The sequence below is a fragment of the Penicillium coprophilum genome (assembly GCF_028826855.1).
Source record: "Penicillium coprophilum strain IBT 35676 chromosome Unknown utg000007l_segment0_segment0, whole genome shotgun sequence".
NCBI classification, from domain to species: Eukaryota; Fungi; Ascomycota; class Eurotiomycetes; order Eurotiales; family Aspergillaceae; genus Penicillium; species Penicillium coprophilum.
In genome coordinates this window covers 1-1,004,573 of record NW_026622726.1, presented here as the reverse complement: position 1 = coordinate 1,004,573, position 1,004,573 = coordinate 1, and the positions used below count along the sequence as shown (strand labels likewise).

The 1,004,573-nt window shown below is 48.6% G+C and overlaps 410 protein-coding genes across 410 annotated transcripts, besides 2 other annotated features; 202 read left to right on the top strand and 208 right to left on the bottom strand.

Annotated features, from left to right (window-relative positions):
- Positions 1-31: 31 nt before the first annotated feature.
- N7500_010988 (uncharacterized protein) lies at positions 32-247 on the top strand (the record flags this gene model as incomplete). The annotated part of the gene is made up of 1 exon (XM_056682126.1): positions 32-247. A coding segment is annotated over one exon (216 nt), but the record flags the coding sequence as incomplete, so codon positions are not given.
- Positions 248-321: 74 nt separating this feature from the next.
- Positions 322-1,033, top strand: N7500_010987 (uncharacterized protein; the record flags this gene model as incomplete). The annotated part of the gene is made up of 2 exons (XM_056682125.1): positions 322-828; positions 872-1,033. The coding sequence occupies 2 exons, from the start codon at positions 322-324 to the stop codon at positions 1,031-1,033; spliced, it is 669 nt and encodes a 222-aa protein (XP_056527534.1).
- Positions 1,034-1,353: 320 nt separating this feature from the next.
- N7500_010986 (uncharacterized protein) lies at positions 1,354-2,641 on the bottom strand (the record flags this gene model as incomplete). The annotated part of the gene is given in 7 exon segments (XM_056682124.1): positions 1,354-1,415; positions 1,448-1,649; positions 1,669-2,127; positions 2,154-2,219; positions 2,331-2,378; positions 2,390-2,567; positions 2,580-2,641. The coding sequence occupies 7 exon segments, from the start codon at positions 2,639-2,641 to the stop codon at positions 1,354-1,356; spliced, it is 1,077 nt and encodes a 358-aa protein (XP_056527533.1).
- A 42-nt stretch (positions 2,642-2,683) lies between these two features.
- Positions 2,684-3,615, bottom strand: N7500_010985 (uncharacterized protein; the record flags this gene model as incomplete). The annotated part of the gene is given in 2 exon segments (XM_056682123.1): positions 2,684-3,130; positions 3,145-3,615. The coding sequence occupies 2 exon segments, from the start codon at positions 3,613-3,615 to the stop codon at positions 2,684-2,686; spliced, it is 918 nt and encodes a 305-aa protein (XP_056527532.1).
- Positions 3,616-5,868: 2,253 nt separating this feature from the next.
- N7500_010984 (Aldolase-type TIM barrel) lies at positions 5,869-7,244 on the bottom strand (the record flags this gene model as incomplete). Its single annotated transcript, XM_056682122.1, has 8 exons — positions 5,869-5,961; positions 6,045-6,105; positions 6,179-6,385; positions 6,436-6,598; positions 6,728-6,836; positions 6,889-7,017; positions 7,072-7,115; positions 7,169-7,244. 8 exons carry the CDS (start codon positions 7,242-7,244, stop codon positions 5,869-5,871), a joined length of 882 nt encoding a protein of 293 aa, XP_056527531.1.
- Positions 7,245-8,775: 1,531 nt separating this feature from the next.
- Positions 8,776-9,279, bottom strand: N7500_010983 (uncharacterized protein; the record flags this gene model as incomplete). The annotated part of the gene is made up of 1 exon (XM_056682121.1): positions 8,776-9,279. One exon carries the CDS (start codon positions 9,277-9,279, stop codon positions 8,776-8,778), a length of 504 nt encoding a protein of 167 aa, XP_056527530.1.
- A 987-nt stretch (positions 9,280-10,266) lies between these two features.
- On the top strand, positions 10,267-11,645 carry N7500_010982 (uncharacterized protein; the record flags this gene model as incomplete). The annotated part of the gene is made up of 2 exons (XM_056682120.1): positions 10,267-10,279; positions 10,660-11,645. 2 exons carry the CDS (start codon positions 10,267-10,269, stop codon positions 11,643-11,645), a joined length of 999 nt encoding a protein of 332 aa, XP_056527529.1.
- Positions 11,646-13,279: 1,634 nt separating this feature from the next.
- N7500_010981 (glycoside hydrolase family 72 protein) lies at positions 13,280-14,856 on the top strand (the record flags this gene model as incomplete). The annotated part of the gene is made up of 2 exons (XM_056682119.1): positions 13,280-13,334; positions 13,391-14,856. 2 exons carry the CDS (start codon positions 13,280-13,282, stop codon positions 14,854-14,856), a joined length of 1,521 nt encoding a protein of 506 aa, XP_056527528.1.
- A 714-nt stretch (positions 14,857-15,570) lies between these two features.
- Positions 15,571-16,027, top strand: N7500_010980 (uncharacterized protein; the record flags this gene model as incomplete). Its single annotated transcript, XM_056682118.1, has 4 exons — positions 15,571-15,579; positions 15,669-15,740; positions 15,807-15,877; positions 15,958-16,027. The coding sequence occupies 4 exons, from the start codon at positions 15,571-15,573 to the stop codon at positions 16,025-16,027; spliced, it is 222 nt and encodes a 73-aa protein (XP_056527527.1).
- A 939-nt stretch (positions 16,028-16,966) lies between these two features.
- On the top strand, positions 16,967-18,686 carry N7500_010979 (FAD-binding oxidoreductase; the record flags this gene model as incomplete). Its single annotated transcript, XM_056682117.1, has 4 exons — positions 16,967-17,293; positions 17,371-18,065; positions 18,135-18,343; positions 18,415-18,686. The coding sequence occupies 4 exons, from the start codon at positions 16,967-16,969 to the stop codon at positions 18,684-18,686; spliced, it is 1,503 nt and encodes a 500-aa protein (XP_056527526.1).
- A 235-nt stretch (positions 18,687-18,921) lies between these two features.
- Positions 18,922-19,891, bottom strand: N7500_010978 (uncharacterized protein; the record flags this gene model as incomplete). The annotated part of the gene is made up of 3 exons (XM_056682116.1): positions 18,922-18,984; positions 19,035-19,762; positions 19,813-19,891. Coding segments are annotated over 3 exons (870 nt in total), but the record flags the coding sequence as incomplete, so codon positions are not given.
- A 482-nt stretch (positions 19,892-20,373) lies between these two features.
- Positions 20,374-20,546: a sequence feature (Protein overlapping with rRNA (N7500_010977, KAJ5150788.1) was converted to a misc_feature.).
- Positions 20,547-20,637: 91 nt separating this feature from the next.
- Positions 20,638-20,665: a sequence feature (Protein overlapping with rRNA (N7500_010977, KAJ5150788.1) was converted to a misc_feature.).
- A 129-nt stretch (positions 20,666-20,794) lies between these two features.
- On the bottom strand, positions 20,795-21,935 carry N7500_010976 (uncharacterized protein; the record flags this gene model as incomplete). Its single annotated transcript, XM_056682114.1, has 5 exons — positions 20,795-20,872; positions 21,040-21,186; positions 21,293-21,353; positions 21,542-21,675; positions 21,735-21,935. The coding sequence occupies 5 exons, from the start codon at positions 21,933-21,935 to the stop codon at positions 20,795-20,797; spliced, it is 621 nt and encodes a 206-aa protein (XP_056527523.1).
- Positions 21,936-23,111: 1,176 nt separating this feature from the next.
- On the top strand, positions 23,112-23,384 carry N7500_010975 (uncharacterized protein; the record flags this gene model as incomplete). Its single annotated transcript, XM_056682113.1, has 2 exons — positions 23,112-23,182; positions 23,240-23,384. The coding sequence occupies 2 exons, from the start codon at positions 23,112-23,114 to the stop codon at positions 23,382-23,384; spliced, it is 216 nt and encodes a 71-aa protein (XP_056527522.1).
- A 50-nt stretch (positions 23,385-23,434) lies between these two features.
- On the bottom strand, positions 23,435-24,910 carry N7500_010974 (uncharacterized protein; the record flags this gene model as incomplete). Its single annotated transcript, XM_056682112.1, has 1 exon — positions 23,435-24,910. One exon carries the CDS (start codon positions 24,908-24,910, stop codon positions 23,435-23,437), a length of 1,476 nt encoding a protein of 491 aa, XP_056527521.1.
- Positions 24,911-26,009: 1,099 nt separating this feature from the next.
- N7500_010973 (Glucose/ribitol dehydrogenase) lies at positions 26,010-27,967 on the bottom strand (the record flags this gene model as incomplete). The annotated part of the gene is made up of 7 exons (XM_056682111.1): positions 26,010-26,346; positions 26,409-26,633; positions 26,686-27,030; positions 27,084-27,346; positions 27,396-27,476; positions 27,528-27,629; positions 27,683-27,967. The coding sequence occupies 7 exons, from the start codon at positions 27,965-27,967 to the stop codon at positions 26,010-26,012; spliced, it is 1,638 nt and encodes a 545-aa protein (XP_056527520.1).
- Positions 27,968-28,760: 793 nt separating this feature from the next.
- Positions 28,761-30,062, top strand: N7500_010972 (M20 family metallopeptidase; the record flags this gene model as incomplete). The annotated part of the gene is made up of 1 exon (XM_056682110.1): positions 28,761-30,062. The coding sequence occupies one exon, from the start codon at positions 28,761-28,763 to the stop codon at positions 30,060-30,062; it is 1,302 nt and encodes a 433-aa protein (XP_056527519.1).
- Positions 30,063-30,769: 707 nt separating this feature from the next.
- On the bottom strand, positions 30,770-32,520 carry N7500_010971 (uncharacterized protein; the record flags this gene model as incomplete). The annotated part of the gene is made up of 3 exons (XM_056682109.1): positions 30,770-31,454; positions 31,555-32,187; positions 32,258-32,520. 3 exons carry the CDS (start codon positions 32,518-32,520, stop codon positions 30,770-30,772), a joined length of 1,581 nt encoding a protein of 526 aa, XP_056527518.1.
- A 929-nt stretch (positions 32,521-33,449) lies between these two features.
- Positions 33,450-35,994, top strand: N7500_010970 (5-methyltetrahydropteroyltriglutamate--homocysteine S-methyltransferase; the record flags this gene model as incomplete). The annotated part of the gene is made up of 5 exons (XM_056682108.1): positions 33,450-33,460; positions 33,516-33,837; positions 33,897-35,776; positions 35,843-35,891; positions 35,950-35,994. 5 exons carry the CDS (start codon positions 33,450-33,452, stop codon positions 35,992-35,994), a joined length of 2,307 nt encoding a protein of 768 aa, XP_056527517.1.
- An 808-nt stretch (positions 35,995-36,802) lies between these two features.
- Positions 36,803-37,542, top strand: N7500_010969 (uncharacterized protein; the record flags this gene model as incomplete). Its single annotated transcript, XM_056682107.1, has 2 exons — positions 36,803-36,838; positions 37,249-37,542. 2 exons carry the CDS (start codon positions 36,803-36,805, stop codon positions 37,540-37,542), a joined length of 330 nt encoding a protein of 109 aa, XP_056527516.1.
- A 1,321-nt stretch (positions 37,543-38,863) lies between these two features.
- Positions 38,864-39,749, top strand: N7500_010968 (uncharacterized protein; the record flags this gene model as incomplete). The annotated part of the gene is made up of 3 exons (XM_056682106.1): positions 38,864-39,180; positions 39,284-39,482; positions 39,576-39,749. The coding sequence occupies 3 exons, from the start codon at positions 38,864-38,866 to the stop codon at positions 39,747-39,749; spliced, it is 690 nt and encodes a 229-aa protein (XP_056527515.1).
- A 519-nt stretch (positions 39,750-40,268) lies between these two features.
- Positions 40,269-41,660, top strand: N7500_010967 (metallophosphoesterase family protein; the record flags this gene model as incomplete). Its single annotated transcript, XM_056682105.1, has 4 exons — positions 40,269-40,398; positions 40,448-40,834; positions 41,013-41,253; positions 41,315-41,660. The coding sequence occupies 4 exons, from the start codon at positions 40,269-40,271 to the stop codon at positions 41,658-41,660; spliced, it is 1,104 nt and encodes a 367-aa protein (XP_056527514.1).
- A 297-nt stretch (positions 41,661-41,957) lies between these two features.
- On the bottom strand, positions 41,958-43,248 carry N7500_010966 (tyrosinase family protein; the record flags this gene model as incomplete). The annotated part of the gene is made up of 2 exons (XM_056682104.1): positions 41,958-42,687; positions 42,746-43,248. The coding sequence occupies 2 exons, from the start codon at positions 43,246-43,248 to the stop codon at positions 41,958-41,960; spliced, it is 1,233 nt and encodes a 410-aa protein (XP_056527513.1).
- Positions 43,249-44,345: 1,097 nt separating this feature from the next.
- N7500_010965 (uncharacterized protein) lies at positions 44,346-45,937 on the top strand (the record flags this gene model as incomplete). The annotated part of the gene is made up of 7 exons (XM_056682103.1): positions 44,346-44,754; positions 44,819-44,853; positions 44,915-45,020; positions 45,071-45,125; positions 45,181-45,243; positions 45,302-45,400; positions 45,469-45,937. 7 exons carry the CDS (start codon positions 44,346-44,348, stop codon positions 45,935-45,937), a joined length of 1,236 nt encoding a protein of 411 aa, XP_056527512.1.
- Positions 45,938-46,346: 409 nt separating this feature from the next.
- N7500_010964 (uncharacterized protein) lies at positions 46,347-47,420 on the bottom strand (the record flags this gene model as incomplete). Its single annotated transcript, XM_056682102.1, has 1 exon — positions 46,347-47,420. The coding sequence occupies one exon, from the start codon at positions 47,418-47,420 to the stop codon at positions 46,347-46,349; it is 1,074 nt and encodes a 357-aa protein (XP_056527511.1).
- A 643-nt stretch (positions 47,421-48,063) lies between these two features.
- N7500_010963 (ubiquitin conjugation factor E4) lies at positions 48,064-51,532 on the bottom strand (the record flags this gene model as incomplete). Its single annotated transcript, XM_056682101.1, has 6 exons — positions 48,064-48,167; positions 48,220-48,369; positions 48,420-50,463; positions 50,515-50,725; positions 50,784-51,418; positions 51,503-51,532. 6 exons carry the CDS (start codon positions 51,530-51,532, stop codon positions 48,064-48,066), a joined length of 3,174 nt encoding a protein of 1,057 aa, XP_056527510.1.
- An 835-nt stretch (positions 51,533-52,367) lies between these two features.
- N7500_010962 (J domain-containing protein) lies at positions 52,368-53,544 on the bottom strand (the record flags this gene model as incomplete). Its single annotated transcript, XM_056682100.1, has 3 exons — positions 52,368-52,906; positions 52,965-53,213; positions 53,274-53,544. 3 exons carry the CDS (start codon positions 53,542-53,544, stop codon positions 52,368-52,370), a joined length of 1,059 nt encoding a protein of 352 aa, XP_056527509.1.
- A 533-nt stretch (positions 53,545-54,077) lies between these two features.
- Positions 54,078-54,570, top strand: N7500_010961 (uncharacterized protein; the record flags this gene model as incomplete). Its single annotated transcript, XM_056682099.1, has 2 exons — positions 54,078-54,147; positions 54,239-54,570. The coding sequence occupies 2 exons, from the start codon at positions 54,078-54,080 to the stop codon at positions 54,568-54,570; spliced, it is 402 nt and encodes a 133-aa protein (XP_056527508.1).
- A 230-nt stretch (positions 54,571-54,800) lies between these two features.
- On the bottom strand, positions 54,801-55,673 carry N7500_010960 (Cytidylyltransferase; the record flags this gene model as incomplete). The annotated part of the gene is made up of 1 exon (XM_056682098.1): positions 54,801-55,673. One exon carries the CDS (start codon positions 55,671-55,673, stop codon positions 54,801-54,803), a length of 873 nt encoding a protein of 290 aa, XP_056527507.1.
- Positions 55,674-57,381: 1,708 nt separating this feature from the next.
- On the top strand, positions 57,382-58,585 carry N7500_010959 (uncharacterized protein; the record flags this gene model as incomplete). The annotated part of the gene is made up of 3 exons (XM_056682097.1): positions 57,382-57,963; positions 58,021-58,224; positions 58,280-58,585. 3 exons carry the CDS (start codon positions 57,382-57,384, stop codon positions 58,583-58,585), a joined length of 1,092 nt encoding a protein of 363 aa, XP_056527506.1.
- A 1,728-nt stretch (positions 58,586-60,313) lies between these two features.
- N7500_010958 (fungal specific transcription factor domain-containing protein) lies at positions 60,314-62,132 on the top strand (the record flags this gene model as incomplete). The annotated part of the gene is made up of 3 exons (XM_056682096.1): positions 60,314-60,826; positions 60,873-61,304; positions 61,368-62,132. 3 exons carry the CDS (start codon positions 60,314-60,316, stop codon positions 62,130-62,132), a joined length of 1,710 nt encoding a protein of 569 aa, XP_056527505.1.
- An 860-nt stretch (positions 62,133-62,992) lies between these two features.
- N7500_010957 (MFS transporter) lies at positions 62,993-64,570 on the top strand (the record flags this gene model as incomplete). The annotated part of the gene is made up of 2 exons (XM_056682095.1): positions 62,993-63,540; positions 63,598-64,570. 2 exons carry the CDS (start codon positions 62,993-62,995, stop codon positions 64,568-64,570), a joined length of 1,521 nt encoding a protein of 506 aa, XP_056527504.1.
- An 811-nt stretch (positions 64,571-65,381) lies between these two features.
- On the bottom strand, positions 65,382-66,509 carry nscC (FAD-dependent monooxygenase nscC; the record flags this gene model as incomplete). The annotated part of the gene is made up of 2 exons (XM_056682094.1): positions 65,382-65,914; positions 65,993-66,509. The coding sequence occupies 2 exons, from the start codon at positions 66,507-66,509 to the stop codon at positions 65,382-65,384; spliced, it is 1,050 nt and encodes a 349-aa protein (XP_056527503.1).
- A 213-nt stretch (positions 66,510-66,722) lies between these two features.
- On the bottom strand, positions 66,723-68,852 carry N7500_010955 (putative C6 transcription factor; the record flags this gene model as incomplete). The annotated part of the gene is made up of 1 exon (XM_056682093.1): positions 66,723-68,852. One exon carries the CDS (start codon positions 68,850-68,852, stop codon positions 66,723-66,725), a length of 2,130 nt encoding a protein of 709 aa, XP_056527502.1.
- Positions 68,853-70,383: 1,531 nt separating this feature from the next.
- N7500_010954 (uncharacterized protein) lies at positions 70,384-70,854 on the top strand (the record flags this gene model as incomplete). Its single annotated transcript, XM_056682092.1, has 1 exon — positions 70,384-70,854. The coding sequence occupies one exon, from the start codon at positions 70,384-70,386 to the stop codon at positions 70,852-70,854; it is 471 nt and encodes a 156-aa protein (XP_056527501.1).
- Positions 70,855-71,426: 572 nt separating this feature from the next.
- Positions 71,427-71,888, top strand: N7500_010953 (uncharacterized protein; the record flags this gene model as incomplete). The annotated part of the gene is made up of 2 exons (XM_056682091.1): positions 71,427-71,771; positions 71,844-71,888. The coding sequence occupies 2 exons, from the start codon at positions 71,427-71,429 to the stop codon at positions 71,886-71,888; spliced, it is 390 nt and encodes a 129-aa protein (XP_056527500.1).
- A 140-nt stretch (positions 71,889-72,028) lies between these two features.
- N7500_010952 (uncharacterized protein) lies at positions 72,029-73,528 on the bottom strand (the record flags this gene model as incomplete). The annotated part of the gene is made up of 1 exon (XM_056682090.1): positions 72,029-73,528. One exon carries the CDS (start codon positions 73,526-73,528, stop codon positions 72,029-72,031), a length of 1,500 nt encoding a protein of 499 aa, XP_056527499.1.
- A 10-nt stretch (positions 73,529-73,538) lies between these two features.
- N7500_010951 (uncharacterized protein) lies at positions 73,539-73,907 on the bottom strand (the record flags this gene model as incomplete). Its single annotated transcript, XM_056682089.1, has 2 exons — positions 73,539-73,722; positions 73,831-73,907. 2 exons carry the CDS (start codon positions 73,905-73,907, stop codon positions 73,539-73,541), a joined length of 261 nt encoding a protein of 86 aa, XP_056527498.1.
- Positions 73,908-73,977: 70 nt separating this feature from the next.
- Positions 73,978-75,988, bottom strand: N7500_010950 (TCP11 family protein; the record flags this gene model as incomplete). The annotated part of the gene is made up of 2 exons (XM_056682088.1): positions 73,978-75,012; positions 75,074-75,988. 2 exons carry the CDS (start codon positions 75,986-75,988, stop codon positions 73,978-73,980), a joined length of 1,950 nt encoding a protein of 649 aa, XP_056527497.1.
- A 1,420-nt stretch (positions 75,989-77,408) lies between these two features.
- On the top strand, positions 77,409-79,087 carry cp9 (putative serine carboxypeptidase; the record flags this gene model as incomplete). The annotated part of the gene is made up of 2 exons (XM_056682087.1): positions 77,409-77,676; positions 77,733-79,087. The coding sequence occupies 2 exons, from the start codon at positions 77,409-77,411 to the stop codon at positions 79,085-79,087; spliced, it is 1,623 nt and encodes a 540-aa protein (XP_056527496.1).
- Positions 79,088-80,162: 1,075 nt separating this feature from the next.
- N7500_010948 (ankyrin repeat domain-containing protein) lies at positions 80,163-86,125 on the bottom strand (the record flags this gene model as incomplete). The annotated part of the gene is made up of 7 exons (XM_056682086.1): positions 80,163-83,328; positions 83,484-84,170; positions 84,225-84,584; positions 84,659-85,203; positions 85,353-85,377; positions 85,451-85,844; positions 85,894-86,125. The coding sequence occupies 7 exons, from the start codon at positions 86,123-86,125 to the stop codon at positions 80,163-80,165; spliced, it is 5,409 nt and encodes a 1,802-aa protein (XP_056527495.1).
- Positions 86,126-86,186: 61 nt separating this feature from the next.
- On the bottom strand, positions 86,187-86,612 carry N7500_010947 (uncharacterized protein; the record flags this gene model as incomplete). The annotated part of the gene is made up of 1 exon (XM_056682085.1): positions 86,187-86,612. The coding sequence occupies one exon, from the start codon at positions 86,610-86,612 to the stop codon at positions 86,187-86,189; it is 426 nt and encodes a 141-aa protein (XP_056527494.1).
- Positions 86,613-87,138: 526 nt separating this feature from the next.
- On the top strand, positions 87,139-87,733 carry N7500_010946 (actin-binding ADF family protein; the record flags this gene model as incomplete). Its single annotated transcript, XM_056682084.1, has 3 exons — positions 87,139-87,395; positions 87,496-87,626; positions 87,708-87,733. The coding sequence occupies 3 exons, from the start codon at positions 87,139-87,141 to the stop codon at positions 87,731-87,733; spliced, it is 414 nt and encodes a 137-aa protein (XP_056527493.1).
- Positions 87,734-88,363: 630 nt separating this feature from the next.
- Positions 88,364-91,556, bottom strand: N7500_010945 (uncharacterized protein; the record flags this gene model as incomplete). The annotated part of the gene is made up of 4 exons (XM_056682083.1): positions 88,364-90,461; positions 90,518-90,873; positions 90,930-91,041; positions 91,141-91,556. The coding sequence occupies 4 exons, from the start codon at positions 91,554-91,556 to the stop codon at positions 88,364-88,366; spliced, it is 2,982 nt and encodes a 993-aa protein (XP_056527492.1).
- An 852-nt stretch (positions 91,557-92,408) lies between these two features.
- rsm25 (mitochondrial 37S ribosomal protein mS23) lies at positions 92,409-93,276 on the bottom strand (the record flags this gene model as incomplete). Its single annotated transcript, XM_056682082.1, has 2 exons — positions 92,409-92,757; positions 92,846-93,276. 2 exons carry the CDS (start codon positions 93,274-93,276, stop codon positions 92,409-92,411), a joined length of 780 nt encoding a protein of 259 aa, XP_056527491.1.
- Positions 93,277-93,633: 357 nt separating this feature from the next.
- On the top strand, positions 93,634-96,111 carry N7500_010943 (pentatricopeptide repeat protein; the record flags this gene model as incomplete). The annotated part of the gene is made up of 1 exon (XM_056682081.1): positions 93,634-96,111. The coding sequence occupies one exon, from the start codon at positions 93,634-93,636 to the stop codon at positions 96,109-96,111; it is 2,478 nt and encodes an 825-aa protein (XP_056527490.1).
- Positions 96,112-96,451: 340 nt separating this feature from the next.
- N7500_010942 (putative RecQ family helicase RecQ) lies at positions 96,452-98,143 on the top strand (the record flags this gene model as incomplete). The annotated part of the gene is made up of 4 exons (XM_056682080.1): positions 96,452-96,534; positions 96,586-96,707; positions 96,767-96,801; positions 96,851-98,143. The coding sequence occupies 4 exons, from the start codon at positions 96,452-96,454 to the stop codon at positions 98,141-98,143; spliced, it is 1,533 nt and encodes a 510-aa protein (XP_056527489.1).
- Positions 98,144-98,650: 507 nt separating this feature from the next.
- Positions 98,651-100,756, bottom strand: N7500_010941 (KH domain-containing protein; the record flags this gene model as incomplete). Its single annotated transcript, XM_056682079.1, has 9 exons — positions 98,651-98,674; positions 98,728-99,256; positions 99,357-99,565; positions 99,624-99,791; positions 99,847-99,899; positions 99,968-99,989; positions 100,178-100,336; positions 100,392-100,471; positions 100,543-100,756. 9 exons carry the CDS (start codon positions 100,754-100,756, stop codon positions 98,651-98,653), a joined length of 1,458 nt encoding a protein of 485 aa, XP_056527488.1.
- A 437-nt stretch (positions 100,757-101,193) lies between these two features.
- Positions 101,194-102,221, top strand: N7500_010940 (acetolactate synthase regulatory subunit; the record flags this gene model as incomplete). The annotated part of the gene is made up of 2 exons (XM_056682078.1): positions 101,194-101,984; positions 102,044-102,221. 2 exons carry the CDS (start codon positions 101,194-101,196, stop codon positions 102,219-102,221), a joined length of 969 nt encoding a protein of 322 aa, XP_056527487.1.
- A 1,215-nt stretch (positions 102,222-103,436) lies between these two features.
- Positions 103,437-106,485, bottom strand: N7500_010939 (uncharacterized protein; the record flags this gene model as incomplete). Its single annotated transcript, XM_056682077.1, has 5 exons — positions 103,437-103,778; positions 103,854-104,029; positions 104,072-104,407; positions 104,476-105,420; positions 105,477-106,485. The coding sequence occupies 5 exons, from the start codon at positions 106,483-106,485 to the stop codon at positions 103,437-103,439; spliced, it is 2,808 nt and encodes a 935-aa protein (XP_056527486.1).
- Positions 106,486-106,840: 355 nt separating this feature from the next.
- On the top strand, positions 106,841-107,983 carry argB (ornithine carbamoyltransferase; the record flags this gene model as incomplete). The annotated part of the gene is made up of 1 exon (XM_056682076.1): positions 106,841-107,983. The coding sequence occupies one exon, from the start codon at positions 106,841-106,843 to the stop codon at positions 107,981-107,983; it is 1,143 nt and encodes a 380-aa protein (XP_056527485.1).
- A 720-nt stretch (positions 107,984-108,703) lies between these two features.
- On the top strand, positions 108,704-110,049 carry N7500_010937 (uncharacterized protein; the record flags this gene model as incomplete). The annotated part of the gene is made up of 2 exons (XM_056682075.1): positions 108,704-109,676; positions 109,739-110,049. 2 exons carry the CDS (start codon positions 108,704-108,706, stop codon positions 110,047-110,049), a joined length of 1,284 nt encoding a protein of 427 aa, XP_056527484.1.
- A 419-nt stretch (positions 110,050-110,468) lies between these two features.
- On the top strand, positions 110,469-111,888 carry N7500_010936 (DUF3984 domain-containing protein; the record flags this gene model as incomplete). The annotated part of the gene is made up of 2 exons (XM_056682074.1): positions 110,469-110,474; positions 110,539-111,888. The coding sequence occupies 2 exons, from the start codon at positions 110,469-110,471 to the stop codon at positions 111,886-111,888; spliced, it is 1,356 nt and encodes a 451-aa protein (XP_056527483.1).
- A 1,079-nt stretch (positions 111,889-112,967) lies between these two features.
- On the bottom strand, positions 112,968-113,995 carry N7500_010935 (cut8/STS1 family protein; the record flags this gene model as incomplete). The annotated part of the gene is made up of 2 exons (XM_056682073.1): positions 112,968-113,827; positions 113,920-113,995. The coding sequence occupies 2 exons, from the start codon at positions 113,993-113,995 to the stop codon at positions 112,968-112,970; spliced, it is 936 nt and encodes a 311-aa protein (XP_056527482.1).
- A 476-nt stretch (positions 113,996-114,471) lies between these two features.
- Positions 114,472-117,818, bottom strand: N7500_010934 (ATP-dependent RNA helicase MTR4; the record flags this gene model as incomplete). Its single annotated transcript, XM_056682072.1, has 4 exons — positions 114,472-114,652; positions 114,702-115,267; positions 115,321-116,661; positions 116,697-117,818. 4 exons carry the CDS (start codon positions 117,816-117,818, stop codon positions 114,472-114,474), a joined length of 3,210 nt encoding a protein of 1,069 aa, XP_056527481.1.
- A 40-nt stretch (positions 117,819-117,858) lies between these two features.
- N7500_010933 (cytochrome c oxidase VIIc family protein) lies at positions 117,859-118,489 on the top strand (the record flags this gene model as incomplete). Its single annotated transcript, XM_056682071.1, has 5 exons — positions 117,859-117,867; positions 117,977-118,081; positions 118,138-118,312; positions 118,370-118,402; positions 118,464-118,489. 5 exons carry the CDS (start codon positions 117,859-117,861, stop codon positions 118,487-118,489), a joined length of 348 nt encoding a protein of 115 aa, XP_056527480.1.
- Positions 118,490-118,934: 445 nt separating this feature from the next.
- Positions 118,935-123,386, top strand: N7500_010932 (Elongator subunit IKI3; the record flags this gene model as incomplete). Its single annotated transcript, XM_056682070.1, has 9 exons — positions 118,935-120,072; positions 120,126-120,218; positions 120,270-120,829; positions 120,879-121,032; positions 121,088-121,430; positions 121,482-121,750; positions 121,815-121,948; positions 122,008-122,287; positions 122,350-123,386. The coding sequence occupies 9 exons, from the start codon at positions 118,935-118,937 to the stop codon at positions 123,384-123,386; spliced, it is 4,008 nt and encodes a 1,335-aa protein (XP_056527479.1).
- A 1,574-nt stretch (positions 123,387-124,960) lies between these two features.
- mvd1 (diphosphomevalonate decarboxylase MVD1) lies at positions 124,961-126,239 on the bottom strand (the record flags this gene model as incomplete). The annotated part of the gene is made up of 2 exons (XM_056682069.1): positions 124,961-126,104; positions 126,169-126,239. The coding sequence occupies 2 exons, from the start codon at positions 126,237-126,239 to the stop codon at positions 124,961-124,963; spliced, it is 1,215 nt and encodes a 404-aa protein (XP_056527478.1).
- Positions 126,240-126,441: 202 nt separating this feature from the next.
- On the top strand, positions 126,442-127,308 carry N7500_010930 (cytochrome c1 heme lyase CYT2; the record flags this gene model as incomplete). Its single annotated transcript, XM_056682068.1, has 1 exon — positions 126,442-127,308. The coding sequence occupies one exon, from the start codon at positions 126,442-126,444 to the stop codon at positions 127,306-127,308; it is 867 nt and encodes a 288-aa protein (XP_056527477.1).
- A 366-nt stretch (positions 127,309-127,674) lies between these two features.
- N7500_010929 (SNAP receptor PEP12) lies at positions 127,675-128,502 on the bottom strand (the record flags this gene model as incomplete). Its single annotated transcript, XM_056682067.1, has 2 exons — positions 127,675-128,190; positions 128,251-128,502. The coding sequence occupies 2 exons, from the start codon at positions 128,500-128,502 to the stop codon at positions 127,675-127,677; spliced, it is 768 nt and encodes a 255-aa protein (XP_056527476.1).
- A 510-nt stretch (positions 128,503-129,012) lies between these two features.
- On the top strand, positions 129,013-131,117 carry N7500_010928 (nucleoporin NDC1; the record flags this gene model as incomplete). Its single annotated transcript, XM_056682066.1, is given in 5 exon segments — positions 129,013-129,145; positions 129,222-129,489; positions 129,547-130,521; positions 130,590-130,799; positions 130,811-131,117. The coding sequence occupies 5 exon segments, from the start codon at positions 129,013-129,015 to the stop codon at positions 131,115-131,117; spliced, it is 1,893 nt and encodes a 630-aa protein (XP_056527475.1).
- Positions 131,118-131,539: 422 nt separating this feature from the next.
- On the top strand, positions 131,540-132,348 carry N7500_010927 (AAA-ATPase Vps4-associated 1 family protein; the record flags this gene model as incomplete). Its single annotated transcript, XM_056682065.1, has 4 exons — positions 131,540-131,650; positions 131,749-132,033; positions 132,109-132,182; positions 132,234-132,348. 4 exons carry the CDS (start codon positions 131,540-131,542, stop codon positions 132,346-132,348), a joined length of 585 nt encoding a protein of 194 aa, XP_056527474.1.
- A 3,418-nt stretch (positions 132,349-135,766) lies between these two features.
- On the bottom strand, positions 135,767-137,270 carry dspC (dual specificity phosphatase YVH1; the record flags this gene model as incomplete). Its single annotated transcript, XM_056682064.1, has 4 exons — positions 135,767-136,205; positions 136,281-136,631; positions 136,873-137,100; positions 137,227-137,270. 4 exons carry the CDS (start codon positions 137,268-137,270, stop codon positions 135,767-135,769), a joined length of 1,062 nt encoding a protein of 353 aa, XP_056527473.1.
- Positions 137,271-141,317: 4,047 nt separating this feature from the next.
- znfA (putative C2H2 finger domain protein) lies at positions 141,318-143,579 on the top strand (the record flags this gene model as incomplete). Its single annotated transcript, XM_056682063.1, has 3 exons — positions 141,318-141,781; positions 141,876-142,997; positions 143,051-143,579. 3 exons carry the CDS (start codon positions 141,318-141,320, stop codon positions 143,577-143,579), a joined length of 2,115 nt encoding a protein of 704 aa, XP_056527472.1.
- Positions 143,580-144,624: 1,045 nt separating this feature from the next.
- N7500_010924 (putative acyl-CoA thioester hydrolase) lies at positions 144,625-146,249 on the bottom strand (the record flags this gene model as incomplete). Its single annotated transcript, XM_056682062.1, has 5 exons — positions 144,625-145,175; positions 145,240-145,421; positions 145,473-145,769; positions 145,825-145,889; positions 145,956-146,249. 5 exons carry the CDS (start codon positions 146,247-146,249, stop codon positions 144,625-144,627), a joined length of 1,389 nt encoding a protein of 462 aa, XP_056527471.1.
- A 977-nt stretch (positions 146,250-147,226) lies between these two features.
- N7500_010923 (uncharacterized protein) lies at positions 147,227-148,670 on the top strand (the record flags this gene model as incomplete). The annotated part of the gene is made up of 4 exons (XM_056682061.1): positions 147,227-147,341; positions 147,394-147,445; positions 147,522-148,573; positions 148,624-148,670. The coding sequence occupies 4 exons, from the start codon at positions 147,227-147,229 to the stop codon at positions 148,668-148,670; spliced, it is 1,266 nt and encodes a 421-aa protein (XP_056527470.1).
- Positions 148,671-149,544: 874 nt separating this feature from the next.
- Positions 149,545-151,015, bottom strand: N7500_010922 (uncharacterized protein; the record flags this gene model as incomplete). Its single annotated transcript, XM_056682060.1, has 2 exons — positions 149,545-150,059; positions 150,130-151,015. 2 exons carry the CDS (start codon positions 151,013-151,015, stop codon positions 149,545-149,547), a joined length of 1,401 nt encoding a protein of 466 aa, XP_056527469.1.
- A 2,818-nt stretch (positions 151,016-153,833) lies between these two features.
- N7500_010921 (uncharacterized protein) lies at positions 153,834-154,576 on the bottom strand (the record flags this gene model as incomplete). The annotated part of the gene is made up of 2 exons (XM_056682059.1): positions 153,834-154,275; positions 154,365-154,576. The coding sequence occupies 2 exons, from the start codon at positions 154,574-154,576 to the stop codon at positions 153,834-153,836; spliced, it is 654 nt and encodes a 217-aa protein (XP_056527468.1).
- Positions 154,577-156,032: 1,456 nt separating this feature from the next.
- Positions 156,033-157,686, bottom strand: N7500_010920 (FMN-dependent alpha-hydroxy acid dehydrogenase; the record flags this gene model as incomplete). Its single annotated transcript, XM_056682058.1, has 4 exons — positions 156,033-156,208; positions 156,265-156,934; positions 156,990-157,495; positions 157,554-157,686. The coding sequence occupies 4 exons, from the start codon at positions 157,684-157,686 to the stop codon at positions 156,033-156,035; spliced, it is 1,485 nt and encodes a 494-aa protein (XP_056527467.1).
- Positions 157,687-158,687: 1,001 nt separating this feature from the next.
- Positions 158,688-159,866, top strand: N7500_010919 (3'-5'-exodeoxyribonuclease; the record flags this gene model as incomplete). The annotated part of the gene is made up of 5 exons (XM_056682057.1): positions 158,688-158,720; positions 158,791-158,968; positions 159,026-159,516; positions 159,570-159,760; positions 159,815-159,866. 5 exons carry the CDS (start codon positions 158,688-158,690, stop codon positions 159,864-159,866), a joined length of 945 nt encoding a protein of 314 aa, XP_056527466.1.
- A 521-nt stretch (positions 159,867-160,387) lies between these two features.
- On the bottom strand, positions 160,388-162,020 carry N7500_010918 (uncharacterized protein; the record flags this gene model as incomplete). Its single annotated transcript, XM_056682056.1, has 3 exons — positions 160,388-161,062; positions 161,110-161,694; positions 161,748-162,020. 3 exons carry the CDS (start codon positions 162,018-162,020, stop codon positions 160,388-160,390), a joined length of 1,533 nt encoding a protein of 510 aa, XP_056527465.1.
- Positions 162,021-163,943: 1,923 nt separating this feature from the next.
- On the top strand, positions 163,944-165,936 carry N7500_010917 (putative amino acid transporter; the record flags this gene model as incomplete). The annotated part of the gene is made up of 6 exons (XM_056682055.1): positions 163,944-164,876; positions 164,926-165,085; positions 165,139-165,150; positions 165,202-165,406; positions 165,460-165,818; positions 165,902-165,936. 6 exons carry the CDS (start codon positions 163,944-163,946, stop codon positions 165,934-165,936), a joined length of 1,704 nt encoding a protein of 567 aa, XP_056527464.1.
- A 1,088-nt stretch (positions 165,937-167,024) lies between these two features.
- Positions 167,025-169,971, top strand: N7500_010916 (uncharacterized protein; the record flags this gene model as incomplete). Its single annotated transcript, XM_056682054.1, is given in 6 exon segments — positions 167,025-167,072; positions 167,125-167,260; positions 167,322-167,571; positions 167,632-167,919; positions 167,969-168,043; positions 168,063-169,971. The coding sequence occupies 6 exon segments, from the start codon at positions 167,025-167,027 to the stop codon at positions 169,969-169,971; spliced, it is 2,706 nt and encodes a 901-aa protein (XP_056527463.1).
- Positions 169,972-171,422: 1,451 nt separating this feature from the next.
- Positions 171,423-172,488, top strand: N7500_010915 (ankyrin repeat domain-containing protein; the record flags this gene model as incomplete). Its single annotated transcript, XM_056682053.1, has 2 exons — positions 171,423-171,498; positions 171,548-172,488. The coding sequence occupies 2 exons, from the start codon at positions 171,423-171,425 to the stop codon at positions 172,486-172,488; spliced, it is 1,017 nt and encodes a 338-aa protein (XP_056527462.1).
- Positions 172,489-172,689: 201 nt separating this feature from the next.
- On the bottom strand, positions 172,690-173,544 carry N7500_010914 (Short-chain dehydrogenase/reductase SDR; the record flags this gene model as incomplete). The annotated part of the gene is made up of 1 exon (XM_056682052.1): positions 172,690-173,544. One exon carries the CDS (start codon positions 173,542-173,544, stop codon positions 172,690-172,692), a length of 855 nt encoding a protein of 284 aa, XP_056527461.1.
- A 715-nt stretch (positions 173,545-174,259) lies between these two features.
- Positions 174,260-174,974, top strand: N7500_010913 (FAD-binding domain-containing protein; the record flags this gene model as incomplete). Its single annotated transcript, XM_056682051.1, has 2 exons — positions 174,260-174,295; positions 174,522-174,974. 2 exons carry the CDS (start codon positions 174,260-174,262, stop codon positions 174,972-174,974), a joined length of 489 nt encoding a protein of 162 aa, XP_056527460.1.
- A 320-nt stretch (positions 174,975-175,294) lies between these two features.
- N7500_010912 (alpha/beta hydrolase) lies at positions 175,295-176,278 on the bottom strand (the record flags this gene model as incomplete). Its single annotated transcript, XM_056682050.1, has 2 exons — positions 175,295-176,095; positions 176,156-176,278. The coding sequence occupies 2 exons, from the start codon at positions 176,276-176,278 to the stop codon at positions 175,295-175,297; spliced, it is 924 nt and encodes a 307-aa protein (XP_056527459.1).
- A 953-nt stretch (positions 176,279-177,231) lies between these two features.
- On the bottom strand, positions 177,232-177,507 carry N7500_010911 (uncharacterized protein; the record flags this gene model as incomplete). The annotated part of the gene is made up of 1 exon (XM_056682049.1): positions 177,232-177,507. One exon carries the CDS (start codon positions 177,505-177,507, stop codon positions 177,232-177,234), a length of 276 nt encoding a protein of 91 aa, XP_056527458.1.
- Positions 177,497-177,901, top strand: N7500_010910 (polyketide synthase 2; the record flags this gene model as incomplete). Its single annotated transcript, XM_056682048.1, has 2 exons — positions 177,497-177,529; positions 177,584-177,901. The coding sequence occupies 2 exons, from the start codon at positions 177,497-177,499 to the stop codon at positions 177,899-177,901; spliced, it is 351 nt and encodes a 116-aa protein (XP_056527457.1).
- A 600-nt stretch (positions 177,902-178,501) lies between these two features.
- Positions 178,502-179,847, top strand: N7500_010909 (beta-ketoacyl reductase; the record flags this gene model as incomplete). Its single annotated transcript, XM_056682047.1, has 4 exons — positions 178,502-178,550; positions 178,617-178,844; positions 178,913-179,166; positions 179,308-179,847. The coding sequence occupies 4 exons, from the start codon at positions 178,502-178,504 to the stop codon at positions 179,845-179,847; spliced, it is 1,071 nt and encodes a 356-aa protein (XP_056527456.1).
- Positions 179,848-182,624: 2,777 nt separating this feature from the next.
- N7500_010908 (RAD52 DNA repair protein RADC) lies at positions 182,625-184,660 on the bottom strand (the record flags this gene model as incomplete). Its single annotated transcript, XM_056682046.1, has 5 exons — positions 182,625-183,667; positions 183,717-183,897; positions 183,952-184,131; positions 184,188-184,274; positions 184,328-184,660. The coding sequence occupies 5 exons, from the start codon at positions 184,658-184,660 to the stop codon at positions 182,625-182,627; spliced, it is 1,824 nt and encodes a 607-aa protein (XP_056527455.1).
- Positions 184,661-185,009: 349 nt separating this feature from the next.
- On the bottom strand, positions 185,010-186,065 carry N7500_010907 (UBA and UBX domain-containing protein; the record flags this gene model as incomplete). The annotated part of the gene is made up of 3 exons (XM_056682045.1): positions 185,010-185,516; positions 185,584-185,927; positions 185,984-186,065. The coding sequence occupies 3 exons, from the start codon at positions 186,063-186,065 to the stop codon at positions 185,010-185,012; spliced, it is 933 nt and encodes a 310-aa protein (XP_056527454.1).
- A 1,054-nt stretch (positions 186,066-187,119) lies between these two features.
- Positions 187,120-188,316, top strand: N7500_010906 (uncharacterized protein; the record flags this gene model as incomplete). Its single annotated transcript, XM_056682044.1, has 7 exons — positions 187,120-187,159; positions 187,226-187,296; positions 187,373-187,395; positions 187,460-187,518; positions 187,573-187,688; positions 187,747-187,833; positions 187,885-188,316. 7 exons carry the CDS (start codon positions 187,120-187,122, stop codon positions 188,314-188,316), a joined length of 828 nt encoding a protein of 275 aa, XP_056527453.1.
- Positions 188,317-188,989: 673 nt separating this feature from the next.
- N7500_010905 (sphingolipid delta(4)-desaturase family protein) lies at positions 188,990-190,488 on the bottom strand (the record flags this gene model as incomplete). The annotated part of the gene is made up of 3 exons (XM_056682043.1): positions 188,990-189,778; positions 189,856-190,134; positions 190,303-190,488. The coding sequence occupies 3 exons, from the start codon at positions 190,486-190,488 to the stop codon at positions 188,990-188,992; spliced, it is 1,254 nt and encodes a 417-aa protein (XP_056527452.1).
- A 228-nt stretch (positions 190,489-190,716) lies between these two features.
- On the bottom strand, positions 190,717-192,405 carry N7500_010904 (methionine aminopeptidase 2; the record flags this gene model as incomplete). The annotated part of the gene is made up of 7 exons (XM_056682042.1): positions 190,717-190,773; positions 190,829-190,915; positions 190,967-191,128; positions 191,181-191,444; positions 191,495-192,093; positions 192,208-192,288; positions 192,366-192,405. The coding sequence occupies 7 exons, from the start codon at positions 192,403-192,405 to the stop codon at positions 190,717-190,719; spliced, it is 1,290 nt and encodes a 429-aa protein (XP_056527451.1).
- A 1,430-nt stretch (positions 192,406-193,835) lies between these two features.
- On the top strand, positions 193,836-195,004 carry N7500_010903 (uncharacterized protein; the record flags this gene model as incomplete). The annotated part of the gene is made up of 2 exons (XM_056682041.1): positions 193,836-194,200; positions 194,299-195,004. Coding segments are annotated over 2 exons (1,071 nt in total), but the record flags the coding sequence as incomplete, so codon positions are not given.
- Positions 195,005-195,383: 379 nt separating this feature from the next.
- Positions 195,384-196,655, bottom strand: N7500_010902 (porin; the record flags this gene model as incomplete). Its single annotated transcript, XM_056682040.1, has 6 exons — positions 195,384-195,533; positions 195,610-196,112; positions 196,278-196,308; positions 196,366-196,454; positions 196,518-196,551; positions 196,608-196,655. The coding sequence occupies 6 exons, from the start codon at positions 196,653-196,655 to the stop codon at positions 195,384-195,386; spliced, it is 855 nt and encodes a 284-aa protein (XP_056527449.1).
- Positions 196,656-196,989: 334 nt separating this feature from the next.
- Positions 196,990-199,289, bottom strand: N7500_010901 (asparagine synthetase B). The gene is made up of 10 exons (XM_056682039.1): positions 199,218-199,289; positions 199,097-199,147; positions 198,978-199,003; positions 198,881-198,907; positions 198,788-198,823; positions 198,577-198,725; positions 198,329-198,517; positions 197,260-198,278; positions 197,100-197,204; positions 196,990-197,036 (listed from the first exon to the last, which is right to left on the bottom strand). The coding sequence occupies exons 1-10, from the start codon at positions 199,241-199,243 to the stop codon at positions 196,994-196,996; spliced, it is 1,671 nt and encodes a 556-aa protein (XP_056527448.1). The 5' UTR covers positions 199,244-199,289; the 3' UTR covers positions 196,990-196,993.
- Positions 199,290-201,053: 1,764 nt separating this feature from the next.
- N7500_010900 (E2 SUMO-conjugating protein UBC9) lies at positions 201,054-201,800 on the bottom strand (the record flags this gene model as incomplete). Its single annotated transcript, XM_056682038.1, has 4 exons — positions 201,054-201,307; positions 201,420-201,461; positions 201,514-201,674; positions 201,766-201,800. 4 exons carry the CDS (start codon positions 201,798-201,800, stop codon positions 201,054-201,056), a joined length of 492 nt encoding a protein of 163 aa, XP_056527447.1.
- Positions 201,801-203,649: 1,849 nt separating this feature from the next.
- Positions 203,650-204,369, top strand: N7500_010899 (uncharacterized protein; the record flags this gene model as incomplete). Its single annotated transcript, XM_056682037.1, has 1 exon — positions 203,650-204,369. One exon carries the CDS (start codon positions 203,650-203,652, stop codon positions 204,367-204,369), a length of 720 nt encoding a protein of 239 aa, XP_056527446.1.
- A 406-nt stretch (positions 204,370-204,775) lies between these two features.
- On the bottom strand, positions 204,776-206,585 carry N7500_010898 (uncharacterized protein; the record flags this gene model as incomplete). Its single annotated transcript, XM_056682036.1, has 4 exons — positions 204,776-204,874; positions 204,946-205,038; positions 205,096-206,348; positions 206,414-206,585. 4 exons carry the CDS (start codon positions 206,583-206,585, stop codon positions 204,776-204,778), a joined length of 1,617 nt encoding a protein of 538 aa, XP_056527445.1.
- Positions 206,586-206,932: 347 nt separating this feature from the next.
- Positions 206,933-207,298, top strand: N7500_010897 (uncharacterized protein; the record flags this gene model as incomplete). The annotated part of the gene is made up of 2 exons (XM_056682035.1): positions 206,933-206,980; positions 207,083-207,298. 2 exons carry the CDS (start codon positions 206,933-206,935, stop codon positions 207,296-207,298), a joined length of 264 nt encoding a protein of 87 aa, XP_056527444.1.
- A 2,743-nt stretch (positions 207,299-210,041) lies between these two features.
- On the bottom strand, positions 210,042-211,309 carry N7500_010896 (uncharacterized protein; the record flags this gene model as incomplete). Its single annotated transcript, XM_056682034.1, has 2 exons — positions 210,042-210,808; positions 210,865-211,309. The coding sequence occupies 2 exons, from the start codon at positions 211,307-211,309 to the stop codon at positions 210,042-210,044; spliced, it is 1,212 nt and encodes a 403-aa protein (XP_056527443.1).
- A 525-nt stretch (positions 211,310-211,834) lies between these two features.
- Positions 211,835-212,729, top strand: N7500_010895 (ubiquinol--cytochrome-c reductase subunit 7; the record flags this gene model as incomplete). Its single annotated transcript, XM_056682033.1, has 4 exons — positions 211,835-212,059; positions 212,264-212,372; positions 212,437-212,490; positions 212,640-212,729. Exons 1-4 carry the CDS (start codon positions 211,944-211,946, stop codon positions 212,727-212,729), a joined length of 369 nt encoding a protein of 122 aa, XP_056527442.1. The 5' UTR covers positions 211,835-211,943.
- A 16-nt stretch (positions 212,730-212,745) lies between these two features.
- alkA (DNA-3-methyladenine glycosylase II) lies at positions 212,746-214,454 on the bottom strand (the record flags this gene model as incomplete). The annotated part of the gene is made up of 4 exons (XM_056682032.1): positions 212,746-212,949; positions 213,182-213,224; positions 213,278-213,400; positions 213,508-214,454. 4 exons carry the CDS (start codon positions 214,452-214,454, stop codon positions 212,746-212,748), a joined length of 1,317 nt encoding a protein of 438 aa, XP_056527441.1.
- A 4,118-nt stretch (positions 214,455-218,572) lies between these two features.
- ecm33 (GPI-anchored protein Ecm33) lies at positions 218,573-219,867 on the top strand (the record flags this gene model as incomplete). Its single annotated transcript, XM_056682031.1, has 3 exons — positions 218,573-218,630; positions 218,681-219,515; positions 219,573-219,867. The coding sequence occupies 3 exons, from the start codon at positions 218,573-218,575 to the stop codon at positions 219,865-219,867; spliced, it is 1,188 nt and encodes a 395-aa protein (XP_056527440.1).
- A 7,326-nt stretch (positions 219,868-227,193) lies between these two features.
- N7500_010892 (putative HLH DNA binding domain protein) lies at positions 227,194-228,438 on the top strand (the record flags this gene model as incomplete). Its single annotated transcript, XM_056682030.1, has 2 exons — positions 227,194-227,249; positions 227,304-228,438. The coding sequence occupies 2 exons, from the start codon at positions 227,194-227,196 to the stop codon at positions 228,436-228,438; spliced, it is 1,191 nt and encodes a 396-aa protein (XP_056527439.1).
- A 1,994-nt stretch (positions 228,439-230,432) lies between these two features.
- N7500_010891 (ANP1/MMN9/VAN1 family protein) lies at positions 230,433-231,849 on the top strand (the record flags this gene model as incomplete). The annotated part of the gene is made up of 4 exons (XM_056682029.1): positions 230,433-230,605; positions 230,659-231,290; positions 231,358-231,408; positions 231,467-231,849. The coding sequence occupies 4 exons, from the start codon at positions 230,433-230,435 to the stop codon at positions 231,847-231,849; spliced, it is 1,239 nt and encodes a 412-aa protein (XP_056527438.1).
- Positions 231,850-233,544: 1,695 nt separating this feature from the next.
- Positions 233,545-235,588, top strand: N7500_010890 (uncharacterized protein; the record flags this gene model as incomplete). The annotated part of the gene is made up of 4 exons (XM_056682028.1): positions 233,545-233,630; positions 233,823-234,245; positions 234,591-234,868; positions 234,939-235,588. The coding sequence occupies 4 exons, from the start codon at positions 233,545-233,547 to the stop codon at positions 235,586-235,588; spliced, it is 1,437 nt and encodes a 478-aa protein (XP_056527437.1).
- A 349-nt stretch (positions 235,589-235,937) lies between these two features.
- On the top strand, positions 235,938-237,845 carry N7500_010889 (serine hydrolase domain-containing protein; the record flags this gene model as incomplete). Its single annotated transcript, XM_056682027.1, has 4 exons — positions 235,938-236,493; positions 236,550-236,660; positions 236,713-236,977; positions 237,038-237,845. The coding sequence occupies 4 exons, from the start codon at positions 235,938-235,940 to the stop codon at positions 237,843-237,845; spliced, it is 1,740 nt and encodes a 579-aa protein (XP_056527436.1).
- A 345-nt stretch (positions 237,846-238,190) lies between these two features.
- Positions 238,191-238,748, top strand: N7500_010888 (uncharacterized protein; the record flags this gene model as incomplete). Its single annotated transcript, XM_056682026.1, has 4 exons — positions 238,191-238,273; positions 238,330-238,385; positions 238,486-238,649; positions 238,719-238,748. The coding sequence occupies 4 exons, from the start codon at positions 238,191-238,193 to the stop codon at positions 238,746-238,748; spliced, it is 333 nt and encodes a 110-aa protein (XP_056527435.1).
- An 869-nt stretch (positions 238,749-239,617) lies between these two features.
- Positions 239,618-240,266, top strand: N7500_010887 (iron-sulfur cluster assembly scaffold protein; the record flags this gene model as incomplete). Its single annotated transcript, XM_056682025.1, has 2 exons — positions 239,618-240,065; positions 240,121-240,266. 2 exons carry the CDS (start codon positions 239,618-239,620, stop codon positions 240,264-240,266), a joined length of 594 nt encoding a protein of 197 aa, XP_056527434.1.
- Positions 240,267-241,018: 752 nt separating this feature from the next.
- N7500_010886 (ABC1 kinase family protein) lies at positions 241,019-243,083 on the bottom strand (the record flags this gene model as incomplete). Its single annotated transcript, XM_056682024.1, has 4 exons — positions 241,019-241,266; positions 241,327-241,899; positions 241,959-242,563; positions 242,641-243,083. The coding sequence occupies 4 exons, from the start codon at positions 243,081-243,083 to the stop codon at positions 241,019-241,021; spliced, it is 1,869 nt and encodes a 622-aa protein (XP_056527433.1).
- Positions 243,084-243,754: 671 nt separating this feature from the next.
- N7500_010885 (serine/threonine-protein kinase) lies at positions 243,755-248,296 on the bottom strand (the record flags this gene model as incomplete). Its single annotated transcript, XM_056682023.1, has 10 exons — positions 243,755-244,592; positions 244,649-245,099; positions 245,155-245,359; positions 245,419-246,294; positions 246,347-247,153; positions 247,207-247,639; positions 247,691-247,755; positions 247,812-247,841; positions 247,898-248,032; positions 248,105-248,296. The coding sequence occupies 10 exons, from the start codon at positions 248,294-248,296 to the stop codon at positions 243,755-243,757; spliced, it is 4,032 nt and encodes a 1,343-aa protein (XP_056527432.1).
- Positions 248,297-248,982: 686 nt separating this feature from the next.
- On the bottom strand, positions 248,983-250,221 carry N7500_010884 (dihydrofolate synthase; the record flags this gene model as incomplete). Its single annotated transcript, XM_056682022.1, has 1 exon — positions 248,983-250,221. The coding sequence occupies one exon, from the start codon at positions 250,219-250,221 to the stop codon at positions 248,983-248,985; it is 1,239 nt and encodes a 412-aa protein (XP_056527431.1).
- A 583-nt stretch (positions 250,222-250,804) lies between these two features.
- Positions 250,805-252,126, top strand: N7500_010883 (uncharacterized protein; the record flags this gene model as incomplete). Its single annotated transcript, XM_056682021.1, has 3 exons — positions 250,805-250,815; positions 250,906-251,326; positions 251,380-252,126. 3 exons carry the CDS (start codon positions 250,805-250,807, stop codon positions 252,124-252,126), a joined length of 1,179 nt encoding a protein of 392 aa, XP_056527430.1.
- A 475-nt stretch (positions 252,127-252,601) lies between these two features.
- N7500_010882 (kinase-related protein) lies at positions 252,602-253,418 on the top strand (the record flags this gene model as incomplete). Its single annotated transcript, XM_056682020.1, has 2 exons — positions 252,602-252,641; positions 252,742-253,418. 2 exons carry the CDS (start codon positions 252,602-252,604, stop codon positions 253,416-253,418), a joined length of 717 nt encoding a protein of 238 aa, XP_056527429.1.
- A 340-nt stretch (positions 253,419-253,758) lies between these two features.
- N7500_010881 (Short-chain dehydrogenase/reductase SDR) lies at positions 253,759-254,796 on the bottom strand (the record flags this gene model as incomplete). Its single annotated transcript, XM_056682019.1, has 1 exon — positions 253,759-254,796. The coding sequence occupies one exon, from the start codon at positions 254,794-254,796 to the stop codon at positions 253,759-253,761; it is 1,038 nt and encodes a 345-aa protein (XP_056527428.1).
- Positions 254,797-255,367: 571 nt separating this feature from the next.
- N7500_010880 (uncharacterized protein) lies at positions 255,368-256,913 on the top strand (the record flags this gene model as incomplete). The annotated part of the gene is made up of 2 exons (XM_056682018.1): positions 255,368-255,782; positions 255,832-256,913. The coding sequence occupies 2 exons, from the start codon at positions 255,368-255,370 to the stop codon at positions 256,911-256,913; spliced, it is 1,497 nt and encodes a 498-aa protein (XP_056527427.1).
- A 1,471-nt stretch (positions 256,914-258,384) lies between these two features.
- Positions 258,385-259,059, top strand: N7500_010879 (putative GPI anchored cell wall protein; the record flags this gene model as incomplete). The annotated part of the gene is made up of 3 exons (XM_056682017.1): positions 258,385-258,488; positions 258,541-258,686; positions 258,755-259,059. 3 exons carry the CDS (start codon positions 258,385-258,387, stop codon positions 259,057-259,059), a joined length of 555 nt encoding a protein of 184 aa, XP_056527426.1.
- A 1,072-nt stretch (positions 259,060-260,131) lies between these two features.
- On the top strand, positions 260,132-262,912 carry N7500_010878 (ribonucleotide-diphosphate reductase subunit RNR1; the record flags this gene model as incomplete). The annotated part of the gene is made up of 4 exons (XM_056682016.1): positions 260,132-260,150; positions 260,286-260,443; positions 260,500-260,937; positions 260,966-262,912. 4 exons carry the CDS (start codon positions 260,132-260,134, stop codon positions 262,910-262,912), a joined length of 2,562 nt encoding a protein of 853 aa, XP_056527425.1.
- Positions 262,913-263,576: 664 nt separating this feature from the next.
- N7500_010877 (glycosyltransferase family 25 protein) lies at positions 263,577-264,872 on the bottom strand (the record flags this gene model as incomplete). The annotated part of the gene is made up of 4 exons (XM_056682015.1): positions 263,577-264,330; positions 264,384-264,451; positions 264,497-264,640; positions 264,696-264,872. 4 exons carry the CDS (start codon positions 264,870-264,872, stop codon positions 263,577-263,579), a joined length of 1,143 nt encoding a protein of 380 aa, XP_056527424.1.
- Positions 264,873-267,684: 2,812 nt separating this feature from the next.
- On the top strand, positions 267,685-268,545 carry N7500_010876 (RlpA-like double-psi beta-barrel domain-containing protein; the record flags this gene model as incomplete). The annotated part of the gene is made up of 1 exon (XM_056682014.1): positions 267,685-268,545. The coding sequence occupies one exon, from the start codon at positions 267,685-267,687 to the stop codon at positions 268,543-268,545; it is 861 nt and encodes a 286-aa protein (XP_056527423.1).
- A 981-nt stretch (positions 268,546-269,526) lies between these two features.
- Positions 269,527-270,635, bottom strand: N7500_010875 (fumarylacetoacetate hydrolase family protein; the record flags this gene model as incomplete). Its single annotated transcript, XM_056682013.1, has 4 exons — positions 269,527-269,633; positions 269,704-270,073; positions 270,147-270,283; positions 270,359-270,635. The coding sequence occupies 4 exons, from the start codon at positions 270,633-270,635 to the stop codon at positions 269,527-269,529; spliced, it is 891 nt and encodes a 296-aa protein (XP_056527422.1).
- A 480-nt stretch (positions 270,636-271,115) lies between these two features.
- On the bottom strand, positions 271,116-272,809 carry N7500_010874 (uncharacterized protein; the record flags this gene model as incomplete). Its single annotated transcript, XM_056682012.1, has 7 exons — positions 271,116-271,450; positions 271,499-271,638; positions 271,694-271,849; positions 271,901-272,057; positions 272,111-272,465; positions 272,518-272,709; positions 272,759-272,809. The coding sequence occupies 7 exons, from the start codon at positions 272,807-272,809 to the stop codon at positions 271,116-271,118; spliced, it is 1,386 nt and encodes a 461-aa protein (XP_056527421.1).
- A 250-nt stretch (positions 272,810-273,059) lies between these two features.
- On the top strand, positions 273,060-274,200 carry N7500_010873 (cupin domain-containing protein; the record flags this gene model as incomplete). Its single annotated transcript, XM_056682011.1, has 3 exons — positions 273,060-273,306; positions 273,398-273,832; positions 273,896-274,200. 3 exons carry the CDS (start codon positions 273,060-273,062, stop codon positions 274,198-274,200), a joined length of 987 nt encoding a protein of 328 aa, XP_056527420.1.
- A 285-nt stretch (positions 274,201-274,485) lies between these two features.
- Positions 274,486-276,772, bottom strand: N7500_010872 (putative arsenite efflux transporter ArsB-like; the record flags this gene model as incomplete). Its single annotated transcript, XM_056682010.1, has 3 exons — positions 274,486-274,833; positions 274,902-276,637; positions 276,697-276,772. The coding sequence occupies 3 exons, from the start codon at positions 276,770-276,772 to the stop codon at positions 274,486-274,488; spliced, it is 2,160 nt and encodes a 719-aa protein (XP_056527419.1).
- A 1,908-nt stretch (positions 276,773-278,680) lies between these two features.
- Positions 278,681-281,202, top strand: N7500_010871 (putative C6 transcription factor; the record flags this gene model as incomplete). Its single annotated transcript, XM_056682009.1, has 7 exons — positions 278,681-279,146; positions 279,200-279,673; positions 279,750-279,942; positions 279,989-280,138; positions 280,194-280,684; positions 280,739-280,948; positions 281,009-281,202. 7 exons carry the CDS (start codon positions 278,681-278,683, stop codon positions 281,200-281,202), a joined length of 2,178 nt encoding a protein of 725 aa, XP_056527418.1.
- A 302-nt stretch (positions 281,203-281,504) lies between these two features.
- On the bottom strand, positions 281,505-283,472 carry N7500_010870 (sphingomyelin phosphodiesterase; the record flags this gene model as incomplete). Its single annotated transcript, XM_056682008.1, has 3 exons — positions 281,505-283,130; positions 283,183-283,269; positions 283,335-283,472. 3 exons carry the CDS (start codon positions 283,470-283,472, stop codon positions 281,505-281,507), a joined length of 1,851 nt encoding a protein of 616 aa, XP_056527417.1.
- A 1,725-nt stretch (positions 283,473-285,197) lies between these two features.
- N7500_010869 (putative MFS monosaccharide transporter) lies at positions 285,198-288,218 on the top strand (the record flags this gene model as incomplete). The annotated part of the gene is made up of 4 exons (XM_056682007.1): positions 285,198-285,341; positions 285,467-285,598; positions 285,671-286,139; positions 286,213-288,218. The coding sequence occupies 4 exons, from the start codon at positions 285,198-285,200 to the stop codon at positions 288,216-288,218; spliced, it is 2,751 nt and encodes a 916-aa protein (XP_056527416.1).
- A 670-nt stretch (positions 288,219-288,888) lies between these two features.
- N7500_010868 (uncharacterized protein) lies at positions 288,889-290,319 on the top strand (the record flags this gene model as incomplete). The annotated part of the gene is made up of 3 exons (XM_056682006.1): positions 288,889-289,143; positions 289,193-289,407; positions 289,455-290,319. The coding sequence occupies 3 exons, from the start codon at positions 288,889-288,891 to the stop codon at positions 290,317-290,319; spliced, it is 1,335 nt and encodes a 444-aa protein (XP_056527415.1).
- Positions 290,320-291,989: 1,670 nt separating this feature from the next.
- N7500_010867 (uncharacterized protein) lies at positions 291,990-292,664 on the bottom strand (the record flags this gene model as incomplete). The annotated part of the gene is made up of 1 exon (XM_056682005.1): positions 291,990-292,664. One exon carries the CDS (start codon positions 292,662-292,664, stop codon positions 291,990-291,992), a length of 675 nt encoding a protein of 224 aa, XP_056527414.1.
- Positions 292,665-300,647: 7,983 nt separating this feature from the next.
- Positions 300,648-302,245, top strand: N7500_010866 (glutamate dehydrogenase; the record flags this gene model as incomplete). The annotated part of the gene is made up of 3 exons (XM_056682004.1): positions 300,648-300,705; positions 300,856-300,986; positions 301,040-302,245. Exons 1-3 carry the CDS (start codon positions 300,657-300,659, stop codon positions 302,243-302,245), a joined length of 1,386 nt encoding a protein of 461 aa, XP_056527413.1. The 5' UTR covers positions 300,648-300,656.
- An 806-nt stretch (positions 302,246-303,051) lies between these two features.
- Positions 303,052-306,397, top strand: nut1 (putative RNA polymerase II mediator complex subunit Nut1; the record flags this gene model as incomplete). Its single annotated transcript, XM_056682003.1, has 6 exons — positions 303,052-303,592; positions 303,668-303,918; positions 303,970-304,032; positions 304,142-304,648; positions 304,710-305,241; positions 305,295-306,397. The coding sequence occupies 6 exons, from the start codon at positions 303,052-303,054 to the stop codon at positions 306,395-306,397; spliced, it is 2,997 nt and encodes a 998-aa protein (XP_056527412.1).
- Positions 306,398-309,102: 2,705 nt separating this feature from the next.
- Positions 309,103-313,656, top strand: N7500_010864 (ABC transporter; the record flags this gene model as incomplete). The annotated part of the gene is made up of 4 exons (XM_056682002.1): positions 309,103-310,252; positions 310,311-310,993; positions 311,062-312,276; positions 312,340-313,656. 4 exons carry the CDS (start codon positions 309,103-309,105, stop codon positions 313,654-313,656), a joined length of 4,365 nt encoding a protein of 1,454 aa, XP_056527411.1.
- A 9,053-nt stretch (positions 313,657-322,709) lies between these two features.
- Positions 322,710-326,099, top strand: N7500_010863 (guanine nucleotide exchange factor; the record flags this gene model as incomplete). The annotated part of the gene is made up of 2 exons (XM_056682001.1): positions 322,710-323,072; positions 323,127-326,099. 2 exons carry the CDS (start codon positions 322,710-322,712, stop codon positions 326,097-326,099), a joined length of 3,336 nt encoding a protein of 1,111 aa, XP_056527410.1.
- Positions 326,100-327,879: 1,780 nt separating this feature from the next.
- On the bottom strand, positions 327,880-330,849 carry N7500_010862 (putative DNA mismatch repair protein (Mlh3); the record flags this gene model as incomplete). Its single annotated transcript, XM_056682000.1, has 2 exons — positions 327,880-330,542; positions 330,603-330,849. 2 exons carry the CDS (start codon positions 330,847-330,849, stop codon positions 327,880-327,882), a joined length of 2,910 nt encoding a protein of 969 aa, XP_056527409.1.
- Positions 330,850-331,037: 188 nt separating this feature from the next.
- N7500_010861 (uncharacterized protein) lies at positions 331,038-332,574 on the top strand (the record flags this gene model as incomplete). The annotated part of the gene is made up of 2 exons (XM_056681999.1): positions 331,038-331,254; positions 331,313-332,574. 2 exons carry the CDS (start codon positions 331,038-331,040, stop codon positions 332,572-332,574), a joined length of 1,479 nt encoding a protein of 492 aa, XP_056527408.1.
- A 396-nt stretch (positions 332,575-332,970) lies between these two features.
- Positions 332,971-334,771, bottom strand: N7500_010860 (cytochrome P450; the record flags this gene model as incomplete). The annotated part of the gene is made up of 5 exons (XM_056681998.1): positions 332,971-333,063; positions 333,116-333,886; positions 333,949-334,067; positions 334,129-334,381; positions 334,526-334,771. The coding sequence occupies 5 exons, from the start codon at positions 334,769-334,771 to the stop codon at positions 332,971-332,973; spliced, it is 1,482 nt and encodes a 493-aa protein (XP_056527407.1).
- A 957-nt stretch (positions 334,772-335,728) lies between these two features.
- On the top strand, positions 335,729-337,061 carry N7500_010859 (uncharacterized protein; the record flags this gene model as incomplete). Its single annotated transcript, XM_056681997.1, has 5 exons — positions 335,729-335,902; positions 335,967-336,342; positions 336,415-336,532; positions 336,609-336,676; positions 336,739-337,061. 5 exons carry the CDS (start codon positions 335,729-335,731, stop codon positions 337,059-337,061), a joined length of 1,059 nt encoding a protein of 352 aa, XP_056527406.1.
- Positions 337,062-338,603: 1,542 nt separating this feature from the next.
- Positions 338,604-338,866, bottom strand: N7500_010858 (uncharacterized protein; the record flags this gene model as incomplete). Its single annotated transcript, XM_056681996.1, is given in 2 exon segments — positions 338,604-338,667; positions 338,679-338,866. The coding sequence occupies 2 exon segments, from the start codon at positions 338,864-338,866 to the stop codon at positions 338,604-338,606; spliced, it is 252 nt and encodes an 83-aa protein (XP_056527405.1).
- A 343-nt stretch (positions 338,867-339,209) lies between these two features.
- On the bottom strand, positions 339,210-340,911 carry N7500_010857 (uncharacterized protein; the record flags this gene model as incomplete). The annotated part of the gene is made up of 3 exons (XM_056681995.1): positions 339,210-340,333; positions 340,409-340,717; positions 340,767-340,911. The coding sequence occupies 3 exons, from the start codon at positions 340,909-340,911 to the stop codon at positions 339,210-339,212; spliced, it is 1,578 nt and encodes a 525-aa protein (XP_056527404.1).
- A 430-nt stretch (positions 340,912-341,341) lies between these two features.
- N7500_010856 (uncharacterized protein) lies at positions 341,342-341,584 on the top strand (the record flags this gene model as incomplete). The annotated part of the gene is made up of 1 exon (XM_056681994.1): positions 341,342-341,584. One exon carries the CDS (start codon positions 341,342-341,344, stop codon positions 341,582-341,584), a length of 243 nt encoding a protein of 80 aa, XP_056527403.1.
- A 1,372-nt stretch (positions 341,585-342,956) lies between these two features.
- N7500_010855 (ABC transporter ATP-binding protein) lies at positions 342,957-345,422 on the bottom strand (the record flags this gene model as incomplete). Its single annotated transcript, XM_056681993.1, has 1 exon — positions 342,957-345,422. The coding sequence occupies one exon, from the start codon at positions 345,420-345,422 to the stop codon at positions 342,957-342,959; it is 2,466 nt and encodes an 821-aa protein (XP_056527402.1).
- A 3,529-nt stretch (positions 345,423-348,951) lies between these two features.
- Positions 348,952-350,321, top strand: N7500_010854 (putative bZIP transcription factor (MetR); the record flags this gene model as incomplete). Its single annotated transcript, XM_056681992.1, has 2 exons — positions 348,952-349,237; positions 349,729-350,321. The coding sequence occupies 2 exons, from the start codon at positions 348,952-348,954 to the stop codon at positions 350,319-350,321; spliced, it is 879 nt and encodes a 292-aa protein (XP_056527401.1).
- Positions 350,322-350,907: 586 nt separating this feature from the next.
- Positions 350,908-352,077, top strand: N7500_010853 (uncharacterized protein; the record flags this gene model as incomplete). The annotated part of the gene is made up of 2 exons (XM_056681991.1): positions 350,908-351,030; positions 351,115-352,077. 2 exons carry the CDS (start codon positions 350,908-350,910, stop codon positions 352,075-352,077), a joined length of 1,086 nt encoding a protein of 361 aa, XP_056527400.1.
- Positions 352,078-354,287: 2,210 nt separating this feature from the next.
- Positions 354,288-356,251, top strand: N7500_010852 (MFS transporter; the record flags this gene model as incomplete). The annotated part of the gene is made up of 3 exons (XM_056681990.1): positions 354,288-354,703; positions 354,790-355,908; positions 355,969-356,251. 3 exons carry the CDS (start codon positions 354,288-354,290, stop codon positions 356,249-356,251), a joined length of 1,818 nt encoding a protein of 605 aa, XP_056527399.1.
- A 1,552-nt stretch (positions 356,252-357,803) lies between these two features.
- Positions 357,804-359,131, top strand: N7500_010851 (uncharacterized protein; the record flags this gene model as incomplete). The annotated part of the gene is made up of 4 exons (XM_056681989.1): positions 357,804-357,838; positions 357,905-357,991; positions 358,072-358,248; positions 358,822-359,131. 4 exons carry the CDS (start codon positions 357,804-357,806, stop codon positions 359,129-359,131), a joined length of 609 nt encoding a protein of 202 aa, XP_056527398.1.
- A 911-nt stretch (positions 359,132-360,042) lies between these two features.
- Positions 360,043-361,492, bottom strand: N7500_010850 (uncharacterized protein; the record flags this gene model as incomplete). The annotated part of the gene is made up of 2 exons (XM_056681988.1): positions 360,043-361,308; positions 361,373-361,492. The coding sequence occupies 2 exons, from the start codon at positions 361,490-361,492 to the stop codon at positions 360,043-360,045; spliced, it is 1,386 nt and encodes a 461-aa protein (XP_056527397.1).
- Positions 361,493-362,527: 1,035 nt separating this feature from the next.
- On the top strand, positions 362,528-363,982 carry N7500_010849 (CENP-N/CHL4 family protein; the record flags this gene model as incomplete). Its single annotated transcript, XM_056681987.1, has 1 exon — positions 362,528-363,982. One exon carries the CDS (start codon positions 362,528-362,530, stop codon positions 363,980-363,982), a length of 1,455 nt encoding a protein of 484 aa, XP_056527396.1.
- A 724-nt stretch (positions 363,983-364,706) lies between these two features.
- Positions 364,707-365,684, bottom strand: N7500_010848 (uncharacterized protein; the record flags this gene model as incomplete). Its single annotated transcript, XM_056681986.1, has 5 exons — positions 364,707-364,767; positions 364,834-365,072; positions 365,148-365,206; positions 365,290-365,422; positions 365,514-365,684. The coding sequence occupies 5 exons, from the start codon at positions 365,682-365,684 to the stop codon at positions 364,707-364,709; spliced, it is 663 nt and encodes a 220-aa protein (XP_056527395.1).
- A 687-nt stretch (positions 365,685-366,371) lies between these two features.
- On the top strand, positions 366,372-367,662 carry N7500_010847 (trafficking protein particle complex subunit 13; the record flags this gene model as incomplete). The annotated part of the gene is made up of 5 exons (XM_056681985.1): positions 366,372-366,438; positions 366,491-366,497; positions 366,556-366,679; positions 366,729-367,247; positions 367,369-367,662. 5 exons carry the CDS (start codon positions 366,372-366,374, stop codon positions 367,660-367,662), a joined length of 1,011 nt encoding a protein of 336 aa, XP_056527394.1.
- A 2,203-nt stretch (positions 367,663-369,865) lies between these two features.
- N7500_010846 (dDENN domain protein) lies at positions 369,866-373,545 on the top strand (the record flags this gene model as incomplete). The annotated part of the gene is made up of 5 exons (XM_056681984.1): positions 369,866-370,502; positions 370,607-371,520; positions 371,581-371,640; positions 371,694-373,032; positions 373,091-373,545. 5 exons carry the CDS (start codon positions 369,866-369,868, stop codon positions 373,543-373,545), a joined length of 3,405 nt encoding a protein of 1,134 aa, XP_056527393.1.
- A 1,343-nt stretch (positions 373,546-374,888) lies between these two features.
- N7500_010845 (uncharacterized protein) lies at positions 374,889-375,107 on the bottom strand (the record flags this gene model as incomplete). Its single annotated transcript, XM_056681983.1, has 1 exon — positions 374,889-375,107. The coding sequence occupies one exon, from the start codon at positions 375,105-375,107 to the stop codon at positions 374,889-374,891; it is 219 nt and encodes a 72-aa protein (XP_056527392.1).
- Positions 375,108-375,426: 319 nt separating this feature from the next.
- N7500_010844 (type I 3-dehydroquinate dehydratase) lies at positions 375,427-377,574 on the top strand (the record flags this gene model as incomplete). Its single annotated transcript, XM_056681982.1, has 1 exon — positions 375,427-377,574. One exon carries the CDS (start codon positions 375,427-375,429, stop codon positions 377,572-377,574), a length of 2,148 nt encoding a protein of 715 aa, XP_056527391.1.
- A 740-nt stretch (positions 377,575-378,314) lies between these two features.
- Positions 378,315-378,929, top strand: N7500_010843 (FMN-binding split barrel-related protein; the record flags this gene model as incomplete). Its single annotated transcript, XM_056681981.1, is given in 2 exon segments — positions 378,315-378,535; positions 378,548-378,929. The coding sequence occupies 2 exon segments, from the start codon at positions 378,315-378,317 to the stop codon at positions 378,927-378,929; spliced, it is 603 nt and encodes a 200-aa protein (XP_056527390.1).
- A 1,007-nt stretch (positions 378,930-379,936) lies between these two features.
- Positions 379,937-382,780, top strand: N7500_010842 (transcription factor domain-containing protein; the record flags this gene model as incomplete). The annotated part of the gene is made up of 6 exons (XM_056681980.1): positions 379,937-380,035; positions 380,090-380,156; positions 380,215-380,665; positions 380,728-380,906; positions 380,961-382,008; positions 382,075-382,780. The coding sequence occupies 6 exons, from the start codon at positions 379,937-379,939 to the stop codon at positions 382,778-382,780; spliced, it is 2,550 nt and encodes an 849-aa protein (XP_056527389.1).
- An 818-nt stretch (positions 382,781-383,598) lies between these two features.
- N7500_010841 (phosphoglycerate dehydrogenase) lies at positions 383,599-384,549 on the top strand (the record flags this gene model as incomplete). Its single annotated transcript, XM_056681979.1, has 1 exon — positions 383,599-384,549. One exon carries the CDS (start codon positions 383,599-383,601, stop codon positions 384,547-384,549), a length of 951 nt encoding a protein of 316 aa, XP_056527388.1.
- Positions 384,550-385,243: 694 nt separating this feature from the next.
- On the bottom strand, positions 385,244-387,471 carry N7500_010840 (peroxisomal copper amine oxidase; the record flags this gene model as incomplete). Its single annotated transcript, XM_056681978.1, has 2 exons — positions 385,244-387,225; positions 387,279-387,471. Coding segments are annotated over 2 exons (2,175 nt in total), but the record flags the coding sequence as incomplete, so codon positions are not given.
- Positions 387,472-388,440: 969 nt separating this feature from the next.
- Positions 388,441-390,075, top strand: N7500_010839 (Aldehyde dehydrogenase N-terminal; the record flags this gene model as incomplete). Its single annotated transcript, XM_056681977.1, has 3 exons — positions 388,441-388,568; positions 388,634-389,002; positions 389,064-390,075. 3 exons carry the CDS (start codon positions 388,441-388,443, stop codon positions 390,073-390,075), a joined length of 1,509 nt encoding a protein of 502 aa, XP_056527386.1.
- Positions 390,076-391,056: 981 nt separating this feature from the next.
- N7500_010838 (uncharacterized protein) lies at positions 391,057-392,661 on the bottom strand (the record flags this gene model as incomplete). Its single annotated transcript, XM_056681976.1, has 1 exon — positions 391,057-392,661. The coding sequence occupies one exon, from the start codon at positions 392,659-392,661 to the stop codon at positions 391,057-391,059; it is 1,605 nt and encodes a 534-aa protein (XP_056527385.1).
- A 912-nt stretch (positions 392,662-393,573) lies between these two features.
- N7500_010837 (Zn(II)2Cys6 transcription factor domain-containing protein) lies at positions 393,574-394,182 on the top strand (the record flags this gene model as incomplete). Its single annotated transcript, XM_056681975.1, has 1 exon — positions 393,574-394,182. The coding sequence occupies one exon, from the start codon at positions 393,574-393,576 to the stop codon at positions 394,180-394,182; it is 609 nt and encodes a 202-aa protein (XP_056527384.1).
- A 133-nt stretch (positions 394,183-394,315) lies between these two features.
- Positions 394,316-396,927, bottom strand: N7500_010836 (uncharacterized protein; the record flags this gene model as incomplete). The annotated part of the gene is made up of 7 exons (XM_056681974.1): positions 394,316-394,686; positions 394,761-395,320; positions 395,377-396,330; positions 396,369-396,561; positions 396,614-396,654; positions 396,702-396,756; positions 396,810-396,927. The coding sequence occupies 7 exons, from the start codon at positions 396,925-396,927 to the stop codon at positions 394,316-394,318; spliced, it is 2,292 nt and encodes a 763-aa protein (XP_056527383.1).
- Positions 396,928-397,348: 421 nt separating this feature from the next.
- Positions 397,349-400,012, top strand: N7500_010835 (uncharacterized protein; the record flags this gene model as incomplete). Its single annotated transcript, XM_056681973.1, has 4 exons — positions 397,349-397,431; positions 397,982-398,216; positions 398,277-398,355; positions 398,454-400,012. 4 exons carry the CDS (start codon positions 397,349-397,351, stop codon positions 400,010-400,012), a joined length of 1,956 nt encoding a protein of 651 aa, XP_056527382.1.
- Positions 400,013-401,013: 1,001 nt separating this feature from the next.
- On the top strand, positions 401,014-402,276 carry N7500_010834 (M20 family metallopeptidase; the record flags this gene model as incomplete). Its single annotated transcript, XM_056681972.1, has 1 exon — positions 401,014-402,276. One exon carries the CDS (start codon positions 401,014-401,016, stop codon positions 402,274-402,276), a length of 1,263 nt encoding a protein of 420 aa, XP_056527381.1.
- A 220-nt stretch (positions 402,277-402,496) lies between these two features.
- On the bottom strand, positions 402,497-403,426 carry N7500_010833 (type 1 glutamine amidotransferase; the record flags this gene model as incomplete). The annotated part of the gene is made up of 1 exon (XM_056681971.1): positions 402,497-403,426. One exon carries the CDS (start codon positions 403,424-403,426, stop codon positions 402,497-402,499), a length of 930 nt encoding a protein of 309 aa, XP_056527380.1.
- Positions 403,427-404,071: 645 nt separating this feature from the next.
- Positions 404,072-404,895, bottom strand: N7500_010832 (putative 2-haloalkanoic acid dehalogenase; the record flags this gene model as incomplete). Its single annotated transcript, XM_056681970.1, has 2 exons — positions 404,072-404,198; positions 404,264-404,895. The coding sequence occupies 2 exons, from the start codon at positions 404,893-404,895 to the stop codon at positions 404,072-404,074; spliced, it is 759 nt and encodes a 252-aa protein (XP_056527379.1).
- A 728-nt stretch (positions 404,896-405,623) lies between these two features.
- Positions 405,624-407,454, bottom strand: N7500_010831 (uncharacterized protein; the record flags this gene model as incomplete). Its single annotated transcript, XM_056681969.1, has 3 exons — positions 405,624-406,456; positions 406,520-406,784; positions 406,837-407,454. 3 exons carry the CDS (start codon positions 407,452-407,454, stop codon positions 405,624-405,626), a joined length of 1,716 nt encoding a protein of 571 aa, XP_056527378.1.
- Positions 407,455-409,560: 2,106 nt separating this feature from the next.
- On the bottom strand, positions 409,561-413,645 carry N7500_010830 (FAD dependent oxidoreductase superfamily; the record flags this gene model as incomplete). Its single annotated transcript, XM_056681968.1, has 5 exons — positions 409,561-410,996; positions 411,364-411,820; positions 411,888-412,200; positions 412,255-412,669; positions 412,730-413,645. 5 exons carry the CDS (start codon positions 413,643-413,645, stop codon positions 409,561-409,563), a joined length of 3,537 nt encoding a protein of 1,178 aa, XP_056527377.1.
- A 1,881-nt stretch (positions 413,646-415,526) lies between these two features.
- On the top strand, positions 415,527-416,855 carry N7500_010829 (TRAM1-like protein; the record flags this gene model as incomplete). The annotated part of the gene is made up of 2 exons (XM_056681967.1): positions 415,527-416,375; positions 416,463-416,855. 2 exons carry the CDS (start codon positions 415,527-415,529, stop codon positions 416,853-416,855), a joined length of 1,242 nt encoding a protein of 413 aa, XP_056527376.1.
- Positions 416,856-417,418: 563 nt separating this feature from the next.
- Positions 417,419-420,409, bottom strand: N7500_010828 (putative pH signal transduction protein PalA; the record flags this gene model as incomplete). The annotated part of the gene is made up of 7 exons (XM_056681966.1): positions 417,419-417,830; positions 417,902-418,304; positions 418,356-418,930; positions 418,992-419,886; positions 419,959-420,013; positions 420,084-420,321; positions 420,402-420,409. The coding sequence occupies 7 exons, from the start codon at positions 420,407-420,409 to the stop codon at positions 417,419-417,421; spliced, it is 2,586 nt and encodes an 861-aa protein (XP_056527375.1).
- Positions 420,410-421,351: 942 nt separating this feature from the next.
- N7500_010827 (uncharacterized protein) lies at positions 421,352-421,810 on the bottom strand (the record flags this gene model as incomplete). Its single annotated transcript, XM_056681965.1, has 2 exons — positions 421,352-421,714; positions 421,742-421,810. 2 exons carry the CDS (start codon positions 421,808-421,810, stop codon positions 421,352-421,354), a joined length of 432 nt encoding a protein of 143 aa, XP_056527374.1.
- Positions 421,811-422,869: 1,059 nt separating this feature from the next.
- Positions 422,870-423,733, top strand: N7500_010826 (SET domain-containing protein; the record flags this gene model as incomplete). Its single annotated transcript, XM_056681964.1, has 1 exon — positions 422,870-423,733. One exon carries the CDS (start codon positions 422,870-422,872, stop codon positions 423,731-423,733), a length of 864 nt encoding a protein of 287 aa, XP_056527373.1.
- Positions 423,734-423,940: 207 nt separating this feature from the next.
- On the bottom strand, positions 423,941-425,331 carry N7500_010825 (putative mitochondrial carrier protein; the record flags this gene model as incomplete). The annotated part of the gene is made up of 6 exons (XM_056681963.1): positions 423,941-424,147; positions 424,208-424,545; positions 424,603-424,821; positions 424,875-424,948; positions 425,010-425,044; positions 425,149-425,331. 6 exons carry the CDS (start codon positions 425,329-425,331, stop codon positions 423,941-423,943), a joined length of 1,056 nt encoding a protein of 351 aa, XP_056527372.1.
- A 1,891-nt stretch (positions 425,332-427,222) lies between these two features.
- N7500_010824 (putative sterol carrier protein) lies at positions 427,223-428,668 on the top strand (the record flags this gene model as incomplete). The annotated part of the gene is made up of 2 exons (XM_056681962.1): positions 427,223-427,716; positions 427,786-428,668. 2 exons carry the CDS (start codon positions 427,223-427,225, stop codon positions 428,666-428,668), a joined length of 1,377 nt encoding a protein of 458 aa, XP_056527371.1.
- Positions 428,669-428,871: 203 nt separating this feature from the next.
- Positions 428,872-430,017, bottom strand: N7500_010823 (DUF3431 domain-containing protein; the record flags this gene model as incomplete). The annotated part of the gene is made up of 1 exon (XM_056681961.1): positions 428,872-430,017. One exon carries the CDS (start codon positions 430,015-430,017, stop codon positions 428,872-428,874), a length of 1,146 nt encoding a protein of 381 aa, XP_056527370.1.
- An 809-nt stretch (positions 430,018-430,826) lies between these two features.
- Positions 430,827-432,727, bottom strand: N7500_010822 (major facilitator superfamily domain-containing protein; the record flags this gene model as incomplete). Its single annotated transcript, XM_056681960.1, has 5 exons — positions 430,827-431,057; positions 431,127-432,315; positions 432,395-432,465; positions 432,526-432,614; positions 432,664-432,727. The coding sequence occupies 5 exons, from the start codon at positions 432,725-432,727 to the stop codon at positions 430,827-430,829; spliced, it is 1,644 nt and encodes a 547-aa protein (XP_056527369.1).
- Positions 432,728-433,738: 1,011 nt separating this feature from the next.
- Positions 433,739-435,361, top strand: N7500_010821 (amidohydrolase; the record flags this gene model as incomplete). The annotated part of the gene is made up of 1 exon (XM_056681959.1): positions 433,739-435,361. One exon carries the CDS (start codon positions 433,739-433,741, stop codon positions 435,359-435,361), a length of 1,623 nt encoding a protein of 540 aa, XP_056527368.1.
- Positions 435,362-436,118: 757 nt separating this feature from the next.
- On the bottom strand, positions 436,119-438,269 carry N7500_010820 (fungal specific transcription factor domain-containing protein; the record flags this gene model as incomplete). Its single annotated transcript, XM_056681958.1, has 5 exons — positions 436,119-436,832; positions 436,903-436,973; positions 437,208-437,268; positions 437,325-438,220; positions 438,254-438,269. The coding sequence occupies 5 exons, from the start codon at positions 438,267-438,269 to the stop codon at positions 436,119-436,121; spliced, it is 1,758 nt and encodes a 585-aa protein (XP_056527367.1).
- Positions 438,270-441,302: 3,033 nt separating this feature from the next.
- N7500_010819 (SDR family NAD(P)-dependent oxidoreductase) lies at positions 441,303-442,249 on the bottom strand (the record flags this gene model as incomplete). Its single annotated transcript, XM_056681957.1, has 4 exons — positions 441,303-441,389; positions 441,449-441,529; positions 441,585-441,692; positions 441,779-442,249. The coding sequence occupies 4 exons, from the start codon at positions 442,247-442,249 to the stop codon at positions 441,303-441,305; spliced, it is 747 nt and encodes a 248-aa protein (XP_056527366.1).
- Positions 442,250-443,821: 1,572 nt separating this feature from the next.
- On the bottom strand, positions 443,822-444,277 carry N7500_010818 (RidA family protein; the record flags this gene model as incomplete). Its single annotated transcript, XM_056681956.1, has 1 exon — positions 443,822-444,277. The coding sequence occupies one exon, from the start codon at positions 444,275-444,277 to the stop codon at positions 443,822-443,824; it is 456 nt and encodes a 151-aa protein (XP_056527365.1).
- Positions 444,278-444,910: 633 nt separating this feature from the next.
- Positions 444,911-446,205, top strand: N7500_010817 (uncharacterized protein; the record flags this gene model as incomplete). Its single annotated transcript, XM_056681955.1, has 2 exons — positions 444,911-446,026; positions 446,158-446,205. 2 exons carry the CDS (start codon positions 444,911-444,913, stop codon positions 446,203-446,205), a joined length of 1,164 nt encoding a protein of 387 aa, XP_056527364.1.
- A 783-nt stretch (positions 446,206-446,988) lies between these two features.
- On the top strand, positions 446,989-447,978 carry N7500_010816 (uncharacterized protein; the record flags this gene model as incomplete). The annotated part of the gene is made up of 1 exon (XM_056681954.1): positions 446,989-447,978. One exon carries the CDS (start codon positions 446,989-446,991, stop codon positions 447,976-447,978), a length of 990 nt encoding a protein of 329 aa, XP_056527363.1.
- A 168-nt stretch (positions 447,979-448,146) lies between these two features.
- Positions 448,147-449,933, bottom strand: N7500_010815 (Amidase; the record flags this gene model as incomplete). Its single annotated transcript, XM_056681953.1, has 2 exons — positions 448,147-449,845; positions 449,902-449,933. 2 exons carry the CDS (start codon positions 449,931-449,933, stop codon positions 448,147-448,149), a joined length of 1,731 nt encoding a protein of 576 aa, XP_056527362.1.
- Positions 449,934-450,421: 488 nt separating this feature from the next.
- On the bottom strand, positions 450,422-451,601 carry N7500_010814 (SDR family NAD(P)-dependent oxidoreductase; the record flags this gene model as incomplete). The annotated part of the gene is made up of 5 exons (XM_056681952.1): positions 450,422-450,487; positions 450,560-450,696; positions 450,757-451,235; positions 451,302-451,417; positions 451,506-451,601. 5 exons carry the CDS (start codon positions 451,599-451,601, stop codon positions 450,422-450,424), a joined length of 894 nt encoding a protein of 297 aa, XP_056527361.1.
- Positions 451,602-452,488: 887 nt separating this feature from the next.
- Positions 452,489-454,271, bottom strand: N7500_010813 (uncharacterized protein; the record flags this gene model as incomplete). Its single annotated transcript, XM_056681951.1, has 4 exons — positions 452,489-452,865; positions 452,928-452,940; positions 452,997-454,079; positions 454,143-454,271. 4 exons carry the CDS (start codon positions 454,269-454,271, stop codon positions 452,489-452,491), a joined length of 1,602 nt encoding a protein of 533 aa, XP_056527360.1.
- Positions 454,272-455,142: 871 nt separating this feature from the next.
- Positions 455,143-456,720, top strand: N7500_010812 (proline permease PrnB; the record flags this gene model as incomplete). The annotated part of the gene is made up of 1 exon (XM_056681950.1): positions 455,143-456,720. The coding sequence occupies one exon, from the start codon at positions 455,143-455,145 to the stop codon at positions 456,718-456,720; it is 1,578 nt and encodes a 525-aa protein (XP_056527359.1).
- A 2,430-nt stretch (positions 456,721-459,150) lies between these two features.
- On the top strand, positions 459,151-459,553 carry N7500_010811 (uncharacterized protein; the record flags this gene model as incomplete). The annotated part of the gene is made up of 2 exons (XM_056681949.1): positions 459,151-459,285; positions 459,344-459,553. 2 exons carry the CDS (start codon positions 459,151-459,153, stop codon positions 459,551-459,553), a joined length of 345 nt encoding a protein of 114 aa, XP_056527358.1.
- Positions 459,554-459,813: 260 nt separating this feature from the next.
- Positions 459,814-460,503, bottom strand: N7500_010810 (uncharacterized protein; the record flags this gene model as incomplete). Its single annotated transcript, XM_056681948.1, has 4 exons — positions 459,814-459,920; positions 459,974-460,049; positions 460,111-460,305; positions 460,357-460,503. 4 exons carry the CDS (start codon positions 460,501-460,503, stop codon positions 459,814-459,816), a joined length of 525 nt encoding a protein of 174 aa, XP_056527357.1.
- A 132-nt stretch (positions 460,504-460,635) lies between these two features.
- On the top strand, positions 460,636-462,132 carry N7500_010809 (RNA-binding protein; the record flags this gene model as incomplete). Its single annotated transcript, XM_056681947.1, has 3 exons — positions 460,636-460,669; positions 460,728-461,370; positions 461,427-462,132. 3 exons carry the CDS (start codon positions 460,636-460,638, stop codon positions 462,130-462,132), a joined length of 1,383 nt encoding a protein of 460 aa, XP_056527356.1.
- Positions 462,133-462,724: 592 nt separating this feature from the next.
- On the bottom strand, positions 462,725-463,092 carry N7500_010808 (uncharacterized protein; the record flags this gene model as incomplete). The annotated part of the gene is given in 2 exon segments (XM_056681946.1): positions 462,725-462,897; positions 462,912-463,092. The coding sequence occupies 2 exon segments, from the start codon at positions 463,090-463,092 to the stop codon at positions 462,725-462,727; spliced, it is 354 nt and encodes a 117-aa protein (XP_056527355.1).
- Positions 463,093-463,462: 370 nt separating this feature from the next.
- N7500_010807 (guided entry of tail-anchored proteins factor 1) lies at positions 463,463-464,260 on the bottom strand (the record flags this gene model as incomplete). The annotated part of the gene is made up of 3 exons (XM_056681945.1): positions 463,463-463,800; positions 463,881-464,067; positions 464,174-464,260. The coding sequence occupies 3 exons, from the start codon at positions 464,258-464,260 to the stop codon at positions 463,463-463,465; spliced, it is 612 nt and encodes a 203-aa protein (XP_056527354.1).
- A 386-nt stretch (positions 464,261-464,646) lies between these two features.
- N7500_010806 (uncharacterized protein) lies at positions 464,647-465,717 on the top strand (the record flags this gene model as incomplete). The annotated part of the gene is made up of 1 exon (XM_056681944.1): positions 464,647-465,717. One exon carries the CDS (start codon positions 464,647-464,649, stop codon positions 465,715-465,717), a length of 1,071 nt encoding a protein of 356 aa, XP_056527353.1.
- Positions 465,718-466,079: 362 nt separating this feature from the next.
- Positions 466,080-466,393, bottom strand: N7500_010805 (4F5 domain protein; the record flags this gene model as incomplete). The annotated part of the gene is made up of 3 exons (XM_056681943.1): positions 466,080-466,129; positions 466,197-466,281; positions 466,331-466,393. The coding sequence occupies 3 exons, from the start codon at positions 466,391-466,393 to the stop codon at positions 466,080-466,082; spliced, it is 198 nt and encodes a 65-aa protein (XP_056527352.1).
- Positions 466,394-467,509: 1,116 nt separating this feature from the next.
- N7500_010804 (uncharacterized protein) lies at positions 467,510-468,414 on the top strand (the record flags this gene model as incomplete). The annotated part of the gene is made up of 3 exons (XM_056681942.1): positions 467,510-467,699; positions 467,751-467,992; positions 468,073-468,414. The coding sequence occupies 3 exons, from the start codon at positions 467,510-467,512 to the stop codon at positions 468,412-468,414; spliced, it is 774 nt and encodes a 257-aa protein (XP_056527351.1).
- Positions 468,415-468,826: 412 nt separating this feature from the next.
- On the top strand, positions 468,827-470,011 carry N7500_010803 (uncharacterized protein; the record flags this gene model as incomplete). The annotated part of the gene is made up of 2 exons (XM_056681941.1): positions 468,827-468,855; positions 468,907-470,011. 2 exons carry the CDS (start codon positions 468,827-468,829, stop codon positions 470,009-470,011), a joined length of 1,134 nt encoding a protein of 377 aa, XP_056527350.1.
- Positions 470,012-470,573: 562 nt separating this feature from the next.
- On the top strand, positions 470,574-472,185 carry N7500_010802 (uncharacterized protein; the record flags this gene model as incomplete). The annotated part of the gene is made up of 4 exons (XM_056681940.1): positions 470,574-470,703; positions 470,845-471,155; positions 471,219-471,506; positions 471,562-472,185. The coding sequence occupies 4 exons, from the start codon at positions 470,574-470,576 to the stop codon at positions 472,183-472,185; spliced, it is 1,353 nt and encodes a 450-aa protein (XP_056527349.1).
- Positions 472,186-472,758: 573 nt separating this feature from the next.
- N7500_010801 (putative lipase) lies at positions 472,759-474,126 on the bottom strand (the record flags this gene model as incomplete). Its single annotated transcript, XM_056681939.1, has 1 exon — positions 472,759-474,126. One exon carries the CDS (start codon positions 474,124-474,126, stop codon positions 472,759-472,761), a length of 1,368 nt encoding a protein of 455 aa, XP_056527348.1.
- Positions 474,127-475,262: 1,136 nt separating this feature from the next.
- Positions 475,263-475,999, bottom strand: N7500_010800 (ankyrin repeat domain-containing protein; the record flags this gene model as incomplete). The annotated part of the gene is made up of 2 exons (XM_056681938.1): positions 475,263-475,851; positions 475,908-475,999. 2 exons carry the CDS (start codon positions 475,997-475,999, stop codon positions 475,263-475,265), a joined length of 681 nt encoding a protein of 226 aa, XP_056527347.1.
- Positions 476,000-476,755: 756 nt separating this feature from the next.
- N7500_010799 (uncharacterized protein) lies at positions 476,756-477,073 on the bottom strand (the record flags this gene model as incomplete). Its single annotated transcript, XM_056681937.1, has 1 exon — positions 476,756-477,073. The coding sequence occupies one exon, from the start codon at positions 477,071-477,073 to the stop codon at positions 476,756-476,758; it is 318 nt and encodes a 105-aa protein (XP_056527346.1).
- A 2,762-nt stretch (positions 477,074-479,835) lies between these two features.
- N7500_010798 (uncharacterized protein) lies at positions 479,836-481,607 on the bottom strand (the record flags this gene model as incomplete). The annotated part of the gene is made up of 2 exons (XM_056681936.1): positions 479,836-481,480; positions 481,552-481,607. 2 exons carry the CDS (start codon positions 481,605-481,607, stop codon positions 479,836-479,838), a joined length of 1,701 nt encoding a protein of 566 aa, XP_056527345.1.
- A 1,011-nt stretch (positions 481,608-482,618) lies between these two features.
- N7500_010797 (DNA repair protein RAD10) lies at positions 482,619-483,596 on the bottom strand (the record flags this gene model as incomplete). Its single annotated transcript, XM_056681935.1, has 1 exon — positions 482,619-483,596. One exon carries the CDS (start codon positions 483,594-483,596, stop codon positions 482,619-482,621), a length of 978 nt encoding a protein of 325 aa, XP_056527344.1.
- Positions 483,597-483,783: 187 nt separating this feature from the next.
- On the top strand, positions 483,784-485,999 carry N7500_010796 (mRNA-binding ribosome biosynthesis protein NOP4; the record flags this gene model as incomplete). The annotated part of the gene is made up of 3 exons (XM_056681934.1): positions 483,784-484,259; positions 484,300-484,831; positions 484,878-485,999. The coding sequence occupies 3 exons, from the start codon at positions 483,784-483,786 to the stop codon at positions 485,997-485,999; spliced, it is 2,130 nt and encodes a 709-aa protein (XP_056527343.1).
- A 205-nt stretch (positions 486,000-486,204) lies between these two features.
- On the bottom strand, positions 486,205-486,741 carry N7500_010795 (putative progesterone binding protein; the record flags this gene model as incomplete). The annotated part of the gene is made up of 3 exons (XM_056681933.1): positions 486,205-486,383; positions 486,451-486,546; positions 486,636-486,741. 3 exons carry the CDS (start codon positions 486,739-486,741, stop codon positions 486,205-486,207), a joined length of 381 nt encoding a protein of 126 aa, XP_056527342.1.
- Positions 486,742-487,280: 539 nt separating this feature from the next.
- On the top strand, positions 487,281-487,523 carry N7500_010794 (uncharacterized protein; the record flags this gene model as incomplete). Its single annotated transcript, XM_056681932.1, has 1 exon — positions 487,281-487,523. One exon carries the CDS (start codon positions 487,281-487,283, stop codon positions 487,521-487,523), a length of 243 nt encoding a protein of 80 aa, XP_056527341.1.
- A 639-nt stretch (positions 487,524-488,162) lies between these two features.
- N7500_010793 (putative general amino acid permease (Agp2)) lies at positions 488,163-490,640 on the top strand (the record flags this gene model as incomplete). The annotated part of the gene is made up of 5 exons (XM_056681931.1): positions 488,163-488,503; positions 488,584-488,597; positions 489,187-489,409; positions 489,465-490,200; positions 490,260-490,640. The coding sequence occupies 5 exons, from the start codon at positions 488,163-488,165 to the stop codon at positions 490,638-490,640; spliced, it is 1,695 nt and encodes a 564-aa protein (XP_056527340.1).
- Positions 490,641-491,104: 464 nt separating this feature from the next.
- On the bottom strand, positions 491,105-491,704 carry N7500_010792 (uncharacterized protein; the record flags this gene model as incomplete). Its single annotated transcript, XM_056681930.1, has 1 exon — positions 491,105-491,704. One exon carries the CDS (start codon positions 491,702-491,704, stop codon positions 491,105-491,107), a length of 600 nt encoding a protein of 199 aa, XP_056527339.1.
- Positions 491,705-492,212: 508 nt separating this feature from the next.
- N7500_010791 (putative JmjC domain protein) lies at positions 492,213-493,248 on the bottom strand (the record flags this gene model as incomplete). The annotated part of the gene is made up of 2 exons (XM_056681929.1): positions 492,213-492,233; positions 492,286-493,248. The coding sequence occupies 2 exons, from the start codon at positions 493,246-493,248 to the stop codon at positions 492,213-492,215; spliced, it is 984 nt and encodes a 327-aa protein (XP_056527338.1).
- A 417-nt stretch (positions 493,249-493,665) lies between these two features.
- On the top strand, positions 493,666-494,551 carry N7500_010790 (flavin-containing monooxygenase; the record flags this gene model as incomplete). Its single annotated transcript, XM_056681928.1, has 2 exons — positions 493,666-493,886; positions 493,942-494,551. 2 exons carry the CDS (start codon positions 493,666-493,668, stop codon positions 494,549-494,551), a joined length of 831 nt encoding a protein of 276 aa, XP_056527337.1.
- A 140-nt stretch (positions 494,552-494,691) lies between these two features.
- On the top strand, positions 494,692-495,633 carry N7500_010789 (uncharacterized protein; the record flags this gene model as incomplete). The annotated part of the gene is made up of 1 exon (XM_056681927.1): positions 494,692-495,633. One exon carries the CDS (start codon positions 494,692-494,694, stop codon positions 495,631-495,633), a length of 942 nt encoding a protein of 313 aa, XP_056527336.1.
- A 169-nt stretch (positions 495,634-495,802) lies between these two features.
- N7500_010788 (transcription factor domain-containing protein) lies at positions 495,803-498,581 on the top strand (the record flags this gene model as incomplete). Its single annotated transcript, XM_056681926.1, has 4 exons — positions 495,803-496,074; positions 496,492-497,242; positions 497,303-497,554; positions 497,616-498,581. 4 exons carry the CDS (start codon positions 495,803-495,805, stop codon positions 498,579-498,581), a joined length of 2,241 nt encoding a protein of 746 aa, XP_056527335.1.
- Positions 498,582-498,765: 184 nt separating this feature from the next.
- Positions 498,766-499,332, top strand: N7500_010787 (uncharacterized protein; the record flags this gene model as incomplete). Its single annotated transcript, XM_056681925.1, has 2 exons — positions 498,766-498,942; positions 499,183-499,332. The coding sequence occupies 2 exons, from the start codon at positions 498,766-498,768 to the stop codon at positions 499,330-499,332; spliced, it is 327 nt and encodes a 108-aa protein (XP_056527334.1).
- Positions 499,333-499,372: 40 nt separating this feature from the next.
- N7500_010786 (casein kinase II subunit beta) lies at positions 499,373-500,485 on the top strand (the record flags this gene model as incomplete). Its single annotated transcript, XM_056681924.1, has 1 exon — positions 499,373-500,485. The coding sequence occupies one exon, from the start codon at positions 499,373-499,375 to the stop codon at positions 500,483-500,485; it is 1,113 nt and encodes a 370-aa protein (XP_056527333.1).
- Positions 500,486-505,654: 5,169 nt separating this feature from the next.
- N7500_010785 (bZIP transcription factor) lies at positions 505,655-506,649 on the bottom strand (the record flags this gene model as incomplete). Its single annotated transcript, XM_056681923.1, has 3 exons — positions 505,655-505,801; positions 505,871-506,430; positions 506,487-506,649. The coding sequence occupies 3 exons, from the start codon at positions 506,647-506,649 to the stop codon at positions 505,655-505,657; spliced, it is 870 nt and encodes a 289-aa protein (XP_056527332.1).
- Positions 506,650-508,602: 1,953 nt separating this feature from the next.
- On the bottom strand, positions 508,603-508,841 carry N7500_010784 (uncharacterized protein; the record flags this gene model as incomplete). The annotated part of the gene is made up of 2 exons (XM_056681922.1): positions 508,603-508,678; positions 508,723-508,841. 2 exons carry the CDS (start codon positions 508,839-508,841, stop codon positions 508,603-508,605), a joined length of 195 nt encoding a protein of 64 aa, XP_056527331.1.
- A 2,286-nt stretch (positions 508,842-511,127) lies between these two features.
- N7500_010783 (branched-chain amino acid aminotransferase, cytosolic) lies at positions 511,128-512,538 on the bottom strand (the record flags this gene model as incomplete). The annotated part of the gene is made up of 4 exons (XM_056681921.1): positions 511,128-511,140; positions 511,198-511,896; positions 511,947-512,244; positions 512,301-512,538. The coding sequence occupies 4 exons, from the start codon at positions 512,536-512,538 to the stop codon at positions 511,128-511,130; spliced, it is 1,248 nt and encodes a 415-aa protein (XP_056527330.1).
- Positions 512,539-514,506: 1,968 nt separating this feature from the next.
- N7500_010782 (putative protein kinase Scy1) lies at positions 514,507-517,163 on the top strand (the record flags this gene model as incomplete). The annotated part of the gene is made up of 2 exons (XM_056681920.1): positions 514,507-515,944; positions 515,998-517,163. 2 exons carry the CDS (start codon positions 514,507-514,509, stop codon positions 517,161-517,163), a joined length of 2,604 nt encoding a protein of 867 aa, XP_056527329.1.
- Positions 517,164-517,625: 462 nt separating this feature from the next.
- Positions 517,626-522,365, top strand: N7500_010781 (dipeptidyl peptidase 3; the record flags this gene model as incomplete). Its single annotated transcript, XM_056681919.1, has 10 exons — positions 517,626-517,753; positions 517,826-518,705; positions 518,755-519,864; positions 520,776-521,280; positions 521,336-521,372; positions 521,427-521,565; positions 521,623-521,871; positions 521,919-521,971; positions 522,025-522,289; positions 522,345-522,365. 10 exons carry the CDS (start codon positions 517,626-517,628, stop codon positions 522,363-522,365), a joined length of 3,387 nt encoding a protein of 1,128 aa, XP_056527328.1.
- Positions 522,366-523,371: 1,006 nt separating this feature from the next.
- N7500_010780 (putative RSC complex subunit Sfh1) lies at positions 523,372-525,303 on the top strand (the record flags this gene model as incomplete). The annotated part of the gene is made up of 4 exons (XM_056681918.1): positions 523,372-523,718; positions 523,822-525,009; positions 525,060-525,144; positions 525,199-525,303. 4 exons carry the CDS (start codon positions 523,372-523,374, stop codon positions 525,301-525,303), a joined length of 1,725 nt encoding a protein of 574 aa, XP_056527327.1.
- Positions 525,304-526,272: 969 nt separating this feature from the next.
- On the bottom strand, positions 526,273-527,097 carry N7500_010779 (alpha/beta hydrolase; the record flags this gene model as incomplete). The annotated part of the gene is made up of 1 exon (XM_056681917.1): positions 526,273-527,097. The coding sequence occupies one exon, from the start codon at positions 527,095-527,097 to the stop codon at positions 526,273-526,275; it is 825 nt and encodes a 274-aa protein (XP_056527326.1).
- A 613-nt stretch (positions 527,098-527,710) lies between these two features.
- On the bottom strand, positions 527,711-528,391 carry N7500_010778 (class I SAM-dependent methyltransferase; the record flags this gene model as incomplete). Its single annotated transcript, XM_056681916.1, has 1 exon — positions 527,711-528,391. The coding sequence occupies one exon, from the start codon at positions 528,389-528,391 to the stop codon at positions 527,711-527,713; it is 681 nt and encodes a 226-aa protein (XP_056527325.1).
- Positions 528,392-528,779: 388 nt separating this feature from the next.
- Positions 528,780-531,212, bottom strand: N7500_010777 (phosphoketolase family protein; the record flags this gene model as incomplete). The annotated part of the gene is made up of 1 exon (XM_056681915.1): positions 528,780-531,212. The coding sequence occupies one exon, from the start codon at positions 531,210-531,212 to the stop codon at positions 528,780-528,782; it is 2,433 nt and encodes an 810-aa protein (XP_056527324.1).
- Positions 531,213-532,282: 1,070 nt separating this feature from the next.
- On the bottom strand, positions 532,283-533,280 carry N7500_010776 (uncharacterized protein; the record flags this gene model as incomplete). The annotated part of the gene is made up of 3 exons (XM_056681914.1): positions 532,283-532,683; positions 532,747-533,004; positions 533,067-533,280. 3 exons carry the CDS (start codon positions 533,278-533,280, stop codon positions 532,283-532,285), a joined length of 873 nt encoding a protein of 290 aa, XP_056527323.1.
- A 523-nt stretch (positions 533,281-533,803) lies between these two features.
- On the bottom strand, positions 533,804-535,467 carry N7500_010775 (uncharacterized protein; the record flags this gene model as incomplete). The annotated part of the gene is made up of 5 exons (XM_056681913.1): positions 533,804-534,397; positions 534,468-534,542; positions 534,601-534,889; positions 534,951-535,061; positions 535,142-535,467. The coding sequence occupies 5 exons, from the start codon at positions 535,465-535,467 to the stop codon at positions 533,804-533,806; spliced, it is 1,395 nt and encodes a 464-aa protein (XP_056527322.1).
- A 3,621-nt stretch (positions 535,468-539,088) lies between these two features.
- On the top strand, positions 539,089-539,265 carry N7500_010774 (Major facilitator superfamily domain general substrate transporter; the record flags this gene model as incomplete). Its single annotated transcript, XM_056681912.1, has 1 exon — positions 539,089-539,265. The coding sequence occupies one exon, from the start codon at positions 539,089-539,091 to the stop codon at positions 539,263-539,265; it is 177 nt and encodes a 58-aa protein (XP_056527321.1).
- A 57-nt stretch (positions 539,266-539,322) lies between these two features.
- Positions 539,323-541,085, top strand: N7500_010773 (Major facilitator superfamily domain general substrate transporter; the record flags this gene model as incomplete). Its single annotated transcript, XM_056681911.1, has 4 exons — positions 539,323-539,336; positions 539,409-539,679; positions 539,743-540,088; positions 540,154-541,085. 4 exons carry the CDS (start codon positions 539,323-539,325, stop codon positions 541,083-541,085), a joined length of 1,563 nt encoding a protein of 520 aa, XP_056527320.1.
- Positions 541,086-541,518: 433 nt separating this feature from the next.
- N7500_010772 (ferric reductase family protein) lies at positions 541,519-544,511 on the bottom strand (the record flags this gene model as incomplete). Its single annotated transcript, XM_056681910.1, has 7 exons — positions 541,519-542,554; positions 542,614-542,735; positions 542,789-542,841; positions 542,898-543,130; positions 543,196-543,407; positions 543,449-543,574; positions 543,639-544,511. The coding sequence occupies 7 exons, from the start codon at positions 544,509-544,511 to the stop codon at positions 541,519-541,521; spliced, it is 2,655 nt and encodes an 884-aa protein (XP_056527319.1).
- Positions 544,512-546,588: 2,077 nt separating this feature from the next.
- On the bottom strand, positions 546,589-547,774 carry N7500_010771 (FTR1 family protein; the record flags this gene model as incomplete). The annotated part of the gene is made up of 2 exons (XM_056681909.1): positions 546,589-547,422; positions 547,481-547,774. The coding sequence occupies 2 exons, from the start codon at positions 547,772-547,774 to the stop codon at positions 546,589-546,591; spliced, it is 1,128 nt and encodes a 375-aa protein (XP_056527318.1).
- A 1,061-nt stretch (positions 547,775-548,835) lies between these two features.
- On the top strand, positions 548,836-550,698 carry N7500_010770 (multicopper oxidase; the record flags this gene model as incomplete). Its single annotated transcript, XM_056681908.1, has 1 exon — positions 548,836-550,698. The coding sequence occupies one exon, from the start codon at positions 548,836-548,838 to the stop codon at positions 550,696-550,698; it is 1,863 nt and encodes a 620-aa protein (XP_056527317.1).
- Positions 550,699-551,300: 602 nt separating this feature from the next.
- On the bottom strand, positions 551,301-552,206 carry N7500_010769 (uncharacterized protein; the record flags this gene model as incomplete). The annotated part of the gene is made up of 1 exon (XM_056681907.1): positions 551,301-552,206. The coding sequence occupies one exon, from the start codon at positions 552,204-552,206 to the stop codon at positions 551,301-551,303; it is 906 nt and encodes a 301-aa protein (XP_056527316.1).
- Positions 552,207-552,554: 348 nt separating this feature from the next.
- Positions 552,555-552,754, bottom strand: N7500_010768 (uncharacterized protein; the record flags this gene model as incomplete). Its single annotated transcript, XM_056681906.1, has 2 exons — positions 552,555-552,593; positions 552,614-552,754. The coding sequence occupies 2 exons, from the start codon at positions 552,752-552,754 to the stop codon at positions 552,555-552,557; spliced, it is 180 nt and encodes a 59-aa protein (XP_056527315.1).
- Positions 552,755-553,823: 1,069 nt separating this feature from the next.
- Positions 553,824-554,441, bottom strand: N7500_010767 (uncharacterized protein; the record flags this gene model as incomplete). The annotated part of the gene is made up of 1 exon (XM_056681905.1): positions 553,824-554,441. One exon carries the CDS (start codon positions 554,439-554,441, stop codon positions 553,824-553,826), a length of 618 nt encoding a protein of 205 aa, XP_056527314.1.
- Positions 554,442-555,248: 807 nt separating this feature from the next.
- pex20 lies at positions 555,249-556,245 on the bottom strand (the record flags this gene model as incomplete). The annotated part of the gene is made up of 2 exons (XM_056681904.1): positions 555,249-556,079; positions 556,132-556,245. 2 exons carry the CDS (start codon positions 556,243-556,245, stop codon positions 555,249-555,251), a joined length of 945 nt encoding a protein of 314 aa, XP_056527313.1.
- Positions 556,246-556,577: 332 nt separating this feature from the next.
- On the top strand, positions 556,578-557,857 carry sec13 (GTPase-activating protein SEC13; the record flags this gene model as incomplete). The annotated part of the gene is made up of 6 exons (XM_056681903.1): positions 556,578-556,580; positions 556,652-556,696; positions 556,779-556,894; positions 556,956-556,986; positions 557,058-557,467; positions 557,533-557,857. 6 exons carry the CDS (start codon positions 556,578-556,580, stop codon positions 557,855-557,857), a joined length of 930 nt encoding a protein of 309 aa, XP_056527312.1.
- A 274-nt stretch (positions 557,858-558,131) lies between these two features.
- Positions 558,132-559,671, bottom strand: N7500_010764 (uncharacterized protein; the record flags this gene model as incomplete). Its single annotated transcript, XM_056681902.1, is given in 6 exon segments — positions 558,132-558,430; positions 558,441-558,543; positions 558,601-558,692; positions 558,755-559,055; positions 559,111-559,530; positions 559,591-559,671. 6 exon segments carry the CDS (start codon positions 559,669-559,671, stop codon positions 558,132-558,134), a joined length of 1,296 nt encoding a protein of 431 aa, XP_056527311.1.
- Positions 559,672-560,045: 374 nt separating this feature from the next.
- On the bottom strand, positions 560,046-561,913 carry N7500_010763 (putative MFS myo-inositol transporter; the record flags this gene model as incomplete). The annotated part of the gene is made up of 3 exons (XM_056681901.1): positions 560,046-561,240; positions 561,290-561,586; positions 561,663-561,913. 3 exons carry the CDS (start codon positions 561,911-561,913, stop codon positions 560,046-560,048), a joined length of 1,743 nt encoding a protein of 580 aa, XP_056527310.1.
- Positions 561,914-562,257: 344 nt separating this feature from the next.
- Positions 562,258-564,975, bottom strand: N7500_010762 (putative AAA family ATPase GCN20; the record flags this gene model as incomplete). The annotated part of the gene is made up of 8 exons (XM_056681900.1): positions 562,258-562,609; positions 562,662-563,130; positions 563,184-563,270; positions 563,320-563,493; positions 563,548-563,851; positions 563,902-563,982; positions 564,037-564,759; positions 564,823-564,975. 8 exons carry the CDS (start codon positions 564,973-564,975, stop codon positions 562,258-562,260), a joined length of 2,343 nt encoding a protein of 780 aa, XP_056527309.1.
- A 3,315-nt stretch (positions 564,976-568,290) lies between these two features.
- Positions 568,291-571,470, top strand: N7500_010761 (uncharacterized protein; the record flags this gene model as incomplete). Its single annotated transcript, XM_056681899.1, has 2 exons — positions 568,291-568,308; positions 568,414-571,470. 2 exons carry the CDS (start codon positions 568,291-568,293, stop codon positions 571,468-571,470), a joined length of 3,075 nt encoding a protein of 1,024 aa, XP_056527308.1.
- A 2,561-nt stretch (positions 571,471-574,031) lies between these two features.
- Positions 574,032-576,080, top strand: N7500_010760 (uncharacterized protein; the record flags this gene model as incomplete). Its single annotated transcript, XM_056681898.1, has 1 exon — positions 574,032-576,080. One exon carries the CDS (start codon positions 574,032-574,034, stop codon positions 576,078-576,080), a length of 2,049 nt encoding a protein of 682 aa, XP_056527307.1.
- Positions 576,081-577,463: 1,383 nt separating this feature from the next.
- Positions 577,464-578,726, top strand: N7500_010759 (uncharacterized protein; the record flags this gene model as incomplete). The annotated part of the gene is made up of 1 exon (XM_056681897.1): positions 577,464-578,726. One exon carries the CDS (start codon positions 577,464-577,466, stop codon positions 578,724-578,726), a length of 1,263 nt encoding a protein of 420 aa, XP_056527306.1.
- A 1,258-nt stretch (positions 578,727-579,984) lies between these two features.
- On the top strand, positions 579,985-583,494 carry phoC (uncharacterized protein; the record flags this gene model as incomplete). The annotated part of the gene is made up of 7 exons (XM_056681896.1): positions 579,985-579,990; positions 580,060-580,140; positions 580,199-580,324; positions 580,386-580,436; positions 580,499-582,986; positions 583,042-583,211; positions 583,279-583,494. The coding sequence occupies 7 exons, from the start codon at positions 579,985-579,987 to the stop codon at positions 583,492-583,494; spliced, it is 3,138 nt and encodes a 1,045-aa protein (XP_056527305.1).
- A 427-nt stretch (positions 583,495-583,921) lies between these two features.
- On the bottom strand, positions 583,922-584,701 carry N7500_010757 (FAM210 family protein; the record flags this gene model as incomplete). Its single annotated transcript, XM_056681895.1, has 2 exons — positions 583,922-584,073; positions 584,146-584,701. 2 exons carry the CDS (start codon positions 584,699-584,701, stop codon positions 583,922-583,924), a joined length of 708 nt encoding a protein of 235 aa, XP_056527304.1.
- A 422-nt stretch (positions 584,702-585,123) lies between these two features.
- N7500_010756 (mitochondrial 54S ribosomal protein uL3m) lies at positions 585,124-586,081 on the top strand (the record flags this gene model as incomplete). Its single annotated transcript, XM_056681894.1, has 2 exons — positions 585,124-585,907; positions 585,975-586,081. The coding sequence occupies 2 exons, from the start codon at positions 585,124-585,126 to the stop codon at positions 586,079-586,081; spliced, it is 891 nt and encodes a 296-aa protein (XP_056527303.1).
- Positions 586,082-586,328: 247 nt separating this feature from the next.
- N7500_010755 (cytochrome c oxidase assembly factor 1 family protein) lies at positions 586,329-586,951 on the bottom strand (the record flags this gene model as incomplete). The annotated part of the gene is made up of 2 exons (XM_056681893.1): positions 586,329-586,418; positions 586,490-586,951. The coding sequence occupies 2 exons, from the start codon at positions 586,949-586,951 to the stop codon at positions 586,329-586,331; spliced, it is 552 nt and encodes a 183-aa protein (XP_056527302.1).
- Positions 586,952-587,124: 173 nt separating this feature from the next.
- N7500_010754 (uncharacterized protein) lies at positions 587,125-587,784 on the top strand (the record flags this gene model as incomplete). Its single annotated transcript, XM_056681892.1, has 3 exons — positions 587,125-587,265; positions 587,321-587,639; positions 587,690-587,784. 3 exons carry the CDS (start codon positions 587,125-587,127, stop codon positions 587,782-587,784), a joined length of 555 nt encoding a protein of 184 aa, XP_056527301.1.
- Positions 587,785-588,108: 324 nt separating this feature from the next.
- On the bottom strand, positions 588,109-590,453 carry N7500_010753 (putative JmjC domain protein; the record flags this gene model as incomplete). Its single annotated transcript, XM_056681891.1, has 3 exons — positions 588,109-588,555; positions 588,630-590,122; positions 590,186-590,453. 3 exons carry the CDS (start codon positions 590,451-590,453, stop codon positions 588,109-588,111), a joined length of 2,208 nt encoding a protein of 735 aa, XP_056527300.1.
- Positions 590,454-591,229: 776 nt separating this feature from the next.
- Positions 591,230-592,483, top strand: N7500_010752 (putative para-hydroxybenzoate-polyprenyltransferase Coq2; the record flags this gene model as incomplete). Its single annotated transcript, XM_056681890.1, has 1 exon — positions 591,230-592,483. One exon carries the CDS (start codon positions 591,230-591,232, stop codon positions 592,481-592,483), a length of 1,254 nt encoding a protein of 417 aa, XP_056527299.1.
- A 52-nt stretch (positions 592,484-592,535) lies between these two features.
- On the bottom strand, positions 592,536-593,249 carry N7500_010751 (putative flavoprotein; the record flags this gene model as incomplete). Its single annotated transcript, XM_056681889.1, has 2 exons — positions 592,536-592,927; positions 592,985-593,249. 2 exons carry the CDS (start codon positions 593,247-593,249, stop codon positions 592,536-592,538), a joined length of 657 nt encoding a protein of 218 aa, XP_056527298.1.
- Positions 593,250-593,486: 237 nt separating this feature from the next.
- Positions 593,487-594,077, top strand: N7500_010750 (monothiol glutaredoxin GRX5; the record flags this gene model as incomplete). The annotated part of the gene is made up of 3 exons (XM_056681888.1): positions 593,487-593,510; positions 593,564-593,858; positions 593,923-594,077. 3 exons carry the CDS (start codon positions 593,487-593,489, stop codon positions 594,075-594,077), a joined length of 474 nt encoding a protein of 157 aa, XP_056527297.1.
- Positions 594,078-594,403: 326 nt separating this feature from the next.
- N7500_010749 (ethanolamine-phosphate cytidylyltransferase) lies at positions 594,404-595,923 on the bottom strand (the record flags this gene model as incomplete). The annotated part of the gene is made up of 4 exons (XM_056681887.1): positions 594,404-594,727; positions 594,783-595,557; positions 595,620-595,737; positions 595,794-595,923. The coding sequence occupies 4 exons, from the start codon at positions 595,921-595,923 to the stop codon at positions 594,404-594,406; spliced, it is 1,347 nt and encodes a 448-aa protein (XP_056527296.1).
- Positions 595,924-596,255: 332 nt separating this feature from the next.
- Positions 596,256-597,279, top strand: N7500_010748 (uncharacterized protein; the record flags this gene model as incomplete). The annotated part of the gene is made up of 2 exons (XM_056681886.1): positions 596,256-596,458; positions 596,520-597,279. 2 exons carry the CDS (start codon positions 596,256-596,258, stop codon positions 597,277-597,279), a joined length of 963 nt encoding a protein of 320 aa, XP_056527295.1.
- Positions 597,280-597,758: 479 nt separating this feature from the next.
- On the bottom strand, positions 597,759-598,401 carry N7500_010747 (putative mitochondrial protein sorting (Msf1); the record flags this gene model as incomplete). The annotated part of the gene is made up of 2 exons (XM_056681885.1): positions 597,759-598,178; positions 598,249-598,401. The coding sequence occupies 2 exons, from the start codon at positions 598,399-598,401 to the stop codon at positions 597,759-597,761; spliced, it is 573 nt and encodes a 190-aa protein (XP_056527294.1).
- A 401-nt stretch (positions 598,402-598,802) lies between these two features.
- On the top strand, positions 598,803-599,631 carry N7500_010746 (thioredoxin peroxidase DOT5; the record flags this gene model as incomplete). The annotated part of the gene is made up of 2 exons (XM_056681884.1): positions 598,803-599,172; positions 599,282-599,631. Coding segments are annotated over 2 exons (720 nt in total), but the record flags the coding sequence as incomplete, so codon positions are not given.
- A 229-nt stretch (positions 599,632-599,860) lies between these two features.
- N7500_010745 (oxidoreductase, short-chain dehydrogenase/reductase family) lies at positions 599,861-600,957 on the bottom strand (the record flags this gene model as incomplete). The annotated part of the gene is made up of 4 exons (XM_056681883.1): positions 599,861-600,048; positions 600,096-600,340; positions 600,400-600,838; positions 600,897-600,957. 4 exons carry the CDS (start codon positions 600,955-600,957, stop codon positions 599,861-599,863), a joined length of 933 nt encoding a protein of 310 aa, XP_056527292.1.
- A 971-nt stretch (positions 600,958-601,928) lies between these two features.
- Positions 601,929-604,067, top strand: N7500_010744 (rRNA-processing protein MPP10; the record flags this gene model as incomplete). The annotated part of the gene is made up of 1 exon (XM_056681882.1): positions 601,929-604,067. The coding sequence occupies one exon, from the start codon at positions 601,929-601,931 to the stop codon at positions 604,065-604,067; it is 2,139 nt and encodes a 712-aa protein (XP_056527291.1).
- A 97-nt stretch (positions 604,068-604,164) lies between these two features.
- Positions 604,165-604,965, bottom strand: N7500_010743 (uncharacterized protein; the record flags this gene model as incomplete). Its single annotated transcript, XM_056681881.1, has 2 exons — positions 604,165-604,633; positions 604,694-604,965. 2 exons carry the CDS (start codon positions 604,963-604,965, stop codon positions 604,165-604,167), a joined length of 741 nt encoding a protein of 246 aa, XP_056527290.1.
- Positions 604,966-605,707: 742 nt separating this feature from the next.
- N7500_010742 (DUF1761 domain-containing protein) lies at positions 605,708-606,268 on the bottom strand (the record flags this gene model as incomplete). Its single annotated transcript, XM_056681880.1, has 3 exons — positions 605,708-605,842; positions 605,902-606,205; positions 606,249-606,268. The coding sequence occupies 3 exons, from the start codon at positions 606,266-606,268 to the stop codon at positions 605,708-605,710; spliced, it is 459 nt and encodes a 152-aa protein (XP_056527289.1).
- A 926-nt stretch (positions 606,269-607,194) lies between these two features.
- On the bottom strand, positions 607,195-607,880 carry N7500_010741 (uncharacterized protein; the record flags this gene model as incomplete). Its single annotated transcript, XM_056681879.1, has 2 exons — positions 607,195-607,743; positions 607,821-607,880. The coding sequence occupies 2 exons, from the start codon at positions 607,878-607,880 to the stop codon at positions 607,195-607,197; spliced, it is 609 nt and encodes a 202-aa protein (XP_056527288.1).
- Positions 607,881-608,865: 985 nt separating this feature from the next.
- On the bottom strand, positions 608,866-610,844 carry N7500_010740 (Amino acid/polyamine transporter I; the record flags this gene model as incomplete). The annotated part of the gene is made up of 6 exons (XM_056681878.1): positions 608,866-609,305; positions 609,376-609,864; positions 609,931-610,319; positions 610,375-610,535; positions 610,592-610,598; positions 610,651-610,844. 6 exons carry the CDS (start codon positions 610,842-610,844, stop codon positions 608,866-608,868), a joined length of 1,680 nt encoding a protein of 559 aa, XP_056527287.1.
- Positions 610,845-614,219: 3,375 nt separating this feature from the next.
- On the top strand, positions 614,220-615,936 carry N7500_010739 (putative flavin-containing amine oxidasedehydrogenase; the record flags this gene model as incomplete). The annotated part of the gene is given in 5 exon segments (XM_056681877.1): positions 614,220-614,405; positions 614,423-615,436; positions 615,494-615,552; positions 615,611-615,728; positions 615,778-615,936. 5 exon segments carry the CDS (start codon positions 614,220-614,222, stop codon positions 615,934-615,936), a joined length of 1,536 nt encoding a protein of 511 aa, XP_056527286.1.
- Positions 615,937-616,501: 565 nt separating this feature from the next.
- N7500_010738 (NuoB/complex I 20 kDa subunit family protein) lies at positions 616,502-617,372 on the bottom strand (the record flags this gene model as incomplete). Its single annotated transcript, XM_056681876.1, has 4 exons — positions 616,502-616,596; positions 616,655-617,010; positions 617,079-617,277; positions 617,330-617,372. 4 exons carry the CDS (start codon positions 617,370-617,372, stop codon positions 616,502-616,504), a joined length of 693 nt encoding a protein of 230 aa, XP_056527285.1.
- Positions 617,373-618,009: 637 nt separating this feature from the next.
- N7500_010737 (uncharacterized protein) lies at positions 618,010-618,666 on the top strand (the record flags this gene model as incomplete). Its single annotated transcript, XM_056681875.1, has 3 exons — positions 618,010-618,054; positions 618,113-618,406; positions 618,478-618,666. 3 exons carry the CDS (start codon positions 618,010-618,012, stop codon positions 618,664-618,666), a joined length of 528 nt encoding a protein of 175 aa, XP_056527284.1.
- A 225-nt stretch (positions 618,667-618,891) lies between these two features.
- N7500_010736 (ACP S-malonyltransferase) lies at positions 618,892-619,926 on the bottom strand (the record flags this gene model as incomplete). The annotated part of the gene is made up of 1 exon (XM_056681874.1): positions 618,892-619,926. One exon carries the CDS (start codon positions 619,924-619,926, stop codon positions 618,892-618,894), a length of 1,035 nt encoding a protein of 344 aa, XP_056527283.1.
- Positions 619,927-621,068: 1,142 nt separating this feature from the next.
- Positions 621,069-625,174, top strand: N7500_010735 (putative nuclear pore complex subunit Nup133; the record flags this gene model as incomplete). Its single annotated transcript, XM_056681873.1, has 3 exons — positions 621,069-621,359; positions 621,431-624,875; positions 624,933-625,174. 3 exons carry the CDS (start codon positions 621,069-621,071, stop codon positions 625,172-625,174), a joined length of 3,978 nt encoding a protein of 1,325 aa, XP_056527282.1.
- Positions 625,175-625,583: 409 nt separating this feature from the next.
- Positions 625,584-625,993, bottom strand: N7500_010734 (uncharacterized protein; the record flags this gene model as incomplete). Its single annotated transcript, XM_056681872.1, has 2 exons — positions 625,584-625,830; positions 625,890-625,993. 2 exons carry the CDS (start codon positions 625,991-625,993, stop codon positions 625,584-625,586), a joined length of 351 nt encoding a protein of 116 aa, XP_056527281.1.
- A 1,949-nt stretch (positions 625,994-627,942) lies between these two features.
- Positions 627,943-629,011, bottom strand: rps1 (40S ribosomal protein eS1; the record flags this gene model as incomplete). Its single annotated transcript, XM_056681871.1, has 5 exons — positions 627,943-628,086; positions 628,153-628,654; positions 628,723-628,748; positions 628,805-628,889; positions 628,998-629,011. The coding sequence occupies 5 exons, from the start codon at positions 629,009-629,011 to the stop codon at positions 627,943-627,945; spliced, it is 771 nt and encodes a 256-aa protein (XP_056527280.1).
- A 691-nt stretch (positions 629,012-629,702) lies between these two features.
- Positions 629,703-630,263, top strand: N7500_010732 (transcription elongation factor 1 family protein; the record flags this gene model as incomplete). Its single annotated transcript, XM_056681870.1, has 4 exons — positions 629,703-629,705; positions 629,779-629,823; positions 629,880-630,018; positions 630,085-630,263. 4 exons carry the CDS (start codon positions 629,703-629,705, stop codon positions 630,261-630,263), a joined length of 366 nt encoding a protein of 121 aa, XP_056527279.1.
- A 352-nt stretch (positions 630,264-630,615) lies between these two features.
- On the bottom strand, positions 630,616-631,526 carry N7500_010731 (uracil phosphoribosyltransferase; the record flags this gene model as incomplete). Its single annotated transcript, XM_056681869.1, has 4 exons — positions 630,616-630,667; positions 630,724-630,895; positions 630,953-631,311; positions 631,372-631,526. 4 exons carry the CDS (start codon positions 631,524-631,526, stop codon positions 630,616-630,618), a joined length of 738 nt encoding a protein of 245 aa, XP_056527278.1.
- Positions 631,527-632,026: 500 nt separating this feature from the next.
- Positions 632,027-634,446, top strand: N7500_010730 (WAPL family protein; the record flags this gene model as incomplete). Its single annotated transcript, XM_056681868.1, has 2 exons — positions 632,027-634,204; positions 634,267-634,446. 2 exons carry the CDS (start codon positions 632,027-632,029, stop codon positions 634,444-634,446), a joined length of 2,358 nt encoding a protein of 785 aa, XP_056527277.1.
- Positions 634,447-635,128: 682 nt separating this feature from the next.
- rhbA (Rheb family small GTPase rhbA) lies at positions 635,129-635,875 on the top strand (the record flags this gene model as incomplete). Its single annotated transcript, XM_056681867.1, has 4 exons — positions 635,129-635,193; positions 635,261-635,400; positions 635,452-635,580; positions 635,636-635,875. Exons 1-4 carry the CDS (start codon positions 635,139-635,141, stop codon positions 635,873-635,875), a joined length of 564 nt encoding a protein of 187 aa, XP_056527276.1. The 5' UTR covers positions 635,129-635,138.
- A 645-nt stretch (positions 635,876-636,520) lies between these two features.
- Positions 636,521-638,259, top strand: N7500_010728 (serine--tRNA ligase SES1; the record flags this gene model as incomplete). Its single annotated transcript, XM_056681866.1, has 7 exons — positions 636,521-636,653; positions 636,704-636,774; positions 636,828-636,989; positions 637,057-637,478; positions 637,533-637,623; positions 637,674-638,042; positions 638,095-638,259. The coding sequence occupies 7 exons, from the start codon at positions 636,521-636,523 to the stop codon at positions 638,257-638,259; spliced, it is 1,413 nt and encodes a 470-aa protein (XP_056527275.1).
- A 602-nt stretch (positions 638,260-638,861) lies between these two features.
- Positions 638,862-640,598, top strand: N7500_010727 (D-3-phosphoglycerate dehydrogenase; the record flags this gene model as incomplete). Its single annotated transcript, XM_056681865.1, has 7 exons — positions 638,862-639,142; positions 639,207-639,514; positions 639,573-640,162; positions 640,216-640,258; positions 640,311-640,369; positions 640,434-640,515; positions 640,570-640,598. 7 exons carry the CDS (start codon positions 638,862-638,864, stop codon positions 640,596-640,598), a joined length of 1,392 nt encoding a protein of 463 aa, XP_056527274.1.
- A 323-nt stretch (positions 640,599-640,921) lies between these two features.
- N7500_010726 (CDC2/CDK family serine/threonine-protein kinase) lies at positions 640,922-642,888 on the bottom strand (the record flags this gene model as incomplete). Its single annotated transcript, XM_056681864.1, has 8 exons — positions 640,922-641,412; positions 641,459-641,691; positions 641,745-641,939; positions 641,992-642,205; positions 642,257-642,284; positions 642,339-642,590; positions 642,646-642,727; positions 642,779-642,888. The coding sequence occupies 8 exons, from the start codon at positions 642,886-642,888 to the stop codon at positions 640,922-640,924; spliced, it is 1,605 nt and encodes a 534-aa protein (XP_056527273.1).
- Positions 642,889-643,294: 406 nt separating this feature from the next.
- N7500_010725 (uncharacterized protein) lies at positions 643,295-643,770 on the top strand (the record flags this gene model as incomplete). The annotated part of the gene is made up of 4 exons (XM_056681863.1): positions 643,295-643,367; positions 643,424-643,477; positions 643,548-643,645; positions 643,705-643,770. 4 exons carry the CDS (start codon positions 643,295-643,297, stop codon positions 643,768-643,770), a joined length of 291 nt encoding a protein of 96 aa, XP_056527272.1.
- A 357-nt stretch (positions 643,771-644,127) lies between these two features.
- Positions 644,128-649,165, bottom strand: N7500_010724 (uncharacterized protein; the record flags this gene model as incomplete). The annotated part of the gene is made up of 20 exons (XM_056681862.1): positions 644,128-644,414; positions 644,478-644,626; positions 644,679-644,829; positions 644,882-644,927; positions 644,979-645,335; positions 645,402-645,533; positions 645,585-645,667; positions 645,720-646,052; positions 646,107-646,260; positions 646,309-646,615; positions 646,670-646,777; positions 646,833-646,978; positions 647,030-647,379; positions 647,426-647,557; positions 647,620-647,686; positions 647,747-647,881; positions 647,930-648,271; positions 648,322-648,858; positions 648,920-648,959; positions 649,020-649,165. 20 exons carry the CDS (start codon positions 649,163-649,165, stop codon positions 644,128-644,130), a joined length of 4,002 nt encoding a protein of 1,333 aa, XP_056527271.1.
- A 1,113-nt stretch (positions 649,166-650,278) lies between these two features.
- On the top strand, positions 650,279-651,741 carry nap1 (histone chaperone NAP1; the record flags this gene model as incomplete). Its single annotated transcript, XM_056681861.1, has 5 exons — positions 650,279-650,325; positions 650,402-650,481; positions 650,538-651,242; positions 651,301-651,638; positions 651,691-651,741. 5 exons carry the CDS (start codon positions 650,279-650,281, stop codon positions 651,739-651,741), a joined length of 1,221 nt encoding a protein of 406 aa, XP_056527270.1.
- A 741-nt stretch (positions 651,742-652,482) lies between these two features.
- On the top strand, positions 652,483-655,983 carry N7500_010722 (Dilute; the record flags this gene model as incomplete). Its single annotated transcript, XM_056681860.1, has 4 exons — positions 652,483-652,617; positions 652,709-652,841; positions 652,895-653,084; positions 653,142-655,983. 4 exons carry the CDS (start codon positions 652,483-652,485, stop codon positions 655,981-655,983), a joined length of 3,300 nt encoding a protein of 1,099 aa, XP_056527269.1.
- A 107-nt stretch (positions 655,984-656,090) lies between these two features.
- Positions 656,091-657,500, top strand: N7500_010721 (Dilute; the record flags this gene model as incomplete). The annotated part of the gene is made up of 3 exons (XM_056681859.1): positions 656,091-656,993; positions 657,046-657,119; positions 657,182-657,500. 3 exons carry the CDS (start codon positions 656,091-656,093, stop codon positions 657,498-657,500), a joined length of 1,296 nt encoding a protein of 431 aa, XP_056527268.1.
- Positions 657,501-657,721: 221 nt separating this feature from the next.
- On the bottom strand, positions 657,722-658,036 carry N7500_010720 (Aminoglycoside phosphotransferase; the record flags this gene model as incomplete). The annotated part of the gene is made up of 1 exon (XM_056681858.1): positions 657,722-658,036. One exon carries the CDS (start codon positions 658,034-658,036, stop codon positions 657,722-657,724), a length of 315 nt encoding a protein of 104 aa, XP_056527267.1.
- A 159-nt stretch (positions 658,037-658,195) lies between these two features.
- Positions 658,196-658,390, bottom strand: N7500_010719 (uncharacterized protein; the record flags this gene model as incomplete). Its single annotated transcript, XM_056681857.1, has 1 exon — positions 658,196-658,390. The coding sequence occupies one exon, from the start codon at positions 658,388-658,390 to the stop codon at positions 658,196-658,198; it is 195 nt and encodes a 64-aa protein (XP_056527266.1).
- A 364-nt stretch (positions 658,391-658,754) lies between these two features.
- Positions 658,755-659,685, top strand: N7500_010718 (non-canonical purine NTP pyrophosphatase; the record flags this gene model as incomplete). The annotated part of the gene is made up of 6 exons (XM_056681856.1): positions 658,755-659,003; positions 659,056-659,129; positions 659,185-659,329; positions 659,392-659,428; positions 659,483-659,544; positions 659,617-659,685. Coding segments are annotated over 6 exons (636 nt in total), but the record flags the coding sequence as incomplete, so codon positions are not given.
- Positions 659,686-659,774: 89 nt separating this feature from the next.
- N7500_010717 (nucleoside triphosphates FAP7) lies at positions 659,775-662,360 on the bottom strand (the record flags this gene model as incomplete). The annotated part of the gene is made up of 9 exons (XM_056681855.1): positions 659,775-659,976; positions 660,037-660,185; positions 660,286-660,473; positions 660,742-660,752; positions 660,801-661,005; positions 661,059-661,213; positions 661,265-661,296; positions 661,348-661,815; positions 661,866-662,360. 9 exons carry the CDS (start codon positions 662,358-662,360, stop codon positions 659,775-659,777), a joined length of 1,905 nt encoding a protein of 634 aa, XP_056527264.1.
- A 744-nt stretch (positions 662,361-663,104) lies between these two features.
- N7500_010716 (Zn(II)2Cys6 transcription factor domain-containing protein) lies at positions 663,105-664,912 on the top strand (the record flags this gene model as incomplete). Its single annotated transcript, XM_056681854.1, has 6 exons — positions 663,105-663,190; positions 663,240-663,393; positions 663,444-663,905; positions 663,960-664,115; positions 664,166-664,571; positions 664,695-664,912. The coding sequence occupies 6 exons, from the start codon at positions 663,105-663,107 to the stop codon at positions 664,910-664,912; spliced, it is 1,482 nt and encodes a 493-aa protein (XP_056527263.1).
- A 226-nt stretch (positions 664,913-665,138) lies between these two features.
- Positions 665,139-667,829, bottom strand: N7500_010715 (uncharacterized protein; the record flags this gene model as incomplete). The annotated part of the gene is made up of 3 exons (XM_056681853.1): positions 665,139-666,042; positions 666,106-667,197; positions 667,258-667,829. The coding sequence occupies 3 exons, from the start codon at positions 667,827-667,829 to the stop codon at positions 665,139-665,141; spliced, it is 2,568 nt and encodes an 855-aa protein (XP_056527262.1).
- A 1,557-nt stretch (positions 667,830-669,386) lies between these two features.
- N7500_010714 (uncharacterized protein) lies at positions 669,387-669,794 on the top strand (the record flags this gene model as incomplete). The annotated part of the gene is made up of 1 exon (XM_056681852.1): positions 669,387-669,794. One exon carries the CDS (start codon positions 669,387-669,389, stop codon positions 669,792-669,794), a length of 408 nt encoding a protein of 135 aa, XP_056527261.1.
- Positions 669,795-671,105: 1,311 nt separating this feature from the next.
- Positions 671,106-672,884, top strand: N7500_010713 (aspartate kinase; the record flags this gene model as incomplete). Its single annotated transcript, XM_056681851.1, has 4 exons — positions 671,106-671,233; positions 671,292-671,372; positions 671,440-672,689; positions 672,787-672,884. 4 exons carry the CDS (start codon positions 671,106-671,108, stop codon positions 672,882-672,884), a joined length of 1,557 nt encoding a protein of 518 aa, XP_056527260.1.
- Positions 672,885-675,320: 2,436 nt separating this feature from the next.
- On the top strand, positions 675,321-677,426 carry N7500_010712 (forkhead box transcription factor; the record flags this gene model as incomplete). The annotated part of the gene is made up of 1 exon (XM_056681850.1): positions 675,321-677,426. One exon carries the CDS (start codon positions 675,321-675,323, stop codon positions 677,424-677,426), a length of 2,106 nt encoding a protein of 701 aa, XP_056527259.1.
- Positions 677,427-678,108: 682 nt separating this feature from the next.
- Positions 678,109-678,680, bottom strand: N7500_010711 (BUD31 family protein; the record flags this gene model as incomplete). The annotated part of the gene is made up of 3 exons (XM_056681849.1): positions 678,109-678,252; positions 678,311-678,441; positions 678,509-678,680. The coding sequence occupies 3 exons, from the start codon at positions 678,678-678,680 to the stop codon at positions 678,109-678,111; spliced, it is 447 nt and encodes a 148-aa protein (XP_056527258.1).
- Positions 678,681-678,972: 292 nt separating this feature from the next.
- On the top strand, positions 678,973-679,377 carry N7500_010710 (Tim10/DDP family zinc finger protein; the record flags this gene model as incomplete). The annotated part of the gene is made up of 2 exons (XM_056681848.1): positions 678,973-679,072; positions 679,202-679,377. 2 exons carry the CDS (start codon positions 678,973-678,975, stop codon positions 679,375-679,377), a joined length of 276 nt encoding a protein of 91 aa, XP_056527257.1.
- Positions 679,378-679,948: 571 nt separating this feature from the next.
- On the bottom strand, positions 679,949-681,085 carry N7500_010709 (60S ribosomal protein uL23). The gene is made up of 4 exons (XM_056681847.1): positions 681,010-681,085; positions 680,640-680,689; positions 680,281-680,567; positions 679,949-680,225 (listed from the first exon to the last, which is right to left on the bottom strand). Exons 1-4 carry the CDS (start codon positions 681,032-681,034, stop codon positions 680,138-680,140), a joined length of 450 nt encoding a protein of 149 aa, XP_056527256.1. The 5' UTR covers positions 681,035-681,085; the 3' UTR covers positions 679,949-680,137.
- A 313-nt stretch (positions 681,086-681,398) lies between these two features.
- Positions 681,399-682,247, top strand: N7500_010708 (25S rRNA (adenine2142-N1)-methyltransferase; the record flags this gene model as incomplete). The annotated part of the gene is made up of 1 exon (XM_056681846.1): positions 681,399-682,247. The coding sequence occupies one exon, from the start codon at positions 681,399-681,401 to the stop codon at positions 682,245-682,247; it is 849 nt and encodes a 282-aa protein (XP_056527255.1).
- Positions 682,248-682,305: 58 nt separating this feature from the next.
- N7500_010707 (putative transporter) lies at positions 682,306-684,444 on the bottom strand (the record flags this gene model as incomplete). Its single annotated transcript, XM_056681845.1, has 6 exons — positions 682,306-682,675; positions 682,726-682,892; positions 682,944-683,041; positions 683,094-683,222; positions 683,272-684,242; positions 684,296-684,444. 6 exons carry the CDS (start codon positions 684,442-684,444, stop codon positions 682,306-682,308), a joined length of 1,884 nt encoding a protein of 627 aa, XP_056527254.1.
- A 938-nt stretch (positions 684,445-685,382) lies between these two features.
- N7500_010706 (translation termination factor eRF1) lies at positions 685,383-687,306 on the top strand (the record flags this gene model as incomplete). The annotated part of the gene is made up of 6 exons (XM_056681844.1): positions 685,383-685,536; positions 685,591-685,640; positions 685,700-686,071; positions 686,123-686,879; positions 686,956-687,105; positions 687,161-687,306. The coding sequence occupies exons 1-6, from the start codon at positions 685,416-685,418 to the stop codon at positions 687,304-687,306; spliced, it is 1,596 nt and encodes a 531-aa protein (XP_056527253.1). The 5' UTR covers positions 685,383-685,415.
- Positions 687,307-687,660: 354 nt separating this feature from the next.
- Positions 687,661-688,672, bottom strand: N7500_010705 (prephenate dehydratase PHA2; the record flags this gene model as incomplete). Its single annotated transcript, XM_056681843.1, has 2 exons — positions 687,661-688,560; positions 688,619-688,672. The coding sequence occupies 2 exons, from the start codon at positions 688,670-688,672 to the stop codon at positions 687,661-687,663; spliced, it is 954 nt and encodes a 317-aa protein (XP_056527252.1).
- A 246-nt stretch (positions 688,673-688,918) lies between these two features.
- N7500_010704 (uncharacterized protein) lies at positions 688,919-690,038 on the top strand (the record flags this gene model as incomplete). The annotated part of the gene is made up of 2 exons (XM_056681842.1): positions 688,919-689,603; positions 689,662-690,038. The coding sequence occupies 2 exons, from the start codon at positions 688,919-688,921 to the stop codon at positions 690,036-690,038; spliced, it is 1,062 nt and encodes a 353-aa protein (XP_056527251.1).
- A 1,352-nt stretch (positions 690,039-691,390) lies between these two features.
- N7500_010703 (uncharacterized protein) lies at positions 691,391-691,702 on the top strand (the record flags this gene model as incomplete). The annotated part of the gene is made up of 1 exon (XM_056681841.1): positions 691,391-691,702. One exon carries the CDS (start codon positions 691,391-691,393, stop codon positions 691,700-691,702), a length of 312 nt encoding a protein of 103 aa, XP_056527250.1.
- A 416-nt stretch (positions 691,703-692,118) lies between these two features.
- Positions 692,119-693,776, top strand: cbf5 (pseudouridine synthase CBF5; the record flags this gene model as incomplete). The annotated part of the gene is made up of 7 exons (XM_056681840.1): positions 692,119-692,227; positions 692,284-692,440; positions 692,508-692,614; positions 692,716-693,138; positions 693,199-693,425; positions 693,481-693,567; positions 693,627-693,776. 7 exons carry the CDS (start codon positions 692,119-692,121, stop codon positions 693,774-693,776), a joined length of 1,260 nt encoding a protein of 419 aa, XP_056527249.1.
- Positions 693,777-694,571: 795 nt separating this feature from the next.
- Positions 694,572-696,120, top strand: N7500_010701 (UbiD family decarboxylase; the record flags this gene model as incomplete). Its single annotated transcript, XM_056681839.1, is given in 3 exon segments — positions 694,572-694,928; positions 694,940-695,536; positions 695,584-696,120. 3 exon segments carry the CDS (start codon positions 694,572-694,574, stop codon positions 696,118-696,120), a joined length of 1,491 nt encoding a protein of 496 aa, XP_056527248.1.
- Positions 696,121-697,129: 1,009 nt separating this feature from the next.
- On the top strand, positions 697,130-699,271 carry N7500_010700 (fungal specific transcription factor domain-containing protein; the record flags this gene model as incomplete). The annotated part of the gene is made up of 7 exons (XM_056681838.1): positions 697,130-697,192; positions 697,247-697,641; positions 697,861-697,943; positions 697,993-698,194; positions 698,274-699,053; positions 699,100-699,176; positions 699,231-699,271. 7 exons carry the CDS (start codon positions 697,130-697,132, stop codon positions 699,269-699,271), a joined length of 1,641 nt encoding a protein of 546 aa, XP_056527247.1.
- A 680-nt stretch (positions 699,272-699,951) lies between these two features.
- N7500_010699 (UbiX family flavin prenyltransferase) lies at positions 699,952-700,644 on the top strand (the record flags this gene model as incomplete). The annotated part of the gene is made up of 1 exon (XM_056681837.1): positions 699,952-700,644. One exon carries the CDS (start codon positions 699,952-699,954, stop codon positions 700,642-700,644), a length of 693 nt encoding a protein of 230 aa, XP_056527246.1.
- Positions 700,645-701,166: 522 nt separating this feature from the next.
- N7500_010698 (DUF4470 domain-containing protein) lies at positions 701,167-702,977 on the bottom strand (the record flags this gene model as incomplete). The annotated part of the gene is made up of 5 exons (XM_056681836.1): positions 701,167-701,368; positions 701,441-701,739; positions 701,792-702,050; positions 702,097-702,703; positions 702,755-702,977. 5 exons carry the CDS (start codon positions 702,975-702,977, stop codon positions 701,167-701,169), a joined length of 1,590 nt encoding a protein of 529 aa, XP_056527245.1.
- Positions 702,978-704,277: 1,300 nt separating this feature from the next.
- On the top strand, positions 704,278-705,818 carry N7500_010697 (FYV10 family protein; the record flags this gene model as incomplete). Its single annotated transcript, XM_056681835.1, has 4 exons — positions 704,278-704,487; positions 704,543-705,082; positions 705,139-705,333; positions 705,387-705,818. Coding segments are annotated over 4 exons (1,377 nt in total), but the record flags the coding sequence as incomplete, so codon positions are not given.
- An 85-nt stretch (positions 705,819-705,903) lies between these two features.
- On the bottom strand, positions 705,904-707,413 carry N7500_010696 (25S rRNA (uracil2634-N3)-methyltransferase; the record flags this gene model as incomplete). Its single annotated transcript, XM_056681834.1, has 2 exons — positions 705,904-706,955; positions 707,188-707,413. 2 exons carry the CDS (start codon positions 707,411-707,413, stop codon positions 705,904-705,906), a joined length of 1,278 nt encoding a protein of 425 aa, XP_056527243.1.
- A 1,542-nt stretch (positions 707,414-708,955) lies between these two features.
- gmtA (GDP-mannose transporter) lies at positions 708,956-710,257 on the bottom strand (the record flags this gene model as incomplete). Its single annotated transcript, XM_056681833.1, has 4 exons — positions 708,956-709,389; positions 709,443-709,814; positions 709,874-709,961; positions 710,015-710,257. The coding sequence occupies 4 exons, from the start codon at positions 710,255-710,257 to the stop codon at positions 708,956-708,958; spliced, it is 1,137 nt and encodes a 378-aa protein (XP_056527242.1).
- Positions 710,258-711,030: 773 nt separating this feature from the next.
- N7500_010694 (uncharacterized protein) lies at positions 711,031-711,726 on the top strand (the record flags this gene model as incomplete). The annotated part of the gene is made up of 1 exon (XM_056681832.1): positions 711,031-711,726. One exon carries the CDS (start codon positions 711,031-711,033, stop codon positions 711,724-711,726), a length of 696 nt encoding a protein of 231 aa, XP_056527241.1.
- A 589-nt stretch (positions 711,727-712,315) lies between these two features.
- On the bottom strand, positions 712,316-713,977 carry N7500_010693 (SMI1/KNR4 family protein; the record flags this gene model as incomplete). The annotated part of the gene is made up of 2 exons (XM_056681831.1): positions 712,316-713,912; positions 713,967-713,977. 2 exons carry the CDS (start codon positions 713,975-713,977, stop codon positions 712,316-712,318), a joined length of 1,608 nt encoding a protein of 535 aa, XP_056527240.1.
- Positions 713,978-715,420: 1,443 nt separating this feature from the next.
- Positions 715,421-719,578, bottom strand: N7500_010692 (putative esterase; the record flags this gene model as incomplete). The annotated part of the gene is made up of 3 exons (XM_056681830.1): positions 715,421-718,266; positions 718,344-719,205; positions 719,273-719,578. 3 exons carry the CDS (start codon positions 719,576-719,578, stop codon positions 715,421-715,423), a joined length of 4,014 nt encoding a protein of 1,337 aa, XP_056527239.1.
- A 538-nt stretch (positions 719,579-720,116) lies between these two features.
- N7500_010691 (uncharacterized protein) lies at positions 720,117-720,917 on the top strand (the record flags this gene model as incomplete). Its single annotated transcript, XM_056681829.1, has 1 exon — positions 720,117-720,917. One exon carries the CDS (start codon positions 720,117-720,119, stop codon positions 720,915-720,917), a length of 801 nt encoding a protein of 266 aa, XP_056527238.1.
- A 202-nt stretch (positions 720,918-721,119) lies between these two features.
- Positions 721,120-722,778, bottom strand: N7500_010690 (uncharacterized protein; the record flags this gene model as incomplete). Its single annotated transcript, XM_056681828.1, has 1 exon — positions 721,120-722,778. The coding sequence occupies one exon, from the start codon at positions 722,776-722,778 to the stop codon at positions 721,120-721,122; it is 1,659 nt and encodes a 552-aa protein (XP_056527237.1).
- Positions 722,779-725,130: 2,352 nt separating this feature from the next.
- N7500_010689 (uncharacterized protein) lies at positions 725,131-726,523 on the bottom strand (the record flags this gene model as incomplete). Its single annotated transcript, XM_056681827.1, has 2 exons — positions 725,131-725,505; positions 725,543-726,523. 2 exons carry the CDS (start codon positions 726,521-726,523, stop codon positions 725,131-725,133), a joined length of 1,356 nt encoding a protein of 451 aa, XP_056527236.1.
- Positions 726,524-727,285: 762 nt separating this feature from the next.
- N7500_010688 (SCF ubiquitin ligase complex subunit HRT1) lies at positions 727,286-727,826 on the top strand (the record flags this gene model as incomplete). Its single annotated transcript, XM_056681826.1, has 4 exons — positions 727,286-727,390; positions 727,447-727,525; positions 727,592-727,662; positions 727,728-727,826. 4 exons carry the CDS (start codon positions 727,286-727,288, stop codon positions 727,824-727,826), a joined length of 354 nt encoding a protein of 117 aa, XP_056527235.1.
- Positions 727,827-728,093: 267 nt separating this feature from the next.
- Positions 728,094-728,543, bottom strand: N7500_010687 (signal peptidase complex subunit 1; the record flags this gene model as incomplete). The annotated part of the gene is made up of 3 exons (XM_056681825.1): positions 728,094-728,291; positions 728,354-728,413; positions 728,496-728,543. 3 exons carry the CDS (start codon positions 728,541-728,543, stop codon positions 728,094-728,096), a joined length of 306 nt encoding a protein of 101 aa, XP_056527234.1.
- A 667-nt stretch (positions 728,544-729,210) lies between these two features.
- N7500_010686 (homoserine kinase) lies at positions 729,211-730,425 on the bottom strand (the record flags this gene model as incomplete). The annotated part of the gene is made up of 4 exons (XM_056681824.1): positions 729,211-729,555; positions 729,613-729,759; positions 729,801-729,910; positions 730,059-730,425. 4 exons carry the CDS (start codon positions 730,423-730,425, stop codon positions 729,211-729,213), a joined length of 969 nt encoding a protein of 322 aa, XP_056527233.1.
- A 1,363-nt stretch (positions 730,426-731,788) lies between these two features.
- Positions 731,789-736,308, top strand: N7500_010685 (magnesium transporter CorA family protein; the record flags this gene model as incomplete). The annotated part of the gene is made up of 3 exons (XM_056681823.1): positions 731,789-733,723; positions 734,340-735,582; positions 735,644-736,308. The coding sequence occupies 3 exons, from the start codon at positions 731,789-731,791 to the stop codon at positions 736,306-736,308; spliced, it is 3,843 nt and encodes a 1,280-aa protein (XP_056527232.1).
- A 1,205-nt stretch (positions 736,309-737,513) lies between these two features.
- N7500_010684 (splicing factor ESS-2 family protein) lies at positions 737,514-738,998 on the bottom strand (the record flags this gene model as incomplete). Its single annotated transcript, XM_056681822.1, has 1 exon — positions 737,514-738,998. The coding sequence occupies one exon, from the start codon at positions 738,996-738,998 to the stop codon at positions 737,514-737,516; it is 1,485 nt and encodes a 494-aa protein (XP_056527231.1).
- A 987-nt stretch (positions 738,999-739,985) lies between these two features.
- On the top strand, positions 739,986-740,820 carry N7500_010683 (uncharacterized protein; the record flags this gene model as incomplete). The annotated part of the gene is made up of 2 exons (XM_056681821.1): positions 739,986-740,030; positions 740,095-740,820. The coding sequence occupies 2 exons, from the start codon at positions 739,986-739,988 to the stop codon at positions 740,818-740,820; spliced, it is 771 nt and encodes a 256-aa protein (XP_056527230.1).
- Positions 740,821-741,510: 690 nt separating this feature from the next.
- N7500_010682 (uncharacterized protein) lies at positions 741,511-743,801 on the bottom strand (the record flags this gene model as incomplete). The annotated part of the gene is made up of 2 exons (XM_056681820.1): positions 741,511-743,279; positions 743,351-743,801. 2 exons carry the CDS (start codon positions 743,799-743,801, stop codon positions 741,511-741,513), a joined length of 2,220 nt encoding a protein of 739 aa, XP_056527229.1.
- Positions 743,802-747,018: 3,217 nt separating this feature from the next.
- On the top strand, positions 747,019-747,425 carry N7500_010681 (uncharacterized protein; the record flags this gene model as incomplete). Its single annotated transcript, XM_056681819.1, has 2 exons — positions 747,019-747,315; positions 747,396-747,425. 2 exons carry the CDS (start codon positions 747,019-747,021, stop codon positions 747,423-747,425), a joined length of 327 nt encoding a protein of 108 aa, XP_056527228.1.
- Positions 747,426-748,867: 1,442 nt separating this feature from the next.
- N7500_010680 (putative RNA polymerase II transcription elongation factor (Ctr9)) lies at positions 748,868-752,535 on the bottom strand (the record flags this gene model as incomplete). Its single annotated transcript, XM_056681818.1, has 2 exons — positions 748,868-751,609; positions 751,681-752,535. The coding sequence occupies 2 exons, from the start codon at positions 752,533-752,535 to the stop codon at positions 748,868-748,870; spliced, it is 3,597 nt and encodes a 1,198-aa protein (XP_056527227.1).
- Positions 752,536-752,927: 392 nt separating this feature from the next.
- On the bottom strand, positions 752,928-754,244 carry N7500_010679 (lysophospholipid acyltransferase family protein; the record flags this gene model as incomplete). Its single annotated transcript, XM_056681817.1, has 1 exon — positions 752,928-754,244. The coding sequence occupies one exon, from the start codon at positions 754,242-754,244 to the stop codon at positions 752,928-752,930; it is 1,317 nt and encodes a 438-aa protein (XP_056527226.1).
- A 602-nt stretch (positions 754,245-754,846) lies between these two features.
- Positions 754,847-759,492, top strand: N7500_010678 (Protein kinase; the record flags this gene model as incomplete). The annotated part of the gene is given in 7 exon segments (XM_056681816.1): positions 754,847-754,973; positions 755,042-755,156; positions 755,213-756,257; positions 756,758-756,814; positions 756,850-756,915; positions 756,932-758,923; positions 758,983-759,492. The coding sequence occupies 7 exon segments, from the start codon at positions 754,847-754,849 to the stop codon at positions 759,490-759,492; spliced, it is 3,912 nt and encodes a 1,303-aa protein (XP_056527225.1).
- An 838-nt stretch (positions 759,493-760,330) lies between these two features.
- N7500_010677 (uncharacterized protein) lies at positions 760,331-762,464 on the bottom strand (the record flags this gene model as incomplete). The annotated part of the gene is made up of 3 exons (XM_056681815.1): positions 760,331-760,905; positions 760,955-762,257; positions 762,342-762,464. The coding sequence occupies 3 exons, from the start codon at positions 762,462-762,464 to the stop codon at positions 760,331-760,333; spliced, it is 2,001 nt and encodes a 666-aa protein (XP_056527224.1).
- A 205-nt stretch (positions 762,465-762,669) lies between these two features.
- Positions 762,670-764,697, bottom strand: N7500_010676 (glycine--tRNA ligase; the record flags this gene model as incomplete). Its single annotated transcript, XM_056681814.1, has 2 exons — positions 762,670-763,055; positions 763,107-764,697. The coding sequence occupies 2 exons, from the start codon at positions 764,695-764,697 to the stop codon at positions 762,670-762,672; spliced, it is 1,977 nt and encodes a 658-aa protein (XP_056527223.1).
- Positions 764,698-765,079: 382 nt separating this feature from the next.
- On the top strand, positions 765,080-766,366 carry N7500_010675 (rRNA-binding ribosome biosynthesis protein RPF1; the record flags this gene model as incomplete). The annotated part of the gene is made up of 1 exon (XM_056681813.1): positions 765,080-766,366. One exon carries the CDS (start codon positions 765,080-765,082, stop codon positions 766,364-766,366), a length of 1,287 nt encoding a protein of 428 aa, XP_056527222.1.
- A 770-nt stretch (positions 766,367-767,136) lies between these two features.
- N7500_010674 (Peptidyl-tRNA hydrolase) lies at positions 767,137-767,817 on the top strand (the record flags this gene model as incomplete). Its single annotated transcript, XM_056681812.1, has 1 exon — positions 767,137-767,817. The coding sequence occupies one exon, from the start codon at positions 767,137-767,139 to the stop codon at positions 767,815-767,817; it is 681 nt and encodes a 226-aa protein (XP_056527221.1).
- A 314-nt stretch (positions 767,818-768,131) lies between these two features.
- Positions 768,132-769,328, bottom strand: N7500_010673 (amphiphysin-like protein RVS161; the record flags this gene model as incomplete). The annotated part of the gene is made up of 6 exons (XM_056681811.1): positions 768,132-768,585; positions 768,644-768,791; positions 768,854-768,927; positions 769,002-769,047; positions 769,190-769,240; positions 769,316-769,328. The coding sequence occupies 6 exons, from the start codon at positions 769,326-769,328 to the stop codon at positions 768,132-768,134; spliced, it is 786 nt and encodes a 261-aa protein (XP_056527220.1).
- A 2,004-nt stretch (positions 769,329-771,332) lies between these two features.
- Positions 771,333-772,979, bottom strand: N7500_010672 (serine/threonine protein kinase SAT4; the record flags this gene model as incomplete). The annotated part of the gene is made up of 1 exon (XM_056681810.1): positions 771,333-772,979. One exon carries the CDS (start codon positions 772,977-772,979, stop codon positions 771,333-771,335), a length of 1,647 nt encoding a protein of 548 aa, XP_056527219.1.
- A 4,651-nt stretch (positions 772,980-777,630) lies between these two features.
- Positions 777,631-778,311, bottom strand: N7500_010671 (TRAPP subunit BET5; the record flags this gene model as incomplete). The annotated part of the gene is made up of 4 exons (XM_056681809.1): positions 777,631-777,734; positions 777,801-777,946; positions 778,023-778,221; positions 778,275-778,311. 4 exons carry the CDS (start codon positions 778,309-778,311, stop codon positions 777,631-777,633), a joined length of 486 nt encoding a protein of 161 aa, XP_056527218.1.
- A 319-nt stretch (positions 778,312-778,630) lies between these two features.
- Positions 778,631-781,433, top strand: N7500_010670 (serine/threonine-protein kinase; the record flags this gene model as incomplete). Its single annotated transcript, XM_056681808.1, has 6 exons — positions 778,631-778,734; positions 778,811-778,880; positions 778,936-779,085; positions 779,173-779,967; positions 780,018-780,155; positions 780,207-781,433. The coding sequence occupies 6 exons, from the start codon at positions 778,631-778,633 to the stop codon at positions 781,431-781,433; spliced, it is 2,484 nt and encodes an 827-aa protein (XP_056527217.1).
- Positions 781,434-782,909: 1,476 nt separating this feature from the next.
- N7500_010669 (putative AT DNA binding protein) lies at positions 782,910-784,073 on the bottom strand (the record flags this gene model as incomplete). The annotated part of the gene is made up of 3 exons (XM_056681807.1): positions 782,910-783,763; positions 783,867-783,981; positions 784,032-784,073. The coding sequence occupies 3 exons, from the start codon at positions 784,071-784,073 to the stop codon at positions 782,910-782,912; spliced, it is 1,011 nt and encodes a 336-aa protein (XP_056527216.1).
- A 1,997-nt stretch (positions 784,074-786,070) lies between these two features.
- set2 (SET and WW domain protein) lies at positions 786,071-788,940 on the top strand (the record flags this gene model as incomplete). Its single annotated transcript, XM_056681806.1, has 5 exons — positions 786,071-786,461; positions 786,568-788,180; positions 788,230-788,310; positions 788,384-788,615; positions 788,642-788,940. The coding sequence occupies 5 exons, from the start codon at positions 786,071-786,073 to the stop codon at positions 788,938-788,940; spliced, it is 2,616 nt and encodes an 871-aa protein (XP_056527215.1).
- Positions 788,941-789,571: 631 nt separating this feature from the next.
- Positions 789,572-790,725, bottom strand: N7500_010667 (translation initiation factor 6; the record flags this gene model as incomplete). Its single annotated transcript, XM_056681805.1, has 5 exons — positions 789,572-789,929; positions 790,035-790,223; positions 790,313-790,399; positions 790,559-790,630; positions 790,691-790,725. The coding sequence occupies 5 exons, from the start codon at positions 790,723-790,725 to the stop codon at positions 789,572-789,574; spliced, it is 741 nt and encodes a 246-aa protein (XP_056527214.1).
- Positions 790,726-793,367: 2,642 nt separating this feature from the next.
- N7500_010666 (uncharacterized protein) lies at positions 793,368-795,922 on the bottom strand (the record flags this gene model as incomplete). The annotated part of the gene is made up of 4 exons (XM_056681804.1): positions 793,368-794,144; positions 794,196-794,300; positions 794,356-795,782; positions 795,835-795,922. The coding sequence occupies 4 exons, from the start codon at positions 795,920-795,922 to the stop codon at positions 793,368-793,370; spliced, it is 2,397 nt and encodes a 798-aa protein (XP_056527213.1).
- A 1,900-nt stretch (positions 795,923-797,822) lies between these two features.
- Positions 797,823-798,962, bottom strand: N7500_010665 (uncharacterized protein; the record flags this gene model as incomplete). Its single annotated transcript, XM_056681803.1, has 1 exon — positions 797,823-798,962. The coding sequence occupies one exon, from the start codon at positions 798,960-798,962 to the stop codon at positions 797,823-797,825; it is 1,140 nt and encodes a 379-aa protein (XP_056527212.1).
- A 1,602-nt stretch (positions 798,963-800,564) lies between these two features.
- N7500_010664 (putative UV excision repair protein (RadW)) lies at positions 800,565-802,088 on the top strand (the record flags this gene model as incomplete). The annotated part of the gene is made up of 7 exons (XM_056681802.1): positions 800,565-800,582; positions 800,644-800,691; positions 800,754-800,829; positions 800,909-800,988; positions 801,053-801,382; positions 801,438-801,917; positions 801,972-802,088. 7 exons carry the CDS (start codon positions 800,565-800,567, stop codon positions 802,086-802,088), a joined length of 1,149 nt encoding a protein of 382 aa, XP_056527211.1.
- A 1,028-nt stretch (positions 802,089-803,116) lies between these two features.
- On the bottom strand, positions 803,117-804,990 carry smp3 (glycosylphosphatidylinositol-alpha 1,2 mannosyltransferase smp3; the record flags this gene model as incomplete). Its single annotated transcript, XM_056681801.1, has 4 exons — positions 803,117-804,065; positions 804,140-804,267; positions 804,321-804,703; positions 804,882-804,990. 4 exons carry the CDS (start codon positions 804,988-804,990, stop codon positions 803,117-803,119), a joined length of 1,569 nt encoding a protein of 522 aa, XP_056527210.1.
- Positions 804,991-805,975: 985 nt separating this feature from the next.
- Positions 805,976-806,684, top strand: skpA (SCF ubiquitin ligase subunit skpA; the record flags this gene model as incomplete). Its single annotated transcript, XM_056681800.1, has 5 exons — positions 805,976-806,024; positions 806,084-806,169; positions 806,236-806,403; positions 806,455-806,624; positions 806,678-806,684. The coding sequence occupies 5 exons, from the start codon at positions 805,976-805,978 to the stop codon at positions 806,682-806,684; spliced, it is 480 nt and encodes a 159-aa protein (XP_056527209.1).
- Positions 806,685-807,376: 692 nt separating this feature from the next.
- Positions 807,377-809,625, bottom strand: N7500_010661 (60S ribosomal eL39 domain-containing protein; the record flags this gene model as incomplete). Its single annotated transcript, XM_056681799.1, has 5 exons — positions 807,377-807,706; positions 807,906-808,006; positions 808,134-808,263; positions 808,729-809,555; positions 809,596-809,625. The coding sequence occupies 5 exons, from the start codon at positions 809,623-809,625 to the stop codon at positions 807,658-807,660; spliced, it is 1,137 nt and encodes a 378-aa protein (XP_056527208.1). The 3' UTR covers positions 807,377-807,657.
- Positions 809,626-811,840: 2,215 nt separating this feature from the next.
- Positions 811,841-815,842, top strand: mdr1 (ABC multidrug transporter Mdr1; the record flags this gene model as incomplete). Its single annotated transcript, XM_056681798.1, has 1 exon — positions 811,841-815,842. The coding sequence occupies one exon, from the start codon at positions 811,841-811,843 to the stop codon at positions 815,840-815,842; it is 4,002 nt and encodes a 1,333-aa protein (XP_056527207.1).
- A 396-nt stretch (positions 815,843-816,238) lies between these two features.
- N7500_010659 (SWI5/SAE3 family protein) lies at positions 816,239-816,697 on the bottom strand (the record flags this gene model as incomplete). Its single annotated transcript, XM_056681797.1, has 2 exons — positions 816,239-816,454; positions 816,650-816,697. The coding sequence occupies 2 exons, from the start codon at positions 816,695-816,697 to the stop codon at positions 816,239-816,241; spliced, it is 264 nt and encodes an 87-aa protein (XP_056527206.1).
- Positions 816,698-817,156: 459 nt separating this feature from the next.
- Positions 817,157-818,779, top strand: N7500_010658 (Ytp1 family protein; the record flags this gene model as incomplete). Its single annotated transcript, XM_056681796.1, has 5 exons — positions 817,157-817,270; positions 817,317-817,394; positions 817,449-818,279; positions 818,336-818,465; positions 818,529-818,779. The coding sequence occupies 5 exons, from the start codon at positions 817,157-817,159 to the stop codon at positions 818,777-818,779; spliced, it is 1,404 nt and encodes a 467-aa protein (XP_056527205.1).
- Positions 818,780-819,126: 347 nt separating this feature from the next.
- On the bottom strand, positions 819,127-820,462 carry N7500_010657 (E1 ubiquitin-activating protein AOS1; the record flags this gene model as incomplete). Its single annotated transcript, XM_056681795.1, is given in 5 exon segments — positions 819,127-819,731; positions 819,742-820,027; positions 820,083-820,269; positions 820,317-820,374; positions 820,423-820,462. 5 exon segments carry the CDS (start codon positions 820,460-820,462, stop codon positions 819,127-819,129), a joined length of 1,176 nt encoding a protein of 391 aa, XP_056527204.1.
- A 1,097-nt stretch (positions 820,463-821,559) lies between these two features.
- Positions 821,560-823,261, top strand: N7500_010656 (uncharacterized protein; the record flags this gene model as incomplete). The annotated part of the gene is made up of 3 exons (XM_056681794.1): positions 821,560-821,565; positions 821,620-822,407; positions 822,469-823,261. 3 exons carry the CDS (start codon positions 821,560-821,562, stop codon positions 823,259-823,261), a joined length of 1,587 nt encoding a protein of 528 aa, XP_056527203.1.
- A 2,090-nt stretch (positions 823,262-825,351) lies between these two features.
- ddiA (putative DNA damage-inducible v-SNARE binding protein Ddi1) lies at positions 825,352-826,764 on the top strand (the record flags this gene model as incomplete). Its single annotated transcript, XM_056681793.1, has 2 exons — positions 825,352-825,961; positions 826,046-826,764. The coding sequence occupies 2 exons, from the start codon at positions 825,352-825,354 to the stop codon at positions 826,762-826,764; spliced, it is 1,329 nt and encodes a 442-aa protein (XP_056527202.1).
- A 179-nt stretch (positions 826,765-826,943) lies between these two features.
- On the bottom strand, positions 826,944-827,701 carry N7500_010654 (EXPERA domain-containing protein; the record flags this gene model as incomplete). Its single annotated transcript, XM_056681792.1, has 4 exons — positions 826,944-827,014; positions 827,093-827,245; positions 827,398-827,589; positions 827,638-827,701. The coding sequence occupies 4 exons, from the start codon at positions 827,699-827,701 to the stop codon at positions 826,944-826,946; spliced, it is 480 nt and encodes a 159-aa protein (XP_056527201.1).
- A 1,016-nt stretch (positions 827,702-828,717) lies between these two features.
- Positions 828,718-836,218, bottom strand: N7500_010653 (type I polyketide synthase; the record flags this gene model as incomplete). Its single annotated transcript, XM_056681791.1, has 6 exons — positions 828,718-830,445; positions 830,501-832,892; positions 832,925-835,132; positions 835,193-835,501; positions 835,556-835,650; positions 835,733-836,218. The coding sequence occupies 6 exons, from the start codon at positions 836,216-836,218 to the stop codon at positions 828,718-828,720; spliced, it is 7,218 nt and encodes a 2,405-aa protein (XP_056527200.1).
- An 800-nt stretch (positions 836,219-837,018) lies between these two features.
- N7500_010652 (cupin domain-containing protein) lies at positions 837,019-837,705 on the bottom strand (the record flags this gene model as incomplete). Its single annotated transcript, XM_056681790.1, has 3 exons — positions 837,019-837,185; positions 837,235-837,406; positions 837,463-837,705. 3 exons carry the CDS (start codon positions 837,703-837,705, stop codon positions 837,019-837,021), a joined length of 582 nt encoding a protein of 193 aa, XP_056527199.1.
- Positions 837,706-838,007: 302 nt separating this feature from the next.
- On the top strand, positions 838,008-839,780 carry N7500_010651 (cytochrome P450; the record flags this gene model as incomplete). Its single annotated transcript, XM_056681789.1, has 4 exons — positions 838,008-838,101; positions 838,159-838,222; positions 838,301-838,680; positions 838,732-839,780. The coding sequence occupies 4 exons, from the start codon at positions 838,008-838,010 to the stop codon at positions 839,778-839,780; spliced, it is 1,587 nt and encodes a 528-aa protein (XP_056527198.1).
- Positions 839,781-840,616: 836 nt separating this feature from the next.
- Positions 840,617-841,594, top strand: N7500_010650 (uncharacterized protein; the record flags this gene model as incomplete). Its single annotated transcript, XM_056681788.1, has 1 exon — positions 840,617-841,594. The coding sequence occupies one exon, from the start codon at positions 840,617-840,619 to the stop codon at positions 841,592-841,594; it is 978 nt and encodes a 325-aa protein (XP_056527197.1).
- Positions 841,595-842,407: 813 nt separating this feature from the next.
- On the bottom strand, positions 842,408-843,332 carry N7500_010649 (SDR family NAD(P)-dependent oxidoreductase; the record flags this gene model as incomplete). The annotated part of the gene is made up of 4 exons (XM_056681787.1): positions 842,408-842,442; positions 842,528-842,653; positions 842,712-843,235; positions 843,286-843,332. 4 exons carry the CDS (start codon positions 843,330-843,332, stop codon positions 842,408-842,410), a joined length of 732 nt encoding a protein of 243 aa, XP_056527196.1.
- A 556-nt stretch (positions 843,333-843,888) lies between these two features.
- On the top strand, positions 843,889-845,286 carry N7500_010648 (uncharacterized protein; the record flags this gene model as incomplete). Its single annotated transcript, XM_056681786.1, has 3 exons — positions 843,889-844,047; positions 844,101-844,642; positions 844,707-845,286. 3 exons carry the CDS (start codon positions 843,889-843,891, stop codon positions 845,284-845,286), a joined length of 1,281 nt encoding a protein of 426 aa, XP_056527195.1.
- Positions 845,287-846,647: 1,361 nt separating this feature from the next.
- Positions 846,648-848,223, top strand: N7500_010647 (Zn(II)2Cys6 transcription factor domain-containing protein; the record flags this gene model as incomplete). The annotated part of the gene is made up of 2 exons (XM_056681785.1): positions 846,648-847,575; positions 847,736-848,223. The coding sequence occupies 2 exons, from the start codon at positions 846,648-846,650 to the stop codon at positions 848,221-848,223; spliced, it is 1,416 nt and encodes a 471-aa protein (XP_056527194.1).
- Positions 848,224-848,285: 62 nt separating this feature from the next.
- N7500_010646 (flavin-containing monooxygenase) lies at positions 848,286-850,568 on the bottom strand (the record flags this gene model as incomplete). Its single annotated transcript, XM_056681784.1, has 10 exons — positions 848,286-848,678; positions 848,757-848,907; positions 848,983-849,112; positions 849,168-849,204; positions 849,259-849,623; positions 849,673-849,819; positions 849,869-849,961; positions 850,014-850,216; positions 850,301-850,336; positions 850,405-850,568. 10 exons carry the CDS (start codon positions 850,566-850,568, stop codon positions 848,286-848,288), a joined length of 1,719 nt encoding a protein of 572 aa, XP_056527193.1.
- Positions 850,569-850,910: 342 nt separating this feature from the next.
- On the top strand, positions 850,911-851,720 carry N7500_010645 (DUF3237 domain-containing protein; the record flags this gene model as incomplete). The annotated part of the gene is made up of 5 exons (XM_056681783.1): positions 850,911-850,961; positions 851,019-851,046; positions 851,106-851,331; positions 851,380-851,492; positions 851,569-851,720. The coding sequence occupies 5 exons, from the start codon at positions 850,911-850,913 to the stop codon at positions 851,718-851,720; spliced, it is 570 nt and encodes a 189-aa protein (XP_056527192.1).
- A 154-nt stretch (positions 851,721-851,874) lies between these two features.
- Positions 851,875-853,596, bottom strand: N7500_010644 (FAD-binding oxidoreductase; the record flags this gene model as incomplete). Its single annotated transcript, XM_056681782.1, has 5 exons — positions 851,875-852,127; positions 852,207-852,583; positions 852,641-853,029; positions 853,091-853,307; positions 853,357-853,596. 5 exons carry the CDS (start codon positions 853,594-853,596, stop codon positions 851,875-851,877), a joined length of 1,476 nt encoding a protein of 491 aa, XP_056527191.1.
- A 1,412-nt stretch (positions 853,597-855,008) lies between these two features.
- On the top strand, positions 855,009-856,384 carry N7500_010643 (SDR family oxidoreductase; the record flags this gene model as incomplete). The annotated part of the gene is made up of 8 exons (XM_056681781.1): positions 855,009-855,043; positions 855,106-855,158; positions 855,215-855,383; positions 855,520-855,701; positions 855,765-855,837; positions 855,914-856,034; positions 856,100-856,240; positions 856,358-856,384. 8 exons carry the CDS (start codon positions 855,009-855,011, stop codon positions 856,382-856,384), a joined length of 801 nt encoding a protein of 266 aa, XP_056527190.1.
- Positions 856,385-856,701: 317 nt separating this feature from the next.
- Positions 856,702-857,832, bottom strand: N7500_010642 (short-chain dehydrogenase/reductase; the record flags this gene model as incomplete). Its single annotated transcript, XM_056681780.1, has 2 exons — positions 856,702-856,852; positions 856,907-857,832. 2 exons carry the CDS (start codon positions 857,830-857,832, stop codon positions 856,702-856,704), a joined length of 1,077 nt encoding a protein of 358 aa, XP_056527189.1.
- Positions 857,833-858,485: 653 nt separating this feature from the next.
- Positions 858,486-859,971, top strand: N7500_010641 (aromatic prenyltransferase; the record flags this gene model as incomplete). Its single annotated transcript, XM_056681779.1, has 3 exons — positions 858,486-858,710; positions 858,759-859,309; positions 859,371-859,971. Coding segments are annotated over 3 exons (1,377 nt in total), but the record flags the coding sequence as incomplete, so codon positions are not given.
- Positions 859,972-861,880: 1,909 nt separating this feature from the next.
- Positions 861,881-863,047, top strand: N7500_010640 (TauD/TfdA dioxygenase family protein; the record flags this gene model as incomplete). Its single annotated transcript, XM_056681778.1, has 2 exons — positions 861,881-862,874; positions 862,926-863,047. The coding sequence occupies 2 exons, from the start codon at positions 861,881-861,883 to the stop codon at positions 863,045-863,047; spliced, it is 1,116 nt and encodes a 371-aa protein (XP_056527187.1).
- Positions 863,048-863,248: 201 nt separating this feature from the next.
- Positions 863,249-867,584, bottom strand: N7500_010639 (putative non-repetitive nucleoporin; the record flags this gene model as incomplete). The annotated part of the gene is made up of 4 exons (XM_056681777.1): positions 863,249-863,860; positions 863,950-864,728; positions 864,800-867,259; positions 867,308-867,584. 4 exons carry the CDS (start codon positions 867,582-867,584, stop codon positions 863,249-863,251), a joined length of 4,128 nt encoding a protein of 1,375 aa, XP_056527186.1.
- Positions 867,585-867,873: 289 nt separating this feature from the next.
- On the top strand, positions 867,874-868,464 carry N7500_010638 (uncharacterized protein; the record flags this gene model as incomplete). Its single annotated transcript, XM_056681776.1, has 2 exons — positions 867,874-868,013; positions 868,065-868,464. The coding sequence occupies 2 exons, from the start codon at positions 867,874-867,876 to the stop codon at positions 868,462-868,464; spliced, it is 540 nt and encodes a 179-aa protein (XP_056527185.1).
- Positions 868,465-868,594: 130 nt separating this feature from the next.
- N7500_010637 (Chaperone endoplasmic reticulum protein-folding) lies at positions 868,595-869,434 on the bottom strand (the record flags this gene model as incomplete). The annotated part of the gene is made up of 3 exons (XM_056681775.1): positions 868,595-869,109; positions 869,159-869,273; positions 869,336-869,434. 3 exons carry the CDS (start codon positions 869,432-869,434, stop codon positions 868,595-868,597), a joined length of 729 nt encoding a protein of 242 aa, XP_056527184.1.
- A 576-nt stretch (positions 869,435-870,010) lies between these two features.
- N7500_010636 (5-formyltetrahydrofolate cyclo-ligase) lies at positions 870,011-870,748 on the top strand (the record flags this gene model as incomplete). Its single annotated transcript, XM_056681774.1, has 3 exons — positions 870,011-870,068; positions 870,152-870,577; positions 870,633-870,748. The coding sequence occupies 3 exons, from the start codon at positions 870,011-870,013 to the stop codon at positions 870,746-870,748; spliced, it is 600 nt and encodes a 199-aa protein (XP_056527183.1).
- Positions 870,749-870,782: 34 nt separating this feature from the next.
- N7500_010635 (small nuclear ribonucleoprotein E) lies at positions 870,783-871,166 on the bottom strand (the record flags this gene model as incomplete). Its single annotated transcript, XM_056681773.1, has 3 exons — positions 870,783-870,832; positions 870,886-870,976; positions 871,044-871,166. The coding sequence occupies 3 exons, from the start codon at positions 871,164-871,166 to the stop codon at positions 870,783-870,785; spliced, it is 264 nt and encodes an 87-aa protein (XP_056527182.1).
- A 165-nt stretch (positions 871,167-871,331) lies between these two features.
- On the top strand, positions 871,332-874,579 carry N7500_010634 (mRNA transport regulator MTR10; the record flags this gene model as incomplete). The annotated part of the gene is made up of 6 exons (XM_056681772.1): positions 871,332-871,517; positions 871,574-871,666; positions 871,689-871,985; positions 872,037-872,127; positions 872,201-874,441; positions 874,491-874,579. The coding sequence occupies exons 1-6, from the start codon at positions 871,392-871,394 to the stop codon at positions 874,577-874,579; spliced, it is 2,937 nt and encodes a 978-aa protein (XP_056527181.1). The 5' UTR covers positions 871,332-871,391.
- A 621-nt stretch (positions 874,580-875,200) lies between these two features.
- Positions 875,201-877,528, top strand: N7500_010633 (putative C2H2 finger domain protein; the record flags this gene model as incomplete). The annotated part of the gene is made up of 1 exon (XM_056681771.1): positions 875,201-877,528. One exon carries the CDS (start codon positions 875,201-875,203, stop codon positions 877,526-877,528), a length of 2,328 nt encoding a protein of 775 aa, XP_056527180.1.
- Positions 877,529-877,738: 210 nt separating this feature from the next.
- N7500_010632 (uncharacterized protein) lies at positions 877,739-878,557 on the top strand (the record flags this gene model as incomplete). Its single annotated transcript, XM_056681770.1, has 5 exons — positions 877,739-877,741; positions 877,909-878,062; positions 878,156-878,296; positions 878,361-878,453; positions 878,529-878,557. The coding sequence occupies 5 exons, from the start codon at positions 877,739-877,741 to the stop codon at positions 878,555-878,557; spliced, it is 420 nt and encodes a 139-aa protein (XP_056527179.1).
- Positions 878,558-878,746: 189 nt separating this feature from the next.
- Positions 878,747-879,271, bottom strand: N7500_010631 (uncharacterized protein; the record flags this gene model as incomplete). The annotated part of the gene is made up of 1 exon (XM_056681769.1): positions 878,747-879,271. The coding sequence occupies one exon, from the start codon at positions 879,269-879,271 to the stop codon at positions 878,747-878,749; it is 525 nt and encodes a 174-aa protein (XP_056527178.1).
- A 548-nt stretch (positions 879,272-879,819) lies between these two features.
- On the bottom strand, positions 879,820-882,252 carry N7500_010630 (M3 family metallopeptidase; the record flags this gene model as incomplete). The annotated part of the gene is made up of 2 exons (XM_056681768.1): positions 879,820-880,012; positions 880,079-882,252. 2 exons carry the CDS (start codon positions 882,250-882,252, stop codon positions 879,820-879,822), a joined length of 2,367 nt encoding a protein of 788 aa, XP_056527177.1.
- Positions 882,253-882,860: 608 nt separating this feature from the next.
- On the bottom strand, positions 882,861-884,286 carry N7500_010629 (stearoyl-CoA 9-desaturase sdeA; the record flags this gene model as incomplete). Its single annotated transcript, XM_056681767.1, has 2 exons — positions 882,861-883,990; positions 884,049-884,286. The coding sequence occupies 2 exons, from the start codon at positions 884,284-884,286 to the stop codon at positions 882,861-882,863; spliced, it is 1,368 nt and encodes a 455-aa protein (XP_056527176.1).
- A 1,835-nt stretch (positions 884,287-886,121) lies between these two features.
- On the top strand, positions 886,122-888,008 carry N7500_010628 (nucleobase:cation symporter-2 family protein; the record flags this gene model as incomplete). The annotated part of the gene is made up of 4 exons (XM_056681766.1): positions 886,122-886,213; positions 886,264-886,430; positions 886,480-886,659; positions 886,717-888,008. 4 exons carry the CDS (start codon positions 886,122-886,124, stop codon positions 888,006-888,008), a joined length of 1,731 nt encoding a protein of 576 aa, XP_056527175.1.
- A 254-nt stretch (positions 888,009-888,262) lies between these two features.
- Positions 888,263-888,817, bottom strand: N7500_010627 (uncharacterized protein; the record flags this gene model as incomplete). The annotated part of the gene is made up of 1 exon (XM_056681765.1): positions 888,263-888,817. One exon carries the CDS (start codon positions 888,815-888,817, stop codon positions 888,263-888,265), a length of 555 nt encoding a protein of 184 aa, XP_056527174.1.
- Positions 888,818-889,175: 358 nt separating this feature from the next.
- N7500_010626 (MOSC domain protein) lies at positions 889,176-890,453 on the bottom strand (the record flags this gene model as incomplete). The annotated part of the gene is made up of 1 exon (XM_056681764.1): positions 889,176-890,453. One exon carries the CDS (start codon positions 890,451-890,453, stop codon positions 889,176-889,178), a length of 1,278 nt encoding a protein of 425 aa, XP_056527173.1.
- A 208-nt stretch (positions 890,454-890,661) lies between these two features.
- Positions 890,662-892,059, top strand: N7500_010625 (uncharacterized protein; the record flags this gene model as incomplete). Its single annotated transcript, XM_056681763.1, has 5 exons — positions 890,662-890,722; positions 890,781-890,973; positions 891,030-891,079; positions 891,134-891,687; positions 891,742-892,059. 5 exons carry the CDS (start codon positions 890,662-890,664, stop codon positions 892,057-892,059), a joined length of 1,176 nt encoding a protein of 391 aa, XP_056527172.1.
- A 663-nt stretch (positions 892,060-892,722) lies between these two features.
- Positions 892,723-893,715, top strand: N7500_010624 (uncharacterized protein; the record flags this gene model as incomplete). The annotated part of the gene is made up of 1 exon (XM_056681762.1): positions 892,723-893,715. The coding sequence occupies one exon, from the start codon at positions 892,723-892,725 to the stop codon at positions 893,713-893,715; it is 993 nt and encodes a 330-aa protein (XP_056527171.1).
- A 297-nt stretch (positions 893,716-894,012) lies between these two features.
- Positions 894,013-895,095, bottom strand: pre8 (proteasome core particle subunit alpha 2; the record flags this gene model as incomplete). Its single annotated transcript, XM_056681761.1, has 5 exons — positions 894,013-894,131; positions 894,221-894,817; positions 894,876-894,926; positions 894,976-894,995; positions 895,052-895,095. The coding sequence occupies 5 exons, from the start codon at positions 895,093-895,095 to the stop codon at positions 894,013-894,015; spliced, it is 831 nt and encodes a 276-aa protein (XP_056527170.1).
- Positions 895,096-895,368: 273 nt separating this feature from the next.
- N7500_010622 (E3 ubiquitin-protein ligase MARCH) lies at positions 895,369-896,181 on the top strand (the record flags this gene model as incomplete). The annotated part of the gene is made up of 2 exons (XM_056681760.1): positions 895,369-895,998; positions 896,050-896,181. 2 exons carry the CDS (start codon positions 895,369-895,371, stop codon positions 896,179-896,181), a joined length of 762 nt encoding a protein of 253 aa, XP_056527169.1.
- Positions 896,182-896,671: 490 nt separating this feature from the next.
- On the top strand, positions 896,672-897,743 carry N7500_010621 (uncharacterized protein; the record flags this gene model as incomplete). The annotated part of the gene is made up of 3 exons (XM_056681759.1): positions 896,672-897,303; positions 897,367-897,523; positions 897,564-897,743. The coding sequence occupies 3 exons, from the start codon at positions 896,672-896,674 to the stop codon at positions 897,741-897,743; spliced, it is 969 nt and encodes a 322-aa protein (XP_056527168.1).
- Positions 897,744-897,920: 177 nt separating this feature from the next.
- Positions 897,921-898,998, bottom strand: N7500_010620 (amidohydrolase family protein; the record flags this gene model as incomplete). The annotated part of the gene is made up of 2 exons (XM_056681758.1): positions 897,921-898,635; positions 898,697-898,998. The coding sequence occupies 2 exons, from the start codon at positions 898,996-898,998 to the stop codon at positions 897,921-897,923; spliced, it is 1,017 nt and encodes a 338-aa protein (XP_056527167.1).
- Positions 898,999-899,469: 471 nt separating this feature from the next.
- Positions 899,470-899,817, bottom strand: N7500_010619 (uncharacterized protein; the record flags this gene model as incomplete). Its single annotated transcript, XM_056681757.1, has 1 exon — positions 899,470-899,817. One exon carries the CDS (start codon positions 899,815-899,817, stop codon positions 899,470-899,472), a length of 348 nt encoding a protein of 115 aa, XP_056527166.1.
- Positions 899,818-900,118: 301 nt separating this feature from the next.
- Positions 900,119-901,912, bottom strand: N7500_010618 (cytochrome P450; the record flags this gene model as incomplete). Its single annotated transcript, XM_056681756.1, has 6 exons — positions 900,119-900,720; positions 900,781-900,829; positions 900,895-901,185; positions 901,249-901,337; positions 901,389-901,473; positions 901,526-901,912. 6 exons carry the CDS (start codon positions 901,910-901,912, stop codon positions 900,119-900,121), a joined length of 1,503 nt encoding a protein of 500 aa, XP_056527165.1.
- A 1,650-nt stretch (positions 901,913-903,562) lies between these two features.
- Positions 903,563-905,591, bottom strand: N7500_010617 (uncharacterized protein; the record flags this gene model as incomplete). The annotated part of the gene is made up of 4 exons (XM_056681755.1): positions 903,563-904,225; positions 904,279-904,329; positions 904,391-905,145; positions 905,210-905,591. 4 exons carry the CDS (start codon positions 905,589-905,591, stop codon positions 903,563-903,565), a joined length of 1,851 nt encoding a protein of 616 aa, XP_056527164.1.
- Positions 905,592-906,923: 1,332 nt separating this feature from the next.
- N7500_010616 (Nucleotide-binding alpha-beta plait) lies at positions 906,924-907,979 on the top strand (the record flags this gene model as incomplete). Its single annotated transcript, XM_056681754.1, has 4 exons — positions 906,924-906,963; positions 907,026-907,308; positions 907,374-907,721; positions 907,790-907,979. The coding sequence occupies 4 exons, from the start codon at positions 906,924-906,926 to the stop codon at positions 907,977-907,979; spliced, it is 861 nt and encodes a 286-aa protein (XP_056527163.1).
- Positions 907,980-909,047: 1,068 nt separating this feature from the next.
- N7500_010615 (bifunctional nucleoside/nucleotide kinase/histidine phosphatase family protein) lies at positions 909,048-910,879 on the top strand (the record flags this gene model as incomplete). The annotated part of the gene is made up of 4 exons (XM_056681753.1): positions 909,048-909,095; positions 909,443-909,515; positions 909,565-910,151; positions 910,208-910,879. 4 exons carry the CDS (start codon positions 909,048-909,050, stop codon positions 910,877-910,879), a joined length of 1,380 nt encoding a protein of 459 aa, XP_056527162.1.
- Positions 910,880-911,328: 449 nt separating this feature from the next.
- N7500_010614 (putative vacuolar morphogenesis protein AvaB) lies at positions 911,329-914,457 on the top strand (the record flags this gene model as incomplete). Its single annotated transcript, XM_056681752.1, has 5 exons — positions 911,329-912,826; positions 912,874-913,692; positions 913,741-913,849; positions 913,900-914,334; positions 914,391-914,457. 5 exons carry the CDS (start codon positions 911,329-911,331, stop codon positions 914,455-914,457), a joined length of 2,928 nt encoding a protein of 975 aa, XP_056527161.1.
- A 196-nt stretch (positions 914,458-914,653) lies between these two features.
- On the bottom strand, positions 914,654-914,926 carry N7500_010613 (uncharacterized protein; the record flags this gene model as incomplete). The annotated part of the gene is made up of 1 exon (XM_056681751.1): positions 914,654-914,926. The coding sequence occupies one exon, from the start codon at positions 914,924-914,926 to the stop codon at positions 914,654-914,656; it is 273 nt and encodes a 90-aa protein (XP_056527160.1).
- A 582-nt stretch (positions 914,927-915,508) lies between these two features.
- Positions 915,509-918,019, top strand: N7500_010612 (uncharacterized protein; the record flags this gene model as incomplete). Its single annotated transcript, XM_056681750.1, has 1 exon — positions 915,509-918,019. The coding sequence occupies one exon, from the start codon at positions 915,509-915,511 to the stop codon at positions 918,017-918,019; it is 2,511 nt and encodes an 836-aa protein (XP_056527159.1).
- A 466-nt stretch (positions 918,020-918,485) lies between these two features.
- Positions 918,486-921,132, bottom strand: N7500_010611 (uncharacterized protein; the record flags this gene model as incomplete). The annotated part of the gene is made up of 4 exons (XM_056681749.1): positions 918,486-918,647; positions 918,784-920,140; positions 920,196-920,914; positions 920,983-921,132. The coding sequence occupies 4 exons, from the start codon at positions 921,130-921,132 to the stop codon at positions 918,486-918,488; spliced, it is 2,388 nt and encodes a 795-aa protein (XP_056527158.1).
- A 1,120-nt stretch (positions 921,133-922,252) lies between these two features.
- Positions 922,253-925,100, top strand: N7500_010610 (ATP-binding protein; the record flags this gene model as incomplete). The annotated part of the gene is made up of 3 exons (XM_056681748.1): positions 922,253-922,895; positions 922,961-924,882; positions 924,942-925,100. 3 exons carry the CDS (start codon positions 922,253-922,255, stop codon positions 925,098-925,100), a joined length of 2,724 nt encoding a protein of 907 aa, XP_056527157.1.
- Positions 925,101-925,492: 392 nt separating this feature from the next.
- Positions 925,493-926,678, bottom strand: N7500_010609 (malate dehydrogenase; the record flags this gene model as incomplete). The annotated part of the gene is made up of 4 exons (XM_056681747.1): positions 925,493-926,086; positions 926,149-926,393; positions 926,444-926,561; positions 926,613-926,678. The coding sequence occupies 4 exons, from the start codon at positions 926,676-926,678 to the stop codon at positions 925,493-925,495; spliced, it is 1,023 nt and encodes a 340-aa protein (XP_056527156.1).
- A 1,015-nt stretch (positions 926,679-927,693) lies between these two features.
- Positions 927,694-928,575, bottom strand: N7500_010608 (golgi SNAP receptor complex member 2 family protein; the record flags this gene model as incomplete). The annotated part of the gene is made up of 4 exons (XM_056681746.1): positions 927,694-928,137; positions 928,192-928,373; positions 928,426-928,525; positions 928,573-928,575. The coding sequence occupies 4 exons, from the start codon at positions 928,573-928,575 to the stop codon at positions 927,694-927,696; spliced, it is 729 nt and encodes a 242-aa protein (XP_056527155.1).
- A 547-nt stretch (positions 928,576-929,122) lies between these two features.
- On the bottom strand, positions 929,123-929,792 carry N7500_010607 (uncharacterized protein; the record flags this gene model as incomplete). Its single annotated transcript, XM_056681745.1, has 3 exons — positions 929,123-929,156; positions 929,216-929,626; positions 929,728-929,792. 3 exons carry the CDS (start codon positions 929,790-929,792, stop codon positions 929,123-929,125), a joined length of 510 nt encoding a protein of 169 aa, XP_056527154.1.
- A 543-nt stretch (positions 929,793-930,335) lies between these two features.
- N7500_010606 (putative pyruvate dehydrogenase complex, dihydrolipoamide acetyltransferase component) lies at positions 930,336-931,966 on the bottom strand (the record flags this gene model as incomplete). Its single annotated transcript, XM_056681744.1, has 4 exons — positions 930,336-931,406; positions 931,466-931,689; positions 931,749-931,798; positions 931,857-931,966. 4 exons carry the CDS (start codon positions 931,964-931,966, stop codon positions 930,336-930,338), a joined length of 1,455 nt encoding a protein of 484 aa, XP_056527153.1.
- Positions 931,967-932,682: 716 nt separating this feature from the next.
- On the top strand, positions 932,683-938,600 carry N7500_010605 (Arf family guanine nucleotide exchange factor SEC7; the record flags this gene model as incomplete). Its single annotated transcript, XM_056681743.1, has 4 exons — positions 932,683-934,445; positions 934,497-936,772; positions 936,824-938,210; positions 938,264-938,600. The coding sequence occupies 4 exons, from the start codon at positions 932,683-932,685 to the stop codon at positions 938,598-938,600; spliced, it is 5,763 nt and encodes a 1,920-aa protein (XP_056527152.1).
- Positions 938,601-938,762: 162 nt separating this feature from the next.
- Positions 938,763-939,628, bottom strand: N7500_010604 (bifunctional precorrin-2 dehydrogenase/sirohydrochlorin ferrochelatase MET8; the record flags this gene model as incomplete). Its single annotated transcript, XM_056681742.1, has 3 exons — positions 938,763-938,892; positions 938,950-939,431; positions 939,497-939,628. Coding segments are annotated over 3 exons (744 nt in total), but the record flags the coding sequence as incomplete, so codon positions are not given.
- Positions 939,629-939,763: 135 nt separating this feature from the next.
- On the top strand, positions 939,764-941,461 carry N7500_010603 (ribose phosphate diphosphokinase subunit PRS1; the record flags this gene model as incomplete). Its single annotated transcript, XM_056681741.1, has 5 exons — positions 939,764-940,022; positions 940,082-940,091; positions 940,149-940,269; positions 940,324-941,378; positions 941,431-941,461. 5 exons carry the CDS (start codon positions 939,764-939,766, stop codon positions 941,459-941,461), a joined length of 1,476 nt encoding a protein of 491 aa, XP_056527150.1.
- Positions 941,462-945,228: 3,767 nt separating this feature from the next.
- pldA (uncharacterized protein) lies at positions 945,229-948,139 on the bottom strand (the record flags this gene model as incomplete). The annotated part of the gene is made up of 8 exons (XM_056681740.1): positions 945,229-945,243; positions 945,293-945,841; positions 945,923-946,383; positions 946,445-946,705; positions 946,752-947,376; positions 947,426-947,578; positions 947,632-948,032; positions 948,079-948,139. 8 exons carry the CDS (start codon positions 948,137-948,139, stop codon positions 945,229-945,231), a joined length of 2,526 nt encoding a protein of 841 aa, XP_056527149.1.
- Positions 948,140-949,194: 1,055 nt separating this feature from the next.
- N7500_010601 (RFX family transcription factor) lies at positions 949,195-952,230 on the top strand (the record flags this gene model as incomplete). Its single annotated transcript, XM_056681739.1, has 4 exons — positions 949,195-949,468; positions 949,541-950,246; positions 950,303-950,620; positions 950,679-952,230. Coding segments are annotated over 4 exons (2,850 nt in total), but the record flags the coding sequence as incomplete, so codon positions are not given.
- Positions 952,231-954,513: 2,283 nt separating this feature from the next.
- Positions 954,514-957,271, bottom strand: N7500_010600 (sulfatase domain protein; the record flags this gene model as incomplete). Its single annotated transcript, XM_056681738.1, has 2 exons — positions 954,514-956,842; positions 956,952-957,271. 2 exons carry the CDS (start codon positions 957,269-957,271, stop codon positions 954,514-954,516), a joined length of 2,649 nt encoding a protein of 882 aa, XP_056527147.1.
- A 589-nt stretch (positions 957,272-957,860) lies between these two features.
- Positions 957,861-959,058, top strand: N7500_010599 (uncharacterized protein; the record flags this gene model as incomplete). Its single annotated transcript, XM_056681737.1, has 2 exons — positions 957,861-958,082; positions 958,126-959,058. 2 exons carry the CDS (start codon positions 957,861-957,863, stop codon positions 959,056-959,058), a joined length of 1,155 nt encoding a protein of 384 aa, XP_056527146.1.
- A 1,476-nt stretch (positions 959,059-960,534) lies between these two features.
- Positions 960,535-961,122, bottom strand: N7500_010598 (uncharacterized protein; the record flags this gene model as incomplete). The annotated part of the gene is made up of 1 exon (XM_056681736.1): positions 960,535-961,122. The coding sequence occupies one exon, from the start codon at positions 961,120-961,122 to the stop codon at positions 960,535-960,537; it is 588 nt and encodes a 195-aa protein (XP_056527145.1).
- Positions 961,123-961,767: 645 nt separating this feature from the next.
- N7500_010597 (uncharacterized protein) lies at positions 961,768-963,270 on the top strand (the record flags this gene model as incomplete). The annotated part of the gene is made up of 3 exons (XM_056681735.1): positions 961,768-962,235; positions 962,309-962,443; positions 962,512-963,270. The coding sequence occupies 3 exons, from the start codon at positions 961,768-961,770 to the stop codon at positions 963,268-963,270; spliced, it is 1,362 nt and encodes a 453-aa protein (XP_056527144.1).
- A 367-nt stretch (positions 963,271-963,637) lies between these two features.
- Positions 963,638-965,715, bottom strand: N7500_010596 (uncharacterized protein; the record flags this gene model as incomplete). The annotated part of the gene is made up of 3 exons (XM_056681734.1): positions 963,638-964,867; positions 964,924-965,432; positions 965,499-965,715. 3 exons carry the CDS (start codon positions 965,713-965,715, stop codon positions 963,638-963,640), a joined length of 1,956 nt encoding a protein of 651 aa, XP_056527143.1.
- Positions 965,716-966,381: 666 nt separating this feature from the next.
- N7500_010595 (uncharacterized protein) lies at positions 966,382-966,867 on the bottom strand (the record flags this gene model as incomplete). The annotated part of the gene is made up of 1 exon (XM_056681733.1): positions 966,382-966,867. One exon carries the CDS (start codon positions 966,865-966,867, stop codon positions 966,382-966,384), a length of 486 nt encoding a protein of 161 aa, XP_056527142.1.
- A 234-nt stretch (positions 966,868-967,101) lies between these two features.
- Positions 967,102-967,440, bottom strand: N7500_010594 (helix-turn-helix domain-containing protein; the record flags this gene model as incomplete). The annotated part of the gene is made up of 2 exons (XM_056681732.1): positions 967,102-967,376; positions 967,407-967,440. 2 exons carry the CDS (start codon positions 967,438-967,440, stop codon positions 967,102-967,104), a joined length of 309 nt encoding a protein of 102 aa, XP_056527141.1.
- A 1,066-nt stretch (positions 967,441-968,506) lies between these two features.
- N7500_010593 (Drug/metabolite transporter) lies at positions 968,507-969,748 on the bottom strand (the record flags this gene model as incomplete). The annotated part of the gene is made up of 4 exons (XM_056681731.1): positions 968,507-968,956; positions 969,016-969,238; positions 969,292-969,467; positions 969,521-969,748. The coding sequence occupies 4 exons, from the start codon at positions 969,746-969,748 to the stop codon at positions 968,507-968,509; spliced, it is 1,077 nt and encodes a 358-aa protein (XP_056527140.1).
- A 1,081-nt stretch (positions 969,749-970,829) lies between these two features.
- N7500_010592 (glycosyltransferase domain-containing protein) lies at positions 970,830-972,047 on the top strand (the record flags this gene model as incomplete). The annotated part of the gene is made up of 1 exon (XM_056681730.1): positions 970,830-972,047. The coding sequence occupies one exon, from the start codon at positions 970,830-970,832 to the stop codon at positions 972,045-972,047; it is 1,218 nt and encodes a 405-aa protein (XP_056527139.1).
- A 290-nt stretch (positions 972,048-972,337) lies between these two features.
- On the bottom strand, positions 972,338-974,106 carry N7500_010591 (MDR family MFS transporter; the record flags this gene model as incomplete). The annotated part of the gene is made up of 4 exons (XM_056681729.1): positions 972,338-972,985; positions 973,036-973,462; positions 973,513-973,892; positions 973,942-974,106. The coding sequence occupies 4 exons, from the start codon at positions 974,104-974,106 to the stop codon at positions 972,338-972,340; spliced, it is 1,620 nt and encodes a 539-aa protein (XP_056527138.1).
- A 1,827-nt stretch (positions 974,107-975,933) lies between these two features.
- Positions 975,934-977,689, bottom strand: N7500_010590 (putative MFS sugar transporter; the record flags this gene model as incomplete). The annotated part of the gene is made up of 2 exons (XM_056681728.1): positions 975,934-976,832; positions 976,891-977,689. The coding sequence occupies 2 exons, from the start codon at positions 977,687-977,689 to the stop codon at positions 975,934-975,936; spliced, it is 1,698 nt and encodes a 565-aa protein (XP_056527137.1).
- A 1,835-nt stretch (positions 977,690-979,524) lies between these two features.
- On the top strand, positions 979,525-980,328 carry N7500_010589 (uncharacterized protein; the record flags this gene model as incomplete). Its single annotated transcript, XM_056681727.1, has 5 exons — positions 979,525-979,721; positions 979,777-979,805; positions 979,866-979,992; positions 980,043-980,176; positions 980,228-980,328. 5 exons carry the CDS (start codon positions 979,525-979,527, stop codon positions 980,326-980,328), a joined length of 588 nt encoding a protein of 195 aa, XP_056527136.1.
- A 711-nt stretch (positions 980,329-981,039) lies between these two features.
- On the bottom strand, positions 981,040-982,854 carry N7500_010588 (sugar porter family MFS transporter; the record flags this gene model as incomplete). Its single annotated transcript, XM_056681726.1, has 6 exons — positions 981,040-981,417; positions 981,468-981,758; positions 981,821-982,534; positions 982,589-982,664; positions 982,726-982,777; positions 982,830-982,854. 6 exons carry the CDS (start codon positions 982,852-982,854, stop codon positions 981,040-981,042), a joined length of 1,536 nt encoding a protein of 511 aa, XP_056527135.1.
- Positions 982,855-984,258: 1,404 nt separating this feature from the next.
- Positions 984,259-986,509, bottom strand: N7500_010587 (uncharacterized protein; the record flags this gene model as incomplete). Its single annotated transcript, XM_056681725.1, has 4 exons — positions 984,259-984,939; positions 984,990-985,656; positions 985,707-986,080; positions 986,144-986,509. 4 exons carry the CDS (start codon positions 986,507-986,509, stop codon positions 984,259-984,261), a joined length of 2,088 nt encoding a protein of 695 aa, XP_056527134.1.
- Positions 986,510-987,188: 679 nt separating this feature from the next.
- On the bottom strand, positions 987,189-988,743 carry N7500_010586 (MFS transporter; the record flags this gene model as incomplete). The annotated part of the gene is made up of 5 exons (XM_056681724.1): positions 987,189-987,536; positions 987,593-987,952; positions 988,000-988,401; positions 988,455-988,469; positions 988,537-988,743. The coding sequence occupies 5 exons, from the start codon at positions 988,741-988,743 to the stop codon at positions 987,189-987,191; spliced, it is 1,332 nt and encodes a 443-aa protein (XP_056527133.1).
- Positions 988,744-989,350: 607 nt separating this feature from the next.
- Positions 989,351-991,086, top strand: N7500_010585 (glycoside hydrolase family 43 protein; the record flags this gene model as incomplete). Its single annotated transcript, XM_056681723.1, has 4 exons — positions 989,351-989,752; positions 989,813-990,269; positions 990,331-990,504; positions 990,635-991,086. The coding sequence occupies 4 exons, from the start codon at positions 989,351-989,353 to the stop codon at positions 991,084-991,086; spliced, it is 1,485 nt and encodes a 494-aa protein (XP_056527132.1).
- Positions 991,087-991,375: 289 nt separating this feature from the next.
- N7500_010584 (DUF3425 domain-containing protein) lies at positions 991,376-992,255 on the top strand (the record flags this gene model as incomplete). Its single annotated transcript, XM_056681722.1, has 2 exons — positions 991,376-991,514; positions 991,561-992,255. The coding sequence occupies 2 exons, from the start codon at positions 991,376-991,378 to the stop codon at positions 992,253-992,255; spliced, it is 834 nt and encodes a 277-aa protein (XP_056527131.1).
- Positions 992,256-993,375: 1,120 nt separating this feature from the next.
- N7500_010583 (uncharacterized protein) lies at positions 993,376-993,756 on the bottom strand (the record flags this gene model as incomplete). Its single annotated transcript, XM_056681721.1, has 1 exon — positions 993,376-993,756. The coding sequence occupies one exon, from the start codon at positions 993,754-993,756 to the stop codon at positions 993,376-993,378; it is 381 nt and encodes a 126-aa protein (XP_056527130.1).
- A 99-nt stretch (positions 993,757-993,855) lies between these two features.
- N7500_010582 (uncharacterized protein) lies at positions 993,856-994,188 on the top strand (the record flags this gene model as incomplete). Its single annotated transcript, XM_056681720.1, has 2 exons — positions 993,856-993,946; positions 993,968-994,188. 2 exons carry the CDS (start codon positions 993,856-993,858, stop codon positions 994,186-994,188), a joined length of 312 nt encoding a protein of 103 aa, XP_056527129.1.
- A 747-nt stretch (positions 994,189-994,935) lies between these two features.
- N7500_010581 (MFS transporter) lies at positions 994,936-996,654 on the bottom strand (the record flags this gene model as incomplete). The annotated part of the gene is made up of 3 exons (XM_056681719.1): positions 994,936-995,238; positions 995,307-996,256; positions 996,315-996,654. Coding segments are annotated over 3 exons (1,593 nt in total), but the record flags the coding sequence as incomplete, so codon positions are not given.
- Positions 996,655-997,208: 554 nt separating this feature from the next.
- Positions 997,209-998,813, bottom strand: hasH (cytochrome P450 monooxygenase hasH; the record flags this gene model as incomplete). The annotated part of the gene is made up of 4 exons (XM_056681718.1): positions 997,209-997,538; positions 997,610-997,674; positions 997,744-998,576; positions 998,641-998,813. The coding sequence occupies 4 exons, from the start codon at positions 998,811-998,813 to the stop codon at positions 997,209-997,211; spliced, it is 1,401 nt and encodes a 466-aa protein (XP_056527127.1).
- A 748-nt stretch (positions 998,814-999,561) lies between these two features.
- On the bottom strand, positions 999,562-1,001,903 carry hasF (Zn(II)2Cys6 domain-containing transcription factor hasF; the record flags this gene model as incomplete). Its single annotated transcript, XM_056681717.1, has 4 exons — positions 999,562-1,000,060; positions 1,000,146-1,000,798; positions 1,000,868-1,001,353; positions 1,001,418-1,001,903. The coding sequence occupies 4 exons, from the start codon at positions 1,001,901-1,001,903 to the stop codon at positions 999,562-999,564; spliced, it is 2,124 nt and encodes a 707-aa protein (XP_056527126.1).
- A 1,402-nt stretch (positions 1,001,904-1,003,305) lies between these two features.
- Positions 1,003,306-1,004,515, top strand: N7500_010578 (uncharacterized protein; the record flags this gene model as incomplete). Its single annotated transcript, XM_056681716.1, has 2 exons — positions 1,003,306-1,003,383; positions 1,003,481-1,004,515. The coding sequence occupies 2 exons, from the start codon at positions 1,003,306-1,003,308 to the stop codon at positions 1,004,513-1,004,515; spliced, it is 1,113 nt and encodes a 370-aa protein (XP_056527125.1).
- Between the last annotated feature and the right edge of the window lie 58 nt (positions 1,004,516-1,004,573).

Below are 1,004,573 nucleotides of genomic sequence, written 5' to 3'. Positions count from 1 at the left end.
CTGGTCGCGCGAGGAAGCGGACTAACTAGTGGACCTCGTCTCTAGATACGGCACGCCCTTGTTCCTCGTCGCAGAGCTCTACAACAACCCACCACAAGTGGACACACAGCCGGTTTCGAGTGCTTTTGTGCCCCCCCGCCCCCGACATACTTTTTTGGTGTTACCTCCCTTATTTTTTTCGCGTCCTCTGCCACTCCCACGCGAAAGCCCCACCCTGAGAGATGTCGAGGCCGAGTTCGAATTGTGAGAAGATGCACAAGTTTGACCCGGACCGAGAGCGTGATCGCAAAGAACTAGCCGCTCTCAGCAATCGCACAGCCGATGAGGTCCGCGAGGAGAGCAATGCTACTTGAAGAATTGAAACGCATCACAAGTAACGAGCAAAATTTCATCACCGAACGCCGAGAACTCTACTCTCGCCTCGAGGTTCCCATCAGCGTCGGCAACACCACGATGTATCAGTCCAGCGCGGGTCTTTCCGAGCTCCTGCAGATTTCTACCACAAGCCGACAAGAGCAAGAAACGCCGGTCCATCCTCGGCGACGGTGCCATCCCCAAGTCCTGCTGGTCAGACTCCAAAACTGCGGGTGGCCTAGGCCGAGCCGAGACCCCGTCACACAAGCCGGAAACAAGAAGGGATCTATCACATCGAAGGAAACAGGTCAGATGGTACGCACGCTCACCACGGCAGAGGGAAGCCAAAGTACGGTGTCCAGCACCACGAGGGTGTCTCAGCAGGTGTGCAGTTCCGCAGCGATCGTGCCCGTCGACTCAACAGGCCAAGTCCAACGGTGCAAACTTTCAAGCTGGCCAATGCTCTGGCTGAAGGTACGAGAGTTCCGTGCGCTTGTTCATGCCCACCGAACACCAGTGCAAGGATTTCGAGAAACTCATTCAGTCTGTCAACATGCTCCTCGATGCTCGCAAAGTGTCTGAGCAGGTTAGAGTAAAATCCGTGTACTCGAAGCCGCGAAGATGGAGCGTGAGCGCAAAATCGCGAGAAGCTGCTGGTATCTCGGGGCCAAATTGCTGACCCCGAACATCCCCCATGTGAAAAGGAAACTGAAGACGGTGACACCGGCCTTTTGGGCCATTCTACTGCCTCACACGGCAATGGTGCGCGCACCAGTCCCGTGCTCAAGAAGGGGATGGTAATCACAAGCGGTCTGCAAGTGTGCTCAGTGGCGCAAGCGACAAGAGTAACAAGCGGCAGAAGAGATAGATGATTTGCTCCTCTACTAGGGATAACACTACACCTTTATTGTGTGGATGTGAGAAGTGTAAGATGTATTGGGGCCTAATTACCCATATTTCTGTATGATTAATGACACCGATTGGGAAGCATACTCATAATCAGACCAACTCCAACCCATGAGTAACAATAAAGGGAAAATTGGCTCCAAAGTCCTCGATAACTGTATTTTTATGCGTGTCCAGTCAATTATACCCTCGTCACTCTTGCCTCCGCCTCCACCACCAGACTCGTTCGGCTCGCCCACCGGCTTCCATAAATCGCCACAGGCATTCCAATGCGCTCTGATACGCACTAGCAAGATCCTCTGCCATATCGCTTCTGGTAGAGTTTGCTCGTCCGAGGTCACTCGACGGACGCTCTTCGTACTGCTACTGGCGATTCCTGAGATGGTTCCCTTCGAGGGAGGTTCGAACGTCTCTTGCTTTCTCTGTTTCTGGAAAACCTAGTATCCAACGTCCACTGCGAGAGCGAGAAGGTTCTCCGTTCAATTTGTCCGCACTCTTGTTATGCGACGGATCGAAGTACACGGACGGCCGACTGTTAGTCTGATCCATCGAGAAGCGACGTTCGCCAAGCGGTGAGGCATCTGAAGTACTGGCATTGCGCCCATAGGTTGAATCGTGGTACTTGTCCGGCTGTGGTGGTTTTCGTGTGGACCGGCTGGCCTTCGCCCATCGACTTAAGAGCGTTTCGTCGACGTCTTCGATATAAAAGCTCTTTGCAGAACTAGGCGTTTTTGCAGAGATTGGCGACTCAATGTGTTGCGCGCGGTTCCGAGCTTTCACGGCAGGCTTCCCCTGCACCCATTCCTTCACCAGCCACATCCACTGCCAGCGGTGCGTGACTATTACCTCGAACTGAATGGCCTCGAACTGAATGGCTTTTCATTTGGGCCCACATCGTTGGGGTCAAAATGGGGTTTCCCTTGGTATTGGTAGGGCTTTTGCTCATAGGAGACCGTCGGCTGTCAGATATATTGGATTCATGGTCAGGTGTAGATGGCTGAGCTAATAATGCCAGCTTGGTCTGATGCTCGGTCGATGATTTCAGCCCTTGTCCATTAGCGCCTCCGGACCTGGGCTCCGAAGTGTCTCTTTGCCAATTCCCTTTCGAAAGTGGACTGCTGTTCCCTACGACTTTTGGTGAGTGTTCCTCGGCATTGTCCACCAAGTTATAACCATAGCCCATTCGCTGGCCCCCAGTCATCCAGGCGGGACTAACTCTGCGATGTGGACCGGCAACATGAGCGCCATTGGAAATCCCATGAAGCTGCGGCGATTCCCAGTTTGCCGCCTCAAGTTGCTCAATAAACCTGCTTTTTTACAACGTCGGCAGCTGGTTCCAGTTCATTTCGAATTGGGGCAGTGTCCGCAACCATTTGTGCATGGATATTGGGTAAGTTTTCTATTGCATTTGCAGCGTGGACTCTCAGCGATTGGACGGCAGATGCCCCTCGTGAAGGGTTACTGCTTTGGCGTGAGTAGAAGAGGACGCATCTCGTTGATGATGCATAGCTTGCTTCTGGGGCTCGGATCCCACAAGTGTCGATGTCCCAGATCCCTCATATGGATAAAAATTCTCTTGCGATGCCAATTGTGGCCCGTACCTGTTGGCACGTGGCAGTTCCAACATGGACGGATTAGTTGATGGTGCTCCGGACCCCATGCTTGTCCCTGCGAGTCTGTGCGAAAGATCTAGATCACCAAGATGCGGTACTCTGGTCTCAGGGTGTGTCTCCGGAGAGCTAGAAGTTGTTAGGTGTCGTGTTTTGGAAACCATGATTCCCGGATCTTTCCTGGCTAGCGACGCGGAAGGTGCCGCACGATAATCATTGGGATTTGATCCCATGTACTGAGCCCAGTGAGCCACAAGATTCTGGAGGTTCTCACCGCTGCTACTACCACCCACAAAGCCTTCTCTAGATTGTTGATGATCTTCATTTGCTGGAGCCAGCCCTTTTTGACTGGCATGAAGGTTTGGAAGAGATCTCGTGGACAAGTTTGGCTCGCCAGACTGCTCATTTCTGAATGAAGACATGGACTGGCTACCATGTGCCTTCGGCTGCAGAGGTAGGGTGAGCTGAGCGCCCCGTCATACTTCCTGGTGGCGTTGGTATATACTGCATCCCGAAGGGGAGTTCTCGGGGTACTGGATTGATCATGGATCTTAGCTCCCGCCCACATCTCCAAATCATTTCGCTCACGACTGCGCTCTATTAGGTCATGCAACCCTATCCTGCGCGATGCCGGGCTTCTGGGCAACGCTCTCATACGGCCCGCATGCTGAGGACTTCCAATGCACTGGGCATCACTGTCGTATCCTCGTGCGCTCATCAGACTGCTTCCCATATCCTCAACCATTGACAACCCTGTAGCTGGCTTCGATACATTTGGCTTTAGCCTGATAGAGAAAGGGAAGATGGGGCGGTGCTCGGCGGAATGTCTGGATTCTCTCGAGAATCGATGACGAAGCCGACGCGAAAGACTTGTAGATCTCCGTCTCGGATGTCGAACAGGAGCTACAATTGATCCCGGGGAAGGGTCTGCGATATTCCCAGTTAGCCGGGGTAAACCTTGAAATCGAGGATTTGGCTGAACCTTGCCTTGGCTTTGCTCCCTGGGACCATCCACATTCTCCCTTTGACCATTTTGATATGAGTATGCAAAGTTACTCGGGGAGTCAGCTCGATGCCCCCTTCGGAGACGAGGACATCTAAGGAAAACATTTGGATATGGGATGTTTACAAGATGAACATCTACATGTTCGTAAAGAACTTTTAAGGGCAATTTGGGGGAAGGCACCATCAGATGTTTTGCCTTCCATTTCCAGAACATCACGAGGTTCCATGGTTGCTCTTTCTGTTTATCGAGATACCTTGGATCCATGGATCAGTTTAACCTTAACATCTTGGCCCCGAGCTTAAATTTTCAATGGAGACAGAAGAGCAGTGGGATAATAATGAGAAACACGGGCATCCAGGTACTTGATTAGAACCATGCAAAGAAAAATACATATATACATATGGCCCTATATGCGTTACTCAATCACCCGCTCTTGGTAGCTGCGCTATGGTCCAAAAGGGTGAAAGTGGGCTTATACTTCCATATCCGGTATGTATACCATTATCTAGCGCTGATTGTCGCAAGCCCCGAAGCTTCTTACTCAATCTTCCGTGAGCTAGAGATAATAATCTTACTTCAACGGACACTGCACTTGGAAAGAAAATTCAATATGATCTCTTTCCTAGTGTCAAACTCCACACACCTGACGCAGATGGATGCAAGTAGCCCAAGATCCAATCACAATATTCTGTTATCTTCGATTCAATACAAGTAGCCAATATGAGTCCATCGAGGCGATATGACAGATAAGGCATCCCCATCAAATTGAAAGATCGGCCCCTGGTGTACGTGGATTTACAAAACATTGAGTTCTCATGATCTCATACGACATACATAGTGGATATCATTGCTCTGCTACATACTACTGTAGTGTCAGAAGTGGACCAGACACCGGTCATACCCATAAGCCCGATTTTATAGGCCAACGACAGGGCTGCAGTGAAAGCCTTGCGCTACAGGTAAGTTTCCGACATTCTCAAGATTTCCATTGTCACAGTAGGCTAAGCATTCAGCAACCCTGGCCAGGAAAGATAACAGCATAAACAATCAAACTCGGATGTAATGTTAGGGTATCTGTCTTTTCTTTTGCCATATTCGAATGAATCACAGTTGATATAGTATATCTGCTACATTTGAATCCTGAATAAACCGATCACGGCTTCAAAGAGTACAGATCGAAACAAGTTATTAGCCAAATGCTCCGAGGTTTCACAACGCAGTATATGCCGCAATGTGGCATTTTACTAAGGTTGGGACGAAATAACCAAACAAGTCATATTTGACAGACTAAATCTCTCGTCGAAATACTCTTGCTGTCCACAAATTGCTAGATCAACAGTCAATACTGTAGACGTTCTTGTCAAACCCCCCCCGGTGATGCTGCCTACCCTAGGGTCTAGTCCCTGCAGAGGTGGAGTCGCCTGAGTATATATTCGCGTATAGCAAGATAGAATTTGGCTGAGAAAACTTGCTTTTCATCGGTATACCTGCTATGCTAGAGCGGCTGAGAGAATTCCCTACTGCCATGTACATGCATGCACATGCATGCGCACCACTCCGCCTTTTCTTTTGGTAAAGCGGATACCAGTAATTAATTTTAGTTAACCAATAATGTCTAGCTCTCATCTTTATCTTGATCTCATTGACTGTAGCAATTGAAAGAATACTGTATTCTAGATCAGTGACGTGCATGCATGTGCATTGTATTAGTAGGCCTTCTTGGCCGCCCTGTCATAGCAGGGTCAAGGCTACAAATTCTAAACACCGCGTTAATGTAGATTTTACTAAGATGCCAGCTAGGTCACTAGGTAGAGATGAGTAATAGGTGATTCCTACAAGCTTCTTGACCCAATTGTCTTTCCTAATCTGTATCATAAATTATAGCGACCTATACAGAAGCTATTATTCGGAAATTCCCCATTCATGCGCATGCGCAATCAAAGCATTCACAAAACATCAATAAGAGTTGGCTCTCAAAGCCAGAATGGTACTTCATAGATTGATTGGGATGTAAGAAGATTCCTCCAATTGAGATTTGATGTACAACTCCACCGCGGTTTGAGCGTCACAAAACAGAGCAATTGCCTAGTGATCGGGATAAGTCAGGCTCAGTCTCGACTGCACAAAAACAAAAGAGGAAGAAAAAAAAGTCACGAATGCATCCTTACCTGTGCTGTCTTGAACTGCGCTTTTCCACCCTCACTCGCGGCAAAATGAATCCGGTATTGACTTTCGCAGTCAATGTACGAAGGATATGTGACGGGCTCTGTGGCCTTGGCGGGTTTCCCGAACAGGGACATACTCTCTACCTCCCTCTTGGGGTCTCTCTGTAGCTGCCAAGTCTTTCAGAACTTGTGGTGTTATTGTCAGTGCATCGATTCCGGCGAGCATTATGATCTCATCGAGGTTCAGTGTCACACAGGCTTTCACTCGGGTGGGCATGGAATTCTGGCGGTAGAACTGTTGGGCTTGCATGCATACCCCAAAAATGGGGTTGCTGTCTTTGTATCTGGAAAGGAATTAGCCGTACTCCCGTATTATGCCATCTGTCTCACTCACCCCTCGTAAGTTTCGGTTTTAAGCTCGTGCACAAATGGTGAAATCGATGTACAGCCGGCTTCGCCCGCAAGGATCGCCTGCTCCATCGAAAAGAGAGTCGTAGCCAAAGTCTTCACTCCGCTTCGCTTGAGCTGACGTGCAGCTTGCAGTCCCTCCCATGTTGCTGGCACCTTAGTAATTAGACGACTCGTGTCAAAACCAGGGTCAATTATTTGGCAGAGGAGATGGAATCCTAGAAAACTACAATTAACATTTCTCTTTTTTAAAGTTGGGCTGAGGGATGTCCAGTTACGCTGAGCATTTGCAACCATCGCTTCGGTGTTGTAGGAGTAGCTCGGATTGACCATAACATGGACATTTCCACGAACAGTTTGGATCATTTCGAGGGCGAATTCGATACCCTAGACCGGTCAACTTTAGGTATTCGCATCATTGAATCTTCTGAATACCTACCACTACTTCCACAGCAAGCTCCTCAAGGGTAATTGAGGCAAACTGTGGGTGGATCGTGGTCGCCAACGCTAGTGATTTCTTCACCAGTGCGCTTCTGTTGGGCTTGACAATCTCCGCTTGGATCTCAAACTATCCTTCTGTTTAACAAATGCTAGGACAGAGCATCGATATTCATTCTCATACCTGATTTCCTGTTGCATCTTGGAATGGTCCGATCTCTTTGGAAGCTGATGGGAGAAACGTCATTAGCCCTCTGTACAAAACAAGTCAAAAGATTCACAACCTTCAGCATTGTATGTGTCGATATCTAGCTGCGTCCTTGAGTGAAGGTATTCCAACAGATTTACAGTCGCCATGTCTGTTGTATTGAGCGGCGAGGAAGACAAACTTGTGTGTGGAATATTGTCACACCGTTGAGGTTTTCGTTGGTTTAGAAGAGGGGAGATAAAATGCTACTCTTATAGTTGAGTCAATCTGATATACAATTGAAATGGCGAAGCGACCCCGCAAGCAAATAGTTACGAATGATCAATTGATATCCACCAGGACTTTTGTTTCACCAGTGGCCGGGTTGAATTTGCCTTCTGACTGCAGCTAGTGGACTCAGCCACAGATGTGTCGCACATATAACGTCAGATTGATTGAAATTTGAACTATGAATATCGCAGATCAGGTTTATAGAACTCACACATAGTGTACGTAGGGTGTACCGCCTTCTAACATTACGTTATTATACGCTTTCCGCAGATGCATGGATTTTGTGACAGAAGGGCCTCGGAACTCTATGAACATATAGATATCTACCATAATACCAAGTGGCCTTGACCGGACAATTTTCTGCAAGAGAAAGCTAGTATATACTCAATGCAGCAGGCTTGCACCATCGCAATGGATAGCTGCATGAGGGGTGGAGTAGTCTGCTCCAAAATGAATGAGGTTGAAAATGAGGCTAGCAGACCAGTTCCGAAGCTCAAAACAAACATCTTCATAGCTTTTAGCTCTTTTGTTGAGATTTAAAGTCTCGAGGTTGGAATTCTCAAAATGCATCCGGCAGTGAGGGATGCATAAAAGTGACCAGAATACCTTTTAATGGCATTCAACAAGACGCAGTAAGATATTTGATACAAGAAACCAGGACTTGTAATTCCTACTGCTTGGTGTGGTATTAGCTTTGGAGATGCATACTTATACCTTCATAGTGGAACTTCATGTTCCCCTCTTTTAGTGCAACCTACAACTTTTCCCTAGCCCTCCATCATCCGGTGAACAAATTTAGGCAAGATTGCGATAGGAAGCAAACATTTTGGCATTTTCCCGGTGAGATATATGAGGCACATACAGCTATTGGTCTTATTCGGTCTGCAGTGCTCATTCTGGTACGCTGTGTGTTCGCTGCTTCGTCTCCGTTGCTTTCTGCGCGAGTATCTAAAACTGAATGAATCGGGGTGTTTTTTTGTCTGGCCCGAGCACTAAATGTTGTGTTCTGTCGTTTCTGAAGATATTTATCGAACGTGTAGGGAAGGCTAGCAAGTTTGCTTCATATGTGGATGTTGACACGGACAATGACAACAAGTGGATATGGTATGGTGGTACATCACGTAGTTTCTACTTCCATTTTCTATCAACAAGATATGACTGGCAGGCAGCACAGTAAATATGGAAGGAACGACTTAGTCAGGTATTATATTAAATTCAGCTTTCTCTCCATGCATAAATATATAGTCTCTTCTATTCTCCTATTAACATCCACTATACAAACGTCTTGGCACGTCATAAAGCTACATTCAAGTCATAAAAATAAAATTAAACTCCAAAACCATGCTCACCGTCATGGTGGAGCTTATACTCATCAAATAACCCGGCCAGTTCAAGCGCATCTCAATTCTCCTACCTGTTACCAGCCGAGCCTAGCTCATATAAACGAGGAGTCTGGGCAGTGCCCAGTTCGTGCATTTGCTTATAAGTTTCCATCGGATACCCATTCGAGTGGTGTGACGGGTATCCCGTGGGATATTGTGGCGGATATCCCGTGGACTGTAGTGACTGCGGATGACCGTGGCCCATAAACAGTTGCTCTTGGGATGACAAGGATTGCTTTCGCTTTTGGCGATAGATCCACCACAGTATAAGAGCCGCAATTAGTGCAATGCCTGCAATAGGACCAACGACAACACCCGCAATCCAAGCTTTGCTGGAACTTGTTGCAGCCGCAGCAGATGTTGGCGATTGACTGGCTGGCGAGTCTGCCGTGGATAGAGGCTTTGTTGGAGCTGGAGTGGTTGTAGGAGAGTGGTTGCTTCGTAAAGTCGTGGTGGATGGGGTTGGAGAGGAGGCTGTGATTGTGATCAGTCGGTGTGTACTATGATAGATCCTATTCCTTGAAAGGATCATGATGGGATGCAGTACTTGACTCGGTTGTGGTTGCTTGCAATTCGCGATATATCGTGTTTGCCTTCCAACGAAACCCACAAAAGATATTACTCGCCGTGTTGCGTAGGGGAATGTTTGGAAGATTGTCATAGTGACACATGTAGCGCTGCCACTATGGACGAGAACAGGATTTAAGTCAATTTTCGCATTCATGGATTGGAATATACTGATCTTGTTTCATGACTCACCAAGAGCCTATGAGGCCATCATCATATGTGATATTGTTATTGATACAATTCGTAGCAAATCTGCAGGAATTCCCCTTGCAACCAGCTGCGTAGTTCCCCGATGTAGTCCATGTTTGTGGATCTGTCAACGCCTCGGCTTCGAAAGAAGGGTCAGTAACGTGCATATTAGGGGTAAACTTGGATAGGGTGCTGCTATATAGGGTATTCTCACTGCTTGCAGGACCCAAATACCACCCCATAAACCCAGTCTCACTTTGCACCGACGTGTCAAACTCGGTAGTCTTGCCATAAACGCCATAGGACCGAAGGCATCCGCTTAGCAATATAAGCGCAAAGCATGACCAAAAACGCGACAAGAGAATGAGGATCATTGAATTTGCTCTCAAACTTGGTATTTATCAGCTCGAAAGAGACCGATCAGGATGGCTATACATCCAAGTGGTCGACGTATAATTCAAAGAAGGATTGACCAGGATCAAGGGTATGATCACCACACAAACAATATTTGGTTCAGACTTGATTGCTCTCCAGAGACAGTCTTGCCTATACCAAGGAAAGGAACGTGGGGAACTTGTAGATGAGAAAAAGGGGCAAGCAGGAATAATACGCATCATATATACCAGTTACGCTATATTTCCACTTAGTTGCCGCGAACGAGACTAGGTATATCATATTGTACAAAATTTTATGGTTATATCTTTTCAGGGTACCAATCAAGAGAGTTAAAACAATCTAAATTCGTGAACTGGGTCGTGGTCCAATGAATGCAGTCCGTTAGCCGACTTGATATTTTAGATCGCCTTGGCGATAGGCACACGAACCCGCATGCTAATAATATATGCGCATCCACTCAGATCATAGTGGGGCCTAATTACTTTGAAAATCCTGCCGCGTGCTAATGTAATACATCTATGTATTAGGTGAGTCGAGATTCTCCTTTCTTTTAAGTGCTTTCTTTGATCGGATCTCTTCTATATTCTTTTGCAACCCCCTCGTGTCACCTTCAAGGCTTCATTCAATGTCAACCAACTTAAAAAACTCGCGCTCTTTGCGCTTGACTGTGCCCTTATCATTCCATTTGCGCTATTTTGTTATCTTTACTCGTGGAAACAAATACCCACTGTCTCCAGTAGTACGATACCGTACTCTTCAGGGACGGCTACGACCACAGCGGCCTCAATTTCAACATCAGTGCCTCCAAAGGAACATCCTTCGCCTCCATCCATTTACACGCTTCCAGACAAGGTCTGGCATTCCGCCAAATTTGATAATTTATCAGAAAATCAGCGTGAATGGACCGGCAGCTGGACAAAGAAAAACCCCGCTCTCCGCTCTGAATTGTTGACCGATCGATCGGCCGAAGCATTTGTTCGCGCTCATTACTTCAAAACGCGGCCGGATATCGTCGAAGTCTATGAAGCCCTTCCAATCGCAATCCTACGTGCGGACCTTTTCCGTTACTTGGTTGTTCTCGCCGAAGGCGGTATCTGGGGAGATTTAGACACTTCATGCGAGAAAGAAGTTTCCGAGTGGGTACCCGTGGAATACCGAAATGAGAACATTGATATGATTGTCGGATTGGAGTTCGACTTTGAATGGCGAGGCCCAGGAACTGAAGTTGCTTCCCAGTTCTGCAACTGGATATTTGTCGCGCGGAAGTCCTCGCGTAATCTTCAAATCATTGTGGACACTGTTCTCAAAACCTTGAAAAATATTGCCCGAGATAATGCCGTAGGCATCGAAGGGATTACCCTAGAAATGCTTTCGGACGTCGTCAACGTGACGGGACCTAAGATCATGACGATCGCGATCATGGATAGTCTCGAACAATTGCTTGGCAGGCCCGTGGATGATCGCGATTATGCACTCACTAAACGGCCTAAGCTAGTCGGTGATGTTTTGATCATGCCTGGAGTCTCTTTTGCTGCTCTTCAAAACGGAAATCCGACGGATCAAGGTGATGCTCTTGTCACTCATCATTACGAGGGCTCGTGGAAGAAGGAAGATGCAGAGGCAAAGGAGCGGAAAAAGCTGAAACAAGAACAAGAACAGCAGCAACAGCAAGATGCATCGTCACCACCACCTCCCCCAGCATTAGCAACACCAGAAGCACCAGTACCATCTGCCGCTGCGACCTGAATAGAAGTACGATAATGAACGAAGAACAGCGAGCTACATTTCTTTTGTCGGAAACCCTTTTTTTGTCTTTTTTTTTTTGGAATATTGCTAGAATCTCGAAGACAGGATTGGAGATTCCAAGGAACATACTATGTAACCATCACAGGAGTTTTGTTTATTTCCGGGTCATGTCGTTGGCCATGTTGTTGTATATCAGTCAGGTTTCATAATTTTCTATCTATATCATTCTCAATTTTTTATCAACAGAAATTCAAAAATTCAAGTCTCTATCCCCTAAAGAGATTACAATGTGACTGGCGCCTGTATTTTATGTAATGGACATGTCATGTTCGAACAAGGCCGGCCACACCGCTGTAGGGATTAGTAGCCCTGTATTGTCAGACTTGGAGTTTTTAGCCGCCCAAAAAGTAGTGCCCATTGCCCAACTCTAAGCCTCATTTCGGACGCAAATAGGAATAGAAGCGCTGGTGGCGCTCAAACTAAGTACATGGTGAAATTGGGACATGGATCGCCCGGAAGACAACGGATGCTGACTAATTTGGAATCAAGGTTGCCCAGTAAAAAACAAACGGCAAGAGAAACAGGTACACTAATTGACTGTCAATGGTCGCGACACGAAACGACTTATGACTTGATCGCAGTAGTCTCACTCTAGTAGTAAGTAAAGATACTACATGAAGCAAGCTCGGGGGAGAGCGATCTGCCAAATCTTGTCGGAAGTAGGGAATCCACGTGACACCCTTCTACCCTACCAAAGTAGCATGTGGATCAGCTACCGGATCCTGCCGACTCGGCAGATCCCGAGGGTCCTTTTGATGGTGGAGCGATACTCCACTTGGCATTCCTTCCAAGGTTAATCTGATGGATTGGCTAAATGTATACATTGTCTTAAGCGATAAGCTTTTGCTCTCATCACATTTACAAATCTGGGCTCTCCCAAAAGAGGATATTGAGACAAACGCACATGTACAAACCCGACTTGGTTTGAAAGCTTCTGCACTGCGGGTACCCAAAGAAGATGTAGTCTGGGCGCTATGAGATACAGCGGCCTAATATAGGTAAGCTCTATTCTTCGGTTATCATCAAGGATCTTGAGAAAGTAGTATCTTACTAGTACTATTTATCCACACTAGATGACCTTTGGTTATATAGTCATACTGGCAGCTATCTACGTAGTCGATTTAGACAATCTTTCCAATATGTTAAAACATGCAGAATATGAGGCGGTCAGGTCCTAGTGGACCGCCTCGCTGCTTCCATTCTGGGTAGCTGGATGGCAAGTGGTACACCTGTTTCCCGTGCTTGGAATTTTCGTCTGGACTCTTGTTTCTCTCAACAACGCGTCGAGTTGCACAAAATCCCTCACATTTCGGATCACTACGTTAGTTATCACTCTCATCTCTATGGGTATCTATCAAGATAACTGACCTGCATGCAGCCAAGATGCGAATGAATCTTCTCTTAGCAGGGCTTTTCCTGCTGCTGGCTACTACCATAGCCAGTGTCCCCACAATCGAGATCAAAGCAAGTATTTCTACACTGCTAAACGAATGTAAGCTAACATGTCAATTTTCAGGGATCCAAGTTCTTCTACGCAAACAATGGATCACAATTGTGAGTTGAGAGACTAGTAAATGATTTCAACTGCTAATCCTGCGACCAGTTACATCCGTGGCGTTGCTTATCAGGGTATGCATCTCAGAGGGTATAGCTGTTTTCATGGTCCTATACTGACAACTTTCTAGAAGACTACAATGCTGGAGGAGCCGATGGTACTGGTCAGTCAAACGGTGTCCATTACACTGATCCTCTGGCGGATGGTTCGCACTGCGATCGCGACATCCCCTACCTCCAACAACTTCGGACCAATGTCATACGGACTTACGCTGTTGACCCGACTAAAGGCCACGATACTTGTATGAAGAAATTGGCCGATGCAGGAATTTATGTTATTGCCGATCTCTCGTCTCCTCGATTGTCGATTGTCTCCAACTCCCCATCTTGGACCGTTGAGCTGTACGATCGATACACTGCCGTGATTGATGCCTTCCACCAGTATGACAATGTCATTGGGTTCTTTGCCGGCAACGAGGTTGTGGACAAAGTAAATCAGACAATGGGCTCGGCATTTGTCAAAGCAGCGGTGCGCGACATGAAAGCTTATATCAAAGCGAAGGGATACAGGAAGTCATTGGGCTTTGGTTACGCAACTACCGATCAGCCAGATTTTCGTAATGCTCTGACCGACTACCTCAGCTGTGGAGACCAGTCTGCCTCGATTGACTTCTTCGGTTACAATATCTATGAGTGGTGTGGAGACAACACGTTCCAGGGCTCCGGTTACAAAAACCTCACCGAGCAGTACAAGGATTACCCACTCCCGGTATTCTTCTCTGAATATGGATGCAATACGATCAGACCTCGCAAGTTTGGTGACGTCTCTGCGATATTCGGACCAGACATGGAAAATGTTTGGAGCGGTGGCATTGTCTACATGTACTTTCAAACTGCCAACAACTATGGGCTCGTCTCTGTCGACGGTGACTCTGTCAGTACTCAGCAAGACTTCAACTATTATTCAAAGGCAATGGAAAGTGCCACTCCCAGCGGTGTCAACAGCGGCAGCTACACACCCACAAACTCCCCGTGGGCCTGTCCTACTGTTGATGAAAAGTGGTTGGCAAAGCCAAGTCCCCTACCACCTTCTCCGAACAAAGAATTGTGTTCCTGCATGGTGAGCAGTCTTTCGTGTGTAGCCAGTCAATCTCTGCATGCAGACCAATACGGTGATTTGTTTGGTACAGTCTGTGGAAGTGACAAGAGTGCCTGTGATGGAATTTCCCAGAACGCAACCGCAGGCCAGTATGGTGCTTACGGTATATGTGCCAACAAGGACAAACTTTCCTACGTCTTTGACCGCTACTACCAGGGGCAAAAGAAGGAACAGTCGGCCTGCGATTTCAAAGGGGCAGCGTCAATTCAGTCTGCCAGGGATCTATCTGGAAGCTGCAAGTCGCTTCTCAGCCAGGCTGGTGTATCTGGCACAGGGCATGTTCCGGCAGTCACAGCATCCCCATCCAAGGGAGAATGTGCATATCAGAAGAAACTATTGGGTGATCATCTCGAGATCCTCTTGCTTTGGTTTGTAGGTCCGTTCCTCATTCAAGGATTCCTTTGTCACTTCACCATATTGGGAAGGTACTTGAACTAGCAATGGAAAGTGGGGTTTCTATCGGAGGGATGTTCTGGTGATGAATTACCAGGTGGATTCCATTCTACTCAATATTCATTAGTCGCAAGAAGAATAGCTTACTGGATACCACAATGTCTGCAGCAATGGCTTTATCCATGAAAAACAATATTATCTTAGAAATAGGTCATCTGTAGTGCTCGATCTTAAGTAGTATCATATATTAGACCATCCTATGTATGTTCATGTTTGATTACTTACTTGGCAGACTGAGCAGATCGCTTGCTAGACACCAAGGTAGAACTATTGGATTGAGGATCATAAAGCTTCCTTATCACAATCTTTCTTTTTGACCACGACCTCATATATCTCTTGCAATTCAAAATCGTCTGTCGGGGAGTCTCGTTGCGGAGGCTGGTCGGACGGGTTTCTGATTGATATCGCGGGTGTCTCATTGACAGGGCTGTATATTGATAGCTAATAGTAACTAGAAAGTCTTTATTTTGAAAATATCTCGCCCTACACTCATTACCATACCTATCGGTCGAAACCCGGTAAACTGCCGAGATATAGATATGCTTAGTAATCGGTATTTCCCGCGCCCCACGTGGGGCCTGAGACCGGGGACAATTTTTTTACAAAAAAATTGCAGATCTCACCCACGCCCACATCCCATCGCATTCCCTTCTTTGAACACTTTCTCTCGTTTCAGGCATCAAGTCAAACACCGCAAAAATGGGCAACGTAAGAAGGAATCCCCCATCCAAATGACACTCCATTCTGATCTCTTTGTTTTGGCCCCTCACGCGCACTGAACTAACAATACTCGATAGGGAGCCAAGGCTAACATGAAGCGCGAGCGCAACGCGAAGGACACCAAGACCGCCAAGTCGCAGACCAAGAGTGTACGTCAACATCGTCTCCAAGGACCAGACTGTCTCTTCCAGTCGCTGACCCACATTCTTATCTAGAACGAGAAGGCCATGAACATCCAGTGCCAGGTCTGCAGACAGACTTTCCTCCAAACCACCAAGGCCCCTGCGTGCGTGATCCCACACTGCGATTTCTTCATCTTCGTTTCTATCGATCTATATGGGTTTCCTTGCTGACACGCGACTATAGCCTCCTCGAGCATGCCTCCAACAAGCATAACAAGGGTCTTGCTGACTGTTTCCCCGGTGTCAGCGCATGAACAACCACTTCGGCGGAACTGAAACTATTTTCTTTACGATATCACGGGTTAGCATGGCTTTAGGAGTTTTGAAAGCGAAAACATCTAGGAACTGGACTTGGAAGAGCGGACACTCTACGTAGCTACCTACGTAGGTATGGGGGAGGAGATCTTCATGGGGTGTACATGCACGCAGTGGTGGTGTGAACCCCATATGATTATAGATGCAGTCGACTATACATATGATCTTTCTCTCCCTCCATGCTCATGAATTTTTCCTGGAGTAGTAACGGAATGGAGAACCTTTCCCGATCAAGATCTACACTTGCGGGGTCTCCGCCTCAGAACCCTATTAGTATATGCCTAATATGAAACGTGGCGTCCGATATTTCTTCGGAGATGACAGGAGAACTACGTCTGATTGCTTTTGCATTGAATTGTCATAATCATTTGCACGAGTTTACCTCGCACACGAGCAGAAGCGAGAAACTTGATCCTAGTTGGATGAGGAATTGCGACCAATGTCGTACTGAACACAAAAAAGGCTATCATTTGTTGGAGGAAGGGATAAAAAAATTGAATTTCAATGCCAGTATGTGAACATGAATATGAAACTATAGAGAACCGACAGATAACTCTTTTGATCCGAGGTATAGAAGTAAAATCCATATGCACACCCATGTGGTCCTGCGCATAAACCAATCAACCAGTCAATATTGCTGTGTGATCTGCAGCGTAATTAATACTACGCTTGCCCAGACAGGGTGCCCGATAATTGGCCGAATCCAGGAAATTGAACACGTAGATCTTGTCCATCTACAGCATTTCAGTCAGAAGGATCTTTGGCATCTCGGGTTCGGTTTCGGGAGACCATGGCAGATTAATTAGGCCCTAAACACATATAAGAGGTGAGGGGACCGTCTGACTTCAAGACCCTCCAAGAACTACAACCTTATTAGAATGAGGTACTTTCCGCAACTTTTGGGGCTCGCCTCCGCTATTGGCGTTGGCAGTGCTTTGAATCCGGGTGTCTCGACAGGCACTTCCATCGCTACCTCGTTAGGGTCATATAATCTCACAGCTGGTGCTACTTGTGCTTGCAACAAGCTTTCTACGTTGTACCCAACGCAATACATTTCTCCCAGCTCACCAAACTACAACGAACAGGCAACAAACTACTGGGACGTCCGAGCCGACTTGAGCCCAGCTTGCATCTTTACGCCCAAGACTGCCGATCAAGTCGCTTCTGCCGTTGAGATTTTCGTTCAATGCGATTCCCAATTTGCTGTCCGTGGAGGTGGACATATGAATGCAAGCATCACCTTGTTGCGCTTAGACAAACGGATCTAATACGGAATATACAGGTTCCAGGTTCAAATAGCATTGACGGCGGTGTCCTTTTGGCGTTCGATGAAATGACCAGCTACAAAGTCAACAAGGAAACAATTGAGGTACAACCGGGAATGACCTGGTATGATGTGTACTCAGCGCTTGACCCGTACGGGCGGACGGCTATTGGTGGTCGTCTGAAAACTATCGGAGTACCAGGTCTCACTCTCATCGGCGGAGTATCTTATTATATCAACAAATACGGCTTTGCTATGGATAACGTCGCCAGTTACGATATAGTACTTGGAAATGGCACTCTGACAACTGCGAGCGCTATAACAAACCCGGACCTATTCTGGGCATTGAAGGGAGGTGCTAACAACTATGGAATTGTGACAAAATTTACTTTCAAGACATATTCTATGCCGCAGATCAGCACCACTATCCAAATTTTTAACGAGACCTCGACGCCTGCTTTCAGTCAGGCTATTTGCGACTGGGCAGTCGGTAATAGCGATAGCCCTGTCGCTGCTGGCTCCGTGATTACGATGACCTACAACACGACTACGAAACAGATGTCTTCCAGTCTCCTTGGTGTCCAAGCCGGGATCAGTAATCCGCCATCTGAGTTTAGGAACTTTACTGCTATTCCTGGAGTTTCTAAGACTCATAATATTACGACTGGGAAGCAATGGGCATCTAACCTGGACACTCCTAAACAGATGTTCCGGTGAGTTGTGTTGGATACCTGACAAAATTCACGTCCTTCATGTCTGATCATAGCTACATTCCTTGACAGAGTCATGTTTTCACACCATTCGATGACACCCAACGCTGATGTCTTTACAACCATGATCGAGACATGGAAAAATGCTGTTAAAGATATTGCCGACGTCAAAAGTCTCCGCCCTACGTTCGTGGCCAACATATCCCCAGCGAGCGCCGCGAGGGTTGCGAAGACCAATGGCATTGGCAATGTGTGGGGTCTTGAAGATGAAGCTTTGATATGTATGACACCCCCTACGCTTTTGTTCTTAAGACTATATCTTGAACAGATCATACTTACCATTGCCTGATAGGGTGGCAACTTAGCACTAGTTGGGAATTGCCTCAAGACGACCTCCGAGTGCAATCGTGGGCCCGTCGTTTGACCGAACACCTTCACGAATCGAACAAACAGAATGGCCTCGCCAGGGAATTTGTCTATATGGGCGACGCAGGCGAGTGGCAAGATCCCTTTGTCGGATTTGCGCCTGCCAATGTCCAGCGAATGAAAGACATCAGAGCAGCCTATGATCCCAACGGAACTTTTTCGAGGCTGAACTGGGGTGGGTTCAAGCTTGGCTACTGATGAGGCCTTGAGAATTGTTCCCTGCTAGTGGGCCTATTGTGAGCCATTGAGTTGAGCACACACACATGGGCATGAGATCAAGACTTTTACTTCCACCTAAAGAGATAATAATACAATTCACCCATGGAACAAGATGGATCTATCACCTGCATAAGCGGGACTTTGTTGTCGTAAAAACTTCAACGCAAATATATTCAGATGTTGACATGGAAGACATCTCCAGTCAGAGACAAATTTATCTGGCGGTAAAACCACCATCCACTCTAATATCCGCGCCATTGATCATGCCACTAGAATCCTATTGAAAAAAGTCAAATCAAGAGACATGTTTCGCCAAGCCGGGGAAACATACCTGACAAAGAAATAGCACAGAATCAGCAACTTCCTCCGGAAGCGCAAACTTGCCCGTCGGTATACTCGCCAAGAAAGCCTTCCGGACATTCTCCTCCCCCCCCAAGCCTTCCTTCCAAGCTCAGTCCAAGCCACTGTCGGGGACACAGTGTTAGCTGTGATACCCCGACCAGCCCACTCAGACGCCATACTGCGCGTCAAACCCAAAAGCCCAGCTTTCGAGGCACAGTATGCGCCATGTCGATGCAGCGCGGCATGTGCCGCCTGAGATGAAATGCTGACGATTCTTCCCGGTGGTGGAGGGCTCGGGGATGATTCGGCCGCCTCAGATGCGGCGAAATAGAGTCGAGCAAATGCTTGAGAGCAGAGCATCGGGCCATAGATATTAGTGGTGAGATGTTTCAGTGTTTCTTCGGGGGGTGTTATCTCCATATCGCTGAGAGATACATATCCGGCAGTGTTGATCAGGATACTGGGGAAGGCTTTTTGAGACGCAGAGGAGGCTGAGTCGATTAATTGTTTCTCTAGAGAGTCGAAGGCCGTCTGCACGGAGTCTGGTGAGGTGATGTCGCATTCATAGGTGTGGATGTCATCTAAATTACCGCTCGCGCCGTACCCAGATTCGAGAAGCTCATCGCGACGTGCAGCTTCGAATGGTGCGTACAGGATGGCAAGACGGGCACCCTGTTGTCTCAGCTTTTGGCCAATGCTTGATCCAAGGCCACCTGTGGAGATGTTAGCTTATGTCCTGGTAGTGTTTATTTCATGTTTGTACCAAGGCCGCCAGGCATGATGGCCAATCTACGTGCGAATGCCATTGTGTCCAGACTTTTTTGGAAGAAGTGACGGAATATCTACGAGGAAGCTGTTCAAAATGAAGCAAATGGTAAGAACTGCGAGCTGTCGGACATTCTCCGTTGAGGGGAAGCCGAACGCTTTGGGGAATGATCGTCCTCGTATCCCCCCCGCATATCAGATTGACAGTCACAGGGCTGAGGAAGCCCTAGAGGGTAGAGAATTGTATCAAAGGTTAAACATAGAAATTGTATCAAAGGTCAAACATAGAAAGGTTACTTGCGCAGAGTATACTTTTCCCGCCTTTTTCTGCATTCTACCCAAGAACATTGAAAAGGCTGGTTTGAAGATATTTGAGATGCTCGCTGAAAAGACCTGTAAAACATCACGAGGCCGCATAAACCTCCGCAAAGCCCATTGAGCATTCTACACATACGAAGACGTAAATCTACGTCCAAGTAAAGTAAATTCATATTGGGGTTGGAATATGTGCCTTCATTTTGCACGACCTGGGGTGATTTTCACCTTGGACGGACCCTATCTATACAACGATTCGCATTGTACTCATAATGTTTTCCCTCATGTAATCTAGCACATACGACCATAGGGTGTGGAAAACAGGGCTTCCCGTCCGCTCAGCCGTACTTAAGCCACACGCCGGTGAGTTAGTAGTTGGGTGGGTGACCACCAGCGAATCCTCACTGTTGTATGTTTCTTTTTTTATCTTTCCTCAAGTTCAAGGATTATTCGACCTCTGGGAACCCTAGCTTCCGGACAATGTTGAGCAAAACATATCATGGCGTACTAGTGGCAACCACGCAGTCTTTCAGCATTTTCAATAACTTTTGATTTATCAGTTCAAAAAGCTATCTCGAAATTTGAAGACTCGAGGAGTTCGGAGGTAATCATGGATAATAATATATAAGTAAAAGTAAGTGTGGTGCTAGAATCATATAATATAACTACCTACCACTCGTGTGTCCACGTATTATAGGGTCCCTAAACAGCGATAGTAGCTCGATATAAGGTACATATTCTAACTAGGGACATTCTATAGTAGTTCCGAAGTCTAATTGTCATGGATAAAGAATTCATGTAAATTATGGTTTGATATGTATATTGGTCATGGGCATATCAGAGCATGGGCTCTGATATAATGGTCTTTTGGCCGAGTGGGAGAATGTGCGTCCAGGCATATCCTTCACACTAATATAGTCACAGCTCTAGTCCCCCTTTGATATTCAACGTTGTGCTTTCTAGTATTGGGCATATAGATTAATAGAGACCGAAGAATGTGGATGACTTTCTTATATTCCTTATAGATGCAGGTTCGCTTGTGGTTACTAAGTTCGTCCTAAGTGAGGATCTATCTATCCTTATAGGGGAGGATAAGCGCCCTTCTATTAGGGAAAAAAACTTAAGTATATTGTATTCCTAGTAGGTATTATCTTCGCGAAGACATCGTAACCACTAGGTCGTGAGTCTAACAGACACTTATAGATAGTATATTCCGTATTCGACCTACATAAATATATATAGTGAGATAAGGACTAGGATATTAGCAATCGGAAAGGTACTTACGCCCGATCATATCTGGGACTCTAGCACTTCACGATATGCTATGTTCCTTGGTGTTTAACCTCAAAGAGAACCTTATCTGTTTGGCTAGGGGGCGAAATCCTCCGGGACACGTTTAAGATAGAAAGCACCCTTCCTGGTGGCTGAGAATGATTGTATTCGGGGTAACGTTCACGTTCAGCCCGGTCACTAGACTGCCCTTAGCCGCATGTTCTCTGAGCCCAGAAGGGCGGAGAGAAGCCTGTAGACCATCTTGACCTCGAAGCTGACATTCATGTTAGCGGAAATATGCCAGCACCCTAGAATATAACTTGCTAGCTCTACCCTGAAGCCTTCACCCTCGATGTAGTCATGGCCCTGTTCAGCAAGGATACAGAACCCCGTAAAACACTGCCGAAGAGACAAATTCGTATCCCGGTCTCGAATCGGTGGGGAGACACAGAAGGCGAAGTCATATGTCCGCTTGACGAATACTGTCCCCTGATATGTCGACAGAAAGCCGTAGCGCAGCGCGAATTTCCTCATCTGCGCGTAGTTCGGGCACGGACGCGGCTATTTCCGTCTGGGCGTTGCCCAGGTGGAGATCAGTGCTGAGACTAATCTCGTAATCGCCGGCAAGGCTTAAGGGTATGAACTAAGATGGCCAGAACGAAAGCTAGTTGTCTACTTGCTCCTGGGGTCGAGTGGACAAAGTGAAGCTTATTGAGGATTAAAAATATGAAACAGTCAGCCATCATGGGCCTCATATTCATTTCGCAAATTCATCTGATGTAAGAGCATTCTGTACTGCAAAATTCCTGCGTATCCAATATGATGCCTTGGCCGGAGTAAAGTATATTTTTTCTGAGAAGCTCCTCGAATCCCGAATCTGACCCATTTGAAGTAAAGTCCCCTACTCATACCTGTGTCTAAATTGTTATTGAAGTATAATTTTAGTGTGCGTGGTTTTCTTCCATTATGAGGGGATGGGAGTTAATGATAGGGCGGGAATTCGAGAATAGGTCCGGGCCCACCTACCGTTGTTCTTTCTATTCAGACTAGAATAGGACAAAATACAAAGCCTAGCCAGTGAGACTATACCGCCGCCAAGTCTGGTTGGGGAATCTGGGTTTTTAGCTAGTGATAGGCGCGTTGGGTACAGACAATGTAGATCAAAGCACATCGTTACTCCCACTGTTTATGCACGCGAGACTAAGGCTGAGTGTTGATCACCAGAGCCTGATAATCCCGCAATCCTCTTAGTGTTGACTCCGCTTTGAAATCGTAAATCAAACCCACCTGTGACCGAAGGTCAATAATATCCCGAATATGCCCATGATATCATAGCCATATTTGAGATTTGATTGACTGAAAATGATAGCGAATGTTGCCGTTTGATCACCCTATATATTTTTGTTCATTTCGAAGTATAAAGAATAGTTGCGTACCGCAGATTTGAAGTATTAATGAAAGCTGTTCACAATTGACAGTAATCCTACACGCACCAGGCAAAGGCCCATCTTTTTCTTTGCTGGCAGGTGGTTCGTCTAATGTGTAGAATGTTCCTGATTTAGGGTTTGTCTGTGTTTAGTCGGGTCAGCGTGCCCATTCGAATAGTTATTTATATTATCCACTGGCCCGTGATACTCAGCTTCCCATATTTAGCGAAAGTCTACTAATAATTACTTCTAAATCTTCTGTTTCTTTACTCCACTTATCATCATGGATTCTGTCAAGAAGAATATTTATAAGGTGAAGGGCAACGACAAAGATTGCGGAAGACAAAATGCATTGTGAGTGATTTCTAAAGGTATTGTACTGGGCCAAGGCTTTGAAACCAGGCGTTCTAGAATTCTGCCAATGAAAAAGAAACTGGCCAGCGAGTTCGTCCTCAAGGCACGGCCCTTTGTTTCAGAGCAGGTGATCAGTCTCACTCAGCGGCAATACTTGGAAGGAATGCGAAGCATTAGATACAAGATCATCCGCTCTAATTAGGTGTACATGAAAAACCAGTATATTTATTAAAAATCATCCAACAAGAGCGATCAAGCTACCATCCTGGCCATATATTCTAGGGTATACTCATCTGGGTCCCAACACAGGAGCCTTGTCTCATTCTCCTGGAGCTTCAAATCCACATATTTATCCATGATTTCCTTTTCTTCAGGTTCCAATAGATGAAGTCTTTTCTTCCATACATCGCATATATTGTCGTCAGATGTATCGGACCCGAAGAATCGCTGATCGATCTTGTTCCAATAGATGGCGTCGAAGGCAAAATTGTTCCTTGCAGCATACATAATCCAAAAGTCTCCGCTCTCCCAGCTATATCGCATCCGACTAGATAGTCGCTGACTTTCTTCGAGTCGTTCGTTCCGAGTCTGGTACACATCCTCTTCGCAATCCACCATTGCCTGAAGGAAGACCTCAAGCCGGTTCTTATACACTGCGCACCAGTCATCAAGACCTTTGGTCCAATATTCCGGCTTTTCGAGAAGAAGCCACCAGGGTGGAGCATGAGTAAACTCAACTGGGGCGGTATATGTGAACTCCCAATCCACCACCCCAACGACTTTTTCAGCTGTATCAACCATAACATTCTGTGGTCGAAAGTCGTCGCACCAAACTGGAAATGGGCCATGCTCATAAGACACCCATTTGTCCCTAAGCTCCGGATCTCGAACAAGTTTCCGAAATAAAAATCGAGCAACAAACTTACGCCGGCAGTCATCGGCCGAGTCTATAGCATCGTTCCTTTGGTGTTTTAGGTGTGAAATATGTAGCTCTGCTAGGGCTTCAAAGTACAAAGACGCTCTATCGTACACTGCGGTGGGGAGTTTCGATCGAGGTAGCGTCCCTAGACGCACAATTTCATTCATAGAAATGGACAATGGTCGATATGCCACCTCCCACGCTGATTTGCCGGTCTGTTTCAGAGACCCAATCCGGTTTGCAGAGAGTGTAGATAGAGAAAAGACAATATTGGCTAGTTCTCTATATAGAGCCTTTAGCTTTATTGTGCTGATATCCAAATTTAGTTCTGGACGCTGTTTTGGTAGGCGTCCTGGCGTTTCGAGAAGACTAGACATGCTTCTCTCGTGGTCAATATAGCCCATGATTATAAAGGGACCCAAATTTGAGGGGCTCTCATTTCTCTCTCCCCAGCGGGAGACTATAGGAACTGGAATCGGCATTGTTTGTGAAGTTCTTTCCGTGATGAAGCGCATGATAGAGGCCTCATTGCGAACTTTTTCCTCGGGAAACATATGAACGCCAAGTAGTGGCAGTCTTAAAAGAGCGCCGCTAGTATCGGTATCGGTGAATGTCATAAGGAAGCTAGCGTTGAAACCGCCAGATTTGAAAAACTTGAAATCAGCCCATTGGCGAGGGCTATGATATTCAGCGAGAAAAATTCCAATCTCATTGTAGATATCTTCATCGAAGAGAAGATCTAGCCAGGAGTCTTCAATCTGGTCGCTTTTTTCCCAGGCAGCATCATCGAAGGGCATGCGCGGTTTCATCTTACCAAAGCGACAAAACGAAATTTAAATGTCGAAGAAACATGCAGAGTTGTTGGGGTGAATGTCTCGATGAAGTAAGGAAGTTGACTAGGTACCAAGAGAATAGGGGGAACCAGCCGATTAGGTAGCAAAATATGCGATCGGAATAATGTAGACCCGAATGACTTCTTATATATACTCTAAATTATTTTTTTTAACTATGGTGAGAAAATCACTTCTAGGGGGGAGAGTATTTATTATAACTTATGACTGTGGTTAGAAAAGCTCTTCTAGGAGGGTGAATAAAACATTTTTAGGGATCTTCTAGGGGAGTGGGTTATAGTTAGAGCTTATATAGCTAATTATATAATATTACAGCTTATACCTTTTAATCTATCTACTTTACTATAGGACTAAGGTATTTACTATTTATATACCCTTCTCTTATAAGTATATACTCTCTCTATCTCTCCCCCTTACCTCTATAGTATTCCCCTTTTTAGTTACAATATCCTAAAGCTAGTATTCTAACTTTTTACTGTCATGGATAAAGCATTCATGTAATTATGGTTTGATATATATATTGATATATATCTGTGTTTTTTAGGAAAGCACATCCACTCTTTTATAAGCTTCTGTAAATTTAGAAATTTCTGAATCAACTGAATCAACGTGTTTCTTTGTATATTTCCACAGGATATAGAGAGAACCCTAGTTAGTGACTGATATTCAATTATTAAAATCAATAAAGTATTACCCTAGGGATTAGGGTGAGAAATGTACTTATAACAGAGGTAATGTAATTAACCTTAAAAGTGGGTTTCAACTTCTATGATTGCATTGTTTGGGGCCTATGGCCCATTGATAAGCCTGAGGACCGGGCCTAAAACTCAAACCATTTGCGGGTTGGGTAGGGCTGGGCTTTGGCCTTAATGGACCCTGTGGAGGTCTAAGGCCGCATAAGCGGCCGTTTACTCTGGTAAAAATTGCTTTGATGACTACTCAATAGGCAAGTCCTATTACAAGATTACTAGACTAATTCAATTGATCGGATCCTCCATATCAGAGATCAATTGCATCAACATCCCATTTTCCCGGCATCTATTCACTCAAGCCCCATTTACCTGTCCTTTTTCTCTCCTGCATGAATATCAACATCATCCAACACAGCCTGATTCTCCTTTGCTGCCGCAACCCGAATTCTCTTGAGCTTTCTTGTATCAACATCAACACGCCAAGTAAAAGCCCAAGTAATGAGGTTCATAATGATAGCCATACCAACAAATCCCATCGCAATTCCAAAGGAGGTTGTATATCTTGGGGCAAACCTAGAATTGAATAATTGAGATCCTACGGCCCCTCCAATCTGGCCGTAACTATTCGCAAATGCGATTGCAAAAGCAGATCCCGTTGCTCCCTCAGTGGTCTGGACTCGCCACGGCCACATCATTGTATACCTGGTTTGTCTTAGCATGATGTATTGAAGCAATATAGGATACCTTGGCAAGAGTGTACTCACCATGCAGTCGAGAAACCTCCTGCTACAATCGTCGCAGCGTATACACCACCGTTGTTTGGGAAGGCATACAGCACGCCATAGCACGCTAGAATAACAACCATGAATCCAAGTGGGATGGCCGGTTGGGGAATACGTCCGGTATCTGCGAAGATACCGAATGCCACAGTCAATATTACCGCAAAGACCGCAGACGGAATATTTAGTAGCTGGGCTTCACCCATAGATCTTTGAGACTTGTCAGCAACTGCACTCTACCCTTCAAGTGGGTGTCACTCACGTAAATCCAAGATTAGAAATGACAGTTGGTTGGTAGAACGAAAGTCCCGTCGTACCAATAGTAAAGAATGCCCAACAGAAGAGGAAAAGCCAGATTCGCTTGTTCTTCAATGTTGTGATAAGTTCGCGCAAATTGAAGTTAGCCTCCGCCGCTCGAGGCGAGTTACTAGGTAGGCGAGCTTGGGTGAAGGCTTTCTCCTTTTCAGATAACCAGGATGCAGTTGAAGGGACTGCGGAATAATCAGTTATGCCTGGCATTTGAAAGCAGGTTGACCTACAATCAGGTAAGAAGAAATATGTAAAGATTCCCAGTAAGACCGTGAAGATTCCTTCCGTCAAAATAAGCCTAAGAGGCAACATTAGCGTATGCTTCATTTTTTTGGGATCAAATCGAAATACCATTTCCATCCAGATAGACCACCAGCAATGACACCATTGAACGCAAATGCAAGGACACCACTGATCACAGTACTAAAGTTCCCTAGTATAGTCACAAGAACTATCCTTGGAGCAACTTCGTCTGGTCTATACCAATAGCATAGCTGTAAGAGCATTCCTGGCCACAGGCCGGCCTCAAATAGTCCGAGGAAGAATCGAACGACATATAGACCCTGTCTGTTTGTCACGGCTGCATGACAACAGAGAACAACACCCCAAGATACCTATCATTGTCAGTGCCAACGCAGTCAGAGGTAGAATAGCTTCATCTACCATAATCCGAGCTTGCCAAATTGAGGGTCGTACACCCTTCAACAAAAGGTTGGATGGGGCTTCTGCAATAATGTAAGGGACCTGCAGGGAATGAGTCAGTACAAGTAACCCTTTTGGCTCGACTCATCTCACATAATACATAGTCGTAACCAGATTATACTGGTCGGAAGTCATTTTCAATTCGGTCATGATGTTCTGGGGTGTGCCTTTGTCCATAATGCGGGCATAGGAGACCTAAAATATTGCGATCAGTAATCTTCCACCAGCACGCTCCAGGAGAATCTTACATTGCTGAAATCCACGCTTTTCAACATGTACATGACCGCCAATAGTGGAATTAGATGCCAATCAATGCGTCGCAAAAGCTTCTTTTCCTCTGCGCTACTGAGCGTCGCACGTGCTCGCATCAGGGTAGCATCATAACCGGGGATGAGATCTTCTTCAAAAGACTGCGGAGTATCGTCACCATTGCGGTTGACATAGTGTACAGTTTCTTTCGCCGGTATTGGTGTTCGGACGGGAGAGATATCAATAGTCCCAACTTGGCCCTTTTCTGCTATCTCCGAAGACATAGTGGTTACCGATCAGTGTCCTTTGTACCCGGCGCAGGCAAGAAAGGTACTTCTCTAACAATTGAGATGACCTAAAAGGGATAATCAGTCCATTATATGGACTTCCAACATTTCTTGCACCTCGCGTTCTCAAAAGCACCAGCAGTTATCTCCTGTATGAATCACGCAAGATGAGCAAGGAACACTTGCCATGGCGTGCCTGCAAGGGTTTACCTAGCGTATCATACTGAGTTGTTGGATGCATTTGCCAATCTGAATTGGGATGAAAGCCTCACCTGACGTGAGCTGAAGATACACCTCGATTTACAAAGGAGGATTTGGCCTGCAGTCCATCATATAATCCAAAAACTTGGGCAATCTGTGAACAATCTCCCATGAGGAAACGTCCAGATGAGTTCCCTAGCATCTGATAATAGACTATCAGCAATGGATAGTGACGTTTGTCATTTGACAATATCAATTACATCCGTCTGCTTCTACACAGCACACACTCAAATTCGGATAACGCTTCAAGGTCGACAGAGCACGCGATAATTACGCCATGCTCGGCAAATTCATGGCTGGGAAGCAAACTTTACAAAATGAATTTGCCGATCAAAGATGCTGCATCTTGCCAATTCATTAAACAAAGGTAGTTGAAAAGAATCGAGTGCCATATAGTCCAGAGAGCTACGAGTATACGCCATTGCGGGGAGATAATCCCTCATCGGCCCCCATTTCACTTCATCTCTTCCCAGGAGTCAACAAAATACCTCCCCAGTCCCCTTTGTCGCCCTTTGATAATCCAAGGAAGATGAGGGCAAATTACTTTTCCGCTGTCGCATTTCTGGCGAGAGTGACGCTGGCGTCAGAAAGCCAACAACTCCTAGGTGGAAAGGTGGTCCACGAGAACGTGAAATCCCCAAGCGAGGAATTGAGCAAGATTATCGATGAATCTCCTTTCTTGTCATTCCACAGAGATATCGTGCAAATTCCATCAATTAGTGAACATGAGCGAAGCGTGGGAAACTTTCTCTTGGACTTCATTCGTTCACATAACCTAACGGTCGAGAAACAAATAATCACCCCGGAGAGTGACACTGAACAAGAAAGATTCAACATCTATGCCTACACTGGGGAAAATAGATTTCCCTCGGTTCTTCTAACCAGTCACATCGATACTGTCCCGCCATTCATTCCTTACTCGCTTCATCCACCAGCCTTGAATAACACGGAGAATTGGACATTCAATCGGTCAGACCTCGTTATCGCTGGCCGCGGAACTGTGGATGCAAAAGCCAGTGTCGCAGCCATTCTATTTGCTGCACTGGAAACACTGGAAGGCAACCCTGACGCCTCGATCGGGCTGTTGTTTGATGTTGGCGAGGAGAAAAGTGGCGTTGGAATGAAACATTTCTCAAACTCCGATCTCAACCCAGTACCACCTACCTTCCACACAGTCATATTCGGGGAGCCAACAGAGCTTAAGCTTGTCGCCGGGCATAAAGGTACTCTTGGGTTCAAGATTGTCGCGAATGGAAAGCCCGCGCATTCGGGATACCCATGGCTCGGGAAAAGCGCGATCTCTTCGCTTCTTCCTGTTTTGTCCTACCTTGATTCCCTGCAAGACATCCCGCCAGAGAAAGGTGGACTTCTCCGTAGTGAGAAGTTTGGTCAATCGACTTTGAATATTGGGGTTGTGCGCGCTGGCTTAGCTGCCAATGTCATTCCTGCATATGCCGAGGCGACAGTTTCCGTTCGTCTGGCGGCTGGGAGTCCAGATGAAACGAGGGAAATTGTGAGGAAGGCGGTTGAAGAGGTGAAAGGTGGTGATGGAAGCGTCTATCTTGACTTCGGGAATACTGAGAACGGCGCTCCACCGCAACATCTTGATGTTGACGTCGACGGGTTTGACGTAACTACTGTCAACTACGGGACTGACATTCCTTCATTAAAGATCAATACTCAAGGAGGTCCAAAAGTGAAGCGGTATCTTTACGGCCCAGGGAGTATCCATGTGGCCCATGGCGATGACGAGGCGATCACCGTGGGAGAGCTTGAAGAGGCGGTGCGAGGATACAAAAGGCTGATCTCGGCCGCCCTGGATACCCACTAGACGTAGGCCTTCTTTTGGCTTGAGAATATACCAATGCTACATCAAAAATACGCTACGTTCCTGATCAATCTACTAGCCTACAAGCGGTTTGCTGACCAGGCCCACAAGACCCCAGACCACATCTGATCATCAATCGAGGAAGTCCTGGACACAGTAAGATGCCCATGAGCTGGACTCAAACACCCAGACCCCTTGCGACTGAGGCTTATGTGGTGAAGTTCAATCTCTGCTCGTGCTTCGGAGAGAGATATAAGTGAGCGATGAGATGAACGGTCCATCACAAACATCACTGCACGTATGCCTAGCGAGCCGCAGGACCTCAGCCCGGCTCAACATAGGAATGGTCTGGGAGCAAGCCTGTCAATAGCAAACCGCGGATCTATACCCCAGAGAGGCAGTTAGCAGCATCTGCCTTGAGATCAGATCTTCAAGGCACGACACCAAGCAGGGAGAGAAGAGGATGAAGCATGCATGTCCTTTCGCTGGTATTGTCCAGATCAAGTTCTAACGGTAATTTCTCAGAACAAGACTCGCGCTTTTGGAAGACCAAAAGCGCAAGACCTCGAACACCCGTCATGCGTGCTGCAGAAAACACACTTACCAAAACCATCCCTACATAGATCCGAGATTTCCGCCTTTACCGGTCCTCTTCTTGTAGTCCCAAGGACCCCCAAAAAGAGAGACGCGGCCGCATAATCTTCACTCTTTCAAAGAGTAGTCGTATCCACCGAAGCATTCTTTCTCTCCTCAGATCCAATAGAGTACTTTATCTCGGTCTCCGAGTCAACGATTTTAAGATGCCCAAACCAATCGCCATTGGACTTGCGCCACCACTCGACAATCGCGATGATAGTCACACCGCCCATGATCACAATCGCGTAGTTGAACAAAGTTGAATCCTCGTCAATTGCGCTGTCCGAGTAGGCCGGGGCGCACAGAACAGCAAAAGCAAACCCGTTCCACAAGAATGTAACAACGGCGGCGACTATGCCAAACCGGCCCAAATCCCAAAAGCCTGGACGGAACGACTTACGTGTAATGAACGAGCGGCCGATTCCAACCAATCCATATGCTGCGAGGGAACCTGCAGCCGAGGTAGAGATTAAGCTGGAGAAGGCCACTTGCGACGGGAGCTGAGTGCAGAGGAGAAGTGCAGCAATACCGGAGATGAGGATGACAGCGTTGTGGGGCTGCTTCGACTTCGACACACGCGACAGCACATCGCTGAACGGAAACACACCGTCGCGTGCCACGGCGAACACAAGTCGTGATACAGCAACCAATGAAATCGAAGTGTTGAGAATTGCTCCGACCATCGCGACAATGGTCATCACAACGTGCGCATGAGGACCGAGGGCCATCGCGTACATGTTGATGAACGGCTGGGGTACGCTAGTGTCGTAGAATGTCTCAATTGGAGGCATACAGAAAAGAAATAAGATGATGATCGGGAATCCACACAACGCAGACGCAACGGTTGCCCAGAATATACCCTTCGCGGCGGCCTTTTTTGGCCGAAACCGTCTCTTCGGCGACATGGCCCGAAGCATCCTGACCCACGAGACAACTACCGACCAGATACCAGGATAAAACCCAGTTCAGTCCGGGACTGGTGTCCCCACCATTGTATGTAGACGTAAACACATATTCGGCGGACTGAAAGCCGTACGTGTTAGACACGCCGATGGGCAGCCAGATGAAGTTGAGTAGCATATCGATGATGATGACTGTCACACCCGCTCTGAATACCCAGGAGTACATTCGCGGAGGTAGGAAATTAAGTGTGGTAGCAATGGCCAGGAAAAGAAGCGAGATGGCCCATGCCACGGCACGCGCTCGGACGTCAGCCGTTTCATATGGAAAGCTTGTCTTTGGGTCAAACACGACGATCTCCGAAATCAGGTAGTTGGCAACACCGAACGAATCACTCGCGAGGAAGGCGGTCCAGGCCACCAATGTCCATGCGGCAACTAGGAAGGAGATGAAGCGGCCCAGTTTACCACCGCCCCAAGATCGGAATGCCCAGTAGTAAATCGACCCCGCGGCGGGGTAGCTTGAACAAGCTTCAGCGAGACAGGCGGCTGTGATGACGGACAGTATGCTACCGGAGACCCAGGAGCTCCAGCTGAGGGAGTTATTAGTAAAGTGATCAATGCAAACATGTGGGAAGTGCAGGCGGGAAATGTAGAACATACATGGCAGCCGGTCCGCCTCCACTGAGGGCGATATAGAAAAGCACACGGATTCCCCCAACACAGTTCAAAGCTGAGAAAGAGCAGGCGAAATTGTCGAAGGAGCCCCAGCCTCTGGCCAGGATAGACCGGTAGCCAAGCTTTAAGAGGTCGCGATCATCTTCATTAGTCACAGAAATCTCGTCGGAGTTCTGATGATGTTGGCTGTTTCGGAAGTCTTCCGTGGAGTTCTCTATATCGAGGGCAATAGCGTCAGAGCAGGTCATGGCTGTTTTTTTTTCTACCTGAAAGACTTGCCACTTGACAACAATGGCTTTTTTTCTTTCTCGGAAATCAAAATATTCGATTAACTTTTCTTTTTTTCCCATCACGACATGATGTCACGTGGGGCGGTCAATTGCTTGAATGGATCCCGACACCGGGATTACTTGGGATCTTCTGAGTCATTCTTATTTTCAGTATTGAAAGAATCATGAAGAATTGAGCAGAAAATGGTGAAGCTATCGATTCTGTAAGTGGGGAATAGTTTGAGCTCTGAAGATGTACGGAGTACTTCATACTCCGTTTATAAATATGTATTAATATATGAGCTTTCGTTTTATGCGGGGGGAGTCAATTGCCAACGTGTCATAAAGCCATGCATTTTTTTTATACCTCTACTGTTAGCTGTAGGCTTGACCGCTCATCAAGTAATTTATATTTCCTCCGTACAGCATACATGACCCTTACTGAAAACCAAAAAAGAAGCCAATAGTCAACAATTTGACATTTACAGCGAGACCTTATCGGTGTCTCAATGGCGTGATCATCCACAGGACCGATCACGGAGATCATGGGATATTGGTATTGGATGAAACCTGACAGTAACAGTAAATGACACAAACTACCAAATCCGCCCGAAACACCTAGATCCTATGCATCCTATGCACACAGGGTTACGCAAAGGTCCCACAGCAGAGTAATATATCCTGTATCATACGGTAATACTACCCCTCCAACTTGCATGGAGATCTAATCCCCATTGGGACGAAATCCCCTTTCGGATTAGCGGATGTTTCCTCCCCCTCCTTATTTCTTTCAGCGTTTCCCGGACCTTTTCCCCTTCTCTTCTCTCACTTTCTCAAAGGCATCGGATTTGTGAAAATTCTATCCTTGAGACTTCTTCTTTCTTTTTCCCTTTTCACATACCGTCAGAATGGTTCAATCGTACGTGGGCTCGACTATCAATGATTACTGAACTAGTTGCTGATTATTTGGACAGATCTATTCTGGGTTTCCCCCGCATGGGAAGACTCCGTGACCTCAAGAAGGCCACCGAGGCTTACTGGGCTGACAAGATCTCCCGCGATGACCTTCTCGCTGAGGGCAAGCGTCTTCGTCTGGAGCACTGGAAGATCCAGAAGGATGCCGGTGTCGATGTCATTCCCAGCAACGACTTCGCCTTCTACGATCAGGTCCTCGATCACCACCAGCTCTTCGGAACCATCCCCGAGCGTTACTCTAAGTACAACCTCCACGCTCTCGATGAGTACTTCGCTATGGGCCGTGGTCTGCAGAAGGAGGGCATTGATGTCCCCAGTTTGGTATGTGCAGATCATTACAATCCACCTATCCCACTTCAGTATGCTGACTCGATCAACAGGAAATGGTCAAGTGGTTCGACTCTAACTACCACTACGTGAAGCCTACTCTCCAGGACAACCAGCAGTTCAAGCTCGCTGCTGAGCCCAAGCCCGTCGCCGAGTTCCTCGAGGCCAAGGCCGCTGGCATCATCACCCGCCCCGTCATTCTTGGCCCCGTCTCCTTCTTGACCCTCGCCAAGGCCGACCGTGACCAGACCGTGGATCCCATCACTTTGCTTGAGAAGCTCCTTCCTCTTTACGTTGAGCTTCTGTCCAAGCTCAAGGCCGCCGGTGCCGAGGACGTCCAGATTGACGAGCCCGTCCTTGTCTTCGATCTTGCCGAGAAGTCCAAGGCTGCCTTCAAGCCCGCTTACGAGAAGCTTGGTGCCCTTGGTGCCGAGGGTCCCCGCATCACTCTGGCCACCTACTTCGGTGACGTCGTCCACAACATCGGTGTCCTTGCCGACCTCCAGAACCTCCACTCCATTCACATCGACCTGGTCCGCAACCCAGAGCAGCTTGACACCGTCGTCGCTGCTCTTGGCCCCAAGCAGGTCCTCTCCGCCGGTGTTGTCGATGGCCGTAACATCTGGAAGACCAACTTCAAGGCCGCCATCGAGAAGGTCGAGAACGCCATCCAGAAGCTCGGCAAGGACCGTGTCATTGTTGCCACATCCAGCTCCCTCCTCCATGTTCCCCACACTCTCGCCAGCGAGAAGACCCTTGATCCTGAGGTTCAGGACTGGTTCTCCTTCGCTGTTGAGAAGGCCGCTGAGGTTGTCGTGATCGCCAAGGCTGTCACCGAGGGCCCCGCCGCTGTCCGTGAGCAGCTCGAGGCAAACGCCAAGTCTGTTCAGGCCCGTGCCTCCTCTGCCCGCACCAACGACCCCGCCGTCAAGGCCCGCCAGGCCGCTGTCACCCCTGAGATGCACAACCGCAAGTCTGCCTTCCCCGAGCGTTACGCCGAGCAGACCAAGACTCTCAAGCTCCCTCTCTTCCCCACCACCACCATTGGTTCCTTCCCCCAGACCAAGGAGATCCGCATCCAGCGTAACAAGTTCACCAAGGGCGAGATTACTCCTCAGGAGTACGAGAAGTTCATTGAGAAGGAGATCCAAGAGGTCGTCAAGATCCAGGAGGAGCTCGACCTCGATGTCTTCGTCCACGGTGAGCCCGAGCGTAACGACATGGTGCAGTACTTCGGTGAGCGCCTCACTGGTTACGTCTTCACCACCCACGCCTGGGTTCAGTCTTACGGCTCCCGCTGTGTGCGCCCTCCCATCATTGTCGGTGATATCTCTCGTCCCGCTCCCATGACCGTCAAGGAGTCCAAGTACGCTGCCTCCATCTCCCCCAAGCCCATGAAGGGCATGCTCACTGGTCCCATCACTTGTCTCCGGTGGTCTTTCCCCCGTGACGATGTTCACCAGTCCGTCCAGGCTCAGCAGCTTGCTCTTGCTCTCCGCGACGAAGTTGTTGATCTCGAGGCCGCTGGCATTGCCGTGATCCAGGTCGACGAGCCTGCTCTCCGTGAGGGTCTTCCCCTCCGCACTGGTGAGGCTCGTGATGCCTACCTCAAGTGGGCTGTTGACTCCTTCAAGCTGTCCACCGCTGGTGTCACCGATGGCACTCAAATCCACTCCCACTTCTGTTACTCTGAGTTCCAGGACTTCTTCCATGCCATCGCCGCTCTTGATGCCGATGTTCTGTCCATTGAGAACAGCAAGTCCGATGCTAAGCTCCTCAAGGTCTTCATCGACGAGGCTTACCCCCGCCACATTGGCCCCGGTGTTTACGACATCCACTCCCCTCGTGTCCCCACTGAGCAGGAGATCAAGGATCGCATCGAAGAGATGCTGGCATACCTGACTCCCGAACAGTTGTGGTGCAACCCCGATTGGTTTGTGCCCTGCCACGAAATCTATTATTCTTTTGCAATTGGTGCTAACATGCTTCTTTTTTACAGTGGACTCAAGACTCGTGGCTGGCCCGAGACCAAGGCTGCTCTGACTGCGGTAAGAAGTGGCAATTTCCTTGAAAATGACGTTCAAAATGCTGATGAAACACGAATAGATGGTCAACGCTGCCAAGTACTTCCGCCAGAAGTACACTAAGTAAATTATTTAATTTACCATTAATTTAATGAGGAGGTGGCAATCAACCTGTCACCTCGGGACTGGGGAGTTTTCTTTTCTGATGAGTTACGACGATGATACCAAAAGTTCAACATATGGGTTTCAACGGGTTTTCTAGAGGATACCAAAAGCGGGCCTGGAGTTTCAACATGACTGACGATTTTAAGCTGGTGCTGGCCGATATCATGACCTACTTTCGTTGTGATATCCGGTTGATGCTAGTTTTACCATTTCAACATTGTGTGGTTTTTTCCACATACAGCAAGCTCTACAACCTTGCTTGATCAGATTCGCATTGTCGAATTTGATCTACTGTTTCTATTATCATGTAGAATCAGTTGTCAATATTATAACTTAAAAAATAATCCTGCTTCTTGTAAAAGCTCATGAATTAGTACTTCCGTCAAATATAGTAAACAAGATAGTTCAAGGCGATGAACCTATCTATTACTGTATATTAGGGGAGGGAACCGCCTGGATGGTCTCTGCTATGTTATCGTAGCCTACAACATTCCTCGCACCTAGAGATAGGAAATAAGTTGTTGTATGGCGGACGGACTGCGGTAAAAAAGAGCTCAGCATACTCATCACTCATCACAGACCTCAAAACACTTTCTCCCGGGTTCCGGGTTCCTCGAAGCACATTAGTATGGCCATGTCTCTGGAACCAATTCGATCGACGGCAGCAGCGTACTTGCAAATGTGACCAGCATCATGAGTCCAGAACAATCGCGAATCTGGCAAGCCTTCTGCATATCCCGAGTTGTCTACGGTGCTCAGACAATGTCACAATGGCCTATCTCCTGAACCTCTTCATAGTCAATATAGTATGAAATACAAACGGTTCAATAATAATAGCAATGTTACCGGATATGTATCTTAGTAGTTAGACTGGAGTTACCTAGGTAAGTTAGTGAGATTACTAGAAGTGCGCAAGTTGCTGACGAGCGTAAGTATGTACGAGAGAGAAAAGGGGAAATGGTCAATGGTACAGTTTCGATAATTAAAAAACTGCATATCGTGAAGCCATCTAGACAGCTAAAAAACAAGTACCTTGAATGTCACAAAGATAGAGAAAGGTCTTTGAACCACTGGAGCAACCTCCGCTCAGTGGGAGAGTTGAGTTAACGTCTAGCTACAAAGATGTAGGCCAGGTACAAGTTTTCTCTTGCTCCGATGACAAGTAACTAACACATGATGGTCCAGGATAAAGACAAGCTGGACCTGTTGTCGTCAGAAACCTCCGCCTGGTTGGTATCAGCTTCTTCGGGGATGGTCTGAGATCTTTGGCATGGTTCTTCCCGCCCAGGGACCAGGGACATCCACCGTCGGTGTCTTCTGGCGCCCATTGGCGATCCAATCCGTAACAGTTTTTCTTCCTCATGATCCGGCATTGCTTAATCGATATTTGGTAGTCGAACCTGGCAATTTCTGTTTCCCAGAATATGAGGATCCGCATTTTGTTTTGCCTGTGGGATCTCGCCTGGTCGGCAAGGACCAGCTCGCTTGGTGGCCATGGTTGCCTGCGTAGTGTGCCATAGTCCGTCAGATGACCGCCGTCTTTACCCTATTTTGCAGTGTACTTACATTTGGCTCGCTCCTATGCAAATTCCAGGTTACTACTTGAATTACACAATCTACTTCTATGAACTAAACCTTAGCTTGTTTCTCTTCTGCTGGGATATTCTAGTAGAAACCCGGCTACATGGCAATGGTACTATGAATCCAAGGCAGTGACGCATCGCTAGGTAGACATGTATGCACAGATGCAAGCACAACATATCAGATGAATAGGGACAATACATTTAGTATAGATAGTCCCATCGATCTAGCTCTACTGCTTTGTTATCAGCATCAGCTTTTCAGCTGGTTGCCAAAAGAATCGACCCTAGCCCACGGACGTTTATAAGCCAGCTCTTGGTCCATCAATATTTGAAAAATGATACTCTTCTTGAAATCCTTCGGGATCAAGGAGCGAACTCGGACAAGCGTCCCTATAATAACCATATATATATAAACTCCCTCCGAGGAACCCTTCTTATATCCTTATATAGGGCTATACCACATAGTTATATAAGGATAAAAGCGCCCCCGCCATTTATACCCTATCAAAAAGGCCATAAGTAGAGATCATTCCTAGCCTAAGGATCACTTAAACAGTTAGATTACCACCGTAGGTGACCTACGCGTTAAGTGAACCACCTAACTTAGGTTTTATAGTATATATCTAGCTATAGAAACCAAAATGAAAGCCTTCTCCGTGTTCCGCGGAGTGGTTAAACGGTTAAGCTCCCTATTAGGCCTCAACGGGAAAGACCCTATTTATTCCGTATATAAAGAGTAACCTCCGTTAGGGGTTTATATTACACGACCTATATTTGATACTAGAAGCCCTTACTAGTGTAGTACCTAGGTGTTGGAGTCCAAAGGGCACTATACACTATTAGCGGTAGCGAGATGGATAACCAAAGTTAGTAGCTCTTAGGGTATATCAAAGTGAGGCTGTATCAAATCCCGAGGGAGTTGCAGCTGGTGTTTATGTTATATGTATAGTTCATCAAAAGCAACGCGAACAGGCCAACATTACAGAGAGGGATCTCCAGAATTAGGGCTTATTAGGGTTATTTAGATGCTTAGAATAATGATAGCCGCCACTGACGTTCTTGGCGTGTCGCCAGGCAACAGTTTCTTCCATATATATTAGGTTATATATGGTTACTTGGTGCGAACACCATTAGAGAAAATAGAAGACACTTACGGTACTCTACTTAAATATATCAACTCCTTCTAACTTCTTTCCATCCATACTATCCTTCGCCTTATCCAAGTGTCACAAACATCAAACACACAGCATGCCTACTGAATCAGCTAAACCATGCGAACATTACAAGGATCGCAAGTTCTTATTAGAGCTGGAGCTTGTTGTTGATGAGTCCGAAGAGCACAAGATACACGAATTTGACCTGGCTAAACTCAAGGGATTTGGTATTGATCACCAGCGCATGATCCTTAACAGAGAAGATTCAACCCAGCCTTCTTTCTTCGCGCCATATCCTAGCATTTTGGGACCCAGTGATAGCACTGTTGATGGTGTCGGCTTACTTTCAAAATTCGAGGACACCTGTTTTACAGACCCTGTCGATAGGGCACGTCAAGTTGCAGGTCCCTAGTCGTCCTATGTTCCCTACAGGATACATGCTCCATGGACCCCGAAAGAGTGAGAATCCCACTACCAGTCTCGGTAGACTTTGATGGCTAATATTGTGGGATAGCAATGACGATTACACTCCCAAAGATTTGTTTCAGGATGACGAGCCAGAATTTGGGCCTTTTGGAATGACGGATATTCGAGGAAAAGCTTTCCCGCGCACCAAGGCATTTATGTACAACAATCCAGATGCTACGGACGATACAACCCTTCGTGGGGAGCTCTTGACTATTCTCCGCCTGATGCTGGGTCAGTTGAGGAAGGTACGCTTCCTGAAGCATAGGAAAGCGCCGGTAATTCTCTCTTCGACAACATTTGTTCGTATTTCTCATAGTTGCTTACCAAGTACTCTGTAGGTCTTTCTGGTCTCATTTATGGGCAAGCGTGCCCGCGCTTTTGAGTCATATTTCAACGGCCGAGCCCTCGCCCTGCGTACTACTCAACTCTACAAATTTCCCGAGGAAACCTCTCTTGGGTTCAAGCATCTTGCAGAGTTGTATCTTAGCTCGCCGACCGGGGATACATTCTAGGTTGGGATTTAACTGTTTGTTTGTTGTTTTCGGTCAGCGAGGGCGTTGAATTGTTTGCAGGGGATACCATATTGAACTTCAGTCTTTTTTCCAGTCCTTTTTTCCATTCCTTTCATTCGCCTCGAACTGCGCTATCATTCCCCATGTACGGAGTACATACTCCGTACATTTTTAGTCCAAGCTTCCCTGTGGACCCTGTGCCGTGTTACGTAATCCTGGAAGAAATCGTAGTCAAGCTGACTCGTGCTGCATTGTGCATTGTCACATCGTGTATTGCTATAGAGTACGATTTGGAAGAGGGTATAATTGCAATACAATGAAACCAAAATTGAAACTGTCAAGTTGAGCAGATACGAGTTAGAAACGTGTGGAATCGAGCAAAATAGCCGATGTTATATAGAATGTCTTGGCAAAAGCTTCTGATGTGATAAGCTGTGAGACGAAGGATTTAGCACGTGAATCACAACATTACAAGGGTCTAGTCCGCCCCCCAAATCTTCACTTGTCAGTCATTCCAAAATGGCACCCCGACCAGAACTCAAAGCATTGGATCAAGATGTCCTCAAACCACCCAAGGATCGAACTCTGCGATTCCGAGAAGATGGAACATTTCACATTGAAGTCTTTGAGGACTTGCATTTCGCCGAAGGTATGCGTTGATAATCTCAAGGCAGGCGTTTGTACTAACCCCTGGATAGACGACGAAAAAGATGAGAAGTCCAAAAAAGTGATGTCGTATATTCTCTCAGAGGAGGACATTGACTTCGTAGTCATAAACGGCGACCTGGTATCCGGCGAAAGAACCCAAAAAGCCGACTCGAGCAAATACATCGATTCGGTCGTTTCCCCACTTGTCGATCAGGGCTACAGATGGGCATCGACCTACGGCAACCATGACAGCGCGATTAACCTTAATCCGAAAGATGACATGCTCAAGGCAGAGAATAAATACCCCAACAGCTTGACACAGAGTAGCATATCCGGCCACAAGGCTGGGATAACGAATTATTATCTGCCTGTCTTTTCACATGGACAAGCGAATACCAGCACACCCGCGCTACTACTGTGGTTCTTTGATTCGAAGGGTGGGCATTATTATAAAAAAGGAAGGGGAAGACGGGCCTCCTGTTAAGAGACCCAGTTGGATTGATGAATCGGTAGGAGGAATTTCTGGTCACACTACATTCTCACAGGGAAAATGACTGACTGACTGCATTCAAGGTCGTTGATTGGTTCAGTGAAACCAATCATAAACTGAAAAAGAAGTATGGGAAAGTCATCCCTTCGCTAGCATTCTACCACATACCGGCCCACGCAATGCTTGCATATCAACAAAAAAAGGCGTAAATCCACGTCTGACGCCCGGCGTGAATCGCGAGCGGGTTAATCCGCAAGGAACTGGCCAATGGAGCTATGATAACCAAGACGTCAAGTTTATGAACGCGCTCCTTCACACAGAGGGCTTAATCGCAGGATTTAGCGGCCATGACCACCAAAATGATTGGTATGCCCCTCTAGCAGATGAAATTCGGGACTTGAAAGGCTCAGCTAATCAAAAATCGCAGGTGTTTTAAATGGGACGGCTCTCTTGTGGACCACGATCTAACCGGTAATGGTATCAATATGTGCTATGGTCGGCATACAGGATATGGCGGCTACGGTAATCTGGTCCGCGGTGGACGGCAAATATTACTGCACGAGGGCAATCTGGCAAACAATACTGAGACGTGGATTAGATTGGAAGATGGGTCGGCTCAGGCTCATGTGACGCTGAACGCAACATTTGGCCAGGATACTTACCTTGCTGTTGCTAATGGTGTTGGGAAGCACAATACCTATGCGCAGGGCTCTTTGCTTCACATGACTTGGTTATGGGTCCCGATTATGATGCTCTGGCGCTGGAGGATGTAATGAATTCCAAGGATCTTTTGGCTATAGAACTTAGATTGCTATAGATTTGCTATATCGCTCTTACTGGGACGAAATACTGATCATACTGACATAATCTAGATGAGAGTACAGATGTAAGATTCGTGTCATCGTAGATCTTTTAGGCCACTTTTCAGGGTCTATATCATAGATTATATACGAGTTCATCCCCTATATACTGACATGACTCCTCCCACTCCCTTCATTTCTTCATCGTTGAAACTTCCAGTCCATGCTCAAGAGATCTGGCTATGTACATACAATAACAATCATCACCGTTTACAGGTAGATGTAGCAGAAAGGACCGGAAATGGTGCTCATGAGATCCCGCATAGCAACAGTCTCGCCGCCCGCATAACCGAGTTCAATGAGCGTGTCAAGAGTAGTGTTAGGTGAAGGAGGGCCGTTCAAGAATGTACCAGTGCCCGAAATAGCATTCAGACGCTTGTGTAGGTTCAGGTTCTGCCAGATCCACCAAGTGCGATCAATCATACCGTGGTGGAGCCAGAAAGCTGGGTCACCGGGGCTAACAAAGACATCGCGGGAAGGATCACCACCCATGGAGTAGTGACCACCACCGTGGACACCGATGTTGCCGCTGCCGGGAACACCCTGCATGTTCATCTGGAAGTCATAGATGTCGTCATGGCGCAGGATCAGGTCCACGATAGCGGTGAAGTTAGCGTAGTCCTTGACGATCTTGGTGCTCAGATCGCGCTTCAGGCAGCGGGGGTTGTATGCGAGCGGGTTGGCGGTGCTCCCGGTTTCTCCTCCGGGCAGCATCAGTGCGACCGGGCCCAGGTTGACAGAGTAATCCTTGAAGGGGCCGCTGGTGACGCAGCCGCCTCCGTTGCCGGTGGGGAGGTGAATGACAGGGTAGGTACCCAGGCTCAGCTGGATGTCGCCGACGGATTCGACGTGAGCACCATTGCCGGACATCGAGGTATCGCTGCCGTCGAAGACCTGGGATTTCTCCAGATCAGCGGCGTCGGCGCCCCAGTTCCAGTAGCTGTGATGGGGTTAGACGTTTGGTATTTTTTGGGAGATCGCAGGATCACTAGACTCACGGGTAATCGCCGGTGTAGCCACACTCATTGCGCATGGCTTCCTCGAAGTTCCAGATATAGTACCGGTGCCACGCCAGGAAGGTTCCAGTGTAGTGGATGGTGGTAGTCTGGTTGATGTGAGTAGCGACGAAGTCATCGTAACGGGACCGTGCACCAGGAGCCAGCTCGGAGGGAGTGAGCGAGGGCAACTTCTGCAGGCACAGGATGGAATTGATGTAGGAGGTCTTCTGGGTCTTAGAGAAAGTCCTCCAATCACGACGAACACGCAAGCTGCTCAACGAACAGCCGCCGCGCTTCTCAATATCGGCGTCACTCTTGACACTCTCGATACTGGCATCGTATGCCAACCCGGCCAAGTCGTCAAGCTGGGACTCAGCGACCGGCAGGGAGGTGGACGCAGCGGTGGGGGTCGTAGCGCTCACAGCGGCACTCTCCGTGGCAGCAGGCATAGCCAGCGCCTGTGCGAACAATGCTCCCAGAGTGAGAACAGAAATGGCAACCATGGTGGCGAGTTATATATTTGAACTTCTAGAAAACCAGGAAGTTCCACACCAAAAGTTTAGAAGTGTTGATCAGAAGAGAATCCGGGCATGATGGTTGATTTAAAGGCTGGGTGCATATGCCAACCATCCCTATCTCGGTTGGAGTCGAACTAATGCATAGTCTATGTTTTTTCTGCATGGATGTTCTGGGACCATCTAGGGCATCGGGCCATATTCCGCTTTTCCCCACCGCCGGGAGATGCCGGCAATTTACGAGACCACACAATGTCCATTTCCAAGGGTCTTCCCACTCGAATCGCTGGATCACTCACGGACCGACCCTTTGATACCCTGGAGATCATCCCAAAGTTACTCCGTACTCATTGACAGAAAAGAACCAGGACCAAATCATACATCTGAAGCCACGTTCCTACCATCGAGACAGCCACTTTGGGGTACCCTTGCTCCTTAGCGACTTGGCAACTTCATCTAAGCGACTGATCCAATCACATCTGCATAAATGGGCTTCGGTCAAAACCCAATCTCGGAATGACACCCCGGTGCCCTAACTATGCAAACTCAGATAGACTGCAATCCACCTTCGATGAGACCTTCCGTTATATCCGAGGTTCCATTTGCTCCAGGTGCTTTTCTTACCGATGGTGCCAAGCCTGCTCATTGGCCATGTTTCTAATGACCAACTGCTATCCTCGTTGTCGGGTCCGAGGCGTTTTCCGAAATATCTTTTAGTGGGATAAAGCACTTTGCTTACGCCGTTAGAGCTAGCTTGGATGCCAACAATGGCTTTGTGTTTTATTTTTATGCCTATTGTACTTTATGAACGGCCGAAAGGGGATTATTGACCCGAACATGAGAATGAAGACAAAATCAGGGAATTATTCTGTGGCGTTGAGTACAGCAGATTGAAAGCCCCATTCGAGACTCACGCCACTCGCATTCCTTGGCTTCGGAGAGCCACAACAGTATGGAGTAGAGCTGAATATAATGTTAAAATTATGTCTGCTAACTCTTTTAATGACCCTTGCAAATTTGCCCTGATATAATCCCTGTCCAATTCTTCCTTCCAATGCCTAGCCCTCCTTAACTCAACGACAGCCATGTCGGACAGTGCTGGTACCGAAGGTGCTAGCCTACAGGATGTTAATCAAGGGTCTAGGATTATCATAGCCACCGCTATCACTACTGCCGCCGCATTACTCACCGTTTTGGCTCGGTTCTACGTGCGCGTATTCCTGATTCGCAATGTCGGCTGGGATGATTATACTATGGCTCTGACGATGCTGCTGTCTGTCTGTGGATTTGCCATTATCGTCCCCGAAGTGAAGTATGGTGCAGGCAGACATATGGTTTTTGTCCAAGAAACGGCCGTCACGGCGATGCATTTGAATTATGCTACTCAGGGGATCTACATGTGGGCCATCGGCTTGGTCAAGATATCAATTGGGCTGTTTTTGCTTCGTTTCGCACCCCGCAGAGGGTACAGGATCTTTATCTGGGTTGTCTTGGGTGTGTAAAGGCTTTGATCTCTTCTTCTCTGTGACTCAGTATTGACAAACCTGACTCATTTTAGTTCTCATGACGCTCTACACTGCAATTTGTTTTTTGGTGCGCAACGTATCTCTCACATTCGATCGCGAACAGCAGTTAACAGCTTGGTTTATTGCAGACTCTTATTTTTGAATGTCAGGATATTCGAGCAAATTGGGATCCTACAGTCAAATCGAAGTGCTTTACTCCCAAACAACTTTTGACTCTGAGTTATACAAACACTGGTGAGATTAGCACTACATGGGTATAGCTAAACGACTTCTAACGTGGATAGCACTGAATATTCTGACCGATCTGATCTTCGCCGTTCTACCGGTCTTTATGCTACGGTATGTTTCATGGGCATCGCCTTTTCGAACGAAACGCTAATACAGTTATCAACAGTCATCTTCAAGTCAATCGCCGGGTGAAAGCCTCTCTGATCTGTATCCTGGGCCTGGGAATTTTGTGGGTCTCTTTCAATCCAATGCTATCAAAGCCATGCTAATTCTTCTACTTTCTTCAGTGCCTGTGCAGCCGCTTTCGTCAAGCTCTCTATCCTACCTAGCTACGGTCGAACTGGTGACTTCCTTTGGGACTATACAAACCTCACAATCTGGGTTGTGTAAGTTTTTTAATGGCTATCACAAGCATCGGAGATCATCCTTCAAACCCAGTACTAACCAATGGCAGCACGGAATGCAACACCGGTATCATGGCCGGCAGCCTCCCAACCCTCAAACCACTCTTCAAGAGAGTCCTCGGCACATACGGCTCGCATACGAAAACCACCCGCGAGTACTTCGGCAGCAAGAAATATAAAATGCAGTCAATGTCTCGATCACGAGGGCCGCCGCTGCAATCCCGAGCACACAAAAGTGGCAATCTCAGTATCATCGAGTTCGACGCGGACCCGAAGACGCAACACTCCCGGATTGGTTCTACAACAGGCTCGACGAAGTACTCTGGAAGTCAACGAAGCAATTCCAGCGAGGAGCGGATATTACCTGCCGAGGGTGATGCAATCGTTTGCACAACGGAAGTAATGGTTTCGCGTGAGCAGAATCCTCCTGAGATAACGCCCAGCCCTCCTTCTATACCCAAATTGGGCAGGATGGGATCGTTAAGTGGCTTGCGCGTCAATGCAGATGATCGGGTTTGACTTTGTATTAATTGGGAGTTATATCTGGGGGACGGGACTATATATATTAATATCCAAGGAGTCCGTGGGAAAATAATGTGTATCGCTGGCAAATTAAAGTGTCTGTTGCCTATTCACAAATCTTACACAAATCTTACTTCAAATAAAGATCCTAGTTGAACCCCTAATTGGGCTATAGTGGGGGTCTTATGGGCCACCAATGAGCTGTGGGTTAGATTGGGCTGGGCTTTGGGCCCGGGGCCGGGGCCCATTCATGGGCTCTGCGGATGTATAATAAAGCTCTACCCCAGGGCAGCGTAGCGTCCACTCCAAGAAAGGTAAGATCCTAAAGTTCAGTCACAGCTGGACTCGATTTGAAGTATGCCACCAATACACAGCAGTGTCTCAATTCCACAAAATCACAAATACATCAGCTCATGCTGATAATTAAATTTGATGAAGTTGGAAGCCAGTCATAAGAAAAGCTTGAAAGTAAAATAAGGAGGTCATCCGAAGCTCCCTCAATTTCACATCCACGTACACCCAGGGAGAACAGCCCCCTCCCTGCAACAGCCTTCTCACCGAACTTCTCAACATACCACTTTCGTCCCCAGCGCGCATGGGGCAGCATATTCGTAATCGCATTGGCAGCAAACACTACCGCAGGCAAAGGCAGTGGTATGGCAAGCTTTCCAGCCACCCACGCAGCAGGCACCAACCAAGGCGCAAGACGCAGCGGGGGAGTGATGGCCACGGAAGACGAGGAGGCAGAAGTAGGGAGGGCGGAGAATGGTGCGACCGCTGTACCAACGAGAGCAAAACCAATCCACTCAAGCCACTCGAATACGTAGTGCGGATACAAGATGTATCGGAAGACACCACTGGCAGGTGGGATGACGTAGACCTTGTGGAACTTGTTGCCGCCACCCTGTGCTTCATTTCCCACAGGAATTTCGTCGTCTGACTTTTTGACAGCCCGTTTTGCGGCTTCTTCACGCCTCAGTCGGAATAGTGTTGTCTCTGAGTAGATATTGCCGGCCATTCCGACGGCAAACAAGATCACGCCCACGGTGGGAAGGAGATCTACCACTGCAGAGCGGGGAGATGGACTTCCACTACTAGCTGTGTGGAAACTCGGGATGGTTGGCACGGTATATCCGCGCAACCAGCCGGCCAGACAGGCTGAGTTGAACCAATTGAAGAGCATGGCGAAGGACACGATGATGACGTGGATTGGCGACATGCTGGGGGCGGAAAAGAAAGGAGAGATGATGGCGCGGTTGAAATAGTGAATGCAGTACAGAGTGACAACGAGGATGTTGGATGTGGGGAGATCAGTGAATGAGGGTGCATATGGCGATGGGGTGACCATGCTATATATCAGGTTGATAGGACCGATAAGCTCCATGGCAGACCAGGCGATACGTCCTGGAATATTGAAGATGGACTCTGTGGAGGTTTTGCCCGCTGGATGCCAGGATAAAATCCATTGAGCTACCGTCATCTAAATGTGCCAAGTCAGTCTTGTCATATCCTCTAGGGCTTCAGGGTCCTGACCAGGGGGAAGTATTGGAAGCCGCATATAATAGATTTATAGGCAGCTGGGGTGGGAGGGAATAGCTCTGCAATGGGGGGGCATAGCTCCCCAACAGGTGGATATAGTCGCACCCATGATGAGAGTTGAAGAGAAGAAGATTGAAGATCGCGGAGGATAAACAAGAAGCTTAAAAGCTTGGGATGTGGAAGGCGGTGGGTCCCGGATAAGGAGCTTCACCTTCCCTGCTTCTTTCGCTTTTTGTGTCTGTCTCTCTGTACCTTAAAGCAAGCATTGTCATGCATAATAATCAAGTGGAAAGTGATGGTTAGATTGTATATGAATTGTCAAAATAACAGTGTATTGCTTCAAACATGGTGCAAACAGAACCCTTACAACTGCAACAGAGTGAAACAAGGGAAAGTTGCACAGATTAAGCAAGTTGGCGACAAGACTACATTCGTTTGATTCTCTACTCGACAAAATGTAACACATAAATCACCCAAGGCATAGTTCCACAGAAACGGAGTGTAGCATTTTGTTCTGTGAACGCTAATGGAAATGCCCCTAAACAGGCAAGCTTATGAATTTGATCATAGAAAGCCCCGATTCCTTAATTCGATGTGTCCATCTGATTCTGATTATGCACCATTTCTTTCCGTTTGCCAGCCAATTTCTCGGTCTTGAAAGCCTCGATCTTGGCCTTAAGATCGGTATCTAGAGGTGTTAGTTAATAGCGGAACAACACCTAGGAAATCAAATTGCTTACCAGGCAACACGTCTTCCATCTTCAATGGAACACGGTTGAATGGATCGTGGGGATCACTTAGGAGATGCGAGCGGATTGTAGCGCGGTCGATGGAGATCCGCGAGCCCGGAAGGATGACTGGGTCATCCATGAGCGAATACATGAGGGGATCTAAACAATTAGCAGATATCGAAAAGCTGTGTCAGACGACGGAAACATACCAAGGAACTCTTCAGGAATCTCGCCCATGTCCTCCTCGGCTTGATCATCGGCCTCCTTAGCAGCCTGGACCTTCTTCTGCAGTTGACTCCAGTAGCGAAGCTGCTCAGGCGATTTCAGGGACCATTTTCGGATGATGTCAGCCGCCTTCTCGAAATTGGCTGGCTTATAGGATCGGCCATCACGGGCAACAGCCAGGATGAAGTTTTCCTTGTTGATAAGGTTAAGGTAGACGTCGACAATTTCACTTAAAAGAGCGCGGGGGTTGAAGCCATATTCCTGTAGGTTGTCCACTCGAAGGTTGGAGCTCTTGGGTCCCACCATTGCATCCAGGTTGTAGTCCAGCATGTCCGCGAGTCGCTGCACAATTTCAGGCATTGTGAAGGAATCAGCGAGTGCCTCAGTGAATAGTTTGAGCATTGATACAGTTTGGTTGGTCAATTGCATGTAGCTTTTGGCGCTACGCTGTGCTGATGACAGATGCTCTTCCCGCTGCTGACGGGTTGCAGTATCCATTGAGTGGCCCTGTGTATTCAGCTCGGTCTGAGTGTTGTGGATAGTCTTGAAAGCGCCGAAAGATTCATCAAGTACGTAGGTCACATCATTCAGCAGTAGATTGACGAATCGGACGAAGAAGTCCAGGTTTTGGTTGGCTTGAAGGGACAACTTCTCCCGATACAAAGTGTTAGGCCAGATGCATTTAATGATCTCGAAGATCTCGTAACGGATGTTGAACTTGTCGTAGAATTGTGAATGTGTTCCCGTAAACTCGGCCTCAATGTAGAATTTCATGATCGCATGAAGGAGATACTCGTTGGCAAATGGCATTGAGTTGAGCAGATCAACCAAAACACCGCTGGCGCCACCAGGGCGTTTCCAGGTACCTCGGAACAGAATGGAAATCAGTCCAGCCTTGAGGTAGGGGTTCTTAATATAGGCTGAGCTCTCTAGGAATGTGATGCACAGCATTACCAACTCATCGCCCTGGGTGGCGGTAATGATCTGGGGCATGCACCACATGATAAACTTGAAGTTGCTCACAACGTCCTCCAAGAAATACTCTGGCAGACATTTGAAGACTTCAGGCTGCTCCTCTGGAAGAGGAAGGGCAACCTGTTCCTTAGGGAAATTCTTTCCCGAGACAAGTCTCAAAAGCCACACTGTGACATATCGCATGAATAGCATGGAACGAGCTTGCCATTGCTCGTCGAATAATACACCCTGGAGACTGTACTTGAGAGCAATACCCAAGTCGAGCTTGTCTTTGTACTTCTTCAGGGCTGTATCAAAGGTGCGCAATTGCACTGGATTGTTGAGCCATCGAACCCGCTCAAGTTCGAATTTAGTGATTGTACTCTCCATCTGTCGCACATCTTTCTCAAGTTGCTCCATCTTTGATGTCAATGATTCACTGCCGTAGTGGTGGGCGGCGACAGTCAGGAAAAAGATTTCAGTGATAAAGTTTGAAGTGCCTTCGACCTTCTTAGAATAGAAAGCATCGGAAGCGTGCTGATCGGCGTTGATCTTAGTCTCATCCCGCATGTCAACGCGTGAATTGCGATGGAGATAATCTGCATCAATTCTGTCGATTTTGGTGAATGCTGCATCCATAAACGGCTCACAAAGCTGGTCGAGGCACGTTGTGATATTAAACATGAAGCCGTCGGACGACACTTGTTCAGGGTCAACCTGCATCGCCCGTCGTTTGTGATTGATGTTCATAGCAGTAGCGAACCAATCCAAAACACGATCCCGAGCCTCCTTCGAGGCCCGGATCAAGTGGTTCACAACATCCAGGAGATCAGAGCTGAGCATCTGCTGTGTCATTCGAAGCGATCGCTGTGCATTGGAAATGTATGCCTGGTCCCGAGTCTTGGGGCTAGAGAAATAAGACAAGGTGACATTAGCTTGAAGGGGCGAGAGGCGAAACCATGGACCCAAAAGGGTGGCTTTTTCAAATTGAGCAGGGTCCCGTGAGTTATTGAAAATAGAAGATTCTGTGATTGCAGCCGCAATGGAACCATTGCGAACAAGATTTCGAAGAGCCTGAACAAACTGGTCAGACGTGGTCCAGGGGAATTGTGACGTTTGACTTACAATGGCGTAGGGCTTGTAGTCATCGTTAACATCCATGGAAGAAAGCTGCGCGCTCAACTGCTCGACAGCAGATATGAAGGCAGGCTTGACAGAGTCGTCTTCGTCGAATCTCCGGACAGCCTCGTTAATAAACTCGAAATCAATTCCTCTATCATCCTCGGGGTCAATGAGAAGGTACGAGGCTAACGATGATTGCGGGGACCATTCGCTCCTATATTCCAAGTTGTCAGTATACAGTACCAATGCAGTGACACTGCATCAAAACGCACCCAAACATTTCTGGCATTGTAATCGCAAAGATACAATAGCTCATGCACAGGCGGCGTGCCTCACACAGAACCTGATACTTCGGGTCATTATCTCCCGTCCGCCTCAACCCCTTGTACACCTTTGTGATGCGCTTCCAGCATGGCAGCAGATAATCAAGGGGACGCTGTCTCTCGGTGCTTGATGCAGCTTCTAGAAGGGCTTGGTCTAGAACTGCGACCTGGATGCGCAGCTCCTGGCGCTCATCCTGCAGTTCATTCCGAAGTCCGGGCAAGTATGTGCGCATGCCATGGCTATCACGCTGTCCTTCCTCCTTGAGAGTCACTCTGAACACAGCACTTAGTGTTCGGTCTTCGAAGGCCTCGATGCTTTCAACTTTCTGTGGTGGAGGGGTGCTCGGGGTTGAGGGAGCAGCGGATCGTGGTCGCTCTGGTGTGGCCGTAACTGGTGTGATCTTGATCCGCTTCCCTTCTGACTGCTGCGGGGTTGGTGGCGCATTGAACAGACGGCTCGGTGGCTGAGCAGACAGTGGTGAATGTGATGGAGATGTGTTGGCTGAGCTCTGCGCCGACTCCGAGTTGGCGTCCACTGGGGACTGAGCTGGGTTTGAGAGTTTTGCAAGTCGCTTGTTGCGAATCTTTTTTTTTTTCAAGGACAGATGTTAGACCTCGAATTACTACGGGGGAGGGATGGCTTCATAATTTGACACCAAGCAACTAACCTTGTCCGCGTCGGAAAGAGTGTCCGACATATTAGCTGAAAGTCAGACAATAAGCCGCTTTCAAAGGGTTGGCAGGACCGCTAATCTGGTGGATCGGGTCGGCAGAATCTCAATATTGTGACCGTGTGGGAATCATAAGGGAGCGTCAAAGCGGAATCACTTCAAATCCTCGATGTGGGGGCAACGGAGTCTAGAATCCGCGGAAGATGAACGTCGCAAGATGAACACTTGTTTCCGTGATGATCGCCGAGATTCGCTTTTGTTCTGATTCGAGATTCAGCGCCGTGATCAATTTTGACTAAGCAAATTTCGTCTTCCACGGTTACTGGTGAGATGTGGGGTACAACGAAGGTACTTCTGAGTTCGCGGGGACTTTCCGCTTAGAATTATGTACCTTTGAAGTCACTGTTTACAATGTGCTATTGCGAATAGAACATATGTTCATTACAAGGCCTGCTCTACGATAAAACCCTCCTACATATAGGGTTACTGGGCAATTTGACATCAACAAGCTGAACCCTCTTTGTGTACTTTAGAATTATGGCCACAACCTCAAAGAACAGTGGTGGTATCGAGTATATCCTGGGATACATATCTATTCCACACAGGAACATAATCGGAAATGAAATCCAACGATCGCAATGAATCCTCATGCTATTCAGGGAGACAAATCCAGCAAGATCTTAGATGCATTCAAAACTCTAGGAATAATAAAATGTACAGCCAATGAACTAAAACTCCCATTGACACCCACCTTGGTGGATGGGCTAATGATATTAGAGTAGGTCCTTCCGAAAAAAGAACCCGCAAAGGAACAAGATGCCATAAGAAGGTGCAGTGTAAGCCCCCAAAGTCCAGAGTGTATTTAAAATCTCTTCGTCTTCAGCTGGTCCAGACGCCGGCAGCTCGGCATCTCCATGGCGCGAGCCTTCTTCATCTTCTCAACATCAGGGAAGAGCCACCCCTGTGCGTCCTGCAGCCTCCGTTCCCGCTCATGGGCTTCGGCATCACATTCATTTCGCAGTGTCCTGACGTATTCAACCTCCACGCGCGAGTCTAGCTCCCGGAAATTTCGGGCACTGAAGTTATCCACGTCGAGGGGATTCACAAAGTAATTGAGGTTGAGCTTCGGGGTCGTGCGGCCTAGGGTATGCGGAGAGACAGGAGTATCAAATCGATAAGAGGGTCCGGATGGGGTCGAGGAACCAGAGAAGAGAGAGGAGAGGAGCGGCAGAATGAACAAAAGAATAAGCGGCAATAGCTGACGAAGGAAACTGCGGCCATCAATTTGAGCTTCCTGCTCAGTGGTTGTGGTGCGAGGCCGACGGCGGGGCGCCTGGCCTCCAAATTGATGCACTCGGAACCCTGGGCCACCTCCCATATTGAAGACGAATTGCGGACCGCCTATAATAGCAAAAATCAGTTTAGGTCAAACAAATATTGGAGGAACGCATAGTCGTACCGAATCCACCACCGCCCATTCCGCCAAATCCACCGTTGAAGAACCGGTTAAACATCTCCTCGGCTGAGACCTCCTCGTCGAATCTTTGACCTCCGCGGGGGAATCCACCACCACCGAAACCACCGAAGGGGGATGTGCCGCTTGAAGCGCTCGGTCCGGGCTGAGACCTGCTATCAGGATCGCCGCCAAACCTGTCGTACTTGGACTTCTTTTCCTCGTCGGAGAGGATCTGGAAAGCACGCGAGACCACTATCATTGCGTGTAAGAATCAACATGTCAAGAACAGTACCGGGTTTGATCATTGCTCACTCTTGAACGCCTCATCCGCGCCTTCGTACCCGTTCTTATCGGGATGCGTCAACAAACTCTGTTTCCGGTACGCTTTCTTGATTTCATTGTCCGTTGACGAGCGCTCGACCAGCAAAATCTCGTAAAATGCTGTAGGCTGACATTTTCGGATTCGGAGCACAGCGGCCTTCTGGTCATCGGTGTACTTGCGATCCTGGTTGCCCTGCTTATGGTCGCGCGACGTCGCTCCTCCGCGTTTGGCATCAGAGCCTGATGCCGATGCGGATGGCATACCGACCGTAGCTCACGGTAAAAATTGGATAGATTCTGGACGGCGCTTGCTTGCTGTGGGACGGAAGAGGGGGAATCAAGATAATCTGGAGGGCCAAGAGTGGCGTGTGAGAGCGGATAAAGGAGAACCAATCCCGCACAAGATATGGCCGGGCTGGCAGATTAATCAAACGTGTGATGGTATTTGCAAAGTAAGATATCGGCCTGATGAAGATGCAGCGAGATCAGAGCGACAGATGTGGCTGATTCGGCGGGCATAAATTGGGGAAAAAGCGTGGTGTTAGGTGTCTTTGCCAAGCACCGGAACGTCGATTACACTCCGGGCTGAACATTGCGATAACATCACTGCCGAACTGACAAACCTGCCAACATTGCCAAGTCTCTGATATTCAATTGTGAGTTGTGTTGAAGTTCACCATTTTCAATTAAAGCACGGCCTTATTGATATACCTGCAGCATAGGCAATCCTTGGCTGTCAAAGCTCCCCAATCTTCCGCTTTCATTAAGATTAGGTTCGAAGCTCAATAGCTCATCATGGCGGCCGACGATTCAGTGGTCGAAGAGACCAAGCAGACAGTAATCCAGCGTTTCCGGGCCTGGGGTGGTAAGTGGCTTCTGTACCTTGCTTCATCGGCCAGCCGTCGAGGCAAGCATTCCTCCAAGTAATCACTCACTAATGACGTTTCTCAACACAGAAAACTCATTTCCACCCACGCTGCTCGCCTCCCTGATCGCGGCCCAGCACATGCGCCCCTTTCAGTTCTTCCCGATGCTTTTCCCGCCTGTGCTGATCTTCTCCAGCTATGCCAACCTGCAGGGCTTCAAGACGGACACTGCCGGCATCAGCGCGGCCTTCTCGGGGCTGTACCTGCTTCTCGCAGCCCGCCGTCGACAGCCGATCATGAAGAAGCTGGGTGTTCGGGGCGTCGTGCGCGGTGCTACTATGGGTTTGGCTTTGGTCAACATGGTCGGTGGTGGGTTGGCGTACACTCTTGGTAAGAGGGAGGAGGAAGAGGATGCGTCATGATTGAAGTGAGAGCTTATAAGGATGCGAAAACCGCGGCACCGCATTGGTACCGCGCTCTGTGATGTACCATATGTGTATCAAAAGTGGTTTAGTTGTACGTTTGGAGGAGACTCAAGGCCTCCGGAGTCAGTCGGCAGGGATTTGTTTATGAAATTAATTATGCATTATCATTACACAGGCTGGAGAAAATCCGTAGGAGTATCCAGTGGCTACTCCGCTGATGCTCATATCTACACTTTAGAGTCTTCAGAATATGGGTGTTCGGACAACACAAACTGTCGCACCTGTTCGGGAACCAGCCAGTCTAGGTTCCGGGGAGCGGTTTTCGACGCCTCTCGGGCTCTAGTTGAACTCACAGCGCGCTCCGTAGGAGCACGGCCATCGACGAGCTGGATCCGTTCGGCCCATTCCCTACGCATGCCCTCGCCATCTCGGTCACCTCTAGCAATGGCCGCCACATATTCGAGCTGCTCCTCTCTCCCACCCCACTCATCGCTCGGCCGCATAGTCACACGCAGCCGGTGTTTTGACAAGAAAGGCTCTAATGGCTTCAAAGTATGCTCAGGTGGATAATACTTGGGATCCAAGATCCGGATCAGAGTATCGTATCCCGTAAGATGAACCTGCTCCAGTGCAACGGGATAAGAACCCGATGCTTCGATAGCAGCCGCCTTGTCGACGAAATAGGGCTTTTTCGTGACACCGATATCGATCAACGGGAGAGTTTCGATGCCGTGTGTGAAGCCCGAGCCGGCGAAGGCCGGTGATGATTCGAGGTGGGCACGGAGGTCCCGAGCGAACAGCTCCATCATCACAAGCCGATCCTCGAAGGAAGCTGGCTTGGATGGCTTGTCTGCATTCTGGGTGGCGAGAAGAAGGAGCAAGCGAGGGCGGGGCTTGGGATTTTCGAGAAGTGCCGTGCTGGCAATGCGGAGGTGGGCGCGGGTGGGGGGATTGAAGGACGAGTCTAAGACATAGAGGGTCTCTGATTCTGCGGAGTGGTCGGGTGGGATAGTTGTTAGGACCTCAAAGTCTTTGATCGAAGTGAGAAACCGCTTCAGCAATGAGGAATATTGAATCCGAAGAGCTTGAAATGAGGACATGTCAATTGCGTAAGTGCCATGCACATGCTCTACAAAGTTCTAACCTCTGGAAGGTTGCGATGCGGCCCGTTATCCGATAAGATACCATGTCGTCACCGCCTTCGATATAGCCCGAGGGGGATCGGCATTCCGAGATTGAATAATTCTAGACATTAACATTCACCAAGGTTCACAGAATTGAGATCTACCTGCGCAATTCCTAGCCATGCCTTACAATTCATATTCATCCAGGCGCTGAGGGGCGCCGACAGGGGCAGTGACAGGGCCAATCGAAATTTCAAGCGGGATGTTTCATCTTGAAAAGCTTCTCCGTGTCGAGGACTAGGGCCGAGATAGGTGATTTTTTTTTTTTTCAAAAAATGTCTCCTTTTCTACCAAATTTTCGTCCTAGTTATGAATTCAAGCCCTTGAGCACGAGAACGCTCTCGAATAGTGCAAATCTCGCTTCACTACCGGGAAATGAGACTATATTGTATGTAGTTAGGCAAACGATAGACCAAAAGTCCAAGGGCCGTGCTTGGCCTAGGCCTCCTTTATCAAATCACCCTAGACTCTGTGGTCCGTACTCCGTATGTTGTACACTTGACCAGATTTTATGTACTCCGTACCCCCACTCCGTATAGACGGCATCTAAAGTGAACCAGGTACATCTTCATTTTTGTATATATGGAATACGCAGATATAATGCCCTGTAGAGTCCAGAATGTCCTTCTCAAAACTAATTTATATCCCGAGAAGTGGGTGGAAGCGGAGACCTGGGACACGGGTGCCTGATTTATATGAAACCTTTCCGGTGTATCGTATGTCGTATTATTACAAGTCGGGGGGGCTTAACATCAAATTTTCCAAATCCTTCCCGAAAGCCCCGGGGATCTGGCCGTACCTTTCTCTTATATGATCGCCCAGATTTTCGGATTGTGTTTCCCTATTTGGCATCTAAGTACTCCGTATGGAGTACGGAGTACATTGGTACAAGTTATCATCTTAGAACCTGTAATGGATTTTCTCAACCATTTCTGTGTCCGAGTATTGTCCCACGTTCATGTCCGTGCCCTAAAAAGCCGTTTGGCGACACTACAAAGATAATCAGTTCGATGGTCTGATAGCCCCTATTAAGCCTAAAAGATAGGGGACATGTCAGTGACGCCACCGACGCCACATCACATTTAGAAAAAGAGGCTGATAGGCATCGCCAATATCAAATACAATTTGTGTTTTGTTTCGTGAGATTAAAGGTCACTGCCCACGCAGCCACGGGCTATGGCTAAATTCAATCCAATCAGATTCCTGTGCCTGAGACAGTGGATCTCGCATATTCCGTCGATCCACCAGTATTACATTTGATAGTTTGATTATACTCCGTACGGAGGTACTATGTAGAAAGATATCATATTAATTTAAAAAGGATAATTTAATTTAACGAAATTAAGGAAATTAAAGAAATGAGTTAATTATCTTGGCCTCCATCTTTTCTCTTTCTTCATTCCTTCTTCAAAGCTATCTTGACCTACTTCTTCTTCTTTTTTTCCTTCTCTGTGAGAAGCCATACGTTCCTTCCCTGCGAATTGATTTCGCACTTGCTCTGTCGCTCTTTCCAAACACGCTCACTTAAACACACTCGCTAACCCTTGGGCTTCTTACTCTTCTCCCTCTCATCCCATCCTCACTTTCTCTTCTTGATTACCACCGTCGTTCCAATAACTTCATCATGGTTGTCTTGAACAAGTTCTCCGCTGTCCTTGTGGCCGCTCTGGCTGCTGTGGGTCAGGCCAGTCACGAGGGTCTTCACGCTCGTCGTGTCCACGCTCGCTCTAGCCAGCCTGGTGTCGGGGCTTCCACCTCGACCGTCCTCGTTGTGCCCACTGCTCTCGAGCCAGCTCCTACGACTACTTCCTCTTCGTCTGTGCCTGCTACTAAGCAGACTACCACTGTGCAGTCTTCTTCTGCTCTTCCGGTGGCTTCCAGCTCCACTTCTTCCGTTGCTTCCTCTTCGGCCGTGTCTTTCACCACCGGTGCGAGCTCCTCCGTTCCTGTTGGTTCTTCAAGCAAGCCCGTCGCTTCTTCCAGCAAGCCTGTGGTGACCCGCACTCCCGTTAGCTCTCGCCCTACTGGCCGCCCCACCAAGTCTTCTTCCGGCGTTCTGTCCAGCTCTGTGTCTGCTCCCGCTGGAACTGAAGTCCCTACCACCAGCGCCGTGACTTTGACTTACACCGTCACCTCTGGAACTTCCACTAGCGTCATCACCACCACCATCTACAAGACCACTACTGACCAGCCCACCGCCACTGCCGTATGTGCTTTATCATTTATCCTATCTTTGGTGAATTGTAAACTAACTTTTATATAGACTCAGTCTAGTGCTGATGCCTCGGCTACCAAGCCCACTGAGGACACCACCAACACTCGCACCTCTACTATTCAGGCCACTAAGACTGAGACTGTCACTCTCATTGAGGTTCCGTCTCCTACCAGTGAGCCTGGCTCTGGCAATGAGTCTGGTGCTTGCAGCGCTGTTACTGTTACTGCTACCGTCACTGAGACTGTGACTGCTGTATGTCAATCTTATCTCCTAACTGCCATGTCAGAAACTAATGTTATCTCTGTAGGGCGCACCGAGCACCTCCGCTGAGACCACCTCCGCCGCGTCCACCTCTGCTCAGACCGGCGCTGAGACCACCACCGCGGTTTCCAACTCCGAGACTGCTACGACTTCTTCCACCCGCACTCCTGTCGGCTCCACTCGCATCCCCCTCACCCGCACTCCTTCTTCCAGCGGTTTCGCCACCCGCACTCCTTCCGCCAGCCCTAGTGCCAGCGTGACGCCTACCCCTTCCTCTAGCGGCCAGGCCTCGTCCACCGGCACCCCCACTGGCAAGGGCTTCCTGCCCAACTGGCGCCGCCGCTTCATCTAAACACACTGCTAATCTGGGGAGAGTCTCCACCTCCACATGGCAGTGAGTTGCGGGCCCGTCGATGATCTGAGAAAGTTCCGATTTCCTTCTACTCGCGCAGAGGCGTGCTGGTACTGTACCTATTTTTTTTTTTTGCCAAGTTTCGGTACAAACGGTTTCGATTTCACTTCTTATCTACGCTCCATTTTTTGCCATGTTTCTTCTTTTCGACTTCTATTCTTGCAATGGTCATCTCGTGCTAGATTGTTCCTTGGGCCCAAGCTTTCCTTGCCTGCTTGCTACGTTTCGCAGGCGAATCTCAATACTGGACCATGGCCCCCAATCTTAAGAACTTCTGGCGTGATATCCCCTTGCCTTACATTTTTACTCCCAATGTGAAATTGATCCATTCATACGACCGGTTTCCATTGGACTCGGAAAATTCTCTCACGTATCGTTTTGATGGGTGGTGACACATCAGCTTTGAGGACTGGATCTCGCCTATTGTCTATTGTGTTTTGAAGGGAAAAATTCATCTTCTTTAATCTTTACAGATCTTCATTTTGCGAATGATCTCATAGTTTGCGCTGTTTTTTGTCTTCGTGTTTTTCGTTCCGTGTGGAGGGCCGATGGTGGTGAGCAATATCGGTATCCTTAGGAATTGACCTGAATTGACCTGAGGCTTTTGCCTTCTTTTAACAAATAAGTTCGCTTGTTACAATGAGTGAAAAACATAGAAATAGAGTGCATAAGGCTCTCCACCTGGGAATCCTGAAGGAATAAGGTAAATGGTCTACGAGATATGAGATACCCTGCTAGCGAGTAAAATATGTACAGCCATGCTGGTGTGCAGAACAGTAAAGGCAGCAAAGAACAGCCCATGGCGCCTCCCGTAAGCACTACCGCAAAACCTGCTAGTCATACTTTAATGGATGTAGTAGGCTGTGGATCCAACCCGTCGGCAAGCTACATTCAATTCGATGAGAATTCGTCTAATTCATTGTTGCTTGGATATTCCTATTTGTGGCTTACAAGTGTCTTGTCTCCTATGATCAAGTCCAAATGGAATACGACATTGCAGCGGGCTGAAAGACGGCGGGATCCATGGCCATGCTATCTATATAGGACTGGGCCCCGGATGCGCTGTGTGCCCTGGCTTTTGCCCCTCCCCTTCTATTCATCGAAGCCTATTTTGTCATCGTCCAAGAAGATAGACTTTCCAAGACTAGACACAGAGAATGCCGCGTTTGCTGTCAAAGAAAAACACTGTGCAGCGCTCATGTCGCCAGGGGATGACCCCTTCTCCAAGCCAACAGCAGAAGAAATAGACCCGTCCCACAGCTTAGTTGTGCCTTGTGCCGAGATATCCGGATGCTTGAGAGCCTCTTGCAAGAGTCAAGGGCCGACAAAGCCAAGAACAATGAGACGAGCAGGAATGCAGACGCTCAAGGAAATCTGCAAACCGGAAACCCCGGTGGCGATACCATGGCAAAGTGCCCAAATGGCAGGGTTACAATAAGAAGAGAAAGGATTCTCGACTAACAGGACTGCGAGGTATTGCAGATAGTCCAACCGACTCTAGGCTTAGGGACGCAACCGCCTCCGGCCCTTCCAACCCCAAGTTCCGCTAGACGAAGCCCGGAGATATCTGGTAATGACATCTGGACTGAGCTTACGGGTCATGAGGTAAGGGCACCTAGTGCACGTCCTCAACATTGTGATTCAGAAGCATTATTCAACTCTCGCTAGATGCATGACCCGTGGAAAACAAATGGCTTGGAGCTGTGTTTCGGTCGGGTAAGCGAGGGAGGGTTAGAGATAAACTCATTGCGGCGCAAGGAGTCGGTAAGCAACGGGTTCAGCGCTCTCGGCCTTTTGGGCATTGATAATCCGTTGTCCCTCAGCTTCATGTCACTGCCTCGTGACAAGCTTGGAGCAAGCAATTTATGCCAGGTATACCTCCAAAACGTGGATCCAATAATCAAAATCCTACACCGGCCCAGCCTCAGCGAATGGATGCTGGACGGGGCATCAACATATCTGGGATCATCCGAGGATGACAGTTCGGTGAGAGCGCTGGCGTCTGCGGTTTGCTATGTTGCAGCCAACACCATGACAGAAGCACAGTGCCAGGCCACGTTTCAACAAAACAAGTCTAGCATCACGACCGTGCATCGCAAAATGTGCGAAAGCGCCTTTGAGAAGGCCGGCTTGCTGACGACGAGAGATATGACTGTCCTTCAAGCCTTCATTTTGTATCTTGTAAGGATTCACACTGCTGTTTCTGACTGCCACTAATCCACTGCAGATTGCTAGACGATCCGAAGACAAAGACACCGCTGTCTGGGCACTCGTTGCCCTAGCCGTTAGACTTGCGAGAGCCATGGGGCTGATTCAGGAGCCAAATGAACAAGCCAGCGGTCGGGAGTCTTTCTTTCAACAGCATATGCGACTGCGGTTGTGGCTCACGGTTTGCCTTGTCGACATTCAGGCATCGTTTGCGCAAGCATCCGAGCCACTTATCACCCACAGCGGCGCAGCATGTGCAATTTCAAACGTGGCACATATCAATGAATCCGATTTCGATATGAATACCGAGCACCCAGTCGCTTCGCAGGAGCAGCTCATGGACACGACGTTTGCTCTGGTGACATATCACGTACAAGTAGCCGGCCGGGTCCTCAACTTTGGCTCACCCGAGTGCAGCACTGCCGCAGAACGACATAGACTGGCTCAAGAAGTGTAGCCAAGCTCCGGACCGAAACCACACTACAACTTGTGGTGTTCTCCAATAGCCAAACAGCGTCAACAGCAAGTGTTCACCTTGCTGCACTACTGTGATCCCGAGTCCTCTCCCTATGCCTGGTTCACCTGGCATAGTACACAATCAATTGTATCGGCGATCCGTCTTTCAGAGTTGCTACCATCCCGATGTAACCGACCAGACAGCCGTGTCTCAGTGCCGGTACCGCGAGAAGAAGGCGAAACAATTCTGTTGCAATGGGCCCTGCGAAATCTAGAAAAGGCACTGCTGCTCTGCACCGATCCTCGTGGGAGCGGCTTTCGCTGGTACATCACCACCCCATGCCTCGCACTTTCCACGGCAATTGCAGAGTGTAATACCTGCAGTGACGTGGAAACTATGCGACGGGCGTGGCCAGTCATTGAACCTTCATATCGACAGCACGAAGAGTTTCTGATTTCGCATGATTGCCAATCAGCGCAAGGACACCTGGTGCAAATGATGAACGAGACTCGGGAGAGACTGTCCTTATTACTTCAGGAGAGTGGTATTGGATTCAGTGCAGGCCAGGCAGGCGAGATCCCTGCTACTGACACATTGTTACCCTTGGTTGCTGCGGGGAACAACCCAATTGATCCTCTATTAAGTAGCAGATTGCCAATCACTGAATCCGCTACACCTACGGCGTCTTTCAGCGTATCCCAGCCGCAATTCGGTCATCAGAGCTGGGACATGACGACGATGCCAATGGACGATGTACCTGCGCGAGACGGGATCCTGCTGACGACGGACGTATTTGATTCTCTGCAGTCGGATTATTTTTGAACCATCTTCCATGGCCAGCCAAAGCCTAGCGCCGGTGGAAGAAGAGTTTCTTGACTGAACGACTAGAACAGGACACTGGAATTCAGAGGTATTATGACTATGGGTTATCAAATGTAGTCGCTTACTACACTTCGTCGCAGGTAACAGCAAAGCACTGGATTGGCTGTAGCATTGTAGCCCAGCTACTTTGGGGCCACCTTTCGGGACCCCCCCAGATAGGCGTCAAAGAAAGGCTCTATCACGCGGTTCCTATGATAATTAACTCGAAAGATTTTCAGTATCTATACAGTCTCCACCTTCACGGTGTCTGATACTCTCGCTATGACAAAGTAGCTTTCAAATTGATCGACCTCTTTCAGTCGACGGTAGGATCCTTTTCCGAATATATAATTCATCACCCCAGAAGGGTAGGCTGTCGGATTCAACTTCGTCTTGGGCGGATAGTGATCTCTTGCCATCTCGGGTGCGACGGTTTTAAACGAAACCAGTCTAGGGCCGCTGGGGTTTTCTCGCGCGGAAATTGCAGGAACCGGAAAAAGAGCTATCCAATAATGGCCGATAAGTTGTATCTTCGGGCAACGGGTTTAATTTTGCTAGACGATGATGCAAAAACAAAAAAACACTGCAGCTGGACCTGCATCGGGCCCGATCCAGGGCTGTCTCCTATTGGAAAACGCATCGCTTGACGGGCAATCCGGGCCCGAAGCAAAATCCGGCTTCGCGATTGGCTGGTGTACATCACTCATTGGTCTGTTCAAGAGGTATATAACTAAAACAGGTTGCTCCAAAGGGTCAAGTCTTGCTTCTTCAAGCTCTCCCAGTCCATGATTTTCAACCCCAAGATCAGTGAGACGAGCAAAATGAGCGAAAAACATTCAACGGCATCCGAGCCGTCCATCACCGTTCCAGAGGACAAGAGTGACCTTGAAGCAGGCCCCAAAACGATCGTCACCCCCGAGCCTCTCATCGACGCCGAAGACGACAAAGATCCAAATCTCGTCACCTGGAACGGACCCGATGACCCAGAAAACCCCAAGAATTGGCCGACAGGACTGAAGTGGAAGAATACCTGGACGATTTCTCTTTTTGTCTTCATCTCGCCCGTATCGTCATCCATGATTGCTCCCGCGCTGGCTGATCTCGCCAAGTCGCTGGGGATGCACAAAGAAATTGAGACATACCTGTCATTGAGTATCTTCATTCTCGCCTACGCCATCGGCCCCATTTTCTTCGGTCCGGCGTCTGAGCTGTACGGTCGAGTACGTTTACTTCAGGTCAGCAACGTGTGGTATCTGGCCTGGAATCTGGGATGTGGTTTCGCGAAGACCAAAGCTCAGCTTTTTGCTTTTCGATTCCTTGCAGGCATTGGTGGTAGTGCGCCACTAGCTATTGGAGGAGGAGCTATCAGGTAAGAGAATGATAAGCCAGCATTTACACTCCCGCAGAAGCTGACCCTCACTGGCAGCGATATGTGGTCTGCAGAAGAACGTGGTAAAGCCATGGGTGTCTATACTCTTGGACCACTCATGGGACCCGTCATTGGACCCATTGCTGGCGGGTTTATTGCCGAGTATTCAACCTGGCGCTGGGTATTCTGGTCCACCTCCGCTGCGGCTGTCGCAGTGCAGATAGTTGGGTTCTTCTGGTTGAAAGAATGCCACCCGGGCACGCTTCTACGAAAGCGACGCGACGCCCTTGCCAAAGAAACAGGCAATGAGAACCTTCACACCGCGGAGAAAAATGAGACCCTGGCTTACAAGCTTCTTCATGCATTTGAGCGGCCGGTACGGATGTTCGCAACACAGCCTATTGTCTTCTGTATGGCTATCTATATGGCCTACCTCTTCGGCGTCACGTATCTCATGTTTGCGACCTTCCCAGCAATCTGGACCGTGGTCTACCACGAGAGCCCCGGAATTGGCGGTCTCAACTATCTCTCAATCGCGATTGGATCCTTTATCGGGCTCTTCTTTAATCTCAAGCTCGTGGACCGTATCTACAGAATTCTTAAAGCCCGGAACAATGATGTCGGCAAGCCCGAGTTCCGAATGCCGTCCTTGGTTGTGGGATCGGTGATCAGCACCATCGGGCTCTTCTGGTACGGCTGGAGCATTGGGAACACCCACTGGATCATGCCTAACATCGGTGCGCTGATCTACACCATGGGCACGATCTCCTGCCTGCAGGGCATGCAAACGTACATTGTCGACAGCTACCAAACCTACGCGGCCAGCGCCATGGCTGCCTGTGCTGTGCTTCGGAGTTTATGCGGCTTCGGATTCCCGCTCTTTGCCCCCTACATGTACAACACCCTGGGTTATGGGTGGGGCACCAGTGTGCTGGCCTTTCTGACCATGATTTTCGGATGGGGGTCGCCATTTATTTTCTGGCAATACGGTCCCCGGCTGCGTGCCATGTCTGCATATGCCTCTGGCTAATTAGGCAGGATTTGGCACGCGAGGGGGGCTGAGTGAGAGACCTCAGCGGTTGCGAGGTGGAACTGATTTCCGCCTGGATTGAGTTCGCCAGACGGAAGTTGTCAATGGGCGGAAGGAAGGACGAGCGGACGGATGGTACGGGGTATTTGTATTATTATCCAGCTGCCATAGAGAAATTGCCCCTATCGAATACGAGGTTGTCATGATTTAATTTGTTGATGACCCGTTCTATGAATTATTCGCTCTCATTCAGATAGGAACAGCCCATAGAACCGGACATTCGCAGAACTCCGGGTCCATGGGAGCCCGCATATGTATTTCTTGGAGCATACCTATCTATACCTCTGACCCTGACCCTGGCTACATTGGGCTTCTGCGCGGCAGGGCACCATAGATATTGCATAAGCGAGGAAGTCCCGAGTCCTAAGGGAGATGGAAGTTTGCTACAGTATCCAGATGGGATAAATGCTCTTTTTGGATTTATTTAACGCCCATCTAGCCCGAATATTTTCTCTGCGATTGCCCACCTAAATTATACTCAAGCTAGAGCGGGCCAGGATAGATGTGACAACGCATCCAACTATGGAGGGAATTGGGGTATCCACACGCCCCTACCTCAATTAACGTCGAAGTCAGAAATTACCTAAGGTCAATGATCAAGAGACTATTAGCAGGTCAGCACATATTAAAATTCTTCTGGAGCCGTGACTTTGAGACCCTCTAACACCCCTTGCCAGCTTCGCTATTACCACCATATCGCGCACAAGGAAAAATATATTCCAGTTGATGATATCTCGGGCAATAACACAATTCATCGGTATAGTCGATCCACCAGTGCATGGTTGCCGCCCTCGCCGCCGAAGATCGGCATCGCATGCCACGAGTCCCCGATGAACACCACGCCTGCCTGTGCAGCTTGCAATGCATCCGCCGTCGGCATGATCACGCATCGACTGATCCAGTGGAATACTGAGTGCTTTCGGATGGTCTCCGGGTTGATGTACCGTGCCCACGGCTCTGCGAGCTGCCGCGACGACAACTCGTCCAGGAGTGCCTGGGGTGGCTCTCGCGTCTCGTCTTCCGGTTTTTTGACATTGAACAATCGGTCATTTTCGCCGCACGCTGGTCGGAAATACGACCGGTCGAGGTGCACCCGCGTCTTCGTGATATTGCAGGCCGTAATCGGCGTATTGAACCCGTCGCCCACGCCAGCAAGAATATTAGCATTGCCGATGACAGGACGCATGTACCGGTCGTACTTGTCGCGCGACACCTCGAACTCGCCATGGTAGACCACCACAGGCACCACTTCCGGGACGATATGTGGCAGAACTTGCGAACGCACTGCGTTGGGCAGGTGGTCAGTTAATATGTGTCAGTCGAGTTACGACCGAACATGCAGATGGTTTCAGCCTTGCGTACCCGTTGAATGCACACCGTCAGCGGCAACGACCACCGAGCCGTCATATGCAGCTCCATTCTCGAAGACTGCCCGCACGTTGCCCATTGACCCCGAGATGCTCTTGAGCCGATGTCCGTAACGCACATCCAGCTGGTCGTCCCCGCAGTCGGCAATCCAGGCCCGCAATGAATTGCGATTCGCTCGCACGACCGTTGGCGGGGAATCTGCGTCCGGTTCGACGAGTACCTGTCCCGTCATGTTATCGCGCATTGCAAGGTCTACCCATCCAGTGCCGCCGATGAAGCGGTCCGGCCCAACAGCCTTGATCATACTTTGGGATAGCCCGCCGAGGGCCTCGAGCAACGGGTAATAGCCCCAGTCATGCATGGAAATGGCAAAACCCTGGCTGCGTTCCGGCGGAGAGGCTTCGAAGACGATGTTTGCAATATTATTATTTGTCAATAGTCGCCCAAGGGCAAGGCCCGACAGACCCGCACCGATGATGAGGACAGGGCGTGAATCGTCCATCTTGTGCATAGCGTCGGGCGGGGAAGGTAGCGGCACGGTGAGATGCTGAGTGATAACACAGCTCATAGATCATAATCTTTTTTTCCATTAGTTACAGACCCGTAATCTTAAAGTGTGCGCTCGCTGTTGTCGCGTGCTGCCTAAGTCCCGGCCGAACAGTCCAAACCCGCAAAATCCGAGGGCCACCCGCTGAGAACAAAGCCCGTGAAGGACTCCTTGCTCTTAGCCCAGACAGTTTCCTCTACACATTTGGTCCCAGAATAGCCAATCGGAAGACGAATCGAGATTGAAGGCGCTGTTTATATTCGGGTCGGTCCTGTTTATGTCGTCGAAAAGCTCGTTGAAAGAAAAAGCCCCATCCGCAGCTTGGTCGACCGAAAATACGCTGTCATCCCGCTTGTCGATACCTTTGGATTCGCGTTGAGCGCGCAGTGCGGTAATGAAAGCTGGCTCGGGAGATGAATTACGAGGCGAATTTACTAGCCAGGCCTTCAAAGTGACCTTAGCAATCGTAACGTACAGGGTTCTTCGGCCCTGGACCAGTGCTTCGTGATTCGCGTAGACCTCTGAAACCCTTTTCCAGGCATCATCGAGCTCTGATGGCGAGTAAAATCCAACCTTCGCGATGCTTCTCAGAATACAGAGGAGGGAATCCCACAAGAAAAACGCTTGCATCTGCCACCGAAACTTTTGCGTGGCGGGATTGCTAAAGATAGCACTGCTGGTGTCGAGTACCTTTTCGGCAAGGGTGCAGAGTTGTCTCCGCTGTGCGTCGGTGATGGTTTCTTGCATGAGCAGCGGCGTCCGCGCACGCAACCGGACGGCACAGATAGCCGATCGCATAACGCCGGTGGTCAGAAAGTGTAAGGGGTTCAAGATGTCACAGTACCGCAAAAACTTCGTCTCAATGATGTCTTCGACCTCGTCGATCAGCCGCTCAATATCCTCGGGATCCCGGAACTGGATTGTACCCCCTTTTTCCTTCAGCTTGACCCCTGTTCGAACGTAGAAATTTGACAGCTCCATCCGAGACAAGCAAAAGATCATCTCCGATGCGCCTCGTCGGTCATGAGGCGGCTCGGTCATGCCAGGGAAGATCTGGTCATCGTTAATGTTTAACGGTTGCTTAGTATCCCAGCTATCGGGTGAGAGGGATATACCCGTGCCAGATGTTTGACCCGCGTAGCCGTCCAGGGGTAGCAGTTGCCAAAAAAGCCGCCGGCGCATCTGGACCTCAAATGGGGGCAATCCGAGGCTTTCGCCGTTCCGGTGCAGTCCTATGCGTTGGGCTAGGCGAATTGCAATCCCAGTCAAAATCCAGAAGGTATGAGAATCGATCTGAGTGCGCAAAGCGATCAGAAAGAGTATGTAAGCCTGTAAAACCGGCATCGCGGTCGTCTTGAGCCAAGACACATTTACTAATGCCTGGGTGACTGCGGTCCGGTATTTAGATATCAAGTGGGTCCTCGAATTATCGAGTTCCCGTGAACACTCGTCGTCCGACATTGAGAATACGGCGAAATGATAGATGGCAAACAGCACGCATTCATCGTTCTTCGAGGCGGTCGCTGGGTGCTTAGAGACGGTGTCAACCATCTTGGCGACCGTCGGAACATGAAGAACCTTGCAAAGTGGCTCGACGTTCTCCACGTAGGTATGCCAGAGCTTGACCGCATGCTCATAGCTAGGGTGAAGGTCGGTGAGGCTTATCGTTCTTCTGAGAATTGCGTCCGAGATAGAATGCGCGGCAAGGGCACCGAGAAGACCGGTCGGAGTGGCTTTGTCGGATCCAGGCTCGTCTTCGTGATAGTTTTCTTGCTCGGACCCGGACAACTCACATAGGTCACCTTCCCCAGAGTCGAGGAACAGAACATTGTCAATGTAGCGAGAATTACCATTAATGGAAAGCAGTTTATTCGCCGTGGCGTCAACCTGCGAATTCGCTGGCCCTGGAGTCGGAGCCTGTATGCTGTTTGCTGAGGCCTCCAAGTCTCTACTGCTGGTGATCGAGGCAGCGGCGGTCGGAAGGAGGTTGTGGTCGTGCAAGATGCGCTCGTAACGTGCCAGCCGTTTATGTACGTCTTCCTCGTCCCGGCTACGTTTCCTCTTGCGCCGTGGCAGCCGTGGCTGATAGACACATTCGAGCTTGGTCTTGATGCAGCTGGCGCACTTAGGCACCGCGCGGTCGCACTTGATCTTCTTGCGCACACAGGCTTGGCAGTTGAAGCTGACTGGGGTCAACGGGTCGGCTTCGGAGGAGCCATTGTGCGCGTCAAGGGGGAGGGTCCTTGCGGGGGCGGAAGCAAGTGGGATAAGATGGGGGACAGCCTTGGTGTCCCTTGTATCCTCCATTTATGGGGAACCAATGTTTCCGCTCTCTCATGTGTTTATCAGTATCGTTTCCTTTCGTAGTCTGTGTTTGTGTCGCACTGACTTGGGGAGGCACTTCCCTGTCATTCCTTCGCATTAAATGATGTTCCGCCCACGAGACTACCCGGCGAGTCATTGAGAAAGAACCCTGGTCAGTTTCCGCCGAGACCTCATAACCCCATTACCCTTAAGCAATCGCGGTTTGACCTCGAGGGCGAAACGAAGTTTCTCTTCACCCATGTTATCCCCCACAACGACTATTACTCAGGTGCCTAAGCGTCCCATAAGGGAAGAGGATATTTCCAAAATATGCAGCCACCCCAGCCTCAAAAAAATCCCTCTCGAACACATTTGGCCGAAGATGGAAAGCGACCTCACCATATGTCCCAATAGCGAGAGTCCGGATATCTACATCAAGCGTCCTCGCCTCACTGGCTACAAGGATTCGGCATGTCTCAGTCTGTGGCTACTCTCATCTTGATAAGCATCAAGAACAATCTGAGGGCGTACCATCTTTAGTATGTAAACCAGAAATCAAGAATGGGGATAGAATGTGATATCGTGGGTTGACTATGCTGCAGCTGGAGGAATATGGACCAATAGAGCGACCCAGATGGCTACTTCCATACCCCAAAAGGTGAAGCATTTTAGTTTCAAGCCAAGTTTGAGACAAGCCACTTCTAAAATTGGGGTAGAGTGTTCCCAGCCTTCTTCCAACGATATCCTTCGTGCGGCGGGGGATTCTTGAGGGCCTACGGTTCTAGGTCTATGATATTCCGAATGGGCCAGAAAGATTATTATAGGACTTGACGTAGGTTGACCTTCGAAATTGTAAGAAGACTGTAGAATAAGTTACCAAGAGACTGTTTTTGACTTGTCCAGCCTCATACATGATGCGGCTTAAAAAATTACGACAATAAGGTAAGCGAGTCTCGAAGGCGCTGGCCTTGAGTGATGGGCCCGAAACCCGCTTCCTGTAAATTGCACCAAAGCCAATCGGAAAGGCAAGGTTCGCAATGCAGCCCATGATAAGATATGAGATATACAAAATTTACAAGACTCCTCGTGCCGGAAGATCCGCGATTACTATTGTTCCAGAATCATGATCTTGACCTACGAGGGTATGCGAACTTCCAAGTGGAGCTTCGCTCCTGGGTTCCGAACTATTCTAATGGGCTAAATCTCGCTCATGGAGACTTCGCAATCAAACTTGCAAATAATGCAGCAAAAGGGCTTCCCCTATCATCTATGGTTGTGCGACGACCCGATGGGCTCGTACTCAACGCACGGGAAGTTGATGTTATTGAAGACAGGGTTATTATCTACAATGGCATGTGCGAGGGCTCCTGGAGTGCTCGGACACTCCCGGATATACTCAGGTTTCTTTGCGCCTTTAGACCGGTGTACTTCGATGGTCAACCCCGAAGCCAGGCGTTATGGCTTACTCTCGCATCTGGCTTAATTAAGGCGGGCGGACTTGAGAACTACGGCTGCTCTGGAAATTTACCGCCCCATGTTTGGACTTTGGGTGGGCGAATGTCTTTCTACTTTGGCAGCAAATGACCTTGCCACATACTTCCGTATTCTGAAGGATCTTCGGGGGCCGATAGAAACATTAGCCCAAAGCAAGATGGATTTCTTTCCAGGCCTCTCTATGCTTGTGAACTTTCCCAAAGTGCGTACACCACAAAGGGATGTAACTCTTGCTCGTGAGAAACTCCGCAACATGATGAATGAACCGACAAATATCAGTCGTCCAGTACTCTTTCGAGCTCGGGAAGGTCTTCTAGGCAAAGGCACCAAGAATGTGCGAAAAGGCGATGAGGTGTGGCTCATCGCTGGAATGCCGACCCCAGTTGTGTTGCGAAAGACAGAGCGTGAGGATTGTTTCACGAGAACTGATATTGTCTATGTTCACGGGATCATGCACGGAGAATTTGTTGACCAGAAAGGATCGTATACAGAAGAGATTGAGCTCATCTAGATGTAAGATCGCGTAACTCTTTTGTCAGACTAGAACAGAAGGAGTAGCTAAACCGGCTCTCAGCCTAATCAACAGCATTGATATGGCTACTGTGAGTGACTAGCTGCGCGTTCATCATACTTGTACCTCAAACCAGGGTCTCAACTAAGAATGCGATAGGCCATTATACAATTATGAGGGACTTGTAGCCCCACGAATTATACCCGAGTAAGCGTCAAGGAAAGTTTTCTTCCAAAGTCACTGTACACTTACGCTACAGGACAAACATTCCGGGGTGGGAAATCACTCTAAACGTCACGAAGGTAAAAAGGGGCGAGTGATACAGATGTACCTTGCAAATTGGACCTCTCATATCCAACAGGACCACTAAGCATGTAGGGTACTGGCAAGGATTCGTTTCCTCTGCGACCGGGAGGGCAGGGACCCCTGCTGCGTACATTGCAAACAGATAAGGCGTCTGCGCCGAACGAAAGTGATGCCACCTGGTCCGCACATCCTAAAGTATATTAAGGTCTCATCGGTCCCAAGCGTGCGTTTCTTTCGGCCTCTCATAGCACTATGGGACTCGCACAATGAACTGTGAACCGCATGTTGCTGCATTGGTTTGTGCAGAGAACATTGCTCTCAATTACTTGCTGCATGAAGTTCCTGAGCCACCGCAACAAAAGCCCACCGAACGGGCTCGAGGCTCTGAAAAGGAGTACATACTTTCCTTCTCTAAAGAAAAGGAACTGGTGGAGGTCCTCTCCTTTCTTGCCAAGACTAAAGATGGGTCGGATTATATTCCTGCCATGTGTGTCGAGCAGGACCTCAATGGTGCAGCATTGAAGGCTCTGCTGGCGATAAATAAAAGATCATATACAGATGGAGATGGCTTACTTCAAAGTTTGAACACGGGCTTTGAGAACATTTTTCAAGTATTTCGAAGATCACTATGTGGTTCGTTTATCTCTGACATTGGATGTAGCTTCTGATTCGAGTTTAGCCAGAGCGAGGCAGCTCCACTGGGATCACGAAACAACTTCTCGAGATGATTGTGCAAATGTGCTCTTCTCGAATTGCTTCTAGATTGCGGCTCACTGGCAAAAAATGGGGAAATTCCAAGGCGTCCATCAAAGACATTCTGCATTACCTAGCCTGAGTTTGCTGCCAAGGTTAAAATGAATGATACCTACTATGGTATCGAATCCAACGCCTCAACCCCTTCCCTCGCGATCCGCTCCCGCATAATCTGCCATTCAACCCATGTCACACCTTGCAACAGGCAATCCGCCAGATCATCGAGTTTCCCTAGATCAACCGCAGCCACCTCGTCCATACCAGACTGAGCAGATAAGGGTGATGACGAGCGAGACCCCCTCCCTTTCCCCTTCGTCTGCGTCTGACCCTGCCATTTCCGCATATATGCACCCGCAACACCATGCAGAGCAGGAGACACAGATTTATCAGCCAGCACAATCTTATTGACGGCAGCAATACCTAGCTCTAGTTTCCGAAGACCGTCGTCCGTGTCTGGACAAGCATTGGTGTTCTGCATCGCAGCAGAAAGCCACCGTCCAACAATATCGATCTTAGCCTTCTTCACCTCGCGCGCATTGGGTTTCTTCTCCTTCTTTTCCTTAACATCTAATTTTTCGCACCCCTTCCCTTTCCCAGGAACCGACTCAGAGCCACCCTCAAGCCAATACCTGACTACCCGACTCGGCTCAATACCTCGAACAACCAAGTCGGCGACATTGCCGCCTCTCTCCTGCCGTAGCGTTTGGAGAACGGCATACAACATGCCCTCCATGATGCCAACGCGCAGTGTCCATTCAAGAACGGCACTCCCGCCGCCTGAACGGAAGCGCTGGCGCTCTATGAGCACGTGCGTGGGGCGGTAGGCAGCTATGAGTGATGTAATTAGGGTATACGCATTTGCGGCGTAGATGTCGGGGCTGTATAAATTTTCATCTTTTGTAGATTTGGCGATCTTGACAGTCATATCTTTTTCCGTTTCTTTTGGGAGTATAGCTTGCGATGATTCTGTGACGTCATCAGACCTTGATACTGATGCAGCGGGCTTGATTACACCGGTATTCTCTCCAGGCATTAGATTCAAGTTTGATATCTCAGAAACGGCGAGTCGATGCCAGGCTGTCAGTACGGGTGCTTGGGGGTGCGTTGCGTCAATCCCGACATCTGGGGAATCAGAGTGAGACACGAGCAAATGTGCGAATGCGAGGTTCTGAATCCCCATATCGATGCTGAGGATACTCCATGGTTGTCGTGTGGGGTTTGGTTTTGACGAATCTGTTGACTTGGTCTTTGTCTTGGTCTCGCTTGAGCAATTGTTTGCCGACACCTGTCGATCGACCTGTCGATTTTGGCTTATGGTGCTGGCACTCGCATTGGTACTGTGATTGGAAATACTAGTGACACCTTTTGCAACACAATCCGCGGCAGCCGACAATTGCAACTGCGACTGCGTCTGTGACTGTGGATGCAACGTCAACTCTGTTGCAATGCGCTCAATAAGAACACCCTTCGTACCGGACGATTGGACGCCCGTTGCGCGCGCGATGCGCTGCAATTGTGCTGATTTTAAGCATGCGAGCCAGGGGTGGGTTGGGGAGTACAGTGCTGCAGAGAGACGCATTGGGGGGGGTTTCTTTCTGCCTGCCAAGGATGACATTTGGGAGGGTCTAGGCTTTCCGGTACAGGCACAAGTAGGAGCACAACACGAAGTACGGAGTAAATCCCTCTGACTTGGGATGACCCGTTATGGTAATTTTAGGCTGGACATTTTTAGGGGCATTCTTCACGGTCGGCGCACGGACCCATTGGACCGTTTGCGTCGACCATGGCACTGGGTCGGATTGAGTTTGTCTTTGTTTCCAAGGGTCAGTGGAAGTTTGTAGAAAAGGTAAAGTAGGTCGATCTCATTTTTAGTCTACTCGACAAATAGGTATTATATGCGCCTTCTATTTCCCAGACACCGAGATCCCGGTCAAAACAACAGGAATAAAACTCCCCCCTCCAATAGGCAGCAAATGCAAGGCGCTGAAAAGCATGTCAAACACAAACACTCGAACAGCAGTAAACTCCAAAAATCCAAGCAAAAATAGATAGCAAATCAGCAAATTATATCAAGGTAACATGTTCAAGCTCCGCAATTGCGATCTCATCTCGGAGATACAACAATGGGGCCCAAACACGCCAGTGTAGAACACCCATATGAGCAAGACGCATCCCAATACGCTCGATATCCGACTGTTGCGGCGTCAAGGCCAACGAGGAAGGGTTCACAGATCCAGATGCACCCGCCGTTCCTGTCTGTGGGGTAGTAGGACCCATAGTAGCCGACAATGGAACCCTCTGCGACTCACAGATCGCCAATGGCGATAGCGGCAAGTATCTACGAGCCGCGGCTAGCGTGGTAGCAAGGATCTTGCTACGCATGCTGTTTTGGAAGAACACGAAAAGCTCGGATTCATTCGAGAGATGCCACTCGAGGGCTTCCTCGATGGGGGAAATGACCTCGTCTGCGACGACAGGGTCGAGCTGCAGCGCGGCACAGGCAAAGCGGCCAATCTCCAACGCAATGCAGCGCATATTTTGTGTCCAGCGCTTTCCGCCGCGGTGGTCGGGATCGTCGTCATTATTGTCTGGATTTCCCGCGACACGGTTCTCCAGGTCCATGCCGTCTTCCATTAGGGACCAGATTCGTGTTCGGAAGGTGGAATAGGTTTCTTCTGGGGTGGAGAGATACCGCTTGTGCTTGTTCACGTAGGACTCGAATATGTACCAGGCGATATCGAGATTGATTAGATTTTGGACGGTTGAGCGGAGTTGCCAGAGGCGCTCAGAGTCGAAGAGGAAGGTTTCGGGGAAGTCGGCGGGCGGGGCGAATTGGAGGAGTTGCGAGGCGATTCCACGGAACAGGGCTTCGAGGGGTTTCAAGGTGTCTTCTGTTTCTGGGGTTGAGGTTGCTTTTTGGGCTTCTGCGTTTGCATCATCTTGACGGGCTTGCTCGCGCACTGAGAGATACCAGTGGCGAGCGGGCTCGACATGGAAGCTGCCGCGGGTGATTTTGCCTTGGAAATATTCTTGGAGGAAGGGGACTGTATCTTCGATGAGCAGAACGCGGAATGCTCGAATCTGATGGTTGGCGACGTCCTATCAAGTCACGGATTAGTTCGGAAAGTTGTGGGGACAGAAGGGTACAAATTTGACATACCAACTTCATCGCCTCTAGAATAGAGAACAATGTTCGCAGACCGTTGACAATCTCGCGGGGATCCTGAGACTCTGACCCCTTTTGGATTTGATCGACCATAGAGTCTGCCCACTCGTCTCGCATCGGAGCACAATGCGTTTTCAGGAGCGTCGCCAACCATTTTGCCAACGTGAGCATGTCGAGAACGCCTTTGCGTATTTGCTGCATAAGCAATGGAACTTCCAGGTTCTGCATGATAGTTGGATGATCCCGTTCTGGAACAAGAGTCTTGATGACATCCTGCAATGTCTCGAACAGGGCGGGGAGACGGGGATCGAAGGTGCGTCGAGTACCATCACTCGACTCGACTTGCTCGGCGGTGGCATCAGCAGTCGCGGCATAGAAAGAGTAGATAGTAATCTCCACAGCCAGGGAGTCCCAATAATCCGCAGCTTCTTTCCGCTTGCGTTGGCCCTTTTCTCCATCTAGGTCGGGCTTGAAATGCAGGTCGCGATCGAAGTTAGCGTCCATGCGGAGGTTGATGTTGCTCATGATACAGGGCAGATCAAGCTCGCTGAGCGTTTTCTTAGTAACCGGTGGGGATCTTCGAGCCTTACGCAATAGGCGCTGATCGCGGGAATCCAACCCCAGATTATGGGGTATGCTGATAGCCTCCGGTGACGGGGAGGGCTCTCGAAGCCGAGAGACAACGGCTGGTAGCGGGGATGTAGTTTGTCGAGCTCCATGGGGATAGGCGAAGGGCGGTTGACGACGACGGAGAGGATTAATGGTAGTTCGGTCATCATGGTTGTGAGAATCTCGCCCCTCGTTCTTGTGATACTCTTGAGAACGACCACTTCCAGCACCATACGCCTCTAGAGGGCCCTCGGCACCCTCCTCCTGCGGCCGGGCTTCTTTTGTGCCTTGTAGATCCATCGCTCAGCACGATATATCTGAACCTCCCCCTACTCAGACAGTCAGATAAAAGGAAGATTTTGGGGGCGGCAATGGCGAGACCACGCCATGCACCTAGACACAGAACAAGGCGAAAACGCCCCCTATGCAACTCCCACTACTCACAAATTTAATAGCCCCTGTTTGCCTCAGGCAGGCAGCCAATCCGCAAGCACCCAAAAGTGATGCAAGTGAGCTGTCAATTCCTGTGGAGCCGAGGATTGCTTGGATCTGCGTCGATCGCCTCGTGGTCCCGACCAGGGGTCCAAGGATAGGGAGAGGATTAAAGGGGGGAATTAGATTATTTGAAACAAGACGAGTAAAAGAGTCCACATAAAAGAGGATATAATCTTTAAAACAAAGAGTTGTGTGATAAGGGGGGCGAGAGAGTATGAAAGGTCTCTCTAAGCATAACCCTGGGAACTGTAGTGTATACTCTCAGGGCAAACAAGTCCAAATGTCGAGAAGTGCAATGCAGGATAAACCGACAAATCGAAGAGCTAAAAAAAAGAAAAGAAAGAAAGGGAGTTGGCAAAGCGACCGGGATGAATATAGTGAGTGTATCCCAGATCTACACACCGGATTCGGGTGGACGCAACCAGACATTCCTATGCTGCTACCCGCGAGCAGGACTGCCCTCGACTTGGTATATCTCGACATTGTCACATCTTTCCATTTCCGATTTGAACTTGCATATCTGCATTGGATGTGCAAAAAAGGGGGGGTATTCGCCTCACTTTGAACCTTGAAACCAGCACTGGCCACGTGAGTGTGAGTCTCCTTTTCTCGGGGAACCACTGGATGCAGTCGACTTCGGCATTACCAGGTACATTAGTATGTACTCCGTGCTCAGTGCACTCTGGGACATTTAGCAAGTGTTCACAGAGTATCGAGGAGAGATGAAGCAGGGCCCCTCCCGTCGGGATCGGAATGTTTTCGGTTCAGCATGCCTTGGCGCCTGAATGCTGTAATGCCTGACAAACAAGGCATCATATCATCACGACAACCCTAAAGAAGTATGCTTCACCCACTTCGCCACCTAACTCCTACTAATTGATACTCGCGTACGGCTCAGATCTGAATAAAATCACTGTGATTCAGGAGGCATCAAGTACTCGGAGACGGAAATGAGCCCGGCTGAGCACCCAAATTCACTGGCCATGTCTTTGACGGCAATACCCCCGCGGGCCTTATTGACACCCAAATCTGGCTCAACAACCGCCCGTTCAATAGCCCAATAACCACCAGGATGTCTAGAAAGAAAGAGATAAAAAGGAAACATGATTTCCACGTGGACCCTTGTCTGCATGGGCTTCCAGAGTCTTTACTACGCAATACTACAGACGCAATTTCGAAAGTTATCATCTCGATCATTTTACCAGAAAGAAAAGAACTGTCATAGCTGTACAAAGCACGGCAAATGCCAATCATGAATCTTTCAGCTTTGTTTTACTTCCTTCATGTTCTATGGGCAGCCCCTCGGTTTGTCCTTTCGCGAGGAATTGGTTCATACAATACTTCACGCTTTGAGGTACATACCTTGCCGGGCGTTTCGGACCTGCCATCTAGCTGGGCTGGTCGCCTTCCAGTTCCGGGGACAGAACCTGGAAATGAGATATTCTTTTGGCTATTCCAGTCAGAGCAGCCGTTATACGATGATAATTTGATCAGTAAGTCTGATTGGGAGAAGAACATGCAAAGATTAGTTGCTAACAAGGTTGTATAGTCTGGTTCAATGGCGGCCCCGGCTGCTCATCCTTGATAGGGTTGACGACCGGTAATGGACCCATCTCATTCGATGGCAATTCAACTCAATTCATTCGCAATCCGCACTCGTGGACGAAGCTGGGCAATGTGCTGTATGTTGATCAGCCCGTCGGTACTGGCTTCTCTACGGCCAGCTTCCCTTACCCAGTTAATAACAATGGCCGGGTGACGACCGACTTTACACAGTGGCTGCGTAGCTTCTTTGAGTACTTCCCACATCTGCAATCAAAGCAGATTCATCTGATGGGGGAGTCATATGCAGGCATCTACATACCTTACTTTGCATCGGAGCTTCTCCAGGGCAACAATTTCCTTCCTCTCAATGTCCGCTCGATATCTCTTGGTGACGGGTCTTGGGGAAATGGAGCAGCCATGGCGACCGTTGGAATGGGTAAATATCTCAGGTCACAGCTGGACCTCCTTCAAATACCAGACAACATTCTATCTGTTTTCGACGAAGCAGACAAAACCTGCGGTTTCAACGACGTGCTAGCAAAATCCGACATCTATCCCCCTCAAGCTAAAATTCATATCCCCGGAAACCCAGAGTATTTCAACCTCCGACGTCGAGACCTGGCAAATGCCGCCAACGCTGCATGTGACATCTCACCCACAACCCCCGAACAAGTCCGCGCCTCAATATTCAATTCAACCTGCTACGGCCCTTGCGCCGCCTTCTCTACAGCAAGTGACTACCTAACAGCCGTCTCCGCCAACCGCACAACCCGCGGCTGCTTCGACATCTATGACATCTCCCATGACTGCAGCACTGTTTCAGAGCTCCCATTGATGGCAGAATACTTTAGCCGTGCGGACGTGCAGACCGCACTCCACGTAGAGAATAGCGGACTCTACAGTGCCTGTAACTCCACAATCTTGGGCACGCTACTTTCAGCGACCTCCCCCGTGCCACCGGAGTATTTCATCCTCCCATCTTTGATTACCAAGCACAACATCTCGCTCCATATCTATTCGGGAGAGTGGGATATGCTGATCAACCACTTTGGCGCGGAACTGTCGTTGCAGAATATGACGTGGCGCGGTGCGCAGGGCTTCGCGCAGAAGCCGAAGAAGCCGTTCTTCGCTGATAATGCTGCACCGTCAGCGACCAAGCAGCTCCTCCTCAAGCATACGCCAGTGGCCACTACGCTCTCAACCGCCACACCCACTGCTGGAGTTGCGGGGATATGGGCCATGGAACGTGGTGTTTCATATCATTTATTCCGCGGGGCAGGTCACAGTGTCTTTGTGAATAAGCCACGTGAGATGTTTTCCTTCGTGAGAGATGTGGTTGTTGCTGCGAGGGCTCACTGATTATGTGGACCTCGTGGGGTCGGTTTTTGGAGTTATCGGAAATATGTCATTTCTCTAGAGTTCTTTTCTATTTTCAAAATTGAGGGCCAAGTTAGTATGTGACTTTCAGACCATGCCAAGCTCGTAACAATAACAATTATGGAAGGCTTTCGGACGATGTCGACAAGATTGTTGCATCATGTATGGAGAATCACCAAAAGCAATGTGATCTCTGAGTTCAAATAGGTTTCTTTCTTCATTTGCCTTTTTTTTGTATAGAATCAAAATAAATCAACTCAATCGATTACTTACCTCAAATATCATGGTCTCCCATAGGTATATACACCTCCGTTTTGATTCATTGTAGAGACTTTCTTGAATGGATTATTCTGTCTTCATTTGACATACCAGCTATGAGGAATAGCTTAATCTCATTTATACTTAATTCAAAAAATTCACAGTACTATCATATGTAATATTTACATCGAGTTGCCCTTCTAGCATGCCGTATCCCGTCCACGCATACCCAACTGCTACGAGATCTCCGTCATGTTACAACAAGCAGATGAATAAGCATAATATGACAGAATTTGTATATTTGAAGAGTAGAAATTACTAGATGTTACTTGGGGGTTGGTCAATAGGTGTCGGTCGGGAGCCATCATGACCCAGCATGAGTCATGGTGTATCACGATGAGGTGAGTCCAAGGTTACCGTATATACATAGAAAAGTCTTCTGCGCACTTTATATTTTTTCTATCTTTCTTCTGTCTTCTAACTATAGGTTTAGAGCCGAGAAGAAGGAGTGAATATCAAAAAGGAATTTCATATCTCTGTTTTGTTACTCAATGCAACAACTGAATTGGGAAAGCATATAGATGATCTCTTGAGATTGACATGACCCTTCGAACGTTTGACAGCGTAGAGTTGCTGCCCAATGTGATATACCCTGAAATATAATTCTACTGGGGGAGGCTTCTCATGGCCACTTGCTTGAAAGGCCCAATCTATACCTTGATGGAACATCGTTTTTCTGTAGAATGAGTTTTTGTAACTATATGCGCGAGTGTTGACGTAGCATCGGATAATGAATACTTTAAGATGCGAATATATCAGTGTCATTGACACCGAGCTGCTCGTCTCGTAGGAGCATCTTTATGCCCAGTTTGTTTCCAACCTTCTGCGCAGCTTGTAGCGCCGTACCAAACTCTCCACATTTGGCATCGACATCCGCACCCCAATCTAGCAGCAGCCTTGCACAGCACTGATGGCAATTCAAATAGCACTTGAACCCATTCATTCTAGAGCAATCTTCCCACGTCTGCATCATCACTGCCACCAGTGGCGTACCAACACGCTCATTCTGTGCATTAACATCTGCACCAGACGAAAGGAGCAGCTCCACTGACTCCCACTTCCCAGAAACTGCTGCTCCGTGTAGTGCTGTCCCATACTCGCCTCCGTCGAGGTCGAGACTCGCCCCATGGGCCATAAAATTTCGAGCAACGCTGGAAGTATAAAACCTGGTAGCGGCGATATACAACATAGTTGCACCAGTTTGGGAATCCCTTGCGTTCGGGCATACTCCCTGATCAAAAAGATACGCAGATAGGTCCTCATCAATGCGAGTACCATATTTTAGAATAGCGCGTGAACAAAGCTCAAGGCGTTCAGCAGGTACCCAGCCCTGTGACTCAAGGATGAGGCGTGCGCAAGCGACACTACCACGCCGTATAGCCGCATAGAAAGCTTTTTCAACGACCGGTTTGCCGTGTCGAGCATGCTGGAGTAGGATGGCCACAATCTCGGGATACTTCTTCTCAGAAGCAATTACCAATGGCTCGAAACCTTGAACTTCATTGAGGAAAAGCGGTCTTTTGAGACTCAGGAGTGCCTTGATCACCAGTATTCGATCCGCTTGATCACTTTGACATTTTATTGCAGCCAGAATGGCAGCTTTGATATCCCCAGTTGAGGGAACAAGCTTGGTGCTCATGTAATTGATTTTTTCGATGTCGCCGTCGGCTGAAGCTTTGACCAAGGCCTCTGAATAGACTGTAGCGTCATAGAGTATATTGCATCCGCAGCGATCCAATGTTCTCAGTATATCAACTCTCCCGCGCTTTACAATAACCGGGAAGATCTCCCTAATCTTGCCAGAGAAGTCATTTGTTTTAGCCCCTGCACAAAGCAAGACCATGATGACTTCAGTCCAGCTTGGTGGGTTTGAGGGCCAGTAGTGGTATTTGTATTTCTTGATTCCTTTGATGGCGAGGTCTAATGCCAGATTCCCGTGCTCGTCGCGAATGTCAACGTCAGCTCCATTTTGCAGCAAGACTTCAACAACAGCGCCTCTACCTTCTTCTGCGGCCAGCAAGATAGCAGCGGGCCAATTTTCGAGAACAAAATGCTCCAAAATTTGCTTCAAAATCTCCGTGCACCCCTTTACACAGGCGTATCTGAAAGGGCCTTCGAAGTGCTCGACTTTGAATCCTGCCAGTATTGCTTCTTGAACCAGCATTGTTGCAATCTCCTTTTTACCGCGACTCAGACTTGTCTTCACGATAGACATATACACGTCATGAGATAAATAGCTCCATGGGTCCTCTTGAAATAGTCGTTTGGCAATTGATGCATGTCCCCAAAAACATGCCGCGAACATTGGTGTGCTTTTGAATTCGCTGAAATCACTTTCATCGGAGGTAAAACTGCTATTCAAACGGTATGTTCCTTCTAGATGGGCGTTTGCCCCGTTTTCGAGGAGTATGGAGACGGTAGCTTCGTGTCCACCAACGGCGGCAAGATGAAGAGGAACTGCCACAATACTTTGTTGTTCCCGGGGTTTTATGTGCTTGTTGAGAAAAGTGGAATAACCATCGACGTTGGCTCCTTGTTGCAGCAGAAAGATCACCGTCTTCTCGTGTCCGTTGCCTGCAGCAAGGCAGAGCGCTGTTTCAGTATCGCCGTCAGTCTCGTCCACCTCTATACCTTGGCGAAGAAGCAGTTTTACTATGTCGAGATGTCCCTTATAAGAGGCTGCCTGCAGTGCATTTCCTAGGTCCTTTCCAGATGCCCTCACATCCGCATGCCTGCCAAGCAAGAACCGAACAATGTCAATATGCCCTGCATCACAGGCAACCTGAAGTGCATTACCATTTTCACCACCTGAATCTTCGATGTTTGCTCCGTGATCCAACAGAAACTCAACGACCCTAAAGTTCCCTCGCTCCGAATGAACCTGGAGGCATGATCCAAACATTCCCCAATGCCTATCAATCTCTGCACCCCGGGACAGCAACACCTCTGCGACATCAAAATGGCCTCCCTCCAAAGCTGCCTGTAAGGGGGTTCCAAGGGTCTGTCGCTGAGCATCGAGGTCTGCTCCATGGTCTAAGAGAAGTTCCACCACTGGCAGATGTCCCCAGAAAGCTGCGATCTGCAAGGCAGTGTACGCACATCCCCAGTGGTACTCATTATCCTCAGAACTAGCATCCATGGCATCTATTCGAGCCCCCTTGGCTAGTAGCATCCTAACCAAAATAACATTGCCCTTTCGAGCAGCGACCTCAAGTGGCCCCAGCCAAGCTGGAATGTCCAGTCTGCCCGTACCCGTCCTTAACCCTGGTAGCGCAATCCTCTTAGACCTACAGGATAGGCTGCAAAACGGATTGTACTCATGGCGTTCCCGGTTAAGCTTCGCCCCAGCTGCGAAGAGTACGTTGACGATATTCTCATGGCCAGCATATACGGCCGCTTGCAGCGCATCACGATATCGGACCGGCATATAATTATGTTTGAAGTCTAATGCAGCACCCCGCTCAATCAAGAGTCGAACACACTGCTCATGTCCATTAAAAGAGGCAGCCTGTAGCGTGTTGCCAAAGTGGCCACCAAATCCATCTGCACGTGCTCCGTGATCCAGTAGCATCAACATCATATCGACATTTCCTAAGGAGGCAGCGGCTTGGAGCGGGTCACCGAGCTTTTTGTCTTCGGTGTTAGGGTTGGCTTTTTTCTTCAATAGGTATCTTGCAATCTCGAGATGACCAGATATAACAGCAGCCCGCAGGGGAGAGCCAAAACGTCCGCGAGCATCAATGTTGGCGCCGGCATCGATGACAAGCTGCACGAGACCAACTTTTCGGCTGGCAATGGCGGCGGCGAGGGCATTTCCGAAGTACCCGTTCTCTTCGTTTATGCGACCATTACCATATTCTTGTATTAATCGCCTTGCTTGCCGTGATTTCCCCCAGAGAGAGCAACTTGGAGCGGATCGGGCCTAACGTTTGGTGTGAATGTGCCAGCCTTGCCGCTCAAAAGCCACTCCACAATATCGACATTGCCTCTAAAACTTGCAGTATCTATGGCATCATCGAATTGCTTCTTGGTGGTCAATCTGCATCCACTATCAACGAACAATTGGGCGACCCCGTCATGCCCATTGGCTAGAGCAGCTTGGAGCGGACTTGAGTATTCCACTTTTTCGGCCTGGGAAGTTCCAGCTGGGGAGAAAGAAGCGCCTCTTTCAAGTAAAATCTTCACAATTTCTCCATGCCCAGCAAAGGATGCTGCCTGTAGTGCAGTTCCATGTTGAGAGCCCGGGGCATCCACAGCTGCCCCCAGATCTAGGAGTCTCTGGGTCATCGCGATGTGGCCCCAACGAGCGGACAGGTATAGTGCCGAAGTATTATGCTTATTCCTTTGATTTAAATCCATTGCCCGAGCAAGCTCAGAAGATTCAAGTACTTCTTCGAGGCCAAAGCAAGACATCATAAACAATGCTGATGGTGGCGAGGCGAATGATGCAGTGAGCTTTCTGTGAAGCGAGTTGCTCCAACTCGGATTATTCTCAATATTCAGTGTATCAAGATCATCCAGCCAATCTTCAAAGTGTTCTTCTTCCGTGGAAAACTCGAGAAGTGCTGGCTTGATCATTTCTCTTTGGGGTGATCCACTGAGCTGCTCCAAATGAGCCGGCCAATACCAAGTAGCGTAACTCAAAATATTGGACTCGCGTTCCTCCCGCAGGTATAGGCCTAAGCACCCGTCGACAATAGTTGCATTGGACTCGTCGATAGAGAACTCGGGTAAAGTTTCAAGGAATCTGCGCATCAAGGATCAGGTTTTTGTCTACTTCACGGCTTGTGGGAAAACATACTCTCGGACTGTCAAGTGAACTAGGCGGAACGTGTCTGCTTCGTTGTCTATCGTCACCAGGTTGCAGCAATAGTCGCGGATTGATCTTGCTGATACATGGGATGACTGGGTCGAGAACATGCTGATAGCAGCCACAAGTTCGGAGACTGAGAGCTTTCTTTTCGCGCACAAGAGCCATTGGAAGCTTGAGATTGCCACTCTTCTCGTGCTCTCGCTCATAGAGTTTATTCGTCTGTAGATGGCCTCATATGATTTGCTGAGGGTTGGAGGCAGCGAGGTCAAGGCCTGGCGAATACTGTCAATATCCTTGACATGGTCGGTATCGCTAATGCTTTCGAGCTGGAGAGTAACCCAGAGAAACCTAAAATCGTCAGCGTAAAGTCCATATGAATAAAAAACTCCATCTAAATCTTTAGCCTTGATCGCACAACTTACATTCCTTGTGCGCCTGTCATAAGTGCCTCCTTTATGTCCTCCCCAAGCTTATGCAGCGCCAGGTCCGACTCACCATGCATAGTAGACCATCTTTTCACGAATCTTTCGACCTCAATTTCGACAAATTGCTTCAGATCTTCGTGATTTGATTGAAAAGTCACCTCTAAGGTTTCGCCTTTCTTGAATGCCACTGCAATATCTTCTTCATACCGACTCGAAACAAAGATCTTGACAACATCTCGGCACCGTTGTCGAATCTCCTCAAGAGCCTCGAGGAGAATGCGTCGTTCTTGAGAGCTGCACTCGTCTAATGCATCAATAACAATTGTTAACGGAGTCGCTCGGCCGATTTCACATATGACTTCCACACAATCTTCTACCGTCAGCGGTGCCGGTCTTTCTCCGGTATGGCTCGCTTCTGCTTGTCTTGATTTATACACTTTCAATAGCGGACACCGAACACGACAATCATTTTCTTCCCTTGTGAGAGAGATCTGCTTTACCAATGATCGCATTATATCTTGGGGGGTCGGTTCGTTCGGGCTCTGCAAGGTTCCGAGAGCAAAAGAAATGCGCTATTGGTGCTGGCTGAGATGCACCACAGCTCTGTTGACGTAGGTGTTGAATCAAAATCGCACTAGAAAAGATCAATTCCCCCTTAGGTATGATACAGTTCTCGACGTTGGAAACTTACGCAAGTTTTGTCTTTCCGCACCCCGCTAAACATCCTATTAGCTCGGAAATTGTAACATCCATGCCCCATATACAGATTTTAAGTTTTTATATACTTACGCATGCCATATAGCCAAAATGTTTCCGAACTGCTCGAGTCTTTCCAGGTCATGAAGCATTGATCTTGAGAGAGCCACTCGCCTGACCCAGATATAACAGATGCCAATGCCTCCCTGTAGTGTTGTTGGGCGGCGACAGGGGAAATCCACGATAGAAGCTCGTTTCTCTTGCTTTCTGGTCATAATTAGCCTTGGTGTTCCATGTTTTTCCTGCATGAGAAGAGTACTTTTCAGAGCACCATAGAGGTCAGATACCTGATCTGTAATCCTAATCAGGGGTCGCTCAAGGCCTGCAAGAGTTGCCTCCAGTCTTTTTCGGATGTTTTCGACGTCTTCAGCGGTCGAGGTGGTCGTGAGGAGCATCGTCGATATGCCGTCGTGAATATCTTCCACCCCTAATACAATGTCAGAAAATTGGGTATTTATCCATATCCAACAACGGACTTTCACTATCAACGAGACTCTTCAAAGCTGAGACTTTCTGCTCTGCGGCCTCCATTTGCGTCACTGACTCTTGAATGGACAACTGAGACGTTAAGTTCAAGACACGCTCTAATTCTCGGTCAGCACACCCATAATCCTCAATCCATTGAATCAACTCACTCAAGCGCGAGGAATCACGGTGCCTCTTAGCTCTACAAATGAAGTCCAGGACAGTGGAATACAAGTTCACCATTTCCCGTTCCAAGCACAACCTTGCTTCAGTAGTTCCCTTACCACTGCGTATGAACAGAGCCTCAAGAATCCCACACCGCGATCAATCCTGTGGCCTTCTCCAATCCCTCAACAATAGCACCAAAAACTTCAAACCCAGAGAAGGTCAACTGCAGCAAGAAACGCACACCGGCCCACGGCAACGCCGCATGAACAGGGTCATACTGGACCGCGATATCAACAACCTGCATATATTTCTTGACACATGCAGCAATCTTAGCGCATAAATCACGAATGATGAGCTCCTTGCCCCCGATACCGATGGTGACCCATTTATCCCGCGTACAGCGGTCGCGCTGGATTTCGAGTGCCGAGAGTATATCATTCAGAGTCTGTTTGGCTTCTGGAGCTGAGGAGTTTGAGATTTTGAAGATACGTCGATCTTTTTCCGGGAGTGTTGATAGAGCAAGAGCCCATAGTGAGGAGTTTGCGGAGGTTTGCAACGTCATCACGAGTATCTGGTCTTTTGATCAACGTATAGAATGCGGATGTGTATTCAATGATCAAAAATGAAAATAAAACAAGAACCAGCACTTTATTTATTCGCGTCGAATGTGAAATGCCAGAATTAGGGCAGTGAGGCTGTGTAGCCCGTACATACGTACCTCGCAGCATCACGCTAATTCTATATATAAGTTGAGTTCCTGATGACATGAAATTCCCAAGTCCTCGAACTTTCTATCATTGTGTACAGAAAAAAACATGTTTCTTTCCCGAACCACCTTCTATTGTAGAAAATCAGGAAATATCCAGAAAATATCCAAGATCCTAAAGGAATAGAATGTGTACAGTCTAAGGTCATTTTATATGGAAATTCAAGCGCTAAATATAGGTATAAATAGGGTTACGTCATATTTCCCCGCATAATATGGGGTTCAACTGTCTCTATATCAGCCCATAGGTAAGGCCATAGAGTCACGTTATATAAGTCCCCTGATTTGTCTTTCTCATTTCCCCCTCTACACATCTCTCACAATGAAATTCGCAACCATCACCCCCGAATGTGAGGAAGTATTCGACGAGGTTAAAGGAACAGACAACCTCACCTACGTTCTTTATGCAGCTTCCGCACACGACAAGAAGATCACCGTTGCGGAGTCCGGCAAATACAAGGATTACGATGAGTTTCTCTCTCACTTCAAGCATGACACTCCCCGATACGCCGTCGTAGACTTCGCCTATGACTCTCCTGCTGGGGATGGCCAGAGAAGCAAGCTAGTCTTTATCACCTGGTATGTAACAACACGTATCGCATCACCTTTGATGTTTTGGGGAGGAAGAGTTGATCTCGTGATCGAGGGTACATGGTGCTGACTGTTGGGATTTTGGTAGGGTACCCGAGGCTGCCAGCATTCATGACAAATCTTATTACACATCAAACAAAGATCACCTCTTCTACGCCCTCCAGGATATCAGTCTTCATGTCCTGGCACATTCTCAGGCCGATTTGGCTCATGCTGCAGGTATGTACTTTGTCCCTGTGAACCATTGACTCCATGGCTAGTGTGGTGACGCATGGAACTGACATTTCTCGTTTTACTTAGTCCTGGGAAAATTCAAGGCTCTTTAAAGGAGCTTTTGATTTCAACCTTCTTTGTGAATCTGAAACCCGCTGGGTGATGGGCGACTCACAGATCATAGGTGATCTGGCTATGCTGTACTAGACACCATATTTCAAGTTATAACATCTCTTACGAATTTTCCATCGTTCACCTCCGCCGCGTACTACGTATTGAATAATTTCAAACATGTTGAAGGCTGGAGTGTGCATGTATGAAGCGGAAGTTCATAGATAAACATCATTTCATTTGAGACTTATTGTAACAAAGACCCAGTTATTCCATAGGATATTGACCCGCTAATGCACAGGAAAAGAGAAGCAAAAAGCGCACCAATGAAATGCATATGTGGTCGATGGTCAAAAAAGACTCAATGGCATGCACAATCGATTGCTCGTAGCTCAGTTCTTTCAAAAGAGATCAACCCGCTAAATCAGGGAAAAACAGAATACAAATCGAGAATGGGATTGCCAGGGCAGAGTTGGTATTACAAGAAACCAAAGTAATGTGGCTGGCATGCACGATAGATTGCTCATAGTCATCATCATAAGACGTAGACGAAAAAAGAGCCTGGGGGGTAATCATGACGCATTGAGAAAACGAGTTCTCTGACATAGAGCGTAAAGTTATTTCATAGTCGCTTAGCGACGGAAGAACGGGGCTTGATTTGACGAGAGAAGCGAGTCGGCACGCTGGAAGACATCGCCCTCGAAGAATTTATCACTGTATGCACTAGCCGGTGTCGAGGGGACAGTCGCCTGCGCAGCAGGGCCGAGCGCCGCACTCAGCGGAGTGGCAGGGATGGTAACTGATTGCGGGGGCATCATCATGTTGAGTTGGAAAGAAGGGTTGTTGGTGAGAGCGGATGTTGAGACGGATGTTTGATGGTGTTGTAGGTGTGAGGCCTGCAGCGGAGGGCCGTAGAAAGCAGTAGGTGCGGGATGGCGGTCAGGATCTGCAAGGTAGGCCCAAGGAGATACCTCGATCAAGCGGCCTGCTTCCCGGCTTGCTTTTTGGACTGGGCGTAGGAGAATGACAACATCAGCAGGTAGAAGTTGCATACTTTTCAATTCCCGCATCTCGTTGACTAGATCTACGAACGACTGCATGAATGATTTGCATAGCTGCCAGAACTCGCGTTGATTGCGGAGCCCACCGCCTGGTTCTTTGACCTTCATGGTCGAGAGACGTTGCCCCAGGGCATCCGAGACTTCCAGGCAGAATTGACATCGACGGATGAGGTTGTTCCAGAGGATTTGGATTCCATCCGAATCCCGGGATTGTTGAGCAGCTTCTGAGCACCTTATGAATTGCCGACGAGCCAGTGGAAGTGCTCCATATGCGGCATGATATGTAGCAGTCAGCTGATGGAAGATCTTTTCGAATATCTGCTCCTCTTCGTTTTCATCCAGTCCGGTCAATGTGTTGACACGGGGAGGAGCCGTGGGAATAGGCATAGGAGGGAAGCTTTCGCCTGAGCGAGGGGTTGCCAACGAGTGTGGTACAGATGTGTTGATCATGTTTGACCTGCTGCTCGAGCGACTGCGTGCATATGTGGACAACCCAGGAGAACTGATGCCAGTCTGATTGGAATTCATAGTCATAGGGTATTGAGGGTGTCGGATAGTGGTGTCGCTCCGCAATCGTCGTGTGGGTGGGGTGAGATCTCTTGTTGGAGTGGCCAGCGGCAGTTGAGATCGGTCTGGGACCGAGGGGAGTGGGTTGCTTGGGCCAATCAAGCGTTTTCCAGCAGAGCGACGATTGTTAATGGTCTGGAGCGGGACTTTGAGAATAACGCAAGCATTCCGTAGCTCCACCAGGCTGCCAAACATCGTCAGCATTAGCGATCGTACATAGCGCGGATCGCCGTTGGAAACGATCTTGGCGACATTGTTGCGTAGTTGCGTGCCGACGTGAATGTAGGCGGTGATACACGTCTCGCATTCACGCCTGACTGTTTCTGTGACTGATGTGATTGACTCGGGGTCATTGATCAAGGTATTTGATGCTTTTTCGAGGGCATCGTTGAGTTGATCAACGTGTGAGGAAGCATTGTAAAAGACAAGTTCGAGGCTGTGGCGCCTGGTGTCATCATGCTTGATCACGTTGATCAATGTATCGATATGGGAATGAACTTGAGCGAGGGCAAATAGAATACCTTTTGCGCTCTTAATTATCGGTTGGTCAGACCCACGCTCACCCTTGTGTTCAGGTAGACTGGACATCCGATTAACCCATCCATCTCGCGGACGTCGACGCTCTCTTGGGCTCGTAGGACTTGGAGGAGTACTGTCACTCGTGGCTATTGGCGCCACAGACTGACGCGGTCGAAGTACTGATCCATGGCTGAGACCCCGTAGATGGCTGTTCCGGTATGGGCGCGTTTCATCCAATGTACCCAGATCAGTATTCTTGCGAGTGATCAGTCCCATTCTTTTGCTACGCGCAACAGATGATCCTTGGATTATGCCCTCGCTATTGCTTCGGTTACGTTCGTTAACGGAATGAGGGGCCACGCCGGGTCTTTGGAGACCAGGCATGTGATAGGTAGCGCCTTGTTGTCCAGAAGCCATGCGATAGTGTGATTTTAATGGGATTGGCGGTGCTCGTGATATCGATGGAGACCGAGATGAGCTTGCTGAGCTATCACCAGTGCTGGGTATTACTGGAAATCGACCACTCAAATTCCGCTTTGAAGGTATTGGTGTTGGTACCGGCTTAGCCTCAAAAATACCATCACTGTGTTGACACCGACTGTTAGCCTACATCGAGCTCAACCCGTAAGATACACAAACCTTGCATCCGCGATGATTTCTGGCTCGGGTGTGCTCGTCTGCTGTCGCGTTTTATTGAGGAATCTCTTGAGTTTGGTCGTGGCTGCAACTTCTTTCTCGTTGTCGGTCATCACAGAAGGTGTCGTCTCGTTCTCGGTTTCCTCCAGAATGTCACGCAGTGGCTTCCGCAGAGGATTTCCGACACACTTGAAAATTTGAAGCTTATGCATCTCAGAGAGGCCAGCTGGGAGGTCAACAAGGCGATTTTGCATCATTGACAGAACTCGCAATGATTTCAGTTTACTGATCTCATTTGGTAATTCCTTGATCTTATTTCGGCTTAAATCAAGAATTTCGAGCAATGGTAGTTTGTAAACCTAGCAAGCGAAGTTAGCGCAATGCATACACAAAGCAGATTTGTTTTTGAACATACTCCTTTGGGGAATTCACGGAAGTTGTTCGCTCTTATGTTGAGATAGCGTAGATGCGAGCACTCTGCAAAGCGATATGGGATATGGAAGAGCTGGTTATTTGACAGAGACAGCCTTTATACTAGTCAGTATGGTTCAGACCAGTGATACCGTAGCCTAGGAACAGGCAACGCGAAACTTGATTATAAAGTACAAAGCAAGGCTCCGACGTACCGTTCGACTTCATCTTTAATCAAGTCAACGACTGGTTCAGGGATCCTCGCAATGTGTGAATGTCCAAGATCAATGGTCAACTTAGGCTTGACCACATCTGTGACGGCCTCGCTGCCTGCTAGGGAACGCTTAGTATCTTGAATCCCACTTTCCACGGCATGCCGTGCTAGTTCGATGGTTTCCTCGGGGCTCAGTGTTTTCGAGCCAGCCAGTTGCTTGCTAGTAGTCTCCGGGGTATCTCCTAAAGCAGTGCTTGGTCGACTTCCCCCGTCCGGGTATGGAGAGTCATCGCCTTGTGACGCCAGCAAGCCACCTGACTCTGGAGTTCCATCTTCCATGTCATCCTCGTCTATATCGCCGTGGTTCAAGCGCAGCCCACGTACCGCATCCTCGGAACGAGTCGTTGAGGATGTCATGGCTGATAAAGGCCCAGATGTTCTTGATCAGGCACACCCCAGGGCAGCACTTTCGTTGACGAATTGATATACTGCCGAAAACGAAAAGAATATCCAAGCGCTATTACCATTACCATATGAGCACACTTCGGGCACCTGCGCAAAGCATCATTGGTTGTGATTTGGCCGGAGGGGTGGGCTATCTTCAATTGAGATGGGGAATCGACGTCGAGGTGGCCGTTGGACAAAGTGGAGGAAGAAAGATCGGAATCTTAATCGCCAAATGATGAATCGGTCGGGTATTAAGTGGTCAAATTCGGAGCAGACTCAGTTGAGACCGGGGAAATGGTTCATTGAAGCTCTCACGGCGGATGACAATGGCGGGCGCGATAAAGAGATTGGCCACAAGAGAGATCTGATAGATCAGAGAATATTGTTCTCGAAGCAATATAGGTCTTCAGTGTAAGGCAGCCACAGATAATAAACACTGAATGGAGTCTTGGTCCTGGAATGAAGGGAATCGGGGACATTGAAGTTGGGCGAGGCTGGAAATCTTCTGATTGGGCAAAACACGCCCAAACACCGGACCTCCGCAACTCTGCGCCTCGACTCCGCCTGCGTCACTGTATCGCAAATATCAGGATTATGTTCGAAAAGATAGCTCAGTTACTAGAATGAGAGGTGAATGGACCAATAATGCATGTGCTATCGCGTGAATAGAGCTAGAGAAGTACAACATCCAGGTGAACAGATCAAATAATATACATAGACCATCAATGTGAAAGACTAGGGGAAAACTTCTGGGAAAGAAGTTGTACCATAATGGCGTTCGAGTCCACTCCAACATCTCAAACTCTCACTGAGTGACAGGTCTCACAGGGTGACCGCCTCTGTTTCCTCGGCCCCAATCTCACTTGATTCAGTAGTCTCTCCTAGATCTGGTGCACCGCTTAGAGCTGATTTCCGCTGATCCTGGACCAGAGATGTTTCCCGGGCCCAGGCAACCCATTTGTCGTACTGCTCGCTCTCCATCTTCATACCGATTTCCATGTATGATGGTCCAAACTCTGCGCCATATGCCGCGGCTTCTTCTGCAGCCACCCGACGTTGAATGTCCTCCTGCAACCGAAGTCGATAGAATTCTCGGCGAGCAGTATCATAGGCGGCACTCTTGGTCATATCCGGAACGTTATTCAAAAGCCACAATTGTCGCTGGACAACACTAGGACCGGAAAATAAACACATTAGCATCGGGGATTTTTCCATTGGGAAGGACAAAGAATCTCAAAGTGGAAACATTGGGAACACACCTTTCACCATCTAACCGCTTCCCTGGTTGCTGAATGCGGCTCCAGTCATAGTGTTCAAAGTCCTTGCCGGTGCTCTCAAGAAGCACACGAGGCCGGGCAAGTTCCCAGGGATGGTCGCGGAAGAATTGAGTTCGCAATTGATCTTCCTCATATTTGAGCTGGACGGGTTGGAAAAGTCGGCTGGGCTTCTTGGGCTTTCTGCGCTTCTCTTGCACTTGGAAGACAACCTGCGGCTTCGATGACCCAGGAACCGTCTTCATCCGCTGTTGAACAAGCTCATGCTGAGGAGGGCGGGTACGAATGAGGGTTTCAGCAGGAGGGATCTCGCCGACCACACCGACCCATTGGGGCAGTTTGCTGGTCTTTCCACTGGCGAATTGGTTGAGTGCTGTCTGTCGTACCCGAAGGGCTGTAAGGTTTATCTTCCCCATAACGGTCGGATACAGCCGGTAGCTGGAATAATTCAAAATAAAAAAAGAGTTGAGACGCGACTCAGGACCGCAAATCAAGAGACAAGATGTGCGCTACAGGGGACGAGGTGGTTGATGCGGCAGCAAAAAGATGGGATTGGCAAAGCGCGGCTCCGATTGGTCGAGAGGTGACTCCGCCAGACCAGAAAGTGCAGGCCGTTCATCTTCAGAAAAACACATTTACGTCTTCCAATCTTGAACCTATCCCCTTTTGTCTGCTTTTTGCGCCCAGAAAGTAGACTGCTCTCTCTCCTGTGCGAGTGGCAACGGGCTTTCTTTTGGATGCGGCCTACCTAATGCCACGATGTCTGTTATCTCATGCCTCATCCAAATAGGTCCCCCAGCTCGCCAAGCCTGCGAATTCACCCCAAGCAGGCCTTGGATGAGCTTCCTCTCTTTCAACAACCCTCAATGCCTCCCTCGAAGCCCCCTTCTCACAACTCCTCGGTCCGAAGGCTCTGTCCCCGTCGTCCTCGCCCTTCCGTCGCGTCAATAGCAGATATTTTTGTCGGCTCGCTGGTTCTGGCAAGCTTCTGCCACGAACACTCGCCGAGTCGTCGGGGGTTGTCGACAGTAGCTTGGGGTGCCTCGGATCATAATCTTCAAAAATTCCAGAGCAAAAGCGCCACTAGTCGCAGACCGCTACCACCCCGACGACAACCAGAGTATTCAAGCTCAAGGTTTGATCTGTCGCAACCCAAAAGATTGATCAGCAATGGATTGGCACGTACGGATGATGACAATACAGAGGAGTATAATGTGGAGACCGAGTCACGGGAGGAGAGGAAGACAGAAGACGATGACTATATACCATTGTGGCCGGCAAAGAATGCGGACGTGGAATCGCAAACCCGCTCCGAAAGATTTGATTTTACATATGATTTCGACCGCAGAATAGAGATATCAGAACACACCAAACCCGACAACGGCATCGGCATCGACCCCAAACTGCCAGACAAATTTCCCCGCCAATCCTTCCCGTCATGGCTGCATCCCGAGAAGGAGAGACGCCTCTCCACGTCAAAACTATACGAAAAGTCCTTGGCAGATTATGATTGGAAGAAAGCAGTGAAGGTTGTTGCACCCTATTCCCGTTACACAAAGACGCGGAAAGAGGAATCGCACGATCAAATGGAAATCCACTCGGTTGAGAAGCTGGTCAGAACATTGTGGGAAGAGCCAGATCCATCAACTCAATACCTGTTCCGATTATACAGAGATTTGCCTGCACCTGGAGTAGCTTTGCTTTCGAAACGCACTCGTGGTGCTCTTTTACGTCTGTTCGCGCATCCTCGAGATCGACGATGGGTAGATGCCCGTCGCTATTTGGCCTTAGTGGATGATATGCTAGCTGCTCGACTTCCTCTTTCCCGCTCACTCTGGTCTTCTGCGATACATCTTTCTGGCCGAGCCAACGGCAAAGTTTTGAAACGAGATCTGATCCGAGCCGTGGGTATGTGGCAGAAGATGGAACATATCGCCGGAGTGAAGGCTGACGAAGTGGTATTCAACATTTTGTTTGACATCGCAATCAAAGCCGGCGCGTTTAAAGTTGCTGATCGTCTGGAGGAGGAAATGACTGAGCGGGGCCTAAGTTTTTCACGGTGTGGAAAAACATCCAAAATCTATTATTTTGGGATGATACGGGACGTTGAAGGTATTCGAGAGACCTTTGACAACTTTGTGAAATCCGGGGAGATTGTCGACACAGTTGTCATGAACTGCCTCATTGCCTCTTTTCTTCGGGCAGGCGACCTCCAAACTGCGGAGCAGCTCTATGCACGCATGCTGGAGAAACAGTCAAGCAATAACAAACGCCTCGCGCGTTTGGACGATCGATCCAACCTGAACATTGGCGGGTCAAATCTGAGCTATGACATGCCCCAGTATCGGGAAAAAGCCCGAAAGTTAGGTCGCGTATTGAAGAAATCGGCGGCACTCAAGGAGAAGTTCCCGGAATACCACCGTGCTCTCCAGGATTCTCTTTCCATCGCACCTGACACGCGAACTTTTTATATCTTCCTGCGACACTACGCCTACAACACTGGCCAGCTCGATAGCTTCATGGCTGTCATGCGTGACATGGAGAAGACCTTCCTTGTCCCACCACGTGCTATAATCTATCTTTTCCTCTTTGAAGGGTTCGCTCTCCATGGTCGGAGGAAAAAGCAATGGAGTGCAGAAAACCTTCGGCTGACATGGCATGCATATATCCGGGCTCTTCGGGACTCGAATACAAGACTACGTGGATTCAATTTGAACAACCGAAAGATGACATGGGAGAACCCACTAGCTAAGAGCGTGGCAATCGATGTCGAGGAGCTACCAGTGACCGATTCTCCCAACGGGTTGTACATGGCTTTGCCAACGGTGCATACAGTTGAAAATCCACAGGGATCGGAGGAAGCTGCTGAGGGCTCTACCATGGGTGATTCTCGAGACAATGAACAAGCCGCAAAGTCTGAACTGGATGAAAATGAAGATGAAACCACAGAAATAGAGGAACTTGATGTAGATGAGGTCTTCAACCCTCGCTTGCAGTTCCCCGGCGAAGCAGAGCAAGAAGAATCCTGGGACCCCGAGCAGCGTCTTGAAAATGGTCTTTTTGTTGGACGTCGGATGATTACCGTTATCCTGCAGGCATTTGGAACATGCTGTGGCCCCAAAGAGGTTCTCGAGGTCTGGTTGCAACTCGAGCGGCTTTGGCATCCGCAGCAGCGCAAAGCGGTTGATGTCTTCGCCATCAAGGAAGAACTTGATAAACAGATGTCCAGGGATCCTCATCGGAACCGCTGAACAAGAAAGAGCAGCAGGCTGAAATTTGGATTCAGCACTTGTACATTATTTTCCATATAGATCTGCCATATACCGACTCTTTCCTAGCGTGTCTTTGGCGCAAATGTATTATTTCACATGAACATCAAGTCCACTCTTGTAGAACTTACGTATCTATTGAGGTACTTTTGCATTGTCATCACATCTTTGCGCAAAACTGAAATCAAATTGAATCAACCCCAAAGAGGAAGTAACAGGTCCCACGTGACACCGCGTTCTGGGACGCGTTTGAAGACTCAATCTTCTTCTACTGCATTTTCACCTACCACTCTCAACTTATCTATCTTTACTATGAAGCACAATGGACGATAATCCGGCGGTGACGCGTCAAATAGCCAATATGCGATGGGTTTTGAAACACACCTTCAAAAAGAATGATTTTCGGTGAGTTGACAAGCTAGAGAAGAAGGTCAATTTACTTACTCCACCACATAGTCCACTTCAACGGGAAGTGATTTCCTCCGTCATCCAAGGGCAGGATGTCTTCCTTCAAGCATGCACTTCGTTTGGAAAGAGCTTGTGCTATCAACTACCTGCAGTACTCAAGGATTGGGGGCGTGAGTGTTCAGTATCTCTTATTCTCAATGGCAGATCAGCCTGACAAGAATATCTCCAGTGACTGTCGTGGTTTGTCCACTTCTCTCACTGATGGTGAGTGTGTTCCTAGAATGTCTGCAATTATTTAGCTAATCCCGTGCAGACAGATCAAGTAAACACATTGAAAGCTCTTGGTGTATCAGTCGCCACGATTAATTCAAATACTACTCATGATGAGAGGCAGCGCGTTTTCGAGGACATGCTATGTGGCCACCCGAGCACACGTCTTCTTTATGTAACACCGGAGCTATGCCAGACGGACAACTTCCGCCGCCGCCTGCTCATAGTTCACAAGCAAGGTCAGCTTATACGCGTTGCCATTGATGAAGCGCATTGCATAAGTGAATGGGGTCATGACTTCCGGCCAGCTTATAAAGAGCTTGGCTGGTTCAGAAGGAATCTCGTCGATCCAACTGTCCCCATTACTGCTTTGACTGCGACTGCGACCCCCCGAGTTCGCTCAGACATGATCAACATCTTAGGGCTGGATCTTGAGAATCTCCGGCTGTTCAACACTCCGTCGGACCGACCAAATATTCACTACGAAGTTCGATACCTTGCAGATTTCGCCGGTGATAACAATAGCGCAGAAGAGAGCCAGCTGCAAAACCTACTGAGATGGCTCAGCGGCATCAAAACCCGACGAGAAGCCCGACTTGGCGGCGGAGTGGCACTACTCCCTCCAATGTCGGGAATCGTATATGTGGGGACTCGAGCTATGGCTGAGCATCTCGCCAGCCGGCTATCCCATTCCTCGGACGAGATGGTCACGGCGGTGGCATACCACGCCGGCGTGGAAGCCACCAAGCGCGCACACATTCAATCAACATGGAAGTCGTCTCGGCCATTCCAGCCAGCTGATGGGGGAAAGACACCCGTTTTCTCCATTATCGTGGCAACCAATGCCTTCGGGATGGGCATCGATAATCCAGATGTCCGCTTCGTTGTGCATTGGACGCCACCGCGAAGCTTCGAAAGTTTTGTCCAAGAGTCGGGTCGTGCAGGTCGAGACGGCCGCGCCGCTGCCTCACTTGTCTACTACGGAATTCAAGAGAGAAACTTCATAGAGACTATGATCCACCGCGATACTGAATCTCACCGTGCAAAGGGCCCCGAAAATCGAGAGGCTAAGCTTGAAAGCTTCGGCAAGGTAATTCGGTACTGTGAGAGTATTAGGAGGTGTAGACACGAACTGATCAAAGAGTTCTTTGGAGATTTCGAGCTGGAAGAAATGGGATCACAACTGCCGGCCAGAGAGGGTTTGTCGGTTACGAGCTCATCCCCTTGCGACTTCGCCTGCGATTTCTGCAAAGAGGGTCCTGCCGGGTTGACAAAGCGCCGGGAGAAAATGGCATCCGAGACTCAGATGGCTCTCCTATACGCAGATTTCGACTGAGCGACATCATTCTGTTTGATTATGCTGTACGATTTAGTGTTTTCTTTTGTCATCTTTTTACTTCTGTTAAGATTTCTGCTTGCATTTTTGAGGCGACAACAGCATGAATGGCGCAAGGGGGAGGGATTTTTTTTATACTTCACATATACCACCGGGACATAGATATGAAATCCAGCATCCGAACCGCTCAGCAATATGTGCTCGCTTCTAAATAGTTTAGCCACAGCAAGAAATCCACTGTCAATAAGCAAGCCTTTTATTATGAACACGATTATCAAGTTTACCAAGTATGGAGAAAATAGGCAAATGAAAAGGTTAGAACAAGGCAAACTGCTAGACTTTCTTTAGCAACGACAAAGAGATTAGAAAGAGATTGACGAAAAGAAATCGCTGTATACCCTCGTTTTTGCAAACGACCAGGACATGCTTTTGTTTGCCGTGAATATCAAATGGATTGCGACTGGACAGCGGAAGGCACAAGATTAACCCACCAAAACAGGTTTTAGCTTAAAGACCAGGGGGTGGAGGGACCTGTGATCATATCAGTAAACAGAGCTCGAATGAATGGCGCGCAGGCAACATACCGCACTGTAGCCACTGCCACCTGCACCAGGAGGCGGAGGTGGCGGGGAACCTGAGCCAGGGGGCGGAGGAGGGGCCTCGCTGGCCGGAGGAGGCGGAGCAGTTCCATCGGCCTGCTGCTGGGCGGCAGCCATTTGCTGATAGTACTGGTAGTATGCGACATAATTCTGGTATCCACCGTAGGCAGCATATGGGTCGGTAGTGCCGTAGTACTGGGCATACTGGGCACTGTAGTCGGCGGCGGTGGGTGTGGCAGCAGCACCTGGGGAAGCAACAGCAGCAGCCTGGCCTGCAGGACTAGCAGAGGAAGTATTATGCTGCTGGCGATTGTTGTAGCCACCGCCGTAGCCGCCACCACCTCCTCCTTGATAGCGATCACCTCGATCGCCACGATCACCGCCGCGGTTGCCGTATCCACCGTAGTTGTGTTGGGGTGGATTTTCCTTAAAACGCTGGTATTGTTCCTTGACATTGGTTAGAAGATCCTCGCACAGCTCCTTTGCTTGCTGGACATCGTTGGCGTCTGGACCACTTTAAAGAGTGTCAGTAAAAGCTCATCAGTGGGGTGGAAGTAAATCGGGCGAAATGCAAGTGGGAAACAAGGTCAGTAAGGATATTTATGATAACTCACGCCACATGGAGGAACATCGCTTCGTCACTTTCACGACCAGTGCTCGATTCGATGAATCCAGAGCCACGGCCCTTGATCTGAACACGGCAACGAGTCTGCTGTTGGATGTGCTTCACATAAGCACCACCCTGTCCGACAACCTGAGCGCGCAAGTTGAAACCAGGGATTGGCTCAAGATCGATGGGGATGCGCTCATCCGGCCATTTACGCTGTTTAGAGAATTAGCCAGACTTTTACATTAACAAAGGTAAAATCACAGTTCCATACACGGCCATACTCATCCCGCTCAACCTGCTGCTCGGGTTCCCGGCGGCGGAAGCGTCGCTCGTCAACCAGGTTCGGAAGTTCTTTTTGCATCAGATCATTAATCATAGCGACCGCTTTCTCCAGACCATCCTTGTTGGTGCTGGTCACATGTAGATAAAGGGGGGGGCTCTAAATCGGAATAATCAGCACTCGGTCTCGCCAATCTTTGGCAGGCATTCCTTACTGCAGCAGTAGCCATGTTCTTGTCGGGATAATAGTTGCCTCGGGTTGTCACATCTTGAGAGAAAAAAACAGTGAGTGAGACTTTCTTTGTCTAAAGTTGAATATATAAAAGGAAGTCGTACCGGCGCCGGTTTCATCTTGAATCTATAAGTCACGCAGCGGAGGTCAGCAGATGCAACAGAGGGTGAATTTGATGCTATGTTTTAGTGAAGGGTAAGCGTCATCCAGTCGGAAAGAAGAAAGCAGAACGACGAGGAAGAAGATTCAAGGTTTCCCAATCTTCGACGATGAACATGGCTGGAAAATCAGCAGGCGACAAAGGGGGTAATTACCATCTTCTGAGTAGAACCCTTCGTCAGGGTGTAGCGATTGCGGAGATCGTTGATCTCGATGTCCTTGATGTAGTCTCCATCTGCGACGTAGATTTCCGCATTCAACTTCGCTGCGCCCTCGGCGGAGGGCGATTGGGAATTCTCTGTCGCATTGTCGGCCTGTTCAACAAGGTTAGAAGTTGGGCAGGACGAATCGAAGTGACTGTATATTCACAGAGCGGATCGGAGGGACATCAACATGTTGAATGCCTTTTTTCGCCTGAAGTTGCGCATTGATCTTGGCTGCTGCTGCCGCTGTATCAAGACCACCATAATTAGCCACAAAATCCAATTTATGGCATTGTATGAGCCCAAGTGTAACAAACCTGCGGCGGCAGCTGGATCCACTGCAGATGACTTTGCTGGAGCATCTGCACCAGGGCTGCGACTCAACGGGCGACTCAGCGGACTGCGAGTGCGGGCCGACTCTGACTGGCGGTTGGACGGAGATCGAGAGCGTCGGTCAAATCGGGATCGACGGGGCTCAGGTTCAGTTTGGTCAAAGCGAGACCGCTTGACTCGGTGTTCGTCATCCGCCATGGTGAAAAGTGGGGTAGAGTGAGGAAGAAAAGGAAAGGTCGGGGAAAAGAAGCTCAAAAAGGTCCAGATCGATCGCGGGAAGGAGTTTTAGAGGCGGAAGGCCGAACAGCCAACAAACAAAGCCACCAGCGCCAAAACTGGGGAAATCTTTAGTAAATTGAAAAGCTCAAAGTCTTTAGAAGAGTCAGTTATATTATATATTTCTCATTTCCAAGAGCTGGTCCGGTTTTCTGGCAATCCTTTTGGCCGTGTTGAGGATTCAAGGTCACGTGGTATCATATCACGTGCCTTCGTCGCCGGCAGATGCACTACACCCTTTTGGATCTAGTTTACTATGAGTCAGCAGGCGGTCGCCGAGGTCGGCCTACCAAAAAGAATATCCCCGGGGCGAATCTGGTGAATCATCGCACAACCCATTCACATCACTTGAACTCCTCATGGCTTTCAGGCGCCCATTGACGCTGTCCCTGGGGTCAGCGTCGCAGCTGTCATCTGTGGCAGCTAGTGCCCGGTCCCGTGCTGCTACGCTTCCTCGATTCACCTCTATTCGTGCATCATCGAGCTCAACTTCAGCTCTTGCCTACAAGGCATTGCACCGTCGGTCTCCTCTGCCATTGCCGGTCTCCGATGCTTCCCCTCAATGGGATGCTCCGACCGCCGTCTCCTCCATTCTTTATGAGACTCCTGTGGCTCCCACCAACCCACCCAAGCGGCATGTCCTGAACTGCCTCGTGCAGAACGAGCCCGGTGTGCTGTCCCGTGTGTCTGGTATCCTGGCCGCTCGCGGCTTCAACATCGACAGTCTGGTGGTGTGCAACACCGAGGTCGAGGATCTCTCACGCATGACCATCGTTCTGCAGGGCCAGGACGGTGTCGTTGAGCAGGCTCGCCGCCAGCTAGACGACCTCGTCCCCGTCTGGGCTGTGCTGGACTACACCGACTCCGCTCTTGTGCAGCGTGAGCTTCTTCTGGCTAAGGTCTCTATCCTTGGCCCCGAGTTCTTCGAGGAGCTTCTCCAGCACCACCGCGAGATCACCACCTCGCCAGACTCCCTGGACCACAAGCACCACAGCCTTGACCACACGGCCCAGCAATACCACCCCCGTCACCTTCCCCAGAGTCAGGCTCTGCGTCACAAGCACGAGCACTTGGATGCCATTACCCGCCTGACTCACCAGTTCGGTGGTAAAATCCTGGATATCAGCACTAACAACTGCATTGTCGAGGTGTAAGTATTTTCTTGACTCATACATTTTGACCACAGTTGACTCATTCATTCTCCTACAGTTCTGCCAAGCCTTCCCGTATCGACTCTTTCCTCAAGCTGATCGGTCCCTTCGGTATTCTCGAGTCCACCCGGACTGGTCTGATGGCCCTTCCCCGCTCTCCTCTGAGTGAGCCCAACGAGGAAATTGAGAAGGATGCTGCCGACGTTGTCGATGCCAGCACACTCCCCCCTGGCTAAGCTTTATATCGAATTTCCAACTCAAAAAACTTATGTACCCGAACAGGATTAGTTCGGTCTCTTGGCTTTGTATATCTTCTAGCTTTTCCGTGGAGTTGATCTAATTTGGAAATAAATGGCTTAGCCATTGTATGTAAAATGAAAGCTCTTGTTTCCCTCGCATCTCCATGTAGTCCTTTTCCAAACACAAATGGCTGTATGATGAAATGATACTTCAAGTGGCGGTGTACGGTTACAATATGTTCCGCGTCTCCTTCGCGTTGGCTAGATCGGAGATCGTACATACTCCCCGGGTCTCCTAGTATTCCCAATAACGTTCCAGTCATTAATCAGGGAGACAATCACTCTTGAGGCATTTTTAGTATGGCATTAATGGTGTGGTATCGCTATTTCCATCTCTATATAGGTATCTGCTTGCAGTCGATAGCGTTACAGGGTGACAACCTGACTAGACAAAGTGAGAGAACAATGTAGACACTGCATGTATTCATCTGAAAGAAGTTTTAACTGCTCACGGCTAAGTTGGATTAATGATCGCCTGGAAACGCTTCAGCGTGCATATTTATACAGTATAGAGGGTCCATTGTACAATATATAGCCCGTTTTAACATCGCCTAAATGAGACTATAGAGAATCTCAAAAGTAAGCTCACATATAGGTACCTGTGGAATGTTACATGGTGAGAATTAGAAACATCAAAAAAAGAGAGAAAGGAGGGAGGACGGTCTCCTTCAGAAGACCCAGAGCAAGAGCCCCGGATGATTTTAATTTCGGCAAGAATGGACATGGCGGTGTTGGAACGCACGCACAAGCTCGGATAAATACATTTTGATCTTCAATCCGGCATCATTTGTCTTTTCTTTCTTTCCTGGTCCTGGTAGGCCATGACTGATCCCGCTCAGCCATTTCCTACCAGGACAGGAGTAAAAGCGTTCGTCTTTTATAGAACCGTGGGAGTCATTTTAGGTCTTTTGTATACTTCTAGCTTGAACTTCTGGCTTTACTCTGGCTCAGCTTAAAACTCAATTGGTTTTCATTGGATGTAAATTAGGAGCATATTGTACACACGCTCATAAGAATAGTCAGGGATTGACCCGAGCGAATTCTCCATCCAAAGATCATGGGAAACTGGGCATTCCTGATCCAGCAGCAATGAGCGCATCCCATTCCCAAGACCAAGACCTCCATCAGGTGTCATGGCAGCTCTCCGACCCTCTAGATTCTTACTTTAGCCGCAATACCCTTCCCATGGTAGAGAATGACATCCATATAGTTCCCTATCAACACTCCGACCTTAGCGGCAGCATCCATCTCCAACGACTGACCGAGTGCCTTCCGCAAGGCGTCGTACCCAACCCCGCCCATGTCCAGATCGACTGGCAGGCGTGGGCTCTTGGATACACCAGGCGGCACTTCAAAGGGTTTACGGTTATTGATTCGGCCAATTGGCTCATTTTTCTCATAGTAAGCCGTTGCGTCGATTGAGGTGATCAAAATACTGTTTTCGGTAAGGGGGGATGAGAGGGTGAATTCTGCTGTGGACGACCAAAGGTAGAACTAGAGTAAGTGTCAGTTAGAAGTTTTTCCCTCTCTTTTGAGTAGAGACATCGTATGACCAAAAGGGCCATGTACCGTTGCATCCTGTATAAAATGAGGCTTTTTGTCCTCATCATTGTTGTCTGGTGAGCCCGGAATTGATATGCGAGGGACAGGAACAGTGATGTTTAGAACTGATAATGCTTCGCCTAGGTGTGGTAGATATGGAATCGTGTTTCGGTGGCTTTTGATAGTGATTGTTGTATTGGATCCTTCGTTAAAGCATCAGCGTAGTCCACCACGTGTATGCATACCATCGAGGAGGAACTGACCTGATATATAGGATGAAAGCAACGCCCGTCCTGCCTCGACGCCATCTACTCCGTCTGCGTCCAACGGGCACCAAAAGAAGTCGATGGGCACGTAACTGTTGTTGCCGGGCCGAATAGAAATATTCTGAGCGGTGATGTGGGCCACAGAAGTGTCATTGTAGAGTATGAGAAGGTCAATCAAGGGGACTGTGGCCGAGTAATTCGTTGGATTGGTAAAGTTTGCTTGTGTAGACACTAACATCGAAGATTCAGTCGTGTTCTTAATCTGTAGTGAGACGACGCGTGGATTGATTTGGTCAAGTGAGTTGCCGAGAGAAGCTATGACATAGTCAATGGCCAAAATATTCTTCATTTGTACTAAGATCTTCTAAATCATGAAAACATACTCTTCACGGGTACCTTCCCTTCCGCAGGAATTCCTCGTACCGCGAAGCGGCCCAAACCAGTCGAGACCTTTGTGTCTACAGTGGCAGCAACCCGCAGTATGACTGTTTCGCTACCGAAAAGCATTGCTTGAATGACCTCTGCCAAAAGACCGTCATCTGTGACTTGCAATGGTGCGTCTTTTATGGCAAACTCAACAAGGAGTGCAGATGATCCATCTTCATCATCCACCATTGTGGAGTTGGCATCTTGCCAGTGGCTGATGTTCAACACACCAAACTTCTCTTCCTTGTAGTAGACATCTGCAAGGGCACGGACTTGCGGGACTTCTACTTGAAAATTCATCTCCTCTGGCAAAGCAATGAGGACCTTCACTAGAGCAGACACTGTGGGTTGTGATTCTGGAGAATCTGGCTCCGCGAAAGGGTTAGGAAGGGAAAAATGAGTATCGGACATTGTGAAGTTCTTCATGAGGTTGCCCAACGCATGTCCCGTGAATGGAAGAGGCACAGTCACGCTGCGCAACAAATCAACAATCCATGCCGGGGTATTGGGCGATGGTGCATCAGATCCACGAACAAAAATAGTCGTTTCAAGACCTTGCATGAAGCTCGAAACCAAAAGATCTAGAGGAGAGCCATCCTGTCCTGGGCAGGTAGAAGTCAATTCACCGGGTAGCTGTTGGATAAGACCATCAACACCGACTGCAGTTGCCTGGCCAGGGTGAACGTCCACTGCGCTTGTCTTTGCATCGGCCACCAGAATATAAGGATCTCCTGGCGAACAATTGGGCACCAGAATGTCAAATCCAAGGGCAGGAACTGTGAGAGCGAAGGGAGAATCAATCACAGACGAAAGTAAGACATCTACTGCCATGGCACCACTGTCTGCATCATGCACATTCAGCTTGAGGATATCAATTTTTGGCAGAGTAGGGAAGTCATGTTCTGCAAGGGGGTTAACTCAGATGTTCCAGTACCAAAAAAGGACAAATATACTTTACCTTCAATGATAATGTAATCCGTCAAAATCTGAGTTCCTAAAGTGATCAATCCTGACTTGAGATGCATCGTTGCCTTGCCCTTCACACTAAGGCGGCCTAGTCTTCCCTCGATCCAATCAATAGCTATCGCGTGGATTCCTCGAATGTCACCAGCCTCTAGATCAGTGAGGAAGTCGACATGGGTATGGTGACCGTTACGAATGTTCACTTTGATAGATGGCAATGATGCGATTCCGACAAGCACATTCCCATATTCTGGGAGATAAACTTCAACATTCGATGGCCCCGTCTCCACTTCCCTGGCAATCCATGTCGCCAACCGACCAATACCTCGAACGGATTTAGTCTTCACACGACCTGAATCCATCACGAAGTCGCCCTGAACCCGGGCTCGAACGCCCTCGGATGTCGTAGAATCAATCGATACTGCCGTCGGTTTAAAGATAGCAGCTTGTTGTGCATATTCTTTGACCGCCGCCGGAGCAGCAAAGGCGAGTACAAGTATCGTCAAAACACTGAGCGTTAAAAGAGCGAGAGAGATGACCGTCGGCCACGGTACGTGGCTCCGCCTCTTGATTGCAGCATCCTCGGGCGGGTTCTGTGATGCGAATGAAGAGGATCGCGACAATCCTTGTCGGGTCCCGTAGATCAGTTCATCTTCACGGCGGTGTAATAATGGTGTTGATTCCGATGACAATTCATATGATGGCCTAGGCTCGTCGAGAGATGTTCTCACGGTGGGCCATTCAGGGGGGCTAGACGGTCCATCCAGCAGAGGTCGGCTAGCGCCTTCAGAAGCTGCGACTTGGGATGTATTATTACCCTGAGCCCCGCCAGAAGAAGGTCGCGATAGTCTCTGCTCGCTGCTATACACCGTCATGTCATCTTCATCTTGTAAAATATTGGAGGAGTCTGTTGATAATTGATTTGACGGCCTGAGCTGGTCGTCGGAGGCTCTTTCGGAGCCAATCTGCGTGGCTAGCAGAGGCCGGTCTGCCTCGTCAGCCATCGTGGCCCTAAATGTACTGATAAATCAAAATGAGTTGTAACCAATGGGTCTAATAGCAGTCACATCAAAAGGATGAATCCAAATAATGTAACACAGAGAAAGAGAGAGAGGGAGAGAGGCAAGATGTAACCTTCCAAGGAAGAGGCGCTCCCTCGATGACGATAAGCCGATGATAACGGAGCCATGGAACTGTGGAGAGATCGACACCTTGACGCCTGGATTATTAGGCGCCAAGGCATCAATGTCCTCGCACATCCACCAGATTTATTGAGTCACTCTTCTTCATTTTTAGGGCCCCATTCTTTTTCCCTTTCCCCCAACACTCCAATTCCTCACCAATAAACCCCAGCTCATCATGGCTAGTGGTCTCACAGCTGCCGCACGTTACGGTGCCCAAAGTGTAAACCAATTGGCCGGCTCCACCTCATCTTTGCGTCGAACACTCCAGGCTAATGGAATCCGACGATTTGCCCACCAGACACCGACTTTACCTCCCACCTCCCCTTTCGCTCCTCGTCACCTTCTCTCCATTGCCGACTTGACCCCCACGGAATTCGCTACCCTGGTCCGCAATGCTGCGTCGCACAAGCGTGCCATCAAGTCCGGAGCCATTCCGGAACGCCTATTGGGATCCCTCTCCGGAAAGACCGTGGCCATGATGTTCAACAAGCGCAGTACTCGCACCCGCGTATCCACGGAAGCCGCCACCGTCCAAATGGGAGGCCACCCCATGTTCCTCGGAAAGGATGACATCCAGCTCGGTGTCAACGAGTCCCTCTACGATACCTCCGTCGTGATTTCGTCCATGGTTTCGTGCATCGTTGCGCGTGTCGCCAAGCATGAGGACGTCGCCGGTCTAGCACAGCACTCCACTGTGCCTGTGATCAATGCGCTGTGCGACTCCTTCCACCCGCTCCAGATCATCGCCGACTTCTTGACTATCTACGAGACTTTCCCGTCTCAGGCACACAAGCTCTCCAGCCTGGGTCTGGAGGGTCTTAAGATCGCTTGGGTTGGTGATGCGAACAACGTTCTGTTCGATCTGGCCATTGGCGCTACTAAGATGGGTGTTGATATGGCTGTTGCTACTCCCAAGGGCTACGAGATCCCTGCGGATATGATTGACATCATCAAGCGCGCTGGTGAGGGTGTCCCCAATGCTGGCAAGCTCACCCAGACCAACGTTCCCGAGGAAGCCGTCAAGGACGCCGACATCCTGGTTACGGATACCTGGGTCTCCATGGGCCAGGAGGAGGAGTCCAAGAAGCGCATGAAGGCCTTCGAAGGCTTCCAGATCACTGCTGATTTGGCCAAGCGTGGTGGCGCTAAGGAAGGCTGGAAGTTCATGCACTGCCTGCCCCGCCACCCGGAGGAAGTGGATGACGAGGTTTTCTACAGCCCGCGCTCTCTGGTCTTCCCGGAAGCCGAAAATCGTTTGTGGGCGGCTATTGCCGCATTGGAGGGCTTCGTTGTGAACAAGGGAAAAATTGTGGAGTAAAAAGCGGTTAATTACGGAGTCTATAGAACATATCCCGAAGTCCCAGTGTAATTTTCTTTTCTCGACTTTACCCAGCCAATGACCAGGATGATGATTTGATATAGTGGAGTCAGCCACAATTAGGGTTCTCAACTGCCGGTGAGCCAATCAAAGGATGATCCGACTGCCTTGGGGCTTTCGGATGTGGCTGCTCTAAAAATGGGGCCTTCCGACTCTATACCCAGACTTCATTCTGTTCTCATGCAGATATTCCATATTGTACAATATAACTAGTTGTGAACTATCTCGGATTTTCAGGGCTGCGTCAAACAAAATATATACATAGATACCATATCTATGTTTTATATTGAGAGTTACTCAGCGTGACTGAATCCGACATCACTGTAAGTGATATATAACAGAATATGCTCACTGTTACATGTCCCGCTTATTCGTTGAAATCTCAAGATTTGGAAAATATGGTATGTATACCACATCAATGTCTATTGAAATTCGGAAAATTCAAGGTAAAACGTCGGAATCATTGCTCACCCCACACTTCGCCCTCCGAAGGGCGTCTCAAAGATGGTTGATCGGGTAATCCATCAGAGGAGCCCTGAGGGGGAAGTCCGAGCAAATATATATAAAGCTTTCTTGAGAACCTCAAGTATCGACCATCACTCTCTTTTCAGGACTTCCAAGTTGCTCCGCATTTCATTATCAAAATACCCCACATTTACAATGGGCTTCGAAGACAAACGAGTCGCAATCATTGGTGGCGGCCTAGGAGGCATGTCCTTCCTCAACGCCGCACTGTATGTTGGCCTGAAGAACGTCCAACTATATGAACAAGCTGTGCAGTTTGGTGAAGTCGGTGCCGGCGTAAACATCACGTCGAACGCAAACCGAGTTCTAGATGCCTTCGGCCTGCAAGAGAGCATGATGCGCAAGTCCTCACGCAAGCTGCCCAGCTATATGGAATACCACAACTACAAAACCGGAGATGACATAGGTCACATTGGTGAATTCTCGCAGCCCCACGCGCGCCTGCTGCACCGCGCCCACCTACTGGACTCATTGAAGGAGCGTATTCCTGAGTCAAGCCTGAACTTGAGCAAGCACCTAGTGTCTGTCAACCGTAACGCTGCCCCCAATGCTGCACCTTACACCCTTCATTTTCAAGATGGCAGCACCGCCGAGGCAGATATTGTGATCGGCTGTGATGGTATCAAGTCTAATGTGCGCCGGGATATGGGGCTGGGAGATAGCCCCATCTACTCGGGTCAGGTAGTGTATCGTGGTTTCGTCGACTACAAGGACCTGCCCATTGAGACAGCGCAGCTTCTGCGCAAGACAGTTAACTTTCGTGGGCCCAAGCGACATGTCTTGATCTTGCCTATTGGTAATCAGGAGACGGAGACCGATCGTGCTGCTGTGATCGGTTTCATGTCTGAGCCGCTTGAGGCATGGGACTCTGAAAGCTGGATGTCCCGCTCAGATATCGATAGTCTGCATCAGCACGTCCATGACTGGTGCCCGGAGGTGCAACATATTATTGCCGGTTTGCGCAAGAGTTCAGAGGACGGCAAGATGCTCAAGCAGGCGCTATACGTGCGCAACCCAATCGATAAGTGGTATGAGATGAAGGATGACCAGAAGGATGCCGGTATCATTTTACTTGGGGACTCGGCGCATTCGACTCTTCCTCATCAAGGTACGTTGTATCCGATCTTCGTCTAGCCCTAATGCGAGACATATGTTAACAGCATGTTATAGGTCAAGGAACATGCATGGCAATTGAATCTGGCATCGCCCTTGCAACGGTCCTTAGACACTGGAAAATAGATGACTTAGAAGCTGCATTCAAGTTTTACCAGGACCTGCGCAAGCCGCGGACAGACCGGGTCACAATGACCAGCTACGAAGCCGGCAAGCTGGCTAGCTCAGACTCTCCCGACCAGATGTCCAACAACTTCAACCCGGATGCATTGAAGGAGCGCATGAAGTGGATTATGGAGTACAATGTTCTCGAAGACTTGAGGGCCAAGGGTCAGGGATATTTGGACTTTGGAGATTCGAACCTGTAAGCGATCATGATGTGTATTGATATATTCGTTCAGATAGTGAAATAGCTATGTTGTGCAAATAGATAACCCTTCAGTTTTCCATACATAAAAACTAACTGCACCAAACGAGCACTCATCATGCCACAATTGTATCGTCGTATGATTGGACTGTACCAGGCCTCCTCGCAATGTTGGATGATTTTTATAGATCCGTCATCCATAGGTCATTCCACCTCATTCTGCTCATTTATGTTCAACAAGATTCCAATCTATCTCCTATTCATCATTTATATATCTATCCTCGGGCACAAGAACTTCAACACAATTGCCGGGGCTCGGCCGCTTTCACATGCCAACCGCACGTGCAGCAACTCCGCATTTCTACCATCTCGATCTCTTCCTCTCTGATTCTGCTCGAGGATTCAGCTGGAAAACTCACGATGGAGGTAAATTACTCCCTGACCTTAAAAAAAAGACATAAATTGGAGATTTAACGTGGCATATATATAGTCCACCACCTCGGGAGGCTTCCGGTCCCGTCGCTCATACCCATCCCTTCACCATATCTCTCTAGCACCCTTAAACCCACAGTTTCCCATTGACGACGACACAGATCCAACCGACTACTTCAATCACCGTGACTATGATACTCCCGCTAGTGGTACCCGCACACCACCAGCATCATCCTATCTATCCAGCCTCTCAGTCCCAAGCACGCCACCGATCCTCTCCCACTCACGTAGCAACTCGCGAAGCCGCCACCACAAGCGCAGCAAGACCTCTACAGGGGCAGGCCCCTTTAGTGACATGAATCTGCATAAAAGGGAGCTAAGCCATGCCCTCCACCACATGCAAGACACACACAAGAAGCATCACAGCATCTCTCATTTGCAAGGACGACGCCCCCTGTCGGACAGCACGCCGAAATCCAAATCCGACACAGAATGGATGCTTCGTGCAGGCATCGCACTAGCATCCTCGACGCGCGAGGAAAAAGGCCAAAGCTGGCTCTCTAAGCGCGAGAGCTCAACAAGCCTCACACCCTTCGACGAAACACCCACCAACCGCCACCACCACCGCACCAAATCAGGCGCCTCGTGGCGCGTTTCTCGCTCCGGCGCCTCAACCCCAGGCGGGGCCGGCGCCCTCTCCCGTCGCGCCTCCCGCTCCCGCGCCGGCAGCAGACGCGGCAGTAGAGTCGAACTTACCATGACCTCCCTTCCAGCGGTATCATCTAGCTCAACGACAGCAGAAAAGGTATGTACCGGGTCGGGAACGAACACAGGTACCGCCACACGCACGGCAAGCCCCGAGGCGCGCGGCCGTAGTCCCCTTGTGCCGGACTTCGTGGACGCACATCTCCGCGCGGAGATGGCATCGCTACAGCACCGCGAGCGCGGGTTAGATGAAGACTCTGTGTATTGGGAGGGAGCGGGCTCGGGCGAAGAGGACTCTTCGTCTGAGTACTCGTGTAGCTCTGATGAGACTCCGGATGAGTTTGATGAGGCGGATTTGCAGCAGCTGACACGTGAGCGTGGGTTCGGGCTCGGCTCTTGGATTGATCGGTTGGTTGAGTGGACGCTTTTCGGGGTTGAGGAGTGGCCTACTGCTGTGCCTGCTGCGGCTGTTTCGCGTATTGGTACGGCGGATACTACTACTACTGTTACATTTGAGGAGCCTATTTTTGTTTCTAGGCGAGATGACGATGGGCTTTCGCTTGGCTCAGTTGGGGATGAGGACTTGTCTGATGATGCGGCGAGTTCTACCGGCGGTGCCGCTCCTATTGAGAAGCCTGGAACCCAGGGTGGGTGGGAAGATGCTGAGTGGTTGTTGCGTTTGATGAAACGGGTATTGGTATGAATTATGAAGTGTATTGAGTGATGCTCTTCATTGGGAGGGTTTTTGCAAAGCTTTGTTTCGATTGGTTGTTCGTAATTATTTATTAGGGGTTTTTTTTTTTTCAGAATAACTATGAAGCTGGCTATACATGGCCAAGCAAAAGTCCTCAGTGAATAGGGAAATAAATTGGAGTCTACGACTTTTTGTCTAAAAGATTTGAGAAAATTGATATGATTCCAATGAAACAAGCTAGTGTGCATGAAAGGGCCTCTCAACGGGCAACTTATCTAAAATATGTCGCGCGATATGACAGGACCAGAACGTATCTTGGAGACTGTGGATGGCAAGTGTTCTTCTTCTGATAGAACAGGTTAAAATCTTCGCCAACTTCTTCAAAGCTAAAAAGTGGAAGGGTTATATCTGAGAGCCCAAGACAGAAGTTATCACACTTGACACGAATCATTGGAAGATGCGAGGAATATAATGGCACCAGAGATTAGTACCGAGTCCCAAAAGAAACAGGCAAAGACAACCCATAACAGCAAAGGGGAAAAGACAATTTGAGGTGAAAGAGGACAATGCGACACCAGGGCGCCAGTAGAGATAGAAAGAGAGTATCAAAGTTGGAATGAAGTACACAGACGAAAGGATTTGACAGAAAGAAAATAGGAAAGGAAGGGCGATGCGTCGAAATGTGTGAATCGGAATACGATCAATGAGCAAAGCAAGTTTGGAAGATAACCCTTGGAAGGTACTGAGGTTGAGTTCATTGAAAGATTTGAGAACAAACAAGCTATAACAGCATTTATCTTCCAAACTTCCAGCCGAAAAAGAGGACAGAACAAAAAAAAAAAAAGGAAAAGCTGTTAGGTTATCCGCCTTGAGTATTGAGTACTATAACGCCATCTGACCATGTTCTAGGGTCATGCAGCAAGGTATCGTGATCGTGACATACGTCGAAAATTGTGCGGTCAAAGGGGTATGGACCGTCGGTCAAGCTCAAATGAGAGCTGGCATGGGTAGGGAGAAGGTGAGGGGCCGACACTCGAGCGGTGTAAATGTAGTGGTCTTTCGTAAGGAAATCGGAGTGGCGTAATCTATCACCAAGGTCCGACCTTGACTGGTGTTCCCAGCCCGTAGGTTCCGGCGAAGAGCTGATCTCGGATGGAGCCCATGTCGCTGTTGGCCCCGTGAGATGGTGTGTCGGGTCCGTTCATCCATCCCAAGCTGAAGCCGAGTTCGTTGACAGCTCCCTGTAGCTTTCCTCCAGACGTTTGGTTGTGCTTGGCCAGCTTCTGATCCCAACCTCCGTACTGCAACTGGATACCACCGCCTCTTTTTGCCGCTTCACGAATGACCAGAACCCATGCCTTGCACATCTCGTCATAAGCTGAATCTCGTTCGATGTTATTCTGTGGCGTGCTCCACCGAGGCAAGGCATGAATGATGTCGGTTGCCCCATCTAGGTAGCTCAAGGATGTGGAAGCTTGCGATTCGTTTGGAGGGAGAAAGTTGGGGGTAAAATCACTCAAGGCGTCAAGAAGGTTGCTGAGCGGCTGCCGGACTCGGTTATAGGCATAATCTGATTCGGTGTTGCCACCCAACGGGAATGACGACTGGAGAGTGGCCTGATAGTTCCGAAGGACTTGAAGCGTGGAGGAGACATTTGGACGTGGGGATGTATGCACAACCTCTTCGACGAGTTGAGGGTGACGTTCGCACATGGTCCGTACAACCGTCCGCAAGGCATCTGTGTCGAGGGTCTCTAGCAGACGGGGTAGAGGTAGAGGTCGACCCGAAACATTCGGTCGGGAACGTTTGATGTTGCGGTAATTGTGAGGAAGTTGTCTAGGAGTGAAGGCAGGAGAGTTTGTAGGCGAAGCAGACATGCGTCCATCATGATCGTTGTCTTCATCAGCTTTCCGTTTACGGCTGGCATACGACGATGTAGGTGTAGACACTGACCGATTTGTCAGTACATGAATGTATCAAAAAGCCGTCTTAACCAAAACAGAGACAAATTCTTTCAATGTCGGGAAAGGGATATCTTACTCATACGGGAGGGAGAGAATCGGGGGTTCTCGTAGAAGTGAGGCGGAACAGGAGGTGTAGCCACCAAGCTGTTCATGATGACAGCCGGATGGCGAAATAGAAATGTGATGGTCCAAAGGACTCGGATATCCAAAAGAGTGAAGAACAGCAATAAAGCGAAGCAGGTAAAAGGGTTTGAAGTGGGGAGAGAAGGGTAGAGAAAGGTAGCGGTGGAGAAAAAGTAGGCGTTGCAGGTGGCAACGCACTCCCTTTACGCAGCTTTGGGGGATCTGTGCCCTTAAAAGGGATTGGACATGGTTTAGAAATAAATTCTGATTTTTTATGAAAAAAGATCAGATGTCTTTCTTTTTGGTTTTATCCATGACATCTTAAAACAGTCAAATGTGTCAGACCAAGACTACACTGCTTTCGGGCAATACGAATACCCGCATCATCTACTCCGGGAATACTACATGTATTGTATTCTACATAGGGGGACAGAAAAAAAAAGAAAAAGAAATTGTGGGTAATCATATTCTTTGGACTCCAGCAATCATAAAATGGATATCGTATCTACAAGTACAGGGACTGGGCAGCAACTATATCGCGGCGGACCTTGCCTAGGGCCTCCTCGAACTTACTCTCCAGGTCTTCGCTGCCCATCACCTTGGCAGCTTGCGCCATCTGCCGCAAACACTCTTCCAACCGGCGGAAGACACGGATTAAGCTACCTTCATAGACATCGGTCATTTTGCTAGGATAGTTAGTAGACTGGTAGACGAATTGGGGGAGAAAATGCTTACCAGATATCTGCAAAAGACTTGCCCTGACTCCACTCATAGATCACCTCCATCAACTCCCAGTGGAAGCTCGTCACGTACTCCTCCTCATTCATAGCCATCTTAGACTCCTGCGACACCTTGGCAATGATGCGGGCCTGTGATTGGATCTCTTTCAGTGGCTTCGCCAACTCATCCTTGGTCAAAGCAGGGGCCTCCTTGACTTTTTCTTCAAACACGAAACAACTCATGACGGAAGCGATTTGCTCAGCAGTCAGGTTGTTGAAGAAACCATTGAATAGCAACTCACTCAGCATTAGCTCGTCACCCGTGCTAATCTCACAAGCAACACGAGCCTTCAGCTGCACGACTTCGGCTTCGTTGATAAATCCGAAACGACGGAGCACACGCTTGCGACACTTTAGCTCATCAAGCTGCAAGATCGACATGGCTTCTGTAATCTGCTTCTTTATCGCTTTGATCTTTGCAGTCAGGTCCACCTTCTCGGCATATTGCTCGTACAATTCAGTCAAACGGGGCGAATTGTGCAAAGGATTACTCAGGAGGCGAGACTCTAAAACCTCAATTTTCTTTGTGATGGTTAGTAGCGTGAATCATATTTGAGAGCAACGAAATCTCTTACCCGGAGTAGCTTCTTGAAACTGTCATCCTTGATCTGCATGTTCTCAATCGGATCAAGTAGCGGAATACCGTCTGGGAAGCGCCTCTTAACTTCATCAATAGACTTCATGACTTCATTCCGAGAGCTAGGCGACGTGATGTCCTTCGGAAGCATGATGCGAATATGAGAGATCTCTGTGATGCAGCTCAGCACAATGGGCACAACCTCACTGCGAGTCGGTTCCCCTTCCTTCGCGGGATGAACACCTGGCGGAAGATCTTGGAAAGATTTGGTGCCAATGGAAGACCCTTCTGAGATTCTCAGCAAGACGTCAACAATGTGAGATTGGTGAGGAGTGATTTTCTCGGTGTCGTTACTCGCTTGCTTGCGCTTCTTCTGGTTGATCACCACACCCCAACCGAAATCAGCATCTTTGTACTTGACGTGGATCAATCGTCCAGGATGAATGAAAGTCAAAGAGTAATTTGGGTGAGTAATAACATGTTGAACATCGTCGGCAAATGCATCCAGTTGCTTCCGTAGGTCGTAGTATTCGCGGATAGTCCCCTCATCTGAGATGATCATATTGGCGCGCTTCTCCTCGAGGCCCTCGAGCTCCTTCTCCAGGCCCGAAACGCTTCCAGTGTTCTGGAACTGCTTGAAGCATCGCTCGAGCATATATTCGGGCGAGATACCCTCCACACGCATCAGATTGAGGATCATGTTGTAGCCAAGATGGAATGCGGAATTGAGTCGGTCTTGTTCACCGCGCACGATCTCCTTTGCGACTGCCGGGTCCATCTCCTCTCCGACCATCATAATCACAATACCTCGGTCATCGAGACCTCGACGACCAGCACGGCCAGACATCTGGATGAATTCAGATGGAGTAACCCAGCGCTGGCTAGTTCCATCAAACTTGCGGACACTGGTGAAAACTACAGTCTTCGCAGGCATGTTGAGACCGATGGAGAAAGTCTCGGTTGCAAATAGGACTTTGATAAGACCCTCCTGGAACAGAATCTCAATGGTTTCTTTAAGAATTGGCAGCAATCCTGAGTGGTGAACACCGATACCTTGTTGCAAAAGCGGAAGGATGTTTTGGATCTGTGGCAATTGACGATCCTCGGGAGACAGCATTTCGATGGCGCTTTCGAAAACCTTCGACACCATATTTTTCTCGGAATCATCGTTGAAGGTCAATTTGCTCATCTGTAGAGCGCCTGCTTCACACTCTCGCTTGCTGAAACTGAAGACAATGACCGGGTTGTAGTTCTTGAGCATGATCATCCTAACAATCTTGAAGATATCCGATGGGCCCTTATTTCCACCCTTGTTGATTTGCTTATCCTTGCCCTTGCCCTTGCGTTTGGCTAAGGCGTCAGCCGGATCGTCACCTTTTTATCAGCGATTGCGCTCATTGCTTTCTGGAAATTCTCTTCGCGGAAAACTCCTTTTTCGTCCACCACGAGATGGATACCTTCTCCACCAGCGGGGAAGAAGTAATTCTGGAGTGGTGTCGGACGATAGTTGGTGTAGACAACGTGGCAAGGCTGGTTATGCATCTTCACGATCCATTCGGCGAATTGCATGGCGTTCGGGATAGTGGCGGACAGGAAAACGTAGCGGACCTTATCGGGCAACAGAATAATAGTCTCTTCCCAAACTACACCACGATTTATGTCTCGCATGTAGTGAATTTCATCAAAAACTACCCACTGAACTTCACGCATGATCTCCGAGCCACGGTACAACATGGAGCGAAGAATCTCTGTGGTCATCACAAGACATGTAGCAGTGGGATTGATGGTCACATCACCAGTCATCAGACCGACATCACCGAACTCAGCAGCGAATTCACGGTACTTCTGATTGCTCAGCGCCTTGATGGGACTGGTGTAGATCACTCGCTGGTTTTGTTTCAAACTTTGCGCAATCGCATATTCTGCAACTACGGTCTTTCCGGCACTGGTATGAGCTGACACCAGCACACTTTCCTCGCGCTGGATTGAAGACACTGCGACCTGCTGGAAAGGATCAAGTGTGAAGGGCCATGTCTTTGCTGGGTTCGCCGGGGGTTTATGCTGGGAGATAGGCACATAAGGGTAGTTAGGCGGGATTGCGACTTGATGGCGGACTTGATGAGACACAACAACAGCAGAAGTGTCCGTGGCACCTGAGAGTCCTCCGGAAGCTGCAATCTCACGCTCCTGCTCGGTTTCGAAAGAATCGGCGACGACTGGCTCGGGTTCCTGATCCAATCGAGGTCGCTTCGTCTCGGGTTGGTCTGGTTCGGACGAAGGTGTGGGGACTTCGGCATCTGCTGAGTCGGCCTCCACAACAGGCACATCGGCCATCGCAACATCCTCCTTCTGTTCAGTCTGGATATCTGCATTTTTCTTCACAGCTCCATTCACCTGTCGTTTTTTATTCTTATCCTTCTTCAAGCGCTTAGGGGCACCCTCTGACGGCTTCACCGCCTGAGGCTGATCCTCAAAGACGTCAAAGAGCTCATCCATCTCCAGCGGTTGGAATTGGTGAATCAACCACAGAAGAAGAATGAGCGGCGTGGGTAGCCGGTCTGGACTTTTCTTGGTTGAGAAATTTAAAAGTTCTATCCACATGGGGCAAGCGGTGGAGAGATCCCGGCCAAAATACGCTAAACCCGATCGAAAAGATATACCACGTGATTCATGATCATCCCATTCCGCACCTCGCGACGTTCACTTCGGCTTCGTCCGTCCGTTCCCGATCGTCCACTCTCTCCTCTTCGTTACTCAAGGTTAGTCCCACCCACTGGAGCTATAATCATTGCTCTCACTGACATCTTCATCTCAGATGTACTCCTCCGCTCTCCGGGCCAGAATGGCCACCTCCTTCGCTGCCCGTCGTGGCTTCTCCACCACTCGCACCCAGCTTGGCAGCCCCTACCACTACGCTGAGGGTCCTCGCACCAACATTCCCTTCAACCCTCTCACCAAGCACTTCTTCTGGCGCTACTGGGCTTTCATGAGTAGGTAATCCCATTGGACATGTGCGCAGCGCTTTGACTAACTCGGGTATCATCTAGTTACCGGTTTCGGTACTCCCTTCGCCATTGCTGGTGAGTTATACCCCCTCCCTCCGATTCTACGCCTTGAATATACTCTAACATCACCTCCTAGTCTGGCAAACCTACAAGACCAAATAAATTGTCCTCTACTGTATTTTTCTTGCGATAACAGTACGGGCGACTAAGTGGTCGAAAACTTGAATCGGGTTTGAAGCAGAGGCGGATAGCATGTACAAAGCTAGAGATTATTATCGAAAATTGGTTTCATTCTATCACCGACCCAATTGTAATTGTGTAGATGTTGAAATACGTAGCTTAAAAAGACGTTGAAATATGGATGAAGTCATTGGCTGAGCCGCGGTGGAAAACCGAAAAATCTCTGGGTCACCGCGATTCATATATCAGTCCTCACGAACACAACCACTCCCAAGCAACGGGACAGCTACTTTCAACAGGAAAGAAAGGCTGGCATCTGAAATTTCATTTTCCTGGCTATTGTTTGATTTCCATACATTTTACTCCCTTGATCGCTTCATGGCGGGGTAAAAAAAGAAGCATAAAAAAAGTTACCCGTTCCTGGAATATGCGCAATTTGAGAAACGTCCGTCTCGCTGAGACGCAAATTGAGAGCGACCTGCCTCTCACTGCTACGGCATGGGATATTGCTTCAGATTCGGTGGTGTGCACCTTTGGTCCGGCCGAGGACAATGCAATCATTGAGGTCAGACGGAAACGCCCTGAGATCACTTCAACGGATCCCCTGTCGCCTGAAGTATTCGAATGTATTGCTTCATGGGATGCTCCATGCCCTCTGCCAGACTTGACATGTGACCGTGTACTCTCCCTGCATTACTTTGCGGACAACCTGACAACTTGTCTGGTGCTAGAAGGAGGCGATATTATCGTTGTTCGTGAAGAACCCCTTCCTGGTGAAGACAAGATTGAAATAGTCGGTTCTGTTGATGTGGGAATCACAGCTGCAGCATGGTCACCAGATGAGGAAATGCTGGCTCTCACCACTAGAGCTCAGACGTTCTTGTATATGACCAGAGACTTTGAGAATGTGGCCGATATTACTTTCGCTCACAGTGATCTGAAATCATCACAACATGTGTCAGTCGGATGGGGTAAGAAAGAAACACAGTTTCAAGGAAAGAGAGCCAAGGCTCTTCGAGACCCCACTGTACCGGAAAAGATCGATCAAGGAATCTTGAGCAGCCACGATGATAGCAGTACTACAATCAGCTGGCGAGGAGATGGCGCATATATTGCCGTGAACAGCGTCGAAGCAGATGCTCGCCGTGTGATCAGGGTGTACTCGAGAGAGGGTACTTTGGACAGTGTGAGTGAACCAGTTGACGGTTTGGAAGGCGCTCTAAGCTGGCGGCCGTCTGGCAGCTTGATTGCTGGAATTCAGCGACTCGACAACCGGATTGATGTGGTGTTTTTTGAGAGGAACGGACTCCGTCACGGCGAGTTTTCTCTCCGCCTGTCGGAAGAAGAGATGAAATCATGGGCGTCCCGTATCCATCTTGCCTGGAACGTGGATTCCACTGTACTTGCTGTCAAGTTTCTGGACCGTGTACAGTTTTGGACAACGGGCAATTATCATTGGTACTTGAAGCAAGAAATTCCTATCACGGTCGATACGAATTCCTCGCTTCCATACTCCTTCGAATGGCATCAGGAGAAGCCATTGCGATTGGTTGCTGGCTCCTCAGGTACGATATCCTCACAGAAAGAGCAAATCAAGAACAAAAGCTGATCTAAACAGGTTCGATACTGGATGTGGATTATGTATTTGATATCAACCATGGCTCTACCTCTATTCCAGATGATGTTGGCGCTGTTGCAGTCATTGACGGGAGTAAGTATCCCAGTGAAGCCTGATTGCTCCCATTACTGATCCAACTGTTAGAAACTCTTAAATTGACTCCGTTGCGAATGGCTGGGGTACCCCCTCCCATGGCACATAATGAGCTGACTTTAGAGTCTAACGCCATTGATGTTGCATTCAGCAAATCCGGGGCCCGCATTGCTGTTCTCATGCGCAGCACGCTCTCCATTTACCTCTGGTCTCTGAAGAGCCGACCTGTTCCTGTCCCTATCCTCGAGTCGAGCTATCCGTTATCAGATGCCCCCGCCAGTCGGCCCCGGCAGATAGCATTCTTGAACGAGAATGAGGTATATGTACTCAAGGACAACGGACCAAACTCGAGCTGCATTGAGAGGACGATCCTGGACACTCGAACAACCGAATCTGTATATCAGGCTGCAGACTCAGAACAACTGGCATCGATCTTTGCCGGTATTGGACACCAAGCTCTGTGGTTCTCGCATTCCCGTCAATCGGCTCATCCCGTCAGCTACTCGAGCATTGAAGAGTCATCATCGGGAAATCTGGGTATTGCTCCATGGGCCGAAAGCCCCCAAGTTGACACCCACTGGGCTCGTGTTGTCTCGATCTCCGAGGATGAGGTAAGATTATGCTCCCTTTTTGTTTAGAGCTTCATGCTGACTGAAGTAGCGTATTTTGATTACATTGACGAGAACCGGCACCTTGTATGCCAACAAGCGAGTCCTTGCGAGGAACTGCACGTCTTTCCTCTTGACTCCATCTCATCTATTGTACACCACATCGGCGCATCTTTTGAAGTTTGTTCATCTGAACCTCCCAGATGGTAAGATTGATTTCTTGGGTGTTTGAGTCTTCACAGGCTAACATGAGGATTGCAGAAATGGAAGTCCCCGAGGATACACCAGAGACCGATGAACGGTGTAGAAGCATCGAACGTGGCTCTCGGTTGGTTTCCGTGATACCATCCATATTCGCGGTTGTGCTCCAAGCTCCCCGAGGGAACATCGAGACCATTTTCCCTCGCGCTCTAGTATTGGCTGGAATCCGTACCTTCATCGACCAGAAGAAATATCGGTCTGCATTCCTTGCATGTCGCAGTCAGATGGTGGATCTCAATATTCTCCATGATTATGCTCCTGAGCAATTCATGGAAAACATTGCCCTGTTCATTGATCAAGTCAAGAAGATTGATTACATTGATGATTTCCTATCGCGCCTGTCGTACGTCAATGTCCAGTATTCTACGAAACTATCTTGTTAACATTCACATAGGGAGGACGATGTATCACAGACACTGTATAAAGATACACTGAAAATATCCAAGAACGTCTCAGCAGCTGTCGCCCAGCTGGACGGCCCATCAGTTCCCTCGGTGCCTAAGACTGGCAAAAAGGAGAGCAAAATCAATAAGATCTGTGATGCCTTCCTAGCGGCTCTTCAAAACCGTGTCGATACCAATTTGCAGAATTTGATCACCGCGCATGTTTGCAAGTCACCGCCTGACATGGAGGCAGGTTTGGGACTTGCTGCAGGACTAAGAAGTAAGTACTCGGCTTTTTTGTCCTTTGCAATAATTAGGTGACAACTAACCATAATAATTCACAGCACAACATATCGAACAGGCTGAAGATGCTATTGCGCACATGTGTTTCTTGACTGATGCTCACCGGCTTTACTCTCACGCGTTGGGTGTATATGATCTTGAGCTAACATTGTTGGTTGCTCAACAAGCTCAAATGGTAAGACTATTGGATGGAGAATTTGGTTGTCTCATCACTTTCGACTAACGAATTCTCAGGATCCTCGCGAGTACCTACCATTCCTTCGTAAGCTACAACAGCTTCCAGAGACTCGGCGTCAGTTCGAGATCGACAATCACCTTTCTCGCTTTGAAAAGGCTCTGGGACATTTGTATGCGCTCAATGCCCATGACGAGATCAGCGCATATGTCGTCAAGCATATCTTGTATAAGGAAGCCCTTGAGCTCTACAAGTACCAAACGGAACAACAACGGGAAATCACCGAGCTCTATGCCGATTATCTACAGGATCAGTCAAAATACAAAGACGCAGCAATTGGTAAGTGATTTGATTGCAACACAGCAATGGCAAAGTAATAGCTCGCTGACTTTCAATCCCAGCGTACGAGTCTCTCGGGCTTTATGAGAGTGCTTACAAGTGCTTTAATCTGGCGCACAAATGGCGCGAGTCATTGTACTGTGCCATGATGGCATCTCTATCCGAGGAAGATTTGGCTGCTCACATCGACGGTCTGGTCACAACCCTTGTTGACGAAAAGAAAGACTACGTCTCGGCAGCAACAATCTACGCCGACCACTTGCATGATATCGTCACAGCCGCAAGACTTCTCTGCCGGGGATCGAAGTTCGCCGATGCAGCGCGTCTTCTTACACTCCACGGCAAACAGAACCAGGTTGCCGAGATTGTTGACTCTGGCCTCGCTGAAGCAATGGGCAACATGACGGACCTGCTTGCCGACTGCAAATCCCAGCTCAATGCCCAGGTCCCACGACTTAGCGAACTCCGTCAGCTTCGCGCTGCCGACCCGCTTGCATTCTACGGTGGTGATCCCACCGGGGGAGATACGGGCGTCGATATCCCAGATAACGTATCGCTGGCTCCGACAGATGCATCTACTCTTGCTGGTCGCTCCATGTTCACTCGTTACACAGGTAACACCGGGAAGACAGGCAAGACTGGAATGTCACGTCATACTTCGAAGACTCGCCGGCGCGAGGAACGCAAGCGTGCTCGTGGTAAGAAGGGCACTGTTTACGAAGAGGAATATCTCGTCAACAGTATCCGACGACTCATTGAACGAGTTAACTCGAGCGTGGTGGAAACCGAGACCCTTGTCGATGCTCTGCTGCGTCGCGGCATGCGCGAGCGGGCAGCTGCTGTCGAGAAGGCGTTGCAGGAAGTTTTGACTATGTGCGCAGATTGCCGGGACGAGGTATTCGAAGTTCCCGCACCCAATGCAAAGACCGAGGACCAGGAAGATGAAGAGAATGATGTCGAGCCTATCAATCCTCCTATTTACGGAGGCGGTGCCAACGTCTTGAGAGAAAGTATAGCCATTGTGGAAGGTGGCGGTGCCGCTCGCGTTAAGGAAATTCCCATTGTCAAGGAGATGAAGAAGTCTTCTTTGCTGGCTTGAAGCAGTAAATGGATATGCTGCGTGTGCTAATTAACATCCACATTATGAAATGGAAAAAGAAAAGTCGCTTTCAGTTCCAATATTTCAACGTACATGTTGCTTGAGAAGTGACCTAGAATCTGTAGTGCTCGTCTATGCGATGTCTCTTCACAGATGCGAACATCTGTTCAATGTTTTGTAAGAATATGTCTCGTTGGCATCTCTTAAACCTTCGTTCCAGGGATTATATGTCTTCAGATACACATAGGAAGTGAGAACGAAAGGGACGTTTGGCTTTTGACATAGAGAATCTTCCTGGGAAAGTTCCTATCTCGATAAGGGGTTTCTACTATGATCCATAGGTCACACTTGTATGACTTTTTGGCAGCATTTTTCAAGGTAATCGAAGGGCCTCCTTGCTATGTTCTGAGAGTCATACTTGGCCATCATAACAGGAATAGACTGCCATCGGCAGCAACCTATTCTCAACAGCCCCGGACATTGCCTTTGCACGGGAGAGATTGAGTTTCACCACTATGAAGATCCTTTCATGCCAAGTTGAGTGCGGTACACTTCTGTAGGTCAGGACAGATACTCAAAGGGTTGATTGTAGATCCATGTTGCACAGGTCAACATTTAACTAGTCAGAAGCCTAGGTGACTCCAGAATGGGGGACTATCCTGGATCATGCTATATGCTAAATCAAGACGAAGTAGTACAGTAGACACAGGTTTCTCACTGGATGACACATTAATAACACATACATGCTGTGCTTCTGAAACCGTTGTGTACAAAGTATCTTGAAAGGGGATATATATAAAAGGACCGAATCCCACGCCTGCAGACGCTGTAACCGGGAAAGGATAAAAAGTCCTAACCACGACTGCTTCTTTTTAAGAACCGTGAGTCAGTTCTCGCCTAGCATAGTGACCCTCTCTCAATGTCTTGATACAGACTATGCATCTTCCCATCTCAAGATATATCACTTTCCTTTTGGCATTGGGAATGCTTGCAACAGCCCAAGTGGCATCCAGGTCTATTAAATGCGCTTGCGACGGTATCGCCGAAAATTCTCAGTCTGCCTGTGTTCAGATTGGTGGAAGCTTTAATGAGACGGGTTGTGGATTTGCAGGTTGCTGTGTTTATGCCAACAACGAACAAACTAGGTTCATTGAGACTTGTAGGGCACTTGGATATGGTTTTAGGCGCTGCGATGATTGCCGATCTTGTTGAGACGACAGAGGTGCTCGCCTTGTGGAAAGTATAGTAAGGCAGACATTTCGACTTTTACAATTGGAAGCGAACATTCCATTGCTCTGCGTGTATCGTATCGTGTCGTGTCATGTTCAAGATATATTACCATGAGTGATGGAACCAGATATTTTGCTTTGGTGTAAAGTGTAAACCGAGATCCTGCTGCTGATGTATTATTATGTTCTAGATTAAGGATACGCGAAAGGAATATCTGCATCAAGCTTGCATGGCCAATTTGAACTGTCCACACAAAATCAGTGGGGTATCTTTCAGGCCGTTGGACCTTTCAAGGTTGGCCAAAATGGCTATACCGGTTGCCGGGTATATCTTATTCAAACTTTCTAAAGCGTGCTGAGGATCTCGCCAGTCTCGCTGACAAGGTGGTTGTCAACCTTGACGGGACCTTCTCCGACGCCAGTCAGGATGACACGGCTCACACCATCCTTCAGAACTTCGACAGCGCGAGAATCAACCTGATCCAAAGAAACACCGGCAGTGACACTGGCGATTCTCTCGTAGAATGCGCCATCCCATCCCTCCGTATTAGGGCCCAGAATAGCCTTGACAGTGCCAGCTACAAGCTCGGAGTCCTTATCTTCATAGTAGATGACAGCATTTGGGCCAGCATCGAAAGTGTAAGCACAAACTGTCCGGCCAACAGCACGGTTGATGTCATGCACAAGGCGGACGGCAGCACGAGAGACGTCGTTCATGTAGAAGATAGGAGGCCATGAGTCGAGGCAAGTGGCGTGGAAAGTGTTGGAGTCCCGCATGGTAATTTCCGCGAAGTCGTGGAAGTTGCGGTTCTGAATAGCGGTTTCAATGGCAGTCATACGCCCGGGAACGACGTTCTGGGCACGCTCTGCGAAAAGAGCAGATGTGGCCACAGTGGTTTGCATTCCCTGGGTGCTAGGCACATCCTTCTTCTCGGCACTGACAACAAGAACAAGAGCGCGCATCTCAGGCCAGTGCGATGCAGGGGCAACTTCTTCAGCCAGGCTGTCACTTCCATCAGCAAGCTCACCCGTGCGCCATGCGACATATCCGCCCATCAAGGAGCGGCAGGCAGATCCAGAGCCTTGGCGCGCAATGCGGCTCAGCTCCTTAGGGGACTGGGGTAGTTCATAAAGGTCAGCTACAGCGCGGACTAACGCTGCGAAGCCAGCGGCAGAGCTGGCAAGACCGGCGGCAGTAGGGAAGTTATTCTCAGAGACGATGCGGAGAGGATAGGCAGAGAGCGTGGGCAGTGAGGAATCGGCATCCTCAAGGGCCTTGCGAAGGGCACGGAGGCTGGAGATACAAGCCAGTGTCCGCTTGGAAGACTGGATATCCTGTGGACTGCCGTTCAGGTTCAGGGTGTCCGCAGCTGGGTATTCGGCAGAGCAGGAGGCCGTGGTCAAGGTACGGAGAGAGCGCTGGGAGAGTGTGACTGAGAGGGAGGAGTTTGTCGGGAGGTTAAGAGTAGTATCACGCTTGCCCCAGTATCTAGAGAGCTGTTAGAACCGAACTATTTGGTATAAAGGGGAGGGGTAATCAAAGAGCGGCATACTTGATGACAGCAATGTTCACCGGAGCAGTGGTAGTGGCCCGATAAACAGACTGGCTCGATGTAGACGGCATTTTGAATTCAGATGAACAGAAAGAAAGAACCTCAATAATTTTCTAAAGCACTATGAAAGACAGGGGAGATTTACTTAGGGGGATTGTTGATTTGTCGGGGCGGTGAGAGGGCAAAATAATTTCTACAGCGTAGTTCTAGTTCCGCGATCTATCGGTGCGCCGATCAACATCCTCCAGTCACTGACCTCGCACTTATTCAACAATGGGAGCTGCAGCAAGTACACCCTCTGCGCCCTCTGCGGAGCCACCTGCAGCAACTTGTCCTGTGGACCACAAAACCCGTGAGGTCTGGCTGCAACAAAATAAAAACTCACCTCACCCTACCTCCGATGTCTCTGCCGAACAGGGACAACCACGTGCCAAAGCACAACGACCCCTATCAACAGACCGCGAAGTGAGCAATATTCCTCGAGCTGGTGATTTCAGCTCAGCAAGTGTTTGCCCTGAGGCCAACAAAGCTTCTTCGTCCCCATACGCTGCGTCACATGGTAGCCCATCCAATGCCGAATCCGAGACTGGCCGCGATGAAGCCACCGGAAATTGGATCTATCCGTCGGAGAAGCAATTCTTCGAGGCCTTGATGCGCAAGGGTAATACCCCTGGATCTGCGGCCTCGGCCTCGGAGCTCGCGACTTCGGTGGCTTCCATCATTCCCATTCACAATGCCGTCAATGAACGCGCATGGGATCAGATCCTCGAATGGGAGAAAAACGGTCCCACGGCTGACCCCGGGAGTAAGAAATGCGGAGGACCAAAATTATATTCTTTCCGGGGACTTGGAGTCGATCCAAAGTACTTAAGTCCGCGTGCACGAATTAATGGATGGCTTGGCTACCAGCACCCATTTGATCGACATGACTGGATTGTTGAGCGTTGCGGTGGTGAAAAGATTGAATATGTTATCGATTTCTACCAGGGCAAGCCATCGGGAAGCAATGGAACCCCACCAGGCCTGGCTGCCAATGCTAATTCCAACCCAGGGAAGCTTAGTTTCTTCCTTGACGTTCGGCCCAAATTGAACACTTATGAAGGCTGGAGGCTGAGGTTCAACCGCTTCACGGGCCTATAAGGGCATCATTGACGATCGTCTTTTAGCGGAATATGCTTTCGCACTGCACATACAAAGGCGACAACGGAGCACGGGCAGGATTTGGTACCCAATTGGGTGTATTTTGCATGTATAACACATAATTCTGTATGATATCAGGCTACAGGATTAAGAGACAGCGATGAATTAATGTTCTCCATTCTATTCACACAGAATGTCGGCAAGGGAAGCGTAGAATAGAAGGATAATGAAACGAAGCAATAAGGTGAGGTGCTTGACTAACGAAAGCGCAATCATGCAAAAGGGATATCGTGCGCATACATGACAACATTACAGACGAACACCGCGACGGTAGCCAATAAACAAAAACGAGAAGAGGGAAAATATCTATCCAAGGACAATTGCGAGCACAATGATAGCAAGGATAACAGCAAGAATTACAAAGAGACAGCAAGCCCTGTTGCGAGCATTCTTCTGATATCTGCTGGCACTGCGTAACTCGACATTGGCGCCTCGTGTGTCCTGGGTGACATTTTGGACATTCTCGCTGATGATATCCAACTGCCCCCCTTGTTCCGTGACGATGTGCGCAACATCCCGGAAGAGCTCGTTCAGCTCTCCGACGCTTTGCTCAATGTTCCGGATCTCTGCCTCACGCTCGATGATCAGGGACTCTTGGAAGTCCACCTCGCCCTGATTGGCCATACGGTGTTGCTCCTCCAATATCTGCTCTTGTAGTTGGACATCATTTTCAGAGGAAGGTTCGCCTTCATCAAAAACTGTACGTGCAGCAACCGCAGAAGTGCGCTCTTTCTCAATTGCGCGACGCTGAATAGTTTGAAATTCATCCAAGGTGGCTTTGAATTCGGATGATAGTTTTTGCTGTGTCCATTTCTGGGAGGGCTGTGAGGGTGTTAATTAAAAAAAAACCCCCGCCAGTGAGTGGAATCAGATAGATCATACATTAACGTCCTCCCATGTCTGGACCTGCTTAATCCCTTCTCCTACTTCTCTGAACCCTGTACGGGTCTCTTCGAGCAAAGTATGAACTCGTTCGCGCACACGATCTGTGTCTCGTTTGCTGCCGAGAAGTCCAATTTGGCTGGATAGGCGAGAGATGTTTGATGTCAATGTGAATAACTGGTCTGAAAGCTGCTCGGCCAGATGGTCGAAGTCCGGATCGTCACGGTAATGCGGGTCTTCATCCCTACGCATGGTGGTAGGCTGAGCCTCCAACGAGTTTAACCTGTCAAAAGACATTCTATATGTAATCAAAAGGCAGAAAGGCAGTGAATCAGTGTAAAAATGAAGACAGAAGAAGACAGGATAATCAACGTGTAAGCTGCAGGTCCCTGCTGCCTTCGATAAGCCTCGTTGGTGTGCAGACCGCCCTCACATGACGTACATCTAAGCCACTAGGCTCGATATAGACTAGCCCTGTGGAATAATGCACCTTGAGCCATATGCATCACGTGACTATATGTGGCTAGTGTGTTTTGATGCCTCAAAATATTCCCAGGCGGACCTCGCCGTTAATTGATCCAATCCGACCAGCTCAACACAGCCAGTTGTCAGCCTGACCATTCGTCCACAACAAAAACCCTGGTCCGATAATCTTTTTCCACAGCTTCCGGAGCTCTGCCTACGACGATCATCCTGATCATGCTCTAATCTTCAACTATTTCATTCTTTCCACGAGCGCATTCTACTAAACAAGCTTACATCATGGCCGTAGTACAAACTCGGCCCTACAGGCGAATCCTGACTTCGGCCTTGCACCGAAGATTTGTTCATGCATCTGCACTTTCACTGCTGGTCTCTTATATCACCGCAATTGTGGTTGGAGAGAAATCGTCTTGTGAGTGAACCTTGTTGAATCGCGCCTCGAAGACTCTCTAGAAAGTACAAAGAACTGATAAAAGTATCCTAACCAGTCTTCTGGTTATGGTTTCCTTTGGGCAGTTGTGGTGTTCGAACCGCGCTCCTCTTCATCTCGTCGCTCACCATTTTTGTCCTTCGCGTCAGTCAAATGCACATTGGTTCGAGAACAGCTACTTCCTCGTTCGGCACTTTGAAATCCTTCACTTTATTACAAATCGCGCAAACATTTGGCTGGTACCTCTTCTCGGCATGGTGGTTCACTCAAGTCTACGTATGGTCGTCTTCGCTTGATTCTAACCTCGAGCTTGTGAAACGGGGCAGGTGCGTTAGGTATCCTCCAAATGACTTACTCCGATCCGGACTACTAATGAAATACAGGCCACACGAGCGACCGACCCTGAACGAAAGGCCCATTTACCTTAACTCCTTCCATGCGTTTCTAGCATGTGTGCAAGCAGTGTCCCACCTCTATTACGACTACGACCGCATTGCAGTGCCCATAGCGGAACGGAGATTGAAAACAAATGACGAGCGTACCCATCCTGTCCCGCCAACCTCCAAGTATCTACAGCGTGTTTTGCCGCAAGAACTGGGGGCCGGTGCTCTCAGAGGCCTGATTGTTGCTGCAGTCTCTCTCGTGATATACCCCATATTTTTCAGGCGCTTTGCGTGGAGCTGGTCTTTGTATGTTGCCAAGCTCTTTTGGAGCTTCCCGAGATCTGCAGCCGAACCTCAGAGCTTCGTTCCCTCAATTTTCCCTTATTTTTTCTTCAAAGCTTTGGTCCCTGGAGTCATGCTTGTTCTTACATGGCAAACCGCCAACCTCTTCTATTCTGTGTTCATCGGCAAGGAGCCTCTGAAGCGTGGCCAGCCACTCACGACAGAAGCCAAGGATCCCAATGGCAGTCTCCTAAGTGGTCTCAAGGCAAAGAAAGAAGTTGTGAGGACCTTCGCGCTCTGGGAACTTAGTCTCATCAGCCAGCGCATTCCCGACCGCCGGAAGGCAATTTTCAATGAAATTGATCGCGAGGGCGGTTCAGTTTGGTCCCAGGTCCTTGCTTGCACCACTGATGTAATCAAGGCCATCAACACTCGTATCGAGGAAAGCGAAAACCCCGCGCCTGTCACCAAGCCTTTACCGCAAGCCGAGAAATCTGAGCCTGTTCTTCAAAGTCTCCCACGACTATCAGAACCGATCAAAGATGACAACATCTTCACTTCTGCCCCGAAGCCTACTTCACGCCAGGACAAATTTGGTGATGCGTTCAGCTCAGCGGCTAAATCCATCGGTCAGTCAGAAGACTGGACTCCAGCTGCCCGAGCCCGGGTCCGAGATGTCTTCGACCGGGCATCGTCAGCAATGCTTAGCCCTGAGCAGAAACAGAAATATCTCAGTTCCCCCAGAAGTTCAAGTTACTTAGCGGCGGCCCCTCCACAACTCATAAACCTGAGGACATGAACCCAATTCTGGCGCAGATTCTTCGTTCGCCTATCGGCCAACCTTTCCGTCAAACATACGCTCAGCGCCTCTCATCTATTGTTCTTGGAACACCGGAATCCTCTCTCTCATTGATTGTGGATGCTGTGGAGTCGTTGACTCGACTCCTCATTGCCAGCTTGGCCGAAGATCCGTATGGCAAAGTTCACGCCGATGTGCCCTCAGCAGTGCGGCTTTTGACCCATACCACCCTGACCCTGGATGCATTTGCCCACCAGGGTGGTTTGGATGCCCATTGGACCGATATCAACTTCCCCCATCTAGCGATCCCCAGGCGCAAGCAGTTGCCCGCCTGGTCCCAGACGTTGAAGTCGTGCTTGCTACGCTCCGTGGTGGTCTCAAGGATCTATTGACGGCCTTCAAGCCTTACTTGCGGGATATCGGTATCGCAGGCAAGGATTTGAGGCTAGCAAAGGAGGCAGCTGGCATCGACGGAGAGGAGGTATTATGATCTACGATGATCGTTCTTTTTGCTGCGATTTTTTCTAATGCTCGCTATATTTCATGATTTCTCTTCACAAAACTTCATGTATTGTTATCTCTCGTCCTATTCTCTAGTCCCATTGGGATTGATATCAGTGGACAAATGCATGGTTAGGCGTTCTGTTAAGGTGGGTGTGGCTTTGGCTGGAATACATCAGTTCTTAAACTAAATCAACACCTTATTTCCGTCAATGTGAATATCTTGAATTTCAATCTTCTAATGATTTCGATAAACCCGTTTTGCTCTTAGGAGTATGGGTCACATGACAATACTCTCAGTCAACACCAACTTCACCAAGTACCTTTACATTTGTTCTTCACGAACTTCAAGTAGCAACATTTGATTGAAACACTCCTACCCGCTTAGAGCAACCACTTTGACTTGAAATCATGTCATTGACAAACGTCTATCATGTGCGCCGTGTTGCAGACAATTCTGCAAAAGCATGTTTGATTTGCTACAAACCGTCCACCAGCGTGATGATCACACCGGATAACAAGGTATGTGATATTGATATTCTGTCTGGCATATAGAAAACCAGAAAATTTCTTCGCTTCATGGCCCTATTTTTTACATATAAGGTGGCTCATTTACTCAGGACTTCTTCTATGTGTGCCCCGCACATTTACAAGACAAACATTTCTGCTCTCCAATCATCGATACAGAGGGCCAAGCAAAACGTCTTAAGGAAGAGCAAATGGCCAAGGAGATTGAAAAAGTGAAAAGAGAGTATGAAGAAAAACAACGACGGAAGAAAGAGCGCGAGAAGGCGTCTGGCAAGGATAATAAGGAGCAGAATGATAAGGGCAAAGATGAGCCTAAAGACAAAGACAACGATACATCTGAGTCAAACGCCAGCGATGAAAAAGATAGAGATGATAAGGTTCGTGCCTTTCCACAGCGAAGGAAGTCGAATACAATGGTTCATAGGAACGTGTTGACTGATTCTCGCTGCCAGATTGCTTCTATCCGGACAGGTTCTGGGACAGAGACAAAGTCAGATGATTCACCTCGAGTTTTCTCTTTACACAAGTATGTGATGAGTATCGCTTTTCATGACAATGACGCCTAACGGTAAGACAGGAATTTCTATCAGATGCGCATCGACCGGCTACGCAACATTGAAATGGCGAAACGCAACCAGGAACGATTAAGGCAACCTTCGCTGTTCCCCTCTGTGCCGTCAGGAAATCCTTAGTCTTTTCTTTACTCTTGTCTTTTGGGCGCCAGTCTAGTTTGAGACAACAACATATTGGTTCGCCTATCGTTCTCCGCTGATATGACAGGCACACTGAAGCGGTGAGAAGACGATGTAAAAAGCACGGGAATACCTTACAACTGATACCGAGCACTTCCCGCGGCATGTTGAATCGTCCCAGAAATCACTTCTTGTCATACAATCTTACCAACCGGGTTGCGGATTCAACGGACGCAACCACGAGGAAATATTGAGTCATACAAGTTTCATATCCAGACCTATCTGTGTTTTGCTCTTAGTGGACTTTCTGTCCAGTTATCAGCGAATCATACAATCCTCAACTGGCAAATAAAGGTTAAGCTGGTGTGACGTGGTATTGGCCCCAGCACGGGGCGCCCCTGACTCGGGCACAATCAGCCCTAGCACCCATGTGTACAACGAACTTCATTTATCTCTCAAACTCACGAATTTCCGATCCTGCAGGATGCCGACTGCAGTACGTAGTAGCAAAAAGCCCTTTGATCTTCATCCAACCCGCTTATGCTTAGTATACATTTTGATACGAGGCATCCAACAAGGCTCCGTCACAAACACTCAGCCACTCTCGCCCGGGCAACTACCAATTTCCCAGACCAGGAACGGTTAAATTTCTATTCTTTGTGGTCAATAACTTGCCTGGATGCTTCCCCCATATTGCATGACCTTTTAGGGTTCGTGCTCAGGTGGGGATATAATAAGCACTAGTTGCCTAGAGCGGTCCCTAAATAAGACTGAGGCCCCCCCCATAGACAACTACCTCGGCGCTAGTGGGCGGCTTACTCGGGTTTTCCTGCGCCCTTCGATGGAACCACTAGTCGTGTGTTTGGGGCCTAATAGACTTCGATGCATGTCAGGCTTGGACAAACTCTCCATGGTATATAGACTGCTTTGGTACATTTACCAATCTTTGTACTCTCCTTCCCGTGTCCGGGGCTTGCTCCGACTCACTCTTCGTGGTCTAAGGCTTGGCTGTGCAGCCACGACTATCCTTCCTAGCAGATACAAGATAGTTTTAACCACTGATCCTTCTAGGGTGTTATCTCCATGGTTCTCATATTTCCTGTCATAGCTACGGAGTAAATGTCATTGCGAGCTATTTATGTAGCTATTTCTATGGAATTGGGTACGCTGTAAGATGCTATTCCAACGTAGGTGTATGTATATATCGTGCAATTTGGACACATACATAGCCACTGCATCTCAATACTGAGAGAAATAAGTTTAGTTTAACCACGATTAACAATGCAGCTGTCTTAAAGTGACACGATCTAAAATTGCTGACGTCCATAGATGCCTGGAATTTTCATTGATTGAATGTTGCCTGGCGGGCCTAGATGATAGATAGTGCTTCACTAGAGCATGGGGCTACCTAAGCTGGTGCCGTAGATTTTGGATGCATACAGGAAGCCTATATATAGTGTCAAGCTAACATAATGCGTGTAGGCAGACATGTCTATGGCCTGTGTACTCTGTAATACTCCGTACTCGTGTGAGCATAGTACATGATATGCACGTGTTGTTCAAACTTCGAATGCAGTGTGACTCCCACCGTGTCATCTTTATTTAGGTCAATTTATTTCACAGCCCATATTTCGTAGCTTGCTAGTGTCAAATGTTGCTATGGAATATAGGCTTGTTCAACGCAAGATGTACAATAGATGAGCAGATATCATATGGAGAATGAAGTAAAATGCTATTTTTGAAAGGTCAAACCCCTAGAAAATAGGATTATAGGACTGTCTATAATATGTAAATGATTGTTTTCCAATATTTTCCTAATTACACTCACTCACAAGCTACTATAAAGAGACCAAGCGTAGTCCCAGACAGACCTGAAACAAAGTTAAATGCAAGCGATCGACACAAAGGCGATCACGACTGCTTCTATTGATAAACTATGTGCGGAGTAACAATGATGCGGAATATGGAAAGGATGTGGTACCTTTACATTTAATAAGTTCTCTCAAGTCAGACCAGATGTGAACTCCACTGGGAGCTCCCCCTGCAAGGCAATGTGCACTGCCCACCCCCACTAGGAAAGGGATAGTGCCAATCACGCAATATAGATTTGGCATGTATATCTCTAGGAAGCTTTTAGTCAATGTAGTAGAAGCAATGAGAGGTCTAATGAGATCTGGTAAGTCCACAATGTATCGAGATATGTATACTGTATATCTTGTCTCTTGAAAAATACAGTAAGGAACCAAAACCAAAACCATACCAGTAATACCAATACACAAGCACCCACCAATCGGGAAACCCTGGAAACAGACCCGCTTTGCACAGCCTCCTTCTGCTTCAAACCTTGGAAGTCGACAGAAGAAGGGGGAAATGAATTCGATTCCAGCGTCATTGGCGTTACGCTGATCCTTGAAGCTGACAGCGCTTCGAGTGGGGCTTAAGAAAACTGGAGAGAAGACAAGTGGATGCGTTTGTGTGTGGATCTACAGTATATTGTACTTTGGTGGGCTTGATGAGAAACATAGGGTGCCTTGGCGCGCGATTAACTACGGAGTACTGCGCAGCTGCATACTCCGTATGGCTGGGAATGCACCCGGGGGATAAAGGCAAGGCTCAGACCACGAGTCGACTTATGCATGTTGGTATGCGGTGCAGCCCTAGGGTAAGCCGGGCCCGAATTCAATTACTGTGGACAATTCGAAATGGGGCTTGAGCTCTGTCTCATATCGCCGACGCTGTATTACTCTTTCTCTATCTCTTGATTTTGTGCAAGATGCATGTATTGGTTTGTGGGACATGACACCTTCGTGTTGACCAACGGGGGCGTTGAAGACGAATCACAAGATAGATATCTAGGTAGCCTTCGGAAGACTGATGGCTTGTAGGTTTATGATGTATTGATATCACACTGGTTGTACGGATCAGCAGGGGCATGTTAGCCCGCGTGCTGCCTAATGGGCCTTGCTTTTGTAGACCATGGGCTAGAGCACGGAGGAATGTCCTGTCAGCTTGAGTGGTTTGTCTGGAAGATTGGGAGGCGGTGTTTTCGAGCCTCACTCTCTGGTCGACATTGTCGCTGCCTGTACAGAGTCCAATGAGATGAGACGCAAGGCAGTCAGGTTTTTTTATGGCGACGATTTTCAGTCTCCGCGTGAGGCACGTGCTTCTTCTCAAAAAGTGCCATAATGATGGTGACCTAGCTGTCCAAGAAGTGTGGATTTTTCAACTGGCTCTCAGGTCCGAGCTTAGATGTATCACCTGTCACTCACAAACCCGGTGAGCCTCTTTGATTGGGGCAAGATTACCTGGAACCAAAAAAAGTTGGAAGAATCAAACATGAACCATAAAATGTAAGTTGGAGCTTTAAGCTTTCATCACTCGTAAAACTATGTATGCATGGTGTTCATCACTCGTCATCTTAAAGATTGCCACGCCCAGAGTCGTTAGCTGCCGAGGCCCGCATCCCCGGAGGAAGACGAATGGCAGGGTTAGCTCTTGGCCCCTGAGCCATGTTGACTTGGGCGATATCGACGCGGGCTTTGGTGAGACCAATGGCAGGCACGACCCAACCACCACAGCTGCATCGAAGACCTTGCCATGCAAATTTGCCCACATTGGACCCGCAGATAGGATTGGGGCAAGTAAGGCGCCCAGAGAGAGGGGCATCGTCTGGGTGCGCGCCGTATGTAGTATCCGTGTTAGCCTCAGCTCCGTCCTCGGATGGGAAGAGACTTGGGCGCATCCAGGTCAGAGGGTGGAGGAACACATGGCCACAATCAGCGGTTGCTGAGGACTTGGCGGTATTTTTCTTTTCTTCTTCATGCGGGAGAATGAATAGGGTCGTTGCCAGTTTGGTTCTGTGATGGGTTTAGTAAATCTGACGGGGATCTTCTTCCAGAAGTACAGCCTGTAGCTTTGATTGTGGGACTAACCTGCATTTTCGGCACTTAATCTCGACCGTTCGACCGGTGGGGTCTTGGGACTGAATCGGCTGCTCATCCTCAAACCGCACCGACTTCAGCTCTGGGGCACGGCCACACGCCACACTTCCCTCAACATCACGGCGATAAAGCCAGCGCTTGTATGCTGGGTGGTCGGTGACATCATCTGGGCAGCCCATCTCATGATATAAATTCAGCTGCTCCATGAAGCCATCGTTTGGCTCACATAGGGGTCTGCTTTCGCGAACCAGCGCAAGGGCAGATTGCGGTGTGAGCGCCCCTGGCTGCCGGTGGAGTAGGTAGGCGATGCAAATGGCCGCGGAGCGGGACTTCCCCATCGCACTGAATCATCATATTAGCCACTGTACGTCTTCCCATGATGAGCGAGGCCAGGCACGGCTTGCAAATCTCAAGATGACGGGTCCAACGTGCATCACAGCGATTTGCAGAATCCTTTGGCCACGTGTAGATCGCACTTGGTGGACACGCAATGACGTAGGAGGCATGAAGCCACTCAAGATTACGCATCCGGAAAGAGGAAACTTTCGGCTGATAAGACTGAATAATTTGTATTTTGACTTACCAGTGCACGAGTACACCTCCACCACCGTTTAGCCCGGACTGAATAAACTTGATAGCAGCGGGAAAATGCTCCAATAAATTTTCATCATCGACATCATCAACTCCTATGGAAAGATGTTGATAAGAGGCAAAGTTCTCTTGTTCCTCAGCTGGGTTGAGACGCAGCACCGAGAGGACATGCGAGATATCTGCACGTGTCAATGCTGCTTTGTTTTTGACGCTTAATATGCTACAAATGGGGCGTTAGCAATGTTTGAGAACTGCCAAATCAGGAACTGGCAGTGCCAGCCTCCAGTATCAGCTCTAGTTTAGCAAAGTCCAGATAAGGACTGTCTGTTAGTGAAGTGAGACCAACCCTCCGACATAGATATTGTGGCCTTTTATTTGATTCATGGCCATTTTGTGATATGGTGGCTGCAACTTGGCAGCAGCAACGTTTCGTTGATGGCGACAGAGAAAATACAGAATTCAAAAGCCCGGTTCCAGTGTCAGTTTGATAACTTGACTCTTTTTTTTCTTAGATCGCATAGGCGGAGGTTGAGCCTCGGCGCTGCCAAACTCAAAAAGTCTGATAGGGTAAGGGTATGACAAAGCAGGTGACTTTGGTGCCTCAGGCAGAAGGTATACTTCAGGCCTAGGTTTCTTTGTTCAGGTTACCAAAGGAAATAAATAATTGTCAATTGATTTCAGCTCCATCTATGGGTCCTCTCATGTCCACAGCAATAAATTCAATACATAATTGTAGGAAAGTGTGGACTTTGTTCAACAATGCATGGCATTTTGGAGGTCACCCACTGTGTGAGGATCTCCCCACTCTGGGGTTGGTGCGTTCTACATGAGTACTCCATACGTATGCTAAAATTCCATATCGTATATTTCAGAGCCTTATTACAACTTGAACGCGCGGGATACGGAGGCCTAGAAAGTAATCTAGCAAGCCCCGTCCCAAGTGACGCGGCACTTTACGGATAAATATCTTGATGACCAGCCGCCCCATATGTTTTACATAATTATAGACATGATGCGCGGTTGCATGGATGGTATAGAAGTACGGAAGTGTCTATGTTGTAGTTCCATTACACACTCAGTATGGAATACGGAGTAGTCAGACTGAACTTCTAAATGAAGAGAAATCTATCCGTAAGTTTCCCACTATGTGAAGCATGATGTACATCTGACAGAGGTCAAACGGTTAACATCGTTGGTCGACGATCTGATTTGCTATGCGAACTGTAAGGGGGTGCTCACAGGGCAGCCAAGAAAGGGAAGCTAGATTTAGGCTTAGTTAGGCTTACCGCGGGGAACCTGGACCTGGGCTGATCAGGAATGGAGCAATCAACGGGGCGGGAGGTCTCATTACGGAGTGCTAGTGTAAACGAGGCTAATTCGTCTCGAATCACATTGAGAGGCGTAACACGCGCTTCTAGGCTGCAGCCCTCTAAGGCTTAAGGCTGGCTGCGCCTCAGGAGATATGCAGCAATGCACCTGGACTCTTTTAGGGCTTGGTTTGTGCTGACAACTGGGTTTGATCAGCCGAAGTCAGCCGAATTGATCCGTACAAAATCCGTAAACCCCTCTCTGCTGACGCCTCCGTTTGACCAAATGTCTTTGCTGCCTGTCGTTCTGGTAATCATTACCTGAAGCAAAATGTGGAAACACGTGTTTTTAATGGAGGTGTGTAGCTTACCTGGTCAGCTATTACCTGCAATATACTCCGTAATTATTTCCTAAATAAGTCAAGGGCGCCTCCTGGAACATCAAATGGCTTGACGGCGACGATCGATGAGAAATACATATGTTGTACTCCGTACACATACAAATGATCACGGGGGAAGGTTTACTGGGTTGGTCTCCGTATCCGCTACTCTGTACTCCGTTTACAGACAATCCATTATTATTTCGAATATGTATACCCCTCGCCAAGAGGGCACTGCCCCTCGGAAATTAGGATGCAATCCTGGTAGCTACCTAAGCAACCTCGACCTGTGAAATTAGAAGATCCTTGATTCCGTGTAAACTGGGATGCCCTGATCGGGAGATCTGATCATCATACTTCTGATAGGGCTCTAGGGCTCTAGGGCTTTACATACGGAGAGACTGCCTATCTTGGGATGAAACACCAGTATATTACAGACACATGTACGGAGTATATAGTATACCTGTTGTATCGAAGTAGATTAGGTAAAGCCTGGATTGTACAGTAACATTATAAGTCTAACGTGTTCACGCTAGCACCGGAACACCCAATTCAGAATTTAGTGATATTCCCTAAAGAAATTAAGAACAAAACATATCACAAAAACCGAGGATTTCGTTCTCGAAGCTGATGTGGAGCATTAGGCCGATTACTCAGCCTTGTCCCCTGCAGGGAGGGTTTGTTCCAACGTTCCCATTTCTCCTCTTCACACTCCTCTCCACAGACCAAGCCATTTAATACGGCTCTTTCGAAGGAAACCAGTTCAACATGCCTGTCCTTAGAAGATTTGATCATACCACAAGCATCAAGGTTCAACCCCTCTGTGCCCAGATGACAGGCGGACCGGCAGTGTGGCAGTGCATGCAATGCTAGGCACTAAGTGGAGCGCACTAGTAAATCAGTGGATCGATGTCCGACGACTCATTGTCCGCCTTTTTTTTTTCTGTGGAGGCAAAAGAATGTTCTCTCGTGAATGTAGGGCCCGAATCCTCCGAACAAGATCTTACCATCTACCGTATGTGTGTACACGTATCCAGCCCAGGATTCAACTCCATTCAAGTGTCGCGTGGAGATATTAAGCCTAAATGCCAAGAGTTCCAAGGTATATTATTGCAAGGCACCCCATTATGCCAATCTATACCTGATTCTCGGACTTGATAGGACTTTATCAAGTTCTGACCCTAAACTATAAACCATGGTTCGAGGGAACGTGCTTCCATTGAGATTTTTTCTTACCGAAAAAGGTATCGGGACCCTTTCACCTATAAATCCAGATGCATTCATGGTGAAGACAACTCAAAAGAAGCATGTGTTCGATAACACCATAATCTGGATCACATTCGCGCATTCAAATATACCGTAAGGTTGGCCGCTCGGCCAACCCAATGTAAAGACTATGGGGTCACATAGATCGGAAACCCTAGGACTGGAAATTCTGGGCCAGGCCATTCCTCATTTCCCGGTCCCAGATGTTGTGTGGGAGAAGCTATATAGGAAAATGACCGATTTTAAGGCCCTAATCATTCTATCCATGAAAATTCATTTAAATATTTCAGAGAATGTACTCTGAAACCATTAGATATACCATTAAATATATTGAATATGTACATTACCTAAATATATGTATTCTCTTTTTTTTTGTTTTTTTGTTTTTTGTTTTTTGTTTTTTTTTTTTGCAAAATCCCCTGTAACTGGTATGTAACGGACCTGACCCATATACGAACGATACATACATATACGCTTTTCCACGTCACCCAGAGCCTTTAAGAGACATCTTTCAAATTTCCCTTTTTTTTTGCCTCTTTGCCTCTGATTAGGCCTTTTCCCTTCATTTTTCCTTATGAGATCACCTTCTCTTTACCTGAATTGGATCCAATCGCTTGCACCGCCCGAATTCCTACCCGATACACCGATCTGGGCGCATTTCAATCTTTTCCTTTTTGATTGTATTTGATCAGCTCCCTTCAGCCTTCAGCCTTTCAACTTTTTTTTTTTTTTGCCTTGCACTATATTTTTTTTTTACAGGTTTCACGTGGGTTGCTCCCATTGCATAGAGAGCGTGTGTATTTCTTTATACTCAATACTCTGGCCATAATTGCATTCTAACATATCACTAGCTCTATCTTTTTTTCTATTTTTTTCCTCCATTTTTTTCCCTATATCTTTTTTTTCTATTAAGCATGTGTGCACCTTGAAGTTACAGTGTGGCCAAGTTCTATGGGACACAGAGCCGGTTCTCCGTGTGTCACTTACGGGAAAACGTTTCATCTTATATGAGGCGAATCGCCGAACCAGGGTCCCGAGGTAGGCCTTCAGCCCTATTCCCCCTACCCCCGGTCTTTTATTATGAGGTCAAGTCCACTTCCAAATGATCTGACTCTTAAAGTAGACTCACAAGACTTTACACCGAATGAAGTCGTTGACATTGTCCCCGACATTGTCCCCATATAACTATTTCCCCTTCAACTTTTGAAGCAGAAGCTGGACCTTCTGAGAAAATCTTTGGAGGGTGTGAGGTTGACGGCCCGCTTGACAATCGGAGCTGGTTTCACGACCGACGTTTGCACTCAACTGGATTGGGTCATTGCTGGGTTATTGAGATCTTGATTCGAACCTGCTTGTTCCGAGTTACATCAGGCTCGACCTTGTCTTCTGCTCTACTAAGTTTATTTCTGATCTCAGCTTCGGCTAATCTGGATGCGCACCAGCCCATCTTGATTTCAATTTCGGCTCTATGTTCCGCTTATAGAATGGACCTTCGATTTTCTCAGTCGCCGAGCTTCCATGATTTCAGAGACAAGCGTTCTTCCGAATCCCTGAGCGCTATGCCCGATCTGGCACTCTCATCTCACGGTCCACTGCCTATAGCTTCAAGGACTAGAACTTCTATGAACACCGCCCCTCCACCACTTCCACCGCCACCCAGAATCCCCGATTTAGAAATCGGTTATGACGCTGGCTGGGAACACGCCAATTCACAAACTCCGACTTCTCTTCCGCCTATCAACCCGAGCTCAAGTTTGTTTGGGGGCCATCGGCGGCCGGAAACTGCCTCACCAGGTGACCCAATGCAGATAGACGAGTTAGAGGGGAGGCAGGGCGGACCTCCCGTCTCGCGAAGCCCCGAAACTCAGATCCAGATCCAGCCACCTCTGCCAGTTACAGACGGATTTCCAAGCTCCATGTCGGTTATCCCGAATCCGGCGGGTCCAATGTAAGCCGACTTGATGCGCCAGGACTGCACAACTCTCGGTTTCGCAGTACCGCGCTTTTCCATACCAGGTTGATCATTGCTAATAAACTAATAGCTTGAGCGGTGAGCGCCAGTTCTCACTGCGGAGTGTCAAAGACTCGTCAAATGCCTACGATCAACACCTATTATCCAAAATTGGAAAACCCCAAATAGCAAAACCTCCGTCACCAGGGGGATCTATTAGCCTCGGAACCGACAACCGAAATGCGCTCCCTGCGCTTACCGTCCCTTCACGAAGCCCAAGCAATCTTCCATCACCTGGGCCTTCGGAAGGGTCAACACTGGACGTGAAATGGCACAACAGCCCTCAGTCCGGGGGTGTTTCTCCTAGGACCAAGGTCGGATGGAGAGAGTATATAGGCCGCAGCCCAAGCGTGGAGAGCAATGCACCATCATCAGCACTCGATTACGACCAAGGATCTTTGCGGGATGTGAGCCGACGCCGCTATCGTGGAACAACGCCACAGCGAGAAGATAGCATCAGTCTACCGAGTCGATCGAACCGTGGAAGCTACGACCAGGGCGTATTTTCAGATATCGAGGGAGAATTTTCGACTGACGAGCCGGTACCCCCGCGGCAATTCATACTTCGAGAGCCCACTCCGCCGTATCCGGATTCGAGACAGGGCATGAAACGACGGGCATCTTCACCTCCGCGTGAGCCGATAACCGACGATAGACATACATTGCACATCGCTACAAGTAACGGAGACTTGTCACAACGACGAATCAGTGGACATCCGTTTACTAACACACTCTCCGTCAACCCCAATTACGCCATAAGTCAACGAACCTTCTCAGCCGCCTCATCATTGAGCATCCGGACCTCGGGCTCGTATTCTTCTACGCTGTCTATTGGAGGTAGCAGTATGACCAGCCTTTCTCCGTATGACCGACCGTCCCCAGGTGGTTTTTCACCAAGCTCCGATCTCGATACCTTCCACGAAAAATCAATTCTCAACCCCAGCCCTACTGCGGCGCTATCTCAACCTACTCCTCCAAGGCTCCCAGGGCCTGCATCTTTAGAACCGCCTGCGACGGATGCCACTGGAAAAGTGTCTGTACCGACGACCATTATGAACGTGCCAAAGCCCGCTGCGCCAAAGATTGGTGGGCTTTTCATCTGCGATTGTTGTCCAAAGAAACCCAAGAAATTTGACAATCCAGATGGTTTACGGTAAGTTGATGCCGAAATCTCTTTGTGATATGAGTCATACTAATTCAGAACAGTGCACACGAGATGGAGAAACAGTACGCATGTGCCTACTGCAATCACCGCTTTAAGAACAAAAACGAAGCTGAGCGACACCAAAACTCTCTCCACCTACGACGCCATTCATGGTCATGCGCCGCGCTCGTGAGTTTCCAAGCAGCATTTCACGCCTCAGGCACACAGTCCTGCCAGACATCCACTGGACCTACCCATGACACGTGCGGCTACTGCGGGGAGGAATTCCCAAATCTCCCCCAGGCAGACTGGGATCGACGGTTCGAGCACTTGACCACCGTGCACAAGTTTGGCGAATGCAACAATGCCAAGAAGTTCTTCCGCGCAGACCATTTCCGACAGCATCTGAAGCATAGCCATGCTGGGACCAGTGGAAAGTGGACTAATATCTTGGAAAATGCTTGCATGAAAGAAGAGCAACCCCCGGAGCCGCGCGAGCCTAGGGGGCCTAGGGATAAGACTGCCTCTGGCTCCCATACCGGGGGTTCATTGACGTCCAACGCCATCTCGGAAGTTCTTAGCGAGCAATGACAATCAATAAGTCGTGTCTCTCTTGATCGGGAAGTTCCTTTGCCTTGTAGCATACGCCTACAACACGGTTCCCGGCAAGCGGCTCTGTATTGTTAATTGCATTCCTCGCCAGTTCATACTCGAGAGTTTGGATGATAGTTCCCATCCGTATGGCACCAATGGTCTTTTTCTTTTGGGCAATGGAGACTCTGGATTCATTCGTATCCATCAATGACTTTGAACTCACATCTCGAATCTTCACTACATAACTGCTATAAAAGACAGCATCACCTCAACATCACTCAACCACCCGGAGAACTTTTCTGACCTCTCAAACGAAAACATTAACAACAATCACAAAAAATCTCTCATATTCAAACTAGAAAAGGCGAAGTGAATCAAAAGTTCACAAAAAAGCCACCCAAGGCAAAAGAAAACTTGGAATCACGACCTGAAACGAACATTTTTGAAATTTCTCCTTTTCCACGGAAGGAAACGGGCGAAGGGAGTTAGTTATAGTCGGGATTGGGATTTTTTTTAGTTGGATCAACCTCTGTGCATACCACGGTTGCATTGCAATGGTCTGGGAGGATTATTTACATGGAGTCGGTTTCATGGTTGGTTCTTCAACTGGGTGGACTGGAATACTGGGATACTTGATGGATTCTTTGCGTTCGACTTGTGTCTATTCTCTTCTTCTATGCTCTTCTACATATTCCCCGCCCGTCTTATACATACTTTTGTTGGATGGAACTGATAGGCGAATGGAGGGCGTTGTATATAGATCCTTTTCTCTTTGCATGGTAGCCTTCACAAAAAAAAAAAGTGGCTTTTATGTCTCTTCTCTGGAAATTTTGATACCTTTCTAAGCTTTGCTGGTTAGCTTTCTTGGTATTGAAACGCGATTTTGATATACACAGACAGTTCAGCGAGGAAGCAATTTCCACTAAAGACAAAAGAAAGCACGAATATTCAAACAGACAAGACACTGAACCGATCTAAATCTAATGGGAAAATGCCTGACCCAACCCAGAAAGCAAAAGAAACCACCCAACTACTTTTTCGCCTACTCCGTCACACTATCCTTGATACTCCGCAGCGCACTCATCTTATGCGCTGGATCAATAGCAGCAGCATTCTGTGCCCTCCGACGGGCATCAACCCAAAGCATAAACTCACCGTATCCCTTAGGCATAACCTGCACATTCTTCTCAACGAGGAATGTATAGTTAAACATACCCGTGGACTTCTTCGTACCGTGTTCGACATCCCGCACCTTGGAGTCCACACGCACCTGTACCTTGGTGTACTTGGTACCATCACCCTCGCGCTCCTCGGGTTCCGTGTACGCAACCGTCGCGCGCAGGTACAGCACACTGCCTACGGGGACTGGGTTCTCGAATGTGCTGGGGTCGAGAGCGACGAAGTTTGGTCGAGCATGTGCAAAGGATGCGGCACAGCAGAAGGCGAGCTCGAAGGTCTGTTTTAGCAGGAAGCCACCGAAGATCATGAAGTTGTGTCGGTTGCGGTATTGCGGTTGCATGATCATGGCGGATTTGAGAACTGTGTCGCTCATGAAGACCTGGTTCGGGGGGCGCTTAGCTGCGCCTTGGGACTCTGTGGTTGGGTTAGAATTCTAGGATTTAGGCGATATGATGGGTCAAAGGCTTTTGGTACATACTCAGATAAGACATTTCCTTCGTCCACATCGAGTGAATCAGGTTGCTCTCTTCGGCATCTGGTGATTTCTCCAAGAGACTGCGTGTACGAAGAGCCTTTTTGCCCTGGTAATTCGCCTCGCCCTTTCGGAAGAGCCGCTTCTCCTCCTCGGTTTCAACGATGAGAGGAGCCACTGGGACAGGCCTAGGTTTGGGTGTTAGCTTTTTGTAGCACTCGATACAAAGAGGGACATACGTCTTGGTAACCGGGTCCAGTGAGACCATTGTGAAAGCACAAGTGATCAGAACATCTTCAGGCTTTGGCTCCTGTCCTTCCGGGCGGGCCTTCTTGACCTGGAGAGAAATTTCCATGCTTGATCGACCAGTCGCATAGGTACATTGGCCGCTGAGCTCAAGGTCGCAAATCTCCATCAGTGGGTTTTCAATGGTGATCCGGTCACACGCCGCAGTGACAGTGGATACACCGTCACCTGTGTGACGGTAGGCAACGATACCAGCAAGGGCATCGAGGTCCATCAGAAGGGAGCCCAGTCTTGTCGAAATGATCAGTCAAATGCCGGATTGATATGTATGCCATGAGAACGTACCTAATATGCCCGGAGGAGTTGAGATAAGAATCCAAAAGCCACTTGTCTTGGGCCAAAGGCAAAATCTACCGGTGAGTCAATATCAATATCTTGATTCGCACCCCACAAAATAAAATAAAAACTATACGTACAGCACTGTAATAGCTGTCCGACATCTTCTTTGGCGAGAGATCAGGCTTAACGCTCTGCCCGGCCTTTTCATCCAGTCCAGCCTTCTCAGCCTCGCGGATCTGTGTCAGTGCATCAATCCATGGCGTCTTGACACGCATGGGCATCCACGTCGCCCGGGATCCTGCCTGAGACGGCGTGGAGTGAAAGTCCTGGGTGTTGATCAAGGATGGCTGGGCTGCGACAGCAGCTCGCGCAGGTAGCGCAGCCAAAGATTTTGAGCGTGCAAGAGCTGATCTTCTACCGATGCCAAGCATTTTGATGTTCAAGAAAACTAAAAAGGAGACAGAAATGTAGATATCCCGGTAGATTGTACTCCGGACTCAAAATGACGATGCCCGAGGATCTGGTACATACAGAAGGCGGTAGTGACCAAGGGAGATTTAATTACTCGGTGGCTTGGCAGAATTTGACCGCCCTGTTCACTTGACTTTTGTCGCTGTTATTGGCGATTAGTTTCAATTACTGCTGTACTTGAATGGTAGCTGGTTCAAATATGAGTTTCCTGGACTTGGACACGGAGGACTCTAATCTACATCTTCTGCGGTAAAAGTGAGGATTAATACATGCTCTTGAGTTAAGCCCCTGATGGCCACTGGAGCTTCTCGTAACATTTTCTCGATCTGGTTAGCCCCCGGAGATTCTCGGCTCGGACACGAAAAGCAGTGTCATCGATCCCGACACGGAGTATGTATGTATTTACATTCTGGTGGAGCTCGAGGCCTCCAAAGAAAAGTGTAAGCGGACAAAAGCCGAGGAATCATGAAATCTGCCGACTTGACCCTGGTGTTGTATAAGCTGGGTCTACCCAACCCCGGTTCCCATATACATACATGTGTAAGAATATTACGGATTGTACCGCCGCTCTTAGCGGTCCTGCAATTTTAGACCTCGGGAGGTTGCTCTCTGACATATAGGATAGGGCCTTCCGAGATTCGAGGGTTGAAACCGCATACGCTCAACAGTGAGGAACTTCTTTTTCCACTTAGCCTACTTCAAGGTAAAATATGAAGGAAATATGATGGGGTTCAATTAAGCTTAGCCAAGCTCCGGACCGAAACCACACTACAACTTGTGGTGTTCTCCAATAGCCAAACAGCGTCAAGATGAAGTCATCGAAAGGATATTAATCTAAAAAACTCATTTCTAAGGAAACTTGCTCTTGATTATTGTACTATTCGGATGAATACATTGATTTGAAGAACTCCGAAACCAAAGTTTGTGAATCGGTAATATGAGTGACCCAACAAACCCACATATCAAAGAGCGCACTACGCCTCAATGGGGTCTGTATCAGCGAGAGAATTTCTGGAAACAGAATGAAGGAACGACCCCTTTGTTCAACACTGGCAAGTCTTTGCTATGACTCTTCCAGCCCCACAGCATCACTAACTTCTATAGATCCCCGGAAAATGGAAGAAAGAGCGAAAGAAAAGCTGAGTGAGGGCGGCTGGTACATACCATCTCCCCATAAGACAAGACCAGGAAACCCTGAAACTCATAAACTAACCAAAAAACCACCTAAACAGGTACTACGCCTCCTCAAACGCAGGCATGTCAAACACACACCTTGCAAACCGACAAGCCTTCTACCGACACCGAATAATCCCAAACCAACTCATCGACACAAACAACCGCTCAACAAGAACAACCATCTTCAACCATTCAGTATCTGCGCCAATCGGCTTCGCACCAATCGGAATAAACAAAATCTATCATCCGTCCGGCGAAGCCGCCGTCTCAAAAGTCGCCAGCGAGCTCAACTTACCCTATTGCCTTTCCACAGCGGGCAGCACGTCCATTGAAAAAGTGGCATCAGCAAATGGGCCAACAGGCACCCGCTTTTTCCAACTATATATGCCTCACGACGACGAGCTGACACTATCACTTCTAACGCGGGCATGGGAAAACGGCTTCGACGCGCTGATACTCACGACGGATACGTGGCAGCTCGGATGGCGACATGACGACGTTGCGTCATCGAATTATGCATTTTATCGTGGATTTGGAGCGGATATGGGACTTGAGGATCCCGTTTTTCGAAGGAGATGTGTAGCGGACGGGATAGATCCTGATGTTGATCTTGTTGCGGCGTCGACGAAGTGGATTGATTCTGTTTGGCATGGCTGGGCTTGGTCGTGGGAGAAGATTCCTTGGTTAATGGAGACTTGGAGGAAGATTAGCGGAGGACGGCCGTTTGTGATCAAGGGGATTCAGTCGGTTGGTGATGCGCGAAGATGTGTTGAGTTTGGGGTTGAGGGGATTGTTGTGAGTAATCATGCTGGAAGACAGGTTGATGGGGCTGTTGCTAGTCTTGATGCGCTGGAGAGGATTACCGAGGCAGTCGGAGAGAGTATTTATGTCATGTTTGATTCTGGGGTGAGGGGTGCTAGTGATGTTGTTAAGGCGTTGGCGCTGGGGGCGAGATTTGTATTTATCGGACGGCTGTGGATTTGGGGATTGAGTATTCAGGGCGAGGATGGAGTTAGGCATGTGATGAAGTCGTTGCTGGCGGATTTGGATATTTTGATGGGTGTTGCTGGGTTTAACGGAGTCGAGGAGTTCAAACGGGATATTCTTGGTTGGTCCTAATTCTGGTGGGATATGATGAATGCTAATGTTGAGTTACAGAGTCGGACCCGAAGAACTACGCACTCATACCGCAGAAAACTTTGTAAATGGATGCTGGATACTCCATACAGTGACACATGATACTGTATATATGGATGGAGTCATGACAGATAGCTCTTTCTGACGTGTCGTCGACATCAAATGTACACGACCTTCCTAGGCGACTAACGGTATGATATGCGAGAGGATGGTATCATTTGGGAAACATACCCCATAATTTCCACAAGACCCCTAAATGCTCAGTCCCGTAGACCTCTACAACTTGAAAAAGTCAGGCTGAGATGGTTCTGGAGTAGAGGTCAGACTGGGCCCTCCGCCGACGAGGGCCACGGCGAAATAGTGGGTCAGAGGTCGAAACGAGGAAGAAGAGAAGGGGGATTCCACGGACGAGGGGGGTTTATACCCCTCACGTACCTTCCTAAAGTAGGTACCTGCTTTGCACCTTCCTCCTTACTATCAATGTCACACGCCGGCTCGCTTCATAGAGGCAGGACGTGTATAAACGGTAAAAGGTGGATTGATTACACATGATTCATGATGACAACTGGGGACAGAATATATGAGATGTTGGCCTCTGGCCGATGAGATTGTAGACTTTTGTCTATGAAAGTGAAAATAAAGCAAGTCATGTCCAATCTAATTGAGGGACAGATATTGGGTGTGCCACACGAAGCGAGTGATATATGCAGCCGAAAACAAAAGCTGGATAGACAAAGTGCCACCAGCATGTGCCAGAATGAGTGGGTGCTCGTATGTGGACCCAGGTGTATTAACAGAAGTGAAACGATATGTGGAATAATTAACAGTATGCATGAAAAAGACATGGGGAATAAGTAGGTGTACAGTAATACAAGGAGCAGAAATATGATTGTCGCCAAATCAAAAGAAAGTCGAGAAAGGAAATATGGGCTAAAATGCAATTCAAATAACGAATGCGCCAAGCATTACCGTGAACATAGACCAGCTAATGCCGCGGACGAAGTGGGATGCGGAGCTGTCGGAGACTGTGGCCATTGTGGAGGTGGCTGACGATGTAGTGACTGGCGGTGGGGTAAATGTCCCATTGCCCGCGGATGGGGTTGAAGAGGTTGAGGTTGAGGTTGAGTTCGACTTTGAGGCTGAGGCTGAGGCTGAAGCAAGCGCGCCGAAACCGATTTTTCCATTGTCAAAGTCGAACACAGTGTAAACGTTTTTCAAAAAAACATCGCCGACTAGCCAGTTGGCACCGTTGGATGCATAGCCGACAATGGTCGAAATGCAGTAGTCCGAACCATCTGACTCGGGATTTCCGACATAATCCTTGGGAGAGACGTTATATTTGACACCGGAGAACTCGAACTCAATGGTAGCAGTCGAGTTACATGGGATCAAATAGTTGTTTTTGTTGGAAGGCTGTTGAGAGGCATCTGGGACGAGAGAAAACAGGATCTTGGCATCTGCGGGGGGGGATCAGGAGATATGTGGTTCCAGTGTCGATGGTAGCGGATTTGCCGGAAAAGTTGCAACTTTTTCCATTCACATAAGCATCATCCACGGGGATGCTCCAGATTTTGCCGTTGGTGGCAGTGTATTTAATGGTCCCATCAAATTTGGTTGTATCGACATTACCAAAGTTGATTTCACCATCCTTACCACCGTCTGCCGAGCGAGAGAGGCTGAATCCAACCAGGTTTGACTTGATGAGCTTTTTGTCAGCCACAAGATCCATGAAGGATGGCAAATTCCACCCTTCAGTATGCGACCGACCCAGGCCAAGGATGCCGTCGAATGGGTAACTTTGAAATGTTTCCGAGGCGTTGTTGGCTTGACCGAAAGTTTGCGAGACTTCAAGCCCTGCAATTGAGATGGTGTCTTTCCCCATCTTTCCGTCGACCCTGCCGCTCCCGTAAAAGAGGCTGAAAGTCGAACCGTCGGTAGTATAGCTGGTTGATTCTGACCGATCGAACTTGTGGTGACGTTCGCAGACAGGCTCAGTGCAATTCGAGTCAAAGACCCAGGTATTGGGTGCTCCAGTATCGATTGCCATCCACATTTCCTTCTTTTGAGAACCTACGTAGACGGGGGAGAAATATGAATAATCCGTTCCGTCCTGATTCAACGGTGCACTGTTTGATAACGACGGCTTGTGGGACTCGACAATTTTATAGCCATCGTCGCGGCGAACGGGTATTTTCTTCAGGTCAAGAGTCCAGGGTTTTGTGTCGGTTGTGCTGGATGTGTCGATGCTGTCGGTGCTATCGGTACTTTCGGATTTGGCTTCAATCAAGGTCCATGGAACAAAGCGACGTTCGACTGTTGTTTCCATGGACAGTTTCATCCGCAATTCCCATGGATAAAAGGCGTGCACGCCTGAGATGCCGGCAATGAAGACCAGACATGATGAGAGATGCATGATCCCGAGGGATTTTAAGTAGAAAATGTAGATAGCTGCATCTGAGGAAGCGAATGATTGAATTGTATGTCTACCCGATATAAAGACAGCGAAGGAATGAATAAGAAAGAGCAGGAAGTAGAAGAATTGAAATGAGTGGAAAAGAGGGGAGAGAAGTGGCGATATCCACCGTGAACCCCTGACCAGAAACAAGAACTCCCAGTGGGCGTTATACTGTGATGGGATTAGCTTCCACTGTCTCCCCCACTTCTCTAACGCTTCCAGTATGGATCTTCTCGTTAAATGGAGCTAGTGGAGCCTAAGCTCAAAGTCCTGGAATATCACTGCTGCAACGAGTATACTATGTTGTATACGGAGTACAGAGAAGACCTTGTTTTTTGGGGACTATTTTTATGTTGACTATGATTGGAAGGATAGGAGCGTATGGATTCGATACGATCCAGTTCAGTTTAACAGCTACCCAGCTCAATAGCTCAGGAGCTAGGCATTGAATTTTTCCCTGGCAACAAAAACGAAAACAAAATATACAGTATAGGAGAAACATTCGAAATTAGAAAACCTTCTCCGAGTTCACAGTGCGACCGTACAAATGCCATTGGGTGTACGAGTACAAACATACGGTCTAGACTTGATTTACGCCTCCACTCGGGTCGAGAACGTCTGACCCTGGCAGCCCCAACAGGGACCATTCTTATTTTGCAGTGAATGCTTGGGCCTCCTTACTCTACACAGTCGAGTGTTCATAAATTAAACCGATTGAGGCTTGAATGACTCGTATGTGAGATACATTTTATCCTAATTTGACTGAATGCAAAGTACTCTGTGTGATGGTGGCAAAACTTGTATTAGATCTATCACGTAGATCATGAGCCAATTGTGGGGACGCATTACATATGAGATCGAACATATCCAGGAGTTTCGCGAGCTGTGTCGCAAGATATGCGGATATCAAAAGATGGGCGAAGAGTGGCCCTGTCATGTCCAAACTGGATAGTCGCTACCCAGTGCGGAATACACATATCATGAGCCAGAACCCGGTATCTGGAAACGAGGACGCCGGATATTCCCTTAGCAAATAAGTTGAAATGCAGTTGTCTAAAGTCCTTTCAAGTCTAACAATGTCTCACTTGTGCCACAAGCCGTCGGTGGAAGCTTCCATGATGCAAACTAAAGTCTACTACGATGGTCACACACTATGCGATAAATATTATTCATCAAACATTGGACCCCTTGCTATTTTATTGCTGTTCATATGTTGGACCAAGTGCATATTTACGGTATGTGCTCCGTAGTATGGACCGACTTCTATTAATGGAGAGCCCTTTGTAGCCTGAATTACTTTAGCCTCAATTGATTGCTGAACTTGGCTAAAGGTCGGCTAAATGGGTCCACCGAGAAGGGGACTGCTCGCGACTCGCCGGTATAGGCCCAAAGAATCACAACGCCCGGTAGATGACAACCCATGGAAGCACAATGAATGCTCAGCGCTATCTCAGCGTATACCGATGCAGTCACAATTATGCCAACAGAGGCACAACACCAGTAAATCACGATGCAAAGCCACAAAACAATTTGCAACCTAGATAGACTAAAAGCACCAGCCACAAGAGAGATTTGGCCAACTCCAAAAGGTAAATGATACATAACAGTTGTTAAAAAGGAAAAAAAAAGAATTGGATGACGCACAGATCAAGACCCCCAAGATCCACGGAAGCAATTGATAAATCAATCAGATAATCGACCCCAGCTCTCCCCGAAATAGCCCGAGCGGAGACTCCGACCTCCCCCACGATTCCAGCGGCAACTAGAAATTAGAAGGGGGAAAATAGAACAAACCTCGGAACTGCAAAGGAATTACCCCGGCGTTAGAGAGAAAGTCAGAAGGAGAGTGGGCTGATTCAATTCTCGAGGTGCAGAATTTCGGCACGCTAGTGCCAATGTGCCGACGTCATTGTTCCCGAGCTGGACAGAGACAGCGCTGTCGGGATCGGAATATGTGTACGGAGTAGCGAATACCACTTGTAGGGTTAGCTGGATAGTTATCTCGGCATGGCACATGTGACGGAGCGTGGTGTAACCTGTGTGTAATCCCCAGCGATGAACTTAGGAAAGGACATGACCCACTCAACTGGAGCTGGCCTGGTGACCTCGGGTTGATGGAAATGCATTGCATTTTTGATTAACGGCGGAGAAATTCCCGGCAGCGTGGATCTGGTTTTGTCGTAGATCATGGTGGGTATCCGATCGAATGCCTCGGCACAACGAAAATGTGATTTTTCGGGGTTTGGCTCCATGAGTGAGAGCAGTGAGTCATCTGTGACAGTAGATTGGTGGTTAGTTTGGAGATTGGAAAGGTATGCATGGAAGTGTTCACTGCATTTGGAATTGTTCTCGCTTTGGATCTCCTCATTCATTGCATACCAATATGGTATTATACGCAGAGTTCAACCCGACAGAATGGTGTTCATTACAAAATAGTAGTAACAGAAGTCATGGCATTTTGTTGGAGATGGTAGAAGTAGTTAGGTAGTAATGTTCAATTGAATTGGAACAACTCGCCAGAGATGTAGTGAAATAAGATAGATAGAAAACAAAGCCCATGATCGGCTGGCCGACACCATGGAGGAATACGTCCACTCCATGGGAAAGATATTACATCAAAACGCTAGTATCTCAAACAATCCAACGACCCTAAAAAAAAGGGGACAAGACGAAAGCCTGAACAATGTATCAAGCAAGAAAAGAAATCAGTTCATCACAGGCCCGTCAACGGGGCTAAAAGCAACAAGAGTGGACCAAAGAGGCAGGAAGCAGAAGGCTACTTTCTCTGAGCACTCTCCTTGGGGCCCATAACATCATCAAGGAAGCCAGCCCATAGCTCACGTATGACACCAGGCTCGGAGGTACTGCTTGATCTGCGTTGAATTTCCTCGCCAACACGCGAGCGGCTGACGGCCTCGGTAAGCGAGAATGGGTCCAGATCGATGGCGTGATTATCGACGACCTCGCTCATGGCGCTGGCAGGGACGTCGGCACCGGTGCCAGACACGGTGTAGATCTGGGGCTTCATGGGTGGGGCGGTGGGTGTTTGACGCCATGGGATGGAGGGGAGCTCGGGAAGGACCGGGACTTGGATGCTGCGCTGCAGGGGAGCGGCATCGAGGTCTGCCATGCTGGGCATGTAGACAAAGTCGACGGTTGAGGTGTCGTTCAAGGCTTTTGTGGCGCGGGAAGTATTGAATTGACGGGAAGAAGATGAGCTGAGGTGTGTTAGAGTTGAGTTCGTCATTTTTGAAGGATTGAAATGCAGGCATTGGTAGATGCAAAGAATGGAACGGGTGGGACATACTCTGAGAATGCACTGCCGTTGATTCTGCGCATGGCGATGCTGAAGGCACGGGATTGGAGGACATCATGGTTGGAGAGAGCCTTCTCGCCGGTGTTGGCGGGTTGAGCAGACTGGACTCCAGTGATGTGGAGGCTGCGGCGAGAAGAGGGTGCCACAGGCTGTTGGGAGAGAGCTCTAAGAGCACGGACAGATGATGAACGGGGGGCAGCCATGATGAATTGTATAGAATTATAGCTTTGAGATAGAGCTATGTTGGAAGGCCAGGGGGAGGGTCTCCGAGTATAGTGGGGGAAAGCAAAAGGAAGGAGTAAAGAGGAGAGTAAGGAAGTAGGGTATGAGAAAATGAAAGCAGGAGAGTTTTATAGAGCTTAGAATGGTTGGGGAGAGCTATGAGGGCACTTCTTGGCGGTCTGGACCGTTATCGATAGTGTACCAAAAAAAAGTAGTGCACGTCAACACTAGAAGGAAGTGATTTGTTCGGTTTGAATTAAAAAGAGATTTTGAAAACGAGGTGGGAAGAGGGGGAAGCCAGGACTCCCTTTATATATATGGACCGATGACTGTTCAACAAATCTCTCAGCGATCTACGTAGTGCGTAAGTAGTAGATACTCAGTAATCGGGACTACAGCTACCCCGTACCCACCAGAACACGGAGTGACAAGATGTACCCGGTACATCACTTACCCCCCCTCGAAAATGATGTATTCTTTACTCTCCGTCTCTTTCCCTCTGAAACTGGTGATTACGTCTTCTACATCTTTTAAATCCAATGAAATAATCACCGGCATTAATCCTCGGCCCTTTATTGGATCTCCGCAGAATGGGGTAATCTACCTATACTCCCAACGTTCTGTACTGCTGAATTCTCCTAGGGGAAGTGGAAAACGGAGAGGACCTAGGTATCCATATTCAGAGATACCTACCTACCTACACAACGGTTCCATTATGCATATCTTCTAATCCTTTAATCCTGAGTGGCTACCACCTGAGTCTGTACCAAAAGTTGGAGACATATAAGCCACGAGAAAGAAAGAATAGAATTCCAATTTTGGTACCTGGTTAATCGCCGATCAACTGTTGAGGAATCCCATGACCAGAAACGGATTCTAATAATATGAGTCCGGAGTAATGTAGTCTAAATAAGTGGAGCGGTGAGACTCGGAGTTGGGTTCTCCCTTCCGAATGATCTACGCATTTTCGCTATTCTCCGTTCTACACGGTAAATGTTGTACATCATTCTATGATATCCTATGGTGCAACGTGTCCCTGGAATAATAGGCTTTTCTCCCTTATTTTCCCCGGAAGGTCCGGGTCGAATTCTGGGATCAGCAGACCTTATAGGTGGCTGATATTTTATGGCCAGGGGCTCGGGAGTATTCAATAGCTGTAAGGACCCGGGTGTCAATAGATCTTGGCAGGAATCCATCGGAGTCCCCCCTGTCTTTCCCCCTAGATCAGAGGATACGGAATTTAGGGGGTTGATTTTTTTTGGTTGGGGTAGATAAATGGGTACATTGATCCATGATTGCTAGTTTATCAGCGAGGCAACTGGTACGGAGTATATGTACGCACGCCCCCAAAAATAGATACCTCACCTCCCCGCGCTATTCGATTGGTCAACCGACATCGCAACCCCGGTGCAATATCTCATACCCAACTTTGTATGCTCAAAGCTTCGATAAACTCAGTCGTCGCCCTTTAGCTATGGCCTGAGCGTACGGGTGCGAGCGAGACGCCGGAACCAGATGGTCGACATCCCCAGTGTGCACGAGATCGGGGGACGCCTCCGCCAGAGATGTGATGCCAATGTTTCGCATAGATGTTTCCAGCTCATCTTGCATAACTGCGACAAATCGGCATCAGCAAACTATAAAAGCAGGATGTCAAGCTATCACTTACTGTCAATCAGGTGCTCTACTCCCTCCTGGCCGTAATTGGTAGCGAAGAGCATGCTCCGGCCCATACCCACAGCTGTTGCACCCAGACACACGGCCTTGAGGATGTCCGTTCCACGCCGAATACCACTGTCCACATATACCTCCATATGGTCAAAGACCTCCGGGCAACGCCTGTGGATCTCCAGGAGTGTGATGATTGACGGCGGGCTCGTATCCAGGTTGCGACCGCCGTGATTGCTGAGCAAGATACCATCAAGCCCTGCTTTCATGGCAAGCAGCGCATCATCCGCTGACATCACTCCTTTCAAACACACCGGCTTATGCGTGTGTTGTTTTACCCATTTCAAATCTTCCCATGTCAGCCCGGGGTCAATGAACCCAGACATGACACGGCCAAGTCCGCCGCCTTTCTTGTCGTTCTGCACCTTCGACGGTGCCATGGGCACTGATAAGTTCTCATCTGCCTTGACGCGCTCGTCGGCTTCGCGCTTACCAGGCCACGCGGCGTCCACGGTAACAAAAATGGCTTTGATGTTCGGGTTCGCTGAACACTGGCGCAGCAGGTCGGCGGACTTTCCTCGGTCTCTGTTGACGTACAACTGGAAGAAGAAGTCGGCTGAGGGTGCTGCCGTACGCAGCTCCTCCATCGTGTAGGATGAATTATTTGAAATCTACCCAGATCATAAGCATTGTGACTGACAGTGGCAACACGTCATATAAGCTCACTCCTTGCATAATTCCTTTGTTTTCACAGGCTCTGGCAATAGCGAGCTCCCCATCCGGGTGGATCAGCTTAGCCATTGCTGCCGGGCTCACGAATAGTGGGAGCTTGTAACTCCCTCCGAGAATGTTTGTTCGGGCATCTACCGAGCGGACATTTCTCAAGACCCGCGGCCGGAACCATATGCGGTCAAAGCATGATTTATTGGCATTCCGTGTGATTAGATCTGTAGCTGCACTGGAATAAAAGGCCCAGGTCTTCTTGTTGGCGGTCTTCGATGCCACGACTTCGAAGTCATGCGAGTTGATCAGGGTGTGCAACGGTGCTTTCTCATTTTCTAGAATCACCTTTGGACTTTCCTCTGGAGGTGGTTTGGCCCACTCCGCGTCAATTGTAGACTCATCAAGGACACCCTTATGCTTGCTCGGGTCGAGGTTGTTTTTCATTACGCTGGGTGCATGAACTTCGGAATAGGCTCTTGTTGCATCTCTACCTGCATGCTTCAGGATAACTGTTGGCGAGACGGATGAGACAGTGTCATGGGATGATGCATTTGTTGGTGTACATACTCGCAGATCCGCCAGGATGCTCTTCCAAAAAATCGGTCACATCCCACACCTGCTTGTCGACCACAACCCAGCAGTCTTCGGGCGTCTTGTGCTCTGAAATCTGCCGAGCAGACAGCAATTTCCGATCTGCCATTGCAGGCAAATTGTACAAGCACGCGAGGTCTTTGATTAAATGGGAAGAGATTGAGAGAATATGAAGAAGAATTGACGAAATGGAGCCTAAATAGAAGCAGCCACCCACAGCGAGCTAAATACTCAGCAAATGTTGGGGGCGGGGATGGTGCTCGGCAATGTCCCCGAACTTACCCCAGACTTTACGGGTCAAAGTTCCCCGAGCTTCATGCTTGGCCATCCAGCTTCCGTTATGAAGTACGAAGTACTGTATGTTATATTGACCCTTTATGTTTGGCTTTCTTGTGGTTGATGTCTTCAGGACCAAGGTGTTCTGGATTACCACTACAGTCGGTTGAGATGTAATCCTACACAATCAGCTCGGTACATGTTTATAGTACAAAGATGTCAAAAGACCAATGAGAATTCAAGGTAGCACAAGAAGTTGACTTTTCGTCTGAGCTCACACAACATGCTTTGTGTTTGAAGACATTTAAATTATGAAGTGGCCTAAATCGGCAAAGTACCGACTTGGCCCACGGATTTGTCCCCGAGCGGCCTAGGAATAGTCGCCTGTGAATTCAGGCATATGTTTAGCATCAGCCACAGTGAAAGCCTCAGCCCTAGTGTGGCTGAGCATCTTCCGACCGTGAGTGAACACACATCTGTGCTTGACAGACATTTCATCAACACAATAACGAGGATCTTTACTCTAGTCATCTGATGCAAATTAAGCCTGCTAGTGGCTGTGCTTTGAAAGTTTTCAGGCGCAATATCATCTCGACTGTGAGGTCGACAGGGATAGATAGACCTGTCTACTTAGGTTTGTTTCATGTCCAAAATACAAGCCTATCAACTAGTTCAGCCATGACCAGTCTAGGTGATCTTGGAAAAATCGATCTGACATATTTCGTAGGTCTTTTCACAAGTCACAGCTTGACGGGTGTGTCTTTCATAAATTTCAGATCTGCTGGAAATCTCAGGAGAATCTCCACAACAGGAAGACAGCAGACTTCATCGAATATGGCTGAATCTAGACCTCTCAGATATGTTGATGTACGTCGCATTTCCTCAAGAGCCTTGCCTTGAAGGATTATCCATCTCATAGCTAACTGCGAAATGATAGATTGGTATCAACTTGAGTGACCCCGTTTTCCGCGGTGAATATCACGGAAAGCAGGCTCATGAAGACGATCTGGATGACGTTATTCAGCGTGCTCGGGATGTAGGCTGCTCAAAATTCATGGTAACTGGCTCAGACCTTGTAGAATCGAAGCACGCTGTCCATATCGCGAGCAAATACCGTATGTTTCTACCTTTCCAGGACCTTCCCCCTCTGTATTGACAGACGAGTTTCGCAGCGGGCTTTTGTTACGCAACCGTTGGTGTGCATCCATGCCAAGCAAAGCTCTTCGACGAGCACCCAGGCGGTCCGTCGCAAATGTTGGAGGAGCTCCGCGCTCTAGCAATTGAATCAACCCAATCCGGCCACGCCGTCGCATTTGGTGAAATCGGCCTTGACTATGATCGACTATTCCTGAGCCCCAAGGAGCCACAGCTCAAGTATTTTGAGGCCCAACTAGACCTGGCTGTCGAGATTCAGCTCCCTTTGTTCCTCCACTCCAGGGCTGCAAGCGAAGACTTTGAGAGACTCCTTGCCCCCAGGCTTCCCAAGCTTCCCAAGCGGGGACTTGTGCACAGCTTCACAGGGACAATGGATGAAATGAACCGGATGATTGCGCTGGGTCTTGACGTCGGTGTCAACGGGTGCAGTATGAAGACCGAAGAGAATCTGGAAGTTGTCAAAGCCATCCCACTAGACCGGCTCCAAATCGAAACTGATGGACCATGGGTATGTACTGCCCTGACTTTTGGTCGGATATATCGTGATTAACCATCTCGTAGTGTGAAATCCGCCCCTCTCATGCATCTGCAAAGCACCTAAGCGGTGCACCGGATCTGCCGAAGGCTATGAAGAAGGAGAAATGGCAGAAGGGGTGTATGGTGAAGGGCCGGAATGAGCCTATCGCCATCGCTCGTGTTGCTCATGTCATTGCTAGCGTCAAGGGTATCACCGTGGAGGAAGTTTGTGCAGCGTAAGATGTTGATTTATCCCGATGCTCGGCTCCATACTGACTCATTCTTTCTAGTGCTTGGAACAACTCTATCAGAATGTTTGGATTGGGCGAGGTGTCACCTTGATATTCTACACCATCGCAGGTGTATCAAAGGAACAATGCATAGATGCTACATGACATGCGATCACAAGATAGCTATATCTCTTACAGTCGAATTGAAAGCCTCGCTTTCGCCAATCCCGTTGTCTGGGTTATGACTGTCTCTCAATACCAATCATTTTCATTTCTGTAAAGTGAAGGTACAAATGACGTGAATATAACTTCATGTCGTTTTGTTTAAGACATCATTGCTCACAAGAAGTGACAGCTCGCGGTCTCTCTCATCGACAATGTTTCTTCACAGCAACGGGAGCCTTGGACCGTCCGAATTACATAGAAAAGTAGCTCTTCGTTTCGGGATTGATGCACAGCTGCGAAGTTGTTTGTCTTGGTGTCTCGATTTCGAGGTTGCAGGTAGCCATATAAGCAGCCTCAGTTTCTCGGAAATTTTTAATATTTCTTCTCTCCTCCACGTTTGTAAAAAAGGAGCCGTAATCATTATTTAGGTCTTATTATATATCACAGGAAGTGTGTCATATGAAAGATCTAAAGGTCATGAGCCATTATGATATCCACATCGTATGCCTCCATACTTTCCAGAGGATCATGATCTATCATATGGTTTCCCAGATCATCTACCAATTCGTCATGATCCGAAAGAAGCATACTATCATGATCGTCATATGAAGTCTGTGAAGACCCAATTGTTGAGAATGATGTATGAATCGATGTTTGAGTTGATTCTCCGATGTCTGAGAAGCCTGTGTCGCTAAGATTGTCCAAAAGCTGCTCATCGGACTCGCTATTCAGTAGGCATACGTCACTTTCCTCGTTTTCGTCGCAAATCAATGTTTGAGTAGAACATAGAAGTCCCGATTTTCTGCTCTCACGCTGTAGTTGATCCTTAGAAATGTGACGCACGGCCTCGTCTGGCACAACCGGTCCCTTTGATAGACGCTCTGTGGAGACCATCGAAGCTCCCCTTTTGATTGGCTTTATCCTGGGCATGGTTGTCTGGGCGATACGCCAAAGTGATGAGAGTACCGCGGCTTTGCAACTTAGAGCTTCAGGTTGTATTATCGTGTCATCGATGTGGCGAGAGCGAGAGCGCTCTAACAAATGTGATAATTTAGCTTTGATGGATGGATCATTTTTCCCTGCCAGCATAGACGATATGGCTTTCGTAATGATTGGGATTGTCACTCCTCGCTGGTTCATCGCCTGACTGGAATTAGCACTTGATTTGCAAATTGAGACGGAAAACTCACATCCCGATATCTAGGATCGAACACTGCGGGAGAGAAATCTACGAGGCTTTTGATCATGATCTGTCGTGATGAGACACGAATTGTAGTATCTTTGACCAAGTTGGAAGTGACCAGATGTTCAATTCCCACGCCGAACAACCGGTGGAGCTCCTCGTGGGATGAATATGATCTATCTCCAAACATGCGATTTTGTGATCCTGGAGTTTCCGAAGGACACTCATGTTGTGGAATTGAGACACCTGGCATTGCCCCCAGAAGCCGGGGGGCCTGTGAAGCGGATGATTCTCGTCTAAGACAACCAATGTCCAATTTGGAGTATTCCCGGACTGACGATACAATCTTGGGTTGGAGAATATACTCCAGCCGAATGTGAATTGAAGCCAATGTTGCTATTGGTACACCAGTGGGAGGACACGCATCTGGGGGATTGGCCATCGAGCTGGGTAAAGTCCGACCCGTTGTGTGGTTCCGCATCTTACACTCTCTGCGCAGACCAAATTCGAGGCAGTGAAAGCCAGAAGGGTCGACGCAACATTCACGTGCACTCGTCTTCGGCTCAACTGAGAATCCCACGTCCGACCAGATCTGGAACAAGAGATAGTTAGTTTCCAATTCGGGAAATACTTTCTCGAACACACCTCCATGTCACAGAGGTTGCCTCTCAGTTTTGATACGAATGCTCCTGCTTCATTTCGATCCCAATCTCCTCCAATGGAGAAGCGCAACTCCAGCTCTGGTGCTTCCGTTATCCACACGCTGCGAATATTTGACAAGTGTAGAAGTTCAATCGGTATTTGGGGAGTTCTATGGCTTGGTGGTTGGCTGAAATGAGCCGATGCGGTCAAACGAAGCTGTAGCTTTGAATCTCTGATTTGTAGAGTGGATTCACCTAAGTTGAGCCTTTGTGCCATTGTGAAAATTGAAAATGACTTAGCACTAAGGCATTATGTATTACTTCTGAGTCCTGCGGTTGTAGTCTAAGCGAGAGAATCGGGGATGTGTGGTGTTGGAGCCGGAAAGGAGTGAACCGGGCGTCCACGAGTGGTTATGACCTTACAGTACATGGACAGTGCACATGACGTTCGAGTACCTTAACCTGAGAATATTTATACCCGAATTATCAAGATCGGTTCGACTGTACTGTCGATATATTTTTGGGCTTTATATTTGTGATATAGCTGAAGTGCAAAGGGTTGTGCTTTTGATCATCTTGATAAAAATGGCTATTGTTGCCGAGCTTTGATCGCGGCTTCAAAGTAACACATCTCATACTAGCATACGTGATCCATTGGCTTCCATCTTCCCTAAGACGCCGCCACAAGAGATTGGCAGATCTGCGCCATCGCACTGGTCTCGTTCTCGCTGTTAATGATATGTAGTACTTGAGAGCCGATCAGTGGCATGGATTCTTTTCATTTTTTCTCATAAGTGATCAGTTCCAGCGAGTGCTGGTCAGTTTAGATCATCTTAACATGCAACCCAACTCTCTCGAGGATCCTTTTCATATATATGTACCGGATGGATCGGATTACGGGCATATATTCAGACTCCCCTATCTCGACTGAGACTCAACAGTTGACAAGAAGGAACAAATATTGTGAGATTTTGTAGCGCAGTTTCAGGTCCTTACTTCTCAAAGCAGAGCGTGTCATTAGTTTCATTGGTTGAAAGATGTTCTCCGATATGAAGATCCAGGTATATGGGTCTTTCGAAGTCCAATCTCATGTGATATAAGAGAAATTAAGATTTTGTATTGGGAAGGTTCAACCAGGAGGCGGAAACATTAACACCTAACAATCATCTGAATCCATATTTATGATTTCTTTTATGTTGTTCAAGCTGTCGACAATCAAGATACCCAGACCAAAAGGGCCGCTATACCCGCTGGGATCTATCAGACGCTATTGCAGCTGGAGGTGTGTTGTGTACGGCCGATATCGAATTCTACCTGGCAATCTTAATCAAAGAGGTACAGCCCGCCAACCAATCGCTTACTCCTTTTTGATATTCTGCAGTACAAATACATGAAGTCATATTGCATAACTAGAAAGACACAGAGTACATAATGATTCTTCGAAATATGGGGTTAGGGTTACAATTCGAGGTTTTTCATTTGCGATAGCGTAATATCAGGTACCTGACCAGACATGCAAAGGGTTCTTTATGACATCAGCATGTTTTTCATCGCTGGCAAAGGCACAGCACAGTGTGAAAGAATGACAGGCTCTCAGATTGAAAGAACTATTAGGCTGGATTTCACTATTCATAGCATAATCGGGGCATGTTGGACGAGTAGGCTTTGCTAAACGAACGAGATGTTCCCTGACTTTTTTCTTCTATAAACCCGCTGGAAAGTTTCATCAATTGCGTTTGAAAATATATATACCGATGGTCCACTCTTGAATGCTTTGGTTTTGTGCCCCCCCCCTCTTCTGTCAAAACGTAAGGCATATACGATGCTGCAAGGTAATTTTACAGAGTTTGCTTAAAGTAATACCCGAAAAGGATATGCAATCAAGTGACACAACTTTAAGTCCGGAAAGTGGACTTGATCAACTCTGTGGGCTTGTACATACAGAAATAGTCAGCCGTCTCTTGTTGGCTGTCCTTTTCTTTTACTCTATTCCCTTTACTGTGTTGTGACTGTTCTATGTATAACTGGGATATGCAGTGGAGTGGGCACTCCAGTTACATGCACGTGGCAAACCGTTCCAATTTTGAATATTATCACTTATCGATATAAAGAAGCTCTTATCGATAAGCTATCACGTGTGGCTCCATCCAGGTGGCCTGAAAGTAACCGTTACACTTCTTCCAACTATCTACGGTCAGCGATGCCAGGGGATGAGCCGTCAGAGGATCACCTGTGTGCCCATAATGGCCAGGATGAACATGAAGCTCAAGCATTGTTGTCTGCCTCGAGTGAGGAACATGAACTAGCCTTCCACCCGGAACCTCTCCGATCGCCAATCCCCTCACGTAACGCGACAAATGGCAATCGCCACTCCTCAATCTCTCAGCCTGCGGCTGATGGACAGCGCCGCACACCCCGTACCATGAATCGAGTTCGATTTGACATAGAGGAAGAGTCCGAAGACTCCAATCGCATTTCGATTGAGCGTGCTCTCAGCCCAGACAACAGCCCAGACGACACACTATGGCTGGAGGATGAGGACTATGAACTTGGCAATGAGGGCCCAGGAGTGCACCGCAGTGGACAATCAATTCCCCTTCTCACAAATATTGAAGCACCTAGTGTGACACTTGCGACATCGGACGATTTCTTCCCCGAAGATCATCTCGAAAATGCACGGCCGCGGAGTGGGATGAAAATGGCGTTTATGAACATGGCCAATAGCATTATTGGGGCTGGAATTATTGGGCAACCTTATGCCCTTCGTCAGGCAGGCATGGCACTTGGGATTTTGCTGCTGACTGCTTTGACCATCACAGTAGATTGGACCATTCGATTGATTGTGATCAACTCCAAACTCAGTGGCGCGGACTCATTTCAGGCAACTATGCAGCATTGTTTCGGGAAAGGTGGTCTCATCGCGATCTCCATTGCGCAGTGGGCATTTGCATTCGGTGGGATGGTCGCATTCTGTATTATTGTTGGCGATACCATTCCCCATGTTCTAGGCGCTTTGTTTCCATCTCTCAGGGATATGTCCTTCCTATGGCTCCTCACAGATCGCCGGGCCGTTATTGTTATCTTTGTTTTAGCGGTTTCATATCCATTGTCTCTGTATAGAGACATTGCCAAGGTCAGATCTTTCTTTCCTTACCACTGGTCAGGAACTAACAGTCAGGTAGCTGGCGAAAGCATCCGCCTTGGCATTGGTCAGCATGATAGTCATTGTTGTCACAGTCATAACTCAGGGCTTCCGGGTCCCGCCTGAATCGCGGGGAGAGATCAAAAGTCACCTCATATTCAACACTGGCTTTATTCAGGCTGTCGGGGTTATCTCTTTTGGTAGGTTTTAGTCGGCCCTGTCAGCAATTGAAAGGTCTGCTAACAAGTTTCAGCTTTTGTTTGTCGTATGTTTCTTTGTACCTATTGGTATCAATCACAATTGCTAATCTCCACAGACCACAACAGCCTTCTGATCTACGGCTCATTAAAAAGGCCAACACTCGACCGTTTCACCCGAGTCACACATTATTCGACAGGAATTTCTCTGTTAATGTGCCTAGCAATGGGTATCGCAGGGTTTTTGTCCTTCGGGTCTAAAACCCAGGGAAACGTCCTGAACAACTTTCCATCTGACAATATCGTCGTCAACATCGCACGATTGTACAACCTTCCAATCAACCTTGATATGGAGTTTCTTGACTAACTTTGACTAGTTGTTTTGGCCTGAACATGTTGACCACACTACCACTGGAGGCGTTCGTCTGCCGTTCCGTTATGGTTACCTACTACTTCCCTGACGAACCACACAACCCCGTTCGGCACGTTATCTTCACAACAGCCCTGGTGGTGACTGCAATGGTGCTTTCCTTGATAACATGTGATCTGGGAAGTGTGTTTGAGCTTATTGGTGCGACCAGTGCTGCTGCTCTAGCCTACATATTTCCTCCACTCTGTTACATCAAGCTTAGCAGCGCTACACGGCGAGAGAAGATCCCGGCGTATGTATGCATCTGTTTTGGGATGGTTGTGATGGGTGTCAGTATAGTGCAGGCGGTTGTCAAAATCATTCGAAGTAAGTTTGAAATTGGACCGAATCGAATGGTCAATTGGTCGTACCCTCATCACATATACTAATATTGAACTTTGTGTTTGCAGATGATGGCGAGGCTCATAGTTGCAGTGCACCTTAGACGAAGTGTCCCAGGACTTTCCACAGATGGCGGCCATGCTTATGTCTACACTCAGTGTGCCCGAGGAGTTTCTTTGGGACCGTGTTTCTATGTACATTTGTAACCACTGTGAGCGAATAGTTCTTGTGTATCATATGCTACAATACTTCCATTCGATAATCGCCATGTGCCGTTCTTCCATGTAGGAGTGAATTGCGATGTCTCAGTATGGGTAGCAGGTACTTCGGTAACTACTATCTAGGTAGACAGTATATACATCACGAAGCACGTGTACACAATCCTCGTGCCAATGACTAGGCACGTGCGCCTTGCGATTGCGGCTTCGCAAGCCATTGGTCTTGATTATCATCCTTTACACCTCCGCTTCCTCTTTGCATCCTCAAACCAAACGGTGATTGGCAATGGCTCTATAATTATATCTATAGGGCTCCGCCATCACGTGGAAGTCTTCGCATGCCTTGCAACGGCTCTCACGTGGATATGTCAGTATGTACTAGGCCACAAATCCTTCATGTACGACTGAGAAGTCGAGACCCCCCAAAAGACCTCAGGACCTCTGTAAGGACATCTGAAGATACCCTAGCTGGTACCAGACTCAGCACTTCAATTGTTTGCGCATCCACAGACGCGTCGCGTCTTTGATCCCAACAGGCCCTGATATTTCCTTTAATTACCTTCTTCCCAAATTCTCTCTTTCTTCTACCACTCTTCATCTCTTTCCTTTCCTTTTTTTTTTCTCTCCGTTGGAACCGCTTGTTCTCACACTTTTGATTTGGGTGCTTCGCACAGCTCTGCTTGGTGTCTCATCCGCTTTGCAGAGTCCCACCTTCTCGGAGCATCCCTCAATTGTCGTCTAATCGTTGCGAACCTTTGGGGGTCTCAAGTCTTGTATCCCTTCTGTCATTTATTTGATGGGCAACTGAGGTCACTTCGACTTCCCAATAATATCTCTCTGCGATACACCATCTCCACGCCCCTTTCCCTCTCCCATTTATTATTCTCTCGCCGTTTGTGCAACTTTTTCTACACTCTACTGCTCATTCTACCATTATTGAAGCTTTACATGCCACGGGAAGTGCACCAGCAAGATGGCTGAATCTGCCGAGCAGCTGCGCAAAATGCGAATTCTTCAAATGGTGATATCTAGTCTCTCGCTTATTTGATGTTTCCAACTGATGGCATCGACAGGCGGACCTAGGAACCGCTCGGCGTGAAATGATTTCCACTGCAGATCTGAAGAAGGAGACTCGCACGCAAATTGTCAATATCGAATCCAAGCGATATCTCGATCAAAGAGATGAAGCTCAATTGAGCAAATGGGCAAGTAAGTGCTGTACGAGACACGCCTCTGGGCCTCTCTGACTTTTTGCTAATCTTTCACGCAGATCTGCATGCTGAGATTGGGGATACCAGCGGGATGGAGGAACTCGATGACATAGATTGTGGCCAGTCTCACCGAGCTAACTTGCATGCCACGTTGCATCCCAATGGAAGTCAGCCGCGCACTTATGCCAATCATCCCTATCCTCTTCCATCTGCAGGTCGTGGCGGTGGTGTCATGGGAAAGAGAGGACGAGGTGACTTTATTACCACTCCCCCCAATGGACCTGCTGCTCTTCCTCCTGTCCCTACGAGGTAAGAAGTCGATATAATCTGCTTTTCAATGAATTTTAACTAACAGAAGAGAAATCGCAGAAGCTCTATCCATACAACTGTCCGCCGTCCAGGACGCCCGGGACCGCGCGGTCGCTCAGCCACGATGTCGGCCAGCATTCATTTAGATCCTGCGTTGAACTGCAATAACGACGGCAGCGATGCTCGTGACCGAGGAAGGGGACGTGGACGAAGCAAAGGCAAGGGGAGGGGAAACGTCTCAGAGCAGGTTCACAGTATGGTTTTTGATGGCAGGTACAGAAAGAGAATGCAGCTGACCACTTTTTTAGTCGCTTCCGCCCCTATCAGAGTCCAGCGACCGGCTCCAGCGTAAGTGGTGAGACTTTATTTAATGTTTGTATGTTAACTCCCTGATTAGCGTCGACTTCGGTACTAGAATCTCTGAGCCTGGAGACTTCATGTCCTTGGTTCAGTCCCGCCGAGCAACCGAAATGTACAAAAACCCCCCTTAGTACAGATATCTCTGCACCAATGCAGACGACTACAACTGCGCAGGAACCAGTGTCGCCCAAAGAGCCAAAGGTCAAGCTGCCTCCAGGTGGTACACCGAAGAAAAGAGCGGCCACCGTTTCCCCACCTTTGAGCCCTGCACTCTCACGAGCAGCACCATCAAAGCCGCCATCTCATGTCGTTCCTATCAAGAAGGCCACGTCATTACGGCCCGCAAAACCCCAGGCCACTGTAACCGAGATTTCTAAGCCACATATTGGACCCTACCTAGTGGAAACACCTTCGCCATCACCTCGTGTTGTTCCTATTGACAAGACTGCGTCTTTCAAATCTAGAAAAACCCAGACTCATACATCCAAATCTTCCCAGTCACATCGGCAATCTCCTCTGGTTGTCGCAGTCGCTGCAGATGAGATTCGATGGAAGGTCTTGCCTGGCGAACAACCACGAAAGAAGGGCGTGGCTCCTTCAAGCAAGGAGATAGTCTCGTCTGAACGCCCCACTCCGCTCGCAGAGCTCACGAAGACACCGGCAGTGAAGGCAACTCAAACCAAAGACAGCAAACAGAATGTTGTTACTAATAGCCAGAGACTAAAAACGAAACAGAAAATTCAGTCCCAAGACCTCCTCGGCGATGATGACTACCCTATGGATGCAGCAACAAAAGCTCACCGTCCTTTGAAAACAGTTGCCATACAGAGCCCAGGTACTGCAGAACTGGCAGGCCTCCAGTTTGTGGCGAAAGCCGACGACTCAGTGCCAATCAAGAGCATTGATGAAGTCATTTCCCCCAAAACACCAAACAATGATGTCCCAGCAGTCCACTCTCGCCGCAATGATCAGAATCAAGACGACAGTTTTGTTGTCTCTAATCGGCAGATTATTGCAGAACTTCGCGACATGCGCGAATATATCCGTTCACCCCATGATTTGGCGACTACTCGGGATATCGAACGCATACTTGAAGCTAAATTGCTCGAGTTGATGCCTACCACATCTGCATCACCTGCAGCCCCAGACGTTGGCAGTCAGCTGGATAATCTGGTTGCACTTATAGAATCTCTTTCGGCCCTGCACCAGCGGACTAAGGCTGCTGAAGCTTCTTCAGCTGCCAGGCGCGACCTTACGCCCTTTGAGGGGCACCGATCGCCGCCTCCTCCTTCCTCCAGTTCGAGCTCACCTCCTTCTGCTAATAAACGCGCGCACAAGGTACGTGTGCCCGACCTCTCACCGACCAGAAGTGAAAATTCAGATATAATCTCCCAGTTCGAATCCCTCCAGGTTTCGGACAAACTGGTCGCGCCGCTTCAGCCCCAGCGTGCCAGCCCTAACCCAGCTATTCGTCCCCTGGAGCCTCCCAAGAGGGCCACAACATCCGAAGCGTCCGTTCAGCTCAATTCTGTTCTGGGGGCGCGCTCAAAGGAAACGGTAAAAAGGGCGATGACTCTTAGTGATTCTATCTTTGCAGGACCTGTTGGCCCTAACATCTTGACCTCAAAGGCTACGGAACCCAATGAGATGCGGTCTCAGATCATGACGCGGGCTTTGGATGTCAATCATCCGAACATTCCCAGCCAGCAGGGTGAGATAGTCCAACCAACCGTTCGCACGATTGGCCCTGCGCCATACAAACCCCGCGTGATTGGCCCTGCTCCCTCGGTGTATGAGCAAACAACGTTGCGTGACATGCCAGGGTCTCAGATTCGTACTGTCTCCGTACAGCAAGCAACCACGGATACTCTCACTGAGAACCGCTCGTCTGTGAATGTGGCAAGCCAAGCCCACTCCAGTGACCCAGCTTCCGAGCAAGCTGTCGGTCGACTGCTTTCGATGCCAAATCCTGTGACCATTCCGCAGCCCAAAGTGAAGACCGCTAATTCCATACCTGTCATGCATTCGCGCCGCCAGTAAACAGGATCTGATTTACAGAGTCTGAGTTTCAGTAAACAGATTCTTCTACTGAACTCAGCCAGCTCTTATTGTCCATGCTTTCAACATCGGTGTCCTTTTGATCCCATCTATGGCCCAGTTGAGCTTTGAGGTCGTTTGCTTTTTCTGGCTGAATTGTTCCCTGTTTTCAGTTGTCAAATCTTGAAGAGCAAATGGTCGATGATCGTTTAACAGGCTTTGTATGAGTAATGAAATAATCAACCTTCTATTAACTGATTGCCTTTTCATACTTCAATGTAGATGTAGGTGGTTTCGCCCATGGTACTGTCAATTCAGGGAAAAAGCTCTCGGATGCCTCACTTCACACCTAAGTGCCTATCAATTCAATATCAATGTCTCAGCGGGAGCATATGACAAGACCTATAAAACAATATAGTGCAGAGGGTTTCAAAGGTTTTCATCCACCTACATTATATACTTATCTTTGATAGCTTTTACCGCAATTCCACTAGATATTTCCCGATATTCGTATATCATTAAATAGGCTCCTGATTGTATAATTCACTCCTATTTCTACATAAATTTCCTTTGTTATTCCACGCCTAGCTATATAAGCAAGATCCGTTCTTTAACTTGCATTTTAACATACTGAGCTTTTGAAGAATACTATACGGTCGATTCTAAGACAGGAGTGGGTGTATTGGTAAGAAGGGCTTCCTAGCTTATTAAGGGGTTATGACCGTCGTGGATAATCATGTGCACTACTATACATATTGGTCTCCGGCAAATTAGAGCAACAGATCTGATAGAATGGTGGTTTGGCCCAGTGGAAGAACATGCGCCTATGCATATTCTTTCCTGGAATTCATAGGAATAAGTAGCTATCAAGTATTGAAAAAAAGGGTTAGAGGTGCTACGAACATCTTTCGCCACTCCTATCTAGGTTTGACCGGATTTGACGGCGTATGCGCGCGCACTTAGACAGTTCAGCCAACAGCCTACGACTTCCACTTATTTTTGAAGTAATGGGATCGATGGTGGTAGAATGAAGTAAAAGAATGGAAAGGTGTATGATTAGGGTGATTTCTTTTGATTATGTAGTATCACCCTAACACCATGAAATGAAGATATGGTGCGATTGGGGGATGGAAATGATATGTGTAGTTTAGATATAAGACAGCACTACCTCTGATTTAACCCAAATCTATTGAAACGCCAGGGTATACATTGCCCACATGACAATAGATAGTATGAAAAATATACCTTGATATGAATATAATTTATATTGGCCCCCACGGAACACATGATTATTTTGATCTCTGAACTGTCCGTAGATGATTCTTTATATGTAAGCACTAGGCCTGCAACATCTTGAAACGTACGGCCTTGGTTCCCTTCAAAAGACGCCTTGTACCCATTTCCGACCGAGCTTTTTTTTTTTAGAAAACCTATTGAATTCTAAAATCTAGACGATGGAGGTGCAAAAAAAGAAGAGTACTCTCGAGCATCGTCGTGCGCAGAATCGCTTGGCTCAACGCAGGTTCCGCCGTAGGTATTTAGTTCATCTCTAGCATGGGAAGTGGGCTGACTTCCCCAGAACGTCAAAGCCAGCAGAAGGCCAACGCAGATCGACCACCGCAGCAGACGCAAACCCTTGAGCCACCTTTATCGGCGACCAACGATCCATCTGATCTTTTCGATTTCTCGGGACCCAGGTCGACACACCAGAGCCCTGTCAAATCCCCTCCCGGCTTTGGCGTCAACTGCCTACAAGGCGGCGCCAATGGACTGATTGGTATCCAAAACTTTACAAATATGGACGACTTGATGGGCCCTACCCTGTCAAGTCTCCTTGCAGGCCCGTCACCGGGAATATCTAATACCGATCCCGCTGAGTATACCCTCTTTGGCAGCGATCGAGACTCCATTCCCAATCATCCAGGTTCCCTATCAACCACAGTCGGCAGCAGAAGCACTTACAAAACAACACCAGGCATCTTCAACACAAACTTCCTACCGAAACCGCTAACAAATCACTCAACACCTGCCAGTGCTAGGGGCGCCAGCGCACTCCCACATGGGACAGCAGAACCCCACAACGCAGACTCGGGCTGGCTATCTGCACTTCACATAGCCGCACAGAAGGGTCACTATCGGATCATGCGCATGCTGCTCGAGCAGGATATTGACTGCAATGAGATAGACGGCAATGGAATGACGCCCTTAATCCACGCGACGATCGGCGGCTACGAAGATGTCGTCACGTTGCTTCTCACGCATGGGGCACGCATAGACCAGGTTGACTGCCAGGATCGCTCGGCGCTGCATTTCGCAGTTAATCATCGCCGTGAGGCCATATTGAAGATTCTACTGGATCATTGCGTGGGCGACCGGGGGCTCATCGATGCTTATGATAGTGGCGGACGCACGCCGCTGCATATTGCGGTCGATACTGGGTTTGAGGCGGGCGTGCAGGCCCTCGTGCAGCGTGGGGCCAGTGTACGTTACAGGACTAGGAAGACGCTTCCAGTCCCATAGGGTGAGATATATACTTGGGTACAGGTTTGAGTCAGTGGCACCATGGCTTGGATGTCTCTTCTTTGTTAGAACTCATTGCTTACGGGTTCTGCGCTGAATTGAAGTGCATTATAGCATGGTTTGTATATGATATCTATAGTCAAGCCAGCTATCATCAACAAGCCCAGTTCAAAATGGACCAACAAATCCCTCTGTCAATCCTCATGCTCCGGCTCCAACCTTCATAATCTTCTCCACGACATCCAACCCTGTCAACTTCTTGAGCATCGAATCAAATGTTCCAAATGGCAGAACACCAATCAACCTTGCAACCCAAGCCTGCTCTCCCCTCCAGATTACTGGGGGTGGCTTCTTCTTCAACAAATCACCCACCACAGCCGTGGCCCACTGCAGAGTCGGCATCCCGCCCTCAGCAAAAGCATCCTGGCTCAACGCCTTCTCTACTACCTCGCGTGCCGGATAATAAATCGAGTTCTCCGGAAGTTTAGGCGGCTTTGCCTCCTTTTGATTCTTGATCAGATTGGAACGCACCACACCAGTCTTCAAGTCGACAACATCGATCCCCAAAACACTCAGCTCGAGTCGCAGAGTGTCAGACAACTTGGCAATAGCGGCCTTGGATGCCGTGTACACTCCCTGGAATGGCAGTACGGCAACAGAGCTCACAGATGAATGGTTGACGATCAACCCGCCATAGGGACTTTTCAACAGCAGAGGCAAGAACGCCTGCGTTACCTCGATGTAACTCCAGACGTTCAAATCGAATAAGCGTTTAGCGTCGGCGATGTCCACGTCAGTTACCGGCATCAGATACTCGGCGCCGGCATTGTTGACCAAAATGTCGAGATTGGGAAGCTTGGTCACGGCGTGCTTGATCGACTCACTAGATAGCACATCCAGCGTGAGAGTCTCGATGCCGGCGGATGCAACCTGGCCTAGCTTGGAGGGGTTGCGAGCCGTGGCGTAGACCTTTAGACCGGCTGCGTGGAAGGCGAGGGCGAGGGAGGCGCCGAGGCCGCCGTCAGAACAGCCCGTGATCAGGACAGTGCGGGCCATTTTAATTCTTGGGGTGCACCTCTATCACAAGAGTACGGTTTATATAGAAGGACTCGGACTGGAATCAGTGTATTTATATGTTCATCTTTCTTCAATCTCTAACGAATACACCTGGAAATTGGAATGATATCGTACTTCATTCTCCCGACTCCGATCGTGAAGTTGATCGACAGAGCCGTTGATTACCAGAGAGCTTGATTACCCGTGCCAAGGCCGATCAACCAGCTCAATCGGGAGTGTGGCGCGCCGCTGTATGTTGTACCTTTTCTATGGGTTCCACGGCAAAAAGGTACACAGTTTCAGCACTAACGCCTGATGTGGTTTAGACACGGACATTTTGATGACCCGTCGGAGCAATTAACATGACATTGTGCCAATAGCAGCTGTATCATTGTGATCGCGTAATAATCGTGTGAATAAGCACCTTTAATAATAAAGATACCATATATATAGTAGAATCAAGTCTGTTGGAATGATGCATTAGGTGTGTAGTACATGGATGTTGATAAGTATCTCATAATGTATGTTAAAAGACATGTTGAAGGTTGTTTCTGATTGGAAAAAAACATCGCAATGGAATCGTGATCATAATTTTTGTGACATCAACTGTAGACCAAGTTGATACAGATTATGCAAGTCCTATATCTACAAGTATAGAGGCTGTATAAGCGGCCCACTATTCTGCCTCGATATAACTCATTAGCACACTATAGATATGATCGCTCTTGCCAGATTTGCATACATTTCTTATGTATGTATCACTCCATAGGAGTAGGGAGATCCAAAAGTAGATCATGAAAGCCAACAGGACCCAAATCTCTAATGATTTCTATGCAATACAATACACCTGTAGAACGTTTGAATTCATATTCCAATGCATTCTGAAGTTTCTTTTTCTGCTATAACCAACCAGAGCATGCAGTCAGCCGAGATGGATAAGTACAGCACTTATCCAATCAGGCCCAAACACCATCCAGTATCTAACCCGAACCTCAGAAGACAAATACTCCGATCTATACTGGGCTTTGAGTGGTGGAGGGGGAGGAAATGATGCTCTAGACCCGTCGCTGACAATCAAAGCCCATGTCAGTGGCCCCGTTGCTGGCGCAGCCCTATCATTCGCCAACACCAACTCTGATTTGTACTGGGAAGTCATTGGAGCATTCCAGCGCCAGCTTCTCACATGGAACCAAATTTTCGGCCTCGCATCGTCTTTCGGGTTCGACAATTCTGCTTTTCGGCTCAATATGGCAGCCTTGCCTGGTGCCACCGAGGCAGAAATGGATGTGTTCCCTTTCCTCCAACGGCTTGATACGCTACACATAAATACCACGTATATTGCAGACGTGCAAGACACTTTCCATGGCCATTTCGAGAAATACGGATTTCCTGATAAAGTCTACCGAATTAACAGCAGATTAGGAGGATAGCTCAATTCGCCCTCAATGGTGCAGAAGAACCTGTCATATTTTCTCGACTCCGACAAAGCCATTGCCACAGACCCCAGTACCTCATCTTTTTTATAAGGCTAGTCGCCCGCAACCTCCGCCAATCGTATCCGTGCCTGTCACATGCGCACGTTAGAAATAATCCCGGCTCTAACGCCGTGCTGGTATGATTGTTTCGGTGCCAATTATGGCCGGGTACTTCAAATTTAATACAAGTACGATCTTGTAGATTGTCAACGGATTAGGGGTGGAAGCGAAGGGCCGAGTACATATGCCTTCGAACACATCGTCAAAGTATTCACCTACTCTATTCTCCCACTCAACGCATCATCAAAGAAATTCAACATCGCCTGCATTATTTCTCCCGATCCCTCGCCCGTTAGAATCGACATATGGCCGGCCCCTTTAGCCCAGTGCAATCTTTTCGGGGCCGGAATTCCCTTGAACGCCGCTTTTTGGTCTTCAGCTGAGCTGATATTATCCAATTCCGGAATCACCATCATGACCGGTACATCCTCCAGGGCCTCTAACAGCTCTTTTGGCCGAAACAGAGCCATCTTATGATAACTTTGCAAAGTGACTCTGTCGCGGAAATTTGGATGACCACGGTCCGCCGCGGCTTTCATCAGTCTGTATCCCTCCTTTCCACCGGGGCCACCACTGCCTGCGAATCCAATTGGGTTCTCGCCTTTGCTGTTGAATGGCTGGACGGTAAAGGGCTCATTACCGTGCAGCTGTGACTGGCGGTCTCTGATGAGCAGTGCAAAGGCGGCTTTGCGTCTGTCTGGTCGCACCATGCTAAAAATTGGGCAGACCATTAGGACGGCGACGGCGCGGCGGTCTATGCTGGCTGCAATACCGCTGACTGTGGCGCCAAAGGACATGCCCCAAAGCATGATGCGGCGGGAGTCAACACTGGGGAGACTGCCTACGTAGGTAATCACGTCAGATACGTCCTCGACCATCTGGTGTGGATTGATTTGATTTCTAGGTAAGCCACCGCTGCCTCCAACACTACGGGCATCGTAGATTAGGACATTGTAGCCCACAGACTGGAAGGTGCGTGCTGTGTCTTCAAGGCTCATTTCTTTGACACAATTGAACTAAAATGATGAGTTATATGTAAGTCATCGGGCACCGAGCAAACAGTATAGGAAGCTTACACCGTGGGACATAATGATAGCAGGTGCAGGGCCATTAACTTCAAAGAACCACCCTTCGAGGTTGATGCCATCGATTGTTTTGAATTGCACAACCTGTTGACGAGGGAGAGATATTGAACTCATATTGAGAATTTACTCGAGTAGTTGCAACAATTGAAGAAGCCAGCCCTGAGGACAGGTAGGCAGGATCAGCAAATATAGAGTCAAGGCAACACCAAATCCCTATCTCATCTCAAATTTCCTTTGTAGGAATAACAATATTGCGTGAAAAGGAAATATATATCGCAACAAGAGGCAATAAGCAATCATGTGAGAATGCAGGTAATCGTGCATGTATAAAGTGAGCACTAAATGCAGCAGTCTAAAAACGTTATAGATAAGCACGTTCGCCATGCCAATAGATGAAACAATGATGACCCGAGAGCGTAATCTGCTAGATGCCGGGTGGAGTTACTTATGTACATACCCAATAATAACTTCTCCGATGACTCGGGAAGGCTATTATGGAGGATTAGCATGCTGATGACTGAGTTGTCTCGTATACTGAAGTGCTGATCAATAAATGCTTTGGGGACCATACCTCTTTAAGGCGCTATATGCCATTATTGGATCATTGTAGAGAGATGGTCAAGATAAGCGTAAACTATGACCAGACAATGCAATGGTCCATGGATTCTTCCATGTTGCACGCCAAGAGGATGGCAGCGTTAACCTAACCACTTTGGATGTCGAGTCCAGTGTAGGCGACGCCATTAGCTGGGCCATCAACCAAGTCCTTGGCTTGACCAAGAGCAGTAAATGAACTGAGAAGGAATTCGCGGAGCGAAACGGTCTACTTTAAACTCAGCGCATCATGCCAGACGCTCCTCTTAATGACTTCAGACATGCCGAGGACGAGGGCATTGATCCCGTTGTCAAAAGCCTCTATGGCAATGAAGCATTGCCCCAACTGAGAGCCGAGCATCTCGGAACCTTACAAAGCCTGACATAGTCCAAAACCGAACTTCTCACCAACGATCCACCTGCACTCGAAGAGGGATATATTCAAGTTGGAGTAATGGCCGTGGGCGTCGATTTCAAAGACGTTGCCCTCCCAATGGAAATCGTCCCAGACAATGAATGAGTACATGGTAGGGCTCCAATGCGGCGGAGTTGTCAAGCAACTTGGGCTGGCAGCTGAAAAGTTCGGGGTTGATGGCCGTGTCTGCATGCTCAAGGGTGGAAGTCATCCGAATCGCGTTCGTACACATGTCGACCGTTGTTACATAATCCCAGACACCATCCATGGCCTTTGAAGAAGCGGCAACTCTGCCTTCGGTATATCTCTGCTCCCTTTGCTCAATGTACCACATGACAAATTTGAAAGAGGGCCAGGTAAGAAGAGCAGCCACGAGAGCTGAGATAAATTGTATGCTGACAGTGTACTAGTCTGTTCTCATCCACTCGGCAACTGGTTGGTGTTGGAACCCCCTGCATCCAGTTGGCTCAGTACAAAAGGCAGAGATAATCTTTCTCAAACTTTTCACCATGGGAATGAATGCCCTAACCCGCCTTTCGCAGATATATGTCACCGTTGTCACGGAAGAAAAGCGCCAGCTCCTCAAGAGCACCTACGGTACTCCCCGAAGCCAAATGTTTTTCTCTCGTAACCCCAAGTTTGAGCAAGGGATTTTGCGCGAGACGGGTGGCAGGGGCATCGATTGTATCGTCAATTTCTTAGTTGGAGAGCTCCTCGATGCGTCCTAGAGGATTGTCGCCGACGGCGGCACCATGATCGAGATTAATAAGAGGGACATCATCGACCGCAACACTTTGGCGATAGAGCCGTTTGATAAAAATGCTCTTTCCGAGCTGTGGGCTTGTCATTCGCCCGGGACATGACTGAGAAAGTTATCGCAAGGTTCGTCATTGCTCTATGCTTTATTACTGAATGGGTTTGAACTTTCTTCGCAGGCTACTTGACGAGCTCTTTGTCCTGATGAACGCACATTTTTGGAGCAAGTTTCAAACGAAATTGCATCGGGAAACCAGGTTATTGAGGAGATGACCAATCATATAGCTCACAAAAGACTAAAAGAAATGGCCAAAACTTTGCAACAGGCCTGTCCCGGTGAATAGGATCGTGGTAAGGAGGTGGGCTTCGGGGACACGCTCAGTGGATTCTATGAGCGTGATCGGTTTCAGGAAAAAGCGCCGATGTTTGAAGCGGCGATACGATTCAGATGGGAAGTAGCCCTGCTTATAGACTACATTTTCGAGTTCTTTGGCCTTTCTGCTCCTAGTCAGGAGACATGTATCATATAGTACCGGTTTCCATGGTTTGAACATCAACTGGAGACCATTCCGATGCCCGACTTGGAGGCACGTTGGAAGAAAATGTACAACTCCCTTTCTGGTCATTTCCGAATTCCTTGCTTAAGAGAGTAGGGCCCACCTTTCTACCGACTAGAACATCTAAAAGCCATTACTCCCATCACCACTTCCCCATTCGATAATGTCGTCGGGGCTCTATCACACATCCGAAGTGGCCAGCACATCGGCAAGATCGTCGTCTCTCTTGGTGACAATGACGATGTGCAAGTACCCATCCGGCCGGCAATTTGGTATTTGATTGTCGGGAGTCTGAAAGGCGCCTTTGGGATACTAGCCATTTATCTGGCACGGCATGAAGTAAAACATATCCGCGTCAGTAGCAGAAGTGGAATCAAGGACGAGGCCTCCGCTCTATCCGCCACTGCAACTTTCACGGCTGCGCAGTGATCGAGGCAAAGGGTGATGTAGCCGATTTTGAGGTTGTCAGCGAACTGTTCCGATTGGACAGTCCTCGAATTGTCGGCATTGTTCAAGGTGCCATGGTGCTTCGGGACAAGCCCTACGAGATTATGACCCTCGACGACTTATCACACGGCCGTCCGACCCAAGGTCCAGGGAACTTGAATTTGCACCGTGCCGCTGAGCTCCATAGCACCCCGTTGTCTTTCTTGACCCTGCTCTCCGGTACCTCGAGCATCGTCGGCAACAAAGGCCAAGCCAACTACCCAGCCGCGAACACCTTCCTAGATACCTTCTCCGCATACCGCCACGAGCTAGGACTCTCTTAAAACACCGTTGATCTCTGTCTGATCAAAGACGTAGGATATGCTGCTTAATAGGGCACGGAATCGAACGCACGACTCGACAAGCGCATCTGGACACTCATCAATGAAGGCACGCTGCGCAAGATCCTGACATATTCCATTTTGCAACAAGATCCTGTTGCCCCGCCGAGCACGTCCACTAGCATCGAGATAGTTACCGGTGCTGGTTTCCCGCTGCCTGTCAAAGGCACAGGTGCTGGGAGTGATCCGCGCCTCAGCTACATGTTCAACGGCAATGCGGATGCCACAGGAGTAGAGGCGAGCGACAGCAGTGACTCGGTTGACCAGGCAATTCTGGCATTCTGCTTGATGCATAACTCGGGCGCTGACATAGCTGCCCTCGGCAAGGTAGGCCTAGAGGTGATCTCGGGACAGTTCGTCAAGCCTCTGAGGCTGGAGACTGAGCCGGAGGCAGCACAGCCTTTGATTGAGTACGGATTGGACTTGCTGTCGGCTGTGGAGCTCCGGGATTGGATTAGGATAAAATTGGAGTCAGAGCTGACAATGCTGGATATTACAATTTACAAATGCCGGGTCTCCGATTGCCCTTGCTGATAAAGTGAATTCGAAGTTGCCGGTGCTTGAGAGCAAGTGATGGAAAGTTATCCCAAATAGCTTAGTGCACATTATATTTAGAGGAACATGATGGAAATTGTTCTCATCCACCAGAATACAAATCAATAGGGAAAAAAAAAAAGCCAATTTGTTTCAGCTTATGCATGTTCCTTGATCTTCGACGTAGCTTCGTAACAAAATCGAACAGATCGCATATCCAACCTGCATGGGTTATCGGGGCCCCCGTTCCGGACGCTCCTGGTACTTTTGGACTTGAATAGACCTGTCACAGTCCTTTTTTTTCCATTACTTTTTTTTCGTCTTTTTGTCCGGTCGATGATCCCCGCTGCGGCTACCTCGGGTACAATACGGAGTAGTCAGGAACTGTTTCAGCACGTTGAAGCCCGGCACTTCGATCGGGGAAGGCGAGCCGTCTTCCGGCGGGAAATACTATGCAGATGGGCAATGGTCTGGCCAAAGTACATAACGGTCTATATCAATATCGACATGTGCACTTGACAAGGTGTGTGGTGTGCACGGTGCTTACGGAGCTGGAAGATTTGCTGATTTTTGTTATTTGTGATATGTTGAACTTGTAGTACTTGACTTCGGGGTCCAATACGAGACATATCAAAATTTCATTGTTTACTTGTTTACTTGACCATTTTGGCTACTTTTACTAGATTACGGAACACTGTTGTCAATCATGAACCACAGGATACAGATGATCTCTTTCCAAGTTCTTATTCATGCCCTATCATCCTAATCAATCTCGTCTCACATGTCATAATGTCACTGCCACCGGACTAGGTCCGTGTATCTGGCACTGAATTCCCGGGTTTTCAAACATCTAAAACCAATTCAATACAATCAGATGCAGCTCTCGTGAGTTTCGAAGAAGCTTACTTACCTTCAAATCGGTACGACTCACGCCTATAGGGCTGCTGTAGGTCCAGGCCATAAGTTCTTTTCCAAGTAGGGATAATGGTCAATTTCTCCTGGAGAGGTTAGAAAATGCACACAAAGTATACTGTTTACTGCAGTCTCTCACTTGTGAGATCGGGACGTTGGTGGTATCCCCCCATCCTTGACGGACTTTCAAGTATAGCACTACCAAGGCCAGAGCGCAGACCAGAATAAAGGGAATGAGACCAATGAAAGGAGTCATATCCTCCGGAATAATGTCTAGGAGCTGTGTAATTTGACAAAGAAAAGCGAAATTGGATCTCGATAGACGGGGATATCAACTCTTCTTTAAATATGCCCACTCATACAGTGATTCGTGGCCACCACCTTCACACAACAAGCCCTAAAGACCCTTGTCTACTACCGATCTTGGACCAGCACACGCACAATATCTTTTAAGCTCCACGAAAGCAAGCCGGAGAATAAACGCCGATAAGTCAACTCGTGGCCTGTCGGCGCTTGACCATCTCCCTGGGGGTCCAGATCATCGGGTCTGTTCATGTAGCGAGATTGGCACATCCAAAAGGCATGCAGTAGCTTGGGCTTGGGGACCCGACCCAGAATCCCAGTCCCCTCTATGCGAAGATCGCAAATAAATTGATTCTTTTCTGGGTTTTTGTTTTTATTTTATTCCTATTTTAGTTTAATTTACCCAAGTTCATCAATCCAAGTCAGGGCACTCTCAAAACTTGGTACCAGTTCGAAATACCTTCAGGATCAGATCCCCAGTTCACCTTCTATTGGACCCTGGTATACGAGAGAAGGTTCGGTAGAGAATAATATCAGATGTAACTCATGATGACCACAAAGCTATCAACACAAGTGCACTCGTCTACCTTGGTAGAAATTAGGCACCCAAACACGTTCAACACCATGGGCCAGGGTTTCGGAACCTGGCTGCATAATGCAACTCACGTTGACGAAAAAAAAAAAAATTTTACCAGCGATTAAACCAAAAAGAAAGGAATAAAATCAAAAGACCAGATTGCGCTGCACGCTTAAGAGCTCCTTTCCCAATGGCCCCAGACACAAATCTAGGCATCAACCTGCCAACTTCGAGGGCGGTTCACTAGGACTTCGACTTTGCTTTTTTTGGAGGCTAATGCACCAATCCGCCAATCCCAATATACCGTCAACTCGGACGATGAAAATTGTTACCCGGTGTCTTGGGCTCGTCCTGCATAGGGGCACACCCGGGTGCTTTGTGGCGTTGGTAGCAGGGTTTAGATATTTGCTGTATTCCGCGATTGGCCCAGGTTTCACCCTCGGGGAGTGGCTTGAGAAGGACGTTCTGCTTGCTTTTATTATACCGGGATCTTGGCATCTAGCTTATGGCGTAGGCTTTCCAAATCTCTGTTCGTACTTTTGTATTGAACATGATGGCAACTCTTAGTGCCGGGAGCTAACTGGGGCTGATGATACGTTTCATTTTTAGTACTAGTGTAATTGATGCTCAAATTGGAATTCTGCGCAGATAAGCGCAGGGTCCTTGCTAGGCAATGCTTTTCCTAGGGCATGCTGGACTCCAGGTTTGTTTAGGACGAAAATAAAATATGCTAATCCGAAAGAATGTACCAAAATACAGTAAGCTCATGTTTCTCCCCGCCGGGGCCCTGTAGATCCATTTGCTTTGAGGACTCCGGAACGCCTGCCACACTTCCCTGCCGTACTTGTTCATAACATGACACGGCGGGCCATAGATGAAGATTGAAGAAAAAGTAGGAGATTTTGACGAAATAGGAACGCTTGCAGTTGGAAGTTTCGCGGTAATGTACCCTCGAGGGCGGAAAGGACAAAGAAGATGGTGTTCATTACTGCGTTGGTGGGCGAGGCCCAGAAGAAGGCCCAGAGTCAGCATCCGAGACTCGGGGCCGTTTTGGGTCAGTTGGACCGGGAGCCGGGACATGTGCGCCAGGTTTAGCATCAGCATTGGTGACGTCCACCAACGGAGGTCGTTTTCCGTTATGATTCTGCTGGGATGGCATGCTGCCTCGGTGAACCACCGCTGGGTTGGAAACGTTCCTTTGATCGATGTTGGGCCGGGTCAATGGTCGATATGATGAGACAGAGAGACCTCTATTGACCGGGCTGTTAACTCCACCGCTAGGAGCACCGACCCTGCGCTGCAGATCTGATGCAGGATTGACAAAATCGCGTGTGTTGTTGTTATTGTTGGATGGTGCTGGTGAGGGTGCTGGTGAGGGTGCTGGGGAGGCGCTCGACAGCATCGGCCTGGCAATTGGAATGCTTTTGGTATGATCTACACCAGCCGTCTTGCGGATGGAGGGGCTCTCTGCGTGTGGATCGAATGGAGGCGCTCCCGATGGGATGGAATTTGGGTTTTCGCGCAAAAGATCCACTGCTCTGGCGGAAAAGAAACCCGTTGACGGCGTGCCTTGCGGTGGGTTCATGTCCTGGTTCCCCGAGGATACCCCGGGGCCGGTGTCCCTTTTGACCGGAGGCTGGGGAATCTTGTTTTGTAGAGCATTCTGGCCAACTGATTGTTGTGGTGGAACGGATGATCTGGAGTTTGCAAGATTTTGACCATGACCTTGAGCAATCATTGGTCGACCTTGTAACGTGGCTGGAGACGGGATAGCCGATGGGTTCTGTCGCGCATTTAAGGGATCAGGTCGGCCCGCTTGGCCTGTGCCGTTCCATCGCTCTGGTTTTGATGGTGTTACGACAGCGGGATTAAAACCTGCTCGAACAGGCGGTCCTCTCTGAGCCGCTGGGCCGTTCATTGGCGCATGGCGCTGCTGTTCTCCGTGAGGTTCTGTGTATACTACAATCTCATCGGGGTTGCCTGTATCAGTCTCAGCTACCCCGAAATCGGCTTCGTCAAAGAGATCACCTAAAGATCATTAGTCAAGATGAAAATTGTACGTTCCTCTAACACATACTGCCAAACTCTCCATCCCCATCAAAAGATGCATTATTCCCGGGATTATTTCCTCTCGCTTGATGTATAGGACGAGGTAGTGGTAGATCATCTTCTTCCGGTACACGTTTAGGCAAAGACGCCTGTTTTTTAGGTGGCGCGAAGTCAGGGTGACGGTGAAGATCCTCCACGTCCCATCTTCCCTATTATAATAGTCAGTATGGCACATGGTAGTTGGAGGAATTCGGGGAGCATACAGGCGCTGCCTTGACTTTGGTCACCTTGGCCACATAATCCTTGTCATAGATACAGTTACCCAGCACGTTGCCAAAGTTTCTCAATGCACGTTTCAAAGCATCTGTTGTGCCTTCTTTCTTGGCCTTCTCGAACGCTGCGGCCTTGCCCTTGCAGTTCTCAATATGCCCGTAGCCAATATCCTAGAAAGGACGGGGGTTAATATGACAAGATCAATATGTTGAAGAGACTTCTTTACCTCATGAAATGTTCCATCCCTCAAGGTGACTCTTATAATGACTGAGAGCCCCAGGCTGATCTTGCCTGTGTTTTGATTCTCCTCGACCTGATAAGCGTTAGTCATCTCCCATGTAGCTGATAAACGTATTATCAACGCACAAAATCAATCTGAATCGTCTGAATTGAGCTGGACCAGCCATTAAATCCAAACACCTCATTTGCAAGGTTTATGCATTTATCCGCGGAGAGATAATGCACTTTCTGTCCCGCAGCACCAGGTCGCGCGGAGATGTATTCAGGGCCCAATTTTTTATCAAGACGGGCTTGTAGTGTTGCGATTTCTTGTGCGGTGTATTCATTAATACGTCGTTGGGGTTCCTCGAAGGGGTTTGCTGTAGCGGCTCCTGTAGCGTTCGGCATCATAATAGATCCCGCACCACCGCGATGTTGGTCGCCAACGCTGAAATTATCACTATCAGTCTTCGGTATCATGGAATACGAGGATACCTAGGTCCTAGGATTTGGGTCTCACGCTGGCATGTTCTGTTGTAAATGAGTCTCAAGTTCGATAACAGATGTAATGACGGTGTGTCGAACGCGTTGTCTTCAGTCACCAGACGCGGCTCATCGCGATCTCACATGATGATAACACGATAAGATAAGATCCAAGCTTCATGAAATTGGAAGTCGATACAACCTTGGAAGTAAACAAAACACATTATCTAGAGATAGCTAAAGATTGATAGAGATATAATTTACATTTAAAAGCTAAAGCTCCGAGTTTTATCTCATTTCTCATTCTTTGTCAAAGCTATCTATCATTTCGGAGGGTATGCATCAATCATTGGATAACAAGGCTGGCACTAGGCACAAGTCCTAGTTCCTTCAAGGTCTCTCCGAAGAACTCGTTATCAAACACCTTCTTGGGAAAATTCTGCACGAAGCTTTGGACCTCAATCCCATCCTGTTCCCTCAATGCGGCGGCAACCTCGAACAACGTGGTATCAACGGGCAGTGTCTTCATAATATTACCCTTAGATGACTGGAATCGCAACCGAGTTTCCGTATAGGCCGAGGCGGGTTTAGATGTAGCGGGACCGGAGGAAGTGGGTGCTGGGGCGGCAACCGGCTGGGCAGGAGGAGCCAAACCGGCACGCTCAGCTCGCTGCTTCTCTGCCTTCAGTCGACGCTCCTCCTTGTCGGCCTCAATCTTTGCCTTGATGCGCTTCTTGGCATCAATTTCATCCTGTTTCTCCTTCTTCTTCTTGGCTGCCTCCTTCAACTGTTGCTTCCGCTCGAGTTCCTCCTTGGCATCTTGGCTTTCCTTGGTGCTCTTTCTTCGGATTTCCTAATAACAAAAGTCAGCAAAATGCTCTCAGTAACTTATTTTCGGGACCAAGATCAGGGATGCACACCTCATTCTTCTTCTTGTCAATTTTGTCCTGTTCCGAGAGCACTGCGCGCTTCGCCGCAAGCTTCTCCCGCAGTTCCGTCAGTCTCTGCTTCTTCTGCTCCTCGGTCAACGGAGCAATCTCCTCCGTAGACTCAGCGAAATCAACATGTCCCGACTTTGACGCATGGAACTCGGCTTGTGACTGGCCTCTAAACTTCTTGCCACACTCGTTGCATACCAAGCTGCGTGGTTGTTCGCCTGGTTGAAGTGCAGGGCCCTCTTCGTCTTGTGCGTCTTGGGCTTGTGTCTGTATCTCGTCCAATGACTTGTCCTGATTGTCCTCGAGCCACTGCAAGGCACCTTGCACTATCCAGCCAGTCAGAGGATAGTTGTTGGTATCAGGGGAAAGGACAGAAACTTACAGCCTCCAGTCTTCGTCACTGCGAGTTGGGCGCGCTCTTTGTCGAAGCCCATTTCAATGAGTTGGTCCAGGTCCGATGCCATGACGACTGATGGAATGCCCGAAAAAAAAAGTAGAACGGTATGAGACGCTTAGAAAATAAAGACAATTTGTCAAGATTGAATCAGATAAGTTCAGAAGTGAGTGAGAACAGAGTGGGTGACGTATCAGAAAGGCGGCGAGCGATAAGGCCCACTTGCCTTCCCCAGGTTTCTATGGCATCAACTTCTCAATGGTGTGTTGAAGGGTTACTTCGAGATTTCTAAGCCCTTGAAAATTGAAAAATGTCAACTACACCTCTCTATTATTTGTGTGAGGTACCTACTCACGTGTCTCCCGCTTATATGTTTGAGTGGCTGTGAGGCTGTATGCCCAGGTCTGGGTCTTTGCGACGGATGTGAGTTCTACGAGGCACCTTTATTGTGAATGAATTACTACCCTTTAACATATAAAGGACACTGAAAATCTACTATTATATCATTGACAAGCTGGGATGACATCTATTTAATGCAATAAATATTAATATCGACATAAATTGATCCGGGGCGAGGGTCATCAATGTATGTCTTAAGGCCACAGCTCTTTGCATTTGAACTACGAAGATTGAGCGCACGCTGGCTTGCTCTAGCTAAGAAAATACCAGAATGCACTATATGAGCTATCAATAGGATATGGAATACATATATTGTATAAAATAAAGAGAAGTGGGAATTGACCCCACCGCAAGCATCATATGCAGGTAGAGGGAGATATTCCCCCAAGTATACAAGGATATAGCACGAAACTAGGGAAGATTAGTGAAGCATGAGAGATACAGTCTCATGGCTAAGATCCCAATTGAACACAGCAAATGAAAAAGGCAAATTCCACTCAAACGATGTATACATTGTCAATAGTGACATCACCTGACTGGTTGCTGACTCAGCTAATTTCCCCGAAAGTGCCCATGTGTAATCAAACTCCTGAGGCATCACATCGGCTTAGACCTGATAACCCTCCCACACCTTTGTTTCCCAATCGAAATCTAATCGCGTGCATTTCTCTGTGCTCTTGTCATCTTTGTTTCCTTTCCACTCTTTCACTCTGAGCACGCGCACCATGACTATCCAAATCGAGCCCTCCGAGTTAGGCTTCAAGCGTGAGTGCCGCATCCTCGAACCTATCTCAGACTTGTCTAGATCAACAGCTTATCTCTTGATAACAGGTCCCTTTAATCATGAAGTATGCCAGGTTCTCCGCTTGAGCAACCCGAATACGGAATCTATGGTTTTCAAGGTATGTTTGACGCCATCCCCCTCCGGCCTTGGTTGCGGCATACAAGCAGTACTAACGTATGTTCTCGGCGCACTAGGTCAAAACAACCGCTCCTAAGCAGTATGTCCCGACGATTCTTTGCGCAAAGTCTTTACTCGAGATTTCTTACCTAACCATACTCCAGTTACTGTGTGCGACCTAACTCAGGCCACATCGAGCCGGGCAAGACTGTCGAAGTTCAAGGTTAGTCGATACGCGAGTATACCTGAATTACTCCGGGCTCACATCTCTCGATAGTGTTGCTTCAGGCTATGAAGGAGGATCCTGCTGCGGATGCCAAATGCAAGGATAAGTTCTTGGTTCAGGCCGTCCCCGTCTCCCGTGGCTTGGAGGATGCTAGCGTTGGCCAAATTGTATGTCCAGAACTCGGGATCATGAACATCAAGATCAGTGACTGACATCGATATTTAGTTCGACCAAACTCCCAAGGCCGATGTGGTTGAGCGCAAGATCCGAGTTGTCTACCTAGCCACAGATGCCACTTCAGCCAATGATTCAGTATGCTCGCCAGCAATCATTTTTCTATGCACATAGTCTAACTTTTATCAGGTACATGGTGAGGAACCTCCGGCCTACACTTCTCCTGCTGGCGCAAACTTCCAGACTCCGGCCCCCAAGAAGATCGATTCCAATGAACCATCCCCAATCCCAGCTCCCGATTTCTCCGAGAAGACGTCTCAGTCTCCTCAGCGCGAGGCCCCAACTGTCATGTCAAACGCCAAATCCGCCGTCGTCAATGCTCTTCCCTCAAGCGACGAACTCAAATCCCAGCTGTCCGAAGCCAACGCGCAGATCCAGCGACTGAAGGAAAGACTCGCAGACCAAGGACTGCGGCAGCGGAAGACCGGCGGAGAGGCTACCGGCAAGGCTGTGCCTGCCAACATGCAGCAGTCACATGTGCCAACGGCCAGTGGAGTTTCGATCCAGAGTGTAGCATGTCTGTGTCTGCTCAGCTTCTTGATCGCGTACTTCTTCTTTTAATCTGGCCTTCCATTTGTCGCTTTCTCACGGTCTATCTGGCTTCATTGCGCCCACTCTCCGTGTGCTCAATGCTCCTGGTCTAACGTCGCTGACGCCTCTCCCAAATTCCCATCTACTTCTTGTCTCTTGAAGAGCATGCCGTTTTCTATCTGTTCTTGCATCAGCCTTTTTTTGCGTCTGCTTTGAGATTTTCCCCCCTAGTATCAATACTCCACTTTCATGTTCTCGCTCTGGACTTCCGAACTTCTCTTGAGGCTAAACATACGTCTATCTCATCCTCTTCTTTGTTGTGCTTTGCTTTGTTCTTCACCCTTCCTGTGTTGTCTAATATCATTCTATGATGAACGAACTCAGCTTCTCGATTCGTTTTCTTTTGTTTCATAAACCATTCTCGAGCTCGGGATAATTCATGTGATTGCTACTTGAGCTAATTCCACGTCGTAACTGGGGACTTCATCTCCATCGTTCGGTATGGCTGGTTGCAATTACTCGGTCCTGTCTTTGCACCTGAAACGATTTGATTGACACGGTCACTGGACATGATGACCATTTTTATTGTAAACAAATATATTTAACAAATACAAGTACCGAACTCCACCAATAATATATGTGATCGACCAGCTGGAGTTCAAAACCAAACGATATACTCCGTACTTTGAAGGTAGAGCAAGACCTAACATTGAATCTCGCTCTCCTTCCACCCATCGCCCTCTTCGCCCGCCGGACCCGCCGACGCAGCCGAGATGCCCTCACCACCACGTCCATTCCAGCGCTTCCCACCACCAACGATCTGTCCACCCTGTGCACGCTTCACGCGACACCACGGTCCAACATTCTTATCCAAGATGAAAGTCCAAATCACCCAAACCCAGCTTCGGTGGCAAGGCAGCGGCTCATAGAACTCGCTCGCAATTTCATGTAGCTTGTACAATTTGGTCCAGGGGATAGCCGGGAAATCATGGTGCTCGTTATGCAAGCCGACATTGTAAGTGAGGATATTGAGCGGGCCATAGTACGAGTATGTCTCTGGGGGAGGCAGGGAGTCCAGCGGGTGCGGGGCCTTGGACTTCTCGTTCTTCTTCAGTTCGGTCAAAGACTCTGTGCCGCCGCCCTTCACATTGGAGAAGAAGTAGTGCTCTGCGATAAAGTGACCCGCACAGGGGTGCAAGGAGCCGGCGAGGAATGAGCTCATTATGAAGTATAGCACTGGTTGGAGGCTGCCGCCGCATAGTTTGGTAAGGGCGTAGTCGAAGCTTACTTGGACGGCTATGTTCAGGAGGTGGATGTAGGTGAAGGGTGGGCTGTAGATGAACATTGGGCGCAGGGCATAGAAGAGGATTTGGAAGGTGCAGAAAAAGGTCTTGCCTAGGACGGAGTCTAGGAAGAAGGCCTCGACTGCTGTGGGGAGATCGGTGTCGAGACCTGTGACACCGAGGGATTTGTGGTGCGTCAAGTGGTAGGGCTGCTCGAGATATTTTGTCAGTCTATGGTTTCTCTTGTAGTTCGACTTATTCCTGGCATGTGAAACAGTATACGTACTCTGAAGGCTGCGCTGTACGGTACTCCGATAGGGAGGTTGGCGAAAATGGCGAGCAATCGGTTGGCGAAAGCGGACCGGAATGCTAGATTATGAGAGATCTCATGAATGGAGAGGAACAGGTTCTGGTTGCAAGTCGCGCCAATCACGTATGCCGTGGCCAGGAACCGCCAATCGAGTATTGAGGTGTTGCGGAGGAGATAGGCACAGGTGAGCTGTAGGGACACGACGCCGAGGACGACCCATTTGGTAAGAGGCTCAGGGCCACATAGTTTGGTAACCTATAGACACAAAATCCCATGAATTAGCATTGCAATTGGATTTGTTGAGGCTGTCCGTCGCCCAGGAAAGTGGCCAGGGTGTGTACAGGAACTCCGCAAAAGCTCCGCTTGAAGTCTTCGGCGAGCCACAATAACACCATGGGTCCCCTCAAAAGCAAGATCACATACCTCCGGATGGGCCTTGATGATTGCTTGCCGTCTTGAGCGATGCGGCTCTTCGGTATATGTCCAGAAAAAATGGTCCTCGACCAAAGCTTCCGGTGCCTGGATTCTAGCGGACTCTGGTTGTGTTTTGCTGGATGCCTTGGCTGCCGACACTCGGAGGTGCGGCGAAGTTGTTTCAACCGCAGACATAATGGAGATTGATGTGTGTCGAAGTTTGAGCCATGAGAGGTAGGAGCTCCGTTAAAAAGTCGGGAGCCGGTCGTTCCACGTGGGGCGACACGGCATACTTGATGGGTTGATGCTTGGCATCAGCATTGTGGTCTAAGGGTTTTGGTATATCTCCAATACGTTAAAAGGCATTACTAATTGAATACTCGAAAGACACTTTTAGTATTTACGTATGTCTATGAAATACAATCAGTAGTCGTCACCACGGCTAATAACCTCCTTCACATTCGGGCGCAACACAATCGTCTAAAAGAATGTCAGTAAACGGCTCAAGTGGAGAAATCCTAAAATAGAAACACACATGTTCATATTGGGCAGTGTATGAGCCCTTGATGTCGCAAAGAGGAGGGTAATCCTGAACAATTCCAGAAGAAACCAAGTTGTTCAACTATATTCGTCAGCTTCGGTGTTTTACATATGAACGTCATCGTTGACTTACGCCCAAAAGATACTTGTCCTGGCCCAGACGGTCAAGGTAACGGCGACAGAAAGGAAGGGTGCCAAAGTTCTTGTTGATCACATTCAACAGGTTCTTGGCAGAAGAAAGACGCAGAGGAACGTTAGGAGCGTCAGGGGCGAGAGCGTAGTGCGAGGTTTCCATCTGATGTCGTGTTAGCTTTGATTCTCCGCCCAATTCTCCCATATAAACTCACCTCCTCTCGCACGTAACCTTTACCGGTACTACCGAAAGTCTCGATGGCGAAAACTTCGCCCTCCTCCATCTTGGTCTGATCGGTGCTCTTGACGATAGGCACACTCTTGCCGCCGTGAATAACGTGCTGATCAATGTTGTGACCGTTCAAGTTGCGGATACACTTGACGGGGTGCATCGTGCCATTGAGCTCAACTTCGTAACTCTCCATAGCTTCTTGAATGGCAGCTCCGATATCACTCATCCGAACGTCAATTCCCGCTTCCTAGAAACTTGTCAGCCCTGCTGGAAACGAAGGAGAGTAGGGGCTCTTACCCGGATACCGGTGTTTGTGGCATCCTTGACAGCAGCGAGAAGAGGATCATACACTGGGTCAAAAGACATAGTGAAAGCACTGTCGACGATGCGGCCATTAAGCTGCGCACCGAAATCGACCTTCATCACGTCTCCCTGGTTCAGAACCATCTTGTTGCCCGCATTCGGGGTATAATGCGCAGCGCAGTGGTTGATGCTCAGACCGCAAGGGAAGCCCATGCCACCCTTAAGGTTATCACCCTCCTCCAGACCGGAGTGGCCAGTCAGAGCGCGCACTGAATCCTCAATTCCCTCTGCGATCTCAGTCAAAGTCTGACCGGGCTTGATGTTCTTCTGCGCATACTGGCGGACTTGACGGTGAACCTCGGCACCTTGGCGGTACTCCTCCAGGAAGTCATTGTTCATGCGATCGAGGTATCGTTTCTCTTCGTTGGTGGTACGGTAGGCATTGTCGTTTAGGTATTCGACGATCTCGCCCTCGGGATATTGGCCGTTGGGGAAGAGGCTGGACACGGGAACCCGCGGTGGCTCACTCTGGACCTTGGCGCCGCCCTTCTTCTTGCTCTTCTTCTTGGGCTTCTTCTTCTTTTTCTTTTTGTCTAGAGTTGACTCCTTTGTTAGCTCTTTTCGGTTTCTGTGGGGATTAGGTGGGGGTAAGGTGGGGTGGTGTCCTAAAGGCACAGTCACTGAAATAATGACAAAAAAAAACTTACCGGCAGCTCCAGTCTCTGCGGCAGTCTCGCCGTCTGGTGCGTCGTCCGAGTCCTCCTCCGCTTCAGCAGGAACCTGATCAGCTGTGGGTGCAGCTTGGACGTTCACTGGTATCTAATCAGTCCCACCACAAGTCAAACAGGAATTTTAGACATCTTACGGTCCAACTGATCCAACTTCTCTGTAGTCTGGGCTGCCATTTTGAACGTGGCAATTAACAAGTTGTATGTTCAAGGCAAAAAGAGGGGAATGTCGGATCTCGGGGAAAGAATTTTGCTGATAAGATAAGACATTTTTTTGGAGATTTCCGAGGTTTCTTTGGAAGGGTTCAGTGGCCAAACAATTGTCTACTTCAATGTAGATTTATCAGACGCTGTGTGGACGGGGACAGTGCAACCTCTCATCATGCTTGGTAGTCATAAGGCATATTACTATCATCAAATTTCTGCTTGCAGGCGGATATGATCCCAATATTATATGCTAGTCTGGGTCCTTTTGCTTTATGTTGCCTTAGCTCCTGCGATCCTACTACAAGTACAAGTATAACTCTGCAAATCGTCCGCCTTCTGATTAGATGCTGGGAGTTGACCTTATGATAGAAGAAGAACCCGTAGATTAGTGGCCTTGATGCAGTTTGGCAGTCTCATCACATATTCCTTTTCTGACGCCCGTCAGAAATGTGATATCGTTCCTATAACTCACTATACAACTTAGTTTCATCTAAATGTACCCAAATTTGTCCCACTCTATACCTTGATTTATCTACCGCCTACCTCGCCGGCTGCCAGAGGTTTCAAACAACCGCCTCACTCTGGGCCCGCCTCTCCAATACAAATACCACCACTAAGCGTATCAGCACCGACTATATTGCCAACCGCCCGCCTAGATTTAGTGTTTTATCTTCGGCTCAGTTTCCTCGGAAATTCCGGTCTATCAAAGCCAACACCATTAAAGAGGCTGTGGATCATTCCAGTCCTTATACCCAATTCTTCTTCATCAAGAGCCATCCACCCTGCTAGTCTCGGTTCCTCCTCTCTTTCTTTCTTCCCCTATGCTTAGAGTTCCTATTTCAATGCCCTCTTATCTGAAGAACTGGCTAATAACAATCACTAGGGTCGGCGCTAACCCTAGGGGGGATCTTCTAAGAAAAAATATTCTCTTAGTTATATCTATGAGAATATACAGGTAAATACCATACTGCTATATAGCTCGACCGCCCAAGTCGGACATATATATAGTTAGAAAGATAATCACCACTCTCTCTTGAACATTTTATCTATTGGATAATAGTGTCTTCCTATCGATAAATCCGATCAAATGGTGTCCTTCCATAGTCTAGTAGTCCAGTGTAATCTATAGGAGGATTCCTGCCCACGAGGGAGTGGACCAGATTCCGGTCCGACATGCCCATGTACCTATCTACCTAGGTAGGTAGGGCTTTGATCTCTTATCTAATCTGATCATCAGCTGGAGCTAATCGCGCTGCCCAGCTTAGGGTAAATGCCATTTAATTTGTTATTTCAAGAGATAAGAGAGGCTAGATAAAATGAAACTATGCTGCAGGATCTGCCCATAGCCAGTGATGAATACGTGATATACTTGTAGAGTCCCATCAACTTCGAACCGCAGTGACGCCACTCTGAACTTCACCCCCGATCTCCCTGCTCCCGCTTCTCCCTCCTTCACCTTACTCAGGTTTTTATTCTCCTATTCATGTCAATGCCGCATCCTCAAATATACCACAATGCCTTCTCCTCGAGTAACACTAGTCCTATTTCCGCGCGCGACCCTCTCTGCCTCTCTCTCAACCTACCGGAGCATTTCAACCCAACCTCTACGACCACAATTACACACACGCCAGCGACCACAACAATGCTCAAGGCCATCTATCTTCTTCTTCTCAACAAGCAACCCAGCTCATGCCCGGGCCCGTGAACTAAATTTTTACGAAATCCTCGACGTTCCCACTACCGCATCAGCAGCGGAGATTAAAAAGTACACCACCACCACACCCACGCCATAAACACCTTTACCCTTTTACCCTTCCTCTCTCTCTTATTCTACATGTACACTAATATTTATCCAACTTCTAGACAATTCTATGCCCTCTCAATGCGCCACCACCCAGACCGCAACCGTACAGATCCAGACGCAGGCCAACGCTTCGCCCGCATTTCCGCCGCCTATAACGTCCTCGGCAACGTCTCGAAACGCGCAACCTACGACCGTGACCACGGCTTCCACACCCCTCAACACACCTCCCCAGGCCAGACCCACAGCCACCAACACCCGATGGGCAGTCACAGCAGCTATGCCGGCTCGCGCCCCGCCAGCGGGCTGAGCAAGCGGCGAACTGCATTCCGCGGTGCGCCACCGAGTTTTTACGAACAGGGCGGATATGGCACTACGGGGAGGCAGGCACAGGGGTGGGCGGCTGGCGGTGGGAGTGGTGGTGCTGGGACGGGGTTCGGGACTGGCGGTGGTGCTGAGACGAAGCATGCTGATCCTGAGGATTGGGAGGGGTTTATTCGTCGGAATCCATTGAATCATTTTAACGCGCAGGGTCATTTCCGGACGCAGTCGGCGGAGGATAGAAGGAGGAGGGAAAGGAGGAAGGAGGCCAGGAGGATTGATGAGGATAGGGATACCCCTGATCCTAGGGTTGATCAGACGGTTTCAAGGTTCTTTCTTTGTTCCGGGTGTCTGATTGTTATGCTTGTTGTAGTGGACTTTTGGCGGTCGGTTCCTAAGGTTGTTGATGGGGACAGGAAGAAGCAAAGGGGAAGTTTGTCTTCTTGACGCAGCTGTTTCACTTCGTTATAATATAGATACTTGGATGAGTGTAGTTTCTTGTACATATATAGTTCCTTTACGTACATTACCAATGGACGTGCTTCTACCCTTGAACAGCTACAAGCACCTCGCGGAGCGTTAAATCGTATTAATCGATCACGTAGATCCACAAATGAAACAGTTGGATTTGATATACAAAAGGGCGATGGGGCAGAAAGATCTACGACAGCACACATAGTTATTATCTTGGAGGTAACCCCGCCACCATAATCATCGTTCCGGCAAATCAGCAAGACGAATGAACTAGTAACGGAAGTTGCAAAAATTTTCCCAAAAGATGGTAGGTCATCAGTCAGGTTCCTGGGGGAGCTGAAGGTCTAGACGCTTAAGCCTCGAAGGTGAAGCTGGCGCCGACCTTGTGGGCAGCCTGGTTCAGGTTCTGGGTATCGAAAGAGGCACCGAGGCCGAGGGTAACACCAGGGCGGAGCAGGACGTTGTAAGCCAAAGCGGCAATACCACGGTCGTTGATCTTAGCCTATATTGCGAGAAAATTGCGCGATTAGTCGTGATTCACAAAAGCTATATCAACCCTTTGAACCCGTAAAACGAACCTTAGCGAAGGAGGAGGGGTCCAGGCGGTACTTGCTGGCCACCTCGAGGCCGACAGCGTTGCCGGAGGTGGAGTCCCAAGAAGCCTTGGCACCGGCCTCGACCTGAGCGTTGACGCGGTGGTAGTAGCTGGCGGAGAAGAGGGACAGGTTGTTGCTGGCGGTGATGGCAGCGGAGTACTGGGCAACGCTGTAGCCAACGGCAGCGGAGTACTTGGTGATGGCGGCCTTGTTCACGTCGTAGCCACCCTCAGCACCGACGAGGAAGCCCTCGTGGCCGAGAACAGCGTCGAAGTTGGCGGTGGGGCCGTTCAGGAGATCGAAGAAGGCACGGGCGTTAAGGTTGGGCTGCTTGAAGTACAGGTTGAGCTTAGCACCCTTGGACTGCTTAGCGGGCTGGTACTGGGTCAGGATCTCAGCCTTGAGGCCCTTGGCGATGTTGTTGTCGAGCTCGAGCTTGGTGTCGAGAGCGTTGGCGGTGGTCCAAGCCTGGGTGAGGGTGAGGCCTGGTCGGAGTGAGCATATTAGCCTTATCCTGTGCACCATGGCATCCGAATAAATGAATAAGTTCACCCGGCGCGCTATTGGAATACCGCATCCGAACATCAATTGCACGAGACGGGTCTTGTGCGCGCCGGGATCTGGAGGTTTTTTGTGGAAGGGGCGTTTACCAGTAGGCGCATCAACGTATTTGGCCTCGAGCTGTAAGCACACCAATTAGCAATCCGTGAAATGACTTTGGAATGGTATCCAACGAACCTGGCCAGCAATGGGGCCCTCGTGAGCAGACTTTCCCTTGACGGTGAAGGTGACACCGTTGGGGGCCTTGGACTTGACCTCAAGGTTGGCTAAAAAGTTTTCATCAGCTATTGAAGCTTAGATAAGTGGCGCGATGCCATTGATATACAAACCAGCAGCGGAGTGGTAGAAATCCTTGTTAAGGAGCTATTTGGGATGTATTAGCCAAAGTTCTGAGTTTTGTTCCCAACAGTTGTGCGTACATCGTTGGTCGCCTTGGCGATATCGGAGAAAGCAGCGGGGGCAGACATATTGACTAGAGAGGTCTAATTAAAGATGGAGGAGAGAAGAGATTCTATGAAGAGATGAAGAAAGAGGAAAAGAAGAGTTGTGATGATGTTGGGGGAACCTAGGGGCTTAGCACGGGTTAGTGGGAGGTCGGTGATTGGCGGCTGTCCGGCTGCCGGGAAAGCCCGCCGGTAATGTTTGGACAAGGTCACGTGGAAATACAAGAAAAATAAATTGAGATCATAACATTATACCGACATATACCAAAAAGGGTATATACAATCTAATCCGGTGCTATATCCCCCAAAGAAAATGCTAAATCAGAAACTTTCAGATCCTTTTGTTTATCCTCTAGGGCTTTTTACTCCGACTCGTCATACTTCTGGTTGTGGATGGCGATGGCTCTGCAATTAATGTTAGAGACAATGAAAAGATAGGGAAGAAAAAAAGCAATGATGATAGCTTACCTTCCACTGGGGTCAGTCTGCTTCGACCAGGTAGGGGTCCAGCGCTCGACAGTGCCGGCGCAGTAGGGAGGGAAGTGCTCATCGAACATGGTACGGTACCAGTATCTATACTTTCAGTTAGTTTTCAACAGGATAAAGTGGAAAAAAGAGCAGAACATACGCCTCCTTGGTGTCGGGAACATCAGTACCCCATTCGGGCTTAGGGTTCTTCATCATCTCGTCAGTGACCTGGCGCTCAGCCTCATCCTTCAGGCCATCAATCCAGCTGTAGCCAACACCATCGCTGAACTGCTCCTTCTGGCGCCAAAGGATCTTGTCAGGCAAGTAGGCAGCGGTCTCGGGTTCGTCGCTGGTGTCGAAAGCCTTGCGCAGCATGTACTTCTCGATACGCTCCGGGGTGATCATCTTGTCTTTGGGGTCAACACCCATGCAAGTCTCAAGGAACTCCTTGTCGAGGAAAGGAACACGGGCCTCAAGACCCCATGCGGAGGTGGACTTGTTGGCACGCAGGCAATCAGCCAAGTGCAAGTTCTTGACACGACGGACGGTCTCCTTGTGGAGCTCCTCACGGTTGGGGGCAGCGTGGAAGTAGAGGTAACCACCGAAAATCTCGTCGGAACCCTCACCACTCAAAACCATCTTGACACCCATGGCCTTGATCTTACGGGAGAGCAGGTACATGGGAGTAGAGGCACGGATGGTGGTTACATCGTAGGTCTCGAGGTGGTAAATCACATCAGAGAGGGCATCGAGGCCGTCCTTAACAGTGAAGGTGAAGGGGTGGTGCTTGGTGCCGAGGAATCTGGCGACCTCAATGGCAGCCGCGGTGTCGGGGGCGCCGGGCAAACCGATGGAGAAGGAGTGCAACTGCTGGAAGGTGGTGACGGTCGACAACTCGTTGTCGTCATCAATGCCAACCAACTCGCCGTCCACAGCCTCGGTCTGAGGCGCGTTGCGAGAAGCTTCGGCCATGCGGAGGGTCTCACGCTGAGCAATAGACGCGACCAAGCTGGAGTCCAGACCACCAGACAGCAAAACACCGTAAGGCACCTCGGCCATCAGGCGTTTGCGGACAGCCTTCTCGAGGCTGTGGCGGATCACCTTGTAGTCGACCGGGGTCGAAGGGACGTTGGTGGGGTCCCACCACTTGGGCTCGAAGTAGCGGGTCAGGGTGTCGGTCTTAGAATCATAGACGTGGCCGGGGGGAAAGCAATGATGTTGTCGCAGACGGGGTGCAGGCACTTAAGCTCAGAGGCAAAGTAGACGGCGCCAGGAGTGGACGAGGACCGGCCAAGGTAGAAGCTGGTGACACCAATGGGATCACGGGCAGCAACAACCCGGTCCTGCTTCTTATCCCAAAGAACCCAAGAGAACATGCCATCAAGGTGCTTAGGGGCATCAAGGCCGTACTCCTCATACTAAGATATATCAGCGTTTCAATTCAAACCTCGGTTCCATTAAATTTGGCATAACGTACCAAGGGGATGATGACTTCGCAGTCAGAGTGCGTCTTGAAGTTGTACTTGTGGTGAAGGTTCTTGCGAATAAGGCGGTGGTTGTAAATTTCACCGTTGACGGCGAGGGCCAGGGTGCTATCCTCGTTGACGAGGGGCTGGGCACCGGAGTCTAAGGAGGCACGGTTAGCAAAGATAACTCCAAGTTATTGATCGATCCCAGGGGCTACGTACCAACACCGACGATGCTCAGACGCTCGTGCGCCAGGACTATGAATCACACGTTAGCATACCACACCAACACCAAGTTATTGCGTATGGACTCACTAGTGCTCTCGGCGCAGAAGTTTCCACCTGTTGAAGAAGTTTTGTTAACCCTATATTTCTCACATATACTGCGCAGAGTTGTAACTCTGTGACTCACTCCAATCGGGACCGCGATGGCGCACACTATGGTAGAGTATGAGTTAGCGAAAATTCTATAGATTGCAAATTGCGAACTGCTAATTGCAAAGTCACTGAAGAAGAAATGGAGATACTCACGCCTTGGCCATGCGCAAAGCCGTCGGCTTGAACTTTTGCACATCGGGGTGACTATACCCTGGTTAGTATTCCCCAAATTTGACATCCTAGACGCGGGTAGTTAGGGTAGGACATGACGCACTGGTGGCACGCGAAAATTCCACACATGATGGGCAATTGGGAACTGTGGGTAGAGATGAAGATCAATTAGGGAGGAGAGAGTCGGGAAGAAGGGTAGCAATTGACTAATCGTCCGGTTATATGGGGAACCTCAGAACGGCGATTTTTTTCAAATTTGCCCCGGTGCCTTCCCGGCGGGGCGAGGGGCGATGTCGGCAAGTCTTTGACTCACCGATAAGATAAGAGCCCTGAATTCTTGGTCCAGTCAGCTTCTACTTAAAAAGATTCTACGGTGAATATGCATATGTATATGTATGTACCTAGGTGGCCATTGAGCCCTTTTTTTTTTGTCGGATCATATTGTTATTGGTCTGTCTCAGCCTGAGGTCCTCAAAGAGTGTCTGAGTCACGTGACTACTGTACCCCCACCATGAACTATAGCCCTAACCAAGCCCCTCCAGGACCAAGTGTATACCGAGGGTTCATCCAACTATTCCTCCTCCTAATAGTACATGTCATTCTCATATTTGCTGGGAGCCAATACACATCCCTATCTCCTCATCGCTCACACAATGTGCATAGTTGTTCTAGCCTTGCTACCAATATCAACTCCAATAACACGTCATCCATCATGATCTCTGTTTATCTTTCCCTCTTCCTTCCAGTCTGTATGTGGAGATTGAAAGCATCACAAGTGCAATATCAATTGTCATATACGTCTTGTAATTGTGGATGATAAAAACAATAAGTCAACTTACCCACCGTGGTTTCAAGGTATCAATCCACCTGCAACGTACGACTTGTTCAGAGTTGCTACTAGTTCCAGGTCTGGTTATCCAAATATTCTTCTGGGCTGTCCCGTGAGCCCTCAAGAGGATTGTCACACTCTACTGCCCGAGAAAAAAATAAACCGATGTGAAGCTTCTTCCTCGTATTGTCGTCCGACCATCGGCATAAAGTCTTGGACATATCTCATTATAACTACAACTGCTGTGGTCTTTTTTGGGGAGGAAGTGTAGAGGATAGAGACGAGATCGTACCAGTCTCCATATTGAGAATATGGAGATCTATGCGAGATACACAGAGATTGTATAGGTATGATCTGTTTTTATTGTGCCAAATACCACTCTTGTGGTTTCTCGTTTTGGGCCTATGTGGTATTATATTTATACCTCAATACTAAACTGGCGGAAGTGCCCAACCAACAGCCCCGCCAAGTTGTTGCTTATTTGATTTTGCGTTATCCGAGGTCGTTAGAATTTGATCTACGTTGATGTATTGATCTAGCTCTAGTTGATTGCTACCTATTATGCAGCATTTAGTACATAATCCTACAACATTAGAGTTCAAGATGAGGAAAGGTTCGCCGATTTAAATTTGGTTCATCGACTATATACATTTCAGGATCGGTATCTTGTCAATTAAAAAGGCAGCTTGAATGCAGCTTCTCAAAAGACCCACCATGGGCACATTCAATCGCCGCAGCGTGGTATGGATGCTCTGCTGGTTGCCCGAGTGATTTGATATATGCACAAAAGCAGACAAGTACATTGGATTTCTTCTGTAGGAGTCATCCTGTACTCAATACATGGCAGGCCTCAGCATCCCGGGAGGGAGCATGTATGTTGTATTATTGTGTTTGAATGACCCTAAGTCCAGAAAACGCCATCCATTGGGATATGTAGCAACGCCATGCTCGCGATAGAAAAGCAAAAATTGCTTCCTTCATTACAATAAATGCATAATCATCCCACAATCTGCCCGGTACCCCCATGCTGAAAGAACAAAAAAGTAAATGACCCTTGCAGCGCCATCGCTGTTTACGCTTGGGTAATCAAAGCCTTGTTATGCTGGTGTCCTAATTGGGCTGGTTTTCCTTGACAGCGATGCGAACCTTACGCTCATAAGCAGGACGATCCTTCTTGAAGAGGTTGTAAGCATCAGCCTGAGCAGGTGACTCAGGGTTCGGGTCATCTAGGAGATCCTGGATGCCAAGCAAGAGCTGCTTAATAGTGATTGCAGGTCGCCAACCTTCCTCCTCATTCAAAATTGACAGGCAAACAGTTCCGGACGGATAGACATTGGGGTGGAACAGTGGCGGCGTGAATTTGCCTAGATAGTTAATGTGTTAGTGTGAGATTGTAACCAGGAATCATCGTGATAGCTCCGGGCAGACGCTCCAATTTAGCGGACTAGCACCAGAGTATATCGCAAAGGTACGTACATTTGGGGGGCTTGGTAGGATATTCTAGCATCGTGGAATAATCTAGATTAGCATAGGGATCTTCAGTATTCATGAATGTATGTGCGCCACTCACCATCGGGGAAAATTAAGTCGATTTTGAAAAGACCACCTTCCCATAGAGTGTTGGCCTTCCCTGGGATGGCGCATTCCCAATTCTTCAGGTCCAGGCCACCCTGCGGGGCACGTTTCGGCTTTGCGACAAAGCCAAATGGGTGGTCGCGACGCCATTGCTTTCTAGGGAATCCATGGAGATCAGCAAGAAGTTCGAGTGTAGCGCAAGCGATGCGCAAAAGCGCAAAAACACGAGACAATGGAATTTGCTTACCGCTCTTCTTGGAGACGGTTCTGGCACAACGACATCTCGGATAGTGTTCAGCGGGTCAGTAGCTGAGATAGGTTAACTCGCGGAGAGTGAAAGAAGATCAAGCAGCACAAAGAAGCAGATTCGTTGTAGGTAAGGTGGTAAGCAGGATGAGTGGTTGTGAATGAGTAATGAGAGAGGGAGAAAAAGGTGATGAGTGGGAGATTTTAAAGGTGGCAATCGTCAAAGCCGGGGAGGTGATAGCAATTGACCTCCCCACGCGAACAATGAGGTTGCTTATGTAATACGTACAGGGACCGCGGTCTTGCTCAGGAACCGTCCCAGGAGCCTCACTTCTATTGCTAGGCTTGAATAGCAATTACAACTGACTCTGCGGTCTTTCTTGCATCGTGGAGGTCGGTTGGAAGGGCTGATATAGTTGTTAAGTACCTGGAGAAACCGTGTTGCTGAAATAGTCGGTAGTCCGTAATCAGGGCCATCGAAATGTGGAAATCATCTACGAAGCAACGAGACAGAGATGTGACTTGTGGCAAATTTTCGATATAATGGATTTAGAAGTGTTGTTGGGATCTGTTAGGATCTGAGTTCGTGTCTTCGCTGTGGATTGATCTTTAGAGCTGATCTTTGAAGGATTCAAGTGCTACCATATTGTGGCGCTTCCTCAAGAGCTATCAAAGGGTTTGTTGTCGTACCAATTCCTATGAGTATACAAAGTCAGAATGGATGAGCAAGAGAAGCAATAGCCGGCAAGTTGACTGGCCAATATGATGTGAAGTGTGTATAAGCCTTCGCATCAACTGACTTTCTCTCGGCTTATCTCGATCAGTGTGATGCATAAGTATCATTAAAAGTACTTAGGATGTAGTGAACAACCGATGATCGACGGTATCTAGTATGTACTAACATAGGTCATGATCTACATCCCCGCCCTCTGACAGCTCTCAATTATAAGCATTCCTCACGATCCTGATGGTTTCCAATCAAAATCAGCCTTGGAGTGGGTCTATATACATCCATGCTTGTAACTCCTTTTTCCAGCTTGTATTTGCTAACATGCATGTCTCTTCAGTCATCCTTAGGATTGAGGCTACCCTAGCTATCGCTACACCTACAACGAACCTTCACTATATGTCCAACGAAGAGCAAGCGGAAATGGTAATTACTAGGCGTGGCACCGCCGCCTTTATGGCCAGCGCGAAGCCGACATCTAGAGGTGCGGTGAAACCACCTGATTTGAAGGGGGAAAATCAATCGTATTTCGTATCCTAGCAAAAGAAGAAAGAAATGCATAAGCGAGGAGTATCATTACTTCGGATAATGATCTTGTTATGACTCAACATGTCTATACATGTGCTCTATTCATCAAATTGAAAATACGATCAGTTAGACGTATTCTTGTGTAGAGAAATGGTTGACGATATCCAACTGTCAGAATATTTACATAAAGCAGCAAGCCTTAGATTGGAGGTGAGCTCTACCTAATATCTGATACAACCTTTGATATGAGACTGAATGAGTCACTAATCAAAAACTCTCCACTTCTGACAATCGTCTACACGGTTTTAAACAAAGGCGTGGATATATTTCCCAAGATAACAAAGAATCAGACACGATATATGCATAATGCCTTTGTCAGAAACAATTGGTACATATGTAGCTATGATAAAGATTGAGTGGATGAAAAAATGTTCCTTTCTTCGAACCTAAAGCCGGACGACCGCTGGATAATGCAGCTCTAGGCCATTTCAGAGAATATAAAAGGAAGCTCTACACGTTTGGGCATATTCTCTCTCATACCCATCCCATCTACACTCATCAGCCTCCATCCAAGCCCCTACCAGCAAGATTTACAAACGATACTTCCAAGCTACAGTATCATATATCGTCATGTGCCATTCAGTTACCTGGTACTTTGCCATATGCCAGCACCAAGACCCGGATGCAACATCCCTGATTGCGTGCCACGAAGCCTACAAAAAGGGTTACGAGTGTACCGAAGAGCACCAAGGCACAACCCCTCTCCCCCTTGAAGGGAGTTGTCTGCAATGCAGACTTGATCGGCTAATGCTACGTCGATCTACCTTCCGCGAATTGCGGAGACAGGGTCGTTGGTCTGCAATATGCGACGCGCTCCAATATAACGACGAAGACAATTGGAGCATAAGCGAGAGCGATGCTGAGGAACTTGAAATGGAAACGCGGAACTCTCAGTCTCCTAGTTTGACTCGTAGGGCTGAGAGCCAGGAGACTCGTGCTTCATTCCATATGGGTCCGTGCATACCGACCCTAATGCAATCATCCTCGCCTCACTTACCTCATGTACCTGTAGTTGAATATGCTGATGATTCTGCAGGTCATGAAGAGCAGTCTAGATTCGAGCCTTTGCAGGACGACCTCCAGCGCCAGACGAAGCGAAGCTGGCGGTCTCGAATTCCACTTCCTACTAGGCCGGTGCATAACCAGCAGAATCGTACATATCTGGCGTTTATCGCCGATGACAATATTTCAGTAATAGAGCCTCTGCTTCGAACTTCTAAAATGAAGAGAGATCATCGCACTTGGCGTTCTTGGATTCCCCTTCCTGTTAGGAAGTTGTCAGGGCCATAGATTGGTGGAATAGAGTAGTGGGATGGAACCCTGTGACTGAGATTCTTGAGATTTCGTAGGGGGTTGGATGATGTACTGTTGAGATGCTCCGCAATCTGCGTTTGGTGTTAGTACAAGGTATGGTCTCGGAGAACATTAAAATGCAATCAGAAATTACTAGAGCAACATCATGAAAATCGAACATTGTCGTTAACATATTTAAGTACACAAAAGGGCATGGAAACAAGCGATCGGCCATGTAAGCCCTGGTGAAAGAAAAGTCAAGAAGTCCTATGACTTTGTTGCCATCGAGTACGTGGCCTTCATGCAAATGCACGGCCTATCGTATGTGCAATAGTCGACAATGCATGAAGTAATAAACGGTTGAGGTATCGTAACATACATAAAATGGCACGAAGATGGGCCATTATTTCGTGTAAATGCCCTGGTCGAATTTTTCGGTGTCGAAAAATCGCGCGGTGATTATGTTTTGATTGAATGTACGGCCTTCAAGCGCGTTCACGGCCTATCGTTTTTGCAATGGTCAGCAATGCACAAACTCACATTTGAATCGAGATGTAGATCTCAGAAGCTTACCCGTAGGCCAGACAAGGAATCGCGGAATTTGACAAAGACCGGGACTGGGGTGCCGACGTTGCGAGCGATGAAGACTCGCACTACATCTCCATACTATGAGTCCCTCAAATCAGTGAAAGCCTCCAAACCCATTGACTAAAGGAAACGTACCTTCCTCTGACATTCATCTCCAATCTCTTGCATCAAGCCACCATCATTGCCACCCTCAATCTCGGCATCCAGATCCATTCCATCCAGCATGCCGTGTAGGATGACTACTTCGCTCATTGGGCCAAACTTGCTGGTTTCATATTCACCTTTCGTATTGTTTCCGATAATCTTACCACGCCCAGCAGGTGTTGTAAAGCCACCGCCCTCTGAATCCGGTCGCTTCTTGCGCTTCTCAACCTTGACCTGCAAAGGATTCACCATACCAGAGCCAGTAGCGCCGAGCCCAGATCCCTTGGTCCAACCATATTTGGAAAGCAGTCGTTCTGCGAAGCCTTTTTGCCCCGGACGAAGGGATCTTGGTGCAGACTCATCTGGTTCTTCCTCCTCTGTCGGCTGCTCTTGGGCCAATACAGCTGCAAGTTCAGCTTCAGAGGCTGGGATGTCTTCTGGGGGTGGTGGAAGGGTGTATCGAACTGGTGCACGGGAGATAGTTGCGGAGCCAGGCTGAAAGGCATCGAGCGGGCGTGTTTGAGAAGGATGTGGTATGACTTGTCCCGATGATGGGTTATCGGGGATTTGGGTGAGATTTTGGGCTCGGGGTGATGATGAGGTCGGCAGTTGTACCTGAAAAGCGACAGAATCATTGTCGAAGCGTTGCCCTAATGCAGCACGGCGGGCAAATGCATCCTCACCGGATGGGTCATTGGGGATCGAAGCTGGTGGTGGCGCATCATTGAGATTTGGGGGCGGCGCAAAGTTGCTTGGAGGCGCAAATTGTCCTAGTGATATGTTTTTAGTCTGCATGTCGTCGCCATTGGCAGAAGAAGCGTACATACGCTTTCTTGGCCGGTCATAATCCTCGCTATCTGAAAATCTGCTTGTTGAACGCTTTCTGCCACGCGCATATAAGCAATCCTCCCACTCGCGGACTTCATTGATCTTTTCTTCGTTATGGCGGTATTCTGTGTTATTGGTAGGTCGAGAAGAGTCGTAAATATCATCCCAGTTCTGAACAACATGTGCTTCAAAGTTCTTCTTGCGCTTCTTTCTTCCACCGCGTTGTCGCTTCTCGCGCGTGTATTCATAATCGTCATCTTCAATGGCAGTCCAATCAGCCAAAGTGCTCTTTGTCGGTCCCGAAGCTTGGTTAGCTAAGGGCTGTGTTTGTGGCGCCGCCTTGGGTAAAGTATGTTTCGGCTTGGGCTTCTGGGCTGAGAGCTGTGGTCTTTTGGGGGGTTGGAACCGAAGAGAAGCTATGGAGAAGAAGAGTATGTCAGCATGTGTCACTCATGTTATCCAACAAGCCAAGTATAAGTACCAGGATTCAGTTGTTGCTTCTTGGCGGCCGCATCGTCGGGTTGATGCTCGGTTTCCGACTGCTTAAAGACAACAGGGGCACGGGAGACGGTGCCAGGCGTATCAGTAGAGGGATCAAGTAGGTTGGCATACAGGGACATGCCCCCTCTTGATGGGGTGGCTTCAGAAGCCATAGGGTGCTATCGTCAGATGGGTGTGTCAACGGCCTGAGAACGTCGGCATCGACTGATTGAATGATGCAACTATTTAGCCTGTTTGCACTCTCCGCTCCGCTCTCCGCCTCCCTACCACTATTAGGTACCTTCATCTACTACATACCACCACCATTTCCCTGATCTATTTCTCATCAAGTTGATTTGGTTTCTTTTTTTTTTGCTCTTTGGATTCCGTCACTTTCGCTCAACATTGTCTTGTCTATCGCCAAGAAGCGACAACTCTCTCTAATAAATCCTGCTGGCAAAGGTGAGCCCCAGGATAGCTCAAGCCAAAGTCAAAATCGAACACATATACTCCTTACACGATGACCCAACAAGGGTCAAATCATAAAGCTTTAGGCAAGCCAAAAGGGGTATGTACAATGCGTTGCCAAGTCCAACATCTAAACACTATTATCCCACTTGCTTTCTTATCCACACTGTCCAATATTTACTTTATGCTGATGTTCATCTAGTCTCTCAATGCTCCTATTGCAGCTTTTACGATGGCTGTCCTGCTTTGTTCATACTGCATTAGTTCTATCCGTACTGCACGGCGAGATGCCCAGATCCAAGCACCGGGGCCCAGTTCTTATCGGCGAGCTACGCCATTCGAGAGAAAAGACGAGTCGTGGGTTCAACAAGCACTCGATGAGAGTCGAGCTCAGAATGGTGGGAATGGACGACCTTGAGGTATTCTTATGTCCAGAGATGCTTTCGTACATGTATGATATTGATTGAATTCACTACAATGGTGTTTGATACATTGTTGTGATACCAAGGAATGTATAAATTTTTTTTTCATTGAGCTCTTTGTAGCTACATAGGTGGAAAAAAGCAGAATCAACTCCAGGTAACATAATGGGTCTTCTTATTCAATCAGAATTTTCAGTGTATGAATGATCATGCCCCGGGAGTCCAAGTGTATTGACAGCCCAGTTCAATCTTGAAATTGTTCATCATGCGAATAGTGAAGAAGGAATGTGTGGTTTGGCCAAAGGAACTGCAGGGTGGATGAGAGTAAACAGACGACGAGACTATATAGATATATCTAACTACCTCTCAATGAATCAAATAACCACGATGAGAGGTTGCATTTGAAAGTGGTTAGTAAGTGAAGCCGATCAAAATCAACATCTAAAATTGATTTATGACCAGAGGATTGATCAAAGTGCCAGCATTAAACACATGGAAGACGAATACAGATTCATGGTGAGGAAGAAAAAAAAAAAAGGAGAAGTGAAGAGGGAAAAGGGAAGGCAAAAAATAATTGCGGCGACTTTTAATAGCCTATCACGTGATTGCCCCATATATTTACAAAGAACCACTCATCCACTTTCAACCTGTTATGCATTCTAGACAAGCTATATATATCCCTCTTTATATATAAGATCTCTGTACAATCGATACTTTTGTTTCGCTCAAGATAAGCTCAAAGTATCTACTATATACTTTTATCTCTATCTGTAGTCTCATTGCTAGTGGTACCTCTACGGCTCATTGTCAGACAAGAAACAGAACAGATAGAACACCCCTCTCACCCATAGGCAAAGACCATGGCTCTTGCATTGATCTAGTAAAATTGTGCTGTATCTTTCCTACATTAATTATTGATAGTCTGTATATGTACTTCCCTCGCCGCGAATAGAGACATCCAAAAATAACAACGGATTGTCACCATATATATAATGTCCTTTATATGGTCTTGAGCTAAAGAAGCCATACTATTCAAGATCTACATACGACGCTCAAAGCAGAGGTCACAGATGGGATCTACAGGCCTTTTTGGCACCTAATGGAAACCGCCAAAGGCTAACATTTGTGACTGTAGTATCGAAGTTGTATATTTCATTAAAGCTATCTCAGTAGATCTCGTTGTATATCTAGTTAGAATTAAAAATCATACGAAAATGGCATCAAACAGTCTCAAAGCAAGTTAGTTCAACTCAGGTTGACCTCAACATCAAGCTGAAGTCAACATGTCCCATTCTCTCAACCTCTGCTCAACTAACTATCTCCTTGAAATTTGTCCTTTCTCAGCTTCCTCTTCCTATTTTTTTTCCCAGCATAGCACCAGTCAAAAGCCCCCTCATTGGGTTGCTAGGTACTGGGAAGACTTCTTACAGAGAAACAGATATTATCATTATCTTCTATAATGAGACTTTCAAACTTCGCTATACCACCATCCACATTCAATCTGGCTTCTTTCATATTGGCCGTAGCCCTGGGTTTTGTGTGAATACTTAATCCTCAATCATTTCCGTTGCTTACTATTTCAAGGGTTCAATTACCGGGATTATCAATCTACCGGGGACGACTCGGAGACAGTCAAACAAGTCCTCTAGCAGTGAACTTACAGCGATCACAATCAAGATGTGGAGCTAAAGAGGACCATGCCAGTTCATTCTCCCACACGAAAAGTTCCAGACAAGTCTAAAGACAAAGCGAACGAGCTTAAACACAGCAGGACTGTTGCTTACAGCAATATCTCTTTTCAGCTTGTAGCAGATAAGTTCAGCATATTTTCTTTTAAGCAGCTTACTTCATGCAAGCTTCCTTTATGGTCCCAAGCTTACTGAATAATACCTTTATCCCCCGAACTGCTCACAATATCATTTCATCGATCTCCCTTCGGGTTCCAGTCTTCTCTATGGTCTCGTGGAAGGTGACGTCGATGACCTTGGCCTCAAGAAGGAAATCCTTCGGCTTCTCCGGGATTATGGTTAATTGAGGTCTCTCTCGTTATTGCAAAAATCGCAGGAAAAGGTCTAACTTCCACAGCTCTCATTCTGAATTATATCGCTAATGATATCATTTGAGATCAGTGATGAGCTGACAGCGAATCCTTTAATATGACCCAAAAGGATTTCTTTCCGCTGGAACAATTGTTAGACGCTGTTTGATACTAGAGGATTCGCAGAAGTGGAGACCAAAATTACCTATTCTTTCCTACTCGGTAGTCCTGACTGATTTATTCGAGTGTGTGTATTCACGAAATTGGGCAAGCATGTATAGTATGTGATGTATATACAGAATAAAAAAACATGCAGAAGCCAGGAAGATGTTAGACAAGTTTAGAAAGCAACAAGGGAAAGAAAAGTCATGCTTCAGGCCACAATAATCCTTCAGCTAAGATGCAGCGAGCATCTGACATGTGAAAGCTGTTTCACATGTCAGAACCTCGTAGCCTGGAGACATTGTCATATATGCCGAGATCCTCGTATGATTTCGGAATGCAGTAGCCAAAATTTACTCGCTAAAGATTGATTTTCAAATATCGAGGAACAAACCGCCTCGCCCATGTCTATACAGGTTGTGACAAAAGGAAAAAGGAGGAATTGGCGATCGAAAACGGTTGTTTGCGATGTTCAAGAAGCGGATGTCAAGAGAGGTGGGAGATGAGGAGTATTCTTCTGTATTGGTGGATCGTGGGTGTCAAATAGACTCCCGAGCTTGTTCTTCCATCTGGATTCTCAGCGCACCATCATGCTGCAAGGTATTCATCTGCTTCCGCAGGTATTCGTATGTGAGCATAGTGGTCATGGCAGCCGGAACGGCCCGGAACAGGTTGACGCCGATCCCGGAGTAAAACGCACGCCAGCCCTCCTCCTTGAGTATTGTCTGGAACGTGCGCACCATGCCACTATAGCGTGGGCGACTGGGCATTCCATCTGAGGAGGATATGCCACCCGACCGACCACGGTCATGTGGGTGTTTCAATCCGCCACGGAACGCAATCTCCTCGTGGGATTGTGCCGGAATAGTCCGTTGCTGTGTTTGGAGTCGGGTCCGCAACACCTCGTGCGGATATGTAATTGTGCTTGCGCAGACCTTGCTGAGGAAAGTAGCGAGGGATATTCCCATCCAGTGCGAGCTGCCAGTATCGGGGTGTTCACCAATACCATATCCTGTCAACGCCATTTTTAGATATTCGTAAAGGGGGAATTGAATAGCCACATGGGATAGTCCTAGCAGAGCTGGTGTGAGGCCGGAGTAGAAGGAGCGAATGCCCTCAATTTGATACATCTTGCGAGCAGCATCCCATGTGCCTGAGTATTGCCAAGGGGCTCGCACTCCTTCGCTGTTTTGTTTAAGGCTTTGTGACATGAGCCTGGTCTTGATGACCCAAATGGGGTTCGTCACAACCGTTGAGCATGCACCGGCTGTGATTGATGCATAGCCTCGGGATAACCACCAGCTTCCTATAACTTGGTCAGTACTGATGACTGATCCGATCCTCCATTTTGGTGGTAACTACCTGTCTGGTCATAGAAATATTCACGGGTCCGGTCATAGACTGCTAGATAGACAGCCCAGGTGGGAAGATATCCCAGCAACATTGGACCTAAACCCTGGTATAAACCGCCAATGCCATCTTCTCGCCAGATCTTTCTTCCACTTCCGAGCATGCCACGATACAGCATCCCCGAGCCAACTTCCTTTGCTCCTCGCCGAAACCCGCCCTGGGCTTGGAGCTTCGTCTTGATGACATCGAGAGGGCAGGTGACAATACCAGATGCCACGCCAGCGCTAGCTCCGCAGAAAGGTGCTATGTAACCGTTAGGTATCTTAGTGGAAAGGACCGCGAGGCGAGCTTTGAAATCGGAGCTCGGTGCGGCAGGCAAGTTGGGAGCATTGTCGACATGGATTGAATGAGTCTGGTTTTGGGAGCTTTCCGGAGCGCTTTGGCCGTTTGTAGGCATCTTGGTGGCCGGCGCTCACACAGCTTGTCGAACCGTATTGAATCAACGAGGGCCCCCGGACACGAGCATATCGGGTGCTCGATCCGGAACCCAAGAACCCTATTTCAAACTGAGCTAGGAAAGAAATCTAGATTTATCCGAGTATCCGATGTCCGTAAGTGGTGTAAAGAAAATGGTGTGAGAAATGACGGAGGGTTGAGAGGAAGTTTTCTGGGGCCGATGGTTACCGAACCCGGTGTGGTTGCTTTGAATGCGCAATGTTCTATTATCTGCAGCACGGACGTGGGCGGGGTTCTCAAAAAAATCAAGCTTCTCAGTGAAAGCAGGGATCAGTGATTGCTTTTGAGGCTTAACAAATCCAACCTCTCTTAAAGCAGGTGATAAGATCGAGAAGGGGATATGACATAGGTAACCCATCCTCTAGGTGGAGTGCGCCGATTGACATCCCAGTCGCTCCACCGCCTGAGGCATGAATATCACGTGCTGTGAGCCTCAGGCGCAATTGCCGTTTCAGGACTAGCCGCCCGAGCTCCGTTTTGCACAACCTCGTAACATCGGGTCATCTCGTGTTCCAGTCGGATAGCCTTTCAACCCTTCACCACACCCACGTCAATTGGGATACCTGGGATTCAAAATGTCTGCCCCTTCGCTCGCCAGTTACATCGTCAAGCGCCCATGGCTCAAGAGCTGGCTCACCCCTCTCTCCCACTGGTACACTGATGCCGCGGGTTACAGGAGACTCGGACTCAAGTAATTCTTGCCCTACCATATCGACAATCTCCCAACCACGAGCGATTGAAACAATGATTTGAATTGGCTGGTGGAACTCGTCGCGCACCGGTGGCATATCTTTTGAATGCGATCGCAGTTGTGTCGGATTTGCCCGGAGCCCCGGTCTTTCGGATATCGCTCGTGGCATGGTTGCACTGAAACACTTGCTGACTGCCTAATTAGGTTCGATGACCTGATCCCTGAGGAGAGCGAGAACGTTCAGAAGGCCATCAAGCGTCTGCCTGCCAAGGAGGCCTATGACCGTGTCTTCCGTATCCGCCGTGCTTTCCAGGTTCGACCGACCCCCTTCCTCCGTAGCCGACGGGCGCAAAATCTAATCAATGTGTCAATTGCAGTGCTCCATTTCCCACACTCTCCTTCCTGCTCACGAGCAGATCAAGCCCGAGGAGGTGAGTCCCCAACATCCAAATTTCGCCCTCCCCGCAGTGGTCTCCATATCGGCCAATCCTAGTGCACGGATTTGTCACATCCACCTCGACTCCATTTTGAGGCATCTACTCGTCACCACGAACACAAACTAACAATGCAAATCAAATAGGACGTCGAGTACCTCAGCCCCATCATCCGCGAGATTGAGAAGGAGGCTAAGGAGCGTGCTGAGCTTGACAACCTTGTTGTCCGCAAGTAAGCCGTTTCTGCCTTGTTCAATAGAATATGAATACAGAGGGTCCGGGGAAGCATTGTTGTTGACATGGAATAAACGCCTGGTGTGCTTTCTTCGTAATGGAATGGGCGGCCCATGGCTTAGTTACGCAGCCTGAGTGTACTGTACTGTACAAATCGATTTTCTTCGCGCGCTTATATATCTGGTCAATCTTGTAATTGACAAGCGGGTCTTGCACCTCTTGCTGTAATGATTAAGTCTGGTGATGACTGGGGTAATTCGTGATGCCTATGCATGGTGGGTGGTCAGTTTGGGCGTTTGCGCCCAACATTATCTGGCTGCACATCCCTGTATAACATATGCAATACACCCATTTGCTCATGGCCACGAACTTAGTAGGGCAACACTATATCACAGCCGCCCTGAATGCTCAATATGCAGTACTTCTACGTTCTTCAACCACCCAGAACAGCCACGTCAACGTCTTCAATGCGCCACATATACCACATAAAAAGACTCCTGTATCAACTCAGTAAGCACATTATCTACACCATAGATAGGGTCAGACATACCTATATGGTGCAAACTTGGCAGCAAGTTCCAGCATATCCTTTTCCGCCATATATTTAAATTTACCACCACCCTTGCTCTTCAATTTGCTCACATCGCGACCCACAAAGGCAGCGCAGCCTCGTCTACGTACGTGTTAGCAAGTGCTTCCCCTGAGCCACGACGCAGAGGATTTTTGGCCCTCAGGCCAAGAAGTTGCATAGAAGAAATGGACCGGAAGGAAGGTGCTTACTGTACTCCCAAATCCCCAGTAGAGAACACATCGATGCGCTTGAGCGCAAACATAGCAAACATCTCAACCGACCACTTCCCCAGTCCACGAACAGCAATAAGCTTCTCAAAAAGCTCCTCATCAGTAGCTCGTACTAGCATCCTTGCCCCAAGTTCTCCACTGGCAAACTTCTCTGCAAGACCCTGGATATACTCCGCTTTGCGCTGCGATAGCCCTGCGGTGCGCAGGGTAGGGATATCACACTTAGCGACCTGCTCGGGAGTCGGGAACTTTGCATGTTTATGCCCGTCAGGCGCAACATGATCGGGTAGATCAAACAGCGTGAGAAACTTATTCCTTATAGATTTTGCTGCCGCACCAGAGACTTGCTGGCCAATGATGCTGCTGGTCAGACTGTTGAAGGGGTCGATTTCCTCTGCCAAGCCAGTAGGCGAAAAGAGCGGACATGGGTATTGCTCTATCACTGTTGCAATGCGTGGGTCTGTCGCTATGAGGTGTGCAGTGGCTTTTTCAAGTAGTGTCCCTGTCGTGGCCGTTGGCCGTGGAAGGCCAGTCTTCGAAGGGGAGGCATCTTCAACGTGTGTTGGGTAGGCGTTTACTTTTGAGCCGTGAGGGGTGATGAGAGTTGCATTTGTTCGGTGCGGGTCAACGGGACGGTCAAGTGGAGGTGGTGTCTGAGGCCTGAATATCGTGGGATTAGTGGTTGAGGACTGGTTGCCTATTTCTTGATTCTCTGTCACGACTGGTTCAGGGGACCAGTAGGAGGCTTCTTTTGGTTTTGTCTTTGTGGTTTGTCTATTTGATCTGCTGGCCTTTGTGGGTGTCTTGCGAGGCTTTGTCACTGCACTGTGTTGGACTCTAGTTGCTTTGCTCGGACCTGCGTTTTGCAGTAGTGGTGTCTTGATGGTGGGGATGGAGCCCAGTCGGGCCGAGCGTCTGATTGACATTTTTCGACGATATATGAGATATCCTATTTTCAATCAATATGTACTGAAGCTGAGGAAGTTTAGGGAATGTTACCGGCGAAGTTGGGGTTTGGAGGTCCGGAGTTGGGGATTCGCCGGGTCACCTCAGTGCCAAGCACGATGACACGCTCTGGACAGACAGACAAGCTTCTATCATTGAGCGTTGATTCTCAATGTACTTCATAATAATTGTTTTGTTTTTCTTTGTGTATGCTTCTTTATAAACCACGTATCACATATGACATACAATTTATATTGAAATATATAATTCTATCTCTTTACCCCACGCAAAATCATCTGTAGATCATTTTCAGAAAGATACCATTGATACCCCATTTCTATACTCAATCTATACCAATCTATCGAAGATGAGATAATGGATAACGTGGCTATAGTGGATCATCCACAGTATACCTACGTCGCTTGCGCTTGCTGTGATAAGCGCTGGCTACTATGGCGGCCGTTGGATCCCTCATGCTGTCGACTACCTATTGCTAGCTATCAATGAGCAAAAAGTCTGTTTCAATATCCAAGTGAAGCTAGACTTGTGAGGGAAACTACTTGATTATCTTCCAATGTAGACTCACTCGTAATTTGAGCTCCATGAAAATCAGGATCCCGGCAACGAGCACGATATGACCATGATGACTTAGTCCGGCGTAGGAGGAGGGAGTTAATATTGTGGATGTTATGCCGCAAGTTGTGTGTGCACAGTTTTGTTAAGTAGGGCGTAATTTCGCCATATATTGTAAGCAGAGAGGAGTATGATTTGAAATGACGGAAAAAGCCATATGAATACATACAACATATATATACGTTGAATCCAAGGAATACCTATTTGATCCAGAAAGTGTCTGGTTTTTGGTCCAATAATACACTAGACATCTATTAATATCTCGAGCTCCTTCACTCCATGGTAACAACAACCCGACTGTGCCTTGGAGGATGCGCACAGAAAGGAAGAGGATTGTGCCCTGGAAAGGTTTGTGCTGAGAGGCCACGCGATTGGATGTGATATACTCCGCCGTTCGACAAATCCAAGGAACTATCCACAGCACCCGTGGACCAAGATCGAGGTCCACGGTAGCTTCGTAATACAATACAATCTGAACGTCAAATTTTCGAAAAATCAACCTTGAACAGATGCAGGCATACAACATAATTACGTCGTAATATATCGATGCAGTTTATATTAGAAGGCGACTTCAAATACGTAGATGTTGCCTAAAAGATTCAGGTGGTCGCCTTGGTGATCCACGATTATATTGACCCCGTTACCGACTAATTATATCCGGAGGCAAAGAAAAAAAAAACGCAAAGATAAATGAGTTAAGTGGAGATCAATCAACCGTTCATCCAAAATACGTGAAGAAATTGACCAGTAAAAAATGAAGCTTAGCATTTAGGCCGAAACGTTGGAGTGAAATACCCGAAAACGAATGTGAGTCAGTTCGAAACAAGAATGAATCCTTGTCTGTGGAATATAAGTCTCAGAAGTTAATAGACCACGAGAACCAGGGTACAAAGCTTCGCATTACATCCCTAGTCTGCATGAGCAAGATAACCCGGATTGGGATATCAACACATACCCCAGAGTGGTTGGGCGACTGAATATGCATGTTTACTTTGACATGATGTGTTCGGGAATGTGGCAATCCACGACCCCTAGACATAGATTGACACCTGATACTGTACGCCTCACGCATTCCAGTGGTCTCTCGGCCTTCAATGTACGATACAGATTGGATGGGAATGTGAATTGAATGCCAAGAGACAGAAATCAATATACACAGGTGTCTTTCGTACTGCCACTTGTAGAACCGCCAGCACAGAGTTGGGCTTAGCTTGACATATTTGTGGCGCAACGGGCACGGGTAAGTATCGAGGTCGTGTACGGAGTACCAAGGGGGTGGGGAGTAGTTAGTAAATGTTCAGGCCTGTATTTTTGCCACCAGTCAACATGGCCATTTTCCGTCCAAGAGGTAGGATACAAAGACCCAAGTCTTTTGTTATAGGGTTCCAAGCCATGGAGAGACACATAGCACTTAGTGGAGCGGTGCAAGAGTGGGGTGAGACGTATCGAGTGAAACCTTTGCCAACTTTCCATTGTAACATTAATGACTTTGTTGCATAAGGGGAACATTTGTGTATGTAATTGTTTACAAGTCAATACTGCCAATTCCATTGGGTCTTGAAGAACACGCGATGGAATATCAAAGATTGACCGGGCCGATGAAGCTCTAGACATCCATGGACGGCTTGATCGTCGCGTCTTAATTGAAGCTCCGTCCCCGAGGCCAGAGTCGAAGCCGGTGCATTGTTACCGAAAACGCACAAATGTTGAAAATTTCGTCCATCAATACGTTGCACACTGAAAATTTCCAAAGTCGCTGTGATCGTCTTGGAGCTGCATCAACGATTTGTGATTTCAAGCTGTACATAGTACACTATAGGCAAGGTAGATGCATGTAGGTATACCCGTATAGTGAAATACGGTTGGGTACGAACGGAAAGTGTGGCGAAGTTCCACAGAATCAGTTGCGATCGACTATCGATCTTCGGTAGTTAAGTTACCTGTTATCCTAACTGTTGAACGCATAGCGCATCAAATAGGGGGCTTGGTCGGTTCTCTCTGACACCATCTGCCACTTCCCAGGGGGCGATTGTTTCGCCTCACGGACGATGTGTATTTTTGGAGAACAGCGAGGACAGTACGGAGTGATTCAAGGCGAGTCATTCCAACGAGCCAATAAGAAGGCGCGCATACGGGGAATCGACGATAGCGGCAGGGGGCGGGTCCATAGAAGGCTTGGGTTCCCGCAAATTTAGATCGGCCACTATCAAAATAAGAAGCTTCGACAAATTTGAAGATTGCGTGTCTAGTGTTTCGGCTGGTTGTTGATATGTGCAGTGTCAAAGGGAGGTACGGAGTATATTGTATAATAATAGCTATAGGGGTGGGAGATTGTCTCATATATATGTAGGAATATCCAATCAGCAGCAAACTTACAGGATAAAACCCTTGAAGATCAACAGGGGAGTCTCAAGCTTGGTTGCATGGATGACGACAACAGGCGAGAGATAGGATGGATCCGTTGATGAATTGGCTAGCGACTTTCGGATTACCCCTCAAGTGCTGTAGGATTGGACGCTGGTCGCAGGCTAGTATTTATGCATTATCGTTAGATCCTTCTAGTATCGACCCTGTATCCTCTATATTTCGTAGATGAGCTAGCATAAATTTGCATGGGATCTTTGTAAGATACTAAAATATGACTACCCTGTACTCCGTGCTTTTGAACGGTCTAGGCGAAAGCTACTAGACAGCAAATAATTGGACAGTCGTACAGAATGTACTCTGTATGGCAAATTCACACCATGCCGAGGCCCCTCAAGTTATACAGAGTACCTTGCCGAGTGCATGGCCCATCCTAAAACTAGCGTAGACATCTTACCCCGTAAGTGAACATCTCTGAATTATATCATTCTCCTTGGAAACGTTCAATGAGATGTATGAAGAAACTGACCCAAAACCTATGGGCAAAATAGAGAAAAGGGGGCTAATTGGGAGGATCGAGGTGGTACGAGCTAGTGCTCAAAAGCAGGAAATGGTGTGGAAATTAATTGAGTTTTGGGTACTCTGTAATCTTCAATTGGTATTTTTAGTATGTGGTAATTTTGGTAAATGCAAATCAGGTTGAAACCAGCGGAAAAAAATACCTGGCACTGCCCTGGCACGGCCCTGACACGCCGAATGCGGTACTGTGTATGTTTTCCTTTCCCCCTTGGTATGGCATTTTTTTTAAAAAAAAAAGTGGCACCTGGTAAGATTAGACAAACAATCTCCACCTCCCCTTTCCTCGTCGGCTCCTTCTTCTTCTTCCTCTTCCAACCTTCGTCCATTCGTTCCTACCATTTGAGAGTTCCTGCCTTGTCCACTTGGCAGTATTTCCGCTTCCCTCTCGTTTGAAGCGCTTCTTCTCTAATCACTCATTGCGAATTTTCTCTGCTCTTGCATTCCAATATCTCTAATCGGTACATCTCCCCACACCCCTGATCCAAAATATCCTCAAAATTGGCTAACAAATTCAGAAACTATCATGTCTCTCAAGTACATCCTCCCCGTGCTGGCCGCCAGCCAGGCTGTTTTCGCTGCCTGTGAGTATCCGGCTCCCGTCATTCTCATACATCCCCTGACAGTGATACAGCCGACGACTGTGGCGATACCAAGATCAAGACCCAGAGCGATGCTGATGGCGTCAACACCTGCTCCACCATCAAGGGTGATGTCACTATTGACAAGTCTTACAGCGGCGACCTCCAGCTCAACGGCATCAAGAAGATCACCGGTGGTCTGATCTGTTCCGGTGGTCAGAACGTCAGCTCCATCTCCGCCAGCTCTCTCGCCTCGATCGGCAAGGCCTTCGACTTGGAGGGCCTCACCACTCTGACTCTGCTCGACTTCGCTGAGCTCGATTCCGTTGGTTCGATCAACTGGGAGGCTCTCCCCAAGCTCCAGTCGCTGTCTTTCGGTAAGGGTGTCACTCAGGCTGGCGATGTCAACATCGCCAACACTGGTCTGACCGATCTGAACGGTATCTCCCTTAAGACCGTCGGTACCTTCAGCATCCAGAACAACCGTGATCTGAAGACCATCAATATCAACAACCTTCAAAACGCCACCGACCTGATCAGCTTCTCGGGTAACTTCGACACTCTCGAGATCGAGCTCCCCAACCTGGGCACCGGTACCAACATGACCTTCCAGAACATCTCCTCGGTCTCCATGCCTTCCCTCGAGAAGCTTACTGGTCAGCTCGGCTTCTGGGGTACTAAGTTCGAGACCTTCTCCGCTCCCAACCTGACTCAGACTGGTGATTTGATCTTCAAGGACAACAGCAAGCTGTCCAACATCAGTATGCCCGTCCTGAAGACTGTTGCCGGTGGATTCACCATCGCCCGTGATGATAAGCTCTCCACCATCAGCCTCCCCATGCTGCAGCGTGTCAACGGTGCCATTGACTTCAGCGGTACCTTCAACAAGTAAGCGATCTTGCTCCTATGGCGTTGCCTACGCACATACTAACACAACCAAAATAGGCTTTCTCTCGGTGCTCTTAAGGATGTCGAGGGTAGCTTCAACATGCAGAGCACCCGCGGCAACTTCAGCTGCGACGATCTCCGCAAGCTCAAGAGCGACGATGTTATCAAGGGTCCCTTCAAGTGCGATGCCACCTCCAAGGACCCCACCACTTCCAACGGAAAGTCCGGCACCTCCAGCTCTACCTCTAGCGGCTCTTCCACCACTAGCTCCGGTGCTGCCTTCATGACCGGTGCTAACGTCCCTGTCGTCGGCCTCGCCGCCATCTTCGGTGCCCTTGCCCAGCTCCTGTAAAGGGTGGATTAATGGAGGATTCAAATGACCTTGGGGATTTGTATAAAAGTCTCTCAAGAAACGATCTCAATATTCGTCCCTCATTGCAGTTGTTACGATAATAATTCGGTCTTTCGTGGAGAAAATTCGCAATATGGATTCTGACCCCGGGAGATGCGTCCCGCCGTTCACCAGGAAGGAGTTTTTTCTTACCCTTTTGAGTTGATTGTCTTGTTCTGTTCCGTGGTTCGCTCATCGCGTCCTAATGCATTCGGTTGCACTCTGTAACCTGCCCATTCCCTGTTGATATATCGAGAGGGGAGGCTGCCTCAGGCCCGTGGGCTGGATATCGGTTCTCGTTGTACTTCTTGTGTAAACATTCCTTGAGCTTTTTGATACCGTAATTGCCCTCTTATTCTAGTTGCGTGCGAGCTAATGATTGTAATTGTATCTCTTTTTACCCCCGACGTCTGTTTCTAAATAAACGTAGTTACCTCCCACCATACCATGTCGTAGTAGTCTTCAGGAGCTAGCGATGTCCCTTTGATCCGTTGAACCTCGGGATACCCCTTGAGCCTCTCGTTTCGCCGCCGCTCGTCCATGTGTTGCAGGCACGTCTATGGCTATCTTGCCCAATGTCCTATAATCCGCCAGAGCGCCGGGCTTCAAGCCCTTCCCAATATAGGCTGTCCCCAGCAAAATATATATCCACTCATGACGAAGCCCATACCACAACCATGTTGAGTTCCTAGGTGTTACTTCTTATCGTGAACACTTGGACATACATCAACTCCCGACAAATTCCAAATGCCAAATCCCGGCAAAGACCCATTCATGAATCTAGCCTCTTCCGTATCCAAATCCCGCGCAAAAAAGTCGAACACCGCAAAAATCCACAAATACGACCCACACAGAATTAATTCCTGGGTAATCAAGCATGTACGATATATTGATTGCCTAGATCGTCCAGCTACATATCTACTAATAGGTACCCACTCAATCCGAGGTCATGTCTGATCAGCATCACAAGACGATACGATGGGTACAACCTAAGGGCTAGACGCTAATCACTGGGCATCGGTAGAACAGATCCATATGGATGGCGTGTGTCCGTGCTGTTTTTTGCCTTTCTTGGCCAGGCTAGTTATTGACTTCCTGAATTGTGGGATGGGCCATAGATCCGGGGGGGATCAACAGGGTAGAAGGTCTAGACAGGCGAGGGAACTAGGAAGTCGTCCCCGGAACTCTCTTTGCCCATGGATGGCTGTTGGGTTTACTCTTCATTGGGATTTGTGAGGTGGCAGCGCGTGAGGGGGTTGGTCCCCGACAGTGGGTTAGTTCGTGGGAGAATTACGGAGTAGAGAGGCTCAGTTACACCCGATAATGTAAAAATGAAAAAGTCTTCTACGTAGACCAAGTGCGAATCTACTCCTAGACAGGTAGGTCCATATGTTATTTGTAGTACGTGTCAATCTCTTGACATTGTATAAATTGTATGTACTTTGTGTGCATGCTAGGGATATGATGATAGTACAATATGGGGTCATCTACGTACGTCATACTAAGCCACCATGTGCGTATCAAGATCATCTTCTATCTCGCAATGAAGTTTCAGACAAGTGAAAAATGGAGCCGCCAACGCCAACTCAGCTCGTTCGGGAAAAGTCGATAAGTCAAAATCCACAGCCCCGGGTCGCATCCCTCAATCCGATTCGAAAATCCCTTCCGGAAGAGTGGGAAGCAAGATCAGGATCGCAGCTAGCTTGAAATGGATAACGAAATAAGGAAGTCAAAGTGTGATCGGTTGGGGTTTTCTCTCCGCAGAGGATATGGGTTTGAAGGAAGGCTGGGACGTTGAGGTTTTTGATAGACCGAATTGGCCAACCATGGTGGCTTTTGTAATTATGAATACTATTCACTCGGTCTTTATGTAGGTATTGAGGTATTACGAAGTATATATATAGGCATATTGCTTCATGGTATTCCGTAGTAGGCCACATAATTGTTCAATCAGTCAAGTGCAACTAAATACCGGAGCGGGATCCCGGTCGCTGGGAAGAGGGGAATGGGCGATCATTACGCTCTGAAGAACGATGTGCATTAGTTTATGGTCGCCAGAATCTTATCTTGAAAGACGAACTCTTCATCGTTGAAATTAGCGAACAGATAATTGTGTATCTTGTAGATTGGTGGATCGGATGACGACTGTGGAAAGGTGTTGGACATATGCTTGCATCTCAAAATTGCCGCATGTGTCGACATACATGGGCTACAGACCGTGCCTGCATGACTGAACTCCATCAGGCGCAATATGGAGCCACTGAGCCACTACGGAGCACTATGCCGTACTCCGTACATAGAAATATAGATGGCTGGGGGGATGGAAAATACCTTTAATGATCCGTCCATGGGGGCTTTTTTTTTTTCGAGAAACTATGATTCTGGTCCTTTTGTCCATCTGAGTTTCGGGTTCATCTGAAGCTTTGAGACGTAGCAGATATTCTGATAACTCGTCAAAATACTGGATCTACCAAGGCAAAATATACTTTGATAAGATCTGCCATGAACGCGAGGCGAACAGCACCGAACGTGACCCGATTGGCGGGAACTTTTGACGCCTGGAACCTTGTACTTTGTACGTTGTATCTTGTATATTGTACGTCGTACTTTGAGTGATGTTTTTAGTGCCTTTAGTGCCCTTGATCTGCCTCTGCATTGACCTTGACATGAACGGGGAACTGCCAAGATAAACTCTTTGTGGGGTTAGGCGGCGTTGATAGCGGACATTGACCCTCTTTTTATCCTTCAGAGAAAAGAGAGGAAACTGGATCAGGTTATAAAGAGACACCATGTAAGTAACATTGTCCTCTTGCCTTCGGGCTAGCCTAGACTCAGCACATAAGAAAAAAAAGTGGAGAGGAGTGCAAGACATAAGCTAGCAGTGGAAATTACGGAGTACTCCGTAGAGACCCTAACATGCAGCGTAATATCAAGGTGGCAAGGATTTATCCCACACGGAACTCCGTTGCTGCATCTTTGCCATTATATAGCCAAATCTTGCACGGAGATGATGCATGCCCGGCCGAAACTAGGAAAAACAAAACAAGGGTACCTGAAGAAAGATGTACATCTTCAGGCCTGGGCTACCAGAGTATACATCCGCCTTGCATTGGAGGCAACCAGCTATCCAGGTAGTGGGAAATGGTGGAGGTCCTAGGCGCACTGTATTGCCAATCGACGCCGCAATGTACCATGTAGGAACCAGATCTTGGCGATCCCTAGAACAAAAGCGAAAGGTACGTTGTTCAGCGCTCCACACAGTACACAGTACCTATGTTGCCTCTATTGCGAGCTCCACGGGGGAGCATATCTACACCTGCCGTATGTGTATGCATGCATGCACCATGCACCTCGGAGAAGTCCCTCGAGTGTGACCTCTCAGATGCGGCGAATTTGATTTCTAGGACTAGTCCCTTCAACATACATTCAAAGTATGTACTATGCACCGCGGGCGTCTGCTAGATCTGTGTATTAGGAAGCTGTCCTTGCAGGAGCCGGTGGCGACTACACCAGTCGGGGAATAGAGTCCAGCCAGAGAGTTGCTGCATGCTTGTTCCTGGAGTTGTGGGATCTGCGAACTTGGACTTTTGGACTTTGGACTTTTGGTTCTATTTTGGTATTTTTTGCCCCCCTCGAGTACTTTTGAACGATAAACGCTTGCTGCCTATTCGGGTGACCAGGAGTAAACCTTACACGCAAGATTATATTGTATTTCGGATAAGTGGACAGTGAGGCCTTGAGGTCCACTTGGCGTTGACTAACAATGATGATCGTCTACCCTTGCTGTTATACCGTCTTTTGACATAAGAGGATGTCATGGGAACAATTATTGTCTATTAATGCTCGTAAGCCGAAAGAGTGCTCTGTATAGTGCCAAGTAATTCCTGAAAATAGCCTTCCTCTACTCTGTATTGGATAGACCTCAGAGAACACAGCCCCTTCCGTCGTGGGATCAGTCTGACACGAGCCTGCAATTCTATGCTTGCCATTTAACTAGAACGAGCGGGAAATTCTAGGCGCTCCAGTGGAGTGAGAACACGCACAGTAGTGCACTTTATGTGAGGAATTTTAGAGCAATTTAAAGTGGACATAGAACACATCGCAATAATAATTGAAGATCTAAAAAAAAAACAGTATCCCCACAGAAGAGGAAAGAGGTCAATTTGCAGCTTGAGGGAACTGATCGAATCGCGCACGATGGGAAATATGCGCTATGGACTAGGGATCCATGGTATAGCAAGTCCCATGATCCTGGCCGCCATGCTACTTAGTAGGGAGACGGAAGAGAATCTTACATCGTGCATGAATGGGCGTTTTGAAGCGCTTGGCGAAGATTTGGTACTTCAGTTGATTTTGAACAATCTCAAATCAAATAGTCAAGTGATTCATATTTAGGTTGAGTACGGAGGACTCTATAGTGTTCGAATAAGATTTCTCTAATTATAATGTTCCCGATCTGTCCCTGACAGTTGTAACTTGACAGGTCAAGAGGCGGCACAGGAGAGGCGACTATTGGGCATGATTTGGTAGAAGGGCAAAGAAGAAGCTCATTGGTGCCGAGCGTACTGTAAGCTTTGCGACATCGTGGAGACCTGAAGGAATGGGTCAATTTGTGCGGAGTACTATACGGTGGCTTGTTTGTCACACATGAGCCGCATGAGATGGGGATCCCGTCCAAGCTTGGAGCGAATGCTGTGTAATATAAAAAGGACTTCTAAATTATGATCATCAGACTTGCATCTAAGAGCACGTACAGAGGGGATCCGTACTGACTTAGACTACAATGTACATCCATGATAACACGTACACCCCAAGTAGATAGGACATTGATACGCAATGATCCGAACGCTCATAACCCCAGGGATCGGGATCAGACTAATCTCTGATGTTTGAAACTCAAACACGTTCGGGTTTGCTGTTGAGAAGATCCGGAGAGGAGAACCTAGATGCATGTCACTTGAAATGGTAAACAGGGAGGCAACAAAAGGACAAGCGTGAAGATCTTTGAGGTCCAGATGGGTCGGGACTCTCGGAATAATAGTAGAGTTTGACCGAAGTCGAATGGTTCATGTGTGAGTTTGCCCCCTCGAGTTATTGTGCCGTCTGCAGATGGATCATAGGCGTGCGAAACTCAGAATGAGCCACCGATCGAGTGCATATGCTCTGAGGAACAATATGAGAAATGAATTCCGGATTTGAAGTCTGCAAAGCACGAAAGAAAGGGGGGGGATACAGGTGAGATTATCTTTTTCGGTGTGGAATTTGTGTGGAATGCGTAGAAAGTCCATAATTTATGGCGTTTTTTTTGTCATTGTTACTGCCCGAATGATAAATAATAGGATAATAGTAGGGATTGGGAACACGAACGGCCAGAACGTGGGGACTAGTGGCTCTTGATGGAGTCACCATGAGGCAAGCTGATTGACTGTTGGGTGAGACGGGAAAGTAGAATATGACAGCTCGATTCCCACAACCCACCATTCTTTCGACACGCGGGAAAGAGCTAGGGATGAATGCTAGATCATATATGGGGTACATTATTTGATATCTATTAAATTTAAAGGAAATTGGAATTAATATCCGTGAACATAGGGCTATCTCTTTCTTTCTCCACTAGGGGAACGTGTCCATCTTTAGGGGTTTTAGGGCTTTGACTATGGAGTAGAAATCAATAAAGTTAGCGCTATGGATTTTTTTATTTCATCTGACTTGTCGATTCTCTAACGTCTGTGTGTCAAAATATTCCAAATAATCTCCCATCTGGATGATTCGCTGCCTGACAGGAAACGTACCCTGGTCTTTGGGTCTGGCCCGTCCCAACTCGTTGGTTTCCTCGAGCGATCATCTTGGTTTCGCGTGATCTGCTCTGGTGATTCGCTTCCCTGACGACCATACATACCCCATTTTGGTGATACACCGTCAATCCTGACGCTGAGACCGTCAATGGCGCTTATAGCCTCCTGCTCGTAGATCAATTATTCCAGACTCGATTGTGTCGAACTATACTCCGTGTTATATGATCCTTATTCTTTAAGGCATACCTCCTCGCATGTATCACGATGACACTCCCGCAGTCCTTGCTTGATTCTACTTACCTTGGGGGCAGTTGATATTTACCAGAAGCGCCTCAAGGCGTTTTAGCTTGATTATGAGTAGCCCCTTGATACTGTCGCACGATACTAGAAGTTTCTCCTGATTATCTATGCAAGATTTCGAGGTGCATACGGGGTACGGAGATTGCGTTACAGCAATCGTTTCACCCTTCATCGAGATCTCAGCGGGATCTGATGATGAGTACGGACTTAGCCGCGGATGTACATAGATACTGAAGAATATGCAAGTGAATCTTAAATTACGTTTCAGCGTGTTTCTTTTTGTTTTCCTTTTTCGGCTTCATTCGGGCGAACGGTTCCCCTCCACATTCCGTATAAGTTATCCGGAGGTCTTTACAGAGAACCTCCAACGTCATTAATTGGGATAACTATCGATGCAAGGGCCACGATGCTCTAGAAAGTAAAATCTTTCCCGTGTCGATCGCGACACCCAGTGGCTCGGTGACAAATTAGGGGTCCTGGATCATCACGAACCTTCCGCTCGGGCTTGGTCGTATTCCTCTCATTCGTTGATCCTGCATATTGGTACATATGTGAGGTTCGGTCCGTGTAGGATGTGACAGATACAGCTGTGATACTGAATATAATTATTTTTATATGGTGCTTCTTTCCTGGCCCAAGCGGGCACTAGCAAGTGGTCCAGAGCACCCACCCGGGATGCCCGACTTGCTTCCCCGTCGTTATGAAGCTGTGGGGCAAAAACTGCACCCTCTGGCTGTATGACATCCGCTTTCCGCGCTTCATGTCTGTTGAAGATCGGCTTGGGTTGTGAATGGTTCCCCTCGCCTGGGTCCGGGAGGCCCTGAGATCTGGAAATGTGGAACAAAGTACGGAGCACTCTCTCCAATCTACATATAAACATGCACCCCAGCCCGTATCACAATCCCTTCCACGAACCATCTCACCTATTGAATACACTCGCCTCGTGTATATTTTTTTTGCTTCATATTCTCTGCTCTGTCTATAGCTCTGCCCCCTTTGCCTACTCCTACCGTGCATATACCATTGTGTTTCTCCCTGCACTATCCTCGCCATTCGATCTGCGACTCCTCAACCTGAATATACAGAAGACATCAATCAGCCGTGATACTTCAGTACATATCGTCTCGGCCTAGTCTCACTTCGACACACTCGCCACTGCACATATCCCGCATCTTATCAACGACCAGCTACGATGTACGAAGAAATCAGTTCCATGACTGACGATACTCCCCGCCGCTGCTCTCTGCCGTAAGTTATTTCACCATCCTGACATCAGCATACGTATTTTAATGTGTATTCAAGTTCTTTCAACTCGAGCACTGGTATGGCTACCTCTGATGTGGGCGAGGAGCGTCGACTGCCTCCGCTTCCTCAGATTTTGCCACTACCACCCCGCGGTCCATTCAGTCCATTCAACGTGAAGGATGCTCTCGTCCCTACCACCCCAGGGCCGCAGGAGACTTTCCAATTCAAATCGCCTTGGGCGGCTGCAGAGCACATCATCACGCCTCCCTCGCCGGCCAACTCTGCCGAAAGCTCCTGGCAAGAGAACTTTGCCATGCAAAAGTCCAATTCGGTCGAATGGCCCAATGATCTTTCGCAAAATGAGATTATGGCTTTGGTGGCCCCACAGAACCTCAATCGCAAGGCTCCTCTACAGCAGCTCTGTGGCCGTAAGCGCAAGGGCAGCGCCCAATCTATTGAAGATGACCAGCGTGAGAAGCACCGTATTGCCGAGGGCAACCGACGCAGCAATCTCAGCGAGCTGCACCGCCAGTTAGACAGCCGCATTCATGATTTCTTCCTCGAGCGCGCAGGCTGGAATCCTTCTAAGAGCCTTACTCAATCTAAGGAGCACATCGTGCAAGGAGCTATCTACCTGGTCGACTTCATGGTTGCCATTATCGTCCACCTTATCCGCCAGGAACAGGTCACACCGCAGCTCTCAGAGAAGCTGCAGCCCCAGGTCCGCTGCATGCAGCTGCAGCAGCTAGTCAGCTCCCTGCAGCAGCAGAATCAAACTGCCCAGCAACAGCTGAAAGCCACCAAGGCCGAGAACGAGATGCTCGCTGATCGTAACCGTGCCCTTGAGTTCCAGCTCAAGTCCTACGAGCAGATGTTCCGCTCCCCCAAGTCCGAGAGCACTAGCCCCGGACCCCTCCTCGAGTTCCCCGAACACAAACGCCAGAAGAAGAATGGCTTGCCTGGCATGCGGGTGCTCTGCGATGAGATCGCTGCAAGCATGCCCTCCGAGTCATCCTATGCTTCTTCCTTTCATGACTCTATGCCCAGCTCCACTTCGCAGTCCTTTGGCAGTTCCTATCTCACTGCCACTCCGCCTATGACGGGCCCTTCTTCTCCTGCTTTCCCTCCTCATTCTGCTTCTTTCTCATTCCCGGCGCCATCTCGCCGCCCCTCTCATATTGCGTCTCCATAAAGCCGCAGCGGAGATTGATGATGCACGCCCCAATATTGAACCCTGTTCCCTGATGATATAATGACTCCTTTTCCACCTTTCCGTCTGTGCTGCATCCTCTTCCCCACATGAATCCCTTGCAGTTAAGGTCGCTCTCCCTTACTCTCGGATCAGGTTGGTTTAATCCTTCTGCCGTCTTCCCGCCCCATGTGCATTTAGCGCCTGCATCGTGTAACAATATTCTCTTGATCTCGGGATAAACAAGAAACTCCCGATTTGATCGAAGATTTCCCTTTGTTGATTGATTTTCGTGCTTCGGGTGGTTTTTTTTTTTTCGTCTTCCCTTTTCTCGGATAAAATGTTGGCCTTTTTTTATTTTCTTGTCTCCTATTCTTCGGCGTTGTTTACACTATGGATATATGCGTTTAGGTGGGTATATTTTGGTTTTCTGTCTATTTCCTCTATTTCCTTTGTCACTTTCTTCTCCTTTTCTATGTTTATAGCTATGACTGAATGAATCATCTTCGAAAAATATCATCCTCTTCTGTAGATCACCATAGTCGAATGAGATTGTAACACGCGTTGAGTATTGTCGTATAAAACTATCAGATACGGAGTCATCTGGAGCACATTAACAATTTGAGTCTGTCCTGTCATTTCTACACGATCATTGAATGGCGATACGTATGTCGGCTTTATCTCCTATGCTGGCTATATCGTCATGCTTTCCTAGTTCAACACATCCCGATATGTTCATTCCATCATACTACGGCCATTTGGCAATTAATAGAATCCACATATTCTAATAATTAGATACTCTATAATTCTTCAACCCATGGGGACTGTGAGATACGATGTATCATCTTTGTTGACAAACTCTACCATCGCCTGAAGTGTGGAAACGCCAGATTCCCACTTGTATAGAGTTGTACACAGGATTTTACGTGTTTGGGTATTTCCCCCTTTTCGGATAGTTCAAACATACTTTCCTAAACATTCTTGGATACTGGGCCTACGACATAAGAATGCAAGCAACTGAGTGATATGGATTTTTTGGTCCGCGACGAATCAGCTGTCAAGGGCCGTCTCAAGTGTCAGCTGGTGGAGACCAGTTCAGATTTTGTGAAATGGACAAGTGTTCTCCCAAGTGATTTGGATGGTTGACTTTTTTTTTTTTTTTTTTTTCAAAAGAATAGTTCAAAATTATACTGGTTGTCGTTTCAAATCTAGAAATATAGAGGTGCATGTACTCCGAGCTCTGGATGATAAAATATGATTGGGTCCAGGCCGTGTCTCACTCGAACCTCGAGTTGGGGATTTCACGGTCGTTTTCCATGCCTTTCTCTTTCCAGTACTTTTCAATGAGACTGAAGTAAATTCTGGAAAAAAAAAAGGACAGAAAAGCAAAAAGGGGGTGATCACGAAGAATTACTCTGTACAACTTGGCAAATTAGAAAATAAAGGCTGAAATTTAAGACCAAATAGGGTCCAAGTATCCTGCGCTCCCTACAGGTACACGCAGCCTTAGCAAAGTACTCCGTACAGGGAAGTAGAAAAGAGTTAAAAGAGTAGGGAGAAGAATGGACAGCACATTGAATATTGGCGTGACGATAGTAATATATGTAGTGTCCAATCTCAATTTGCCCCTAAGTTCACACAAGGTTCTAGACGATCATGACTATAAATAAAAATAACAGTCTGGGCCACTTGGCCAGAAAGAAGGTCAAAGTGAACCTGATATTTTGTACAGAGCCGTCGATCTAATATAGCAAAATAAATAACAGAATAGACAGTATTGAATCACATAGGACTAAGATGACTGAAGAAATGTAGTTGTCTGGACTGATATTAGCCGTCCTTGGCAGGCAATCGCATTTCCCCCGTTCCCGATCCTATTTTCTCCCTATCAACCCTTAACTTCGACCTTCTCGATCCTTTTCTCGCCACATTCGTTCTGGGGGTTTACGAGTGTTTTCGAGACGGGAGTGCCCCTGAAATTCTACATATCTTTCATCATGTTGTTGCCAAAGGGTGGTGTCAATTGGAAATCGGCCAAGGCCAGATTGCCGCCATGGAGGGCAATCATCGTCTTATTAACACGGACTCGCTTCTTGGTGTCCATAGCCTTAACGGGCCTACTCATCCTCATGTGGCGTGGTGTAAGCAGGTCTGCATCAGAAATGCAAAGGTGAGCCCACGCAATCCTGCGGGAAATCATTCATACTGACTCGGCGCCAACAGCTTCTACTGCTATGGTTCTAGCAAGTCGCCCATGGAGATGTCCATCAATGAGATGGTCGAATGGAGTGCACACGCCCAGACCCCCGTTCTCTTCAACCGCCACGAACCTTACGAAGTCAACTCCACCTCCATCGTCGATTTCAACCTGAACCCGATCAAGTCTACCCCCAAGGCCGCTCTAAACCACGAACGCGTACTCATCCTGACCCCTCTTCGTGACGCTGCTCCTTACCTGGCCAAATACTTTGACCTCCTCTACAAACTGTCTTACCCGCACGATTTGATCGATCTGGCCTTCCTTGTCGGTGACTGCAAAGACGATACCCTCGCAAACCTCGCATCTGAACTCGATCGCATCCAGAATCATGCCGAGGAGAAAATCCGTTTCCGCAGTGCAACCGTTATTCAAAAGGACTTTGGTGCCGACGTTGAGATGAGTGTGGAGGAGCGACACTCGTTCGCCGCACAGGGTCCACGACGCAAGGCTATTGCCCGTGCCCGGAATTACCTTCTCTACTCGGCTCTGAAGGCCGATCACTCCTGGGTATACTGGCGGGACGTGGACATCACCGACTGCCCCGAGCGTATCCTGGAGGACTTTATGGCCCACGACAAGGACATTCTCGTGCCAAGTATGTGATTATGATTGGAACTTGTGTCGGAGGTCGAACAGCTGGCTGACATGTGATTTTTTTCTAGATATCTGGTTCCACCGTTACAACCAGGATGGCCACGATATCGAGGGTCGCTGTATGTATTTCCATGACATCCTGTGTGCTATGCAGATTGCTGACATCTTCATACCTAGTTGACTACAACTCATGGATCGAATCCGACAAGGGCCGCCGCCTGCGCGCATCTCTACCTACCGACACCGTTCTGGCCGAAGGCTACAAAGAGTACGACACTGGCCGCACTTACCTCGTCAGCATGGGCGACTGGCGAAACAACAAGGATGACGAGGTGGAGCTTGACGGAATTGGTGGTGTCAACATCCTCGTCAAGGCCGATGTGCACCGCTCTGGCATCAACTTCCCCGCATACGCATTCGAGAACCAAGCCGAGACCGAAGGTTTCGCCCGCATGGCCAAGCGAGCTGGTTATCAGGTGGTCGGATTGCCCAACTACGTGGTCTGGCATATCGATACCGACGAGAAGCCCGGCAATCTTGGAGACCGTAAAGCGTTCTAGTTTCCGCCTGCATTTCGTCCGCCCGAAATCTTGCCTGGGATCAAGTTGATCTTTGATCCCGCCCCGTCCTCAAATATCCATCATTCTCCATTGCCGCCTGTGTGTTGCCTTGCCGATCATCTCCATCGGGCGAAGCTTTCAACCACGGCGGGTTTCACTTCTCCCCCGGTCCATTTTCTTTTTCATTTTTTTCTGCTGGATGGATGTTTCGCGACGGAAAGCCTAATGACTTCCCTAATACAGTATCTTCGTGCCGCGTTTTAGGGAGTGTGTGTATTTGTTACCTTGGCGCTACGGGGGAAAATGTTGTTTGGCGGGTCGCAGGTCTATAGAGTTCGCTGGTTCTCCAGGCCTTGGTATAGCGAATTGGTGTCTGGGACACACATCCTGAGTTATGGGGATGTGTGCATATCCATGTGCACTCGAGTGATTCAATCTCGATCATCTGCTTTTGCGCAAACCTACATTAGGGACCGAGAACCGGACCGTCCACTGTCATGTGTTTTCTTGTTTCCAAATTTGATTCTGATTCTGCTCTGCAGGTCACTTCCGAATTGTCCTTTCATCTTTCATTTTCTTGATCTTGTCATATGCTGAGCTGGCGTCTTTGACTATTTTGGGGGGGATGAGAGGCAGGATATCAGACAAGCTGAGTTGAGATCCAGATGCTGTGTGATGAGTCTAGATGTCTTGCGGATGATGCACGACCGACACCCACGCTGCATTGGCCTATCTGCCGAGTTTGGGCATGTATGTATATATAACATAATCAATTGCACGATTCCATTTCCTGCAGATAGTACAAGCCATATGCTCTAAAAACGCTAGAATTAGTTCAGTTGCAGATCTCCTAGCACATATACGTGGCTTCTCAGGCCAGTTCAGGCTCACATTTCTTTCTCTGCCGAACCCAACCCATAGCCCTTCGGAAATTCAAATGCTCTCTCATCCAATCCAGGACACTTGCGCAATGCAAAGAAATCTACCGGTGGCTGATCTCAAATCCGTTTGATAAGGATAAAACATGTCCCATTGTCTTCCGGTCATTCCTGGACGGCTTGGGTTTTATATATCAACAAGGTTGATGCCAAAAACCTGATATTAGGGACCACCAAATTGGGTGGCTCGGTAGATTGTTCTTTCAGGATCAGGCTTGATCCTAAAGAACACACTTCACGACTGCTGTAAGGTTGATATGGTGGTGGCCAGCTACATGCTGAACAAACATTTTCAGCTGATGGGGATTTCAGGCTTTGGTGAAAGGAGCATTCAGATATATAAGCAAAGGGGTGGCACACTGTACATGAAGGGTCTACATCCTCCTTTTTTTTTTTAATGAAACCCTGTTGGCTTTGAATCCTCTAAACAGAATAATGTATATGTATAAGAGGTTTGAAGATTTTCAAGCCCAACACTAAATACGTTGCAATGAATAAATGGGGCCAAAACATCCCTAAAGGCAACGTAATCATCTCAATGCCGATGTTGCCGTTGCCTAACTCTAGCAACATTACGATCTGAACGAAATATCATCAAACCACTTGGATTGAAAGGCGCCTCCGATCCGCCTAAAATTTGATGTCCTTTCCTAAGTGGCACACCTTTAGGTCCAAGCTTTGTTACTCCAGCATGGGATCTGCAGGATCACCACTATAAACGGCCCCAGTTTCACTTAGATGAAAGCTATCAACCAAAATGCCTCCCGTATCTAAAACATGTCAGAGCTGCGCGGATTCCAAGGTGCGATGTGTCCGGGATACCGATATGGCCGCGTGTAACCGGTAGGATTCCGGATAGAACGAGTTCTCTGTGGAAGAAGACTGGAGCTTATTCAGACTATTCAGATGTTCCCGTTTGGGAAAAGACTGCCTATATCGCCAGACCGGTCGTCGGTTTAAAGGCTTCCAAAAGGACCGGTGAGCAGGCCCTTTGTGATGATCAAATTGTTTATTCACTTCTAACTCATAACTCAGTAAGATCGCGGCTCTCGAGTCAAAGATCAATGAACTCAAGGCCGGGCGTGCTGACCTAGAAGAAAATGGCTACAACACGAGCACGCGCAGCATATCAGTAACTGATGGCGATGCTGCGCCAGAAGACATCATCAGCCGAGACTTGCTTGACATCGAGACTGCCAAAAGGTACCTCAGCATGTTCAGGACCAAGCTTACCCCACACTTCCCCTTTGTGGTTGTGCCTTATGATGTATCTATCGAGCAGCTTCGCCTGGAGAAGCCATTTCTATGCTTAGCAATCCTTGCATCGGCTTCGTACGAGAACATGCCACTGCAACGGGCTCTGGGGGATGAAGTCAAGAAAGTCGTCGCTTCACGCATGGTCATCGGCGGGGAAATCTCTTTTGAGTTGCTGCAAGGATTGTTGGTGTTCCTCGCATGGTAAATACCGCCCTATCAATATCCTGATGTGGTGATCGCACCTCACAACATATGGCAGGTCACATTATCACTCACGCCCACACCGTTATACTCAATTCCTCCAATTGGCTATAAGCCTCATGATAGATCTGCGGTTGGACCGTCCGCCACAGACACAGACGTGGAAAACAGAATTGCGCTTTGGGCTTCAATATAACCTGCACAATCGGACGCTTAGTCGGCCTTCTTGGGGAAGCAATGAGCAGAGGGCTGTCCTAGGCTGTTACTATTTATCGTCATCGTGAGTTTCTGTGCGATCGACCTTTATCAGATTCTGGGGATTGACTAATGGTTATTCTGCTTCAGGATTGCGATCCTTGTGCAAAAGAAATCTACTGTGCTGCGTCTCCCGTACCAAGAAGAGTGTTGCAAGACTCTTCGCGAAGCCAACGAGTATCCTCACGACAAATACATCAGTTATGTGATACAGCTCCAATTTATTGCAGAGAAAGTCGACCAATTATCTGCAAGGCATGGAGTCGACTTGGAAAAGCCTGGATCGGGGTCTGAGCTCTATATTACCAACCTCAAGTCGGATCTGGCGGCATTCTACCGTCATCTACCCTTCGACATCAATGAAAACTGTAAGTCCCAACGGAAAACCAGGCGCACTTTAAAGGGAGACCCAAAACTAACTTTCCGCTGTAAATGAAGTTCTTCTTGCAATACAATACCACGCGACAGGGCTTTGCCTATACCAACTGGCTCTCAACATTACCAACCAAGAGCCTCAATTGCCCTTCGAATCTAGCTCCTGGAGGGAAGAAATGTCGTTCTCTGCACTCATATCAGCCAGCTCAATTCTCAATCTGTATATTCAACTTCCACCCAACGAGGAAGTCGGATTTAACAATACGCAATGGGTGCAGATAGCATTTGCTTTGCTAGTTGCCTATCGACATACCGTGGCAGCCTCCAAGTTAGACCAAACTGCTGCGCTCCTAGATACACTGTCAAAACTGAAAACGAGGGTTGGGGCGTTGTCTACTTCCGATGTGGATATGAACGGCGCCCGAGATGTTTTCTACAACTTTAGGAACCGTATAGTCCAAATTGAGAACTGGCTCGGGAGACATGGTAGACAGGGAGATAACGCTCACGGCGAGGTGAGCCTTGAAGACTTTCAACCCACAGCATACTTGGAGCCGACACACTTTGACGGGCTCATAGGGGCTGCTGAGGCTGCAGCGAACTTTGATATCCCTCATGGGACTTCATTTTCATCCTCTGCGGACGACTTGCAAATCCCACAAGACTTTCTCTCGACATGTTCGTTTGAGCAGATTATGCGTGACTGGGCATGACCATGGATACAAAACCTCATTTAATGGGGCAAGTTCCTCATAAATCTTCTCTCTTTGTATGATACCCTCCAGCTAGGAGGCAAAAACTTGCCAAAATTGCACATTTCAAAAAGATTCCGGAAAACGACCCGAGAACACCCCTGACGTGAGAAACAAAGATAGGCAGCAGTGCTTGGACTTTTCTATCTTTCAATTGCGATGATTCGATGCTTCCACAACATACTTATTGCCGAGCCGATCTATACAAACCATGAAGAGTTTCATTATCACCGGCCCGATGTTGGATATAAAAAAGCTGTGCAGGAAGCAAGAATCCAAATACCAGTCTAAATCAATTGTGATCCCCAAAATGGTCTCAATCCTTCACGCTTCGGTGGTCTCCTTACTCTTCTCTTCGGCTCTGTCTTTCACCCCATGTCCACTCCTCGGCCCTGCATTTCCTCCCTTCTCTCTCGATACAAATGATAAAACCATTGCGGGCACCCTGAAAAAGCTCACGCAGGAGTTTGACACCCTTGTCTCAACAAAAACGGGTGCTCATGGCGATATCTCCCCAAACACCACCTTTAGCATCGCCTTGTTCTCGTCCGACGCCGGGAATGCCGAAGACGAGCCCTTCTTCTGGCAATATCACCACACAGCCCCTACATTGAACCAGTCGGCCGTGGGATCTCACTCCGCGGACAAAGACAGCATTTATCGTATTGGTGGTCTCACTGAGGTTTTTACCGTGTGGAGCCTTCTTCTCACGGGAGACGGAGACCAGATATTTGATGATCCTGTTACCAAGTACTTCCATGAACTGGTTGATGATACTAGAGAGCAAGATACGATTGAACATGTGAGGTGGAACGATGTTACTGTTGGCCAACTTGCGAGCCATATGTCTGGAGTTGCAAGGGACTGTAAGTAACATGCTAAACAGGAATATGGCTGATGACCAAGACTGATTTATGAACAGATTGCTCGAAGGATGTGACTTTGCAAACAAGCTCTGCTGAGGCGGGACTACCTCCACGTCAAGCTAAACAACTGCCTTGCTGTGGTGATGGTTCCAAGTGTGATAGAAGTGGTATCAAATCCAACTCTGTGCCTTCTATTCATAATTACTAATATCTTCACAGACTTCATTCGACACCTCGCCAAAAAAGCTCGCGTGGCTCCAGCTGGGGGAACCCCCAGCTATTCCAACATGGCATTCCAGCTTCTAGGCTATTTAGTTGAAAAGCGCACAGGAAAACCATTCAGCAAAGTTCTTCAACACGACATCTTTGACGTTCTAGGCATGACTGAAACCTCAATCTTTGCGCCAGGAAAAGCCACCGCAGGAATTATCCCCGTGAGTCAAAAGGCCAGTGGTTGGTTAGCACGCCATGAAGGAGACAAAGCGTAAGTCCATCTCTGCTCCACACATACCAGTTCACCAACCTGACAGTGCATCCACCCCAGATCGAAATCTATTTTCTCCAGTATCAAAGATCTTGCAACAGCCGGCCAAGCAATCCTCAACTCAACCCTCCTCGACAAACCCCAAACACATCGCTGGTTCAAGCCAGTCTCCCACACCTCCAACCCGGCCAACTCCATCGGATCCCCATGGGTGATATATAGCGCCGGCTCATACCCCAACACATCCATGGTCGACATTTACACAGTTCTCAGCAACGAAGGCAATGACGAGAGCCTCTACAGCTCATACCTCGGCTTAGTTCCGGACTTCGGTGTCGGGTTTGCCATCCTCTCGGCCGACACCGAGGCCCCGGCAGACCTCAACGCGCACGCGGACATTATTGGTGATGTCGTTCTAGGAGCATTGATGAAAACAGCTATCAAACAGGCAGCCGAGAATTTTGGTGGCGCATACAAGGCATCCAAGATCAATTCGTCCATTACCGTTGAATATGACAGCTTGCCTGGTCTGTATATCGAGGAGTTTGTCAGTAACGGCACCGACTTTCGTGCAACACTGGCTACGATCATGGGTATCGCAAAACCGGCGGATCTGAGTATTCGATTGTACCCTACACAACTGGTTCAAGAATCTGGCTCTGGCTCTCAGCAGGCTTTTAGAGCGGTTTTTCAAGATATGACTGAGCTGGCGGATAATGGAACGCCGACTTGTGTGTCCTGGCTAGATCTTGATCGACTCCAATATGGAGGTCGTGGTTTGGACGAATTCATCTTCTCTCTGGATCAGAGTGGTCAGACTGTCAGTGTTGAGATTCCAGCTTTGTGGGTTTCGCTGGAAAAGAACTAACAGGGGAATGTTTGTATATTGTATAGCAAAAATTGGAAAATAGATACGCACGTGACCGATGGTATAGCTACACCTTGGGGGGTCTAAGCCCATAGAAGTTAGGAAATCCCTGGGAGAAAATCCGGTATAAACCGATTGTAGGTGCATGCCGTTGTATGAATCCCAAGTGGACAATCCAATACATTCCATTTGCCTTCGCCATGTCATTTCGTCTCTGCGTCCTACACAGCAAAGCCCCCCGCTTTCCACGCGTGGCCACCGCTCCGTGTTCGGCCCTTCTGCCCCTCGACTTCGACTCCAATCTCCCTTACTAGAAAATCCATCTTAACCTTCCAATCTCGCAATATGTCTTCCGCCACTAAGAAAGAGTTCCTCTGCATCCTGCCTGATAAGGCCGGCGCGCAGGCGAAGCGTCTTGAGGTTCGCCCGTGAGTTTCCTATCATCTGGACATGCCTTATGAATCATTCTTGCTAATATCTCCAGTAAACATCTCGAGGGTGTTAAGACGCACGTTGCGTCTGGTGCTTTTGTTGCCGGTGGTATGTGACTCACTTTGGTTTTTGTATTTCTGCTTTTGTCTAGATCGCGCCATGGAAGGGTCTCAAGCATACATGCTGACATGGTTTGTTTCTTGTCCAGGTGCAATGCTCAATGCCCACCCTGCCGATGGCGAGACCCCCTCCTTCAAGGGAAGCATGATGCTCGCTGTTGCGGAGAATGAAGCCGAGGTACTTGAGCTTCTTAACAAGGATATCTATGTCACTTCTGGTGTGTGGGATATGGAGAAGGCTCAGATTATCCCGGTATGTCACACAGGAAGAGAGGTGTCTGGTCTTTTTTTCTGATCATTGCTGACCTGTCTCCTGATTTAGTTCAAGTCTGCTGTTCGTCAGGCTTTGTAGGTTGCAAATCTAGCTATTATCATTGAATTGGGTCTGGGTCTGGGGCTTGAGGTTTGTCGATTGATGTATTGAATGAAAGCGACTGGTCAGTCAGGTCGCGTTGCATCGGGATACCTTTGAGTTTTGCCAAGTAGTTCTGTTCTACTTGTAGAATACCGTATTAGCTTGGTTGAGTATGAAGTACGGAGTAGCAATGCCGAAAATGATAGATACGGTTAGCCTGGTTCTTTTGTCATTTAATATTCGGGTATGGATATCTTAGAATATCAGGATACATAAGCCGTAGGAACTATACTCCGGCTTCGTCGCCGCTAACTCCGCGGGGATAAGGTGGTAGAATGTAGTACTCCGTAGAATACTGCGATATGTGTGATTAGTATTCGAATGGTCGAAACACATAACATAAAATTGATAATTGATCGCCATGGTTCCTCTCTCCACTATTTGATATCATTGCCGAACAATTGGTTCACGAAGAGGCGGAAAACAGGACAGTGAGCGGGCGAGTCCACCGCGGAGAACTTGAGTGGTACGCAAGGGTCGCCACCCCTGAGAACTGATATCACCAGCACGCACTCTCACTGGCACAGACATATAATACCCCAACTTTTCCCATTTGGCGCATCATTCAAAGCATCACAATCGAAGACAGAAGCGATAGAAAAGTGAACGTCATCTTTGTCATCTCCGACGACCGGCGGATCCGGCCAAAGATACTACTCCATTAGGACTAGCGTGCTTATATAAGGTCCGATCAGATTATTTATGAATTCATCACTTCCGCTCCCTATCAGATCCATCTTTTTTCGCCTCCAACACGTATCATCTGTGAAAACCAATACCCCATCAAATCTCTATAATAATTCACAATGTTCAAGCGCCTCGTCACCGTTGCTCCCCGCGTCGGGTCTGTCGCAACTCGCAGCGCCTTTTCTCCCCTCACCGGCCTGCAGTCCGCTCAACCCGCCATCCGCACTGCTGCTCCTGCCCCCGCTCAACAGCGCAGAGGATACCACGAGAAGGTCCTAGACCACTACAACAACCCCCGAAATGTCGGCTCCATGCAGAAGGGTGACCAGGATGTCGGCACTGGTCTCGTTGGTGCGCCCGCTTGTGGCGATGTCATGAAGTTGCAGATTCGCGTGAACAAGGATTCCGGCCGTATCGACGATGTCGTCTTCAAGACTTTCGGTTGTGGCAGTGCTATCGCTTCTTCCAGCTATCTTACCGAGCTCGTCCGCGGTATGACCCTCGATGAGGCTGGCAAGATCAAGAACACCGATGTGGCGAAGGAGTTGTGTCTGCCTCCTGTCAAGCGTATGTGTTCCTTCTGTGATTGACTTGGTCTGATCATATGCTAACGTACACTTAGTGCACTGCTCCATGCTTGCTGAGGATGCTATCAAGAGTGCTATTGCAAACTACTACACCAAGAACCCCAACACCCGTACTACCGATCTGTCCGGGACAGGCGGTGTCATTCCTGACGCTAAGACTGAGACTGCTGCTGCCGTTTAATTTATTCCTCTTTGCTTTGACTGTGTGAGCCTCTTGGATGGATTTTCCATTTGGACGATGCAACTCACTCGTTTCGTTCTGACGAAATTTGTTTCTCTATTACTTCCGAGGTTGTCTTAATACACAATCATTTGATCAAGGATACTTGTTCTTGTCGCAAAGCATCGACAAGAACGGGTGAATTCGAAATTCGTTACACTCGGTGCTGCTGAAAATGTGTACCGAGGGATTACGATGGATGAGATGAAAACGAACAAATTGCCTATTTGTTTGATGTACATATTCCCTTTTTCTTCTCACGTTCTGGTTCTTTTTTTTTTTTTTTTCTGCGACGGCGCCTCGGTATCTGGGATTCTTGATCGATACTCTCAACACCATTATCTGAAAAGCAGCGCCTGGATAGTTTTCAATGAAACAATGAAACTAAAGAAGTCATCCATATTCAAGTAGAAAAGTAATAACGGAACAGTCTATAATTTATCATGTATCCACAATCTATGTATCTGTACAGGGACAAACTGGATCTTTGAGAATGAAGCCCGGAAACGTAGAACGACCCATACTCTTACCAGTCCAGTCGAGATGAAGAGGCTGTATGTGAAAAGAAATATATAACGCCGTCGCTGATGCACAGATAGATCACTCAAGATAATCTGTGCTAATGAGCCAAGAAAAGAAAAAATAAGGGATATAATGGAAAAACAGACCAAGAGCACCAAGGGTAAGCCATCTGCAAAAGGGATACACACCGTCTAACCACTCCGGAGGCCGAAGCGAGTTTTCAAGGACAGCAAAGTTTCATAAACAGACAACTTGATCTCAACGCGAAGGTAGCTCGCGTAGACATACAAGAAACGGAAGAAGTTGCGGAAAACACCGCCAGACTCATTAATGAGCTCCAACTGCTCTTCGAAGACAGTACGCGTGGCATACCGCGCGAGAATAAGGAAAGAGCGCATTGGACCCTGGCGCGTGTGAAGGTTTTCGTCTAGGCTGCGAGCTGGAATGGAGTTAGTCGGTGATACCGAAAAGATTCGAGCATTAGAGGTGAGATACATACTGAGGTCATTGGTCTTCAAGATGAGAAGAATAATCCGCGGAACCTGGCCTAGCAAAACAACCAATTGTTGCAGCATGCCTTCACCCAACGCACTGGAGATCTCCTTTTTCTCTTCGGCCGTCCGCGAAGAAACGACGCTTTTCTTCGTGAGCACGCTGTAGTCCCTACCGGTAATGGCGCTGGCAAAGAGTGGGAACTGCTCATCCGTGACACCAGCGACCTTCTGCGCGAACTCACGCATGCGTGGCACGTCCGCGTCGATAACGGCTAGCCATAGCTTAGCGTAGTTGCGGCGTAGGTCGCGGTCGATGTTGCGGTAGAGCCCGTGGTCATAGAGGACGATGTCGAAGTTGGGGTGTGAGCGGGTGTGGTTCGGGCGGATGGCGATATTGCCGCCGTGAGGATCGCAGTGGAGTGGAGCGTTGTCGCCGAAGATCATTTCATTGAAGACGTGTGCGAGAGCGGCAGAGACTTCGTCCCGGTCGATGTTGTTGGCGTCCAGATATTCCAGGTCGTCGGGGCGGTGGCCTGCAATGTATTCCATGACGAGGATACGCTTTTGGGACCACATCACTAGAGTCTGGTCAGCTTCGAGTTGTACTTCTAAGGACCTGGTTGGGTGCATTGCGAACCTTTGGGAATGACCAGTGGGGCATCGGAGTGCTTTTTGAAGTACTCGCTGGCAGCAGTAGCATTCTGGGCTTCGATGCGGAAGTCCAGCTCTTGCGGCAACGAGAAATCCATTTCCTTGGACAACCATTCCAGGTCGTATTCAGGAAAGAAGCGTTTCAGCATGGAGAAGGTAAATCGAGTCAAAGCCAAATCTAACGGAACCCATTCGTCCAGCGCGGGATGCTGGACTTTAACAGCGACCAATTGTCCAGTTTCCTTCAACGTAGCGATGTGCACCTGTGCCAGCGATGCGGCACCGATGGGTGTGGGTTCAAAAGAGGCGAACAGCTGATTCATATCCTGGCCTGTGTCCTTGCGGAATAGCTCACCAATTGACTCAATTGACGAGACAGGGCATCTGTCCTGAAGCGGGATGAAGGTCGAGGTCCATTCGATGGGAAGCAGGTAGCCCATGCTGCTGAGATGCTGGCCCAGTTTGATGAAAACCGATCCATTCTTTTCTAGGACACGGAGTGTACGCTCAGCGCATCGCTTGTGGCATGCGCGAAGCAGTGCGTCGTGTTCTTCGGGGGAGGAAGCGCCTCGTTTCAGGGTAACGCGGTAGCTGCAAAGATTCGAGGTTGTGTCAGCAATTTTTTCAAGACACAATATAGAAAATATCCGTCACTACACATAACTTACTCGTTGATACAGACAGCCAATGTACCAACAACACGCCCACTGCGTTTTGCGGCCTGGAACACATGCTGCGCTTGATCGGAGAACGTCACTGCGCCCAAACCGAGGACACTTCCAATGAGAAACCATTTGATAGCACTCCTTTGTGATGTATTGGAATTGGACTTATTTTCAGACTGGTGCTGGCTCTTAGTCTCCGCATACAAGAGAGGCGAAGTCTTCACAGAAAAGGGACGGCGTGAAGCGGCGAGGGTCGAGCCCTTGGAAGATGCTGAACGACCCCATGATGAAGCCTTGATTCCACCGGAAGAGGGCGACTGTCGAAGCGGCGAGTGCGAGGGCAGAACAAACGAGGATCCAGATGTCGAGGGTTTGGATGTTTTCCCGATCACCGTAGCGGGATCAATCTTGAAAGCCCGCAATGGCACGCGAAGCGCTGCGCTCATCCCGAAGCGAAGGCCACCGGCCAGGAAAAAAGCAATGTAAATTAGGAAATGATTGAGAGGGCTAGGCGTTTCTGGGCTCAATTCATCGTATGATTATTCGTCGGCTCAAGGAGATTTTTCACGGTTCTCGCCGCCAATCGGCTTTGGGACACGTGATTCCAGGATATATAGATCCATAACAGACGTCATGGCTCATTTGGCGTTGAGTTGGATAATGGGATTGACTAGTAGCTCTGATAGTGAAGTAAAGCCATGATCGAAGCATACATTCATATAAGAACAGAAAGAAAAAGGGAGGAGGACTGTATACCAAGGGCTGGCCTTCTTCCGCCAACAAATACAGTGCCTTTGAGATGCCTAACATACCAAGTGTTGTACCCGTGGACCTTTGAAACGCTTACTTATGGGCTTACACTAAGGAAGATTATGCAAATTAGAGAAAATTATTGATTCGAACGAAAAGAAAACCATAGACTTTATGTAGCAACCAGTACCCACACAATGACCAAGGGGGTTTACAAGGGAGTAAAACCATGCACCATCACTCCAAAGACCATTTGGAGTTGACAACGCCATTTCCTGTATATGAAACAGGCTAGTATGAGCCAGAGAAATTGGAAAAGCATAAGCACAAACATGTAGCTTCGCAGTAGACCTTTTTGGACGACCCCTTAGGTCCACTCAGAGTCTGCCAGTGTTGGGCGGCGGCGACGAGGAATGATTGAAGGTCGGCGACTCAGAGAGCCTGGAGTGTTGCTGTCTTCCTCACGTAGCAGTTCAACATGAGACATTCTACTAGAGAGGGGTCGTGCAGACCTGGGCCTAGCAGCAGCTGCACTGCTTCCATTGGCGGCCGACCCAAGAGCCGGATTATTGCCATCTCGACTGCCAGGCCTCATAGCCAAAGAGGAAACACTGAGAGAGTTCCGCGGATGCCGGGGCGTTTCCCGACCTTCCAGGTATCCCCTTGACTGGCCGGTGCGGTTCGATGAGGGCGTGGATGGGGTAGAGGATGCCGAGAATAATATTGGAGGGGGAGTACATGTGCTCTGCCGTCGGGCTGTCGGTCTGCGTTTACTCACGCCATATGCCTCACTAGATCGAACAAGCTTGCCCGCCATATCTCTGACAAGGACTGCGGGGTCGTTCTCCATGTTTCGAATAGAGTCGAGCAGACCATATGTAGCGAGTAGCCCGCCTTGCTCTTCATTTGAATCGCAGATACTGGCTATTATGCGCAGAAGGTTGAGTCGGACGGCGGCTTTGGTGTGGTGTAGCTTCTGCCTCAGTCTCTGGAAGATATCAGGCCGTGCAAATGTGGATGCGACATGAGGACTGAGCCGAAGAAGCTTTTGCAGAGGTTCAAGAGTGTTTTCGAATGCGTTAGCCTTTGAAAGCTTCAGACATTCCGCAATGGCACCAGTAAATGTGATGGGGCCCTCAAAAGTATCACTCTCGAATATGCCATCCAAGAGATGCTCTTCAACCTTGGCGGTTTCTTCTTGAAGCCTAATTGTTCAATGTCAGCTTCGCGACCAGTTACGATTCTGCATCGGGACACAAACCATGTGAAAATAGCATCCAAGGCAGTGACTTGCCAATATGGATCCAAAAGCAAAGAGATGTAGAAGCCTAGACCCTTGTTGCGCCACAGCTCCCTGCGGCCAACCTTCCCAGATTGTGCCATGTCGCAGAGAATTGGCAGGGCAAACTCTTTCAACGGGCGCTCTGTGAGTACGATCTTTTGCAGAAGTGGCACGATGCCATTCAGTGCAGCGTCTTCTTGCCGAGACTTGTTCAGGCGGCACATATTGTAGATGGTGTTCAGGATCTGGTTCGAGAGCTCGCGGAAGTGCGCTTTTTTCAGGTTTGATCGAAGTAGATCGGTCAACACATCGATAGCGTTGGAATTCTGAAGTGAATCCAGAGTAGTGGATAGCATCGACAGGTTTTTGATGAATTTCAACATAGTAATTTGATGGACAGGGCTCATTCGCCTCAGTTCTTTCAAGACTCCTTGAATCAATTGTCAGCATAAAACGAAGCAAAAGTCGGAAGACATAAAGCTTACTGTGCAAGACTGTTCGTTCAGAAACCATCTCTTTGACATGATTCTCGGCCTGCGAGAATATGAAGAAGATGTTTGCAATACGACCCTCGATTACTTCCGTCAACTCCCCATCTTCATCGAGAGCACGACTTAAAACAAGAGACAAGGGATCAAGAACGGAGTTGCGGGATAAGATTCTACAGAAATCGTTCTTGGGAGTGGAGCCCTATAGAAAAATAGTTAGATCCGAGGACGTCCAAAGTGCAATGAAGTCGAGATACTTACTTGCAACTCAAAAACACTCCAGATTCCGTTCACGCCAATCAACACCAGTTCGCGTTCATCTTCATAATCGTCCTCTAGGAACTCGACCAGGACATTCAAACCTCCGGCACTGACAAACATCTGGAGAGTCAGGGTGGAAGTCTGGTACATCTGCTGCACGAAAGCCGCAGCCTCGAGTCGAATTTCGCGTGGGTACTTCTTGGATGCAAATTCGTTGATGATGGGGATTCCGCCGACGAAGCAGAGGTTTTCCTGGACCTCATAGTCATCATAGATGATTGCGTTGACAACCCTCAACAGGCAGAAGACAATATCACGCCGGCGAGTAGTATCCAGAATCTCGAGAATTGGCAGCATGCCGTGAGCACTGATAATGATGTTTTTAGTCTCTGGAAGGTCACAGAAAATTGTGAACAATTGTTCAGAAATCTCTGCAAGAACTTCCTCGTCCTGGGAAGTCTTGAGAGAGTCCACAAGACCCTCAACTTGGTTGCGAAGACGTGCGTATTTATCGCGCGCGATATTTTCTTCCAGATCCACTTCGTCAAAGCCTTCTTCCAGTTGGGCAAAGGGATCATCCTCGTCTTCTTGGTCTCCCAGCCATGAATTAGACAGCTTCGAGTTTAGCATCAATGTACTTTGATCTGAGCCATCGTCGCTCTCTGCCTGATCTAGGGCAGCTTGATCGGCCCCAAGAATATCAGAGAAGTCCTCGTCATTTTCATTCTCAGCAAACCTCTGGATCTCAATAGTGGAGCGGTCGCGTTTCACAGAAAGCTGTTTACGCAGCTGGGGGTGCGGATTACCAAAATTGGCATCTGACTGGTTGTATCCTATGTTTTCATGAATTGGTGATGATGGATCATCCTCAAAGTCCTGGAAGAGGTTAGAAGCATATAGGGGACTCAGAAGGCTTGCCGGACTGCACCTGGTAACCACCGAGCTTTCGATCCAATGAGTCCTCATTGGCCATGATAAGATCGGAATAATCATCGATAGAGTTCTCTTTGTAGAGATTGGTCGGACGAGGAGGCGGACGAGCTCGTCGTGGCACGGGATTTTGAGTGAGGATTGGGACATTTTGCAATGCAGAAACTGGGGTACTGGATCCAGGGTGGGAGAGTGCAGGGATTTGAGGTTTGGAAGGCTCTGCCACAGAAGGATTGACGGGATATGGTCGGATGGTCTGCAGAGTATCTTCGTCGGATATGCCTGAGCTATCCTCGAATGGATCGGAATTGTCATCCGATCTGAGTATAGTCCCATCGAGTGACGCAAAAGCTTTAAGTCTCTCAGAAGAGAGCATGCCTCCAAAGTTGTCATGTGGCCGTAGATGCGGCAACTTGAGTGCGCTAGGAGAGATTGCAGTAGCAAAGTCATCGTCCCAATTATCGTCCCCTGCTAATACAGGTGAGCGAAAGCGATCGGTGGGCTTGATAGCGGTTGGTGATGGCAAGGTATCGACCAATGGATTATTTCGGGTAGATGGCAGGCCTGAAGTACTAGAGTGGTCTGGCCTCTGCTTTTTCTTTGAAGTCCCCGTTTCGGGTGACCGCAAAGCCTCGTTCCATTCTTGGACACTCTTGACGGCTTCTTCGTATTCTGTTGACTTCTTGGGAATCACAGATTCGGTTCTCCGCGCATTAACAATCCACGGATGTTTGAGCAACTTTCTTGCCGAGACTCGAAGGTTGGGGTCTTTTTGGAAACATTGCATTAGGAAATCTTTCACAGCCTAGATAAAGTCAGTATTACATGCTCATGCATGAACAATCCATCAAGACATACCGGCGAGGCACCCTGCGAAAATGGAGGGTGATCATCGTTTACAATTCGAAAGAGTGCTGGCATGGGTTGCATATTATGATAAGGGGGTTTCCCCTCGAGTAGTTCAATGACAGTGCAGCCTAGACTCCAGATATCTGAAGCCGTTGTAGCCCCTGAAAGCTCAATTACTTCAGGGGCCATCCAGTATGGTGTACCAACCACGCTTGATTCACTCAAGCCTGTGGTTCGACTAGCAACACCGAAATCTGCAAGCTTGACGAGTCCTTCCTTGGTGGTCAAAATGTTTGCGCCCTTGATATCTCGGTGAATAACACCCTGTTCATGCAAGTAAAGCAAGCCATGAAGAACCTGGGACATATATAGTCCCACCAGATTCTCAGGAAAACGACCAAAGTTCTTGGCAATGGAATGCAACGAGCCATTTTCGCAATATCTATAAACCATCAATTTCATGCCTATTTGGCCCGAGTCAGGAGAGACATACTCGAGAATGATGTTCAAAGTTTCAACGGATTTCACAAATCCGTGGTATTTGACGATGTTGGGGTGCTGCGGGGATCAATATCAGTATAGGATTCGTTGATATATTTGGCGGGGTGTCTCACATCGAGATTCTTGAGAAGATCAATTTCAAGCTGTTGTGCCGCGTGTTAGCGTATCATCGAAGACCGAGAAAGTTTGTATCCCATACCATGATAACGCGCAATTCACTCTTGGGAAGATCCGTCAGCTTGATTTGCTTGACGGCGACAGTCTCCCCAGTATTCCAATTCAACGCGCGATACACGGAACCGAAAGCGCCTTTGCCTAGGCAGTCTCCCAATTGCTACCATCAACACCCAAGATCAGTATCTGTCCAGTTCATGTTTTGCGGGGCAACAGGGCACTGTATCCATACATAGTCCTTGAGTTCCGCAACATCCTTTGCTGATGACTTTAGAACTTTGTCTTCCTTCTGTTTCTCTTCTCGCTTCGTCGGACTTGTTCCAACCCGTGTCAATCGAGGCTTTATCGGGGTTCCGGGGGTTCTCGAGGAAGGAGTGAGAGGGCGAGGCTGCCCTTCGCTCCCTTCGCCGGACCGAGCCACCATAATGCTGCGGACTAGGATCGACTGTATCCTAGTAGGTGTTTGAGCTGGCTGTCGATTTCACGATGTGGTTCGAGGTAGAGGAGAGGTGGGGTGAAAGCCGAGGAAGGAGGCAACCTTGAAAGAGCTGATAGCAACGGTCTCAAAGGTCATATCCGCAGATTCTGGCGATCGAAATTTTCAATTAGTCCGAGTCTATCAAGGTAAAAACAAGCATCATGAGTGACAGCTCGCATGCGGACGTTGTGGGGAGGGTCTCACCAGGCGGACATTACAGCACTTCAGCTCTCACGCCCTAGAGAGCTGTTTCCACGACAAGTCGAGGCGCATGCGATATCTTCAGATTTATACAAGGAACATGGAGTATTCTGAGAAATTTCGTTATAACAAAGGCGACAATAGAGCGTGAAGGGGGTTGTTCGCAAATAAATCGTGGTTGTTTTGAACTTTCGTGCTCCACCCGCCGCATCATGCAGGCTGTGCTGGACAATCGCCGATCAGCCCTACGATACCCAGGTTGACTACCTTGTTTTCTATTTGACCAAAAAAGGATATGATGAAGTGATATTCGGCAGGATTTTACTTCAAGAAAGGAGGTATAGAAAAAGAAATGAAGGGTTTGTTGTTGTCCTAGGGTTCTATTATTTACCGATATAGATCGGCGAAATTCAATCGATCTATACTGGGTATCATTTTTGGGCACGGAGAAGGCGCAACACATCGGAAACAAGGTACAAGCTACCAGCAATGACAAGAGGACCATCCTGAGCCTCCTCACTAGCCCACCGAAGGGCAGTGAGTAAATCTTCAAAGCTCTGGACTTGTCCAATATTTTGGATAGCTTGAATGGAACAGGCGAGATCTTTGGCATTGGTTGGTTGGACCCAGGGCATTCCATCCACGGGTCCAAACTCCGCAGTGGCAACCCGGTCTCCGGGCCGGATGATCGAACCAAACACCGCAGCCAGATCCTTTCCACTTGACGCGGCAACAACCCAAGTCACTGGTTGGCCTTGAATACGCATTTTGCGATCAACATACTTTCCGAGAACTTCAGCAGATTGTGCGTTGTGAGCACCATCAAGCAGGATAGGTTTTGTGCGACCAATCAACGGTTGGAGGACAATGTTTTGTAAACGGCCCGGCCATCTTACATCGGCCAGATATGGAAGCAATGAGAATGCGTCCATGTCGGGCCGTAGTTGAGAAAGGGCAAGGCGAAGCGCAGACACTGCACAGCATATGTTTTCTTGTTGGTGGGGCTCTAGATCAAGGTCTTGAAAATAAGGTGCAAGAGCCGGGATTTGTTCAGAGACCGTTGCTGGAGAGACAAACAAGGAATCAATACCCAGCTCTTGGATATGAGCCCGCACAGTTTCAACCACTTCCTGACTGTTTGTATTGTCTACCACACAAGGGACTCCGGGCTTGAGGATGCCCGCTTTTTCACGAGCAATCTCCCCAATCGTTGATCCAAGGAAAGCCTGGTGGTCCATCCCTATCTTTGTAATGACCGAGACAAGAACGTTATTCAGGATATTTGTTGCATCTAGACGCCCACCCATGCCCACCTCGACCACACCAACTTCAACTCGTTCATGGTTGAATATCTCGAACGCCGTTGCGGTCAACAACTCGAATTCGGAGGCACCGATGCCTAGGGTTTGATCGCGTAGTTTGACTTGGTCTTCGATCTGTCGGAAAAGGGATTCTTGAACCACTTTCTCTCCAATTGTGATACAGTCCCACCGATCGACTAAATGCGGGGAAGTGAAGCGGCCGCAACGCACACCACCGGCGGACAGTAAATGGGAAAGGTAGGCACTGATAGATCCTTTGCCGTTGGTTCCAGCAATATGAATGGCCTTCCATGTGAGTGGAGTCTGCTGAAGCAGGCTCGCGACCCGAGTCAATCCTAATTCGATCATTCCTGTGATTGTGACGCGATGGTAATTTTTAGGTCAATTGTCATTATTGACCAAAAGATCAGATAGTAACAGGCAGCTTCGGGACTTCAGAGCTTCATTGTCAATAGAGAAGCAAAGCCCGAATCAGCGTGGGCTACGGTAGTGTAGTCAACCTTTAGGCTTGAGCTTACCGTGATCGGAGGAGCATACTCACGTGATCCATTGCATAATGATGCCTCAGGCATGGAGCTCTCAGTGGTTTACTACAATATACCAAGTAGAGGGGCTGATAAGAGTCATCGACCAAGGAATTGTACCTAAGAAGTTGTAGAAAGTGGCCCTCTATCAATATAAAAGAAGTTGCCTACAAAAGTATTGGAGAATGTTTGTACGTGGCACGTGACCCAGCCACTCTAGCCACTCTAGCCACTCCCAGCCTCAGGCATTACCGTCTCTAAAAACCCAATTTCCTTGTCTCCATCAACCATCTCCACCGTTATCGCAAGGCGCGTTTACTAGTTCCGTAATCGCTTTTTTGTCTTTATTTGTCCTTCTTTTCCAAGCACCTTGATCTTTCCCCCTTGTTTCCTTCAAAAAAAGCAAAATGGGTATCCCGTAAGTCATACCGTCTTTATGCTGGCGCGTGACGCTCTCGCATGCGCCACTGCTTCGCGACACAATGTTGACGCTGACTTCGATATGCAGCATGTGGCGCGAGCCTTCTAAGTCCGAAGCATCCAAGTCTGCTTTAGAGAAGGATGCATCTGCTTCTGCACGCTCATCAATTCGCCGGGGACCCTCGCGGCACAGTAGCTCCCGAGCCCGCCGTTCCGACATCTTGGCTTCGTTTCATTCACAGATCATTGATGAGCTCCGACGCGGCGCCGTGGAACCCAGACGCGTACCGCGCTTCTCTCTTATACCGCCAAACGGGCCCGTCGAGAGCACAGTCACACTGGAACAGGCCGAACGTGAGGCGCTCAACTGGGCCCAGTCGCGCGCCGCGAGTGCACCCCGACAGACCGACCAACCGACAGAGACAGCCAACCGACGATTCAGGAACTATCGGGATCAAGCCTTGGCCGACCTTCTCGGTCGCATGGATGCCCAGCCCAGAAACAGTCATGTCGGCCCTTCATTGACTGCCAACTTCGCACCCGCTCTCGCATATCATACCAGCACTATCTCAACCCCTTCCGACAGCGGCGTTCGTCTCCCCCTATGCGTGACAGATACAACAGCGACAATCTTTCCAACACACAACGCCGACCAACTCGAGACCCCGTTGTAGACGGGCTTGGGGATCGCCAGCGCAGTCCCAGCCCAGACGGCGAGCGAGAAACCGATGCGTGGGAGACTTTACTCTCAACTATTACACCCGATGCCACCCTTCCATCGACTGATACTTCTTTCACCTCAACTTCTGCCGCTGGCCCGGATATTTCACGAAATGGCCGTCCTCGGAGCTCTATCACCCTGACCCAGCCATTGTCAGTAGATGCTGCCCGTGCTCACTTTGGACTCGACCCATTTCCTGACCATCTCAACCCTTGCGACTTCTCTTCCTCTGATGATGAGGATCCTTCGAGTGAATCCACCGGGCAGGCCGGCATGACTCTTTCGTCGCGACGTCCTCCCGATCAGCGTTCCACCATGAGCAACCATCCTCCCGTCTCTATCCCTACAATCATTCCTGCAAGCGTTCTCGCTCTCTCTGACGGGCGTCAACAAAGTTTCTTCTCTGACCGTCACCAGAACGATGATCTCCACCACATGCAGGTCATCCTGGATCGACTTGCCCGCCGCGAGGATATTCCCGACGACTGGTGGGCCGCAGCTGGCCTTGCCCGCACTCTCGACCGTGGCCTTAATGCAAGTATGGAATCCACCGACACCGAGGGCGTTTCTCGAACAAACGATAATTGAATATGGCCCAGGTGGTTAATACTGAATGACATGAAATTTGGCGATATTGGCATTGGCGTTTTAACGGCGAATTCTTTTCACATGGGTTTTCTATTCAAAGTCTGCGATGGCGCCGACTGTATCTTCTCAGGCTTGTGGTATGACATTCATGTATACATATTTTGTCGAAGAAAGATAAAAACAAGCATTTTTCAACTTGTAGATCAATCTGTACCTGCCAAGTCCAGTGACGTATTGCTTCGGAGGACAGCAGTCCCCACTCGAAGAGAGCCCCGCCAATATGTGAAGGAAAAGTAAGCACTCGGGCATTAGGTAGTTTAACAAATAACATCAGGTTCTGTATCAAACATCCCCTACAGTCGACGTAGGTACAACATTCAACTCGTACCACGTCTCAATCTAAAGACACGCGCCAATTCAAACCCTTTTCGGATATTTCCATTTACACTTTTGATCCCGACTTCACTAGCCTCCCATGGATCACCAGATAGACCGACTGGTCAACAAGACCTGGTGTAAGTAAACCAAGAGCAAGCATAAGCACGAAACATGCCTTTTGTCACACCACATCACCAACGCTATCACTACGTCCAAGCCGCTAACAAAGCGCCCCAGCAAAATTCTGCTCAACGGCAGACGACGCGCGCCTAATGATCGCCATCAGCGGCATCCCAGGCTCCGGCAAAACAGGCCTAGCAAAGATGATGGCAGTGCGGATTAACAAAATCTACGCCTCAGAGAACCCAACAACGTCAACACCGATAGCTATCGCCCTCCCAATGGACGGGTATCATCTGACGCGTGCACAGCTGGCCGCTATGCCGGACCCCGATCATGCGGCAGCACGACGAGGCGCGGCATTTACTTTTGATGGTGAGAAGTTCCTCGAACTTGTGCGGGCTCTGCGGGAGCCGATTACGGTCCGCACGCGTTGTCTCTACGCACCGAGCTTTGATCATGCTATTAAGGATCCAGTTGATGAGGACATCCCGATCCCGCCGACTTGTCGGGTGCTGTTCTTTGAAGGGAATTATTTAAGCTTAGATCGGAAGCCGTGGAGCACAGCTGCTAAGTTGATGGACGAGCTTTGGTTTGTGGATGTCGATTTTGAGATTGCGAGGAAGAGGTTGGTGATTAGACATGTTAAAGCGGGGATTGCGAAGGATGAGGATGAGGCGGATAAGAGAGCTCGACAGAATGATTTGGTTAATGGGAGGGAGATTGTGGATCACAGGTTGCCGGTGCAGGAGATTGTTTCTAGTATCTTTGATCCTGTTTGGGAGAAGTCATGAGTGTTTGGGCAATATTTTCACTTTGACGAGTCCTGTAATGTACAAAGTTAATACTATGCTGATATGATTGTCATGATATTGCATCTTTTCGAATCCCCGTCTTTACTGGGAGAGGAAAGGCCTCTAGTCTCAATGTTGTAGGGAATTCTACTAATTGTAGGGAATTCTGCTGAATGAGAGATCTTTACGAAGAAAAGGTATGGGCGAATTGACTATTAAAGAGAGCGGACTGGGAGAGAGAGGAAGAGGAAGAAGGAAGAGAGGTATATCTGTCTGCAAGGCCCTAACTTCATGGGTAGTTATAAGCCGTCAAACACGTCTTTGAAGACGAGCAATCACATCAATGCGCAAAGCGCATTGAATCTATGATGCCCTGCGCGTTGGAAAATTCTAGTTCCTGCATTGTCTCTCCCCACAGTCTCTCTGTGACCTGCTTGCCGTTTGGCTCATACATCATAGGGTGAAACGGATGAATGTTCCAGTTCAGCACCAGGCCACCGTGGCTCTCTTGGCCCTTTACCGCGACTGCATCCACGTATGCCCAAGCGCCTTGCTCGGTTGATCGCGCTGCAATTGAGTGGACAAGACGGAAGATGGCCCGAAGATAAGCTGGAGCATGCTGCTGTAGGCCAGAGCCCCCGACTAGTCCCGGTTCTATAGCGTTGATGGTGACCTCACTAGAATCCACGTTCTCGCTGAGCTTCTGAACCAACATAAGCACGAGTGTCTTGGTCAGACCGTACCGCTCCAATGAGGCTGCAACTCCCCAGCCCGTTGGATTGTCAAACGATGGTATGAGAGGGATAGCGTTGCGGTTGGCGAATTGGGATTGGAGCGCCAACCCGGAGGCGACTATGGTGATTCTTCCCGGGGCACGAGCTTGTCGTTTTGACTTGAGAATGGGAAGAAGAAGAATGGCCAGGAGCGCGGTGGACAGGTAGTTGACCTGAAAGGTCGCTTCGTGGCCGGTAGTTTTGTTGATGACGAAATTGCCCATGGCCACGCCTGCGTTGAGGATAACCTTGTCGAGTCGAGCCAGATTGCTGCAGCTTTTAGCAAAGTCTTGGATAGACCCGTAAGAGAGCATATCGAGCTGCCATACTTCGATTTGAGCGTCGGGGTACTGCCTGCGGAGCGGAGCAGCGGCGGCTTCTCCCTTTTCTAAGGATCGCGACGCCATAATGATGTGGGAAGCGTGATATCTGAGAAGACTGCCAACCGCAGCAAGACCAATACCGGTGTTCGCTCCCGTGACAATGGCTGTCTGCCCGGCGAGACATGTTGACAGAGGTGGTGGAGCTGGCTTTGTGAGGAATTGAGCCCTAACAAAGGCCTGCAGCGGCGAGGCCGCGGAAGGTAGAAGGGCCATTGAAGCCATGGTGATGGACGGGTTCCTCTTTGGCTCTTTACTGTATTTAGGACGTAAATAGTAGGAAGGTCGGTGAGAACGGTTGGTGGGATGGCTCTTGATTAAAGACCTTTGGGCCGTCTTTATAGACATGCCTGCGAAAAGGCATCATGTCAATGTCGTCCGAATATTGTTAGCCTGGTACCGGGAGCATCGTATAAAACAGCATCTCGGAGGAACCAAAGACCGCAATCTTGATCATTCATCATCGATACGGCTTCATCTGACTAAACTCGGATTCGGGCCATTCCCAAAAGAGCAAACAATATGGACAGTGGCTCGTGCACCAGCTTACGCCTCTCTCACTAGCGCCAAGCTCCGCAAGTCCGCTTTTTCCGGGCCTTTCCCCAAGGGGAAAACAATATGGTCGCTTGTTAGACTCCTCAATCTAGGCTCCTACACAAGGACATGTTGGGTATATAGTCTGGTCCTGCATAGACGGGACAGCCCACAGCTATTCATCTCTCCCGAATTCTCTGAGACAAGAGTCCAAATGCGACAGCATAAGTCGCTATTGGCTGAAGCAAGGTGAACTTCGGCTATGGCAACGCAATTCGCTTTTATCACGTACGACGGGGAGGACAAGCAGACATCCACTGACAGATACCAGGTCCGCAGCCACTGCATGAAGGGCCGGAACAAGCGCGAGGGATCACGCCGCTCTAAACGGGAAGCTAGACAGGCGGCCAAGAAAGTTGTCAGAACGAATGTCGACATGAGCCCTGTCCCTATTCTGAAGGGTGGACTCAGTTCAGCATTAAATTCAGCTGCATCTCGAGCAGAAAATGCAGCCATTTCTACGAAAATCCCACAGCGGGTTAAGCAAAAGCTAGAGTCGCCACGCGAGAGCCCGTGGGCTCGTCTTCCCCAGGTACCTCAAGGCTTTCTCTTTGGAGCGGCCATGGATGAATTTGCGAATGCGGTCGGTCAAACTCCCGAATCGCTGACGCGACAGTGTAAGAGCTGCCTCTTCGATTGAATCACATCTTCGACTAATCTATCTAGTCATGACTTTCAACCGCATCACAGAAGCCTCTTACCCTCTCGTCGAGGTTGTGGTTGACTTTAACGACGTAGGCTTGGGCTCCATCTGGTCGTCTTTTGACAAGTCGTTCCTCCATACTATTCTCTTTGTCAACTCAGCCGTCAACGACTGGGCGCAAAATTTGCCGCTGGCCAAGTCGTCACAGTTTCACTTGGGGAAAACGCTGACGCTACTCAACAAAAAGCTGGCAACTGGGACCTCGCATCAAGATGACATGACAATCTACACCGTCATGCTTCTGGCAGTCGTCTCTAGCACCAGCGGTGACTACAACGCGAGTAATGCGCACATGGCGGGCCTGCAACGGCTTGTAGAGATGCGAAACAACCACGGGTACCTCTGGGTGAATCCCGTCACCCAGTTCAAGCTCGAGTGCCTGGATTTGATGTGGTGTCTCATAGCAGGAGGAGCACCGTTGTTTCTCAAGACGCCCGTGTCGTGGGACCCGGTCTTTACGCGCCCGTCGCCGTCTGTTGACGACGAGCTGTCTGTGGCTCTCTCTAAGGCGTCCATGGATCGCAGGCTCATCGTCGTCTTCCAAGAGTTGCAGCGGCTCACGGGATTGATCGAAATACACACGGACAGCAATATGCGACTGAATGCGAGTGAGTTCCAGCCTGTCCTCAGCTCAATTCAGACTCGCCTGCTTCATCTCAAGGACCTTCTGGTTGGCATGCCTGATGAATGGCTATGTCTGGGCATGCTGGCCTTTCTTGCGACGATGTTCCGGGCCCCAGGACGGCAAGTGGCTTACGAGCACTTGGCAGATCGCCTCCGACGCGCATGTAGCAGTCTTGTAGAGTCAACATCAATGTCGACAAGATCTGGCCTACGACCCATCTTGCGCTGGCTAGTAATTGTCTGTGGGGCGACCATCTTTGGCACTGGTGAGCGGTGGATTCGAGAGCTCTGGGACGGCATCACAGAGCCAAAGTGGTTATGGCCGGAAACGCGAACAGAGCTCAAGCGGGTGATGTGGATCGGGTGCATCCACAATCAGAAAGGGCAGCAAATCTTTGCTGCTTTGAACCTTCGAAGGTAAAGTACTGCACATTTCATTAACATCTTGTTTCGGTTCTCCAGTATGTGCTCATGAAAACTACAACAGCCGATCGCCTGAGACACAGGTGCTCCGGTAAACCAAACATATTGGATATCTCAAGGGAAAGAAGACACCAAAAAAGATAGCCACAGTGGGATTCGGCCTAAACTTAAAATACCACATAAAAGCCCACTGCCACTGCCAGTAAAGGCAATCAGGCCAATGAAGACTTTGTCCCATTATCCCGTTGTGTTGCCAGCCGATCCTAAATTGGCTATCAAATCTTATGACATAGAATTTGTTGAAACTTGAGGCAGTTGACAACCGAGACTTCATCAGATATATCTCAGGCTCAATTGAGAGAATCTTCCTTCTTTTAAATCTCAACGCCTTACGGCTCGTCGGGGCATCGTTTCTTCCTTGACAGTGTGATATGATTAGTACGCCAAGGTGCCATTTGGTTTCAGAACTAGTCCATTTCAATGTTGCAATTTCTCAGCTCATGGACAGGTGTAATTAACGAGGAGGGAATTAGTCACCGCTCATGACTAGCGAGGTAGAGCTGGAGATATATCGTTGCGCTATTTCCCCTGTCTTTTACAACTATGCTTTTCTGCGCTTTATCCTCATTTGGATATCCGCCGAACTCCAAGTATTAAGATGTGAGCCGCAACTTTGTCGCAGCTACGTACGGCGTTTTGATAAGACACGTTCGTTGTTGTGGTGCTGCAGCACAATACGGATAGATCTGGCTATGGATGCCCATAGTACTCATGACCTTTGGGTAAGGGTGATTAGTAGACACCAACACAATAAGATTGTTGTGCTGTATGCGTACATCTTATTGTTTTTTTACCTTTAATTTGCTGTTTATCTAGAAGTACGGAGTAACTGAAGCTATTAATAGAGGTCGAATCCTCTAATCCCTTTCTGGATTAGCCACTAAGACACCTAAAATTAATGGGGGAAAAAAGGAAAACTGTCTTACCTAGGATGTTACAGAATACCCCTAAGATGAATATTTTTCCAATATAACTCCAGTAACACAATGGTCATTTTATTCACTCTCATAAGAAACATACAATGTCTGGGGGATAGGTCCCTGGAGCTAATCCACTTTCGGAACCGATGTGCGAGCCATGGGGAATAAGATACCTGTACTAGGATAACATGTACTGTAAAGTATAGTCAATACTGCATACACACTAGTGGAGTACCTCTCTGTCAGGACCTTAATGTAATCTAACAGACCCTGACCCCCCGTTGTTTCCAGATTGGACGAAACTGCGGTTGCCCCGAGTTCTTTCCCCCGTTTCCGTTTCTTCTGGTCGAGACCTTATCATCCTTTCCAACTCCGTCACTCTTTGTCTTTCACCCTACGCTCTTTAGCCCACACACTCTTTTACTCTAGACTCGCTGTGCGATCTTGAATCCAATCCTTTATCCAATTTCTCAGTCAATCTTTTTCATCATGCTCTTCAACAAGTCCATCTTCGCCGTTGCCGTTGTGGCTCTGGCTAACGTCGTGACTGCCACTACCGTGCAGACCCCCGCCTGTGTTCTTAAGATTATCGGGTAGGTTTGAAGGAATGGAAAGAACGTGGAATCATGAGCTGATGACATCTAGCAACCAACCCAACCCGGCCGACTCGAAGACTATCTGCGGCTCGAATGCCAGCAAGATCCAGGCCGATATCTCCAAGAACTGTGCCGACAGCGAGGCCTCCCTGAAGTTCTTCACCAGCAACTGCGCCCAGCTCGGCCACAAAGTTGGTAAGGATTAACACATCCCCGAGAGCGCATTGCATGATTGACTCAGTTACTTATCATATCCTCTTTAGTGTCTGTTTCCACTACCTCTACTGGTACTTCTGAGAGCTCTACTGCCACTGGCTTCGTCACCGCTGCCTCCTCTGGCACTGCTGTTTCCGCCACCAAGACTGGTTCCTCCGCCGCCACTGGCACTGGCACTGGTTCCAGCTCTGCCGCTACCGGCACGGGAGCCAGTGCCAGTGCTGGTACTGGTACCGGCTCCGGTAGCGCCGCATCCCCTAGTTCGACCTTCAACGCTGCTTCGTCCGATCGTCAGTTCTCCGCGACCACCTTTGTTGCTGCCATCTTCCTCGGCGCGGCTGCTTTGCTGTAAGAACCTAGCATTACCTGCGAACACCCCCCAAAGCGAATATCGATGCAAAATGGATCACTAGCCTTGACTTTGCTGCCTTCGATCTGGATTGCATCATCAATGTTCAGGGATCTGGTTCGAATTCTTTAATATGTCGTTGCTCGTCTGATGCCAATATTTCAATCCCTTGAGCTTTTATCTTCTTATTTGCCAAAATCACATTGATTTCTATGCTCTTTATCTTCCCACAGTGTCTCTTGAAAACTTCTAGGCTTCCCTTAATTGTGAATCAGTCTGTCAATGTAGACAGATCCAAATGAACCCAATCAAGGATCCAAATTATGCTATTACGTCCCCCTTGTAAAAGAGAAAGAACAATCTACACAAGGTACTGCTAAGATCATCCTCTCTTGGCCCCGTGATCGAAAACAATGTACAGTAGATCCATCACATTGATGCGTAATGCAGTAAGGGCCCAGCATTGAGATCGAGCCTCGCGGTGTTGCATATGATATTGACTAAGAAATGGTGGGTGAACTTCAAGCTACTAAAAAGCACCTCAACCTAGCAATGACATTGGAAGATCTTCTGGGCCCGGAATGCTTCAGGCCACTCGGCGACAATGCTTCCGATAGCATGGCATCCATGCGCGACCTTTCGCGTGTTCACGTGACCATTTACAACCTGCAGTTTTGCTGCAAGGCCATTCTCACCGCCCATTGTGTATCCATACCGCCTTCTGTATTTCAACTAGTACACCCACGCTAACGTCAGTAGTATGAATACGCTAACTGCAAACGGTATAGAGTGGTGTTTTCTGCCCGGCAAGATGGTAGTTCAGAAAGGAAGGTGGAGCCTCCCTGTTGGTAAGCTGAAAAAACGCGGGCACGCGAGACAACGCGTCCACTCGGCAACCAAAGATTCCTCTGCCCCTCTGATCTCTTCTTCTTCTCACACCCCTCTACGGGCTTCATACATTCATCTTGTCCCCCTTTCTCTATACTCTAATATCTCAATTCTCCTGTGATCCTGATACCCCTGTTTACTTCTTTCTATCTTTTTCGAGCCCCTATCAAAACCATCACTATTCGAAATGTTCGTCTACAAGAGAGGTAAGTCCATTGCATGATCATCTGGTATACAAAGGTATCGGTGGCGAGATATAGCTTCTGCTCCTTTATCTTGCCACAGCCACCTGGGTTTGCCACAATTCTCGGATCGAGGGCTAATGTGAATCTCAACTGCAGATGGACGCAAGGAACGCGTGCAGTTCGACAAGATCACCGCACGTGTATCGAGGCTCTGTTATGGCCTCGACCCTGAGCACGTTGATGCCGCAGCCATCACTCAAAAGGTCATCTCTGGTGTCTACCAGGGTGTTGGTACCATTGAGCTAGATAACTTGGTATGTTCGCTTCTATACCCACGATTTGTGACATTGAGTTAACATTCCAATCTCAGGCTGCGGAGACAGCTGCATACATGACCGTCACACACCCCGACTATGCCATTCTGGCTGCACGCATCGCCGTTTCGAACCTCCACAAGCAAACCAAGAAACAATTCTCCATGGTCATCTCTGATCTCTACCACTATGTGAACCCCAAGAACAATAAGCCTGCTCCTATGATCTCACAGGAGCACTACGAGATTGTTATGAAGCATGCCGAGGAGCTCAACTCGGCCATTGTGTACGACCGTGACTTCAACTACAACTTCTTCGGATTCAAGACCCTCGAGCGTTCATACCTTCTTCGGATTAACGGTAATGTTGCTGAGCGTCCCCAGCACTTGCTGATGCGTGTTGCTGTCGGAATCCACGGTGAGGACATCGAAAAAGCCATTGAGACATACCATTTGATGTCCCAAAAGTTCTTCACTCATGCCTCCCCACACCCTGTTCAATGCCGCTACTCCCCAACCTCAGCTTGCATCTTGCTTCCTGGTTGACATGAGCGCGGACAGCATCGAAGGTATCTACGATACTCTCAAGACCTGTGCCATGATTTCCAAGACCGCTGGTGGTATCGGTCTTAACGTCCACCGCATTCGCGCTACTGGTTCTTACATCGGTGGAACTAACGGCTCCTCCAACGGTATTGTTCCTATGCTGCGTGTGTTTAATAACACCGCCCGCTATGTGGACCAGGGTGGTAATAAGCGTCCTGGTGCCTTTGCCATCTACCTGGAGCCGTGGCACGCTGATGTCTTCGAGTTCCTTGATTTGCGCAAGAACCATGGTAAGGAGGAGGTTCGCGCCCGTGACCTTTTCTACGCTTTGTGGACCCCCGATCTTTTCATGAAGCGCGTTGAGGCCAACGGTGACTGGACCCTCTTCTGCCCCAACGAGGCCCCTGGCCTGGCTGATGTCTACGGTGATGAGTTCGAGGCCCTCTACGCGAAGTACGAGCAGGAGGGCCGTGGCCGTAAGACTATCAAGGCCCAGAAGCTTTGGTACGCCATTCTTGAGGCCCAGACCGAGACTGGTAACCCGTTCATGCTCTACAAAGATGCTTGCAACAAGAAGAGCAACCAGAAGAACCTGGGTACTATTCGCAGCTCTAACCTGTGCACCGAGATTGTTGAATACAGTGCCCCTGATGAGGTGGCTGTCTGCAACCTGGCTTCCCTCGCACTTCCCACCTTTGTCGACTCTGCCCGAGGAGAGTTCGACTTTGGCAAGCTCCACGAGGTCGTGCAGGTTCTCGTTCACAACCTGAACAAGATCATTGACATCAACTACTACCCCGTTCCTGAGGCGAAGAAGAGCAACTTCCGTCACCGCCCCATCGCTCTCGGTGTCAACGGCCTAGCTGATGCTTTCCTGGCTCTGCGTCTGCCCTTCGATTCCCCCGAGGCTAGACAGCTCAACATCCAGATCTTCGAGACCATCTACCACGGTGCCTTGACTGCTTCCACCGAGATTGCCAAGAAGCTCGGTACCTATGAGACCTACCCTGGCTCTCCTATCTCGCAGGGCATCCTGCAGTACGACATGTGGGACCGCACCCCCACCGATCTCTGGGACTGGGCTCCCTTGAAGGCCAAGATTGCCGAGCATGGTGTCCGCAACAGTCTGTTGGTGGCTCCCATGCCTACTGCTAGTACCAGTCAAATCCTGGGTTTCAACGAGTGCTTCGAGCCCTACACCTCGAACATCTACTCCCGCCGTGTCCTGGCTGGAGAGTTCCAGGTCGTCAACCCTTGGCTCCTGAAGGATCTGGTCGACCTCGGCCTGTGGTCCGATAACATGAAGAACCGCATCATCGCTGAGGGTGGCTCCGTCCAGAACATCCCCAACATCCCCGCCGATATCAAGGCCCTGTACAAGACCGTCTGGGAAATCTCCCAGCGCAACATTCTGCAGATGGCCGCCGACCGCGGTGCCTTCATCGATCAGTCGCAATCCCTCAACATTCACTTGAAGGAGCCCACCATGGGCAAGCTCACCAGCATGCACTTCGCCGGCTGGAAGATGGGTCTGAAGACCGGCATGTACTACCTGCGTACCATGGCCGCCTCCGCCCCCATCCAGTTCACTGTCGATCAGGAGCAGCTCCTGGTTGAGGATACCAACATCGCTCGCTCCAAGAAGCGTACCGGTGCCACCGGTGCCTCCGCTTACTCGGCTATTCCTCGTACTCACAGCGCCGAGGCCGTTACCCCCAAGGTCATGGCCCCTGTTGAGGAGACACCGCGCTCCGTCGCCGCGCCTGTTGCTGCTCCTGCTGTCGAGCCCAAGGCCAATGACGTTGACGCTGACGCTGAGCCTCAAGATGCCGAGAGTAGGGCCGCGGAAGGCGACATCTTCTCTGATGCGGTCCTGCAGTGCAGCATCGAGAACAAGGATGCTTGCATCATGTGCCAGGGTTAAGCTTCTCTGTCTTCGATAATTTTTGGATGTTTTCCCTTTGAGTTTTGTGCATGGTCATGCCTTCTGTTGTGGCTTCTCACGTGTACCCATATTATGATTTTGATGGACCTTTTTTTTCCTTTGTGTTTCGGCGTGGGCTCATGATATTTCCTGGATTTTCTTATTATTACTTCAAATAACGTGTCATTAATTCCTCCCTTGTAGTGTTTATTAGGCCAAGTGCAGATACAGTTGCTGTACAGGACTAGACTCATCCTTGAATATTTCAAGCTGTATCATACACTTTGCCTTACGATACTCATCCCTAAACGTGCAACCCGCCTCTGGCACCAGCCAGGCCTTCAAAAGGGAAACACTAACGGCCATTTTTTTTTATCTACCGGGACAGTAAAACTGATCAATCAAAGATCAAACGGCTTTCAACGGCTTTCAACACCTCCGTCATTAGATACTTCTGCATTAGTTTAAGGGGGTCCTCGAGAAGCCGCGCTCCATAAATCTCTTCGTTCTTTTCTTCTTGCCACTCACAAACATAAATTACAGGAGAGATGCATGCGATGATGACACACAGTCGTTGACAGTACAATTTGCTGCCAAGGTGCTAGGTCAAATCCCCACCACGGCAGTGGTTGTATGATTTCTGTTGGAGCGGAGGTACTTACCTTTAATTACCGTAGAGAGCTCCCTGCTCCATTGTGATATCTCCAGGAATGACATCCAACACATCCACATCGTCCCACGTCGCATGAACAGTCCGTTCCCCCTTCAGGATACGGTTGATATTGAGCATTGTGCTATACATCACCCCCGAGCTGGAAAAACCTCCTTGCTCACCAGTCTCATCATTGATATCGGATGTTTTTGCCTTTGGTCCTGCCTGGCGGAAAGCGCCGGTGATTGATGGGAATGGCGCAAAGCACCGCAAATAACCTTTGCCGCACATTCGCCCCAGCGAGACGTCAAACTGGGCACCGATATCAATCTCCTCCGCCAGACCAGAAGGGTTGACCGATAGGGCTGCGAGAATTCGTTGCGCACCACGGTAGCTCACGGCATAGAACATTGAGCAGATTGCGTCACTTGCTGTACACACAAGTCGACTGTGATCGGGTCTCTCGTGTCCCTTGAATATCGGAGAATCACGCCACAGCGGGCGAAAGTGATGGGGCATTGGGATAGTCGGGTCGTTTGGGGTAAGGTAAAATGGCAAATCAGTTTTACATGACACGCCACAGTGGCCTATCCATAAAATGTCCCAGTCGTCGCCATATGGTGACTGGGTTGGGACTTTCTGGGTATCCTTAAGCTGGAGGGCTCGGACTGCGTGAGCGAAACTCTGAAGCTGGACTTTTATTGATACATCCCAGTCGGTGTCGTCTTCCATAATCATAGCGCTTGCTAGTCTCTCCTGGACAATTCTAGGAGATAATTAGTGTTCAAGGATCAAATATGGAAGTTTCAATCCACAAACCGCTGGAGTCCATTGACATGCGCCCGTCGGGCAGCGTACTCGGTTTGTTTACGGTCATGATTCCAGTTCTGGAAAGATCAGTCACTGTGGGTATGTAACGCCGGAAAACATACATATGGATAGGATTTACCGTTTATTTCATCCGGAGTCACACCGTCGATCCATTCGACGTGGAAATTACTGACTGATGATCCCAGAACGATATTGTCCCGCTTGTCAGGCCGGCTGACGAGGTTAATGGCGAATACTTTTTGAACCTAAATAGACATAAGCTAAAGTATCTCTAGGGGAAGCTCGAGCTAGAATCATTACCCCAAGGGTTTCGTTTCCGATGTCGTCGGAGGTATCCCAATCATGGTCGCTCCATACCTCCTGGGTGGGGGCGGTTGCCCTGTGAGTGCTTGGTCGTAGCTGGACGAGGATAAAGACAACCACGAACACGACCAGCAGGAATTGCACAAAGCGTAGCCGTGACGCAGAAAACGCCATCCTTTGTTGTCATCGGGATAGAGACAATAGAACACGTTGACCATCCTAGACGTGCAGGAGGTCACTTCGCATCTGACATAGGCATGGTTGGTCGATACATTTTAGGTCTCCACCGTGCACCCGAGTCGGCCTCGGTTCATGTAAGACGCTATGACTTGGGCAGCGTTAGCCGGGCCTCAGTCATTGTCGGCACGGCCGGAGGACACTGGATTTTTCTGATACATATGACACACACTAGCGTGAAATGATCCTTGAGGTGTTGTCCTCGCAGGAACGAAGTCCCTGTTGGTAGTCAAACGATTTTCCCTTTCAGGTGTTTGGGATTCGCAGTCTGGTCATGGTGGTCCCCGGTGGTCTGGTAGATCTCGCGATGTATGTGGGATGTATTTTTGCACGGATTTCCTCCTGGGTTAGCTTAATCTTCTAAAGTTTTCTTTGTATGACAGTCATTCTCGGAGAAGAATTTGTCACATCTGATGAAGGCTGCTGCTCTTGCTACTGATCTTTCCCATTGGTATTCGGAGCCTGTCTCTCTTCCTGCACGAGCACAGGTTGAATCACCCAGAGAGGATTAAACAGGAGCAGGCCTGCATTCGCAAGGCATGTTGGATTTTACAAGAGATTTGAAGACTTCTTGGCGAACTCAGGATTTGGAATGTTGCTTTTCATGGTATATCGCCATTTGGTGATGTACTCAAAAACGTTGACGACTTCGCCAGATCGGGGGCTGTGCTAAACGCCCAAAATAGGAAGTTGCAAGTCTAAGCTTCGTATCCTCGAGATGAAAACCTGTTTCATCCATATTATCGGTCGCGATATATTCAAGCTTCCCCTAGACAAGTCAACAACTACGTTTGATTCGATGGGATCCCGGGCAAGCTGCATGCTTCATAGTTCAGTCTTTTTTTTTCCCTCCCTGTTTTATTTTCGCCACCCACAAACAGCTATCTTCCGTTTGGTTTATTTTTTATTGTTAGGGCATTGATTGTGTTTGCCATTCACATAAGGAAAAATGTGATTTTAGGAACAAATAATCTCCTCTTTGTGCTTCCAAGAGTTTTCTTTGATCTCACATTCCGCAGATTGCATTCCTTCAGTCCGGGCCGGGATCTGGGATCTGGGATCTAGAATCTTCCATATTAAGATCCAACGAAGAATCCATAGATTGACATGCCATCTTTGCCTAGATCCAGGCCTTTCGTATTCTAAGACAATGGCAATAATCGCTCTACTTAGCAATGTCACATAATAGTTGATACTTGCATAATACTGCGTACAATTCGAAGTGCAACCCTAGTTCTAACCCCATCATTTTCTTCACTGCAATGTATATGTGTATGCCGTCGAATCATGGTCATCCAACCCTGTTCCGGGGAGATCTTCGGTCAAGTGGAGTAGATGGGAGTGGACGAAGAAAAATGCAGGAGTATGAGATGCCTGATTCCCGACTTTGTACCATGTAATTTGGTTTATTGGTGCCACAGGGTCTCCCTTCTCGGGAAGAAGACGGTTAGGTCTGAAATACACCGATACTGGTAGTCAGAGCTCTAGGTGTATTTTGATCGCTGGGAACGTAGTCAGCACCCTGATCGGGCTCCCGGTATCAGTTATGTAGGTCCTGTTAGAGATTTCAAGGATCCGGTGCGTGCCCTGTGCCCTGCATTTTGTATCTTGGGGCTTGGAAGAGGGGTTGCGACAGAGACAGATGAGACCAAGTGAAGAGTTTAGATTCTGAAACTGATCAATACACTCTATCTATACATATACAGGCCCTGATCTTGTATATGGTGTCTATGGTATAGTGACATAGAGATCTCAGAGATCGGCACTATCATCCCACTAAAAAAAAATCAAAACGGCTCGAAAACCTAGACCCAGTCCAGACCGCAGTGGAGAGGATTAAATTACCTGTATGGGGTACAATAAATACAAGTAAAACAACCCTACTCTGTAGAGGCCCCGATCCCAGCTGGATTGGCTTAAAGGTCGTCTTTGTCTTACTGTGGCATTGTCCAATGGCATGGACGCGTTACAATACGCACATGTCAGACTTTGCAAAGACAGTATTCTGACCAGTCCTTCCCTGGGGTGCATTGCGCACCAGAACGTCATTTGCAAGGCGACTAAAGAAAGATGCAAAGAGATCTTCATGCATTGAGACATGAAAAAAATCCACATACAAAGAGCGGATATGGTATCCCCCCAGGAAGAAAAGAAAATAGGAAATTAACGGGACTTTCGCTGATAGGTCGACTGGTCAGGTACCAGAGGCAAAACATGTGGGTCGTGTCCCCATAGGCTCCCGAGGTCGTTGGATCGGCTGAAGCCGGTCTATGCCCAGAGGAGATTAGGGCCAGGAGCAAAATGGTTTGTGGTGGCGCACAAACCCCTGGTCTTTTCCTGTTCCAATAAGGATCGACCGGGCTGTCCGGCTCAGGTACCAAGGTGTGATATTACCAACCGTCCTCTGTGCTCGAGGATAACATTCCAAAAGACTCCGTAAGATGACCCGTAAGATACCTAGATACGAAAATGAATGAGCTGTCCATGGTCCGGTACGGATCGTGGCTTCATTTGGACCATGGGTTTGGTAGGGGAGTGGGTACCTAACCTTGCAAAGTGGGCCATTTTTCCTTCTTTTGTGCCTATTGGTATTTTTATAAAGTCGAGACTTTCCCTTCTCTTTCATCTCCCTCCGTCCATTCCTTCCTTTTTGAACACTCACGTTCCTTTCGAGTGCCCATTCCTGCTGTGCAGTTGATCAATCCTTTAACCAACGTCACACACACCCTCTTTGAAATTTACACTCACAATGGCTCCTATCACCAAGACTCTCGCCCTTGTCGGCGCTTTCTTCGCCTTGACCGGCTACTCGGCTCCCGTCGCCAAACGCGCCGTCGTTTGGGAGACCGTCACCGATATCGTCTGGACTACTGTCGATGTCACCGTCACCGTCTACCCTCAGGCCACTCACACCGCTACTGTCGTCCCCGTCGTCGCTAACGCTGTCACTACCACTGCCGCTGCTGTCCAGCAGGAGAAGGCCGCACCCACTACCACTTCTTCTGCTACCACTTCTTCTACCACCACTTCTTCTACTACCACTTCTTCTACCACTACTTCTTCTACCACTACCACTGCTGCTGCTGCTCCTACTGCCGAGGCCGTTGTCAAGGAGCAGGAGAAGGTTGTGCCCACCACTACCTCCTCCACTGCCGCTCCCGCTCCCACCGTGGAAGCTTCTTCTGCTCCCGCTCCCGTCGTTGAGGCCGACTCTACTGCTCCTGCTACCAGCCGTACCACCAAAAAGGAAACCAACACCGAAACTACGGGAAGCAGTGGCCACACTGGCGCCTGCTCAGAGAGTTCCCCTTGCAGCGGTGAGATCACATTCTACGACACCGCCACTACCAGCACCAACCCCAGCTCCTGCGGCACTACCAACGATGGTACCGTTGAGAACGTTCTCGCGCTGCCCCACGGTATCATGACCGACAGTGATTGCGGCAAGACCGTCACCATTACATACAATGGCCAAACCGCTACCGGTATTGTGGTTGACAAGTGCATGGGCTGTGACAACGGCTCCGTCGATCTGTCCCGTCACCTCTTCGGCCAGCTCGCGTCCATGGACAAGGGCCGTGCTGATGGTGCCAAGTGGTATATCCACTAAGCGTTGCTCGACCGCATGTTGGTATTCATGGTCACGAGCATGAACATGAACAATGGACACATCTCTGGTAGATTGCATGGGCGGATATGGTCTTGACGACTCTTCCCTCTTTTTTTTTCCTTCTTCCATTCACTTTACAGTGGTCTTTTCCCCCCTTCTTTCCCCTCTCTTCGAAAACACAATCATTCATCATTCGGAGAGACCGGGCCCTTTTTCTTACATTTCGTCCACTCCTTTGACCCTGGATCTTTTTACCATTTCGCGTGTCCCTAGCGGACCGCATCCACATTTTACCCATTTTCTTCATGTTCATAGAATCTTCTTCTCTTCGGAGTCTTCTTGTGCAATACCACCCTATGATGGACCCATTTGGCCACAAGACATATGCTTATGATCCCTACGCGCATGCTGGCAAGTCATGAACGGTTTGACTCTCTTGATGAGATCTCGAACATGCAAATGCGACAGGGCAATTATGGTTACGATGATATGCTCGTCAAACGAAGAAAACCAAAAAAAGGGGTTGACATACTGCAGAAGACGAATCATTGAATGCACTTCGTTTCGTTTTGACACGTGTTTGTCTTTCTCCAACAGTTTCTCCAGTAATTGTCCTAGTACTCCGTACAATGTACGTAGTAGTATTGAGTAGTATTCAGTTACCACAACTATGTACAACATGCTCCGTAGTGTTGCCCCTTTCCGCTTTGAGACTCATCCACCCAGAAAGGGAAAGGAACTACAGCAACGCAAGGCTAGTGACTATATTGGTCCATGCTGAGACAGCTGCGCCTCACTTCTCACTTCGGTTGCTGAATAGCGGGCCTTCATCTCCAGCCAAATCAGGCTATGCAGCGAAGTTAATTTGTGTTGATGTCTTAAATTTGGATCGGCGGTGCTCTGGCGATCTCTATGTCTTGCCCGTCTATAGTCTAGCCCTGAACCCCATCCTATCATCAACAATTAGATACATAATCCTGCTCAATCGAACACCACACCATTCCTCAACGTTCCAATCCCATCAATAAAAACATCCATCTGTGTTCCAGGGACAAGGTACTTCGGGGGTGAAAGACCAGCGCCGACACCTAACAAGGAATCGAGTTAGCTCGACCAATTCTATCCCAAACAAACAAACTAAAAGGAAACAAAACTCACCACCTGGCGTTCCTGTCATGATAACACTGCCCTTCTGCAACGTCGTACCCTGCGAAAGGTACGACACCAGATATGCGCAATCAAACAAAAGATCTGCAATATACTCCTCTTGCCTAACCTCCCCATCAACAATCGTCTTCAACAGCAGCTTACTAGGATCAGCAATTTCGCTCGCAGCAACAAGACATGGTCCTAGCGGCGCAAACGTATCAAATCCCTTGGAGAATCCCCATTGCGGCACTCGTCCCGCAAGCTCCGGGTTACGCTGCAGCTTGCGCGCTGAGATGTCGTTCCCGACTGTGTAGGCGGCTACATACGAAAGCGCATTCTCCGGAGAGACGTTCTTCGCATCGCGCCCGATAATCATGCACTATTGGCATGTGTTAGCACACTGGATACCAGGGCAGACATTCATAGATCTTGGAATAGGGAGCTTGTCGTACCAGCTCGCCTTCGTAATCTGCCTGCGAGTCCTGGGCAATCTGCGGGATTGCTACTGGTGCGCCGTGGTCATGGACTGTGGTGTTTGGCTTGAAGAAGATGAATGGGAATGGGGGTGGGGTGCGGCCGGCTTCTTTGACTGTAAACACAATGGGTATTGTATTAGCCACTGCTCCTTGGGAGTGTTTTGTCTAGTGAAAATAGGAAAACATACTATGCTTCGCATAGTTCAGTCCAACACAGCGCAAAATAGGAACATCTGCCTGCGCCAACGGACCTAGCACGGTCTTCACGGAGACGGTCTCATCGGTGACGCGTGTTTTCCCCGTGGTGTCGTAGAGGTCGTCGCCGGAAATTACACGTGCTTGCAGCTTGTCTGACTCGGTTATAAAGCCCAGATCTGTTGTTGGCGTGGGAAGAATTGGCTCGCCGCGCAGGGTACGGCCGTCTGTGGCGATGAAGCGGATTAGGCGTTTCCACGGAAGAGACATGTTCTCGGATGTTTTATTGGTCTTGTTTGTTTAGTGAGATTTGGCTAATGGAAGGGCATTATTTCCAGGAGTTGAGGGGTTATATGGCTCTTTACTGTCGTTGTGCCGGGGATAGATCGGGTAGACCGGGGTTGTCGGGTGTAGTTCCGGGATGGGGTCATGGTTCAGGTCGAGGGGTGTGAGTGGCTAATCGAATGAGAAATGAGAGGATGTAGAGGAATTAGTATGTGACTAGTATGATCTGTCGGATTGGTGGATATACGAACTAGAATTTTCTTAAACTCGGGCGTCTTTGGTGCAGTCTTTAGTGACAAGACTGATATTGATAAAGAAAAGGAAAAGGAAAAGCATGACGGATCCAGCACTGCTTTACAGAGAGAGCGAAAAGAGCTTGGAAGATTAGAACACAGTATACATCAGAATTATCGTTGGTAGTCACCCAAAAGGAAAGTTGTATATTCTCTATGGAAACAGCATCTTCTACAATTCTGACTCCCAGGCTCGATCAATCTCTTGCTCGGCATCATATCCATAACACCACATCTGGGTGGCTGGATCACTCCACTGGTTAGGACTGTGACTGAAAGGCAACCCCAAAGTCTCGGGCTTCATAGCTCCATCACGAGCTTCCTGGAGTGGTCCATCGGCGAAATGCCATAGCTTTCCATTTAGCAGACTTGCCTCCTGCATCATTCCAGCTCGCTCAATGCGAACCTTTTCGAAAATATCCAGGGCTTTGGGGATGTCTGCGGGATTCTCGATTCTGGACAGAGAGCGTGCGAGTGCCGCGCCGTCTTCGACGGCCATTGCCGCGCCTGTGTGGTTTAAGTGACTGTTGATGTGAATTATGGGGTTTTACTTACCCTGTGACATATAAGGTAGCATTGCATGTGCTGCGTCTCCTAGGATCAACACCTTGCCATTAACCCAGCGAGGTAAAGGGACTCCACTGATCAGCGGCCATTTGATGGTTTTTTCGATGAGTCCGATAATCTTCTCAAGTCTGCAAATATCTTAATGAGGATACACAAAGTGCAAAATCTTCCTGGCGCTCATACCGGGTATCCCATCCTTGAAACTCGCGTCTCATGTCACTGAGAGTATTTACCTGATCCCAGGTTGAAGGATCACTGTCATCTGGATGAGAAAGAACCATGTTAAAGGACTTGCCGGCTCCGATTGTGTATGTCATTACGTGCCGCTGATCACCAATCCTAGCGCATTGGTCAGTTTAGTCGCAAAGATCTCACCATGCTCGTGCTAACCAAATATTGAGAGCTGGCTTTTCCAGAAGCCAAGCAAGATCCGGGTCTTCCTTGATGCGCTCCACGTCCACAGTAGCTCGGTAGGCTGCGAACCCGGTCTTCTCGAACGATGGCTTGCCACTCCCATCGAGTGTTCCACGAGCAATTGATTTGACCCCTACGAGACATCAGAGTCCGTAATGTGTATGTTCAGAACGTGGGGATATATACCGTCCGCAGCAACGACCAAATCAGCCGAGACAGTTTCACCGTTCCCAAGAACGATACTAGGTCCCTCGACATTATACTCAACAACCCGCGAAGCAACCTTGACCGTGACACCCAGATCTAAGGCGCGTTTATACAGTGCGGAATGGAAATTTGCGCGATGGATCACATAGTACGGTGCCCCGAATTCTTTTCGGAAGTTTGGGATCAGTTGAGTCAGTCCGATGACATCTCCTGATTGCCAGCGTCGGAAAGAAATGGACCCGGGCTCGGTCACATACTCTTTCAGGTATGGGTCCAGGCCGAGTCTGCTCAGGAGACGAGTTGAGTTGGATGGAATTTGGATCCCGGCACCAACCTGAGGTAGGTGATCAGCTTTGCTTCACATCAATGGAAGAGAGCTTTAGTACTTCTCCGAGTTTCTGCGCTTGCTCGTAGACGGTCACGGTGTGGCCCGAACTTGCAAGCGCGATGGCTGTTGCTAGTCCGCCGAGTCCGGCGCCTACGACAATGATGCTTAGATGGACCTGTGCAGGGATTGTCTTTTCAACTGCCAATGAATTATTCAAAAATTCAAGGCAGTTGCTAGGGTATGTTGGGGTCTATTGATCCATTAATGTTTGGATTTCGATTCCTGGATGAGGAACTCACCTTCAAGGACACCCGAGGGACATGGCCATTGGCTAGACCATTGGACACCATCTTGCTTACGGTCACTTGCTTTGTCTCACAGAGAAAGAGTTGGAACTCATCACCGCATATCGTCGGATCACCGCCTTTATGGCCCCTCAGCTTGGAACGCACCGGGGAAGACTATCCGATCTTGCCCCGGACCTTACCAAGAGCAGTCGATCCTACCAAAGTGTTCAAGATATATTTGAAGGATCATTTCTCCATAGATTCTAGACAATTAAATCCAAAGATCTTTCTGATTATCAAAACGATCCCGACAATGGCTTCAACTCAAGTGGAAAGTGTCGTTGACACAGAAGAGCAGCTTCTCGCAGACCTCGAGGCGAGCAAGACCCTCCCTCTGTGGAAGCAGATGGCCCGTCTGAACCCTCCAGCGCCAAACCCAACAACAGTCCCAAATGTCTGGAAGTACAGCGCCATCAGACCTAACTTGGAGCGTGCTGGAAAGCTCGTTCCAGCAGCCCAGGCTGAACGCCGGGTGCTGATGCTCACCAACCCAGCTCGGGGTATGTACAAAGCTATACTTCGAGTTTGCATTGATTATACCTTTTATGTACTATACACTGCGTGTTACTGTTTCTGACCTTTTTATCAAAGATGCCCCATTCACTACCGATACTCTCTACGCTGGTTTGCAGCTAGTGATGCCAAATGAGACCGCACGCGCTCATCGACACACAGCCTTTGCCATGCGCTTTATTATTGAAGGCCAGGGTGGGTTTACTGCTGTCCATGGCCGACGCATCACAATGCAGCGCGGAGATGTTATCCTCACCCCGACTTGGAACTACCATGACCACGGCAAAGATGGTTCTGGACCTATGGTGTGGTTGGATGGACTGGATTTGCCCAACTTCAGACACTTCCCTGTGCACTTTGTAGAGCACTTTGATAAGCCCCGTTATCCTGCAGAAGATGTTGACAGTACTACTTCGCCGTTGGTTTTCCCGTGGGTTACCATGAAGGCGCAGTTGGATGTGGTTGCTGGGGATTGGGCTACTAAGAGATACTTGAAGGAGGATGGACGTGAAGGTATGTAGTTCCGCTTTTATTGCTTGACTCCACAGGTGAAAAGATGCCTAATGGTTTTCATAGTGAGTCGTGTCCTTGGAGGATGTGCCGAGCGGATTTCGGCATCTAAGGCTTCGCCTTCCCGGCGAGAGACGACGTCCGCTGTCTATCATGTCATCACTGGCAAAGGACGCTCGATTATTGATGATAAGGAATATGCCTGGGAGCAGGGTGATACTTTCTGTGTTCCGGCGTGGCACAGATACCAGCACTTTGCAGATATTGAAGAACCGGTTTATCTATATCGGTTTGATGATAAGCCCATGATTGATGCATTGGGTTTCTATCGCTCGGAGGATATGGATGTTGAGTCACTTGTGGACGAGTGAAGTTTCAAATATGGCGTAATTTGATACTCGGGGTGAAAGTATCGTGGGACGGTCGATCATAGAATGTGACACAACTCCAACTGAAGGTGGAATTTGACAATGGAAACCACATTCGCTTGAGATGCTTCCCCATAGACAGGGTTCTGTAGAGGTCCAGGACGAGATTCATTGACTTCGTAAGATCGTCTGCCTACCCATGGAATGACAAAAACCCCCCCCCAAACAAACAGCAAGAGCATCACAATCCATAGAGCATTGAAACAACAGCCTCGCGTGATCCGAATTTCAAGCCGGGACGTACGGCTTATCACTTCTGACAATATATACTTCTCCAATAAGAACTGCACATCCAACCAGCATAGAGACAGCAATGATGGAAAAGTTCACCTGGGCAAATTCACGATTGCCGACATGGATATGCTTTTTAGCCAAGATATCCCGCCACAGCAGCCCAGCCAGTGAGCCACTGAACGCAGTGCTGAATGCACCATAATTGACTCCTAGAGCCATACTGTAGACAGTGGCCCACCATGTGCGATCGCTGATGGGAATTCCACTGACTTCATGGAGCTTTTGCCACGCTTGGATAACGCGCGAGAGGAGAATCGCGGTACCGATGTTTGTCCCGGCAAACTGAAAAGATGACGAGTTAGTGGGCTCGAAGTAAGGGGAAGGCGATCAGCCCATTATTAGATACTCACATTGCACAGAATCACAGATAAAAATCCCATTCCACCTATGCTGCCTACTGTCCCGGTCCTTTCTACCCACTGGTCCCACCCATGCGCGAAAACTGGCACCCAGCCCTTGGTCACAAGTGCCTGTACCAGGATAAACATCGCAAAAGCGAAGGGTACCAGAGCAAAGGGCATGTTCGATGCTATGACCGCCACAGTGGGAAATTTTTCCTGTAACCAGCGGGAGAGGTCAGCCAAGAGTGAAACCAACGTGCGTGGGCTCTTGTCCTGATGATATGCATATCTCCCCTTCTCCTCATTTGTCGTTATGCCGCTGATTTCTCTTGGCTTGGATGCTTCGCGGGAAGGTGTGTGAGTTTGTTGTGTGCTGTCCACCATCTCAATGCATGGTGGCCGTAGCTCCGCAAGACTCCCCTTGTCAGCGAGGACAGAGGTTGACAGAGAAGTATCATTTTCTGGACAAAGATCATTCAGCGCAATATCTTCAGTCCCGAGCGAGATATCGTCAGAAATGTGCTCACTGCGGCGGCGCAAGCCCGATGCACCACATTGCTCAGACTGGTCCAATCCCAGTGCCTCTCGATCTATTCTCTCTCGTAAGGTTTTATGTTCCTCCTGTTTGTAGATCCCTTGCTCAACCTGTGCCTTCCGGTCTGCTTGCCTACCCTTCGCGGCAGCCTCCTTGGTTTCGTTGCGATGGGGCCAACCATCACAGCAAAGCGTTAAGAAAGCAGCGGGCAACGTGACCCAAAAGACGGGGTGCTCTCCGCCTGTTTGAGCTGATGCATTGATTGCTAGGACGGTGATTAGCGTGGCGGCCATAATGAGAGCCCCCAAGAGAGCACCCCTTTTGTCCAAGAAAGGGTTCATGATCTCCTCTAACTCGAGTTGGTCTCCTTGGTCGCCGCCGGTTTTCTCCGCCTCTTCTGCAGTTCGTCTGGCATGAGGAATATTGGGGTTTACAGGTGGTTTGGCTTTGGCTTCCTCGGACAACTCGTGCATTGTTATGCAGCGAGGGACAAGGGATTCGTCGGCGAAAACGACATATAACAGGAACGGGAAAATGACGGCGGCTGTCACAACTACGGGAACGATCATATTGGCTGTGTAGACAATGAACTTGATCCTGAAGGCGCCAGCAAGGACCAAATTGGTCGGGTTGGATGAGACAAGTATCGCGGAGGCGATGTTGGCTATGGCAAACTGGCTGTGGATCCATGCTCTGGGGTGGATGATATTGCTTGAAACACGGATCATGTATGCAAGGAATGGTGTGCCCGACAGAATAATCGGGTCGTTTCCGACGAAGCTGCCTAACACAAAAAAGAAGGCGAACATGTAGAAAAATAGTCGATGGCCGGCCTTCCCTGCCTTTTGGAGAACTTTCAAAGCCAGGTATTTGATGAGGCCAGACACGTCAATCGAGATGGCGATGTAAGCGAGAGTGAGGAAGAAGACCATGATGTCAATGGGATTAATGTTGTCTGCCCCGACTATTCCATCATGTACCTCTTTTCGGCCAATGGCCAAGATAGCGAGAAGGAAAAGATCTGCGATTAAAGGTGCCGTGATCAAGTTCAATGGAAAGCGAAATTTCACGAAAGTGGGCTGGTTTTCATTGTATTGGGGGCGCGTCCGATGAGGAGTTATGCGCATGGCACTCAATAGGTCCCAACCCCCGTTTATAAGCCATTGGGGCAGGTATATAGGAATATGAAATGGGAAAAGGACAACAACATCTGCACCGCAAAAAGCAAAATAAGTCTCACTCGCGCATTGTAGGCCTGGCCACACTTACTAGTTGTAACAAAGGTGATTAGGGTGATTATTGATCGCCAACTTTTGATTTTCGATGTATCGAGCTCGTCATCCATTTTGAATACTTGTCTCTCTTGCTTTTGGACTGATTGAGGGCCGCTTGAGCTTGAGGTTCATTTCACAAATATGCACTAGATAGGAGCTGCGGTCATCATACGTCAAGTCAGCCTCTCTATCGTGCCTGGGCTGCAGTTCCGCATGGTGACTAAATACCGGAATACGGAACAAGAGAAACTTGGTTATCAAGACCCGACTGTTGCTTTTATTGCGAATGCATTTTTCTCTTGCCAAAAAAAAGAAAGAAAGAAAGAAAAACCAAAAGGCACGACAATATGACGGTCTTGAGTTGTTTCCTGTCAATCGAAAAGCCGGAGAATCTTTATCGGGTGACTCTTTTTCTCCTGTGCTCAAATGCTGGGGAAATCCACAAAATTTCAGGGATTTGGAGAATTTCAATGGGACAACTCTTGATCACGTCGACGAGTTCATTGGAATGATGGCGACTTAGGTCAGGAAGAGAGGTGGGAGCCCAGCTACTGATAAAGACCCAGATAAAGACCCAGTTGACCTCTGTCGATGGGATATCTCCGTTTCAGAAGTGGAATTGTGAATTGAGAATGGGATTTTTACAAAGTAGAGTCCCAAAGTAAAGCCCCCGATATAAACGTCACGATGCGTGGGATAGGACAAAGGCGAGGTCTGTTGCACGGGACACAGAGGACATTCTGATTGGCTGAGACTCAAGAAATGTCATGGCGAAAAACTTGGAGACGTCCGTGACGTGACAGGCGGTGAGGACATGGAAGCGCCAGAATGCTGTATGTGCCAGTAATTTAGGGTATTCGAATTACTATTTAAATTACTACTTAAGCCCCAAATCGTAGGTCCTATAACGATCTAGAGAAGGTAAACAGATGTTGATCCCTAGAGACCGCAGCAATGAGATCTTGGCAGGAATAGAGAGATATTAGGTGGCCAAGATCGCCAAGATCACGGTATATGCCAAGACCGTAGTGATACGTAACCATGGGCATTGATAGGGTTCTTCTGGCCATGGATGAGCTCTACGGAGTAGATTGGGTTGAGCCTTCAAAGGTTGGGCTTGGAGCCCACACTTGCGGATGTAGTCTCGGTCCCAGTCAAAATCCCGGATGGAAACACTTCCAATTGACAACACTGGCGAGGTTTTAATTTTGCTAGGCCGGCTCACGTTCCGATGCCCAGTTTGTCCGTAAGATAAAATCCGGCAAGTATTTCTTGGGCTACAATAGGTGGTGCGTTTACTTATGGCTCTGACTGTAGCATGACTTGTACCCCAGAAAATGGGCCAGTCTCACCGTTACGACGAGAGGCAGCTGAAAATATTTACGTGCTTCCGATACCCGACGAGTTATCTGTCAATGCTACTGCGCTGATTGCGGTTGAATGCTGTGTCCCTGCTATCTTATCGCTGGTATCTATGTTGTTCAAAATCTTGGATGACAACTGGAAGAAATCCTCTAACGGAAAACGAAGCCAGGAGTCAAACGAACTCATTGAGGCAACCAGTCAAGCTACCATAAAGCCCAGTACTCGAACTTACCAGAAGATAAGATACTGGGGATCTCTCATTGAGATACCGATATTTGCTGGTTTCCTGCTAGCAATCCTCATTAGGGGGGGATTAACTTCTGTAGTGCTCAAATGAAGTACCAAACAGAGCCTATGCAGAGCGTTGGTCAGTAAAGGATGTGTCTTATCTTGGATATCGCAAGCTATGATCAAAGAGAACAGATATTTCTCACCTTATTGACAAAGAACCCCATACAAGTTTAAGTAATGACTAGATCCACTGCGGATATTCTCTCGAACTGGAGGTTCAATCATACGCCGGCAGCACCGGAGATCTACCCGATCTACCCCCGCCCGACACAACCCCAGAAATAGTGACATCCCGGCAACCCCTGATCATATGATACTATCAAATGGCGTCAAATTTGCCGGGCAGTGAAACGCCTGACGGACGGCCCTCCAAACGGCGCCGTGTAGCCATCGCCTGTGATGCATGCCGAACCCGCAAATCCCGATGTGACGGCAAGCGGCCAAGCTGCTCGTTATGTCAGGATTTGGGGTTTGATTGTGTTTACACACCGCCACCAACGGCCGCTAATGTCATCGTGCAGAAGGACTATCTGCATGGACTTGAAGATAGGGTCAAAAGGCTTGAACAGTCGCTTGGGGCTGTTAGGGGTGATTTGGACGGGTTGGTGAAAAGAGTTGTTCATGGGCCCGAAAAGGACAGGGAGCCCGCTATTCCCGGTCAAAATACTGAGGAGAGTCGGGATGAGACGAGTTTTGCTGCACCGATGTCTGGTTTGATTGGGACGGAGGATTCAGTCGATGGTATGGGTGCGGTAATTTTCGCTGACGAGGAGGATTCTGGGTTCTTTGGTAAATGTATATATGCTTGATAAGGGAGCTCTAGATTGCTAATGACTTTACAGGCCCTTCTTCAAATATTGCATTTCTTCGACATTTGTCGAGCGCTATTGTCCAACCAGGCTATTTTCCGTCACCTGGCGCCGCTGAAGGTGGCTTCGTGAATGCATCGAGGCCATCATCGCCACTACGCCAGGCAGGTCAGGATCGGCGAATACAAGTCAATATTTTTGCTTTACCGCCACAGGCAGACGCTTTGGAGCTCATCGAACGATATTTCTCTAACACGGGCTTACTATTTCCTTACATATACCCACCCGTCTTCCTAGACACATATCACCAGATGGCAACGGAGAACTTCAGTCGGGTACGGAGAACTTGGCTTGGTTTGTTGAACATGGTGCTGGCTATGGCTACTATCACTGCGATCCCTGGAAGTGCAAGTGCAGATGCTCGGATCAAAGAATCCGACGTCTTTTATCAGCGTGGCCTTGGATTGTGCGGGAGTGAAATCTTGCGAGGGACAACCCTAGAAGTAGGTAAGTGACTCTCGACTCTCGACTCTTGGCTTTCTGTCTTTCTTTTTGAAATATTGTCCTGATCGTGTTCCCTTAGTACAATATCTGCTTCTGATGGGTCAATACCTACAAGGCACCCAAAAGTCAATACAAGCATGGACCGTCCATGGATTAGCCGTCAAGGCCGCTCTCCAGCTTGGATTACATTCGCGACATGCGTCTAAAGTATTTTCACCGATTGAGCAGGAAATGCGAAAGCGGACTTGGTTCGGTTGTGTGGTTTTAGACCGGTGAGTGGGTAAATCTCCACGCGCAGAACGTATGCTGACAATATAGAACCCTGAGCATGACGTTTGGTAGACCAGCAGCCATTCCAGATAGCTACGTCAAACTTGAGCTTCCCACGAAACGGAAACTTGAGAATTCACCAGGACTTGTTGATGACGAGACGGCGGCCTTGAGCGTTGCGTTTTTTAACTCGACAATGTAAGTCGTTGGGCTTGATAGACCCATGAAACTCTACTTTTCTGACATACATAAGTGGACTCTATAAGCAACTTTGGAACGTCCTAGAGCTTCTCTATGGCCAAAATATTGGCTGTGATGATCCATTGCCAGTGAGCGAAAATGTGGCCCATATCTTCAGCCTGGAACAGCATCTTTTCTCATGGGAACGGTCGCTTGCCCATCCGTTACGACTTGTATCGTCAGCTAGTATTGAAAATTTGCCCCGTGATCAAACGTCGTCCAACTCACAATATCTCTCGTTGAAGTTTCAAGTCATTCTGACCTTGAGATATCTCAATCTTCGAGTCCTGCTCCATCGCCCAATACTGGTCAAGTTCATCACCGCAAGTAGGTCCCCTGATCGCGATCCTCAAGATATGAGATTGCTGCAGCAGATCGGTATGAATAGCCTGCAGATATGCGCAGATTCTGCAATGGAGATCATTGATATTGTACATCGCGTGGTATCAGAACCTGGATGGAAGCGCAGCCTCTTAGGGGCCTGGTGGTTCTCATTGTACTACAGTATGCCCCCAGCTCCCCGCTCTGAAGTGGTACATGCTAAAAACAGTTTCTCAGCTTTTAATGCGGCACTGGTCCTCATCGGAGTGGGCTGGGTCTACCGCGATACCACCCTAACAAGTTCCACGATGACAAATCAAGCAAGCAAAGTCGGACAATATCCCGGCCGTGCAGTAGCAGCACTTTCGAGGCTCGACGACGGCAATCGACTGATCGACCGATGCCGGTATTACTTGGAACAACTCAGCAAGGTCTTGAACGATTCTGGTCGGTCTCCTTTGCCTATTCTTCGTGTTATTTAGATTATACTAACATGAGTTTGCTCAGAAACGAACCTAGATGCATCGACTACAGCCCTTCCTGCTCTTCATTGTACTCGAACAGGTCTCATAAGGGACGACTTCAGTCTCTCGCCCTTTGGTATGGAACTCGGCGAGTTCATGATGGATGGGGATCTTGTCACGATGATGGATCGTCAGGGACTTCTTCCTGTAGATCCTGATTCAGCCTTTACTACTTGATCTTTGATTGTGGCGGTTGTAATTGTACCAAAATTAGATACCATGGCAGCTAGTATGCGTTCTCCACACCGGGGGATGTTCAACTTCCATGTTGTAGGGATATATGTAGCAGCGAACCGAGCGTCTTCTATAAATGCCACTTTCCTTGCAAGCCGCCCACTAAGGCTTTCTTTAGGATAATACTGTGAGAAAAACAGAGATAGAAATTAAAAACGCTTGGATGGCAAAGATTATCGAAATTAGCTGTGGTACTGATTACTGCCCAGAATTGAATGTACCAATAGTCAACTATGACCAACTCTTCAACCATCAAGCTCCTTTCTTCGCTCAAGCTTAGCCTGATGAGCCATCCTTGCGAACAGTGTTGCCATTCCAGCATGGTCACAGTCAACATGAGGCTCCTTTTCCAGCAAGATATCACCCTCCTGTCCATCACGCTTAGAGAAGTCGAAGGCCTTCGGCTTGTCACAGTTATACTGTGCATTAGCGGCGCGAAGAAGGCATATCTCATTCTTCATGCACTCGTCATTGCAACTCTCGACTTCGAATCCACGAACACGTCTCGCCCAGTAATCTTGGAAAATGGTGGGATCGCGTTCCATGGCAACGGTGACGTTGTGCCAGAAAGCCGGACCAATCTCGGCCTTTGGATCGGTCAGAGGAGGTGAGATCTTGGATCCGTAGTCTGCTTTGGCGGAGTAATAGGGCACCCATTCTGGCTTTGTCTGGAAGGATGGGTTGCTAATGTTCGCAATGTACTGGGTGTAATCCAGGACGCCGAAGGTGACTGGATCAATCTCGTAGACGCGGAAAGAGGGTAAGCCTTCCGTTGGCGTCACGGCTGGAGCGACATAGCCCATTGCGGTGGCTGTCTTCCAGTCTCGGTTTTTATAGTCGGAGTAGGCGACTTGGAATCCATCCCTGTGCGTATGACCATAGAATAGACCTGCAATAGTGGCATCGTAGCGCTGCACAATCTGGTCGAAGTATTCTGAGTGGTCGCGGAAATGATCTGGCACACCCGATGGGATATGAGAGATCAGCCATGCGCGCTGGCCCGCGTCCTCGGCAGCCTGCAGTTCCTTGATGAGCCATTCAAATTGTCCACGTGGGTCCTTCTCCATTGGCTCCTGGTACATATAGAAGTTGTATATGTAGTAGAAGATGCTGTTGTAAGAAATAATGCGCAGGTTGCTATTTGGGTGGACGGCTGAGTACGAGGCAAATTGATCCGCAGATTTGACTGAATCAAGGCCCGTGAGCTCATACCAATCCTCTGCCAGGGCATCGTATGCCCATTGGGGATCAGCCTCGTGTGAAGCATCTGCAGGGAAGAGGTTGAGTGGCGCGGTATCATGATTCCCTATGGCAGCGTACACAGTGCCAATGTCTTTCTCCATTGCACTGTACGTGGCATTGAGGCCTTTCACAACTGCAGCCTCGTCGGCCAACCAGACATCGTGGGGCACGACGTCGCCGGTATAAATAGAGAACTTTGGCTTAATGTCCGCGATAGCAGCATGCAAGCTCTCCTGAAGTGTCTGTGGTGGGTCACACTTTGGGTTTCCAAATGGTCCACATGGGTGTTCTGTGTTCCCCGGTGCATATTCATCTGACCACGATCTGCAACAGATGGGCTTGGAGCACTCATAGCTAGATCCAGGCTCGTAGAGAAGGTCCACGTGTGTATCGCTGAAATGGACGACCTTGAGCGGGGTTTTTCCGCTGGGTGGTGGCCTCACAGTCTTTGGCTTGGATTTAGGGAACGTCAGACTGTAAGGATGAACCTCAGGGTATTTGCAGAGTCCGACTAAGCTAGCGCAGAGTGTCTTGGAGGCGTCGGAATTGAGATGCAAAGCTTTGAAAGCATCGTGCAGCGCAGGTCCTTCTTTGTCAATAATCCCGGTGCAGACATCTGGGTCCTCAACCTGTACTTATGGTTAATGAAACTGAGCCATTCAACGGGAATCGCAAACGTACCCCGCTGATCTTACACAATCCGGTGAATACATCGATCATGAACTTCTCACCAAGCCCTGCAGTGACTTTGATACTACCGAGGAGAACCTAAAGGATTGGATAGAGTGAGCCAAAGACCTCATAAGCAATGCAAGTGACGAGCATAATGATACCTGGCAAGTACCGCAGCTCACTGCATTCTTAAGATCTTCCCAAATAGTAGCGATGGACTTCTCAACTTGAGTCTCGGCTTGTACACCCCGGAGAGATGCCGAAAGCCCGCACGCCAGCAGCAAGGTGTTAAGTCTCATCTTGAGGGTTGACTAAACAAAACCTTCCCAGGGGTGATGTAAACTCATGGGCAGTCGACACCTTATATATCATGGGCCTGGGTCAGACCATTCCCGTACTTTGCCAAAATAAAAAGCTGATCCTACACCTCGCTTAGAGGAAGGAACTAAGAACCTGCAGCTTACCCACATAGCGACGATCTTTTTCAGTTCCGATATAACCTTGGGACAGCTTTTTACCATGTGATAAGTAGTAGAGTAGTATCCAAGATTCCCCTCGAGATCGCTCCATTGTAGTTGGTACCTTTTTGCATTATGCCCGAAGCATAGACGATGGGGAGAAAGCTACAATAAAATGCATAGCGGGGATTCAAAGCGGCCGGTCGTTCAAGAGGGGTTCTCGCAACTACATACTGAAAAAAGAAACGCAGCCAAGAAGCTAGCAGATAGTTCCTTGTAACGTTGCAAAGCCGCTGATCTCAGAGGGCTGATCACTTGGGATGTGCGCATATCCCCGGGAACTTGCGACCTTAAATATAGGAGTGTTCAGACGAGATAGTAGAATATACAAGGTGCAGCTCCCAAGATTGAGAAATCCAAGGCTTACTTATATGTATGTAAAACACCGTCAAACTTCTCCAGTGACAGTAAAGCTCATAATCGGATGTGTCGGGCCATCATCTTATCTTACTCATATACATGCCAAGCTTAGTGCCTGCAGGATTCGCGGTGGATAACTTATTCGTGCGAGCATAGGAGACCGATTGGTCATCGCGAACGGAGAATTGTAAGATGTTGATCTGGGGTAGAAGATCAATATCCATGCTCATGCTTGCTTAGATGGAGGGAGCTGCAGCTTTCGACCTGATGTATCACACTACAGATGATTGGCGAATAGATCACTGTCGATCGCAAATATCCCATCCCTGTCTCACACAATTTTCCTAAATCCCTCAAGCCCACATCGCTCAGGTAGACTCAATACTAGGACTGCTGTATTCCAATGCGTGGAGCTTCACTCCGTAGGACTCACGAGGATAGGAGGGCTCATGTGCACAGATTAAGATAAATTGCCTATATAGGCACGGAGCAGCACAACCCCTGGCAGATTTCGCACAAGTATACAAAGGAGTCACAATTATACGGAGCAATACGGAGTATATGTTGTTGAATTATCTGCGAGCTGTGGGCTTCTGTGCCAGAATGTTATTGGGTGAGCCATAAAAAGGGTGAAAAAGGGTGGAGATTTCCAGAGACAGATACCGGTTTTTTTATTTGTGTACGGAGTAGCTTCAACAAGAGCTGTTAATGTGTCCAAGGGTAGCTTTTAGAAGAGATGTATTTCGTATTTCGTACAATCATGTACATTGTACGGAAGGGTTGGTGAAAAACCCTGAACGGATTAAAACCGGGGTAAAACGGTTCTATTTTTCTCCCCACATTCCATTTGACATCCTATTTTTCTTCCCCCTTTTCTTCTCCCAACTATTCCACCCTTCTCTCCCAGTTGCGGATTCGGACTCCGTCGGGAATCGAGATGAAGCCTCCGCACACGCGCCATTACAGCCCGCCTACCGCGATTTTACACTAGAATCTGACCCCCAATCGTCTCCACTATCGTGCCCGACATCTGGGCTTGTTAGACCCGGACGAACCAGACGAACCGGACGAACTGGACTATCTGATCTAGCTGGGCTGCCGAACTGGACTGTCCTAGCGGACAGTCCGCCATCGGTCACATTTGTCATGAAGGATCGTCAACAACCTACGCTGGGTGTTTCGATCACCTTTTTCACCATCGCCACAATCTTTGTCGCCCTCCGCTTCATTTCCCGAATATTTGTGGTCAGGAAGATCGGGTTACACGACTGGTTAATGTTGGTCGCATGGGTAGGATCCCTCGCCTCAATCCCTGCATGTACCCGGGGAAGTAGCGAGAACGGACTCGATCTGTTCGCGAACCGGGCACATGATTGAGACCTCGTGTTCGACCTCGGAGACTAATCGGTTTACAGCTAATTGATTTTGGCTTTTCCTTCTCGTTATTCTTTGCTGTTCAGAAAGGTCTTGGTCTCCATGCGAGTGACATCAGACCCGAAGATGAGCTCGCCTTTAACAAGGCCAATTATGCGTTCACGGTCCTCTATGTCAGTAACAATGGCCCTTTGTTACTCCGCGGGTTAATAATAAAAACAAAGGCCATGCTGACAATCATTTAGAATCCGGCGTTAATGGCCGTCAAGACTTCGATCCTTGTCTTCTTCCTGACCTTGACACGCAATCAGAAGGTCTTCCGATTTGCAAACTATCTCACTCTTTTTGTAGTGAACGCAGCGGGCTTTGCGTTGACATTTGTCAATATTTTCCAATGTCGGCCTGTCAGCGCAGTATTCCTTTCCGACGTCCCGGCCGATGCGAATTGCACCGACATTGTCACCCTGTACCTCTCTTCGTCCCCGGTGAATATTATTACCGACATTGCCATCCTATTACTTCCGATGCCGCTTTTGACAAAAATGCGCCTACCTTACAAGCAAAAAATCATTTTGGTAATCACTTTCTCCTTTGGTTTCTTTGTGGCCGTGGTCGATGTGGTTCGAATTGCCTTTCTTCAACAGGCTGCTATCTCTCGTTCGCTGGAAGTCAAGTCAATTCATATTAAGAACATCGGAGGGGTGGACTTCAGTTGTACGACTCGCTCATCTCCCGTATTGAAAACTAACGTGTCAATTGAGCTAAGCTAACAGCCAGGGTTTCACAGGGTACGCGTCGCTATCTTTCATGTGGTCTGTTGTCGAAGTCAACCTATCGATCATTTGCGGTTGTGTTCCAAGTCTCAAACCTCTCGTCACTCGTCTTGTTCCGAAATTAATCAGAGACACAAATGATGATACATCGATTTCTTCGCCTCATGGACTCTCTGCAGGTGCAGCAGGGGAAAGTCAAGTTGCAGCTCCGCCTCCGGCTGCAGTCCCAGGCTTACCAGAATCTCCATCCCCGCTGCCATCTGGCAAGGAAGGAAATAAGGGTCTGCAGAACCAAGTCGGTAGTGTCTCTGGTGTTCGACCTAGCTCCCGGGACTCGGGGCCTATTGGTATATTGGATTTCCTGGGTCATCCAGAAACAGCGCCCCAGGATACAGAAGGGGGGACCCAAACCCATACTAGCGCATCTTATGCACCGGACATCACGTTCTTCGATTTTGTGAACATGAAGAATCCGGAAAGTATGCTAAAGCTAAACAACAGAGAGTCAATCGCGCCAATTGCATTAACCACACTACTTTTCTTCCTCTGGGGTTTTGCATACGGCTTGCTCGATATTTTGAATTCCCAATTCCAGACCATTGTCCATTTAGGTCCATGGCATTCCTTGGGTCTTCATGGCGCATACTTTGGCGGATACGTGATTGGCCCTCTGCTAATTGGCCAGCCCGTCTTGAAAATATGGGGCTTCAAGTCCACCTTCATAACTGGACTTTGCATATATGCCTGTGGAACCCTCATATTTTGGCCTTCGGCTGTCCTAACGTCAACGCCTGCGTTCATTTTGTCCAACTTCATTGTCGGTTTTGGCCTAGCAGTTCTGGAAACTGCAGCAAATCCATTTATTGCGCTATGTGGGCCGCTTGAAAATTCCGAAATCAGACTCAATATTTCGCAGGGTGTGCAAGCGGTTGGAAGCGTCGTATCGCCTCTCCTGGCGAAACGGGTTCTTTTCAAGGATGTTCAGGATGTCGCATCATTAGTTGACGTACAATGGGCATACCTTGGCATCGCTCTATTCGATGTGCTGTTGGCGATGGCGTTCTATTATCTACCAATCCCCGAAGCGTCAGATGAAGATCTGGAAGAACTAGCAAATCGTCGCCGAGAAGACAATATGACCAAAGTGATCGGGATACCAGTCGTTTGGCTAACTCTCGGCCTAGGAATCTGGTCTCAATTCTTCTATGTGGCTGGGCAGGAGGTCCTCGCGACAGCTCTCCAACGTTTCGTTGTTGCCGCTCGTCCAGATTCCTCACTCGGACCATTCGATGTCCTGACCATCGGACACAGCATTTTTGCCGTGGGTCGCTTTTTTGCCGCATTTGCACAGTGGTTCCTCAAACCGCGCTGGATTCTGATGGTCAGCTACATCGGCATGATCGTTTGCTCCATTCTTTGCATGAAAACAAGCGGCTCAGCGGCAATCGCCATGGCAATGTTGCTCTACCTATTCGAGAGCGGCGCATTCAGCATCATCTTTGCCATCTCCCTGCGCGGCACAGCCCAGCATACAAAAACCGCCGCTGTGCTCATGACGATGGCAATCGGCGGCGGCACCTTTTTCCCGTTTGCTGAATACGCGGCATACCTCGCACATGGCGAGTCATATTCTTTTTGCGTTATAATTGCGCTCTTCTGCGCCGGTGCCATCTTCCCTATCTACCTCAACCTTGTACCCGCCGTGAAAAAGCAAGTTGACCCTGTTCCGAATGAGTATCTCCGCCGACATCGCCGCCGAAGTCGGATCCCGGTTGACACCATGCATCGCGAAAAGGATAATCCTTCTATGGGTGGTGTGCTTTCACGTCCACGCAGTCTGGTCTCCAATCCTGACCACCTACCCGATCTTCTGCTTCCGGAGGAGATTCATCAAAACTCGCTAGCTCGTGATCTTTCGGGCGCTCAATCGATTTCCAGCTCTAGCTCGCGTGTTAAGCCGAGCTCTTCCCGCGATTCAGGCTCAAAGCAGAGGTTCTCCGCCAGAGTCAATGATGCCTGACCGTTGCTTAGCAGGTCTCATTACTGTCTTTGCCTCTTTCCTTTTGTCTCACGAGTCACACCTTACAACACCAATGGACCCCTTAGATACCCCTTCAATTTTTCTTTTTTGGGGATTTGTGACAAGATTTTGTCACGTATTCTCTCTGCATACTCTGGGTGGCAGTTCTTTTGTTTCATCTTTCATTTGCAGCATTTCAGCGATGGCGTTTAGACCAAAAGCTTTTCGGGATCTTTCTTGGCTTAATTTTTGATTTCACTACATAATAATATGCATCCAATCTCATCAATGCGGGCTTTGGCCAGAATCAAGCATTCTAGTATGTAGCTTGAGTTTGATTCTCCACGATGAAGCATGCATGTCCTATATGTGATCCTCGTCAATCACGTAGAACGGTGGCTGAGCAGAGGCTGAGCAGATCTCCGTCAGCCACCGTTCTCCGTGGCCTTGGCACCTGGGAAAAAGAATGATTTGATTCGACGTACGCATCTGGCCAATTATGTCTTGCAGCACGTAAGCGCGTGGCAGAAGTCTCCAAATACTATTTTGGGATCTTTAATTCCCAGTCTACCATTTACTGCCTCTCTTATCTTTCTTTCTTCTTTCTTTTTCTTAGTTGTAGGTCTCTTATAGCCCTACATCACCCACGGATCCTGGGTATATCTCAGACATGAACGATACCACCGCACAGGGCTGGATTGGCGAACCTGACGGTCGGGGAACGTGGAGTATCCTATCCACCTGTATCCTCACAATCGTTCTCTGTTGCTGGACATCCATGTCCCCAAATTTACCTGCCAAATCCGATGGCAAGTTCAAGATCTGGAGATATAAATTCGATCTTGCTTTTATGACGGTTCTCGGGTCTGAATTCGTATTGATGGTGGCTCTGGGTCAATGGTCATCCGCACGTTATTCACTTAAGGTAACAAGTTACTTCTAGGACGGTTTTGGTATTAAAGCTGATTGAACAGAAATTCCACAAGGCTGGATACGAGGACTGGACTATCCAGCATGCCTTCTTCGCCAATATGGGGGGATTTTTAGTCGAGCCCCCGGAAATAGACCTACCTTCGTTCCCATTGGATGCGGAGCAGCTCTATACCCTAGTAAGGGAGGGTTATGTCGACTATCCTATCTTACAGGAGGAGGAAATTGAAGATAAGAGCAAATCAGGTGGACTAGCTAGGTGCGTGCCACGATATCTGGTCCTATGTACTGTACTTACCTCGATAGATTGTTCACAGTAGCGCAAGCCCTCTGGTTCACGTTAAACTGTGTCACTCGATTTGCCCAGGGTATTTTTGTTACCACTCTTGAGCTCACCACTCTGTCCTTCGTTCTAGTCTTCATAATAACATCCTACTGCTGGTATCACAAACCTATGGATGTCAACCGACCAATCACTTTGAAGCTCAATACCTCTGTAGCTGCAATTCGGAGAAATCACCACCGAGGCCCCGAATCGAAGTGGTATGAGACACCATTTGAATATCTCTCACGGGATGAGTGGTTTCTTGCTCGATTTTGGAGATACTACATTCAGATCCTACACTACATGCATATACCGCTAGTAACTCAGCCCCAACGACGACCATATGATCGCATTCCAAGTCATTACTTGCTAAATGTTGACATAACGGCTGAGGTGATCGCTACCCCGACAATTGTTTTTTTCAGTGCTATGTTTCTTATTGCCTGGAATTCTCATTTCCCTACCGCGGCTGAGAAATTACTTTGGCGTATTGCTAGTGTGAATAGCATATCCTATGCGTTGATTGGAGGGCCTCTTTCGCTATATTTTCAGAAAACCCTGTTTGAAGCGAAGAAAAAAGAAGAAAGAGCACAAGCTAGGTTGAACCGGAAACGAGCAGCCAGGGGATGGATCGATCGTTTTACTACGAAGCTCAGAAATATTCATCCTGATCAGGATCCTGAGTTGGAGATTCCTCTTCGCGCGTTGATTCCAATTTCCTTGCTGTGTGCCTTATATTGCGTAGGTCGAGGGTTTATCTTGACGGAAGACTTGATTGGATTGAGGAGTTTGCCAAAGAGTGCTTTTCAGACGGTTACTTGGTCAAGATATGTACCTCACTGGTAGTTATATCTGGTGGATTATTTTGACTGATATAAACGAGGCCTTAGACGCAACTTCTATGTTCCATTATGATAGATGATGACAGAATCGACTGGTGGATGTACCAAAGGATTTACTCATTACTGGTTTCTCTTCCTTGTTCGTATTAGGGTTTTCTTCGTAGATAGATGCCTCATCACAACATCTGCAAATTAGGGTTTGGGAATACGGCGGAATTACAAGAATGTCCCAAATATCGGGGGGTTTTTTTCCTATATTTCCTAAACAATTTTTGTTTTTTCAAAGAAAATGAAATACGCGCGGCAATCCGATTCAAGACCCTTAACTATATATCTAAAACCAAAAGCAGAAGCAAAAGCCGAGCCCCCGATCGCAAGATCGAAAAAAGGGGGATCTCGGAGAATTTTCTTCTGATAGGCACCAGCCATGGGCTGTGAAGGACCAGGGGAATTCCACATGCAAGGCTAACGGAGAAAGCATCGACTAATAAACCAACTAGGAAGCCTATCAGAAGGCTAAAAACGCTAAAAACGCTAAGAAGGTGCGTGGAAGAACCAGCTAGGCTCCCCGGTCTCAGCTACGCCACGAGATTGCATAGAAGACCCATCTAATAGGCTAATATAGCGTACAATTTCCGATATACAAGACTTCTTTCAAGATCAACCCTGACCTTCCACTTAAGTAGCCGAATCGGTCTTGCCTAAGGCTTTCGGACATTTTGGAGTAGATCGGCGATCAGCTTTGAGCTTTCAAATTCTCCATACATCCATAAATACTATCTTACATACCGATCTCTTTATGGAACTAGCACGTCATTCAAATTAACCCAAAAGTCAATGCCCATCAATACATGTAAAATATAGTGGAGGCAGCATTCCCAATTCTTCCATGATATTCAGCAGTTTCACATAGTCCACCCTTCTATAAGACGAAAGAGGAAACTCCCATCACAGCCAAGGGACAGCCACCAGCGGTAACCGCTCGGATTGGATCTGAAGAGTCCACAGCGGACTCGCAAACCAGTGGGGTTGCCGAGTGGTTCATCGACTTTTTGGAAATTTGTCTATTTTGGTGGAATTGCCGATGAGGTTTTTTTTTCTTCCTCTCCACTGAACCAAGAGTAGGTGAATTGTAGATCGGAATGTGCAGTTTTCCTCCTACACATGAAATATACGGAGTGCCTATTTCAGACTGAAACGAACCATAGGGTCCATTTTGTTTTATTTTTGGCTTTTTTTTTTCTTTCAATATCGAAGACGCAATACTTGCCCCCGTTTTCTGCCTTACCTCCGAGGTCATCGCGTAACCTCGGGTGTTCCGTTTCATAGCAGCTGTTAGAGTGAATTGACTCGCGATTTCTATATGGATTGAAAGTGCATGTATCCATATATTCATCCAATCTAATGATACCCGGATACAAAGAATACCCCTCTGGTAAAACTCGTAGCACAACCCGTGACTCTCAATGTGGTGTTTTACGCAGAAGCCAGCACCCATATCCCAATGTACAGGATCCCCATATTAATGTTGGTGACCAAAAGAAAAAGTCGCTGGACAAAGAACCAAGGAAATAAACAAACAAGATCGCTAGATGTGAGAACCCAAAAACAATATGGCACTCAGATGGACGTCACGCCGCCGACCCGATATAGCTCCCGAAGTGCAAGATACTTTCAACCACGTGAGCTCCGCGGCCGTGAATTTTGCGAGGACGAGTCGTGCATGATATCTGGCGCCCGGGGACCAACCATCCAATCCTCCATAGCGAGCCATTCACTCCAGCTACGCTCAGCAGCCTCAATTTCGGAATCGAGGGGTCCCTGCAAAGGACGCAAGAACGGGATGGTTTCCAGTGGGGGGATGTCGTAGTCCTTTTTCACAGAGGCCCAGCCGCCGCTCTTTGCGGCGAAGAGGTAGTTGCGGCGTTCTTGCTCGTGCATGGGTCCCACACCGCTGCCCCAATCGTCTCCGAAGAAGCCGTGCAGCACACCTGGGAAGTCCATGCCTGTTGCAACCAGTCGGCGGATGTAGGGAATCAGTGATATAGAGGGTGGGCCTGGGGGTTGTGTGCCCGGTGGGGTGTCGCTGGAGGAAGACGAGGAAGATGTGGATGGCGAGGTTGAATCGAAGACTGGGTTCGGTTGGCGCTGGAAGGGGAGTTGGATGTTTAAGAATGTGGAGAGGGCCTGGACGGGAACGCTGTGTTGGGCATGATCTAGGAAGTAGCGCTGACAGCTTTGATAGTGCGGATACCATTCAAAGATATCGAAGTTTTCGTCTGGTCGTCCCGGTGAGGCGCTGGCTAGACCGATCATGATGGCCGGGTCAAATTGTGGATGGGAGTTCATGGATGGTTGTGAAGATGAAGGTGAATAGGATGTTGAAGTTGAGGTTGAGGCTTGTAGTCTTGGGGGATTTACTTGTCTATTTTCCCTCGTGCTTTTCTTAGTTCGTGTTCTCTCTCTCTTTGCTGGCTTGTTCAGGGCTGCGCTTCTTTTCCCGAGTTCTGGGAACACAGTGGGGTCGAATTGCGGCCCCAAATTAAGTGAACTGGAGGGGCAGTTGGAATGAAATGCAGAATGGGGAGGGATTTGTTACTTAGAAAAAATATCCCTACCTCGACGGACTAGGAGAGATACTCGGTGTCGTGAAGGGGAGGTCGGGGAAGATGTGGGTGCAGAGCGGAACAGATCCCTGATGGTTCCGAGTCCCCCGCGAGATTGCGGCTTATCGATGGACATTTGTTAGGGAACCATCTAGGAGATTCAGATGAGAGACTTGGGGGGAGGGGGGAGATATTCATGGAATACCCATGGATATCATGTATGAAGCAAAAGAACTGTAAACATACATGTGCGTTCTAATTCCTCGAAGAGATGGAGAAATAAAAAGGAAAGAGAAAAATCACCTGAATCCAAGAGAAAAAAAATATGTTCTGGAAGGTTCATAGAAGAGAAATGGGGTACTAATAAGAGACACAAGTTAACGTGTGTATACGGAGGATTTCTGAATCGGATCCATCGACGACGGGTCTATCCGGTCAGGCCAATCATTCTGAGATCTGTTTGACCACGGGTCGACTGTGGATATCGATCTAGGGCAAGTTGTGATTTTGAATTTTTTTTTTTTATACCATAATATATATATTAATACGTCTATATTACAATTTACATTCCGTACGGAGTACCTAGGACTTGACTATCGATAATGGCTCCTCACTTTATTATCATAGCAACCTGCTTCTAAATATTATTCGCCCAGATAAATATGACCTGCTAATAAGATCCTCCTTTTGGCAAAAGGCTGGTTCAGGACATGACTTCATCGAATAACTGGATCACTGGATCAGGAGAAAAAAAAGGGGGTCCCTCAAGACTGGGACCTCCTGGATTGTCTTCAACCAATCTAAGCCCGGGCCTACTCGCTGCAAGGTGCCTAGTCATGATTGGAATATTAGTCGAGAATGTCTGCCTATTCCATTGTCAGCATTGCCTATGGTGTTAGATATATTGAATCATGTGCCCTGCAGAGTACAGAGCATTCCGTGTCATAATCACTTTCATAATTGAGTCAAAAAGTAACCTGGGAGTGACGTTTTTATAGTGGGTTAACATATCTAAGTCAAACACAGTTAAGTCGATCTGTATACTCCCGAGCTCACCCCTACCTGCCAAGTTCCCACAAACCGGGTTCTTCAATATCGCGTGCAGCACATAAGACCCAGAACCCACTTCGGCTTTATCCCCATCATTCAGCATTCAGAGATTTCTTATTATTTTTTTCTTATCATACGCATTCCGAATCGAGTTCTTACATCAAACCTGGTTTTCCCTCAGGGGTCACAGACACAACCTCATGAAAGCAGCCCCAGCAGCCCCAAATGGCGTCACTAGAGCACACGAGCTAGGATCTACTAAACAAACAAGGGCCAGGGCAGGGGCCACTCGTCGAGCTGTGATAGTCAGAGCCCCCTTTAGCGGGGGTCAAGCTCTGACCATATCGCGCCCAGATAAGAAATGACAGGAGCTGATCTTAAGGGGGGACCATCTCTGTACTCCGTATGGGGTACTCTGCTTCATATTGAATACCAATTACGAATTCAATCTCGATGTGGTTTTTTCTTTGTCTCCTTTTCTGGAGTCCATATGGGTCCCTTTCCAGCTGCACAAAATACTGTGTGGCGCAGACCAAGGGAGGTAAATAAAGGGCGAAACTATGTGTGTCGCATCTCCTTGACACTTCTTGTTTTGAAGATTATAATATCGGAGATTTTAATTGGACCGAGTTTAATACATTCATCTCTGACCGATTCTAATATTTGAACGAATCCGAGCCATCCGATCCTTCTCTCTTCTCCGCTATCCCCGTGAAGTCGCCACCTGCGGAGCTCCCAGCCAGGTCCACGCATTTTTCCATTTGACAGATGGGATATCTATCTACTTATATGACCTGTGTCACGATGCAATTAGGAGTTGCAGTTCGAGTCAACCAGTCGGAATAACGAAGTGGCCAAGAAGGGTGTGATTCATGAACGCGGCTCGACATGCAACGATGCAACGATGCGATGGACTCTCTAGCAACCGCTACCATTCGAAAATCGATAGATCATGACTCCTTCGCATAGCTCTTGCTCAATTCGATAGCGCGCACGGTCTATGATATGCACTGGAGACCCCAAGGCTCTTAAACACGGAAAGCGCGGCAGACACGCTGGTCTGCCCCGGTAATGACAACCGTTGCTTTTCTTGCATCAGTATACAACCACGCTGAACAGTTATGATACATCCAATCCAGGCGCTGGAGAATGCAGTCTGTCTGAAACTGCCTGACCTCGATCCCAACAACCAATACGCATAATCCGTACTCAAGTCTTCGGATACCATACCCCTGGAAAGGTTGCGGAGCGGGTGAATAGATTAAGGGGAATTCAAGCTCTTCTCCAATGATCATACCCTTGGTCGTCGACACACAGCACTTGAAACAATACGGTCGCTATGGATTTGAGTCGCTCTAGCCATGGTTAAATGCTATACGGGGCACACTGCAGCTGGTGGGTATCCGGATAACGCTCGGCAACGAGTAGGCGACCGGGTTTCGGTTGCCAAGAGTGTACGAATACGACGTATACCGTTGTAACCTTGGTGCTGTTGATCGTCGCCGACAGTAGTAGCACTACTCCGTACCCAAGCTCGCAGAGCACAGACATGGGCTACCGCCGACAGCCATACTCAGAATCAGAAGCGTGGAATTTCGAATTCTTTCTGTGATCGGTAAGTCACAGGGTAGCGATGAGCAGCATTGTCGCCATCAGTGATTTCGTCGCAACTCGACATTTGCAATCATCACATCCTTCAGAAAACATACGTGTGTCGCGGCGGAGAGCATATGCACAGGTCACATCAATCTTCCGTCGAGGGGAAAACGGTGAACCCTAGGCATCCTTCACAACAAGGTCGCTAGCATTTATATAGCAGAGGGGTGTCAAACACGATCTATCAATTCACGCCCCAACAGCCGACACGTGTCACCACACAGCACTAACTTTGGAAGCCGATCAGCGTGATAGCCCCAACCCCAGCTGAAAGTACTCCGTACTCCGTGATGAAAAGAAAAACAATAGCAAACAGTGTGAATACTCTCGCATTGTTCACTGATATCTTTCATTTTCTTATTCACCCTTGTACATGATAATATATTGTACAATCTCGTATTCCCCAACCCCGCGAATAGCGCGACACTGGCGATCACTAGCTTACTCGGTAATAACGCCCTAGGCGACAATCTTGTGTAAACTAATCTTGTGTAAACTTGTGTGTCATGGGTGCATGGGGTCCTTGATAGTGGATACTAGACGAATGGGAAGTTTGCTAATGTCATTTTGCGGTGCTGGATCGGTTGTTGACCAGAACGCCGCTTTCCTGGTCGATTGTCTGGGGAAATGGACAGTTCTGCGTGCCCTACTTGGATACATCGATAAACACTTTAACAAAGCTATTTGTTTCCAAAGACTTAGTGTATCTCCTCAATAGTGCTAGAATATCTTTGTGATAGGTCAGAGAATTCCGTACTAATTGTGATAATAAATATGGGTTCTGATGGATGTTTGGATATCGGGAGTTGGTGGATAACCTAAGCTAGTGCTGAGGCAAGCGTGGAATCGAGGCTCATTGTCGTTTCCACGTGCCAGGGTTGAATGCTACAGAAGTCTCTTGCACAGTATATGTTTTTTTCGCCTTCTTCCGCTGTCTACCTACAAGACTGGGAAGGGGAACACATTATCTTGAAGATGTCTGAAATGACCGCTGAAAAGACATCATAAGGTCGCATAAGCGGCCGTCTACCCTTGTCTTTATATGAATCATTATCGAAGCTGATAGGTCGGTATTTGGTTGTAGGTTGACTGCCTTGGCAGATACTGTTATTTCCATAGCCTGTAGTCTGTTTGCTGATCTTATGGATACTTTTATCGGGATATATATTAGGGTAATAGTCTATATTTAAATGGCAAATAAATAGCTAGCTATATGTGCTTGATCTCCTCTGCTAAGTGAGGCTTTCCTTTCTGAGCTGCCACTATCTTCGTGAGAGCGCTCAGAGTCAGGCTCACTGAGTAGATTCAGGTCCGGTCTCAGACTCACTGATTACTCAGAGACCGCTCAGTCGAGAGTCATCTATTGAGCGCCCAGCCTACATTTCCTTAGCTCGAGTCATGTTGGAAATGTATTGTCATAATCATGGCATATGGGTGTTAGCATATGTCCGCTAACATAGATGTCATCAAGATGGTATACAGGCTTCTCTCCGCCCTTCTCGGCTCAGAGATCATGCCACTGGGGGCAGTCTAATGACCAAACTGAACGTGAACGTTAACCCGAATACAATCATTCTCAGCCAGGGGTGAGCGCTTTCTATCTTAAACGTGTTCTGGAGGATTTCACTAACTAGCCAGACAGCCAAAGCCCTCTTTGAGGTCGAACACTGAGGAGCATATCATATCGTGAAGTGATAGAGTCCAAAACACGATCGGGCATAAGGATCGGGTAAAAGTACATTTCCGATTGCTGTTATCCTGGCCCTTATCTTATTATATGTATTCGTCTAGGTCAAATGCGGAATGTGCTATCTATAAGTGTCTATCAGACTCCCGACCTAGGAGTTACCATATCTTCGCGAACGTGATACTTACTAGGAATATACTATACTCGAATTTATTCCTTTATAGAAGAGCACTTAGTCCTCTCCTATAAGGATAGATAGATCACCGCCTATGCCTAGGACGAACTTAGCAACCGCGAGCGTAACCACGCCTGTGAGGAATATAAGAGGGCCATCCGTATTCTTCGTTCTCTATGAATCTATATACCTAATACTGGAAAGCACAACGTTTTGTATCAAAGGGAGATAGGAAACGTGGCCATGTTGGACTTCGAAACTGCTATAGAATGTCCCTAGTCAGAAAATGTGCCTGATACCGAGCTGCTGTTGCTGTTTGGGGATTCTATCTTCCGTGGATACACGAGTGGTGGGTATTCATGCTATATCATTCTGGTACCACGCTTGCTTTTACTTGGGTATTATTACCCATTATCGCCTTCGAACTCCTCGAGTCTTTGTAGTTAGAGCTAGCTTCTTGACCTGATAAATTCAACATTCTTGGAAATGCGTCGAAACTACCTGATAGACACCATTAGTACCATGATATGTTGCTCAATTGTCCGGAAGTTAGGACTCCCAGAGGCCGAATCAGAAGTTATACATAAGAAAGTCCCTTGCACAGAGTATGTTTTTTCCGCCTTTTTCTACTGTCTACCTATACGACTGAAAAGAGGAGAAACCGTCTTAGAGAAATCTCAGAACGAATGGGAAACCCACCGAGAGCCCCATTAATTGAAAATGCCATTTCACAGCCCTGTACGAAAGATATCATAAGACCGCATAAGCGGCTGTCTACTCTTGCCATCTTTAGACTTGAGGCTGTGCAGTGTATGGGCACTCCTGGAAAGGCCAAGAAATGGCATAGGAAATCTGGTACGTAGGTGGTCCATGCCTGAGGAATGTGCATTGACTACATGAAACCCAACCTCAAAACATTATGTTCATAACGGAGAACACCATGCGGTATATAAATTTAGTACTACATCCGAATGAAGGGAGTCCCTTATATAAAGCAAGTATGGGGTAAAGGTAATGAATTGGTTATATTCAGCCTCTCATTCGTCAGGTGAGATGCAGGGAATCACTCAAATCCAGAGGCTATTGGCATGTGATTCAGGTAGCACGCCATAGCAAGGCTATGAGCAAAAGAACGTCCAATGTACTTATGTTAGTGCCCCACGTACTACCATGGAGACTCCGGACCACTTGTAAGCTAGATGTACCCGATCTACCCGGTACGAACCGGTCTCCACGTTTGCGATTCTCCAAGCACGTTATCTTCCCCAAGATCAAGGAACCTCCCGAGATAAGAATGCATATGTAGACCTCGGGAAGAGAGTCACGGGGTACCAGGAGTCAACCTAGTCCTGACCACAGTCATCCCTGGAGGCTAAAAAATAAGCTTCTGGATCTGCAGGGAAGTCCACTGGGTCCTGAGGGGCCTTTGTCCCACAAGTGTAAAGTGTCATGTGTACCGAGTACCGAGTAGGAAATCGGTTGTCTATGTTCTAGTCCACTCGATATAAACGTGAGCAAATTATTTATTATACATCATACCACCTAAGTGACCTCGGGAATGATAAAAAGGCGGAGGCTCGCCCGATAACTGATTCTACATCTGGGTTGTCGGTGAGAATCCCTGCAGCAACCCCAGGAACCCGAGCGAAGCGCAGCCTCCGCAAACCGCTGCAAGGAGTGGAGAGGTGCGTCCGGACTTTGGCATTATGCGGAGAGCTGCAGCGGGCAACCTCTAGATTGGCGGACGGTCGCATGATTTTGATCCCCCAAAATCCTAAACATCATGATATTTGCAATGATATACACCGTATGACCGTTATCTATGCAGGCAGCACTCCGTGGGAATATCCCTAGGTTGTAACATAAGATTAGGGATAAATTAAATGCCAGATATGTATGTTGTGTACTCCATACTCCATACTAAAGTTTATGTGTATCTAAGTAGAGTACTTGGCAGGGCCGACCATCGGATCCAGTGCAGCTGGTCTTGGCGCCACTCGGGATTGGTGCCTGACCCAAGGGGAAAACTTGGAAATCTGCACCGAGATGAGTATTAGGTGGCAATTGACTGGACGGGATCTTGAGTCTTGGGTCTTGGGTCTTGGAGTGGTATGGATACTTCTACAGCATACATCACGATGAACATTTGGATTTTGAAAATACCCCTCTGCCCCTCTGCCCCTCTACCCCTCTACCCCTCCATTGCATCTAGTGGGGTGACAGATTGCTTAATTTAATGAGAGTAAGCGAGTCAAGATAAAGGCAATGAGTAAAAAGTGTTTGAGAACAAAAAAAGACGATCAGATAAGCTCGGGCCAAATATGGAAAGCCCCATTTTTTCGATTGCCGTTTGCGGTATAGCTGGCACGTGACTGACCTGCAGCCGTGCTGAGTTGCCGAAACTGGTAGCTGGTGGCGGAGAACTCGAGCTTTTATTTGCCTTTTCTTTTTTTTTTTTTTTTTTTTTTTTTATTCCAACTTTATAGGATGCTACCTAGGTAGGTACTTGCCAATAGGTCATACTACTCATCGCATCATGCATTTTTAGTTACCAAGTCTTTCAGCCTCTGATAGAAATCAATTTATGTACGGAGTACGGAGTAAGAAATGAATAATTAATATCGGAGAGGACCGATCCGAACGAATTGAACACGGAAGAGAAATGTCAAGACAAGGAAGATTTAGGAAGTCAAAAGCCATTAACGAGTTATGATTGATGGGAAGTTAAACGTGTAGTGAGGTTTTTGGTTGAAGAGATAAGGGTCAATTCTTGTGACCTTAAACCATAAGATAACATGGAGCGGGCCCCGAACTTCGGACGTTCTTTCCACGGAAATCACTGGAAATCATTGGGTTTCATCTTTTCCTCGATTGGATCTTCCACTTCTCATTCGTGCAACCTGGTCTGCTTGGGTTCATTGTAGACTCTCTGGACATTTTCCAACTCCCGTTCCTTTTCCCTCCCATCACCCGGAATCTCTCGTCCGACTCCGGCTTCGAATCTCCACATCTCTATATATTTGTACACTCCTCCCCTTTCCATTCTCTCTCTTCATCTACTCTCTAAAATATCTTATACTGCTCGTGGGCACTCATATATTTAATTTATAAGATCATTGCTAAAGCATTGATCTACCTTCCTCAACGAGTAATCCAGCCCAGTCGAAATGATGCAGAACCTCCCCTTCGAGCCTGAGTTCGAGCAGGCCTACAAGGGTATGTCTCTTCCTTTCCCCCCCTCTCCCTTTCAACGTCAGATCACAATTTGTCCCGAATTGATCCGTCACCCATCGGCATCTTCTCGGCTTGGCTCCACCGCGGGCATAATTTCGGGGTGACTAAGCTAATCCCGAATCATTGGAACAGAGCTTGCCTCCACCCTCGAGAACTCCACTCTTTTCGAGAAGAAGCCCGAGTACCGCAAGGCCCTTCAGGTCGTCTCCGTCCCCGAGCGTGTCATCCAGTTCCGCGTGGTCTGGGAGGATGACAAAGGCCAGGTAAGAATTTTAGCTTCCGATTTCTTCCAATTGCCATTCTAATTGCCACCTAGGTCCAAATCAACCGTGGATACCGTGTCCAGTTCAACTCCGCTCTTGGCCCCTACAAGGGTGGCCTCCGGTTCCACCCTTCGGTGAACCTGTCCATCCTCAAGTTCCTCGGATTTGAGCAGATCTTCAAGAATGCCCTGACCGGCCTGAACATGGGTGGTGGTAAGGGTGGATCTGACTTCGATCCCAAGGGAAAGACCGATAACGAGATCCGCCGCTTCTGTGTCTCCTTCATGACCGAACTTTGCAAGCACATCGGTGCCGATACCGATGTTCCCGCCGGTGATATCGGTGTCACCGGCCGCGAGGTCGGCTTTATGTTCGGCCAGTACAAGAAGATCCGCAACCAGTGGGAGGGTGTTCTCACCGGCAAGGGCGGCAGCTGGGGCGGCTCCCTCATCCGCCCCGAGGCCACCGGCTACGGTGTTGTCTACTACGTCGACCACATGATCAAGTACGCCTCCGGCGGCAAGGACTCCTTCGCCGGCAAGCGCGTCGCCATCTCCGGTTCCGGAAACGTCGCCCAGTACGCCGCTCTCAAGGTCATCGAGCTCGGTGGCTCTGTCGTCTCCCTCTCCGACTCCCAGGGTGCTCTCGTCATCAAGGGCGAGGAGGGCTCCTTCACCGTCGAGGAGATCAACACCATTGCCGCGATCAAGGTCGAGCGCAAGCAGATCGCTGAGATCGCCTCCACCGAGGCCTTCAGCTCCAAGTTCAAGTACATCCCCGGTGCCCGCCCCTGGACCAACATCACCGGCCGCATCGACGTCGCTCTCCCCTCTGCCACCCAGAACGAGGTCTCCGGCGACGAGGCCAAGGCTCTCATTGCCGCTGGCTGCAAGTTCATCGCTGAGGGCTCCAACATGGGCTCCACCCAGGAGGCTATCGATGTCTTCGAGGCCCACCGTGTTGCCAACCCCGGTGCCGCTGCTATCTGGTACGCTCCCGGTAAGGCCGCCAACGCCGGTGGTGTCGCTGTCTCTGGTCTTGAGATGGCTCAGAACTCTGCTCGTGTCAACTGGACCCGTGAGGAGGTCGACTCCCGTCTTATGAAGATCATGGAGGACTGCTTCAACAACGGTCTTGCCACCGCTAAGGAGTACGTTACTCCTGATGAGGGTATCCTTCCTTCCCTTGTCTCTGGCTCCAACATTGCTGGCTTCACCAAGGTCGCCGAGGCCATGAAGGAGCACGGTGACTGGTGGTAGATCAGTCGCCCCCCTATATAATATGGGTGGTGTTCTGTGATGATTTCTGTCCTCTCTTGAGGAGAGGCAGCTTCGATGCATTTTCTTTTTAAAATAGCTTTTTACCCTTTTGTCAAGCGTGTTACGGATAGAGGCGCCGGTTTTCCAACTGTTGCATTTGATTGATATCCCCACTTGAGCACCGCTGTTTGTTTTGGTTCTGCACTTGGGATTGTCATGATGATAATGAAATTCAATGAATGATTAAAAAATATTTGTTTGGTCCTGTAAACTCTAGAGGTTTTTATCAGAGTAGCTGGTTTCTCGAGACTGCTCAGGTGGGCCTCGACGATTACCTGAAGTCTTTTAATTCTTTGACCCCATGAAAATTCATAGTCCTAAATTACATACGCAGGTCCTCTCGGGTGCTGTATCTGTTATGACTTTCGTGCTGTCGTAGAACATCCCGTCCACAGGTACATATTTTGACTTGCGGCTTGAGGCAGAAAAAAATATCCAAGTCACGTGCTAGAAAATGATGACCATCACGTGATGATTACATAACTGCTTTCACAAGCCCCGGGGCGCCAACCTAAGAAAGAGCTATCCTCACAGCCTCAAGGCCAGCGATCTATTCCTCTAATGAAAATGTTTAATGCAAGTCTGTAACTTGCAATCTCATTTTTAGATTTTTCAGGGTGCAGTGTTATGTTGGGAAGATGACAATGCTGCCGGACAGGGCAATCCCCGAACAATGGAGGACCTTCCTCCATCAATGTTTGGCCAATCGTATAGATATAGACGAGTTCACGGACTTGTCAGGGCTGATGTTCGCCCGCGCACCAGTTAAGGAGACTGAGCTCCTCGATCTGCTTCTTGAAGCTCGCGCTTCATCCAGTGTTACCTGGGACCCTCTTTTGCCGCTGTACGTCGATGGACTGTGCAAAGTTGGGAGGGTTAAGTCTTCTTCTGCGCTGGCGAGTCTATTAAAGCACTCTTCTGTTCTAGATGCGTCGGGGTCTGGTGAAGGCGATGGTGGAGCACCAGGCTCACTCTCCAAAGCCAAGAAGCAGAAACCATCCACTCTCATGACAGATATCAAAGTCATCCAGGATGTCATGGTCTTCATTTCGACTGGGTCAATCCCTGAGACTGTGGTTGAGGCTACAGATATCTACTCTACCACTGTAGACTGGATTATGGCTGTCGTGGCGTGGCACAACCACAGCCTGGACGTTTCGCAGCAAACGGGCGGCTTGATGGGGTCCCCTGACGCAGTGTCATTGTTCGAGTCGCTTGGGATTCTACTTGCAGCTTTGTCTGGGACCAATAAAGGACTAGAAGCTCTGTCTAGTGATTACAATCAAGGTAAATCTACATTGTCCCTGCGCTTGGTGATGATCTCACATATTCGTTGAACGTGTATTAACAGATTTTCGATAGCGTTGAAAACCAAATTGGGACAGGCTCTGTCAAGCTATTTACCTCTCTGTATCGATGTCTCTCTGCCACTTCGGCATCGCCTTGAAGAGTTACAGAAAGTATTCAATCTTTACCCCGGTCAATCTTCTAAGTCTCTGGATGGGCCTGCTATCGACAGCGTGAATGTCAATGCCCTTCAGTTTGAGTCTTCTGTCATGGATGGCCCAGTTGTGAACACTAGAGCTGGACTCTATGTTTATATCAATTCGATGGTAAGCTTCTCTCTACCTTGCGATTTTGGGTTCATGGCTGACGAACAACAGGTTGTGGGACGTCCTTTGGTTGATGATACCATTCTGATCAACTACCTCACCAATAGATACCAGGTGAGTCCAATTAACCCAATTCACTTCTTTCTCACTAGCGAAAGTGATTCAGTTCATTTCTTCCTCGCTTGTCAGTATAGCTGAGATCATTTGATTAACCCCTCACCAGGGCCACAATGACGTCCTCATTGAGGAAATCATTACAGCTGCCTTTGATGTTCTTTCCAACGGCGTATATCGCAATGAATCCAGCCGCACGATGCTTCTGTTCCGATCTTTCCTTGTTAACAAGCTTCCCGCCTTTTTCGCAGCCATCTCGGCGGCATCCATGGTGCCAATATCCATGGAGATGTGCATCAGTCACGCATTGAGCCGTTTGGACCCGAACGCATTCCCTTCCTTCTCTCAGATTTTCTCCATGCAAGGGAGCAGTGTTCTATCAGATGCTCGCCAGGAGTTCCTTTTTGCTTGTGCATCGCACAAGCTCATCCAAGAATCCAGCATTGAACAGCTTCTCGGGGAGAACCCTATGCAAACATTGCCTGGTGGTGGTCCTTATGTCAAGGACGATCTTGTTTCGCAAATCAATAACAACCACGAACGTGCTGAGCAACTAATTGGCGAGATCGAGTCGATGGAGGGTAATGCAGGCGCAATAGTTGGCGCTGTGGTCGATGTATGTTCTAGACTATCCGATATATGTTTTCCGGGAATACTTAAATGCTAACTTCGTCAAGGTCATGCATAATTTGTGTCATCAGAAGGAGACAATGACGCTCAAGAATATCTGCAACTCACTCTCACGTCGCCCACAAACCTTGGACGTCATGTTATTGTTTAGAACTACAAAGCAAGTGTTACAACCTCTTTGTGCTGTCCTTGATTCGTGGAAGTGGGACGAGGATCAGGGTGAAAACCAGCCTGTATATGATGAATTTGGCAGTATATTGTTGCTGGTTCTCGCGTTCAAATATCGCTATGACTTGAGTCCTTCTGATATGGGTATCTCGAGCAGCGATTCGTTCTTGTTGAAACTTTTGGACCGGGGCGCTTGCAGCCAGAAGCTGACCGACTTGAGCGAGAAGCAAAACAAAGATCTTAGCGCTTGGATAGGAGCTCTGTTCATTGCTGAGGGCATCAGTGAAGAGACCATGTCCTCTTGTAGCCCACACGAATTTTACATGCTCGTGACAACTCTATTTGATCAGAGTCTTGGTGCATGTGAGTCCGGAAAGCTTGATTTCGACACTTTGAAAGGAGGATTTGAATGTAAGAACATCGTGACGCGGTCGCTTCCCAATACTCAGCTAACCATAATACAGATCTGCTCGAGCCCTTTCTCCTCCCGTCCCTGGTTGTCGCATTGACATGGCTGGGCAACCACATCTGGGAATCAGAGAACGACCCTACAATCCCCATCAAAACGCTCCACTCCCTAGTCAAACCCAGCTCAATCTCCGGCGAGGCCCAAGCCATCCACCAAACAGTGCTAAACATAACCGGCTGCCCACTAGAAGAACAACTAAAGAATGTCCGAACGAGAAACCAGTCGCGGACAGATATCAAACCAATCCTTGACGCCCTGGAGCCATACGTCTCCTTCCGCCGCGTTGGCAGCTGCCACCGCTCCGAACTCGACACCTGGACCTCCCATACCGCAGGTGGGCTAATAGCCAGCATCCGCACAACCCTCCAAGCCCTTGTCCTCTGGAGCGCCAACGCAGGAATCAACATGGCCCCACACGCATACACGCACCGGCAATTACTAGCAGGGATCCGCATCCTGGGCGCAACACGCGTGCTAGGCGCGATTATCGACGAAGTCAAGCAGCAGACTGAAGCAGGCAGCGGACATATCGCACTGGACATTGCGACAACGATGGTGTGTGCTCCGATGAACGAGTCCTTCGCCGTCGATCAAAATAATTACCACCCAGTTGACCCGAGCAAGGAGGCTTTACCGCGGTGTACGATCTTGACGCTGCGCGATGCCTTGTCGCTCCAGCATGAGAACGTGCCTAAGATCTCCGAGAGTGATCCGCTGCGCGCGGAGGTTGTGGTGCGGCTTGCGCGTCGGGTCAATATGCTCATGGCCCCACCGTCGCAGGTCTCGAATATCGATGTCTCGAATATTATTCAAACTATGCATCTTGGCGTTGAGGGGCAGGAGGACCGGATAGACCTTGAACCTTCTGCTGCTGATGTTTCGCGTCATGAGGATGATTCGGATAATATCAATCAGATGCTTGATAAAGCGGCGGCGGATGCAGCGGTGGCTGGGATGGATGGCACTATTGATGTTGGTCAGGATATGGGCCTTGATTCTGGAGCCGGAATGGATGCTATTGATGATGTGCTCAATGCGGCGGATATGGCGGTTGGAAATCCCGAGTTCCTTGATTTGGATATGGAGGGTATGTTCTAGGTGATGTGATGACTTTGTTAAGTTTGCTTTGGAATCTTTGGAATCTTTGGCGCCTATGGACTCGCAGCCTAATCATTGCATGGCATTTTATTCGATTCGTTTCTGGGGAAGGATGATTTATTGAACGGCAATGAAATTTTGGATCCTTCTGCAAGAATATATCATGAATGACCCGTCATATAGAACTAGTGTAAAGGGCATCATTGCGGACTTGTGAATTCACGAGAAAATAAAATTAGAAAGTGTCACCCGCATACATATCCCTATAGCATGGTCGAATCGTGCATGCAAGAAAAGACATCATCATCTTGCGCTTCGGTACACCATAGAAACAAAGCATAACGTCTATTCTAGGAACGACCCGATATCCCATTAATCATCGCACCACGATGCAAAACCATGGTTTCGATTGTGTTCTCAAGTTTCCAGCTTGTAAACCCCCTGAGCCAGAGATCAGTTTCTCTACAGCTTTCAGGGCTGGGGTGCTTGATTGGGTGCTCATTGAGATTGGGGTTACTGCTATCATACCTGAGAAACAGGGGGTGGCAATGATTGTAGTGAGCTTGGTGTTGGGCTGTCTTGGGAATATTGGTATTGACCCACACGAGAAAATATATTTACAACATACGTGATGTGTAGTTTGCGTATCTTTATAGGTGAGTACTCAAGTTTACATTCTATTCATAATCTATATGCGTTCCGTAGAGGCCACTTACTACGCGTTATACTGGAATATATATATCGACTAGCGGGTTGCTTGATTTTCTTGGGCTAGAATACTGTTGGGCTAGAAGACGAAGTAGAAGAGAAGCGGAAGGACGCTCTATGTTAACTGTCAACGATGCGTGCCTGACAAGGCCTTCTTATCTATACCACAGGACCTTATGCTAAGGAAGCTTCACAAATTGAGTTACTTAGCCAATTCTAATGGCTTGAGGATGCTCGTGGGAATCTCTTGCTGCAGTGCGAGGAGTCCTAACTACGCAATACGTCTATACAGCATCTACAGCCTCTACTTAACATCTGCAAGTTGGGTCTTGAAGAATATACTATGATCATTGCCGGCAATTCTCGTACGAGAGACATTAGAACCGCGACCTAGAAGACAACCCTCTTATTTCTGCACATGTCAGACAAAATAGTGGGCCGCTTATGTGGCATGTGATGTCATTTTGGTGGTGATTTTGGTAGTCTTCTCGAAAATTCTTTTGAGATGTCTTTTGAGGTACATGTATGTTCTTTCATAGGTACAATATAGAGCGTAGGAAAGGCGAAAGAAAAGTACAAAATGTGCAGACGACCCTTCAATGCGTAAGTCGAGCTATACCTCTTTTTCAAGACTCAGTGGGGGGAGACTGCTCAATCAGAAGATTCAGTCCTTTGATAGAAGTCAATTTCATCTGAAACAACAGACTGAATAAACAGTTCGCGATTATTGGTTGCTAGTAAATGGAGAATCTTGTGAATATGTGTTCAAATCTATGCATAGCTGGCCCACATGTACATTGTTGCCCGAAGCACGGCTCCCGGCACAGAGTAAGGCTCGATAACTCCGCCTACCCCGCTGCTCATAAAAAAACCAGATCGTTCCGATGTACCCAAGGTGGCATGTGGTGCTCTCGAGAGTCAGGTCTAGACGTGGAGTTGGAAGCAGACCACGTAGATGAGGCTGGTTCTTGTAAAAATCTCAAAGAGCATCCGTGGGCATCTTTATACAACGATGGATCCGGGCAAGCAGCCGCAAACTTCCTAATTAGGAACGAGGCGCATATTTCCTCATTGGGAAGAGATAAGGCCGGGCTAGAATCGGGTAGAAACCTTGGAAGTCGGCTAGACACTCGGCAATGCGATTAGATAAGCCCGGGTAGATCGGGATCGTCAGGGAACCCGTGTTATCGGGATTATCAGCCCCTAGAATATTCATGGTTTCTGCGCCTCGGCATTGATGATTTCCGATCCATATAGGGCAAAGCTGTTGCGAGTTCAACTTTCAAAGGAACTTGGGTACTGAGAAGTGTCTTAATCTCCAACTTTAAATTTGATCAATACATAAACATCCGTTGATATGATTGTTTTGCCACCTATGACGAATATTGCGTTGAATTTTGTAGCCCCTCATGCTGATAGCAGGAGCGGAAATTTGCTGCTAATAGTAATCCGCCCTGGAATATGAAGTGGGAACGATTATTGATCATAATCTGTTATTAGTCCGAGGCAAAACATACTACCTTCTACAGTAAAGCCCTAAAAGCCTCATGTATCTAAACACAACAGAAGTCGGATGGATCGGACATCTCCCCGGCTTCCAATGATTACCTCTTTGGTAACCATTATCGGATAGCCTGCAAAGAGTTCATTTGACCCAAGATTTGCCAAAAAGTGGGTTCCAGTTCCACAATGGAAGTCGGCCTCTGTGCCGTGTTTTCCAGGTCCCGATGGATCTAATCATAGGAGTGAAACAATGCGTGTAGCCAGTGCATTAATAGCAATAATGAAAGACCCATGGTCTCTTCCAGCCAATGAGGGGCCAATAGCCATTGCCAGCTACATATTCTGCGGATATGGAGTCGGCACGCATAGTGACTCGCCCCTTTGCTGAATCTTTTAGGATAAATATGCTGGTCTCCCCAATTTTAATTGACTTGTTGTTCTAGAATAATTTTCTCATCCTCTGACCAATCTCCACTCTTTCAAAGTCTCCTATCATGGAGCAGCATCCCCGCCCCGATGATGCCTCGCTGCACAGCGAATACAACAATGAAGACGAAAATAATAATCAAAACCCGGGCAACTCAGCTATTCACAAGCTTAACACTCACGATTTCACTAGTGTGGAGACCCTGCATGTACCCCAAGCCAACATCCACGAGGCAAAGAGTACCGAGACTCTGAATGTCGACAATGATACTCCCCAGCAACCCAAGAAGACTGCGCAGTGGAGTATGACGCCGCAAGTAGTCCGGAATGCGGAACGTGACGAAGCAGCTGGATTCAAGAGGCGCGAGCTAGGTGTCACATGGCAGGGCCTGACTGTCGAAGTTCTTGCTGCCGAAGCCGCCGTCAACGAAAACATGATCTCGCAATTCAATGTTCCTCAATTGATCAAAGACTTCCGCCGAAAACCACCACTTAAATCGATCTTGTCAGACAGTCATGGATGCGTCAAGCCTGGAGAAATGCTGCTTGTGCTGGGACGCCCTGGTTCAGGATGTACCACGCTGCTCAATATGCTATCAAACCGTCGCGAAGGTTATCATACCGTGAACGGTGATGTGCGTTTTGGAAGCATGACCCACAAGGAAGCACAGAACTATCATGGCCAAATTGTGATGAACACAGAAGAGGAACTGTTTTACCCCCGCCTAACAGTGGGCCAGACCATGGACTTTGCGGCCAGACTTAAGGTTCCTTTCCATTTACCAGATGGATGCCAACATGCCGATGAACACACAGTTGAGACAAAACAGTTCCTTCTAGAGTCTATGGGAATTTCTCATACGGCTGATACCAAAGTTGGAAATGAGTTCGTCCGTGGTGTATCCGGTGGCGAGCGGAAGCGAGTCTCCATTATTGAGTGTCTCGCTACTAGGGGCTCTATTTACTCTTGGGATAACAGTACCCGTGGTTTGGATGCCAGTACCGCATTAGAGTGGGCAAAGGCCCTTCGTGCTATGACTGATGTTCTCGGCCTTTCCACTATCGTGACGTTATACCAGGCAGGAAACGGAATTTACAACCTCTTCGACAAGGTCCTTGTCCTTGACGAGGGAAAGCAGATCTACTATGGCCCTACAGCGGCAGCTAAACCTTTTATGGAAGATCTCGGCTTCGTCTATACTGACGGTGCAAACATTGGTAAGTCTTTCTTACATTTGACAAACAATCTTGATTATCAACTAACCTAAAACAATAGGCGACTTCCTCACTGGTTTGACAGTCCCAACAGAGCGCAAAATCAGACCCGGATATGAACACACATTCCCCAGAAATGCAGACGCCATTTTGGCTGAATACCAAAAGTCCAGTACTTACCAGCGTATGGTCTCATCATATGACTATCCTGACACCGAGGTCTGCCGCGAGCGCACAGATGCATTCAAGGAGTCTGTTGCGTGGGAAAAATCCAAACACCTGCCCAAGGGTAGTAGTCTGACCACCAGCTTTTGGGTCCAGCTCATCGCATGCACCAAGCGACAATATCAGATTCTGTGGGGTGAAAAGTCAACATTCATCATCAAACAGGTTCTCTCTTGCGCCATGGCATTGATTGCCGGTTCTTGCTTTTATGACTCGCCAGACACTTCTGCAGGTCTCTTCACCAAAGGTGGTGCTGTTTTCTTTTCGCTCCTATACAACTGCATCGTTGCCATGTCTGAGGTCACTGAATCTTTCAAAGGCCGTCCGGTTTTGATCAAACACAAGGGCTTTGCTATGTACCACCCGGCTGCGTTTTCCTTGGCTCAGATCATGGCGGATTTCCCGGTTCTATTGTTCCAGTGCACTATCTTCTCGGTCGTGATCTATTGGATGTCTGGTCTGAAACATACCGCGGCTGCTTTCTTCACCTTCTGGATTATTTTGTTCTCGACAACTCTTGTAAGTAGTCGGTTTTGGAATTCAAGGCCGTCAGTTTATCGACCATGGACTAACTCTCACATCTTCAGTGCATTACCGCTCTCTTTAGATTCATCGGATCCGCTTTCAGTACCTTCGAAGCCGCGTCGAAGATTTCAGGAACTGCAGTCAAAGGCATTGTCATGTATGCTGGTTATATGATTCCCAAGCCTCATATGAAGAACTGGTTCCTTGAGCTGTACTACACGAACCCCTTTGCTTATGCCTTCCAAGCTGCCTTGTCAAACGAGTTCCACGATCGCCATATCCCTTGTGTTGGTAACAACCTGATCCCAAGTGGTCCTGGCTACGAGGACGTCGGGGCGGAGAACCAAGCTTGCGCGGGTGTCGGCGGTGCTTTGCCAGGCGCAAATTACGTGACTGGCGATCAGTATCTTGGATCGCTCCACTACAAGCACTCTCAATTGTGGCGAAACTTCGGTGTTGTCTGGGCCTGGTGGGGGTTCTTCGCTGTCCTGACAATCATCTTCACATCCTACTGGAAATCAGGTGCTGGCTCCGGTGCTGCTCTTCTCATTCCCCGCGAGAAACTCAAGCAGCACCACGCCGCCATTGTGGACGAAGAAGCACAAAATAACGAAAAGACTGTTGCTCGTGAGACTGTCGACGAGCCCGTCCAGGCTCAAGATGATAATCTCTCCCGAAACACCTCAATCTTCACCTGGAGAAATCTCACGTACACTGTCCAAACCCCCACGGGCGAAAGAGTGCTACTGGATAACATCCACGGATGGGTCAAGCCAGGCATGCTGGGCGCCCTTATGGGATCTTCTGGCGCAGGAAAAACGACGCTACTCGATGTACTTGCTCAGCGAAAGACAGACGGTACCATCAAGGGTTCCATCATGGTTGATGGTCGTGAGCTCCCAGTGTCTTTCCAAAGAATGGCGGGATATTGTGAACAACTAGACGTGCACGAGCCATTTGCAACTGTGAGAGAAGCATTGGAATTTTCTGCTCTTCTTCGCCAGTCTCGCAACGTCCCTAAGGCAGAGAAGCTCAAGTATGTTGACACTATTATCGATCTTCTCGAGCTCCATGACCTGGCAGATACTCTCATCGGAAGTGTTGGAAATGGACTCAGCGTCGAGCAAAGAAAGCGTGTTACAATTGGTGTGGAACTGGTGTCTAAACCTAGTATTCTCATCTTCTTGGACGAGCCTACCTCGGGCTTGGATGGACAATCGGCCTATAACACCGTTCGTTTCCTTCGCAAATTGGCTGATGTCGGTCAAGCTGTTCTGGTGAGTCATCGATTTCTTCAATTCAACAACCCCAAGATCTATTGCTAACATGTCACGTTCTAGGTTACGATTCATCAGCCCTCGGCGCAGCTTTTCGCTCAATTCGACACTCTTCTTCTCCTTGCAAAGGGCGGAAAGACGGTATACTTTGGAGACATTGGCGATAACGCAGCCTGCGTTAAGCAATACTTCGGCCAATACGGGGCTCATTGCCCTACTGAGGCCAACGCAGCTGAGTTCATGATTGACGTTGTTACTGGCGGTATTGAGGCTGTTAAGGATAAGGACTGGCATCAGATCTGGCTCGACTCTCCTGAGCAAACCCGCATGATCACAGAACTGGATGGAATGATTGCGGATGCTGCTGCTAAGCCCCCTGGAACAGTCGATGATGGATTCGAATTCTCCATGCCTCTTTGGGAGCAGACCAAGATCGTCACTCAGCGGATGAATGTCGCGCTTTTCCGGAATACCAACTACGTCAACAACAAGTTCTCCCTCCACATCATCTCAGCCATGCTCAACGGTTTCTCCTTCTGGCGTCCTGGTCCCAGTGTGTCAGCTTTGAACCTGAAGATGTTCACGATCTTCAACTTCGTCTTCGTTGCTCCAGGTGTCATCAACCAGCTTCAACCCCTCTTCATCCAGCGTCGTGATATTTACGACACTCGTGAGAAGAAGTCGAAGATGTACTCCTGGGTTGCCTTCGTCACCGGATTGATTGTTTCCGAATTCCCATATCTTTGCATCTGTGCGGTCCTCTACTTTGCCTGCTGGTACTACCCTGTTTGGAGACTTCCTCATGACTCGAACCGGTCTGGTGCCACTTTCTTCATGATGCTGATCTACGAGCTCATTTACACTGGTATTGGTCAATTCATCGCCGCCTATTCGCCCAACCCGACCTTTGCTGCACTTGTGAATCCATTGATCATCAGTACTCTTGTCATCTTCTGTGGTGTCTTCGTTCCTTACACGCAGCTCAACGTGTTCTGGCGGTACTGGATGTACTACCTCAACCCCTTCAACTACGTCGTCTCTGGCATGTTGACCTTCGGCATCTGGGGTGCCAAGGTCACTTGTAATGATGATGAATTCGCTTTCTTCGAGCCGCTCAACGGCACCACCTGCATGGAATACCTGTCGGATTATATGTCCGGCGCTGGCCGCAGTATCAACCTGATCAACCCCGATGCTACCGAGGCCTGCAAGGTCTGTCAATACACCGACGGAAGCGATTTCCTGCAAACCCTCCACATCAAGAACTACACTACTGGATGGAGAGATATCGGTATCGCGGTCATCTTCGCCATTAGTGGATACGCTTTGGTTTTCGGACTCATGAAGCTGAGAACCAAGGCTTCGAAGAAGGCCGAGTAGGTTGATTATTTGTCCATCCTTTGCCTTGAAGCCCTTCATTTTGTTGTTGGAATCCTCATTGATTGAGCCTTTCCATTTTCACCATCTTCTCTTCATTTTCTTCCTTTCTTCTGTCCATACATTACTCCCTTCCCTTACAGAACCATTTCTTTACTCCTGTTATACACATTGGCTCCAGAGTCCCACACTGTGCATATCTTCATTTTCTCTCTTGTCATCGCGCTCATTTTCTACATACATGTCATTAGCTAGCATATAGATTATAGATTATAGATTATAGAATATAGATTGTACATTCTTCAACCTTTGAACATCGGAATCCTCATCAGATTAGGCCATTGTAACAGTGACGAACCTGTAAAATAATTTGAGCAATAATACTCAGTGTTGTATGCGGTGTCAGTCCTGGTAGTGTGAAGTCTTAGGTATTCTATTTAGATATCTTTCCTCTGATATGTTTCTAGCAGGCAAAAATTTGTAAACTGTACAAGCAACCTGGATTCTGATACAGATGTATTCCTTACGTGGTCGTATCGATGTATTTATGATATCAAACCATAGAGCAGGTACTTTGCTCCACAATGTGATGAAGTAGCATCAACACTCGGGCCCACGAGCTGGCGCGTGGATGTGAATGACTATGTATTATTCTACTAGAGAAATTCTCCGAGTGACCTAAGTTGCAGCACCTATCTCACCTTCCCGATTGGGTATTCGCAAAGTTCGATTGAAAGGGGAAGTGAATACCCCTAAGGTTGTCAAATAGCTGATCAATTCCCCACAGATGATAGAAACCAGATCGAGTGGAAATGACGACCCAGCGTCATGGGTTTTGGACGGGATCATTTACCTTTCTAGACTCTCACTCTCATGAACTAACTCCACCTGGAGTCTGTCGTATTTTGAAGTCGTTCTGTGAAGGGGTACCCCAATCTTCCCGCGGGGACCGTGAAATCGGGGCAGATCCACAGCGCAGATTGTCCGACGTGCGCGACGCAGTGGAAACTTGCCCTTTCCGCTAAGATTCACGATAGAATCGGATTAGGCACGGAGACCTTGAGATCTGCAGAAACTCGACAAGCACTTTTTTTCTTCCCCTCCTCCCCCTTTTTTTCTCCTTCGACGAAGATTTAGATGGCACAGGCTGGGAGTTTCTTCCAAAGTTGTCACATCTCAGGCACATGACCATGAGTATTGCTGCATTGCCTAAGGATCGCTGATCGCTCGGAAAATCTCCTTTTGCGGAAAGCTGGCTTTCGGAGTGGGGAGGAGGCATCAGAGGATGGGTTGCGGGTAAGATCCCAAGCTTGCTGAAGGAGATACGGAGTATGTTGTCATAAAAGTCTCCGGGAACTTAGAGTATGTACGGAGTACTTTGTCCCCGATTGCATAACAGAAATTGTCCTTTTTTCTCGCCTCTGTTCTGTTGCGTAAAACCGTCCAAAATCACCCGATATTGCAGCCAAGGAAAGATCGGCGGTGATGGTGGAGTGAAATAGGCATTTTTTTCGGTCATCGTAAGAACGAAAAGCCAAAGCTCCGCCCTTAAGCCCATATCATCGTGTAGATGTCGGGCTTTGAATTGGCCGCTTGATCGCCAATGTAGCGATCCACCGGAGCGGATTTTGACTTGAGACGCAATTCCTAATTCGGGTGAAACAGAGTTGTTGCTAGAATAACGTTAAGGCTCCTTGTACATTTGAGTTGGGAGAGACGCAAATGAGAAGGATTGCCGTTGAAACCAGGTGCATAACTCGGCTTAAGCCTCATTCCTTCATCCCCACAGAGTGACGCGGTAACGGGATCCATAACTGTTCATCAATTCCAGGTAAGCCGGGTACATAATATGAGAAAGTACTACTATGTATAGAGAGAAGACTATAATTCTGGCTATCGCGGAAAACAGTGGAGTTAATGCGATCCATCAAGGTGGAGGTCGTTTCATCTCGTGGAGCTTCGAAAATGAGATTCCCCATTTCAATATGCTTAATAGATTAACTGAAGACCAATAATTCAAGGAATAAAAGAAACATATTGGAATGGCCGTCAACAAGGAATGCTCTGCTCCACGTGACACCCCCTATTCCCACATGGTTTTTCTGTTGCCGAGGCACCTCTAGTCTCCTGCAATCTCAAAATAAGATCCAAAGCAAAATAATATGTTCTTGAGCCAGACTAGGAGTGTAATCAATGGTACAAAGTACTAGATAGTCCCTAACCGCCTCTATCACGTCGCGCAGACGCGAGGGTGATCCCCAATAACGTGCCGTCCCGCACTATGTTGTATATTGATTATACAGTCGAACACCTGTCATACACCCCTTTTATCCCGTCCCGAGAAAATTAGCGCAGGAATCCATCGTCAGCACTTTACATTATAACCAAATTATTGATCCCCAACGGCCGCACTCGGCGCTCAAAGTTTTAGTATCCCGTCCATGTTCCTATGAAGACTAGTAATCCACCCCTCGTGGGCAGCATATGGAGTACGGAGTACATATATGGAGTATGTTGTATGTGATACAAATTGCCTGGCGCGTTTTTCCAAGCAAAGAAAACAGCCTTCTTGTGGGCCACTGTGTTCTAGCCCAGTCACCTCGTGGATCGTTTTGCTATGGCTGTTTTTCCGATAGGCCCGGTCAGTTCTTTAGCCTCCCCACATACTCTCAAACCCCTGCTCACTGCGCAACGGCCAAATTCATTTCAGGGGTGTTGGCAGGGGTTTGCTCTTAGGCCCGCATTGCAATTCAAGCACGTGCAACGTCAAGCAAAGAAATCCAGCAGGGATGTGAACGATTCTTTGAGTTGCATTGCCCGAGAGCAGCACTGTCAAGCTAGCCTCCTGGGTTTAGACTCGAACTCGGTGGAAAAACTAGGACTTCGGCACACCCGCCCCTCTATTGGCATTTGAAGGCATATCGGACTATTGATTTCAAGGCAGAAGGAGAAACACGGCCGTACGGAGTACATATTTTACATATTTCTGTCTCAAAGTTTTCTCGTACTGATATAACATAGCCTAGGGGTTTCAATTAATTAATACCGTCAATGCCGTTTTACTTCATAAAGTGGATTTATGACCACATGGTGCATCAAGCTCCACGAAAAGACGCATTGTAAATCCCCATGCCAGCCCCTGACGGAACGAGCCTCCACTACGGCCACCCGAGTCTTTGTCCATGGAACCGGAAGTAGTTCCGCCGAACACTAAAGTTCTTTGGGTACGCCAAAATGCAAAGAGGGAGATGCTGTGGTCCAGTTTCGGGGTCAGGCTCCATCTGCTTGATCGAATCCCAGATTTCTGGACCCGAACATCACCCGTCCCAATCTAAAAGCTCAGATCCTGGACAAAGAGGTAACAAAGAAATCCATCGCGTATGGCGGCACAACCCCGGTCAGTTTCCATTCAGGACACGGCTTCCGTCCCCAAACACGGGATATAAAGCCGGTACGCTCACTGTGCCGCTGTCTCGACGCCCCGACAGCGTGACAGGTAACATAGGCTATCACGTACAGTCTGTTGGTGGCGTCGGGGATATGGAATAGGGCGGAGAGCGGCGCCAGACTAGCCCCCTCATAGTGAGAGAAAGTACGGGACACCGTCTCGACCGTTGCGCGTAAACGTGCCAGGCAATCTGCTAGTCGTACGCCTCCGGCATAACCTTCTGGTGGCTTTCTCTACATTTCGCGGTGTCTGTCCCGGGTAGCTTAGGGTTTAGAGGATTCGCGGAGCTATGATTTCGGCCCATGTGGATTCTCCAATCAGGCGAAATGAACTGTGGAGTATCATGAGTGGAGATGTGCGCCTAGTTCCTATCTTTCTTTGTTCATTGCTCCAATCTCGCCCCGTCGGCGAGCGTTCCTGGGCCGTTCTCTTTCACGCGCTAGGCTAAGTGGGCTTTCGTATTGAATCGGTGATTGAAAACTTACGCTGTATGTATCGTTGACCGTTACCATCTAGCAAATTACTATACAAGGGCCGGTATCCTGTACTCGTTCTCGGGTATTACTCCGCCGACTGGATCCTTGTAGCTGCTATCCTGGTCTATTGATTCTATGACTCTGGACCGCAATCTAGATGTGTAGGATTATGAATCTGTTTCTTCGACTGTTCATGGACATCTATACAATTGTATTTCGTAGTACTTGTTCTGTGGGCATTGAATGGACTATCCCTGTTCTTAGCGCACCGCCTTTGCACTGGTTCTATTGATGAACTTGCATTATACATATGCATAGGGTGCCTTGCATGTATTTTGCTTTGATTTTCATTTAGACTACTCCGTACTTGTCAATGAGCTCCACATACCTACGGAGTAGTTATAGTATGTATACATGGGTAGCCTATGTAGGTTCCGAGGTTCCGTCTTCCCGCTCGCATCCTATGAATGAGGCTTTGTTAGAGTTCCATGCCCATAATTCAGTGATCGATTTATTGACAGTCATAATACTATGTATCTAACATTTTAATTGATTAATGCCATCTTCAGCAATGCCTTCTCCCGATATATTGAGGAAGAGAGGTGCAGACTTGAGTTAGAAAGTGCATAACATACAATATGCGTTGAGAATACGATATAGGAATAGCTTTACTTACAAAAGTGAGCTGATATTTTAGTGAAGGGTACGTCTAATAGCTTAGATACCAGTGCAGTTACAGCGATCGCAATCGTGGTGTAAAAAGTCACAAAAGAACAGGCGCTCTCAGCCGTCACTAGAACCTTGGAAAACTCGGTGAAAAACTCAAGAACTTCAAAGAAAAAGGAAGAAGTCCTACCTGCATATCAAATCACACAAGACGCACCAGTCTGACTTTATTGAGATCATGACCGAAATTTCAAGATTTGGAGCGCGATCTTGCAGCTGGATGCAGGTATATGTCCTAACTATGCATAAGGCTGCGGTATTATTTCAGCCTCAGCCGCTCATTGCATCGCAATAATTATTTCCATGCAGTGACACAACATAGGCCTCAAGACTTGGCACAGTAGCAAAATCTTGGATTGTGTGAATATCCCCGTGCTGGTGGTGGGGGATCGTGGTACAGAGACTGAGTAGCTATTGCATATATATGTTTTTCAAGTGGCTAGGTAAAATGGCGTTGATAACCTTGAAGTCTCAACGATATTGTGGTCTGATACATAGTATTTCTATGGAGCCATTAATATAAATCTATAAACATATATTGATGAGACAGGAGATTATCCAGTAAGTTTTGCAACAGACTCTTTATACATGATGAATATATACTGGTTCTCCCCTATTACTATGACTGCGTAGCATAGATCTCGCTATTTGGCACGTTTGACCAACTCTCGGATACCAACGTCGATCTTCCAAGACATTTACTCAAATCTTCAGCACACTTCCCCTGTTTTACATCGGTAATTGCCCCCGAGGCTACGACATGGTACAACATGAGCAATCTAATTATCAGTGCATTGGTCATCTTCTCCAGGAATGAACCATTGACCCCGTGCACGTGAATACGACGAGACTATGTCGTAGATCGCGTCGACTATATCATGTCGCACGCAAAAAGATATCCTTGGTGGAAATATCACCCGAGAGGTAATCCTTCAGATCAACAAAAATAAACTGGACATAATCCAGAGACATACATGTGTCTATCACAGACACCATTGCTGATCCAAACTGTCCCCAAGGCTCGAACTAGCAGGGCTCCTACCTAAAATGGGTGCCTGATGCGTATCGGGATTCTCAACATCGGCGAACATATTAAACCGATCAGAACAGATGTGACGATACCTCAGTTCCCCGAGACGATCACTTGTCAACTAGACGGGTTCTGCAGCACAATGGCCATACTTGTTTCAAGCCCTTTGGGAGAACGAACGTGCATGCCCCACTACTTGGGCACGAGTCTGCCAGAACGTGATGTGCTTGTGTGCTCTGCAGATTGCTGACGAAAATATGAGAAGTCAAGTAGATCGTAAGCCGGTAAGTTACGCTTATGGACTACATACACATGTACGGAGAACTCCATAGGGGAATTTGATTTGTGCTGTACAACATATAATATCGATATGAGACAGCAAACAGGCTCTCTGAGACCGCGCGGGCTGGCCCGTGAATTATACCACCTCAATTTTATACTATGCATTATGCGACTGATTTCCTGCTGTATTTTTTAAATTGTGGGGGAGAGTACTTTGAAACATGACCATAGCCAAACCGGCTATAAGTCCCAGTAGTCTTCAGATCGACTCTACGCGATCTATACTCCGCACACTCCGTGCAAAACCGTAAAAAGCAGATTTCAAGAGACTAAGCACTCCTCTCTTATGGTTCAAATGTAACTCTAGCACGGAGATTTCACCCATTCAAGGTATGGCCCGCAGATCGTATTTTAGCGGTTGCCCTGATGTGATGATATCGAGAAGGCTTGCATTACCCTAATATTAGAGCTATCGATTGGACCCCACGAGGGCGAGGCGTCCGGACTTAATTTTTTTGATTGAGCTGTTGGCTCGCTTGGCTAGATAGCTTTGCTGACCTACATTAGTCACACATTAGTTATCAGGACTAGCAATTTTCTACTTTCCCAAGGGGCCAAATATTACAGAACATGTGACGGTCAACCAATGCATGCCTAGGATGAATAAGTATGCATTTTGCACATTTCAATGTTGAGTGGCAATTGCAGAAATCACCAAGTTCATGCAGCTCTGCAAAACTGTTGGTCGAGCTGCGGGAGGACGTGCGAGATGTGATGGGGAAAGGGAGAATGGCCTATGTCATTGTAGTGTATTACAAGTTCGATACTAAGCTCCAGTCACTAAATCTAGACCGTAGGATGGCGAAATCGCCTTATGTATATTATTCAAATTTGCGATTTTCGTTCAATGGTTGCCCCAGTTATTTTTGAAGATCAGATGTGCTCCCCGTGGTACTCCATACTACTCCGTACTATTTACAGAAAATGTTCCGAAGTCCATTTTGACTCGAGGGGATTTTGGATGTAGAATAGCGACAAAAGTACGTCGAAATTTTCATCTGGCAAGACATTCCCGTATCTCTCCTCGCATCTATTATTATTCTAGGTCTCAGACATGAGCGGGTCTGCGTCATGATTGTCCTTTTCCCTTGATTCTAGCTAGGAAGAAGTACGAAGTATGCTTACAAGGTATGCAAGTATCGGGTAGCTTTGCGACAGTGTTTGTTCGACTTTCCAGTTGCAGCGATCTTGTTTGCCAATGCGAACCTATTGCTTTGATCATTGCCCCACGCGGGAGGGAAAAAGAAAGCAGAGGATGGAGGGAAATCTGGGTACGAAGCACGCGTCAGCCTGGATTTCAATGTTGACCGGGGGAAGGACACGGAGGGCAGGGATTTGAGATTAGAGATTTTTATGTGAGGTACGGATTACCGAGGGGTACACGGAGTCATTGACCATGATAAACCACGGCCATCAATAAAAAAACGACTTTCGGCTGTCACTTTGGGGGCCGGTCGCTGCGATGTCGATCCCATCCCGGAGAGATATTATTGACAGGCGAACAAAAGGTACCTTTTCCCTCAGTTTTAATGATTGATCGAATCTTCCTGCAGGCTAGAGCACGCACGGTCAATGCATCAAGACACGGTCTGATTCAACCCCACAGGATTTATTTCAGTTGTGGCGATATGATTGGTCTCAGACAGGAGAGGTTTTCAAATTCTAACAAATTGAAGGAATCCATGGGGGGGAGGGAAGTGCATTCGGCAGATGCAAGGTGGATAATGTGTACTTGTGAGAGATGTACCTTATAGCGTCTTGATTAGTGTATAGGGTACTTTTCAACTTAGTACTAATGGCAGCAAGCATTTGTTATCGTACAATGTAAACAGGCCATATTTTCGGGGAAAGTAGGCCCTTTGCTTATTTTATTTTCTTTTGCCACTGATATTTGCTTATATTCCTTTTTTTGCATTGAAAACTTGATCTCTGCATTGCAAAAGATAGAAAAAGGACCATGAGGTTGTCCAATTGTAAGAAGTCCAATCGAAAAAGAAAAGTGAAAAAACCCCCCAAAACTTCAAAATTCAAGAATTGATAAATACGTTCTGTATGATACCTGTCACATTATATCAGAGAACATATGTACATTACATATACGGGTGCATTACCGGTGGAGCGTGGATCGTCCCGATCGAGTCCCAGAAGATTCAAAGGCCTTTCACCTCCAGCTATTATTATTCCACTTAATTCCCTCTTTCCCTTCTCCTTTTGCTCTCTTTTTTTCTACTTCGGACTTTGATTTGTATATTGCTGCCGGTGGCAATTGCGAGCTATACTTAGCATTCTTTCCCTTATATCCCTTTCGCCCTTGCGTTACTTTTGGGAAATCCCTCTTTCATTTCAATTGGTTTATCCTTGCTGCGATCCTTAGTGCTCTCCCCTTCATAGGCATTGCATTATTTATCATCCCTTGATATTGGGGTTTGACCTTGCGACTCGTCATCTCGGGACCTCGAATGTTCCGGACTCCTTGAAAGGAAGTCTGTTTGGATCTGTTTATAGTTTATGATTACTTGTTAATAGTGTTTTCTGTGTTTGTATGTCTCCAAAGCTCCTAAATCCCTCCCCTCTCCTGGCATTCCAAGCTTTCGATGATCTTGGACACATTCCAAACAATCAATTCCTATACAGAGTACTCGATACCATCATCGAGCGGCAATTGACCTAGACTGTACAGGATCAACCCCAGCCTCTGGCGATCTGATTCCTCCCCTCCATCCTTGACTATTCAGCGCCACTTGCTTTCGATACTTGTCTTCTTTTTGGATGTACTGAACGATGTCCATTGCACCTATCGAATAAACGCCCCTCTGGTCAGTGACCAAAACGGCTTGGAGAACAATTTAGTCACAGAACCGACGAGAGATGGAATCAATGAAGCCACACATCCCCCCATTAAAGATTTCGAAATCCAACTCGAATATATCCGAGTCAAAGAAAGACACTACATCTATACAGAGTCGATTCTATTCCGCCTGGGGCTCAGAGATGACCCCCCCCGTTAACACCACACGACGCCCAGGACACAAACATGGATGCATTTGAGGACCCAAGGCCGGTGTTCCACAACTACCTGCGCGCTTTTTACCCTTTTCATCCGGCCGGAAATGTCTCTCCCTCGACCGTCACACTCCCTCTGGACCAGGGAGACATTATTTTGGTACACTCCGTTCACACCAATGGCTGGGCCGATGGTACACTGTTAGATTCAGGAAATCGAGGCTGGTTACCCACGAATTACTGCGAAGCATACGACCAGTTGCCTATGCGTCCTTTGTTGAAGGCCCTGACCGACTTTTGGGATATCATTCGAGGAGGATGCGGATCATCGCTAAAAGATTTTGGGAATCAAGACTTGATGAGAGGCCCTATTGCTGGCGTGCGGTTCCTACTTGTAAGTATCAACTAGAACCAAAGAGCGAGAACCGCAGGGCTTATAATTTCACAGGAGAAATCAGAATGTCTCACTCGAGAATCTTCCTTGATAAGGAGGTTCGATGGGTTACGCAGAATTAGGAAAGCTTTGCTATCTGACTTGTCTTCGTTGGTGAAAACCGCGAAGAAATTCCAGGAAATTGCCAACGGGGTCCCGTCAGAAGACGAGGTTGAGGCAATTTTGGATGAGATGCTTCTCAAGGCTTTCAAGATTGTTACCCGAGGAGTTCGATTCCTCGACGTGTGGAATGAGGAGGTAGGCTTGGATAGGACTATTGCCGAGATGGATGGGCCCGGCGAGAGCCTGCCACAATACAACATGCCGCTGACTCCTGCCTCCGAGAGTTTCAGCCTCAGCGAGACCGACGGACCCGGTCGACCAGAGTCGCGGATGGTGGAATCTCGACTGGAGTCGCGGCGGATGAGCCATAGCCGCGGGAACATGAGTCGGTCATCGATGCGCACTGAGATGATTGATCACAGGCCGGCATCCGTTGCCACGAAACGGGTCTCTGTATCCCATCGCATGTCAGTCTCTGGTCCTTCCACTTCTATCAATGCCCAGAATTTGGCATCTGAGCGGCTTGGAACGACATATGATACGTTCCTCGGCGTGCTTGGGTCATTTATCGGGCTTCATATGCAGTCCCGCTCCTCCACGGAGTTGGTTGTCACCACCCACCAGGCTGTCCAGTCGTGCAGGCAATTGCTGAATGTTGTTGAGGTAGTGTGTGAGCATGGCACACACTGCAGCGTGTTTCTCGAACAGGCACGAGAGTCAATGTGTGAGAAGCTATCTGAGCTTGTTCACGCTGCACGCGACGTATTCCGCCCCGCACACTTACCAGACGATGATCTTGTGTTCATGCCAGACGAAGGAAAGCGGCTCGTGGAGGCTGCGACTGAATGTGTAAGAGCCGCCGGAAACTGTTTGGCGAAGGCTCGCCTGGTGCTTGAGCAGATCGGTGATCTTGAGCTTGACCCCGAACACTACGAAGAGAGAGGACAGGACATGTCTAGCATGGACTCTTCACAAGAGGACTCTGAGACTCCGGTAGAACAGGAACGACAGGAGCTGTCACTTCGCCTTCCCCCACCTCCTCTTCACATTCCTAGCACCACATATTCTCCCCCCACACCTGCTCTCACCGATGCTACAACGCCTTCATCCTCCCAGTCTCATATCACAAATTCGCCAGCCAACATTACTGCCCTTTCTTCCCTACCAAATTCTGCCATTCTCCCCACGCACCTGGAGAATATCTCTTCTTTTGACTCCGCCAGAACTAGCTATCGGGAAAGTCACCCCAAGTCTGACGTGAGCGAATCGTTTGGCCGTGGAATTACAAGCAACGGAAGCAGCTTCACATATAACAGCTACGCACGTGACTCCGAAATGAGTGGTCTCTCTCAAACCTCAACTCGGGCTACCTCGCCGGATATTGGGGGTAGCTTCCAGGGTAGCTTCAAGGTTCACTCACTGAAAGAAAGCCTAAGCTACTCGACCCTTGCCGAGGAGAATGAAGAAACCGAGGCCAACATCCTGGAAAGGACTTATGCACACGAACTTATCTACAAGGAAGGGTCCGTGATGGGCGGCAGTCTCCGCGCTCTTATTGAGAAGCTGACCGCTCACCAATCCACCCCTGATGTCATGTTTGTCTCAACCTTCTACCTCACCTTCCGTCTCTTCGCCACCCCTCTTGAGTTTGCCGAGGCTCTCGCTGAACGCTTCGAGTACATTGGAGACACACCACACGCTTCTGGACCTGTCCGTCTCCGTGTATACAATATCTTCAAGGGTTGGCTTGAGTCCCACTGGCGCCATGACCGTGACAACACAGCCCTTGACTTCATCATCAATTTCGCAAACACACGACTTGTTGTCGATCTCCCTACTGCTGGCAAGCGGTTGCTTGATTTAGCCGGAAAGGTGTCTGCAGCTGGTGGCCCTCTTGTGCCTCGTTTAGTTTCTTCCATTGGCAAGACCAATACCTCGATTGCTCAATACATTCACCCTGATACTCCCTTACCTCCTCCCATCCTTAGCAAGAAGGAGCACAACTTGCTCAAACAGTGGAAGAACGGTGAAGCCTCAATCACGATCCTTGACTTTGACCCACTTGAGCTCGCTCGTCAACTCACTATCAAGGAATCGCGAATTTTCTGCTCAATACTTCCCGAGGAACTCCTGGACACAGAATGGGGCAAACAAACCGCCTCGTTGGCTGTAAATGTTCGGGCCATGTCAACCCTGTCGACCGATCTTGCCCATCTCGTTGCTGACTCCATTCTGTACCTCGAGGAGCCCAAGAAGCGTGCTGCTACCATCAAGCATTGGGTCAAAATCGCGAACAAGTGTCTTGAATTGAACAACTACGATTCCCTCATGGCCATCATATGCTCATTGGACTTATCTGTGATCTCGCGACTCAAGAGGACTTGGGACATCGTATCTCAGAAGACCAAGACTGCTCTCGAACAGCTCCGCAGCATAGTGGATGTGTCTCGCAACTACGCAGTACTCCGTCAGCGTCTTCAGAACCATGTACCCCCTTGTCTCCCATTCGTGGGTACCTATCTGACCGACCTCACCTTTGTCGACCACGGCAACCAATCTCTCCGCACCCTTTCCACCAGTGACAGCGAAATGGATGTCATCAACTTTGACAAGCATATGAAGACAGCGCGCATTATCAGCGAGTTCCAACGGTTCCAGATCCCCTACCGTCTGACCGAAGTTCCGGAGCTACAGGCCTGGATACAGAATGAGTTCGTGCGCGTGCGCTCACACGGCGAAACGCCCACACAAACCTTTTACCGCCGCTCCCTGGTCCTTGAGCCCAGAGAAAGCTCACGCAGCGCAACCACTCTTCAGTCTCAGCCCGAGTCCAATCCCTCCATCCTCGACAATGCCAAGGACAAGTTCGACTTCCTCTCATGGACCAACCAGTCCAAGGTGAAGTCTGTCACGACACACGGATAGCTAAATTCCTTCCACCCACATTATCACATATTCCACCCTTCATCACTTCACGATTAATGATCTCTTCTCATTCCCAATTTACTGGTGTTCTAATCAACAACCTTACTCAATCTTCCTGCGATCTGTGAATATCCCATCATTCTTGTCTTCTTTACTTCTTTTTACTCTCGGGCGGTACTTTTCCGTTTTGTTATTTGCAGTTTCTCCTTCGAGAAAGGTGGCATACGAAAAGCGGCTATGGAACGGGGCCCAGGACTACCCAAATGGAGTTTACCAAGGGCCTTGATTTGTTCATGTGATTTGTTTAATTCTTGTCTATTTTGTTCTTTTTTCGGTTGGGATGGGGGAAAAGGAAAAGTGGACTAGAAAACGTACTGTTTTCTGTCAACTGGGCGTTTCCTACACCGGATACCCTTTAGACAATATTTTTTGCCTCGCGGCTTCTGTACAGGAGCAACTCTTACAAGCTGCCTGGAATGCAAAATACACTTTAATGTCAACCGTTTATCCACAATCGTGACTTTTCCCCTCGTATCATGGGAAAAAGGAGTGGACTTCCTCTGTACCCCTTGCCCTAGCCAATGCCAGTGCTGAATTGGGATCCATTTCTGCTTTCTCACTCAAACTAGTAGACTCTATGAATGAAGTACCCCTAGGTGATAGGATAGGGATCCCGGAATATCAAAATGATGAAATACTGTTGTTCCCTTACCCTGGATTCTGTCGGAATACCGATATCTGCATACCAAAACCAAACTAAAGCCTATTCCAACCAATGATTCCTAGATTAATGCTCGCAGACCAGCCCAGAAGCTAGCGCACTAGCGAGAGCCAACCATTAGCAGGCACCGACTAACTGGCAATCCAGCACGAAGCATCTGAAACTAGAAACACAAGAACAGGAACCAAGTCAATATCCACAACCCCAATCCTCTCCCCAAGACAAACTCAATTACTCAGAAAAGTATTGTGGCCTTCAACGCTCTCTACCCCAAGATTCTCACGATAGCCATCAATCATGGGCGTTCAAACAGCTGGGGGAACCGCATTGAAACAAATCTCTCACTTCTCCCAATCGCGTGCAACAACCCTGGTAAAACTCAGTAAAGCCCTTACGGCGGCCGGTAGAACCCCTCGAATCAATAGAAGTTAACAACAAAAACGGCATAGCTCACCTTAGCGACGTGCTTGTACATACTCTAGGTGGCCTAGACGGACAAATTCCTCAGAATCCAAGTCCAATTCAACGGTTTCGGTACACCGTTGAATTATATTCGGCATTGCACCAGTCCAGATCTGATTTCGATTTAGCAAAGAGAGCTTCTCAATGCATGCCTCAATGAATGAAGAGATAGACTATCAGGGCTCCGGGAGCACTGTGATCTGTTAGACATAGCCCTTCACCCCCAAGAACTTCACATGATAAAGGCCGTTGCTTTTGTCAACACTACGTGTACAAGCTAACTTGTCATGAGGGGATCCGTACACTTTGTTGGCTAGCAAATACACACTGCCCTACACACTGCGCTCGTACCTGGACAATCGTGGGGCCCGCTTCTTCTCCCTTGAACATGGGATTGCCCATTATGCAATTCTTTTGTACAACCCATAGAAATAAGTAGGCATATCATTGCATTGAAAGATTCGACCGGTTTCAGCACACATCTCAGAGGTCAGAATGGGCGAGATGGATCTGACGTCAATTTATTGAAGGGTCTGGACCTGTACAATCATATATTGTGAGCATGTGAGGTTAAAGCAAACCAATTATCTTCCTCAATTATGTTACATAACGTGTTCTGAACGCCTCCACAAAATCCAGATTCATGCCGTCGTTATCATAAGCGGATACTCCATTATCCAGGTCTAGCGGTAATGAAACAGCAGTGTCAGATAGGGATCGTAGGTCAAGTATAGGGATCATTGAAGGGCGGCCGTGGGCGCATTGAAAAGGAAAGACACAACGAGCCAACCTAGAGATCAAGGCCTGACAGTCTCCAAGGTCCAGCGGGTCATTGAACATGATAGCAGTGCGACAGGCACGAGAGTTAAGAAGATCCATGATGCCTTGAGGACATCCATTCATAAGCTGAACCCACGAGCGCGAGGCAGATGAGGCAGATGTTCCTTTGTGTACCACGTCATCGCTGTCTGATAGTTCGAGATCCTGGTCGGCATCTTCGTCTTCAAATGCTTTCTTCCACTGGAATGACTTCCTGCCATCTTCCTCACTTGACCAGATCTCACGTCTCATCAAGTCAATCAGCACACGAGGCTCGAGTCGACAGCGTTCAGCTATTAGAACAGGAAGAGTATGCACGGCGATCAAGACAGTGGAGTTGGTCTTGCGATGTGTCACATACTCAATACCCCAGACTGAGAAAAGACTCATATATTTTTGGAAAAGATCGCCTTCCGTCAATGAAATTTCGAATGCTAAAGAATCAACCTGGACAGTGCGCACTCGACTTCCCGACTCTAAATTGTCATCTTGCTCAGTAGAAACGAACATTTCCCCGAACAACAATTCAATTCGACACCGCTCATCGGCCGCGTGTTGATCTATTAAAAGCAGAACATCGTCTGAAGGCCCCTCCCAATTGAGATTGACAGGAGTGGTATGGGCCTTGGCCAATATGAACTTTTTGTCCACCTGGGCTATCACTTCGGCAGTCTTGAGCGCACGGCGATGAATTTTTCCTCGATATTTGGCAACCTGTGCTGTATCAAGCGATCCAATGCCCTTGAAGCAGTCGTGCGAAGAAGTAATTGCACTATGCTGATGGGCAGACTCTGTGCCCAAATTTGGTATTGGCATTTCTGTTCGGCTGAATGAAGGATTGTCCCATGTCTCCAGCAGGTTTTCAATCCAAGGGGTTTGCACTGGATGCTTGGAAAAGGTATCGATATGAGAGGTGGGAGAGCACTGGGTAGCTGATGACTTCCGAGAGTACATCGTTTGGCCCGTTCGAGGATTAATCATATAGGCCAGCTTGGTATGTGGATCGATCCAGGTGATCATCTTGTCTGACGTCGAGTCTCCAGGGACTTCCTTTTCTTTGTCTCTGCCTTCAACCATTTTATTAACGGGCATTAGAAGTATTGTGCCCTCCTGGCTATCGTATCGACGGCTTGGCCTATGCTTAGGGAGGGTAAACAAGGAACTCTCTCCCTGTACTACACCAGAAGCCGCATGAGAACGCTGAGGTGCTCGATGCATCGGAGAATGTCCTTTGAAGTCCTTGGCGGCTTTTACCCTGGACCAATTGGCGAAGCTTTGGCCAGAGTTCGGGGACTGGACTCTTGAGAATGATGGGATCTTCAGACGATCGCTGAATGCCTCTTCTGTGCCCGAAAGAGATTGGCCTTGTTGAAAGGGGCCACGAGAACTGCCAGCTGATTGGGATACTTTGGAACGGATACTCCGTTTTTTGATTGATGATATGATCTGCTGTTTGCTATTACGAGGACGGAGATTTTGTTGCTTCAAAAACTCATGGACCATGGCCCCAAGTATATCAACTATACGTTGAATCGATTTCGCCGATTCTGGAAGATGCTCGGATCCATCATCATCTAACTGAATAAAATCATTCGTGTCAATGCGGATGTAAAACATTGGCCACTTATTGGTGGAATTTGCCCAGCTTCGAGTACTTGCGTCACTTGGGACATCAAGCTGATCCACCGAAGACGCAGGATGTGGAACAGAGCTTCTGCTAGACATGAGTCCAACATTACTGAAATCTGACGAACCGAATAGCCGGTTCACTTCGTTATAAAGGACATTCGAGCTATTGCGCGAGAAAACCGGCTCCTTCCCAAAAGAGATGAATTGACACTTTCGAGTCGGACTGGGTTGGAGAGATATTGCTCCCCGAACCACAAGACCAGAAACAGACGCTGAAATTTCACGCCAAGCATCCAAACTTTGTGGTGTGATCATTCCAGATTGTGTGAGAATCAAGCCGATACGTTTGAGGTCAAACTCCATCTGAGGATGAACGATGCGTGTTTCGGCCATGGAGATAGTCGCAAGACGAACGGATATCCGTTTATTTCTTTCCGTATCGAGAAGGACTAGTTTTGAAAATCGAGGATTGGCCAAAAGGAGAGACACCAACGAGTTCCTAAGATGGTCCCACTCTCGTTCTAGCTCGTCCGGCCGCTGAAGAGTGAGGGCTCGACTCTTGACGCGGACTGGCATGTTACCAAAAAGATCATTGACAGTCACAGATGTGCCATGGCTCGCAGACCGAAGCACTTGATGTGGCGGCGCAGGGTTTAGCCGAGCCACGGGCGTCGAATGATGAAGAATGAGTGAGTTTGTGCATGGATGACGAATGTGACGAGAAGTCACAGTGAGCAAAGACAAGGAGGCCAAGGAAGCCAGGAATAAGCCCTGGTGGCCATACAAGCCACTCATTTTGAATTTAGATGTATCTATTGCATATGTTAGCCATCATATAGTACGGCGTACAACCTCAAGGGTGGGAGACATACGGTGAGGCTTGCCCAGCCCTCCTGTAACCTCGAACTCGCTTGGAGGAATTCCTTCGCCATCATCTTCAACTATACAGCCACCACGTTTAAAATCGACAGTGACGAATATAGTATTTGCATTAGCATCCAAAGAGTTCTTGACTAGCTCCAAAATGACACCAGTCAGATGCACGATCGCTGTAGATGATTTGATCTTTGCAATCACATCAGAAGGTAGCGCTCGTATGATTGATTGGGAAGGAGGCATTGACATAGTGGTTTGTTTGTTTGTATTCACGGGGACATGGCGCCACACGATGCGTGAAGAGAGACCCCAAAATTGATTTGGGAAACACAATAATGAATACGCGTTTCAATCATGGTAGTCTGTCATTGTCGCTACGAGCCCTCCAGATAGATATCAGCCAAAGATTCACAAAGAATCAAATATCCAGAATGTTGAAAATACGTCAACTAGAAGTCAAGATGCAAGGGCACATGACGTGTACGGATAAACAGTCTCCCCGCCCGCTCCATCTGTGTCGGCACGGCTCGTACCCCAGGGCCATAATCCCTTGCGTACCTATAACCTTTCGCAAGCCAGAGTTGGGAGTGAATAGTTTGCCTCTTGAAGCTAGAATGGCTACTGCTGATGGTCCAGCGAGGGTGCATGGTAAGTACAGATTGTGCCCGTTGGCCGTGAACCGCTGCTAAGGGATTCATACAAAAAGACCGGAATGCACGTCGCCGTCCATTCTCGAGCTGGGTGAAACGCCTGGCGAACCTAAAGAGCTCATCTGACTCTACGACAAATCGATGGACCAACAAGCGCTCCACGGGTAATAAGGGCAAGAAGAGCGATCAAGGAAACAACCCATATCCGCTTTCTGGGACCATCAACCGTGACACAGGGACTCCGACACCGACCGACTCATACACAGGCGATCACTATAGTGGAGAATCTCGCTCTAGGAGCGACCCATCTTTGTGCTCTGGCTATGAGAACCCGGCTCCCCTGACAAGCGCAAAATCCGCTGCGCCAACCATTTCAACCAACGGCGACGCGGCATTCTCCGAAGCAGCATATTCTAAAGCAGGCACATTAGCAACTGGCACTGAAGGCTTCAGCACCCGCGGAGGAGGAGAGGGTAGCACTTTCTCGTCACCTGCACCCTCAATTCGATCAATGACTACTACCCTCACCACTGTGCACTCCGCAGCACCCTCGACCCAATTGTACAACGCACAAAACAGCCACAATGGACACCATCATGGCAGCTCGACACAGAGCTCTTCGAACCAGCAGATTCAATTTTCCCACCAATTTCCTTCTACCTCACCCGCTACCGCAGTCCCCCCGCACCTGGTGCCCCCAAACCATACGATGACATACAGCGCTGCGACCGCAAACAATGCCTTGACCGATAACGCATCTCTTCTCACTTTGGCGAGCTCATCAAAGCGTCGTCGCCGCAATTCCCTGGATACAAATGCGTCTGTACGCGGATTGGCTCCGTCTTCTGTTTTTGGCGGTAGTCGGGAGAGCCTGCCGCTGAGTGTTCTGAGTGGACATACAACTGAAGCATCCAACACTTCTGTGTTCAATGCTCCGGGGGTACTGAGCCGACCAAGTATTGTTGGGCTAGCTAGTGCTGAACGCATCAGTGTCTACTCGGCCTCCGGGGCAATTCCGCTAGCTAGCACCGCTGCGGAGCGTGGCAGCTTCTATACCACCAAGCAAACTGTCAGCGGCGATACAGCCAGCATTCGCAGCGGTGCCCAATCACACAGTCGGAATGATAGTACTGCCGCTAGTATCGCCGGGGGTATCAGCAGTCCGTTGGCCATGGCTGGTCGCATGAGTCGAAGAAGCTCTGGCTGGGGCGAAATTACTGGAGAGGAAGGCAACGACGGAAAGCCAGTTGAGAAAAATGAAGATGAAACGGCGCCCAAGGAAGAAAATGGGGTTTCCGTTGAGCCACTCAAGACATAATTCCCTAATGCACGTACCCGCATGGCTCTTACCGGGAGCGATCGAACGGTGAGGTGTGCTGTGCTTGAATGAAGTTACGCATGGACGGTACGGAAGCTTGAGCAAAGTAACAGCGATCCTTTCTTACATAATGACTTGATGCATGGAAACCTTCCAAAGGCCTGGATATGTTTAATGGTTTGGCGGCGTTTTTTAGGCTGGGACTTTGATACCCTATGCGCTATGGACAAATTAGTTTCTACTCAATCCATATTGCCTGTAAGTTCAGATCTTTCGTGTATTCATTAGACCATCCCTATCACACTCCCAATGAGTAATTTTTACATGTACACACCATCCGTATTTGATACCTACCCACCTCTAGCTGCCAAGACCAATTGGCCTAGACACAACCTTTCATCGGCGCCGAATGATCATGGGCATATCGTACTGATACACGAACCAGGCGTTTTGGTAGTTCCACTCATGTTTGGGGTCAACCAGTTGAATCTATATCACGAGTTAGCGCCAAGAATCCAAGAAACGCTCATAAGCCACTCACATCGAATAAGCTGTACAGCGTCGCAATCAGCTTCTTGATCTCTAACATGGCGAGATACCGGCCCATGCAAACCCGGCCTCCGCCACCGAAAGATAAGTCGACAGTATCCTTCATCCGACGCAGGCGACCCTCAAAGTTCTCCGGGCTTTCATTCTTGCCCTGCAGCCAGCGGTCTGGATTGAAGTCGTCGGCATCCTCTCCGAACACTCCGAAATCACGGTTTGTGACGAAGGGGTTGATACCGACCTTGGTGCCTGCAGGGAGATATCGTCCATCGGGAAGCTTAAACCCACCCTCTGGGACGACGCGCTCGAAGATCATGGCAATACCGGGGTTGATCCGCAGAGCCTCACGAATGACGGCATCCAGGTATGGCAAGTCGCGAATCTCCTTCCAGGGAGCGGGGGTAGAGAGACCGGCGGATTTGAGTTCAGTGGCAAGCTTGGCTGTCGCAGCCGGTGACTTGGCGAGGTAGTAGAGGGTAGCACGCATGGTGGCGGAGCTCGTGTCGCCTCCAGCAAGAATGCTTAGCATTAGCCAGTTGACAATCTGGTTGTCGTCGACCATGTCGGGGTGCGTTTGTTTCAGCTGCACGTATTTGTCGAGCGTGTGGTCGACAGTACCCGTGGATATCTTTTTCTCGGCAAGCTCCGCCTGGTACTCGGCGACAACCTTGAAGGCGTAGAGAACACCTGTCAAAGTGGGTTTAGGCCCGATGCGCTTAATTGGGTTCTTGTCCAGGAGGTTGTCAATCCATGGAATTTGAGAGACCTAGTGTGACGTGTTAGCCATCTCCCCTGTCCCATCCGAGTCGTTGATGTCGGAGTATTTACTGGTGCGAAGTATTTCAATCCAGCAGTCGAGTCTGTGATTAAATTGTCGACATCCTTCTCCTGGTCAATGAATCCGTAGTGTCGGCCAAAGCTGTAGTTGGCAGTGACATCCCAGGCGACTATATGATGTGTTAGCTTCAGTCTACACGGGGCACCAAAGGTGCTTGAGAGTATACTCACAGAAACCAATCCATTCATCTGCCGGGCAAATCTTTCCTGCATTATCACCATCCACGAATCTCAGTGCGAGCTTGTCCACAAACTTGGTTAATGTTTCATCGATCAAGGGCTCGTATTCCAGAACTTTGGTCATGCTCCAAAGGCCACGAATAGGTCGGATGTTCTGGTTGTGCCAATCTTCATCCTGGGTATTGAAAAGATTCGACATTCGATGACCTTCAAGCAGTACATCATTGGGGCGGTACATATCACTCTTTACATGTTTACGAGATGTTAGCATGGCTTATTTCCACATCTGACAGCAAAGGATTGTCTAGGAGACGATGTATCCAACCTTTTTCCATGGACTGCGGGTGGAGTAAATCGTCCGAATTAGATTCGGGTCTGATATGCTCACGCAATTGGGCCCGACTTGTACAGCTGTGCCATATTTCCGGTGTAATTGGACATTCTTGAGATCAATACGTCCACCATATGCATGACATGCACGCCAAAAATCAGTGATCTTGGCTAACGCCGGGCCAGGGATGGCTCTCAAAGGCGAAAAGAAGACATTCACAATCAGCCTTGCGACAATAAGCAGACCCAGAGTGGCCAAGGCCTGGGCCCACAGGCTGGAAGGAAGAGAGATCATCTCCGGCATGGATAGGTGGAGATTCTGCGCTCGCACAAAGGTACGGGCAGTGCAGCAGGAGGTTTCCAGATCCAATGCACGCTCCCAATAGAACTTTGTGAGACGTGTAGCGCGGTTGACAGGTGCAGCTTTTCAAAGCCCTCGACCACCATATGCACTAGGGGCTAAGATAAGGGGGGGCACCCGATTTGACCAACATTTTTTCTTCGATTTTCAACACGAGGCGTGGGAGTGGGGACCATTGCGGAGAAAACAAGTATGAACGGCTTGAATGACCGGCTTTGTGCTCCGACATGTATACATATTGTACATAGCGTAGAACCGTTGACAATTTTCAATATGGAAACTATACCCAAGTGGAATTTTAGCGTTCATCTTCAGACGGGGGTGAGCGGATTGTGGAGTGGTTAGAGAGGATCAAGCATTATGACTGGCTCTAAGATGAAGCCAGTTTACTAATTCAGCCATAACAACCTTGGCTTTACAGCGGCGCCACCCTAGTGCCCGGAGGATTCCATGGTTTTGAGACATCGCGTTTAATTAGCCTATCTGGGAAAGATTGTGTGGCCTGCTCACTAATTTGGGCCTAGTAGATCCACTGTGTTAGGCGAGTGAATGCACATTGTCAACCTTGAAAACAGTTTTTCGTTAGATCAGGAAGCCTGTAAACCAATCAATTGGTTCTCTTTCTGGAGTGTCTCTGAGACCGCGGGATATGAGGTCCACCTGTGACAATTAGGTACATTGCTGTCTTGACTTTTTATCGGACTTCGCCCCTGTCAAATTTCACTTCGGGTTAGTCTAGTTTGGGATGATAGATATCCTCCAGGGTTGTTGATAATGCTTAACTCCCCTGGATCCCCACACCCTTGTAATCATTCATGGCGCATGTCTGGGGTTTTGTATCTTTGAACTCACGGGTATACCCCGGATTGTGATTCAGGTCAGCAGTGGCGAGCCCTCAGGATGTCGTCTAGCGGAGATGCGTCTCTTGCTCTAGGGAGCCAGGCTCCTACGGTAAAGGGTGTGATGTGGACGATGTCAATGATTTCGTTGGTTTTCGTTTTGATGCGCTTGTACGTGCGACTATATATGAGGAGAGTATTTGGCTGGGATGACGGCATTGCAATTGCGGCAATTGTGAGGAACTCATTTCTCTTCGTGACCGATTCGGATGATCTTGCTGACCTCGTTTCTATAACAGTGTTGTCTCGTTGCATACGCTGCTGTCAGTCATGTCGCTGCAAACCTGGGCTTAGGCCAACACCTTGAAATCGTTCAGAAAAATCCCGGCAACCTTATCCAGGTGGCACTCCTGTGCAACATTGGTGAATCTCTGGCGATCATGGCATGCACACTTGGAAAGACCTCCTTTGCTGTCACGTTGCTTCGAATCGTGGTCCACAGATGGATGGTGATCGTGCTATGGTTCGTGATAGTTACGATGAACATTGTCAATATTCTGGCCGCACTCTTCGTCTTTCTGCAGTGTAAAGATCCTCGGCATTTGTGGAATCCGATGATACCATCAGAATGTTGGCCATCGCATGTCTTTACCAATTTCTCTCTCTTTGTTGGAGGTAAGTCATCATGCATAAGTCTATTTCTTTTGGTTTGTTGTTCACGACTAACGCGCCAATTACCTCGCGCAGCCTATTCTGGAGCACAAGACTTTGTCTTAGCACTACTGCCGTGGACGATTGTCTGGAACTTACAAATGAGGAAGAAGGAAAAGCTTGGTGTCGCCATTGCTATGAGTCTTGGAATCTTGTAGGTCCTTGGGCAGAACCCCTTAACAGACAATTAATTGTCGATGCCACGTACTGACTGGCTTGTCTCTCCGCAGCGCGGGTGCCGCATCCATCGTCAAAACCATCCACCTCGTGGCTCTCTCGGCCAAAGCCGATTTCACATGTACGTCACTGACTACGTTTGTTATTTCTTTCTCGGAGACTGACTTTTTTCTCTCTATTTAGGGGAACTTGCTCCCTTATTAATCTGGGCGGCTGTGGAAGATGGACTTGCTATAACCGCTGCATCTATTCCCGCGCTTAAGCCTATTTTGACGAAGATCTTTCCCAGCACGAAATCGGACAATTATAACATGATTTCCTATCCACGCCTGCCGCCCAGTCACAAGGTATTCGACAACTCCCAGGGCGAAACGCATACGAACATCGGGCATACGACTGTTCACGATTTAGGAAGTCAAACGGCAATCCTAGAGCCCATGTCCCCAAAGGGAGAGAATATCAACATGACAACCGAGGTCTCGGTGACGTATAACCATAGCTTGTGAAGGACCTTTGTTGAAGCATACCAATCATACGAGAACCAGGTAGCGGTCAACTTCATCAAGAAGTATTAAAAGCAAATATAATCATTCTCTATAGACGGTTTGAGCCATACTTCATGGCCAGATGGCTCATTAGTTCTTATCAATGCCTTGGAACATGCTTGCATATCATTGCACAAATAAATGCCAGCTTAGGCTTAATTACTACCATGGCACTAGCCTACCAGGTCCTTCTCACCAGTCTACTCTTTGAATACTGAAACTACTTATATCCATGATCAAGGTCAACAGGCAAAAAGATAGGCGCATGACGTCCATACACAACCGGCGGAGGACATTCACTTGCCCTATACTTCTTTGTTGTCATTTTGCTTCACTGCGCTCAGCAAACTATACAATCGTATAGGGGATAAAAAAGCGACAGAAGATTATCGCCCGTAAGCGAATAACAGGACCAGCTAATCTTCCGGCCCGAAAGTTCATACGAAAAGCAAAGTTTTGGAGAAGACTGCGATTTGATTGGGTACAGAGTACAAAGATGCTCCTTGCACTGTATCGCAGATTATTTACGAGACATTTCCAAGATTGCTTAGGTGATCAATTGAGAATTTTGTGGTTTGCTTCCTAGGTTGCCAATTCCGTTGAAGGATCAAGAAACAAAACCTGTTTCAAAACTGTGCTTTCTACAGGCTGGCCTGCTAGGTTTTAGGTGGAGCCCTTTGATCTAGCTATAGGTCTAGGTCGTGCTAGGTAGCGTAATATGTACTAGATCTAGGGCCCTTAATTAGATCGCACGTGCGTATCGGCGATATGGCGGACCATCTTGTGGGGATCGACTTTAGCGGCCTTCAACCACAGTTCTACTACCTTGGACCCCATTCATATTCTTCCCCTTTCTTGCATGTTAATCCTAGCAATTGAAGCATTTCCATGAATACCTGAATACCCCCAGGCTCAGCCCACGGTTGGAAGCTTGATCCATCAACCTCGATGAAGGGCAGATTGCCTATCAGCAGACTTCGTCAGTGACACACAGCTGCTCGTGGACCTGCCTGGGCATGCATGCTCAAGTATCACATAAACCCATCGCATCGTCATTCCAACCAATCTTGGAAAGTTTATCTACCTGAAGCCTGCACGGCGGTCACGTTTCCAGCTCAAGAATAAGTCAGATATCATTCGTCTATGTGCAGAGCTCGGGCTTCAAACGTCGCAAGATAGCGGCGTTCGCGTACCCTGATATCCCAGCTAGGGACCAAGACATCCTTTCCGATGGTACCACAAATGAGCCATTCTCAATCTGTTCTGTACATGGTACGTATGTCGGCCCTTCTTTTGCGGGGATCGATTCTTTGCTTCTTGTATCAGCCTACTCATCTAGAGATAGCTCACCAGCGGACGCGTTTTGCGCGAAATCAGTAACTCATATCGACAAGTGAAATGAGCAGTCTGTCGCATACCACCATTTAAGTCTATCTTCACAGACCGGAGTCTATGTCGCGGAGTCCGTGTTCGGACAGTCTGTCTGGCCTACCGGGTCTCCCTTTACCGCATCCCAAAGTGTGTATTCTGGCGGCCAGTCAGTTTGCTACTTCCCCAGAAATCGTTTCTTAGACATACCTAAGAATGAGATCATCGCCCTCCAATTGCCCGACAACTATAATGGGCACCTTAATCCATATATCAGTCTGAGGCGATTGCTCACACCAGCTGATCTCGACAGCCTCCGAGAATTGTCTCCAGACACGGTCGGTGTCAACGTACTTATCACAAGCTTCCTGATTATTAAACACAAAGCGCACGTACATGATGCGTACAAGGAGAGTTGGCCTCTTGACCTTGCCGGTCTTCTTATCTTTTTCCATCTCACCCAATACAAGCTCACTACAGGACCTGTGGAGTCCGACAACGTCCTCAAAGAAACCTCGAAACAAAGAATCAATGACTCTGCCGCGTGCATTCATTCATAATATAGTGAATCCAATAGATAGTTCCAACACTATGACATAATGTGCGGGATATGTACATAATTCTATCAAAGTATGGTTTTATCAAAGACGGAAAGATTTCAAAGTCACTTAACTTTTAAATACCCGGAAGTGGAAGGAAATCCCAACAACTTGCGACAAAAGCAACGACCCCGCCCCACGTTCAAGAGTACAACTTCTTCTCATGGGTGTGCAAGCCATGGACATTACCCTCAGTCTGCGCGCTTGCGCTTCTCATTTCAAAACGAACTGTTCCATCGTTCACCCCATTGTGCAGGGCAACAAGGTCCTGCACGCCAATATCCTGGAGAGAATGCTGCACACCAGCAACAAGGTAGGGGACATACTGGGTGATAGAGCCACGATCAATGACGGAGCCCGCAACACCCTGCGCAACCTTGACCTTATCATTTTCAGAAAAGTACCGGGAAGCACCGGCGTTCTTACCAGCGCCAGTCTTGCTCTTGTCCTCCATAACCGCAATACTGCCCATGCCACGGAAAGCCTTGACCAACTGTCCTTCACTGCTCATAAAGTACTCGCCAGGAGACTCGGTGGTGCCAGCAAGCAGGCTTCCCATCATAACTGCTGAGGCACCCAGTGCAAGTCCCTTGACGATATGGCCTAGATTCTGGACACCACCATCGGCAATAGTGGGAACACCGAAGCGCGCGGCGAAGGCAGACACACTGCGCACGGCTGCAGCTTGAGGCCGCCCAGCGGCCATAACTTCCTGCGTGATGCACGCGGAGCCACTGCCCATACCGATACGCAGACCGTCTGCACCAGCAGCGATCAACGCCGCGGCTTGCTCGCGGGTAACAATGTTTCCGCCGATAACGTCAATATCGGGGAAGGTCTGCTTGATGTATTTGATCATAGCAATCTGGAAGATACTGTGGCCCTGGCTGCTATCCACGACGACAATATCCAGGCCGGCATCGACGAGCTTCTGAAGACGGACCTTATCTGCCTCGTGGGTGCTGATGGCCGCCGCGCAGAGCAGCTGCTTGGATGGAAGTTTTGATGCAAGAGGGTAATGAATGTTCTTCATCAAGTCACTCCGGGAGAGCAGGGAGATCAGGCATCCATCCTGATCCACAATTGGCAGCTTTCCCTTCTTCGATCTCCGGAGCACTTCGTTGGCTTCGGCGAGAGTTGTGCCTGCCGGTGCAGTGACGAGGTCTGTCACCATAACAGCCGTGACTGGGTCCTCGTGGTTCTTGTGGAACTGGATGTCTCGGCTGGTGACGATTCCGAGAAGCTTCGAGTGGAGGGTTCCTTTTTCTGTGAACGAAACCAGGTAAGGATCACCAAACGAAACATACAGAAAAAGAGACACCAAGGAGGAATCCAACTAACCAGTCACCGGGAATCCGCCGAATCCCCACTTAGTCTTCAGTTCCTTTGCCTCTCCGACTGTTGTCTCCGGAGACAGAACGATGGGATCCTGGATGAAGCCATTTTCATAGCGTTTCACCTTCCTCACCATCTCAGCCTGCTCGTCTGGCGGGCAGTTATTGTGGATAACACCCAGACCTCCCAGAAGAGCCATATGGATGGCCATGCTGTGTTCGGTCACAGTGTCCATGGGAGAGGACAGCAGAGGGGCCTTGATAGTAAACCGCCGGGTTACTTTGGTTTCCAACGAAACATCCGATGCCGGGAAGGCTGTTGGCACGATTAATGGGAGTCCATGAGATAATGCGCATTGTCTTACTGATAGAACCGGGCAAAATCAGGAAGTCATTGTATGTCAAGGCTCCATGACTATCTGAGTCGAGAAGAGTGTCGACGTGGAGGCCATCTCCAGGATACTCCTTGAGGACTTCCAAAGCCTTGGTATAATCCAGAACTTCGACCATAGTGCTGGATTCAAAAAAAAAATAAAAAGATAGGAAAAAATAAACTAATAGGTAATGGGGATGGGGGGGGATGATTCCCAAAGGAAGTCAGAGGGGCAAGGGGGGACTGGCCTTTTAACATGATTCTGGCAGGAGTAAGTTTAGCGTCAGGCCTTTTTCTTTTCATCTGCGCCCCACAATGGCCGATTTAATGGGTTCTACGTTTTTACAGAGTACGGACACCTCCGTAATGAACCCGTTCTAAGTTCAGCGTGTTTCGTAACAGTTTATGTACTTTTGTTACAGGCTCGAACTGAGGCATACCACCTGGGTAGAGGACTGACCAATCAATATGAAACCAAGGGTATTAATAGACTGTCGGTGTAGAGCTGCACGCGACTCCAAAGAAAGATGTCAAGACAAGCCTTGACGGTCTCAGCACTACTCCGTAATGGGTACGGACTTCTACCTGTACTTGACGATTTGCCCAACGCTAGAAGAACGCCGCATATTGACCTGGGCTGAGCTTCATCGCCAAAGGTCCATCGGTGTCTCCGGTCCAGGAATGACATGGAGAATCAAGACATTCCGAGACTTTGTGGTCCATGGGGGTCCGCACCTCTCGAGGGAGCGGCTGCCCGCGCACGGGCTGCCGCATGCCGGCCCCACAGAACCGAAAATTTCGATGCGCTAACCTCCCATGGGAGTCTAGATTTACCGCTTCGGGCTTCTTATGTCTTATATTATCTCCGTGGAGTCTGATTCTGATTTGCTTTGTATCTAACCTACACGGATTGGTGGAATTGATGACGTTTAGGCAAGCTCTGCTTCGATCAAACTCTCCGCCACGCCCGGATACGAAGATATGTTGGCCGACTTTAATCCTGCCAGGAGATATATCTTCATTTAACTTCTGCCCTTTCCCTCACTGCCAAGCGGGGCAACGTAATCATATCCATATTAGTTGCCGCTAGAATTGGCTTCTCCTCGCCGACGACAATCTCATTCAAAAGAGCTCAAGAGTATCTCTTCACTGAAGTGACGTAGGCACAAGGCTTGCTATAATCTTAACTGCATCTTCATCCCGAAGCCATAGGTAACAGAGTGCATGTAGTATGGCCGAGGGTATTTGACTGGCTGCGGCGTCCATATTTTATGAGCTGTGGCTTCGAATTGGCGGGATTTATCGGCCGGCTAGCAATGGGTTGCTCTCGATCTTGGAACACGAGTCTTCCTAGAAGAGGACTGAACTCAGAGGCAAATCTCTCGAGCTCGTGCTCTCTACCACCGCCCACATTAAGCAGCAGAACATCGACGACAGGGGCATCAGACCCGGAAAAAAGACGCTCTTCCTATCTTGGACGGGAATATGGTCCCTCGACGTACAGTTCACGCTAGTTAGAACCTGGGGGCTGTCCATGCATGTCTTGGGTCTACATCACTGCTTCTGCCATGATGTCTATCACTTTCCAAGTTTCTGCGTTTTTAACAGTACGACTGGGGTTGGAATTACCAGTGGTTTCGCAACATTGTACTCTGTCTTCTTTTAGCATGCGTGTATATACTTTCCACCAGAGTGGGTCAAGTGGGCCATATATGCTGGTGGACGGAGTACTCCGTCCATGTACGTAAGTCTTTATTGGGCCGGTGCCAGGCGGGTGACTGTGCTGGGTCGCCCGCCCCAATCCTGTTCCAGGAAAAGTCTATCGAATTTGGGTTGGAACTTGTAAAGTAACAATGCATCTCTTATATACGGAGTACAATTCAAAGATACCATAGTATTATTTTCATATTACATGCAGTAAGAAATGTTTTTTTTTACAAAGAAAACGTAGGAAAGTACGGAGTAGATCTTTGATATCTCAGCGTATGTCGGGTAACCTTCCCTGCTTTGGTACTACGGGTTACCACATCCTAATACAAACTCACCGCCAATAAAAGTATTCAACTAGACCCATTTCGTACAACTGAGAGAGCTCTTCAGAGTACAGGATCTTGAGTCGTAGACTACCAATGCATTGGCCCGGATGAGACCGAAATAACGGGTGATTTAGCTCTACTTTTATTTACACCTCTACCAATGGAGGTTCCCGTTCCTCTCCTAGGTCGAAACGCTGCTTCTGCCAGAGATTATAGTACCTCTCGCGTTTTTTCAATAACTCCTGATGGCCTCCCCTCTCCACAATAGCACCATCATGCATGACTAAGATCTGGTCCGCCAAAACAATGGTCGAGAGTCGGTGAGCGATAATGAAAGTGGTTCTCTTCCTACTCAGTCGCTTCAATGCGCCCTGAATCTCAGATTCAGTTTCCGTATCGACGGCACTTGTCGCCTCATCCAGGATGAGGATCGGCGGATCTTTCAAAAATACTCGTGCGATTGCTAGGCGCTGGACCTCCCCACCCGACAATTTAACACCTTGCTCGCCGACCTTGGTATGGTAGCCTCGGGGGAACGACAAAATCCTGTCGTGGATCGATGCGGCTCTGCATGCATCGTATATGTCTTCGTCTGAGGCAGAGAGCTTTGCGTATCGGAGATTCTCAATGACTGAGGCATTGAAGAGCAGAGGATCTTGTGGGACTACACCGAGAGCATCTCGCAGAGACCCTTGCGTTATATCGCGGATGTCGTGGCCGTCAACCTTGATGCTTCCTGTGCTAACATCATAATATCGGAGTAGCAGCTTCGTGATAGACGTCTTCCCTGCCCCAGTAGCGCCGACTAGGGCAATCGTCTCTCCTGGAGCAGCAGAGATGTTAATATCCTGGATGGTATTTTTTCTATCGTCGTACGAGAAACCGACGTGCTCAAATGTGACACGCCCTTCGACTAAGCCAAGATCTAGAGCGCCCTCATTATCAGTGACGGTAGGCTTTATCATGAACAGATCAAGAAGGCGCTCCGCATCGGTAAGCTCAGAGACGAGCCATCGGTAATCCTTCGATAGATACTTGATCGGCCAGATTAGATAGTCCCAATACTGCATGAGAAAGACAAAGTCTCCCGGAGTGGCACGTCCTTCGTGAACTTCACGGGCGACAAGGTATGCAAGCACAGCGAATGTACCAGGGAAGAATGCCTCAGTCAGCCCGGTCGTATACGTATCTTTTCGGGACCAATGCTTCTTTGCAAGCAGATGCTTGTCAACAGCCTGTCCGAAGCGAAACCGTTCATACGAGAACATGTTGAAGATAGACACCGTCTGCCACGCCTGAATGGCCTGGTGCATCACCCGTGCCTCTGCGCGTTCCGCCTTGGTTTGCCGACGGCGATTTTCCACGTTCCAGCTAGATGTTACAACTTCCAAAGCCGTGAATGTTAACGTGGCCACCAGCATACACAGCGCAGTCGATGAGTTGAACTTGTTGTACAGAAACAGAAATGCAACAAGCATATCTATAACGGCAGGGGCGATTTCTGAAATCGCGACCTCCAAGACATTGGTGAGCGATTCACCCTGCTCAACAGCCTTCATCACCTCGGCCGAGTCTCTGTCAGAATGAAAATCCATTGCCAGACTCATGACGTGGTTGAAGGCGGCATTCGTAAGCTGCCGGTACGAGAATTGCTCGATTGGGATTTTGGACAGGGATGTAATCATTTCTAGGCCCGATTGGCCGTGGAGAAGACTTAGGGCTAAGTAGATTCCCAGCTCTGAACCGGGCAACTCTCTTGCGAAGAGCTTGTCCGCAATAATGCCAAGCTGGCGAGGGACCAAAATGTTCAAAACACGATCGGCAATTAGGCACAGGATACAGGACAGGAGACAGGCTTGGACTTTGAAGTCCCTTCTTGGAATAAGGAACGGCAAAAAGACCTCGAAACTGTGGATGTAACTCATCCAACTGCCAGTCTTGCGAAGATGGCCGGTCTGAGAGTCGTCTGACTCATCACCGTCATCATCAGAATCTTCCGAATCCCGATCTTCTTGACTGGAGGATGATTCGAGGATGCTAGTGGATTGGCATGTCAGGGGTGCGGTGCCGTATGAATCCTGGTTGTGGTCAAGACAGGGGCTTGTCTCCCCCTCTTCCTCCGGCATGAGTTTCTTTCTGTATGAAATGGAGATGATCAGGCAGTATATCAGAGCCCCGCCAACAAGAAGTAATCGAATAGACTGTATGACAAGAAGCGATTTATGACGAGCGCTCGGTTCTGGATCAATTGCATCGAGAACCAATCCCGGGATGCCAAAGAGGAGCGAAATAGAGGAGAGACCAAAAAACTCTGGGACAAGAACATCCTTGCGAAGGCAGGTTGTAGCCCATGCCAAGGCGAACGTGGTAGCCGCGAATATTTGATCTGGAGTTTGATCAAGACTATAGCGCTGTCGAGAAAGGATGATCACTTCAGAGATATGGGATCCCGATATGCACAAAACTAATATAACTGGGAGAGCAGTCTTCCGTAGAGATGTAGTCTTGGAGGGCTTGTCGCGTGTTTTGCCATTGTAGTTGATGAGAAAAGATCCAAAGACAAATAGTAGGGTGACTGCTGTGGCCGCTGCATACAGCATTTGGGCGGTCATTGGGAGTGCTGTCGTCTTGAAATTGAGCACTGATCTGTCTCCTAGTACAGTCCAAGGAAGCCTTCAAATATGAAGAAAAAGAGTTGTGAGTCACATCAAACCCGTATAATGGAGGTCGCGAACGTCTCAGCATTGCTCATATCATCGAGTCCACTTGCTTCTCCTAGTCGGCTGAATATCACTTCTGCCTAGCCAAGCTAGTGTTCGTTCCTGATGAGAACCTTCGCGCGTGCTGTTGATCCCATTCTGAAATCGATCCTAGACCCGCTAATTTACCCTTCAGAAACTCACACTTTATTTCTCGCCCTGTACCCGACATAATCTGAGCCCCTTTCGGCAAAATGGTAAGACATTGTCCCCTCGAATATATATCAGTTTTATTCAGGAGATGGTTGGATCTGAGCGAGGGTTGTCTTGGGTGCGAGCGGATAAATAAAGTGTGAGTCATAATGAGCCATACCTACTGTACTTAGGTACCTAGGTAGGTGTGCCACTCATTCATAACTCTCTCATTGGATCATATTGCCAGGCAGTACAACATATTTTGGTCATCTCAAGGTCAAATTCCTGATTCCACAGGGTTGATGCCCAAATATACCTGCAATTTGCCTTATCATAGACTTAAATCAGAATACCTCTGGATTTCTGTTAAAAACAAAGGGGACCTTGTTGGTAATGGGGCCCTGCCTGAGAAAGGTTTTTTGGTTATAATGTCATATATAGGTAGAGTAGGTCCTTCTTTAGAATTTTTATCATGTCTCAGGGTCTTAACAGAAATTTCATTTATTGCGCACTATGCTGAAGGCTTGAATTTCCAAGGTACTTTACTTTAATAAGGTTTAAGGGCGATCTCGCGCCAACACATAAATCTCTTTTGGTTAATATTGCCAGGCAGTATCCAGATTCGCTCTCACTTTACAAGAGCTAATTATGTAGTTGCGTATCATATTGGAGCATGAATCGAATTCAAAATTCAAGTCCATCAAATTGGAGTATATAAAATTAAAGCCTAATACCCATAAATTCAAGTTCATAAAATTGAAGTGAGTCAAATTCTACAATAGCACCACTAAGCATCGATCTTAAATCTGATAAGGATAAGAATGGATCATCTTTTCCCAGCAGGTATATCTCTTAGTTATATATATTAATACAGTATATATCATATTTCAATTTATACTTCAATTTTGTACGCTATTTCTGCAGAAATGAAAGAGACTGGAATAAGTGTCCACGGGTAATCGTCTTTCCACCCTTTCAGGATGGGAAGACGATTAGAAGGCGGTAAGAAAATATGCAGTATCCAACGAGAGGGTTATGCATCGCTCCCAATAATCGACCGTGAGGGTCGCTGTTAGAGTAATTCGGGGATTGAAATTTCCTGCCAGTTTGATATCAGGCATCTTCAGAGATGTTTAGGTACTGACCCTGAAAAATGATGCATCTAGGCTTTGGCCCGCCATGCCCCTTCGCACTGTTGTTACTATTTCAAAGGAGTATTTTAGTGTTTCGACTTGATCCAATCTTGACCTCTGCGCGATCTCGAAGGCCTGATGATGCTCATTTATCGCCATTTTGGGTGCCAATGCGCGTTCCTAAACGAAGCAGTCTCTCGATTGTAACAGGCATTACTCGTCGTAGTTGCACCAGGTGAGCTGCCCTGTTGTGTGGTGACTGAACATGTCAAAGATCCACACGTAATGCTGTCTCGTGTTACTGTGATTGAAAAATTGTATCAGCCAAAGCACACTCTCTAGGAGTGTGTAGAAAGCCTCTTGCTGGGGGCGTAAATCTTTAGGAGAGAGCCTGCATTGCTCATCATATCATTTTTCAAAAACGGTCAGACATGGACCGGTGACACCTTTTCTGACATCGGTATCCCTGCAGCGAGGTTCTCGATAATCAATCATTGGCATGATCCTAATCTCAAGCTGTATTTGTTTCGAAAAAGTGAGCGAACGTTTCTTCCTCAGGAGGTTAGACTTAATGGGCTAGCAGGAACGCATCGGATATCCTCCTGCGATATCATCTACTATCAATATCAGCTGGAACAGGTAGCCTGTGTGCTGATCGGCTGAAATACTCTGAACTAATTTTCTCAAGATGGACATTGATATGGATGTGAAGGACATACAATGAGCACTGAAGTGCCTTGAAACGGGGGTGGAGCGGCTTGGCTACACTCGAAGAGTGAAGGATAGGATCATCCGAAGGCTAGCATTATATAGGGAAGAATATCATGACGTTGCGGGGACTATGACAGCATGAAGTTGTGGGATCCTCAATAATAATGGATACTATACAGTTTATGTATATTAATGTGGAGACAACAAGGAAATGATTCCACATGCCTGCCCATTGTATCCACCATTGAAATGAGGATGCTCGTGATTTCATAGCCATGGTGATTCCAAATTCAAGAGACCGATATGGTTCTATTCTTTGTAAAGCTAGTGGCCAGTGCACTGAAGTCAAGGCTAAACCACATTGAGTTTGAATTTTACCCTTGTAAAAGTCTGTGCTTGATCAAGAATCTTAGCGTATGGCTTACATCGTATGTTGAGATGAGATGAAACTAGTCAAGTCAAATGGGAATCGCCATGGAAGATAAGCTGTTAAAATGACCTATGCTGATGAATAATTCGGAGCCACTTCGGAAAAAGCTGGGAACCACTTCACCTGAACACGAAGGGCGTTCCTCCAGGGCTGGGTTCCATGCTGACAAAGCTGTCAAGGTCCGCCAATCAGCGCTTGCAGACCCCGATCTCGGTGCCCGCTTCGGTGTCTGTTTTGTGTGGAAGCCGCGTTTGTCGCTTTTATTGAAAGTACTACGCCGTACTGAGGGAAAAAATGAGGCATTGGAGGATTTGGATAGGATAATGCGTGACTCGTGCGGTATACATTCCCAATCCCAAGCATATGCAATAAAATATATTAGGAAAATATACAGAGGATCACCGTGGAGTTGCCTAATTCAAAAATGGAAACGTGGAACCGAGCATTTAAACTCGGTGGGCTCCGATTCTCGGCCTACGATCAATTTGATTTCCATGTTGTATAGATATTTCGAGATTGACATGGAGCTTGGGAAGGAACAAGTGAGTAGGGTAAATTGGAAGAGTAAATAGTATAGTACACCACGTTGTATATTATAGAATGGATTCAGAGACAGAACCAGTGTGTGACCGGATCGGGAGGCAAATGAAGGCAAATCGGGAGATTAATCATCACCCACCCCTCCGACCCCCCGGGCTTCCCCCCACTGAACGTTCAAAGAAAAAACCCACTTGTGGCCCCCCAACTTCTGTCTCCTTCTCTCCGGCTTCGATCGTACAACATCGCCAAATTCACGATTCAAACGAATCGAACTACTGTCACCTTGCAACAGGTGCTTCGCCATCCATCGCACTCGCGAAGAATTCGCACCGAGCCGCTTTCGGTATCTGAGTCACGTCTCTCCGGCTGCGCAACGCGCATTTCCACACAGTTCGGCATCGAGCGGCTTCTTTAAAACGGGAAAGATATCATCATGGCCAACTACAACGGGCGTCGCATGCCCAACTTCTCGCAATACCTCGATGACTTGAATGCAATTCCCTCGCCCTACGACCAGGCCCAGCAGCAGCAGCAGCAGCAGCAAACTACCTTCAACGATGAGGACCTAGCTCTATTCACCAATACAGAGTTCTTCGAGTTCGACAAGTTCACCGACTTCGGGGTTTTGCCTTCATTCCCCGAGGACAGCAAGACACACGAGGCCATCTCAGACCAATCTGTGCAAAATGACGATCTGAAGTTCTTGGATTTCCTGAATGGTAAGTCTGGCTGATTCCGATTTCTGTCTTTCGCATCGTTGGGTAGTCCCGACTCCTGAGCTGCATGAATTTCCTTTGATCACACCATATCCCGTGGACTTGTTCACAATCATGTCTTATGAGACCAATGCCTACATTTTACATGTTTCATTGGTTGCCTTGTGAATTCGTCATTCGTGTCTATTGCACGAGCCATGTCTTGGCTAGCAATTTTGGCGCTTCATGCGCTTCATACCCTGAATATCATCCCCTGTCCTTTCACAGCTATGACCTCCCTTGAAAAGTTTGATCCCTGCATGTCATCCTTCCCGTGGCCCTAGCAGGGTTTTTCCTACTCAAAATTGACTTTGGTCGTTGGCGTGAATCCTCTCCGCTATTACGCCATTTCACGTGATCAGCACCCCATCTTGGACTTGCGGACTCCCAACTACTGGATACAGAAACCCACGATGTGGATAATGTGTCGAAATTGAATGCTAATGGCTCTACAGCAGAGGGATTCAATAGCATACCCGATTACCAGCCTGACCTGACTGGCTCTGATGTCCAGGTGCCCATGCACACTGCCCACTTTGCGGCGGTTCCGTCCGTTCCTAATGGCCCTATGACTGCAAACCAGGCACTCATTCAACCCGCGCCAATCAACACCGCCCCGAAAGTTGCCCGGGCTCCATCTTCTGTTTCTATGTCGCCTTCTACTCCGGTCACCGGCACCAAGCGCAAAAGCTCGTCAAACTCAACCCAGGACAGCGCTGAGGAGGCTAGTCGTCAAATGGCCGAGGAAGACAAGCGCCGCCGTAACACCGCTGCCAGTGCCCGCTTCCGTGTGAAGAAGAAGCAGCGTGAGGCTGCCCTCGAGCAGACTGTCAAGGAGACCACCGACAAAAATGAGATTCTTGAGGCTCGCGTGTCTCAGCTCGAGCTGGAAAACCACTGGCTCCGTGGTCTCATCATGGAGAAGAACGGTGCCGATGAGCAGTCTGAACAAGACATCTCGGATATGTTCAAGAAGTTCTTGGCCTCACAGAAGCCTGACGGTTCAAGTATTTCCGACCTGAAGCACGGTGTGGGCACTACTGTGTAACGCATTGTCCTTTGCTAAAAGAAAAAGAAAAAAAAAACGGCAAAATTATCAAAAAAAGAAACCCCAGTCTTCTTTGATTGCCCTGCTACTCTACTCTGCTGCTTCAGGCGGTGACTGTCCTGGGCTTTTCCCTGTTAGTCCCATCACTACCTTTGATTTCTTGTTCATAGTGTTCATTTCCAGCGATGTTATTTTCTTTGTTTCTAGCAGCCAGAGCTACTGCAGATTTTATCTTCTGCAGGTCGAGGGGGTTGGTGGGTGGATGAGTGATGACCTCTTTCACGCAGTTTTAGGTATTTTAGAGTTATTCATACGTTTCAGCCCAGCTTTTATATCTGCCAAACTTGCGTAGACTATCAATCAGAACAAACGCCCAGAGAGCCCCCTTGCACCCGCATAATTTAGTGTACACGGGGTATACGTTCCACAGAGTAGGTACTCCGTAGACCGACCGAGCTTGGCATTAACAGCTGACTGATCCACCCAGGAAGCTCCCGAGGTCCCGAGGTCCACATCCTGAAGTTGCAGAATTTGACGAAAGAGGAAAGATTATATCTACACCTATCCCTCGCAAAACCATCAAGAAATGCTAGATTTTCTAAAACGCGCCTTGTGGAAACCACGCGCAAAGGTCTACGGTCTAGACCATGCCGTCCTCAACATCCAGCTCTCACAGCAGAGTATGTGGATGAATATGGGGTACTGGGAGGTAATTCCACCCAAACAAAGACCATCTAGACAATTGTCTTGCAAAATGAATTTGTCGAAGGATCCCACGTTGACCACCTCTTAGAACACAAATGACTTCCCAGAAGCCTGTCAAGCACTCCTAGATCAGGTTCTCACGGCTGCGCTATCAACAGAGAAGGCATCTGCTCTGAGAATCCTGGATGTCGGATGTGGGTGTGGTGATCAGTCATTGTATCTGACAAAGAATTTTCATGGCTCTTCTTATACATCCCGGTCCGGCCCTGAATCTAGGACTGAGACAAGTACGGCCATCCCTGGCTCTGTCTCTAGTACTCAATCAGATACCCAACCATCGGAGTTAGGCCTACGGTCTCGCCATAGTCAGGCCAAGCTACAATCCCCGTATTCGCTACCCCTAGACACCTATATTGGAATCACGCTGGAGCCAGCGCAGGCTGCGCTCGGCTCACGCCGCATTCAAGATATGCAGAGAGAGAGCGAGGACTGTATCAAGGCAGATATCTTCTGCGCAGACGCTGCGGTCCCGAGCTCTTGGTCCGGGAAGTTGAAGCAATCAATCACAACTCTTGCAGATGCGTCAACCAAACAAAATGAAAATGACCACACATCTACCTGGCTCCTGGCCTTGGACACAATGTATCATTTCCGCCCTTCACGCCTACCTCTCTTGGCCTATGCACACGATTCCCTCAATGCTTCGTTCATGGCCTTCGACTTAATACTATCTAATAGCGTAACATGGTACGAAAAGATCCTCCTGCGCCTCGTGTGCTGGGGGACTAACTCGCCGTTTGGGAACTTCGTTTCCGAGAAGGAATACGTGGAACTGCTTGTTGCAGCTGGGTACAATCCTGCGCTCATTGAGATCCGAGATGTCTCACAACACGTTTTTGGGGGCTTGGCGGGCTTCATTAAGCGCAGGGTTGAGGAGGCCAGGCCGTTTGGGATTAAAATGGGGAAGTATCGCGCAGCGAGGTTTGCTTTTCAGTGGTGGGCCAGGAGGGAGGTTGTTAGGGGAATTGTGGTGGTCGCGAGAAAGGAGTGAGGGTTTGGATGTCCCAGCAGTTCGTCTTGTGTGGTGTTAGTATGATCCTATCCTGCTAAATAGCTGAGAGTAAATCAGCTCTTCACTCATAAGGCGGGACTTTCAGCGAGCGAGACCCGATAGAGTGTCATTTCGTCGAACAGTAGTCCCACAGTCTGCTTTGAATCCTCTCATCCATACAACCTCACTTTGATTACATGTCGTTGAAGATCTCGGTAGATATAAGCCCGCAGGTTGGGTGCGAATGTCCAAATGATACGCCAATCTCCAAAGTAAACGACTTGGCAGCAGGGGCTTGGGGGACAAAACCAAACCGTCGCCAAAGTGGATCATTATTTAATTCAGTACAATTTGGCAGAAATGGGGCTACTGCTTGCGAGGATATGTATATACACATAGCTGTGTTGGACAGAAAAAAACGGAATAAACATCTTCTACGGAAAACCTCCTTGACAATATTGAAGCTCACTGGTTTCAATATCTTTAGACAACACAAATATAAAGTCCTCTTTTGAAGATGCCGACCCGAGTCTGGTCTCTGATTGTTCGCTCGGCGCTCTGGCACGCTCCACAGATTTCTTGCGCACGTCGAACAATTTTGTTGGCACCTCAACCGGCGCACGCCAGACCAGAGTCAAAAATGTTCATCAGCCACTGCCGGTCATCCGAAAGTATATCTATGTGACGCTTTTCAGGTGTGGTCTTTGTGTTTACATGGATGTAGACTAACTTGTTTCGCGATTGGACATGACGGACAATCAACTTTTTCATATTCCTCTGGGCGGTTCCAATACGATGAAGCAGCTCGTATTGGGGACCGAGTTATCGCCTTCGATATTGCAGCTATGAATGATGCGGTTACAGGCTATATTGACCATGGGGAGGTTACCGAACTTTCCAAGATGATCGGAGGCATTCAATCGTGTACTCACAGCTACCATGGAGGACGAACTCAAAGCCGTTGTCCAAATTCCATATAGGCGCATAGTGTCAAAGACATACACCACTGCTAATGAAGCCGCTGCTCTCACCTGTCTCCACTCAAAAGAAATCCCACGGCCAAAGGTTAACCTCTGCTGTTCAACGACGGACAATCCAGTCGGAATATATTGCCATGGAATGTGCATCAGGCACCCTAAGGCTTTTTGTAGCGCGCTGATGTATCGAAATGATAGCGGGTATGAAGTTCCTAGAAGAGATAAGTCCCCATAATCTCCTATGCGGTTCAACATATATATATATATATATATATAAAACGAAGGGTGGTGGGAAAGAGCGCGATTGCCAGTTTCTAATGTGATGAGCTCCAGACTTCACGTGGATCATGACTTGTACGACTGTGCTGTTGACAGAAATAGGTCTTTAGGTATGGACCTTATGGAAGGTTGTACAGAAGATGAGCTCAAAATTATGAGCTAGGAAGGATGGTCTTTCCAGAATAAGAAGGCTAAGAAATTTTCATTGCTCTATATTTTATATATGCGGAGTACGGAGTACTCCGTTGGGAGTATATAGTGGGCTTGTGTGTGGGCCATAGATGCCCAATCTCCACTCACCTGAAGGGTATATGGTGCGATGGACACCAAATGAATAAATTTTCTTGACTCCATACTCCCTACACTATACTGACTAAAAAATCTCTGCTCGATCAGCCGCCGAATTGTATATATTCCATATGTTGTATATTGTGCTTAATATAGCAGCACATGCAAGCCTCGTGGCGGCCTGGATTCATCATGACGTAACCAGGCGGTACCCCCGAGGTCTGCTACCAATAGCTTCATGAATTTTCGCCTGAGTTCCTGAGAAAAAAAGGAACGCTATGAAGCGACTTATCATTCATATAGCATCTTCAATACAAATCATAAGCTATTTCGATATATATCCTCGTTGTTAGCAACATTGAAGTTCTAAGGCTTCCGTTTTACCCGATAAGTTCGGCAGTTATACCAAGTTGAAGCCGCTAAATGGTGGGTCTAGACGATCATAGTTGCTTTCGGCGTTCCTTTTTTTTTAGGAAAAGTTTTAGTAAACAAATTGCCTGCGCTTAGATGGCAAAAAAAAAAAAGACTTTTCCCCTACATATTTAAGGCACCCTGTACCTTTCCGATCTCTTTGACAGTTCCAACGGGGAAAAAAAGAGACTGCAGCCAAGAGAGATCTGCGAGATCGGCTTATCATCCCCGAATAAAGCGGTCGCACTTGGCAATATGGCCGATCAACTGCCTGAGGCTGAAGGTTCGCATTTATCGAGCGAGAAGCCACGAGACTCGGCTGGCATAGAGAGACCTTTTACGCCAGACTCTTTCGGATCGTCGACTGGCTCGACCAGCTCCTTTGAATATGATCCGCAGATACATAGGCTACAATCGCGAAACACAGAGTTGGACCTGGAACGTCATCGGACTGGGGCATCGCGCGCATTGAGCAGAACCGAGACGCAACGTGCCCAGCATGCGCTCACTGTTGGTGAGAGTATTCGGTCACGACCGTCGCGGACTCCATTGCCAGCTTTTGGTGGGGGCAAGCCCTACCCTCCACTTCTCCCTGCACGGGAAGATTACGTTGTGGAGTTCGACGGGCCAGATGACCCGTTGTACCCGCTGAATTGGCCTGTGAAAAAGAAGTGAGTCGTAATACTATAAACCTCCATATCATACTGCTCATTTCATATATTGCTTCCATGCTCTAGTACTAACATCCCCAATCTAGAGTCTACATTAGTGTCATCCTGGCCTTCACCAGTATTTGCTCCACCTTTGATTCCGCCGTATTCAGTGCTTCATCTAGCAATGTGTCGAGTCATTTCAGCGTCGGGCTCGAAGTTGCCATCCTCTCCAGCTCTCTATACATCATCGGCTACGCCTCAGGTCCCTTGATATGGGCTCCCCTATCCGAACTCCAGGGCCGTCGTATTCCCATTATCATCGCCATGTTCGGATTTGGCGTCTTCAACATCGCAGTGGCAGTCGCAAAAGACTTACAAACACTCATGATTTCTCGATTCTTCTGTGGTATTTTCGGTAGTTGTCCATTGGCAGTCGTAGCTGCTGTTTTCTCTGATATCTGGGACAACCGCACCCGTGGTGTTGCTATTGCCATGTTCGCCTCGACCGTGTTCCTGGGCCCTCTCCTGGCGCCTTTCATCGGAGGCTTCATTAATATGTCCTATCTCGGCTGGCGCTGGACCGCGTATATCCCCGCATTTATGGGCTTCGCCGCTTTCCTTTTGAATCTTTTCTTCCTGAAGGAGTCATATCCACCTGTTGTCCTTGTATCCAAGGCCGCGGAGCTGCGTCGCCGGACTAAGAACTGGGGAATCCATGCGAAGCAAGAGGAAATCGAGGTTGATCTTCGAGAACTGATCATCAACAACTTCTCTCGCCCGCTTCGCCTACTGGTTAATGAGCCGTTGATCCTAGCTGTCACTATCTACTTAAGTTTCATCTATGGGTTGCTCTATTGCTTCTTGACCGCTTATACCCTGGTTTTTCAGGGTGTCTACGGTATGAATGCTGGTGTTGGAGGTCTTCCACTTTTCGGCATGGTGGTGGGTCTTTTCATCGCCACGTCCTACATTCTCATCTCTAGCAAGGCTTACAACAAGAAACTCGATATGAACGGTGGAGTCCCCATCCCCGAGTGGCGTCTCCCACCGGTGATGGTCGGCGGTGGTCTCTTCGCTGCTGGACTCTTCTGGTTTGGATGGACAGGCTTCAGTGGCACCGTCCACTGGATCGTGCCCACCTTGAGTGGCCTATTTACTGGGTTTGGCCTCCTGGTTATTTTCATCCAATTGTTCAATTATCTGATTGACACATATCTTATGTTGTATGTTGCCATCCCTATTCCTCAAACTTTTTAAAGGCTTCTCTAACGTACTTTCTACAGTGCTGCATCAGCCATCGCAGCAAACACATTCTGCCGCTCAATGGTAGCAGCCAGCTTCCCACTTTTCTCACGCCAAATGTTCAATGGCATGGGTATACAATGGGCCTCTACGCTTCTCGGATGCGTTGCAGCCATCCTTGTCCCGATTCCCATTGGATTCTACTTCTTCGGTAGAAAATTGAGGATGAAGAGCAAGTTCGCGCCATTCTATGAAGCTGTCCAGGAAGGACATGCAGCAGAGGATGCCGAAGTGCAGGCGGAGGAGACTGTGCACCAGCAGTGAACTAATAATGGCCTTAGTGCTTGTACATGATCATATTCCCGTTGGGAAAACGTAATTATAAAAAGTGTATATTTTAGCGGCTATATCTCTATATCTCTCAATGAAACAACTCTAATACGAATCTCTCCAATTATAAGCATAGTATAAGCTAGAAGAGGAAAGCTGCTCTGTACATGTCTTATTTCAATTTGTGTAGCATAAGTGACGAATACCATTTTTTGCATGAAGTCACGGATTTCTTCCTGCCAAACATACCATGGCTAATGCACCTCATCCCCCCTACTTTCTCCATTCCATGTCTGTCTGGTCCATTTTGACCGCAGGTCGTTACGCAGCATTCAAAATTCAGCTGGTATTCAAACGAAGTTAACATGACTTCAAATTGAAGGTCTCCCGTTCATTAGAGGCAGGTGCTCTTGATATTACAGATCAATGGCACTTCAAGGTTATACTTACGATAACCCACATTGGGTTTTGAGTGAACAATAAGCTCCAAGATTTTGATATCACTACTGGCTTCAAAGATAGTTCTTCATTCAGCGAGATTGACTCGGACTATCTAGTGGGTAGCAGGTAGCACGGAACTTTGAGCGAGAGGTTCGGTCTTCAACTCATGTTATACGACGCTATCCCCTGCAACCGTGATATGTGACGGGCATAAAGTTCTAATCTGATTCCAGAAGCATTTTGACCTAAACATATCCGTCGAGGACGCATGCAAAATATATATATATAAAACTATATATCGTCAACAATGAGATAATCCATTCAAACCAACACTGACCTATTTCCCCGAACCAATTATGTATACTATGATACTATGACAGCATGTATATTGAGGTTTGCGAGGCATAAAGATAGAGGACTCAAGTCATGACCGTGGTGCTGAACAGAGTAACACACGCAGCAAAAGACGCCCCGATTGTAGCGTTTAGTCCCTCACACACCACTTTAACCGGACCATGATGCATCATCGCTTTTAAGGTACACGATATAAAGCCTATTATTTTCGTATCCTCTGTCTCATCTATAAAGTCCTATCACTCGATGTCGCCCTCTATACAGATGCTTGTCTTTCTTCTTTGGGGTCAGTACTCTGCTTTCTGCGGGTGGCACATATACCGGGTTCTAAGATTAGACCAGCGGTTCTCAGCCCTCTCTATGATTGCGTCAAGGCCAATCCCGTGAACGCACCTAATGTCACCTCTCTTCATATACACAATCCACAGCAAAATGTTACCTATTGTGTCCCTTGGATTCCAAATGTGAGTTTGATGCATGAAGGTTAGCCATAGGTAAATACGAACAGCACTTGTTGATAAAATTTTTACCGAACATATATAGTGCGCACAGGGACTACAATGCTGTTTCTTCTTGTGTACAGACACATCATCGAACACGGGAAGCTGTGGAGCTTGTGGAGCCATAGTAAGTCCTGATTATATTACATTATCCTGCAGATAGAGCATTTCTCATACATCTTATGGACTATAGTGTGTCGTCGGGTCACCACCAGCCTGCTGCGATGGAGTGTGTACGGATTTAAGCTCAAATGTTGATACTTGTGGAGAGTGTGATGCACCACCAGTAAGTATAAAATCAAATTTTTAGCAGACCGGATCGTTAGTTTATGTACGCCTTATATTCAACTAGTGCACTGGAACCCAACCCGCCTGCTGTGCTGGTGTATGCAAAGATCTCAATAACAATCCCGGCAACTGTGGTGCATGTAATAGAACGGTGAGTCAAGTCTTGTTCTGACTGGAGCATATTGCTAGCACAACGTACGTCTATCTGCTGAGACGCGCATTACCCAATAGTGTACTGGCCAAACACCAGCCTGCTGCTCAGGCTCTTGTTCAGATCTCGCCATTGATCCCTGGCACTGTGGTTCCTGCAATGCGTTCCCCTGTCTTGGATTGCAGGCTGGCTGTTGTGCAGGCAAATGTACTGATTTTGCGACCTCGACTACTAATTGCGGCTCCTGTGGCAATACGGTAAGCCAAAGGCTTCTTTATTCGTTGCTCTACTCATTAACTCACCTAACAAACGCCCCTTTTAGTGTAGCGGAGCTATGCCAGCTTGCTGCTCTGGGACTTGTAGGGACCTGAGTATCGACCCTCTACACTGCGGCTCTTGCACCGCCCTCCCTTGTGGTGGCCTCAATGCTGCCTGTTGCTCAGGGAAGTGCACTGATGTTTTCTCAAATATCAATAGTTGTGGAGCTTGCAATCATACTGTGAGTTGACTATTGCCTTGTCTACATAGCATGGTATCGCACCCCGCACGATGGCAACTTTGCTGACATGATATCATTAAATAGTGCACTGGTGCAAGCCCTGCGTGCTGTGGTGGATCTTGCGCAGATCTAACTTCCGATCCAAATCACTGCGGATCCTGTTCAGCTTTACCATGCGTCGGACTCCGACCAGGCTGCTGTTCCGGCAAATGCACTGACTTAGCTACTAATCCACTTCACTGCGGCACATGTGATACAATAGTAGGACTTCCTTCTTCTCGTCTTAAGCTACCCAGGCAGCAATTAGATGACTATACTAACAATGCCAAAGTGCCCAGCAAACCAACCAACCTGCTGCTCCGGAACATGCACCAACCTCCTCACAGACCCCAACCATTGTGGCGGATGCTCGGTCCAATGCCCTGGCACCGCTCCAACCTGCTGTGACGGGGTATGTACAGATACTAGCACGGATCTCGCGCACTGTGGAGGTTGCACGGCGGCCCCTTGCGTGGGCCCCAAATCAGCGTGTTGCTCTGGTGTCTGTACAGATCTGGCGACCGATATTGACCACTGTGGATCTTGCTCGGCGAGTTCTTGTACTGGTGTTGACCCAGCTTGCTGCTCGGGGGCATGTGTAGATCTGAATTCTGATGCCAGGCACTGTAATTCTTGTTTGGCTTTGCCGTGTGGTGGGACACTGCCTGGCTGTTGCTTTGGGCAGTGTACAGACTTATCTACTAGTCTGCAGCAATGTGGATCTTGCACTGCTGCGCCGTGTACTGGCGCATTGCCAGCTTGCTGCGGTGGGACGTGTGTTGATCTGACGGCTGATGTCAACCATTGCGGATTGTGCACTACAGCTGTGCGTGGTTTTCCCCTGCGTATCGAATCCTTCCTATTCCAGGCATTAGGTGGACATACTGAATGATGTTTCTTTCACAGTGCGATTTTGGACCGGGAGGGGGAGGCTGCGTTGATGGTACTTGCATCAATTGCCCTACGAGCCAGCCTTTCTGTCGATCGTCGAAAACATGTGTAAGTTCCCAGCTGTGTCCTAGTAAAAAGATGATCTAATTTTAAGCACAAGTGTCCGGGCGGCTTCACTTGCATCGATAGTGGTCCTCTGCCTGGATGCTGTGGACCATTGAATACCTGTCCCCCAGGATCGAATCATCTCGGAGATCCCATATGTGTAAGTGAGCCACTAGGCCCGCCGGAATTGGTTTGCTGACTGGGCGAAACTGAATGGACGAAAATAGTGTCCGTTGCCATGCACTCTTATTATCGCGCACCTAGTCTGCGTAGGATTTTAGGCCGATCCTTAGGGTTTCGAGGTGGAAGGAGACAGCGAGAAAGACGAACATGAATAGATGGTCGGCGGACCACAGACTGTAGTAGGTTAGTATATTGTAGCAAACTTCTGATGTTCACGATGTTTATGTTCAGATTATTCATGCTATGTTAATAAATGCATCTGGTGGTGAATTGATATCTGCAAATGCCCAAAGTAATATGCACACGGAAGTCTCGTTATGTTCTTGACACGTCGTTATAGAGAGGGCTCTTTCATCCAAGGCACCTCGACATCAAGGGCGTTTGCCACTCTCGTAGCAGAAGCGAGACAACCCTCGAGCAGGACCATCCCGTCCCAACACCAGCCACCAACCAGCCATACATTTCCATCTCCATTCCGCCACAGTTTGCTCTTCTCATCACCAGAATTATTCTGTCCGAAAATCTGATTGACGACTTGTCTGCTGGTGGTCGATCGCAAAACACGGGTGAATGTGGCAGTGTGCAAGACCTTCTCAGAGTCAATCGGAGTAATGGGAGACGTCGTAATAAGAGCAGATGATGGATGTTCATGGACTGTCTCGGTCGCTGTATCATTTGAGCACATATGGAGTGGGTGAGGTGCTGATTCGCCGGGCTTCAAGGATACTTGCGCCCAGAGGGATTTGCTAGAATCCTGAATCCGGGAAAAGTCACGATGCACAACAGACTTAACGGTTGCAGTGGGAACGGCCTTCATTGCGCTTCGGAGAGGTTGGAAGATCGCGCCAACCACATCAGGTGTTACAGCGAGAACAACATGGTCGAATAGCCGCGAGCTACTCTGACCATCACGAGTATCTGTCCAGCTCACTTGAACCTTTGTCCCAACATTCTCTACCGCCGTGACCTTCATGCCAAGTTTATACGTCAAACCTTCGGACAGCTTTTGCTCCACATGCTGAACTCCACCAAGAACAGTGTAGTGACTCTTGCGGAAGGTTCGTCTCCCATAGCCGACCAGATCGAGAGCTGGGGAATCCATCAGCGCATCGTGTGAGCACGTCGCAACGCTCGCGAAGACCGGCAAGAAGTAGTGCTTCACGTAGTAACTGGGCAACATAATCCTCTCCACATATTGACGTAGAGATTCTTCCGTGCCAGACGACTCTAGCGTTTTTGGCGCTACAAAGAAGCAGCAGGCTTTGAACCAATAATAACACATTGCCAGATAGCACACCTCGATCAGCCACCCAGTCCACGATAAACCTCTCGGACGCAGGGGGGGTATTTGGTGATTATTTGAAGAATGCATGTAGTATGGCGAGGCTTGTTCGGAGGCATTGTCTGATATCGTCGACAGGGAGTAGATGAACCGCAGCGAGCCATATGAAATGCCGAAATAATCATACATTCGCTTGAGACTCTCGTAATATCCTTCGGCAAATGTGCGCATGGGAAGATCGAGACGTTCGAGTTTTGCGCCTCCCCCATTCTGGACTGTAAGATTGTATGACGCGGAGTCTAGGGAAAGTTTGTCTTGCTGCGTGTTTTGGTTGAAATTAGTTCAAGTTCACGCGTACGATGTCGCGGGGAGGAAAGTTTACTTTTTCAAGTACTTCCACGTTGAATCTCCCCTGGGGATCATTCCTGAGCATGTATGCAACAACTAGCCCAGCCATCCCCGTGCCGATTACGGCAACATTCTTCCGTTCGTTTGCCTCCATGGTGAAGGAGTGGAAGTTTGATCACAAGTGGAAGAAAATGTAAATGGTCATTGCTATTGAGACAGATTTTGAGATGCGTCAAAGGTTCACAGTTCGCTTAACTCGAAAGATGGGCTTGCAACTTTGAACATTTCGGCAGAAACTGACCCACCTTTTTCCCGGCATGGCCCAAAGGCCCTGGCCTGGGCAGCCTCGGTTCAGATTCATAATTTCTTATGCAGCTAAATCTTTACAATGCATATGATGACGTGGCAAATGCATCTATACCTATCATATGGTGTAGTTGACCTTTTACATAGGTGCAATTTTCAAACCCGAACGAGATAAGCATATTCCCCTAGTACCCGTGGGACGGAGTATGAATTCTGTCGATGTAAATCCCACCGATCAGTCTGCGCTAACAAAATGGGGGAATGAACAACCGAGTACACTAAGTTACTTGGTTAGTAGGCCTCACATTGATGACATTGGACATAAAAGGCTGGAGTATGTTTTGTGATCGAATACTTACTAGTATACAAGTTCTATCAATTCGGCCATTGAAGATATGTAATTTTATATAGTATAATGTAGTTCATAGTAAATGCATTACTAGCATCGATGGTGTGACGATCCCGTGATCAGGGACCTACACCATGGAAGCGGCTTCTGATGACAGATCAGTTATATCATACCCGTCGACCTACCTAGTTAGTTTCTAAACAAGATTGAATTCCCTTTGTCATGGATCCTTGGTTTAGAAATCAGCATTCCTTCTCGCGATTGTCGGAGCCAGCGATTCTCGTTTATGGATGAACAACCTTGGAATTCCATGGATCACCTGGGCAGCACTCAGATGACATAATCGGGATTCATCGCAATCCTTATCAGCTTATCGGCACGTGTATGTTTGTTGATGGATTTTGGAATTTGGACACAAGAAGAACTTGGGCAAACACGGGAACATATCGAGATGTGGACTTGAAAACATGCGCCTGCCATTAATATAAGACGAACTTGAACATCGCCTGGCACGGTATCCATACCTTGTCAACCATGGCCATGGCGCGTCCCAAAACAGTTCGCGCCCCGACAACAGCCAGTCTTCCAAATAACCTCCGCATTCCCTCGTCGACCCCATCCCTCACAAAATCCCTGGGCAAGCTATCCAGACAAGCACTACTGGATTTGGCACTTACGTGGCTTGACGATCACAACATCGCCTCATTCCCACCATATCTACAGGCCGACGAAGCAGATAGTCCTGACAATGACGAAGTTCTTCCCTACCCCGCGGGGAAGACAGTTGAAGAAGTCCGCCAGGTATATGAAGACCTGCAGGACCGAAAGGGTGCAAAGCGCGAAGTTCTTGAACGAATTCTGGAAGGCGATTGGCGGCATGGAATCACACTGCGCCAGTTGGCCATGGTAGACCTTCGCTATATGGATGACCACCCCGCCAATCTTCGATGGACCGCACTTGAGCTCAGCCGTGTTGGTAGAAATTGCAAAAACTCCAAAAGGCTGCCACCCGAAGACTGGTCCAGTTCGGTACCGCGCATGCAAGCGGCAACATTTGTGCAAGGCCTCCAACGAGAAATCTCCCCATTGGTCAAGGCCCACTACCACCTCGCCCACTCAGCAACGCTGCCACTAACCTTCCTGCGTATCTTTGTTGTTGATTCCCCATACCAATCCCCTAAACAGACAGCCGAGATCTTTACTGACTCGTCCCGAGTCATCTATATCGCTTTCCCGGACAGTTGCCCTTACGTCTACACTTCCATAGCAGCATCCACTGGACCAAAATCTGCCCCGTTGACAAGCTCAGTGGCTACTGATACTCGAACTCTTCAGCGTCTGGTGCGCGATTCCATCCCCAAAGCTTTATCTCGCCCACAACAACGATTTTCGCTGCAGGCGACGTCCCTGGCAGCAAAGAATTTACCCACACTTCTAGCCCTCCGCGGACCGGGGCGATCTACGGCATCGAACGGCGCCTTCAGCATCTTTGCCGACGCCGCCATTGAAGGGAGCCCGTTGGATCCTCGACCTTCCAATACGGTCTCGTCTGAAGAGCATATCCAAGCGAGTTATTGCGGCCCAGCAGAAGGCAAACAAAGCACAGATAGATCAGCGATCAAACGGAGATCCGGCGCTAGTGATGCAGGTCCCCTCTCTCCTGATTCAAAAAAACGCCGTCTGGCCATCCAATCCCGATTCGGAACATTGGAGTCATCACTCGCCCCGGCCCCGCTGGACCGTCTTGACATCAGACTCCTCGATAAACCGGGATTTAGTGGGGAGGAAGATGGCAATTCTCATGATTCTACGTCCACGCTACCTGCGGTGTCACTCACTTTCTCTGGCTCAGACGTCATCGGCGGGATTCGCAAACTTGCCGAGCTAGGTATCGTCAACCCTGAGCGTATGCCTTCTTGGATGACTGGCGAGGAAGGTATTAGTGTCGCGACTGTGCGTCGTGGCCAGCGGCTTCAAAGGGATATGTAGAGGAATATGTGTGGTGTTCTTGGAGTTAAGAACCTTCGTGCTTTTTGTTTCTTGGGTCAATGAGGCCTGATGTGATACCCGAATTTGAGATGCATAGATCACTTTTGTTGCTTCCTTGTGACATTTAGCTTTACTCAGGAAATGACTAAATTTTGCGAGACGCCCCAACCGAGTGTAGTAGCAAGTAAATATAGCCTACATTCAACATTGAACATTGGATATTGTAAAAATGGTATCAAATAAATATAGGAGTATCCAGCATAGAGAAGACCAACCCATACCAGCACCGTACGCCACATTTCCGAGTCCAACGCCTGAGAATTCCTCCTATCAATCAACACCACAAGTTGGCTGTCGTTTTTTCGGGACTGAGAATGGAGCAATATATGCTTTGGATTGCACCAGCAAAGAGTAAAAAGAACGTCAGTCAATGATAGATTTCGTAAAAGAAAACATTTTCAATAGCATGCGCAAAGAGAGACCGTTTGAAAGTAAAAGCCAAATGAATAAGAATGGGCAGTGACAAGAGAGAGTCTCACAAAAAAGCCCTTCCTCGGTTTCATATCCATGAACGTGACACCTTCAATTTCGTGTCAGCATGAGCTCATCCAAGGAGCCGGAAGTCAATGCTTAGGATGGACTCTAGGAGCAAGTACACCCTGATCGAACCATACAATCCAGTGACTATCTGTAGCTCACGTTCATAGAAGCCTGGGCCCTCATTTCACACAGCCTCCCTAGCGAGATGTGGGGTTCTATATTGATTGCTCTTCCACGGAGCATTGCTATATGTTAAGATGCGTTAGATCCTCACCTCCTATTAGAACGTGGGTCAACTCGTCATCACTTACCAGTGGAGACAAGAAAAAACATGCTGAGATGCATGTACAGTGGCCTCCCACACCTTGAAGCAAGCCTCGTGAACATTATTGTTGCACGAATGGCAAGACCTAGCTCCGTGGTTGGACTTGAAGTCATTGAAACAAATTGGGCACTTGCCCTCAACAGGCTTCCTTTGGCTGGCAGAAATAAGAGTACTTCTTTCCTCGATATCCTCCAAGGATGATGTAGAAAGCATCTCGCGCAGCTCCTAATTCGCGCGCATTTGGGTCAGAGAGATCTCTCAACAACGTAATATGCTCGTTTGAGGCTTGCAATGACTCACAGACGGCAGGAATGCTCGTTGATATCTCAGTTTTCCAGGGGCATTTATCGCAGATAGGACTTAACAACGCATTAGCGCAAGAATAGAGAGTGGGACAGCATAAAAGAGTATATAGTATTTGGTAAGTTGGGTTGAGACATACCAAAGCAGATATGTTTACACTGAGACTTCCGGAATTTGACATCCGGACAGGTACAGCGAGGCAATTTGGCAATGACCGTTTTGTAGATATTACTGGTAGATCCAGTAACTTCAAATGAGATCTCCGGAGCCTCCTCAGTTCCGCAGATGCTGTGCGCAGTGATAGACATGCTAGAGGCAACGCTTATCAGTCAATCGAAGTATGCCTGATTCGTCAGTGTCTACTTGCATTTGCTTTTCATTGCGCAAGTCTCTTTCTAGGAACTCTTTGGTGGGTATGTCTAGCCATGGAAGCGCACGCTTCTCAGCCATTAGTATTGGTAGAGCACTGGGTGAAGTGCGCTGTGAATCTTGGTTTCGGTAATCGGTTTTCGGAGTATGAGAAAAGATTAGCATTAGGAAATGTAGAGGATTTTGGAAAACGTCTTTTCTTAAACTGCAAATATAAGAAAGAAAGTGTTACTTACATAGATGTACTATGGAAAGCAAGAGCCAAACAGAGGCAAGACCACCTGAAGTGTCATATGACTTTCCATGACATGTTCTAGATGTCCCTCAATGGTTATGTTTTGGTCAAAGTGATCTACATAGCAGATTGTTGTGAGAATTTGAGTTTTCTTTGTAAACCCATATAGGGTATAGCTACATAATGCAACATATGTACTCAGTACTAGAGAAATCTAAGCTCCTTCCTCATTGGGTAGTGTACCTGCTCAATTTCCCAGGGAGCCATTACGCCAGCAATTCTGGGTACAAATGGACCTAGTTGACTAAGCATATTTGCGCACCTGGGCACGATAGCAAGAAATTGAATTGAAAGCTTTGCAACCATTGTACACATCCATGTGTGGTCCGGCTGTAAGAAGAGATACCAACCTTGGAGGTGATAGAGCGGTCGTTTGCAATGTTTGCAATGTTTGTTTGAGGAAGCTTCACTATCGCTATCAGCTCGTGGAGAACTCCACCTGGGCAGGTCTCTCTTCATCGCCAAGATGACACCATACTACAAAGTCTAGGACCACAGCTGACTCTTTGCTTGATTTTCAATTCTTCTCCCTAGAGCTCATACCCGAACTTCTCTCCATGTCACGTCCACGGGCTTTGTCAGGCGCTGATGCCCCAAAGGAACCACATGCGGTCTCTCTCAAAGGTATGTGAATACAGCCATAGTTGGACCAGTGGGCTAAGTATCAATTAATTAGTGTTGCGGTAATTCCGATTATCCATACCCTCATGTTGATGGCAGCTTCTGACTTTCAACACACAGCCTCGCGCGACCGTCACTTTCTTATCAGTACCCTCTCCCGACATCCAACACCAGAATCTCTACAAAAGCCTCACTGAGCTATCCATCCGGTGATTCTGATGATCAATTCATTCTAGCTCCTCTTGTGAGATGGTCATCAAACCCCCAAGGAAACTGTCCGCTGACGGCAATAGCTTACTCTGCCTCCCTCCTTCGGATCCGTCTACGTCGGAGAAACCTTCGGATGCACACTCAGTGCAAACAATGAGATTGATGATGATGATAATGAGAGAATCCTTACCTCGGTGCGCATAGTAGCGGAAATGCAAACACCTTCTTCGGTCGCGGCACTGGAGCTGGAGCCACCCAGCGACAATGCATCAACAGACGGCCTTAAGATCGGCAAGTCATTACAAAAGATCGTACGATTTGATTTGAAGGAAGAAGGAAACCATATACTGGCTGTCAGTGTCAGCTATACAGAGACAAAGATCGGCTCAGACTCGCAGGCAGCTAGTGGCCGGGTCAGGACCTTTCGCAAGTTATACCAGTTTGTGGCACAACCCTGTTTGAGTGTTCGGACCAAGGCGTCCGAGCTTCCACCGCTTGAGGTAGATAATAAGTCTCTCGGTCCGTACGGGAAAACCAGGTTACTCCGATTTGCCCTAGAGGCACAATTGGAAAACGTGGGCGAGGGCGCTGTGGTGGTCAAGGTATGAATTTCCTATTGATCCCTAGCGAATATGTGGATTTTCACGGCAAAGCGTGGATATAACCGAAACACGGGCTAGGCGGAAATGCTCAACAATTTGACTAACGTTGGGGGATGGACAGCAAACAAAACTAAATCCCAAGCCACCGTTCCAATCGAAATCGCTAAATTTGGACACGATGAATCCAGACATGTCACTCGCGGCACTACCCACACTCAATCCACGGGATGTCCTACAGGTAGCATTCTTGGTGGAACAAGAAGAGGCCCAGAACGAGGGACTTGACACTCTCCAGAAGGACCTGCGACGGGACGGTCGTGCCACGTTGGGTCAGTTGTCGATTGAATGGCGCGGCGCCATGGGGGACAAGGGATTCCTGACGACGGGCAACCTAATGAGCCGAAAACGCACTTGAAACGCGGTGTGCAACCCACTCACCGGATCGTTTCCGCTAGGTACTCCGCTACTGTGTCACGATACGTACACCGAGTTGAATCGGTGCATCCAGCCGCCAAGTTGCATAGAGCGCCGCAAGGGCGGTTTGTACTATCCAATGGCTCACTTACACAATATTACCATTGGTATTGGCAGCAGCGTCCTAAATTGGGGTTTACAGTATAATATCTTGGGCTCCGAATATATCCACACTATCTCTGTAGGCCTGAGTACCGAGTGCTGCCTGGGGCTCTGGGATCGGGCACGATGTATGTTGTATCAACCTGGCGCCACTAGCACAGGGTGGACACCAGCCTTGCCATGCAGCCGACGTTTAATTCTTGTCGTACGGCAGTCGCCTTCCGGCAAGGAAGCTCCGGGGGCTGGATGTTTACACATTTCGGGTATTTGCTACTCATGGAGCTTACACAAAAGGAAAGATTGACGGGCACTCATCCTCGGCCCAAGGCCACGTATTCTACGGGATGGCACATATCGAAGTTTATTTCGGGTAATCCGTTGATATGTAAAGTCTTTTAGAGTCCAGATTCAACGTTATGGGGTTATAGAAAGAGTCTAGACTCCAGTTGATCAATAGTAGTATCTATGTAATGAAAGATCATTATCTACAATTCAATGTCTCACACGGACCTTTTTTTCTATTTCAGTCCGTTCTTCTATAATTGGATTTTTCCTTCTGTCAAGATAGCGCTGTGGATCTAGTCTGCCTCCTTATACTGTACTCCATACTGTGTGGTGTAGAGTGTATGTAGGCATCGGTGTACGGAGTACACCAGGGAGGTGTTTAGGTAGAATAGCCTTGCCTAACCGCTTGGGATGCGACTGGTCAAAAAGGGCTATCGGTGCAGGGAAGTTTCCCTGTGTCCACGTAACCCGGTTATCGGCCAGAGTGTTAAATACTTGCAGTATGTGTACAAATAGTCCATTATAGAGTATATTGGAGACTTATGCTTTGAATGCCACACCTATGTAAGGAGTACGGAGTAGGTGAGAGATATAGATAATCCCCAATACTCCATACGCATGGAGGATTTGCCTAATCAGATTATCTCAAATCAACCATGGTTGACAGACTCCGTAGGCGTTCTCCCCCTGTACTCCACATTATCCAACTGTAGTATCGATCGTCTCCAGCCACTCCACTCGAAATTCTATGTAACTTTCTGTACTCCGTACGAGTTTTATTTCATGTACGGAGATGGGAAAAGCAAAGAGATAGAAAAGCCATTGAGCCGCAAGCTAGAAGACGATTGGGAACGACAAAGGTATAAACTCCCAATGCCTCCAGGGCTACTTCGTATGTAGTTCATACATAGTCCCACCCCCTGAACGTGACAAGAACGGCATTGTGGCGTACCAAGCTAAACTTCTCAAAGGCCCCTAAAACCCTTGGAAATATATACAGAAAATGACCAAACCCCAGTATATTGAACAGAAAACGGAGTACAACACACGAAGTAGACGAAGCTCGTTTAGAAAATAACGACCCGCTTAAGTTTTCCGAAGCTCTATGGACGGGCAAACCCCTATATATTTCTTTGTTTTATATCGAACCTTTGCTATTGCCATCTTTGAGGACTATGACGGTTAGAATTGGTACATAGAGGATGAAATACATACATAATGTACATAAGTAGTTGATATAGGCATGGATGTATAATTATTATGGGTATACCCCAGAAGGCTGGATCCCCTTTAGAGTCCAGCCACACCGTGCCTGCAGGTCAAAATTCTTGTGCATGGCTGTGAATGGTCCAGGCTCTTGACTTTGATATGTTTTCTTTACATGGAGAGAGACGCACATTCAAAATGTCCTAACATTACACGCCTACGCAACCACCCGTGTAATTAGAGAAAAAGAAAAGAAAAGAAAAGAAAAATAGGAAGGGAAAAAAAAAAACACACAAGAGGTAGCATAATATATAGAGATATGATACCCTAGAATACAATAAAACAATCTAACTCCTTTTTTTTAATACGTCCGACCTTCCCCCAAAATTGATCGCTTTGAACTGCCCCTCCCTCCCGTTCTCCCCCATTTTTACCAGCTTTCCCCCCTCCCACATGCGCTCAATTCCCCTGCGCATTCCCTCTTCTGGACATACTATCCATGTGGTGACAATCAAAATATTAACCTACAGTCCGCCGTGACTCTCTCCACAATGCCATCGTCAAGCAACTCCGAGGGCGCTCCTCTCGCCGATTACTTCTGGATAGCCGGTGTGGATGGTACAGAGATCCTGGACACTTTTCAGAGATTGGGGGAAGATTACCGTGCCAATGGTGCCGCATCTCCAGGTCCTGCGCTCGCGGACACTATTCAGGAGGACGCCGATGCGGAGGAGGAACACAACCCAGATGTCGTCTCCCGGCCAAATTCAACGCTTCTCGCCGGCACCGCTCATAGAGGCTCTACCCAACGTCTATCCACGCTCTCGAAGAGCTCAGAAGGAACGAATGGTGCTGGTACTAACAGTAACCGGAGCAGCATGACCGTAAAGGGTGCCTCCTCGCCCCTGCGTGCCTCAGCTTTGTTCTCTGAGGACTTCGATTTCGATACCGCGCTGTTCAAGTTTGCCAATGAACGCGAGACCTTTCTAACAGACTTGAGCTTGAGCGCTGGCGCTATTACTCCCAATACCCGCCCGCGATCCAGGGTCCGCACGCAGAAGATTGTCTCCGACGATTCGCCCGCGCCTAGCGGTAACTTGCTGAGATCGGGCATCGGGAGCGTGCGACGCCACATGGCCTTTCGGGATATGAATAGTATGAAGCGGCAGCCATCTATTGCCCGTCAAGGTGAGAGCTCTCTTTCAATTCCGTTCCCCATTCATTCTGGAACGGCATCCGGGCTCGGGACTTTTTTTTAATAGATGCACTGGCTAATAATGGATTGCCTACAGCTTCGGTGCGTACTTCTCGGCGACTTAGCAACTACAATTCAGTCATCCCTGTGCCGCAACCCCTCGAGATCTCTCCCACAATGCATCCATTGAAACGACGATTCGAGCCCGTTCTCCTCGACCGATACCCCACACGGGGCATGCCGGACGAGACGAAGCAGCGCGGCAATTTCCCCGACTACGTCCCCATGTTTGCCTTTCCGAATGATGTCAACATCGTCTCCTCCGATCAGCGACCGCGCTCTACCTGGCACGGATTTGCCATGACAACGGACAATGGCTCTAGGCTGCACGCCATCTGTGTGATCATCTGGATACCCCTCAACCCAAATGCCGCAGAGGAGCTCGAAAAGCGCTGTGAGGAATGGAGAAAGGACAACATGACCGACGAAGAGCGTGAATTGGCCGCAAGCTTGGGCGAACGATTGGCATCGGAGCGTGCCAAGTTATCCCGGCTCCTAGCCCAGCTCCCGACTGTCCCATCAGGGTCTGAATCGCGTGAACAGCTCGAAGATGAGATCAGCGCCGTGGAGGAGAAGATTGGATTAATGACCGATCTCCTTCGTCCAGTCCGGCATGGCGCAGCTTCCAAGATCGAGGGTCTGACCGATGGTGATACTGGCTTCTGGATTCCCCGAGCGTATGGTATCCTGGGCCGCGAGAGCACGATGACGAGCTTCTGGAAGGAATGGCTCAAGGCTATCGTGGTGCCAATGACGGAGGGCAGTCTACAGCATGTGCCCCCGCCCTCGCCGCGCATGGGTGTATGGCAGCCGCTGGAGCGATATGTCATGAATCTCTGTACAGAAGCGTTCTGTCCTATATCCTCGAAGACTCAGGTCGAGCTTGCGATTCGTGAGCTGCGATTATTTGCACGCAAAGAGGCGCCTAATGAGATCCCTGGTTCTCGGAATGTATGTGCACCGCGATCTTGATTCAGTTCTCTGCCGAAACTTTTACTGACTGATTCCCAGACTGATATCTATGCCTTGTTCCGAACTTTGTCAGTTCCGAATATTATCATTCTCTTTGAGGTAGGCATGGAATCCCAGTTTAATGAATGGGAGACAATACTAACCAAATACAGTACGCCCTTACTGAATCACGTATCATTTTCTTGTCTTCCCACACCTCCATGCTCTATCTAGCGACCAGATCGTTGGTTGATCTTTTGTTCCCTCTGGAGTGGACAGGCGTCCTTATTCCTGTGCTTCCCGCGCGCTTAATTCAAGCCCTCGAGGCTCCTTGCCCATACATCGTGGGTATCGAACGTCGGTACGAGAAGGTCGAGCTGCCCACGGACGACTTTGTTCTGGTTGATCTGGACAACAATATGATCGAAAGTACCATCCAACCGACCTCACTACCCCGCCATCAGCGCAGGAAGCTCCTCTCCTTGTTACAACTAGCTGCCCCTCATCACACCCGTTTCCACGTCCCCACTGGCCCCCCTGCATATGCAATTGAAACCTACCCATGGGACTCGTTCATGTCAGAGAGCAAGGCCACTTTCACATCCAAAGCACCTGCCACTAACCTCGCGAAATATGTCGGTCTCAATTCCAGTGCATTCGGTACAACAGCCGTGATGCCAGGGTCCTATACACCTCCGATATTCAACGTTTTCCTGCATGCCCGGAACGAGGCTGGTCCCTCTCGTGGATACTCATCTCGCGGATCTGAACGCCCAGGGACCAGCTCCACTATGAGAGCTGCTGCCTCTCCACCCTCCCCGAGAGAGAGTTCGCCTACCTCTGGCTACTTCCCTCCTCCACCAGGCCCCTCCTCGCGCAATGATTCCGGTATGGCATTGCAAGCTTCATTACGCGAGAAGCGTTCCGGTCATTTCGATGCCGCCTCACGCCGAAGCTCCTCGTTTGGAATGAGTCGACGGCCAAGTGCTCCGTTCCTGGGTCATGCTTCGAATCTCTCGGTGACAACTCTCAACACCGATTATGGCGCCGGATCCACATATGCGCCATCTGTGTATGCACAGTCTACCATCGCTGCGTCCACAATTATGCCACAATCCTCAAACCAGCTTGCCGGCAACAACGAGGGCACTTGCTGGGCTGAAGGTCACTATTTCCAAGTTCAGGTCTGGGATGACAAGTTGACGTGTGCCATTTGTGATGAAATGGCAGAGGAAAATATGTACAAATGCTCTGCATGCAGACTGACAGTCCACAACCGCTGCGCATCTATGGTGTGTCTTCCGTGTGATGCAGCCTTCCATCCGGATCAAATTCGCGCGGCGTTTGTCAGATGCTTTGCCAGCTTATTCTACACGTACAAGAAATTCCTTGTACCAGCCAGTGGCGATAAGAAGAAGTCCGGCATGTATTACAATTTCAACATGGATGCATTCATGAAAAGCCTTCCAAGCGAGCACGCCGAGTATGTCACAATTCTGCAACAGACACAAGGTAAGTTGGCAAATTCGTACAAAGTACATTGGGAAAAAAACCATTGACACAATACTAGGTTTCAACGAGTTCATCAGTGATCGTGAACGGACAAATCCGAAGTCCAAGGACCCACGTATGACTCTGTTCGACGAGATCGTCCTTTCAAAACGCAACCGTGGGCGCACATCCATTTTCTCCAGCCGGTCGACAACCGACTTCCTCTCGGATACTTCAAACCATCTGTGGCGTACAGCCAACGCTACCTTCTTCACTCCGAGCAGCCGCAGCCAGCAGAACCTTTCTGCCGACTACGGCCGAATTCCCACAAGAGGTACGCCCGAAAGGTCCAACACCCAATCCAACCCGCTCATTGACAATCTCCCTGTAGCACCCGCAAACCTGGATACCACCCTAATGACAGAACCCCGCATGATACACGGTGCACCACGGGTTTCCAAGACGGCAAATACTGCCCGTAGGAAGCCGCTTCCCAACATGATGGGCGGGCTCGCCATCTCTCCGCCCAGTTAATTGGTGCAATTCCGTACGCGAGTAGCCCGGTTCATTATTTCGTCGTTATCTGTCCTGCCCTTGTGCAGGTGGGTCCTGTGTGCGCGTGCTATTTGTCATGTTTGTCATGTCCAGGTTCTCGAAACATCTTGTGTTTCCTTTGTCGAGCGTGAAACCTGGGTTTCCCTCCGATTCCGACTCGATTCTCGATATCCCCGATTGACGGTATTGCTCATCCTATGCTTTCCCGGAAGACAAGCAAATGCAATCTCGATTGTCTATTGTGCGTCTTCGTCTGGGCATCTGTCGATCCAAGTTGAGAATGATAGGCCGCTGGCTCGGCTCAACTTCTCGCTTCCCGCTAATATTCCGCAAGTGGAACGCTGCATGTGTGGTTGCACACCCTTTGGCCTTTCTCCTGCTTGAACGTACTCCCGTTCTCTGACTTACCATGCTCTATCATGGTGGACACACGACGTCTCGAAAGATGTCAGACAGTTTCTGTGCCCATCATCGGTTGCATTGCAGTCCTCGTACATAGTGTTGGCTCCGGCTTGATGCACGGAACCGTGAACAAACCCCCCAAAAGCGTCATCCTGATTTGCAAAGCGACGTGGTGATCATTTGTGTGCCTGATATTGATACATACATACATGTTTGTTCTCTGGACCAATACCTCTACTTCTGTTGCCTATTTTTCTCTGATCTCTCGGCCTGCTTTTTTTTTTTCTCATTTTGCTCCCTCTCTGCCTGTTACTACCCAATACCCCCTCTCTCGATTTGGCTGGTATTTTTCTCTCCTTATGTCTTAATTGTTTATTTGAAATACAATGCTAGGCAGATCCAGTCTCGCTTCTGTCTTTTCTTTATTTCAGATATCTCCCTTCCGGTATCGATTCATCATCCAATGTCTATACTACGTGATCTATGACTATCCTTTGGGCGTGCGTACCTTTCAGTTGCAATTGAATGCTGTCACTTGATTCTACTTGCCTTCCGCACATTAAGGGCATAAAGAACAATACATAGATGTTTTTTTTTTTTCTATTTTTCCTGTATATTGTGAATATGGGTGTATATCATTCTCGACTTTTCCCCCTAGTACAAGTATCGATATACTCTTCCACCAATCCTGGTGTCTGAGTTGTTACTTGTCTCCCTTGGACACATTAGGCTATGTAGCCCCTGTGCCAGTAGCCGATCATTCTCTTTGGCCGAGGCTGAGACTCTGGCTGAGATTGGTGGTTTTCCCTCGTATCGGATCATGGCGCTGTAGAGCCCCCTGTCAGGTAATCATGAAGCTATAGTGGCTCTAGCTGGTTTGTTGTCGGCTGCTATGAACATATCGATGTGGTCATTGAGATTCATAAGTGAGCGGTGATCTTTCTCGTGCCATCAAGGTCCCATTCAACAACGTTTCCTAGTATCAAAATGACATGGATGTCTGGTAGGAGCAAATGCCTACCGCTGATTGGCGGATAAACCCAAATCCGCTGCCAGTTTTCCCCGCGTCCGCGGTCTGCGTGGAATCCCAGCGCGCGCATTGGGTGGAACCTCCGCGAGAAGTTCTTCCATCGATCCATGTCGTGTCAAATGTTTTCCTACCCTTGCGGCTGGGTGATTCAACTCTGCCCGCCTAGGATTTACTTGGCATTCATTTATTCAATCAATTACCCCATACCCTGGAGCTAGCCTTGTTCGGCCCGCTTTTTCCTAATTGCTTTATACTACCTACTGGTTATACCCGGGTCCTGGCCGTCACATCGAGAGGCGAATTGGAAAAGCCGTCCTGTTCCTCATTTCCCCCTCCCCGACTCTTCATTTTTACCCGCTTCGACCCATACTTCGACCTGCATATACATCGCCAGCACCAAGTATGAAAACACTTGGGACTGCGATGCTATGATTCCGACAGCCTTTCCGCAGCACATGGCCACGCCTCTGCTCGATAATTCCCCCGTCTCGGCCGCCCTCAAGGCCCAGGATCCGCCTAGCGCAAACCCCAATATCGTCGTCTCTTCCAATGCTACAATCCCCTATCCTCCCCCAGCTGCTGCGCCCAAAGATCAGACACTCGCGGGCATCGACACGCCAGCTGCCAACACTGCTGCGGGGACTGTTGTGATCATCTATGGCCAGAACCAAGATCATATCGTACAACTGGTAGCGGAAGTCCTAGGCAAGCCATGGACAACAGAAGCGACGCTTGGGATGCTAGCGCGAGCCAACGACGCAGTGGTAGCGGGAATATTAGCGCGGGATCTAGCACGGAGCTTGCAGGGATGCGAGCGATCATCTCTGGTTCTGGTAAATACATACTGCGTGGAAGACGGGTCTGCGCCGGAAGACTCACTCACTGAGATCTGTGACTATGAGTTCTTATATTCGCGGAGTCCGTTCCTGCGCCGGGACTTGGCACGGTTCTTGTCTTTGATTCTTGGTCAGACGAGGCCGCATGACGATTTGAGAACGAAGACCAGGACGAATTTTATCTCGACTACTTTCCCCGACGTGCATGCTGCTTTACCCAATTTGGATATCCTGTCTGTAGGATCTGACGCTGTTGAGATCCGTGTGGACTTGCTGGTTGAGCCTGCGTCGGAGGGTTCGACCATTCCACCCGTTCCAGGTTTGAAGTATGTTGGTCAACAGTTGATGTTACTCCGGCAGCATACTGAGTTGCCGATTATCTTTACTGTTCGATGTACCAGAGAGAATGGCAAGTTTCCGCTAGACGACCCAGAGCTCTTCTATAAATACCTGCGGCGCGCGATACAGTGGGGCGTCGAATATATCGATGTGGAACTATGGTTGCCAGAGAAGATCCGGCGCCAGTTGTTTGAGAAAAAGGGCCATAGTATGATTTTATCTGCATTCCATGACTTCTCTGGGACCTGGAAGTGGACGTCCGAAGAGGCGCAACGCATATTCACAGAAAGTGCCAAATACGCCGACATAGTGAAGATGATCGCCATGGTCAACACAATTCAAGAGAACTACGAACTAGAATACTTCCGCTCGACCATTAAAAACCGAGGTCCAGGGCCACTCCTCTCAGCAGTCAACATGGGCCAAATGGGCCAGCTATCTCGAGCCCTCAACACCGTCTTCTCTCCAATCACTCACCCTCTTCTCCCAATGATTGCCGCGCCAGGCCAACTAACCGCAGCGGAGATCAACGAAGCCCTACACATCATGGGCCAACTCCCCAGACGCGATCTCTACGCCATTGGCTCCTTCCGCTCAACCCCACACTCAATGTTCATGGAGAAATGCCTAAACGAACTGGGTCTCCCACACAACTTCACCTCAGTCGACCGCGGCCCTAAAGGCACCATGGAATCCGTCCTCCTGCAACCGCACTTCGGCGGTGCCTACGTCAACCCCCCAGTCCCAAGCACAACTGGTTTCATCCCCGCAGTCAGCGACGCAGCCTGCGCCATCGGGTTAGTTGACACAATCGCCATGACGCCAGGAGAAGCTGTACCTGGAACGTCTCGATTCATCGGTGAAAATGCGGCCTGGAAGGGTATCCGCGCAACGCTGACGCGCGAGTACGTCCCGTCCGCATATAGCAGCCGCGCAGCGATTATCCTCGCTGGATCGGAAGCAGATGCTTCTGCGGCCATTTTCGCGCTACGCAGTCTGGCCGTGGGCACAATTTACACAGTCGGGTTCAAAGCGAGTGGTCCGCTCGCTGCGGGTCTTGAGCCGTTTACATCAATCCAGTCAGTCCAACGGGTTGAGCAGCCCTTTGTTATTGTCTCTGCGCTGCCGCCGGAGAAATCGCTGCTCGTGCAGCCCCTGCTGCGGCATTATGGTGTTAATGGTCGTTCGTCGCCGCGTTCTACTCGTGGAAAGGTGTATCTTGATCTTACCAGTGGGCCGAGGAAGGGGGATCCTTTGGCCGTTGCTACTAGTGCCGGGTGGACGGCGTACGGAGTTGAGGATGTTAGTGCCTGGACTACTGTAGAGACACTGAGGTTGCTTGTTGGCCAAAATGTGCCGTTTGACTTTGTGCGTATGGCATCAGGGAGACCTTTGTTCTAGTCATATAGCATACTGCATACCCACGTAGGTAAACTGTGGTTCGTTTATTGTCTCTTGTTGATGCAATAGATGTTGTTGTTGGATCGGATTTCGTGCTGGGTTGGAGGTATGTTTTTGTAGGGTTATCTATATCATGTGAGATCCATGGATGCTCGGTTTTTTGAGTGGTTCAAGTCTGAGAAACGCTGCTTTATTGCCCTAGATATATTGTCGGACCAGCTGCACTGGGTATTTCGATATAGCTACTACGTTTGCTGGTGATAATTACTGCACTTGACTTGTATTTGCCTCTAGCCATTTCAATGTTTTCGGTCATAATTTGAAATCTTCCATGTTTAATGGCCGTTAGAGTGATATATATCTCATGTATATATCCAGATACCTTGGGGCTTGACGGAAGATAACAAGTCAGAAAACCTGGAGTCAACCTTAGAACCTCCCGACGTTTCCTCTTCACCCTAGCCCTCGCTTTTGCTTGCGATCGCTATAATCTTTCCAAAGTCCTTTACGGCTTCATCAAAAAACGTGCACTAGGTATCCTTACAACTTCCCTCCCTTCGGAGAATCGGCCAGACCCTCCAATGTGGCCACGCCCCCTTGGTGTTGGATAGTGAAACAATCCTCAAACCAGAATTATCAAAGAAAGCAAATGTTACCGATGAAAGCAACACCTCACAGCCACATGCCTCAATGGGAGTCCTCCGTGGTAACATCGCGCGCCAAAACACTTAAGCAAAGCAATGGTGAAACCTGCCTTAGAAAATCTCAAATCAATCAGTATCCCGGGCGCATTCCCCATCATTGATACTACAGAACCGACGACATCCACAGGACATACACTCCCTGGTGGGGTCATAAGCGTGTTCACCAGCCTAGTATATCACTACATCACCCCGAACCTCTACACAGAGTTCAAACCCACCATATGCAAGGGCGCTCCGACGTGGAATCACGCCGCGGTGTAGGTATGCAGTCGGGTGACTACCTACCACGACACGGAAGACGAGCAAACGGAGCTGATCTTACAACAGCTCGGCGATTTAACCCAGCTTGGAGAGGAAGGCTTAATAGGGTTTCAAAATGAGACTGGTTCGAGTTTGGGGTCAAATGTCAAACATGAGGGAGATGGAAGTGGAACTGGGAATATGGATGGGGATCCACCCTATCACCAAAACCTGAGTCAGAAGCAGAGCCCAGACCTGGAAAAGCTCCATCAGGGGGTAAAAACGGCGCCGACCGGAGCTAGCGGGCATGGCAACGCCTCGGCATTGCCTGAATCCTGGAAAATCACTCATGCGCCACGGGAGTACATTACCAGTACATTGCTGCGCTTTCAGAAAGTATTGTCGGGATGAGGATTGGAATCACGTAGATTGAGGGCCAGTTTAAGTGGTTAATGATCGCGGTGGTGTTGTTGAGGGATTGGAGAGTGTGGATGGGACAGCGAGGGATATGAAGAACTTTATTAGGACGGGGAAGGCTTCGTCTGGGCAGGATATGTTATTTTGCTTTTTTTTTTTATACATAAATTAGGGGTACAAAGTAGGACGTAGACATATATCCTACGGAGTACAAAGTCCATATTAATCGTGCCAAGTCCACCAAGATGATTGGAGGACTTGGCATCCTAGACATGGAGAGAGAACATATGGTTTGGGGAAATAACAAAAGCACTACTATGCAGAAAGTTAAAAGAAGACCAGAATGGCTATTCCGTATCGAAAACAGCAGCTGTAATGGATGATCACATGTGCAGTATAGCATGGGCCAGTCAAGTCATAGACATAAATGTCGAAATACCAATACAACATAGTTCTGCAGGAGAGATTTCGGGTAAATTGAGGAGACTTGATAGAGGTCCAAGCGGTGACCGAGAACCCCATGATGGGATGATGGAGAAGACAGCTATTCATTGGTTACATACATTAAGCTACTGCAATTCTCTGTCATTAGACCAATTATGGGGTACTCCGTAGCTAAATCACCGTTCGGATGTTGGCATCGGAGCCCTAAGGATCTGTAACAGGAAATTCCACTCAAATTCAAGGGAATTAAAGGGGGAATCGGATTGAGTTCTGATGTGAGAAGTAAACAAAATCAGCAGATTACATGTTTAGAACAATGCTAACAAGAAATAGCCTAAATAGATTAATATGAAAATGCCCTCTAATATAAAATATTTCCCCCGATGTCAGCCCCAAACTAGGGAATTCCGGCGGCACATCACTTCTCCGCATTTCTTTCTCTCCGCCTGGTATAGGCCTTTTCTTAACCCTAAGCGCCACAGCAATGTCCTTGACTTCTCCTTGGCCGAGGCCATTTTCTTTCTTCTTCTTATCTCTCTCTTCCATGTAGATGTGCCATGTCTCGCCCTCAGGTCAGCATCGACCGTCTCACGCCCCGCCGTGCGACGGTCGAGCCGCGCGAAACCATGAACTGCAAATCCTGTCGCAAGCGCAAGGTCCGTCGACTTTTCTTTTCTTTTCTGCAATTGGCTGTCTTTAACTTGTCATAGATCAAATGTAATCGCTTGCGACCGAGCTGTGAGGCATGTAAGGTTTTCCAGTGCCCATGTCTTTATGGTAAGTCAATCATGTCCTCACATCACATGATTCCTCTGTTGACCTCGTTATGTTCAAGATGCCGTCCCTAAAAAACGGGGCCCCAAGACCGATGTGCTAGAAGCTCTTCTCAAGCGGGTCGATGGATTGGAGAAACGACTTCATGACGAAAAGAACCCTATCTCGCCCACTTCCCCCGATACCCCGGACGATCCCCCGAGCTTTCCCACCCGTCGCAATACTATCGACACCTCATTCAGTCTTTACTCTCCGAGTGACAGGTCTACTCTATCAACTTCTCTCTCGCATGTGGATCCCTTCCCCAGGCCGACCGGCCACCCAGCAAGTCTTCTGCAGCAACCCTCTCCGACAAATAATGGACCCTTATCAGATGCAATCCTCGATATTTACTTTGAGCGATTGCATGGTAAGCCATTTCATATATTAGACGAGACTACAACACGACAGCGTCATCAGCTGAATCAATTGCCTCTGTGTTTGGCCATGGCTATCTCAGCAATGACAGCGAGGTAAACCTGCCAAGCTTCCAAGTCCCGTCACATGCTTTAAGTGTTTGACTGACGAATCTCAGATACACAACCTCGCCTGGTCAGGTGGAGCAAGCACTACGTACTGGACTCGATGCGGCGCTACAGGCACGACGCATGATTGAAGTAGACAATCCTACAGTAGAAGGACTGCAGACTCTATTGTTACTTTCGCAAGCTTTCTACGCCTACGGGTTGGGAAAGAAAGCTTATATGACATTCTGTATGCCTGGACACGATCTTCTAAGCTTGAACGAACCCCACTAACGATGATCAGCAAATTGCGTGGCCATGATCGTCGCTCTGGACTATTACCGAGAGGCTTCCTCTAAGGTCAACGTCGCGCCCGCTGAGCGGGAAATGAGGCGCCGGCTATTCTGGTCTGTTTACTTGATGGACAGATTCATTAACTGTGGATCCCGGCGTCCATGTCTGATTAATGATCATTCAGTTGTCCTGCGCCTACCGTCTTGGTCACCACATGCAGCTGGTCTGAACATGGAGGGAGAACTCTTCCACGTCGGCCCGAACATTCAATATTCCGCCGACTCCAGACGCAAATCACCAAGTGCTGCTTCTTTACTGATCGATATCACGCGTATTCTTGGTGTCACTAATAAGTACCTTGCGGCTGGTGGAGTTAAAGGCGACTCCCATTTCCCATGGCATGCGCTTTCTAATCTATCTAAGATCCGACAAGAATTAGATATCTGGGCGGCCGGTACGCAGGACGTATTTGCATCCATTGACGCATTGTTCGGTCACCCCGAGAGCACTACCCTTTTGCTGAGCAAGTTGATCTACCATTTAGTGCACTGTTTGATCTACCGCCCATTCCTACCCATTGACTTGGTAGAGCTCCGAGGGACGGGGCAGCACCAGTCCTGGCAAATTGAAGCCACAAACTTGTGCTTTTCGCACTCTAATGCCATCGCAGAACTCGTTGAACTGGGCCGTAATTCTCCGCTGATTGAGTGGCCTGCTTTTGTCGGGTACTGTGTGTGTACAGCCGGCACCGTGCATGTTCACGGTGTGCATTATAAGGGCCGCGAAGGAGAAGTTTTCTCTTCCAGTGCTGAATTCCTGACTCGCGAGATGCACCAGCTTGCTTGGTTACGCAATATTTGGACTGGCGTGCAGCATCAACGCGAGCTGCTTCAGACTATCTATACGTGTCACTCCGAATTGGTGCGCAATCTTGCCAGTAGCCCGATGCGTTTCTCCCCAGTCTTCCATCTCGAAGACTTCCTCGATCGATACCCCGGTCTAAGCTTGGATGGATCACATGTTCGGCTCATAGATGCGGGGGATGATCTGGCTCCAAGGTAGGTGGCCGCCTGCCAATCCCATCTTTCATATACGTATCATATAGGATCACTAATTGGAAACAGTAATGCGAGCTTCGTCGATCGTCAAGATCACTACTACCAGCGACCACTCGCCGCAGCCTCGTATCAGAATTCCTCGTCTTATTTCTCAACTACACGGCCTGGGCCATCGACACCAATAACATCCACCCAGGGCTCAGATATCGACCGTCTCCACTCCCATTCCCATTCTCGGTCCCAGAAACTCGTGCACCCGACCTCCCTCTCGCCCACCCTTCAATTCCACTCAATGCCAAGCAATCAACACCAATCACCATCCCTGACCTCCATCTTTTCTCTTCCAGCCGGGACAGACCTACCCGCTCCCAGCACATCAGAAAACCCCCACCTTTCCATCCCGGGCTTCTCTCCCTCTGCCTTCGGCCTTTCCCCGCCAGCTTTTCTCACCGATGGCAGTCTGAACATAGCACCGACACCGCCGCCAAACCCGCAATATGCAACCTTCCCCTTCGACTCCGCTCATGCCAATCTAAACGGAATGGTGCAGTCGGCCCTGACCCCAGGTGCCCAGTCCCAAACTAGCGGCACCCACACCACAGCTGGCAGCGAGGGCACATCTGAAAAGGACCCTTTCCTGAGTTTGCTAGAACAGCTCGCTGAAAATGAGAACTCGCAGGGCGGGCCAAGTGAGCTTGATTTCTTTTTGACGGGCACCGGTGCCGTTGAAAGCGGTACCGAAATTCCTCTGGAGAAGGATGGTGCTCCATAGGGGCAAAATTGGTATTGGGGATTATGATTCCCCCGTATATTTTCTGGTTTGGTGTATCTTCTTCGCTGCATAGCTTTTTTCTTTTTTTTTCTTCCTAGGCTGTGGCCGAATCGACTGATACCCATTGTGCGAATTGGTTTTATTTATCACGTGGGTGCTGGTGTCTGGGTACATCAAATACCCAGACCAGAATACATATAACGTAGGCCTAGTGTATGAACTACACAAATGAACACTGGTTGACCTACGCGTGGTCAACAAACAATATGTGGACAAGCCCACAACAAACCTACGATCAGATTAATGAGAGTCGGTCCCAACAAAATCACCAAATCTTCTAAATGTCACGGCAAGTCGCCTGCCCTCATGGGAATGCATGTCCGATATCACGTGTTAATCAAATATGGCTAGCGTACAAATGCCTTTTGAGGTGGTTTTGGCTCTTCACTCCTTGATAAACTACTCGTACACTTTTAACACATTCAATATCTATATTTAAGTCTATAATGAAGTTCTCATACAATGGTATTCTCAGAGCTAGACAGAATTACACTGTTACTAATTTTCAACAATCTCATCTAGCTCCTTGTCGGTCCAAAGTTCTCCTGACCGGTCCGACCAAGTCACCTGACATTAGTCGGCATCTGTGCCTTCTTCCCGGAGTTACCCCGGTTTCGGCGGAGCTCCGCCGAGACCGCGGGACCCCCGCGTTGCAACAGATTTGTCACACCCCCCAGCTTAAGAAGCTTGACCATTCCCTCTTGATGTCACCCAACCAACGTCTTAAGACTCTAACAAATCACCTGCAAACCCCCAAAATGAAACTCCTCTACCCAACTTCCCTCCACATCGACACAAAGTCCCTGGAAGGCTTCTCCGTCGAATTGCATCCCTACGATGTCACACAACCAATCCCCGAATCCCTAATTGACGCCGAATTCCTTGTAACATGGAGCAACAAAGCCTCAAACCTCCGTGACGCAGCCTCTCGCATGAAGAATCTCCGCTGGATCCAGTCGCTAGCAGCCGGTCCAAATGATGTCCTCGCTGCGGGCTTTGATGCCTCCCGTGTCTCTATCACAACCGGTTCCGGCTTGCACGATGAAACTGTCGCCGAGCACACACTCGGCTTGCTACTCAACGCTTCCCGCCGCTTTTACGAAATGCGTGATTACCAGTCTCGTGGCGAGTGGCCCGGCCACCTCGGCGGCGCCCAGCCTGATCGTGCCCCTGGCACTTTCCGTACCCTCAAGGGTGCTAACATTACTATATGGGGATTCGGAAACATTGCCAAGTGTCTTGCACCCGTGCTGACTGCGCTGGGGGCTAATGTCACCGGTGTTGCACGGAGTACGGGCGTGCGTAATGGTTTCGAGGTTGTTGCGGAGGATCGCTTGCAAGATATCCTCCCCAAGACTGATGCGCTTGTTATGATTTTGCCTGGATCCGCGAGCACCAATGGTGCGCTTAATGCCCAGCGCTTAGCGTTGCTGCCAAAACACGCTTGGGTTGTTAATGTTGGCCGGGGAACTTCTGTTGATGAGGATGCGCTGCTTGAGGCGCTCGAAAAGGGTAGCATTGGTGGAGCCGCGTTGGATGTTTTCTCCGCTGAGCCGCTGCCAAAAGAGTCAAAGCTTTATGCCGCGCCTAATCTGATCCTTTCGCCTCATGCTGCTGGTGGACGCCCGCGTGAGGCTGAGGCGCTTATTGCGTATAACCTCAGACGAATTCTTGCTGGGCAGGAGTTGAAGAATATTATTCAAGCTTGATCTGGAGGTGGCTTTGGAGGTTTTTTGTTTCATAGATTTCATGAGTACATATCCATAGATGAAGTGAAGATCAGATGCCATAAATGGAAGGTAGGTTTTCAAGCCTTTTAGAACATTTTCTTTGTGTTTTGTTAGCATAAGAGTCTTTCTGGAGTGCTTTAAGATTGATCAAAAATTATTTTGACTATGGATTACTCCCGTCCAGACCATTCTCCACGTTCTACTCATTCTCCATCTAAGCTCCGTATGATACAATCAGGAGACCCAGAATGAACATGTAAGATTTGTCTTCAATGATGATACTACATGGAAACAGTTTGGATGAAACTTTCCCCAGCCGATTCCCGTGTGTAGTGGCCAGGAGATAGGGCTGGAGGATGGATGAAGTGAGAAAGGGCTCAATATAGACAGAGCTCATGATACTCAACGGCAATTGCAAAAAAAATGGCCAGCCTTAAGCTGTCAGCAGGTTCTTGCATTAATGAAAAGAAGATCTTGGAAAAACACGCAGAGATGAAAATAAATGGAAAGTTCCGAGGGAAAAGCTAGGACCCAATAGAAGACAATATAACCACAATGTATTTGATAAAAGAAAAGAAATAGTGTACAATTTACTATGTACAGCAAAGGAAACTCAAATGCCACCCAGCTCCAAACACCATATCATAAATCAATGTCATCGCTTCGTCATCCCTCACATCCGCGATTTACTGGGAGCACAACAGGAAGAAGGGAAGGCATTCTTCGACTGGGTATCGACACAAATAGCCGAAGGTGGGACCCAGAGACCAGGATTCTTCTCAAAGAAGTTGGACGCACGCAGCATAATGCTCACCGGCTCAGCAGGCATAACAGGGAAATCCTCAGTACGAGGGAAATGGGTCAGACCGAACTGCAAGTAGCAAACTATATCGGTGTTCTCAATGTTCTCATTGCGTTGCGCCCAGTCGGCAATGGTCGAGTTATATGGGTGTCCCTCAGAGCCGTCAGATTGACAGACGTAGTCACCAGCTGGGAAGAGTTCGTAGTCCTTGTACGGAGTAACCCAGAGGGGCTTGCGGGCAAAGGCGGCGCGCTTCCAGACAGTGCTTCCGGGCTTGGCGAGCAGAGGGGGGCAGTTGTTGTTGAGAATCTTAAAGGCGACGGGCTTTTTCGCGATGGTGTTCATGCGGTTTGGGTTGATGATGTCCCATGATCGGTTGGTCTCGTAGCAATAGTCTGCAGCGCCCTCGAGGGATGTGCGGAGGGGAGTTTTCTTGCTATAGAAGCCGTTACCGTAGGGGTTCTCTGGGGAGCCGACGGGGGCTTCAGCGGCGATGGCGTCGTTTTGGACGACGGAGTTGTTTTGACCATCGATTTCAGGATCGATACGGAGAGAGAAGATGTGCTGGTGGTTGTGGGCGGTGATGGAGGGAGCGACTTCTGTGCCGAAGGGAGCGGCAGTTTCGGTTGGGTGCATGCAGTAGGTGTTCAGCATACCGGTAAGCTTTACCTCCAGCTTGTAGGTGCCGTCTAGAGTGAAGGTGTGGTAGAAGCCATATTCGTAGTTGGCGGCGGTGATAATTTGGGAGACAATAAGCTTGCGGTCACGGGCAGAGATTACTGTGCCGTCACGGAAATCGGTGTGTTTGTAGAGGAGGCCGTTGTCTTCCTCGTGAATGCAGATAGCGTTCTTGACTACGGCGGCCTCACCCTTGGAAGTAGACATTACACCATCCATGTAGTGAATGGCGCCCTTGCAATCACAACCCAACTTCAAGGAGTTGGTCATCAGACCAGTACCGTACTCGCCAACATCGAAAGCGTGCTTCTTGTGGTGGGGCTTTTCGGGGCAGCCGTAGGGAACAACCATTTCAACGACGGAGATACGGTTGAAGAGTGTCCGCTCACGATCCTCGTACATGTCATGGGTACGCACGTCAGAAATAACAATACCTTCGCGGTAGTTGAAACCAATGTGCATCTTGAAGTTGGCCCAGGTCAGTTCGTTGCCGCGGACCTTGAAGGAGACACCTTCAGGCTGGGTGATGTCGATGGGCTTGAGTCGATCGTGTTTGTACTTGTCGCCAATGAATTCGGGGAGGTAGTTGTGCTCCTTGAGAGGAGCAGCGGTCCGCTCGCCGTTGACGTAGCGAATATCAACGCTGAGAACCTCTTCCGTGTCAGTGTCGGCAACAACACTGAAATCCAGAGGGTGGGCGTATTGGTTATCGAACGCCGAGTTACGATAGTAAGCCAGACCCTGCTGGAGGCGGTGGTCGTACCCCCAGCGTTCATCGATGCCGATAGCCCATGCGTCAAAGAACACCTTGCTCATGTCAGTGATACCGATGTCCTCACAGGCACGGATGACGCGGGCGTCCTTGCGGGCAACACGTTCCATCACATCGAGATCCTCTAGGGTTAGGGTAGGCATAACGTTGTGAACGTCCTTCCATTCCTCAACTTTGCCGGTGGCGAGATTGGCCACCACCTCCGCGATCTTGTTGGTTTCGCGCACAATAACAATGGCGAAAGCACGACGGGCAGGGGCTGGGACGGCACCAGCACGGAATGCCCGGTATTCTGCTTTGCGAGGCTCGCGAAGTGTGAGGCAGTTGAACTTGAGGGACTTAGGGTTGGCGTAGTCCCGGATGATCTTTGCTGCCTCGGGAATTTCCTTAATAGAAAGTTGATCTGTAATTCGGAGTTAGCAACGCTGTCGGAGCTAATGTAGAGGTATTTCGTACCTAACGGGTGCGGGGTGGCTTGCGGCAGCATAGCAGCAGCGGCAACACTCTCATAATCTCCTTCACGGAAGATCGTATAGCCAGGAATTGACTCGGTATCAGGGGCAGACGCCATGATGAAGATGTGCAAGGGGGTATCAAGGGGAGTGAGGGAGTTGTAGACTTGTAACAAACTAGAAGCTCCATTCCACCGCTGCGATGGGCATTATATAGCCTATAACTTTGAATATCTGATCGAATCTCCCCGCATGTACCTTCCCAGTCGGGTAGTCGGGATCTCTCTGTTGTGCAATATACGGATTTCAGACAAAGCGAATGGACCCGGGTGTGGGTTCTCTTGCCATTGCTTAATTTGGGGTAGAGTTTGGAGAACATGTGTGATTGAAATGAATTCTTCTGAGACTCGGATTCTATGGCATAATATCTTTTGCGTAAAGTGTTTGCCATTAAGGTCTTCTAGCCAATCACATTGTAACGGCTCGGAAAGATGTGTTGGCCACAGTCATCTACTAGCTGTTGGCCTAATAAGGCAAGTCTTACAGGGGAGACCGTGCGACGCTAGACAAGACCCCAATTAGACAATATCTGATCTGATAGACTAATCGGGAGGATGCGGCTGGGCAGGGATGGTGCCAAGGCGTTAAATCAAGCTTATTTCCCAGCCCTGGAACCCCTAGAAGGTTCCGTCGCATGGAAGTTATGTAAGCTTGACCTTCTGCAAGCTCCAGGGTTGGGTTGTCTACGGGCCATCACAGACCTTCCGCCTTCACTGAGTAGCAAAATGCTAAAAATTTAGATGACATTTGTTAACAGATAAGTCACTTATCAAAGATACGATTGACACGGAGGATGCGACAGTCAGTGCATGTACTTGCCTATTTGGGGTTAGCTCTTCATGTCAACGCCCGTCCCAAGTCAAATCCACGTCAATCCACATCCACCCCCGGTTTAGCTTCAAAAGTCCGGAGGATCTCTATCGTGTGGGCCCCCTGGACCATGCACCCGATATGGTGCCTAGAATGGCATGTCCAGCCGAATCACTTATCGGAATTTACATAGCTAAGCTTGGGTTTAAGAGCTAGTTACATATTCACCTCATCTATCTTTACTATCTTCTTCTACCGAAAGTTATTCACAATACGAAACACAGAAGACTACAGCCATGGCCGACTTGTCTGTTCAACTCACAGCTCCTAACGGCCATACTTGGACTCAACCCACCGGATTGTTCATCAACAACCAATGGGTCAAGTGTTCAACTGGGGAGAAGATCGCCAGCATCAATCCCACGTACGTGAGAGATTGAATTGAAAGATTCTATGCAATAACGGCATCACTAACTGGTGGTCAAATAGAACGGCGAAGGAGATCACATCAATCCACGCAGCTTCCGCCCAAGATGTCGACAAGGCCGTCAAGGCAGCTCGCGCAGCTTTGAATAACCCTTGTTGGCGCGACCTACCCGGTCTTGACCGCAGCAAACTGATGAACCGCCTGGCTCAGCTCATCGAGGACAACCGCGCCACGCTTGCCACCATCGAAACAATCGACAATGGAAAACCGTATTCCGTTTCTTTCAATGACGACCTTACCGAGACCGCTGAGACAATCCGTTACTATGGAGGATACGCCGACAAGGTTTTTGGTCAGGTCATTGATACAACGACGGATAAGTTTGCTTACACCGTGCGGGAACCCGTTGGTGTATGCGGGCAAATCATCCCGTAAGTCCTGCAGGCCTAGAATCAAACATCGCGAAGCCAATTGCTAACAGCGACACCAAAGATGGAACTTCCCCCTTGCCATGGCCGCCTGGAAGCTGGGGCCAGCCCTCGCCTGCGGAAATACAGTCGTTCTAAAGCCAGCGGAGCAAACCCCCCTATCAATCCTCTTCCTTGCGAACCTGATCGTGGAAGCAGGCTTCCCTCCCGGTGTGGTGAACATCGTGAACGGGCATGGCGCCGTCGCTGGAGCTGCACTCGCCTCACACATGGATGTGGACAAGATTGCCTTCACGGGTAGCACGGCGACAGCTAAACAAATTATGAAGATGGCCAGCGTGAACCTGAAAAACATCACCTTGGAGACGGGTGGTAAAAGCCCGCTGATTGTCTTCAATGATGCGGATCTCGAGCAGGCGGTTGAATGGGCCCATATCGGTATCATGTATAACCAGGGTCAGATCTGCACAGCGACATCCCGCATTTTGGTACAGGACGAGATCTATGACCGCTTCTTGGAGGCTTTCAAGGCCCAAGTAAAGAACGTTTCCAAGGTCGGCGATCCGTTTGAGGAGTCAACCTTCCAAGGCCCGCAGGTGACACAGGCTCAGTATGACCGTATCATGTCCTACATTGATGTCGGTAAGTCTGAGAAGGCCACTCTGATTGCTGGTGGTAAGCCCTTTACTGGTGTTGGTGATGGTAAGGGCTTCTTCGTTGAGCCTACTATTTTCACTGATGTTACGCCCAAGATGCGTATCTACCAAGAGGAGGTTTTTGGTCCTTTCGTGGTAATTGCCCGATTCAGCGAGGAGAACGACGCTATTGAGATGGCCAACGACTCAACTTATGGTCTTGGAAGTGCGCTGTTCACGACCAACCTGACTCGGGCACATCGCGTGGCTAAGAAAATTGAGGCTGGTATGGTCTGGATCAATTCTAGCAATGATAGCGATTGGCGTATTCCGTTCGGTGGCGTGAAGCAATCCGGTATTGGACGTGAGCTTGGAGAAGCTGGTCTTGCTGCTTACTCGAATATCAAGGCTATCCATGTGAACATGAAGTCTAAGCTATGAAAGCAACCATGGCTTGAACGACGCTTTGCAAAAGGAAGAGCGTATTGTACATAGCAAAATTGAACCCTTAATGTATGACAAATATTACCCATTACCGCAACCAACTTCCAATCTGATCTGATTTCACTGGATTTAGGCTCTGTTCTTTCTCCCGAATTGTATGTTTACTGGCATTGGCAACAATCTCTCAGTGAGGTTCGAAAGGGCCTCACTTTTTCGTCGCTAGAGATGGATATTAAGCTTCACTGGTTATGGAGAGTCAATCGGCAAGTCTATCCAGTGCCAGTTTGAGGAACCGAATTCTGAGCAATCAAACTACTTGACTAGGGAGGATTCAAAGGTGTTAGGTTTCTACGAGATTGTCAGGTTGTCAGGTGAGTAATAATTGCTGATGAGCTCCTACTAGTAGATCATGATGGTTATTGGTCGCATTTGCGACTTCACTTTCAAACCTGTCGGATTTTTTCGGCTGTCAGGTTGTCAGGTGGCTGGCAATATCATAATATCAGTAGCTACCAGTATGCACTGGAGACACTGAAAAAAAATATATATTTGAAGGAGATTGGATTTGGCTTGAGAGAGGAGGCATTTAATCTAGGCGACCCCATAGTAGTTACCGGGTCATGAGGCGATTGATATAAATCATTGATATTTGGAAATCTATAGATGATCCAAAGGTGATTCCCTCCTCGCATTTTGCTCTCTTCTAGATAAATCCCCTCCAAGAACCTAGATCTTGCCCTTTCCCGACCACAATGCAGTTTAACGTAGCTGAAGAGATCCCTTCGAAACTCTAGAGGGCCCATTGAGAACCCATTCTATAACGAATTTGAGTAGAATGCTCGAGGAATATTATGTATACATGTAGGCTGTTCGTCGAGACATCCCGTTAACAAATCCGATTTCACCAAGCAAAGCACAAATTCGAGAAAAAGTGCAATATTGGATGAAACTTTTGGTCAACATCATCCAAGTAACCTCTCATAGACCTTCCTTCTTTGGCCCAGGCAGCGGATCATTCGCAACCGCGTGGGCTTGAATAACATGAGGAATAGAGTCCTCGGTGTTGAGATAGGTGCGACTGCCCTGGACGAACCAGAAAGATACAGCGATAACAAGCATGACGCCAAACACGCCGATAGCGTAATTCATATCACCACCTGAGGGGTTGGGTGTACTAGGGAAGAAAAAGAAAACGGTGGTCACACAGCAATACACAAGGGAGACCCAGTTTACCGGTGCACCCAGTCTCCCAAGGTTGAACTGGCCACCATGTGGGAGTTTATTGCGGCCCATTAGGAGTAGGGTCATGATGGGCAGCCCATATGAGATGGTCAAAGCGATGGTGCTGACGCTGAGGATTGCGTTTAACACGGTCTCTGCGAACAGGAATAAAACCCCGACGAGTGCTATGATTCCGCCCTGGAACCAGAGCGCCCTAACGGGGGCCTTCCAGTAAGGACTCACCTCCGATAGGTAGGTGCTAAAGGGGAGTCCACCATCACGGGCAAAGCCCCAGGTGAGGCGGGATGCCGTGGTCACGATGCTGATTCCCTGCCCAAGGCCATTCGTGATAAACAGGGCAATCAATACTGCACCGCCCGTCTGACCCACCGTTTCTTGGACGAGTTCCATGAACGGTAGGCCGCTAGGCGAGTCCACCACTGTGTCCACCTTTTGAATACAAAAGAGGCAGACCATCATCAAGATGAAACCGCTGACCGCTCCGGAGATCACAGAAAGATAAATCACCTTCGGGGCATTTTTGCGAGGTGCCGGAATCTCCTCTACCAGGTGAATAACGGCATCAAAGGCAGTCAGTCCATATGCAGCCTGGACTAGACCGATGAACCAGACAACGCCATCGGGCCAGCCGGTTTGGTTGATCCATTTTCCAAATGCGAAAGAGGCAGGCTGATAGAAAAGGCCTTCTTTGGTTCCCACTGAAATCAACAGGGCAAGGCAAAAAACGAAGAATAATCCAAAGAACCAGACTCCGACAAAATTGTTCAGCCATGGCAGGAACTTGTCCTTCCGACACCCCATCACATTAATCAGTGTGAGGGCAAACACACATGCAATATAAACCACAAACTCAAGCCACCCTTTTGACGCACCAGTCCAAGATGGACTAAACATAACCTTCATACCGAGAAGGAAATTGGTCATAAACGCCACCTGGGAGGCGGCCAGTGTCCACCACCCAAAAACATTGATCCAAGCACACATATAGGATAGGAAGCGTCCAAAGCGTGAGTCCCAGAGACGGTAGATCCAATATGCCTGTCCGAGGGCAGTAGGCATGCTGCTGCAGATCTCACCCAGCGAGAGGGCGACACAGGTGTTGCAAAATGTAACAAGAGACAGTCCCCACAGGATAGAGACGGGGCCGCCGTTGATCAGACCATCGGCAAGATCCTGGGCAAAGGTAGACCATGTTCCTAGCACGCAGAATGCTAACGCTAGCATGCTCCAGATGTTGAACTTGCGGGCAAGTGTTTGCTCGTGGCCGAGTTCGGCGAGGTCGTTGGCATCTTGTGTGCTTTGGTCGGTTGGTTTGAGGGTTGTTTCAGTTTCCACGTCCATCGCAAGAGAGAGGGTTTGGATGGGTAGGAATGAGGACGGAGGAGGGGTTTGAATTGTTCACTTGAGGGTCATTCCCAACGTAAATGATGCTGTGAAAACAAAGCACTTCTAGTTTGTATGCTCTAACGGCAATGTACTAGATCATGAATGGGGTCGCTGGAGCACTTGTAGGAACTGAATGTCCCGTATCCCCATTCACAAAACCTGGGGTTTTTGTCTTTTTCCCGGGGAACCCCATCGGCGTCGGGCTCAGTGGCCATAGAGAGGGGCATTCCTGGAGATTCACCGAGCGTGGCCCACATGGTAGATCTAAAACCCCCAGCCATTTTATCGGGGAGGTCTGTGTAGAGTTCCAGTTTTTTTTTGTACCCCACATGAGTACTGAAGATTCCCTCTGTGGAAGGTAGATGCGGGATATATGCAATGTCGATGATCAGATATCCGGAGAACTGGATATGAGCAATTTCGGTGGGAATTTCATTCTATGACACACAGATTTCAGGGGTTAGACATCACGGTCGCACCTCTTGGAATTGATTTTTCGCTTGAGAATTGTTAGGATTGTCAGAGTTGCCAGTGGAGAAGTTGAAGACAAGCTTGTTTTCCTGCATGGACCTGCCTAAAACGTAAACACTCCCAAATCTATAAACTGGTGGCATCTTCCATGACATATATACATGAGAACGGGTTTGGAATTTGCGGTAATTAGTGAAAAATATGTCTTTGTCAAGAACTGGGGAAGCACTCCCTATAGGAGGTCACAAAGCATTATTTCGCTCACTGAGATCTTTGTTCGGCCAATCACAGCCCGAGGATCAACATAGCACCAACACGCGCACGAGTATATATGAGTGAGGTCTAGGAGTTCCTGGGGCCCTTCTGACCTTACTGTTTGTGTTCAGCTTTCTCAATATGCCTCCAGCCGAGAAGCAAAAGGACTCTCACCGTCATCGCTCTTTCAAGGGATGCTGGACCTGCAAAAAAAGGAGGATCCAGTGCGACGAGTTACGCCCAGGCTGTAAAAAATGCAGCTCCAAGGGACTCACTTGTGAGGGCTATGAGATCCGATTGCGCTGGGGGGCTGGTATCGCCTCCCGAGGGAAGTTCTCGGGTGCCGAGAAGCCCGTGAAAGAATCTATACCCCCACGGTCGAAGCGAAGATGGGATATGCGAGACAAGGGGGACAAATCTCCTTTGGGGGATCAGAATGGTCAGCCTGTTCTAGTCTCTCAACCTCCAATCCAAGGTATCACCAGTTCATCAACGTCTTCAATGGTTCCGATGGTACCAAGCTCACATATTCTTCTAGATCGAGAACCTCAATTCGTTGCCGAGCGAGCAACAGTCAATATACTCAACTCATCCTGGGAGCCGGATTCTCCTCTGAGTTCGGCCATTAACAAGCATTTTGAGATACCTGTATCACTAGCCACTTTGGCTGCGAGTGGTGTGTATGGTCGGGATCCAAATATGACGGATCAATATGCCCAGCATGCAGCTCGACGGAGCATATTGGCGTGACAGTGATTTATTTTGGATTTTTGTATTTTAGCCCTGCGAATGACTCGCGTTGTTATGAATTTATGACACAAAAAGGTTATGATTCACATACAAGAATGATATTACCACATTAAGATCGTTGTATATATATGTCCTATTCATCCTCACGAATCGTCGCGCTCCCCCCTTTCCGCCCCTTGCTTTCCAAATTATCGGCCATCTGGGATGCTTCAGATCGATGACCTGCTCCTCGGGTATCCAAGCTATCAAAAGATTCATAAAAATGCGACGATCGGCCGCTCATCACGTTATCAATCGACAATGGCGACGCCATTGACAGTGAAGATGGGCGCCGGTTATGTCCTGTTGGATAGTAGTACTCCGAGTCCGCCTGACTAGAAGTTCGTGGTGAAACGGGAGACTGGGAGCCTCGCCTTGAATCAGTGCTGGTGTCAGGTTTAGAAGGCACACCATGAGCGAAGGACGAGGCGTTGAATGGTGTGGGGAGCTCGACGGGCGATGAATCTGGATGGACATCAGGATGAGTACTGCACGCTATATCGCTTATCAGGAATAAATCAAGCAAGTCATCGACATACCATGCATCTCATATAGTGCACCTCCTCCAGATTCGACCGTGCCAGGGGTTGCGGGCGAGACGATGGAATCTGGTACAGTTGAAGCCTGCGTCATCGATGGCTGTGTTGATCGCTGAGTTGGCGTGGTCTGCATCGTCTGCCCAGTCTCCGTGGTCTCCATACCTGTGGATTCAGATACTGGGCCGGGTCCAGGAGACGCTGGGCCGCTCGCGTACATCCATCCCGGCTGACTGTTCCTGCTTTTAGCCTCTGTGGCCTCTGATTCAGCTTCTGCAGTCTTGCGTTGACGGTGACGTCGGCGAAGAAAAAAAAGCCCTGCAAGGACCGCAATGATGAGTAGGCCCAAGACCGCGCCGATTACTCCACCAGCCCAGCTGGGGAAACCACTGCGCCCGTTGTGATCGTTCACGGCGCCACTGGTGCTGGTATTGTTATTGCTGCTTGTGCTATTGTATGGCCAGTATGTCTTGATAGGCTTGCCATACTTTTTGCCAAAGACTGCCGCTAGGGAGCTGTTGGTCCATGACGATGGGGCGGCGGCGGTGGCACCTCCATCGGTGCTAATAGGCTGTCAGCCATGACGGCTCGCTTTCCTCACTGCTGAGTTTATACTCACTTGCCCCCTATATGCTTCGTGACGAGATCTGGCACTTTATACTTACTCCAATTCCTGGGATCATATCCATCCTCAAATTTCAGTGTGTTGAGATTGAAATTGACAACGACACCACCCTCCAGGCAATGACCCGTATCAACATGGTGACCTCCGACCGCCAGCATTTGATCAGGATATACTTTGATGCATCGGTGGCCGCTGCGACTGTGTGTGTTTGTACCGTTGTATGCCTTGAACCACTCGAAGGAGGGTAGAGACAATATATACACGTCGTCTGACGGATTGGTGTCAATTTTAAGACCGTCATACCCCCCATAGATGTAGATATTGTGAGATGACCCATCTGCAGCACTTGCAAGCACAGAGCAGAACTCCGTCAGTTGTGGTGGTATATCACCCTTTGTTTTCTGGAGATACCAGGTCTTACTCTTGACATCGAAGACCGAGACTGTCTCCATAAAGGTCGGACTAATCTTCTTGCTCTCTGCCGTTCGAGATGAATTTGCATCCGCATTCCGGTAAAACTGAATGGGTTCAATCACTCCGCCAATGGCTACCAAAACTCCAGAGTCGGATACAGGCACCCAGACCAATTCCGCTCTGGAACGAGGAGGGATATAGCTCGGTAGTGTCTCGTTTGTCCACTTTGCATCTTGCAACACCGACATGTCCACGGTGATTAGTGTGTCGGCCGGCTGGTTGGATTGAAGCTGGTTTACAGTAAAGTCGCTCCAGTTTGGTGCACGCATCCCGCTGAAATAAAAACCTAGCTTCTCGCTGGGCGCAGATGCACCAGCTCCATTGGTAATATACCGTGTGACGTTAGTAGAGAGTTCTTCTTGTTTCCAGCCCGGCGCCCACAAATTTCTATGAGGACCATACTGGTGCGCGGCGTACGACAGGACTTGATTAGCCGCTGGACGGCCGGAGATCCCGCTATTAGGGAGCATGCCTCTGTTATATAGAGCCGCAGGGTCAGTGAGTTGTTAGACGAGTGAGAGACGAGGGACAGCAACCCATAGAGATAAAACTCGTTGTCATTGGCAAGCATCATGCCATCAACATAGTTTGGCGCTACACTAGTAGCACCATCAAGGACCGACACATTGTTGAGGATGTGCATGAAATCCGATGTAGTGTTGAAAGAAGTGGTAAGGTTGAGGTAATGAATGGTGGATTTCACATCTGCTGCTCGTTAGCTATGCACAAACATCAAGATTCATTTAATTGTGCCTACTATCATCTGGCATTGGCAAAGTGCAACCGTCATCATAATCCCTGGAATTGTCAGTAAAGGTCATAAGTGACCATAGGAAACCTCATACCATTGATACCATAGCTGCCCGCCGTCGAGGTAGATTGTATCGCGCAGGATATTCGCTACCAGTGTCAATCAAAATAACCTATCTGAAAAAAAGCAACCGAGTGCCTACCACGTAGGCCTTGCCAATTGCACATCGAAACGTTGACCTGAGTCGGACGTTTACTACACACGGCCACTGCCCAGTCTACCATGCCCAGCAGCAGCACCGTCCCCAAAAGGAACCGCATTTTTTCAATTGATTAGATGGTTGGGAGCATCACTTCACAACTTGTAAATTGCAGAAAAGTCCGGATTTTCATCTGACAACTACCCCAATGCGAAAAGGCAGGGGCGGGAACTTGTGATGCGGCTTTGTTGTCTTTGGACCTCTGGATCTTCTTTGTTGTCAATTACCCCACTCTGAATACGACCTGGGAAAAAAAAAAAGACGAAAAAAGACGAATCAAAAGATGGGAAAATGCAGTGAGCATACTTAGCTTCCGGCCCGGACGGCCTGATCATGACCGTGACTGTGTTGATGCATTGCCAGGACGCAGCTACGGGAGATGCAACCCATCAACCGCAGGGGTATGTATTTTTGCTGGCCCCCGCCTGCGCTCGAGGCATAATGAGAGAATATCATTTCCTTATCAATCATGGTCGGGGGCTATGCCGTCTGAGCTGCCCGGAGGTGACCGCGGAGATTTTGAGCCTCGTAATGTTGGGCTTTCTTTCATTCGGGAGGGCCGTGCGTATGTATGGGATATCTGCCAATTCCTTCTATTTTATTTGTCGGGCTAGTTTATTTTGCTGGATATCTCCTCAACTTCTACAGATACGCGAAGATGAATACGCTCGTTTATTTGTCGCTGACTCTCGTCGCTTTGGTGGCATCAAGTCACAGCAGTTTAATCAACAGATCTCCTTCAGTGCTAGAACTAGAAGGTGGATTGCCTGCTACAATAAGAGTGGGAGTTACCCTTTGGCTCGGTGATGGCGAGTCATGCACCGCTGAAACTGTCACCCACACTTCTACGCAGACTGGAGATATCTCTCCAGGTGCCACTACAATCACCATTGTCGAAGCTACGACCAAGACTGTTGGTGGTTGTCAAAATGCTCCTACTCTGGATGTCCTTGCCAATGGTGGTATTGGACTGGTAGCTCCTACTGCGAGTGCGGCTATAGTACTGCCCGACTATGATTACACAGAAACCATCACGGATTACACGACTGAAACTATTACATCCTGTACATGCACCGATGACTCGACATCAACATCTACAACTACAACCACATCAGTCCCTACGACCACATCAACTCGTACGACCACACCAGCCCCTACAACCACATCAACGCCTACATCAACATCAACGCCTACATCAACATCAACATCAACATCTACATCCACATCCACATCCACATCAACATCAACATCAACGCCCACATCAACGCCCACATCAACGCCTACATCGACGTCTACATCAACGCCTACATCGACGTCTACATCAACGCCTACATCAACGCCTACATCAACGTCTACATCTACAACCACATCTACAACCACATCTACAACCACATCTACAACCACGGCTAGAACTACATCCCAATCCCCATCCACATCAACGACATCACCTACCACTTCACTAGGAACGACGACTCTAGCAACTATTACGGTGACGACTAGGACCACTTCAAGCGTCAGCACCGTCACTATCCCAGGTACATTGCCACGCATAAAATTGATTGTTATTGCAACAGCTAACACTAGTAGATTTACCACCGACCAAAACAGTCCCTCCATTGAGTACTACCACCTCTACGCAGAGCTCTGGCAGTACTACCACGCTATCTATCTCTGTGTGCTCTAGTCTTGTCAGCAACCCATCCTACACGCCTTCTGCCGCGTTGCCAGATGACTATACCTGGGGCTGCGCACCCGGGTATCTTTGCAAGCCAAGTCATGTAGGCGATCGCTCGGGATGCAACGTAGAAGCAGGTCTTCCTGACCCCGGATATGTCTGCATCCCCTCAGACTGCATTGTGGCTCCACCTGTGGACCTCCATCCATCTTGGCAGTACAATGTCTCGAACAATTATTACAATCTCAATCCGGAAGACTTTGGTCTCGATTACTCCATCTTCCATCCCTTGGAAGATTCGGTTGCAGCCAATAGTAAACGCTACATGTCCTCATGGGACTTTGATGTTGCCCAAAAAGCAAAACGAATTGACATTTCAGATATCCCCTATGTATGTTACAATGATTGTAATCTTGCTGCACGAGAGCCAGAATTGCTCGGAAAGACACCTGGGATTTGCAAGAGTGACTCGGCATTCATGGAAAATGTGGCTATTTGTAAGGAGTGCATCACCCACAACCGCGAATCTGGCTCTGATGTATATACATCCAAAATGATGCCATCATTTGCTCAGTGGCTGAATTATTGCTCCGATAAGGTCACTTCCACAACACATGAAAGTGCCACTGCCACTGAAACGAAAACTACGGCGACAAGCACCCAGACCGATGAAACCACTACTACAAGCACCGAAGCAACGACAGCAGCCACAATAACAAAAACCCAAGCTACTCGCACCAAGGCTACCAGCGCAGAAGAGACGAGCACTGGGCCCACAATTACCGAGCCCAAGAGCACCCGTTCTCCTGAGAAGAGCACCCAGTCTACTGAGAAGAGCACCCAATCTACCGAAGAGAGCACTCAATCTGCTGAAAAGAGCACTCAATCTACTGAAAAGAGCACTCAATCTACTGAAAAGAGCACTCAATCTACTGAAAAGAGCACTCAATATACTGAAAAGAGCACTCAATATACTGAAAAGAGCACTCAATATACTGAAAAGAGCACTGCTATCACTGAGACAAATGAAACGTCTGATTCGGCAGAGATAACTCCGTCTGTCACTTCTATCACCACGCCAACTTCCCGCTCAGTTGTGCCAACTTCGGCGTCTGGTTTCATTGTGACAACTTCTTCCGCTGAATCTGTTGTTCAAACCTCAACGTCGAACTCACTGATGAAAAGCTCAGTGGGTGGGTCGATTATGACTACTTCGGTATCTGGCTCGCTTATCACAACATCCTTGCCCGATTCGATTGACACTGCGTCAAGCACTCTGGGCGTAGGCTCAGGGAATGGAAGCACATCCGACAACGCTTCAGATAGTACATCGAGGTCGGGTCACGGAAGTCAGACTGCTTCAGCAACTGCTTCCTCGGTTTCACCGTCCTATAACGCGGCACGATCTAGAGATATCTCTCATCTTGGCTTAATGGGTCTGTTTTGGGCTGCTTTCGCACCACTCCTTTAGAATCCTGTCTTTTTGCTGCGTTTTTGTTGATCTGTCAGATGTTTATGATGTACTTAATTGGTTTTAGTAATCGTGGATTTATTAGTCCGCTTTAATGAAAATCATCTAAATGAAAACAGAGAAGAAGTAGCCTCTGTGCTTTCGTCTAGACCTTTTCGTACATTTAGGCTGAGAGATGTATAAAATGTCAAGTACTCATTCCAAACACTGGAATTGTAGGGTAGATCTGGTTAGAATCCCACTAGACTGAGTAAGCAAGAGTGCCCAGCTATAAAAAAGGTTGGTTGCCAATAAGCGAAGCCGGTTGGTGAAAGAAAGGTTCATGGGATGGATGTGCGTTTCCTTTCTGTAGTACATAGGCGACTGCGACGGACGTAATGGGACATGATGGCGCTTGGTGACTGCATCCAAGGCGGCCGACACTAGCGCCCGGCAAAGCCCATCTGGGGGTTCAACTGGGATCTTATGATCGTATTCTGACCTTTCACTTACTATTCGAGTCAATGTCTGTGACATGGCTAGATTGAAGAAGGTCACTGGACTTCACCGTTTCTTTTCCAATGAGGAAGAGGCTATAATGGCCGTCTAGGCTCGATGTCTGCATTTTACAGCTCTAGCCGTGTTTCCAACAGGAGCCTTGGAGAATGTCAAAGAACGGTGTCAAGAACGGTGTTCAATCAAAATTAGAGCCCGAGCCCTAGCCTTCTTTTCTCATAGAAACAACAAGTTTTGATGCGCTTGAATTAACACGCGGATCATTATTATGGCCAAGTCAGTTCTATTCTCGTGATTCTACGACCGTTACGCCTCTACTGTCAAATGGGTCATTGCGCCCGGTGTCCACACCTGTGGGAGGTCGCCCCCGAGCCTAACGATTGGCTGAGCGATTGACTGAACAGCCTCCTCTTTCCGCCCCATCCAGGAGCACATCAGGTCGACTTCCCCTCATCAGCATCGGTTCTCCTCGGCAGTTCCCTCACTCATTATCGCCCATCCACAAAATGGCCCAACAGAGTTTGTCAGACATATTAACCACCGCCGCTGTGGATCTGGCCCCTTATGAAACTCTCTACAAGCATTTCCATACGCACCCCGAGCTCTCGCTTCAAGAAAAGGCCACATCTGAAACGATCGCTTCACATTTGTCCCAGCTGGGAGCGTATGAAATCCACACCAACATTGGAGGATATGGTCTTGTAGGTGTTCTCAAGAATGGCACCGGAAAGACAATTCTTCTTCGCGCCGACATGGACGCACTTCCAGTCAAGGAACTCACCGGCCTCCCCTACGCGAGCTCGGTGACTATGTCTGATGCTGATGGCAATGAAAAACCAGTAATGCATGCGTGCGGTCATGATATGCACATTACATGTCTCCTCGCAGCTGCTGAGGTTCTGGCCCGTACACAGAATTCGTGGAGCGGGACTTTGATCGTACTCTTCCAGCCAAACGAAGAGCGCGGCGGAGGCGCTCAGGCTATGGTTGATGATGGTCTTTATTCAAAGATTCCCATGCCCGATTACGTTTTTGGTCAGCACGTAATGCGAATGCGGGCGGGAAGTGTTGGTTCCCGACCTGGCACGATCATGGGTGCTGCCGATAGCTTGAAGATCACTCTTTACGGTCGCGGTGGCCATGGGTCAATGCCCCATCAGACCGTAGATCCCGTGCTCCTTGCTGCACATGTCGTTGTTAGGCTTCAGGACATTGTGAGTAGAGAGGTGGATCCGAGCGATCTTGCTGTCGTGACGGTCGGGAGCCTGCAGGCAGGGCAGACAGAAAACATCATTGCCGATCGGGCAGAAATTGGGGTTGATTTTCGGACTGTCAAGTTGGAGACTCGGGAGAAAATAATTGCTGCCATCCGGCGCATTGTTGAGGCCGAGTGTGTTGCCAGTGGATCGCCGAAACCGCCGGTGTTCACACCGACGAGGCGGTTTCCGCCCACCGACAACGACAAACATGTGGCTTCCCAACTGGCGGCGTCCTTCGCAGACCATTTTGAGGACTTTGATGACGATACTCCAAGGACCAATGTTAGTGAGGATTTCTCCACGTTGGGTACTTCTCAGGGCCTTCCTTGCTCCTTTTGGTTCATTGGAGGAATTGACCCACAGCTCTGGGATATGGGCCAAAGAAAAGAAATTCCCATGGATGAGATCCCTGGAAATCACTCGGCCCTGTTTGCTCCAGTAATTCAACCAACGATGAGAACTGGAGTGGATGCATTATGCATCGCGGCTTTAACATTTTTGAAAAAATAGTCATCGGCAGCCAAGAGGGGCTCTAGCCGTTGAGAAACGTTGGCGCTGTATATAGTGAAATGCTTGAAGCGCCGAGGGAAAAGTTTCGATTCCATATCCTCTGGGTTATGGCCTTTCCGCATAATGTATATCTTATTCTGCAAGTTTATTTTATCATCTTCGCCCCGTGAGTGGCGGAAGCAGAAACCCGATCTGATATTGATATCTCATCTTCTATATGTCATTGTTCAAATCCAGCCAAGAAAGACACCACGGCCGACGCAAATGCTTTGGAATCATCCTGACCCTCATCAAATTCATTCCCAACTTGCTGCAAGAACAACGCCAACTTTGACTCCTTCCAGCCCATGACCGGCGCAGATTCCAAGCACATTTTGGTCATGCCAAAGACATCCATTTCATAATGACCCTGCACCGACAGCACTCTACCGGGGTAGTACAATCCCTGGATAGGGCAGATTGGTGTACTTCCAATATTGATCCACGGCGCGGGCAGCGAAACCGGCGGGCAGTCGGTAAGGGTAACAGCAGTTCCCTTCTCAACCGCCATCACCCGATCGCCATGGAACATCTGAATACGCAACTGTCCCTCAGGAAGATCACCGAGTGCACCAGGGAATGACTGTACAAATGCCTTTTCCAGTCGAACGGTATGAATTCCGACTTCACGACCGAGAGGGCATTTTTCAACCCAGACATCGCGGACCGGGTCATCCACATTGCGCACGAGAGCGTGCGAAATCAGTTGATGGCCGAAGCATGTGCCAAGGATGCGGACTTGTGGGTATTGGTTGTAAACTGTTTTGACGAATTTTTCGAGTTCTTGCATCCACGGGGAATGATTCATTTCGTATACGCCAGGCGACCCTCCGGTGATCAAGACTGCGTCCACTGGGGATTGCACGAGTATTTGGCTCTCGGCTACATGACCGCGCAGCTTGTATAGTTCGGGGTAATGGCCTCCTCGGATATCATATGGGGTGATCTTGATTTCGAGTTGCTCTTTCTCGGAGAAAAGAGTCTCGTTCAGTCGTAAGGCAGTCTCGCGGAGGATGGTTCGGAAGTGGGCACTACAGAGTCCTCGAGCCTCGTATAGTTTTCGAGCTGGGATATCGACATCTAAAACGGCGATATGAATATGATGAACCATTTTTCAAAGGGTGTTTTAATGGGATATTGGAATTATGGAGAGTGTGAAGATTTCAACCTTGGGTCTCCTGCCAAAGATAATTTCCCCATCTTAACTCCGAGACCAAGATAGAATTGGAAACCAGTTAGGTAAGAGGTAGCGTTGTGAATTGCGTTTATATTATAATTTAGGATCGTAATAATAAAGGATCGCATCAACAGAATACGCAAATACGCTGAAGCTACTCCAACTCCAACGGAGAAATTAGGTAAAAGCTAACGTTCTAAGCTTGTCACTCGATGAGCTTATTTTTTTTTACTATCCACACCGTCTTACACCGAATACGTATTCAGATCTTTTCGGTAGAAATAGGGCTTCCCGAGAATAAACCGGGTAACTGCGATACTCAGATTTGCTGGGCCCTAATTTCAAGCATTTCAAGCTTCACCCTACAAAGCTTCCGGAACCAACAGCTCTCGCCCAATTCATATTGACATTCAATTCCTCAAACCACGAGACCTCTTTCTACAATATAGTTCAGGCTCAAGCTCCCTAGAAGGCTAGGGCATATGTTGATCAATATTTGCCGAGTGCTTGGTAAATGGAGCATCCGGAAAGTCAACCCCGTTTCTTGAATCTTTGTAAAGTACAGGCAAAATTTCACCTTCAAATTGTCGCGTCGATCATTTTGTCGGCTACTTCGAGTAATGTATCGGCCATAACATCCATCTTAGTATCAAAGATCTCAATACACGACTCCTTCTCGTAGATAGAGCAGTAAGCGCCGCGGAAGCTAATCATTTCGAGACAAGTTAGCTAGGATATCTTCATTTCCTTTTGGGCAACCGTAAGACCTACCCAGCTTTCACGGCCGCGCTTACATCCCACATATGCGCCGCCACGAACCACTTTTGATCCTCGGTATTGAACTTGTCTAGCATGGGCTTGTAGGACCCCATCGAAGGTTTGACCATATCAAGCGGGGACTCCGATGCAGAATCATGTTTCATAAACTGATGGCAACTGACGAGATTTTCAGCGGGCATTTCAAAGCCAGCGCGCCTGAAATAACCGCCGACTCTTTCTGTGTCGCCTGTGGTTAAGCACCAGATAGTGAAACCATTCTTCCTTAATTTTTCCATCATGGCATGGCATTCCGGGCGGAGTTCCAGCTTTGAGTATGCATCCTGGCATATGTCTCTTTCCTCGTCAGTCGCAAACGATCTCGGGTTTTCGATGCCGGACATGTATAAGACACGGTAAAAGAGCGCCTTGAAAACTTCCTTGTACGGCACACTCCGCTTGGACATGTGGAGCATTAGAGACTCGAGCTCGGAGGATTGCATCCATGCAAATCCGAATATCTTGGCCGACACTGCATGGGCTTGCAATCGTGGGCCGAGAACCTGTTCGATTGTGTCGAGAAAGACGTCGAACGATACGCAGGTGCCGACGACATCAAAAACGGCGTGTTTCTTTGAGATAGTCATAATGCGCATACAGGATTTTGGCTAATGATTTAATGAAATTGAACTGGTAGACTGAAAGGATCCTGGGATGTCACTCTGGACCTCTTCACAACCATTTATTTAATGAGCTTCGCCAATCCCATATTGTCTACGGACCGGCGCTATCTGATCATCCACATTTCGTGAATCAAGATAAGAATTGAGATTCGCTCCGTACATATGAGTTCCGAGAGATGATACGCAGACAGCGACGGGGTGGGGACTCCGGAACTAACTACATCCTCCTTAGTACTCCGTACGGAGTACACTCCGGCAGCTATCTTTGAACCAAAACCATTCCGTGCTGGAGCTCGATCACCTATCGATTACATTCTTTCAGGATATTCAAACCACAATCCAAAGGAGTGTTTGTTGTCCGATATAGAATCGTTGAGATATATATCATTTATTTTTGAGGTTCGCAGAAAAGAATACGATCTTTCTCATTTAGTCAACATGCCCCATTGACATTGGTATTCATAAACACCCAAGTCTAAGTCCCGAGAAGCGTCCAGAAAAAATCTAATTATTAATTTACCGAGTTAGTATAGGTATAGGTGTTGAAAGACGTTCATCTAATGGTCCTATATGCACTTTATCAACCACTATCTATCTACTGATCACGTAGACTACCATCAAAATTATATTTCCAATTTATGGCCACTTTACATCTCTTGAAGTCAATTTAAATAACCTTGAAGACCCCTAAACTAATCAAGCAACTCCACCAGCGAGCCAAGAGGTCTTGTAGATACAGTGATCCAAGCTCTGCTCCATAGAATGTTCAGCCTGCGAAGACCTTTCCTTGGCTTTGGCTTTGGCTCTGGGTTGCGATTGGCAATATCGATGAATGGTTGGATGGGAATATCTTCCAGGGGGATGATCTTTGTCTTGCAAACAAACTTGTACCCGAAATGCATGATCAGAAAAAGGGGAATATTGATATAAGAGGAGACAAAACCTTCGTTGTCCCAATGTCCCTTGATAAACGTAGAGTACCCGCCAGTGATGAGCAGAATACTAAGCATGAACAGCGAGGCCCAGCTGATATATGGCTGGAATGGTGTCGCCCATGGGAGAGACTTTCGAGAGATCCCTTGCTTCTTGCACCCATAGTAGAGACGAAGATATGTGATCAGAATAGTCAGCCAGTTGGTTAGAGTTGTGATGGAGACAAGATCTTGTAGCCAATCAAACACGGTGTTGGCAGTGGAAGAGAGCGACATATATCCTAAACACATAAAAAGGCCGTAAAGTGAAACTGCAACCCAAGGAACCGAGAATCTGTTAAGGCGAGTGAAGAATTTCGGGGCTTGACTGTTCATCGCCAGCCCAACTAATGCCCTAGTCCCTCCGAGCATATTTGAGTTGCCTGAAGACCATGCCGACGTGATGATGACAGCATTGATAATTGATGGCACACCTTTGATGCCAGCCAGAGTCGCCGCGATCACAAAAGGAGACTGCGAAGCTGTCCCACTGGAATTGCTGAGTCTAGGGTCGTTAGAGGGGACCACAAGGCCAACCATGAAGATTGAGATGACTGAAAGGAAAATGTCAGAGCTCAGAAAAAGAGGCTTCCCGTTCTATTTCGAAATTCACATACCGTAGAAAATCAATATACGAATGAAAACACGCTTGGCTGCCTGTGGAATAGCTTGCCTCGGAGATTTTGTCTCTGCGGCAGCAACAGTAATTACTTCAATCCCCGAATAAGCGTAGAGGGCACTATTGAGGGATGTCCAGACACCGAGAAAGCGACCAAGAGCACCACCGATCCCAAGGTATTGAACGAAAGGCCCAGGATTGTTCCAGTACTCAAATCCGATAGTTTTATGGTCAGGACCGCCACCACATGTGATCACAAGAGCCTGATTCATACTTGTTAGCATCACTACTCACCAAAATTCAAGCTACGCTTACCATTATGTTGATTCCTATGATCAGCAAGATCTTTATCATGGAGAAACCGAACTCGAGCTCCCCGTATACTCTCACAAAGACCAATGCGGTAAACACCATGAGCAATCCAAAGATAGTGATCCAGATCGCACCATTGATATCAGACCAGAACTGCACTAGCACAGCAGCAGCCACAATCTCTGCGGGGATAGACACAAGGTAAGAATATACCACGTTGTAACCGTTGGCAAATGCCAATGCCGGGTCAACAAAGTATTCGGCGTAGCGGACTATTCCACCGTTCAGAGGAACGAGTGTGCCCATCTCGCCCACTGCAAGGGTTACCGTACCAGCAACATATCCCATGACTAAGTATCCTAAAAAGGCACCCAAAGGACCTGAACGCGAAATCGCTCCACCAGAACTGAGGAAGAGGCCTGTTCCAATGGTACCAGCCAAAGCGATCATTTGAATGTGTCTTTGATGAAGGCCTTGCCTCACAGTCGAAATTTCCGTGAACTCTCCAGCATATTCACCTTCTGGTTGAACAGGCAACTCTGGGTCTGGTATTGTGGTCTTGGCATCTTTGTTTTTCTCGAAGGCGTCAGAGGAGCCCTCGCGGCCAAGAAAAGTCTTCATCGCGGAGATTCCTTTTGACTGATGTTGTCTCGTAGGAAATAATGCGTATTGCCAATACTGGGTTGTCCTTACTAGATAGCACAGATTACGACGTACCTCCGAGGACGATATAGCTTCAATTTATAATCTCCTTTGTTAGTGGTCTTGGATATTTTTAAAAGAAATTGGAGTGGAAGGCCACGGAGACAGTGATTGGCAGATGGATGAAGATATAAGATGACGAGGGCCCAATCAGTAGACTTGCGAACTATTTAGACAAAGTTTGATTGGGAATATGAGATAGCAGCACATAGCTGATAAATGAGGTGAAGTCTAACTCCGCAGAACCGACAAGCCGCAAATTCACTCCGTGAGATAGTACTAGTAGCTCCGATAGATAAGGTGTAATGAGCTGAGTTGAAATTGGCGGCTCGAGCACCAATGTCGATTAGGCGATTCTCATGAGACCAGACATGGTTAACCAAAAGAATATATTTCAATCCCCGAGGCATGCAGTATCGATCCGTACATGATATCATTCGTAGACAGGGGCCGTTAAAACATGAGAGTATGCGTGCATAGTTTTCTCATTGACTTTGGCCAAATATGATGCATTAATTTGTATACCTTAGATAAGATATTGCTTGTATCAACGAATACATACATCCTGTGCCAAAAGTCTTGCGACAAACCCCACATTTTTAGCGCATAGTATATCACCCCCCCAACCACCCTATTTATTTTTTTCTTCCTACAACAACCATACGCTCTTCCGGCACTGAAATCTCTGGAAATAGGGATATTCAATACGAGCTATCTCCTAAGCAACGTGCGGGGATATATAGTGCCCTAGATACTGGGGTATCTACTTCGAAACTTACCATTGAATATAGCTATCACCGGAGCACTATTTACCGTACAAAAGAGCGGTTTTTAGAGTAAAAAAATACCTTGTCGAGACCCTATACCGGCCGCCCCCAATCTTGGCCCGTAAATTTATATATTTACGGGCCTACTAGAACCCTCTTTGGTCCTATAAACGCCTTAGCGTAAGCTACCCTAGGTACCTCTCTCGAAGTATAATTCGAAGGGTTTACCGAGCCTATAATCTATATAAAAGGAGATCTCTAAATAAGATCCCTATTAGTGTTTAAATAGTAAAAAAAGACTCACTTTTACGCGGAAATAGTGGATATAGCTTGATTTTTCGAACTAGATCTAGTCGGACGAATATTCCGTTTAACGAATATCTAATTCTAGTATAAAATAGGCCTAGAGATTCTAATCTAAGACCTATCGGCGTAAACTTATAAACCTTAAGGTTTATATAAAGGATATTACGTAAATAGTATAGGCTAGGATCTAGCTTAGTGGGTATATAAAGTTAGTGGTTATAGAACAGGAGAGATAAGGTATTAGGAATAGCTATATAGTAAATTCCTATCTTAATACTCTTAAAGAAGGCCTTCTCCTAATCTATACACCTAGAACTATCTTCTAGTAAGATAATACCTATATATATACTATAGGTATTGTGGGAGAGTGGTTTGAATAATATAGGGTATATATCGAGGATTAGCCTCTATATTTACCTGATCTTAGCCCTATTAAGCCTTGCTGGTGGATGCTAAAGGTCAAATTATTAAATATATACCCCGAATTGATAGAAATGGGTAGGAGTGGAGAGGATTGGATATATTTTAAGAGAGCTATATACGCTGTATAGGATACACTTGATTAGGGTGTAATTGACAATTTAATTCGCTCTGTGCCTAGGAGATTGCTTGCTACGCGCAAAGCAAAGGGGTATTATACTAAATATTAAATGCATTAAATTCATTGGCTATTTCTCTATCTATTGATATTAAAATTAATATATATTTACTATATTGGTGGTGTAAAATATATAGTTGAATGTAGTGATATATATTTGATGGGGTGCGGGTAAAAACCGACTGTCGCAGGACTTTTGGTCATAGAGTGTAGGTGCAAGGTGGTAAATCTATGGAAAGTACACATGGGACCTTCTTGTAGCCCTGAAGGGATCTGTTGGCAATCCAAGATAATCCAAAGAATAGCTCAACTGCGTAACTCTATCTCTCATTATTCACTGAAATTCAATATGTCTCATCTTCTAACGCCAATTATATCACCACCTGGAGGCCCGTTTCTTATCTTTTCGAGTCTCTCCTCCGTTGATTGAAACAATCGCGGGATACCAGCGTCTGCAAACTCGATCCCATTCTGGACCATTTTGGCGACTCCGAGCGCAGACAAGAATGCTAGAGGCATCCCATGACCATTGAACCCCGCGAGTACATACTGGCCGTTCTCTCCAGGGACGGGGCCAACATGGGGTTGAGAATCCCAACTATACCCCATGATACCGGTCCAGACTTTCTCCACTTGTGCTCTGCTATTTTCCCAGCCATTGAAGAATCGCTGCATATAACCATTGTAATGGTCTTTGACTTCTTCAATGAAAGTTGAATCGTCCACGGTGTCATACCATGAGCTCAAAGCAGAATGATATCGCGAGTTGGCTCCACCGACAACAATGCTACCGTCGGCACGAGGGATGAGGTACGAAACAACATTGTCCTCTTCACGGACTATGTAGGAGTTGTTCAGCAGAGGAGCTTTTGTGTCCCCAGGGACCGCAATATGAGTACACAGTCCTTTGCAGGGAACGATGGCTTCGCGGTACTGTGGAAGAAGGCCCGAGATATAGGCATTGTTTGCGTACACAACCTTCCTGGCGAGTGTCGTGCCTCGCGGCGTTGTAACAATAAAGTCGCCCGAAGGCTGCTGTCTGACGGACGTCACTGGAGTGTGCGTCTGGAGGTTGACCCTCCCAGTGTCAAGAATTGAGGCAGTCAGATGGAGAATAAGTTTGTACGGCCACAGAGTTCCTGCCGTGAAGGAAGCGCATGCTTTCGCACCTTTGACGCCCGAGATACCCTCCGCGTCCTTGCCAAGTACAAAGAAGACATCCTTCATGTACTCCAGATCACGGGATACCAAGGTGTCATACAGCTTCTTGGCCTTTTGGGCAGCTTCTTCGTTGGACCATACATCAATAGACCTTGTGAGAGTGAAGTCACAATCGATTTTCTCTTTTTCAACCAAGGATTTTATGGCCTGTATATGTGCGATTTCAAACTCAATCACTTCCAACGCGCGCTCAATTCCCCCTCGGTCGATGGCTCTGGTCATGGGGGTGTACATATCAGGCCTTAGATGGCCACCATTGCGTCCTGTCGCGCCCGAGCAAACACCCCGTGCTTCCAGGATTGTGATGGAGGATTTTTCATCGCTGGCCTCCCCTTTGACCAAATGGTACGCCGTGCTGACTCCTGCATATCCAGCGCCTATAATAACAATATCACTCGACACTGGAAGTTCCTCTGTGGTCCGATGATCGTGTAATTCGTGAATATCTCGATGCCAAAACGGCACAGTTGCATTTTTGATAGGCTGTCGGGATGTATCGAGTGTGGCGTTTGGAGACATAGTAAGCGAAGTGAGATCGATTGCTGTTGTTTGGTCTCGGAGAGCTTTCGCTGTTTGACAGGTCAGGCTAGACCTGCTTCGTCGACTATAAGTAATGGCAGAGATTCTGATTCTCAATATTCGATGATAGTTTCGCAGATGGAACGAAAGAAGATGAACAACTCCGATCTTTCGGTATTCAGTGACAACCGGGCAGCCCCATGAAACTCCGTGATCTGCCCTTATCAACCCCACAACCCCCGAGGCACCCGGCGTGACCCACTCCGACGGACCCCAAAAAGCACTCCGAAGCCCCCAGGCTCCCGGGGCTATCTTATCAGGCGATTAACCAGGCATGATCAAAAGCTACATGTGCTTGCATTTAAGATCGAGGCATTGGAGATGTCAATCCATTGAGATTGCTTGGCTCAAGCCAACCACCCTGAGTCCAATCAAGGGTGTTCAGCCAATCCATATCGTTGAATGTGTTTATCCCAGGGCCAATATCATGCTCCCTGCCAGTCGCAGGTAGACGTTCCTCTGAGGACTGCCGATCTTGCGAGCCACAATCCCTATGGGACTGATGTTCACCTAGCATCTCTTGCGTGTTAACGCTACACGACGACTGGAAAGAATCAAACACGGCGTCAATGATTCTTTGGAGGACCGTTTTGAATTTTTTGCTAAGCTGCGCATTGTTATCCGTTGGCCGTATCCAGTCCAGTAATGCTTTGAACATAATCAGACTCTGGATGACTTCCGACCGCGCGAGACTAACACAGTCGCGAGCGGCCGTGGATGGAAGCTTGCAGGATGGCGCAGGCGGTACGAGCTTACTTGCTCGTAGAAGTTCGACGCATAAAATTCCCGCACAGGGCATTCCGTATGATACGGCCTAGATCAATATTAGCTATTGTTGTATTTTCAATGAAAATAGCCAGATAAGATCGCCATGAACTTACAATCCAGTCAAATGCATGGTGGAATTCCTGTAGCCGATCGCGATTAAGCCAGAGAGACAGGATAACGGACATGGTCTCTTGAGCGATATTGAACAAATCTTGCCCACCACTGAATTGCCGCGATACAAGTAGGCGCTGGAGGAGAAAGTGACATTGCAATACATCAAGCTGTATGCGCGTGGTAATGTAGACTTCATGAGCGCTGCGTTCATGGGATCGTGAGGTTGACTTCAGAGGCCATTCAGAATTCCCCTGGTATCGAATGTGCGGAGGATATGAAGCGACTATCATCCACAACTGAGCTTTTAAATCTCTGCAGGATAATTCAGGTTAGTGAGGTCTATGCAATATTTTCCAAGTAACGCACTCTACTTGGGATTTGGTGAATGTCGAATTGACGCTTAGAGTCAGTTCCAAAATTCCCTCCCGGATAGGACTAAGCATGGCTAGTGCTCGAAGCCAGGTTGTAGTGAATATGTGGCCACCTGTGTTCCAGCCATTCGAGTCAAGTTTTGCAATAGCCGCAGTTAGTCTTTCTTGGCCCCCATACACATCTTCCTCGCATAAATCGAGTGGCAGAGGGCACTGGCAGTAGCGATTACTGAGCATCGGTGGTCGGGCATTGAACAAACTATGAGATTTGTCATAGTAATACATAGACGAAGCGAGTGATGCTCGGTGTTGAGAAAACGGCGTCACTTCCCGCGTAGGGGTGAATCGGTGCATTCCTGCACTTATAAACGCACTGCGGACAGTCCCGTAGTCGACTCGTAAACGGTCACCTATGCTGAAATGAGCTCGATTCTGCAATATAAGAGCTTCTCTCGATATTGGTGACTCACTTTCGTCACTGATTAGTATGCTTTGTAGTCTAGTGCTATCCTTCATGCAAATAACCATAATATCACTGATTTCAAAGTTTCCTTCGCACAGCCTTATACAGGCAGCAGCACACTCTCTCATCCTGTCTGCGGCAGTGGTGCGATCCCGTCCGTGCTGCTCAGGCAGATCAAATACAGGGTCCCATTCTTGTTTACATCTGAATGCGATTCCGGCCCAACTGAAAAGGAATCCGATCATTTCCCATCGGAGATTGGGTCCACCAAACCAGTTCAACCAGGAAACATGGTCGGAATTGCTGACCATATTGCAGTCAGGTATCGAGCGAGGTCGTTTTTGGTTGAGAAACAAATCATTCGCCACTCTCAATGCTGATTCGCGTGTCCGTAGCTCGCCTAGCTCACTAGGGTATTCGGTCCATACTTGTTTCAGGCATTGCTGGATCATGGTGGGGGACAGCCATACATCATAGACATGGTGGATTTCTGTCATCAGTATGTCAAATGTACGAGCAGTTGGAAAGTTGAGCAGTGTTCTAACAGCCAGTTCGACGCGAGACCTGGCCGTTACGTCGGGCTCTCGACCTGGCTCGTGGTGAGTGGAGTCTGCAGTATCAGGCATCACTGCGCCAAAGCTATCTTGGTTTTCAACAAAGACAGCAGAGAAGCGAGTCGTCTCGTGTTGGCCCAGGTCCTCTTGGAATAGCATGTTCCGTTTCGATGCGGTAGAACCGGCTGTAAGCCTCGAACTCGCAGCGGGGCTCGGATCCACAGGAGCAAGAGAGATTGCTGTCCCGACCGAAGAGTCAGTAGGAACCTGGAAGGTGCTAGAGACATTTCGGGTAGTCAATAGATCTGCAGGCAGCGTCGTATCGAGCTGTATGGGCGTGTGGGAGGCCGGAGCGCGGCGCTTGGTCATAGGAGCAGGGTGATAAATGCACTCCAGGCTGCGAAGGACACAACGTGAACACTTTGGACTTGCATGATCACATCGAATCTTGGACTTGCGACATGGTTCGCAGGCTTGTGGTTGGCCATTATGGCGTTTTCTCGGTTCTGCGAGCATCGCGTCTCTTCTCAACAAGCGTAGTTCCCATTAAATAATGTTTACTAGCTCGGTGATCCATAAGAAATAATAGGCATTCTGGGCAATGGTCAAGTACAATCCATGTGCAAAGGCGAAATGAGCCCCTAGGGTAGAGGATTTTACCATCGCCCAACATTGGGAGGCCATTGAGTGGATTAAGTAACGCGACGGCTCTATCGTGGCCGATAGGGAGATTAACGTATTTGTTCAGGGGGCCAATCATCGTATTGTGCCAAGCTCCTCACATAGACGTTGATGCGCTCCAGCCAGGGATAATTGTCCCTCAAAAAGTAAACGTTGAATACTGTTTAGATGGCGTACGGAATAGAAAAGTTCAATGCATGTCCCTATGCCCTTGGCTACATGAACTTGGTAGATTATCCATCAACGTCATTGTCAGTACGGAGTTTCCAGTCTACTCGAAATTCCCTAGCTGGGGGGCCATTTGTCAGACTTGAAGACAAAATGATCGCTAGCGAATCACAAAACCCACAAATGAGCCCGGATAGCAGGCCCATAGCCCAACCAGCAATGGGCGCTATGGATTCAAACTTAGAGGCTCAACTCAACCCACGACCCATTCATAGGGACCCATTTAGGAAGTTCAATTGGCGTCTTGTAATCGCTGTGTTCTGACCCTTCTACGCATTTTGAAGGGTCTTAGTATATATTTGAGAGTTGAAATTAACAAATTATTATCCATTTTGGATTCAAATAAAATCCGACCTGTAGAAGTCGAGGAATCGCGGAAATATTAGTATACATGTAGATATATATTTTAGATCGGCGTGGGAGTACTTCCACCTTCTCAGGGAATATCTGTATTTTACAATTCTTTAGATAGCGCGTTGTCTCGCATCTTTCAACGTGATTGATATATCTCAGCGTAAATCCACTACATACTGATTTGAATAATGAAATGATATCCTTAGATAAGGGCGAGAAACGGGGGGTATATATGTATTTAAAAAGTCGCGGTTTTAGAGTTTCGTGTTGTTTGGTGCTTTTAGGGCCCTAATGGACCCTATTCAATGCCCAGTGGGCTTTCACCTCAAGCCCATAGCCCCCGGTGGGCCTAAGGACCGGGCCAAAAACTCAGCCCATTGGCGGGTTGAATTGGGTTATGTGCTTTGCAGGCTTTGCGGAGCACTAAAAGTCGCTAATAGTTTCACACACCTTAAATTGCTAAGCGATCATCAAAGCCCTCCCACGAGGCCTGATAGTATGTGCCAGACTGAGCTGCTGACTTGTCGGGAAGGGCGAGGCTGCTCCTCCCACTGACCTGAGGAGACGACGGCTTGGGGCATTCATCGACCATGGTCAATGTCAGTAACTCTGTTCATACACTACGGTGAGCCTAGCATTCAATGCAGCAAGCCTATGGTATCTCGTTGAGAGTTTCGACTGCAATACGCAAGACTCCGTAGTCAAGATGTGTAGTACAAGATAGACTGCTCAATGCTTTCGCTCCATTTCCTCCAGGAAAGCTCTATGGCATCGGGCCCCGAGCCCGAGATATCCGAATACGATCGACTAGCCAAATGGGGAAAGTTCAACATCTTGGACCTCAAAGGCTTCAGCTTGTCACTAGCGTAAATAGCGTAACTAGTTTAATTAGCCCCATTTTGTAAGGCTACGTATTCTATGTTTGTATGTTTGTCATTGACTTCTCACTCCATTTTCCATCTCAACTCTGTTTCCAAATTACAAAACATGACCGCCAGTTCATTGCCCCTGAACGGCACCAGCCAAATGCCAATGAACGACGCCCTTAGGCGCAGAAATATCAATGACTCTGATCGGCACGAGACGACTGGAAATAGCCAAGTAAGCCCATCAGGCCCAGTAAAAACAACAAACCCTGCCTCGAACCCCAAAAAGCCGTTCTCTCTCCTCCGTCGTTGTGAGCGCTTCGCGCGTAAGCGCACCTGGACGATTCCACTAGCTCTCGTGCTGGCCTTCCTTTCAATGTACGCACTCAACCCGACCGAGTCGAATCCAATCTATCATTTCATATTCCTCTCTTACAAAGTGAAATCCTTGAATGGCGACCCAAATTCCCCCACGCAGTATGGCAAGGGTCTTTGGGACATAGCATTCGTGTCATTCTACGTGCTCGTGCTATCCTTCACGCGCGAATTCATCATGCAAGAAGTTCTCCGCCCTATAGCCGCCTCGCACATCAAGTCCCGAGGAAAGCAGACCCGTTTCATGGAACAGGCGTATACTGCTATGTACTTTGGATTCCTCGGTCCCGCAGGGTTGTATGTCATGCGCCAGACTCCGGTTTGGTATTTCAATACGCGTGGCATGTATGAACTCTTCCCTCACAGGACCCATGCAGCCGAGTTCAAATTTTACTACTTGTTTGAGGCGGCTTATTGGGCGCAACAGGCTATTGTAATGCTGCTGGGGATGGAGAAGCGGCGAAAGGACTTTATGGAGCTTGTTGCCCATCATATTGTGACACTGGCTCTTATTGCACTGAGCTATCGCTTCCACTTTACCTATATGGGAATCGCCGTTTATATCACACATGATATTAGTGATTTCTTCCTTGCCGTAAGTCGCATGTCTCCCACCTAAACCAGTTCTTTTGATTTCGACACAACCCGACATATTCAGGCCATCTATTGACAATTTCGCTAGGTTTCGAAATCTCTCCATTACCTCGCGCCAGACATAATGATCCCCTTCTACGCAACCTCGATCGGCGCGTGGATATATCTCCGCCACGTACTAAACCTTCGAATCCTGTATTCTCTCCTAACCGAGTTCCGAACTGTCGGGCCCTACGAGCTCAACTGGGAGACTCAACAGTACAAGTGCTGGATCTCGAATGTGATTACCTTTGGACTTCTGGCTGTACTCCAAGCTCTCAATCTATTCTGGCTGTATTGTCTGTTGCGCAGCGCTCTCAGGTTTCTCGTGACGGGTGAGAAGAAGGACGATCGCTCCGAGCCGGATGAGTCTGAAGTTGAGCAAGATGAATGCAAGGTTGTTGGAAGCTGTAATGGCCCTTCCCAGTCGAATTTGAATTGAATCGCGCAGTGGCAAGTTCCAGCATGCCAGTGAGCGGATTAGTGTTCCTTTGAAGGCTCATGATGCTCGCTAAAGTGATTGCAGCTCTAATTCTTTCTATGGGCGCACTTGCAGAAAGAGGTACTAGCTTCACCTTTCGTGTTAAGCATTGACTTCGCTATTCAATGACTTTGGACAGACATATCTGCTTAATCGATTAAATGCGCCATCTTGTGTCATTTATAATGGGGGTAGCATCTTTGAGTGTTGTTGTTCTCTATTGTCATTGTTGCTATTGCGCGGTTGTGATGGCTCAGGTCTTGCGATGAGGTGTACGATACTGCGATATATTTGGAGATAATAATCATAACGTGTATTTTAATTATGACCAATCGCATAGATCTTCCACCCCAAGGGGCCGTTTGTAATTGCGGGAAATTATATATGGTCAAGGCTATGCTTGCACTTCTTCACTCACGCCGCATATCGTGAGCAAGGCAAGTTAAACATTTTAAACTTCAGAGCTATGTGTGATGGGGTGTGATCTACAAAATGAGATTCAAACGTCTTGTATCACAATATAATCAAGAGAAGCGCAGTCCCTGGCTGGGATCCCAAGTCCCTGGTTGAGGGGCACGGGCAGGCTGGCTCGGGGCGGGTCTAGCTCCTGTGCTGGGCGCAGCATTCGGAGGGGCAGCAGCGGATCCGAATCGAATCCCCATTTCTGGGGCCCACATACCCGGCATACCCCCAGGCATGCTCGGAGTAGGAACAGAGGGTGGGGCTACAGGTGCGCGCATCGCTTGGGGCGCTGTGAGAGGAACTTCCGCCTCAGCTGGCCGTACGGTGGGTGGGGGTGGCTGTGATGGCGCTTGGTCGGGCTGCACAGGTGAGTAGGCAGAAGAGTGATGGCTTCGAGGTGGTTCCTCGGGTTGTTGGCGCAGGTGTGGCTGAGAGATACGCAGTGAGGCCATCGCTGTGGCATTGAAGATATCTCTGAGTCGGTAAATGTAATGTTAGCGACCTCGAGATGATCATTTGGTTTAGTGATGGGTGAGAAAACATACGCTTCCAGCTGGCTTGCCTCCATGCGACGCTGGTGGACAAAAGCCTTTGCGTCGTCGCGGAACCGGGCTACAATCTTTGCAAGGTCATTGTAGAACTTGCGCCCAACATCAAGGTTGGAAATGATCTCCTTATACTTCAGGTATCCATTTTCCAGATCCTGAAGGGCCGCTTCTCGTTCCTTCGTCGATGCATCGCCCTTGTGAGACCCAGTAAATGCCCGGTTGGCTTCTCGGACCTGGTCGGAAAGATGATCTTGCTCTCTCCGCTCCTGGGCCAGAGTTTCACGGTCTGAATCATACAGCTTCAGCTGCTTCTCAAACAAATCCTCAAACTGGCTTGCCTGGATAGGCTGCATGGGGAATTCTCGCTCCAGTCGAGCTGTCTGTGCTAAAAGTGCCGGGTCTAAATGCAGTCCGTTAGTAGATTACAAGACTGATGAGGAAAAACACGTACGAATATCATCCGCACGAGCTTTTTCCTTCAACGATTGAATTCGCCGCTTCCGCCGATTTTCCATTCGAGTGACCTCGCTCAAACAACCGCGCAAACGGTTAGCCTCGCGCTCAACCTCGGGTGGAATCACGACCCTCCGGCTACTAGGTACAAAGGATTCCAAGTCCCGATTTGTGCCAGTGAGAACCATGAAGACAGAACGTGAATCTCGCAGTTTGCGCTGGACGAGGTCATCACTGCCTTGGGCGGAGGTGAAATATCCCTCTATTTCGGTCAAGCTCTTGTAGAGCTTAGGTGCGGCGGTTTCTGAGGTCGGGCGGGTCCAGCGATCAGTGCCGTACTTATGCCGAGCTGCTAGGTCTTCGTCCTTCTCGGCTGCTAGAAGCTCAACACCTTCATTATAAACAGTCAGATCATTGCCTTTCACTCTGGCGGTGTCATCAATAGACCGGTGCAAGCGATTGAGGCCGTCTTGTTGACGCATTTCCTCTGCGTGCGACACAAGCATTGGTGGGAGACCTAATGGTTTCTCGAGCGCTTGTAATGACCCTGGCAAATTGAGCGATGAAAGCAAGCTGAGAAGTGATGTTAGCACCCTTTCCCCCAACATCCTTTCTGTTTCCGTTGAATACATACTCTCGCAACTTGTCGGTCATTGACTCTAGCTCTCCAATGAGAGTATCATTGACCAGTCGGTCTCGACGATCAGTGTAAATACTGGCGGCAATGTGAACTGCATATGGGACCAACTTTGAGAACAATGGCTGGCCCAACGGTCCATTATCGCCAAGCATGGAGATCGCATCAGTAACCTGCGAAGGTGCTTTCGCAAGGACCATGCTGACACGCTCGATAGTCTTGAGCTCAGACTTGGGCGGCACGGGATTGATGTAAATAATATCATTATCCTTCTCGGCGCGCTTGAGGTCTTCCCCGACACGGCCCTTCAACCCAGTCAAGTCACCAAGTACAGTCCGATTGATCCAACGCTGCTCTTTCAACCCTTCGTTGACACAGAGCAAAGAATCTCGTAGCCGGGCAACCTCCTCCCCATATTTGCGCTTCTCTAGGCAGTCAAGGGCCTGTCGAAACTGAGCAGCAGCGGCAAAGTGGTGATGCTTTGCAGTCATATGGTGGATCCAGTCGGTGCCGATTGCATTAGATTTAACAGCCAAGTCACCTGCATCGCCATAGAAGTCGGACACCTTAGCAGCCAGTTTTGCAATAGATACATCTTTCAGTCCATCTTTAACAGCTTTCTGCCAGAAGCATTCTTGGCCCTGTCCGAGCAAAAGAAGCTCCAAACTCTGCAGGGTCATTTCGTCCATGTCCTCTGGTGGCGACGTGCGAAGGTCTGGAATGATATCTGTTCGGAGATGGCTCAATACTCCAGCAGCGGAGCAGAGGTAATTGCACGCCTGCTTCAGTCCATCTGCGGTAGTTCGGTTGGTCGCGTATGCAAGCTGGGAGTATAATGCGGCGAGATTGAAGAGGACATTCGCTAATTCAAAGCGCAAATTATTTTGTGAGACTAAAAAAAAATTTAGTCTTGTTAGTCTTGTATCCGGACTCATGCAAAGTATCCCCCCAGAGACCAACTCACCTGGCCGCGAAGCATTGAAACCAAACGCCGGATACCACGAAAAGTCCACTCCGACCTATATAGAGCGCCAACTATCAGCTCTCAATACCGAACCAAAGAGCATGAACCTAGGAAGAGCGGCGCACATCAATTGGGAACTTTCCGCTCATCCATTTCAACTGAGCCGCGTATGTGACCAGGCAACTGATACCACTGAAATGGGGTTCCTGAACATTGACAGCCTCGGATCGTAGGCGATCAATGATCATAAGATCTTCCGCAAACATATCTGGGCGCTGATCATATTTGGAGGAGATGTACTGGGTGATCGCTTCGGAAAGCGAGACGGGATGGGAGCGCCGGAACGGGAGTTGGAGGATATTACTGGGGAAATGAGCCCGAAGACCGAGTCAGTGTCCTTGCTATCTTTTTTGACATGCTCGCATACTCGTGGGGATACTCACGACGCCATTTTGGCTCGAGGCGGGGGTGTGGAAGGCTCCGTTTGTTTTGACGACGGGAAGTTGAACCCCACCGGCCAACAGGATGACGTTTGATGGCCTGAGGCATAATTTGAGCCCACTTACAAACAGGACGCAGTTCACCTGACCTGTGTGCCGTTAGTTCATCTGACCGGTGTCCCGCCTAAATCACGTGGTTCCATCTTATCTAGGTATACACATCTCGAGATAAACTCCCTTGCTGTCTTGACCTTTGCTTACCCCTATACTGTACTGTAGAATTAGAAATCAGTTTTAACTCCACACTCTTGCGATTTTTTCCTACTTGATGTAATCCTAAAAAGGTGGAGGATACAAGTAGCAGGTTGAACCGAATTGAATAGGACACACCTCTACACTTCTCTGAATTGACTCCTTGGGCAGTAGACCTGGGGTTTCTCGTATGCATAGTTGGGTATAATCGACCTGTATGCCCTTGAGCATACTGCCTTGTGTATTCAGTATGTTTAATTGAAGGGGGAAATCGGCCGCACGTGGGTCACCGCATAATGATGCGTAATGACTTTTCCATGGGGTCATCCACCACACCAAACGTCATCAACAATTTGTTTCGCTGACGCTCCTACTGGCTAGACGGTTCGATGTAAACTCAGCGGAATCTGTTGTTTGGTTATATCTTTCGCAACTGAGCCCTGAGGATTCAACACATGTGGGGCTCGGCGGCATAGAGCATTCACACCCAGCCTTTTCATACCATTCAGGCGGGTAGTCTAGCATAGGTTAAGCGGGTATGGGGAGAAAATCCGTTGAATGTATTGGTGTTATTTGGGGTGATGTTGACGTTTTGTTTCGACTGAAAGTAGGTGAGCATTAACCGAAAGCCCCTTGGAGCTCCCGGATACTTACAATGGATACTTTTGGATATTCCCCCACGCATATAGGATAGCCTCTTTCTACGCCATTCCATGATCTAACAAAGAATCCACGGAATCTAAGAGGAGAGAATTGAAGCTTCCATCTTTTCCGTCGAATATCCACTGTATACAGAATTCGAACAATCTTAGATAGAAGCCCGCAGATGCCCAATCAATAAGGCATAACGAGCCATCTTCCTGCCATATGATGTTATGAGGTGTAATACCCAGATGATAGAGGACGAGGTCACAGCCCTGTAAATCCAAATTCGGGTTATACGCGAAAAGCCGGCTATTAAACCACTCCTCAATCCGGCTAAGACTGTCGGAAACCAGGTCTTCTGTTTCAGGGAATAGAAGGCCACGACAAGCGCCTCCGTACAGCGATCTAGGGATATTATACTATAAAGTTGCGAAATGGCGAAGCACGCTAGCAACCCTCTGTATAGCGCTAACGTCGTCCAAAGGATCGATAACCTTTCCTTCTATAAATTCCATCACAATATAACCCCAGCCTTACTCGTCAGTAAAGAAATCATACACCTATGGGATGCGAGCTATGCGGCTGTCGACAAGTTCATACGCTATCCTTTGATTTTTAAATTCTTCTCTTGTCATATCTGGGCCGCTTTTAACGACTAGATGATCAGGGATTCTGATGATTCGTTTGCCGTATTGGCTAACAATATTGCTAGGCAACGGATTTTTGCAAGAAGTGATCACTAAGGCTCGTCGCGAGTCTTTGGGAAGTGACATTCTTTAAGAATGAAAGACTGGTTGGGAAGTTGGGTAGTTAGTTGGGTAGTTAGTTAGTTACCTAGGTAGACAGGGGGTGTTGATCCCTGCACCCCAATTACTCCGTAGTTAGTTAGAAAGCTTTTGATGACATAAGTTAGGTGGGGGCAATTCCAAGATTGCTCAGATCATATTAGCCAGCCAGTCAACCGAGTCTTAATCACTAACTGGTCCAATCAATAGCCATGTCATCCATGGATGTTCCTGGGAGCCTGTTCGAATTTTCGAGGCCGTGCAGTCTATGTTCGTTACTGCCCAATCAGTAAATCTAGTATGTGAGCTGCAAGATTATCCAGGTGCTCGAATACAAGTCTTATTAGCCGATACCCGTATGGGCTCCTCGCTGTGCTATTTTGGGCATTATAGATATAAGGATTTGCTCCCTACAAATGCACCTTGGCTGCCAGGCCTCCTCTGGCGTATAAATAGCCACTTACCCCGCCCGCTTCAAGAGAGATATCGTCTTGACGCCCACAATATATTGAATCTATACTGCTCCGCTATTCTCTATTATATCTCGCACTGCAACTTGGTCTAATACTGGTTTTGTTGTGATAACTCCCGACGACCACGCACAAACTGCCATGTCCTCAGAGCATCGTACGTTACGATGTCCAGTAACTTGAGAATGCATCCGACTTACCATTTGTTAGCGTATCGCCGTCTGAAAGTGCCTAGTGAAGCACCGTTCAAGTTAGGACCTTCACCAGGAAAAGGATGGGGGCTTTCGCAACACGACGCATTGTCCGAGGATCTCTCATTATGAGCGAAAAGCCAATCTTCGTGATCCGGATGCCACATACAGAAATCACAGATGATCATGTTGCTATGGCCTTTCAACGAATTCCACCAAGCCAAAAAGCACAGTTCCTACTACTTCGCGACAATGGGTCAACTCGGTTTACAAGTATGAATGACGTTCTTGCGGAAAACTCGTTCAACATCGCAAATTCAGACCACGGCGAGCCTGAAGCTCACGGTCTTTTCCTCCTTCACTCGCGCTTCAACCATTCTTGTGTACCCAACTCAAATATTCCAAACATCAGCGGAGAAATCATGTCAAGCTTTGCAACCAAGGACATAGAGGTTGGCGAGGAGATCAATCTCTGTTACAATCCAGATTTCAACTGCAAGACTAGATATGAGCGTCATCAGGCTCTAGGATTTGCATGCGAATGCGTGGCGTGTCTTCCGGGCACGCCTTTCCAACAAGTTAGCGATATTCGTCGGCGATTGATTCGAGGGCTTCAATATCTCACGCATGGCGCGGACTTGGATGGGCAGAGACAGATGTCGCGTTCGATTATTGTCGACCCTAAGCTAAAAATGATGGCAGAAACCTTCAGCATACCTCTGTCATCGAGATTGGTTTATTTACTCCTGTCCTTTTTTTTCCTTGAAGAGGAGGGATTACTAAGTGATTTCAGGGAAGCAAGGCTAAGACCGAGCCTAGTCAAGACGGTGCGCTTGTTTAAGTCAGAAACCAATCGACGAATTGCATTACAAGCGATGGAACAAAAGACCTGGCTACAGAGATTGCAAGTGGGGTTCGGGCTATATGGCCGAGAAGATGCTGCCGATTATGAAGTTACTCTAGCGCTACGACGATTGCGCCAATTTTTGTAATGCTTTTCTTTCTCGCTTATCACTTTGAGCTGTAACATTTCATATGATTATTTGCTGGAAATGAGCTTCGGGCTCATTCATATGTGTATGTGGGTAATAGATACGAAAAAAGAGATCAATGTTCACGCACAATGGCAAAGAAAATGTTCAAAAGGTGGACCGCCGTTTCATCCTATCATGATCGCCATGGCCATATCAACTGGTAGTTTAGTTCGGCAACTCATCGATACGCATCCTAATGTATTCGAAGATGCTGAGCAGGATCATGTTGTTGACTCCGGTCCGGATAAGAATGATCGACAGACCTTTGTACATGCTTGATTTGGCGACAGCCTGCGAAGCCTCACCAATCTCGCTGGATTTCCCTAACAAGACACTTTGTGCACGAGTCTTGCGAGTGTCGAGGGGATAAGTCTGTGAGATTCAGGTTAGTGGATATTCGTCATAATACGGGGTATCGGCCTGATCACATACGCAGAACCACGGCACAGTGCTACAGATGGCGCCAGCGATCATAGGTGCCCCAAACGGATTTTTGTCTTGACCCAACTCTTTGGCTGCTACTTGCTTCACAGTCTCGTAAACACTAAAGTATAGTCCCGAGCCTACAGTGTCACGTAATGCATGCAGGCGGAAACCGGTGTAAAGGCCCCAGAATCCATGTCGCAGATATATCTGCTTGATAGCCTGTATCGTCCCCAAGCGGGGCTTGTGGCGCAGGGATTGGTCTCGTACTGCGTCTGGGGCAGCCATCGCGCGGTTCGACACCAGAACTGAGGTCTGGACCACATTCTTCGCCAGCTCAAAGGGGCCTGGTTTAACGTCAGTCCCTCGCTTTCCACTCTTTCATATGATGAATATAAACATACAAGCGATGGGCGATGCGACCAAACCGGCGGCAAGACCCGCAGCGGTAAAAGTGAGCACACCTGTCACGGTGGGGGTACTTCCAGGAGTTTTATAGTGGTCCAAAGGGTTAGAGCCGGTTACGCGCTCGACGTTATCGGCGATCATGTCCTTGAAGGCATTGTACACGGTAAAGTTGACAACACGGACTACCGTAACACTAGCCAAGGGTGGAAGTGCGCCTATGTGGCGGTCAGTCGATCCTTCAACTACCGATTTATGGATACAGACTTACCAGCTACATATCCTCGAGGACCTTCGGTGTGCCAGAGATAGCGAACACACTGCCATATGTTCTTGAAGTTGTGCCTTGGAAATTGATTAGCATGCTAATCCAATCTCTAAGGTCACGTAAAAGACATGTACTTACGTCTGCATCCGGGTCTTGACGTTCTCTAAAGGAGTCTGCCGAACGAGTTAGAAAGAATGAGCATTTTTGACATCCATTGAAATGTAGAGAGCTGGAAAGTTTTAGGATTTCAAAATAGTCCACAGGGTCAAAAACTCACCACCGCCAGCGTCGCACAAACGGTCGAGGCCCCCGAAGCCACCTGGGTTTTGTACTTTTTGAGGAGTCTGTTGCGTGTCGCCTCATCCATATTCCAAGCTTTGCGGTTTGGCATGGTGGCGGTTGTTGTGTGATCAGTTGACGAGGGTAATGGTGCATGTTCAGAACTGTTGTCTCTAGTCATCCCTGAACGTTCTCCATTTGCGGCAGCAAGGAATAAGTATGACAATATCTCTCCGGCCAGTCGTGGTAGAACGTTAGATCTGCTCGAACTATTGTACGTGCAGGCTGGGGAACCCGATGGAACGCAAAGCGGTCTCTCAGAACTCGAGCAGACCGTTCAGCGTCCCACAATTGTCCATTAAACGGGCCCGACCAACCCAGTTTTATCTTCAGTTCGTTCGAAAGTACCCCAGGAGCCTCTCTTCGTATAGATTGGTTTGTTTCGGTTCGTCTTTGCAGAGTGTGAGGATAAGTTCAATATTGGTGGCCAAAGCAATGACGCCCACGGCAATGGATGCAACCCCGCGTTAACGGATGGTAAGTAGGAGGTACGGTGCGGGATTGAGCGGGTCAAGCGATAGAAAGCAAATTCCCCTGCTGCAGACAGTCGGAATATGCTTCTCTAATATGTCTCGTCTATGGCAATGGGTTGTCGATATTGATCGGGAGCTGTGGGGAGGCCATTAGTATCAATTTGCGTCCTCGGGCTTCAAATAGCAGAACAGTACCGATTGAAATCTGCTCGGCTTGACAGAGAGACTTCTGTTATTCATACAGTATCCAGATAGAGGGTGAGCTTATGCTATGTGAAGAAAGAGGGAAGAGAGAAGAGGGTAGAATGGCATGTGGACCGAGCTTGAGTTGGATCCTCAAAGGGGTTTAGGGCCAAATAGAGTGACGTCGTCGTGAACAGCGGAGACACTGACAACTCCTAGTGCTTACCCCCGGATTACTTTTAAGAAGACATCCATGGGATCAGATAATCATGGCTTTCACGGTCTAATTTGTTTCCATCCTCTTATGCCAGGAAATTGATCATGCTATCCCCAGTTCTTGGCGCAGCACATCTGCCGGTCGCGGTCTATGCACAGTTTGATGCTTTTTTCTATTTCATGCAGAAACTGGCATCCGTTACAACAGTACGAAGCTGATCATAACGGATTAGATGGATCATAGTGATCTCTATGTCATGAAGGACAGTACTCCGTGATGGGGTTGGGTCCCACGTAGGGATTGGGCTCATTAGAAGCCACCAATCAATTGAATCTATCGAACCCATGGAATAATTGCAAACCAGATTCCAAGCTCAAATCAAACCACATTGTTCTGATATCGGAGAGACCGATCATTGAGCTTGAGCCACAATCCTGGTTTCATCATGCAACGTCCTTATTGCCGACTTTGTGCAGAATGTGGAGGATTAAGTGGTCGGATACGGGGTCTCCAGCTCGCATTACCACAATGAGCCACTAAGCCATTTGATTGTTTTTAATGGTATCATTGTAATATGGCACGTAGATTGGTTGCGACATTCAATTGTCTCTCTTGGGAAGGTTAGAAGTTAGGTTGGCTCGAATATGGCTCATATCACCATATCCACAGAAAAGTCAACCCATATCAACTTGTGTGATCTGCATGATTGACACTTTATTCCAACTGTGTTCCCAGCTCAACTAGATTGGGTATTGTTTGTGGATTGTGTGGGAGCACGGGAGTACGGAAGTAGTTACGGAGTACGGAGTACTCCGTACCTTTTGTCTTGTACGTCCTCTACTTTCACGTGAGAGTCAATGTCCATTTCCAGGAGTAAGGGACACATACTTTTTTTCCCTCTTGAAAATTCTCATACTCTATATCTCTATATCAACATCGAAAAATCTCAATCATCACAATATTATGTTAGTAAATTGTGTAGTGCCGCGGACGCACTTCCTCGGGACCTCGGTCTCTCCCCCGCAATTCCATATTGAGCTCCCCACATGTCCGGGGACTGGTTGCTATAAAGCCACCTTTCTCTAGCCGACCATGTAGCAGACTTACATCCAAATCTGTCAATATCTTAGATATACACCATGGGAAAGAAGCAAGGAACACCTGCCTATGTCCTGGGCGTAGGCATGACCAAGTTCATCAAGCCACGCGGCAAGGTCGACTACCATGAGCTAGGTTACGAGGCCGGCATCAAAGCCATGCTCGACGCCCAGATCAACTATGACGACGTTGACCAAGGTGTCGCATGCTATGTATATGGTGACAGCACCTGCGGCCAGCGTGTCTTCTACCAATTTGGTCAGACGAGCATCCCCATTTACAACGTCAACAATAACTGTTCGACTGGTTCGACTGGCCTCGCCATGGCCCGCACTATGGTTTCCCACGGTGCTGCCGACTGTGTACTGGTTGTCGGCTTTGAGAAGATGAACCCCGGTAGCTTGCAATCCATGTACAACGATCGCGAGAACCCAACAGGGCTGTTTGGAACGATGATGGCCGAGACGCGCGGTGTGACCAATGCGCCCGGTGCGGCACAAATGTTCGGAAATGCGGGTGTTGAATACAAGGAAAAGTACGCGACCTGTCGACGTGATATCAACCCATGACAAGAGGGAACACCATGCTGACATATGGGACCCAGATATGGTGCTAAGAACGAGGACTTCGCCGAAATCGCCCGCGTTAACCACGAGCACTCTAAGCGCAACCCCTACTCACAATTCCAAACTGAATACACCCTCGAGCAGATCATGAAGGCGCCCATGATTCACGAGCCCCTGACCAAGCTGCAGTGCTGCCCGACCTCGGATGGTGGTGCCGCCGCCGTTATTGTCTCGCAGGACTTCCTCGATGCGCGTCCCCACCTGAAGGAAAATGCCATTCTCATTGCCGGCCAGTGCCTTGCCACTGATACCGACACCCTGTACAGCAAGAGCTCCATTGACCTGATGGGTTTCGGCATGTCGCGTCAGGCATGTCGCACTGCCGTGGCCGAAGCCGGCGTTAATGTCAAGGATATCAAGGTCTGCGAGCTGCACGATTGCTTCTCGGCCAATGAGATGATCACTATCGATGCGCTGGAACTGTGCGAACCCGGTCAGGCCCATGAAATGGTTCGCCGTGGCGACATCACGTACGGCGGAAAAATGGTCATCAACCCATCTGGCGGTCTCATCTCCAAGGGTCACCCACTTGGTGCTACGGGTATTGCTCAATGTGCTGAGCTAGTCTGGCACCTGCGCGGCTGGGCGAACAACCGTCTGATCGACGGTACTTCCGCGGCACTGCAGCACAACCTTGGTCTGGGTGGTGCCGTTGTCGTGACCGTATACAAGCGTACTGATGGTAAGGTCGCCGCCGCTGTGCCGTCGGACGTTGTTGGCAAGATCAACGGTCTAGGCTATAACCCAGCTGTGGAGGCCAAGGGTTTCACTGCCGAGCAGGCCAGGTCCGTCGTGAGCAAGAATCACAGCTCTAAGTATGCCCTAGGCGATACCGAAGAGCGGGTTCTTGCCCGATTCTAAAGCGACAGGAAAATATTATCTAGCCCTCCCAGTCTGTATATAACCCCATCGACCAAGATCAACATAATACGATATCCGCTTTATTTATTAAAATGCACTCCAATCTACCCCCAGTCTGTTCCCGGTATATGCCAATCTATATGCCCAAAATGTTCAAGATCCAATTTACAAACAAATTTCACAATCGCACAGAAAAGCTTGCATCATGAATGCGTCTTTTCCCAATCCTCGGGTAGTTTGAAGTTCTTAGGCATAGAATATTGCCCTTTACAGCTCCCTGGACCCCGGCACTTCAAATCACACTTGCCATACAATCGACAATAACACTCGGAAGCACTGGGACAAGCATCGCGATTCAACTGGTCAAGATCAATGGCCCCATCATCCCCATAGTTCGCGAAAAGAATATGCCAAAGGTACGAAAGGATTCGACCAGCCACAAGGTCATCACCAGGTGCAGCCCTAGAGCCACGCTGAACATTCCGTGCAACCCCATCGTCACTCCCATCAAGTAGCCACTGCCGAAGCGCAATATACTCATCCCGGCTATGCTGCCAGACCCGCTCGCGGGAAACAACAAACTGGGCACAGCACTGCGCGCGCACGGCGTCATTCCGACCAAGATAGAGATGGAAGGCACTGCGAATCTCATTGACACGTGCGTCGGCATCCCCGCCAAATATATGGCCAAGCGCCTTTGGCAGTGCTAAATCCGATGCCGCGCGTGGATTCCACGGCGATACAGCACTTGACAGCCTTGTCTCAAGACTGCCCTGCGGCGGCACGGAAGAAGGACACGTTCCGGCACTCCAGTCGCAGCGTAGATTGCTATACCCAGCTGGCTGCAGCGCGGCGCGGACATTCAGGTTGCGGAGGAGCGCAGCGTTGTCGTAGTCCGGGATGTCGTTGTGCCAAGCCCAGCGGCTGCCATGCACAAAAACAGCGCCGGCGGATGGTATGTCCGCGTAGTTGTCGATTAGGAAGGTTAGATAGGCCATTGCTTCATGTCCACGATTTGCGGGAACTTGAAGCAGTTTGGATGTTTTGTCTGCTGGCGCGTCCACATGGTACATGCATACATGGTACTGTGTGCGGAGGGGTTCTAGCCAGGATGGGTCACCGTCGGTGGAGACATGGGAGACTATCAAGGCTGGCTTGGTTGTTTCTGCTAGGCCTGGGCAGATTCCGCGGGCTTCCGGGATGATGGATGAGGTTGTTTTGTAGCGAATTTTTGTCCAGGCAAAAAGTTTGTCTTTGGTTGATTGCGGGCGATTTAGGTATAAGATCAGAAAGAGAATGCAAAGAAAGAAAATTAGTTGGATCAATGATCTTTGTACTTTTCGGCCCATTCTGTATATTTATGAAATTATATGTGTTTCTCCTTTCCTTTTCCATTTTGCTATTTCAGATATTTCGGAAGATGGCGGGAATGCTGATGCCTTAGGTGTGAACCCCCTATTTGCAGGATCTGCGGGATCTGCAGATGGAGCCTGGATGTGACTAACGTATGGAGCTGAACTTACGTGGTTCATTATAATTTAGTCACAATATGGGTCAAACTGGAGTCAGAAGCTATTGGTCTCTGCAAAAATTTTTAGTGCGGATACATCTTTAGGCCCGGTTCATCCAAGGGCGATCACTAAGACGAACATAGCTCGATCCTCTAGCGGCATAGTAGGCGTATATAGCAGTAAATGGCGGTGCGACCTCGAACGGGCTCATCTACAGTCATAACAAGTTAGGATAGAATCTGTGGTCTCAAGTTGAGAATGGTAACACTTAGTATGATTTCACTTCTTTCCCGAAATTTACAAGATAAAGAATTCCAATCCTAGGGAATTGTAATACGCACATTATATGGTAAGGCTTACTCGGCCATAGGGTGTTCTTTGGTAGTATCTGTCTCTTGCGATCCCTTCTCATGTACATGCAGTCTACTTCGAGCAGTTTTAATGAAGATGTCGGGTGAAATATATATGATACCCCCCGCGAAGCAAGCCAAAACGAAAGACAGAAACACAAACACATTGCGTATCGCAGAAGATAACATCAACCAGAGTAGTAGATCCATCAGAAGGTAAAAGCCCTCATATCGTGGAGTTTCTGAACCTAGTTGTCTCCACTTGTTTGAACGTGCTCGTGTTAATCGCGATTCGAGCTATAAATCCGAATAACGGTGATACCGGTCAGTGGTCCAGTGTCTGATCCGCTTCCCATAGTAAAGAAAAGCCATCGTGCCCGGGATTAGGATGATTGACATGAGAATTCCTATTGTAAGAAACACATTTTCGATGCCCACCGCAGCTGTCCAGGGTGTAACTGCAAAAACAAAAATTGTTGCAAAAAGATTCCTAAGGAAGGTCACTCCAGCAAGGGAATCCGCCACGATCTAAGAGAAACTTATACTTAGTTCTCCATCCACCTGGGCATGATATATCGATTACTAAGTGTTACTCACATTGGTATAGGCATCGGTCAAATAAGTCAAAGAAGTACTGCTGATAGGTCCCATTGCAAGACCATAAAGTGCGTAACCAATGGCAACAAAGTGCCACGGGTGGGTATTTCCGAGGCTGTATCCAAAGAGTAATGTTCCAGCTGGAACTAATGGGGAAAACGCAAGCAAAATCCAGAGCCGCATTTCGGGTTCGAATATTCCTCCATTTCTCTTCGCTAATCTTACCACCAGCCTATCACTCACAGGTGCAACAATCATGCTTCCGATTGTTGTCCCAATAAAGGGAGCCAAGGACATAAGACCGACTTGCGATGCGGTAAAGTTATAGGGTGGTTCAGGCATAGTTGAAGCCACCACGGTTATCATAACTTGCCACAAGGCTGTCAACATTCCATATAGCACTGCAACGTAGAGTGTTGCGGGAAAGGTGAAAGTCACAATAAGGGGTTGGTAGATGTGACGGAGAAAAAACTGGAGCGATCCTGGAGATGATGACCACAGAGAAAGTCGCTGAAAGTAAGTCTTTCGGGATATAGAGAAGTCGATGTCTGGTGTGTTTAATTCAAATACCCTCTCACCAACTTCTGCATCGAGGGCCTTCTCAAACGCTGCTTCCTTCAAATTGTCTCGAGACCTAGCAAGGTCCTCTCGTTGGAGACGATTGACTGGAGCCATTCCATCGATGCAGCCAAGGAATTTAGTCTCCTCATAGAAAAAGAGAAACAACACAAAGCTGATTCCAAAAAGAATTGTCATCCACCACCATACCCACCGCCAACCCTGTGAAGTTGTAACGTAACCTGCGGCCAGAGGTCCTAGTGCTGACCCAATAACCATAATCCAGATATAAATGGTATTCATCATGCCTCTCTGATGCACAAAGAAGATGTCAGCCACTGTCATCTGGACAATCACTTCCGCTAGGGCTCCGAGAAGACATGAAAACGCATTCACAAGCATCAAGTCAGCTACTGTTTGGATTTTGGCAAACCAAATTGCCACCCCAAACTGTGCCAGTGTACTCATCACGTAGACTGGACGCCGACCGAATTTCAGCACTGTGGGAATAAATATCAACGCTCCAATACACAATGCTGCTGAGCCAACTGCGTAGCTGTCTTGCAGGATTTCATAGCTAAATCCCAGCTCAATGTTCATTAGTGCCCATGTGGGGGTAGAAGCTCCAATACTATCATCCAAGGAATTCAGTGACTCTCCTTATTTCAAGGGCCGAGACAGGTCAATGCAGAATGGCAAAGGGCTCTTACAAGGCAAATACGAGCAAAGAATATAGCAACACAAGCCCAAAGTTAAGATACTTCTCCCAAAGCTTCCAATTCTATATGCCGCATGAGCTGCGATTGAGCATCCATGGATATATTCACATCAATTCACTCACTAATGGATCATTTGGGTTCCTTGTTGGCTTAGGTTGCAAGATTATCACTCCCGAAGCATTCCTGTGAAGATCTAGTTTAACAATCCCAGCTGTCAGTATCCAAGTTTGAATTTATAATTAAGATTTGACAACATTTACCCTCTAGCGGAACAGTTCCTGGTGGCGCCCCTGGTCCTCTGTTCTGACTATCATCAGGAGACATATTGACTGCAAATGATCAGGCCAGTCGACAAATGTAGAGTTAGTAGTAATTTTGAAAAAGCGGGCACTGATCTTCCTATGAGATTATAACATTGTCTCTTTATTAAAGCTACGCTTAAAGTTTTTTCGACGTTTGATAAGGAATGAAGCTGGACCCTGACTGGATGCGCGAAGACTGCCTCAGATAACAGCCTGGAAGACCTAATTGCCGACAAAGCTACCAGATCAGCAGACATGTGATAGGCACTTTGAGGTATGTAATTTGTGGGGTAACAGAAGATTACTAGCTTGGTAGAAAGCTTCGGGTGGTCCGATTCCTCTTTGTAGTCTGATTGCGGGCTGGCCGTACAAGACTTGAATAGATTGCTAAACGCGGAAGTGTGTGGTCAACCCCCTCAATAGTCGAAAGTGATATGCCTTTCAAGCTGACCGAGTAGACTGATGTTCCCTTGATTTTAAACGAGAGTCCTTGAGGCTAGGTGATGTGGTTTGGTTTGAGAACCTTCGATCCTATACTGGCTTGCTCCCACACGTTTAGGAAGATGGTTGTGCTTTTTCATCAGAGTATGCATTAGCTCCGCGCTGACAGTTCGAAATTCAGCCAACGCCATTGTGTCAGAGTAAATATATATTATTGTCTAGAGTACAATATGGCCACGGGAACGTGGAGCAGCTACTTACTGACTATCGCACAACCTATACCAACGAAGCACAGTCGGAGAGTATCACATCATCCTATTAGAATCAAACGACCACAGGTGCTCTGACCTCATCCTACCGTGGTCCTATCAAAGGGAGTTTTATAATCATTTCCGATTTCCCGGCGTTACTGTGTCGGGCCTGCCGACAACAGCCTGATCGGGCTTAGAAGAAAGCGTAGTCAGTTTCTTCCACTGGGAACTAACCAGTCAAAACAATTAGAAATTAAAAACTTGAGGATAAATTCACTGATGCTGCTTGGTATAGTCTCAAGATAATTCATTCCCGAGCCCATAGCTGCCCAAACCACACGATGGCACGTACAATCGTCTTTCAGAACGGCAGAGTTTTCAGCCCAAGCCAAGCATCAAATGAGACTGAGTTCCTGGAAGGCTTCATTGTTTCTGGAGAAATCATAACGCATGTCGGATATGAGAGTGACGATGTCATGCAGACAGCAAAGCGAGAAGGTGCGGAGGTAATCGACCTGCAGAATCGTGTGGTTGTGCCTGGGTTCATCGATGGCCACACGCATTTTCTTCTTTTCGGACTAGCTCTCCAGAAACTTGACTTAAGTGATTGCAAAAGCTTTGAGGCTATTGAAAGCGCCATCACCAACTACGCCAAAGCAAACTCGGAGTTGCCACGAGTTCTTTGCCGGGGCTGGCATCAGCCTTCGACCAACGGGAAAGCCCTTGCAGATATGATCAATCATATTGATTCTCGTCCAATCTTCATCGAAGCTCTTGATCTCCATTCTACTTGGTGCAATACCGCCGCATTGAATGAATTGGGGGTTGGTTCGATGACCGATCCAGCGGGGGGCACAATTTATCGGGATGAAAGTGGAAACCCTTCAGGTCTCTTGGATGAGGCTGCGCAGACCGGAATTGTTTGGCCGCATCTGATGAGTGTCTGCACATTGGAAGAACGAGTAATGGCTTTAGAGAATGCTTTGACAACCTACCTTGAATCGGGCTATACGGGACTAATCGACATGGCCATGGATACTGATTCTTGGGAGGCCTTGAGGTTGCTGCGACTAAAAAAAGATGTTCCAATCCATGTGGCAGCCCACTGGTATATTCCATTCACCGAGGATCCATCAGAGCTATCCGAGCACATAGAAGAAGCCATTGCAAAACATCGGGAATTCCATCCGTCGGTCACACCAGAGTTCTGTGTGATTGGGATTAAGATGATTTCCGATGGTGTCGTGGATGGCTGTACAGCAGCTTTGAGTCATCCATACAGCCAAAATGAGGGCAATGTTGCTGTCAATCCGATTTGGCCGGCGGAGGCTATGAACAAAGTGGTGAAAAGAGCTGTCGATGCGGGTCTGCAAGTTGCAATCCATGCAGTTGGTGATGTTGCCATCACACAAGCTATCGATAGCATTGCCGCCGCCAATAGCCCGTATGGTCGACATAGGATTGAGCATCTCGAGCTAGCATCGGTGGAGGATGCAAAGCGACTGGGCCAGCTAGGAATCACCGCGTCCATCCAGCCCGTTCACTCCGATCCGGCTCTCACTAAAGCATATCCCAAGATTTTGAAGCCTCATCTATGGGAGCGAGCATTTCCATATCGAGAGTACATTGATGGAAACGCCTGCGTTGCCATTGGGACCGACTCACCGACAGCAAGACATCTACCCTTTCCCAACTTGTACAATGCTACGGTCCGAAAATCGGCGATCGAGCCAGAGTCCGACCAGATCATCAACCCTCGCAATGGGCTTACCCTGCTCCAGGCACTTACTGCAGCGACCTCAGGAGCAGCTTACTCACGTTTTGCTGAGGGGTGGGTAGGAAGTATTGCGCCGAACCATAGGGCGGACTTTGTTGTGTTAGATACCGAATGGACCCCGGAGACGTTGCTCAAAGCGACCATTCATCAGAGCTGGGCTAATGGAAAGAAAGTCTTTGAGACTTGAGCCACGTCATGGCGCAGACCGGAGATGCAAGATACATTCTCAATCTGAGACACACGTAATCTCCCTATTTCAATTCATACCCAGTCAGATACTTCAGTTGAGAAGCACTACTCAGCATGTTCCGACAGGTCCTACCCATACTGGGCAGCAAGAGACCCGATAATCCGACAGGAAATATCATGTCTATTATACCTTGCTCTTCCAAGTTCTATATAGACAAATTTCCCGCTGGATCCTTATCAGTTAGATGACTACGGGTTCTAACTGAGGAGGTTTTGATAGTACAATCTGTCAGATGCTGTCTGATTCTGTTAGTTGTGGTGTACCCATGCTAGAATATAACGTAGAGTAGTCACCATATGGTAGTCCCTTGGTGTATAGTTACTAAGTAATCGAAGTTAATCATCATCGCTCTAGTTTGAACTTGATAATTTTCAGCTTCAGGGTCCCGTTTTCTGTGCAATGTCTATTTCCGGTATTCCAACAACTGGCCTAGAAATATGAGCCACCATTTGACACCCGAATATCTGCTCCGTAGTGACCGCCATGATCCATCTCATTTCCCCTGGAGTCCCATGTGTTCTTACATCCACATCGTGATGCATAATTCCCTCTGTAATGAATAGGCAGGGCCAGAGGGCCAGAGGGCCAGCGTTTTGTCCATGTAATTGAGTCAAACAAATGCCTTCCCTCGTAAAATTGCATGAAGAGACAAGAGTCACATGGCGCCACCATCTCTTTAAGTGAACAGTCGGCATCATATTTCACCATGATAAGTCATATTGGGCTCTATATCCTTTACAGCGAGGACCTCCTTATATCGCTGAGATACCTCCGCGATCATGCCTTGAATCTTCTTCGCCTCAGAAAACTTCAGCCCAAAGATCTCGAAAAGCTGCGTTGAAAGGTCCAGGTCAGCGATAGCTCGCGTGTTTCTCAAGACGGCACTGAGATCATCAGGTTGAGCCGTTATTGCATAGATTAACGACAAGGTAGCTGTAAAAAGGGCGAGAAAATTCAACCAGTTGTATGCAAATCGTTGTTGTTGATGCATGCTGAAAGCTTGGCGGAGTGACATTGACGCTGCCATCTCCAACATTTTGATCCGCTTCAAATCCGAAACGGGACATAATGGGGATGGTCTGTATATCATGGCAAGATGGGTATAGTAGTTGAAGTCATACCAGGTTGTGTTGAGATGTGGTACGTTGTCGTTGACGTCGGGGAGCGGGAATGGCATGCTCCGGCGCCAATTGAGAAGTTCTTGGTGTAATGAAGCTATGATTGCCTCACGTTCTTGTGAAGTCATATTTGTATCTTTGGCGTTTCTGTACACCTTGCGCGAAATTTTGCCTGCAATCTTACGCAGTGATAAAATGTGCAGCGGAACAGCCATAAGAGAGGGCTGAAGTGGGCTCTGGGGGCTTATACGGTCGGCGTGTATAAACTCCTCATCGGCATTTTCAAAGGGCTGTGCTCATTTAGTCACACATCTTCCAAGTGAGCATTCTACTGTCGATTCCTGCAAGAGCCTGACTCACTGTTACATCTATATCGTCGTCATGAAGTGCGAAAGGTCGTCCCAAAGTAATGGAAACAACACTGCGTATTGCTGTTAGCCCAGTAGATCAGGTATGAGAGAGCTTATAATAAGAGCCTACCGATCCATCATATAAATTGAAAAAAGATGCGTTTGCGTCTTTGTTGCACATCGAGAGGAAATTTACGATATGACGAGGCTGCATGGAGCCCCATGCCCAAGGCCAGGCGGGCAGCTGTACCAACAAGAAACCAGGTGTCTGCTTCCGTCAGTGCTTGAAATACCAGTCTAATGTCTGTTACTTACTAGGACCAAGTTGGTTGAAAAAGGAAAAGGAGACCTGAAGCATTATAGCCTCCAAGGCAGACTAGTATCTCGTGAGCTGTGCTATCATAATTAGGAAGCAGTTGGCAGGCTTCTCACCATTTCATCACCGCCCAACGCTTGCTCAGAATACTGCATAGCGTTGTTATAAAAGAGCATTGATTCCGATTCCTCAGTCAGGGTAACGGAAGAGTAAGCAGTGGAACCGATCGCCAGGACCATCCAGATTCTGAAGACGTGCACGGGTGCTTGTGTCGCCAGGCTTTGAGGATCTTGACAGATTCTTTCAAGAGTGTCCATGACCTCGGACCGCTTCAATATTGGGTAGAGGGTATGGGAGTGAGCAAAATAGAAATCGACTAGTCGGCGCACATATGCCTCATCGCTTGGCCATGCCAGAGAATCAAGGGCTGTGCCGGACCCGGCCAAGTCGGCAAAGAAGAGATCACCAAATAGAAGCGGATGAGTGGAGATGGACTCACTCAAGTTCTGGAAGAAAGAGTCGTTGAAAGGGTCTGAAGGTGAGCTGAAATTTACGAGGTCGATTCCCGTATTGGTTTCTTGGGGGTTATTGAATACAAAATCCGCCTTGTCGGGTGTCAAACGACGTAGGATCTTCTGTGTCAAGTTTGCGAAGGAGAGTCCTGTGGTCGAACCCAAGTGTCGCTCGGCAGTAGCCTCCAGGGAGAGGGCTGTCAATTGCTGTCCAAATGTTGAGGTCTGGTCTGGTGCGGGCCATGGCCTCGCAAGAGGGCCTTGTACTGGACCTTCGACGTTGTCGGCAATGGTGCCTGCATTTTCTACATTGCCTCCGGAAACGCCTTGAGGGCTGCATGGTGGATCTACCATTGCTGATTCTTGTATCTCAAAGTTCTCATAGAGGTTATTGTTGTTGACGATTAGCGTGGCTTGTGTATCTTGGGGGTGTGTTTCGTTCTTTAGCATCCGCAGCTCTCCCCAGACGGCGAAGCTTTTCTTCCAGGCCCTGAACATACCTGTGAGCACGTAAGCAGCCTGCTTCAAAACACCCGTAGAGCTGCGCATTTCAATATCTTGTGGTTACTCACAATATGGGGTATGAAGCTGTTTGGAGATCATCTTCTTCGAAACTACATCTTATCCGCGCCGAGACACAATTCTTGCAAGACGGCAATGATCTGTCACACCTCTTCTTTCTCTTGTGACAACGCGAGCACGAAGCTCGCGCCCTTGCAGAAGTCGAGGCCGATGTTCTCGAAATAGCCGAAGCTGAGCCGTTGTCAGGCGGCATTGCGGAAGAGATCAGTCGCGATATGTGTTGAAGCAAAGAGTGTCAAGTCATTCTACTATCTTTCGGGTATCACTCACCCTATCCCTTATCTCCAATTTCCCCGCATTCTATTCTGACCAATCCCATCTGTAAGATCGCGGGTATCATAGAAGGGCTGATTGGCAGTGATTGCTCAACGGCTACCGGCGACACTATGTTACGTAACGCGCGCTAACGTAATTCACTACCGAGTGGCCACTACCACCGAGTGGCCACCCCAAAACCTACATATTAAATTTAAATGCATATAACACCACCAAAACGCCATTAAATTAAATATAGTAAAATCATCTATCTACCTATACACCTATTAATTGTATGCCCTATTTTTCCACACCCACTACACCTTGGTGGAGCCCGTGTACGTGGCTGTAAAGCCGGCGAGTCGCTCATTTGCGGCGGGGGTATAGGTGCTTCCACTGCTTCCACCATCCCAGTAATCAATTGAGAAGCTTCTTGAACCGAGAGGCCTCCTTCGGCAGGTATCTGCCTTCGGGATCGAGTACGCTTTTGTTTCTGCTTCTCATTTTCGGCGCGTAATTCCTGGTTTTCTTTGGCGAGTAAGATAGCACCTTGCATTGTGAGGCGGAAGCCTTTTACAAGCTGGTTTAATACACGATCTGATGGACTTGGTGGGCTACGAGACCTTGTACGAAGTAAAGCTTTGATTGACGAAGCCTGTCGACGTAATTCTTTCTCTGTAAAGGGTGTTTTTGGGGTAAAATTCCGGCTTGAATCACTGCCCTGGCTAGGGGGGGGTTGGGGTTCGAAGCCGAATATCAAGCTTTGAAATCACTCGGTCGGGCATAAATAGTACTAAACCGGCTGCTCCGAAGCTATTTCTGATAGTCTCTGATTTAAAAGCTTCAATTCGTGCAAGGGGGTACGCTTCGAGGAAGTCAAGTTTATCGATATGATTTATCCCAACCCGTATTTTTGATTCAACCAGCCGACTATATATACGTTTTAGAACCGCAAAACAGCCAATATCGAGAGGCTGTAAAAGGTAAGAGGAGTGCGGAGGCATATAGATTGGTATAATCTGATTTTTTTCACAGATTTAGTCGAATTTTGGGGTTAAATGGCTTCTATGACCATCGAGTACTAGGAGCCGATATCTCCCCTTTATACGCGAAGAAGTTATTGGAATAAAGAGCTTTTCAAGCCAACGAAGTCCAATTTCATCAGAAGTCCAACCGTTAGGACTAACTTCAAATCTCCAGTCACTTAGAAGGCTATTGAACCAAGATTCAATATAGACTTTACCTTTAAAAATCATATATAGAGGAAGCGCCCACCCCGAAGCATTTGTACACTTAATAGCTATTACCCACTCGCGATTTCCAGGTTGTAAAAGTGAGCGCCGACCATAGTATTCACTCTGTGTAATAACTCTTGCAGTTACTATCAATCCTATCGCAAAACCAGTCTCATTAAAGTTATAGATATCGTCGGGATCGATTCTATATTGAATGATTGATTTTTGTACCAGATTAAACCATTCTCCAATGATTTTTGGGTCCTCGTATTTCGCACGTTCGTAATTATAGCGTCTCGAGAACCGGGAGGATAGGTTAGGGTGCCGTTTCACAAATTTTGTAACCCAATTTTGGCCGACCGAAATAACTGGGGTGGTTCCGCGCTTTTCGAGTAAAAGATTCGCCATTTCTCGTACAGAAGAAGGCCGGGGTGCAGATCCACGTAAATCCATAGAAATAATCCATTTTTGAAGAGACTCCTCTTCAGTTTCAGTCAATTTCGAGCAATTGGCGCGTGAAGTTACGCGGTGTTGTATTCCACTAATTCGGCGGCGGAGAGTTGTACGTGGGACATTGAAAGTGCTTGCAGCAAGAGCAATAGAGCCGATATCTTCATTTTTAATAGCCTGGATAGCTAATAAGATTCTACCCTCTTGCTCTATTGATTTTTTTGAGCTTTGAGAGCGTATTGGTGGCATAGTGGGTGGTTGAAAAGGAAGGGATTGAATTAATTGACGTGTTTTGGGTAGGGGTGGCCACTCGGTGGTAGTGGCCACTCGGTAGTGAATTACGTTATCAGTAACGTATTCGGTAAGCGAGCTGCGCATGCAAGCGAGCTGCGCACCCCAAAACACCATAGTAAATGCGATAAATTACAACCTGATATCTCAACAACAGTGGCCTATATAGACTTTTCCTTTCAGCCTCGTATTTAATAGGTGATATTCAGCCCATTTAGAGAATTTAGGGGACACATATCTCTTAATGACTACGATATATATATTTCTAGATTTTTGCAGCGTAACTTTTGGTAATTTTTGAAACGATGGTAATATAGTATCCTAATCTCTTTGAGATTGATACATAATACTCATAAGCCTTATCAATAGCTATCGACAAACGCGGAGATAGAATGAATATACCGTTGTTGAGATATAAATGTGGAATCCAGCGTGTTTACTATGTGTTTTGGGGTGCGCAGCTCGCTTGCATGCGCAGCTCGCTTACCGAATACGTTAACTAACCAGAGGTTGACCACACAACATCAAACTATTTTATAGTTAACAATTATATAGTTAACAATTATATAGTTGACAGTCTGATATTGTATCTATAAATTGATATTTGTAGTTTTATGCAATTGATAAATGCTAATCTTCAAAGCCTCCGAATATCACAGGAGCCTGGATACCATACTAAATCCATGAGCGCACCGCACCGGTCATTTCCTGGTAAAGAGAGATTTGTTGCTCATGGTCGATGGATGAACCTATTCACTCTGCCTGTCATTCAAAGCGAACAACCGCCATCGATTATGGTGTTTGTGCCTGTCATACTTCTGGACCTTGCGAGAAGAAGAACCTGCGCTGCCACATCCTACACAAAATGCGAACATTAGCTTTCCAGGTGTAGAAACAACCACAAAATCGACCTACCTCGAGTTCAACAAACCGCTTTAGCTTAGTCTGTTGCCGGTGTATCTCCTTTTGCTCATCCGTGAACCTTTTTGCCCAGTCCTATCCAAGGGGTGAGTTTCGCTCTGGTATACCAACGTAGGAGGTATATGCTTACTGTCTGAAGTAGTCCCGGAGAAACGCTATTGACACGAATATGTGGGCCTACCATACCGGCCAACGCCTTGACCATATGTAGCTGAGCAGCTTTCGTGACACCGTAGGCCTTGTGGTATATTGTTAGCTGGCAATGTATGCTAGAAAGGGAGTAGGCAATTAAATTATTACCAAGGAGCTACCCATTCCTCTCACCCCTGCGATTGAGGAAGTCGTTATGAAAGATCCCTCGACTTGCTCGAGGTAAGGCTTTGCGGCATGCAATAACCACAAATGGGACTTGACGTTGATATTGAAGGCTTGGTCCCAGTCCTCTTCAAAAACATTGTCATCTATAGATGTCGTATCTCGGAACCTTGACCACCCTCCGTTGGAAAAGACAACATCGATACGACCCATAGTGTCATACGCCTCCTTGACAAGACGCCGAATGTCAGCCGGAGAGCCTAGGTCGGCACGAATGGTTAAGTATCTGACTGAGTCCTGGTCGCCAGCGTTCTGACCGGCTTCTTCGCCTGATAGCTGGGCAACTAAACTCTCTGCTCGCTTGGAATTGGAAATGTAGTTGATGACTACCCGATACCCTTCCCGTGCGAAAGTTTTGGCCACCACTGCGCCTAGGCCCGCGCTACCAGCGGTGACAAGGATCACAGGAGTTGAAAGCATGGCGTTGAAGTTTGTGGAATGTGAAAACTGCATGGGCTTTTCGCTTGGATACTAAAAACAGAGTACCGCTTTGGTAATGATTAAACACAGTTTTGTGAAGAGCACTGTGTAGCTAGACCTCAATGGCGCCCGTTTCTCGGTCGGAACTCTGATGTAGGCTATTCCTAATGGTTTTATCAATTTTGAGCCATACTAACATCAAAGATATTGGGATAACTGTCGGGAATCCAGATATACCCTTATCGGATTGTCGATAACTACGTAAAGGACAGTACTTGAAATAGAAGATAGATTGATGTCCCCATTCGGCTATTGCATCCTCTTTCATCAATGCCGGGGCTGAGCTATTGGCTAGCGGACTCTCCGATCGTGTTTCGGACTCGTCGATCGGTCCGACTGGAATTTTTCATTTTGAGGTGAGAGAGGTGACCTTGGAATGTCAGTCATAGTAAACCGAGAGCTTTTTTTTTTGACTCTAGTTACACGACCGCAATATTTTCTGGGATTGCGACAAATGGTCCTCCAAGTCTTATTTAGTTCCATTCCATTTCGAATTTCATCGACTAAAACACTTTTTTCAAACCTCAAGCTTTCTATCATTTATTCGTATGCTCGATATTGCAGGGCTTTCTATGTCGTCGGTGCTCGTCTACCGGTGGACTAGATGTGGTGTAGCAACATACCCGGCTCAAGCTACCAGGAGTAGGTTCGAGAAATCGTATTTGGTCGAAATTCTGGCGCGTAGGTATGTTGACATGCGTATCATCATTTCAACCTTGCGGAAATGAAAAGGTAAAGGCTGCCTGCACCTGGCCTAGATAGTCTTTTCCGTGGTCTTAGCGTTGTGATTTGAGACTCAGTAAAGCACAGAAGCCAACCGAATGTTAAGATAGCGCTCCGCAAAGCCCACAAAGCCCATAGCCCAACCCACAAATGGGCTGGGCTTTGGGCCCGAGTCCGGGCCCATCAAGCCCAACTAGCACCAAACAATGCAAACATTTCAAAAGATTAATTACACCAAGTTTGAGCCCCGTAATTAGCAGTTCTATTGTAGTAATATTGTATTATCTAGATATATAAGTCTTGAAGGATAATTTAGATTTATGCACCACGTTAAGATATACGAGAAAACGTGTTGATCAAGAATAACCTAAACGACAGTGGTTTGTTAAGAAGTGGTGATATTCCTTGTTGATCCAAGATATATATTCACCTGGGCAGTAACTATCAAAATATCAATATTAAGTAAGCATTTCCCCCCGCGATATCTCGACCTCTACTCGTCAAACTTCTCTTAAAATCAAAGTCTACATTGAAATAGCTTATGTACTGAATTTCAAGTTCTAAAAAATTAGTAGGAAGGTAGGATACAGCGATTACAATTCGACGGTTTAGAAGCGCCAAGGCTATTATGGGCCCCCATTTATGGGCTCTGCGAAACGCTAGGTAAAATTGAGCTCTGACCGAAGTTCTAGCTTTCAACAATATCCTAAATATGAATACAATGACAACAAAACGGCATTGTGTACTCTGTACACGATTTATTTGTCTTTCTGATTCTATCTTCTGAATCTATATATCGACAACTGCAACAGCCTTGACCTCAACAATCATTCGTGGGTCAGGCAGCTCCCTGACGCCAATGGTAGCTCTAGCTGGCGCACTATCTCGGGTCTTAAAGACCTTATTCCACTCCTCGTTCATGCCAGCATATTGGGTCTCCATGTCCAGGATGTACACAACAGCGTCAATCAAGTTATGGATGCCGCCCTTTCCATCTGTCGCGCCTCTGATGATGTTGTCGATGTTCTCGAGAACTGCAGCTGTTTGTTTGCGAATGTCGAGAGTGCGCTTTCCGTCCGAAGTCTCAGTGACGCCAGGCCAGGTGCCATCAGGGCGGCAGCACGCGGTGCCGGACACGTAGATGGTGCGGTGGTTGGAGAGAGGTGCAAGGCGAGCCTGTGGGAATCTGGTGGCACCCTCAGGGGCATCAGGCTTGACTAGGTATGCTTGTCCGTTGGGAGACATGGTGACTAAGTGTGACTAGTAGGAGGCTTGTAGGTCGCAGTGGCTGATTGAGGGAAAGGACAATGGTGGTTGCGATGATGGCAATTAATGATGAACCTTGGCTTGTTTGATGATTACACCAGGCTTCTTTAATATTCTTCAGGGTTGCCCCAGTGTTCTTGTCTTTTCTCCTCGGCATGATTGAACTCATCTATATGTGGTTCCACTTTTGTGCTCAGCCAGCGGAGATGGCACTGGCGATTGCGCTGTATACTTAGTGTCGGGGTGTCCGATTCGCTTCGAGCGACGGTCGCCCCGGTCGCCTTTTTCATCAACAGTACGATATCCGATCGGTTGGCCCTTTCTACGTCTGCTTTCACTCTATCAGCCGATATCGGGGTGTTGTTTGCTGTGTGGTTCCCTTTCATCCCATTCCAAGCAAAAATTCAAGGCTGAGACTAGACTAGACAAACCGATTATAATGCTCGGTCTGCGATCACCACAGGCTATCTCGGACTATCCTCATTTTCCTTGCCTTGATTCCAACGGGGATTCGAACTAGATTCTGGAAGAAGGTCGAAAGTTTCAACGAGAAAAGTGACCAGAAGCAAAAACGAAAAGGAAAGATAGATTGGGCACAACTCCTTAATACCCATGGCCCACCCACTTTCCAGCATATCGGAGAAACCCCCATCCAGTCCAGGATGGAAAGGTAGCGAACAACAATTCGACGGAGAAGCTGCGCATCAAGTCCTGTCTGCGAATTCCACAGAGAGGATCGATGAACGTGTCGTTACGGAATACCCTGAAGGGGGCTGGGAGGGCTGGAAAGTAGTACTGGGAAGCTGGATGGCCTTGTTTGGATCCATGTCCTTCATGAATAGTATTGGAACATTCCAGACATACCTCCTGCGGAACCAGCTCAGCAACCACAGTCCCGAAGCCGTGGGCTGGATCTTTGGCGTCTACAATGGTCTGACGTTTCTTCTTGGTATTCAAGCGGGGCCCATCTTCGATGCAAGGGGTCCCCGTGGGCTGATCTGCTGTGGAGGTGTTCTGACGGTTCTATACCTCATGTTGCTGGGAATTTGTACAGAGTACTGGCATTTCATGCTCGTGTATGGTGTTTTGGGAGGCATTAGTCTCTCGCTCATATTTGGCCCAGCCATTGCCATTGTTGCCCACTACTTCGACGCCAGACGTGGACTCGCCACCGGAATAGCATCATCCGGGGGCGCTGTTGGAGGTGTTGTATTTCCCTTGATGCTCCAGAGACTGTTTGACACAGTTGGTTTTGCTTGGGCAACCCGGATTGCGGGGCTTGTGTGTGTTGTTACCTTTTTGCTTGCAGGAATTCTTGTTAGTCCTCGCTTCGCCCCAAAGCAGTTAACTCTGTCGACTGTGCGTCCTGATTTATCTGTCTTTCGACAAGGCGGCTTGACCTTGACAAGCTTTGGCGTCTTCTTCCTTGAGTGGGGTCTGTTCATTCCTTTTACCTATCTCCCATCTTATGCACTTGATCACGGGAGCTCGGCAGGCTTTTCTTATATGCTCCTCTCGTTGATCAATGCCGCCGGGATATTTGGTCGATGGGTTCCGGGTTTCTATGCCGATCGGCTAGGAAGATTTAACATGCTCATTATCACTGTTCTCGGCTGTTTTCTCAGCATCTTGTGCTTGTGGCTACCGACCAAGTCGAGCGAGCCACTAATGGTTATCTTTGCCTTGGTTTTTGGGTTCTTCAGTGGTAGTAACGTCAGCCTAGCTCCGGTATGCGTTGGCCAGCTGTGCAAAGTCGAATCGTTCGGTAGATATTACTCTACAGCATACATACTCGTCAGCATAAGGTTAGTAATTACTCTTTTGGCTCGCTTTTCCTATAAGACTGATGTAATTATCAGTATGCTCACCGGGACCGCATTGGGTGGCAAATTCATAAAGCTTTGTAATGGTGAGTATCATGGCGTGATAGCGTTCGCATGTGCAAGCTACCTGGTGAGCTTCGTTTGCCTCGTCATGGCGAAGATAATTTGCAGCGGGAAAAGCAAGATCTGGTCAAAGTTTTAGTCCCATGTGTGTCAAACATTTGTCTCAACATATCTTTGAGTGATATGCGTGTCACCAAAACCACCGCAGAACTCATCAGTTTAGTTGTTAGGTAGACTTTGCCGAATCCTGAGAGTACACATTTGTGTCAGGGTAATTGGTCTGGTCATCGGATCGTGGCGCCAAACATCCCACGCCAAAACCCTCACATATTTTGTTTAGTCGGTTGCAATCCGAGGCTGTTCTTATCATATTGGGTCAAAAGTTACATACCAATGAGAATACCACACATGGTTGTCCATATTCCTGTCAATACATATTTCCGGCAATGGGTATTCACCACTGTAATTATGGTCGCTATCATTTCCCGTCCGTGCAAGATCGGGACTGCGAAAAGGGCCACATAGCTATCTCTTGCACAGCCATAGGGCTAGAAAAGCATGCTCAGGTGGGGTTTGCAGCATCCGTGAGGGACAATGTGTGGCGCCGGACTGTTATCTTTCGTCGTACACCTGTCTGCGCTTTCAAGCCTCGGATGAAGCGACGGTCCACAAAATATGCCATCGGACCTTCCGACCGATCACGTCGTAATGGGAAGCTCCAAGGTCATTCTATATAAGCTTACTTTACTAGTACAGCCGCTAGATACGATTGAAAGCAAATGAGCTACGTCCCATCCACTCAAAATGTCAACAGCTACATCCCAGCACTATCAAATCGATGACTTCACTTTCCAGAATGGAACCGGCCCGACATCGGTCCAGCTAGCCTTCCTAGACATGAATCCAACTGCAGAGAAAGTGGCCCTTGTTCTAACCTCTTTCCGTGGTCGGCTTCCGTCTACCTTGACCTTTAGCGATGGCGCCCTCAAGGGCCACAGGGTCATTGCTGTGGCATTGTTTGGTAATGGAGAATCTTCAAGTCCATCCAACATGGTCAATTTCCCCACATCGCTGACCTACGAAGACTGCGTTCGTGCTCAGCACCAGTTGCTGAATTCGTATCTCAACATCAAGACTATCGATGTGGTGGTTGGTTTCTCCATGGGTGGGCAGTGCTCGTACTACTGGACTTTGATGTACCCTGACATGGTCCGGAACGCGGTCATTATATGTTCCTCGGCTCGCACCAGCCGCCACAACTACCAGTTTCTAGAGGGGCCAAAAGCTGCGCTGGAGTATGCTGCGGACTACCACAAGGGAGATCGCAACAAGTCATCTTTAAAGCCATTGGGTGGACTCCGAGCTTTCGGAAAAGCATACTCAGCGTGGTTGACAAGTCCTGAGTGGTTTGAGAAAGAGATGTACAAGTCAATTGGATACGAAACATTGAGCGATTGGGATAAGGATGCGGCTGGGACAAACTATCACAATTGGCACCCCGATGATTTGCTCGCCAAGATAGGCATGTGGCAGAAAGCCGATGTCACTTTAATCTCGGGAGATACATCTATACAAGAAGCACTGGCACGGATCACAGCGCGTGTCCTGGTCATGCCATGTTCGACAGACCAGTACTTTCGCTGGGAAGCGTCTGAGAAGGAGTCACAAGCGATTCCTCGCTCAACGTTCGTGGTCATACCATCTGCATGGGGTCACTTGGCTGGACTGGGCTGTAACTCGGCAGATAAAGATTTTATGGATCGGACGATAGCTGAGTTTTTGAGGACACAGTGAGACATGGCGTAAAGTACAGATGCCCGATACGGAACAAAGTGTGTGGACCTGTTCAAATCTCAGAATACACAGATCCACATCGTGATGGGTTTGAATAAAATAAAAAAATAAATTTTACACTAGTCAGAGACACTACAATCTCCCTCAAGTTGCAGTTACTATGATCATTCAATTTTGTGAGACCTCTGCTGTTCTCTGATATATCTCGCGCCCCCGTTCAAATAAAGCCGCAGCCTCGATAAGCTGTTCGTCAGCCCAACGACTTGCAACAATCTGCATACCTACGGGTAGCGGGGCATCTGGATGGTCTTTGACTGTGGAGAAGCCACATGGCACATTCAACCCGGGATGGCCAGTGACATTAAAGGGGCAAGTATTGCTGGTCAAGCCAATGGCGACACCGAGTCTATCTAGGATAGAGGTTCTTCTCCCGTCGAGACCGTTTGGATCTGGGTGAGGCATTGCGACTGTCGGCGCACAGGGTGTGACGAGGATATCAACATGCTCAAGAGCAGAATCGTACGCAGCTCTGAGCGCAAAGACCATGCGATGAGCCTTGGCCTCCAACCCTGCTTTGGATGATTCCCTGGCGAATCTTTCGCTCAGCATGATGTTTACTACAGCTGGGTTATTACATGTTAACTTGTCGTACGTCGCCTGGGATGGAGGCCATTTGATCTGAGTATGCGGCGGCAGGAAAGAAAGGTGGCCAGAAGGATTTCCTTGGCACAGGTAATTAGACATGGATGGTCGTGTTGCCGCTGTCCAGATTACTGGGCCTTGCTGGTGCATTGGAATAGACACCTCAATGACAGAGGCTCCGACAGCTTCAAAGTATCGGGTTGCTGCCTGGAAGACTATGTCTCGCACATCGGCAGCAACCCCAGGCATGCAGAAAGATTCCTTCAGCAATCCTACCCTTAGCTTGTGACCAGGTTGTGATGTAGACTGGATTCCTTGCCTGGCCTGGCGTAATAGTTTTGAATAGGGCTTCACATGACGTATCAAAGGGGTCTCAGGGGACATACGAGGGTCGTAGCCATCGTAGCCTGCCATGACCTCCAACAGCGTAGCAACATCTTCAAGTTCAGCCGCTAGCGGGCCTAGGTGGTCAATCATGGGCGACATGGACCCTGCGCCGGTGTAGGGAACTAGACCGAATGTAGGCTTTAACCCGTAAATGCCATTGTACGAGGCCGGGATTCGCACCGATCCAGCCTGGTCAGTGCCAATAGCCAACTCTACCGTTCTTCCCCATGATGAGCCGCTCCCTGCTGATGCCAGGCGATGGGCTGCAACAAGAACTGCGGATCCGCTGCTGCTTCCACCAGCCGTGTAATTTCGCAAGCGTGGATTATGAACCGGGCCAGTCGCCGAGGTGAAGGACAAGGGAGAGGCACAAAAGCTCTCGCAAGTAGATGTTCCTTTGATGATGCCACCAGCCCCAAGAATCCGCGACACCACAACGGCGTCGATAGGGGAGATGGGGTACCCGTCGGCCTGAGGGAACAGTGACTGGGGCACTCCAAGCGTTGTCGGCAGCCCTCCGACAGATATATTGTCCTTCACGGCAACAGTACGTCCAGTCAGTAGATTACCCGCTGGAGTCACAGATCGTAGATCACATTGGTAACTCCAACCGTTGAAAGGATTGTCTTCCGGTGTTGGCGTCCAAAACTTGCGACGTTCCAGCGTCTCACGAGGAAGTAAATCTGGTGCAATATAATCGGGCGCATCGTCAATGCTTCTGAGAACTGTCTCAAGCGACCTCAGCAGAGTGAGGTAATCCTGCGCATCTTTGTCGTCCATATAGTCAACATGGAGCTGGGCTGCGAAGGCCTGTAGATCCTTTTCACTGATTTTAGAGCTATACCGAGTTTTAGTTGCTGAGATGGTCCACGTTCATGTGCAGGGGTTGCTTACCCTACACCATCAGAGATTGACACAATAGACATTGTGGCGATGACCTTCTGAAACTTGGGAGAAAAGAGGAGTAGTGTTGCAAGATCTCATGGTACTCATTTAATTAATAGCCTGGAGATACCTCAGCGGGAGTATTTTACTATCGCGATGTGTCTCAAGTATGTCGGCCCGTCCGATTGAAGTTGAATCCTATCAAATGTGCCCGCCATCCCAGGTCACTGTGATAACGATCGGAGGGAAGGAGGTGTACTTTGAACTTATTGTTCAGTTTTAATGTTAATTCTCGTGGTCGTAGAATGATCAATGCATTGGTTTTTTTTTTTGTTTTCTTTTTTTTTTTTTTTTTTGAAGATCAACAAGCAACGATGTGTATTCAAATTTGCTGGACATTAAACCATACAATTAAAATAACACTAAGGACTGAGATTAGTCCCATCCACGAAATAACATGAGCTCATAGACTGATGTTTGTCTCATTGTTACATGAAATGGACTACTTGTCTGTACATTTTTTCCTCCATTATTGACCATTAGCAAACAGAATGCGGCCTCCGTCAACGCAAAGCGATATTCCATCCACATACGCCTAGAAATGATGTTAGTATTGTTCGCTGTAGGACAAGACTGACCAGTCTCCAAAAAGGCTGCATATACTTACACCCGCACGGCTGACAAGGTACAAGATAGTGCCAGCAATATCGTCCTCGATTCCTGCTCTCTTAGCTGGGACCTTGTCAAAAAGGGCGCCGAAGACGTTCCCTTTCTCCCCAACAGGGTTCATTTTGCTTGGAACAACTATTTTGATTAGCATCTGCCTTTATTCACATGGGGATCACCACGTCTGGTTTCACTCACAACCTGGATTGATTCCCGCCACTCGTACATAGAAGCGGCTGAACTTGGCTGCCAGCAGCTTAACTAAGTGGTCAGTTGCGGCTTTGCTTGTAGCATAACTCGTCAGGTCCACGTTTGTGACATTGTGCATGCTTGCGCATGAACTAGTGATCACGACCACTCCGCGACCATCACTTCGACCAAGCCGGCCATCGGGTAGTGTGAGACGTGAAGCAGCCTCTAGCATTGGGAGGAAGGCCACAGAAAGGAAGTAGTGGGCAGTAGTGTTGACACAAAATGTGTCAGCCCAGTCTGAGTGTCGCGAGGACCACATCGAGGCCTGCAGTTCGGACAGGGATGCCTCCAACACATTACATTGGACAGGTGGGTCTCGTCTTATGCCCGCGTTGGAAATGAGCATATCAACATGAGTCTCCCGCTTGCTGACCTGAGCAGCAAGATCTTGGATGGCTTGCTTTTCAGAAACATCGCAGGGGATCCTAAGGTTGACATTTAGTATAATTTGCGTGATCATCAATGTTGAGGTTGTTCTCGTCCAAACCTACCCATGGGCAGATCCTCCGACTTCTTTGCCAAGTTCGTTGAGCTCTGTTACCTTCTTGTTAATCTGCTCACTCAGTAAATCGATGAGGTACACCTTGGCGCCGTTTTTTACAAGGCCCTATCATAACGAAGTTAATTATCTGTCAACAGTATCATGAATAAGTTCGGAGTCCCCATGGCAAGTTAGCACAGGCAAACAAACTTACTCTGGCAATCATAAACCCGAGGCCACTACTGCCTCCTGTCACAACTGCCACGTACCCCTTGACCCCGAACAAATTATCTGCCAGAAGAGAAGACATGCTAATAGGATAATAGACTGCGATGTGCTGTGCTGGCACTGTTGTGAACTAAAAACGTGGGGAGCTACAGCAGTTGTGCTACTTTATTAGGGTTTTGATAAGCGCTTATATTGTGAGTCGGAAGGGCCGACGAGTAGGTCATAGGGGAGCCAATCCCGAGGAACAGCACACCTCATTGGGGCGATTTCCAAGCGCAATATTATGATTCGATCATGGCTAACTCGATCCTATCATCTCAACCCCACCATGGAAACATTAATTGCATGTATTGAATGTGGTGCTGGCTTCCAGTGATTGCAATGGCAAGGTACTACAGCATAGTTTTTAGCTTCCTTCCTCCACTCCACGCTTGCATTGCTTTATAATTCGTTAGTGATCAGCCTTTTGCGAGCACTCACTTGAGTTTGTGCTAGATGCTGGTCACATGGGTGGAGAAAGAACACTGCACTCAACATTTCATTCTCGCAGACATGGTCACAATTCGAATACTTCATATCTATCATTTTTGGTTTATGCATTTGCTAAACTTACATAGACATAATACATTCTTAAGAGGAGCCAATATACTCAATAAAGGTCCAGCCGTGTCCAGTCCATTCTAGCCCATGAACAGACTTGAAATCTCCACGATAATTCGTTGATGAATGATGCATTGAGATATGTTTTTCAACATATCCAAAATAAAAGCTAAATGGTATAAGTAACAGCAATCACATAGTTCCTGAGGTATGCACGCGCACTCCTTTTGTCACGTAACTACCCCCATGTTTTTCTTCGCCTCGAGGTCATTGTATAAATCATGATATTATCTAGTCCGATTGCTTGGAATACACCCTGCACATCTGAGAGTTTCAGGGTCACACCGAACATAGCATTCAAAAATTGAATTACTCCTTGTAGTGCTCGCTGGTCCTCTGCTCGGCAAGGTCCAGGCACTTGGCCGTCATGGCCGTATCACGGGGAATGAGCTTAACTTTGAACTCCCTGGGAATGGCAACCAGCGCCGTCTTGAACTGGTTGTACTCGACATAGTCGGTATTGGGGGGGTTCTCTTTGCTCGCCACGATCTTGTAGGACGACAGAATCCTCACCAACGCAGAGTACAAGAGGCGAGAAGCAATGAACTGGCCTGAGCAAGCACGAGAACCAGTGCCAAAGCTCAAGTGATCAAGTCCACCGCTAGTGGCCTCGGTTGGGGGGTCGATCGTTTTCAGCCACCGCTCGGGGTTGAACTGCCCAGCGTCGGGTCCGAAATGGTCGACATCTGGAAACTTTAGACTCTTACAACATAACTGGGACGGGAACTCTTAGCTGCTATTCACTCACCATGGTTACCCGCCTGGGCGTTGATCAAGATCATAGTTTTGGGGGATGATGGGCACCATTCCAGTTGACCTCGGAGACAGTCTTTCGCGGAAGACTTAAGGAGCTGACGGTGTAGTATCGGCCAGCCTCCTTGACAATGGCATTGATGTATGGGATTGTCTCCTCCTTAAAGCACCCAGTCCAGGCGTCGGTTTCACTGGGATAGTGGCGTTTAATATCCTCGTAAGCCCGATCCTGCCATAACTGTCCTTCCTCGGTGGACAAAGACCCAATACACGAAGTTAGAGTTCCAGGAATTGTTTCGAAACCACCGGAAACCAAGGACAGGCAAATTGAGGAAACTTCGACACCAGAGAGCTTGGTCTCCTCATCCTTCAGGATGGCAGCAGATATGCAAGGCTTGTCGGTACCGTTCTTGATCATCTCGCGAACCTTATTCAAGAGGAGGTCCAAATATACATCACGACGCTGACGAAGCTCCTTCGAGCGGGCATTCTTCTCATTGTTGGGCAAATATCGAAGTGCCGGGATGTAATCCTGAAGGTTCTCAGAGGCGCTGCGCAACAGGGAAATAGACGATCCGACATGAAGAATCTCGCGGAGTAGCTCGTCGTAGACAGCGTCCATGCGAATACCGTAGCAGAGTGTCAGGGTTGTATTGAGCGCGTATCGCTGAATGTACGGGCGAACGTCAATCTCGATCTGGCCGTTGCGGCTGTCCTTTTTCATGTCTCGGAGGATGCAGTAACTTTCAAGGTCAAACATCGGGTAATAGTTTCTCAAGGCGGGGCGACTCAAAGCGGTTCCAGCAGCCTTGCGCTTCTTCTTACAAGACTCATCCCATGGCGAAGATCCAATAGTAAAGCCCTGTGTGCTGCTGATTACGCTATGGAAGGTGTAGAGCATGGGGCGATCAATGACTGCATTCTGATTACCGAGGAGCATCTTCTTGCAGTCATCAAATGAGTTAACAACGACGGCCCTCGTGTTACCCAGCTTGATCTGGAAGACAGATTGGTTGTGCTGGCGCCACCACTTTTCTAAAACTGTAGCATGATCCTCGCCGAGCTTGAGAAGATGTCCAAATAATGGAACAGCGCCAGGGATTTCTGGCATGCCCTTGATGTGAGGAATGTCGGTAGCATACAGAAGCTGTCGAACTTCGTCAACACATGGAGAGCGATAGGAGCCAGGGAAATTTAAAGGACAACTTACTGTGTAGAGCATGTAGGTGAGCAGCACCACTATCAATGCTGTCAAGACTGGTCCAGCATGTTCCTGTTCCTTGAGCTGATACAGTTTATAGCCCAGCCAATCGCCCCCTCCATGTACTTTGGCGTCCATGTTCGATGATTATATGAATTTTGGAGTACAGTTAAAACCCCAAGAAGAAGAAAGAAATATATGTGAATGGTCCAGATTGAAGAGGGTGTTGGAATGATTTATCCTTTCATGATATCATGAGCTCAAACGCGCGACTTTCATATGCTTTTCCTCCCAAGACACTGCATCTTCCCGTGAAATAAGCAGCACGATAGGTTTAGTGGCGGATGATCCGATCGCGGTCGAGGTCACCACTTTTGAGATTAGGAAAGTGTTATATCGGCCCTTCCGACGAGATGTGGACCCCACATGGCGGAGTCGCCGTCCAAATTATTATCGTGATTATAATTGTTTCCAAAAAAAAAAAAAAAAAAACAGAAAATATGGGATTACGGCACATACCAAGTTCCCATTCGAACCAACATGGTCATTCCTTTTCCCTGTGTATCACCCGCGTAATTGCAAAATGGTCTATCAAAGTATACTGGCGAATGAACACACATTTCGAGGGAAAAATAGACACATTATTGTTAACAAGAATACGCCTGATACACTACAACCTCGTAGTCACACTCAAGGGCTCTCGGATTACGTCGACATCAGAATCGGGATTCCCGACCGATTATAGGCAATTCCGCAACTTCACGAGGCCATGTTGGACGTGCAGGATCGTCGGAGGTTATTATCAGGTGGCTTTGATTGTAGACTCTAGTCAATCAGAGTGGTCCAATGTATGTCTGTGAACTTATCTGGGGTGCGTTAGCATCCTTGGCAGCCCCAGACTCCCTAAGGCTTGTTGATAAGGATGTCGCTTGGGGATGCACTATTATAAAATAGTGTGAACTAGACCATATTCTGTAATGTTTAATTCACATTTTTTGCACTCCAAGTTATGAATAACAAGCAAGCAGACAAACACGATGGCAATGAAAAAGTGTACCAGACAACGTCGATAGTCGATTCGCTTGCTGTAGAGCAGCCGCTCCACCGCCCGTCTACCAAACGGGGTCTCAAAGCACGCCATGCGCTCTTCATTGCCTGGGGTGGCACTGTTGGGACTGGCCTCTTCATCACCACTGGTAAGACTCTTGCGACTGGTGGACCAGCCTTCCTCGTCGGGAGCTATGTCTTCATATCCATCTTGGTATACTTCATTCTTACGGGAATCATTGAGATGGCCACGTTTCTTCCTGTGCGTGGAGGTTCCATGAGTCGGTACGGCCACCGCTTCGTGTCCAAGAGTCTCGGGTTTGCCATGGGTTGGCTTTATGTCTATTCTTTTGCCATACTGGTCCCATTTGAGCTTACTGCATGCGCGATCCTCATAGACTTTTGGCAACCGGGGATCAACAGCGCAGTTTGGATCACTATTTTGCTGGTCTTGTTGGTCATTCTGAACGTCCTTCCTGTACTTTTCTACGGCGAAGCAGAATTTTTTTTCACTGGTGTCAAACTGGCCACCATTATCGGCCTACTTTGTCTTTCGTTCGTCTTGTTCTGGGGAGGAGGTCCTGACCGCAATAGACTCGGATTCCACTACTGGAAAGATCCTGGTGCGACAAAGACCTTGATACTAGAGGGTGACGCTGGCAGACTCGTTGCCGTTATCGCGACTGTGATCAGCAGCATCTTGCCCTTCAGCTTTACGCCCGAGATGGTGGTTGGAACGGCAGCCGAGATCAGAGACCCGAGCAAAAATGTACCAAGGGTGGCAAAACATTTCACCTGGCGTCTGATTGTTCTTTTCGTCGGCAGCGCCATCGGTATCTCAGTCATATGCCCTTCGAATGCTGCTACTCTCACGAGTGGAAGCGATGCCGCCTCCTCACCGTGGGTCGCGGGTATTCACCAAGCTGGAATACCCGCTTTGGACAGCATCATAAACGCTGTGGCGCTTGTAGCAGCCTGGTCAACGGGTAATGCATTCCTTTACCTCTCTAGTCGATCCCTTCACTCTATCGCAATGGAAGGTAACGCTCCTCAAATATTTCAGCGCTGCACTGCAAAGGGAGTGCCCATCTATGCTGTGGGGGCAACATCATGTGTCTCTCTGTTGGCGTATATGACGCTTAACTCTTCCTCGGCAACCATCTTGAACTGGCTTTTGAACTTGGTCAACACAGGCGGGTTCCTGTCCTGGGTCTGCTGTTCCATCACATATCTTCGTTTTCGAGAGGCCTGTGACGTTCAGGGCGTTCCCAAATCAAAGCTTACACAAAGGTCCCCGCTACAGCCATACAGTTCGTGGATTACGCTCGTTTTGTTCAGTGTCTTGTGTCTTTTGAACGGCTTCACGGTCTTCTTCCCGTCCGAGTGGTCAATTGCTTCCTTCATGTCAGCATACATTGGGTTGCCGGCGTTTCTCATCCTGTATTTTGGTCACAGATTCATTAATTATAAAGAGCCGTGGGCCATTCCGTCACATCTTGTGGATCTACAACTTGACCCAGCGGAATTGGATAATAATTGATGTGTCTCAGCTGGAATGAGAACTATGTTATGAACGCTTTTAGACTTGGAAACTGTTCAGTATGATTTATTGCCCTTGATGCGAAGCCAATGCTTACATTTTGGTAATTAGCAGAGCCAATGCTTGTATTTGTAAACGGTATCATTCAATTCTGATGCAAACGACCATGTTTCCTCCATTGCGTCAGTTAAACTGTGGATTTCCTAACTGGGCAGCCGTGACCTATCACGCGATATTTGATGTATACCCAATGAGGTGTAGTAAAATCGTTGAAATGCTGGATACGTACAGTGGCGTTTCAAGAGTATTTGCACCCGAGTACTACGAAAATTTCCAGGCCACCTTCCTTTCTACTAGTTAATAATTTACTGAACGCGTTAAGTAATAATTACTCAACGGAAGGCCCACATACACGCTTAGATATGTATGGCAAAAGCTCTAGCGTGCAGGTTACAATAGAAGAGAGTAGAGGAAAAGCATTAGGAAGTACTGGGGTGCAAATACTCATGAAACATGACTGTATGTTAGTGTGCACATTGACACACATGTTGGATGGATCGTTTGTTCAGTTTCGTGGGTCCAAAACAAGAATATGCCACGACGGGCTGGGACCGATTAACTTAGACCATAGAAATCCTCCAACCAATATACAGGTATATAGTTCCCAATCCTCGAAACCATGTCCAAATATATATATTTCCACCCGTACCTTCGGCAAATTATAGAATTGAATTTTCAAATTTAATCTGCAGCATCTCTCAGTCACACTACAAGAACGACATTGAGAATACGCTGTACGTTGTCGGCGTTGAATATGTAAGGTACTTGAAATTGAAGCCAGAGAGGTGTCGGCATCCAAAGGGCTCCACAAATGGGCCCGATGCACGTGATTCAATGACATAATCCACGCTACTGGGTCCGTCGAATAAAATTCTGCGATCCGTTTTCTCTTTCCTTTCTTCTTCACTTCAAAACATATACACGGTCCCCAACACACTCTTGTCGATGGAATAATCTCACTCTGTCTACATATTTTAGTTTAGGGACCCAGACCGAAGAATGCTCGTTCTAATCCCGCCCCCTGACATGAAGCCAGAGGGGAACGGGTTCGCTTTTGAGCCAACATCCCCAATTCTTGTGACATGAAACTTGCGACTTGAATCTTGCGCGGTTTTTCTTGATTCTCTGTGGTGTTTACTTGCAGGGGCTGGCTTCGACTGGTAACGAACTCATTGATGTTTGAGTTCAACTCTGCAAGTCAGCCCAAGTCCTTGCAACTTGGTTATTGCCTACAGACAGGGATAACCATACTCGCGATCCTCGATGACTAATCACATATCTAGCTAGATAGACGTAAACACTCTTGGCATCTTCGAAGTCTTGTCCGTCATATCGTGATGTTTGAGGTCAAAAAGATGCCAATACTAAGCCCTCACAGTTGGACACGTCTTTCTGGAGACTCCCTCGTGTTACGTCCGCTCCCTCTATGGGGCTGTGCGTGTCAAAGTAGGGAGATACATTCCATGTAAACAAATATATATTGTTGTAGCGTGGTATCGGAGAAAAGACCAGGAATGCTCCGTCGTTGTGTTATCTCAAACGTGCATCTCACATCAGTCCTTGCTAAGGACTTGCAGCACCCCTTCATCAAAGCCCTGCGTCTCCCCGCGGACACTTTGTTCCTGCATGTTTAGTAATTGTTTGATTATTGCAGATTTGAAAATTTGCAAAGGAAAGCCCGTGAAACCTGCCCAGGTCTCCAGGGTATGTTTGACTCAGGTCAGCCTAAAAACTGCAGACAGAGCACTTAGGTGTGACTGAGATGATGGATGGTCAGGCATGAATGCAATCCTTACTAGCACTGCTTCGCATGTTTCAACATGGAATGCGGCACGAGTCACTGAAGTGTGGTCCACCTAGTCACTTTCCCTCGCTTTGATCCACCGATTGACTCTCATCGATATCCCTTGATTGATGTCAAGCCAATCATTAGCTCCAATGAATACAGTTCGAGGGGGGAGGCATTAATTTCCATGGCAATACGGAGTATGCAAATGACTGTATCGAATCTTTCTCCAGACATAGCCATGAATATGACCAAAGGGCCCATGAAATCCAACAAACAGGGTGAAATTATCTCGTCCATCCTAGACAAAGTCAGAGTAACACGCGAGGACGCGCGGTAGCTAGTCGCAACAAGGCTCTTAACCCTAGCACCCCTTGGGCTCCCATTCCCTTCATGATATGATTGAGCGCGCTACGTATAAATCCAAGCTAACTTCCATAGACCCGACTCTGTTCCATCTAGCGCTCTCTCCGCCTACAACAGTCACTCTTTGTACCATTCCAAACCCACACTCATTGAGACAACCTTTTGGACACATACCCTCCCTTAATCTATATCCTACTTGATATATTCCAGCATTCACAATGGCTCGCTTCAGTCTCTCATTCATTTCCGTTTTCCTCCTCCTCGCGGTCCTCGCTCTCTCCATGCCCGCCCAGCGCGGTGGGCAAGCCCCAAGTCAACCGCTTGGGCTCAATGGTGCTATTAATGAATTGAGGGTTAGTCAACTGTATGAAAGTCACCATTCGCTGGCGTCGTATTGACCAATGAAATCAGCATCCCGCCAGGTCGGTGAATGCTCCTGACGGCAAGAACAGCAACGAAAAGGAGAAAATGGAGGCCAAGGTCGCTGCCAAGCTGGCTGAAAAGGCCGGGGTTGCTAACACGCCTACTCCCGTTGCAACCCGTACCGACGAGTCAAAGCCCAAGTTTACTGGCTTGGGCAGGATTCCTTTGATCGGTTCCGTAATCGGTGATAACCTATGAAGCTGGCACGAAATCCGTGGTGATCACAATCATTTTTTGGCCGAAACTAGAAGGTCATTATTCATTTTCGTTTTTTTACTTTGGTTTGCAAGGGCAATGCTCAATGAGATTCTTGTGAGGTTCAACGGTCAATTTGGAATGATTAGTTGTGGTGTTTGTTTGTTATGTCCTATTTTAAACCTTTGTTTAGTCAAGTTGCATCCGCTGCTGTGATAATTTGAAGAAAACACATCCCCATTCTTCTCCAGGCCCTCATCGCATTATGACCTTTTCTCGCTGCTTGCTTGTTGTTGACCTTCATGAAGTCCCGTGTAATACCCTGCATAGTACCATGACATCATGAGGTTTTTCAAAGACTCATCTTGAACTAAAAGAAGAAGTTAATTAGCTGAATCTCCATGTGCCGAATGCGAAGCATACCGTTTGCCATGACTGGATGAGGCATCGGAATAGTAGGCGCGGAAACCGCAGAATTAGTATCCACTGGCTGAGAAGGCTGTATATTGTTAGCAAGTCCATGAAGGATGGAAGGATATATCATTAGCATGGCAATATACCTCAGGAACAGACTCGGAAGTTTGATCATCAACGGTCATTGAGACATTTTCATTGTTAGGTTGAATGGCATCGTCCTCTTCGGCTTTGATGAGTTCACCATCACCGTGATGTACATCTGGAGGCATATGAGTGTCTTCTGCTTCTTTTAAGGCATCTTCAACATCTTCACCCTTGGCGTGAATGCTCCAATAATGCTGCCGTCATGTTAGGTATTGGTCACGTGGGTTAGAGATTAGTTGACTGACCTGGTATTCTTCGACAGCATCGTCCCAGGACTGTACCAGAGCAGAATCATCCCAGACCTCTGCATGTGTCATGGACACTTTTTTATTCTTCCCCATGATGCTGGCCCATTTGGGATTGAAGGTTATTGAGTTGTAGTAAGTAAACATCTTGGCGCTAATCATGGTAATCGGTGGTCGGGAGGGCTCACCGCCTTCCGTGCAAATCAGAGAAGAAAAAAAAGTTTCCCGCAGATGCTCGAGCAGCATACAGTCTCCAATTCAACACAACAAAACCTCAAAATGGCCCCTGATAAGAGAGTTTCAAAGCGCAAAGGTAGGTTTCATGCTTCTGGCCAGTGTTATTTATTTTCATTTCACTAACACTACTATAGCTGCGCCTGTCGCCGCCGACTCTCCCGCCAAAAAAACCAAGAAGGTCGAGGCCAAACCTGCTGAGGCAACCAAGGAAGCTGCTCCTAAGTCTATCCTGAAGAAGAACGAGAAGGCCACCAAGTCCAAGGCAGAGAAGGCTGCTGTGCCGGCTAAGACAAATGTCGAGCCCACCCGCCAGGTCAAGCCTCGCAAGCGTGCTGCTGACTTCCTTACCGACGAGGAAACCGAAGAGCCTGTCGCACCTGTGAAGGCTGATAAGAAGGCCGAGAAGAAGCCTGCGGCTAAAAAGTCCAAAAAGGAGGAGGCTGAGACCACCCCCGCTCCTAAGAAGGCTGCCGCGAAGAAAGCCACCCCCAAGACCAAGAAGCCCGAGCCCGTCGTCGAGTCCGAAGAGGAAGACGCCGAGGTGGATGTCTCCCCAGCAGACGAAAGCGAAGCTGAGAACGAGGCTGTTGATGATCAGACTGAGGCACTCATTAAGGGCTTCGAGAGCAGTGGCGACGAGGACGAGTCTGATGGTGAGGGTTACAAAGAGGGTGAACCTATCCCCAAAGCCCCAGATACCAAGAAGGCCGAGCGCAAGCTCGCCAAGCAGCTGCGCAAGGATGGCCCTCCCGAGGAGCCCGGCACTGTCTACATTGGGTAAGTTTCGACCGTAATTGCTGAGCATTTTGAACCATCTAACATCCTATTCTCAGACGTATCCCCCACGGTTTCTACGAGCACCAGATGAAGGCCTATTTCTCCCAATTCGGTGAAATCACCAAACTCCGTCTTTCGCGCAACCGTCTCACCGGCCGCTCCAAGCACTACGCGTTCATTGAATTCTCCTCGACCACCGTCGCCAAGATTGTCGCTGACACAATGGACAACTACCTCATGTATGGCCACATCGTCAAGTGCAAGTACGTCCCAAAAGAGCAGTTGCACCCCGAGATCTGGAAGGGCGCCAACCGCCGCTTCAAGGTTACGCCATGGAACCGCATTGAGAAGAAGCGTCTCGCGAGGGGCAAGACACGTGAGCAATGGTCGAAGAGCATCGAATCCGAGCAGAAGAAGAGAGAGGCCAAGCTTCACAAGCTCAAGGCCCTAGGTTACGAGCTTGATCTTCCCCAGCTGAAGAGCGTCGATGATGTCCCCATCCAGGAGGCTCCTAAGGCTGTTGAGGCCCCCGAGACCACTGATACCACTGAAGCGTCCACCGAGGAGCCTGTCAAGGCTATCGAGGCTCCTACTCCTACCGATGATACCCCGAAGAAGGCCAAGAAGGGCAAGAAGACAGAGACACCCAAGGAGGTTGCTACAGAGTCACCGGCTGCTAAGTCTTCCATTGCCAAGGCGCCTGCCACTAAGGCGAAGGGAAAGGCCACCAAGAAGGCTACCAAGTCTAAGTCCAAGGCGTAAACGGGATCATGTAAAAATCGTTTGTAATTTCATTCATCAAGCCTTCTTCTCAAATGCATTGTTTTTTGTCTCTCTCTTCATCAATAAACTCTCTTTGGTACTATGTGAAGTCTAATAGTACTTAGGTATGTGAAGCCTAAAGTAGCATTAACAAATCACAAAAAAGGCGATGGAGGTAAGTGCACTCCGTATGGCAATGGCTGACAGGGATCTCTCAAGTTAATAGGTTCTGTCTATTCGCCTTCTAAATATTGTTAGCTCCCTCTCCTTCTCTCTTTCTCTCTCTCGCTGTCCCTCCCGCTTTGTGTGTGTGTGTGTGTGTGGAAGTTAAAATAACAAGATCTCTTCTTCCCTTTAGCGAGGAAAAATCCATCGGTTTGCAGCAACATATCTGCTCGACAACTTATATCGTACAACATACTGGTAGATATATAATTACCCTCCGGAACGTTGCAAGCCCTAAGCCGATGCCATGTACGCTAGTCCCAACCAAGCTAGTCCCATCACCTGACTAGAGCGAGAAAAATAAAAGCTTTGTCCCGAACAATCTTTTCCCTCTTCTTCTCTCAACTCCTCGCTCAAAGAATCGCATTCAAAGCTCACGCACAAAAGGAAGCTTTGCTCTCTTTTCAATCTTGCTTTGGGAGAAAGTCCCCGGACACCCTGCGCTTTGGATAAAACCAAAGTACCAAGTCAGGCACTGCGGAAACGCGCCGCCATAGAAGCAATTCGATAGCGGCTTATGCCCTATTCCCTCACGGCGCTCTGTACCACCCGACGGTTACATTTTACAATGTCTCTGGAAACAATGGGGTGTGTGTGGGGTGTTGGAGGGGGGAAGGACTGGTGGTTAAACACCTTTCCTTGTATTGGGTTGCCTTTCGTCATGTTCGGATAGTCATGCGATTGCCTCCTGTCTACTTCTTTGGAAGTCGATGGAGGTAACTCAATGGGGCTCATTCTTGAGGCGAGGAGTTCCAAAGTCTTTTTCAAGAGTCTGTAGCTTATGGCAAAGCGGTGATGAGATGCTGTCTCGTCGCAGAAGCCCTGTCACAGGGGCCGGACTCTTCTATCTTGCCATAGGTTTTCTTTTTGTTCGCGTGATGATATACCAATCATAGAGTCAAGCACAGAGACCCCAAGGGGTTGTTGACGATAAACGATTTAAAATTATCTGATGAACATTATATAGCCAATTTTCCAATTCGAGCAGTTCAAGTAACAATGAAATTCATTGAAATGGAATATTCATAACTTAATTTTAGCATTTCACTTCGTATAATACAGACGGTATTTATGCAATGATATAGCTCTAATCATGTTCTCGCGTTCACTGTGCCTTCCGCTCAGCTCCAAGTGGCACAGCCTCCTTCTGTCCCTCCTTTTGACCAGCCACCTGCACAAGCAATGATCCCACAATTTCGGCGGCGAGCGCAATGGTAGTCGCACAGACATTGCTCCAAACCTGGATGCTCACAGATCCCAACGGGGCACGAGGGAAGGACAGAATCCATTCAACGTAGTAGGGGAACCAGGACTCGGGGAGGCGGAAAACAGGTGTCTTTGAGTACCAGAACTGCAGGAAGATCTTCAACCCGTTTGTACAGATCCAGCGGGCGATCTTGACGGTCCAGTCGAAGGAGGATTTCTGCGAGGTGAGCTTTTTATCTGTGAAGAGACAACGGTTTTAGCAGTCCGATCGACAGTAAAAACAAGGCCATTTGTAGTATTGTGGTATCGTGACATACTCAGCGCCTCGTATTCCTCCATGGTCTTGTCGTGTCGTCTTCTGGCCTTCGCCCACTTCGCAAATTCATCCTGGGAGCTTGTGCTGTTCATTTCGTGCTTCTGCTCGAGGACTTGGCGCTTCAACTGCTGCTGTTTGCGTGCAGTTCTCGAGGTTTGCGTCGGCAGTTTTAAGTAAAGGAGCCATAGCTGTATGCCAAAGAGAGTAGGTGTTAGCGCGTGTAAACACAATGTGGGCGGGCGGCGGAGCTGGGAAGCTTCTCAAAGGCCACATATGGACTGATTGAAGACGTACAAGACTATCGACGGTACTCGCACCGATCGTGTTGACCAGGTAGATTGCGATGTGCACGAAGAAGACCGTAAGGACAAGGGACAACATCGTGGCGGGGGTTGGCAAGACCAAGATGAGGCGTTTTGAATGCGACGGCGCAGGCTGGGAGAGCCTAGAAGAAAGCGAAGTTGGCACAGTCGGCGACCACGCGATTTTCTGGTAGCTCTGCTGGGGTGAGACAGCAAATGTCCTGCTAAAATAGATGTTGGTTGCTAGTTGAAGGAGTGAATGACGTCCCTCGTTGTGGAAAGGTTGGGAATAACAGCGGACTTGTCCTTTCCGCCTTCACTGTATCACGGTTTACACGATTTTCGTCTATCACTTTGCTTGTAGCAAGACAATAAATTACAAAAATATTTCAAACAAAATATGACGAGGCGATGAGAACTTGAAAATAAATTCTCTCAATTTCCGCCAAACAACTAAGCTTTCAAATGTCCAATCCAAAAGATGCATTTCAGGAACTTGTCCGCATCTTCTCTTCTAGGGACAACCAAGTCCTAGAGATCGAAATCATTCCACCAAGTCTTTGTGCTACATTCCTCCAAGATGGATGCTCACTGGGAATAACCAAGAAAGCTCTAGTGCAGGCCTTCACGGTCGCGCGCCAGCTCTTCTTCGACCGATTATTGCCCATGTCCGAAGATGATCTCCAAGCCACCTTCGCTACGAACGCAGAGTCCAGAAATAAAGACTCAGCTATCACAGAAATGATGCTTCTCTTTGACTGCGAGCATATTACAGCCTGCAACTGGCGCAAGCGCCGAATGCGGGCAGCTATGGCTCATTACTCTGATATTTCAAACCAGACCTCGACCGCAATGGACTTGTTAGAAGCCGAACTCACGCTCATGTCAAGCTATCAATGCTCGCCACTTCATCGTCATACCAAGTCGCCGACGCTATGGAATCACCGACTGTGGGTTATTGCCCATCTACTTCAAAGGCGGCATTGGAGTCCGGAGGATCTGTTTGAGCTGCAATTGGCGGAACTGGCTGTTGTTCTCCGCGCTGGTGAGCTGCATCCTAAGAATTATTATGCTTTCAACTATATGCGGCAATTGGATGTGCTTCTCGCTGATCTAGTGGGCAAGACGACTGGTCACTCAGCATGGGAACCCCGTACCGCGCAGTCGGTTGTCGAACGGATGATTGATTGGTGCTTGGCTAATCCACGCGATATATCGGGTTGGAGCTTTGGGCTCTACGTGTTGAACAATACCTTGGAGCAACATATTCGAGTGAAAGTTCTCGAGAGAGTCGTTAAGTTTGCGCTTAATGTCGGATGGGAAGGTGAGAGCCTTTGGACGTTTGTCGACCAAGCATCAAGGCAGTTCGGACTTGAAAGCGTGGTTGAGCATACCATGCGGTTACACTGCGATCAAGGAACCGGAATTCGTCATTTCCAAATGGTCAGAGACAGTCGACAGAAGAAGTCATGGCAGAACTGGCTGGCCCAGGCGAAAGTATGTTGGGCTGTAGACGGCCAAGGGCGGAACAAGTGAACGGACGTCATGTGGGTTTATTAATGTGTTTACGCGTTTACGATTACCACCAAAAATCGCACCTCCATGATATTTCTCATGTGTCGTTGCCTCGTTGTGTCAGCGCTCTGGTATACATGCTTGGGCTAAATATGTGATAAACGCCAATGAGAGTCAAATTAACGCCTCGCTAGACACCCAGCCCCCTGTTTTTTGAAATTTGGGCATAGGTGGATGATTCCAATATCCATGGGTCCAGCACCGTCCATCACTCCTGCATTTTGCGATGCTGCTCGGTGGGTTGTCTGTTTTCGGGCGACCGCGGAACAAAATGTGTAGGGAGGTGAGAGTGACTGACGGGTTGGATTGAAGGATGAGGCATTTTATTTTTTGCCTCGTCCTGATGCAGCTTCGGCAGCTTTCTTTTCATCCGCTGTAGAAGAGAAGTGATCAATAAACCAGTCTCTCATGGGCCGGACGTCTAGTGCCAGAACACATACCCTTTCTCTGCTTCTCGCGCATGATGGCAGCAGCATCTTCCTTGGCCTTAGCGAATTCGCTGCCGCTCTGGGTGTTCTTGTTCTTCTGTAGAAATGGTCAGTCTGAACAATGACGCGCCGGAAATAAGACGAACTATATTGCCGGCCTTCTTCAAGGCCTTGGCCCGATCGTTGTCACGTTGATTACCCCGTGTCATCTTGATATTATTGCCGAGCGTATTCAAAGTAGTTGTGGGCGCGAAATGTTTGGAGAGTGAGAGAAAAAGTTTGGAGGGGTCGGGTTTATTCCAGCGAATCACAAGGGTTCCACTGTATACCTCCTGTGCCTCCTATATACATTGCAGGTCGATGTTTTTTTTTGATTGGATTCTCGGCATACTCCTTAGGTATTTTTCTTACTAGTTTATTTTGTTTGAGTCATTTGTTCAGCGACTGACATGTTGGCCTTGATTGGGCAGTATTCTCACCTTGTTTCAACTCTTTTTATGTTGCATACCCCTGGCGCTTCGCCTCAAAACCCACCTACAAACAATTTGGACCTTCAAATATCTTATCCTCTCCTTGTTCACGCACTTAGAATGAAGAATATCTCGTATTCAACTTATCGAGGAATAAGGCATGGTTGAGGCAAGCAGAACTAAAACACAAAGAGGAAAGAAGACTTGTAGCCGCCCACTAGTTTCAGCATGGTCGAGTATGGTCTACTAATGGCCAGTCATTTGGCTACATCGGACCCTAGTTAAGATCCCAATCATGGAGGCGTAGGTGATTAGGCTTGTTCCGGCGACAACCCCGATCTCTGCGCTTAAAGGACCCTATTTATTGTCTAAATGGCAACTATGAAACACCTCCTGCAGTATCTTGCTCCCATTGCAGAAATGGGATGAAGAACTGGTCTCTTTCATAGGGCTCTAATTAGATACATACTGTTTCTGTGATTGATTCAAATGTTTCAAGTCTATTCATAGAAAAAAAAAAGATAATATCATCTTTGTCGGGAGCATACATTTAGGCTGCTGCACCTCAATAGTCATTCTTCCATAGATGTCTTTTTTCATTGTCACCCCCATTCAGCCTTTCCTTTGGTCTCTGTCTTTCTTTATTACTTTCTTGTCCTCGAGTTGATCTCGCTCTATTGCATTGTTCCATTCTTCCTTGAGATATCAAACCTTCTGCTGGACAGTCGCTTTCTTCCCTCTTTTAATCCCAACTCTGCCCCCCCCAAAGTCTGTTAACAGACGATCTTTTATACATTCTCAACAGCGACTCTCTACCAGCTTTGACAAGTGCAGAAACAGGATTGTGCCTCGACCATGATGACTCGCTTGCGTGAATCCCTGGCCGGTCCAGGGTACGTGATTCTGAACGTCATTCGCGTTCTGAATATTATCACTTTTATGGACCTCATAGCTGCTTGTGCAGTCTTGCTGGCCAAGATCGACATGCTTAACAGCTTCTTTTTCTTCGAGGCTGTGACTCATGCCGTTGTGGCCCTGGTCAGCCGTAAGTATAATCTTCCTTCCATATACGGGATAAAAATGCTAACATTAGCAGTCTTCATGATCATCTCGGAGCTCCCAGTCCTCCAAAGCTATTTTGACAACCACTGGCCCATGTTCGGACAAGAATCTAGCTTCTACTCTCTCGGCGGGATCATGATGATTTTGGGTGTAGCGACACTGGGCAACTTGAACACCAAAGCTATGACCCAGGAAGCCATTGGAATGACTTTCTGGCAAATCATTATCTCTGCTGGCATCCTGGCGATGATAATTAGCGTGTTAAATGTTCTGGCAGTAAGTTGAGAGATCAAGAATTTCCAGTCTTCCAGTGTATATCCTTGACCCAAGGCTAACTAACCCATTTCCCAAAATAGAGCTATATTTTCAGCGACCCCGAGACTGGCGTCAGTGCCCGCCAGGTGCGGGTTGACGGCGCCGTCGCACCGCAAAAGGCAATGAGCCGGACCAGCAGCCAGCGCACCCTCCATTTGAGCGTGAAGCACGAGGAGACATTGCCCACCTACACTCGCCAGAACCCCGTCAAGCGTGCCACCAAGCGCCTCACCGGAAGGTTTCCACTCAAAATCTCCAAGCCCATGAATCCAACCCTGGTTGAGGAGAACGATGCCGCTTCCTCCAAGTACTCTCGTGACTCTGCGGAGATCCGCCCTCCCGACCTCGCACACCACCCTGCTTTGTCAGGCCATATGGTTTGAGCTGCTTGACTGGTCAACTAGGTCAAACCTAGGGTTGTTTGGAAGGAAAGGGAAGAGTGGCATTGATTGTATCGGAAGTCTTGCGTTATTGCGGCGGCGCATACGGCGCTGTTTTATTCCCCTCTTTTGTTTTTGTTTTTGCTTTTAACTGATCTAATTGAGCACATATGGTATGATGATCACTTATATGTCTAGCTTGTAAGAGGGAATTTAAATATCTGTTTAGAATCAAAGTATTTGTAGAGTAGAACAGTGTAGAAGTGGTTTCAAGGGCAATTTCCAAAAAGGGACGGGACCCACGTCTGGCCCCAACTTCAATGAAGCTACATATGTAACTTGGGGGACATTTCCTCTTACACCTTTCTTTCGTCGAAACTCAACTTCGAGATTCCGATGCAGTAAGGTAGCAAATATGGATCAAATCTCAATTTCCTGGGGAACGTAAGTCGTGAAGCTCCCATCCTCCGCAATCTAGCCTGACCATGTGAACAGCGTCAAATCACTTCTCATATTCTTTGGCCCCGTCATACTCCCACGCGCAATTACTGCCTATCGAAGCCTCCGTGTATCCATCGCGAGTCGGCCACCACCGCGCCCTCTACCTGCTGCGCCTGGTCGAGCGCTAAACATATTATTCGGTGGCATCGTCTTCTTTCTACTCCTCAGCCTACCCTTCAACCCCCACGCGCCCGAACCCAATATCTTCTCTCAGACACGATCTCGTCTAAACACCCCTACCGATGTCCTCTTCAACCGTCTCGCCCGGCTTCGGCCAAATAACTTCCTCACCGAAGCCGACAACCTCCTCCAGTCTAAGTTCACCTCTATCGGTGCCCGCAAGGTATATCTGACCTATGGCCCCGATGCCCTAGTCTCATGCCAATACTGCTCCTTTGACAACCTGAACACATACCTCATGTACTACCTTCCATTCCACGTGTTGCTACCACACCTAGCGCACCTGCTACTCTTAGGCGTGGCCACATCTGCGCCCATCACAGGGCGCGAGGCCTCTCGCTGGCGCACAAAGTTTACGCTAGCCGGATTATTACTCGCCGCCATTGACATCTACATCATGGCCACCTACGACGCGATTCGAAGTGCGCCGCGCTCGGTGCGCGCGGGCCAGACACCGCCCTCCGGAATCTACCACCACATCACGCTCCTGCGACCGCTGGCTTTCGTGGTCTGCGATGTGATCTGCTCGGTTGTGCTCTGGCTGTCTGCGACTAATAGGTTCTTTTTTAAACCGCCCTCGACGGTTGAGCAGGTTGATGAGGCGGTCTCGATTGCCGTGCAGACACTCATGGGCGCAAACACCAAACTTCATGCTGCGAGCGTTACTCGTAATGCGGTAGTTCGAGATTCATCGTTGAAGAATCGAGATGATTTGTATTGGCGGACTATGGTGGCTTCCGAGAACCCCACTCAGGGCGCTGGAGAAGGTGGGGAGCAGATCCTCAACAATATTTGGGAGGAGGAAGAAGTTGCTAGAGCTATGTCACGGGTGATGGCTGGACAAGGTGGAATTGACCTGGCTCAATTGGGAGTGAGTGCCAATGATTTTGTGCGAAAGGTTACGGAGGGTTTAGAGTGAATATGTCTTCTATACGGAGGACATCGTACATATATCCATGGATGTACTTCGTACATAATGTGTATTCTATTATTATCCCATTTCTCATGCCAAGACATAGAAATAGAGCGGCAAGTGTAAATAAATAGACCGGAAATGGTAAACTATTGACATTTCACTAAAAATCCAGATCCAAAGATCAAAACAATCCAATACAGATCTCTTTCATGAGTGCAATCCAAAATCTCGACATTCAACAATCTAAACGAGGCGGTGAGTGGAGATGATCGTCATGAAGAGATGAAACGAAATAACCAAGTAACCACGTTCCCCCTCTATTCCCTCCTTTTTCTCCTGCGAATTATTTTGCACTTTCACATTGTTGCTTTTCACGTTCCTGGTTGAACGAGTCAAGTTCAGAAAGTAATTAAAGGCTCTGATGAGGCAGGTTCCGCATCCATATTGATTATCTTGGCTTCCGGGTTCTCGACTCTCGACTTTCGACTTTCGACTCCCGGTCCTCCCCTCCCCGGCCCTCCCTGGAATTTCGAATATCCTCCTTACTATTGGTGCACTCTCTACCATGGCAGACAAAGTTGTGCCATCACAGCTACCAGAGGTGAAGGGGCGCAATGCCTACGTTTCCTCTCCAAGTGGATTACGACCGGCCAAGGAGACCACGTTCCGTGAATGGGTGGTTGCCAACCAGATCGGTATGCCTCAATCCTTGAATCACATCGAGAGGAAGACAAAGCTGTATCTCACAGATTTGCTGTGCTTCTAATTGAATCCCCAGCGTATGCGAAAAACATCCTAATAATAACTGGTAGCTAACACCAATTGATTCTCTGCAGGAATCTCCTTGACCACCCTGGCTATGTTGCTGGCTCTTCATAACCTCTACCCCTCGCTCCGCCCATATACCCAGCCATTCTTCCAATTGTCCTATTATAACGAATCCTCGAACTCATACGTCCAGGGCTGGGATGATGTGTACTTCGTCATCAGTGCTGCTATCGCACTCACCGGTATCCGCGCTATCGCCATCGAATGGGTTCTGCAGCCATTGGCTCGTGCCTATGGGTTGAAGCGAAAGCAGTCGGTTCGCCTCGCTGAGCAGGGTTGGCAAGCTATGTACTATTCGTTCATATGGGGGGTAGGATTGGTGCGTTCGACCCACATATGCCTACCTGGGAATATATAGCTAACCCCTAGTTCTACGTTGCAGTACCTCTGGAAAACGTCATACTATTGGGGAGATTTCGCCGCCATGTGGTCGCAATGGCCCGCCCGTCCTTTGTCCGGCTTGATGAAGTGGTATCTTCTCGTCGAGCTGGCATTCCTTGTGCAGCAGATCTTCGTGATCCACGTTGAAGAGAGACGGAAGGACCATGTTCAGATGCTCTCCCACCATATTATTACCAGTGCTCTCCTGAGCTCTGCCTACATCTACGCTATGTACAATGTGTCCAATGTGGTGCTATGCCTCATGGATATTGTGGATTTTTTGTTACCGGTTTGTCAATTACTATTCGTCAAGTGCTTAACAACAGCTACTAATGCCCTCACAGTCTGCGAAGATACTCAAGTACTCGAAGTTCGAAACGGCCTGCAATGTTGGGTTTGGCCTCTTCATGGGCACATGGTTTATCACCCGACACATTATTTACCCCATGGTGTGCTGGTCCGTTTATCATGATCTTCCCCGTGAACTCACCTATGGCTGCTACAGCGGCTCGACAAGCGAGTTCATCTCAGCGGAGGCCCCGAATGCCTTCGCATATATGCTTGGTCCTTACGCCAGTTTGGACAACCCCATCTGCTTCAACCCTACTCTAAAATGGATGTTTTTATCCCTTTTGTTGTTCCTTGAGGGACTGTCCATTGTATGGTTCAGCATGATTGTCCGTGTTGCCTACGGTGTGGTTTGCGGCGGTAACGCTGAAGACACCCGCAGTGACGAAGAAGACGAAGCGGAAGTGGAAGACCAGACTGCATCCCACGTTCCTGCGCACTTGGCTGCTAAGGACGGTGTTCCTACCGATACCATCGAAACCGGAAACGCCCCAGGGTTGGGTCGTCGGCGGTCCAATGGCACCGCGTCGGTGCGTGCCCGGGGCCTTGGTCGTGTTCCTTTCGATCCTAGTGACCGAAAAGCTCTCTTGGGCCGCATTGGATGTGAAAAGCCAACCTAGATGCCTACTTTCCATTTATCATTTTCTCTCTTGGCCAAAATTTGATGACTCCCATTTCGAGATGCTCCCTAGCATGCCACGCCTCTGTCTACATACCCTATGCCGTGATATCTATTCTCCCGATGTCGGTGTTGAATTGTCAGCTGTGGCCATGCCATGGGGTGCTCGAATTACGATAAACTGCAATTTCGAGGGTTTGTTTGCGGCAATCGTTCTTAGTCTGCTTGCCGGGTCTTATATCCACTTTATTTCCGTTTCTTTTTTTTTCCGTCTCTCTTCATATCCATATTCATTTTCGTTTTTTTTTTCCCGCTACTTACCGGCTGGCGTCGGGGAGGCTTTCTGCTATGCTTTTTGTTGCCGTCATGATCACTACGGACTTGGAGTTTCGTTCTAGAGATCCACACAATAATACCCAATGGAAGCATTTGGCCTTGTACATGTATCATAGACACCTGTCCGGTATGGACTTATAGATTTCCCCCGGTGGATACGGAACAAAGTGTTGTCTTGAGTTCTAAATACAGTCGATCACCCTCACTGACCAACACTCAATCTACGGAGTAGACAACCCTAGCGATGAACATAGTCTTTAAGCGGCGGCTCACTCCCATCAAATCCATACAACAACACATCGAGCACCCCAACCACATTTGACACAGCCTCCATCCCCAAAAAATCATACACATCCAAACCAGGTGCAAGCAACTCTCCACAAACAGCATTAAGATCAATCCTCTCCAACCGCCCAGGCCCATCATGCGCCAAAGCATCTAAAAACAAGGCATACGCCAACGGATTGACCAACATAGCCGAATGCGAATAAAATCCCCCAGCAGCACGCCCCGCACAAGCAACCTGGACCTGCACATTTGACACCCCAACCTCACGCACATCCCCGAGCGCCGCAGAAGCCAACTTCCCACTCTGTGGTTGAACAACGAAGTCATTCTCGGAGTACACGCTCGTCGTCGGTACGAACGCCGAGTCCCCATCTTCACCACGCAAAGCGCGAATGAACTTCGTATCATATCCCTGCTGCTGCACAGCCGGCGAACAGACCGGCTCGGCAAGCAGACAAAACGTCTCAACAATCGTTCCATGGAAATCGCCACTCAAGGCCATGAAGTCACTTACCGCGGCCCGTGTCGATGGCCAGTATTTCAAAGCCCATTGGACGTCCAAGCTGCCTTGCGACCAGCTGAGAACCCCGATGGAACGCTGCGAGAGCCCCGAGATGTAGTTTATCGCGTATGCGACGTACTCTGCGTTGCTTTGGATGTCGCCCAGCGAGTTACCCGGGATGTTGACCCATACTGGTTCTGTTTGAGGATTTGCGGCGAATATCTTCGCATAGTTGAAGTAGAAGGTGCTACCGGCCGGGTCGGCAGTTCCTGGGACTAAAAGCACGGGTATCTTGTTGTTGTTACCATAGGAGAACGTTGGAGGAATGTAGATTGCGCTGCGGAGGGTTGCTTCGGGGATGTCATAGGGTGCGTCGTAAAACGACTTTGTTGGGTGGATTCGCGGGCTTGGATCTTTTGCGTTGTTGTTAGCTATGGAGTTTATGTCGCGGTTTGTGATGCCGTTGAGGATGTCGATGATGGTTGTTGGGACTAGACCTAGGGATACTATGTCGATGGCCCTTTGGAGGATTGTTTGGTTGTTGGTGTGTGGAATTGAGGAAAGCACTGAGAGGCCTTCTTCTATTGTTGATACAGCCTTGGTTTTTCCTGATGTGATGTCCGATATTTTGGTCTCGAGCAGGGATAGATCCCGGTATAAGCCCGTGCTGAAGGGAGTGCCACTTGAGGATGTGTTGAATAGCTTGTTAAGAATGTGTGGGCTATCATAAGCCTCCTTAGATGCATATGAAGGCAATGGGCTGCCGACTGATGCTGATAAGAAGAAGACAAATCGAAGTACCCGGTGACAGCGCATGGTGATGCTTGAATGCTTGGCTCCTCATTCAGGGCTGGCTGACTATCTACCCAGGAGGGTAGACCTGATACATGCTGACATTTTATAAACAAAAGGATATCCATCGGAGCTCCATCAATAAAACTTTTGTACCATATCCGAATTAGTTCTGAGTTTCTTTTTCGGCGCTATATACTTGCGTGTGCATATCCCATTCTACTCCTCGTGTTTCAGAACTCCGTACAATGCAAACCACCAATCTATGTATCTACCCATCTACCAACTTATGCTGCTTAAATCAATAGATCCATCTTATAAATACTTGATAGATATCGCAGGCAGTCCTTGTGAAGCCTCGGGGCCGTCTCGTGCTTCTCATGGCCGGTCGTTTCAATGGCGTCCGAGCACCGGAGTTTCTTCTGCGTTTGTGTATCCCGAGATCAAGCTTAATCAGTCCGCAGGTAGTCTTCTGCAACCTCATCATGGAGAACAGCATAGATAGTAAACCCCATCCAACACATAGTTTCTCGAGCCACGACCTAAAACGCGATGCATTGTAGCAAAGCACAGCCGATATTCACCGCAATTGCATCTTCTCGCGGGACTTGGTTCTGATCTATCGAATTGATTCTATGAGAAATTGCCTGACCACAGCTTCCAGTCCCCCTTATCATCGTGCAAATTAAATGACTGGACCTCGTCTTGTGTTGATGTTGGAAATGGGTTAGAACATGTGGTCGTACATCGGATTGAGGGTGTTTAGCCCGGTTTGTAGGGAAATATTTCCCGAGTCCATTTCCTGCAATACCAAACACTATCGTCGTAGGGTAGGTTTAGTGGATATTGTTGCATGTTGTTATGAAGTCAGAAGCTCAAAGGTTACCACCATGGATAGAATTGTCAAAATCCTTCTCTGTTTTGGAAATAGATCAAGAGTGCTTCTTTTGTCGTACTGAGTTGCCGTCTCCAGAAATCTATTATGATATCTCCGTTTAGAACCGAATATCCTGTTATTGCTGCTTCCTGTATAGCGCTTCGATCTCAAAATCCACTATGTCTTGTTGTCACCAGAGCTGGCCTTGGTAGACCCTTGGCATCTGATGAATAAAATTTATCTTAGACTTAGACAAGACTCGTAATTTCCTATCTAGATATACCTAAACTAGTCGGAAGCCGTTTTTAACAATGACATCCTCCAGTGGTGTAGTTCTGAAATGACGCCCGGGTGCGTCAGTGAACTGGGGCTTGTCTTCTGGGTCAATGGACAAGGGGTGAAGGAAGTCAAACACGGCTAGATGACCGTTTCTCTTGGCCCAATCAGCAGCCGTTTGGCCCAGAGGATCCCTGATCCAGGGCGAGGCCCCACGTTGAACCAATAGCTTGACAGAATCCAATAAACCTTTTCCGGCAGCATAATGAAGAGGTGCCCCTATTCCGCTATACATATGGAAGTAATACTCATCGCCACAGTTTTGATACATAATATCGTTTACTGGATGACCACGATCTAGTAGATAGCGAATAGTTTCCAGTCGGTCATCCGATTCGCGCATTGCCGCATAATGTATTACCTGGCCGTGCTGTAAAGATGCATTGTGGTCGAGAAGAAGCTCAATTATTGGAAACGAGGCCTCGACAAATGCGATTGACAGTGGTGTGCGATCCGCATATTCATCGTATCGCCGATTAGGATCCGCTCCATGGGTAAGGAACCAACGTGTTAAGTCAAAATCATGGAAGGAAAATCTCAAATAGAGATACTATTAGTGAATTGTTGGATTTCCAGGTAAGGTTGAACTCACGCAAGGGCTGGGGGAACGCTTGAGTAAAGTGGCGCATTTATATCCCATCCATGGCTAAGAAATACCTCTAGCGTTTGGTATGATATATTCATAGTGGCGCTTAGAACAAGTTGAGGCTGCAAAGAAACATGATGCCCGAGAAAGCAATCGACCAGCTGAAATGAGTTTTTCTCTACTGCATCACGGAGAAGAGGCACCATTGTTGATTGAAAAGTTTCCTCGTCTAAACTCTTGCGTAATCCGGAAAGTGAAGCGTTTATTCGTTCTGCCTTGTTAGATAAAATATCCGCTCGGAGCTGAGCCATTTGGTCAACTGTGATGAGATTTTGGGGCATTTTTCTGACGGAACAGAGAGATGAAGAGTTGATGGGATGTATGAATAGATCCCAGAGAATCGGGGGAATCATGTGCTTTTGAGGGCCACAACACTCCCATTCTCGGTCTGGAATAATATAGACCAGGAAGGTTGAAGTCACGAGGGTTCAACTTGAATAATCTCAGAGAATAGAGGGGGCACATATGGAAAGGCCATATGTAGACCTACTACTATCAAATATCCTAGATCTTTACCTAGGTAAATTGTGAAACAATTTGCAAGTTTAATCTATTCGATTAGATCCGACAACTTGAATGCACTAACTAGACCTCCGCAAAGCCCAACCCACCCACAACCCATTCGTAGGGGTCGATAAGGCCCCTTTGATATATAGCCCATATAGGGTGTTCAACTGGCAATTTGTCAACGCTATATTCAAACAATCTACTAATTGTATAGAGTCTCAATATGTAATTGCACGTTCTTAATTCGATCTCGCGCTTGTTCTTAAAGACCTCAAGTGTGACTATCCTCAATTGTGTCTATCAAGCTGATTGAGCAGCAGTTCGACCTCCATGCATTGTGAGCGAGCGTGGTGATAATCCGCGGTCAATTGTACTTCTTGTGCCCTCAACTCTTCTTGAATGAGAACCAATTCTGGGACTTGACTCGCAGTCGAGAGCCCGTTGTCGTGGGTGGGAGTCCATAGGAGGCTGAGTTTGTGGCTGATAGTTTTCATCGCTGTCAGATTTGCCTCAAGGGCAGCTCGCAAGGCTTCTTTGCGAGAGGCTAGTGCGTTTAGACGTGCCACCAGCTCGTCACGTCGATCTTGCTTTTGAATGTCAGTCATCAGTCAAATTGATCTGAATGTCATTTCAGATATATTCTAGGAAGATTGAGACGTGGAAGGCGTACTTTGTCCATTTCAAGATCGAGCTAGTTTTGTAGTGAAATGAATATGGCGCTGATAGAGATAAAACAGTGTTTGGTAAGGCAATTTAGGATAATATAGGAAAGAGAGAGTTGAGAAAGAGAAAAGAATAGATAACAGGAGCGAATATATAGATGGGACTGTGGTTTACTCGACTCTGGTATCCTCTGGCCGTGGGATTATCTCTCACATTACCTTGCGACAAGGACCTTGTTTATAATTCTCCTTTTCACAACATCAACAAACTGTTCTTCGTATTTTGCGAGTAAGCAAAGAGCCGACAGTATTTGATTGACGTCTCTTTTGTTGCTCTCATATTTTCGTAGGGAAGCACACGTAGACGTCTCTCCTAGGAGGCTAAGGATCTTTGAGAAACGTCTCAAAGGCAGCAAGTTATGAAAACAGTTGCGAGAGATCGGTGTTGGCTATACTGAAAAGTGACCCAGAGTTCAACCGACATGGCTTGATAGTCCGCACAAACGGCGACAGCAGCGCTATCTTGGCGCTTTCCAATTTTTCACTGCTTTTTGTAGCGGTGCGTAAGGAACTGGCTATGGATGAGCGGAAGATTGACTAATGGGACGACACTCACGACTGGGGCTAACGTACACATGCTGGAACAGCTTTCATTAGCGGCTTATTATTATCCTCAAATTTGGGGTTTCAGTTAATTGATTAATTAAGAATTGACACATCCAACTATGAAAGTGCGGCGTCGAGCAATGAGACCAAGAACAAGCCATGTGCAACATCGAGTTAAGGCTGAGCCTAGAGGGGTATGGCTTGTCCTAACGCAGTCATACCACTCACTGCTAGGTCTTTCATCTGCCATCATATATACATAGTTGTTGGGCATTCTCCTTCTCCAGCTAGCTTATTGCCGCTGCGGCATTTAACCCATTCACAATGTTTGTCAAACATGGCCTCAGTGCACATCAGAGTGGCAGCACGGTTTCTTGTATCGATAGAAGTTGGGCTTCCATATGCGGAGTCCCAAGTTTGACGAACAGTGGGTAAGTCATGTCAACCTTTTTGGCACGTTCATTAGAGCCAGGTCATAGGTGTTATGGCCGCAATCCTAGCATCTCGTACGACGGTTTGGCCGCTAATGGTGGGGCAGCGAGTGTGATCGTGATTCAAAAATACAATTATATCTCCTGAGCCCACAGTTCCTCATTACTGACTCGAAAATCAGATTGATCTATAGCTGATAGGTGGTCATCAACAGCATAAATCAAGCCCTAGAGCAATCTGTTGGCTTATGGGTAGCATGCTTGCTTGTAATGCTGATTGGCTTTAGGTTGATTTCTCACACGTTGCAAGTAACATATCTTGTAGAGATGTAGGAATTCCATGGTTGTAGAGTACTTTCACGACCTACCTGCCCCGACGATTCAATACGTTGGCCATGGTGTTTTTCACTGACTTTCCGAGGATAATTTTATAAGTTTGTATCAAGGTCAATCAAGTCCTCTGGGTGTCGGAAATCGAAGATATACATTCAAGACTTGCTTTGTTTCTAGGTAGAATGACACTTAAGAAGATTCAAAATGCAGCTGGGCGTATCGTCGGTTACACGCAATCCATTGGGCTTATTCGCAGTTAGCACGAGCCTGTTCACGTTGGATCATGCCATCTATTTCGTACCTTTGTAGTGCCCCTTCCTCTCTCTTTTCTCACCAACCGCAACATATTGCCCTTCACCAAGCCATTTGATCCAGAGCATAGCGGTTCTCAAAGTCCGAATATATATTGCTGCACAATGAAAATTCGTCCATTCTTGTACATGGCAGGTTCAGATCATGTTGAGCCTAATATCTTCATGTTCGTATGAAGGTCTCGAATACCCATGAATGATATCACATTACTATCGTTCATAGTCATGTTTGAAACAATCCTTTTCGCCGGAACATTGGAGATGACTTGCGCGTGAAGTTGATAGTTCAACCTTCCCGAGATGCTTTCCACATTCCACCCACCGAGCTTGGAGACCATGGCTCTCTTTTTTCTGTTGGATATGACAGTGGACACACATTCGTCGTGGATAAGCGAAGGCAGTCTCGGTAAAAATGTGTGGACAGGAGAAAGAATGCAAATCCCAGAAGCATACAGATTTTTGCAGGGAGATTTATACTTGTAACATCATTCGATGATGGATATAGGAACGGCCGAACCCAAACGCCAGAATCTTTTCCAAACCTGCAGGTTACTTTAATAATTGATCCAGCGTGCACACAATCAAAGCCACATACATATCTCAGCAAAGGTCGCACCTTGAAGGAATCCGTTGAGCTCTAGCACATATAGTCACCATGAATGCTGACACTTGATGATTCTCTTTTATTGTGGACTCTTCTAGGCCAAAGGCGTTTGTAGGAAGAAACAAACCCTAAATTTTGGGGGAAAATGACAAGAACTAACAATTGGAGTTTTTACAACCGCGACTTCTTTGCTATTTTCCGAATCATGGGGTATTTAGAGTTATCCTGGCCTGCTCTGTCCCTGGGTAGACTTGAGTCATATATAATGGAAATACCTAGGAACAGTAGTTGTATCACACGGAGATATCATTGTAAACTAGGAAATACTACAGTCCAGCTACGCCGAAAGCCCGAACTCTATGCATCAATCAAATCGATCTATAATACATCCAGTTCATACAGAAGAAATGGATAATATCATCAAAAGTCAAGGGGAACGTATTCGTACACCATCTGACAAGAACCGCCAGTCAGACCGCGCTCGTTCCGTGAAAAGCGCAGAAAGGGTTGATCAAGACCCCGATTCCACTTCGCGACGTCTGCTTCTGTGGTTCCAGGAGGAAAGCCATCCATTGGCCGAAAAGCAGTAATGGGTCCAATTCGCACCTCCTCTGGGATAAACAGTGCTGCTGGTATTCTAGGTCTTGTATCTGCATGAGCGAGATATGAGATTGGGGCAAGTTCGGAGCCAGGACTTGGTCTGCCAGTTGGCTCCAGCGCACCAAGATTGAATGTATAATGAGCTGCGTTCATTTCCATTGCACGTGATTCTTCCAGCTCCATGATCGTTCGGCCCACTGCCGCCCAAATTGAACACTGATAGAATCCTTGCACCGAGGGCGCTTGGTGGAGTAGAGCAAATGCCGCGCGTCGGGTACGCGGTTCACGGCATCGGAGGCTGGTAAACCAAAGCGGAAGACCAACATTGAGCTCAAATGTGAATGGAGGTTGGGTGCCGTCTGGTCGAACCGAGGCTTTATGAGCATTGGCACATTGTTCAACGATATTTTGGAAGTTTGGAAGATAAGCATCGAATTGTACCAATGACAAGGATGTGCAAGTCTCCAGCATGACGTAGAGCATTTCATGATAGCTCAACAAAAGGCCACCGGTACCGATTTGTTGCTGTGATAAGATGCCTTTGGCGCGAAGAACTGTCATGAGCTTATCGAAGGCACTATGCCAGTTCCTCAGTCGGGCCGCCAGACTAGATAGTCTGGTATTGAATTCTTCGGGCACATGGGACGCATTGGTCTCCAGCAAGTGCTTAGTGCAAGTGCTTTCAAAGAGCGGGATCTCTGTAGCTAAGAGCACGATCGCCTCCCGAGCAGACTTGAGCGAGTCAAACTGTGGCATCAAGGCATTTTCAGTGTCTCGCAGTAAAGCAGTTACTGGAGCCCCACCGATAGAGAGAGCAAATGCGCCCAGACGGACGAAGATCGGAATAATTGTATCCTCCAACAAGGAAGCTTTACCCGCAGCCTGAGATGCCATTTGGGGACGCAAAGCAATAATCAGCTGCACACCTTGGCGGTAAAGCTGCAATGCCCCATCTGCGTTTCCCTGAATGGCCTCGATGCAGATGAAAAGCACACAGCTTATCAGTCCGACAAAGACGTCGACGCTACCCTGCTCAATGCGCTGGCGAACAGCAGATACCGAGCGAGAGTACCAGGCTAAGACATCTTGATGATTTTGAGTGAGAATGAGAGTATTATCATGACGTTGTGGCAGAAGGTCCCGGCATTGTTTTGGACACTCGAATAACGCACTAATGGTGATGATCGCATCCCACACAGCAGGCTCATGGCGGCAAACCTGTGGGACGATAGTGCGCCAAAATTCAACATCCAATTCTCCACCAATGGAGGAGGCGGCACATTCGAAATAGTAGGCAAACGCCCGGCGCTCTCGCCACACCGTATTGGTGTTTGGTGACAATGATAAGGGGCTGGCGACTGCCGAGATTGTGGAAGACTGTGACTCTTCAAAGTCACATTTGCGACCTGTGCTAGTACATCGAACGCAGCTTGGCTTTTCTTCTCCGCACTTGACTCGTCGAATTCTACGACTCACTCAATATCAAACTCTTCTCTATGGAAAAGAAGCACCTACTTGCAAGTTCTGCATCCTAACCTTGACCTCGGGAGGACCCTTAAGCGACCCTTTGTATGGCCCAAACGAGGGGACATGTTGATATCATTCTAGACTTGGCTTGAGCCCAGATATCTCAGCGCGGAGAACGCATAATCATCGAGTGGCCAGGAGTCCACCGACCTGCAGTCGTCGCGCGGTATCCACCTGGGCACGGTACCTGATGACTAAGCATATGATTAGTCAGTTTTCTGTACTGCAGGAGAGGTCTTCAGGTGCCCAGGTGAGGTGCGCCCGCCCGGCCTCAATTGGGCCGGCAGCTAACTAGGTGGCCAAGTCTGTTATTCAGATAGATTTCACCGGGGCTTCAACTGAAAACACAAGCAAGAATCAAGAAGATGTATCAGAAAACATAGATGAATTTTTGGGGATGACAGAGGGGGTGGTTTTCAAAGGGAAACATGGCATATGAGGAAGGCTGTTCGGAATGTAGTAGGAGTAGTCGTAGTGACAGATGGAGTTTATTTGGATCAGCGATAGACTAATCAATATATTCATGTAGGTATGCAGGAAGAAGACTATGACACGGAAGGAGAGTCTAGTCTATGAGAGGTAAACGGTCCAAGGTAGCGAAAGGGCAGCGAGGCCGCAAACAGTAAGGAAACCCATGATCAAAGGCGTAGCCTGGCCTATAATAGGGTGTTTATGATGAATTTGGGGTTCCAGTTCTACATGCCAGACAAACTGGGCAACAGGGCGAGCTCGGGCACTAGAAGAGAATGATGGCCAGCCGCGCTCAGAAGCGTTGATTCCCGGAAGCTTGCGCAAGATGTGAGATATAAACCTAGATGGGGATATGGGAGCAGTTTTTGGCTTCTGCTAGATCCATATATAGGACATATACCAAATATGACAGCCATGAGGTCACCCAGCTCGTTCAAGTTGCAACAGCTGTGCACAAGGATAGAATTGCGCCCTCGTATCCCTGGTGAGAACGACCTTGGTTTGTAACAGTTGCCGTAGTCAACATTTAGGTAGTGACAGCGATGACCATCTTGGGTGAGGAATACTCAAAGTGGATGTGTAGTGAAGACAAAGCAGATCGGCTGTCAACCGGCATTGTGTCTAAGCCTGGCAAGTGCGGCCGCAATACCTTCACTCATCTCTTCAGTTCGATGACCTCGAGTCGGTGGTTCAGTAGGTTGCGCAGCTTGGGAAACTGTTCTTTTCCTGCTTTCAGCTAGAACGTCACGAAGAATGGCCTCGTCTTCATCTTCCTCGCCCATTTCATCATTGCTATCATCCACATTCTCGGCTGGCAGTTGAGCCTGGCGTTGTGTGGCAGGAGCAGAGACCCTCTTCGTGCTCTCGACTCTGAAATCTTCTCCAACCGCATGACACCATTGCTGGACCTTCTTCTCTCCCCAACCCGGCACAGCGCTGATCTGCTCCGGCTGTGCATTGATGGCATTTTGCAAGCTGCCGAATGTGGAGATCAAACTTGCGGCATCAGACTTATTGATACTTCTAGGTACCGTAACAAACTCCACGAGTGATTCTTTGTAGGATTGGGACTGTTGGGCTCGAATGGCAGTAGGCTGTGCGTTCTCCGAGGACTTGAAGAGCTCGAGATAATGCGCAGCCTCTGGTGCAGACCAACACAATATCAAGGTCAGATTGTTGATGATAGAAGTTTTGGACAGCTCTTTGAGACTATCCTCGTGGTTTTGAATGTCAACCATCACCAATACAAGGCGTAGGTTGTATTTGCCTGCTAGTTGTGTTACCCGGGAGTAGATGTATTCTGGGTGTAGCCGATGGTATTTCAAAGAGAGAAACATTGCGCACGTTGTGGTGCCAACCACGTAGTCCGCAGGAATGTCAGCGTACTCCCAGGGTAGGAGCTTTATATGGGTCAAAATCGGGTTGCCCTTTTGGCGCGTGGACACCAAAATCGCGGAAGTACCAGAGCGGTTGGCGAGGGCTTGAGGTTTCGGTTGTTGCACTTTCGGTCTAGAAGATGCACCTGGAGCTGAAAGATCTGAAGGGCGAGGGGACATACCGCTCTCTGGGCGCGGGAAATCCATTTCCACTAATGTGTTGTTAAAAGTAGAGCAATGAATAGAGAGTTAATAATAAGTCGATAAAGCTAGTTATTGCTTATCTGGATGAGACCCACACCGCCTGGGCCAATCTGCCTCACTTTTCTGCCGCCCATTTTTTTGCTCTTCTTCGACCGCAGAAAAAAAAAACCTCAGCCGCAATCAAGCCACCATGGCTGAATTACACAAGAAACGACGCCTCTCGGAGGACGAGAGCCCAGAAATCAAAGTCGAGGCCAGTACACCCGCCACCGAGGCCTCGGCAGCACAGAACAAGAGAACTCTTTTCGTCCGTTCACTACCTACCTCAGCCACGACAGAGAGCCTCGCAGAACATTTCTCGCAGTCCTACATTATCAAGCACGCTGTTGTCGTCTATGACAAAGAGACGAAGGTGTCCAAGGGATTTGGTTTTGTTACGTTCGCCGATGTCGAGGATGCGGAGAGCGCTCTGAAGGAATTCAACGGGTCCAAGTTTGACGGGAAAATTATTCGCGTCGACTATGCCGAGTCTCGTAAGCGCGAGATCGATGAAAAGATTGGACGCAGTGTCCCCACTGCTGCATCCCGCGAGATCAAGAAGCAGAAGGAAGAAGAGAGAGGGGCAAGGCCTGCCACCCAAGCTGATCGTTCGCAATCTGCCATGGAGTATCAAGGAACCTGAGGATCTAAATGTCCTCTTCCGCAGCTTTGGAAAGGTGAAGTATGTTACTCTCCCAAAGAGGAACGGCAAACTTTCTGGTTTCGGTTTCATCACCATGCGTGGCAGAAAGAACGCCGAGAGGGCGCTCCAGATGATTAACGGAAAGGAGATTGATGGACGTCAACTCGCTGTCGATTGGGCTGTCGAAAAAGACGTTTGGGAAACCACCAAGAAAGAAGACGAGCAGGTGGAGGAGCAGAAGGAAGAGAAGGAGTCTGAGGATGTTGAGATGGAAGATGCCGAGGGTGTTCTGGAAGAGCCTTCAGACGACGAAACTTCTTCCGACGAAGACGAAGACGACGATGAGGACAAGGACTTGGATGAGCTGGATGAACTTGACGACGAGGAAGAAGAAGAGGAGGATGATCGAAATGCCACTACAGTCTTCATTCGAAACCTCCCCTTCACCGCCACAGACCAGACCCTCTACGACCACTTCAAAACTCACTTTGGGCCGTTACGATATGCACGTGTGGTCCTGGACTACGAGACTGAGCGCCCTCGAGGGACTGGATTCGTCTGCTTCTGGAAGCTCGAGGACGCTAACACATGCGTTCGCGAAGCCCCCCCGAGGAACGGAATCTATGGCCCCGAATAAGGACAAGCCCAAGTCGAACACCGCCATGAAACACTCAGTCCTCAACGATGAAAACTCCGACCCCAGCGGCCGCTACACCCTGGATGGCCGCGTCCTACAAGTCGCACGGGCCGTGAGCAAGGGTCAGGCCAGCAAGCTGGAAGAGGAGGGAGCATCACGCCGTTTGGTCCGCGACACGGACAAGCGTCATCTGTACCTCCTCAACGAGGGTACGATCCCCTCCAACTCTCCCTTGTACAAGAAGCTCTCGCCCTCCGAAATCAAGATGCGTGAAGACAGCTACAAGCAGCGAGAGACCTTCATCAAAAAGAACCCAGCCCTCCACCTCAGTCTCACCCGTCTCGCCATTCGTAACCTCCCCCGTCACATCGACTCCAAGGTATTGAAGCAGCTTGCACGAGAGTCCGTTGTCGAATTCGCCAAGGATGTCAAGGCGGGTAAGCGCCAGCCGCTCTCAAAAGAGGAGCAGCAGCGGTCCCGCGATACCATGAAGGAGCTAGAACAGCTGCGCAAGCAGAAGAAGATGGGTATTGTGCGCCAGGCCAAGGTCGTCTTCGAGACTCGCGAGGGTACCAAGGTTTCCGAGAAGAGTGGTGGTGGTCGCAGTCGTGGCTATGGATTCATCGAGTTCTTCACTCACCGTCATGCGCTGATGAGTTTGCGCTGGCTGAACTGCCACTCCATGGCAGTTCCTCCTTCTACCCAGACCCCCGAGGACCGGGACAAGAAGAAGAGCCTCGTTGTTGAATTTGCCATTGAGAACGCCCAGGTTGTCAAGCGCCGCAATGAGCTGCAGGCTAAATCCCGCGAGCCCAAGCGTGAGGATTATGCTGAGCCAAAGGGAGACAAGGGTCAGAAGAGGAAGCGCTCCGATACCCGCGATGGTAGAGGAAAGGATGGAAGAGATGCACGAGGTGGACGAGATGGTCGCAATGGTAAAGATGCAAGAGACGCGAAGCGTACCAAGACTGGAAATGGAAATGGCGCCAAAGATGAGAAGGTGAACGAAGATGAGGACAAGGCCGCTAAGCGCAACCGCATTATCGGACAAAAGCGCATGAAGCGCAAGTCTCGCAAGGGGAATTAAAGGCGTGAATGTTACATGTTAGTTTTTTATTGTATAGACCCATGGATTGTTTACCCCAACAGTCAGAGGAAAGAACTGTTCTTTGTACCTACGCGATACCACCATTTCGAAAATGAAAAGCATGGATTTGATACTTGATACTGGATTCCATTTCTCATACTGGGTATATATAAAGTCGCACATCCGATCCATGTGAAGGCTGCTTTTAGGTGTTCTTGGCGCCTTCGACCTTGCCGACAATGTTATACCGCTTGCTGAAGAAGGTGTACCACTCATCCAAGACGGTCTTTTCCTTGTCCGGTAGGTCATACCACTCCGGGACACAGTCTTCGGGCTTGAGAGAGGATGAAGCAAGAGCACGGGAAGCATCCTTGCCGGCGAAGACTAGAAGAAAAAGGACGGTCAGCATAATTGTCCATTCTATACTCTATGAAATAGATGATGTACTCACCACGATAGGAACCGGAGGCTCCATAAGCCGGATTCCGGGTCACATCAAAGACAACTCCCTTGATGGCGACCAGAGTCGGGCGGCTAGGATCGGAACCTGTCATGCAAAAGACATTAGCAATGAGTCTTTGTTTTTTTAGGGTGCATTGGAAACAAGGGGAGAAATCTGAGGGTAATGTCTCGTACCGTCACATTTGGCCAATTCCTCGACGGAAATAGGGTCATCCTTAGGCGGATTGAGCTCGACGGCCACCTTGGGCGCGAAACGCTTGGATTCCTCTTGTTCGACCATTGTGTAGGAGATGAACTTGGGAGAAAAAAAGATATCGGAGTTGGCGGGGTTTTCCGAGGTCGGGAGAGCTGCTTACTGTCCACTCTCTGATTGATCCCGAGGTTAGCGGGGTACATAGCTCCATCTTTATTTTGTGAACATACATACGGAGTAGGCAGTATGCAGTAGATTTAGAAGGTTTAGACGTTTGTCTACATATTACGAACGATTTATATCCTTGCTCTTTATTAACATGCTCATACAAGTACATCATGGTCCCCCATATGGAGAATGTATAGTCTCTAGACTTGAATGATAGAAACTATGACCGACTACACATCTCCATATACTCGGACAGATACCTAATCGTAGATTATAGACCTTGGGAGTATCTCTCTTTCTACCCCAATCAGGTTAGCATCGAGTAAATACATATCAGCTGATATGTACGACATGGAATTGTCTCGTGACGTCATAAGACGCGACAACCTGGAGTTTCCCTCGACTGTTAGAGATTCCTCTATGATACTCTGCAATACAGTGGAATACTCCTATTCGACATGTCCTCCGACACGCATCCAGATCCAAGTTCTGCTACCGAACATCTCACGCATGAAGATCCAAATCGACGGAACTCGACGGACTCTGATATAATCCACTACCTCTACTTTGAAGACAACGACGGCTTCTTTCCACCAAGTTGGATCGGAAAAGAGTTAGAGCGGCGACCCTCAAGCGAACATACGGGCAACGACATTGGCACTAAAGAGACTAGCACTAGTGCTTTCAAGGGAAGCACATAGGAATGTGGCGTTGATCCCAGGGATTTTGTTCAACTGTAGGATATTCGGACTTGTTGATACGCTCTCCCATTTTGAAAATTTGTACAATCTACAACATACATAAGGGGATAACCTCCATTCTCCGTGGACCTCGGTATAAACCATCTCCACACTTGTGGGACAGCCGCGGGGACTTGGAATTTTATAATCTCCCTAAACACGCAAAAAATGCTTTGCCTGATTTTTTTTTTTGTGGGACAAAATGTGTGTGAACATTTTAATAGCCTCTTGATCTAGAGACTATATCATATCATGCAACCTAACAGGCGCCCAGACTGACCAATCTCATCCCCCCTTCCTAGAGGGGTTATGTGGGGATCAAAATGAATATCAGACAACTGGGGGCGCCCATCTCTGATTTGTCCTTGTTTACTTCTCTCTACACCTATAGCCTTCCAGGCCGAGATTTTGATTCCCACTAAGGCAAAACAGGAAAATGTTTACCTAGGTAAAAAAACTCTCTCATCCCTGTTTTTTTTTTTTTTCTTCTTTCTTTTTTCATATCTTTTTTTTAAAAAAAAGATCTCGGTCTGCGGATCCTTTGGCGCAGTTATTTATGCCACTGACTCGCTCTTGCCGGGAAATATAAAGTGCTTCAAGATGGCTCATTCTCCCAACTCGGGATATGGCTCTCATACTCCAATGACCGCCGCTATACAGAGCGCGGAGCCCACCCGACCCTCCGATCCCGAATCGAAGCCTACCAAGATGGACAAAGAGATGGAAGTCACCGAGAAGGACGCATCTAGCGCCAATCGCATGCCCTCACTCGATAGCGGGTCAATGGAATCTACATACGACCATACCCATCGCAAGCTCAAGCCCCGCCATGTACAATTGATCGGAATCGGAGGAACAATTGGCACGGCCCTGTACGTTCAGATCGGATCTGGACTACGGGCCAGTGGTCCCGGCAGTTTGTTCATTGGATTCAGTCTTTGGTTAGTATTCTCTTTGTATTGTTTACTTGACTCTATTGGGTTCTGGACCTGGGTTGTCCCGACTTTGCTACTTTCGACAGCATCAACATGGACGGTAAGCAGTTGGAAATGCCAGAAACGGAAAAGAAATCCACCAATGGGTCAAAAACGAAAACATTCCAACCATACAAAGAATAAGGAACCATACGACCTATCAAAACATCAACCAGAATTGGAGGTCTATTTCAACAATCTCGGATTTCCAAAGGATGTAGGACACTGTTAGCCCAAGGCACTTCCATGCCAAACAGATGTATGAATGTCGACCAAATCGCCACTAGCCCTATGTCTGCCCATGCATCTGCCAAAAGCCAGTCGGACACCCAAGCACCCAACCCAGTCCATGATGCCCTTGCTTCCTGCGTATATCTCATTGAAGGTTCGCAATCTTATATTATTCTCTAGGAGTTGTGTGATTTTGATCATCACCGTCTGTACGAACACCCCCCATGCTTCCCAAGCCCTTTGCATCTTCCCCAACAGCCTCGTGCCTGAACCTGTATCCCATATTATCCCAAACGCGCCAACGGTTCACTCTCTCGCCTAATATCGACCGATCGCCCAATCGCTGCAATGTTCCTCCCGTCTTGCTTTCCCATCTGGATGCGTAGTGTGACATCCAAACTCACATTTTCTTCTTCTAGGCTTGGCTGAAATGGTCACGTACCTGCCTATCTCTTCGCCATTCATCCGATTCGCCGGTCGTTACGTCGATGAAGCTTTAGGTGTTGCCGCTGGATACAATTTCTTTATTTTCGAGGCGGCCCTAGTGCCTTTCGAGATTGTCGCCGTCAGCTTGATCATTAAATACTGGACCGATGCGATTCCTGTCGCAGCCATGAATGTGATTGTCATAGTGCTCTATGGGTTTGTCGCTTTCTGTGATCCTCCCACGAGATATCGGCTAATAAATGGCAAACAGAATACTGAATCTCTTTGCTGTGAAATGGTACGGCGAAGCAGAGTTCTGGCTCTCATTAGGCAAGGTATTGTTGAGCATAGGCCTCATCTTCTACACATTTATTGTCATGTTGGGCGGGAATCCGCTTGGGGATCGGTTTGGCTTCCGCTACTGGAATGAACCAGGTGCCTTTAAGGAGTACTATAAGACAGGCGATACCGGCAAGTTCCTCGGTGTCCTCGCAGCTGTCATCACTGCCAGTTTCACCATAGCTGGTCCCGACTATGTCTCCATGGCCGCAGGTGAGACCGTTAACCCGCGCAAGGTCCTTCCCAAGGCCTTCAACGGTGTCTTCTACCGTCTCACGGCATTCTTCGTTCTGGGTGTTCTCTGCGTCGGCGTGCTTGTTCCGTACAACGATCAAACCATGGCAGATGCCTTCGACAATGACAAGCCCGGTGCTGCGGCCTCGCCCTACGTCATCTCGATGGATCGCTTGAAGATCCCCATCCTACCAGACATTGTCAATGCCGTCATTCTCACTGCTTCATTCAGTGCGGGGAACAGTTACATGTACTGTGCCAGTCGCAGTCTGTACGGTCTAGCGCTTGAGGGAAAAGCGCCAAAGTTCTTTACTAAGTGCACCAAGAACGGTGTTCCCATCTACTGTGTTGGCGTGGTGCTCATCGTCGGCCTTTTGAGTTTCTTGCAGGTCTCCAACAGCGCATCAGTCGTGCTAAACTGGTTTGTCAATTTGGTACAAGCCCCCGGTCCCGTGCTCTCCTCCGTCATGAAACCAACTGACTCCAAATCCAGGTGACCGCCTCCCAGCTCATCAACTTCTCCGTCGTCACTTTCACCTTTATCCGCTTTAAGAAAGCTCTCGACGCCCAAGGCATTCCCCGAGAAACCCTGCCATACCGCAGCTGGTTCCAGCCGTACATTGCCTACTTCGCTTGTGCCTCCACCACGGCCATGGCTTTTGTCGGTGGTTACCCTGTCTTCCTACCCGGCAACTGGTCTATCCCGACGTTCCTCTTTTCCTATACCATGATCGGTGTATTCCCTGTCATTTACTTTGGGTGGAAACTCTTCCACAGAACCAAGTTTCTCAAGCCTGAGGAGGTCGATCTGACCACTGGTGTCCCTGAGATCGAGGAATATACCCGAGACTTTGTGGAAAAGCCGCCAAAGTGAGTACAAGCGTTCCTCTAGATACGGCTCGGTGCTAATGTTGCCCAAAGGAATATCGTACACAAGTGGTTCCAAATTCTCTTCGAATAAAACTCTCATGGGTATCATCGATACTTTGGATAATTATGATCTACTTGAGATTAGAAAATACCCAAGTGACCTCCGATGCAGACCTGTGGATACGTGATACAATGGACGGTAACTTGTCTCGGCTATAGACCGAAGACTGCATATGTTTATATGATGTTAGCATTACTATGATACCCAATATAGTTATTGGAAAAATACATGTACTTTTTTAAAACAATAGTTGTGATGACCAGTCGCACTTGACATCTCACAAATGCAACGATGTCTTTCTCATTCATATACACAGGGTCAACATACATCAAACAGTAGGCAGATTCACATCCCCCTCGATACGGACCAAGTCAAATTAGAACAAGTTCTCCGCGTATTATATATAATCAAGCCTCATCTGATCCTCCCTCAGCCTTCTCTTTAGCCTTCAAAGCCTCCAGCCGCTTCTTATTCCGCTTGCCGAGAACCCGCATAGTATTACTTTTCTCGATGTCCGTCATTTGCTGCCAGTTGCCAATCTGTGACAACGTCCCATCCACATTAACAACCATTGGACCCAGATGGTCCAGTTTGACCTCCGTCCCGCCTCCGCTCATGTCAATTTTAATGCCTCCCTCGCCTTGTTGGTTCGATATGGGGTTTGAAGGGTCGCTGGCGGGGAGGTAGAGGTTCTTTTTCGGTTGGGATTCTTGTTCTTGTTCCTGGGTGTCTTGGGGTTGAGTGTCTGCGTTTTGGGCAGCGGGGGTTGAGGATGCAGCGGCGGCGGAATCGGAGGATGAGTCACACATGGTGCGTATTTGGCGCGTGCAGTCTGGTTTGAAGGTTGTGCACTGCGGGAAGAGGATGCTGTAGAACCGGGTGTTTGGCGATTGGGTTGCCGAGTTGAGAGACGTCCAGGTAGTCCCAGTTGGAATCGAAGCGCGCACGAATGAATTGACTGATAGATGGAGGAGAGCTGCGCGGTAGACTGTGCGCGACACTTGCATGATTCAGGTTTTGGGGTGAGGTGAGGAGGAAAATGAGGATTGCGGAGATCCGATTTCTACTTGACTTCCACAAGCATTGTTACACGTTCTCCAGGGGCACTCAATATCACCTCGAGTCTACATAATTAAGAAGCCAATAATTTCAAAGTTGCTTATATCGTCTTTGATCGAGTCCGTGGCAGCCTACATGGGAGGCCCTTGATCCACATATACTTATCTTGTCAGATTGTGAGTCTACTCAAAGCTTCCACTGCCTGTCTCCAATCGTCTGTATCTTTAAAGAGACATTTAGTCTGAGTACAAGTGCTTGGTATCACAAATGATTTATATTTTGTCTACAGCAGTTCAAAGGCTTGGCCCTGCCTTGGAGTTTCCATGGCCTATGAAATTATGGAGTGCTTGATTCTCCGATAATTACTGTGATAGAGAATGTCCAAATTGGATCTAGCCTAGGGGCGACCGAGCATCAGACTTCTGTGCGCGGACGTACTGTACTGATATGGACGAATCATCGGAACCACCAGTTGACCTACAAGCATATTAGCGACATATACACATACTCCCAACAGAAGCGTACTCACCGAAGCCGTCACACCCTGACCAACACCCTTGATACTATGCCACCAACCCTTGGGGATGAACAAGGCGTCACCAGCCTCAAGACACGCCTCAAAGCCAACCCCGGCATCCGAACCAGCAGACACCGGTCTCTCCCAAACCATTTCATCTAACAACGCTCTCTCCCTCCCCTGCATCATCTCCTCACCCCGAAAAGTCGCTGCCTCCCGACCACCACTCTTTCCCAGTTGCCTCCTCACAGCCCCGAACAAGGTCTGTCCGTCCGCTGGCGCAAGCAGCCGCACAACCTTTTCTCCAGCCAGCTGGACAAACAAATTCGGGTTCGGGTCGCGATGAAGCGGTGTGTAAGTGGGTGGGTGTCCAATCCACACATTCGTATCGTATACGTCGCCCCTGCCCGCGCGCGCTACGAGATCCGGCGTCGGGAAATCTTCTCGAAGTACGGGAGGCAGGTCAAGGAGCTGACATTGTGCTAGGTAAAGCCTCGTTGATTGGGGAGTGGCCTCTGCCGTGCGCATCCAGTCGAGGAACAAAGAGAGTGGCGCGTGAAATTGCCGGAAGCTATGTATTTCTGCTTTCCCGCCATCAGGTGCGGACGTAGCGTCTGTCGGTGTGGATTCTGTGAGCTCGAGTGGGACGAACGCGTCGGCACCGTGTTGATGGAGATATTTCACATTCAGGCTTGCGGCGGGGTTCGAGTTGCCCCGTGTTGAATCGGGACTCACGCGGTTGAACCATTTTTTCAGAGCGGGGAGGTCTTGAAAGTTAGATCGTGGGAGAATTGCTGGTTGCTCGGGGAGGAAGCATCGCTGCTGGAAGGTGTCTAGGGCGGCATTTTCAAGGACGTCGAGAGGTCGGTATTGAGGTTTTAAGGAAGCGGAGAACTTTCGCACAATTGATTGGGAATGGTTATAGATGCATGGACGTGGGAGTCGCGTCCAGGCTTGTGACCACTGGAGCTGCATCCAGATCAACGTGGGAGGTGTCAAGGTGAAGATCGGAGACCCGAGATAGTGGATCTCCGATCAAGCCTTGCCCCTGTCGTTTCCCATCACACCTGCGCAATCATGCCCTGAAATGCATCCAATCATGGCCCATATGTGGAGGATTAGCCCACTTTTCGATCATAATAAAGGAGCATGAAACAGCATGAAAGCGCATGATGCCGATCAACGCCGAGGCTAATATGTGCCCCCCCCGCAATTGTGCAAAAGGATGTGCTCTCGTCGAAGCAAATAAAAGGCCGTTCGTGTGACTCGTTTTGTTCTAGCCAAGAGGAACTATTGTTCTGTGCCACGCTAGGCGTCTACATCGAAATTTTCGTCTTGTCCTCCCAGGTTTCATGCTCATTTAATTGCGGATACTCACTGTAAACTTGCAACATGCCTTCTTCATTCGCGCGAATTCATAAGCGCCATATCTACAGCAAGGATGCTCACACCTACTACCCAGTTCTGATAGTAGGTGCCGGAGAGTCAGGGATAGCCATGGGCTGCCGGCTCAAAGAGGTCCTGGGAACAGACCAATTCAGAATATTCGACCGTCAATCCGGTATTGGAGGTACCTGGTGGATCAATAGGTATCCGGGGGCTGCCTGTGACATGTATGTGATCAGAGACCAGAGCTTGCTTGCTGAATAGCTAACCCGGAAGGTAAAGACCCGCAACATTCTATTCCTTCTCCTTTGCCCAGAAAAAGGACTGGTCCACACTCCATCCATCTGGCCCAGAACTAGCACAGTACATGGCGGATGTCTGCGAGAGATATCAAATTGTGGACAAGATCCAGTTGAATACCGATGTGAAGGAACTTCGGTGGATTGAACATGACGAGGAATGGGAGGTTACGCTCTCACACCTTGTCCCTGGAACCGGTGATCTAGCTCAGCACGAACGAGATCGAATCGCAACCCAGGATGGTCATCACAAAGTGTACGTCAAGACAGAAATTGTGCGAGCCAAGGTGGTCGTCAGTGGTGTTGGCGGACTGGTAGAACCCAAGAACTGGCCGAAGAGCATCCCAGGCATTGAGGACTTTGAAGGTGAAGTCATGCATACCGCTCGCTGGGACGACCAAATCAAGATGGAGAATAAGAATGTCATCATGGTTGGTTCTGGCTGCAGCGCCGCGCAGGTAGTACCTGAGCTGGCGAAGCCGGAGGCCAACGTCCGATCGATTACCCAACTCATGCGAAGTCCTCCTTGGGTCCAGCCGGATTTGATCCCCCTGAATATCTCCCCTTGTACGAGAGGTGGTCAGCTACACTGATGACTCACGTCCCGGGACTGGCGTCGTCTGTACGAAGGGTTATCTTTCTACTCATAGAGAAGAGCTTCTGGGATATATTCACAGACACTGCATGGGGCCGAAGAGCGCGACCCCGGCTAGAAAAGAAATTTTTGGACCATATGCATCAGCTTGCGCCAAAGGAATACCACGAGATCTTGACACCTGACTACAGCCTCGGGTGTAAGAGACGGATCCTCGACGGCACTTGGTATCGCAGTCTGAATGCCCCAAATGTGGAGTTGACTACCCAGCCTCTGACAAGGGTCAACGCAAAGAGCGTGATTCTTGGTCCGGGCCGCCACTATCCTCCCCAAAACTCTGACGACGCAGATGAGGTTAGGGAGATACCCGCCGATGTCATCATCCTGGCCAACGGCTTCGAAACCAACCAATGGCTGCATCCACTGAAGGTGATTGGTAGGAAAGGCAAGGATCTTGAAGAGGTATGGGCGGAGCGTGGAGGTGCCCAGGCATACCAGGGGATTGCAATGGATTCTTTCCCGAACTTCTTCATGCTTTTCGGCCCGAATACAGCAACAGGGCATACCAGTGTTATCTTCGCGACAGAAAATGCGGTAAACTACTCACTGAATTTCATCAAGCCGATTTTGAATGGTCAGGTAACCTCGTATGAGGTCAAGGAGAATGCTGAGCGTGAATGGACTCGACAAGTACAGGATGCACTCCAGAAAAGTGTATTCCGTCGTGGGGCTTGCTCCAGTTGGTACATCACTGCCGATGGTTGGAACTCAACCACATATCCGTACGTTTTTCTCCTCTGGCGGTCTCTGGCTATTACTGACATGGCATTCAGATTCACTCAGATTCACTATTGGCTACGTTGCAAATTCCCGGTGTGGCGGCATTGGACTGCGAAACTCACAAGAAGGGGACGAACTTTGCGAGCTATCCGGAAAACTATTCAAGCTTCTGCTCTCCTTGGCCTTTTTGCGGGCATTAGGTTCTTGCACCAAAACCCACAGCAGAAAACTCAGTTGGTGCAGTCATTGCTGGCTGGGAAAGAGTGGCTGATCTCCGCGGTTTTGCAATTGAGGCACTGATGTCTTTTTTATGTAAATTTCTTTGAGCCTGGCATATTTTGCGAATGAAACAATACCCTCAGAGCTGGAGTATTATGCAATTAACAACTTGATGATCATGTACAATCAGTATATTCTTGTATTCTCTGACTGTAAACGGATCGAGGCCAATGACCGGTCGAATAATCCGATGAGTAAGCCGAATCTGGGGAAAACGGGAAACCCCGCGAGAGAGGAATTTCTCCGCACTTCGACGCCGGTATCTCTCTCCGGTCACTCGTTGAGTCGCTTCAAGATTCTGCAGACCATGGCTTCAGAGTCACCCCAGCTAGAAATGTCACCGCCGCAGACGGATCCCCGCGATCAGTCCATTGGTGCGTCCGATTCCAATAAGAGAAAGGCGGAACAAGGCAACGGAACACAGGCGCGCACAAAGCGGAATCGCTACATCTCCATTGCATGGTATGATATGGCCTGATCCGGCACTTTCCCACTTTCCGTTACCTCGGTCGCTTCACCTGCCAGCCTTGCGGCTGGTCTGAAAAGCTGTTTTGCAAAGTCATATGATTTTATGTCTCCTTTTGGTGCCTCCGTTGGCACAGCCGAGCTAACCGCGGGATCTGCAGTAATGAATGCAAACGCCGCAAGATTAAGTGCAATGGCCAGATGCCTTGTCAACGGTGTGGTCACCTGAATCTGGAATGTAAGTGGCCCTTGACTCTATTGACGACCTGTAGCTCTCTCCATCCGAGCTGTACAACTAAGTCTCAGGGCTAACCCACGAGCCAGGTCGCTATGCACCGAATTGTTGTAACAATAACTTTAAAGACTCGGAGTGAGTCCATGAATAAAAGACCGTTCAACATTTCATACTAATAGCCGAACTAGTGAGTTCCGGTCGATGACAGATCAAATAACTACTCTACAAGATCAAGTCAATACCTTGTTTAGCAATCTCAATGACCTTCGTACCCAAAGGCCAGCCTTCGATTCACCGGGCTTTGAGAATCTTTCTCGCGATGGATCTCAATCGGTCTACGCTCCAATGCAAGCCGGCCCAACAAAGCCACGGGTCCGTCACCCACGCTTCCATGGCCCAACTAGCTCGGCCTTCAACTTTGATGTTGCCAAATCCAGCTTGCAGAATATGGGCATCACCCCAGCAGAAGACGGGATCCCAGATGACTTGACCACTGCACACGTTTCTCCGGCTGGCTCACCACCTCCCAGTTCGGGGCAAATTCTTCAAACAACACATCCTTCCAAAGATCCTATATGGTCAATCCAGCGTGAAGAGGCAATGCGCCTTTGTAAAGTTTACGAGGACGAGATTGGGATTATGTATCCTGTGGTTGATATCGCCAAGATTACAAGCCAGGCCAATTTGCTCTACGTATTTATAGAGGCTGCTACTCGGACAGGCTTTGCACAACGAGGTTTTCCGGGCTGTGATGGTCTTCACGATGACAATTCCATTATCTTCAAATTAGTTCTCGCTACCACGCTGGTCGTGGAAGGGGGCGGTCAAAGTGAACTTGGGCAGCGGCTCTACTTGGATGTTAAGCCATTTATAGAATCGAAGCTGTGGGAGTCTCATACAATCAAAAACATTCAGCTTTTTGCTATTGTGGTAAGCCAATTTCCCATCAGGGGCCCCAGTCAAAAAGGCTAACCCTGTTTCCAACTCCAGGCCACGTACCATTTCCATACAGACGATGATGCCATTGCCTATCGGCTTATTGGATTGGCAGCACGGATGTGTCTCGAAATGGGATTGCATCGTCGGGATGCTTTAGTGAAGTCATTTCCAGATGAGGGGCAGCGGGACGAGATCACTCGGCTGTTCTGGTCAGTCTACACGTTGGACAGACGATGGAGCTTTGGCGCGGGGCTACCTTTCGTGATTCAGGACGAGGATATTGATCCAAACTTACCAGAACCTGTAAGGCTACCTACCTCTCACTACGCAGTATCCTCTATTAATTAACACGTGAAAATCTCAGGATGCATCCCTACTTTACTTGCGATGCATGATATCATACAACCGGATCAGCTCCAAGATCTGGTACTCTGGTCTCGGTTCCGAGGGCACCACTGATATCCGTCGCGATCAGATCGGCTATCTGGACTATCAAACCCTACAATGGTACAAGCAAGTTCCAGACGAGCTCAAGTTCTATCCCGTCGAGCCCCCCAAAAACGGCGAAAACTTAAACAGAGGCATGAGACGACTCAGGGTTCTCTTGTACCTGCGGATGAACCAGCAGCGCATCCTGATCTACCGCCCCGTTCTCCATTCTCCTTCCAGTATTGCCGAAGATCGAGGCCATGCCCAGACTGTTGTGGAAGTAGCTAAGGACTCGATCCGTGTCCTCACTCGCCTGAACCAGATGTCTGATATCTACCGGACCCAGCAGATAACGTTCAACTATTTTCTAGTTGCTGCATTGGCGGTGCTGTTCCTAGCAGTATCCCATGCTCCGGTAGACTTCAACCGGCAGGTCCGCGATGAGTTCTACATGGCGCTCGACCTGATCAACGGGTTCAGTACCAAGTCCCACGTCTCTAAGCGTTTGTGGAAGACAATAAGAGGTTTACGAAAGATCGGTGAAAAACTTGGCGTTCTCGCCCGTCCCTTTGGGCCAGACCCAAGTGATCCACATTCAACTGCTGCCATGGCGATGGCCGGGCTGGCGGGACACCCAATCCAGGACCTGTCCATGTACGGCCCTATGAATGGTGGGAACGAACTTGGAAATAGTCCTGTCAATGGACTCCAGATGAGTCAAGAGTTGACAAACCTGTTCGAGGCTGTTGGTGCTTTTGGTAGTTTCATGCCTGGCAATTCGAATGATGGTATCGGTGGCTTCGTTGGGCCGGATGGGGAAATCCAAAACACTGGTGAAGGTTTATCGGGGGTTTTGGGTGATGAGGGAGAGTTTGCTCGAGTCATTCGGGACTTGTTCTGATTTTTAGTGGTTATCATATAGTTAATTATGTAGGTAGTAGTGGACATGAACCAAAGGTTGATTGGTTGAGTGTTATATGAATCTCAAATCGTCCTTGGGACTTCAATTGAGGCCAACTCGGATATCCCCCATGTCAGCTGGCACGTGACTCCTAGTCACCCAGACAATTTGAAATCTGCCAGTAATGCCTTCACTTTTGCCCAACGTGGAAAAGAAGAACAAATGCACCAAATCTGCTACAAAAGGTGAACAGCCCTGGAAGACATCTCCTGCCCACCGCCCCCACGAACCGAACGGACCTAACCCGATTCGACCGACACACCCAACCTCCAGGCTCGAACTCACCAATATTAATCTCCGAGTGTGTTTGAGATCTGGTAAGTGATCTGATAAATTCATCATGAAGGCCATAAGAAACTGATAAGATTTTGGTGGGGTTCAGCCTTAGATCCAACCTCCTCCCGTTGATCGCACAATCTACCCCCCTCCCGCACATTGCCATGAACATCTAGCTTTTCGGCCCTTCATCCCCTTTAAGACCTCTTACGATTATACTGGGATTCTTTCATCCTTACCTTTAAATCCCATACTCTTCCCTCAGTCGCACGAGCCAGTCCCTTCGCGTGACGAAATTACTTCGTCTTCGCCAACATCCTCGAAGCCCTCACCCCCAGCTCGGCAACGTGTCGAGAGAGACAGGTTCGGCGTTGGCCGACGGCCTCGACAGGCTGGATTTGAGTCAACTGTCTGAATCGACCCTATCGTCATCCGTGTCCGCCGCCTCGTTCGACATGTCGTCCTCGGAAGGAGCGCCGGAGTCCTGGATTTCTTCGTTTTGTTCCTTGATGGGCCATGAGTTCTTCGCAGAGGTGTCGGAGGACTTTATCGAGGATGACTTCAATCTGACTGGTCTCCAGTCACAGGTTCCGATGTACAAGGAGGCACTAGAGATGATCCTTGATGTGGAGCCGGAAGATGACGAGGAAGATGAGGAGGAAGAGGAGGAAGAGGAGGATGAAGACGATGCGCTCGGCGGTGATGGACCTGCATACAGAAGAGCTGGCGATCGGCGACACGCTCGAGTCGCAAGCGATTTGAGCGTGATCGAGAGCTCTGCTGAGCTCCTGTATGGGTTGATTCACCAACGGTATATTACTTCACGTCCCGGCATTCAACAAATGCTCGAAAAATACGAGATGCAGCATTTTGGTACTTGTCCGCGTGTCAACTGCAACGGATGCAAAGTGCTCCCCGTGGGCCGGTCCGACACCCCTGGCCACGAAACCGTCAAGCTTTTCTGTCCCGGTTGCATGGATATTTATACACCCCCCAACAGCCGTTTCCACTCCGTCGATGGCGCATTCTTTGGTACAACGTTCGGATGTCTATTCTTCATGACATTCCCAGATCTGGATATCGGGCCGCGTCTGGATGCAGCATTGTCGGTGATGTCGCCAAGGAGCGCATCCACGCAGTCTCGCGCTGGTTCCCTGACACGAACCCCGGCAGGTCGCCAGGCCCAGCAGTCACCTACACCCGAGAACCAGCCACTGGAGATCAATGGCGTCCGGACACCTAACCTCTGCCCGGGGCTCGGCAAGGGCAAGATCTATGACCCCAGGATCTACGGCTTCAAGGTTTCCGAGGTCTCGCGTGTCGGCCCGCGCATGAAATGGCTGCGCTCGAAGCCCAGAAACGTTATCGAGCTCGACGAAGCGTGGAATTACGAACAGGGGTTATCTCCACAGGAGGGGCGCGACGATAAGGATGGTGACACCGAGATGAACCCGGAACAATTGCAAGATGCTGCCATTGCGAATCGCAAGAAGGCCCCGATGCGGCGCCGGCGACAAAATCTTGGCGCCTTAGTCCCCACAGACCCGATGGACGTGCACGGTCGATGAAGAGATGAAAAAAACCTACATTCGTGGTTGTTTCCAAGGTTGAATCTACCGTGTCGTGGGAAGATCTGTGCCATGCCCTTGACTGCGGAATGATTGGTTCAGGAATTGATGACGATGATGACAGATGTTTGAGCTTGGTTTACTCGCTGCTTTGAATGGGATTCGTTTTTCTTCTAATCTATTGGGCTTTTATTCTGTCTGCGCGCATCTTCCTGGCCTCCTTTTACGATCCTCTTGTTTCGAATACCAGGATCATTGTGTACCTCCCCATTCATTGTTTTATCTTCTTTTATCTTGTTCGTAGACTCAGCAGATTACTTTTTTTTTTGGAAGGGGAACGTGATAGTAGTACACATTGCTTACCATACTAATGCCCTGCTTCCCACTTCCCATCTCTCTCATATGAGTAGCCCAGCATTCAAGGGCTCTCCGCATCAAAGGACAAAGAATGCTAGCCAAGAATAATGATAGAGCCTCAGGTACGGAGTACGCATTTCGATACTCCGTACAGATCTGCAAGAAGATGAGTCTCCACCTCTTGAGGCTCCAACTGCATGTGATCGTCACCTAACGAGCCTCGTATACACCGGCGTCCCCGACGTAACATGAATGATAGTAAATGTCAAACTCAAACATTCCAAATCCAAGTGCAGCAATTTCTCAAGTCTATTCCATTTATGCGTTGGCGTTTTTGCCCATTCCCTGGACCTTAACATATCGGAGACGCCGATGTCAAGGATACACCATGCCCCGTGCCACATATGACAGGCTCGTATTAGCCCGTGCCTTGCACAGTGATTTAATTTATGAGAATCACTCATAATTGCTCATAATTACTCATGATTTACACCAGGTACAACCATATACGGAGCATAATTTACCGAGATATTGCTCCCCATACAAAGAAAGGGCACTAAAGCCTAGTGCACCGGACGGACGGACAGGCGGAACGGCGGATGTGCGGTCCACCTAGAAATTTCATTGGGGATTTAGCGTATCTGCGACTGTTAGCGTATATGTATATGCATGCCCACCCTGGTCAATTATTGGGGTTGGGCGCGTAAACAACATTCGACTTGGTTTATTCTATTGGAATGCTGAGATAGTGTAACGCTAGAACTGTCACATGGGGAATAAACTAGGCCAAGGGCGGTTCTTTGGTGACGCGTGTGATTCCCAAGCATTGGCTACATGATGCCGTTGAAGGAGCTGGTATAGTGGGGCTTGGCTGAATGAGTACATTCTTTGTTGGGTTTGATGGGTTGAGATGGCTTGGAGTTGATATTGCCACGCTCCTTTCCTTTTTGAAAATGGCCAATGATTTCAATTGGTGTGCTTTTATTCTCTATCTGAATTCCCCAGCGCTAAGTTCTTTGCCACCGAGCATACCAAACTCCGGCCTATAGTTTGATCACATTGTCATATTAGTTGTTCAAAGAAAGTTGTAACCTTTCCAGCTAACCCTTTTGACTGTTCCTGGTCCCTACAAGTCTATACATGTGAGAAATGAGGCCCCATTCAGTTATATGGACAAAGGGTGAGATCTTTAACTTTAATGACCCTGCATAATCTTATATCTTGGCACTGGATTTTATGCCTCGACAGTCAGCCTGGAGATGTGTTGATCATTCTCGTATACTAGATCTAGTGTGTCGAATGGGTAATGGAGAGGCATATTTGCTTTGTTGTACACTCTGGAGTCCCGAGGTAGATCATTCATGGATGTGTGACCTTGTCTTTTCTTGTTTCCAGCTCCCTCAGACCTTACTAAACTGAGAACAATAGCCCAAATGAACTATCGCTTCTGGTTACGCATAATTCTGTCTTTGCAGTCTTCAGTGGTCTAGGGCATTCTATTTTATTTATAATTACGCCTTCGAACTGCACTGTCCTGATATCAACAGCCTAGGCCTCGCATGGTCGAATTCTAAGAACCCACTGAGAACCCAGAAGACCGAGAGGAAGCAGGCATCTACCGAGCTCAGTTCTATATCGACAATACCTCTCACTAAATTGGGTGTGCACCTTCATTGGGACCTTGGGCACGGATAAGGAGTTCTCGAGTATCACACGGAAAGAATCAGCAGCAAATGAACTTGTGCGAGACAGCATTCAGAATGTTCTCATTGATGAGTCCGTCAACAAAGTGCTATTGTTTACAATACGCACTATTATAAGGCCTGTGGTTTGAATGTCGGGATGTGATAGATATACTCCGTCTCACTTGCTACTATCAACCCAAAATTTAAAGGCCTCCGAGAAACCATTGGAACTAGAAATTAAAGGTAAACCAAACACGGGAAACAGAAGAGAAGAATAAGCCTTCAATTATACTAAAAACGTATCAATCCTAGAAGAACTGCAAATAAGATTATGATTGTCAACCTAACTCGTCCAGACAACATCGACTCCACGTTCTCGCTTCGCCCAAGCCCAAATCCTCAATCCTCTAATTATCGATACTCCATCATTGCAAAGATTCATAATTATAGGCTCATATGACAAATGATTGACAATCTACCTCGTACTGCTGCGCATATTCCAATTAGTGCCACGCACTGCCACCGAAGTAGAAATTACTCCAGGGCGACAATAAATTTGGCGATCTAGACCAACAGCCCCCAAAAGACCAAAGCTAAATTCCAAGCAGACTGCGAAATACATACTGACTTAGGCCGAGGCCACTATCCGATCCTTCCATGTCCAAAAATAATCTAATCTATACAATACTACCTACTAAGACACACAACTCACCATACATCTCAACCGTGTGTCATTCATTGACTTGGCTATTTGTCAAGGCTAAAATGATCCGATAAAAACCGTTCATGAAAACCGAAAGACAGACAACATACTCGGTATTCCGTACAGAGTACCGTTCCCAATACCGCGGTCTCCCGTGCCTACTGCGGCCACCCCCGCTGCAGAATGTGGAGTTTGACGGCGCATATCCCTTTAAGGCGCCCTATGGGTCTGATTGAGGATAGGCTGATTTTAGCTGATTTTTGAGCCTGAATGATGGGCATCCTTTCAACGGGATTCGCGTTCTGGTCGGTTTTTGGGCTAATCACATATGTAGTGGATAACTCCGGGAACTTTGTTCCAGTCGTGCTCATCACAATTGCAATTTATTTCGTTGCTTTTATTAAGAGATTCAGTTCACTAGTGGACTGTTCTTTGTAATAGCATATTGGGACCTAGGTATGGGCTAGTCTGCCCTCTATACTCCGTACGGAGTACTCCTTACCGGAGTAAGTATTCTCGATTCCGAAAATTGTCAATTGGCATGGAGGCCAAGACGATCGCTGAAAGACCCTCTTTTTTTGGACCCTTCCGTATCCTTAATCGAAATTTCCAGGTTTCATTCCAAATCGGATCGGCAATATTGACCGAATTGACATTTTTGGCTGTCGCAGATAAGGTTGGGGACCATGCGGGTGAATCACTGCAACATGCAATATGCGACGTACAGAGAGGGGGATTGGGATACGGAAGTACGGAGGACGGAGGACGGAGGAATGATAAAAACACCTTCCTTTTTGACCGAGGCCTCATATCTCCATGTTGATCCACACAAGTCAGGGATTGGGGATAGGCGGAAACGCTGCAGACCAGAGCCGCCAACGATAAGAAGCCAAGCTAAACCAGGACAGGAAAAAGAACATGATTGGCTGGAAGTCTGAATTGACCCCTTCGACCTCTCGCCCCGGAACTCCCATGTGGGTTGGACGGGAAGAAACTACCTAAATTATTAGCTATTTTTTTTTTATTTTCAGCCCTTTCAGCCCCCAGTCTCTGGTGACTAGATAGTTCCCGGCCGAAATCTGGAGGGGCTGTGGGTTTATAGTATCATATCCTCAGGTTTATTGTGTTATTGCATACTGCACCCGTGCCGGGCCTAAATAGCCATCATTGGAGGAATTCAAGGTGCGGCTGTTCTTCCGAGACCTTTGGGACCTTCGGGACCGGACGTATAGTGTTCCTTATATCCGGGCGAAACATCGCCAATCCGAAGTGAATGCGACTGTTGGGGGGGAAAAGCCCAGAGTAGGGGTGTTCTGCTTGGCTCTCGATTTCGGTTGGCTTTCGTGGTGTGTTTATGAGTCTGGAGGAGACCTCATGTGCTGTTCCCAGCCAAAGTACAAATGCTTGAAAGGAGGGGGGAAGGGAACCCAAGAGTTGAGGCGCAGCAAAATTCTCGGACCACCTCCGTCCCTCTATGGAGTACTCCGTACGCATGGAGTACAACATGTAACCGGAATAGTGGATATGATGGGGCAGACGGAGAATATTGCAGATTGCATCATCCGGTGGATTTGTTCGGGATCCCATTGAAAGTAGCCAATTTAAAAATGCTTTCAAAGCAAATAGTGGCTTTAGTCGAACTGGGCAAATGCCGGGATAAAGAAGTGCTGTGGGGGTATGATGGTCGCTTTCTGCAGCGATCGCGACTTTCCCAGTAGACTGGTTCTTAGTACATTGGACTTGGAAGTGTTGTTTCTTGAGTCATGTAACTATGAACTTGTCCGCTTTAAGGAATTGGTCTGTGTCATGTATAAAGTCTCGACTACAACACAGTTAGGGTTACCAAGGGAGCATAAAATGGATATGTCAATCACCGTTGAGACCAAAAAGACGGTTTCAGCCGTCAGTTGAAATGTTTCTGGCTGAAATTGAAAATCCCGCACGGAGGTTTGGGGGCCATGGAGTTATGCGAGTGGACTTTCGTTTGGACCAATCGACTATACGAACTTTATAGGATTTCTATTGGGATGTTATCGAATTCGCCATCTGTCTGTAGATCTGCATTCAATCAAAACAGAAAACAGAAGTTCAAAAATCAGAACAAAAAGAGAAAAAAAAAAAAAAAAAAAAAAAAAAAAATCCATTCAACGTGGCTCCCTAGCTCATCCCTGTTTCCTTTTAACACCACGCTACCAATAGAAAATCAACGCCAATTACCCATGCAGCTATCTCATCACGCATAACAGGGGGCGGAAAGGGCTAAAACAAATAACAATAAAAAGAATTGACTCGAGAGTGGAGAGCCAAATCGGAGGCAAAAGAAAAAAAACGTGGGCCTCGAGTCCGTTCGGGGGGTAGTTAGGCCTGGACGGGGCGGAAATACCCGCAATTCGGCCTTTCGCGCCCCCGATCCCCCCGATCGTCTTATGGGCGTAGATCATACTCATACAGGCCATGCATGGAGCGAGGCGAGCATGGGGCTGATTCCGGCGTGAGTGGGAATGTGAAAATAGATGCCTCTGGCGACGTCGATGGTGCTCGCTGGTCCTCGTAGTATGCAAGCGCTGGCATCTGGAAAAAAAAAGCGCAGACAGATATTAGCTGACTGGTCGATGAGTAACTTCAGCGAGGAAAATGTACCGGGAGCGCAGAAGGCTGGTGTTGAGAATGAGACTGTGCTTGGGCTTGCTGTTGGCACAGCTCAATCCCAGCCATTGTTGCATAGCTCATACTGAATGGGCTAATCAAATCTTCGTCGTAGGTGAGTTTTCGAGCTTGCATCGATGGGAGCACGGGGACCATCGAGGGAACCGCTTCGCCGTAGTCGGTCTGGTAGGCGATTTCGCCGTAGCTGCTCGGCGCGGCGTGGTAGATGGGGGACTGTGCGTAGGCGGACGGCCGGTAGGTGTCATATGATGACATGGATGGGTAAGAAAAGACTGGTGGGGGAGAAGCAGAGAGCTGGCGAGTACATTGCTGGGCGAACATGGCTTGACGGTCCTCGGGAGAATAGCAGTCGTACGAGGCAGCTCGGTCTGACTGTGAGTGAGGCTTGACATCTGTAGTTTTAGACGATCGCTGCTTTGTCCGAGTCTTTGGTGATGGTTTAGGAGAGACTGGCTCTGCGTGTGATTGTTCTGGTGAAGCGGAAGTACCAGCTCGTCTCTCGAGATCCTCCAGGCGGCGCTTCAACTTCTTCCCTATTGAGATGCGACGAGTCAGAGATGTATGAGACTCTGGGAGCTTTTGTTCTTACGATAGTTGCGCTGAGCAATACGGTTTTGAATGCGCCGACGCTCTGCGAGATCAGAGATCTTGGTCCAGTCCTCGTTTGGGTTGGCGTTAGGGCTGAATGCGCTGCTATTGCTGTGACTACCACGAGAGCCTGAACGGCCATCATATGACGGAGAGCGATTCATGGTAAAATGGGTGAAGGCTATGAGCAGAGATGAAGATAAAGTACAGAATAGAGAATAGATGGTATAGTAGATGTAAATGTAGAAGGTGAAGGTTGAAGGTGAAGAAAGAGATGTGAATAACGGGACTATGAGGCTAAAGACCCGAGGCCAAGTGGATGCCAGTATCTTTATATATAAGAATCCAAGGCCAGCTGGAATTGGTTCGGGCCTTGCAGCTAAGCCCCGTCGCGATAACCAGCTCAGTCCGTGCTCGAATACCATTAGACTCGACCTGCCATGTGCACAAAGTCCCGGTTATTATTATTTTTTTTTAATTAATTTGCTCACATTCAGCCTCTGTAAATTGAAACTTGGGATTTATGAAACCCCAAGTATTATACGCCAATCTACTAGACCAGTAACAACCAGTTTAAAGCACCGAAACACCTAACCAAAGTTATAAACAAAACTACTAACTACTAACTACTAACCACTCAACTACTTAATTATGTAACTATGTAACTACTAAAACACCGACAGACCGGTCAGTTACGGATCGGGGGAATCTCAGATCTAACATGTAGGACCAAAGTGGTACGGCGTATGATCAAAATCCAAGACGGTAGGATGAATTATTGGAGTTGGGCCGGGACACGCTAACCAGACGTTCGCTTGGAGGCGATCCTCATTCGACCTGACTGGCCCGAGACACGATATGTCCAGGGATGAAACGGGATGCGTGGACTTTGGGGTTACACCTTGCTTTTCACCTTTTCTCACGTGGGTTGTTTTAACGTGCACGGTCATTAACCACGTTTTTATTCTTTCTATCTTGGCAACGGACTAAGGGGATAAAGATCTGACTCTTTGGCTGATCGTGATTATTCTGTTTGGAATCGAAGGTTTTGGATAGGACTACGAACGATGAGAAAAGAAAAGAAAAAGATTGGCTCTATTTTTTTCTAAGAAAAAAGGTCGAGGCGTCCTAAAAAAGTTGGGCCTGTATTGTCTACAAAACCGCTATTGGCTTGTTCGTATACTGACTGATTCACCCCTACGCCTGTACTAAACATCTCTATAATTAATGTCAATTTGCTTTTTTTTTCTTTTTTTTCTATAATTGTGACCATATTTTCTGTGATAGTGATCTCATTGACGCGCTTCCACTGGTTGCCTGATTGGCCGCATCCAGAATACCAATCTGGGCATATGATGCGCAATAAAACTACTCCCACATTTAGGAATTAAGGTCCACTGTTTGCCTACTGCCTAGGCTACTGTCTAGCCCCCGGAGATACGCTCAGACCCAGATGCTTGCCGACCAAAGAATACGGACATAATTCGTGGGTCCGACAAGGGGGTTGAGAAGGGCACGGGAAAGGAAATTCTAAAAAATAAAAAGAGGCTCTTTTCTGGTAAGACAAGGCTATGAATAGGTGGCCTTGCAGGGTCTCCACCAATCCTGATCGGAGTTAATAGGTAGGAATGCTGTGCGTAGGAAAACCAACTCCACTATGGAGTAGTGCGTCGCCCGAAAGGTCATTGTCTGTATAGGGCTGAGCTGGACACCTTCTTATTCCTGATCGAGCAATGTCGGAGAGAGGCATCCCATGACCTCACTCAATGAGCACAGCAGCTCAGGTACCCGGTACATGATTGTCTTCACCGCTAATGCTATCCATGCAGGCTGGAATTCTAAGAATTGCACAGCCATCCTAGTGGAAACTCTTCTTCCTGCAGGGATGGATAGCCAATCATATACCATGCTTGTCCCCAGATGCTTGGATGGGTTGCATTTTGAGCCTTCTAGTAACAATCTAGAAGAATGTTCCTGGCGGTGGACTATGCAGCCCCCGACCTTGCTGTGTCCGAGACGCACCCATGACACACGCAAGTCTGCAGAATTCCTTACCTTTTTCCTCATTGTCTTGATTTTTCTTTTTCACATTTATTTCCTTTGAAGTTCAGTGTCACTCAAGGAATATCGATGACGGCAATCTCCGAGCCTCTTAGTGCTAGCACGTTGTCGTTCTCGCGTAGGAGAGTTACACTAAACGTGAAATGGACCGAGTGTGGAATCTCATCCAAGCGTACCTACTGGACAAGCCAACTTCATCCGAATTCCATTCAAAGAGATTGACGATCGGAGACGTCGGACAAGGCGTCCAGTGCTGAAGCTGGATGCGATCAAACACCTCCGAATGCCAGTCCATGGCAACTGCGAAACATGGTATAAGTAATCTCCTTGCTCTCCAAAGTTGTCTCGAGTAACACAGACACCGCTCAGCACTTAAATTCTCCAGGTTTGCATTTTGCTATATTTATCCCAGTTCAACAGTAAGTCCGAAAGAAAATAATTATAGACTCTTGTCGGGGGTATCCCAAGATAAGAAGCTGACCAGTTCCCTTCAAGCCACACACCTCCCCAGTCCGGTTATTTCCCGATGCAATATAATTCAAAAGGCCTTCATTGCAACCCCCCAAATATGTCGGGCACTGGATTTGGCCTATGAGATCGAACAACCCCCATTGTTAACCATGCGGCACATTCTGAAACGCCTGCTGTGTCCCGCTGTGGTTCTAAATGTTGATATGTAGCCGAAGGGCGTACAGGCTGAGCCTGAAACCTTCTCTACAGAGTCCTTTTCTTTGCATCTCGCTTCCCTTGTCGCGTCTGGGCTTAGCCTCATTCCACGTGGTCCACATTCTGCATGTCGCCTATCTTACCTTATTTTCGGTCTAGGTGCAGATCCATATCTGCCGCTGGCTTGGGTTGTATTGCTGCAATCAATATACCTGGACTATCTATTGGAGATATTGTCGACGACCGTGTGACTAGAGCCTATATGGTCATGTCTTTTCGGCTAGCATGTGAGGGGCCAGAAGTCGACTTCAGCATGAAGGTTCTCAGACGTGGGGTTACAGGTACGGGTGGCTGAAAAGTGTCAGCACTGTGTTCGTAGGTCAAACTGGAGAATCTGACTATGTCTGGATATTCAAGTGTTTGCGAGGTAGCAGATGCGCTGATGGATGTTTCGGCATTGTCTGTCATTGCTGCTGAATCTGATGATTGACCTTGGACAGGGTTTTCATCCATCGCTGCTAGAGATGGATTTCGAGTCCTGTTCGATCTATTAAATTTTAACAAAAAGGTCCTATACAACCCCTTCTCTAAACGATGATCCAAAAAAGCGTTTCATGTCTCGGTGCAAAAGTAGAAAGGCCAATGATTATCATTCTTCGGCGTTTGGTATACGATCAGTCGTCTCTACCATTTCTGGTAGTCAGTGTCCTGTATGAAAGGTCTGCATGATTGGCTAACTTCACCTATTAGACAGTTTCCAGACGAGCAAGACACATGTAAGCAAGTCCTTGAGGACCAAAATCTACAAGGGAGTACCCGTGGTCTGTAAGACCTTACGCGAAGAATCGATAATATGTCAACCAAACAGACTACCTAGACACGACGTTATATCTAGACTGTCTGTCGATCGATAGTTTGGACGAATCAAAGGTCCTTTTACATCAATCGAGTGGGTCGTATGGGCCCTAGTGTATAGTACATGGATGCATAACTGAGGCCTTTTCTTCCGGTATGATTTGAAATTCTTTACTTCAACCGGATTTATTGACACATTCAATATCATTTTTGCTACTATACATATTCTGTAAGCAATATATTCCTCTTCCACTAGATTAATAAGCCTGTTTTGAGTGGATCTATGAATGGATCGTCGCGTTATCTAAAGAAGTTCCGTGCAGATATATAATCGTTTCCCACTACCTATAATAGTTATATAGTTTGACATATCTTTCACCAGAATTTGAAAGCATTGAAAACCCACTAGCACGCTCTGATGGTGCCAATGCTATAATTATATATGTTCATTGAGATTTAGGTCTTGTAAATAACGGGGGTATCAGGCTACCACAAACGGGGGAAGTCGATGATCAGCGAGCAACCTTACCTACTCAAGAAATCACCACACCCGGAGCTGTTTTATCTTTCACCTTTCATCTTTACTTGCTCCTGGAAAGCTCAGTGAGGCGTGTGGATTCAAGAAGTCTCCCGAACAAAAGTCCTAGCAGAGTTCTGATAAGCCCATGTGCGATGAGCCAATGGAGTTGAACTGACCTGAAAAGGCCTTCTTTTTCTCTTTCTAGCAACTGTGATTAGTTCCAGATCTTTTAGTAGTCGGCACATACACTAGGCTTTCTTATCTCTGTCCCTTTCATCTCTATAAAAAGGTGGATTCAACGATAACCCGAAAATAGCAAAGTTCAAAAAAGCTCTATATATATAAAGAACAGACCTCCAGATGAATATATAAGAGACGCTCGCTGCTGCTGAATAGCCTCAATACCTCAAATATTCGGACAAAATGCAAAAATGACCAAAAGAAAACCGCACGAGCAAGGACTTTTGAAAGCCTTGGTGGACATACCACAGACCTTGGGTTGTGGAACCCTTTTTATCTGGCAAGTCTGACAAGTCTGCCTTAGATCAAGACACTGAGAGATTGTTAGTATATAATCATCCAGGTTCAACAAGGATTGGTGACAACTTACCTCCATGGGTTCTTCTCGTCACCGTATTGAATACCCTCCATCCAGTTCTTCATCTGGAGAGCAATCTCACCAGCCTCCTCATCCTTCTTCAGACCACATGCAACCATCTTCCCTCTGTAGCTAATGTTACGGACTGGGCTGACGATGGCGGCAGTGCCGGCACCGAAAACCTCAATCAAGCGACCCTCCTCGGACGCCTCGGCAACCTCCGACATGCGAATCTTACGCTCCAAGATGTTCCAGCCCTTGGGACCAAGTCTCTCGCGAGCGAGGGTCAGAACAGAATCACGGGTGACACCCTCCAAGATCGTACCGTCAAGAGGAGCAGTAATCAGCTCCTTCTGTCCAGTCTCCTTGTTCTTCAAGGCAATGAAGAGATTCATGGTACCGACCTCGGTAACATATTCCTCCTCGCCGAAGAGCCACAGGTTCTGCTGGAAACCACGAGATGCGGCCTCAAGTTGAGGCAGAATACAAGGGGCGTAGTTAGCTCCAAGCTTCTTGTCACCAACACCACCGGGCCAGGCGCGGACGGCGTAATCAGTGGCCTCCAGATTGATGGCTTTGAAGCCAGTGGGATAGTAAGGACCCACGGGGCTGGCAATGACATACAGGAGAGCGGATCCTGGTGGGCCAACTCCCAGGGTCTTCTGGGTACCAATCATTGTAGGGCGAAGGTACAATGAGTAGCCACGAGCACTGTGGAGGTTAGCCAGGTTGTCTATCTGACGTACACAAGATCTACTCACTCTGGAATGAATCGGCTGTCCAGTTTCACAAATTCTCCAATGATCTTTGTCAACTCATCACCATCCACAGTAGGAAGAGCAATGCGCGCAGAGGACTTGTTCAGGCGTTCCATGTTCTTGTTGGGGCGGAACAGGCGAACGCCGCCGGTACTGTCTTTGTACGCCTTCATGCCCTCAAAACATTCAAATGCATAGTGGAACACACATGTTGCAGGATCCAAGCTCAAGTTCTGATAGGGGACAATGCGAGGTGCGTGCCATCCGTCGGTAGCTGTCCACTCCACGGAGAGCATATGATCTACATTTGCTTTCGGTCAGTGTCTAAGAGGAGATAGGGTTTGGAAGTCATCTTACCTGTGAAGTACTTGCCAAAGACAAGATCCTTGGAGTCCATTAGCTCCTTGGGGGTGGTGGTCTTGGTGATAGTCAATTTTGAAGCGTCAAGACCTGGGAGCTGAGAGGCGGCCGCTGTGGAGGCGCTGAAGGCTCTCTGCCATGTCCGGCTGGCGGTAATGTTCTGTGAGGACAAGACACGGGGCATTGCGAGCCCGGTCATTGCCTGTCGGCGAGCCAATTGGTGAAGCGACTTCATGACTTTGGTGATGTTAGGAACGATCCAAGGGCCAGCCAAGGGTGTAGAGAATGAAGAGTGCCAATTGAGTCACTAGAAAGATTATAGACGTACTGAAACTAAGGATATCAATGAGGATTTATATCGCGACCAGAAAGATGACTCTTCATCAGAACTGCAGTGTCTCTGCGGAGCTCGATAACAACTCCGATGACTCGGAGGGCTAAAATGTGAGATTCTGCCACCGCCCTGTGAATAAAGAATATCGCTGCTACATTGGCCAATCAGATGCTGTAAATTAGAGTTGTCTGCCGACTTCGGCTTTCTGCGGCTTGCGTCGGTTGCACATCAGCTCTGACTCCTCATGCCTGCAGACTTCGATCTATAATATGGTCTGAGAGGATTTGGTTAAGGGGAGGATTGGGCCAAAGTTTCAGAAAATTTTTGAAGCCATCGATTGTGACACTACCTTGGGCAGATTGATTATTGACAATGCGCTATCCTAGCACAACTAGAACGGATGGTTGGTAAGAAGTCATTTGACCATAAGGATACCCAGATATATGCGTACATCAGATATTCTCACTTTTGTAGTATTTTTGTTAGCTATGTAGGTATTTGGAAGCACAAAAAGTCAGCCGCCTAGGCAGCCTCTGTCCTTGACAAAGTAGAGCTTCAGAAATCGGACCCATTTGAGGCAAGATCATACATAAATATAGGGACCTTGTATTCAGGATAACACTCCGAATCTTTTTTGGATTTGAACATAGGATCTTACTGAGAGTGAAGACACAACATGTCGCATCGCAAGGTTGAGGCCATGCTGCGCGGGATTATAACCCAGTATGCTATCCTTGACTGAATCCACCTCAGCCATCGAGCTCCCACACCGGATCACCTCCCATTGATGGTCCTTCAAAGGTTTTCTATGCCACTGCCTTATCAAATAAACACGCAAGTATATGGATTCTACAGATCCAGCGGGCCTGATCTTGCACTTCAGGAACATCCTTTGACTTGGTTCTCACTTAAGTTAGACCTTTGACAACACTTTCATCCAAATTAAGGTAATAGAATTAACCTGGTTTGCATACTAGATGTGTGAAATCACTTCAAATGAAGGTTTCCCCAAAACAATGGAGCGTAGATTATCCATCACACTAATTTTGGTAGTCGTTCGCCTTCATGGCTGTTGCCGGAACGCTTCACAGGTATATACTTAAATACATAAGTGGGCCGAACGTTATAAGCCATGTCGCCTAAGAATTTATCAGAGAAATTGAGAATCTATACGTTGTAGTTCTTGTTAAAACCATTGATTTTATTGTGGATAGGGTCAGCCCCATGTGCTTGATAGTAAGCTGCGAGTTTGGTTGTGTAGATCACTCAAAGCTTTTAAAAACCACGAGTTCCAAATAGACTTTTGCCCATTTTGTAGAAGGAGTTCAGTGCTGTTCACAAGCTCTTAATGTCCGCATCGGTGTATTGTTCACAAAAACGATGTTTGCTTCACAGCTGAGGAGGGTGTCGCCATCAACTCATCATTAATGAGTGACTCATACCAGGGCTAATCTGTAATTGCAAGTTGAGCTGTCCGCCAATCTCAGCTTCCGGCGACTTGTTTCGGTAGTAATGAAAGCTTTCCGGTCTAAGGTAACAGAAAAGCTAATGAAACAGTCACGTGCCACACTAGATAAAGATGAATGGTTGTTATCGGGGGCTTGAGGCCATGTTGCGCGGGATGATTGACCAGATGAACAACCCGTAGGTTAATCTCTTGACCTTTGAGCTAATGTTCCTGACTTCCCAATAGACATTGAGTTCCAACACCGGCTCGCCCTCTCATTGATACTCCTCATTTAATGCCACTTTATTGTTGAAATAAACATGTCTTGTGCTGGCTACACCGTAACGACACAGTGAAACGAATAACTCCCATCATTCCGTCGATTGTCGCGCCGACATATTTACGCCTGCGGCCCTACCAACATGTTTTCGTCTGCTCTTAAGTCGTTCAGTTCCAATATTTCCGCCAATTATCAAATCTCACCTAACCCCACTGTCTACTCCGGCCCCTGGAAAATCCACGATGCAAAGAAGAAGTCCACCGGAACGGCGGCATCGGTATTCATTTTTGATCGCAAATCGCTAGAATCACGCTCTGGTGGGTTTGGGAGGAGCTCTGGGTCCTCCAAGAAGCTGCAGGACGATGTGATCGAGCGACTTAAGCGCGAAGCTAGCAACCTCGCGCGCCTACGACACCCGTCTGTTCTTCAGGTGCTTGAGCCTGTGGAGGAAACGCGTAGTGGTGGCCTTATGTTTGCCACAGAACATCTCACCGCCTCGCTCTCAGGGCTGCTGCTAGAAAAAGATGACCAAGAGAATACCACACGCGCTGGTTCGCGAACAAGCCGGTATGTGGCTGAGGAGGCCAATGGGACTCGGGGAAGAAGAGATGTGGAAATTGATGAGTTGGAAATTCAGAAGGGACTCTTGCAGGTTGCTAAGGGTCTTGAATTCCTTCACGAGTCTGCAGGTTTAGTGCATGGAAATTTGAACCCGGATGCCATCTACATCAATGCCAAATCAGATTGGAAGATCTCTGGTCTGGGATTCGCGGGGCCTCCGGATGCTTCTGAAACTCGTTCATCGCTTCCCCCACTCGCTGTGTCTGAGGTTCTCTACCAAGAACCAAGACTTCCTGCTTCAGTGCAATTGAACCTTGACTACACGTCGCCTGACTTTGCGATGGACTCCAATGTATCGTCAGCTGCCGATCTCTTCTCTTTGGGTCTTGTCATCATCGCTCTGTACAACTCTCCGCATGTCTCGCCTCTACAAACGAACGGAAATTTGACTACATATAAGAAACTGCTAAGCTCTCCATCTTCAACTCCGTCACAGAGCAATAATTTCCTCTGCTCAAAGCCAATTCCCAAGGATCTACTTTCTTATGTCCTGCCGAGACTCATCACCAGGAGGCCCGCTCAACGCATGAATGCTCGAGAGTTCCAACAATCACAGTACTTTGACAATGTGTTGGTTTCCACTATCCGGTTCCTGGAATCCTTGCCAACAAAAAGTCCTAACGAGAAGTCTCAATTCTTACGTGGCTTACAACGGGTACTACCCGAGTTCCCCGTTTCTGTGCTAGAAAGAAAACTTTTGGGGGCGTTGATGGATGAATTGAAGGATCGAGAACTCCTTCCGCTCATATTGCAAAACGTGTTCGGTATTCTTCAGCGGGTCCCCAATGGACGCCGTGTCTTCCCAGAGAAAATCATGCCTCGTTTGAAGGAAGTCTTTGGAACTGGCTCGGGCAAGGGGGCTAGTGAACGAGACTCCAAGAAAGATGCGGGTCTCATGGTTGTGCTTGACAACATGAAGCTGATTAGTGATAATTGTTCAGGGATGGAGTTTAAAGATGGTGGGTTTGGTCAATGGAAAACTCTGAACCTACGTCTGACGTTTTTTCTCTAGATATTTTACCCCTGATTCGGCTCGGGCTCGATTCTCCCACTCACTCTCTGGTCGATGCTTCCCTGAAATGCCTCCCTGTGATGCTCCCAGTGCTCGACTTTAGTACCGTCAAGAACGAGGTATTCCCTCCCATTGCTGCCACTTTCAGTCGCACCAGCAGTCTCGCTATCAAGGTCCGCAGTCTGGAGGCTTTCAGTGTCCTTTGTGGGGCCTCAGCAGAAGCCTCAGACGGGCTCGACGATGATCTGTCCGGAATCCAGGCGGACAAGTCGAAAACAGCCAAGTCCTCGATCTTGGATAAGTATACCATTCAAGAAAAGCTCGTCCCATCTCTTAAGGCGATCAAAACGAAAGAACCGTCGGTGATGATGGCGTCCTTGAAGGTGTTTCGTCAAGTTGGAGTCGTCGCAGACACCGAATTCCTGGCTTTAGAAGTTTTGCCGGTTCTCTGGAGTTTCAGTCTCGGGCCACTTTTGAGCCTCGAACAGTTCAATGCCTTTATGTCTCTGATAAAAAGCCTTTCAACGAGAATTGAACAGGAACAAAGCAAAAAGCTACAGGAGCTGTCATCTGGCGCTGCATCAACGGGTTTCCAGAATAGCACCGACGAATTTTCGCTCTCCGCCACAGGCATCAGTTCGCCCGATGCGGATGCCGGTGCTGGTAGCTTCGAACGCCTTGTTCTTGGGAAGAAGGCGTCTCCTGCGAATGGACAGAGCATCGATATGTGGGGTAGCATGGAGCCTGAGCCAGCCAAGCCAACAATTTCCAGCATGTCGCCTTCATTCTCATGGTCTTCAAATAATGCAGGGACGACACCCCAAGCCAACGCCTTGAGCCAGCAATCTAATCTTGGTTTCCGTTCCATTACTCCAGATCAGAAATTGGGCTCTTTCCCGTCTCTTTCTCCTGCTCGGCAAACTTCACCGGTTGCCCAGGCCTTCCCTACAATGCAGCCCTCATCCTCTATCTGGGCAGCCCCAAATAATTCCAATGTTCGATCACACACAGGCCCAACGGGTCAGTCTTTGGGGTCTATGTCGACTATGACACCCTCGAATTATATGTCCAGGTCAAAGGCGCACCCAACACCCAACTACTCCTCATTCTCAATCCCCCTCCCCCAGCAGGAGGCATGGGGTCTAACGCTATTAGACCTCCGATAAACACCACGAACAGATCCACATCTTTCCAAGGCACAGGTGCGACACCGCAGCAGGGAACTCAGAAGAATGGGTTGGACAAGTATGAAAGCTTGATATAAGGGACAACTTTTGTTTTTGCTGATACCCTTTTTTATTGCTGTAATTGCTGTAATTTCTATCATTGCATATCCCCAACATAGTGAACAGACACCGTGTAATTAAGCAAAAGAACATTAGCAAATCGAAATAGTCTGCGGATGCCAAGCAAAGTAGATCGGAACTCCATCGGTAATCCGACGGAGACACGTACTTGATTGGTGCCTCTTCATGCTATGTCATACCTCGTGAAGCCCCTCCATATGTGCTCAATGCGTATTGCGCATATCCCGGAGCTCCGTGTTACGTTTATCCCTCCATCGAAACCGAGTGTCGACCCTCAAACTAGCAAAGACCTTCTCCTCCCAGATAACTCGTGCGCCCGCCATGGATCAAAGCATCAAACAGCATTACCTGGCCGACTCGCCTCCTACGGTGGTCAGGCTCGAGATCAAGTCACACTTTGATACTCTCAAAGACCAAAACCTGAGAAAATATGCGCACTTTATGAGCAGGTACGTTGTTCCTGGGTGGTTTACCTGTCAGTACCGCACTTTTGGCAGCTAATCCTTCTCAAATCTATGCAGAGCTGCATTCGAGGGCACTCGAGTCACCCTGCGGCAGGTTTCCCCCGAGTCCGAACCCATCTACGATCTCATCCTGTCACTCTACCATGCCTCCAATGGCGATTGGAACAGCCTCGCCCAGAAAACACAGGTCAGCTCCGAGGACCTCCGTTTCTTCCTCGAATATGCGGGTCAATTCCTGGGAAATTGCGGAAACTACAAGGGCTTTGGTGACTCAAAGTTTATCCCACGGCTGCCCGCATCTGCGTTCGAGGCTCTGGCCTCGGCCACTGCGGAGACAAAGGCAGCTTTCCAGAAGGCCAATACCACTGGAGGAGGGATCTATGAGACCAGTGAACAGTCGATGATGCACCTCGGATACCCCAAAGGAGGCCATATGACTACCTACTACCCTGATTCGCCGACGATCTCACAGGAGGAGATCACAGCAATTGGTGACTTGATGGAAAAAAAGGGACTCGCGCTGGAGAACACAAGAATTCGGAAGACATCCTCGGGTGATTTCGACCTTTTGATCGCATCTGGTGTTTCATCCCCTCCTGTAAAGGACCGGGACCTCGGCGATGTGGACACATTCGAGCTTGATGGAGACCTGAAGGGAAAGACGCTGCGTCTTGTCTTCGGTGACCACCAGGAGGAGATGGCGAAGATCGCGCACAGCATTAAGCAGGCAGGACTTGCTGCTGCAAATGACAACCAGAAGAAGATGTTGGATTCATATGCTCTCTCATTTGGAGCTGGATCCATCGAAGCTTTCAAGGAGAGCCAGCGCATCTGGGTCAAGGACCAAAAGCCCGTGCTGGAGACAAACTTGGGCTTTGTTGAAACATACAGAGACCCCCATGGTGTCCGCGGAGAATGGGAAGGTTTCGTTGCTTTGGTATGACAGGTGCTATATTTATATTGACTGGTGTCGCTAACATTCCCAGGTCAATTTGGAACGCACCCGAGCCTTCGGTACGCTGGTCGACAGTGCCGAGAGCATGATTCCCAAACTGCCCTGGGGCAAGGACTTCGAGAAAGACAAGTTCCTCAGCCCTGACTTCACGTCATTGGAGGTATTGAGTTTCGCCTGTTCGGGTCTTCCCGCTGGTATCAACCTACCCAACTATGATGACATTCGCCAGAATCTTGGCTTTAAGAACGTGTCTCTGGGCAATGTTCTCAGTGCCAAGGCTCCTAACGAGGCTATTCCTTTCATTGCTGACAGTGACCAGGAGGTCTACCGCACATTCCGGGATCCAGCCTTTGAGGTCCAGGTCGGCATCCACGAACTGCTGGGTCATGGAACTGGTAAGCTGCTGCAGGAGACAGCGCCAGGAGAGTATAACTTTGACATAAAGAACCCACCCATCAGTCCTGTCAACAACCAGCCTGTATCGACCTGGTACAAGCCTGGACAGACATGGAGCTCGGTCTTTGGTTCCATTGCTTCGTCATATGAGGAGTGCCGTGCCGAGTGCGTGGCCATGGTGCTTGCTTGCAACTTTGGCATCCTGAAGATCTTCGGATTCGGCGATGGCAAGGAAGACTTGGCCGGTGAGGCTGGCGATGTCCTTTTCGCAGCCTACCTTTCCATGGCTCGTGCCGGTCTGGTTGCCCTCGAGTTCTGGGATCCGAAGACCCAGAAATGGGGTCAGGCACACATGCAGGCTCGGTACAGTATTCTGCGCACCTTCCTCGATGCCGGTGATGACTTCGTCAAGCTGTCTTACAGCAAGGAGGATCTCTCTGATCTGGAGATTCGTCTTGACCGATCCAAGATCCTGACTCACGGACGTCCCGCGGTTGAGAAGTACCTTCAGAAACTGCATATCTACAAGAGTACCGCAGATATCGAGGCTGGTAAGGGGTTGTACGATGATATTACCTCTGTTGACAGCTGGTGGGGAAGCACCGTTCGTGATGTTGTGATGAAAAACAAGGTGCCACGTAAGGTCTTTGTACAGGCCAATACTATCCTTGAAGGTGACCAGGTCAGCTTGAAGGAGTATGAACCGACTCTCGAGGGTCTGATTCAGAGCTTTGCAGAGCGTAATGTCTGACGACATGATATATATATAAGGATGTTGCAACATCGATTGATACAAATGAAATGCATGCATATAAATGAAAAACTAATAGTCTCGCTTTTCAACTACTTTTCAAGAGGCGTGTGAATGACATTTCAGAACTTAGTACTTACCCCTATTCACAACCAACTTACTCTGAACTAACCGTTGATTCCCCCAAATCACATTTTTGTCGCTTAGTTTCCTTGTAATGTCAATGAATAAAAATGCAAGATATTGTGGTTACGACTACGTGATGGATGTATATTTCATCGTTGTCAACCATATTTGACATTGATCACGACCTTTGGAGTATTTGTATCCGAATAAAGCTAGATGTCAATAGTTTTCAAGTTGCCAGCTCTTGAAATTGGAATTGAAATTCAAGATGAAAATGAAAATGAAAATAGACTCACAATCATATGAAATGAAAGATCAAGGGTGTATTGTGGAGACCGGCTGGAGATAGACCAAAGCTTGTATGGCCTACTTGATGTTGCTTTGACTTACGCACATCGAATATCCGACAATAATGTACCTAGAGACGTACATCCCAACTACACATCCCACTGAAACTAGAGAGAGAGGACACGGCACGTGCCAAGGTTTTGGATGAGGCGCTCGGACTTACCGCCAGGCAAGTTGATGTACCGTCTTCCCCAACCTCTAAGCGCTCTCTTTCTTCAACTCATTCTGAATTTAGCAGTCGATTTCTATATCAGATTGACTCATTGTGTAAATCTCTTTTATCCCGGTGAAATTCATTGGATTGGAAACCTGTCAAGAATCCCGTCCCCACGACTTGGATGAGACTCGGCCCAGATCAGTCGCATTGCTAGACTAGGTAAGTATTTGACCATTCTGGTTGCGCACATCGGCCTGTGTCTGACACGATCCAGGCAATAATAGAAACCACGGTGTCGCGAGAAACGCCGCCGTCAGACGCATCAACCACGGCGTTCCCGCCCCATTCAACCGACTCCCTAGAGGAGGAGGACGATTATTACACTGCACCTCCACCACACTCTGCATCAGCGTCAAGCTCCTCACCCGCATATCCCCCGCCATTCTCGTCCCTTATCTTCTCATCACTTCCAGACACCAATCGCCCATACAAAGTTACTGAACCTGGACCCGCTTGTCCTCCACCCTTAGCGCCTCCAGCACCTGTCGAGGAGTCGCTCGAGCCGGCCCAATCTTCGGCGGTCGTTGCTGACACAAAGACATCTTTTTCTGAACCAAAAAACGAGGGATCTTCCGACGACGGTGAACCACCGCCGCCATACACAGAAGGCTACAGTCCACTTGAGTCGTTCACCTACGTGATGGCTGCTGCAGGAGGTGCATCCAGTATCATCACCCAGGTCCAGCAGACCGGGGGTCCGCCGATCAACACTCTTGGTGGTATGATTGTCAACCCAGGCCGCTTGGTATTCTTTGCGCTAATATGTTATCATAGATATTGGTGGAGATGAACACGTCGGTCTCGACCTTCGGTAGGATCACGTATTGGTCGATGTCTAATTATGCATATCCTAACAACTTGATAGTGGTACTCGATTCACCCTTTCGCGAGATGAGCTGTTGACTTTGCCTGAATTTGTCCTGCTTTCCCTCTTCCCCAATGGCCTCCTTCCGGATGGACATGCTGCAAATGGCTTCCATGACGGGGATGTATTCCCGGTTGACGTAAGCAAATCCATATCCTGAGTACCAAGGAAAGCTTTGCTGACAGCTATCATCAAGTATGACCCGGTCTCACTCCAGTACATGCTAGATTTCTTCCGGACTGTTGCTCAAACCATCCCCTCATCTCTGCCCTCCGGCTCAAATTCACCAGACTTGGATATGTCGGACGCAATGCAGGGCTCAGCCCGTGACATGTTGCAAGACCGTGCTGGCATCATCGTCCTCCGAGAGGACCTCGACTTCTACGTGATCCCCCTCGTGCCGAAATTGGACACGACGAAATGCTTGAAGTCAAGCGGGCGGCTGGTAGGTCGCTGTTGAGACAAGACGGTATCTTTTCGGGACTGCGGAAGAGCGAGGAGATTGGTTCTACTGAGCAGCATCTTATTGAAATGCTGACAGCCGGGTTGGTAGAATTCGGGGTTTCAAGTTATGGTCCAACGCTAATATATGATGTAGAGGTTTCGATCGTGCTGACCAGTGGGGCCATCGTGCCCCAGAGCCTAACAAGGCAGTAATCTGCAGTCTTGCACTGGCCAAACTCCGTACCGATATTCGCGGAGACCTAGCAAACAACAACTCTGTGGGCATGGCTCAGAAGCTTCTTCTGTTTTGGCGGAAGCCTGCCCGCCGCTGCTGGTGGGAAGGTATCGAGTTGGACGACGTAGAGGGTGTCGAGGGGCCAGTCAAGGTCTGGATTCGGCGTGTGTGGACTCTGGAGATGGTAAGACCCCTATCCTCGGAAAACTCGAAGCTCTTGATAACTAATCCCATCGCAGAGTGTTATTGGGCTCCGATGATTTTTTTTCTCTTCTTTTTCTTGCATGCGCGATTACCATTCCCCGGCCTTGTGCCTCGAAGTTTCGAATGTTTTTTTCTTCCAAAGTTGCATTTAAATATGTCTGCAACAATCATCCAAGTGTTTTATCTTACCGACAGCAGCGCTGGCGTACTCAGCAGTTTGGGTGTTCTCATTCCTTTCAGTGTATTCATTTTCTAGTCAGATTGGTAAATTTTTCCCCTGCACAGCAATTAGTCGAGCTGTGACGTTTGAATATATGATGCATATTTAGCATTCTGGAGATTGTAGCCTTTTTCTCAACCGCATTTTATTTGTTTGCTTTTGTATAAATGTGACAATGAGCTCAGTCACCACATAGCTATGACCTGAGAGCAATATGAAAGGCCAGTGTATAGTGTCTATTGATAAATTAATGATCCCACTGATGATATTTACAAGAATAGTTGGCAGCTTCTGTAGCCTTGTGATGTCCTTTTTTATTGGTCTTTTTGGATAGTCTTCTCAGATAGTCTTTCGCTATCTTGGGTATTTTCTCCCCCTTATAAGTTCTTTAGGTAGATGGCCAAAAAAGGAGAGAAAGCCTTAAGATGTGTGGCTGACTTTCCTGTGTATGAATTTTGATTAGCATGCCTGTTGCTTGTCGGGTACTACAGTTTCTTTTCACAAGTGAGGCCTGAGGCATGATACACGTGACACATCTGCTGGAATGGGACTAGCGTAAGATTGGTCAAAGTCGCGCAGAATATCGATCCCAGAGCCAATCTCTCCAGCTGGATCCTATCTGGAGGCCTTTGACGCGGTCTTGGGTTTTGTTACACACTTAGTTCATGCTGTGGCATTATACAAATACTCGTTGTTAACTCTTTCGCGCTTGGACCATTGTCAATTGTGCCTCACTGCAGTGATCAGCCCTTCGAACATTGAGCCGATCAACAATCGCAAGCTCTCCATTCTCCCGCTCATACCCTCGAAGGGGCATGTCATTGTGCAATTGAATCGCCAACATGTCCCCTCTTCGAGGCTACATCAGTTCTTACCCTCCGCGCATGCGCCAGTATGGAAACGCGTTGCTCACACCTGTCAATCCTCCGTCTCAGACCGGCCCAACTCCGCGCACCACAAAGCGTGGAACCACAGCCATAAATTATGCAGAAGATGGCTTCGATGATGAGGATTTCGATGAGAACGATGGGCCCCGGCGGCCTACGGGACTGAGGAGCCTTCGGCGTGAAGAATCCGCTACCGACAAGTTGGTGCCCTACTCAGAGAAGCTGGGAAAAGAAGTGCATGCGCCCGTGGAGGTGCAAGGGCTCTTTCGCGAGTGGATGATCAAGAGAATGTTGCGACCAGCGTATGTTCCCCATTGCCAGGACTGATGTGGCTATTGGCAACAGTGGCCCCCGTCTTATCCGTTTATCCTTAAATCTGGCTAACATATAGCGCGGTGATTCTAGGTGTGCCGATCAACTGCAGATTCAAGCGCAACTTCCTTTGACGCTCGTTCCCATCCGAATTGATGTTGAAGTCCCCGCTCATCAACCTCTCGAACCATTCCCTTTCCCACGCACTGCCGTGGACCCTAGCATCAACCAAACGCTTCCTGCATACCGCAGACCCGAACCCTTACCCCCATTTCGCATCAAGGACACATTTTTATGGAACCTCCATGAATCACTCTCAACACCCGAAGAATTTGCTATTGGATTCGTTCGCGATCTTGATCTCCCAAATCCCCAAGCCACGACCATGACCATCAGCAACCAAATCCGACAGCAGTTGGAGGAATACGCTGGTGTAGCCCTCCACCCCCTCTTCCAGAGCACAGATGCAGGCACGGTGCCCAGTGTCCTGCCACAGACTGAACCGTCAAGAGAAACGCCAACTACACCAGCTGCTGCCAATGTTGCGACACCTGATAACCGACCCGATGTGACGACAATCTTAACCGTGACCAAGGAAGCGCTGGTAAATGATAGCCTGTTGAACCCGGATGACGCATATCGTTGCTTGATCACGCTCAACATCAACCTGCAGAATAAGCTGTACACGGACAAATTCGAGTGGTCTCTACTCCACCCACCTGGCATGGCTGAAGAGTTTGCGCGCATCACTTGCGCAGATCTCAGCCTTGGTGGTGAATGGGTCAGCGCGATTGCGCATGCTATCTACGAAGCAGTCCTAAAGTTCAAAAAGGAAGTCTGCGAAAGCGGTGCTCTTGTCAGCGGCATCAACGGCTACGGCAATGAAATTGACAATTTGGCAGCAAATGGCGTGGAGGCCGGTTGGCGTTACGACCCCGAAACAATCTGTGATGGGTGGCAGCCTCAAGTGGAGACATTGTCGAAGGAAGAAATTGAGCGGAGAGAAGGCGATCGAGAGCGACAGATCCGACGTCTGCGCCGAGAAACGGCCAGGTTCTCTTCAACTACGGGCATCACACCTGAGATCTCAAGGCAGAACAGTGGCAATTACTTCGAGGTAGATAGCGAGACTCCGCTGGGACGTGGAGAAAGGAATAAGCGCAAGCGCCGGTTCCGCAGCTTGAGCCCTACGGGCAGAAGTGGCACTCCTGGTGGCCGGGGAACTCCTGATACCGGATCAGGGGCTGGGTACGGTGGCGGCGGTGGCACGCTTTCCGAATGGTACGTGGCTAGATACATCTCGCTAGAGTATTCACTAATGACTTCTTCAGGGAACGCCAAAGCTGGAGATGCAAGAACTGTGCGGTATGGGGCACAGCAGTTTGGGCTGTGCGTGATGGTCCAGATGGTCCACGGGTAAGGGTTCATTCTAGAATGTATCACCAGCAATCCACTAACCACCTCCTACAGACACTCTGCCATAACTGTGGCCTGCTTTATGAGCGTGATAAGGTTGCGCCCGAATGGTCCAAGGATCTCCATCGTCACGACGTCCCTGTCGGCCGATATGGCTAAACTATCAACGGCATCTTTCCTTACATCACCTTAATGTACTACCGTAAGCTTCAATGACCAACTTCACGCCACCTATTTCTCCGTGTCTTTCCCTTCTACTTAATTCGCTACTGTTACGCGTTTCCTTTTCCGATCGGCGCATCATATCTTGTTCTATGTTGCAGGCATCTGCTGTCATTTTCCATCCGCAAAATCCGGGGGCGTTATTTATCATTGTGAATCACCATTTCTTTCTCCATCGACGTCTTTCTTGCTTACGACGCATGTAAGTTCTCTCTGTGGACGGCTAGAAGGCAACGCGTGGCCATAAACTAGAAGAGACATCCGATGAGATTAGATAATGATACTCTGATCCCTTTTGCATTCTTGTCGCTTATATCGCTGGTTTGCTTTGCCGAAGCCTTTCGCTGCTGCGATTCCCTAGACACGGACCCTGTGCGCTTTTTTATCGCAGATCGAATGGCCTGTCCGTGTGAGTCAATGCAAATATGAGATTGAGCTTACGGACCAGAAGGGCGACAATAAATGAAGATTGCATGCCGCTTTGCTATACCACAATAAGCAGCCATAGTGATGTATAAAAAAAGAAAACAGCGAAGACACAATGATAGGCATCACATCCCAAATGCTCAGTTCTGACATGGAATTTTGATCTAGATACAGACCACTATGAACCTCTACAACTTGGTGATATTGTAATCTCAGTGTGTAGAGGGAGGCATCAGGGGTGTCGTCTAGGGAAGAAGAGAGAGAAGAAACTTGCGGGCGAAGAAAAGGAGAGGGGGGGGGTTTATACTCCCTGCACTCGCACCTTCCTAGAATCCAAAATCCCGTACTTTCCAATTTTGTCAGACTTGAAATCCTAAAGAGGTGACGAGACACTGACCGTCGTCCAGGAAGTCTGTGTCTCGCCCATTTTCGACAAACGTCCGCAACTCAGTTCACTGTCTAGGCCCCGCGATGGAAAAGTCAACCCTCAAGGAACTTTAGGATCTGGTCAAAACCCTCCGGTTCCTTAACCCAGTGACCGTCACCCTCTGCCCCCGTGAACTCCTGCCAGTCGACGCGTACCATAATTCTTCGCAGAACTTGAGATGCCTGCCGCCCAAGCTCCACAGATACCCATGGATCGTCTGATCCATGACTTAAAAACACAGGCGTAGACAAGATAGAATAGTCGGCTGGCTGATCAGAGCGCGATATCTCACCGGCAAGTTCGTCAAAGAAAAATCCGGACACTAGACTCTGTGCCTGAGAACTGCCGGGACTCAGTGATGATTCGGATACCAACTGCTCGAGCTGCTGTGCGAAGGGTAACCAACCGCAAAAGCCTAGCAAACCACCTAATGGGCCTTGGACTCGGCCCATCGCAGTTGCCGCTAAGAACGTCCACAAGGCGGTTGCCATCCCCTGACTCATACCTCCGAGATAGATATGCGAAAATCGCCCATCGAGTAGTCGAGATTCCTCTTTGAGAATCTCGAGAATGTGTAAGATTGATTCTCTGATTCCGTCTTTCTGCAGTTCCTGTCGTTCGTGGATATCGTGTAAGGAATAGGCATCAAACCAGGTGCACATTTCCTCTTCGAATGTAGTGCTCCATCGGTCGCGGGAGGTTGGAAATACCCAGCGATAGGAGGGTAAACAGGAGGGTAGGTTTTTACTCCTAGAGGTTGAAGATGAGAAAAGCTCTTCGGCGAACTCAGGGCCATCGCTGCCGCGACCATGTAGTAGGATAACCGTGTGGGTGTGGGAGACACGGGGATGATGGATGTGGGGTTTAGGGAACTCCATTCTCCCTTTATTGTATATCTCTATTGTGATTTTTGATCGACAGGTCAGATAATTGTAAGATTCTATTTTGGTTGGGCATCTCAAGAGTCAGCGGTCAGCGATAGTCCAATACAGTACGGAGTATTGGAAGAGCCAACTACGGGGAGCTTCAATCCTTTCCATCAGACGGAGACATTCTAAACAAAACTCCAGAAATACCTGTTTGTCCCCGAGAATCTGACGTGTATAATTCACAAGCCATGCGAGCCACACACACACGAGTCGTTAAGCTCAGACTTTGAGCCAGAGATCTGACTCATTAAACATTCGAAACCCCCATAGAAGCAAGACGGTAAGACTTCAAAGGGTTCTTCAATTTCGAGTCTCACCTTCCGATACACTCGGCGGATCGTCCGTTTCAAGTGAGATCTGCCAGAGGCGCTGCCTTGAGTGCGGTACATCTATGACATGAATGGCTCTGTAGATTCTGGTTGGTTCGACACGTCTGTTATCCTTTGAATGTAAACCGCGTGAGGAAGGGTGCCAAGTTCAAAGGAAGGTCTACTGTGAAAGGGCAGCTTGACAGGATTTAGACAAAAGGTCCCTTCTTATTGTGCTATAGCGTCACACTGGCTCATTTGTTGGCCAAGATCCAGTTAAACGCGACATTTCGCGAAACACCTTTATCTTCTTCACAATCCACGACAACCTCATCAATCTCTATCTCAAAGCCAATATCCGCCAGAAGTATTCTCATTTCACTTCTACCCCATCCACTCCAATGCATTGCCCCTTTTGTTCCGCCCAGCCAAGATTGATCCGAAGAGCTTGCAAATCCAGTCTCGGGGAAATTGGCGAGAAGCCGTCCTCCAGGTTTTAACCAATCAAAGATACGACGAAGTATCGTGGTTTGTTCATCGCGTGGCAGGTGAAAAATGGAGTACATGGCCACCACAGCATCGAAATGCTCCGGTTCGAACTTCAATTCCATCATGTCCCCTGGTATTAAGTTCACCGAATGAGGAAGCCTTTCCTTTGCCATAGCAATTTGAGTGTTGGATATATCATTTGCTGTGACGCTGATGTATTCACGCGATGCCAAAAGTTGAGTACACGGTACCCCGGCGCCGCATCCTAGCTCAAGGATGCTTTGGCTATTTCCCTTTGCAGAATCGAGGGATTGGAGCATCCGATCGAGATAGGAAAGTCGTATCTCATGAGAAGGTTGTGTCCAGTCAAGGTAAACCTCGGCGATATCATCATAGGCTTTCTTGATATCCTCCTTGATATGATGGTTCTTGACGGCATCGAACATTTTGGCAGAGGTCTTTGGTACAGTAAACTGGACTGTGAATCTTGTGAAAATAGCAACGTCAAAAGGGGCTCACTCTAAGAGTTCTAGTTAACAATGACTCATTTGGTCAAAAACAATATAACCTAGAATACGACTAACATGAACCCGATCAGGATTAGTGTAGTTACAAGGGAAAGAGAGTGATTGGCAGAGACAGAACTAACCGGTTATTTCCTACACTAGAGCAATGATTGGACAGTCAGCTTTGTACAGAGGGTGCATGGGCACGAATGAGACCCTAATGGTGAGATTGGAGATCTAGGGACTCAATCGCAATTTGAAATATATTACTATGATGACTTCAGACAGTATAAAACTGAATACATGTAACATCAACACCTAAAACACCCTACTTTCTTGGGTAAGGCCATTTCCAGTTCCGAATATATTCAGGATCAATCCCGTTATCGAATGCCTCGGACTTGCCCGCAAGCTGCTTATTGATCAGCTCCTCTCTCACGCCGGCTGCCGTGTTTCCGAGGGATTCAACCAAATCAATAGCAGCTATAGCGAGACTGTATCGATCGGTCTCATTGCGCAAAGCAAGCTCAAACGGTGTATCAATGTTACCCTTCTCTTTGTAGCCTCTCACATGCAGGTTATGCTGACCGGGTCGCTTGTACGTGAGTCGGTGGATGAGCCAGGGGTATGAGTGGAAGTTGAACACGATGGGTGTGTCGGTGGTGAAAATGGACTTCCACGTCTTATCAGACATTCCGTGGGGGTGGTGGATTTCGGAAATCAGTCGGAATAGATCCACAACGTTGACGAACCGGACTTTAAGCTGTGGAAGATACTCGCGCAGTAGCGCAGTCGCGGCTAGCGATTCGTGTGTAGAAACATCACCGCAGCATGCCATCACGACATCTGGCTCTGCGGCTTGGTCGTTGCTCGCCCAGTCCCAGATTCCGAGACCCTTGGTACAGTGCTGGACGGCTTCATCCATGTTCAAAAACTGGATGTGCTCCTGTTTATCGGCGACGATCACGTTCACGTAGTTGGTACTGCGGAGGCAGTGATCCATCACAGATAGGAGAGTGTTGCCGTCGGGCGGCAGATAGATGCGAACCACCTCGGGGCTCTTGTTGGCCACTACATCGAGGAATCCGGGGTCTTGGTGGGTGAAGCCATTGTGGTCTTGTCTCCAGACAGTGGCGGTAATGAGGATGTTGAGAGATGCGACTCGGACTCTCCACTCTATTTCAAGGCACTTCTCGAGCCATTTGCAGTGCTGATTTACCATGGAGTCAATGACGTGAACGAAAGGCTCATAACTGTTGAGCAGTCCGTGTCGCCCAGAAAGAATGTATCCTTCCAGCCACCCTTCACAGGTATGTTCACTGAGGATCTCCATCACGCGGCCATCAGGGGCCAGATTTCCTCCATCTTTATCCTCTGGGAAATACTCGCCCATCCACACCTTCTTGCCTGCTTTATACACCTCAGCAAGCTTGTTAGATTCACTCTCATCTGGGCCAAAGAGTCGGAAGTTGTGCATGTTCTTGGCGACAATATCACGGAGGAATTTCGCCATGTTGGCCATGCCACCCTTGGGTGTTATGCCCGGCACAATATCTTTGAACCCATACTCTCGGAAATCAGGCATGTGGAGCGGCCGGCGTAGAATACCTCCATTGCCAACAGGGTTGGCACTCATCCGCGAGTTACCGGTGGGCGTAAGTTCCTTCAGTTCCTGAATCAAGGTGCCATTCTTGTCAAAGAGCTCCTCTGGTTTGTAGCTTCTCATCCATGTTTCCAACACCTTGAGATGAGCTGGGTTGGTGCGGACATCAGTGAGAGGAATCTGGTGTGCGCGCCAAAATCCCTCGAGATAATGGTCATCAACCTTCCGTGGAGCCGACCATCCCTTGGGTGTGCGGAGAACGATCATTGGCCAGCGAGGTCGGAATGGGGTATTTGTCTCTCGGGCCTTTTTCTGGTGCTCCTTGATTTCTTTGACACATTGCTCGAGGGTAGCCGCCATGGCTTGGTGCATGCTGTCAAAATCACTTCCCTCCACAAAGTATGGTTTCCATCCACAGCCAATGAGCAAAGACGAAAGTTCGTCGTGGCTGATTCTTGCAAGCACCGTTGGGTTGTTGATCTTGTATCCGTTGAGATGCAAAACAGGCAAGACTGCTCCATCGGTGATCGGGTTCAGGAACTTCGTGCTGTGCCAGCTGGTTGCAAGTGGGCCAGTCTCGGATTCGCCGTCTCCAACCATAGTCAAGGTAATAAGATTAGGGTGGTCGAAGACCGAGCCAAACGCATGCGAGATTGAGTATCCAAGCTCGCCACCCTCATGGATACTGCCAGGTGTCTCGGGGGTCGCATGGCTTCCGATACCACCGGGGAAAGAGAATTGTTTGAAGAACTTCTGCAGGCCCTCCGTATCCTCGCCTTTGTCCGGGTAGACTTCCGAGTAGACACCCTCAAGGTAAGATTGAGAAATGATTCCAGGGGCGCCATGTCCGGGGCCAGAAATGAAAAGAGTATCGAGGTCGTACTTCTTGATGAGACGATTCATGTGCATCCAGGTGAAAGACTGCCCGGCATCGGAACCCCAATGACCTAAAAGTCGAGATTTGAGATGCTCCAACTTAAGAGGTTCTCTGAGGAGTGGGTTTTCGCGAAGGTAAAGCATGCCCAAGCATAGGTACATGCTGGCCCGAAAGTAGGCATTCATCTTACGGACAGTGTCAGCATCGAGGGGCTTCCCTTCTACAGTTGAACGAGCTTCTCCATAGGCGGAGATGCTCTTTTCAGCTGATTTGGATGCCATTTTGTGTTGTACACTCCGTTCAAGCGGCGATGCTGCTCAGTACGTAAACAGAATCCCTTAGTGTAATGACACCTGGGACCCGACAAAGATAGAAATGTATGCACTGGAGCCGTGAATATCAAGATATAATAAACCTTGGAAATAAAATTATGGCGAGTTAAGGAAGGGGATTTCTTTCTTAATAAGTAGCAGAATGATTGTAATCAGACATCCGTGGATGTCTGACAAGTCAATGACGTGTGGTTTATTGATAACAACCCTGGGAACGGACATAGTATCACCACTGGGCCAGGCTTCTGCCGTGTCGTGTGCATCATGACTCGGCCCGTACGATTTTTTCAGTCATGCTCATCCATGATATCTGCTACATCAGATTGGACGCCCAGAGGTTTACGGGTGAGTTTATACAGTGACCTAAGGCTAACATTATCCGCAAAACGACACTGTAAGCACTCACATGACTTTGTGACATCTAGGTATACCCTAAAAGGATTCGAAAAGTCGAGGGATGATGAGCTTGGCTGAGAATGTCGAAGTCGGAAAGAATGTGGTCGGATCTTGAAGGGGGTGGTACTCCGTAAATCGAAAGGTGGTGCTCGAAAAACGGCGCTAACGCAGTATCCGAGGTGTTGCAAGGCTGCTCGGCTTTGTCAAGCACGTAAAAAAGGTGGAATGGAACCGATTAGATAAATCGAGGAAAGAAGTCATCAAGTGATGAAGTACATGGAAGACAACATCGCTCGAGGGGATAGGAAAGAGATCTCTATCTAGCCGACAGGTCTGGGGGCCTCAGGCAGCCACACATCTCAGCAAACGTCCTTTCGTTGCATATATATGTAAGAGGGCATGTCGTTAAGACATTTAGAATGAGATTTGAAAGTCCTGACTTTCTGGTACATAATATCACATGATAATCATAGTTTATGAAGGACCCCGACCGCACCTGTGAGACTTTGAAATCTGACCTCCGGAATAGATACTCATGTCGCCCTCTGCTGTCTTTGATGTCTTTTCATCGCAAACATGTCAAATCACACGATCAAACAGCATATCTCCTCCAGTGCACTCCTTTAATTCAAGAAATCTCCACCTGTCTCCTTCAAGATCAATTGGTACTCGGGAGCGAATTGCATATACATAACCTCCGGAGTACCTGTTCCTTTCTTGGTGTATAGAGCAACTTCATCATCCACCAATGTCTTCTTCAAAACTCCTCCATTTGCACCAATTGAGCCAGGGGCTGTCGAAGATTCCACTAGGATCTGAGTCTGACATGCCCTCTCCAATGCGATAAAAAAGGCCGCCGCTTCCGCAACCGTACCACCGGCAGTAAGCAGGCCATGATTCTGCATTATCAAATTTTTGTTTTTGGCTCCAAGGTAGTCAGCAATGCGCTGACCCTCTCCCTGTGCGAAAACAACTCCCCCGAAGGCGGGATATATCGAAAGATCGTCGTAGAACATGCACGAGTCTTTGATTTTTGAATTAGTGTCAGCAAAGGCATGGGTCCACGGCTGTGGATCATGTATCTTACCTTGATTCAACATATCAATTCCCCTGCCAAAAGTGCTCCAGGCTCTTCCATAGGGACTATGCATATGACAGGCTGCATGAATGTCGGGTCGCCTCTGGTGGATTGCCGAATGAATAATAAACCCAGCCGTGTTGACTGGCTTATTTGCACCAGCCACCCTGTTTCCTTGTTCATCAACCCGGACCATATCAGAGACTTTAAGAAGGGCAAAATGTACTCCATATGGGTTGATCCAGAACGTGTGGGGCTCAACGGGGTCTTTGGAGAGTCAGCACATCTAGAACAATTGTCGGAGTTTTGTGAAGTGCAATAGAGCATACCTCGGACACTGATATGACCACTGCTACCATCCGAGAATCCCAATTTGGCGAATATGCGAAATGCGCCCGCCATCTGCTCCAGAAGCCATTGCCGCTCTTCTTCTTTGTTGGTGGGTCTTGGAATGTGATGTAGCCTATTTACTTCACCATCGTTGCTCCTTTCTGTGTTTAGGGCAGAAACAGTTAGCTTCTGTTCAACAGTCATAGATGACATTTTGTGCAGGTCCTGGCTTGGAGGAATAGGGATTGCGGTTTGACACGACGTCCGAGACAAAGAAATGGCAACCCCGCAGAACCTAAGAAGGGGTAACCCGATAAGTCGATGCCTTATGGACTGATATCGTTTCAGATATACGAGTTTCGCCAAAAGAGGAAATTGGTACGGAGTATACATTTTGTGTTCATGAAATAAAGTGACTCTAGTTGTCCTACCCATAGGACAGAAATTTCTATATACACTGCTGTTACCATTTATCCAATTAGATCTAATACGTCTTACTTCCGATATCTCTGACTCCGCAATTTGAGGGAATATTGAATCGCATAACATCTATCCTTACGGAGAGTCGCTGATATATCTAAATTAAACAGCCAAAATCAAAGAAAAGAGAAAAACAGGGCAATGCAAGAGTAGGCCAAACATAGGACCAATGCCAACAAAGCTACTAGCAAACTGGGCAGTAGAACATAACTATGAAATGTATGAGAAAAGGCAGAACTGCACATCTTCAGGCAAATTAGATCAAACTTTGCCCTGTTGCAAGAGTTGGGTCCAGATGAGGAAAGTCTGTAACAGGGTGAAGCCTTCCAGTTCGGAAGGGCGCAGCTAACTCTGCCGTCGTCGCAGTAGGGAGAGTCCTCTGACCACACGGTATCCCGGGGTTATAGTTAAAAACCCAAAGACGCATCGACTGATCCGGAGAAGTTCCAGTATAAAACCTATGTCGCAGCCATGACCCACTCAAACGGTCATTGCCGCCCCTCGTTGATCTACCGCTCTGGATAGAAGCCGGTATCGCCTCCCACTTGGTAGACATCCAACCCGATTCATCTTCACTCCACATATTGACTTCGAATTCTCGAAATAGCGATGGGACCCGCCTTCCATCTGCGACGTAAAGAACCCCAACACCTAGACATCGGGGAATCGGGAATTTGCTTCCAGTACGTGGATCAACCCGGAGAATCTCGATGTCTTCTTCAAATATGCTCATATGTGTAGACCCGGTGTCATCCATAAACGAGAATTCACAGGACGGCGGCCTGGGTGGTGGATTTCCCGCTGCAGGCGCCGGAGCCGGAGTGTGCGGGATCTGGAGGGTAAGTCTCACCTAGATCAAATTATTAGATATAGCACTCAACAGAAGCAGCTACTAGAGCATCTGGGAAGGTGATAGTTACCATTGTGGCATTCAAACGCGGATCTGGTTGGCACACCATCGAAATCTTGCTCATTCCAGGCCCAGGTCCGAGAATCTGAATGTTTGTTCTTAGCATCTTTATTGATCCAAAAAGGGCATTTGTTAAGACTTACACCTTCGACCCAAAACCCTTCATGTCCTTGACATTTGTCATGGATGTGGCGGTATTCATCCCAGTGGAAAGGTCGCGGCAGGCAGAGCTGAACTCCAGCATGCCAATAAGTAACGAAGTCCGGATGCCAGTCCAACTCCCCTGCACGATAGTGTGCTATGATTGCTTTCACCGTATCGACCATTTTGTGTACGTCGTTTCCTGTCTCGAGCCAGGTCAAAATGAATTTGAGATCCTCTAGGCGTTGTACAACAGGCCAACTTAAACCTGGCTCTGTAGCCATCAGTGCACTGAGTAGGAGAAAAGATAATTAGTTTCCATCACAAAATTGGAACTTATGGGATAACTCACTCGCGTTCCGCCTGTCTTTGCATAAATTCCTTCATCTTATATTGATAGACATGAGGCATGATATTCGTCGCAATCCGCTCAACACACCGGTCAATCTGGGATTCGAAGTCTCTAGATAGCAAATTTCAATTATTAACTATAAAATTGACCAACAGAGCCTGCATCAATCAGGCAAAGTAGGTAAAACGTACTCGGGCATCAGATCAGGCTCATCGGAGTTCCACCCTTTCGGTGCATTCTCCCGCTCCGTGATGATATCTTTTACCCTCCCCCATTCCTTTTTCTTGGGCATTTGTCTCCTAAGCTTCTTCCTTCTTTTCGAATAATCAGTGTTGAGATCGGCCGCAAGAAGTTGCTCGTCCAGGGTTTGCGGAATTGCCGTTTTCGTCTTCTTCTTTGGAAGGGCTGCCGTTGAATCTCCATCTAAGTCATCTTGCTTGCGTTTTCCATTAGCATTATCGGATGCCACTTTGCCGTTCGCTTTCGCAGTTCGGGGCGGGTTAGCCCTTGGAGGCATTTGTAACAGAGACAGTCACTACCAATATGGTGGTGGTTTCTTTTACAGAGGAGAACCAAATATTGAACATAAATGACGACTATGAATAAAAAAACTACGAAGGTATTTGTATTCCAACCATCTTTGTACACATCCAACCCATTTACCTAGACAGATGGAGGGCTCGACTATGCGATGTCAAAGAAAATCTGAAGGTCATAGAAAATATACAACAAAGATATACTCTCTTTGACCATGCTGTTCATTCGGCGAGGCTTTCGAAAAACCCCCCATGAGTGTATTCGTAAAATGCATACTCTCAGTGGACCTGGCTCCAACGATTCCTCCAATTGCTCTCGGATTTGGAAAAGCTGACGCTACTAATCTGCGATTTATTTGGACAGGTATATGTTGTAAATGGAATGAAATCGGCGGACTTTGTCATACAATAATTTGTGAAAAGTTTAGAGACTTCACTCGGGCTACTTGGAAATCATGAAAGAGATTGACTAACTCAAATCTAACCCAGAGCTTCTATAGCTATGAGAGTTATAGCCAAACATAGACTGTGGTGTGATAGGATATGCACGCCTCATGGCGAAACCCCGTAGAAGTTGGAGAGCGGAGGGAAACAAAGAATATCTGACTTTCGCCATGCCTATTTTTACACCACTCAATATCTTTACCCATGTGCGCGATATTATCCAGTCTTCTTTATTACGTGGCTTTTTTTTATCAGGGTACAAAAGTAGGAATTTTCGGTCACGCCTATTGCGAATGATTACGTCGTAACAAATTCCTAATTGATATCCAAGAGCTGTGAAAATGAGCCACAATGTTATCAAGCAGATTCGATATGGCCCCCAATACCACGCTATACATACAATACTCTGGTATATAGGTACTCCCATATTCAGACCCACGTATCTAGCCTCCGAAACCGGGGCCAAGAGCAAGTCGGACTCGAGCTTTCGGACTCGCCCGATATTTTCATATAACAAGCAATCTTCTTTGCACGATATATTTGAAGCTCTGGGGCCTACGCCAGGGCGTCTGCAAGAGCAAGAGCATCAAGATGAGCGAAACCAGCTCGACCGCAGTCCCGCTCCCTAATTCCGAACAGTGCTACTTGAATAGCTAGCAAGGTGAAGGATATCTGATTCAAGTGTCTTGGCCACTGCATTGGCACAGTGACAGAACATCTGCATCTGGTTCATTTCCCATGATGTGAGTGGCCGTCGAGAATTTCCCGGGCTTGGAGAGAGATGAAAAAAAGTCAGTTACGAACAAAATTTAGATATATTGTCGATGGGAATGCTCTATTCATGACTGCAACCGAGATTGCTTGGCGACGTGCAACTACATCACATTTCGTTGGTGGGAGTATCGTTGTGGCTATTGGGTACCCATTGAGCGCAAAGCTTTTTGATATGCGATGTCGCAACCTGGATCTATCTCCGCGCCAACAGAAACTCCAATTTCTGGACATAGAGGCGCCGATATATTCGTTTACTTTATTCAAAAGACATTTTGACCCGCGGTCAAAGTCCGAGTTCCACAGGTCTTTGTTCCCAGAGAAGCACTCTACAGTCATTCCTATGGGGATTGCTTGTACTACACGCGTTGTTTACACGCCCGAAGTCATTTGATTGTCATATGGCCAGTAGTCCCTCGATCTGGTGGAATAGCAAATTCATTTCAGTTTACAGGAGGCTAAGATTCTTCTGCAAAAAGAGCCTTTGGGGAGAAATTACCATCGCTCATGGTCTTCTGGGGCTCAGTCTAGCAAAATCCTCCCCAGTGGGATAATGAGCCTCTTGAAAGATACGAAACAAAAAAGCGGATGACCTTTGATTTCAAAATGGCTGACAATGCTCTCGCTCTCTGCAAGTTCCTTCGAGATTGCAAACAGTTGCATACTGTCATTGCGAATGAGTTTCATGGGGAGGAACACACAAGTGTGATGCCACACTCGACAAATCGAAGCTTGACAATGTTCTTTGAAGATTGGCCTTTGCCTAAGTCATATAGATATCTAATGGATTGAAAAAAGAAGTTTATGTTGAGATGGGATGGTGATTGATAAGATATGGTGCATGTATTGGCAGCAATATGTTTTCCGAAATTTACTGTTTGCCGCATCTGCGAAAGTAAAAAAAGGGGTTTCCATCTATGGTATTGGGGGCCATTCAGAGTTGAGGGACTGTCCACAGAAATGCGGAAGGGTTCGGGCTGGGCGTAGGCTGGGCGTAGGCTGGGCTTAGGCTGGGCTTAGGCTGGGCTTAGGCTGGGCACTGTATCTGAACTTCGCCCCAATAAGCTTGCCGACTTTCAGTCGACGTTCTCTTTCGCCTGTGCTTCTTTAAATGTGTAATGGGGCGCTTGATTGTCCACTTGAATCTAATTTTGCCTTAATTATGAACTCCTTAGAGGTCTCGCTTTCGTTGAAGGAGTATTTGTGCTTGAGAAAAAACCAAACAAAAACAGGATCGGTATGAGCAGTCCCAACTCAGGATACTCAAAGAAGCTAGCCTCGGAGATTAGCCTTTCCCGCTAACGTTAACTAATCTAATCTGATCTCCATACTCCGTACTGATATGTACGATACGGCACATTGGACGAGAAACTCAACTTCAGAGACTTTCGAATGAATTATAATCAGAAAGTTCACATGGGAAATTTTGTTTACAACGTTAATTCATTTTGCGTTGAATGATCCATATGTATCCTCAACTTCAAAAGGCGCCGCTTCACCATACGTGTAGTGTGTACCTAGTGGTAAATATTCAGTCGCATTTTCAGCATTCAAATTTGTCTATAAATTCTCAACGTAGCTCGCCCCAAGGCTTACCTCGTCAATTCCGACATCGGAACTTTAAGGGATAAGGTTTCCCTCGACCAAACTGCAGCTAGTCTAGTCTATTTGGCCACATTTGTCACATTATGAATCTAACAAAGCCTCAAAATCTTCCCAAGGTCCTTGGGAAGGAACTCACTGCAAGTCATCCCACCTGCATTATCTTGCTAAGGAGCAGAAATTGTTCCTATAGGGATGCTCTTCCCACCCGCTATCCCATCCCACTGCCTGAAATCTAATTTGGAGGTTTGGGGGATTTTTGCCCAGAGCCAAGGTAGCTCCATATCTTTTGTCTCAAAATCACTTGGCAACTGTAGGGCCAGCACACAACGCTTTGACTGAATTTTTGATTTCGACGAACAGCAAGATAACTCGAACGATTCCTACCAAGCAGCCCCCAATATCATGTTTCCTTGAGTGCACCGACTGGGTGGACAAGAAAAAGATCCAGCCCATAAGGAAGAAGTAAGCTGTAGACCACCGTATGTAACTTGGTGTCTACCGCCTTAAATACTACCCACGCTTTGCTCTAGCGTTGGATGCCAGGCATAATTACTATGTTTTGCTTGGTACCCATCTGTTATATCTGACAACCTTATCGGGTATCCTGTCGCCGGCAATTGATAGTCCGATTTTCACTCTCCTTTTTCTCTGTGCTTATTACGTCCTAACGTAAACAAGTTAGACCGTCTAATCGAGGACGAGATATTTAATGCCCACCCCCCACTCGCTTTAAATCGGTTGTGCCGTATGCAGCGTACGATTCATTTGCTCACGAAAGAAATATGGTGATTATGAGCCGATTCCATCGGATAGTTGGCAACAAGTCTGCGGAAACTGAAGTCACTTCATTGGATGACCCTTCTGCTTTGCAGGTGAGAGCTGATGACAAGGAAGCTGGACATGCTTCCACCGATGGAGTGACTGGCAAGGAGGAGACCAGACCTGCCGATAATGCTTAAACTGGTGTCCAAAAGATTGAAGCTGTTACTCTGACCTGGGGGAAGGGATCGATGCTCATGGTCTTGATATTGTTCGTGTCCCTGTCCTGTTGCATTATTTAATTCTAGCAGATCAGTTAACTCAAATCGCATTTTCTCAACAGTATCTGGCTTCTCACACTGGTGAACAACCTCAAGACCTCCGTGGTATACAGCCTAAGCGCTTATGCGACGAGTTCTTTTGCAGGTCATTCACTTTTGACCGTCATCAATATCGTGGCATCTTCAATGACAGGCGCAGTTTATATTCCTATGGCAAAAGCGCTGGACCTCTGGGGTCGCGCGGAAGGTATTCTTTTGATGACAGGGTTCTGTATCCTGGGCATAGTCATGTTGGCTGCATCCCATAACCTTCCCACCTACTGTGCTGGGCAGGTAAGATATAAATTTATGGTTAAGCCCATGTTTCTGCAAGTGCCTAACACATTTCAATTGCAGGTATTCTACTCAGTCGGGTTCGGAGGTCTCGCCTACAGTTGGAATGTTCTGGCAACCGATGTGACAAACCTGAGGAATCGAGGACTGGCATTTGCTTTTACCTCCTCTCCGGCAATTATATCAGCTTTTGCTGGGTCTAAAGCTGCAGAAGGATTTCTCGCTAATGTTAATTGGCGATGGGGTTACGCAGTGTGGGCAATTATCTTGCCAGCGTTTGCCTTGCCCATATATTTTATGCTGGCCTACAATCTGCGCAGAGCCGAGAAAGAAGGCATTCTCGTCAGGGAAAGAAAGGCCTGGACTTTCAACCTCGAAACGGTATGGTGGTTTATCAAAGCATTCGACTGTGAGTAACCATATCAGTGCTCTACGGTAGTTGTTCCAAGATACTAATTCATTTCGAGTAAATAGTGATGGGGGTGTTCCTGTTTGCTGGCGGCATGGTGGTATTCCTTCTTCCATTCACTCTGGCCAGTATGGCACCCCATGGCTGGCAGACTGGCTATATCATTGCCATGATTGTGATTGGGCTGGTCCTACTCATCTCATTTGGGCTTTATGAGACCTACCTTGCCCCAATACCGTTCCTGAACTATAAATTCCTCACCGATAGGACCGTTTTAGGCGCATGTCTCCTTGATATGACATACCAGATCTCTTACTACTGCTACGCCGTCTATCTCCCGTCATTTCTGCAAGTGGTGTACAATTTGGACGTGGCCACAGCTGGATACGTTGGAAATACCTTCAGTATTGTGGCATTTGTCTTCTTGTTCTTCGCTGGCTGGCTCATCCGTGTGACGGGTCGCTTCAAGTGGATTCTCTGGATCTGTGTACCGCTCTACATCTTTGGACTTGGCCTCATGATTCATTTCCGTCAACCTGGTGGATACATTGGATACATTGTCATGTGTGAGGTTTTTTTCTCTGCCGCCGGCAGCATTTTCATCCTGTGTGTGCAGCTCGCCGTCCTTGCTTCGGTCGATCACCAACATGTTGCCGCGGTCCTTGCCTTGCTTTTCGTGATGGGAAGTATTGGCGGATCGATTGGCAGTGCTATCTGTGGAGCTATTTGGACCAACACATTCTTAAAAAAGCTGGCGGAAACTCTTCCAGAATCAGCAATGCCCAATTTGTCTCTCATTTACTCGAGTCTTCCCCAGCAGCTCAGCTATCCAGTTGGAACCCCCGAGCGAGACGCCATTGTGAAAGCCTATGGCTATGCCCAACCAAGGATGCTTGCAGCTGGTACTGCATTCATGGCTTTGGGCTTCATATGGGTTGGTATGATGAAAAATCTGAATGTCAAGAACATGACACAGACAAAGGGGAACGTTTTTTAATGGGGAAGGCTTGTTTCAAAGATAAATAAGCGACTGCCTACTCGTCCGATGCACTAAGAAGATAAAGAATTTGTGTTACGGGCTTCACCAAGGTCAAGGGCGTCATATAGCGTGTGTAGCGAGGATAAGCATCGAGGATATAAGAGTATAATGACATCAGAAGAGAAAAAAGATGAAACATCTTGTAGGGACCGGGCGAGGATAGAACAGAGGGGACTTATATGTAGCTGCGGAAAAGAGCCATCTCAATTGGCATATATTGAAGCTTAGAAAGCTGCCATTTTTGCGGCTGCAGGGGTCCTCGGATTCCACATCTAAAGAGTTATTCTATTCATTCCCTAATAATTGCCTTTACATCCCGAGGCAATATTCAATCTTCACATCGAAATAGCACAACTTGCTGTTCATCCACCATTAATCTCCTTTCTCTCATCTACCAGCCGAACGCCTCTTCAAAGTACTCAATGTCCCGGAAGCCATTCTTCATGGTCTCATATACAGTTCCACGGCACTCATCGGCCATTTGGGCCGGGCCACAAGTCAAGACCGCCAAATTAGTCGAGCTGGTCTGAGCTTCCTGCACCTCAGACATGATTGTTTCGCGAATATTGGGTCGGCCAGGCAAGAACCGCAGGCTGCTGTTGCTAGTGGGAGAGTCCACGCCTGTTGCCTTGATCACCGGCGCTACAGTAGACGAAAGCTCCTTGGAGAGGTTCACATCATCGGACTCAGAATCACTAGTGATTTTAGCAAGACGAGTACAGAAGACAGTGATCGTGATGTCGTTATGTTGCATGATCTCCGCCAGTTCCTCGTTGAATACCTCGTTGAACATCTCTTTTTGTCGGACGGACCACACAAGCCGAATTTTGGTGGTCTTCGTCTTGCCTTCCTTGACGCGCGCAATGTGATCCAGGAGGTACGGCACTGCTACTGCAATTCCTGTTCCACCGACAATGATCAAAAGAGTGTTGTAGGCATACACTGGCTCGGAGTGGCCATAAGCTCCCTCAAGAAGGAGCTTCGGGCGAATGATTCCCCCTGCTTTGCGGCATTGATCACGAAGGCGACGTGTCCATCCATCGTACGGCCGGACGTAGAAGATAAGCTTATGTCCATTTCGGGGGGCCGAAGCAGTCTTTTCATTGTTGACTGAGGAGGAAGGCGCCCATGCACCCAATGAAAAGGGGTGGTTTTCCCAGCCCTTGAGCCAGGTTGCTTGATAGATATAATAAAGCTGACCGGGTCTGGGTGTCAAGCTTGCGGCTCCGGGAACCATTTCAATTCTGACCAAGTCACTTGCCTCACTGTACGTAACAGTTGTAGCAGTGCCCAAAAATTGCTTTCCGAATCGGGCGTTCAGGTTGCAGTATACAACACGACCGACGCGGGCAAGCCGCTCAAGGACCCAAAGTCCAACCGGCGTCCAAAGATATCCGACCCATTCGCGACCGTTGAAGCTGGTGTGTCTATGTATTGTTAACTTGAAGCTCGTTTTCTGAGCAACGACGGTGGCTGCAGGACTTACTGGAAGAGGGCAACTACCACAACGATGGCGAAGACAATGTGAAGCATGAGGAAAGTCTCATACCAACGGCGTTGGAAAAATGTCATAGACTGTACAAGCATGAAACACAAGAGGATTGTAGCCTGATAGTACGTTAGTCGTGAGTTTCATCATCAATTGCATTAGGCAGACTCACCACCACACCCATATACCAGTACTCTTCCTTCCAAGCAATCCAATAGCGGCCAACTACCGTGTATGTTAGTGGGGATGTAATCTTTCTCATTAAACGCTAATGAACTCACCATATTCTGCGAAGAGAACGCTGTAGTTGATAGAATGCACCACGGCCAAAATAGTGCAAACCCATGCGATGTGGCGGTGGAACATAGTAAACGACTGAACGCTGAAGTGTGTCAACTGGATAAACACATTGTTTCTACCACTGAAAAGCCACAAAGCTGGCAGACAGGCGTATGAAAGAACTCCAGTGCGGTCGGAGGTGTATTGCCAATTTTGTTGGTAAAGGCTTGGTACTCTGCAAAAAGTTAGTATGTGGAAATGATATACAAAACATCTCGTTGCTTGATGAGGTAAACTTACGAAAGACTGCCCGTGAAACTGTCGTAACCCACACAGCTCAAAATGATACTGACAATCCAAAAACCAAGCACAATCAAAGTATCGACTCTCTTGGGAAGAGCATGTGACAACCAGAGTTGCTGGTGGTTGGGTATGGCTGGGGCAAAGGTAGCCGGCATAATGATGTGCGTGCGTAAGGAATGAAACAGAGAAGCAAGAGGACCTTTCTTACTCTGCAAATTGGGGGAGACTCAGGATCGTAAGACCCGCGTACACTCCGTCTGCTGAAGAAGACTGTCCATGCCTTAGAAATCATGCCCAAAACTAGTACAGCTCCCCAGTAGCCAATAATTCCCCATCCATATCGCTTGTTTTTTGGCATAGCATAGTCATGGCTCACCTGAGGAATGTGTTAGCTGGTGTTTCACTGACAAAACGAGATGGAATATTCAGTGTTGACTCACGTAAGATTTGTAGGCTCTATCATAGTATTTTTTGGTCAGCAGCACAGGCGAGTCGATGGTTCCATAGGTGGTCACATTATTCTGCTCTGGGTCAATTTGAGGAAGTGAGTTGATGTACTCATCCGTCAAGAGGGGTTCAATTGAAGCCAGGCTCATGAGCTCCATGCTGTTCTTTGCACAAAGGCTTTGCCAATATGGGACCACAGCTTTGAAGTCTTTTGCGGAACACCAGGCCTTGGCGGTAGCATACATAGAAGTCACTTCCACGGTGCTATTGCATGGTCCGGTAGAGTATGAGCCATATGAGCCACCACCATGGGCGCGCTTTGCAACGTTCACACTTCGTCGCGACGATCCATGAGTATGTGTCTCAGAGGTAGAATCAGATTCAGTGGAGGAATAATCGGACGATCCATGAGTGTGTGTCTCAGAGTCAGAATCAGATTCAGTGGCGGAAGAACCGGACGATCCATGTGTGTATCCTGAGTAGGAAGAATCAGATGTGCCGGTAGAGGAAGAATTGGATGATCCGTGCATATGAGCTACAGAAGAGGAGCCGGGGGATACAGCGGAGGAAGATTCAGATGATCCATGTGAATTGGTCTCAGATGTTTCAGTAGATGAAGTACCCGACGATCCATGCGAGGAAGATGAGGAGCCCCCATGAGAATGAGAAGAAGTTGTGGCGGACTGGACAGTTACACTGCCCTCGAAGGTGTATGCAGATAAACTGGTATATATCGAATAGAAACAGTACTCTTCCAAGTTGGAAGCGACGTTACGGCTCGAACTTGTGCTGGAGCCGCTGTCGCTATGTCCAGCAACCTGGACACTGGCCCAGAAGAGAGCCACAAAAGCCGCTCTGGGGAGCATTTTGTCGTATTGATTTTTAGGGCAGACTACAATCTCAAGTCCGAAGACATTGGACTATACTTATATGACATGAGATGTCCGGCGGCGGTATAATATTTCTTTTTAAAAAATAAAAAAAAAGTTGCAATTTGTACATCCGGAGCATAGCCATCTACCTGCTGGCTCGAACCAAAAAGAGAATATTTGGAGAGAACCTCGGACGTCCCCGAAGTCATTGAGTTATTTACTTACCAAGTCCACTCCGGGTTGCATGATTTCTCCACATCCAACCATGGCCTCGGATATAAGCCAAGGAAAAAACCACGCTATCAACTACATTGATGAATATATTCCGAGAATTCGCACACGAATGTTCTCTTGGCACCTAGCCAAGGATGGGTATAGTTGTGAAAGCGTACGAATAGTGATTGGCTGATGCATAGACGTTAGCTTCCTAGACAGGTGCATGAATAGCACACCTCCGTAGTGTTTACCGAATGGGAAGGTGCCAATACTCTCCCATCAAGATGCGGTTGTGCGTTCTACTTTGGGAGTGTACTCTGCCAAGGGTGAATGGTAGGAGAAGCGACAAAGTCCGAGGCTTGGCAATATATCTCGGTGTTAACGTAGGGCAGACATAAGGTTAAACTATGCCGATTCGGAAAGTTTCGGGCATAGTGGGGGGCCCTTGTATGCCATGGCACTAGTGTTTCTGTAGAGATTGATAACAAAAAACTCGGACTTATTTCAAGGTTGAGTGGGGCTCCGTGGGATGGGGCCCTAAAAAGAAACGGCTGTAATAGCCGAACGTGAGATCCTTGACAGCTCAAGAGAATCTCCCGGTCGATGGTCCCATGGATGATTGACTAGGCTGGTGCATTGTTACTCGAATTTGGCATTATTAACGAGCAGGCCCACTGCATACCCTAGAAAGAATAGCGTAGTTCCCATGGTTTTATAGAGTTTGATAACGAAAGACTTCAAAACAGTTCAACCGGTGTGATAAACCTCCATACCAAAGATCACGCAAAAGAAACCTCAATTATAACCGACATTGACATATTTATTCCGTACAAAGCCATGTAAATAGGTGAGAGCTTCCGCTAGTTGATTCCAGGAATGATCATAGGCTTGTAAAATGAAATTTTAGAAAACTTCTGGTCACGGCAGCTTTTGCCAACTGTACAAGCTCGAACAAGCCGAAGAAGGCTCTATCCGTAATATCCGTGGTATAAAAAATTAGCAATGCTATGGAAATCGCTTCATGGACCAGGTGTCAACCTTGGAATGCCAGGCCTAATGATATCGGTTCGACACGGTGATTTTTTTTTCCTATTCCCGCTCAAGTCTCTCTGTGCTAATTTCTGATTGGCCCATAGAATTGATTTTTCAGGAATAAAAATAGACAATAAAATCCAATTCTATTCAGATTGAGACTCGGGGCTATCGCGGATCATTCGGTCGTAAGGTTGTCAGGCAAGTAGGGCTCGGGTTCGGGTATCTCGGGTCTGATAAGTCGAGGTCGGGTTCATAGTGGGCTCTCAAGCTAAACCCAACTTGAGGGAACAAAGTGGAATTGCTAAAGAATTTTCCTTCTAGTCGAGCTCTGCGGAGATGTGACTCTCGGCTTTCTGCATTTTTGGGGTAATATCAACGCCATCGAAAAATTCTTCGTCAATCTGTATGGAAGAGCTCACACATCTAGATCGGAGATAATAGTGGGGCCTCGCAAGATTACTCCCAATTCGGGCAACAGTGCACGCGACTAAGGCTGAAGAGAAGGGCAGGGTGGTATGGTCCTAGGGTCATAGAATTACAGAGTACAAGACTAAATATGCTCATTTTCATGGGGTTGAGTTGCAAGGTCGCATAGTGACACGGAAAAAAGAAAATATAATGTGGTAAGCACAGCAAAAGACTTCTAATTTTGATTGTATTGTTATACACTGTTCACAACCTCGATCCCATGTGACAAAAGAATTCATTTTCTATTTTGCGAAGAGAAACAACCGACACTCCGTAGCCTCGCCCGTTCATATGACCCCCATATCCGGTCACGAGTGTTCAGTATTTCACAGAATCAAAGTGTCTGTTCGACTCATTTGTTGGGCTCCACCGTCTCGGTCACCACAATAGAGTCATGGAACATTGTCGAATTGATCTGTCGCACCGCAGCATCATCATCAAAGTCCATTGCTTTCAATTTCTTATTGGCAATATTCTTGAAACCTGGCACATGCGTCATCAAGCCCCAGAAGCTGCTTGCCAGGGGAGCTCGGCCGGTCCGCTCTTCATACAGCATCCAGGCGATACAGGCCATGATAAATAGCCAGTAGACATTGTAACCAATGACAGATCCATAGGTACCTGTATTCTGCCATCCCAGAATAGACTGGAAGATGTCCCAGCCATTGTCAATCTCGGCGTTGCAACAATTGACGTGCCAGACAGTCTGGAGAATATTGTAGGAGCCGGGGCCGGAGCCCGTTTCACCAACATCGCTGCCCACTCCGACCACAAACTGATAGTACTGCAAGCTCCATATGGCCTTGGAGAACATACCAGCCGAAATGAGGTAGAGAACGCAGGTTGAAGCAATAAGGAAGATTTGGATCGACATGACATTTCCTCCGCGGTAAATCAACCAACCGGCAAGCAATCCCGCCATGATTCCAGTAATGACTGGCAAAGGGAAGGCAGTAGCAGGGTATCCAAGGGATACACCACCAACGAAGACCACAGCTTCAACTCCCTCACGCATCGTTGTGATGAAGGGTAAGATGAACATGGCATAGCGACGACCCCAGTCACTCCGCATCCACCGTGACTTTCCCTCCTTCTTTTCGACCAGGGACTTCGCAATCTTGACACGCCACTTCTCCCTGGTCTTGTTAATCCGTAGAAGAGCAAGGCCCATGATGGTGATCATGATCTTGTAGAGAAATCAGCTTCATTCTTTTGGTATGAGTTCAAGTATCAGTCAAACCTACCGTGGCAATCAGATAAAAGATACCTTCCCACAACTCCTCTGAGTCTGCCCAAGCATCGTGACCCAAGCCGTAGAAGAGGCCAATGAAGATGGCTCCGATACATAGACAACATATCACACCTATGATTGACCCCATCCAGACCTGCTTTCGCAGTCGTTTGTAGACCGCCTGATCCTGGTCTGGCTGGCCCAAGCATTGCTTAAGGAAAGAGAGAAGCACAGAGACAATGATGACTGCCTCGAGACATTCTCGAAAGACAATGAAGAACACCTGCACGGCAAAAACGTTCACCATTGTGCAACTGGGGTAGGAAGATTGTAGATGAAAGAAAGCAAGGAATGTTTCCTTTCATGTGCTTTTAAAACAATGCCAATTCATGTCTGACGACCACGGCCGTCCGGGAAATGACCTTCTGATTCAGGCTAGTCAGTAATCTATCTTCATCTGGAAATCACGGGCCTTACCAATGGACACCGGAGCTCTGTTGGAACGCATTACGCGAATTTCCTTGTTCATGCCTCCACTCTTGGTAGAAATTGTTCTAGTCCATTCGGAGATTGATAATATGGCCCGAAAATACCAATATTCAGATAGTCAAGGACAATGAAGCTAGAGATACCGATAACCGTGGAACTGTGAAAATGACTCACAAACGTAATAGCTTCAAATGTGGAAGAAGTGAAGTTGGTGAGGTTATAGTGTTCCTACTAGGTCTAATAACTGCCACGCTTGTTTGATCTTCTTTTTTTGTATTTTCTTCCTCTTGTATCTTCTCTTGCTTCGTTGTTCCTATACTCTTTTCCACCTCGGCTATTTTCCTGCTCAATAATACCTATTCAATTCTTCTCATCAACGTCTTCTCTTGACAGAGTATATTTCTTGGCATGGACCCTTGGCAAAGGAGTCTCGGCAATGAAAACTTTTCCCTCAACTCGGAGTTAAGGAGAAGGGTAAAAGTGGACTGAGTGGGTAACCAAGTGAGCCTAGTGGAATATGATCGCGTTGACATTTTTTTATCAATCAGTTCCGAGACCTTGGCCACAATTAATGCCGAATTTGTGACTTTTGCGAGAAATAGTCCCTAGTCCCTTGTTCAGATTAGGAAACAAGAGCCGGGTATCAATCAGAGTCCATCGGACTCCACCACGCTAATTTAGTCCAACGCCTCTTTAACATTCCAAACATGAATTCGCCAAGTCGACCCATGTCGGAGAGGTCGGGAAATTAAATTGAACAGCGAGCAGAAAAAGTAAAACCAAGGGTGAGTACAATAACTATGCCTTGACCCAGGACCCAGGACAATTCCTCCGAACAACGCCTCGTTTCTTTGGACAGTTTCTGGTCTGCACTTCAAAATGCGGGATTATATTGCCCTGTTGGGAGCTTTCCAGCTCTTCTCGGGATGTTGTCAGGCAGTGACACACACGTTTGACTGGAATGTGACGTGGGTGATGGCAAATCCAGATGGCCTTGCTGAACGCAAAGTCATTGGCATCAATGATCAATGGCCTCTCCCGACCGTTGATGTGAACAAAGGAGACCGCGTGGTGGTCAACATGCACAACGGTCTCGGTGACAAGACCACATCAATTCACTGGCACGGAATGTACCAGAACGGTACCAATGACATGGACGGCCCTTCTATGGTCACCCAGTGTCCAGTGCTTCCAGGGTCAAGCATCACCTACAACTTCACGGTCAATCAGAACGGCACATATTGGTATCACTGTCACACAGATTACTGCTACCCCGATGGCTACCGAGCGCCATTTATCGTTCACGATGAGCAGTCCTACTTCCACGATGAATATGATGAAGAGATGGTCTTCACAATGACTGATTGGTACCACGACATGACCGAGGACATTGGACCTGACTTCATGTCCTTGTACAATCCTACTGGAGCTGAGCCTATCCCCAATTCCTTCCTGTTCAACAATTCGGTCAGTCAGAGCTATCCTGTTGAGGCCGGCAAGACCTACCTTCTTCGACTTATCAATATTGCTACCTTTGTGGGTCAATACTTCTGGATTGAAGACCACCAAATGCGCATTGTCGAAATCGATGGTATCTATGTCGATGAGACAGAAGCAGACATTTTGTACCTTTCTGCTGCGCAGCGTTACTCTGTCTTGGTTACGATGAAAAACTCCACCGAAAAGAACTACGGCATGGTTATGGTAGCCGATTCATCTCTTCTTGATTTGATCACGCCTGATCTCTTGCTCAATCAAACCAATTGGCTCGAGTATAACCCAAGTGCCCCTCACAATGAGATCACAATGCCCGTGGAGGAATCATCGGAACTTTATCCTTTCGACGACATGACCCTCGTGCCACATGACCGTGTGGAGCTATACAAGAACCCAAAGCAGACCATCGAGCTCACTCTGGTCATGGACAATCTCGATAACGGCATGGGATATGGCCTACTGAACGACCATAGCTACACCAAGCCCAAAGTCCCCACACTTTACACTGTAATGTCGGCCGGTGACCTCGCAACTGATGCAGCAGTGTACGGTGAGTATACTCAGTCCGTCGTTCTCGAGAAGGATGATGTTGTGGAGATCATTCTCAGCAACCAAGACTCAGGCACTCACCCCTTCCACTTACACGGCCACGCCTTCCAACTTTTGGATCGATTCCCATCGTATGGTGAGAACTTCTACGATTACGATGCCGGAACAGAGTTTGCCACCTTTGATCCTTCCAACCACACAGAGTTCCCCGTCTACCCTGCGCGTCGTGATACTTTTGTCCTTCCTCCCGGTGGATACTATGTCATCCGCTTCCTCGCTAACAACCCCGGTGTTTGGCTTTTCCATTGTCACATTGACTGGCACATGATGCAAGGTCTTGCGATGACGTTCATCGAGGCTCCTCGTGAGCTTCAAAATAACCTTGTCATTCCTGATGATCATATCAAGGTCTGTGAGGCTGCCGGCGTACCCTACGAGGGCAATGCCGCTGCCAACACGGAGGATTACCTCAACCTGAAGGGAGAGAACAAGCCCCCCGGATTCATCCCGGATGGATTCACTGCCCGTGGAATCGTTGCTCTTGTATTCTCCTGTATTTGCGCAATCATGGGCATGGTCGCCATTTCAATTTATGGAATCTCTGGTCTGAAATCCCCTGTGAGAAAGCCAGGTTCAGATGATAACACTTCCACCGAGATGGAGATTACTGAGACGTCAAGGGCGTACCGGGATTAAAAGGTGAATTGCGGCGCCTGTAACATGTATTGGTTAGAGAGAGGTAAGAGGTTTCTATATACAATTGTGTACTTTAATTTTGTTGTGCTTGACACTTATGTGTTCAGATCTAAGTAAAAATATCAGACTAGCGTTCGAATGAAATCCAGGACACCACTTCGTATTGACATATCGCATACTAAATCATGATTTATCTCGCTATCAGGCTATGCCTCTGGCATGGGCATCAGGGCAGTGGCTGTGGGGGGTATTCATCCGGTATTCCAAATTCCCACGCCTGGCTGTAGTGGTTGTAGTGGCTGTAGGAACCTCGGGAGGAAACAGGATTAATCCCGAAGTCCGGGAAGAGAGCTAAGAAAGAATACGCTTGGAAGGCAAGGAAAATTACAACTTCACTTCTGCATAAATTGGACCTTTATACGTAGTTGGTCCAAACTCGGCAAACAAGACTGAGTAAACTGGCATATCAGCGAAAATATAGTGGTAGAACCCAGTGTCAGGCTAATAGGTTCTCTCTGTTCTCTCTACAGTCTTTTATTTTGATGCATATACAGCTTCGTGTAGCTGGATAGATTATCCTGGACATATCTAATTAACGACCCTTAGGTTGTGCTGGCTGCAGAACTGATATAATTTGCCCCCTTGCGAGCCTTGACCCCAGCTCTCCACCAATCCAGTCCAGAAACATTCTGATCATTTTCTGCTGTGGTTTTACCATACCCTTCTTTCTGTAAAAAAGGACTATCCAGAGACTTCCATAGCAATTTATCAGTCGGCCGCACAAAATACAACAATCCCAATCGATCAAGGTGCGCCTGGTCCTTTGGTGGCGCTATAACCCGATGGAAGCCACTTTTGAGATATCCATTTGTGAGGAACTGAAGTGTATCGGCGATGTTGACAGCGACTGAGCCAGCGGGGATCTTTAAATATTTCCAATCCTCATCTTTCTCCTGCTGCACTTGTAATGCTGCGATTGGTTGCTGGAAAAGGAACGTCATGGTTCCCTTGTCTGTGTGCCCACGGAAATAAACATCGTCAAATTCCTTGTTTTCTTCTTGAGATCGAGCATGGTATAGCATGTATCGGATAGAGCTATCGCATTCATCTTCATAACGGTTACCGTTCACGAACTGGTCTTCCGGTAACTCGAGCATAGTCGCCAATATTCGGAGGATCTTGAAGGACACATTCTCGTGCATGAAGCGAGAGAACCTCTCGATCTCCGCGGAATATCGCTTGATCAGGTCTGGGTGTGATCGCTCGCTTTGGGGAATGAATTTGAAGATGCTGTAGAATTCCAGCGTATCTTGCATGCCAGGGAAAAGACTTAGTGCTCCCAAGGGACGATAGCCATTGTAACTGCCCTCTTCCAGGGGAGCACGGTGTCTCAGTCTTTCTTCTTCGGGTAGTTCAAAAAATGCTTTTGCGATGGCAAATTGGAGATCAATATCATCCTGAGACAGGCCAATGTTGGTAATATAGAAGAAGCCTTCTTCTGTCAACATCTCTCTGTTTAAGGGAGGTCGTGTGAGCAATACCAACTTGGTGCACTTGTTTGAATTTCTGTGCGAGTCTCTCTTTTCCTCCCGGACAATCATATTCCGAAAGGTCGATAGTGGTAAAATTCGCATATCCCACTAGCAGATGTTAGTCTTCCAAGCCAATCGTGTAGTATTCTTACTCACGTGGGCATTTTGTCTCCGGTGGATGCTCATATTTCGGCAAATTCATATTGAAGCCGAGCTCCCACAAGAACATCCAATCTAATCGAAAATTATTAAGTCGGAGTCACGACATGGGAAGAATTGACTCTAATGTTGCAGCTCCCCAGACACTTCCAGGTCGCCACTTCGTTAGTTTTCCCCATAGCGTAGTGGATCGTCAGTTCCACTCTGGATGCCAAATCACATACTAGTATTCCATATTCAGTTTCGACTTGCTCATTTTTGATCGGTCTCGCTGGGAAAAGCTGCAGTGAGACACTAGGGTACAGCAGTCTCCAGCCAGTGCGCCAGGCTCCAGCAGACTTTTTGCCAGCAGTACCCTTACGCATTTACGTATTTGATACTCTATACTCCATAGAAGACATCTCACTTCAATACTTATGTAGTCTAATTCTCCATAATCACGCCCTTAATATATAGATTACTTAAATCTCAGAGATAGACTACCTTGAATCAGGGTTTTATTCAATTTCAGAATTCAATTCAAGTGACTACTAAAATCGTATAAGAGTAGACGACCTTTTATACGGCCTTGTAATATCTATAAGGCTTTAAAGTAGTCTTTTCAGTAGTCTTTTCAATAGCTTTCTCGGTGGGCTTCCCGGTTTTTCTTAAATGGTAATTTTATCCAAAAAATGAGTGTGAAAGCAAAAATGAATATCCCCCGTTTGGACACAACTTGAGCCTTATGTTAGGTACTTTTACCCTCGTTTTTTCTTTTTTTTCTAAGCAAATAGCTAAGCCCTTCTACGTTGTAAATGAGGCTGACAAGCGCAGTGACCCCGCTCAATAGGTAGTATGTCTGGTGTTATCAGGCTTCTGTATTCTGTATCCTATTCTTCAAATTTTCTACCTATGTCTTAAGAGAAAAGTCGCTCAGCTTTGTATAGGAGAGGGAGAAGGATGTATCTTTTCGACTATTTGTGCATTTGCTTTGCGGCAGGATGACCCGTGGAAATCCAATGTTTACTCTTTGTACTACTTCTTACCATGTTTTAGTGGTAAATTGGCTCATCTCAAATTCTTCAAAATAACGAGTTGGACTATGCTACCAGTCGCGAGTGCTGAATCTATGGCCTGGAGACTTTCCATCACCTTCGTAGTCATAAAATAAGAAACATCGACTATAATAAATGGAGGGTTAAGAACAGTCACCTAATGTACAGGGGGTTCATTAAAAAAACAGGGTACAGTATCACTCCATATCAAGCAGACCAAAAAACCCCAAAACTCCTCTAACCAAACCGAAAGTAGAAAGTTACCAAAACTTGAGAGAATTGGGAACAAAAATAGAGACATTCATTCGGCTTCCATGGACCAACTCATAGCCTCTATTCACGACGAGCGTGGACGTTGAGCCGACGGAGCTCCAATAGGCTCCTATATTAACCAAGCCAGTCAGTTATTAAGCTTCTTGGCGATCGTTTTACCAAATAGAGTACGAACCGAGCTAGCACGGCGCTTGCGCCGGTTATTTTCTCCAGCTCCAGAGTGAGTAGCATCATTCTGAGACTTATAGGCTTCGCTCCCGACAGAAATACTGTTATTTCGGCCATTCACCCGAATGCCCGCAAGAGCGCGAATGTTGATGGGCCGAGGATAGCCCACATCATCGTTGAGTGCATTTGCGCGGTTCAGAGCAGCGATGATGACGGCCGCGATGGAGGCGAGGCGAGGAGATGTCTGGGCCTCCTGGTAAGTTGGTTCAGTGGAGAAATCAGATCCAGGAGTCGACACCGTGATTGTGTTTTCATCGCCAGTCACAGTGATTGAGTTGTCAATGTAAATATTGATTGGTGAGGCCCACGGGTCGTCCATGTCGTGCTGATCAACACTCATCACGGTTGTGCCACTGGGTCTGGTGACAGATAATGTGTATGGTGGTGGGGCTGTGCTTGGAGTAGAAGTAGAAGTAGTAGGAGATGTAGAGGTAGATCTAGAAGAGGCATTGCGATTTGCTCGGACTTCAGCGAGCTTATGTAGGTGATGTCGCAAAGAGTCTGATGGAGGCATCATTGTGAATGAAGTTCAATTTTTTTAGTAGCGTTTGTGGAGTGAAGAAGAGAAGTGTGCAGCAGTGGGTTTCCTGGGTATTTAAGGTCGAGCGTTTGTCCGTTTGAATGGGCACAAACAATAGGAAAGAGGACAATCAATAGACAATCAATAGACAGCCAATCAGAGACTGAGAAGGGCCCATTGAGTTGCCTGATCGGGAATGTTCAATGGACTTCGATTGTTCTCAATAGAGATCACGTGATTGCTATTGTTCATGGGGTATCAATAGAATAAAAACTATGTACCGGGTACCTATGCCATGGTGAGTATTACCGCAGTCAAGAAGGTACCTGTACATTTAGTATGCTTCGCTAGTGTAGAAAATGCGCCTCCAAGTCTCTTCCCAAAAAGCAAATCGGATCGCTGCGACGGTCCACAAGCCCCTGACTGTGGAGCAATCCTTCATAGAGTGCGTTTGTGTCACCATAACCAACTGGACTAGATCCCAGATGATCGGATATTCCTTCTTCAGTCGGTCGGGAATCTCTGCCGATGCCTAAACCATCTGAGAGGTAGGCGTGTCTGGTCAGGTTATTGGCTTGTCTTGTATGGACCCAGGACATTAGACCCTATCGATGGGGTTGTTTGGCTCATTTCTGCTAGACAGGACTTCGGAACTAGTGTGGTCGGATTGAGGTTGGCCCGGATAGTAACGCCCACCTGGGTGAAGAGATTGCGCCGTCTACAAATGATGATTAGCAAGGACAACGGCCCTTGTAGAATATCCGAGTTATACCGGTGTTTCTGTCACGTCCGACATCCAAACCGTTACGGGTTGGTACTGACTTCGCGGAAATCATCTCCTTCAACTTCCACCTCGCGATCTCGAATCCGGCGCATCAAAGCCAGGAAATTGCTTTGTTGAAATTTCTGACTTTGTTCGTTGCGCACGCTGTCAAGCAGTTGTCCCGCTGTCCGCGCAAGTTCATCTGCATCTCGACTACGGGTTTGTGGATCATGTTTGCTGTCACTTTGGGGGATAAGATCCGATCCAAGTCGAATCTGCTCTTGGCTGACTTGCTCGGAAACATCGGGTTCACTGGTCTCATGTATGTTCTTCTGGGTATCTTGCTGAGCAAGGTCAGCTCCTTGCAACTCCAGATCCGCCCGTGCCTGATCAAAGGCAGCCTCAAAGGCGGATTCGTCAAACTGATGCGTGTGGTTCTGTTGCTCGGTCTGCATGGCCTGTCCAGGCTGCATCTGGTTCATGGAACCATACATCTGGTAACCTGGCGCAAAAGATGGTTGATAGGCGCCATGCATTCGCGGGGTTTGCTGGGCCTGGGACATAGGCCCTTGTTGTTGAGTCATGAATTCAGTGTGCCAACCGTCATGTGCCGTTGCTGGCGCAACATTTGGTCGTTGTAGTTGCGCTGCAGGATATGAGGGCCCTGAGATTTGCAAGTTCTGGAAGTCCGCTGCCCAACCAGCGTTGCCTGCACCGTGTGCGGCTGGGTGGTGTACTGCGGCATGATTTAGATGTGTTCCAAAATTGGCCGGATGTTGCAAGTTAGGCAGTGCAGAGCCAGCGAGGTTGCCTTCGAATGCGGCAAACTCCTGGTCGAGAATCCCTTCTTGGGGGTTCTGGGATCGAAAACCCTGGAGTATATTAGTATGGATGAGATTATACGATCTTCGAAATATCACCAACCTGAACAGGCGATTGACGTGAAGTCAACCGGTCTTGCTGAAGGGTCCGATCGACAGATGTATGCTTCTGGAAGTTCTGGAGGGCGTTCGATGGCCCGCACAGCGCATCAGCCATAATGATGCTAAAATGACCAAAGTTGAGCGGGAAGTATACTGATGCTGTGAATTTGATTTTCAAGTTTCTCAGTAATCAACTCCAAACAAAGATTAGAGAAATAATAAGAACAAAAAGGTGGTGAGTTCACAAGAGACTCCACGCCACGCCTGCCGTGGGGTTGCCGACGGCCGAGGCTCATCACGTGCATAGATCGAGGTAACGTGACCAGCGCTAAGCACACGATAAGATACGGGAAGGGCCAGGTTGTTTTGGCTGAAAGGGAGTGAGCTGCCCCAATTCCCCGCGCTTTCACAGCTTTCAAATTTATTGCTTGCTTAATTTAATTCAACATGGTAATTGCTCTTCGGCTGAATGAACTTGAGCTTGTTTCTTAATCATATCGCTAACAGCTCCAAACCTCCAGGCGACCCCTCAGGTGATCTCGAATTCCGGCCACGAAGAGATGATTGTATGTGCTAGGATACCTACTACAATTGGTGCTCATATGATTTCACAATGTACTCAAGCTAACTGAGCTATGTGGAATATAGCACGATGCTGGCTTGGATTACTACGGCCGCCGGTTGGCCACATGTTCGTCTGACAAAACGATAAAGATCTTTGAGATTGAGGGCGAATCACACCGATTGGTCGAGACATTGAAGGGGTAAACTGGTCTTGTTGACATATGCAGCTAAAAATTGGTCACTAACATGGACGTTTGATAGTCATGAGGGTGCTGTGTGGTGCGTCGCATGGGTGAGTGACACCCCAAAACATCAGCCCTGCGGTGCGCAATTTGACTGACCATGCGATTCTTCTTGGCCTAGGCTCATCCAAAATTCGGCACAATTCTGGCCTCATCTTCCTATGATGGAAAAGTTCTGATCTGGCGGGAACAGCCCCAGAATGCAACCTCGCCCTCCGGTGGCAGCACATGGACCAAGGTCTTTGATTTCTCCCTTCACACGGCTTCCGTGAACATGGTCTCCTGGGCTCCCCATGAGAGCGGATGTCTTCTTGCCTGTGCTTCGTCCGACGGCCATGTCAGCGTGCTCGAGTTCCGTGACAACAACTGGACCCACCAGACTTTCCATGCCCACGGAATGGGCGTCAACTCTATCAGCTGGGCCCCCGCGGCTTCTGCTGGCAGCCTCATTAGCTCTGTCCCCGGACCCGGTCAACAGCGCCGGTTTGTTACCGGTGGCAGCGACAACCTGATCAAGATTTGGGAGTATAAGTATGTGGATTGATGGACCTTGCCAAACATACAGATATGACATGAACTGACTCAATGCTCTTTAGCGTGGAATCCAAATCATACAACCTCACTCAAACCCTCGAGGGACACTCAGACTGGGTCCGTGATGTGGCCTGGTCCCCGAGCATCCTCTCCAAGTCCTACATCGCCTCCGCCTCGCAAGACAAGACTGTTCGCATTTGGACCTCCGATGCTTCCAACCCGGGCCAGTGGTCCAGCCAAACACTGGAATTTGACACTGTTCTGTGGCGCGTTAGCTGGAGTCTCAGCGGCAATATCCTTGCCGTCAGCGGAGGTGATAACAAGGTCAGTTTGTGGAAGGAGAACCTTAAGGGAGAGTGGGAGAAGGTCAAGGATATCGAAGAGTAGTGGCTGCTTTAATTTCTCTGTGTCATCTATTCCCTTCCTCAAAGCATAATTTTCTTATATTCAAAAGCTCTATTGCTTATTACCATAAATATTGATTCCATTGCGGAATATCCTACGTCAATTTTCAGCGCTTTGGGCGAGCTTAATCTGTCCCATTCTCTATGTCGTCCACGACTCAGCTCCCAGACGGGGGAAAAAGAACACAGAACAAAGAAAACAGAAAAGAAAGAGAGGCAAACGAAACAGAAAGCGTAAAAGGCACCAGGCGTGGCCCTCACACGTCCCAGAAGATGAATGGGCCTCTGGCCTCTGGCTCCTTCATATCCACCCATCGTCCCAGCATCAAGCGCCCACCAGGAATAACGATAGCCTCATATCCATGGATCCAGCCCTCGCCGTCCATCACAGTGGAAGAAGGCATCTCCTCTTCCTCCTCATTTGATTCCTCCTCATCTGCCTCGACGATGATGAAACAGATCCGGGCCCATCCCTCAAAACCACCGTGGGGGACAGCAATCTCTTCAGTAAACCCGAACACATGGTTGCCTGCCTCATAGCCACCCCCCATAAGCTCTCTGCTTACCATCAAAATATGTCCGCTTGGTGTCAGGTTCACTAGCAAGAGGGATGATCTTTCTGCATTGCTCGGGCCAGAACTGATCGGAGGAGGGTTGGAGGTCGAGGGTCTTGATATTTGTTAACCTGGTAATTACTGCCTTCAAAACAACTTGTCATCCACTCACCATTATATCGATTGAGTCGCCATGTGTCTCAAGATCAGCGCATGTCTGGCGCTCGTTGATCATTTGCAGGTCCGACAGCGGGTGCATGCATGCTAATCGGGAACTGATGTTAGCTTAGGGCATGATAGAATATTCTTCCTGTCGATCTACTCACAGTAATATCCCAGCCACGATGTGCTTAGTTCAGATGTCTCGGTTGGATTATCCTTCCGTATCTTGGGTTTCAGCTCTGCCGGCAGCCCAGAGAATGATTCTTGATAGGTAAGCTCGGATGCATTCAAAAAGTGACGTTGCCAGAAATTGCGCAAATTCAGCAGTTTGGCAAGATCAAGGTCATCGTGGTCAATGAATGCCTCGCCCACCCTTTCTTCATACGAGTAAACTTGTCTGATGTCGTAGTCGGTTCGACGACAAGGTTCGGTAATAGCTGGGTCGAGAGCAAACGAAGTCAAGCACTATGAAGAAAAAATCAGCGAATGTCCAGTTCATTATTCGACGAAACGCGCATACCAGCTGGAGAGCATAAAAGAGTTGCGAGGACGTTCTTTCTTTTTGAAATTCGCTTAGGAAATCCACTCCCTTTAGGGTTTCGCGGATGCGTTGCAGGGTCTTTGAGGTCTCTCCAAGAGCGATGGGTAGTTTCAGAGATTCTTCGAGCATGTTCTGAATGACCTCCATCCAGAGGTATTGGCGATCATCCTCTTCTTCCTTGAATTGGATCGGAGCGCTCAACACAATGGCGCGGATCTGGTATTCAAACATCAAGTCCCTGGAAGGTTTTCCTGGGGCCAAGTCATAGTGTTTCGCGAAGCGATCTCGCCATATGGCGGACTCATATTCAAAGACTTTGGCCCACATCTCTTTGCAAGACTGGGAGAGATGGAGGACATCACGATCACTGGGCAAACAACATGCAATTTCCTGGAGAATCTGTCATTCTTAAATATCAGTGGCTGCAATCTCCATTGTAGAATACAAGCATGAACTTACCTCGTTTGGAAGCTCAAGCAGTCGGCTGCGAGGACTTTGCGTGGTAGTTGAAGCAGACTGTACGATATTGTTGTTCGACATGGCTGTGTTTGCTGTATACATAGTTCGGTATGCAAATGCAGTCTGAAGGATTAATGTGAGACAGCAGAGGTCAAGGAAACCAGAAGCGGTCAAATTTCGATCTGTACATTCACATGTCCTTGAAATGATCGGTCACTGAATGTGCGGGTGTTATGACGGATCGTTTAATGATATAATTTTTAGGGCTGAGGATTGCTTGCAACTGACCAGATTATGAGAGACTACTCAGCTCAATCCCTCTCACATGTGACAATAGGTCAAAGGCATATAAAGAGAAACAAGGAACTACTTTATTTAGATTGAACCGCCTCATGGGACTGAAATAGAACACCTGCCTCCCAATGTTGATAGACTTTGTTTACAGGCCATTTATACTATATATGTCGTGAGAGACGGTGTCGGTGTAGGCTTTCTCTCACTCCCCAACTGTTTGCTAACAGACCCTTAACTTCCTCAAGACTTAGTCCACTCATCTCAGGATAGATCGCCCATACAGCCACCCACCCAGCCACACAAACGAGTGCATAAATAATAAATGTCCATGAGGGTGAAATCCATTCCATCATAGGCAAGAATGTAAGACCGATGATGAAGTTTGATCCCCAGTTGGTTGCAGTGGCCAGTCCTGACCCCAGAGAACGTACATTCAGAGGGAAGAGTTCAGACTGCTGCCAGGGGACATTTCCGAGTCCAAGAGCATATGCTGCGGTATAGACTGTAAGACAGAGCAAAATTGAAATAGGCACAAGAGAACTAGGGCTATCATGGTTTTCTTGAGGGTCAGTCGGAGGTTCTGAATTCCATTTGCCGTCCATTGACGAAAACGAGAAAGCACAGACAACCAGAGCAACGACCATAACAGGTATTGAGTACAGAAGAATGCGCCGGCGACCGATCCTGTCAATCAGCACGAATGCAAGCAGCGTGAAGACGAAGTTCGTCATCGCCACTGAGAGTGATGTCAATGTCGGCGAGGAGAACGAAAGGGAGGAGAAGATGGTTGCCGAAAAATACATCAGACTATTGAATCCGCAGAGCTGTTGGACCGCCTGGAGCATCATTGCTATAATCAATGCTCTTCTGTTTCCACCATGCAACAACTGCTGACCTCGTTGAATAGTATCATGTAACCATTGTGGCTTTGTGCCGCGAGACTTGGGTTGTCCCATCTCCGATGCCTCTTGAACAATTTCTCCATTGATATTGCGCAAGACACGATCCACAACCTGATCACACCCAGGGCAATCCTTATAAATCTTGTTCAGGACATTCTTCGCACGAGCATCGAATCCAGCCTGGACCAGCCATCGAGGTGTCTCGGGTAGCAGAGCGAGAATGGCAAGCTGGACAAAGGCCGGTAATGCCCCAATTCCCACAATCCACCGCCAGCCTCCAGTTGTACTGGAAAACAGCCACCCAGCTATGTATGCGACCACCTGACCACCGGTGATGAACAGACTCAGTATCGTCACAAGTCTTCCTCTTGCATGCGAAGGAGCCAACTCGGAGATATACCTGGAGAGATTTCCCTGCATGTTAGCCACCATCAACTCTCTCATAATCAAACTTCTGCCACAGCTCAGGGTAGTTCCCGTCTGGCACGACACGGCCAACCTACAATGGTGTCACCGCACTCGCGCTACCAACAGCAAGGCCAACAATGCTGCGCCCAAAGATCATGCCCCAAACATGGCTTGTAAAGGCCTGTACCAATGCTCCAAGTGCAAATAACAGATCTGCGCCAAGTATGACTTTCCGACGACCAAACTTGTCCGCCAGGACTCCGGTGAACGGGCTCGCGACCAATGCGAACAGGCTAGTGCAAGATGTGATGAGGCTCTTGTCGATTGTTGTCAATGGATGACCCGAAAGATCTGACCCGATTGTCACCAAAGTAGACGAGATAACACCTGTGCTGGAAGTCACGACAATTGTTAGTGAACGGAAAGATCAATGGAGCAACATGGGATTCCTGGTAGGAGATAGCATACTCATATCCAAATAGTAGACCGCTTATCCCAGCGGAGAAGGTCAACGCCCATATAAACCAGCCTCCGGAGTATTCCAGCTCATAGGCCAGGGTCTCATCATGATCATTGTCGTCACGGTCTGGAGAGGTGTGGGATGAGGGGAGCAAAGGGGCATTGGGACCTTGTTGGTCTTGCTCATCTGCACCAGTCATATCTTCGGGCTCTTCCAGCTCTAGTCCTGAGGTGTCATCTAAAGTTATCCCCTGGGGCATCTGAGATGGTAAAGTGACGTCTGGGGTTGATCCTGATAAGCTGATAAGGAAACCTGCTCAAAGCCCGGAGCGGAACTCGGATTCCGCACACCGATGTGGTTCAGTATGTGGTTATGAACAATGAAGGGTAAATAAAGAAGAAACAGGGCCGGAATATTATGACCTGAGTAAGAATGGCTCAATCTATTGCTATGCACTAGGGAGGAATGAAGGTCTAATATATCAGGCAGAGAAAAGACAGAGTTGCTGAATACACAAGAAATAACAATGATCATAATGTAGATTCATGCAGGATATTCAGAGTTTTTGACGGCATTAATCTGTACATATATAGCCCAACTGCCCTAGTGTTTCGCCACAACACCGGCAGCATCAGCCTGCGCGGTGATCTTCTTCTTGTAGGCGTTGACGGTGCCGTCAAACTTGGTAACAGTACCACCATCGCAAACCCAGAGACTGGTGCAGACACTCTGCAACATGGTCACATCGTGGGAAACCATCACCACACCTCCCTCAAACGCCCGGAGTGCATCCGCCAGGGCATCCATACCCTCGATATCCAAGTGATTGGAAGGTTCGTCAAGAACAAGGATATGAGGGTTGGTCAAGGACAAGCAAGCAAACGCAACACGAGATTTCTGACCTCCAGACAGCAGTTCCATGCGCTGGAGACCAGTTGTACCAGTGATACCAAACCTATAAAATGAGAATTAGTCAATGCAGTGGATTTAAATGGTTTAAAACTTACGCTCCCAAGTGTCGTCGGTACTCCTCGTCGGTTTTACCAGGGTATGTCTTGGTCATGAAGCCGACTGCACTGGTAGTCATGTCCAAAGCGTCGACATGATGTTGGGCAAAGAATCCAATGCGCAGTCTTGAGTTTGTGGATATGAGACCGCTTGTTGGCTCAAGCTGGTTGGTGAGTAGTTTCAAAACGGTCGTCTTACCAGCACCGTTAGGTCCGACAATTCCGATACGCGAATCAAGTTGGACATCCAGATCAACATCTTTGAGGAGAGGCTTTTCCTTAGTGTAGCCGAAGCAAACATCGGACATCTGGACAATAGGTGGTGAAAGCTTCTCGACTCCGGGGAATGCAAAGTGCACAGTGTACTCGGCCTCTGGAGCTTCAAGAACTGGCATGCGCTCCAGCTTTTTAATTCTTGATTGTGCCTCGGAAGACTTTGCGGCGTTGTAGCGGAATTTATCAATGAATGCTGATGACAATCGTTAACGCGGTCCCACTGACAAGATAAAGCGGGTGACAAACCTTGCAAGTGTGCTCTCTCGGCCATTTGTTTCTCGTATTCGCGCTTAGCAGTCTTCCGGCGCTCCTCTTTGGTTGCGTAGAAAGATTCTACAGATCGTTAGGACCGTCAATGGTGTTGAAATTTCGTGTAACTTACCGAAGTTAGCACCTCTGTAGTAGTCCAACCTCTCGGAGTGCTGGTGGATGATATCCGTGGCGACTTCATTCAAGAATGCACGATCGTGAGAAACCACAAGTACTGTGCTAGGGTATCCTTGAAGGTAATTGGAAAGGAAGGTAATTGACGGAACGTCCAACATGTTAGACGGTTCTATGAAAGTGTCAGTAGGGTTGCTTGTGGGATAAAAAGATCAGTGGTACATACCGTCAAGCAAAAGCAAATCGGGCTCGCAGAATAGAGCTCGTGCCAATGACAAACGCATTCTCCAACCTCCGGAGAAGGTCTTGGTGGCGTACTTCTGGCGCTCTGGGGAGAAACCAAGACCAGCCAAGATACTAGCGGCACGAGATTCGGCCTTATCAGACTCCATTTCTGAGAGTTTCCCGTGAATATCGCTCAACGTGATATCCAGGCCCTCTCGCTGCTCGTCGAGTCTAGCAGCATCCTTCGACGTATCCGCCAATGAAGATCTTTCTTCTTCGATTTCTGCCAGTTGTTGCGAGATTTTCTATGGTCGTTAGCAAATATGCTGCTGTGGTATCTTGAGACTTGACTAACCGCTTGCTCTGCGAGAAGATGTTTCCGCCACACATCAGCATCCAAAACTGCTTGCAACGCTGGTGTGTCATCACCAGTAATCTAAGGTAGAGAGTCAGTCATGGAAAAAGCAACCGAGCTGCGGTTTGAACATACCTCTTGCTCAACGTGAAGAATAGAAACGTGAGTCGGAATCGGAATTTCTCTGCGACTCAAAGCACGCAAAAGTGTAGATTTACCGATACCGTTCTGACCAACAAGACCGTAACGACGACCATAAGCGAGTGTGAAGGCAGCATCTGTAAGAATGCGGAGACCACTAATCGAAATATCAATATTATCCAACTTGATGTCCTTGCTTTTGGCCTGGGAGTCCGAGCCCATTTGGAGAGGATTGACAGCCATGAAGAACTCCTCGTAGGACATGGCCTCATCCGGCTGGTTAAGCAGACGGGACGCCTCGTAGGTAACGTTCTTCATAGACTTCTTGTCCTGCTTTGCGCGAATTTTGCGCTCAGCCTTCTCGAGCTTTTTCTTGTCCACCTTGGACTCCATCTTTCTGGCATTGGCAGATTCCAAATCGACGGTGTTTCCAGTTAGACCCAGTGTAGAAGACATGTTCCGCTGTGCGCCGACATTGATAGTCTGTTCAAGCTTCTTGGCCTTGAAGGGCATTTGCCTCCGCTCTGGGTCACCATCGGAAGAGCTCAGCGTGGTGATGAACCTCGAAACCAAGTTGCCGATCGCATCGTAGTTTTGCGGGGAGAAATTTCCCGAGGCGGAGACTAGGAGCTCGGTCACGGATTCGGCAGCCTCCGTTAAGGGGGACTGGCCACTGGCATCGTCGACGTAGAGGTTTGCGGCATGGGTCAGGTAGCCCTGTCAGATAGTCAGCGGCGAAACTTACCGTCCTCCACTGCGCATATGTGCGGAGATACTTACTACTGAGTATTCGGTGATGATTTGGTCGAGGCCAGGGATCTGGGATTGGAGTTCAGATTCCATCTTGCCAAGCTCGAGAGGACGTGCGTCACGTCGAGATCCAAGAAGCTTCGGCGTCAAGAGTTTGTGGAGTTCTGGAATCGAGGGCCCCATCGTGAATAGTGGCGGATTTTTGGATGTGTGTTATCGATAAGATCACATGACAGGTATTTATCGTTCTGAGGTCAAGAAATGGACATAGCAAATCCTGTCTTTTGGGATAATGCAAAGGTGCGACAGATATTAGATGTCAGCTAGAGTAGAGTTGGTTTCTACGCTCTGAGAATCACTAAACTAACGGAGAGGTTGCTCGGTGGCTGTTCCTTGCCATATATTCGCGGGTACTATACCAAAATATGAGCCATTTGTATCACTTTAATACGGAACTATACGACCGTAGCTTTGCTTTGAAGCAATTGACATACAAAGTAGACTATGAAAAATTTGCAGATCCTGAAATTGTTATTGAAGGAACTTGGCTGACTGTGTAGCAAATCTCCGCATGAAGTTGTTGAAGTAGGGGAAGGGCATCTATCGTATCTAGGTTAGCGAGCAGGTATGGCAGCATTGAGATATTATCCCCAAGATGTAGTCGTCGAGATCTGGTTTTCTTAATTCAAGGGTCTTCAGATAGTGTGAGCCTTTTATATTTCATTGGGAGAATCATCTATCTACACATGAATATCCCCGAATCCGTAAAGCCACACATGTGTGCTCCCGTACTTTTTATAAACCACAAGAACTTGGCATTAAATACTTCCACAAGTTTGCAGAAATGTATTCAGATACAGGAAATTTGAATCAGAGCCATTGGAGAAAAGGTGGTTGCCGAGAGGTCGGTAGGTTCCCAGCTGACTAGTTGATTGAGCGCAGATAGTCAAGTTTTGAATCACATACTGTTGTTTGTGATATACTTGCCTACGGAAACCAAGCATCAGATCACCCGATTGTCACACAGCCCCAATAGTTGAGAAGTCCCTGAGTGGCAGACAACGTCCAAAATAGACGTAGCATAATGATCGACCTCAGCTCCGGCCATCTCCCCGGCCGTCCGTTGATAAGCAATACGAGGTTCCTTCCATGGATTAGAATGAGTATAATTAACACCTATCTGAGCGCTCGTCTTCTCCAAAGATGTTTCAGTTACTCTTTATCAGTGGTAGCGATAGACATACATAGACGGTGAAGTGAAAGAGGTGGCCTGGCTTGTATACCCTGCATCAATCACTGGGCTCCGACGAAATGACCTAAATTAGATAGTTTTGCAGGCTGCAGGGCGTTTCATAAGTAGTTTCATGTTGGGAGAAGTTGCATAAGACCAGATAGTGTATCAAAACCGAACAGCGAGCTCAAAGGTGTTTACAACCTGCCTCAAGTCATACAATTCTGGGAGTTGGAGATAGGAAGCTCTTCCCACCCCTGGAATCACATTTCCCACCAAAGTCGGAAATTGCAAAGCACGGGCTTGCAAAATCTGCCAAGACTTGCAAGGCCGAGACTTCAGCTTTCGGGTTAAAGTTGCTACTTCGTATGTTGTGTATGATTTTTTTTCGGGTCAAGAAATAACCATTCGATCAGAAGATTTCAAGATCATCAAACAGTGCAGGGAAGATCTTGTTCCGCTCTGCAGGTTCACGGCAGCCAACACCGATATAACGGGTGCCGGCATGTGTTTGAGAATAAACATAAATTAAAGTAAAGTATTGGCTTATAGCTACCTATGAACGGTTGGGACACATGGCAGGACCTCAGACGATCAAGGAACTTTCTGTAGGGAGTTGGTGTATATATAATGTTCCATATATTGACCTTCCAAATTGAATGATTGGATATGCCGATCGCTTCAATCTTCACTTACATACCCTATCAACCTAGACTTTTTTTGGATGAAAATATATATATTAAAAAAAATAAACAATTTAAAATAAAAACAAAAACAAAAACAAAGAGCTTGAAACACGACATGCTTCCTCCCCCGCTCTTCGATACGCTATTGACGGTTAACTGCCAGCAAAAGCACACATTCGGGTTTATGAACCGATTGCGACCCACGAGGGCTCCCTTTTTCATTTGCAGTGTGGAATCAGTGGAGTGTTATATGACGAATGTCCACAAGAAACAATAGCACCGGGGTGTTATATTGGGTTAATCTGAAAATCGAACAGGTCAATTGTTGATCGAAAGTTCTTCGATATAAATTTCATGGTACTCCGTATATGCTGGCCCTTACATTGAGCCTCACCTCTTGAACAAACAATATTCCATTATTCCATTCTGGAAGGGAAGTTGGAAGTGAATCTGAATAGGAATCTTATGGGATAAATTTCTATGTGTGTACGTATACACATATGAATCAATTACCTGTCAAAAGTGCAAACTTGACATGATAGTGGATATATGTTGTATAGTCCCTCGATGAAGCCCATTGTTAATATAGATGTACCATGGTTCGTCGGAGAAACACCTGGGAAACCAGTGGACACCCCGATCGGCCTGGGTCTTTTTCACGATGCGACTAACGATCCTAGTCAGGCTAGGGGCCCGGAAACGACGTCTCAGCCAGCCAATCTCAGATATGTGGGGAATTTTGGATCGCATGGCTTTTTTGGAGCCTTTTGGCTTTCCTTGCTCTCTGGGCTCGGTTCAGGAACGGACTTCTCCGGTTCCTTGAAAAGTTCTGGACTATGACGCCAATGAATGTGAGCCGCAAGGGATGTGCCAACTTGGCTGATCCTCTCGCCTGCATTCTGCATTTGCAATAACACCCGCAGGATCGTGCACAAAAGCTAGTACCTTTCTGTGCTACCCTGTCACAGAGATGCAAATCGGGGTATTTCTCTTGGACAATGTAAGACTATGAGTAGTGAGTTTGTTTCCAGAGCATATAGGTTGTTGGATTTTTTTTAAAAAAAAAACCTGGTGAATGCCTTTGAATTGTATGCCAACTTCCAAGTACAATCATTGTCTTTTGTTATTGTCAAAATATCGAATAAATAAGAAAAAGGGTCCAAGGAGGGGAGTTATTGAGGTTGCTCCTAGCGTGCGCAGGGCGGGAGCTGATAATCCCCGTGTGTTGTTGTTGATTTCCCCGGGTCACATCCACCCCCATCTGGTTTCTTCCTTCTTTACTCGGCCTCCCAGGGGGTAGAGGCATAATTTTCCAGACTGGATTTGCTCGGCGTTGGCCATTCATTCATTTTATTTTCCATTTGGCTTTGTCTGGAGCATCAATCGCGGCCTAGTTGAGGCAGCGCACTTCTCCCTCCACATCTGACCTCGCATTTCACACTTTTACCTACCCCCTCATCTTTTTTTTTTCTCTATTTCAATCTTCTTGTGTATTTTGCATCTGTCTGGAATGTCATTCGCAGAATTCGTCGACCTGGAGCTGATCGTTGGGGTGTTTGACATCCTTCGCGGCGTCTGAGGATGGATCACATATCAACAGTAAGCTCCCCCCGAGTGGGATATCAACTTCCACAACAAGACTCGAAATTGCTTGCACTCCGGCGGCTTGATCGGTTCGGAATTATCACTGACTGGCGCTTCTAGCTCTGTGCATTAAGCACGCTCGGAATAGCTCCTACTGGACTTGCGCTCGGTCGCGCAGAACGGACACAGAGGGCTAGCCTCTTTCGGCGCAAGACTCTCGCCCAGGATACTCCCCAACCACTCCCCACCACTACCGAAAGTAGCGCAGACGTCGGCCGGCCCAAGACCGCTATCCCATCCCGAAGTCCGGCCGCCGAGTGGCTTGCCGCAAAGGAAGAGGAAAGCTCTCAGCAGATGCAGATAGGGGACCTGCCGAAAGCGCCATTGTCATTCAGTGGTGCGAGACGCCGTCGTCGGGGTCAAACCCTCACAAACCCACCTCTGCGAATTCCAGAACATGAGTCGACGGACTCCTCAGTCGAATCACACGTTCGGCGGCCATCCACCAGTTGGCTGCGGCGGCTGTCAATGGCCTCGTTCCAACCTGACAGCCCGGCCCCAAGTAGTCCAGTAGCGCCCTCGTTCAATGGATCAGGAAGTCCCATCTTTCCTCACCCGCCTCGTCAGCGGAGACAAGCCAATAAATTGGTCAAGCGCCCGAGCTCGCAGCATACAAATACACACCCACTTGGCACGAGCACCATCTCTGGACCGTCGCCGGCTGCGCTGCGCAGGCCTGCTACTAGTCACCAGAGGTCAGAGTCGATGATCCTCCGGACTCCTTTGACACCGGACTTCGATGCATATTTTCCAAAGTCTTCCGTCGAAAATCCTGCGATCGAGGAATTCGAGCTCGAAAAACAGACGCACTGGACGCCATTCTTTTTTCCCAAGGTTGGCAAATTAGCAGAGAGGCTTTCGCGCAAATTCTCGACCGCCACCGGCGCAAAGGTTCAAAGCGCACGCCAAGTTGGGTCTGACCAGCGCGCTCTGCCTGCGTTAGTTATGGCTAGTGAGATCTCACCCACAACTTCCGCGCCCCGAGAAGACAGATCAGTACCTCATACCCCAATCGAATTCCGCAATCCATTCCAAACGGCCTTCTCTGAGCCTGCCTCCGAGCAGGCACATGCCGCGGAACAGCAGACAGTGAACCCTGGCCATAGACAGTCATACTCAGTCAATGATGTTGAGCCGAAAGTTGTCATGGCAAACACCGTTACCGCACACGGGACACCGATTATGGGGCTCGTTCGCGGGGGCTCGCTGAAGCGAGTGAAGGGGAGGACCTTCGCAGTCCCTCCTTCCGAACTCTCGAGCGAAGAACAGAATGTCGTTATTCCAAGTTCTCCGGAGCCTGAGTCACGGCGCAATATTACTGATCCGAGCGTGTTTCGCGCTCCATACCCCATTTCCCAGTCTGGTTGGGCTGATTCGGCTTTGGAACGACGATCTCAAGTCGGTCCCCGATCGGTATCGCAGGACTATAATGTTGGCTTGGGATCTCGGGCTGGTTCACGTCAAATGACCTCGGATGCGGTCGCCCTGTCGGCTTGGCAGGAAGCGTCTCGTCCTGGTGGTCGAGCTCATGGTTCTCTACGTCGTTGCCCCAAGGGATTTTCGATTTCAGGTTCCGATCCAGCTTCCACCGTCATTGGTTCCGATGACACACGGGTCTTTACGTCGTGCGATGGATATGAGACGGACGTGATTTCGGACTATTGGGACTCTATCCGCACACGTGAGACTAATCGCAGTGGACTCAAGGGACTGCGGATTGAGACGATGTTTGACAAAGCAGGTGCGAGTTTGGTGAATGAAGAAGCCACGACCTTAGAATCTCTCCTCCCGCGAGGTTCCTTCGCCGCTCGGTCTTTGAACAAGGATCCCCAATTATTTTCTGATCCGCTTCTGTCTTCCTTTCCTTCGGTTCAAACGTCTAAACTTCAAAATCCGTTCCATGCTGATGTGGTGGACGACGATGCTCTCAGCATGATCGGCGCCCTTCCTGGGGATGATCGCGAGTTTTTTTCATCTTCTTTGACGCATTCGTTGGCTAAGTTTGCTGAGCAGCCCGAGTCACGTCTCAACTCACCTAAGGAGATGTCCGGATCGTTTGTGGGCGAGTTGGATTGGGATGTCAACAAGAAGACAAACATCTTCGACTGGTCCGAACAAGCACACCCTAACCGCGAATCCTCGGACTCTGAGGCGCGTCCTAGGACCATGCATGGGAAACAAGAGGGTGTTGTTGATAGAAACAGTCGGGCTGTTTGCCGGAAAGCACCATCCACCGTCCATCTCAGGAGCCAGAGCGTGCCAGTTGCCACCGACCATCCTATCAATGAATCACGTCAAACATCTGGCAAGTTCGGTACTTGGGGCTTGGGCAGTAAGGGTGTCAGTGAAGATTGGGACAGTGATTTTGACTTTGACGAGTCCGAGGACACACCTGTCGCCGAAAACAAACCACTTATGGAGCCCGATCTCAATCGCCAGAGTATGACTGTTCCCAAGGCCATTCTAGAGCGCCAAGCAAGTCTTCGTGGTCAGTTTGGACAGGTTCAAGAACTAACTCTCCTTGTGGAGGAGCTGAAACGTCTTCGGCATCAGGCAAATGTTCTAGATGTTGTCAACGGACCCTCCAGTGAACTGTGGGCAGAAGCAGAGCAGATCGTAAACCTTGCTACCATTGACGATGAAGAGGAGCGTCGCTCGCCTCCAGGATCTCCATCATCTCTCACTTTCAGTTTTGATGAATCCGATGATGACTGTCTCAATGCCTCAAAGCGCAACAGTGAAGTTTCATGGGAAGTGCCCCGTGAAAAAGTCGAACCCACTTTGCCCCTCGCTCAGCTTGCAGGGAATTCCCCAAAGTCCAAATCTGTACTTGATATCCTCCAGCCCGGTCGTGATCAACAAAAGCCTTCGGCTCTCGATCAGTTAGAATTAGCGTCACGTGCAAAGAAACTTCCATTTGATACTTCCTCGTTGAAGAATTTGGTTTCCCGTGCGGGTGTGGTGACGCGTGCGTTGAAGGAAGTGATTCGCAAAGCAGACGGGGTGGCAACCAGCCCGCAGGACTTCCCTCAAGACCCGCCATTCCGACGTATTTTTGACAAACCATCCCATGATGATATTGCCAGTTTTGAAGCAGCACTGGCTGACATGTCCTAATTGCCCTTTTCACATTCAATCCTCACTCCCTCTCATTATCTTTCATCCGCCATCACAGCCCATGAGACCGAAAAACACTTGATCATTTGCATGACCATCTTCTCCATCCTTACCTAATGTTTGCTCCCTGCGCGATCTCGGAGAATCCCGTCTATTTCTTTCACGCTGCGATCTGACCGAAGACGCTGCTCTTACCTTTTTTTTTCATTCTCGTGTACAACTCTACCCCCAATGTACATTTCCACCCATCCAGTCTTTTCCTTCCCTTTTCATGTGTGTATCCCACACATATGAGTGCCCATGGGGCTCATGACCTTCCATTTCCTCTTGTGTCGTCTTCCCATTCCTTTCATTCATGTTTCATATTTGCGCAGCTCATATTTCCTAATTGCGCTGTACTAATCATGGAGGATTCCTTCCAAACGGGATGACCTGTACTCTGATGATGTTTTCAAACGAAGGCCCCCATACCAGGCAAGATGAAAAGCAATGAACCCAGATGTGACGATTAACCCGGGGACCAGCCCTGCAATTCTATGAACTTGCCATCCTGTGTCTAGGTCTAATACAAATGAACCCAACTTGTAATCCGGTTAAAAGAATATCAATCCTCACCTTTGTAAACGCGGATACATGAGAACATGTTTTCATGGACAATACCAATGCCAATATTGCTATACAGCTAAGCAGTGTCCAGCCCATTCTCGCATGATGCTGTTAACGGTCTCATCTGGAAGTCCAAGAACTGCTTCTCATCCTGGACACATCCTGGGACATTGGTTTTCTGGCGAGCCTGAACGCTTTCGAGTATGGGTTTAGTGATATATACCTGCATGAGTCAGATAAAGCGGAGATTCTCGTCCTAGGGCAGTTAAACCCTGCCATTAACCTCGACAATATATATATATATATATTGACTGTCAATATACGGAGAGCCAGGTCTATAACCTGGGAAGATATTAATTGGGGTGAGAGCATAAACTAGATGTACAACACTGAATATCTGCTCGAAATTTCATGTTGCTTGACTTGGTTGGGTTCAATATATATAAGAACACCATGATGCTAGTGATACCTAGGTAGCCCGTAGGCGCTGGAACAATAGCAGCAATCATTTTGTTGTGCCAGATAAGATTAAGGTATTTGCCTAACTCCAAATTTGTTGAAGTCTTTCATATCATATACCTGATGAGTTCAACTTCAATAGAGGCGTTTCGTGGCTGTACATACCCCGGAGCCACTAAGACAAGACAAGCCTGTTTTATTACACATCTTCCACGAGTATTTGAATAACCTACATTATTGTACACTTAAGTCGACATAACCCGATTAATCAATTATCAATGCTGATGTAGACTCTTCCTTGTGCCTGCAGATCTACGTAGGTACATAAAGGTCTCTCTCAAGGAATTGACCTCATACCTGACAACCCACCTGGACCGCTCTCAAGGAGTAGATAAGAGCAAGATGCTAACAGTCTTCTATTTCTTTCAGGTGTAGAAGACATGTCAGAATATATGAGGCCGATATAATATGTGCTCTTCAAGGAGTACAACTAGATCAACATGTAGTATACATATGTAGTTAATCCGAGTATTATCCGGGGATCTGGAAATGAGGGGGCTACACCGGTGTCTCATGTTGAAATCAGGAATCACAGCCTCAAATACATGTATTGAATGTCTTTCCTGCGTACGGACTACAACATAGGGAGTCCACTAGACATGATTATCTTCAAGTATATTGTAAATCGGTATGTGATTCTGAAGATAAGCATTAGCCAATGTGAAGAGTCAGGACTTGGCATAGGCCTGGAGGCTTGGAGATAGAATCAAAAAATAAAAGGAAATGGTCTCCCTTGTGCCCTTACATACAGTACGGAGTACAGCGTACAGCATACACAAACATACGAGATACAGCCACCTTTTGTGTGCCCACCGATTCAGGGGCAGCCGTTCAACGATTGGTGGAGCGGGTTCCTGACGCTACCCGTCGAGGTCAACCTTGGAACCTTGGGTGTCTTACCCTCACGCCTTGCATTTGAACTATAGAGAGAAGAGCATCAGGAGATCCAAACACGGAAAAATAGAAAAATACAATGACAATAACAATGAAAATAACAATAACAAAGAAAAAATAGTAATCTCCTACTGTATTCCGTACAAGATATACTCCGTACATGTTCTAAATTAAGACTCAGGGGAGATAGTACCTGTACAATACGAAGTCTCTGTATAATATTCACGCTAGTCCACTATTCTAGAACTCAAGTCTTCTCTCCTTCTCCTCTTTTCCTTTTCTCTTTATCCAGACTATTCATTCTCTTTTGGCTGGCCGACGCTCTTTTTAGGGACCTAGTCCTGTTCACTCCTTTATATTGCTTGTTACAGTCACTCTTTTTTTTTTTCATCGACATACTCCTGATTTTTTTGGAATTGTGTGACCCTGAACTTAGATGACGAGCATCAACCTCGAGCGGCTTTCGCCAATTTAAACGTGTTGACCGGTCTCCACGTTCCAGACAAGTCGGGTCTATCCCCATAGACCAGACTACCTCGACTATGCCTCATGCTCACCACGCCGGCTTGGTGATGCGAAACCACCTTCGTCGGGATGTAATCCCCCCGAATCGATTGCCATTTTTGGTACCCACAACCTCCTCTATAGCTACCAAGCTTCCATCCCTCGTGGCGAGAGCCGAAGCATCCACAGCGATTACGGGAGAAAAGCCCACTAGTAATCTGACAACGACGGTTTTGCCCGTCGTGCTCGGTGCAGGTCTTCCCATTCTGTGCGCTATTGTCATCCTCATTGTGCTTCACCGAAGGCATGTTAAGAAACTTATGCGGGAAGATGCAATGGATAAACATAAATCTCTCGATTTCGGAATGGATACCGTGGGGCCGGCAACTAAGAGAAAAGGCCCCCACGGAATGCCCCCGATGTCCGAACCCAACCATACCAAAGGGTTGTCTCTTGACGTCGGTCCATATCTGATGCCCCCGAGCCTACAAGATTCCCCGGATTCTCTGCGCTCCATGTCAATAGATGATGACAAATACCGCCCGGCCACTGCCTCCATTCGGTCATACCCCAGGGGACAACGGGATGATGCATCGAGCTTCGCGGGTTCCCGATTTGGGGATGATGGCAGTTCGGGTCTCCTCCAGAATGCGCAGAGGATGTCTCGATCTGACCCACCGCTGTACTCCTCCCCGACCGAATCTCGTGGACGCAGTCCAAACCGACAAAATGACTACCTTGGGCAAGTTCCCGGGGTGACGCACCCACCTGCCGCACAGCAACCCGGCATAGCTATCGGAAGTCCTAATGGCCACAGAATTCCCTCACCAGAGCCCCTGCCCCATCTGGATTCTTCATCTGGCTTGAACTTTGGACTGGGTGATACACATGGCAACACGTATAGTAACCAGAGTGAAGAGCGCCTCAACTTCCCGCTGCCTGAGCCCTCGCATTCACGAGACTTGAACCACAGTCAGGCTCCTGCATCAGAGCTTCCTCGTATTTCCCTGCCGGCCAGCGATATCACCAGTAGTGACTATGGGGATGACCGCAAGTCGCAATACACTGTCCCTGCGACCAACGTCCATGGCACAGAAGATGTACAGCAACATAATGCCCCAAGCCACGAACAGAAGCATGCAGAACTTCCAGAGGAACCCAACAAGCTGGATGCGGCATATGATAACCGCCGCGATACCCGCCGGATGACTCTCGGATTGCGCCCGTTGCCCCCAGAAGACCCCGCCGACAACCCAGAACAGCGTGCCAATCGGATTCGCTCCTTCTACAAGGAGTACTTCGATGAGAGCAAGGGCGGCCAGGAGCCCACATACTACGAGGACTTCGGGCCCGAGTTCTATGAGAATGGTGGTAACTCAGCTGGTTTCATCTACGACCCAACCACCGGTGAGTATTATGATGCTAGTCATGGTGCTGCTCCATTCGCCGAGCCGGTCACCCGTCGCGCGATGACCCCGCCACCTCGCGCACCTCCACGCTTCCAGGGAGCTGCCCGCCACATGGCCACCAACTCCGCTGGAGGGGGCATGCCCGGGCCGCGCGCCTTCTCATCTGCCTCTGGCCGTATGCCTGGGCCACGCGGTCCCAAGAAACCGATTCCACCTCCATCGCCTCTGCACGTCCTTCCTACTCCTCACATGTTGACGGAAGACTCCCTCATGACCGCCATGGACTTTGCCCCGGCACATGGATTCAAGGACCGCCGCGCGGGTCGCCCTGAGACACCCACCGGTGGCACTCGCCCTTACATGCCTGCTGTGCGTGCCCACACACCGCTGGTCTCTTCCTTTGACGAACTCGCCGTGATGCCCAGCCCCCACGCCCTGCGCAAGTCCGGCACGTTCACCAACCTGGACTTTGTGCCCCCACCGCGGTTCAAGAACGAGGGTGGTACTGGCAGCGATGCGGGTAGTATCCGCAGTGCTCGAACGGTCGTCTCTGCTCATCACCAAAATAATATCCGTATGGGTAACTACCGTGTCAGTCGTCTGCCAGCCGAGGCGGTAGGCACTAAGGACGCCATGATGGCTAGTTTGCATCCGAAGTGGGATATGAACAACACTTAAGGAAGTGGCCTTGGCGCCTTTCCAATGTCATGACTTTGTTGTTTTGGTACCTTGTATAAGAGCACGTGATGATCTGATCTGTTTTTTGTTGTTTCTCATCTGGGTTCCCCGGTGCTTGAGCTTTTGTGGGGAGGTGATGGCCATCGCCCCCTTTTTTATATTTGTGCTCCCCTTTTTTTTTTTGGAAATCTGCTACGGCGTAAATAGATGATGGTTGGATTCCTTCCTGTGACCATTTTGAAATTTCATTTCTTCTGCCCAGTCTCCGGGCTGTATATATTCGGTTTGGTAGATGTTGTTTGGATCGAAAATAGTCTTAATCTGACATTTCTCAGATTTGGTGTACATAACATACGGAATAGACTCCACAATTAAACGTTTAACGGAAAATTGAGAGTCGGGGGCTATGTGGACGTCCAAACAGTCAGGGGCTATACCAATTTCAATGGGCTAGACGCAGAAAATCAGATTATCATGCCGATCGTATTTTTGAATACAGAAAAAATAACCCCCGAGCAGAATCAGAAGAGGCAACTGAGTACATCTTGCATCATTGACTCGAGAATAATAGGCACTATGTACGGTATAATTGGTATCCTTGGAAATCCGCCTTGGCACTTCCAAGGTTTCTCACAGCCCTGAAGAGGCCTCCCATGGAACACTCGGCTTTTCTATTCGGTACCGAACTGGTAAATATTTTCATCAAATTGTTTGCAGACCTTCTAGAGTAGGGTGTATCAAGGATTGTACAAGACTAGAAGATATCACCTTATAGATATATATCGGACCGGATCTAGGGATTGCCAGAAACAGTATGTTGCAAGCGATGCAACTGCAACTCAAGCGTAGCATACATTAGAGGAACTATCCATGTTTTGGGTGGGTGCTTTTGACGATATAAGCAGAACACAAGTAAAATGAGCCTATTAATACAACTAGGAATGCGGATACGCCGCAATCGTAAGAAATCTCCACTTTCCCACTTCCATCTCTCTCTCTCACACACTTCTCTCATCCCATGGCTACCAGATTCGGCGAGAGGTTGTGAGTATTCATCTCTCTTTCATCCTCATTTTCCTCTTTTCTTTTCCCTTCTTCTCTTCTCTCCTTTTTGAGATATCATCGAGTTTCCCCTGAAGTTCCGACCCCCATCTCTCCTTACGCGTTCAAATCGCAGTCTCTCGTTTAATCTATCTATTAACTTGGGTTCGAAATTGTGACTTGCAGTCTAATTCAGTCCGACCAATATTTCCGTACCCAGAAGCATCCCTAATCCCTCATAACTCGCCGAACGGTGTTGGGGTTCAGGATCACCTTTGATCCTAACAACCGCCAATCTTACCGATCACCTATTCTTAACATTGACCAACATTGCTATCGATAATGGCTTCACAATCCAGAGCCGGTGCAGCTGCCGCTGCCACTGCTCAGGGGTCCAGTCAGCCTGCTCCCGCGGACACCGCTGCACAGACTTCGGCGTCCGCTGAGACCGGTGCACCAACTGCCACTCAACCTTCCACCACTTCCGAAACGAGCTCTTCGCCTGCGCCTGCTCCTACCACATCCACTCCAACTGAACCGACTACTGAACCGACTACTGAACCGACCACCACTAGTACCACCAAGAGCAGCACTAGTAGCACGCAGAAAACCGAGCCTACATCGATCTCCGAGTCTACGTCCACTCCGTCTACTTCCACTTCGTCCACATCCACTTCTTCCACTACAAGTGCTCCAACTACTGCAGCCCCGGAAACAACGACGTTCTCATCGACGTCCAGTAACAGTCAAGGAACCACCGTGGTTATCGTCACCTCCATTCAAACACCGCCATCTAACACGGGTGCCGCCTCTATCAGCGCAACCGATTCAGCCGCGCTCTCAACCTCCACCGAAGCTGCAGCCTCCTCTGGTGGTCTTTCTCCTAGCGGCACAATCGCTGTTGCCGTCGTTGTCCCAGTTGCCTCGGTGGCATTGATCATCTTGGCACTGCTCTTCTTCTGGCGTAAGCGCAAGGCCAAGAAGGCCGCCGAGGAGGAGCGCCGTAAGGAAGTGGAGGAATATGGATTTAATCCAAACAATGACCCAACCCTTCCAGGCATGGGAGGCGTTGTGATTCCCAAGGACAATGAATCCTCCGGCTACCGCGGCTGGGGAACCACCTCTGCCGGGCGCAAGGCCTCCACCAACCTCTCTAGTGGAATGGGTGGCCTAGCCATGTCGGAAGGAAGCGGCCCCGGCTATCACCACGGCGCAACACCCAGCGAGGGTACCGTTCAATATTCCGATGGTACTCGGCCCGACTCGGGCGAGATTGTTGAACCCATTGGCGTGCTGGGTGCGGCCCCAGTGGCCGCAAATAATCGCAACGGCGACATCCACCGTGGCCCCTCCAACGCATCCTCCGCTTACTCCGCGGCCAACCGTTCGGAGGCGTCGGAGGAAAGTCACATGTCCGCCGTTCACCCCTCGGGTGGCTACTATGGTGAGAATCCGTACTACGGCGACATTAACACCCACGGCGCATACGGCGGCGAAGATTACCAGCCTGTGATCCGCGATGTCCAGGCGCGCCGCAACACCCGCATTGAGAATCCCGGCGTTTATCCACGACAGGGGAATGCCGGTATCGCACAGAACTTCTAATGGCCTGGTTCGAATGTCTTATAATCTTTGACCACCAAAAGCTCGGCATTTCCCTTTTGTTTTGAATCTTGCACAATACCACACGCTCTTTCTATCTCGACCACCGCCGACTTCATTCCTTCTTTTCGGGTCTCTCATGTTCCAATTCCCGGCGCGATGGACCTTCACTTCGTCATGTCTCTATTGTCTTCTACACTTTTTTTTTCCAATTTCCCCTTCCCCCTCTCTCACTTTGCTTCATCGGCCTATCGGGCTTTGATTTGGTTTGGTCCTCTTTGTGTTTGATATATCCCGCGCATCTGGTCTCAGCTGCATAGCTTGTTATTGCTGCCTTTTTGTTTACACCTCTTGTTTATGTTTCTTGTGTTTGTTGTCTACATGGACTTGTAAGGAGCTGCATCTTGTACATTTCCTGTTGAGCATGGAGTTTTTCCTGCGCGTGGACATACTCGAGATTTACAATGATACCTTGGTGGATTTATTCCCTTGAAGTCTTTGTCCGTGGTATATTGAATGATCTTGACTTTACAGTTCCCCGGAGAATGCCGGCAGAATAGGTAGAATAGCCTTAGAAAGACCTCGAAATGAGGGCCTCGAGATCAGAATTGTACAAAAATATGGCACTAAATTGACTAAATTAGCCAAAATCCAAATGCACCAAATACATCTATAGTACATGTGTCTACCAGTAAGTTAAAAACGTGCGTCCGCTGTTCGCGGTGATTGGCGATAGATGATTCACCCAGCTCCCCACTCCCTTAACTGCACCTCGCAGCTTTTCCTTCTAGACACGAACTATACAACCCTCTCTAATTCGGGTGTTTCTTGATATTTTGCCCTATCTCTCTATCATCACCGCTTCTACCCCTCTATCTGTTATCCTTCTATCCCTCTATCCCTCTCTATCCCTCCAATTCTTAAGATCTAACCCCCCTCCAATCTATGAGAACATCTCATCTCAACGCAACGTCACACATTCTATTTACCTGTGTTACTCCGTCGACCCTGTCCCACTATTATCTTTCCCCACTGTGCGCATTCACGGGCCCCTCTTGCCAGCGTACCAACTCTCGTCCTAAACGTGTCCTTGTCATCCCACCCTATCTTTTTTCTCTCTCCCATTGACACCCTTCCACCCTACCTCGTACAGCCCTCTCATTCTCCTCACTCTTTTCCGTTTTGCTAAGCGTGCGCTACGGTTGCGACCTCGGTTTACAGAGCTCGGGAGAGCTAAAGCTCTCTCCGAGAGTGTGCAAACATGTACGTATGCCCTGCAGCTCCGGCTATGCCAATCCATTACTCGAGCTGCTGCTAATATGTCGTCGATAGGAAGTTCGGCAAACAGATCCAGCGCAGGCAGCTAGATCTTCCTGAATATGCCGCCAGCTTTGTTAACTACAAGGCGCTGAAGAAGGTTGGTCTAACATGCGCGAGCTTGCGAGGGAATCTGTGCATGACTAATTCCTTCACAGCTGATCAAGCAACTCAGCGCCACCCCGACTATCCCGGCACAGAGAACGGCCGAGGAAATCGCGAAAGCTGATGCAGACCCCCAAGGCGCTTTGCGCGCAAATAAGGAGGTGTTCTTCTTCCGTTTGGTAGGTTGTCCGAATGATTTGCTGCGTATGCCGAGGTGGATGTGCTTATCGTGATGTATAGGAACGAGAGATTGAGAAAGTCAACACTTTCTACCTCCAGAAAGAATCAGAGGTATGGCCATTGATCCAACACACAGTCATAAACATATCCGGAGGCTAATCGAACTGCTCTAGTTTTCTCTGCGCCTGAGGACGTTGGTCGACAAGAAGCGGGTAACCCAGTCCCGCGCGACCTCAAATTCCAAAGCACCGTCGAATTTTGCGGCTATGTTTGAAGGTTTCCAACAATTTGATGGCGACTTGAACAAATTGCAGCAATTCGTTGAAATCAATGAAACTGCCATGTCCAAAATTCTGAAGAAATGGGATAAAACCTCCAAGTCTCGCATGAAAGAGTTGTACCTGCATCGGGCCGTTGAAGTGCAACCATGCTTCAATCGTGAAGTTCTTCGAGATCTTGCGGATAGAGCGACCACCGCACGACTTGAATTGGAGGCCTGGGCCGAGGGCGAGAATATTCAATATGATGCCTCACGTCCACTGGAGCGCACCGCACCCTTGGGGTCAGAAGAGGATGAAATGGACAACCAGATCTTGCAGTCAGCCTCCACCGGAAATTTGCAAAACCTACGTGAATGGCTGGCCAGGTTGCAGCAGTTGCCGGATGCCCGTGAACGCGCTACCCGCACATTCCTGACTGCCATCAACGGGTTCTCGGATGAAGTGCTCGCTTTGCTATTGGAGAGTCAATTGGTTGACATCCACGCCGAGGACGATATCAATGAACGGAATTGTCTTCACGAGGCAGCCATCTCGGGCCGATCATTTGTCTTCCACGCAGGTCTCAAGGCAGGCGTTGATTTCGCCCGTGCCGATGTATATGGCCGGATTCCTCTCCACTACGCGTGCATGCACGGCCGCGTGGATATGGTGCGACATCTGCTCGCAGCTGGCCCCCACACAGTCGATATCATGGACCATGACAACTTCACCCCTCTAATCCACAGTATTGTAAAGGGCCAGCTGGCATGCGCCGAGCAGGTTCTGTGTAGCAATGCTCGTGTCGACCCGGAGCCAGAGTCGCCCCATCTGAAGGGAATGGACCATCGTCCCTTGAAGGGCCCAGATCATATTCCTTTGAACCTCGCCTGTCAACACGGCTCTCTCCCTATCGCGAAGATGCTTCTTGAGCGAAATGCGAAGTTGCTGCCGGATGCAGAAGGTCTCTACCCCCAGCATATGGTTGCACGCGCCTCACAATCGCCAGAGCTACTATTACTGCTCAAGGAGCACGGTGCTGATCTTGATCAAAAGGACAAGCTTTACCAGTGGACTCCACTGTTCCATGCAGCCAGCGAAGGCTGCGTTCCCTGCCTACGTACCCTCCTCGAGTGCGGGGTTGACGCTCAGGTCGTAGACGAGAAGGGGCTCTCGTCTATGTACTATGCTGCCTGGGAAGGCCATCTGGAGTGTATGCTCCTTCTCTGGGCTCAGCCCTCCGGTAGAAAGCCTGCACTTGGACCGCTTGACATTCTCAATGGCGTGCGGATGCAAGAACCCGGCCCGATGGGCGATCCGATGTCCATGGATACGAGCGTCTCTGAATTGGAAATGGCCGATGGCATTCCGGAACTTGAATTGCCTCCCCCTATCATCCCTCTCCGCCGCTATGGTCACAACTTCCTCGACAAGAAAGTTTTCGTCCAGCTTCTGTTCGATCAAGAAAAGGTCGGGTCCATCGCCTTTGATCAGGCGGGTCGCCATCCTGCTGCTCGCATGACTATCTCTTCCAAGCTGTCAGATCTCATTCCTCGTACTATCATGCTACCCATCCAGGATGAGACACGCACAATATCGTTCCATGTGGATAACCTAGACACCTTTGCTGTGGATTTTGAGATCTTCCCTACCTTCGGTTCAAAGGTGATTGCAAAGAGCGTGGCGCTGCCAGACATCTTCCGCGCCGAGTCGTCCAGCACTGGCTCGTGCTGTCTGCCTCTATTTGACCCCCGGCTCCGGTCAATCGGTCAACTGCGCTTTAACTTCCAAGTCATTAAGCCATACCATGGTGATCCTCTGGAGATCACACACTTTGCCACATATTGGAAGGCTACTAGTGCTCTTGACTCGGAGCACAATGGATTAGTGACTGGTTCCAGTTTGTCGGGAGATTATGTTCAGCTCTTTGTACAACTGACCCGGGACCGTGTCGCAGTCCTTTACCCACAATTTATGATCAGTTACCACGGAATCGACATCCCAGTGTCTCATTTGACATATGCTCAATTCCAGGCTATTGGCGCAGACCGCGGTGCCAACAATACCCAGATCCTCCAGTTCTTGGAAACAGAAGCGACGAATGACATGCCGCAGACTCATCGACTCCTGGCGGCGTCCTTCTTGTCGTTACGCGATGTCTTGCGCCGACTCCCTATTGAAATGAATGTCAACATCTCCCTCATCTACCCATCCGCCGTGGAAGAGAAGAAACTTGATATGACTTCTTTGGCAGACGTTAATACCTTTGCCGATGTTATCCTGACCGATGTCTTCGACCACGCCCGTGTGGCCCGTGAAAAGAACCCAGAACTCATGCGCTCTGTGGTGTTTACCTCCTATAACCCCAACATCTGCAGTGCCCTCAACTGGAAGCAACCCAATTGTGAGTTCCCTGAAAATACAGTCCAACTTGTCTATGGTGCTAACTCTGTGGCTAGATCCTGTTCTTCTTTGCAACGATCTTGGTCAAATTCGAGACCTGGCTGGGAACGTCGACTCGATGCCCCATGTCAATAGCAGTGGCCGGGCCTCGATGTCGATCAAAGAGTCTGCTCGTATTGCCCAGAGCAATAACTTTATGGGTCTGATCTGCAGATCTAGCCTTTTGGTATGTGTGGTCCTATATCTGCACGCTCTTTTTTCTCTTTCTAGTTCGCTTGCTAACCACTGTGTAGAATGTCGTTCCTGCACTCGTTGAGACTATCAAGGAGCTTGGCCTTGTGCTTGTGGCCGACACCTCTGATGAGCCTGGCCAGTCGGATCGATTCGAAGAGTTACCCGCCACTGATACCATGGGGGTTGCCGAATGGGCATACCGTATGCCCGAGGGTGTCAACGGTGTGATGAAAGCCAACGGTATTCTGAGATTTAACGATATGATCGACATGTGATCCGATTCACCCTCACTTTTCCTTTGGGAACACACACCCTTTACATACGTCGCAATCTCAATTCTTTTACCTTCGACGAGGGCTACGGGCTTTGATAGCCTTTGCCACGCCATATTGCTTTATTTTCGTGTTCTCTATCTTGCTCTTGGTTAGTTATTTCAGGCAGAGATAGTCCTCCAGCGCACATTCTCTTCCTTGCTTTCTTTTTGATCATTTCCCATCTCATTTTGGGCGCTGGAGATAGAGCGGGGCTGGGTTGTCTGGGTTGGCCTGTTATCGATTATATGTAGATCGTCTGGAGAGCGTCTTGAGAGAAGGCAAAAGAAAAAAAAAGATTGCCGTATTAGAGAGTTGAATGGCTAATAATGTACAATGATCCAAATCCCAAATCCTGTATCTCCCGCTATGCTATATAATCACATCACCTTCACGTACTCTTGGGCTTCCTCTTCCCAATATCCCATCCCCATCCACGCAACGTCTTCACAACCTTTGGTGTCACAGCCGCAGTCAACGGCACTCGAATAAACACAAAGCTCTTGTGGATAGCATAGGCGAAAACCAATTGTGTCCAGATACCTGCAAATCCCAGTCAGATCCTCAAATCCTCAAATCCTCAAATCCTCAAAAAACATCAAAACCAGAACTTACTAGCTTCTTCCTGATTCCGCTCCTCAGCTTGAGCAAGTTGTCCTTGCCCATCCTCCACCTCAGAACCCTTAGTCTGCGGCCACACAGACTTGAACTTATCCTTAACAAACCCAACAACAACATGCTCATAGTATCCAATGCGCTCAACACCAAGCAACCGCACAGCCGCAAAACAGAATGGGAAATCCAGCGCAGATAATCCAAGGTACACGCCTAGCGCAGCCCATCCATACTCCCGCGAGAGCTTCTTCAATCGCTGCGATAGCGAGCCCTTCTCCTCAGCTCCGGACCCGGATCCCTTACTGCCGCCAGTAGACCCGGAATTGAACCGGCGCTGCTTGAACTGGAACGAGCTCGGTCCCGGCCGGGTGCGCGTCGAGAAGCGCGTTGTCCCGAAGCTTCGTCGTGATGCTTGAGGTCCCGGAGAGAAGATTGGACTGCGGCGTGGAAGCGATAGGCGGGTCGAGGGGTGGAGGTATGAGGTCAAGCTTGGTGTTTTGAGGATCTCGCTAGGGCGCGAGATCCATTTTGTGAGGATGGTTGGGCGGAGGGACATGGTGGTTTGCTTCTCCCCTGGTGTTCTGGATTGAGCGGGTTGTGTGATTCAATGAGTGATAGGTGTTGAGGACATGGAATTCTTCGCTTTTTTTTAGTTTCTCGGCGCTTTCGGCTTCCGGTCCGATCGGGCTGGCGTGTCTTTGTCGGAGTTAGGGATTAATGCGGGTTGTCTTGGTGCTGATCTTGGACGGGGATCGTATATGGCAGATGGTAGATAAGCTACTTAGATGATGTGTATAGCTTTTCCCCCTCTTACATGTCCAATCAACCTTAGTTATATCCGGTAAAAGCGTCACATATGGCGGCTCTGGTTTTGTATACTTCGACCGGCATATGCGCTGACTAAGCCCCAACACCAAAAACTTCCCGAGTTCTCAGCCACGACGAGCACCCCAATCTCCCTCCCAATATCAACCCACCATGTCGCCGCGCTTAGGAGGGCTACTTCAGCTCTCACCCGTATGGGGTGCCCCATTGATCACTCCCCGGATCCCCGTGCGCTCATTCGGAATCCGAGCCCTCAACCCGCCCAAACCCAGTCGATTCAATATCGGGCCCGGTCTGCCAGTCCTCGAGTCGACGTCGACAGCGGCTCTCCGCCGCAAAGCCAATTCCCTCCCGCTCCGCACTGGTGCTATCGGTATCAAGAAGGGAATGACTGCTGTCTATGATCCCGAATCTGGAAAGCGCATCCCCTGCACTGTCCTCCAGCTGGATCGTGTTGAGGTTATCTCCCACAAGACTCGTGAGAGACACGGTTACTATGCTGTGCAGGTTGGCGCGGGCTGGAAACACCCGAATAATGTGAACAAGTCGATGCTGGGTCATTTCTCGGTTAATGGGGTCTCACCTAAGCGCCATATCTTTGAGTTCCGTGTTAAGGACGAGACGGGCCTCAAGCCAATTGGACAGAGCATTGAGGCAAGCTGGTTCCAGGAGGGCCAGTTTGTTGATGCTCGGTCCAACACTAAGGGTAAGGGCTTTGCTGGTGTTATGAAGAGACACGGTTTCCATGGTCAGGATCGCAGTCACGGTGTTAGTTTGACACATCGTTCGATGGGTTCTTCTGGCCCTGGTCAGGGTGGTGGTTCCCGTGTTTATCCCGGCAAGAAGATGGCTGGAAACATGGGAAATAATCAGAATACTGTTCAGAACTTGAAGATTCTCAAGGTGGATTCTGAGAACGGTATTGTGGTTGTCAGTGGTATGTGGTTTGATCTCGAGCTGCTTTGAGTCTCGAATTCTCATTTGCTAACGTATCTTTGCTTCAGGTGCCGTCAGTGGTCCCAAGGGCTGTGTTGTGAGAATCCAGGATGCGATCAAGAAGCCATGGCCCGAAGTGCCACAGGCAGAGTCGGCGGAACCTGCCACTGCTTAATTGCAGATTTCTTTTTTAAGTTCTGACCATGTACTATTACACCATACGCGCGATATTGTTTGACTTGAGCGGCGTTTGTATATGATACAAAAAATGATATCCTTCTTCCTTTCTTTTCTCTTAGCCATTGAGAAAAAGAAAACAATGGCTTCGCCAAGTTGATAACGCAACAAATGGTCCTATAAAGAATGTCCCCAAACGCCCGAGCCAATGCACTGCTGTATCTGTACACTTCTCCCCCCAATATTCAGTTCTTCCTGAAGGGATCGATATCACCATCGAGCAATTGAACCACCGTTCCATCCTCCTTCTCCAGACTCCATTCCTCAGTGCGGAACTAGAAAAAGGAATAACAAGTCAGCAAATTATGACAGAAGACGTCATGAACCAGATAGACCAAAAACTCACATAGCTCATACGATCCGGCCGAATGCTTCGGAACCTCATCTTGCCCTGAGACTTCGTCCCCTTGACCCAAAACGAGATATCAATGCGACCATGCAATTGATTCATCTCGCCACTGATCCACGGAATCTGCTGCGCAAAGTAGATCTCATCGCCCAAGATCTCGCGAGCCCGCGGCGACGTCCGCAACGCATAAAGGGTGCTGCTCACGATGCTCGACGACGACTTCTGGTAATTGAAGATTCCAAGCATGCCTGCGCCTGTTGCGAGAGCAAAAATTGGGAATGTGAGAAGCCACTTTCGGCCTGGCTTTGGGTTTGGTAGCTCGCGGTTCGCACGTCGTTCCATTACCGGTCCCGCGTTCGGGGCCGGGGCTGGCATCATTGTCCGTCGACTGACTGTGTTTGGTTGTGTGGATTTCCGGGCGAGCGCGGCGCGCCGTGTGAAAACTCTGAAGAAGGACATAGCTGTGTTTTGGGGGGTTAATTGGTGTTTTGCGGGCTGGTGCTTGGATTTGGGGAGAGGTTGCGGAAGAAAAGAGTGCCAAACAAGACAAACAGATTTGACCTTTCGACGTCACTGCACCACCAACGGCTGAGGATACAACACTTTGTTTCTTGATATTGAGCTGTCCAAAAATGGCTGCAGTAAGATTACGAAAGGCTTTTCGATACCCCGAGGAATCAGATGGGGAGCGAGAGGAGTTGGATGAAGAAGAACAAGAACGGGTCATCGAGCAGTTGCAGAGCCAGAACGATGCCCGCAATGCTCAGTACAGTGTACATATCTTTCTTTCTTTGATAGTCGAGAATCCATGCTAAATTGTGTTTCCAGATGATTTTTACTGCTATTCCACTGCTGGCTGCAACATTATTTGTGCCTTCGGTGCTGTCAGCCTCCAGTCAGTCTGAACGATTGTTCTCGCTTCTTAGCCTTGTCTCGTTGTTGACAACAGCCTATATCATGAAATGCTCTCCTCTCCAGCCTGACCACAAAGGCAAGAAGCCTGTGACTTTCCATACCGAACGTATTGCTCGGATCCATGCGGCTCTAGTACCTGGCACCAGTGCAGTTTGCTTGTTGTTGGCTTTGGTCTATCTTTCTACAGGATCATCTTATGAGATCCGGCCAGTGCTATACTTGATTCCTGGAGGTGAGTCGCTAATTTCCCGGTTGGACGATATCAATTCTGACCATGTGCAGTCATGCTTGTAGTGATCCTACTTGCTCAAAAGGTCATGCTCTCTGTTGACCTTGCATCCCTCAAGGATCTACAATACCAGTACAAAGGTGCCTAACCAATAATGTTTCACCAATTCGACTTGTTTTCAACATGAATACATATGTTCATTATTAAAGTACAGCCAGATTCTTTTAAACCATGGTGTCGCAGAAGAGATAAACCCTTCGGGGAATCACAAATCATACATCCTTCCGATTTCCTGAATCAGGTACCGATTCACAAATATTCAGCGCTCATTGTATTTCGCGGGAACACGCTTATCCCACGAGAAACTTTCATCTTTTTTGTCTCTTTTTGAATCACCTTTCGCGAAGAATCCAGATCGTATGCTCGAATCTGGCAAAGTGAATGGGCTGATTCAATTACGCGTAATAGAGGTCTAAATCATCAATGATGGATCAACGGGTATGCCCCCATAGTCCTCATCAAAGACCAGTGGATTTTCATCGTTCCCATTTCCATTCTGAACCGGCTGGTCGAATGGGCTGGACTCGAAGCTGAAGCCCTGGTTTTCAAGGGTCTTTTGTCGCTCTAATTCGGCTTCTTCGGCTTCCTTCTGACGTTTTTGAATGCGTCCATGAACATCATCACCAAACTTCTTCAGCCACCACAGGTTCGATTTCCGAAAATCCACCAAGGTCTCGATGCTGCGCGGGTCGGCTACCTTGCTAGTATCATGCCCCAGAATGGTGCAATTGGGCTCGTATGGCTTCATAGACGGGTCACGCTGGCAAGCGCCGCAACTACATTCCTTGCGACATTTGGGACAGAGCCAGTGGTGCTTCTCCATGGCCTCTTGGGGGAGATCTCGAAGGCACGGAATAGACTGCCATAACAGTAACGTTGGTCACAGTTTGAACATGATGCGAGCTTCCAGTCGACTTCGAAATGAAGACAAACGTGACAGCGGTGGACATTCTCTGATTTGGTTATGAGGGACTGCCGCTTTTTGCGGCGCTTTTTAGACCGATTGTTGCCATCGGATTCGCTACCAGGGTCTTCGATCGCATCGTCTACTACGGGCCTGGGATTTTTTGGGTCATTCCAGGGGCGACGCTTCAATTGCTCTTGGCAGATTTCCGCTACTGACTTTTTGCCCGCCTGACCGCGGGCGACAACAAAAGTAGGGAACTGGAGCCTCAAATCCTTGTTGTCATCATTAGAGGAAATGATCAGCCGTCGCCATGTTTCATAGCGTTCTGTCAAGTGCTTCCATGGAAATTGTTCCATCCACTTCAGGTTAGAAACGCAGCCACAGCTTCTACCCATGACGTAGCAATCCATACATACATCATAAGGGTCATCGTCGCTGCCAAGAGAATCCGCACAACCAGGACAGGTAAGAAACCTGTTGAAGATGTTGCACCGACAAAATGAGCAAGTAACGTTGCTTTGAAACTTATGATATTCAACGCTCTTTTCCGGGTTCTTCTGTGAGAAGGATTCAGACAACAGAATGTCCTTGTACATGTTGAAAAGTCGTTTGAAATCGTCCCACAGCTGATTCACCACCGGATGGTCGATCGTTTTTGCTTGCCGCAACAATTTCGAATACCGTTCAAGAGTGTAGTAAACAATGGCTTTGTTTTTATATTGCTCATCGCGGCAGACCATCCGCGCATGCGGCAAGGCTTCACGCAGAGCCAGCTCGAGCGTGTCCACGGTAGTGCGATTCCAAGCGACTTTCATCGTCCGAGTGCCGCGGTTCCAAACCTGGTGTGCAGCAAGAGGGGGTACAAGAATCAGGTCACCGGGTCGCTGTTCGACTACCCATGTCTTAAATGGTGCAATCTCCCATGCGTGTAAGGGAGCAAAGAAATCCTCAATGTCAATATCATGTCCAAGGACAGACATCCAGTACTCAGAAACAATCCGCCGATCATTGGTTTCTGTCATGAGCCAGACTGAAGAGCCCGGCTCCGTTGGCTTCCCGTTTTCTGATATCCCATTGGACGCTTCGACCATTATGTTGTGACCGAGACTAGCACACATTTCTTGGTGTGCTGGTGTGTAAGTGCCCTCATGACCGATGTAGCACATAAGATTCTCCGCCCGCATCTCTACAGGCAGACTACTCATCAAATCGCCCGCTGGGGCGATGAATTCACCTTCTGTGGTTTTGGGGATTTCAGTCAGGTTCGTGTTTTGTGACGCAGGCCCTTCAAAGGATCTGGGTGTTTCATTAAGGTAGAACAAGGAAGGCGGTAACAGTTTCTCGAGATAAGCCCGCCACTCGGGAGGGCAGTCGATATCCTTGAGGTAGAGTCGCTGGACGTTCTTGTTTGTGTAGTTGTGCACAGTCACCTGTCGAGTGAGTAGCGATAGGCTTTCCAGATAGTGGCCCATACTGAAATTAAACGACTTCTTTTTCCCTAGGTCTCGAACTTCCTCGACTATAAATTGAGGTTGCAGTTAGCATCAAGGATGAGTGAGACGACCCAATAGCGCGAGCTCACCTTTCTTTCCGTAGTTTTCTCGGAGCCATTTCTCCGAAAAGAGATCCTTGTCAAGACAATCTTTGAGACCTCTGATAACCAAAGGTCTCCCACTCAGAACAACTTGGTACAGAACTAGCTTCTCAAAGTCCTCAAGCGGAAATTTGTCAATTGAGTCGCATGTGATTTCCATCGCAAAATCAAAATTGGGAGTTGATTCAACAACCTCCTTGATGTTGAGAAGAGGCGAGAGTGGCTCGAAAGCCAGGCGAGTTCGATGCGCCGGCATTGCGAGCGTAGAGCCCCAGAGAGAGTAAGATATCGATGCTTAGTTGATTGTGATCGGCGTGAAGATCGCAGGATTGAAGTTCATGGTTTAGGAAGACGGTTGATAGTCAGGGAAAAAGTTGAGGCTGTATGAGACTCAGAATTGTTGACTAGCTAGGTGGATTGTGCTGTTCATTGCTGTTACTGTTGTGTGGGCGTGTGGTTGGGATGAGATGATTGAGAATGGGAAGGCACAGAGGGATGGGCGGGTACACAGTCGATGGAATCAAAGCGTAGGAAATTTTAATTTAAGCTCGGAAGTCGAGAGGTATAAAGTATCAAACAGAGGGACGTGAAAGAAAGTGATGCCGCATTCCCTTCAATTAGCGCGATCATCAACTTCTGGGGGGGAACGCGGGATGCCGCGTCTGAGAGCCTCAGGCATAAGCATACACGTGAACTGTCATACACTCTTATTTCACCATTGCATCTATATATTTATATTTCCTTGAGGGCCTAGAACGTGATGTAGCATTTTTCTTTAGATTAAGGTACTGTGATAATAGACAGCTCAGTGTATAATTAGTAGTCACAGCATAATGTGAGCTCCATATAGATCTGATGCCCCAAATAGGCTTAGGGGGAGGAACCAGGCCGCTTTTTCCTGCATGACGATGTAAGTTCCGACATCTCTAGATCTTTAGATGGCCAGACCTCTAAGGCCTCTGGGAAGATCATGAATATTGCCAATTACCAATTACCTTTATCCACGTTCGTTCTCTAGATCGTCTGCCCAACATGCTTTCTAACAGCTCCCGCCTGTTCCGCGCTCGGCTATCCTCATACAGGCCGAAGGTCAACTTCACTGGTCTGTACAATGGGCGTCTTTCCACCCTCACTCACAGCGCCTGTTACTCAACGCAATTGAACGGCAGCCGATCTATCGCTGGCACCTCATACAATGCCTTGCGAACAACACAAATCCAAGTCCGACGCAGCTCGCAGTTGCAATCACCCGCAGCACAAACAATCGAGACGGATAGTTCGGAGAAGAACCCAGCCACCCACTACACCCCACCGAAGACAGGCTTGATTGCCTCCCTGCCGAGCTCATGGATACCGTATGCGGAATTGGTGCGGCTGGACAAGCCCACGGGCACATACTACCTATTCTTCCCAACTCTGTTTTCTACCCTTCTCGCTGCGCCAATGGCTGGTGTGGCACCGCTCCACGTCCTGGGTACAGCAGCACTGTTCTTTTCGGGGGCGCTGATCATGCGCGGCGCAGGCTGTGCGATCAATGACCTATGGGATCGAAACTTGGATCCTCACGTCGAGCGCACCAAGTTCCGGCCCATTGCCAGGGGTGCACTCTCGCCGAAAAAGGCGGTCCTTTTCACTGGTTCACAGTTGGTGGCTGGATTGGGCGTGCTTCTTTCATTCCCGAATCAGTGTCTTTGGTATGCGCTTCCTAGCATGCCTATCGTAGTGGCTTACCCGCTTGCTAAGCGCGTGACCAATTACCCGCAAGCTGTCTTGGGTCTTGCCTTTTCATGGGGAGCGATCATGGGATTCCCAGCATTGGGGGTGGATCTGCTTGATAATCATGATGCCATGATGGCTGCAGGTGCCCTTTACTCCAGTTGTATTGCTTGGACTGTTCTGTACGATATGATTTATGCACACATGGACATTAAAGACGATGTCAAGGCCGGAATCAAGTCAATTGCCCTCCGCCATGAGCACAACACCAAGGCTATCCTGAGTGGTCTGGCTGTGACTCAAGTCTCGCTCCTCGCGGCCGCGGGAGTTGCTGCCGGTTGCGGACCTGTTTTCTTCGTCGGCAGCTGCGGCAGTGCCGTCTTGTCACTTGGTCTCATGATATGGAAGGTTCAATTGAAAAACGTTCGGAACTGCTGGTGGTGGTTCAAGAACGGATGCCTGCTGACCGGTGGAGGAATCTCCTTGGGCTTGCTCGCCGAGTATGCGACGCAGTACCTTGGTCTGTATAATACGATGGAGCCGGAGCCTGTGGCCGAGTTGACACAATAGACATGTATTATAACAATCTAAATAGGCGTTCAATGCTTGGTTCCTTTTTTATTCACGGCTTCTGTGCCAATCCCGCCACGTAGTTTTGGATGACAGTGACGATATCTCTCCAGTCCATCATGTTTCCGATGTCATTATCCCCACTGTGCAGATTTTTCTCTATGGGGGGCAACACAGTCACCCAGCCTTTTGGGTTTGATTCACTCCATCCCCACTCATCACGTAGGACTTTAAGCTGCTTCTCGGTCACTGGATGTCGATACGTACAAGAGTCCATATCCAATGCTGTAAACACCATAGTTTTCTGGGATTTGAATCCCATATCCACTACTCCAGTGGTGTCCCAGGCTCTAATGACCGAAAGAAGCAGGTTGTCGGCGATCCCATTGGTCATTTTCGCCATAGTATTTGCAGACATTGGGGCAACCAGTAGAATATGCGCCCCTTGAATTGTCAGTTGGTTCACTGTATCATGTATTATGTATCTATATAGCCACTAACATTTGCGCAACTCAATATGCAGGACTGGTCCCCCGCGTGTCCACGACGGAGACCATTCATCTTCATCCTGGTAGATAGCGTCCACTCCATCTATTTGAAGTAGTTTATCGAGGACCGGCTGCTTCGAGCTCTGTCCGATAATCAACTTCTCTGCTGGCTCGGTGACTAGAATGCGAACCGATATATTTATGTTGCGACATAAGGCCTCTGCAATCGGGCAGCTTAATGGTGGCGGCTGCCAGTAGCACATGGACCTTATTATCATTTGTATATTGCTGGGCAGTAAAAGGCGATATTTGAGGATCCATTGCAATACACAGATTCAAAGGCTTAGGAGGGAGAAAAGAGATGCCACCGAAAAGAAGATGAGTTCATAGAGCCCTAGAGAGCTTACAAGTGTGGGGATCGACCGGACCAACCGCTGATTAAATAATACTAAACCTCCAGGACTTTCCCCGAGGCAACTTTATCTCTTCTTTTGTAAACTACCATCACTTTCAAAATGTTTTCCAGAGCAGTTGCATCGGTACGTATAGTATATTCTCCGTGAAATTCCTCCGACTCACATGAATTCCGCAGGCTTTCCGCCCGGTCTCACGGCCAACCTTTTTGCGCCCCGTCCGCTCGGCCATCCAGTTCCCTTCGGGCCCTTCTATTCCTTCCGTCCTCCATGCACGTCTTCTGTCCAACGAGACCCGGACGGCGATCGATAAGGCGGTCTCTTCCGCCCCCGTCGTTCTCTTCATGAAGGGTACACCCGAGACTCCGCAATGTGGTTTCTCCCGTGCCACCATTCAAATCCTGGGTCTGCAGGGCGTTGATCCTAAGAAGTTCGTTGCTTTCAACGTGCTGGAGGATGCGGAGCTGCGTTCAGGTATGTTAAGATAATCTCGAGTGAACTTGCCGGATTTGGATTGCTAATCGTGCTGCGTTTACAGGTGTCAAGGAATACTCTGAGTGGCCCACTATTCCCCAACTATACCTCGACAAGGAATTCATTGGTGGTTGTGATATTTTGATGTCCATGCACCAAAATGGTGAGCTTGCGAAGCTTCTGGAGACCAAGGGTGTTCTGGTTGCGGCGGATGAATAAATAATAGCAGTCGAGCCCGAGTGGAAGATGTCAGCTTATCAATTTGATAGATGGCTGTCTCTGTAAAATTATTTATCTCTAATGTATCCTGGTCCTAATATCCTGCTGGTCAGATAGTTGTTTTCTTTTAAAAGTTGTCAAATAAAAGGTAATCTCCCGAGCTCCGATCTACCTGCTCTAGTATACCAAATTGTCACAAGCCGCCATGCAAAGGAATTAGGTAGACACTTGTTCAAGAAGAAACCCCAGTTGATGAAGTTTAACATCATATGTACAGTTGATCCTCATTACATAATTAGTATTTCTCACAAATCTCCACAGCCAGCCTACTGAGGTGGTTGAGCTGCCTCTTTCGACTTCACCAGATCCTCGGCAATGGCCTTGTCCAGCTTCGCACGTTGCCTAGCTTCATAAGCTTCACGGCTTTTCAGGATCCGACCAACAATTTCGCCAGCGTTCACGTGTTGGAAGGCGTGCTGTTCGGCTTCCCGGAAGATTCCCATCTTCTTGGGAGCAGTGTATGGATCATAAGTTAGTGGGATGAAGGTCGTGGGTCCGTGGTAGACAGCATCCGGAGTGCCCCACGGAATTGCCTTCAGATAAGGCTCGCTTGGGGTAAATGGCGCAGAAAATATAACAGCATTGATGTACTGTGGCGAAGAGTTAGCAAATTGAACAGATGAAAGGAAACCAAGGAAGACTGACGCGGCATTGGAGAACACAGAGACCACGTTCGAAGATATTCATGATCGGGTAGTTCAACCCCTTCCAATGGTTGATCACATCGTCATCATGGATACCGGCGACAATATAGGCCGGGGCGTAGTCCTCTCCGTGGTCCTTCAACCTCTTTGCAACTTGATCTGGCTCATACCAGCCACCTTTCCGGCCCTCGGACTCCTCAAGCTCTGTGACTTTGCGCAGGAATGCAATGTGACCGGAGGAAAAGAGGTCGAAACCTCCATCAACATAAACAACCCTTTGCCCAGGTTTGGGTCCCTTTCCATCGACCAACTTCTCGAACAGGCCAGCCTCCTCGACAAGATGGTCCATCTTTGCGGTGCCAGATCCAGTCCATGTCCACACCTGAGGCCCAGGCTGAAGACCACTCTCGTCCGTCGCATAGTCCTTGATTCTCTGTAAAAGATCTGTAGCAGAAGCCTTACGCTCCTCGGGGCTTCCATACCCTTCCAGCCCAGCGAGAGTACCCTTTACAGATTTAACAAAATGGTTCCTGGTGCACAACAGCATGCGCCCGACAAGATCGGTTGTCGATATGCCCGGAGTACGTTTGACGACACGGAAGCGTCCAGCGGCTTTGACGAAGCGGTAGCAGTCATTTCCGTCACTGTCGGAAGTGATATCGTCTCCATGAACAACGTATTTGCATCCGTAGTGAGATACCCAGGGTAGGTAAGTCACGTAGGGGGCATATGGAACACTCTGGGTTGCCCATCGACACGCATCAACAGCTGCAACACTAGACAACAGCAACATTAGAATTGAAGCCTAAAAGCTGGACCAATATGCGAATAAACCAACCGTTCTTCCAGTGACATCACTGTCGGACCCTTGTTCTCGAGGATAGCTTGATCGGAGTGTATTCCCACGTAAAGCGCCTTTCCGAGCTGACGGGCTTGAAGCATAGCACCGGCATGACCTGTAGACCGATTCCTAAATTAGTTCACAGCAATTGACCAGGTCTAAATCGCAAACCTACCGTGGTGGCTAAAGTCGAAGCACCCATCGACCCAAATTCGGTCCTCCGATATTGGTAGATCTTCTTGAGGATCAGCAGGCCATTGGCCGGGCAGAGGAACCTGCTCCTCGAGGGGGTTGAGTCCATTTTCACAGTAGTAGCAAATCCAGGATTGTTTTTTAAAAAAAAGACCCTGGATTGTAGAGGGGGAGGGGATGTGATCGACAAGGTAAATTACATGGAAATGTACGGTTACAGTAATCTTCCGCACCCTTGCGGGGAACTTTCTCCGGATCTCCTGAAGTCTCATATTTGAACATACCTACATAGTGGCGCCTTAAAATATTCACACACGGTCTGATCTATTTCGATCTATTGATCTCTCGTCTTTTCTGACACCTCTGCTTTATCTGACTCTCGACCCGTGTCCACTTCCGTCCGTCTCGCATCATTTTATTTTGCGCCGAAATTGCACCTCAATGATCCCCTCTACGTTTGGCCCAAGCATCTCGCGGCGGGATACGGCGAAATCCGGTGGTGGATTTGAAGGAACATATGGCATCCCACCCCCGGTTATCAGTGGAGGAGGTCTTCTCGGCCCCCAAAGTGCAGGCGCAATCTATCAACACATCCATGAAATGGCAACGAAACGGATAGCGACTCTCGACTATTTGAGAAAGGCGTAAGTGAATTGCAATCCAGCCAAGCTTGAACACTACTAATTCATACGGTGCTACATATAGTCACGAAGGACGAGTATATTGGTTTAATACTGTGCATTTTTCCCGGGCTGACATCGCCCGTCTGCCATACTTTGAAGCTCGGAAACTTTCTCGCCGCGCAATCAATTATTTGCTTCTAGGCTTGTCACTGCCAACAATTCTCGATGTCAATTCCACGCCGTTAGAGTATGTGCGTGCCCTGAATGCTTTATTACTAGAATTCGAAACATTCCAGCAAGTGCATCCCCCAGATGGCAGCTCCTCGTCAAGTCTTGCAAGGGCCCGTATACCCCAAATGTTCAAGAGGGCGGCGCATGCAGGTACTAAGACTCGACGCGCGAGCTCCGCAAACGAGATTGGGCTCCCAATGCAATCCAGCGACCCATCAGACTTGAAGAGCACGGCAGGGAATCTCGGGTCGGCTTCCTCTGCGGCGGCCTCGGTCACCTCCTTCCCACTCACAGAGTCTTCGGATCTTCTTCCTGGCGAAGAATACACTTATCTTCTCACGCCATCGTTGCCATTTGAGCCGGACTTCTTCGAAACCTTCGCAACCTTGTGTGACGTCTTGATCGACACTTATAGCCGGCTCATCTCCCTTGTAGCATCACCAGCTCTCTGCACAGTGGCCTTGGGCGAGATGTTTTCCAAAGCAGATGCCAGATTACGAAAAATCATGGTGGCCGGCGCAGTGCGTGAGTTTGAAGATGCGAGCCGAAATAATGTCAAGAACGAACTTGCTGGGGTCAGTCGGGTCGTGCTTGGCGGCTTATTGGGATAGCAGCGTAGCAAGATTTTGCTGCTGTATATTTGAGTCTGGTGTTCATGGTCAATTTTGACAGGATATATGATTGGGTTTATTATGAGATATGAATTTATCAACATGGATGTTGTACGATAATGGAATTTCAGATCTAAGATCGAATGCTTCTAATGATACATCTGAGCCGCTTTTTTGATCGGGGCTACTCAGTGCAAAAAGGACATAAAGGACAATTCGCTTCAAATAACTGAATCGAAAACTTTTCTTGGCCATGCAGCTTCGTGAGGCAAAAGGTGATATTCATGAGCAGGTTGAAAGAGTCGAGAATCGGAAAAAAAATCAGTGTGAGACTAAGAACTCCACTGGCTACCACATGCTCAATATGCAAAACAGACGCCGGAATATGCAATCGCTTGATGTTGAATGCTGAGGGTATAAAAACAAGAGATGTCGTGTTGAGAAGAGATCGCGGGAAGCATGTCCATGGTATGAAACGCTCATGATCGGAGGCTTTGCTTTTCAAGTTCGCGTTGTTCGCCGAAGACGCGGCGGCTCATCTCGAGGACGGTTTCGAATCCTTCACGGCCGATCTTGGCATTCTCACGGAACCGATCCACGCTTGCCTCTTCAACCTTGTTCTTGATCTTTTGCCATCCACCGCAGAGCGCAGTGATTTTTGCTTCTTGGCTAAATTCGGTCGTGGTAGCTGGGCTAAGGGAGGATTGCCGGTAGGTAACGGTCTCGCGGACGCTGAGGACGTTCGACCATGTCAGATTGGTGGAGCACATGGTCACCTTCTTTGCAATCGGGTCGACATAAGATACTTCATAGACGTGAGAGGTATTGGTGCCACCGAGAATCGAGAGAACCCATTGTGGTACAGACTGGTTGCACGTGATTAGACGCTCAGTTCGCAACTAGAAGCAAAAGTCAGTACAATAATCTCAGGATATTTTGAGAGTTCTGCTTGGAGGTCGGATGACTCACGATGCCAGTGCTTGGGTCAACGGTTCGAGAGAGCGTGTCTACGCCCACGACGTGTGTAGACTTATCATTCCAAGGACAGTACTTGCGCCAGTTGGCGGTTGATACTTCGTCCCACGAGTAGTCGAATGTGCATTCAGACGAAAAGACCTTCATAGTGGCGAGTCGCAGTTGACCTCAACGATGCCGTTGGGATAGCGTGATATTTGGACGAAAGACGAATAGAATAGATTGGTAGTGCTTTGGTAGAACCAGAGATAGTGAAAGTAAGACTGATTCAAGTTGAGAGAGAGAATAAGGCAGAAAGTGAATTAAGTCTAAATCTATGAAGAAGTTGGGAGGCAAATATGAGTAAGTCAGAGGAAAATGGAGAAGAGTGGATTTTAACGATCGACCTTTCTGAGGGGAAAATCCTTTTTTTTCCCTTCGGGTCAGGACCAGGGCGCGATCGGAGCGCCACAGCACTTGCCACAGCGCCACCGGGTTTTCCCGGTTCCTGCTTATCTAATCAACAGGGCAGCTGCACCGGGCAGATATGCAGCTGACATGTTCCAGAACGTCCAATTAACTCAATTCAATACATATCTCTCTATCCGGGTCTTTTATCTTTTCTCCTATTCTACCATTCTTCTTTTCTCCACACGATGGTCGAACTCAGGAAACGCAAGGCGCCAGTCCCACTCCCCGTCACAGAGAAGAAGACCAAACAAGCTCCCAAGCCCCAACAAGTTGCAGATATTACCAATAATGATACCGAAAAAAGCCCCGCGCCAAATGTCCCTGAGGTGGATGATATAATCGACATAGAAACATTCGGTGGCGAGTTTGAAACCAATGAGGGTGAAAAAACAACTTTGAAGAAGCTCCTCGAGGAGAGCAAGTCGGGCGTGGTTTTCTTTACTTACCCCAAAGCCTCAACACCTGGCTGTAAGTCGCTGTATCCTGCTCACTACTTCTCTTGAGAGGATTGGGCCGTGTTCTTTGCATACTTTGCAACCATCCTACTCTAGCAGACCGCTCACGCCGCTTCATCTAGGTACCAAGCAAGCTTGCTTGTTCCGTGACAACTACACCCACCTGACTTCTACTGGTCTTTCCATCTACGGTCTTTCAGGCGACTCCCCTAAGGCGAATACTACGTTCAAGACACGACAAAACCTACCTTATCCTCTTATGTGTGACCCCAAAGCCACCCTTATTGCCGCTATTGGGTTCAAGAAGTCCCCCAAGGGTACTACGCGGGGTGTCTTTGCTGTGGATAAGAAGGGTAAGGTCTTGCTTCGCGAGGCCGGTGGCCCAGATGCGACTGTGGACGCCGTCCAAAAGATTGTTGCCAACGCGCCTAGTGTGAAAGATACCAAGGAGGAAGATGATGAAGCAAAGTAATTTTACTTCAGTGGTAGTGTATAGGCACAACCACGACAAGCGACACTGAGATACCAGTTATTGCATGCATGGCACCGTCTACGGTGGTTATTTGTCCCGGTGTACGTGTTTGGCGTAGATTATTAGCGACATGTGTCGGGGACCGTCAGGTTGTTTTCAATGCTGTGGATTCCAACCTATACAGATTTAAGAAATACTGGAACAGCAATTGATTACTTGCAGCTTCCCCCTATCCATTGACCATCATACCTCCGTTGGGATGCAAACACTGTCCGGAGATATAGCTGCTGTCCTGGCTCGCGAGGAAAACAAAACATGTTGCAACCTCGCTAGGCTGACCCGGTCGACCAATTGGCACTGCATGGAACTGTTCCATGGGACCGGTTTGCATCGTTGCGGGAATCAGGGGCGTCCAGACTTGTCTCATTAGCATTTGACTTGGAATAAAGGTATGAAGGGCATACTTGGACCCGGGCAGACACAATTGACCCGAATGCCTTTCTTTATCTGCTGATTTGACAAGGCACGCGTAAATGCAACGATTGCTCCTTTAGTCGAGGTGTAGTCCAGGAGATCACCTCGGCCAATATAAGGATTGACAGATGCGCAATTGATGATGGTAGCTCCTTGCTTCATGTGAACAAGAGAATACTTGGCAAGGTAAAAGAATGAGTGAATGTTGGTTTCAAATGATTTCTCCCACTGGGATCTTGTGGTGCATTAGTAGGATGACTGGCCGAGGCACATTGACAATACAGGGCAACTCACTCATCGAGCTCGCTGATATCGCTCAGCATGTCTTGGAACGCCGCGTTGTTCACAAGAATGTCAATGCTACCCATCTTTTCCAGGGCCATATTGACGATCTTTTGGCAATTTTCCTTCTTACGAATGTCGATAGCGAGAGTGTGGCATTGCTGGCCATATTCTTCGACTCTCTTCTTTGTCACTTGGGCATCCGACTCCTCTTCTGGCAAGTAAACAATTAGACTTGACGCACCCTCCATCGCATACAAGATTGCAATAGCCCGGCCAATTCCAGAATCACCTCCCGTGATGATTGCGTTCTTTCCTTCGAGCTTTCCAGCGGCTTTGTAAAGCTGATACCCATAATCTTCGGTGGGGATATGAGTAGAAACAGGCTTGGGATCTCCCATATCGGACTGCAGGCCCGGTTTTGTCAAGTGTTGAATAGGAATCTTGTGGCCTATATGATGAAGTATCTTATGTTAGATACTAATATTTGATCATCAACACTTACTCACCTGGCGCAAATTGGGATTTAGACCCACTGGCCTCTCGCTCGATATACTGTCCAACAGGCATCTTGATAGGTTTAGGGCGTGAATATGGACAAGAGTGGTGTATATAGATGAATTGGGTGTAAATTCGCAAATATGGTGCAAATTCCCATGCAGAAAACCACCATATAAGTAAGGAAAGAGGTATATGGCCACCAATATCCAAAGCTGGGCCCGTCAATGTCACAATGATGTCTGCTTACATTCTATTACTGCCAAGCTTTGCCTATATTGAGGCAATAGACAATCTATAGTTATGAGCCACCTAGAGCATCTCTGTTCTAGACTTTTTTTGGTGGCGGTGTTTGATCTATCACGTTCAACTCTTTCCGATACTGCATTGTTGTAGCCACAAGTTGGTCATTTTAAGGACAACCTGTATGTCCAATCAGACGAGGTGCTGGATGCCCTGATGGCACTTCTTTTTCTTTGGTTTCGATGTCCATATCGAGACTGCCTCTGTTTCACGTTTGCCGTCGATATTATCAATGTATGGTGACAGACGTTTGGCGTCATTTGCCCGCCTTAGTTGGTGGCGTTCTTCACCCAGGCAGTTCGAAGGTACATCGATCCAAACTGTGCTTTCTTCTGTGCAGTCTCTGTGGTAATAGCACATATATTCTTCTCGTTGTTTGTTAGAAGAGGGCAAAGATAGAGAATTGGAAAACATTGATATAGTGCTATACACACGTATAATCCTTGGATCCAGTATATTTGAGTGGTTTTCAATGGCTTGAGTTCACAGGCTCAACCTTATTTATTACCATATGAAGTGACCCCATCAAAAGGAAGCCATGATAAATCAATATAGAGAGTGCAGCAGGTAATTTGATGTTGTACCTAGCATCGAGCGCTGGAGAGATACTGGCGATCCTTATCTTATCAACCAGCAACGTGATTGGCTCTTGACCGTCCGCCCGGCGATAATTTTTTCTATCGCGCTTTCGGCTTCTCGAGACTCTTGGTATTCGAACAATTTGCCAGGCTCTTATCACAATGGCGAAAGGGCAGTCGAAATCCAAGTCTGTGTCGGGTAATACCGCCAAACCCTCCGAGCAGATGGCTCTGTCGTCCGCCTTGTCCTCGCCATGGGCGTTCCTCCGTCCCACGAACGATTTACATACCACCGTCGTTGATTCTGCAAAGCACATCCTCGACTCCCTCGCTGGCTCTGTCGTAGACGCCCAGACAACTCGCCGACAACTCAACAAAAAGCGCAAAAGGTCAGCCCTCGAATCGGATTCAGTCACCCAGCTCCAATTGAAGAACCTCTATGTGGACGGTTTCACCTCGAATCAAATATGGGAGCAAGCAACACGGATTCTCGAGTCGACTGGCGACGAGATTGAGCGTGATATCACTTTGATTACCCAACATAGCGGCTACATGGAGTCGGCTGACTCCGAGCAGCTCGAGGATATGTCTGACCCCGAGGGTGCACAAAGCGACAGCGACAGCCACGAGAGCATGCTTGAAGACTTTTCCGGAGGCTCAGGCGCTGAAGATGATCTTGACGAAGGGTCTGATCAAGAGGTCGACATGGGATCTGACGAGGACATGGAAGACATTGAAGATATGGACGATGATAATTCCTCAATTGGATCCGCCGAAGGGGAGCCTGAAGAATATGTCGAGGATAAATTTGGACTGAACGATGGATTCTTCTCCATTGACGACTTCAACAAGCAGTCCGAGGCTTTGGAGAGACAGGATGCCGCAGGAGGACCCGAGCAGGAAGACAGTGACGAGGAGGATCTCGACTGGCATTCGAACCCGTTGGTGGCCGGAAATGCTGCGACCATCCGCAGTAGCACTCAATCAAAGAATTCACGCCCAACAGAACAGGAAGACGAAGACATGGATGATAGTGAGGAGGAAGGGCCGACTTTCGGCAATGCCGATCTCAACGGCGACTCCGATTCTGATGATGAAGATGTCGCGGACATGGACGACGGTGAAACCGCCGCGTGGGTTAACACCAGTGATATCAAATACGCCGATTTCTTCGCTCCTCCACCCCGCAAAGCCTCCAACAAGAAACATCGCGCCCTCCCGAAAACCCAACCTGATGCACCGGCAGTCGATGAGAGCGATGTCAAACGCGCTATGGACGACGTTCGGCGGGACTTGTTCGATGATGTCGATGCAGACTCCGCCGAAGAAGAGGACAATGATCTTGACGAATCTGGAGATCCTACTGCTACTCGCTCAACACATGAGAAGCAGAGGGCACGAATCGCAGATGAAATTCGTCGTCTGGAGGCGGCCAATGTGGCCAAGAAAGAATGGATGTATACTGGTGAAGCCAGAGCTGTCGAGCGACCTATCAATTCTCTCATTGAAGAGGACCTTGAGTTTGAACGAATTGGAAAACCCGTTCCCGTCAACACCAACGAGACCACCGAGGATATCGAAGAACTGATCAAGCGCCGAATTCTCGCCATGGAGTTCGACGAAGTCATCCGCCGTCGGCCAGGCGCCGAGGGCCAGCAAGCCGGAAGAAAACCCCGCTTTGAACTGTCTGATACCAAGGCGGAACAAGGTCTGGCTGAGATGTATGAAACCGATCATCTTCGCGCTAATGATCCCAACTTTGTGGATACTAAGGACCGCAAGTTGATGCGCGAACATGCCGAGATCACCAGTCTTTGGAACGAGCTCAGCTCTCAATTGGATACGCTATGCAACTGGCACTACAAGCCCAAGATCGCCCAGGCAAGCATCAATGTTGTTACCGATGCGCCAACTATCATGATGGAAGAGGCCCGCCCAACGGCTGGCGGTGCTGCCGGTGGTCCTGTTGGACTTGCGCCACAGGAGATCTACACACCCGGTGATAGTGGCCGAGTTAAGGGAGAGGTGATCCTTAAGACTGGCGCGTCTATCTCCAAGGAAGAGATGACCCGTGAGCAGAAGGCCAAGAACAGACGCCAGAATAAGCAAACGCAAAAGAAGGCCGATGCATCCAAGTCTACTGAGCAAAAATCCGGCAAGGCGGCCGAGAAGCAGCAGATGATTTCAGACCTGAAGAAGGGAGGAGTCAAGGTCATTGACAAGGAGGGTCGTATGACCAATATCGACGGTGGCTCTGTCCGTGAGGGCGCCAAAAACAGAGGAGACAATCTCAAATTGTGATAGGTGAAGTTTAAAGGGCCAGTATGTACTATTCAGGAGTCATATTTCTACTACATAAAATCTATTTTCTAGCATTGCACATATCATCATCTTGGGTTCATTTTTTCTGATCAAGGCGTTTGGCACGTATCGTGTAGAGGAATATGCTCTCTCTATTATACGCATCAGCACCAGGATCATCAAGGACCGGCTCCATTTCGAAAGCCTTTTTCGCCATCTTCATGAACCGCATGTCGGCACGTCTGCGACGCTTGTAACAAAAGTAACAGACCGAGTCGGGTCCCAGGAGGTCCTGGAGCGTAGTGATCAAGAGAGGGAATGCCGGCTCAAAATAGACGCAGTCCGCAGCGATGATGACATCTGGTTTCGAAGGAATCTGATTTGGGATCGGTTCTCCCCAATTTAGTATCGCAGCAGTCGCTTTCGAGCCGAGATTGTTTAATTGAATGTTGGACTTCATTAGGGAAAACATAGGTTCTTGGTCGGTGATATAAATCGGCTGTTGGAAATGACACCCGCGTGCCATTGCGAGCCCAACCAGGCCACCTCCGGCTCCGAGTTCCACGCTATTGTATATTGGATTAGGACGAAAGGAGGAACAGATGCCCAGCTGAATGAGCACTCACATCGTTTTATCAGATAGATCGGTGGCGTGACGACTGAGGATGTATTTGGCCAGTGCCATGCCTGCTGGCCACAATTGGCCACCACATCCATCTTTCAGATCTTCCTTTAATAGCAATGGTTCTTTCAGGAGTCCATCGAATGAGACCTCTGTGGTCATCGCGGCTTTGGGTACGCGCGTAGGGGCCAGGGATTCGCTGATTGTGAGTCCATCTGGACTGGATGGAGGGCTCAATTCTGGACCCGGAAGGTTTGCCATCGGTATATCTATCATTGTGGGATATTTGTGAAATGTTGATGTTTGTGGATTGTTAATCGGAGAAAGTTTTTAGTGGGGGATCTGTAGCTTATCGCAAGTTCGACCCAGAATAATCACATGATTGGCTGGGTGGCGATGTGTCTATTAGATGGCTCAAATGTAAGAGTCGAAAATCCAATGGAGAGAATTGTAAAGATTTCTCTTATTATTTGGTACAAGTCTATATCTGACATCTATCAAGTGCCTTGGATAACCCTGAACGTTATATAGACAAGCCAAGACAAGCTTGGGCCCGTGCGAATGTAGATCGATACCCTGTTCTTATGGTAGGGCAGAGCGTTATAAGTTGAGAATAACTTCTAATATATGTTATGTTACTATATGTTACTATATATGGCAATATACAATACTAAGCTTACGTGGGGACTTTTTATCGTCTGGGACTGGACGATCCATGTGGGTTCATTTTACCTAATTGCTCGATAACCTTGAAATATGGAACTATGTACCATATACTAGAAGACGAGACTATTAGACACTGGTCTCTCATGCACTAATGTTACTTTGATACAAAACCTAGAGATAGGACACACATGATCAAGACCACATGCTACGTGAAGTAAAAAGACAATTGGAACACATCGGTGTCATATTCGTGTACATTTACATCCATTAACCATTTAAGCGCAAGCTTGAACATATCCGATCATAGCCGGCTAGAAAATCTTGCGTGTTTCATCTCACAATCTCATATCCTTTAGTCGAAGGGGTGAGTGCGTGTTCCCCACCATGTGAGGAACAAACTGAGTCCAACAGTCTCGAACACTCTCGCGACAGCACCAACAGCGATAGTGTCAAGGGGTCGCTTCTCGGAGAAGACCTGGCTCACAACCTGTGTATATTTGTGTTAGAAATTTGCTTGGGCATTGAAAGTGGGTTTGTGAAACGTACTCCTGGGGCTGAGCTGGCGAAGAAGATAAGTGTACCCAAGTATGCAGCACCCTTGTAACTCAGTGTTCCGGTGGCATTGATAAGTGCAGCGACACCGTAGGTCTGAACGGCACTTCCAGCGAGGGAGCTTCCCCAGGCTGCGGCTGCGCCGGCGGCCTCCTTCGACTTGATGAATTCCTCCTTGGAGTTGGCGGCTTGGGCGCGGTGGTAGGTATCACCGAAGACGGGGGCCAAGATACCTAGGGAGGCAGTGTGGGTGAAAATTGTACCCAGCGCAATGGCGGAGGGCTTGACGGGGGAAGGTCTATGTTGTTAGTTTTCATATGGTACTCCGGGGATGAAGATACTCACAATGCAAGGTAGTCATTTTGAAGTTATGAGTGAGTGTAAAGAGAGAAAAAAAGGACAGAAGAGTCCAAGTACTTTAAGTACTGAGGCATTCATGCAACCTTGGTTTGAAGGTGACGTCGTCATGATTCGTGAGAGACTGTTGGATGCGGAGGGCCATGACGTCAACTCGCATGGGTCAAGATTTTGAAGTATTGGGGAAAATCAAGATCTTCCATAAGTGAACAAGATGAGCTATAAGCACTGGAGCCTGGAATTAATTTAAATATCCCGGTTGGAAATCTTGGTTGATACATAATCTTGGTTGGCAATCCTGGTTGGCAATCAAGGCGCACTATAGATCAACACGCCATCTAATTTACATTCCAGAATTCTTCTCATTAGGTAAATGAACCTCGCTTTTGGAACTAGCTTCGATCGTCTAGAAAATACCGCGCTGTATGATTTGTTCACCGCCAAGGTACCATCGACACCATCCATGCCAGATCCGGGCATGGACGTAGATCAAGGAGCAAGCTTGGAGGCTGGCAGTATATGAAACATACGGTGCAATATATACCAAAGGGGCTAGTTTCAATTTCACCTTTCTATTTCGGTCCTGCATCTAGCCCCAAAACTTGATTGCACCATCCGGGGATTTCCATTGCGGGGACAAAAGGGACAAAAAGCTGGGTCGAATTCAAGCCTGATTACAGAGTACAAGATAGTCTTTTCTACCACCTAACGGTCATAAGCAGGTGATTTGGGCATAAGGGATATTGATTGATGCCGATTGTGAAAAAAAAATATCCAGTGGGCACCTCGGGTATTCGTTTATAGCTACTACTTGCTGAGCTTGTGATTGCCTCTGGAAGGTCATGGAGACTAAAATGAAAATGTATTTCCTTGCAGAATGTGCTGGTCTAATCAAACAAAGGTGCGGCAGGTATATCTGTGTAACAACAATTAGTTTGGATCAATAGCACGGGAATTTGGATATGCATACTTCTCGGGGTAGCCGTTCTCTGTATCAATCTGGTACTTAGATTGTGAAGGCTTCGCGGCAGTATTGATGTTGCAGGGATTGGGGGGCAAGCCATTGGCACCCAACACACCCTGAATGCTCTTCTTATCTTGCTCAAAGAGAGCCGCTAGGCCGCGTTCTCCGCCCTGCTCCTTGACAGCGATCAATTGCTGCTCTCCAGCCTGTCCAATTTTGAGAACGTCATCCTTAGGAGCCGCCTGGCTTCCGACTGTGAGGAGAGCAACAGCGTCGGCCTGGCCCACGGTGCTCAGCTGAGCGTAGCTCCTCCGGACGTCCCGCTTCCAGTAGGGGTTGTCGGCAATATCGCCCGCGGGGATGGTAACGGGGTCATCATAGGCAAGAGGGGGCACAGAGCCCGGGGTGGGAATACGGAATTGAGAGTTCAGAGGGACACCCGTGGAGCGGTTGGGGTCGACCGCGAGAAGGCGACGAATGCGCTCCCAGATGCCGGTGGACTGGACTGTGTATTTCTAGAGCGCAAAGAGGATCAGCACTCAGCGCACAGGCAATACAGTTTGGTCCCCTCATTCCTGTCAATATGACCTACCTGATTGATAGAGACGACATTGGATGCCGACTTGGCGGCATTGACGATACCGCGAGCCATGGTGAGAAGACTCTGACCTATGATTTAATATCAGCCCATTGACACACGAAGTCTATGAGGTTGTAAGAGCCAGCATCAGCTCTGTGCCCCCCAGTTATTTGACTTACTGCCTGAAATCCTTGAAATCCGTCAAGAGTCCGTAGCAAGCCTTTAGATTGAGCCGTCAAGGTAACTCCGGAGGTGCGATGGCCGGGCACGGATTAACTTGTCACCGCACCACCACACAAATTCTTGCATTAGTAATTATACTGATGGTCCACTCCACCCCCCGTGGACGGCTCTTCCCGTGGTCAACTTTCATGTATAGGTCTATCAATAGTCTGTGTCTTCTACTAAGGAAATCCTGAACCAGGGATTCAGGGAGATAATACATAGGCGAACGAGCAAGACATGTGCAGACAGAGCGGTACTGAACCGTGGACACCTCAGGCGTCAATCAAGCATTGGAAGATGGTGTACATATATATTGAATGTATGAACGTATTCACATGACCAAGGACGAAGTAAATGCCAGATGAGCTGGGTTCCCTCTCAGTTTTTATGTGTATAATACCCCTTGCTACTTTCTGGTTACATACGATTTAGTAGGGCTTTACTGAGGATAGTGAAGAGTTTCAAAGATTTAGGGTAACTAGTTAGAGATTTCAGCCCGGGCTACAAGGCGATTCAGATGGTCAAAAGTTACGACACATTTCCTTAGACTGGCTAGGTAGAGGTGAGACATAGGGGGTAAATAATAAGGGAATTAGAGATCTAGCGATGATTCCGAGGTTCGTATATAGTAACTTATGGCTTCATTATTGCGTGATTGAGTATGTACAGTAATCCTGGTGTCCTAGATATACAAACGCATGCAAAGAAGACTAAAAACGCCTGTAGGGTAAAGTCCGGGAAGTTGGAACCTTAAATTGACCGTGATGAGTCCCGCAACTAAACAATTTCAATAAACGTCGAATTTTCCATCCATCATAAACTCTTATCAAGACTAGAAAAGCCACGCCAGACCTTTGGCGTAGATTTTCTTCCAACCAGACAAGTTCTGGTTGTCGATGAGCAGCTGAGCCACATACTCGGCCTCTTCGCGGTCAATTTCAGCCTTTCCGGTCCAGATATCAGCATTGTGGGGCTTGACAAATTCGGTCCGGTTCCAGATCTTCCACCCAGCAAATGCAATCACATAAAGGGGAATACCGATGTAAGAAGTGATAAAGGTCTTGTAGTCGAAATTGCCGTAGGTTTTCGGGTTGTGAATAAACACACCGAAGCTGCGAGTGAAGACCACCAAGATGCAGAAAAAGAGCGCAACGCAGGAACCGATGATTCCCAGTGGAGCTTTATAGGCCAGTGTTGTCTGGTCAACGCCCTGTGCACGTCGGGCGCGAACGAAGAAGATGTGAGTGATCAAGAGGGAGATCCATGTCAACACTGTGGTATCAAGTCAGAATACGGGAAAACTTCAAGTCATTTTTAGGGGAGTTGAAAGAAGGAAACATACATCCGAAGATTGAGACCATATCGGTAAAATATCCAAAGACCTCCTTGGAGCCATTGGAGACACTCATAAAGGCGAGCAAGCAGAAAGAAGCCGAGAGTGCCAGAGCATAAATTGGGACGCCAGCTCGGTTAGTGCGAGCGAAGATTTGAGGGGCCTTCTTCTCACGGGCAAGACCGTACAGAGTTCGAGTGGCAATGTACAGATCAGAGTTAGCCGCAGAGAAGACAAACACCAGGATACATCCGTTGATGATGTGAGGAAGAGCAGCGACTTGCTTCATTGCCACCACAAAAGGTGAGGCAGCAGCAGAGCTCTTAGCCTTAGTGGCGAAAACCAGATCTGGGGAATTGTATGGGACCAGCATGCCGAGGAAGAGCACGCTGAGAATGTAGAAGACGATAATTCGCCAGAAAGTGAGCTTGATGGCTTTGGGGATGGTCTTCCGGGGGTTCTGGGCCTCTCCGACAGTCACGCCAATCAATTCGGTGCCTGTTTAAAAAAAAAAAGAAATATTAGAAAGTGAAAGGGGAAATTTGAAGCGTAGAATGTTCATACCGAGGAATGCAAAGGTGGCCTGCACCATTGTCGACCAAAAGGCAAGGAATTTTCCAAGGCTACCATCGACATATTTCGTGGCGAAGGCGCCGGGCTCACTCCAGTAGCGGAAACCTCTTCTGTCGTGGTCGGGACCGCCGCCTAGTGCGAAGATGAAAGAGCACAAAATGAGTCCCAGGATGACAATCACCTTGAAAGACGAGAGCCAAAACTCCAATTCACCGAAAATCTTCACGCCAAAGTAGTTGATCGTGATGATTGCCACCATAAAGATGGCAATCCAAACACCAGGATTGACATTCTCTGCTGAAGTCTTCGGCCAAAAGGTAATGACTAGAGCTGCAGCGGTGAGTTGCGTGGGTGGTAGAATGATATATTTGAGATAGTAGCTTGCGAGATGGTTAGGTTTTTTTTCCCCCACATTAGATCGAAGAGTTTACTCACCACCATCCGAGGGTGAATCCGAGAGCAGGGTCACAGAAACGGCCAGCGTAACCAGTGAAACCGGAGGACAATGGTAGCCAAGCAGCCATTTCACCCAGTCCACACATGACCGTCCAAACGACGAAACCCATGAAGCAGTAAGCAATAAGCAAAGATCCAGGCTAGGCATGGTTAGTTCTAGTTGACAGGAAAGATGAGGGCGAATGCAGTAACATACTCCGGCTCTAAAAGGTCTCAGTCAGTAGTGTTTCTCAAAACGATCAGCAGAAAACTCACGTCAAAGCGCTGCCAGTACCAACAACCAATCCAGTACCAATGGCACCACCAATGGCAATCATAGAAATGTGGCGAGCCTTGAGCTCTCTCTTGAGGCCAACGGGCTCATCCTGACCATCTTCTTTGAAATCTCCCGAGTTGTCAATGTATGTAGGCTGTGACTCGACAGTGTTGATCTCATCGGGGTGACCCATCTTGATGTAAGCCGGAGAGAAGTACAACACAAAAGAGAGAAGAAATGATCAGACTCCGAGGGCAAGCCACGGATTATATCCCCCAACGCACATTTTTTTAAGCGAATCCTGGGGTCTAATTTTACCATAATTTACCACAGTCTCTCTCCCCTCTCTTTCTCTTTCGCCCCTTGTGGAGACCGAAATCCTGGAGAGGCCTAGTGACTAAGATTCTACATGTGGGGTATGCCACGTTCAACGACCCCCGGGCCATGATTGTTTTGTTTTAACGTAACAGTTTTTCCCCATGGTGGAGGCAAACTGTCACGGTACACTTCGGGGCCGGCCGGAGCTTTTGACTTGTCTATCTCTTGTAAGTCTTATGCTTTCTCATTTGTCCCCCGCAATATGTTTCTCCACAGATTCAAACACATTGATGTGTTCGTATCCCAAGCCCTGAGAGATCAGGCCCGCTTACAAAGTCCTATATAGTCCCGAGGCTCCCGGCCATACGGAGGGCCGCCCACGGCCTGGAGGGCTGCATCCCGTAGCCCGTGTACAAAACTCTATATACAACCACCCAGGTGGACCCTTGGACAACTAAAGCCATTATCTCAGAGGATCTACAATCGTAGAGATTAAGTCTTCTTATATGCATGATAGAAATTGATAAACCTTTTATCTCTATAGCAATTGATACCGTCTCATAAACGCTAATTGTTGCCGCTTCTAGGTTCAAAGCCCGACCTCGGGACTTAGGGGTGCCAAGTACACCAACACTGGGTGGCGGTGTTGGCACGCTTGGCAGTGCTATCGGTGCGCTTGGCACGGCTACCCTCGGGCCCTCCGCGGACCCAAACTTTGGGGGGAAAAATACGCTTAAATGGGAGGCAAATGTTATCGAGTCATGTGTGGCCTCAGAATTCCAATTGACGACTCGGGATTTTACGAACCCTCAAAACCACCAGTTCTTTTGGAAAATTGTAGATTTAACGTTTCGCAGGAATACGCTAACAAATTTCAGATCTACCCGTCCGTGCATTCCGCATCCTACGAGGCGTAAACTATGCAGATAATCTTGCCAAGCCCGCACATCCGGATATAGTGTTGAGTGCTTGGCATACATACCAAACTTTCACCGGAGTGAATTTTGGTCTTCGACCCAGTGGTTGCCTTTCAAGAGACAAATTTTGGCTCAAACAAGGATGCTTCTAGAACGTTAACTGTCTTTTTAGCCGTAAAAAGCTGCGAATCCGCTTTGAGAACGACCTGTCCGTACCATGGCACTCCCTGCCTCGCCCAACTAGTCTCTTTTTATGCAGTTCACTAAGCCAGCCTTTTCCCTGGTACTCTTTACTATAAATCGCACAGAGAATTCAGATTTGCAAATCCACCTTGCGCATACTTAGCCAAGACTTTTGTTTTGACTTATCTTGGTCCGCTTGGTGATATCTATTATCAAATACCTGAGAAAACCTTTTTACTTAAGCTTATCGCAGAGACACTAGCAGACTTGGGCTCCAGTTTGCTATTATTAATATTTATTTAGCTTGTAAATACTCTCACCGAAGATGAAACATGAGCCTGAGCATGTAGACCAATATAGAGATCTCGTTCTTGTTCCGTCTTCTCTCGGAGATTTATAAATATGCCCGCAAAAACGACAAACAATGTGAAGTACATATTCTATAGCTTTGGGCTGTACCTGGTCATCTCAAAAATTCTCGTTTAGGGTAATTAGTCTTGAATTTAAGCTTTCTAAGTTCCTGCCTCAAGCAATAAGCTTTTAATGGGATTTCTCCTATCAAGTCGCTCAGGGGTACAAATCTTAGCTGACTTCTTTTTCTAGCCAGGCTTGAAGGTTCCTTGTCGATGTAACCTTCCTGAAGTAGTTAGAGATTTTCAAGATATCACCGAGTTTTGGCTTGTATACCACGCCGATCTTCCATATATACAAAACAACTCGGGCCAATGACTGGTCCCGAGAGCTATCTTATCAAGAATTAGACGAAGTTCAGTTGAATTGGGTTTATATTGTCTCATGCCATAAAAATGAACGGATTGAATGTCAACCCTTCGTATGAGTAATAAGGATGAAAGCCGCAAGGCTAATGTGCGCGAAAAGGATATAATTTTTGGATGACAGTGTAAGTTTGTATAGAGCTGTCAGTTTCATGTGGGAGGATATGTGAAAAATGAGGATTGCAAAGCAGCGTGGTCGAGTGGATCAGGTTGTTTAATCACAATATATGTCTAGCTATCATTCTTTTGTTATCAAAGAGCCACATCAATACCTTCCAAAAAATGCTGAAGCAGTTCACCGTAGATATAATGCGTGGGAAGATCTCGGATTTCCACAGAACTTGACCATCCCACATGGCTCCAGCTGATCATCGAGGGTTGACTATCTCCCTCACCACCCGCTACGATTAATTTACTCTGTGGAAGCCAGTTGACGGTTCCAGAAACGGGAACCATAATGAACAACTAGACGGATAACAGGCCTCTGAATAGTTCTCTCTACTCTATATCGGGCTGATACTGCTGATACTCGTATCTCAGACTTCTCCATTACCGGCTTTTCTGACTCCTTTGGTAATGTCCCTCACCCTCCAACCACATTCGACCTAGAAAGCAGCCATCGTCATCTATCACACGCACCATTATGACCAGTCCTAATTTAAGGCTACTTTTTCGCAGTGACGAAGCGTGAGAAAGCCGGATTACCGCAACTACTATCCAGAATTATGCAGACGGTTGACGAAGGGCTTTCTGCGGCGGAGGTCCTTGCTCGTCCCCGTCCGTATGATCAGCTAGTGCCGAACCATATACTCTTTGGGTATTATTGTCACAACTCCACAGGGTTTCATAGAATGAAACTTTTGATACGGCCGAGGAGCCGATATATTCAAACACTGGTGGCTTCGCAGTATAATGTCATACCTATATTCTTTATTGCATTCAGGTTATAGCATACCAGTGTCTGTACTTTTGGAACTTGCTATGAGTACGAATGATCATAAATTATGAGCAGCTCAGTGGAAACAGATGGAAAGAAACTAACAATAACACGATCCATGCAACTACCGTGGAATTGATGAGCTGCGTCTGGTAAGCTTTTGTGGGCACTATTGCCGAACAAGCCCTATGGATGAACACACAAAAGACACAACTAGAGATTGATCAACTTAGTCTACAAAATATGTTGTATATTATATGAAACTCTGGAATTGGCTTCTCCCTAGGGCTTCCGATCGGGAAATCCTCCCCTATGATTGGCCCATCGTTGATCAGACATATCTATATCTGACATCACTGTAGTGATCATTCCAAGGGGTGAATCTGTGACCATGTCCTTGGAATTATCCTCTTGACATCGAATCAAGCACCTCAAACATGGCCCCAAAGAAGAGAGTCGCCATTATAGGCGCGGGTGCTGCCGGAATGTCATGCGCTTCTACTCTAGCTAAACATCCGGAATTTGCAGTCACTCTTATCGACACAGAGAGCTACACTGGTGGTCAAGCGACTTCTATTGATATAGATGAGTCAACACATGGTGCCAGTTGGTTGAATGATGGCGTTCAAGGGGGTCACAGATTTTCCGGCATACGTTTCAATTCTTTCGTCGATATGGCTACGAGCCTCAGCCGGTGAAGCTTCAAGTGGCCTTCGGAAAGGGAAAAGACTTTTGGACCAATGTCTTTCCCAGTCACCTAGTCGACGAACATTCATCAGAGATCAAGAAGCTTTCGCGAGTCCTTTCTTGCATCAAATACTTGATGCCTGTTCTGGGTATCATGCCAGTCAAGATAATCTTACGACTATTTCGCTTTAGCAGTGACTTCAGCAACAAGATGGTCTTGCCTCTTCTAGCTTTGTTCTTGGGCACGGGGAACCAAACCCCCAATGTGTCGAGTGTTCTGCTAGAACGACTCTTCAACGACCCCCAGATGAAGCTCTGGGAGTATGATCCGGATACACTCTTGCCCAATCTTCCTACTATGTATACATTCCCAAATCTAAGCAACTTTTATCGTGACTGGACATCAGATCTGCGCAAGAAGGGAGTTGATATTCGGCTCAATTGTCGCTCAAGCATCCTCGAGCGCGGAAAGCAAGGAGTTGTGCTCCAACTGCAAGAGTACGATGATGGCCAAGCAAAAGGGAATCCATCGATTGAGAAGTTCGATGACTTGGTCATGTGTTGCCCTGCAGATGAAGCAAAGAGATTACTGGATCACCACGCTACATGGCGTGAGAAATATGTTTTGGGTGGCGTCAAGTTCTATAACGACATCACCATAACTCACTCGGACTCAGCATATTTCCAAAAAATCTTTGAGATGCAATATGACCCAGAGCTATCGGCAGAGCCATCTTCTGAAACACGAAAAGAGCAAATAGCGTTTGCCGAGCAGCAGCCTGTGAGCCAGAAGGATGGCTGGCTAGGGTTCCGCCCAATGTACTTCACACGCTCCTACGCATCTGACCCGGGCAAGATTGAAATGGGGTTTAACTGTAGCCATTACCAACACCAATTTCGTGAAAACCTAGGCGAGAACAAAGCGCCACTACCGCAAGACCAGCATGTCTTTCAGACAATCTTCTTGGTATGTTAATACTCCTGCAAAAACCTAAAGGGCTTTGACTGATGCTCCTTTTATCAGAATGACCAAGAAAAGGATCTCTGGACATGGAACGACATTGATCCATCGAAAGTTATATCGTATGTTCAACTGGCTCTTCCCAAATCACTACACATGACATGTTTTGACAATTTCTAGTCGCAAATGGTGGCACCAGTTCGGTCATAGGTGGCAACACTATCTTCGAGTTGTTCCAGGAATGATGTTCATTAACGGTACCAACCGAACATTGTACGCTGGGAGTTGGACGATGGTGGTGAGTTGTTCGTTCCCGTTATAATCAACGAGGCTCACATTCTGCCCAGAATATGCACGAGATTGCATGTATCTCCGGAATTGCAGCAGCTTATCAGCTTGGTGCTGAGTATGAGCCGTTTGATGACTTTGCCGAAGATTTCTTCGCTAAGTACTTGTTGGTGTGTCATGCGACAAGGTACAAGAAGTATAAGACGAAGGATACTTGAAATTACATTCGGATTCGGAAGTAATTTGATTTATCAAACCAACTATTACAAAAACAGCTGGCCGCTTATGTAGCTTTAGTAAGTCTTCTTCAAGGTTGAGGTGTCTTTTTTGATAGATTCTTCTTCCCATCTTAGTACTTAGATATAGGCCGTAAAACATCTCTGAATGTGCAAACCAATTGTTTCATTTGTAACATTGGATCTTACAGCATATACCAGAAACATCCAATGTCGTGAGATGTCTTGTTGGATCATCGTATCGCAAACCTGAGGTCTTCTTGGCAGGTAGGATACAGAGGGACATGTGTAGGTTTATTGAAACCAGTATATGAGACATTTATCTCAATTCTTTTGAATGGATATTCTGACAGGCAAAAAAAAAGGAACAGACCAATCAAAGTGAGAGTAAAAACAAAATATCAGACCTTGAAGCTTGATATTGATATACAAAGTAAAAAAAGACACAAAACTCCACGGCGGTCAGGTTGAATCACTTAAGTTTACCATGCACTGTGACCGAAGAGGCAAAAAACAAAACAGTCCACCATATCATTGGTTTTATAGATTAACGGCGGTACCACATGCGTGTGATTCTGGTGTGTCTCATCTTCTTCTGCAGCTGGAAGATACCGTACATCAATGCCTCGGAAGTGGGTGGGCCTTTGGTTTTGTTAATCAATTGCAACAGCACAAGCGTGAGGGGAGAGGAAATGCTTACATCCAGGCACGTAGATATCAACCGGCACAACCCGATCACAGCCGCGAACGACTGAGTAACTGTAGTGGTAGTAGCCACCACCGTTGGCACAACTGCCCATACTGATAACCCACCGGGGGTCGGGCATTTGATCATAAACCTGGCGGAGAGCAGGGGCCATCTTGTTCGTCAATGTACCGGCCACAATCATAACATCGGACTGACGCGGAGAAGCACGGAAAATGATTCCAAGACGATCCTGATCGTAACGGGGAGTGGAAAGATGCATCATCTCTACGGCGCAGCATGCAAGACCGAAGGTCATGGGCCACAAAGAGCTTTGACGAGCCCAATTGGCAACCTGATCAAGGGTGGTCCTGGGAAATATAAGGTCAGCGGAAGTTCAAGGCGCATGCAAGATGAAAGTCATAGAGGGCGAACGAACAAGGCATATTGCATAGCACCCTCCTTCTTCTCCTGACTGGGCAGAGGCACCTCGCGGCGAACCTTGCCTGACGCGGTCAATTGCTGGGCGCCCGCTGAAGGTTGACGCTCGACTGCTGTCGCTGATTTGATTGACGAAGTCGAGAGGGCCGCCAAGGGTTGGGCACGGGGAAGAGCAGCAACGAAACGGGGTCGCGCAGCTGTTTTCTATTAGTGAATTGATATTACCATCGAGGTGAAGAAGATCCCTACCGGACAGGGCGCCAGAGATGGCGGGCCTCGCCATCGGAAGCATCTTGAGAAAAGTCTCTCCGGTGGAGGAGGAATAACTAGAATAATAGGTCGTGATCCCGGAGGTGTAAGAGACAAAGTAATTACCGCGGCCGGTGGCGACAGGTAATAAGGAATCACAAGAGGTCAGAGGTGGCGGGCTCCGGGTAACTGCAAGACAAGGAGAACCCCAAAAAGGTTCCGATTCCAAAGTGGAAGAAGATGATGTACACGGACGGTTTGAGAGAGATGATGTAAGCTATTGCCTCACAGTTTATTGGCTCAGTGGCTGTATTTCTCGGTCACAGAACGTGGTATGGTAAAAGCGGTGAGATGCTCGTAAATCCAATTGCCTGTGTGGTCATTGGCTCTAAGCGCCTTTTGCTGCCTGGATGCCTGAACGCGTCTCCTCCATACGTTAGGCCGCGGGGGATTGGAGACGACCACTCCACTACTGTTTACACTTGATTGCAACCCCGTCCTTTGAAAGGGCTGCTCGATCTTAGAGCACTGTGCAAGTGATATGGAGCGATAATACCTACCCAGATTAGATATTTCACCCGATCACAGTGTCGAGACAAGGGAATCAGTCCCTAGACTACAAGAGCTCAAGTGATTGCGCCCATTTCGGATAAATCGTTGCTTCAAGAGCTATCTCAGTGATGTCGGGTCCCAAAATTGCCTGCATTGGCGTGATTGGGAAGGCAGTATGTATCACTATGTCAGCTTGTCGTTCCGAAATTGCTCATACTAACTCCATTGCAGGATAATCCTCTTCACATCTCCCTATTTCCCCCGTATTCAGATTCAACTATCGAATTCTCCTTCCTACTGAACTCCTGCCTCGACATCTTCGACATCCGCTGCAAACAAACATCCATTGATCAAGACCTAGGCTTGTTACATGCAATTGACGAACGGCTTGCAGCTTATGGATGGTTGACAACCACGGGAGTAAAACTATTGATCATTGTGGATTTATTCGGCCAAGAAGAGGCCAGTGCTGGAAAGCAAGCAGGTGCTGCGATCAATGGTCTGAGAGATTCCGACGTTAAGCCGGTATGTTCTTCCTCTACGCTCGGCGAATGGTTCATCTCTTGAAAAGCCTCTAATCTAACCACTGAATACAGGCATTCCGCGCTTTACAGAGTGCGTATATTCAGCTTTTGCAGAATCCATTCTATTCCCCTGATGACCACGTACCGATTCCTGGGAACACGGCTTCTTCTTTGTCAGCTTGCCAGCCAATCTCTAACCTAAAGTTCCTTGCGGATGTTAAACGTATTGGGGATTTGTGGGCTCCAGGTATTTCTCTGTAAGGAGAGTGCCAATGACAGCATTGAGGATACAGATAAAACCTAAGTCGACCAGTTTCCCTAACTTATATTCGTATTGGACAGCACATTCGCACCAGACTGCTCGGACAATAGCTATATTTCTTTAGCCAATAAAACTATGGGCTTCCAGCTTGTATGGTGTAAAAATCATGACAATTTTGATTTTAAAACAACAGACATTAAAAATATGATTGAATGGTCATCATGCTAGTTCGGGTTGGGATCCTCAGTTTCGACCTCAGTCTGCTCCAGGGCAACCATGATCTCTGACATTTCACGAGGGTCGCAAACAGCCCATACGCCGCCACCTTTGGTGTCAACTCTCCCAACCTCTTTGCCAACCAGATTCCTGCCGACCTTTCCTGGTCCAATTCCGATCCAACGCCTCACACCTCGCTCCTGATGAAGGTAGCGGATGCTATCCCACCATCTCACTGTATCAGTGCACTGTCTTGAAAGTAGATCTTTGATATCTTCCTTGGACTGGAAGGGCAAGGCGGAAACATTTGATATGCATGGAATTGATGCCGGGAATGTGATGTTGATTTTTTCGACAGCATCTCTCATATAATCCGCAGCTAGCGCCATAGCAGGGCTATGAAACGGGCTGTCACTTTTAAGTCTGACAGCCCGTGGGTCGTGACCTCCAAATTGGCGCATTTGAACCAGAAGGATTTTGATTCGGTCAAGACTACCGCTTAGCACGATTTGATTTTTCGAGTTGATGTTTGCGACCGCCACTTGTTGAATTGGTGGGACCCGATTGTCCCTATCGATTTCAATACCTGGTGATTCGAGGCCAATGAATTCCTGAACAGTTCGAAGCAGACCCTCCAGGTGCTCGGGTTCACAGAGAAGTGCAACCATGCCATATGTTTCACCTGATTGTTTGGTCAAGTGGCGCGTACACTGGGCCATCATTTCAGCTCGACCACGAACTAATTGTAAAGCGTCCCCGAATTCAAGATAGCCTCCGGCAACCAATGCGGAGAATTCCCCGAGGCTATGTCCAAGCGTAACATCGACCCGAGATTTAGTGTCAAATCCGAACTCCTGCTCCAGAACACGAAGTATCAGAACTGATATTGCCATAACTGCAGGCTGCGAATTTTCTGTCTTGTTGAGCTTCGAGTTGGGGCCATCGGATATGATACTGGATAGTTTGAAGCCGAGGGTGCTATCCATCTCGTCCAAAACCTTAGCCGCGGTATGAGGGAAACTTTCTATCCAGGCGTTGGCCATGCCAACCCTTTGGACTCCATGCCCTGTTGTGTATTAGCGGTCTTTTGAGCCTCGGAGGTAAATCAGGATTGGGGTCGGCACGAACCCGGGAAAAAGAGGGCAGTGTGCAGGTCTCGTCTTAAGGGTAGGGCATTAATGTTTGTTGATCTCGAAGGTGTAGCTGAAACTTTTGATGCGACATGCACAATGGATCTTAGTCGGAGGCGACATCTGGGGTGCGACAAGTGTGGGAGCATCATCTCTATAGTTGCAGCCCTAAGCAACCCTTGGGGGCCTTGATCTTGACTTTATCAACACAACATATGAGCATTGTGGCTAAGTCTTAGTCGCGAGGGTGAGATACGCTATCCCATAGAGCGAGTGGGTGTTGTTCTTCAGTCCATGCTGATGTTATAAAAGGGAGCAGTGAACTCCGCGTGGGGTTAGATGTGGAATTCACGTGAGCTCTTTTTTCGGGGTAATCGGCTATGCAAAGATTTCCACCTATAACCATCAACTGTACACCTAGACTCAACTATAGATCTACAATGTAGCTTGAATAGGTCTTATATATCGATTCTGTTCATATTCCAGAACAATCAATACGCATATGCTTGCCTACGGACTTGCACCTCATATAGTATAGCTAAATACCTAATTGAGATTGGTGTACTATTGTATGCTATTGGTATTTGTTCAATACCCGACGATTGCCTAAGTATACAGAGCACATATTTCAATAAGCAGATTAGGCTCAACTCATATAGAACATCATTTGAAATATGATTATAGGATAGATTTGGATCCTGGGTACCCTCTATGAAGCACACACGTACATGAAAAATATATAACATAAAACCTAACGTACAATGAGTACACGTAACTTATACAAGCATTGTAACGACCTGTACAACAGGGCATTGTCTCACCGCCTTCGGACAAACATCCTCGATTGTTATTGACCAACCCTATCGGCTGCTATCACCGTGCTCCAATTCAAATCCATCTTCTTGGGAGAGCTTTCTTCTCCCATTATCTTCATTTTTCTATCCTCCCCGACGTTGTACCAATCTTGAAGGGTACATCGGACCCCCAAGGGTCAACAATTTTGAAGCTTTCGCCGGCTAGCGTGTGCGCGACTACAGGTTGCATACATATTGAAAATGTTCGTCCCTAAAGCTGGTGGTCGCAATACTCGTCGACGCCAGCGAACAAGCTCAGATGACTCTGTCAACCCACCAAAGGCCAAGAGACAGCGCTCCGTCCTGCGACGCCCAGACGAATCCCCTTCCGATACCAACCTTGGGCGTGAGCTCGCAAAATTACCAACCCCCACTGCGCCAAATGGTGACACTACCCCTGCGGATCAGATCAACACCGAATCGCATCTATCAACCCGTGTTGTGAAACAAGGCGATGTGCCTGGAAACAATAATGAGGGGACAATAGTTCTGGTGGGTTGCTCTTATCTTTGCGCGTTCCTTTAAATCACGAAGTCCAAAGTGCTAACTTTCTGATTTCAAAGTCAAGCACCGATTTTTATACCGTTGAGCAACTTCCGTCTTTGCCAGATCAAATCCGTGGCTTACAATCAGGTATCTTGGATTCCATAGCGTTTTCTCACCTTGAGTTGCGGTTTGTTGACACTTACCCTTTAAAAGCAGAACCACTCAAGTGCTTTTTCGGATCTGGTCATGCTCACGCACTAGCTTTGACTCGCTCGCATGCTATCGTTTGGCCTTACTCTACACCAGCTTCCTCCCCATCTCCGTCGGAGACGTTCACCGTGTCAATTCCGGAGTCTTGCCGAGACCCCCAAGGCGCCGTTCCACTCGGAGTTCTGTTATCCCCGGCTACAGGAGACCACCCCGGGCTCTTAGTGATCATTCCTTCCACAGGGAAAGTCATTTATTGGGAAACTGTGTCCAGTGCCGCGTCGTTGGGCTTATCCAGACAAAAGCAGAATGGCATCCAAGGATCCACTCCTGGCATGCTTTCCGGCGAGTATGCCACGGAAATACTCAATGCGGAGCCTTCGGGAATTATTGCTATATTCTCGTCCGGGCGAGTAGCACACATCACTTTGAGGGACCCCCAGGGAAAGCCTTCAGTGCTCGTGAATTTCCTCAGAAGCAATGCAGGGAGTGGAGGCGGTGGAATTTTCGGGGGCATCAAGAATGTATTTGCAGGCGGGTCCTGGAGAAAAGAGGTCACTGCCGTTCGAGCCGGTGGCTCCCACCAACGCGGGCAACGAGATGTCATTATTGCTACTTCGACCGGACTAGTTGAAATATGGGACACGCATTGGAACCACGGGAATACGCTAAAAAAACGATACGATCTTAAGGACGAAATTCTGGCGGCCCTCCCCGAAAACCATACGAATTCGGCAAATGACCCAGAGCTCAAAGTCGTGGATTTTGCGTTCTCTACTCTGCAGTCTTTCAACGACGCTGTTCAACTTTCCGATGGATCCTGGCGCCTCTTTCTGGTTGTTAGGTCTCCTCAATGGTTAGAAACTAGGGAGCTATTCGTGGTTCAAGTGCACTTGTCAGGAAACGAATCTCGTGTTATGTCAACACATGCCGTGGATCTTCGCCATATTTCTGCCTCCCTGCTCGAAACCTCAAAACCCAAGATATTTGTGCCGAAGCCAGAAGAGACCGCATTCATTCTCATTGGTCAATCTCTTGTAATCTTGTCGTTGACAAGTGTCGAAGAGAGTCCATCCTCACAACTGCTTCTCGATTCCAACAAGTTGCCTCTACCTTTCCAAGACATCATCCACTTGCGCTCTGGCACAGGCCACGAAATATTGGGGTCTGTCTCAGAGGACCAGTCGAACGATACACCTGGCGCAGCATGTGTGCTCATGCTTCGGAATTTCGGTGTTATTCGCGTGACGACTCTTCCTCGTCCTGGAACAGAACAAGATGTCGAGGAACCTCAAGTCACAGCGAAGCACAAGCTTGAGCAAGCGGTTTTCTTTGGCGCCATGGCAAAAAATCCGTTGAATCTATCCAGCGAAGGCGACTTGAATTTTCCTCCATCGGAAATGGAGCAAGCTTCTTTGGAAATCTGCAGGGAGCTACTCCAATCCAACACTCGCTTCATTCCCACAACCGCTATTTCACTAGAGCAAAATCTTCGGTTGAGGGCAAAGGCACTGGATGACCTTGCCTCATTGCTGTCACGCCAAGGTAATCCTTTGAGTCGACCGGCAAAGTGGGAGTTGCTGTGGGCTGCGGAAAAAATTGCGGCACAAAGAGCCATGTGGAAGATTCAAGAGGCCTGCAAGATCAAAAATGGTGACGAGGAGCCTTTCCTCAGTCATGTCATAGGATCCATGCACGATAAATTCAAGACTCCAATCAACCCCCAACATGGAGAGACAGATCCGGTGCGACAATGGTTTTTGAGAGATTCTTACCGCGTGGAGCATATCATCCCATGGATCAAGAACGCAATCAAGACAGGCCGGGGCAATACTTCCCACCCTGCGCGTGCATTGTCAGAGAAGATCCTGGCGGCCAGTGAGCTGTTTCTGGCAGTCACAGAGACTGCTTTCCGATATCGCGATGAGCACGCTATACTTTATGGCCTTCGTGAAGACTTCCTGGAGGACGGTGTGCTTTCCGATGGATATGAAGATCTTCCCGAGTTCTGGACATCGAGAGGTGTTGGCTACTCTGCAGCAGGGCATCTACTCGATTTAGAACTGGATAGTTGCCGGTCATGGAAAACACCCGCATCGGCTGCAGATACCCCTGACGCACACGTATTAAATCAAGTTGCGAAAAACAGCTACCGACACCTTCGTGTGATTGGTCAAATGCATCGCGAACGAACTCGTTGGCTCTCTGCACAAGGAGACCCCAAATTAATGGATGAGAGTGTCTCGATCGAGCAGACCCACGTCGAAGATCGCAAATGGCAACTCTTCAAGCTGGCTGGTATCGACCATCTCGCCGATGCTGTCGAGTTGGCAGAAAGCTTTGGAGACATGGGAGCGCTGGTCGAGTTGATCATCGAGCTTCAAGACCAAAAAGCAAACCAACATCCGCGCACAGAACCCCCAAGTGATGTTTCCAAGCAAACTGAAATCGACGCCGACCAATTGATCGCCAAGTACTTCGACAAATTTGGTGACCAATGGGCGGATGCATATTTCTCCCGGCAAATCGCGATGGGTTATCCAGGAATTCTGTTTACCATGCGAAAATACCAAACTGCCATCACTCGGTACCTTCGAAGTAATCCCGCATATGCTCGCCTGAGCTGGATTAACGACGTCACCGGCGAAGATGACTATAACACTGCCGCAGCTTCATTGGAAAATCTAGCGCTTGGTGAAAAGGACTTGTGGAGCCACCGGGTAGAAATCTCTCTGGCCAAGCTAGGCAAACTAGCGACGCAGGAGCGAATGGATTCTCCCGTTGTGAATCCTACTCTGCAAGAGGATGTGAAACGCCTTGATGACTACGTTGAGGTCGATGGGATCCAAGACATTGTTTACGGGCATATCGAACCTATCCTGCAAGGCGCTATTGACCGAAAGGCCGAAGTCGAACTAGCGGTCGGTCAATACGGAGATCATATCTTTGAAGATCGGCCCTCGCTTCATGAAATATTGAGCGACGCACTCTCCACCTTGATCGACCGGCAGGTTGTCGGTGCCGATGGTCTGATTGATATCTTGACGCTGATGGGTCCTGCTCAGCTCGCAGATGATGGAGAGAGCGAGTTTGTACGAAGCGAGTTCCATCTTGCCTTGCAGGTTCTTGACTTTGGACGATATGGCCAGCGAGACCCATCGTACCTCGCGGCTTTGCAGAGGTTGATCTGGCGACGGTGCTTGATCAAAGATGATTGGGTAGCTCGGGGCAAAGCTGCCGAGGGGCTCAACGGCAATGCACACAATTCGGTTGCCGACACAGCACTCTACCGATCACTAACTGCATGCTTGGCAGGTGAGTCTGTTCCAAACATAAACACCATTGACTCTCGATCTAACGTGGTATGTCTAGAACCCCGAAATGCTGGTTTGAACTCTCTCTACACGCCCCTCTCTCCCGCGGAGGCCCTGATGACTGATTCCGATTCCGAAATTCTTGTCTCACGATTCCGCCCAGAGCAAAAGTCTCGTGTGGCGTCCGATCTTAAGACCGAAAATGACATTTTGCGCGAGTGCATTGAGGTCGGAAAACTTGATTTCTGGTTCCAGAACCTCCGGGAAACTGCAGAGGTCCACATATCACCCCCCAAATAGACCTATGATTGACGGTGAAGGTGCTGGAGCAAACGATTGAATTTCCTCGACAATTGAGGCGGGTTGGGGTTGAAATGGCGTTTTCGATATTGTTCCTCTGTTATCCAGTGGCCAATGGGTCATAATATGTTGTATGTATGAAATCTCAAGAGATCTTTCAATGTTGTAGTGTTTAAGGCCTTCAATAAACCTCAAATCTACGTTGTATTTGATCACAGACTCTCGGTCTCGGTGAAATATGAAAATTATTTTGATTCAGGTTGTTTTCTCATACTGTCATACAATAGATATTGGTTCCCCAGGTCACCGAGTCATGGCCCTTGAGGTTACCTTGTTCATGCTCCGGCTTACTTAGCATCCAGATATTGGATTGGAGTGATCACATCTCCACAGCCATTGCCGAGTCTACCTAATACTTCCTTCCCTCGTGATCAGCCACGCTATCACTGCTGCTAGCACTCTCGACCTTGGTCACGGCATTACCATTCGCACCCATGTCCTTGTCCTCAAGAAGTTCTTCCTCGAAGACAGGCTCTGGTTCAAAAGTCTCGAACTTGGTGTTGAAATCGGCCAGACCCTGGGTGCTACTGTTGGATCGACGTCTAGCATTGGCAAAGGAGTAGTCAGTGTCCTGCATTTCATCCCCCGATCGGCCCCTGTGATAGTGTAAGTATTCGCTCGATGAAAACAGACGGTCCTGGGATGGATTGCTTACCAATTGCCTTTGCCACCTCCGTCTTTCTTTGTCTTGCGAGGGTCAGCGTCAGTTGGGCCCGACTTTGCAAAGTAGCGTGGTATATTGTCACGGATACCCGTCATGCCTTCGGTTTGGTGCTCGCGGTCGTTGGATTTGTGTGAACGAGTCACTAGGAGTTAGGTTTGTTGAGTCAATAAAATGGCCGGTGAATTGAGAGATGGCAAGTATACATGGGTCAATGCCAAGATATCTTCTTATAGGTACTTACTGATTTCAATGTAGATGTCTGCTGTCAGAGTTGATGAATTGCTCAAGATATGGAAAAGAGGAAAAGCAGAAAAGACAGGGGAAAGTGAATGACATGCAATCAAGAGGGGGGCGTAGGACCCGTGACCTCATACCCCGAAGGGAATGCGGGGACAACCTTATTTCCTCTTACGGAAGACCTACATCACGTATATAGACATGTATGAAGACGTAGGCGAGATACATTAGTATTGGAGGAAGACATCTACCTCTTGTTCCCCTTGCCAATTGTCAAGAGTCGAGAAATTGCCCCGAAATATGGAACCATTGCTATATACTTCATACTTGGAGGGTAACTAGCATGTCAACTTGGCAAACAGTATAAGACAGTTGATTAATACATATGATAAACAGTGACTTGGCCTGCTGCAACCTACTTGCGTCTGTATTTTCCATATGTACGATAATTCCATCCGCTGAGATCTACCGATTATATATTGTTCTGCAACCCAATGCTTTATTATGTATAGAATATGTAGAGCTCCACCAGCATTATAAAATGACAACTCTAGTCTCAATGTCTAAGAATTATGTCATTTCTCTTCCCCCGGTGTCATATTCATCTCATTTAGGCGTCCTGCAAAGGTACTTATGTAACTCATTGACAACTGTCACCCAATGAAGATCTTTTCCCTCAATGTCCCTAACGAGCCTATACGAGAAGACCAAGTTCGAACAGAAGTATGCTGTATAAAGATTTTGACTTCCAATTTTAAGCAACCTTTGTACTCAACTCAAGTGTTCCTCCCATTCTTGCTACATGTTTAGGAGTTCCTACCGGACAGGCATGTCCTCATCAACATGAACATGCAGGCCACCTGTATTCATGACCTTGGAATTTGAACCACCTATTTCGTACTTCAAATTCAGGAAACAGCCGTGGCCAGGTAGGGGCTTGACATCAGAAAGGATACCGAAGCTTGAGGGGTATTCTCAGATAGTACATGATCTGCTGAACTTATACTTGGCACGCAACCTGGGAACAACACATCAATCGATCCTGTATACAAGCAATTTCACTCTGCAACAATTATTCATTATACCTCAAGGACTGGATTCATTTCAAGATTGCCTTCAACTCCCCAGGAAACACTTTGATAACACCCGGGACTAAGTTCCTTCGAGTCTAGCGGGGAATTTCACGGCAGAGAAGAGACAGAGCGGAGTCACCAAGGAGACAGTCGTCCTATCAAAACGTATTGACATGCAATCACTGTGGTCACAAGGCTACCAATGAATCTCTCTAATGTTTTATCCATTATATCCACTTTAGTGCATCTCTTTCTCTTTAGGCCTAGGACCTCGAACACCCAAATTATAGACGGCAGGGTTTTATTTCGTAGCGCATTCATCTCTCAGAGATTGGCAACCTAGGACATTGGAGTACGGTCTCTCATTGAAAAAAAAAGAAAAAATAAAAAAAAAAATCAAAAAAACCACATTAGACGAGTATGTATGATGGGGGCGAGTGAAGTACTGACGAAGAAATAAGGTCATTTAGATGCACCAAGCATTACACTCCCGAACAACCAGGTGGGTCTACACAATACACCTTGCTACGCGGTAGCAGAAAGATTATTGAACATGAATGAACTACTACCCTCGAATTTTTGGGATCATGTCTAAGACTGGCAACGCGTAGCTAAAAGTTCCACGCCAGTTCGAATCTGTCATACACGTTTGAACTTTTTTCTTTTCCTATGACCAGAAGACAATGATTTGTCCCGGCTGACCAGTACGTGACACCACTTCATTGACATAACCTTTAAACATTCTCGAGAACGGTCTCCTTGAACTCACGCTCAACCTTCTGGCCCTTGTCGTCAGTCGCGGACTCGCCGTGCAGAGCAAGGAGAGCACCGAGATCGAACTTGGGGGACTTCAGGAGCTTAACCTTGCGAATGTGGACCTGTAGAAGAGATCTGTGTTAGTAACCCATATGTACCCGTCTCCAATATCGGGGGATCAAACGAACATTCTGCAGGGGGTAGATGCCCTGGGTGGACTTCTCGATCTCACGTCCAATAACCTCGGGGATGAGCTTGTGGGTGAGCTGAGACAGAGTGCAAGTAGAAGCCTCGCGCTGGATGATCTCGACCATCTTCTTGCGAATGGCACGGATCTGGGAGGAAGCGGCGTAGGTGGTCTTCTTGATCTGGTTGGGGCGTCTCTTGGTGAAGGCAATGGCGAACAGGCGGAGGAGGTAGTCGTCAGTGGTCTTCACGGTGATGTTGGCCTCAATCAGACTCTGCCACTTGCGGACAAGAGAACGGAGCTTGTCGGTGGTGAAGTCGAGACCGTGGAAGTTGGTCAGGCAGTTCTTGCCCTGGATCTCGTCGACGCGGAGCTTGACCTTGCGGAAGGCGTGGTCCTCATCGTTCTGGAGGTCGGCGAGGGAGACCTCGAAGATACGGCCCTTGAGGGAGTCGTTGGCGTTCTTCAAACCGCTGGTGCGGTTGACCAGAGTCTTGCCGACACTGATAATTCCGTTAGTCAATCCAACTCAAAAGAATTCGCCATGTTCGATTCGGGTGGTGTTGCATACTCGCGGGTCTGGAAGGTGGAAGGAGCCTATGGAGAACGATTAGCATGGTGCACAAGGGATTAGTGAGAGGAATACAACACACCTTCACGGAGTACTCGTCCTTGCGAGTGAAGGGGTCGACTGTGCGCTTCTTGATACCCTTCTTACCCTTAGATAAACGCTTGTTCCTGAACGATGAGGATTAGCCGTCCGTTCGTGAATTCAATGGATGCCGTAGATGCGCAAGTAATTCGATAAATGGAAAGTAGGAAAAGGATGAAGAATAGGGCGCTTACTTTCCAACAGCCATGATTGCGAGTCGTATCTGTGTGTTGTTGGAAGACAGACAAAGGTATCGCACCGCGCGCTCAGAGGGTTTCGACACTCGACTGGGAGGGTTGAAAACCCACAGAAAACTCGGCTAAGCGAGTGCGCGGGCCCTAGCTGATTATGTCATACACTACGATCATGTGATCGAACATTAAAAAAAAAGGTCCACTTGGGCACATGACTGTCATTATGTCATCATACAGTCCCGACTGCGTCTGTCAGATTACATGGGGTATTAAATCCATTGGATGTCGTAGATCCTTCGTCGTTACAATAGGCCTTGGACTATTGGCGCTAAAATGTTCCTTGTGAATTTCATCTACAACTATACCTGTATGTGTCGCATTGGTAAAGCATTTGCCAAAATAGATCCTCTTTCCTCAGTCAATAGTGAAATCCCTCCAATATCTCAAATCACACAATATAGACTTTCATACAATATCATAGTGTAGTGTGTATTGTACAATGTAGATCGTAGTGGGAGTCGCCACCAACTGACATCACATATCGGAATATGGGGGCTTATTGTTCCGATTCTAAATTAGGCAAGTAGCCTTGGCATTCATACCGCGGGCCTACTCCTGCTCACTGCGCGAGTTGACACTTATTGCTTCACCTTTCTTCTCATCCCTTCTTATATTTCAAATCCTGTGTCGCAGGTTAATAAAAACATGGTATGTGCCATCCAAACCCCCTTACCTGACTGTCCCGATCATCCCGACCGTGGATAGATGTTGATTTCTACAGGGCAAGCGCAAGAAGTCAAGCTCAAAGCCCCAAGGGCCCAAAAAGGTAAGTGAATCAGAAGTCGCCAAGCTTAGTACCGGGGCACTGACCATACCAAATAGCGGGAACCTCTTGCTACCACCTTCTCTTGCCTCTTTTGCAACCATGAGAACTCTGTGATCGTCAAGTTAGACAAGAAGCTTGGCCTAGGCGATCTATCGTGCAAAGTTTGTGGCCAAAAGTTCCAAACTGGTATCAATTGTGAGTTGATAATTATCTCATATCATCAGTCCCAACTCTTCCAACTAACACAAATTCTTTTCAAAGATCTCTCTGCTCCCGTGGATGTATATTCGGATTGGGTAGATGCATGTGATGCAGTTGCGAAGGATACTGCCAACCAGTATGACGCGCCGAACCCGAGCCAGTTGGGACAAAGAGGGATCAGCAGGCAGGGTATTCCAGAAGAGACGGGGCAGGGCGATGGCTATGATGATGACTACTGATGGGATGACGGCGAACGGCGCATTAAGACATATCAACAATAATTGAGTGAGATTCTTGTATGTACATGGTATTTGACATTCTTGCTGCATATTCTTGTTGCATATGCTTATCATATATCCCAAACCCCAAGAAGTGTCTCACTTATCTAGACCAACCATCTAGACCTCTACTCCCACTACCGGCCATCACGTCAACTCTGAATAGGTGACTTGTATGGCGACGTGGAAGTGCCTTGTGGCATCTGAAACAGACCGAGCAATGGATGGATAATGGGAATACTGAGTTTCTCAGAATTTCCAGGTGATCATTTAACCACCGATGTTCCTTTCGACATGGTAGGAAACAGCCATTTTACATAGAGTAATATCTGTCGCCGAAATCTCCCAGGCCAGGGATAATATACCTATCAATCAGTCAGCATATGGCATTCACAACATTTAAGGGGTGCAATATTCTCACTTCTTCTCGTCCAATCCTTGATCAATGAAAGAGGTCACGACCCGGAGCTTAGGGAATCTCTCCGCAAACTCAGCAACACCAGACGGGCTAGCAATGAGGTTGAGGAAAAGGATGCGTTCCTCAGGAACACCTCTCTCAATCAGTGTCTCGACAGCCAGAGTTGCAGAACCACCTAATGAAAGAAGATCAGCTGAGTGGCAAGAGGCATTGCGGAACAATCTCAACTCACCGGTTGCAAACATAGGGTCAAGAAGAAGGACCCAGCGATTAGCAATGTCAGTAGGGAGTTTATCGTAAAACAGTTTGGGCATGCAAGTCTCCTCGTCGCGCTGGATGAGAATTTTTCCAATGCGAACGGATCGGCAGCAGTCGCGCAATCCTTGCTCCATGGCTTCACCGGCACGCATAATAGACACACCACAGATCTTTCCTTCAAACTTGACACCCAGGTAGGACCGTCCAACGGGGGTAGTAATGGACTGCTCCACAACGGGGAGGTGGTTCAAGCCTTCCTCCACCAACAACCGAATAATGCGGTTAGAATAGAAGATGAAATCGGCACGGCTTGTTCTCTTGTCTCTGATCATCCTATTTGTGGTACAAAATATGAGTTTAGGGTTACCTTCAATGCAGAGAATGGGTCCTCACGTCAAGAGAGCAATCAACTGGGGTGTTTGAGGTAGCACGTGGACATTGTCGTAGGAGACTTCCTTTGAGACAGTTGCGGTAGGCTTCTCACCATCGGGACGATACAGAGGACCAACACCCTGCGCAGGAGAAGGACCTGTCTCTTTGGTAGCCATGATTTTGTTGGGTCCGAAGATGTGTGTGTGAGAGTGGGTCGTAAGACTAAAGAAAAAAAAAGAGAAGAGAGGTTAGAGAGTTGGAAGCGAAAGATCACCGAGAGTAGAATGGAGTACCTTTTTAAATCCAAGTGTCTAGAGAGAGAGAGGGGTATAAGAAGAGACCTAATGCCTTCAAAGCCAAGAGCGGGGAAGTATGTAGGCCTGGGTTTTTCTCTTATCTCTTTTTTTCCCTTCTGTATCGTAAGGGAAGCTATACCGCAGTGGGTGATTCTGCCCCATCTCACCCCCTCCGCCTCTTATCGGACTTCCGTTCACTTATCTCTCTTCTTAAGTAATTGGCCTCTTTGATGACTGCGCCACATCCTTTGTGCATAAGCTAAGGGCATGGCTTCAATCTAGTCGATTCAATCCAATTGCTCGGCATTGCCCTTTGGAGATTGGATTTTCTGGTCTAATTGATCGCGTGCGCGTGCGCCTCTGGACCCTGTGAATTCAAGATGGACAATTCACACCCTCGGAATCGACGACTCGTAACCTATGGCTTCGCTGCCAAAAGTCAACCTCCATCGATTACCGAAAATCCTGTCCGCTTATCTACCTCTAGAACAACCAAAGAAATGCCTGTGCCAAGGCCGTCGCGTCTCTCACGGCCATTCTACGCCGGATTGCAACGCGACAAGAATGGAGATAAACCGTCTGGATCGGTGGAAACGACTAGGACTCGAGCGCTTCCACAATCAAAACCTATCACAGAATCCAACGTGTATGACTTCCCTTCTTCAGACGATGAGCAGATGTCCATGATTCAGAGAAAGCGAAGGCGATATAGCCCTGATGAAAGTAAGGCCGTTCCTACGACCAGGCGATCGATGAAGCCAAGCGAAACAGACAATGAACATCGTAACATGTCACAACAAATGGGGACAAGGTCCCCGGATGTCCGGAGGCCATTGGTCAAAAAGCCAGAAGCTGATCATGGGACAAGCTCTGTGAGATCGACAAAGGCTGGGAGGTCTGTGCGGAGCCAGACTAAGGTATCTGCTCTCGATCATGAAATGGAAGTGTCAAACAAGGAGAGTCTGGGGAACGAAGATGCAGAGTCCGTGCGAAAAAGTTCGCCGGAAATCAATCAGGGCTATGCCACCAAAGCGAACATTACCCCTGGTCGAAAGAGATTGATTGACTCACTTGGGATCACCGAAAACCCAGCTGAAAGTTCTTCAGCGGTTGAAACCTCAACAGAGAGCTCTGCTGGTAGCCAGCCATCTCCGAATCCAACATCTCCCGGCCGAGCTTCGCCAAGTGCGGCTGTGAATGAGCGTCCTGTTGAAACCCACACTCAAGGCTCCCCTGCCTCAGCCCCATCTCATTTACGAGGCTCCCGAGTCACTTATGCACGCCAGCGCTCCTTTTTGGATGACATGATTATGCCAGAGGATTCTTCGACGGAGCATGCTTCTTCTGGCCCGAAGCACCGCTCTCAGTCTGTGCAACGTCAGTTAAATTACGAAGCTACTTCGAGTGCCCGTTTGATTGTGCCAAATGAGGAGATCAATGAGGATGGATCTGTTCGAAGCATTCATGAACTCAGACAAGCTGGGGGAAATGCTCGTTATCGAGGCGCTGTCGAATCCATCTTTGAGGATATCGAAGATCCACAAAATTCGTTGACGGGTCAATGCAATGCCTTCCTTCAACTATGTGGTAAACTTCTGGATACGGGGCTCAAGCGGCGGTTTATTGAATGCAATTTTGACAAAAGGCTTGTCGATTGTCTGTCCATGGACCTTCAGGTGGTCCCCACTATTTTAGCTTTCTGTGCCTACGCGCTCGGATCATCGGATGGACACATGTCTTATGTCCTTGCAACTTCCGCCTGGCCTAGACTCCTCGATGCATCGCCTGCCTTATTGAGCATACAAGACGATATACTAGTGGCCGCAAAAGCTCAAGATGGCGGTCTTTCTCGGCCTTTGCAAAAGACACTGCAGAACACTATTCCACAAATAGCTGCTATGCTGTTTCCTGATACTGCGTTGCCAAAATTATCCCCATGCACTTTGGCATTGTATTGCCTAAAATCGACAATCTCCACAATGCAAACCAAAGGCGAGAGTCCTAGCCTTTCCACGTCTCTTCTGAAACCTTTGGTTCAAGCGCTCGTGTCCGAAAGCCAACGTTGTGTTTCGTTGGAAAAAATACACCCGGAAAGCTCCCAGATCCTGTGCATGGGCTTTTCAATCCTGGAAGCTTCTACTGCGTTGGCAGAGTCGTTCACAAAAGAGCATTGGGATATCCTAGACCCGCTCTCTGAGCTGCATAGCCTGCTCAGTTTGGAGCCAGACATTGTCAGCCAAATACAACCCCTCTACATTCGACTTATCTTAAACATCACCAACAGCAACCCCCTGCTTTGTGATAGATTCGCAAACCCGGAGGTGGTTGGGGGGCTGGTCCACATTGTCTCTGCAAACTTTGGTGATTTGACTGAAGATGCGCTTAGACAAGCGAATAATTCTCTGGACAGCGTGATACTGGCGCTTGGAGCACTTATCAACCTGACTGAACAGAGCGAAGCATCACGATCAATTTTTCTTCGCTCTGCTGGTTCCCCGAGGCCTTTCCTCGATGAACTTTTGCATTTATTCATGACTCATGTCGATTCCATCTCCTCGGTATGTTTTTCACTTTTTGGATTCCTTGTTTGCCGACGCATTAGACTGACTGATCTGCTTAGGCTCACTCGGTCTTGGAAGTACACCACAATGTTGCTGTAGGATATTTGGCCGTACTTTTACTAACACTCAGTTTGGATTCTGATACTCGGTCCAAAATCAAGAGCTCACTCGCCCCCCAACGGATTAGCAGCAGTGATATCTACCGTCGAGGAATTCCTGCAATACCATCAGAAGATTGAACAAGATATCTCCAATTTTCCAACCCAGGGACAACCAGCGACCGGGTTCCTGTCTAGATTACAAGAACTTATCACTCGGGTTCGACTGGCGGAGTAATGATGCGCGTCCCGTGCCATACATGCGTTGCTTGACGGCAGACAATTGCGCGCTCGGTCTTTTCTATCGGCCTATTTCTAGAGTCGGTGGCGTGAATTTCTTGGTCTGTTGGCAGCCTTTGATACCCCTTTTCCTTCTCGCTTTTCATTGAGCCATTTACGCTAGAATGGTCCACATGCATATCCACCTGGGCAGATGTCCACCACTGATTATTGAGATAGCCATGAAATAATGATCTCAGGTCGAACCAGACCTCAATTAAGAAAAGTGAGATTTAGTAAATACCTGTTCCACACAGCACTTTATAAAGAATTGCCGTCACAGAACGCACAGGCTATCTTGTAGAATGCCCAGTCCTGGAGTTGGAGAAACCGCCGTTTGCATTGTTTGCAGCTTACAAGGAGTTGGAGCTCCGCATGCTTCGAGGGATTTGCCACCCCCCGACGACCTCATTTCTGGACAGGTCCCATTTTGTTTCTGAATAATTTGTTGATCCAGTTTCATCAATCAAAAGACCCCGACTATTTGACTGTATTACCATCTTTATCTATTATTCACATTGGTGGTATAGCTTAGTCTTACCACACCGCACAAGATGCCTTCCGCGCCTAAGCAGAGGAAGATCGCAATCGTTGGCAGTCGCTCCGTGGGTAAGAGCCCATAGTTCATATTCCACATCGCTCTAATTGCGAAGAATTAACACTCATCTGTCATTAGGTAAATCATCCCTCACGGTTCGATTTGTCGAGCACCACTTTGTGGAAAGCTATTACCCTACAATTGAGAACACATTCAGCCGGATTATCAAGCACAACGGGCAGGACTATGCAACTGAGATCGTCGACACTGCGGGACAGGTAGGCAACCTCTGTGCGAGATACTGATTGTTTACTGAGGCCATTCTACAGGACGAATATAGTATCTTGAACTCCAAACATTTCATTGGAATTCATGGATATATTATTGTCTATTCAGTGACGTCGCGCCAGTCATTTGACATGGTGCGGGTGATTCGCGACAAGATCCTGAACCACCTTGTCAGTCCCTTCCCACGACTGGCGCACACAAACCAGCATCTAATCTTTTCTCTAGGGGGCGGATGACGTACCGCTTGTGATAGTAGGAAACAAGAGTGATCTCAAGCCCGATCACCGCCAAGTCACCCTCGATGACGGACGGCAATTAGCGGAGGAGCTCAACTGTGCTTTCACCGAGGCCAGCGCTTTCCTTGATTTCAATGTCTCGAAAGCCTTCGATCTCATGATAGGAGAGGTTGAGAAGTCTCAAAACCCCTCACAACCAACCGGTAACAACAAGTGCGCTTTGATGTAATACGGATGTCTACTACTGGAACGCGTGTGATTCTCCCCCGGGGATGGTAAGCGAAGCCATCTCTGGATCTCTGGATCTCTGAGTCAAGAAACATGAAACATCTCTTTCATTGGAGCTGACAACACTATACCTTGCTCTTTCGATGTCCACTCAATTCAGATCTACGGATGTGTTGTTTGCTGACTCGATTGTTGACTTAGAGATCAATAACGCCAATTTGATAACACCAACTTGATGGCTTCTTTTCGGGGGCCCTCTTCTTTTGGCTCTATTTCCTTCGTCTACTGTGTCTTTCTGGTGGAACATTTGGGTTATTGCATGAATAATGAGTTTTAGGGTCGGATCAGGGAACATGGATCGGTACCATGCATAGAGTAATGAATCTCAATTTAAAGAGGCTTCTATAACTTGGCAAAGTATCGAATTATATTGATCTATAGGAATATCCGTGGCCATAACCAGCCTATTTGGAAGTAAATATATTGGGGCACGTTGGAGCACCCTTATCGATTAAGTAATGCGACCCCTCGAGGCCCAAGTGCGTGTATCCACGCACTTTGATTTTCCTCGTTTTTACCCCTCCACAATTTGAGTCACTCCTCTACCACTTGGATTCCCCTGAACCTTTGAACTCCAATCGCCAATATGCTGGACCTTGCCGACTTTGTTACTGAACGCGGTGGTGATATCAAGAAGATCAAGGAGAGCCAGCAGAAGCGATTTGCCCCGGAGGAGACCGTTGATGAAGTTGTCGCGCTCTATGAAGAGGCACGACGCGGTATGGGTCTTTTCTTTTCGAGATTAGCGAAATCTTACTGACAGAAATAGCTCGGTATGAGGTCACACAGATGGGCTCTCAGATCAATGGAGTCCAGAAGGCAATTGGAATGAAGAAGAAGGTAGGCATTTACCCGCCAGTCTAAATTATACGGGGATGCTTATTCGTTCTTAGAACAAGGAAGACGCAACCGAGTTGCTCGCACAAAAGGCCGAACTCGAGACAAAGAAGAAGGAACTTGAGGAAGCTGCTATCGCCAAGGAACTTCAGCGCGATCGAAAGATTCGCACGATTGGAAACTACGTCCACGAATCCGTGCCTGTGAGCAACGATGAGGTAAGGGTCTCTTAGTTGCCTAGCATTTGCACGCGCTGCGAGACTAACGAGGGAATTCGGTCTACAGGCGGACAACAAGCTCATCAAGACATGGACACCCGAGAACGCCGAAATGCAGAAGCCGGGCTGCCTCTCCCACCACGAAGTGCTGACTCGTCTCGATGGATATGACCCAGAGCGTGGTGTCAAGATCGTTGGACACCGCGGATACTGCTTGACGGGCTACGGTCTTTTCCTCAACTTGGCTCTGGTCAACTATGGCCTGGAGTTCCTTTTCAACAAGGGCTACACCCCTAACCAGCCCCCTCAGTTCATGCTCAAGGATCTCATGGCGAAGACTGCGCAGCTCGAACAATTTGACGAGGAGTTGTATAAGGTTACTGAGAGCGAGGATAAGTCGACCGACAAGTACCTCATTGCTACCTCCGAACAACCATTGTCTGCTCTGCACGACAGCGAGTGGCTCCAGGACAAGGACCTGCCCATCAAGTAAGATTTCTTGGTCACCTAGGATCAAGTCTATTTTGCTAACAAAGGAAACAGGTACGCCGGTTACAGCACATGTTACCGCAAGGAGGCTGGATCTCACGGTAAAGATGCCTGGGGCATCTTCCGTGTTCACCAATTCGAAAAGGTTTGGATAGATCCAAGCGTCCTGGATACTCAAGTTCTAACCCCATGCAGATCGAGCAGTTCGTTCTTACGAAGCCCGAGGATTCATGGCAAGCATTTGAGGACATGATCAGCACTTCCGAAGAATTCTACCAGTCCCTGAAACTTCCTTACAACATTGTCGCCATTGTCTCCGGCGCCTTGAACAACGCAGCATCCAAAAAATACGATTTGGAGGCTTGGTTCCCATTCCAGCAGGAGTACAAGGAGCTCGTTTCTTGCTCCAACTGCACCGACTACCAGTCCCGAGCTCTGGAGATCCGGTACGGCGCGAAGAAGACCACCGATATCAAGAAGACTTACGTCCACGCACTGAACTCCACCCTGTGCGCAACGGAGCGCACCCTCTGCTGTATCCTCGAGAACTACCAGAAAGAAGATGTAAGTGGCGAAGATCGATCGGTTCTTAAGACAGCAGCTCACTATCTTTTAGGGTATCGAGGTCCCCGAGGTCCTGCGGAAATACATTCCTGGTGCTCCTGAGTTCCTTCCTTACACCAAGGAACTCCCCAAGGGCAGCACATCCACCAAGGCCAAGGGCAAGGCCACCAAGGGCACCGATGATGCCACCAAAAAGATGCAAGATCTTCAGGTTTAAGGAGATATCCCATGTACCTTGAAATATAAATTACAAATTACGATGGTTTAGTTTATGATTCATAGGCATAAGAAGAATGGTCGGCCGCGTACGCGACCATGTGATGCCCCAGGTTTCGGCTTTTGGCTTTTGACCTTGACTCTAGGACTACACATGTAGTTTGATAGCTACAATATACTCCGTAGCCGTATAGTAGACCGTCAAGCACGCAATTGCCCAAAGCAGATAAGCTCAGTCGACATGTGATCCTCATGTGATTGGCCAGAGCGTTGGAAAAAAAAAAAAAAAAAAAAACGCCCCGCGATGCCCCTCCAGAAACTGAGTAGATCGAATAGACAAAGAATGTGAAGGCACTAGATCTCAACATTTATCTATATCAATAGAATTACTAGCTCAATATACTAATCACACTTATACTGTATGCTGTGTATGCTGAAATTGATAAATTCTCGAAACCAGACCGAGTCCGGTTCCGGAGACCTTGGGGGGGGGCTTACTAAATTCTATTAAGAGTCATACCTGGGGCCATGTGGTCCACCCCGTTCACATCCTCATTGTTCTTCATTGTTCCTCTTCCCCTCTACACACACACACACACAATCATGTCAATCGCAAGAGATATCCGTCCTCGTCAGGATGAAGCGGCCTTCCTCGCTACCTCCCCTAGCGCCTCCTTCAATTCCCCATCCAGCCACAGCTCTGTCCTGAACCGTACGGTTCCAGTCAATGCTAAGCCTCTGAAGCCTTTCGCCACAGAAGATATCAAGGTCCTGCTTCTGGAGAATGTCAACCAGACAGGCCGTGATATTCTTTCCAAGCAAGGCTACCAGGTCGAATTCCTCAAGTCTTCCCTCTCAGAAGATCAGCTCATTGAGAAGATTCGGTGGGTCCCATTCAAAATCACCTTCCAGTGACTCACGAAGCTCATGAATTATTTTGTATTACAGTGATGTCCACGTCATCGGTATTCGCTCAAAGACCAGACTCACCGCACGGGTCTTGAAGGAAGCTAAGAACCTTATCGTCATTGGTTGCTTCTGTATCGGTACCAACCAGGTCGACCTCCAATATGCCGCTGAGCAGGGTATTGCCGTCTTCAACTCCCCCTTCAGCAACTCTCGCAGTGTCGCCGAGTTGGTCATTGGTGAGATGGTCATGCTTGCCCGTCAATTGGGCGATCGCTCCAACGAGATGCACGCTGGTACCTGGAACAAAGTGAGCAATGGTTGCTGGGAGATTCGTGGAAAGACCATCGGTATGTGACGTTCTTCCAACTAGTCCCGTTATTTCCGGGGTTTGTGCTGACCGCTCAGGTATCATTGGATATGGTCACATCGGTGCCCAGCTGTCCGTATTGGCTGAGGCAATGGGAATGTCCGTTATCTACTACGACGTGCTCAACATTATGTCATTGGGTACCGCTCGCCAGGTGGCCACCTTGGATGAGCTCTTGGGCGAAGCCGATTTCATTACCTGCCACGTTCCCGAGATTGCCGAGACCAAGGGCATGATTGGAGAGCCCCAGTTCGAAAAGATGAAGAAGGGAAGCTACCTGATCAACGCCAGCCGAGGAACCGTTGTGGATATCCCCGCTCTTATCGACGCCATGCGCAGCGGTAAGGTTGCTGGTGCCGCTCTCGATGTGTACCCCAATGAGCCCGCTGGAAACGGCGACTACTTCAACAGCGAGCTGAACTCCTGGGGAGCTGATCTGCGCTCCCTTAAGAACCTTATTCTGACCCCCCATATCGGTGGAAGTACCGAAGAGGCTCAGAAGGCTATCGGTGTCGAAGTTGCCCAGGCTCTGGTCCGATATGCCAACGAGGGTTCCACCCTCGGTGCTGTCAACATGCCCGAGGTTGTCCTCCGTTCATTGACAATGGATGAGTCTGACCACGCTCGTGTAAGTTTTCGAATGCACTCATCCGGTTTTTCATTGATACTGATTATTCCTAGGTTATCTACATCCACAAGAACATTCCTGGAGTGTTGAGGAAAGGTATAGTAGCTTTGATTCAAATTACTTGATCTTATAACTGACAATGCCACAGTCAACGAGATTATTGGTGATCACAACGTCGACAAGCAAATGACCGATAGCAGAGGCGATGTAGGTTTATTCGTGCTTTCTATACAAAGGAGTAAGAGAAAAAAGCAGAAACTAACCATTATAGGTTGCCTATCTTATGGCCGATATCAGCAATGTGGACATCGCCACGCTCAAGGATTTGTATACCCAACTCGAGAGCCTTCCTTGTGAGATCATATCCTTCCTCTTTCGCGTGAGCTTGAAGCTAATAATCCCTCCAGCTCGTATCATGACCCGTGTGTTGTACTAAACAACCGACCCTAAAAAAAAAACCAAGCTAGCCTCCGGGCTGTGATGCTTTAATCAACTTAAAATAGATGAGTCTTAGAACTCAAGCTCAATTGCAATGGGACACTCTCAACGAGGTTTCAGGAAATCACAAGATTGCAATTGCCAATTCATGAGTATATTGAGTTGGATACGACTGATATAAAAGCCGTTGAGTGTACATTTTGTGAATACCATGCACCATTTACTAGAGAAAAGCTATGACATGAATGTTTTCGTTTCCATTTTCATTTCAATTCCCATCTGCCATCTGTCCACAAGGATTGACTGGCCATGTAGAATGCATTAAGTGAGAAATCGCTGAAATATCATGACCCTAACCTCGACTCCCGTCTCTAAGGCCCGGACTGCGGCTTCTTCTCCTTGAAGGAGGTTCCCGGCGGTAATCACGCCGACTTGTTGAGCGCCAATCGGCACTTGAATGCGAGGCGTGCTCGCCAGAGTCTCGTGAGCGATCGTGCCCGCGGTCACTACCACGGTCACTGCCGCGGTCATTGCTGCTATAATTCGGAACATAAGAGTCCAGATTCCCCGATCTGGCCCCTGCACGACCTCCTTGTCCGAATTGATTTCGGCGATCATCCCGCCCGTCAGGTCTATTCGATTGCGACCCATCCCATGGCGGGTTGGTCGGTATGGGAGGACGCGGAGGTAATCCGGTATCTCTTTGTGTAGGCGGGAAGGGCCCGCGACGTTGCGGGTTTCCATGGTGCCCATGGCCCCCATGGGTTCCGGGTGCAACGGGTCTGCCGCCACGGGCGGCACCGGGGACGCGGCTATGGCGGGAGTCTGGTCCGCGAGAACCAGAGGTTGGCCAGCCACCATTGCTTTTCTCGGAAGCGGGTGGGGGCACAGGGGGCATTGGTACCCGCTGGCTGCGGAACTTCTTTCGGTCGAGTTCGTGGGAGTCTGCGAATTGAGGGATTTCGCCGGGTCGTGCTGGGAGTGGGTGGGTGGTAAAGTAAGGGTGTTTCAATGCATCCATAGCATTGATGCGCTTTCTCCAGTCTAGTTTGAGGAGTTCGCCTAATAAAGATATAGCTGCTGGGTTGAGGCTTTTGCATGGTTAGTTAGGGGTCTGAGGCTTCTTGAGAGAAGAGTAACATACTCCTTGAAGAAATTATGGAGGTTCCCGCGCTTGATGCCGAAGTTTTTCACGCCCTCACAACCCGGAAGTTGACTCCATCCGGGCATATTCTCCTCAGTAGGAGTGCCCACAAGACTGAATATCAGTTCTGCTTGGTTAAGATCGCTGTTTCCAGCGAGGATCGGTTTGCCCTTGAACATTTCACCAAAGACACAGCTATGAGACATTAGAAGATGATAAACATGGCCGACAGAAATGGAGGACTCACCCAACTCCCCACAAGTCGATGGCCGTAGTGTATTTTCGTAGCTGTAACAACAACTCTGGAGGGCGGTACCATCTTGTGACAACAAGCGCGGTATATTCTCTTTTGGACTCTCCTCCTCCTTTTCCGGGTAGTGGAGGGGCATCATCGTAGGGTCGAGCAAGACCAAAGTCAGCGATTTGGAGAATTCCTCCGTTACTAATTAGAAGGTTTGCCGCTATTCATTTTGTCAGCTCAGAATTGTGGCATGTCACTATTCAACACCCACCTTTCATATCACGATGTAGAATGCGGTTCTGCGATCTTGTTAGACAAATGTTGCATGGATGGGTGTTTCAAGACAATCGTACTGCATGCATGAACTTAAGCCCCTCGAGGAGTTGCATCAAGTAGCATTTAATCTGTGGTTCTGTGAAATGAACTGCCGGGTTCTCCAGGAGTCCTGATAAGTCATGTTCCATGTACGGAAATACCATATACATGCTCGGCTTTTTACGTCCCTCGCCTTTGCCTCGCTCAATTGACATTTCCTTGAGCCGCAAGATGTTTGGGTGTGAAAGCGCCTTCATCAATTTGATCTCTCGGATGGCGGTAATGGGAAACTAGCAACAAGGTTAATTTTATGGCAAACAAACAACAAACGACCAGTAGACTCACGCCTTCCTTCTCGTGGTGCATTAGGATCTTTTTTAAGGCCACAATCTTCGTGTCCTTCTTAGACCTTGCTTTGTAAACCTCGCTATTCACCAGTCAGCCGGTTTCTTTTGGATGATAGCGCTGCCAAACTCACCCGAATGTTCCTTCGCCAAGCTTGTCGAGAAATTCATAATCACGAATGTTCGAACAACCAGAGAAACGAGCCTGGCCATTTTCGTCCTTTTCCAGGGATTTTATCTCCATGCTGAATCGGTGCTGGCGCTGGTCCTCCTGGTGGCGGGAGGTCGATCGCACTATCCGTATATTAGGTCACAATGGATTGACGACCGTCGTCAAGGTATTTGGTATGGTTTAGTTTGATGTTGCGTCAAGATAGACGGAAGGTTCGAGCAGTCTTCGGAGACAGAGGATTGTGGAAAAGTGTCAAGGTAAATTAGCGGTAGTATTCTCGGAGAGAGACAAGGGCGTCGAATGTGTCAAAAGAAGAGTCCATATCATAGCAAAAAGCACGTGTGACGATTTCGCATTGTTCAAGGCTTGGTGTACGGAGCTCGGCCATGCAATAGGCTCAATATAAACCTGAATCGGAGCCAGCCCTATCAAAACACAATTGAAACGAAAGTCAGACGACTCTCCAACAGTGAATCAAATGATTGTTCTGCTGATTGTCCTGCCGAACAATCCAAACACTGCACTGCGGTGGAAGTCGAGTGCCGTCACGGGTCACGTGCCACTAACCTCTCCGTCCCCGTTGAACCGCAGAACCCTCCGTCTTCAGATCCGATTCGAGATTGGTGTCCTGTGAACCAACAACAGTCAATTTCAGCATACAGTACGTCTTACCTGTACCTTTCTCTACAACTGTGATTCCGCGGAAACTAATTGCTTTCCAATCCGTACAGTCATGGCGGGCAACTCCTCCCACCCTATCCACATCCACCCGGTCCGACCGCTCTACCGCTTCACTGCGACTGCATTGGGCGCTAGCATGTGGTTCTTCGTAAGGATCCCCGCCTTTTCGATATAGCGAGGCTGTGCTGACAATTTTCTTCTGGGTAGCTCATGTACCGGGCCAAGAAGGATGGTCCCGCTCTGTTGGGCTGGAAGCACCCTTGGGACCACTGATCTGGTTACAATCGTCGATTTCGTTTTTTCTTGCGCAACCGCTTTCTCCCTTGGGGCAGCGGTGATGGTTGGGCCGCATTGCGTGCTACGTACTTGGAGTGGGAATAGAGGAGCAGGGAACCGGTGTTGCCGAGTGCATGCCAAAAGCCACAAGTGTTAGGTTCACGATAGCCATTTACCAGCCGAATTGTATCATACCCTTTCTTTTTCAATTTTCTGAAACGGTAACTCTGTGGCTCAAGTGGCCGAGGCAATACCTCATTAGACGATTGACTAGCTCATAATATCCAACGATTATGACTATCTACAGGTCTATATGTTTTTGATAACGTACAATGTGAGTGCTTTGAAAGCGTTTCACAGGCGCAGCGCCTCCAGTAGCACTTTATACATCTTGCGCTTCTTGCGGTAGGTTGGCTGCAAGCGGGCACGGGCATGTCCAAGCATTCGTGCCACGCGTGGAAATATGTTCTTCTCTGCTGTCCAGGACAGAACAAAGATCCCGAATGCCAGCGCGAGTAACCAGCTTTTGAAAGGATCAGACATGAAAGTCAGTTGCATCACCTCTGAAACCCAGTTCGATGGTCTGAAGAGCATATAGCCCGAGATTAGGAGGTTGACGATGATCGTACATAAGTACGGCACTGAACAGTCACAGTCAGTATCTATATGAGCAAGAAAAGGAAGTGGGTGGTGCAATTCCTTACCATTCTGAGTCATTGGCTTCCGGAAGGGCGGACCCGCACTCAGAACTATGCTGATGAAGATATACTGGAAACAGGAGAACAAGAACAAAGCCGAATTCTCTGAGTTAGTAATGTTGCTCTTTTCCCGGTCCAGTTGTGGCGGCAAAAACCTGCATCATTTGTTAGGATAATTTTACTCGGTATGTCGTGACGGTTACTGACCATGGCTGTAACTGAACGGTCTGGAAAACCGCAAACTGTGACAGCACAACTAGCAAGATATGCCCAAGCAAAGGTGTCAATACCTTACGAGAGACAAGATCAGCAGTTGGCCGCTTCCGAGACAGCGTGGGAGCAGGATCAGCCCAGCCCACTAGAAGAAAGTTAGCTCATAGACTCGACTTTAAAGTAAACAGATCACTCACTGAAGACTGCAATGGGCATAATGAGCACGAGATCGATAAAGAGGAACTTGAAACCATTAGCGATCCATCGAAACCTTTGGTAATGTAGCCCACTTACCTGGAAATCACCGAGATTCGACCCCGACGTGTACAGGAAGCTGACCGAAGAGAACTGAATCGCGGAATAGAGACTCATGAACTTGAAACAAGAGAAGCTTGTCACCAAAGCAGCTCGGCCCTCTTTAATCACTGTCGGAACACAGGAAATTTCAAATAGACGGCTAGTAAAGGGTGCGGCAACGGACGCCTCGGCATCTGACAATGAGATGCCAACATCTGCAGCCTTCAGAGCGCCACAATCATTGGCACCATCGCCACAAAATCCACAGCAGTAATCAATCGATTGAAGTTTCTCAACCAGTTCGTGCTTCTCATCTGGGGACATACGGGCAAATACTTTGCCGCATACAAGTACCTATACGGCACACATCAGTTCGAGCCATAATAAAGAATCGAAACAATCAGTATAACGGCCGCTTACCTTATTAAGTACATCTTCATTCCCGAAGTCGACCAACCACCTAAACGCATCACCTGTGACAGCGACAGAGTATTCACGCTCGGCGATAGTGTTGTCTGGAATTGACAGGTCGGTCTCCGCGGAGTTTATGGGCTGTGGTTTATTAGTGAGTAGTAATTGGATGAAGGCACAAAGGTACTTTACCAAGAGTGTTCTTGGATCCAACCTGAGGTCAGAATTGTCCACACATTCCCATTTGAGAGATATTTTGGATGAAAGACCAGGCGCTGTGTATCGTTAATACTGCACTGGATATAGTCCGGAGGTGGTATAACAAACCTTCAACGAAGTGCGGGATAAAACATGGCTCATCGCGTCCAAGCATGTTGCATTCACGAGCAACACTGATGGCAGTCAAGATGTTATCACCGGTGCACATTACATTGCGAATTCCCGCTTCGTTCAACTCGGAAATTACACCAGCAGTACTGGGTTTCAACTTGTTCTCGAATATGATGAAGCCCAGGAATTCCAGGTTAGATTCAACATCCGTCCGCGTCAGTTTTTGGACTTTCATCCAGCTCAGCTTTCGTTCGTATTTGGAAGCACAGGCAATCACCCGGTATCCTTTGTGGGTGTAGTAATTCAGGAGATCTTCATAATCCGAAGGAACTGCAAAAGGATGTTATCAGCACGCAGACCTAAGCAGAGAGGGAGAAGACTGACGTGATCCAGGAATACATATGTCCTTGATGCTTTCTGGGGCACCCTTGACAAAGAAACTTGCTCCATTGTCGCCAAACGTCCTGACGACGACACTTGCGCGGCGAAGATTGGAGACAAATTCGAAACTACGCAGTACTCCTAGCTCGATAGCGTTCTAGATATGGTTAGATATCAAGCGATGGCCAGGATAAGATCAACTCACGTTTGAATCGTGTTCATCGTCGGCCTGTCGCTGAGGGGACTTAGCGACTGACGGTGCGATTGTCTCATATTTGGGACTTGTCTGGTCGGAAACAAGATTTCCACCCTCCTCAAACATCCAGTTGGTAAATTGGAACATCTTCACATCAAGAGGATCTCCCAACAACTCATCGTCCACTACCCTGAGGGAATGACACGTAGCCATGGCATACATAAGCTTTCTTTGCTTTTCAATATCGTATGCAGAGTTAGCATTTGGGGAAGGACGAAGAAACCCGCCAGATGTCTCAGAGAGCAACTCTGAAAATCTATAAATTCTTCTTCAGCGCCAAGCTAAGAATCATACTTAGAAAAGGACAAACCTTTTACCGCGGGTGACTATACGCGCTCCTAGCACATCCAGCCCATCTTCTGTGAGAGTTCCAGTTTTATCAAAACAAACAATGTCCAGCTTTCCTCCCACGTTGACCCTAGCATCATGTATTAGCCTTTGATTTGAGACATCTTCCAGTTTCAGTCACTCACTTCTGTGGGCTGATACAGAATATGCTCTGTTTTTTCAGTCGCGAAAGCGCAAAATTGGTTCCAATGGTAAGTGTCGCTGGGAGAGCTGGTGGTACAACAATCGTAATCAGATCGAGGGCTCGAATTATGATCAAATGCCAAGCCATCTGTATTTTGTTAGATCAGCGGTCAAAATCGTCTTCCTAGAATTGACTTACCCCCAGTCGGACAAAATTAACGAATGAAGCAATGAATCCGAGAAGAGCGACAATTCCCATCACGGCGATGTAGCGGAACGAATCCCGATAGAATTTGAATCCAGAGGGCTTTGGGAAAAGCATCGATCGAACTAAAGCTCCCTTGGTTGTCAAAAAGCCAGTTCTCATCACAACTGCCAATGCCACTGCTTCATCATCGTCAACATTCTGGGGCCGTCTGGCCCGAATTACTTTGGTTCCACTGAAAAGGAAGTGTTTAGCAACATGGGGGTGGATAGAAGGGGTACTGAGATCGAGATATTTGAGGGCGTCATCGGTGAGGGGTGTTTTAGACACCGGGACAGATTCACCTATTCGAGTTAGATGTATCGATAAACATATAGGTTTTGTACGAACCAGTGAGCATGCTCTCATTCACGATGCAATCTCCTGACAACAAGATGCAGTCACACGGTACCTGGTTAAGTGATGGATCGGAGAATTCATACACATCGCCAGGGACCAGCTCTTGGGAGGACACGGATCGCCCTATGAATACGATCAGTTTACCTCAGCCAGTAATGATGTGATGGTACATGAGAGGAACTCACAGAATCCATTTCTTAGAACGCGAACATCACACTCAAAGAGAGATATCTCCCTGAGCCGACTCATTGTCTGTAGCAGCATTAGTTTCGTGATTTCGTGATATTAGTCCAATTGCAAGGCTGAACGCACTGATTTCGTCTCCAGCACGGTCGTTGCTATGCTGAAAAACGATATGAGAAAGATACAGATGGCGTAGTAGTAATACTCATCCAAGGACCACAGAACGAGACTTGCAATTTGGAATATATAGAAAGGATGAAAGGCCTGTACACAGTCAGATATATCGACGTAAGGATTAGAAGGAGAACTAACCTCGTCGACGAGAAGCTGAGGAATTGTCTTCTGGTCAATTTCGATGGCGTTGTTTCCAAATATCTGTTCCCTGCTGTCCCGTTCATCGGCATCCAATCCGATTCGCATGACCTTGGCATTATTCCACGAGGGATCTTTCCAGCCATTGATCAAAGCAAACTTATCCTCAATTGGATGATAGAAGAACTTCAGATATCGATAGTCGATGAAGTGTAGAGAGGCAATATTCGGGTCATTATCTTCGTCATAAGTGTGATTTGGTGAGTCAGCGAAAACCGTGGAGAGTGGACGGCCATAAGGTTGGCTGCCAACTTGGTGGATGGTGAATTGGTTCCATTGGTCCTATCATGGGTCAGACGGTTATTGTATGGGTAGAAAGGTCAGAATCTCACCTCGATCGCCACCCATTCACATTTCCCTAGCGGGGTTGCCTTCCCGATCAACTTCACCCGCCATCGGGGCAGCCATCGGAAGAGAAGCCAAGCAAATCCGCCGGTCAAGATGCAAAGGGCAATATAAGCAGCAAACCCTCCCGAGCTCGTGGAAAAGCCAGCAAAGACAGCCGTCAAATCCTCTGACGCAATATAGACTTTCTGGTTCAAACGACTACCGGATCTTCGGTCTCGGCCATACGAGCTGGCCGACAGGTAGCGAGAAAGAAGTGGGTGTTCGACCGAGTCCCGAGAGGTTGACATGCGCTTAGACACAAAGGATCCCCTGGCTGACTCAATATCTGCATCCCCGATCCCATGTAGAGATTCTTCATCAATCTCGCTTTGCTCGTCCACTGCATCTTCGTTTGACCATTCTGCGAAGTCTTCCTCATCCTGGAAGTATGTAAAGCTTACTGTAGAGCCTGCTCGATCGCGGCGGTGCGCGAACGAAACGACGCTAGAAGGAATGCTTTCCGAGATTGGGCCATCGAAGACCTAGTGCGAGTCAGTCCCTGCGACCAAAGCCTGCACGTGAGAAATAGAAAACTTGGCATACCTCATTACGGGCCATCTCCACATCCGACACGACGCTCATGCTAGAGAATGGTCAGCCAAAATTTGAAGGGCCGAGATAGCAAGGCAGGGGATATAGCAACCTGCTTCGCATGGAATCGCGTCGCAGTCCAGCTCGAGGCATGGAGAGGTCCACGGGACCAATGCCCGAGGGAGACTGCGCGCGGCTTCCCATGTTTAAGAGCGAGGTCAGCTCGGCTAGTTCGCCAAAAGCTTCTCTAGTGGTCATGTTATGGTACTTTGGTCAAATTGCGTTTTACCGACACAGGATCGAAGGATGGCATTTACCACGGAGCGCGGGTTCCCACAAAAGCTGAGTGTGAGATCTGAACCTTGGAAGCTTATCGGTGTCCCACAGCGGAGAGCAACCTATCTCCATGTGACTACCCGATATGGCGTTGGATTAGATAATCACTGACCCAACTTGGAAAGTTCCCGCAATATCAAGTTGTATATCATAATGGCTTCTTTATGCCATGTACTCTGTATATATTGACAGGGTTCCATAACAATCTAGAAGACTCGAAGTGTCTTGGCATCTCATTTTTGGACTTCCACCGACGTCTTATTGGCTAAACAATCATCTCAGGGATTTCGATCTGACCTCGGGAGATACGGAAAGATCGACATGGCGCGACTCAAGGGCCCTGAAGGCTCAATTCCAGACGACTTGATTCAAGTGACTGATTAGAGTTGCAACTTACATCCCTGTAATGAAAGTACTTTGTACATCGCCCTATCTGTATCTTGAAGTCATCGAATTTTATGCCGCGAGGCAAAACAGCCCGTACGGAGTATACAATACCTGTTTCTATAAATATATCTTGCCGTCTATCCATAGAGGCGAATCTCATGCTACAATTTCTACTATTTATTACCCCCTAAAGCAATTAAAAGAAACGGTACATATACCAAAAGAACAAAGGGCCCAGAATCATAGTGATATAGGAATCTTTCTCAGTTTGATCTAGCAGAAATTGGAATTGGAGAGAGGGGTAATGGTCCAGGATGCGCCACCGGGAGCGATCAGATCGAAATCGATGACCGAAACATCAATATATACGGACATTTGAAGAGAAGAACAGAAAACAAATGTGAGAAAAAAAAATAGATTCGATAGATCAAAAAGGTATTTTAAAAAGGTATTCTAATGTATTGTTGGGGAGAATTTGCAGTCTTTGCAGGCTCAACCAGAACCGTTTCCGCCAAGCCCCTCGGCCACAGGGCGCTAAGGATCCCACCATCTTCCAGACTCTCTCCCCCAAAACTAAACGGCATATCAAATTCTTCTTCCTTCTCTCAACCTCATCCCCCTCCCTCCCATTCTACCTATTCATTCACCATGTCTGAGCCCATCAGAAATAAGAAGGCGGACTTCCCGGTTGCACCGTAAGGATCCCCCAGTTCTATTTTTCTCTTGATCAAAAGCAAAAAAAAAAAAAAATATATACTGACTTGCAGAAAGCACCCCGCAAAACACACCGGCCAACAATGCTCCCATCTCTTCTCACGCTCAGCAGCCTGGTGTATCCAGCATCGAGGAGGGTAAGTTTTTTTTTTAAATCTTCACCGACATCTCTTTGACCGTTGGTTTTTTCTAGAATCCCTTGACAAAGCCGCTGCTGCCTCGCTCTTCGCCCGCAACCCTGCTCTTGTCTCTATGATTCAAGGCAAGCTGGGTCAACTTGTCGGTCGCTCATCAGGCTACATCGAATCCCTGCCCCCCTCCGTCCGCCGCCGTGTCGCAGGCCTGAAGGGTATCCAGAAGGAGCACTCCAAGTTGGAGGCTCAGTTCCAGGAGGAGGTTCTGGAACTCGAGAAGAAGTACTTTGGCAAGTTCACGCCCCTGTACCAGCGTCGTTCTACTATCGTCAACGGCGGTGTTGAGCCGACTGAGGCCGAAATTGAGGCCGGGAAGGAGGATGAGGAGAGTGACGATGAGGAGACCAAGGAGACCAAGAAGGAGGAGGCCGAGGCCATGAACGGAATTCCCGAGTTCTGGCTCTCTGCCATGAAGAACCAGATCTCACTTGCTGAGATGATTACCGAGCGCGATGAGGAAGCTCTCAAGCACCTCACCGACATTCGCATGGAGTACCTTGACCGACCCGGATTCCGCCTCATCTTCGAATTCTCCGAGAACGAGTTCTTCACCAACAAAACTCTCACCAAGTCATACTTCTACAAGGATGAGAGTGGATACGGTGGCGATTTCATTTACGACCACGCCGATGGATCCCAGATTGACTGGAAGGAGGACAAAGACCTGACCCTCCGCCTGGAGAGCAAGAAGCAGCGCAACAAGAGTAAGTGAAGTCGAACATCGGTATGCTATGCTGAAACCGATAATTGACCCTCTTTTAGACACCAAGCAGACCCGCGTTGTTAAGATCAGTGTGCCCACCGAGTCCTTCTTCAACTTTTTCTCGCCCCCACAGCCACCCGCCGAGGATGACGATTCAGTCGCCAGCGACATTGAAGAGCGTCTGGAGCTCGATTACCAGCTCGGTGAGGATATTAAGGAGAAGCTCATTCCCCGTGCCATTGACTGGTTCACCGGTGAAGCTCTCCAGTTCGAGGAGCTCGGCGAGGATATGGATGATGATGAGTTCGAGGATGACGATGACGAGGATGACGAGGATGAGGACGAGGAGGATCTCGGTTCGGACCGTGAGGTGGATGAGGAGGATACAGACGAAGAGGTATGACACACACCTACTCACTGATTTAGATCAACTTGCTAATTCATTCTAGGATGGTACTTCCAAGCCCAAGAAGGAGGCCGCCGAGTGCAAGCAAAACTAAACGAAAAAAAAGTTGCCGGTGGTGAATGCCCAACATGAGACTATTCGTACTCTCTGATACTTTGCTTTGCTTTCTGCCTTTTTGTGCCCCCCTGCGTGACCTCTCTATCTTCTAATACTCAATCAATACTTGACATAATCGGTGTGTAATTCTTGCGTCCAACGCTGTAAGGACTTGCACCCCATAACTGAGACACTCTGTCTTAATGAAATGTACATAAGTACATATAGGTCTTTTGGGTATGCTTATTCGAGCAATCAGGAAGCCATACCAGAGACAAGACCTACATGTATTAAAAAGTTTCGGATAAACAAGGCTTTTTTTTTTATATATATTTTATCCTTTCACTAATGAAATAAGTAATAAGTTAAGAATAAATAATCTTAGTGAATAGTACATCGTAAATAGTAAATAGGCACAATGTACTCCGTACATCGTACCTTACTGCGTACAATGGGCGGTGACAGGCTGTGGGGGTGTGGCGCCCCCCAGTATATTCCCTAAGCTCCTTCAGGGGCTCTCGCTAAATGGCCAGTTAGTCTCAAGGGTTTTCTTTCCACTCCATCTATTTCTTATCTTCAATCTTTTATTCTATTCTTTCGGAGTATGAGATGAGGGGTTGAGAAGTCCCCCTTGTCTTTGGACCCCGAGCCTTTTCGATACACCTCGCACCCATTCCCGGAGCTTCTGCAAATATCCCGCCTTTATTGCATCCAAAACGATTAACGACCTACATTTCCCATGGCGCACATCTACGAGGTCGGCACACGGGCCTGGCAGCCCGACCCGACAGAAGGATGGCTAGCATCCGAGGTGAAGGAGAAGCTGGAGGATGGAGAGAAAGTGCAGCTTATCTTTGAGTTGGAAAATGGAGAGGTAGGTGTTTTGGGTCGCTGGACTCTGGACGCGCAATCTCGTGTCTTTAGTTATTGAGGTTGGCCGACTGACACTGTTTTGATCGGGCCAGACAAGAACCGTGGAGACCACGCAGTCCGAGTTGCAGGTCGATAACAACCCCAAGCTACCTCCGCTTATGAACCCTGCTATGCTTGAAGCAAGCGAAGATTTGACGAATTTGTCTCATTTGAATGAGCCAGCTGGTTTGTTTTGCTCCAGGTGATGCGTGTCGCCCTCAGCTAACGGCCCTTTGAAGTCCTCCAGGCCATTAAACTCCGCTACGCTCAGAAGGAAATATATACCTACAGTGGTATCGTCTTGATCGCAACCAATCCATTTGCCCGAGTCGACTCGCTGTACGTACCGCAGATGGTACAGGTTTATGCTGGAAAACAACGTGCCTCACAGGCGCCTCACCTGTTCGCCATTGCGGAGGAAGCTTTCGCGTAAGAATCGTCCGACCCTTGCCTCTTTAGATTCGATTTCGCTCACACCTGACACAGTGACATGCTTCGCGATGGAAAGAATCAGACAATTGTGGTCTCTGGTGAATCTGGAGCCGGTAAGACCGTGAGCGCCAAATATATCATGCGTTATTTTGCGACCCGCGAGTCTTCCGATCAGCCTGGAAAATATACCACCAGCCGCGCAGATGCAATCAGTGAAACCGAGGAACAGATTCTAGCTACTAACCCGGTCATGGAAGCATTTGGTAACGCCAAGACCACTCGCAACGACAACTCCTCCCGTTTCGGCAAATATATCGAGATCATGTTCGATGACCGAACGAATATCATCGGAGCTAAGATCAGAACGTATCTCCTTGAGCGGTCGAGACTCGTCTTCCAGCCTCTTAAAGAGCGCAACTATCACATTTTCTACCAGCTGGTAGCCGGTGCTTCCGACGCGGAGAAACAGGAGCTGGGTCTCTTGGCTGCCGAAGACTTTGAGTATTTGAACCAGGGCGGCACTCCGGTGATCGACGGTGTTGACGATAAGGCCGAATTTGAAGCGACCAGGAAGTCGCTGGCTGTGATTGGCGTGTCCAAGGAAGACCAGACAGGCATTTTCCGCGTTCTGGCCGCTTTGCTACACCTCGGTAATGTCAAGATCACAGCTACTCGCACGGATTCATCAGTCTCGTCGACCGAGCCTGCACTCCTCCGCGCATGTGAGATGCTTGGAATCGACCCTACCGAGTTTGCAAAATGGATCGTGAAGAAGCAACTTATCACACGTGGCGAGAAAATCACCTCCAATCTGACACAACAACAGGCTCTGGTTGTCCGAGACTCCGTTGCCAAGTTTATCTATTCAAGTCTATTTGATTGGCTCGTGGACAAGATCAACCGCCGCCTTGCCACCGATGAAGTGCTTGAGCAGTTCAAATGCTTTATTGGTGTTCTTGATATCTACGGATTCGAACATTTTGCTAAGAACTCTTTCGAACAATTCTGCATCAATTATGCCAACGAGAAGTTGCAACAAGAATTCAACCAGCATGTGTTTAAGCTCGAGCAGGAAGAATATGTCAGAGAAGAGATTGACTGGACATTCATTGACTTTTCGGATAACCAACCTTGTATCGATCTTATCGAAGCGAAGCTCGGTGTGCTGGCGCTTTTGGATGAAGAGTCCCGACTTCCTATGGGTTCGGATGAGCAGTTCGTCACCAAGCTGCACCACCACTTTGCGGCTGACAAGCAAAAGTTCTACAAGAAACCTCGCTTCGGCAAATCTGCATTCACCGTCTGTCACTACGCGGTCGATGTCACTTATGAGTCTGATGGATTCATCGAAAAGAACCGTGACACTGTGCCAGATGAGCATTTGGAAGTGTTGCGTAATTCCTCCAATCCTTTCATCAAGGAGATTTTGGACACTGCTGCGGCGGTCCGTGAAAAGGATTCAGCTGCTATGTCATCCAAGCCAGTTGCAGCAGCTCCAGGGCGCCGGATTGGCGTTGCAGTTAACCGGAAACCCACGCTTGGAGGAATCTTCAAGTCTTCGCTGATTGAATTGATGCACACCATCAACAGTACAGAAGTTCATTACATCCGTTGCATCAAGCCCAATGAGGCAAAGGAGGCATGGAAATTCGAAGGTCCCATGGTTCTCAGTCAGCTGAGAGCTTGTGGTGTCCTAGAAACCGTCCGTATTAGTACCGCTGGCTACCCAACCCGATGGACTTACGAGGAATTCGCCGTTCGTTACTACATGTTGTGCCATTCCTCGCAATGGACCTCGGAGATTCGGGATATGTGCCATGCAATCCTCCGAAAGGCCCTGGGAGATGAGAAGCAAGATAAGTATCAACTTGGTCTGACTAAGATATTCTTCCGGGCTGGTATGCTTGCATTCCTGGAAAATCTCCGAACGTCTAGGTTGAATGAATGCGCCATTATGATTCAGAAGAATTTGCGAGCCAAGTATTACCGCCGCCGCTACCTTGATGCCCGTGAAGCAATCCTCACCACCCAGGCCTTCATTCGGGGCTTCTTGGCACGGCAACATGCCCACGAGATTCGCCGAACTAAAGCTGCCACTACGATCCAGCGGGTCTGGCGTGGCCAGAAGGAGAGGAAGCGGTACACTCAAATCCGCAAAAACTTCATTCTGTTCGAGTCTATTGCCAAGGGATTCCTGTGTCGACGCAACATCATGGACTCTATCAACGGAAATGCGGCCAAGGTCATTCAACGTGCTTTCCGCTCCTGGCGTCAAATCCGAGCCTGGAGAGAGTATCGTCGCAAGGTTATCACTATCCAAAACCTCTGGAGAGGTAAAGAGGCAAGAAATGCTTATAAGAGACTTCGCGAGGATGCCCGAGATCTCAAGCAGATCTCTTACAAGTTGGAGAACAAGGTGGTTGAGTTGACCCAGTACTTGCAAACCCTCAAGCTTGAAAATAAAACCTTGGTCTCACAGTTGGACAACTATGATGCCCAATTGAAGTCATGGAGAACTCGACACAATGCCTTGGAGGCTCGCACGAAAGAACTCCAGGTTGAAGCAAACCAGGCTGGTATCACTGCAGCCCGGTTAGAGGCAATTGAGGAGGAGATGAGTAAGCTTCAGCAAAGCCACACTGAAGCCCAGGCTACCATCAAGCGCCTTCAGGAAGAGGAGAGAATCTCTCGCGATGCTCTTCAAACCGTCCACGAGGAGTTGGAGCGTCTCAAGGTCTTGGATGCCGAGCATGAGAAGGACAAGAACGGTCTCCGGCAGCGGATTTCCGATCTTGAGGAACAGCTCGAGATTGCCAAGAGATCTGTGCCTTTGAACGGTATGAACGGCGATGGTCTGGCCAACGGTGGCACAATCCCGGCCCCTCCCCCGGCTTGATCAACCTTGTATCTTCGAAAAAGCCTAAACCCAAGAGGCGCAGTGCGGGTGCCGAACGGATCGAGACGGACCGCTTCAGCGGTGCATATAACCCTCGGCCTGTTTCGATGGCGGTTACCCCTGGATCTATGGCTGCCCGCCAGATTGCGGCAATCTCTCCTGGCCTAGAGTCGGTCGAGGTGGAGCTCGAGAATTTGCTTTCTGAAGAGGAGGAATTGAACGAGGAAGTCGCTATGGGTCTTATTCGCAACTTGAAGATTCCGCTCCCAACTTCGACACCGCCACCGACTGAAAAGGAAGTCCTGTTCCCTGCATATCTGATCAACCTTGTTACGTCGGAGATGTGGAACAACGGATTTGTTAAGGAGTCAGAGCGATTCTTGGCGAACGTTATGCAGTCCATCCAGCAAGAAGTTATGCAGCATGATGGGGACGACGCGATCAACCCCGGTGCTTTCTGGTTATCCAACGTGCACGAGATGCTATCCTTTGTCTTCCTGGCCGAGGATTGGTATGAAACACAAAAGACCGAGAACTACGAGTATGACCGCCTGCTGGAGATTGTCAAGCACGACCTTGAGAGCTTGGAATTTAACATCTATCACACTTGGATGAAGGTCTTGAAGAAGAAGTTGTACAAGATGATTGTTCCAGCCATCATCGAGTCTCAATCACTTCCCGGCTTTGTCACCAGCGAAACGAATCGCTTCCTTGGAAAACTTCTGCCCTCCAACAATAACCCAGCTTACAGCATGGACAACCTGCTCAGTCTATTGAACGGTGTTTACAAGGCAATGAAGGCCTTTTACCTTGAGGACGCCATCATACTCCAGACCGTCACGGAACTTTTGCGTCTAGTTGGTGTCACTGCTTTCAACGATCTCCTCATGCGACGTAACTTCCTGTCTTGGAAGCGTGGTTTGCAAATCAACTACAACATTACTCGAATCGAGGAGTGGTGCAAGAGCCATGATATGCCGGAGGGAACATTGAAGCTAGAGCACCTGATGGTAAGGTTTCTTGTTTGATATGGACGGAATAATTATACTAACATGTTATTAGCAAGCGACCAAACTTCTGCAGCTGAAGAAGGCTACTCTGAATGATATTGAAATCATTCAAGATATCTGTTGGATGTAAGTAACCCCTGGGAGTGGCCTTGAGTACATGTGAACTCGATTGACTAACTTTATCGCAGGCTGTCCCCGAATCAAATCCAGAAACTTCTGAATCAGTACCTGGTGGCAGATTACGAACAGCCCATCAACGGTGAGATTATGAAGGCCGTCGCTTCTCGCGTCACAGAGAAGAGTGATGTGCTCCTCCTGGCTCCGGTAGACATGGAGGACAGTGGCCCGTACGAGATCGCCGAGCCGCGTGTGATCACTGCTCTGGAGACCTATACACCCTCCTGGCTCCAAACCCCGCGGTTGAAACGACTTGCTGAGATTGTGTCCGCGCAAGCGATGGCACAACAAGAGAGGCTTGAGTTTGACCACGGAATGATGGAGGATTAGATCTGTACCTGTTGTATATTAGACTTTGGGATTTCCTGTGAGCTACGGATTACGACTTGCCTGGATTATCCACGGCCTTTGCGATACAGTGATGCGCATGATTTTCTTTTGTTCCCAATTGCATATGACGCCTTGGCTTATAGACCAGAAGAGATTGCTCAGTAAATTCCTGTAAATGAGTTTTCCTTTATGCTAACCGACCAATCCAAATACTACAATGTTCAAAGGGTTGACTCGATTCCATCATGAGCAGGTTTCCTGTCCTTGTTCTCTATCAGGTTGTCTTCGGTTCTGGCCTTTTCTTGACCTTTTAATTTCTCGAGAAATGCCAGAGTGTACTCATCTGGATCCCACGACAAAGCCCCAGTCTTCATCTCCAGCACCTTTCGAGCAACTGGTAGCTCCATCTTATCCCTTTCCTTCTCGTCCAATATGCCCAATTGCTCTTTCCATATTCCCTCAATATTCTGAGTAGGTCCAAAACCCCGCGGGCCAATCCCTTGCCAGTAAATCTCATCAAAGGCGAAGCTGTGCATCGCTGCATATCTACCTCAGAAATCGCCACTCTGCCAACTCTCATACATAGGACTGGAAAGTCGCTGGTCTTCTCTGAACCAACCTTTCTAGAATGCTATATCTTCACAATCCTTCATCGCCATGAGAAACGTCTTTAGACGATGTTCAAACACTCTTGTTCAATCCTCAATCCCCTTTACCCAAAATGAAGGCTTCTCGATAAGAGACCACCATGGCGGCACGTAGGAAAATTCAACGGAGGCTGCGTAGGTGAAATCCTTGTTTGGGTCTATAGCTCCACGCTCTTCTATTGAACAGCCTGATGTGTTAAGTGCAGCATACATCTTTGTTGGATACTCGATGTAAACCATCATAATGAATGAGCCAAATCCGTGGGGCAAATTCTGACAGTCGCCAGAAGTCTTGTATAACAGCCTTAGGAAATGATTCAAGATACATATACTGGCCAGACTGGGAGGACATTGAAATCGATAACCTAGGTCAGCAGCTCACCAGGTCGTGGTAATGACTGGTAAGTATTTACTAATCCTACGCAGACTACAAAGTAGTGAGCACCCCAGTGGCTACGATACAGCCTTCCAAGGCCGAGAAAGTACCAAGAATCTCTTTGTAAAATCCGGATCACACAGACGTTTACGTGGCATCTCTCAATTTTCCCAACATAAGTGTTCGTAGAAGTGTTCGTAGAGAACGCTGAGTGGCGCGGTCTGCGGTAGCGCAGTGGGGTATCTCAAAGTCTTATCTTCGACCTTCGAATTTCATACACACATACCAACCCCTATCAACATAGCCAAAATGACTCTCACCAAGCTCAACTTCATCACCGGAAACCAAAACAAGCTCCGCGAGGTGCGGGATATCCTCGGTCAGGTCATTGAAGTCGACAACCAGGAGGTTGATATCCCCGAGATTCAAGGCACAATCGAAGAGATCGCCAAAGAAAAAGCCAAACGTGCTGCCGAAGCGGTAATTTCTCCCTAGACTCTTGATTCCTAGATTGATGCTTACGAGGGAATAGATCAATGGACCTGCCTTGACCGAAGATACTGCTCTTGAGTTCCATGCGCTCAAGGGTCTCCCTGGGCCATACATGTATGTTTGTTATGTTCAACGCTTACTCTGGATAATAGTACTGATGAGAATCAAGCAAATACTTCATGGAGAATGTGGGCCACGAGGGTCTGAACAAGATGCTCGATGGCTTCGAGGACAGGACTGGCGAAGCTGTGTGTACCTTTGCCTTTTGCCGAGGTCCCGGTGAAGAACCCATTATTTTCCAGGGGAGAACTGAGGTGAGAGCTACCGTCATTTTCAATATATGTTATATACATGTAGATCTAACTGTGGTGTACAGGGTACTATTGTGCGGCCCAGAGGCCCACCAAAGTTCGGTAAGTAAACATCCAAGTGAGTTTCACAGAGAATCAAGATCTGATATATGACAGGCTGGGACGCTATCTTCGAATATAACGGCAAGACCTATGCTGAGATGGACAAGGAGGAAAAGGTAAAAACGATCTTGTTTCCCGCAAAAAAAGAAAAGAAAAAAAAAGCCATGTACTAAGAGCACCGCGAACAGAACAAGGTCTCGCACCGGGGCAAGGCGCTGGTGAAGTTGCAGCATTGGCTAGCCGAAGGCCAACAGTAAATCGTCATGGGTATATAACTCGGCCTGCAAAAGACCATAGAAGAATGAGAAACGAAGATCAAATGTTTTATACGTTCCGACAAATTCCCTTAATCCGCATTCTCGGCATGCGATTGTTTCCATGAATCGACCCATTGTGCGATTCGCTGGCAGTTTGAATCCACATCTGAATCCTGCTCGCTGTTCAATTCTACCACGATCTCTTCGTCGAATGCCTCCCGTGCTTCCTCTGATAAAACGCCAAAGATTTCTGCGTCAACGTTCTCGTCCAGCTTTTTCTCGTGGTATCCACTTTGAAATAGATATGTTAGTTTAGAGGCGCATGAGAGGTTTCCGGGGCAATTGTCATACCGTGAGGAAAGTCGGTCATATAGAATATCTGTGGTGGGGCAGCGGAGGACAACGACCAGATCGATCCATGACTTGGGGAAGAGGTCGCAGGCATGCCAGTCGATTAAGTATCCACCATTAGGAATTTCGTCTTCAAGGGCATCGAGGAGCTACGTCGCGCATGGATTAGTATGTGGATTTTGGAGGTTTGAAGCATGGTGAAAGGAGCATTTTAGACGAAGAGAACAGTGACGCGGAAAACCTCCTTACCTTATCCTCATCGACTACCCAGGTCTTCAATTCCTCGTCATATTCATCGAAACACCCACGGTCTTTTGCGACCTGGTTAATGGACAGGTGCTTCAGGCCGATTTCTTGCGCGAGTTGTTCGCAGTGGACGGTCTTTCCCACGCCAGGGGTACCGGTGATGATCAAATTTGGAGAGGTGCGCATATTGTCTTATAAGGAGAAAGATTTTCAAGTTGAATTGTATATTGTAGATTGTAGATTGAAAATGGTTTCCCCAGATGAAATAATTCCATCGGACTAATTTTCGTCCCGGCTATCTTATCGTGGAGGGGTAAGTTACCGCATTGGGATGTATAAAAGACATTTACAGTAACTTTGCTTTGGTTTTGTTCCTTTATTAATCATGATACAAGAGATATGCAATGTGGATTGGATCGGATGCCTTCTACGTGGCTTCATCTTTCGGGCTGCTTATACCTAGCCTAGTGCTAATTAGCATTGGAACAATGAGCATGATCCTCGTGATAATTACTCACTTGAGAAGCTCGAAAATCTTGTACTTTTGCAGATAGGGCGTTCCTCGGCGATATGCTTTGAGAAGGCGAGTGGGGTCCGAGGGCTTCACAAAGGCCCCGATTAGACGTTCCATTGCAGGGGAAGTCTTGAACATGGGATCGAATACGAGGAGATTTGCGCTGCCGTTCTCTCGTATCTCAAATCCGACAATCGTCATAGAATGACCTAGTTCGAGTTAAAGAGACTTATATACGTTTTCTATTCTTAGGAGGCTGTACCTTGATGTTGGAAGTATATCGGAGGGAGATCAGTCTGGACGATCTTTGTCTGGTCTTCTAATGAGCACGCTGATCGGAAATAGTCGGCGACATCGATGTAAAGAGCATCGCAGGCCCGTACACCATCTCTCTCTGACAGACTTCTGGCTTCGCATCTGGATATCAAAGTTAGCAGGGATCGAATCAAAGTATAATAGGCAACTCACGGAATTCCTAGGCTCATGAAAAGCGCTTGTGCCTGTATACTCGTTAGTATATAGAAGATGATTGATATCGATCAAATGTTTACCTCGGGCGTCCCAATGAACTTGCGCGTATCTTTGATCCCACCTGTCTCGACTCTTCCAGAACTATTGAACCCCATATCCCAGGCCGATTCAATCATATCCTGCAGCTCAAGAATCGTCGGCCCCTTATTTGGAAAGTGCTCATGGCCAAAGCCACGAGACTTTTTCAGCCAAGAAACCATCATTTGAATGTTGCGGTAGCCACAAAACCCACCTTCCCGACGCATTTTGCAGATATGGCGGACTTTGGGGCTACAGAGGAATGCCCGCTGGACGGATTTGTCTTGTTCGCACAGTCGAGCAAGGACGGGTATCAGATGGTCGGTCTCATTTTCTACCGTCTCACGTCGTGTGAATTTACCGTCTGATGTGATTTGGGTTTGCTTTGATATGCTGCCGCCTTTTTCTAGCATTTTCTTTAGCCATGACGGCATTTTTTTCTCGTGGGCATGGGGACCCAGTTCGGAGCGCTGAATATCTGTTAGTCATTATCATTGAAGATGAAGATCGGGACAAATACTCCTAATCTCTTTATGCCATCTGCATTGGTTGTCCTTGGCGGACTGTGAGGCCGTGGTGGCTTGGCGGTGTTTACCCGCGACGAATCTCGTTGCATCCCTCGTTTTCCTCCTTTGTGAGGATCGAGCATGTCGAGGGAGTCTTCCTCAAATGACCGATCATCCCCATGGTCATATACATTTGCGGTTGAGGGTGCTGTTGTGGCCCCGATATCATCCAGTGCCATGTCCTCCGCAACATGAAGATCCAGGTGACTCGAGAGCTCAGAGCTTGCTATTGTCTCACCACATCCATGTGGACAGTCGACATATTTGTCTACGCCGTCCTCGTCCACTGACGGTGAAGCCGAGTTTTGACTGATGAATTCTCGCTGGTTGCCCTGTAAGAAACTGGTTTCCTCAGATTCTGGGTGACAGAATTCGATATGTTGGGATACAAAATCAGCATCGGAGTCTGTGAAGGGACAAAAAGGGCACGAGATGATGTTGTCAGTCATTCTGGAGATTTTTTTTTTTTGCTTTCATCCACTGTTGAGGGGATCTTGTTGGGTTGCTTGACGGACTGTAAAAGCAAACGGTATATATGCACGCAATCCGGGATGCAGAAAAGAAAAGTTGAAGTTGAGCAAACAGTATAGACGAAGAATAAATTTGATGCCTAAATGAGCCGAAGGGTGCCCGTTTCCCGAGACCCACTATGGAGTTTAGCTATTTTGTCCGAGTGTCCGTATAAGGAAGTACTTTAGATACTTGTCCATCGTTCCTTCCATATTCGCCTGAACTGCCACCGTTCCTTCCCTGCGTGTTAGGTAAACATCAAACTGGGAACCGTGGCAGGTCCTATGTCACATGATCCTGTCCTTATGTAACTATCCCGGTCGACCTCTACCTCCGTACCTACTTCAGCCTCTAGCGCGGTCCATATATATATCCACATACCCTTTCACCAGTCTCGGACCGTTACACTAGGAAAGGGCTGGGTGTGAATGTTGACAAACCGCCTGACCCTGAAAATCTCAATTATCTCACTCGGAATCTTGCCTGTTAGATTTGGCTATGTTGTAGAGTAAATCCCACAGTTCAGGCCACTCACAAGCCGCCATTTAACCCCCTGAATGCTGATCTCTTATGGATGACCCACCATCTCCCACCAAATCCCCGACATCCCCACAAGATAGCCACCTCATCCATGAATGCTAGAGGTTTGACCTGAGTGCTGATCTGTCGTCCTCAGAGCTGCGATGACAAATCTCGAGCAGAAATCGCAGGTGGTTACTCGTCGGAGGAAGTGGGCCCCCAAGCTTAAGTCTGGGTGTATGACCTGCAAGTAAGATCTCCTTTTCAGATACGGGAAGCGCGCGCTCTGACTCGTTCAGAATTCGGAGAGTGAAATGTGATGAAGAAAAACCTCAGTGTCGGCGATGTGTCTCGACAGGTCGGAAATGTGACGGATATGCTCACCTACCTTTTGCGGAAGAGGGACTTAGATCATCTCGCAACAATTATTCGTCTCGGCAACGACTCGTTCAGGTAAGTAGTACATACGAACAACCATTGAATGATATAATCACACTGCATAGCGCGATGTCATCGATCCTGGAAGTTCATTTCCTTTATCTGGGAGTCATACTTCGGACGAAGTAACAATCCGACATATGCATCATTCGGAAAAAACTGACGGATTTCCACTACATTCATGCCAAAATTTCCCCCTGACATACTCACTGGCCGAATCATGGAATACTCACTTCATACCATTCGTCATAGATAACTTCAGACTCTCATTTCAAATGGCGAAAAGCATCTACAGTACTTTTCACGATGTCCTTTCCAAAGCGGAAGAGAAGTCTGCTCTATATCAGGCCTGCAATGCTGTTGCACGTGCGTATATGGCCAACATTTCCCGGACTTCCAAAGCAAGATCGGATCGAGCCAAAGCATACGGATTTGCGCTTATGGCCATCCGTTCGGCTATCCAGGATCCATATCAATGCAAGAGCGACAATACATTATTGGCCATATGGCTGTTAGGACTATATGAGGTAAAAGCTGATGTAGCCACTAGGAGTATGGAATCTGCTGACTCTTGGCTCCAGCTCCTCTTAGGCTCACAGAACGGCACTGACCTAGTCGCAACTCCTGGATGGCACATCCACAACCAGGTTTTGTCAGAGTTGATTCGACTGCGTGGCCCGGAGCAATTTACGACCCGAAAAGGGCGGAATCTTTTCATCATAATCTTTAGCAACGTTGTGAGTTAGCCGTTCATGATTAGTGTCAATGGCTAACAGCAGCGTGCCAGCAAACCCAAGCACTCATGTCTGGCAAAGGATGTAAAGAGGCATCGACATGGTTTCTTCTGTTCCATAAATATTGCGAACCATCAGAATATGCAATGCTCCGGGCATGTATTTTCTCACACCATTGTGCTCGCATCTGCAGCCGTGTTCGCGCACTGGTTGATACAGCTGATCTCAACGAGGTGCTCTCCAATTCTCCGTCCATCCTCCAAGATATGGAAGAAGTAGAGCAAGCAACCCAACCTTTATCCCACGAGAAGGCGGTGGTAGGCTATGTGGTGGATCCCCCAATGACGCCGTACGCTGGGCCGAAGCACGTATACCCGTGTTATGTCGGTGTCAACGTCCTCCAGGGCAACTTCCGCATGCGTCTATCATACGCAGTCTTGGAATTCTTGGGCTATGCGTGTAAGGCACCGGACTGTACACCTCATCAGCGAATGCTTTTTAAGCGCTATCAGCGTCGCTGTGTCGAGGAGATCCAGGCTCTTGTTGTTAAAGTCTCACGTATACTGAATATGCTGCCTGAAGGGGGCTCTGATGAGCTTCTTGATCAGAGCAAAGGCGTAGCGGATGAACTGGGTGCAGACACAGTACAAGCTCTGATCGAAAAACCGCGCGAGCCATCCACCCCAGCTGTGAGGGCTTATCTTGACTTTCAACGGCCAATGAATGGAAAATCCACTTTACTTTTCAAACATGAGGACTGTGGGATATCCATTCTCCGATTCGGGTTCGGAGAGACATGAACGTACTAGAGACAGGCAATACCTAACCCCGATCCAAGAAATGTGTCTTTTCTTTGCTCTGAAGATATATCTATGAAGCATGCTCCAATAGCTTCAAAAGCAGCGAAACCCTAGTATATAGACGTACATACAAACTATGTATCATTATATTGCTTTATACGTTATCCCAAGGCCTAATTTCTAAAATAATTAAGTCATATCGTCATAAATATCAAACCTACCCTAGCTAGAGATAGAGACGTGATGTGCTTGGCTCACTAACATCCTCCGATGTAAATGAGCAATGCAAGAGACTAACCGGTCTGGGATCATCTATATCTAGCTCTGTGGCCAAAGACGGCCTTTGCTCATCACTTTCAGCCCTCGACCGAGCTTCAAACCCAACATCCGTCGTTACTGTGTTTGGAAAAATGCCATGTGACAAGACCCTATCTGGGACTTCGCCCCATTGCACCGGTTTTACTGCATGATCAACCGCAGTAGTCATGGGATGACACGCAGCGCTAATTGCTGCACTACACTGTCCAGCCAGCGGCATGTGCGATCTGAATCGACGCAAGCCCAGACCCAAAGCGACAATGGGGAGCAAACCACCAACAATTATTCCGAAGATGATGGCAACGGGCGAATAGCCGCAAGTAACAAGGACAAAGACGTCTGAGAGATGTGTTTGGGGTACTCCGTGCCGGTCAAATGGAATCACCTGAACGAAGAAAAAACTCTGGGATACGAGCCAGTGAAGAACAGCCGAGACTATCAGCAACGGGATACTGTATCGGTACGGAAGACTGAGGTAGTATGTTGAACGCTGGGCGCCGCGGGGCCAGGATACGCGGAGAGGCTTTTGCTCTTTGGCGTAGTTGTCGTATTCAACCGCGCCGAGCATGCAGGTCAATAGGCCGTTATAAAAGAAGTAAGCCAGTGAGACCAGTATTTGAGGTATGTTGGCCATGAAAATCATGGAAAATATCCCATCTGCGGTAGCAGGAATGCTCAAGCCGCTTAGTGTAGTCGCTGGGCTTGCCTCTCCCAGGCCAGACTTCCATATGTTCTTCGACTTGGAAACTTTGTTGTAGTTGAGAATTCCAAGGCGCAGAACAATGACGGATGGGATCAGAATGCACACGAATCTAAAAGCAGTCAGTCACTGGTTCGTGGAAGTTGTTATTAATACAAGAAGGGTGATAGCATACAAAAGAATCGTATATACCCAGCGTGATATACTCGCAGCTTGGCACCATCGCTTTCGTGAAGGCAAGCGAAGCGGAATCTCTTGCTTGGGGTCTAAAGGATCCAAATATTTGCGTTCACGGCCCTTGTATTTCCGCCATCCGTGTGCTTTCTTGTTAACTAGAGGCCCGGACAGCAGACAGGCTCCCACAGTAGTTGGATCCGGCTTGGTAAGAAAAGATGCAATCGCATCCCCGGTAGTGAGGAAAATGTCTTTTCTGTCCTCACGCGCCGCTAACAGCGCGCAGATGAGCTTGATTATGTTGCAGCCAATTACGACTAGACAGATTGGTGGGCTGAAGAATAGCTGACAAGTTTCCTTGGCTGGCAAAGTCATGCAGTGATCGATTGAATATGACTGTGAAGTCTGTTCACCGAAAACCCTCGGGTATGTGCAATGAGGCTCACCTTTACGTACCGTCACACTACCCGGGAATGAACTGTTAACCCAGCCAGAAGAATTATCTAGCTTGGCTTGCAACTCCTCCAGGGAAGGGTATTTATCTAGAATATCATCAAGATGGTTGTAGTCCTCGGTATCGGGAACGCCGTAGTGCCCGACATCCAACCATTCTCCGCTCTCATAAATTCCGCCTGGGATAGGCACCGACAGATGGATGGTAGGACGTGACCATGTTAATGAGTGTAAGGACCAGTTATGGGCTTTTTCTTCAGCCATGATTTTGGTGCAAGGGTATTGTTGGTCACACAACCAGCTGTATTGACTGTCGCCACTCGCCAAACTTCGGCTATTTCCAGTCCCTATCCAGGCAACGGAATCATTTTGAGGCAGTGAATCCTTGGTCACCAGAACAACCAATCCGTACCCGGATGCATAGTCTTGAGCAAATATATCAACACATTCTTCTTTGGAGAGGGTGTTGAAAGTCCCATCACGTATCGCAGCATTGAATGACTGTATATCAATCCCGACGTTCTGGGTGAAGCATTGCTCGAATTCTGTAGAATTACCGTATTCCTGAATAAGCTTATCCTGTGCTGCAACGACCGAATACTCTGTTGGTCCAATGGAGAAGTAGACAGCCGAATTATAACTAGTAGAACTTCGAGTCAGCTAGAATACATTGAAACATGGTCAGAATGAAACCACAAACATCAAATGGATAGGCAACGAGGTGATCAGTAGAATCGATCCCAGAATGCGTCGCTTGCCTGTTTGATAGCGAAGAAGGTCCATGATATTTGGGACACCGATTCGAATCCATGTCTTTTGACTGTGTGCTTTATCCACCTGTTCTCGTGAAGGGGCAGCAAGACATTGCATGCAGTAGTTGCTCGCCCCTAACAGGGCAGTACTGAGGATGTTGATCAAGAGGTGCAAGCCTGTGGTCCAATTCTTAGAAGTCGAGCACTTTCCCGTATAGAGGGAAGCGAAGGAGAACGTCTCCTCGCTATCCCCTGAATACGCCAGACCAGCAGCGATGACAGTGAGAATAATATTCAAAGCAAGCACTCCACCAACAATCCTTGAACAGAGCACAACACCCTTTATCCATCTGCGAGCAGGCTCGAGACCTGTCTTTATCTGTTTTACCTCCCCCTTGGGCACGTTGGAATAATTTGGAAACCATGACCATGACCTCAAAACTGAGAAGGACTGTTCCTTCTTTATCGTTTCCTCAATATCATGTTCTTGGGCTTTGAGAGGAATTTCGGCACCAAACATTGTGGCACTGCCACCTTCTCACGTCGACAAAGAGTGTCAAAATGGGTTGAAAGTATAAGCCAGGGAAATTAAACGGGAGATTTTGACTCTGTTATGTCACGGAATGCCAAGCTGCAGCATCTTGGCAGCGACTATCATCTACCTGAAATGGCAACAAGAAGGGCTGTGCTGTCTTTCTGTTTGGGATCAGCACTTAGAGAGCACTCGGTACAAGATACTTCGTGGGGGCCGAAACGATGCTGTTCCGCCATGATTAAAGTAGGCGGTCTTTGCAGCCCGGTGAACAATGAGGTGAATATCTCACCAAGAAAACAAGGCTATTCCCCAGTCAATTCCATCTGTTTCGATTTGGATATATCCAGTATGTTAGGATTTTTTTCGTCCGACGGTGAAAGCGACTCGGACGATGAGTCGCGCATTCCGACTCCTCTACCCAATTATAACCACTTTTTTACTGCAATAGAAGGGAAAGCACTTCCAGAAGATATTACCTCCACCATTGAACGCTGTTCCGTGATTCGTGGCTTGCGCTGTAAATACGACTTCGCTATGTGCGCAAGACCAAGGGATCTCTGCGACGGCTCTTCACGAGCTCCTTAGCTTGCCCGTGCACGCAACGCCCGGTTAATCATGAGCAATGTCACTCCTGGGGGTCTCGAGGACCCGGCACTTCAGCCATCCTGCATCTGACACCCAGATTTCGTCGGACAGGATACGTACCGCCAGCTCGCTCGTCAGTACCCCTCGATGCGTTATTAAGTTGGCAGGGCGTGTGCTACTGCAGGATATGTGGAATTCTACAATGAGTTAGATCTATTTCCCGATGTCTCTATTGCCGAAGAGGCTCGGGAAGGATCCACTGTAGGAGGTCGTGAGATCTACGAGACGATCATGTCTAAACCTTGCAGATTCGCCGTTATGGATGATTCTACTCGGTCCATTGATTTGAAGAGCCCGCAAATACCTGCTTTTTACATGGCGACACCTGTGTTCGATGAAAGCTAGAAAGGCGATACCCACCTTCTAGAATACCCAGGGGTATCAGCATTGAGGAATATCAGCATATTGGTGTCGAGTATGCCTGGCCAGATGATTCGCGTTGTACTCTCACTCTAGAAGAAGCAACCCTACTTTGAAACCCTCTTCCGCCTGATATTCCTACTCTCAAAAAAGACATTCTATGCCAAATGGCCGCATATGAAGAAAACGTGGACCGATACGTCCGATTGGTCTATATCCGGGGAAAAAATGAAAATTAATCTGACAGAGTTCTTGTGTGTTGTGCGCGGTATCTATCATAACACGATATTTGCTCAATGATGGCTAGAGTAGCTTGATAACCACCCCGGATGGTACACTGATTCTCGTCCCTTATGGTATAGGCTGGGGGCAGGTGACATTCGCAGAGCTATCAACTCCCGTCGAATCATGATCAATAATATTGGAACCTTCAAAAATGACACAGCCTGTCTCTCCTGGCTTATTTGATGGCCTCTTAAGCCCAGTAACGACACTTTAGCTGATCCCTCTATGAGATGCACACAAGTGTGTGTACAGATGGCTCTTGCTGTTAGTTTCTGTGACTACGAAAGTCTTTACAATAAAATGGAGATCGAACCCAATTTTCGTCTTGAGCGTGCTGCGAAAAGAGTCGCACATCCTTTCTATCTTGCCGATTTGGAGAAATGCGCAGCAGAGATCGTGATATATCTCGCTTTAACAAGTGGAACGGAACCCTATCTCTCAGATCGGGATAAAACCCAAGCATGCTTCTTGTGTGATCCCATTGACACTAGCACAGAAAATAAACCTAAGGCATGTTTCCAAGTACCTATGCTCCTTGTCGCTGCTGATCTCGCGAATGTCTTCTACAAGGCAAAATATGGAAAGATTGCACCCCGTACAACGTACATCGGACTGATCGACGCTCGCTGGTATTACCGATCGACACCTGAATGCATTTAAGCTGTATTTCACAGTTCACCATTTGAAGCAGGTAGGGATTAGCTCAAAGGGACAGCGCGTGATTTATTCCAAATCGGGGTTTACATGTAAAAAGAACAGCATTCAGCCCACTTAAGACACCCAGAGTAGCCTGGATTATTTGCCTTATACTTGAGCATTGCTTTGTACATCCGGAACGCCCCGATTTAGCTTTATTTTAGAAGTCAAAACTTTTACATAGAAAAGTTGATTGCACGAGGTAGGTTTTTTTTTCGCCTTTTTCTGCCGTGAACAGACCGGAAAGGGGTAAACTATCTTAGAGATATTGGGGTGGAATAACTGAAAAGCCTACTGAGAAACCTATTAAGAAGACTGCTTAAAGTACCGCTGAGAAGCCCTGTAAGAAAGACATCATAAGACCGCGTAATACACACATCCTGACAACCAGTGAGAAGGGAACTATATGTGTTATATGTGTGATTGTAACTTATACTCGCCGACCATGATAATGATCTACCCCGAGTACAGGTACTATCTGTTACATATGCACCCAGCCCAACAGGTCCTTAGGACTCTAAATAGACCCCGGTCTAGCCCGTTGTTCAAAGCTCTTGATCTGAAATAGAAGTAACAGGAGAGTAATTCTCTGTTTACGCGTTCATCAGCGAGATGCGAGACGACGCTTATAAATGTAGACCTAGGCTTATACGCAGTGCTTATTGATGATCATCGGTTTACTATTAAGAGTGTCTCAGCTGAAGGCTGGATTATACCGCATTTTCAGGTCCACTACGCTTACTCAACTCTAGCTAACAAACTTGGCGTTATCACACTTTCAGATACAGAAGAAGAAGCCAGCATCAGACAGGTCTTACAGTCCAACTATACCTAATGCGCTCAATCGGTGTTACTGCTGTTAATGATCCTCCAATAAACTCGGTATAGTTTCTGTTGAGGAATACACTCCGTTACCAGTAGTACTAGTAGCAGGCGAAATGATCAAGATTGGGAATCAAAGTTGGGATGCAATGCAGAGATATACATGAGCAATTTATACTCCGGATGAACATTCATCCGGAGACAGCCCAATGAGCGGCCTTTCATATGAAGATGGCGTGATTGGTGGGGCCTCCGACATCGTTTGGTTCCTGGCTGAAACAGGCAGGCGGTCTCCACACCCATAACTCTATTGCCAATTGAGTCACAACAAAAAAAATATGCGGCCGGAAGTGGTCCCAATAGTCTCCGCTTTCGCCGGTTTCCCCTCCAAAACCACTTCTGACTCCCTTGCATTACATTGTACACTGTCTTTACTTATTTTGGGTCGACATTATGGCTACCACCGTTCTTGATACGAACTTACCAGTGACCGCCGAGGCTCACAGCAATTGGGTTGTGCAGAAATTCGGTGGTACTAGCGTGGGCAAGTTCGCGCGCAGTATCATCGAGCAGGTGGTCGAGTATGACGCATTTTCTCGATTTCGACTTTCGACCTCTTGAAGACTGACAATTTTATAGACCAAGCCTCGTCGACAATAGAGTTGCTGTTGTATGCTCTGCGAGAAGTAGTTCTACCAAAGCTGAAGGCACAACCAACCGGTGAGTCATCGCGATACTCTTCAACCATATCACGATCGGGATACTAATACCAATATCTTTGAAACAGGCTGTTGCGGGCAGCACGGGACGCTGCAAATCCTCGTTCGCGGCAATATCTGACGTTGGTGGAAGCTGTTCGTTTGGAGCATGTTCAAGTTGCCCAGGAAGAATTGCAGTCGGTAGAAATAAGAGACCAGGTGATTGCAGACATCACAGGAGAATGTGAACGGGTACTCAAGTTCCTGGAGGCTGCTCAGACCCTAGGAGAGATTAGTTCACGATGTGTGGACAAAGTGATGAGTACCGGTGAGAAGCTGAGCTGCTTACTCATGGCCGCTCTACTACAAGACCGCGGGGTTGATTCGCAGTATGTGGATCTCTCTGAAATCATCGATTTCCCCATCGGTACCCAAGGCTTGGATCAGGACTTTTATAATGCCCTGGCAGCAGCTTTCGGCAGCAAAGTCGAGGCCTGTGGGCATCGGGTACCTGTGATGACTGGTTACTTCGGTACCATCCCTGGTGGTTTGCTCGATCAAATTGGTCGTGGATATACCGATCTCTGTGCCGCCCTTGTCGCGGTCGGAACCCGTGCGCAGGAGCTGCAGGTGTGGAAGGAGGTAGATGGTATATTTACTGCGGACCCGCGTAAAGTGCCAACGGCTCATCTGTTACCGGCCATCACCCCTGCCGAAGCCGCTGAATTGACCTTCTATGGATCCGAAGTCATTCATCCATTCACCATGGAGCAAGTGATTCGCGCAAGGATTCCCATTCGCATTAAGAACGTCATGAACCCAAAGAACGAGGGCACCATTATCTTCCCTGACTCCGTGGCCGAACTGGAGAGAACCACACCGGGACATGATCCACGTCTGTTCCGGACCCGGAGTCCCAGTCTTGCGCAGACACCGAAGCGGCCGACCGCAGTTACCATCAAGCATAACATTCTGGTGATCAACGTGCATTCCAACAAGCGGTCGCTCTCTCATGGTTTCTTTGCTGGCATTTTCTCCGTATTGGACAAGTGGCGCCTATCCATTGATTTGATCTCGACCAGCGAGGTGCACGTGTCTTTGGCTCTTCACTCAGAAATGCCCCTTTTGAATGGAAACGGACAGGATGAGTACCAAGTCATTAATGATGATCTCCAGGGGGCATTGAATGACCTTGAGAAGTACGGAACTGTCGATATCATCCCTGAGATGGCCATTCTCAGTCTGGTCGGCAAGCAGATGAAAAATATGGTCGGCGTTGCAGGCCGCATGTTCACCACCCTCGGGGAGAACAGCGTGAATATCGAGATGATCTCGCAAGGTGAGTGGATTATTGCTGATTCCCAGTCCCCATACCCCCTCGCTCTACCCTTGTACCCTTGATTGGGGCTAACTCGATCTTTCTTTCCCCCTCACAGGTGCAAGTGAAATCAATATCTCCTGCGTCATTGAAGAGCGAGACGCCGATCGTGCCCTGAACATCATCCATACAAGCATGTTCACCTTCTTGGACTAAACGTTCCACATTTGCGTATCGAGCAAAAAGTCATTGTTGTTTAAGATATCCCTTGGGTTTGATTTGTGATAGAAAAAAAAGGTTATGCATCCACCCGAAGTCATGCCCCTATATTTAAGGGGCAGACATTTGTTGGGAAAACCAAGCATAGGCTTACTTTTTTTTGTGATGCATGGGCTTGGCGTTGTGTCATTTTTTCCTAGTTCTTTTTTTTTTGGTCTAGAATAGAAGTCATGAAGCGTTTGTTTCATGAGGGATGATTTCCTCTAGGTGTTGGGGGACATTGAATCACACCTATATCGCATATATCGGATTTTTTCTGCCACTTGGTCCTTTCCATTGTATCTCCCTCTCTCCTTTTCGCTCCTTGAATAGAACTGAGTATACTCCATATCTCCTAGTCTACATTGATCATATGATCCATACATGATCGAGCAGAATCTTTAGATGTCACATGTCACCGTGTTCTATGGCGGATTGGAGGGCCCGGTGCCTGGAGTCTGGCCATTACTATCGGTGTTTGAACAACTACATCATGCTAGCTGGAGCCTTCCAACCTCACCACCATGACTTCACCACCCATGTGGGTGGATATTCACATGGGAATTGGGATACTGTCATTGATCAATCGTAAGGCACAGTTCTACCCTGTCCACGCTAATCGCTACCGTCAATTCTGGATACAGCCACTTGACATCCCTCGTTGGTTTTGCTTGAGATTTAGAGACTGCCACCTTTGGTGGTACTATTGTTTGTCTCGAAACCTTGTGCTACAAGCCTCCTCAGCCTAGATCCCCTTCATTGCGATTGCCCTTTTCCACCCAAATCGGACCTGTCTGGAGAGAAGTGTGGGGGCTATTGCGTCGCTGGATTCTCTAATGGTTTCGGAATGGACGGGAATCATCACGAAATAGACTTAGTGACTGTCACTCCGAGTATCCTTATGTAAGTGACAAGAAGCTCCAGAAGGAAAGTCAGAGTAGAGGAAGTCTGTACGTACAAGAATCTAAGTGCGGAATATAGTGCATGAATCTGTTACATGGAGTGTCTGATATACAAGCAAGGGCATAGGGAAAGACAGACTAGGGATCTCCCCTAGATTCAAATAAAACATAATAGATTCTCTGTCCTAGTACCAATCCATTGCTTTGTACCTTGCCCTCCGTACTCCATGCTCTCTATACGGAGTTTTGACTATTAGATCACGGAACCTGCAGACGATGTGCAGCACAAGCGTTGTCCGATGTAGACTTGAGAATTCGATTGGCTCTCGAAGCACCCGAGAGCCATTTGCCACCAAGGGCGTTCGGGAGATCCTCCACAAGAGAGAAACAAGGGATGAAAAGCACCATTTCAGTTACATCGACACGTCTGCATACCGGGGGGACTGGGCCAATTGGCGTGTGGGTAGGATTTAAGAATAGTCGGTATCTGGCATTGTCTCAGTCGACGGATGCAGGTGGATTGTCATCCAACATGCAGAACTATACACACACCGTAGCCCTTCAAGATCTAAAGATAGATCTGTATACTTTCAATATCATGCCATATATAGGTACAATATATGTCCAATAGTGCCATTTTCAACTCCGTAGACAATAATGCAGACCTGACATACTTACACTTCTCTCGGTGGATCAGATCGACGCTAGAAAATGTGAGCAAGGGGACCCCCTTTAGTACCAGTTGAATTGATAATACCAGTAATACGACCTGACTCTGCCCCACCTCCCCATAATAAAACGCGCGACGCGTCTACAGAATGACCATACATTACATGTAATATATCATCTTCATTGATCTCCCTCTTCTCTCCCCCCGCCTTTCTTCTCAGAGCAGCTTGAACATTTCTAGACTTCTATAATAATGATTTAGTACCTTCGAAGAGGAAAGAATCCAAAGGGCTTCCTCTTCTCTCCTCTTCCCTTCGTCAGCCCCATTCTTTCCAACGTTTTTTTTTCTTTGGAAACCCGGTTGACCTTCCCAAGGATCTGCTACCTTTTCTTGTACTCTTCTGTATTCCACTCTCTCGATCATCTTTATCTCTATCTCTATTCTCAGCTTCATCAGTACCATATTTGGTTATCTTGCAATCCCAAATCTCATCCTCAGTCATCGGTTATCTGTGCAGCCTGATTCGCGCCCCAACTGGAAAGTGTGACGCCTTAGCGCCTTGTGGCCCAACTGGTCTAAGCTGCATGACGGCCTGAGGTTGCTGGCTTTTCACTCTTGATTTACGGATTACCATTGGCCCAATCGGAATTCTCTGCACAGTCTCATCACATCTAGACACGGCTCGCTCGTGTGTGTGTCGCAAACCCGGCCGGGGGCCTTGTTTTCAACAGTCGCGTTCTCCTTCCCCCAAACCGGTTTACGCGTCGTATGGTCTCTCTGTGAACTAGTAACACTGTGACTTGGTGGCCTATCATTTAGGTTATGGGATCGACGCGTTCTACGGGCGCACACTATCCCTCAGTGCTAGCCTCATCAGCCCAAGAGATCATCAGATCGCAGCCCCGTCTGCAACCCTCACCGCTACCACTCCAGCCCATTCACAACTCGTCTTCCCATCCGTCTTCGGGCCCACACAGGCCATCGCCGACAAAAGGACTTCGTCCCCAGGGCTCTTATTCGCGCCACGGAAAACTCGGTTTCATCCCCATATCTGCTCCTGCTCCTCCCATGTTTACCACCGACTCCCCAGCCAAGAAAGCGCCATTCCCCATCTACTCTCAAACTTCTCTGCCACACTCTGCTCTCTTCACCACCTTCTCCAGCGTCAATCCCGAATCAAAAGAAAACCACCTTCCCGAAGAACCATCCAATGACAGTTTCGCGGACTTCCCGGAGCCGTCATATGATCCCAAACTCCCCATGAAGCGCACACTCATGGAGGCTGCGCCGCTCAAGGAGCGATCTAATAAGAAACAAAAGCGCGACGACGCGCCGATTGCCTACCTACCCGAACCGCATGACATGCCGCCAGTGGAGGATGATGGCACCAAGCCTCCATATAGTTATGCTACCTTGATCGGCATGTCAATTTTGCGCGCAAACAATCGACGCTTGACGCTGGCCCAAATTTACAAGTGGATCTCCGATACATTTTCGTACTACAAGAACAGCGACCCTGGTTGGCAGAATAGCATCCGACACAATCTCAGTCTCAACAAGGCATTCATTAAGCAAGAGCGGCCCAAGGATGACCCTGGTAAGGGTAACTACTGGGCCATCGAGCCCGGGATGGAGGCGCAGTTCCTTAAAGACAAGCAAGTCCGCCGCGCCACCATGTCCAGTCTTCCTCTTCCTGCTGCTCCTCAGAGAGACCCTATCCCTCAGTCGCAAACCGCAAGCACCACAACCTGGATGGTACCGCCGCAGCCCACTTACCGCGCGCCATCTCATCACGCCCCTGCACCTAGGCCGGCGCCAAATGACTTGTCTTCGGATGCTACACTGCCTGCCTCTGACCCTGCTCTTCAAGACGATGCGGACGAAGTGGTTCCGGTTCCTGCGCCACGCGCACCGCCCCGTTCCTCCCCGCCGCAGACCATTCGGTCATCCCCTCCCATCGCTCCTCCCCGATTTGCCCGCCAGGGTACCCCTCCCACTCCCACTCAGTCTGGTCCTACCCCTGCGCCCCGTCCGCGCAAGCGCAAATCGATCACCATGAATGACAGTGGTTATTTCTCATCCTTAGAGTCCTCGGCTTTAAGACCTAACAAGGCCGGGCATATCTTGACATCCGACCTGGATATCGAGCCTCCGCGCATCAAGCGTGGCCGTGCCGAAGAAGAGATCGCGCGCATGCGCAGCTCATCCCACGATGTCAGCCCTGGTCAACCCGCAGCTCGCAAGAACCCTAACCCACCAATCGGCTCATCCCCTCTCCGCAGCCAGTATGTGAGCATGCAACCGCCTCCGTTGACGCCCATCATCAAGTTTAAGAAGCCTGCCCGGCCGCCACCATCTGTGTCTCCCAATACCAACCTGCGAAACCATCGCCGAAAGATCCAACAAATGGTTAATTCGCCCATCAAACACCTAGGCCTTTCTGAAGATGCTCTTCCTTGGAGCCCTGCTTTCAATCTTCAGGAAGAGAGTTACACCCCTCACGATCATTTCCATACCTCCTTTGATGTTTTCGCGGATTCTGGATCAGCACAAGTATCCTATGGATCTCCCGAGAAGCGTTCAGTAAAGCGCACACGCACTGGCAGTGGCAATACCGCCCTTTCAGACATCACTTCGGTAAATATCAACAGCCGCCTGGGTATGCCCTCGTTGCCCCGCTCCAAGTCAATGTTCCCTGAGTCGCCGTCCAAGCTCCCAGACATAAGCCGCTTCGGAGATGCTGGCCAGGAAGATTTCTTCTCGTTCCATCTCTTCGACGAGAGTAATGACAGCCCAAGTGACGTCGATGGTGTTGATCTCTTGCAGGGCTTCCAAAAGATTGGAGGCGTGAGCAAAGATGATACTCTGAAGCCCAGAGCATTTCATCGGCCACACATCGGCCACCGCAGCAATACGACCTTGTTTTAAGGCGTCCTCAGTTCACAATTTGTTTGTTCTTTTTTGTTTGTAGGTGAGATCTCTGGGAGATCCTGCCTTGTTGGATTCAGTTTTTGTCGTTGATTCTTGCATTATTCTCCCCACTACCCCCTATTATCCTCCTGCTTGTGTCGCCTCGCAACCTTTGTTTCTTGATTTTTGGATTGTATCCTGGAGTTGGTTCTCAAGTGATGTTTCCAAGGTCTTGTGGGCGGTGTTTTTCTTTGGGAGTTTTTGGGCTGTGCCGATGGAGCCGGTTCTGACATTTCCTCCACTGAGCCCAGGACGGCCTGGTTACGATATTAATGACGATGCTAAGATGTACATGCAAGCGATGGTTTTTATGATTTGGATATCGGGGTTGGGGCTATCTTTATGGGAAACTACTGGAACACACATTGAAGGCGTTATTTGACATAATGTATGTAGTTAGCAATTGAAAGTCATTATTTGTCTGCTTATCAAACTGTTCCATAAGCCATTCAAGCTTTGAAGGGTATCTGACTGACCCGACGAATGGATCTAATGAAGTAAAAAAAGGGATAAACAGAAATGCATAGTACCAAAACGCCCTATCCAATGCCCAGGTGGATGTGTGTGGCTGACAACCCCGATCCACCACTATCTCCCCGGTCAAATTCAAATCCTCCAGTCACCGACAAACTCCCTCTTTTTAATCGCTGCTTCCACAGCCGTTGCAGCCACAGCTGACACACTGAATCGTTTGGTCCTCCTTGAGCTGCGCCTTGGGCACTCGGCAGATACACGTGGAGTTGAAATTCGTCTCTTTCGTTTGAACACAGCGCAGACAACACAACTAGGGAAGTTAGTTAGTCGGCATCCTGAATAAAAGTGCTGCCACGGGTAAAACTAACCTTCTCATAGCCTTGCTTCTTCCACTTGGCAATCAAGTTGGCATCCGCATACTTGTTCTTCAGCAGATAATCATATAACTCCTTCGAGATCGCTTCTTTCTCGTAGTAAAGTTCATAGATGTATCGTGAGCCTGTGAAAGGGGAGGGGCAAAAGTTAGTGAAACCGTATTTCTCGATGTTGCGGGGAGGAACTCGTACGTTGATGACTGATTTGGAAAATAGGCCAGAGGACTTCGTATTTCTTCTTTCCCTCGTGCGATGCGTTTTCCGCATCCTTCATTTTGTTGCTGAATTCCAGCAGGGTATCTTCGAGATCGTCGAATCCGGCGGGAGGCGGTTTGCGATTTCGGGAAGTGCGAATGGGAGGCATGGTGGGGGTTATATTATGGACAAGGATAATAAGATAGATATGCTGCGAGACTCAAAATGATACTGTTCGATCTGACACTGTGGCGACACCGTATTTTCTCTTCAAGGTTAAATGAGTACGAAGGACGCAAGTTGCTATCGATAGGGAAAACTGCGCGTCATTTTTGTGCCTCTCTCCACCGCCTTTGATTTTGAATTGCGGCCTTCCTCCAGCTACCCTCTATTGCCTTGCTGTTATCTCAGTCTCCTCCCATTCCACATCAATTGCTACTCGCATCTCCTAAATCGCCATTATGGAACAACAGCTCGATCTCACCAAGCTCTCCGACAGCGATAAGAAGGAGCTCAACCAGGTCCTCACCAACGAGGCTCAGAAGTCCAACATTCAGCAGAGTAAGTGTCCATCTTTCGATTGCATATGTCAAGGATCTATACTTCATCTATACGATATGGACACCGGCCCTAGCGCTTGATGTCTTTAATGCCTGGAATTAATCCATAGCTAACATCAATCCTTTCCAGCTGTCCACCACCTGAACGAAGTGTGCTGGGAAAAGTGCGTCACCAGCAAGATCACCTCCGGCACCCTCGACAAGTCTGAGGAGTCATGCGCACAGAACTGCGTGGACCGATGGATGGATACCAGTCTGGCCATCCTGTCCAAGCTGGATAACATGCGCGGCGGCCCCGGTCACTAAATGTTCTGTCTTGTGTTCTCGGTTTCTGCTACTGCTTCTGATCGCTGTCGGGATGTGATGCATTTCTATGGGATATGAATTACTGTTCGTGGAGACTGATTGGGTTGGAGCCTATTGTGCTCCGACTTTGCTCCTTGGATGGCGGTTGGACGGTTTTGTTTTGGGGTTTATGGATGGATAGACGGATTGTGGAACCATCACTTGTATACTAGAGTCAATTTATGAACCATGTTGTCTTGTACGATATATTTTGGATTTGTTCTAGGGATGATGTTTGTAGACAAGTGTATCATATCCTTATGCTGTGATGTTGCCATATCCTGGATCATGGGAAGAGTGGTGAGGATATGCAATATTGGCCATGTCACCTTGGGAGGATGATAAAAAGGAGAATGAGTATACATAGCAGACAATATGGGGACTGGGGTACTTGCAAAAACCAACCTTTCACAAAGCAGGTTCGCAGCACTGGCAAGGTCGGATCTTGTCATGATCTACTATGAGACCATTGGGCGATTTGTTCCATCTCTAGTGAATATAGACTATTGATAAAATCTACTATACAGCACACTACGTGGTATGGAACATGTCTTAGCCATTACAGGACCGACAAGTCCGGCGATTCTTCTGGAATCGTGCATTTCACTTTCACAAGTTATGTTCTTTTTGATCATTCAGCCCGGCTGGTATTTTAGCATCACCGCAGTGTAAAACAAAGTTCGCCAAAACCCAAAGAAATCCCTTTTCAAGCATTCCCCGCTTAGACAATGGCCAACTTGGTGGCAGCAATGTCAAGAGCATCGACATCGGGGGTAAGACGGGCGAAAGCCTTCTTGGTTCCGTCAGGGCTGGGAGATATGTTAGCATTCAGTCCACGTATCCGCAATAAAAAGTAGAACATACCGGATAAGAGTGTTGATCTTGACGGTGTCAACATCGTACAGCTTCTTAAGAGCCTGCTTGATCTGGCGCTTGTTGGACTTGACGTTGACAATGAAGACGAGGGTGTTGTTCTCCTCAATCTTCTTCATGGCGCTCTCGGTGTTCAAGGGGTACAGAACAATCTTGTTGAAGTCCAGAGCGGGACCGTGGTTGACGGACACGCGGGGGTACTTGGGGGACCGCGACAGCTGGAGGGTCTTGGGGCGGTGGAAGGTGGCCGAGGTGCGGACCTTGCGGGACTTGTGAAGCTGTTGCCACAACCGCGTTAGCGATAGGCTCCAAAAGGGTTTCTTTGGTCTGCTTCATCTTTTGCTACGTACCGAAGCGCCCTTGGCAACCGCCTTGGCAGCGGCGTTGGCCTTGTTTTTGCCTGTAGAGAATATTCCGTTAGCTTGGTGAACCAGAAAAAAAAATTCCCAAAAATTGACCGTCGATTGCCATTTGTGAATTTGGATATGTGGATGTAGCAGGTTGAGGATTCTGGATTGGAGCCGCAGATTTGAGATCGGTAGGCATATGGTGATGCACTTGGGTGCTGCGATATGTCCTGGTGTTTCCGGCTCTTTGCGTGGTGATCTCCAAATATCGAAATTTTTGAATCCGAATATCTTCCTCCACTTCCACACGACAAATTCACAATTGGCAAGGCGGCGATCGCAATGAGAAGAGCGCATAGTTATTTGAACATACCGGTCTTGTTGTCGGAGGGGGCCATGGCTGTCGTCGGTCGCTGTCGATGATGGATTATCGCAGTGTCAAAAGTCGAACGGATTTGGAGTGTCTTCGCTTAGCGAAAACCCTAGTGCTGTGTGTGGGTCAGGTGACTTGCAATCTGCTGGGTCTTGGTATCTTTTGGTATTTTTCAGTACATCATCTTACGGTACTGTTACTTTTTTGGCCAATCAGAATGAACATCGTATTTGGCTCCCTTTTGATTTTCTTGAACGGCTTTTCTTTGCATGCCAGTGACCTACTCTCTTTATTGTATATTCAGCCCTCAAGGAGACACTCAGAAACAAAACACTCTTGAGATCTGGATCCATCGCTCTAATCTTTCGATTCATTGCAATCATCAAAACATGGCTCCCAAAAAACGATCCAAGAGACCGATGTTATTGTCGCATAGTCGGCCTTCCATTGTCAAGTCCAAGGACGCTGCTCTGTCAGCTAAAGCTACCCGCACTCTGATTCGATCCCATCATCGACTTCTCAAAGTCCGGGCTCAAGCTCTGGCCGCCGGAGATGAAGCCCGAGTCAGCAGCGTTGACGCTCAAATCAAAGCTAATGGCGGTCTCGAAAGTTATCAGATCGCCAGTAAACTAGGCCAGTCGATGGACCGGGGTGGGGACTCCAGCAAAGTCCTCATCGATTGGATCAAGCCACAGCTCAAGCAATGGAACAAGACCATTCCAAAGCTCCGGGTCCTCGAAGTTGGAGCCTTGAGCACTAAAAACGCCTGCTCTACGAATCCAACCTTGGATGTCACCCGGATTGACTTAAATTCTCAAGAGCCGGGGATTCTCAGGCAAGACTTCATGGAACGACCTTTACCTTCCAGTGATGACGAACGTTTCAACATGATCAGTCTGTCATTAGTGCTCAACTATGTTCCCGATGCTACAGGACGTGGCGAAATGCTCAAGAGATGTGTCAAGTTCTTGACTTCCAAATGCCCAATTGAATTCGTTCCCAGTCTCTTTCTGGTACTGCCTATTGCATGCGTGGACAACTCGCGCTACCTCAACGAGGAAAGGCTAGGGGAAATCATGAATTGCCTGGGCTTCCGTCTCACACAAAGCAAGCGGACATCAAAGTTGGTCTTCCATCTATGGGAACACACTGGCACCTACGCACCCAAGGGTTTCAAGAAGGAAGAGTTGAGGTCTGGCAAAACAAGAAACAATTTCGCCGTCATTCTCAATAAGTGATTATTTGCATGCAAAGCACAATGATATTATACTCCATGTGCAATCTTGCAGGTGGAAACTAGTTTGCAGAGAGCATGTCTTGCGGTAGGAAGGCCCATACAGTTCCCACGGCTGCCAATATCGAAGAGATGATGAGCAGAATCCAATCAACGATGTACTCACCTCGACTGATCTCCTTTCCAAAGATCTTGAGATAAAACGCAAGAGGGAAGATGATACAAATCGTGAAGCACAAGAACGATCCCAAGAAAGCCATGATACGGTCGAAAGCCGGGAAGATGACTGCCAAAATGACAATCATAGCCACTACAAAAACGCGGACCATTGCCCGTGAGATCTTTTGTAGCGTCTCCGAGCCATTTTCAGCAGGCACATAGCCGCCTCCGAGTCCACACAGAACTTCAAATGTGGCCACAAGAGGCCGGGCACTTTATCCTTGTTAGCAGTCTCCAAGGACAAATGAAGGCATTGCACTCACTTTAGTGGGACCTTTGTGAGCGGGATGATCGAAATGAAGATCACAATACAGACGGAGATGGACTGTGGGTAGTCGGTGATGGTCAGAACGTTCGCAGTGATTTCGTCGCGGACGCCATTGCCAAACATGAGCCAACCAATGATCGCCATTGAGCAGTCCAGAGTAAACTGTCAAGTCGTTAAAATCGAACTTTATCCTATTCACTCAGTTTTTCTTACTGTAAATATATAAGTCACCGAAAGGCTCTTTCCGTATTTCTGGGGGTGTCTCATATCTCTGTAGATATTAGGGAAGACACCGTGGCCACCCCATGGTGCTTATCAACAAGTTAGTCTTATTATCACTGTCGCTTTTGAGTGTTTACTCACACATAATAAGACCGAAACTCAGAGGGAGGGTAGCCCAGTTCTCGGGGAAGAGGAACGTATTAGCTGGCTGTCGCAAGGAACCCGGTGCATCTGGCTTGATAAGGCCATCGATGCAAATGAGTACCACGACTTCTGAGCGTCAGTTTCTCTATCAGTCCCGTCTCGAAAGAAGACTTACTTGATGTGCACGAAATTATACCCAATATGCTGGTAATACTCAGGAATCGTAGTGGCAGGAAGTTGAGCGGTACAAGGACAACTCCACAGATGATCTTCCATTGGAGGATGCTCAACCCTGGCACCAAGGCATATAAACTGTCTGCGAAGAGCACAACAAGTGCCACGCATGCTCCTAAGAGTTCCAGGCAGAACAGAAAGCTGGTTATCAACCGGGCATGTTGCCCAAAACTGATATAAGCCAGATCAGCATACGTGACAAGGCTCTGGTCGACATCCAAGCACTTAGCCAGGATCTTGGCTGTATAGGAAGTGGTGACTGCCGAGAAGACAAGGAACGCCAATCCCAAAACCCACCCGGCATGCTTCATCGCCAATGGAAGACTCAGCAAGCCGATACCGATCAGCACATTGACCGAGTTAAAGATGGTCTGCGGGACAGTGGATTGCCCAACAATGATATCCTCTTGGGTCCCGTCTTCATGTTGGACATGCTTAACGAGCAATGGGCCTCGATCTAAATCTCCAGACCCATCCACATGCGGATGGGGATGGTGCTCTCGGTGGAATTGAATCGCATGCCTCCGTGTCGACGTGCTCATCCGGGAGGAGACGGTGCCATACGAAGCCGCAAAACTTCTATCAAACGACGAAGCAAGCAGGCCAGCACTAGGCAACGCCCTCTTGGAAGACTCAGGCGCTCGGGAATCCCCATGATCCAGGTCCGAGTCCGAGTCTGTGCGAAGTAATGGCCGGTCCACATCCGAGTGCCGACCCCAGGATGGAGAGCTTCTTGATCCATATTCTTGACCCGTGGCAATGCCAAGATCATCGTCCGAGTACGTAGAGACAAATGATGACCGGCGTGGGATGACTTCTGGGAAGGCCGCGGCTCTCTGCCAAGATCGCGCGAAGTTGTCTATACTGTTGGGACCCCCTGCTTGGCGGACTCGAATTGAGTACGACGGCGACCTGCGAATAATAGTTAGCTGATCTGACTTTTGCTAACGACAGAAGTCACATACCTCTGTCTGCCGCCGAACTCCGATTCGGTAATGGGACTTCCGTGGTCTAGGTGGCCATGATCGTAAGAGCTTGGTGTTGCACCTGGTATCCTTGACGAGCCATGGACTTCACTGCCGTGATCTTCATTTGTTCTTTCGGCCCTTGACATATTGCCCCGTTATCGCGATAATATGCGACCTTAGAGATGGTGTTTCCAAGTTGGTATTTCCCCCAGTGAAGTGCAGGAATGGAAGTCAAGACTGAGAGAAATGAAAAACTCCCCTCACTTATCACATGGAGATAGCTCCTTACGACAGATAAGAGTCTTGGGAGGCGAGAACAAGCCTGTGATATCAAAAAGAGCTTAGCGTAAAAAGGAGCTTCCATTAGTGTGGGGTGCGGATCACAGAAATTTGATAAGCTAGAGATTTTTTTTATGTGACTAATTGAATGAAATCGCGAAGATTGCCTAGATACAGGGCATTTGGAATTAATAAACTTGATAGTAGTATGTATAATATCTCTTCTACGGAGTACTCTTTCTATGTCACACAAGGATGTTACTTTGCAGCTCAATGGAGATTGAATCGGCGTTTCTAGAAACCCCAGTACATAAGATATATATTGTGTTGCATACCTTACAAAGTTTAGAAGTAGTAGATTCGCCTATTGGTATGCTGAAGCATACTGAGCATTTGCAGTATGGAGTATATAGTGCATGAATAGCAGCCAACGGGGGCGACTTGATATAAAAAAAGAAACCATGTACCAGTACCTGACCACCCGGTTGTTGGGCCATAACATGGCAAGTACCAGATACGTCACGGGTAGCCCTGGCTTACCTCAGCGTGGCAGCCGACCCCTCGAGCAAACTTGGTATGTCCAACCCCACGAGGAAATTTGCTGTCGCTTTAGAACGTCATATTCAGTTAAGGTATGTACACTCCATGAATCTATGAGTATTGAAAAAATTAGCATTCATTTTCTGTCCTTTTTTCGCATCTATTAACTAATTATAGGTGTAAAAAAGGCAAGCCTAAATCTTTGTTCGCCGACTGCCGCCCCCATCACTGACCAAGTCTTCAGGCGTCCGCAGGGCCTCCGATATTCTCCCCCTGATCAACTGTCGCCTTCGTCAAGATGAGCGCCCCTCCGCCGAACGAAGCTGAGAAGAATATCGAGATCTGGAAGGTCAAGAAGCTGATCAAGCGTCTTGAATCCGCTCGTGGAAATGGAACCTCCATGATTTCGCTCATTATTCGTGCGCTGCCACCGCCCCCGCCACTTATGGTCGCCTGCTAACATGCCAATTCAGCCCCCAAGGATCAAATTAGCAGAGCAGCCAAGATGTTGGCTGAAGAGTATGTAAGTGAACTATATATTCCCGATCTGTCTGCATCGAACGCCGCCTAATCGCACACTAGGGTACCGCCTCCAACATTAAGTCTCGAGTGAATCGACTCTCCGTCCTGTCGGCCATTACCTCTACCCAGCAGCGTCTGAAGCTCTACAATAAGGTCCCTCCCAATGGACTGGTCGTGTACTGTGGTGAAATTATCACCTCGGAAGGAAAGGAGCGCAAGATTAACATCGATTTCGAACCGTTCAAGCCTATCAACACCTCCCTCTACCTTTGTGACAACAAGTTCCACACTGAAGCTTTGAGTGAACTTCTGGAGGCTGATCAGAAGTTCGGTTTCATTGTCATGGATGGTAACGGTACTCTGTTCGGTACCCTCAGTGGTAACACCCGTGAGATTCTTCAGCGTCTTACCGTTGATTTGCCCAAGAAGCACGTGAGTGTCCCAACTTATAAATGCGATGTTCGTGTGTACTGACCTATACAGGGCCGTGGTGGTCAATCCGCTCTGCGTTTCTCACGTCTCCGTGAGGAAAAGCGTCATAACTACGTGCGCAAGATCGCTGAACTAGCTGTTCAGAACTACATTACCAACGACAAGCCCAACGTTGCCGGTATTGTGTTGGCTGGTTCCGCTGATTTCAAGAACGATCTCAACCAGTCTGATCTGTTCGATGGTCGTTTGCAGTCCAAGGTCATCAAGGTTGTCGATGTTTCCTATGGTGGCGAGAACGGTTTCAACCAGGCCATTGAATTGGCTGGCGAGACCCTGAGCAACGTCAAGTTTGTCCAGGAGAAGAAGCTCATCGGCCAGTACTTCCAGGAGATCAGCCAAGACAGCGGCAAGGTCTGCTACGGTATTGACGACACCCTCAAGGCAATGGAGCTTGGTGCAGCTGAAATCTTGATCGTCCATGAAAACCTGGAGATCACTCGCTGGGTTATGAAGACCGCAGCAGGCTCTGAGGTTATCATTCACACGAACAAGATTCAAGAAGCCAACAAGGACCTCTTCGTGGACAAGGAAACCGGATTGGATATGGAGGTTATCGAATCAGGCTCTTTCCTCGAATGGCTTGCTGAGGCCTACAAGGACTTCGGTGCCAACCTGGAGTTTGTGTCTGATCGATCCGGCGAAGGAAACCAGTTCGTCAAGGGATTCGGTGGTATCGGTGCCATTCTCCGATACAAGGTCAACTTTGAACAGCTTGCCGATCACAGCGATGATGACGAGTTCTACGACGGTATGTTACCCCCGAGTTCTTTGTGTTCATATTGACACTAACTTCTCTACAGATTGACGGTATTGCCCCCTCGCAGAGAGCGAGGATGAACGGCCAGAAGCTCCCGCGGCGAGTCTTTTGACGGCTCGCCCCGTGGATCATGCACGCGGCTCCCGCCATGGAACCAAGGCATCCGTAAAGGATAACCAAAAAAGGCCTGGTCCAAGCTCCGTGAAGCTGCTCAGAGGTGAGGCATCCGAATAGACCATTTTCTGAGGTTTGGGTCTAACGTTTAGATACAGTGTCGTCCAAGCTCCAGTATACGCACGCTGAGGTCACCTCAGTGTCTGAGATGAAGATGAGGTTTAAATTGCAATTTGAAAGGTTGGGTGCGGTTAAGTGCAACATTTGGCCATTCACCGCTGCTTGCACTGCTTACTCTATGTGAGCTGGACGGCGTTGGATTGTTATTATTGCTCGGCCAGTCCTGTCATTTCAGCTCTGAATGGCATTTTCTGGTACTTCGCTCGTTATTTGCTCGTTATTAAAAAGAAAAAAGCACCCGAAAGGGTTGATATAGAAGGTGCTATTTATTGTTCATTGAGTTTTCTGCTTTATCTTGCGGTGTACATTTTGTCTATATCATCGACAGTACGTACATTTTTCTTCCATTTATTCGTATAGTAAACCGAGATATCTTCAATATATGACACGATGCTTTTAGAGCGATTGCAAAATAATCAACGCAATACTCAAAATTAAAAGACCGAAATGAGCCTCCAAGTAGAATCAGTCAGCCGAGTCAAGCATTGCGTGCACTTAGCTGATCTTCCCAGGTCCCCAAGTCCTTACACGTCTCACTGACTTGACGCAAATCATTGAGAGCCTTGTGGACTGCATCTTTGTTCTTATCCGAGGGTGTTCTTCCGCACTCAACGAAAAAGATATATTGCCATGGCTTCTTCAAACTCGGCCTTGTGTTAATGCTCGTAAGGTTCAAGCCATGAGCCTTGAAGATCAACAGCGCATTCGCCAGTGCACCTGGAGAAGAATGATCGATCGTAAAGGCAATCAAAGTTTTGTGCGTAGCTCCGAGGGCAAATTCGCCTTCCGACGTAGGCAGGTTCGGCTGCTCGACTTTGAAATGGGCAGTGGCATCATCAAGGACATTTCTGAAGATCAGGAAGCGCGTAGTATTGTCTGCTCTGTCCTCAATGTTTTCCACGAGAATGTCCGTCCCGTGTTGTTCTGCCGCAAAACGATTGGCAATGGCAGCACCTCGTTCCGTTGTCTCCTTGGAGACAATCTCCGCAGCCTTGGATGTGGAGGCGACATCTTGTCTCTCGACGCCCTTAAGGTACTTGGTCAAAAAAGTTTCACACTGGCCCCAAGCCTGCGGATGTGTGTATAGCTTTGTTATCGAGCCATCGTAGTCTGCCCAACCACCGGGAAATGTGCCCTTGCGCACCATAAGGCAGTGGTGCACTGTCAGGTAATATTCTCCGCACACTTTCACGTCTTTATACAAACCATCCCGGTCTGCTAATAGGTCTAATGTCTGCACTACAGAACCATTGGTTGAGTTCTCGCACGGAATCACAGCGAAGTCGGTCTCTTTCTCTTGGAGCGCGGCGAAGGCATCGGGGAATGAGACTTGAGGTTGTAGATCGGCGGATACTTTGCAAAAGGACTCTGCAGCAGCCTAAAACAAGGATCAATCATCAGGTTGATTCGCCAAGAATGTGGGGTAAAGTTCGTACCTGATGCGAAAAGGACCCCAGTGGCCCTAGGAAGGCGACTCTCAAGGGAGCCATTGTGATTGAACTACAAAGTAGTATTTTCCGCGTCAAACGGTCTGAACCGATTTGAATCAAATCAAATTCTCCAATGACTCGTCATTTCTTTGACAGGCGACATCGGATCTCCGAGCGGTGTGGGCTAAATTGTGCAGTTCCGAAATAGGGAACGAACGACAAACAAACAAATCAAACTCGGGATGAGTATTGCGTCAAGTGAACTTGCGATTCGATATTCATCCAATTCAGTCAGTGTTTTTGCTCATGAAGACAAATTCACTCAGGCCCCTGATCTCTTTGCGAGGTGGGCGTCATGCATGCCGGACTTACTCGTCGCTTTCCGAGCGCTTGCATCATGAACTGACCACAAGGAAACTCCCATTGACTTACGATTATCTACACCCCCAACCATCGCATCTTCTGAACCTCACTCTCCGTGATCTTCTTGCGCACTCTCAGACCTCCTCCGACTATGCGACTTTGCCCTCAATACACAACCCATCCCCACTCCCTGTCGGTCAACACTTGATCTACTTCCCGCCACAGGTGACCTTGTCCCAACTACTCCCAGACGGCACAGATACGTTACACACACCGGGTGACCCATTTAATCGGCGTCTCTGGGCAGGCGGGAATGTAAGATTCCCCGTACGCAGTCCGCTACTGGATGGCAGCCGCGCAGTCTGTATAGAATCCATTCGCAATGTGACAGTCAAGGGCCGCGAGGGGGACGAGAAAGTGATTGTCACTATTGAGCGACGCATTGGAAAAGTTTCCGAACAAGAAACAGCAGATCAAACCTGGAACCGGATATGGAAAGAGAACGAAGATAACGTGGGAGAATCGTCAGTCATTGAGAATCGGGACCTCATCTTCATGCGCCTCAAAACCAGCGCCCAGATCGAGGCCGATAAAGCACAATTTGGAAAGTCAGGTAGGATGGTGAGACGTGAGTATAGTCTTCCAACCATCGAACATTATGACAAAATGTGCTGATGATTTTGAAGCTCCCTCCGGTGCGACGTTCCGCCATGCCCTCATACCTACCAAAGCGCTGTTGTTCCGCTTCTCAGCGCTGACTTTCAATGCTCATTCCATCCACCTTGATAAGAGCTATACTCAGAACCAAGAGGGATACCCGAATCTTTTGGTTCATGGTCCGTTGACGCTCACGCTTCTGTTGAGTGTGCTTCATCAACAGCTGAGTAGATTAAATCTCCGCATCAGTGACATTGAGTATAAGAATCTAGCGCCTCTTTTTGTCGAACAACAGTTGGTGATATGTGGCAAACCTAAGAATGACACTGGGTCTTGGGATGTGTGGATTGAAGGTCCCGATGGAGGATTAGCTGTTCGGGGTACTGCGCGCACGATGTCGGAATAATATACCCAACTCCACCCATTTCCATGCGATATGTTTGTACATTTACGATAGGAAATTTCAATAATATCTCCCTCTGAGTGATACAGACAAATAATCATAATAGCAGCTAGCTCCATAAGTAGGAGAGTCGAAGCATATAGAACAATCCACCCGGACATGCCCCAGTGGATCCGCCCAACATAGTGTACGTAATCATCGGACCTCGGAGAAACTCCACCGAAGCTAGATTTGCACACCTTTTTCTCTCCACCTGTCCTTCTCCTTCTCTCTTCAACCACACAGTAATTTGATTATTTTGTGAGCGGCTGTAATGATTCAAGCCGCGATCAATTAACAATCTAGCATCTGATTCTTTAACAAGATGGATGTCTTCTGGGAGGCTCCCCGGTCATTAGGTATGCAGCTCCCATTCGCCGATCTCAAGCTTTGATTACTGACATGTCACTCAGGACCCTCACAGCCTTAACGCTGGTTCAATCCGCTTTGATGTATGGCGGCTTAGTGAGCTTCTATTGGGCGCCATTTGCGCCGAGCTTGATATTCTCATGGCGTCCGGAGATCTACCGGCTCGTCACTCCATTTCTACTAACCGGACCGAACATGTCCTTTCTCTTTGATCTTTATATCAGTATGATGCCTCGGTATCACATTGACCTGGTCTGATCAGACTGCTAATGTACCAATAGTGTACCGCTATGGCAGCGCTGCGGAGAAGAGCATGGCCCCTGGCGAGTTCCTCATCTATCTCCTCTTTGTAGCTTTTGGCATCATGGTAAGTGACTCAGTAGAGTCTGCAATTTTTCGCTTCTTATCTTTGCCTTCGCGTTCATATCCAATCCCTCGCTATAACTGCCCGACCAGCTTCAAAATCTAGCTGAATTCGGTTCCTGAAGGCGAGGGAGAGCACCCTGCATCTGCGCAACACCATCATAATTCGCAAAATTCAGGTGTTGTGCAGGTGTGGGCATGGTGGGATTTCTTTCGAGCTCACTGGTGTGATTTCATATCGCATCAGTATCGGAGGTGCCCTACATTTCTATATACATCATCTACTCTTTTCCAATACCATCCACATCCTATTATTACTCGTCATCCTGGTAGTCCAACACGTCTCTTCCAACTTTGCTGACTTTATCCAAGCTCACTGCAGGTGGTTATCTGGGAGCGTCTATACTACTGTCACGTAAGCTCGCCGAGCTCGATGGATTCCTCGGACAAACACTGACTTGAATTTAGCATTGATCATGGCTTTCGTGTACACCTACTCCCAGACGAACAGAGGGACGAGGACGAGATTCTGGTTCATCGACATCCCGGTCGTATTCCTGCCATATGCAATGCTTCTTGTCACCATGGTGACGTACGGATGGCATGCTGTGCTGGAAGAATCCATGGGAATTGTCGCTGCCCATACTTATGATTTCCTCACACGCATCTACCCAACCTTCGGTGGTGGAAGAAATTTCATCACTGTTCCCGGTTTCTTGGAGAGGTACTTCACCGAACACGACCCCAATAGCGGATACCGAGGATATGGAACGGCGAGGCGTGCACCAAGACAAGCCGAGCAGCCCTCGTCAGCATCAACATCGGGATCGTCCTGGAGCAGCTGGACCTCTTCGAATACTTGGAACGGCAGGGGCGCTGGCCGGAGACTCGGTTAGATCGAAGGTCACACATGCTCCACGCACTTTTCTGGAGCGCATGGTGGATAAGAATGCAAGTGGCAGACGTTTTGGCGGTTATTCTGTCCATAAGGCGATGTCATAGATAGTGATAATTGACAGGCATTTATTTCTCCACAAACAGAAATTTCTTAAATACCAGTAGTTGGTCATTTTCAATTATCTTTGATTAGATGGATTAGCATATTTTCTCACAAACAATCTAATAATCGCAAAACGTCTCCAGATTGAGAGGCCTCGGAATCGGAGGCGTAAAAAAGTCGAGAACTCCAAGTCACGTGATGACTTCTCCAGGCGCTAAACCACTTCAGGCACTGGAGCTGCCGCACTCGCAAAATTTCCTTCGACAAATTTTCGGGGTTTTCACCGCGCATCCTTCAACGACAACCAACAAAATGGCCGTCGTCAAGACCTCGGAGATGGACTACGCCATCAAGCCTGAAGCGTCCGTTCCTTCCGTTGATACATCGGATTGGCCGCTTCTGCTTAAGAACTATGAGAAGCGTACGCTTGTCCTTAAAACTCCATGCTTGACCAGCCAACATTGACTTTTTTTGTAGTGCTCGTTCGGACCGGTCACTTCACCCCTATCCCTGCTGGCTCCTCTCCTCTGAGCCGTGACTTGAAGTCATATATCAGCTCCGGTGTCATCAACCTTGACAAGCCGTCCAACCCTTCCAGTCACGAAGTCGTGGCTTGGATGAAGCGTATCCTCAGGTAAATCAAACCCCGCCAGACCCCATCAATAGTCTCGTTTTCTTGCTAACAATTTTACCCTCTGTAGATCCGAGAAGACTGGTCACAGTGGTACCCTTGATCCCAAGGTTACCGGTTGTTTGATTGTTTGCATTGACCGTGCCACCCGTCTGGTCAAGTCCCAGCAGGGTGCCGGTAAGGAGTATGTCTGTGTGATCCGTCTCCACGACAAGATTCCCGGCGGCGAGGCCCAGTTCGTCCGCGCTCTTGAGACCTTGACCGGTGCGCTCTTCCAGCGCCCCCTCTGATCTCTGCCGTCAAGCGCCAGCTCCGTATCCGTACCATCCACGAGAGCAAGAACTACGAGTTCGACAATGAGCGCCACCTCGGTGTCTTCTGGGTCAGCTGTGAGGCTGGTACCTACATCCGTACCCTCTGTGTCCACCTTGGTCTTCTCCTCGGTGTCGGTGCCCACATGCAGGAACTTCGCCGTGTTCGCTCTGGAGCCATGGCTGAGGGCCCCGGTATGGTCACTCTGCACGATGTTATGGACGCCCAGTGGGTCTACGACAACAACCGCGACGAGTCTTACCTCCGCAAGGTCATCAGCCCCCTGGAGTCCCTGCTCACTGGTTACAAGCGTATTGTCGTCAAGGACAGCGCTGTCAACGCCGTCTGCTACGGTGCCAAGCTCATGATTCCCGGTCTTCTCCGTTATGGTATGTTTATAGCTTTTCGTCTGAGTTTCCTTCTAAACAATCACTGACTTCTTTTCCCAGAGGCCGGCATTGAGTGCCACGAGGAGGTTGTCCTCATGACCACCAAGGGTGAGGCTATCGCCATTGGTATCGCTCAGATGTCCACTGTCGAGCTCACCACCTGCGACCACGGCGTTGTTGCTAAGGTCAAGCGTTGCATCATGGAGCGTGACCTCTACCCCCGCCGCTGGGGATTGGGACCCACTGCCCTTGAGAAGAAGAAGATGAAGACTGCTGGAACTCTCGATGTAAGTGTCCAAAAACCACTTTCGCTTTCATATAACGTACTGACTTTGCGCTCAGAAATACGGCCGCACCAACGAGGCTACCCCCGCTGCATGGAAGAACGAGTACAAGGACTTCAACCTTCCTCTCACCGGAACCGCTGCTGTTGCCCCCGCGGCCGAGACTAAGACCGAGACCGAGACCCCCAAGGCTGACTCCCCGAGCCCGTGAAGGAGGAGGTCGAGGATAAGAAGCGCAAGCGTGACGGCGAGACAGCCGAGGAGAAGGCCGAGCGCAAGAAGAAGAAGAAGGAGAAGAAGGAGAAGAAGGAGCGCCGGAAGTCCAAGCAGGATGATAGCGATGACAGCGACTAGATGCACTCCAGGAAGACCGTCAGGTTTTTTTCCTGTACCATATTTTGCTATTTCCGGAGTATTGGGTCAAAAGGGAAATTTGTTCTATTCCAGAGTTTCATATTGAAGGCTGCCTATCTGTTGAATCTACCATTCTTTTAAATCTGAGTAACGTCGGCAAGTGTATATCACGTATATATATATAGTACTTTTTACTTGGTCTAGATGGAGTTGGTATGTATCCTACCTACATGTCTATATATTTCCACCTCTATTTGCAGTGTTCTAAACTAGCCCCATCGTCCCTTCCCTCTTTCCTCTTGATACTTGGTATTCTAACACTCTTATATGTTAACAGGCCCCGTGGGGCCCGGCCTAGTCGGGCTCATTGCCCTCTGACATTCTAAATATGGATCTTAGATGTCCAACCTTTCCTGCTGAGATAGCATAGATCACTTCCACATCTCTGATCATGATTGGCGATGTCATCATATTCACATTTCCTGAAAGTTTGATAGATTTTTCCGAGGCCCAAATAAAATTGTCCAATCGAAATGCAATGGCGTCAACTTTTCCACCTCGAAACATTCCCACCCTCGGTGGCTCGGAGGCTCGCAATCTCGGGATCTTGGGAACGAGACTGCACTGTATACTAACTGGGCAAGATGCACTATTATCATAAACAAACTAATCTAAGTTTCTCTCGAGCCGAGCTAACCGGCTAATCATATAAAATGCTCTGACGAACAAAACAGACCTGCATTGTTGAGATATATTTTTTCTTACATCCCTTCCAAGTAATCAAATACATTGATCATGGTCTCTACTGAGCCCCATCTCAACTTTCGCTCTTTCGTCGAAGCCCTCAAGGCCGACAACGACTTAGTCGAAATCAATACTCCCATCGATGCCAATCTCGAGGCTGCGGCTATCACCCGTCGTGTCTGTGAGACAGACGATAAAGCCCCCCTCTTCAACAACATCATTGGCTCCCAGCATGGTCTCTTCCGTATCCTCGGTGCCCCGGCCTCGCTGAGGAAATCCTCTAAAGACCGCTATGGCAGGTTGGCACGTCATCTAGCTCTCCCACCCACTGCGTCTATGCGTGATATCCTCGACAAGATGCTCTCCGCTAGCACGATGGCTCCTATCCCCCTCAAGTCTTGGAGACAGGTCCTTGCAAGGAGAACTTCCTTGAAGGCGACCAGATTGATCTGACAAAGATCCCTGCACCTATGATTCACCAGCATGATGGTGGAAAGTATATTCAGACGTATGGTATGCATATCGTCCAATCGCCCGATGGATCGTGGACGAATTGGTCCATTGCACGTGCCATGGTCTCTGATGAGCGACATCTTGCCGGCCTTGTGATTGAACCTCAGCACCTCTGGCAAATTCACCAGATGTGGAAGAAAGAAGGTCGTGATGTTCCTTGGGCTCTGGCTTTCGGTGTTCCACCTGCTGCCATCATGGCTTCTAGTATGCCCATCCCGGATGGTGTCAGTGAGGCTGAATACGTTGGTGCGATGACTGGATCTGCCCTCGAGCTCGTCAAATGTGATACAAATAACCTGCTCGTTCCGGCAACCTCAGAAATTGTCTTCGAGGGTACCCTCTCGATCACTGATCAGGCTCCTGAAGGACCATTCGGCGAGATGCATGGATATGTCTTCCCTGGCGATACGCATCCTTGGCCTAAATATACAGTCAACAAGATCACCTACCGCAATGATCCCATCATGCCCATGTCTGCTTGCGGTCGCCTGACAGATGAAACGGTAAGCCCACCCCTTTCCCTCACAAATCATTATCCTAACATCTCTAGCACACACTGATCGGCTCCCTCGCCGCCGCTGAAATTCGCAAGCTCTGCCAACAGAACAATCTCCCTGTCACAGACGCCTTTACCCCCTTCGAGTCCCAAGTCACCTGGGCAGCCCTTCGTATCGATACAGCCCGTCTCCGCGAAATGAAAACCACCTCCGTCGAGCTGAGAAAGCAAGTCGGTGATTTGGTCTTCAACAACAAACCAGGCTATACCATCCACCGAATCGTCCTTTGCGGTGATGATATCGACGTTTACAACGGGAAGGATGTGATGTGGGCTTTCTCAACCAGATGCCGACCCAGCTCCGATGAGACCTTCTTTGAGGATGTTCGCGGTTTCCCGCTCATTCCGTATATGAGTCATGGTGCTTTTTCTCCGAATCGTGGTGGAAAGGTTGTATCAGATGCCCTTCTGCCTTGTGAGTATACGACTGGTAGGGATTGGGTATCTGCGGACTTTGAGCAGTCTTATCCTGAGGAGTTGAAGAAGAAGGTCCTGGATAATTGGACTCAGATGGGATTCCGTGAAGAGTGAGTACGGTCCATTTGGAATCGTTTTCGGGTATAGATAGTTGAATTTTTTCCCACTAGTCAATGTGATTCTGTTCTAGGAGAGACACGAGACTAGCCTCAGAAATGTGGGTTGAGAATTACTGTTAGTTCTTGGTGAACTGCCTATCACTCATTCATTCATTTCATCATGTTTTGATCCCCAAATTGAATCAGTAGCAACGTAGTGGACTCTGCGTAGAGAGAACGCAACTTGGCAGAATAAGTCACATTACTGTAAAGCACAATTCTTTCTTCTCCCAATGATATTTAGTTAGTTTTTTTTACTTGTTTGATATCAAGGAAAGATTATGCTCGTTGCTTGGACGTCCAGAGGTTTCACATAAAACATGATATGCATATGGATCATGCCAACCCATATAATTGAACCATTGCTTCATTCCTGCCTATATATTTTAACCTATATGCTTTAGTTTATAAACAAGGGCAGTTTCACTGCAATATCAGTTCTAGTACTATATAAGCCGCTACACCATACTAGAAAGCCTAGGGAGACAAAACGGGTTAAGACGTTAGTGAAAGTCCTCTATTAATCACTTTCTTATCTAGCCGTATAGGTCTGCTCAAGTAACTGTCATTAACAAACATCTCTATCGATACTATAAAGATAAAGAAGGCTGATTTTCAGGCCAGCACCTATTGACTAGGTGAGTACCGAATGATGAAGAGAGAAAAGGTATATGATCATTCGCACAGAGACTGATACTTAGTAAGAGGAAGTCCTAAGAAACGATCGACACTTTAGGGTCTGGCTCTAGAGCGCCCGGGCCTCCGGGGCAGAAGCAGCCCCGGTTGTGTCTGAGTAACATGATACCGACCATCCGGCAAAAAGTTATATCCGCCAACTTCCACCCCCGCCATATTACTTTATGTGATTGAATGGCTCAGTAAAAGACTAGACTGATCTACTGAGCTAGCGTGTCTGCAAAAATCTCACAATTTCGGAAAATCGGCCTCTCGGCTTGCTCGGCAGAATGAACCCGCCAAGCCACGATGAAGTCGACCGAGTGCTCCGGCTCAAGCGCAAAGAACGCGAAGTAAGAGCATGCTATCCATGTCGAAAAAGGAAAGTCAAATGTGACGGGACTCAGCCCTGTGGCACCTGCCAGAAGCGAAATCACCCGCATATCTGCACATATGTTCCGATCCGAGATCCGAGGAGGGAGCCTCAACAAGCTACTGCCTCTGCATCACCAAGTCCAGCACGCCGATCAACTCGAAGAACTGAGGCTGATTTTAGCCCGTCGGCTTCTACCCTTCGACCAGATGATGCAGCGAAGAACTATGTCTACTCCGGAGATAACTCAGTCGTCTCGATATTGCGCTCAAGGGCATCGGATGGGAATGAATCTATGACTCGTGACCTGGGGTCGGTCCTGGGTCTTCAAAACACTTTGAACACTTACCCATTCATGGACCTGAAGACCCCACAGGAGCGATGGAGTTCCCTGCTCAGTGTTTTGCCCCAGAGAAATGAAGTGTTGAAGTATGTCCCTGCTAGCCTGACGAAAGATGCCTGCTGATGTTGTGAGATTCTTCCACTACTACCGAGTCACAGCATATCCATTCAATCCTATTATAGCTGATATGAATCGCTTCGAGTTGGATCTTTGCACGTATCTAAACGCATACTCCGCGGGGAACTGCGTGAGCATGACAAAATCTCTGATCGCTGGGTGACAGACAAGTCAATTGGTCACATTAGTCTCCTACTAGCAGCTTTGGCTGCTGGTGCTCATTACTCAGACATCGAGTACCCCCAGCGATTGGAGTTGGTAACTGATTTCGGTAGGTCCCCATCTTTATTACTTCTCATACTTCTTGTTGACAGTCACAGTTCGTCGATCATTCCATGCCCTCCGTCTAGCCAATTTTCTCTTCCGACCATCTCTCGATACCATCCAAGCACTTCTCATAATTGGCAACACCCTGCAGAATTTGGGTCAATCAGACGCGGCTTGGGCGCTGTTAGGCACGACCGTTCGGCTTGCTCAAACGATGGGGTTGCACACAGAGCGAAGTAATGTTAATTGGCCGGAGTATGTGCGAGCTAAAGCAAAAACAATTTGGTGAGCAATGGCTTTGTCGTGATGCCCGTATATTACTAAAGTCAACTAGGTCCACTATAGTATGGCAAGATAGCTTGTTGTCGATGAGCTACGATCGCCCGCCAATCGTTACAGTAACTGGATGGTCCGTCGACCCTAGCACCTTACAGAAAGACAACCTGTCATATCTTCAGGTCATGCATTCCCTATGTCACCTCGGTATAGATATCATGCGGCCAGAATCTTCTAGCACCAATGAGTTTGACCGAGGAATCGAAGCACTACAGCGGTTGGACACATTATATCAAGGCGGACAACCCCATCTACAGATACGAAGCAATTGCACAACCTTGCAGGAGCATCTTGAGCACCTAGCACTTAGAATGCATTCGTCTTTTTGCGTGTCCGTGGTATGCCGCCCGGCAATGAAACAGTCCCAGCCGCAGCCACAGCTCCTTCAGGCCAATATTCTACGGAACCGGGCAAAGGGAAGTCTGATTGAAGCTTCTCGGGCATTTCTCGATTTTCAGGCCCTGAGCGTGGTACCATTGCGTAGCTGGTCGATGGTGCATACTGTCTTGAGCTCAACTCTGCTTCTCTGTATGTGGGAAGAAACTCGAAATGATCCTGAATGTCGGGATCTACAGCAGCGTGTCATTGATGTGTTCACTTCATCGAACTCCCGAACAATAGAGGAAGGTGCAGAGAATGATATTCAGTGGCTATCTGCGAGACATATTCGTGCTTTGGTTACCCTTCGTGGTGCTTTAGACCGACAGCAAGATGTCAGTGTTCCTGAGAACGAGACCTGGGCGGGGCCTGGTCTCAATCCTGGTCTCTTCGGTTCGGGGTGTGTATCAATGTGCTTTCATAGTGGTTTCCACTAACGTCTCTAGTATACCCGATGCATTTTTCGACATTGCAAACCCAATTGACAACTCGCCTGTATCTTATCTTGATTCGATCATGAATGGTAAGCTCTTATGGTGAGTTTTTCTGTGAATACCAGTTGACGTTATCCGTGCAGATCCGATGTTCGACTTTACCCAAGAAAATGGCTTTCTATGACATTCAGGCGTTGTAAATTGAATTATTACTACAACATAATATAGATCAGGATGAACTACCCTGCTGCTTTGATACATCCGTAGAAGCTAAATGTCAAAATTCTCTTTCTATGAGCAAATAGAATCAAGTTGAACGAATTGAGAGATGTTACGGAGGCCTTGTCTACCTAGTCCGAAATAAAAAAAGAGAAAGAAAACTAATGTTTAGTCTTTGGAAAGGAGAGACCTAGTTATATTTGGGAGAAGCAAAGTAGGCATGTACAATACACAAAGAGGTACCTGTAGATTGTATAGTACAAGCAAATCATAGTGAGTTGATGTTGAACAGTATAACAAGTTTTAATAAGAAAACCCTCGTAGAGACTACTTTGCAGATTATACCCATAAATCTCAAGTGGCACTCAGTGTCTCGGCGACCTTGGAAGTTCGGATGCTCGGAGCCTCGGAGTGGATAATCTGTATACTGAGCTTGCGCCTTTCATAACTGCTACAAGTCCACCGGAAGTCGGCTTATCAATTCCTGAATATTGTGGATATCAAGAAAAGGTTCTTCTCATGATTTGAGTATAAATGGTCGTTGATACTGACCTGAAATGACATTTGCATTAGACTTGATCTTCACATATAACCACAACCACAACCACAACTTGAGTCAACTCTACTTCCTTAACTTCGACCCGAATGCTTTCCCTCCTTTCCAGTACTCACACGCCTTCATCTATTCGCGCCTCACCCGGTGGCAGTCCACCCGAAGCAACAACCCCTATGGAAACCCAATATACCCAACATGCCCCTAGGCCCCCGCCACGCAAGCGCATCGTCGTAGCCATGACTGGTGCCACAGGCGCAATCCTCGGCATCAAGGCCCTCATCGCTCTTCGTCGTCTCAATATCGAAACCCACCTGGTCATGAGCAAGTGGGCCGAGGCCACAATCAAATATGAAACGGATTACCATCCTTCCAACGTCAAGGCGCTCGCCGACCATGTTCATAATATCAACGATATGGCTGCGCCTATATCGAGTGGCTCGTTTAAAGCTGACGGTATGATCGTCGTGCCGTGCAGTATGAAGACTCTCGCCGCTATTCATAGTGGCTTTTGTGATGATTTGATATCACGGAGTGCCGACGTCATGCTCAAAGAGCGCAGAAAATTGGTTCTTGTTGCCAGAGAGACTCCGTTGAGTGAGATTCATTTGAGGAATATGCTTGAGGTCTCGCGCGCTGGTGCGGTAATCTTCCCGCCTGTACCAGCGTATTACATCCGCGCTGCGTCGGTGGACGATTTGGTTGATCAGAGTGTCGGGCGAATGTTGGATTTGTTTGATTTGGATACGGGAGACTTTGCTCGATGGGAGGGTTGGGAGAAATGAAGACCTCCATGTGAAGCAACGGGGTCCTTGATTTGTGCATTGTTATGGCGTTTTTCGGAGTTGGATGGTTATATTTTCCTCATAGAGAAGGGGAAAAGGGATCTGGATAAAAACTAGATTATAAGCTCACAAATGTACTTCCATGTCTACTAGACTTGCAGCCGAATGTTTATATGTGGAGAACAATGTATACTCATGAAGTGACCATGAAGCCCATGCCTCAGACAGCTACAACCGCTGAATAGCAAGGTCAATGAATGCCCCTATACATTTGCTAGGTAGAGGCAGAACAACTACCTAGACCTCCACAAAGCCCAACCATCAGTGGGCTATGGGCCTAACCTTCAAGGCTCAACCCAACCCAGAGCCCACCAATGGGGCCCAAGCAAGCCCCCATCAAAGCTCACTCTTACGCATAACTACGGTCTTAACACATGTAAAATGCCTGATCAAGAACTGTTTTTTTTTCTTTCTTTTTTTTTTAACGTGCATATCAGCGTATGTATGCTAGGGATCTCACAATTATACCGTCCTCCTCCATTCAACATAATGCTCAAGGCCAGAAAAGTTAGATCCTAAAAGAGTGCGGAATTCCTCAACGGCACCTTTTTGCTTCAGTTGTAGCTTCAACTGCGTTGGCCACTCTTCGACGATGGTATTGCGTTTTTTGAAATCAACCTTCAAGTCGGCGGCGACTCTAGTGAATTTGTGAACCTGCATGTACCTGTCAATTTGTCAGATGTGATCGATACGAACAATATCCAATGTAACCCATTCAGGTCAGTTATCAACTTACTTCTGGAAGTGTTTTCTGACATCCATTGCCAAAGCTCGGGAATCCCATAGTCTCATCATATCCGCGCCTTGTGGCTTTGCAAGTGAAAGCCAGTCCGGTCTGGGTAAATATTCCAGAAGCAGATTCATATTTGATATGGAATCCTTTTCGCCATTCGCTTTCGCAATCTCCATCACTGCATTGAGAAACAATGTGATGAGCGTGGCATTTGGATTCCTCTCGGGTGGCTGTAGAAGCGGTGCCAATGCTGTAAGTGTCGCCCGTATCCCGAGGTAGCCAGCATCGCAAATGTTGGAAACCTTTAAGGTAGTTAGCGTGGAGAGTAAAGAGCTGTCATTGATTGGTAGTCACCTCAATCCGCGTATAATGGTCCTTCGCAAGATGCAGCGGAAGCTCTTTTGCGTCGATGTTGACCATTTCAAAATCGACATTCAGAATAGTAAGTCGGTCGAGAAACTTCTTCACCACCTTTCGGAGGTGCACAAAGAGCTTGCCATACACATCCATAGCTGCACTGGTCTTTGTACCATACACTTCCTGGATAGACCATCCTGTTAAGGGATCTGCCTTGTCGTCCATCGGCCAGGTCGCTTCATCATAAAATAGGGTTCTGCTAAGTGGTTAGCAAAACCCCCTTGATAGCGGGTGAGACATACGGGTTTGGAATATGAAATCCTCTTCGGGAGTGCCCAAACGGCAAAAGTAAACCATCCTCCCGAAAACGTTGCCTTGCAACACGCACTGAAGGTGATAGCTCTTTGAAATGCCATCTTTCCAGATAGTCCTTTCGTTGAGGGGCGAGAGTGACCGAGATACGAGCAGCCCTAGCTTTTTCGTATGTTAGTGTCTCGGGAACTCCACAGAAGTCTTTGACCCTAAGCCAATCCTCTCGCCTGAGTTCAACACGCAAACTTTTCTGGGATGCGAAATGCCAGGTTTTGCTCATCAACGCGCCAGGCTGTAAATTGGAAGCTTCGTCGCAAGCATCGCCAATGAGGGGTCTAACTGTCTTTTGTAAATGGGCAAGTACTCTTTCTGGGATGAAAGAGGAATACCAGAGATGAATCAAAGCTTCGGAGATATCCTGGACATTGCCTGCCTCGGATGAAGCTGTATCACTCGCGCTGAGCGCTAGAAGAAGCAAGATAACGTTCCTCACAACGACCACATTATCTCGGTCATTGATTGACACATGAAGCTTTTGTTCAAACGAATCGGGGAGGTCTGCGATAGTTTTCACTACGTTTCGCAAGTCTCCCGAGGCTAGGAATCTTGCGTTAAGGTCAGGCCTTGAACAGACATCAAAAGACTAACCAGCAAATAAGAGCGCAATGTCCTTTGGATAACGAGGTCCCTCATTTTTTTCCAGTTGCAGGACGTCTATGGCTGGTGCGTTTCCCCATAGATACTTTGAATCCCCAAAGGGATTATGGAAATAATTTGCGGCCGTGGCCCATGCAGGTTCACGGGCTTCGCAGTCCCATGCAGGACGCCAGTCCGCTTTGTTCAATGGAGACTTGCAGATTGTTTTGTGCATTGGCCAATGGCGTTTCTGGCAGTCTTTTCCACAGTACTAAGCCAATTTAGAATCAAGTGGTATTGGGAGGTAGAGACGAGTAATGGACTGACAGCAACGAGTTTGCAAGCACTGCAGGCAGACTTGGCTTCATTTTCACACACTGAAGTATCCGACGTCGAATTTGCGCAAGGCAAAATGTTTGGTGTGCTATCGCTCATTGTCAGACTATGCTCAGGTATGGATAATCAGGGACAAGAAAATGAAAGTGAGGTGGATGCTTGAATCTCGAAGATATTTGCCGTTATGTCTGTGGACGCTGGGGTTGCGCGTCTTATAACTAGGTGCTGTGTCGGACTGTCAGGTAGCAGCTTCCAACTCTGCCCTAGCGCGACAGCTCGAGAAGGGAGCAAGAGATAGAACAGCGCGTAATGATAAAGATAGTAATAGTTGGGTGTAGGCTCATATCTTGGCATGGAGCGTGGATGAAGCCTGGTGCCCAATGATTTTGATAATCCCACTACGGAGCACTTCTGGCCCAATGACTATTTATGGAATCTATGCTACACGGAGCTGACTAGATATCAGTGTGGTTCTTTAAGCGCCGGGCACGATTGGCATACGATCTACGGAATACTTAGCGCCTAATAGGTATCTACAGTTACATCGTAAGATATGAAAAAGCCTAGGGTATTGACCTAGATACATTTAAGTCTATATCTTTACTTATAAGCTAATACTAGTACACTTTGAAAAGACCTCTTTTTGTGTCTACTTTCCTAGGCTTTTAGCGCTGTCGAACTACCCGGCTTATATTGGGACTGAGCTTACTTCGTCGCTTGTATTACAGCGGGGGTTTCAGGAGTCTCCACGCCCCAATCCGTATCTGAAAAGGAAAGCCGCAAAATGCAAAATAACTCGGAATTCTTTATGTTTTCGTCATGATCTCCCAAGTATCCTAAGTTCACTATCTAGGTTGACGAAAGAAGTAGAGAGGAAGAGAGAAGAGAGAGGGGAGAAGGTAGGTACAAGTTCTATTTTTGGCATTTTGCCAATACACAACCCTCCATGGAGAAGAATTAGACTGCATGTATGCTTAATATTCTCAGACTGCATCAGGCATTTGGTGCTTTGATTATTTGAGCATAACGCGGCAAGCACTAACACGGATGGGAAGATATCTTCGTATACAATGTAATTGAATCGATCTGGGAACTTTTTCAAGGTAATAGTCCATTATATACTGTCATTTCTGCACCTTGGCCCTTGGTAAATATCTGTGCAACTTTTAGTACTATGTTACGGAGTATGTAGTATATAGTGTGATATCACCGCAAATGGAGGCGGTCAATGGGTTGTCCTCGGTGTGGATCTCGTGATTGTTCTCTCCGCATTTCCCCCTCAACTTCATGACTGCTCTGTAATCCTCGACTCTCCTTCGGACTTGGACCCAAGATCAAAAAGTGACTTGAGGATCATCATGGCAGAACTGACATCCACCAAGCTCAACCCAGAGAGTCATATCATCCTGGTAATCATTACTCCGCACATCTATATTAAAGACCCTAACCAAGGTGTTTCCACAGGACCAACCCCTCCTTCGATTACCGCATGAACTGGCCCGCAAGAATTTTAAAACGGTACAACGAGCCGTCGAGCGAGAGAAGGAATATGTCATCCCCACCCTTAAAGAGACCGCCGCCGCCTCACGCTCCGACGCCCAAACGCCCGAACAGACACTCGCTGCACTTGACGCAATGATATCCAGAATGCAAGGTCTGAAACGGAAAATGGAAAGTCTGCAGGAGGAGGAGAAAAAAATCCACAATCAATCACGCAAGCGCATTCAGCATTTGGAGGCCTTGCACAAGATCCCGAGCCTAGCCGATGTCAAGTATGACCAGTGGTCAAGGGTCCGGCTGGATCGTTTGCTCGTCGATCACATGCTGCGCTCGGGTTACTCGGAAAGTGCAAAACAGCTGGCACAGGATAGGGGCGTGGAAGATCTCGTGGATCTTGGAGTGTTCACGCAATGCCAACGGGTTGTGGAGAGCTTGCGGCGCGGGGAAACCAAGGAGGCGTTGCAGTGGTGTGGAGAGAATAAGGCCGCGCTGAAGAAGAGTCAGGTAAGGTGGAATGGCTCCTGCTGTCTTGACTTTGAGCTAACTCACCGCCTATGAAGCACAATCTTGAATTTGAACTCCGGCTGCAGCAATATATCGAGATGGTCAGGACACAAGACAAGTCTAAAAAGGTTGAGGCGATAATTCATGCAAAGAAATACCTCATACCCAACCATCAATCTCAGAATTCGGAGATTATGCGTGCTGCGGGGTTACTGGTTTTCACACAGGACACAAGAGCTGAGCCCTACAAAGTAAGACAAACATTCACACTTGATTAGTAGTATTTTTTACTGATACAGTACAGACCCTCTTCTCACTAGACCGCTGGAGGTATCTTTCCCAGCTTTTTATTCAGACTCACCATGAGCTGCTTTCATTGCCGTCTCAACCATTATTACATATTGCCCTATCTGCAGGACTTTCAGCTCTCAAAACACCTCTATGCCATTCGGCATACACATCATCCAGCTCAAATTCACAGTCAACGTCGACCTCTGTGTGTCCTATATGCTCAACTGAACTGAACGATCTTGCGCGCAAAATGCCTTATGCCCACCACTCAAAGAGTTACGTGGAAAGCGACCCAATAGTTCTACCCAACGGTCGAATCTACGGGAAGCAAAGGCTGATAGAGATCAGTCGGAAGATGGGATCAGTGGAATCAGGCAATGTCAAAGACCCAACAACAGGAGAGGTATTCCACGAGGACGAGATGAAGAAAGTGTACATTATGTGAACTCGGCTAGGCATTTTCCAATGATGGAATGAGATTCAACTCAATTTGTACAGTTTTATGAAACATAATAGTATATACCCCACCCCTACTCGCTATCATCACTAGAATCATCATCTCTGGCCCTCTTCTTCCCTCCCTTCTTAGCCTGCTGCTTCTGCTTCACTTCAAAGACATACATCCGAGCCTCCCGATCCTCTCCCCTCCATCCTCCACGTTCCCCATCTTTCCCCTCAATATGCCCCGCTGTTCTCGCATGCGAATATCCCTCATAAGAAGTCCAAGGAAACCGGAAACTAGTCACAACAACCAGTCCCGCATGTCTCGCCAAATCCTTGATATTCCAAAGCGTATACGGCTCCCCCTCGAACAGAGTCACAAGAATCTGACCAGGTCCAGTCCGGAATCCCTTCCCGGTAGTATCATCATCTTTCCCCAGCTCTTCACCCTCTGCCACGTCCTCGTCATCATCCTCATCCTCCTCTTCACTCTCCTCCCCATCCGCATACACCCACTCATCGTCATCAGCATCCATAAGCGGCGGCGGCTTAGAAACAAGCGGTATACACGCTTTGAAGAAAGCGACCAATAGCTCCTGATTTGAACGAACCTGTCGGTTCACGTCCGTAGACAGCCCGCCAACGTGCGGGAAATTGAAGCAGATTACATCCCACGGCCCGCCAGGTTGATACGGCGGTCCTACTGGTTCGCTCTGTTGGTACCAAGCTGGTCTCTTGCGTTCGCGGCGTGTGAATCCTGTGCGGATTTCCTTGCCGCCACCAGCTGGAGTGCCGAGTTTGCGTGCGTCCACGGAGAAGACGACTTTGGGGATTTGCTGGTTGGGGTTGGGGTTGGTTGATGCCTGAGTTTCGGATTTGCTCTCTTCTGGTTGCTTTTCAGCGTCATTGCCTGAGTCCTTATCTTCGGAATTGCTCTTTTCTTCGGCGTTGCTCTCTTCTTCCTGCTTTTTGGTCTCGGCGCTTTCTGATTCTGCCTTTGCTGACGCGCCGATGATATCTGAGACATTCTGAGGAGCTTGCGGGTACTTGTTGTACAGGGTCTCCTTGGAGTCGTAGCATGTGGCGCATAGTTTGCGACACTTATATTGTTTCACCAGTGAGCGGGCAAATGAGAAGTCACCTGGTAGATGTTAGAACTCATGCTTCCCGAATATAGTAGATAATCCGTTGAAGCGTGCTGATTGTTCTGATACAGGAATGCATATTGGTTTCAAATTCGTATATCGATGTAAAATCACAGGTCTGGGCATGGATAACACGAGAAATACTATGCATAGAAATTGACTCCAATGTAATTCTTGCATATATTGAAGAACGCAGAGTAATGATGTCAACTAAACAGAAAAGCTCACCTTCACCAACTAAGAGAATTCGATCCTTCCTCAAAAACGGCACGATGGGTCTTTGATTTGCCTGCAAAGAGATTTTCTTCGGTGCATTACCATTGCCACTACCCTGCTTTTGCCCATTGCCATGCTGGTGTCCCTTAGCAGGGTTGGAAGATGAACCAGATGGTTTGCCTGGTCCGCGAGCGCGCGGCGGAGGGACGTTTTTGACCTTTTTATTATTGCGAGGCATGACTGAGGGCGAAGAGAAAATGAGTTTCTTTCAAAAGGAAAGTTGTATGAAACATATACGGAGCTACGGCCTATGTTTGCGGCCGGAAGATGAAGCGGAAGAAAATCGGACCGGATAATCAAAGAACCGAAGTATAAGTCTTCGGCTTCCCTTTAACCTCTCTACCTTTCTTGAAGTTACTTCCTTGACTTAATTCCGGCCTAGCCCATGACCAAAGTCGTAAAGGCAAACTGATTAGAGACCATAGGCGAGTGAAAAATCTGCAGGATAACATTGCCGCGATCTTAGTCATCTCAACGGTCCTATTCCCTAGGGTCGAATTATTCAAAACATCATCCTAGTGTCTCAGCGTGCAACATTACCAGTGCCTCTGTCCTTCGGGGTCCAGTTAATGAAGTCAGTTATGGACGAAGAGGTCTCGACTGGCCCATATTAGTATACTTTTAGCCAAACCCAAGTAAGCATAACTGAGAAATAGCAAACTCCAATCTTCACAAGTCGTGGGAAGTGGATTGATCTCAACAGCATGCCAAAGATTTCTACCATGACTCGGTTTCAAACATCGCCGAACCAGATTTTCGCTTCTGGGGCCAGCACACGTTGGTGTCGGGTCCAAGCTGTACGAAACTCGGGGCTTTGGTCATCATGGTCATAGAACGTATGCAGTCGATGCCAATACTCATTCGGTGGGAACTGGGTGGGGTATAATTATCCAGGCGAGGAGCGGCATCAGGCGTTGAAAGGAAATATGGCCATCCCCTGGTACCAAACGGGCTTTCTGAGGGCTTCGAGTGCTTTGTCAGTGTGGAACAACTGTCCCACGACTTGCAGGTAAGCATATTGACGTTGTATTACCTTTGCTGATATATTCTGAAGATGGGCTTATATGAGATTTGAAGTGGTAGATGAGTAGGACGGAGGGAAAGAGAGAGAAAAGGAAGACCCTTGACATGTTTGATCCTTGGGATCGCGCACTCATCAACAAATCATGCAACATCGAAGGAAACTACACTTCCAAACCTGGAAAGAGCGATTGTCTCAACTACGAAGGACCCAGGCTTAGGTCCCCGGCACCTTGTAGCTAAACATATACATACGAAGAGTCATGGAGTCAACCGGAAAAGTCAAATTAGTTATTGAAAGACACGTTCTATTAGAAAAAAAAAAAGATCGCGGCATAGCTATATACATCAGACAAGACAGGCAAATGCTATGGCCGCATGTCAGAACAAAGGGAGAATTACTAAATCATACCGTAGACCAAAAGCACGGGTGGTCAGGAAAAATCGCAAAAAGGAGACAGTTTCCCTTAAATGTAAGGCAAGGGGATGGAAAAATGACAGAAAAGAAGAGCGAAAAAGCAATCGAACACCAACACCGATCAAAGTGATCGCAGGATTTTTCCCATTAGACCAGACAAGACCCTTGAATTTGGCTGCAATGAAACGTGAATCATAATGTCACATGCAAAGGAGGACCGTGGACGCGGTTGACTTTTGGTATATGCACTGACCAGTCAGGCGCATATTGCCGTTCCAAGCACTAAGAGCGCAGCGAGTCTCTCATGCTCTGGCTGCTGGCACTGACTGGTGTGGGGAGAACACCAGTTCTGGGCTTGGCATTTTGCTTGATCTTGGCCACGGCGTAGACAATACCGCTGACGAAGCCGACCGCGATGGCGGAAACACTGGGGAAGGTGACTGGCGCATCGAAGAAGATGAGACCGGACAGAGCGATGGGAAGCTTGTTGAGCGCGCCAACCATGGAGTACGTGGTGGAGGAGGTGGTACGGACACACCATGCGGAGGTGTACGAGATGAAGACAGAAGAGGCACCGGACAGTACCATGGCAAAGAAGATACCGTCACGGTTGGACTCGGGGAAGTTACGGGCGAGGTTGGCGGATGACCAGTCCTCAACCAGGAGGGTGAGAACGATCAAGACAGGAATTGACAGGAGGTTGTTGTAGAACATGGCTGGTAAGATCATGTTAGTAAACATTTCAAACAAGGATGGAAGAACCACATACTGTCGAAATCCTTGAAGTTAGTCAGCTTGATGCGCTTGCGCATGCCCAGAACATAAGACGAGGTACACAGGCAGTTGATCAACATCCAGACGTATCCAGCGTTTAGAGTGGAGACCTTGCTGGAGGTGTCACCGGTGCTCTCGACAGCATGCTTGATATCAGCCCAGGCGGCAATGAGCGAGCTGAAAACCATGAGACCGAAGGAGAACAGAGTGAGGTTGGTAACTGAGCCACCGAACCAGAGAACCTCTCCATAGGCAATCAAGATAATAGTCAAGTTCTTGAAGATAGTGTAGACGGGGATTGAGAGGAACTGAAGGGCCTTAGAACCAGTGTAGATCATGCCGATCAGGAGTAGCGTAATCGGGAACCCTAATGTAGAATCTCGTCAGCTGCCACATCTCTCGGCTTCAATTAATCGGAGACCATACACTTTTTGGCCTCATCGGAGTTGAAATCACGGTAGGTGATAAGACCCATGGACTTGCATGTTTGAATGGCAGCAATGCAGACCAAAGACTATTGATATCAGTAATTCGTCTCGGATCACGATCGAGAAAGCCACCACATACCTGAACACATAGCAAGAGGAAGTTCAGGTTGAAGTCCAAGCCCGATAGAACATACTTGTTCATCACGGTCATCATGATTGATGAACCACAGTATGCCAGAACGGGGAGCGCGGGGTGGCTGGGCATGGCGGGACTGGGACGCGGCGAGGGAGTTGGTGGCGGCGCAGCCTCGAATTCCTTATTCCCCGAGTCGACCTTGTTCATGTCGACGGTGTAGTCGTCGGATTTCTTGTCTTCGGCCATGTTGAGTCGCAAATAGGGGAGGGAGGGGGCAATCGGCTTTTCGATGGAAGCGGGGAGAAACTAAAATGACAGATAGCACCCAGAGTATATCTAGGGGAGTCGAGGAACAAAAGTAGTTCAAGAAGTTGACCAAAGAAATAAAGTCCAAAGGAGATTTGACAACAACAGATTTCGCGGCCGGAAACAGACACGTTGTTACCTAAGCAGAGCGTTAAGGGGTGCTGACTCAGGATTTTATTTATAGAGTGAAACATCTATTGTACACCATACAGTGGTCAAATATTGTTGGATAGGGCTTGAAAGAATAATCAATTGAGATCAACCAGATTTACTGTATATATAGTTGACAGTTATGTGTCTGTAATTGTGTCAATGAGTACATACGTAGTATAGCTATGGCACAGCATGGATCTTTCGAAGGTTCCGTGAGGCTAGAGAATATGTCAAATTGATACACTAACTAAAAGAACAAAAACTATAGAAATACATACCTTATTCCCAAATTTTAGACTATGAAAACCCCCAAAGCAAAGATATAAAACTGTCCACGCATAGACTATCCCGTACCGAACCCATATATACTAGTGGAGCTCCCGATCTTCCAACATCAACCCTCCTAACCACACACTCCCCCGAAAATCCCATTTCACACCTTTAGATTGGGATATTGGATTCGAAAATCAAACCAACCAAACTATTCATTCCAAGCCCACCAGAGAAAAACACAACCCCGAAATAACAGACCGTCAAATCCACCCCCGCGCATCCCCAAAATGCCAGACTCAGACGACGAAGCCCTTTTCGCCGCACTCGAAAACGAAGATGACACCCTCTACCGCGACCAACGCATTCACCAACTAAATGCCGAGCTGGCAGCCACAAAAAACAATCACTCCGCACGCGCAACAAGCGGCACCACAGGCCTCATCCAAAACGAAGTCTACCCGACACTCTCGTCCGATCAGTCCGTGCTGGATTTCACGACGCGCACGAGCAGATGCCTGGTGCATTTTGCGCATCCTGATTTTGCGCGGTGCGCGGTCATGGATATGAAGCTTGGAGAGTTGGCGAATGTGCACTACGAGGTCTCGTTTGCGCGGGTGGATGTGCGTAACACGCCTTTTATTGCGCAAAAACTTGGGATTAAGGTTTTGCCTTGTGTCATTGGGTTTAAAGATGGGGTTGGGCTTGATCGGGTGGTTGGATTTGAGGGACTTGATGCTAGGGGATTTGATGGAGTTGAGGGGTTTGATGTGAGGGTTTTGGAGAAGAGGTTGGTCTATAAGGGAATTCTTTTGGCGGTGAAGATTGGGGCTGGGGACGAGGATGATGATATGAGGGAGGAAGAGGACAGTGATGATGGTGATGGCAGGAGAGGATTTGGGAGGAAGAAGGGGAGACGTGGGATTCGGGATTCTAATGCCAACGTGAGAAATCGTGGTGATGATGACGATGATGATTGGGAGTAATGATCCTGTTTCTTGAAGTTGATACCCAGGGTACTAGGATATTGATTCGGGATTTCTGTATATTAACGGATTGATGACCTATAGTGATGTTCTATTTGCATGTTTACGGGCATACCCATGCCATATATCTGCCATATATCCAGATTCTAAGGCTTAATCAAGCTCTGAAGTAGACTATCCGTGTGGTTTGGGAAGTCATGGGCAACTTGATGTTGGAAATTGAAGGATCAAAGTAAATGGGATTGTAGCCAGACACGAAAGAAAAAGGCAAGACTGTCATCATAGAATTACAGGCAAAAAAATATGGGAGACCGTAAACACAGAGCCATCTCGACGGCAAAGGAAAACAAGAACGAAAGGAAACAAACGCACTAGCAGAGCAAAAAAGCACCCTAGAGTTACAACAAATGCCATGAAACTGAGGCTAGAAGAAGAACAGGGGGGAATTCTATACAAGCAAAAGTAGAAGCAGAAGCAGAAGCAGAACGTTCACGCACATCCATAAGTTCCACAGTGACGCCGGATGCCCTTCAAAACCCGAGATTCAAGAGAAAACTGGACTGCCCGGACTCAAGAAGCAAGGCGTATTCTAAATAGCCACGTTCTTCATTTCGCCGAGAACCTCTGACTCAATGGTGGATGAGGACTCCGCGGAATCGGTTCTATCGGCCTTCTCAACCTTCTCAGCCTTATCGGATTCCTTAAGTTCATTGGGCTTGGGGAAGCCTTCATTCTCCTTGTTAGAGATTTGCGGGGTTACCACCTCCATAAGATCTTCGGTCTGAGACTCCTTGCCGTTTTCCTTGCTGTCTTCAGAGATCGTAGATCCTGCAGTGACAATGGGACTTGTTGTCTCCTCAGTCACGCGTGCAAGAGGACTGGACACGCCGAATGGCGTCTTGGGGCTCTGGGCATTTCCACCCTTGGAGAAACGGTGTGGTGAGCGGCCTCGTTCTTCGGTGCGCGTGGGGCTACCGTAGGGGGACTCGCGACTGCTGGACCGGTTGCCTGAACCGTTCACACCAAGACCATTGGGTACGGGGCCCTTCCGGCGAGGTGCACGACGACCGTACTTCTGATCCGCCCTCCAGCGCAGAATATCCAGGTATGGGGGCTCCACGTTTTGGGTCTTGAATTGTTTGAGCTTTAGCTCGTCCGTCTCCTCATTTACAATGGCGTGGCCACTACACAAATCTTCGGCGAAAATCGCGAGGAACGCAGCCCATGATCTGGCAACGACATATTTGCAATCGTAATCCCGGCCGAAAATGATCACCTGGCCCCATTTCCCAGTGGGGCCAGGTGCCAGATCAATAGCAAGGTTGTTGCCGCCCCAATCACGGGCAAGGGGAATCCAAGCGGGGTGTGCGTACGCCTTCTGTACTGCACCGGGAGGCTGGGAGTCCTGACGAGCGAGCAGCTCTGATTGCCACATTGCGGACGAGGGCTGCTGAGACGGACCAGCCGCGGAGGAGCTTGCCGCAGAGCTGGATGCGGGCGGGTTTTGCATCATACTTGCGTTGCTGAGATATTCATCGTTGACCTTTTTCCAGTTCGTCCATTCCTGAACGATCTCCTCGCAGTCGAGCAGCATGGCGCTGAAAATGACACCGGTGGGTTGGCCGCCACGTTCTTGACCATCATGGAACATCAAAGATTCCCGTACCTCTAATGGAAGACTGCAGTCGAGTTCGTGCTCCAATTCGTTAATATCGTTCTGGGTACATCCCTCGCCGAGCTGGTCAAGGAGTTCCTCATAATTGTGTTCTAACCAGCGTTCAATCTTCCTCCAGGAGTGAGCGACCGGCGGCGGCGGTGGCGCTCCATCGTGGAAGCTTTGCATCTGAATCTCTGGTGTGCCCTCAGCTTGGTCGTTTGATCGTCTCTTTTGAGATGCGGCCGATCTCATCCCTGGTGAGTAGGGATGGGTGGGAGAGCCCAAGTCGTCGGGGGAGCCGTTCCATTCGGATGCTTGTGCACTTGCAGATCCTTTTGTGGGCTCGTCATCGTAAGGGTTGGAGAGGTCTGGGCGAGATTCGATTGCGCTGGTTGCGACAGATGTGAGCGGCTCGTGGCGACTTTGGCTGAGAGGGACGTGTCTCCCAGTACGGTAGGGGGAGTCGTGGGAGGCATGACGGTCATAGGAGGTCATAGTATGCCAAAAGGAACGCCATGTCGAACTCAACCTATATCACGTCAGCGGACATGGATCTTATCTTCAGATCCAGAGGTAGACTAACATATTCGCCATGGTGTCACAGTAGGGGAAAAAAACGGGCGCAGGGGGTTTAACGAATCGCGAAATCGATCATTGGAGAGGGAAAAACGTGTCCCGACGCGGGGATAGTCAAAACAAGAATATTCAAAATCCAGGGGAAAAGTGAAGAAAGAAGTTGAAGATGTCAAGACGTGAAGTTGTTGGTAGGGGCAACCTTGAAAGTCCCAAGATCCAGAATTAGGTAAGGAAGGAGAAAAGGTGGAGGGGGGAAAATATATGGCTCTTTATTTTTCTTTTGCACAAGACTTTTGAAGACTTGCAATTTAATATACTCCAAACGTTTTTCATCTAAAATCGAAAGAGGTTCGATGCTTCGATTGTTATGATATTCTATTTAACCCCTGGCCGCATCCAGCTCTCGACGTCTGGTATGTAGATCCCTTTGATATGATGTCGATAACTCATCATAAGCTTTTGAATGCGAATCAGCAATGGAGCATTTTGCCAAGTATGTGTATTGCAGTATGTACTGCATTCAGTCAATACATCATTTCTTCCAGGCCATCACCACACGTGGGCAGACGTATTTGAATCCCATTCTCCCACACCCCTAGGCCGAAAGCAGTTCAGCTTCCAACGATCCATGAGCTGAACCCTAGCTGCCGTCTATGGGCAAGGTACACAGGCAAAAGAAATATACAACATACATGGACGGAGTATACCGACTAGGAACCCATAAATAGGAGATGGAGTGGCGTTCCCTTTTTCCCCAAGAACGGCCAAGGGCGCGATATAAAATTAGGCCGAAGCTGAGTGGATCTCGGGGAAACGCCTGCGGACGAATAGGAGTCGTTAGGGTCAACAATAAGGGGAAAGTCCACGTTTCCAACAAAAATAGAAATTAATATACGTACAGACGGGGTCCGTTAACATACATAGGCCTACATATTAAGCTGCGAACCAAACTATTCCATGTAGATCCTTATTACTGGAACACTGATATTGTAAGCCTAAACAGAAAAAAGACGGGAATATTAAGATCAGCAGATTCTGATAGGCTAGACTCCACACTACAATTCTAAAACCTGCCAATGTTGAATCGTTTAAACGGTGTGGCTTGTTCAGGGCTTGGTGAAATCGGAGTCTTGGCGTTCAGGTACCTAGTTGGGTAGGAGTACATTTACAGCATCCCTTCTATATCAAGATGAGATACGAAAATTATGAGGTCATGTACTACGATGAAGTACTTGAACTGCATCTGTTTATATACACTGATCGACAGGATAGATTTAGAGCCAGCACCTATATGGCCTCTACACCTAAAAATGAAGGACTTGGGTAATCCAAACATCTAATGTGGATAAGGACTCCAGTCGATGTGGTGGAAGAATTAGAGACACTGCTCAGTGCTAGTATATCAAAATATTTCACAAAACCACTGGCAACATCGAATGAACAACATCATGCCTTGTCAATTCACGCCTTGCACGCCCTCATGATCGTATCAATTTTGGTCATCCCTCTCTCAAAGTCTGCTCCAAGCTTCGCCAAGTCCTTTGCGCCCATCCCACGTTTTGCCTTCGCAGCCTTGTTGACCTTGACGGCATCGTTAAGAGCCCCTGCGCTGAGGATATAACTGAAAATAACAAAGGGGGCAGAGGAAGGATCATCAACGACAGAATAGATATCGATACCGACCAGAGCGGCTTCACCAGCTAGGGCGATAAATCGCCCGATACTAGCAAGTCCACTAATCGCGCCGATGACTTCACCACCGATGGGAATGAGGAAGAGGAACGCTGAGAGAAAGAGCAGAATCTGGCGCTTGCGGTTTTCTCTGTCAATTTCTTCCGCAGTGTCGACAACTTGTTGCATTGACGCAATGGCTTGGTGAATCATCAAGATGGGCACTGAGACGGCATCGACCATATCCGACCCAGTCCAGCTACGGCGTGCATCAATGCGCTGTGATATGATGGCCATTTCGAGGCCCTTGCGCAAGTCCTTTGTTTTGCCCAATAATTCGGAGATAGTTTCCTTGGGATCGACCACATCATCGACAGTGTACCCGTTGCTGATCATAGGCACACCGATTTCCCATCCGTATTGGTAGCAGCGTGGGTAATCATGGCAATCCTGTTTGTTGCTTTGGTGATCATACATGCCTAAATACGTCCGCCCACGGGGTATGCCCGTCTCCGCCAGCACATCCGCGTAGAACTGATCTTCCTTGCCTTCATTTTGGAAGCTCCAGTAAGTGGTCTGATGAAAGGGTCGTTCCTTGGTGCTTGCGCGCAAGGAAGTATCCGGTGGACACGGCTCCGAAACGTTCAAAAATCCAATATCATCTTCAAAAATCACACAATAACGACACACAGGGCTTGTTTTGCCATATTGCAATCCGCATTTAGCGCACATCGGTTGCCATTCTGCCACAATGCATGTGAAGTAATCAATGCCATGGTCCATATAGAAGTCATGGATGATAGTTGGGGCTCCTTCCACCACAGCCTTGGAGTATGTTTTGAATTTTTTGTCGTAGCCGTCAGCTAGAAGCTCAGTGTAATTCTTGATATCATCCTCAAGCATCGTTTGCATTGTCTCCAGTAGGAAAATTGGTCCACACCGATATCCAATGTCGTCAGAGATATCGTCGATCGTTTTGTAGGTGTTTGTACAATGAAACACATCGTCGTCGAGGCCGTCAGTATCCTCATCGTCATCTACATCATTGCCATCGCCGATATCATCCTCTCCATCGGGCATTATAGGGAGATGCGGGTCTGAAACAACGCCGTCATCGCCAACCCTGTTGGGACGACCACAACGGCTGAACCACGTTTTGGCGGTATTGTACCACGTATAAAGGATTGAATGCATGTCTGCGCGGCCATTTCCGTCAAGGTCGGGGAAGTAAGTGCAAGATCCGGCAACTGCACCCTGATATTTCACCCCAACAGGGTCCCACTCGTACCGCGAGTTACCGATATCCTTGCGGCCTTTGTTCAGCCATACAGTACCGTCGCCATTGAACTTATTCGTGTGGATCATGTCCGCTTTGCCGTCGCCATCCACATCTGCCCATTGAAGATTGGCCCGGTCTTTTCCTTCGGAGAATTTGTACTGGTCAACGAGATCCCAGGTTCCAACCTCGTTGTGCACATATCCCCATGATCGGCCATCCTTCTCCAAACAGATGTAATCGCCTTTGCCGTTGCCTGAAATATCGGCAAATTGAACTGGGCGATCAAAAAGTCCAATTCCACGTTTCTCAGGGCAGTGGAGATCTGGGGCCGGGTCAGAATGGTATTCCCAATCAAAGTGCCCTGTCTCTTTGATACGGTTGCGCCACAGCTTGACGCGGTTGTCATTGTCAGGATCTGTCCATACAATGTCACAGGCTCCATCGCCATCCCAATCAGTGAGATGTAGATCACGACGGTCTAAATCCTTTCCAATTGCTTGCGTAGACGGGTCAAATATCATATAGTTGGCGCCCCAGAAGCCTGGGCCATCATCCTCGACTGTCGTCATTCCCTGATTCTCATAAATGTGCATGTCTCCCTTCGACAGGATCCATACATAGTCCATCATTCCATTGGAATGTCCAAGCATGTTGCAGTAAGCGTTGCCATCGGCGCGGAGCTTGGTGGATCCGTGACCGGTGTTCTTCCACACACGCATGTTAAACCGATGCTTATCATCTTCCTTGACATGTTCCATGAACACGTAGTCCTGTCTTCCAAGGAGGCCAAAGTCCTGGGGCTCTCCATATACACGGGCAAAATGAACGCGCTTGCGCAGTCCTTCATCCCCATAGCCGCTCATTCCGAAATGCGTCGGGCCAGAGCTAGCTCCCTTAGCGAAGCCCTGACGCCACGCGACGTTCAGGCCATCTCCTTCCTTGCCCTTTTGACAGCTGCGTGAATTGGTGTAGGTTGTAGTCTGGCCCACATCATCAAGCCAGAGCCAGTCATCGCGCCCGTCGCCGTTAATGTCCTCAAACCGCACACCATTGACATCCCCAAAGCCCTTTCCAGTAAATCGCTTCCCCAGTGCCTGCCAGTATTTAGGTACATCGTCAATCCACCCATTGCGCCAGCAGGTAGTGTCACCGTTGTCTGCTATCACGCAGTAGTCGGCACGTCCGTCGCCGTCAATATCAGCTAACCGGACTCGTGCTTGAGGATAGCCTTCAGGTTCTTTGATTTTGCCAATGGATTTAAAAGTTGGGGGCTTGGAGTTTGTACCATCACCCTGGTTGATCGAGGCATAGGCCGTGCCATCCTTTCCAATGCAGACAAAATCATCTAAGCCATCGGCTGTGTTGTAACTTGTCAGCCTCTCACATCCCATGCAGTGTCAATATTCCCACGCGATAGAGATGGGATATACATACCATTAATATCAATGAAATTAACACCGGGTTGGATGCAATTGTCGTCCACTGTCGTATCGGCAATCTTGACAAACATTTCTGATTCCTTTCCTGTATTCCTCCAAGTGCCATACGCGACAGAGCCGTCATCCTGTTGAAACCAACCGAGCAGATCATCCCGGTCACGTCGAAACAACCGCGCGAAGAACCATTGGTCACGATCATAATCGCTAATGATTGACAAGACCTTTCCTTTGGACTCGCTAGAATGATAGTATATACCATCATCCTCTCCACTGCCTCTTTGTGTCAGCCCTCCAGCTGACACCCCGTCTCCATACTGCTTCTCACAGGATCCACCTGTACTATCCATTTCATTCGGTGTCTTCAAAAATCCCTTTTTGTCAGCTTCCTGAATAGCCTTGTACCATACATATGCCATCTTGGCATACCCTTGCTCATTAGGGTGCGTGCTGTCGACGACGCCATTGTGGTCGAAGTCGCCAGGGAACGCTATCCACCCATTTCCATTGGAAGGGTACTCTGGATCCATATCGGCAAGGACGATGGAGACCCCGTCATCTTGCATTTCGCGGACGAGTTGACGGAACTGCATATTGACAGTAGGGCGGTAAGTGGCTGTGTTGCCCTCCGTCGAGGGTATGAGGGTTGATAAGATGATTGTCGTTTTTTCCATGCCATCACCAGCGAGCAGACTGTTGATTAAAGATCTCATGCGCTGTCCCGTGTTTACTATGTCAATCTTGAGACGGCAATCGTTTGTCCCGGCGTTGATGAGCACTACGTTAGGACGATAATTCAGAGACCCTTGCGCAGCCGCTTTGACTTGATCAATGGTATCACCCGAATGGGCTTCAACCTCCTGTGATTAAGTATTAGTATATCAATGACGGTAAGAGTACACAAAGACGCCGGAAATGTGTATTTACATTGTCAAACATGTTACCGTTCGTCTTGGTGCCCACCATGTCTACCTCCCAGCCATCGGACCGTAAAGCATCACGCAGAGGCTTGCGGTATCCATTGCCGCTGGCTGATAGAAGGCCCCAGGTAATGGAGGCCCCGAGCGGCAGAATCCGCAGTGGTACTTTATTATCTCTTTGCGAAATGGTAGTGTGGTTTTGAAAGAACCGATGGTGGGCGTGGTGGGCATGGTTGTGAGGGTGTGTTGCAACGAGGGCAAAGGCTTGAAACACCCACAGCAACCAAAAGAAAGGAGATTTAATTCTCGCCATGGTGAAATCTCCGAATCTAGGTGATTCCTACAAGCAGTTCATCCTGGTCAGACCCACCATTATATACTCCTTTTCCTTCGCAACACCCCTGAACTACTAGTATCTGATTATATCTGTACCATTTTATTATTCCACCATTTCTCCTTGTCACCGTATTCCGCCGTATTCCGGTCTCTTCATCACATCCTATATCCACTTTGTAAATGTAGTGTACGGGTCCAGCCTGGCTAGAGACCTATCAAACCCTCTAATCATGCTCATTAGCCATGTGTTAATATAACCCGAGCTTCGAAAGTAACGTCTTTATCATCTTGGCACACTGTCTCGTGTTTTCCGCAAAGTTTTTGCAAGTTTTGGGGGCTATAAAAGGCGCCACACACGGAGTTATCTACTTCTATACTAGTGGCTGTAATGGTAGCCTACTTTGGGGGTTACCAACATGAAGACATTAAGACATATTTCATCCCGTTCCCCGAGCAGTATATAGATAAAGGATTTAACAGACGCTACCTTGTTCCATTACAAAAAAAAAATCAAAATGAAACTTTCATTCGTTCTCAGTCTTCTCACTATTGTGAGTACCGTCTTTGCGGGCGGTATTCGCGGCGCCTACGAACGCATGTTTATCTGGTACGCCTACCAGGCGCAAATTGATGGCCTGATGAAAACATACGGCAATCTGGATGCACTCACCATCTGCCCGTATGATTACGGAAGCGGACGTGAAAAGACACTGCTGTTCAATGAGTTCATCGAGGTCACAAACCGGGAAGTCGACGCGGATCGAGGCGCAATCCCCTCCATCACAGACAGTCTAACTCCCGATGTTGACAAGATGGCAAACACGCTCCTCCGCGGAAAAAATGGAAAATCCCTGATGAAACCGAGGTGGCCCTGGGCTGGCAGAATCATGGTTGGAGCTTCCTATACAACCCTGTTACAGAAAGCTGCAGCAGTGGTGTGGGATATGAAACAAGAGAGCATGCTGGGCCCGAGCAATGCTCACATACTGAAGGCGACACGGGCAATTCAAATGGTGGTGCTGTCGCGCAAAATCGACTACGAGAAATACCGGATGCCGGCGATGGAGTCTCAATTCAAGGATGTCAAGTTTGTGACGTGGGATCTCATACTGCAGTCTGAGCCTAAGGCGAGGGAGTTCGATCTCGAGGAAACCGTGAAACAGAACCCGAACGTGGAAGATCTAGCAAAGAAGATTGATCTCTGGGTGAAAGCATACCATACGCAGCCGGTAGAGGGGGAAAAACGCGCCTCTCATTGGAATGCGCTTAAGGAAGCCAAGGTAGCTGAAAGTCGTGCTACCTACGGGGGTTGTTAGTTGTCGGCCAGGAGATTGAACAAATGGCAAGGTTCCATCGGTGGAAATTGAAGTCGGGGTGATCCGATTAGCGTGGCGCTAGTGTTGTGCTAGTCTTTTTTTACTCCACAGGAATTTCAATTGCATTGTTCTATACGGAGTACGGCGTACTGAAAAATACATTGTAAATTCGTGGTATCTAATACTTCGAATTGTAAGAGCCCTAACCTCTCCGTCCTCGGCCCCTTCCTCGGTATCCAGCACGAGGTCTCCTTGGATTTGGCCGCAACCCCACCATTTTACGGTCTTCCTCCGATTCCACATATGGTGCATCCAAATACACCTCGCCAAGATGTAACATTTCGAAGGGGGCCGACGGACGTATCGACGGATCCGCCAAGCACACATTTAGCAGGATTCGCTCCACTACAGAAGGCATAGTATCGCCTTCAGGCTCGAATCCAATCTGGTCGATAGTTATCTCACGCACAAGGGTGAGATCCCGAGGCACGGTACTATGAATCTCCTGGGTTAGCACAGCCATAGGCCATGTATCCGTCACGTCGGGTCTTTGTGGCCATATGTATGCAAACTCTGGATCTGACACATCCGTCACAGAGAGCTCAGCCTGATCAAGTCCTAGCTCCATTGCTTTCTGTTCAACTTGCTCGAGATAGTGGCTGTTACTAGATTCCTCAGCAGCCCGCCAAATGAATATATCCGGGGTGACATCTAGACTGTCATACAGCTCCTGATAATTGGCCTTTATACAAGCGCGGGCAATCTGCGGCGTCATCGATGGTCGGAGGCGTGCCAACTCGGTGTAGGTAGCCTTGTGTGCAACCTTTGGGAACCATATTAGAACCGGAAGATCGGTATCTGGCGTCTTGTCATTCAACCAGGACAAGTCGTTGTTTAAAATCAATCGGGCATGTATGGCCTGTCGAATAGACTGCAACGAAGTTTCTTGTTTCAACCACCATTTGGCGAAGAAGGGGTGGTGGTAGATGCCTCGAACAATACATGGCAGCTCGCCACGAATCATGGTTGGCCGACGCAACCGTGCGTAGCGGTCGATGTTGCCCGACCACGCTGCCATCAGGATCAATAAATCCTTATCAACAGTGGGCAGATCAGCGGGGAGTGGTTCGCACAATAGCCGGACAGTTTCTGGATCAACTGGTCGCGCGCCGGGTAATGTGCCTTCGACGTCAAGACACCAGTCCTCCGTTATATCAAACATAGGGCATGGCACAACAAGAAAGATGCTGTCCCCCACTGGTAGGGTTTTATCAAGCATAGACCGCACACACGTATCGCCGTTCAAATGGGCTCCAGCACGTAGGGGAGCATGTAGACAGCGGTTGTAGTCATCCATACAGTTCCACCTGATCGGGCTGTCGATGATGCTCTCGTAGATTGCTCGACCGGACGTCCGATTGTCGCGTGCTTCTTCCGCAATCGCCACGTCCGGCAACAGTTCTAGCTCCAGGTAGAGTGAGGTGTAACCTCCTGCGGCGCATGCGCGCCCGACCTGAAACCGCAGTAGGTCGTTCCCAGGGTATCGCTCTAGCAGGTCACGGAGAGTCTGCTCCGTTGGGATATCTGGATGCCAGAAACAGTAAGGAAAATCTTCTGGCGATTCCATGTTTGGGATTCGATTGCTCATTATCGCGCGCGCATTCAAGGCGCGAGTAAATTCAGGAAGATGTCCATACAGTTCCTGCGCGAAGCCATCGTGAGTGCGGATTCCACGGACCACGCACAACCGAGACGGTTGGCTCGTGGGATCATCGGGTACGCTTTTGCCTTGAATGGCTGCTAAATTCTCTCGGGATGTATCCAGCCCATAGAGTGCTCGGGATGGGGGGATGGATGTCATGGTGACTGATCAGCCTAAGAGATAGCGCGCTAAGGCTTCAAAGCAGTTTTCAATGGATTTTGATCTGTATTAGGGCCTGTATTAGCGCTTGTTCTAGAGCCTGTCGGACCATTTCATATCTGTTTCAAATTGTGTCTTATCTCCGCATTGGGGGCCAAGTAAGACAATATATAAAATGGGTGTACAATACGCGAGGGCACTAGTCTTGGCAACTAAGGTCTTGGCAGCTTGGCAACCAGGCACCTGAGGCTTTAAACTGATCCCGGCGCTATGCCGAATTCGGCGAGGCCCATGCGGGCATCGTCTACGTGACCATTGTCCTTTTCAAGTATAGCCATTTCAATCTCGCATCCACTTGCTTCTCATCGACTTTTCGCATAGCAACACTAGTGATTTAGATTTAGTAGTAAAATGAGGTATTGAGTGATTAATACGTAGTGTTACGAGATGAAGTCTTACCGCATAGTACGCATTTTGGTAGCATAACCACTCTGAGAAGTCACGCAATTAAAAACATATACCATCTCCTATAGAGTCTTCTTACCTCAAGTGAAAAGATTCCTTGGCTTATTTCTTCGCGACATCTATGCCCACTTTCAAATTATCTTACTACGTTGTAGGGCCATGTAGGCCCTTGAAACGGTCGCTGCTAGATGCCACGGCCACGCCGGTGGAGTTCTTGACCATCTTCTCTAATCATGCTAGCTCGGGTTGAACAGTTAATAGATCCGGGATAGGGATATCCAAGGTATCAGTGACGCCCGCGAGGTTGGCATCTAGGGGTGCCGGTGGGCTTGTGATTAGGTCGGCCGCGGTATAGCGGATTTATAGTATTAACCTGATATGTCTGTAAGTAGCAGAGCGGGCTGTATTGTATAAGAAAGAAGTAGGATTCAAATGCCTCATAGGAATATCAATGCATATTAGATTGAAAAAGATGTCGGAACATCCGATTGGAAGAATGTGTTGTTGGAATCGAAAGTATATGTATGTGGTGCGCTAAGTGACAATCATGTCGATTCATTCTGATCGTGTGGAAGTGCTAGGCTAGGACAGTCCATTGAGACCCAGTGTGTACGAGATGTTTGAAGCCAGGACAATAAGAAAGATAAATCAGAAGAAACGAGCTACGAAATACATTGAATTTCCTTGCTGCTATTTTCCACCCCAACACTAAGACAATGTGGTTGTACTACTACAACTTCGCATCCTTCATACAAAATTTTATTGTTCAATTGAAGCACATGTGTTTTTTGCGACCCGGAAACAACTGCCGAGTTGAGTGATAGCATTGATAGCAGATGATGATTATCACAGAGGCAGTTTCAAGTACTCCATGGTAGTAGTCTGTCTAGTACACTGTCTCAGAGCCTTGGAAGACTGTCAAGGCTAGAGGTTAAAAAATATCCTGCGCCTATCATGTGAAAGAAAGATTCAGGCAAAAGAAACTTGAGGACTGGATATTGTACCATTGACACATCAACTTGGTTTCATTATTTGTCTCTTTATATTCTCGGGCTTCTTTGAGGAAATATATAGTTATGTATTCCGTATTCTTTGCACAATTATAGTGCACTCTCGGCCTACATTGCCAGATTTCACTCCAACATATATACGGCTACTACTTGTACTCTATAATCGGAGCCAAAATCTGACAGGTGATGATTAGAAATCGAACGATGGTTCCAACACCACACCGATGCGGACAAGTCAGATACATAGGTTCAATCCCCATGAAACGAGCGAGGAGGATAAACTAAGGTACGAATTGCCAGGTCAGCCCTAGGTCAGTCTTGGAAGGGTGACCGAGGCTGACCGCTACTTCGACCAAACAAAAATAGGAAAGCCGTGAGAAGGAAAGATCCGAAACATCAAGAAACAATGTCAAAAAGAAAACGGCAAACACATGCATTTGTTCGCATTTCTCCATGCCCCAAGCCAAAACCAGGCGCGCCACCACATTTGGGAAAAACCACGACGCCGAACGATGGAGAAAAGGTGACGATAAAATAACCACCTCATCAATGTACCAAGCAACCAGTGCCGTGCATTATCATCATGGTGAACGTTGCCGCAAGAGACGTATGGAAAGAAACAATGAGCACCCTATAACGGGAAAGGAAGACTAGAATGAACCAACCGAGGGACCTCAGACCAGTCGAGGATGCCCGTATGAACAAAATGCAAAAATAAGCAAAGTAAGATCAAACTGAATTTAATAAAGAAGCAACATAAAAGTAAGAAAGAAAAAAAAAAAACAAAAGAAACAGGCCATTTAACCAAAAGAGAGGAAAGACGTGATCATAAGGAGAAGATCATAATCTGACAAGGCGAGTATAGAGCCGCACGAAGCTATGCGGAGCTCTGAGTGACCGGAGGCCCCGAGGTATCAAGCTTCAAAACCCGACGAATATCATTCTCAATTTGGCGGGTGTCCACCACCCGGGACGGAGATGGTGAGGTCACGGGCATTTGGAATGAAGCCGATGCATGGCTTGGTTGAGGCGAAGCATAGCCATTCCGTTGATACTGGGAGGCTGCCATGTACGGATTGCCATATGGCGCCGGGGAAGCTCGATTCGAGGCACCATTTGAGGGAGGACCACGATACTGAGGCATCGAAGGGGGCGGGACGATCTCAACTTGCCGGCGCAGGGGTGAGTGAGAATGGGCAGGGTATGGATAGCGAGGAGGCCCAGTGGTCTGAGGAATCTGCTGCTGTTGCAGCTGGTGGGGAGAAAATGAACCATGAGACATGGTTAACTGAGGACCAGACGAGGTTCGCATGGGAGTAGCATAGGGAGGTACATTGGAAGGACGGGACCCAAAGGATCCAGCATAATCGTGCGAGGCATAAGCTGAAGATGGAGGCTTCTGCGGGGGGTGGGTTGAGCAACAGGTGCTTCAACTCCTCGGTCTTGATCCGTCGCTCCTCATCAGTCATGTCAGAGGACTGAGGGGTGCTCGAGGGTCGCAGCGCATTCATACGATCCTGGTAAGAAGGAGCAAAAGAAGGACCAATGTGTGAGTTGCGAGCGTGGTCAGATTTTCCCATTTCAAATGCAAACATGCCATCAGAATTGGGGCGCGAGACCCTGGGTTCGGTCTGGGGAGACTGAAGCACCTTGTTCACCTCAGGGCTGCTCGTAGACTTCTGGTCTCTGGCTTGCACAGCAGCCTTGAAGAGGAAGTCAAGAGGTGAAGGTTTGTGCTCTTCAAGCTTGGATTGGTTGTTGCGGTTGCGAGGCTTGGATGGAGTCATCTCTGGTTCGGGGTCCACCGCATCGTCACTATCGGTCTCGATGGGTGGGACGAGATTGGCATCAGGAGCTGACTTGGAGAAAAAGCTAGGCATTGGTAGAGCTGATGGCGCAGGCGATGCGTGGAACGTCGGTCCAGCATAGGCAGCGCTCGGCTTTGTCTGAGGAGAGGTGACAGCGGGGTGGGTTGGTGTGTATCGGGAACCACTGTTGTACCCATTACTGTGGTATCCAGAGTGCGGGGCAGGTGAAGCTTTGTTGTCTCGCGATTTCTTGCCTGAGCGCAGAGGCTTCTTCTTGGAAGAGTTGAAGTTGTTCAACGAATCCACCTGAATGATCCCGGGGGTCATGTTATGCGGCGGGGATGACGGAGGAGTAGAAAGGAGCGCCGGGTTCGGGACATGAGGGGTCATATTCTTCTTCTGAGGGCGACGATTGTTGCGCGAACCCTTGGGGGTCGGAGGGTGAGGAGATTGGGTCGACATTTCGACGGATGGCTTAATAAATAGGCAGCCTGGAGAGAGATAGGTAAAGAGAAAAGGCAACGCTATGACGAAGCAATAAACGGCAGAAGATGCGGAGATTGTAGCAAAATGAGTCAAATCACTGCTCAGCAGGTGTCGACAATATTAAATATGGCAACGCCGGGGAAGCAGAGAACGTGACGTGTATCAAACCCAGGAAGTGAAAGAGTCGCAAGTTGAGTCAAGCGGGTGCTTCAAAAGGCAAAGATAGACAGTCTAATGAAAGAACTTGTCTATGGAACAGAGAGCGTGACAGAAGTCAGAAACGAAGATCAACTGGAGACATCTCTAAAGAGGAAAAAAGAAGATAAGGAGAAGAAGACTGAATCATTGTTGTTGGCTAAAGGGAAAGATCATCGAATGCAGACAAACGGGGAGGGGACCTCAGATCACATCTCGATGACTAAGACGCCACCGGCTTCGATAGATCAACCCAGTCAAACAGAACTATCAACTGCTGGACAGTGTCGCATTGCACTGTGCATTGAGTACCTTTGGAGCCATCTCCTGTTCTAACTTCAAGAAGGTATCGTTTTCTCTACCTCGAATCTCTCTACACTACGGAGTACAACCACCGCCCTCAATCACCGCCCGAACCTGGACATCGGAGCCTCACTTACGTCAGTCACAGTTCTGCCCATACCCCCCACCCCAGCTAGCTTTTGTTGTCTCGCGCCAAGCACCTCAAATTAAACCCATTCAACTTCCGACCAGAATTTCAACATGACAGACGTGGAGATGAAGGAAGCCGCTACTGGCTCCTCCAAGGGCAAGGCCGTGGCCAAGGGCTCCGATAATGCTGACAAGAAGAAATTCGAGGTCAAGAAGGTACACAAGGCCCTACTCTCCACAGCGACTCATGATACTAACTGGCTGCTTTTAAGTGGAATGCCGTTGCTTTGTGGGCTTGGGATATCGTCGTCGACAACTGTGCCATTTGCCGAAATCACATCATGGACCTGTGTATGCTGAAATCACCCTCCAAGGCTCTTGGCTTGGTGTTTACAAGCTGACCTATCAACACAACAGGTATCGAATGTCAGGCCAACCAAGGATCATCAACAACGGAAGAGTGCACTGTTGCTTGGGGTATCTGCAACGTGAGGACCCCCGCATCCACCCCATCCGACCATTCGATCACAGACTAATTACTCCCTTTCGATAGCACGCATTCCACTTCCACTGTATATCGAGATGGCTAAAGACCCGCCAGGTCTGCCCGCTAGACAACCGAGACTGGGAATTCCAGAAGTACGGCCGGTAAAAAGGGGGGCACCGGAGATTTTAAAGACACTACACGATACAAATTCACGATTCCTGGCTGACGCTGGATGCTCAATGGCTATAACTTGAACTTTTCTTTTCTTTTAATTCAAAGATGCCTTTATCACGACCTAGGGATTGGCGGGCGTTTGAACGATTGATAAACCGAGCCAGCTCCATGGCTTCCCATTCTCATATTCCGTAGCAGACAATAAAGTGCTACCCAAATGCTTCCAATGATTATTACGCTTGACAATTTCTCAATAGCTTATTGCACCTTTACCCCGTCCACGGTTATACCCGGAGTTGCTCTCGCGCTTGGTGAGCCCAGCCACTTCTCCGGATTACGGTTGTATATCGGCCACGGCGGGACAACGACGAAAGCTGTGAACAGTGTGCCCGCTAAACCAGTCCATAACGTAAGGTGGATGTCCTTGTAGATATATCCAATGAGGAAGCTGGCGACCTAGAGCAGATACAATCACCGTTAGCCCCGGTAATACAAGGCTCAATATTCGTGCAACATACCCCTGAGATAACAAGCAAGATGGTGGATAGTAACTCGGCTAGACGTTGGCCGTGGAAATCCTGTTATCGAGATCTTGTTAGCTTGAATCATCCAGACATGCGGAGCAAGGTCATTGAATGCAGACGATGCGGCGGGGCGTACGATATTGCCTTCAAGGGCATCCTGAATAGGTGCGAGTAATTCATCCATGATTGGAGCAATTTAATCAGATACGAGGTCAACACGCTGGGTTCAAGCGTCCCTTGATCGATGACGGGCGGCTTATCGCAATGGTGTCATTTGCCTTCTGCCACGTTGGACCGCCTTTCTCTCTACATTGTATGTTGTACCTAATGTTATACAATGTTGTACACGGCACACGTCCACAAGGGATTGTATATGTGCTCGGCTGGGTCATTCCTTGAAAAGCTGATCCAATATTGAAATTATATCGTGGTTGATCGTGATTTCATTCCATGTCATCTGCCATCTATCTCTAGAACCTAAAAAAAGAAAACCAGATCACCCGAGTTAAGAGGATTGTTGGGAAACTGGCCTCGAAAAACTCGGCCTGGGATCGTGTACCTGGAGTTTGTACAAGACCTTGCAAGTCCAAAGGTAACCTGGACCCAAGTTCCCGTGTTGGAAGGCTCACATGCACCCTGCAATGCGAGAGCAAGAAGCGGTGAAAACGAGATCTTGCATGACCCATGTGGTGGTGGTGGTTAGGGAAAAAAATATTCCCATATCCAGCCAGATACGAGTTCCCCTCGGGTCTCAATTCCAATGCTGCCGACACGTGCTTGTCCGTCAAGCACAGCGGACCGCTGACTCGCAGGTAGCAATCGTGTTATGACGACACGCAAGGCCCCGGCTCTTAGTTATAAGTAACAGTTGCGCCATCCTGAGCGGGCTCTAGCAGCTTCCATTGGCACGAGATATCATTGGAAGCGAACTGTGCGATAATGCGGTCAGCAATCTCGGTGAAGCGATCCGTGGCCAGTGCCAGGATGGTAGGTCCTGCACCGGAGAGACAGATTCCTAGTAGACCAGGTTGAGTGGCAGGGGTCATGAATTGGAGAATCTCAGTCAAGCCTGGAATCAGCGTCTTGCGATACGGCTGGTGCACCTTATCCTGCATAGCAAGGAAGATCATATCAGGATCTGGTGGGGAGCTTCCCAAGGCTGCTGGGAGGAGTGCCGCGCGCTGGAGATTGAAGACCTAGCCGGAAGATTAGTCTTGAAATTTTATAGTTATCGAATCTGAACAGTCACATACCACATCCGCTCTCGAGTATGTCTCGGGGAGTACATTACGGGCGTTGGCAGTCGGCACGACAAAGTTAGGAATAATGGCAATGGCCTTGATCTCCGGGGCCCAATTGAACTTTCTGTAATGACCAATGGCCATTGGTGGCTCGGGGGTCTGATTCCGGTGTCGACACCACCTGCCGGAGCAGGCAGGACCTCACTGAGAGGGATCTCTTTGCGTGCCACGTCCTCAGGCTTAAGCTCATTCAGATAGGTACCCACGAACCCACCAAAGAGGGAAGCAGCCACATTATCCGGGTGCCGCTCTATTTGCACGTGTTAGTAAGACGTACGACATACGAATGATATTTTTCTTTTTTCTCCGGAGACTCAGATGAGGGGCACATAAAACACTCCACCTACCAATCATCAAACAATAATCGAGTAGCCGTTCCTTGCTCAGACCCAGCTTACCCACCTCATTGCCTAGCATGACACCAGCAACAACAGCGGTACCAGAAGAGCCCAGACCCCGGCCTAATGGGATGGGATTGACGATATGCACCTTGGTCTCGACGGGGAAGGCCCGCTGGTCATGACATCTGAGGACATACAGGGCTACACGGGTGATCAGATTGACTTCTGGGTCGAGACTGATCTGCTCAACACTCTTGCTCTGATCCTCATACGTGATGGCGCAGTTGAAGGGGAGCTGGGATGAGGGTTTGGCCTCAACGGTGACGTGGAGATCCAGGTAGAGGGACAATGCCAGGCCGATGACATCGAAGCCAGGGCCAATGTTGGCAGAGGAGCAAGGAATCTTGATCACGAAAGAAGTCATGGCTGACAGAGACTATATGGTCGAGTGTGTACAGGGTCCAAGATGTACAAGATAGTCTGATAGTCCGGTATGTGACTCTGAAACTCTTGGCACACCAAAAAATTTGGCCGACGTCGGAAACGCAAGTGGAGCACTTGAGAACTCATTGGGGATTCTTTTTTGATTTGATTTGATTTGTGTTTAGCATGGATGTCAGACCCGAGTATATATATATATATTGCATTGTCGGTGAGTTTCTTGACTCTATACAAGTACTTCGTACTCGGTCTATTTTGAACACCCAAGTTCAACATAGCACAGGCGAAACAGGATGAAAAGGGGGGTATATTTGCCGAGAGAATATGTTCTAGAGTAATATTATTGTGTCAAATAACCTGGAAATACGATGCCAAGGGGGACAATAATCCGACAAATATGACATCTTAGACCTCGGGATAGTATACGGAGGAATACAAGTCAAAGTCTTGATAGGAAATAATGCCTCAAAGCAATGATTAGCGCTAGAGTGGTAATCCCTCGTCAATAATAGGATCATTTTATAGTCTCATACTCTGGATGTACTCCGTACTCCATAATCTGTACAATACATATACGGAGTAAAAACCCTGAGAGTCCTTTATCTGCTGAAACGGGGCCCGCTTGTAAAAATTTTTCACCAAGCTTTGTCTCTCTTTCGACATATTAGTTCTAGTCCCCCCCACTATTCTCTTTCTCCTATTACTTGCCCCCTTAAGGTGAGGTTTTATATTAGCCTTTTAATATCTCGCGGTGACTCTGGGCGGCTTCCGGAACCATCATCGACCCCGTTAGGTCTTTGCCACTTCATTTTATACCTTTCCCGCCCTTCCCACTTTTTCCTACAACTTACGACTCAACTAGAATTTTCCAATCTATCTTTGGTGAACGAAACTCAGTCGAGACTTCGAGTATTAACGTCAATTTTTTTGTCCGCGAAACCCTTTCGCGCCTTTCGTCTAACAGCAACCCTGGAGCCACCAAGCTCCTCATCCGACGACTTCTTCAAGTTGGCGGGACTTCGCTACACCGAGGCATCTCTCCTCCACCCTCTTGCAGGCCCCAAGTTCCGGGTCTTTGGCGGGGGCGACACCAGACCCCCTAACTGGGTTTCACCAACATCTTTATTGTGGCCGCCAGACGTTAGTCGGTAACGCCAGGCCCTCGTGAAGGGTCTGGCTTATGGATGGAGGGCCGTCACCCTTGAACGAACCTCTTACCGGCTTGCGTCTGCTCCGGCCGTCGTGCTTTCCAAGAGCAACTATTTCCAAACTAAACACCACGCAAAAATCAGCCAACCTGGCGCCCTAATCTCTTTCGTCGAATCCTCATACATTGAGAGCTCACCATGTCTGAGTCTCCTAGATCCGAGAGGTACATGTACCTGACTAGATACAGTACCCCGGTACCCGAACTGGATGATCACCGTCTCCAGATGCAGACACCTCCCCGGATTGAAGCCCCCGTCGAGCGTGCCTACAGCCCGCGCGATACCACTCAAGGCCCTGAAATGCTCGATCGTCCAGACCTTCTCAGTGCGCAAGATGCCAGAAGAGACGGTCCAATTCCCCGAGACTTTGAAAACTCCGTGGACGACGATCGTTCGTTGAATGAGTTGAATGGACTCGCTCGACGGTTCTCAGTCGACCCTAACGGCACTTATCAAACCCCTCGTCGCATCAGCATTGTGAATCCGGATCTTGCCAACGCTGACGGGTCCTCCGTATCCGCTCGATCATCCTCTCCTCCCAATTCAGTCGAAGCTTTTGCCGACCCACGTCGCCGTGAACGCGCCAATACCCTGGACAGCCATGCGCCTCCCGACTTGGAAGCTATTTTGCAACGCACCGTCTCGGGTGGCACCCACAACCGGCGCCCAACTTTCAGCAACGCCAGTGTCATCCGCCCTCAATTGGTGGATGTGCCATTCGACACGGCAGAGGAGGCTTGCTTCGACGAGCCAGGCCGTATTCCCGTCATTGATTACGAGGAACTCGAGGAATTCGTGGCTCTCAATCCGAGCACCAAAATCGGCGATGGCATTCGCCGCAAGCACAGCATGAGCTCGCAGGGCAAGAGGCCCCGCATTTTTTATGACCTCCGCCCTGGCGCTGAAAGCCCTGAGATGGATGCAGTCAAAAAGACTAGCTCGTATGATACACTAAGTGAAGATGAAAAGAAGAACGCCGAGATCACAAGCGAAAAAGAGCCGCTGAAAGCATCTCAGAATACAAGCCAGCGCTCTCGATTCGGGTTCTTTTCGTCTGAAGCGCAAAGCACAGTGCACGCTGCCGATTTGGGAGATTTGGTGCTCCCTGGCGAAACCTTCCGAGATCTTTTCGAGCTTGGACCTGAGGGAGGTGTGTGGTGGCTGGATGTGGTCAACCCAACCGACGAGGAATTGGGAGCTATCTCCCGGGCTTTCTCTATTCACCCGCTGACAACGGAGGATATTCAAACCCAGGAAGCCCGCGAGAAGGTCGAACTATTCAAACAGTACTACTTTGTCTGTTTCCGTACCTTCTTCCAAATGGACAAGACCAGCGAGGAATTCCTCGAGCCTGTCAATTTCTACATGGTTGTCTTCCGAGACGGTGTCCTCACTTTCTCCTTTGAGGACAACCCTCATGCATCCAATGTTCGAAAACGTATTGGAAAGCTGCGCGACTACGTGTCTCTCAGCAGTGACTGGATTTGTTATGCAATGATCGACGATATCGTGGATAGCTTTGGCCCCGTGATTCGTGACGTGGAATTGGAGTCCGAGGCAATCGAAGACCATGTGTTCATCGCCCGAGTTGACGACTTTGAATCTTTCCTCCCTCGCATTGGAGGCCTGCGCAAGAAGGTCATGAGTCTGATGCGTCTGCTAGGCGGCAAGGCTGATGTCATTCGTGGATTCTCCAAGCGCTGTAACGAGCAATACTCGGTTACTCCCCGTGGTGATATTGGTCTTTATCTTGGTGATATCCAGGATCATGTCGTGACCATGATGTCGAACTTGGCACATTTCGAAAAGATGCTCAGCCGGTCTCATACCAATTACCTAGCCCAACTGAATGTCACCAACTTGGTGTTGGGAAACCACGTCAATAAGGTTCTCAGTAAGGTCACTCTGATTGCGACGATTCTGGTCCCCATGAACTTGATCTGTGGACTGTTCGGTATGAACGTAGAAGTTCCCGGCGGCCACACTGAAGGATTGGGGTGGTGGTTCGGCATTCTGGGAGTCATGGCGGGTATTGTTATTGTGAGCATTGGCCTTGCCCGCTGGCAGAGGCTGGTTTGATTTTTTTTTCTTTTTTTTTTTCTCCTTACTGATTATGTTGATTTGCTATTTTGCCTTGAGATCTTATTCTTCTGTCGTGCATTTTGCGTGTCATTTGACTGTGAAAGTTTACGTTCTCACAGCTTTGTTGTTCGTTATAAAATTATGATAGAATACAACTCCGAACTTCCTCCAAATGATCTAATACTCAAAGTCGCCGTCTCTGCCATTTCAAATATCCTATGCCTGGCTAATTTACCCTTCATTTGCGGGAGTCTAGCGTCCTGATCAGATACCTCAGCATCCTCAACCCATTTTACTCAGAGTCTCTGACCCTAAGCGCCCTCATAAAAGCGGCATCAGCTAGTATAAAAAAGCCGCGGTAGAGAACATATGGTGCAGACATGCAGGTGTGAATGTATGCGCATTCCCACTTACGTGTTCTCAATAAGGCAGCAAGGCAGCCAAATTGATAAGACAGGCATTTTCCACGATAGCCGGCTTCATCTAAACAACTCTTACGTCGACTACATGCAGCCGTTGATTTGGCCTCCAGAAAGAGGTTTGCAGCTGGTGAATACCACCGCTTGCCAGTGATATCTTTACGCGCCCACTCCAATCCTCCCCATAGGCTATACAGCAACACCCTCCCCTCCGTCTTTCCATGCGACGTCAATACAACGCGCTGCAGTGCTATCTTACTGCAACGATTAGCGCAATCTTTCTTATTTTCGCACTTACCTGCGACTCGTTCGCCTATGCCGACGCCTCCCATGGCCCTGATACAGAGGACACCCTGACCCTCCGAGGGACGGCTCCCACCGATGGGGCAGGACTTCCCTTTGCGCTGGACTCGTTTAACGGGCTGGAACTTCGCGACAGTGTCGACGAAGATGGCGAGTCAAATGGATTGGAGCTTGTGCGTAGATACCCTAATGCCGCGAAAGCGTTGGGCAACAACCAGTTCGCCCAGGGCGAGCTCGACATCGGCGATGTCCAATGGTTTTACCTGCCCCACGATGTGGTGAACGGCAAACACGGCCCCAAAGGCGCGGGTCTTCCTGGATATATGGATGCTGCGGTTGAAGATGACCAGCACTCGACCCGTGAGCTACGGAAACGAGAAGGGGAATTTTCAAAGCGAGCGTTACCCACAGTCTATTTATCGCTCACGACCTGCCAAAAGCCCATTGCCAACAAAACCAACCCACGGGACGAATTCTCACAGTTGGAAATGTATGTGTCGAAGACGCAGAAATTGCAACAGCCAGGACCAGACAAAGACGACTCGCAGCAGGTCAAACACACTGCCGTTGGCGGATATGTGGGAATCACCATTGACACAGACAGCGATGTCTTCATCGGCGTCGCTGCGCCTAATTCAACCGACTATATGGGAAGCTACAAATACCAGATCGCAGCATCCATCGATGACTTTTTCCACAATATCGTGGAAAATGACCCAAATCTGTTATTCATTGACGCGGACGTGTCAGCCGCGCTGCTGGTGACGAATAACCTAACCCAGTCCAAGAGTGACTCTGCAAACTACAAAAAGTGGATGGACCTCGTCCCACCATATACCATGTTTGCTCACAACATGAACGATACAGCACTGCAGGGCTTAGAGAAATCATTCTGCGCCCTCGATGAGCTTTCCCAGATGGGCCGAATCAGTAATTCAACTGAGGTTGGCATGACGAGTCGTGGACTTGGAAATAAGCCCAAAGAACAATTCTATATAACTGGACTGAACCAGAGTTCCTCGTACATCGGTCTTCTGGCCATGATTGGCAATTCCACCGCGTCCGGGAATGGCATCATCGGCGGCGGCGGCAAGGTATGGAAACCGATGAACTTTACAACCAAAACAGGTAAGCAGGTCCTCAACAACTTCTACAAAAAAAAAAGCAATCCCACCTAACCATGCTCCAGATGACAACTGCGCCGTGCTATTCAACCTGACCTTCTGCTCAGAAGTCGCATACGCAGTCCCTTCAAATCCTAAACTAAGTGTCGACACACTCCGCACTATCTACGATGACCACGCCGCCGCCTTCTACCAGAACTTCAACTACTCCCTCCAACAGACCCAATGTAACGCATCCCAAGAATCAATGTTCTCCCTCGCCGTCAACTGCGACCACTGCGCACAGGCCTATAAAGAGTGGCTCTGCGTTGTCACGATCCCCCGCTGCGCGGACTACAGTAGCAATAAGGAATACCTGCGCGTCCGTAACGCAGACCAGCCTTTCATCAATGGCTCTTCCTTGCCGGATGATAGTCCCTACCGCAAAGTCGTGAGGACGAATTCATCCCGCAATTCTATCATCGATGAGAAGATCAAGCCTGGTCCCTATAAGGAGATTCTGCCCTGTTGGGATATCTGTCATACCCTCGTTCAGAGTTGTCCGTCTGCACTTGGCTTCGGATGTCCTGAGGGCCTGATGATGAATTATTCCTACGGCCACCGGAATTCAAAAGGTGATATCACTTGCTCTTTCCTTGGAGCTGCGTATTATTTGAGTCTTGGAGTGAGACTGGCTACTTGGGGTTGGTTGTTTAGTTTGGCGGTTATGGGACTTATGTATTTGATGTAGATATATACATGTAGGTATATGAATATGTACTTATTTGCTTCCTTGCCCTCTGTCTCTATACCCAAGAACTCGATCTAGTTATTCTATACACTTATCTTCTACTTCATATTCATCACCATTCTCACCATTCCAACTCTTTCCTTTTCCCCAATTTCTCTTTCTTTTCGCTCTTCAAAACTCCTTGCCCTTCTTCAATGCCCCGATCCCCCCATCTCTCCCTCCAAATTCCAATCTCTTGCTTCCACAAATCCCTTACGCAAGGATCACACGAACTCCCACAACAATCACCTAGTCCTGGTGGAGGTGGTGGATCATTGTATGCTCGCTCTCCTGCTCGGAGGAGCTGTTTTGTGCGGGTTCTTGTTAGACGCGTCTTGTACAGTGTTTTGTACAGAGGTGTTTCTTCAGGCGTGTAATATGGTTCTGGGGTTGGTTGTGTGGTTGAGTCTGAGGTTGGGCTTTCGATTGATATCTTAGTTGGACTTTTGATCTCTTTCTCTTTTTTTTTTCTTCTTCTTTGTGGCTTGGAGATGTGCCCGAGAAAGAGAATGGGGAGAGGAGACTTGAGAGTAGATTTGCTGGGGAGTAGATTGAAGATTGGGTGTCTTTCTCTTTCTCTTCTGCTGGTGTCTCTGTTTGTGGAATGATCTCTTTGGCTTTGGAGATATTTTCAGATGCAGGAGCAGAGTTTGCTGCTGGTGCAGCAGTCTGGCTCTCTGGTGTCTCGATACTCATTTTGATATACACCAGAAATCGAGGTCAAATTGAATATCAATTTATTCTCAAGTCAGAATCTGTCATCTCGTTAGCGACGTTCAAAGATTCTGAAGATAGACAAAAAGAAAGCCCACAAGTTCTATGCCAAATCTCAGCTTCAAATGTTTAATTTCGCAAACATGTATAATATTTATGGACATGTCGCTATAAAGAGCATGGAGGCTACCGGGACCGGGTAAGAACTTGTTTTCGTGCGGTTCCTGTTCGTCCCGATGTCCCACTCTACGAATATCTACTCATGGCTATATTGCTACAATGTTTGATTGCTACTACTCTGATACCCATATTCATATGTAAAATACGACTAAAACCCGGATGTACCGACATTTGTGATTGTTCCCGGTGATTGATATTCAATGAAACGCCGTTGGAGTCTACAAGCTCCGTGGTATCGTGCAGCTAGAAAATAAAAAAACAAGTCATGACCTTCACTTTCGCTTCGGCGTAGGAGTCCAGAGATTCCCCAGTCCAGATTTCCTCTCTCCAGACCTTGGCGTACCCCCGACCTGCTGCAACAGCTTCTGCGCTGCAGGCGTAAGCATCTTTCCCTGATGTCCTCCACCAGAGACAGAGCCTCTACTAGAGCCAGCCCCAGGCGTAGACTGAGACCCAAAGTCAAACCGAGGACTGCTACCAAAGCGCGGGGTCAACGAGACAGGCGTCTTCGTAACACGGGCGGCCTTTTCAGCACGTTTGTTTCGTGCTACACGATCGACCATACGGTGATGCAGGGCTTCACGCTTGCGAGTCTCGCCAAGTTGGAAGGGATTTGGCTTTTCAGAGGTCGGTCCGAGGAGGCGCCAGTCGACTTCCATGTCGTCGGTTTTGGAGCTGGAGCCATATGTAAATTCAGGTTCGGGCTCATCCTCGTCGACGAAGGCATATCCGTTGACCCTTGGAGTCTCGCTCCCTGCATAGGCGGATGCAGCTTCCGACTCGCCGAGGCGGGGTCGGCCAGCGATGGCATCTTGAATGGCAGAGAGTGAGGGTGAAGGGGGTACGGCGCTGGCGGCATCCGCTGCTGCTGCGGCATGTGGGTCTAGGAGTCTGGTATTTTGGTAGAGAGTTCGCTTCAGGCCTGCTCGGGATGTCGTTTCTGCTTTCTGCGCGAGTGTCTCGTGGGTATCCTCCACCGATGATGGCAGGAACATGAGGGTGTTGTCTGGTCGGGTTTTCCACGTGTCTGGATTTGCGGGGCGCGCATCCAGGTCTGTTTTGATGGCAGGTTGAGCATGCTCGTCTCGTTTGATGAGGCCCGTTTCCGGGTTTCCGCCTTGGGCTGTGATGCGCTTGATTTCTTGTTGGTGGTGTGCAATTTGCCGGGCCGAGGGGATTTTGTTCCCGCTCCAAAGCCAGGGGTGTTTCTCTCGTCGCTTTTCATTCTGCTTGTCCAAGACTTTGTTGAAGGACTCGTTGTCTTCGCTGGTATACTTCGCCTGGAAGGCGACCAGTCCCATATTCGATACATCAGGTATATGTCGGTCTTGCGTTTCGGTTGCCGCCGTGGAAGTTGATATGACCGACATGGGAGTATCGCCTCCCCAGCCGTGCGGAGTATCACCCGGTTGCCCGGAAGGGAAATGCTGCGGTGTACTCGGGACCGATGCATAGTCTGACTTTCGTCTTACATTTGACCCTGGGGTAGGCGTACGCATGACGCCTGCCAATTTCTTCTTCGAACTTGCGATCCATGCTTTATCTTTCGACTCAAGGGCTTCCAGGTATTCTTGTTTTATTTGTGTCTCGAGTAATCCCGGAAAGAAGTCACGGGCGATAATGTGGGACAAAGTGCTGGTGTAGACGTCTTCGTCAAGGACGGTCGCGGGACGTTTGATTCGCTTCGGGGGTGGCGGAGGAGGCATAAGCTGGCCAGCAGATTGCTTGACCAGCTCCTGCGAAGGAGGAGACGCCATGTTTGTAGAGCAAAGGTTTGGGGAGGCTAGATTAAGAGAAGGTGAGTGAGTGGCGATAAGATGGATAGCGGATCATATGAGTTTGCTCTAACCGTTTTGGGTAAACATACTTCAGACGCCACTACATGTCAGCTTGCATAGATCATATAAGCTAAGGTATGCCTATGTAGTGCTTGTTACAATCACTATAGAATTTGTACATATACAATTTGCATCTATACAAAGCCTGGACCTTTCGATCGTAGGAACCCACCCAACGCTTTTGTGCACTGCCTACGTCAGAAAGGTGCAAATTGTTTCATAGATTCTTTCTTATGAATCTAGATAGCCATGGCTATATCTGTAGCTATGATTCCGTATGTAATATCAATCAGAGTCCCAAGACATCCTTCATATTTATGTTGAGCCTCTTCAGAACTACGCACTCATCCCATTCTCTCATAATCGTGGGTTATAAACCCTACACTTGAATACTCTTCAAACCATTCATTTCTTCTAACCTTTGAAGATCCTCTTTGCTTATTTGATTTACCATCATCACCTACACTGCTATACTACATCCCGCAATGTCAGACTTGGTGAAAGTGAGTGCCCCTAGTATCAAGCAAGCCCTCAAGACCATATCTATTACGCCTCTTCCCTAGCCTCGAGCTATAGACCAGTATCTTGAGACCATCTATCTGACATCTCTCACCTAGAAAAATCCGGGACCGGACTTTCTGAGTGTCCTTTCTGTTGAGCTATTGTTGTGCATCGCAGATTTTCTTCCTCTTGAGGATATCTATTGCCTCTCCCTTTGCAACCAGCGACTTCTCGCAATATTCACGAGCCGGACGAAACATCAAGTCTTGGAACGAAAGGCCCGGTTGCGTATCTTGCGTCGGCTCGAACATGATCACCCCCACTACTTAGTTTGCAGTGACTGCTGGGTCCTTCATACTTTGGGCAGCATTCCAGAGCCTTTTGAGTTAGAATCATGCCCCAAACATGCCTACCCGCCTCGCGTGGACTGCCCACTTGCTTCTCAGCGTCGTTCGTCTTATTATTTGTCGATGATTTCGCAAAACGATCATCTCGATTGTTTCTCTCTTTACAGGCTTCACTTTTCTCATCTCCAACTTGTTATGAAACATTTCTACTGCGGTCCTCGTACGGGATTAGCACAGATGCGCTGTCCTTTACCGAAGTGACGAATGAGTCTGGCTGGACAGACGAATTCCCTACATCGACTACTTTATCTTCCATCGAGGCAAAGATATGCCCTAAACCACCGGGTTTGATTTTGCGCATTCAGAGTCTCTTGTCTATGAGTCGCGAAGGATCAATGGTCCTGGGCGACTTCGGTGGTGAATCGGTCCAAGACCGCTTTGAATCTTTCCGAGCTTGCAGACACCAATCAATCCAACATTGGATGCCGTCTGTTGCCCATGACACATATCCACTCCCGTCGTATTCGAACTGTGATGCTTGCAACACAGACTTCGATATTCAGTTGTTCAGAAACCAACCAGATGGTCATGTCACTATAGTGATGACGAGATGGATCAACCTAGGTTCCGGTCTCAGCTTGGATGATCCCCGATGGAGAGTTCGTGCACCAGATCTGTCATGGGGCAGGCCTGAAATGACCAAACTAAATCCGAAATACATGGATTTGAGTCCTCGACGTGCCTTTGAAGTCATTACCGATACCTCACTTGAAAATTTGACTTTTCAAAATCTCTCCTACCTCGAAGATATGCGATATGAAAGTGTGATGGTACCGATTCCAAGTGATGCAGGTCCTTCCTGGGCTCTGTGGAATGGGGCAACCGTGCCGTGAATTTTTGGTGATGTATGGCCTCGGTTTTGACGATGTGAGAGATGGATCAGAAAAGCGGAAAGATAGATAGTCGCTGCTCGAATATGTTCTGTACTGAATAACTTTGATATGATTATACAAACCTGACATGACTCTATACTTCACTAGCATCTCTTTCCTATCTTCACTACAGCCGAGTGTAAACCACAAAGACAAAATTGCAAGTAACGACCCTCCCTGTTGCAAGGCAGTCGGATGGTATTGGAGCAGATCAGCTCCTCTATAAGAACCAAAGTCTATAACATGGCAAAAAGAAAAACCAGCTAGCGAATGACCCAAAAACACGAATTCCAAATTTCCTCCAAAACATCCTTTTCCTTTTCCTCTTTTTCTCTTTCCCAAATCGCCCTTCCAATACACCAGGCCAGTAAAAAGTCGCTATCGCTGAGAAATGCATCGAGGTAAAAGAATGACCACAGCTGAAACACGCAGAACAGAACACATAATGAAACAGATATGGCTCACAGGCAAAGACAAGACAGGTGAAACATAAAACAGAGACAATAGGAAAACACAGATCGTGGACTCGTTGAGAGAGGGTCTATCAGGTGACAAAGCGAGAGTTGTGACCTCAGATAGATCATATGCAAGGGGTGAAAAAAGGAAAAGTATCAACACAAAGTAGGGGGTTGATGATAACGATAGGAACACTCAGTGAGCGGTTGTTGGGAAAAGAGAGTAAGATGGTGAGCGAGCTTTTCTTCTGTTCGGGTTTCTGGGGGGAACAGGAGGCAAAGGAACCTCGAATTTCATCGGTTGAGACTCGACCTCCGAAGTGGACTTGGCGCGGTCATGGAGAGACACTGGAAGATCCGCACCCTCAAGACTCGTGCTGCTGCCATTCTGTCGGAGGTGCGCCTCAGCCAGACTTTTGGTCTGACGGTGGTGGGAGGAAGATGCAGGACGGGTGAGTGCCTCGCCGGCTGTCATACGGTCCGTTGGTATGAGCTCGCGGCTGCTGGACAGGCTGTAGATGAGCTCTGGGACGCTGGTTGTCGTTGAAACAGAGGAGCGATGCTTGCGCACGATGGAGGCTGCGCGCGAGAGCATCAGGCTCTCCTGTGAGTTGCATTTACTTATCGGGGAGAAGCTGTTGCGTGGGGAAATAGGGCCCATCATGCCCGGCGGGAAGGGGAAGTGGCGGTCTGATTCGCCATCAGTCGTCATGTACTCCTCATACAATGGTTCCTGGGAGATGTGTTTGCTCATCGGGGTGATGATCGAGGAACTAACGGGATGAAAATAGTCTGCGTTCCGCGTGATGAACTCCTGCTCGAAATCTGTGGTGGACGGAGTGGCGGCTGGGTGGGAGGGCATCGACCGAGCTGAGCTGGGAGTCAGGTCTGGGGTTGGTAGGGCAGAGATGCTGAGTGGGCTCGGTTGGAGGTGTCGGGTCTTCGGGACGAGCCAGGGACCCTCGCCGCAGGCCACGCCGACTTCAGGGCGCACTTCGTCCAGGGATGTGCGAGCCCAGTCGAAGTTGGAGGTGGACTCGGCTGCGTGCTCATAGCAGTAGTCGATGTCTGCGTCCCATGAGTCATATAGCTCCTCCTCGTATGAGAAGTGCAGGCTGGCGATCGGCTCGGGTGGTGTGACCTCTACCTGGGCGCGGGGGGTGTCATGCAGATGCTGAGGGAGAGTCGGGGAGCCTAGAGCCTCCGAGAACTTCCTGGAGAGCTCCTCGGTCACATAGATCGACAATGGCGCTTTGCGTTCGGGTGACTGGGTCTCGATTTGAGGTGGGCTGGTTTGAGAAGTTGAGCGAGAATGGGGGCATCCGACGCTGGACTCGGAGCTGTCCCAGTACCGGGTTTCTTCCTCTTCCTCGGAGACATCTTCCTCAGGGACATCTTCCAAATCATAATGGCTGCTCATGGACGAGGCCCTGGTGCCATCATGTGTAGGCTCGGGGCTGAAAAACTGGGTTGGCTGCACTGATTGGAGACACTCTGGGTACGTCGTAGCAGTGGATAAACCCAGGATCTCGTCGATGGCACGGGGTGCAGGCTCATCGGTCTCCGGCGGGGGAGTCTCGGTCACACCAGGAGGTGGGGGAGTGGTGGGGCAGGACCGGGGATATCTGGAGACTGGCCGTGAGAAGTTCTCGTTGACGCGCGATTCTCTGCGTGTGTGGTGCCGGTGCGTTTTGGGCGACGCCGGCGGGCTTACGCTGGGCACATCAACCGTGGTGGCCGTTCCAAACGAGCGCAGATCGTCACTGGAAAAATTGCGGAAATGAATGTCCTCAGCACGGATACCTTTGAGATCGGTCTGGGGCCGTTGCGCTGCTCGGATAGCTGAGAACTCAGTGACCAGGTCATTCTCGCGTGTCTGATCCAAGGATTGGAACTGCGAGGGGTTGGTATGAGTCAAGTGGTGGAAGTCAAAAGGATCAGAAATGATGCTTTTCAAGCGCTCGCCTAAATGGATTGCCGGGGTCAATTGAGTTCACAGTTTGCAGTGTCCACAGCTGCGGGGCCGGCACACTTACTGTGATCGGTATGGCGGGCACGACGGCCAAACATCTCTCTCTCGGGCCTCGCCTTCCCACGATCGGCTTCATCTTCCTCGTCCAGCGTGGCCACAATGTTAATCTTGCTCCCCTGTCGGCGCAGGATGCGGCTTCCCCGCGCCAAAAAGGATCGGGATGATTTATCCTGCTTATCGGAGCGGAGTCCCAAGGACGAGACGGCTCGCTCGTCCGATACAATTGAACTATCTGTCGAGGTCATGGAAGAGACCGGTGACCGGCGTGACGAAGTGGAGGTGGTGGTATTGCTTCTGGACCGACCACGAAAGACGGACACCCGCTTGGGACTGTTAGTGAGGGCAATGGACCTGGAACGAATATGTGCGACATGTTCGGGGTACTCGTTGGAGGAGTTTGTGGATGGACGGTCGTCGTCGTCCCAGGTTTTGGCCATGGTTGTAAAGGTCGACATGGTGGAAGTGCAAGGAAGAAACTACACCATGATAAGATGGAAATCTGGAGATCTCCGCCGTCTACATAAAGGAGCGAAAGTGGAAAGGAACGGTTCTCCAGTGGAACAGAGGTGATAATAAATTAATAGAATACTCGATGACGGGGGTAATACAAGACACGGAGCAGTGGAGCCGCGTTCAGGGGTATTTATGGTGTATTTCCGTTCCCTTTTTTTCTTTTTATTTTTCCATTATTAGTATATGATGCTATAGTTCTGATTTCTCTCCGTCTTTTCTGATCTATTCTCTCTTTGTTTTAGTTAATTGGATCTGTTACACCATGCACTCAGCCGGGTATATATAGATATCTTTTCTATCATATTCCCCTCCACTGTACCCCAATGTCCAAGACAAGTAAATACAATACCTAGTAAGATTTGAACCAAGGTACATCAGAAATCCCAACATCACGGAGCCGAACAGTGCCCTAGTGGCATCTGCATCGAGCCAGGGGGTTGGTTCTGAACGTGCTGGGGACCCGCGTGTGGGGAAGACAAAACAGACTATCCTCCTTTGGTCAATATCCGTCCGATACGCCCCGTTTTGGTTTTTGGTTTTATTTTTTATTTTTTATTTGTTATTTTTTATTCTTTTTCAAAAGGGTTGACTAGCTTGGACCTGTAGACACGGGATCCAATACGGAGTATACGCGATGTTATTGTTCGACATCCTAGAGAAGCAGATACACCATCCGGACCATATGTAGACACGAGCATCCGAGATATCATTGGGTGTAATTGAGATGTTGGTAATCTTGTTCAATACTATACACTTCGATTCCTTACTGAACCAAGGTAGCATACGCCCCGGAGTGGAGAGAAGCCCTTATCATGATAAGCTGGGGGCGCACAGTGTCTTTCCCTTACTAGGTACCTAGGTACTTGGATCTACACCAGGTATATACTACCTAGGTATGTTGTATGGCATATATTATCGCTTGTGCCTTGCATGAGGCCTGAGACGCCTTCTTTCCCCGCGTAGAGCGGAGCCTCGGTTCAACGGTTTCTAAAGATCCGGCCTGATTTAGGGAAAATGTAGGGCTTAAAGCCCAGTCTCAGATCGCAATCTACTTTCGGGCTCCGGCAGTGGGGTCCAGCAGTAAGAACATTGTGAATTCAGATGGTATCAGAGCCTAGGTATACATGTGCTACTGCCAGCATTTCTCGCTTTGATTTTCTATTTTCTATTTTCTTATTTTTTTCACTTCCACATCGCTGTGAAAGAGCAAGGATCTCCATGCGAGTTCCTGTGATCCTACCTAGCTGTCGGGTCTGTTGGAGCCTCGGGTAACTGCCGGTCCCCCCTTATCTCGTGTAAATTGGAAGCGACCTTTTTCTTGTCAACCGTCGAACCAACTTTAGATTGCCTCGGGGATGCAAGCTGAAGAATGTGATGCGGGAATCATCGCGTCCTTACATCTTACCTGTCGGGGAATTGCATTGTCTCAGGGCGGGGTATATGATTGTGCCTGTGTATATGGTATGTGCCTGATCATGGATGGACCTAGGTAGCACCGAATTACTTTTGGCCGTTGGGGTGATCCGTATACTTCGATACTTCGACCGCCGTACAGATTCTAATCTTCACTTCGACGTCAACAGGCAGCTTCCTATCTGGTGTGGAAGTGGATCTCAGACCTGCAGCTAGCACGATTCGAAACAAGGGAGAAAGCAAAAGCAAAAAAGGGAAAAAAAAAAAGTCTCAATTCTATTTCAGACAGTATACCGCTAGTTATCGTGTGTATCGACAGTGAAAAGTGGACTCCTGACGATCTCGTTGTCTAGAACATGTTGATGAGAACGCTGTTCCATACATATCCTGTACCTGCGTACTCCATACTGCGGCTTGAGATTCTTATTTAGTGCTCACGGCCACATGTTTGAAGCTATAGATCTATCCCCGAGGTTATACTAGGATCCCCTTCCAGAAGGTTCAAGTAGCACGTTCCCCATATGCACTGGTCGTTCGTGTCCATGATCGTCCAGTACCCTACCTGTTTATAATTTAGGCCCAAGCGTCTCCGGTGTTCTTCCTCGGGTCGGATCTGCGTCAGGAGCCCGGAAATTGGATGGTCAATTGTCGGATCTCTTCATCGTTGGTGGTTTTTATTTTTTTTTACAAAGGTCAAATCGAGTAGGAGACTCTCTTGAAAACTAAATCTCATTTCAATGAGTCCTTCAATTAAAAAGGTGGCATGGGGTAAAATGAGTCTACTCTAGATTAGTGCGACCCTCCAAATTGAAAGGGACACCTTCTAGAAGATGAAACTTCACATGGTTCGCCTATCACGAACACCTCTGATCGACAGATCTAATTCTACGGGGTTAGCTGGCCCCCGAAGTCTTCTAGTGTCCGTACGGAGAGTATGGACTCCGTTTCTGAAAAAGTGTCTCCGTATGTTGGGAAGCTGGGTCCGTCATTTTCCCGACTCAATTTCCCGATTGTCGATCTAGTCTCGCGTAACGCATTATCATTTTAGCCTAAGCACGATCCAACGGTCGCCTAACCAGGTCAAGTATGTATATGCCCGAATTATGTGGAGAATGGATCAATCTCATATTGCAACGGAGTACCCCGTAGGCCGATTAACAATATTGAGGATCCTCTCAGACCGTATCTCATAGTGCGACTGGCGTTTAAATGCTACGAAGTGCGACGATCCAGGCTTCTGATGTAACCTGGCAACCATAAGACTCTCAGATAAAGCATGGTAGGTCTTAGCGGTACAAAGTACAGGCTCCATTCACGTTGGCAAACATGGATCATTTGTGATACATGGACCTTTCAGCTCTTCAGAATAACCAAATAGTGCGCAAACAAATGATGAACTATTGGAAATAGTTATGATAGTTCTTCCTCAGCCTCAGAAAGCTGAAATATTGAAGCCTAGACTTTTGATTTCCAGCCACCAAATCTCATAAATTACAAGTGATAAGCCCAAATCCAGAACGCCCTTTCTTTGTCGAGTTCAAAATCTATACTCCGGGACGTCCACTCGATTCTAAGTATGTCTTTCCTCTTATGGAAACAAAGAGTGAAAGTTCTCACGATTGGATCCTGGGATGTAGACAGTTCAGTTCATTCATAGGTTGGGGCAAGAACCCCCAGTCCAAGGATGCCCTTGTTATCTGGCCTGTCTCTTTGTCAACCAAACCCTAAGAGTGCTTAACGGTTCCAATGGTGTCATCGGCTAGAAACGGCACCAAACTTGCTGATAACATCAGAGTCCGAGTTCTCATGACTACTGCCACCATGCTTGACTCCAATGGTCTTGCCCCTGTCGACGTGAACGACAATGCCAGCATCTCCGACCACCTCGTCCTGTTTGGGAACGGGGACAGCGTGTGCCGTGATCGTCAAAGGAACGGGATCGACAAGAGCGTAACGCAATTTTACATCGAGGTGGAGTGGCCGTTAGAGAACTGCTTGAGCCTGAGTTCTAGCGACATTCCTAGAGCTTATTGGGTCATCGCAGTATGTTGTACGGAGTACATATTGTATTATCATACCTGATTTGGATAGCTGTCTGCGGCATTGTATTTGACGTGCTCCAGGACCTTGAGCAATTTTCGATTCGGGTGTGAGAATGATCCTCATTCTATGACACGCATAAACACGGTGGAGTAGATGTTGATATCGAATGAAAATTGATCAACATGAAGGGTACTCCGTAGAGACGGCACAGGTTCTGGTCGTGGCCTTGTGTTCCATTGTGATCGTCCTTAGTACAATATACAACATAGACACAGAGAGAAATGATCCGTTGGAGTTCCACAACTTATCCAGTGTACCCCTAAACCGGTGCACCTCGTTGATATAACATCCTACCTGAGCTCTCTATAGGTTGTAGTGTTCGTTTCTTATATTGGATTTCAATGGAGTCATAGGTCCATTAGCTGCTCTCTGACATACGTCTGATAAGCCCCAGGTCAGCCCTAAGGGATCTATTCTAGAAATTCCTAGACCTTACAAGCTTAAAATAGGGTTATCATAGCTTAGAACGTGAAAGGAAATTCATGACTTGTAACCTGCCAAAAGTACCGATCACTTTTCCGAGGTCCCACTGGGGCGTTAGGTGGTATCCATTTTCCATGTCGATGTAGTGGATTAAGATCGTACGTTTTCTGCCTCGGAATCTCGATCTGGAATAATTCTGTGTGGGATTGTAGTTCAATTTTCAAGGGGACCTCTGGAGATACTCTATACTCCAGAGTACTCCATTGGAAATTGTAGTTGTCCAAACGTAGCCCTCCGTCCAGCAGAGGATCCCCAAAGGCAATCTTCCGTACGGAGTCCTCCGTACTCCGAACAGACATCTCTACATCAAATCTAACATCCATGCCCTAATAAACGAGATAGCCCCCAATCCAACCCTGACACACACACACAACCCCAGGGCTCCGTACACCTACTACCATATGCAGTTACATGAAGCACTAATGCACCGACCAAGCAACTAAGCACATATTGCGCAGCTTCTCCATATGACAGGGATTAATCCCACCAGTCAAGGCAAATCCTATGGAGGCTGCGCAAGCCTCGTCTGACATTTCTAAGCCATCTACAAAATAGGGACGGACTATCAGCGGAAATCCGAGTGGAGATGACGCCTGAGCAGATTCGTTCTACGGAATATGGAGTTACATTAGAATCTATGTGCGCTTGGACCTGGCCTTTTAATCTATTTTCTTTTCCCCCATCTTCCTGTTCGAGTTTAGATGCGCAGTGAATGAGTATTTCCCTTTGCTTACGGCGTTTTTAGAGATCTGTAAAAGCCGGTATTTGGCCGTTTACTTGTGGCGTCGTTCCTTGTGGCGTTTTACTATATTCTAGTACTTTTGGTCTCAATGGTCTTGTTGGAACAATGCACAGGTGTTTTTTTTTAATAGGATAAGGCTAATAATTTACATGATTTGAGGTCCAAAGGGAAGAAATGTATTGTAGTTCAGAGGGCCCTTCCCAGACGCCGGGAGAAAAATGAAAAAAACTTTGAATAGTAACAAAAAAAGAAAAGTAGTATGGCAATTCACTCCTGCATCTCTGTATCTTCCGTATCTTTAGGCTTTGAAGGCTCCTCGCCGAAGAGTTCGTCGTCGTTGTCTTCATTGCCAGACTTCTCGGCTTCCAGTTCCTGTTGTACTTCTTCTTCCTCGTCCTCGTCCTCGTCATCATCGGCAATACGGCGAGAGGCATTGCCACGACGGCGCGGCGCAGCTTCTTCAACCGGCTCGTCGTCGCCAAACAGATCGTCCTTGTCTTCGCCGGCAGACCCAACCGCCTCTTCGTCATCAGAGTCAACAACCATCTCACTGCTCTTGTACTTTCCAGGCTTCTCGGATTTGGCAGCCTGGGCTTTCCCGCCCGGTCGGCGTTCCAAGCGGCGACGCTTCTTAGGCGCTGTCTCGCCCTCACTCTCGGGCCCGCTGTGCGCAGAACCGCCCTCCTCTTCGTCAGCGATGAAATCGTCACCACCCTTCTTCTTGCGCTTGCTGGTAGGCTTCTTCTTACGCTTGACACGATCACCGGTCTCGGAGTCGTTGGTCAAGTCAGCTTCCTCGCGAGCGCGCTCTTCTTCAGCGCGCTGCGCGGCATGTCGTTGCACTTCTTCGACCATCTGAGCGCGTTCCTCGGCGATGCGCTTCTTGCGCTCCATCTCAACCTCTTGAGCCTTGCGCAGCTCCTCTGCCCGGACCCGCGCAGCTTCTTCGCGGGCTTCACGGGCTTGCTGGAGCTTGGCTGCATTCTTTTCCTCGTACTCCTTCTGGCTCTGCATAGCTCGGTCTAGCTGCTTACTGATCGTGCGGCCCATGTTGGCTCGCTGCTCCAATGCAGCGCTGGGGTAAGGCGGATTCTTCTCTTTCGAAAGACGCTCGAAGGTTTCAATGGCCTCCTTGAGACCCTCCGCTGCCTCTTGGACATCCTGGAGCGTCTTCTGAGTAGGCTGTAGACCGTATGCAAGTGAGGCGATTTGGTTCTGCACGAAAGCAACGTTGAACTGCAGGTGAAGTTGATCCGGGGAGACGTCGCGTGCGCGCGTGGCGTAGTCTAGTGCTGTCTTCATGGCGGCTAGGTTCGCCTCCTGCTTGCCTCGTAGCCACCATACACGACCAAGACAAGCCAGGATTTGCACATCACGCTGGCGGTCCTTGGACAATGCAGCCTCGTAGTGTTCGATTGACCGTGAGAACTGACGAAGCTCAGCGAAGACATGTCCCAAGTTGAGGTAGACGCTGGGGTCCTTGACCGTATCGCGGACCTTTGACAAGATTTGCACAGCAGAGCTGTGATCTTTCTTGTCGTCGATCAGGGCGATTGCAATACCCTGGGCCGCATATGCGTTCTTGGGATCCAGCTGAAGAGCCTTGTCGAAAAACTCCACAGCTCGCTGGTAAATCTTGCGTCGCTTTTCCTTCTCCTGGTCTGTGTCGCGGCGCATGTCACGGGCGGCAAGGAGATGTACATTGCCCATTCCAGTCAGTGCATAGCGATCATGCTTGTCATAGTACTGCAACGTGTGCTTGAAATGGCGTTGTTCGCTATCTTCAGCAAGATTGGCGACTCGTTTCTTAGCCTTGCTGAGATACCACCCGTAAAGTGATCGAACTTCTAGGTTTGTGCTGTCTGCTTCGTAAAGTTTGCCTATCTTCTTAGGGCCCTCGTCGGTGGGGCTTTGGCGCAGGGCAATATATGTCAGACGTGCGTTGGCTTCCGTGTAGTCAGCGTGGCGCTCCAGAAGACCTTCGTAGACCTTTTTGGCTTCATCCCACATGTCGGCTGCCTCGTAAGTCCGTCCAAGGTTGTAGCTAATTGTGGTGACGAGCGCATCGGTATCAGTGCCATCCTCTTTTTCTTTGGATTGCACGCAGGCGTTGAGTGCAGACTGGAACAAGCCACGAGCTAGAGCAATCTTCTCGTTCTGGTATAGGAAGCAGCCCATGTTGTTGAGGAGCTGTGGTGGGAGACTCTCCCTAAGAGCAGCATTTAGCTTATCTTGATCCTCGATATCAGGTCGAGCATCCTCAGGAATCTCAGCGATCTGGATCTGTTCCAGTTGGGTCAGGCACTGCATGCTCTTATCTGGAGCCGTGCCCTCATAGAGACGTGAAAGATAAACAAGAACCGACTCATCGGGAGAAATATTTTGTTTCTCATCCTTCCACATAGAACGCACCGACTCAAGCAGAGTGATGGCTCGCTTTGCCTCAGTCGACTTGTCCTCCTTGCTGCCTGACTTCTGAGCAGCGAAGACTTCTTCCGCATGAATAGCAGCAAGAAGGGTCATCGCCTCCGGGTTCTTCGATTGCTGAACGATCTTCTCTAGTCGGAACTTGGCACCATCAAAGTCTTTGTTCGTGATCTGCATTTGCACAGCGCCAAATTTGGCGGGAAGATAGCCCTTGTCAACACCACCGCGGGCTTGATCAGAGCGGTTGTAGAACTCTGTAGCACGGGCCGCGTCGCCTTCATAGTGCGACTTACGACCAAGAAGGTACCAGCCGTCACTAGCAATAGCCATGACATCTGTGTGTTCGATGGCTTTGCGTGCCAATGTCTCGACGGTTGAATATGATTTGCGGAGGAGGAAGTAGCTGGCGAACAAGGAGCAAGTCATCGGGTATTCCTTGTCCAGCTTGAAGGCCTTTTGGGTGTATTGAGTCATAGCCAATTTGTACATTGACCCAAACATGGGATCGGTGGTGGCTCGGCGAGAGCTGTCGTGGAGGTAGTAAACTGCGAGCAGGACGTTGGCAACCTTGGACTCGGGGTTCTGCATAAAGATGGCGGTTAGTTATTTTTTTATGGGCCAGAAGCCCGTGGTGGAGGGGCTCTTTTACATACCAGAGATAGCGATCTCTCCCAAGCTACCTTTGCTTGATCCTTGAAGCCAAGTTGCCATAAACAGCATCCTAGACCAATACGAGGATCAGGGTCTGTGAGATTAGGCATCTTTATCAGAGCCTTCTGGTATCCTTCAAGTGCATCTGCGTATCTCCCTAGCATGTAATGTGCGCGGGCACGTCCTAGAATAGCCATGATGTTCCGGCCACCAAAGGCCTTGGATGACTCGTCGAAACATTTCAGGGCCTGCCGCAGCGACTCGACTCTTTCCGAGGTATCGATCGAACCAGGACGGACTGCACGAGGAGGGTATAGTGATGCGCGGAGGAGACACAAGACACCTCGCGCCAGGAATAGAGGGGGATAAGCCGGGTTGAGTCGCGAAGCCTCGTTCAACGTCGAAGTCGCGAGTTGGAGATAGTGATCTTTGGTCTTGGCTTCCGAGTATAGTTCCCCTTCAGGTGCAACCCGAGGAGCGTGTCTGCTCTTCAAAAGCAGCATCCAGCAGATCCAGCCCAGCAGGCCGAGTTTCTCCTTTGTTGCTCCGTGGGCGACGGAGGCAAGACCCTTGGTCAAGATGTCGATGGCATGATCGATCTGCTTTCGCTTCGCGTAGGCGAGCGCAATAATTACCCAGAAATTCTTAGCCGCCTTTTCGTTCTCCAAGAGGGTGCAAAGCTCAGTCGGGTCATCGGGAAGCTCGAGCAAGCTGACTTCGACTTCACTGTCGAAGCTGGAAGCGGGAATGTCGATGGCATCGGGAATATCGGAAAAGCGCAGATTGCTCAATGGGTTCGCTGAAGGTACAGCGTCGCCATTCAGGCCATTGGTTTGGCCATTCTCAAGAGGCGCCATGGTGTGTCCGGGGACGGGAGGGATGAGGCCACTTTGCGAGTAGGTATGGGATTGTAGGAGCCTCAACTCATGATCAAGCGAGGCGGTCCATCAAAAAAGGTTCAGGATTGAGACCAGTGAGGTTAGCGGCCTCGGATTTAGAGAAAAACGCGAAAAAGTGACTGCTCGGGGACTAACAGCGCGGCAATTAGAAGGTGAGAATTGAACGATTGGAGTGGCTGGGCTGCACCGCCACGTACCGCCACACCACATACAATGAGCAACAAGTGCATTCAGCTCTTCTGGACCTTATTGAATGATTACTTTTCAATGATTACTGAATAAATGAGATCAAAATAAAAGGAGAAAATGGAATTTACTAAATTCAAGAATATCCAGGTGTGGTGTTTCCATCACTGCATCCAGCTTGTTACAAATTTGCAGAAGCAAGCAACGCTGACCAGTACCACAAAGATAAGACCAAGCTCACTCCAATGATGCAGGCGAGCATGGGACTCGACATATCCAGCTGAAACAGCAGCCTGTTGGCCATCTACTGCATGCTCGGCCTTTATCGAACCGGCCAACTCGGATGGGAAGCGGCCCGTTTCGAAGTACTGATCCATAAGTTGATCTTTCTCAGCCCAGCGTGCTACCAGCCAGTCCTCAAACTCCTTCTGATCGTCAAGGGGAATCTTTGAGATCTCAAAGCGTCTCCAATGCATGTTGACTGAGGTTGGTGGCCGTCCTTGTAGATATGTGGAGCGGAGAGTGAAGTATTTATCGGGATAGCTTCCCTTTCTATAGACAGCTTTGTGAGTATCATTCCAATAAAAGGAGAGTGGGACAGAGGAAAGAAAAACATACGGTGGTCCTTCATAGGCTATAGTGCAGTCATACACCCAGTCTACGGTTCCCCTCAGCTGCTGAAGACAGAAGAATAGCCCTGTAGATCGCGGAAGAATCATGTGTTTGAATGAAGGCAGTCCCTGTTTCTTCCCCCACAGGTCACTGCGCCCTTTGGTATTGAGGGACAGGTTTGTCCCCTCGGGAAAGATTAGCAGCCACATGGGATCGTACTGCGGGCGGGCTGAGTTGGAACCGGTGTAAACTGTCTTCAGCTTCTCCAGACGATGCTCAAGCCTTGGCTTGTCAGACGTCCACTTGCGAGCCATGAAGATGAAACCGTAGAACATCATGCCAGGGCCCACGATGGGAATATACTTAAGCGACTCTTTCAGGATGATGAAGATGCGGCCATGCATCTCGTTGGTGTATGCAACCCACCAGAGGTAAATCCAATCGGTGTAGACCTGGTGATTCGAGATCATGACAAGACGCTCTGGAAACCTGGTTTCCAGCAATCCATCTTTCGATAGGTGGATTTGCCCACGCACACTAGCATCACCACTGACCCGGACAAGCGTCGGAGAACTCCACTGGGTGACAGCGCCGAGTACTAGTCCAAAACATTGTTTTGTATATGCCATAAACGAATAGTAGTAATATTTGTTGATCAGATACAGCGGGGCGCCGATAACTTGCGTCACAAAGATCACCACAATACAACAATCCGCCCACGTTATCAACAAAAGAGAACGCAGTAGCTGCATGGGAATGCCATGTTTGAGACGGGGCTCGGAAGGTGGTTTGGTCGAGAGCTTCTGAAGCTCCCCAGGATCCTTGGCGGTCTGTGGCTTGCGCTGTCGAACCTCGGCAGGCGGCTCCATGGTGGAGATTTGAAGATCTGGAGATCCCTGTCCCTTTAGAAGACGAAAGATGAAATAGCAAAATCAAGTCTGAGTCTGGAAGCTAGCGGATGCTTCTACAGCTGTACAAAGCCCACACGTAGAGATGGTCTGATCGGGCTCGGAGATGGTGATGGTTGACGGTATGTGCTCAGAACGCAAGAAAGCTAGAAGCTAGAAGATGAAATAGGTTGCCAACCTCTGGAAAGCAGAAGGGTTTATAATAATACAAAGAACGTGGAACCCAAATGGATAAGTGTTGGGGAGTTGAACAAGTTAGTGAGTTGGATAGTTGGAGGGGGAAATCAGGCGGATCTCGTGGATCCCCAAAATGACGGTCACAGCCTCATAACGTCACCAATGGGAACTCTTAATTTACTTCTTGACAACCCTCTTTCTTTGGGATCCTGCGAATTATTTGAGGTAGTTGCTCTATAAAACCAACTGTTGTGTCAGCTCATTACACCCGAGTCCCTTGGGCTGAAAGATGGCGCGTTGATGTGAGGTCCAACCCAGCTTAAATCTTCCTGAACCTCCTGGCTAATACACATGACCAGGGTCGATAGGCCTGCGATCCTCCCAACATGCTATGCGCCATCGTCCGCAGGAGTCCCCGCCTCGCCTTGCGTCAGCATTTTTCCACGTCTTCACCACGTCACGAGATCAAAGACATCGGCTCTTTGTCTCAGCGCCTAATACCAAAATACCAAGGTGTGGCTGTCCTGTTGTCTTGTTGGTCCTGTTGATCTGTTGGTGGAAATACTCATAGCTTCTCTCAGAATCCTGTGACGGGGAGCTCCTGTCTCTCCAGTGGCCAGCACCGCCGCGAAATATCTTCCTGGTGCGCAAAGACTGCGCCCCAGCGGTAACTGATTCTCTGATTGAATTCGTCAAGTAAGATCGAGACATGCCCATGAAAAACGACCAGACACAAGGCTGATATCTACGAGTCATGTTTCCTCTACATATCCCTCTATCGCGGTGATTCTCGAGTCAAAGACGGCAGCCGAAGTACATTCGTCGCTATCTTTCCCCGTATATTCGGTTTCTCTCGATGAGAAAAGAACCGTGCTTCATGATAAAGTCGACCTCACGGTGACACTGGGTGGCGATGGCACGATTCTACATGCGGCGTCGCTCTTCGCGACCTGCTCAAACGTTCCGCCAGTCCTATCATTCAGTATGGGTACGTTAGGCTTCTTGAGTGAATGGAAGTTCTCAGAGTTCAAGCGGGCTTTCCGAGAAGTCTACATGTCTGGAGCCGGGGCAGGGGATCGCACACCTGTGTTGGAAGACCCCCCGGGGGCGGCACTCACAGAACAGGAAATTGAGATGGGGCCGACCGGGTGGTCATCCGTCCGGGGTAAATCTATGGGCTCTACGCGCGGGGCACGCATTCTGATGCGCAATCGGTTGAAAGTGGGACTGTTTGGCGCTGACGGGATCGAAACGACACCTATACGGACCAAGACCGACCAGGGGCAGGGGGTATATGTGATGAATGAACTTCTCATTCACCGTGGCAAGGAACCGCACTTAGCTGTGGTAGATGTGTTTGTGGGTGGGCGGTTCCTGACGGAGGCTGTGGCAGATGGAATCATAATTTCCACGCCAACCGGAAGTACAGCCTACAGTCTGAGTAGTGGGGGCAGTATTGTGCATCCACTAGTCCCGTCCATCCTTTTGACGCCAATTTGCGCGCGTAGTCTCAGCTTCCGGCCATTGGTTCTCCCTTCCAGTACCCCAATCACCCTGCGGTTAAGCGAAAAGAACCGTGGGCGCGAACTGGAAGTCAGTCTGGACGGAGTACATTTAGGTCAAGGGATGGGAGTTGGTATGGAGGTCCGAGTTTGGAATGAGGAGATGCGGCATGGGAAGAATGAGTGGCAGGGTGGTGTACCCAGTGTGATGCGAAGAAGTATGGGATGTGAAGCCCATGAGGGATGGGTCGGTGGATTGAATGGATTACTGAAGTTCAATCATCCATTTGGTGAGGTATAATGTATAACATCGTTTTTTGCTCCCTTTTCGATCATGAATATCAGAATATATGAGAATCAAAGAAGATATATAAGAAGATATACAAGATATCAAAGAAGATACCCCGATGAATAGTAGAGCCCGTGGATCCCCTATGGACGACTCTGATTGGTCAGAGGCGTGTTTTCTGTAGATGAACTTCCAAGTAAAGTACTCTATCTCAGGGGACCCCCTTTCTCTTTTACCAACCTCTCCCATCTTTACTTTTATTTTATTTTAAACGTCTGATATTGCATTGTTTTATTCTCGAGCATCCTCGCAGTGCGAGGACCGCTCCTGATTTCTTTTCCAAACAAAAAAAAGGTACATTCTACCCCTCCTTCGATTCCCTCGATACTACACTACTCTCCTCTTTGTCCTGGGAAGTGTTCGAGTGAGTCTGAAAGAGGAACATCGTGAAATCATTCACATCATTCTCTTCTTGAATCCAGTCGCTGATTCTAGTCTAGCGCTAGCCTGTCTCGAGGACCTCAGGAGGTCTCGGCGCATTCGATTACACCCCTGCGCGGCCTGTGGAATCCCTTGAACAATAACATCCTACGCAAAGTATGTAACCGCACCATCCGGCCTCAAATCTGGTGGTATCTCTTTTACTCACCCTCCCAAGCAATATGTATGCGCCGGAGCAGTTTATGAACCCGGGGCCAGCTCCCCGGCCCCCTACCGACCGACCCCCCAAGTTGACCCTACCCACCAACACAGCCACTTCCTTCGGTCAGATGAGCTTGGACTCTCCGATCACACCGGGGGCATCGTCCGCAAACCTTTCGCTTTTCCCTAATACCAGCAGCCCTTCGCTGGCGATGTCTCGCAGTAATACCGGCCAAAATGGAATCTCAATCATCAAAGAGGGCACCGTCCGTTGCAAAGAGGACAAATTCTTGGCAACTTGGAATACACGTTACTTGATCCTGCGCGAATATAAACTTGAATTTTTGAAGAGTGACTCTGGCAAGGTAGTGATTACTTTCCCTTTATCCTCGGTCACCGCTGTCGCTCGCTCCGAGGATTCTAAGATGGCCTTCGAGGTCACTCGCTTGGCCAACCCGAAGGATGCAAACTCCAAAGCTGCACTCCTCGCCCGCGACCTACCCACTAAGACCATCACCTGTGAAGTCAAATCCGATGATGAAATCTATGAGTGGATCGACAAGATCTACGAGCGCTGCCCTGGCATGGGCGGCGTCAGTAACCCGACAAACTTCAGTCACCGTGTTCATGTCGGCTTTGATCCAAATACTGGTGCCTTTGTAGGTTTGCCTCCAGAGTGGGAGAAGCTTTTGACTTCCTCGGCTATCACGAAAGAAGACTACAAGAAGAACCCCCAGGCCGTCATCGAGGTCCTTGAATTCTACTCAGATATCAAAATGCGCGAGCAGAACCCACAGTACTACGCTGGAATCAACTCTCCGCCTAACGGTCAACCTAAAGCATACGGTAGTAGTGTTGGTAGCTCCATCGCACCCCCACGTCCTCCTCCGCCAGGACCGATGCAGCGCCTTGATAGCAGTCAGTCGAAGCAATCTGACAGTTCCATGCGCTCTGCGTCATCCTCGGTCGGACAGTCGGACCGTGCAGCAGACCACCAGCAGCAAGTTGAACGGATGAAAGAAATGGCTGATCAAGAGCGTCGCCGCGTGGAAGAGGAACGTCGCAACAAGGAGGAGCAGGATGCTTACAATGCATCCATCCCCAAGAGCCGCCCTACCATGGCTCAACAGGAACTTGGTGGGTATGGCGGCGACGAGCCATCGCAGAATAGCCGCTATCAACCAAGCCGCCCTGCCCCTCAGGCTCCAGGCTCTACTGCTCGCCAGCAAGACCCCCGGCAGCTCACTGCACAGCGTCCCGCACCCGCGCCGCCATCACAGAGTCCCTACGGCCAAAGTGCGCCCCGGGCACCGGGTACTACTCGGACTGATGACCGCCAGGGCTCTCCGAGCTCCCGTTATCCTCCCAATGATCCTCGGGCCCCTGGCTCAGCTAACCGCCCTCAGCAAAACGGCTCCAAAGGACAGGCCGGACCCCCTCCGACACGTCTGCCGGCTCCCGTTCAAGCTGTGAAACCGCTGAACATTGCCAACAAGCAAAACGGGAACAAGCAGAACGTCCCCGATGGTGTTCGCCAAGCGGAAGCTGCTCTTACCAAGAAGGCAGATCAGCCGCGCCAGAAGGAGGTGCGCATGTCGGCCATGTCAGAGAACGAGGTCATGGAGCGGCTGAGGTCTGTTGTCTCCAAGGACAACCCGAACGAGTCTTACAGCAAACAGCGCAAGATTGGTCAGGGTGCATCTGGATCCGTGTATGTGGCACGGGTTAAGGAAAGCGCACCTTCAGGTGTTGCCCACGAGCTTTACCGGACCTATGGCCCACGCTGCCAGGTGGCCATCAAGCAGATGGACCTGCGCAGTCAGCCCCGCAAGGAGTTGATCGTCAACGAGATTATTGTTATGAAGGACAGCCAGCACCCGAATATTGTCAACTTCCTCGATTCATTCTTGCAGGAATCAAGCAATGAGCTTTGGGTTGTGATGGAATTCATGGAAGGCGGTGCGTTGACTGATGTAATTGACAACAATCCAGTAATTACTGAGGGTCAAATCGCAACTATCTGTGCCGAGGTATGTAACTCACCCCCAAGATGGTTGTTTTCGTCCCATTACTAACCTTCTGCGAAAAGACTTGCAAGGGTCTCGCCCATCTGCACAACCAGAGCATCATCCACCGTGATATCAAGAGTGATAACGTCCTCCTCGACCGTGTTGGCCACGTCAAGATCACTGATTTCGGCTTCTGCGCCAAGCTGACCGAACACAAGAGCAAGCGCGCCACCATGGTCGGCACTCCTTACTGGATGGCCCCCGAAGTGGTCAAGCAGAAGGAGTACGGCCCAAAGGTTGACTGCTGGTCGCTGGGCATCATGGCCATCGAAATGATTGAGTCGGAGCCTCCCTACCTGAACGAAGAGCCCCTGAAGGCCCTCTACCTGATTGCCACCAACGGAACCCCTCGCCTCAAGAAGCCCGAGAAGCTCACCAAGGAGCTCAAGTCTTTCTTGAGCGTCTGTCTCTGCGTTAATGTCCACAGCCGCGCTTCCGCCAACGAGCTCCTCGCCCACGAATTCCTGCAGACCGGATGCAGTTTGGCTAGTCTGGCTGAGCTGCTCACCTGGAAGAAGGCTACTGGCTAGTGACTCGCTAGTGAATGACCGAGGTTTCCATTCTGCTCTTCATGTACCGCAACTTGGAGCAAGAACACCTGGGTCCCATTTACGCGTTTTCGTTTAGATGTCCATGTCCCACTTTCATTCACAGGAACATACTCTCTTCCCGTGTGCCTTATTCCGTCTCCTTTGCTGCACTCTTCATTGGAGATATCATTGCCATTCTGCTTTCATCACTTATCATACACAACCCTAGGCGTGGATAATTTGGCGTTTGATCTGTTTTTCCCTTTTTTCCCTTTTTTCTCTTTTTTCCTCTGTCCAACTTGTCGAAGCTTGCACAAAACACATACCATGTTTCCCTCCCCCTATGACGTTCATGATTCTGCAACTTGCACTGTATTATGTGCCCTTGCACAAAAAGCGAAGAATAGTTTAAAATCCGATGTGACTTGACTCGACTTCTTTAATCAGAAGAACCGGCTTTGACGTGCACTATAACAGGCGTATTGGTCTCTCCGTGCCGTATTTAGGTACTCAGCCAGTCATCCACATGGATATTGAACAAATGCATGTCTTCATATAACCATATGAGGTCGTCTCATACAGTCAAAGACCTAAACTTGACTTCATGAGCACGAATAGCCGGCTGTTTGTTTAGGCTAAGGGCTTAGGATACTTAGGATATCCAGTTAGCTAGAGATACTAGAAAGCTCACATTTAAGATACCACTACCACGCCATCTTTCCACGTCTTTTCGATGTTTTTGGTAGCAAGAGTAACACGAACATAAATAGGATTTAATATATCATTGACAAGCGTAAAACTAACATACAACAATTCATACATCACCAAAAAAAAGAAATCAAGGCAATCCCTCCCTCACAGCCCTCCCCAAGCCCCCACAAGCCTCACTAAACAGAACTCCAATAAGGACATTCTCTCCCTCAGAAACTGTCCAACGCCCCGCATCGATAAGCCTCTGCTTCCAAGCACTCTGCTCAGACGCAGAAAGATCCTTCCAAGCCTGCAATTTCTCCTCCTCGGACTGCTCGGACTCGTCCGCAGACGCAGACGCAGCTGTCTCGATAATCACGCTTTGCTCGGCATTCTGTCCGGCACCACACCGCACAATAACAGAAAGAGGCTGCGGCGCAACGGGTTCCAGATCAGCAGGTGCGGCGCCGGCGCGGTGTACGCGATCCAGGATTTCGCGGAGGGATTCGATCTGCGAGTCTGTGGGGACAATGGTCGCCGCTGGAATATCGACATCACTGTCGCTTCCTCGCGGTGCGAGAAGTGTATCAAAATACGTCAGCTGATCTCGTGATGGTAGGACGTATTCCCGTGCGATAACTCCGCGGATGCTATCTGGAAGCCACTCTGTGGCGCCGAGGATAGGCGGGGTTCCGCCGCGGATCTCGGCGAAGGCGAGCATTGCTAGACAGATTGCCAATATGGAGAAGAGGAGGATGACAATGCTGTAGACTAGTTCCCAGATCTCGGCGGGGCCTGGAGTGACGAGGACGTAGCGGGGGGGTGCGGGATGAGGTTGGGAAGGGGGATAGTGGGAATGTGTGTACGACGACCGTGTTGCCCATGCTGACGGAGGCGAGCTTTATGCTCTGCGGGCCGACGTCTGGGGTTACAGGGTGTGGGGGCGCGATGAAATTTGAGAAGGTGAGTTTTGTCATTGAGAAGGGATGCACGTCGCGGAGGGTTGTGTAGGTGCGGAAGTTGCTGTAGCCGCGGTTTGGTCCGTATTCTAGAGTGAATAGAGGAATGGAGTTGTCGCTGCCGCTGACTGCGATGACGGTTTGTTGTTGACCTTGCGGGTTTGTTCCGAGTTGGCAGATGTCGAGTCCTAGGCCGATCTTCACGGTTCGAGGGAGCTTGCGACGTCGCAGAATTTTGGACTTGGTCGTTTTGGCATTGGAGAGTTGAAGGAGAACAAGCTCGCTACCACCTCGATTTGGGGCGTTTTGGAGGAGGAGTAGGATCCTGGGCGAGAGGAATCGCAGGGCGCGGACCTTGGACCGTGGTGTCCGGGCTCCGCTGGCGGGCAGAGGAATGGTATAAACGGAGCGGACGTCGGGGGAGCTGTTGGAGCGGGTAGAAGAAGAGATCTCGCCCACCATAACGTCTACGCCGTTCGTATATGCCATAAGGAACCGCCCGTGTGCATCGTCGGTCTTTTCCAAGTCGTGTTCGAGGGCGACAAAGTCCAGATCCTCGGCCTCTTCATTGCTGCTTAATTGAATACGGCCAATGATGTCCTTCTCACTGGGCGTCTCTGTGGCGCTGAAGAATACAATCTCACCGGATTGTGCTAGTCCCGTGGCAACGGCTCCGATCCGTGCCTGTTTCTCAGTGCCATCCTTCTCTTTCGGCCACGGCGAAAGTCTCGTCACTCGTTGGTATGTATCTGAAAATCCTGGCCCGTTCTTCGTTCGAAAGAGCGATGCTTGCGATAAAGCTATGGCCTTCCCGGGAATAACCTCTGAGTTGCTGTCCTTTGTGGCATTCTCACTTTCTTCGGCGTTCTGTGTATTCGAAGCAGCAACAGCGGTAGTCTTTCGCGGCACCTCGAATCGGAATGCGCGGAGATGTTGATTGTTATTGTTTTTCTGCTGTTCCACGGAGCTATTGATACCGGCCAGAGCAACAAGCGAGTCCGCCTCGTCGCTAGTCAGCGGGGCCGCAACCAGCGAGGTTACTGAGTCTTCATCGCGCGATAGGTTCAATTCGATAGCCTCGGTGATCTCGTCACGACGCGATGTGTCAATAAGGGACTATATAGAGAGCGACAATTAGCAATTCGGCGTCAACATGGGGGATTTTCTTGAAATAGTGGGACTTGCGATCTTGTTTCCAACTCCGCTACGCCCCTCGCCGCCTCCGCCGCCGACTAAAAGTCGACCGTTGTCGCGCGGGTCAAAGTCCGCAGCGAAGAGCGGACATGACAGTGTCAATTTGGCTGAGTGAACTGTGGGGGCCATTGTTGTTGACAAAGCAAAGTGGAAAGAGGACAGATGACGGAGGTCCCCCGGATTCTTGGCGTGGCCCGATCTGGGCTGGGCATGCCGTGCCGAGCGTGCGAAAACTATATTGTATAGATCTAAGATGGGACTATTTTGATTGATATCGAAACAAGATTAAAGGAAAAAAAAGTAAATAGTATTTTTATCATGCGATCTAAGCGTTCTAAGCCTCGACTTCCTGGGAAGTGAACTCAGGCAGGCGCTTGCGGATATCCTCCCATGTCTCGTCGCCCTCAACAAGCGACTTGACAGCCTGCAGAATCTCGTCCTCGCTGGCACGGACCTGCTTAGTGGTATCGCGGTCGCGCAGGGTGAAGGTGTTGTCCTGAACGGACTGGAAATCCACAGTGATACCGAAGGGTGTGCCCAGCTCGTCGTTACGGGAGTAACGCTTACCGATACTGGCAGAAGAGTCATCGACACGGTTGGAGACACCGGCCTTGCGCAGCTTCGAAGTCAGACGCTGGGTCAGAGGCTTGAAGGAGGCGTGAGTGGAGAGGGGAACCAGCAGGACCTTTGTGGGGGCAACAGCGGGGGGAAAGAAAGGACCTAAAGAATTTAGTTAGTACCAGCGTCAGGGACAAAAATCACAAGGAGGACTTACACCACGAGTCTCGTCACCGGCGCGGGACCAGTAGGAGTGCTCAATCATACTGTACAAGATACGTCCAATACCGAAGGAGGGCTCGATGACGTTGGGGGTGTACTCGCGGACATTGTCAACACGAGTACGCTTCTCAATCTTGATCAAGTCCTTCTCGATCTCGACCTTACCAGATCCAACACCCTCAACATCGACCTCAATCTTGCCATTCTTCTCGAGGTCAAGAGACAACTTTTCGCGCAGCTCCTGGGACAGAGCGTCGATAGCTGCCTCGACAGTCTTGGCATCCTTCTTGAATCGGGGACCGAACTTCTTCTTCTCGAGGTCAATCTGGTACTCCTCAATACGCAGAGGCTCAGCACGGGCCTGGCGCACCACGAGAGGGGCACCAGTCTTGTCCTTGTGAACAGTCAGATCGTAAGCGGAGCGGTCAGCACAGCCGACACACTCGATCCAGCCGTAGCTGGTCTGCAACTCGGCATCCCAGCAGTCAGTAGCGTAGTGAGCCATCTCATTGGCCATGTGCTGACGGAAGCGCAGCTTGGTGGGGTCAACACCAAGCTTCAACAGGAAGGACTGAATGCGGGCCAAGAAATAACCCAGAGTTTCGTTATCGACCAGTCCGCTCTCAACGGCCTTGCCGATGGTCATCTTGGTCAGCTTGGTGCTTCCGGACAGCTGTACGTTACGGTCGAGCAAAGACAGCTCAGTATCCTTGATTTCATCGAAGCGAACGTGCTTCTTGCCACCCTCTGGGTCGACGTAGTGCTCAATCTCGGCCATAAGGAACTCGCGGACACGAAGGAGACCCGCACGCGGGGAAATCTCATTACGGAACGACTTGCCAATGGAGGCAGAGGCGAAAGGCATCGACTGCTGGTTGAACTCCAGAAGCTTAGCGAAGTTCAGGAATTGACCCTGGGCGGTCTCGGGACGCAAGTAGCCAGGCATGTTGGCGCTGGGGCCAATGGAGGTCTGGAACATGAGGTTGAAGGAGACCGGAGGCAGCACCTCGCCGCCGGTGACGGGGTTGCGGATGTCATGCTTCTTGATGAGCTGCTCCAACTCAGGGCCACCATAGTTGTCAATCTGTGCGAGGGTCTCCTCGTACTCCTTGACAAGGGCATCATCCAGCTTTTTGGCCTCAGTGCCCTTGGCCTTTCTCTTCTTCTTGGCCTCCTTCTCCTCGTCCACAACAACTTTCTCGCCGCGCGCTTGCTTGTCTCCCTTGAGGCGGGCCTCGAGCACTTCCTCAACCAAGTGATCGGCACGGAAGATCTCGCCAGTCTTGGGGTCCTTGCACATCCAGTCGGCGAACTTGTCGACGTGACCACTGGTCTTGAGAATCTCGTGGGGGGTCAACATGGTGGTGTCGACCTCAAGCATGTCCTCCTCGAGCACGAAGTGCTTGCGCCACAAGTCGGTCATGTTGGCGATCAGGGCAGTTCCAGGTGGGCCATAATCATACAGACCAGAGACACCACCGTAAATTTCGAAGGAGGGGGTGTAGAACATGCGGCGGCGGAGCATGGAGTCCAGCACCGTCCGGTCGATGGACTGGCCAGTCTTGGTGTTGACGGTGGCCATCTTGGCGTTTCGTTTCGAGGTCTTCGGGGGAGGTGTGTAGGTCCTAAACTGAGTCCGAAAGAAAGACGGAGGGGAAAGAAAAGAGCGGGGGGGAAATCGCAGACGCGGCAATTGAGTCATCCACTATGCAGCCCCTCAGGCACCACCGAGAGGATAAAGGACAGGGGGGTATAGAATGAATGAGAGCAACCAATTGGCCTCTTTTTCCTATTTCCTTTTTTTTATTTATTTTCCTTCTCAAAAGGAGGTCTCCAAGTCACAAGGTCGAATTGCCAGATTAGCGGTCCGGGGAAACAATTGTCCGAAATAATTTATTTCTCGGCGATCTTTACATTTTCCATTGACCTTCAACAGCAGCAATCTACCCTCTCAGCTTTCAAAAATGGGTCCCATTGGTCGATCAGGACCGCCTCCGGGCGTCATGGGTGATATGAAAACCGCCAATAAGATTCGCCGAAAGATGAACCATGTCAAGCGCAAGAGAGCCAAAGATGCTGCGCGCCGAGAGGAGCGCTACGCTTTCAAGAAAGAAGAACAAAAGAACCCCAAATTGAAGGAAGAGCGACTTCGCCGCAATATCCCTCTGACCCTTGAGCGGAAGCGTGTTTGGAACGAACCCGATAACGACACCGAAGAAACTGGTCTGGGATTGAGCGTTGATGTTGAGCGCATCAAGCGCGCCAAGAAAGAAGAAGACGACGAGCTCAACCGACCATTTGAAGAGGGCGAGGATGACAGTGAGGCTCCGGAGTCTGATAATGAGTCAGTCGACAGTATGCTCGAATCAGACAACAGTGAAGATGAGGAGGAGGAGGACGAAGACAAAAAAGCCAGCGGTGGCCAGAAGAAGTCCACCCTTCCAACTGCGACAGAGCGTGCCACAAGTCCTACCCAGTCCACACGCAGCACAAACCTCAGTCTCGCTCCTGAAGCATTGGCTGCGAAATTCCCTACACTCTTCACCGAGGGACCCCCGCCCACCCCGAAAATCCTTATCACCACCGGCCTTAACTCTACCCTTCACGCCCAAGCCGAGACCCTGACCGAGATCTTCCCGAACAGCGTGTATATCCGACGTAACGCACACCGGTACTCGCACAAATTCTCCATCCGCGAGATTTCCAAATTCGCCGCAAACCGTAACTTCACGACAGTCGTCGTGTTGAACGAAGACCAGAAGAAGCCCTCTGGGCTAACAATAGTTCACTTGCCAGTCGGCCCAACTTTCCACTTTACCATCAGCAACTGGATCGATGGAAAGCGTCTTCCAGGACACGGCAAAGCCACCGAGCACTGGCCCGAACTGATCCTCAACAACTTCCGTACTCCTCTCGGTCTTTTGACTGCGCATTTGTTCCGTTCACTCTTCCCGCCTCAGCCAGATTTCGAGGGCCGACAAGTTGTAACCTTGCACAATCAGCGTGATTACATCTTCGTCCGTCGTCACCGCTATGTCTTCCGTGAGAAGCGTGAGACTGAGAAGGCTGTTGTCGGTGCTGACGGCAAGGAAATGGCAGGTGTTGAGGGTATTCGTACCGGTCTACAAGAACTAGGACCTCGCTTCACTTTGAAGCTTCGTCGTGTTGATAAGGGCATCCAGCGTGCCAGTGGACAGGAGTGGGAATGGAAGGGTGGAATGGAGAAGACGAGAACTCTGTTCCAACTGTAAATATCTCTCTATGTTATTTTTTCTTGGTTTTGCATGGGGTTCAAGGGGAGTTATATCCAAAAGCTTGTCTGGTTTCATTGCAATGGACAAAATTCACGTATCCTACAAACCTCCCATGGCCATTTATACCTAGGTACTCTACGAACTATAAATGCCCCACTGGCTCCTGGATTGGTTACTCATACAAAGACATTCATTAGCTCTTCGTCCATTCCCAAACGTACGAGGTTGATGGTATTTCGTCACATGACGTGGCTGTGCTTCCTTTCTGATTCATTCCATCTTCACCAACAAGACACCTTGGATGCATTCGACCATTGACCTACCAATCGTTGCAGGGATTGAGGCATCGACTAATGCCCTCAGTATACGAACAATTTTAAACTATGGAGATCTGCAGCCGAAGAACATAACGGTGGAGCAAAGACAGATCTACGACGCAGACTTCGAAGTCACTCTTATTGACTGGAATTTGTCAGGCTGATACCCCGAGCTTTCGGACTGTTGCACTCCAATATTGTATTGTTCAATGAAGATGGATTGACTCGAGCTCATCCCAGACATATTTGATCAGTCAAAACAAAGACCGAACCACCTTGAACCTGATGTATAAACACGGAGATAAGAAATTCCTTATCGCCGATATCAGCAAAGTCACGAGACGATCTCCCGTACCTGAACCAATGATAGAAAAAGAAAAAAAAAAGAATACATACATCCAGAGGTACAATATACAACATACATCATACCCCAAACATCCTCCCGCAAATATGGAAATTCTCCCCCGCCGCCTCCTCTTCATAGCCTCAATAGGTAATCCCGCCCCCTACCAAAAGACCCGCCACAGCGCCGGCCACCTCCTCCTCGACGCTTTAAAACCCCTCCTCGAAACCACAATGCCAAACACAGGCCTCTACCACGAAACCTGGAAAAGTCCAGCCTACATGAACGAATCAGGCCCGAGACTCGTCCGCAGACTAGAACAATGGGCAACGGAACGAGCGAACCGTCTTGAAAGAATCGCCGTCGCAACTCGCGCCTCGTCTTCAACTTCATCTATCCCCGCACAAACTACATACCCCACAACACTAGTCATCCTCCACGATGAGCTATCTATCGCTCAAGGCAAAGTGCGCGTCGTACGCGGCGGGCCTGAGTCGTTTAGTTTGCGCGGTCATCGTGGTCTCATTAGTATCTGTGAGACGTTGCGGAAGAAGGGATTGTATCCGCGCTCGTCGGGGAATAAGAGTGGTCCCGGGCCGTTGGCGGATTTGTCGATCTTGCGGATTGGTCTTGGGATTGGACGTCCCACGTCACATGAGACGAAGGCTGTTTCGGATTATGTGCTGAAGACTGTTACTGATAAGGAGCTCAAGGCTTATCATGATGCGGCGATGCCTGTGGTGGGTACCATTCGGGATGAGCTTCTTAGACCTGCTGGGAAGGTTTGATCCTTGATCTTTGGTGATGTGTATATTACGGATGTTGGAGTACAATAATACCCCCCTTCCCATTAGAATTGTTAGTTATATGTGATTGCTTCATATTCGCAGGCGAGGGCATGGAATTGAAAAAAGTGATGACGAGCAATGTGTCAAGTTAGCTCATGTATTAATCATATACATTGAAAACGCCATGGAAATTGTTGCCGATATCTTCTCGACAGAAACAAAGGGGAAAAATGCACGAGTCTGTTGCACAGATCTCAGCGCAGCAAAGAAATATCCGGCATTATGCTAATAAAGTAATCGATTAAAGGAACAGATTAAACGGTTCCGGCTATGCTCAAATCACGAATCTCCTGCAGCACCTCCTCAACGCGGTTATCCAGATCACCCCTGGCATACTGGTCACGAGTCTCGGCATCGAGATACTGCTGGACCTGCGCCATACGGGAATACGCCTCGGCACAGAAGCGCAGCTGGATTTTGACGAGAGCTTCAAAACTGGGGTCGAGGTAGGGCACACGCAAGTCGATAAGCTGGGGGAGTTCGTTGAAGAGCTGTTCGTTCAGTTGCTCGTATGCCTGCTTAGCCATCTCGGCTTCGCGCTCGGTCCGCGGCAGCTTGGTAACATCCTTGTCAGGCTTCTCGGCGAGCTTCTTGACCTTGGCGCGCATGGCGTCGTAGTCTAGTAGCTTGTGGTTGCGTTTCTTGATGCATTCATTCACATCAGGGAAGTAGGCGCAGAATCGGGAGATGGGGTCGAGGACGGTGGTACTTTGGCTTCTGTCAGCGCTGCCCATGTTGGTTCGTCAGTAAAACAGAAATCTCCTACCGGTATGGCCCATCCAGAGCTTTGATGGTCTCGGCATCAAGATCCTCAACAGCCTGTTTGTAACTCCGGCTGACACCATCTTTTGTTCCCGCATCGCCGTAGAAGGCATCAATGGTCTCCGCAATGCGCATTTGGGACGCCGTCATGGCTGGGAAGAGTCAGCCAACTGGACAACCAGATCCAACATCCACAAAACAAAAGGTCACCAACCTCGTAGTGAATCCAGATATCCCTTTGCCTCCTTCTGCAACCGATTCGCAGCAGTCTCCATAGTCCGGTACCGCCTGTGATGCGCAACATTAGCTCCAGTTCCAGTCCCGGTATAACCATCCACAGGTAGCAGCGAGGACAACCGTACCGTTCCTCGATCTCATAATCACGATCATTGGTTCTCTCGACATGACCTATGCAATGATCAATTTAGTATCCTATTCGCATCCATATGGCGCGGCAAGTAAATTGTAGTGGGTGGCGCGCATCTCCGTCGAGGATCGTATCCGATCGCCCTCTCTCGATTCATTGCGGGGTAGAACTCGACGAACTCACCCGTCTTCATCATCACCTGTGTCGTCGCACGGTTGACATTCTTCTTGAACCCTATCCACCCATCCAGTTAAATTTGCTCATACTGGCACCGGTTGATGAGTCCGAGGGTTTGGGGATGAGGCGTACCTGCCCAAGACATGGTGGCGGTGTGCTTCGGAGGACCCGGAGATGGGAATCAAATTCGAGTCTGTGTGGGTTGTAAGGTGTAATCGGGTGTGAAATCGAAGCAAGAGGATGATTGCACTTGACACCAGCTGATAAGACTCTGCAGTGTTTAGCTGTAGGACCGATCGTGGAGGTTCCAAACCCAATGCCAAGGGTGGCCGATTTGATCTGCCTTACGGGTTTAGGTGGCTGTGCGTGTGTGGCTGATGCTTATGTCATGATTTCCGGATGCAGCTACGTCATGTTTGGTAGGGCTGGAGTCTATAGCGTTGCATTGTTCAGGTTCTGCGAGGGCCAGTTCAGGGGGCTTTTTTTCTCTTGTCTTTCTACAAAGATACATGAGCTGGTAACACTAGGTAAATGATGTCAAGGTATAGAGTGTATATAATGTTTATCGGTATTATGTTGTGACATTCCCTACCCCAACCAGCTGCATCTAGCCGCTTTAACGCTGGTAGGCGAGCAATCAACAGATAATGGAAACCCATTCTCAACAAAATGACCCCTTCAATACGATAAGTGTGAGACTGGTTCTTGCATCCACTGCAACACACCGACATGGTATGTGCATATTGAGGTATTCTTATCCACTTCGCCTAGGCTGTAATGTTGATGCCTAAGTAGCTGTGTTATGTGCGATTCTTGGCAATTATATGACAAGCGCCAAGTGCAAATGTGTGAACGAAATTACAAATGCCTAGAGTTTCGAGTTTTTCTTTTTTGGCCGGCGCTTGGTGTCCGGGTAACGGATGTTGCAGAGTAGGAATCCACCATTTTAGCTGCATATGTTACCGAATTGCATACAGACCTAAGGTATGTACAGTTATTAGCGAGAAGATGCATGTGAGAATAATTAGACCTCGCTAGTCGGGTATATGACACTCGATTGCATCAGAGTATTGGGGGCCTCGTGTTTTTCTAGCGTAGAGTGCATGGACAATGATCGGTGATCGGAAGATACAGACTGAGTGATATCACAGGTATATTAAAAAGATATCGGGCCTAATCTACCGCGCTGATCGTCTCGGTGACACTTAGTGGATCTCGCATTGGGTCCGAGAGGTGCCGATCTTCGGATTGATGTCATAGTGCTGGGGGGCTGTAGATTGTGAACTTGGAGGTCGAGTCAAGTCTTTTTGTTGTAGAGGAAATAGACCTTGAGCCAAACCTGATCTGCTGAGATAATGCGCACCTTGCTACGTGGAAGCAAGTCACATACAACAGAATTCAAAATGCCTAAGTCGTATATATACAAAAGCATCAAGAATATGTACTATAATCCGACGTAACGAAAAGTCAAAGCAAAAAAGGTTCAGACAACCTCCAATGTGACACATCTCACTCAGGTATTCCTGTTCCTGATCCTGTTGCTGTTGCGGGCAGCCTCTGCCTACAATCATAGAACCTCCAGGAACACTAGGACCCACAACCCAAGTGAGAATGCCGGTATTCGCCCGCTGAAAGCTGGGCTCATCATAGTGGTACAAGGGAAAGAAAAGCTCAAATGGGGAATTGCCCGCCAACGCCGTAGAAACTTGAAGGTATCTGCCGAAGCCCCATAACGCGAAAACCGGACGAGAAGAAACTCCGAATCGTAAAGGAAAACCGGATCAAAAGAAAAGGGTCATGATTCTTCGTTGCATTGACGTTGAAGACATGAGGATCCAGACAAAGAGACAAGCTAAAAGATGGATCGATATAATAGAGCACAGGCTGAAGAGGCTGAGGGGGATACAAAGTAAATGCGCCGGAGCCAACAAACAGGATAAAACGAACAGAAAGGCCAAAAAAAAATCTTCGTAAAGGGCCTCCTTCTAGTTTAGGAGCATTCGAAGGATGAAAATCAGGAAGCCTCTCCTCGAATGGGTCTATGATAAATAACCACCCTGTGATGCAAACGTAAATTGATAGTTTTGGTGCTATCAAACCTTGAGGAGTGGGCCTGTGACCTCGACACCTGATTTTTGTGTTGAAACAATCAGAATCCTTCTTCGCCAGCCTTGCACAGCTTGATCTGGCGTACCCATTCGGATTTGAGAACCTGTGAGGCGTTGATACGGCGAGAAGGATTAGGATCAAGGATGGAGTAGATCACGTTGCGACAACGAGCCTGAGAAGTCATGAGTCTTTGCCCTGCAGCTGCAGAAAGGGAATTAGCTGTTCTTACCCGATGCAACGTCTCAATTGGAGCGTATCCATCCTCATGCTTGCGACCGTCCAGGTACCGCTGGTAAAATTCGTCTTCGTCCTTGCGCGCGACGCGCCAAAGATGCCGTCCGGTGCGCATAGCCATGTAGATCACTCCAGTGGCCCAGAGGTCAACCGCTCGGGGATCAAATTCCCTTTCGACGTATTCCTCCGGGGCAATATATGGAGCAGAACCGCAAAGTCCGGCGGTCATGTGAGCTTCCTTCTCCCACGCCATGCGGAAACATTCGCCGTTACCAAAGTCGGTGATTTTGAGTGCACCGTGAGTGGTCAAAAGCAAATTTTCGGGCTTGAGATCGCGGTGTGCGACACCCATTTCGTGCATATACTCAACACCTCGCATCAATTGCTTGAAAAAGCAGTCGGCTTCAGCGACCTCCAACTTGCCAGCAGCAAGGACCAAGGTATAAAGATCGCCACCGGCGCAGTACTCCATGACTTCACAGTAATCTCCTTTGGCATCTTGCAAGAGGTCCAATGTGTGAATGACGTTCGGGTGACGAAGTGAGGATGAGATGCAAAACTCAGAGGTCAGTCGCTTTTGATATTTCTTGGTCGTTTCTTGCGGCCGACGGCGGAATTCCTTGACAGCATAGAGCTGCTCACACTTGGAATCTTGAGGGTCGACTTTGTGCGAGATGCGCACGATACCGAAAGCACCACGGCCCACAATCTCCTGGCACTTACCGTACTTGTCAACCAGAGAAGCAGTGGCATTGGGGCCACCCTTCTTATCCGCAGCTAGCTTATCACGTTCCGTCTTGAACTGATCAATCCAGGTCGACATCAGCGATAGCTGTTGCTCATCCACGTGGTCGTCCTTTTTGCGGCCACCGAGCATATCCCGCAGTAGATCGGTAAGCTTTTCTTGTCGTCTAGCACTTCTGAGGTTATGGGAGTGATTGCCGAGAGCTTCCGTCAGAACCTCAAATCGCTTATGGACTGGAGCTCCGTCTTTGGTCTTTTTATCATCCATCTTTTTCTTGTCAGTCTTCTCCACATGCTCATTCTTAAGTGACGGGTTTCGTGATGGTGTTCGAGAATTTTCTCCTCTTGAAGGAGGTCTAGAAGGAGGTCTGGAGGCAGGTCGAGATGATGGCTTTGAGGTCCTGCCGTTGAGAGGCTGGATACTTTCTAAGCTACTATCAGATAGATCACGATGACCTTCATGATGCTCTCTGGGGGAGTTTTTCCCCGAGCTGGAGAACATGCGTGTGAGACGAGACGCCATAGTAGCTCTAGTTGGTTTGGCGGGAGAGGCTGCCGGAGGATGGTCTCCGTTTGCGTGGGCAGTCAAGTTCATGCCCGCAATGGCGTGTGTTACCGAAGCATCTCCATCCCGAGGATCATATGAATGTTGTGAAGCTGCGGCGGAAGAGACTGCGGAAGGCACAGGTGAAGGGGAAGGTGGAGTCATGTGCGGTGGATCGACAGGTGAAGATTGGAAGAATGAGGGGTGGGACACAGAATTTTCCCCGAATTGGAAGACGAGCGTCTACAGCTCGTAGGAAGCTACCTCGAATGGAAATCTTTAAAGGTAAGGATAAAGTGAAGTGAGAGGCAAAAAAAGAGGTAGGCCTAGTTTTATGGCCTGAGGCAACAAGGGCAAAAGGTGACGACACAAAGAGGTATGAAAGAACCGCACACCGAAATGATACTCTCCGACGAGGAGTCCTTGAGGGGGTGTATATAGAGAATCAATAGAGGAAGAGAAAAAGAATTTCTCAAAAAAAAAAAAAATCAAGAGAAGCAAGTGGGAAGTGGGATAAATTTGGCGATAGTAAACCTGAAATACGGGAAATGGAGAGAATTACGGAGGGTAATATATTACATAGCTAAACCCATAATTAAAATGTTTAAATAAAATAAAAATTGAAACTCCAGAGAGAAAGGGAAAAAAAAAATGTGGACATTGTAACGGTACAGGTTACCTTCGATTAATAATGCTTTGAAAAAAAAAAGGGATTTCTACGCGATTCTGACCTTGACCTATAGGGCTACATACTGCATACGGCGACTCCGGCGTTGTGAGACCCTTAAAGGTCTAGATACATCTAGGGCTATCTCTGTGCCTATATTTGAGCACACATTCTTGGGCGTTTTTGTGGAATGAAATCCCGAGGTTCGTTCCGAGATATATGAGAGATTTAAATGGAAAAAAAAAATGATCGTAGAAGCACTCGGTACAGGATTTTTCATCGGGAACCCTGGAATTGGGTGTTTCTCCGATTAAGACAGGTATTTGAGAGGTAAACCCCTTTCATAATTTACCCTCATGACGTTGTCCATCTGTGGGTTAGTATATCCTACTCTACGGAGTAGGATATATATCAGATAGAACACAGAAAGTAGCTTTGATAGTTCCGCCACCACAAAGGATTGAGGCTGTGCAATCTGCACCGTCCAGTCGTGATTAGGCCCCCGACTGGACAGTGTGGCGGGAGTCAGTCATCCCGAGGCTATGAGGGGTACGGAGTAAGCTATAATCCGTTCATCCGATGTGATTGGATTCTGTTGATCTATTAGCCGGAACATTTGTGCTTGGTTACTCTGTACGGTAAGTGGGGATTGATTGTACAAGTATGTTGTATACTAAGATCAGACCATCTTGATCGTACTCTGTATTTTTTATACATTGTATATATGTCATGGGCATGCTAAACTCACTCCAGGGACACTGTCCTCGTTGGGAAATCCTAAATTCCTTTGCAACCAATGGTCAGATACGTCCGTTTATACCCGTGCTCACTCGCGACTCTTGCAACGTTCAGCCAGTCGTATCAGACTCGATCTCAAAACATCCCCCTCATTTCGGAACACTAATTCCTAATGATTGCCAGGCGATGACCTCGACGTAAGAGTCGATCACATCATGCACATCTCTCTATCGGGATCATGAAAACCGCGTGGAGTCTCTGTGAAGTTCTCCTGCAGCGATGTACAACGTACATAATGCCCTAGTACGATATAGGGGAATACAATGAAGAACCAATAGTAGCTTTCCGCTATCTAGCGTCATTCGGATAGATGACGGCATTGGGGGACGGACAAGGTGTGGAGGTGCACCGGTTGACTAATGTGAACTTGTTGAATTGCAAAGTATTGGATAGAATATATCGCTCTTCCTCTTGGGGTCTCTTCCCTTTGTACGAGAAACTGTCAGCCTTCTTACTACGAGCCTGTAGAAGGCGGAATGTTCACCGTCTCTTCGGATGCAATTTCCCTCGTGCTTCCGTGTGGGGGAAATTCTTGGTGGGAGTTCCCAAGCATGAGCTTCGCGTTGAACCCGTCTGTTTTCCGAGCTAGTACAAAGTAGTAGCTAGCGGTATACTCAATAATGTTATTCAATGTTCGTTTTTACCCCGGATTACTGTTGGTTTCCGAATCAGCCCGTGAGTCTTGACCTCGGTAACGGGACACAGTGAGAATAATGGAGATATCTGTCGAAGCTAAAATACAATACCTGTAATGCTCAAAACACCTTGTCCACTTTCTCACACAAGCTTCCGTAACCAGGACTAGGGACTACGAGGGATTTTCACTCGCCAATCACAACCCTAATAAGAACCCATCTTAATTTCGCACAAAGGCACTATGCACCCATGTACAACAAATGTACGTCTTTTATATCGATTTGATATGCACTCTAATATCTAACACACTACCCCTCTTCCCAAATTCCAGTCCCACATTCCTTACCACACGTATGTTGTACTCCGTACAACCGACTATTTGATTATATAGCATTTTAATGTGTATACCTAATTCTGCTTATTTTGCCATTCACTTATGTTGTAGTCGCAGGGTTCTCTGTTGATCTCATTTTTAGGGTTCAAAGTCTCTCTCCGGGCTAGAGCCTGTTCCTATATCGAGAAAGACCAACAGAATGTACCTAACAAATCATAAATTCAAGTTCATTGGGGCTTGAATATATATACATATTTAGCTTCCTCGAAATCGTTCTTTCGGATTAAAACGCGTTCTTGTTCACACTAATTCGCCCCCATAACCATATTGGTGTACACACTATTTTCACAGCTCTATAGCCCAGTCGCTTTGAAGAGTCAGCAACATACACAACCTCTGTTATACACTATCCTCTCCCAATTGATCTTCATAATACACTATTGGGCCTCGATTTCCTTCCTTCTTTTTTTAACTTATCCCACAAAAAGACAGAAATAATTAGGGCCAGCCAGGCCAGGCCTCCGCCGTGAGGCCTTTCTCTACACCAATCCAGAAGCCGTATAATTCATTGTTGATGACTGCAGTATTTCTTACCCAATCTCCTGACTCACCATTACGCAATTTCATGATAGCAGTATATCGGAGAGACCTCCTATAGCACACAACGTCCAACCCTCCATCAAAGTATTCAGATACGTGGATTGGGTTTGGATTGCTATTTTGCATGCCTATACGAACCTTTAGAGGCAATTAAACCCCAAGAGAAGAAGACTGACTAAATCGTGGCATCCTTGGTGACATGTCTTATGGGGTAGGGGTTCGAGTCAGTTCAAGGGTATCCTCTATTTAGTATATTGTATAAGTGTAAAAACAACCATCAAGCCATCGATACCGGCTGCAACCCAGATTCCAATCCAAGCCGACGCATGCTTGACCGCCAGTTTGTGCTTGCAGACACCACAGCAGTAAATATATAGGATTGGTTGGCTTTGCATTGCGACACTTGTCTGGCGTTGCGAGATAGTCCAAGCTTGAGATAAGCTGTGGCATTCTGTTATGTTTTCTGGGCATGTGCCGATCGTATCCACTAGTAAACTACTACATTTCAGGTGCGGAGCAAGAGAGCTGTGAATAGGAGGGGGCGGAGCTTGTCTTTGGCTTCTGTTATCCCGTATCTGTGGACGTTGTGCTAAACCTGTATGTGTGGACGTCTGTGCTTTAGCCAAGTCATGCAGGATGGGGACGATCTCACCTGAAACTGAGAGCTGTGGACATCTGTTTTTTTTTTTTTCAGCGTTGCAATATGCATCGAGCTTTGCTTTTTCTTTGTGCATTAGGTAGAAGAGGCAATTGTAAGATCCAATTATTGTTGTATGATCTATCTGTATCGGTTGATCCTCGTGTCTACACCTATCGGCCTGTCAGGTCACTGCCTCCCGGTGGAAGCTGACGCACGAGCCACGCTGGGCCGCTTGGGAAAGCTGATTCTTGGCGGCTTCTTGGCTATAGCTGCGAGATTAAGAGTATGGTTGGGGCTCTAGAACCTGCTTTAGTCTGGGTACATTTATGGCGTTGTTGGTGGCTGCGGTATTTCTATGGTTTATACGATTTATACCCCAGCTTTACTATGAACAGGCATTCAAGGCTGGAAACTTAATATTGCGCCTATAGTGAGACAATTCGCATAAATATTGCGTTATCCAGCAGTATCAAATTCTTCCGACTCTTTCCGAGCACCAGTAACAAATAGCTATGTTCAGCGTTCCTGATTGATAGCGCTTGATATGCAAAAGCCGAGCTATTTGCGGGCCGGCCCCCGGGACACTCTGCCCCGTCATTTTCCCGGCGCACAGCGTAGTAGTGGCGCTGGAAATGCCACGTGCGAAGGCAATCGGTCTCATTGAATGGCAGCCATACATGAAAAGCCGGTTTGGATACCCCTGTCGTGCTTGGCCTCGGTGCTGGGTCACGGTAATCTCGTTTCTCACCAAATACTGTTATATGCAGATGCCAGAATAGTGTGCGTGACAACGGGCGAGTCTGTTGCGGTGTGCGCTCGATTGCAGCCATGCAGCCATGCAGCCATGCAGCCATGCCGTTCTCACGCCTTTGATACACCCGATTTGTGTATGCTAACATCGATAGGTCCCAGCGGTCGAATACTGTCGCATTTCCCTTCCTTGGCGTAGAATTGCTTCTTTCTTCGCATGGACTTGCTTCCTTCGCATGGACTTGCTGCCTCCGCATGGAATTGCCTTCACGTGCTCGCACGAACTGATCTCCAGATTCCGGGAAGGATGCTCAGTTTGATATCATGACAGAACTCGAGTCTGCTACCAGATCAGAACACACAAGTCAAGTATCAAGGTAACTTGTTAAAACTAAAATGCACCCACCACAAACTGCTCTAATGATTCTTCGAATAGCTCGTTATTCACGCCGACACCGCCGGGATGCTCGGTCGGAGAAAGGGGATTCTTGACCACTAAACAGATCGATCCAAGTTAGCATCACCCGAAGCTGCCAAACGAGATCAATGAATCACACGAACCATATTCCACAAACAGATTGATATAGATTTGTTGCAGCGCGATACGCATGCTGGGACTCTTGAGGTCCGTCAGCATGACGAACTTGATATTCGTCGGTGTCTCGTAGTAATGAAGCTTATACTGGCTGGTGGTGAATGATACAAAGCTAATTCAGTTAGTATCAAGTACATTCAAAAGCCAGCAAGCACGTCCCAACTAGTGTGCTTCAGGGGCAGTCTTACTTGTCATCTTCACCCCCTAGCTTGCGCACCATATTCCGCAGTGAGAAGACTGTACCGAAAACTAGCTTCGAATCATCGTCTGTCGATCGTACTGTCTGGCCGAGACCGGTCGGTGCTGAGCCGGAGACCGTGTCAGACCTAGATTTCCCCACGATGGAGGTCGGGCGCGGAAGCCAGCGGCGCTTGTAGATGCATTCCGCTAGATGACAGTCAGTATATGAAGATGGTTCAATTCTAGAACATGGTATTTACCGTGCCGATCAAAGATGTAGAATGAGTAGACGACCATTGTGTATAGTGTTACGGAACAAGTAGTTGTTGATGTTCAGGGGAGTCCCGAGGCTTAGAGGCGGTGAAATCAGCTCCCGTATCGATAACAAAAGACCATATCAAAAAGGAGCTGCCTAGAATTTCTTCGGGATTTCCGATTCGACTGGGTATCTCTTTCATGATACCATAAGGCTTAGTATTATTTATTTTACTTCTGATCCTTGCAAAAGAGGGCCTCGTAAGGCTGACAGCCCGCCTCTCACCTTATCAACCCCCCCGCTTCGAACTTCCTTATTTACCCCACACAACACCAGCACTTGGTGTTCAAGTGTATTTCAATGAATGAGAATGTGGCAGCCTCTATGTCGGATATCTCCGCAGAGCCCTCTATCACATCACTGGAGGGTATGAACGATGTGCGGCCTCAGGCGAGCAGAGTTGGGTAAGTTTGACCGTGAAACACCGGCGGGAGGTTGATCTTTGCCGATGTACCATGCTAACGCACTTTTTGCAACCAGATCTACTGCGTCTTATGACAGCTCTCAGAGGCACCGACGACGAAACCCTAGAGCAAGGCGTCCGGTGAAGGTCGGTGCTCCTAATGCCGTTATGACAGCTTCGGAGAACTGATACCACGGACTAGGAAACACTGGACGCCCGCTCCTCGTATTATACGAGTCAAGATGACGGTACTGCAGAACATCGAATCAACCAGTATGTGATCAAGCAGGAGATAGGACGTGGTTCGTTTGGGGCTGTCCATTTGGCTGCAGATCAGTTTGGAAATGAATATGTATGAGCACAAACCTGTGGGACATGAGCTTAATCAGCATGGGGAAATGGACATGCTAACCGTCAGACAATCAATTTGTAATTGCAGGCTGTCAAGGAATTCTCTAAGTCTAGACTGAGGAAACGTGCGCAGTCGCATCTGTTGCGAAGACCGCGAGGCCCGATTCGACCAGGAAAGGATTTCAACTCGCCATTACATCGGCATCCTTCTGGCGACGATAGTGAGACCGCAAAGAACCCTCTATATTTGATCAAAGAGGAAATTGCAATCATGAAGAAACTGAACCATAACAATCTGGTGTCGTTGATCGAGGTCTTGGACGATCCGTCAGAGGACTCGTTGTACATGGTGATGGAAATGTGCAAGAAAGGTGTTGTCATGAAGGTCGGACTGGAAGAGAGAGCAGATCCGTATGATGACGAGCAATGTCGATGTTGGTTCCGTGATCTGATATTGGGAATCGAGTACCTGCATTCGCAGGGTATTGTTCATCGAGACATAAAACCCGACAACTGTCTGGTGACCAACGACGACATACTTAAAGTGGTCGACTTTGGTGTATCGGAGATGTTTGAAAAAGATTCAGACATGTTCACTGCCAAGTCAGCTGGGTCGCCAGCATTTCTCCCCCCAGAGCTGTGCGTGGTCAAACATGGCGACGTATCCGGAAAGGCGACAGACATCTGGTCCATGGGGGTAACTCTATATTGTCTACGATATGGAAAGCTGCCTTTTGAGAAGCAGAGCATTTTCGAGCTGTATGATAGTATCAGGGGAGATCCCCTGGTCTACGAAGACGAGTCAGATGAATCCTTCAAAGATCTGATAGGAAGGATTCTCGAGAAAGATCCAGAAAAGCGGATCGACATGTTTGGTTTACGAGTGAGTCGCTCGCAATTACACCGATCGCCAATGCTGAACATATACAATAGGAACACCCTTGGGTAACGAAGAATGGAACCGATCCTTTGCTGTCATTTGAGGAAAATACCTCGCAGCTCATTGAACTTCCGACAGAGGAGGAGATGAACTCAGCCATTACAACAAACATGGGACACCTCATGACCGTGGTATGTTACTATTCCTCGTTCTGATAGAGTATCCATTAACAAAGCCTGCAGATGAAAGCCGTCAAGAAATTCAAGCGACTAACAGATCCCACCAAACCACAATCCCCCATACAAAGTATGTTCGGCAAGAGCATTCTTGGCGGAGACAACGATGCCTACTTCGTCGAGCCACCAATGGAAATGGACCCAGACGAACCCTTCCCGGCAGTAGGAGCGGCTCCACAAACACATGACGCCCACGGCATGGGTGCAGACACGCGCAAGGTCATGGGCCGGCGTCCTTTTGCCGGATTCCGAGACAATTCTGGAGGTTTCGGGTCTAGCGATTCAGCCAGTTTTTCATCCCGGCCCGAGTACAGCCCGAGCAGCAGCAAACGGCCCAGTGGTGTGTTCGAGCCCGAGCGAAAAGACTCCGGCTCCATCCGCAACGGGGAGTTCCCGGCTCAGCCGGATATTGGCAACGAAGCTCAATCTCACTCTCAGTGGGCATCGCCCCATATCCCCCTCTCACGAGCAAGTTCGGGTACTAAGCGCAGCCTGGAGGGGACCAGGGGGCATGCTCGTGATCCGCTGGAAGAGGAGTTTCCCTACCTCTTCATTGGACCATCTACATATAACGGCTCCTCGCACCAGGAACCTGATATGAAAATTAGTGACGAGCCCGCGTCTATTTTCCAAGAGCCCGAACATTCAATGGATCAGTCTGACCAGATGGAGGACGATGAGCCGGTACAGTTTGTCAGTGAATCGCCCGGCGCTGCGGATTTCAATATCTATGAAACGGCGTACAGAAAAGAATTAGAGCGCATAAAGTACAGCCTGAATAACCGCGATACCGGTCCCAAGGTGTACCTGACCCGCTTGATTGAGAAAAACAGCGCCGAGGTGATGAAATTGGCCAAAGAGAAGGAGCTGAATCTTCAGATTGGGGATCAGGTCACTCTTGCTTCTATATCAAGAGCACCATCAGGCTTCGGGTCTGTGGTTAGCGCGATGCGCTCGCAGATGCTGCAGAAAAGGCAGGCTGAGGGACTTGGGGAACACGGTAGTGATGGTGATGGTGGTCACGCAAGTAAAGATAAAGATTATTCGCAAAGCCACAACCCTCACCCTCATCCTCCCAAGCGTCTCTCGGTTTCGTCCCAATCTATACCCGAGCCTGAACCGTCCTCCCTAGAGGCGACTGGTGTGTCGTCTACGGAGAGGAGCGGTGATTCCAAGGCACAGCTCCAGCGGATTCTTGCTCGAGTTCGTGGGAAATCTGGTAATGCGGAGTGATAGGCTGGTGGAAGGTGTGTGAATAGAATTGCGTGGGGTTTATTTCTTGTTCTTTGAGTAGGGATATCATCTCATCCAAGGTATCGAAGGAAACAGCTAGTTTCTTTTTGTACTGTTTGTTTGTCCCATAAGTGCATTGGCCTGTTTATTATGAATATGACAACCTTGAAGAGAGTGCTTCGACATCTGCTCCTTCGAACATATGTGAGGAGCAGTCGCTATCTCGAAGTACGGCCTGTGGCTAAGCTCAATCAATGGAAACTGTGATTCAGGACCTGTTCAGTCGAACAATTACGGAGATGTTCAACATACCTTGATTCGACAGCAAGCCTAGTCGGTGTCATGGGCCTGGGAGTTAGAATTCGAAAACCGCTTGAGCTTCCCAGTTGTGATCATCAGAGTCTAACAAGGACAGGTAGTATGTCGGGATCTATTTGTAGGCGTATTCTTATCCTAGTCCAGGGCTGAATTACACAATCACAAGAAAAGTAATGACCGAAAAGATATGTGTGAGATCAATAATCTCAATTCATTATTAACTAGGGCAATGAATGTGGGACATCATCCTATAAGGAGAGCCAAGATAGAAGAGAATAAACAAAGCCAAGATCCAAAATTCACAACAGGAACCAGAAAGTCATCAAGTATCCAAAAAAAAAAAAAATAATAGAATAAGCTAAAATACAAGGTAAATAGGCCTTACAAAATGAAAGGCTCCAAGGACCGCCATCGCCATGTAGCAATAGACATAATGTATCATCATCATCATCATCAAATGCATAGCAAGCTAGGCATTAGGCTAGGCTGGAAGAAATAAATAGCAGAAAGAAAGTATAAGAAGAAAAAGAAAAGAAAGATGCGAGGCGTGGGGGCATCAATTGGCGTGGACGTCTTGTCTTGTCTTGGGGTCGTGGGGGTTGCGGTACGTTCACAATATTAATATTGTGTGTCTAGAAGACGAGTGGGAAGCAGGAGTAGAAGCAGTGGAAAGACTCGCTTGCTTGGATTGGGGCGTGAAGATCCAATTGAAAAATCGAATATCAAGAATATGAAAGCCGTTATCTTCATTTCATCGAACGTGGAGAACTCGTGTACGCATCAATGTATGAAGGTCACTGTCACAAAGAGAGAAGAGAAAGAAAAGCATTCCCCGTCCCGTGGTCTATCTGACCTTAGGTATATAGTACCTGGACAGACCCACGGGCATCAAATGAGAGGGTTAGGTATGCATGGGGTGTATTGTTGAGGAAAAGTCGGGGGTGTGAAATGGGTCGCTTGAAGAGCTTGGAGAAAAACCGCGCACAATAAAAACAACACGAAAACGCTGTCTATTGTTCATCAATGGCTTGATCATTCATTCATGGCGCTTGGGCCTCAAAAAACAAAGGCTGAAATCGAAGTCGAAAAGTATAATCGAGATTGGGATCAAAATGAAAATGAAAATGACGATATAAGAAGGGAAAATATCAACAATGGTCATCGTGGAGGTTTCTCGGCCGGGGTGTTCAATCGTGCTTCCGAGTATGGTCCTGGAGGCTGGTCAGATCGACTAGTGACCGAGTCACGCCGACCACTGTCTGGCGGAGAGAAACGGTCTGCTGCGAAAGGGTATGGCCGCTCGGCTGGATTGCCGAGTCTAGGTAACGTGTCTGGGGGCCCTAATTGCAAGGCGTGTGGTGAAGGGAGGGGATGGCCCATTTCTGTTGGCCGGGGTAGCTCACGCATGTTGGTGCTCATGTTTCGGGGTGGCATATCGCGGCGCTCGTCATTTGGCGCATGACTTGGGCCAAGTGGCGGAACTGCCGAGCGCATGGCTGAAGTGTCGTAGAGCATTGTGCTTGGGCTTGGCTTGGGTCCGTGGAATGCTTGAGGTGCCGGCGGGAACGATGTAGACGACGGGCCTACCGCGGGGCTGGTCGGCGAAGGAGGGACTTTGAGTCTACCAGATCCTGACCGTCGAGGGGCAGGATACGTTTCACCGCGGGCCTCGGCTAGGAGCTTGCGTCGTTCGGTCTCTGCTTTGCTCGGGCGTCCGCGCTTACGGGGTGGTTCACCGGTACCGATATCTAGTCTCGGGGAGAGCTGGGCCGATGCGCCGCTTTCGCTGCTGTAGGAGGCGGTGCTGGCTGGTGGTCTTGGCTGGATTGCACGAGGGATTGGCTTGTCGGAAGGAAACAATGGTCTTTTGCGCATATGGCTGGGATCCATTGGGGCTGGCGGGCCGGTCATATCGGATCGCGGTTGAAACGGAGCCACTGGATGTGTTGGAGGGTGCGCAGGCTGCTGAACCATATTGTGAAAGGCCGTTTTGCACGAGCTGAGTGAACGGCCTTGACCGGGGCAGGTGTTAGCGCCATGTTGATATCGATCTGCAAAGCAGTTTTTTTTTTTTCTCTTTCTTTTTTTTTTTGACCGGCAATTGGATGATAATACCTTGAGGAAGGGGAATATGCTCCCAGCTTGGAGTGATCCCATATTCTTTGATCATTCGTACCAGATAGCTAGAAGGAAATCCAGCTTTCTTGAGGATCTCAGTGAGTAGAGTGTACTGGTTGTTGATCAGCATCATATTCACATCCGGCCAAAGAATCTCCATACCTTGTCCTCCTCAGTCCATGGCCTATCAGATGGATTGGACATATCCAGACCATGGAAGCGGATTATAGCCGGCTTCCCTTTCCCTCCGAAAAGAAAAGAAATATAATGTGAAAGAAACAAAAACAAAGAAAACAAAAACAAAGAAAGCCTCCCAGAGTATCCCGGAAAAAGGACAGCGAACAGCAGTCGTCAAGAGTCGTGATACACAATTCAGATCAATTGATCCTTCATTTATGCCTGAGAGGAAAAGCCAAAGAGTGAAGAGTGAAAAGAGAAAGAGAGTGAGAGTGAAAGAGATTAAATCAATCAAAAGACACGCGCCAGAGAACGAGAGGTCTCTTATGTCCCCATATCCCACGCGGAGACGAAACAAAAGGGATGACAGAGGAAAACGAGTGATCTGACAATTGAAGGCTTGCTAGCCAAAGAAAATGAAAAAAGAGCAGTAGAATCAAACTCCATGCAAAAAGCCCAATTAATTTTTTGGGGTATTTTTTTTTTTTTTTTTGCAGGAAGATTTTCTGGCCAAACGGACTTGAGCAGCCGGGATCGCGCAGGAGACCAGCGTTCGGGAGGAAAGCTGCAGGGACGATGCTGGAGAGTATTACAGTACAGGTAGAAGAATGTAAAGTACCAAGAGCATACATCAGTAGAGGCGTTTCAGCCCGGGATAAGTTTCATGTGTTTTTCCAGAAGAGTTTCGAAGGGCAAAATTACCACTAAGGAGGCCGGGAAGCGGGGAGACTGGATTTCTGATTCCGAAAGTACAATCGAGGGGTTGAGTGGGGGACATATCGAACGGATGGGGAGGTCTTTTGGACTTGAGATATACAATCGTATGGGCTTAGAGCCTTTGTAGTTCGGGAAACGGTTGGTTGGCAGTTCCAGAACCAAGGGACAGTTGAGGGAAGCGTTTCTTGTTTTGTTTTTTAGGGGCATTTTAGTGCATGATTTTGGTTTCGTCGTGTCTTTTCCGGTAAACAGTGGAATCATGGAGCTCAGCATGGATCTTGATAGGTTCAACTGGCCCGGGACGTTGGGTCTGTTGAGTGAAAATGATTTTGTTTGGAGCTAGCCTCAGGGGCGGTTAGAGTGGGCGATCGTACAGGAAAAAAATGCGAGTCTGTCATGCAGCGGGTGGTTCTGATGAAAATGGGCCAGGACGATTGGCAGAGACGAGCCGAGTGGAGAGGATGACTCCGCCGAGGTGCAGCCATGAGGTTCAAGTTTGTAAAATACGAGTAATTGGGGGAGACGTGGTATGCGAGAGATGAAAGATGAAAGATGAGAGATGAGAGAAGAAGATGAAGAGATGAAGAGATGGAGAGAAGAGGTGAAGAGGTGAAGTAAGGGTATACTTTGTAGCCTGAGGCATAGATCATATAAAGTACACACTATTGATTCTCACTATATCCATGGATGACACTATATACATTAAATATATCTACTTCATACTGTATTATATCTAGATTCTCTGTCTATTGTAATTCTGTAATGTAAATTAATCTACACGCACAGACTCTTCCACGTTGACGAACAACACATGCAGACGCGCTTTTTCTTGCTTTCTCCTCCAATCGATTTTGGACCTTTCACAGTCTGCATTTTCCCCCTTTTTTCGGTGACGGTGACTTTCAACTATATCACCGATGCTGAGATTTTTGATCTGTCACAGTTCTCAAATGGAATGTGGAAACATTGAAAACACTAAAGACTATCTTTCCCTTTACTCTCTCCGAGTTATATATATATATATATATATACCTCGAGGTCTATGTGACTCAAATGAGACCGAGAGCTCAAAGCTCAGGAACACTACAAAAAACAAAAGAAACTAGCAAGGCGGTGAGAGACGCGAAATGACAATAGCTTCGTTTCAGTCAGTTTAGGAGATTTTTTTTTCTATCAATGAGATTGTTACCCTTTTTACCGCTCTGTGGAAACCCCCTTGATTCCCCGAGGGCACATCCTGGCAGAATCCCCGAACTTCGTATTCTGCTTTATTTTTCCTCTCTGCATATCTTCAAGTCCGTGTCGTCATGTCTATCCATGGCCACGCGGACTCTGAGCCTACCAAAATGGAGCCGTACTCTCCAGTAGACGGCAATCACTTGAAAAACGGTTCGCGTACCTCCTCCCGATCGCCTGTTCCTCCGAAAAAGGAGTCCTCCCCCAACTCCGACGTATCCGATACAATGAAGGAACAAATTGGCGAGATTGTCCTCAAACAGGAAGCGGGTCAGCCGCCCAAGCTGTCTCGCAGCTCGTCGCAGAAGGTCGCGTCGCGACCTCCGCCACTGTACACGCACCTACCAGATAGCACCCAGGATGCGCTCGCCACGTTTGAGCAGATCCCCAGGTGTATTTACGCCAACAAATACATGGGATATACCGAACATGCCATGGAATGCGATTGCGCTGAAGAGTGGGGTAAGTTTGGTTTTCGCGTATCTTCGGTGTCTTCTTGCCTCCCAACAAGACATCTTCCACTTGCGGCATTGAACGTCCGCGAGCATATCACTGATCCGCTCTGTAGACCCGAAGATTGGTCAAAATATCGCGTGTGGCGAGGATTCAGACTGTATCAACCGCGCGACCAAGATCGAATGTGTGGGCGACTGCGGCTGTGGCTCCGACTGCCAAAACCAACGGTTTCAAAAAGGACAATTTGCACCGGTTTCCGTTATCAAAACAGAAAAAAAGGGATTTGGATTGCGCGCGGAAAAGAATCTCGACCCGGGTGAATTGATTTACGAATATGTTGGTGAGGTCGTGGGAGAACAGCAATTTCGAAAGCGTATGAGACAATATGATGAGGAGGGCATCAAGCACTTCTACTTCATGTCCCTGAACAAGGGCGAGTTTGTTGATGCGACCAAGCGAGGCAACCTGGGACGATTCTGCAATCACTCGTGCAATCCCAACTGCTATGTTGACAAATGGGTTGTGGGTGAGAAGTTACGTATGGGAATTTTCGCTGAGCGCGCTGTTCAGGCCGGCGAGGAGCTGGTTTTCAACTACAACGTTGACCGATACGGTGCCGACCCCCAGCCCTGCTACTGCGGGGAGCCGATGTGCACGGGATTCATCGGCGGACGCACTCAGACTGAGCGTGCGACCAAGCTGTCGAATGCAACCATCGAGGCCCTTGGTATTGACGAGGCCGATGGCTGGGATACTGTGGTGGCGAAACGCCCAAAGAAGAAGAAGATGGAAGAAGACGACGAGGAGTATGTGGACAGCGTGCAGCCTAAGTCGCTGGATGAGGATGGTGTGACCAAGGTCATGGCAGCTCTTGTGCAGTGTCAGGAAAAGTGGATCGCGGTCAAATTGTTAGGCCGTATCCAGCGCTGTGATGATGAACGCGTTCGCAATCGCGTGGTCAGAATGCACGGATACCAGATTCTGAACTCCCAGCTCGCTCAATGGAAGGAGGACCAGAACGTAGTTCTGCAGATCCTGGACATCCTCGACGGGTTCCCACGACTCACCCGGAACAAGATCCAGGACTCCAAAATTGAAACGAACATCCGACCGTTGACAACATGTGGTGATGAGCGCGTCGCGAAGAAGGCAGCCGCCCTTCTCGAGAGTTGGGCTGGTCTGGAAGTCGCTTACCGAATCCCGCGCATGAAACGTGGCAAGGACGCAAAGCAGGCAGTCAACCAGTTCGAGCGCCGCGAGACTGGACATGAGCAGCGCCAAAGATCTCTTACTCGCTCTCCATCTCCTGTATACGATGCTCCTCGTGGACCAGCGCAGCAACGAAGAGACCGAGGTCCTCAGCGGCCCAGACAGCCCAACCGTCGTGGTCCTCGACCATTGCCCGAGGGATGGTACACCGCAGAGGCGGAGGGTCGCGTTTACTACTACTCTGCATCAGGCAAAACAACATGGGAACGGCCAACTCAGCCTGCCACTCCTGCTACTCCTGCGCCGGGCCAGCCTGCCAAAAATCAAAAGAACTTGGCATTGCAGAGTATCATTGACGGGATTATGAACACCCAGGAGGACACACCTTCCGATCATCGAACTGATACACCCGTGACTCCTCAGCCTTCCGCCGATCAACCGGAGAGAAGACACAAAGGTGAAGAGAAATGGAGGAAGCTTCCATTGGAGAAACAGAAAAGAATTTACGAGAACACTGTGAGTATTTACGCAGAATTCGGGATACAACCGGACTAACATGTCACAGCTTTTCCCGTATATCAAGCCCGTGGTGGATCAATACAAACATAAGATTCCTGACCATCACCTGAAGCGATTTGCTAAGGAGGTAAGATCACAACCCCTCGCTACCGTTTCTCTTTCTGCTGAGAAGTAATCATGCTAACACTCCCCGTCAATAGACTGCGAAGAAGCTTGTTGAAAGCGATTACAAAAACAATCGCGTCACGGATCCCACCGCGAAGATTTCAACGAAGCACCAGCAAACCGTCAAAAATTACTGCAAGACGTTCTTCCGCAAGGCCGCAGCGAAATACGTGGATCGCGAGAAGCTCGAGGGTGAGAAGTCGCAGGTCGCCACCCCGAACGCCGCAAATGAAGTTCCCAGCACAGGCGACGATGAAGCCGGCGCGGGTGCATCTGCGAGTTCCCCCTGGAAGATGATGAGGCCGCCTCCCTCAAACGCAAGCGAAACGGAGCCCTGGATGTTGACGGTGCTGAAGACGGAGCCAGCTCTCCTTCTAAACGACAGAAATCCACACCTCCACCGCCTCCTCCTCCGCCCCCTCCAGCGGATCGTTCTGAAAATGACGCCGATGGTGACACCAGCATGGGAAACACTGGAGATGAGCCTTCACCTCCAAAGGACACCAACGCCGGCGTCAACGGCATGGAGATAGAAGCGGAGAATAACCCACAAACGGAGCAACCTCAGATCAGTATCGAGGGACGGGTGTAGGCAACTCCAGTGGTTCTTGTCTTATTTTGTGCTTGTGCATCAATACCCAAAAGCGAGTTAAAAAGCGAGAGATTCAGAAGAGGGATTGAAACTGATATCTCAACAACCTGCATTACTTTTGCTTCTAACGTGTTTTTTTGTGCCCTTTTTATCTTTTCTTTCTTTTTTTTTGCTTTCTATGCTGTCGTCAATACCCCCGGGCCCAAGTGCCACTATCATAGTTTGCATCAATTCAGCCTGTCTTGAGCTGTAAGCTTCATTTGCTTTGCTGGACGAATATATATATCTACAACTATATATAAAGAACCAAGACCATCTCGATGATCGACATTGTCAAGTGTCAACATCTATATCTCGATTAATTTTTGAAAATAACCTTTGATACTACATATTCCATCCATCATGCATAATTCATTCGAGTATATGCAAGCACAGGCATTACAGACTCCCAAAGAAAAACCCATCAGACCGAACAGAGCAGAGAACACAGAGCCGAACAGGCCAAAAAAAAAAAAAAAAGGTGGAAGTACCAGTACTCTCAAATCAAAAAAATCATTCCAGCGTGAAAATAAGAACAGGACCATGTACCGTAAAAGAGACCAGAAGTGAAATCTATAAAAGATAACAAAATCTAGTAGAAACTCTCCACAATACTATCCTTATTAACACCGGCACCAGCACCACCGGGAGCCATCTCGCCAAGTCTGAACACAGACTCGACAACGCTCAGCTCGGTGGCGGTGGTGTCGAGACCGGTGATGGCGAGCCAGTCGTTGACGACCATGCCGGCGCCGACGACAGGTGATCCGCGGTTCACACTGCCGGCCACGAGAGGGACTTGCAGGAGGGAGGACAGCTCGTCCTGGTCACGGATCGAGGTCTTGGGGTGCACGATTCCACCTTGGTTCGAAAGGGCCATGTAGGAGCCTGTGAGGACGTTGTCGGCTACTGTTTGGCGGAAAACTTCTACGCCAAGGACATCGGCAATGCTGAGGAAAGTGATATGTTAGTTTTGTAAGAAAAAGCAGAGAAAGGCTGGAATGGAATGGTGGAATGGATGTTCACAGCACTGTGAACGCTGGATTGGGACTCACATCTCCTCGGTCTCGCGCTCCAGATCGGGGTGCACGATTGCAACGTGATCGTTGCAGCAAATAACATTGCCAAGAGCGGAGAGACGCTCTTCTATGCGCTGAATTTTGACTTCGGACGGGAGCGTATTGCGCAGATGTTGCAATTCTTGATCTGTGGTGGTTGTGGGGACAAGGAGGCCTTTGCGGTTACTGACGGCGAGATGTTAGTATTTGCGTTTTCTGGTATGTTTTCCTGGCGGAAAAAGCTGTTCGTTTTGAACTGGCTATGGTCGACTCACCCGACGATTAGACGACCAACAATGCGGGTTCCGGCGATGGTTGCGTGGCAGATGGGGATGACATCTTGGAGTTCAGATTCGAAGACACTGCATTTGAGTGTTAGTTAGGGTTGTTCATGGGTGTTTGGGGTAGGGTAGAGATTGAGATTTAAGGTGGTACGGCATTGGCAGTGGTTATGCCGTAGCACCCAACACTTCTACCAATGCCAGTCTCAAGTCCCAATTTCATTCTTCTGGCTGACACACCTGTAGAAGTTCTCGGAAGCACCAACAGCAACGATAGCGTAGGCATTGGTCAGACAAGAGAAAACGCCGACCCTAAATGGAGACTGTCAGCCCAAGCCCTAACACGTTCTCGATCGTTCTTTAGTATCTTACTCGTTCGAGTTCTCGAATTGCGCGCGAACAGCCATGATGATCTGAGTATCAGGAGGATGTGCAGAGAGAGTGAGAAAAACTGTGCGGTGTGGAGCGGGGTAGTGAAAAGCGCGGAGCTAGCAGATGCAAGATCAACAGAAACAGAAACTGTTGAACTGAATTACGAAATCAAGTATTCAGTCTTGGATTTGCAGAATGAAGCCGAAAGATAAATAAATTGGCAGAGACGTGCGATCCAACTGAAAAAAGATCAAAAGCTCGGACCAATCAGAGTGTCGCTTGGGTTTGCCCCGCCGGAGCCGCAGAGGCGAGGTTGGTGGGTTGATAGAATGTACTGGTACTTGGTTTACTATGGTACAGTTCATATTATACTAAGTACCGGTACCTCATTTCTACTGACTCATTCTGTCTCATGCTGACGATGATTCATTCTACTTCATGCATTCTAGCTCATTGCTAGTGATATTATTTATTGTTGTTGAATAGTCATAGCTATACACAGCCACAAAAGCAGACTATAGGCCTTGGCTCGAATATGGCTCATGCATACAGTGTCAACCCCAGTCATCCTACCAAATCCATACTTTTATACTTCCCTTTCATATGAATACATGACAATACCCCATAATGCCCCTCTTATATCTATATATGGACTTGTTTACGCCACTCTCACTGGGAAGTGGACCTTGCCACAACCCTTGCAATAACATAAGATGTTGACTTGATCGATTTTTATCGGGCTGCCGAATTAGAAAGCAATGCAACCCCTCTGGACTACGTATTCACACTAAACCCCGGAGAGCCACTACATATGTTCTCCATGGGGTTAGAGGCTTAGGTGTAATTCAAACGAATTGGATTCAAAACAGCGGAAATTAAACAAGTTGAACAGCTCAAATACTACATCCATCTGAATTGGTATATCATTATGGAGACTACCTACGTATGCATACATGTAGTATAGAAATCAACATAGGCTTGACTTGATTTGGATTAAGCATAACCATTTCCAAGGTGGGACTTTGGTTAGCTTTGAGCGGCCTTCTTCCTCAAGTTGAACGTTCCACCATGTATCTCGCTTTCGAGACTTGTCCCTAGGTGACAATGCTATATGACCTAAACAGTCGACAGATTGCTTGTTGATCAGGCCCTGGGACGGCAGGATTCCCATTCGGGGGGCTGCTGAGGGCTCGGAGAGAGGTAGAACATTGGTGATGATCTTTAAGCAGTCATATTAGTTAGCATCATTTTGCATTTTGACAAAGGAAATGGACAACCTCTCAGGAACAGACACGGGGCATAAAATCTGGAGAGCACTCTAGTCTGTCCTGTTTGCACTGACCTGAGAAGGATCTCCCCTTTGTGCTTATTGTGGGTGCGGAAGATGGTTTCAAAGTTGAGAACCATAGGTGAACCATAGACTTGCTCATTCATAACGCACAAGCAATAATAGAAAATTTCGCCATTTTGACGAAGGATATTGGGATTCGCTTCTCAAGAAGCAAAAGCCCAGATCCCTTCCTGCTAAAAGCCCACGCAATCGAAGACGTAGATATTTTAAGCCATCTGTCCAGAGGCTGTGTTCGCCAGGATCTTTGAGTACAGCTATCTCATCAGGTCTCAGATCCTGCTCTGTCGCATACTTGAATATAGTATCTCTGACCCCTTAAGGCTGTGTGGGAATTGGAAGAATTTCGATCCCATTGGTACATATATGATTCGCAACTCGGTCAAACAGTAATACTTTGGCATTGCCGTGAAGCAAGCCCATTCTTGGGACTCCACATGAGTGGAAGCTTTTTCGACCCGTAATCCGTGGTGTTGTTCGTAACAAATATCATAATTCGCCAAAGACACATCCACCTCGATGACAGAAACTCCCCTCCCCTTTGTGGGACATGGGTTCCGTCGAATAGAGTGGGGGAGTCCATCCTCGAAATCCTTGATGGATCGGCTTCGTCACGGGGTTGATTTGAATGGTATTTATATAGAATTGCAGAGTAGCAGAAGATGAAGAGCATACGGAGGTGGGCACTCTGAAGATTTCTTTTGAAGGAAACATCTGACTAGGAGAAGTCTAACCCATTTTGAGGGTTGGGCCGGTGAGTTTTGCTCTTTGTCCAGGGAGCTTGATAACCAGCTGCGCTAGAGTAGTTGTGTCGGTTATGACAGCGCAGCTGGCTCCTTTCCAATTGGAGATATGAAAGAGGTAAAAGAACCTTGAAAGTGAAAGAAGTGAAAGAAGTGAGAAGATAGATGGAAGATGAAGATGAGAGGCGGCACGGTAAAGGTTTGGCTCGCCGACCTTCTGACATGCGGTGCGTTCACATCGAGCACATTTGAAAGGAAAGATGATTTTGTCGAGAATTGCTTCCAAGGTTCTATCAGCTCTTACTCAGACTACTCTTACAATACTTTTTAGTTTCATTTGAATATCACTTCTCTGTCATTCACTTCTAATTTGAATTTGAAATTGAAGCCTTTTGATATTCACATGTTTCTATCTTCATCCACTAGAGAGTATGAAAATCAAAACAAGAAAAATCTATTTCATTTTTGATGCCCTCCCCCCCCTATCCCCACTCAGGGGGAGGGCATCGTGACTAAACGTACAAAAAAGGAATTGGTATCAACTGCGGGGAACGCTACACAAACATCTTGGTACAAGCCGGCGGGTCTAGTACCCGCGCGGCGGGGGTGGGGGGTGCGATCCAGGCGGCGGCGGAAAGTACAGGGAGGGCGCGTGGCCCTGGGGCATGTAGCCCGGCAGGGGCAGACGCGCGAAGTTCGAGCCCGGGGGAGGGGGCAGCTGCGGCGGCCCGTTCATTGCGAACGGGTCTGGCAGGCCCATCCCCAGACCCAGCTGCTGGCGGGCGGGGAGAAGGCGCCGCGGCTGCTGGGTTGGGGTGGGCCGGGGGAGGATGAAGGACCGCGGGTCCGTAGGCCCGTGGCCGTGGAGGGAGGAGGGAGGGGGCCCAGGGTGGGCGTGGGTGGGCTGAGGGAGGAGAGCACGGTGGTGGGTACCGGGATCGGTACGCATCATTGGGAGATGTTGGGGCAGGGGCTCGGTCAGAGCTGCATCTGCCAGAATTGAAAGTGCCCGTGAGTGCACTGGGAAATCTGCGGCACCATCGTAGCTGACGACCTTGCCGGCCGCCTCTTGCTCGTTGATGAAGGTGGCTGCATTAAGCATACTGCCAAAGGCATCCTTGGCACAGGTTCGCAGAGCCTCTTCGTCGGTGATTTCTGTTGGTGCGATCTCCTCGTTCAAGCGGCCCATCCGCACCCTCTGGACGAATTCCTCCCATCCCTCCTCCGCTGCCACAAAGTCCACTGCCCCCTCGGGGTCTCGAACTGTTTCGGCTGCAAATCCACGCTCTACCTGTCTTACCGCCGTCTCGCCGTCTCGGAAAAGGAATTGTTTTACGGATTGTTCTGAGTCCGATGTATCGTACTGCAGACTGATTAGCTGTGAAATCGGTTGGAAGGATTTTGGAGTACTTACCTCGGTGTGCTCATCATCCTCGGCCACCCTGCGGCCCTGGATCAGGGCCATCATCTTGCCCATGAGCATTGTAAGCATCTCCTCTTGAACTTGCTCAATGAGCAGCTGTATCCACAAGTTAGAATCCATCAAAGATAAGACAACTGGGATCTGAACTTACATTTGAAGTATTTTTGATAATGTGAACATTGCCCTCATACTTCCGAGTCTCCAACTCAGTATTCACCTTGTACTCGTTTTTCACTCTCTCAATTGCCTTGCGTTCGTATCTATCCAGATCCCGCTGGACTTGATCAAATTCAGGACATTCTTTGTGAATATTTTTCTCGCGGGCAAGCCTATTCATGTTTTGTTCGGCCAGGAAGCTCAGCGCAATATGTTGTGCCTGTCCAACTTTCTTGAACAGCGAAGACATTTCCTCCTGGCGGGTTTTTGTTGGCATGGATTCCGGAGTAGGGGATGGGGTGGGACCACGCCAATTTTCCGCGATGTCCCAGATCTCGTCTTCGATTTTCTTGCCGCGTTTGATAATGGCGGCCTTGGCACGGCCACGTCCTCGGCCGCCTCGAGCCTTGGTAACTGCTACAGGTCGAATTGGTCCGACGAAGCCACCGCGGCCTCCACGACCCCGACCCCGGCCACGTCCTCGACCGCGGCCACCACGGGCTCCTCGGCCTCCACGGCCTCCTCGAACAGTGCTGTTGTAAGCAGGAGTGTCGAATTCTTCCGAAGGAATAGGGACGTCCTCCGGGGATGTTCCATTTTGAGTATCAATCTCCGTGCCATTTAGGAAATGGCTCTCTGGAGTCTGTTCGAGTTCAGTCTCGTCAATTCGCAACTTTTTGTTCGTAATATCCTCGGAATCATTATCCGGGGTTTCATTTTGCAGTTCAATCGACTTCCGCTTGCGCGATAGTCGGGGTGAAGACACCGCACTGAATGGCGCTTGCTCAATCTGTGAGATCTTGGGACTTTGACCGACGGGGGTTTCCTCGGCCTTTGCTTTGGCTGGGTCAGAGATATCGTTTATGTTATTGTTCATTTCATCGACCATGGCATCAGGGTCGACCTGGGTAGCCCCAGGTGACACAGGGGCTGAAGCAACCATGCGAGGTTCAGGCGATTGAGATTTCTTTTGGAATGAAGGTTCGGATTTGAAATCCTCATCATAATGGTGAGAGTCCGTGTCATCATCTGGCTCGGAGATTTGATTATCGACAATCTTGGTTGGCGAGACATCTTCTTCATAGACGCCATCCCCATCCGGCTTTAGTCTTGCTGACTGCCGGGTGGTCCGTGAGGACTCAGGGACAGTCCGAGGATGCCGAGGACGCCGAGTGCGAGGAGTCTCTGGATTTTGTGAGACAGCACTGGCGTTTGCGCTCTCATTTTCCTCATGAGGATCATCAGAATCAGCATGTTGGATTAGTCTAAGTGAAGGAATTTTGAATTTGATGATATGCGAGCGAACTTCTGATCTGCTCGGTGATTCAGAAGGAAGACGGCCAGGGAGACTGGCGCGGCCACGGCCGCGACCACGTCCTCGGCCTCGACCTCTTCCACGAGTAGTGGGAGTTGCAATGATATCTATACATGGGGTCAGAGATTGGACCAATGGCGCAAACCTGTATGAACTTACCTTGTGCAGTTCGCCCAGATCGCGTAGAAATACTAGGAGTCCGGGTAACAGGCTGTGCAGCCGCGCGATTTTTCCTTCTTCCCACCATCGCTGTTGTCTTGGAAGAAAATTAGTTTTGGACGGGGGAAATGGATCCAGTAGCAGCAAGGGGGAACGAGAAATCAGGGGAAAATTGGCATAGATCAAAGAAGACATTAAAATCGAGATCACGAACGTTCAAGAAGCGTTACAGTTCAAAGGGGGAAAATGGTAGTAGAAAAAGGAAAAAAAGTACACGCGAAATCGCCAAATGCAGAAAGGAAACGTCACTTGTTGGTAGCAGTGAAAAAAGGCTTGGCAGGGAAAAGCGCGAAGTAGACATAGAACACGCGATCAAAGTTCAGGAGATCAACAAGATGAAGGAGATCCGATGATCTCACAGATTCAGAGGTCTTACAGGTCCAAAGAACCTTCAGAGCCAAGATCAAGGGGATGTAGAGAAACAAAAACACAAGGTGGAGGGAATTGCAAGGGGGAGATGGGGTTGACAGGCTCAACAGATTCACGAAACACTTACCAAAGCGATATGGGAAAAAGATGCGAAGTAAAAAGGAAGAAAAGGCAGAGAACTACTGCAGGATTTGACCGGGTGGATGGGGAAACGGGGCCAAGTAAAAAAAACGGGGGAGGAAAAGAGAATGGGGTGTAGTAGAACGGTAGGAATCCCAGGGATACGAGAAGATGAAATTAAGAAGTCTGAAAGTAGAAAAGCAGGAAAGTCGAAAGTCGAAAGAAGTAGAAGAGATGAAGAAAGGGAAGAAAAAAAAGAGTCGAGGTAAAAGAAGAAAGGGAAAAGGTCAAAACAAGTTGATTATGGGGGAGAGAGAGCTGAACCTTGGGATTATTCTTCCCATACAGTCTATCAATACTCTACAAATCAAATGCCATTCAATGTCTCCCTTCTCATTCATTAGAGGATTGTTCTTCTTCTCAGAGCTATTGGTCTGCCGATTCACCGTCGGTGACTTTTCCGCTCGGCTGAGGCTCGGGAATAGAGCCACAATAGCATCTACACCACGTTCCAAGATTCAACCGGGAACTATTCATATCTATTCATATACCTTCTGCCTGGGAGTAAGTCGACATACAAGTACTCCATACTCCATACATCTGTCTCCGATCCCCAGCCACTTCCGGCACACAAGTACCGGAATATTTGACATTCGACCCTCTGGAGAGTCTACGTGTCTAGATGGTTGCTTATGTTGTCTGTTCTTTATACTACGGATATACGGACTCATACTATATAACATGATAGTTCATACTCCCTATTCTAATTCATACCCTATCTTTCATATTCTATACATTCTATCTATACTGTCCACCCTACAGAAAAAAAAATATACGGACCCACTTAGTCTAGGAGTGACAACGCATGCGGACTTGCAATGTACAGTAACTACAATCAATGCTATTGGCTACTATAACAATTATGAGCATTCTAGGAACATACTAGACGGAATAATATCTTCGATATTAGAAACCGGTCATCCCTAGACATTCGTGTACAAATTATATTGCAATTTTTTGCCACACAGGACGAGTCCCTGGTCATATATATATATAGAAAGAGTCAGGTGTAGGATTTACACTTTTACCCCAGTTTGCTGTCATCTACGGAGTACCTAGGTATATCAAACTGAGAGGGATACGAGAAGGAACTCAAACGGGAGCCGTGATTATCCAATACAAGGATGAAACAAGAAATACAAAAGACTCAAGCCCATTGCTACACAACTATTGCAATATATACTTCCGCCCGTTTCATATGCCACCACAATTTATTTTAAAAACATTTGATTATTCCAATCAATCCCTATTTACACAATCAATATGTATATCCAAAAGTCCACCCATCATGTACAAAGAAAAAAAGGCAAAAGTTCAGAAGAAAGAGAGAAAAAAAATTAGCAAGTCATACAGATGACGATGTACCCAAGGTAGATCAATCACTTTTCGTCAGGGGATTCATTCTCAAGCTTGTTCTCAGAAGGTTGTACAAAACTACCACGAGTAGGAGTCATTCTTGGGCCGAGTGTCTCCTCCGACTCTGGTAGCGGGGAGGGCGTCTGTATCGCCTGGTCGCGGAGGGAGCGGGCAGATTTCGTGCGGGTGATTGTCCCCGTCGTGAGAGTCTGCCCCGCAATCGGAGAGGCTTTGACCATCATCCCTGGCGCATGGGTTGGAGATGGACATTGGCTTGTTGACCGGAACAGAGGATGGATGTTGTCTTCGCCAGATCGATTGTTTTCCCACGTTGAGCTGTTGAAGCCAGACTGTGCTGGAGACTTGACGCGAACTGTGGATGCTGTGGGTGAGGGCACCGATGGGTGTGCAATCATATCTAATGAGAGTTCGGGTGGTGGGTCGCGGCGTATGCTGGCTATGCTGCTGATGCCGTGGGTACCTTGGAGGGGGTGAGTGTCCCCGTTTGGAAAGGTACCTGGCATTTTATCCTGCGTTGGGGATGGGCTCGGTGAGCTGTGGGTAGCGGAACTTGTGTCGATGGGGGCGTTTTTCCCTTCCTTCGTACTTGAATGACAGAGTGTTGAGTCTGAGCAGCGGCTGGACCGTCGGGGGAATTTGCGGAGTGAGGATCGTTTAGGCTCGAATAGATCAGATAAATCACATACATGAGGGGGCGATGGGAGAAAATTTGGGGTTTCCGGGATATCCTTGAGCTCTTGGGAGTAGGCACACGGCCATTCAGGATTGGGTTTCTCTTGGCCAACTTCGGGGGCAAAGAACCCGAAGCAGATGCCTTGCATGAATACTGATAGTGCCCAGAACACAGACCGAACAATAAATATCGAGGTGTGAGGACTCTGAGAGATTAATCCGGCAGATGCAGCAGCAGCAAGGACTAGATATCCGCCGGCGGAGCAGATCAATCGTCGACGACCGGTTTGTATGTTTTGGCGGTGCACCAGACCGAGGGTAACCAAAGCCACCATGCCCACTGCACTCAAGATAGTCGAGGCAATATCGGGCGAGGCTTTCGAGGTTGCGGAGCAGATCACATTAAAAATGGTGACAACGGATGTTGTGAACAAGGAGGTTGCCACATATGAGCATACTAGATGAGGCATGGCAATGGAAAAGGAAGAAAGACTTGACAAAGGAATGGTCTGTAAATATATCAAGAGAGAGTAAGAGAGTAAAGAGTGTGTGGATGTCAAATGTTGGCAAATTGCCAATCCAAGACGTTTGGCCAATGCACGTAACGAATGTGAAGAAGGGTACTAGCTTCCTGGGAGGAAAGATGTCCGTATTTATGAGTTGAGCGTGTGTCGATATAAAGCCCTAGAGGGTTGCAACACGGGACGGGGCGATGCGGATCTCGGCGTGGCTTCAAAGTACCTAGGGTATACCGGGGAAGCTGTCCGTCCCAACCTATCGATTTTTCTCAGAGATCGGCCTAAGCTATCATTCTAGCATAAATGGTTAGAGTCCGTAGAGAAGATTCGGCTTGACAAGGGTTGTGTTGATTGGCTGAGACCGAGATATATGCATAATACTATGTGTGTGGAAATTGGCAATTTCGCGTTTCCAGTCTTCAAGGTGAAGTCATAGTGCCTAATTCTGGGGTAGGGGCCTGGCAGTCCAGACCCATCATGCAGAGGAATCCGATAATTTGTAAGTCTCACAAACAATGGCGCTATTTATCTGATCCATCAGTCTGGTTGTGGCGAGTCTTCTCTCGACCCCTATAGTGTGGACTAGATGTGATGTATCTCTCCCCCTTGCAAGGGAAAATCTCCTCTAGATCTTGGCTAGGCTAAAGGTAAGTATAGGGTCAGTTCAGGTAAATTTAAGGTTGTACTTTGCACTTTGTATAGCTTATAGATCCATACGGGGCATTTCTGTACAGAATAGTCAAAGACTGGGTTATCAATGATCGTGCAGCAAGTATGGAGTATATAGTTTGCATTGTCTACCTGTGATTCGGTCAATGACTTCAATGTTGCATGAAGACTTTTGGCACAGTGAGATAATTTGTCAAACTTCATAGGTTGTATATTTTGTGGATTTCACATATGCATCTTTCCTCTGTGGATACAATATTTGCAATGTATACCGTCCGTGCTATGTTGTACTTGCTTGAGAGGCAATAGTGGCGCTTTATACTGTGTTATAAAGGAGTTCCTGATGCCTAGAATTATCATTGACTAGCAGTACCCTTGAAGACCCAAGTTAGACACAGATCTGCATCTCCAACCTATTGAGTCTCGATATCTGCCTGAGATGCTGTCATTGGAGCGCGCCATCAGGCAACCAGCTGGGAATCAAATGGAGTAGACCTGAATCTCTTTGTGTGGATATGTGCACCGTATACAAAGTGAGCTGTGCACAGGAATAATAATGATGGCCCAAGATCAAGAGCTTTTTGAAAAAAAAAAAAAAAAAAAAAAAAAAAAAAAAAGTTGCAAGTTGTCTCGAAGTGTTCGTGTCTGGTAGAGAAGTTACTCCGTAGTGGCGGTAAATTCGAAGGCGGTCACCGTAGTCGTTTGCTATCGATCATCGTCACTTTGAATGCTCCCCTCCTACTCTCTTTTCATTCTCTTCGACTTTTTTTTCGACTTTATCGCTGAGAGGATCCTTTGCATCGAATACTTTCCCTTCCTCCTATCTCAATTCGTCATATTTTCTCCCTCCCCTCTTTCTCCCTGGTTTCCTTCAAAAGCGGTAAAATGAAGCTCACTTTCAAGGTACGAAAACTTGCCTTCGGGGTCCTCACAGCCACAGACTGCTGACAATCACCAACCACAGGACTTGAAGCAGGAGAAGTTTGTCATTGATGTCGAGCCTTCTGAGACTGTACGTTCGTTCCCTTTGCTACAACTAGACGGCGTCATCGAGTGCGGGGCTCATCTGTTTAGGTTCGCGAGGTCAAGGTCAAAATCGCCCAAGAGAAGGGCGAATATGAGGCAGAGCGCATGAAGGTCATCTACTCTGGTGCGTATTCTATCCCCTGATAGACTAGTTCTCCATCCACGGTGCCATGGCTAACCCTCACTTTTTTTTCTCTTTGTAGGAAAGATCCTTCAAGATGACAAGACAGTCGAATCTTACAACATCCAAGAGAAGGATTTCCTAGTGTGCTTGCCTGGAAAGGTATGGGATGAACCTTGTCTATGATTTCTGATGACTGAGACAAAACTGACGCATTGATGCTTAGCAACCCAAGCCCGCCGCCTCCACCGCTTCCCAAGTTCCCTCGACCCCAGCTGCCCGAGCTCCTGTGTCAACACCCGCTGCTCCCCAGGCTCCTCATGCTGCCTCCGCCCCTGCCCCTTCTGCCGTCCCCGCGACCCCCTCCCCGGCCGGTGCGGCTCCAGCTCCATCGAGCGGTCCCGCTTTCGGCGATCCCTCTGCTCTCACTATGGGCTCTGCCGCTGAGGGAGCAGTTGTACAGATGGAAGCAATGGGATTCGCACGCACTGATATTGACCGTGCCATGCGCGCTGCATTCTACAACCCCGACCGTGCCATCGAATACCTTCTGACCGTAAGTTCTTGTTGGAAGTTACTACATCATGAATCTCTGCTAATGATCACGGCAGGGTATCCCCGATAACATTCAGGAACAGCAGCAACAACAACAGCGACAAGCCTCAGAGCCAGCTCCTACCGGCGCTGCTCCTGCTGCTCCAGCTGCTCCTTCCGGTGGTGACGAGCCCCACCTGAACCTCTTCGAAGCTGCCGCTCAGGCTGGTGGCGAAGGTGGCCGATCTCGCGGTGCGGCTGGTGCCGGTGCCGGTGCCGGCGCCGCTGGTGGTGAAGCTCTCGGCAGCCTGGAATTCCTCCGCAGCAACCCCCATTTCCAACAGCTTCGTCAGCTTGTTCAACAGCAGCCTCATATGCTCGAGCCTATTCTGCAGCAGGTCGCCGCCGGGAATCCCCAAATTGCATCGATCATCGGGCAGAACTCCGATCAATTCCTGCAGCTTCTTGGTGAGGAACTCGAGGACGAGGAGGGTGCTCTGCCACCCGGCGCACAGGCCATCTCGGTTACGGAAGAAGAGCGCGATGCCATTGAGCGTGTATGTTGAAATCTCCCCTCTAATGCACAGTTCTTATAACTAACCCATAACCAGCTGTGCACTCTGGGCTTCCCCCGCGATTCTGTCATTCAGGCCTACTTTGCCTGCGACAAGAACGAAGACCTTGCCGCCAATTTCCTTTTCGACCAGCCGGATGAGGATGAGCAGTAAAGCATCTAATGTTCTCTCGACTTCTTTTCTTCCTCCCCTACTTCTTCCCCTTTAACGTTATGTTCTATGATGAATACCAAGCATGCTGCTGTTTGAATTGATTCCCATCTCTCCACCCCGGATCCCTTCCTACGAATACGAATCAGTGCTCAGCTTGGCGTCACTGAGTTTCTGCTTGCTGAGTATGGACTTGGCTTCTTTCCATTACACTTTTCCATCTCTCCCATCACGCCTGTTATGTATCTACTTTAATGGGCAAAATGGGACCTGTTCGCTTACATAAAGAATATTTGAGTAGTTCTGTAAGATTACAGGTGGAGTCAGTCGCGACCTTCCGATGTGGTCATCTGGAATGGTGTGGTTCTCATTGGTGGTCACGCGCATTTTATATGCAGGTAGACATGTGCAGATGACCTGCGAATGGTTGGAATGTATATATGACTGCAGAATTCAAGTCTAGATCCTTCACTTGAGACTAAGAACCACGAGGACCGCTCAATTTGTTGGTAATGTATCCCACACAGCATTCCACTCCAGGATCGATTATTATGGCGTGCCCAGGCCTCTCAATGTCGAGTTGATGCCTGGATGTATAGTCCTTATAGCCCCTTAGCGGGCAGCTTTTCCAAAAATGGGCATTGGATTTGTCCTTTTCTACATGATTTTTGATATCTTTTACCTCTATTATAGATCACCTGGGCCTAACGAGCCGACCAACTTAGACGGGAATAAAGAAAATCAATAATTGAAGTAGTTCTACTTTCACATGGGTAGAGGTAAGTACAAACACTAGAATTCCAAAGATACCACCTCAATTCACGCCCACCCCCAATGCAAAAGGTATCTTATGGACCCAGTAACCCTAACATGCACCGAAAATATCCAAAGAAAAAGAAAAAGAAAAAGGGAGATTGCAATCCATATCCAAGTGGGAATGTAGTAATTCCCAGAAGATGAACAAAAATACAACGCCCCATCCATGAAGATGGTAGATCCATGGAGATGCAAAAGCAGAAGCAGAAGTAAGATTATTTGCAAGATCGTCGCACGGACCAAACTCCCAGTCCACGGCGCCCAATGACTCGTTTCAAAGTCGGCAGAATCCCGTCTTCGCCAAAGTCCATGTCATCGAGGTTAAGGTGTTTGCGGTATGACCAAAGCGGATAAAGTTGCAAATTCTGGTCTCGGCTTTGACGCGCAGACACAGAGTATGGATCCAGGAATGCAGCCGATGTAGGCGCAACCAGGAACACGGACGATGGGTTCGAGCAGCTGGGTACAACCTGCTCCAGCTGAAGCATCATATCCACGCCTGACATCCCCATGAGATCCAACGTATTGATCTCTGTGGATTGGTTGTCCCCACCGAGAAGCCACAGCGGTGGTGAGTATGTCTTCCACCAGAAGACTGTGGCGGAAGGTATGTGGTGTGTTGTGCTAGAGGAGACGATGTCGCGCATTGCCAACTGCGTGGGGACGACACCACCTTGGTGATACACGCCCATGAGGAAGCCCATGGCTGCATTGAATATAACCCACACGACAAGCAGAAAGCGGAAGCGGAGCATGGGGACACAGCTGAGGAGGAGGGGCACAGCTGGGAGGAGGAAGCGTGGTTCCTGATGAGGGAAGACAGAGAGGAGCATCGTTGCGGAGAGCGCGGAGAGCGCACGCACATTGCGCATCCAGTACGGTACCACCAGTGGCCAGTTGAAGAAGGAGACGAGCATGCCTATGTAAGCAGGGCCGAGAAGTTGGAAAAGGTTTGCGGTGAAGTGTTGGTGATGGGGATGGAGGCCGTGCTGGGCTAGGTTGGAAGTGTCGGTGTTATAGAGAAGGTTATTGAGAGGTGTTATTATGGGGTCGCGGATGGTGCTGAGGAAGGATGCCGTCGGCCGGTAGAATGTTGTATCTGTGTAAACTGCGATAAAGGAAAATAGGAGGCCAAAGAGAAGGAATGCTGCGAGCGAGAGTGGTCTGGGGCGGACGCGGGGTTAGTATATGTGTATTGGTTGATAAGGTGAAGATAAAGTGTTTCTATATCGACATACTTGCGTTTGAACTGAGGCAGCAATTGTAAACCCGGGAATATAAGGAAAGCTGGGAAAGTAATGCGATTGAAGACGCCCAGCACGGCGACGAGGGCGAGCAGGGCGTTGGAGAAAAAGGACGTGTGTCGCTGGGAGTTTCAGTCAGCGTGAATTGTGTGCTTTCAAGCTTTATCTCTCTCACCTTATTGTCAACAATGCGCCGAATCAGGACCAGTCCCCAAGCAACCAACAGGGTCTCGAGGCTGTTGGAGAATGTGTGCGTCTGATATGTCCAGGTGACATACGACGAGGCCACCAGCACCACCATTGCGCGCCGATGACGCGGGGAAGGCACTAGTTCATAGATCGCCCAGTCCTCCAGTACAAAACTCAACAGGAACATTCCACCGCGCAGCGCATAGTAAACCAAGTGTGGTGGGGGGTGGCCCGATCCGGTCTCAATATAGAACCATTTCAAGAGGCTCATTGGAAGCTCGTAGATTGCCCATAGTGGAAATATGCTGCGGATAGGATGCTCGACAGTGAACTCCCATGGTAGCTTCGACGGAAATGAGAATATGCGACCTGCATTTCGGGCGATCTGATTAATATTGTTTTCCCCTCGTATAGGGGAGTTGCGGGACTGCCGGATCGCGCCTTTGTATTTTTCTTTTTGGGAAAATGGCAACGTAGATTTCCACGCGTTTTCATAGTCGCAATATAATTGCGACTGCTCAGGCGATAATTGGACAGTTTAACACACCTGCAAAAAGCTCTGGGCCTTGGAAATTCTCATCGGGATGTAAATAGCTCGGCGAGAGCGCGAAGTACACGCGAATCACCAATAATAGTAAATATGTTCGACGCCACATTGTTGAGCCAGGGACATAATTAGACAGAAAAGAAAGTAAAGAATAGAAAGAGAGAAAAGGAGTGGAAGGGAGCTAAGAGAAAAGCAAAGTAAACGCGTATTAGACGATGATATCACTCGCGTTAAGCGGTAAATTGCAGCAGTGGGGATTATGTGAGAAATTCAGATCTACAATATACAGAGTATTGGACATGGTTTTGTATGGAGTGGAATCTTCCTACGTACACATCTAAACCCTGATAGGATCGATATACCTGTCGATTCGGATAGATCTCGCATACAGAGTATACTACCCATGGACGGAGTACTCCGTACTCCGTATCTACTCCTGCAGTGCAGAGTAACCCTAATATACCAATAACCCATAGTTGATAGATGGACAACCTTAGAATGATACAACCCAGAACATAATTTGACCAAAAGGATCTAGCTGCAATTAAGAGACGTAAATTCTTGTTTTAGCCACCGGACATTGGTAGAACCCAATAGATTTGAGTAGATTTGGCCGCCGTTGGTTTGGGCTTAGCACCGAGTTCAAACTAGGGCCTGCAGCATTCTAGGTCCCTAACGGTTAGTCTTGAAGCTGATAGGCTACTAGTATGTTTTCGCACACTCTCTGATTTGAAGCAAAAAGAATGAGTCAAGGTAAATATGTCAAAATTTAGGCAACTGTAGGAACTAAGACGTGGGGGCTGTCTTGGAGCCTTGTTGGCCTTAACTCCATAGACCCGTGGACCGACCGCCTTCGATAACCCAGAACCTCTTTAAACCTCACCACCCGCCATCTATTCATTACATCTCCGCCATTTTCACCTGTCACCATCAACCTTCATAAGTCCGGAGAATTGATTACTCGTACTCAATAAATTTACAACCCTTTTTTTTGTTCGGTAACGTCCCCACTGCTCGACCACCCCGCACTATTCAAAAACGACCAATGAAGCTAACTTCAACTGAACGTTAGATCATCTTCAACGTCACTAACCATGAGCGCCATCACTCTTACCAGCTCCGATGGAGTCGATATTTCCGTTGGTAAGCAGATTTTCCAAACAAGGTGCTATCGCGAGTGGCGCTAACCGTTTTCTGAACAGAGCGCACCACTGCTGAGCGCTCCGTCTTGATCAAGAACATGCTTGAGGATCTTGGCGACTCTGGAGAGGCTATCCCAATCCCTAACGTGAGTGTTCCATCTGGAGAAAAAAAAATCAACAGTGAGAATCAAATGCTGACGCCACTTTGTTAGGTTAACGAGGCCGTCCTCAAGAAGGTTATCGAGTGGTGCGAGCACCACAAGAACGACCCCCCCAGTGCCAGCGATGACGACGATAACCGTCGCAAAACCACCGACATTGATGAGTGGGATCAGAAGTTTATGCAGGTGGATCAGGAGATGCTCTTCGAGATCATCCTCGTACGTTCCGTTTTCAGACTTGCTCCAGGCGCATACACTGACTGCTTTTAGGCCGCCAACTACTTGGATATCAAGGCTCTTCTTGACGTCGGTTGCAAGACTGTCGCCAACATGATCAAGGGCAAGTCCCCAGAGGAGATTCGCAAGACTTTTAACATCCAGAATGATTTCACTCCCGAGGAGGAAGACCAGATCCGCCGCGAGAACGAATGGGCTGAGGAGTAAGTTGCTACGGTGTTTTTCAATTGAATCCAGGCTGACATTTCTACTCTAGCCGTTAAATGCTTTTCTTGTCTGTCCTTTAAAACAGAAAATGATATCCTCAGCTGTTAACGACGATGTGCAGCGTAGCCCTTATGTCCAGTAGGGTGATTATTTTTTGGGGCGTTTTTTATTTTGCTATTTGCTTCCAAGATTATCTGACACGACTTGGATAAAATCACTAGCCTTGCCAATGACATTCGGTACAAAATCGTCCTGAACCCAGTAGCATGAGATAGCGGGGTCGTAAAACCGATCATTGCTCACATTTCTACTATGACGACAAACGCCAAGTTGTAAAAAAACATCGAGCGTATAGAACGCATATCCAAGGCGTGTACTACAAGTATGATACAAATAGTAACACCACAATCAGGAACGGATGACATGGAAATATCCGCCATGCAACGCCTCAATCAAAATCTACAGCCATCAAAACTAGTCCACGAGAGTAGGCAAAAGGACATTCAATTCGATTCAATGAGATTTTGTATCAAAAAAGAAAATCCCCCGCCTCGCCAGTCCTACAAGCCCGCCCCCAGCAAGAAGACGATCAGCCCCCAACACCAACAAACCCTTTTGCAAACATAATCCGGGCCTGCCATCTATATCGAATAAATTAGGCGTGTTGGTAATCCATCATATCCCCACTCGGAACCGTGGAGAGAAATGACGACCCATTGGAAGATTAAGAAGAAAAAAAAAAGTTAGGCACAACCCAAAGCAAGACCCGGATCAAGATTGAATTTTTGAATTTTTGTTTGCAATTGCACTCAAGAGTAGTTCCACATCCACTAGCGCTCTCAAGTTCATGGTGAAGGCATGTTGTTCGAAATTCGGTTGTGGGCGTCACATCATGAAGAGGGTTTCGAAATAATCAAAAACCCTTGAACCACCCCTCACAGACACACTTCGGTTGTCATATGACATCGCGAGCTGAACTGGGGCTTTTGAGAATGGCCGGACGGAGGGTTGCGAATACTGAGGGTCCGCTTAGACCTTCAGGGTCGACTTACGCCAGTGTCGGCGCTTGGCGTTGTATCTAATTTCAGATTGTAATCAGCCATATGCTCGATCGCGTTGCGTATTTTCAGTATCTGTTCCTCCATTCTTGGGTTCGTGCGGTCGGCGGGTGGATGGTTATGTGTATTTCCCGTTCCTCTCTCGCGTTCCCGTATCACTCTTCCCACAAACGGCGGACTCGGATATAATAAATTGAACTCTCGAACGGTGCGATTTACCTGATGGTGTTGCCGGTGCGCAGACGGATCCACTGGGGGATGGGGCGGTTCTGACGCTGAGCTTTGGCAAGCTTTTGCTTGGTGCGGAAGGTCTTGTTGCTCTGTGTAGAAAATGACGGGTTAAAATTTTGGTTCTCGATTTTTCAGAGGTCTGACTGTGGAGGGGGACGGCGACGATGGCGAAAGTGTTTTTTTTCGAGCATGGCGTGAACAGGGTGGTTAACATACCGGCATCTTGAAGGGTTGATCGCGACGGCGAGCTTGTTGGATGGACGGATGAAGTGGTCGACCTTCGGATGTGGATGGTTTGTGTGCGGCAGGGCTTGGCTTCGCTTCGGTTGGGTCAGGTGATGTGGGACTGTGGCCTGAGGCTGTAAGGCATAAATATGTTACGAATAGGGTAAGGATCCGCAAAGTGGGTCGTGCTCTATAAGTCTTCATGTGCTGCACAATTTGATACAACTAACTATAATGTCCAGTATACGGCGCACATTCATGGGTATGTGGTGATTTTCTTTGAGATTATTGCTCACCTCATGTATCTGCCAGAATGAATATACCTAAGCTGTAGACATTATGTGATCTTAGGTCCTGCAATGTCCTAATCTCGGTACTACAAGTAGAAGCAAGATAGCCCTGGAGGCCTTACTTGGGAAGCTCGCAAGCTGCAAAAAAGCCTGACCAGGTAATAGGAATAGCAATTTTAGTGGAGACTTTCATGATTGGTTCCTGGGCTATGTTATAGAATTGGAGCAATAGAGCAATGATCACACCAAGACATATTCGTGTAAGATCTCATTAGGCTAATGCCGCAGTAGTCAACCCATAGGCAATGGAATCAAGTTGCAACTCTTGTTCGGGAAATCGGGGAATAACAGACAAGACTGCTTTGTTGAAGTCGATGAAGAACTGCTGAGCCAATAACGCAGCACTTTCAAACGCAGGGGGATATGCACCGGCATACGCCCAGTCAATCAGCCACACTTCTCCATTGTCGTCTAGGATCAGGTTCCGAGGGCTTATATCCTGATGAGTGAGGACAAAGGTGTGGAATCGAAATGGTGGGATATCTTTGGGACACTGGTTCACGTGCTTGCAGATATCAAGCTTGTGGTTGAACCAGCCTTGAAGTTCAGCACAGTCTTTGAATGGACCAGCGCTATAGTCGGTGAAGAGTCGGCCACGAAATTTTCCGCCACCAAATGGACCTGGCTGTAAGATAACAATAGACTGCATCTCTTTGATCACGTCCGCAATCTGTGTAGCGATTTGCCTTTGGTTGTCAGAGGGGAGGTCGGCCCAACACTTGTCGAGAGGTTGGCCTGGGATAAAATCCATCACAATATATCCCTTCGTGCCAAAATATTGCGTCTCATCTTCGACTTGGAATGTGCGATAGACTCGTGGAACTCGGATACTGGTTTTGGAGGCAACGAATTTGAGCGTCTCTGCTTCGCATGGTAGGACAGTGCCACCGCCTTTCATCACCAGATTTCGTGAGAGTCGTACCACTTTTGTGCCACCAAGAGTATGGAGAGAAGGAGCAGACTCAAGAAGAGTCACCAAAGTCTCGTCCGTGACAGAGTCAAGATCCTTTCCGTCTAGCGGAAAGTCCCCCTCCAGATCACGGCTGTGGGGCTGCAGATGAGACTGTCAGTAAACAGTACTTGAGCAAGCAAGCATCACATACATCGCAAAGCGGACGCATAAATGACTCCATTTTCATGGACAGGGTGGGTTACTTCGCAGGAATGATTGTCGAATCTCCTTGCTCGGGTGGTTAGGAGTACTAGCAAGTCTGACTTGTTTTAGATCCAGCAATGCCTTGTTGGCGGTAACTGGAAAGGGGGCTCGCTGTGTATTGTAATCAGGCGTTCAAACATAGTTGGATAAGCCAATCAACGTGATGCTCGCTTGACGCGCGAATCGCCTTGAGTACCTACCTTGTCGCATCCCTGTAAAAATGTTGAAATCACAACTTCTAGCTGCATGATGCGTCCGTGGCGTGCATCGGGCATGCCTCGCAAAATCAAATGCGTCGTGTTATCTCAACCTACCCGCTTTATAATTACTACGATTCCTAGAAGTCAATAGAGAACTCCAACTGAATCATATCATTAGTTCCTATTCGGAATTCTGTGACGCGAATTCTCATTCCACTGGGCATCTTGGCTTCACAATCAGCTTCATTCGAATTGTAGAACCGGTTGACACATGTGCAGTTTTCTAGAAACACGAAGATTGGTGAAGTATACCGGTAGGCAGCTCATTGCCTATCCGCGATACTAAGGCACATTAGTAATAGTATTTGAGTTAAAATCAAGGATATAACACATTAAGAGCATCACCTTCAAGATGTCCCAAATGGTCTTTATGTACTCTGATAAAGTAGTTTAGGCATAGTGAGGTCATTTGGCTCTATTCTGCCAGCTCTATAACTGCCACGAAGAAGCACAGTCACCAAGCGATGAGATCAGAGCCATCGGAAGAGCTGACATGACCGATGGGAATCACGAAACATCGAAATATGGTAGCTGCTATTTGAGTGGTCATTCACTCTAAGGCTACTGATACCCAGGGTATTCTTAACATATTGTGCTTAGTGTTTGTTTGTTCCTCCATCGAGTGGCAGCGAGGACTTGTCGGGCCACAGCTTTAAAATTTCCCCCTTGGCCACGACATTTTTGGACTCCTATTGTCAGAGTTGATTTCTGACAAAGAGGTCAATATGGTGCTTTGTGCAGTACCGACATCTTACTCATTTGAGTCGTATTGATATCTTTCTGGGCCATGTTGGATGATAGTGTCAGGATCATAGCGTCATAGACGTGGCCAACCAAAGCCCTGGTGTGTCATCGAGAGCGATATTTCCGCCCTTACACGAAGATTTTGGCATTCCAGCTAGGCCAAAGCTCATGTAAGTCGAGTAACAATCCGAACGAGATTTCCTGGGGATTTACCTAGGTGAAAGCACTTCTGAGGGTGACTCGACATGGCTATATCTAGGCAGGCACGATTTAATACCGCGTGGCAAGGCTTGCCTAATTTAGGTAGATTCCGGTAGATTTAGGTAGATGCCCACATTTACCAGCTCATCTCATTTCATACCTGGTTAGGTGGTTAGGTATAGATTATATACCTACAATATCAGATGGATCCACATATCGAGATAGTTCAAGATCTGCTCATCATTGCCTGTTTTGTTAAGCGAAAATAAACACAAGAGAAAAACAAGTAATTTGATCTCAAAAGGATCTTAGACATAAATTGCAGTCAAAGCGTCCGACCTCAGGCATTGTCGGACATCGGGGATGAAAATGACCGACGGGTGGGAACAATGTATGGAGTAAGCCTTCTCAAGGACCCAGATGGGGGCCTAATGTTACTTTCAGACCTTGTATCTCGGACGAAAATTCGGTCGAAATAGACGGTAGGCGTGGCCAGATTATGACCGACTCTGACTCAACTATCCGTGTTCGTTTGCGTGTCTCGTCTCGTTATAACCCTATACGGACTCCGAACCTGGCAGGATCATATGCGCCAATCATTGCGTCAGGAAATGGCCCTCAGGCCTTGAAGGGGGAAGGGATGCCTTCGAGGAATGTGTAATGTTTAGACTCATCCATTTACCAGATGAGCACTAGAGTAAAAGATCCAAGATAAAATAAAATGCCAAAGAGAAAGTCGGAGTTTGGGATACCCGACCCGGAGAAAAATCCCCCCCAAGTATCATCCAACAACACCGGGGCAGTATTTAGAAGAACCCCCTTTGCTCATCTTTTATCTCCCTTAATCTTTTGTATTCCTTCCTTAATATTCTTCATCCCTTAATTCTTAATTCCTTTTTTTGATTTTCCTTTCTTGATTCACCCCATCTCTCTTCAGACTCATCCTCATTTTCATTTATGGAGTAAAGATTCAACCCAAATTTCAACATGCAGCAGCCTGAGGAGGGTGTGACGGCCGTTGAAAAGGTGGTGGAGGACCCTCCGCTTAACGAGAAGCCCATCGAAAAGCGTGATTCCGACTCCGCTTCCACGTCGACAAAACTCGAATCTAAGACTCCAGTCGCGGAAGACGATGATGCGCTCTATGCTCACTTGCCGGAGCATGAAAAGGACATCCTGAAACAACAGCTGGATGCACCTCTGGTTAATATCTCCTACTTCGGTCTCTATCGATATGCCTCCCACACCGACATACTCATCCTTGTCGTCAGCGCACTCTGTGCCATCGCCGCCGGTGCTGCTTTGCCCCTCTTTACTATTCTCTTTGGCTCCTTGGCCACTGTTTTCCAAAAGGTGATGCTCCGCACCATCTCCTACGATGCTTTCTACGACCAGTTGGTTCACAATGTCTTGTACTTTATCTACCTCGGTATTGGAGAATTCGTCACCATCTACGTCAGTACCGTGGGCTTCATCTACACGGGAGAGCACGTCACCCAGAAGATTCGAGAGCACTATCTCGAAGCTATCCTGCGCCAGAACATCGCATATTTCGACAAACTTGGTGCAGGTGAAGTCACTACCCGTATCACAGCCGACACCAATCTCATTCAGGATGGTGTCTCCGAAAAGGTCGGCTTAACCTTGACTGCCGTCGCCACCTTCGTGACTGCCTTCATCATTGCATACGTCAAGTATGCCCGCTTGGCTGGTATATGTACTTCAACTATGGTCGCGCTGGTATTGATCATGGGTGGAGGTTCCCGATTGATCATCAAGTACGGCAAGCTGTCCCTGGAAAGCGCCGGTGCCGGTGGAACTGTGGCAGAGGAAGTCATCAGCTCAGTCCGCAATGCGACCGCATTCGGTACTCAAGACAAACTCGCGAAACAGTACGAGTCTCACTTGCTTCGCGCGGAGCGCTGGGGTATGCGCCTGCAAATGAGTCTCGCCGTGATGGTCGGTATCATGTTTGGACTCATGTTCATGAACTACGGCCTCGGATTCTGGATGGGCTCGCAATACCTAGTCCAGGAGAAGGTGAATGTCGGACAAGTTTTGACGATTCTGATGGCTATTCTTATCGGATCGTTCTCACTTGGCAATGTCAGCCCCAACGCCTCGGCATTCACCAATGCTGTGGCTGCCGCTACCAAGATCTTTGCGACCATCGACCGTGTCTCTCCGTTAGACCCCACTTCCGATGAAGGCATCGTCCTGGACCACGTCGAGGGTCACATCGAATTCCGCAACGTGAAACACATATACCCCTCCCGTCCCGAAGTTACAGTCATGCAGGACGTCTCCCTCGCCATGCCTGCTGGTAAGACTACCGCATTGGTCGGCCCCTCGGGATCTGGCAAGAGTACTGTCGTCGGTCTCGTCGAGCGGTTCTATCTTCCAGTTGGTGGTCAGGTGTTCTTGGACGGCCATGACATCCAGACTCTTAACTTGCGATGGCTACGCCAGCAGATCTCGCTGGTCAGCCAGGAACCTGTTCTCTTTGGTACAACTATCTATCAGAACATTCGCCACGGTCTGATTGGAACACGCCTCGAGCATGAATCCGAAGGAAAGATCAAGGAGCTCATTGAGAATGCTGCCAAGATGGCCAACGCTCACGACTTCATTACTGCTCTTCCCGAAGGTTATGAAACCAACGTCGGTCAGCGTGGATTCTTGCTGTCTGGAGGCCAAAAGCAACGTATTGCCATTGCTCGTGCTATGGTTAGCGACCCCAAGATTTTGCTCCTGGATGAAGCCACTTCCGCCCTGGATACTAAGTCGGAGGGAGTTGTCCAGGCAGCGCTTGATCGCGCTGCTGAGGGTCGCACCACCATTGTCATTGCCCATCGTCTGTCCACGATCAAGTCCGCTCATAACATTGTCGTCTTCGTCAACGGATCGATTGTTGAGCAGGGCTCCCACGACCAGCTGACTGAACATGACGGTCCTTACTACAAACTCGTCGAGGCCCAGCGTATCAATGAGGAGAAGGACACAGATGCATTAGACGTAGATGGGGATGATGATGAGGATAGCATTGAGCACATGACCAAATCTCACATCGCACGTGTCAAGTCAATTGCCAGTGGCTCAACCAGCTTGAAGGACGAGGGCGAAACATTCCAAGGAGCCATGCAGCGCCAGGAGTCTCGCAAGTCCGTGTCCAGTATCGTTCTCGCGCAGAAGACTGCTGAAGGCGGCAATAAGTACTCGCTTTGGACTCTGATCAGGTTTATCGCCTCGTTCAACAAGGAAGAGCGGTTGGTCATGGTCATCGGTCTTTGCTTCTCGATGCTTGCCGGCTGTGGTCAACCCACTCAAGCTTTCTTGTATGCCAAAGCCATCAGCTCACTTTCCCTACCTAAAGACCAATATGCCAAGCTGAGATCAGACGCCAACTTCTGGTCCCTGATGTTCTTTATTGTTGGTATCGTTCAAATCATCACGTTCTCTGTCCACGGTATCGCCTTTGCGTTTAGCTCCGAGAGATTGATCCGCAAGGCCCGCAGCAAGGCTTTCCGAGTCATGCTCCGTCAGGATATCAACTTCTTCGATCATGAGAAGAATAGCACCGGTGCTTTGACTTCCTTCCTCTCGACTGAAACTAAGCACTTGTCCGGTATCAGTGGTCAAATTCTTGGAACCATTCTCATGACTTCTACAACTCTCATCGCCTCAATTGTGATCTCGCTTGCTTTCGGATGGAAGCTTGCCCTCGTTTGCATTTCTGTCGTTCCGGTTCTCCTCGGCTGTGGATTTTACCGATTTTACATGCTTGCCGAGTTCCAGGCACGCTCTAAGACCGCCTATGAAGGATCAGCCAGCTACGCCTGCGAGGCTACATCTGCCATTCGCACTGTGGCTTCGCTTACCCGTGAGAACGATGTTTGGGCATTCTATCACGCTCAGCTCGATCGCCAGGGTCGCACAAGCTTGATCTCGGTAATTAAGTCGTCAACCTTGTATGCAGCTTCCCAGGCCTTGGTATTCTTCTGTGTCGCCCTCGGCTTTTGGTATGGTGGAACTCTGCTTGGCCACCACGAATACGACATGTTCCGCTTCTTCGTCTGCTTCAGTGAAATTTTGTTCGGTGCTCAATCCGCTGGCACAGTGTTTTCCTTCGCCCCGGACATGGGCAAGGCCAAGAACGCTGCTTCCGAGTTCCTCAGGCTGTTCGAGCGTCGGCCCACTATTGATACATGGGCCGAAGAGGGCGAGAATCTGACCCACTGCGAGGGAACCATTGAGTTCAAGGATGTGCACTTCCGCTATCCTACCCGCCCCGAACAGCCCGTGCTCCGCGGTCTGAACCTTACCGTCAAGCCTGGTCAATACATTGCCCTTGTCGGACCCAGCGGATGCGGCAAGAGTACCACTATTGCCCTTCTCGAGCGTTTCTACGATGCCCTTTCCGGTGGTGTCTACGTGGATGACAAGAACATCGCCGACCTCAATGTCAATTCCTACCGCAGCCACCTGGCGCTGGTCAGCCAGGAGCCCACTCTCTACCAGGGTACTATCAAGGAGAACATCTTGCTTGGTAGCCCCAACGAGGATCCCACCGAGGAGGAGCTAGTCCAGGTTTGCAAGGACGCCAACATCTATGACTTCATCATGTCTCTCCCCGAGGGCTTTAGCACCGTCGTTGGCAGCAAGGGAGGCATGTTGTCCGGTGGCCAAAAGCAGCGTGTTGCCATCGCTCGCGCCCTTCTCCGCAACCCCAAGATCTTACTTCTGGATGAAGCCACCTCGGCCCTCGACTCTGAGTCTGAGAAGGTCGTCCAGGCTGCTTTGGATGCTGCTGCCCGCGGTCGTACTACTATCGCTGTTGCTCACCGTCTCAGCACCATCCAAAAGGCCGATATCATCTATGTCTTCGACCAAGGCAAGATTGTCGAGAGCGGTACCCACACTGAGCTCTCACGCAACAAGGGTCGCTACTTCGAGCTTGTCAACCTCCAGTCCCTTGGCAGGGCCGCCTAGTTATCTTAATTTGCTTTTCTATTGTTTTTTTTTAACATGTATCATACCCCTTTCTTCCTTTCTTGACTGTACCTCACATCCCTCACCATATCTTCCATATCTCACCAGGGAACTCCCTTCTCACATCTCTTTTCACTTTTCCCTCCTCTTATGATAGATTACTTGTTGTCAGCGGCGAAGTTTCAGAAAACTGGAGTACACTGTCCTCCCGTGATAAAGATGAAAACGCAAAAAAAAGCAAACATCCATTAGTGGTGTAGGAATAGATGAATGAATACAATGAATCTCAATTCAACACCGTCCGATTTCGCCTCATACTCCATCCACTCGGTCAAACCCATTGAAATAAGTTCACGTCATAACAATCAGTAGAGAGGGCTCTTGCAGGGTAGCCCTTCAATCTTCTTCGGAAACCCCAAACTCCTTCTCCACCTCAACCTGCCTCATCCCCCTCGCTTCCGCTAGAAGCCCCATCAATCCCTGACCCACATCCTTAATATCATTGTACTCATGCAAAAGCTGGGTATATCGCTTGCATGTGTCATCGGGATTGCCACTGGAATCGACATTGGTTAGAGATGCAGAATGCAATGTTCTCCTGTTCTTTTGGGGCTGTATCCTGGGTGTTCGGTATGTTGGAGAACGGGGAGTGTTTACATGAGCTTAGCGTTCATTGAAGCTAGGTCTTTTTCAACTTGCACATGCTTAGCTTCTAGACTTGCAATCGAAGCGCGAAGAGCGGCCTGTGTTGCGTGTTAGTGCTACACGGGTGGGTGCAGAGTGGGGCGGGGGGTACTGGGGACGTACGATTCGTTGCTGGTCTTTGTAGGGCTTGGGCTCTTTAGATGAATCCATGTTGATGGTTCGTACGTAGGTGCATGTGCGTATTTGATTGTGATACGTGAGATGCAAGATTCGAGAGTATTAGAGGGCATTGTAAGAAGTTCTCATCCATCTACGATTGTACCCCAGAGATTATATACTTCTGGCCAATCATAGTGCCCGCTGAATAATCCCGTTCAAGGGCTTTTTGCGTGCGTGTCCCTGAGTTGGGTGTGCCTGAGGTCGATTGTTAAGAGCATAGAATGAATTGGATTGTTAATGCTATATAGTTGTGTGGTTAGTATTCAACTGTATTATCAACAGTTAAATAATCCAATCAACTATGCACGGAGTACTCCGTACTTTACTCGAGAATAACTTGAAGGTCAAGAGGGCCAGACTCCACGGTGTCCCACATAATCGGATCCTCCGGATTGGGTTGACCTGTTATCCGCATCTGTTCTCTTCTCCCTTGCAACTCCCAACTCCAACATGGCATTTCTGCGTCAGTCCTTATGGACGTTCTTTGTATTGGCTGCCTCGGCTCTAGCCCATGGCGGTCATGATGCTGTTCCTCCCGGCGAATCTATCTCCCAAGATCCTATCGTACGTACTCCGCTCATTCGTCTGACACAAAAGCTAACAATTCCAGGACTCAACACTATGGACTCATATGATTCTCATGGGTTTCGCATTTGGCATTATCTTCCCAACTGGAATGGTTCTCGGAGTATGTGTCCCTTCACTGACCTCTTTCCTACCATCTCCTAACAGAAGAAAATAGATCATTCGCTCCCGCTGGCACGTCCCCGTTCAAATCGTCGGCACCGTAGTCGCCGTGCTAGCCTACTTCCTCGGTCACGCTCACAAAGGCCGCCAATTCGATAAGAACCTGCACGCCTCCGTTGCAAACTGGCTTATGCTCTTGCTCGTCGCGCAGGTCGTCCTCGGAGTCTATCTCAAGCTGCACCTGGAGAAGGCGGGCCAGGCTCGCATCAGATGGATCTTCGTTCTGGCACACGGTATCGTCGGAAAGGTCATGCCAGTTCTCAGCTGGGCGCAGATGCTTTTCGGTGGTATTGCCGCCCTCGGCTTCTGTCGCGGTGATCATCTCGGTCAGTGTCTGGCCCATTTCATCATGGGCTCCGCTTTCATCGGTTATGGTATCTGTTTGACCATCCTCTTGCTTGTCGGCCAGTATTGGTTGCGGCGTACAGGCCGCAGCCAGGAGTTCTTCGATTCGCTCATTATCGCGGCTTGGGGTTGTGTCAATACTTTCACCGAGCACCGCTGGGGTACTGCTTGGGTTCACAATGACCTCCAGCATACGACGATGGGAATTGTATGGTGGTGTGCTGGTCTGCTGGGTATGTGGCTCAGCCGGACCCGCAGCGGTCGCCCTAAGCGTAACCTCATTCCAGCTCTGGTTATCTTGATGACTGGCTATGCCATGTCCGCTCACCCCCAGCAGTTGATGATCAGTACTATGGTCCACTCCCTATTCGGGTATACCCTGATGGCGGCCGGTATCACGCGTATCATTGAGATCTCGTTCGTGCTAAAGGATAAGCCTGCTCTCTCCGAGCCGAACAGCTTCCAATACCTGACCCCCTTCGTATGTCTCTCCGGTTGATGTGGTATCGGATAATACTGATTTGTTTCTTCTTGCAGTTGCTCTATGCCTCTGGCTTCCTCTTCATGGGCGCCACCGAGGAGCAGATGCTCCTGTTGCACAATGCAGGCATCACCCACGTGGCCTACGTCTTGATTCTTTACAGCACCGCTTTCCTCGTCTTCCTCTGTAAGTTGATTCCCTAGTCCGCACTTTTCTTCTTTAGAATATCCACTCATTCCTCTCTTCTAGTTGTCAACATCCTCCTCCACATCTACGCTGTCCACGCCTGGCCCGACTCCGAGTCCACCAACCAGGACGGCCCCATCTACTCCAGTCTCAACGGGAACGCAAACGGTCGTGCACGCTCAAACTCCCAGCAGATCCAAGATGCCGAGGCATTCGAGCTCCACGGTTTGATCTCTGACGATGAGGAGGGCCCTTCTATGGGACCGCGGAAGAACAGTGATGAAGAACTTGGAAAAGAAGAGGCCCATCACTGAGGTCTCGCGTTGATTTGTTGATTTCTTTTTGCAAGTATATCGTGCATTTTGTGATATTGTGACGGGCGTCTGGGTTGGGTTGGGTTCGGTTCGACTAGCATTCCAGTTCTAAATAGGTCTTTCGATGTCGAGTAGCTAATATCATACCTGAACAAAATTGTACATAGTTTCCAATTTCATGCAAGTGTCGAGTATCAATGATTGCCCATGTTCTATCGTACATAATGAGACCCAGATCTAAGTCTAGGGTTATTGAAATTGATTGAAGAAAGGAGATTCGTAATGATGTTAGAAGAGCCCATCTCAGCTCATTTCCCCCTCTCTCCCCTTGATCTGTCCACCTTCATTCATTCCAATTGTCCGGCCACAGGAACCGTAATCGGGTTCCTGACCGGCGGTACAGCGGCCATCTTCACGCCATCATCCGGGAAGAAAGGATGAAGCGAATAAATTGGCCCAATGGTCTTCTCCCCATCAAACAGCAACATATTCTGCAGCGGCTGCTCCCTCGCCGATAGAACGTTAATGACATCCTGTGCCAGCGCACCGCCCAAAAACGCCGCAACGGGACTCAGCTCGCTGCCCAGGTTCTGCAAGAACGTCCGCAGGAACACAGAGTCCAATGTGAGTGGCTCCAGCTTCAGTTCCTGGTGTCGGTCGCGCGAAAGCTTCGTAAATAGCTCCAGGTCTTCGTGCGTGAAGGTCGGGCGGTGACCGAGTAGTTTTTCGAATTCCCATAGTGCCCGCAGGCAGCTGAGCAGTGGGGTTACTTGCTTGCGACGCCGTGGGAGTCGCGTGTATTCTTCTGGTAGTGGGGAGGTATTTGCGAGGATGAGTGGTGAGTACACCTCACGCTTGGTGACTAACTCGATGACCTTGTTTGGTTCTTTCTTGTTGGCGTCGTTTTGTTCTTTTTTGGTGGTTATGTTGATGATGCTGCGGGTGGGTGTTTCTTGGGTTACGGGGGGGCATGTTAGATTTATTCCGCTCGATCACGAAGTCGTGGCTGATGAGGTCGGCGAAAGCGTAGCCGTAGAAGCCGTGTAGACCGGCGGCGTAGAAGGGTCTGTTGGCTAGTCGACAGGCAGCGTTCACGGTGGTATTGGTGAGGAAGTCGAGCTCTGTGGCGATTGTGATATCAAATTGTGCGAAGAAATCAGGTTGTTTGGTTTTGACGTCGGAAGTGTCGATGTTGAGCTTGACGCGAGGGTTCATTTTGTGGATTTGCGGTCCTGCGACTTGCGCGCGCTAGAGTGAAATCTTAGCATATGGCAGCGGGTATTCTTCTCTGGCTGTAGCTCACATTCTTTCCAATCACATCCTGTTCACTTTGTGCTTCAGCGATGAAGAACTGCGCACCCAGGTCATCCTCTGTGACGTCTTGGTGGTCGATTATGGTGAGTGAGCCGATGCCTGCCAGGACGAGATTCTTGGCCACTTCGTTCGCGAGAGCTTTCACAGTGATGAGGAGGATATTTGCCGATCGGATTCTAGGTGTTGTTAGGATATGTGGGGGGTTTCAAGCTAGGTCTCTCACTTCTCTTGTGCATGGACTCCCCACAACCGGATCTGTCGGTCGTACAGCGCGATCTCATCTGGCAAAGTTAGTAGGCAATGGATCAAATTACATTCATAAGCCATACCAGCACTGATTGACTGTGAATTCTCTTGTTGCTCCGCCATAGTGTCGATCGAGTGGTGAAGATAAAGAGTACAGTCTTGCCCAGGTGCGAGCTTGGCAATTTGAAGCCTCACAGGTGTATTTCGGGGAATATGATGTTAGGTCAAAAGTAATGGCTAGAGTTAACGAGGTAATGAAAGTGGAAGTTGCGAAGTTGTACGAAGCTTAGAAAGTTGGAAGGTTGGAAGTTCAGAAGTGCCGGTTTAGATGTCATGTGATCCGGGAGCTACTGTGTGGGGCCGTGGGGACAAAGCGAAGTATACAAGTTCATGAGGATAGATCATTGTTTTACAGTATATTTATACATTTTGCTAGCTAGATAAGCGATACACACCATTTTGCAGAGATTGCCCAGTACAGTATAGATTCAAGCAGCCTGAGTCCATGGATGTGTGTAATTTTATGACGTTTTAGACCACCGAGCTATACAGCAGCTATAGATCAAGTCAACATGTACTCCGTACGGAGTACAGAGTAGAATTTTGCCTAAAACACGACTCAATAGCAGACAATATCTATGAACCAAAGTCCGTGTGTTTATGTTCTTAGCTTCTTTAATAAATGATCTACTATTTTACTGTAGAGGGTGCTTCTACGGCATTTCCCGTGTCCAACATGTTTAGTTTAAGAAGTGCCATCTCTGCCCGATGACCTCGACTTGGCATTCTCGTATCGGAGATAGATATCGACGAACATTCCAGAGATCACCTTCGTAAGCCCTAGTTATCTATCATAAAGGATAAAATCAAAACGCCGACACATTTAGCTATCAGCCCATGCCCGGACTTAACACTACAGACCAAGTGCAAAATGAAAGAGAGATCAATGAAATAGAGGAAAATGTGAGCAGTCCATACGAAGTTGGCCCTCCTAACCTTTCAACCTTCTTCACTCCACTATCGATGATCTAATCCATCACGTGTTATCAACCTTGGGCAACCTAGGCCAACTCTCTTCAGGGCATCCTCTTGATATCTCGTTCGTCTTATCAAGTATTGTCTCTTTTTTTATTTTTGTCGGGTGTGTTGACGGCATCACCCGCCCCTATCCCCTAACCCGACATAGGTAACTCCACCCTTTCAAGCGGTACCAAGCCTATATGATGGTATGTCTCTCATGGTTCCTATGCGTCTGACCAGTGTCTTACACCTCCCTTTAGTCAGGGAATTACGATTATCCTCGTGCTTCATCCTCTTCGTCCCGCCGTATATCCCGTACCAGGCCTGATGAACGCCCTGAGGTCCTCCGTCTCCAGCATCTCCGCAATTTCGTATCCGAACGAAATCGCTCCGGGGCCCACAACGCCTACAACACCACCCTTGCCCTGGAAACATTAAATAGAGAAGTCGCTGAGCATTCTCTGGACCGAGCTCGTGATCGTCCCAACTTTGAGCAGGCCCGGGCCGACATCGATCGCCAGATTCAACAACTACAGTCCGAAACAGCTGGCCCCGCAGAGCGAATTCGGAGCATTTGGCGCGATCAATTTCACTCAGAACGGGCTCGAACTTCGCTCTCACCAGAATCACATTCTCTTCGCCATCACTTGCCCTGGCAAACTCTCAGACCATCGAGCCCGGACAGATCTTTATCCAGGCCACCGTCTCTCATGCCACCATCCGGCCAGTCGGGCCGCGATGGCCAAGGACGGTTGAAGCGTCGGAAGCTGGACACCGACGATAATCGCGAGGAATTTCGAGGCTTCAATTACGGTCAATATGGACAAGTGGTGCCGGGAATGCTACAAATGGAAATCGCCAGCTGTGACGGAGGAAGTTACGATCCTGATAGCGGGTGTTCGCGTCCAGAAAACGTTTTGGACAACAACACAAGTGTATACTCAACCAAAGAGGCCCGCTGCAACCTGGTCCTCTGCCATCGGGGCGAAGCCCCGTTCTGCTTGAAGAAGATCGTGATCCGAGCCCCTCAATGCGGGTTCGATGCTCCGTATGTCCGGCAGGCGTGTCTGTGCGTGGGAATGATGGCTAATTACGGCTAATCAAACCAGAATCCAAGAAGGCATGGTCTTTGTCTCCATGACCTCTGATGAACTGCTTGCCCGTACCGCCCAATACCAAATTCAATACTCCAGTGGCCGATACCGCCGACGAGGCCGCCGCAGTGGCATGCAACCATCCCAGGAATACCTCACTGGGTTCCGACCACCACTTCAAAATCTCGAACGCACAGTCCTCATGAGCCCACATTCAGCCGCGGTTCCGCATGCCGCAGAAGACCCGCAAGCGCAGTTCCGCATCACCACCGAGTACGATGAAAATAACGAAGGTTCTGATGAGGATGAAGACTGGCGCTCTGAGTTGCTTGAGAGAACCTTGGCCGAACAGACAGAGGATCCTTTATCGGATACTGACGAGAGTCCAAGCGATGAAGAGGACTCTTCAAGCAGACATCAGCGTCACCCACGAATTGAATATGAACGGCTGGGTCCTCTCAGCCCTATCACCGCACAGAGACTGCGCCGTGGCCCAAGTCTCGTGCACCCAAACCCTCCAGCCGAGCCCTCTCAACAAGCCGCCGAAGTTTTGAAGCCACATGCGCGCTTCTTTATCGAGCGAGAAAAGAGCATGGTTACCATCAAATTTGATCCACCTCCGTATGTACCATTAGTATTAGATCTGGAGAACCGAATACTGACGATTCTAGATCTGGTCGGTTCATTCTCATCAAGCTGTGGAGCCCGCGGGCCCATGGGAATATCGATATCGAAAGCATCATCGCACATGGGTATGCAGGTCCACGATTCTTCCCAAGTATCGCTGCTCGCTAGCAAAGGAAGTTAGGAGTTTCAAGGCGTTTTTTTTTCGGATCAGAGGGATAGAAGCTTTCTATTATCTCTTTTCGTCTATAGTTTCCGTCTATAGTTTCTCGGCCCAGGCTTTCTTACTAGTGCTAAGACGACGTTATGAATAATTACGATATGACTTTCCGAATTCTTCCATTTTTCTGCGTTCTGACATGGCCAATATTGGCAACACTAATAATGTGGGATCAGAAGGTATGTATCTGCTAGAGTCCCTTGATTAGAACCAGAAAGTACGGCCACTAACGAGACACTAATTGGTATCTCTAATAGCATTTTGAGCGGCCAATCCTCGAAGTGCCTTTCTTAGTGGCTTTCTTGATGTTTGAATGGACCATCTCTCGGATTTCACAAGTGTACTGTGAAATGTGGGGGACGTAGGGGATGCGGACATAGCCCTAATCATTTAAACATGCATACCCATAATGCGTTGTATGCTGCATGGATGTGCCCATTTTCTTAGTGATTAGTGAGTATTCCCACAGTTACTATAGCCATGACCTACACTCCGTCGCCAAGTATGTCCATCACACTGGCGATGCCAGCGTGAACCTATAAAGCCCTCTCAAGTCCACTAGCTTCGGCAACCTCGTTGCATGCATGCCCTATATACCGCAACATGTCATTTGAAGATAGGCCTGATAGCAGCAATCCAGCAGATATGACTTTGGTTCAAGTTATGCTGTATGTCATGTGGCTTAATGAATATTGAGTCTCACCATTGTCTTCTCTCTGAGCCGGGCTAGATTCATATAGAACGGATCGACGCCAAGGTAGTTAGTGGGGTCGGGGGTCCCCGGTGTTCCCTCGGCTATGCGCATCAATAGCTTGCAGCTTGATCAAAAGGCAAATTAGACCTGTTCATCGACGCACCACGGCGTCACTAAATGTGCTGTCGCGAAGATGTGCTGGCTGGGTGTTAACCCAAAGGGCTACATGAAGCCGAGCCTTTTTATATCCTGCTTGGCGCGGTTAGCTATAGAAAAAGAAACAATGTACAACACAGACAGGGTACGGAGATAGAAACCCTAACCTATAAGAATGTATTATCAGAAACCTAAAGAACCCCGAACCGGCGTCATGCCTGATTTAACGGACATTGTGCCTCGGGGAGCCAATCTGAAACATGAGCACTGATGCACGGCTCTAGAAATGGCTATCTCGGAAACGGTTACCTACGTTCGGTTGGGATTTGTCTTGAATGGTGTGGTCAACCCATTTGAACGTCTGACCAGCGCCTCAAAATCATTGTACGTGTTTACATGTGCTGGCGTTGTAATATTAATGCCGAACAAATGCAGCTACCAACTTGACTGGACTGTACTTGGTAGCCTCAAAGCATGGCTGATTCCCCTGCATGTGTCGACTAGTGTGGGGGCTCCAGCTGGTTGAACGATTTCATTGAATTGCGCCAGCTTCCAATAGCTCAGGATCTAGCTGGTTTGAGGCTGGTCTGGTGGGACAATGGTCACAAACGGACAGTCGTACTTTTGAAATAGCTCTAGCCCAGGGGGCTTCCGGACCGTGGAATAAGTACCCCGTAGCCCCGCTGTAGTAGATTGACAACGTATGTTGTACGGAGTACGGAGAAAAGGATGAGGACATCAAGGCAAGACCCGGGGGTGGGGTTGGATGTTGGGCAACACTCCATGAAAACAGGGCACTTGCAAGGCGTCACTGATATATCCAGTAACTTTCCGAGGCTCTCTTCCTGATGACGCGGAGAAAGACCCCGTCAGCCGTTAGCCTGTTTGGGGGGCTGTTAGTGGCGGAGCTAAACGGCCCAGCGCGGGGCTCATTGCGCATATGCGATAGGCAGAAGATTTAGACCATGTTAGCTGCAGCACTAGAGGCAGAGAAAGTCTATTCGAGGGACAAGTGAAAGGAAGAGAGTGGACGTAAGGGAGGGAGAGAGAGAAAGAGAGAGCTCTTCCCCAGTCAGGTGTTCCCTTCCCGCTTTATTAATCTTTCCTCTCTTCCTACTTCCTCCCATCTTCTTTTCTTAATCATTTCCCTTCTTTTCTATAATTTACTTTTCATACCTTCCTAGCAGGCAGACAATCCAATACCATGCGCATCACCGTCAGCGTTATCCGCCCCGAGCAGGCGGACTCGGACATCATCAACTTAGAAGTGGGCGGCGACATGACAATCAGTCTCCTGAAAACCATTGTCGAAAGTGAAACTACCATCCCACCCCAAGCCCAACAGATCGTCTACAACAACCAACTCCTCCAAAACCCCGACCAAACACTGGACCAAGCTGGCATCACTGAGGGCGACATGCTCGGAGTGCACGTCACCCTCCGATCTCCCCAAACCCAAGCCCCTCGCCCCGCCGCTTCCAGCTCCGTCGCGCCCAGACAAAACACTCAACCCCGCGGCATGCCAGACCCCGAAACGATCCGTCTACATATCCTGGGTGATCCCCGCGTGCGCGAGGCTGTCCGCAGGCAGAACCCGGAGCTGTCTGATGCAGCGGATAATGCCCAGCGATTCCGTGAGGTTCTACTTAGGCAGCAACAAGGTGAGGCGCAGCAGGAAGCGCAAAAGGAAGCTCGTATTGCAATGCTCAATGCCGATCCGTTTAATCCCGATAACCAGAAGGAGATTGAGGAAATTATTCGCCAGAATGCTGTTACGGAAAATCTACACAATGCCATGGAGCATCATCCAGAGTGTACGTTTTTACATCCTTATAGACTGCCCTGCCAGCCTGCTGGATTGAGAATTAACCAATAGCTAACCAACTCCGTCGCTCTAGCCTTCGGTCGCGTGACAATGCTCTACATCCCCGTCGAAGTAAACGGCCACCGTCTAAACGCCTTCGTCGACTCCGGCGCTCAGGTGACCATCATGTCACCCGAGTGTGCAACTGCGTGTAACATAATGCGCCTGGTAGACCGTCGCTACGGCGGCATTGCCAAGGGCGTCGGAACCGCCCCGATCCTGGGCCGGGTTCACTCCGCCCAGATCAAGATCGGCGAGATGTTCCTGCCCTGCTCCTTCACCGTCATGGAAGGCAAGCAGATCGATCTGCTTCTGGGTTTAGACATGCTCCGTCGACACCAGGCCTGCATCGATCTCCAGCGCGGCGCCCTCGTCATCCAGGATCAGGCTGTGCCTTTCCTCGGTGAGGGCGATATCCCCAAGCATCTGACTGAAGAGTTCGAGGCCGAACCTACGGTTAAAGGTGCCGATGGTGCGGAAGTGGGTGCCCGCACTGGTGCGGTCACGCATAAAGCCGAGAACAACCCCAACGCTAACGCCACTGCCAATAACAATGCATCCACCTCCGGGTCCGGTGCGTCAGGGTCACAGCCAAGAATCAATATCCGGCCTGCGCCAGCGCCACCTGCTTCGCGGTGGCCGCAGGATTCAATTGCCAAGATCATAGAGCTGGGATTCTCGCGGGAGGAAGCTGTCCAGGCTCTGGATATGGCACATGGAGACCTGGATCGGGCGATTGGGTTTTTGTTTTGATCTACGGCTGGGTTCTGCATTTACATTCGCGGGGCGTTTTGGTCGGGATGGGAACTTGTATTAGCGAGATTTTGATCAAAGCACGTAATGATGTGTACGATTATAACGCTGGCATCATAATAGATTTTGTTTGATTTTGCCCTACAATGTAAGTAGGTAGGTGCGTACGGAGTCGTGCTTTACTCCCTTTTACTTTTGGGCATGAGCTTGTCGCGTAGACGGAATACCATGTCTAGAGCCATGAACCCGCCTAGAATGGGTTAGTAAATTACTTGACCACCTTTCAAGTTATGTTTATATATATGTGTGTGTGTGTGTGTGTACATACCTAACGCCAGATAAGGAGCATATAGCATGGTCAATTGTTGTTTCTCAGCGACCGAGCGATCAGTCCAACTCCATACCACGACCAAAGATGTCAATGTGGTGATAAAGGCCTGAATGCCGAAGACGAGAAGGTGCACGGGGACGAGGGGGTGATCTGGATGAATTGGAAATTGTGTTAGATTGTCATTGGATATGGATATGGATTCAGATATTTTGATGTAGGGGGATAGACACGAAGGATACATGTATATATTAACATGTATGATGTGTATGCATGTACTAGGATAAGTAGAAGGAGCAAAATACCTTTAAGCAAACCCCGAACCGCCCATATCGAGATTGGGAGGTGGTACAGCAGCTCCATCCAGATAAAGACGGTGAACCATGTTGGTGGATCTTCGAAGAATTTATCACGGTAGGTTGTTATGTAGAAGTCACGTAATCTGTGGGAGAGATTTGTCTGGAGGATGGTTGGTAGCAGGGGGACGGTGTCGATTACTGTGTTGGTGTTAGTGGTGTAAAGATATCCAAAATAGAGCCACATACGGAGAATGATCGGAACATGGGTGATGAAAAATAGGAGATAAGCCAAGTCCCGTTTCTGGGACATGATGTGGTAACTCGTATGCAAGCTGAGGTCAAGGGTAAGGGTAGATGTGTAAGGGTGCATGGAGTACGGAGCCGGGGGATGCCCAAGTGTAGATAGAGAGCTGTGAAGTTTAGGGATAGAGAAAATCAGGTGATCAAAGAACAATCTGGAAGAACGAGGTATCCAATAATTAACATATATATGTATAGTTATACAGTGAACCCCCTTTATACCGAATTAATTGAGACGGAGTAAAATATTCGTTTAATCGAAGTTTTTGTCAAATCCAGGACCCGATATTGTCTATCTATATCAGAAGTTATACATAGAACAGTCGCTTGCACAGAGTATGCTTTTCCCGCCTTTTTCTGCCGCCTTGAATAGACTGGAAAGGGAAAGACTATTTTAAAGATATCTAAGAAAAAATGGGGAGCCCACTGAGAAAGCTATTGGAAAGACTGCTGAAAAGACCACTACAGTAAAAAGACCACTACAGTAAAAAGACCACTACAGTAAAAAGACCACTAAAAAGCCCTGTAAGAAAGACATCGTAAGGCCGCAGAAGCGGCTGTCTACACTTGTATATATAATTAAATTACTTCAAAATATAGAGAAAGAATATATGAATAATAGAGGTTATAAGGTTAAGAAATTCTACTTACTAAAAAGGCCTATAGGCGCCTCTAATACCGAAGGCCCGTGGGCAATGCCCACCCGCCCGTCCATGGACGATGTCGCAGTCTACTAGGTGATACACCATACTCGGAGGGCCTTTTCAAAGGTGTTGGGCCTGCCTGAATTGGTGGTCCTTTGAGCCGATTAGATGATTGGAGGCAGACGATTGATATGATTGGCTGAGCCGGTTTTTAAACAGGTGATTTTCAGGGGCACAAATATGAATATGATGAATATTGAAAATGCAGAGATTTACTATGTTGTACGTAAATTTTAATTGGAGGGAAATCCATGATGAATAGGGGTTATCGTAGACAATCCACTAATCGCGGTGGCACTGTACCAAGATCAATACCTTCAACCTAGTCAGCCCCCGTCTGCAAATTCACCACAGCCAAATCCCTCAGCGACTCCAGCGTACAAGCAGTCCCCAACAACATGACTAACGGCACATCAACAGACAGACTCTGGTAAAACCAGGTCCGAAATTCCGCCCCAATCATACTATCCATCCCATACTGCGACAGCGGCTTCCGCGTGTCCACATCGTCATACTTCAGCAACACCAAATTCCCGAATCGGCGCCGGATATGGGCTAGCACAGCCTCCGTTAGCGACTCCCCAGCTTGCATCAAGGTGACTACTCCAGTCGGTAGTCCACCTGCATCAGCACCGGCCTGGTCTTGCGATCCGTCGTTCGCTCCGCCGTTGAACGAGTTGATCAGCAGCTTCGCGCGGGGATCTTCCAGCGCGGGATGGGATCCCTCGAAGCCCTTCCTACGGAGCTCTTTGAGCCCGGCGGCTTCTAGACCGGTCAGGAGGTGCGATGCTGCGAGGCTGTCGTAGGGATGGGAGATGCCCATTCTTGAACTCGACGAGATGGCCAAGTCAATGAGCTGGATGAGCTCGTCTGCATCGATGGTCTGGATCCCTCTCCGGAGAAGCAGGGCCTCAATCTCAGGGTTATCATGTAGATAGCCTACTTCGGAGATCATGCCGAGCCCAACTGCTACAGCGGGACATCCCTTACCTCGGAGGTGTCGTGCGAAGCGGTCGAGGAAGTGGTTGGCAGCGCAGTAGTTGCCCTCCGTCGCTGTCCCGACACTCCCAGAGACAGATGACGTAAGTAGGAAGAAGTCCAGAGATGAGATACCGTGCTTCTGGATGTTATCGTGCAGAAGCCATGTGCCATGCACCTTGGGGTCAATCCCCGTGTGCCAGAATTTGTTGGACATCACCGAGAACAGGGCTTCGTTGAGGCCCATTGCTGCTTGTACCACGCCCCCGATGGGACCCAGGGCCGCGGCAGCGAATGCGACTTTCTCGACGTCTAGCGCATGGCAGATATCGCCGCGGACCACCCGGCATTCAGCGCCGAGGCCTTCCAGGTCTTCAACCAGCTCGCGCGCCGTGGTCCTATCGGTGCCGGACCGGCCGAGGAAAGCAAATTTGCGCGCGCCGCGACTCGCCATCCACCGTGCAAGCGTGCGCCCTAGACCTCCAAAGCAGCCGACCATGATGTAGCTCTTGTCGGGGCTAAATCGTGATGCGTGTTTCAGCGGTTGCACCTGGATCGTGGAGTCTTCCTGCTCCAGGTTGATAGCGACTTTGCCCATACGACTCCGAGAGGAGAAGTAGCGGAACGCCTGGGTTGTCTCACTGATATCGAAGACCTTAAGCGGCTCGCTAGGCGTGATCTTCCCCTCGCGGTAAAGCGCCATGACTTCGCCCACAAGCTGCTTCCATATCGCGTGAAGGCCCTTGACCTCGGTGTAGTAGAGCTGGCTGAGGTCGACCGCCGTGAAGGTCGTATTGCGCAGGAATTGGTCCATCTGCAAGCGGCCGGCGGTTGTGAGGTCCATCTTGCCGATCTCGACAAAGCGGCCGAATGACGCGCAGCATTTCCAGCTTGCGTGCAGCTGGTCGCCTGTCAGTGAGTTGAGCACGACGTCGACGCCTTTTCCGGCTGTAGCGGCCAGAACCCCTTCGAGGAACGAGGAGTCGCGTGAGCTGAAGATATGCGAGGGTTTGAGGCCGAATTGGTCAATGAGATACTGCTTCTTCTCGTCACTGGAGACTGTGGTGAAGATCTGTAGGCTTGTTTAGCATGTATATAGAACCTGGAATAGAAATGGGTGATCTCACCTCGCCAGCGCCAGCATTTAAGGCTAGCTGGATGGCAGCGATCCCGACCCCCCCGGCCCCCGAATGAATCAAAATCGATTCCCCAGCCTGGAGATGGGCTCGATAATGCAGGCCATAGATCGCAGTCGCAAACACCACCGGCAAAGTCGCACAGACATCAAAGCTCTCTGTGTCCAAAAGCCGATGACAAGTCCACTCCGGCACCGTCCGATAAGTCTGGAAATGCCCGGGCGCCATCGAAACAATCCTATCCCCAACCCTGAACTCTGTCACCGCAGATCCAACATCCACCACCGTCCCCGCGAAATCCACCTGGCAGCTCGCGTCCGGCGTGTCCACCTGTCCAACCAGGACATAGTAGTCCTTCGCATTGAGCCCCATGGATGCAACCTTCACCCGCACCTCCGTAGGCGCCACCGCCAGCGGGGCCTCCTGCTCCTGGAAGTAAATACTGTCGAGCTGACCAGCCTGTTTCAGCGCCAGCCGCACGTCCGGTGCATGAGCTAACCGGACCGGCGTGGCCTGGAGACCCTGCCTGCGACGGAAGAGCGCGTTGACTCCCTCATCTGGCGTGAAGCGGCTCACGTGGACGCTGCCCATGTGCTGTGCAAACTCGAGGTCAGGAACCTTGCCTTGCTGGGCGATGACTGAGACCAGACGCTGCGCGGTGAAGAGGATGTGGTCGTGGTCTGTCCGGGCTGGGGCGTCGACGTCGTATGTATAAAATCTCAGCGACGGCTGCTCGAGCATCACGGCCCTGGACAGGCCAGACACGAGCGCGAAGTCGGGGTTGTCACCGTGGATGAGGTTGCCGCCGGTTACCCAGACTAGGGACGCTGCGTTGTCAGTGAGGATTTTCACGCGCGCCATGTCGTCGTCGGAGATGGTTGCTAGGAGTGGCGACTCTAGCTCGGAGAGGTTGAAGACTGTTGTTCCGCTAGAGACATGCTCTGGGGTGAGTTGGTGCAGCGGCACATGCAGCACCCATTGGCCTTGAATTGGGCGCAGTGCGTCGGCGAGGGCAGAACCGAGCGCTGTTTTGGCATCTCGCTCCACGATCAGGAATTTTGGTTTCTGCATTGGCGCTTGGTCTGATCGTGCCCGGGAAAAGAGAAGGGTGGATGGACTAGGGGACAAAGATATCGGCAGTGTAGATAAAGATTGAGAGGCTAGGAAGGGGCTCGCTGAGTCGGAGCTTGAGGCCAGGGCTAGGATTGACCCATGGGCTGCCAGTGCGTTGGTCAGTGTGTCAATGCCCTGGGCGACCTGCTCATCCAGACCCGGGATCAGGATGAGGTCGAATTTCTCGTCTCCTAGAGGCGTCGGTGTATCGGACCGCGCCCCTGTCTCAAAGTCAACAGGATCCCCGACTAATGTGCCGTCAGTGGTAAAGACAGCTGTGGTGTAGCTTCGCACACGCCGAAATTCACTTTGGAACGACAGCATCTCCAGAACGGCTGTGGTCAGCTCATGCGAGGCATTCCCAACCTCCAGAATGCGCAGATCCGGATCTTTGTGCCCTAGTAGGTCTAGCATCGCCCCCATCTTGAGGATCCCATCGTCAGAAACAGGGGAATGGGCCTCATCTGCAAACGCCTGTAGATGTCGCTGCGCAGCACTCGCCTCGATGAGCCCTAAACCGTAAATATCCGGCTTCCAGAGAACGCGGAGAACGGGATGGCGCGTGTCTTCAGGCTCGCTCTGTTTGAGAGAGTGGTATGGGGCCAGTCGGATTTGATTGACCTGTACCAACGTCTCTCCTGCCTCGTCGGACAGTTCCAGCCCTGCCTGGATGTATCCGAATCCCGTCCGCTCTACAACAGCATGCATCCGGCAGGTTTGGTCGATGGGTGCCTTGGCTGTGTGCACGATCGCTGAGACCAGCCTGGTTGGTACCTGGGCAAGCAACTCCTTCGGCCGTCCATTTGCGGCCGCGACGACTGCCAGTTGGATCATGCCATCTAGAGTAATGGGGTGAATAGGGTATACGGCGAAAGCGTCCTCGCCGAATGTTGTCAGGAGCGGCGCTGTGGCACTGGCACACGACCCCAATTTCATGCGTGGCGTGTGGAAGTCTGAAATCGTCTGGAAGGCAGGGCCGTAGTTCAATCCTTGCTTGACGAATCTCTCGTACCACGTCCGTCTAGCTGTCGCTTCAAGGCTGACGGTCGATGGCTGATACTTGGAAGTGAGGGCCGCCGTCTCTGTCTCTGTCTCGCGGTTGCGGATGGTGATGCTGCCCGCTGAATGCTGTGTCGTCGACCCATTGCGGTGTGTGGAGATCGCAAAGTCCCACCATATCGTCGAGCTTGCTGCGTTGGTGATTGTGGACCGATGGATCGACGTGAAGAGCTCTGTCGGCGGTGCAGCCTCACCCTCCAGAACCAGGGCGCTCGTGATCGTGACGTTCGAGAACTCAAACACGGGGCCCGCGGCCAGGGGGTATCCGTCGCCCGCATAACAGCCTCCATAGCCATAGCCAAATACCCAGCGCCGGGGAAAACCACAGTCTCTCCAAGCCGATGGTCCTCAAGCCACGGCACATCCTCGAGCCTCAGCACATTGCGGTAGATAATATCACGCCCATTGCCGCCCGGCATGAGATTGCCCAGAAGCTCATGGCGCGGATGCTTACGCTTCCGGAACTCCAGACTGGCCCTTGTCTCATGCCACAGGGGCTCGCCGTATGTAAACCGGTACTTCGGGAGATCCGTCAACACCCGACATGGGACCGGGGCCTTGGACGCGCCTTTTTGCAGACCATGAACTCGCGTCCAGTTGATGTCATATCCCTTTAGCCAGAGGTTGCCCGCGAAGCTCAACACGCTCTGCACGGCATTGATATTTCTCTTGATCGGCGCTGCATACTGCACTTCTGTCTCGGGGGGCCCGTTCGCCATCGCAGCTAGCGTCTGTTTGATCGGGAGCTCCATCGTTGAGTGCGGCCCCAGTTCGATAAAGCAGTAGGGCCCCATCTCTTCGTACATTTTCTCAATTGCGTGCGCAAACCTTACCTGTCCTTCCAGGTTCTGGCGCCAGTAGCTCGGCGAAAACCCGGACAGCTTGACCTGCCCAGTTACAGAGGACATGAATAATGGGCCCTGGGGCTGGCGACTGGCGACGTCCAGTTGAGGCAGCAATTGCTCCAGGAGAGTTTGGTATTCCTCCCCCACGCTGAGCATATGGTGGGAGTGATAAGCCTGTCCCCCTGTTTTCAGCACCCGCGCGAAGGTCCCGTTCTCTTTCATGATGGCAGAGAGACTTTCCACTGCCGGTCTGTCCCCTGAGACAGTGACCCCGCCGGGGGAGTTGACGCACGCAACGCGTACCTGGTCGGTCATCCCGGCGTCGGAGATTGCCTGGGCTGTGTCTTCCTCGGATAGACCGACGGCCATCATGGCCCCATCGCGAGTGGACCTGGTGACGCAGTATCCGCGGTAGTAAGCAATAGCAATAGCCTCTGCAGCGGATAGATACCCAGCAGCGAACGCAGCCGCGATCTCACCGGAAGAATGGCCGACTGTGGCGGCGGGGACGATACCCCACGAAGACAGTAGTTGGATCAGCGCAACCTGGATCGCCGTACAGCAGGGCTGAGATAGTTGCGGGAGGTGGATGCGCGTGTTGCTGTCGCTGTCCCCGTCGGCGAGGATAACTTCCCTGAGGGACCACGACGGGCCGTGTTGGAGGGCCTTCAGCACCATGTCCATCTCAGCGATAGCGTCTCGGAAGACGGGGAAGTCTGAGAAGAGCTCACGGCACATGCCGGGCCATTGCGAGCCTTGTCCCGTGAAGACAAAGGCGAAAGGTGTAGACGCCTTTGTAGAAACGGGGCTGCTCGCCGTGACGAAGGACCCTGTCAAGAACGAGCTCGCAATGTCTTCTGAGCGTGGCGCAACTAGAAACCCTCTCATTGGCAGCTGAGAGCGTCGAGAGGCGAGGGTATGTGCGAGGTCTAGAATATTGGTTGTGCCATAGTCGAAGTGCGCGAAGTCGGCAACGCGGGCTTCGAGGGACGCTGCAGTTGAGGCCGAGAGAGGGAGCACAACCGCGGACAGTGATGAAGCTCTCAAACTCAGTGCAGCTGATCTCTCGGGCGCTTCCTCGAGAATAACATGGGCGTTGGCGCCACCGTAGCCAAACGAGTTGATTCCTATATCATTGTTGCCATGGTCAGAATTCTTCTCTCTGGTGGCTATGATGGCACGGTACTTACCAATGCGCCTAACACGAGGCGAAAGATCCGGCCAAGCAGTCAACTCAGTCGGAATGACGATGTGACGCTCCTCCGCCTTCAACTTAGGGTTGATATCCCTAACCCCGTAGCTCCCCGGGATCAGGCCATGTTCCAGAATCATCGTCCCCTTGATCACACTAGAGATACCGCTTGCCGCCTCCGAATGGCCAACATTGCTCTTGACCGACCCGATGAGGAGCGGGTGGTTCGGCGTGCGTGGGAAGACCCGTGCGAGGGCATCAACCTCAATTGCATCCCCGACTTTAGTCCCTGTACCGTGACATTCGATATAATTAATCTCGTTGGGCAAAACACTGCCCCGCGCCATGGCTTTTCGGATTACCGACTCTTGCCCGTCTGCGCTGGGTAGACTGATTCCGGGCGTTCGACCGTTACTATAGGCACGTTTAGTATACTTCCAATAATATTTCAAGCAGGGAAATTGAGTTTCATACGCATTGATCGCAGAGCCACGCACAACACTACGAATTGGATCACCATCACGAAGCGCATCCTTAAGTCTTTTCACGTAGAGCGCGCCGATGCCGTCCGCCCGTCCGTATCCGTCGGCAGCGGAATCAAAGGTATGGCAGGTCGAGGACGGAGACAGAACACCGAGTTTTCCGGTTGCTATGTGCTGCTCTGCGGATTGAATGAGGTTTGCGCCGGCGACGATGGCTGCGTCGCATTCGTAGTTCTGTAGGGCGGCGCACGCGGTGTGTAGACAGTATAGCGATGATGAACAGGCTGTGTCGATGACTAGGCTGTGGGTTTACTTAGTCAACAGCTGCGCAAAGGAGGTGGATAGAAATATATACCTTGGTCCTTGGAGATTGAAGACGTGGCTGATCCGATTGCCCAGGAGGGTTGTTCCTAACCCTGTACCTGAGTAGCGGCTCAGGCTGGGCGCAGACTGTGTGAGAATCAAGTAATATAGAAATAGACAGACATAGGAAAGCGATATCATACAAGTCAGGATCTCTCAACTGCATCACCATATAGTCAACGGTAAAGTTCCCAACATAACACCCCGTATTAGATCCAGAAGCCTGGTCCAAGGGAATTCCAGCGTCTTCAAGACATTCGTAAACAACCTCGAGCAGCTTTCTCTGCTGCGGGTCCATGTGGGTTGCCTCGAGATTGTTAATACCAAAAAACCCGTTCTCGAACTCGCGGATATCTTCATTGAGGAAATATCCACCCTCGGTCATCATACTTCCAGGGCGATCCTGCCCCTTTGGGTGGTAGAATGCCTCGACATTAAATCGAGACGAGGGGGCTTTGCATTGCGCTGTTCGTCCTGTAGAAAGCAGGTCCCAGAATGCGCGGGGGTTTGTGGCTTCTCCAGGGAGACGACAGGCAATTCCACAGATGGCAATGGGCTCGGATGGGAAGTCAGAGGAAACATCACTCGGCGCCGGCGAGCTGCTGAACGAGCGATTAGTAGTAGGGCTATCCGACTTCAGGATCGCGGGAGACATGATGATAGTGATTGATCAGCGATATGGGTAGGTAGATAAGGCACTGAGTTGAGGGTGTGTTCTTCGTCCGCTAGATACAGGGTCAGGGTTTAGGGACCTCGGTATATTTAGAGATACTGACGCCGGCGATTAATCCCTGTATATGCAGGGAATCTATCGGCGAGAGCGTTGCCGGGTAGTCGGGCATGGCGGTCATCCTCTTTCCAGTTCTTATACCTCGCGTGGCCGAGGGGGCCAATCCGGTTATGCAAGTGCGTCGTGGGCGAGTGCGTAGTGCACGCAACCAGAACCCAAACCCAATGATTCGGTTTCTAGTGTATCATATTGAGCGTGCCAAAAGGCTTTATCAAGTTGTGTATGGAAAAATTGTCAATCGTTGACTACCGCGTACTTAGCTGCTCCCCTGCCCATTCCGGTGCTCGCTCTGTTTCTAGTGGTTCCACCGTGGTCGATATTTGAGGGCCGCAGTTTTCACTCGGTAAATGGTAAGATAATCAGGGCCTCTCTCGTCATCTACGGGCCAGGGAGTCAATTGTCTCTGTATTCCCGGGCAAGGTGGTCCCCGTCGTCCCGGTTGGCCTGTCCGTTTGGGGATAACCGCAGCCAACCTCTAGTTCTGGTTGAAGGAGGACTAGCCATTGCATGGGGTGAAGGACTGCTGGCTACTTGTCAATCTACCGTACGCGGATTATGAACAAGTCATACGGCCTCTAGAGGGAACTTGGATTATTTCAGGTCGGAGTGCTGCCTATGCTTGACTAGAAACAATGGACTTCCGACTTCTCACTAGTATACGGTACTTATTTCCCAGTATTTGCGTAGTCCTTCTCCAGAATGCCCAGATATTCGGTGATCGATTCGCCGTTGACCTGGACCGGCTTCACGTCCAGCAAGATGAACAGCATCCTCCCCGGCTTCTCTTCATCCAGATTCTTCCACTTGTGCATGCAGCCCCTGTTAACACCTTCTCGAATGCGTTTGTTAGTGATGTTAAGACAAGGGTAGGTCAGCCATACTAGTATCACCAGGTAACATGATTCTCTTCTCCCCACTATCAAGCGAAAGCTCGAACTTCCCCTCAATCACGACCCCGTAATCAATCGAAAGCGCACGGTGGATTGGCGATTCCACCCCAGGAGCGAAATCAATCAGACGAGCGACGCTGCCGTTAGGAACATGGATTGCAGGCTGTGTTGGTAGTGTCAGCAAGCAATGGGCAGCAAGGGTCAAAAGGACCAGCATACCTCATGGTCTCGCGCATAGACAAGGTCCAGGTCATCGTTCATATCTACAGGGTTCTCGGCGGTGCTGTAGATAATGTTTGCCACAGCCAGACCTTCGACCATGACTCGGTGGTGATCGCCGTCGTCATCAACGACAAACACGCCTTCACCTTCTTTGTTGTGTGAGGTGATGAAGCGCCGGGCGTGGCGGAGACCCTCGGCGGGGAAACTGGTGATGGGTCCTTTGGTATCGGGCTCAGACATATTTCGTTTTTTGGCGGCTTTGGGTGGGTGTTGGATGAGCTGTGGTGGTGCCGTGGGCGCACTCCGTTATTAACTAGTACCGTACCCCGGGGCCTTCGGTGGCTTGCCAACTTGGCATCGATGACCGTGGGATAGCACCGAAGTGCCCGTTTTCCCGACTATTTCCTGTTCCCTTCGCCGAGTGATGCTACTCTCAGGATCTAAGTATACAACACTCTGCAGCAGCCAGGGTGCCATTGAGACACACTTCAACGTTCCGAGCCCGTTCCTATTGAGTCTAACCCGTTTCTCTCGAGTGAATCATGAGTTTTGTTCCACTGGTCGGCTGGCTCGTCGCCGCTACAGTGCTATGGCTTGCTGCTGCGGCGATTTCTTCCAGAGCTCGCCTGTCCGGAGGTGAGCAAACTTGACTTTGGTTTTTTTTCGACTAGTTAACGCCCTAATCCGTTGCAGGACCCCCTACACTTCCCTTTATTGGGAATATGCATCAGCTCCCTCGAGCTGGGATACACCTACAGTAAGAACGAGCACAATCAAAACATTCACTGACATACAAACGTAGATGCGAGGCTAACATCCAACCACTAACCCCTAGCTTTACCAAATGGGCTAAAAAATACGGCGCCATCTTACCGATCAAGATCGGCCGGGGGACCATGGTCGTCCTCTCCTCACCCCATGACGCCGTCCAAATCCTTGACAGGCAAGCGGCATATACAAGCCACCGCCCACCATCGTATATCCTCGGAGAGCTCGTCTTCAAAGGGGACCACCCCATGTTCATGGACGCAGACGAGCGGTGGAAACTCCGCCGCAAGCTCTACTTCCAGCTCGTCAACGAGGCCCGGTGCAACGCCGAACACCTCGGTCTCATTGAGGCCGAAGCAACGCAGCTGCTCCTTGATATCTGTCTCGAGCCGGAGTCACTGATGTACCACCCTGGTCGGTATAGCAATAGTATTATCATGAGTTTGGGTGAGTTTGTCCATGTACACCCCGTTTGGACAAGAATATAACGCTGTTTAGTCTTCGGCATCCGCACGCCCAGATACGACACCCCCCATTATCTCGAGCTCCAGCGGGTTGTTACTGAGATGAGTGGTCTCGGTGAAATCGGCGCCAGTCCGCCAGTTGACTGGCTGCCGGTGCTCAAGTACGTCCCCGAGCGATTCTGGGGCAATTGGCGGACTCGCGCTGCGAGTCTCCGGAAACGTATTCTCGACTTGCACGCGCCGCTCGTGGAGCGTGTGATTGAACGGCGCAGGAATGAAATCGGGCATCACGGCTCGTTCATCGATGGCGTGCTCGATCAACAGGATAAACTACAGCTCGCAAAGACGGAGATTGAAATCATGTGTGGAAATCTGCTGGAGGGGGGCACGGACACGATGGCCACGACGCTTCTGGTCTTCTGCCAGGCTATGGCTACTAATCCGCACGTCCAGGAGGAGGCCCAGCGAGAGATGGACGCGGTCGTGTCCGATACCGAGATGCCATGCTGGAACCACCGCGAGAAACTGCCCTACATCACTATGATCACCAAGGAGCTCCTGCGCTGGCGACCCCCAGCACCAGAGTCCTTCCCTCATGCTCTCGCCAAAGACGCCGAAATCGGGGGCACAAGATTCCCCAAAGCCACGGCCCTCATCATCAATATCTGGGGCATCCACCACGACGCGAAGACCTATATCAACCCGTCGACATTCGACCCCAGCCGCTTCGCCCACCAGCCCCATCCGGCATCTGTCTACGCAAACTCCCAGGACGCCAGCAAGCGCGACCACTTTGGCTACGGTATCGGGCGGCGCATCTGCCCCGGCATCCATCTCGCCGAACGCGCCCTCTTCGTTGCGGTTGCGAGGATGGTCTGGGGTCTTACGATCCGGCTGCAGAAGGATGAGCATGGTGATCCGATTCCGCTGGATGTGAGCCCGGAGACGGCGTACTCAGAAGGCTTTTTGAATCAGTGTCGGCCGTTTAAGGTGGATGTGAGCCCACGGTCGGAGGGGAGGAAGGATGTTATTCTGACGGCTAAGGCTACGGCTGACTTCGATGTCTTTGCGAAATATTCGTAGTTATACAATGTTATGCATTCTGTGAGTTCTGGGGTTGGTCATGGGTGTGCGCTTCAACTCAGAATTATCAGGACCCAGGACGGAGAAAAACATGTTCACATTGTTTACTCTTGCTTCGTCAGGATCCCACATAAATTGCCAGGAAATAGGGACCCAAAAATGCAGAGACATTGATATTTTCCTGAGGCATCCATACGGTGTCTCAACGAGAAATACACCAGTTACTCTTACCAAGGAGGTGTGCGGCTTTTTTGGCCTAGTGGTAAAGTTGTGGTGTAAAGTGCTTTGACATAGGGACCAAAGCCCCTGATTTCAATATTATCGGGAAAAGGAATATTTAAAAAAAAGCAATTAATAGATGAATCGCGTACTTTTGTCGACGTACAAGGATGTAGACATGGACTCGCAATGGCCGAAGATTGTTCGTGGCTGGTATCCTGAGCAGAGGGTTGGATGCCCGGCCATGGGCGCATATAATCTTTCAGCCCTCATCTTTCACTTTCTTTCACTTTCTTTCAACCGGATAGATAAGCTTGCCGCTTCGGGCAGCTATGTTCAGGCTCACTGTGTATTGGCTGCTTTTCAGCGAAGGCTTGGTAAGCTGCCTTGATGAGCGCTTGGAAGGTTGCTTCTACGGGGATGTAGCCCGGGAACTGCTGCATCCCCGGCGATGATTCAGTATTCTCCTATTCCCCTATTCCGCCTGAGACCTGCGTCTTCGCTTCTTTCTCACTCTCTCTCTCTTGCCCTGTTCCACGGCCTGTCTCGCAACCGCTCCAGTATACATCAATCGATCACTCTCTATTTCACTGTCATAGTCACTATCATCGTTCACCATGTCCGGCTCCATCCTTGTTACCGGCGGCACCGCCGGTCTAGGCTTTCACTGCGCCGTCGCTCTCGCACGCCAATACCCCAACCACCAGATCACCGTCGCCTCCCGCAGTGACACCCAAGATGCCGCAGGTACCATAAACCGCATGACTGGGCAAAAGAACGTGCAGTACCTGCCCCTCGACCTCTCCAGTCTATCTCAAGTCCGGCTCTTTGTCAAGAAATGGACCGAAGCCAATCAACCGCCCATCACGCACCTGCTCTTCAATGCAGGACTCCAGTTCCCCCGCGAAGTTAGCTACACGGACGATGGCTATGAAAAAACCTTTGCGGTTAATCATCTTGGTCATGCCCTTCTCTTCTCTCTCCTGATCCCGCATCTCGCCCAGACAGCTCGGATCATCGCTACAGCTAGCGGGACTCATGACCCCGCGCAGAAAACAGGTATGCCTGACGCGAAGTACACCTCGGCCGAGGAACTCGCTCGTCCGACGGGCCAGGCACTTAACAACGAGGGTCGCCAGCGCTACACGACCAGCAAGCTGCTAAACGTACTCTGGACATATGCGCTCGAGCGTCGCCTCGCCGATCTCCGCAGCGACCCTAATCAACCACGGAACTGGACCGTCGCTGCCTTTGACCCGGGTTTGGTCCCCGGCACCGGCCTCGCTCGTGATGCGGGCGGATTGATGAAGTTCATGTGGCTGCGTGTTCTCCCAAAGCTTCTTCCTTTGCTGAGGGCTCTGGTGTCGCCGAATATCCATTCTGCCGAGGAGTCCGGGCAGAGCCTCGCTTGGCTGGCGGCGGATGCACAGGTGGCTGCGAAGAGTGGGCTGTACTATGAGGGGCGCAAGGAGATTAAGTCTAGTACGGAGAGTTATGAGGAGAAGAAGCAGGAGGATCTGTGGGAGTGGACTGTGAAGCATATTGCTGAGGGGCCTGAGGACGTTGCGTTGTTTGAGTTGAAGAGTTTGGCTTGAGGTTCCTTTTCCCTTGCCTTTGCCTGCCTTACCTGCCTGACCTGTGCCTTGCCTGTGCTTCACCTGTGGGTGAGGGCATATTGATACCTAGTTATTCGTTGTTTTGATTTATAATATAGTAATATCAATCAGCTAGAAGAAAGACTTGACTGACCACATGATTAAGCAGTATATTAAACTGTTTCTTCCTGTCGGAGCATACAGACCGGCATACCGGGGATTTCATTAATCCATGCTGTTCAGTAATTTTAAATTAGTAATCCGCAGCCCATAGGTATACAGCGGCGTTTCATGAGTATTTGCACCCCAGTACTACCAAATTTTTCAGGCCACCTTCCTTTCTGCTTGTTAATACTTTATTGAACGCGTTAAGTAATAAGTAGTAAGTAGAAGGCTTACATACACGCTTATATATATGTATGGTAGGAGCTCCAGTATGCAGGCTACAATAGAAGAGAGCACATGAAAAGCATTAGGAATTACTGGGGTGCAAATACTCATGAAATATGACTGTAAATAGCGAGGAAAGCGGATACTGCAATACAGAAATTTAGAGTAATTAATTTTTCAGAATGTTCACATTGTTTGGTGTTAATTGGGCCTAATTGGCCTCCATTGTGGGCTTAGTGGGCTCGGGTCCGGGCCCAAAGCCCAGACCATTTGCGGATTGGGCTGGGCTGGGCTATGGGCTTTGTGGGCTTTGCGGAAGGCTAATCCTAACGGCCGTGGAGAATTCGGCTTAGGTGGCTAACAGACCCATTGCATTGTGGACCTTGGCGAGCCACAACTTTACGCTTGCGCAGAGCGAGTAAATCAAGTCTGCAGCTGCAGTGTTGTGCCACCATCCACTATCCACCCAACGCCGGTAACATAGCTCGCCCCGCGACTCGTCATAAACAAAACAACGTCCGCAATCTCTTCCGTCTGTGCCACCCTGGACATCGGAATATTGTTCAGCGTGCTTTCCGGGGAGACCGCCGGCGGCGCTGAGCATCGGCGTGTCCACCCAGCCAGGGCAAATTGCATTGATGCGGATTTTATACGGTGCGCTGTCCAGCGCTACACACAATCAAATCAATGTCCCATTTTCCATCTTAAGTGGATTAGCGCCACTTACCAGCATTTCTCGTTAGACCCAACACTGCATGCTTGGCAGTGGTGTAAGGCAGGATCCCAGGGACGGGGATGTACGAGTTGCAGGAGCCCACGTTGAGGATAACGCCCCTTCCCACCTCGCGCTCCCGGCCCCTTTCCATCGTGGTTGCGAGGGTTTGGCCTCTCATGACCTTCGTCACTGCGCGGACACAGTTGAATGTGCCCACCACATTCACCTGCCAAAAGCGGTTCATTTCGTCCAGGCTCACCTCGTCAACGGGGCGGTGTTGCTGGATGCCGATGCCGGCGCTGTGGACGCTATAGTCGATGCGGCCAAAAGTCTCTACCGCAGTGTGCACCATGCTCTCGACGCTTTCTGTATCGGTCACATCAACTGCAATGGCTAGTGATATATAGCGCGAGTTCGTGGCTCGTGAATCGCATTCGCGCGCGGTCTCGAGTGCAGCATTGTAGTTCAGATCAGCTATGACGATTCCTCGGGCGCCTTCAGCGGCGTATGCGAGTGCGCATGCTTTGCCGATTCCACTGCCTGGTGGTCGACATCAGATTCTGTCGTTTTGAGTCATCATGGATACTTGCCTGCACCGGTGACAATCGCCACGCCATCGATTTGGTATCCCATGTTGACTGTTGACTTTTAACCTGTCTCTGCCCTGTAGCTACCGCGGCACGACAAATGGGCCTTTTCATCCCAATCAGTCTGCCCTGGATGCCGACGTTACCGGCATGCCCGCATGCTGTCAGGGTATACGAGGTAGGGCTGGATTGCGCTCCCCGGGAAGGCATTACATACTGTAGACTCTAGCTAGAGTGTTATTCTGGTCGGATATCAGTAGTTGTCTTTTTGTTAAGACTTTGAACAGGACATGGTCCAGAGCCCATGGTCCTGAGACATCCCCGGGTACGCGATATCGCCGAGGAGCCGTTTAGTCGCTGGCCAGTGTCGTAGAAGGCAGGGATCATGAAAAGCCGCCCCCAGTATCCTGTGCTAAGATGACAGATCGAAGCAAAACCTGGATCCCCGGTTGCCCGGGCTTCGAATTCATGGTGGTCTTCTTAACGTGTACTAATATAATAAATGCAGCACTCGGCTCCAGGACGGAAATAGATGCGATTCTCCTTAGCTCCAATTCTACATAGCAATGACTACTTTACAGAAAACGCCTCTCGCCCCTACCATGGTCTGGACCAGGCTATCGCAATGGCTTCCTCCGCGCAACACCGATACCGACTACTGGTGGAAGCTGACGGGGTTACATCTGGCTAAAATGCTCGAAGCGGCAGGATACAGCGCTGATGAGCAGTTGGACGCCCTTCTCTTCCACTACCATTGGATTGTCAGCTTCTACAGGATTCCCCCGCCTTGTAGCGTGGTGCTAATCCTTACTAGGTCCCATACCTAGGCCCGTCCCCGGGGCCCAACAGCAGCGTTCAGTGGAAGTCGCTGCTCGGAGTGGAGGGCTCGCCCATCGAATACTCCTGGAAGTGGAACACGCCGTCCGGCAGCAAGCCGGATGTCCGGTATACCATGGAAGCGATTTCGCCCTTCTCAGGAACGTCGTTGGATCCACTGAACCAGCAAGCGACAATCGAGATGTTACACCGCATTGCGTCCGTCGTGTCCTCGGTTGATCTCACCTGGACCAACCACTTCCTTGCTACGCTGTTCGACCACGACCGCGCTAAATATGCCCAGGAGGCAGCAGCTGGCACGCACTTCGCGACGAGCATTGTCGTCGCAGCTGAGTGGTTGCCTCGAGGACTCAGCCTGAAGACGTACTTCGTGCCGCGTCGTCTCGGTCAGAAAGACGGGATGTTGCCTTTGGCGGAGTGGGAAGAATCTCTGGCGCTGCTGGCGCCGACGTGCCCTGCGAGGGCTGCCATGCATGAGTTCCTCAGCACGAGCCCCGAGGGCAGTGCGCTGAACCCATAGTGAGAGCTCCCCCGCCCCTGCACCCTTTGATTAGGATTACGTTCTAACGGCTGCGGCCAATAGCATGCTTGCCGTCGACAATGTTGTGCCGGAGAAATCGCGGCTGAAGTTCTACTTCCAAACACCACACACTAGCTTCGCGTCCGTCCGCGAGATCATGACGCTCGGGGGCCGCATCCCCGTCGTCGAATCACACCTGCAGGACCTTCGCAGCCTGCTCCTCGCAATAAATGGCCTAGACACCGACTTTGCAGACGATCAGGAAGTTCCCTGTCCCGAGCAGTACGACCCATCCGCCATAGACAACTTCGTTGAGCTCCCGATCCTGCTATCAGGATATCTATACTACTTCGACATTGCGCCAGGGCCCGCACTGCCTAGCATAAAGCTCTACAACCCCGTGCGGCGGTACGGACCGGACGACCGTGCACTGGCAGACGGCATTATGCAGTGGATGGATGCTCACGGACGGGGGGCGTTCTGCGCGCAGTACAGCGCCATGTTGGAGGACCTAACGCAGCACCGCAATCTGGCGGACGGCAAGGGGATGCAGACGTACGTCAGCTGTTTAATTAAGGCTGACGGCGAGCTGGATATTACCACGTATATCGGGCCAGAGGCTTTTGATGCTGTACGGTCGTAACTACCAGCTGAAGCTGAAGAGCTAAATAGTTTTCTCCAGTCAATTGAGGACTTGCTGTCCGCTGAATTTATTTCCTCTAGCTTCTTCAGTATTCCTGAAGGTGCCGAATCCCTGTGTTCAAGAATTCGTCAGCGCATTATTATCCCATGTCAGATAAGTTACTATACACTTCGTATGGTGCTCCCTTCAGCCCTAGATCGACGTAGTCCCCCCACTCACAATACTAGCCCTTTATCCTCTCCCCTCACTTCTTGATTCTTGTATACTACATTAGCATCTTTGACACTTTACACCATAGATTCTCTCGCTTTGATGCCGAACCCTTCCCTAACCTACCGAGGCACCGCTAGAACCACATACTTTGATAAGAATCATATCTTCTATCTTTTCATCAATGAATTAGTCCTAGGAGCTGAGATGCAATGATTACAGATCAATAACAAGCAGTTTTCTGACTGCCAATATGATCATGTATGGGCCTAGAGGGGGGGGGCTGAGGGCTTGGCGGTAATCCAACCCATAGACGACATTTGGCGAGGTCTATACAGAAGTTCTGTCGCTTACACCTTCACCATCACGGATTCCTTCCGGTCATGCAACCGAGAATGGTGATAATGCTTTTTTGAGATCCCCTGGGCCAATGGCTCGCTCACCGAGACGCACTACATGACTAGCTAGCCTCGAAAGTCCTGCATGTGTCCGTATTCGATCCCTGTCTCCGACGGGGCATAGCGCTCAGGGTCGATTTCATCAGATTCGGGCCCGGATGCCTATCTTGGCCTGACAGAAAAGCGAGGGTGCCTGAATACCCGAATTACCATTACCGAGACCTGAATCAGCAAAGTACTTTTTACTTCCAAAATGAAGCCGTTCGACCCAATAAAAACGGAAATATCAGACTGTCAAAGAAAGTAGAGATATCCCTTGTATAGAATCTCAAGCTTGATGGTTGACACGAAGCCTCTACGAAAGGAGAGATATTCCCATTTGTTGAAGATTTGAAGCTGATCTTTGACTTGATGTGTGACACTTGTAAACCCCCAAGAAAATGGAGATATCTCCATTTGTATTGGGTCAAAGGCTTCATTGCCGAGGGCAGCGGGACTAGTTGTTCCGTGCCGGCAATATTAAAATACACTGTATGTGAATGCATTAAAACAATCAATATTCCGCCCCCAATCTGATGAAAACGACCCTGAGCGCTGTGCGCCGTCCCACCCTGTCGGCATCGTTGATTAGCGGTTCCCCAAGCTGCCACATTAAATCATGCCAGGATGTCCCAGTTTTCACTCTCTGTCAGTATCTCTCTTCTTGTTTCACTCCGCCCACGGAGGATTAAGGCAATTGCAATTGTACCGGTAATGGCTGACCGCAGAGCAGTCCGGCTCCGGGCGTCCTGCGACGCCTGCAACGAGGCCAAGGTGCGCTGCAATAAAGTAAAGCCTCGCTGTGCACGCTGCGACAAGCAGAGTCTCCCATGTATGTACGGTCTATCGCGTCGCAGCCACAAAGATGCTCCACGGATCGGGGCGTTGCAGGACCCAGCAGCAGTTGCAGCGGCAGCGGCAGCGGCAGAAGCAGAAGCAGAAGCAGAAGCAGAAGCAGAAGCAGAAGCAGAAGCAGCATTCTGCGCACCCCCGCCCAGCAATCCCAGTCACAGTCACAATCACTGTCACTGTCACGCGCCACCTCGTACTTCAGGGACTACTTCGCCCACGACAATACCAGGATTCTCACGCCGGGAGCTCGCTCAGCCGGATGGCGGCCCCTTTGCCTCGCCCGGCATGCCTTTGTTAGGACTAGGATCTTTGCCTTTCCACACTGATGCCTCGCATGTTCTCGATCTGTGCATTGACCACTTTCACGCCCAAGATAACGACGCCATGGACCTCGATACAGCGCTGAAGTCTATGGGAGATATGTTTCCTATGGCTATGAACGACACTCCTTATCAATGGCAGAACATCCCCAGCGGCAATCCCACTGCAGAGCCCGTGTCCTCTCCGGGTATAGATGCTAGCGGGACCTGGGACCCCCTGGTTAGTGAGCCCCAGCACGGAAATGGAGGTGCAGCAGCGGACTTCACCATCCTCAAAGACACGTCAACACCACATGCATGTAGCTGTTTATCGGAGGTGCTCAAGCAGCTCACTTCTATGCCGCTGAGTGCCTCAGACGAGGACAGCATGGCCTCATTTGACATCCAGCTATCCCGGCTCAGACGTGCCGTGAAAGTAGCAGAAGCCTGCATCGGCTGCAGTTGCATCGCGCGAGATGAAATGACTATCTGTATGCCTTTAGCTTTTTCTTTTACTCTCCTTTATACCGACGCATGACCAGGATAAAGAGCACATAGCATGCACGGTCCCGCTGCTATCTCTCATGCTCTTTAATCTCTCTTGTATAAGCACCCTTAGCTAACATGCTACCTCCTGGTGGTGTCTGGCAGTATTAAATAGTATCCTCATCGGCTGCGCCCTGCAAGACTTCGAGAAGACTCTCTCAAAATTGCGCCTCGACACAACGCAGCGAGCCAGCTACAACAACGGCGACAGTAGCCTGCCTGCAAGCCAGCAGCAGCAGCACGACATCTTTAAGGCTACCAGTAGTACCAATACCAATACTGTACCCCCAAAGCTCTCGTGGGGCGTGCTCCAAATCGAACCAGACGAGGAAGAAGAACTGAAAGAACATATGTGGCTGCTGCAATTCCGAAAGCTTGGCCGTGTGTTGAACGTGTTTAGCTCTTCCTTAGACCTTCTTCGCAGTGCAGGCTCACATAGTGCCAGTGGCTCGTCCACGCATGCCACGGCCTGTCGGTGTATCCATATGTGGCTGGTGCAGAAGGCACAGCGTATAAGCAGCCGTTACGAGCGCGAGCACGATACATCTAGACCTCCCTCGTCGATGGACGCTTTTCATTCAATCAAAGAATAGTGAGATAGAGATAGAGAATGAGAATGAGAATGAGACCCCTTTCACTCCAATGGCTGTTCAAGCTACTCAAGCTCCCACGGCTCGTCGCGGATCCTACAAAACGGCGACATATCAACATCCTCCCCCCTTTCCCTCCTCATCTCCAAAAGCGTCCTCCCATCCCCCAAAAATTCCCACATATTGCCCTCATCCCGCCGCACAATCTCAAAGTCCTCAAACCGCGGCGCCCGTAGCGTCTTGATCATATGCAGCATACTCCCGCTCCAGATCTGGATCTTCCCTTTGTACTTCATCCACGATTTGCAGTCCTCTGTCCAGACTGAGTTCTTTGCGTGCCAAGCATCCACATGTCGCCGCCATTGGCTTGTCGCGTCTTGCCTTGGGGTTAGCGAGTGCAGGTTCTCGAGACTTATTTTTGCGGCGCATTGGAGCGCGTATTCGGCTTGGATCTCGTGCTGTGTTGTATTTGTATATATTAGTATGCATGCAAGCCCCAAGCCTCCTTTACGGCATGACGAAGAGTACAGGCATACCGTGATCAGGAGAGACCCCTGTGCCCAATTCCCCGTGGGCCCCGCGATGAAGAAGAAATTCGGGAAATTCGGCGTCGCCATACTGAGGTAAATATTCGGTTGCTCTTCCCATTCCTCGTGCATTGTGCGGCCGGCCTTTCCGGTTACTTTGCTACGGGGTGTTAGCTGATGAAGTGGAAATAGATGCAGGTGGCGTTTGGGTTAGGAGACGAGACGAGAGACGTACAAGTGTGGCGCGAAGGCGATTTCAAAGCCCGTGGCACAGACAATCAGGTCGAACTCATGGTGTTCACCGTCTGTCATCTGGATCCCTGTTTCAGTGAAGTGGGCGATTTCCGTGGTGACCACGAGGGCATCTGAGATAGCATTAGCTATTGGTCGCTTCCGCTGAGGAAGAAAGAGAGGCCTCACGGTCTTGAACGAGAGCCTTAGCCAAGCCATCGGCTGGCTAGATATCCTGAGTATCAGCTCCGCTTAATACACAGGGCGAGAACACACCTACTGTCGGTCTCCGACACCCCGGGGAAAAGTCGGGCGTGAACAGCTTCACCAGATCGTCCCGATCTCCAAACTGCTGTCTTACCAGTTCTCTGATCATAGGCTTTGTGGACTCGTGGAGCGGGTGCTGTCGAAGGAAAATCGGAAAACGCTCTTGCATGACCCCATCCACGGCCTTACGGTACTTGAGGAACCTTTCAGGGTCAGTCCGGAACAGCGTCTTCTCATCCTCGGTGTACAAATGCTTCCCTGCTGGAGCTGGCTTGGCTGACTTCTCTGGGTCATCGGGGAATACGCGCAGGTCTTGGAATGCTGCTGGGGGGACGATCCATTGCGTGGATCGGATGAATACGGTCAGTGAAGATGAGCCTTCGCAATCGTTAGGATAGGAGTAACAATTTATAGATAGGGAGCATACCTTTCACTAGCTCTGGCACTACCTGGACACCACTAGATCCAACTCCAATGACAGCAACCCGCTTGTCTTTCCAGTCAATCGCCGGATCCCAGTTCGCCGTGTGTGTGATAACGCCCTTGTACGTCTCGCGGCCCTTGATATCGGGCCCTAACCTTCATCAGTCAGTCGATTCTGTAAATTGAAGGTATTGTTATACATCTCCACTTATTCAGCAGCCCCGACCCGTTTATCAGGACGTGGCATCGATCCAGGTATGTCGTTCCGTTTTTGCGTCTTAACTCTAACTCCCCTATTACAGGTTAACTCTGTGCCTGATTAATCGCAGAGAGTAGTGAACGTACATTCTCCATTCGCATCCAGCCATGTTGCACTGATAACAGTTGTTTCAAACTGCACATACCGTTCGAGATCATACTTCTTAGAGAAATCCACAAAGTAGTCCTGGATCTGGTCGCCGTAGGAATAGTATCCGTTCCACTCGGGATTCGGCTCAAAGGTAAAGTTGTACGAGTGCGATGGGACATCGCATCCGATACCGGGGTATCTGAGAACGCAAGGTCAGAAACAGGGGGTTCTTGTATCAGGATCGGCCTTGGTAGTTTCAAGGGCAGGGGCAGAGAGAGCAAACCGGTTCTCAAACCACGTGCCGCCAACGGCTGCATTTCTAAAGAAGGTTAGATACTCGGTCAGCACTGACTTATCATACTGATGACCATAGCCACGCAAACGCACTTCTCGTAAAGCACAAGCTCGCAATGCGGTAGCATCTTGCGGGCTTTGTATGCGGTGATTAGCCCTGCCGGCCCAGCGCCGACATGCGCAATCCTGATGGGGCGTGGCTCCGAGTGGTACCGCTCAAACGCCCTAGCTCTCGGAGGTGGAGAATTGGAGCCCATGATGGTGGTGGTGGTAGTGAGGTTGAGGAACTTTGAGTGGTGATCAGCAATACTACAATGGAATGTGCCAACGCAAAAAGAAAAGCGCCCGTAGTACTTACTGGCTATACTTGTATTGTAAAATCAGAGCCTCGGCAAACAAGCTCGGTGACAATCTAATGATAATCCCTTCTATTGCCAGGGATCGTGCCCATTCTTTCACTCGAACTATGCCCTAGCAGGCTTGATACCCGAATCCCCGCGGTCACCGAACTGACAGTCAACTTCAACTGTTTAAATGAGACATCAGCAATTTGCTGATGAGTTCTCTTGTCCTGCATATCCAACTGAATCCCATCTACCATGTCGCACCGATCCGGGTTCCCCACGCTGCGCCCAGCGTATATCCTCAAGGTATCACCCATAACCCTAATTAGCGCCCATAACAGCTGATCCTCGCTATGTTCTCAGTTACTCGTAGGTGAAGGCAACCCCGTCGGTATGACCCCCAGTAGATATCATAACAGTAGCCTAGCTAACACCGCACCAACTCCCCAGGCCCCGTCCAATCCGGCTCTGAATTCATCCATTATGTGATTAGTCCCTCCCTGTCTCGAGCGTCATATACGGCACTAATCTATCCCCAGGCAACTCCCGACGGCACAATTGCCACAGTCCCCGGCTTCACGCCCGAAGTCAACGCGCGGATTCTGTTTGCCGGCGACTGGCTGTATTTTGACGCCGACAAGCAACATGTGCGGATGAATGTAAAGGGGGTTGCTCGGTAGGTTCTATTTACTACCCCTCAGGTACGTAGCTAACAGCAGAAAAGTACTCTAGAAGGCGAAGGGATCAACTTCTCATACTCGGGTGTTTCCAAAGTCTCGCCTGAGTTGGAGGGCATTTTCGGTGGTCAGCCGCAGACAGTTCCGTTTGGGTTGTCAAGTGAGTCCGCTCCTCCCTGAATTTTACATACTCAATGTATAGAAAACGAGGATACGATGCTAATTGTACATGGTAGCCATGAACACGCATTTTGAAGTCGGAAGCGGTCGACTGAAGGAGCTGGAAAACTCGACGTGGATTGGGAACGGGCGATTTCTACACGAAGACGGCAAAGTGCTTGTCGAAGTCCGTATTGCGCAGGTTGTTGCGAGCGAGGATATGTATTGAGTTGAGGCTTTTCTACTTGTAATTGCACAGCACAACTAGCCGATGATATAGGGTTATATATTTAAATAGTCTGCGAAGAGTTAAGATGACATAGGTCTATACCTTCTATGGTATATCTCCAACTACCTCCCCACAAAGTCCAACTTTCAAACTATCAAACAGGCGTTGTCGCCAGCCCATGGAAGAACCCAAAGAGATTCTCAGGATCCCACGTACTCTTCAACTCCCGCAACCGCGGCACATACTCCCCAAACATCTGCGACAGAGTTTCATCGCCATGCGCATAGTTCACATATGTCGCGAGACCGTCGTAGCCCGAGGTCGCCGCAAATGCCGCGCGCACCGCCTCGCCGGTTTTGATGCCTGCTTGGTGTGTGTCTGTCGTGGCCCAGACAAACGACATAAGCCTGTGAGTAATTAGTTAGCTACCCACGCATGGCATATAACTGACTAATAGAGAAACGAAGAGAGAGAATAGAAACATACGTATAACCCAACGCATCACGCCACGGATACGGCGTACTCCCAACCGGAATAGCCTCGACAGCATGGGGCGCGAAAATCTCCAGCTCAACTGAGCTCCCACGACCATCGGGGAACTCGGCAAAGAAGTCGGTCAAGAGTTGGAAGACGGTCTGGTACGTAGAGGAGGACAGAGTACGGTAATTCACGCCGTAGCCGGATATAGCTACCGGATTGCAGATTGTGTTGCCGAGGCCGAGGAGCGCGACGTAGGGTAGCTCGTTGTATCTCACTGTGGTACTGATGGAGGTGAGGACTGGGTTTAGGTCTAGGATGGGCTGGATCAGTTCGCGGCCGCGGGCTTCGGGGCCGAGGTAGACCCAGCCTGCGATAATTTGGGGCTGCAGAGGTTAGTCAGTGTCCCCCCGAGTTAACTAGGTGGCGATGTCAGTGCTTACCTCATTGATTGTGTCGTTGTATGTTAAAATGGTGATAGTGGACAGTTCGGCTGGAATAGTGCCCTGGAGGTCCTGCAGGATGTCGAAGTAGGAGGCATTGGCAGACGCTGGGAGGATGAAGTCCGCGCTAAATATCTGGCCGCCGTTGGTTGGTTCGTGAAGCCTGTATGTAGCAGAAGTGATGATGCCGAAGTTGGGAGCAGCACCGCGAATAGCCCAAAATAAGTCTGAGTGCGAGTTCTCTGAGACATTGATAATCTTGCCCTTGGCTGTCACCAGGCGGACTGACAGGAGACTGTCTATCAAGAGTCCATTAACACCTTGGAAACGACCGATACCACCACCGCCTGTTACGCCGACCATGCCAGGGCAACTGCAAGTTCCAATGGCTGTGAAGAGAGGAAAAGTCAGCTTGCTGAGGGTCTGTAGGTTGTATACAAGGTCACTGACGCATCTGATACCCAGCTTCATAAACCTCATCAACCATCTCGCGGAATATTGTGCCACCACCAACAGTCAGGGTTCCGGCCTTGTCATCAATCTCAACGCTGTTGAGCGCGCGCAAGTCAATGGCTAGGCCATTTTGGAGGTCTTCCACGGTCACGCTTGTGGAATGACGGCCACCGGTGGCGAGGAAGGGGAAATCAATAGACCTGGCTATTCTGACCTGGCCATCAGTCAGTCAATGTATTGGCCATGATTATGAGTATACTTACCGCTCTCGCGACGTCTTTCTCCGTCGCAGGTGTAATGGCCACCGAGTATCCAGGCCCGTTGGCGTTGTTCCAGCGCTCAGTCGCCTCCACAAAGGCAGAGGTGTTGGGGAAGGTTATAGTAGTCCGCGCATCCCAAGTATTAGTCGAGTTGGTGAAGGCCGAATAAACAGGATGGGGAGCGGCCGCAACAGCGTGCAACCACAAACAGACGCCGATTAAAGCAGTAGAACTGAAATGCATCTTTGGATAGGGGGTTTTGATATCAGATAATCTATTACAATAATCTAAGGCCACCTAGCTCTTATATACAGTGGTTTTGCATGAGTATTTGACCTAATTCGGTCTGGGCCCACATATACTGCGCGGCAGAATCTGCGGAACTTCAAGTCAATTTCAAGAGCTGGTATACGAAGGGGCATAGCGGCCAGTGATAAACTGCATTTTGTCATTGCCTGATGTTCGACGGGCAGAAATTTCAAATACCTGAATTACTAGTACAGATCCCCTTCCCCTTGTAAGCTAGGTGTTTGCGCATTCGCACTAAAGTAGAGGTCGGAATCGATTGGCTCGATAATTGCGTCGTGTGGTTAGACCTCGACAAGTCCTATAGGACTCATCCCATAGGACCATCCCATAGGACCATCCCATAGGACTGTATAGGATTTAAATAGTAGTAAGTAGATAGATATTATAAGATATATTTATATTCGTAGTATATATTTGATATTTTTTCTAATAACTGTATTTTTTGATTGATATTTTATCATCTCTATTTTATTCTCATATTATTAGAATTATAGTAACCTAGCTTAGTTCTTCTAGTTCGCAGAAATTATTAATATGATAGAGTTCATTAGGAAATGAGTATTAAACATATCAAGTAATCTTCTTAAGACCTAGGGGAACCTACTTAGGTAGGCGCTAAGGGTAGGGCCCGTCTATAGGTATACCTATAGTGGGTATTACCCGCTTATAAAAGGCCTATAGGTAATCCCCACCGGCCCGTCCATAGGCGATCTCGCAGTCTATAAATACAAATATAGATACTTAGGTAGGAAGGTGGGTATACAGTATGTGATATTAGGCGGCGGAGAAGGCGGTTTAGAATTCAGGCAACTACCCCCAATTTGGATGAAGATTGACAAATTGTCGGCCATTTATCACCGGCCGCTATGCCCCCTCGTAGGTTAGAATAGCATGATTCATCCTATGCTCTTTACAATACACTGTATAGGGCGGTGTAGATATAAATCCTGAGCTCGTCCGAATTAGGAAGTAAAATCTCCAAAATTACTCATTCACTGTTTGGCCGCTATACTCCGTCGTACATATCCCGCTCCCGACCCAATCGACGGCATTGCAATCCCGGGTTCCCGGGTTCCCGATATGTAGGATCTGGAATAGACGTGTCGATGTGCAGCGATCCTGTTTGTGAGTGCCGTGTCGGGTATCTGCCCAGTCGCCGATCCAATGCCTCTGCTACTCCAGTTCAGGTCAGTGGCTATCGGCATCAGAATCCATAGGTCTATCTTTTCCCCGTCTGTGGGAAAAAACTTGATTGCGTGCCCATAGTGTATTGTAAATATCGTTGATCTCCGACCTGATTCCAATCCTGACACCTCCAGCCCCTCTGAATAAGAGAACAAGAAGCAATGCAGAAACACACCCCATCTGTCCTTATAACCGGGTAAGGAGTCAGTCCTGATCTCCTCCATATTGACTTCGGTGGCTCATCGCTTTGTTATCCAGTTGTGGAAAAGGTGGAATCGGACATGCTCTTGCTGTCGAGTTCCAGAACCAGGGTACCCTCGCCAACCAGTCCACGAGACCATCTAATGCTAACAATAAAATCTACAAGGCTTTTTGGTTTTCACAACCTTGTTAGCTCACGAGCCCCGGGACCATCTTACCGGTATCGGGATTACAGCGCTTAGCGCTGACGTGACGAACGACGATGATATTCGGTCGTTGCGAGAGTCCATTTCCGACAAGACGGGCGGTCGATTGGATATACTGGTAAACAATGCGTAAGTACCAGACTGATCCCTGCCTTTCTTTATCTGCTATATAGTATGTACTGACGAGGCAGTGGGATTTGTAAGTAACGAGCGCGCCCTGCGACTGGAATAGCCTCTAGAGGCTCTCCAGAGAATCACTGACAAGAAATATAGGCTACACCATGACCGGAATAGACACGGATGTGAAAGAGGTCGAGAAGATGTTTGGTGTGAATGTCTTCGGCCCAATGAGGATGGTGCATATTTTCCACCCGCTGCTTATTCGCGCACAGGGGAAAATAGTCAATATTGGGAGTGTTGGGGGGATTGTGCCCTATGTTTACGGGTGTAAGCTTAGGCTCCTACTCCCTGCGCCGATAGGGAAAATATTGACTGACTGGGCGTGGGCAGCAAGCTACAATGCGACGAAGGCAGCGCTGCATCATTGGGGAAATACACTGAGGGTTGAGTTGAAGCCGCTTGGGTAAGTGACAAGGCCTATCTCCTGGCGTTTGCCGGGTTTATTTGTATGTATCGTATACCTAACCAACGTTCCTAAGCGTCGAGGTGGTCAATATCATTTCTGGTGAAATAAGTACCAACATCCTAAAGCGCGACCAGAGTCGGCGATTACCTGATGATTCATTCTATCGGCCTCTCGCACGGGAATTTGAGAATCATGTCAGTAGGACACCTAGTGGGTTTCACTCTATCGAGTCCTCTGTTGAATACCGCACTGACTGGAGGAAGAAACTACAACGCCCCATGAGTATGCGATGTCCGTTGTGGCGGAAGTGACAAAACGAAATCCGCGGATTTGGTTCTGGACCGGAGCTACTTCTAGTCTGGTCTGGTTTGGAGACACGTTTTTACCAAGATGGATATGGGTAAGAAGCCTCTAAGTGGACTTGGGCGAGGCTAACTAGGGATATAGGACTGGGCCTTTACTCGAGAGTTCAACCTGGCTAAATTATCGAAACCCCAGGGATTAACATCACGTCTAGTGTGATGAGAACGAATACACCGTCTAGTTCATTTCCACTTCTCCTGGAAGACAGTAAGTAGGACATTATGATGGAGACGTGGGGCCGGTTTGGTTGTTTAGAGGCCCTGAGAGGAAACTCGACTTCTATGATCCGTACACAATAAAGGTGTCGAATAGTATTGTATTGAAGTTAATAAGCCTCTCAAAGATGTAGTAATTGGTGGTCTTGCAAGTCTGAATGCTGATCTTGCTCTGAACCGTGTCTGATATAAAGTCGGGGTAATTTAATGGACACGTATCTGTGTTATCATCAATTGAACTGAGAGAGTATCTTGCTATATCGATGTTTAAGACTCGAAAAAACTAAGCGCGAGCATCTGGACCTTGTTGACCAGGAGAAATCGACGACTGAACCAGAGGCTCACGCTGCTCCAAAAGGTCCATCAAATCCTTCCACAATTTCTTCTGTGCCTTTGCGCCTTCATCGCTTCGTACAAATGATGACAGAGCTAAGCTGCGGTCCTTATTAGCCAAAACTTCTTGCCTTTACTCCGTACAGACCACTTACTCGTCGATTTTCGAGTCATTAAGATACCGTCCGTGGCTTTCAGGCCAAGGAACAATCGCCGCAACAAGTGTGCGACCACCAACCTCTGCCGTCCGCGCAGTGGCCTTCTTGAGCAGATTCAGTGCGACACGCGTGGTCCCTTTGATATTATCTATCAGACCAGACTCGCAGTAGCCTGGAGTGAATGTGTTGACGATGATGTCCGAAGGCTTGACATGAACTGCCATCTCCCTAGTGAGTAGAATCACCATCAACTTCGTGATCATGTAGCTAGTATCTTTGATCAGCATTGAGATTACGCGAGCAAACACGACAGGGGTTTTCACTAACCGCTCGTCCATCCTTGCCCTTTCCGGGTCGCTGAGCACCTCGAATGGGTTTTCTTCTTTCCACTCCGGCAACCCGTACATGACATGTCGATCCGACGAGACGAAACTGATTCGTGCCCGAGCGTTGTGGCTTCTCTCAGCCGATGCTCTCAGAATAGGCAGTAACAGGAACGACAGAAAAAAAGTATTGATCACGTTGACTACAAGATGGCTTTCCAAAAAGCCGTCCGCGAGGTAAAACTCATGTGTGTACATTCCGGCGTTCAGCAGCACTCCGTCTAGTCGATCCAGCTTGTTCATGCGCGCTGCAAAAGCCTTCACAGACGAATGCGATGCCATATCTAGTTCTTCTACCTGGATGATGCCGGGATGGCCAGTCGTCGACTTTTTAAGCTCTGCTGCGGCATCCTCTCCTCTTTTCGTTGAGCGGACGGCAAGCACGACACGTCTGGCATTTAATCGGAGCAGATGGCGAGCAGCCTCCAGGCCTATGCCTCTATTAGCTCCAGTGATGATTATGGTTTGGCCGGTGAAGTCGTAAGTGGGGACAGGCGGAGTGACGAAGAGCTGGGAGTACAGAAAAGAAAGAACTGACATTGTTGATTTCCAGGTCAGACTCTTCAATCGGGGAGGGATTGATCGAGTCGAGACTATTATCAATGAACTTCCAACTAGTCATCTTTCACCGGGTTCCCGACGTCAAGGCTCGGGCATTGCAAGCCACCCCGTCCAACAGCGCTGAAGGATTGGCAGTATTCAACTGTTATCGCCCTTACACAACAGCCTTGCCTGGAGTCAGACCTAACAGCTGGATCTTCGATTTTCTTCCATGCTTGTTGTTGCCTCGTTGCGTGGCTGGCGAACTGAATAACAAACCAGGGGAAGGGTGGGCTTGCGACACTCTGAAATTGCGTCGAGTGAGTCAAGAGGAGGTCTCAAAGCGGTTTGTTTGGAGATTCCATAGTCAGCAGATCCTCTGTCAGTTACAAGCGACCGACCTGAGGTTTACGCGGCGGGTTAGTAGGCATTCAGAAATATAGTGATGGTGTCAGATGCTGAATTGGTATCTGGCTGCTTTCGAGTCTGATAGATCTGGGACTTGGGTTCAATAATGTTTTAAGAAAACCTTGGTCAATCCTATTGTGTCAGTCTCCGCCATCTTGATTCTCACGGAGTTCCCGATCCCCAGAATGATGCCCGTAGATATCCCCGAGTCCCGTAGTTATTTTATACACGCCGTTTGCTCCAGCATGGCTCAAGACGAATCACCTCTCAATAACATGAATGGGCAGGCAGTGAAAAAAGCAACCTCGTCCCCCGTGTGGGATGCAGTCTCGAAGTGGCTGGCAGTCACCAACCCGGATATGGAATACTGGTGGAAGCTGACCGGCCCACATATATCCCATATGATGCAAGCGGCTGGCTATACCAGCGACGCACAGTATAACGCGCTACTATTTCATTACCAGTGGATCGTAAGTTGACCACCTGCAATCAATGCTGTTGTTTAACTAACCAGCCAGGTTCCCAATCTGGGTCCCGCGCCCATACATGGTAGTCGGCCGCAATGGAAGTCTTTACTCGGCAACGAGGGCTCGCCGATCGAGTACTCCTGGGAGTGGAACACGGCCACAGGCAGGCCTGAAGTCCGTTCCCGGATTGAGGTTATTGGCCCATACGCCGGGCGCCCTTTAGACCCTCTCAATCAGGTCGGGTCCCTGGAACTGCTGCATCGACTCCAAGAGGCCGTACCGACAGTCGATCTGACCTACACAAATCATTTCCTTGCGACGCTTTTTGACCACGACCGTGGCAAGTATGCACAGGAAGCCGCCAATGGCGTCAGGTTTACCAGTACCGTCTTTTTAGCCCCCGAATGGCCGTGGCGTGGAAGCGGTTTCAATATCAAGACTTATTTCCTGCCTCGTATGGTGGGCGGGACTGTCAACGCTAAAGGTCTCACGCTCACGCAGTGGGAGGATTCACTTAAGCAGATAGACCCCACCAATGAGGCACGTCAAGCCATGTTCGATTTCCTCGCCAACGACCCAGAAGGGCAATATCTTGTTCCCTAGTAAGTCATCGCACCGTATCAGTAGCCTCGAGCCTATTATTAAGCATATTTCACGATACAGTATGCTAGCTGTGGACAACGTAAAGCCATCAAGATCCTGCCTCCGGCTGTACTTCATTGCATCGCACAGCAGCTTTGCATCTGTGCGCCGCATCATGAGCCTGGGTGGCAGGATGCAAGTTCCTGAACCGCATCTCCAAGAGCTGCGTGCGCTCATCTGTGCCGTCTCGGGTCTGGATCCGAATTTTCCTGAATATCAAGAAACTCCATTCATCACGAACAGCCACTACAACACGGCGACGAAGGACAACTTCCGCGACCTACCAGAGATTCTCCATAGCTATATTTACTCTTTCGATATCGCACCGGGCAAAACCGTGCCGGATGTCGAATTCTATACCCCTGTTCGGGGCTATGGCCCTGACGACTGCAGCTTGGCAGCGAATTTGATAAATTGGATGGAGGAACGTGGCCGTGGGAAGTATGCAGAGGAGTACCTTGGTATGCTGGAGTATCTGAGCCAGGATGGTAGGCTGAAATACGGCAAGGGTGCCCAAACTTATATCAGTGCTCTCATTAAGCACGATGGGGAGTTGGATGTTACCTCATATCTTGGGCCTACGGTGGCGGATACTTCGCAGGGGATACCACGCCGCAGGAGAGGTATGCACCGGCGGAGCGACAGCCACTGATTTTTAATCCTGGAGTAGCAATATATGGCATGGCCAGCTAGAGGCTAGCTGACTACCCTTGACAGTGTCAACCTCTAGATAACCTACTGCTTCAACACCGGAATCAGAATCAGTCAGCCCTATTAAAGTCATATTGAGTGCCCTATTTTGATTCTAACTACTTGATGGACTGCTTTCTCTCGAATACTTGGGCCAGCTTCTCGGCTAGATTGGGAGAATTGGACCTTCGTATTCGTGTGGTTGAGTACAAGTCGATCCGGCTGTGGCTAATGTCATAACTAATGCCATACGGTTGGGCGGCAGAATCCCCCCCATGAGGAATGGTAGTAGCATTATATCGTTATCTGTATCTGTATGCTTGACCTTACTAGCAGTGATCTCTCGGATATTTGGGAAGGCGACCACCTCACATTTAGCTATCGTCCTTGCTAGTGACTTTCTACATCAATTTACCTCTATATCCTACCTGTAACAGCTAATGGAACAGGAATCCCTCAATTCCTCATCCTGTGCACCGGTGCCTGGTATGAGACCAGTTTATAACTATGATTGAATTTCTATTCTATAACTCTGTCTATTACAAAAAAAAAGCATACTTGATATAACCTAAGAGGTTACGAGATATCACCCCTGTACAACCAGGGAAGATAAGTCTAGAAGTTAGGATCGAATATAGAGACTAAGTCTAGGTTCAGTAGGGGTTAGGGTTTAAGGTTTAGAGGGTTCCTCTTAGGGACTTCAAAAGGGGTTAATATCGATTAGGTTGACTAGAGTAGGAAGGTTATTTCTTCCTAACTAATTATAAGGTAAATTTTACTTTGATACGATGAGATTATTCAAAAAGTAAAGAAAACGACTAAGGCTGGTCGAGACCCCCGAGGTCTTTATACCTCGGTTTCTACCTAGAGATCGCGGATAAGGTTGATCCGGTCCCTGGGATCTATACCGTCACCACGGCTAACCCAAAGCATAAGGTGGCAGTAAACATTCTCCGTGGGCTTTGGTGCACGTGACACCGAGACCGTTCATGAGTGAACGGCCGTTTCTGGCCTCCCTGTGCTTATTTGTAGTCCAAATAGTCTGTGTCATATATAGATTATATAGCAGACATCTCACCGCTCATCTTATGGCCTGACTTCGGGGAGCTTCTCGATTTCTCGATTTTTCTAGACAAAGGACCCCAAATCTGACTAGCATATTACATCATTGGATAAGGTAGGCATGCATACTAGGTACTTCGAGGTTCGATAGGTCTAAGAGTATATACATCGGAAAGTAGACCGCAAGATCGGTATGCCCTAATTAGCTCAGGACAAGTATTCTTTTTTTAATTTTTTTTTTATTCTTTTCCTGATTCTTTTCCGTTTGCTCCGTTTCTTTAATTTCCCCTTTCTCCTTAGAACTTCCTAACTCGTTCTACTTGCGCCGAGGAACGGAAACCCTATGCCGAATCATAATCTCCGTATGCATAGATCATGGTAGATAATGCAATTGCTATTCGGCCTGCATCATGCCTTATCTTCGAAGTATTCACATTCCATAGCGGTGTAAAATAGATATAGAAAAGGGAGAAGAAAAAAAAAAAAGTGGGCGAACGGTTAGTGGGACTATAGGGGGATTTGCAGTGGATAAGTGGATTTGACATGGATTGACATGGATTGACTGGACTGAATTTCCTCATTTTACTGAATTTACTGAATTTGCTGGATTTGCTGGATTTCCGATTTTCTCTTTTCTGACCGCTGTTCAGCTACCACTCGGAGATGAAGGGAATCGACTAGTGTTTTACCTGGAAGAGTAGAACAGATATAAAGACATTCCCATTCCCCCCCCCTTGTTCATCTTTCCTTTCAGAGACTCCACACTAGACATCTATACAATGCCTTCCTCAGCCCCCGTTCGGCCTAAACATCAAAAAGAAGAACCCATCAGTTATGATATCAACATCCCTTACGTCGATGTAGACAAACAATCTAAGATCTCAACCAAATACCCCCAATACCTGCCTTCCTGGGACCCCATCTGGTTCGATCCCCTTCAACCGTTCAAATATGAAGATCCAGCCTTGCGCGTCCGCAACAAATCAAAACCCAATCTCTTGCCTCCATCCGCCAAGGTGTCCCATATCCAGCCAAGTCTAGGAACGATCGTGGAAAATGTCCAACTCTCCTCTCTATCCGCCGCCGGAAGAGATGAACTCGCCCTTCTCATCACAGAGCGCAAAGTGGTCGCTTTTCCAGATCAGGACCTTATCGATGCCGGCCCTGATGCCCAGGAATCCTTCATGCGCCACTTTGGTAAACCAAACTACCAGCCCGTCTCCGGTTCGATGACAGATCACCCGGCGTTCCATATCATTCATCGCGACGGAAACCGAGATGAAATCACTCGTTTTTTGCAGCAACGCACGACCACGACCCTCTGGCATCAGGATGTTAGCTATGAAATCCAGCCCCCTGGTTATGTCATGCTCGGACTCTTGCAGGGTCCGGAAGTCGGTGGGGATACCGTCTTCGCGGCTACAGATCTCGCCTATAAACGTCTTTCACCTGCGGTCACGACTTTCTTGGATGGATTGAAGGTGACGCATTCTTCGGCGAAGATGATTGGTCATGCTCGCTTGACGGGTGGCTTGGTCAGGAAAGATCCCGTTGATACGGTTCATCCGCTTATCCGCGTCCATCCCGTTACCGGTGAGAAGTGTATGTTCTTAAATGGGGAATTTATCACCAGAATTCATGGTCTGAAGGATTCCGAGACCAAATGGGTGTTGGATTTCCTGATGAATCATCTGGTGACCGGTCACGATTTCCAGGTTCGGGTACGTTGGCAACCGAGGACAATTGTGATGTTTGATAATCGGTCAACTATTCGTGAGTGTTTTTTTTTTTTCTCTTTTTGAAATTCGATGCTAATCATCTCAGACTCGGCTATTGTGGATTACTTGGATGATGATTACGGTGCCAAGGCTCGTCATATCTTCCGGTTGATTGCACTGGGGGAAAAGCCCATTCCAGTGTATGATGAAGTTGATGAGTTCGAATAAACTGCATAATGTGATAGAATGGGCGGTGTTTCGGGGTTGACTATAGATCTTGAATTTGGAGTTTTATTTAATAAAGATTCATTGCAATGCTTGGAAATTTGTAGGAAAAAAAAAGTGTAGAACATTGTTCGTTTTCATTACCCTCACGCCTTAAGAGTACAAAACCCAGACCCATCCTCAAAAATGTCAAAATCTTCATCTTTACCGTAGAATGTCATCGATCCGTGACCGCAAGTCATGAGCAACCTCCAACTGCTCCCCACTAATGACACCGCTCTGTTGCAGGATCAGCAGCATCTCAGAAACCCGCTCGGCAACGACATCCGAGCCGAAAACCATACCACCCAGGCGCACGGTCTCATGGAACCAGCCACTCAGCAGGTACAGTAGATCATGTGCGATAAACCGGCGGTTTGACCCGTGGAAGGGCGCCTCGTCGGTGTAGTACATCGTCTCCAGCACCGCGTACAGGGATTCGTGCGCCACACCAAGATCGATAAATAGATCCACCACCCAGGTTGCCGGGCCGACATTGCGCTGGAACTCTAATGCATACCGCTCCAGCATAGGGACGAGCTCACGAATGGGGAAAATGGTTTCAGACATCCGTAGGCGACTGCCGAGGCTGCGGACCTTGTCGATCACCGCTTCGTAAGGTTGCGGTGAGCCATGTTGAACGGTGGCGTCATGGACCCCCTGGATCAGATGTTGCCAAGTTGACTTCACATCGGCCGCATTGCGATGGTCGGCTTGGTAGAAAATTTGGAGACAAATATCATGGTAGCTGGCGGAGTCGGCGTATTTATTGAATAACTAGACATATATGTTAGTATCGTAATTTTTTTAGATCAGATCCACAGGAAAAAGGTTTTCCCCTCTCAAGGAGGGCGACGGAGACTTACTGTACTAATGTCCATCACTGGTCCATCGACTTCGCGCAAAATTTCGGGTTTCCGCTCCGGAAGAATTCGCTCGTCATCCTTGAGTCTTTGAAGTAGGTCATCCTGAATATTGGCCACATCAATGAGGTTCGAAATCTCTTGCAGTAGTCGCTGCCGTGACTGACGCCCGACGTCCGGTGTGAAAATCGAAGCATTGGCACGGGCTTGACCAAGGTACTCAATACGACGGCTGAGTGGCAACACGAAAGCACTATTGGCCAGATGAAATTGAACCTGTGCAGTCTCGAAGAATCGTTGGGACTGGGCATAGAACCGCCAAAGCAGATCAGCATGGCCCAGATCATCGTTTGATTTGCGCTGGAGGTAGGTAACCACAAATGGCGATTGAGTCTGCAGCAAGCGGTCGTTCCAGCCCTGCTCAAGGTACCAATCGTACAAACTTGTCAGGAACACCTCATCGGTGGAATCGGAAATGACGCCATAGGCCTCGTTCTGGCGTTTGGCGATAGTGGTCAGCTGGCCATCAACGAGACCGGGATCAGATGCAGCCAATCTGTCAACTGCAAGCACGACTTTGAAGATGAGGTCGTAGCACTGCTTGCGGAAATAGAAGTACTCCTTGCGGGGGTCCTGGGTAGGTGTGAGCGTCAGCTGGCGCTGGGATCCATAGGGAATAAGGGGGATAAGCACCTGTTCGGGACGCTGATCCATGATCCAGGAATACGCAAGATTTGACTTGTCGGACCGGGCAGCAACATTGAGGGCAAGCTGAATAGCACCTAAAAGAAAGAAGAAGAAAATTGCGAATTAGTATGAGATAGCAAACACTACCAAGGATCACGCAACGAACCTGCAAAGAACTGGTTGGCAATGAAATTGTCTACTGCCGAAACCAGATAATCCATAGGTAGACATTCTGCCACCTGTTGGAAAAGATGCAGACTCTCGTTGAGCAAGTTGCGGCCCAATTCTGTATTAGCACCGGCCTCAGTCGCACGCTTCAACATTTCTTGTGCCTTGAAAATGACCACATCCTCTGTACTGCAGAAGCTGCCACATCGTCGTCGAAGTGCATCAGCCACGGTCTCGACATTGGAGCCCTTGGCGATGTTGCGATTAACAATGCCCTTCACGAGTTCCTTGGCAATGTCATGTCCCTTGCTAGAGCTGAAGAGTTCCTCAAAGGTGAGGCTGAGGAATTTCGCTTTCGACTCAGCTGGCAAAGTGGCCACAATCTCATCAACGCGCTCATCGAATAGAACTAGTATAAATGAGATACCTTCGATGGTATGTGATACCAACTGAACCAGTGAGTGTAGTGCGCGGTGCTCGGCTTGCAGCGCCACTTCTTCTTGCTTGCTGTTGACCCGGGCAAGAGCGTCGGGGCCGTTGAGCCCATCGATAAAGGTCTTGTTCACCTTGAAAAACTCTGCCAGCGAAGAGAGGTCATGCTGGACAGTCTGTAGTTTGCTGGAACTCACGGACGCGGAAACTGATTGTGCGCCATTAGGTCCATTGCCCACTTTCGCAATCTTCTCCTTCCAGATAGACCGCAACAGACGGGCGATGTATAGTGCAATACCCGTGTGCCGAGGAGAGGGCTGCACTGCGTCAAGAACAGACGTTGAACCATCCGCGATAGCATTTTCATTCAAATGGGCTCGACCACCTTGAGTGATAAAGGCCTGGCGGGCTGCCGCCAGAATGTCTGGATCGGTAATTCGGGTCAGTCTTTGGTCGGGGGAAATCTCCATACCCTGGCCACAAGCCACCGCCAGGGCAGTCGCCAGCATTTCGCTCCTTCCATATGTTCTAAGGAAAGTCTGGATTTCTCCAGTCATTCCCTCGTGGGGGCTGCCGCTGTTACGGAGTAAAGCTGCAAAAATATCCACGAGACGACGCCGGCGGATGATATGAACTCCCCCATTAGTCAAGATCGCGATCTCAGCAGCCGGATGGTCGAACTGAACAGCCAGCTCGTTGGTAACCGGCGAGGGCGCCGAAACCAAGCCGATATCCTCTGCCTTGCCTCCCAGGTCAAGGATGATAGCCGACTCAGCGGCTTTACCATTGACTGGACTTTCTTGATATTGAGCGATCCGACCGGAGTCGGGGGTAGAGATGAAAAGGGTATCAATCTTTTGCTGTGGATCCTTTGTAGTAAAACAAAAGAAATAGCCTGGAGAATATCGCTCGGCAAGACGAGTGGGGGAAAGGGTGGTAATCTGACCAGCAGAAGGTGAAATCGTGCCAAGAGGTGAAACGAGTGAGTTGGGAGATGCCACGCCGCTCACTCCGGGGGATATATCGACGGGTGGTGTTTTGACATGCAGTGCTTGCATGCTTGTGGGAGGACTGGTGTTGGATGACGCAGGCGCCCAGCTATTTGAACCAGTGGCGCTGAGGTAGATGCGATATCCTGTCACCGTTGTTGCTACTAGATGATATCGCGACGCTTCTGTGGCTGGCACCGGGCTGATCGACACAATCTTAACTCTGGGGTTGAGGGTTTCATTTGAAGTGATGATGTGCCCGATGTTAGAGTAGATATCCAGAGCGCGCTTGGTGATTGCAAGGGTCAGAGTGCCCTCAGGTCCCATGTGAAATACGCGAATTGTAGAAGCAGAGGAGAGTGTGTAGAGTAGGTTCCGGCTGTCGTCAATTGCCATTTGCACTACATGTTCGGCGGCGCCTTGTGCAAGATTTGTCAAGCTCATCGAAGGCTTAAAAGCCGATAAACGCGAGCTGGTATGGTTGACTCTACCGCAGCGTCCCTGGAACCACCTTTCCTCCTGTTGGTAAGTGACCTCATGCACATCGGTGTCGGACGACCCTCCAAAGAAAATGCGTCCAGTGGATGCTGACGCTGCGAAAACATTGATATCCAAGCCACGGACTGCCACCGACATCCCTGTGTGATACAAAGAAACTTGTCGACCTCCGCTAGGCGTGTTCTCATAGCCCATCCCCAGTAGAATGATCTCCGCTGTCGTCGCAATGACCAGCAAATGGGTGATCGCAGGCAAAAAGACTCCCGGGCGCGGTTTGGTCAGCTTGACGGCGTTTATGCTGTTAGGCTGTTCCTCGAATCCCACCAATTGCGGGTTGGGGTGTGTGAAATCCCAAATATACAACGCATTGTCAATCGCGACCCACGCGTGATTCAATTCAGCAAACAGACCCATGCTGGTCGAAACTTGTGCGCGGTTATATTGATCGAAGATCTGGTCGGGGATGTCGTACATCTTGACTTTTTGGAATGGTGCCCATGATTGAGATACGGGGATGTTGTACTCAGACGAGGAACCCTCTGTTTTCAGTCAGTCTTGTTCGGACAATGGTAGCTGGGGTTGCCTACGAGATAGATAGCTATCAAGGTCTGGGTAACGCGACTCGCTTTGCAAGCTGCTATTGATCGTTCGCGCCCCGCGTTCCTCGGTGCTCACTGTTTGATTTTTGGTTTTCGAGGCTGCTGGAGGAAGCTTTGGCATGGGCGTCTGGGGTTCCGTCTGCAATGGCGACTTGGCAGGGAGAGGCCGCGCTGTAGCTGGCGCCGGGGTCTGGAAGTAAGCCCCAGGAAGGGGTTTCTGCGGCGTCGCCGGAGGAAGATTTGTTGGAAGAGTCGGATACGACATGGCGGCAGTTTAAAGGGAGAAAGGGACGATCCCCCGCTAGAAATCACAAGGAAGCTGCAGTGTATGTCAGATGAGAAAATGAAAGTAAAAGATATGTGGAGGAATGACGATGAGAGAAGGTCTTGGGAGGAGATTGGATTATTCAAGGTCTTTGCGAAAAGCGAGAGTCAACACCTGGGAGCGCACAGACCAATTGAGATCTTCCGCCTTCAAGTTATTGTTGATTGTCTCCCATTCCCATTGATCCCTCAATTGAATTTGTTTCTTATTGTCTCAATTGTGAATCAAAATGTTCCAGCCAATCCGTTTTTCTTCGCGCCTACCAGCCCGTCTGGTGCGGTGGAATTCCACTGGTCCGGTCCTGCCACCCTTGATGGCTACTTTGCGGACTGATCTGAAAACTGCCATGAGAGCCAAAGACACCACAAGGTAGAAATCCTTTCCACTTGTATTTCCAAGGTCCGGCAAGCTTATTATTAGACTGAATGTACTTCGCGCTCTGATCTCCGAGACCAACAACGCCGCCAAAACCGCCTCGCCAATTCAGACAGATATTCAACTCTTGTCGCTGATCCGGAAACGCCTGAATGCTTCTAAGGATGCGGCAAAGGAGTTTGAGGCCGCTGAACGCCCAGATCTGAAGGAGAAGGAGGATGCACAGGTTATGGTATTGGAGGAATATGCTAGTCAGGTCAAGACCCTCCCCATCGCTGAGATCAGGGAAGTGGTTATCAACGAGATCGCTGCTATGATCAATGCCAATACAAAGCCCAACCAAGGGATGGTTCTCAAAGCTCTCTTTGCTGCAGGAGGCCCGCTGGACGGCAAGCCAGTCGACCGGAAAGAAGTTGCTACCGAGGTGAAGAACGCTCTCGCTTGAGTTTACGTTTTACAAGATTGTATATTAGTGTCACAATAGCCCCAGTCAGTGGCATTCAAATCTCATTTATAATTCACAGAAGAAGAAAAAACCGGCTCCCACACTCCTCACCAACGCCAGCCTTAACGGTTTATGAGCAGAAGAAAGCTACTCCTCCAAGAGATGCCATCAGAACACCCAACCACCACCATCGGTCCGGATTGATCAGCTGTTCTCTGGCGGTCAGTTGGAATCCTGCGGTTGGCGATAATTCACGCTTTCGCTTATTCCCTGTTGGGATTGGGTTCAATGTTGTGGTGGGGAGCATCTTTGGTGGCTGATAGGCGAGGAACATGGGGTTGACGACTGAGCCATCAGCCCTGGTCAAATCGAGACGTTTCATGCGATTAAACTTGTCAATATCCACGGAGAATTCCTGTGTACTGTCAGAGCAAGCCAATGGGGAGAGAAATCGAAAGAGGTGTACCTTGAACTCCTCTGTGGTGTTATATCGTGTGTAGTGACCCGACTGCTTCCGACAGGGATCGGATAGTAGCTGACGACCATCGACAGCAATTGGTGTCAATATCAAAGTTCCATTTCCGAACAGAGTATAAGCGCCGTGTTGCCATTGCATTATTCCTCCCGGGCATGATGGGTCGGTGGCTGTTCGATATTAACACAACGTTGAAGTTTATATCCATAGGGTACTGACGATTTGAGATTGCCCGATAGTATGCGGACTCATAATTTCCGTCGTCGTCAAATGAATATGAAATTCCCGTTAGATTGGGCTCGAGCAGCTTGTCGTTGAGCGGATCATAGAATCCCTGTGCACATTAGTCCCAAGTCCCTAGTTGTATACAACACTGTATGTAATAGCTCCACATACTGGACCAGTAAGAACATCACGGGATTTGGTAGTCCATGTTCCAAACAAGTCATTCGCATTTGCCAAAGCGGCTGTGACTAAAAGATAAATGAAAAACATTTTAGTTGACAAAGGGAAAATGTACAGAAAGGGAGTATTTGAAGGGCGCCCTTTATTAGGGTGGAGACATTCATCAAGGCTTTGGAATGAGGGAAAATGATAGTTTATGGTATATTTATAATAAGTTGCTAGTAAGACATGCACTGGTCTTGTAGTGTAGTGGTTATCACTCTGGTTTTTGAACTAATTCGATTAGAAAATTACCAGAAACCCCGGTCCGAATCCGGGCAGGACCTTTCATTCTTTTTTTTTTTTTTGTATGTACTATCTATCTCCATTATCTCACATATCTTGTATATCTTTCTTATTTATATGCTGTCTACCGTCAGTCGTCAGAGAAATAATGGATTTTAAAATTACAAGCTAAAAAGAGAAAAAAGGAAAAAATAAAAAATAAAAACTAGATTGAGATCAATATTCTAATATGACTACGAAAATATATACCAAGGCGGTAAAAAGCATAAACCGCAAGACACTTTCCCACCAGCAACTCCCCTGTGAGTTACCCTGCTTATACTTACCCGTGGGCTTTAAACTCATCTACAACTACTCCGTACCCTAGCAGGTCCTAGCAGGATGGCTCTCCAGGCTGCAAAGCGTGAACTTCGCAAGAGGATGAGCTCAACTCTGCAGAGTCTGCCTGCAACCTCAATAAGTCAACAATGTCAGATTGAATCGCGGCTGAGCTTCGAAATTATATGTACTAACCCGTCCCAGCCAGCACGGCAACGGCCAGGTTTTTGTCACTGCCCGAGTACCAAAATGCCAAAAGCATTGCCGTGTACCTGTCTATGCCAAGCGGGGAACTCTCAACAACCGGGATTGTAAAGGATGCCCTACAACGTGGAAAGAATGTCTACATCCCGTACATTCACACCCAAGATAAAACATCTATCATGGACATGTTCGCCCTCGGATCAATGTCCGAGTTTGAGTCATTACAGCCGGACAAATGGGGAATCCCATCTCTCCGAGCTACGCAAATCGAAGGTCGACTGAACGGATTGACACAGGGCTTGGATCTTATTGTCATGCCCGGGGTGGCCTTTGACCACGGGTTCCGACGACTTGGTCATGGCAAAGGGTATTATGATCATTTTCTAACGCGATACTCAACATTGACCCGCAAAATGCCATTCCTTGGTAAGAGTCCCAGAAAAGAAACGACCCGTTTATCCCCGACTAAACTCCATGATAGTTGCCCTTTCTCTTCAAGACCAATTGCTCTCCGAGGATATTCCTGTGGTGGAGCACGATTGGTTGATAGATGCGATCGTGGTTGGTGATGGTCAATACTTGGACCGCAGGGTGTAGCGCAAATTGAAAATAGAAAAGGAATAGCGAAAATTCAAACGGCTTGGATCAGAGAAACATTGTCTCCCTTGAGGAGGATCTGGCCTGTTGCGCATTAGTTGTGTTTTCATGGACTCCCAGTTTCATCATGTTCGTACCAAGCGGCCGGCGCTTCTCTTCCTCTGTTTTGGTTGCCAGACGCACTTCGACGGCATCGTCAATGACCAGGTTCATGAATTCATCGAAACCCTAGCATAGGTTAGCATAGGTGAGCTTAGATGACAACCAAAACGGCACCCCGTAAAGAAACACATACACGGATCTTCCCCTCTATCCGGAAGGCGAGCTGTTCATACAGCCAGACTGAAACAGTGCTGCGCTTCTGCAGGAGACTGAAAATGAAGTGAATCGGAGCCAACAATGTCTTGCGGCCTGCCATGATGTGCGGTTATGTCAAAAGTGATAGCTGTCACACGGGAGACGAGGCGAAGAAAGCTCTGGCGGGCCTGGCAGTCGTCCCGTGATTTGATTACCGTAATACGGTTATCTTGTCACGGCCACCCCATCCCACCATCAACTCCCCCTCTTCGAATACATTCGCCTCGTCAGATGCTGATAAATTTTTGATACATTGCTGAGCCTTGATTAATCTATCTAGTTCAACATGGCCAGCAAGGAAGCCGGGCAGGCATTCGCCCCGGTCCTGGCGGCCGTCGCGACAATGCAAGGAAATGTGTCTCGGACTGAGAAGACTCAGGCCCATGAATTCCTTGAGAAGTTCCAGAAATCGGTACGATGCTTTAGCTTGGAATTTATTGGGATTGTTCGCTGATATTCTGTCTATAGATTGAGGCCTGGACCACAACCCATGCTCTATTACAGTCCCCCGATGTGCCAGTTGAAGCCAAACTATTCGCCGCGACCACACTGAAAGGAAAAGTAAGGGTATTCTAGCCCAGAGATCTTCGCCGTTTCTAATTGCGCAGATTATCTTCGATCTCGATCAACTCCCCCGGACTCAGTATTGGCTCTGCGAGACTCGGTTCTCAACCTATTAGCTGCATTTGCGCCAGGCCCGCGCCCGATTCAGACCCAGCTATGTGTGTGCCTGGCTAGTCTGGCAATTCAGATGGTCACATGGAAGGATGTGCTGGCGACTGTCGGAGCAGCGCTAGGAAGCAGTGCAGGGGATTGTGTGCTGGAGTTCCTCAAGATCTTACCCGAGGAAGTCACTGAGGGTCGCAAAATCAATCTTAGTGTATGTGTCTGTATTGGCGTCCACAAAGGTCCAAGCTAACATCTACCAAAGGAAGACGAATTGTTTGAAAGAACCAAAGAGCTGCTAGAAGACAACGCGGAGCAGGTCATGCAGTTGATGATCCAATACGCTCAGTCGTCGCGTACGTTTCCAACGACCCCGTTCCATTTTCTTCACAAATTACATATGCAAGACTTACAACTGACCAAAACCAGCTGCCGCCGCAATCAACCCCCGTCTCCTTGACTGCATTACTTCGTGGTTACGTGAAATACCCGCCGCCAAGGTTGTTGAGTCACCTCTCATGGACGTCATCTTCAAAGCGTTGGACAACGATGTATCTTTTGAGGCTGGCGTTGACTGTGTTTGCACTCTTTACCGCGATACAAAGGATGTGGACGAGTCGTTTCCTGTCATTCAAGCCCTTTATCCCCGATTGATGGCACTGCGCCCAAAAATTGCCGAAACAGCTGAGGCTGAAGACCTGGAGGCTTTCAAGGGGGTCACACGAATCTTCGCGGAAGCCGGTGAAGCCTGGGTTGTCCTCATTGCACGTCTACCGGGTGAGTTCCAGGGCCTCGTTGAGGCGCTTCTCGAATGTTGCGCGCGGGATTGGGAGCGCGACGCAGTGTCTCTGACTTTCATTTTCTGGTACGAACTGAAACAATATATTACTCTGGACCGTTACACCGACGCCCGAGTTGCCTTCCAGCCTATCTTTGCCCAATTGGTCGACATCATGGTGAAGCACCTCGAGTTTCCTAGTCCCGAAGACGGTGAGACCGAAGATTTGTTTTCTGGAGACCGCGAGCAAGAGGAAAAATTCCGTCAATTCCGCCATGCAATGGGCGATGTCCTCAAGGACTGCTGTGCCGTTGTGGGCGTGAATGATTGTCTTGCCAAAATTTACCAACTGATCCAGCAATGGGTTGCCAAGTATGCAGCCCAGGCAAGCAACGAACATGTTCCTCATTGGCAGGAATTGGAGGCCCCTCTTTTCGGTCTCCGCGCAATGGGCCGCATGGTCGACCCCGAAGAAAGCACCATTCTTGGACAATTGATTCCTCTGATCGTTCAGATTCCGGACCAGGAGAAAGTGCGGTTCCAGGCTATCATGGCGCTAGCACGCTACACTGAATGGACAGCTAATCACCCCGAAACATTGGAGGCCCAACTTAACTATGTGATTTCCGGTTTCCACCATGCCTCTCAAGAAGTTGTGCAGGCCTCTGCTCTTGCCTTCAAATTTTTGGGAACTGACTGCCAGAAGCTGCTTGGTGGACATATCACGCAGCTCCATGCCTTTTTCGAGTCGGTCCTTGACAAACTCAAGCCCACCAGTCAGGAAGAAGTCACTGAAGGTGTTGCCGCAGTGGTTTCTGTGCAGCCCCATGATAAGATTTATGATTCATACAAAATGTTCTGCGACCCAATCATGGCTCGCATTATGAACCTTGCGAATAATGCGCAGACTGAAGAAGGCCAGCGAGCCGTGGCCGACCATCTACAACTGATCACTATCTTTGTGCAAGTGGTGACTCCGATTCTTGCACCGGGAGAAGAAAACCCTGCCGTCAAATACTGCAGCGAGGTTCTACCCATCATGGCCACGATTGTCATGAACTTTACGTCTTCTACGCCTATTCTCGAGCGAGTGTGCCGATGCTGGCGATACATGATCATCTCTTATCGCACTGGAATGATCCCTCTTTTGCCGACTCTGGCCCAGAGTATCGCGAATGGATTCCAGGCCTCGCGCGAGGGCTGCTTCCTTTGGGCTACGGATGCGGTGGTGCGTGAATTCTCCGATGGTGCCGAGTACGTCGACCAGGCCACCAGCGATGCCGTTTTCCAGTTCTATGAGCAGCAGGCCATTGCTTTCCTGCGGATCTTGAATGACCTCCCCCCACAAAATCTGCCAGATGTGATTGAAGACTTTTTCCGTCTCTCCTCGAACGCCGTTCGATACTATCCCAAGAAGTATATCACCTCATCCCTTGCCGTCCCCATCTTTTCCGCTGCACTTAGTGCTCTCACTCTTCAACAACTCGACCCTCTCATCGCTACGCTTCATTATTACCGGGATCTGTTCAGCTTTGCATTTGATAAGCCTATGGTCTCCCAGTTTACCAGCCCGGAAGGCCAGCCTTATGTCACCCCGCCTGAGGTTCGTGAGGCCGTTAAGGCGTTGATCATCTCGCAAGGCCAGCCTTTGGCTCAGCGTGTGTTGACGGGCATGATGTTTACCTTCCCAGCCGACTGCTTCGCAGATGCGTCGGGAGTATTGATGACGATGTTCGAACTGCTTCCCCAGGAAACCGGGGCATGGTTGCAGAACACACTGCAGATGCTGCCGGCTGGCACCATGAAGCACGGCGAAGCCGAGCGATTGCTAAAGAATGTCTCTGACAAAGTACAGTCAGGAGACACCCGCAAAATCCGTGTTCTCCTCCAAGGTTCGTGCCTCTTCTCCTTATTCTTTATTGCCTCAACTCACCCACTTAGATTTTACCAACTCGTATCGCCGCCGCAATGTAGCCCCACGTGATGGCCTTGGCCGCCTGGAGGCGACCCGATTCCGATTCAGCGGATGAGGATATCACTAGAAATTTGTTCAGTGCTGAACAGCACTAAAAAAAATACCAGACACCCACGGAAGCATTGCACACAACCAGGCGTCAATTCTGAATTGACCATGTGGTACGATACATGATGGGATGGCATGAACTCGGTGTGATGATTAATGACCTGCTGGTACGCCGGCACTGACCAGAACCTTTCTGGCTTTGACATTGCTGCCCTTCAGGTATTGTAGCTCGACCTGTATCTAGGTATTCAATAGTCACGACTCATTTCTGCATTTAGATGCGTCTTTTGGCGCACTTTCTGTATATGGTCATTTGATTACGAGTAATGAATCTATTGAGCATCAATAATTCATTGATATATGTTATTGTTTAGGTATGTAGGATAGCATGTGCAAACAAAAAATCGTATATACTATATAGAGCGCGTACAGGTATAGTCCTGTTAGTATACGCGATATACCCGGACAGCCTCAGGTCATCTCCACCCCACTGAGATCTCCGCACTTCTTCCCCCGGACAACTCTGAGTCTCTGCACTTTCTTTGACTCATCTCTCCTTTGTGACCCCCTTCGTTTAAAGTCAACCTATTCTTCCGATCCCGGTGATCATCGTGCCATGGCATGAAAAATGGAGATCGACGGTCAACCCTCGAAGAGACGGCGACGCAGTCGCAAAGTTCTCTCCGATCGCAAGTTTGAATGCACCTTCGAAGGTTGCGGTAAGAGCTATTCGCGCGCCGAACACCTGAGTCGCCATGCGCTCAATCATGCCCCGAAGCAAATCTATCGCTGCGACTTTCCCAACTGTTTCCGATCCTTCGTGCGACAGGACCTCTGTACTCGCCATCGTGAACGTCACACCACCAGCGGTTCCCAGCTCCAGAAACGAGATCACTTCACCGAAAATGACACGAAAACTTCCCCGCCTTCCTCCCCTGCTATCACCGCGCCGGAATACTTTGTTGGCTCCGAGGAGCCCAAACCTCCCGTGACAACATACCCCCTCACCACCGGAGTGAATAGCAATGGGATATCAGTGGATCAATACTCGGATTTCCCGGCAGTGCTGGACCAACCTGACAATCTCATCGACCTCGACTCCATGTCCTACCCGATCTTTGGCGGGGAAACCTATAACCGATCACCATTCGCCATGGCAGACGATTTTGCAGCGTGGCTATTCAGCGAGCCACTCACACCGTTGGGCTATGGAATGGTACCACTTGTTCAGAATCAGTTCTACGGGAACGAGCCTGCATATAGCAACAGCAACTTTTGCTCGGTCATTCCACAGCATCCGATGAGCGTGACGAGTATTCTGGACTCGGGAGCGCCGCCGGCTATTATATCTGAAGGAAAGCGCCAAGAGCTGTTGCACTTGATGTCCACTCGATTCAATGAATCGGCGTATGCGATGGGAGCTAAACGCAAAGACGCGCTGATGGACGGGGATTTAAATAATGATCGCCATGTCTTGAGCTTGCGCATGGTGCAGACATACATTGGATCCTATTGGTACCATTTCCATGCACAGCTTCCAATTTTACATCAGCCGACGTTCAGCGCTGATCGTACTCCGAATCTATTATTACTAGCGATCATGGCGATTGGCGCCGCAACATTGGATAAGATCCATGGCCACTCTGCTACCGAAGCAGCGGCTGAATTGGCCAGCTTCATTGCCTGGCATCTGCGTTGGGAAATCTTCATGGATGCGGACTTTCGGCCGCCAGCTAGGCTCTGGGTGTTCCAATCTCTGTTATTACTTGAAGTGTATGAGAAGCTCTTTTCTACACGCGCATTGCATGAACGCGCACACATCCATCACGACACAACACTCACGCTTATGCGCCGAGGTAGCTCGCTCATTGCTAATTCTTCATTCGCCACCCCGGAAGCCAAGGAAGAAGACGAGTCATGGGCAACCTGGATTAAGACCGAAGCCACTCGGCGCGTGGCATTCGCCGCTTTTGTGTTGGACTCAACGCATGCTACTATGTTCGGCCATTCGGCCAAAATGGTGGCCCACGAACTGCGGCTGCCATTGCCCTGTGACGAGGCGCTGTGGGCTGCAACCAGCGCTGCCGAGGTCGCTCGCGTGCAATCCAGTCTGCAGTCGCACGGTGTGCGGCCAATTATGTTCCTCGATGCCCTGAAGCGCACACTCAATGGCCAGCCCGTCCGGACAAACGCATTTGGGCGAATTATTATCATGTCGGGCTTGCTGAGCGTCTGCTGGCACCTCAACCAGCGAGACCTGCAGATTAGCTCGCTCGGTGTGGGTCAGACTCTCGGTGGACGAGATAAGTGGCGGACAGCACTTCTCCGGGCATTTGATAACTGGCGCCGCGACTTTGACGAAGCCCTGGGTCCCTCGACCACATCCGAGACGCGCAATGTGCTGCATGGGCTGGCCCATATGGGCTCCCATGTTGATATAGCCGATCTACAGATCTTTGCAGGCGCTGGTCGGTTAATGGGTCGGTCCATCACAGCGCGTGACTACAGCGCTGCACGAGAAAAGACCGAGAAATGGGCGACCAAGGCTTCGGCGCGGGATGCCACATTCTACGCGCTCAAGTTCCTATGCACCTGTTTCTTAGACCCGAATACAAATCCTGGGGAGTATGCTGCACGCGATGATTACCTGTTAAACCGGCCATGGGTGATGTACTTCGCAGCGCTGGTGGTATGGACCTATGGGTTTGCGCTGGATGGGCCCTTGCGTCCACCCCCTATTCTCCTCACGGTAGCCGACCGAGAGCGCGACATGCAGGGGTTCTTACATCGCGTGGGTGAAATCCAGGAACCCCACGAATTGGAGACTATGCGCGGGCGCAATGGATGTCTCGGTCTGTTAATGATTCTCCGAGACTCCTTTGCCAAACCGCGATGGGAGTTGTTGGGAGAAGCGGCGCAGCTGCTGGACAGCTGCATCGTCAAGCTGCAGTCGTAGCATGTATGATGTGTTTATATATACCAATGATTATGTTTGTATGATTTTTTGTCCGACACTCTGAGATATGGCACTATAGAAGTATATAAATACCGTGGCGTTGCCCTAACAACCATCGCCGATCCCACATCAAGTTCCCCCCCGACTTCCACCTCCTAATCTGCATTCTTGTTTCCAATCTCCAATCTCCAATTCGAAAATCCAACCAAAATGGTGAGTCCTCAAATTCCTCAATGTTGATATCCTTCCTATTCAAGCGGTCCAACCGTACCCCCTTCCCGCCTATGTAACCACGGAATCTCGCCCCCGATCTCACCTCTACAACTGTGTCATCAGTACATTGTCAACTCACTTTCATCATGGCTAATATACACGATCAGGCCTCTACAAACTACAAGGAAGCGTTCTCGCTCTTCGATCGTCGTGGTACCGGTCGTGTCGCTGGTGACCTCCTCGGTGACTTGCTCCGCGCTTGCGGTCAGAACCCCACGCTGGCTGAGATCAGTGACTTGGAGAAGTCTGTCGGTGGTGACTGTATGTTTTGATGTTTTTCCTAAGTTGATGGATGCGCTTGCATCTATTCATGAAATTAGGAGAATACCTGGCTAATTCCATCCCCCTGTTTAGTTGACTTCGACTCCTTCCTGAAAGTCCTCAACCGTCCTGGTGGTTTCCGTGAGCCCGGTGAGCCTGAGGAGTACTGTCGTGGATTCCAAGTCTTTGATAAGGATATGACTGGGTTTATTGGTGTTGGACAGCTGCGCTACAGTATGTGTTGCCTCGGGAATTTGGATGCGCGTGGAAGAATATCGCTGACTGGTGGCACTTGCAGTTCTCACAAATCTTGGCGAGAAGATGTCTGATGAAGAAGTCGATGAGCTGCTCAAGGCTGTTGATACTAGCTCCGGCGAGATTAACTACACGGGTATGTTTGTCTGTGGGAGTCTGGAGTGGACTATATGGTTAATCACATCTGCTAACTCTCTCTCTCTCTCTCCAGATCTGGTCCGTACTATCCTCGCCAACTGATACCCCGATATGATTAACGTTCGATATGGAAATGGCTGCGGCTTGAGGGATTGAAATTCGGCGCGATGGAACCTTCGTCTTGTATGTTTTTATCAAATACACTGTATTATTTTGGTCTGGGGTATCACCTTAGAATGTAGGTCTACATCTACATCTGTGTCTGCTCTGTACCTGCGTATATTGTAAATTTTAAACAGCCCACTCCCTCCATTCCCTCTCGCCAACCCCATCACCCCCCAACTTCTCCGTCTCCACAATAGCCCCAGGAAGAATATAAGCAGCCGGTGGCCGCGCATCTTCATCTTGCTTCTCTACTCCCCGATCCCCAGTAGACGCCCAATGCATCCGATCTAGGTAATATCCCACAACAACTTTGCATCGCCCACACCTCAAAAGAATCCTCTTTTCGATCCCGTCTTCGCGCCGGATAATAGTCGCCCGTCGATCCGGAATCGTAGTGGCCAGTAGCAGCGTCGTGTGGTTAGAGGCGTGTCTTGCTTTGCGCGACGTTTCTGTTGCCTTGGCTTCTTCTTCGAGTTCGGCTTCTACATCCCCGTCTGTTGAGCTCTTGCGTTCGAGTGGCAGGATCAATGCTTTATCTTTGCCTTCACCACCACGTCGCGGGAGTGTGCTTATATTGCGTGTTGTTGCTAGTAGGAGATGGTTGCAGAAGCGGCAGTGTTGGGTTTGGATTGGGAGGCGTTGGTCGGACATTTTGGGGTTGGGTGACGTTGTGTCGCAGTTGATTGTTCACCGGTGCTCTTGTGATAGCAGGAGCGGAGAAGGTGAAGCTGGTGCGCACAGGTAACTTGATTGCTGTCGATGATATGAGTCGAAAGCTGGGGTCTTGGTCAGTTTTTTGAGCGAATTTGGGTGGGAATTGTCTTTCTGCTAGAGTTGACCCGGTATATACTCACAGGCAATGAAACGTGTTTAATCAGAGACTCTTGTACGGAACACTGTCTTCTATGTCACAGTTGTGAAATAAGACAGCCAAGAAAAAGAGAGCTGTTGCGGAGAATTGCAGAACAGAAAGGCGGTGTGCTTATCAGTATATCAACCGCGTAAATTCCCGAGGTCTTCAACTTCGAGTTTCGATGTTGTTAGCTACAACACAGCTATTTCAAGTTGAAGAGTTATTAACAAGCTATTCGAAATTCATAAATGGAAAACATGCATTCGTGTAGCTCTGATATAGTTTAATAAAGATATATTGTAAAGCCAGTTATAAGCTCCGACACCTGTAAATGCTGCGCACCACTTTATGCCAGTCCTAGGTCCTTATAGAATGCATCGGTCTGGGGTTCACGGCCCAAGAACTCCGTCAGAGTCTTCATTTCATCTTGGCTACCACCCTTCTCCAGAACCTGGTAGCGGTAGCGACGACCAGCAGCCTTGTTCATGGGGTCGTCCTTGAAGACGGTGTAGAACATGTCGGTGGAGTAGACTTGGGAGCTGCAAAGAAGAATGAGTATTTGAAAATATGAGACCGGCCCACATTGAATCAACTTATGAACTTACCTCAGGTATCCGTAGTATCCAGCGTCGTAACCTCCGATCAGATGTCCGAAAGTTGCCTCGCCGTGACCCCACTCGCTGCCAGCGCCCAATGCCTCCGGTCCGTCCATCTGGGTAATCTCCTGGCGGAGACGGTTGTATGTCGCAGACAGAGGAAGAGCCTCAATGTCGGCGTGGGTCTTGGGCTCGTGCACGGTCATGTCGAAGATGCCGAAGTGCAGCTGGCGCAGGTTGAACAGGGAGTCGTTGACGTGCTTGGTACGGATCAGGTTCTCAATCACATCGTCGGGGATGCGCTCTGATGGCTGGCTGGTTGCTTTCTCGCCTTGCTGGGCCTCCTGCCAGCTTGCAAGGTACTCCGGGGAGAGCGTTGAGTAGTGTCGGCTCAGAGAGCGCAGCTGGGAGGGTGTCCAGCACCAGTTTTCCAGCATCTGGCTGGGTGCCTCGACAAAGTCGCGCACTGTGTTGGTGCCGTGGAAGCGGGAGTAGATAGTCCGGGACACAAGATCGTGGATACCGTGACCGAGTTCGTGGAAGAGGGTGACAACCTCGTCGTGCTTCAGCAGACTAGGCTTCTTTGGTTGGGGCTTGGTGAAGTTGCACACCAACGCGGTGGCAGGGAATCGGCGGTTGCCATCCTTGTCAACGAAGCCGGGCTGCAGGTTGAAGTTGGCTGCGTGGCCATACTTGCCCTCGCGAGGGAACAGGTCCAGGTACAAGTATCCGACGAACCCACTGCCCTCACCCTCATCGTTCCACACAGTGTACACTTGAACATCCTCGTGCCAGACAATGTCATTGCCCTGGCCGGTGGGGGCAATGGCAGCCCGGTCCTCGCCAACGATCTCAACAAACTCCAGACCGAAGAGCTCCTCGAAGATCTTCAGCATACCCTCAATTGTTGTCTGCAAGGGGAACCACTCAGCAATCAGCTGTTGATCCAGCGAGTAGTCCTTCTCGAGCATAAGACGGTCATAGAACCGGTGGTCCCACAGGTAGTAGCGGCCATCGGCCTTGGGGTCTGTGGCGTTCTTCAGGTCCAGCAACTTTTGTGTCTCCTTCTTACCGCCAGCGGTCAGTCTGTCCCGAAGATCACCCAAAAACTTGTTGACGGTCTCGGGCGTCTTGGCCATCTTGTCCTCGATACGGAAGGCGGCGTGGTTGGGGTAGCCGATCAGACGGGCTGCCTCGTCACGGAGTATAATAGATTCTCGGAAGAGTGGCACATTCTGGTTGCACTTGTTCTCGTTGGCGATCATAACCTGTCGGCGGATATCGGGGTCAATGGCGTATTTCATGGTAGGGAAGAGGTCGGGGTACTTGAACGAGAGCCAAAGCTTGCCGGCGTTCTCGCCCTCACCCTTCTTCAAGCCGTCCAGAACGTCCTTAGGCACACCAGCCAGCTCTTCGGGGGTAAACCAGATGCCGCCGTTCTCCTCGTTCAAGTTCTTCTGGAATTCGATGCTCAGCTGGCTCAGCCTCTTCTTGATCTCCTTGAAGCGGAGCCGCTGAGGGCCGGCGGGCAGGCCAAGGCCATTGCGGACGAAGTCCTTATGTTCCTTCTCCAACAGACGACGTGACTCGGGGTCTAGAGACTCGTTGCGGCGCAGTACGGCATCGACCAGAGCAAAGACATCCTCACGCATGACTGCCTCAATAAAGAACTCATCCATCAGCTCTTCGGCCTTGGACGAGGCATCGCGCAGCTTCGAGTCGGTTGACACAGCCTGGTAGAATCCCAGGATGTGGGACTCTAGTCCCATCTCATTGTCATCTTGGGCGAGGGGACGAATAACATTGGCAAAGGTTGCGTTGTCGGGTTTAATCTCCGCCACCACCTTGTCTTGGATGGCACGCGAGCTCTTGATCAAGCGTTCGGCATCAGCCACCACTGATTGCGGAGTGGCTGTAAAGACAGGCGGGGCCTGGGGTGGCGTCCGGAGGTGAGCGGGGGCCATGCTGGAGGTCGTCAAGAGTCGTCTTGGTACGTTGGTACGTAAGTGGCCCAGCACAGATGAGAGGCGGGCGGGGATACGGAGGAAGGGCGCCACGATGAGAATGGCTAAGAGAACAATGACAAGGTGGACACGAGAGGTTAAAGTAATGATGGGCGGTATTCGACGTGTGAGGGGGAAAGAGGAAGAGAAGAAGTTGTCAGGTGATCTGAAGCTGCCCATGATCCGCGGGGACAGATATCTACACAGTCTTGGCAGTTGTTATAAGTGAAAAGAAACATACATTCACAACCACTATTAGGATACTTGTAGCATTAGCTCACTTTATGTATATGTTGTAGATGGCTACAACACAGTTTTCTTTGCAAGGCCAGATGATCTGTCATATGTTATAGCCTATAGATCATTTCCGATAGTTAGCCTTACTAGTAATCCCATGCAAGTGGAGAAAACATATTCCCAGGTATTGGCCTAAAGCCAAGGGTTCATTGAACTGCAAAATTACAGTGACAAAGACAGCTATGTATGTACGTCCATGGGGTAATGACAAATTGACAATGGCATTGAAAGGATTGACACGTGAAGGCCAAGCGCCCCGCAATATGCATTTTCCTTTCAGCTCGAACTGAACCTCATGCCTCGACACTACACGAGACCAAGGCTACGAAAAATTCAAGTCCGAAGTATATATCCGTATAAGGATGAAAATTCGTTTCTAATTCATGATTATCTATGAAGTGCGTCACAGGTCGCTTTTGATGAAACAAAGAAAGAAAAAAACGCCGACACCGACCAACCCACAAATGCAAAATATGTCATGATAATTCACTTTAAGCTGCATCTGCAGTGGGGATCGGCTCGGGGATCTTAGTGACCTGTTGACCGGCCCGGATAATCCGCTGGCCTGTCTCATCACGCACATACTCAGAGTTCTCCTTCTGAGCGCGCTTCCAGATCTCAACCTCACCACCGCCACGGATGACTCCGACACGCATGGTGGAAAGCAGGTTGTGAGCACCGTTGGAGTGGTAGTAAACACCACCGTTGAACATGGCGGTTGCGTCCTTGCCAAGGCCGGACTTGATCATGGCCTTGCCACCGGGGTGGTCCTTGATGAAGTCGGTCACATCGTGAACAACACCGGCGATGGAGATCAGACCACGACCGTTCTTGGCCTGCTCGACATAGTCGTCCCACTCCATAACGGGAAGCTGGTCGAGGGGAGTACCCCAGTCAAGCTTGGCGCGCTTCTGATCGATCTTCTTCTGCAACTGCTGGACGCGGCCCTTCTCGATCTCATTGGAGCGGAACTGCTTCAAGTCGTAGGCGAGGCCAAGCTGCTTCCAAGACCAGATGGTCCACTTGGTGGGGTCGTACTGGTGCCACTCAATGGCGTTGCGGTAGTCCGAGGGGAACTCGTGGTGGAAGTTGTGGTATCCCTCGCCGAGAGTGACCAGGGCGGTGATGATGTGATCACGGGGTGAGTTACGGTCGTCGAAGGGCTGTTCGCCGAGCCAGTGGGCCAGCGAGTTCACGCAGAAGGTAGCCTGTTGGACGAAGAAGATGCGCAGAATACCCGCGTACACAAATCCGCCGTACCAGTCACCCCAGCCGAGACCGGCAACGAGCATGGGAACGATGAGGCCCATGGTGAGCACGACCTTGATATAGTTGCGGTGTTGCCAGACAACGACGGGATCTTCGTTCAAATCGGTGATGTCGGTGCGACCAATACGCTTGGGATTCTGCTTCATGACCATCCATCCCAGGTGAGAGTACAGCAAACCCTTACGGACTGAGTAAGGGTCCTTGTCAGTGTCGGTGTAACGGTGGTGAGCGCGGTGGTCACGAGCCCACCAGCGGATGGAACCCTCGACAGCACCGCCGCCGACGAGAGCGAGCCAGATACGCAGAGGCAAAGTGGCGGAATACGAGCAGTGAGCCCAGAGACGATGGTATCCTGAATCATTGAGTCAGCTCATTTGTCCGGGGGTTGAGTTCAATTCAGCATGACTTACCCGCTGTGATTCCCAGTCCAGTGAAGAAGTAGTAAATGACTGCCCAGATGGCGGTCTTCAACTGCAGAGGCACCCAGAAAGCCTGGATGCAACCGGAGATGGGAACGCCGATGATGAAGGCAACGTTCAGCCAGTTGACATGCTTGTACCAGTTGTGGCGGTTCATCTGAGTATCGGCAATGTGCACCTTCTTGGTGTCAGCCGCCCGAGGGCGTGAAGCATCGGGCTTGGACGACATAATGTGATGGTGGAAGAAGGTTGGAAATTCAATGCCGGAGAATCAAAGGGTTTTTTATACTTGGGCCCACTTGGGACCAACGTTGGGGAGCCGGGGCACTGATCGCCAACGCAGATGGGGTAAATAGGGCTCAAAGACGAATCAAATGAAAGCAAATATCGAGCGTCACAAGATCCCGAGGCGAAAAAGAAGCGAAGAAGAACAGAATTGGCCTTATAAGCTTGTGCAAGTAGACTTTTGCGCTTCCCTTTGATCGGGAGTGGCGTGCCTCATCGCTTTCTGGCGAATGTTGGGTCCAGTCAGCCCCAACGCTTTGGTGCCTCAGGCAGTCAACCACCAATCAGCGTTCGATGGCAAATATGCTTAGGTCATCCCCTATTCCAGCCTTGGGGTTCCACGAGTGGAGGTTCGAGGGATAGGACAAACCTCGGGATTTCTACGGAGTAGGGATTATTCTGTTGGATCCAATCACCTTTCAAAGGGAAGGAAATGGACATGCTGTACAGGGAGTGGTCAACACACCCTTAGCGTTCCTTACAGGATGCATTTCCCGATCAATGATGGGCCGAGGCCTGGGCCCCTTCTCTCAATGGTCGAGAAAACTGGACATTGTCCATCCAAATGAAGTCATCCGCGCAAAGTACGGTTTACTTCAATGGAATATGCGAGATGTTGGGCGAATTTGATCGAATTACGCAATATTTCCAAGTGTGAAGTGAATCCTTGCATCTAGAATCGGACCGAGTATCTCTTTTTCGACATCCGTCACATACGCTCGACACTTAAGCAGCTCATCATTCACCTGCAGAATGTGTGCCCAAGAAGGAACAAATGACCAGGACGGTGACCATCGAATCTGGATTGAATCAACAAGCGAGACTGATACGTCATTGACATTGAGATCAAGAGATCAATACCATTGAGTGACAATTGAGTGACAATTGCGTGACAACGGAGTGCCGACTGAGTGCCCGTGGGGATACACTTTTCTAGAACGCGGGATTTCCGAGGCTTCCAAAGTATAGTTCCCGCTTCATCAGCCAACGTGGAGATATGCGGACCAGAACAAGCACAATCACAACATCTGATTCTAGATGATTGTCACGAATATTTCACGAATATTTCACGAATATTTCCCCTGGGCAGTATCTTGCAGTCTGATAAGGATGAATCTTGACGCGGAGTGAACCTTACGGTCGGAGTCTTCCACCTCCCTGTCCACGGCACTCTCCGACTGTCGAATCTCAGATAAACCTCCAGATAGCGGGAACCATTCGACGGGTGGGGAGCCTATAAGCTCTCGGGACATATGGAGTACGGGGTACAGAGTATAGAGTATAGAGTATAGAATATAGAGTATAGAGTATAGCATACGGAGTACATATACATACTTCGTACCTAGGAGATTGCCGGTATACTCCCCAACAAGCTGTTCTCCATTGACTCCACGATCCACATACACATCTCTGACACTGAACACAACAGGGAGTTGGAACACGAACCCTTATCTCTTCTCCACTTCAGATCTTCCCCATTGGCCACCTGTGGACGCTCTGAATGTCAGATAACGCGGGGACCCTAACTACATCAAGCTAAGCGGCCACGTTATGCAATGCTCTTGCTAATTGCCCCCATTTACTCTTGCTAATGGCCTGGCTATTTGTCTGATAACAAAATCATTCACTAGGCTATCACCAAGTGGAGACTTTGCCTTTTTTTTTTTTTTTAGTCATCTGTGCATTTTATCTCGATTTTTTAGAGTTACCGAATATCGGGGTGTAGTTTTCTTTATAAACCGAGACGTCCTTGGAATTGATTTCATTATATCATTCAAGATGGACGGCCCAGACCAAATCGGCCCCGATTATACGCCTCAACGCACATTTGCCGACAAAGTGCGATATGCCGTGAAGACTTTCACCACGCGGTATGAGCTTCAATGACCCGATGTAATGAACCGTGACTCACAAGCAACAGAGAAGGTCTAGTCGGTGATTACGACTATGCATACCTCTTTATCCCACGACTACCGTTCACAAAGCGAGCCCGCAAATCGGCCCCGTTCTTCGGTCTCGATGATCGCGTTCCAGTCGTTCTCGCATTGATTCTGGGCTTACAACATGCGCTGGCAATGTTAGCTGGTGGTGAGTACCTTGTACACCCACAAGCAAGTCCCAAATCTAAGAAGATCAGTGATTTCACCACCCATTTTGCTCGGCGGCTCAGGCGGTGCCAATTTCGGGGATGAGCTCTACCAATACATGGTGTCGACTTCATTGATCGTCTCCGGCCTGCTGAGTGCTATCCAAATGTTCCGCCTCCAAATTAAGGGAACCAAATACTTTATCGGAACTGGATTACTATCAGTCGTGGGTAAGAACTTCCCGTCTGCAAGAAAACCCCGCTTTGGATACTAATCGGTTCACACAGGTACATCTTTCTCAACCATCACAGTCGCCCAAGGCGCCTTTTCCCAAATGTATAAATCGGGCTACTGTCCCACCCTCGAAGATGGAACGCGACTCCCTTGTCCAAAAGGCTATGGTGCCCTCCTCGGTACCTCATGTCTCTGCTCCCTCCTCGAAATCGGCATGTCTTTTCTGAGCAGCAAGATCCTCGCCCGCGTCTTCCCTCCACTCGTCACCGGACCGACAGTTCTCTTGATCGGTGCTTCGCTCATCAAGTCCGCCATGCAGGATTGGGCCGGTGGCGCATCCTGTGGGTTTGACCCGTCCGCCCGTGCAATGTGCCCTAACGCCAATGCCCCGCACCCACTGCCCTGGGGAAGCCCTGAGTTCATTGGACTGGGATTCCTGGTCTTTGTGACAATCATCGTCTGCGAGCGGTGGGGTCCTCCGATCCTGAAGAGTTGCTCCGTCATTGTTGGTCTCTTGGTTGGCTCGATCGTCGCGGCCGCGTGCAACTACTTTGATAATTCCGGTATCACTGCTGCACCAGTGGCTTCTTTCCCTTGGGTCCACACCTTCCCGCTGTCGGTGTACCCCCCGCTCATCCTGCCGTTGCTTGCGCTATACATCGTTATCATGATGGAGTCAATTGGTGATATTACGGCGACCTGTGATGTCTCCCGCCTCCAGGTCGAGGGTGGTACCTTCGATTCCCGCATCCAAGGTGGGGTCTTGGGTAACGGTATCACCTGTCTCTTGGCCGGATTGATGACCATTAGTCCCATGTCCGTCTTTGCGCAGAACAACGGTGTGATTGCGCTGACAAAATGCGCTAACCGCAACGCTGGCTACTGCTGCTGCTTCTTCCTGGTTATCATGGGTATTTTCTCCAAGTTCGCCGCTGCGTTGGTTGCAATCCCCAGCCCCGTCCTTGGTGGTATGACTGCTTTCCTCTTTAGCTCGGTGGCAGTGAGTGGTCTGCGCATCATCGGGAGTGTCGAACCCACTCGTCGCAACCGGTTCATCTTGACAGCTAGTTTCTCCATTGGAATGGGTGTCACACTCCTGCCGGAATGGTTCAGCTACTTCTTCACCTACAAGGGTGACAACCATGCCCTCGAAGGCCTGATCAATGCTGTCGATCTGGTCATGGAGAATGGGTTTGCGATCTGTGCGCTTCTCGGCATCTTCCTCAACCTCTTCATTCCCGACGAGCCTGATGATGTTCCTGCCATCTTTGAGTCGACCGAGTCGGATGATGGCCGTGTACAAATCAACACTCCCGAGCAGTCGGAGCCTATTAAGACTGCTTGATCTTGGGCCTTGTATAGTTCTGTCATATGTGGAGTTTGTGTGGGGCTAGCTTTGCCCTTAGCGTTGTTTTTTAATACCTATATTGCAATATTATGGTGATATTCCCTGATCATTTTTACACTCTACAAACGAGGTCCAGCTCTTTCGGTGGATCACACAAGGAACGCCTTAAACAGTAATAACAGCGGACAAACCCTGCTTCCATTTCGGCTCATTTCATTCTCTAGTAATGTTCAAGTTCCCCTTTTGTTATGTCAAGAGGAAACCCGCGACCTGGCAACCGGACGAGGCTGCTTATTCGCACTAGCCGTTGCACTGTGCCCATTCCCAAACTCCAAACAATCCTTCTCCAATTCCCCGATATCACAGTGGACAAACCCTTCGTCAACAAGTCTCCGCAACACAGTTAATATCCACACACGACACGTAATCCCTGGAATCGAATTGAGGGACTCATCCCAGCTTCTCATAATCTCATCTACACGCTCGTGAGCGGTTGGACGAATTGTCGCGATCTGAATTATCACACATAAGAAATTCTCTGTGAAGATCCCCGCTGTAGCCTCGTGTGCGGCAATCCACCCACCACCGATGCCTCGCGCATGGTACTTGGTTCCTCCTGGCGTGGAACTGGTGCCTTTGTGGAGGTAGAAGGCCCAATGGAAGTCGTTTGGGAGAGGTGGATCGGAGCGGATGTAGAGGGTAATGTGGAGAGTACTTGGAGGGAGTCCTGCAAGGCTCTTGGCTTGTTTCTTTCTGATCTCTGCGGATTGTTGTCTTATCTCGGTACGAGAGGTGGGCTCGGACATTTAGAGAATTAACGGGGATAATCTTAAAGATGATGGACCTCACAAATAGATGGAGGCATCACAATGAGATGGGAGCATGTTACGTAAGATATATTTGGTCAGGTGGTAGTTATAGCTTTGTGCTACACCTCGGCGAAGACTCATATTTATCAGAGCTGGAGTGTGAAAGCGCCTTGAGGTCTACTATTAATCCAACGGGCTCCTTTCAAGAGGTTGAATCATGACTGAAGAATTGGTACCTGAGACTTTCGGTTTCTGCCTGTAGACTATGGCATCTACTTCTTTGAAATGGTCCTCAAATACAGCTCTGACGATATATGGTCCAGGATGATAGACACATGCATTACTATTGTCTTTCCTATACCCCTTCAACCTTCTCCCCAGGCGCCAGCATCTTGATATACTGGTGCGCCCCGGTCTCAAGAACCTCAACAGAATCCCCAACCCTAAGCACAAACTCCTCCTTTGCAGGAACAAGCTGCATACCTAAACACGCGTTAGTCCGATCTCCATCATCAATGCGCCGATACGATTTCAGCGTCCGATCCGGCTCGACCTTATGTCGATCCCCAGAAAGAGGATCAACATTGGGCAGTCGGCATCGAACAGTCCGACAAGAAGCGTGGATCTCCGTGCCGCCAATAGCAAGCCGCTTCCAGTGATCTTCCTCAAAAGCAGCCGGGCCTTGGATGATGATGTTCGCGCGGAAACGGCGAATGCTCAGCCTCGGAATTGCGTAGGCGCAGCGGGCTGCTACATCTCGGTGACTGGAGATGCTGAGGAGGTGGATTGGATATGCATCTGCAAAGGCTGTGTTTGGTTGGAAGCCAAGGTCTTCTTTGCGGGGTGCGTTACGGAAGATCTGTCGTGAATGGGGTGCGCTGGCGCGGAACAGTGCCAGAGTGTGTTTTGATGGGTCGGACCCTAGATATGCGTGTAATGATGCTGGAAGCAGTCGGCTGTAGTCATAGGCTAGAGGCTTGTCTTTCCAAATCTTGACTGGGACCAATGGGAAGTTGGAGTCCGCGGGTGGAAGTAACGGGACTTGGAATGTCTGCTGGTTTTTGAGGAACTTGACCGCCATACCGACCTTGACGGGCAGACCCTTCCATCCTGCTGGCGGCATTCGGGGATACGATACCAGCATCACACCCTGCGATTTGATTTCTGGCAGTTCTGCGTCATAATCGGAGGCAGACGGGTCGGGAACCCAAATCTCAGGATGGATCAAGGCTAAGCGATTGAAGCCTGCATTACGCAGGGTGCGAATGTTCCATTCATCATTGACACGCTCTGCAAAGACGAATTGTCGATCGAATTCAAGCCCGGTTGATACGACATTCGAAACTTGCAGCTCCACCGCACCACAGGATTTGAGGGGGTAGCTGAACAGTGCTTTCACGCGCCAAGATGATGGACCATGATCATCTTGATCGCTGGGTACACCACGGCTGTACTTCGAGTCGAATTCATCGTCCAGATTGCTCTGCCCTGGTGGAAGTCCTAGACGGCGACACCCTTTGGGATTGATTGGTGTTTTCAGTATCTTCAAGATTTTCAGAAGAAAAAGAACAGACAGAAAGAATATAATCCAATTGGGGAGAGGCCCTCCAAGGGAAGTGTTGACATTGGACATGAGGAGTATGCAACACTCAACTTGGAGATCGATCGAGGGGAAAAAACCCCGATTTCCGATCTCCGAACTCTCAACGTCTCACCTACTTATGATGGCATTTTTCATGTCATTTTTAGAATGAGATTGAATGCATTAGAACTTGAATTTGATTCTCTATTCTTCTACTTGGTTTTGAATTGGCTTTGCTGCCAGCCATCCTGATGCGCCCATGAGCACCAACATGGACCTTCTTGGTCTCGACGGTCTCGAAGGGTTCGATGATGAGACACGTAAGTGTATTCTCCAAATACCTTGTTGAGGATATCAAAATATTTACCTAGTCCGCAGTGCCTGTGGTCTCGATCTCAGCATCGCAGTCCCTCAACGCGTCGGCCGCCACCCGCGACTCGATCGCGACGGGTCTGGCGCGTCTAGATGAAGCTCTAAATGACCTCCCAGATCAGCCCAACCAAGGCGGAATCTTGCGTGGACATGTTACAGAAATATTCGGACCCCCGGGAGCTGGGAAGACGTCCCTGGCGTGAGTGCACCCCCCCCATATTCACACCGCCAGTGTCCCATCTGATTCATTTACAGGTTAAATATTACATGTAATGCATTACGCGGCGGCAAAGTAGTCTGGATTGGTATGTTCCTGCCAGTTACCTGAGTCAGCTGCGCTGTCCTACTCACACCGTTAGATACGGGATGTCCCTTGCCTAGTCCCCGGCTCGAGGAAATGTCCGTCAACCTCGATGACTTTGTCTATTTCCGGGCGCATACGCTGCCCCATCTCATAGCCTTACTTGCACGTCCACCAAAAGGGTTTCCACCATCGGAAACACACCTGATTGTAGTCGACTCCGTGTCAAATTTATTCCCAGCTTACTTCCCCAGCGCCCAAGAGCTCAAAGACCAGCTTACCGAGGGAAAAATCACCGATAAATCACACCTGCAATGGTTGCTGAATCGCAAATGGAACGTTGCTAGTCAGCTAGCCACGCATCTGGCCAAACTCGCCGCGAGAAATATCGCCGTGTTGGCAATTAACCAATCCCATACAAAGATTAAGGGTCAGTCTCATGCGGCTTTGCAGCCGCTCTTGTCGGGCAGCGCGTGGGAAGCCAGCGTGCAGACTCGTATTGCGGTCTATCGTGACCTGCCGGATGAGCGAGTCGTGGAGGTTGAGAAGCGCGCGGGTAAGCCATTGCCCGAGCAAGCCGAGGGGCTGCTCGTTGCGTTTCGCATTGAACCGGTAAGTCTATGTCAGCTGGTCTGTTGCATGCGATTGTGCTTCTAATTTGTCTAGGATGGTCTTTGTGAAATAGAGAGAAATGAGTCTCTCCCTTCCGATCCTCTGACCCCCTTGCTGAAGTCTCCTCCCGACTTTGAGTATTATGATCCTCCTACTCCGACCCCTTCGCCTATATCCTCTGTGCTGTCTTCTGCACCACCATCTTCAGAAATTGAGCCTCACAAACTGTCACCGTCTAGACCGGCATCACCAGAACAGCCTGTGCAGACACCAAACAAGAAGAGGAAGGTGGAGGAAGTAGCTGACAGCCAGGATGAAGACTCGGAGAACGATGTTCCATGGACAGGCGAGACAACCCTAAACACGACATAATTGGGAAATCTTTATATTTAAAACAATCTTACCCTCTAGCCATGAAGCATCATGAGGTGATAGTAGGTAAAACCTGTCTTTTCTTTTCTTTTCTTTTTTTTTTTTTTTCATATCTTTGTTGGATGTCTTTCAATACTAGTAGGATCTACAAGGATCTATTTTTATCTGTTCACTTCTATAGAAGTACAAAATCAAAATACAACGATCCCAATCCTTCTAATTCCCACATGTTTGAAATTAAAATTAATATCGGGAATTGGCCCCCAACTCCGATGCCGGATGTTGAATTTATCCCCCAGGGTTATCCTCAAGGGTTACCCCGGACTCTCTGCCCCTGGAGTAAACTTCCTATGAACACGTCAAGAAAGGCTTCGTTTGTTTTTCTTTCATTCGCTCAGACGAGACCAAAATTTGATCTGCATGACAGAGCATTGACACTTTTTTAGTCCTGTACCACCAGCCCATATCCCACACTATATTCGATCTTGTTCGCCCTTGTCGCCCGTTTCTTCTTTCATTTTTGTTGGAAAATTCTTTCATACCATCCCCCCGTTTGTCCATAGGAATATGTGGACATACCAAACAGGGTGAACCAGACTCCCTGTTCGAGTCCGGTTGCTCATATAACTCCTCCCAAAGCCCGGATGAGTCTCCTCTTCGACCATGTCCAACGTTCCCCAGGACATGCTCGATGGGATATCTGGTGCCCTTGCAAAAGAGGGTGACGTGCTACAGTTGATCCTAGTCGCTTTCATCGGTCTATCATGCTACAATGTCGCCGAGCTAGTTGTCCTCGTCCCAGCCACATTCCGCAGGTGGCGTGGGCTCTATTTCTGGTCCCTGCTGGTCACGGGAGTGCTCGGTGTCGTACCATACTCAATCGGTTTCTTGATGAAGTTCTTCACTCACACTGACTCCGTGTTGTCGGTCACCGTCCTGTCTATCGGCTGGTGGACTATGGTCACTGGTCAGTCTGTGGTGCTGTACTCACGACTCCACCTTGTGTTACGAGATGAGCGCATGTTGCGCCGTGTATTACACCTCATCGTCGCAAATGTCATTCTCCTACATGTGCCCACAACGATCCTCACCTACGGCGCGAACATAATCCACAGCGGCGACGCCGCCTGGGTGAATGGATACAATGTTATGGAGAAGATCCAGCTGACCGGGTTCACGATCCAAGAGAGTCTGCTGTCAACGCTGTATGTGATTGAGACCGTTAAGCTTCTCCGTCTTGGGGCAGATGTGACTTCGCGCCCGGATGCCCGGACCATCATGTACCAGCTGATCGGGATCAACTGCGTGATCATAGGGTTGGATCTATTGCTTTTGGGCCTCGAATACGCCAATTTTTACGCTGTACAAATCACACTGAAGGGATTTGTGTACTCGCTCAAACTCAAGCTTGAATTTGCTGTGCTTGGTCGCCTGGTAGATCTCATCCAGGGGTCCCGACATCCTATTTCTATCGCTATTGCTGATACATTGCCTCTTTGCTCAGTGCAAAGGCCGCCTGAGACGCCGGATCAAAGTGAGGATACGCCTTATGATCAGGCTGAGCCGAAGAACTTCTTGTCTCCGCCGGACGGAGGCCAAGTTGTTCAGAGGAGGATGTTTGTGGAGTCTGGGAGGAGATCTTCGTTAGCAACATGACGGCGTACAATATAATAATGATAATGTTGAAGCAAGCTTAGAACTAGAAGATTTGAAATGTTCGAGCCATACAGGACACGGACTACTGTAAAAATGGAAATGAATTCGAAACCAGGGGTGGCTCGGACCACCCTCTGGCGCGTCCTGTTTTGGCCATGAAGATATGGAGGTGACATGAAGTAGACCATTAGGTAGGTATCCGTCGGTGGGTGGCCATGCGATTTGTAATGGGAAAATGTCAGTGCCAGACAAAAAGAAAATGTTTCATTCGAGACTACATGGATTAAGTGTTCTCGTTCATAGATTGGTCAGGTAGTCCTCGATCTGCTCCTTGGTCAACTTGCGGAACCGTGGTCCCTGAGCACCCTCCACTCCCTCGTAGCCCAGAAGATGGTCCGCTGGGGGGCCGACAATGCCTGGAATGGAGTTAGTCGATGTTCACCAGGCTCTTGAATAACCAAGCAGCCGAAACGAGTGGAAACGGGACAGAACCCCCCAAACTTACCAATTTCTATTGTGTCACCATTCATCTCACCCTCAATAGTCTCCTTGAGTGTCAACAGCGCAATATGGATGGCGTCTTCCAATTCTAGTCCTTCAGTGTACCGTTTCTCAAGGAATGTCTTGGCGCTCGTTGCGTGCTTGCCGATGGCCGTCGCTTTCCACGGGTAGTAGCTGCCACTGGGGTCGACCTGGTACAGACTGGGCCCACCCTTCTGGATACCACCAGTCTTGCTGGAGATCTTCTCCTCAGGATCATTCTTCTTAGCCTCTTCAGACTCAGGTTCAACACCCTCGTCCCAGCCTGCGACCAACAGACTGACACCGTACGGCCGCACACCACCGGATTGCGTAGCTTCTTGCACTACTCGGGCGACGTCCTGAACCAATATACGAGTAGGTGGGTATTCGTTGTAGATGCGCTTGTAGCCTGTGTGCGAGACCTTGCGGGCCTTGTCGACCAACACTCGGTAATCAGGGCCCATGCCGGCGTAGACCATACCGATATCCGGCGTAATCAGTGAGATCTTGGATAGCGAGGGAGGGTCGATCAGAGGCGAGGATGACTTCTTCTCAGTTGCGAGCACAATGCCGTTCGTAGCTATCACGGGGGCGGTCAGCTTGGCCCTATGTGGGAAAGAACCCGGGCATCTGCATACCTTTGATACCGAGAGCAGTCACACCCTGGTTGACAGCGTTCAAGGCATATTCTATATTGATCAGTCATCGATGCCTGAGCTTAAAGACGATGGTTCATACCAATTTGCACCAGCTTTCCGCTGAAATGGAGCTGAGTTAGCACGTTGTCAATTCCATAGGATCAAGTTGTCCTTACCTGGGGGAGAATGTAGTCAAAGAGAATGAGTATCGGTCCGCCATGATTCGCTGTCAAAGGGAAGAGAAGAGGAGAGGATGGAAAGATCAAAGGAAGGGGAGCTGTGTTGTAGGCAGAGATGGGTGACGTTTGGCGCGGTAGAGCTCACTAAAGGCGGTGACCCGATCAGGATTAGCCGTGGGGTTTGGGACACCTTGGGCTTTTCTGCTTTTCTTCTTCTCAACGTTCTCTTTCTTTTTACACCCCCAAAAAAGAAACAGTAATTCTCTCTCGGCCTTCTCTAGTCAAGGTTCGAGCAAATCTCGATGTGATACTCAATGGCGGACACACAGCATTACCCTCCACGGGTCTGTCGCATCTGCCTGGAAAGCGTGCTGCCTACTGTCCAACCCTCAGAATTTCTCCAAAAGCCTCGAGTGGTTTATGAATCTTCGGATCCAGAATCTGGTCGGCTGCTAAGTCCTTGTCAATGCAAAGGCTCCTCGCGTTATGTCCACGAGGGCTGTCTGCAGTCGTGGCGCCATGCCGACCCCAAATACGGGACAAGAAATTTCTGGCAATGTCCCACCTGTGGCTTCCAGTACCGCCTGGAGCGTCTGACTTGGGCTCGGTGGATCAGTAGCGCCACTACCCAGCTAGTACTGACACTCGGCATTCTTTTGTTAACCGTATTTCTGCTTGGATTCATTGCTGACCCCATCATTGATTTTTACCTGGGCCCCGTGGATGCTTACGCCGAATTGGTCGAGGAAGATACCACCTGGTTGGGACACTTCGTCAAGGGACTCGCGTCTTTGGGCCTGTTATCGTTCCTCAAAGCAATATTTGCGCTGTCGCCTTTTCCTTGGAACCTCCGGTCTGTCGCATCAGGGCGGAACTCGGGCCGTAACCGAGCCGCCCAGTTGAATTGGCTGGTGGTCATGGTTGGTATCGGTACTTTCCTTTGGGTATGTGTGGTCACTTTTGACTATATCTAACTTGGTGCTAACCGCAGATAGGCTGTCTACAAAAGTGTCCGGTCATGGAGTAGACGAACGCTAGAAAAGGCCGGTGAACGTGTCATGGATGTCCCATTACCAGATGATAATGATGAGGACATCCCAGTCCCGGACGGAATGAAAGAAGAATAGTTCAAGCAATGAACTCGCACTACTTAAGTTGCCGTCCTCCTCTGCCCCATGAGACGTCGATTAGTCAATGTGCGAAGAACAATAACTGCCTTCAGTAACTCTTGATTGTCTGCCTGAGAAGTAGATGATTGGCTGGAGAACGTCTTGTTCTCGAGTCATTCGCTGCTTCACCAATCGGGCAGCGTTCTTGGGGAAGGCAGTCCACCACTCAATTGTAAAGAAGCGTTCTGACCTTCGAGTCTGATCTATTAGCGCTTCTGGATTGAGCAGCGGTAAATTCATGTATTCATATTTCCTATTCAGTCTTATTGTCATATTGTCACATTGTCATTGTCTATTGTCTATTGTCACGCGCGTGTCTTCAATAACCTCAATGCATTATTATGACAGCAGTCTGTCTCTCCACGACTTAACCACCCCTCTCTCTTTTATTCCCTCTTCTCTCTTTCTCTTCTTCCCTCATGTAATTTGACATTCCGATATCAGCAAAATGGACGACCTCCCACCAGGCTCCCGTCTCGCGGATGTCCGCTCTCAAGTCGCAATCGACTCTGAATCAGATGCGTCGGGATCTACCACCCCCACCAGTGCAGACACTGCCAACACAGATACTGAGGCATTCCCTGAGTATGACGAATCTGAGTGTGAGACGCTTGCATCTTCCATCGCAGCCGAAAAACCACTTGAGGAAGCATGGATCAATGCTCTCGGCAAAGCCGCCCAGCATGAGATCCGTCTACTCCATGTCGACCCTAACATTATTCCCTATGTCAAAAGCGACCCCTCTCAGCGCAGCGAGGTCGTCCTCGACCAGCTGCAGGATCTTCTCTCCGAACCGCAATTGCGTCCTGAGATCCGCGAGGAATTTATCACCATCATCAACGCCACCCTCAAACTCAACCTTGTCCTCTTCCACCAAAGTCCCGAATTCCTAGCTTCCAAAGAAATCAAAGATGCACGACGTCCTCTCGACACCATCCTCAATCATGTCAAATTCGTCGAAGACATGCTCAAAGAGCAGCTGCAGACTGCCGAACAGGTTTCTTATGCCCTGGAAGAGGTCTCGTTGGAGGTTGCGTTTCCCTACGAGCGACTTCGCAAAATGGCGACTGTGGTCGCTCAGTAAGTACCAATACCCTTGTTTCTTGTCTATCCTCTCTTTCAGAACTAACACCGAATGATCAGGAATATGAAAAAGCCTCGATTCCTTGAACGACGACTGCTTGCTTTGTACATGAACATGTATGAGGAATGGATCCACACCCCTTTTCTCAATATGCGCCGGCCTCAAATCCTGGACGAGCAAGTCCCCAACTTCCCACGCACAAAGATTGCGCGTCACGTCCTGATCATCTGGGGGGGCGATCAACCGCTGCATCGAGAGCTACGTCACCCTGGGCTGGGTCACCCTCGAGATCAAACGAAAGTACTTTGCACCAACGATGGGCTATCTTTGTGACTCGCCAGAGATCTGGGAGAAATGCTGGGAACGATATCAAGATATCAAGAAGGATCAGAACAACCCAGCTGAGCAGGACTTCTCCGAATGCATGGCCAACTGAACGATGGAAAAGCCACTGTACCATCACATCAAACATCTTCTCCATCTGCGATACCATGATTGTACGATTTGTTTCTACTGTTTTCAAATACCCCATATGCAATGTTTCAAACCTCATAACAGATGCTTAGCGAAATTCAATGCGAAAATTCCATTCGAGCCTATTCACTCCGTAACCTCAAGCCGTACTATCCTTATAAGCCCCAAGTTTAAACAACTTCTTCGCATTTTCCCTTCCAATCTTCAACCGATCTGTATTCGACATCTCCGCCGAATCAAACCACTCACATGCATCCTCAAACGTCTCAAATGGATAATCAATCGAGAACAAAATCCGATCTGCCCCAACCTCCGCCATACAAAAGTTCAGGGTAGTAGTCGAGAAATGTCCCGACGTCGTAATCCACAAATTGTCCGCAAAGTATTCCCGAATCGTCCGCTTACACGTCTCCTGAAGTCCGAGCATCTTCTTCCGATCCTCAAACCAGTGGTTGATCCGCCACATATCGAATGGTATATGCTCCCCCAAGTGTCCAAGTATAATCTGCAGCTTCGGGTTCCGATCAAACACCCCGTTCGTCACCATGCCAAGAACATGAAGACTGACACCGTGCGCAAATGACAGTGGTGGCCCAATTAACCATTTCCGATCAGCCCAGAGCTTCTCGTAGATTGTGCCTGTCGGGTTGCGAGGGTGTAGATAAAGTGGCACATCGAGCTCAGTGCAGGTAGCCCAGAATACGTCCCATTTCTCGTTATCATAGAAGATCATGTCGTCGCCGTCGGCGCCGGCGCGCTGCGTGTCGTTAACAAGTGCACCCAGGAACCCGTGCTGTGTTACGCAGCGGCGGAGTTCGGCGGCTGCTTCTTGTGGGTCGTGCATGGAGAGTGTGCTGGGGTGAGTTAGCTGGATGAATACACATTGATATTGATCATGGATGTAAGGTTACTTACGCAAATGCAGCAAACCGATCTGGGTGTGCTTTCACTTTCTCTGCAATGTAATCGTTGATCTCGACGGCGAGGGCTTGCGCGTCCTTTGCGTCCCATATGTCTTGGACGCCAGGTGCTGTGTAACTGAGAATCTGGAGACCGACGCCGTGGCGCTCAGCGAAGTCGAGACGGATTGGTCCGACGTCGTTGATCTCTGCCGTATGCTTCTCCGTGTCAGTTGCGAACATGCCTGCCCACCATTCTGTCTTTTCGTGAAATCGGGGGAGCGCAAAGGCTTCTTCGAGGGCGATTTTGCCGAGCATTTTGTGTGGTGGCTTTGGAAGGGATAAGAAGTCTGAACAATCTCAACATTCTCAGCTGCTTTATAGTATATGCGGGGACCCCGCACGTCGGAAGCGCTCAGACATTATATGCTGTGGAGATCAAGTCCAGTTCATCGGAATGTCGGATGTTGAAAGAGAAACATCCGACGGCGGTTCGCTGTCGGGGCGGATGCGGACATCGGTTGAGGTGAGAGATGTATTCTTGTATTCTATGAAAACTATGTACTCAGTCTGGTCACAGACCGTAGTCCAATACCATGGGTAGGTGGATCCCGTTTAGATTGAACGATCGCAATCGCTTCTTCATCGATCAGGCCTTTGGCAACAAGATGGCGAACATATTCCATGGTCCATTCTTGACACCGCTTGTTGGTGGTCTCGAATTTTGTGCCTGTGAGATTAATCCAACTTCTATACTGTATCTCCAGAGTATATGCCGTGTTACTCACATCATTGACAGGTGCCATGAAGTTCTGATTGATCCCCGGGGTCGGGATTTGCGTTGCCGCTAGTTCGATCTTCCCTCGGGGGGGTGGAGTCGATAGATGGAGCCGCGTCTGGGGAATCAACGATATTAGACGAATGAATCTGGCCGATCGCAAAGATCTGGTCGTGAGGATCGAGACTGGGATTGTAATTTCGCTTGAACTCCAGGACGTAGCCTGCCATGGGTGCGCCGACCGCGTGGATTTTGGTTCCCCGGTCGGGGCTGGTAGCTGATGGGACAAATATTGAGAAATGAGCTCTTTGAAAAGATGAATTGCGAGCAGAGATGAGATAAATCGTTCTGGTAGCCATTGTAATCTGTAGAGGAAGTAAATATGAAGATGGTCAACATGAATGATGAGCCCCAGTTGGCATCAAAGTCAGGTGGCTAACCGCGTCAGGTAGCCAACATTATAAGCCTAATAGGAATTCCTTTGGGTAGATTTGTAGATTTCAACTAAAACAATCTGATGATTCGAAGATCACCAGAAGTAATTGATTCAGACGCTCGCTAATAGATATGGTAGCATCGGCTAGAAAAGAAATAGAAGCATAACCCTGCGAGTTTCCCTGCGAGTTTCCCTGCGAGTTTCCCTGCGAGACTCCGAGTCTCCTACTTCGCAACAAACTTGATTCCGCATTCCTCCTTTGGGCGACAAGTAGCAGAGTCGTTCCAATCAGGAGCAGCAAGACGATTCATCTTTTTACCGTGTCCATCGACCACCGTAATATCAAACCGCATCAAAGCTTGAACAACCACAAGTTTCAAGCTCAACGTGGCAAGTCGCTGGCCTTTGCAAGCATGCTTTCCTCCACCCCAGCCAACAAATGGTGCTTCTTTTGCAATCACCCGAGATGGATCCCAGCGAGTTGTGTCCGGGTAGTAGCTTGGGTTGAGCGCTGTATCCGAAAATGGATAAACAACGAGAGATCCCGAGGGGATAACGTATGACCCAATCGTAAGATCTGGGCCTGTGTTCTTTCGTACTGCTGTATATGGCTGTGAGGTGCGCAGCGTTTCACGTATGCAGAGGTCGAGGTTGGGTGTTTGGGATTCCCAGGCTGTGAGTGGGATCTCTGAGAGGGCTTGGGTAAGGGCATCTCCAGAGAGAGAGGCGGATGCGGATGTGTGAGTGGCTATGAAGGTTTTGATCTCCTCTTGGATATTCGAGGACCAAGTTGGGTCCGAGGAGATGTGCATGATTAGCCATGTTACTAGAGGGAAAAAAAACTGTCAGTGCTATTCTGTCCGGTGTTGCCGAATATTCAGCTTACCGATTGTTCCAGTAGCACGGGCTCCAGCTAGTGATAGCCCTAGCATACACTGCAGAAAAAGTCAGATCCCCGATCAAAATGGTTGAAGAGCAGAAAAGTGGTCGGAACACGTACCCCAAAGATCCGAATCATGCTGTCACCATCATCAAGCATCTGCTGCAGCATGTCATCCTTCCTGATTCCGCTCGTCCTCCTGGCGTAAACTCCCGCTTGCACGATTCTGTAAATTTGAACAGAAGCAAAGAACTTGTGGAACAAGGCCGGGCCAGGGAGCCAAGGGAGCCAAGTTGAGTATGGGTTAGCGATAGAGTCGACAGTGTCAACAAGGGACTTAAGACGAGCTGAAAGCACTGGATCGTTGGCAATATCGAAGGAAACAATGCGCATGACCAGTTGAAACGTGACCTAGAGAGAAAACAAGACATCTCAGTTTCCCATCTACTCAATATAGAACTCAGATGCACGCACCTCGTGAAGAGAAGAGCAGGGGTCGAGTATATGCTCGTTGCCCCATGCCTTCATCTTACTCTGGCATTCTGACAAGATCAATGGGATCACTGTACGTGGATGAGTAAAAAGAATTTTCCTTGCAAGCGGTGCAAACTCACATCTCTGGAGGTTCTCGGGTCGTTGAATCGAAGCCATTCGTCGCACTACGCCATCGACTTGGTGAGGGTCAAATTTAGAAGCGCTCTAGATGCGGGCATTAGTTATGAGTTCCAAATTCATTGAGCAGGGACCTTACACTGCCCATCATGATTGAGAACGTATCATATAGACAAAGACCCTTCTCCTTGAAGAAGACTTGTCGGCCTTCATCCCCAGATAGAACAATGGCGTTATGTTGGAACAGCTTGGTCTGGTAAATGGCTGACGACGTCGCCCTGAAGCCATTTTTGATGAAATCAAACCTCTTCTCAAAGAAGAACTGAGAGACTTTCCAGCTAGGTAATTGCAAGCTCGGAGGGGAACGACCTTTTCGGGATGAAGATGGCACCGGCACATACAGCACTTTGAAGAGTAAGGCAGAAAGTAGAAGAATTACTGAGGTCAAACCCCCCAGATCTCGAAGAGTAGCTGAAGAGTCATTGCACGAAGCAAGTACCAGCCGAGTCAGAGTGCTCTGCAGCATTGTGAAGTGTTAGAAGGAAGTGAGGGAAGAGTTGCAAAGCAGGATGGTTCCCAGGAAGTCTTTATACCCCGAAAGAATAGGCCCCGAAGCGGAGGGAATTGAAGGGTCCAGATTATACACCCGATCAATTCTACCGAGCAGAGAAGCTCCCATTGCGCCTGCCATTTGCTACGCATTTCGGTCAGATCAGAGTCTACTGCGCCATGATGCCAATCCTTCAGGGCTGACTACCTTACAAACTCACCTATTCCGCAAGTCTTAGAGTTAGTTGCATATCGAAGCCGCTGTTGGATTTTTGTCTCGCATGTCAGCAGTAGCGCGATGCATACCGGCATTTAGATCAAAGCAGACTAAGGCCGTTGCCAACATAGGACTGAGGCTTATAATTCAATGATTTGGGTCCTTATAAGTGGTTGCGATCACTTTACTCAGGTGTAGTTCGGAGTTGATCGAGTTCTGGTGCCTAGGCACATCGGAGGTCAAGACTTCATTCGGTTAGGTCAGGCATCCAGGGGTTTTGGAGACTGACAAATTGGATCTCACCTGAGATTCCCAGTTGAAATCCTTCTTGGTATACTCAGATTACTAGATCACATAAGTATTTTGGGGAGAGCCAATTACTTCATGTCCATGTTCATGGAAATCCAGGATGAGATAGACCATATACGTATTGGGATTGTCTCAGTTCTAGAAATTGTGGAGCTTACAAGGCTGATGGAATGCCAGCTCTGTGCTTGAGTCTCCCGGAATACATACGGGAACTTTGGAGTATATCGTCTCTACCGTGCATGATTCCTTTTCTCCTTAGAGCTCTTCTATAGTGATTTCGAGAACCCCTAGAATTGTGGCCCACGTCCATTTTCAATCCCATTCCTATTGTATAAGAGTTAAGAATAATCGATTTTACAATAGAACCGTATCTTACACACGACCTTCTCTGACCATGTCGATCGATGTGTGTCTGACTCATCTTTCGTGAGCTTGCCCTCGTATAGAATCGTGGAGAATCTGGGCTTATTTCCGATCAACTGTAGAATCATCACATAGGCTGAGACTAGGATCAGCCTCGCTTAAATTTGGATTTCTTGTGCCAATCATTTTCTGTGGCAGTCTCATTCTCGCTGACAACCAACCCGGTCCATGATGGTCTCTCCCGCAATTGGCTACATTGTTAGTGTCCATACAAGCGCAGACACTCTACGGAGTATGTACGCGCTGTTGGGAGCGCCACAATGCACCTAATTGGGTTCGGACGCTGGTGAACCTATCAGACTTGGAATTTACAACATAGAGGCCAATCCTTCAAGAAAAGTGGATAAACTAGAACAGTTGAAGGCGTCCAATCCGCGAGAGAGAGACACAGGAAAAAAACTCCGAATTCCGACATGGGAATTATTCAAAGTCATTGCTTCTTATCAAATTCAATTTGATTAGTTGGACTTACTTGGCTTCATACAACCTGTCCATGTCAAAAAGCATCTAGACTCGGGGTATTGCAATGCGGCCCAATCCTCCTGTGAGCCGAGAATACATTGTGATAGATCTCCAATAAAAAATCCCAATATGCTAAAATAGTAAAATAGTTCTTAAACCAGAGAACAACCCCATCGGAAGACATTATCTCTTGTATCCATCGTATGCCATATCTTATCACGCATTGAATCCCACATCCTGAGCCTTAACCAATTCCTCCCTCTCATAAAGAGTCTCCGGTATAACATCCCTTCTCAACAAATAATGTTTAACAAAATACCCAATTTGCCTCAACCCATATCGCGCATGAAGCCTGGTCGGCATAGAAAAGACCTGATCCAATTCCTCAAGCGTCTTCCCTTTTGTCTCGGGCATAAACAAGAGTACCAACCACCATCCAACTAAACACCACCCTGCATGCCAAGAGAATGCACCCTGTATGGTGAATGCGGCTCGCAGAGATGGCCACGTCACGCCCAGCAGGAAATTACAGAACCACATCGTTGCCGTGCCTAGCGCCATTCCGTATGACCGGACGTACAGCGGGTATACCTCGGCAGTGTAGGTGAATGGCACCGGTCCCTCCCCAGGTGAGTAGACCACTCCGAAAAGATAAGTTCCTAAAGCAATGCACGCGAGACGTGCATTGTGGCTGCTCTCGGGGATCCAGAAGCTGAACCCCGTGAATAACAGTGCCATGGCCATGAGTGGGAAAGTGAGTAACAGCAGATTGCGTCGACCGAATGTGTCGATTGTGTAGACTGCGGGAATTGATAAGAGCCAATTGATTAGACCCCAGCCTAACGAGGCGGCTAGAGCAGCCGGTGGGGAGAATTTGGCCTGGGTTCCTGTCAATATTCTGGCGGGAAGGCAGGAGGATAACGTGGACTGACCTCGAGAAATATCTCAGATGAATAGTATGAAATAACGTTGACGCCACAGAACTGTTCAAATCAGTTCTCTCTGCAGTCACTTCGGTATGTCTTGGTGAAAATCCACACTCACCTGTTGCATAAACATGACAATCTGAGACGCCAACATCGCTCGCCGATTTCGCGGGACTTTAATCAATTCCAATATCTTGTTATGTCCAAGTTTCATACTATCCTCAGCCTCCAGCAGTGTATGCATGTAGTACAAGTCACGAGTTGCCTGGATTTTATGATTTCGTAGCATACAGATGGACTCGTACGCACGGTGATATTGCTTTTGGCGCATGTACCAGTGTGGCGACTCAGGACAAGCAAAGACAAAACAGCAAACGACCAGAGCCGGGAACATCGCCGAGGCCATCATACAACGCCAATTCAAGCCGACAATGACGGTCGAGTCGACATTGTAGAAGATGAGGTCCGCTGCATATCCAACCATGATCCCGAACGCTGTCCACACATGCCACTGCATGACCAATGCACCACGGATGGACGGTGGCGCGGTTTCAGCTGCGTATATCGGCACAGTTGCCGATTTGGGGCCGATGCCGAAGCCTAGCATGAATCGTGCGACAAACATTGCCCACCACGTTGAGACAAATCCTTGCCAGAGACAGGCTATCGCAGAGAAGCAACATGTGAGGAAGATTGTCCCGCGGCGCCCGAACCAGTGGTTGAATGGGACTGTTAGCCAGGAGCTGATGAAGGCGCAGCAGAGGTATGGTGCTGAGTTTGTTAGACCGAGGAGCCAGGCGTTCCGAGTGGATTCATCGCCGATGCCGAATTGGTATTTGTAAAATATTTGGGCCCCGTTGACCACCGTTTGATCTGTTGTTGTCAGCAGGGGTATTCCTCAAGGTTGGGGAACTCTGCGAACTGAATTGCTACTTACCCATTCCCTGAACTGCAGCAGATAAAGAACACAATGTAATGACAGCGTACATCTTCCATGGCTGTGACCAGCGATGCGTGAACTCCCGACGCAATACTCTTTTCTCCTGGTTTGTCAGGCCAGCGACCTTGTCATATTGTTCCGGAGATTGTGCCAGCACAGCACCCAGCTCGAAAGCACGGATATCCGACTCATCCCCCATTTCGTGAAGTTCAGCAAAGGTGCGTCCCTGTTTTCGTAGTTCGGTATAGCTGAACCCGGCCAGCGGATTGGAGAGTTTGGCATTGAGACTACGCCGTGCCCGTTCGGCAGCTGTCCCAAATGGCCTTTGCAGCACAACTTTCTCGGACAGCGTGGCATCCATTTTCTCTTTTTCCGTCATCTTTCCCAATTCTTTTTTCTAGGAAAGTCTATGGAGGGGGAAAAAAGTGAGTCGATGTTTGGTCTTGCGGGTTGGACTGGATTCCGGGACAAAGAAACTCGGCACGCAAGCAAACCACATGGCTTTTGGTCTCTGGCACGGAGTATATCCACATGTACAGGGGTTGTCAAAGAACCCGTCAAAGAACGGGACATGGGATTCGAGGGTGGGGAGCAAGTGATTGGCAGGGCTAGGGCTTACTATACACAGAGTAGGAGTTGCAGACAAAGGATATCGAGGTCTGCTGTTTGCCCCATTTCGGGCAATGTCTGCCCGGTTTATTGGCAAGTTAAGTGCTTGGAGTGTAGGGGCAAGCGTGTTATAACTTGGCGATAGTGCGAACCAGGATGTATACTACATTATAGTTGCGGTGTCAATCGATCTACTCAGTAGGTACCATTTGCACTGCCATCATAATTCAAAAAAGATGTAGCTTGCATGATTATATACCTGGGGCAGAGAAATCCAGTAGCCCATGCAAGATAGGAAGGCCTAGAAAACATCGGTAGATGAAGAAGCGAACTACAGATTGCATGCTGAGACCCAAATGAGAGTAAATGGGAAGTCACATGACCTCTAGCCTAGTTTCCGGGGTGTCGATATCAATGTTTACACTTCGAAATAGATAGCCAAGGGAAAATATGCTTATTATAACGGTACAGTGTACCAATTTCTAAATTCTTCATGGATATAGTTCTATGTTAAAGGCGAGTAGCTGTGGGTTATCTGGAAATCTGGAATCATATTAGCAATGATCGCATAGACTCGACAAGATAAAACAAGGTCAAGAAGCTCCATCAGACAGCAGTTGGTACAATTTTTCGTCGACATTATATTTCAGAACAGGTCTCGTGAAAGGTTACATCATCATAGGAGCAGGGGGAGAGAGAAGGAAAAAAAACGGTCGAAACTCACAGTTGAAAATTCAAACTGCCCCGTCAATGAAAGCATTCATCATTTTGGGACAGTTGACATCTCGGAGATGTATAACCTGGAAAGACATGGCAAGCCGAAGCTTCATCATGCCAGACACAACCATATGGTCAATAGAGCCATTGACTTTGAAGAAAAGATGAGAGAAGGGGTGTGAGATGAAGAAGAATTAATAGGAAGAAGAAAAGATTGTGAGCGTATTAAATAGTAAGCGAGGTATGACTTTGCACTGTTTGCACCCCCAAAAAAAATTGGGAGATGCAATTTACCAAGTCGATTCTTCAGCTTTTGGCAAAATTATTTATATTGTTTGCTTAAAATATCTTGTGACATTGAGACTGAGATCCTCATTTGAAATCCATGGACGATACAGAGAGCCCCAGACTGGAGGAGCAACAGAGTAGGATCGTCCTGAAAAAATACCCCAAAAAGTCTCGACTAATCGATATCTACAAAATACAGCTCCTACCAAGTCTCCCTTTACAAATGTCCGCACGGATGGCCGAGCCTTCAACTCTCCCAATTGGCGCATGAAAGCTGAAAGCCCAACACCATCGCGCACCAATGCCAGCCCAAGCGCGAGCCCCATTCCCAACCCCAATACCTCCCGCGCAGCCTTCAGCCGACCCGGAGCGCACGTCCCCCAAGCGATCAACGATGGCCGCCGCCTATACGTTGGCAACATGCCATATACGGCTAAGATGGAGGACGTGGAGGCGCTGTTCACAGCGGCCGAATTCCCCATGTATGACTGCACTTGAATCTGCCAGCCGTGAATTCGACAACTGAACTCTCCCCCTCCCCAAATAGCGAGCGCATAGATATTGCCATTGATCCTTTCACCGGTCGGAACCCTTCTTACTGCTTTGTCGACTTGCAAAACAAGGAACATGCCGAGCGCGCCATGACCGAGCTCGATGGTCGTGATATGTTGGGTCGCCCTGTCAAGATTAAGCCCGGTGTGGCCAAGTCTCAGGAGCGCATTCAGAATCCACCTGAGCCATTCCGTATTGATCGCTGGCGTCAGCAAGAGAGACCTAGCTTTGCTAAGGTCAATAGTGACTCAAGCAACCGTGTGTATGTTGGTGGACTGCCACGATTGACCGACCATGGGGCTGTGCAGGGCAACATAGAGATGTTCTTCAAGGAATTCAAGGTGTAAGTTTAGATGGCTTGCATTTCTCATGTCGCGTGATCAATACTGATGCCCTATTTTTTTTTCGCAGTGAGAATGTCAGCAAGGTCTTTGCCCCTCACCCCGCTAAGCGGTTCGATCCTGGCGAGCACTACTATTTGTTTGTTGACCTGGGTACTCCCGAGCAAGCCCTGAAAGCCATGGATACACTGAATGGTCAGGAAGGACCATGGGGCGGTCCACTACGTGTACAGTTTGCTCGTGGTCCTAAGGAAGTCTGATCTGAGTCCTCTGTACAGCCTCAAAAGAAAAAAAAAATAAGTATTATTAATGATAGGACGTGTCGCATTGCATGAGCTATGATACCTGGATATACTACAAAATTACATGCATAATTATCGCACTATTCCGTTTTTGTCCCTTAGTGCCTATTTGACACCTGAATATCCTAGGCTGATAGGACATCAAGGCCACTAAATAAAACCGACTATATATGTGTCATGTCGGATGTGCCTGAGAATTGGTAACGATAAGTAGCCGGACTGGACTACCTTTCTTCTATAATTCGCTCACCCGCACACCCGAAAATGGAACGAGGTATTTATTTGTCAAGTGTAGTGCTGCTGAGTTGAAATGTCATTGGTTGGAGAACGTTGAAGCCAAGTTCCCACATGGGAATGTTGAAGCCGTACAACCAACATATATATGTTTCGTCAAAGTGCTCCAGAGCTAGTACTTGTGAAAAATTATCATTCAAAGGGATTCCGGGATCATGTCACTTTTTTTTATTTTATTCTTTTCACATAGCTCTTCTCTCTATTTCCTACTAAGCCCGGGTATAAACGTCCGTATATCAAAACAGCCGCATGCGGACATGAAGGATATGTATGAAAACGAGTACAGTGTTTTGTATCTGTTTAAGCTTGACCTCTGTATTGAAACTAGAGATCGTAGATCGAAGAAACCCTCAGATAGGATCTTGATATTGAATTCTACGTCAATCAGTCATATATCAAAGACTTTGATAGTGGAATTCTCAATGATTCACCATGGGATGACGTTTAGTGGGGAAATCCAGACTCACCGCATTATGCGCCTCCCTGTTTCTTCTCTGTTTCTTCTCTGTTTCGTTAGATTCTGGTTTTTTTTTCTGGTTTTTTTTTCTTTTTCTTTTCTGTGAATTCATATACCATTGTATCCATTTCTGCTCATTTTCTTCCATATTTCTTTTTGACCACCCATGGTCCAAGTGCTCCTTCTGGTCCCTCCGGCTTCGGGTCGGAATTGTCCCTAATCTTCCCGAGAGAGATCTCGTATTTGCTCTCCTTCATATAACATCAACCTCGAAAATGTCTTCAAAAAATATCCAGCGCCAGCATAAGGCATTTATTGCAAGTGTAAGTACAATTTCTCTATCCTTGCCCTTTTTGATATTCGCGGGGTTGTTGTTTTACCGAGGCATTGCGTATATACGGGGATGGGAGGAATCTCTGTTGAACTATGAGATGTCTTAAAAAACCAAAACGACTCCTGTGTATACAAGTGGAAGCAAGTAGAGAAACTGTGCACGAATACTTTCACCAGTTTCACCAAGTTGGGGTCTATGATACCTTTTGTCTTGTCCACCTTCTCTTTTCTTCTCTTTCCCACAACCCCACCACAATCAAGCACTGTTGCAACCTTCATTATTATTTCGAGAACAAAAAAAAAAAACCACATGTCAGCTGTTAACTTTGCTACGCAGTCCGACGACTCGAAGATATGTGTTGTCATGGTGGGCCTCCCGGCCCGAGGCAAGAGTCTCATCGCCGGCAAGGGTAAGTGAAACAACTATAATGAAAATATGTTGAGACTGATTTGTGACAGCCATGCGATATCTGGGTTGGGTCGGTATCCCTGCACGTGTCTTTAATGTTGGTAGTTATCGCCGCTTCAGCACTCCACAGCCACAGGCGGCCTTCTTTGATCCCCACAACGAAGAAGGTGAGCGGATGCGACGAGCTGCCGCAGAGGCTGCCATGGCAGACATGCTTCAGTGGTTTAACGCTGGGAAGGGAGTTGTGGCTATCTTGGATGCTACCAATTCCACAAAGGAGCGCCGCAAGTGGATCTATCAGAAATGCCATGAAGCTGGTATTGAGGCTCTCTTTGTGGAGTCGATTTGTGATGACGAAGATTTGATCATGACCAATATCAAGGAAGTCAAGACGACATCCCCAGACTACAAGGGTCAAGATCCCGAAGTGGCTGCGCTTGATTTCCGCAACCGCATTCGCAACTATGAAAAGGTCTACGAGACCATCGATGATGACGAGAAGAATTACACGTATGTCAAGCTTATCAACGTGGGGTCGACAGTCATCATCAACCAGATCAAAGATTATCTGTCCAGTCGTCTAGTCTATTATATCCAGAATATTCACATCAAGCCTCGTTCAATCTGGCTATCAAGGGTAAGTTGAATCATTGAAGATGACGGACTTTGTGGAAGCGAGACTGACAAAACTAGCACGGTGAATCCGAGTTCAACTTGACCGGCCGGATTGGAGGTGACTCCAACATTTCTGAGCGCGGTGAGGCCTACGCCCGCGCACTTCCCGAGCTAATGCGCAAGTCCGGTGTTCCTGAAAACACCAAAATTGTGATCTGGACCTCAACGTTGCGCCGCACTATCCAGAGTGCTCGCCACCTCAAGGCAGAAACTGGCTATGAGAAGCTGGAGTGGAAAGCCCTGGATGAGCTGGACTCGGGCGTCTGCGACGGTTTGACCTACGAGCAAATCGCTGAGAAGTATCCAGAGGATTTTGCCGCCCGCGATGAAGACAAGTATAACTATCGCTATCGTGGTGGCGAGTCCTACCGCGACGTCGTCATCCGCCTTGAGCCCATCATCATGGAGCTGGAGCGCAGTGAAAATGTCATTATCGTTACCCATCAGGCTGTCCTGCGCTGCATTTACGCGTACTTTATGAATGTGCCCCAAGAGCAGAGTCCCTGGATGGAGGTGCCTTTGCATACTCTTATCAAACTGACGCCCCGCGCTTACGGTACCGAAGAGCAGCGCTTCAAGGCCAATATCCCCGCAGTGTCAACCTGGCGGGGGAAGGGGACTTCGGCGAGGCACCAGGAGTTCCATGCCGCGGATGGAGAAAAGGGAGAGGGCACAGAGACCAAACATTAGGGATATGTGGATCTGCATCGGCGCGGCGTCACCTGGGTGTGATCGGAATTCGGACTGCATGAGATATTCAGATACCAAAGACATCGGTTTTTTTTTTTTTTTTTTTTTTTTATTATACGATACATACTTTAAATCTATTCTTCAAGTTGTGTTTCTCGCGAGGTTTAACGTACATAATACGCTTGCCTCATTGGAAGATTAGCAATGATACCTAGGTACCTAGGTATGGTTAGACACCTCCAAAACAGCCTAGTGACAGCCTCTTAGTTACGGATCGGCTTAAACGAGCACCGACCTCGCAGCTACCCTTTCATTCATTCTACAACACAAACAGAGAAAACTTGCAGGTATGAATAAACAACAAGAGAAGCCAGAATCCCATCCCAATTGCTCATGGCCCAGCCCGGCCAAATATATGCTGACTCAGGACTGACTCAGCCCCGGACGTCATGCGGAGAGCTCCAGCAGGAGGGCCCCTCGAACCTCCAGTGGAAGGAATTGAAGACAGCACGCCCATGTTGTCAGCATTTACTGCGCGGCCGCTCGTTGAGCTTAAGCCGCGCGACAAGTCCCGCATCGAATCGGTCCTAGCCTACGGCGATCGCCTGCTCGCTGGTCTAAACAATGGCAACCTCCGCATCTACCGCGTCACCGACGAGGGCAAGACTGAACTCCTCCGCGAATTGGAAAAATTCTCCCGATACAAGATCGAACAGCTCGCCTTGATTAAGGAGGCCAACGTGCTAATTTCTCTTTCCGGAGGTTATGTCTCGCTCCACGATGCGCAGTCTTACGAGCTTGTTGAACAGCTAGCTCAAACGAAGGGTGCTTCTGTCTTTGCCATCACCTCAAATGTCGTCAATGATACCGATACCAATGTGCCGGCTATTGTTTCCCGCTTGGCGGTCGCGGTCAAGCGGAAGATCCTCATGTGGGCGTGGCGCGACATGGAGCTGGAACGGGATACAGCTGAGTTGAGCTTGGTTAGCGGGGTTAAGACTCTCACCTGGGTCGCGGCTACCCGGCTAGTGGTTGGGCTGAACTCGAGCTTTGTCATGGTGAATATTGAGAGTGGCCAGTTCACGGATCTGGCTGGGCCAGGCAGCATTGAAGACTCGGGCCGCTTCGGAGGTGTTGGTGCAGCAAGCATGAGCTATATTGGTATGGGAGGCATGGTACCGCGGCCGCTTGTGACAAGATTGCGTGAAGGTCAAATTCTTCTGGCTAAGGACATCAACACGAATTTCATTGATATCGACGGCCAGCCTCTCGGTCGGAAGCAGGTGCCTTGGAGCCATGCCCCGGTGGAGATCGGATACTCGTACCCGTTTTTGTTGGCTCTGCACGACTCATCCAAGGGTGTATTGGAAGTACGGAACCCAGAGACCTTATCACTACTGCAATCGATTCCGTTGCCGTCGGCTAGTATCTTGCACATTCCGCAGCCGAATATCAGCCTTGCCCATGCCGGTAAAGGGTTTCTTGTGGCAAGTGACCGCACCATCTGGCGTATGGAAGCTCTGAGCTATGATACCCAGATTGATGCCTTGGTTGAGGGTGGTTATCTAGATGAAGCTATCAGCTTACTTGGCATGCTGGAGGATGCTCTTTTACGGGATAAGGCTGGTCGATTGCGCGCGATCAAACTTGAAAAAGCGCAGAGCCTGTTCGCCTTAAACAAGTACCGGGAATCTTTAGATCTTTTCACTGAAGTGTCTGCACCTCCTGAGAGTGTCATTCGCCTCTATCCGCGCTTAATTGCGGGGGATCTCTCTACGGTCCCTGAGCCTGATATCCCGAATGGAAAGACGAGCGGGTCCCAGAGTGACGGATCATCCGATGATGTTGCTGTTGGACACGCATCCACCCACGCGGCCTCTATTATATCTTTTGTGCGAAAGCCCGATGAAGGAAGCGAGGCAAGCAGCACCCGCGGAGACGACAAAGGTTCGGCAATCCCCCATTGCTTTCGAATTTATGCTAACTAGTCATAGGTCTTCGAATTGCTGTCCGCGAGCTACAAGGATACCTGGCAGATGTTCGCCGACGCTTTCAGCGCTTTCTCAACCCCGATGGAACTCTCAAAGCTGCTCCACCAGGCGAAGCCACCGATGAGGCAAGTGACTCGGTGCTTAAACTGCTGGATTTCCCATCTGCCGACGAGTTTGCCACAAAAATTTGTGCCAAGGCACGGTTGGTTGACACCACTTTGTTCCGTGCACATATGTTCGCGACGCCATCACTTGCTGGATCCCTCTTCCGCATTGCCAACTTCTGTGACCCAGAAGTAGTTATGGAGAGACTTGAGGAGACTGGAAGATACAACGACTTAATTGACTTTCTTTACGGCAAGAGATTGCATCGACAAGCACTTGAATTGCTTCAGCGCTTTGGACAGACAGATAACGGTCCTCTGAGCGGTCCAACACGCACAGTCGCCTACCTACAAAACCTACCACCAGACCAGATCGATCTGGTTCTCGAGTTTGGAGAATGGCCGCTTCGTGCCAATCACGAATTGGGAATGGATATATTCCTGACCGACACCGAAAATGCCGAGACATTGCCTCGTTCACAAGTCCTCGCATTCCTCGAAAAGATAGACACCGTGCTTGCCATTCAATACCTCGAGCATGTCATTAATGAATGGAACGACATGACGCCGGACATACATCAGCGGCTGCTTATCTTATATTTAAATCGACTTACATCCGATAAGGCGCAAGGGGAATGGAAGGAGAAGTTCTTGACGATGTTGAAAGAAAGCGAGCAATATTCGCCAGCGAAGATGTTAGATCGGCTCGATCGAGAGGGTACGTTGCACGCTATTCTTGTGACGAGCCATCACTGACATATCCCAGATCCCAATTTCTACGAAGCCCGAGCTATCCTATTTAGCAAGATGGGCCAACACCGACAGGCGCTCGAGATCTACGTCTTCAAACTTGTGGACCATGAGAAAGCAGAAGAGTTAGTGATATATCATTTTCCCTAAGACAGCAATAGCTAACCCTAGAAAGATACTGCAACCAGGTCCACCTCGCCGAAAAGGCCAAAGAAGAGAATTCCATCTACCTCACTCTACTTTCCCTCTATCTTTCCCCACCCCACGGCTATGAGCCACAAAACGACCCCGCGATTGACCTGCTAGCCAAGCACGGCTCACGCCTCCCAGCCGACGCCGCATTGAAACTCATTCCGGACAAACAGGCCGTGCAGAAACTTGAATTTTACTTCAAGGGTCGGATGCGGGCCGCAAACTCGGTTTTCAATGAGGCGCGCATTGTGGCAAACCTGCGCAAAGCACGGGATATGCAGATCCAGGCCCAGCTCGCTCTTGGCGAGGGGATTCGTGGTGGGGGCACACGAGCTCGCCACGTCACTGTCACCGAGGAACGAATTTGTGGCGTCTGCCATAAACGCTTGGGTGGGAGTGTGATCAATGTTTTCCCTGAGTAAGTCGTTTGCGGCCATGTGTATATTTGATTTGTTCATTGCTGACTTGTTCCAGTGATACCGTTGTTCACTTGGGGTGTGCCAATCGAAGACCCAGTGTTCGAGCTGGATGGCGTGCATAGTCTCCTGCATTTGCATTCGCGGGGCTGTTCTTGTTCTTATTCATGTCCTTGATTTTCCTTCTCTTTTTTTATTCTTTTCCGGGTTGAGGTTCTCTTTCAGGTGGTGTTTTTTTTTTTTTTTTGGGTCGACGGAGGCTATCAGCGACTTTGATACCCATAGCATCTGCCCATTTCAAGATACATCCTGGTCATGCAATCATGCATCGTCCTCAACCACCTCCTCTCCGTAATTCTCCTCCTCCTTAGCTTCCTGATCTGAAATCTTTCCCTGCACCTTCTTGTCCTCTTCCATGCGCTCCGTAAGGAAGACATTGATTTGGTCCTGCAGCTTAGGAACGAGCGACTGCAGCTCTGAGAGGTGGGCCTGCTTAGCCGCCAGTGTACCGGTTGTGGTTGAGAATACATGTTCAAAGGTCTCAGTGGCTTGAGGGGCGGTGTAGACTGCATTCAGGCTCGTGTTGGAGGCCATTTTGAAATTCCACAGGGAAGTTAGGGACGTTGGGGAAATTGGGGGAATTGTTTAGGAGGGGAGGCAGAGAATAATGTCCCCAGTTATCATTCACCGCCTTCATTACCGCCTCGCTGATCTAAGCCCCGACCTCGGGACTCAGGGCTCCAGGTATAGCTGAATACGGACGAGTAAATCTTACGTTGATGGTACCTGGATCATACGGTAGCATTGCCGAGGCTAATATTCATTGGGTCATGGTAAGATAATAAGACCTAGTCTATATGGGGGCCGCCAGGGCTGAAGGCAATAGGAAAAGTTGTGGAAATATGATGGAAAAGCGAGAGGACACTATGCCAGAAAGACCAATACAAAACTGCAAAGGACGATACAAGGCTGTGAATTGAGGTGTAGAGATATAGGTTGCAAAAGCTTTAAACTGATCACCAAGTCTCCGCATCGTAGATCTGAGATTCTGCCAGATAGAGGTCATAGAGGAAGGGATCGGCGAGTTGCCTAGATGTGGCTTTTGTGACGTTGTAAAAAAAAAACTTCGTGCCTAAGAGATAATTTGTCCGAAAGAAAGAGCATGGACTGTTCGTTATGAATGCTACCTATCGATCCCCCAACTCGCCTGAGCGTCAGCGAGTACCTCCTGCCCCTCGATACCCCCGACCTCCGTCTGATGACGAAGAGGACGACTCCGATGAAGAGGAATTGGTTCGCCCCGGATCCTCCGGTAGTGACGCCTCTTCAAATGTGACCACCGTTTCCGCCGCTCCTATCACTCCGATCAATACTCAACTTCCCTCTGGGAGTTACTTCCCTCCACAACCACGCTCGGCCACTTCACCTCATCAACCTATGCCGAACCCAACAGGGCGAAAGCCCTCTGGCCGGGGACCCTCCATCGAGCTACCCCGGCACCGATCACGGCATCATTCACAAGGCTTCTTTGAGCCATCCCTGCCAACCACCTCCTCCGACCAGACCCCTACCGTGTCAGCCTCCCGTATCGCCGCCCAGGCAGCAATGCAGCAGATGAAAAGGCAACAAAATGTTACGACCCCGATAGAGGATGGTTCCCGTCCTAGGCGCAGTGGAAGTGACTCACCTCCCCTTATGCCTCCCCCATTGCGGGTCAATCAGCCCTCCCCCCAGCCGCCTCTACCATCGGGGAACGTGGCTACGACAGCTGCGAATGTGGTCTTCCCGCGATCTGGTGCTACACCGATAGAACTCCAGCCCGAGAAACAGAAGAAAAAGAAGCTATTCTCAAAGCCAAAGCACATTGGAATCAGCAGTCATAAAGATCTGGGCAAAGACCGTGCTCTTCCCTCCCCGAGCAAGATTAGTGGGTTATCGCGCATGGTCAGCGGCTCGGCTACAAACTTGACCGACTTATCCTCGAACAACTCGTCGATGTACAATCTGTCAAATGCCTCGGTGAGCACGGTTGTCCCCGCAGATCGTCCGCCGCTTCCAGAGAAGGAAAAGGATAAGGATAAGGACAAGCACAAGCATCATTTCCTGTCGAGGCAGAAACTCAAATTAAAAGACCGTGTCGATGACCACTTCAATCTCCCCCTATCATCGGCCTCCAGTAATTCTCGTCCGGCAGACCCCAATGCCCCACAATCTTTATACTCATTCACACCTGCGTCTCCGGCTCCTGGAGCGACATTTGGCAAGTCGGTCAGTGGGTTGGATCTTCTGCATGGCGGTCGAGCACTACGTGAGAAGAAAAAGGAGGAGAAGGCGCTCGCCGAGTCGGAGCAGTTGGAATGGCTGGCTAACAATGCCGGCGCACCCACGACACCTGGTGGCTTCCCAGGCCCGTCTTCGGTTGGTTCGGGGACATTCCCCGAGTCTATTCTTCGGGAGACCTTACAAGGGTTTGGGTTGAATAATATGACCCCAGAGGATGCGTGGGACTTCCTTAAAGCGAAGCTGCTAGTCATCTTCGACGGTGAAGACGTGCGCATTGCCATTGAAGATCTCAACAAGCTGGTGCTGGTTCACCTGCAGCGTTGTGTCCTCAAGAGGACCCCTGCATCTATTGTAATAGATCTGCAAGAACTTCTACACACTGGATTTGCGACTTTGAACCACAGTTCACTGGCTGGCCTCCCAGACGAAAAGCTAGTCCCGCATCTGGTTCAAGTGTGGCTGCTGGTGTTTGGCACGATTCTGCCCTTCATCCAGGCTGTCTTTCTCCCCTTGGATCTTGAGTTCAAGGGCTGTGGATCGTTGATGACTAGCCGAGAAGCCGGTGAATTCTGGGGTGTTCTTCCTGTTGGTGCAACCCTCGACGTGCGAAGTCTAGTCTTGATTGCCTTCCGTGACTGCATCATCATGAATCGCTACGATGCTCTCAAAGCAACCTTTTCCCGGCTCAGCCTAGACTCCATCAACTCTGGATTCCCAACGCTCAGCGTCACAACCAAGAGTACCGGAACTGGAGCCCGCCCGGGCACCGCAGCCTCGCTCGATGCTGGATTAGGCAGCTTCAACTCACAGTCATCCACGCTTCTCAGCACCATCGCCGACAGTTACTCCTCTGATGGCATAAGTGCCCTGGCTAACCACCCACGTCCATCAAGCAGTGACTCTCGCAGCCGTGCTGCCTCGAACACATCTTCCAACGCAGACCCCTTCTTCCAGTCCATCGCATCTCCCTCAACCACCAACAACCGGCCCACGATTATCCACCGTGGCACATCCACTGACTCCTCTCACATCATCACAGAGACCGTCGGTCGCATGCTGCAATGCATCAGCGTTCTGGCCAGCGTTCAGACAGACGACCCTGCTCAAGAGCGGATGGATGTTTTGAGCAAAGTTCTCAAACACAACTGGCTCGGCCGCGGCCGCACAGGCCGTGATCGTCGCGGCTTTGTCGGCGCCAAGATCCGGCCTGTCATGGTCGGTGGGCCTCCTGTCATCGATGATGCAGATTCCCTCACTACGGCTGGCATCAGTATCGGTGCTAGTACTAGTACAGGTGGATCCCGGGGCCGGGGTGACTCGTCCTCGTCGGAATGGAGTTCTAATGTTCCGGGAGCTGGCATGAGTATGCGTAGTGGTGGTAGACGAGAACTAAGTGTTCTCTAACTTTGCGTTTTTCTTCTACTCGTTATGATTGTATGATGGCGGGTTGGGTACTCTGGCAATAAAGGGGCGTTTCTAGTCTTTGAAGGAATTGATATCCTGTTTCGGATACGGCGGATTTTTGGGGGTCCAGCAACATCAACCTACAAGGGCTTCTATAGGATAATTTCTCTATTCTACTCTGTAGGAAATGGTGTGAATCTTACAACTTTTTTTTTCTTTTTTTCAATTTTGTAGATGAAGAGTAACTTTTTTTCGGCCGTTTTTGTGCTTTTCCCTTTTTTTTGGTCCTTTTGACTTGAATGTGAAGTCAAATCCAACAGTAAATCCAACCGTTCATGTTCACATATGGCACCCAGGACCCGGCCAACTAGTCACTGAGAAGAATCCTCGATATTCATATCAACATCCACCAGAAGAATGGCGTCTCACCTCGCCATCCCATCTTAAACATCCAAGGACAAGTGGCTTACTTTCGAGCCCTGCCCTTACTCTTCAAATTGATTTCACCAGACTCCTTGAGGGACTTGTATCGATTCTTGCAAGCCGTGGCGGAAACGTCCCAGCCAAGCTCAGCCGTAATAAAGTCGGCAATCTGTAAAAAGCCATTGTCGTCCGGCTCTGAATCAATCTCACGCAATTTTTTTCAAGAAAAGCTCCTGTTCGAATGTCAGTCATAGAACCAAAAAGAGATACTCTCCATGTTCCATAGAAGCTCCAACGAGCCTCCGGGATTAAAGCCAGGAAAGAGAGAAATGAATACATACATCAAAAACAGGCCAAGCACCAATACTCTCCTTAATCCGTCCCCATCGCTTGCTCAGTGCTCGGGATGTCATAATATCGTCCTCGGCGGGCCTGTTATTGTTCCATGTCGTGGTTATTTCCATCCACGACATTTTCGTCTCTTTCATCTGGGACATCATCTTGTCTGCGACAGGTGCTGTCTCCCATGAGTCTGGAGTTGCGCTGCCCTTGCCCATCTTCTTCGTGCTAGGACTGGGTTTGACGCCAGAGCTGCGCAGACGGCGTGGAGAGACAGTGACCGGAGGCTCTGAAGTATCTAGCTCGGTTTTCATACTGGTTCTGGAACGACGACGGAATGATGTCGAGGTAGGTACAGGTGTCACAGGCTGGTCCTTAGAGCGGCGGCGTGTCGTGGTTGACGTAGACGAAGGGGTTGGGGTCTTAACCCTGGATGAGGCGCTGCGACGTTGGACCGAGGCTGAGGTTCTTGCCGAAGCTGTGGTTGATTTCTCTGAGGTCGAGCTCTTCGTTTTGGGTGAAATGTGCCGGACACGTTTCGCGGCTGAGTCTGGGTATACTTCCACTGACTGCAATGTCTGACTTGAGACCTCAGAAGGTTCCCTGAGGTCAGCAGAGGCAGCTTGTTGGGTAGAAGAGGGTTCAATATGAGCAGGTTCATCAAACTTGAACAAAGCTGGAGGACGCTCAAGGAGAGAAGAATCAGGTGCATCAGGCTCCGTAGGGTAAAGCTTAGAAAGACTGATAGAATTCCAATATCCAGGCTGTAAAGTCTCATCATCAGCATGTTCAGCTTCCATCTCTTTGACAGCAGCTTTCATATCAGCAGCAAGACCATTCAGATTAATGTATCTTTCAACACGTCGCTGATCTTCCCAGGCAGCCACATGCGGTGGATCTGCATGAGGATCGGCCATTTCACGCAGGAGCTCCTGTTCAGATGCTATGATGCGTTCAAACTCCTCGGGAGTATAGACACCCATTGGGTCAATGGTCCGATTGCCGCTGCCGGTGGCCTCTTCGGGGTACATGAATGCGGATGGAATGACATTTGGGTCTTCGAAGGGGGTGATACCTAGCACTACCCCAGAATAATCTGGTTGATGGGGATCCATATAAGGATCCATTGAAGCATCCATCGAAGAATCTAGCTCGGGATCCATTGGAGGATTTGTTGAAGGGTCTGGAGGAGTAGAAAAGACGAGATCGCGAAGAGGAGACCGATAACCACTGTAGCCAAATGGAGCTTCGCCAGAGCTTGAAGGACTCTTGGAAGATGCACTGGGAGCTGGGAGCTCCGAAGTAGGGTTGATATTTGTGGACGCCTCGTCGTAGTCAGAAGAAGACCCATGAGATGTGCTAAAAGCACGAGGCTTAGGAGGACCCATATTGGACCCGGGGGGGCAAAGAGAACTCAACGGATGTCTTTTTGGTATGCTTTAATTGATCAGAGTTGATGTTGGATGGCTGCTCTCCAGAGTTGGCAAAGGACGAAGAATAGTCGTTGCTGACGGGGTCGGGTGGAACAGTGGAGGGAATGGAGTCCAGGGTGGACTGACGAGATCTGCTGTTGACAATCAATTTTATTCTACGAGTGACAGTGGGAGTCGCACTGTTGGTGTGTTTGTTTTCATTCGCAAAATCCGAGCCTGGGCCTGAGTCTGGGGTGGCCTCCCGAGGCCTCTTGAGAACAAGTCTTAGTCTAGGAGTGGTGGATGCCACGTCTGTTGGATATTTGTTTGCAGTTGCAGAGTTTGAATCGGTCCTGGAGTCTGTGGAGGCGTCGTGAGGCTTCTTGACAACCAGCTTTGGCCTAGGGGTAGTGGTTGGAATCACGTCCTTTGGGGGTCCCTTTGCATTTGCAGAAGTTGTATCAATACTCTGGCGCTTTCGAGTTATGATAGAAGCAGGAGTGTTGCCAGAAGAAGCAGTGGCCCTTGCTGCAGGTAGATACTTCTGAGAAGAACTCCTAAGGGAATATCGAACTCGAATTGGTCTGACAGGAGTGGACGGAGCTTGAGTGTTCCGTCGAGGTGACCCTGGATAAGAGGGAGAACTCGATGAATCAGATAAGGTCTGCGAATTGGACACAGGCACAGGAGGTTCGCTCTCGGAATGATTGCCGCCAGTCAACTAAAGGTAGGGGAAAGTATTGTGAGAAAGGATATTGGTAAACGAGAAGATCAAGACTTGCAACTTACAGACGTGACTGGCTCAACAAGCCTAGCACGGGGAGTAGGGCTCTGATTTTCACGTGTTTCTAAACTATCCTCCGATTCATGAACAGATGGGGTGTCGTTGGTTTCTCTCAATTGAATGAAGTCAGGTAATAGATCTTTTCTGTTTTCCATTGTGGGAGGCGACGAGGTGAAGATGATGTTCCTATTGTGTTTTTCTCATTATGGTATACACCCTTTTCACTTGACGACATAAAGAGGACATAACGAGGACGAAGTAATACAAATGCCTTGTTTACTATACCACCTATGGTCCGATGTCAGCGATATGCTTGTTTGCTTGTCTTTTGACCTGACAACCGGATATCTCATATCTCAACATTACACTACCACTACATCGGCTTCATCGCGGCTTTTGAAAACTCCAGTTTAGTTCCTTATACCTCTAGACACCTGATGACTTTCCAGCAGCTAGAAGCGAGCTCTTAGTTTCTAGCAAAAGCAACGGGCTCCTGCTGGGCTTGAACCTCCTTATCTCATATGTTAGAAGACCGGTGATCATACATGAATTCAACTTGTGCCCTTACTGGGTACTCAGCTTTCTTATCCTTTGTATCCGGTTTCAGCTCTTATAATGATAATAACTCTTCATTGCCGGATTCTCGCTGATCTTTGACTGAACCTTGACTCTCATCTCTTTGAATACTTCCCTGAAGAACACTTCCATCCCAGACATCTTTATACAAAGCTAGGTGATACATGGATCTTCATATCGAGTGAAACATGCTCAACCCAACTGTTCCATATGTTCTAGTGTTCTTTCAATGTGCTGATACTACTCAACCTTGGCGCTTAATATGACGAGTGGATTGGCCAGGATTTAGGGCTACTACAGACATTTAGGCCCCAAGACTGGGCAGGTTAATAATAAGTACACCGTATATTTACAATCGGCAGACCAGCACATAGATTCGTGGGGCCGACTGATTGGCTTCAGGCCTGCAGCCTGCGCAGGCTACGCATCACGCATATCGTGATGCGTCCTTTCACATAAAATGCGGTCTCACCCACAGCGCCATTCTCTTTCTTCTTTGCATTTTGGTCTCTCTTTTTTTTTTTGGGGAGGTCTCTTCTGTTTCCTATTTAATCCTATCATCCCAAGTTTTTAAATCTCCAACTCTCTACCTCTCTCACCCTCTCCAATTCTTCCCAACTTTTCCCCAACTTTTCCCACCCCCCCGGCTTACGGTTTCAGCCGCAACCTGCAGCTTACAGCTCACACCTCACAGCTGTCATGGATCCCACTTCCACCCCAGCTGAAGCTAAAGATGAAGTTGTTCCAGAAAATCTGAATGGCTCTGCCCAATCTACAGAAGTCAAAGAAGTCAAAGAAGTCAAAGACGCTGTCGCCACACCGGAAACTACCCCTACCCCTGCCCCTAAACTCTGCAAAAAACACAAAAAGAAGAACAAGAAAAAGGATGAAAGTGATAGCTCTGAATCGTCGTCTTCTTCAGAATCGGACAGCGATGCCGACTCGGAGGAAGAATCCGAGTCGACAGACAGCGACTCCAATGCCGAGAAGCGCAAGCGACATCGCCTACGCAAGGCGCGGGCTAGACGTGCACTCAAGGATAAGAAACGTCGTAAGAAGAGAAAGCAACGGTCGCGCAAGGCGGAGTCGTCCGCTTCGGAATCCGATACGTCCTCCGAGTCAGATTCGGAGTCTTCTACTGACTCCGATGACGAGATAGATGACAAGGCCTTGCGGAAATTAGTCACTAAGCTCAAGCTTAGCAAAAAGCGAGCTAAGAAGCTGCGTGAACTGGCTTCTGAGGATTCGGCCGCGAGTGATCCTGTGGGTGAGACTCGCCGCGAGAAACGGTCGAAGAAGAAGAAGCCGGCTTCCAAGGTGGCTTATAAGCGTGTAGATCAACGTAAGTTTTTCTTCCCAAATCAGCAGGTTCGTAGGCTCGGACCTTTCCTCGCTAACTTGTTGCAGTATGGGATACCACCATCCACAAGTACAAGCTCACTGAAACCGTGGATGACCCCGATGCCGACGAATGGGACCAGTACATCTTCAACATCCGTCGCAAGTTCAACTGGGAGAACAAGTACCTCGAGACTGTCGTTGATATCAAGAGCAAACCCCTACGCGATGCTCTTTCCAAGATCATGGATGGCGTCAAGGGGGTCAGTCTCGTCCAGGAACCCGCCGTCGTCGATCCTAACATGCTGTTCCTCTATCTGGAGGAAACAAGGCAGTACATGAAGGAGTTGAAGAAGCAGTCACGCAGCGAGAAGAAGAAAAAGGCCAGAAAGATTGCTGCCACCAAAGCTGCCCATCTGAAGGTTCTCGTCAAATACCTTGACACGGACTATGCAGACATCAAAAAGACCCTCTACCCGCTGCTTGAGGCCAACACTATCACTTTTGATCTGCTGTGGGCCTTGTATAAGCCCAACACCATTGCTTACACCCCAACTTACGGCAGCTCAGACGAACCACGTGCGTTCAAAATCGAGTACGCCGTCAAAGAGTCCTCCTTCATGAAGGGCCAGTGGTACAGTGTCGATGGGCGCTACCTCGAGTACGACGGCAAGGACTACGGCTTCGGCACCATGTCCGCTGAAGTCGATGCCTTCAAGGGCGCGCGCAAGATCACCAGTCTCGCCTGCTACCCGCTGAAGTACCACCGCGATGCCGAGGCTCTGCGTGCCCGTCTCATCGAGCGCGGCAAGCGCTTCGTCGCCCTCCGTGGTATGAACTACCGCTTCCACAAAGGTATGGCCTTCTACAAGAAAAAGCGCTCCCTGATCATCAAGGTCAATATCAATGGCCGCGTCATGATCGATCCAGCTATCCACCGTCGCATCAACCCTAACTATCCCATCTCCACTGTCCGTCCCAAGGACCCGGATCTCATTGATCCCGAAGATCTTGGGATCAGCGGTGATGAGGGTGGTGATAGTGATGGCTGTTGCTGTGGTGGATCAGACTCGGACTCTGAGCATGGCGGTGCCTCTGATACCCCACGGACGATGTACAAGGTCGTCGAGGATACAGATGGATGTACGCGCGTCGTGGAGGTGGAAGTCGACGAGAACGGCGCGGAGATTCAGAGAGAGAAGATGGATCGCATTGAATGTGCCGCTGCCGATACCAAGGAGCGTGAGTTCACCGAGGAGGAGCTGCTTGTTGCCTCTCCTGTCGTTCTGGGCTTTGCTTTCAGTGAGAAGCTCTGGCTCGAGTTTACTATATCCGGTATCAGCGATATCGAATGGGATAAGGAAGCCTTTGGCTCACTTGTCCTCCCGGCGAACCAAAAGTCCATCGTCAAGGCCCTCGTCGAGTCGCATACCTTCCACGCCGCGCAGAACATCGACGATGTCATCCAAGGTAAGGGCAAGGGTCTTGTTGCCGTACTGCATGGTCCGCCCGGTACAGGTAAGACCTTAACAGCAGAGGGTATCGCAGAGCTACTCCGTCGCCCGTTGTATATGGTCAGCGCCGGTGAACTGGGTACTGACTCGCGAACCCTTGAGGCGGAATTGAACAAGATTCTGGATATTGCCCACTCCTGGGGCGCGGTGCTCCTCCTCGATGAAGCAGATGTCTTCCTTGAGAAGCGCACCATCCACGATATCCACCGCAATGCCCTTGTCAGCATCTTCCTCCGTCTGTTGGAGTACTTCCAGGGCATTCTTTTCTTGACTACCAATCGTGTTGAGACCTTTGACGATGCCTTCCAGTCGCGTATCCATGTCGCTTTGCGTTATGGTGACCTTACTTCCAAGGCGAAGAGGAGTATTTGGAAGATGTTCTTAGAGCGCGTGCGCGCTATTGAGGGTGTGCATATTGCATCTTTCTCCGAGGAGGATTATGATATGCTTTCCAGGCACACACTGAACGGGCGACAGGTATGTTTACTAACTATACACTTCCCTTCTAGCCTACACACTAACCGCTTCACCATCAGATCAAAAACTCTGTCCGTACCGCACAAGCCCTGGCAGTCAACGAGAGCGCGCCCCTCTCCATGGAGCATATCAAGCGCGTGCTAGAGGTGGCCGAGACATTTGATCAAGACCTACGTGGTGGAACGGGATACCTGGACGCCATGCGAAGCTATACTTGATTCATACTTGGTGATTTATGATGATCTGGGGGTTTGATTGCTTGGTATGAAGATTGGTGCAAGATCCGGTATTGAGCTCGCTATTTGCGTTACCTTTCATGTTGCTGTTTTCGTGTTTGCTTGCTGTTTTCGGTTTCTCTCAGGTGCAAATCAATCTGTTGCGACGTCTTTATTTTCTTTTTGCATTGCGGACATGGAGTGAATGAGCCTAGGTAGTTTCAATAGCATAATACGAGTTGAAAATCAATACAGCTCTACGAGTTAGGATCGTAGGTAAGACCAATTTATGAATTAGGATGGATCATCGATCTAGTAAAGAAGATTGTCATACACTTTCATTATTACAGAAACAAAAGTCACGACGAGATATGGATAGTTGTACATGGAACTTTTCAAGGGTTGGCCTTGACGAAGTCAACACCCTTCTGGATGTTCTTCTTCAGGTCAGCCAGGCAGGCATCGAGGAGACCCTGCTCGTACTCGTTGATCTCACCAACGGAGTTGATCTTCTCAACACCGTTGGGGCCGAGCTCGACGCGGGAAGCGAAGAAGTCGATACCCTGGTCCTTGTACAGAGGGGAGTCGACGAAGGTGGGCTCGATGACACCCTTCTCACCCTGGGCGGCGCGAAGAAGAGACTCGGCGAAGCGAGCACCAGCCATGGCCATGGAGAGGGTGGCGGAACCGGCACCATCCTTGGCCTTGACAACCTCGTCACCACCGAACTGGATGCGCTTAACAAGAGCATCGCGGGCCTCGCCGGCGATGGTGGAGTGGTTGGACTGCGAAAGCAGGGGAACGATGGTCACGCCAGAGTGGCCACCAACGACGGGGACAGCCTCGCCGGAGGGGTCGGTGCTCTGGACCTGCGAGATGAAGCGCGAGGCACGGACGACATCCAGGGTGGTGACACCGAACAGACGCTTGGGGTCGTAGACGTTGCGGGCCTTGTAGACCTCAGCGACGATGGGGACGGTGGAGTTGACCTATTAATAATCAATGATTAATAGGGGTTCTCATGTTTGGAGAAATGGTGATTGCGACTTACGGGGTTGGCAATGACCAGGACGTGGGCCTTGGGGGCGGCCTCGGCGGCGGCCTTAGCAAGGTCACGGACGATGGAGGCGTTGGTGTTGAAGAGGTCATCACGGGTCATACCGGGCTTGCGGGGAACACCGGCGGGGATAAGGATGATCTCGGCGCCGCTGAGGCAGTCACGAAGGCCGGAAGCATCGGGGTTGTAACCAGTAACGGTGCTGTTGGTGTTGATGTGGCTCAAATCAGCAGCGACACCTAAACGAAGTCAGTAATTGAATTATATTTCAATTGACATATCATCATACCGGGTCCACCGCGGATATCGTAGAGGGCGAGCTCGGAAACACGGGGGTTGAGCTTCAGCAACAGCGAGAGAGGCTGGCCAATACCACCGGCAGCACCGAGAACGGCGACCTTGGAGGCCTGCGAGAGGAGTTAGTTAAATCGAAAGAGGGATATATATATATCACGTACATTGATGGCGGAGGCCGAGAAGGCACGCTTCTGGAAAAGGTTGAAAGTACGACGAGCGGCGAACATGATTGATACTTTTGGTGAGATGGAGAGGGAAGAAGAAGAGAAGGAGAGATTCCGGTGAAAGAGATTGGGGGCTCCACAACAGTTTCCGTGCTCCCGAGCTCCCGATGCTCGGCTGAGGTTGCCCATGTATATATTGCTAGATGGGTTGTCTTCTATAATTATATTTAGATTTATATTAGATAGAATATCAATGTCCTTTTACTTTGACAAATGTTAGGATCTGAATATGAATCCCATTCCAGGTTATTCTCGAAAAGGTGTACTTCTGCATGTGTTACCGCAACATCTTACCTAGCTAGGTAATTATTTTCATGTGCCAAAGCACAATAGATATGTCTACTTTAGCAATTGGAATATATCTGGAATATATCTAGGAAGACTCTGACGGGAACTTCAATGCCTTGGAGAACGGACCGGTTTAGATGTACGGTGTACGGAGTAAAGGAAGGTATGACAGCCCAGGTAGTCTATATCCCGAGTTATCCCAAGTTATATATATCTATAGAACAGTCCTTTTCGTAAATGAAGCTGCCAGAAAATACCAGAATAAAGACATCTATACGGAATTCCTGAAAAAAAAACCCCCACTGAAAAGACTACTAGTATATATATAAGTCCCCATAAGTGGTCAAGTATTGTTGAACATATACCATGAAGTTCTTGGAACCAATGCCTACGTTGTATATGTACGTACTTGATACCCTGTGAGAAGAATGGGTTCCTTACTGAATCTTAGACCCATGCTAGATATCAAAGAATCATGTCCGATAGGCCAAAGCTGCATGTAGTATACAGATGTACATTTACAGATACTAGACATCGCCAAATAAACATAGACACTTGATTGGCAATAAGAGCATCAATCGCAAAGACCAAACGCCGACGCTGATGAACCCAATACAAGATACAAAACCACACAAGTAACCTCCGGGTAACCTCCGGGTAGACCCCAAGAGCCCTTGCCAGCTCCCAATTACACCCCGAGCAGAGATCATGAACACCAAGTGATATAGTCTTACCGCAAGAAGTGCAGCACTGCCCAGCAGAACAAGAAGAAAATCACCACCCCACCCCAGAAAATCCACTTATCCTGACGCGCCCGCCGCTCCACCATCCGGATTGTATCGCCACTCACACCAAGGGTGTTCGCAACGCTGTATAGCCGCCGTTGCGTACCCTTGAGTACTTCACGCTGCTGTCCCAGGTCGGCAAGGACCGCCCTACCCCGATCCAGGAAATCATCAAGTTGGTTGTGTGTATTGGAAAAGAAGGACTGCTCGCGCAGCGCGGCGGTTTCGCGGTTGTAGTCTGCTGGGCCAGCACCAAACCCAAGACCTGAAGAGGAGGGCGCAAAGGCTGATTTGCTCTGTGGGAGTGAGGACTGGGCGTAGGGATTCTCTGGTGTTGCGGCGTGGTGCGGGCGACGGCCTAGGAGTTCATTGTGATTGGCAACCGATTGCTGATACTGGGTCAGTATTGGAAATACTCTGTGAAAGAATTACTGGGCACATACTGCATCCTCACGTTCCTTGCGAAGTCGATCGAATTGTGTCCGGTAGTCTGTGATCTCATTTCGGAAGTTCTTGATGCGGTCGAATGCCTTTTGTTGTTTCTCGGGAATCAATTCCTTCTTAGAGAGCGCTGAATAGTCATCGACGGTGCGGGAAAGCGATGCTAAGGAGGCTGCAAGCTGGCCTAGGAGCTTCAAGTCAATATATTGGGTTGCAAATAGTCGGTAGGAGCGCACCTTGTAACGCGGGCGAGGAGGTGGTCGGTGACTGTGAAAAGGTGTCCAGATCACGGCGGATAGACGACGATTGCTTTAGAGCAGAGTTGAATAGCGAATTCTGTCCCAGTCAGCTGTGTAAGTCCATCCCAGGGAACTGCAATATACCATGTTGTTAATGCGGCGAACAATATAGATTAGACTCTTGAATTGCTTATACGCCTGTTAGTCGTGGGAAATAGAGAAATGAAACTAAGAGCAGGACAGAGTGAGGGATGAACAAGCTCCCGAACTAGTGACTTTATTTCCACAAACACAAAGGTGGATATCAACTGATCCAACCCGAAGGCCAGATGGTCTTGTTTGGGCCCATTCTGACGTAGTTCACCGCCTTGGTCTACGCTGCATTCGATGTCAAGTACAACATACATCTGTAAGCCCTTGCGATATTTTGAAATTCCGCAAGGTATCTTATGTTCAAATATCGACCGGTCATAATCTCCGACAAACTCCATCTGACATAATCTGTCATATATGTTACGATTGCTTGAACTTCCAAGGAAAATGATATCGTCGTTAAGGCACTGATACAGTCACTCCAATCCGACTCCATTCTCGCCAAATGAACAAAATGCAAAACCACAGAAGAGCTGGGATGGTATATCAAGACACAAAGCAATTAGGCAACACCAAACATAAGAGATGAAACGCCGTACATCTATTTAGGGGGGAACTTGTTCTGCAAGAACCACCTAGACGATGGATTAGCATCGTTCTCATACTGATCAGTCCAAGAATATATAGAACTTACTTGCTGACGAAGTAGTCCACCGCGCCAAAGACCCCAACAGCACCAGCAGAAAGTCCCACTAGCTCCCAGGAGAGATTGCCCCGCGCGTGTTGCTTGTAGGCACCGAAACCGAGGCCTGCGCCGACCACAGTTGCAATAGCGGCATTGGCAATGAATACAGGGTTGCCGCTGTTTCCACAGATGCCACTGCTCTTCGCCTTGTGGGCCTTGGCCTTCTTCTTCTTTTCCTCATTCTCACGCTTTTCCTTCTCCTCGGCTTCGCGCTCTATCCGCTCCGCCTGGGTGGTGGTTTTCACATCATTCTCGAGGAAATCGGACTCCACAGTCTGCACATGGGGACCATCAACATCGATCAACGAGGCCGTGCTCTCGGATTCATCGTGGTAGACTCCGCCCACAGGGGGAGCGCGACTGGTGCATATGTTAGTTGTGTGTAGTGGATACTGAAATATTATAGATAACTCACGCCTGTTTCATTGTTAGTGCTGCGATATATACATAGGGGCTTAAACACTTGAATACTTACATCCTCAGGGGACTGCTTGGGGCCCTTTGCAGCTGCGTCGGCGTAAGACATGTTGACTTTATTGGGAGTTGATTATTCTGAAGAATCGAGGTTAATGGTGAAAGATAGAAGAGAAAGGGGACAAAATACCAGAAACGTTTGATGTGAAGAAAGTTCCGAGGGGGAAAGGAAGCATTTATACCAAGGAAGTTGCTATGACATCATTGACCTGGCATGAATCTGGTTGAATTTCGGTTGTCTTCTACCTTGTCCACGGATATATACAACATGAACCCTTCTAGATGATATCCTAGGAGATTCCTATAAAAGATACGTGATATACCCTCCAATGATAATTCCATTCAAAAAGAAATATGGAAAATGCCCTTGACCTCAGACCCTTCGCCTCAAGCCACTTACGTTATAAGGTCAACATCCCAAAAACATACGATATAGAAGATAAAAATGAAGAAATTCCATTGAGGGGATTTAAAGCTGCTAAAGAGATCAAAAAATAAAACAACAACAAATGAGGACCTATGTAATGGTCGTGTGGGAGAGGCAAGGTGTTTTAATACAGATTACAGACAAGTCAGAACGAGAGGGCTTTGCTATTTACAGCAGAAGCTCCAGAGGGTTCTCGACGACCTTCTTCAGCTCCTTGATCCATTCACCACCAACAGCACCGTCAACCACCTTGTGGTCGAAGCTACCGGTCACAACAATCTGATCATCCCACTCGGTAACGGTGCCTTCCTCGGTCTCGACGGGGATAGCAACCTTGCGGGTGGTGCCAACAGCCAGGATACCGGCCTGCGGGGGGTTGATGACAGCGGTGAAGCGCTCGACAGCGGGATTCATACCCATGTTGGAGATGGTGAAGGTGCCACCCTGGTACTCCTCGGGCTTAAGCTTGTTCTCGCGAGCACGCTTGCCAAGGTCCTTGATCTGCTTGGAGATGCTGGAGAGTCCGAGACCCTGGACGTTCTTGACGACGGGAGTGATCAAACCAGAGGGGGTAGACACAGCGACGCTGATATCAGCGGTGGTGTGCTGACGGATCACGGCCTGGCCGTTCTCCTCGCGCCAGCTGGAGTTAACCTGGGGGACCTTCAAAAGGGCAACAGCGCAGGCCTTGACCAAAAAGTCATTGACGGAGAGCTTGTACTGACCCTCAGCGGAAGCGTTCAAGGCCTGGCGGAGCTTCAGAAGCTTGGTAACCGAGAGAGTGGTCGAGACGAAGTAGTGGGGGTTCTCGGCCATAGACTGCTTCAGACGGTTGGCAATGGTTTTGCGCATCGAGCTGACGGGGATCTCCTCGAAGGTAGCCTCGGCGGAGACAGCAGTGGTGGCGGGCTTGGCCTTCTCAACGTCCTCCTTGGTGATGACACCACCACGACCGGTACCCTTGAGGCCCTTGATGGACACACCCTTCTCGAGGGCCAAGACCTTAGCGGCGGGGCTGATAATGGGCTCACGGTCAAGACTGGGCTGGAGCTTCTCGTCCGAAGTCTCGGGCTCTTGCGCGGCGGGTGCCTCCGCAGCGGGGGCCGGGGTTGAGGGCTCAGCGCTCTTGGGCTCCTCCTTCTTCTCAGCGGGGGCAGGCTTGTCACCACCGGCATCAGCCAGGGTGAAAGACTCAAAGGCAGAGACATCAGCACCTTCCTCAACAAGGACGGCAATGGGCTATACAACGCAAGTTAGATTGATGAATCCCCACGGAGAGAAGCTGGGAAATTTCTTACCGAGCCAACAGCGATATCCTTATCACCACTTTCCTTCAGGATCTTGGCCAGAACACCCTCGTCCTGGAACTCAAAGTCCATCTGTGCCTTATCGGTTTCGATCTCTACCAGGACATCACCGGGCTGGAGGACATCTCCAGCCTTCTTCTGCCACACGCCGATGTTTCCAGCGGTCATTGTCGGGGAGAGTGCCGGCATGCTGATGAGTGTGTGGGGAGGGAAAGCTATGGATAGAAATATTAGAATTGGTGTGTGGCATGAAAGGATGAATCAATTGCCATACACTTGGAGGCATAAAAGCGGGAAAGAGCAGAGAGCGCAGGCACTTGGGTCCTAGTGGAAACATCGTCAGCATCAACTCGTAATCACAATTGATATTGGTCAGACATACTGAATCACCTCCTGGAGCTTGGAGGAGACCTGGGGCCGGCGCATAGCAGCGGCACCTCTGGACATGAACATAGCGCTCGGGGTGCGCATCCGGATAGCTGACGCAACCATGGTGTCTGAGACTTGTTGCGATTATAAATAAAAAATAAAGAAATAAAGGCCCTTAACGCTGAGATGAAAGAAGCAAGAGAGCCCGGCACAGAGAAATCGTGGAGGGCTAAGAATGGATAAGGTTGGGGTGGAAGGAGATGCCTCTAAATCACGAACTTTTCTGTTGAGCTACCTGTGGCTCCCGGTGAGAGGAGCGGCAGCGGCCTCTTCCGATATAGTCACGTGCTGTAATTTACAGTCTCAAGCTGGCTGGTATTGTTTTTTGGGGGCCAATGCATTGCTCACCGCCTTATATATGTACCTAAAAAGGACATTAAAAAGCGCTTGGAGATAGGTTAAATCTAGGAGATACCTGGCCGAAGATATCTTATTATTAAACTATTTAATTTAACTTGAGATATATCAAAATTATATCGAAGAAGGGCGGATAATACCGACGTTCATATGCATGTAAGATGAATAGTATAGGTTTACAGAACCAGAAAAGCAATATTCTGCCAGTCAAAAAAGCCGGTGAGAACCCTCGGCATGTCCAGGGGTCCCGATATCCCAGGGCGGCCAATATTTGGCTGAGGTAAGCATGCATTAGTCCCGATTCGGAGAAGACACGCAGCCCCCGTCCTTACATGTCATTGCGACTGTTTCGAGCTTCCCCACGTTTGCTCGTTCAATGTTTTTGATCTAATTAGATCACTCCGCCCGGAGTCTCCTTGACCATGGCGGACACTGACCCTGGCTCCGAGCCCACCCAACCCGTTGACATGCCTCAGAAACCCGTCGAGACCCCCGACATATCTCCTACAGCAACAAACTCCGAGCCTACACTACCCGAGCAGACCGAATCACAAGATTCAAACCAAGAGGAAAATGCGGAAGTAGCCGATGGCCAGGAAGATGAAGAAAAACCCGAGGTGCCCCTCAAGGACGAGCCTGAACAGACCGAACAGGAACCCCAAACAAACGGTCCACCCACGATCCAGGAACCCCCTGGGGAAGGCAACAATGCGGCAGAAAGCAGACTGCGATCGGATTCGCGGTCAACAACTGCTACGTTTATGACGCAGCGATCTACCCCGGTCAGCTCGACTGTCTTTATCGTGACGGCTTTGGACAATATCGCTGCCTCGCGGGACGCCCGGAGGGATAAAACGCTGGAGGAGGCCACACAGGTCGCCCTGGCCAATATCAGGCAACCCGATGGGCAAGCAATTGATCCAGAGTTGATCTTTCGCCCTTTGCATCTGGCAAGCAAAGCCCTCAGCATTCCTCTGCAGGTAACTGCATTGGACTGTATTGGAAAGCTGATCACATACTCCTATTTCGCATTCCCGTCCGCCGAGACAGAAAACAAAGACACCCGCGAACAACCTCCACTTATTGAACGTGCTATCGATGCGATCTGCGACTGCTTCGAGAATGAAGCCACGGCGGTTGAAATTCAACAGCAGATCATCAAATCGTTGTTGGCAGCGGTCCTGAACGATAAGATCGTCGTGCACGGAGCTGGTCTCCTGAAAGCCGTCCGCCAAATTTACAACATCTTTATTTACTCCAAATCCAGTCAAAACCAACAGATCGCTCAGGGATCGCTCACACAAATGGTCAGCACAGTCTTTGATCGAGTACGGACACGCATGGACCTCAAAGAGCTCCGAGTGCGAGAGCTGGAGAATCCATCCTCAGTCCTCGATGCATCGGCGAGTGATGTGGGCCAAATCTCGGAGGCGGCTTCTGTGTCTGTGGCCGATCAGCCCGTGAGCAAAGAGCCTATCACCGAGAAGCTCACCCTACAGAGCTTCGAGTCGCCCAAGGAGGTTACCACTGTCAATGACAACGCGCCAACTACAGTCACGCGCGCTAAGCGGCGGTCAACGACGAGGTCAATGTCTGGGATTCCCGAGGAGAGAGATGATGATAGCTCAGCCGAAGACGACGTGGACGAAATTTATGTCAAGGATGCCTTTTTGGTTTTCCGGGCGCTCTGCAAGTTGAGCCATAAAGTTCTGACTCACGAGCAGCAGCAAGATGTCAAATCCCAGAATATGAGGTCGAAGCTCCTTTCGCTGCACTTGATTCACTATCTCATCAACAATCACACCGCAACATTTATATCCCCGCTGGCAGCAATCAAGAACAGCTCATCCAGCGTGGATGGAATGAATCTCCTTCTAGCTGTGAGGCCTCATTTGTGCCTAAGTCTAAGTCGCAATGGCTCTAGCGCCGTGCCTCATGTCTTCAAAGTTTGCTGTGAGATTTTCTGGTTGATGCTGAAGGACATGAGAGTCATGATGAAAAAGGAACTTGAGGTGTTTCTGAAAGAAATTTATCTAGCTATTCTTGAGAAGCGTGCGGCTCCTGCGTTCCAAAAGCAGTATTTCATGGAGATTCTGGAGAGGCTAGGTGGCGATCCACGAGCTCTGGTTGAAATCTATCTCAACTATGACTGTGACAGAACCGCGTTGGAGAACATCTTCCAAAAGTATGTGTTCCTGAATTCTTGCTCTTCTCCGACATGAACTAACCTCGTTAGCATCATTGAGCAACTGGCCCGATACTCGAGTGTGCCGGTTGTAACAACATCTTCCCAGCAGCATCAATACCAAGAACAGCACACTAAAATGTCAAATATTGGTTCCGAATGGCACCATCGAGGAACTCTTCCTCCTTCGTTGACAAGTGCCCATATTGTCCCTACTCCGCCGCCTCTGATGCCTCACATCCCACCAGAGTACGGATTGAAGCAACAGGGCCTGGAGTGTCTTGTGGAGATATTGCGCTCATTGGATAACTGGGCGACGCATCGTATTGATGAACAGCCTGAGGCAGCCATCCCATCTAAGTCTATGGAAAACTCCCGTGAGTCCCTGGACACAAGCGTGCTTGTTTCACCGCATCCTGAGTCCTTCGAGACTGGGACGGGCCGCTCCACACCTAGGCCTGAAGACGACCCAAACCAGATTGAAAAAGTCAAGCAACGAAAAATTGCTCTCACAAATGCCGTCCAGCAATTCAATTTCAAGCCCAAGCGGGGCATTAAGGCCTTCCTGAAAGAAGGCTTCATCAAATCCGAGTCCCCTGAAGAGATTGCCAACCTTTTGCTTCGCACGGATCGCATTGACAAAGCAATTTTGGGAGAGTATCTTGGTGAGGGAGAGCCGCAAAACATCGCCATTATGCATGCTTTTGTCGATCTGATGGACTTCAGCAAGCGACGTTTCGTTGAATCCCTGCGCTCGTTTTTGCAGCATTTCCGCCTGCCTGGTGAAGCCCAAAAGATCGATCGGTTTATGCTGAAATTTGCCGAACGATATACAACCCAAAATCCCAATGCCTTTGCCAACGCCGACACCGCATATGTGCTTGCATACTCGGTGATTCTACTTAACACAGATCAGCACAGTTCGAAAATGAAGGGTCGCCGTATGACAAAGGAGGACTTCATCAAGAACAACCGCGGGATCAATGACAACCAAGATTTGCCAACCGAATATCTTGGAGCCATTTATGATGAGATTGGAAGCAACGAAATCGTGCTATACACCGAGCAGGAACATGCTGCCAACCTCAACCCTCAACCCGCCGCTCCTACTGGTCTTGCCACCAGAGCTGGACAGGTGTTTGCTACCGTTGGACGAGATATCCAGGGTGAGAAATACGCACAGGCTTCTGAGGAAATGGCGAACAAGACAGAGCAACTCTATCGTTCCCTCATTCGGGCCCAGCGCAAGACAGCGGTCAAAGATGCGCTTTCCCACTTCATTCCCGCAACATCAGATCGTCATGTTGGGTCAATGTTCAACGTCACATGGATGTCTTTCCTATCTGGTCTGTCTGCACCTATGCAGGACACATCGAACCTGGAAACCATCAAGCTTTGCATGGAGGGCCTCAAACTGTCCATCCGGATCAGCTGCGCCTTCGACCTAGAGACTCCTCGTGTGGCATTTGTGACTGCCTTGGCAAAGTTTACTAACCTCGGAAACGTGAGGGAAATGATGGCCAAAAATGTTGAGGCCCTGAAAGCATTGCTCGACGTCGCCTTCACCGAGGGCAACCACCTCCAGGGCTCATGGCGAGATGTTTTGACATGTGTCAGTCAACTCGATCGCCTTCAACTCTTGAGTGATGGTGTCGATGAGGGATCGCTGCCTGATGTGTCAAGGGCACCTTCATCAGGAGATACCTCCCGCAGGTCCATGCAAAGCACACGACGCGCTCGCCCTCGCTCTGTGAATGGGCCAACCGCTTTCCGCCCAGAAATTGCTATGGAGAGCCGTTCGGCAGATATGATTCGTGGCGTGGACCGCATTTTCACCAATACTGCCAATTTATCCCATGAGGCCATTATCGACTTCGTCCGAGCCTTGAGCGAGGTCAGCTGGCAAGAGATTCAATCTTCCGGTCACACTGATTCGCCCCGAACCTACAGTTTGCAGAAACTTGTTGAGATCAGTTACTATAACATGACTCGTGTCAGGATTGAATGGTCTAAGATCTGGGATGTTTTGGGTCAGCACTTTAACCAGGTTGGCTGCCACTCTAATACCACCGTTGTCTTCTTTGCTTTGGATTCGCTCCGGCAACTTTCAATGCGCTTCATGGAGATTGAGGAGCTGCCTGGCTTTAAGTTCCAAAAGGACTTCCTCAAGCCTTTCGAACATGTGATGGCAAACAGCACTACTGCTGCTGTCAAGGACATGATTTTACGGTGTTTGATCCAGATGATTCAGGCTCGTGGCGACAACATTCGTTCTGGATGGAAGACCATGTTTGGTGTCTTCACAGTCGCAGCACGGGAACCTTATGGTAAGCATCGCTGGTTCAATTATTCCATCCACTCGCTAACGCGTCAAATAGAGGGAATCGTAAACATGGCTTTTGACCATGTCACCCAAGTCTACAACACCAGATTTGGCGTAGTCATCACCCAAGGCGCCTTTGCAGATCTCATTGTATGCCTAACTGAATTCTCAAAGAACTCCAGGTTCCAAAAGAAATCGCTTCAGGCAATTGAGACCCTCAAATCTACCGTCACTAAAATGCTACGGACTCCAGAATGTCCCTTGTCACACCGTGGTGCCTCGGCGGCCATCTTTCAGGACAATGGAACCAACCTTGCCAAACAACTTACTCGTCAATCACAAGAGGAACAGTTCTGGTATCCGATTCTCATCGCATTCCAGGATGTGCTGATGACGGGGGATGATCTCGAGGTCCGCTCACGGGCACTCACATACCTCTTTGACACGCTAATTCGACATGGTGGCGATTTCCCCAGGGACTTTTGGGATGTCCTCTGGAGACAGCTCCTCTACCCGATCTTCGTGGTCCTTCAGTCTAAGTCTGAAATGTCCAAGGTTCCGAACCACGAGGATCTTTCAGTTTGGTTGTCCACGACAATGATCCAGGCGCTACGGAATATGATTACCTTATTTACGCACTATTTCGATGCTTTGGAATATATGCTGAGCCGCTTCTTGGAACTGCTGACATTGTGCATCTGTCAAGAAAATGACACAATTGCACGAATTGGCAGCAACTGCTTGCAACAGCTGATTTTGCAAAATGTTGCAAAGTTTAAGCAGGAGCACTGGTCCCAGATTGTTGGGGCATTCGTGGAGCTCTTCAGCAGAACGACTGCCTATGAACTTTTTACGGCTGCCGCATCGATGTCCAAGCCAACAGAAACAGTTAATGGAAACCCCACACAGTCTCCAGATGCCCCTATAGCAACAAAAGATTTGCCTGATGCGCTGCAGCCCAATGGATCCCAAAGCACATCGTCTCTCCATGAAAGTGGTGATCCTCCTGTTCAAAGTGAAGCCCGCGCCGAGTTAGAAGATTATCGCCCTCAGTCAGACCAGCAGCAACCAGCGGCTGTCACTGCAGCCCGGCGTCGTTATTTCAACCGCATCATCACGAACTGCGTTCTACAGTTGCTTATGATTGAAACGGTCCACGAACTTTTCTCGAACGAAAATGTCTATGCACAGATTCCCAGCGTTGAGCTTCTTCGGCTCATGGGGCTTTTGAAAAAGAGTTATCAGTTCGCGAAAAAGTTCAATGAGGATAAGGACTTACGGATGCAACTCTGGCGCCAAGGGTTCATGAAGCAACCTCCTAACCTATTGAAACAGGAGAGCGGCAGTGCCTCTACCTATGTGCATATTCTCTTCCGAATGTATCATGACGAGCGAGCGGAAAGACAGAGCAGCCGCGCAGAGACAGAGGCCGCACTCATTCCGTAAGTTGATTCTCCCTGGCTTTCCTCCCTTTGTTCACTACTAATTCCATTAGACTCTGTGCGGATATTATTAGCAGTTTCGTCCGCCTCGAAGAGGACACCCAGCACCGCAACATCGTCGCTTGGCGCCCGGTGGTGGTCGATGTTATTGATGGATATACCAACTTCCCGCAAGATGACTTTAATAAGCATATTGAGACCTTTTACTCCCTCGGAGTTGAGCTTTTGAGCCGTGACCTCAACCCGGAGATTCGTGTTGCCCTCCAGTCTCTTTTGCGCCGGATCGGTGAAGTCCGACTGGGCATTGCTCCTCCCAGTCCCCTGGACGTCCCCATTAGCCCGCGCAGCTCCGTCTCCCAAAAAGTCTCGCGCCGCGATAGCCAGGTCTGAGACACTGCATGATTTTTGGATATCCTTGCTGCGGGCTTGGTTTTCGGCGTTTTATAACCCGGCTCTTCGGGGTCTTGTGTTTCACACGAGCATTTTGTTCTACTTTAGAGATGCATAGCTGCTGTATTGATAAGATAAAATATTACTTTTTTTTTATTTGGTTTATTTCTTTTGTACTTCCTCTGGAGTTGGTATGTTACCCGACTCGTAAAAGGATAATACGCTGTCCATGTCCTTCTCAGTCATCTGCACAAGGTCATCGAGGCTCCATGTCTCGCAGACACCGGACATCCTAGGGTTATTAGCTGACATTCATCCCCGAAATGGAACCGAAATATTGTCCACTCACCATTTCATTCTCTTGGGGCCCTGGTCAGGTTTCGGCGCAACCTCCCTGAGCTTCTTCCGTAGCTTTCCTACATTTTCGATAGCGGCCCCCATGTTTGCTGGCAAAGTCTCCGCAATCTTTTTGCGCACAATACTGGCTAGCTTGGGCCCGTTCCCATTTGTGCTGACCATGACTTGTAAAGGCCCATCGCGGTGAACACTCCCAAAATAGAAATCACATTCGGGTGGGACATCCGCAATGTTGGCGATAATCCGCCTTTCTTTGCAGAGTTTCCAGACTTGTGTTGAAGCCTCCGGGTCGTCAATGGCACAGAGGACCATGTCCGCATTATCAAGGTCGGATGGCTCAAAGTTCCGATCAACGTGTGTGATTTGCTTTTCTGCCAATCTGAAGGCCACCTCTTCATTTAGTCCACTAGCTGGACAAACCACAGTGACCCGAGCATCGGCATTGAGAGCGTGCAGGATGCGTCCTGCAGCAACCTAGTGGAGATATATAGATCAGTTCCAGCCTCTCAACGAGATGACCCTGTGTCAAAATCACATACCTCTCCACCACCTATGACTAGTACATGCTTGTCTTTGATTTGCCAAGCGAGGATTAATGAACCTCCACCTTGTACTTCTGGGAACTTTGACATGGTGGGATGTGGGAATGATACAACCTCGCCGTTTATCGGCTGCCGATAAAGAGGATCTGGTACGGCGGGCGGCACATACCATCCCCGCAGTTTTCCCGAGCTTTTCCCTTTCGAACTTTTTTCTTCTTTTCTTTTTCTCTTCCTTTCACGTCACTCATGTGTTTCTCTTAAATCATGCGGGGTGTCCAGATATTTTCGGGGAATTCCCACCCCGGTCTCGCAGACATGATCTGCGAGCGCCTAGGCACTGTGCCTGCCAAAGCTAACCTAGGAAAATTTGCCAATGGCGAGACCAGTGTCAATATCGGTACTTCAGTGCGGAACCAGGATGTTTACATCATTCAAAGTGGTAGCGAGAAGATTAATGATAGTGTTATGGAACTTCTGATCATGATCTCAGCGTGTAAGGGTGGCTCAGCCAAGTCCATTACAGGTATGTTGCAGATGACTTCCAAAAAGCTTTCGTCCCTCCCCACTAACTCATTTCTTTAGCGGTTATGCCGTATGCTGCCCGTCCTGTTTGAGTTCAAATCACAGACAATGCTGACTCTCAAACGAGATATTTCCCATACTCGCGCCAATCTAAGAAGAAGAGCCATCGTGGTGCCATCACGGCCCGCATGCTCGCCAATCTCCTCACGATCGCCGGCGTGGACCATGTGATCACCATGGACCTGCACGTATGTTTCTATGCGATGTTGAGTTTTGTAATATGGATATTGATGGGCTCCTAGGCATCCCAGATGCAAGGGTTCTTCGGAAAGCCGGTCGACAACCTCTTTGCCGAACCGTTCATTGCCCGCTGGATCCGGATGAATGTTCCCAGCTGGAAAGACGCCGTGGTGGTCAGCAAGAATGCCGGCGGAACCAAGCGAGTCACATCGCTGGCTGATACTTTGAAGCTCAACTTCGGTATCGTGACGACGGATCGTCGGCGCCCGAAGGTCCCCATGGCCGCCATGACTGATAGCACAGTTTTCTTCGATGCCGTGGATGAAGATCCCCTCGTAGCGAAGGAAGCACACACTTTTGAGCTTCATATGCACCGTTCTAACAGAACACCTGCTACGCCTCCCATTCCGGAAGAGCCGGAGCCAATCACTCCCCCTCCTGCACGGTATCTTCTGCGCCCGGAAACCCCACCTGCGGCTCGTCGTCCGTCGGAGCTGGACGCGGAATTCGAGTACACAGATGTGCGTGTGCGGGATGTGATCACAGGTCGTCTTGTGCAAGGTCAATTGGTTGATGATGATTATCGTATCAACGAAGAGTCACAGTCTGGTGGTACCACACCGGGAGCTGGCAGCAGCAGCCATGACAACACAGACCCCATTTCCGATCCTATGGCCAACTCTATCATCTCACACGTCTCCTCGCAGCCTCCTGATCATGCACTCGGTGGCTCCATTGATGCAGTTGAGTCTGACGACGAAGCTAGCGTCTGTGGCGGCCACGTCGATGAAAGGACCATCACGCTGGTTGGTGAGGTGCGTGACCGATCTGTCTTCCTCGTTGATGACATGATTGATAAGAGTGGATCGTGGATCGCGGCTGCAGAGACTGTAGTTAAGCGTGGTGGAGCCAGTAAGGTTTACTGTATTGCCACCCACGGATTGTTCGGGGAAAACTCCTTGGATCAGATGGAAGCTTGTCCGTCCATCGATCACATTGTCGTGACCAACACTTTCCCGATCTCACCGTCGATGTTGCGGAGATCGAAGAAGTTGATTGTCATTGATATCTCGAGTTTACTGGCAGAAAGCATCCGGAGGCACCATTATGGCGAAAGGTTTGTTTTCACCGACTCTGGCGTCGTGTGACCATGCACTAACAACGAGCAGCGTTTCGGCCCTCTTCCACCTTAACGACTGATGAGGCATATGGCCGTAACGAGGAAAAAAACAAAATAACGAAACCAAGCAAAGCGAGACCTTGCTACTTCCCTTCAAGGCGTTTTTGCGTACTGATGTGCAGGTTTCCCTGCAACCCGTTGATGACATGATACCTATTTTTTATCAAATGAACGACCCGTTCTGGACCTTTCCCACTTCCCGTTTCCCCGTTTCTTCGTCTTCCATTGGGTTTCCCTGTTTCTGACCTCGTAAGATGATGATATCACCCCTCAAACCAGCGATGCAGTCCACTCTGGGTTCTGCAGGAGCATCTCGTTTTCCACAAGGTGTTCTTAACGGAGCGTTGGCAGATTAAAACCGGATCATGCTTTTCTTACTTCATGCTATGTTCTCTTCGGAGTTGATAGCATGGAGAAGTCACCCCTTTCTCAGTTCTTCGGAACGATTGACCTTGCGGTTGTGGAAGTGGTGCAACGAGGCGATCTCGAACATAATGTAATTCGATAGCAAACAATTCTCAATTCAAGTTTTTTTTTTTAGTATAATTCATTTCTGTATTTTAATATCGTGAGGCCAACTTCGGAGTGAACACGGTACTCCGTACTCCGTACTCGGTACATAATGAGGATTTCCTTTCCAACACCCGATGATCCTTCTCATATTGACTTTCACCTCGATGCGGTTGGCCGCGAATGATTCTCGAAGCCGGTTTGTGATTCGGCCGTGGTCTGGTGATCGTCAGAGCCCCGAGTCCACTCACGGGAGTAGAGGTATCTACGAGGTACAGGCCCCAATGAAGAGTGTCGGTGTGCGCGTGTCCACTTTTCAAGGGATCCAGGTCACTTGGCATGATCAATTGGTTCTCCAGGTCTCCAGGTATAGCATCTGCTCATCTCCCGAGCCGAATCTCGAACGGCTATGGCTGGGCCAATTTACAATCTTCAGGTGTGACAGATGGACCTAAGATCACTCAAGCCTTGCAAAACCCTTCGGAGATGCAATTCTCTCTCCGTTGAAACCCTGTGTCGGTGTTCTTTCTTTCTTTCTTTCTTTTTTTTTGGTATAGTTGAACCCCCCTTTTGATAGTTGCAGAGAGGACATTGACCCTAGGAACCTACGGTTCTGTTACCTTCATGGGACTTTGCTCGATCTCTCTTTTGGTACCTTGTACTCCTTTTCTGTCCCCTTGTACTCTTGTACAATGAGACAAAGAACTGGAACTGCCCTATGTAGTCGCCGGAGAAGATCTTGGCTCAGATACCCGAAGAAACATGTGAAGTCACGGATGTGACAGAGATGATCCTAAACGAGACTCAACAATTCCATATTTTGGTATACGGATTTGCAAAGCTTTGCGGCTATTCAATAAGCAATTGGACCAGGCAAGCGCCGAGCTGCGGGTGGGTATATCCTCAATCGATTTGTCAAAATACCAGAGAAATAGGATCCGAATCTTCTCGAAACCGAGAGCGAGACTGAAAATAGCTGGTGCAATAGTACCAATATGGAGCCTGTGGATCTTGGGCTAAGCGAAAGTTGATGTATCAACAGTTAGAGAGGAGATTCAGGGGGATTCAAGATAAATATCATCAGTATACGTATATCATCAACATACGGCATATTATGATCTGGTAGAGATAGATATGTGTTGTATGTTTATTAAATATGTACGGAGTCGATATTTATACCCTAGAGAAGTATGCAGATCGGAACCAGATCCCTGGGATACAAAGGTCCGATCGAGATCTGTATAAAGTACCATCGTATATATGTCTACTATAGATACACCCATATTAAACTCAACTTCCCGATCTTAGTTCGGGAATTCCCTCTTTTCAGCTCCACTAGGCCCTCTGTAGGCTCATTTCTATCATATTTTTCAATGTGCCGGGTTCGTCTCCGATGTCGATATAATTTCTTTTTCTACTCAGAACCCTCTAGACAGCCAACCCTAGAAAGATACTAAACGATACTAAACGATACTAAACGATACTAAAATATACTAAAACATACTAATCCAGGTCTCCTTCGCTTCACAACGCCGGCTTTCTTACAATCTCTCTAGAATCGAGAACTTCCAATCATCTCTTGCCGATCTTCATCATCGAAGGTTCTTAGTCCAGCACCATCCTAGCCTTAAATTTCCCCGGCATGACGATTTTGGTCTATCATTTGGATTTCTTCAAACCACTTCTCTCAGCTCTCTCTTTTCAGATTTTATTTCTCCTTTTCCTTTTTTTTTTTTTTTTTTTTGAATGAGAAACCCAGCAATTCCGGTTACATGCGTGACGGCTTTGTGCGTATTTCGGCTCTTTAATTGTCGACTGGTTGCATCTGGGAGCTCTCACCGTGATCTTGAGAACGGAAGTATATAATGGGAGACTGTTCCTAACTTTGAAGTCTCAGCTCGACCTCACAACTTCTCCCTCACCTCTTCATTTTGGTCTTTGAAGCATCTTTCCTTCGATATCTAGATCCCCAACCCAACTGCTTGGAACCCTTCTCCGCTTCTCCATTGATCGACCTTACCAGTCCCTCGGGTCTTATGTGAGTCTCAACTTGAACATGGAAGGAAACCATATCCTAAAACCATCACAGCTTCCAACTTCCTTTCTCTGATATCATGGCCAATCAATGTTCCGGTCACGTCTTTGCCATTGTTCAGGCTACAAATGGCAACATCCTGACCTGGCGTTGCTCGGACTGCAACTCAGGACCCTTTGTGGCCATTTGGCGGTGCAAAATCTGTGGTCATTGTCGATGCAATGCTTGCCACACCAATAAGGGATAGATCAAACGGTAAGATCCCTGGTATGGAACTTTGTTATTTGATCTCCTTGCAAAAGGCTAACTTCCTCAAAGAGAGGTCTGCATCTGCTTTCCTGGAATTTCCAGCACTGATCTGCTACTCTGCATGGACCCTGTGCAAGGGTACTTTCCACCCCCTTGGGGCTGGGTTCTTGAGAATCCACTTTGGCAAACGTGTGTGCATTTGGGAGTTTTTCCAAAGGTCCCCAAAAAAGTTTTGATGCACTGCATCTTGCATCCGGAGGAGTTATAGACTTTTTTTTTTTTCCTTCTTCTTTCTGAGCCAGTTTGTATTCTACAGTGTGATTTCCTTAGAGAAAATGTGACATTATTGATCAAGTTTACTATCGAATCTGTTTCATCCTCCATATACTTCGCTCAATATGGCTTTTCAGATCTAGAAGGGGAGGCCTATGGTAGGTTAGTGACAGGAACTATGTAAGACCTCGTGAGCACCTGAATACCATAGTCTCTACGGAGTACGTAGTACTATTGTCCCCTATACTGATTTGAAAAAAAGAAAAAAGAAAGATCGAATATAAAAGTACCAAAAGTACCAAATGTACCTTCATTGCCAAGAAACAAGCCAATCCACTCCTTTTTCTGAGGAATCCTTTTCCGTTCAAAAATGAGACGTATCACTTTCCGAACTGCGATTGATTCAATCCGCAGCAGGATATCCCGTGAAAATAAAAAAGAAATGAAGAATTCCCAAAGGGTTGGGACAACTCTATTACTCTTCTCAGGGGATTTAGGGCAAGAGTACGGAGTACTTTTTAGGGCTTCAATATTTCATATGGAGATGTACTCCGTACTATACTCTATACTATGTGGTGTACACTCCATTATGATTACTCTGTATCTTTTTCTGTCACAACTCAGACAATTCCATGAATGCAAATAGATTAATGGGTTGAATTTGTACTGATCTCTCAATAAAAACAGATCAGAGGGGGAATATTTGCAAATGTCCTAAATTTAGGTGTAGATACTCTATCGAACAATTAGCATGAATAGACATACCAGAAACAATGAGTCTCACCTCTGTGATTTGATTGACAGCCAATCCAGGCTCTGCCATTTCAGCGTCGCGCAAGAAATCCAATGGCAACCAAACAAGGTGACCCTTGATGAGATCCAGCTTCTCACGCACATCCTTGGCAGGCATATATGGATCGAACAGATGTCCTTCCTTGTGGGTGCCCCGGGGCCGGAAATTGTCATAGTCTTCAAAAGTCTTGATATGATCGTCAGGGTCCGCCCGGAACAGCATCCGATACGCCTCGGTGTTCCCGGTCGCTTGGGACGTCCATGTGTTCCAGACCCCATCGCTGAGTGGATCCGTCACGAATTCGTTTTCGGGTCCTTGATCGATCTCGTTGAGACACACATCGGGCGGCTGCGCGTTCGGATCAGCTGAAGCGTCGTAATCTTGCGCCGGTAGGAGGCCTAGATGTTCGCGCCACAACTGCCGCCGGAGCGTTGCGGCCAATCGGGATGCCTGATACGGCTGTCCGTTCATTTTACTGTCGATGAGGTCTTGGTCTTCCATGACGATGGCCAGTTCGCTGTCGTGTGAGCCAAGCTGGGACTATGAAGAACATTGAACATTAGCGGATGATACAAATCGAAGTGAATGCGTCAGATGTGACAAAGTGGGGGGGTTATTTACCCGATCGTTGATGTTGGCGCTGCCGCAAATGATCGTGCGATCATCAACAATACACACTTTACCGTGCACGTATAGCTCCTCTTGGACAAAGTTGGACTTTTCGGCCTCCGGATCGCCCTCCCAGGTTTCGTCAGACAGCTTACCCCCGTTCAACATGGTGCAATGGGATACTGAATCCTTGCTCTGGAAACCATCGTCGGCCTTTCTCTGTTCAACCTTGTCTTGGAACTTCTGGAGCTTGCGCAGGGTCTCTTCCTTGGCACTTTGGTCGGCTGCGTAGTCCTTCTCGTTACTGTCGCCTTCTTGTCCTACTGCTGGGTGTACACTTTCGCTCATGATGGTCTCTGCAATACCACGCTGGATATCCTGGTATGTAACATCAGCCTGCTTCTCGAGTTCCTCAAGAACGGGTGTTTTGTTGATGCGATCATAGGCACGCAGGGCAAACACGAAGACATGCTCTAAATGAACCCGTTAGACATGCAACTGAAACCGAAACCACACCAAAACAAAAAGACTTACCTCTTGGGTCAATACCCTCTTTCTCGATCTGCCCAAAGATCGAGTGCTCACCACGACAAATCGACTTGTATTGGTAGTCCATGATCGCCCGAGTACCCAACGCAGCATTGTCGCGTAAATCACCAGCGAATCCAGGGATTGCGGGGATTACAATGATCACGCGGAACTTGCGGCCCTCTTTGCCTGCACGCACGCAAGCATCGACGATGGCCCGGCCAATTGTGTTGAAAATCGGGCGCTGCTGGTCGCCAGTAGCAGTGACTATCGAGATTAGTAAGGTACACCACAGGAGAGAAGGTGCACATACTGAAGAATTGGTTCTCAATGTACACAAAGTGCTGAGCATTGCGGATAGTTTCGCAGTACGCGTTTTGGATACTGTGCTCGTTGAGAATACCGCTGCTCCAGTCATCACTGCTGCGCACGATTTGAGCGCGCACAGTGCCCACGTTACCGCGAGCCTTGGTTGACAGCGGTGTCAGTGGGTGTTGGATGTAGTCTCCACAGGGGTACTTGGGTCGCTGCACGGCGATTATATCTTCTTCATCTTCACCTGTGTGGCCCTCCATGAGCAGCCAGTCGACATCGTGGCTACGCTTGTATTTGTCGCGCTTGATGAAGTTCCAGCGCAGAACAAAGTGTTCGGCAATGTCATACACACAGTCACCCTGCAAGCCCATGGCCACATCGTGCCAGGGCATACGCCCAAAGTCGACTTTGCTGACTTCGTTACTCTGCCAGTCCTCTACACTCTGAAAATCCATGATGCGGTTGTTGTTGAAGTCTTGTCCGGGGAAAATGTCATCCCGCAAACCTGTTGGGTGGACATCGGCCAGTGGGTGCTGATTTGCATCCCATCGTCCGAAACACAGATCAATGCCTCCGATAAAGCCCACATTGTAGTCAATGACGATGAACTTCTCGTGGTGTGCCTGATTACTGTTAGTTGTGTCCCAAACAAATTGAGTCCGATTCACATACCCAGTAAAGAGTCATATCCGCTGCGTTCTCAAAGATATTGTGGTCGGGGTGGCGCATCACTCGGATATTGCCATGGCCAGGGGTCCCCTCAGGGCAGAGGTTCCGCAAAGCATATTTAGTGTGTGCAGAGTTACAAGTCAAAGCTTGGTTGACCTACAGTTGGATTGGTTTTAGTTTTTGCTGCATACCCACAGGAGAACACTCACCTCTTTGTAGACAATGATATAGATCTTGACGCCTGCTTCGGCGCGACGCTTCAAGATCTGATCCAATCGCCATTCCTGATGCTGGACCGGAGGACGGCGCATGAAGAGTTCTGGAGAGAGCCACCAGTCGGCGATGTAGATAGTCTCCGTGGCTTTCTCCAGAGCTATGGAGACTGCCCACATGTAGTCTTTAGCATCAACATACCACTTGATGCGATTCCCGTCGTGGATGGGTGCAAAAGACTTGAAGCGATGGGAGTCTGCGATCGCGGAACGCTTGCGGTCTGTCGCTTGTTCGTGTTCCTCATCATGGCGATGGTTTGGGTTCACAATATTAAAGAATTTGCCAACTTTGGCCTTTAAGTGTGTAGCTTCAGCTTTGACATCGTGGATATGAGTGTCTTTGATAATGTCAGTTTGTGTTAATAACTGGAGTGTTGATCTGACCTTTGAGCGATCCCTCCAGATGACTAATCTTCTGTTCAAACTTGTCCTTGAATCTCTGCATGGTGGGCAGAGTTGGAGAGAAGTGGGTTTGGAAGAGAGAGGGGGGAAGATCTGGCGATGTTTTAAATGACATCACAGGATTGCCAAGTAAAAAAGTCCGCCGATCGAAATTGACCTATTTATACTTATACTAGTTTCACCAGTATGTGCTATATATTATTAGGATGATTATCAATTGGTGTTGTGTTTTTTACTGTGGGGAACTTGTGATTTCCATGGTTAAATACCTTCTTGGCATACAAAAGGAATGGATATATACGGAGTACTCCGTATATATATATAAACACAATGTTATTAGTACAGATCGGAGTGATATATAAGGGAGACATACACCTAGACAAGAGAGCACGAAGAAAGTGATTTCAACGTAGGATTTTCGAAGAAGCTAAATCGGGAAAAGGTGTTTTGTAGCAACTGTGCTTTTCGCTGGATTCTATATTTGGTGAATCGTGATTTCTCTGACTATACGGAGTACTCCGTACATCACTAAAAGAAAGGACACACAAAGATACCTCGCAGGTATAAGAGTGTATACCGCTAGCACTATTTTAGCCAAATCATCTCCCTCTGTAGATGTCCGGACTACCTCGTAGTTCTCCAATTCTGGCATCCAAAGTATACTCCGTATGTTGTATATAGGTGTTGTGCGGCATTGTACAAAGTTGATCAGACCTATGTAATTGACTCTGAACGGTTCAAGACTGGATTTCCAAGTCAACATAGGTTATTTTATAGGATTAAAGATATTCCTTCTATTTTTCATCCTATATATCATGTTGGTTTGCCAGACTATATAGACTGAAGGCGTTGTTCAGCCAATCACGTGACAACCAACGAGCTCAACTTCAGAACATCCAATCATCTTTTTTGGATATATTTGTTTTAATACTATGCCTTATATACAGCATGCGAGATGTGACAGAATATCCTCCTTACGTTCAATAACCTAAGCTTGTATTCAACCGTGAATCATTCCTTAGCTCATTGTCAACGCCCTTTGTTGTGGTATAGGAATGCTGACCGCCAGCACGTGACTGAGGAAAACAACGTTGTCAGAGGAACGGGCCCTTTTCTGTTTATCTTCCCTCGACTCACACAACGCGGCTAGCCTTTCAGAGCCCAAGGCTCGCCATAACTTGTCAGTTTTTGGTTGATGTTCTTGCATCGTTTTGGATCACATATTTTGTTCATCGGGTGTGCCTGCCGATTTTTGGATCTGAATGGTCTTGTGAACGTTGCGAAACGAGAAGCAGGACTGGCCATCGCCCAGGTTACCGGGTCCTCCACTTACTAGCTCAAACAAAGCAGAGCATGATGCCACCAGAACTCGGTAAGTACAATGCACCCAAAAAAAGTATTGTTCTGCGGGTCATTTGGTTCCCCATGCTGACGTGCGTACAAGCCCGAGCTCACTCGCAGGGCAGCGTAGTGTCCCAGACAACACAAATTGCCCCTCAAAGCCGGCCAGGTACTGCAGACCCTGTGCGAGCACGCTCTGAGGCCCTCTCCAGAGCTAGCCGTCGTCCTCGATCCCGAGGATCAACAGCAAGCATCCACTCGAGTACCACCCAGCAAACCCAGGACCAACACCTTGACGGGTTCCCACAGTTTATGCCATCGCAAGTCGGGACCGGCCAGCACATGTTCAACAACCCCGAAGATATGCTGATGCGATTTGGGCATCAGCTTTCACATCATCAGAACGGTGCACCGCTGGATCAATCAATGCAAGACGCCCACGCCGCGATGTCTCGAACCGAAGACTTTCCGAATCATCCGATGCAAGGTCACCCGCTTTCCCACCACCCTATACAGCCCGAGATTGCAGCTGGCTTGCCTGGTGTACCCGTTCCACAATATCAGCAAATATACGATAGTGGTGTAGAGAACCATCTTCCAGACCACATGACCGAGGATCAAGAAATTTCGGAGCCAGGGACTAAAAAGAAAAGAGGAGCGAGCTCGACGGTGGCAAACGACAACGAGCTGCGAAAACTACTTCGCCAGTATGAGGGATGGAATCTCAAGCAAATGGCAGCTGAAGTCATGAAGAACGAGGGTGGTGGAGGCAAGGCCGAGAAAGTGAAGCAGGTCTTCGCGATGATCTGGTAAGGCATACATTCCTGCAAATACCCTGCAACCATTTGGCTAACAGTATACACAGGCTAAGAGAAAATTGCCGGAAGAGCAGTGGCTCAGTACGTCGTGATCGGGTCTATTGCTGCTATGCAGAGAACTGTGGAACAGAGCGCGTCTCAGTACTGAATCCTGCATCATTCGGAAAGTTGGTTCGTATCATCTTCCCTAATGTACAAACTCGACGTCTTGGTGTTCGAGGCGAGTCCAAGTATCACTATGTCGATTTGTCAGTCATTGAGGAAAAGCAGCAAAAGCTCGCGCCTCTCAACGCACAAATTGCTCATCCTTCAAACGGTCCCGCCTCTATGCCCTCCAGGGCTGCCAGTGCAATGCGCTCTAGAAGGTGAGACATGACTGATATCGATCCTCATCTGCTCCCGCTGACAAATGATTAGTGCTAGCGTACAGCAACCTACTGCCGATACTGCCGTGTTCCCATCCCCAACAACTTCCTTTGCGCCTCGATTCCCGAATAATGCTTCTCCTGCCGACTGCAATTGCCAAGGCCAAAACCTATCTGGGCCAGATGCAACGATCACTCGCGAGAATGTAGCCCAGCAGGCTGGGAAAATGATACACCAGATGCTCCAGTTCCCGATGGATGAGAACAACTTGGTTGATAATGATACCCTACAACTGCCCGATATCCGTGCCTACTTGCCTGCAAACACCGATTTGAAAGTTGCTGCAGCTCTTGCTGCCCTATATCGCTCGCACTGCATTTCGGTCATCGACAGCTTCCGATATTGCAAGGAAAGAAATCTTATGAAATACTTCTCCGCTTTCCATGGAACATTGACTGTTCCTGTTCAAAAGTTGTTGACCCACCCCAATCTTGCTTCATGGATCAAGGAATGTGATTGGATGATGTACCAGAAGATGATTGCGTTTGTGGCACCCCTGACAACCCAGGTGGTTCCCAAGCCCGTCCTAGACGCCTTTAACTCGATCTCACAACGGCTTTGCGGTCACATCGCCGAGACCTTCAAAACTCAACCGACCCATGTCTCGGTAGCACGTTTGATTCCCGCGCACATATTTTGCAATCTTCTAAAGCATATGCTTGATGTGAACCAGGCTGCCAACGCGGCTGCTGCTTGGCTTTGCCACCCTGATAACCGAAATCAAATGTGGACCGACTTCAAGACCATGGTCAATCCTAGAGACATGATGTCCAAGGCGAACATTCCAACGTGTGCCGAGGCAGCGACGGAACAGATTCTTAAGCATGACATTCGTGCGCTCTTGACTCCATTGACTGATGTTGACCCCTCCGCAAGTTTGCTTTTCTTTACGCAACCCGATACCCCCGATTCTGTTGAAGCTCACAAGTTCCCTGTGGAAAGTGCTCCCGGAGACGAGTACAATTTCCCCGATAAATGGGTTCAGTTCATCCTCAACATCCCCGCTGCCTTTGCCAACCATCGCACGCAATGTGTCATTGAAAAGGTTGATGCCTTGTGGGATAGCGTGTTGCACCGACTCACCTTGGCCGGGGCACCGAGCTTTAGTGCGTGGTGGATGACCAAAGTCTTCTTCCACGAAATGATGGTTTGGCAAGCCGAGAAGGGTGGATTCATGCGTAACACTCCTGGATCATTGCAAAGTGCGACATTTGGTCCCGAATCACTTGGCCATTTTCAGATGAAACAAGGCCCTCTTCCCGAGACATCCCCTTTTGACGCATCAAATGATTCACACGCCAAACCCAACCCGAGTCCTCCTGTGGCCCATCATGGCCACCAAGGCCATCCCCCGAGTCAGCACCCAGAATTCAAACACCCTCCCAGCGAAAAGCGACTTTCTCTTCAAGATCCAGGCTTCCAAGGTCATAACAATGACGACAGTGCAATTGATCTTGAGGATGACACCATGTTACTGGCGGTCGGTAAATATGGTGACATGATGGTCTCCGATCCCGCTGATGCCGAGGGTGATGTCGTCGTCATCTAGTCTAATTTTTGATTTGTGTTCATGAGTTGGAGTTGGATATCCCTTGTTCCTGGAGGCTTCTCCATTGGTTGTGGATGGCGTTCCCACGATTCTCCTTTGTCCTTCCCCCCCTTAGTATCTCCTTTGTTTGCATGAAGCGATGAGACATGAGCAATGAGGCTCTCATTGAGTCTTCTTTGCAACCCCGGCAAGCCGGGTGCTTTCTTTGATCAGACCTACAGCATTTAATCGGCGTGGTGGAATTCAGTCCTGACTTTGTTCTTGCTTCTCCTTTTCCTGTTTGTTTACCTTCGGGTCTCGCATCGAGTCCCTCTGTACATATTACATGTGGACGTACTTTGATCATTGGCGCAATATCTTAATGTGCATGAATAAGTGTTGCCATACACATTTCTATATGACCTTTTAAGTTGATTGCACCCTACTAACTTATTTGCCATATGTTCTGTTAAGAGTACCTAGGTATAAACTCTGTTGATTGAAAGCTTTTAGTGAGTTTTCAATAAATCCATTGATATCAGGATGAGTTGATTTAGAGGGAAGTGGTAAAGGGAGCATGTATGTAGAGAGCAACGGTTAGAAAAACATTGGCTCGCCTAAGGCAGACATTCCCCAAAAAGGCTTAGTAGAGCCCTAGCTCCCCTGGACCCGAGGTCCGGACGGAGTATATACACTCATGTTCCAACGTCATGGAGCAAATCGTGGTTGATGATCACATATTGTCGGAGCTCAAAGAGCACTGAAAGGATCTCATTACGCGCGTCGAACTTGACAATGTTGGCGAGGATAGCACTATGAAAGGTATCTCGCTCTATGGTTCTCGGGATGACTTGCCTCGTCACAAGAATGAGCGTATCAAGTGTTCGGCCTCGCTGGAGAATACCCCGATGTTCATCTAGGATGTGGCTGAGATTGGTGTGTAGTTTTATCCCCAGAATGTGCATGGCACTTAATCAATCGGATCTGCTTCACCCAGGGCCTGTGGAATCGCAGCCTAACAAGATCGGTGATACTCTTCCGTCTAGTATTTGCACACAATTTTCTGTATTTTACCATCCCTGTCTTGTATGTCCTTTCGAATGTTCTTTTTCTCTCAGGGTTGTGATAAAAATGTATTTTATAGACTTGCCAGACTCACCATTCTAAAATATACGGAGACCAGTTCATAGATCAACACCAGAGTAGACGGCTGTTTTTTGCTTATGATGTCTCATAGGTCTTTTCAGCGGTTTTTTCAGAGGACTTTCTAGCGGAATTCTTAGACATTATTCTTAGATATCTCTAATATCCCTTTTCCAGTCTTATAGGTAGACTACAAAAAAAGGCGGGAGTAACACACTTTCTGCAAGCGACTTTTCTATGTATAACTTCTGATTTCACGGTCAACGTATCGGCAACTCGTATATGGAGTATACAGGTGCTGAATTAAGCCGAAAAGGAACCCGTCGAAAAAGGTGCTCTGCAACACGTCATTGACTCCGAGGGTAACATCTGTTACATCTATCTTTTTTTTTTTTTTTGTTCATTTCAATTCCAATGCACTTGGCCTCGAGCATTCATTACTCACCGAAAAACTTTGATCTGAGGATTTGAAGTTGCATCAAAGTAGTACTCTTAGAGATTGGCCTCGAAGATGTCCACGGGTGTGGTAGTGGATTAGGTACTGGGATGTGCGAATAATATGTCCCGCAAACAGCCAGGTACTACCCAGGTACTACCCAGGTACACCTGGGCAAGCACCACCCACTACTATTCCAAGGTTATTGTAGATGAGTTGATATCATTACTCTCATTCAAAAAGGTGGAGAGAATGGGAGAGAAATGAAAGGTGATATTTGCAATAATATGACAAGAAAAAGAACATCCAGTTATGAATAAGTACAAGGGTTCACGGTAAATAGGATGGATATATGAACAAGGACATGTGAAAGAATCATGAGGAAATCATGAAGAGGAATCGCTTCTACTCCGGAAGACATGCCAAAGGGATGTGTCGGGAACTCCTGTGAGACACACAGTGGCTCATTCTCAAGATTGACGCCGAACCAAACGATCAACGCAAGGCTTCGCAATCGATCTGGCGAAACTGTGCTCAGATCACTCCCAACCCCCATGCCTGGGACTCGACCAACCCTGGCCGGTCTCAGCATGGGTGGCATTGTTTGGAAACCCGGAGTGCCTATCCCAAGTAAACACTTGGTAGATGAGGCATGCAAGTATTAAGATAAATGAAATGTAAATGAAGATTCGCGCCCCAAGTCGGGTCATGAGAAGGCGTAGGCTTTAGTGTCCCTTATCCTCTTTGGCCTCTTCTTTGGCCTTTGGGGAGTATCTCCATCGGTCCCAGTTCTCCAAGACCCACCAATTGGCAACATAAGAGGCGTTGTATAGCCATTCGAGAGTTTTTTCATCATACTCTTGCCCGACGGCGGCCGCTAGATCAGCCAGACTGAAACGCTCGATCGGCTTCAGCTCGTTCGGGTCCTTGGAAACATCGGAGAAACGCCATTCCACGTCGTTGACGAGGGGGATCACCAGGCGGAACTCGGGCCGGGCGGCCGAACGAACGGAGAGCCATGAGCCACCTGTGTTCATGACGGTGAAATGCCAGGACTCGCGTCCCTCATGCTCGACGACCTGGGGCCGGATCAGGGATTGACCTTCGTACAAAGAGCGAAGATCACGGGCGGACCGGGTGCTATCCTCGCTGAGGGATGCCGACTCGATCAACAAGTCGATGATGGTGGGGACGATTTGGCTGTTGATGACTGGGGTGTCGATCTGGACGGGAGGCAGTTGGGGGTGTGCAATCACGATCGGAACCTTGAAGCTGCCGACGTGGGGGTTATCATAGGGAGTGATACCGCCATCGTTGGGGAGGGAGAGACCGTGATCTCCAGCCATGACGAACAAGGTCTCATTGGCCACTCCCTTCTCCTCCAGAATATCGATGAGTTCCGAGAGCCAATCATCCACATAACCAACCGAGTTCAGGTAGCGATTCATATCGTTGTTCGAACCGGATTTGGAGCCCATGATCTCTTCAAAGGCATCGTTGGGAACTCCCCAGGGATGATGAGTGGTGCTCGTGAGGTGGCTGAGGAAGAGACGATGATGGTCACGTTCCGCATCATCGATGGCATCACGGATGTACCCGCGAAGCTCGGTTTCCGGATAGCCATAGTAGTTCACCTCTTTACTCTTGACGGGATAATACTTGGCTTCGGGTTTAATGATGGTCTCCTTGGTCTGTTTGTCCCGGAATCCCAACATGGGGGTCAATTTGTCCTGGTTGTCATACGTTTCGGTGACCGACATCATAAAGGTCGAATGCCACGGCCACTTGGTGAAATCGTCGGTCTCGCTGGTGATATCCGGTTGCTGGCTGAGGGCATCAAAGATGTGGGGCAGACAGGGCTGGTAGATGTGGTGGTCGAATTCGCGATTGAAATCGGCGACCAGTGGGGTCACACCACAGAAACTTCCGGTCAAACTCTTGAGGGTATATGTGGCGCTCGTGATGGCATCCCTGGCGCTGATGCCACCATAGGCTTTGCGGCCGAAACGGGAATCATCGTGCTCAAATCCAGTGGGGAAGTTGGTGAAAAACTCGGCGGTGCGGGTGAGGTTTGCCAGGCGGTCCACCACCTCTTGGGGAATCTTCTTGTCCTTCCAAGATTCCGCAATGCGATTGTACATAAAGCTGTCCTTTTGCAGCGGGAAGATATCGGCCCGTGCACTCTCGAGTTTTAAGAAAACGACATGCTTGATCTTGACCTCGCCGCTCGACAATGCCTTGTGGATCTCCTCCAGCACGGGCTGGTCAAGGTTGGAGATATGCAATGGGTCCTCGTTCGGGTTGTAGTGCACTGCCAGGGGATCGGATTGATCCCAGTCCTCAAAACCGCTGAGGGGTTCCTTTGACATCCAGCTCCAATGGGGTGCGGGGCGCAATGCAGTAGCCCTTTCTAGATAATTTAGATTTCCGGGGACGCCGGTAGTATCGACGGGGGAGTGACGCTCGGCGCCCTCGATGACCGTTGTCAAGGGTAAGGTAGTTGACATGTACATATAGATGGGATCCCACGGTCGCATGAAGCGGAGGAACAGGAAGAGACTGAATAACCCTAGGATGATGCTCCGTTGGAGGACCCCATCGGTAACTCGCTTGGACTCTGGAAGGCGGTTGGGCATTTGAGCGGTATTCAGCAGATGGTCCCCTTCTTCATTGTCACTGATGTCATCATTGTCGTCCATGTTGATCTGTTCATAGATTCGAGGGTCGGGCAGGTCGGAGGCTTCGGATTTGGACCGGGGCCAGAAGCGCTGCATCAGAGGCTCCACGTGCGGTCGCACACGAGCCCACAACCATCGAACGGGCCAGGCCCAGACATGCAGGATTCCTCCGGTGAGGGCATGAATTGAATGAGCCGCAAACAATGAGATTGTCAACAGGATTCCCTCGACGATCAAGAAGCCGGTCAAGCCGGAGAGCAGGGTATGAATGGCGGCGGCATCCCCATTGAAGGCTTTGGCTTGGCGCCAGTGGATCTCGGCCCCGGTGAAGACATAAAACGAGGTATTGGCGGCGGCCATGAAGGACATGATTAGACTACATTGTGATTAGCCTCTTGGAGTTCCGATGTCTTCTGTCTTGTGAAGATGGTGCAAGTTGCGGGTTTGGGTTGGAAGGAAAAAAAAAAGGGCACGTGGACACTTACCTAGAGGGGATAACCAAGATTGCCAGTACGGCGGCTCCCGGTCGCCACGCGACCTTTTGGCAAAGAATGCGGAACAAGAGTAGAATCATCACATCTTGAAAAAAGAAGGTCAAGCCCCATAGAAAGAATCGGGGTAGGGGTAAGGAGTATAAATGAGCGTAAAGATGCAGCAATTTAGCCAAAAATAAGGACAGGAAGGCAAGTGTGAAGAAATAACGACGGGCAAAATCCCATACGGCATCCAGGGTTTCCGCAGGAGACTGACGAACTCGCCGGATGCCGTTGCTCAAATAAGCATGTACAGCGTGAACAACTTTCATGATATATAGACAAATGTATACACACCCCCGGACATTGGGAAGAAAGAAGAAGAGGAAACCGGACGGCACTTTTTTTTGTAGGAGTGGACATTAGTGGAGACGATGACAGGACCATTTTTTCCCTTTTTTCCCTATTTATCCTGGACCTTTTTTTTATTATTTAATTATTTAATTATTTAATTCTTTTCTATTTAATTTGGTGCACCGTAGAAGTATTCTGATTGGATTTGTCGAGAACTGATGTAATAGGAGAAGTGTATGTGACCTATTATCCTCTTCTCAGCCTCTCCCCCCATGTTTCCCAAGTTTCCCCCTGTTCCTCCCGTTCCCCCCGTTCCCCTTCATATCCTTTTCAGCCCCGAGCCCAGCCCCTAAGCCCTCCCCGCCGAAAGTCTCCAACTTAGCCCCAAATGGACCCCCCAACTTAGCCCCAAATGGGCCCCCAACTTGGCCCCCAACTGGGCCAAGTCCCAAGAAAAAAGAGAGTCCCCGCCTTCCGGATTTGGAAAAGAATAATAAAAAAAAAAAAAAAAAATTAAGTTTCTCTTTTTGGGGGTTTCTCTTGTCTTCTTCCATATATTTCATCATCATGTTAGGGAGTGCTTTTGGTTGGATTTCGCTCCTATTTGAGCCGTTAGCCTTTCAAGTTCCTCTCATTCAACCACAGCCAAGACTCAAAGCGGAAAATAATATAGCGATTCCGGATCAGGGCCCCTGGCAAGAGATTATCACCGGTCATTATGCCATTCCGCCCGTATTGAAAATTCATGATCGGAATAGTGTCGTCAAATGGAGTTGGCAACGAGAAGATGTGACTCAACCTCTCCCCCTCTGATTAAGAGTGGGTTATACAGTCATTTCAACGATGCGACCGATATGAAGTGGATGCGAGGGGGAGAAGTGTGGCCGCCGTCTACAGTGCTCTGGTCATCGTGGTCAATCACACTCCCGATCAACCTTCGACCGATAAGAAAATTACTTTCGCCCTCAACAGAGCGAATGATGTGTTGCACAATGCCCATACCATCGAGCCTTTGCCTGGTGATCGTCTCGCCGTCGGAACCACCGGACAACGACCGTGGGATGGCATTTTGGTGTACAACATGAGCGAGGCTCTCCCCCTCGTCGATGAACCCCCGGTATTACAAAAGATTGAAGGTCTGCCGGCGATCCATGCCTTGATCTGGGATGAGCAGGGCCAGATGTTGTGGGCGACCGGCACCGACGTTGCTGCCGATGGCTCCGATGCCGTCCCCGCCCACGGGATCATTCAGGGATACCCCTTCGATGCCGAGACTGGTCTCCTCAGCATCGATGAAGCCTATCGATTCCGATTCCCGGAATACTACGATATCGACGCCGAATGGGGACATGGATATAGCTGGTGGGCTGGACCCCACGATCTCGTCCCCGTGCCCAACGAACGTGTCTTTCTCGTCTCCAATGATATCGGTCTTCACGCCTTTGATATTGAGAAGATGAACTTCACTGCCGCATACGACGAAGTCATCGAGAAATATATGCCCGGCTTTGAGGTCACCACCAACGATCGTCATGGGATGAACCGCGCGGGAGAATATGTGGACTTGCCGCAGTCGGACCTCAAGGGGTTCAGTCTCGCCCCCGATGGAAGCTTCATTTATACCCAGTCTCTATGGACCCTCTTCCGAGGAAACTATACCAGTCTCGTGGTCGATGGAGTGCGGACCAAGCTCATGGTAGGGGATGAAATCTATCGGTCGCGATGGTTCGGAGACATTGATGGCTGGCCTAAACCAAAGTACTAGAACCTTTTGTACATTTATATAATTCTTTTGAGATATAATGAACATTCCAGCGTTTGTCTCTTGACATCGAATACAGTTTACGGGAAAGGCGTCTTTTGTGCTACAATCCATAGAGCATACATAAATTTCCAAGGTTGACCCCTATGTTAATATGTACATATCCCCTATCTCCCCTATATCAAATCTCCCGGTTAGGCAACCCCCCAATTCTCAAACACGCTACTCTGAATTGAGATGCCTGGTCAGTCTCGGTCAGCCCTAGTTGGCTTGGCACAAATCTCCACTATGTCACTTTCCGAGAAGGCTTCGTTGTCAATTCCTCATAGGTCCGTCTGTCCTTGGCTCCGATGTCTGTGCCTCGGTTTCCTTCAGCCTATACGAATTCACTATCTGGTCTCTTTAAAGTTTGGGGTCAAAGTTGGGACGCTTTGAAAAATAGGAGAAAAAGGAAAAAAAGGAGCTATCCAACATATCTGAAGTGCCTTGTCTCTCTACATCGTACTCGTATTCCGTACTCGTACCCGGTTCCTCGTGTACCTGTTGTCACGAACAGGAGAACACTCGCCACCGCCAAGACTAGGAACAGGAAGTCAGATATTCCCCAAAATTTCATATTCAAGTCGGGCAACCCCAAGAACAGTCTGTAGCGATAAACTACCTCTGGCGAGGTCGGTCCCGATGGGGATGATACGAGACTAGCACAGGGGCCGCGGTATCTGGACATGCTGCCGGAAAAGGCCAAACGGTCCTGAATAAACCTATTATCTATAGACACATCAATATTTGTTGCACACCCGGTGTTGGATTCTCATAAATTCAGTTTCTATAACTCGGCGCTCAGTTTCCGGAAGGGTAGAGAGTTTCACCAAGCTGTGTTGAAATTCGGAAGGAGAAGTTGCTCCCCCATCTTGAAGATTCCGAGGTCTGATGGGTGGAAGATGGTAAAGAAATGTCGAAGTTCGAAGCCTCTATATCCCCTACCAAAGCTTAGCAGGATCACAATCTACCAACCGATGTCGATCATCGGATGCAGATTTGGAGTCCGCGTTCGAGCTAAGAGGTAGAGCCACCTCGCGCGGGATATTGTCATTCTTTATCCGTCAGCAGGTCACCACTGATGGAGGTACGGGTATAGCTTGGGAAGATATGGACAATGTCGGAGTTACTAACTTAGGAGCCTTGGTAGAGGGTCATACCCGAAGATCATAAACAAGGGAGAAAGAAGAGACTGAGGAAGGTACAATGATATAAGCTCGAACGATCTGATTCTGACAATGAAAGAGCTGGTAAAACTTTCATTTGAACGATTACATGCAGATATGTAGGTACGAGATGCCATATCGGAATTTTGACGGGCTGTATATGTGTTACGTTCTATATCAAAACCGTGTGACGCGTAAGGCAAGGTAAATATCTGGATCAAGTTGGGGACTTGTCAAAATAGTTTCGTAGCTTAGGGCTGTATACCGATATTTCTCAAGCCCCTAAAACAGCGCCGAGAACCTCAGCTGTGGCCTCTGTCACCGACTTGTTCATAGTTCTGGCAGTCCACCCTGAGAACAGTACCAACTCAAAGAAACGACTGTCATGGGAGACGAGAATCTCCAAGACCTTTTCACCCGATTTTCCTGGTCGCAGCTTGGCCAACTTGTTACCAGTAGCATCCTGCAATTCCATATTCCTCCCCGTTAACATATCGAGTTTCCATTTCAATTGACCGGTGACTGGTGACTCGAGCGTGAAGTTGCCGGACAATTGGTTCAAACGTATGTTGATTGGCTGGCCATAAAAGCCCATGTGTATTTTAGAAGAAAGACTTGGCAGTCGAGCGTCGCCAATGATGTCCCATGGACCCTCGCCCCAGCCCCGAGATAATACCACGTTGGGAGCACTGTTATTGGATCTGATCGAGTACATCGGCGGTGCCTCTGTTGGGTGGCCTAAAGGGTGGACAAGTGTCTTTGATGAGTCCCATGGCGCTGATCGTAATGCAAATGAGACAGAAGACTGTCGATTTAGAGAGTTGCTGGTGGAGAAAGGAGAAACCAACGCCATATGATTCATTGAGGCACTGATGCAGCGTTTTGGGATAGGAGTCAAAGCATAAAAAGACTAGGTGAGAATTGAGGCTCAAGAATATGAAAAAATACCTTTCTCACGGGGTTTGGTTGTTTTATACCTGATGTATTCCTTTTGAAGTTTTCATGATCGCCAGACTACATAGCTCGATCTATGATTTATGGCTAACTTCTGTTTCCCAATCGGGGATCATCGTGCGCCGCATTACGGGATGTGGACTGGTGCTGTAACGTAGGATTGGGCGTATTTCTAGCACTTCCAAACAACCTCCATCCTTCACTTGTAACATATACGAGAGCACGGAGTTCCATATGCACATCGTACTCAGCTTCAGGCTTGGCTGAGGCTGTGACCACAAGGCGATGACGTCATATTATATGTCTTCGTCGCGCCATCCATCCCATTTGGGGCTTGTACCCAACACACATATCTCATATCTAACTCCTTTGCCTTGAACAGAACATCTGACGGTATACATGCCTGGGGTTCCATCTAGTCGGGGCTGTGATGCGTGTCGCAAGGTGAAAAAGAAGGTTTGGGCTCCCAGATGGCCCGCTTGTTATGTCTTGTTGATTTAAAGATTAGTGTGATCAAACCAAACCGACGTGTTCACGATGCACGCGTTTGAAAATGACATGCATTGGAGGAGGACGGCAGCGGTACATGTTCAAGAATCAATCGCCGAACGGGATGCAAAAACAAAGCGCAGAAAGTCAATCAGAACTTCGTCCATTTTTTCGTACTGGCAAGGAACTAGTGTTTGTCAAGGAACCGACGCAAATGCCTAGCAATGAAACAAGTATGCTGGCAGCAGGATTCATAGCAGCATTTCAGGTAACTGATATCCGATATGCTGTGGCCTACTATGGACCTTTCCTGAGGGATATTCCACGTCGATTGGGCAACAGCACCGTACTAGATTCGGCCGTGAGAGCCCTGTCAACTGCCTACCCGTTTCTTCATACGGGCTCTTACCCACCAAATGCACTCGTTCGCTATGGACAATCGCTGCGGGCACTACGGGAATGCTTGAACAATCCAGTCGAGGCCCGAAGTCCCAACACACTATGTGCTGTATATTTGATTACCATCTGCCAGGTATGATACCATTTTGCATCGCCCCAGAGAGAGATTCCCATGGAATAGGGGCTAATCGTTGATGATATGTCAGAGCTGGCTGGGGAAACACGACGACTCGCTCACTGGTCACAGCGAAGCTATCGCTCATCTCCTTAGGGCTGCTGCACTTCATGAGTGGACAGGCAATTTTGAGATGGAGATGGTAATCACACTGTGTGTTCCTATAGTATGCTCCAACTTTAAAGAAAAAACCTATTTCATGTCATCATTCCTTACCGTCAGTGATTTTAACAGATACTCGACGGCATCGTCAAACCCTGTATCAAGATGGACTCAGAGTTTTGGGAACTCATCTCCTCCTTCAAACGTCGTCTGTCTGCCTCACGGGACAGCAATCGGCCACAATCAACCACCGAGCTGCACCACCTCGCTATGTTCCCTGAATTTGTCCTAAACCCCGACCTACACCTCGCCGAGATTGCGAAGAGATACATGCAATTGAGACTGGATGCAAACCAGGTAAAACAATATCTGGATCAATCTGCAGAATTCACTCTTGTGTCTTTCTCATCCTCTGAAGTTGCGAGACACTCCCGTATCCAAGCTGCTTATGCTATGCTTTGTACGCTGGCTGTGTTGTTAAACAGTCTTCTTCGAGTCTTTGATCCGTGGAACGCTTCCTTAATGAGTGAAGCAGCTTTTCTCTGTGATGAGATTACAATTCAAGCTGAACTCGCATCTTGCTACCGGCCGGTTGGGGCAGGGTACATTCCTCTATGCTTGGTTGTTGCTTGGGCGGCATCGGATAATCCAATCCAGTTGACGAGAATTGAAGGGATTCTTTCTGAATACCAGTCTGACTTTGCGGACGTGCCATGGATGAGCCGTGCTGTCTGGTTAGCCTCCACACTGGATCACCACCGCATACGGATTATCTCCGTGAAAGAGTCTCTAGAACCCCCTTTAGAGACCGTCTCCCTGGATTCTTTAGGAGGCAGTCGTGCGAGAAACAAGAAGCCTCCGGTACGCCCAGAGTCTTGCTGTATTGTCTAGGCTCAAAAGAAAGGAAAGAGAACTAGCAGAGAGAACATGTTGATCTATTGTATACCTATATACTTTTGTTTATTGTCCGTGGTGATGTTTCTTCTGCATTTCCTATGTATCCAGGCCCTAACCTACAATGACTCTCTTTAGAAGGGCTGGTAGCCCGGTTACTGCGATGAGTTGAGCTAGTCACTGGTTCATGCCGGGCAAATACCGTCGAAATGGAAAAGAAATTTTGACTTGGCTAAAAACATATGTGTATATATATCTGTGTACATGTTAGATGGCGTATCTGCGAGGAAAACAAAAAAAAGAGACCCGAAAAGAAAACCAATGCAAAGAGCCCATGAGAATGCACTGTTCCACAGACTATTTATTACAAGCCAGCGGAGCCAATGCTCTCAACACGAATACCTAACTGGCTCATCTTCTTGATCTCGACGATGCACCGCCCATCAAATAACCACTTCGGTGTTTCCATATTATCCGCAATTTTTTTCCAGTCAACTTGCTTCTTGTGAAGGTTGTTGAGATCGCGCACATCGATCTCGCTGCCGTTTTCTCTCTGGCAGTCTGGGCAATCTGCAGCACAATTGGGTTCAATTGCAAATTTCTCTTGAGCGTATGTATCATATAGTGGATTAGTCACACTACTCGGTCCAGAATTGGCTTCCACCTGGGAGGACTGATGCATACCCCGGCGCAAGGGCAGACTTCCTGGCGGAAGGCTTGAAGGACGAGGAGCGGCAACCACTTCAGAGTTTCGGAATTCGTCAAACTCGGTGACAATAAGTACTGCATTAGATGAAGCGCAGGCTTCATAAACGTCTGAATAAACTTTCACTGCACCACCGTCATCTCTGAGAGCCGGAGGTCCATATCCATGTAGCTGGCGAATCTCGCTCTCAATGACATAGGGATTGCAGCAAGGGTCAAATATTGCGATTTCTCCCGGGTTTTCATCAAGCAATGTCTTGATTATCTCAAGGGCAGGTGCCTCGCGGGTATCCGATGTGTTCTTCTTGAAGGCATATCCCAAGAGAGTGATCTTCTTGCCAACCAGGGTGTTGTTCAGACACTTGATGACGCGACTGGTAAATCGGTTGCGCTGATATTCATTCATGGTTACCACCTGACGCCAGTACGCCCCAACCTCCTTGAGACCCAAGGATTCGGCAAGATATACAAGACTGAGGACATCCTTTTTGAAACAGCTACCTCCGAACCCAATGCCGGCGCGGAGGAATTTGTCACCAACTCGGGAGTCCATTCCAACCGACGCCGAGACCTCATTGATCTCAGCCCCTGTGGCCTCGCAAAGCGCTGAAATGCTGTTGATGCTGCTAAGTCGCTGAGCCAACATAGAATTGGCCACGAGCTTTGCTAACTCCGATGACCAGATGTTCGTAGTGATGATGCGGGCTTGGTCAACCCAGCCAGAGTATACTCTGGCTAGTGTCTCTGCTGCAGCCCTTCCTTCTGCGGTCGTTGCAGAACCTATGATAACTCTGTCCGGATGCAACAGATCGTAAATTGCAGTCCCGGCTGCGAGGAACTCAGGGTTCGACAGGATCTCAAAGTGCTCACCGGGCCGACGTACAGCAATCTATGTGAATCAAAAGGTGAGTATGTCCTCATGATCAGATGGATGGTATGACCTACTATCTCCTGGATCATTTGGGCCGTTTTACAAGGAACTGTGGACTTCTCCACAATAATCGATCCGGTCTTTGCATGCTGCACAACGTCCGCGGCGACAGCTTCAAAAGCTGTCATATCTGTTGCACTCCCTGCTCCTGATCCTCGCATTTTGGTGGGGGTGTTGACCGCAATTATAATAATATCCGACTCTCGAATACATTTTGAAACGTTTGCAGAGAAGAACAAATTCGGCGCGCGGGAAGATGCAAGGCTTTCCTCTTGTTTGTGATGCCCTTTGTATGCTTCCTGCTCGTCAAGTATATATGATATCTGCTCTGGGTTTAATGACATGACCGGGGCAGACGAATTTCCGAGCCCATCCCGTGCGATCCGAACGATTTCGGCCAACCCAGGCTCGTAGATAGGTAGATGCCGGGAATTCCATCTTCGAATGCGTCGCTCATCTTTGTCCACGACGGTGACTCGAATCTGTGGGTTTTTGAATGCAATGACAGCAGCAGTTGGCCCTCCTGCCAAGAATCAGTTTGTATATTACGACAGAGAGAGAGAAGATCAGGGGCATCGGTGCAACCTACCAACATAGCCTGCGCCAACGCAGCAAATATTTCGGATTGGCCTTGGGTCAAATGGGGTATCTGGATCACTATCATCCCCCACAGTGGTTCTTGTACTACTCGAGGCTATGTCGAGTGAATCTGTGCCATTCAGGCTTTGCTCCGAACTTGTCGGCACATTTGATTCAGTTGAAATGGTTGCTTTGGGATCAAGTTCATAATCAATCGGCGAGGACATAGTTATCAAGGGGTTGGACTCCTATCGGATTTCTTGCATCCAAAAAGAGGGTAACTCGAAACAAAATGAATGTCAAACACACCCGAATCCTTCTGGACCTACCTGTCTTTTTATTGTCAATTTGGACCTCTTTCAACTGCCAAGAAAATACCTGTTAATAAATCACTACATGGGCACATTCAATACCTAGGGTACCTACTAGTAGTAATCCTTCACATACTCTGTATGGTGTATTCGACTTAAACATGAAAGAATCGGCTGACGATACGTGAAATAAAGGTTAAAACCTCGTAATTAATGGATTTTCCATCTACCATTGAGGTTGATGCATGAAGCCACGCGGTCAAAGGCCCCCCCCCTTACTTTACGGAGTACATCGATGTTGTACATGCGTTGCACACGTAATCGATGTTAATGAGATCAATACAAGAAATCTACAATCTATATACCCTGTTGCACGTATCGATGAGATGGATCAGCTAGATTTCCAGAAATATGACATTCTCTCTGATCTCAGATATTTCTGAAAGATAGACAGAAAAATGAGGACTTCAGGACGTTAGATACAGTGACTGGACATAAGTTTTTAACACGTCGGGCCCCACACCCCCCTGATTATATAATATACTGCCGGTCTAAAACCTCCATAAATTCATACTATAAAATCTAGTATGGTGTATACCACCCCTGGCTCTCAATGATAGCCTCCACCCGGTGCGGCATTGTCTCAGAGAGATGCTCCAGGTGCCTCAGCTCTAATTCATCCCATGCCTGCTGCGCTGTTGCCACTAGTATCTCCTTTGTTGTGTCATTGTTCTGCATATGTAGGAGATCAGGCCGAAGCTCGTATATCTTAGCTTTCAACAACGCCCAGAGGTTTTCAATTGGATTCAAATCAGGCGAGTGAGGAGGCCATTCCATAACTTCAATCTCCATCTCAGCTAATGCATCCCGTACAACATACGCAGTATGTGTCGGAGCATTATTATGCTGAAAAATACTATCTAGATTTGTAAGCAAGATAGGTAGAACCCGGCGGTATAACTCCTCAATCACTAGGCCAGTGATACCAGTACGCTCAGCCTCAGGATTCCCAAAGAGTGGTATAAGCCCTGTACGCCGTATAGCGCCAGAAAATGCAGCCCAAAACATCTGCTTCACTTGCTTTCCTCGGTGTGGTAATCCTTGACATTGTCCCTCCTTCGGTTGGTCTTTTGGACGGATAAAGGTCCACTCTCGACGTACACCAATCCCACGCTCAACAGTACACTCATCAGACCAAAAAACACGGGCCCAATCTTCAGGTGTAAAGTGCCGATAGCGTAGGGCCCAGCGAAGGCGTTTAACCGCGTGTTCTTCCTTTAAAAAGGGCCGCCAGCTACATCGCTATTTACGGAGGTTCTCCGCATTTAAAAGACGTTGTATAGAGCGGTATTTGACCTTATGATCAACCTCAGCAAGGAGGTCTTCGGCCATAATCTTTGGGTTTCCGTGGATAGCGTTCAAGATCTGGTCTTTATCAGCTTCAGTAAGCTTTTTTGGCCTTCCAGATCGCGGTTTTGATACGCCTACTCGGCGCTCGCTCTCCTTTTTCACAGTGTACCGGATTGTAGAGATTGGAATATAAGGATAGCGGTTATGAATACGTCTATACCCCCATCCTATAGCATGTAGCTCACATATACGCTCACGTATAGCAGGCGTAAGCTCTTTTGAACGCGCCATAGGTGGAATGGTATAGAGGGTAGAGAGGAGAGATACTAAAGAGAGAGATAAATATAGGTAATTGGATCTCCTTTTTGAAAAGCAGCTTCACGTACTATTTTAGCGTGGTTTTCATATACGCGTTTTAGGTAGGCGGTATATCCCTACACTAGCGGTGAGCTATGTGGGGCTATGGGTGTGTTAAAAACATATGTCCACTGACTGTAAGGCTATTGAATTCTGTAAACCAAATCCGAAGGAGGTTTCTATTTGGTATTTGGTAGTGTATCAGTATGGCGGTTCTTTTAGCGCGTGCTAAAAAAAGAGAACGCTAAGTCGGTTGGAAGTAGCCTGCAGACGAATCTAAAGCCTTCAATTGCACATGTGCACATCAAAAATGTTCCTAACAGTATTTTTGGTTTTGGAGGTCCTTGTTCGACCAAATTAACACGAAAGGGGAAAATCCCCCGATCAAGTGGAATTACCAATTCTGGATGATTTGGTTCCTAATGTTCTTGCTATCACTGTTCGACTTAGAATGTACAAGGTATTACCGTGGGAATCCTTCTGGATTGTCCATTGCTGGACCTCAACCCCATTCACCGGTGGGTCTTCAGACGTTTGAGGAAATGCCTGAACATAGAGAGTACGACTTGCTATTTCCTGCCAAGCGACCCGAGTGAATTAACCTATTATTGGCAGTTGGTCACCGGCAATTATCTTTCTAAATCCACTGAGGGATTTTCCACGTACGTCAAAAACGCCAGCGTGTGTGCTTCGCACATTGCTTTTAGGGTGTGATAGTTAGCCCCCTAAATCCTGAATCTGACTCCATATTACAACTTGAAGCTATCTACGGAGTACATACTCCGTAGGTAATATAATACTGGTAAATAGAATACCTGTATGACTTTCGTACGGAGATCCTTGCCCGGAGTTACACCCGTTTCTCGGTACGACTCGGCTACTGGAACCCGATGTATCAGATTGGTTTGCTTGTGCTTTCGAATTCTCGACCTCGCCTGATTGGAGTATCGCGCTGATACTGTGCGTACTCTCTCTCTCTCTCTATACATGGTCGCTGCATCTATGATACTGCAGAGCTCTTCTTAGAATCTAGCTCTGCTTTGCTGAAAAATGCACAACCAGCTGCTACAAGAAAAATACCTGTGCCGTTCAAGACATCCACTGTGAAATCTTTGAACACAAAGATTCCAATAGCTAGCGTGAGAGCCTGCTTAAGGTTCCCGCAAACCGATATTGTTAGCGCACCGGCCAACTTGTTGGTTTGGAATGAAGACACATTAAGGAAAAATGCTAGCAGTCCATTTCCCAGTAGGAATATGACGGTAGCCACGGTGACTAGTCTCGAGGACTCGGCTGCACGCTGAGACATGGAATCTGCAAAGGCTGGCAGCTCCCCGGCAATTGCCGCAAGCACAAAGGATTGAATCGCAGCGAGTGGAGACATTCGGAACAGAAGCTCCATTGAAGGAAGTGCCAGGGATCCTGTCATCAACCGGTTGGTTGTGACGGTCTTTCATCTTGTCAGTGTAGCTCCACTCAGAATAGGAAAAAATCCCAAGAGTATAATACCTTGATAGCAGCGAGGACAACTCCGATGACCGTTATGAATAGACCAAAAGCAGAGTAACGGAATTCTCCAACAACAGTCAGTCCCGCCCCGATGATGATAGGACATAATGAAAGGTATGTCGCCATGTAATACGAGCGTCCGAACCAGACTCGGTATATCAGAACGGTGAATATGGGGACCGTGTTGCGGATGATTTGGAAGAAGGCCAGGCTCACGAGGGATCTATGGAAGAGGCGTTAGAGCTCAACGTTCAAGATATCAAAATGGTCACATACAGCGAAAGATTTGACATCGCGATGTTCGCTGTGAAGAGAACGGAGAAGGCGACTAGGGCCAGATGGTCTCTGTGACCCAATCTTGAGAGCTTGAAACGTCCCAGTTTCAATAGTACAAAGGTACCCAGCGAGGCGAAAGTGGTATGCATACATGTTAGCAGCCAAGGAAATTTGAACTGTCAATAGCAAATCAGTATTTGAGACTTATCGCAATTACGGCAATGCTCACAGATCCTAGAAGGAGCTTGTTGTACAAGGTCAATAACATGCTGAATAGGAAGTAGAAGCCAAGCCACATGAACTTCACGGACGTTGGCGTTTGATACTCGGGCTCGATGGTCGTTGTTGTATCTTCATGTTTGTGATTGGATTCGAGATCGTCGGAAGCCGCTGAGAGGGAGTCGTCGTTGAGCAAGGCCAGCTCTGCCTCATCTGACTCACTAGATTTTGCACTCATTTTATATCTACAAGATTCGAACTCTTGTAAAAGTGGGTGAGAGAAGACAAGTTACGTTTTGCCAGTGCTACGTTAAGTATTTTTTTCCAGCTATGAGATAAGCCACCACCTTTGCAGTCAGTGCCTTATGCCAAGATCGAACTTGTTATTTCTATGAATTATGCGGGTGTGTAGGCCTATTACAGGTATGTTTTGTATGTACTCAGTACGTGTATTTTGTATCTGTCAGGTATTTGTTACGTTTTCGAGGTACTTTGTGTACTTGATGTATTTTTCTTGGGTATGATGATTTTCGTACGGCATACGTATAGATAAAATCCAAGTTTTTCATTTATCCGTTTAGATCCTCTTCTCACTTGTTCATGACGTCGGTTGCGTGTTGTAAGGGTGAAGAACCAATGAAAAAGATGATTTATGAAAAAGGGGGAAGGAGGATAGGGAACGTTGACTTCGTATCGTCGTATTTGATGTTTGAAGAGACCCGGTCTTGGCCAGAGACCTACCTGCTTGGAATCTCTTCACTTCATTTTCATTCTGAAAAGTGCTATCTATTTTCCCACAGACCCCTAAACTGTCTATTTGGCATTCGCATGGTCACCTCTCGTCGACCAATATGATGATACTCACCAGTCGGTGGCATTGGGCAATCCTAATGAGCTTCGTGGTAGTTGCCTTGGTCACCCTATCTCAATTTCATTCTCCTATCGGGGAGGGAATCTCTATCCCAGGATCATCCGACAATGTAAGACCGCCTTTGAAGACCGCCCTGTGGCATCTAACCCCAGGTAAAGAGATTAACTTCTTTATCAAATAGACAACTTTCTCGAGCAACGAGATCACACCCACCAACGAGAGTTCACCCAACAAGACACCCAGCAACGGGATTCTCGCAAACACAGAACAACCCTCGAAAACCTCGAAATTCCATTTGCTTATCCCTGCAAATGGTCCTCACTTGCAGCTATGTAGGGCTATTGTATCATCAACCATATTGAGGTATCCGGTACCATTTTTTAATGGCTGGAATAGAACCGGGGACTTGGATGCCTCCCTGACCCACTTAGCCAAAATCCGGAATGTAATGCGCTATCTAGACAATTTACCTACTGACTCGAACGACGATCTCGTCCTTATGATTGATGGCTATGATGTGGTCTTTCAACTTCCCGCCGATGTTCTCATTCAACGGTACTTCGCTGTCATCGGAACAGCAAACGTCAAACTTGCTGCGCAATACGGGCTGGACTCAGTAGAAAGCCTTTCTGGAGATAGAAACCCACGACAAACCATTCTATTTGGTCCCGAAAAACTCTGTTATCCATTCGACTGGAATCGACCGGGGTGTTGGGCTGTACCCGAAGATATCGACATTCCTGTTGGGGCATTCGGACCTGACCACGGCGGATACAGTCACAATCTACCCCGGTGGCTCAATTCGGGCACCATAATGGGCCCAGTAGGGGACATGAGAGAATTGTTCGCAGCGACTTTGAAGCGGATCAATGCCACCTACAACCCCCAGCATGAATTCAGCGATTCGGATCAATTGTACATGGGTGATATCTGGGGCGAGCAAGAGTTTTGGCGTTCCGTAAACAAACACAACCATTACTTCCATGATGACGTGGACCCAAGAAAAATCGCACCAGCTGGGGGGCCAGACCAAGTCATTCCAACTAGGGTTGCCGGCCAAAAAACGGAATTTCACATTGGAATTGACCACAAATCCGGGCTTTTCCAGACGCGTGCGGGCTCTGATCATGTTCTTGAACACCTTGCTTTCAACCAAACTGTATCTGACGGTGTTGGTGCTTCAGCCTTGATAACTCGAAATTCGATTGAAACCCCAAATTTTCAGCCCTATGAGATTCAACTGCCCGTCAATGTCATCTCTTCATTGACAAGAATCTCGAGTGCGATATCTGACGTCCTCAAGGCCGACCCAAAAGATTTCGTCACAAAAATACATCTCGGAACCAACCTAGTGACAAAACGTGTCTATGCACTGTTTCATTGCATCGGGGAAAAGACTTATCTCAATGACTTGTGGTATCGGCTTTGGTTTCAACAGCATGCTCGGTTACTTCTAGAAGCGGGAATTCAGTCTATGAAAGAAAAGAAGGACATTTCCAATGTCCTGATCGATGGACGAAAATGGGCCATCGCTCATAGCTACCCGATCACATCCGACAAGGGTGTAAACGCCGCTGGTGCATGGGTGGATGTTGATGGCCAGTGGCTAACATGGAGAGAGCTATGCCAATCATTCGAAGACGACATTTTCGGGATGAAACGATAATATTGGACTGCAATCTAGCGTTGGAGTTAGATTCATGTATTTTTTACATTTCTTAGGTCATCATTTGTCTAGTTTAAACATAACAATCCCGTACATCTCAGCTTGCTGGAATCCTAGTTGGATCTGTAACGCGGCCGTCATTCACATACTGTGTGATATTTGGTACCTATTCAGTTTCGTGAAAATCTGAACACTCCAAGTTAAGATAGGACGGCAAATGTCGATGTTTCATGAGAAAAAAGAAAATACATCAATCAAATCAAAAGGCTGTGTTCCTGCTATTCTCTGGATCAACCTGTGCCGTCATATTTCGGTCGTCGCTTCATGGACTTCCATTGAACAAGTCCAGCACCGATAAAAGATAGCAGTGCGCCTGCAACAGACACGTAAAACGTCTGAATGACGGCAGTGTTATAGGCGCGTAGAACGGAGGGCAGAATGTCTTTAGGCACGCGGTGGGATAAATTTGCGGCTCCAGCATTTATCAATAACTTTGGAACAACATTGGGAGCATTTGCCGTTATGCTGGCCACAAGGCGATTCTCAAAAACAGTTTGGGCAATTGAAACAAACATTGCGCCACTTAGACTCTGTGCAAATGTGACGATGGCAATCCCAATAGGTATGTCCTGTAATGGCAGTACAGTCTGGAGTGCGTTGATGCATTGCTGAAAGCCAAGTCCTGCGCCAATTCCAAGAATAACTTGATATCCAATCCACTGCGGATGTCCACTTTTCACTTCAAAAGTTGTACATAGTCCAGAGCCAATCGTAAGCAATGAGCTTCCAGCAAACATGAGGGGTGTATAATACCCAAGGAGATTCACGAGTAGCCCTCCTATAGACGAAGATACAATCATAGCTATCACCATCGGAAGGTTGTTGATTCCAGATTCTGATGCAGAATCCTCTTTGACTGCCTGAAACCAGATAGGGAGCTTGGAAGCTTGTTAGCAATGAAGCCGAGAGGAGTGAGTTCAGAACGCACATAGTATCCAAAGACAAAGAATGAACCACCGAGGAACGTAGCGTGAATCACTGCTCCAAGCACATTGCGATTTTTGAGTAAACGTGGTGGCACTGTGGCATCGTCCTGCTTCCAGACCTGGATCACACACCACACAGAGCTGAATACCCCAAAGAGAACAAATAGTGCAATGATTCGAGGGTTGTTCCAGCTGTATCTGGTGCCGCCCCATTGCAGGCCCAATAGAAGGGAGACGACTGCAGGGATAAATGCAATCACACCAAGAGGGTCCATCCGCTTTAGCTGTCCCAGACGGCTGATTTTGGGTCTTGGTGATGTGGAATCATCGAAGAAAAGTAAGATGATAAGGCCCGTGAGGAGGCCAAACGGTAGATTAATCCAAAAGCACCATCTCCAACTGACATGATCAGTTAGGATTCCTCCTAGCCTGTGGTCAAATTAGCCGCCATTTGATGTGATCAAGAGAGCGAAACTCACAATGGTCCTGTGATTGTTGCAATTCCACTAGTGCTACCAATGATTCCGAAATAGAGGGCACGCCGGTGAAGGGGCACACTATTGGCGAGTACGAGTAGAGCACCCGGCGACAATCCTCCAGACCCGATGCCGGCAATTGCTCGCCCAAAAATTAATCCTTTTGATGTTGGTGTGACTGCACATATCAAAGACCCAATTTCAAACAAGCCCAGAGCAACCATATATGTCCACTTTGTCGAATAATATGTGTATACCTTGCCAAATGGTAGAGTAACGGCACATGTGGTCAACAGATAAGCGCTGGCATACCACGATATATCGCCTAATGAGTTGAATTGTTCAGTGATCTTGGGAACGGCGGTTGAGAGAATTGTGTTGTCCTGGTAAATCTATTAGCCGATGAAATGGCCACAGTGACGTGAAGCTTACCAAGGCGATGCAAAAAGATTGAAAGCAAAGTCCGATCAAAATAGGAGCAAGCTTTGAGCTTGGTGGATAGACTTGCCTTTCTTCACCGTCACTGTCCTCAGTTCCAGCCTCTTTCAATGGGATGTCATCTCGATTTGTGTAAACTGGATCCCGAAAATCTCTCATGCTTGAACTGTTTTTTTAAACTGGATTTCAAATTCTCCAGTTCACGATCAAACCTCATAAAAGGAAATGAGCTTGGTCGAATCATCCGTGCTGAGGCTTGAAGGGTGTCTGGGGTGGACGCATTAAATCCAAGGCTGGATGTACAGTAATCTTCTTGTAGGGACATATATGAACCTACATTACTACAAATGTAACCCGATAAAGTATGCAAGGGGCGTACAGCTTGATCTATGCTCGAGGCATTTCATTTTCCTCACTTGGTAACATTCTTGCTGTGTTAATTGGTATGCAGTACTTTTTCCTAGACAAGATGCTTACTAGAACTAAGTAGCATCTATATCTTCGGTCGAAGAATATCCAATAATGCACTGAAAAGCAACCAATATTTCACTCCGTAATGAGCTGATGAATTGGAGGTCTGTACCATTGGATGTTGCTTGACAGTTGAGGTCGATCACTCTCTCGACGTGTTAATCACAGGATCCTACATTCCAGTGTGACGGTAACCTTGCCAAAAAGAGAGCTCATAAAGCCCTAATATCCAGTAATAGATAGCTGGCAAATGTACTCAATATTTTGGTGGTCATCTAAAGAAGAGGGTCATCGGCGACCCAATACTGAAGATACATTCAGCCGTCATATAGTGCTTTCTAGGACCGCAAAGAAAAATTTGGGGGTTGAGCCTTGCGAAGTGTCCGACATACTGGGGCTGTTAGCTTGATCACGACAGGCATCCTTAATAGCCCATGTTTCTATGAACCTACTGGTTATGACCAATCTGCCACATCTGTATAACCAACTGTCTCAGCAAAGGCCTTGTGTGCGTCTTAGCATTGTTAAAATATACCGACCGTACATAAATCCCAACCTCGTGATGCGCGCAATGAGAATGCTTGCTTGTTTTCAAGCTTTATCATGGGGGTGCTCTGCGATTTTCTCATAGGATATATCATGGAACATTTCGATTGCGATCAGGGTACTATTAACCCACGAGATCATACATATTTACGAAGTTCAAATTGGCTAAAAGCGTGATAAACATGGTAGCCAAGGCCACGCACCCATTGAACATCCTGCACTAGGGGCGTGAGAAAATCGCATAGACTACCCTTGCGTAAATAAATATCGTCCTACTACAAAGCGAGAATTGGGAGGATACCTGGGGCTATGCACCTGAAGGATTCTGATGAGATGTAGTTTGGGCGCCAAAGAAAGGAAAAGATTGCCTCCGGAGAAACCATACAATCGGACTGGATAACGAATATTCGAAGATTGTTTCAAAGGGATAGATAAAAGGGGCTGTGGGACGCATCAAGTTTTTTGACGCCCGCAGATCTTTGAGGAATCTTCATCGATCAACGATGTACGGAGTAGGTACATATTATTCCGAGGAATGTACATGAGCTGACGTCGACAGATCTTCTCCCGGCTCTGTTTTTACCAGCTAAAAATTAAAGCTCATACTGGGCTATCTTATTGGACCTTTTTATATTGCTCTGAGCTCTGTCCGTGATCACAACATCACTGCTCGTAGACTTAAGCTAATCCCCTGCCTGGCGAAAGCGCGGTTGTCGCGATGGCGGTTTAAACCTGCCATACTTTAGGCCTAAATTCGAAGTTCCTCGTCTTTGTGAGTTCGATATGTGTTGGTCGGCGACAACACACATAAAAGAAAGTACGAAAAACTTAGGGTGATAGAAGTTGAAGTGTCAGTGGTGGTGTTGCCCAAGTGCATTCACTGGGGCTTGTCGAGTTATATGTGATGTGTGAACGGGCTCTTAACTTTTTAAGATAAAGCAAATATATTATTTACAACGAGATTCTTCTTCACCACATGGCGGGCTGCTTTTGAATCTCATCTGGCACGCTAAAATACCCTCTATTCGCTAGATGCCGTTGGAGCTCTCGGAACTTGCTGGTTTTTGCCCTCTTTTCAAACAGGATATCAATCTCCAAGTAACTTAACCCGAATGTCTCTGGTAGTCGTAGATAGCACCAAATAAAACACACGGCGCTGAATCCCAGAAAGAAAAAGCACGACTTGCCCTTCCAGTTCCAGGCTGTAGGATTCAGCATTCGTGGGGTGATGACATTGGTCGCGATAGAGGCCACATTGTAAACGATACGTGCGAGGATAACAGTCTTAACTCGCAGCCGGGTGCAAGGAACTTCTGCAACGAGGACATAACATATAGGCCCAATGCTGAGGTTGTAGATAAATGTGAGGAAGGTAATCAGACCCCCAAGAGCCCATGACTGGGAATTTGTGGTAGGTAGGAACCCAATACTCCCTGCAATGGCGAGAATAACCATTGAGGCAGCGAGACCAATGAGGTAGATCCTACGGCGCCCGGCTCTCCTCATCCAAAACCACGACAGGATCGCGCCAACAATAGCTATGCCGTACATACCGATGGCAAGGCTGAAGGAATTTTGCACGCTGAGACCGGCTTGCTCATAGAAATATGCAGCGTAAGTCCCCGAGCTGGAGAACGACGCTTGCTGTGTAATCCAGATCATGCAAGCAATCTCCGTCCGTCGGAGATTAATCCCTTTGAAGCAGTCCAAGTATGTAATTTGACCGTTGCCCAGATATTTCTCTGTCTCATTGGTATGTGTCATCATCGCTACTACCTCGTCAACGTTGAAACTGTCTCCGTGGGCTGTGGTAAGGCGTAATAATGTTCTTCTGGCTTCCTCGGGCCGCTCTTTGCGAATCAGCCACCCTAATGATAGTGTAAGGTTTGATGACCGACCAAAGAATTGAGCCAAGGGACAACGCACCTGGGGACTCGGGTGCAAAATAAACGCCGATGATAATGGGAAACGCTAATGCCCACTGTAAGGCCAGTGGTAAGCGGTATGCCCACTCCGTTCCATTGCCTGCTTGGCTGCGGACTACTCCAACAGCACAGAGCTGTCCTACCAACCAACAGATGTTCATGCTACTCAAAACATACGCCCGAAGTGCAACTGGCAGAACCTCTGCCGCATACGTTGTGGCCAAGGTCTGAAAGATTCCCCACGGAATGCCGCATAGAACCTGGCCGGCCAGAAACATTTGAACATTCACAGCGAAGAAAGGCAAGGATATAAAACAACACAAGGAGACCAACGCCGTCAGTATTGTCCGGCGATAGCCGAACCGGTCTGCGAGAAAGCCGTTCAAAACCAACCCGATAATTTGGCCTACCACAGCTGAAGAGGTCAAGGCGGATTGCCACTTGGGGGATATTTCAAAGTTTCCGGGTTGAGATGGGTCTGGAGCTCCATATTTCTGTTTAAAGCCCGGGAATGTAAAGAAGCTGACGAGAAGTGTCGTATCGTAGCCTTCCATAATGATAGTGAAAGAGAGGAAAATTGACCAGAAGATTGCCTTTGGGTAAAGTTGACAGCCGGTAAGCAGTGACATCTTTTGCTCTGCCTTGGTAGCTGCTCTGGCGCCCGATGAGAGCGGCTGTAGGCTGGGGATGCGGGCTGATAGATCAGAAAAAATGTCCTCATGGTGGGAATGTGACCCTTGCCCTAGGGGGATCTCATCAAACGAGACTTCCACCAAGTCATGGCGAGCTTTGGTTGCCATATGGTGGCATGGAGGGGAGTTTGTAAGATGGACAGACAGTGATTCCCAATCTCAATTCAACCAGTCGTTCAAGAATTGTTATGGAAAAATCAAAGGACGAAAACAGATCGATCCCAAAAAAAGGGGGTCGATAGGTGTGGGGGAAGAGTTTGGGGAAAATTTCTCCACGGCCTGATCACATAGGGGATGGCGTTGAATTGCCGTTGGCGACCCACTGACGGAAGTGCAGGTTGATGATTCGATGAGTGGCCAACTTCCCCAGCTCTCGGCAAAAAAGGAGTTCTCGACCGACACTAGACCTCGCTAGTGATAGAAAGGTTCCGATGCCCCTCGTGTTGATTTCCCCAGAGTTCGGAGGTGAAGCGGAACGGTCCCCGCTACAATGATGTCCGTGCCCAGGGTAGTTAGCGTTTTTATCCACATTCTTACGGGGAAGTTCATCACACCTGCACTATTGCAAGGTGGAAAATGTTCTCACTTTCTCTCGAGGGCTCGAGCGGCACCAACCACCTTACGACGCTTTCAACTTGGTCATTTCCCGATTTGAATTCCCGTGTATTGACATCCCAACTTGGGGAATTCGCCTAGTTATGTTGAGGTACCACGATCTTGTGGAGATCAGATGTTAGCTAGATCACCAGGTTACGGTAAAAACCAGGTAGGAGAATAGACCTCTGGTGGCGCTCAACGAAAAACTCACAAATATGAACCTAATCACTTGTTTCACACGCTGGATAAGGCCTCATAACCCAGGTAATGTATATTGAAAAGCTGCAAGGAGGCCTCAATTGCTCGAGTGTTGCTCAAAGGCGTCCTGAACGGGGGTTGAAGTGGGAGAATCGGGACTTTGGTCGACTTTGGTCGAATTTCCTCAGGGGTATACAATCGGATTTGGTGATATATGTGGCGTTGATGCTTCCAGCTCAATTATCAATGCGAGAAGTCATTGAGGTTCTCAGAAACATGTATCCCAAGAACCAGGAAATCAGTACGATGACATATCCGGGCTAACAGATCTGCTAGTCTAGTAAGATACACCTTCAAGCCCACGTTACTCCAAATTCCACTTCTCATACAAATCCTGTCTCATGTCATCGAGCTCCTGTCCGGAGGTGCGGTTGTATCTTGCTGAGATTGTCACGGAGTCTCACGTGCGCCTGCCCAGTTGCCTAATTGGGTCAACACTAGGCGGGAGTCAAAGATGTAGGCTGAAGAACTCTGGCTTAGCCAGGGGCAATATACTCGCAATAAGCTCGTTTTGCCTCCACATTATCACATGGCCTGCTGTATGTTTTGTAGTAAATGTTCCCATGTGGATTGGCACGTGATCTCTTTGCTGTCTACTCCATAGATAACTTTGTACTGATCCTGCTATCAATTCTTGGCCTTTGCTTTCAACTTTCGAGTCCAGTTGTGACTGGTGAGACCATCTCCTGTTTACTCCGTTGAGCTATTGATGGGGATCTTAGAACGCAGATCCTACTTGAAACGGTCCCCGCTTTTATTGGGGAAAGATTTACATACAAAATGTCTGTTCGGTTTCAGATCAGGTAATTCTGCGGACATAGACGGAAAACCCAGTTTTGCATATACCAGATTGACAATGAGAGCAAGTGATCTTTTCACAATACCCTTCTAGAGTACCTGAGATAGGGTGATCTTTTCCTGTTCCCACACGGACGTGAAAAGGCACCCTGATGACCGCTTTTCAGTTGCTTAAAGTATGAAGATATTTGCATATAAGAAGGAGCTGCTGGCTTTCGATTCTCTCCAGCAATTCTACATCAAGAAGAACAGTCAACCCAGAAAGACCTTCTTATCCATCCTATTGCAAGATGCAACTGCTTTCTCTTGTCCATGTCATGGCACTTGTGCCTGCAGTGCTCTCGTCTCCAGCAACAAAATTCAACAAGTTTGCAATCCGGGCTGATGATCGGGGTAACGAAACGATTTCTGGCTTAGGAGCCCGCAAGCAGGAGGTTGTTGGTGCTGGTGGCAACACCCGTGACCTCGCAATTGCGATGCTGGAGACGTAAGTTCATCAATAATCTGATTATGATACAGCCCAGATGGCTGAATTGAACTAGAAAGACAATGACGACCGATTACACATATGGTATGTACTGGCATCATCCGGCTTGCGGAACCAGTAGAGTGCTGACAGTCATCCTCACAGGCGATGGAAAGGTTGGCGACGCCACAAACTTCGGCATCTTCAAGCAGAATTGGTACGTTCTGCGACACTCAGCATCCGAATTCCTGGGACAGTCTGTGGCCGAGGTCGATAATGGAGCAATTCTCAAGTAAGTCCTCTAGCTATAGATTGCCCCGATTATGCTGGCTGATGCTCCAGTACTAGCTCCGATCTGGGCAAAGATATCCAAGCCCGCCATGAGGGTGAGGATCATTATGGATTTGAGATCTGGTTTAGTGGCCACCGTAACGGAGAGAGCGGTATTAAAAACCCCGGCACGTCGGACATCAATGGTGAGTTTTCCTATCCCATGAATCGTTTGACGTATCTCACATCGTGGATAGCATACATCGATGCTATAGCTTGGATTCAACAGCAGATTGAGAGCGATGAGAAGTATCAGTCTGATGATACTCGGTTCTGGGTTGATGTTCAGGCAATTTAGGGCGTGACTGGAAAGCACACGAGGACTATGAAGCTGTATAGGGACCAGGGTTCAACACCCAGTTTTGGCAGGTGGTCCTGATGCTTGAATGCCTCAATTTGTACTGCCCCCTGCATCGCTCCCTGCACCGCGTTGTACCGCGTATTGTGAATTATTCTCAGTTTGAATGAAGCTTGTGATCACCGTACAAATCAATATGTCTCCATATTTTTATGTGGCTGCGAGTCCTGAAAAATGAATATTTTCATCCTACACAAATCCAGGGAGTTCCATTTGTATGGAGATCGAAAGTGTCCCTTTTTGGGACTTGTCAACGCCAGTACAATCACCTGCAGGATACTTTGATTATTAAGTCATGTGTATGAATAATTCCGTTATGTTGGGCTAAAGCAAGTTTCTAAGACATCAATTCCTTCCTATAGGCGATGAAAATTGAAGTGTCGGTGGTGATGAACAACTCAAATCTCTATATGAAATTTCCGAAAGGCCTAGAAAGCTCAGAGCCCGACCCCAGTTTACTTATGTCATATTATACTAGACCGTTTTTCTTGTTCCAACCCCTTTCGCATTTTCCGATTTGTCACAATAACCATACTGTAATGCATGACCATCAAATGTTTCAATTCATCGTATCATTCGTATCATATATGGGTGGCCTCGACTGTCACATATGTTATTGCGGTGTTTGGGGAGCCATCGACCAGCGGTGATTCAAACCACCTCTTCATGGGTTGCACCACCAATCTCCATCTTAGCACCAAGGTCCTTGCGACGTTCAATCTCTTCTCCAAAAAGATCTCCGATTTCGTGAGTGCGCCATGGCTTGATATTCGTCTCGAAGACCAGGTCGACCTCCTCGAGTGACCGGCCCACCGTTTCAGGATACATGAAGAACACGTGGAAAATCATGACAGTACAGAATACCCCGAAAATAATATATGTTTTCCACTGAATATTGTGGAAGGCCGGGGCCACAAAGTAAGCCAGGGCAAAATTGAAAATCCAGTTCGTGGCCGCCGACAACCCGACGCCCTTCGCTCGGTACTTAAGAGGGAAAACCTCGGCAGCATAAACCCAAGCAGTGGGAGCCTATACATGTTAGCATGGTCGTTCCAAGTGTAATACAAGATATAGCATACCCAAGTCAGGCCGTAGATGCCGGTGAAGATGTATGAAAAAGCGATAACTGTCATCCCTGCACTGCCCTTTATCTCCCATGTCAAGTTCGCATTGCCATTCACGTTTGCAACTGGATTGCCTTTGCTTGCCATGACACCAGCAATGATGAAGTGCACAACCATGCAGGTGACAGATCCGAGAAGAAGTAGACTTCTTCGTCCAACGCGGTCGATGAAAGGAAGCATAATGCCGGTAGTCACTAAGAAGATGACATACTGAATGGCGGAGGACCACAGAGTTGTGTTACCAGTCTGTACTTGGAGGTTAGCGAAGCCACTGGAAGTTTCTGTTTCGTTTTCGATGGGAACCTTACCATGCCAGCCATCTCGAAGATATAAACCACGTAGTACATCGCAACATTACCACCAAGGAGCTGCTGCCACATTTGAACGCTCATTCCGCACATCGTGCGTTTCCAAACACGAGGTCCAAACAATGCTAGGAAGGAGACATTGTGAGATTCAAGCGCAACGTGGACGGCCTGTTGAACTTCTTCGAATGCAACCTGCACAACCGGGTCATGGCGATCACCATTGGCATGAATAACTGCCAATGTGTCCAACGCTTCTTCCCAGCGCTCTTGCGAAGCGAGCCAGCGAGGGGACTCCGGGAAAAAGAACAAAGCGATAAACAGGATGAGCCCTGGAATAGCCTGTACACCCCAGCAAATCCGAAAAGCAGCCGCGCCAGACACACCAACCACGCAGCCATATGCGATCAAGTACATGATCAAAATACCCCATTCGATTGCCCATTGTTGGATACCAACTACACGACCACGGATATGGGCAGGTGCCAGTTCTGATAAGTAGACACATGTTTGCGAGGAGGTCACACCAACTGCAAGCCCACTGACAACACGACCAGCGACCAAATGTGTCACGCTTTGTGCACTACATTGAACCATTGCTCCCACGATCCAAACAAGAGAGGCGATCATCAGTGCATAGCGACGGCCAAGGATATCTGATAACCAACCGGCTGCAATTGAGCCCGCAAAAGAACCAGCGGACATTGAAGCTGTAATCTATGACAGAATGTCAGCATGTGAAGAAATATTGGAGACGGAGAAAGCACTTGCTCCGCCTTGGAGGTTGGAGTCTGGCGAGCCGAAGTAATCTGTGTATGTATCAACGCCAATCCAGGCGCTCATGGAGCTATTTCTCGGGTTAGCCTCCGCGATATCATTACCAGCAAAGTAGTTTCAAATGTACGTACCTCACATCAAAGCCAAAAAGAGCGCCTCCAATGGTACCAAAGGCAGCAAGCACTGTGGACCGTTAACGTCACGAACATGCGCTCAAGGGCCAGACTCGAAATACCATAAATGTTTGTTATGGTATACATGATTGCGATTAAGCCATGTAGATTGTCAGTCGAAGTTTTGGGCTTGCGGCGAGGCGTTTTATAGGGGAAAGTAGGAGTAGATCGACAGGTCAATGCACGATTCGGCGTGTCGGGCTACGCGACGTTGCATGGTCTGATCTCCGGACCCTGGAGAGCGAAACATCAACAAGCACAAGTTGCGGAGCGAGAGACCCAGGGCACAAAAGTTGGAGGTGGACACGGCGTCGTTGGCCTATTGATGCAAAGAGCCAGTCGGGGCATTCACAACCATTTATTAGCCGAGATGTTATTTATCCGCGAGATCATCGTCGATTCCAGATGTATTTCCCCCACGGATAATTTAGCCAATATCATCTCCATGATTGTTTGTATCTTGCAATCATGATTATACCTATTCTCTTCCCCTCCCAAGGCGAGCTCGGCCCGTTTCTCACAATGGATCGGCATACCGACGTCATGCCGCCAGACAAACTTGTATCAAATTTAAGTTGGTCTTCGCGAAGGATACCGATGAGATCTAGATTTGTTTCGGAGAAATGAGGTCCGAGATATATACCTATGCAACGGTACATGAATGACCGCTTCATCTGGCAGTCTGACTGAGAAACCGGATAGAAATCCGCTAGAAAAGAGGACGAGGGAGAAGAGTGTGGACTTCATCAAATTCAACTCTAGTCGCCACTCAGAAAATACTTTCTCGGTTCGCTCAAAGCGTTTGATTTCTGCTGGGGAAGGTCGGGTAAATAGGTATATCGCGGTGCATATCATGAAATCTCGATGCTCCACATAGGCTGATCCTTGTTTATTGTTCTTTTTCGTTTTCTTTCTCTTCTTCACTCGTATTAAATTATTTTCAAATTGATATCAATAGTGTGATCTGTCGGTTTAGGGTTCTCGTAGAGCCGACGAGCATTCTGCTGCACGAGACAGGTATTGAGTGCAGGAGTCAGTACCCAGGACTATAGTTCTAGAGACTGTGCGGTAAATCACAAATGAGGTGTTTAACTGAACGTTTGCGTCTCTGACAAGTCTGGCTCGCCAATTATGTAATTTCGGGAACAATTTCACAGGAGGGGGCATAGTGAAACACTTGCATTCGAGGCAACAAAGATCAAAGCCTAGTGGCTGGGATGTGAAAGCCCAGAAATGGGATATTTAACATGGCAAGTACTCGGATCCGGTAGAACTATCACTCCATGGCTGTCCAAATGTATTACAAAAGCAAGCTTAAGAGAAAATGTAGATTGAGCGCCTAAACAGGGCTTGAACAGAAGCATTGGCCATTCTATGAGATCTAGGTATATAGCTCATCTCTCTATGGTCTATATTTCAAACCAACAACGCGTAAAAAAATACATCAGAACCAATACACTAAAGGCATATACATGCCGCAAAACCAAAAATTTACAGCTTGCTTCTGGCCGGCTCGTTCTTGAGCAATGCTGAGTTCCACGGGTAAGGGTCAAACACCAAGTCGTTAACAGGGTTTTCCTCGCTTGCCCGGCGGAACAGATCCTCGTACACCTTGCCGTCATAGCGACCAAGGCTGCTGTCTAGCTGCCAGTCCGGAATTGCCCAGGCATCGACCAATCGGACAGCATGCGGGCGGATCTCATCGAGCAGTTTCAGTACTGCAGTAGTGCGTGTCAGGGTGATCTGTCGCACCGTCACGGCACCGGAAGAGAAGAACTCAGCTGCTTCTCGCTCTAGAGTGTGCAGTGAGAAGAGTCGGAATAGCTGGTGCATGAGGCCCTTCGTCTCCGGATCCAAGGCCGCTGAGAGTTCGGGAGAGGAAACCGCCTCGTAGAAGTTCTTCACCATCAAGTACTGAGAATGAGCTGTAGACAAGCGCCAGAAGTCAACCAGAAGACTGTTCCAGGAGCGCTGCTCAGCATCCCGATGCTTCAGAGCCTCAAAAGTCAAATGAGCTGTGCGCCATGCAAAGGCAGCCACGATGTCCTTGTCCTCATCGAGCACATCGAATGAAGCTCCTTTGTCGCGTCGATCGAGGTAGGTCTGAAGGATCTGGCTCGTGTCGTTGCGAGCCGGCTTGCCAGCCAGAACAGCGCGGGCAGATTTAAGGAGCTGTTGATAGGGTTAGTACGATTCAGATAAATGAATGAGCTGTGACATACATAACGTGCGACCTGTTGGGTCAACATGTAGTTATCACCTTCCCAGGTCAGTGTGGGGAGGTAGTCCGCGTAGGTCGGTCCAATGCCGCTGTAGCTGCTGTATCCATGACCACCACATGCGCGGCGGCAGACCTCCAATCCCTCGCCAGCAGTGGTACTGGCCAGAGCCTTGAGCCCACAGGAAGTAGCATGTAGATCCGCAAGAAGGTTCGCACCAGCGCGGAGCTGCTCAGGCCCAGCACCCCGTGACTCCTGGTCGGGCGAGCTGGCTGCCTTCATGCGGCTTTGGTTCTCCTCATACAGGCGCATCATACCACGGCCGGTGAAATGCAGAGCATACATTGATGCTAGCAGTGGCAGCAAGCGCACCTGCACCATTTTATAGTTCAGGACTTGGGTTTCACCCGCGTGTGGATCCGCATCACGATCCTGGAACTGCCTCCGAACCGCACAGTACCGGGTGGCAATAGTGACACCGCGGGCCAGAACACCGCCAGCATCTAGAACAATGTTGGCCCGCACCCAGGTCATTGTACCAAAGACCAGAGATGGCATAGCGGGCTTAGCGTAGGAGTTCGTCTCCTTGTCGACCTGACAGAAGCGGGCCAGCATGCTGACATGCGGTACCTTGACGTTGTTGAACAGCAGGAAACCGTTATCCATGGTACTTAAAAGGCATTAGTCCCAGTGCCAGCCAAAGAGTGAGAAGGGACTTACTTATATCCAAATTTGGGGCCAATGTCGCCCACATATACATTATCCAATGGCTGATGGGTTTCGAGGTCACGGATCTGCACAACAAATGGGTGGGGACCGTAGTTCTTGCCACCAATAAAGAGCTGGGCCATAACCACAGCATGATTGGCAGTGCGGCCAAGAGATCCAATCCACCACTTTGAGGCAGTCAATGTTGGGGAGTTGATGGTGAAAGTCTTATCGTTGGAGTTCCAGGTGGCGGTGGTTTCCAAACCTCGCACGTTCGATCCGTGGCCCAGTTCCGTTTGAGCATAGCAACCGATGATCTCATATTTTTCGGCGCGTTCAAGGAACAGTTTGTGCTGCTCGGGAGTGCCTTGTTCTCGGAGAGTTACCTAAATAAAGATTCAAGTAATTAGTAGGGTTCTTGGCCGGGGGAAGGGGGGCAATTCACTCACCAAAAACATGCTGGCGTGCAATCCATACGGAGTAGGTTCACCAATTAAATTATTGGCCGCATGGAGTTCTTCCATTGACCATTTGTGCTCTTCCGCCAGCTGTTGGAGGCGCTTGGCCTTGCCCAACGACCGCTGGAGCCGCTCTACACGGCCCAAACTGTGATTTTGAGATTTATCAAATACTTTTTCGGACTCCAAAAGAGCTACGAGGGATGCTTGTCGCTCCAATGTTTTCTTTGTGTGCAGTAACTCGGATAATCTTTCGACATCGACGTTTGATTGAGCACGCTCTTGCTGGAGGAGCTCAGATCCTTGCGGACCTGACGGCTTCAGGGCCTTCACCCAATCAGGAGGAGGCGTTGGCATTGTGTGAAAAGCGAAAGGTTGGGATTTGTGTGGGGGATAGACGGAAGAGAAAGAGAAGGGGAAAGTTGGGGTTATGAACCCCAGAGCGGAGGAACCTTGGGAAGGACCGAGGGTCTCGATTAGGAAATAGCCTCGGCTTAACACGGATGACTCAGCAGGATCTCCCGGGACCGGGACCGGCGCCATGGGCCCGGGGAACTTGCAAGTCCCGAGGGTTGCCCTCTCACCTTTAAACCGTTTAGATCACTTTCGCAATGGACAAGATTATTTCATCACTCATGTCACAGCATTTCCGTTGATATGTGGGAACGGGGAGAAACTAAATTCGCTCTTCTATTACGGCTTAACTGGTCCCGAAACAATGAGCCGATGATCGGGTCGCACTAGAATGAGATCACCGAGCACGGAGGACCCCTTTGTAAGTGTCCTGGAAAATGACCTCGGTTTGGAGGTGTTTGGCTCTTGATACTTCACGCTAACTTACAAATTATACGACCGTAAGGTCGATGTCTCAACCGGAAAAACAGGAACAAAGAACCACGTGAAACGGAGTACATTGCCTACGGACTGGGTGAAAAGTCCGAGATAAAGAATCGGATCTGATAACAAACACTTGCCCAAATTAATTTCACATGTCAACATGTGAGTTTTGTTTTTGTTTTTTTCCATCTATTCATTGCTATTCATTGTGTCTGACCTTGGACACCCGCGGCAATCCCAACCATGTTAAGAGAATGGCACCAGATAGTGCAACGATAAATGGTTGCAGCACTTTCACTCCCTTGGCTTGTGCAAGCACACCAACTGCGAAAGGGAGAATGGCGGCTCCGCTACCCCCAAAGGCGGCGACAAAGCCTATGGACGTGACATGTAGGTGCCGAGGAAGAAGTTTCGTAACCATCACAACTGCTCCGGGGAAAAGGGGACCTAGGAAAAAACCTTGCAGAGCAACTGCCACCGCCGACGCATAGAATTGAGGCACAAGCCATAGGATCAAAGCAAAACCCACGGAGCAAAGGATGTATACCTGGTGAAAATCAGTCTCATCGGCCTTTTTCAATTGGAAAGCAGTGTAATGCTCACCGAGATGGCGACCTTCTCGCCAACGCGAGGTGTCACAAATCCTAAAATTACCCGTCCCACCGTGATACCCAACCAGAACCCAGTGGCCGTCATTCCGCTGGCAAAAGCACTACCATGTCGAACTCGGATCATGAAAGTAACAATCCACCCTCCTAGCGCGACCTCTACTCCAACGTATCCCAGCAAGAATAACGCGCAGAGCCAGGTGACCCGGGCAGCCGGGCGCTTGAAAAGTGCATCCCTCAAGCCACCTTTTTTATTCTCGCCTGCTGATGGTACGTTCGATGCGCGGAAATTGGCTGCGGTTGATTTCCAGAAGCATGTGCCCGAAACCACCAATTCGATGGCCGCACATCCGACCTGACTATTAATTCGGGGCCCAATATCTGCTAGGAATCTCCACTCACCATGACATAATAAAAGTAATACCACGGTAAACCACCTTTGGCAATCATGGAGGTTGCGACCAAAGGGCTCATAACTGCACCAGCTCCATAGATGCCATGCAAAACTCCCAACAACTCATTTGCATTGGCCATATTGCCAATCCATGCATTCCATGCAGCATCCTCAAGGCCATTCCCTAAGCCTGCAAATATGAATGCGATCACCAGTACTGGATAAGGCGGATGAACGCAGTTGATAACATAGGCAATGAGATGGCAAGCCGGCCCGATAATGGCCACACCGCGCTGACCTAGTGTATAGTGGATGCGGTGATTGAGAAACGCGGCGACCGTATAGCCTACTAAAGGCGACAAAAAAACGAGAGACACAATTGTGTAAGATAGATGGTAGTATGATTCTAGCTGTATGCCAGATGAGACAGATTGTCATTTGATCGTAGTGGTCTTCATCTTACATATGGAATTAGAGCCTGCGAACAGTCAGCAGGCATCTCGAAGGGAATCAACCTGTGCTTCTTTTGGACACTATCAACTTACACCATAGGCTGCATCATTCGCACCCATAACCAGAAATGACCAGAATGTGGCAAACGTCCGATGGATATTGACACGCGGTTGATTCCATTTCTCCAGCAAAGGAAAAGTCTCAGGAGGAACCAAAGATGGACCCGTGTCTGGGGCGGGTAAAGCCTCCAGAGCGATAAGACTCGCATCGCGCGATTTGGGGATCCGGTCAGATGCCATCTATTCCAGTGTCGGAAGCTTGCAAGCAAGAGATCAACAGCTGGAATGATAGAAAAGAGGTCCCGGTGGTCCAACCGCACCGGATCGAGGTGAGGGGATGCCACGTCCCCCACAACGGCAGAACTTCGGATAGTTGACCCTGAACGTGTTATTAGACGTCATTTCTACTTCTTTTCTTGGCTTTCACAGTTCTGGTGCTGTTCGTGATATATCTAAGAGGGCATGCACAGTAGCCTTTGGAAGATGACATTTTGGAGTTATGAAAGCTTCTCCTGGGTTGAAAGGCAACTCCGTGATCAACCCTCTTAACCTTGATTTTTCGATAGAATTATAACATATAATCACTTGGGGTTTGGTCTCATACTCTGATCTCCATAATTTTCACACATCTGCATTTGAGGTTTATATGAACGAACGTTGGTTCTGGAGCATCCCCTGAATACGATTCTATATATATCGCACTTCAATCCTTTGTTGAAAGTTGTTCCTCTCTATACGAACTTGCGCCACATTATGAATTCTAGCACGTTGTTTTTCCACCAATCAAAATATATATTAATTTACATATAAGCCCGCCCAATGGTGCCGTCAACATATTATACCAGCAATGAGTTACGTTAATCCCATCATTCCGGGGTTTAACCCCGACCCATCGATTGTTCGCGTCGGTAAAGACTTTTTCTTAGTTACCTCCACCTTTGAATACTTTCCTGGAGTTCCCATTTACCACAGCCAGGATTTGATTCAATGGGCATTGATCGGTCATGCGTTGACACGACCCAGCCAGCTTCAAATCCATACGCCGGAACCGGGAGGAGGAGTATGGGCATCTACAATTCGTTATCACGCGGGCGTTTACTATATTATGACAGCAAGCTTTCAGCGGTATCGCCCTCAACAGGATGACCGAGTTTGGCCACAGGGATTCTATGTCAAAACGACCGATATATGGAATGAGAAAACGTGGTCGGATCCAATCTATTTTGATCAAGTTGGGTTTGATCAAGATGTGAGTTTTCACCATGGGCATCACCACCCGGACAACGTGGATGACGATTGAACCTTTTAGCTTTTTTGGGATGACGATGGAACTGTATATCTATCGTCCACCTACAGAAAGACTCAGCCAACGGCTGGTGCGAAGCTGAAAGACTTTGCAATTCACATATGCACAGTTGATCTAGCCACCGGGCATTCAACATCAGCACCTAAACTGATTCGGGAATCATGTTCTGGTGTTGCCGAGGGATCACATATCTTCAAACGCGGTCGTTATTGGTATTTATTCACAGCAGAAGGCGGTACTGAAAGTGGCCATAGCGAATGGGTCAACCGAAGTGAGATCGGCCCGTTGGGACCGTGGGAGCTTGGGCCAAATAACCCGCTCTGGCGCAATGGTATTGAGGACGAAGTACAAAACACCGGACATGCCGATCTGGTTGAGGACGCCAAAGGGCAATGGTGGGCAGTTGTGCTCGGCGTTCGTCCCTTGCGACATGGGGATACATGGGAAGACTCAGTGCTCGGTATGATATTTTGGGATATTTTGGGAAATTGACTGTCGTCATATTATACTAACCTCCCTAGGCCGCGAGACATTTCTAGTTCCTTTGGAATGGAAGGACGATTGGCCTGTGATCAACGGAGGACAGAAAATCAGCCTCAACTCCCAGGGCCCCGGTCTTTATCAATTCCACACCTCAGTATCTTGGAGGGACGAATTTTCAGAGCCACGAATGCAAGTTGGTTGGTATCGAAAAAGTGAGTATCGAAAAACGAAGTTACCTACGCCGCCCTGACCAGAAATTAGACACGCCCTTCGTAAATGATTACTCACTTACGGAGCATCCAAACCATCTTCGCCTCTATGGTGGACCTTACAACCTGTCAGTGCCAGCCAGCCCAACCATGTACCTTCGCAAGCAAACCCATCGCTTTTGCAGGTGGGAAACAATGCTCTCCTTTCACCCGACGGCAGACGAAACCGAGGCTGGCACTGTGATCTGGTTGAATTATTTTACATATAGCAGCATTGGTATCAGGAAAGATAGCAGGGGCCGTTTCATCCGTTTCCGCCCATCGAATGGGGACATCGCGGAGCGTAGATTGGAAACAAACACTGCGATTATTCTCACAGTTGACTGTGGCACCGAGTATCGATTTGGGTATCGTGAAGACATAGAATCTGACGTTCATTGGATAGGTGCAGTTTCGAACAATACTGCTACGGCAGCACCTCCGGTTGGGGCCAATTTTACCGGCATGATGCTGGGGCTGTATGCATTTGGAGAGCGCCAGCGATGCTTGGCACCAGCTGATTTTGCGTACGCAGAGTTTAGATAAAAAAAAACGATATTCCTGGACTAGTGTCGTTCGCCATGTCTGTTTCAACAGGGCTTCAACGCCAGAAGATCAATATATATCCAAACATCCTCGTGTACTCGCGCATCTATATGTACTATTCCTTGTAACAATACGGAACGTCATATCTTAACTCCGTGATTAACTCCGGCCGCCAAGCAAATCTGATTGGAAGGGACTTGGAATTTTGTTTCTTCCTCAAGCATGGCGGTTTTCATCTTCAAAATTGTTGTCCGAAGCAAAGCACGAAGCTTTAGTGCTGATAGCCAGAATGACTGAAACTTTGAAGCTCGATAACCATGTACTCTCTATCTCCAATGACGCTGAGGAAGAGACGGACAACTGGTCTGGATTGACTAACCCTACCGAACGCCGTCGGCGACAGAACCGCATAAATCAGAGGGCTTACCGTACGTCACGTCCGCTCCAGTTTTTTCTCAAGCTGACTTTTTCTAGGGAAGCGCAAGCGACTGTTGACAGCCACAGATGTCCACCCTAAAAGCTTACCCCCATCCCCTCGTTCAACCTCTACTGCCCAATTGCAAAACAGCTCTCCACAAGATAAGCTCAAAGCCAACCTTTGCTGCAGCCCCGAGCTTTTACAAATTCTTCTCAACAGATTCGCCAACTCAGCTTATGAAAGTTATGTACGGGGGAACCCGACCGCCGATCACCTTATGACATTGACCAAGGTGAATGTCTTTCGAGCATTCGCCCACAACTTGCGATTAATCGGTTGGTCAGAGTTCTGGATGGACAACGACGCAATTTCGCCGTTCAATACAGCTTTCCCACACAAGGCCTCTCCACCGAACGATAGCAGCCTCATTCCGAGCAACCTACAGCCCACTCGAATTCAAAAGTCGATACCCCATCACCCGTGGCTGGACTTCTTTCCATTTCCCAAGATGCGCGATAACCTCATTGAGGCCGGGGATGACTGGGATGATGAGCAGCTTTGTCATGATATCATGGGGTTTTGGGGGGAGTCAACGATGGATGCAGGGCTGCTTGTTTGGGGAGAGCCTTGGAATGTGCAAAATTGGGAGGTGACTGAGCCGTTCTTAAAGAAATGGCAATGGGTTGTTCAAGGGTGTCCCGAATTGATGAACGCAACAAATCGTTGGCGTGCCCATCGGGGGAGAGGCTGATATTTCGGTACATTTGAATCAAGATCACCATGATTTCTTGACCAGCCTAGTGATAATAGTAGGTTATTTAAGCTTTTCGAAGAGCCCTATAGCCTCGGACGTATCCATCGGCTCAACTTTGATGAGGTCCTTGGGACTGACTATTTTCAGCGTAACTTCTCTCGTCCGACTTGTAATAACGATAGAGCCGTTTCTTGTTCTAGGAACGTATTCCAATCACGCTTTGGTTAAGGCGTCTGTGAGACCTTCCGTTGGGTCTGCTTTGCCTACCGGCGGACACGAGCAAAGAAACTCATGCGTATCGACATTGCCTGGGATACAGCATGGATCGAGATCAGTTTCACCAGTTTATACATAGATTCTTTCCCCAAACCTACTTTGAAACACATTAGGCTTTATTCTGTCTAGAGTATTGAGATCCTGAAAGCTCATTTCAAACATGAGACTTACATCTCTAGGAACTATAGACGTGTCTACCCGTACAGGACCGCACGTGACTACTCCCTGCCATAGTAGTCTATCCTATGGGGGTGGCTGCAGTCTAGTAGACTGGAATTAGGATTTTCTCTTAACTATGGCGGTAAAAAGTGCACACATCCTAGTGGACGTGGCACCATCAGTGTCCCTCTCCATCTTATCTCCGAACAAGAGATTGAGACGAGTAAACCTGTCATCACTGGGTGGAGCTTCCATGTCAATGAACACGGGGTTGTTGACTGCAAAGGGAACAACGTCTGTGCCCCTATGAACTCTGGCAATCACAAAGTTTTTACGGACTCGAAGCTTTACACCGAGCGTGAAGTCGAGATGATGCCACGGTTGGATGCTGCTGAAAAGTTTTAAATTTGCAAATCCCCAGCAATATTCTCCCCCTTTTCATCAGGCTCTATCTTTTGCAAGGATGTCCCCTCGTACATTCGTTTAGTTAGCTATATCTGCAGAACAAGAAATTGAGTACATACCTTACCACCGAAAAGCTAATAACATGATATTGTGCGGAGTATGGGGCAACCATTCCTTGTTATTTTCCTATTTGCTCGGAAGCCGGCATGGCTCTTAATATCCTTTCTAATATACATAGTCTAACTCCCACGCAGACAGGTCTCGTCCGAATAGTAAGCTAATGCGAGAATATGAGCCCGTTCATGAAAGATAACCCCCGAAGATATCTATCTAGATAGTGCTCGGCTCGTTCGTCTTTGAACTTAAGAAGCCGTTCAACACCGCACAGCAACATCCCGATAGCCTTCTGCGACTCCAGTTGCTCTTTTGTTATTCCCCCCAATCCCTGGGAAGCAAGACTAGCCAGGGCCCGGTCGTGAACCGCCGCCTCGAGTTCCTGACGATCCTCTGTGTCTTGCTCAAGAGTAGAGGTGAGGTCGGATATTGTAGTGTCGGATAAAGTAGTGTTCGCTCTAGTTCCCCGAGTAACGAGGTCTGCAAGATCTAGGGCAGTCACTATCTTCTTCTGGAGCGGCAGTTGAGAGTCCTGAGAAGACATCAAGACACTGATATACGTTTTCCCTTCTGCAAAAGACGATGTATACATAAACAACTCTTTGTATATACCCTGGTATATTACCAAGGGTACAATAGGTCTATGGATGCGGCTAGCTTCGGTGACTCCAAAGAGGTCTTACCTGTCGCTTCAGAACTAGGCGGTAATGCGATGATCGGTGTGCGTGGAGTGAGTATGTAATATCGCGGTATAGCTTATGCTTCCCTGGAAAGGACTGGGTGGAATGTCTACCTTGCCGGTAACTTTGGGAAAAAGGATCGGGGCAATATGGTGCAAGACGAACTGGTGACACGATATCTGGGAGAGGTTTGGCAGTGTCTCGAAGAACTGAGCCACGACGCGCCTCTAATAATCGTCCATTGTAACAGCCTGTCCGTTCTAGACATGGACATTACCCAATCTGCCTACACGTGAAAGCGAGAAGCCTGAGTTTGCTGGAATCGCGGCCATGTTGATCTCATTCACGGAAGGGATGAAATTGGGCGCGCAGCAAGAAAGAAAAGGGTTTCTAGTTCGAGAGAACTGGCCAGGACAATTGTACGGATTATTGTTCCTCCAGTAATCACGGGACTTGCAGGAAGCGAGGTCATGTCACGACTACTCCGTAATGGCACAGCATTTCACAAAGGGGCGAAAATGCAAGTTATAAGACCTGTCAACCGCCTTATTCTCTATTACCTACATTTTTGGCCGGGCACTGAAATGAATGAAACTTTAGCTTCATCAACATTCTAGCCAGACCATGCCAGTTTCACAGGCAACAACCACGGGCTATAGTTCACTGGCAAGGATTCCCGCTGCGCTTGCTGATAACCCATGCGATGCATGCCCACACTAGTCACAGTCCATTCTTAGCCGTTTCTCCATTATTGAAGTGATGGTATGGTCATGGAATAGAGGAATTTTAGGGACGAAGAAGGAGAAGAGAAACCGAAAGAGCGAAGTCTGGTCTTGTATATCGAGGCGACGTCGGTAAAGGTTAACAAGCAGCGTATTGGGACGCCAAACCTAAAAAAGCAAAACTGACTCGAACAGGCAATTCACAGGTCCACCGTTTACAACTTAAAACTTGCCAGAGAGATACAATAGGGGTCACCCAAGTAATGATCGATGTCAGGCTTCCCAAACCCTTTCTCTTCCACGCAAGCCCAGAGACTTCTCCTACTCACTCCCTAGCTTGGCCTTCATCTGCCGACTCCATTCATCCCGCTTGATCCGCAGAAGGATCAACGGAATACCACTAAGAAGACAGAATAAACAAACAGCAGTGAAAGACCAACCCGTGCCAATCGCATCGAATAACGGCTGCGCAATAATCGCACTCACACACGACAGACTGTTTCGCATGAGGTTATTCACCGCAACACCGATAGTGGAGTTTTTAGGTGTAAACTCAGTCAGCATTGTCATGGTCACGTTGCTGAGAATCATTCCACCAACTCCATAAAAGAAGTTTCCGAGGAGCTATTATATAGTTGATTAGTTGCTTGAGGCCAGAAGGGGGAAGGGAGCGATGAAAAGAATGAACGTACTGGGACCAGCCAAAACTTATGCTTATCAGCTGCCCATCCCCACCACAAGAGTGCTCCAGGAAAGAGAATGCCTGCAAAGAGACAGTTCTCACCTAGGCGATCTACCGGGTGGAGGATCAACTCTCCCTTATCATCATATCGGCTCTCCTTTCGGGCAGTCCGCGCCATGATATAATCCTGCCAGCGGCCGCCAATGATCGCACCAACTAATAGACCCAGGCCGCCGGGGATATAGGCCACACCGACAACAACGGAGCTCCAGGAGTATGGCGGTAGGGCGAAGGTGTCTTCGATGGAGACGCAGATGAGGTAGTACGTAGCGAAAACAATGCTGGTGTAATAGACCGTAATAAGAATAGGAGGGTATTGAAGGAGCTTTGCGGCTTCCATAGGCTTTAGAAGGAAGTGGAAGACTTTCTTAGTCGGGCTAGTGGTGTCTTCTCGGTGCTGACGGCGGTTCTCTTCGAGGTTAGTGGCCGTCTCCGGCATAAAGAAGACCATTACCACAAACACAGCCCAGCCATAGATGACCATAAACCACTGCGTGCTGCGCCAGCTCCAGCGCATAGTGAGTGCGCCCCCAATAATGGGGGCAAACATAGGCCCTAGCATAGGACCAAGCATGAAGGCTCCCATGGCTTTACCGCGATCTCGCGTTTCGAACATGTCGGAAATGGTACCGGCGCTGACAGCTTGAAGAGACGCACTAGAGGCATTACCAAGGAGTCGCATAGCGATAAACATGCCGATGTTGGGGCTGATAGCAGACAGAATGCTAAAAATTCCAAGCAAGAAAAACGACGACATATATACCAGTCGGCGACCATAGAGCTCCGCGAGGTATGACCACCACAAGGGAGTGATAGCGACAGAGAGTGAGCCAAAAGCGATAGACAAGTTCACCACCGACACTGTGGTATCCATATCCTCGGCGATCTCTATCAGGCAGGCTGTTTGGAATTCAGAATATCAGCTTGCTTGTTCTGTATGAGGAAGCGGACGACTTACGGAACAAAACACCACTACCCAATGGAACAACCAGCCCTCCCATCGCCACAATAAAGGTCAATCCCCACTTCATCCCCGGTGTATACTGCCTGGGATCCTGCAAGACTGGGACCAAACATAACCACGGGAGAAATCCTCTGCGAACGCGTTCCGAATTATGATGATTGATTTCTCTACCAACACCGAGTTCTGCCTTGGTATCGTCTTGCATGAGCTCGTCTGGCGAGTCTGTTCGCTCGTCCCATGGGGTTGCTTTTGTGCTTTCCTGAGGTTGCATCGTGTTGAAACCTATTAGACTGTGTATTTTTGCTATGAAGGGGCGACTTGGTGATTTTAAGTTCTATTGTCTTGAGCAGTATATATTCAAAATTACAAAGCCCTATACTCCGTACATGAGAACTATCTGATCTATGTATCCACCTCGGCCGAGGTGTGGGGCCTCGTGCGAGGTCCACTTCTTGTCCGATCAAATCAGAAACCATCAGGTTTAAATGAGGCGATTAGGTAGTAAAAGACTGAGGCCATCTCTATGAATTAATAGGCCTGGACGCCTCGCTATTCATTAGTGATCCTCAATAAAATCCTGAAAGCAAAGTTTTCAATAACTCCATGTAGGTAAAGAAGCTCCTTGTGGAAATAATCAACACCTACAATCTACATGAAAGTGTAGCCTGCCTCGTACGAGAAATATATATCCCGAGTGATGACGCAAAAAACAATGATGAAATTACCATGTAAGTCATCCTATGTGAGCTATGGTACGGAGTACGTTTTCTACACAGCACTTAATGTTTGACCATTTTGATAGGTGTGAGATAGCCTACCACCTAGGCTTTAAAGGTTGGTAGACTTCTTAAACTAGACCAACTTTAGATTACTACATAAATCCCCTGATCACAGGTTTCTCGGCTTCATCCCGATATTAGCAACATACAAGGCAAAGAAGCTCGTCTTATCCGTTTGAAACTGGCCATCTCCGTCCTTGGTCTGGCCCTCCAGATCCACATCATACTGTCCGAACAACGCAGTCAAGATGCCACGAACCATCTTCCCACCCAGATATACACCCAGACATTTGCGAGAACCGTATCCAAAAGTCGACAAGTTGTACTTCAAATCCCTCGGATTTAGGCCGTCGAAGCGCTCCGGTCGGTATTCCTTCGTGTCGGGGCCCCAGTATGGGTTGTGGATATTGATGGCGTGTGCGTCGATCACAACGCTTGTCTGCAAGATCCGTGTGTTTAGTGCTATTCTAGAAAGAAAAGGGGGCAAAGTAGGAATAATATGCAACTTACTTTGGCGGGAATGTGATACCCTCCTAGTACTTTGTCTTCGGTACAGCGACCCGCAAGGGAAAATGCTATTTCGAACACATTAATTTGGTTATGCTAAAGCAATTAGCTGGGTGTGGGCGAAGGACAAAGCTTACCAGGAATTGGCTCCAGCCGGATCGACTCAAGGAAACACCAGTGTATGAAAGTATCCTGCCGCTTGACGTAGTCGACAAGGTTGTCCTTATGGTCGTCGATTTCTTGTTGGAGCTTTTTCTGAATCCGCTTATCCTCAGCAATATGCAGAATACAACCCGTGATGACGGAAGTCGTAACATCCAAGTTTGCAAAGATCGACTCGGTGAAAGTGTGGATAAGCTGGTCCTCTGTCATATCACCATCTTGGATGTTCTTCCACAGCCTGACAATCGGTAGATCGACTTCTGCTGCCTTCTGCTTGACGATATCCCGGTTGAATGTACGCCAGCGCCGATCGAATTCTCGAATCAGCCTCCACGAGTCCCATGAGTAATTATACTTGAAGATTCGGCTGCGTGTGAGGCCTTGCTCTACGGTCCAGGTAGAGAGGGTAAGGAAAATCTGGCCGATTGACCAGACTTCATCTTTCTGGGCGTCAGTTAAGGGTCCATAGAAAGTCTCCATTTGGGTAAAAAACGGGTACGACTGCACGGCCCGGTACGCATTAACGACCGCCTTCCCCTCTTGAATTGGATTCAGGGTTTGTGTGGGAAGTGCCTGCACATGCTCGGTTGCCCGCTGCAAGACCATTGGAGTGAGCTTTGCCGAGTTCGAGAAGTTCACATAGGGATCTAGCAACTTGCGCAGAATCTTCCAATCATGGCCATTGATCAGCCCGACTGCGTGACCCATAGCATAATTAAACAGTGCCCCGGACGGTTCATAGGAGAACTTGCTGTGCTCTCCTTTCCCGGAAAACCAAGCCTCGACGTCTTTGGGGTCAGTGATGACGCTGAGGCATGATGTGTCAGTGGAAAAGCCCATCTGTAATTTGGGCATGGGAGAAAGAAACCCACATTTCAGGCCACGCGCCATTCCAGACTCGATAGATAGATCCGTATTCTGCACGCCATTTGGCGCTCATCTGAGAGGGGGCAACGATCTTGTCATTTCCCTGGCCTTGCGGTAGAACATATTCAGGACCGGGCATCTGCTTCTTTTCCCCGTTGATGGGTTTTACAGGGGACATGGTGATGTATATAGACTGTCTCCAGGGTTAACATCTGATCTCATGTTCACCTTCCTCGTTCAGGGATAGACAAGTGGCCTACATTAAGGTAAAACGTGGCAATTCGATCGCCGAAGAAATAGGCCATAACAAGTGGTAAGGATAAACCTAGGACGAGCCATTGTAGTGGGGGAATGCCCACTGGAAGACCCGTGAGGGAAGCCATGAGGTATGAGAGACGAAAATTGATCGTTTTTGAGTCAATGAGGGAAGTCTTAATACTATTGATATTCCTGCCCAAGCAAATGAGCAAAGCTCTACTATAAGCAATTCTGCGCAGGGCTTATTTCGGAGCAGGAAGTTTGTCACCTCGTTGCAAGCACATTGTGTGCCGAGCTTATTCTCCGAGAATAGTCCCCCTCAACATACTAAGCACGGAGTGCCACAACGGAGATGAACATGTATCTCCTTTCTGTCTGGATGGATCTTGATTTTGACCCAGCTCTGATCATGTCATAGGTTAACCGCCTTTGGCTGTCAGACCTCGCCAGTGTATGACTTGGATCAAATGATAGCTTTTGGAAGACACGCCCCAATACAGCTGACATCGACCCTCTCCACCACTTCGTCCAAAAGAAAGAGGAGAAAATACGTTAAATGTTCCACATGCTTTTTACTACCGATATCCCACAAAGAATGCTTCAGTGTACGTGTACGAAGTAAATCAACCAATCAACACCCCAACTTTCTCAGCAAGCCCGGCAATCAATCACTGTGACAACCCATGAAAGCCCATCGGATCCAAACTGGAGAAGTCCGCGAAATCAAAGTCTTCCACATTCACCAATCCCATAAAGTCCGCCGTACCAAAGCCCGTCCCTGCTGGGCCCAGAGGGCCAGCAAAAGATTCAATCATTGTGAGATGATCATTTTCAGATTGACCGGTCCCAGTATACTGATTGTTGGCGATATCAGAACTAAGACCTTGCTGGAACCGAATCCGATTCACCAACCAAATGATTGCGGGCCATGCACCTGTGGTATGCTGACCCCGAATCTCGTAGATAGCGTTCGCTAATTGGAGGCCTCGCTGGCGGAGATCGGCCCACTCCGGGGATTGGAAGCCAGAACTGCGGAGCTCGGACAGTACGTAGAGGATCAGGTAAAAGCCAGCGTGGGAAAATATATGCCATTGGAAGGGTTCGCAAGCCTTGCTAGAGGCAATAGTACACCAGTTCTCTACGGCTGTGGCGGCATCCACGAATATGCTTGATGGTCGATACTATCAGCAAAAAGAACAGATTTACCTTCCCCTTTCAGTTAAGGGCAAGGATGAGGGAAAGGAAGACTAACTTTCTTCTCATAGCGGGGTTGATGATCTTTTCGCGATCTTGTCGAGAGATTTGAATCCAGAACATAACCCAGAATTTGGTTTTCAAGTGGTCTCTCAAATCCAAGGCCATCGATTGCATGCTCACCCTCTTATCGCAGTATCGAACAAGATCATCCAGGTTCTTCTCAAACTCACTCGCGAGAGTCTCAGCAGTGTTCAATAAGCCTTGTAGCTCGATTAACACTTCGGCCTCGCCCACAGGGCGCAATCGCTTTCGCGAAGCAAGTGCTACCTGAATAATGCGCCCGTAATACTGGACTGCAGTGGTTCGTAAAAGATAGATAGTCATATCGGTGAATTTAGGGATATCCAAGAGTGCAGCGGATGGTGCGACCCCCTCAATCAGATCGATATCATCTAGGCTGACAGGTCGACACGTATCAAAATCCGACTCATGGATCGAAGGCGCAAACCCATGATCTTCCGCCGCGCGGAAATCCAAGTAACAAATTTGCGCCCATAAGCGACGGCGTAGCTCTACCTGTATAACATCGATCGTCCCCAGTGGTAGAGCTAAAGGGTCACGGTGGAGTCCATGGACTGTCGCTATTCGAATAGCCAAGCCAGTCAATGGCCATACCTTCCCCATATCATCTTCCCGATATTGTGCGGTCTTTGGAGTGAGATACGTATTGTTTAGCTCAATACTAACAATTCTTGATTCTTACTCCCTAAAACTTACCAGGAAAATCACAAATGCCTGCAAAACTTCAAAGCTCCTCGAAGTCATGAATTTCTGCCGTTTTAGATACACTTCCGTTCCTATTCGGTATCGATTTAAGAGGTAGGACTTATCCATGCTAAACATGGTGGCCATATCGGTATCTTTTATACTGTTGACGGCTGCGTAGAAGATAGACATGACTAATGGCTCGAATGTATCTATATTAGTATTCGGTTTACCAGGGCTGTGGTCATCCTCGAGAAGGTAATGGGTGAGAATAAATTCGTCAAAGCGACGGGCTAAACTCGGCCGATGGATAATTCGATGAATTGGGTCGATATTGGCCAGGAAAACGTTGAGCAGTAGGTAGCAATCCTCTCTTGTATCGGGCCAGAAGGTAGCCCCGTTGGCCATAGGTGAATCTGCATCCCAGATAATATCTTCGAGCGCCTGTTCGGGAGAGGAATTCTGAGATTCTGTAAGAACTGATTGAATGTCTTGGAGCTAGAGAAGTAGAGGACACTCGGTTAGTACCTCTCTGTATTGACATTAATAATGGGCCTCACACCTCTGCTGCCATCCAGGCCCAGTGTTTACCGGAGACAAAGTGGGGGACTCCATTATCGAGAATCAGTGCATCCTCTTGCGATCGCGGCTGTGGGGGCGATGCATTAAGAGGAGTAGGCGTCGATCGTGTAGGTGTGAAAGATTCCGAGGAGGGACAATGCTCCGATGCCTTATATGCGTTCGCTTGTGCTATGAAGTTACCAAGACGCTGAAGGCCGGGATTGATTCGAGCTAGCGTGGACGAAGAGATCTTTGGGGTACTGGATTTAGTGACCCGGTTCAACTCCGAGACCAGCCCCGGTGACTGAGGTTTTGAGACGTAAGAACAGGCATAATCGCCTCGCTCACACACCAAGCATAGCGGTTGTCGGCGGTCGCATTTGACCTTGCGACTACGACACGGCAGACAAGAGGTAATGGGACGAGAAAGGCCACCTAGGGGAGACAATTCACGATGTGTGGATGAGGGGCGAAAGGGAGAGTTCATTGCGAAAGAGATGAAAAATTGGGAATGCGCAAACTTGCTTTTAAATCATCACGCAGCGACAACAGAGAATGGCAATCTCCAGAGTCCAGTCAAGTTCCACCTTTAAGGTGAATAGCCTGAAGTGAGCCCAAAGAATTTAGGTAGAGCACATGTAATGTTCAAGAGGGGGAGTTGGGGGCAAGGTCAAATGCCTAATATTTCAGTTGACTATGCCTATTTAGATATTAGCAGGTTTCCAATAAAAGCTAAGCTTAATAATATTATAACATCTAATCTAATGTATTTCACCAGCTGCGCACGCTAGAACACAAAGTAAAAGTGATAAATTACAACATGATATCGTTTTTATAGGCTATTCCTTGTAGCCTCATGAGTTTTATATATATCCAGCCAATTGTCGGAGTTTGGGGGAATTTAATCACTTAGTGATTGAGATATGTATATTTTCTAGAGTTCAGTGATGTATTTTTCGATACCATAACAATGCAAATTTTGGATTTATTCAAAAGTAATATATATTGAAATAATTATCAATTGCTATCGGCGAGGAATAAAATTCAATAGAAGCGTTGGGTTGTTGAAATATCATGTTGTAATTTATCCCTTTTACTATGTGTTCTGGCGTGCGCAGCTCTGTAGTTTGCGCGGTTCGTGGGTGAAACACATTAGGGTGATAGGTGATATATCCGAATTGAAACTATACTCCTATAGGAAGTTACTAGATACGGAGTAAAATTTACCTAGTTAAAGCTGGTGAAATATTAATAAACGATAGGAAATTGATTTGGTCTAGTTAGATGTGCCGCTTTACAAGGATGGTGAGAAGGCATACTAACGCTAAGAACCAGATGTAAAATAAACGAGCGGTTCAGAATTAGAGTCGCACATCCAAGTGTTTTGATAGATATACGAACAAAATAGAGATACCCAAACTCAGCTAAGTTTTGTATCCCCTCTGCTATAGTTGGTTACGGCCTAGCTAAGTAAGGATTCTTCGTTTATGATAGGGACTGCAAAGGTCTAGGTGAACCTGGATTACATGCTCCTCACTGGTCAGATAAGTTGGCATTGTGCCTCTCTTGGCATTTGATGATCTAGTTCATATCCATGGATATTATAGCGTACTGTCAATGGCACCAGGGGAACTTGGAGACCATTCGAGTGGGGGCCCGCGGGGGCTAAACACCCTCAGCTCGTACGAAAGGATTCAAATCTCCTTCGTAATAATTTTTCCCTCGGCCGAGGCTAGTGTATGTAAGAGGTGTGCATCGTCGGTAAGTCCTTTTTCAGTGCAAGGCGAGTACAGGTGTGAAAAAACTGTAAATAGAACACAACCACCCACGAGATACAGGAACATGCATGACTCTGCGATCTATTCACATATCCCAATATTTCAGCCATTATGAAGGGTCTTCTTAATAGTCCTCAACGCCCGCATAATCAGTTACGCAAAGCTTGTAACTTCTGTCATCAGTCAAAGGTGAGCTAGGTGGGTATAGCTAAATGTGCGATTGCTAACGTTTCTCAACTATAAGGTCAAATGTACCGGTAATAGTCCGTGTACGCGATGCATAGAGCTAGACATACCCTGCCGATATGAATATGTGGTTCGGACGGGGAAGCCAAAGGGGTCCCGCAACAAGAAGACCCTCGAAAAGGCGCAGATGTTGCGACAGGAGGCGATGATGACAACGGGTCAGCTTTATTCACAGCCAGCTGGAAAAGACGGTAGCAGCAGCAGCAGCAGCAGCAGCAGCAGCAGCACAAATAGTGCAACCAGTGAAGGGGAGCATCCGAGAGCGGATATGAGCACCGGGGACGACATACTGATGCCATTGAACTGGGACAATAAGTGGATCATGTTCACAAATGAAATCGAGCCCCAACCACATAAAGAGATTGGGCTACAACCCGACGAGGCAATGGGATGGGGCCATACGGAAGAGGCTCTTCAACTTGCTCCCCTCCCCAGCACAGATCTCCCATTTACCCCAGACTGCTTATCACTACTTAATGCAAGCATATATGATACTCCCACCCCCGAGGCAATCCCCAGAATTACGAGTATCGCTTCTCAGCAATGCGCATGTGTCGGCCATATCCAAGAGAATGTGGTCCAGCTAAGCAGCCTGACACAAGACCCCTGCAAGCGTGATCGCTTCGATCGGGGAATGCAAATTATCAACAATGCTTGGGTCGCAATCCGAGCTACTTTGCAATGCGAGAGTAGCGAGCACCACTCTCAACCGTTCTTTTCTATGTTATGGTGTATTCGGTTGGCATGTGGCTGGTTTCAATCGAGAGCATCGTTGGAACAACGTGAAGCTCCAATACCATCTTACCCACCGCCAGTCAAAGGTATCGACATTCGATGCGGCGAGTATGAAATTCCTCACAAGCAGATCCAAGTAATGCACGGACTCCTAATCCACATGGCGGTCCGAGACGGGATCGATCTTCTGAGAGGTCTGCGTTGCATCCTGGAGAAGAAGGAACCATCGACACATGAAAGACAAGCCAATGTGGTATCGCTTACCGCAGTGGATGTCCAATATATCCTATCCGCTCTAGCTTACTGTGAAGAGGAGATGGGCTTAGGGCTTAGGGCTTAGGGCTTAGGGCTTAGGGCTTAGGGCTTAGGGCTTAGGGCTTAGGGCTTAGGGCTTAGGG

Bases quoted from the DNA above. Each gene is read 5' to 3' on its own strand.
- N7500_010901 (XM_056682039.1), bottom strand. From the start codon at position 199,243: ATGTGTGGAATTTTCGCGTGCCACCA. The intron at 198,726-198,787 runs GTACGTAGCCCC...GTGCCTCCTTAG, and splicing joins TCTGAGCATCGTCGGTGTTG to ACTCCGGTGCCCAGCCCCTC. The intron at 197,037-197,099 runs GTAAGCTATCAT...CATTAATTGCAG, and splicing joins CAGACTGACCCCAGTGGAAG to AGCCATCGCCATCCACAACC.
- N7500_010709 (XM_056681847.1), bottom strand. From the start codon at position 681,034: ATGGCCCCCTCCGACAACAAGACCG. The intron at 680,690-681,009 runs GTATGTTCAAAT...TATTCTCTACAG, and splicing joins CCCCTCCGACAACAAGACCG to GCAAAAACAAGGCCAACGCC. The intron at 680,226-680,280 runs GTATGTTCTACT...CATATCTCCCAG, and splicing joins AAGATCAACACTCTTATCCG to CCCTGACGGAACCAAGAAGG.